At 39.5% G+C, this 1,145,709-nt stretch overlaps 3 protein-coding genes across 11 annotated transcripts in view; all 3 read left to right on the forward strand.

The window, feature by feature from the left end:
- On the forward strand, positions 202,655 to 276,531 carry ARHGAP5 (Rho GTPase activating protein 5). 5 transcript variants are annotated; one of them, XM_018066217.1, is made up of 7 exons: positions 202,655 to 202,723; positions 215,583 to 219,470; positions 240,725 to 240,872; positions 261,085 to 261,162; positions 263,704 to 263,835; positions 265,969 to 266,074; positions 272,965 to 276,531. In XM_018066217.1, exons 2-7 carry the CDS (start codon positions 215,751 to 215,753, stop codon positions 273,290 to 273,292), a joined length of 4,512 nt encoding a protein of 1,503 aa, XP_017921706.1. In that variant the 5' UTR covers positions 202,655 to 202,723; positions 215,583 to 215,750; the 3' UTR covers positions 273,293 to 276,531. The 5 variants fall into 5 exon arrangements, 4 of the variants coding, with proteins under 4 accessions (XP_017921706.1, XP_017921705.1, XP_017921704.1 ...); XM_018066216.1 differs by lacking the exon at positions 202,655 to 202,723 and adding an exon at positions 202,778 to 202,880; XR_001919872.1 differs by lacking the exon at positions 202,655 to 202,723 and adding an exon at positions 203,010 to 203,254 and having other exon boundaries at positions 215,583 to 219,474; positions 272,965 to 273,041.
- On the forward strand, positions 409,394 to 912,505 carry AKAP6 (A-kinase anchoring protein 6). The gene is made up of 14 exons (XM_005695223.3): positions 409,394 to 409,524; positions 516,865 to 517,222; positions 614,184 to 614,435; positions 623,474 to 625,240; positions 656,523 to 656,645; positions 676,365 to 676,461; positions 677,582 to 677,745; positions 775,332 to 775,480; positions 791,523 to 791,643; positions 827,483 to 827,629; positions 830,681 to 830,905; positions 856,424 to 856,639; positions 900,516 to 903,931; positions 909,241 to 912,505. Exons 2-13 carry the CDS (start codon positions 516,899 to 516,901, stop codon positions 903,888 to 903,890), a joined length of 6,960 nt encoding a protein of 2,319 aa, XP_005695280.2. The 5' UTR covers positions 409,394 to 409,524; positions 516,865 to 516,898; the 3' UTR covers positions 903,891 to 903,931; positions 909,241 to 912,505.
- Positions 1,018,265 to 1,145,709, forward strand: part of NPAS3 (neuronal PAS domain protein 3) — a 959,897-nt gene continuing 832,452 nt past the window's right edge. For 4 of the 5 annotated variants that reach the window (XM_018066432.1, XM_018066433.1, XM_018066435.1 and 1 more), the window contains exon 1: positions 1,022,603 to 1,022,720. In XM_018066432.1, the coding sequence (XP_017921921.1) occupies positions 1,022,671 to 1,022,720 (50 nt within the window). In that variant the 5' untranslated portion in view covers positions 1,022,603 to 1,022,670. Of the gene's footprint in view, positions 1,018,353 to 1,022,602; positions 1,022,721 to 1,145,709 lie in introns of those variants that run through there. The other variant, XM_018066431.1, reaches the window with a different exon arrangement.

The following is a 1,145,709-nucleotide window of genomic DNA, read 5'->3' on the forward strand; positions in this document are numbered from 1 at the left end:
ACAGTCTGGCCCATTTTAAAAAAGTGAAAGCTCTAACTATTCTGCTCCTAGTTATTTACTAAGAGAAACAAATATATATTCATATGAAGATTTATATACAAATATTCCTAGCACATGTGGTCCACTGGAGAAGGGAATGGCAAATCACTTCAGTATTCTGGCCTCGAGAACCCCATGAACAGTATGAAAAGGCAAGAAGATAGGACACTGAAAGATGAACTCCCCAGGTCAGTAGGTGCCCAGTATGCAACTGGAGATCAGTGGAGAAATAACTCCAGAAAGAATGAAGAGATGGAGCCAAAGCAAAAACAACACCCAGCTGTGGATGTGACTGGTGATGGAAGCAAGGTCCGATGCTGTAAAGAGCAATATTGCATAGGAACCTGAAATGTTAGGTCCATGAACCAAGGCAAATTGGAAGTGGTCAAACAGGAGATGGCAGGAGTGAACATCAACATTCTAGGAATCAGCAAACTAAAATGGACTGGAATGGGTGAATTTATCTCAGATGACCATTATATCTACTACTGCAGGCAGGAATCCCTTAGACAAAATGGCAGAAAGCAAAGAACTAAAGAGCCTCTTGATGAAAGTGAAAGAGAAAAAGTTGGCTTAAAGCTCAACATTCAGAAAACAAAGATCATGGCATCCAGCCCCATCACTTCATGGGAAATAGATGGAGAAACAGTGGAAACAGTGACTGACTTTATTTTGGGGGGCTCCAAAATCACTGCAGATGGTGATTACAGCCATGAAATTAAAAGTGCTTAGTTCCTGGAAGAAAAGTTATATGACTAACTTAGACAGCATATTAAAAAGCAGAGACATTACTTTGCCAACAAAGGTCTGTCTAGTCAAAGCTATGGTTTTTCCAGTGGTCATGTATGGATGTGAGAGTTGGACTATAAAGAAAGCTGAGCACCGAAGAATTGATGCTTTTGAACTGTGGTGTTGGAGAAGACTCTTGAGAGTCCCTTGGGCTGCATGGAGATCCAACCAGTGCATCCTAAATGAAATCAGCCCTGAGTGTTCATTGCAAGGACTGATGTTGAAGCTGAAACCCCAATATTTTGGCCACCTGATGTGAAGAACTGACTCATTTGAAAAGACCCTGATGCTGGGAAAGATTGAAGGCAGGAGGAGAAGGGGACAACAGAGGATGAGATGGTTGGATGGCATCGCCGACTCAATGGACATGAGTTTGAGTAAACTCCAGGAGTTGGTATAGGACAGGGAGGCCTGGTGTGCTGCAGTCCATGGGGTCACAAAGAGTTGGACACGACTGAGCAACTGAACTGATCCGATTCCTAGCATCTTTATTTATAATATCCAAATGCTGAAAAGAACTCACATGTCCACCAAAAGGTGAATGGATAAACCAGATTGGCTGTAACTTGAACAGAGGAGCCTGGCTGGCTAGTCCATGGGGTCACAAAGAGTCAGATGTGATTTACTACTAAACCACCAACCACCACTGTGTAATAGAATACTTATTAGCAATAAAGTAGAATGAATTATTAAATCTTGAATTATTAAAATGAATTCTTAAATTATTAAATCTTAAAATAATGATGCTAAATGAAAGAGTCAGACCAAAAAAAGGCTACAACCTGTGTAATTTTATGTACATACCATTCTAGGAAATGCATACCTACCAGACACAGTAGATCAGTGGTTGCCTGGAGATGGGCCCTGGGAAAGAACAGGTATGGAGAGAAGACTAGATTAAAAAGCAAATGAAGAAGCTTTGAAAAGTGATGGAATGTTCGTTAAGTTGATTGTGGTGTATACCTAGGTCAAAACTCATCCAGTTGTACACTTTAAATATGTTCAGTTTATTATGCATCAGTTATACTTCAAGAAGGTTCTTAAGAAAAATGATGCATTCATGAGTTGCTTTCTGATACTGGATTATACTTTCTAGAGTAGTGTTTTTATAAGAAAATAACCTTTTTTAAATGACTGCAACACCCATATTCAATGTCATAGTTTCCATGTATAGTTATTTTCAAATTCTTTTTTCAAGGTCTGTCTCTCTCTCTCTTTTTTTTTTTTTTTAACTAAAGAGACCTTATTGACCAACTACATGAGCAGAATATTCTCTCTTCCTTGTGCTGGTCTGAGTGACTGCTGATGTTTGGAGTTCAGATTGAAACTTGTAGGGTAATCAATTCAATTATTTGCTTTCTTTTCTTACTTCTGCCATGTCTGCTTGTGTTATCTGAAGCAGCAAACTGTTTTCACATTTAAAACTACTTACTTTTGTTTAAACTCTACATAGAGTATAGTATAGAAGTTGGTCACAGACCATTTTTCTAATAAACTATTATTTAAGTAACATTTAAACCTTCAGTTTAAAATGTAACAATGCTTTGAAAACCTTGTTAAACTCTAAAATTGGATGATCTATATAAATATTGATGTGCCATATTTTCAACTTACTAATTGAAAAGTAGCTGACTTTTACTCCCAGAAATGTCAGGTTTATAACAACAGATAACTTGATTACTACATAAAGGATGTTTAGTACAAAACTATTGTTTAATTTAAAAAGACAAAAAATGGTTATGTTTTTGAAGATTTTTTCAAATTACTTTCCTACTCTTTATTATTTTTAATCTTTTGTAGGTATTTTCAAGTTTGACAGTTGTGAGTTCTTGTTTTAGCTCATCTATACCCTGTGCCTTTGGTAATTTTAATACTGTAGGTTAGTTTAGACCTTTACAATAACATCAGTTATCTTTTAACAAATTGAATGTATCAAGCAATAATGATTTTTTTATTATTTAAATTGAAAAGTAAAATAGGAACAATAAATTATCTTCAACTATATCTGTTTCAAGCATTTAAAAAAACATTTTGTAGAATATGGGTGTTGCAGCTGTTGAACTGTTGTTTAAACATTATTTCTCACACTGTGCCTAATGGATTTAATTATGGTTCACACACTTGTTCCTTTATCATCTCTTCAGATGGAGAACTATACAGATAATTGAAAACCACTATGAGAATGTGTTATTAGGCTGTCTTTGCTGATGAGGGTATTTTCTAATTATGTTGTAAAGGTTCCTGGCAAATAAATTCTGTTAAATACTGACTTTCTCTTATAGTTCACTAATCTAGTTACTCACCTAGATCAAGTACAAAAGAAAGCCAACATTGAAACTAAAGGGCCTTGTTGTGACTGGAAGCAAAGGTCAACAATAGTGATTAGTCTAAAATCCATTTAACATTGAGAAGAACTGATCAAAAATATTTCTTCAACTCTTTTCCAGCCCATACTTGATCATAAGGAGCTTCTACTTTACTTGAGGACACTAAACTATGACAAAGTATATGTTTCAATGAATAAGAGCAAAACTCCAAGTATATTGTTTGAGGGAAATGGCCTGGAGAAAGAAGATCTGAAATCAGGTTTGTTGAGTAAAAAGATGCACAACGTGAGAGTCACGAGTTAGGTTTTATTTGGGGCAAAATGAAGACTGCAGCCCCAGAGACAGTACCTCACATAGCTCTGAGAGACTGCTCCAAAGAGGTAGTGGGGAAAGGTCAATATGTAAGATTTTGGTGAAGGGGGAGTTCAGTGCAAATCAGGCGCTTACTTTACAAAAGATTTTCTGCTAGTCACTAGGAGCTGGTGCCACCATGAAGAGATTTAGTGCTCTTCTAGACATGAAGAGATGCAAGGACTGGGATCATGAAATCAGTTTCTGAAAAAGATTCTAACTAAAGACCTGTTGCACAGTTTCTCTGAAGTACAAAGTGCCTTACTTTCCACCCTGAATTCTTCTCATGGTATTTGAAGGTTGGCAGCTGCAACAACTCCAGTACTCTTGCCTGGAAAATCCCATGGACGGAGGAGCCTGGTAGGCTGCAGTCCATGGGGTTGCGAAGAGTTGGACCCGACTGAGTGACTTCACTTTCACTTTTCACTTTCATGCATTGGAGAAGGAAATGGCAACCCACTCCAGTGTTCTTGCCAGGAGAATCCCAGGAACAGGGGAGCCTGGTGGGCTGCCGTCTATGGGGTCATACAGAGTAGGACATGACTGAAGCGACTTAGCAGCAGCAGCAGCAGCAGCTGCAACAACACAGGGTTCAATCTCTGCAGAGGCAGATGGCAAACGCCCTTGTTGTTTTTTAGTCGCTGGCAAATGCTCTTGGCAAGTGCCAATTTGTAGTTGACAGGTTTGAAGATGAGAGGGTTAAATAGGAGGAAATAATGTGAGCAAAGAAATGGCTGTCAGTGGAAGGAATATGGTGTATACTGGCAATCTGTAGGAAAACTAACCCACTTTGAGATATAGTTTCATATTTGGATGTAATGGGAAATAGGATAATAGGATGGAAAAAACTGATGCTATTACCGAGGGCCTTGAGTGACATGAAGTGTAGTGTGACCTTGACACAACAAGTAGTCATAAGACTTTTAAAATTATTTTTTTTATCTATAATACATGCTTTCCAGAAAAATTTAAAAGGTACAAAAAAGCATTCCATGAAAAATAATTCCCCCTTTTCATACAGCCTAACAAACTGATTTCAAAATTTATGTGAAGAGAAAGATCAAAGACTAGCTAAGAAACTCCTGGAGTAGAAAAATCAGTAGGAGGAGGAGGAGGGCAACTTGCCTTACCAGATATCGAGACTCACTATAAATTTGTAGTAATTAAGACAATTTGGAGTTAACATAGAGATAGAAAATTGACAGCCTAGAAACAGTTTATGCATATTTGAATATTTGATTTATGACAAAATGAGTATTGCAGATCATTGGAGAAGTATTGCTGAGACAGAAAAATAATTGGATCCCTACCTCATGCCACATAAAAATCAATTTTAAAAGTAAAACTTATAAAATTTTGAAGAAAAATACATGACTTTGTGATCCTAGGAGTGAAGAATCCCTTAAACAATAATCTTTCATTCAAAAGGTATTCATTATAAAAGAAAAGATTGATAAATTTGGCGTTACATTAAAATTTAAAATGTCTGTTCGGTAAAGGACATCATGTAGAAATTGAGATAAATCGTAAGCTGAGAACATATTGCAGCACCTATAACTAGTTATTCATAAGAATTCAAGAACTACAGAACAGTAAGAAAATAAAAAAGGGAAGAATAGCTTAATTGAAAACTAAGCAAAAGAAACAAAACAGGCATTTCACAGAAGAGAAAACGTGAGTGGTCCATAAACATGAGACACAACTCAGTCCCAGCAGGAATCAGAAAATGGAAATCAGAGGTCATTTATACTTACTGGATTGTAAAAAGTAGTTAAGTCTTATAAACCAAGTGTGAGAAGGGACGTATCTTAGACCCTAGTGGTAAAATGGTAAACAGCCATTTGCAGAACCCTTTGTTGTGATATTGCAGTCACATAAGCTGCGACTCTGTTCTCGGCATTTCTTTGAGGTTTCTTACACGTGTGCACCAAAAGACATATAAGAATGTTCATAGCAGCACTGCTCAGGGTAGCAAAAATCTGCAAATAACCCAAATGTCTGGCAGCAGAAGAGAGGATAAATTCATTGCAGTATGGTCACACAGTAGAATATTCTGCAGCAATGATACTGAATGAACTGCAGCTTCTTTTTAAAAATGGATGAATCTTAGAAATGTAATGTGCAAAAGGGGCAAGTTACAAAGACTATTTATAATATGGAGATCCTATTTCAGCAATGTCTTTGCAAAGACTATTTATAGCAATGCTATCTTACAGAGCTCAAAAATAAGCAAAACCAACTAATTTATGATTTAGCCATATAAACAAATATGATAAAATTTTCTTTAAAACCTATAGGAATCATAAACATTAAAATCAGGTAAAAAGTACTTCTTGGGTGAGAGATGAAAGGAACACAAAAGTAAATACATTGTTGGTAAACTTTTTTTTTTTTAATTTGGGAGGATGGGTGAGGTCATGGATATTGTCTTGTTGCTTAACTCACTTGTATGTATTTTGTGTGTATGAAATGTGACCTTAAAAATATAACTTGGAGAAAAAAATGCATTTCCTCCTACTCAGTCAACCACCCATTTCCCTTCCACAGAGACTTGTTAAATAAATCGTGGAACATCCATATAGTGGAGTATAATGCAGCCATTGAAAGAGAATAAAGCACTTCCATGTGTTCTGAAATGCAGTGATCCCCAGGTTTGAGGGCTTAAAGAAAAAAATGTATATGGAGCTACAGTCTGCATTAAAACACACACACACACATATGTATATGCCAGTTATCTCAGTAAGATTACTAAGAAACTGGCTCTCATAAGTTCCTGACCTTTGAAGTGACTTAAATGGAAGCCATATTTTTTTTAAGTTGATTCAGCCGTATGTCGGAAATGAGGCGACTGGAAAAATAGGGAGACCAGCTGGAAAACCATCACAGTAATACCACCCTGAGGGAACCAAGGCTGCAAAAGGGTGATGGAAGAGCATGGGGCAGTGAAACGTGTATTTTGGTGCCGTGGGTGACTTAGCACAGCATCCTGCCGAGTTACTGTTGCCAAAACCCAGCCGTCTAAAAAGTCACGTGAAACTACATTTTTAATCTGTTGAATCCAGTTTATTTTATTATCCTATTTATGACCTGTTGAATTCAAGATGTGGTTGTGGAATGCCACAGCCCAAATAGATGGTCTTCAGGCCCCGTGGAATCTCCTTTTTGCATTAAGCCACAAAGGAAGAAATCGCTACAGAATATTAAATTCTTCCTGATTTACTCTAAATAAAATATTTTGATCTCTCATCCTGAGAAGGACTTAATTGATAAGTCTCTGGTGAGATTATACAAATGTGTGCTTACTAATGTGCCCTAAATAGCAATGGCAAAAATACCCTCCTAACTGGATATTCTAAGAAGTGCTTTGAAGGCAGAATGTAATCTTAATCAGTTCAGTTGCTCAGTCGTGTCCAACTCTTTGTGACCCCATGAATTGCAGCCCTCCAGGCCTCCCTGTCCATCACCAACTCCTGGAGTTCACTCAGACTCATGTCCATCGAGTCAGTGATGCCATCCAGCCATCTCATCCTCTGTCATCCCCTTCTCCTCCTGCCCCCAATCCCTCCCAGCATCAGAGTCTTTTCCAATGAGTCAACTTTTCGCATGAGGTGGACCAAGTACTGTAGTTTCAGCTTTAGCATCATTCCTTCCAAAGAACACCCAGGGCTGATCTCCTTCAGAATGGACTGGTTGGATCTCCTTGTAGTCCAAGGGACTCTCAAGAGTCTTCTCCAACACCACAGTTCAAAAGCATCAATTCTTCAGTGCTCAGCCTTTGCAGTCCAACTCTCACATCCATACATGACCACAGGAAAAACCATAGCCTTGACTAGATGGACCTTAGCCGGCAAAGTAGTGTCTCTGCTTTTGAATATGCTATCTAGGTTGGTCATAACTTTTCTTCCAAGGAGTATGCGTCTTATAATTTCATGGCTGCAGTCACCATCTGCAGTGATTTTGGAGCCCAAAAAATAAAGTCTGACACTGTTTCCACTGTTTCCCTATCTAGTTCCCATGAAGTGATCGGACCGGATGCCATGATCTTCACCTATAGTTAAATTCAATGAAAGTGTTGTAAATGTTTCAGCTGGTTTTCTTCTACCCAGCTGCATTATGACACGAATTTCTTCATGTGTATCCACAGTTATGAATTGTTGATTTTACTTAAATGTCTCATCAATCATTGGCATGCCCGTATTTGTACTCATTTCCAGTGGAATCTGCTGGCAAGCTAAAATAAAATAGTCCGGTACACTTTTTCTTTGTTTCTTCTCATGCTGCTCTTCTTCTGCTCTTACCATCATCATCACTCTTCCCACGGTTGCTCTTTTAGTCAAAATGAAGCTGGGAGTTAGTTGCGTGCAGGCATACTGATTGTAGTGTTGTGTGTGTGACTCTCTGCTGTCCTGTTTTTCCTGAACCTCAGACGGAGTCATCACTCTCAGCAGTACAAATCAATTACTACTTGTTGAAGTACCTGAGTCTTTGAACATCTGTTGTCCTTTACGTCATCGATGGGACTCAAAAGACATCCACTTGAAGGTTTTTCTCTCATACCACAGGGATTTTCTAAAACTTGTGTTATTTCCTGTGGCCCAGAGATTGTTTCATTTTCCTGCAAGAGGAGGAAAAAAGGGATCTAAGTGCTTCCTGTGATTGCATAAAGTTTATTTTTGGAACAAAATTCTGTGTTTTTTTTTCTTTTTTAATTGCATCCAGTTTTCCTTGCTGGAGAATTTATAGGGAATGTTGGGTGATGTTTGCTCCCTTTTTGCACCAAGGAAGTGTTTCTTTTTACTGATTAGAAAGTTTTAAAATAAATATCCTGTGACTCTCTAGCCCAAATGTTTTGTGGTAGGAAAAAACATTGCTCTGAAAAAAAACATCTATCTCCTTATTCTTTGGTTAGTGTTCAGACTATTGCTGAAAACAGTCAACATTATTTAGTCTCCGTCTGCACTAACCAATTTTTATAAATAGTATACATAAAATCACCAATAAACAAAAACGTCAAAACCTTTTGTTTACGTCTTTTTATGGTAAGGAGAGAATTTTTACTGTCTTGAATTAGCAAGTAATTGTTTTCTGTAGAATAAGGGAGATTTCTTACCCTTTCTAAGGAGGAATTTTCATATAAACAAGCTTTTTATATTTATCTAAAACTTCCAATTAATTACATTTTACAATAAATATTAAAAAAAATGAAGATTCATAATAATCACTTCCTATAAAAGAATAAGACACAAGAGCCATTTAGTCAAGTTGCTCTTTTATAAATGAGACGTTGAAAAGAATAGGAAAATACGCCATCTAAGTGTTTAGGCTGGAACCTGTATAACCCACTTTCATTTCTGAATGATGGGCTTTTTATTGCCATGCTTTTTAGAACACCACTTTAGTGTTCTGATTTTTTAGAAACAAGTGTGTGTGTGACTTGCTTGCACATTTTCTGAGACCATATTTTCCAAATGCAGAATAGGTACTACCACCTCAGTTTTGGTTTCACTTCACGACTCTGTTAATAAAAATCCTTGTTACAAGCTAATTTCCCTTGACAATTCCTAGCAGCCCTAACAAGTTACTATTTTAAGCAATGAATGAAAGTGGTATCAGTTCCCATGTAAATAAGAACATTAGTCACCATCTCCGAAACTGGTTTGAGGAAGAGGGGAGGGAGAAGGTAGATTTCCTGATGAAATGAGAGACCAAATTGTTAGTTTATCTGTACAGGAAAGTACCTTACAAATACAAATTTCTTTCCCTCTATTTTTCCGTATATTTGGTAATACTGTAAGGTACCCATTTTCTTGGGTAGAAGAAATGAGTTTGGACAGTTCAGTGAATTTGTCTAGGTAAGACTGTTAGAGAAAAATATACCCAGAGAATCTCAGGAATCGTGATAGGCATTTATTAGCTGGAACAGTCTATGATATTAAGTGGATATCAACTAATGGGGATAAGATTCTACTCACATTACCTTATATTAGAATTTCTTTGCTTTACTCTCTGGAGTACTGGGTGTGAACTTGAAGGGAAATTGTAATTCAAACAACTGCACCAGATAGAATAACCGTAAGTGGCATTCTTATTGAATGAAATATTAATCAAGAATGTAATTTTGATTCATTTCTTTTATCCATTTACTATTTGACTCATCTGGAAGAGTTTTATTTTATAGCTTTAAAGAAATATTTGCTTTCTTCCAACTCCATTGCTCTGTTGTTGTTGTTTTTTTTTTAAAAATAAATACTGGGAGATGCCTTCAAGAGTGGCTGGCATCTGGGAGGAATAAGGAGTTTGCTTCTTGATTTGCCCCCTGTGGAGGGTAGTGGGGAGGAAGTGTGGAGTGCCTGAAGTGCTTTAGTTTGCTAGGCCATCTGGTCATCAGGAAAATGCTGTGTTTTCAGTTTCACAGTGAATGAGGAGTTTATTAAAGAGGAGAGCTTTATTTAAAGAAAGTAAGGAATCATATTTTGTGTCTGCCACTAAGAGCTCCAGCTTGCTTAATTGTGAAAAGAAGGGTCACATGTGGACAATTCTGCCCATCAGTATGACTCCATAATGATGCTTTTGTTTCTGTTACTGGTGAGAACTTGAAGACAGTGGTTTGGAAAGATGAGCAAATGTGCAAGGGTATACACCCGGAATAGAGTTACTCCAGTTCCATAAGGTCTCTCTCCACCTCCATACACTCTTTATGAAGGGAAGAAAATGAGCCAAAGGGGTGAATTTTCCTTAGGCCAAAGAAAGAAATCAGAGCTTAAAGTTTACTGCCAAAGTGTCTGAATCTGGGTATCAGTTGGAAAGCTATGAATCAAGTTTAATTGATCAACATCCATCCACTGTTCTACTTATTGAACTACTTTATGCTTTAAAAGTTAAAACCAGGCTCATGTTTTATTTACCACTTTTTAAATAAAGCATTAAGTTCAAGAGAGCTGTAGGGGGAAAATCAAGAATAGGAAAAGAAATCAATGCACAAAGCACGTCTTTGCACTCAACATTGAGACTGAAAGTCTGGCAATGGACAGTGGCCCACAGAAAATGAAGAGCCTTGGAGGTGAGTCCACCTCTTGCCACCTGTTGTCATCTTTACAAGTAATTAATACAGTTCTCTGGAGCTACCTGAATTAAACCTTGAAAGCTCAAATCCTAGGATGCGATTTAGACTGAGCAGCCTAAAAGTTTTTAAAGGATTTGTAGAACCTGCAATCCCATAGGAAAGTGCAGTTTGTTTCATTCAAGGTACAGCTAATCACTGTGAAGAGGAAGAAATTTTCCTGACCTTTGAAAGAGACTATTGCCCAGAGGGTCTTTGGTTTATTAGGAGTGTCTGTCGAGATGAGAATTCTTTTTGGCTTCATTTGAAGGTGCCAGTATGGAAAGAGGAGGAGGAAAGTAAGGAGTGGATTGCCCTTCCAAGAAGGGCAAGAAGAATAAAATGTGCAAAGGTTTGAAGGTTGAGAATTTAGTCGGGATCCAGACTACAGATAGAAGGTCAATGTGGCTAAGGCTGGGCTGGGCTGTGCTGGGGCTGAGCATTGGTGAGCTAGGAAGGAGCGAAGGGCCAGGTTGTGAAGGGCTTCCTTCCACTTGAAGGAGCTGGCCTTGCCCTACCGGAGATACTGCTGCTGCTGCTAAGTCGCTTCAGTCGTGTCCAACTCTGTGCGACCCCATAGATGGCAGCCCACTAGGCTCTGCCGTCCCTGGGATTCTCCAGGCAAGAACACTGGAGTGGGTTGCCATTTCCTTCTCCAATGCATGAAAGTGAAAAGTGAAAGGGAAGTCACTCAGTTGTGTCTGATTCTTCCTGACCCCATGGACTGCAGCCCACCAGGCTCCTCCGTTCGTGGGATGCTCCAGGCAAGAACACTGGAGTGGGGTGCCATCGCCTTCTCCACTGCCGGAGATAAGGAGCCATTAAATGGGGCTCTCAGGTCTGCTGGCATGCTAGCTCGCAGTCTTCTCTCCATTCTCCCACACTCACTGAGTGTCCCGCTTCAGCATGCATGTGCAGACAGCCCAACAAGCACCTGAACCCCAAAACCTGTTTCAGTTTTCACATTCTCTGCCCCTACTCCTCTGACTTTGTTCTCGTTCGGCCTGCTCTGCATCTGAAATCTGAAACTCCCCTAATGTGAGTTTAGTTATTTACCATTCTTCCTGTTCCCACACACTGTTAACCTTTAGTGAACTTTGCAGGACTTCTGATGGTCTGATGTCCTTTCACCCAGTCCTTCCCCTCTCTCCAGATTTATCTTTTGTATTAGTCAGGGTTCCCCAGAAAAACAGAAGTAATAGCGCAGCAGCCAATATATAGGATAATTGAACAGCAACATTCTCTCTCTCTTGATATGTAGAGACAGGGGTTTTGAGGAATTGGCTCAAGTGATGGTGGAGGTTGGCAAGTGCAAAATCTGCAGGGTGGGCTTGTAGGCTGGAGACGCATGGAAAACTGATGTTGCAGTTCAGAGGCTGGCTGTTGGCGGAATTCCTTCTTGCTTGGGGGAAGTCAGTCTTTTGTGCTATTAAGGCCTTCAGTTGACTGAATAAAGTCCACCCAACCATGTTATGGAGGGCAATCTGCTTTATTCAGAGTTTACTAACTTAAATGTTAGTCTCATCTGAAAACACCCTCACCGAAACATGCAAAATAACGTTTGACCAAATATATGGGCACCGAGGCTCAGCCAAGGTGAAAGAGAAACATCATCACATCTTCCTTTCTTCTCCAATCTAGACTCACACAGTAAACGGCTCATTTGCTTCTCCGTCACTCCCTTATTTTGTATAATCACTATATGCTACTTTGTTCTTGCCAGAGCTCTTATGACTTCTGCTGTTGGCTTCCTCTCCTCCTGAAACTGCTCTGCAACACTGTAGAAAACCACACACTCGAGTGTAAGACTGCTACAACAGATAATGTGGTTTCCAGCTTTAATGGGGTCCTCGGGGCTCCTGGGTGCTGCTTGTATGTCCCTGGTCAACACCCTTTCCATTCCCAGAGAGGCTGTTTCAGATGTCTGCAGTTCTGGGGAGTCTCTTACTCATCCCGGTCTCTCTTCCTCCTTAGAGGAGCTTACCTGTTACAACGCAGTGGGATCATGTGTGTTGAGCATGCTGCTGCTGCTGCTGCTAAGTCACTTCAGTCGTGTCCGACTCTGTGCGACCCCATAGATGGCAGCTCACCAGGCTCCCCCATCCCTGGGATTCTCCAGGCAAGAACCCTGGAGTGGGTTGCCATTTCCTTGTCCAATGCATGAAAGTGAAAAGTGAACGTGAAGTCGCTCAGTCATGTCCAACTCTTTGCAACCCAATGGACTGTAGCCCACCAGGCTTCTCTGCCCATGGGATTTTCCAGGCAAGAGTACTGGAGTGGGTGGCCATTGCCTTCTCCCGTGTTGAGCATGAACCACCTCAATTTGCTGCTTTGCTCCGTGTCCGAATCATCTGAACAATCTTGGCTTGCCCACATTAAGAGATTACTGAGAGCAGACAAAAAGCCCAGCAGGCATTCACTTTGTCTTCAGAATTCATCCAAAACAACTCTGTCTCTTCTCAGTTTTGACTTTCCTGGCACCTTGATTCCTTGCCCCCACGTCTCCGTTCTCTAACTCCCATTTTCCAGTTATCTTTGTTGTTCTTGTTTAGTCACTCAGTCGTGTCCAACTCTTTGTGACCCTTTAGACTGCAGTATTCCAGGCTTCCCTCTCCTTCTCTATCTGCCCGAGTTTACTCAAAGTCATGTCCATTGAGTCCGTGATGTCATCCAGCCATGTCATCCTCAGTCGTCCCTTTCTCCTGCCCTCAGTCTTTCCCAGCATCAGGGTCTTTTCCAGTGAATTGTCTCTTCGCATCAGGTGGCCAAAGTATTGGAGCTTCAGCTTCAGCAACCATCCTTCCAATGAATATTCAGGGTTGATTTCCATTAGGATTGACTTATTTGATTAACAAGTGGCTTAGTTTAAATTCAACCTGCCGGCTTTGACCTTCATGCTTCTCAAGGTCACATGCTCTGGGGACTGCTCTACTCAGGGAGGAGAGAAGTGGCAGTGGCGAGAGAGACCTACGTTCAGTTCCTGTACCTGTGGCTCAGCCAGACAACATGTTACTTGGAACTGCAGAGTCCCTCCAGGTTTTGATGGCTCCACGTTCAACATGACACCCTGTAGTTCTCACTACGAGTCTCCCTGCAGCCAGTCAATGCTTGCTGCAGTTATTCCCAAGGGGACTTCCTGACATCTGGTTTATCAGTATACCAAGAAGCTGTTGGAAAAAAAGCATTTCAGTAAGCTCTGGTCTCTGTGGAGAGGACATCTAGTTTGGCTGTCCTTCAGACTCACATATTGCACCCATATAGGCCAGAAATAGCTCACTACTTAGGACTCTTTGAAGGACAGAGATCGCTGCCACCTCCTCCTGACTTCCCTTGCCTCCTCCATGGTGGTCCACTCCGTTTTTCAACTTACTTTGCCTGCTAAATATCCACCTCAACTCCTGCGTCTGATCTAGTAACTCAGGGTGGTATATCAAGTGGAATTTAGAAATGGTAGGACATGGTGTCTGGATGTGGTTGGGCAGATGGTACCAGTCATAGGGACATGACAGAGAAATGAGGAGCAGGGTGTTTTAGGAGAAGGATGATAACTGGCTTTGACCATGTTAAATTTCAGGTTCCTATGGAACATGTGATCATTGTGACATCTTGACGGGATTTTATTTTATTTTTATTTTTATTTTTACTTATTTTTTACTTTACAATACTGTATTGGTTTTGCCATACATTGACATGAATCCACCACGGGTGTACAGACTGACTTACACCCTTCCCTTGAGGCCATGTGAGTTCACGTTTCATCTTATAGTTGCTAAAACAAAAGAAACAATACTGATTACCTAGTCCCCATCATTTAATCAAGGAAGGATTTATTATGTGTAACTGAAAAGACTCTGTTAAAACAGGAATTACATACACACAGCAGAGACAGGTCCCAGCTTGTGGCAGTGCCAGCCACCCCTCAATCTCTGTCCTGGTCGCTCATCACCTTTGCCCAGCTGTTGGTGGTCTGAGGTTCATCCCTGAGGAGAAGATTCAGATGCTAGTGAGCCAGTAGTGAAGTACTGGAATGATGTTTTTAAAAAAGTATCGATCGGAACATGATTGCTTTACAACGTTGTATCAGTTTCTTCTGTACAGCAGTGTGGATCAGCTGTATGTATATACGTGTCCCCTCCCTCGCAAGCCTCCCTCCCATCCCCCTACCCCACCCGCCCGGAATATACCTTTATAGTTACTGACCACTCATTTTATTCTTTGGGTCAAGTGCAGAGTTTCTACAGAACTATTAAATAAGGTTCCTCAAAAGACCTCTGTTTCTTCATCAGTTAACCTGAGCAAGTAATAAAATTGCTCCTTCAGATGCCGGCCAGTGAAATGGAGAACAGCAGTGGGGCAGCGCCTAACGGTCCTGCGGGCATCTGGAAGGATCAGAATTGTCATCTGCTATTTGCAATACTGGGTGGCATCAGAAACAGCCATGGAAGAAAACGTGCTGACACGTCTCCCGAGTCTTATCTCTAGACGGGGAAACTGGCTCATTTCCCATAGGCCTACTGTTGAAAGGCCATTTATGAATCCATGATGAAGTGCCGTGTGTGTGTGTGTGTGTGTGTGTATGTGTGTGAGGACCTTGCAGACCTCTTTACTATTAGAATGATAGTGACAGGAAGGCAGCTCTGTGTCCAACCTGGAGCTCAGAAAGGTGGCTGGGCTTCAGATAGATTTGGGAGTCATTACACACTGGTGGAGGTTGGAGCTTTTTTTTTTTTTCCAGGTAACTTTTTTATTCTTCAACTCCCAAATTCCTTAATTTCAATATTAGAATTTTATATTCTCCTTAACTGTGCAGAGATTCAGTAGGCATGTGACACTTTAAAAGAAGGAGTATTGAGGTATTTTTTCCATTATTACAGTTGTGAATAACCACTGCTATAAGGTATGTGTTTGTTAATCATTCAGTTGTGTCAGACTCTTTGCAGTCCCATGGACTGTAGCCCACCAAGCTCCTCTGTCCGTGGAATTCTGTAGGCAAGTATACTGGAGTGGGTTGCCATTCCCTTCTCCAGAGGATCTTCCCAACCTAGGGATCAAACCCAGATCTCTTGCACTAAGGAGGATTCTTTACCGTCTGAGCTACTACAGAGCTATAGGGTATAAATAAGTATAAATAACCTTTTTAAGTGGAAAAATAAATGGACAGAACACTGAAATTTTCAGAGAAATTTTTAAAACTATTTTTGTTAATTTCAGAAAGATTGACGAGGTTTCTGAATGTTTTACAACAAGGAAATCCTTGAAGAGGAGTTTGTAGTCACCAAAAACAGAGTCAATAGAATACACAGAAAAATGTACAAGTCCATTGTCCTCCTTTTTAAGTACAAAAGTAAATCTAAAGGTGCAACCAAGTACAGAATTACAGAGAACTGCATGAATGAGCAAATAGATGGATGAAAGTATGAATCAGTATCACCTTAAGGGGAAGTTAAACTCTTTGGGATGTTCCTTATCTTTCTCAGCCCACTTAGAAATGAATGGATGATGATGCTTTAGTGTCCCAGAGTCTTTCGTTACTTCTAATCCCAAAGTAAAAGATGATAGTTCCAATGTGACTATTAATTCCTGAGTTAACTTGCATTATTTTGTCAAGTGCCACCAAGGAATTGCTGTCAGTCACCCAGTTTTCTTTTTTCTTTTCCTCTGATGTACAGAGCTGCTCTAGGTAATATATGCTTCTCATCAGATTGTACTGATCTGTAAGAGAACTGGTGTCCTGGGGCCAGGAGATCAGACTTTTCAAGGTTGGTGGCAGTAGATCTTACATTGGTAAAACCAAATGTGTTTTGCTGGGAATATTGATAAAACCATTCATTTTTACTGAGGGCTATTCACATTGATAGATGGTCAAATACAAGAAGCAAAATAAATATGGATGATCCTGGCATTACTGCCTCTGACACTTTTTTTTATTACTTTAATATTTTTCTATATAGTCTGTAGGTGTGGATAGATGCCAGGCTGACAATTTTCCTATGCTTCCCAGAATTACATTTATTAGTTTAATGTATTAATTCTTAAAGGAAAAGATATTTTTCTGTATGAAGATGTGGTGCTTCAACTTGATGATGTGACTGCTGTTTTCTAAATAAAGGAATGTAGCATATGCAGATGACGCCACTCTAGTGGCAGAAAGCAAAGAGGACCTAAAGAGCTTCTTAATGAGAGTAAAAGAGGAAAGTGGAAAAGCTGGCTTAAAACTCAACATTCGAAAAACTAAGATCAAGGCATCCGGTCCCATTACTTCATGGCAAACAGAAGAGGAAAAAATGGAAACAGTGACAGATTTTATTTTCTTGGACTCCAAAATCATTGCAGACGGCAACCGCAGCCACGGAATTAAAAGACGCTTACTCCCTGGGAGGAAAGCCATGACAAATCTAGACAGCATATTAAAAAGCAGAGACATCACTTTGCCAACAAAGGTCTGTATAGTCAAAGCTATGGTTTTTCCAGTGGTCATGTGTGGTTGTGAAAGTTGGACCATAAAGAAGGTTGAGCCCTGAAGAGTTGATGTTTTCAAATTGTGGTGCTGGAGGAAACTCTTGAGAATCCCTTGGACAGCAAGGGGATCAAACCAGTCAATCTTAAAGGAAATCAACCCTGAATATTCACTGGAAGGACTGATTCTGAAACTGAAGCTCCAATAGTTTGGCCACCTAATGAGACCAGCTGACTCATTAGAAAAGACCCTGATGCTGGAAAAGATTGAGGGCAGGAGGCGAAGGGGCAACAGAAGATGAGATGATTGGATGGCATCCCCAACTCAGTGGATGTGAATTTGAGCAAACTCTGGAGATAGTGATAGAGCTTCCCTAGTGGCTCAGAGGATAAAGCGTCTGCCTGTGATGGGGGAGACCCGGGTTTGATCCCTGGGCTGGGAAGATCCCCTGGAGAAGGAAATGGCAACCCACTCCAGTATTCTTGCCTGGAGAATCTCATGGACAGAGGAGCCTGGTGGGCTACAGTCCACGGGGTCGCAAAGAGTTGGACATTATTGAGTGACTTCACTCACTCACTCTGGAGATAGTGAAGGACAGAGAAGCCTGGTGTGCTGTAGTCCATAGGGTTGCAAAGAGTTGGACATGACTTAGCAACTGAACAAGAAAGCAAAATATGCAGATAAATTGAAATTTGGAATTATTGAAATCTTCCTAAAACAAAATTTTTATAATTCTCTTTCTTAATAAACTATATTCAGTATAGCCCTTTTATCTTCTATATTTTGTCTTGCTTCAGGACATAAAGGATCATTTATACTTCTATTATAGAACTATACATAAACATGGAGGGAGAAAGTCACTTACGTCTCTTTATCTTCAGGCTCTAGCCCCAGAAATGCGTTTGAAACAGTAGCTAAAATCCTTTTTTGTCCAGTGTTTTCTTCTGGTTGTCTCTTAATCCAAGGGCTCACTGAGCACTGCCCCAAATTCAGTTTCACTGGAAATTTAATTATTTGAGGTTTTAAAATTGATGTTGATCCTTTTTTTCCAATTTCAACTGGAAATCATACATTTTAATAAGATATGTTTATGTTGCTGACTAAGCCAAGCAAATAATTATCTCCTGAGTTCTACAAAGCAAGCATTTTAAAGCAAAATCCTAAGTTAGATTACTTGAGATTTGAATTTATCTGCCGGTTGAATGCTATGATCATCTCCATCTTTCTCCTAAGTCTTCATTCATTGTTCAGGCAATGAATATTTATTGAGTGTCTACAACCTGTCAGACAGCATGTGAGATGCTGGGGAACACATGGATAACAATCCACAATCTTGCTTTCAGTGTACTTATAATGCTAGTGGGATTTCAGGCAGGGATTCTCTCTTCAGCATCACTGGTTGATAAAATCAAGACTGGATTTCAAGTTCATTGTTCTCTCAGTCAGTTTTAAAAAAGCAAAATTTTAGCAGTTTTCCTGAAAAATTCAAGCTCTCTGGCTGTGAAAGTTTGTAGGAAGGACTTCCCTGGTGGCCCAGACGGTAAAGCGTCTGTCTACAGTGTGGGAGACCTGGGTTCGATCCCTGGGTCGGAAGATCCTCTGGAGAAGGAAATGGCAATCCACTCCAGTACTATTGCCTGGTAAATCCCACGGACAGAGAAGCCTGGTAAGCTACAGTCCATGGGGTCGCGAAGAGTCGGACATGACTGAGCAACTTCACTTTAACAGTTGATGGTATGAGATGAGTGGTTTTCAAATTCTAGCATGGCTAGAATTACTGGTTCAGTTCAGTTCAGTCGCTCAGTCGTGTCCGACTCTGTGACCCCATGAACCGCAGCATGCCAGGCCTCCCTGTCCATCACCAACTTCAGGAGTTTACCCAAGCTCATGTTCATTGAGGCGGTGATGCTTGCTGGGCCCCACCCCCAAGATTCTGATGCAGTAGGTCTGGAGTTGGAGGGAGTGGTTGGTTTGCATTTCTGAGGTCCCCAGGTGATACAGATGATCCTGGTATGGGGGCTACACTTTGAGAACCACTGGTCTAAAGTATTTTCTTCCTTAATAGGCTGTTCTTCTGGGGATGAAAATGACATTAATAGTAATAAACATAGAATAGCTCACACCTAGTGACTTCTTGTGGATTATCAAGTATTCTGCCCTTTACATCTATCATTACATTCATTTCTCACATAACTTAATGAAATAGTTGTGATTACTATGCTCATTCTGTAGGTGGGGAAACAAACATTTGGAAAGGTTAATTAATTTGCCCAGAGTTAGTAAGCGACCAAGGCCAGGATCTGAACTTAAGTCTTTCTGACATACATCTGTGCCCCAGCCACCACACTATTCTGCCTTCCTATGATGGCCAGCACACCTGGGCAGTGACAGTACAATCATGATCTCCTTGGGGGACACCAAAGAGATATCTGTCAGGCCTGTCTTCACATGTGCCTGCACCTAGGGGTGTTCCGAGTAGATAGCCCTGTGGCCATTCATCAGTTCAGTCAGTTCGGTCGCTCAGTCGTGTCCGACTCTTTGCAACCCCACGGACTGCATGCAGCACGCCAGGCCTCCCTGTCCATCACCAGCTCCCAGAGCTTGCTCAAACTCCTGTCCACTGAGTCAGTGGTGCCATCCAATCATCTCATCCTCTGTCGCCCCCTTCTCCTCCTGCCTTCAATCTTTCCCAGCATCAGGGTCTTTTCCTGATGTGAGTCAGTTCCAAAGTATTGGGAGTTTCAGCTTCAGCATCAGTCCTTCCAATGAATATTCAAGACTGATTTCATTTAGGATTGACTGGTTGGATCTCCTTGCAGTCCAAGGGACTCTCAAGAGTCTTCTCCAACACCATAGTTCAAAAGCATCAATTATTCAGCGCTCAGCTTTCTTTATAGTTCAACTCTCACATTCATGGGAAAGAGCAGAACTTCCTTTAGTCATTTATTCTAGTGACTAAGAAACTTTTTGCAATGGAAAATTTTCTTTTTAATTGGATGAAATGCCTCCATTTTACATATTTTAAAAGCCTTTAAATCACCAAGAATTAGATAACCAGCACACCCGGTTGAATTGACCACAGCTCTAGATGGAACAAGATTTGACAGTGAGGGCTAGAACAGGGTTTGCTTTTCCCCAAAGGTCTGCAGGGGAGTTCCTCCCACCTCCTACCCTGGCCTCCAGCTCTCCCACCTACCAACTGTTTCAGAACCCTATCACGTGGACTATTATTATAATAATATGACTTTATTATTATAGAACACAGATGCAGAAAACAACATAGGGTGATAGCATGATTTAATAATTCTGAGGTGAGCATCAATAAATAAAACTTTGTCACCCACTATGATGGCTAATTGTATGTGTCAGCTTGACTGGGCAAAGGAATGTCCTTATGTTAATGCTGCCCTAATCATCTAAGTTGTTCAAAAGTCATGCTCAGGAAAGGGTCTTAGGAATAGGATTTACGTGACTGGTAAACCATGCTGTATTTCTGAGTGTGTCTGTGAGGATGCCTCTGAAAGGAATTAGTTTTTGAATCAGTAGACTGAGTGAAGAAGATTGCCCTTAGCTTATTTAAAAACTTTGATGTGTCTTTAAGTCTTTTTTAACTTACAGATTCCCTTTCTTTTCCTTAAAATTTATGTAGAAGACTCTGGGGCATTTGACCTTTAGAACTACCCCAAATCTGGCATCATCCCATCCAGAGCCTGAATAGAACAAGAAAGCAGAGGAAGCCTGGCTTTGCTCTCTGCTTAAGCTGAGACAACCATCTTCTCCTGCCCTTGAGTGCTGGCACTCCTGATTCTCAGGCTGTGGGACTCAGACAAGGACATATACCATTGGTCCCTTGATTCTCAGGCCTTCAGACTTGGGCTGGATCACACCACTGGCCTTCCTGTTCTCTAGCTTGCACGTGGTAGATCGTGGTACTTCTCGGCCTCCACAATCACGTGAGTCCATTCCTGTAATGAATCTATATGTGTGTATTTTTATGTATCTATAAATATCCTGTTAATTCTGTTTCTCTGAAGAACGCCAACTAATACACCCACTTGAAGTCCCACCTTCCCCACAAAAGTAACCATATCCTGACTTTACTGTAATCATTTAGCTGCATTTTTTATTGTTCTGTATATGTGCCTCCCTTAGCACTGTGGTTTAGTTCTTGCTCATTTAAAAAATTTGAGGTATCTTTAAGTCTCTTTTAACTTACAGATTCCCTCTCTTTTCCTTAAAATCTATATAGAGGAGTCCAGGCCACTGGACCTTTAGCATTTTCCCCAAATCTGGATTGTGTTGATTGCAGTCTCTTGGTGCCGTACAACATGTTCCCCTGACTTCTGTATTTCCTGAAAATTGGCAGCTATGTCCAGACACTGGATCAGACTCATTTTGGCAAAATTGTAGGTAGTATTTAGCAAGATCATAGGAGGTACGTGATTATCTGATTGTCTCTCTTTTAGTGATAAGAACAACTTTGATGCTTTAATGTATACATCTTTTAACTCATTAGAGTTGCACAGTGATGCTATCTTAATTCTATCGTTTCTTTCTGTTAGTTGAATACATTTATAGAGAGATTCTTCATTACCATTGATCAATCAGTGGTATAGTTTACATAGGGAACTTGCCTTTTATTTACTAACTCTAAAGAATTAGTTCCCTGTCATACCTCAAAGGTGACCAGTTCCTTTTTTAAAAGATTATTTAAGAACTCCCGGATTTAAACAAGTCAAACAAGAGATGGCAAGGGTGAACGTCGACATTCTAGGAATCAGCGAACTAAAATGGACTGGAATGGGTGAATTTAACTCAGATGACCATTATATCTACTACTGCGGGCAGGAATCCCTCAGAAGACATGGAGTAGCCATCATGGTCAACAAAAGAGTCCGAAATGCAGTACTTGGATGCAATCTCAAAAACAACAGAATGATCTCTGTTCATCTCCAAGGTAAACCATTCAATATCACAGTTATCCAAGTCTATGCCCCAACCAGTAACGCTGAAGAAACTGAAGTAGAACGGTTTTACGAAGACCTACAAGACCTTGTAAAACTAACACCCAAAAAAGATGTCCTTTTCATTACAGGGGACTGGAATGCAAAAGTAGGAAGTCAAGAAACACCTGGAGTAACAGGCAAATTTGGCCTTGGAATGCGGAATGAAGCAGGGCAAAGACTAATAGAGTTTTGCCAAGAAAATGCACTGGTCATAGCAAACACCCTCTTCCAACAACACAAGAGAAGACTCTACACATGGACATCACCAGATGGTCAACACTGAAATCAGATTGATTATATTCTTTGCAACCAAAGATGGAGAAGCTCTATACAGTCAACAGAAACAAGACCAGGAGCTGACTGTGGCTCAGATCATGAACTCCTTATTACCAAATTCAGACTCAAATTGAAGAAAGTAGGGAAAACCGCTAGACCACTTAGGTATGACTTAAATCAAATCCCTTATGATTATACAGTAGAAGTGAGAAATAGAGTTAAGGGCCTAGATCTGATAGATAGAGTACCTGATGAACTATGGAATGAGGTTCGTGACATTGTACAGGAGACAGGGATCAAGACCATCCCCATGGAAAAGCAATGCAAAAAAGCAAAATGGCTGTCTGGGGAGGCCTTACAAATAGCTGTGAAAAGAGGAGAAGTGAAAAGCAAAGGAGAAAAGGAAAGATATAAGCATCTGAATTCAGAGTTCCAAAGAATAGCAAGAAGAGATAAGAAAGCCTTCTTCAGCCATCAATGCAAAGAAATTGAGGAAAAGAACAGAATGGGAAAGACTAGAGATCTCTTCAAGAAAATTAGAGATACCAAGGGAACATTTCATGCAAAGATGGGCTTGATAAAAGACAGAAATGGTATGGACCTAACAGAAGCAGAAGATATTAAGAAGAGGTGGCAAGAATACACAGAAGAACTGTACAAAAAAGATCTTCATGACCCAGATAATCATGATGATGTGATCACTCATCTAGAGCCAGACATCTTGGAATGTGAAGTCAAGTGGGCCTTAGAAAACATCACTACGAACAAAGCTAGTGGAGGGGATGGAATTCCAGTTGAGCTGTTTCAAATCCTGAAAGATAATGCTGTGAAAGTGCTGCACTCATTATGCCAGCAAATTTGGAAAACTCAGCAGTGGCCACAGGACTGGAAAAGGTCAGTTTTCATTCCAATCCCAAAGAAAGGCAATGCCAAAGAATGCTCAAACTACTGCACAATTGCACTCATCTCACATGCTAGTAAAGTAATGCTCAAAATTCTCCAAGCCAGGCTTCAGCAATACGTGAACCGTGAACTCCCTGATGTTCAAGCTGGTTTTAGAAAAGGCAGAGGAACCAGAGATCAAATTGCCAACATCCACTGGATCATGGAAAAAGCAAGAGAGTTCTAGAAAAAAACATGTATTTCTGCTTTATTGACTATGCCAAAGCCTTTGACTGTGTGGATCACAATAAACTGTGGAAAATTCTGAAAGAGATGGGAATACCAGACCACCGAACCTGCCTCTTGAGAAACCTACATGCAGGTCAGGAAGCAACAGTTAGAACTGGACATGGAACAACAGACTGGTTCCAAATAGGAAAAGGAGTACATTAAGGCTGTATGTTGTCACCCTGCTTATTTAACTTATATGCAGAGTACATCATGAGAAACGCTGGACTGGAAGAAACACAAGCTGGAATCAAGATTGCCAGGAGAAATATCAACAACCTCAGTTATGCAGATGACACCACCGTTATGGCAGAAAGCGAAGACGAGCTAAAAAGCCTCTTGATGAAAGTGAAAGAGGAGAGTGGAAAAGTTGGCTTAAAGCTCAACATTCAGAAAACGAAGATCATGGCATCCGGTCCCATCACTTCATGGGAAATAGATGGGGAAACAGTGGAAAGAGTGTCAGACTTTATTTTTGGGGGCTCCAAAATCACTGCAGATGGTGACTGCAGCCATGAAATTAAAAGACGCTTACTCCTTGGAAGAAAAGTTATGACCAACCTAGATAGTATATTCAAAAGCAGAGACATTACTTTGCCGACTAAGGTCCGTCTAGTCAAGACTATGGTTTTTCCTGTGGTCATGTATGGATGTGAGAGTTAGACTGTGAAGAAGGCTGAGTGCCGAAGAATTGATGCTTTTGAACTGTGGTGTTGGAGAAGACTCTTGAGAGTCCCTTGGACTGCAAGCAGATCCAACCACTCCATCCTGAAGGAGATCAGCCCTGGGATTTCTTTGGAAGGAATGATGCTAAAGCTGAAGCTCCAGTACTTTGTCCACCTCATGCGGAGAGTTGACTCACTGGAAAAGACTCTGATGCTGGGAGGGATTGGGGGCAGGAGGAGAAGGGGACGACTGAGGATGAGATGGCTGGATGGCATCACGGACTCAATGGACGTGAGTCTGGGTGAACTCCGGGAGTTGGTGATGGACAGGGAGGCCTGGCGTGCTGTGATTCATGGGGCCACAAAGAGTCGGACACGCTTGAGCAACTGAACTGCACTGAAAGGTGTGAAAGGAGAAGGCAATGGCACCCCACTCCAGTCCTCTTGTCTGGAAAATCCCATGGACAGAGGAGCCTGGTGGGCTGCAGTCCATGGGGTCAGGAAGAGTCAGAAACGACTGAGCGACTTCACTCTCACTTTTCACTTTCATGCATTGGAGAAGGAAATGGCAACCCACTCCAGTGTTCTTGCCTGGAGAATCCCAGGGAGGGGGGAGCCTGGTGGGCTGCCTGCCGTCTATGGGGTTGCACAGAGTCGGATATGACTGAAGCGACTTAGCAGCAGCAGCAGCAGCAGCATAGGTTTAAAAACGTTGCATGTATTATCATTATTGAAACTCAAATTATCACATCTATATAAAATTACCACATTGCACCTGAAATCTTCCATTATTCTAATGAGCCCCAGGTTCTTTCAAGAGAAATTGAATTTTAAAGCCATATCTAGTGCTGCTGGATCAGTCTGTTTCTGGGCCTTTTCAGTGGACACAGCCAGGAAAATATGTCTCCGTAGATACATATATACATCTGTACATATATTTCACATCTGGTCTTTCCCCTATTTTTTATTAGTTGCACTTTGTCTACAGTGTCTCTTAGCCCTCCCGTAGTCTTTGTTCCACATGTGAAATACACCATATGTAAAATATACTGTATGTAATGTCCACCGTCAGTCCTTACATCAATGTCACCCTAGCCATCTCGGTTGTCTGAAGCCCATTCTCAGGAAAGGGTCTTAGGAATAGTATTGCCTAAGTCCTTGCATGTTGCAGAGTTTGTCTGTGCCCTTTATACTTGAAAATAACTTCTGCTGGATATTACATCCTTGATTCATACTTTCTTTCTTCAACTATCTTAAATATGTTACCCCATTTCCTTCTGAGAAAAAGCATTGGTATGGGGAAAGCCAAGTGGCAATTTCATTTTATTTCTCTTATAATTCATCTGTTCTTTTTTCTGGGTGTCCAAACAATTTTCCCTTCCCGTCTCTTCCTTTCTTTTCCAGATATAGCCTCATATTGGTCATTTGGGGTTGATATTCTCAGGTACATACTGTGGTTTTTTTCCAATGTGTATTTCTAATATGTGTGTGTGTGTGTGTGTGTGTGTGTGTGTATATATATATATATATATATATATATATATATATATATATATATTTAAATTTTTATTTAATTTGTCTGTGCTCTGCAGCATGTGGACTTTATTTCCTTAAGTAGGGATCAAACCTGCACCTCCTGCATTGAAACATGGAGTCTTAACACTGGGCCTCCAAGGAAGCCCCTATATTTTTTTACTGTAGAAGATTTTTTCTTGAGTTATAGTTTTTAGTATTTGTTTTTTCGCTTTGACTTCTCTTCTGCAGGGACTCTTCCCTATACATTCAAGCTCCCTTGTGTATCTTTAATATTCCTCATTTTCTTTTGATCTCTTTTTAATTCTTTTCTCCATTTCTTTTTGGCTTTTAAAATGTTTCTCTTTGCCATATTTTCTTTCTCCTGGGATATTATTGTGTATATTTACTCTATATTCCTTCTAGTTTACTCTTCATTTCTGAAATGATTTTCTTTTCTTTTCTTTCTAATTTGTATGAGTTCTGTCACCTCATTTCTGAGCTCTTCTAATTTTGATTGTTTTTTTTTCAAGTCTTCTGTTAGTTCCTTAATGCCTTTGAACTCATTTTAAAGTAATTAGGTTACCATTTTGTACTGTATCGTGTTATTTCTGGCTTGCTTTCCTTGCCTATGGGATGCTTCTGAGTTCCTTATTTTCCGTTTTCTTATCATTATCTGTATGGTATGTACCTTGATATTTTCCTATCACTCATTCCTAGTGAAATTAGTTTTTCTCAACTTTAGAATGAGGCAGGGGGTTAAACAAAGTGTTTCTTCCTCACAAAGCACCTCTCTTGTTGATTTTGTGTCCATGTTCAAACATATGGTAGCCTGCTCGCTCAGCTTTCTTGGCTCTGTTTCCCGCCTGTCCTTTGGCCTGAACTTTCTCTTTCCTTTCTCTGTGTTGTCCCTGTTCTGCTCATCTTTGCACTCCCAGCAGCTCCTCCCTAGAGCGGGCCCATTCTAGGAGGGAGCCCCGATCCCACAGGGGCCCCTGTGTCCTGCTTACCTCAGGCTCCTTGCACTCACTTTCTATTGGTGAGGGTAAAACCTCCTGGTTTTAGCTTCTGTTCTCAAATTGGTCTTCCATATTTTCCAGCGAAAGCCGTAGGCTGTACTGTGGTTTTCCTGTTCTTGGGTCCATAAGTCAGAGCCCCGTGGCTTCCCTCTTCTTCCGTCTGCACAGATGGGCTACCATGCAGGTCTTGTGCGTGTGGCTTTGTCTCCACCCGTTTATATTGTGGGGTGCATGGGGGATACCTTGTTGTCCAGTTTTGTTTCAAATGTTGTCCATAGCCTTTTGCTTCTGCGCTTTTCCAGAATCCTGCCATACAAAGGAGCTCTTGATCGATGTTTGCCCAGTTTCCTTCTCCTTGGGAGCAGGGAGAAGCATTTTAACCTCCCTGCTGAAGACATTTAAAAGTGCTTCTGATGGAGGACTCTCTCTTCTCCTCAGCCTACTTAAGCCTTTTTTCCTCTCCCTGGGCAGATTTTAGCAGGATGGAAGGGGAAACAGGTATGCATTAGTGCCTCACAGTGTGACAGAACCCTTGGAACATTTTTCTTGTCTTGCTCTACATGGGACCAAACTGAAAGGTGACTGAGCGAGCAGAATGTTTCAGAGATGAAAGTTAATTCTGTTCCAGATGAAGCTTGAGTGACTCATTCTTAATAGAGGAGACTCATTTAAAATACAGTTTTTCTAGGGCTAATACTATGCTTCCAGGCAGCACCAGGCACCACTAGGGGAAAGCAGCACTGTGACCAGAGAAGCATTTTTAACGCTTGTATTCACATGGTGAAAATTGGAGAGGTCTACGATTTTAACCCTATTCTAAAGGCCAGTTTCCTGAGTATAAAATCGCAGTAACCCACCCAAGGTGGCTTTCCTCACTCTTGCTTCTGGAAGAAGGCAGTGGCATGGCTATGTCAGCTCTCCTTCTTCCCTGCCTGGCAGGTTGTGTGCCCTCCCTGGGTCAGTGAAGGACCATCCACTCGCCAGGCTCTGCAGTTTTTCTGTGCAGGTGCTGGACATCCTTGGAAATCCAAGTGCTGTCCTGCTTGGGGCCATCTCTGACAGCTGGGGCTCCTTGTGAGTTTCAGACCAGGCCGAGGCCCCCTGTGATTGGCATTTCTTTTATTAGCCAGGAGCCTACAAACAATCAGCCCTTCTACCGCAAGCCAGCATTTGGTGTTTGGCTGGAAAGTGTCTCTTGGTGACCTTTATTTGCATTGGCCTGCAGATAATAAGTTTCCTTAGTGAGCAGGAGGTGGGAGGAGGTAAAGGGCATATGTGAAGCCTAAGTATTAGCTGTGAGGACTTAAGTATAGGATGTGCAGCCCGCGCTGGCAACCTCAGTTCCACTGCCCTTTAGGAAGGGGACAGTGACTGTATCATTAGCCACCCTGGCCAAGCACCACCCCGAGGGTCCTTACAAGTTGAAAGAATTTAACGATTGTACAGCCAGTGTCCTTCAAAGGTCCCATGAAAGAGAAAGCTTTGCCATATTGTAGGCAGCCAGTTGGCAGCCTGCAGATGAGTTTTGTTTGGACTTCAGAAAATTTTTTAAAAATTTTAAATTTCCTGTCATCATTGAAATATCAAGAGACTTCATGTTTCTTTCTTTTTTTTTAAATATCAATCTCTGGCTTCTCTTAGAGAAACCATAGAAGTGGCAACAATCAGCTGGCATTGAGTGGCAGCTGCCTCCTAACCTAGGGGCCTGTGAGCGTCCTGTTGCCATAGTCCCCCCTCTCTTCTCTGCCATCGTTTTTGCTCTTGCTTATGGATTATTCTCATCAGCATACAAACCTAATGTTATCTCTCTGTTAAAAGCAGTCAACCTTGACGCCACTTGCCCTGCCAGTGCTCCTTCACATTTCTTTCCCCCTCTTTGCAGCAAAAACTCCTCAAAATGTGCTCACACGCACACTGTCCGTCCCCCTGCTCCCATCCTCTCTGCCATGCTCCGCAGTCCAGCCCTGGTCTCCCTATCTCCACCACAACGCAGCAGAGTCACCAAGCATGCTGTGTCGCAGGATTCCTCCAAGTCAGCCCAAGAGCTGCCCCTGATGCTGGCCCTCCGTTCTCCTCAGGCTCCATTGCTCAGCCTTTGCTCAGCTGCCCTCCAGGCTCTACAGCTCTTAAGCTTTCCTTTCTCTCAGGCCTCTGTGCTAGGAAAGACTTAGGTCTCTGCTGCTGGTCCTCATCTCCCTCCATACCCACCTCATTATTGCCTTTAAAAAGCATCTGTGTGCTGGGTCCTCAGGGTGTGTATCCAGCTCAGGCCTGAACAGCAGTCGTAAGTGCCCTGCCTCCCTGACTTCTCCCCTTGATGTCTCACATTGGCACATCCACACTAAGCTCTGGTCTTTCTTCCTTTGCCAGCCATCTTCCATGCATCTTGCCACGTTCACTCTTCACCTCCCCCTAGTCTCCTGCTCTCTGCCCTGCAAGAGTGACTCGCATGGCTACTCCATTCTGGTTGGTTCTACCAAGGCAAGCACAGCAGGAGATCAAGGGAAAGAGTTGAGTGATGTCAAGGTGTTTATTCCTCAGGGTCCTTCCCTGTAGGGTCACCTAAGGCTGGCTGCATCCCTCTATCACAAGCAAGTCAGCACACTAATTCCAAGAGATACATGCACTGCATATCTTTGCATCCTTATTTACAATAGTCAAGATACAGAAGCAGCCAACATGCCCATAGACAGACGAATGGATAAAAAAGGTGTTATATGTAAAATGGAATGCTACTCAGCCATAAAAAAATAATGAAATCTTGCTATTTGTGACAAGATGAATGGACCTGGGGGTTATTATGCTTAGTGTAATAAGTCAGACAGAGAAAGACATGTGTTCACTGTATGTGGAATCTAAAAAAACCAATGAAAAAAATATAACAAAACACAAACAGATTCAAGGTGAGTAGCAGTTAGCAGAGGAGAGAGGGGTGGAGGGAGGACAAAACAGGTGAAGGGATTAAGAGATACAAACTACCAGTTACAAAATCATTGTCACAGAGCTGTAATGTACAGCCCAGGAAATACAGTCGGTATTTTATAATAACTTGGTATGATGTGGAATCTACAAAAATACTGAATCAATGTTTCTATTCCTGCAACTAATATAATATTCTACTATAATGTTGTACGTTAACTATTTTGTTGTTTAGTCTGTAAGTTGCCCCTGACTCTTTTGTGACTTTTTGGATTGTAGGCTTCCAAGCTCCTCTGTCCATGGGATTTCCCAGGCAAGAATACTGAAGTGGGTTGCCATTTCGTTCTCCAGAGGATCTTCCCAACCCAGGGATCAAACCCACATCCCCTACTTGGCAAGCGGATTCTTTACTGCTGAGCCACCAGGAGAGCCCAAGTTAACTATAATTCATTTTTTAAAAAAGTCAGCACAGACATTTCCCACGTGGTTCTGTCCTTTTTGTGTCTGGTAACTAACCCCTTCAAGCCTAGGGCTGGTCACTGCCCTGCTGATAGCTAGCCTTAGAGTGCCACCCTGTACCCTGTTTTCCCTACACCTTGCCCACACCTTTGGAAATAGTCCCTCCATTAAGCCATCCATGAATTACCCGAATTTGAGTATGCCATGTTTCCTGCTGCGATCTTGATTGTATCTCCTATTGTTGCCCTTTTTGTTTATAGAGGATGTTATTGAGAGTGACCATCTGATATGTGAAGACAGAAAGGCAGATCTGTGTCTATTATTTTAATGTTACGCTTTGACATAGCCTGAGGGGAAAAGCAGAGCAACACTGTCATTCCAATAAATATCTGTAGCTAGACCTTCAGGATGATAGGTAACAATTCAGAAGTAAATGAAAATAAGGTAAAGGAGCATTTACCTCGGACGATGACTCTGCTGCATGCTCCAAGCCAGTTGCAGACTTACGTGGTCCCCTCCAGCTGTGGGAATAGATAACTGTGATTCATGGAAACCTTCCAGGGAGGCTGCAACCTGCATTCCTACACATATCCAAACATTTTGCCCAGATACCATGTAGTGCAGAAATACTACATCTCCTTGACCTGAAGAAGGGGCATTGATTTAGCTGCTGGAGACAGAGGTAGCTAGAATCATTATTGATTTATCTACAGACACTGACCAAAGCCATTCAATGAACAAGAGTCCCATGCAAGGATTATGTTTCCTTGGTACCATTGTTTACTCTTATTGTCAGTGCCATCTGTATACTCAGCTAAAACTCAGTTAAGCAAGATCCTAGCTTGTTAACACTTCATGTTTTTTTGCATCTGTTTATGTATAAAAGGAAGAACCACAGTAGCTCATCTTCTGGTGATGCTTGGGACAACAGGAGAGGAGACTTTCTCTGATGTGGAACTCTGAGGTGGGGCGCGGTCTTGTCTCTAATCACGTCCGCTGCCTGTCCCTTTCCTCCTCACAGAGCTCCTTTTGCTTCTAACTCACAGTTTAGGTATCACCCTGTGGGCTTCCCTGGTGGCTCAGAGGTTAAAGCGTCTGCCTACAATGTGGAGACCCGGGTTCAGTCCCTGGGTCGGGAAGATCCCCTGGAGAGGGAAATGGCAACTCACTCCAGTACTCTTGCCTGGAGAATCCCATGGACGGAGGAGGCTGGTAGCCACAGTCCATGGGGTCACAAAGAGTTGGACATGACTGAGCGACCTCACTTTCACTTTGTGTTTTCTTTCTGCAAATAAAACAATTTAATAAATATATTAACGTGAGATATTCAGAGAAAAGATCTGTGAACTTTTCCAAGCACGTTTTTGTTTTTAAAACTACAGGAAAAAGATAATAAATAGCAAAGGTAAAACATAGTTCAAGATGAAGTAGGTATCAGTTATTGTATCATTTGTGGGAACAAAAACTATTTTTAATGGCCTGGATAAAGGAAAGTGAGAGCAGAAAGGGCAAATAATCAGAGAGGCAAAGATTTACATTCAAGAGGTTGATTCTCCAATTATTTATTCTGGTGGAAACAACAAAAATGTGTTACAGTAAAGAATGTTTGAAGTATGATATATCCGTAATAGTTAAATAAGTTGTTACATGCCAATAAGCACCCATCAAATATCGTCTTTTCAAAGTATATTTGAATACTAGGAAACTATTTAAGATGAAATGTTAAGGTGAAAAAAGAAACTATGTTTAGTATTTTTCCTGGTTTGATTATATGTGTGTGTGTGTTTTACGTATGTATATTTGGGCTTCCCTGGTGGCTCAGTGATAAAGAATCTGCCTGCCAATTCACGCAGTGTTCTTGCCTGGGAAATCCCGTGGTCAGAGGAGCCTGGTGGGCTACAGTCCATGGGGTCGCAAAAGAGTCAGACACAACTTTGCAACTAAACAACAGAAAAACCCAATATGTGTGTGTGTGTGTAGATATATATATATACACACAGCACACATTCCTATATTAATAGAAGGATTAGGGCATATGCCACAATGCTTGCAATGGTTATCTCAGATGATAGGATTATAGATTATCAATATTTAGTTCTTTATAAGTTCTCTATTGTATAGATTTTTTTGCAATAAACATATAAACATGTTCACCATATAATTAGAAGTGGGAAAGTTACTTTTTAAAGGAGAGGACGTTGATTTGTAGAACGGAATGGTAGAATTTCAGACAGCAAGGAATGGGCATTTTAGTGTGAGAGACTTCTGTTACATCACACTTAACAGACAACAGTAATTAACAACAAATTTCACAGAATAATAATGATGAACTTTTATTGTGTATTTACCATTTTCCAAGCACTCTGCATTAGCATACTTTATATTCATTGCTTCTCTTTTAATCCTCTTAACAGCACTATGAAGGTAGGTACTAGAATTATCCTAAAGAGATATGTGAGGCTTAGCAAAGTTAAGTATATTGGTTAGAGTAAATCAAACTGCTATAACATAAACCTGAAACCTCATTGGATTAACAAAAAGGAAATGGATCCTTTAATCATGTCAAGGCTGTTTCTGGATCATGTAAAATCTCACTGTTAGCATCAGTTGAGGGTGGGCTGGTTTCCACTCCATCTGTGGCTTCCAAGCCTGCCCTGGAAACTCATATCAGGCCAGCCGCCAGGATGACTGAGGTCATGAAGGACTCTGCAGTTTCTGTGGGCCAGAATCTCCACCTACGTTTCAGTGGCCAGAACTCAATCATGTGGTCACCCCGTCCTGCAGGGGAGGCTAGGAAATTGAGTCTACCTGTATTCCCAGGAGGAGTGTTGTGAGTGTTGTGGAGAATGGCTCACTAATTTCTACCATGTTATGTGTATGATTGGCGATCTCATGCCAAGTAAGTGCCAGAGCAGGATTTGAATACAGTCAGTCCTGTTCCAAAGCTGACATCTGAACCACAGAGCCAGACATTCACACTGCAGAGGACTTGAATTTTAAAAGCAGACTCCCCATAGGCATTGGCTTTATAGAGCAGTGGAATGAATCATTGTCTTTGGAAATGAGATATTCAACTTTATATTTTTACTTACTTTAGGAGATCTTATTCTGTTTTTTAAAAGTTAGACTCAAAATGAAAAAAGAGGTTGAGATATCAGTTTAATCGCTCAGTTGTGTCCGACTCTTTGCGACCCCATGAATCACAGCACGCCAGGCCTCCCTGTCCATCACCAACTCCCGGAGTTCACTCAGACTCACATCCATCGAGTCCGTGATACCATCCAGCCATCTCATCCTCTGTCATCCCCTTCTCCTCCTGCCCCCAATCCTTCCCAGCATCAGAGTCTTTTCCAAGGAGTCAACTCTTCGCATAAGGTGGCCAAAGTACTGGAGTTTCAGCTTTAGCATCATTCCTTACAAAGGACACCCAGGGCTAATCTTCTTTAGAATGGACTGGTTTGATCTCCTCGCAATCCAAGGGACTCTCAAGAGTCTTCTCCAACACCACAGTTCAAAAGCATCAATTCTTCGGTGCTCAGCTTTCTTCACAGAACAACTCTCACATCCATACATGACCAGTGGAAAAACCATAGCCTTGACTAGACGGACCTTAGTCGGCAAAGTAATGTCTCTGCTTTTGAATATGCTATCTAGATTGAGGTATGAGGTGAGGTGAAGTCGCTCAGTCATGTCCGACTCTTTGCGACCCCATGGACTGTAGCCTACCAGGCTCCTCCCTCCATGGGATTCTCCAGGCATAAATACCCAAGCGTGGGACAAACATTCAAAAATTGTAGATACAATGACCTGAGATATTTGAAAATACTTTCAGTGGCACTAAGGTTGGTTTTAAAAGAGTGTAATTCAAGGAGAGCAGATTGTTATAAACTGATGACAAAGGAAATGAAAATTTGCTTAATGCATATTCTATTAAGAACAGTCTTTATGTAAGAAAGAGCAGGACACACATGATTAAGAGGGAATTGGGACTGATATGCAAAACAGCAATGACCATGCAGTTTGCTCTATAAAATAAGTTCCAAGACATCTGTTTCAAGGAGATGAACAAGGTGCAAACGTTTGCCTTCCATTACTCCCAAGACCAACCAAAATGAAAGCATAGAACTACCAAAAGAATAAACCCACAGCAGGGAAGGGAATGCAACTGGGGTTCACAACAGAATGAGAAACCAGAACACATTTCTGGAAGGTTGAGAGTGAGCTGACAGATGAGAGGCAGGGAGAGGTAACAGACAGCCTAGCACCAGTTGCAGGGGCCACGGAAGCTGTTGGCCTAGCAGAGGAGGCCTTGAGTTGAGAGTCAACAGGGCCTTTGGAAGCAGGGGTGGGCAGTTGGGGGTTGGGGAAGAGGAGGTGGTCTATCAATTGAAGGTTTATTTTTTGAAGAATCTAATCATGTAAAATTAAAAATATACCTGACACAAGGTAGAATGTGGAAGGGAATTCAAGACAAGATATGAAGTTTTACGTAAAAAGAAACAGAAGTGTGAATATTATTTAATGTTACAGTGATTATTGTTAGAGAAACTGAAAAAAAAAATTTAAACATTGAAGAGAGGTGAGAAATGGGATAGTATAAAAATCCTTATCTTTATACCATAGTCAGTAAAATTGTTTTAGTTGAGAAATTAAGAAATAGAAATAATTCTTAATTTTATCCAACATATTATCCAGAAGAGATAAGTAACTTCCAAAAGAAAAAATATTAAGAAAGTTTGCTCTTTGGGTAATGCCACTGGAAGCTAGAGAAGGGGATAGTAGGTTTTGAGGTCTGCATTATTTGGCTTATTCACATGTTATCTTCATGGAAAGTAAAAATCAGTTCAACTTTCTAAATTCCCTTGCTTTCTCATACATAATCCTTCCCCAGAGAGCCTCTTAGAACGTGGATTTCTGCTCTGTTTCCAGATATTCTCATTTAACAGGGGGGTTCTGATACAGGAAGTCCCTGAGTCCCAGATTAGGAGCCGTGGCTCTAGGCTGTTAGAAACTATGTCCAGTGTTCGTGCCAACGTCACAGGTATGAGAGCTGAGCCAGCATTCTCTGCTCTCCCTTTCCCCACACATCTTATGAAATGTGGTGTTTACATCTAGCCGCTCACTTCCTGGAGATAAAAGTGTTTCCAGGGAGCGGTCTGCTAATCTGCACCCACAGATAAGCTGAGAAGATGGCGCCACTTCCGTGACTTCCCTTTGACCCGTGCCAGTGCTAAGTCCAAAAACACTTGCCTGTGCCCCCCAGAGAGTCATGCCACTGCACATGACCACAGGGGCACGTTAGTCATTTACAATGAGAAGGTGACTGCCACTCAGGCTAGATATCAGGACACCGTTCTCTTACGGAAAACCATTTACAGAACTAGAGTAAATCTTGAAAGTGGCTTGGTAGATGAAGAATCAGTTTATGGGATAAGTAGAATGTTTAATAGAATACAACTCTCGTGGCTCATCCTCCTTCTCCACAGCATGGCCCACCTAGTAGACTGGTACTTCCAACCCTAGCTGCACATTACATTCATGGCAGGAGCTTTCCAGAAGTACCAACACAGGCTCCACCATAGGTCAATGAGTCAGAATCTCTGAAGGTGGGGCCCAGGCACTGATGCTTTGGTGAAGCTCCGCAGGAGGCCGTGACTACTGCCCAGAGTTGAGAATCACAAGGTGCTAGTGTCGCAGAGTGTTCCTGCCAAGTTACCTTAGAACTCCCTTCCCCCAATCCACAGGGGAAACATTAATATGTGTCCCAGGAAATGCTTAGATGCCTGGAGCTCCACTTTGGTGTTTTCCCTTTGGTCCATGACTACCACCTTAGTATAAAATGTCCGGAAACTCAATGTTGTCTGCAATGCAAGTAAAACCTTGCTTTATGCATATTAATTCATTTGATCATTGTAGCAACCCTCTGAGGTAGGTACTGTTATCTGCGTTTCACAGATGTGAAGGCTGAGAAAACAGAGGTGAAGTTACTTGCCTAAGGTTATAACATTGGTAGATGGGAGAGCTGGGATGTGAACCCTGATGGCCTGGTCCACAGTCTAGATTCAATCATTCTGTTATGTATGTGTGGGAAAACCAGAGCAATCAGAAAAGCCCTTCCACTTGCTTCCATACCCACATTTGCCAGCCAACTGCATATGTGACTAGCATCTCCATCTGTGCACTAGGTCCCATCTCTGTTGCCGACTCAAGGACAGGGTTCCAGCACTTAAGCCACTGTCTACTCATTATCAGTTATTTCTTCAGTTTGATCTTCCTCACCGGCTGTACACATATTAGCTGTTCCCATGTACTATTACATCTTTCATTGGAAAAAAATACCTTCCTTGGTCATATAGTTCCCTCCAGCTGCCACCCTATTTTTCTCCTCTCATTTATAGCACAGTCTTTCAGAAGGGTGACCTGTATTTGTCTTCACTTCTTCTGTTCTGCTCCAGTTAGATTTTAGGGCTTTCCCTACCCCCAACATACACACATACTCATAAGAATACTGCTTATCTTGTGTTTTCTACACGGCCAACTCCGGTGGTCCATGCTGGGTCTCATCCTTCTCTGCTTATCAGCAGTATATGTCAGCATTAATAGCCTCACTTAGAAACTTCCAGGCCCCCACTCTGTCTCGGTCAGGTCTTCTCCACGTTACTGACCATCTACTCTTTTTCAGTCTATTTGGCTGATTCTCCTCATCCCCTTGTTTTCTAAAGCATTGACGTGCCCTGGGCATGTGTGTGAGATTTCTCCTCTTCCTATAATCACTCCATTGGTAACTTGATTCAGTACATTGATGATCCTCAAATTTACGTTCTTTTTTAAAAACTTATTTTATTTATTTTAATTGGAAGATAACTACTTTACAATATTGTGATGATTTTTGCCATACATCAACATGAACTGGTATAGGTATACATGTGTCCCCCTTCCTGCCCTCTCCCCCCTCTCTCCCCACCCTATCCTTCTGGGTTGTCCCAGAGCACTGGCTCTGGGTGCCCTGGTTCATGCATCAAACTTGCACTGGTCATCTGTTTTACATATGGTACTGTGTATGTTTCAATGCTATTCTCTCAAATCATCCCACCCTTGCCTTCTCCCACTGAGTCCAAAAGTCTGTTCTTTATATCTGGGTCTCCTTTGCTGACCTGCATATAGGATCGTCAGTTCCATCTTTCTAAATTTTATATATATATGTGTTAATATATACCATTTGTCTTTCTCTTTCTGACTTACTTCACTCTGTATGATAGGCTCCAGATTTATCCACCTCGGTAGAACTGACTCAAATGCATTCCTTTTTATAGCAGAGTTAATATTCCATTTTGTTTATATACTACAACTTCTTTGAAGAAGGGCATGGCAATCTGCTCCAGTATTCTTGCCTGGAGAATCCTCATGGACAGAGGAGCCTGGTGGGCTACAGTCAGTGGGGTCACAAAGAGTCAGACACGACTGAGTGCACCACAACTTCCTAATCCTTTCATGTGCCTGTGGACATCTAGGTTGCTTCCATGTCCTGGCTATTGTGAACAGTGCTGCAGTGAAGATTGGGGTGCATGTGTCTCTTTCAGTTCTGCTTTCCTCAGGGTATATGCCCAGCAGTGGGATTGCTGGGTTGTATGGCAGTTCTAGTCCCAGTTTTCTAAGGAATCTCCACACTGTTCTCCATAGTGGCTGTACCAGTTGGCATTCCCACCAACAGTGTAAGAAGGTTCCCTTTTCTCCACACCGTCTCCACTGTTTATTGCTTGTAGACTTTCAAATTTATATTTGTAAACATCTTTATAACCATGGAGTATGGAAAAATTCTTAAACAGAACATAAAATGTGCCAGCCAAAACAGAAAGGTGGATAAGTCAAACTGTATTAAAATTTAGACTGTAAACCAAAAGACTATTCAGAGAGGGGAAAAGTAAGCCACAGAGTGGGAGATAGTTATAATGCATGTATCTGACAAAGGCCCTGTGTCTATATTATGCAAATAACTACTACAAATAATAACAAAAAGATAGACAAAGCAATAGAAAAATGAGCAAAGGCTTGAGCAGCCAAGATGTCTCCCCTAAACTCCAGGCTTGAAAATACGACTGCATATTCATGATATCCGTTGACCAGGCATCTTTAATTTAACCCATCCAAAACACTTTCTGCTTCCTCCTCTCCCTCTCAACCAAGTAGTGTGTGCATGCTCGGATGTGTCTGACTCTTTGCTACCCCATGGACAATAGTCCAGCCGGCTCCACTGTCCATGGCATTTTCCAGGCAAGAATACTAGAGTGGGTTGCCATTTCCTCCTCCAGGGGATCTTCCCAACCCAAGGATCAAAACTGCATCTTCTGTAGCTCCTGCCTTGCAGGTGGATTCTTTACCGATGAGCCACTGGGAAAACCCCAAAACCCTTGGAGTCATCCTCAATTATTCTCTCTCTTCCTTCCCATCTCCAATCTGTATTAGTTCTGTATTGCTTTGCAACAAGTTATACCTAATTTCTGCATCCTGGGAAACTGGACACAGCTTAGCTGGGTCTCCAGGATCAAAGTCTCTTATGAGGCTATAGTCAAGGTGCTAGCCAGGACTGCAGTCATCTCAACGCTTGACTATGGAAGACCACTTCCAAATTCACTCATGTGGCTGTTGGCAAGCCTCAGGTCCCCACTGGCTATTAGCTAAAGATGACAGTTTCTTGACATATGGGCTTCTCCAAGGGAAGATTGCAACATAGTATCTGGTTTTTCCCACAGTTAGCCAGAGAAAGAGTGAGAGAGGGCAGCTAGACAGAGGTCACCTTTAATAAGCTAGTCTTGAAACTCACACACCATCACCTTTGCCATATTCTTTTCATTGAAAGTGAGCCACTAGGTCCAGGCCACACTCAAGGAGAAGGAAGGATCACTGGGGGCCGTTATAGAGGCTGCCAACTACACAATCCAGTTCTCTGATTCTTTTACCAAACGTGCAGAATCCAAGCATTTCTCACCACCTCCATTGCTAGCACGCTGGTCCGCCTGGCTTATTGTAGTAGCTTCTTATATGGTATCTTTCCTTCCTAAGGCCTGCTACGCACAAACTATTTGACACTCAGCAGTGAGAGTGACTCAGTACAGTCAGTAAAAGCAAGACCTGGAGCTGACTGTGACTCAGATCCTGAGCCTTCTTAAATGAACAATGTAAAGAAACCAAGGCAAACAATAGAATGGGGAAAAACTAGAAATCGCTTCAAGAAAATTGAAGATAGCAAGGGAACATTTCATGCATGGATGGGCACAATAAAGGACAGAAACATTAAGGACCTAACAGGAGCAGAAAGATTAAGAAGAGGTGGCAAGAATACACAGAAGAACTATGCAAGAAAGATCTTAATGACCTGAATAACCATGATGGTGTAATCACTCACCTAGAGCCAGACAGCGTGGAGTGTGAAGTCAGGTGGGCCTTAGGAAGCATTACGACAAACAAAACTAGTGGAGGTGACAGAATTCCAGCTAAGCTATTTAAAATCCTAAAAGACAATGCTTAAAAGTGCTGCACTCAATATGTCAGCAAATTTGGAACACTCAGCACTGACCACAGGACTAGAAAAGGTCAACTTTCATTCCAATCCCAAAAAAGGACAATTCCAAGGAATATTCAAACTGCCATACAATTACTGTTATTTCACATGCTAGCAAGGTTATGCTCAAAATCCGTCAACATAGGCTTTGGCAGTATGTGAACCAAGAACTTCCAGATGTACAAGCTAGGTTTCCAAGAGGAAGAGGGACCAGAGATCAAATTGCCAACATTAGTTGGATCATAGAGAAAGCCAGGGAATTCTGAAAAAAACATCCACTTCTGCTTCATTGACTATGCTAAAGCCTTTAACTGTGTGGATCACAACAAATTGTGGAAAATTCTTAAAGAGCTGAGAGTACCAGGCCACGTCTCTGTCTCCTGAGAAACCTGTATGTGGATCAAGAAGCAGCAGTTAGAACCGTGAGTGGTTCAAAACTGGGAAAGGAATGTGACAAGGCTGCATATTATCATTCTGCTTATTTAACTTATATGAGAGTACATCATAGGAAATGCCAGGCTGATGAAACACAAGCTGAAATCAAGATTGCCAGGAGAAATATCAACAACCTCAGATATGCAAATAATACCACCCTAATGGCAGAAAGCAAATAGAAACTACTTTAGTTCTTTAGCCTCTTGAGGGTGAAAGAGGAGAGTAAAAAAGCTGGCTTAAAACTCAGTATTCAAAAAACTTAAGATATGGCGTCCCGTCCCATCACTTCATGGCAAATAGAACGGGAAAAAGTGGAAGCAGTGAGAGATTTTATTTTCTTGGACTCCAAAGCACTGTGGACAGTGACTGCAGCCATGAAATTAAAAGACACTTGCTCCTTGGAAGGAAAGCTATGACAAACCTAGATAACATATTAAAAAACAGAGACATCACTTTGCCGACAAAGGTCTGTGTAGTCAAAATTATGGTTTTTCCAGTAGTCAAGTACAGATGTGAGAGTTCAACCATAAAGAAGGCTGAGAGCTGAAGAATTGGTGCTTTCAAATTGTGGTGCTGGAGAAGACTCTTGAGAGTCCCTTGGACTACAAGGAGCTCAAACCTGTCAATCCTGAAGGAAATCAACCCTGAATACTCAAGGAAGATGCTGAAGCTCCAATATTTTGGCCACGTGATGTGAAGAACCAATGCATTGGAAAAGACCCTGATGCTGGGAAAGACTGAAGATTTTGACAGAAGGATGAGGTACCTTCTTGCTGTCATTTCCAGATCCTGAGTCCATCCAAGATCTTAGCCCAGCACCTTCCAACCAGAACCATGGCTCTTGCTGTGCCTTTGAGATCCTAAACTCTGGAATACCAATGTTTGACCCCAACTCCTACCCTTTCAGTTTAGCCCCCTTCTATTTGCCCTTGAAATACACAGAGAGCTCCACCCTATGCTCCTCCAATTTCAGCCAAACATGCATCCCCTTTTGGCCTTATGTCTTCTATCTAGCCTGAACATTTGATTCATCACCATATTCTGTACAAAGAAGATGGGGTGTAGTGGTGGAAAGCACAGGCTCTGGAGATACAAATACAAGTTCAAAGCCTGGCTTCACCACTTGCTAAATCTTGTGATGTTGGGCAAATTAATTAGTATGTCTAAAACTTCCTTTCCTTAAATGAGAATAATAGCTTCCTTATAGGGAGGTTGTGAGGATCATAAGAGTTTTAAAGAAATGCTTTGCTCACAGACAGGACAATAAATGGAAACAGTGACTATTGATTTTAAAATGAGTTAGTTAATATTTAGAAATCTTTAAAAGAGTGCCTGGTACATCATAATTAACTATTTAAGTTTGCTAAATAAATTAATATTTATTTATTTCCGATATCATTCCTTACCTTTTCCTCATGCTCCAAACCTAGTTTCTGTTTGTCCAATGTGAGTCCTGTTCAGTCCCATCACACACCTGGCAAACTGAAGGCAGAGGAAATTCCTGGGCTCCAGCCTCAGTCGCAGCTCAGGGCAGCTCCTCAGTCCTTTTACTGTCCGTCAACAGTGCCCTCCCTCCTTTGCTTAGCAGTTACCTTGGCTCTTGTTACTCGGGTCTAGGGCTCTCCCTCACCAAGTGGTTATGCGTGCAGTCCTGTTCACAGAATCCTCAGGTGTGGATCCCAGTTGCTGCTGTGACCCTGGACAGGTTCCTTAAGCTTACCTGTGTTCAGTTTCTTCCTCTGGGAAGCACAGAGATTAATGGTACCTCTCACATGAGATGGTTAAAAAGATTGTATGAATTAACACATGTGAAACACTTAGAACAGCGCTTGGCATATAGCAACTTCACAGTAATTGTATGCTATTCTAAGTCATTCCAATCTTAAAAAGCACATGAAACTTTCGGATTTACGTCTTCCCCTAGCAACTGTCTCTTTCTTTCTGCTCTCATATTGAAGTTTCTTGAAAAAAAAAAAAAATAGCCTTTGATATTTTCTCAATTGTTCTAGTGCTTACTTTTCCCCTTCTATTAAAATGCATTGCCCCACTCTCCCATTAAAACACTTTTGCTTAGGTTTTGCAAAAAACTCTATGTGTGTCTGCACGTGCACAAGAGTGTGTACATGTGTGTGCATGTGCATGTGTGTGTGTGTGTGTGTGTGTGTGTGCACTCTAGGACATCTGATGCCGCACTACTTCTCTCTTCTTCACGTCTCTCTCTCGGCCCTCCAAGACACCATTTTCTTTGCGTTCTCTTTTCTCTCTGGTCCCATCTTCCTCTTTTTCCATTCTTACCTTATAAATGGTTGTTGTCCCTGGTTCTCTGTCATCAGCCCTTCCCCCTTTTCAGGTTATACATTCTCTTCAATCCTTCTACCCCAGTCTTTAGCATTCACTTACCTGGAAGGACTCTCAAACTGAACTCTGAATTACAAACTCATCTATCCCAAAGCCTGCTTATAATTTTACTTAGTTGTCTATGGGCTTCTTCAGTGTATCATATCCAAACTTGAACTCTTCATCTTCCCCACCAAACACACTCCCCTCTCCTTATTCCATACTGGAATAAATGGCAGCATCATCCACCTGTTGGCAAAGCCAGAAAATGGAGTATCACCCTCAACAACACCTTCTTAATCACATCCACCCTATACCCAGATGATCTTACAGTCTCAGAGATTCTGCTTCCTTTTCACTTCTAAAATCTGTCCCCACCATGCCGCTCCAACTGCCTCTTAGCTGTTCTCTCAATGTTCAATATTTCTTGCCAGGATGATTGCAGTTCCCGCCTGCTGAAGTCTCTCCACTTTCCTCTCTAGTTGTGCCAATCTACACTTCACAATTCTGCAAGGATGTCTTTTTAACATTTAAGTCTGCTTATATTATTCCTTTGCTTACAATTTCCAGTAACTTCCCATGAATAAAACTCAGACTGCTTAGCCTCACGAGAGGCTGTCATGACTGTGCCTCTGGCTGCCCTTCTGTCTTTACCGCCTAGCTTTCCCCAGGTGAATCCTATGCGGTTCTCTGGACACATCATTCTCTCTCTTACTTACCTTCCCAGCTTTGCCTGGAATGTCTTTTCTGGTTCTCCATTTGACTAAATTTTACTCAGCCTTTAAGATTCATCCAAGCTTTATCTTCTCCTGGCAGCCTTCCCCGACCACCTCCAGCCTACCTTAATTTCTTTGATTCAATTAGGAATTAGTTGTAGCTAACAATCTATTCAGCTAGTTTTTAAAAAAAGAGAAAGGAGGAACAGGTGCTCGTAAAGTTATCATAGGGTTGAAGGAACAGGTTCTAAGCTGAGTTTCCGGGGTGACTCCGAAATTATCGCTGCAGAACTGGCCAACCAAGGGTTTACTGCCTCTGCCAAGAGCCATGTCAGCTGGAAACTGGCACCCCCCCGGGAAGCTGGGGGCTGCCCCTTAAAAAAGCCTCCACACCCTTGTTTGTTAGGACAAATGATGCCAGCAGTCACAGGTAACCACTACACCATGGCATTTATGCTTATGTTCCAAGTCTTTCAGTCTTTGCCTTTGGTTGGCAGAGACTAAGTCCATGTGGGGAAACAGAGTTGCAAGGTAAAGTAGTGCTTAGCTTTCCATTCCCTGATGCACAGTAAGGTTTGATGGAAGGAGAGTGGAACAGAGTGGAAGGGGCCAGCATGTGTGTCTGTCTCTCACCCTGTTATGCTCTCAGACCCTCATGTACACTTTCTGTAGACACACTTAGCACTCATGTTCTGCTTAACTCCCTACCTATCTGTCTCACCTGAATAGGCTGCCATTTTCTTTTCTAAAAAATTTTAATTTATTTATTGGCTGTGCTGGGTCTTCATTGCTGCACCCAGGCTTTCTCTAACTGTGGCGAGTGCGGGCAACTCTAGCTGCAGTGTGAGGGCTTCTCCTGTTGTGGAGCACAGCTCTCGGGCACACGGGCTTCAGTAGTTGTGACACATCGGCTCAGTTGCTCCACAGCATGTGGGATCTTCCTGGACCAGGGATCGAACTGATATCACTTGTGCTGCAAGGCAGATTCTTTTTTTTTTTTTTCAAGGTGGATTCTTAACCACTGGACCACCAGGGAAGCCCCAGGCTGTCACTTTCTTGAAGACAGAAACTATTTTTATTCATCTCTAAATTGTGCCCAGCACAGTAGGTTCTCAGTGAGTGCTTGTTAACTGAATTAATGAATAAGAAATTTTAGCATTATCTTGGAATTCTCCTTTAATCAACCAGCCAACAACTTCTACCAATTTTGTCTCCAAAATGTCTTTCCAACAAGCGCTCGTCATCTCACCACTGCAACAACCTCAGTGTTAATTTCCACCACCTTGTTCCATTCTGTAGCATAAACTCCTTATCACCACTGAACTTAACCTTTCTGAAACACAGATCTTCTCATGTCACTCCCCAGGCTAAAAGCTTCCAATGGCTTTTCCTTTAGGAAAAGTACAGATTCCTTAGCTTAGCATTCAGAGCCTTCCTCCCTCTGTCCAGCCTACTTTTTAACTTTGGTTCAGGACACTCCCTCACACACTCTCCGGGCTAATCACTCCCTCGGCGCAGCCGCAGTGCCGAGAGAGCTTCCTTGGCTCAGCTCTGTTCAGCCATCACTCTAGCTCAGGTGCCGCTTACTCCAGGGATGTTTCGCATTACCTGCTCTTTATTCCTTCACCTTGCAGCACTCCACATCTGACCAGATTGCCTTCTTTTAAGTTCTAGAGCTGTGGTGTTTACACTGTGCTGCACAGGGCCCTGGGACTCTATGGGGTGGGGGTGTTTCTAGGGCCTCTGAAGGAAACAGAGGGAGGCTGAGCCCCCATCTTACTCCACCCAGAGCAGCTCTGCTCAGTCGACCCATGTACTGTGTTCCGTATAGACTTCGTTGAAAAAAGGTTTACATTGGTATGGATAAAAACTTTAAAAGGCAGTTTCTAAAGGACTTTATGGCTATAGCAGTCATCCTGATGAACTGTTTAATCACAGTGCCTGGCTCTGCATCTTGCTCATCGTGGAATCCTCTGTGTTCTTAGCCTGATAGAGGCAGCCAGTAAGACTAAAGGGATAAGGCCTAGAGAAGACGTCATGGTGAACACAGACTCCACTCAGAGCTGGAAGGAAGATGAGGGCTAGTCTTATGCTACTTCCTCAGAAAAACAGGTCGAAGTTTTAGATCGATATGAGCAATTTGCCAGGGCTTCCTCGGTGGCACTAGTGGTAAAGAACCCACCTGCCAATACAGGAGACAGCAGAACCATGGGTTTGATTCCTGGGTCGGGAAGATCCCCTGGTAAGGGACATGGCAACCCACTACAGGATTCTTGCCTGGAGAATCCCACGGACAGAGGAGCCTAGAGGACTAGAGTCTATAGGGTCGCACAGAGTCGGACACAACTGAAGTGATTTAGCACACGTGCAAAAGCAATTGCCCATTTGACCTGAGCAGCCACGGGCCACCCTGCAAAAGCGCCTCTGCCGGGAGTGGCATAGAGGAGATCTCAGTGTGAGGACAGCCATCCCACCAGAAGGCCTCCCAGGCCTCCTGGACTTCTACGCCTCTATCCTCTTCTGTTTTGAGTTCCCACTGTGAATCCAGATGGTTCAGTGTCTGGATTTTTTGAGGTTGTAACATCAGCAGTATTTTTTTTTTTTTTTGAAGCTGTAAATGGATTGATTTGACACTTTTATATTATCAAATTGATTGCTGTCTGTTTCTGACTAAAGAAAGGCCCCCCAAAAGGCAGGCCCGGAACTGAAGTGGGGAAGTCAGTCAGGTGGGGGAGCCAACGCTGTGGCTGAAGCAATGCTGTTGGCATCTTCTGATCACAGACTTGCTGGGGAAGCACATTTAGAGGGAAATTTATAGCTTCCGCTCCTGAGTAGTAAATGGGAATTTACTTGACTGAGGTAATGGATTGTGGGGGATTCTGTAATTGTCTCTGTGGGTGGTCAGCAGCCTGTTTGTTAGCCGCACTAGAAGTCAAGGGTTTACTCTGCTGCCTATTTAATGTTATACTTCTATGGCAGTTTGATTGAGTTTCCCCACTTGGAGGTTGGGTAATGGTACATTTTATTCCCAGAACAACTAACTTTTTACTAGAAAACAAGAGGGTTACTTATTATTTCCATGCCTTGAGATCTTTTGTGTGGTGTGTTTAGGAACATGTTGGGAAGCAAGATGAACAAAGACCCCAGGACTGCCTCTGTTCTCAGGGAATTTTAACACAGTATACTTAGAAATGTTGAATTTGTTTGCTTACTTAACTGGACCAAGTACCTGTCTTTTCTTGGAGTGTTTTGTAAGATGGAAAAGTGCTAGATGTAGCTTGATAATTCTGTTTCATTAATATTAATCTAATCAATTCTTGAAGCCCTGGCTAATATCCTCGGGGAAGAATGGTTAGCACAATTAATTAATTGTGCTTCTTTTTACTTTTCTGTTTCCAGAGATGCTTGTTTAATTACAGGCTTATGGCGTACTATTTTTCTTTAAGAAGGAGAAACATTTGATTTCATAAATCTCATAAGGAAAAACTCAACAAATAAGCTTTGAAGAACATATCTTCATATCAAGACAGGATATCCTCCTTGATCAGTTATTCTTGTGAACAGGAGATTAAACAGAAGTAAAATTTGGAAATTATGTTATAGATATCAGCTGACATTGATATTAATACTAAACAAGGGCTGGCTTACAGTGCAGTACAATTTGTGATCATCACATTTCTTCAATAGCTTAATTGATCCTATATCCTTTAGCCTCTTGCACGTTTATGCACACATTCCATACCTGCTTCCTGATTCTGTTGTCATTAAGTTACCTCCAGTGGATAATGGGACACAGGAGAAATGACAGTATTTGAAATGCTAGCTGCTGGCATGCGTGTTCTTTCATATCAAACCATTGTCCTATAGCTAAAGATTCCTTTGAAATTCTGGCAAATTCATAAGGTGTTCTGATTTCTTAAACCTGATGCTACATTAGCTAGAGAGTTTAGCTATTTGTTATTTTCAACATGGTAAATAAGAAGGGAATTTATGTAATTGTCCATGACCGAAACTAACAGGATTAAAAATCCAGATAGTTAAGTGTTACTAGCATATGGCCTGATTTTATGACTAATCACTTGAGATATGTAAATAGTGTCACCATAGAAGCAGTAGAAGGAAATATAAAAATATGTGATATAATTTTGCTTCAGAGGAGGAATAACCAATTATATTACATAGGATCAGGGCTAAAAGAACCAAGAAATTTCTTGTGTATGGCTTAGGATCAAACAGTGGTTTATTTTATGGGCTGGAACATAAGAAACCAAAGTCCAGGATTAAAAGGACTGTCATAAGAGATGCAAAATGCTTAGCACAGACAATCTTTGATGCAAATGTCACAGTTGTAAAAATCGCCTGGTAGTGCTGGGCAGCCCTTGAAATTTGGTTCATATGTTGAGCTTATCAATACATTACCCATTCTGCCAGAGGCTTAAAATTGGTTCTTGGTTCACTTGGGGTAGAGGGAGGTAATGCAAAATTTGTTGCTCATTCATTATACATACAAGGCAACATCTGTTCCCTGCTCCTTCATCTGCATTTCTGCCTACCGAGTATATTAAATAACCATAGAAATGAGCTTTGTGGTTAGAACTTGCTGGCCCAAAGGTGAAAATAGATAGGTAGGCATGTTACCCAACAAATATTCAGCTGGAATGCTGCTGCTGCTGCTGTCACTTCAGTCGTGTCTGACTCTGTGCAACCCTATAGACAGCAGCCCACTAGGCTCCTCTGTCCCTGGGATTCTCCAGGCAAGAATACTGGAGTGGGTTGCCATTTCCTTCTCCAATGCATGAAAGTGAAAAGTGAAAGTGAAGTCGCTCAGTCGTGCCCGACTCTTAGTGACCCCATGGACTGCAGCCTACCAGGCTCCTCCATCCATGGGATTTTCCAGGCAAGAATACTGGAGTGCACTAGCTGTTAAAACACTAAACCCTCCAGTACTGGTTGGTCAGTAGCTACAGTCCTGACACCCCCTCCCACCAAGTGCTTTCTGCCCTGGCTGCCACAATCCCTCCCCTGGAACTTTCAAGGCTTTTCCATAATCCAGCAACTAAAGGGATAATGCCTGGTTCAGCAGGACCCTGCTAGAGCACCATGTTTAATGTTTGAATAGCATTTCTGCACATTACTAACAATAACAAATATTACTTAACTCTTTGAAAAGCAGATTTTCAATACAAGACTAGAATGTTATCTCCCCCTGCCCATATTGAGTGGTATACCGTTAGAGTCCGTTGTCCAGTTAACAAGAAAGAGATGGCACACCAAATTAAAACAATCTGTTAAGAGTTTACTTATAAGGGAGTTATCTGCAGAGATGTGGGTGTGTGTTGGAGCAGGGCACGGAGGTCAAGCAGGAACCCAGGACTAAGAGCAGGAAAACTGCCCTCCCCTGGCCCCTGATGGATGGCAGAGGGGTGGCCATGATATACAGAAAGAAGTGACCTTAGGTCAAGGACACAGTAAACCTGAAAGGGCTTTTTTTTTTTTTTTAAGGATTCTTAGTTTGGGCTTTTTTGTTTGTTTTTAATTTGTGGCCACACTAGGTCTTCGTTGCAGCACTCGGGCCTTCTGCAGTTTCGCCAAGTGGGGGCTGCTCTACTGTACAGGCTGCTCACTGCGGTGCATGGCTCTTGAGTGCGGACTCTGTCCCCACGGCATGTAGAATCTTCCTGGACCAGGAATCAAACCTGTGTCCCTTACATTGGCAGGAGGATTCTTAACCGCTGGACAACCAGGAAAGTCCCAAGACAGAAATTCTGATTTGCCAGTGACAGTTTGAACAGTGGCCCCGTCTCTTGTGAGCTCCCCGTTAGCAGAAGCTAACAGGAAGCCGGGAAGCACAAGAGCCCGCTGATATGGTCTACAGGCTGCACTTTTCTGGAGCAGCACTCAAGAGAGGGTGGTGAGTGGATGTGGAGGGACCAAGGGAAGACAACCCAGCCCACTGTCAATCATTGTTCTTCTGTGGAATTTTTCAAAATAGTTCCCATCCACAGAAAGTGCTCTTTACACGGAGAAGATATGAAAGATTTAGCTTGTTTCTTTAAATTTATTACACCAGGAAGTGTATCTCTTTTTGTTGTTAACTGACTTCATGCTCCATGTTATGCTTGGTGTCACACCAAAGCCACATCTCTCTGGTGGCTGTTTCACAATCAGGTTTATACAAAATTTCAATATTAGAATGATAAAAAAGCAAATAGGTGTGCAGTTGTTCAGCAGAGATGCCTGAAAACAAAGTGGCAGAAACTCTAACAGATGCAGTTGCTCCTGAGGGAGGGCCATGGAGTTGCGTATTCTTGGTACGATTCAGTCGAGTCCCTGTGATGTCTGCACGTGTGCCAATGCAACTCTCTTTGCCGCTCTGTGAGTGAAGTCTTTCTTAGAGAGGTCACAGTTCATCTCTGACCAAACCAACTCATGTTCTTTCACCGTGTAAAAACGGATGCATATTATCGTATTATATCTATATATTAAAAGATCAAAAGATAGATTATAGGACAAAAAGAGAGGCTGTACTTCTTTTTTTTGGCCTTTGTTCCTTTCCAGTTTCACCTCCAAAGTGTTAACTACGCTGTGGTCTTGGTAGGAGTTGGATCTGCGCTGCCTGGGGTCCAGGGTCCCAGTTATTGCCACATCTACCTGCTTGGTACTTTCAGAGCTGAGGGAGCATTGAGGTGGTGGAGCACATGAATGATTAGCCAGTGGTGGCAGAAGTAGCTGTCAAGGGGTAAGACAGCCAAATCCTACGGCCCTGATGGAGTAGCCAACCAGGAAGTGTTCCCACTGCCTCTTCTGTGTGGGACCCCTGGCCATGCTGGGATGCCTGGACCAGTTACTCCCAGGAATAACATCCTGATCCCCACAATTGGTGACACGGAATAGCTGAGTTCTAGATTCCCAGTAGGGAAATTGCTTACCCTCTTGCATGATGGGGATCACGTATGACTTTAGGGGATATTTGTGTAGACCGTTCAGCACCGTAGTGGTCTGCCCTGGCCAGAAGAACCACTTTTCTTCCAGTCAACATCCTAAACAGCCATTTCTGTTCCTTGTGGTTCTATTTTCAGAATCACAAGGTAGAGCATCGGAGGTTGTTTATAGCTTAGTAACTAACACACTGGCCATTCCCAGAGTAAAGCCCAGTGTATGACAAGAAAGAAGGCAGACATCCTAGAAGCTAAAGATTTCCTAAAACTTTAGCAGGTCATCAGTCACCTTTCAGTCTTATTTTCATAGTTACCAAAAGTGAGTCCTATTTGCTGTCTTTGTGACTTAATTCACATTTTACCTTAATGTCTTAGGACTTTGCTTTTAGTCTGACACCTTCCACGCCACATCTATTATCCTGCACACCATGGAACTTGAGGGAAAATGTGTGAGTCAGAAGGTGGGCAGTGCTGTCTTGGGCCTGCAGCCTCATGCCCATCTTCTCAGGCATCTTAGAACATTTGAAGCAATTTTGCCATTGTTAGAAAAAATCATGCTTCCTTTGGTCCCTTCACTAATGTCCCTGTAAGTACTTTGTTTAGGGCCTTTTCAGCTTCCCTAGTGCCTCAGACAGTAAAGAATCTGTCTGAAATGCAGGAGACCTGCATTCGATCCCTGGGTTGGGAATCTCCCCCTAGAGAAGGGAATGGCCACCTACTCCAGAATCCTTGCCTCGAAAATTCCATGGACAGAGGGGCCTGGCGGGCTACAGTCTGTGGGATCGCAAAGAGCTGGACACGACTAAGCAACTAACACTTTCACTTCACTTTCCTACTCATTTATAGAATTGGAATCAGGAGTCCTGATCACATGGATTATGAGCATTGATTTTGTATTGCTGGTATTTTTCTCCAATGGATTTCTGTGTGTCAGTCCTGCCTCACCCACTAGATGACAGCCTTCTCGAGGGCAGATCTGTGTGTCAGGTGCCTCTGGATTGGAGCCAACTGACTTAAGTGCAAATCCCAGCTCTGACACTTATTAAGTAATTGAAGCAAGTGACTTAATCTCTCCCAGCCTTAGCTGCCTCATCTTCAACATAGAGGAGAGTATCTATTCGTACGGGCTTGTGATGGTGAAACAAAATGATATAATCACACAGACTCTGGTACTTGATAGATGCTTAATAACTTTTAATAACTTATTTCATTTCTCCACCCTTTATTTAATAACCTCTTCACATATCTCATTATGCTGGAATGCAGTAACCTCAGTGACCTGACTTACCAAAAAAGAGAGGTTGTGGAATTGTTTCAAGGAGGGAATCTGAAATATCTTTATATAATTTCCCTCCTTGCCAGGCATCTAGAACATTGCGTATCCCAGTAACAATTAAAAATATATATAATGGCTGGAAGTTATTTCTAGAGAGGAAGGTCATCTTCAGTGTGTGTGGATGTGAGCGGCCGGATACAATGTCAAGAACAATAGCTATTCATTGTGTCAGTTTCAAAGCTGGCACTGGCAAGCTAGTATTCTAGTGTTATTCCCACACAAATAAATCTTGAGCAAAATTTCCATGACCCAATGGATTGGTATAAACAGCTCGTTGCAAGAGCTTTTTACCTGCATCCCCAAGTCACTCATTTAAACACTCAGTGCTTTTCAGGCAGTCTTATAAGGGCAACTTATGAATCAATGGTTGTTTTTTTTTTTTTTTTTAAACAAATGTTCATCAACCCCTACCCTCAAGATTGTTTTGTTGCCAAGTACACATGGCAAACAATTTGGTTCCTTCCACCAGTGCTGTTGATGGGAGATTCAGTCATCAGATAACTCGGCTGAAGGAAAAGTCCTTTAAAGACTCCGGAGCAATAACAGGCTGGTGGAGCCCCGCGGGCGGCCAGAGGTCCTGACTCCTGGGCCAAAGAATAATGATAAGCTTTTTATTTTTAAGTATTGGTTAGTGTTTAATAGCACTTATTATTTGCAGTGACCTTTACAGCTATTGTTATTAGTTATTCCATCTAGCAGCTCTGCACTAAATGACAAAACTATTTTTACTCAAATCCACCAACCCCCTCTCCTTCCACTCCAGTCACAAGGCCCATGCAGTTCTCAGCACATTGTACAGACTTTCATTTAGGTATCAGCTGTTTCCTCAGGTGCAGCGATCTCAGTGGTAAAGAACATTTTAAAGTCAAAACAACATAAAATGTGGTGCATCTTAATGTACTCCTGTAAGTTGGATCATGTCAGTTCTCTGCTTTCAGTCCCACCTCAGTTCCTCATCTCACCTAGAATTAAAGCCAAAGTCTTGACAATGGCCTGGAAGACTCGTCACCCTGCCCAGCTCTTTGGGCCTCCCCTCTTCCCCTTTGCTGGCGCCCTAACCCTGCCCAGTCCCAAGGGGCCCCTTTGCTGTTCCTCCAACCAGGCAGGCTCTTTGCGTTGGTAATATCCTCTGCTTCTAACGTTTCTCCTTCAGAGACCTGCATGACTGACTCTCTTACCTTCTTCAAGTTGTTGTTTAGATGTCAAAGAGGTCTCCCCTGCCAGCCTAATTTAAAACTACGACTGTGATCAAGGACTTAAAGCCTTCTAATATACTATATACTTTGCTCAGCTATAATGTTTACTGTTATTTTCCCTCCCCCCACAAGACTGTAAAATCCACAAAGCAGGGACCTTTGACTGTTTAGTTCATTGCTATGTACCAAGCACCTAGAACCATACCAAAGTTGTATAATAAATATTTGTTGAGTGAACAAATACCATGCCCCTGAGGGTTGTTGTAATGCAATTTGACCTACAGACTTAGAATGCATCTCAACATGTGGTTTATCTTTCTGTTCCTTAGCAGTAGTTCTTATGCTTATTTTCCACTCATAACAAACAATTCATTTTGATAGCAGTTCTGTAGGGATAAATGAAACACGCAGATCTTAAGGTTGCAAGGAAGTGTAAAATCTCAGTGTTGTAGCCTAAGAAAGGACTTTATGGGTATTCTAGCCCAAACATGTGTCTGATCTAATGCTATCCGCTCTGGTGCCACTGTGTATGCACTCTCCTTCCATCTTTATAAAGATACAGTGGTTAAAAGTGGTTAAAAGGATAATCTCTGTGATTGGGTCTCTCTGTCATCTAATTTCTATTCCATCATTGTCTTCCGTATGACTGTGACACACCCACCCTCTGTTTCCTCATCTGTAAATGGTGATAAAAAGTAATGTCCATCTCATGGGGATTTGTGAGGATTAATGAGGTAAGGCATGTAAAGATTTTGGTATATAATAAGCACTAAATAAATATTAGCTATTATTATTATTAGAAAGTCCTTAACATTGAGCTTAATCAAGTCTTGTTAAACAGATACAACTGAGTTAACCTATTTTAGGCTGGGGTAAAATAGGGTGGGGGTTACAAATTTTCTTCCGTCAGTTGCCAGGAACATCCTCCTGCTCAGACTAGTAGAGAGTCCAAAACCGCTCTCTTAAACCCTGAATTTTCTCCCTCTTCTAAACATACAAGAGCACTAAGAACGCCCCACCAGGGTTAGTCCCAGTTCCAAATGCAGGCAGAAGAGCACCTAAGGGAGGCTGCAAGTCCTCCCGGTGCTGCTGCCTTTCACCAGGTGGTGACATTGAACTCTGGCTCTGCAAGGTCCAGCACCACTTGCCACAGGTGCTCGGATTCTCTTCCTGCCCTTGGGCTTCTGCGTGGTATACATCCTTGGGCACCAAGATGGCAGCTCTCTGAGTTCATAATCTCAGTTGTTGTTTTCAAGTCATTCCCACATCAGAAAGCTTTCTAGTCTCAGCCACGGGCTGTGTAGGAATCAACCTTCTCTACCCCTGCAGGGGCTACCCTACATCCCTGCTGGAAACGCAAGACCATCAGACTAGATTGCCCGTTTTCTCATAGTGAGTTTTTCCTTTGGGGTCTTTGGTTCCTTTCCTCTTGGGGCGTTTCTTATGGGATCTGTCCTAACCCATCAGGGAGATTCTAATACATCCCTCCCAGGAGGCTCCTTGAACTTCATGCCGTCGTCCCACCTCTCACCAGAAATCAGCTCTGCATTGCATCGCCCTCTAGGTCAGTGGGCACAGCATCTCACAGCATCAGGGAGTGACCACTTACTGCCGCTGCTGCTGCTGCTAAGTCACTTCAGTCATGTCCAACTCTGTGCGACCCCATAAATGGCAGCCCACCAGGCTCCCCCGTCCCTGGGATTCTCCAGGCAAGAACATGAGTGGGTTGCCGTTTCCTTCTCCAATACATGAAAATGAAAAATGAAAGTGAAGCCGCTCAGTCATGTCCGACTCTCAGCGACCCCATGGACTGCAGCGTACCAGTCTCCTCCTTCCATGGGATTTTCCAGGCAAGAGTACTGGAGTGGGTTGCCATTGCCTTCTCTGGATCACAAAATGACTCTTCCCTGAACTGGGAAAATCTGTGTCTACTTTGGCAGAAAAGTAACTGACGTTACCTAGCCAACAAATTTCAAGTTGCACCCTACCAAACCTAGACAGCATGTTAAAAAGCAGAGACATTACTTTGCCAAAAAGATCTATCTAGTCAAAGCTATGGTTTTTCCAGTAGTCATGTATGGATGTGAGAGTTGGACCATAAAGAAAGCTGAGTGCCAAAGAATTAATGCTTTTGAACTGTGGTGTTGGAAAAGACTCTTGAGAGTCCCTTGGATTGCAAGGAGATCCAGCCAGTCAGTCCTAAAGGAAATCAACCCTGAATATCCATTGGAAGGACTGATGCTGAAGTTGAAACTCCAATACTTTGGCCACCTGATGCGAAGAATTGACTCATTGGAAAAGACCCTGATGCTGGGAAAGATTGAAGGCAGGAGGAGAAGGGGACAACAGAGGATGAGATGGTTCAATGGCATCACTGACTTGATGGACATGAGCTTGAGTAAGCTCCGGGAGTTGATGATGGACAGTGAAGCCTGGCGTGCTGCAGTCCTTGGGGTCGCAAAGAGCTGGACATGACTGAACGACTGAACTGAGCTGAACTGAAACACCCTGTTATGCTTATGTTCAGTGGGTCTGGTTCTACTTCTTAAAGTCAGTACAAGCCTCCCCATCCTTCTCTATCCACCTCCCAGAAAGTAACTAGGATTCTTTTCTTCTCCACTTGTTTCCCAACTCACAGCATGTTTTCTTAACAATGCTAAATACTGTGCAAAGTGCTCTGATGTATTAAATAATTCAACCTCCAAACAGTCCCTTAAGATAGGTGTCATACTCTCTTTTTTGTAGATGAGGAAATTGAGACTTAGGAAGGCTGAGTAGCATGCCCAAGGTCACAGAGCTGCTTAGGATTTGAACCTAGGCTTTCTGACTCCAGAGTCCATAAGGATGCCAATGCTGTTTCCTTAACTCAATTTCACAGAACTATAGTTCTACAAAACACAGATAATACTTACCTCAGATATCATGGTAACGATCAGATGTGATAAAGTGTGAAAGAATGTTTAGTGCAGTGGCTCCATTATTGCTCAAAAAATGTTTATTTGCCACCTTTTTCCTCTGGTCAAATTGATCATCTCATACTGTAACTACTTCACATTTTTCAAGTGCCTGACACAGAGTGGGTCCTCAGGGGGCAGTCAGTTCAGTTCAGTTCAGTTCAGTCGCTCAGTCATGTCCAACTCTTTGCGACCCCATGAATCGCAGCACGCCAGGCCTCCCTGTCCATCACCAACTCCCAGAGTTCACTCAGACTCATGTCCATCGAGTCCGTGATGCCATCTAGCCATCTCATCCTCTGTCGTCCCCTTCTCCTCCTGCCCCCAATCCCTCCCAGCATCAGAGTCTTTTCCAATGAGTCAACTCTTCGCATGAGGTGGCCAAAGTACTGGAGTTTCAGCTTCAGCATCATTCCCTCCAGTCACTGCTCCTTATTACCATGTGTGTGGTTTGAAGCCCTCTCCCTATCCTGATGGTTCTCCTCCAGCTCATTTAGATCTTAGAATGTGGCACCCAGAACATTCACTAGGTGGGCTTGGATAAAGCAGAGTGCAAGGGGCAGTCACCACCCACAGAGAGTGAGCTCCCTATCAGGCAGTCCCTAAATTATGTCCTATTACCTGCCATTATAACTTTTTTAATTAGTCATTTACACTGTCAAGAGGTATTGAAATTGCTGTCAGTCAAATCCTCAAGGTCTCTTTACTTAGGCGGTTACTGACCCATACCTCATGTGGCCTGTCCCTGAATAATTGATTTTTTCTTTTCCATAAATGTCCTCTTTTTTTTTTCCTGATATTTTAAATACTACATGTTTGTTGGGGAAAATGCAGAAAATCACAAAGTAGAAAATTAAAATCACCATGAATAGCATGATCCAGAGATAACCACTCTTCTTTCCTGCGTATACATCTTCCCAGCATATATACATGTGTATATTTCTTTCTTTACAAAATTAGGGTCATACTTTTCAAAATGTATTCTGAGTCTGCTGTTTCTCACCATTTCCTCCCAGCTTAAGCCATCATCATCTTTTTCTTAAAATACTGCAGAACTGTTAAATTACTATTGCCCAAAATATGTTTCCCTACTTCCTTTCTTACTCCCCTATAGCCTGTGCTCCAAAAAGTAACCAGTGCGATCCTTTAAAATCTTAACTCTCTCCTGCTTACAGTCTCCTGTGGATTCCCATGTCACAGAAAATAAAAACCTAGAGCTTCCCTGGCTAGAAGGATCCTGCCTGGCGAGGCCTCTCCAACCCCATTTCCGTCTCCTCTACACCTGGCACACAGCGCTCCAGTCTTGTGTGCTTCCTTCAAATCCAGGCCCTTTCCTGCGTTAAGGCCTTTGCACTGCGCAGCTCCAGACTCACTTCAGTCCCTGGTCATGACCATCCCTCAGAGACCATCTTCCCCAAAGAGCACCTCTGCCTCCATCACCCCCTCTCCCTAACCCTGACTGATTTTCTTCATTGCTTTAATTATTCTTCGGTAACATGATGTTGGTGGCTGTCATATTCCATCACACCTGTGTACTGTCAACCCCATATTGGTAAACTTGTAGGCTTTTTCCCTTATTTGGCATTAGAATTTATTGTAAGTATTTTATAGTTTTCATTTTATAAGATTCCATAATTTCAGCCAGACAAGATGGTTTGGGCTCTCAATAACTTCTCTAATCAGGTACTTTCTAAATGCTTTAATACACCATGATGGAAACTACGTCATCTAGTGAGGTTGAAGCAATTATTCTTCCCATTTTCCAGAGGGAGGAAATGGAGTCAGAGCCTAAGTAACTCTGTCAACATCACACGGCTACCATGGGGTGGAGCTAGGATCCAAACACAGGCTCTCGGCTTCCTCAGCTGCTCTCTGAACCCCTCCTGCACCCCACCCACTGCCTCCTGATCTTTCTCCCAGCAGATGTCAGCATACCTCCTTTGTTCTAAAGCCAGACCCCTGTCTGTATGTGTCCAGAGGCACCGGAAACCAAGTCGTGCGCCATTAAAATCCCTTTACAGGCGGATGCGAGCCTATTTTCTCTAGTCCTCTTTGGGGATTATAGTTGAGCTACGCTGAGTTCTCTTACTTGTACTATCATGGAGTCTCTACTTTTCTTCCTAGTTCACAAAGAGATTGTGCAGCCTTGTTTGTTACCATTTCCAAACCAGGATGTCTGTGGAACAAATTAACATTTGAGGAACCCTCTGAGAGGGATGAAGTTGGTGTAAATTTTGCTAACAGTCTCTGCTACTAAAATTGAAGCATTTGCGCCTCTGCAAGTTTCTGGAAATTCTTCCATGCTTCATAAACTTATACATGATCATAGTGCCATTTTTCATATATTGTAATGATGAATTCTTGTTCTTTGAGGGTCCTGGGCTGTTTGTCTTGCACCTCTGTTGCAGTGAGTATTTGGGAGCCCTTACAGATGCTGCCGAGATGGAATTCATCGGAGCCTGGAGACTGAAGCGCAGCAGCAGGTGCCCTCCTCCTATCCCCTCACTATCTCAGACTTTCATTTCCTCTCGGCCATGTTTTTGTTCTCCTTTCTGGCTCACAGATCATTCTTGATAGGGAAGATGGAAACAAACTCAGAATTGAGTAATTCTGTGTTCGCTATATCATGCCAAAGTTAACAGTGTCATCTGCCCCAAGCAGTAGGCCAACAACCTCTCTTGTTCTTTTTCTTGTTCTAAGTGTAATTGTTGTTTGCACGAATCCCAGGCCCCAGCCTTCGAATTCCCTGGCTTGATTCTTTCATTTTATATCATTCCTTTGTATCTGCTCTTGGCTGCAGGTTCCTCCTTCCTGCCTTTGTAAGTGTCTTTGTAAATACAAGCTCATTGGAGACATAGTGATTTCTTTGGATAACTCCCTTGCTCCTTCCTTTCTGGAATTAGGTATGAATAGATCATCAGAATTACATTATGTGGAACCTGCAGTCTTTCTAGAATCAAGCTCTATATGATTGCAATCTCTGACCATGGGATCAAAGAGCATCTAGCCTAGCGTCTCACGCTTTGGAAGCCTATAAGACTGGGAACAGCAACAGTAACAGCCAACCTTTGAGTGCTGACCATGATTCAGGCGCTCTGCTGTATGTACCTTATCTCATTTAATTCCCACAATCGACGTACAAGGTAGGTCTTATTCTTCACGATTATAGTGAGAAACCTGTGCTCTGGGGAGGAGACATTTGCACAGCTGTGAGGGCAGAGCTGCAGGCCTGACTCAGGTCTGTACAGCTTCCTGAGTGTGTACTTTAACCTCCACATTACACTGCCCTCCCAGTTTGTTTAAGTCCATTGAACCACACCTTATTTTTGCTGGACTTGTGTAGTTCCTCTTTCCTACAGTCTCAGGAACATTAGCTGCTCATGTTCTCCCTTCTTTGCTCTTATAAATCATACGATGGCAAGTCCCCTTTGTCTCCAAGGGCCAGTCAGTCAGCTCCATCCTGCCATCCATCTAGTTCTACCTCACCGGCCAAAAATAGGTCCAAGCAGCAGCTCTCATCACCGTAACCGTGTCTTTCTGTGATGTGAGATTATCAGCAAAGCAAGGCTTAAGTGAACTAAGCGCTCGACTTCTGGCACAGTGGGGCTCCTCACAGACCTCTGGGTGGTTCTTCCATCATTCCTCAGCCTGGAGAGAACAGGACTGACTAGGGAATGACAGGTGGGCCTGAGGGGAACCGACCCAGCATCTTGCTGCCTCCTCGCTGAACTCGTCTTGCTCTGGGAATATTACATTGCTTTGATGGATTTTCTTCAACTATGACTTACGTGCTACCTACTCTGAAAAAAGAATGTGAAGTGGTATACAATAAAACATGTCCGAAACAGGAGAGCTAAAACACATTTTTAAAAAATAGAGGCAGTCAGAGAGAGGTCAGAAATCACTTGGTCTGAATCCCCGACAAGAAGCTTTATGGCACATGAATATATTTGATTAATTCCCATCACAACTGTCTGGGTGTCTGGAGAGGTGGGGTGAGAAAAGAACTCTGCAGATGGGGAAAACTAGAACCTCAAGGGCCTGTTCTGTACACAGAGTTGAAATGGCACAGCGTTATGCCTAGTGACGTCCATGGAAATACTAAGTAATACCGCCTCGTCTAGGAAGCCTCGGGGGAAGGCAGCAGCGGGGTGATTGCCTGGGTTAATACTAAATTTAGAGTAGCTGATCTGCCCAAGGGTCTTAGGCAGGATAATTTATCATTGTCATCGACCAAGGACCACAATAAATTTGTCTTTAAATTTTAAACCTAATTCACAAGTTAAACAGATAGAACTCACAGTATCAATGTATCTCTCTGTTGTTAAAGTACAGAATTGGTGTGAATCATAATGGAACCTTTTACAGTTACCACACTTCTTCAAGGGAAGCTTATGCTATGGCTTATCCGCTGAACCAGGGTTCTAGTAAGGAAAGGATGACAGAGGAATGAATGAATGAGTGAATGAATGAGTGAGTGCCCACATGCTCACACAACACCATGAATCAGCCTCATACCGGCTGTGCCACAAAGAGTTCATTCTTTAAGGCTGGGTGTGTGCCCTGGCAGTGCTTCCCATCAGAACAGAGGCTGGCACTGGGAGAGTTTGCGAGTCAAACTGGCGGCCGTTACCATGACCCAGGACATCTTGGAGCAGGGCTCGGAGCACAAGTACCTTGCTGACCCCATCCAGACACACACCTTCAGCCACGTTGATACTTTTACTGTGACCAAGATTATTCTACAACCAGATGAAAACACAGAGAAAGATCATTGGCAGAGGAGGGTAGGCTCCTGAATTTCTATGCCATTAGAGGTGTAATAGCACTCAAAGTGACCAAATCAACCTGAGGTCCCTGGTGGGTCTTTTCCTGGTCCCCTACAATTCTTTGGGGGCATTTCTAAAGTTCACCAAATGGAATCAGTATGCTAAGACAACCTTTGCAGCCAAAGATGGAGAAGCTCTATTCAGTCAGCATAAACAAGACTGGGAACTGACTATGGTTCAGATCATAAACTCCTTATTGCCAAATTCAGACTTAAATTGAAGAAAGGAGGAAAAACCACTAGACCATTCAGGGAACATTTCATGCAAAGATGGGCTCAATAAAGGACAGAAATGGTATGGACCTAACAGAAGCAGAAGATATTAAGAAGAGGTGGCAAGAATACACACAAGAACTGTGTATTTGAAGAACAAAAAAGATCTTCACGACCTGGATAATCATGATGGTGTGATCACTAACCTAGAGCCAGATACCCTGGAATGTGAAGTCAAGTGGGCCTTAGGAAGCATCACTATGAACAAAGCTAGTGGAGGTGATGGAATTCCAGTTGAGCTATTTCAAATCCTAAAAGATGATGCTGTGAAAAGATGGTGCTCTATTGAGTGCAACAAATTTGGAAAACTCAGCAGTGGCCACAGGACTGGAAAAGGTCAGTTTTCATTCCAATCCCAAAGAAAGGCAATGCCAAAGAATGCTCAAACTACCGCACAATTGCACTCATCTCCTCATCTCACACACTAGCAAAGTAATGCTCAAAATTCTCCAAGCCAGGTTTCAACAATACGTGAACCATGAACCTCCAGATGTTCAAGCTGGTTTTAGAAAAGGCAGAGGAACTGGAGATCAAATTGCCAACATCCGCTGGATCATTGAAAAAACAAGAGAGTTCCAAAAACATGTATGTCTGCTTTATTGACTATGCCAAAGCCTTTGACTGTGTGGATCACAATAAACTGTGGAAAATTCTGAAAGAGATGGCAATACCAGACCACCTGACCTGCCTCTTGAGAAACCTGTATGCAGGTCAGGAAGCAACAGTTAGAACAGGACATGGAACAACAGACTGGTTCCAAATAGGAAAAGGAGTGCATCAAGGCTGTATATTGTCACCCTGCTTATTTAGCTTATATGCAGAGTACATCATGAGAAATGCTGGTCTGGATGAAGCACAAGCTGGAATCAAGATTGCTGGGAGAACTATCAATAACCTCAGATATGCAGATAACACCACCCTTATGGCAGAAAGTGAAGAAGAGCTAAAGAGCCTCTTGATGAAAGTGAAAGAGGAGAGCGAAAAAGTTGGCTTAAAGCTCAACATTCAGAAAACAAAGATCATGGCATCCGGTCCCATCACTTCATGGCAAATAGATGGAGAAATAGTGGAAATAGTGAGAGACTTTATTTTGGGGGGCTCCAAAATCACTGCAGATGGTTACTGCAGCCATGAAATAAAAAGACGTTTGTTCCTTGGAAGAAAAGTTATGACCAACCTAGATAGCATATTAAAAAACAGACATTATTTTGCCAACAAAGGTCCATCTAGTCAAGGCTGTGGTTTTTCCAGTGGTCATGTATGGATGTGAGAGTTGGACTATAAAGAAAGCTGAGCACCGAAGAATTGATGCTTTTGAACTCTGGTGTTGGAAAAGACTCTTGAGAGCCCCTTGGGCTGCAGGGAGATCTGACCAGTCCATCCTAAAGGAAATCAGTCCTGAATGTTCTTTGGAAGGACTGATGTTGAAGCTGAAACTCCAGTCCTTTGTCCACCTGATGTGAAGAGCTGACACATTTGAAAAGACCCTCATGCTGGGAGGGATTGCAGGTGGGAGGAGAAGGGGATGACAAGGGATGAGATGGTTGGATGGCATCACCGACTCAATGGACATGAGTTTGAGTAAATTCCGGGAATTGCTGATGGACAGGGAGGCCTGGCGTGCTGCAGTCCACGGGGTCGCAGAGTCGACTGAACCGAACTGAAGACAACCTAGAAACTAAGTACTGGCCAGGTTTGCTTTAAAAGAAACAAAAACAGGCTGAACAAAGAGATACCAGGCAACAGATCTAACTAAAACTATTCTTTTAGTTCTTTCTGTTTCCCTAATGTAAAAGGACTAAGTACATAGTTATTTACAGGAGAGGCAGTAGTTATTTGTTGTAGGCAGATACTAATATTCCCTCGAGTATACCAAGGGACAGGGGAAATGGTATTGATAAGTCTGGCTGTGGCTATTTCTTGTCAGCTCGATGGAATTTGGTGAGTAATAATTTTTTAAAACATCTTGTAAGGCTGGATGAAAATATATAATGTAAAAACCTTTCAGGTATTACAGCCAACACAATCTCCACAAGTAATTGTGTCAATTTATTTGATTTGCCTAGAGTTGGTTGACTACCTAGTTGGTTGACTACCTAGTTGTTCATCCACTCAGCCATCTATCCTTCCACCATTCACTCTTTCAGCACTTACTGAGCAATGTAATGGATTGATTTGTGCCCTCCTAAATTTATTGGGGTTTTCCTGGTGGCTCAAACAGTAAAAGAATCTGCCTGCAATGCAGGAGACTCTGGTTCAATCCCTGGGTCAGGAAGATTCACTGGAGGAGGGAATGAGTACCCACTCCAGTATTCTTGCCTAGAGAATCCCTATGGATAGAGTAGCCTGGTGGGCTGCAGTCCATGGAGTCGCAAAGAGTCAGACAAGACTGAACACCTGAGCACAACAACCTTAAACTTAGATGTTGAAGACCTAACTTCCAGTGTCTCAGAATGTGACTGTATTTGGAGATATGGTCTTTAAAGAGGTAATTAAGTTAAAATGAGATTATTATAGTGGACTCCAGTCCAATATGACGAGTGTCTTTTTAAAAAGAGGAAATTTGAACAGTGATGTATAAAGATCATGTGAAAACACAAGGAGATGTTCCTCTGCAGGCAAAGGAAAGAGGCCTCAGGAGAAACCAGTTCTGCCAAAGAGACCTTGATCTCAGGACTTCTAACCTCCAAAATTGAGAAAACACATTCCTGCTGTTCAAATCACGGATTTCAGTTAAGTACCAGTTTGCTGTACTTGGTGATGGTGGTGATGCTGGCCCTAGCAAACTATAGGGCCATAGTTTGGCCTTTATAGATAATAATTCAAGCATCTATAATATACCAGGGCCCTGTGCCCAGTAGGAACAAGATACCTGCTTTGCCTTCAAAGAGCTCCCAGCCTGCTAGGTGCAAAATTCTGCCAACTGTTGGGGAAGCTATAAGGTTACAGAAGTGAATCAAATACCTAGTTTTGTGAGATATTAATATTCTATAAACCAAAGCACTTGCCCCCATTGGTGTGATTATTGAGGCATTAATGGCATATGCCCTCATTTTATTTTGAATTCTGACCAAAAAAATTTCAGGGTGAGGGGGACATTTGGGAGTTAAGTGAGATTTTTATCACCCACAGTAACTAAATACCTGCAGAAGCCTGGGAGGTTGTGTGATTTTTTTTTTTTTTTTTTTTTGTTTCCCTAACTCATGTGAGATCATTTAGACATAAATGTCTTCAGAGCATTTTTGCTTCTTCAAACACATCAGAAAACTCATGTTCACAGTAAAATCATATCTTCATAGCAGATCCGTTTACTCCCAGCTCACACAGCTTTAGCTGATCTCCGCAGTAAGCAGAGGGTATGGCAGTGACAGCTGGCACCCTGGTTCACTCAGACTCTGTTTGTGCAATCACTGTTTATATGGAGACTCTAGCTCAGGGAACAAATCGTGACTTGAACCAACATGGAGGTCATAGAGCAGGGCCCTCTGCCTTTTGAAATGGAACAGTCACACATTGCAAGAACCAGCATGAACCAAACTGTAGAAACATGGAGGTTTTACAGCTCTAAGGGCTTTGGATGCTGTCCAGTCTTTAAAAAAAAATAAATTCCTCATTTTGTAGAGTTGGAGGGAGAAATACAGGTGACATGTTAAGTGACTTACCTATGGTTTAAAAAAAAAAAAAAAAGAAACTGGCCAGTAGCAAAAATAGGACGAAGACCCTTGTCTCTTGGTCTAAGCACAGGCATCTTTTCTGCTATTGTAGGTTGCCGCTGCTGCTGCTGCTAAGTCGCTTCAGTCGTGTCCGACTCTGTGCGACCCCATAGACGGCAGCCCACCAGGCTCTGCCGTCCCTGGGATTCTCCAGGCAAGAACACTGGAGTGGGTTGCCATTTCCTTCTCCAATGCATGAAAGTTAAGGCTTGGGAAATTATGCTCCAGAGCTAATTCCCTCACAGACACCGTGTCTGTGCTTCTGGGGCATTGTCGCCAAACAGAAAGTATTAGTTGCTCCGTCGTGTCTGACTCTGTGACCTGATGGTCTATAGCCCGCCAGGCTCCTCTGTCCATGGGATTCTCCAGGCAAGAACACTGGAGTGGGTAGTCACTCCCTTCTTCAGGGGATCTTCCTGACTAGGGATTGAACCCAGGTCTCCTGCATTGCCAGCAGATTTTTTACCATCTGAGCCACCAGGTGCCAGAAAGTGCTATCTGTTCCTTGGTTTTGATCTGAGCAGCTCGAGTCCTGTTTGGTGTGGGAAATGACATCAGGCAAGGATCACCGTCTTTTCCATCAAAAAATAGAGCTGCTTATTAATGTAACAAGTGTGGAAGAAAGAGAAGAAGAAACAAATGCTTATTAGGCACCAACTATGGGGCCATACTTCACAGCAACCCTGGAGACAGGTACAGTTATTCACATCCCAATGGACAGGTATAGGATTTGTCCTATTCCATAGCCTGTGATTCTCCCACTATTCTACATTGCTTTCCTCAGCGTGATGAATAAGTGTTATATTATAAGGCTGGGGCTTCCCTGGTGGCTTAGATGGTAAAGAATCTGCCTGCAATGCAGGAGACCCAGGTTCAACCCCTGAGTCAGGAAGATCCCCTGAAGAAGGGAATGGCTACCCATTCCAGTATTCTTGCCTGGAGATTTCCATGGACAGAGGAGCCTGGTGGGCTATAGTCTTTGGGGTTGCAAAAAGTCAGACATGACTGAGCTACTAACACTTCTTCTTTTCATTATAAGGCTAAACTAAATTATATTAAGATCTAAAGACACACAAGCATAGAATAATATCTTCATTGTTAACCTTCAGCTTTTTCTTAGTCACTATGACTGCAGCAGTGGTTTCAACTCTAGGCTAAAATAGAACACTACTGAAGCTCATTTTGAATCTCCTTTGGCCAGATGTTTGCCCAGAGTTATATAACTTTGGGGCAGTTTTGCATCAAGAGCCATTGCAGGGAGCTTTCACTTAACCCTTATAAGGGAGGAAATTCACATCTCTATGGGGCCTCTTCTCTTGCTTAACAGGTCTGGCTTCTTTCTCAGTTGAGATGCAGATCCCTTCTATGAACATGATTTTTTAACCCCAAAAAGTTAATGTCCGGCTCTTACAGTCAGAAATCTGAGTGCTTAGGTCTACTGCATTTTATTTTTTCATAGACTGATGGGAGAGCCACAGTGATATATGGTGAGTGTGTTGGTCTGGCTCACTGAGATTCTGTTTGTGTAGAGAATGCTGATCTCTCAGGAACCATGTGGTGTCCCAGGCACCATAATAAGTCTTTTCTGTAGATAGTTTCCCTTAAGACTCAGATAACCTTATGTTGCACTGACCTATTTTACAGAGGTGTAAACTCACTTAGGAAGATCAAACAACCCAGCCAGGTTCACGCCGCCATCAAGAAGCAGAGCTGAGCTTCAGACCCAGGCTGGCTGAGCAAAACCCTGAACTTTCCAACCACTGTGCCTGCTACCTCCTGACTCTCTTGTTTCTTTGTACATTTCTCTAGCCAGGAGATTTTCTCCACCTGACCGTTTATTTTCCATAATTCTTGCTCTTGTAACAGATAATTTTCAAGGTCCTTTTGAGTATTGAAATTCCATGACTGATTGAATTTTATAATTTATGCAGTTCGATTCATTTGCACTAACGTCTGAGTTCATTTATTGCATTAATTCCTTTGCTGAAGGTTCCAACAGCTTTTCAGTTTACTTACGGATCTCCTGATGCCATAGATCTCATGCTGCTTTTCCCAGAATAATGTTTAAACTCTGAATTTTAAAAATGTAAGGTTTAAAAGCATATCTGAAAGGATTTTATCATGCACGTAACATATCAATTTTCCACATGGACCAAAATAGTCATTTTAAGTCCTGCTCTCTTGGTTGTCTTTCCCTAGTCTCACAGATGCAGTGCTAATTGCTTGCAGCTTTGGGCTCTCTTTAACATGAGGTAACAATTTGAACGTCTTGGGCTTGAGTGCTGCATTTGTTAGAACATGCCAGGCCTGGAATTGGCCTTGGCTCCTCAGGATGCTGAATCTGCAGAGATCAACTTCCCTGAATGCTGAGAAGCGTCTTGGAGAACCTCCTGTTGTGCTCCTCTTGGACAGCCCATGGTGTCCCTGGTTCTGCAAGCAGTGCCTCTCTTATTTGGACCTGGCAGCATTGGGTGATGGCCCTTTTGACCAGCTTGGGATCTGAGTCCTTCTAGGGAAGCTGTGCTTGTAGACGAATGCTTCTGGAAGGGGGCGTTTATTCACAGACCTACTGGCTTGACTTGCTTCAGTGTCTGAGTGGCTCTTTGTAGGCAAAGGCACACCCCACTTGAGACCCATCTAAAATACATTCTGACTGGATCAGGAGGGCAAGGAAGATGTAAAAGAAAGGAAGTGACAGGATTCTGTAATCACATTGGTAATTAGGGAGCTTTGGGGCATAACTTGGGAGAATTTCTTTATGTTGTCTTGCTTGCATCTTATCTCTAGTTCTGGTCATTGGAATCAGACAAGCCCAGGTTCCGACAAGTTCTTCTGTTGATGGCTGTGCAATAATGAGGACATCATTTGACTCCCAAACCTCAGTTTTCTCATCTGTTAATTGGGATGAGAGTCCCTCCCTCATGGGTGTGAGGTGAGGACAACAGGTGATGATGCTGTTGAAGCTCCAGGCACCCTGTGCTTGACTCTGCAGCCAGCGCACAGACAGAAGCCACATGACACTGTTCTCACTCCCCTGCTCGCCCTGCTCTACGCAGGACACATGCTAGCAAAATACAGTTTATGCCAACTAGCATTTCAGGAGCACTTGCAGGTCTTCCCTGATGACTCAGACGGTAAAGAATCTGCCTGCAGTGCAGGAGACTTGGGTTCAGTCCCAGGCTCAGGAAGATCCCCTGGAGAAGGGAATGACTACCCACTCCAGTATTCCTGTCTGGAGAATCCATGGACAGAAGAGCTATAGGGCTATAGTCCACGGGGTCCCAACGAGTCAGACTTGACTAAGCGACTTTCACTTCCCCACAGGCATGTGCTCTGCAGTGCATGTGTGTTTGATAAGGTTGCATATTTTTGATATACTTGAGGAATTACAGAAAGCTACCTCAGAGCAGGCTGCTTTCAGGTCGGTTCAATTCAGTCACTCGGTCGTGTCCAACTCTTTGCAACGCCAAAGAGGGCAGCACGTCAGGCTTCCCTGTCCATCACCAACTCCCAGAGCTTGCTCAAACTCGTGTCCATTGAGTTGGTGATGCCATCCAACCATCTCATCCTCTGTCGTCTCCTTCTCCTCCCGCCTTTAATCTTTCCCAGCATCAGGGTCTTTTCCAATGAGTCAGTTCTTCGCATCAGGTGGCCAAAGTATTGGAGTTTCAGCATAAGTCCTTCCAATGGATATTCAGGATTGATTTCCTTTAGGATTGATTGGTTTGTTCTCCTTGCAGTCCAAGGGACTCTTTAAGAGTCTTCTCTAACACCACAGTTCAAAAGCATCAATTCTTCGGCACTCAGCTTTCTTTATGATCCAGCTCTCACATCCATACATGACTACTGGAAAAGCCGTAGCTGACTAGATGGACCTTTGTCAGCAAAGTAATGTCTCTGCTTTTTAATATGCTGTCTAGGTTTTTCATAGCTTTTCTTCCAAGGAGCAAGCATCTTTTAATTTCATGGCTGCAGTCACCATCTGCAATAATTTCAGAGCCCAAGAAAATTAAGCCTGTCACTGTTTCCATTGTTTCCCCATCTATTTGCCATGAAGTGATGGGACCGGATGCCATGATCTTTGTTTTTTGAATGCTGAGTTTTAAGCTAACTTTTTCACTCTCCTCTTTCACTTTCATCAAGAAGCTGTTAGTTCCTCTTCACTTTCTACCATAAGGGTGATGTCATCTTCATATCTGAAGTTATTGATATTTTTCCTGGCAATCTTGATTCCAGCTTGTGCTTCATCCAGTCTGGTATTTTTCATGATGTACTCTGCATGTATGTTAAATAAGCAGGGTGACAGTATACAGCCTTGGCATACTCCTTTCCCAATTTGGAACCAGTCTGTTGTTCCATGTTCAGTTCTAACTGTTGCTTCTTGACCTGCATACAGATTTCTCAGGAGGCAGGTCAGGCAGTCTTGTATTCCCATCTCTTGAAGAATTTTCCATAGTTTGTTGTGATCCACACAGGCTGCTTTAGAAAGACAGTAATAACTTACACTTTTTATATATTTTCACCAAATTAGACCTCCACCGCCAACACCTTACAGCTCCCTAAAGGAACACAAGCAACGAGCAAAAACAGTGCTTGCTTCCTGGAGACTCACAGTCCCTTCTTCTGGAGTTTTCTTCTAAAGAACACCCCACTGAATACAGCCATCAGGGGCTTACTGCTCTTTCCTTGTGGTGAGGAGAAGTAGGCCTGGGTCCTAGGCTAGCTGAGACTTGAACAAGAATGTTGAAGAGTCAAGACATGTCTGTTCTGGGACTTCCCTGGAAGTCCAGTGGCTAAGATGCTGCACCTCTGCAGGGGACATGGGTTCCATCCCAGGTTGGGGAACCAAGATCCCACATGCTGCATGAGATGGCAATTTTTTTTTTAATTTTAAGAATAGATATGTCTATGTTGGAGGCTTAGCAGAGGTCAAGGGACTGTCCTGCAGAGAGCTGGCTGATGCCACCTGACCAAGGATGGTCCTTGCCTTTCCCCACAGACCCACATGAAACATTAGAATGGTAAGTGGCACAAAGTGGTATTTATTAACTACCATTATTATTGCTGGTGTTATTACTACAGCACTTGTTGGGAGACTCTGGGATTGGGCTTTGGTTGTCTTTCCAAAATGGTCTTCTGTCATAACAGAATCTAGGGGTGGATTTTGAAACCAATAATTCCACAGTGAAAGAACAATTTGACAACCTTGGGATTGATTGTACAAGTCATCTGAGATCCTCTTCCTTATTCTCTCTGAATCGCCAGGACAAGCTGAGCCCTGGCTAGGTTATCCCGATTTATCTGTACTATTGCTGTCTCCCGAGCCAGCAGGAAGTGATGAGTACCTCACTGTGCATTCACTCGATGGGCTGATGGAAATGGGATGCAGTCAGACTGCTAAGTCCACACTGTCGTGCATTCGGGCCTCAGAAATCTGATTGCAAGAATGTATATCTTGCATCACAATCTGGATTTCCACAGGAAAGTTTTGGACAAAATAACCCACACCCAGGTCTGGGTCATTTAAAGTCTGGTGAAATGGGGCAGAGAGAGCCCAGAATATACAGGTCTGAATCTTGGCTGGAGAGATGTGGAAGATTCGAGGCACCAGACCGTTGGCTTCTCTCCAAATGTTTACCACCCTGGTGCCATGAGGTAGTGGACGCCCCACGTGCTCATCCTCCTCCCTTCTCTCTCTCCCTTTCTCTCCCCTCCTCCTCAGATTTTCCATAGTCTGGAGAAATTCAGGAACCTGCTGACCCAGGGGGAGTGATGAGAAGAATGAAATGGCAGATTCAGACCAACCCTGCCCTGGCTGAGGACACCATGAAGTGTGAGTGCTGGCCCTGGGTTGGAACCCCGGCTCTCACCCACACCTGCCTGGGCGTGACCTTCGTCCCTGGAAGCCTGGTTCTCTGGAGAGAGGATGACATGAGGCCTGGGGCCATATCCCCAGGAAATAGGAAGGCGGTGGTGGCTGCTGATGCAGAGCATCCAGGAGGGCAAGGGCTGCTGTTTCTTCCTGCCCCCTGCCTCCCCGCCCCCACCCCACTCTACCCTGTGGCACCCAGGCTGCCTGTACTGCTTGAATGCCACAGCCCTTGCTGGGGGCCTCCAAAGAGACCTCAGAGGCTTGCAGCTGGCAAGGCCTTTCGTTGGTGTGTCTCTGAGTTCACCTCCCAAAGAAGAAAGCATACGCTGCTGCGGCCAGTGACACTCCTCACTGATGTGCCCGCTGCCCAGGCAGTAACTGTTGAGTCTGGCGTTGCTTTCTCTTCTTCCTAAAGCCTAATATCACAAGGAGTCCTGAGCTCTGAACCCAGTCCAGCCTCTGGTACAGAAGAAGCTGTGCTTTTGTAAACCCACACTACAGCAAGTGAACTCCGGGAGATGGTGATGCACAGGAAGGCCTGTCGTGCTGCGATTCATGGGGTCGCAAAGAGTCGGACATGACTGAGCGGCTGAACTGAACTGAACTGACAGCAAGTGCTACACAGGCAAGTGTTTCTCCAATTCCTCCCCTTCCCCAGCAACTATGTATCAGACCAGAGGACTGATCTCACAGGGAAGTGGATTGCCACTCCCTTCTCCAGGGGATCTTCCCTTACCCAGGGATTGAACTCAGGTCTCCTGCATTGCAGGCAGATTCTTTGCCATCTGAGCCACCAGGGAAGTGGGGGATGGGAAAGTGCTGGCTGGCACTGCTTGGGCACACTCTCAGAACCCTGATTTCTCTCCTGTGTCCCCCAGCCCACCTCAGCAGTCTGGTGCCAGGCTCTCCATTGCTGGCTGATCCCCATGGCCCAGCTGCCCTTGGCCACATTTATAAAGGATGTCTCTCCAGGGTCCTCTTGGAGAGGGGGCACATAGCAAAGGGAGGCCTTTCATCCAGAATTCTCACACTCACCAAAGGCTTCAAATTTGGATTTTGAAAGTTTTATCTTCAAAGATATGCTAATAGGGCTAAAAGAAGGAAACGATCATCGGCTTTAAATTTCTGCCAGACTTTGGTACCATGCCCATAAATTTCAAAAATAAATCCTTCTATTATATTGTGAATAGGATGATCACACTGTTTTGTGTTTTAAATTTTACATGTGGCACAAGCCTTCATTTATTAAAATTTAAAAATATGTCACAATTTTTGAAACCCTATTTGGACATACCTTTGTTTTCACATCACATCTACTTCTGATTTATTGACTACGCCAAAGCCTTTGACTATGTGGATCACAACAAACTATGGAAAATTCTTCAAGGGATAGGAAAACAAGACTACCTTACTTGCCTCCTGAGAGATCTGTATACAGGTCAAGAAGCAACAATTAGAACCAGACATGGAACAACAGACTGATTCCAAATTGGGAAAGAAGTATGTCAAGGCTGTATATTGTCACCCTGCTTATTTAACTTATATGCAGAGTACATCATGCAAAATGCCTGGCTGGATGAAACACAAACTGGAATGAAGATTGCCAGGAGAGATATCAACAACCTCAGATATGCAGATGACACCACCCTTATGGCAGAAAGTGAAGAGGAACTAGACTGAAGAGTCTTCAAGACTCTTTAGAGCCTCTTGATGAAAGTGAAGGAGGAGAAAAAGCTGGCTTAAAACTCAACATTCAAAAAACGAAGATCATAGTATCCAGTCCTATCACTTCTTGGCAAAATAGATGGGGAAACATTGGAAACAGTGATAGACTTTATTTTCTTGGGCCCCAAAATCACTATAGACGGTGACTGCAGCCATGAAATTAAAAGACGCTTGCTCCTTGGAAGAAAAGCTATGAGAAACCTAGACAGCATATTAAAAAGCAGAGACATTACTTTGCCAACAAAGGTCCATTTAGTCAAAGCTATGGTTTTTCCAGTAGTCATGTATGGATGTGAGAGTTGGACCAAAAAGAAAGCTGAGTTCCAAAGAATTGATGCTTTGGAACTGTGGTTTTGGAGAAGACTCTTGAGAGTCCCGTGGGCTGCAAGGAGATCCAATCAGTCCATCCTAAAGGAAATCAGTCCTGACTAGTCATTGGAAGGACTGATGCTGAAGCTGAAACTCCAAAACTTTGGCCACCTGATGTGAAGAACTGACTCATTTGAAAAGACCCTGGTGCTGGGAAAGATTGATAGCAGGAGGAGAAGGGGGCAACAGAGGATGAGATGGTTGGATGGTGTCACTGACTCAGTGGACATGAGTTTGAGCAAGCTCCAGTAGTTGGTGATGGACAGGGAAGCCTGGCATGCTGCAGTCCATGGGGTCTCCAAGAGTTGGACATGACTTGCTGAACTGAACTGAACTTGTTTTCACATGCCAGGAGCCTCAGAGGATGAAAGTGTCCCAGGCCTCTCTTGACCATCAGCTGCTTTCCTCTTGGTGGACAGTAGGAAAAGCTGTTCCCTTCCCACATTGCTGTTTCAACCTTAGAAAATCTAAGGTGTATCTCCCTGTTTCGTTATAGCACTGACCTATGATGGAAGAGGCCTTCGAGGTTTAAGGATGTACAGTTCTGGATAGTGCCTGATCCCTTGCATTTCTAACAAGTTCCCAGGTGAAGTGATGCTGGTGGTTCAAGGGCCACATTTTGAAAACCACTGTCCCAGGGAGATGGGCTGAGAGGGAAATGTGAGTGAATACTCAAAGATCTAGTTATTTCTTTTTATAATTTTTTTTTTAAATTTTTTATTTTTTTTTAATTTTAAAATCTTTAATTCTTACATGCGTTCCCAAACATGAACCCCCCTCCCACCTCCCTCCCCACAACATCTCTCTGGGTCATCCCCATGCACCAGCCCCAAGCAAGCTGCACCCTACGTCAGACATGGACTGGCGATTCAATTCTTACATGACAGTATACATGTTAGAATTCCCATTCTCCCAAATCATCCCACCCTCTCCCTCTCCCTCTGAGTCCAAAAGTCTGGTATACACATCTGTGTCTTCTTTCCTGTCTTGCATACAGGGTCGTCATTGCCATCTTCCTAAATTCCATATATATGTGTTAGTATACTGTATTGGTGTTTTTCTTTCTGGCTTACTTCACTCTGTATAATTGGCTCCAGTTTCACCCATCTCATCAGAACTGATTCAAATGAATTCTTTTTAACGGCTGAGTAATATTCCATTGCGTATATGTACCACAGCTTTCTTATCCATTCATCTGCTGATGGACATCTAGGTTGTTTCCATGTCCTGGCTATTATAAACAGTGCTGCGATGAACATTGGGGTACATGTGTCTCTTTCAATTCTGGTTTCCTCCGTGTGTATGCCCAGAAGTGGGATTGCTGGGTCATAAGGTAGTTCTATTTGCAATTTTTTAAGGAATCTCCACACTGTTCTCCATAGTGGCTGTACTAGTTTGCATTCCCACCAACAGTGTAGGAGGGTTCCCTTTTCTCCACACCCTCTCCAGCATTTATTGCTTGCAGATTTTTGGATCGCAGCCATTCTGACTGGTGTGAAGTGGTACCTCATTGTGGTTTTGATTTGCATTTCTCTAATAATGAGTGATGTTGAGCATCTTTTCATGTGTTTGTTAGCCATCCGTATGTCTTCTTTGGAATTGGAGGAAAATTACAATGTTGCATTGGTTTCTGCCTTACAACAATGTGAATCAGCCCTAATTATACATATATCTTCTCCCTTTTGAGCCTCCCTCCCCTCTCCCCATCTTATCCCTCTAGGTCATCACAGAGCACCAGGCTGGGCTTCCTGTGTTATATAGCAACTTCTTCCCTCATAGCTCAGTAAAGAATCCACCTGCAATGCAGGAGACCCTGGTTCAAGTCCTGGGTCAGGAAGATCCCCTGGAGAAGGGATAGGCTACCCACTCCAGTATTCTTGAGCTTCCTTTGTGACTCGGCTGGTAAAGAATCCACCTGCAGTGCAGGAGACCTGGGTTCAATCCCTGGGTTGGGAAGATCCCCTGAACAAGAGAAAGGCTACCCACTCCAGTATCTGGCCTAGAGAATTCCATGGACTGTATAGTTCATAGGGTCCCAAAGAGTCAGACAGGACTGAGCAACTTTCACTTTCACTTTCTTACCAGCTGTTTTACACACAATAGTGTATATATGTCGATGCTACTTTCTCCATTTGTCTCAGTTCAGTTCAGTTCAGTCGCTCAGTCATGTCCGACTCTTTGCGACCCCATGAATTATAGCACGCCAGGCCTCCCTGTCCATCACCAACTCCCGGAGTTCACTCAGACTCACGTCCGCCAAGTCAGTGATGCCATCCAGCCATCTTACCCTCTGTTGTCCCCTTCTCCTCCTGCCCTCAATCCCTCCCAGCATCAGAGTCTTTTCCAATGAGTCAGCTCTTCTCATGAGGTGGCCAAAGTACTGGAGCTTCAGCTTTAGCATCATTCCTTCCAAAGAAATCCCAGGGCTGATCTCCTTCAGAAGTCCTTTCTTATTTTCAAACTTTGCTGCTGGCATCAGAGGCGGGGAATGCTAAGCACCATAACTGCCGCTGCACAGAAAACCCAGGTGGGGTTGATCTGGGTCCAGAAAGCCAGAGTCTCAGGCATGGACCTAGAGCAGAGGGTCTAGAGGTCTGATCAGCTGTGTCCAATGAGAATATAATGCAAGCAACAAATGCAAATCATATATACAATTTCATATTTTCTATATATATTAAAAATTAAAGATTAATTTTAACCATATATATATTTAACCTAATTATCCAAAATGTTATCTTTTTGAAATGTCATCGGCATGATTATTAATGAGACGTTTTACATTCTGTTTTTCACACCAAGTCTCGGAACCTGTTCTGTGTTCTACAGGAGCACGTGTGGACAGTGCACGTCTGCATTCACCAGGTACTGGGGCCACCTGCCTCTGAAGAAGGCCTAAGGCACGGAGGTCAGCAGGCAGGTGCCTCCTTCCTGTCCTTCCTAGAGCCTCTAGAATCTGTTCTCCACATCTGAGAATCTTTCCTGTGTTCCTCGTCATCGCTGCTTCTGGAAAGCACAAGCAGGCGAGTGGGCCAGATCAGCTCTGCAGGGCTGGTTTCCTCGCGTCTAAGTGTCTGAGGTCAGAATCCAAGAGAATCACGCCTCCCCGCCACTTTCCAGGCGTAACCATTGACATATATGAGCAGAGCCCCTGGGTGTTGATGGGGAGAAGGTGAAGCTCTGGCTGAGGAGAGATGGGTATCTGAAATCGATCAAGAAAGAGAGCGAAGGGAGAGCTGTGGTTGGCCTGAACAGTCTCGAGTGTCGTTCAAATGTTGCCAGCGGGTGTGAGCTGACACTTCTGGGAATTCCACTGGCCAAGGAGCCCAGAGCACTGTGGGCATTTCTTGTTTGGTTTTGTCTTACAGCATTGAGTCCACAGCCATTGTGCTCTGCCCATGGCATGGTGCCTTTTCTCCAGTTGCAGTCATGAAACTGCAAGTATTGAGTGCCCACTGCGTGTGCCAGCATACCGGGGAGGCAGTTGATTATAATTATTTGGATCACGTGTTTTAGAGCCAGTCAGGCCCGAGTGCAGATCTCCACTTTTGCAGTGTGATCTTAGGAAGTGTTTTAATCTCTAAGCCATGGTTTCTTTATTTGTAAAATGGGGATAATAACACCTATACCACAGAAGTCCTGTGAGAATGAAGTGGGGTGATATGTGTCATGCCTGGCTCAGAGCCTGGCTCACACGCATTCAGTGAACGGCAGCAGTGGGGACCGGATGAGGTGAGCGAGGTGTATGGTGTGGAGCTCTCGCCACCATCACCACTGTTGCTCTTAAGTTCCTATACCATAGTAGGTGCCCTGGGAATTGCCAAGCTCCATGAGGCATGATCCTCTCTCTCCAGGAGCAGAGGGTCTGCGAGGGGAGAGATGCACCCACAAGTGAGCCAGAGATGAGCTAGGTGTGATGATTGCCTTGAGAGAGGAAGGAGAGGTCACTTCCATCCAGGGATTCAGAGACTGTACGTGAGGAATGGACGAGAGGTCTGCTGGCAGAGATTGAGGGGAAGGACAGTTTCTGGAGAGAAAGGCTTGATCAAGGCCACAGAGGTGAAGATCTGTGCTCAGGGAGTATTGAATGGTTGTGATGCTGGCACACGGAGACAGCTCAAAGAGACTGGCAAGAAGCTGGTCGCAGCCCATTTGTACAGGTCTTACATACCAAGCAATGGAGACCAGACTGTGTTTGGTAAAAAACAGAAAACCATAGACAGCATCCCAGGAAGGAATGACAAGAGTGATGATAAATACTTTTGTTTCCTTTTGAAACAGGGGAGTTCTGAGAGTCAGAATTTACTGACATTGCCTGGTCAAAACTGAACACGAATCTTCACGCCTTGAGATGCAGGTAACTTGTAAATCATGTCATCTGTTACCACCCTTTTGCAGTCCTACTCCCACAAAGGAACCCTGTTACCAGTGGGGTAGGCAACCTTCCAGACTTTCCTCTGTACAAAGACAACACACAGAGAGGAAAAAGGCTTTAACCAAAATTGGAACATACCAAACTCACTGTTCTGTCATTTACCTTTTTATTGTAACTGACTCCCCAGTCCCCCTCCTCCAGCCTTTAGTCACCACCACTCTGCTTCCTATTTTTATGACCTTAACTAATCCAGGAACCTAGCATAGATGGGATCATTAGACATTTGTCCTTTTGTGATTGGCTTATCTCATTTAGCATAATGTCTTCTAGGTTTAACTATGTTATAGAATATCAGAATTTCCTTCCTTTATAAGGCTGAATAATATCCCATTCTTATATATATTACTTTTTTTTGGCCCATCATCCCTTGATGAGCACTTGCTTTCATCATTTGGCTCTTGTCTGTTATATACTTTAAACTTATATTGTGGGCATGTTTCCATGTGAGTTCCTATTAGAACCAGCTCATTCCATTGTATGGAAGTGACCAATTGAGAGTCACACAACCAGCTAGTGGTATGATGAGGATTTGAACCCAGTTTTTTCTGGCTCCAAAGGCTGAGTGCTTTTCTCTGCTCCAGGAGACGTGAGGGATGTGTACATTTTGAGCCACTATGAGGCCAGAATGGTGCTAGGCACATATAAAATAATGGGATACAACTTGACTGGGTTCTAAAAGGATTCTGAAAAATTAAGTGATGGAGTGGGTTGAGGCCAGATCTAGCCCTGATTTAGGAATCTTCCCATGACCCAGTGATGGCCAGTGACACTCAGATAGATTTTTCCATTGCCGGAAGGAAGAGAAGGAAGTAGAAGTGATTAGAGAACACAAATAACCTAGTAAAGCCAGGCAAGACTGTGTCTTCCCATGACACAGTTATGGCCAATTCTTGATCAACACTAACCTGTGCCCCTCGCAGTATGGCTCTAGAACGGGAATAAGCAGTAGCATCTTTAGGCCTTGTCGCTCATCTGGCCCAAGCATTTGTTTTAGGCGAGGAGGGAACTGGAGCCTGAGAGAAGGACCCCATTCCCTGCCTGCACCTCGAGGGTGTGGCTGCTGGCTACTTCAGGTGTTAAGGTACTCCATATTGTTTCCCATCCCAGTTTTACTGACTCGTAGTCACTCTGTTGATGGTGGAAACTTGTGCATTATTTTTGTTCTTCATTTTTCCTGTACACATACATTCTTTCAGCCACCTGCCTGGCTTTATTAAAAGTTATTTATGGTCTCTGATCACCTCTACTTCCTTCTTTTTCTTCCAGCAATGGAAAATCAATCTGAGTGTCATTAAGAGGATAGCCCCTGAAGATGGCAGGTAACAGTGGGTTCGTCACCCAACTTTCTTCCTTTCACTGAGCAATTGGAATTTCTTCCACGAGCCTGAGCCCCAGTGTTATCTCACTGTCTGAATCCAGCAGGCCTTGCACTGATATGCCAAGTTTCCATGCCTTTGTCTCACTGTCATTGGCTGATCTGATCTCTGCACTGATTAATTAGTTTCAAATCCTTTCCTATTGATCTAGTAAAATTGACTTCTTGATTACGTGATGGGAAATTCTGAGAGTGTTTCATTTAGACTCTGAGGGGCATATTTTTTTAATGTCCTGTCAGAGACTTCCCCTGGGATAGAGTTGTTGTCCACTGTGCAGCCTCCTGAATCACGCAGAACAGATGCTGAAATGGTGGAGGTCCTCTCCCTGCTGCTGTCTGGTGCTTTTACAGCAAGCACTTCTGCCTATTCATGGGGCAGGTTTCTCCATCCTCTCACCAAAGGCCCCTTGGACCAGTCTTTCTACCTCTTGAGATTCTCTGAGCTGGTTCTAAGCATCACCTAGCCTTTCTTTCAGGGTGGGGCCTGCTTGCCATCCACCCATGTCATCTGGGGCCAGAACAGAGCCGCTTCCCCAGCCCCAGTGGTATGCTGCTTGATTTATACATATCTTCTTTTTCTTTCTACTGGCTGTGATCCCCCCTCTCCCTGAAGGAAGGGTTGGAGTAAAAGTCCCAAAGTTGAATATTCTCTGTTCTGTCACCAAGAGAAATGAGCAGAAACACATGGCCTTAAAGGTTAGGAGAAAATTCCACTGAGAGCCAGTCCCATCCTGGATGCAGGACTGATTCATGGCACTCAGCAAGATGCCTTTGGGGTGTGGTCACTCACTGGCTGGAATTAAATCCTAATACCTGCTTTCCCAGTCAGCAGCCACCACGATGCAGGGAGCTTGTTTATTTAACGTGATCAGACCACTGTTTCCAGCTAATCTCCACTTGCCTATCTCCTCTAAGATAGCCTTCCCCCAAAAATGTGTAAACACATTCTTTGAATCTTCTTAGAAGTCCCTTAAAGCCCCCTGGGAGGCCAGCCCCCACAGGGCAGGCAATGGTGAGTCACCCCGCGGTGGGAGGGTTCTCATACATCTCCGTCAGGCACAGCGAAAGCAGCAGCCCAGCCAGGAATGAGCTTTCCCCTCCCAGCAGCCTCCCTGCGAGGCAGGGCCCTGGAGAGCCGCTGTGCAAGCTGCAGCATTTGGCTCATTCATTTGTCTTCATTAACGTTGCTTATAGCGAGCCCTTTGTCACATATATGCTTATGGGAGATTCAATTCTCCTGAATGTGTAAACACAGAGCTCCATTGTGAGGCTCCAAGCAGGCAGCAGCCTGAAGAGGAGCTTTTCTGCTGTTGGGGGGATGACATATACTTTCAGCCCCTGGGGATGGGGCTGCACTGGGGGGACTGGGTCTTAAATGTTGGGGACTGGTTCTTGCTCCTCAGTCCTTGCCCCCGGGGCTGAGTCCTTGCCCACCAGTCACCTCACATGACTTCATGTCCTTGTCCATTTCTCCCTCCCCTCAGCTCCACAGTCACCAAGTCCACTCACACTCAGCATTCCTGCTTTAACCTCACTACTACATCCCTTCCTCATTCCTCCTCCAGGGCCCTGTCCTCATCTAAGGCCACCATCATCTCATGGCTGGATTCTTGGACAGTCTCTTCATCATACTCCCCACCTCCAATCTTGTCCCACTCTTCTCCGTTCTCAGCCTGCTGCTATCTTCATCTTTCTGAAATGCCTATCAGTCTGGGCCACTCTCCTTCTCTAGGAAAAGGCTGAACTGCTTCACTTGGTCCGGAGGGCTCTTCAGAACTAGGTCCCTGGAACTTCTAGGCTTTGGCCCCATCAGCATGATCATTTCCTTCCCCCACCCCCTTTTTGGGTTATACTTTGTCACAGGGTTCCAGAACAATTCTATCTTGTGCCTAATATCTTAGGGCTTTTAAAAAAGATCGCTTCCCTGATAATTCAGTTGGTAAAGAATCCACGAGCAATGCAGGAGACCTCAGTTCAATTACTAGGTCGGGAAGATCTTCTGGAGAAGGGATAGGCTACCCACTCCAGTATTCTTAGGCTTCCCTGGTGGCTCAGCTGGTAAAGAATCCGCCTGCCATGCAGGAGACCTGGGTTTGATCCCTGGGTTGGGAAGATCCCCTGGAGAAGAGAAAGGCTACCCACTCCAGTATTCTGGCCTAGAGAATTCCATGGACTGTATAGTCCATGGGGTGGCAAAGAGTCACACACAACTGAGTGGCTTTCACTTTCACTGTCAAAAAATATATTTTTATTGAGGTATAATTGACATATAACACTATATTAGTTTCAGATGTGTGTGCAAGCTCAGTTGCTCAGTCGTGTCCAACTCTTTGTGACCCCATGGACTGTAGTCTGCCAGGCTCCTCTATGCATGCGATTTCCCAGGCAAGAAGGGTTGCCATTTCCTTCTCCAATTTCAGGTGTACAAGCTAACAAATCAATATTTGTATACACTGTGCAATAATCACCACAGTGAGTGAGTCAGTTACCATCTGTCACTGTACAAAGTTGCAAAACATTTTTTCTTGTGGTGAGAACTTTGAAGATTTACTCTTAGCAAGCTTCAAACGTGCAATACAATATTATTGACTATAATCACCATGCTGTGTATTACCTCACTATGACTTCCTTTTTTTAGTTTCTAATTTGCTTACTCTGCTATTTCTCATATTAGCACAGAACATGGGGAGCTGGACTAAATTAAATACCCATGTCACTGTCTCCTTAGTAGCATTCCTCTCCAGGGGCTGATGTTTCTATTCTGAGCTGCGACACTCAGGCCACTTTAGGTGCAAGAAGGAGAACAATCAAGTGACCAGAGGGAAAACGTGGGTATTTATTAAAGAATATGCATGAGGAAGGGCTTTTCTGGTGGCTCAGTGGTAAAGAATCTGCCTGCAATGCGGGAGCCACAGGAGACACAAATTCAATCCCTGTGTTTGGAAGATTCCCTGGTGGAGGAAATGGCAACCCACTCCAGCACTCTTGCCTGGAGAGGATCCCCATGGACAGTGGAGCCTGATGGGCTGCAGCCCATGAGGTCACAACTGAATCAACTTAGCATGCATACACACGTGCATGAGGGACCACAACAAAATCTGGCTCAGGAAGGGCAGAAACAAGACAGCCATTGGGCCCTGCCAGTCTCTCTTTCTCTCTGTGTCTGTCTGTCTTTCAGTCTCTCTCATTTGCTTCTCCTCTCTCCATTCTCTTAACTCCTTCTTGGCCAGCTTCCCCTCCTCATTGTTATTTTTCAGTTGCTCAGTCATGTCAGACTCTTTGCAACCCCATGGATGGCAGCACACCAAGCTTTCCTATCCTTCACTATCTCCTGGAGTTTGCCCAAACTCATTCCTCTCCTTATTCATCTTATATACCACCCAGAATGGCAGGTGGTATAGGGTCCAGGGTTCCAGACTATTCCAGACCATGGAATAGTCCAGAGTCTACGTGGGCTTCCAACTTCAGCACCCACCACTCACTACAGCTTCCTGTCCCTGGAGAGAGGTTGGGCAGGTGCTGAGTCCTCTCTCTGAAACAGACTGCAGCAGTCCTGCATCCTGATAAGTCTTGGGTCAGGTTGCCCTTCGCTCAGAACTCTTTCCCACACTCTTCCCCATAGCTTTGATCCAAGAGGGGCAGGTTACAAGGGTATCCTATTTTCTCTGTCAGAGGCTGGGAGCAGAGGCAGCTTATCAATGAAAGGTCGTATTAACTGTATTAGTAACAAAGTACCATAAGAAAGTAACAAAGGAGGCTGTATTAGTAACCAAGTACCACAAACTAGGTGGCTTAAACAATAGAAATCTGTTGTCTCAGTTTTGGAGGCTAGAAATCTGAGATCAAGGAGTTGGTTGTATAGATTTCCTTCTGAGGGCCATGAGGCAAGGATCTGTTCCATGCCATTCTCCTAGTTTCTGGCAGCCTTGAGCATCCCTGGCTTGTATGTGGCATTCTCCCTGTGTCTTTGCATCATCTGCCTTCTGTATGTGTCTGTCTCTGTATCTGTCTTCTCTTCTATAAGGACTCTAGTCATATTGGATTGGACCCCACTCTAATAACCTCGTCTTATTTTGATCTTTATACCAAGACCCCATTTCCAAATAAGATCACGTTCACAGGTACTGGGGATTAGGACTTCAACATCTTTTGGGGTGTGCAGTTCAATCCATGACAGAGGCTAAGGGCAGGGCTGAAGATATCTCTGCAGTTCCTCTCCTTGGCCCCCTTAGGAGCTTCATTGTGAGCCCACTTTGGCAGTCCTCCAGACATGACTAGACACTGGAGTAGAGAAAGACCATTAGGTGTAATTGAGGCCCCCACTGCAGACAAGGAAAACCTTGCAAACCTCAAATAAATACCTTCTACAGGTAAACAATGCCCCACTGCACCCTGTCCAGGAATGTAGCCTTGTAGCTTTGTAAGACCTGTAGGGAAAGGGTATTTATAACATGGATAGGTTGGTACCTCTGATGACAACTATTAATGTGGTCAATAATAACTACACCAGTAATGCTAATACTGGAAAAGGTCAGTTTTCATTCCAATCCCAAAGAAAGGTAACGCCAAAGAGTGTTCAAACTACCGCACAATTGCACTCATCTCACACACTAGCAAAGTAATGCTCAAAATTCTCCAAGCCAGGCTTCAACAGTATGTGAACCATGAACTTCCAGATGTTCAAGCTGGATTTAGAAAAGGCAGAGGAATCAAAGATTAAATTGCCAACATCCGTTGGATCATTGAAAAAGCAAGAGAGTTCCAGAGAAACATCTACTTCTGCTTTATTGACTACGCCAAAGTCTTTGTGTGGATCACAATAAACTGTGGAAAATTCTGAAAGAGATGAGAATACAAGACCACCTGACCTGCCTCTTGAGAAATCTGTATGCAGGTCAAGAAGCAACAGTTAGAACTGAATATGGAACAACAGACTGGTTCCAAATTGGGAAAGGAGTATGTCAAGGCTGTATATTGTCACCCTGCTTATTTAACTTATATGCAGGGTACATCATGCAAAATGCCAGACTGGATGAAGAACAAGCTGGAATCAAGATTGCTGGGAGAAATATCAATAACCTCAGATATGCAGATGACACCACCCTTATGGCAGAAAGTGAAGAACCAAAGAGCCTCTTGATGAAAGTAAAAGAGGAGAGTGAAAAACTTGGCTTAAAACTCAACATTCAGAAAACTAAGATCATGGCATCCAGTCCCATCACCTCATGGCAAATAGATGGGGAAACAATGGAAACAGTGACAGACTTTATTTTCTTGGGCTCCAAAATCACTAAAGATGGTGACTGCAGCCATGAAATTAAAAGACACTTGCTCCTTTTAAGTAAAGCTATGACCAATTTAGATAGTCTATTAAAAAGCAGAGGTATTACTTTGCCAACAAAGGTCCATCTAGTCAAAGCTATGGTTTTCCAGTAGTCATGTATGGATATGAGAGTTGGACCATAAAGAAAGCTGAGTTCCAAAGAATTGATGCTTTTGAACTGTTTGGAGAAGACTCTTGAGAGTCCCCTGGACAGTAAGGAGATCCAACCAGTCCATCCTAAAGGAAATCAGTCCTGACTATTCATTGGAAGGACTGATGCTGAAGCTGAAACTCTAAAACTTTGGCCACTTGATGTGAAGAACTGATTCATTTGAAAAGACCCGGATGCTGGGAAAGATTGAAGGCGGGAGGAGAAGGGGACGACAGAGGATGAGATGGTTGGATGGTGTCACTGATTCAATGGGCATGAGTTTGAGCAAGCTCTGGGAGTTGGTGATGGACAGGGAATCCTGGTGTGCTGTAGTCCATGGGGTCACAAAGAGACACGACTGAGCGACTGAACTGAGTTGATTACACATGTGGTGCCTTAAAATTGTCTTCATGTCCATTATTTTATTTGATCCTCAGGACAACTATGAGAAGTAGGAAAAGAGATTTTGTTTTGTTTCATTTTGTTTTACTTTTTTACTGAGGAATAATTGACAGAGAGTGGTATATTAGTTTTGGGTGTACAACATAATTTGCTCGTTGTATATATTGCAAAATGTTCACCATCATGGGTCAGTCTTATCACCATGCTGCTGTGCTGTGCCTAGTCACTCAGTCATATCTGAGTCTTTGGGACCCCAGGGACTGCAGCCTGCCAGGCTCCTCTGTCCATGGGATTCTCCAGGCAAGAACACTGGAGTGGGTTGCCATGCCCTCCTCCAGGGGAATCTTCCCAACCCAGGGGTCGAACCCAGGTCTTCCACATTGCAGGTGGATTCTTTACTATCTGAGCCACCCAGGAAGCCCACTAATCACCATACTTAGTTACAAAACTTTTTTTTCTTGTTTTGAGAACCTGTAAGATCTATTCTCTTAGCAACTTTCAGATATGCAATACAGTATTATTAACTGTGGTATCCATGCTGTACATCACATCCCCATGAAGTATTTATTATTTAACTGTAAATTTGTACCTTTTGACTCCCATCATGGATATTTCCCCAACACCCACCCTGTGCTTCTGGCAACCATCCATCTAGTCTCTGTATCTGTGAGCTTCTTTTTTTCCTGCAGATCATATGGTATTTATGTTTCTCTGTCTGAATTCTTTAACATAGCATACTGCCCCGAAAGTTCATCCATGGTGTTGCAAATGGCAAGATTTCATTCTTTTTATGACTGAATAATACACCATTGTGTGTATATCACATTGTATTTATCCGCTCATCCATCACTGGACACTTAGGTTGTTCCCACATCCTGGCTATTGTAAACAATGCTTCATTGAACATGAGGGTGTGTATAGATTTTTGAGTTGATGTTTTCATTCTTTTCAGTAAGTACCCAGAAGTAGAATTGCTGGATTATATGGTGGTTCAATTTTTAATTTTTTGAGGACCCTCCATACTGTTTTCCATAGTGGCAGTGCCAGTTTACGTTCCCACCACCAGTGCACAAGAGTTCTCTTTCCTCCACATCCTTGCCGGCGCTTGTTACCTCTTGTCTTTGTGGTGATAGCCATTCTGACAGGTGTGAGGTAATCGCTTGTCTTGGTTGTGATTAGCATTTTCCTGATGATTAGTGACAGTATCTTTCCTGTATACCTGTGCAGATTTTTGTCATATTACTTCTTGTGCCTCAGTTTCCTCATCTGGGAAATGAAGATAGCAGTAGCTGCTCAAAGGATTGTTGTATGAGTTAAATACATTAATAAATTTAAGCTCTGATACCCTGTAAGCATGATGAAATAAATGCTGTTTTCATTCACTGTCATTCATATTACCGATAGAGAAAAGAGACTGGGAGGTTAAGAGTCTCAGCCAAGATTCTCAAACCCACTGCCAAGGCGGGCCCTCACAGTTCAGCAGCAAGAGGATCAAATGGGTGTCTCTGTAAATCCAGAGAGAAGATCACGCTCTATCCCCATCACTTCTTCCTGTCATATCTTAGAGTTATTAATACTTTGCTAGAGGCTCATTATGTCTTTTTTTTAAATTGTGTTTTCAGTTTTCATTTATTTCCTGTCAAAGCTGTTTTGTTGTTCCCCAAATTAAGAATGTATAAAGAAAATATATTTTAGGATGAAATAACATACAACTCTTTAGTCATGCCTATTATCTCTGAAGATACGCAATACAGTTGTTTGCCAGAGAGAGAAAAAGAAAAGGAAAATCATATACCACACAAACACATATTAGAAGACATATGGGATCTAGAAGAGGGTACACAATTTTTCTTTTGTTTCAGTCTAAAAACTAGCCCATTCTGTCAAGCCCTTCTCTCTTATCTCCCTGCACATCTCTGACTCCCACCTGTTGGAGACTTGTTTTTTTTTTTTTCTCTCTCTCCCCTCTCTGCGTCCTCTTGGTGGGGCTCCTCAGAGACTGCTGCTAAGGTAAGGGGTCATGTGAAAGTGATGTACTAGGAAGCATTTCCAGGAAAAATTGGTGGGGAGGTAGGATCAGGAAGGGAGGTCTAGGAAAGCATCAGGCGAAGTCCCATGGAGTTGCTCTTGGAGACAGAGGAGGTCAGCCTTCAGAGTTGTTCTCATCAGGAAGGGATGGACAAGGAGCTGGAGGAGTTCCCACCTGTGATCAAGGTCTGTCCTGCCCCCCTCCCTTGTCAGGACAGAAATGCCCCCATCACTTCCAGCTGTCTGAATGCAGGCCTGAGAAGTGAGAAACAGGTGCTGGCTCTTGAAAATGAAGGCACAGCTGGAGCTGGTGTGTATGAAGATAGTAGATCTGAGGCGAAAGACTCCATCCTGTAAGAGGCCACATGAAGCCCCTGCTGAGCAGGGCTGCTGCTGCTGCTGCTGAGTCGCTTCAGTCGTGTCAGACTCTGTGCGACTCCATAGACAGCAGCCCACCAGGCTCCCCCGTCCCTGGGATTCTCCAGGCAAGAACACTGGAGTGGGTTGCCATTTCCTTCTCCAATGCATGAAAGTGAAAAGTGAAAGTGAAGTCACTCAGTCGTGTCTGACTCTTCGCGATCCCATGGACTGCAGCCCACCAGGCTCCTCCGTCCATGGGATTTTCCAGGCAAGAGTACTGGAGCGGGGTGCCATTGCCTTCTCCGGCTGAGCAGGGCTAAGGAGGCCTTAAATTCTTCTGAGTAGAAAGTCTGCAAAACAAACACACCTTTCTGTTGTTCATGTGCATGGTCTCTGGACAAAGTTTTGACGTGTCTTGCTACTCAGGGTCTGTTTTTTCATTTGTTTTACTAAATTCAGAGAAGGGAAAGAAATGACATGGGTGAAGTGGGGAAAAACCCTCACCAGTTCACAAACATATTTTAGTTTCATGTTATTGGTTTTTAAACAAAATTCAGAGACACCGTGGGGTCTCGGTGGACTTTGAAGAATTCTTGATTCAGTGTCAGGTGCCCCTATAATCTAAGGCTCATCCTACATCTTTGTTTTTTACTTCATCTGCCTCACTCTTCCCCTTTCTGTCCAAAATTGGCCTTGGTTTATTTCCTTCTCCTTTTTTCTCCTTTGAATGCTGTGGCTTCAACAGTAAGGGGAAGATGCTGAGAAAGGTAGGTTGAATACCCAGTCTGGATCTTGTTGGAGATCAGTGCTCTATTTGAGGTGATAAGAGAGTTGGGGGGTAGCCCCCGGTGGCAGGAATGAAAGGGGCACAGGGAGGGATGGAGAGAGCATACCTTCTGGACTCTGCACGTCAGAAGGTGATTTAAGAAACAACATTCTTCCTAATGAGGGAAGATGGGTTTCCGACCTGCACGTGGAGGGGGCGGTGCGTGGTGGGTGCAGGGTGCTGGCAGCTTGCACCTGTGTCAGGGAACTGGGCCACTCACCTCAGTGTCTCTTGCAGAAAGGCAAGGTGCTTCCTAACGGAGACTGATGAAGCCGGAAAGCAGATAATGAACTGAAACAGGATTCCTCACTGCAATGAAAGTCAGGGCTGGCGATAATGAATGCAGTTGTCTCTATTGAGCCCAGAAGCTCCACTCTATGTAGAACTTTGTGAAATGAGGTCTTCCTTGTAAAACAACAGGTTGTGAGGAGTGAAATCTATGTTTAAATTGCTGTTAAACTGAGCTAAGCAAAGTCAAGAAATAGCCCTCCAACTCAACAGATTAATCCTGCAAGCAAGGCGCTCAAAAATGTCAAAGAGGCTTGAAGTCCTTCTTGAATCTTCTGGCAACCTTTGAAAGGAAACTGTTGTAAAATTTCTTCTGCCAAGAAGGAGCTTAAGCATCTCAAGGGCAACCTGAAGCTATTGTCCAAGGTTGCTTCTCTGAATGAAGGGACAGTCTCAAGTCAGGAACTTGTGATATTGTGAGTGAACAAAAGAAGATAATACTCAGGTTCAAGCACTTTGAAACTCTGGAGAAATGTTTCCCTGGGCTGGGGAGTATCAACAAAATATCCCAGAGTGTGGGACACAGTAAAGAAGGAACTGAAGGAATGTTTATTTCATAATAAGGTTGGATAATAAGTTTACTGCTCCTGTACTCCCAGTATGAATCTCAACATCTCTAGCTTTTCTGCTGTGCTGGATGAAAAGAGTGGGGTCTGGGTCGAAGAGATGTGCTCTTTGAGGTAGGATACTTTATTGATTTTTAAACTGCTGGTTATCTTTATAGCATTTGATATCTGCATTGTTGTTCACCAAAGTTTTAACTCATGTGCTCCATGATTGCCAATGGTACACAGTCTGTACTTCAGGAAATTTTGTGTAGGTTGGATTTTTTTAAATCAACATAACTTTTATGATTGAAGGCAAGAGTAACACCTGACATCTATAAGTCACTTCCACAGTTTACAGAGTGTTTTAGTATTACAGGCTTAGTCACTCAGTGAGTGTCTGACTCTGTGACCCCATGGACTATAGCCTGCCAGGCTCCTCTGTTCATGAAATCTTCCAGGTAAGAATACTGGAGTGGGTTACCATGCCCTTCTCCAGGGGATCTTGCCAACCCAGGGATTGAACCCACGTCTCTTGCATCTCCGGCATTGGCAGGTAGATTCTTTACCACTGCGCTACCTGGTTTCAGTTGCCACAACATCTTTTGAGGAAGTGTTGTCATCTCCATTTTCCAGACATAGGAACTGGAACTCAAGAAGGTCCAGGGGCACACTCAACCTTCCACTGCTTCTTGGCTTGTGTTCATAAGTCAGTTCTCCCGACTGCAAATCATATTCTTTCTTAAAATTCAGCACTCACTAATTAAATCAATTCCCCTGTAGAATTAACCTGGCTTATTATGCCAAGGTTATTAATTTTCCTGTTTAATATGTATGGTATCAACAAACATTTCTTTATATTTATCAAATTACTGTAAAGTGGGATATAGCTGCAGTGGGTCAACATTGAGTGTCAACTAAGACAGAAAGAACGATTATCTTTCCCATGTTGTGGGTAAGGAAATGAAACAACAATAAGGTTAAGCGAATTTCCTAAAGTCTCGGTGAAATGGTAGTATCAGTGCTGAGTATTTTAAGCTTCCTGGTTGGCCCATCAAACACCCCTATATTTTCTATTCTTGTTTTGATAGACCAGCTATTGGCAATACCCATAAGAACACTTCCAGTAGAAGCAAATTATGTGACCTTACACAAGACCCAAGGCAGATCCATAGGTCTGTACTTTGAAGTGTGCACGGTTTGGCAATACAGTTTTACGAAAAAAGAATACAAAATTAGTAAGAGATTCTGAAGATTAAGCTTCATGAACTTAAATCCACCTCTGCCAATAGCTGGCAGGAATGCTCCAGACACTCACCACACTTCAGCTCCCAGAGTTACACTGGATTTTTGTCTTCCTTCGTTAGTGAGCACGCAGCCTGGAAAAGTGAAGTAAAGCCCAAATTGAGGACAAAGATATTGAGAGAAGCTGGGCATTTGAAAAGCATTCGGGTTTTCAAGGGCTTCCCAGGTGGCACTAGTGGTAAAGAACCTGTCTGCCAATGCAGGAGACTTAAGAGACGCGGGTTTGATCCCTGAATCAGGAAGATCCCCTGGAGAAAGAGACAAGAACCCACTCCAATATTCTTGCTTGGAGAATCCCCATGGACAGAGGAGCCTGGCAGAATAAAGCCCATGGCGTCACACAGAGTTGGACACGACTGAAGTGACTTAGCACTGCATCACAGGTCTCCAAGGCCAGATAAATTACTTTCCAGGGAACCAAAATAATTGCAGGTAAGATCGAGGAACAACTTTTTAATAGTTTCTGCACAAGTAACAAAGAAATGACTAGCCACAAGTCAGAGGGGGAAATTGGTGCCCCAAATTTCAGAGGTGGACTCTGCAAACTACAGGCTGGTAATCTCAACATTAGCCACCAGCAAATTTCTAGAATGGGTTATCTAACAAATAGTTTGTTAAAGTATAGAAAGGGGAGAAATGTTCTAAGATGGATTCTAATGTTCTAAGGTTCTAAGATGGATTCCATAAAAAGAAATAACAAATCAAGTTAATTCCCACTTTTTTAAAGTGAAATGTTAAACCTGAAGATCAGGGGAATATTTTTGGATTTCAGAAGGTTATTTGATGGGCTCTTTCATGAAACCTTTTCAAGCAAGTTGGAGAAATGTGGCTCGAACCATGGAATAGTTAAATAGTTTGCTTTGGTTGACTGATAGAGTGAGATGAAGTAGTGCTGAAGTGAAAGAATTGCCCATTTCTTTCCAGCTCTTGTTCAGTAAGGATACAAAGATGAATAAGGCAGGGCTCCTGCCTTCAAGACTTCAGCAGAGAAAAATGATATATAAGGAACTAGCTATGATCATTCTGGAGAGAGCTGTACCAGGGTTATAGCCAGGAAATGGAATGACTGAGTAGAATCACTGGGGTGGGGTGTTGGGAAAGAGAACTTGATTGCAGTTAGCAATGTCAGCTGATACAGAGCCCGTCTTACAAAGTAGTGAAGATTTCAACTAGAGAGGAGATAACTTGGGGAAGGACACTGAACCAAATAAGTTTCGGGTTCCCTTCAAAGGCTAAGGTCCCAAGTTTGTTCATGGTTAAATCACAACGGCTGGTTTCAGCACAGCCAAGCTTGGCTACTGCTCTGAGCCTGCATCTCCACAGCCAGACGGTGGGGTGGGGGAGGCAGAACTGCTGAGAGGGGTACCAGAGTCAGCCTGGAAACCACGACCGTGCTAGGAGCACAGGACGGGGAAGGAAAGCTTGTTAGCTTGTTCAAATTATAGGGAACCTCATGAATGAGAATGTCTTTGGCTATTTAAAAAAAAACTACAAGCTAAAGGGTCAGGGAATTAAAGGAGTCTTGTGTTCTAGCAAATGAAAGCTGGCGATTTGGATGTGAGGCCCTCTACTCAGAGAGACTGAATTTATGTCTCAGGAGTGCTGAGAACCTCCACATTCTCCTCATGTCAAAACTTTTTCATGTCATTAAAAAGACTGACTTTGCTTTTCTAGAGAATAACGTGGGTTGTGTATTAATGTTCATAGGAAATATTTCTACAGTGCCACCTCAGGGTCTGAAACCAACCTGACTGGATGAGGCAGATCTAAAGAATAAAAATCCTAATAATGTCAGCCTTGTTTCCTGTGCAGAGCATGCTTTAAAATGAAATGTTAAGTCATTGAGTCATCTAAGTACCTGGAAACGATTCACATCAGACTGGGAAGAATTTATTAGAAAAACACATCACAGTTCCCCAGCACAAGAGCGCACCACTCACCATACACAGTTGTCAACAGCAAAGTTCTGCTAGGTTCTCTCACTGGCAGGTGTCCCGCCCTAAATCTAAATTCTGACCGGGAATCTCCTCCGTAACTCAAAGTCACTGTAACAAGATAGCCACCCCGCCTCAAAATGCTTTATACTATCTCTCCCTTGGGGTTCACCCTTTCTCAGATTGGCACCCTCCTCCAAGGACAAAAACTGGGCTTGTGGTGTGAGCGGAGCCCTTTTCACCAGGCGGCCCCTAATTACGCACGGCCTTTCTCCAGCGCGCTCAGCAGCAAAGACCAGCCAGACAATGAACCCATGTTCAAGGCTCTGGATAATGCCGGCCATTTAATGTGGTTGAATATCGCAGCCAGGGCCTTCCTGTTTCCAAACCAGTCAATAGAGGTGTGGGGCCCTGACTGTGTTTCCCAGCCTTTTGCCACCCCGTGGAAGACAAAGAGGAGTTTGATGTCTGTGCCCTGAATACTTAGCATGAGAGGCTGAGGTCCAGCCATTGCTCTGCAAGGTGGTAGAAGGCTGTGGTGCTTGGACAGATTGGGTAGAGTTCAATTTTCCAGGCAGCACCACGCGCTGTGTTCACAGGTCCACAGAGAGAAGGGTCTCAGTGTGACTGGAAGGGTCTTGTCACAAAATAGTACCTATTTTCCCACATAAGCACACAAACATCCTACTTGATTTCTTTCAGGATCAAAAATATTAGTTGAATATAACCATCCATTTTCATACCCTGGCACTCTGTGTTTTATTTGTAGAACCACTTGTGCTCTTTGAAAATTTAATGAAACAATATTAAATAAATAATCCAGAAGTAGCATAATCAAATGCCAGTACATCCAGGCTGGGACCCTGTTCTGAGAAATTGGTGATGTGTAAATCTCACCTTTTCCTGTTCAAGGAACTACGCTGCTAGTCTGAACACGTGAAGATCTAGCTGGGATGGACCCTCGCCCTTTGACTCTCAGCAACAGAAAGAGAATGCAGATCTGTACATAGCAGTCTCTTCACTTTATCCATAATAGCTTCACAGTCAGATTATTCCTACATTTTGGATGAAAAAGGAATGCTATGAATAGCAATAAACTGTGGGGAACCAGTGGGCTGGAGTGTTATGTGAGAGAGAGGGATCCTTCCCTCTCCCGTCCCCCTTCCTCCCCACCCTCCATTTGTAAGAAATACTATCCCAAACATCTCAGGAAGCTAAGAATGAAAAGACAGAGATGCTATGAAATATAAATGCTCTTGCTCCTCCCCAGACCATATCTGGCCAGCACACAGGACTTGTGTGTTCTGGGTAAGAATATATAGATGGATGGATAGATCAATAGTTACAGACAGATAATTATATTATCATTTAATCGCTAGTGATGGCATAGAGGCTGTTCAAGTAAATAGAGACAACCCATTTTTAGACACAATCAGGCTACGTTAAACCTTTCAGTTCTTTTAAAATATTCTTCTCTCATTCTCCCTAGTGCCCGTAACCAGCTAACTCCAGGTCTTTAAGAAACACCGACCCCGGGGGGCATTCCATGGTCTGCTGACCCTGGGTTGGCTGTCCTCATTCTGCACCCCTGTAGCATACTCTTTGTTCTCTCTCAGAGCATCATCATGCCAGCCTGTGTGGTACCTGTGCATTTAACTATGCTTCCCTGTCGTCTATTGATTCCCCGTCTTTCTGACACTGTAGTCTCCAGTGATCATGACACTGCAGTCTTGAAACATACTAGGTATTCAGTGGGCATTTGTTGAATGAATGGCCTCACTATAATTCAAGGTCACCCTACTTTGTAGAGCCAGCCAGTTTGAATTGGGACCCTTCTATGTGTGAACACCATGCTCTGTCCTGGTTCTCCTGAGGTCGTTGAAGGATATGAGCAGTGGCCCTGCTCCCAGATCCCTTGCAGACGAGCTAGACGAATGAGACAATCAGAAACTCATCAAGAGCCATGTCGAGCTGCTGATTTCAGCTGAAACTCCGAAGAATGAGAGAGCACAGAGGCCGAGGAAGTCCTGAAAGGCAAGGAGTGAAGGGGACTGCAGCTGGGCTGGAAGGAGGGGGAGAGTTTGATTAGGTGGAGAGGGTGAGGAGGGTGTGGAAAGGAGGAATAAGAACTGGAGGTAGGGATGAGCCTGGCCTGAACAGGGAACAGGGAGGCAGCAGCTTAACTGGAGCAGAAAGTCCAGATTCTCCACGAGCTGGAGAAGCTAGAGCTGGGTTATGAGGATCTGGAAGGCTAGGGGGAGGGGTCTGGGCTCCAGACACTGCGTGATAGGATAACAGTGTAAAACTAGGAGTAAGGGAATTTCATGATTTTTTTTTTTTTAAGTCCTAAAATAAGAAAGTCTTATGGTTATGGCAAGGAAGACCTGAGAGCTGGGCTGAGAAGGCTACATTGTAGCCATTGCAGTTTTCCAAGAATGAGATGACAAGGCCTGGGTTAGGGTGATACAGGAATGAAGCAGGTGGGAGGGGGGGAAGAAGAACTGGGAAAACATTTTGGAGAAAGAAACAGCAGGCTGGCCTTAGCTGGAGACACTGATGCTTTTCAAAAGCCTGAGGTCTTGTTTTTCTGAAGGTACAAGTGGGCCCCAGTGGCCAGGGACCAGATGGCCAGCGAGGAGGAAGGAGATGGCTTTGGAGTCTTCATGCTGTCCTGATGCCCCTTGAATAGGTTGCAGGTCAACCTTCCCTTCCCCAGGGTGTCCCCCTGCATAACTTTTGCTCACTCCTACTGCCAAACTCTGCAGGGTAACCTCCTCCTATTGGCACCATGGTTGTGTCTTCCAGGTGGTTCCAGGGCAGCTGCCTTGTGGAGCTTCAAGTCCCTCCCCAGTGAAGCACCCAGGCTGTGCTGGGGCCTCAGCTGAGGGCAGGACCATACCAGGGGTGGCTGGGGAAAAGATTGGCTTTTAAAATATCCCAGCCTTTGACTGCCTTCTCGTAAGCCCCCAGGGTTCTGCATTCACACTTTCCTCTAATGGCTTTCATCCTGATCTTGACAGCCATCTTGTGAACATTTTACTTGAAAAGAAATGGTTCCGCATTTCCAGAGTGTGCTCAGGAGGAACAGCCGGGACCCCTGTGCCCCCGCTGCCAGCAAAGCTCCTGGTCTGGAGAGAACTCAGGGCCTGGTGGCCATGATTTATCATTCTAGTGTCTTTCCCGGACAGCCTGCCTGCTCCCGTGGTTCAGCTTTTCATCATCGTTTCGGGGCTGTTTGCTCAGCCTTCACTACAGTTGTTGCAATTGTGTTTTGGCCCTGACCTCCTGGCGAGCCGTGGGCTTGGCTGAGGGAGCTGGCAGAGGCTGAGCCCAGGGGAGGAGAGCGCCCGGGCTCCTGAGGGCAGGAGGAGGCTGAGACACGTTCTGAACATGTTTTGAGCCAAGAAGCGGATTCACTGAGCTACCAGCTTCGGTGCCCTTGGGGTGGCGTTCCCCAGTGGCCCGGGCCCTCGCTGTGCTCCCTGCTCTGTCTCTCCTTAATTCCCACCTCTCCTTCAGACTGTCATGCTTCTCTCACCTCCCAAAAAAGGGTGATGAGAATTCTCTCCAAATGGTCCATGGTTTGAAAGGAACTCAAATGCAGCCCTGAGGGCAGGTGCAGCTGCGTGCTTCTGTTTAGGAACCAGGGCCCTGGGAGCCAGTCCACTCGGCCTTCTCCCTGCCGCCCTCTTCACCCCTAGCCTGAGCCTGCAGGCTGGTGAGACAGCCGAGAGATGGAGAAGAGGAAGGGGCTTTGGCCTGGACGTCCGGACTTCCAGGAGTCCAGAATTGTCTCGAAGCAACTTCTTCCATGTTACCTACTTTATAAGAACAAAACCACCAGCCTCTGTCTTGACCTAGGAGTGATGCATTTAGCTTTACTGATCATGTATTGTATGTCAAGCTATTTATATACCCTGTGAATCCTCAGGACAGCCCTTAAGAAGTAAATGCTGTTATCCAGTCACTAAGTCTTGCCTGACTCTGCGACCTCAAGGACTGCAGCACACCAGGCTGCCCTGTCCTTCACCATTCCCCGGGGCTCGCTCAGATTCCCGGGGCTCGCTCAGATCCATGTCCACTGAGCCAGTGATGCTATCTAACCATTTCGTCCTCTGCCTCCCCCTTCTCTTCCTGCCCTCAGTCTTTACCAGCATCAAGGTCTTTTCAGATGGCCAAAGTATTGGAGTTTCAGCCTCAGCATCAGTCCTTCCAATGAATATTGAGGGTTGATTTCCTTTAGGATTGAGTTGTACCCTAAGTCTACAGTTGTTCAGAGAGTGAAAGTAACCACCCAAGGCTGCACAGCTAGTAAGTGCTAAAGCTGAAACTGAAGTCTTCCTAACTTTTCTTTTTCCACACTGCCTCTGAGAATGGATGGGCCAGCCCATACACTGGCTCTTCTGATCTATAGTCAAACAAGTATATTAGAAAGATGTTATTGACATAAAGATATGTTTATTGAGTCCCTTCAGTGTAAAGCAGGAAAATACTTCTAGCTTCTCAGAGGAAAAATGCCATAGAAAAACTCAAATTCAGTTCATAGCGGTTCCTGACCACTTCTCTGCAGGGCTGTTTTGATGAGGGCGTCATGGTTTCCACCCTCATGGGTTGGAGTCAGCCCACACAAGTCTTGAACAAGAAGAGCGTGAAGGCTGATCCCAGCTGTCTCCTGTGTGTCGGAGAACTCGTCATGCAGTCTGTCTGGGTTCCCGTTCCTCCACCTCAAAAGAGAAACTGAAATCCCATGCCCTTACAGAGCTTGGCTGAAGATAGATGCAGACATTTCAGGTTTACAAAGGAGCTACTGACAAGCAAAAGGCTATGCTCAGGTCATTTTCTATTGTCCCCTTCTGGGAAGACAAGAGAAGAGAAATTTTTCCTTCACCAGTGTCCCTTCACTTTTTTTTTTCCATTTAACATTGTATTGATTTTTTAAAATATTTGTTAATTTGGCAGCACCGGGTCTTAGCTGAGGCATGCAGGATCTAGTTCCCTGATCAGGGATCGAACCCGGGACCCCTGAGCTGGAAGGTTGGAGTCAGCTACTAGACCACCAGGGAAGTCCCTTCCCTTTACTTGTGAAACAAATCTGTCCCTCTTTGTCCTCCGGTCACCCCTAACATGGGGGCAGAAGCAGTTTGCTCCATCAGATTGTATACCACCAGCATTTTCTGCACAGGCAGCAGGTTTGGGGGTTCAAGCAGCTTATAGCTCAGGTATGTCTTCCAGGCAGACTCAGTTATTCTGCACCAGGCCCTGGCACAGAATTAATGCTGTTTCCTTCCTCTTTCAGTGAACTGCCTGCTCTTCTGGACTCAGGCTTTGGGGTAACAGACTTTGCCAGGTGACCCGACTTGTTAGCTTAGCCCCTTGGGGCTCTTGGAAAACTAGCCCATTTTCTGTCTTTGTCTCAGATCCAGCCCCAGGGCATTCCTTGAGTTAGGCCGAGACTTCTGCATGCACCCCACAACCTCCGTAGAAGGCTAGAGCCAGACCACAGATCTAAGCCGTCTGTCGAGGCTCCTCCCAGTCCCCCTTCTTGTTTTCCTTAGATGACCTCACACTCTTTCACCACCCTGTCCTTCCTACACTCCAGCTCAGCCATGACTAATGGCTTATATTAGGTCTATCAACACCAACCACCCAGTAATGACCGCATGAAATACAGTGTTGACAAGGATTCTGAAGTTTAGCCTCAGTTTGGTGGGAAAGAATAGCCTAAACTTGATTAGTGGTGTCTGTCGTGGGCTCGGGAGGAAGGGGGTAGACACGTGTGTGTGGTACTCACTGTCTTTGCACCAGCATTTTAAGAGCTTCTTTCCCTGGCCTTACATCAATTGTGTTTTAAATCTTCGTTCAGCTCACATATTTTCCTCTTGGATGTGCAGTGTCTTTTTTCCCCCTGATAAGAGTAGCGCGTTTAAAAGCGTACATTTATATTTTATCATAATTGCCCTCCTCAATGCAGTGAGTCTTAGGGAAGGGGTACTCTTTTTGCCATTGAGTTCTGTGGAAAATTTTGCTCCTTTGTATTTCCTTCCTATTTCCTTGAGAAGTTGGGGGAAAAAATGGGAGCATATTTTATGGAGACAGGTACTAGAAATTCACTTACTCACTAAATAAGTCTTTACTGAGTGGTTGTTATGTGCCAGAACTTCTAGGCACTGGGATACAAAAATGAAAACGACACCAACTCTCTGCAAGAAGCTCACATTCTGGCTTAGAAAAGCCACGTTAACACTTGTCTGTAAACATGACACAGAGCCTCGCCACCTCTTCTAAGGGAAGCTGCCATGATGTTCCCAGAACTGGAGAATTGTCCTCACCAACTTTCATTTTCAAAATAGGCTAAGCTGTTGAAGGAAGAAGAGCTGACCTCCTCCAGATTGTTATCTGCCAATGAGTCTCAGTTCCCAATGTCAGAGTTCCCATGGTACCTTTAAAATGCTCTCAGGCAAGAGCTGCTGCACTGGGCTAAGAAATCTGACTGAAGTGGCAACAAGCTATTTGGCAATAGTCCTCAGAACTACCTTGTTCAGCCTGCACAGACTCCTGTGTTCAGGAGTTGGCTGCCCACCCTGGATCCTGAATCAGCTCTGCCTTGGGTTTCAGATCTTTGGGCTATCCCCCCTTCTGCCAGCGTAACCTCAAACCCCAGGGCTTCAGATTTCAGGCTTCATCCTAAAGTAGGTCTTGGTGCTTCCTCATGTGAAGTCCCTTGGCTGACACCACTGCCCATCTTCAGTGCTGCCTTTTCAGACTAAGCCCAACTTCCCATCACTGATCTAGCATGCCCCATTCCGCTAATAGTCATTACACCAGAATGGGTCGCCTCTATTGCTGCTAAATGGTGCTGGAGCATGGGGAAAGGCCTGTGTTAGTTTGGCGATGTCCAGGTATTTCACATTTGCTCTCATTGTGATTCTGGGCTGAATTTCAGTGCTCATCAGCATGTTTGGCAATCCAGAGATTCAGCCTTGGCCTGGAGAAGGCTAAAGCCATCTGTTCTTTTAAGTGATAGGAAGGATGAGGCTGGATTAGTTAGAACCAGGATAACACAGGGGATGCTTTCTGAAGAGCGTGACCTGGGTGGACATGTTGCTTTGTGTGTTTAAGCAGAAATCCATAAAACTGTGGAATGCGATTGTCAGAAAACTGTTGTCACAGACAGAAACTGAGTCAGTAGTTGCCAGGGGGTGAGGGATAGAGGATAGGGAAGAATGGTTAATGGATACAGAGTTTTGGAGAGAGGTAGTGGAAAATGTTCTCAAGTTAGGTAGTGGTAATAGTTGTAGAACTCTGTGAATACGCTAAAACTCATTGAGTTGTATACTTTAAAACAGCGAGTTTCATGATTTGTGAAGTGTACCTCAATAAAGCTGTTATTAAAAGAAATCTATGACCTATAGCAACAACAACAACAACTTGGTATATGTTTAACAAACACTTGTTTACTATCTACTATATGCATCAAGCTTTGTCTGAAGCATGAGAAGCATTTGCAAATGAGACAAACAAGGGGTTTGTAGCTATAAGCATCCCATAGGTGCAACTGGAACTCCTCCTTGCCCACATCCAGGACTTACCTGGATACTGTCAGCTTAGAGCCAGGTATAAACACCCACCCAGCCATAGTGGTCACCTTTGGACTTTCTACCAAGGAAAGACTACTTGTCTTGGCAACCCTGAAGCCCTTTCATCTCCAGGGAGTGTTTCACTGATGAGCCAGCTTATCTCACTCGTTTGTTAGTAATCACAGGAACAGAACAGTTTGTAATGAATCTTTATCTTCCCCTATGCTTGTGAGAGTCACCCAGGCCTTTCTATCAGGCTCCATAATCAGGCTCCCCAGAGCTAATACAGGAAAGAGAATGCTAATACAAGACACCCTCCTAACTGGGTGCACCCCTGCAAGGTGGGGTTGCCTGGCAGCTTCCTTAGTAGGCCATCATACCCAATTTTCATCCTCAGTTTGAGAGGTTAAGTCCATGGAGTGGCAGTCGTGCTCCTGGACACAGATGAGACCCGTAGCTCTACTTCCTCTCTGGGAGACTTGTCTCTGCCTTGGCAGGGGTAGTATGTCATTTATGTGATATCAGTCTCGGCCATGTACCCAAGCTTACCTCCATCTACGATCAAAATAAGCTTGGAAGCAGTCTTCCTATCCTTCCCAGCTTACATTTTCTAACTTCCAGAAATGCCCAGCATTTGGCCCTCAACCTTACCTCCAAACCACAGCAGGGCCAGGCCTCAGCTGTCTCCCACCCTAAATAGAACTCACCGTCTGACACCCGCCTCTCTCCTGTGGAGCAAACCCAATTGTAATGAGATGAGAATCTCCATTTGTGCCAAATGAGTCCCCAGACAGGAGAGGAAAGGGACAACACTCATCCAGTATGGAGATAGGCAGGAGTTCACATCCTGGGAGCCACTGTCTGTGAGCTGAGCCTAGACTCCTGCTCGGAGGTACATGTGCTCGTCCCTTGGGGAGGGAAAGTGGTGCAGACAAGCACAGCCCTAGTAGTGTATTTGGAAACTCTAGGAACAGTGAAGAGGGGGCCTGTGAGAAAACAGAAGGACTCAGGGTGTCTAGAAACTAGACACTTCCAGTTTAGAGGCTGTCTAGGGAGTTGGGTGGGGCTCACTACTGTAAGGACGTGGGCTACGTGGGGAAGCTTGCTTGGTAGAGGCAATAGAAACAGAACAATTCATTTTTACTTTTGATGAAGTGAAACTTCAGCTTAAAAAAATTCTGTTGTGACCAGAGCCCTTCTCAGAGATAAACACAGAAAAGCAATATTGGCTCTTGCCATCTCCTCTCAGGAACTGTGCCTTCAAAACATGCCAAGTAGCAGTTGGAAGGTCATGAACAGGTCCCGTCCAGCTGTCTCATAGGAGAAGCAAATAGGAGACCAGAAGGGGAAGAGTTTAAAATAACAAGGGGGCTCTTTAAATAGAGCTGTAAAACTGGGTAGCAAACCTAGTCCAAGGGTTAGAAACAAGCTTTTTCTCCCAAGTTTCTATGGCAACTAGATAAAATCTACAGCAAGAGTGTAGCTAATGAAATATTTCTTCTAGACCAACATGTAGCAATAACTAATGAAGGCCCACTTTGTGCAGGGATCCAACACAGGTTACATTTTTAGCTCCTTCTGTATTTTTCCTATAAGAATTGGGCATGGAGTTTGGTGTGATGCCGTTTACTATACGTCCTGATCTCTCTTTCTCATAGCACGGAGTCTAGAAAGCGGGGGCAGATTTGCTGGTGCGGCTCCAAATCCCTTGAACTGGAGAGAAGCCTTCTCCCTTCCTCCTTCCCCACCCCCACCAACAGTTTTGGCTTCGTTCGACACACATTCCCAGTGTTAATTTGGACATTTAGCGTAAATGCTCGTGACTGACTAATTTTATCTGTACACAAAGAATAAACACAAGCTGGTGAGGTTAGTTGGGGGCTACTTGTGTTGTACATGACTAAGAAGCGAAGAGAATGCTTGGACTTGGAGGCCTTGAAATGCTATTTTAACCCGGTCAGTTATTAGCAGTGGGTCTTTGGGCAAAGTATTTACCCTGTGTCTCAGTCTCCCCAAAAATGGACCTGAAGAAAGTGCCCACCCAAAACCGGGTTTGAGGCTTAAAAGAGATTAAAATGTAGAGATGTGCCTAGCAGTAACTGCTACAGAGTAGGTTTTCAATAAAAGCTTATTGAATCTAATTAAATTGCTTTGACTACAAATCACTTTCAGGTTCCAGAGGAGCTTCGCTCTGTTTCTTACCAAGAAGAGTGAGTCCCAAAGCCTTTCTATTAAGGTGGCTTCTCAGAGAATAATTTTAAGATAAAAGATTATTCTAAACATGGAACACATAATTGGATAATAATACAAGTGGCTAACACTACTGATGCTTGTTTTGTGTCAGGTGTTGTTCAAAGCATCATATGTACATTTGCTTGGAATCCTCACAGAATTCTTACGTGGTACATACATGCTGAGATGCCTCAGTTGTGACTGACTCTTTGCAGGCCGCCAGGCTCCTCTGCCCATGGCGATTCTCCAGACAAGAATACTAGAGTGTCCAAAAGTCCGTTCTATACATCTGTGTCTCTTTTGCTGTCTCGCATACAGGGTTATCATTACCATCTTTCTAAATTCCATGTATATGTGTTAGTATACTGTATTGGTGTTTTTCTTTCCAGCTTACTTCACTCTGTATAATCAGCTCCAGTTTCATCCACCTCATTAGAACTGATTCAAATGTATTCTTTTTAATGGCTGAGTAATACTCCATTGTGTATATGTACCACAGCTTTCTTATCCATTCATCTGCTGATGGACATCTAGGTTGTTTCCATGTCCTGGCTATTATAAACAGTGCTGTGATGAGACAGCAAAAGAGACACAGATGTATAGAACGGACTTTTGGACTCTGAGGGAGAGAGAGAGGGTGGGATGATTTGGGAGAATGGCATTGAAACATGTATACTATCATGTAAGAAATGAATCACCAGTCTATGTTCAATACAGGATACAGGATGCTTGGGGCTGGTGCACAGGGATGATCCAGAGAGATGATATGGGGTGGGAGGTGGGAGGGGGGTTCAGGATTGGGAACTCATGTACACCTGTGGCGGACTCATGTCAATGTATGGCAAAACCAATACAGTATTGTAAAGTAAAATAAAGTAAAAATTAAAATTAAAAAAATAAAAATAAAATAAAAGAATAAAACCAAGAAGAAAAAAAAAGAATACTAGAGTGGGTTGCCGTGCCCTCCTCTAGGGGATCTTCCCGACCCAGGGATTGAACCCAGGGCTCTTATGTCTCCTGCACTGGCAGATGGATTCTTTACCGCTAGCGCCACCTGGGAAGCCCTCTTATGTGGTAGCCAATAGTATTATCTGCTTAATAGATGAGGAAATTGAGGCACAGAGAAGTTAAAATTCTGGATAAAGTTCTGGATTAAGTTACCACCATTACCACCATCATGAGTCTGCCATTGTGCTAAACATTTCATTACATCATCCTAACTTGATGTGAGGATGAGGACAATAAGTCTTGTTATAGTAAGTAATTAGCCCAAGATCTGAAAGCTATTAATAGTATGTGGTGTAATCAACATTCAACATAAGCAATCATGCCATCCGTAAATAAAGACAGCTTAATTTTTTTCTTTTCAGATCTTTCTTCTTTCCATTTCTTTTTCTTGCTTTATTACACTGGTTATGCCATCTTTGCCCAATGATGACTAGAAATGGTAGGAGTGGAGACTTTACCTTGCTTCCATCTTAGGGGGAAAGCAGCCAATACTTAACTGCTAAGTATCTTTACTGTAGGTTTTTATAGATGCTTTTTATCACACTCTGGAAAATTCCCTTCTAGTTCTCATATATTGAGAATTTTACCACAAATGAATGTGGAATTTCAAATGCTTTTACTACTCTCTTAAGATGGTGATATGGCTTTTCTCTTTTATTCTGTTAAAATGATGAATTTCTGTGATTGATTTTCAAGTATTGTACTAACTTTCAATCTGGAATAAACCCCATGTGGTCATGATGTATAATCTTTCTTATATTGCTGAATTTGATTTGCTAGCATTTTTACAAATTTTTGTGTCTATAGTTTATGAGCTGTATTAGCCTGCAATTTTCTTTGCCTGTATGTTATTGTTAAGTATTGGTATCAAGATTCTTCTAGCCTCAAAGAAGAATTGAAGACATATTTGTTAGGGTTCCACCAGAAAAGAATGTAGTAGTAGTGTATATACATATCTATGTAGGTGTGTATGTGAAGATAGAAAAAAAAAAGAAAGGAAGAAAGATGGCTATATTGCAAGTATTTGTAGAACAGGTTATCAAGGAGGACAGGTTGGAAACATTTGGGCAGGAGTTGAAGCTTCAGGAGAATTGTTTTTTTTTTTTTCAGAGAAACCTCAAGTTCTGCTCTTCAAGTCTTTTTATCTGATTGGATCAGGCCCACTCCTGTTGGTGAGGATAATCTCTTTAAAATCAGCTAATTGTGGATGTTAATCCCATCTACAAAATACCTTCATAGCAACACCTAACTAGTATTTGCATTACTGGGGACTATTGCCTAGTAAAGCTGGCATAAAACAGACCATCGCAGCCTATCTCTTATCGATTTGACACTTATATACATTTCCTTAAACTATTCTTAACTTTCAAATAAAGGCAGCAACAAAGCCCATTAACAAAACCCTACTTTTGCTTAACATGGTGCAACTATCCTGTGTATAATCAGAAATGCACTGACTCTTTCCCCAAAAGAGGATGCAAAAGTCTTGGGTAAGGTTCATTCTTCTCCCTGATATCCTATAACTTAAATATTCTTATATAAAGTTAACTATTTTTTAATTTTTATTTTTTAAATATAAATTTATTTATTTTAATTGGAGGTTAATTACTTTATAAAGTTAACTATTAATATATCTTATGTTAGATGATATGGCGATAAGAGAGGGAAAAAACAAACACATATGCACATATATATAAACATGTTTAACAAAATAAGCAAGAAATACTCATAACAAAGTCTTCATTTCTATAACATGGTCACATGGTCATAGCTGGTATTTATATCTACCTTCTTACACTGCTGCTGCTGCTGCTGCTGCTAAGTCGCTTCAGTCGTGTTCGACTTTGTGTGACCCCACAGATGGCAGCCCACCAGGCTCCCCCGTCCCTGGGATTCTCCAGGCAAGAATACTGGAGTGGGTTGCCATTTCCTTCTCCAATGCATGAACGTGAAAAGTGAAAGTGAAGTCGCTCAGTCATGTCCGACTCTTAGCGACCCCATGGACTGCAGCCTACCAGGGTCCTCCATCCATGGGATTTTCCAGGCAAGAGTACTGGAGTGGGGCCTTCTTACACTGCCATTTCCATATTCCTTTAGTTTGCAGCAAGAAGCTTAGCTGATTTTGATTCTTTGCCTTGTAGTGTGATCCAAACTTTTATTCCTGAAGGGTCTGTCTGGACCATTAGCAGTCCTACTTGAATCGGATTGTTCTTGTTTTCCAGTGATGTCAATCATATGGCATGGTAGTACTAAGAGACACCCTAAGCGATTCCTACATTCCAGACATACTCTTCCTTATATCCATTGTGTAGTACCAGCCCAGTTTCCCCTTGATAAGCAGGATCAATAAGTCTGGCCAGTAAAGTAACCCTCTTACTTGCCTGTTGACTCAGATGGCATAGTAACTTGGTGGCCCCTAGTAAGACCAGTGTGATATCTTCTGGAAGGGAAGGGTGATCAAGGTACCGTAGACTAAATTATGACGCAGGACTGGAGAGTTGTTCTATCCCTGAGGCAAAACAGTGCAGGTGTATTGCTGGCTTTGCCAGCTGAAAGCAAACTGCTTCTGGTGGTCTTTATTAATAGGCTTTGAGAAATGGGTATTTCCAGAGCAATAGCTACATATCAGGTGGCAGGGGAAATGTTATCTTTGCTCAGACAATGAAGCTGCTTCTGAAACAGCAGCAGCATTTGAAGTCAGCACTTGGTTAAGTTTACAATAGTCAACTGTCATTCTTTAAGATCCATCGGCTTTCTGCACAGGCCAGACAGACAAGTTCAGTGTGGATGTGGTGGGAATCACCACCTCTGTATCTTTCAAGTCTGTGATGGTGGTAATACATCTTCCCTAAGTGTTGAAGAGAATTCATTATAGAAACTGTCTGGGCCTGGAGTTTTCTCTGTGGGGAAGTTTTTAATTATGAGTTTAATTATTTTGATAGACATAGAGCTAGTCAGATTTTCTCCTCCTGTTTTTGTTTTGGCAGTTTGAGTTTTTCAAGGAATTTTTCCAGTATTTCTAAATTGTGAAATTTATTAGCATGAATATTTCATAATATTGCCTTATTATCCTTTTAATGTCTGTAGGATGTCTATAGTAACATCTTCTTTTTCATTCTTGGTGTGAGTAATTTGTACTGTCTCTTTTTTCTTGGTCAATTATGCTGGAGTATTATAAATGGAAACAGTATTTCTTTGATTATGCTTTTTTGTGTCTTTGTTTCAACTTGCTTTGGGGTTAATTCACTCTTCTTTTTCTAGCTTTATAAGGTGAGAATGAGATCTTTGAATTCAGATCATTCTTCTTTTCTAGTATAAGCATTTAAAGCTATAAATTTCTTGGGACTTCCCTAGTAGTCCAGTCGTTGAGCTTCCACTACAAGGGCATGGGTTCAGTTCCTGTTTGGGGAACTCCTGCAGAGTACACGAGGTGTGGCCAAAAAAATAAAAAACTCTCTGAGTTTCTAAGATATTCTTCCTTAAAAGAAAAAAAAAAAAAAAAAAAAAAAACTATAAATTTCCTTCCAAGCAGACTGCTTTAGCTGCATCACATGAGGTTTGATATATTGATATCATTATCACTTAGTTTGGAAATTTTCCAGTTCTCCTTATGCTTTCTTCTTCTATACATGGGTTATTTAGGCTATGTTGTTTCACCTAAAAATATTTGGATTTTTCCTGATATCCTTATTTTATAGATTTCTAATTTAAATATATTATAGTCACAGATTCCATGAAGAGACTGGATTCTTAACTGTATGAAGTGAAGTTGCTCGGTCGTGTCCGACTGTTTGCGACCTCAGGGATCTACCAGGCTCCTGGGTCCATGGGATTTTCCAGCCAAGAGTACTGGAGTGGATTGCCATTTCCTTCTCCAGGGGGTCTTCCCGACCCAGGGATCAAACCCGGGTCTCCCAATTTGTAGGCAGATGCTTTACCGTCTGAGCCACCAGGGAAGCTAAATCTTAACTGTATGGTATTTTCTAAATGGCTGCTGGATCCAGTTGATAATTTCATTTAAATCTACCTTATCTACTCTGATTGTCTAATTGTTCTATCAGTTGCTGAGAGAAGGGTGTGAAAATCTCCAGCTATGATTTCTATTTCTCCCTTTAGTACTGCCAGTTCTTTCTCACATATTTTGAAGCTCTGTAATTAGATAAGTATATGTTTTGAATTTTTATATCTTGCTGATTTCTCCTGAAGAAGTATCCTTTTTTATCTGTGATAATACTCTTTACTTTGTCTGATATTAGTAAATCACAGCAGTTTTTTATGTTTATTGTGTGCATATCTTTTTATATCCTTTCACTTTAAGCTATCTCTATGTTTATATTTTAAGTGGCTCTCTTTGAGACAGTATTTAATTGGGTCTCGCTCTTTAATCTCTCCTTTTTAAATGGAATATTTAGTCCATTTATGAGTAGGATGATTATTAGTTTTAAGTCTGTCATCTCATTTTTTTTCTAGTTGCCGTATGTTTTTTTTCTGCCTTTCCTGATTTCTTTTGGATTAATGGATTGCTTTTTTAACATTTTATTTATTTCTAATTGGAGCATAGTTGCTTTACAATATCGTGTTGGTTTCTGCCATACATCAACATGAATCAGCCACAGGTATACGTATGCCTGCTCCCTTTTGAACCTCCCTCCCACCTCCCACCCCTCTAGGTTGTCACAGAGCACCAGATTTGAGTTCCTTGTGTCATACAGCAAACTTCCACTAGCTATCTAATTTTACATATGATGATGTATATGTTTCAGTGCTTCTGTCTCAATTTGTCCCACTGTCTCCTTGCCCTCCTGTGGCCACAAGTCTGATCTCTATGTCTATGTGTTCATTGCTGCCCTACAGATAGGTTCATCAGTACTATCTTTCTAGATTCCATATATGTGTTAATAAATGATATTTGTCTTTCTCTTCCTGACTTACTTTCCTCTGTATAATAGGCTATAAGTTCATCCACTCCATTAGAACTAAGTCAAATGTGTTCCTCTTTATGGCTGACTAATATTCCATTGTGTATTTGTACCACAACTTCTTTATCCATTCATCTGTCAATGGACATCTAAGTTGCTTCCATGTCCTAGCTATTGTGAATAATGCTGCAATGAACATTGGGGTACATGTGTCTTTTTCAATTATGGTTTCCTCAGGGTATATGCCAAGAAGTGGGGTTGCTGGGTTATACAGTAGTTTTTTAAGGAATTCCTAGTTTTTTAAGGAATCTCCATACTGTTCTCCACAGTGGCTATATCAGTTTGCATTCCCATCAACAATGCAAGAAGGTTCCCTTTTCTCCAAACCCTTTATAGTGTTTATTGTTTGTAGATTTCTTGATGATGGCCATTCTAACCAGTGTGAGGTGATAGCTCATTGTAGTTTTGATTTGCATTTCTCTTGAGTCTGAGTGAACTCCAGGAGTTGGTGATGGACAGGGAGGCCTGGCGTGCTGCGATTCATGGGGTCGCAAAGTGTTGGACACGACTGAGCGACTGAACTGAACTGAACTGAGTAATGAGCAATGTTGAGCATCTTTTCATTTGTTTACTAGTCATCTGTATGTCTTCTTTGTATGGATGTTTAGATCTTCTGCCCACTTTTTGATTGGGTTGTTTGTTTTTCTGGTATCGAGCTGAATGAACTTCTTGTATGTTTTGGAAATTAATCCTTTGTCAATTGTTTCATTTGCCATTATTTTCTGCCATCCTTAGTGTTGTCTTTTCACCTTGTTTATAGTTTCCTTCACCGTGCAAAAGCTTTTAAGTTTAATTAGGTCCCATGTTTATTTTTATTTCCATTACTCTGCAAGGTGGGTCATTGAGGATCTTGCTGTGATATATGTCAAAGAGTGGTCTGCCTATGTTTTCCTCTAAGAATATGATAGTTTCTGGTCTTCTCTTTAGGTCTTTAATCCATTTGGAGTTTATCTTTGTGTATGGTGTTAGGAAGTGCTCTAATTTCATTGTTTTAAACACAGCTGTCCAGTTTCCCCAGAACCATTTACTAAAGAGACTATCTTTTTTCCACTGTATATTCTTGCCTCCTTTGTCAACGATAAGGTGCCAATAAGTACATAGGTAATCTTTAGGCTTTCTATCTTGTTCCATTGGTCTGATTTCTATTTTTGTGCCAGTACATACTATCTTGAGGACTGTAGCTTTGTAGTATAGTCTGAAGTCAGAGAGTCTGATTCCTCCAGCTCCATTCTTCTCTTCCAAGAATGCTTTGCCTGTTGGGGGTCTTTTGTGTTTCCGTACAAATTGTGAACTTTTTTGTTCTAGTTCTTTGAAAAATATTATTGGTAATTTGATAGGAATTGCATTGAATCTGTAGATTGCTTTGGGTAGTATAGTCATTTTCACAATATTGATTCTTCTAATCCAGAGGCATGATATATCTTTCCATCTGTTTATGTCATCTTTGATTTCTTTCATCACTGAATTATAGTTTTCTGCAAACAGGATTTTTTTGTCTCTTTAGGTAAGTTTATTCCTAGGTATTTTATTCCTGTTTCAGTGGTGAATGGGATTGTTTCCTTAATTTCTCTTTCTGATTTTTCATTGTTAGTGTATAAGAATACAAGAGATTTCTGTGTATTAATTTTATATCCTGTGACTTTATTATATTCATTCATTAGCTCTAGTGGCATCTTTAAGGTTTTCTATGTATAGTATCATGTAATCTGCAAACAATGAGAGTTTTACTTCTTCTTTTTCAATCTGCATTCCTCTTACTTCTTTTTTCTTCTGATTGCTGTGTGTAGGACTTCCAAAACTGTTGAGTAATAGTGTTGAGGATGGGCACTCTTGTCTTATTCTTGATCTTAAAGGAAATGCTTTCAGTTTTTCACCACTGAGAAAAATGTCTGCTGTGGATTTGTAATATATGACCTTTGTTGAGGTTATTCCTTCTATGCCCACTTTCTAGAGAGCTTTTATCATAAATGGATGTTAAATTTTGTCAGAAGTTTTCTCTGTATCTATTGAGATGATCATCTGATTTTTATCTTTCAGTTTGTTAATATGGTGTTTGATGTTGATTGATTTTACATTGAAGAATCCTTGCATCTCTGGGATAAAGCCCACTTGATCATAATGTATGATCCTTTTAATGTGTTGTTGGATTCTGTTTGCTAGAATTTTTTTGAGGATTTTTGTGTCTGTGTTCATGAGTGATATTGGCCTGTAATTTTCATTTTTATGGCATCTTTATCTGATTTTGGTATCAGGGTGATGGTGGCCTTGTAGAATGAGTTGGATTTTTCTTTCCTCTGTGATTTTCTGAAAGAGTTTGTGCAGGATAGGTGTTAGCTCTTCTCTAAATTTTTGGTAGAATTCTCCTGTTAAACCATCTGGTCCTGGACTGTTGTTTGTTGGAAGATTTTTAAATTTCAGTTTGATTTCCATGCTTGTGATTGATCTGTTCATATTTTCTATTTCTTCCTGCTTCAGTTTTGGAGGGTTATACTTTTCTAAGAATTTGTCTGTTTCTTCCAGGTTCTCCATTTCATTGGCATATGGTTGCTTGTAGAAATCTTTTATGATCCTTTGTATTTCTGTGTTGTTGTAACTTCTCCTTTTTCATTTCTAATTTTATTGATATGGGTCTTCTCTTTTTCTTGACGAGTCTGGCTAATAGTTTGTCAATATTGTTTATCTCCTCAAAAAACCAGGTAGTTTTATTGATCTTTGCTATTGTCTCTTTCATTTCTTTTTCAGTTATTTCTGCTCTGATTTTTATGATTTCTTTCCTTCTGCTAACTTTGGGGGTTTTTTTGCTCTTCTTTTTCTAGTTGCTTTAGGTGTAAGGTTAGATTGTTTATTCAGTGTTTTTCTTGACTCTTGAGGTAGGCTTGTATTGCTATAAACGTCCCTCTTAACACTGCCTTCACTGCATCCCACAGATTTTGAGTTGTCGTGTTTTCATTGTCATCTGTTTCTAGGTATATTTTGATTTCCTTTTTGATTTCTTCAGTGATCTGTTGGTTATTCAGAAGCATATTGTTTAGCCTCTCTATGTGTTTGTGTTTTTTTGTAGTTTTTTTTTTTCCTGTACTTGATATCTAATCTTACAGTATTGTCATTGGAAAAGATGCCTGAAGTGATTTCAGTTTTTTAAAATTTACCAAGGCTCGATTTGTGGTAGAAGATGTGATCTCTTTTGGAGAGAGTTCCATGTGCACTTAAGAAAAAAGTGAAATCCACTGCTTTTGGATGAAATGCCCTGTAGATATCGATTAAGTCCAACTGGTCCAGGGTATCATTTAAACTTTGTGTTTCCTTACTAATTTTTTGTCTGGATAATCTGTCTGTTGGTGTGAGCAGGGAATTGAAGTCCCCCACTATTATCATGTTACTATTGATTTGCCCTTTAATAGTTGTTAGCATTTGCCTTACGTATTGAGGTGCTCCTATGTTGGATGCATATATATTTATAATTATTATATCTTCTTTTTAGATTGATCCCTTGAACATTATGTAGTGCCCTCCCTTGTCTCTTATAGTGTTTGTCATTCAGTCATGTCTGACTCTTTGCAACCCCATGGACTGTAGCCCACCAGGTTCCTCTGTCCATGGGATTCTCCAGGCAAGAATACTGGAATGGGTTGCCATTTCCTCCTCCAGGGGATCTTCCTGACCCAGAGATTGAACCCAGGTCTTCTGTGTTGCAGGCAGATTGTTTACAGTCTGAACCACCAGGGAAACCCTTGTCTCTTATAATGGTCTTTATTTTAAAGTTTATTTTGTCTGATATGGGTATTGCTACTCCAACTTTCTTTTGATTTCTGTTTGCATGGAGTATCTTTTTCTAGCCCCTCGCTTTCAGCCTGTGTGTGTCCCTAGGTCAGAGGTGGGTCTCTTGAAGATGGCATATACTGGGGTCTTTCTCTCTTAATCAACTGCCGGCACTGGCGTGTGGGGAGAGAGAGGCACTGCAGCGAGGGCGCCACCCCGTGTGCATGACTCAGCAGTATCGCCCTGTCTCCATCGCTGCCTGGCTTTCCTCCAAGGGCATTCCCTGCCACGGTCTCCCCACTCAGTGCTCTCGGGCCATCTCCCCACGGTCAACAGCAGTCCTCACCCTGGGATTACTCTCCAATCCCTATGTTCCTGCTCCTAGCCACTACACTTACTAGAGGACCTGTTTGGGGTGTGTAGGGCTGTGGTACAGATTGTGTGGTTCTCACTCTATTCAGACCATCACAGGTCAGCTGCTTCACTCTCCAATAGCCTCAAAGGCCTATGCTTTGTCCCAAACTGTTGCTTTGCTGTGGAGATCTCACCCCTGCTTCAGTTCCTCCACCCCCAGGTGCAGGTCCAGTCCCACTCACTCTCCTCTTTTTCCATTCCTTCCTTCATCCTAACAAGTTTTGCATGGATCTGTATATTCCTTTCCAGTAGTCAGGGACTCCTGGCCACTCTCAGCTGGTGCTCTGTGAGATTCTCTTCATCTGAAGATGTATTTCTGATGCATCCTGGAGAGAGAAGTACTCCAGGTCCATCTACTCCTCTGCCATCTTGTTGTCACACTGGAATACTTTTTATTATGTTAAACCACATGATTGCCCCATAGATCACTCAAGTTGTTCATTTTTTTTTAACCTATCTCTTATCTCCAGAATGGATAATATCTATCTTTCTTCAACTTTAATAATAATATTTTTCATTTTATATATTGTACTTTTCAGTTTTAGAATTTCCATTTTATTCTTTTCTATAGTTTCCTTTTCTCTGCTGAGATTTCTCATCTCTGTACTCATTTTGACCGTATTTTAAGCCCTTTAACGTATTTGTAGTAGCTCTCTTTAAGTATTTGGAGAAGGCAATGGCAACCCATTCCAGTACCCTTGCCTGGAAAATCCCATGTTCAGAGGAGCCCGGTAGGCTGCAGTCCAAGGAGTCACAAAGAGTCGGACACGACTGAGCAACTTCACTTTCACTTTTCACTTTCATGCATTGGAGAAGGAAATGGCAACCCACCCCAGTGTTCTTGCCTGGAGAATCCCAGAGACGGGAGAGCCTGGTGGGCTGCAGTCCAAGGAGTCACAAAGAGTCGGACACGACTGAGCGACTTCACTTTCACTTTTCACTTTCATGCATTGGAGAAGGAAATGGCAACCCACCCCAGTGTTCTTGCCTGGAGAATCCCAGGGACGGGGGGGCCTGGTGGGCTGCCATCTATGGGGTCGCACAGAGTCAGACATGACTGAAGTGACTTAGCAGCAGCAATAATTCCAACATCTGGAATGTCTTCATTTTTTTTCTTGTTTTTTATTTCTTTATATCATATTTGTCTTTTTATTTGTGTGGTTGGTAAATTTTTACTGTAGCCTGGACATTATGAATGATACATTATAGAGACTGGATTATGTGTTGAGTGTAAAGAGTGTTGAATTGTTCTTATGGCTGGTTAAGTCACTGGTAGATCCTTTTCGGCTCTGACAAACTCGGTTTTGTTTTGTCTTGTTTGCTTTTCGGGGAGGTCTGATTTGGTTTTGAAGTTAGTCCTTAGTCTATCATATGGTCCTTACTCTTAAAATTCTTATTTCTCAAGTCCTAAAACAAAGTCTTCCTGAGGTTTCAACTGAATTCTAGACTAGAACTCCAGTACCTGCCAGTGCTATACAACCTTTGGCGTTACCATTGGTATTACCATGCAACTCTCAGCCCTACAGAAGTCAGTCCCTGCTGAACCCAAGAGTTTCACCCGGTGATGTGCGGCCATGTCTGTGCCAAGGATCCGTGGTGAATCTCCACTCAGACTTTTGGGACCTCTTTTTGCACGGATTCTTCTCTAGCATCTGATCTCACAAATTTTAACTGTTTCAGCAGCTTGGAACTATAATCTCTGACTTATCTTCTCACTCTACTTTGTTTCCATCTCCCTATATTATGACAGAACTATGCCCAGAGCAGAAAACTGGGGTAATTGTGGGGTTAATGTCATGCTTCCCTTCTCTCAAGAACTGCAGAATTACAAAAACTACAGTCCTATGCTGCCTGTTCTTTGCCTAAACACAGTTACCTCATGTGTTTTGTTCATCATTAAAGTTTATTGCAGTAGGAAGACAAGCCAGGTATCAGTTACTCTGTCATTGTGGGACACGGAAGTCTCTGAGCACATCATCTTAAAACCATTTTGAAGAAACATAGACCACTTATAAGTGATGTTTGCCAATAAGAAGATCATGCTTCTATGAAGAAAAATATGGCTATCTTCTATCTTTTTAAAATGAGTATTTAAAAGATATTGCGATTGAAAATGTCATACCATTAATTCTCTTATCAAATGGCTAAGAGATATTTACATTTTTTACTTGCTGTATACCAAAAGAGAATAAAGTTGGTTCGACCAAATTTTTTGATAACCCACATTCAAGGCCCTGAGAGGTAGAAAGAAAAAAAAAATTAAAAACAGAGCCCTAATGTCAAGAAACTTACTGTACTAGAAAAGAAGTTAAATATGAAGATAAGGCTGAACACAATGATATACTAACACTTGTCAGAACAAACAGGCTAGACAAGCCTGACTTCACTTCCCCTTCTAGCTGCAGGAGCACCTCTGCATCACATGTGGTCCCTCACTGGAACTCATGTCATAGGAGCTAGACCAGGATTGGACACCTGACCCAAACGATATCAATCTAGAGATAGGGCTTTGCCAGTGATATTTCCCTCTAAGGATTTGAATTAAGAGACCCAGAGGTTGCAGTCAGATGGTGCTTTGTGAAACTCTATGAAACTCTGTGAAATAATGTTTACTTTCAGTCCATCCTGGCTGATCCTTATGTGTTTGTTTTGTGCCTCTAAGTTGTAGAATCATCTAGCTTAGCACTAGCACTAAATGAGAGAACACTAGGTTTTAATCCCAGTTTAGCTAATTCCCTTGTGGCCTCCCAGCACCTTGCCTTGCTCTCCTGTCCATAAAGAGCATGAGCACTGAAGGTCTTGGTCCTTGTTTCATATCAGAATATCATTCTAAGAATTAATGAGATCATGTCCATAAGAGGATTTGATATTTTTAGTGTGGTAAATTCTCACAGATTGCAAACCTACCCAGCAATCGTTGCCATAATAATTATAACCAGCAATAGAGAATCTAAACAGAAAAATGATTTTCTACTTTTTTTCTGTAGTTATGAGGAATACTGGGAAGTGAGAAGGAGGGGGTAGAGAAATAAAAGCTAGCCTCACTTTGAGTTAGATGGCATCTGACTCTCCATTGGAGGTATAGACACAAGAAGAGTCTCAGAAGGACTAATTTCCTTATCCTTTACTCTGCCTCCCCACAGCCTTCTCACTGTCCTCTTAGAGAGAGCACCAGTGAAAACAGCTCTGTCCTTAACTAAAGCTTTCCTATTTCTTGGGATGAATGGTGACATTTGGTGTAATGGTAGTGCCGGTCAGGTTGAATAATTGCTTTGCTGTAAAGGCAGAGCTGTAAGAAACACAAGACAGGAACAGTATTAAATTTGCAATGGCCAATGAAATGAGGTTTCATTTTGCATGTTTTGGATGATTCGTGTTAATGTACAGGCAGCATTCTAACATGCATTGGCAGAAGTATCAGGCAAGCCTGCATGAGTGATAACGTTCCCCATGAAGGAAAAACTAGGGGCCAGAAGGCAACCAACTATCATAAAAATAATTAATTGTTTTACTTTATAATGGCCTGGCAAGATTGCCGTTAAAAAAAATGAATCATGCAAATGGGACCATGATGTCAGACAGGCTGTCCACTGAGACATAAGAGACTAGTTCCTGCTATAAATTATGATAATGAGTTGGTTTTAAGCATATTTTATGAGATTAAGAAGTGCAATGTCAAATTATTTTTGTTCAATATCTCATTGCTTTGAATGCCTTTCAGAATACAAGGGTAACACTTCCTTTCAAAAATTCCTTCCGAGTTTACTGGCTGTTGCTTCACCAATCAGGTCTTTCTCCTAGGATGGTTTTAGTGCATGATTTTCATGACTCAGCTTAAACTGAACAAGACCCCATTGTTGGCTTTCTTGTTTTTGCACAAGCATTATTGACAAGATCTGCATAACTCAGGAAAAGGTCTGTTGTCTAACCAAGCTACTATGGAAACCTGATCCAGGCCATTAGAAGCCTAATGCCTTTTCCTCTTGCATTTGTGAAGAATTTTGAGACTGGTCAAACTTCACTCCAAAAATATTCATCAGGGCAGAGGGGTACAGCTTGTTCATTACACTTTGCTTTTCATCTTAAATCAGCTTTGCAAATAGACTCACTGGCCCAGGGTGAGGGGCAGGCAGCACTGCCCAATGGGTAAAAAAGTGTGCAGCTTTCACTTATTTCACTCCTTACAAGGGCTTGGCTTTTTTTTTTTTTTCTTAAAGCACACCTATAAAATTGATAGGTGAAAAAAAAAGTAGGTGCCTATTTTATAGCAATAAATAGTTGAATGTGTAAGAAAAAAAGTTAAAACTTTACATCTCCAGGTTCTAAAGAGGAACCCAGAAGTACAGTTTACATTGTGCTCTCTCAGGAGAACTTTCCTCTTCCCACCCCCTTTCTCTAGATAACAACCTGAGAAGTGAAAGAACACACAGGAAGCCTACACCAGGAGTGCCCCAGCTCTGGCTGGTCAAGGACTTTCCTCAATAAATTCTTCAGGCAGTTTCCTTTCCCTGTTTATTGCTGAGTATCCTGAGGCACTAAAAGGGTGGAGGAAGGATTTACTTTCAGTATCTTTAGATATAAATCTCATCTCTGTGAAACAAGCCTTGCAAAATTTATAATGTGGTTATTCATCATTATTTATGATTCATATACACTTAAACTTTATGATGGCTCTGATCACAGTCATCTCTGCTGGAACATGGGCCAGAGGGAGAGGGCTGTGAGGACGTTTCCTGTGAACGCTGGTAGGATTCCTTACGGCATGACAGCCGGGAATCAGGTGTCTATAAGCAACAGTCTCCTTCTTGGGATGAGAGATGCTGGATGTGCCCGTGCTGCGCTGGGCAGGGTACAGAACAGGGTACGGTGTACAGAGGAGAAGGGAGCCGTTTCCTATTTTCCTTTCATCCTCCTCAGAGGTGTTAATGCACCATTATCTGAGATAATTGGGATAACTCAATACACAGATTCTACCCCTAATTTTTGCCAAAATTTAAGCTCTTTTTCCTGCCAGATCTTTTATACAGGCTAGAAATTCAGTGCTATTGAGGTTTGTGTCTTCCTCACCCTTTTTCTGAAGTTCTGCAGATCTTGCCAATGATGCTGGTGCAAAAACAAAGCAAGGGAAAGGAAAAAAGCAGGAATTTGAATAGTCCAGTGCTGGATGATCTGCCTTCAGTAAGGTCATTCCTGACCCAGGGGGTACAGCTGAAGTTGGGGTGTAGTTTGGGCCTCCGCAGACTCCCCTGGGGAGAGTTTCTCTAGGTTTCCTTTATAGAATCTAAAATACTGGCACGGAGGCTTCAGGGAGGTGGTCAGCTTCCTGGCAGATCCAGTGAGAGGTGAATTCTGAGATGGGGGAAAGACTATTGGATTATAAAATGCTAGATTAATTGGTTCAATCAACAAATTTTATTGAGAACCTACTATGGGCTGGCTACTGTTCCAGATCCTTGGAATGCATTGCTGGACAAAGAACCCTCAGAATTCCTGCCCTCGTGGAGCTTACATTCTAGTGGAAATAAAGCCAGTAAAAATAGGTGGAATCACTAAATCCTTAATGATAAAGCTAAGGGGGATTGGGAATGCTTAAGGGTGCAGATCTGGTTTTAAACAGAATTAATTCATCAGAGTGGCCAGGATAGAGCTCACTGAGAAGTGACGTTTGAGGAGATTTGAAGGCAGGAAAGGAGTACTCCATGGGGCTGTCAGAAGGAAGAGCATTCAGACAGAAGCGACAGATGGGAGGATGGCCCTCAGGCAGGAACCTGTTGGTGCCTTTGGGACAGCAAAATGCCTTGTAACTGGAACAGAGTGGACAAGGAGGGAGAAGAGGAGAGGCGGTCAAGAGCAATGGGTGGAACAGAGCAAGCAGTGACTTTTAAGCCATTGGAAGGACTTTGGCTTTTACTCTGCATGAGACAAGCAGCCTGGACAGTTTGAGCAGAGGAGTGACATAATCTGACCTTGTGCAAGGGTTACCCTTGTTACCGTACTAAGAACGGGCTATAGGAGAACAAAGGAGGAAACAGACACTGTTGAAATCACCAAGGCGAGAGATGATGGGTGGCTCAGCCCAGAACTCTAGGAATGGCAGAGGAAAGAGAGAGAGAGAAGAGGGGAGGGTTCTGGATGTATTTGCCTGTAAAGGTAAAGCCCAAAAGATCTCCTAATGGTAGAGAGTGAATGAGTGGCTTCTAATTCCAGGAATAAGTACTCTGGTAAACCCAAGCAGAAGAGAAATCTCAGTGCCCAGTGAGAGTCCCCCAGCCTTAGTTGACCCTGGCATCAGGGGCAGCAGTGGTAGGAATAGCAACAGCTCAGCTGGTCTGGCTTTGCTCGGTCCTGACCCCTCTTGGACTTTTGGCTTGTCTTTTCCATTTCTTTTATTGGCTACTTGGCCCCAGACACCTCTGGGGTAATATGCCAAATTAATATTAAATGTCCACTCTACTGTTTATTCATGCATTTATCCTGCAATACATATTTGTCACCTGTTCTGTGCCAATCACCATGCCGGATGCTGAGGATAAGAGACTCACAGTCATCCCTTGGTTTACGCAGTGGAGCTGGGCTCTCTGCTCATCCACTTCCTCCAGAAGACCACTGGGGATAGGAATGTGTTTGTCTCTATTTTACAGATGAGGAAAGTGGAGCTCAAAAAGGTTAGGTAACTTTAAGGCCACAAAGCTAGTTAATGGTGAGCTATGATTTGGCATAGTTATGTCTGACTTAGATGGTTACTTTTAACTTCTGTGTTCTAAAACAGAAGTTGGAAAACTGATTCTGTAAAGGGCCAGAAAACAAATATTTTAGGCTTTGCGGACCATGTTGTCTTTGTCACAACTGCTCTGCGCTTGTAGTGGGAAAGCAGCCATAGGCAATAGGCAACTCAACATGGCTGTGTTCGATGAAGCTTTTACTCATGGACACTGAAATCTGAATTTCATATTGTTTTCATATCATGAAATGCTCTTCTTCTGTTAATGTTTTTGACCATTTAAAAATGTAAACCCCATCCTTAGCTCGCAGGTTATTAAAAAAAAAAAAAAAAAAAGGCAGGCAGCAAGCCCCATGGGCCATAGTTGTCAGCTCCTACTCTGAAAAATGCAGTCTCCTACCTGATCATTTAAACTGGAGAATTTTTCACACACAGTGTGTCCATTCAGTTTTGATCCTCATAATTCTCAGGTTCAGAGCTGAACTGAGGGTGACTGCCCCTGGGTCCGCTGAATGCATTCAGTGGCTTCTGTAAGGGTCACCACCCCGTTGCTTGTGGCTGCCTGCTTTCTACAGAATGCTGACGGCAACAGGCCCCCTGGAACATCATCAGGGTCCATGCAGGCCTCAGTTTACTTAGCTGAGGGTTCTCAATAGTAAAATCTTGAGACCAGAAAGTAACACAAATCCTGGGTTTGACAAGAGACTTAAAGAGTACGTAGGAGAGATTAATTACACACCTTTCAAGAGCTTAGCCTCTAGCATCTGAGCCAAACAAAATAACTGTCTCCTGCCAGTCCCTTTCCTGTGAATTTAGCTGTCTCAGAATGTTCCCTCTCCCCAAATCTCCTAACTCGTGAGAAGAAGCCCCCTTAGATGTGGCATTTCTGGTCATTTGTGTCTATGAGAACATTCTCTTCCCAGGAATGATGTGGGACTGCCACACCGTCTGACCTTTTTGATCTAAAATCTGCCATGATGCCCATGACCCAAAAAATGGTTGTATGACTTTTGATTCCACATGAACTGTAGTCTTTAAACTAATACATGTCATGATATTTAAGACATCTGGGGGACAAACCCAACTGATTAGAAGTCTATCAAACAAACAAAAAAGGTGCAGTGAACTCCCTATTGCCTTTAAAGGGGAATGTAGGAAATCAAGGGGCTTTCCTGGTGGCTCAGCAGTAAAGAACCCACCTGCCAATGTAGGAAATGTAAGAGATGCAGGTTTGATCCCTGAGTTGGGAAGATCCCCTGGAGAAGGGAATGGCAACCCACTCCAGTACTCTTGCCTGGAAATCCCATGGACAGAGGACTTTGGTGGGCTGTAGTCCACAGGGTCACGAAGAGTCAGAAACGACTGAGCAACTGAGTGCAGTGTGAGTGCAGGAGATAAAAGAGCATTCTTGGAGGAGGAGGAGGAAGAGGAGGATAGTATTTGGGAGATCAATGTCCTGATCCTTCTAGAAGTTGCCCCTCAGGTGATTTCTACTGAATGAGGATCAGATTTCCTGATACTGCTTCACATCCTAGGTGAGTGGTTCCGGGGAGGACATTGGCTTAACCAGTTGAGAAGCCAGCAACTTAGGAACTGTTGACTTGGGTTGAAAAGGTGACCTGAGGTCATCAGACTCCTCCATGGAAAAACTGACTGAGAGAGCTGATGGAGTGGGGCAGTAAATGCACAGCCAGAGCTGTCACGTGGGATGGTACCAGCTGAAGTGGGAAGGAAACCAGGAGTCTCCAGGGAGAGGAGAAGTGAAGTGTGGTCATGATGGAGTGCCGGAGTTAAGATCTTCTCAACCCTTCCACTGAGGTCTGGCCACTTTTTCCAGTTCTTGCCTCCAGGACACCCACCCCAACCCCACCAAGGAACCTATCGTCATTGCTATCCTTGGGTTTCTGGAAGAGTCCTTCCTTTTAAGGCAAATCCCCTTTGCTTGATATTGCTTGAGTGAGTATCTGTTCCTATCAACCCAAGGAATGATAACCAAAACACATGTTCACCCATTTGGTCAGTCACTCAATCAGTATTTATTTTTAAGCTCTGGGGATCCAGCAATGAACAAGGCAAAGCTGATGCTCCTGTGGGCTTGTGTGGGGGGGGGGTGGCTAAAGAGGCTAAACAGATGAACAAGTGAATATATACTATATCAGATGCTGGTAAGCACAGTGGAAGAATGTGGAGAAAAGGACAGAAGTCCTCACTGATAAGATGACACCTGAGTAGAGACCTTAGGAGGTGGGAGAGCCAGTCCCACAAATAAATGTGAGAAGCTGTCCAGGTCAGTAGTACAGTGAATGCAAAGGAGATTTGTGTTTGGTGTGTCTGAGTCTCTGCCAGGGGACCTAGTGGCTGGGCTGAGTGAGGGTGAAGGCAGCAGATGCGTCAGAAAGACTGCAAGAGTTTCTGACTATTATTATTCATTCAGTAATCTTCAGAACTTTACTATGTGCCAGGTCTCTTAAAAGTTCTGGAATCAGGAGTTAGGATACAAATGTCTTCTGTCTTCAGAGGCTCCAAGTTTCACTCCGACCATCTGACACTAAAATAATCTGCAGCTTGTATTTTCCATACTCAAAAATGAAACAAATATCATAAAGCAGTTGAGTAATCTGGTTACTCACTGGGGCCAGTATAGCACATGGAAAAAGATCTGGAATGGCAGGACTGGAACAAGGCTTTAAGGTTTTACTCATCTCTTTCTAGCTTTTGCCTTCATGATGGAAGGGTGCTTTCCAAGTTGCCTCAGAAATGTAGCTACCATCTCCTGAGCTCTGAGGACTGTCTTTGGAAATGCCTTCTACAAACCCAACACTGAAATTGTGCAATGCTGTGTGAAGAATAAAAGCTTTCCCCACAGTGTACTGCTACTACTAAAACTGTCACCGGGTGACCTGATTCCTTCATTCAAATGTTATTTTTACTGAATGTCAGATAAAGGAAGAGTATCATGATGAAGTCGAGAACAAATCCCCTGTGCATGCCCCTCTTTTCATCTGTGCCACCCATCAGGACAAGAGTGACACCTGGCCAATTTCTGTCGCTTTCAAGATGGGATCTAACAAGATCTCAAAACAGTCATGCTTCAGCCGAAAGATGAGTCTGCTTTTGCTCTTCCAAAAAAAAATCAAAACTGTCCCCCATTTCAGTTCCTAAATGCATAATAACTCTGCTAAGTAATGGACTTGAATGTAATTTATCATTCTCCCAGAGATAGAAATAACGTTAATAACTATCATTTGGATACATCTGCTCCTCACATTGACAGTCAATCTAAGAGATTGTTTATTTGTTTCTGTGTCTTCTATGACTTGTGCTCCTAAAGAAAATGCATGAGAATGAAGTATTGCTAAATCTCCCATCGGGCTCTCATTATGGACAAATAACTATTACTCTTGTCTCTGCTGTTCTGCCGTTGGTGGCTCTGTGTGTGTGTGTGCATGTACGTATGTATTTTGTGTGCATTTGTGTGTCTTTGTGTGGATGTGTGGTGGTGTATGCGTGTAGGATTTGGAGAATCTACATTACAAATCTGCCTCTCTGTCCCAGTGAATTTCCATTTTCTATTCCTTTCTTCTTGTAAGCCAAGAAAGGCAGACAAGAAAGTTTGTTCAATTGTCAGAAACACAGATTCTTGCCATCTGTTTAATAGGGTACAAAAAAAGAAATTGCTTGAGATAACACTTAGGATTTGATGAGGGCAGTTGGTTTCTTTGGATAAAGTGCAGTGCTAATGTGGCCAGGGCACAGGTTCAGTCCCTTACGGGTCACCTCAAGTCACACACAGATGAGACCTGGCTTCATAGTCCGTGTTTCTAAAAGCTGAACCTCGACCAGCTGTCCTTTCGGCGTTCAATCTTGGCCGCAAATAGGAAACCACATGCAGCGAGTATGGTTCTGTGAAAATTACTCCAGAGGAAACAGTTCAAAGATCTGGCCCTGCCAATGGGAAATACCATCTACATGACATAATGACTAAATGACAGAATATTGCCAACACTGGGTGCTATGTAAATATAAAGAACTCCACATCTGTACACTAATGTCTATTTTTTCAGTGTGATTAGTTTCTTTATATACCCAGTAGAGCCTAATGGTTAAGATCTGGAGCTCCAGAGAATATTTTTTCTTGCATTTTTTAAAATTTAGTTTTTATTTTATATTGGAGTATAGTTGATTTACAATGTTGTGTTAATTTCAGGTGTACAGTAGAATGATTCAGTTATCCATTTATCCATTCTTTTTCAGATTCTTTTCCCATATAGGCTGGTACAGAATATGGAGTAGAGTTCCCTGTGCTATATAGGAGGTCCTTGTTGATTATCTATTTTATGCATAGTAGTGTGTATATGTTAATCCCAAACTCCTAATTTTTCCCTGCCCCCAACCTTTCCCCACTGGTAAGCATAAGTTTGTTTTTGAAGTCTGTGAGTAAGTTTCTGTATTGTAAATAAGTTTATTTATACCATTTTTAGAAATTTCACATATAAGTGATATCCGTGTATTTATCTTTGACTTCGCTTAGTATGATAATCTCTAGGTCCATCCATGTTGCTGCAAATGGCATTTTTAATTCACAATCCCCCTTAGCTTCTTACTAGCTGTGTCATCTTCGACAAATTAATGAACCTCTCTAAGCCTCAATTTCCTATCTGTTAAATAGAGGCTTAATAGTACCCAACTCATGATTAAAAGGATTATATGAGATGATGCGTGTAACACATTTGGCATCCTTTCCCCCACAATCAGCATTCAGTAACGTTTTGCTTTATTGTTCAGTCACTAAGTCCTGTCTGACTCTTTGCAACCCTGTGGACTGCAACACGCTAGGCTTCCCTATCCTTCACTGTCTCCGGGGTTTGTTCAAACTCATGTCCATTGAGTCAGTGATGTCATCCAACCATCTCATCCTCTTTAGCCCTCTTGTCCTCCTGCCCTTAAACTTTCCCAGTATCAGGGTCTTTTTCAATGAGTCAGCTCTTTGCATAAGGTGGCCAAATTATTGGAGCTTCAGCATCAGTTCTTCCAATGAATATTCAGGAGTGATGTCCTTTAGGATTGACTGTTTTGATCTCCTTGGTGTCCAAGGGACTCTTGAGAGTCTTCTCCAGCACCACAGTTCTAAAGCATCAATTCTTCAGTGCTCAGCCTTCTTTATGGTCCAACTCTCACATCCATACATGACTATTGGAAAAACCTTAGCTTTGACTATATGGACCTTTGTCAGCAAAGTAATGACTCTGCTTTTTAATACACTGTCTGGGTTTGTGATAGTTTTACTTCCAAGGAGCAAGCGTCTTCTAATTTCATGGCTGCAGTCACTGTCCACAGTGATTTTGGAGCCTGAGAAAATAAAATCTGCCACTGTTTCCATTTTTTCCCCCAACTGTTTGCCATGAAATGATGGGACCAGATGCCCTGATCTTAGTTTATTGAATGTTGAGTTTTAACCCAGCTATTTCACTCTCCTCTTTCACCTTCCTCAAGAAGCTTTTTAGTTCTTCCTAGCTTTCTGCCAGTAATCTGCATATCTGATATTGTTGATATTCCTCCTGGCAATCTTGATTCCAGTTTGTGATTCACCCAGCCCAGGATTTTGCATGATGTACTCTGCATATAAGTTAAATAAGCAGAGTGACAACATACAGCTTCAGTAACTCTTAGTTATTGTTATTCAGTATTATTTGCTTCTACAGATAATAATAGTGCCTATTTCATCAAGGTGTTGCAAGCATTAAATGAGATAATCCAGATAAAGAGCTTAGCACAATGCCTAACTCATAGTAAGGACTCAATAAATTCTGGCCTCCATAATAGTGATGATGATCACAATGACCAGACAGGTGAAGTAACTATCTCCAGTTTACACAGCTGGCTAGTGGGTGAGTGGGAGCTAGAATCTGAGTGCAGTGTCACTTCTGTGCTCTGCCTCTATATTAAAATATGAGCTAAGAACTGGTAATGAAATCTTTTCTTTCCAAATCTTAATTTCTGTCGCTTCAGTACCAGTATACAATTTCTTAATATTTGACAAGGTTGTTTCTCTTTACTTTAGGGAATCCATGTTTTCCTAGAACCACATTTCAAACATAAGTCTATTTCTTGTCTCATCTTTTACATCATAAATTAACCACTTTTTCAATTTTCAAGAAATTTCAGTGGCCATTTTTTTGTAGAGAAAGAGCGTCCCTTCTGGAGAGCTGTAGAGAACAACAAATGAGGCTAAATAAGATTCAAGATGACAAATTCCTATGTATCATAGAAATCCAGAGGCAGTTACATATAGCAGACATGCAGAGTGTAAATGTGCCATGTGGAACCCTCAGATGCCAAGGGTCTACCCTCCTGCTTCATTTCCCAGCATATTGTTCTAAGAAAACTCCTTGGAGGATTTGGAGAAAAGCCTAAAATAATCTCAAAGAACATTAACCTCAAACTGTCTCTTGGTATGCAAGTTTCCTGCAAGCTCAGAATTAATCACACTCATTTTTTAAAATTTAAATAAAGAGATATGATAAAGAACACCTATTATCATAGTCAGTAGTAGAGAAAGAGTTACTGTTTTAATCTCACTAATCCATCCTGATGGTTGAGATGGTTGGAGATGGGGAAGGCATATTTCTTCAGTGGCCTGAAAGATCCTTTTTTTTCCCTTCAACCAATCTCATTTGAAGTTTAAGATTGCATCATAATTTCTTATACTTAATTATTTATTATTACTTTAACGTGGAAGTGTAAAGGAAAGTGAAAGTCACTTAGTCATGTCCAACTCTTTGCAACCCCATGGACTATATTTTCATTATAGGGGACTGGAATGCAAAAGTAGGAAGTCAAGAAACACCTGGAGTAACAGGCAAATTTGGCCTTGGAAGGCGGAATGAAGCAGGGCAAAGACTAATAGAGTTTTGCCAAGAAAATGCACTGGTCATAGCAAACACCCTCTTCCAACAACATAAGAGAAGACTCTACACATGGACATCACCAGATGGTCAACACCGAAATCAGATTGATTATATTCTTTGCAGCCAAAGATGGAGAAGCTCCATACAGTCAACAAAAACAAGACCAGGACCTGACTGTGGCTCAGATCATGAACTCCTTATTACCAAATTCAGACTCAAATTGAAGAAAGTAGGGAAAACCGCTAGACCGTTCAGGTATGACCTAAATCAAATCCCTTATGATTATACAGTAGAAGTGAGAAATAGATTTCAGGGCCTAGATCTGATAGATAGAGTGCCTGATGAACTATGGAATGAGGTTTGTGACATTGTACAGGAGACAGGGATCAAGACCATCCCCACGGAAAAGAAATGCAAAAAAGCAAAATGGCTGCCTGGGGAGGCCTTACAAATAGCTGTGAAAAGAAGAGAAGTGAAAAGCAAAGGAGAAAAGGAAAGATATAAGCATCTGAATTCAGAGTTCCAAAGAATAGCAAGAAGAGATAAGAAAGCCTTCTTCAGCGATCAATGCAAAGAAATTGAGGAAAAGAACAGAATGGGAAAGACTAGAGATCTCTTCAAGAAAATTAGAGCTACCAAGGGAACATTTCATGCAAAGATGGGCTCGATAAAGGACAGAAATGGTATGGACCTAACAGAAGCAGAAGATATTAAGAAGAGGTAGCAAGAATACACAGAACTGTACAAAAAGGATCTTCACTACCTGGATAATCACGATGGTGTGATCACTCATCTAGAGCCAGACATCCTGGAATGTGAAGTAGAGTGGGCCTTAGAAAGCATCACTATGAACAAAGCTAGTGGAGGTGATGGCACTCCAGTTGAGCTATTTCAAATCCTGGAAGATGATCCTGTGAAAGTGCTGCCCTCAATATGCCAGCAAATTTGGAAAACTCAGCAGTGGCCACAGGACTGGAAAAGGTCAGTTTTCATTCCAATTCCAAAGAAAGGCAATGCCAAAGAGTGCTCAAACTACCGCACAATTTGCACTCATCTCATGCTAGTAAAGTAATGCTCAAAATTCTCCAGGCCAGGCTTCAGCAATACGTGAACCGTGAACTTCCAGATGTTCAAACTGGTTTTAGAAAAGTCAGAGGAACCAGAGATAAAATTGCCAACATCCGCTGGATCATGGAAAAAGCAAGAGAGTTCCAGAAAAACATGTATTTCTGCTTTATTGACTATGCCAAAGCCTTTGACTATGCGGATCACAATAAACTGTGGAAAATTCTGAGAGAGATGTTGATACCAAACCACCTGACCTGCCTTTTGAGAAATCTGTACGCAGGTCAGGAAGCAACAGTTAGAACTGGACATGGAACAACAGACTGATTCCAAATAGGAAAAGAAGTACGTCAAGGCTGTGTACTGTCACCCTGCTTATTTAACTTATATGCAGAGTACATCATGAGAAACGCTGGACTGGAAGAAACACAAGCTGAAATCAAGATTGCCGGGAGAAATATCAATAACCTCAGATATGCAGATGACATCACCCTTATGGCAGAAAGTGAAGAGGAACTAAAGATCCTCTTGATGAAAGTGAAAGAGGAGAGTGAAAAAGTTGGCTTAAAGCTCAACATTCAGAAAATGAAGATCATGGCATGTGGTCCCATCACTTCATGGGAAATAGATGGGGAAACAGTGGAAACAGTGTCAGACTTTATTTTGGGGGGCTCCAAAATCACTGCATAATGTTGATTGCAGCCATGAAATTAAAAGACGCTTATTCCTTGGAAGGAAAGCTATGACCAACCTAGATAGTATATTCAAAAGCAGAGACATTACTTTGCCGACTAAGGTCCGTCTAGTCAAGGCTATGGTTTTTCCACTAGTCATGTATGGATTTGAGAGTTCGACTGTGAAGAAGGCTGAGTGCCGAAGAATTGATGCTTTTGAACTGTGGTGTTGGAGAAGACTCTTGAGAGTCCCTTGGACTGCAAGGAGATCCAACCAATCCATTCTGAAGGAGATCAACCCTGGGATTTCTTTGGAAGGAATGATGCTAAAACTGAAACTCCAGTACTTTGGCCACCTCATGCGAAGAGTTGACTCATTGGAAAAGACTCTGATGCTGGGAGGGATTGGGGGCAGGAGGAGAAGGGGACAACCGAGGATGAGATGGCTGGATGGCATCACTGACTCAATGGACATGAGTCTGAGTGAACTCTGGGAGCTGGTGATGGACAGGGTGGCCTGGCGTGCTACGATTCATGGGGTCGCAAAGAGTCGGACATGACTGAGTGACTGAACTGAACTGGACTATATAGTCCAGGGAATTCTCTAGGCCGGAATACTGGAATGGGTAGCCTTTACTTTCTCCAGTGGATCTTCCCGACCCAGTAATCAAACCAGGGTCTCCTACGTTGTAGGAAAATTCTTTATCAGCTGAGCTACCAGGGAAGCCCATTCAGATCCACACAACTAATCATTACTTCAGATTCAAAATAACAAGCATTTTTAAATGCTATTCTACCTATACTAAGCTGAGTCTTATAGGAAGGCAAGAATAGATTTCATGGGTGTTAATCCTCGTGGGAATAAATGTATTTCTCATTTTGTTCTCAGCAGAAACGTTCTCTCATATTTCATGATAGTGAAAATGTTTTAAGACATTATAAAAAATGGGAGAGGAGGATAATGGGAAGGATTGAATGAAAAAACAAGACTTGAGTGGTATCAGATACAATGAAGTTCATAGCCCAGTGGTCATGTCCTATGATGATTAGATGTCACAGGAGACCAAAATGAGCCCCATCCCTCTTGGGTGGGCTGCACTCCACACTATGTAAGCTTGCCTGGAATTTGAGTAGAGGAGAAGCAACAACCCCTACTGTTGATTCCTGCTTCCAGTGGAGTAGTTTCTCGGTCCTCTGAACATCATAGTGGATATTCCTTACTCACGTGGTACTTTCCCATACAGAAAATTCAGCACCTTTCACTGCTTAGCACAAAGCAAGTAAAACAACATAAAGTCTTCACTTGAAACCTTTGTCTGTATAGCAGTTTTACATAAAATAAACATGGGGAGATGAGGAATTTTATAACTCTGAAGCATAGCTTAAATTTGAATTTAATACACTGCTGAACCTAAATATCTCTGAGCCTACCTCCTGAAATGTTCTGTTCTCTCTTTCCCTTTCTCTTCCCTCTTAAGAGGGAATTTCTTCCATTTTCTCATGGATAACCATTTAGCTTTTCCTTTGTTCTGGCCCTTCCAGATGCTGTATTTAGTCTGTCTAAATGGCCCATTAAAGTTTTTTATGCATTCATTTTGTCCAATAAATTTTCATCAAGCTCCTGTTTTGTGCCCCTCACTGAGCTTGGCATTGGGTATTCAAAGAGGAGGAAGGAGATATAGTCCCTATCCTTATGGAACTTAGCAGTCAGTTCTCTTCACAAAAGGAATTCTGGTAGCAAGAGTTCTGATAGCAATTCTTTTTAAATCTCACCACATGATAAATTGGCATCTGAACTTCCTAATTTATCATGGCATCCAATAATCTGTCATCATGATAATAATTTTCAAATGTGCTAAACCCTCATGGGACTATTGCACTGAGCTATTCATGTCCTAAAGTCAGTTGTTTTTCTTGAAAGTCAACAAAAGAAGGACTAGGTCTGGAGAGATGCTGAATCCAAGGGAAATTATGCCTGGACACAGTCATGGCTGACCTCAGAGCCATCATGAAAAAGAAGAGAGAGAGCCGTGTCATCAGTGCCTGCCTTCTTTGGGGAAAAAAAAAAAAAATTCAAGGGAAGTACCCAGCATGTTCCTAGGAGTATGGATCAAAATAAACAGTGCATTGTGAACTCATGAAAACAGCATTCTTCAAACATGGTTAGGCCTCAAATTAGAGATCCTGGGGACAGACAAGAGTGGAACAAGTGTGAGGGCCAGGAGTTTGAATTAGCTCAAAGGGAGCCCTTTTTCTTCGCTCACAAGTGCCACGCAGGTGCGACTGAAAGCATTCAATGGGGGATAGCTAGGGACATGCAAAATCAGAGTCTAAGCCAGGAGACTCTCGTACTCAGGGCTGGAAAGGAGGGCAGCAGTCAATGGGCAAATTGTGCTGCCTTCTTATCAGGCCTCACAAGCTAAATAGTGCAAGACTTGTCCAATATGCAGATGGGGAAAGAGCAGATTCTTGTTTTCTACTAATGGCCTCATAACTACCGTCCAGAGAGAAGCAATCACGATGGGCAGACAGTGGGGATTTATTTAGAGCAAGAGGGGTAGAATGGCTCGTTTGGGCCCAGGCATCACACAACCAGCCCACACAGCATCATGCCTGAGGCAGCCCTGCCCAACAGAAGCCAGCGGCAGGCCAGCCTCAGGACACTAGCCTGGTAGGTAGTTCTGTTAGATACAGCAGGATGGGTTTTTCAGATGTTTCTGCTTAGGGATCCCACCTGCCAGAGTGTGGACATGCAATCCCTGGAAGCCTGGGATTTAGTAGAACATTCATGGAAGTTGGAAGAGTTGGTTTCACCCTCCTCTTTTAGTATAATATTTGAATATTATACTATTCCTAATATGTTGCTTTTTAGACATAAAACTATTTAAATTACTAGTTAAGTTGCTTTACATGTCCCAACCCCCAAATCTTTCATGCAAAATTTGTATTCTAGGAAGACGGAATGTTTATCCCTGGGCTACCAGTGCCCAGCACATGGCTACATATTCCTTGTGAGGAGGAAGCTGAATATTCTCGTTTGAGAAACAAAGCATAGCAGAAATGAGTTGCTGCAGATGCTGGCAGAGGGATGAACTGCTACATAAGTCATCATTCCACTCTGCCACCATCCCCCTGTTCCTCCTTCCCATCCCATGCCCTCATGTTGGTGTCATTTGAATGTCAGTTCCTGCCCATTCTCAGTTGTTTAAGTATGATAAACAACCCCACAGCCACCGCCTTGATAGATTGAAAAGCTATGAATTATTTAAACCCACTTGTCTCAGTCTTCCCAGACAGAATCAACACAGCCTCTGTCCTCTCTGGATGGACCTATAAGAAATGTTCTGAGACAGAGACAATCGAACATGTTTGGACATTAACTTCTTCCTTTTTCACCCGAAGTGGAAATAATGGGCATAAAAGAAGATATGCAGTTTCCATCTTTCCTAAAACTGGATAGAAACTGAGATGAAAGTAATGTAAAATCAGATCCCTTTTCAACTTCGTAATACAGCTGCTTTGGCACAGGAAATCCACATTGAGAGCATTGAGAGATTCCAGTTCTACCTAAAAATCCAGGTCTCCAAAGTAAAACAGAAAGTGAAGATAGGTATGCAGGTAAAATTCTAGCCTGTTCCTAAATTAACCGAGATTCAGACACAAGATTTGGCCTAAATGGCCGGTAGCAATTCAGACAATGAGAGCTTGCCCCAAAACAAAATGTGAGTACAACTGCTTGAGACATACCAAGGCCAGAAGAATAAGTAGCCAATTCCTTGAAAACCTTGGTTACAGAAGAAAAGAATCATGACTGTGTTTCTCATTCCATTCCTCTTCTCCTCTCTAGTTGGAAATGTCACTTGATCCACCCAGCGAATTCTGGGAGGCATTCCACCAGGAGAGAGAGAGAGTACATTTTCATGTGGTAAACGTCCCCAGGAAGTCATAATATCTGCTTAAGCTGACAAAAAATGGTTGTTCTTTAATCTAGGGATTTGTTTGCAGCTGAGTGCTAGGCTCTTTTGCTTTTTTAAAAACGAAGCAAGAGATCTCATGGCCCAAGATGGGATGATTTCAGTTTGAAATGTGTCCCACCAAAGGGTGGGGCTAGCAGATGGAAATAGTGTCATGAACAGCTGGCTTGCCAAAATCCACAGAAAATGAGAACTGGGCAATCAAAACTTGAAATCACTTCTGAAATTCCAGCCTTCAAATCGAGAAGAGAAAGTTCATACCCTGTGTTTTGGAAGTTGCCAGTGGGGACACTGTATTGTCAGTAGTTGGGGAATAAAGGAAGCTCTAGCTCACGCAGCCTATTTGGGACAGCATGGGTGGGGGACCTGGTAACACTTAACTCTGCAAAGGCATCTCTAACCTCACCCAAAATGGAGCTGCGCAGGTATCAACTTTGCTTTTTCCCTTTTAAAACCAAGGTTTTACTTTCAGAGAGAATTTCCAAGGTAACCAAAGAGGTTCTATTCACCTGATTTGACATTATATCCAGGAAATCCCTGGGCTGAAAACCTTTGGCTACAGATCAAGATGGTGAGGGGTCCGTTCTGAGAGCAGCGCTTTTCTAAGTGTGTGTAAGAGGTGTGCCAGCGCAGCAGGCCAGTGATGCAAGACTAGTTATGGAGTCTTAAAAACCACTGGCAAATGCTGTATGATATTGCTCATATGTGGAATCTTTTCTAGAAAAGATACAAGTGAACATATACAAAACAGAAATAGACCTACAGACAGAAAAAAAACTTAGGCTTCCCAAGGAGGGAAGGGGAGTGTGTTCTTTCCCCAGATGTAGGAGTTTGGGATTAACATATACACATTGCATAAAATAAATAACCCGCAAGGTCATGTGTCTAGCACTGGAAACTTTACTCAAAATTTTGTAATAACTCATAAGGGAAAAGAATCTGAAAAAGAATATAAATATATATATGTGTGTGTGTAATTGAATCACTTTGCTATACACCTGAAACTAACTAATACAACATTGTAAATCAACTGTGTGTGTGTTAGTTGCTCAGTGACTCTTTGCAACCCCATGGACCATAACCTACCAGGCTCCTCTGACCGTGGAGTTCTCCAGGCAAGAACACTGGAGTGAGTAGCCATTCCCTTCTCCAGGGGATCTTCCTGACCCAGGGAGCAAACACAGGTCTCGCACATTACAGGCAGATTCTTTACCATCTGAGCCATTGAGCCACCAGGGAAGCCCCGTAAATCAACTGTACTTCCGTTAAAACAAACAAACCAAAAACAAAAACAAAACCAACCCTGGCTGGACCAAGAAGAGAAGACTGGGCTGCCTGCTCTGTCCCTGTGCACAGCACCAGCTCTCATCCTCTTGGACAGGGCTTGCGCAGCATTGTGAATGAAGAACTCCCACTGCCCCGAGCCCCACTTCCAGAGGGAGTCACATGATGAACAGATTCCCACCGATTTGCTTATAATTCAGTGTGTGATTTGTTGTCTTCTCCCAGGAGAGAAAGACAAGGAATCTCTAATGATAGAATTTCACAGATGCTCTTGAGCTGGGAGGGTGTGCTGGCTGGGGAGGGGCCTTTTGCTCTCTCCTCAGTCCCCACCCCCTTCTCTGACCAGGAGAAGCTCAGCCCACACTGTCAGCTCCAACCTTCTGTTCTGACATGGGGCTGGCTGTCCACTTAGCTGACCCTAGGGGAAACCAGTCTTGCCTGCTGGGTGTCTGTCCCATGTGATAGAAGGAATGTAGTTTCTTTTCTGTAGCCATCTGCACATCCTGGGAGATTAGGGAGGCTTTGCAAAGGTAAACAGTTACGTAAGGAAAGATAGACTTACTTTAGTCCTAGATCTTATTGAGCGGAGCCTGCAGGACCACGTGGGGTATTAAAAAATAATGTGGGGATTCGCGCCGTCTCTTCCCTGTTTGTTCTTCTGAGTCATGCTCTAGTTTAAGCAGCAAGAGAAATGATGACCTTTTCTCTTCACTCTAACTTAAAGAGCAGCTGATGCCTAATGGAAAATTTTGAGAAAGTTGTCATTATGAACCAATTCAATGGCCAGAGCATTTCCTGCAAGGCTTTTTTTTTTTTTTTTTTTTTGATAAAGAGAATTTCAGGATGAGATGCCTGGTGTGGTGGGAAGATACATCAGGCTACTGAGGGAAGCGTTAGAACCACAGGGAGACCAACAACAAGCTCTCCTTCGTGGCTGTGGCTCTTGGAAATTCTTTGGGATTTTTCTGGACTTTTACCTTGAAGACATGAAGGATACTTTGGACTGTGGGCAGGGAAGGAAAGTTCAAGTGCAGACACTGGAGGTTTTTCCTGGCTGTACTGAAAACCTGCTGGGGAAAGGCACATTCCAGTTTCTTCCCTCACGTGGAGGTGGTAATTCATGCTCTATATGAATGTCATAAAAACATTTGGAAGAGCATATGGTTAATTAATCTTTGGGTGATAATCCAGGCTAAATATTAAGGACATGTACAGGTAATTCTCAATCTGAAATTGTTTTATTGTGATTCTTTTGCCCGTGGCAGGGTCGTGATGCTGTGCGAGGATGTGTTAGGAAAAGGTAGCAGAAGTAGGTCTCATTATCTATTTAGTGATTGTTCAAAGCCTTCCTGGGTAGGAGAGGGTGGAGATGGCTAATGAATAATCTAAGAGTAAACAGTATCACGGAGAAGGCAATGGCAACCCGCTCCAGTACTCTTGCCTGGAAAATCCCATGGGTGGAGGAGCCTGGTAGGCTGCAGTCCATGGGGTCGCTGAGAGTCGGACACGACTGAGTGACTTCCCTTTCACTTTTCACTTTCATGCACTGGAGAAGGAAATGGCAACCCACTCCAGTGTTCTTGCCTGGAGAATCCCAGGGACGGGGGAGCCTGGTGGGCTGCCGTCTATGGGGTCGCACAGATTCGGACACAACTGAAGTGACTTAGCAGCAGCAGCAAAGGGTATCAAGGAATGTACTATACAGAACATAGGGGCTAATTAATCTCCTCTGTTGACGCTGGATAGAGAGGAAAAAGGAAACGTATTAAAGCAAGAGAGATATAGATTAGACATAATGAAGAACTTGCTGTTAATGAGCATTTTAAGTTGCTGAGCAGGGCAAGTAAAACTATCATCCTGACCTTGGCCAGCACAGAAAAGCAATGAAGGAAGTTCCTTGGTGGTCCAGTGGTTAGGACTTGGCGCTTTCACTGCCAAGGGCCTGGGTTCAGTCCCTGATTGGGGAACCAAGATTCCATAAGCCTCAAAGCACAGCCAAAAAAAGAGAGAGGCAATGAAGCAGGCCAGATTCCCTGCAAGGAAAGAGTTCGGGTCACCTAAACAAGTTAGGTCTGCTTTCTGGTATAGCAGGCTTCATTTCCCCACAAGCAGCACTGCAACCGGTGAGCTTGGCAATTTTTTAGGGTCTCTTGCTAGAAAGGTGCCTTTGGAAACAAGAGCCTGTCTCATCACTGTGAAAGTGAACTTACAGTTTTAGGAAGATGATAGATTTCTTAACTGGGAGAGTCTTTTTCCACCCTCCCTCCCTCTCTTTCTTGCTATTTAAAACCTTTTTATTCAGTCTGTTATACCACCACAGACACAGATTCTTCCCCGGGGGCTATTTCTGCCTCCCACTTAGCGAGGCTACCAGGTCGTAGCACTTGTTTTCCATTAACTCTCAGAAGCTTTTTCCAATTTTCCAATAGCTCTCAGAAGCTGCTATTAGGCCATTAACTGCTTTACTCCATGCCCGCTCTCCCGTCTTCCTCCTCTTCCCTCCAGTCTGGCTACTTCACTGCTCTTCCTCCCTCTCGAGTTCCGCACTGCTCTCCCTGCTTCCCTACATCTTCCTTTTGTACCTTTCTCTCTTCTCCAGAGAGCTCCCTTCCTCCTTCCTTCCCTCTCCTCTTTCTTTCCTCCCTTCTTCCTTTTCCTTCTTTCCCCTTCTGAACCATGCTTGCTGTACCTTCCCCAGAGCCATGAATGGAAAAAATAGATTGCTTCTTGACTCTACAATAGGAAGCTTGGCTGAAAAGCCTGTGAAGTGCAGGAAAGCCACAACATGCATTCACATCTGTTTATTCATTCAACAAATATTTGTTGAGTAGCTACTATTGTGCCATGTCCCTGAGATTAAAGCTCTTGTCAATCTTTAAACTGAGAGACAGGTAGTCTTGCTCATCTGACGCATAGGCTTAAATCAAAGATTAGAAGCTGGGCTAAAAGACCTTGTGTTATTCTCCAGCTCTGTGTTCATAATCAGTGATTATTGCTACAGAAAAGTACAGCCAGAGCCTTTCACAAATGTTGCAAACATCCCAATGGCCATACTAGTTTGCCTTGGAATGTCACTAGGATTATGTGTGGTAATTAGTTTCCTTTTTCCCAGCCAAAGACCCCTTCAGCATGGCAGTATCTGGCCCTTTCAAATTCTTTGAGCACCCGGCTTCTAGACCATTGTAACCAATTGTTTCCTATGGGCAAACCCTTCTCGATAATGAGTTCATCCTCCTATCAGGGGAAAATACAGCAGCACGATTAATATTTAAGGATGAAAATGGATTACTGTTTTCTGAGTAATGAGCCCTGAGTCATGGTTCAGAGCTGAATATACAGTGCAAGAACAAAATTTAATTCTTTTCATGAGAACCGACAGACTTAACTTCAAACCAACTACACTTCATTAAAACTCTGATAAGAGTCTGCAAAGCAGCCTAGAAATCTTGCAGCTGTGGGTTCTCGGAGAGAGCAAAGAATCCTTATATTGTTCAAGTATGACACAATGAGTTTGCAATGGAGTCACCCCATCTCAGATATGTTCAGAGTCAATGCATTAATTCTCCTCGCCTGCCACCCGGGTTCCCTTAATGGTGAAAGGGAGGCAGCATCCAATTCTCTTACTTGCTTTAGACTGTGAGGGATTCAACAGCCAAGATGGGGAGGCGGGGGAGGTGCAGAAGCCCAAGAAGGATCAACTTCCTCTGAATCCGAGTCTGGTACCAGGAACAGTGGTTTGAGCCAGTCACATCCAGTCAAGATATGGAGGAAGGGAAAGTGAGTAGAGACTGGGCAGGCTCCTACTGATTAGTGAGCCTGCCTCTGGCCTAGGGCTTGGAGGGGTCTGAGGCTCCTCAGAGAACATCTCCTCCAGGAAGCCTTCTGTAACTCCTCAGGCTAAGTTAGGTAACTTCTCTGTGCTCCCCAGGTATTTTGTACATATTCCTTGACAGTTCTTACCATCTTCTACTGAAATTGTCTACTTGCTCATGGTGGTTGTACCACGGACTTTGGAGAAAAGCTGTTTGGCTCTTTCATGAATAAACTGTGTGAGATTGGGCAAGTCACGTAACCTCTCTAATGCCTAACTTTTGCATGAATAAAGGAAGATTAGAGGTAGTAACAGGGACTTCCCCTGTGGCTCAGCAGGTAAAGAATCCACCTGCAATGCAGGAGATGTTAGAGCTGGGGGTTTGATCCCTGGAGAAGGAAATGGCAACCCACTCCTGTATTCTTGCCAGGGACAGAGGAACCTGGCGGGCTACAGTCCATGGGGTTGAAAATGGCTGAATGACTGAACATGCAAGCACAGCACAGAGGTAATAACACTTCATAGGGTTGATGTAGTGAGTTAGTGAAGGACCTGGCATATACTATCTATTATCACCATTTTCATTATAATATAAACTTTCTCACTTTATGATAAGTTTCATGTTCAGGTTTCTATACTAAGAGCTTAGCACAGAGGACATTTCCAGTAAAAATCTGTTCAATGAATTTCATAGCAAACTGCCACGAGAGGCTAGATGAACCTCTCATGGGATGATGATTAAGCCTGGAGAAAGCTAAGGGTCAACGGTGACACCCAGGGGGTCACCTACTCTTCTGCATCTTTGCAGTGGTTGGTGAGAAGTGACAGGAATGGCCTTTGCAGTGAGGGTTAGTATAAGAAGGATTTCGTGCTGAGGAGGTAGTATGCTGTTAATAAATCCAGAGAATCTTGCACCAGATACAAACTCCCTGTCATACCTCAGGTGTGTCTATTTATTTATCTATTTATTTTTAAGCTGTTTTCTTTAAATCGAAGTATAATTGCTTTATAATGTTAGTTTCTGCTGTGCAACAAAGTAAATCAGCTATATGTATACACATATCCCTTCCCTTAGAAGAGGGTGACTGCTGGGGCATGTCTCCCAGGGAAAGCTCCCTGATGAAGAACCCAGCTTCGTGTGTGTAGGAAATGGAGCTGTGGGTGACTTTGTCCCCCTCTGCACCTGCACTGCCTTTTAGGGGCCTCCAGCAGCAGTGGGAGGTCCTCTGGTCCTTTGTTGCCCACACTGTGCCCGTGTGTGGCGTGTACTCATACATGGTTTGCTCTTAGTGAGAATTATTAGAAACTGAAGGGCACTTCCAAGGGAGGAGTCCTCTGTACAAATAGTCGATTTTCTTACATCTAGGATGTACAGGTGTGGCCGTGTCTAACGGGGACAAATTGGATAACTTCTCCGGCTGCTTTGCAACCCTTTGAGTACAGGAAATAATCAGTGTGTGTGTAAGGGAGAGAAAGAGAAATAAACACACAGGGAGATAAGCATTTCTTCTCCCATGTTTCCTCTCTTAAAGTTAGCTTAGCCACTGCGATAAGGAGGTACTGCTGACTTTGAGATATTTCAGACAGCAGTGTTTCCACCAATTGATCAGAGATGTCATTAAGAAAGAGGAGGACTAAAATCTGAGGGTATAATTGCTACTTTCAGCAGCCTTTCTCCAAGAGTGGGACTGGCTCACTTCTGAAACAGGGGACTTCAAAATTGAAGGGGAAATGTTCGCATGACATGGTCCCAAAAGTACAGCTGAGGAGAAGGCGTCGTAACTGAGCAGGGACTAGAGGGAGCAAATGTCTAGTGTGAGATAGGACATCTGAGTCCCAGTCCAGAATCTGCTCTGAGCTAAGGAGTGACCTTGGGCAAGTTCCCACATTTCCTCAGACTTCGGTTTTTACATCTGGTGGGTCTCCTCCAGCTCTAACATCCTGACTTCTTACAGCACAGAGTGTGTACATAGGAAATAGCAGACAAGACAGAGCTCTCCTCTTTATATATTCTTTCACATTGGGATTCTGATGCTGCATTGGTCCATGTTTATCAATGTCTAGACACATATTCGAATGGGTTATATATTGATTCTCTTTCAAAGTTTCTTACAGTGAGAACTGCTGTATCATAAAAAAAAAAATGTAGAGCTCACCAGCTCATGGCATTTATTTCAAGTAATTCTTTCTACATGTAATTCTCTCATCCAGTTATTTAATAAGCATTTTTAACACCAACTGTGTGCCTGATGCTGTCCAATGGAAGATGCCAACAAGATTCCTGCACTCAAGAAGCCACCACGAAATGACAGCCCAGTAAAACAGTAGCAGCATCTTGGAATATGCCTCAGGATCTGCCATGCACACACATGAGTATTTCAGCTGAAAGCAGGTAGTCCAGGGTGTGCCTACCTGCAGCATCAATACTGTGTCTGCCAGGTTTGAATTGACTGACTTGAATCGTGGCTGGCATACAATGCCACTTACTTTGTCCAAGCAACAATGGAAACAGAAAGGGGAAGTTCCCACTCAAAGTCTGAGAAGACAGGGCCAGGAGTCCTGACAACTTCCTAGGGGACGATGGGCTTTCTTCCCCTCATGTTGGGATACTCCACTGAGTTCCGGCTCCTGAGATGTGGCAATGACTGGGGTCCTGGCATGGAGGATGTCCACCGCATGTTTTCCTGTCAGCATTTCTCTGCTTCTCTGAGGCTATCATCAGGTCTCACTGTCTCTGTATACGGCAAAAGCTCAAAGATTTTAACTCAATGGGTACCGAAACCAAGAAGGAAGTGACCATCAAAGGGAGTATAATGGGAGAGATGCTCTGTAGGTACAAGCTTTGTAAACATTTAAGAGGAGGCTTTGTTGTGACTTCCAAATTAAATTTTAAATCACTAACCTGACAGTGTGTGTGTGTATAAGAGATGTTTTCTCTGTTCTCCTTTCCTAAGCATTTGAGAACCCTTAGGGATGGGCCAGAGCTGAGAGTCAGGTATGACTTGTGGGAGGAACTGGGCAAACAGCATCTCCCAGCCCTCAGTTGTCCTGGTTTACAAGAATCTTCAGGAACCTCCTAGACAAAGAATTTGAACTGACTCCTCTAACAAACTGGAGGAAAGGGATTTGGAAGAAAAAGGTGTATCAAATACTAAATTGTAAGAGCTGTACAGTCCCTGGGAGAAAACTTATCCTTAGGGGAAAAAAAATTCTGGCACAGCAAGCCGTACTTAGCAAAAGGACTTAAGGATCAAAAGGAGTAATGACTCTCAGTTCAGCACAGAGTCTCTGTTATTTGAAGACACCCTGGCCCAATTATCTCAGTGTCATATGCCAGCCCTGGAGAGAAGAATAAATAAAACTGGAAGAGCAGTGTCACCAAAGTATAACACCACGGAGCCCAGACAACTCTGCTGCAGGATGAGGCATCTCCCGCCACAGGGCATGACACAAGCAAGAATACCTTCTCCTTTCAGTGTGGCCAAGGCACTTGGCCAAGTTCTGCCTCCTGAGTAGAACAGCAGCATTGGCAGGGCCCGCAGGGGCGGTCTGGTGGCTGGCAAAGTTGGAACAGGATCATCGCACTGAACATGGGCCCGGATGGAGTCTCAGACACATTTAACACATTCCTCGGATTCCCAAGAACACCTCCAGGGTAAGGGGTGGTGAAGAGGGAATAGGCAGATGGAGTCCCAAGCTGGAAAACTCCATATTAATGACAAAATTGCTCAGTTAATTCCTATAGCCTGGAGACACAGTTCTTTGGAAATGTGCTTTAAGGAGTACAAACATGTATGTCCTACTTCAGTTATTCTCAGCCTCACCTGCTTGTTCCAGCTGCTTCGGAAGTGGCCAGCTCTGCATGGACGTCAGTGGGCTTCACACAGGGTTTCATAGACAGTGCCACCTGGGACTATTTGCCTCAGGACTGCACTGCAAGCCCTTCACCTTCCTGGTGCTTCCCTATTGGCATGAAGGCATGGGACCACCCCCCACCTTCAGATGCCCAGGTGTGAGCAACAGCCTAGAAATGCAAGAGAGTTAACGATCCCAGTTTAAACCTTTGACTAGTGGGAAATGAGAGTTCTCCGCCAATCGTAGAGAAACTCTTCTTTTTCTCCCATCCCAGTATGACGCGCCGTCTTTGAGATACAGTCTATGCACTTTCTTGCAGGATGGTCCCATCAGATGGAGCAAGGAGGTCTGGAGAAGAGACACACAGTTTGGGCATAAAGTGTGCAGATGTTTGTATTTCACATTGATGATCACCAAAGAGCATCCAGCGCAGAGAGGATTTCAGCAACCAGCAGGACAGATGATTGATCCTGTGGGTACAAGTCAGTGTCTCTCCTCAGCTCCTCAGTGCTTGTCCTGTGATCCCATCAACACGGTGGCCAAAGTAGCAAAGAGCCTATGCGTGGGTTCAAAGTATGGGCCCACCTATGAACCGCCTTACCGAGGCTGCTCAAGGCTTCTTGGCAGAACCAGAGACCCATGTTGATTCCTTGATATGACACCATTCTTCAGTGAGGCATCTGGCAGCTTCATAACAGGGCTGTGATATTGGTTCCTCCTACCCTGATGGGCAGCCTTCATCTCTATTGGAGTTGATACCTACTCTGCATATGGGTTTGTTTTGCCTCCAGGTAATGCCTCCACCTGTAAACCACCCAGGGTCTTTTAGAACGCCTGGTATATTGATGTAGTCACCCTTACAATGATATGTAAGACCAAGAGACCCATTTTATAGTACTGGCAGAAGAGATCTGACAGTAGACACGTAACTGCAGGAAGTACCATGTACCTTGTCATCCAGAAGCAGCCAGTCTAATATCATTCAGTTCAGTTCAGTCCCTAAGTCATGTTCAACTCTTTGTGACCCCATGGACTGCAGCACACCAACCTTCCCTGTCCTTCACCATCTCCTGGAGTTCACTCAAACTCATGTCCATTGAATCAGTGATGCCATCTAACCATCTCATCCTCTAATGTCCCCTTCTCCTCCTGCCTTCAATCTTTCCCAGCATCAGAGTCTTTTCCAATGAGTCGACTCTTTGTACCAGGTGGCCAAAGCACGTCAATAGAGTGGTGGAATAGGCTACTAAAGACTCAACTAAGTTGTCACCTTGGGGAAAACACCTTGCGGAGTTGGAGCAATCTTCTCTGGGCTTGCAATATATATGTTGGATGGTCAGCCAATATGGGCTTCCCTGGTGGCTCAGTGGTAAAGAATCCGCCTGCCAGTGTAGGAGACACAGGTTCGATCCCTGGGTCAGGAAGATCCCTTAGAAAAGGAAATGGCAACGCACTCCAGTATTCTTTCCTGGGAAACCCCATGGACAGAGGAGCCTGGCAGGCTACAGTCCCTGGGGTCACAGAGAGTCAGACACGACTGGGTGACCAAACAACAACAATCAGCCAATATACGAAGTTATGTTCCCACTGGTTAGAACACATGGGTCTGGGAAGGAGGCATGGCCTGTCTTATCATCAGTTCCAGAAACCTTCTCAGGGAAGGTTTTACATTCCCACAGACAGAATTTTCCAAGTTTAGAGGCTCTGATATTCAGAGATCCAAAGGTTTCCTTTGAACTTGAATTGCATCCACCTCCCGCTCACTTTGGGCTCCTTACACTGGTGGATCAGCAAGCAAAGAAAGAGGGGCTATGGTGGTTCTGCACAATGTGAGCAGGGAAGAGTACTTCTGAAATCCACAGGATTCACAAAGATGCATATATTTTGTTGCATCCAGGTAAATGGGTAATTATAGCAATCACAGACCAAGGGCAAAGCAGTAAAGACCTCACATCCCTTGGGAGTGTAGCTCTTGATTATACTACTAGGCTAGCACTGCAGATCAGTGGCAAAGTGCTGGCCAAGGTGATAGAAATCTGAAACAGGAGGTGAAGAGGGGGAGGGTGAATGTCAATTAAGGCCTTAGAACCAGCTGGCACTACATCTTATTTCATTAACCCTCTTGCTCTGAAATTGTTTTGGAAACTTCAACTGCCACCACCTTGAGGGAAATTCTGTGACTGATTAGACTTGGACCTCCCCTTCAGGGAAAAAGTAAGCGCACCCTCCTCTTACGAAAATCGAGATTCTAGAGTAAGCCAAGTGAGCCAGATGACAGAGGGCACAGCAGGCTGCTTGGTACAGGGTGGGATGTACCAGCTGCTGCTTATCCACCACTTGAGATCTCCTTTTCTACTTGTCTCTCGCTCCAGCTGACCAGCAGCTTCACAAAGGCACAGCCTGACGGCTCTTTGCCTCACACCCATGCTGTGCACGACTTGCCTGTTACTCTGGGATTTCTTCTATTCCAAGACATTGACGTAGATACTCACAGCAATCCTCACAGGTATACACCTGCGGGTCCAGGGGGCTTTTACTCTATAGAGTGAAACTTCTGACCAGTGGGCTCTGGAAGCAGAGAATACATTCTTCCCCTACAGGGGCACTGCTGAAACATTGTTTACATGGCTCCATGGAAAACGGTCCTTTGATATCAAGCAGTCAGTTGTGCTCAGTGGTAGCCAGCACAATATACTTCCTTATCTGGTTTCTATCTCCTGCCTCACTTCCCTTGTCCTTCACTCCTGATCCTTGGTGTGCCCTTCCTAATAAAATAACAGTACCTGAACCCTTGCCTCAGGCTCTAGAAACCAGGCTAAGAAAGGGTACCTGATGATAGAAAAAGCAGATAAATATACAAAGATGAAATTATTCTCCTTCACAGAGGAAAGGTAAGTCAAAATTTCAACCTAATCATAGATGAACAGTCTGTTGTACCAAGTGTCCTCAGTGGAGCTGATATTTGGGCTTGAGTCCTTGGTATCAAGTAGCAAGAGCTATAGAAGGGAAGTTTATAAGCCTTTTTAGATTGCCACAGGAGACTTCCATTGGAGTTTCAGAAATTTTTAGTTTCATATTTTTATATAGAATTCAAGAGCATCAAACATTTATACAGATTTGAGTTGGCCCAGGGTTACCTTGTAAGAAAGTGAAGTTGATGTAACATCTTTATGTCTGATCTGTAGATATATTTTCAGCATCTTGCACTCATCCTCTAAAACCTTCAGGACTTATGTTTTCTTTTCTGTCTCCTTTATCTCAACATCTTTAGCTACATATTATTTGGAAGTGGACACTTAAGGTTTTCAGTTAAGTGTTGATAACTAATAGAGTTTAATTTCGTAGTCCTCCAAGAACCCCAGGAGGTTTTTATAGAATAACCCCTAAATTCAGAAAACCGTGTTTCTAACGGTAGAACTTCTGGCATCTACAATTGGCTGGTAAAGACAGATTTGAGGTTTTGTTTAAAAAAAAATAACATACACAATTTTTACTTTTCAGTATGTCTAGCACTTAGTCCAAGCTATTTTCTTTCTGTGTCCTTTCAGATAATGATCTTTAACTATTAGAAGAAAGGGCAAGAAACTTTAGAAAGCAAAACAAAACTCTGACTCGGTTTACCACCATATTATTATAAACTGTTTAATATTTAAGTTGAAAGTTAAAAAATTTTTACATGAATATGCTTAATATTTTACTATACTTACATTATGACATATCTATATATCCATCCCTCTATCCAACCCAGTAGTCCAGTTTGTTTTTTGATGCATTTAAAAATAAATTGTAGCCACTTTCCCCCCTAAATACATCCCTGGCTTGATTTCCTTCTTAAATAGTCTGCGTGTCAGGACAAAGCAAAGAATTCAGCAACTTCTGCTTAAATCTCATTCATTGCTTTGGGAATCCAGGCAAAGTGATATACATGGATGGAATGAATTCAGTTTCTCCTCCTATTGTCTCTCTAGCAAGGAGGTGACTAAAGCCGTGAATGTTCATTTCCTGGAAACTAAAGTCCTGACTTGTAAGAAAGAGCCACCTTTGTAGTAAGACAGAACCATCAAACAGTTCTTACATAGCCTCATGCCGCAGTAAAACCAGCTCTCAACTGTTTACTTTAAAGACTCAAATCATTTTGCAGTGTCTTTGTGTTTATAGGTAAAAGTGTTTGAAGCTATAAATCAGACCTTGAACCAAGTACAAAGTTTGAGTCAGACCAACATAAGTTGTCTGATTGCATTCCTGACCCACACAGATGCCCTCTGTGGATAAAAGAAGTTGCCCCATCTCAGTCCTTTCTAAATTCATCATTTCCCTGACATGGCACCAGCCACTGGGCTGGCGGCTTCTCCACAAAGTATCCCTTGACAGCTTCAGCCCTGGGGCTCTCCCTTGCCCACCTGGCACGACTCTACTTCCACACAGTCGAGCACTTAACTCTGTGTCTAAGTTCTTGGAAGATAAGAAACCTGTCTTCTGGATCTTCTACATACCTAGGGGCCTTGGCATAGTGCTAGGCACACATCTGAGACTACAGATCTTAAACCTTCATATGTGTGTGTATGTGTGTGTGCATATATCTTTTCTCATTTAAAGCACATTGTATAATAGACTCAGAGAAGGCAATGGAACCCCACTCCAGTACTCTTGTCTGGAAAATCCAATGGACAGAGGAGCCTGGTAGGCTGCAGTCCATGGTGTCACTAATAGTCAGATACGACTGAGCAACTTCACTTTCACATTTCACTTACATGCATTGGAGAAGGAAATGGCAACCCACTCCAGTGTTCTTGCCTGGATAATCCCAGGGACGGGGGAGCCTGGTGGGCTGCTGTCTATGGGGTCGCACAGAGTCAGACACAACTGAAGTGACTTAGCAGCAGCAGCAGTATAATAGACTGCTTGGCCTACTTGCTTCTAAATACCTGGTTCTGGATATTTTTAAAGCGTTTCTTTGTGGATACGTGATTGTGGCAGTTAATATCAGCCAGAATACTTTTCAACAAGTCCGCAGGCAGTCATCATGAGCAGGGACTTAGAGACAGGGCTTTTCTGTGTCGGAGCCAGAATTCAGAAATGCTCTGCTTTTCTTGGTTAAAAGAGGCCCAGGGTTTTTCTTTTCAACACCCATTTGCACTGACCTCTTTTTCTGGCTTCTCAGTAAAAGGATGAAGGACTCAGGAAGCACTGGGGGAAAATGGCTTGTTTAGCTGGAGAAGGGACTTAGGCATGCCTGACAGTGTGGAGTGGAAAAGCCATGAAGCTTCCTTTCGGGCAGCTCTACAAATCCAGGTCCCTGTCCTGCTCTTGGTCATCCCCCAGTGATGTGCATGGCAGTATCTGTTTGTGAGTGTGTGTGTGTGTGTGTGTGTGGGTGTGTGTGTGGGTGGGTGTGTGTGTTTAGTCACTCAGTCATGTGGAATTCTCCAGGCAAGAATACTAGAGTGGGTACATTGCGTGAAACTATTCCCTCAGGTCAGCACATCCTGGGAGTTAGCAGGATAGCACAGGGTGCTAAGCAATGGGGCTATTCATTAACCCACACCTAAACGACCATTTATGTTGTCTTCCAGAGGGTTCAGTCTCTTCTGAGAATGTAAGCCAAGGCAACGTGTTGATCCTTACTGTAACATCTTGTGGGTTTAGCTAAAACATAAATACACTGATATGGTTAAAAAGTGAAAACATTCAAGCAATAGATGAATGTGCTTTTCTTTCTTCCAAATTTCCCCAGAGAAACTGCCTTCTCATTCTGACTTTTATGTGACAGAAAAATCACCTACAAACGCACTGGAAATATTAAAAATAATTTCACTGAGGTCCTGTAGTAGGTCACAGCAACTGGGTCTTATGGCTTGCTCCTAACCTGAGCTGGATTTAATTCCAGAACCCAGATTGGCTACAAAGTGACACCCTCTTTTCATTATCCTTTTTTTTTTTTTTTCAACTGTGATTCTGCAGTAGTTTCAGCAATAAACAGGCTGAAAGAAATCCTTGGAGGCTTATCATCAAAGTTGGATATAGAAAAAGAGATATAAGGCACCCAGCAAGAAACTGTCTAGACAAGAGTCCCAGAGCTTCTACTTTTGTATTTCTTCCTTCCTCTGTCATTCTACAAAATCATTGTCTTCAATGATTTTCATAATGGTCTACCCTGGAGTGGTCTGGAAAGCACAGAGTAGAGAATAAAATTTGCCAGAAGAAACATAGCTGCATTGAGGAAGTGGAGGTAGGGCAGTTTTATAGTGATCTTGGCAAAAAAGCACCATGTGAAATTCAGAGGTCACTCAGTTCTGCCCTTCCCATCATGCACGTGGTGGCCTTGGATTACCATCACAGCCTAGAGATTGCAGAGACCCCTACGCCACCTCAGACACAGCCTGTGAGTTGCCAGATTGGGACGCCTGCAACTTACTGGCTTCCCTGGTAGCTCAGCTGGTAAAGAATCCGCCTGTAATGCAGGAGACCCCGATTCGGTTCCTGGGTGGGGAAGATCTGCTCAAGAAGGGATACCCTCTCCAGTATTCTTGGGCTTCCCTGGTGGCTCAAATGGTAAAGTATCCACCTACATTGTGGGAGACCTGGGTTTGATCCATGGGTTGGAAAGGTCCCCTGGAGAAGAGAACAGCTGCTTACTCCAGTATTCTGGCCTGGAGGATTCCATGGGCGGTACGTGATTGCATGCAGTGGCCAGCCCTGCAGGAACCAGGGGGGGTCTGCCTATTTTATAGCTTGATCTTGCTCAGATGAAGGAGGGTGAAGATTAATAACTCCTGCTCCCCGTTAAACCCTAGTTCCCTCACAGGAGGCTGTTATCAAACCCACAGCCTATTTAAGAGAGTTCCCAGAGAGGATTAAAGGAAGTCAGCCTCAGACTGTTAGGAGGGAACATCCTAAAAGGTTTCCCCCAGAGGAGGAAACAGTGAACAAAGCCAAAAGTACAGCTGGAGGCAGAGATGATAGGGATTAAACCCTGGATTAATACTGACAGTGTTAGATGGAGTTGTTCACTAGATAATAACAGAAAACCCACTATTAGAATGACTATTGTTTACTTCCTTGGAGAAGGAAATGGCGATCCACTCCAGTACTATTGCCTGGAAAATCCCATGGACAGAGGAGCTACATGGTAAGCTACAGTCCATGGGGTCACAAAGAGTCGAACACGACTGAGTGACTTTACTTTACTTTATTGTTTACTTAAGAAAATCTTGAGTTAAGCAGTCCCAGGTTTGTGTCAGCATCTTCAGAACTCAAGGGTTCTGAGTCAAAGTCTTTGCACTTTTCTTCCCCTCATGATGACAGAATGGTTGCCATAACTCCAGGCATTGTGACCTCAGAGAGCCATTTTCAAAGGCAGCTAGCAGAAATGTTCTTTGTGTGTCTTCTATCTTTCATTAATTACAATCATAACTAATTTTTGAACATTTCTAATCTTTCAGGGCTATCCTAAGTACTTTGCATGTGTTAACTCCTTTAATTCTATAGCAGATAGGAAAAATCAAAGCGCAGAGAGTGCAGTTACCTTTATCAGGGTCACACAGACAAGATGTTGTAAAGCTGGACTCAAGCTTTTGGCAGTTCAGCTCTAGAGCCCTTACAGTGTTAAACCACCTCTCCATTAGGGAAGAAGAGATTTGCCAGAAGACCCTTGGCAACTTCACCGTATGCTTCATTGTTTAGACCTGGGTCACATGACCACCCTGGCTGCAAAGGAGGCTGGGAATACAATTATCTGCCTATTTCAACCTATAGGAAGATGGAGGCTGTGATGGTCAGTTAAATAGCCAACCAGAAGTGTCTGCCATGGTTGCAAAAGAAACAATGGCTCTTGTCATAACTGAAAGGTCCTAGTGTTCTAAGGGTTTAGGTGAAAGTCTCAGGTCACAGGGCTATTGCCACTGGGGAAGAAAAACAAGCTTCTGCTCAAGACCAGCCAGGAACAACAAAAATGCCAGCAGCCTGGTAGTCATATCTTTCAACCAGTTACTGGAGTGTCTGTGCAAGAGCAGTTCTTATTAAATTATTCATCCTGATTTAATGGGAAGGAAATCAAATGCAACAGGTGTGGTTCTTCCTGCTTGTTGAATGGCTTTAAAACAAGCTTTCAGATACAGGTTGCCTTGGGGGAAAGCAGCAGGAGGACAAAGCAGCTGTATTTTAAACTAATTACCAAAATGCTACACTAGTACCTGTCAAAGACGGACATTTGTTCCCGTGTCAGTGGTCACAGGATAAAAATATGGAAAGAAAAAGAGAATATTACATAAGCAATTTGCTTTACATGTACTTTTAAAAAAGCCTCTTGAATGCAGCATACGGTCACATCTCAAGTGTTATTGTACCTGCTTGTAAACTTGAGTAGAATCTCATTTTAATAAGCTTGAAGAGACTTCCGAATTGCTACATTAGATCCAAATCTCATTGAACTTGAAGCCTATTGCTATAATATACTAAATATACTCTACTGTTTCCTGGGCTTAAAATTCACCTGCACAAAGCCAGCGTTAGGTATGCAATTCATTTGCAAAGATGTGGGGGGTAGGGAGGAAGAGACAGGCACCAAAGGACCTGCTTGCCTTGTGCCAACCCATTAGGGCCAGAGAAGGTAAAAGATGCTACATCTTTCTGCACTGACTGTAACTGAACACAGCATAATATCTTAATGAAATGCAACATGTTTTTCAAATCTTAGGTGGTTATGTTTCATGGTTTTATAAATTATGTGGTTGTTTGGTTTTACCCCTATTTTTCTTTCTCTTTTTTGGTAATGAGCTCATTGTATTAGTACTAACAGCTAAAATAGGGTATTAAATGAGCAGGGTTTTGAATTGCCATTATCTGTTCAGAAAATCGGAGAAGGCAATGGCACCCCACTCCAGTACTCTTGCCTGGAAAATCCCATGGATGGAGGAGCCTGGTGGGCTACAGTCCATAGAGTCGCTGAGAGGGTGGACTGAGTGACTTCACTTTCACTTTTCATTTTTATGCATTGGAGAAGGAAATGGCAACCCACTCCAGTGTTGTTGCCTGGAGAATCCCAGGGACTAGGGAGCCTGGTGGGCTGCCGTCTATGGGGTCACACAGAGTCGGACATGACCAAAGCAACTTAGCAGCAGCAGCATTCAGAAAATAATTAAAGGTTCACTAAAAAGATCAGCCCTGGGATTTCTTTGGAAGGAATGATGCTAAAGCTGAAACTCCAGTACTTTGGCCACCTCATGCGAAGAGTTGACTCATTGAAAAAGACTCTGATGATGGGAGGGATTACGGGCAGGAGGAGAAGGGGACGACAGAGGATGAGATGGCTGGATGGCATCACTGACTCGATGGACATGAGTCTGAGTGAACTCTGGGAGTTGGTGATGGACAGGGAGGCCTGGCGTACTGCGATTCATGGTGTCTCAAAGAGTTGGACATGACTGAGCAACTGAACTGAACTGAAAGACAATCTGTAACTGGAAAATGCTGAGAGCTCACAAAGCAAACCTACCCAGATCCACTCTTTTTCCTCCCTGGCCCTACAGATAACCATCACCTCCACTATCCCTCATCTCCCTGAGCCTGTTTTCTCATCTGCAAAATAGGGAACCGGACTCCATGATTTCTTGGGCTTTGAAGGCCTGAGATTCTGAAGTTCTGTGATTCTGTACACCCTAAGTCAATATTTAACAGAGACGCCAAATGCGATAAACATTGTTAAGCCACAACTGACATGCTTATGCATATGCTGCTAAAAATATTTAACAGAGTGATAAGGGATCTAGTCAACCATATTGTAATAATTTTGTATGGTGAGAGATGGTTACTGGACTTGTGGTGGTGATGATTTCGTATTGTATTTGATTGTCAGGTCACAATGCTATACACCTGAAACTAACATAATGTTGTATATCAACTATACTTCAATAAAAAGGATATTTAATAATGCAAACAAAACTCTATATGAAAAGGAAATATCTTCATTCAGAAAGCAGATGATTAAGAGGATAAATATTTCTAAATGGTTTGTTGCACTGGGATTTTTGTTCCCCAATACTATTTCCTGTGTGTGCCCTGACAAATAATGTTAAGATGTAAAGCACTCTTAGGGGCATGGAAATAGCCTTGTTCAGTTGGATGTTAAAATGACATTCTACTTACATTATGCTCTATGAATGGAAGGTTAATGGAATTGTGCATGTTTCAGTTTTCACTCTGCAGGTTATTTTGTAATAAGGATGAGACTGTCCTACCTTTAATCTGGTGTTTTATTAAATTAAATGCATTGCAAAGAAGGGCCATTTTATTCTGCTGTACTATCTTATATTCACAAGCAAGAGGGCCTGCCAAATGCTTCTCTTGTTGATTCTTTTAAGAGTCTCCTATTTCCAGTGCATGTGATATAAGCCCATACTTCGTACATGGAAGAAAAATATTATTAATTTCTTTAAATCAAAGGTCTTTAAACAAAGACAGGAACTTCCTTTTGGGTTTTTATGATTTGCTATTATCTCACCTAAAAAAATAAAGACTTAAGCATATGAGTGGTTAACTCAAGGGTTCTCAACTAAGGGCTTACCATATCCCTTAACTCAGTAGTTCTTACCCGGGGAGTTATTGGCATTGGTGGAATGATATTCAATATGTGGTTTGCATGACTAACCATGCATTGCAAAGTATTTGGCATTCCTGTCTCCCACCCACTAAACACCAGAAGCATGCTCTGACCATTGTGACAACCATACTTGCTCTATACTCATCACCAAATGCCAACGCCTCTGAAAGAGTCCTCTGCAGAAAGGAGGTCTGGTAATAAGAGATTAGTTTTCAAAAGCCCAAAGAGGGTCTGTGTCCACATGTGGAGAATGTGACATTTCATCATTCCAGTCCTCATCTCCAGTGGATGTACCTTGGTGACTTCATTGCTCCCTGGATGATGACACATATTAAGAGGAGAATCATAAGAGAGAATGTTTGAGAATCATACGACTTATAAAAAACCGTATACTTTATCCTAGATCTTGAATAAGCATCAAAGCTTGCAGCATGTAACTTTATAGAAAACATACCCTTTTTTCTTTTTTGTACTTTATGAAATAGACTACATGTGTCCATGGTAAAATTACTCTTGAGAAGTAAAGATCTTGTGTAACGAGAAACACAACAAGAGAATGAGTGGATTTTATTTCCTTGTTCCAGATTCTTCTGTGGTGCCAAGATTTTGAATTCCAATGAAGTTCAACATTTTTGGGTGTTGGGTGCTAAATGAGACAGATGCTCTCTTGGGCCCATGAAAGATGAATCAGACATGTTCTCTGCTTTTGAGGCTCACAGCTGTGCCTGGGAGGCTGACTGCTGGAAAACCAGAGTGTAAAGTAATAAGTACCACCATGGAGGTATGTTTACATGCGATGGGAATCAGGGAAAGGGGTAGCTGATTTCACCCAGGCATCAGGGAGTGGTGGTGGTGGGAGGAGGCAGAGCTGGCAGATCCAGGGAAGGCTTCAAAGAAAAGGGATCAGATGAGTGGGCCTTAAGGAATAGTACATGAGCCTTTGCCAGGTGGTGATGGGATAGGGAACAGAATTCTAGTAGCAGCATATACATGGTCACAAAGGTGTGGAAAAGAATGGAGAAAATCCAGTGTGGTGAGGCATTAGTGGAAGGGTGCTGGAGCAGGTGGTAAAAGATAAGTCAGGGTAGCAGCGTTTAGAGGTCCTGATATACCAGGCTAAGAAGTTGGAACTTAATTTATAGGTAGAAAGGAAGCAATTTAGATTTTAAGCAGGAAAGTAAAATAATCAGATTTACATAGGGACAGAACTCTGATGGCAATATAGGAGATGGATAAATGTAGACAGTTTCAACCAGGGATACCAGGTAAGTGAACTAACTGAATACTTCACTTTTAACCATTCCTTCTTAAGACTTGAGAAACCAAGTTAATTCATAGCAAATTAAAGGCAGGCAATAAATTTGAACTAAAGAGCCTCTTGATGAAGGTGAAAGAGGAGAGTGAAAAAGCTGGTTTAATCTGGTCCCATCACTTCATGGCAAGTAGATGGGGGAAAATGAAAACAGTGGCAGATTTTATTTTCTCGGTCTTCAAAATCACTACAGACAGTCACTGCAGCCCCCAAATTAAAACACGTTTGCTTCATGGAAGAAAAGCTATGACAAACCTAGACAGCATATTGAAAATCAGAGACATCACTTTGTATAGTCTCTATAGTCAAAGCTATGGTTTTTCCATAGTCATGTACGGATGTGAGCGTTGGACCATAAAGAAGGCTGAGCGCCAAGGAACTGATACTTTTGAACTGTGGTGCTGGAGAATACTCTTGAGAGTCCCTTGGACAGCAAGGAGATCAAACCAGTCAATCTTAAAGGAAATCAACCCCGAATATTCATTGGAAGGTCTGATGCTGAAGCTGAAGCTCTAATACTTTGGCCACCTGATGTGAAGAGCCTACTCACTGGAAAAGACCCTGATGCTGGGAAAGACTGAGGGCAGGAGAAGGGGGCAACAGTGGATGAGATGGTTGAATGGTATCAACTCAGTGGACAAAAGTTTGAGCAAACTCCGGGAGATAGTGAAGGACACGGAAGCCTGGTGTGCTGCAGTCCGTGGGGTCACGAAGACTCAGACATGTCTGAGTAAACAACATCTGAGGGGCAGAACTGGGATCTGGATTCAGGTCCTAGGCTCTAGAACTGGCATTCTTTTTTAACATTTTTTCCAGTGTGGACCATTTTTAAAGTCTTATAGAGTTTGCTCCAGTATTACTTCTGTTTTATGATTTGTTTTTTGGCCACAAGATATGTGGGATATTAGCTCCCCGACTAAGGATCAAACCTTCACTCCCTGCATTGGAAGGTGGAGTCTTAACCACTGAAATACCAGGGAAGTCCCTAGAACTGGCCTTCTTGACCACTGTACCTTTGTAGCAGAGATGGTGGGCTGCCTTCCCCAGTTTATACTTCACCACTGCGTTTACTAACCTCCTTCTTCTAGGGGGAGCCACGTGACTAGTTCTTGTCAGTGGAATATAAACTTTGGTATTGAGTGTCAGCTGTGGGCAGAGAGCCTTCTCCATACTCTCATCTTCTGCCAGCTGAATACAGATGATGAGAATGAGGCTCCAGGGAACAACAAGACCACGCTGTGGAACAGCCCATGTCCCTAAGGCATAACATGGAAGAAAACTGCTGAATCAAAACCCTTGTATTGTATCATTACATAAGCAGGAAATAAACTGAGATTTGGGGGTCTGTCCACAGTGTAATATAGCAGTGCTGCCTCCCTTTCTTGCCTTAGGGTCAAGAGCAGAACAATAAGCTTAAAGCTTGAACCTCTGGTGCCCTAGTAGGTTACCCAACATTGCTAAAGGATCGTGGTAATGACCTCAGATTGCATGGTTTTCCCACACCAAGAGTGGCTTCCTCTTTTCATTCAGCATAACAGAAAAACCAGAAGGTGTTAAAAACACAGAGTATGTTTGTAAACACATTGTTCTCGTGTCTTCTCAAAATCCTTGAAAACTCAGGAAGAGGAAAACAACAGAGCTTTGAGCCTAGTAGCACCTCTCATCTGTGAGAGGCCTCCATTCTATCCAACTTATATTTAGATGTCGCTCCCTCTTTTACACCCCTGCCTGCCGGATCGCAGCCGCCTTTGGTGTGAAACCTGGCACATGTTTAATAGGCTCACAAGAGATAATACAGCTGCTTCCAATAGTAAGCAAAAGAGTAACACACCTGGGGAAAGGCAGCGTGAGTGGAAAGGAGGAAAGCTAGCAGTGTGGAGAGTTCGCATACACTCCTACCCAGCTGCGAACTATGTCACTGCTGTGGGTGCCTGGGGTCCATCCCAGAGTGACCCTCGAGGGAGACATACAGACTGCACCTCAGCGTTATCTGCCTGGGAGTAGAAAGGGAAAGCACTTACCCATGAGAGACCATCCCCCATTGGTCAAAGGTTGCCCAGTGAGATGTTAAGCCCTGAGACCCTCCAGGTTGCACATTCCTGGGGGCCAATTCCAACAGGTACACAATGCTCAGATGTCAAAGAGGCCCCCCCCTTAGAGAAGAGAGGCTGTGAGGTGGAGCACCAGCGGTGCCTGATACAGGCCTCAATGTTAGACAATGCAGGTGGGATTTGAATCCAATACCTTCTAATCCCAGAGAACAATGTCACGGCTCACACACTGGGGAGAGAACAACAGGCCTGGAATTTGGAACATTTGCTTCTAGTTCTGGAATTACTACTCCTGGCTACTTGATTTAGGCAAATTCTTTAATAGCTGGATCTCAGTTGCCTTACCTAAAATAGGGATGCTGAACTAATTCCTTATTCCCCAAAGTGTGTTCAGTTTTACAGTAGTGTTGCAAAATATTGATTAGCAGGTATAGTTGAGAAGAGGGAGTTTTGTGGCTGAGTAATACTGGTAAATGCAGCAGTTACGCAGATTTCTTCACTGAAGAAATAAAAATTATGCAGATTTCTTCACTGAAGGATATCTCAGAGTCTTTTTTTAAAACCTTTTTTTTTCCATTTGTTTATTTGGCTGCACTGAATCTTAGTCGCTACATGCAAGATCGTGTTTATTTGTAGCATGAGCAGTCTAGTTCCCTGACTGGAAATCGAACCCTGGGCTTCCCCATTGGGAGTGCAGTCTTAGTCACTGGGCCAGGAAGCCCCATATCTCAGAGTCTTTATAAGATATATTACAGGAGCTACTTTATTGAAAAAACATTTCAAAGAACTAATTTGGTTGATACTTATTGAGCAGTTACTTACTATTTGCCAGGAATCATGTCAGGATCTTCTCTTGCATTGTCTCAGTCATTCATTTCTTCAGAACAATGTTTGTCAAGCTTCCTGCTATGTGACCACACTGTTCCTGGCACTGGAGATACCTCTGGGTACAAGATAAAGTCCCTAATTTTTACCTGGGAGTGAGGTAAGGACAGACGAGAAATAGGTAAGCATGAACAAAGAAATTGGCATGCCTCATCTCGTTGTATTCTCAATTATTGTGACAAGGACTATTTATCATGCCTATTTTATAAATACTGAGACTAAGGATTAGAGCGGGTAACATTCAAAATCACAGAGGTGGATGTGCTAGAACTAGGACTGTAAGTGCATTAAAGTCTAATTTAAAAATGTTGGCATCAGGTGAACAGCATTGATTCATCAGTGTCCTGGGTCCAGCACAGGTCTTGTCATCAATCCACATACAGCCCATGCCCATGGCTATTAAGGTCGCCACCACTCTGCTCTGTTGTCTTGTCCACCATTCTGAAGGTCAGTGTTAGGCAAAACACCGGTTTAAGAAACAATGCAGATAGTCTAGGAGGAGGACCTCTAGCCATAACAAGACAAGCTGCAGCAAAAGATTTTGCTCATACCCAAGTGGAGATTTGGAACTCAAATGAATGAGAGGTGACAGTTTTGCAAAGTATTGCATAGCGTCTCATTAGTTATGCCTCTCAACAATTCTGAATAGAGTTAAACTATTTTTCTCTTCTTACTGTAACATTTACATTTTTTCTCTATAAAAAGTAAACGGTGTTGTGGAAGTTTTTGCACCTTTAATAATCTAAGGAGTGACTGGTCAGTGATAAGCTGATTCTTACAGCATATACTTTTCCTTGACACATTCCTTTGAAGAAAATTAAAAATCCAGGACCTGATTTTAATGATCCTTTGGTCTGTGATATTACTCTCAGAAAAAATAAAGTAGGGAAAGGAGAATTATACTTTCTGTATATGACCTACTGAAATAATCAGGATTGTTGCATGTTAGTTATAATGAACTATCCTTTGAAGATATAAGCTATTTGTATATAGATAACACTTCCTTAAATGCTTTGCTATTTTTATCATTGAGAGACCCCTCATAAAGCTCAATCTAGATCTAATCTGACTTTTAAATTCCCAGATGAAAGGAGCTTGAAGAAGTTACAATTTGTGTAAAATCCCAACAGTTAATGGAAACATCACTCACATACACTATTGTGTTTAAATAATTATGTGACCACATTTGAAAAATGAAAAAAAAAAAAGAAATACTGTTCTTTGTGGAGATTTGCATAAGTAAAGAGTCACAAATGATAACAACAACGCAGAATAGTCGAGGATGATGAGACCTCAGTCATTTGAGGCCTTTAGGACCACATCCCCCATTGAAACTGGAATCTCTAGCCATATAGTTCCCTCTGCTTCTGCTGGTTGACATCCAGCTGGGCCATGTTCTTCCAGTGTGCATTAGGGAAAAGAACAGGAACTGGAAAATGTATGAGAGAGTACATGTAGTGCCATTCACCATGTGGTTTTTTAAAAAATATATATCATTTTGCTTAACAGGACTAAGGTAGAGATCACAGAGCTGACACAGTAAAGGTGACTTAGAACATGTTAGAGGCTGCTCCAGGAGAATGTCCAAGGCCTCAGCACTTTTATGACTTGCCACTAACCATAAGCCAAGCCTCAAAACCTCATTCTCTGCTTTTCTACAAGAAAATATGATTCACCATGTCCAACCTTTTTAGAATAACCCAGGTTTCACCAAATGTGAAGTATAATTATATAATATTCAACTAGATGGTCAAGGGAAGTGCATCCGCTGTTCTAAACAGGTTGTGGCAGAAAACTAATTACAGATGACTGCAGAGAGAAAAGGGCAGAGTGTGTGGATCGTGAGATAGAAAAACACATTACAAAGCAAAGGCCGTCTCACTTGATCTTTGAAATTATTGATTCAGGATTCCTGAGTCTTAGTTAAGAGGAAGTAAATGTTAAAGCTGTAACTCTCATCTTACACAGAGGAGTTTAAGAACTCTCTACAAGAACTCTTTGGATACTCATGCAAAAGCAGAAAGAAGAGGACAACCCTTGCAAAGGAAATGTTTGCCTATCTTACTAGAATAAAATCAGAATAAAAACTGCTTTCCAGAATGGCTGAGATAGCAAAGTTCTGTGCTTTAAAGAGGATTTAGGCCAGATAGTTGCCCTGTGCTTTGATCTTTTCTACATCATTGTTCCCAGGCTTAGACCTCCTGTAGGTCAGAAACCTACTTCTGGCCTGACACAGCCTACATCTTTATGAGGATGACACAGACAAAACACTACTACTTGAAAAGTCCAAAAGAGGTGACTAAAAGGAAATACTCATGATAGGTATGGATGGCTAATTTTTTTCCCTTCAATAATTCATCAGACATATACTGAGCAATTTCTATGTCTCTACCATGTGTTGGAGACACCAGAGTAAATGACATCTTGTTTTTAGAGAGCTTTCCATTTTTCCTTTTGTGTAATAACAAGGATAGATAAGTCATAGGAAGCCACACTGTGGTAGCTAACAGGGGAGATACATGGTCTGGGAGCACAGAGAAGAGATGTTTAAGAAAATCTTAGAAATCAGTGAAACCTTCTACAAGTTACCAAACAATAACCATGAAAAGGAGATTTGGAACACTGAATTTCCTTATTCATGATCTTGCCTTTATTCGTGATGTTCTCTTGGTATCCAAGCACATAGAAGCTATAATTTTTTTTCTTTTATTGTGATTGATTTACAGTGTTGTGTTTAATTTCTACTGTACAGCACAGTGACTCCATTATACGTGCATATATTCTTTTCCATTATGGTTCATCACAGAATACTGAATATCGTTCCCTGTCTGTACTGTACTGTCGTACCTTGTTTATCCATCCTGTGTATGCTAGTTTATATCTGCCAATCTCAACCTCCCAATCCTTCCCTTCTCACCCCTGCCCCTGACAACCATAAGTCTGTTCTCTATATTTGTGAACCTGTTTTTGTTTCATATTTTCATTTACGTCATAGTCTAGATTCCACATATAAGTGATATGATATGGTATTTGTCTTTTTTCTTTCTGACTTACTTCACTTAGTATGATAAGTTCTAGGTCCATCCATGTTGCTGCAAATCCATTATTTCTTTCTTATGAAATAATGGCATTACTTCAGTATTTCATATGGCTGTATCACATCTTTATTCATTCACCTATCAATGGACATTTAGGTTGATTCCATGTCTTGGCTGTTGTAAATAGCACTGCTTTGAATATAGGGGTGCATTTATCTTTTCAAATTATAGTTTTGTCTGGGTATATGCCCAGAAGTGGTCTGCTAGATAATATGGTAACTCTATTTTTAGTTTTTTGATGAACTTCCATACTGTTTTCCATAGTGACTGCACCAATTTACATTCCCACCAAGAGTGTAAGAAGGTTCACTTTTCTCCACAGCCTCTCCAGCATTTATTATTTGTACGCCTTTTAATCATGTCCATTCTGACTGAAATGAGGTAGTATCTCGTTGTTTTGGTTTGCATTTTTCTATTAGTGATCATGAGCATCTTTTCATGTGCCTCTTGACCATCTGTATGACTTCTTTAGAGAAATATCTATTTAGGTTTTCTGCCATTTTTTGATTGGGTTGCTTGTTTTTAAATTATTGAATTGTAGGAGCTGTTTGTATATTTTGGAAAGTAAGCCCTTGTTGGTTGCATCATTTGCAGATGTCTTCTCCCAGTTCATAGGCTGTCTTTTCATTTTGTTTATAGTTTCCTTTGCTGTGAAAAAGCTTATAAGTTTTATTTGGTCCCATTTATTTTTGCTTTTATTTTATTGCCTTGGGAGATGAAACCCCTTTTAGAAGTATACTGTATTTCTTATCCCTGAATACTGTCACCCTATGCTGTGGTGAGTTGAAGAGCTCTGCCTCTGAGGACCTATTCACAGTCTGCTAATAGAATGAATGTTTGTGTCCCCTCAGAATTTAAATGTTGAAGCTGTAGCCCATATTGTGATGGTCCTGGGAGGTGGGATCTTCGGAAGGTGATTAAGATTAGATGAGGTCCTAAGGATGGAGCCTTCATGAATGAGATTAACGTGCTTAGAAGAATCACAGGAGAGATTGCTTTGTCTGCTCTCTGCCATGCAGGATACCATGAGAAAGCAGCTGTCTGCAACAAGGGGGAGAGACTTCACAAGAACCTGAGCATGCCTACACCCTGATCCTAGACTTGCAGTTTCCAGAACAGTGAGAAATAAATTTCTGTTGTTGATAAGCCCCTGCCACTCTATGTTATTTTGTTATAGCAGTCTGAGCTGACTATGACATGACCCCTTGCTTACCTTCACTTAATCTTATGGGTCACATTGGTCTCATGCTGTCTGAATCCTTTTCCAGACTTGGTACAAAGGCAGTGCTGGGCACAGGTCCAGTTGAAGAACTTGGCCTTCATCATTGTCTTTTAACCAAAGCACAATGTCAGCTTTGTCTCTTTTATTATGCTGATAGCCTGCACTAATCAAATTTAACATTTCTGTCCTCCTATTCATTTTCTATAGCTATCATTCCTTTAATATTTTATTACCTACTTTTTTACAGGAAATGATTTTTTGTCCAGTGTGGCGAGGGTATGGTAGAGAAGATGATTGCAAAGGACCTATCTAAATAGAGATTCACATAAAATCAGTTACTATCAGTTCAATAAAAAATTGTGTCTATTATGGGCCAAGTGTAGGCAACTTAAATTTGGGGTATGTAACTTGATGTACCGGAGAAGGCAATGGCAACCCACTCCAGTACTCTTGCCTGGAAAATCCCATGGACAGAGGAGCCTGGTAGGCTGCAGTCCGTGGGGTCGCTAAGAGTCAAACACGACTTCACTTTCACTTTTCACTTTCATGCATTGGAGAAGGAAATGGCAACCCACTTCAGTGTTCTTGCCTGGAGAATCCCAGGGAGGGGGCAGCCTGGTGGGCTGCCGTCTCTGGGGTCACACAGAGTTGAACACAACTGAAGCGACTTAGCAGCAGTAGCAGCAACTTGATCTACATGCAAATAAATGGTTAGATGGATGGATGGATAGATGGATGGAGGTGGCTGGAAGAATAGTCAAACAGATAAGGCAGATGTCTCTGTCCTCCATAAAGTCACCAAAAGGAAAACAGTTTACATTCCTAGTGGGATATGGAGAAAGCAATGGCACCCCACTCCAGTGCTCGTGCCTGGAAAATCCTATGGACGAAGGAGCCTGGAAGGCTGCAGTCCATGAGGTCGCTAAGAGTTGGACACGACTGAGCGAAATCCCTTTCACTTTTCACTTTCATGCATTGGAGAAGGAAATGGCAACCCACTCCAGTGTTCTTGCCTGGAGAATCCCAGAGACGGCAGAGCCTGGTGGGCTGCCGTCTATGGGGTCACACAGAGTCGGACACGACTGAAGCGACTTAGCAGCAGCAGCAGTAGCAGCAGTGGGATATATGCTGTAACTACAGTTGCCATGTTGGCTAAACCAAGACTGCCAAGTACTGGCATCCTTGTGTAGATAAGCTGACATTTGAATATTTGAAACTGAGATTGCCGAAGAGCTAGGACTTAAGTTCACTCTACCTGTAACACAAGACAAAAGTAAAACATTTAAAAGAAAAAAATCAGTTCTGAACAGGAAAAGAGGGATGTTTACACGAAGGAGTTGATATGTGGGTTGGTTGTGAGGGGCCAGCAGGCTCATTCCATTAGGGAACCAGGAAGGGCAGAGCATCGAGGTGGAGAACACACTGTGTCAAGGGCACAGGGCTGGGGAGCTGCGACCCAGCGGGCCAGGAGGATTGGGGTTCTACCCTGAGGTCCTGGGAGATGCTTGAGAGACGGACTAGGGTTGCTGATGAAGGAGTTTTTTGCTCCATAAGAAATGAGGAGACAGAGATGAAGTGACACTTTAAACCTGAAACGAGAAGGAGAACCAGGGAGTCTGACAACCCAGCTTGAGCTCCAGAAGGGCACAAACCATGTCTCCTAGTTCAACAGAATTCCACTAGTAAACATTAGCGCTTAAAGGAAGATTAGAAGAGCTCTACTTCCTAGTCTCCCAGTCCTCCTCTCCAAATGGGAAAACCCAATGACTTGAATGACTCACTGCCTGCTCAAATGACTCAGTTATTACTTAATGATAAAATCAAATTTATGCTTTGCCACTTACTGTCTCTGACTTCGGGCAAATTACTTAACTTTCCTCACCTATAAATTCATGGTTGGTGTGATGATTCAGTGATGATATATGTAAAGTGCTTCGTAACATGCCTGATATGTAGGAAGAACATAAGTTAACATAAATTAAACGTAAATTTATGTTAAATTAACATAAATTTTATGAACAACAGAAAGAGTAACTATAATGTTATTGAAGTTCCTTGATTTTGTCCAATGCTCTTTTATATATGTCAGTAGGGCCTAATTCTGGCTGATCCTCTTAATCACCTGGAATGTTTTAAACAGTTACAAATTTCCTGGCCTACCCCAAGCCTACTGAATATGAATCTTGAGATGGTTGGGGAACCTGAGCTTTCAAAAATTTCCGTAGCTGTTCCTGCCAGTACGAACTAGGATTAGAAACAATTGTCCATATTGGACACGACTGAGCGACTTCCCTTTCACTTATCACTTTCATGCATTGGAGAAGGAAATGGCAACCCACTCCAGTGTTCTTACCTGGAGAATCCCAGGGATGGGGGAGCCTGGTGGGTTGCCATCTGTGGGGTCACACAGAGTCGGACACGACTGAAGTGACTTAGCAGCAATAGCAGCAACTGCTGTTCAAACTTTATTTTCTTAGTCTTTGGTTAAGAAATAGGAATTAGGTATAGGATCAGGGGGTTGGGAAAGGGGTATTGCACATAATACTGTGTTCCCAGCAGGTTAGAAACACACATCTGTGCTCCCAAGAAAGGAGGGATTGGACCACAAGATTGGAAATGGGATATTTATCACTGGTGGAAATGATTAATTATGACCAGTTTTGCACATATATTTGCATGCCTCCTAATATAACATATGCAAATACAACTTTAATAACATGACTTGTTTGCCAATGTTGAATGCTAACTGTAAATAATTTCTATTTTTTGTAGTGTTTAGGAAACTTCAATATGGCACTTGCTGGCAGACAGTTGCTGTCTCCTGGATTTAGCAACATATTAAGTAATCACTACAGAAACATTTTTTCACTTACTACTAACAAAAGAAGTCTAGACAAGAATTTGTGGTTGTCTATGGAAACAGAAGATAGATAAAGCAGAAATAATTTAAATTTAAGAAAACAAATTTAAATATGGCCTATAGTTTCCATTTTTTTCTTACTAAGATTTTACTAATACAGAAAAAAATAAGCGATTAGAAGTTTCACCCCTTCTTTTAGGATCCTAGTTAGTCTCTTTGACGTCATCAACAACCAACATAAGGTGGGCAATAGAATAAAGGAGAGAAAATAAGCAGGCACCCTGGTAAGCCAGTAGCTGGAAATATTAGTCCCTGAATAACTACCTGTTAATGTCCTCCTCTCCCTGCCTTTCCTCCACCCCACCTCACCCCCACCATCCCCCAACACCCAGTCCATTGTTCTTAGTCTATATAGGAATCAAAGAAACTTTTGTTTGACCTGCAGATTCCTGGGACTCCACTTTCAGAGTTTTTGATACAGTATGTCTAGGGTGAAATCTGCAAAAGAACAGTACCCTCCCTCCCTAACCAACCAACCCTGTGGTTTTGATGAGATGGTCATCAGGACATACTTCGATAAACACTGCCGTGGGTAATGAAGAGCCTACAGATTCAGTGGTTCCTGGTCCAGTTGCATCAAAATCACCTGAGTTCATCAGACATGCAGAATGTCTGGACCCAATCCAGGTCTGCTCAAACAGAATCTGCATTTTAACAAGATCCTGAGCGTGATTCCTAGGCACATTCAGGTTTAAAAAGCTTTGGTATTTCACAGACCAAAGAGAAGAAGTATCTTCTCCCCTTTTTGCATGTAAGAACCTATTTGGTTTTTTTGTTTTGTTTTTCTGACAGTCTTCCTCTCCTCAGTTACCTGGGATTGCTGAATTCCTAAGGTGGGTTCCCAGACCTCCTGAGTCAGAAACTCTTGAGGTGGCGGTGGGAGGGGCCAGCAGTATGTGTTCTAGCAAGCCCTCTGGGCTACCAGGTCTGGGTGATTCTGATGCATGCCAAACTTTGAGAAGCACTGGCGTAGTTGTTGTTGACCAGCATTTTAAAACGAAGTTTCACTGGAATACTCAGTGTCTTCAGTTGTGTATAACAAACAGGCCAGTGCCACCTGAGGCAGAGCACATCACACAGACTTGTGCTTTGCTAAAGAATCAGTCAATCGTGCAGCATTTCCTACCTCCCACTTCACTGGTCAAGAGGATGCTTCAACTAATGCAAGTGTTGAAGGTGATCGTCTCTTGTAGTAATTAACGAAATGCTAAGATCTGGGAGCACCTGGGCAGCTAAGCTGTGTAATGGTATTGGGATGAGTGGTTCAGACAGTTGCATTTCAAATGAAACATAACTTCCTGATCCAAATAACTTGGAGATTACAAATTAGTATTTTCTACTTTCCGGTGATTGACCCAACTAGAACAACCTGAGTGAAAATACAAGGCTAAATGATGCTCAAAATAGAGCCCCTGAATGTGAACTGGGGGCATGATGTGATGGAAACATCAGGGATAATATGACTGGCCCACTCAGCAAGTCAATTTAAGCTGAATACACCCACCTTCATTTCACTCTTGTTTGAGCTTTCCAACAGGTTGTTATACTCAATGCCCAAGCTAGTAACAGTTAACTCTTGAGTTAGAGGTTTCTGTTTCTCTCTTAGCTTCTCACTCTATCTCTTGGATTCTTTTTCTCTGCCTTTCTCCCTGTCTCTCTGTCTCTTCCTCTCTCTGTATCTCTTCATCACATTCTATGTCCTTCTGTCTCTGATCCTCCCCACCTTCCCATCTCAATCCCTTTAATGAAAAAAATTGAGCACACCTCCCAGGGGATTGTGGGAGGTGGAGGGGACTTCAATATGGGCAACAGTAAAGAGACTGCCAATAGGTTTTTGTTGGTACTGTTGATTACTTTTCTGACGTTGGAGAGCTGCATTTTATCCTGCTATCTCTGCTCCTTTTTTTTTTTTTTAATTTGCAAGTGTTTGCTATAGATTATTATCATGCTATTTCCCCGTGAGACTTGAGTACTAGTTTATCAAAATGTCAGCATAAAGACCAAAAGTCAAGCAAATTTGCTGCAATAAGGAGAGGCTGTAAATTTGCTGTCAGTTAAGAAATCCTCTCAAATTCAAAGTGCAAATCTAACCAAAAGCAGTTTTTAATAATTGAGACTGAATGAGTATGAGGTTAACCCAGTGTATATGCACTTTGATCTTGTGCCTTGTTGAATTTCTCAATTTTAATAATAGGGGCTATTATTTATGCTATAATTCTAGGAGCTATGCTATCAGAGAATGCCTAAAATATAAAATCAGGTTCATTTTGCTAATTTCATTTGTTGAAACTCATATCTGCTCCTCTTTTATTCTTTTTGAATGTTAATAATGATATATCCAGGAATAACTTTTTCTTCAAGTCTTAATTACAGTTTGAATGAAATACTGAACCATTTTAACATTGTCAATATTTGGCAAATAAGCCTGATAAGAGAAATTTTTATAAAGGTTTTCATTGTGTCTTGGATAAAAGCACAAAGAGAAGAGACGTGGAGAAAGACCTTTACCTCCTTGGAATTTTAAGTCTTTCTGCAATACACAAAACAGTGGAGTCATAGAAGACCAAAAAAAAAAAGACTTCCTCAAATCTAATTATCAAAAAGCAATTCATCTTGCTTCAGTATTTCAATCAACACATCCCTGAAGCCACTTTCTCAATTTGCCCTCCTGTCTGATGTATGGAATTGTGTGTGTGTGTGTGTGTGTGTGTGTGTGTGTGTCATCATTTGGAGAAACCTCTTAGCATATGGTGGAAAAAAGGCTGTTTTGTTACTTTTATGTTTTATTTCTTAATGGCCTACTTTGCAGCAGCTTTAGTGGAATGGTTTAAGCTCAATCTGACTTTTTTGAGTCTTTTACTCTGTGACAGTGACTCAGCTGGGATAGAGCCAAGATGTTTACCTGATTGAGGCTGGGGGTGGGGGTGGGGGGCGCTGTGCCTCGGCCTCAGCTTTTGCTGCTTTTGCAGAGAGCTTACAAATTGTAGGCACTCAGAATAAGTGGCATCATTAGTGGGCGTAAAATACCCTAAGGGTATGGGAATGATTTAGAATTCTAGGATTCAGTGAAGAGAGCGTTTGCTGGGGGCTCAGGTGTCTGAGAGAACTGTATCCAGTAGTAGTGCTGAAATGTGACCTTGGTTATATCAGTTGACCTTAATTCTTTACCTTTAAAATAAGGTGAATGTGGGCATTTTCTGTTTATTGAAATGCTGCTGGCCATCAGGGCAGTATTTGTCAAGCACAAGGAAATCTTTTTGCTTTAAGACAATTCTTTTAAGCAATGTTTTGCACAAGATTACTTAACATGGGCAGCTTCAATCTAAGATTCTGTGAAAATCGCATATGTCACAGAGGACATCAGCTCATAACTAGAGAGGTCATTGGCAAAATAGCTATTTCATTTCCCTGAATAGGGAGAGATGAGCTGGGCTCTTTGGAAATTTGGTGTTTTGAAATGAAAATTGAAATTGTATAAATAACTTAATCAACCAGTATTTTGTAGCCAAGGTCAAACAATCATGCCTACATTAGTATTCCCATCAAATGTGAATACCCTTGGCAAATCAATAAAACATATGTGCTCAACTGAATTTGTCCTGTGTAATCACTGTGTTAAGTCCTGCTGGGTTTCCAGAACCTTAGCTATAGTCCTTGCCCTCCAGAGGTCTACATTCCAGACCTGTGCTCTTTAACAGAACTTTCTATGATGATAGAAATACTCTTTATCTTATTGGATGGCCATTTAAATCAAAGACAAAATTAGTGTTCATAAAATCATTAGTGACCACCCATAAGGAGCTTAATAAAGAAATGTCTTGGATGAAGGGTAATTTGAGCTAAGCCTTGTCAACTAAGATAAGACAGAAGTGGAAAAGAGAAGAGAAGATGTTCTGGACAAAAAAGGTAGCAGACAGGAAGAGCCTGGTGCTATTGCTGAATAGTTGGGTGATCACCTTGATGGGAGCTGAAGGAAGGTTCCTGCTAGAGCTGAAGAGGAAAGACTGGCAGGGGTGGGAGGGAAGGCACAGAGGGAACTCCTATTATGTACTAAGCGCTTCACATGTATAATATAATTTAATCCTCACAACCAACTGAATAGTTGCTGCTATTATCTTTATGTATGCTCAGGGAAAAGATTCAGAGGAGTTAAATAATTTCCCCCGAAATCACCCGCTAGAGTAGTGAGCCAAGGTTTAGAACCCAGGCAGCTTTCCTCCAGATTCCATACTTTTTTAAAAAAATAATAATTTTATTTACTTTTGACTGTGCTGAGTCTTCGTTGCTATGCGGACTTTTTTCTAGTTGTGGTGAGTGGGGTTGCTCCTGTCTAGTTGCGATGCACAGGCTTCTCATTGTGGTGGCTTCTTTTCTTGCAGAGCACGGCTCTAAGGCATGCAGGCTTCCGTAGTTGCAGCACATGGCTTTGATAGCTGCGGCTCCCAGGCTCTAGAGCGCAGGCTCAACAGCTGTGGGCTTAGTTGCTCTGCAGCATGTAGGATCTTCCCAGATCATGGATCAAACCTGTGTATCTTGCATTGGCAGGCTGACTCTTCAACACTGAGCCACCAAAGAAGCCCCAGATATCATACTTTTTAATCACCTCACTCCAATGCAGTGGTTTGAGAATTTGAGCTCTGGGATCAGCACACTTCCATCTCTATTAGCTTGTGACAATAGGCATCTGTAAATTGAGGACAGAAAAAGCACATCATCTGAGGTTATTGTACTAGGATTACATAAGATATTTCATGTAGAGCACCTAGTAATTCTGGCACATAATAAGGGCTCAATAAATCTTTGTCTAATCTCATGTGAGACTCAGAGGCAGCAAAGAAATTAGGGCTAGCTTGAGTAGGCATTAGGCAATCATTGCATCTTCTTAAACTGAGTTTTGATGTATTGAAACTATTATAAAGGACAGAAGGGAAGAAAGAAAGGAATACTGGGATGAAGAAGACCTCCAAGAGGCAGGCAACTAGACCTGGAGGTTTACATTCAACAGATGAAAGAAATGTAATTTTATTTTCCCCTGGAAATAAAAGTAATATATATTGATTGAAGATAATTTAAAAATGTTAGAGGATAAGAAAGAAATTAAAATCACCCATAATACGTCAAAGAGATGATTGCCATCAGTATTTTGACATATATCCTTCCAGGTTTTGTGTGTGTGTATTAATACATTTTTAAAGTTTACCATATTCACCTCCAGTAAAATTCACATTTTTTGTATACTGTGGAGTATTGATAAGTGCACACTGTCCTGTTACTACCAGCACAATCAAGTTACAAAATAGTTCTGTCAACCTCAAAAAAATTCCTTTCACTGCCCTTATAGTCAGTCAGCCTCTCCTCTTTCTCTCATCCCCAGCCCCTGGTGACCACTGATCTGTTTTCTCTTTCTCTAATTCTGCCTTCTCTGGAATGTCATATAAGCAGACTTTTGCAAGATGTAATCTTTTGAGTCTGGCTTTTTTCTCTTAGCATAAGGCCTTTGAGATTCATCCATGTTGTTATGTGTATGAACAGTTCATTTTTTTTTTATGACTAAGATTTCACTGTATAGATAGATGGACCACAACTCGTTTCCATTCACCCTAAGTACATTTCGAGTTGTCTCCAGTTTTTGGCGATTTGAATAAAGCCACTGGGAAATAATTTTCATTTCTCTTTAGTGAATATCTAGGAATAGAATTGCTAGATTATTTGTTAGGTAAAAGTTTAACTTTATAAGAAAATACTGAACAGTTTTCTGGGCTGACTACATAACACTTGCATTTCCAATAGCAACTATAAGCGTTCCATCGCTCCACATCCTAACAAGCTCTTAGTATAATTATTTTTTAATGTCACTGTAACAGGTATATGGTGGTGTATAATGGTGGTTTTAATTCGCATTTAGCTAGTAACTAATGTTGTTTAGATGTGTTTTTTTTTTAATCTTCAAATAAAGAAAATTTTATTTCTTCTTTTCTGAACGATGTGCCTTTTCCGCCTGCCTTATTGCTCTGGGCAGCATCTTCAGTGTGATGTTTAGTAGCACTGGTGAGATCAGACAGCCTTACTTTGCTCCTGCTCTAAGTATGATGTTAGTTGTAGGTTTTTTGTAGATGCCTTGAATTAGGCTGCACAACTTCCCTTCACTTCCTAACTTGTGAAGAGTATCATGAGTAAATATAGAATTCTTTCAAATGCTTTTGTGTGAATATTGAGATGGTCATGTGATTTTTCTCCTTTAGACTATTGATATGCTGAATTACACTGATTGATTTTTTTAACGTTGAACCAGCCTTGCATTCCCACTTAGCCATGATATATTAATCTTTCTCTATGCTGCTGAATTTTATTTGCTGGTATATGTGTTTGTGTATCTGTGAGTCGAGAAGATCACCCAGAGAAGGGAATGACTACCCAGTCCAGTATTCTTGTCTGGAGAATTCCATGGACAGTGGAGCCTAGCGGGCTTCAGCCATGCGGTTGCAAAGAGTTAGACAGGACTGAGTGACTTTAACACACACACACACACACACATTTATTTAAAACAAAACCAGGATGGTACTGTATCTACTGGCTTGTAATCTCTTTTTGAAAACATATTTTCTTTAATCTACAAGAAATACATGTTTGCAAAAATACATTTTTTCTGGTTACTCTGGCAGGTTAATTTATCTTTCCTACATTTTCTCTTGGTAGAGGAGTAGATAGTTATGTGTATTTTGTTTTAGGTTTACTAAAATAAAAACTGGGCTGAGGAATTTCCAACCCACACAGATTAACTCTTCTAATTAGCTGATACACTTTGAGAAGAACTATCTGCATCTTTGATGAAATATGAAGGGAAAACTGCTCTAAGTTTTCAAAGCCATTATAAATGCTGAGAGCAAAGGAATGATTGTTGATTCCTGAAACCCAGGTACTCCTCAGGAACCTGGGAAGTTGAAAATCTCTATCTTATGATAGTAACCTTAAACAACTTTAGCATACAACAGAGATCTCTGATGTTTGTAAAGAAAGTTCTCTTCCATTAAAAAATACTTGTGTAGATGGCTATAGATGCAGATTTACATATACATATGCAAACACATAAACACTGAAAAGAGAGCATCAACAACCTTTTGATAAATTATATTCTGAAGCATTTTTATTTTGAGATTTTCTTCCCCCTGGATAAGTAAGTTTTTTCATTAAAAAAAAAAAACAAAACCGAAATGTGAATGTTCTCAACTAGAAACATACATCCAAGACTGATACTCACTAAGTACCCACTTTAGGCTTATTTTTAGAATTCCAAGAATCTGCTTTTTTCCCCCAAGTTTTATTTTAGAAAAAGCAATCTAGTTACTCTTCAGATGCTCATAAAGAAAATGGAATTGCTGTATTTTATATGTGAGTCAGAGCTCAAGATAATGGTGAATCTTGCCGAAGGCCTCAGGGATACTAAGCATGAAGTTTGGGAGGAGTTAGGTTTTCATTGGTGTCCTTCTTTCCCAGGCTGGAGTTCAAATGAGTCTGAGTCTCTCAAAATGTTTGCACGAGAGGATGAACTTCAGTGTTTGCACCATTTCCCCTGTTTTACACTCTCCTCGCATAGACCACAGCTGAGAGTTTTAGAGAAAAGGCGCTTTCGGCAAGTGCAAAGTGGTATTGTCATGTTGCTACTGGAGCTGTCTGTGAGAGCCAAGAAAATAGGACAGAATAAAAAGGAAGTAAAATAAGTCATAGTGAAACCCTCTCTCTCAGAGGAAGGAGAGCAAACATTGAAATATTGCTTTTTCCTGGCTGCTTATTAAAGGGGAAATTTGCCTACTGTGCTGGAAGAGTCTTTTATTCATCATTCAGTTGATGTGAAGCTTCTAACTTAGGGTTTGTTTTTGTATGCACAACCCATTCTGTTTCTTAAGGTGAACTCTACTGACAGTGAGTATTGAACAGATTCCGCATTTCTCTGATTATAAAAGATGTTGATTTGTTTTCATCCTTCAATAATTTAAACTAGTCCAATTGTCTGAAACAGATCAATTTAAACTGTTTGTTGCAAAGTCCCTTCAAATTTCTGAAGTATATGAAGTCATTATTTATAGGAGAATGGAAGTCTTATTTTTAATATGGATCCGTTTGTTTGAAATAAATGTTATTTGGTTATCTTGTGGAACTCACATAATTTTGTCATTTTCAGAAATGTTTAGGTACAGGGTATTAGAAATCAATTAGCTAATATAAAAACCTGGAGTTTGTAGATATAGAATTGTAGTGCCACATTATGCAATTAACTATCCCACATTCTGTTTTCATAAGTCCAAGGTCATTGGTCTAAATTACAATTATATAATGTCTGTTATGATTGTTGGTGATTGGTATAATTCGACTAATTATTGTCTAAACAATGAAAGTTGGCTGGGACTCAAACTGCAACAAATGCTTTTTTACATGAGAAGAGTAAAGAAACTGAATGCTTTTTCCTTTTGTCATTTATTACGTTAGGCTGCAGTTAATCATAATACTGTGCTGAGGGTGTGTAGAAAGCTGTCCTTATTTTCCAGGATCATCTTTCTTGAATGGGATGGAAGGTAACCCTCCAGAGAAAAATAAATGATCATGTTTAGAGAAACATCACATTGACTGGCTAATTGGAAGGACAGTGGAAAAATCCCACAGGAAATGGTCTGAAGCTTGTGACTTTTACAGTCAATGCTCTTCTTAGACAGAGCAAACATTCCTTTTAATGGCATAAAAATCCATCTAAATTGAAAGTACCATCTGCCCAGCCGTCTTATCTGACCACAGGTTCAAAAATAACCAATGCCAGATAAGGAAATAAAATGTTTAAATAATAAAATGTCATGAAATACGGAATGAATTTGGATATAAAATAGTTAAAAAGTGTGATTACAAATTAGGAGACTGCCTTTTGAAAAGACACTAGTACTTCAGGGAAATAATATATTTTAAATTTACTAAAAAACTTTCTTAGCCTTTCCACCTTTTCTAGTTATTTCTTTGTCTGTTTTGACTAGAAACTTTGAATGAATTGATGAAAAGAGAATTCGGTCATTGTCACTTCATAAAGGCATGGAGATTTCTTTGAGTACAGATAACACAGAAACCACCGCCCGCCCCCCCCACCCCCTGCCCCTCCACACCCCCCCCCCGCCCCTCCGCCCACCCCCCCGCCCCCCACACAAGTAAGAATAGAAGAGGTAGGGAAGAAAATAGTATGCACTATTTAACTGTGCACACAAAGGTGTTAGGAACTGCACAGGCTTCTTGGAATTTCTTAGCATCTCTCCTGGAGCTGAGGAACCCCCTGGTCCCTAGAGGTGAGGTCCCTAGAGTTTTTATAATCTCTGTAAAAGTCCATTGCTCACAAGGTTCTGGGGGGACATCCCAGGGGCCCAGAGTTGGCAACAAGTTTCTTCCATGAACCTCAAGGCAATGAGATTTTCTCAGTCAATTCCATCTGTCTTATGGTCACTTCCCTCAAATTCTACATAGTTACCCATTTTTCCCCATCCCTTTGCAAAGAACTTTTTAACTTGGAATATGTTCACAGAGGCTGTATCCCTAAACGTTGTATCCTTGGTGTCAGAAAATTCCTATTGAAAAAAATGATAGATTAGATAGCTTCCATGCTAATCTGACATTCCAAAATTAATGGTATGGTTCTGAAGTACTGAATGATATAAATTGCCTTACATACAACACAATGTAGCATAAATAAAAACACAAGTTCCTTCTTTAACTCTTATTTGAACATTTTATGCTGTTCACCTTAGGGATTGTCTCATTTCCTTGGCAACTAATGACAGGTAAGCAGAGACAGGCTGACCATTGTGGAGTTGGACTTCCTGGAAGCAAACAAGGCCTTCTGGAAGGCCATATAGCACATCTTTTAAACATGTCAGATATGGAACCCAGTTGCCTGGGTTAAATTTTCATCCTTCCGTTACCAGCTCTGAATCCTCTGAATCGTTAAGCCAGTTGCTTAACGTCCGTAGATCTCAGTTTCCTCATTTGTAAAATGGAATATATAATTATATATACCTCAGAGGATGACTGTGAGAATTAACCAAAATCATTCATATCAAACATTTGATAAATTTTAGCTGCCATTATTATTAATTCATTTCATCTACCTTGATATTCCTCCATCTGGCATTTCAGACACAAGGATTATTCAGAATTACTATTGAGAATGATTTAGCCTACCCAAATTCTGAATGCCTAAACAACAATTCTAGAAAAAGTTATGTATCCTTTAGATATAATACAGACACATTACAACAAAGTCCTGCTCTCTGGGTTTCCCCTCAGCACTGATAGAGTATCCTTCAGTTCAGTTCAGTTCAGTTCAGTTCAGTTGCTCAGTCATGACCAACTCTCTGCGACCCCATGAATCACAGCATACCAGGCCTCCCTGTCCATCACCATCTCCCAGAGTTCACTCAAACTCACATCCATCAAGTCGGTGATGCCATCCAACCATCTCATCCTCTGTTGTCCCCTTTTCCTCCTGCCCCCAATCCCTCCCAGCATCAGAGTCTTTTCCAGTGAGTCAACTCTTCACATGAGGTGGCCAAAGTACTGGAGTTTCAGCTTTAGCACCATTCCTTCCAAAGAAATCCCAGGGCTGATCTCCTTCAGAATGGACTGGTTGGATCTCCTTGCAGTCCAAGGGACCCTCAGGAGTCTTCTCCAACACTGCAGTTCAAAAGCATCAATTCTTCGGCGCTCAGCTTTCTTCACAGTCCAATTCTCACATCCATACATGACCACGGGATAAACCATAGCCTTGACTAAATGGACCTTTGTTGGCAAAGTAATGTCTCTGCTTTTCAATATGCTATCTAGGTTGCTCATAACTTTTCTTCCAAGGAGTAAGCGTCTTTTAATTTCATGGCTGCAGTCACCATCTGCAGTGATTTTGGAGCCTAAAAAGATAAAGTCTGACACTATTCCCACTGTTTCCCCATCTATTTCCCATGAAGTGATGGGACCAGATGCCATGATCTTCGTTTTCTGAATGTTGAGCTTTAAGCCAACTTTTTCACTCTCCTCTTTCACTTTCATCAAGAGGCTCTTTATTTCCTCTTCACTTTCTGCCATTAGGGTGGTGTCATCTGCATATCCGAGGTTATCGATAGTTCTCCCGGCAATCTTGATTCCAGCTTGTGTTTCTTCCAGCCCAGCGTTTCTCATGATGTACTCTGCATAGAAGTTAAATAAGCAGGGGGACGATACACAGCCTCGACGTACTCCTTTTCCTATTTGGAACCAGTCTGTTGTTCCATGTCCAGTTCTAACTGTTGTTTTCTGACCTGCATACAGGTTTCTCAAGAGGCAGCTCAGGTGGTCTGGTATTCCCATCTCTTTCAGAATTTCCCACAGTTTCTTGTGATCCACACAGTCAAGGCTTTGGCATAGTCAATAAAGCAGAAATAGATGTTTTTCTGGAACTCTCTTGCTTTTTTGATGATCCAGCAGATGTTGGCAATTTGATCTCTGGTTCCTCTGCCTTTTCTAAAACCAGCTTGAACATCTGGAAGTTCATGATTCACGGATTGCTGAAGCCTGGCTTGGAGAATTTTGAGCATTACTTTACTAGCGTGTGAGATGAGTACAATTGTGTGGTAGTTTGAGCATTCTTTGGCATTGCCTTTGTTTGGGATTGGAATGAAAACTGACCTTTTCCAGTCCTGTGGCCGCTGCTGAGTTTTCACCTATCCAAATTCTGAATGCCTAAACAACAATTCTATAAAAAGTTATGTATCTTTTACATATAATACAGACACATTACAACGAAGTCCTGCTCTCTGGGTTTCCCCTCAGCACTGATAGAGTATCCTTCAGTTCAGTTCAGTTGCTCAGTCATGTCCGACTCTCTGCAACCCCATGAATCGCAGCACGCCAGGCCTCCCTGTCCATCACCATCTCCCGGAGTTCACTCAAACTCACGTCCATCAAGTCGGGATCTTTAGACCACAATTATACCCAAAGTTTTTTTAAGTGGGCACAAAACCTATAAAAAAAATTAGGTAAATGCACAATTTGCAGGCCAAGTAGCATCCCAATGATTTTGAACATCATGATAACAGAAGTTTCTGATCCCCTGGGACATACTCTTCTTATTTTTCTAAGTAGAGAGAGCTCTGTAGTTCCACCAGCCCCTTTCTGGCTTTTGAAACTATTTCTTCAGTTTTGAAGATGCAGTACGATGTGAAGGGAGAAGATGCTTGAGCACCTATATAGCCTGCTGCCCACCTGGTCTTTGATGGTTTGTCAGGGGTTTGGTTCTGGAGTTCATATTTTGGGTTATTTGTGGATTAGAGGTTATTGGCTAGAATTTTTTCTAAGCCATAAAAAATAGTTACTTTGGTTTTTTAGGGCATAGCATTCATGAATGTTATTAAAGATTAGTATGGAGTATAAAAATTTGTTTTTCTTAGAATTCTTGACCTAAAAAAGTAACCTTTTCATTCTAACTTGTTAGCTTACCTTGCAATACAAATAAATAGAGTGTAGCAATATTATATTGCTTAGCTGCAGCAGCAAACATTTTATCTTTCTTGGATGCTGCAAAATCATAAACTGAAGAAGTCAAAGTCAATTTATGAACTCTCTAAAATCTGGCTTAGGAAATAGCTAGAAAATAGATTGAAAACATATATTTATCCTTATGATACATGCAAAATAATCTTAGTACACTTCCCTAAGTGCCTCTACTATGCTACACTGGCTATGTTAGATTATGAATGCATTGAGTTTACTTAATATGATGCTTTTGGGAATGTGTATAATTGAAAGCTTTAGAGATAAAACTAGCATCAATTGAGTTGAAAAGTTCCTTTTTAAATAAGAGCTGTTAAATTATACTGCAAAATGCTGGAGAAAATATTGCATACTATCTAAATGTGAAATTAATGTCTCCTTCAACATTGCTGTAAGTAGTGCGTTTCAACTTAGTTCATAATTGAGTGAATTGTTTCTTTTGTTTCTGGTGATTCAGATTTTCCACGTAATAATACATGGTATCGTTTCTTCGTTTCTTTCTGTAACCAAAGTTGCTGCTAGACCAGGCTGTTTGAACAAGAAAATTAGCGCCTTAGGAAGGTGTTAATCAGTCACAGAGCTGAGAGGAATATTTCAAGGTAAATAAACACAATTTTCTGAAAGCAAGCAAGTCTGCTTCATGATTTTCCTCATTGACTTGGAACCATAGGTCTTTCACCATGGTCTTCCTTCTCTTGTAACTTGTGGCTTCACTCATATACCTTATTTCACTTCTTAGGTTTATCTCCATGGACACTAACCATCCAATAAATCATACTTTGGGCATTTATAAATCAGCAATTCTCAACCTGTGTTTTGAATATCCAAGGGTGTGTTAATGTAAATCAAGGGGTGTCTTTAGTTCTTTAAAAGCTAACTCAAAATTGCATTGGACTGCAAGATGCTACTGAAAACTAGAATGAATGATTTGTAACAACTTGCCTTTTAAGATTTGAAATGCAGTTGCCCTCAAACAGCATGGAGATTTAAGACCCCATTTTCTACTCAGTGGAAAATCCTCCAGTAACTTTAAAGTTGACCCTCTGTGTCTACGGATTTGTATCCACAGATTCAACTGAGGATCATTCAGTATTATAGTATTTACTATTTTAAAAAATCCACATGTAAGTGGACCAGCACAGTTCTAACTTGTATTGTTGAAGAGTCTACTATATATATATATACAAAAAGGATTCTTAGGACGACTATAACTACTTGATTGTGTGGGTGTGCTCAGGCGTGTCCGACTCTTTGCAACACTTTGAACTGTAGCCTGCCAGGATCCTCTGTCCATGGGCTTTCTTAGGCAAGAATACTGGAATGGGTTGCCATTTCTTCCTCCAGGGAATCTTCCCCACCCAGGAATCAAACCTGCATCTCCTTCATTGCAGGCAGATCCTTTACCTGCTGAGCCATCGGGAAACTGAAGAAATCAGTTGCTAAGCAAACAACTGAATGGTTTTAAAATATAACTTGCGCTTACTTCCAGTTTTGGATTCCCACTCCCTTTCCCCAGATCCATGATATTGAGAGGCACTGTGTTGATATTATAAAACTTACAGAGAAAGTAGACTCTGCTTATCAGATTTCACCATTGAAATGTGAGGCTCTAGAGATCATTTTCATTTTAAAAATTGGCTTTTTTAGCCAAATAAAATCATAGATGTGTGATTTTAGAAACTCTTCATTTGTAAAGAAGCAAAGGGCCCCAACAATTCAAAGGAATTATTTGAGTTTACCCAACTAGTTAGCAACAGAGTGCCACCAAGTACTTAGGCGCCTTCCCACCAGTATTGTATTTTTTTCCCGAAACACCAAACTATAATCTCATCGGCATGTATCCATCATACATTTTAGAACAAAGTGAGTGACAAAGCAAGGGAATAGGAAATTGAGAATTAGAAATTTTAGGTAGGGTCAATGACATTGTGTCTCAAAGTATAATCTGATGCTCGCCTATATTAATTACTTGGATGCCTGTTTAAAATCTAGATTTCTGGACCTGGGGTCTAGATAGTAAACCCCAGACCTACTGAATTTTGATCTTTCAGTGATAGAACCCAGTGATGCTCAATTTAAACAAGCTCTGTAGGTGATTCTTCCATATCCTAATGATATTCTACATGTTTCACTGGAATGTTATTTAAAATGTTTTAAACTATCAATATAATAGATTCCCATTTGAGAACTGTATCAACTATTGCAGTGGATTCTAACAGGTAATGCAGAGGAGACTTGGGGTGAAAGGGAAGGGTCTTGAGTTTAGGTTCCAGTCCAGGCTCTTCCACTTTGCTATGTGAGTCTGGGCAAAACACTTAACTCTCTGAGTCCCCAGTTTTTTCTTTTCTAAGATAAGAATACTGCCACCCTTGTAGGATTTCTAAGAGATAATGGATATAAAATACCTGGCAGGCACTGGGCCTAGCATAGTAGAGGCATGTAACTATTAATTACTGTCATTACCTAGGCTAGTATAACTATTATTTTCCATGCCTCTTCCTTTATCATGTAAAGTAGAAATACACTGAATTCTACATTGTTTCAGACCTAGCTAGCATCCGTAGATTATTTCTGTCCTTCACTTCTCCTCCTATCCTCTGTGGCTTCCTGCCTACCTCTTGGCCATTTCACTGTCTATTAGTTACCTCCACCAGGAGGAAAGGAAAATAAGAGATTCAATTCAAAACACCTATTTTCCTCATATGCTGTTACTTTTCCTGAAAAGTTTGGTTTGAGAGAAAGAGGCTGAATCACTGGCCAAATAACATTTTTTAGTTTTTTGAGAATTGAGTTTCTCTATTTTGTAGATAACTTCTGTTCCTGCTCTTGTGATGGACAAGTGGTAGTCATCTACTTGACATGCTCTCATTTGAAAAGTTTAGTCAACATCTTATGATAAAGGGCTATTTCTAAATGAATCATTTGAATCTTGTTTCCTTCCTTACATTTTAGGGAAACTGATGGTTTAGTGAAACTCATTAAGACCCCACAGAGCAGGAACCCAAGTATGAAGTAGGTCAGATTCAATCTCCTGGTCATGCCCTTCGGGCACTGCTGATGCGAGCGTCTAGCGTGGCAGAAGTGGATTGCATGTGGACGGAATCCTAGATCACAGAGCTGCTCAGTACAGCTCGTACCTGATGAGAAGGTGCTTGCACACAGCCCTGCAGCCGGGAGTCTAGGTTTTCATGTAAAATGCCCTTGGTTCCTACAAATCTTTAAGTTTTTCCTCATGGAAAGCTCTTAGTGTTAGGTGTCTGCTGGTTGGAAAGGAGAGCCTCCTCTTAGCTACATGAACTGTGAGCTTCCAGAGGTAATAAAAGCCAAAACATCATACAAAGGTGAGTGTAGTGGGGGTGGGGTTTGGTGAGGGGATTTTCTCTTAGCCACGCTGATGTATAGTCAGTCTGGCAGGAGGGAAAGGGTGAGGCGTGGCTCTCTGGAGGCCTGGTGTTTTCTCCTCCCTACTCTGTACCTATTGCCAGTCCTGTGATCCTGGCCCTAGATGGATGATGTGGGTGAGAGGTGTGGCATGAGTGGTCCACTAGAATAGCATCTTCTTGAGGGTAGATATTTTCGGGGTTGGGGAGGAGCTTGGGTTTTTTGAGGTTTTATTCTTTCTTTTTTTGGCTGCACTGGCTCTTCACTGCTGTGTGTGGGCTTTCTCTAGTTGCAGTGCCTAGGCGTCTCATAGCGGTGGCTCTCCTGTTGCAGAGCACGGACTCTAGGGCTCCCGGACTTCAGTAGTTGCAGTGTATTGACTCAGTAGTTGTGGTATGTGGGCTTAGTTGCTCCACGGCATGTGGAGTCTTCCCAGACCTGGGGTGGAACCCGTGTTGCCTGCATTAGCAAGTGGATTCTTTACCACTTGACCACCAGGGAAGTCCCTTGTTTTTTGTTTTTAATTAGTTTCTTTTTAAAAATGTTATTGCAATAGTGTGCTGGTTTCAGATGGACAACAAATTGACTCAGTTATACACATACATATATTCAATCTTTTTTAGATTCTTTTCTCGTATAGGTTATCACAGAACATTGAATAGAGTGTACAGTAGGTCCTTGTTAGTTATCTATCTTATATATAGTAGTGTGTGTGTGTTCATGCCAAGCTCCTGATTTATCCCTGAGGGTAGATATTTTGTAAATTTGTTTTATTGCTTTAATTTTAAATTAAATTTAATTTATTAGTATACTTGATTTATAACATTGTGTTAATTTTTGCTGTACAGCAAAGTAGTTCAGTTGAATTGGCCAAAAAGTTCATTTGTAACATCTTACAGAAAATCTGAATGAGCTTTTTGCCCAGCCAATGCATTCTTTTTCACATTATTTTACATTTTGGTTTATCACAGGCTACTGAATATGGTTCCCTGTGCTATACAACAGGAATTTGTTATTTATCTATCTTACAGTATATAATAGTTTACATCTGTTAATCCCTAACTCTCAGTCCATCCCTCCTGTACCCACTTTTCCTCTGGCAACCACAACTCTGTTCTCTGTGTTTACATAGAGAGTGTTGTATTTCGTAGATAAGCTTCTTTGTGTCATATTGTAGATTCCACATATAAGTGATATGAAATAATATTTGTCTCTGTCTTTCTGACTTACTTCACTTAATATGTTCATCCCTAGTTCCATCCTTGTTGCTGCAAATGGCATTATTTCATTCTTTTTTATGGGTAAGTAGGTGGCTCAGTGGTAAAGAATCTAGCTGCCAATAGAGACACAGAAGACATGGGCTCAATCCCTGGGTTGGGAAGATCCCCTGAAGGAGGAAATGTCAACCCTCTCCAGTATTCGTGCCTGGGAAATCCCATGGACAGGGAAGCCAGAAGTATAGAGGAATGGGGAACTGAAGAAAGAAATTATGAAATGATGACTGGCTTGTTTGAGTCAATCTCATAATCTAGAGTATCCTTCTCAGAAAAAAAAAGAAGATGCTTCTTTGGTCAAAAACATATGAGATTAATGCTATGCTAGACCCTCCAAAGTTTTAAGGTCTACCCCTGATACTATTAATGTTGATGATTGGCTGGATTGGAAAAATAGTAATGATGATAATAAAGAATAACAGCAATAGCAGCAACTAACATTGATATAGCACTTATACCATGTGGATTATCATTCCCAATCCATTTGTAAACTTAATGAATGATAATAAAAGTATAATGGCGCTTTGCTACAGCAGTGTGAAAGCTGTTTAATATGGAATCAAGGCCATTTAGTCACAGGAAAGCAACATTACAAAGAGGTCCTAAGGGCAGCAGCTAGCCTGGTTTCTCTAAAACAACACTGTGTATGTGTTTGTGTGTGTGTGCGCGCATATATATACAGCTAAATACACTAAGCCTACTCAAAATCGTTTTAGTAATAACCTTGATTGTGGAAGTTAGGTTGCTAGGGAAAGCTACATATAGATTTTACCTTAATACTGTGTCCTTTTATTCAGAGCATGGTTTTCTGGGAAGTTTCCAAAACCACAAATGCAAATTATGCATGCATCTCTAGAAATTTCCCTTTTAGGTGAATGGCAGTGTGCCCACAAATGTGATATATAGAGCATACTTTTAAATGAAGCCCCTTACTAAGTCTTATTTTATAGATCTGCTCTGTGATCTTTATTTTGTCATCTTTGCCGCTTTAACATTTTGGCTCTCAAAGGTACTTTATTTAAATTCACTGAAGGCCAACTAGAATGAATGGAACCATTGAATAGATTGTAATGTCCTTGAGCGTGTCCTCTGTGAAAGGCCATAAGCTTTGAAGGAAGATAGGTGTGAGTGGTTTGAATTATAGCTCCACTAGTGGTCACTTGTATGATCTTAGATAACTTTCTTAATAATCGGAAATCTCCTCCACAAAATAGAAAAAGAAATAAGTTCCTAGGGTTGTTATGAGGATCAAGTGAATAATACATGTAAAAATGCTTAACACAATAACATGGCATGTAAGGTGTGTACATGGGGGCTTCCCAGGTAGCTCAGTGCTAAAAAATCCTCCTGCCAATGCAGGAGACACAGGTTCAATTCCTGGGTTGGGAAGATCCCTAGAGGAAGAAATGGCAACCCATTCCTGTATTCTTGCCTGAAAAAATCACATGGACAGAGGAGCCTGGTGGGCTACAGTCCATGGGTTCACAAAGAGTTGGACACAGCTGAGCGTACACACAAGGTGTATACATACTGACTTCCGTTATTACCAGCTCTTTTTAACCCCTCTCGGCATGCTGCACAAGATAGGCTGCTTGGACACCTAGACATCCGCAGAACTAGAGTAAATTAAGAAAAAAAATGAACAGTGTTTCCTCTTGTGTGTTTCGCCTTTATGTTCACACAGAACACTTCACTTCTGACACTTCTGGTCACCAAATGCATGGAGTGTTTTTCCCCACAACAAGCAATTCTCTGTGACACCAGCTGTGCAACATACAATTTAACTCAACTCTGGCACTGTCCACTTGGTAGATAGTGTCAGATCCTGAAGGTTAAGGGTTCAGTCCCATAAGACAGCTCTCACCTCATTTCAGACGCCAATCACAAGTAGTTAGCTGGTCCCCAACTTCTGTCTGGCTCGGCTGTGAATCAGAGGTTCCCATCACCCCTATCTTGGGCTTGATTAATTTGCTAGAGAGGCTCAAAGAACTCAGGAAAACACTTAGCAGTTTATTAAAGGATTCAGGTGAGCAGCCAGATGAGGAGATACATAGGGGGAAGTCAGGGAGGGTCCCAAGTGCAGGAGCTTCTGTCCCTGTGGAGTTGGGGTGCATCACCCTCCCAGTGTGGATGTGTTCACTAACCTGGAAGCTCTCTGAATCCCATGCCTTTGGTATTTTATGGAAGCTTCCTTATGTAGGCCTGATCGAGTTCTACTCCATTTCTAGTCCCTCTCCCCTCTTTAGAGAAGTTGAGGTGAGGGCAGGGCTAAAATTTCTAGTCATGGTTTGGTCTTTCTGTTGACCGGCCTCCATCCAGAAGCCCACCCAGAGTCACCACACTAGATCAAAAGATGCTTCCAGTGCTCTTATCACTTAGAAATTTATAACAGTTTTAGGAGCCCTGTGTCAGGGACTAGGAATGAAAACCAAATATGTATTCTTTATTATAAATCACATTATCACACAGAGCCTCAGGATAGCCCCTTCTTTCTCTCATAGACTGTTGCAGTTATACTTAGACATAGTACTTTCAGCCCACTCTCTTCATTGCCACAGGCATTATCTTACACACACATGCACACAATCTTCTATTCCATTTTCTTAATTTTATGCTATTTTTAGGATAAAGCCTAAGTTCCTTGTTGAAACATACAAACCTTCCTCATCTAGCTTTAGGTCTGTTGGCTCATTTCTTGAAGGCCCTGCACTATTTCTTCAATCTTGCCCTGCTCTTTTACACCTCTGTTCCTTTATATACATGTGTGTGTGTATATATACACAATTAAAATTTTGTTTTTTACTCAGCCTAAAATACCCGTCCACCCACTGTGTATCTACTATCTCTTCTTTCAAGGTAAAGCTCAAGTATTATCTCCTCTAAAAAGGCTCTCTGGACTGCCTGGAGCCAAGTTGGTCACTCCCTTTTATACCTTTCTGGCTCCCACAGTTCTTTGGTTGTCTTTATTTTAGCAGTGTCATACAGTAATCAAAATGCAAACACATTTAGCAATGCTACTTTCTGGATATGTGACTGTCATTAGCTTTGTTTTCATTTGCAAAATGGAGACAATATTACTACCTATCAGACAGAGTTATTGTAAGTATTAAATGAGATAACCCATCTAAAGCACATAATACACTGCTTGTGTGTACATGCTAATTGTCTTCAGTCGTGTCTGACTCTTTGTGAGTCTGTGGACTGTAGCTCACCAGGCTCCTCTGTCCATGGGATTCTCCAGGCAAGAATGCTGGAGTGGGTTGCCACATCCTTCTCCAGGGGATCCTCCTGACCCAGGGATTGAGCCCATGTCTTTTATGTCTCCTGCATTGGCAGGTGCGTTCTTTACCCCTGGCGCCACCTGGGAAGCTCAATACAGTGCCTAGAACATGGTATTTACAGGGCCTAACAAGATCCCTGTTAGACTGTGTGTTACTTCATTTTTATATCTCCAGTACCTAGCACAAAGTCTGGATCACAGTAAGTATTTAATATATGTTTGTTAGAAGGAAAGGAGGAAGCAAACAAGCTACTTTTCATCTCTATTAACAAAGAGAACAGAAAGCGTTAAACTGTATTTATGAGGAAGGCTCATTAGTTGACCTTTCTTTCAACCTTCAGTTAATACTTGGATCTTCAGTTTTGCCAGCCATAAAATGCCTGCTTCCTCCTCTCCTCCTAAAAGCTTAAGTTGTTTAGATATGTCTTGGTTATAGAAACTGATCCAATATTGTCCTTCAAAAAGAGAAGAAAAATTAAGAATGCATTTACACTGTGAAATTAAGGAACTTGGTAAGATGGAGGTCAGATAAACCATTCAACATTATTTCTAGAGTACTCTATTTTCTGTATATAGTATCAATACTTTTGTTTTCAGAAGAATTCACTCTCCCAATTGTCAATTTTTTATATTAATTGTTAATAGAATGATAATATCATCTTATACATAAAATGGAAACTCAGTTGTATAAAACATATGCCAAGTTTCACTGTTGAACTATAGCAGCCCATTTCTTTCTAACTAAAAGTGAGCTTTGGCAGTGGGTGGCAAGATTTTTGGTTTCCAGTTCAGGGGCAGGTATTAACAAGTGAGTTAATGAAGCCGTTTATAATTTAGCATATTAACAGCACTGCTGTTGATCTCTTAGATGCTTTGAGATTTTTAACATTATTTCATTTTTCTGCAATTCAATTTCCTCATTTGCAAAAAGAAAGTAAAAATACCTGCAGGAAAGTAGGAAGGTTAAATATGAAGGTTAAAGGAATAATAACATGTAGATAAAACATCTAACGTGGTGCTTTGCACGTAGTAGATGCCCAATAAATGTTATTTTCTTTTTCATCAGGATTTTGTTATAGCATCATGTTCTGTTCAGTCTAACCTGCTTACCTCCCTATACTGTAAACTCATTCATGGCAGAAATTATGTTATACCATCTTTGGATTCCTAACACCTAGCATACTGCTTAATACATAAGAGGTGTTGAATATATAATTATGGAAGCCATGAAGAAAGGATGGAGGAAAAAAAGTAGGAAGAAAGTTGGGAGAAGGTGAAGAATAAATAGAACTAAATACTAACTAGGTAGAGTTGAGTACCATGGAACAAAAACCCCTATATAATTATTCAAATTATTATTTTTAAAATGTTTATATTTTATCATGTTAATTCTAAGAAGTGTACCAGCATTATAAAAATACTTGAATACAACTTTATACTTTTGAAATAAAAATAAATATATGTCTCCTTTTGGTTTATGCCAATGTACATGAACAGGCATTACTGAATGAAAATTGCTTGTCAAAAGCGTAACAAATGTGAGATGGGCTGTGGTTCTGATGGCATGTGTAACTTATGCCAGCAAAATAAGAAAAGTGCCACTATGTTTCAGGGCTCTTATGTGGCACTTAGAAAACTCTACAGCCTGCTGTCTACTCATTCTGTGACCTAGTCAAGGTGATTTATCACAGGTGAAAAGCATATGTTTTGTGCTTTTATAGTGATGTGCTTGACACATTACAAAATGATACAATCTATATAGTATAAAGTTGCAGTGCATACTAATCAGAGATGTTATGCTTTGGGGTTACATAATTCACAGTTTGAAAATACTTTACTGAAAAAAAAACCCAAAAATCTGCTACTAAGGTAGTTTTCAGTCTTTTTGAACAGACTTTAGTATGCCTTCTCTAGTGTGTGCTATGGCCTCTAACTTTATTTTAGGTTTTTTGTTGCTGTTACTGTTCTTTAACCTCCGTTCACAACTGATGCATACCATTTGCTTTTTACTTCTTAAGAGAGTTTTAATCATAAAATGTAAACAATGTTAAAGTATAAGAAGTAACAAATTCCTCTTTATCATATCTTTACCCTGCCTCCCTTGCAACCCATCCATTTTCTTCCACAGGTACACATCTTTCCTTCCCATACTTTAAATGTATAGATATATGTACATATATGTACACATATATTTTTCCACACAAATGGAATGTATTTTTATGTATAGATACAGATATATATATACATATATAATTAAGTGACATGCTTTTTCCATTTCATATCTTAGAGATCTTTTCATGCTGCTGCTGCTGCTGCTGCTAAGTCACTTTAGTCGTGTCCAACTCTGTGCGACCCCATAGACGGCAGCCCACCAGGCTCCGCCATCCCTGGGATTCTCCAGGCAAGAACAATGGAGTGGGTTGCCATTTCCTTCTACAATGCATGAAAGTGAAAAGTGAAGTCACTGAGTCTTGTCCAACTCTCAGCGACCCCATGGACTGCAGCCTACCAGGCTCCTCTGTCCATGGGAGTTTCCAGGCAAGAGTACTGGAATGGGGTGCCATTGCCTTAAATACATCTCATATTAATGGTTGCATAGCATCCCATATCATGGTCCCAACGTAGTTGATTTATCTGTCTTCTTTTAATCAAAATAGATTTGTTTCCCCTCTTTTACAATACAAATAGTACATCAGTTGACATTCTTGTCTATCTTTCCATGAGTCAGAGTCCTAGAACAATTGCTGTGTTAAAGGGCACACCATTTTTTGAGTGCCATGTAGAACAGTCTGTTGCAACATTTAGTAATCATTGCTATTTGGTTTTTCTTCCCTGTTTTATACAAGGTTGTTAATCTACTCTGGTTTAACTAATCCTTCAGACACATTGAAATGTCAGTATAAAGAAGCTTCAGCTTCTTAAACAGAAGGGGGAATGGAAAGATTGTGCCTCTTATGTTAATTTAATCAGGAAGCTTTAATGATGTCTCAATGTTTGGGTCTTCACCATAACAAAGTTTCTCTTAAAGTTGAGTTCAGTTTGTTTTATCTTCTTGATTTATCTTATGCCACATCCAGGAGTGGTTTAATCACTTATATAGGTGCGTGCTTAGTTGCTCAGTTGTGATCTTTTGGACTGTAGCCCACCAGGCTCCACTATCCATGGAATTTTTTAGGAAGAATACTGGAGTGGGTTGCAATTTTCCTCCTCCAAAGTACTTTCCTGACCCAGAAATCAAACCCACATTTCCTATGTCTCCTGCATTGCAGGTGGATGCTTTGCAGGCTGGTAGTCCCTTAAAAAAAAATTACTCCCCTCCCCACAGCATGGATTTAAAGGGGGGCACACAAATATGGAGTGAAGTGCTTCTCATTAGATTATACAATTGCAGTCCAGTTCTACTGAAGCCCTATAGAATTACTGCTGCTAAATTTAGTGTATATTTTCTGTTTTTATTTTAGTTTGGGACAGAACAAATGTTTTCATTATTTCTTTCATATTTCAGAAAGGGAAGAATCTAAGAACTCTGAAATTTTAAGTGTTGAAAATAAGAAATGTAGGTTACAATTTTATGGGTCATGTTTTGAGCTATCTTTTTAAAAGGTCACAGAGATATATCACAGCCCCTCAAATGGAAAGGTATAAATGATGCTCATAGAGGATTGAGGAATTAGGGCCATAGAGATTTGGGGAGATTATTGGATGATGGTGTTTGAGGACTGTTTGGTCATGCATCCTGAACTCTCTGCTACATTCTCCTGGTACCCTTCTCCATCTGTCCTGACTACTATGGTTACAATTGGAATGCTTTTCTTTATCATTTTATTGCTAAGTTTGTACCACAGCTTCAAAATAAAAAAATTGTAAAGTGGAAAAGGAGTCCTTGGAGACCATGGACTTCTTTCTCTTGCCCTGAAGCAATAAAACTGAGCTGCATTCTAGGGTAATCACAGGTCACCTGTCTTTCCAAATGATTCCTACTGAATTTCACTTTTTTAGGTTTTTTAAAAACTAGTTTAATTTTACTCTGTTCACTGTTGCAGCTCCTCTTCCTGATTCAGACTCTGGTTGTTTATCATCTCCTTGGTGATGGAAGCCGTCCTTGGTACACCCTCCTTCCCAGTGGAGAGCATTCTTCTAACATACTTATCACTATAATCCAATATTGTTCTCCCATTTCTCTCTCCTGTTAAACAGTGAGAATAGATTTATCTTTATCCTCATGTCTCCAGCACCAAGCACAACATCCAGCACTTTGTATATGTTGGTTAAATGAATGGACAAATGAACAATTGACTGAATAAACCAGTTGAACAAACAGTCCTTAGATGTCATAAATATATTTCAGTCTAGAGGAAGATAGATGGGGTATGAGTCCATAAAAGCTATAGTCATTTTACTTAGATGCTTTAAAATGTTTTTTGTAGGGATGATAATCACTTACTTTGGAAAATGACTAGTGCATGATTTGGTGTTTGTTTTCCTGGTAGCTCAGCTGGTAAAGAATCTGCCTGCAATGCAGATAGACCCCGGTTCAATTCCTGGGTTGAGAAGATCCACTGGAGAAGGGATAGACTACTCATTCCAGTATTCTTGGGCTTCCCTTGTGACTCAGCTGGTAAAGAATCCGTTTGCAATGCAGGAAACCTGGGTTCAATCCTTGGGCTGGGAAGATCCCATGGAGAAGGGAAAGAGTACCCACTCCAGTATTCTGGCCTGGAGAATTCCGTGGACTGTATAACCCATGGGGTCACAAAGAGTCAGACTCAACTGAGTGACTTTCAGTGTGCTGAAAGGCATCACATAGCTATTCTTCATCCATCATTTGGTAATTTGCTGAATTCTTACTTAGCCCATGGAAAGGATTTGAGAGCTTTCTTATAGAGACCTCTGATCATTTGGACTGGGCCAAACTGATCTAGAAAAGTTTGAAATTTTCAGGGGCATTTGCACCCAAGAAACATTCCAAACTTTGTGTAGGATTGTGTTTAGATTGCCTTTTTAAGAATTTGTCAGATGAGGGCAAAAATGACAAGAGCTGAATCAAAACAGAACACACTGTGGAAAACAGTAGCATTTGGGAAACATGGTAAAGAGTGTAGGCTTTTGAAAATGTGATTAAAGTGAAACAGGATTAGCAAAAATTTAGGGTTCAAGATTAGCATAGAAATTAATTTCTGAACAAGCAGGTTGTCTTGTTTCATTTAATTACTTCCTGTGTGATTATGTAAAGCTGAAATTAATTTCTGAACTGTGTTTTAGCCATGAAACTGTGCTGGCATTTCTTAATATTTTATTTGTGTCTGTGTCTAGATGCCCATTTTGTGTCCTCTCATCATGCAGTGGCTCATCAAGGACCTAGTATATGCGCCTTTGTGAGCTTCTGACCATTTGCTTCTGATCCTATCTCATCCAGCACTTTGCAGGTTGTATCTGAACCATTCCATAATCAGTATATTTTTGAGGAAGATTTTTTTCTTGCCAAGCAACCTTGGAAAGCTTCATGAAGACGCTGCTCAGCAGTGTAGAATTTGCAAGTGCTTAATCAGGGTGCAGAGCTTGCTCGAGGTGGGAGAATTAGTTTCCATGAATGCATCTATATGCATTCAGCAGAATTTCGGAAGGGGGCTCAATCCCTGATAGGAGCCTGCAGTGTGGCCCAGTCACCTGCTTCATTCAGGGCTAAGAGGATGAAAAGAAGAAAGAGTTGTGGTGACAAAAGTCTCAATGCCTCACTCCCTAGCTCTGTAGAAGTTTTTTGGGTTTAACATCCTTCTGTTTTAGGCTCTATTTTTCTCCTTTTCACTGCTAACTAAATCGCTGAAACTTTATCATGCTTATCTTGACATTACTCCTTAGATTTTACTCAATATAATTTTTTATACGTGGGTGAAATGTAAGCATACTAAGTCCTCTTCAAACTGGTATTGGTTTGTTCTGGACAGTAGTTCTGTTGCTGTGAATTAAAAGCTATTCTTCCCAGTACATTAGGTATTCGATTGCTCTGGAAGCATTGGCTATCCCAAGTTATTGGAGTAGATATCTATTTATTTCTAGGCTCCAGGTATTTTAAAATATTTCCTGTAATTAGGCTTTGAAATGATGGAACAGTTACGAATAAAAGTTATTCCTGTGACTACCTAAAATAGCCACTAAGAATTCAAAATGATTAAGAGGAATTTTGTGCTTGGCATTTAAATATCTATCATGTATTTGTGTATAAAGTCATGCTAATTTTGTATATATACTCACTTTAGGAAAAACATGGTCAGAAGAGTAAAGTAAATGCTAATGCTAATGCTCAAATCATATTATTGAAGAAAAGTAAACATTATATAGATCTATAAACATTAAAATTAAAATGTGATTTGATATTTCAAAATTTAAAAGTATAATCTTTTGCTGAAGTTTACTAAGAACAGCACTTATTACTATTTCACTAATTCATTCACTCTCAAAATTTTCCTTAAATACTATTTACGTTAACAATAATAATAATAACATTAAATATTTTAAGATATAGTTTAACTTCAACATTTAAAAAGCATACACAAACCCTGATACAGTAGCTTTACAGTCTTTTAATCAGTTACAATCAAACAGCACAAACTAGAAAAAGTTGAGTTAATGGTGAAAGTGAAAGTGAAGTCGCTTAGTCGTGTCCAACTCTTTGCGACCCCATGGACTGTAGCCTACCAGGCTCCTCTGTCGATGGGATTTTCCAGGCAGTAGTACTGAAGTGGATTGCCATTTCCTTCTCCAGGGGATCTTCAAACCAGGGATTGAACCCTGGTCTCCCGCATTGTAGACAAACACTTTACCGTCTGAGCCACCAGGGAAGTCCCTAAAGCAATTAGGATAGTGATAATTTTGAAGAAGATAATCTCCTACAGTCATTATTTCAATAACTTATTCATTACTGTGAAAAGAGCACTGATAGATACTTTCAGCATTCTTTGCAGAACTTATCTTCTAATCACAACTCTGTTTAAAACTATGTCACTGACTTACTATGTAACTCTTTGAACAGATTTCAGTGTTTCTGTCTCTAATATATGGATAAATATGTTTAAACCTAAGTTTTAAGATTGTTTGACTAAATGAAATATAAAAAATAAAGCAATGTCTGAGAAGTAGGTATGCTTTATATTTATAATGGGTTTATTAAACATAAGTGTTTGAGAATATTGAGTAATTCTTGATAAGAACAACTTCCCTAGCATGAAAAGCCATATTAATATTGCCATACATTGACATTTACAGCCACATATGACATTTAAATCCAGTTGCATATGGTTGCTAAATAAAGAATCTGATATAATCAAAGAAGTTTTAAAGCTCAAAGGATTCTTAAAGAGCTGCTAGTCCAGCCTCCTTATTTTATAGATTGGAAAGTTAGGTTCAGAAAGAAAAAGACATCTGGTCATGTTTTCAAGGAGTGACTTCAGATCCAGATCTCCTTAGCTCCAGTTGTTATTTTCCTCTGAGGGCTGACTTTTCTTGGGCCCTTTGAATGTGCATACCAAACAATATCTGGAAACTTAACATACAGTGTCCCACAGGTACAGTTTTTCAAATGTATATAAATGCCATGGGGATTAAGAAGATACACTCATTTTTAAATAATAAGAAAATTCGTGACAGCTTTTTGCTATTATAATTTTGTATTTGTCTTGTCAACAGATTCTTAAAACACAAACTATCACATGGAAGCCACTGAAAAATTTTGAAGTGACTATTAAAAGTTTGGGAACCATGACATAGTGTCCTTTTTCCTATCTATTTATTACAAATTTGAAGGAAAGGATAATGATTTATTCATTTGTGATGATGGCGATGATAATGATGATGATCTGGGAGAACAGAGGTTCAGATATACTGATGCAAAGATGAGTCTGAGACCCAGGGTTCGGCTACGGATGCTGATATTGGTATGTGGCCTGTGACACCGGAGCATTATTTACCATGCATTCACACCAAGTGAAAGGCAGCCTCCTTGTTTTATAAGCATGTTAAGACACACAGAACATTTGATTTTAATGGCATTCTTCACTTTACCTGAGTAGCATCATAGAAACATCCACTTAGTCCTTTATTCTGACTTAGCAGCAGGACTTCTGACTCTGGTTTTCAAATATCTCCAGTGAAAGAAAGTGAAAGTCACTCCATCCTGTCCAACTCTTTGCAACCCCAAGGACTGTAGTCCATGGAATTCTCCAGGCCAGAATACTGGAGCGGGTAGTCTTTCCCTTCTCCAGGGGGTCTTCCCAGTCCAGGGATTGAAGCCAGGTCTCCACACTGCAGGCGGATTCTTGACCAGCTGAGCCACGAGGGAAGCCCAAGAATACTGGAATGAGTAGCCTATCCCTTCTCCAGCTGATCCTCCCGACCCAGGAATCCAGCTGGGGTCTCCTGCCCTGCAGGCAGATTAGAGAAGTCCGGAAAACTCTAAGGTGTCTGACACTGTCCGACCTTCCTTCTCTTCAGCCTTATGGCTGTGTAAGCTCATTTCCTTTTGTTCACTCACCACTGCATCGTTTATATGCTTAAAAATAATTTTCCTTTTCTCAAGCAAAAGAATCCAAGTTACTTACAGCTCTTACAGGGCATATTTTCCATAAATTTTAGCACACTCAGAAGTGCTTGTATTAAATTGTGCTCTGTTGAGAAGAGTGAAGAGCATATCACTAAAAGTGAAACACTCTGCCCTGAGTCTGCACAAAGCCAGGCTTCAGGAAAAGGTGCTGAGGCTTTCCCAGGAGAAATGAGGACCTGGAGCACAACCCCCATTACAGTTCCACAAACCAACTGCGCATTCGGTCAGAACATTCTTGGAGTCTCCTCTGTCACATGCTCTGAGTCTCCGCTGTTACATTCTCTGGGTTCCATGTTTGTCCTGACTCATGCGCCTCATCCCCATTAAGTTGAATGAGTTTTACTCGTTATCAACAGACCGTCCCCTGTATATGGGGAGCTACCATATTCTATATTTCTCAGGAAACAAGATGCCACAGGAGTAATCTTACACGGGAAGATAACCATAGTCTTCCTTAAGGCCTCCTTTCCGTAGCATAATCTGTTCCTGTTTCTCTTTGCGTTTAAGTGCTCAGAGTCCGAGTAAACTTTTGCATTTAAAAGAAAGTCTAAGATTTTTAGGCTACAATTTTGGCAATCCAGAAAAACCTAGTTTTTGTATAAACAATTTGAGAAATAAACACACATTGCTAAAGATTTTTGACTTATTTGTGTTGAATCAACTAAAACATACCAACTATATTTTTAATTTTTGGATTTTCAAAATTTATTTTAAAGTGTTAAGTGTTTAATTATGTTTATTATTTTTCTGTAGCACTACTATTACTACTACTTTGCTGCTACTGCTATGAATATTACCAAGAGGACTTGCTGAATAAGAATTCTGTTTTGCTTGTCTTAAAACACATCCCTTTATCACTTTTCTTGGAATGTCCTGCTAAAAGTTTAGTTACATTGAAGAAAATGGAAACAGTATACGAAGGAGGAATGGCTTTTACGAAATGGAATTTGTGGAATGCCCTCATTTTGGATGAGTTGCAGACTTCCAAATTCCACAGAAACCCAAATAAAAACAGTTATATGCCAGTTAAAACAAGACTTCATTTGGTCTTGGAATGGCCTCTTTGTCATTTAGTGGTATGGCACTAACCTAAAAATTGCAAAACACAAAACCATGAGATTACAACTTTGACAATAGGAGAGAAAAAATGAGTAGAGTACCTCTAACGATCAGAATCTGAAAAATACCTTAATTACAAAAGTAATTTGAGCAAGTTAGTTGTTTAGTTAGACTAAGGAGAAATTATTGTCTATTCAAATTTGTCATTCTACAGAAAATTTTATCTATCTATGCTTGGCATGTTTAAAAGGAGAAATTATAAATAATGAAACTATTAGAGAATAATAGAAATTGAAAGATTTATTTGCTCTTCACTAAAACATGTAATCTATGGACCTAGTTCTCAGTTAATGTCCAATCCTAGGACATGAAAATGAGCTCACTGCAAGCAGAAATCATGCCTTTCACGTTTGTATTTTTGATTTGAGCACAGTCTTTGGTACATAGTGGGTACAAAGTGATAGTTGTTGAATGAGACAGTATATCAAAATAATATTCCAAGAGATGATCTACTTAAGTTTCAGAATTCTTGTTGATTGTATTCTCTCTGCCAGACAGTATAATTTTAAGGAATGTTGTGAACAAGAAGATATGATTAGTATGTGCAGCATTAAAAAAAATTCTCTTTTTAAGAAATCCAATAAAATATATGGACAAATAAAAAGTATATAAGATGAATATGTAAGAAAGTATATATGATAAATGTGTTTTTTAGAAAATTACCCAGAGATAGCCACTGTTAACATTTTTATCTATTTTCTGCCAGGCTATTTAAGTATTTACATGTTTGTTCATATGTCTGAACAAATTTGGAATCATACTGAATTTCTAAAATACATCAAACTGCGAGTTTATCTCATATGTGAAATAATCTAGAGTAAACTTAAAATAATTACCCTATAACCAGCTTACACTTAATATATATCACTTTCAAACAACAAGCATTCTCAACATGATTAAACTGAAAGCAAAAACCTAAATAAGATTTGGACCAATGTAACAGGACTAGGGAGACTAAGATTTCCAGTTGTCAGCATTCCTAGAGTGTCCCACTTTGTATGAAGACTTTCCATTTTCAAATGCGGACATTTCATTTTAGCAACTTATAGAGTATTTCATTTTAGCAACTTAAAGAGTATTTATATGATGGTATTATCAATGCAATGGACATGCACTTGGGTAAACTTTGGGAGATGGTGAGGGAAAGAGAGACATGGCGTGCTGCAGTCCATGGGGTCGCAAAGAGTCAGACATAACTGGGCAACTGAACAACAAGAGTATTTATTCTCAATGTTTTAGGAGAGTTTAATAGGCAAGCCATCTTTGTAAGCTGCAGGTGTACAAAGTGGCATCTGATTTCTGAAGATATCTTGACAAACACCTATTATTGTGATGATTTAGCTAAAAACACTTATTGGAATGGTGGGCTGTGGTAGCCAATTACAGCAAGTTAACTGATGACATGTTTGGAGAGGGTGAAGAGTTTTACCTTCAGGTAAATTCAAAGAATTGTCAGCAGCTTGTTCCAATACAAGGTGAACATACAGAATGCTGTCAAAGCCAGAGCTCTTTTATTAGAATTATTATGACACTTGGGATGCATACAACAGGAACTCGAACCCACAGGCCACTCTGCAGATGTATACATAGTAAATCAGAAAACAGTATCCAAACTTCAGTAGCCTCTCTTCTTTCTAATCCCTAAATCGCTGTGGAACATGATTTCTTTGAGGCTAAGAAGCTGCCTTCCGCTGCAAAACCTTAAAAGGCATGGCAGTATTTTGAGGTATCAAATGAAAAGATCACTTTGAAGTGCTCTAAAATTGTATTCCCTTGGCTTAAAAGAGTTAACTCACTTTCAAAAACTCTTACTAACTGAAAATGAATTAGGCACCAAGGAGAAGAAGGTTAGCTGTAGTAACTCACTTCTGATTGAAATGCCTCAAAAACTCTGCTCAAGGCTTGTGCTATTGAGATAGAGATCCCAGGTGTCATGAATCAGGGAGCATGTGGCTCACTGTTGAACAGTCCTTCACCCAGATTTTCTGATAGAATGAGTGCACTGTTTCTACAACAAAATCAAATAGGATAACTGGTATGAAGCCATTCCATTTAAACAATGAGGAAAAGAAAATAAAGTCTAAACAACAACTATGTATTGCCAGTTAAATAAACTGATTGTAAGAATACCCTGGAAGAGAAAATATTTTACTCAATATTTTATCTTTTACAACATTATGCAAGTTGGAAAAAAATATCACAAACATGTGAGGAAGTATTGGGAAATATGAAAATAAAGTCATTGTTGTGCTAAGAAAAAGTCTTCAGGATTTTGAGAGAGGAAATTTCAATAAAAGAATTTAAGATCCAATGAGACCCAGAATTATAAGATTAACAACCCAATTTTAAAATAGGCAAAAGATTTTTATATAAATCTTATCAAATAAGAGATACCAATGGCTAAAAAGCACATAAATAGATGTTCAACATAATTTGTCATTAGGAAAATGTGAATTCAAGGTACTTATAAGATAGTACTTCTTACCCATTGGAACAGCTACAGTAAAAAGATAGACAATAACAAATATTGACCGGATTGTAGAGAAACTAGAACCCTCATACACTGCTGATAGAAATATAAAATGATAGAATCACTTTGGAAAATATGTGGCATTTTCTTATAATATTAAAAATAAATTTATTAAATGACCCATAACTTTCACCTCTAAGTATCTACCCAAGAGAAATGAAAACATATATACATGCAAACATTTTTTTATTCATAGCAGCATTATCCATGGTAGCTAAAAAAGTGCAAACAATCAAATGTCAACTAACTGGTGAACAGATAAACGAAATGTGCTATATACATCCAATAGAATACTACTCAGCAATGGAAAGGAAGGAATTCCTGATGCATCCAAAAATATGAATGGACCTCAAAAATAGTATAAGTCAAAGAAGCCAGACACATGAGACCACATATTGTATTATTCTATTTATATTAAATGTCCAGAATAGGCAAATCCTTAGAGATGCAAAGATTAGTTGTTGTCTGGGGTGATGGTAGAAATAGGACTGACCGTAAGTGGGCACAAGGGAGAAAAGACATGGGTGAGACCATGAGCACCTGAATACTATTAATAAATAGGATTGTGAAGACCCAGAATTGGCTACTGGATGCCGGGGGCTATATTGCCGATTGGGGGATGGGGTGGGGGAAGAATGATGAATAAATTGTGGGAGTATAAAGGACTGTAAGCTTAGAAACTACAAAGCAATCTTTTGTCAAAGAATGTTCAGAGAAGCTGCCCTTATAACAGGGATATATGACTGGCTTGTTCTAGGAATAGATTTTAGAGATGGGTTTTGGAGGAATGCAATTAATTTAATTTCATCAGGATGAATTTTTTTTTTCCTTTGTAGGGAGGGATGAGGTACAGGCCTCAGACAAAACTTACAGAAAAGCTAAGAGTAACAACTTTGTCTTGGGTGTGATGGTGAGTGTGGGTGGGTGTTAAATTAAGTGTGAAACAGGAAGAAGTGAAGCCTGGTCTGTGGGTTAACCTTGCAAAATAAATTCAGACTCCACAATGTTAAAGTGTCAAAGGGACCATTTAGGGATTCGGAAACTTCAGAGACATTCATTGACTTCTGAAGGTCACACAGTAAGCAGAACCTGAGATACCAAATTCAAGTCTCCTGATCCCCAGTTTGGAGGTCTTTCCACTACACTAATTTGTGCTCCAGCATTCCTTTGTATTGTAGTAAGAGCAGCTTCGCTTTTCCTTTAAATTGGTAATTGATTGTGCTATGCTGAGGATATAGCAAAGGAGGAGTTCTACAAGATAAATTTCTGACTTAGAAAAGCAACCCTCAGTTCTTTGGGGTAATAGGAAGTCAAAGGTAACCTGTGTGCGGTGCTGTGTGTGCCTAGTCGCTTAGCCATGTCTGACTCTTTGTGACCCCATGGACTGCAGCCCGCCAGGCTCCTCTGTCACTGGAGAGTCTCCACACAAGAATACTGGAATGGGTTGCCGTGCCTTCCTCCAAGGGATCTCCCCAACCGAGGGATCAAGTCCAGGTCTCCTGCATTGCAGGTGAATTCTTTACTGACTGAGCCACCAGGGAAGCTGAGTATCAGCAAATCCACATGGGAAACCATACAAATGGAACACATTGTATCATAAACCTTGTAGTACAAAGGGAAATACCAGAGCATGTGGAAAGATCAGCTCAGTTTTATCGATATTAGACAAACTATCTATTGTCTATACCCGAAAGTTTTTGTGCAGAGTTTTAGTGTAGAAAAAGAGCTTAAAAATAGAATCTGTGCCATGAAATCATCAACAGTAGAGGCAATGCTATTGGCAGATTTACATAATTTAATATAAGTCCTTAAACGTAATAAAACATATGTTCTTTGCTTGATTTGCTTTGGTCTGTAAGAACATTTAAAAAGTCATCAAAGATAATACAATCTAGTGGTGGAAATAATAGGTTTGCCTAGACCATTTCATTCCATTACATCAGAGGCTCCTGCAGACAGAGACGGTACCCAAGGTGGCCTGTAAAAGGCCCAAGAGAAAATTAAGAGAGAAGGAAAAGAAGATGAAGAATCAAAATAAAAAGAAAGAAGGAAGAAACAGCTAAAGTAGAAGTAAGGGGATAAACAGTGAAGAGAAGAAAAGGAAAGAATAAAAAAGGAAATTAGTAGATATATATAGAGACAGTTCAATTGCTTCAAGACAGTTTACCTTATTCTGCTTTTTACATTGCCTTTCTTTCTCAATTTTCAACCAGTATAATTCCAATTTTTATTGCAAAAAATTTAGGAAAAATTTTAATTGCAGAAAAAGCAAAAAGAATAAAGTAAACACTTGCTATAATATCACCATGTAGATGAAATCTCTTGTTCAGTCACTAAGTCATGTCTGGCTTGGTCTGCAGCACACCAGGCTCCCCTTCGCTATCTCCCGGATTGTACTCAAACTAGTGTCCATTTAGCCGGTGATGCCATCCAACCATCTCATCCTCTCTCCCCTGCTTCTCCTCCTGCCCTCACTCTCTCCCAACATCAGGGCCTTTTCCAGTGAGTCAGCTCTTCGCATCAGGTGGCCAAAGTATTGGAGTTTCAGCTTCAGCATCAGCCTCAGTTCTTCCAATGTATGTTCAGGGTTAATTCCCTTTAGGATTGACTGGTTTGATCTCCTTGCTGTCCAAGGGACAAATAAGAGTCTTCTCTAGCACTACAGTTCAAAAGCATCAATTCTTAAGTGCTCAGCTTTCTTTATGGTCCAACTTTCACATCTGTACATGACTACTGGAAAAACCATAGCTTTGACTATACAGACTTTTGTTGGCAGAGTGACATCTCTGCATTTTAATACAATGTCTAGTTTTGTCATGGTTTTTCTTTGAAGAAGAAAGCATGTTTTAATTTCATTTCTGCAGTCACTGTGTGCAGTGATTTTGGAGCCCAAGAAAATAAAATCTGCAACTGTTTCCATTTTTTCCTCATCTATCTGCCATGAAGTGATGGGACCAGATCTTAGTTTTTTGGATGCTGAATTTTAAGCCAGATTTTTCACTCTCCTGTTTCACCTTCATCAAGTGGCTCTTTAGTTCCTCTTCACTTTCTCTCATTAGAGTGGTATCATCTGTATATCTGAGGTTGTCGATATTTCTCCTGGCAATTCCAATTAAATCTCTAGTAACGTTAGTTAATAATATTGTCATCTTGTTTTCAAAACATTTTCTTTTTATAAAAATAGAACTGTACTTCCTTCATTGCTTTGTAGTCTAATTTTTTTCACAGAAAATACGAATACCTTTCTACCTCCATAAATATATACTTTTAAAATATTGTAAATTTATTTTTAATTTAATCTATTTTAATTAAATCTACTTTATTTAATTTTAAAGAATCTGATTTATAGGACACATAGAGCTTTTATGAACTTTTGTCACTTTTACTTTATCATGTTTGTAGACTCTCAGACTTTTTAATGTAAATACTTTTGGGGGAAAGAATAGAAGAGTTGTTTAATGTCTACACCTAAGAGAACCAAAGCTAGAAATAAATGAAGTATATGCCAGAGCCCTGTGCTGGGCTGTGCTGAAGAGAGATGGGAAGCCTATTTGGGGAAAGATGAGTGTTATTATTCTTCACTATGTAATAGGTATGCTTGAAAGAACCAGTGCATTCATCAGAAAAAAATCACATTGTTATTTGTGAAGCTTTTTGAAGAAAATGCTGAAGCATGGATTGGCAAGACATTCATCATCTACTACAGTTTATAATAATAGGTGGAAATAACAAAGCCTTAATTGTGAAGTGATTAGACACCTTATTATTGATTTCAGAACTTGTTAGTTACACCAGTTCTTTAGAATATTCCTTGACACTTTAGATCCATGGTTACTTGTCACTGGTAACACAATTACCTACCAGGGAGATGTAATATGCAGAAATATAGGTGGTACTTGGGGAAGGATATCTGACTCAATTTTCACAAGCTAATTCAGCAATTTGTTTAAATGATTTGTATTTTCCAAAGTGATTATCTCAGCTGGTATTTCAAAATAAATCCAAAGTCTTCTGTTAGTAATAAATCCACAGAAATCCATAAAACCTAGACTGTTTCATATTATTATTACCAAATGTTTACTGAACTTTCTGCTAATCAAATTCCAGTTATCGAACAGGGCCAAACATTCATCTGTGATTCCTACCTTGACGGGCTTACCATCTAGAGAGTGGGAATAAGGATATTCACCAAAATTATGTGCATAGTTAAACAGTCAAGCAATACAGGTTCCTGTTTCCCACTGTAATAATTTAAAATGACAGTGGTAACAATCTCAAAGATAATTCTTAGGAACCTTTGCAGTTAGTTTTTAGCTTTATGGGGTTAAACTTATTGGGGTTGATTAAATTCAAGCTGTGATCTTTCATAAAAACTCAATGGAGGGTCCAGATGGCTCAACAATACCTCCTTTTGTGAGAGGAAATAACTTGAAGATTTTTGTCTAATTAAAGTATTTGTGCTGGTGGGACCTGAATGAATTGTTATTCCTTTAAAAGGAGTCTGCATTACAAATAACTTTATAAAATACTAATTATTCAAAAACAGAATTTTAATTTTACTCTTTCAGTTATGTCCGAGGACCAGAGCGGCATGAATGTGACATTTTGAAGCTAGACTCGGATACCATCTTTGGGATTTCAGTCTGAAAATACAATTCTGAAAAATCAACAGAACAAGGTTTTGTGGGACAAAATGCCAATAAGGTCATTGCATTTCTTTCCTACTGTTCCAGTGCCATGCTCACAATTACCTTAACTCTTGTCAAAATATTTTCTACGGTAATAGCCAAAACATAATTAACACCTTTACTTCATGCTGAAAATATCATTGGTAGCCATAAAACAAATTTGGAGAAAGCTTTTCAGCACCTTAACTCAGCAAATGGCTACTGTGGTTATACTGTGGTTATTGGTTATTGGTATTTGCCTGCTCATAGGAGTAACACCCCATAATACCCTGCTTTCTCTCCTCCCAATAGCTCTAACTATATGGGATATGGAGAAAGAGAAAGGTCAAGGGAGTAGGTAGGGGTTGGGTGGGGTGTGGAAACAAGTCGTGAAATTCTGTGGGAAATTAGACATGAAATAACCTTTCAGTGCTTTAGTTATTGTTATTTGCCTCTGTTATTCTCCAACTTTTTCATGTATTTTTCCTGTAATCGGGGTGATATTCTGAGATAGTCTGTTTTCCAAAAGCCTGTCTTAATGTCAGACAGGCAAAAAGTATGGGTTAATTTTGTCATGAATGGAAAGGCCCTTTATGGCGTTTCCTGTATTTTTGGTTCAGGCTACAAAAGCCGAAGTAGTTATAATCAGAGATTTCCAGCAGGGGGTGTACCCACTTCTATAGGGTAAGTTCTTTTGAAACCAAATCACATCAAACATCTGAATATTATATGTAGTGTTACTGCTGATGGTAAAAGCTGGAATGTTGATAACATTTTTTATGGCTGTCATCTCTTTTGATCCTAAGCATGTGAATACTTTGTTAGGATGTGTTAAAGAACTAGAAATTTGTGGATGATATTTAAATTAAAAACCTAAAATGCCCGACTGAAATCTTATTCTGCTAATTTTTTCAAAGTAAATGAAGAACAAAGCTTTGGGTGATTTTAATTATCCAGTGGAGAACAAGTGCTTAAATTTTTTCCTTTTTAGGTAAGAAGAGTAGTTGATCCAAGAGAGATTGGTAATATTTACTCTTATCTCTCCAGAGTGTTTCTGTGTGTATGTAAAATGATAAGTTACTTATTTTCTCAAAGTTTTTTTGTTTTGGGTGGGGAGGGTTGGTGTTTAAAGCTGTTTCCCTGAAGGCATGGTTCCTAATCAATTTTAAAATATACCATATTATCCTTGAGTTTTATTTTCTGCTCTTTATAGCCTTTATTTGTATATATCTAAGCATTTATAACCATAGAAGTTTGACCCCCTTTTTCCATTTTCAGATTTTTATTTATGCAGAAAACTGTACGCTTTCTTTTTCGAGAGGAGCAGATACAAAAATTAAAATGATATAAATTTGTTAGTTATTTGTACTGGTAAGCAGCTCACCAGTGTATTAGTATTAATAAGGAGCAAAGTTGTAAAGTTGACTCCTTAAATCACGATGGATAATATAGAAGGACTAAAGAGTAAAAACAATGTCAGTTATGACAACTATCATTTGAAAACCATGGCTTCCCCCCTTCCCTGCCCCGCTTCATTTTCTTGTGTCTATATTATGAGAAAAAAGAAATTTGAAAAGTCTTTTTTTCTCTCCAGTCTTATGTCCTGATTCTTCGGTATGATGTCCTGGTTTGAAGAAAACAATAATATATAAAGAATGTTAACACCTTTAAAAGCCCTGATTTGACTTTGGTTTGTACTGATACATGCCATGGTTATGAAATTTCTGATTATTTAGGAAATAATTTTTACATTAGGGTGGACACCCTATTATAAACATTAAGTATTAAATTATAGCTTTGAATTGGCTTCTCGTACTTTTAGGAACTTTTAATACAAAGGTCAAAAAAAGCATTTAAATGCATGGGCTTTCCAACCTGTACAAGTGATGTGTGTATTAAGGCATTAGTACTGCATTTTGATGGGTCCACTCTCCAAAATTTCCTCCTCTCCTCTTTTTCTTCCTTTTTTCTATATTTTCTTTATTTGCAAGTTTTCTGTAGTGTCCTTTTTCCTTGCCTAGGGTTTATAACTGAAAGAAATAAGTACCTATGTACCTCACTCAACCTATTTGGTACTATTCAGATGCAAGGGAGTGGCTGGAGGAAGTAATTGTAGTCATGCCTTTTTAAAATTAGGGAGCAAGAAACAGAAATAATCTCTTCTGCTTCTGTCTATTACCTTAGAGAAATACGGAGTAGAAGGGCAGGGGTATGGAAGAAAGGAACAGGACTTCTGCTGAAATTCTGTGGCAGATTTACAGACAAATATTTTCTAACAGATTTTTACCAAAAGGCAGTTTTGTTTTTCTTTACTGACAGACCCTAAACATACTTCTGGTTGGAAGCAGCTGCATCATTGTAACACTAAAAAGCAACCTTGGCTAACTAAAGTACCTTATGTAACATAAGAAATAAAGAATACTTTAAATTTAAAAGACTTTTTTATATGTTTACTGACGATGAACCGTTTTCAATGCAGGAAATAAATCTACTCCCAAAAAGAAATTGGCCCCCACATTACTTCTTTCTTTTAAACGTAACAAATTGGGGTAGATTTATGTTTTTGCTCATTCATTCTTTCATCTGCCGGCAGCTATTTTAAGAACTATGTGTAAGACAGATTCTGATGACCTTGGGAAAGTCACAAGACCTCAGTTTCTTCAGTGATGAAAGAAAAGACATTTTTCCACCGCCCTTTAACCACGACTCAGTGCCAGTGCTCAGATAAGAAATACGCCAAAAGCCCAGGGTACCTCCAAACTTGTGAGATTTCTACGTCTCCAAAAATATTGACTATATTTGAGACAGTATAATAAGAGCCAGGTGACCGATGGTTCCTAAAGGTTTGCTCAGTAGTAGTGTGAGCAGGGGTCTTCTGGGCCACCCCGAATTCAATCCGCCCCATGTCTTGGCATCTCGCTCAATTTCCTTAAGAATGGATTAAACCGAGGGCCTGCTTCCGTCCCTGTGCGGTGTCGACGGAGAAACGGAATCTTCTTGCTCCCATGGAGTTTTGCTTTCTGGGTGAGTACGGCACCAGGTCCCGGGCGGGTGCCGTCTAGTTGGCCAGCGATCCCAGGCAGGAAACTGGCTGCACACGCGGGAGCATGTCCCCGGGAACGAGCTTGGTGCATATATTTTTCTCTCTTGAATTCTTTAATACTCAGACAGCGTAGGCTGATTTATCGAGAATCATTCAGTGCCCATGCGATGTTTTGTAACGGCTAACACAATATCAGGTCCCTTTGCAGTATTGTGGTTTGCTCCCAGTTACGGCCAGAAACCGGAACAGAAGGAAAGGGAGAAAGCAGGGAAGGTTCGGAGACGACAGTGCTCAGAGCTGCATGGTCGGCAGCTTCTAAAGCGTGGAGGATGGGACGGAGGAGGAGCAGAATACGGAGAAAGGGGAAAGCAGAGGAAAAATATTCACGCCAATGGGTTAAAGGGAAAAGGTGAGAAGGAATGGAGTAGGAGAGGGAACCAATGGATGGGAGAGGCGGAGGAAGAAGGGGGAGGGGCAGAAGCCAATGGGGGAGCCGGGACGCGAGCGAGAACGCGGCCCCGCGCGCTCGCTCCCTCCCTCCAGCTCCGGCGCTCGCGCCTTCCCAGGCTCCCGGGAGACGAGGGCAGGGGCGGGGCGCAGCCGGGCGCGCGGCGCGGGAGGCGTCGCGAGGTGAGGGCGGCGGGGGCGGGGGATTGTGGGGAGGACGGTGCGGGTGCGCGCGCGCGCGCCCCGTCGAGGTTGCGCCGCCGCTCCGCCCCCGGCCGGGTGTGTGGCAGCGCGCGCGCGCGTGTGCGTTCCGGCGGTGCGCGCCGGGAGAGATGCTGAGGTAAAGTTCGGGAGAGAGGGAGAGATCCGTCAGCGCGAGGGAGCCCGAGTGGCCGCCATTACTGAGCCCGGCGCGGCGGCGGGCGCCGGGGAAGGGGGGAGGGACGGGGCCGCCGCTGGTGGCGGGGAGGGAGGGAGGGTGGGTTACCCGGCCACGGGAGCCGTAGGGCTTGAGGTTTCGGGGCGTGTGTGTTGGGGCGGGCTGGGGGAGGTGGCTGAAGGGACGCGGCGCTCGGTGAGCGCGCCAGGGAAGAGAGGCGAGCAGAGAGTGGAGGAGGAGGCGGCGGCGGGAGCGCTCCCCAGGAATGTCGCTGCCGCCGCCACCACCGGGGCCGCTGCCGTTGAGGAGGAGACGGAGGAGACCGACGGTGTTAGGTAGGACCTTGCGACTCCCCGCTCCTCTGGGCCTGCCCGTTCGCCCCCTCCCCGCCGGGGACCCTCCCGCCGCGGACCCTCCCGCCGCCCACTGCCCCGCTCGGTCGCCGCCGCCGGTTGTAACCAGTTCAAGGGGCTGGGGCCCCGCCGCCGCGGAGGGGAGCCCGGCGCCGCGCTCTGTCCTCGCAGGCCGGGGCGGGGAGCGGCTGCCGTGAGGGGGAGACGGGCCGCGTGAAGGGCAGAGAGGCCGGGGGAGGAGGCACTTTCCCCACAGGTGATGGGGCAGGGGTCGGCGGAGGCCTGGTGGTGGCCGGAGTCCGCTCCAGCCCGCCGCCCTCACTTGCCCTGGTCTCGGATGGTGCGTGGGGGAGGAAGGTGGCGGTGTCTATTAGCCAGGCGGCTGCTGTTAACGAGTTCCACCTGGAAGGGGAGAGGTGGGGTGGGCGCATATTCGCGGAGACGCAGTCTTCATTGCAAACTTGAGCGCCTTTCTGGGGGATCGGCCCTTTCACTTTTTCCCCCTAGCTCCCCCCGGACCCTGGGTTCTGTTCACCAATTTCTTGTCTTCTCCTAAAGCTCGGGGTAGCATGTGAGAAGTTGCACTGCGCAACCAAAACACAGAGTCCTAAGGGTTGGCTGCGGCCGGGTTGAGGCTTTGAAATTGAGTTTTCGCTAGAATAACCTCTAGATTCTCCCTGTTTCCTCTGAAGAAAAGTATCGGGGTGGGGGTGGGGAACTGCGCGGGAGCGCGCGCGCACTTATCCACACATAAATACACTCACTCCCTCTCACCCTCCCTCTCCAGCGTTATTAGAAATGCAAGTGAGGTGGAGGCTCAGGGTGTAGCTGAGGCTGAAAGGTGCTCGGAAGTCTAGGCAAACTATCAGGACTTTTAGTAAAATTCCGGCAGAGTTGTAAGGAAGATGGTTATGCTTTTACAATATGATAGAAATCCAGTTTGGGCCCATGTTTAATATATGGAATTCGAGTGTTTTAAGTATAGACCAAAAGAGGCATACAGATGGTGTGTACGCGCGTTTTTAAGTTTAAATTTCCATCGGTAATTTGCTTTTGCATTTGTAATTGGTAGGAAGCGGCATCATTTTCTTCTAAAGTGTTCAGGTATGAAACAGTGAAATGCGTCGCTATGTTTACTGATCTTTTCTTATGCAGTCTTCTACAGGTGTTGGGAGGGCGGGGTTTGCCGACTCCACTTAAATTCCAAAACCAGTATTCAATTTGAGTATATTAATAAGTGTTTATTTCCATTGATGTTCTCATTCATTTCAGGGACTATTTCTCTAAATCTGCACTGAAGATGGTTCTTTTAACAAAAATTTGATCTTGATTCAACGCTTCAGAAAAGTATTTGGTTGAGGAAAATATGTTAATAAAATGTGTTTGGAAGTACTGTCAATTCCGGTTTATTTTTAATGTGATGAACCTGTATTTTTTCGTATTCTTAAATAGACGTACTGACCATACCGGTAACCTACTAGGGAGTTTTCAGATTAAGGTTTCGCTTCCATTTTAAATTGCTTTTTCATTTTTGGCTCTTTCATCTGTTCTTTGAAATTGACCCACGTTTCTTGTATCTATAGTCCATCAGAGAAAGACACTGGTAAATGCAGATTACCAAAAACTTGCATAGGCCTTGGAGCATGTGATTAAACATACATTACTGAAAATCTGGATATATCTGTGCATTTAACTTCCAAGAAATAGCACTACTGATCTGATTGACTTAAAGCAGAAATTAGAGCAGTTCAGTTGACTAGATAACAATCGATTTTGTTGTCATGTGTAGGCTACATTTTTTTAACCCACTTCAGCATTTTACCATTCTTTGTACATTAATTATAAGAGCATTGGGGAATGGGGTGTGTTACACTTGGATATCCAAGAAAGAATTGTCACAGAATTCTGATATCTTTATCAGTTTTTTAGCACTCCTCCCCCACATTTAAATTACTTTAGCACTTTAGAAATTGTATTGCAAGTAAGGTCTTAATTCTGTCACATAGTACTTATCCTAAATGTTTTGAAACCAGGACCCCACCCCTCTCTTTTTCTGTTTGAAAGGCTGATTTAATCTGTACACTTAATTCTTGGAGAAAATTATTTCGACCTTGAGAGTTAAGATTTTTTAAGGAATAAAATATTGTATCTGCATTCTTTTTTTGGAATTAAAGTTGTGGTACAGATTAGAATAATATTTTGTAACTCACTTTTACATTGAGGAAAAAGTCATTTCTCAGGAAAACTACTAAACTTTTACTTTTTCATCATTAATGGTACTTATCACAGGTGTTGCTTTTAGTATTCGGTTCTTAAACATGAAATGGCATAATCGGGATTTTCTTGGTAGCTGCAGAATGTTTTGTCACAATTAAGTTTCCATAAATATTATTTTTGAAATTTGTTTGGACTGATTTTTTCTTTGCATACCCAGAAAGTATGCAGATAATATAGTTGACTCAAGAAGTGTTGTATGGTGTTCTGTTTTAGTAACACTTGTGTTTCTAAAGGATGTTTGTGAAATACATTTGGGGTACACCATGGGAGTTTGGTTTTGCAAAGAACTGTGAAGAAAGTTTGTAAAGTGTTCCATTATTTGGTGACTTGAGTAATCAAGCTCCTATTTGTTTAAGTGAAGGTTGCTGATAATTTTCTCAAATTAGGAAAACAAAGAAAAATACTAGTTCACTGCTTAGAATTTTAGGTATGAACTTTAATTGGTTTTCAAATTCTGTTCCTTGGATCCCTTATGGATTTTTGCTGGATGCAAAAAATCAGACTTCCTCTGATATCTCACCCTTAGAAACCGGGGCAGCTTTTATTTTTGTCTATTAAAAGTATTCTTCCTAAATACAAGGATTCCTTTGAAAAAAGAAATAATCTGTATTAAAATTTGTTTGAAAGCGTCCAGTTTGTATTCATTAATTCAGATTAACTTCATTTGGCACTTATGTGCCTGGCCTTAGGGGTACCAAGATAAGTTAGAAATAATGTAGCTCAAGCTATAGTTGAAGCAGTAGTAACTTTACGGTAATAAATATTGATGGTTACAAGTACTAAGAAATATGGAAGAGAGAACCACTGTTTCTATCAGAGCCTCTTTGGGAAACCTTTACAGAAGAAGCATTTGAATTTGAATGTTTTGACTGCGAGTAGAACTTTGAAAGTAAGAGAGACAAAAAGTTTTTGTTTTGTTTTCTCTGTATTTTGGAGATTGTCCACAATTCCTTAGATTTGCAGTCAGATAAAATAGGTTGTTAATATTTGGTCATGTCTGTATTTTACTCCTTAAAACTATTGGGGAAAAGTTATGCATAACTGTAATTTTTGGATTAAAATAATGACTAGTATGTTTCCATTTGGTTAGATTTTCAAGCTTTTCATCACAAAGAGTAAATGGAAAAATGAATTTTCATTTTGCTAGCTTCATGTTAGATTTAGTTTTTTTATTATCCCTGACCAATATTTTATTGCGCACCTAGGCATTAGAGTGATACAGGAAATGTTGCTCCCTTAACAGAGCTTACAGCGTTGGTGTGGAGCTTGGTGCTTGACAATTTAGGAATAAATGCCAGTTAACACAGTAGAGGAGCCATATACAAAGTAGTACATATTGATTTAAAAATCGGTGTAAAGAAATTTAGATAAAGGAGATATCATTTTGAAGTTGCAGGATTGGGATAAGTGAGAAAAAAAAGACATTAAGTTAATGACATTGTGGACCCACAGCATAACTCCTTGTGTGGATAAATTAACCGGGGCTGGGGGTGGGGTGGGGGAGGAATATAAGGTAAAAATGTGCAAACTCAGTTTGTACATTGTAAGGCAAATTGAAGGATTTGGGGGAAAATATTAACACAAGATTAATAGAAGGAATAATGGGGAAATAAATTATCTCTGCATTCCTATCTTTGTTAACTATATTTGGCATTGTCAAACAGCCTTGGAAAACTGAGTCTTTGCCTTCTAATAGGGTATACAGTTTGTTCATTTTCTTCCTGTTCAGTATTGGGATCCAGCATTTTATATTTCTTTTTATACTTGCCTTTTTAGAACCAAGATAATATCTCTCTTTATTTTCTTCTTTATTTTTGTTTTGGTTGACTGTTAAAGGGAAGAAGAGACAAAGATCCATATTTCTACTTTACTGTCTAAGTTTATAACTCTTGGAATGCTTGTTACAAAGGGTGTCACATCAAATGGTCTCTTAAATTATTTTCTCAAGTTTGTGATCTTGAAGTTGATGTTACTAATCTTGACTTTACCTCATTTCATTTCTGTGTTTTCACTTGTGTTGGTAATACTATCACCTGAAACTCAAGTGTTAGCACCATCTGTTGCTGAGACTGATTAGTTTTTCTTTAAGAAACTTGACTCATTTGTCTTTTATTTCCTTTATCTAGTAGCCAGTCACCAAAGTCTTTGTCTTGAATGGCTCTTTTCAGTTCTGTGGTAGTTCAGGTGCTTTCAAGCCTCTAGTGTTTGCCCATCTCTTAGGCACTGTGCCCCTCCAAATCCAATTTTGTATTTCACTTCTAATTTAGAATGGTTTCTTATTGCTCACTACAAGGTCTAACTCCTATTTGCCCTTGAAGACCTTCCATAGACATACCTTCAGAAATAAGTAAGTTTCTACTTTCTAACATGGCAACTGTATTCAACCACTCCACACTAATCACATACCAGGAAGGACTTTTTAAAATCCAAATCCAGTGTCTTTTTCAGAGTTTACTCAAATCCTTAAATCTATTGCAGGAGTCTGCAGACTATAGTCTGTGAGCACAGTCCAGTCTGCTGCTTATTTTTGTTTAATTGCTTTTTACATTTTGAAATGGTTGGGGAAACAATTTTGAATAATGTTTTGTAATATGTGAAAATTACATGGAATTCTGATTTCATTGTCTATAATGATCATTTGTGTAAATATTATCTGTGGCTTGTAGTATTTATTGTTTAACCTTTCACAGAAAAAGTTTTCAAAGCCCTGACCTATTCTAATTTGTGCTGATCTTTCATTTCTTTGAGTTCTCATTACATTTATCAGTCTTATAGTGTATCACATTGCCTATGTCTCCCCATCTGTAGTACTTGTTAAAGAGTGGGCAGTGATTTTCAGCCTTTTTTTTAAAAATCCATACCTCCTTTTTAGTCTATACCCTTTTTTGAGATTTTTATTTGACCACTTAATGTTCCCAGAAGTAAAAAATTGTAGTTTGTTTTCCCTTCTGTGTAGCATCACAATAATGAATGGCAAATTATGCCCTTCCCCTCATGTCTCCATTCTCCAAAGTGAGAAAAAAGAACTTGGACCCTGGAAGGGAGTATATTCATAGCTCCCTGGCTTAGTCAGACCACCCTATCTAAACTTCTGCCATAAAGCTAAGCAAATAGTAGCTAAGTACAGTATATATTTAATGGGTTGTTTACATAGGTTGATGTAAATGAGGTGACCCATGAGTCTTCTGTTTTCACCACAGAGTAAAGAAATGGACTAGGAAGGGCTGAGAATAACTTTGATACCATATTCTCAGAGACATGTTGTTAGAGGAAAGTGTGGCTTAAAAATAGGATTGGCAGTAAATCTGTTTGGGAATAGTTTACACCATTATGTTCTACAGTGAAACTTTTTCAAACAATAAATACTTGAAATATCAAAAGATAAAAATGGGTAAAAAGCAGAATTACCTTTGGTGAGTAGAGTTTGGAGAGATCCCAGACTGCTGCATACTGAGACCCTTCTGGAAGTACCCTTCAGGCTTAATGTTTTTAAACCCATTATTTCTATTAATGAGCAGACTAAAGGTCTTGGAGGGAGAACTGGACTTTTTATATTAGAATATTCTGCAATGCTGTACCTTATGGATCCATAATAAATAGTATGTGATTTTTGTTAATTGTGACTCTGAATGTGACTTCAAGATTTTCCAGGATCTGAGTCTGAAGATTGATTCATTTAGTCATCAAATACTTGATCTTCCATGTATGTCAGGTGCTGATCTGAGTGCTGGGAATGTGGTTAAAAAATAAAAAATCTCCATCCTAACGCTTTATCCTGGATCCTACCAAGATACGCTTCCACGAAAGCTAATTTATGGGAATATGACTTTAGCATTCCTTTCAACCTTAAGGTTGTATGCTTTTACCTTAAAGAAAATACGGAATATGGTTGACTCTCCTGTAGGCATTAACGTTGTTTACTTAACTCTTTTATATGTTAAAATGGCTTTCTCATTTCCTCTTCTAATTTTTATAGTGTAAGTTTGTATTGAGATATACTTAAGAAAAGTATATTATGAAATAGGCAATATTATGCCACATTCATCTTTTAGTATACAGTTGATATTTTTACTCTAAAACTTTTCTAGGTAAGTTTATCTAAGATTGTGGAATATATGATCATCTTTGGGCTTGAATCTGTCTTCTGTCTTGAATATTTGTTTACTTAAGGGATATTTTCTTTATTTGACCTAAAAAAAGATGGAGCAGGGCTTCCCTGGTGACTCAGTGGTAAAGAATCCTCCCTGGTCTGGGAAGATCCCACATGGTGCAGAGCAGCTAAGCCCGGGTGCCACTACTGTTAAACCTGTGTTCTAGAGCCCAGGAGCTGTGACTACTGAAACTTTGTGTGCCTTAGAGCCTGTGCTCCGCAACAAAGGAAGCCGCTGTAACAAGAAGCCTGCACACAAAAATTGGAGGATTGCCCCTACTCTCTGTGACTAGAGAAAAACCTGTGAAGCATCAAAGACTCAGCGTAGCCAAAAATAAATACATTTTTTTAATTAGAAAAAAAGAATGTAATTACAGAGCTGCTTCTGTGTAATTAGGCCTTTGAAATGTACTTTTCTGTAGTAAATGTTTGTGATTTAAAAAATGTTAGTGTCAAAAATAAAAATTAGGTGATTATTCTGACTGAATACAGGCATACTTTGTTTTATTGTGCTTTGCAGATCCTGAGGGTTTGCACATTGAAAGTTTTTGGCAACCTTGTGTAGACCAAGTGTATAGATGCCATTTTTCCAACAGTGTTATTTTTTGATTAAGATATGTACATACAGACATAATGGAAGCACAGTTAATAAACTACAGTATAGTGTAAACTTTCATATGCATTGAGAAACCAAAAAATTTGTGTGACTCACTTTATTGTATATTTGCTTTTTTGTGGTGTCTGCAACCAAGCATGCAGTATCTCCAAGGTATACCTGTACATTATTATAGACCATAGTTTTTATTCTGATAGCTTAAATTTTGACAAAATTTTGGAACCTTGAATATATGTATATTTCCTCTATAAATAGCTTTATGATATCTTTTAGGTTAATAAATTGTAGCACTTATTTAGTAAGCCTAACATGCTTTACTTTTTTTTTTTTTTTAACCAGGGAATTAAGAACATTTGATTGTAGTATTTATTAGGCTTCATACATTTATTGAATAGCTACTATGTGGGAAGGACTATTTGGGGCTCTTGGAATATGATGATGGAATGAACAGATTTGTGCATTTGTACATCTTTTTTAAACCTAGAATGGGGAGGGGAGAGGGATAGAGTTAATGACAGATAATAAAGTTGTAAATTAGGATAAGCAAAGGGGAATTTGGAGATTGATAGGGAAAGTAAGGGCAAAAGTAAGAACATGTTTAGCTTGTTCAGGATTCTTCACTATGACTGGAATAGAATGAGGAATGAGGAGAATAAAATGGGAATAGGTCAGAGAGTAAGATATGGTTAGAGAAGGTAGATCTTGCAGTAAGCCATTGAAAAAACTTCACTTTTACTTTCTTTGGAGCCACAGGAGAGTTTTAACCTCAAGAAAGGGAAGGTCTAATGTATGTTCTAATAGAAATAGTTTTGCTGCTCTGTGAACAGACTGAGGAAGAGGAGCAGGAGTGGAAGCAGAGAAATTAGTTGAGAAGCCTTTGGAGTAATGAAGAGCCAGAGATGAGAATGGAATGAGATCAGACTTACAGCAATAAAGGTAGTGAAAAGCAGTGATTTCTGAATGTGTTTTGAAGATGAGGCCAGCTGGAATTTCCTGACAGCATGTAGTAACTTGGAAGTGTAAAATATTTTTTTAAATATACTTTTTATTAATTCATGAGTGCAAGAGGTTTGTGAAAAGTTACAAAATTTAGTTTAAATCCAGAATTACTAAGACTCTTTCAGTTGGCTAGATTCCTTATAGAACTTTAAAATAGAATTTTTTTATTTTTGCAGAAAGCCACCTCATGTTATTAAAACTCCATTAAAAGGATCGTGTTGTGTTTGAATGACTTAAAACATTTCAAAACTTAGTTGTAGAGATAGCTTGATGTCAGCACAGTTGTCCAACTTTAAGATTATACATTGTCATTAATTTCTGTACAGATACTTATTCTAAACATTTCCTTGAAAGTTTATAGGATAATCTTAAAGGCAGGAGGAGAAATTACATTGCAGGTTATTACAAGTAGCACTAATGCTTAAGAAGGGCTTCCCTAGTGGCTCAGTGGTAAAGAACCTGCCTGCCGGTGCTAGAGACATGGTTGAATCCCTGGTCAGGAAGATCTCCTGGAGAAGGAAGGAAATGGCAACCCACTGCAGTATTGCCTGGGAAATCCCATGGACAGAGGAGCCTGGTAAGCTGCAGTGCATGGGGTTGCAAAAGAGTTGGACATGACTTAGTAAACAACAGTGACAATGCTTAAGAAGGTAAAGGTTGGTCATCAAGAGATTCAGCCCTATAACTTTGAGTAGGTCATTATTGCTTTTTATCTTGGTTTCTATATATTTTTTTACAAAGATTAAGTTATGTCAAAAATAGAAAAGCTATGTCTAGATCGACATAGTCAAGGATTAACCATTAAAAATACTTGAAAGGGGTTTTCAAATTGAATCTAACAGCCTGCCTATAGACATTGGCCATTAGCTTATTAGTGGGAAATTTTAAAAAGGCATTCTTTTTTTCTCAGTACAGAAGAAAAACTACCTTGGTTAGTTAATGGAGTGCAATTTTGACTTGAATAGTGAGGGCCAGTAGATTAATTACATAAACTATCCAAGTGTCTGAAAGTAAATTTCCTTATAAACTTGTACAGAAAGTATAGCTTTCTTCCTTGAGGTAGTTATACCATACTCACTCAAATGACAAAATCTTTTCGAGGACAAGATGACAGTAGTTTTCTAGTTTAGGGTTTCTCAAACTTTTTTAAAATCTGAAAATACTTTTAAACTAAAGCTTCTGAGTTAAGTAAACCTGTAAGTCAGGTAAAGAAGGCACTGCTCTGGTGAAAAGTTGGAGATAGCAACTATTTATTTGTCCAGCATTCTTTCCTACCTCTAGATAAATGAATTTTCTCACCAGATAATCACTGTATGGTGACTCATGACAAAAACTCTGGATCTGACTTCAAAAGGCCAGCAGGTAGCCTGTCTGAGAACATTGTTAGTAGAAGGAACATGGATGTTCTTCACTGTGTCTTAGTGGTAGTTTACTGTGAATTTGGTCTCTAAACCAGACATGTCACACAAAGCTACCTTGTTTTTAATTTGAACTTTAATATTTGTAAGTCAGAGACTGCCACTAATTAGTTTGTGTCAAAGCCTTAGTACTGAAAATTTGTCAATACAATAGAGTTTTACTTCTCAATTAAATAAAAAGCCTAGTTTTCAGTGATTGATAAAAGGATGATGACTTCATGCTTCCATTCACCTTACGTTTAAGGGCTTTTTCTTTCTGAAACTTTAAAAATTCATTTTGTGGTAGTGTTTTTATTTTGACTTTTATGCTGGATAACTTTAGATAGAAAAGTATCTCAGTCTTCTGAGGTTTATGCTTTAGGAGAGCGTGAATGATTCTTTTAATGTGTTTGGATAAGTATTTGTAAAAAATATTAACCAAGATATAACCATTATGATAAGGATTAGATTTGTAGTTGAAAATTTTCCACAATACTCAGGTCCATATAACATACTGTTACTTCTCTATTGAAAATTTTGTGTTTGCAGTTTTAAACTGGAAAGCAGGGAACAGTCTTTCACTGCTTTGAATTGCTCTTAATTTTCAGAATAGATGTTTGTCCACCAGAGTTAATCAAGAGCTCTGCGTAGTTCTGGTGTTTGTAGAATTCAATGTAAAAATTCCCCAAAGTAATCGCTGGTTATGTTTTCTTTTGGTGTACATTTAAAAGGATATCGTCTGCAATTTTTCACCTGTCTAGTAAGAAAGAAAGATAGACTTTGTATTCTGCTGTTTGCAGGTTTTTTTTTTAACTATTTGTTATGGAATCACTATGCTATTTTCAGAAACTAATTTCCCTTTTTATTGCTCTTTACAACTTTTTTATCCAGTTAGTTCAGTGTTTTCTTTTCAGTAAATATCCATTAAGTAGCCCAGTTGTTATTTTCTGTAGTTTAAGTAAAGAATGTTAAACTTGATGCTCAGTGCAAATATTCAGTTTGATCACATTGTTTTAAAATTTTTTTTACTTGATAAAAGAGAGTTAATAGGATTGAGTGGGACTGCCCTAATTTCTTACACTGCTAGTTATTGTATGTACTGCTCTCAGATAAATACTGGTAAATCACCAGCCTGAACACGTCATTTTTTTTTTTTATAAATCTTCAACAGCTTCCTTGATTCCAACAATCAAATCTTAAAAACAGAACTTAATATTTATTAAGCATTTTTTCTTTGCATTTAACATTAACAAAGAAAAACTTAGTTCTTAAATCTGTTTAGATAGGCAGCTCCATTTTATACATGGGGGAACCATGTCTCAAAAGATTTAGGGTTTTACTGTTGTTGTAAACTCATAAATGTTAGGAATTTAATTTGAAGTCATTTCCATTTATTCATGATTTTCTACTACTGATTTTGGTGCTTCAATATTATATTACAAAAGTGAACCTAATATTTTGCTTGAGTGTTTGGTGGCTGATACATTTAAAATTAGTATTTCATTGAGGTTGCTAGGATAAACTTAGAGAATACAAGAATAAATCTTGAGATTTTATTTTAAAATATTATTGTATTAGAAATATTAGTCAGAATTTTAAATTGCAAGAATAATTTCTTTTTACCATTAGTATAGCAGATGTGGACTATAATCTTAATAGATATTTACTTGCAATTTTGAGGGTAGTGGAGAAACCACATATTTGGGGCAAACAGTGGTTATTTTCTGACCTTTTATTTTTTTTTTCCCTCACGGTCTTTATGATCTTTATTTTGTCTGGATTGAAGATATTTTTCAAATATGTTGATGTACATGACTGGATATTTTCCTTGTGAAATTTGGTATGGTAGAAATTATGTATTGCTTTTAATTAAACATCAAAAGAATGTGAAGAGTCTCCAAATAAAACCATTATAAGAGACTAATTCATTGTTTCCACACAGATAACCTGAATTAAATTGCATGCAAGTCTTATAGGTTATTTGTTGTTGTTTTTATATCAAATAATTCTAAAAGATTGTCTCAGATATATAATCTTTAAACTCTTGAGCTTTGTGCTACTCAAAATATGATCTGTGAGCTCTTTGTAAATACTCTGAGAGGAAATAAATGCAGGAATCAAGAACATTTAGAAACAGTTTGGCAGTAATTTTTTTGTGTCTTGAATCTAATAAGTTGGGACCTACATTTTTTAAAAGATTTCATTCAGATTAAAAATTTCATTGTGTTTTTAAAAATTGACTTGCGTATATGAAATAAAAATTGGTCCTTAGTTTGAGAAGTGTTGATCCAGTTAATCACTGTAATGATTTGTATTAACTGTTCATTTTTTTCCATTTTCTTGTTTATGTATATGAATACATTTAATTGGTTTTTTATATAATATTTGATAGATTGCATAAGACTTTTAAAAATTCTAAGATCTTGCTAAATTCACATGAAATTCCATTTTAGGGAATAAGGTTTGAGGAACCATGTAATAGAAAGCAGATAGTTTTTTAAGTTGTGGAGAGTTGTTAAGGCAACTAGTTTGTTTTAGTTATTATCAAACATAGCCTCCAGACAGAGAAGACAGGAAAATTGAGGGAAGGGAAGAACTAGAAACAAAATGCATATTTGGGTAATAGAGTTTCATTTTAAAGTTTGTAAGATCACATTAAAATTTGTATTTAGTTTTTTTAGTTGTTAGATTTGCCTTAAATTTTGAGGTCATCTTGCACTTTTAACAGTAAATCATAAACTGTCTTTGGTGATTTCTTAAAATACTGTGACATCATTAACATGTCTGGTGCTTTATTATGAACATCTTTAGTGTGTATATAGTTCAGCATGTATAATTCATGACTAAGATTTGTTCTTTTTCTCTTTCTAGGAAGATGATCCATATGATCTTGAAGACCTTTCTGCACAGAAATGAGGGAAATACAAAGAACCAAATGTAGTTCTGAAATGTGGGATCTGTATTTTGAGATGATTTTATTTTCAAAATGAGAAGTATATCTGGTTATCTTTATGAATGTAGAGACATGACAAGAGAGTTATGATGGCAAAAAACAAAGAGCCTCGCCCCCCGTCCTATACCATCAGTGTAGTTGGACTCTCTGGGACTGAAAAAGACAAAGGTAACTGTGGAGTTGGAAAGTCTTGTTTGTGCAATAGATTTGTACGCTCAAAAGCTGATGAATATTATCCAGAACATACTTCTGTGCTTAGCACCATTGACTTCGGAGGACGAGTAGTAAACAATGATCATTTTTTGTACTGGGGTGACATAACGCAAAGTGGTGAAGATGGAGTAGAGTGCAAAATTCATGTCATCGAACAAACTGAGTTCATTGATGACCAGACTTTCTTGCCTCATCGGAGTACGAATTTGCAACCATATATAAAGCGTGCAGCTGCCTCTAAATTGCAGTCAGCAGAAAAACTAATGTACATTTGCACTGATCAACTAGGCTTGGAGCAAGACTTCGAACAGAAGCAAATGCCTGAAGGGAAGCTCAATGTAGATGGATTTTTATTGTGCATTGACGTAAGTCAGGGATGCAATAGGAAGTTTGATGATCAACTTAAATTTGTGAATAACCTTTTTGTCCAGCTATCAAAATCAAAAAAACCTGTAATAATAGCAGCAACTAAATGTGATGAATGTGTGGATCATTATCTTAGAGAAGTTCAGGCATTTGCTTCAAACAAAAAGAACCTTCTTGTAGTGGAAACATCAGCACGATTTAATGTCAACATTGAGACATGTTTCACTGCACTGGTACAAATGTTGGATAAAACTCGTGGCAAGCCTAAAATTATTCCCTATCTGGATGCTTATAAAACACAGAGACAACTTGTTGTCACAGCAACAGATAAGTTTGAGAAACTTGTACAGACTGTGAGAGATTATCATGCAACTTGGAAAACTGTTAGTAACAAATTGAAAAATCATCCTGATTATGAAGAATACATCAACTTAGAGGGAACAAGAAAGGCTAGAAATACATTCTCAAAACACATAGAACAGCTTAAACAGGAACATATAAGAAAAAGGAGAGAAGAATATATAAATACTTTACCGAGAGCTTTTAACACTCTTTTGCCAAATCTGGAAGAGATTGAACATTTGAATTGGTCAGAAGCTTTGAAGTTAATGGAAAAGAGAGCAGATTTTCAGTTATGTTTTGTGGTGCTAGAAAAAACACCTTGGGATGAAACTGACCATATCGACAAAATTAATGATAGACGGATCCCATTTGACCTCCTGAGCACTTTAGAAGCTGAAAAAGTCTATCAGAACCATGTACAGCATCTAATATCAGAGAAGAGGAGGGTAGAAATGAAGGAAAAATTCAAGAAGACTTTGGAAAAAATTCAGTTTATTTCACCTGGGCAACCATGGGAGGAAGTTATGTGCTTTGTAATGGAGGATGAAGCCTTCAAATACATCACTGAGGCTGATAGCAAAGAGGTGTATGGTAGGCATCAGCGAGAAATAGTTGAAAAAGCCAAAGAAGAGTTTCAGGAAATGCTTTTTGAACATTCTGAACTTTTTTATGATTTAGATCTTAATGCAACACCTAGTTCAGATAAAATGAGTGAAATTCATACAGTTTTGAGTGAAGAACCTAGATATAAAGCTTTACAGAAACTTGCACCGGATAGGGAGTCTCTTCTACTTAAGCATATAGGATTTGTTTATCATCCCACTAAAGAAACGTGTCTTAGTGGCCAAAACTGTACAGACATTAAAGTAGAGCAGTTACTTGCCAGTAGTCTTTTGCAGTTGGATCATGGTCGCTTACGGTTGTATCATGATAGCACCAATATAGATAAAGTTAACCTTTTCATTTTAGGGAAAGATGGCCTTGCCCAAGAGCTAGCAAATGAGATAAGGACACAATCCACTGACGATGAGTATGCCTTAGATGGAAAAATTTATGAACTTGATCTTCGGCCTGTTGATGCCAAGTCGCCTTACTTTTTAAGTCAGTTGTGGACTGCTGCCTTTAAACCACATGGGTGCTTTTGTGTATTTAATTCCATTGAGTCACTGAATTTTATTGGGGAATTTATTGGAAAAATAAGAACTGAAGCTTCTCAGATCAGAAAAGATAAGTATATGGCCAACCTTCCATTTACATTAATTCTGGCTAATCAGAGAGATTCTATTAGTAAGAATCTACCAATTCTCAGGCATCAAGGGCAACAGTTGGCAAACAAGTTACAATGTCCTTTTGTAGATGTACCTGGTGGTACATATCCTCGTAAATTTAATGAAACCCAAATAAAGCAAGCTCTAAGAGGAGTATTAGAATCTGTTAAACATAATTTAGATGTGGTGAGCCCAGTTCCCACCAATAAGGATGTATCAGAAGCTGACTTGAGAATTGTCATGTGTGCCATGTGTGGTGATCCATTTAGTGTGGATCTTATTCTTTCACCCTTCCTTGATTCTCATTCTTGTAGTGCTGCCCAAGCTGGACAGAATAATTCCCTAATGCTTGATAAAATCATTGGTGAAAAAAGGAGGCGAATACAGATCACAATATTATCATACCATTCCTCAATTGGAGTAAGGAAAGATGAACTGGTTCATGGTTATATACTAGTGTATTCTGCCAAACGGAAAGCATCAATGGGAATGCTTCGAGCATTTCTGTCAGAGGTTCAGGACACCATCCCTGTACAACTGGTGGCAGTTACTGATAGCCAAGCAGACTTTTTTGAAAATGAGGCCATCAAGGAGTTAATGACTGAAGGAGAACACATTGCAACTGAGATCTCTGCTAAATTTACAGCATTGTATTCTTTATCTCAGTATCATCGGCAAACTGAGGTCTTTACACTGTTTTTCAGTGATGTTCTAGAGAAAAAAAATATGATAGAAAATTCCTATTTATCTGATAGTACAAGGGAATCAACCCATCAGAGTGAAGATGTTTTCCTGCCATCTCCCAGAGACTGTTTTCCCTACAACAACTACCCTGATTCAGATGATGATACAGAAGCACCACCTCCTTATAGTCCAATTGGGGATGATGTACAGCTGCTTCCAACACCTAGTGACCGATCCAGATATAGATTAGATTTGGAAGGAAATGAATACCCTATTCACAGCACCCCGAATTGTCATGACCATGAACGCAACCATAAAGTGCCTCCACCTATTAAACCTAAACCAGTTGCACCGAAGACAAACGTGAAGAAATTGGATCCAAACCTTTTAAAAACAATTGAAGCTGGTATTGGTAAAAATCCAAGAAAACAGACTTCTCGGGTGCCTTTGGCACATCCCGAAGATATGGATCCTTCAGATAACTATTCAGAACCCATGGACACAATTTTCAAACAGAAGGGCTATTCTGATGAGATATACGTTGTCCCAGACGACAGTCAGAATCGTGTTATTAAAATTAGAAACTCATTTGTAAATAACACCCAAGGAGATGAAGAAAATGGGTTTTCTGATAGAACCTCGAAAAGTCATGGAGAACGGAGGCCTTCAAAATACAAATATAAATCTAAAACCCTGTTTAGTAAAGCCAAGTCATACTACAGAAGAACACATTCAGATGCAAGTGATGATGAGGCTTTCACTACTTCTAAAACGAAAAGAAAAGGAAGACATCGTGGAAGTGAGGAAGATCCACTTCTTTCTCCTGTTGAAACTTGGAAAGGTGGCATCGATAATCCTGCAATCACTTCAGATCAAGAGTTAGATGATAAGAAAATGAAGAAGAAAACCCACAAAGTGAAAGAAGACAAAAAAGTAAGTTTAATTTATGGTTCGTAATGTTTCTAAAGATGTTTGTTTTGACTTTTAAAAAATTATTTTTTTAAGATAATGGATTTGACGTCAGTGAGAAGTTAGGCTGTTGTTTTTTAATAAGTGTAATTGGCAGCTCTTTTTAATTTTCTGAATATTTTGTGAGGATTGATTATTTTTTGTTACTTCATTTTATTTACTTGTGCTTTAACTTATTTATTTCGCAGAGTCAGACATGACTGGGCAACCGAACAGCAAAAAGCTTATTTGGGGTGGGAGTTTGATTTTGTATTCTTCAACATAAAAATTCTAGGTGAATATGTAGGTTCTGTCTACAGAAACTTAGATATAAAATGCTTTTGTTCATTTTCTCTGTTTGTAAGCATCCTATTTGTCTGTTTTTCCCTTTTGACTTAGCAGTTTTGCAGCTTGATTTGTTGACATAAATATATCAATTTGATATATTGGCATATTTGATATATTGTTTTCTTGCGCTTTGCTTTTTGCGCTTCCCAAATACTGCATTTTTTACAAATTGAAGGTTTGTGACAACCCTGCAATGATCAAGGCTTCATAGCACCATTTTTCCAGTAGCATTTTCTTACTTCTTACTTGCTTTTGTGTTACATTTTGGTAATTCTCAAAATATTCTAAATGTTAAAATTATTATAATATTTGTTACAGTGGTCAGTGATTTTTGATGTTACTATTGCAAAAAGATTACAACTCACTGAAGGCTCAAATAATGATTAACACATTTTAGCTACATTTTAAAATTGATGTACATACATTGTTTTTTTTTAGGCATAATACTGTTGTACACTTAATAGACTGCCATATAGTGTACATGTAATTTTTACATGCACTGGGAAACCAGAGAATTTGTGTGATTCACTTTATTGTGATATCTGTTTTTAGGCAGTGGTCTGGAACTCAACCTGTATTATCTCCAAGACATGCCTATATAACATTGCTTTAAATTTTAGATTCATTGTGTTACGATACTTGAACTTAAAGAGAATTGGAAAACCTGCTATTTTGGAAGCTTTTAGATCTATAAGTGATTTTTTAATCCTTCAGTGTTTAACCTTAAACATAAATGTCACTTAAATGTTTGAACCTCTGTTCTTAAAAAGATAAACATAGGTTACAGTGCAGCTTTATATAGTTTCATGCTGCAGTTATACTTTAGGGCTTTGTATTATATGTGTACAGTGAAGTGCCTTGGATGTCTCCAGGGCTAACTATTTATATCATACTTATCCATGGTATTTTTCCTTTAAGCATTACAGAAAAGCTGGAGCATTTTAGTGCAGCTTTTGTTTGCCTGGAAATTATTTTCATTGTGTAAGCTGGACTTGAGTAAGTTGTCTTCTGTTTCAGTTTAGTGAGCATTCACTAAAAACCTGCTGAATGCTTAAGTCTGTACAAAAAGCTGTTGAAGGATATAAAAGAATTGAAGATGCGCATCCCTAAAAAAGCTTAAATGTTAGTTTGAAAGACAGTACCCTGTTTCTGGAACAGTGGTAGAAGAGTAATACTAGAGCACTGTAGGGAAGCATAGTGTAATAGTTAAGAGCATATGATCTAAAGCCAGACTGCTAGGATTTGAATCAGCTTACTAGCTGTGTAACTTCTGTATACTCCTTTCAAGGAAGATGGAAGTAAACATATTTCCCTATGAGAAATACGTTCATAGTTATTTAAAATAGTGCTTGCTGTTGCTAAGTCACTTCAGTCGTGTCCGACTCTGTGTGACCCCATAGACGGCAGCCCACCAGGCTCCAGGCAGGAACACTGGAATGGGTTGCCATTTCCTTCTCCAGTGCATGAAAGTAAAAAGTGAAAGGGAAGTCACTCAGTTGTGTCCGACTCTTCGCGACCTCATGAACTGCAGCCTACCAGGCTTCTCGGTCCATGGGATTTTCCAGGCAAGAGTACTAGAGTGGGGTGCCATTGCCTGCTCTGAAATAGTGCTTGGCATGTGGTAAATTGATTAAATAAAGAAGTATATACATTATTTTGTGATAATACTGTCAGATACATATATTAAGTGAACACAAGATGAAAGATCACCATAGGGGTATAGAGTTAGGGTCACAAAACTTCATGAAAAAGGTAAATCACCAGTTTTGAGTATTTTGATTGGTTTTTAGGAAGAAGAAAAGATACTTTAAGAGGGGGAAGTCATTTGTACAGAGGTGTAAGATTGTGTCTAGGCAAGTTAAGATACAATAGGAAACTGTCCCAGTTGAAGGTATTGTGCAATATCATTGCCTTTATAGGGAGTTGGTGATGGACAGGGAGGCCTGGTGTGCTGCAGTCCTCGGGGTCACAAAGAGTTGGATACAACTGAGCAACTGAACTGAAACTTATGAGTCTGCTAAACTGAAGAGCTAGTTCAAATCCAGAAGCAGTTAGTTAAGCAGGGCCTAAGCAGTAAGAAAATTGTTTTGTACTTGAGATTCCAGATAGGAGGAAATTGACATCAGGTAGTCTAGCTAGGAGGCTGATGTACATATTCAGTTTTGAAGTGATGAGTACAGAGACCAAATGAGAAATCAACAAAACTAAAAAGTTTTATTATATGAAAAGACTAGAAATACAGACAAAAATCTGGCAAGATCAGGTAAAAAGAGAAGATGTAAACCCTGAGAGTGAAAAGGGGAATATAATTACAGATAGATCAGATTAATAAGTGGAGCAAGCAATGGTACCCCACTCTAGTACTCTTGCCTGGAAACTCCCATAGATGGAGGAGCCTGGTGGGCTGTAGTCCATGGGGTCGCTAAGAGTTGGGCACGACTGAGTGACTTCACTTTCACTTTTCACTTTCATGCATTGGAGAAGGAAATGGCAACCCACTCCGGTGTTGTTACCTGGAGAATCCCAGGGACGGGGGAGCCTGGTGGGCTGCCGTCTATGGGGTCACACAGAGTCAGACACAACTGAAGTGACTTAGCAGCAGCAGCAGATTAATAAGATAGTAGAAAATACTGTCAACAATTTAGATCAATAAATTTGCAAGTTAAGCAAAGTTGAAGTCCATGACAAGAAAGCTTAGAATAATCCTGTAACTGTTAAATAAGTTGAAGTAGTAGTTACATCTTAGCACAAAAATACCAGGCCCAGGTAATTCTACAGGAGACTTTTTAAGGAACAGGTCATTCCAACGTTCTACAAATCCAGAAAACAGAGTAAGAGAATTCATTCATTCTCTGTGAAGTTATCTATTCTTAGTCCCAGAGCCAGTCAATGATAATATAAGAAAGGAAAATTATAGTCCCGTTTTATGAGTGCACATGCAAAAATTTTAAACTGCAAGTCCACAGACCGTTAACTTCAACTTTGAAATCCATAACCTCTGAAAATCAAAAATTTTTGTAGAAATTTGGCAGCATGATCTGATTTACCCTGTTCTTGGGAAAATCCTACTTGAACTGGTGTGTGAGGCTACATGTAATCATTGTTCGTCTTATTTTAAAAAAATCCATGTAATTCATTGCAGGTATATTCATGTATTTGAACACAGGGTACTGACCCACAGTTTGTTGGGGTTGTTAGATGTATTTAAGCATGCAAAAAAATTGAACAATATATAGAAACTACTTGATAAAATTTATTTCATTAGCTTCCTACTAATTTAGTGGAAAGCTACTAAATTATGAACAGATGAGAGCTTACTTGAGAGTAGGTATCTATAAATACGCAAACAAGTGAAATCACTTAAAATAACATCCTCATGAAGGAAATGAATTCCCTTTTCACCCAGAAACAAGATAGAATGTTTATAATATCACCACTTCCAATCAATATTATACAGAGATCCTAGTTAAAGCAAAAAGATAAGGAAAAAATAATAAAAGCATGAGTATTGGAAAGAAACAAAATTTTCATTAGTGGCTAATGATATGATTGGCCTATGTAAAAGCCAAATAGGATCCACAGATAAATTATAAATAAAAGAGCAGAGTTAGTTCCATATATCATCAGTAATCAAGTCAGTTGCATCTCTATACATCAGCAATAAATAACTAGAAAAAATAATTAGAGAAGACACCATTTACAAAAGCATAGCAGATTATCTAGTGCCTGGGAGTAATTGTAACATAATGTGCAAACCTCTGTGTTGAAAAGCATAAAACATTATTTTAAGTCATTAAAAAGTATCTAAATAAACGGGGAGCTGTTGCCTTCCTGTCCCTGAATGTGGCTTGTCATAAAGAAGTTATTGTTCTTCAGGCTCTACATCTCTAGATTGTGTTGTTTCACTCAAAGTGTCAAAAGATTTTTCAAGAAATTTTACACAGATTTGAATACAAATATGGAAGAGTAAATAGTAAATACAAATATTGAGCAGCTAGGACACTTCTGAAGAAGAAAGGCAGAGGTGGAGTGGTGATATATGTGCTTATTCTGTCAAATTGTGTAGAACTTTAGTATTTAACACAGTGTGGTATAGAGACAGTCACATTGACCAGTAAAATAGAAAGCTCCCAAATATACAGACCTCTAACTCAGAACTGTCCTTCCGAGTCACCTAAGGCTGTTGAACACTTGAAATGTGGCTAATCTGAATTAGGATAAACTGGTCTACAGGGTAAGAAAAGGCTTCCCTGAGACTTGTCATTTTTTAGATCTGATGAATAGAACTTAACTAAGGGAGTGGTTGGGTGGATGGAAGAATATTTAATCCTGAATGAATAGAACATGTTCATGTTCTTAACGGAGGTCACTGTGACTAGTCAGTGATCGAAAACAGTTGTTGACAAACTTTCTGTAAAGAGCTAAATAATAAATATATGAGACTTTGAAGGTGTAGTACATCCTATATCATAACTGCTCAGTTTTACTGTTGCAGTGCAAAAGCAGCCATGGACAATACGTAAATGAGTGAGTATGGCTATTTTCAAAAAACAGGCAACAGTGTAAACTGGTCCGCTAGGCCATAGTTGGCTGATACCTGATCTATGGGAGAGAATGGTACAAGGAGAGATTTGAGAGTGGGGACTGGACTCGGACCTTTTTAGTACTGATGGACTTTTTGTTATTGAGCCTAAGAGTAAATTGAAATGAACAGAGTTAGTGAATCTGGAATCACTTGGTTTCAGTGTGTAGTATGGGTTGAGTGATATGGAAGACCAGTAGGCATTTACAGTAGCCTAAGTGAATCATGATGAAAGATTTGAATAGTTGGAATCGGGAGGGAGAATGGTGGCAACAGATAGAATGGGGTGGATTTGATGAATATATTGCATATATGAGGGAAGGGTAAAGACGATGAATGAGAGAGGAAAGATACCACCTTGGTTTCTAGCTTGTGCAGCTTAATCAGTGACAATGCTGTTCCTTACATGAAGTGAAGTGAAGTCGCTCAGTTGTGTCCGACTCTTGCGACCCCATGGACTGTAGCCTACCAGGCTCCTCTGTCCATGGGATTTTCCAGGCAGTAGTACTGGCGTGGATTGCCATTTCCTTCTCCAGGGGATCTTCCCGACCCAGGGATTGAACCCAGGTCTCCCGCATCCTAGACAGACACTTAACTGTCTGAGCCACCAGGGAAGTTCCTTACATAGAGCATTGGAAATTTGCCAGGTTTGGAGTTGAGGGGTAGAAGTTAGAGTTCAGGTGGAGGTGTCAAGTAGGCATTTAGATATGCAGATCTTCAGAGAAGAGGTCTGAGTTGGAGATACATATTTAGGAGACAGTGAAGCAGACATGGCAGTAGATGAAATGACATAGGGAGAGTGAATACAGTTGTCTAACACAGCCTTGAAGAGCTACCAACGTTGAATGGCCAGGTAGCAGAGATGAGCCTTAAAGGTATGGAGAGTAAACATAGATCACATACCCTTTCTTAGCTGATGGCCTCACCTGTAAGTTAAGAATTACAATATTTTCCTTGGAATAGTGATAGAAATTGGAACTATGTGTTTCAAATGCTTGACATGTAGCAATGCTCAATGAATGCTATTATAATGTGCTTCATGCCTGAAATATCCCAGTATACTCCATCTGTATTTTAGAATAGTCCTCTGTCCCATTTGCTGGATTACTTTCCTGACTCATTTTTAAATTAAATACTCCTAAGTTTTGCACTTAGGTGATTTCTGTGATTTCTGATCCTAAGTTTATGCGCTTTTCTTTCTTTTATTTTCTCGCTAAGAGAAAAGTTCATTCTCTTAACCTTTGTTCTTTGATTCCAGCATGGGAGCTATCGTCTAGGAATACTTTCTTAGGTTCCTTGACATCCGGAAAATCATAACATTTGGGTATTAGCGGCATTTAAAAGAGGCTCAAAGACCTGATTCTCCTAATGTGGGCTTTAATTGTCATTTCTGCCAATCAGAGATGGCTTTATGCTTAATTATCTTTTGTTCTGTACCCCAAAAGGAGTTTAGTATTAGTTGTGGGAACAAGAGCTGCAAGATATTTCTTGATTTGGAAAGATTTGTAAGGATTATTTTCTTAAATCATGGCCCATTACACATATATATCTGTGTAAAGGAAATTTTCTAAAACAATACCTACTTTATAAGTTATTTTGATTTTCTAGCCTATTATAGTGAAAAAATAGGTGCCGGTTGTGATCTATTAAATTGATTTTGTAACTTACGAGCGCTTGTAAAACAGTGCTTAAGAGAATGAACTAAGTGAGAAATTTTGATTTATATTGATAAAATTGCCAGTTTTTCACACGTGCATGCAGTGAAGTGAGGTACTTGTCTTTTCTTCAGTATCCATTTTGGTGCTATCCTCTCGATTCAAATAGTAAATAGTAGAATACTTGGTGAATTTTGTGGTGCATTAGAATAAGCTGGTATTCTAATGATTTTTCATTTTTAGCCTTTTTAAAAGTTGTTTTCCTGTCGTTCCCAGGTTGTGAATCTTTTCATTCACTTATTTTCATTAGTAACTACCAACTGGTATTTTACTTTCAGATGTTCCTTCCAATCCATATTATTATTATTTTTTTCTATTTCATTGCTGTTTTCTTACTAAAACCCCTCTATCAGTATCTTAGAAGATTCTGCTGCTTTAGTTGTTATACTAGGGCTTAGAGCCTGTTAAGGAAAGAATACCAAAGTAGGTATGTTTTCTTCAAAAAAAAAAAAAAAAAGGAAGGGTTATCTATATATTGAGTCAGAAGATGTTAATTTATTATTAGTAAGTAGTGAATTGATACCAAGCTATTACCATGGTAGATCCTTTAGAATAGTAAATCTTAAGTTTAGAATTATTAGACTCCTGACTTCTAGAACCTCAGTCTTTATTAAGTAAAATGCCCAGTTTGAAAATACTGTCAAGCCAAACAGTGGTAACAAGAATTTTCTTTTGATCTAGAAATTGTTCATCCCAGATACAAAAGTAATGAAATATGTGAAAATATGTCTGTGTTGAACTGCTGTTTGTCTATATCAGAATGTATAAGTTATAGGGTAAGTTCCATATTTTTTTTTTTAATGTGTATCATTTTTTTAGTGTAATCTTCTGACGGTTGCTTAAGTAACTGTTGGTGTTCACATCTGAGAGAAACTAGAGTCCTGAAAGAATTATATTTAAGGCTAACTGAAACTTGGATGCTTGAAAAACTTACTATAGAAAGAGGAGTTCTTAGAGGTCAGATACAAATAATGTAGTTTGTACCTGTTTAATGAACAGGGTCATTTAACCAAGTCTTGAAGTGCTTGACAGTTTCAGATTTTCTATTTTTTACCTATTTTTTTTTTAATTAAATATTTCTGGGCAGTTGATATAGGGTGCCCATTGTATCTGTTATTACCTTGTAGACACTTCCTTAAGGGAGAGAATAAGGGTCACTTTTGTAAAGGAAGTGTGCTCAGAAGAATGAGAAAGCTGGTTTCCCAGATTCCTCAGTCAACATCTTTTCCAGTTTCATTGCTATGAGTTGGGTCCTGTCTCCATTCCTAACCAGTGAAGTCTGGCCAGGAGAGTAGAATTATGCTGCTGAATGTTGACCTGAGCCTTTAGAGCTCTGGGTGAGGTTGGCTTCCCCCAAATTAGGGTAATTTCTAAGGGATGAAAACCAATGTCTGCTGCAGGCTGGATTTATATCTTGTTCGTAGTTAATCTCCATGTCCTCGCACAATGTGTTGTACTCTGATCAATTGAAGTCAGTATGAGTATATGACTTTTTTTTGTAGTGGTAGTAAAACAACCATTTATATATATATTTTAATAATTGCATTTATTTGACTCAAGGAAATTGTTTTTTTATCCAGTAAGCCTCTTACTGAATGCTTGCTATGACAGAGGAACGCTGTCCAAAGTTATGACTTGGTCGTGGGCTCTGCTCTTAAGAATTCAGTCTAGTAAATTTGGTTTTGTTGAATATTAAGCATTTTTTATATAATTCATCAAGGTTAGTAAAACTTCTGGTATCTCTCATTTGGAAAGCATTTACTTAGGTGTCTTTAGTAAAAGCTTCTATTGCTTTCATACTGGCTAATTGGCTAAATATGTTCTGCTCTGATTGATTAGTTCTAAAGTGTTTCAGAAATTTCTCATGAAGTTAAAATTGGTTTCTTTAGTAGCATTTCTGGTGCTGGTGACATCAATTAATGGTATGACATAAGTGTGAATATATGAGTATTATTTCTGCCCGTATTTTACTGTTTGCTGTTTCTTTGGATTTGGTTTTTGCTGTGGGTTTGACCAAGATCTATTACTCTTCAAATTCAGAATGAAATGTAATTCAGAATGGTTAGTGTTTAAAGTATATTTTGATTGACATGCTCTAATAAGACTTATTTTAAATGATTCTGTCAGTGGTATGCTTGTTTTTTACTAATTTAAGAGCAAATGTTAATGTCTTCAGTGTGTTTCTATTCAAACTTTGTGTTTTTTTCTTAGCTTTCATAGTAGTATGTTGAATGTTTAGCAAAACCTGGCATAGCACAAATTATTGAAATTACTCTTAGTTCTATAGCATTATAATTTTTAGAATATGTTTAGTTAATAAAACTGGAGCCTATTATATCAAGTGAAGTAAGTAAAAAAGAATAACACTAATACAGTATATGAACATATATATGAAATTTAGAAAGATGATAACGATGACTCTATATGCAAGACAGCAAAAGAGATGTAGATGTAAAGAACAGACTTTTGAACTCTGAGAGAGAAGGTGAGGGTGGGATGATTTGAGAGAATAGCACTGAAACATGTATATTACCATTTGTGAAACAGATGACCAGTGCAAGTCCGATGCATGAAGCAGGGCACTCAAAGCTGGTGCTCTGGGACAACCCAGAGGGATGGGGTGGGGGAGATTCAGGATGGGGGGACACATGTACACCCATGGCTTGATTACTGTTGATGTATGGTAAAACCACCACAATATTGTAATTAGTCTCCAATTAAAATAAAGAAATTAATTTAAAAGATAAAAAAGGAGGCACTTAACTCCTATTACACAGCATGTGTGTTCTTACTATAATTTTATATCAGTAGGCAGTTGTTACTCTCCCAAGACTTATGAGTCTAAAGGGTTATCAATTTTATGTGCTCCAAAGTTTTATGTACTGCAAATTGTCCCGCTCAGCCCTAGAAGAGTTATTTCTACAGTAGGTATCGTTTTATTATTTTTAGCTCTTAACTTTTTCTTATCATCATAGTCGGTGTGTTGAAAGAGCCATCAATAGGACTTAATCTGTGACTATGTAAAGAGACGTCTCAGGGGAAGGACAGCTGCTTTTTAAAAGTAGTAATTTCTGATGTTTGTAGTTCTTAGAACAAAATATCAAGGGTATGACAAAAGTGGTCTTGAGACAGTAACTTTGTCCAAATAAAAGGTACATTTTGCATATGCATGTGTAATTGTTTTGAGCTTTCTGGAAATTGTTCTTAGACTTTGAAAATCTAAGGAAGGGTTTGGGAAAAAGGAAAAATGCACATTTGCAAAACTTTAGTGGAATTTTAAAGGTTTCTTATGTAGTTACTAAAACTGGACTCTAGAACCTTTGTTGATGTAAGAGAACACACCTGAATTTTTCTTCATTTTTTACTGATGTTCTGATTGTTGGATTGGCAAATCACTAGAGTACCAGAAAGAACATAACAGATGATATGAAAAGCAAAGGGAGTAGTGGTTTTAAGAATAAAATGCTGGTTATAATATAAAACTTATTTTCCTTTTAATACACTTGAAAATAAATATTTAGGGAAGCTGGGAAGAAATCTACTCATCCTTTACTGGAATAGATTTTGCTAGGTCCCTCTCCTGGTGGTGGTGTTCAGTCGCTGAGTTGTGTTCAGCTTCCTCATCCTTCACTATCTCCTGGAGTTTGCTCAGATTCATGTCCATTGAGTTGATGATGTGACTCCAGATTTATTTTTTTTGTAATAAAGTTGTTAATGGCATTAATAAAATGCCTGCCAGTAGATAATATATGTGGAAATGCTTTATAGGAAGATGTCATTTTAGAGATAATCAATGTGAGAACCATTTTGTCTGATTAGTATATACAAGAACCCAGACCAAATTTTATTTGCCGTCAGTTATTTTCTCTTCCCTCTTGAGAGAGTATTCACAATATCTCTCATTTGTAAAGTATTCAGAGGCTCAGCACCTAACATTTCTTATAGAACTGGGTTTTTTTCTAAAGTATTAAGTAGATCTTCACAGAATACTGCTGCTGCTGCTGCTGCTGCACCGCTTCAGTCGTGTCCGACTGTGCGACCCCATAGACAGCAGCCCACCAGGCTCTGCTGTCCCTGGGATTCTCCAGGCAAGAACACTGGAGTGGGTTGCCATTTCCTTCTCCAATGCATGAAAGTGAAAAGTGAAAGTGAAGTCGCTCAATCATGTCCGACTCTTAGTGACCCCATGGACTGCAGCCCACCAGACTCCTCTGTCCGTGAGATTTTCCAGGCAAGAATACCCACTAAAGTCTTCTTTCTTATATTGGTGTGTTACGCTATGGGCTTCCCTAGTAGCTCAGCTGGTAAAGAATCTGTCTGCAATGTGGGAGACCCAGTTGGATTCCTGGGTCAGGAAGATCCCCTGGAGAAGGGATAGGCTCCCCACTCCAGTATTCTTGGGCTTCCCTGGTGGCTCAGCTGGTATGAAATCCACCTGTAATGTGGGAGACCTAGATTTGATCCCTGGGTTAGGAAGATACTCTGGAGAAGGAAACAGCCACCCACTCCAGTATTCTTGCCTGAAGGATCCCATGGACAAAGGAGCCTGGTGGGCTACAGTCTATGGGGTCGCAAAGAATTGGACACAACTGAGCGATTAGGCACACACACACATGCTATGGTGTAGTATTCTTCCAGCATAATCACTTTATAGTAGTTTTACTGCTTTGTAGTTCGGTAAGTTTTATTTTTATTATTACATTGTAAGCTTTTTGAGGGCTGTTATGATTATCATTCATCTTTGTGTACCCTATAGTAGTGATTCTCAGTCCTGAATTTAAAAAAACTCAGACTTCTCAGGGCTATATTTATAGCCATCTCCCAAATTTGAATTCTCAGTCCTTGTTATTAGCCTAGCACAATGGTTCTCAACCAGGGTCAGTTTTGACCTGCAATGAGCATCTGGCAATGCCTGAAGACATTTTTGGCTGTCAGAACTGGGGTGGGGGTTTGCTCCTGATAGCTGTTGGGTAAAGGCCAGGGATGCTGCTAAACACCCTGCAATTCAAAATGTCAATAATACTGAAGTTGAGAAACTCTGTCTAGCTGAATGAGTCTTTAAGGAAATTCTGTGCGTTCTAGAAGTTGATCATATGAGGCATGTTTGTACCTGCTCATTAGGAGAGGCAGGTTTTTCCTCACAGGTCATAGATATTACTTCCCTATCCTCACCATGATTGGTTAAGAATGTATTTCCATGAAGGAGGTACTCTGGGTCTAAGCTACATGCTATTGCTATTTATTTTAGTTGGCTGATCTTTATTCTGCCATAAAACATGCTTCCATTTCATTGTCACGGTCTTAGTTAAAGTTATCATAACTTCCTACTTGGATTATTGCAGTGATCTTTTTAAGAAAAATTTAATTTGATTCATTGTAGATGGACATACCATTGTAAGAAATAATGCAGAAAGATTCCATGTACCCTTTGTCCAGTTTCCCACAAAGGTAACATCTTACAAAACTGGTACAATATCACAAACAGGATATTGACATTAACCCACGGGTCTTTCAAGTCTGCCAGGTTTGCTTGTACTCGTGTGTGTGTGTGTATGTGTATATTCTGTGAAGTTTTTCACGTGTGTAGCTTTGTGTGCCCTGTTCTGCACAGTACCTAGCATGATGTTATGTACATGGTAAATGCTCAGTTCTTACATACTGTTGAAGATACATTACCTTATTCCAAGTGAATTTGCATAGAGTTGGCTGTTAATTCTTCTTGTAGTTTTATGATAGGAATCACTATTTTGTATGAATCTTGATTTTATTAGGTTCAAATACTTAAGTTTAGGTACACCTATATATAATGACTCCCATAGGAAAAAAAATTAGGTATAATGAAACTATTTGCAAAACTGGTAAATAAACCAACAGTACTTTTTATGTTAACAGAAACATTATATAGTGAATGCTTTTTCAGTCTCCTGTTTATCATTTTGTTTGCTTCTTTTAGTGTTGACTGAGCACCCAGGTGCCAGATACTGTGCTAAGGTATAGGTAATAAAAAGGAAAATTACCCTTTAATAAAAAGGAAATACTCTAGGACAATTTCTAGAGTATTTTGGAAGTCCTACCAATAGGGCTTCTTATGCATTCACTGTAGAGAGTAAGGGAAAATCAAGGTTGGTTATTAATTTATGGTATAAGCAACGGTATAAACAATGGGTAGGTTTAGATTTGCTGGGATAGTGAAGAAGACTAAGCTAAGGGTGAAAAGTTTCAGATCAGAGAGAATCAGGACATCTGTTTTGTGCCTTTTATATTATGTTAAAATATCTGTGTTGACATCCCAGTGGAAGTATAAAGGTTAGATGTATGAATCTGATACTCAGAGGAAAAGTTTTCAAGATAGAAGAACATTGAAAGCCATGAGTTTAGATAAATTCACACAAGGACAGAGAATGGGTGGAGAAGGGAGAACTTAGAACTGACACTGGGTAAACCAGAAAGAGTTATAGTAGATGAAACTGAAAAAGGAATTCTTGGGGAGAAAAGAGGAAAAACTAGTAAAGAGTTGTGACATGGGAGCCAAGAGAGCAAGTGTTTAAGGAAGAAGTGATCAATCAAGAAAGTTGCTGAGAGCTCAAGAGGAATGAAAAGTTTCTTTTTGATTTGATGGTGTAGAGGTATCTGATTTTAACAAGCATTTCAGTGGAACGAGAGAGAAAGCCAGATGGAAGTAGGTTGAAGAGTGAATGGGATGTGGAAAAGTAGAGATAGTAAATGTAGATGACATCTTCAAGTTTTTCTGTGAAGAGGAGCGAGAATTGGGACAGTAGAGCTCAATGTGGGATCAAAGGAGGGTTTTGTTTTTGTGTTTGTTTTTTAAAATGAGAGATAGTATATTTGTATATTCATAAGAATGACCCAGGAGAGGGATAGATGGATGAAATGTGAATTGAGGACATGAGGAAGAGAGAGGGTAGGTAGTGCTTGTAGTTACCTGAGTTCTTTAATTGCCCAACTTCTCAATTGTTTAGCATGCTGTGTGATACATTGAGAATCTGTGTGGGACAGAGTATGTAAGAAGGAGAGAAAACTCAAATTGGAAGCTACTGGGGAAAAATTTGATTTCTTATCTCTTTCCTTTTTGAAAACAGGATTACAATTTATGTATTGTAGACAGTTTTTTTTCCATAGGCATAATTTTTAAAATCTTTTATTTTTTTTTTCCTGGTTACACAAGTAATCTTTATCTTCTCAGAAAGCATTTTCTTTACAAAAGGAACTGTACAACTTAGAGTGAAAATTCAGTGTAACCTCACCCGAACCTTTTCTTTCTTTCCTTTTTTACCATCCTCTAAACTTAGAGGATTGTTGTCAGTACTTTAGTATTTGTTTTTTAATTTTTTCTATAATATTAACATAAATGATTTACTTTGGAATGAAATTATACTATTTATCCGGTTCCTAAACTTTAACATATATTAATATATATAAATCTGTTGAAATCAACCTTTTTAATTCATCTTTGTTATTCATAATTTTGGTATACTTGATCTGACAAGAACTAGAGATCATTTAAAATTTTCTGTTTCCTTAGAGGTACATATTTCTGCTATAGTTTGTTGTTGCTACTTGATGGGTTGAATTCTGGATAATTGTCATGTGAGTCTCTTTTGTGTGGTTCACAGCTTTTTGCTTTGAAGACAGCAGGAGAGTTAACATTGCTCTTGTAAAAACAAAAAATCATTCTTTTTTCCATCATTTTGTTTTCAACTTTTAGGAGTGTCAGTTAAAATGACATATGGTTAGTCGCGTTTAGTTTTTTTTTTTTAACCAAGTCTGAGAGTCTTTTATAACTTACCTGATCTTATTCCATTTAGATATTAAAAATTTTTTTTTAATCTTCATTTTTGGCTGTGCTAGGTCTTGTTGCTGCGTGGGCTTTTCTCAGTTTGCAGGTGGTGGGGCTACTCTCTAGTTGCAGAGCTTGGGTTTCTCATTGCATTTGCTTCTCTTGCTGCTGAGCTTGGGCTCTAGGGCACGAAGCCTTCGATAGTTGGTGGCAGTAGTTGTGGTTCCTGGGCTCTATAGAGAACAGACTCAGTAGTTGTGGCGCACGGGCTTAGTTGCTGCGAATCATGTGGGATATTCCCGGTCCAGGGATCGAACCTGTGTCTCCTGCATTGGCAGACGGATTCTTTACCAGAGTTACCAGGGAAACCCTCATTTACATTTATTTTTATGTTTCTGTTTGCTTTTTTCTTATTTTCTATTTTTATTTTTCATCAGCAAAAAAATGAAGAGAAAGGAGCTATTAGTTTATTTGAGGCTTCTTTTTATCTTTAAGTTTATATTGAATCCCAACTTCAGTTTATCATCCTTAATCCTTCATAGTATTGTGATACCCTGTTGCATATTAACATAATTACTTTATCTTTTACTCCCCACCACCTTTTTTAGGATAGATTGAAGCTTTTGGTTCTGGCCTACTAGTTGTTTAATTTTTACTTTCTGTACATTGACTCACAAAATTACAGATAATATTCTGTTTAGTAGCTGTACCACTGTAACTCGGAATTAGTTTTTTTATTTTTATGTTTTTCAAAGCACACATTTTCCAAATGTAAGTTCTTTAATACTGATAATGTTTCATTGTGGTTTAATTGAAGTATAGTTGATTTTAAATGTTTCATTAGTTTCACATGTACAGCAAAATGATTCAGATATTATGTATGTGTGTGTATATATATATATTTCATATTCTTATATCTTGTAGCTTATTACAAAGTACTGAGAATAGTTCCCTGTGCTATACAGTAGGTCCCTGTTGGTTATCTATTTTATATATACTAATATATATATATATATATATAAAAATCCTAAACTCCTAATTTATCCCTGTGTCCCCTGCTCTCCACCCAATGATGTTTCATTATGTGATTAGGATTTGTAAGAAGGCAGTTTGAGAGTGCTGTCATTTAAATATTAATTATTACATATTTGAGAACTTTATAGTTCCTTTGAGTTGCTTATTACCCATATTTGGATGACACACCAAGTAAAGGATCCTTGACAAATCTTTTCCTCATGAACATTCCTATAGAAGAGTTTTCTGACTTTTTAGGTTTTCATGAGACCTTTGAGGCTAGCCTGATATTTTTTCACCATTGTTGGTCATTGGTTTCTTTTACCTAAATGCTTTTTAAGATTTCTGAAGCTTACCAGTTCTGCAGCGTATCTGTAACTTGATGGTTTATTCCTATTTTTTGTTTATCTTTCTTGGTGCATGATGAGATTATTCTGTCTGCAAGTTAAATTCATTATTTCAGAAGAGACCTTGACTTGTACCTTGACTTTGTACCTTTCTCTTCTTTACGAACAGTATTCCATATCATTAAAGTATGTTAATGAACAGAGCAGATAAAAATCCCTGCCCTTGTGTGGATCTTAAATTGTAGCAGGCATACACCAAAATGATGATGATACATGAGAAAATCATATAGTTTTGTGGCTAGGAAAAGCAGTGTTAGAGGGATTGGAAGTTCTGGGCAGGAGATAAACCATAGATTACAAATTTTAATAGTCAGTTTTTAATAGTCAATGTAGGCCTCATTGAGAAGGTAAAGGGAACAGACGTTCCAGAAGTCCTAAACGTAGGAGCATGCGTTGCATGCTGAAAAAGCAAGTAAGCCTTGTAGTTGGAGGAAAGGGACTAAAATGAAGGAGAAGGTAGAGGAAAATAAGGTCAGAATAAAAAGAGGCAGAGTTCAGGCATGCAAAATTGTATATGCCCTTAAAGGCCATTATTTGTGGAGTCATTACCCTGGTTGCTTTATTGAGAATAGTTTGTAGGGAATGATGGTAGAAGCAGGGAGGATTGATTAGGCAGTCAACACAATAAGATGGTTAAGATGTGGGTAATTGCTCTATCATACATTTGAAAGAAGGATGTGAGAAAACAAGAGGTATCAAAGATGACTCCAAGATTTTAGTCTGGCAGCTGAAAGGATGGAATTGTCAGCAACTGAGATGTATATAGAAGGCTAAAGATGGAGCGCATTTTAAGGAAATAAATCATTAGGAGTTCAGTTTTGCACATGTTAGGAAATGTCTCAGATATGCAAGTGAAAATGTCAGGTAGAATGTTCCAAATGAGTCTAGAGATCAGGAGAAAGAGCTGAGCTAAAGGTATTGATTTGGGTTATCAGCATATGGGTGACATTACCAAGAGGGTGATTATAGATATTGAGGGAAAAAAAGACAGACTGAGGCCTGGGGTGTTGCCAGTATTACAAGGTTGCCAAGAGGGACCAGCAAAGAAGACTAATAAGGGGAGAACAAGTGAGATAACAAAGGTAGTCTCCTGAAGTCTGTTCAAGAGAATAACTGTTGAAAGGTTAAGAGGAGAGCTGAAAACTGACTGTGGCAGAACAGTCATTTATAATATTAATAAGAGCAGATTTAGTGAAGTGATGAAAGTGATTAATTTCAAGTGAAGTCAAAGTCGCTCAGGTGTGTCCGACTCTTTGCAACCCCATGGACTGTAGCCTGCCAGAGTCCTCTGTCCATAGAATTCTCCAGGCCAGAATACTGAAGTGGGTAGCTGTTCCCTTCTCCAGGGGATCTTCTCAACCCAGGGTCTCCCGCATTGCAGGCAGATTCTTTATCATCTGAGCAAAAGATTAATTTCAGTACATATAAAAGGGAATGGAAAGAGAGGAATTGGAAACAACTAGTATAGGTGACTTATGTGGAGTTTATTGTTGAGTTGCTCAGTCATGTCTGACATTTTGTGACCCCATGGACTGCAGCACACCAGGCTTCCCTGTCCTTCACCATCTCCCAAAGTTTGCTCAGACTGATCATGAGGCCATCCAACCGTCTCATTCTCTGTTATCCCTTCTCCTTCTCCCCTCAATATTTCCCAGCATCAGGGTCTTTTCCAATGAGTTTGTTCTACGAAAAGGAATTCTCATTCTGGAGCAGTTGCTCGCAGGGAGAGGAAGATTAAGACTTCTTTAAAATGGTTTTTGGTGTGTGTCAGAGAAATGATATAGTAGAAAAGGGGACTCTGATGATCTTTTCCACTTTATTCTGATATTTTCAATTATTGAGTGTTTTACCAAAGAGGGTGTTCATTTCTTTAATGGGTTTTTTCTTCACTTTCTTTACATCTTACCTCTGCTTGTCTCATTTCTTCTTTCATCTTTTATTTCAAGAATCCCAGCTTAAAGACAATAGAGAAGTCCAAAATTTCTTGTTTCCTAGATTTATTCTTTGTAAACTACCTCAACTGTTTCTTGGTACCAAAGTTTTCTTCAGTTGGTTGATTACCTGTGAATTGAGATACTGTGTTTTTTTCAGTGTTACTGATTATAGTATTTACTTCAGGATATTGCTTAGTTTTTTTCCTTTGTTGTGTTGCTGATACTGCTGAAGGGGAAGAGCCAATTCTGTAGAGAGCTATTTATATACCTTTTTCTGTTTACTTACTCTAATGATAGTTTTTAATATCTGCTAGACAATTAGTAACATTGTTTATATTATTTGTGAAATGGAATGTTTGTTTTACTAGGTATGCTTTTGCAGACATGAGATTTACCAGAAAAAAAGACCATGGGTATTTGTATTTAAGCAGAAATTGAGATTTATATGTAATAATGAATCAGAAGTTTAATTGTCATAAATCAGATTTGTTACTAACACAGTTATTTAATTGGGGGCTGCCACTTCTGACTAATGATTGGTCAAAAGCTATAGATGTAAATGACCAAATAACCATATGCCCCATCTTTTTTCTTGCATTTCAGAAAACCTTGATGGCAATAGAAGTTGTCATCATCTAGCCTTAGACAGTTTAATTTATGAAATAGATTTTATATAAATTATTTTAAATTGGCATAAATTTGAAGCTATAGATTAGCAACTCTTAACTAAGGGTTGTATGTTAGAATTATGTAGTTTTTCAAAATTCACATTTTTAAAGAACTCTCTGAAGCGATTTTTGTGCCTAAGAACTGTCACTTTATAGAGCTTCCCTGGTGGCTCAATGGTGAAGATTTCACATGACAATGCAGGAGACATGGGTTCGATCCCTGGTCTAGAAACATCCCACATTCTCTGGAGCAACTAATCTTATGCACTACAACTACTGAACCCATGTGCCACAACTGCTGAAGCCTAGAGCTTCAGTACCTAGAGCCTGTACTCTGCAACAAGAGACGTCTCTGCAGTGAGAATTCCTTGCACCACAACTGGAGAGTAGTCCATGCTTGCAGCAACTAGAGAAAAAGACCAAATGCAGCCTAAATAAATAAATAGAAGAACTGTCACTTACAGAAAAAAGTTAGACATTTTTTTTATCATGAAAGCTAATATAGGAGTGTCCAATTCAAAACTATTTTCCTACACAGAGTTTTATTTTGTAGCGGTATAAATTAGTAGAAAAATTGGTAAAGTCTCCTAAGTTTTTACGCATTTTTTCCCCCACAGTGTGTGTAACCTGTAACTTGACTGTCAAGCGGTTAGATGTTAGTAAATTATCCCTTTAGAGTTTGCCAGAAATTCCATGCTATAAGCCACCTAGCCTTTCATTCCCTCAAATTAGTGGTGTTGAATCTGCAGAATTGAGTAACTTGCCCTCGTACCTTTATGGACCTTGGGAGATACCCCTCAGCATAACCCGGAGAAATCTAACCCCAATTCTAGTAAAGTGTTCAGAATTTAGATTGTTTCCTAAAGGGTAGTATGAAAAGCAAATTTCTTAAGAGTTGATTGGAGCAGTTAGGACTAGCTAGCTTACTTTTCTTACAACTTTTTCCTTTAGTTGACATTGCAGATTAAGATCTTTTATTTCTATTGCTGCTACCAAAGGCTAGGCATTGCTGTTATCATTAATCTGCTTAAGTATAGTCTTTTTTCACCACTTGTATTATCATTCTAAACAAAAACACCCATCATTGCCTTAGTTTTTACTTTTCTAATCAAATGGTGCTTCTAGTAGTTTGCAGACTAGAAAGCATCTTAATGCTCCTCCTAAGAAGGATGACAACCCAGCCACTGTATCCCTACCTCAGCTCATTTCTGCTTTCTTGCACTTTGTTTTGTTTTGGTGGTGGTGGTTAGTGGAAGGATTCTTTACGGAGTAGGAAGAATCCACACTACTTGACTTGATGGGCCAGGTCTTGAGCCAGGTCAAGTACTCCAGTGCTTTGATGGTGACATTCCAAACACCTAGTTATACTGTGTGTAATCTATATCACCAGAGTGATGGTATATGAAAATTTAGAAGTTGGATTTCATGAACTCTGGATGTTGCTAGGTAGAGCAGCCTCAAATTGAAATGAAAGAAAGGACTTAATTGACTGTGTTAGTTGCTCAGTTGTGTCTGACTCTTTACAACCCCATGGACCTTAGTCCACCAGGCTCCTCTGTCTGTGAAGTTCTCCAGCAAGAATATTGGAGTGGGTTGCTGTTTTTCCCTCCAAGGGATGTTCCCGATCCAGGGATCAAACCCGGGTCTCCTGCATTGTAGTTGGATTCTTTACCATCTGAGCCACCAGGGAAATTGCGTAACTCAGAACTTGAAAGAATATTGAAAGGTCAATCCATCCAAAGGAGAGATTCCGCTGGGAAGAATCGGAAATTAAAATGAGGGCTGTTGCTTTAAGCATTGAAACCTCAGCCTGTGCTCCCTTTCTGCCCCACCTCCCCCCCCCACACACACATTTTTCTGATTAGAAATAGCATGTTTTTATCTGATTTGTAAGTCAGTTACAATACTTATGACAGATATAAATATACCCTACTTAAGAAAGACTGACTCAGAATCTCCTTAAGGGTTGAATTTCAGGCAGTATTTCCTTCGTTTTTGAAATGTTCACTCCCTGGTTAAGAAGCTATTTTCTCCCAATGCAAGATTGAAGTTAAACTTTGAAAATTGTTATGTAACTTTTTACTATTGTGAACGTTTTGTTCATTGCTAATAAAAATTACCTTTTTGGGTGCCTAGTAAAATGTTTTTAATAGAACTAAATTAACATCTCATTTCCCAATGGGATGTTACCTTTTATACAAAGTATCTTAATGTTTAAGAAATATTCAGTAGATGCTATGGAAGAAAATGGGGAAATAAAACGTAAATGATGAAACTAGACACTCATAGAGTTGCATAGCTTCATTATATAATCAATAATTAAAGCTATGTTATGCTTACTAATATAGTTATGCACAAAAATCTCACTTGGAACTTCCCAAAGACCAAATAACAAACGCAGCAATTAACATACCACACTTGAACTGTGAATTGTGCGATGCTTACTCCTTTCAATGGCATTGAAAAATGATCTTTTCTAATTTTCCTGCCTATCCAGTTTTCTGTTATTTTCCAAAGAGAACAGTTTCTTCTGTTCAGCCATTTTTTGTCTGTTCACTTTTATCTCTTTCTCTTGGTCAAGTTGCTGTTTATAGCAGAATTTATTTATTGAATCCCATATTGATGGACATTTAGGTTGGATGTATATTTAGGTTGGATGTAACATTTTAGATACTGCTTTTGATACAAATTGTGTATTTATATTGCTTGATACTAATGTTATTTTAAAGGGAATTAATTAAAATACTTTTAATTTAAATATGTTTTCTTATAGCAGAAAAAGAAAACTAAGAACTTCAATCCACCAACACGTAGAAATTGGGAAAGTAATTACTTTGGGATGCCCCTCCAGGATCTGGTTACAGCTGAGAAGCCTATACCACTGTTTGTTGAAAAATGTGTGGAATTTATTGAAGATACAGGTAGGATAGAAGTTATCATTTCAAGAGGTTTGATTTAAAATTTTACTTTAGCTGCACCAATAGTTTGTCGGATGTTCCTGATTCAAACTAAAATTTGAAAAAAGTATGTCATTCTCATTAGGATTAATTATCTTGCATATTTTAGACATAACCATCAGATATTTGAAAGCAGTTTTTTTGTTAGCCAGTCATGCTTTTATTAGACTTCTCTTTATTAAATGGCAAAGTCAGATCCTAGAATGTTAAATTAATTCTGGAATTCAAAATAACTCAGTTATTAAATTATGCTACTATTTAATCATAGGTATGATTTAAGGTAGTTTGAATGTTTTCAAAATGTTTAAGTCTGATACTATTTTTTAACTCATTTTACACATGAATTTTTCCTTTTAAAATTCATAGCAATATTTATGAATACACAGAATTAGCTTGTTTGTGATGTTATTATTTATTCAGGAGCACTAGCTTCATATGGTTTATATGATTTGAGTTGTATTTGTAAGGCGTGTGTAGATATCCTCACTGTTTTAAAAACAAGCCTGCTCTTACGTCTATTTCATCCAATCAATCTGTTACTGAGGGTTGGACTAGTCACAGTTGAGGAATATAGGCAGAATATTATGTTTATGTGCATTTAAAATGAATACAAGTTAACCATGAAACTGTAGTGATCTGAATAGACTACAAAATTTAATGGTTTGAAAACATGAGCTAATTTCATTACAGCTCTATTTATTCTTAATGACCTTTTGATAAGCATTTTTTTTTTAAAATGAGAAGTTAGGTGAATGTCCTATCTAGAAAGCTCATTTTTACTACAGTGTAAATGGTGGAATTATATTAATTGATTTTTAAATATTAAACTAACCTGAGATTCCTGGGATAAATACAGCTTGGTCTGTGTGTTATTGCTGGACCCAGTTTGCTAAAAGTAAGGATTTCTGCATTCTAAGAATTAACAATTTATAGTTTTCTAGCAGTACCTTATATCTGGTTTTGGTATCAGGGTAAAGCTGGCGTCACAGACTGAGTCTGTTTTCTGGAAAAGATTGTATAGAATGGTAATAGTTCTTTATTAAATTTTGGTAGAATTCACCAGCGAAACTATCTGGACCTGGAATTTTGTGAGGAGGCTTTTAACTATAGATTAAATTTCTTTAATGGATATAGGACTGTACAGATTTTCAGTTTATTCAGTAAGCATTGACTGTGTCTTTCAGGGAGTTTGTCCTTTTCATTCAAGTTGCTATAAGGTGGTTTATAAAATTCTGTATCATACTTTTGATGCCTCTTTTGTTTTTGGCATTACTAATTTCTTTTTTCCCTCTTGTTAGAAGTTTGTCCATTTTATTGATCTTTTCGAAGAACCAGCTTTTGATTTTTTTGATTCTTTTTTCTCTTTTGTCCATTTCTAAATTCAGTGAATTCTACTTCTTTACTTCTTTTTGCTTTCATTTGATTTTTTTTATAGTTTCTTAAAGTATAAACCTAGATTAATGATTTTATCCAGTCTTCTATACTGTTTAGCATTTAAAATTTTCCTATAAACATTATTTTAGCTGTACACCACGGTCTTAATGCTGTTTCCATTTTCATTCAGTTCAAGATACTTTGTAATTTCCCTTTTGACTTTTTAATTTAACACATTAATTAAGTTTTATTTCAAATGTTTTCCAGATAACTTTGTTATTCATTTATAGTTTAATTTTGTTGCAGTTGAAAACAGTTTGACTTCAGTGTAATTTTATTGAGACTTGCTATTTATAGCCCAGAATGTGGTCTGTTTTGAAGAATGTTCCTTGGGACCCTGAGCAAAATGTTTATTAAGCTATTGGATGAAGGATTCATCCAATGTCAGGTCAAGTTCTTTGAGAATATTGGTCAAGTCTTATCTGTCCTTACTGATTTTCTTGTTGACTTGCTTTTTTAATTGAGTACTGTTAAAATCTTTAATCATGATTGATACTTGTCTGTTTCTCCTTTGAATTGTGTTAGTTTTTGCTTCATGTGTTTTGAAATTTGTTTAGTTTCACATATATTTAGGATTATGTCTTTTTTTATGAAATAGTATCTTTATGATGCATTCTCCTTGTTTTGAAGCCTACTTAATCTAAAATTAATGTAGCAAACTGCATTTTCTTTTTTTCTATGTGGTATATCTTTTTTTAATCCTTTTAATTGTATCTTTTTATTTAATGGAGTTTCTCATGGACTGAGTCTGACAATCTACTCTTCTGAGTGGAGTATTTATTAGATCATTGTCTTTTTATGTAATTATCAATCTAATTGGTTTTAAATCTTCTGTCTTGTTTGTATTTATTTTTGGTCTCATGTAAACATTATTCCTTTTCTTTTTTTTGCTTTCTTTTGGATTAGCTGAAAACTTTTTACTCTTATTTTAACACCAGCATCCAGTTACAATGTTTATCTGTTAGGGTTATTTTAAGTGGTACTCTAGAATTTTAAATATATGTCTTTAATCACAGTTCCTCTTTAGACAACATTATACCAGCATAATGTGTAGCTTAAGAACCTTGGAACAGTACATTTAACCCTCCTGTCCCTTGTTCTATTGTACGCTTTAAATTTACAATATGTTTTAAGTATCATAGTATATGTTCATAATTTTTACTTTAAACAAGTAATTATCCTTATTTTCGAAAGATTTTCTTAAGTTATAATCCTCTTAGAAAACAGCTTTATAAAAATATAATTCACATACTCTACAATCTACCCATTTAAATTGTACAGTCCAGTGGTATATTTGTACGTTCACAGAGTTGTGCAAGCATCAGCACATTCAATTTTAGAGCGTTTTCATCACTTCCAAAGTAAACCCCATCCATTAAGCAGTCAGTTCCCCATTCTCCATACTCATCATCCCTTAACTTTCTGACTATAGATTTACCTATTCTGGTCTTCTGTGACTGTCGTCTTTGCTTTAACATAGTGTTTTATAGCATCCGTGTTAGCCTCTCTCAGTACTTCATTTTTTAAAATAATTTTTATTTATTTTTGGCTGTCCTGGGTCTTCGTTGCTGTGCGGACTCCTCTCTAGATGTAGGGCACGGGCTTCTCATTGCAGTTCCTTGTCTTGTTGTCGAGCACTGGCTCTGGGGCAGGCAGGCTTTAGTAGTTGTGGACGTGGTCTTAGTAGTTGCAGCTCCCAGGCGCTAGAGCACAGGCTCCGTGGTTGTGGCGCATGGGCTAACTCAGCAGCATGTGGAGTTTTCCCAGATCAAGCCCTGAATTCATTTCTCCTGCATTGGCAGACAGACTCTACCACTGAGCCACCAAGGAATCCCCATTCATTTTTATTGTTGAATTTTCCTGTGGTCATGTATGGATGTGAGAGTTGGACTGTGAAGAAGGCTGAGCACTGAAAAATTGATGCTTTTGAACTGTGGTGTTGGAGAAGACTCTTGAGAGTCCCTTGGACTGCAAGGAGATCCAACCAGTCCATTCTGAAGGAGATCAGCCCTGGGATTTCTTTGGAAGGAATGATGCTAAAGCTGAAGCTCCAGTGCTTTGGCCACCTCATGCGAAGAGTTGACTCATTGGAAAAGACTGTGATGCTGGGAGGGATTGGGGGCAGGAGGAGAAGGGGACGACAGAGGATGAGATGGCTGGATGGCATCACTGACTCTATGGACTTGGGTCTGAGTGAACTCCGGGAGTTGGTGATAGACAGGGAGGCCTGGCGTGCTGCGATTCATGGGCTCACAAAGAGTCAGACACGACTGAGGGACTGAACTGAACTGAATGTTCCATTGATGGGAGTTTGTGTTGATTGCCACTTTTTGACAACTCTGAATATTGCTGCAGTGAACACTTATGTACCAGTTTTTTGTGTGGACACGTTTTTCACTTCTTTTGAGTATACATACCTAGGAACAGAATTTCTAGATCATAGGGTACGTATGTGTTAATCGCTCAGTCATGTCAGACTCTGTGACCCTGGGAATGTAGCCCACGAGGCTCCTCTATCCATGGAATTCTCCAGGCAAGAATACTGGAGTGGGTTGCCATTTTCTTCTCCAGGGCATCTTCCTGACCCAGGGATCTAACCCGGGTCTCCTGCATTGCAGGCAGATTCTTTACCATATGAGCCACTAAGGAAACCCCTGTGTTTAACCCTTTGAGGAGTTTACCAGACTGTCTTGCAAAAAGTGACTGTACCATTTACATTCCCACCAGCAATATTCAAGAGTTCTAGTTTCTCCACATCTTTGCTAACATGAATTTTCTGATTTTTTGATTATAGCCATATTAGTGGGTGTGAAAGTCTCATGTGGTTTTGATTTGCATTTCCCTGATGACAAATGATGTTGAACATATTTTCAGTTGTTTATTGGCCATTTGTATATCTTTGGAAAAATATGTATTCATATACTTTTCCATTTTTAAGTTGAATTGTTTATCTTAGTGTTGAGTTTAGTTCTTTATATACTCTAGATACAGTTCAGTTCAGTCACTCAGTTGTGTCCGACTCTTTGTGACCCCATGAACTGCAGCACGCCAGGCCTCCCTATCCATCACCAACTCTCGGAGTACACCCAAACCCCTGTCCATTGAGTTGGTGATGCCATCCAACCATCTCATCCTCTGTTGTCCCCTTCTCTTCCTGCCCTCAATCTTTCCCAGCATCAGGGTCTTTTCAAATGAGTCAGCTCTTCACATGAGGTGGCCAAAGGATTGGAGTTTCAGCTTCAAAATCAGTCCTTCCAGTGAACACCCAGGACTGATCTCCTTTAGGATGGTCCGGTTGGATCTCCTGGCAGTCTAAGGGACTGTTAAGAGTCTTCTCCAACACCACAGTTCAAAAGCATCAATTCTTCAGCGCTCAGCTTTCTTCACAGTCCAACTCTCCCATCCATACATGCCCACTGGAAAAACCCATAGCCTTGACTAGATGGACCTTTGTTGGCAAGGTAATTCTCTGCTTTTTAATATGCTGTCTAGGTTGGTCATAACTTTCCTTCCAAGGAGTAAACATCTTTTTAATTCCATGGCTGTGATCACCATCTGCAGTGAACAAGTTGCTTTCAAATATGATTTGCAGTTTTTTCCCCCAAATTCCTTGTTGGTATCATTTGAAGCACAAAATGTAAATTTTTATGAAATGTAATTTTTTTTTTGGTCACTGTGTGTGTGGTATCATATCTAAGAAAGCTTTTCCGAAGCCAAGACTACAAAAATGTATTCCTATATATTCTTCTAAGAGCTTTTTTGATTTTACCTGTTACATTTAGGTCTGTGATTCATTTTGAGTTAATTTTTGTGTATGGTCCAAGGAGGCATCCCAGCTTGATTCATTTGCTTGTACATATCCATTGTCCAAGCACCATTTATTGAATTACCTTGGCATTCTTTTTGAAAATCACTTGGCTGTAAATGTGAGTAGTTCTTCCACTTATATTCCATTGATCTATATGCCTATTCATTTTTGTCAGTACCACTTCGATTTCAATATTTTGTCTCTGGGGTAATTTTTGAAACCAGGAAGTATAGTCCTCCAACTTTGTTCTTTTGATTTCTAGGCCGTTAGATTCTTTTCTTTTCAGTTTTTTTAAAGATTGCTCCTCGTCTTCTGCATTACCAAAAAATCAGTTTTTCTTACCAGTATTCCTCTGTATATGATGTGTTACCCTCTCTCCTTCAATTCCCAATTGCTTTTGAGATTATTCTCTCTGTTTTTTGCTGAATTTTTTTTATTAGCATATTAAGGGTTTTTTTTGGTGTGGGTGTGTATTCTTTGGGATTTTCTATGTATGTAAGGTCATATCCAGTGTGAATAGGGATAGCTTTACTTCTTCTTTTGAAATTTGGCTGTCTTTTTGTTTCTGTGTCTTGCTCTGACTTGAACTTCCAGTGTAGTATTGAATAGCTGTGGTGAAAGCAGGTATTGTTGGTATTCCTTCCTTTAGAGGAAAGCTTTCTTTCTTTCACCATTATCATGTTAGCTCTGAATTTTTCATAAATATTCTTTATCATGTTACAGAAGTTTCCTTCTGTATTAGTTTCCTGGAGTTGCCAGAATGAACTCCCACAAACTGGGTAACTTAAAACAATAGAAATGTATTTGCTGACAGCCTAAAGGCTGGAAATCTGAAATCAAGATGTCAGTTGGGTCATGCTCCCTTAGAGACTCTGGGTAGAATACTTTCTTGCTTCTTTCTGGCTTCTGGTGGTGTCTATCAATCCTTGATATTCCTTGGCTTACAATAATGTTACTCCATTCTGTCCTTGGAGTTCTGGGTGTATCTGCCTACTTAGAAGGATGCTAGTTGGTGGGTTAAGGACTCACCCTCATCTTACCTGACCTCATCTTATCCTAGCTGATTGTAGTGGTCTTGTTTGGAAGTAAGGTCCCTTTCTAAGGCATTGGGGGTTATGACTTCAACATATCTCTTGGTTAGACTAAGTCAATCCATAAAACATTATATTCCTAGTTTGTAGAGTATTTTTTATTGTGAAAGGGTATTGGATATTGTGAAATGATTTTTCTGTATCAATTGATATAATCATGTAGGATTTTTTCTTTCATTCTATTAATGTGAGTTGCATTATCTTTTTGTTATGCTGAACCACATTTGCATTCCTGTGATAAATCCCACTGCCTCATGGTATATAATCTTTTTAATGCTGTTGTATTCAGTTTGCTGTGTGGGTGCTCAGTTGTGTCTGACTCTTAGCCCACCAGGCTTCTCTGTCCAAGGAGTCTCCAGGCAAGAATACTGAAGCAGGTTGCCATTCCTTACTGTAGGGGATCTTCCCAACCCAGGGGTCAAACTCGCATCTTTTGCATCTCGTGCATTTGCAGGCGGTTTCTTTACTACTGTGCCACCTGAAAAGCCCTTCAGTTTGCTAGTGTTGTGCAGAAGTTTTTTGCATCTGTATTCCTAAAGAATATTGATACATACCTTTCGTTTCTTTTGGAGCCTTTGGCTTTAGTATTGGGGTAATACTGACCTCATAGAATGAGCTAGGAAGTGTTTATCTTTTTATTCTTTAGAATATTTTAATGCCAGTTTTCTCTGTTATTAAAGAGCTATCTTCAGGAACTTTTGAAGCATTTCTATGTTAGAGATTTTCTAAAATTGTTTCTAGATTTTAGTCTTTCAGTTTTCTATTTTGTTGCCAGTGTATCTTCTGCTGCTTGTAATTTTATTTTGCATTTCCAGTGTACAATTTCTAATTTGTTGTGAGTCAGGAAAACATATAGCAGAATTGGTCAAAGTTGTGTTTTGGTTTGGTTGAATAGAATCTGCGGGAAAACAGGAGGTATTCCTCCTATCAAGAAAACAGTATATTTTAGTGCAGGGGTTTGTAACATCTTTTTGGCTGTTTATAATCCTTTTTATTTGCGTTTTTTCAGTTATGATAGGTTAGGGGATGAGATAACCAAGTTCCAGATAATTGAGGAATTTCTCTCACTATCCTAAAATTTATATTTGCATGTAGATGTAGTTAATATGAAATGCCCTCATTATTACAAATTACAAAGAAAAGATTACCTCTAAAGCTTAGAGGTTATTTTTCTACTCAGATTATGTTAAAAGCATGAGTGTCTCAGTGAGGTTCTTTAAATATTGGTCTCAAAATTACGTTGTTCCGATACACCAATGATAAATAATTGAGGTGAAATGAGTAGAAGTGAATCTGTTTTATTGCTAAAATAAAGGTCACTATAATTTTGTTTTTATTTATACTTCATCATTCCCATTTGCCTTTTTGAAGAACTCCTAGTCATTTCGTAATCTAAATAACACTTTTTTCACTGAATGTCATTGCCTTTTATCTTCTGTGCTTCCTTGTCCTACGTATATATTAGTCCATTTTTATATTCACTCCTTTGCATATCTCATCAACCCTCACCATGTTATTCTCTTGGCAAACCTCAACTTTGGTTAAACTAACTCTCTGCCTACTCTGCAGTTGGACGAGAAAAGTAGATCATGGCTGTAGAAAAACATAAACCATGCATTTCACGTTAAATATGTGACCACAAATCTGAAGTAATTATTCCATGTTTTCTTTATTTCTTCACATTTTGAAAAATTTTTGAACCTTCAGAAATGTTACGAGGATAATATTATGAAGCATCCATACAACTTTCATCTAGATATACCAGTTTTGGGGGAGGAGGTTGCCACATTTCTCCCCAACCTTTTTTTTTTTTTTTGGCTAAACCATTTGAAAGTTACAAATATCATGTACTTCACTCTTGAATCTTTTAGCATATATCTCCTAAGAACAAGAACATTTTCTCCACATAACCACAATATAAATATCACCTTTGGGAAATAAAACATTGATAAAATCTAACTTTTTAATATTTTTTTAATAAGCAGATTTCCATTATTATCCCAGTAATGCCCTCTTACAGCTTCTTTGTTCTTTCAGTTTAGGATCCAGTCAAGGATCGTGTATTTGCATTTATTGTTATGCATGAAGTATGTCTCTTTATCTTTCCTTGATCTAGAATAGTTCTCTAGCCTTACTTATATTTTCTTGACACATGTTTTGAAAATTCTTAAGTTTTTTTTTCCCAGAATGTTCCTAAATTTTGTCTGATTCCTGGTCAGATTCAAGTTAAACATTTTTGGCTGGAATTGTACATAGGGCTGAGTTATCTTTCTTTGATGCATCACACTAAGAAACATATGATGCTATTTCCTAAAGGACTTTTTAGGTTGCTTTTGAAATTCTAGACTTAATAACCTTAACAGTGTCAGATAATGCTTAAAGTTGTGATCGTTGACATCTGACTTTAATGATTCAAGAGTGACTTGTTTATTCTTGATCTAGCCAAGAATTATAAATTAGCCCTTAAAGCATTTCATTAGATAATTTTAGTATGCCTGTGTCTAGCAGAAATTCCTTAGGGATTTCTAGTATATTAATAAATTGCCTTTTTTGTTTTCTGGCTTTGAAACATATTTTTTATCTGTTAGCAAGAACATTTTCTTCTTGAAGTAGCTGGTCATTGGGGTACAGCTAATCCTTTCTTTTTGTTTTTTTGAACACCACAGCCATTAGACCATAATCTCTAAGAGATTAAGGACCCGTAGCTCCTAAAACTGGGGGCACATATGATTAAATCTTTATTTAATAAATGTTTAAAAAATGAACCCTAGTTTCTTTTAATAACCCTACATGTGTGTCCTTGTGCCAATAGTAACACAAAAGTGATATCTTTTTAAGTCTTTATTTTCCAAAGTAGAATTAGCATTTATTATTTTTTCCTACAACACGTGCATGACCATTGCAAAAGATAGTGTGACTTCTTATAATTTAAATTTATATCAGTTCAGTTCAGTCACTCAGTCTTGTCCAACTCTTTGCGACCCCATGAACTGCAGCACGCCAGGCCTCCCTGTCCATCACCAACTCCCGGAGTCCACTCAAACCCATGTCCATCGAGTTGGTGATGCCATCCAACCTTCTCATCCTCTGTCGTCCCCTTCTCCTCCTGCCCTCAATCTTTCCCAGTATCAGGGTCTTTTCAAATGAGTCAGCTCTTCACATGAGTTGGCCAAAGGATTGGAGTTTCAGCTTCAAAATCAGTCCTTCCAGTGAACACCCAGGACTGATCTTCTTTAGGATGGACTGGTTGGATCTTCTTGCAGTCACACCACAGTTCCAAAGCATCAATTCTTCTGCACTCAGCTTTCTTTATAGTCCAACTGTCACATCCATACATGACCACTGGAAAAACCACTAGATGGACCTTTGTTGGCAAAGTAATGTCTCTGCTTTTTAATATGCTGTCTAGGTTGGTCATAATTTTCCTTCCAAGGAGTAAGCGTCTTTTAATTTCATGGCTGCAGTCACCATCTGCAGTGATTTTGGAGCCCAGACAAAGTCTGCCACTGTTTCCACTGTTTCCCCATCTATTTGCCATGAAGTGATGGGACCAGATGCCATGATCTTAGTTTTCTGAATGTTGAGTTTTAAGCCAACTTTTTCACTCTCCTCTTTCACTTTCATCAAGAGGCTCTTTAGTTCTTCATTTTCTGCCATAAGGGTGGTATCATCTGCATATCTGAGGTTATTGATATTTCTCCCGGCAATCTTGATTCCAGCTTGTGCTTCCTCCAGCCCAGCGTTTCTCATGATGTACTCTGCATATAAGTTAAATAAGCAGGGTGACAATATACAGCCTTGACATTCTCCTTTCCCGATTTGGAACCAGTCTGTTGTTCCATGTCCAGTTCTAACTGTTGCTTCCTGACCTGCATACAGTTTTCTCAAGAGGCAGGTCAGGTGGTCTGGTATGCCCGTCTCTTTCAGAATTTTCTACAGTTTATTGTGATCCACACAGTCAAAGGCTTTGGCATAGTCAATAAAGCAGAAATAAATGTTTTTCTGGAACTCTCTTGCTTTTTCCATAATCCAGCGGATGTTGGCAATTTTTTCTCTGGTTCCTCTGCCTTTTTTAAAACCAGCTTGAACATCTGGAAGTTCACAGTTCATGTGTTGCTAAATCCTGGCTTGGAGAATTTTAAGCGTTACTTTACTAGCGTATGAGATGAGTGCAGTTGTGTGGTAGTTTGAGCATTCTTTGGCATCGCCTTTCTTTGGGACTGGAATGAAAACTGACCTTTTCCAGCTGTGGCCACTGCTGAGTTTCCCAGATTTGCTGGCATATTGAGTGCAGCACTTTCACAGCATCATCTTATAGGATTTGAAAGAGCTCAACTGGAATTCCATCACCTCCACTAGCTTTGTTCATAGTGATGCTTTCTAAGGCCCACTTGACTTCACATTCCAGGTAATTGTTATTGTACTGAGCTGTTACATCATTAAAAATTCAGGCTTTACCTTGTGATAATAGTATTTGATGAAGGTAATACACAATGTGCAAAATGCTCTGGTTAATCCAGAATAAGAAAGGCTGTTCTTAGGAAAAAGCTATGTCAGATACTTTGTTATTATGTTAGATGGAAACAGGGAATTGTCATTTTTGTGATTGACAATCAGAAAAATTGTGATCACACCTGTAGCTCATTTGTTTTTTTAATGGTGAAATCCCTGCAGGAAAATTAATGTTTGCAAGTCTGACGAAACACACTGGCCCTTCCTCTTTTTATCCCCATGGGGAAATAATTAGTACTGTATTCAGACATTCAGTATGGCAGTTATCCTTTTGTTTACATATTTGCTTATATTTTTATTTTCTAGGAAAAATGTCTGGAAATGAAATTATTATGCCAACCTCAGTGATAGAAAGCATGCAGAGAGAGGAAACCACCTACCATGAAACAAATGGGGTGGCATGTCAAAAAATATTTCCTTTATGTATCAAATGAGACAAAGTAATGACTCTGGCTTGCCCAGTGTCTTACCTTTAGCAAGTCAATCCACTTTTCAAAGCTTGTCTCCTTATCATAAACATAAGGCCTCTGGTCAGTTATTTTGAAAATGAAATGAAAACAAATATGTAATATTTACTTTAGGAATTTTTAAGCATTTTATGTAAAGAAAGCAAAATGAAAGGTTGAAGTACTGTTGTTGGTTTTTCTCAGATAGTAAAGATATAATGGCTAGAAAGTAGTGGTGTGTTTTAATACAGTGAATTCCAGCTGCAGTAATATTCCCCTCCCATATTTAAAATTTACTATTTTTGATTGAGGGGGAAAAATACTGCCGTTAGCCTTATTAATTGTTGTAGTATTCTTGTCCCTGAAGTGTCACTTATCATTGCTAAAAGACTTACTCCATTGATTTTACTTCCATCCTCATAACATTTTGGTATCTATTTCTATATGTTTATATCTTCAAAAAAATTTTTTTAGATTTATAGCAGAAGCAAGAGAGAGATTTCCCATTTACCCCCTCTCACACATGAAACTCTCCCCAGCCCCCATCACCAACATCACTCCCCAAAATGGTACATTTTTTGCCAAGGATAAACCTGTGCTGACACATGATAATCACCCAGAGTTCATAGTGTACATTAGTATTTACTCTTGGTGTTGTATATTTTATTGGTTTGGACATATGTATAATGACATATCTATCAGTACAGTAGCATAAAGAGTGTTTTTACTGCCCTAAAAATCTTCTGTGCTCTGCCTATTCATCTCTCTCTACCTCCCCGACCCCTGGCAGCCACATACCTGTTTATTGTTTTACCTTTTTATTTTACCTTTTCTACAATGTATAGTTACAATAATCCAATATGTGCCCTTTTCAGATTGGCTTCTTTCACTTAGTAATATGCATTTAAGTTTTCTCTATGTCTTTTCATGGGTTAATAGCTCCATTCTTTCTTGACATTGAATAATATTTCATTGTCTGGATGTACCACCATTTAATTATCCATTTACCTTCTGAAGAACAGCCTGTATGCTTCCACGTTTGGGCAGTTATGCTATAAACATAGCTATAGCTACAAAATAAATGCTGTAAACACTGGTGTGCAGATTTTTGTGTAGACATTTTTCATTTCCTATGAGTAAATTAACAAAGAGCATTATTGCTGGATGGTATGGTAGGAGTGGGCTTGCTCTGTGGTTCAGCAGTAAAGAACCTACGTACAGTGCGGACGCGGCTTCAGTGCCTGGATTGGGAATATCCCCTGGAGGAGGAAATGGCCACCCACTCCGGTATTCTTGCCTAAAAAATCCTATGGACAGAGGAGCCTGGTGGGCTACAACCCAATGGGTTGCAAAGTGCTAGACGTAACTGAGTGACTGAGCACACGTGGTGAGAGTACCTTTAGGTATCTTTGTTTTTTTGGCCTACCTTGAGGCTTGCAGGATCATAGTTCCCCAAACCAGAGACTGAATCCAGGCTCCTGGCAGTGGAAGCTCAAAGAGTACATTTAGTTTTGTTAAAAAACGTCTTCCAGAGCATCTGTACCATTTTGCATTCCCAGCAGCAGTAAATGAAAATTTCTGTTCTCCACATCTTTGTCAGCAGCTGGTGTTGTCATTGTTCTGGATTTTTACATTCTAATAGTGATGTCTCATTGTTTTAATTTGAAATTCCCTAGTAACATATGATATGGAGCTTCTTTCTATATTCATTTGCTATCTATATAGCTTCTTTGATAAGGTATCTATCTATCTATTAAGGTCTTTGGCCCATTTTGCAGTGGAGTTGTCTTCTTATTACTGAGTTTTACGTGTTGTTAGTATATTTTGGATAGCAGTCCTTATCAGATAGGTGTTTTGTAAATATATAAACTCTAGAATCAGTTTGTTGATAACCATAAAATAATTTCTTGGAAATTTGATTGGGTTGCTTTGAATCTGTAGATCAAGCTGAGAAGAATTGACACCCAAATGGTATTTGTCTTCCTATCTGAGAACATAGTATATCTTTCCATTTACAGTTGATCTTTGAACAGCATGAGTTTGAACTGTGTGTGTACACTTACACTTGGATATTTTTTCATAGTAAATAATACAGTACTAAACACAATCCAGGAGAAGGCAATGGCACCCCACTCCAATACTCTTGCCTGGAAAATCCTATGGATGGAGGAGCCTGGTAGGCTGCAGTCCGTGGGGTCGCTAAGAGTCGGGCACGACTGAGCGACTTCACTTTCACTTTTCACTTTCATGCACTGGAAAAGGAAATGGCAACCCACTCCAGTGTTCGTGCCTGGAGAATCCCAGAGACAGGAGAGCCTGGTGGGCTGCCGTCTGTGGGGTCACACAGAGTTGGACACGACTGAAGTGACTGAGCAGCAGCAGCAGCAGCAGCAAACACAATCCGTGTTTGGTTGAATCTGTGAGTGTGGAGCAACAGTGGATACAGAGGACCAGCTATAAGTTATACATGGACTAGCTCCTGCGTTGCTCAAGGGTCAGTTGTATTTAGTCCTTTGCTTTCACTCATCAGTCTTGTAGTTTTTCTCATAGAGATCTTGTATATATTTGTTAGATTTGTACTTAGGTATTTGTGTTTTTCATACTGTTTGTGTTCATGGGGTTCTTGGAGTGGTTTGCCATTACCTCCTCCAGCCAGGGTCTCATCGCTTCTTTACAAATAGCTGAGGAAAGAAGAGGAAAGCACGGGAGAAAGGGAAAGATACACCCAACTGAATGCAGAGTTTCAGAGAATAGCAAGGATAGATAAGAACGCCTTCTTGAATGAACAATGCAAAGAAGACTATAGAATGAGAAAGACTAGAGATCTTTTCAAGAAAATTGTAGATATCAAGGAAACATTTCATACGTAGATGGACATAATAAAGGACACAGACAGTAAGGACCTAGCAGAGGCAGAAGAGATTAAGAAGAGGTGGCAAGAACACACTGAAGAAATATACAGAAAATCTTAATGACCCAGATAACAACGATGGTATGGTCACTCACCTAGAGCCAGACATCCTGGAGTGTGAAGTGCAAGTGGGCTTTAGGAAGCATTACTACAAACAAAGCTAGTGGAGGTGATAGAATTCCAGCTGAGCTATTTAAAATCCTGAAAAAACGATGCTGTTAAAGTGCTATGCTCAATATGTTAGCAAATTTGGAAAACTCAGCACTGGCACAAGACTAGAAAAGGTCAGTTTTCATTCCAATCCCAAAGAAGGATAGTGGGAAAAAATTGTCAAGCTACCATACAGTTGGATGCATTTTGCATGCTAGTATGGTTATGCTCAAAATCCTTCAAACTAGGCTTCAAAAGTACATGAACCAAGAACTTCCAGATGTACCTGCTGGGTTTAGAAAAGGCACAGGAACCAGAGATCAAATTGTCAACATCTGCTGGATCATAGAAAAAGCAAGGGAATTCCAGAAAAACATCTATGTCTGCTTCATTGTCTGTGCTAAAGACTAACTGTGTGGATCACAGCAAACTGAAAAATTCTTGAAGAAATGGGAATGCCAGACCACCTTACCTGTTTCCTGAGAAACCTGTATACAGGTGAAGAAGTAACAGTTAGAACTTTATGTGAAACAACTGACTGGTTCAAAACTGGGAAAGGAGTACAACAAGGCTGTATATTGTCACTCTGCTTATTTAACTATATGCAGAGTACATCATGAGAAATGCTGGGCTGGTTGAATTACATGCTGCGATGAAGATTACCGGGAGAAATCAGCAACCTCAAATACGCAGTCATTTCTCTAATGACGGAAAGTGAATAGCAACTTCACTCTTGAAGGTAAGAGAGTGAAAAAGCTGGCTTAAAACTCAACATTCAAAAATCTAAGATCATGGTATCCAGTCCCATCACTTCATGGCAAATAGATGGGGGAAAAGTGAAAACATTAACAGATTCTGTTTTCTTGGACTCCAGAATCATTGTGGACAGTGACTGCAGCCATGAAATTAGGACACTTGCTCTTTCCAAGGAAAGCTATGAAAAACCTAGACAGCGTATTAAAAGGCAAAGACATTAATTTGCCAACAAAGGTCCATATAGTCAAAGCTGTGGTTTTTTCAGTAGTCATGTACAGATGGACCATAAAGAAGACTGAGCGCTGAAGAATTAATGCTTTTGAATTGTGGTCCTGGAGAAAGTCCCTTGGAGAGCACAGAGATCAAACCAGTCAATCCAAAAGGAAATCAACCCTGAATATTCACTGGAAAGACTGATGCTGAAGCCAGAGCTCCAATACTTTGGCCAGTTCATGTGAAGAGCTGACTCCCTGGAAAAGACTCTGATGCTAGGGAAAGACTGTGGACAGAAGGGGAAGGGCAACAGAGTATGAGATGGCTGGATGGCATCGCAGACTCAATGGACATGAGTTTGAACAAACTCTGAGAGATAGTGAAAGACAGGGAAGCCTGGCATGCTGCGGTTCATGGGGTTCTTGGTTCACATGCTGTTTAAGCCTGGCTTGAAGGATTTTGAGCTTTTACCTTGCTAGTATGTGAAATGAGCACAGTTTGCAATAGTTTGAGCATTCTTTGGGATTGGAATGAAAACTGACCTGTTCCAGTCCTGTGGCCACTGCTGACTTTTTCCAAATTTGCTGGCATGTTCAGTGCAGTGTTTTAATAGCATCATCTTTTAGAATTTGTATGTGTTAATATTCTTCATTTTTTAAGTCAGCATTCTCCTGGTTTTCTTTGGTTCTTTGTACATGGCTTCCTATAGCTCTTTGTGCATTTTTAAAGGTTAAAGTCTTTGTCTAATAAGTACAGTGACTGGGTTCCCCATAGGCAGTTTCTGTTAATATTTTTTCCTAGAATGGACCATAATGGCTTTTCTTACTATGCTTCTTAAATTTTTTGTTGAAAATAAGATACTTAAATATTTTAGCACAGTGAAACATAGGCAAGCCCTTGTGCTCTTTCTTCTAGGATTCAGCAGACAAGTTAAAACTTACAACTATAGTTCTTTGCAAACAAGATCTGTGTTCCCGCCTCTGACACTTGCAGCCTAAACCCCGAGTGCAGACTACCTTCCTCATGGTCGTTGCCAGTCTAGGGTATGGGGAGTAGTAACTGGGCATTTTAAAGCTGCTTTCTTCTCCAAAACTTCTAGTGGTGGTTGTAATTTTTTAAGTAGATTCCAGGGTTCTGCAGAAGTTGATTCTGATACATTCTGGCTGCTCCTTAGTTGCTTTTGACTTCCCTGCTGGCTCAGACGGTACAGCATCTGCCTACGATGCGGGAGACCCAAGTTCGATCCCTGGGTCAGGAACATCCCCTGGAGAAGGAAATGGCAATCCACTCCAGTACTCCTGCCTGGAAAATCCCATGGATGGAGGATTCTGGTAGGCTGCGGTCCATGGGGTCGCAAAGAGTCGGACATGACTGAGCCACTTCACTTTCACTTTTAGTTGCTTTTATTGGGGAACCAAGCTCCAAAATTCGTTTCTTCATCTCTTTTGCTGATGCTACCTCCCATGGAAACAATATAATTCATGGATTATCTACACAGCTTGCTTCTCCCTTACTGTTTGTCATGTGTTTTGTGACTTTAGTGAAACTCAGTCTATTATCAACTCAGATAGAACTTAGACCTTTTTAGAACTTCAGATATCTTGAGTTCTGTGCAATGTAAGGGTTAGTTATCTTTCTAATGGAAGAAAAAAAGGTGAAAGTACTTGGTTAAAACATAGTTTTGGAATATTGGTATAGATTTCTCATGCCTGTATTACTTGGAGGCCCAGGATGGATACTTTGGACGACTTAATTCACATCTAGATTATTAAGTTGCTGTTGCTGCTGCTTTTTAAAAAAGAAAAAAATACATCACTCAGTTATCAGTGAAAGGAAGGCAAGTTTTTAGCATGGATGATTACACATGTTTCCTTTTTCATGTAGCAAATAAATGCATGTCACTATGTCAGGTTAGTCTATCATTTTTATTATGTCTATTGATTGGTGTTTTACTGTACAGATAAACATTTTCTTTCTCCATCAATTTGAGGTTTCTTTTCCTCATTATTGGATTCAAATTATGCATTTTAGTTAGAAATACCACCAAAGTATTGTTGTATCTAAGTGCATCATATCTGTTGGTATTGTTGTTCAGTTGCTCAGTCGTATCCGACTCTTTATGACCCCATGAACTGTAGCACGCCAGGCTTACCTGTCCTTCATCATCCCTCCCAGAGTTTGCTCAGACTTGTGTCCATTGCGTCCGTGATGCCTTTCAACCATATCATCTGTCGTCCCCTTCTCCTCCTGCCTTCAATCTTTCCCAGCATCAGAGTCTTTTCCAATGTCAGCTCTTTGCATCAGGTGGCCAGAGTATTAGAGCAGCAGCATCAGTCCTTCCAGTGAATATTCAGGGTTGATTTCCTTTAGGATTGCCTGATTTGATCTCCCTGCTGTCCAAGGGACTCTCAAGAGTCTTCTTCAGCACCACAGTTTGAAGGAATAAATTCTTCAGCACTCAGCCTTTTTCACTGTCCAGCTCTTAACATCCGTATATAACAACTGGAAAAACCACAACTTTGACTATATGGACTTTTGAGGGCAAAGTAATGCCTCTGCTTTTTAATATGCTGTCCAGGTTTGTCATTGCTTTTCTTCCAAGGAGCAAGTGTCTTCTAATTTCATGGCTGCAGTCACTGTCCACAGTGATTTTGGAGCCCACACGAATAAAGTCTGTTACTGTTTCCACTTTTTCCCCATCTATTTGCCATGAAGTGATGGGACTGGGTGCCATGATCTTCGTGTTTTGAGTGTTGAGTTGTTGGGCTAGGATGTTATTTTGTCCCACAGTAAATGATTATTTTGGTTATTTGGTGGTGTCTGCTGTGCTTTATACCCACTCCAGTATTCTTGCCCGGAGAATCCCAGGGACGGGGGAGCCTGATGGACTGCCGTCTGTGGGGTCGCCCAGATTCGGACATGACTGAAGCGACTTAGTAGCAGCAGCTGTGCTTTATTGAAGTTAAAACTTTGGATTTAATAACTTTGACCCATGAAACTTTTGTCAGTGGATTTTTGCTACCTTTGCGTGTTTGTGTGTTTGTGCTCAATCGCTCAGTTGTGTCCAACTCTTTGCAGTCCTGTGGACTACAGCCTGCCTGGCTCCTCTGTCCGTGGGATTTTCCAAGCAAGAATACTGGAGTGGGCTGCCATTTCCTTCTCCAGGGGATCTTCCCTTACCTTTATGTTCATGAATTTCTCAATGTTGATGTGTTTCCTGCAGTGTGAGGTACATTTTTTTTCCCCTTTCACATCTTCATATGTAAAGATGTTTGTGAAATTTAAAAAACAAAATATTAACAAAATAATTTAACCTGATGAAAATTAGAAGGGATTAATATATTGTCCCATACAAGCACCTTTGATATTGCTCTGGAACTAAGTTTGACAGAATCCGCTATTCTATTCTTTTTTTTCTCCTTGTGATCAGAAGAGTACAATGCCTTATGAAATTGAGTCTCTTTTAGAAGTTTCCCATTGAACATAGGGATGGGTTTGGGGCTGATGATACAAATCTTGGTTCTTCTGTCGTCCCACAAATCACTGCAGCTCATCTTTTGTGTGTGTGTGTGTGTGTCTAATTCCTTTATGTTCTTTAGAGTGGATAATTTCTGTTGTTTGTCTTCAAGATCCCTTGCTTATTTCTCTGTCATCATTTGTCTGTTGTTGATTGCATTCAGTGAATTTCTTGTTTCTGTTACTGTATTTCTGGTTCTAAAATTACTATTTTGTTGTTCCTTATATTTGTTTCTTTGCTGAAACTTTCTGTTAGGAAGTTTGTTTCAAGTGTGTTTATAATTGTTCACCAAAGTGTTTTATGATGCTCTGAAATCCTTATCAGATAATTCCACAACTGACATCTTTGTATTGGTGTCGGTTAATTGTCTTTTCTCATTCAGGTTGAGATTTTCTTGATTCTTGAAATGATGAATGATTTTCATTTTATTATGGTTTTATTCTAGATTTTGAATAGTATGCTGTGAAACTTTGAGTCTTATTTAAATGTATTTTTAACAGGCCTCCTCTGACACTGTACGAGCCGGGGAGGAAGGCTGCCTCATTACTACAAAGTGAGGCTAGAAGATTGGACTCCCCACCCTGCTTGATCTCCACCAGCCTCTGTTGACCACTGTGGTGGAGAGGGGAGGGTACTTCTTACCTCAAGGTGGTAGTTAAAAACTTCAGACTTCAATCAGCCCTTGCTGGCATCTTGAAAGGGGAAGGACACCTTTGTTACTGCTGACTAAAGTAGAATTCTACTTGGTTGCCATTGTTGTGAATGAGGAGGAGTAGGTTCCACGGTGTTTGGCTGGAGTAGGGCAGTAATTAAAAAATGATTTCGCTTGCTAGTCTACACCTTTCCCAATCCTTTCACCAAAGAGAGCAGCTTTTCTTGTTGGTTTTCTAAGTGGTGGTTTGTTGTTTTTATTTTTTTGCCTGTGTTCATCAGTGTTTTCTGGGTTGCAGGCTTCTCTGTTGCCTGGTCTAGGATATATAAGGCAAAAAGAAAACCGAGAGAACTCAGTCATGGTGTTTTTTAGAGTTGCTGTTAATTCACTTTCTCTGCACCTTTCAGTGTCTTTTGAATTTTTTCAATATATCACAGTCGGGAAATTAGATGTATTTAGTAAAAGAAATACGAAGAATGTTTCTTCTCATTTTTTGCATGGAACTGAGTAGCCTAACTGGTTTAAAATTAGTCCATTGTGAACTTACTTTAAATGAAATGTTCAAAATTATTTTACTCCTAAAAATATTTACCACCGTATTTTATGTCATCAAGTTTACATAAGGTTAAGTATATTCTCTGTTGTACCTATATATGCATGTACAAAAGTCTCTTTCTTTATTTTAGGATTATGTACTGAAGGACTCTACCGTGTTAGTGGGAACAAAACTGATCAAGACAATATTCAAAAGCAGTTTGATCAAGGTAAAAAGATAATTATATAGGACAAAATCATCATTTTGTTAGTTTCCTTATTGAAATTTCATATGAAAACCTCCTTAAGATTATATATTATGGGAGAAAGTTTTGAAGTAGTATTAGGAGTATTTAATCAAACAGATACCAGAGTCAAGAAACAGGAGAGCTGTAAATCCATTACCAGAATTGGAAAAGCAGTAAATTGAGTTACGATGCATCGTCATCTTTGTGTATACAGATTTACCTTTAAGTGCAATTTGAAAGTGTCTTTTTCCTTTCATGATACTGTGCCAACTGACTAATTAGGGATTTTTTAAAAAGCTGAATTTCCTACTCAAATTAACTATATGAGATCAAAGATTTAATTGAAAAAAATGAAAACTGTATGTACTAGGGAGAAAAATGAGTGAATATTTTTATAATCTTGGAGTAGGGAGAGGCCTAAACTTCACATGAAACCTAGTAAGCATGAACAAGATGATAAACTGGACTGCTTAAAAATGTAAAAACTTCTATATGGAACAGTGGATAAAACAAAATCAGGAGAAAACCTGCAAATCTAGGGAGGCTATGGAATTTCTTTGCTAGATTAAGCAATTCATTTCAGAAGAACAACATACATATGAAAATATGCTCAGCCTCTGTCAGTTATAAATAAATAAAAATTTAAACAAAAAGGTTGTATTTATTATGAGAATGGGAAAGATTATTGGTAGGGCATAGGCAAACAGGTATGTTGTATATTATTGGTTGTGGGTGCTTTAGATAGCTTTTGCTGGAGAAATTCCATTTGTAAATATTTATGTTACAAGTCTTAGTGTAAGCCTACCAAGAAACTTATTGCAATGTTGTTTGTATTTTGTTTTAAAGGTGGGGAGTCTACTCATGTTTACAAGCAGAATACTAGATAACCATATAGAATAATGAAGATTATATATGTTGAAATGGTAAAATTGTTGAGTGTTGGAGAAAGGGTTATATGTGCTTTGTTTTGAAAGAGTATTGTTAGTGTTTCACTTTTAAAAAGTATTTTCTTACAAGAACTGTGTAGACTTTATCAAATCCTTACAATTTTACTTCTAAGTAATAAAGGAAGAATAGTCAGTACCAGGGCCTCTTGACTTAGACTTTTTGGTTTTGTTTTCTAGTTCTACCACTTAACTTTGATAAGTTGATTCAGTTGTGTCCAACTATTCGCGACCCTTTGGTCTGCAGCCCGCCAGGCTCCTCTGTCCATGAGATTTCCCAGGCAAGAATACTGGAGTGGGTTGCTGTGCCCTCCTTCAGATCTTTCCAACCCAAGGATCAAATCCACATTTCTTACATCTCCTGCATTGGCAGGCGGGTTCTTTACCACTAGCGCCACCTGGGAAGTCACTTACTGTCTTTGTGACCCCTGGAAGTTAATCTTTCTAAACAGCAACTTTTTCATAATCTAGAATGGGAGTGATAAAAATAACTGAAGAATAATGAGATAATGCATATGATGAATTTTCTGTGCCAGACACTATGTTAAATGTTCACTGGGTAGCTTATATTTCAAGGAATGTAGCCTGCCTAAGGAAGTAAGCGTTAGTAAATACAAGTTTTTAATCATAACATCTTTATAGTTTTTTTTAAATGAAATAAATATAAATCTTCTAATAGAATATTATGTAAATTTTATGTCTGGGATAATGTATTATAGTTGTTAAAATTGTTTATGTGTAGGACAAAATGTAAAGATTGGTGATTCTTGGTTAAGGGTATGTGAGTTCTTTGTATTTTTATTTTTGCAGAATTTCTACAAGCTTGAAATAGCAATGAAATGTTTCCTGCTCCCTCAAAAAATTTTTTAAAAGTTGCTGGTGAAATTTTAATAACCTTGGATAATTCCTTAAAAATGAAATTCAATATAAAAAATATATATGATTCTTTTTTTTTTTCAAATGAGCAGAAAAAGGATGAAAGGGAACATGCTAAAGTAGAAACAGTGATTATCTCTTGATTATGGGGGTACTTTTTTCTTTATCATAAGTATTCATTGTATTTATAAAAGGAAAATAAGACTTTAAAATAGCAAATTAACCTTATAATACACCTTTACTGTATTCTGTTATTGTTTATTTAAAGTCAGAACTTCACTGATAAGTGTTTAAAGTGTTTTATATTAAAGTTTTTAAAGCATAAGTTGAAAAGTTGAAGCTTGAATTTATATGTATGATTCCTGCCTTTGTGTCTCTGTTTCCTTATGACCTCTTTTAAAAATAGCTTACATTAAACAAAATGTTTTAAGAGAAGAGAGATATTGCCTGTATACTAATAAGCCTAATAGGTTTTTTTTATTATAACAGAAAATGCTCCTTGCTTGGTTTTCTCTTTCATTATCTATAGTTTTATCAGGCAAACTTACATTAAAACAGTGGGGGAGAGATGAATCTGCCTTTAAATAAAGGTGATCAATGAGAAGACTTAAATATCTTTGGCTCTTCAAGTACCACTTAGCTTACTTCTCTTGTAATAAATTTAAATTCATTATAATCTTTTATTTCAATTTTTGCCTTGTAGATCATAATATCAGTCTAGTATCAATGGAAGTAACAGTAAATGCTGTAGCTGGAGCTCTTAAAGCTTTCTTTGCAGACCTACCAGATCCTTTAATTCCATATTCTCTTCATCCAGAGCTACTGGAAGCAGCAAGTAAGTATAAGCCTCTTTTTTTTTTTTTTTCTGAGAGGGATATGGTAGTGGAGTTCGTACATTGGTTGCTATGTGTTAAAAGAAGTCATTCAGTAGAATGTGTAGCAAATAAAAATGCAGCTTCTAGAGCTGTTTGTTAAAGTTCTTTCCGTTTAAATACTTTTAGCTAGCCTCCTAGATGACTAGGTCCTCCTAGAAGTTAGATCATAGTGCTGGAAGTTTGAGGTTTAGGAAAAATAAGTTAATTCTTCAAATGAATGTATCTGTAATGTACTTTAGTAAAATATGTTGTTTTTTTTTTAATATAAGTTTTAAGTCAAAGAAATTAACTTTGGCCTCCTGTCTTAAGTCAGTTTTTGAGAGAGTTAGACAGGAAAATGAATACCTATTCAGTATTGATTCTTAATTGGCATCATCATTCATCCAGATGTTTCTACTTAGCAGATACTCATTTGTTATCTGGAAAATGAGAAAAAAAGGTCTATTTGACTGTCAGGTAGAAAGTAAAGTGAAAGTGAAGTAGCTCAGTCGTGTTCGACTCTTTGTGACCTGTGGACTGTAGCCCACCAAGCTCCTCCATCCAAGAATACTCCACGCAAGAATACTGGAGTGGGTTGCCATTTCCTTCTCCAGGGGATCTTCCTGACCCAGGGATCGAACCCAGGTCTCCCACATTGCAGGCACACGCTTTAACCTCTGCACCACCGGGGAAGCCTTATTGTTTTCTCAATATTTAGTTTCTAAATGTTTCTCTTCAATATGTCCTTCTGATTCCAAGTCTTCAGGCTCTTTAGAGTGAAGTTACTTTCTTACAATTTTGATTGTTAGAGGTCTCAGTTAATTGTCTTTTAATTAAAATCCACTTCAATATATTGGCACACGATCCAGTTGCCTTATACATAGTCTCATATATAAACTGGAAAATGGTCCATTTGATAGCTTAGATTTTCTTACTTTTTGACTGTAAACAATAGCCTTAGAACTTTCCTAGTTAGGAAATTACTGAGGGCTGATTGAGAAGTAATACGTGGCAAATGAGAAATTTGTTAGTATTTGGTTTTTGGGCTTCCCTGGTGGCTCACATGTTAAAGTATCTGCCTGCAGTGTGGGATATCTGGGTTTGATCCCTGGGTCAGGAAGATCCCCTAGAAAAGGAAATGGCTACCCACTCCAGTATTCCTGCCTGGACAATCCCATGGACAGAGGAGCCTGATGGGCTGCAGTTCATGGGGTCGCAAAGAGTCAGACACAGCTGAGTGACTAATACACAGTAAGTGGTATTTGACTACCTGCCATGAGTTGCTATGCAGATTGGACCCCTCCAGAGGAACCCACTGTTATTTTTGAAGAAAGAAGTGAATGAGGAAGAGAAGCAATAAGGATGCTCTCTTCTCTCCTGCTGTTTACAGCAGAACCGCCTTTCAGTTATCCTGTTTCATAATTTGCATAAGTTTGAAAAGTAACTGACTGCCGTAGTGATTGTGAAAAAAGATGTTTGATAAGCTAAGTGAATTATAAATAAGTATATGATGCTGCTGTAAATCGGGTGCTGGCAAACTGACCTGTAGGCCAAAAATTCAGCTTGCCATCAGTTTTCAGAAGGCTTGCAAGCTAAGAATGTTTTTTTACATTTTTAAATGGTTGAAAATGTTAAAAGAAAAAATTATATGTTAAAATTATATGAAATTCAGATTTTTTTTAAGTTCTATTGGAACAAAGCCACTCTTGTTGCATATTGTCTATGGCTGCTTTTGTACAACTGCAGAGTTGAATAGTTTCACCCACAAAGCCTAAAATATTTACTCTTTGTACCATGAATATTAAGAGCTTAACAGATTTATTAGTAATTAGTTGATTCTAAGTCAAGATCTATCTAGTTAGATGTTGCTTTAAAAAATTACTAATACACAATTTTGCCATCCCCAAGTTATTCAGTTATTAGCTTTGTGAAGTCTTACTGTAATAAATGATAACCTATTAATTAGCAGATTGTTTGTTTTCTTTGTTTTTATTTACCTCTCCTAACATATTTCATATACATTCTTGATTGTTTTATACAATAAGCATAGCAAGAAGCTTTATCAATATTTTTTAATATCTGTGTTTCATATAAATTCCTCACTACTTTTACAGAAATCCTGGATAAAGCAGAACGTCTTCATGCACTGAAAGAAATTGTTAAGAAATTTCATCCTGTTAACTATGATGTATTCAGATATATAATAACACATCTAAACAGGTATTTTTATTTTTTTGTTTTTGCAAGTAAAATGCGCTACAGATTTCAACATGTAACTGTAAATTGGATAATTTTAAGATAGAGACAAACTAAACATACAGTTCAATTTTGAATCTCTAGGTCATTTTTTCCTGGGTTTGTAAAATAGGTTTTTCATGAACCTTTTTAAAGAAAGATATATGACCCTTTTAGTATATGTAATGATTTTATAAAAAGTAAGTGTGGTGAGTACTTTTTTTTGGTCATTGCTATTCTTTTCTATAGAATCTTAGATTTTAGTTACAAAATGACACTTAGATAATTAACCAAATCAACCTGTTCGAAGTTGGAAAAATTGAGATTTAAAGAGAGAAATCATAGGCTCAAGTGACACATCTTATGATTAGAATCCAAATTTTATTAAGTGGTTTAATTCCCTCTTCTTTTGTACTATTTCTTTTGTATATCATTTGTTTTGTTTAGATAGTCTTCATAGTGAAAGTCTATTAGAAACTTGAATTCATATTACCATCCTTCTTGACTGAAATGTATAACATTATCCAATATAAAAAACCTTAAATAATGTAAAGCTTCAAGTTCATGCTTTTCTCTATAAAGAAACTCTTGCCAATATCATTCATTACATGAAAGAAAATATTGATATTGTATAATGGGATAAACTGTAAGACTTTGGAATTATAAAAAGTTTTGGTTTTGAAACATTTTTAGTTCTGTGGCCTTGGACAAATTTTTTAACCCTTCCTAAGTCTTAATTTTCTTGACTGTATAAGAGTGAGAAGAGTAACACCTCACAGAGTTATTATTGAGACTGAGAGTCCACCCTTCACAGTATTTTCTACTTCCATTGTAAAGAACTCATGTTTGGTTTTTTTAAGCTAATAATATCATTGTCCAAAACAAGTACATTTCAGTCTGTACCTCTTAAAAGAGAATATTAAAGTTGTGTTGTTTTCAGTGTAGCATAAAATTATAAACATTTCTAGTAACTTCTCTGAAGTCTCCCTGTCTGAGAAAATACCAGCATACATAACATTGCAGTATAGGTAGTGGAATTTCCTCTTTTGAAGATTACCATACAGATGGTTCATGCTTTAACAGATGTGTACAGAGTACTAGAAGAGACGTTGTCTTGTATGGAATGTTGGGATGGTATATGAACGTATTATTTTATAGTTTGATTGAAGTGCTGAAATAAGAATTGAACTTTGTTAAAAAATAATACGGAAAAGGGACAAAGGAAAGAGCGTGTTCAAAGAATCATGTGCTGGTCTACCGTCAGTGTTATGTTAGACACTTATTGTGTTTGACTCCAGTGATACAACGGTTAGTGACAACAGGCACATTTGATACATTGAGGAATAGCAAAGAAGCATACGTTGCTTACTACTCAGAGTGTAACCTATTGACTAGCTTTAGTCCTCAAAATATTTTCACAAGGAGGTTGCTTTCATGTATATCACTAATTTCAGTGTTGATTTCAACTGACATTTGTAGGGGTTGGGATGGGGAACAAGTGTCAGTGAAAAAAAACATTGCATGATTGTTTCTCTGAATGGTATGGGGTGCCACTAGAAAGTAGAATAGAGAAATTGTATCATCAGACTTAAATTTTAAAAGAAATACTCAGTTATTGACGATAATGGGTTTACTTTTTGTGCCAGGTATTCTTGTAAGTGCTATACAGACATCTGTAAATAAAATAATCACACATTTCATGGAACTTACATTCTAGTATAGGAAATAAATGATAAATGTATAATGGGTGATTGACAGATTGCAAAAATTAATCCATAGAGTTGTTCTTTAAATATATTCTCTTTCACCTTTCATATTCAGTGAGTTACTGTGGCACATTAGTTTTTTCTCCTAATTATTTTTCCTGTTCATTCCTCTGCCACTGCTTTAGTTTTAATTTCATCATTTCTTATTTAGGGAACTCTAGTTTTTCATTGAGCTCTCTGCCAGTTTTTCTTTATCCTTTGATCACAATGCCAAAGTGATCGTTCTGAAAACTCTCTCTATAAAGAGCACTTATATCCTGAAGAAAAAAATCCAAATTGTTTAACATTAAGTGGCCTGCTGCTGCTGCTAAGTCGCTTCAGTCGTGTCCGACTCTGTGCGACCCCAGAGATGGCAGCCCACCAGGCTCCCCCGTCCCTGGGATTTTCCAAGCAAGAACACTGGAGTGGGTTGCCATTTCCTTCTCCAATGCATGAATGTGAAAAGTGAAAGTGAAGTCACTCAGCTGTGTCAGACTCTTTGCGACCCCATGGACTGCAGCCCACCAGGCTCCTCCGTCCATGGGATTTTCCAGGCAAGAGTACTGGAGTGGGGTGCTGTTGCTTTCTCCTAGTTCTAACTTATTCTGTTAAATTTCCCTTCCGTTTACACCACGTTATTATTACAGTGCCACTGTATTAATTAAACTGATAGCATTTAACAAAAAGTATCAATTTGTACCTGGCTTCTTATCACATCTTAACATGACTGCCTTCAGTTCAGTTCAGTTCAGTCACTCAGCTGTGTCCGACTCTGCGACCCCATGAATTGCAGCACGCCAGCCCTCTCTGTCCATCACCATCTCCCGGAGTTCATTCAAACTCAAGTCCATTGAGTCGGTGATGCCATCCAGCCATCTCATCCTCTGTCGTCCCATTTTCCTCCTGACCCCAAACCCTCCCAGCATCAGAGTCTTTTCCAGTGAGTCAGCTCTTTGCATGAGGTGGCCAAAGTACTGGAGTTTCAGCTTTAGCATCATTCCTTCCAAAGAACACCCAGGACTGATCTCCTTTAGAATGGACTGGTTGGATCTCCTTGCAGTCCAAGGGACTCTCAAGAGTCTTCTCCAACACCACAGTTCAAAAGCATCAATTCTTCGGCGCTCGGCTTTCTTCACAGTCCAACTCTCGCATCCATACATGAGCACTGGAAAAACCATAGCCTTGACTAGACGAACCTTTGTTGGTAAAGTAATGTCTCTGCTTTTGAATATGCTATCTAGGTTGGTCATAACTTTACTTCACAGGAGTAAGCGTCTTTTAATTTCATGGCTGCAGTCACCATCTGCAGTGATTTTGGAGCCCAAAAAACTAAAGTCTGACTCTGTTTCCCCATCTATTTCCCATGAAGTGATGGGACCAGATGCCATGATCTTCGTTTTCTGAATGTTGAGCTTCTCGCCAACTTTTTCACTCTCCTCTTTCACTTTCATCAAGAGGCTTTTTAGTTCCTCTTCGCTTTCCGCCATAAGGGTGGTGTCATCTGCATATCTGAGATTATTGATATTTCTCCTGGCAGTCTTGATTCCAGCTTGTGCTTCTTCCCGCCCAGCGTTTCTCATGATGTACTCTGCATAAAAGTTAAATAAGTAGGGTGACAATATACAGCTTTGACGTACTCCTTTTCCCTTTTGGAAGCAATGTGTTGTTCCATGTCCAGTTCTAACTGTTGCTTCCTGACCTGCATACAGATTTCTCAAGAGACAGGTCAGGTGGTCTGGTATTCCCATCTCTTTCAGAATTTTCCACAGTTTATTGTGATCCACACAGTCAAAGGCTTTGGCATAGTCAATAAAGCAGAAATAGATGTTTTTCTGGAACTCTCTTCCTTTTTTGATGATCCAGGGGATGTTGGCAGTTTGCTCTCTGGTTCCTCTGCCTTTTCTAAAACCAGCTTGAACATCAGGAAGTTCACAGTTCACGTATTGCTGAGGCCTGGGTTGGAGAATTTTGAGCAGTACTTTTACTAGCTCATGTGAGATGAGTGCAGTTGTGTGGTAGTTGTCTTAGTCTTTCTCAAAATTCAGTCCTCAAACCAGCAGCATCAGCAAAACCTGGGCACTGGTTAGGAATGCAAATTAACAGACCCCATCCAAGACATAATTATCAATCTAGTGTTTTAACAGGCCCTCCAGAAGATTGTGATAGACACTGAGAACCACTGGGAGGTGGTTTTTTTTTTAATGTTGATTCACAATGTTATGTTGGTTCCAAATGTTCAGCATAGTGATTGAATTACATACTTTCTCAGATTCTTCTCTATTATAGGTTATTATGGAATATCAAATATAGTTCCTGTACTATACAGTAGGGCCTTATCATTTTTTGTATTTTATATGTAGTAATGTGTATCTCATTTATTCCTCTCCTGCCCTTTCCCTTTTAGTAACCATAGGTTTACTATGTCTGTGAATTTTGTTTCTGTTTTGAACAAATAAGTTCATTTGTATCATTTTATTTTTTAGATCCCAGAAGTGATACTGTGTGGTATTTTTCTCTTTCTGACTTAACTTTGCTTAGTATGTCTCTAGGTCCATTCATTAACTACAGATAGCATCATTTCATTTTTTTTATTCCATTGTGTATATATATTTACCATATTTTTATCCTTTTATCTTTTGATGGACACTTAAGTTGCTTCGATGCCTTAGCTGTTGTAAATAATGCTGCTGTGAACACTGGGATGGATATATCATTTCAGTTTAGAGTTTTCATCTTTTCTGGATATATGCCCAGGAGTGGGATTGCTGGATCATATGGCAACTCTAATATTTTTTAAAAACTCCATACTGTTCTCCATGGTAGCTGCACCAATTTACATTCCACCAACAACAGTTTAGGAGGGTTCACTTTCTGCCACACCCTCTTCATCATTTATTATTTGTAGACTTTTTTGATGATGGCCATTCTGAGTAGTGTGTGATGGTATCTCAGTATAGTTCTAATTTGCATTTCTCTAATAATTAGTAATGTTGATCGTGTTTTCATGTGCCTATTGGTCATCTGTATGTCATTGGAGAAATGGCTATTTAGGTTTTCTGCCCGTTTTTGATTGGGTTTGTATTTTTTTTGCTACTGAGTTATATGAACTGTTTGTGTATTTGAAATTAACTCCTTGTCGATCATACTGTTTGCAAGTACTTTCTCCCATTCCATAGGTTGTCTTTTCATTTTGTTTATAGTTTCCTTTGCTGTGCAAAAGCTTGTAAGGTTGATGCTAAGTCACTTCAGTTGTGTCCAACTGTGTGCAACCCCAGAGACAGCAGCCCACCAGGCTCCCCCGTCCCTGGGATTCTCCAGGCAAGAACACTGGAGTGGGTTGCCATTTCCTTCTCCAGTGCATGAAAGTGAAAGGTGAAAGTGAAGTCGCTCAGTCGTGTCCGACTCTTAGCGACCCCGTGGACTGCAGCCCACCAGGCTCCTCTGTCCATAGGATTTTCCAGGCAAGAGTACTAGAGTGGGGTGCCATTGCCTTCTCCAGTAAGCTTGATTAGGTGCCATTTATTTTTGCTTTCATTTCTATTGCCTTGGGCAGCTGACCTGAGAAAGTGTTGCTGTGACTTATGTCAGAGAATATGGCTTCCCAGGTGGCTCAGTGGTAAAGAATTTGCCTGCCAATGCAGAAGACACAGGTTTGAACCCTGGGTCAGGAAGATCCCCTGGAAAAGGAAATGGCAACCCACCCCAGTATTTTTGCCTGGGAAATCTCATGGGCAGAGGGGCCTGGTAGGCTATAGTCCATGGGGTCACAAAGGAGTCTGATAGAACTTAGCAACTAAATGACAATGTCAGAGAGTGTTTTGCAGATGTTCTTGTCTAGGAGTTTTATGGTGTCATGTCATACATTTAAGTCCTATGCCGTTTTGACCTTTTTTTTTTTTTGTATAATGTAAGAAAGTATTCTAACCTCACTGATTTACATGTGGCTGTCCAGCTCTCCTACTTGCTGAAGACAGTCTTTTCTCCATTGTGTATTCTCCTTTGTTGAATATTAATTGTCCATAGATGTGTGGGTTCATTTCTGGGCCCTCTATTCTGTTCCATTGATCCATGTGTCTGTTTTTATGCCAATACCATGCTGTTTGATTACTTTAGCTTTCTAGTATTTGAGAACCACTGTTGTGACTGAAGTACTCTCCTAGTGTTTTACTAATACCCATTACCCTTTGCTCAACTCAAACATTACCTCCCTTTTGTTTGTTTTGACTCAACGATTAGGCTTGCCCCGGTTCGAGTCTTTCAGATTTATAGGCATTTTCAGAATCTTTATTTGACTACCACATAGACACACCTGACTGGGCCCCACTATACACTGTATTTTAAGAAAAGGTTGATTTTATTCTGAGTATTCTTATTTAGTCTCTTAACAAAAGATAATGCTTTTTTACCACAGAACACGTTTTTAGTGCATTTATGTTACCTCGGGTGAACAATTCCTGTGTTTGGGGATGTGGGTCCTTTGGTTTAAGTTTTAAACTTTTTGATATGCACAGTTAAGTATAAAATTTTCCTGCTACTTTGCATATTGAGCTATTTCTTTATGTGTGAAATGAGAGCGTTGGATAAAATATCTAAAACTTCCTCCCCATTTAATAATTTTGAGTTAAAATTCAAGATTTGATTATTCTTGATTTTTATATATGGTGGCAGTAATGCTTGCTCACATATTTAAAAGACTGTAAGTGCAAATTAGTAATATAGGGTCATTTGTAAATTATTTATTGTTAAATAAATATGCTTCTGTGAACTGTTGTCATTGAAATTAAATTTGTGATGATGTGCAAGGTAGTTGATTATAAAGATTGTTTTTTTTGAATACTAGGAACTTAATTTTTTTTGAAAGTTAAAAAGTCTGCTGGTTGGAGGTAGAATAATTTTTCTGGAAGTAAAAACCATCTTTGATTCTCATAAGGAATGGATTTTACTGCTGTCTTCTGTTATTAGAATGTAGTTGAACATGGAATGCACAAGAAGAAAATGTTTCAAATTTGAAGTTAAGATTTAAAAAAAAAAGTAAAGCCAAATCATCTGAAATAATTTCCAACTCATGAATTCTTTAATTGTAATAAGTTTTGACCAGTTTCTAATTGTTCTTTTATATCGTAATTTCAGGGTCAGTCAACATAATAAAGTCAACTTAATGACAGCAGACAACTTATCCATCTGTTTTTGGCCAACTTTGATGAGACCTGATTTTGAAAATCGAGAATTTCTGTCTACCACCAAGATCCATCAATCCGTTGTTGAAACATTCATTCAACAGTGTCAGTTTTTCTTTTACAATGGAGAAATTGTGGAAACTGCAAACACTGTGGCTCCACCGCCTCCTTCAAACCCAGGACAGTTGGTAGAACCAATGGTACCACTTCAGTTACCACCACCACTGCAGCCTCAGCTGATACAACCACAGTTACAGACGGATCCTCTTGGTATTATATAAGTAAGAAGGATTGCAGACAGCCTGAAATTGGACAAAAGAAAATCTAGACATGCATGTTTCAGGGTTCAGTAGTATACTTCATGTTTCTTACATATAATTCACATTCAAAATGATGAGACATTTCCTCTTTGAACTGTATGGTATTCCTTACTCATTTACATTACAAATCTAAGACCATGTGATAAGCATGACTGAGAGGTTTAATTTTTATAAACAAAAATAGCTATAAAATACAAAGCTGCTGTTGCATGCAACCTTATTGCAATCAGTATATCATTCCTGTGGCATTTTCTGTCACATTATATTGTGAATAAAATTTTTCTATAGAAATTAAATGATTTAAAAACTCACGTATATGAAACATTTAATGCTTTCCAGCCTGCTTTATGGCTGGTTTTGTTATTTGACGTGTTAATTTGAGCAACTTAATTTACTTTTAGTAGTCTGTGTAGGTAACTAAAAAGCCCAGTTAAGTATTTTATTATTTCAGGCTACTTATGCCATGCTTGGGATGTTGTTTGAAGGAAAGAAAAATACATTTAACATATTTCTGCACCTTCATCTTCTAAGTAAACCTGTGGACGATTTGATGGGGGTAAATGAAAATATTTCTTGTACACACATACCAAGGACATGCTTGTGGCTAAAGTGAGTTGATAATGTTGTGCAAAGGATAGTTGTCACCAACTCATTTCTTTATAGTCCATAATGAAACCAACATCTTGTATACTGTTAATTCTGTAAACAGATGCATGTTCAAAAGATCTATTATGGTCTTGTAATCTTAATCTAATATATTTTAGATATTTTAATTTTTTCCCTCTTGGGAAATACATTTAGTATAGTGTAGAAAATACTTCATGACATTTTCATATAAGGTTATATAACTTTTCATACATAAACATGAAATTTGTTGTAGAAAATTCTTTAAACCAAACATTTTAATCTAGGACTTCAATTTAATCTGTCCCTTGAATCTATTTTTATGTGGCCCTTAAAAAAACATATCCAAAAATCCATTGCTGATATAGCAATAAAAATACTTTGGGTACTGACAGCCTCTTTGGAGTATGTATATATAAAGTTGCAAACTTGTATTCATATTCTTTTCTGTGATATGTTGTACTAAAATCCAAAGTGGCTTTTGCACCATTTTGTAAAACAATTATTTTCCTTTGATGTTGGTACCAGATTTGCTGTAAATGACTGCTGCTTTGGAGGTTAAACATTTTGTTAGCAAAGTTACAACCAGAACACTAAATTACGGATAAAATTTTCAGAATTAAATGGCATAGGTAAATTTTGTTAGGATTTATTCAAAATTTGTTCATTATCAAACCATGCCCTTTTTTTCCCCCAGAAAGGAAAAAAAAAAGTGTGTTTTTTTGTTGCTAGGTTATATTTTGTGTAGTAAAGAAAAATTTCTTCAGTCCATGTTGTGATCTTCATACTGCAATTTTAAGGTTGTCTAATGTATACTATAGTAAATAGATGATTTTGAGATTTGAGGCTCCTAAGAGTTTGATTTGCTCCATTTTTTCCTAAAATAAATACTGTCTTTCCCAACTGTTATGTCCTAGGTATTGTACTTCTAATTTTGACTTCAGAATCAAGATGTTGACATGAACCAGGCTGCTGTGGAAGTACATGTATATTATAAATTATCTTATTTGTGTTATACTCTTACATGTTATTATCTTTTCTAAGAAAACAAAGTCCCTATTATTCCTATTGCAAAGCACACAGGAATTAAGAAAGTACAGTAATTTTTAAAAAGAAAAATCTGGTAAATGTAGTATTCTTGTTCTATATTACTTATAACTATTGTCTATATAGCTTTAATTTATAGCTGTCAGTTTAACATCAGCATGTCTGGCAAAGAAAATTAAACTGTAAGAGTTTTATAAACTGTTTCTAGGTTGCTAAAGAATTTATTTTTCTACTATATATGGTATAGACAAAGCTCAAAACTATGTACAGGAAAAAAGCCTGACTATTTCTTTTGGAAGTAGGCTGAAAAGAGAATTTTCAGAACTGTTCGTGTCTTCAGTTCATTCGGTCATAACTTTGCTATTGTAATATGTGAATCCCAGTTTATTTAAGCTATTCTCTTTTATACTGTGTTAATTTAACTTTTATGTACATTTAGTGCAACTTTTGTTATTAAAACTAGCATTTACCATTTTCCACACTTACTACCTTACACCTTTCCCAAAATTTATCTCCACTTTTCTATGCATTCTATAATTGATTTGAAAAGTTTCATAGCGGATCATTTAAAATTTTACTTTTGGTTCAGTTAACCAATAGGTTACAGTTAATTAATAATTAAAATACAGTTTAAAGCTCAGTCTGTTACACTGAATTGATTGCGTTTGTTTTTGCCAAGGGTTTAGATATGTTTTTTAATGTTAGAAAAGTAATTCTACAAGCAAAATAATATAATGAAACTTTTTTCTGGTAAGTTACTAGAAGGTTTCACTGTTTTAGGGACCTGTCATATATGAAACTTCTTAAAGGATGAAAAGAATATTAGATAGTCTCATAATTATGGGTAAATATTAAGGCATTATATTTTACAGTTTTAAATAAAATTCCATCTACACACATGTTGCCATCGTTTCATTTAAGCTTCAGTGCTTAGTTCAGTATTGTACTTAACACTATCTAGATTAGCAATATAAAGCAGCATAGTGGAACTGTCTAAATTTTCGGTAGATTTATGGGAAATCAAATTCTCTTCAGCAGACACTTATTTAGGATATACAGTTAATTTTAGAACAAAATTCCAGGCAAAATATATTTTCATTTTAAATGGTATTTGTTAGTAGTTTCTCCCTCTAATATTTACAATGTAAATAATGTAGGTACCAGCAATCTAACTTAGCCAAAAAGCAGCTTTTATTTTCCATACTGTTTGTAAATAATGTAGACTTTTTTTTTTTTGAGGTACTGGAATTTAATTTCTTATATCTCTTAGATAGTAACAGAAAGGAACAGTTGGATTAAGAATTTAGGCCTTAGCTTACATGGTGATTTTTAGTTTTTTATACGGTAATAATTGTGATGCTATTTGTCAACTGGATATAAATATATATATAATTTTAAAAAGTCAAAAGTGCTTTGTTTCTTTGTTTATAATGTAATTTTTTGTGCTTCACCAACAGGATGCTGCAGTAAATTTAATATCAGTGAAGCTTCTGTGTAAAGAATGCTATGAATAAAACATTAAGAAGCTATGTGATTATAAGTTATAATTGCCTCTAATTTTACCATTTCATTGGTAAAAATCAACTTTTTTTTTCATAAAATGGGAAAATATTTTTTAAATTATGTCAGTATCGTGACATAATTTACTTTGAGAAGTGTGTTGTTGAGCTTTTACTGTACCATGAGAGGAGATCCAAAATCTGTTCTGTATGTATACCTACAGATAATAATTTAATTTTAAAATGTTTGGAAAAACAAGGTTGCACAGGTTTCTTAAGACTCAAATGTTACCTAGGTCTGAATTTTTAGTTGTGGCTAGACATTTTGAGCTACTGGAAGTATTGGAAGCCTATTCTAGTTTATAACAGAGGTGCTGACATGGAAGAATATAATAGTTTTGTTTTCTTCATGGTTCATGAATATTACAAAGTTTATGGGACTGTGTTACTAGATTCTATGGATCTGGTGAGGTCAGTGACCTGAATGATGATTGTATGTGTTTTATCTTAAGTTTAATCCTTTTAACTACCTTAATTCTTAGGCTGAACAATTTCTGATTTACTTCAAAACTTTATATCCCATTAAAAATTTTTTATTGTATCTGAACTCTGAAAGTTCTCAGAAGCCTTTTCAGTTTATCAAATGTCTGAAAATAAAGTTTTCTAAGATTGAATAAGGGAAGGAACTACTCTTCAACATTGACTTCTTATGGTAGGGTCTGTGTTTAGTTGAGAAGACTCTTCAAGCATGAATAACATCTGATATCCAATGTCCAGTCATTAGAAGTTATCCAAGTACCATGATCTCTTAAGGTAGTTAAAGTCTACTGACTAAGGAACTTTGGGGATATTCACTACTTAGTTGATCTCATCATCATTCCTATGAGCATGATTCCATTTTTCCCCCCTTACAGTATTAGTTTTCTCTCTGTGCTGTTGGGATTGAGGAATTGGTAAGGTTTTATCTCTGGTGCAGGGCTGGGTGGGAAAGATCCACAGTTCTCATGTTGTTTAAATCTTAAAGTGTTCAATATTAATCTTTTATAAAAATCTTTCAGGATCTTAGCTTGATGTATTAAATTTTAAATCTTGGAATTAATGCATTGTTGGCAGTTCTGGTTTAGTTACTTTTACTCATCGTTGGAAGAGTGCCAAGACCTTTAGTAGAATGGACTTCTGCTGTAAGTAGATGTCAGGGAATTTATAGTTTAGGAACAACCTGATACTTGTTTATTTCCACAGTATGGATTTTCTGTTCAGCTTTCTTTGCCTTGTAAAATTTATTCTGAACTATTTAATAATGGTTCTTGTTCTAATAGCTTGTCTGGTACTTCCCCCTGGTATTAAAACATTTTTTCAAATTTCTTTCTATTTTGTATTAAATCTTAATCACAGTATACATGATGTTGGATTAGGAGTTGATATATTTACTAATTGCTTAGTAATTCATCCAAATTAGTTATGTATCAGTATTCACCAGAGCTTCCCAGGTGGCTTAGCGGTAGAGAATCTACCTTCTAATGCAGGAGCCCCAGGAGACACATGTTTGATCCCTCAATGGGGAAAATCCCCTGAAGGAGGAAATGGTAACCAACTCCAATATTCTTGCCAGGATAATCTCATGGACAGAGAGAGGAGTCTGGCAGGCTATAGTCCATGGCGTCAGCAAAGAGTCGAACATGGCTGAGTACCAGATTATTTTTTATGACCTTGAACTCAGTAGTCTGTCCTACTTAATATTTTAAAGTCCCTACCAGTTTTTAATACGTGAACTATGAACTTCCAGATGTTCAAGCTGGTTTTAGAAAAGGCAGAGGAACCAGGGATCAAATTGCCAACATCCGCTGGATCATGGAAAAAGCAAGAGAGTTCCAGAAAAATGTCTATTTCTGCTTTATTGACTGCCAGAGCCTTTGACTGTGGATCACGAATTGTGGGAAATTCTGAAAGAGATGAGCATACCAGACCACCTGACCTGCCTCTTGAGAAACCTGTATGCAGGTCAGGAAGCAACAGTTAGAACTATACATGGAACAACAGACTGTATCCAAATAAGAAAAGGAGTACGTCAAAGCTGTATATTGTCACCCTGCGTATTTAACCTCTATGCAGAGTACATCATGAGAAGTGCTGGGATGGATGAAGCACAGGCTGGAATCAGGATTGCCGGGAGAAATATCAGTAACCTCAGATACGCAGATGACACCACCCTTACAGCAGAAAGTGAAGAACTACAGAGTCTTGATGAAAGTGAAAGAGGAGAGAGAAAAAGTTGGCTAGAAGCTCAACATTCAGAAAACGAAGATCATGGCATCTGGTCCCATCACTTCATGGCAAATAGATGGGGAAACAGTGGAAACAGTATCAGACTTTATTTTTGGGGGCTTCAAAATCACTGCCGATGGTGATTGCAGCCATGAAATTAAAAGATGCTTACTCCTTGGAAGGAAAGTTAAGACCAACCTAGACAGCATATTAAAAAGCAGAGACATTACTTTGCCAACAAAGGTCCATCTAGTCGGGGCTATGGTTTTTCCAGTAGTCATGTATGGATGTGAGAATTGGACTATAAAGAAAGCTGAGCGCCGAAGAAATTGATGCTTTTGAACTGTGGTGTTGGAGAAGACTTGAGAGTCCCTTGGACTGCAAGGGGATCCAGCCAGTCCATTCTTGGGGAGAACAGTCCTGGGTGTTCATTGGAAGGACTGATGTTGAAGCTGAAACTCCAGTCCTTTGGCTACCTGATGTGAAGAGCTGACTCATTTTAAAAGACCCTGATGCTGGGAAAGATTTGAGGGCAGGAGAAGGGGACGACAGGATGAGATGGTTGGGTAGCATCACCGATTCTGAGCATGAATTTGGGTAAGCTCCGGGAGTTGGTGATGGACAGGGAGGCCTGGTGTGCTGCAGTTCATAGGGTCACAAAGAGTCAGATGTGACTGAGCGACTGAACTGAACCAGTTTTTAAACTCTCTTACCAGTTTTAAATTTCAAACTCTTACTTTCTCTTATCTCTAGATTCTTGGTATTTCATTTTATCCACATAAATATCTTTGTAGGTGTTTAACGAAGCCAGCTTCTATTTAATAACTTAAAATGATAAAGTTAGAAGCAGTGTTCTCGGTCCCTACTGTGGTTAATTATTGTATAAAGTGAATTATTTCATATGTGTAGGTGAAAAGGTTTTTTTAAAACTAGCTATGTGAGAGATCACAGTCTTAGATACTCTTTGAGATTTCTTGAAATTTTATTTCCAAATTTTTCTTCTTTGTTGACACTCAAAAATACAGTTTATATAGAGAAACCATTATTAGCAATGTACTTTTAAAAAAAAAACAAACTGTTTCATCCAATTCCTCTTTACAAAATAACTGTTTTAAGTTACATTAAAATCCACTTAAGGGCTTCCTGGGTAGCTCAGTGGTAAAGAATCTGCCTGCCAATGCAAGAGACAGATTAATCCCTGGTCCAGGAAGATCCCACATGCCATGGAGCAACTGAGCCCCTGCAACACAATTATTGAATCTGCTCTAGAGCCTGGGAACTGCAACTACTGAGCCCACACTTCACAGAGCCCATGATCTGCAACGAAAGAAGCCATCAGAATGAGAGGCCCACACCACAACTAGGGAGTAACCCCCACTTGCCTCAGCTGGAGATAACCTGCACACACCAGCAAAGACCCAGCACAGCCAATAAGTAATTTAAAAAAATTTTTTTAATCCACTTTAATAATTATGGTATAGATGAGGGTGAGCAAATTAGGTTAAAGGACAGGCAGCAGATGTCTTTAGACTTAAGTCATATAATCTCTGGCACCATTCAACTCTTGTATGGTGCAAAAATAACCAGAACAATACAGAATTAAATAAATGTGACTGCATTCTAATAAAACAGTTTATAAAGAGGCAGCAGACTGGATTTGGTCAACAGAGCTTAGACTGATCCTTGCCTTAGATGGTTAGTAAAATTAATCTTTCAAGTTTTATTCATGTTGAGTAATGTATGATAGAGTAACTCAGAATAATGTAGGTCAGAGTAAAATTTTACCAAGGATAATGACAGTTGCCCTCTATTCATACCAATTTCCCACACACACACCACCCCCCCAAACTGAATGATCTCTTTTTTAGTTGTAAATAAGTAAATGAGAACTGTGTGGAATAGTTTTTTTTTGAAAGATCACAGTAGATTAATAAAACATTGCATCTAGAAGTTAGGAATGGTGATAGAATTTTATACATCACAAATGAATTGCTTTCACAGCTTTATTTCTGTTCTTAGTATTTTTGAGGGTAGTAATTTAATCTGTAATCATGACCATACAGTGTTTTCATATAGGTTAGTGAAGTGATTAATATCTTTAAAGTGCTAACCAAAAATAAATGTCCATACTGGACATCATCCATTATGTCCATTAAAGTGTGTGACCATCATTTAATGGGTGATCTCTTCAAACTATAGATCTTTACTTCTGAAATTTTTTTGGTTGGTTTATGTAAGTGCTATATGAGGGTTATAATGACAAATCCTAGTAGATTAGTTAAATTGAAACAAGTTCCTTCAGGTGAAACTAACCTTTCTCAAGTTTTAAGAATGTGCTGGCTTTCGAGTGTTTTTCTATTTATAGCAATGGTTTCCATATATCAAAATCACTTGTCAGAGCTTCTTAAGCTATCCAAAAGCCATACAACTATACAATCTTAGGTGTGAGAATAAGAGATTTATTCCCTGTCATGTGCCTTTATACTCCATGTAGAGAGGACAAAATGGGAGTTCCCAAAGGAAAAATTTTATATGGTAGGAGTTGATCATAGGAAAAACTTGGGCATTCAAATTTAAACTCGTAACTTTATATCATGTAGGCTTGATAGTAACAGCAGTTTTACAATCACACATTGTATTAAGCTAATCAAAGCTAAGCTTTTTAATGGTAGAGATCTGGGCATGTTAAGCGTTTTAATGCTATTTCCTAGAAAATTAAAGTGTTTACAATTCCTTCTCTCCCATTTTGTGAATAAAGGGTTCAATCAGAGAAAGGGAGAAACTGATAATAAAGGCAGTAGGACAAGGATTTGGGGGGAAAGGACAGTAATTTACATCAGTCGCTCACTCGTGTCCAACTCTTTGCTATGCCATGGACTGCAGCCTACCAGGCTTCCCTGTCCATCAACAACTCCCTGATCTTACTCAAACTCATGTCCATCTCATTACTGTAGATTAGTCATAGCTTTTCTTCCAAGGAGCAAGCGTCTTTTAATTTCATGGCTGCAGTCACCATCTGCAGTGATTTTGGAGCCCCCCAAAAATAGTCTCACTGTTTCCATTATTTCCCCGTCTATCTGCCATGAAGTGATGGGATCAGATGCCATGATCTTCGTTTTCTGAATGTTGAGTTTTAAGCCAGCTTTTTTACTCTTTTCCACTTTCATCAAGAGGCTCTAGGTCGTCTTTGCTTTCTGCCATAGGGTAGTGTTATCTGCGTATCCGAGGTTGTTGATATCTCTCCCGGCAATCTTGATTCCAGCTTGTGCTTCTTCCAGCACTGCATTTCACATGATGTACTCTACATAGAAGTTAAATAAGCAGGATGACAATATACAGCCTTGATGTACTCCTTTCCCGATTTGGAACCAGACTGTGGTTCCCTGTCCAGTTCTAACTGTTGCTTCTTGACCTGCATACAGATTTCTCAGGAGGCAGGTCGGGTGGTCTGGTATTCCCATCTCTTGAAGAATTTTCCACAGTTTGTTGTGATCCACACAGTCAGAGGCTTTAGCATATTGAAGCAGAAGTAGATGTTTTTCTGGAATTCTTTTTTTTCCATGATCCAGGGGATGTTGGCAATTTGATCTCTGGTTCCTCTGCCTTTTCTAAACCCAACTTGAACATCTGGAAGTTTTGGTTCATGTACTGTTGAAACCTAGCTTGGAGAATTTTGAGCATTGCTTTGCTAACATGTGAGATGAGTGTAATTGTGCATTAGTTTGAACATTCTTTGGCATTGCCTTTCTTTGGGATTGGAATGAAAACTGACCTTTTCCAGTCTTGTGTCCACTGCTGAGTTTTCCGAATATGCTGACATATTGAGTGCAACACTTTCACAGCAACATCATTTGGGATTTGAAATAGCTCAGCTGGAATTCCATCACCTCTTGCTGCTGCTGCTGCTGCTGCTAAGTCGCTTCAGTTGTGTCCGACTCTGTGACCCCAGAGATGGCAGCTCACCAGGCTCCGCCGTCCCTGGGATTCTCCAGGCAAGAACACTGGAGCAGGTTGCCATTTCGTTCTCCAATGCATGAAAATGAAAAGTGAAAGTGAAGTCGCTTAGTCGTGTCCAGCTCTTAGACCCCAATATATTAATAAGTACATTAAATTTTAAAAATTGTTCTAAATAAGTGATACAAGAATCAAACCAGATTTTTAAAATGACAAAATCATAAACATTTATAAGGGTCTCACCAAAAGTCTTCAGGATCAGAAATATTAAGAAAAAGTTGATATTATAAACCACTGATACCTATTAAAATGAATTTGTAACTTAAAAGTACATAGTGTACCTAGACCTACATGGTTTTGCTGATGAAGTTTACCAAGTGCTAACACAAATCTTACATAAAGTCTTTAGCAGAACTGAAAAATAGTAACATTTAATGAGGTCAACAGAATCTTGATAATTAAATTCAACAAGGACATATGGGGCAATCTCATGAATATAAATGAAAAAAATCTTTTCAGCATTTAGCCAAATATTAGGAAGAAATAGAGTTGGTTCAACTTCTAAAAATCTGACTAATTTGCATTTATGGAATAAGGAATGTGTATGACTATCAAAAGGTAGACATTTTATAAAAATACGCAAATACTAATAGCTGGTATTGTCATACTATTATGAGACAGTATAAGGCAAAAAACATTACTAGAGAGAGATGATAATAATGATAAAAACTTTACTCAGTAAGAAGAGATAGCAATTCTAAATTTGTAGGAACCTAATAGCATAGTATTAAATAAAGCAAAAAAGAACAGAAAAGTTTACAATCCCAAGTATATTAGCACCTCTTCATTACTGAAGCAAATATCCATAAAGGTATCAAAAATTTGAACATGGCAAGCAAACATGACATAATGGACCTATATTAGTCATTGTACCCAATAACTAGATACTTACGTGAAACAAAATTGAACATATGCTGAACCACAAAGGAAGTCTCACATTCTAAAGGATTTAAGTCACAAAGTTTGTTCTCCAGGTATATTAGAATTGAGATAAAAATCATTAAGATAAAATCCTGAAATGTTTGGATAATATATAAAAGTTCATGAGTGAAAAATAGAAATATTTTAACTAAAAGATACTGAAAATAGCATCAAATCATGTGGGATGTTAATTGTGAGAGATTGCTAGGGCCATGCTTAGGAGGAGATTCATGGCTTTGAATGTGTAGCTGATAATGCATATATTAGGAAACCTAGATTATCAGCAGGGAAAAAGTAAAAACTAAAGAAGTAGAAAATAGATGCACAGAGTAAAGTCACAACTCATCTTTTTTTTAATCTTTTCCCAAAATGAAGTAGTTAAAAATTTTTTCTATTGAAGTATAATTGGGACTTCCTTAGTGGTCCAGATGTTAAGAATCTGCCTTTCAATGCAGGGGACATGGGTTCAATCCCTAGTATGGGAACTAAGATCCCATGTGCTTTAGGGCAGCTAAGCCTATGAGCCACAATGGGCCTAGTACAGCCAAAAAAAGTATAGTTGATGTACAGTGTGTTTCAAGTGTACAGCAAAGTGATTCAGTTATTTTAATGTGTGTGTGTATATATATATATATATTATTTTTCAGATTATTTTCTCTTAGATTATTGCTAAATATTGAGTATAGTTCCCTATGCTATACAGTAGGTCCATCCATGGTGGTTATTTTACATATAGTAGTGTGTATGTATTAATCACAACTCATCTTTGAAAAGACAAGCAGAATTACATATATTTTTAGGTATGTGATGGGAGACGACGACATGTGACTTTTATGGGTTCCCCAACAGGAGAATCACAGCAGAGATTCTTAGGGCTTTGAAGCAATTCATGCCATCTGCAGCCAAAAATTACATACTTTTCAGAAAGTTCCTGGCATGCTTATGAGCCATGGACGAGACAGCAAGCATGGTCATGGATTATCAGTGACCGTGTGGCCAGAACTATTTAAGATGAGGAAGGTTCTGTCAAATCTATCAAGGCATCATCAGGTCAGATGGAGCCAGCAGCAGTCTTTCATAAAAGTGGTACATCTGTGAGTGGACCTCTGCAGGGCTGGAGGACCCAACAAGTTGAATAAGCAAGTCATCCTGATTCCCATCTTATCAACTAGTATTGCCCTAGTGCCTCTTTCTCAGTTCAAAATTATGTCCATATGGTAACCATGGAAGTGCACCACTGCTCAGATCTTTGCCTCTAGGATTCCAGTCAGCTGACAGTTCTCAGCTGCAACACTGTCAGAATCTACTGCAGCATTTAAACCTAAGACGTACTATCCATGGGCACCTATAGCCAATGACCAACTACTGGGTGGTGGTGAATAGATACTGGGATCTAGACATTTCTGCATCCATCAAGACCAGCAGGAATGGACTTCTGAGAGGGACACCAGTTTCACTAAAGAGTGTAGTGGTGGCTTCTCTCATCTGCAGACGGGTTGATGATAGGAAAGTGGTCACAGAGTTGAGCTAATTAATAGAACAGGAATGATGGCATCCCAAAGTAGGTAGCATGCTAAACTGCAAGAAGTCACAAGGCCAAAATTAAAATAATGACCTGCAAGGTTGGAGGGAGTAGTCTCAGAGGCTTGACCAGGGAATTGTGGAGATGGCTAATAGAACATGTCATCTGTAAGGGCAAAAGAGATGGACATTAAGTGAGGATGCTGTTTAACATCTAAGAACAACAACAACAAAATTTTAACCAAGTATGGAGAAACAAGAGACCAAAGTCAGCCGCTCCAAAAAAAAAAAAAAAGTGAAAATCCTTTACTTAGTTCCCTGACCTGTATTCACATCCAGAACCAACTGACTTAAAAGGTGAATGGGTCTCCTGGAGGAAGACTCCTACAACAACTCAGCAAGTATAATATTTTCTGTCTTTTCCCAAAACGACTGAGGCCATTACTTCTTGATGGTACACTGGAGAAAGGAGAACCTTGGATTTCGAAGAGCTTTAGACACAGAGGCTGAGCTGATATTTGATCCCTAGAGACCCAAAACATCATCCCCACCCGTTTGTTAGAAATTCACTAGTCTGCCCTCTGAAGAAACCAGATGGATCCTGGAGGATGACTGTAGGCTGTCATAAGTTCAACCAAAAGGTGGTCCTAATAACAGTAGTGTTAGGCATGATATCACTGATGTGCTTGGTTACTCAGTTATTTCTGACTCTTTGTGACCCTATGGACTGCAGTCCACCAGGCTTCTCTGTACATGGGGATTCTCCAGGCAAGAGTCCTGGAGTGGGTTGCCATGCCCTCCTCCAGGGAATCTTCCCAACCCAGGGATCTAACCCAGGTCTCCCACATTGCAGATGGGTTCTTTACCATCTGAGCCACCAGGGAAGCCCAATATCACTGATCAGTTAAGTCACTCAGTCGAGTTCGACTCTTTGTGACCCCATGGACTGCAGCCCGCCAGGCTTCCCTGTCCACCAACTCCTGGAGCCTACTCAAACTCATGTCCGTCGCATTGGTGATGCAATCCAACCATCTCATTCTCTGTTGTCCCCTTCTCTTCTGCCTTCAATCTTTCCTAGCATCAGGATCTTTTCCAATGGGTTGGTTCTTCATATCAGGTGGCTAAAGTGCTGGAGTTTCAGCTTCAGCATCAATCCTTCCAATGAATATTCAGGACTGATTTGCTTTAAAATTGGTTGGTTGGATCTCCTTGCAGTCCAAGGGACTCTCAAGAGTCTTTTCCAACACCACAGTTTAAAAGCATCAATTCTTCAGTGCTCAGTTTTCTTTACAGTCCAAATCTTACATCCATACATGACTACTGGAAAAAGCATAGCTTTGGCTAGACAGACCTTTTGTTGGTAAAGTAATGTCTCTGCTTTTTAATATGCTGTCTAGGTTGGTCATAGCTTTTCTTCCAAGGAGCAAGTGTCTTAATTTCATGGCTGCAGTCACCATCTGCAGTGATTTTGGAGCCCACCAAAATAAAGTCTGTCACTGTTTCCATTGACTTTGCTAGCGTATGAGGTGAGTGCAACTGTGCGGTAGTTTGAGCATTCTTTGGCATTGCCTTTCTTTGGGATTGGAATGAAAACTGACCTTCTCCAGTCCACTGCTGAGTTTTCTAAATTTGCTGGCATATTGAGTGCAACACTTTCACAGCATCATCTTTTAGGATTTTGAAATAGCTCAACTGGAATTCCATCACCTCCACTAGCTTTGTTCATAGTGATGCTTCTTAAGGCCCACTTGTCTTCACATTCCAGGATGTTTGGCTCTAGGGGAGTGATCACACCATCATGGTTATCTGGCTCATGAAGATCTTTTTTGTATATCAGTGATAGCATGTATTAATAATATACATATCATTGATTTGGCAAGTATAAGAGTATATTCCAATTAGGAAAGAGGAGAAACAGTTTACTTTCAAGTGAAGCAGACAATAACATTGATTTACAATTTTACCTCAGAACGATGTCAATTCTCTTAACATCTGTTACATTTTGAAGAACTGAAAGTGTCTGGGCATCCATGATCCGTTACATTGATGTCACACTGACTATGCAGGTGGAGTCCTTAGTGAGACAGTACACTCCAGAGGGGAGAGAGAAGCCTTTTTCAGATCAGGGAGCTTCAGTGGAATTTTTAGGGTCCCCCTCAGAGTCAGAGAAATTTGCTGTTACATGTCTTGCATCCCCTACCACAAATAAGAAAGTACGGCACCTGGTAGGCCTCTTCAGGCTCTGAATGGAACACATTCTATGCCAGAGTTTTTCACCCTTGGCACTACTGGCACTTTGGACCAGATAATTCTTTGTAGGGGGAGCTATGCTGTGCATTGTAGGATGTTTAGCAGTATCCCTAGCCTCTACCCAAGTTGATCCGAATAGCACTACCCCTACTCTGGTCCTGAAAAACTGGCTCCAAACTTGGCCAAATGTCCCCTGGGGAGCACAATCACCCCTGTTTTGGAACCTTTGTTATATACCTAGGAATTCTGCTGTCCCATAAACTAAGTGACAGGGAAAGCTGCCAGATTTCAAGGTGGTCCAGAATAGAAGAGCGTCCAGAAGAAGGTAAAGCTTTGGTACAAGCAAGTATACAATAGTATCCAGCAGACCCTCTGGTCTTAGAAGTGTCAATAGTGGAAATGTAGAATTTGTTGAAAATCCTAAAGGGACAGACCCTTGGGGTTCTGGAACGAGATCATGCCATCTAGAATACTTTGTTTTGAAACACAGCTCCTGACACATTCCTGGGCTCTGGTGGAGAAAGGAACACTTGACTGTGGACACCAAGTGCCCACGTTCTGTTGTAGGGATGAAGGTGGGACAGTAGAGATACTGGGTCATCACATGACAGAGGAAGAAGAAACCTTAAAGAACCTCAACATTTCTTCCCTGAGGAAGCTGAGTTCAGAGAGATGACTGCTTTGCCTTAAATCATTAACAGGTTAGTGGCAACCAAACTAGGTGTCTTCTACTCCAGGTTGGTGAGTATCTCACTTCATAAATTGAAAATGATTGCATTTCCCTGTGGAATGTTGTTCCACGGTTCTTGGGTTGTTTAATACTATGGCTGTAGATTAAAGAGAATTTAGTGGACTGGTTTGGTGTCTTTCTCTTATAGGATGCATTCTGAGTCCCCCAAAACTTACAAAACAAACTTGAACATTGGGAACTACGTGGTATGTGTGTGTGATATGTGTGGGTTCTTGGGTTTTAGATCAACAAGAGGGAATTTCCTCCCCTACCCCTGCCCTATCATATAGTGGACAACAAAACTTTTGCCCAGGTTACATGGAGCAGCAGCTTTCGATTCTCATTTCGAAACCCGGAATAAAAATTATTTTGACAGGATGATTCATTTGTGTATGTGCACACATATACACCTACATGTAGAACATAGATATGAAAGTTTCCCAAACAGAACTTGCCCTTGCCATATATTAATGCTTTCAAATATTTTCTGTATTTTTTTAGTGTTGATCATAACCAATTAATTATAGCTGCAATCCTCCCTTGCAGGTGATTTCACTGCCCAGTAATAGGTTAGGTCCCAAAGTTTAAAAAAAACAAACAGCAACAAAAAACCCCATGAATGTTGAGAGTTGTAGGCCTAGAAACTAGATTTTAAATATAACTTGATAAGAATAGGTATTCAAAGGTTAATTTGTCAAATATGAACTACTTATTGGAAGTCGTTTGTTTGGATGGAAATGCATCTCCCACTGGGAAAACATCTCTTAAAGTATAAAGCAGGTCAGCCCACAAAAAGTTTCTCATTACCACAGCCCATGCACATAGAGCCTGTGCTCCACAAGAGCAGCCACCGCAACAGAAATTCTGCACACCTCAACTAGAGAGTAGTCCCACGCTCTGAAACTAGAGAAAGCCCGCACACAACAATGAAGACCCAGTGCAACCAAAATATTCACTGTAAAAATTTTCAAATGCCTTAAAAAAAAAAAAAAAAGGAACATGTACTTTGAAGTCAGAACAATCAGGGTACAAATTCACCATAAAGCATTGGCAGACGGATTCTTATCCACTCTACTACCAGGGAAGTCTAAAACCCATGTTCTTGCACAGTGTTATCTGCTTCTTACTAATTTGATAGGTTGACTGGGAAGAAGTGGCTGTTCTTTGATAGATGGTCCTTTGAAGAAGTCCATAGTGCTATGAATTCTTACTGTACCAGGAAGTGGCAAGTAAGCCTGCAAAGCTGAGGATGCTGCAGTTTTGATCAACTTGGAAAAAACTACAAAGTCAATACTGTATTACCTGAAACTTGAATTTCTGAGATTGAACATGGCAACATAAAGAAAACTAGGGAATTCCCTTGGCAGTCTAGCAGTTAGGACTCTTCGCTTTCATTGCTGTAGGCCTGGAAACTTTGATCCCTGGTCAGGGAACTAAGATCCTGCAAGCCACAGGGCGTCACTAAATAAATAAATACAAATGAGGTCAGAATTCTGAAAAGATTTTTCAAAAAAAAAAAAAAAAGAATGAAAAGAAAATTAGCAATGGTTTACAATAAAAACTCAAACATGATTTCATACCTTGTATCATCCTCTATGGGGTCTTTGGGGTCGCAGTGATTTGGACATGACTGAGCTGCTGAACTGACTGACTAATCATCTTCTATTGTTGATAGGGTACTGATGTTTAGGCCTGTCCCACCCCACCTCCAAATGTAATTTGTCTTTCATTTTACCATCAGAGGTTTAGCATGAGATGTGAGAGTTCAGATAATCCTTCCTTTTCTGGTCAAGAAGTATCCAAACAATCCTCTAAAAGATCACCCCTTTCTGGTATGAGTCTGACTTTTTTTTTTAAAGAATTTGCAATTTACACCATCCATAACCATATCAATCTGATTTGAATGAAGTATTTTTTCATGAAATTGTCTCATTCATCAAATATTTCAAATCTATTGTCACAAGTTATATGTGTTTACTTTATTACCTTTTTTATTCCCTCTGTATCTGTAATATCCCTTCCTCTACATTTTAAACAATGCTTCTTTATACCTTTTCTCTTTTTGTATTGATTAGTCTTGCCCAAGTATGTTAATTTTGTTAGTTTCCCCCACCCCCCACAGAAACAACTTTTGGGCTTATTGGTTCTTTCAAAAATAGGGTCTTTGTTTTTATTTCATTAAATTCCTCTTTTTATCTTATCAATTCCTTCTACTTTCTTTGGGTTTATTGAGTTATTCTTATAATTTATCAGGTCGATTGCCTAGATCATTAATTTTGTTTTTTTTTTTTCATTCTTTTAATGTGCAGTTAAAGCTCTAGGTTTTCCTATACATAGTACATTAGCTATATTCTACAAATCTTGATGTAGTATGTGTTTTTATCATTGTTTAGAGATACTACTTTGCTGACTAAGGTCCGTCAAGGCTATGGTTTTTCCAGTAGTCATGTATGGATGTGAGAGTTAGACTGTGAAGAAGGCTGAGCACCGAAGAATTGATGCGTTTGAACTGTGGTGTTGGAGAAGACTCTTGAGAGTCCCTTGGACTGCAAGGAGATCCAACCAGTCCATTCTGAAGGAGATCAGCCCTGGGATTTCTTTGGAAGGAATGATGCTAAAGCTGAAACTCCAGCACTTTGGCCACCTCATGCGAAGAGTTGAGTCATTGGAAAAGACTCTGATGATGGGATGGATTGGGGGCAGGAGGAAAAGGGGATGACAGAGGATGAGATGGCTGGATGACATCACTGACTCGATGGACGTGAGTCTGAGTGAACTCCGGAAAGTTGGTGATGGACAGGGAGGCCTTGCGTGCTGCGACTCATGGGGTCTCAAAGAATCGGACACGACTGAGAGACTGAACTGAACTGAACTGATTCTGAAATATTTCCTAACTTGTGTATTGTTAGAAGCATTTTTAATATTTTATATACAGAGGGTTTGTAGTTATTTTGTATAGTTTCTAATTTATTTGAATTTTTAGAGATCATAGTCTTTTTAAAAAAATTTTGTTATCTTGCTATAAAATATGAATTTTATTTCATCATAATCAAAGTCAACAAATTGCCTGTGATTTTTTTCAACCAAGAGAAAAGATCGATGAAAAACACTTCAGCTGGGAAAGCTCAAAATTGGGATTCTAGCTGGTGCAACTCACACATGGAAGAACTGTAGAAATCATAATCTTTCTGATAATGCTTCTTTGAAATTACTTGAGATTTATGGAGAGTACATCATCAGTTTTCTTTCCATAGGCACTGATTTAGCTACTGTATAGCTAATGTATAACTCAGTCATCATAAAATCAAACCGTGTATCCACTACTCAGATCCAAAACACTGCCAGCTCCCAGTACACCCTTGAATGTTCCACACACCCCCACCTATGATAATTGCTTCCTTGTTTTCCTTTTCAAGGTAATTGTTGTTAGTCTTTTTTTTTTTTTGTCATCCTCAGTTCAGTTCAATTCAGTTTCTCAGTCATGTCCGACTCTGCGACTCCATGGACACATCATGCCTCCCTGTCCATTATCAACTCCCGGAGTTTACTCAAATTCATGTTCATTGAGTCGGTGATGCCATCCAACCATCTCATCCCCTTCTCCTCCCTCCTTAGATCTTTCCCAGCATCAGGGTCTTTTCAAATGAGTCAGTTTTTCACATCAGGTGGCCAAAGTTTTGGAGTTTCAGCTTCACCATCAATCCTTCCAATGAATATTCAGGACTGATTTCCTTTAGGATGGACTGGTTGGATCTCCTTACTGTCCAAGGGACTCTCAAGAGTCTTCTCCAACACCGCAGTTCAAAAGCAACAATTCTTTGGCGCTCAGCTTTCTTTATAGTCCAACTGTCACATCCAAACATGACTACTGGAAAAACCATAGCTTTGACTACATGGACCTTTATCAGCAAAGTAACGTCTCTGCTTTTTAATAAGCTGTCTAGCTTGGTCACAACTTTTCTTCCAAGAGCAAGCATCTTTTAACTTTATGGCTGCAGTCACCATCTGCAGTGATTTTGGAGCCCCCGAAAATCTGTCACTGTTTCCATTGTTTCCCCATCTATTTGCCATGAAGTGATGGGATCGAATGCCATGATCTTAGTTTTCTGAATGTTGAGTTTTAAGCCAACTTTTTCACTCTCCTCTTTCACTTTCATCAAGAGACTCTCTAGTTCCTCTTTGCTTTTTGCCATAAGGGTGGTATCATCTGAATATCTGAGGTTGTTGATATTTCTCCCGGCAATCTTGATTCCAGCTTGTGCGTCTTCCAGCACTGCATTTCACATGATGTACTCTACATAGAAGTTAAATAAGCAGGATGACAATATACAGCCTTGATGTACTCCTTTCCCGATTTGGAACCAGTCTGTTTTCCCCTGTCCAGTTCTAACCATTGCTTCTTGACCTGCATACAGATTTCTCAAGAGGCAGGTCAGGTGGTCTGGTATTCCCATCTCTTGAATTTTCCACAGTTTGTTGTGATCCACACAGTCAAAGGCTTTGGCATAGTCAATAAAGCAGAAATAGATGTTTTTCTGGAACTCTCTTGCTTTTTTGATGATCCAGTGGATGTTGGCAATGTGATCTCTGGTTCTGCTGCCTTTTCTAAATCCAGCTTGAACATCTGGAAGTTCATTGTTCAGGTACTGTTGAAGCCTGGTTTCGAGAATTTTGAGCATTACTTTGCTAGCATGAGAGATGAGTGCAATTGTGCAGTAATTTGAGCATTCTTTGGCATTGCCTTTGTTTGGGATTGGAATGAAAACTGACCTTTTCCAGTCCTGTGGCCACTGCTGAGTTTTCCAAATTTGCTGGCATATTGAGTGCAGCACTTTCACAGCATCATCTTTTAGGATTTGAAATAGCTCACCTGGAATTCCATCACCTCTACTACTTTGTTCGTAGTGATTCTTCCTAAGGCCTACTTGACTTCGCATTCCAGGATGTCTGGCTCTAGGTGAGTGTGAGTGATCACACCATCATGATTATCTGGGTCATGAAGATCTTTTTTGTACAGTTCTTCTGTATATTCTTGCCACCTCTTCTTAATATCTTTTGCTTCTGTTAGGTCCATACCATTTCTGTCCTTTATCGAGCCCACTTTTGCATGAAATGTTCCCTTGGTATCTCTAATTTTCTTGAAGAGATCTCTAGTCTTTCCCATTCTATTGTTTTCCTCTCTTTCTTCATATTGATCACTAAGGAGGGCTTTCTTATCTCTCCTTGCTCTTCTTTGGAACTCTGCATTCAAGTGGGTATATCTTTGCTTTTCTCCTTTGCCTTTTGCTTCTCTACTTTTCATAGCTGTTTGTAACGCCTCCTCAGATAACCATTTTGCCATTTTGCATTTCTTTTTCTTGGGGATGGTCTCGATCACTGCCTCCTGTACAATGTCACGAACCTCTGTCTATCAGATCTAATCCCTTGAATCTATTTGTCACTTCCACTGTATAGTCATAAGGGATTTGATTTAGGTCATACTTGAATGGTCTAGTGGTTTTCCCTACTTTCTTCAATATTTGTCTGAATTTGGCAATAAGGAGTTCATGATCTGAGCTACAATCACCCCCTGGTCTTGTTTTTGCTGACTGTACAGAGCTTCTCCATCTTTGGCTGCAAAGAATATAATCAATCTGATTTCAGTATTGACCATCTGGTGATGTCCATGTGTAGAGTCTTCTCTTGTGTTGTTGGAAGAGGGTGTTTGTTATGACCAGAGCGTTCTCTTGGCAAAACTCTGTTAGGCTTTGCCCTGCTTCATTCTGTACTGCAAGGCCAAATTTGCCTTTTACTCCAGGTATCTCTTTACTTCCCTTTTTTGCATTCCAGTACCCTATAATGAAAAGGACATCTTTCTTGGGTGTTAGTTCTAGAAGGTCTTATAAGTCTTCATAGAACCGTTCAACTTCAGCTTCTTCAGCATTATTGGTCAGGACATAGACTTGGATTATCGTGATATTGAATGGTTTGCCTTGGAGATGAACAGAGATCATTCTGTCGTTTTTGAGATTGTATCCAAGTACTGCATTTCAGACTCTTTTGTTGACTATGAGGGCTACTCCATTTCTTCTAAGGGATTCTTGCCCACAGTAGTAGATATAATGGTCATGAGTTAAATCACCCATTCCAGTCCATTTTAGTTCACTGATTCCTAAAATGTCATCCTATAAGGGATGATTTCAGATCTTCCATCAGGAATTGCAGTGAGAGCACAGAGTCCTAATTACTGAGCCACCACAAACTCCCCTTCATGCTAATGTTTTCATTTTTTTGCTTCACTTTGTTATTCCTGTGATCAGAATTCTTATGGTATTTTGACTCAAAAGTCTTTGGAATGTCTAAGAGCTCAGAGAGAAAGGGATTGGGAAATTCCTTACTGGATTGTCATTGAGAACTCTCATCTCTCCTGAAAGGGAGACTTGGGCTCATGCTGTGCCTTGAATAGCAGTATCCCCTGGCCACCTGCCCCAGCTCCAGTCTGCATTGTGCAGTGGGTGCTGCACTGGGCACTGTGTATATTTACATCATTTCATCCTCGAAACAGACTTGTGAGATGAGAAAACTGAGGTTCTGTAAGGTCACAGAGCCAAAGGAAAAGATAAAGGAAAGAAAAGTTGCACTTAATTCAAAAATATTCAAAACCATTAATTTATTCACATTTTTCCCATAGTAAAATGTACAAGGCATTTGCACATTTGGCCCCACATGACTGATTTGAATTTGCCTCTTTAAAGTATTTTTATAATTGCCATTTACTTTATATATGGAGAACTTGAAAAAAGTAAATTTTCTTGAATTAAAGCATGTTGAATATATTTAGGGCTCACTAAAATTCTTATGACTGCTTAAAAATGTATCATGCATACATATAGTCAGCTGTACTGTAAATTGCAGCTAATGGATGTTCAGTTGGCAAAAAGTGGAATTGTTTGGCTGATTACTCCTTGGGCTTCTCCTGTTTACTGGAAAACTCATCTAAACATGCATGTCACAAACTACTTTCAAGACAAAAGCAAAGCCTCAGATGAGTGGGGAAAACAGATAGCCCCGTCTAACCTGAGAAGACTGTCTGCCTGAAGGGAAAGGCCATCAGTCTAAGAGAATGCTCCAAAAAGACACTTCTAAAAATAAAAGCAACCTGTCTATAGGAAAAAGAAATATCATTACACATTTTGACTGTGGTTTTATTTCATTAAATTGCTGAGTGTATGCTGAGTTACAAGAAGTAAAATTCAATATATAGTTTCCAAGTGCCTTCTCTGTTTAAGGCATTATGTGGTGGGCTCTAGAGGACACAAAAATGAATGATCTGCCATCCTCACTATTGAGGAGGTTATAATCAAAGGAGGGGTAAACAGCAAGAGAACATTTTATAAGCAATGTGTGATAAGACCTATGAGAAAGAAACGGATGTGAAATGAACCAAATAGTTATTTGAGTACCTTTCATAGGTCAGGCATGTTTCATACAGCATCTTATCTTTCAGTCTTACAGTAATGAGGTTGGTACTGTTCCCGATTCAAGGAACTGTGAGAAAGCACAACCAAAAAACTAACCCAGGATCATACAGGCTGAGATTCAAATCCAGATATGTCTCCCCCAAAGTTTGTATTCCTAACAACCCCATTGGTTAAGAGCCGTGTGCTAGTTAGAGAAGAGGTCCTTGCTGACCATGAGTCTCAGAATGATTAGAAAGGAGTCGGGAGAATGAACCATTTTAGGGTGACTTCAGCCACCATTATGGATGCCCTTCAGGGATGATTTGGCATTATTTTCTTAGCCTAGAGTATAAAGTGGACTTCCCAGGTAGCTCAAATGGTAAAGAATCTGCTTGCAATGTGGGAGACCTGAGTTCCATCCCTGGGTTGGGAAGATGCCCTGGGGAAGGACATGGCAACTCACTTCAGTATTCTCGCCTGGAGACTCACCATGGGCAGAGAAGCTTTGTGGGCTACAGTCCATGGGGTTGCAAAGAGTCAAACAAGACTGAGCAACTAACTTTGCCTCTGCCATCAGCCTCAAACTCTGATTTTAAAAGATAAAATAAATTGAGTTTTATTGTTCATGTGAGTACAAACACTGTGGATATATTTTCATGAAAAAAAGGGAAAAAATGCTAGCATCATCATATAAATTGTAAGTATCCATTTTCACTCTCATTACTATTACTATTTATGTGATCATTTTAATTCTTAATTATCTTTTTACTCAGGTAACTATGTAAACCCAGTTGTCCTTCTCTTCGATTGCTTGCCTTCACTTGAATACCTGCCCCATGGTTTCTCAAGACCTATCACCAATGTTGTTATCATTATTTTGCAAGGTGAATGAATATGAATGTATAATTTCATCATGTGTAGACTATGTTGACAATCAGCAATGATTTTTCTTCCATATGAATTGTGTAGCTGAGATGAAATGCTAGAAGATTAACCCAGAATGGACAATTCATCGCTCTCTGGTTATTTTCAGTTCTATAAGTAAGCCACTGAGCAGACCACACTGCCCTTTGGAACAGTGTCTGTTTCTAAGCTGCTGCTGCTAAGTCGCTTCAGTCGTGTCCGACTCTATGCGACCCCAGAGAAGGTAGCCCACCAGGCTCCCCCGACTCTGGGATTCTCCAGGCAAGAACACTGGAGTGGGTTGCCATTTCCTTCTCCAATGCGTGAAAGTGAGAAGTGAAAGTGAAGTCGCCCAGTCCTGTCCGACTCTTGGCGACCCCATGGACTGCAGCCTACCAGGCTCCTCCATCCATGGGATTTTCCAGGCAAGAGTACTGGAGTGGGGTGCCATTGCCTTCTCCCTGTTTCTAAGCAGGTGACATTAAAGATGCTTGTCTCTGAAAATCATTCAGGAATTATTTTCCCTGAAGTGCTAATAGAGTTTGCTAATGAAAAAAAAAAAACACACCATTTCTCAAAGTGATATAAAGCATCACAGAAATGACAGGAAATTATTTCACCCACGTTTTGGCTTGCACAGGCCTGCTTGACTTTGGGAAAGCTGGTTATGTGACAAGGGTTGATCGGCCATAGTGAAGACCACTACGGTTTTAGCTTTTCATCAGCTGCAAACAAAGCTAAAGGCACCAGTGGCTCAAATCTCTTTTCTGTTCCTCCACTGATGAGAATCAAAATAATCTTTAAGATATCAAAAGCAACAATACTATTGTTTGGGAACAGATTCTTAGACTGGTGAAATCCTGTGGCTCAACTGCATGACTCTAGAATAATTTCAATGAACTAGGTGCTATGACTTTAGAGTCAAACTTTTATTATACCATACGTGTTATACGAATGAAAGCTTGGTATGTATTAATAGTATGATTTTCTTGGGTCATTTGAAGCCAATAGGTTTTAAAATCCCAGCCAGTAGTATACCTTCTTGAATATTCAAGCCTTGAGAAGAAAGTGTGAGTTTCCAGGGAAACTGAAGGATGATAGTGGATCTGTTAGAGCCCATGTGCTCTTAATTTATGTGTGATGATCTGATGAATTGTCAATCTGTCCTTTTAAAACGAGTGTGTGAGAAAATGTACATAAATGTGTACCAGTGAAACAGGTCTTCATGTTTTTATGTTTTGAAAGTGTGTTTTCTTCATAGAGTGAGAATGAAAGTATATGAGAATTGATCTTTGAAATATAAGGGAGCTAAATGTAATTTGACATGCAAATATGTGATTCACACATCCTGCTTCATAAATAAGTAAAATGTGGTCAAAGATTTCATTTTATTCCTTGCATTTATCGCCATCTGAAATTATCTCATTTATTTATTTGAATACTTTAAAAATCTCTCTCTCTCACACTCAGCTAAAACTCCATGGTCACTACTCTACCTCTGGTACCTGCTATGTAATAGATATTTGATAACTACTTTTTTTTTTTTAACTTATGTGTCTGCTGGGTATGCGTTGCTGTTTGTGGGCTTTCCCTAGTTGTGGTGATTGGGGGCTACACTTCATTTTGGCGTGTAGACTTCTCATTGTGGTGTGTAGACTTCTCATTGCAGTTGCTTCTCTTGTTGCTGAACACTGGCTCTAGGTGCATAGGCTTAGTAGTTGCGGCTTAAGGGTTTAGTTGCCCAAGGCATGTGGAATCTTGCTGGACCAGGGATTGAACCTGTGTCCCCTGCATTGGCAGGCAGATTCCTATCCACTGGACCACCAGGGAAGTCAGATAACTACTTATTAAATAAAGGAATTAGTGTGTGTTGAGGGCTTCCCTAGTGTCTTAGATGGTAGAGAATCTGCCTGCAATGTGGGAGACCTGGGTTCGATCCCTGGGTTGGGAAGATACCTTGGAGGAGGGCATGGCAACCCACTCCAGTATTCTTGCCTGGAGAATCCCCATGGACAGAGGAGCCTGGGGGGATTTCATCATGTGCAGACTATGTTGACAATCAGCAAAGATTTTTCTTCCATATGAATTGTGTAGCTGAGATGAAATGCTAGATTAACCCAGAATGGACAGACAATTCATCACTGGGGTGCCCTGGGGGGCTCCTCTGTCCATGGAGTCTCAAAGAGCTGGACATGACTGAGTGACTAAGCACACACACTGTGTGTTGAAACATACTCAGTGCACTACTTTAGAAGTATATGTATCTATTTCTCAACTCAACCTGATGAAACCTCCACAAAGGCTATATCTACCAGCTTTCAGTTCAGTTCAGTTGCTCAGTCATGTCTGACTCTTTGCGACCGCATGAATTGCAGCGCGCCAGGCCTCAATGTCCATCACCAACTCCCGGAATTCACTCAAACTCATGTCCATCGAGTCGGTGATGCCATCCAGCCATCTCATCCTCTGTCGTCCCCTTTTCCTCCTGCCCCCAATCCTTCCCAGCATCAGAGTCTTTTCCAATAAATCAACTCTTCTCATGAGGTGGCCAGAGTACTGGAGTTTCAGCTTTAGCATCATTCCTTACAAAGAACACCCAGGACTGATCTCCTTTAGGATGGACTGGTTGGATCTCCTTGCAGTCCAAGGGACTCCCAAGAGTCTTCTCCAACACCACAGTTCAAAAGCATCAATTCTTCAGTGCTCAGCTTTCTTCACAGTCCAACCCTCACATCCATAAATGACTACTGGAAAAACCATAGCCTTAGTAAATGCCTTTTTACTACGTGGGATCAATATATGTTTAGTAAAGAGTATGGACAGAGAATAAAGTTCCAGGAACACTGGTTAAAAACAATGGCGGTTAAAAACCCATCAGCATTGGATTTTAGCAACAGAGAAGAGCTGATTCATTTGAAAAGACTCTGATGCTGGGAAAGATTGAGGGCAGGAGGAGAAGGGGATGACAAAGGATGAGATGGTTGGATGGCATCACCGACTCAAGGGACATGGGTTTGGGTGAACTCCGGGAGTTGGTGATGGACAGGGAGGCCTGGCGTGACGCGATTCATGGGGTCGCAAAGAGTCGGACATGACTGAGCAACTGAACTGAACTGAAGTATTGTTCTCACTGCTTTCTGCTTTTTTATTACAGTATAATTGATAATGATGAGATGCACACATCTCGTGTATAGTTGATATGTTTTGACAAATATATACACCCCTATAAACCACTGACTGAGATATATAGAACTTTACATCATTCCGGAAAGTTTCTCTGTACCATCTTTTAGTCCATTCCCTATTGCTTCTCCCCTGTAAGCAATGGCTGTTCTGAGTTCTGTTCCTATTAGGTTAGCTTTGCTTCTTTTTAAACCTTATATGAAAGAAATCATACAAAGGTACTCTTTTATGTTTGGCTTCTTTTGTATAATACATCTGTAAAATTCATCCAGGTTGTTATGTGTATCAGTGATGCAGTCCTTTTTATTGCTGAGTAGTACTTGGACTGCAAGGAGATCCAACCAGTCCATTCTGAAGGAGATCAGCCCTGGGATTTCTTTGGAAGGAATAATGCTAGAGCTGAAACTCCAGTACTTTGGCCCACCTCATGTGAAGAGTTGACTCATTGGTAAAGACTCTGACGCTGGGAGGGATTGGGGGCAGGAGGAGAAGAGGATGACAGAGGATGAGATGGCTGGATGGCATCACTGACTCGATGGATGTGAGTCTCAGTGAACTCTGGGAGTTGGTGATGGACAGGGAGGCCTGGCGTCCTGCGACTCATGGGGTCACAAAGAGTCAGACACGACTGAGGGACTGAACTGAACTGAACTGATTCCACTGTATACTACAACTTATCCAGTTTCCTGTTGATGGAAACCATTTGGATTGTTTCCACTGTGGAACTATTATGAGTAAAGCAGTTGCAAACCTTCCTATATGAATCTTTGTGTACATATGTCTTAATTTCTCTGGGCAAATATGTGAAAGCTTGTGTAAGTGTATGTGTAAATGTATGTTTATCATTATAAAAAACTGGCAAGCTGTTCTTTGAAAGTTGTATCATTTTATACTCCCACCAACAATGTATGAGAGTTCTTAGTTGATCCACATAATTGCCAATATTTGGTACTGTCAATCTTTTATATTTTAGCCATTCTAATAGGTGTGGAATACTATTCATTGTATATTAACTAACAATTCTCTAATGATTAATGGTGTTGAACATCTTTTTATTTGCTTATTAGCTGTTTGAGTATCTTTTTGTGAAGTATCCAAGTACCCCAAGTCTATGGGGTCTCAAAGAGTTGGACACAACTGAATGACTGAACTGAACTGATATTCTATGTATTGATTGCCCAAGAATATAAAAATAGTTCTTAAAGATTTTCCTGGTTAAAGCTGTATTAGAGTTTCTCTAATGTTAGATAAAATTATAGAATAAGAAGCAGCATTGATTTAGATTCTGAGGATCCTGAGTTTGAATGCTGGCTTTCCCCTAACCCAGTATTGTTACTCATATGAATTTATACAAGGCGCATAATTCCTGTTAGCATCAGTTTCCTCAGCTGTAGAATGGGATAATAATTGCAAATATTAAATGCAATCTTATACATCTACCAAGTAGCTGGTGCTTAATAACTATTACTCTCTCCTTTTCTATTTCTAATTCTCGGGTTGTCCTCTCAAGAAAAGAACACATATAAAGATGTACAAGCTCTAGAAAGTAGATTTTTCTATATCAACCTATAAAGTGTTTCTCAAACTGGGACATAGAATCTTTTAGAGTCTTAAAACAGGTTCTCAGGGGTCAGAGTTTTCTACTTGATTTTGAAGAGAGATTATTTATATTTGGATGATTATCCTAAAATATTAAAATAAGCAGAGTCTGAAACTTCTGAATAAGTTATCTTTAGTTTACAGCTAAACATTGCCATGAAATTTCCATATAAATTTTCATTTACCTTTGAAATTTCAGCTTTCTGAACTAAGGAAACATCAGTGTGTCAGTGCTGTTTGGTTGGCATGTCCTACTGTCTATAATAAATGGTAGCAATGGCCAGTGTCTGCCACTGTACTCATATTCTGTGAAGGCAAAATTTCTATTTCCCTAGTAATAATATACATATGACTAACATTTTCAATGCTTGTCTTTAGTTTCTTACTTTTTAAAAGAAATCAGTACTTTGGTTTCTCATCAAGAAAATGATATGCCACCGAGTACTATACTATTTTGTAGGGGCTAATGAGAAATGAACAGAGATAAACTGAATAATATAAGTGATGTATTTGCACCAAGAGAAATCCAAATGCTTTCAGGACAGTCTACACAAATAAAGATTAAATGGTAATTTGAATATTCTAAACTGAAAACAGAGTGGAAGCAATCATAATAAAGTCTGATTTATGATCAATTTTGAAATGATGTGAATGAGGCAGTTTCTAATTGCCTCTGTGAAATGCTGCATTCTCAAGCCTCATTCATGGCCGACATGGTATGGAACCTGTTTGAAAAACTGTGAGGCTTATGATGCCTGTGTCAGACTTGTTTCTCTGTAGAACCTGTCTGCCTTGTTTTGGGGGTGAGAGGGTAATTTTGATTATACAGCCTCTCTGTTAATCCTTTCCTCTCTTGCCAACAATTGTTGAAATATTGTCCAAATGGAGTCCCAAGAAGATGTAAACAAAACACTGTGAGAAAACTAGTTCCTTCTTAGCTTTCAATTGTCTGACTATAATCTCAGGCTGAAACTGGAAAAAAAATGTTAAAAAAATATTTAAGAGTTTAAAACTCACTCCATATAATCTTATCTTGTTCTAAATTTCAGCAAAATTTGATTAGATATATATTTAGTGCTAATTTCAATTATGCTGTTACACCAACTCCATGTTGAAATAAATACTACAGCTTTATGGAGTCATCAGTAAAGATTGCTTACTGCAGTGTTAACTAGGAGGCCTGATATTCTGAAACTACCCTATTTCATAGAGTCTCAGTGCCCATCTATTGTGTGCTATGGCCTGATTTAAAAAATGCCAAAATATTTTTAAAAATATGTTCCAGTATCTATAATTTGGTAGTAAACCAAGATTCAGTTTTTTCAGAACATACTTATGTGAATTGCATTCTCTGCATGAGTCAAAACACAGAAGCAAGTTTAGTACAGAACTAAATCTGAGGCTACATCTTTCCACTATCAAACCCATGAGTGTTTACTAAGTTTCAGCCATACACATTATCTACTGCAATAAATTAATGTTGTTCATTTGAATTATATTGATTTGTAGTTGTATATTTAATTTGTAAATTTGCTTTGGTTTTAGACTATGTAACAGCTATAAGATTGCCGGGAGAAATATCAGTAACCTCAGATATGCGGATGATACCACCCTTATGGCAGAAAGTGAAGAGGAACTAAAAGGCCTCTTGATGAAAGTGAAAGAGGAGAGTGAAAAAGTTGGCTTAAAGCTCAATGTTCAGAAAACTAAGATCATGGCATCTGGTCTCATCACTTCATGGGAAATAGATGGGGAAACAGTGGAAACAGTGTCGGACTTTATTTTGGGGGGGGCTCCAAAATCACTGCATATATTGACTGCAGCCATGAAATTAAAAGACGCTTACTCCTTGGAAGGAAAGTTATGACCAACCTAGATAGCATATTCAAAAGCAGAGACATTACTTTGCCAACAAAGGTCCATCTAGTCAAGGCTATGGTTTTTCCAGTCGTTATGTATGGATGCGAGAGTTGGACTGTGAAGAAAGCTGAGTGCCGAAGAATTGATGCTTTTGAAGTGTGGTGTTGGAGAAGACTCTTTGAGAGTCCCTTGGACTGCAAGGAGATCCAACCAGTCTATTCTAACGGAGATCAGTCCTGGGTGTTCTTTGTAAGGAATGATGCTAAAGCTGAAGCTCCAGTACTTGGGCCACCTCATGCGAAGAGTTGACTCATTGGAAAAGACTTTGATGCTGGGAGGGATTGGGGGCAGGAGGAAAAGGGGACGATAGAGGATGAGATGGCTGGATGGCATCACCGACTCGATGCACGTGAGTTTGAGTGAACTCTGGGAGTTGGTGATGGACAGGGAGGCCTGGCGTGCTGCAATTCATGGGGTCGCAAAGAGTCGGACACGACTGAGCGACTGAACTGAACAGCTGCAAGAATGAGTTTATACCCAGTTTTATGTTTACACATATTTAAATAACAATGTAATAAAAGTAATTACAGCAATATAGGGAGCCTAGAGAGAATTTATTTCTTTAAAGGGGGTCATGTGTAAATTACCTGTGAGAAATTCTGTTCTACTCCGTGTCATGACTTGAAAATCACACATTTTTGCTATTTCTATGCATATCTGATAATTTAAAGCCATTATAAAAATTTGATCTTTAGTCAAATTTCACATTTTTTTTCTGTCTGTAGTAAAACTTTTTTCCTCTTTTCAGAATATGAAGGGCTTAAACATGGTCACCTAGAAGTGTAGCCTGACTGAAGTTTACAACTTGTAGAGACATCAAGTTCATGTCATTAGAACTCTGACCAACTCCATATTCCAACTATGAAGTGAAAGTGAAAGTCACTCAGTCGAGTCCGACTCTTTGTGATCCGACGGACAGTCCATGGAATTCTCCAGGCCAGAATACTGGAGTAGGTAGCCTTTCCTTTCTTGAGAGGATTTTCCCAGCCCAGGGATCGAACCCAACTCTCCCGGGTTGCAGGCAGATTCTTTACCAGCTGAACCACAGATTCCTCTTAACATGTATCCTTTAAAAACCTGGCTGACGGTTTCTAAATGGAGTAAGAACATGAGGGACCTTGATATATTTCTTCAAATCATAAAATTGAACATCAATTTACTATTTCTCAATAGCTCTGAAGTCAGAAATGCTTATTGAAAAAACAGGCCATTCGAAAAAATGCATCAAAGCATATTTTATTTGTAATTGGACGATTTAATTCAACAGACTGGTATTTTTGCCTGATTTGGGGAGAGGTAAGAACAATATAGTTTATTGCTTGTCAAAATCTGTGAACGAAGAGAATTATAACTATAAACATAGAGAAAGATAGGTTCAGCAATAATCCATGTAGGCTTTCTGCTCCTTTCTCTATTTTTGTCTCATCAATACCAGAAATTCTTAAATGGGTTCACCCTATTTTCTTTTCGTACATCATAAAATTGGATATCAATTTTAAAACTCCTCAAAATTACTGATCTTCCACAGATTTTTACTTCAAAATACTGTGTTGTGGAAAGGGTAGAACGACCAAAAGAAGTAAAATCCCACTTATTCTCTAATATGCCGTATGCCTTGTTAAGGGTGCCATTTTAACAGAACGCAGGCAAGCTTATGCCCTTCACTTTAATTCAACATATGGAGGCTTTCACCTTTGGACCTCAGTTCACAACGTGTCAGGCTGCTACTTGAGCAGTAGTTAAAATCAGGATGTTTAACACTAGCATTCTAGTATGTCTTGCAGGTAGATCTGTCCGGCATGTTTGTATCATAATAGGGTTAGGTTTAGCGTGTGAGAAGTACGCGGAAGCTCAAGAATGATTCTCCAGTTCAGCTCTAATACTTTAATTCTTCTAATCGATCTTTCAGGCCAAACAGCTGTGTTTCAGCGTGTCGTTCAGTGTTCCAGCAGGTTGGAGGCCAGGCTACAAAGTGGCCTCGGGGAAAGACACCTGTGAGGGGCGTGGCCATCCGTCCTGGCTGCCCCTCCCATCTTACTGACTCCTGCGCAGAATGGATTCAAGCCGGATCCACCAGTGCTAACGCTAGAGGAGCTCGGGGCATCCTTGAGTGTGGTGCTGACCGTCATTATCTAAGTTGGTTTAGTTGTTGGGAGGAATCTCCCGGAGGGCTGGACGCTAGGCTTATATCAACAAAGCCTCTGGAACTGGCACAAGGCTACTATGTCACGGGTGAAATATTGGTGACACGTTCCACATTTTGCTGGGAGAACCCGAACTCGATCCAAAATCCTAGGGACCCAGCATCCTACTGGCCCAGCAAAGCAACCAATTCGCAAATTCTTAGACTTGAGGGAGATGCTACTTGTTCCAGGCAGGCCCGTAGGGCTGCCTCAGTCTTCGCAGCTGGGCAGCCCACTCCGCATCGCGGCCGCATCAGCTTACTAGCAGCTCCTCAAGCGAGTCTCGCTTGCCGCTCCCGGCATGCTCCGCGGGGCTCAGGGCCCCAAAGGATCCATCGTCCGACTTGGAGTCGGTGACAGGGCCCTTACCCAAGATGCTACGGGCACTCATTTGCATGTCCCAGCAAGAGGAGAACTCGACAAGTTTCGCGATCTAGCAGTCAGAATACCAAACATGCGACCCTTGTGCGTGGATCCGTGAGATCAAATTTCCCTAAAAGTTTCAGTCATCGAAAAGATGCACGGTTTGGTCACCGTAACTGTAAAGAGATAAGACCTTTTGGGTTTTATATAAGCGGTGGACGAAAGCTGAAGCGTGCTCGCTTCGGCAGCACATATACTAAAATTGGAACGATACAGAGAAGATTAGCATGGCCCCTGCGCAAGGATGACACGCAAATTCGTGAAGCGTTCCATATTTTGCGCCTGTTTCCCACCTCCAGACACTATTTGCCGGATTAACACAAAAGACTGTGAAGTATTGACAGGTAGTTTTGGAGGCAGACCCCGGGTTTGAGCTTTCCGACGTGCATCCCCAAAGCGTGAGGACACCTGGAATTCTTTCCCACCGGATCCTCTGCCCTCCCAGCGTCGATTCCAGCTCGATGACTGCCTGGCATCCCCCCGGCCAACCTGTCTCACTTCTATTAAGTTACCTAGCTAATCTTGATGTCTGCAGTCGAATGCTTGTTTTTACTGGTAAAAATACACTTTGGGTTTGGGGCGCTGAATTTTTATATTTCCCGTCACAGAATCCACCCGGTTTAGGTAAAGCGACATTTTGAGTGCCCCTTAGAAGTCAGATAAAAACAGGCATAGAAAACCCGTCTCAGAAAGACTTAGTAACGGGCTTGCTGCTTCTAGCCAGTTTTCAGTGGATCCGGAAGCTCTAGGATCCACCGGCTAACATTGAGTTCACTCTTTGGTAACAGTCCCTGCTTTTGTGTAGCTCACAATCTGAGAAAAGAGTACGAATTCCAGTCAAAAACGACTGAAGTCACAAAGTAGGCCCGACAAATGTGTACTACTGTTGCTTACTTCCTATAGCAAGGATTCATTAACTTAGCAATAATTCATTTATTTAATAATTTAGAAATGATTTGGTAAGGGTTCATTGAGCATTTCATGTGTCAGGCAGCCTTTAGTGAACCAAGAGCCAGATCCACCAGCCCCTCTGCTTTGTGTTGTCTAGGGAAACAGATCAAAAGGCGATTTCAGAACTTTCAAATTCTGTTAAGGAAATGTAAGATTTCTCATCTCCAAGATAACATAGAAACGACATCAGTTAGTCGCTCAGTCGTGTCCGACTCTGTGACTCCATGGGCTGCAGCACTCCAGGCCTCCCTGTGATCACCAGCTCCCGGAGTCTACTCAAATTCATATTTGCACAAAAATTTACAGATGTAACTCAGCTTCATTCTCATTTCATAGATTGCCTTGAACGAATATTTTTTATAACATATTTTATAGTGAAAAATCACAAATTCAGCATTGCGTGCCCGACGTTGTGCTTGACCCCAAGGAGTTTCCTTTGAGCTTGAGACAGTATCTGGACCGTGGGAAAAAGAGCAAAATATGGAACGCTTCACGAATTTGCGTGTCATCCTTGCGCAGGGGCCATGCTAATCTTCTCTGTATCGTTCCAATTTTAGTATATGTGCTGCCGAAGCGAGCACGATGCAAACTCGCCCCCACAGCATTTATAAGGCACGAATATCTTTCATCCTTTACAGTTATGATGACCAAACTAGCGTCTTCCCAGCGAAGGCGAAACGTTTAGGGAAATTTGATTTCGTGCAGCCACTCAAAAAGCTCGCACGTTTGTTGCTCTGACAACTAGATCGCAGTCTATTTCACCTTTAGTTGGGACATGCAAATGAGCGCCCGGAGCATCTTGGGTAAGGGCTCTCGTCGAGGGACCCAGGGCCCCGGGTCCTCCTGGGGGAGTGCTCGGCCCGTGGAGCATGCTGGGAGCGGCGAGCGGGACAACGGCCCTCAGAGCTGCGCGCTGTAGGAGCCCGCGGGCTAGCGGGACACGCGCGCTCCGTGAGGCGGACGCTTTTCGGAGTGGGCCGCCCGCCTCCCTTTAGAGCTGGTAGTTTCCCAGTTAAACTTTCTTTGATGAGTTCTTGAGGGAAAAAAAGAAAAGTAATCACCCATTATCACACCTCGAAAAGTTCAGGTAATTCCTTAGTATCACCTAATATTCACTCTACGTTCCAATTTCCTTGGTTGTTTAAAAGATTCCTTCCAAAGAAGGTTCTGTCCTCCCACGTTGTGTTTGGTTGCTATGCTTCTTCAGTTCAGTTCAGTTCAGTCGCTCAGTCGTGTCCGACTCTTTGCGACCCCAAGAAGGGAAGCACGCCAGGCCTCCCTGTCCATCACCAACTCCCGGAGGTCACTCAGACTCACGTCCGTCAGTGATGCCATCCAGCCATCTCATCCTCCGTCGTCCCCTTCTCCTCCTGCCCCCAATCCCTCCCAGCATCAGAGTCTTTTCCAATGAGTCAACTCTTGTAACAGCCCATCTCCACTCCCTCCTCCCCCACCGCCATTTCTCTTCATGATACTGATTTGTTGGGCGAACCGGATATTTCCACCATGAAACATAACATTTCTTTCATTTGGCTCGTTTATCACTGATGATGTCGTTTAACTTGTTTCTCCGTGTTTTTTGAAAGTTTATAATTAGATATAAAGCTGCAATTAGATCCTGGTATAATTTACTAAGCTTTAGAGGTGCCCTGGTAGCACGTATCCTTTCGTATCGCATCTCGACAAAAGGCAGGTAATGTCTGGCTGAATCAGTGAGTTCAGGTGAGGTCACCAGCCCGAACCCTCCATTATCAAGTTTCCCATACACCTTTCACTTAATGGTTTTAGAATACAGTGATGAACGTTGCCCAGGTAGAGGGTCTGGCTGGCTGGCTGGTTCTAGGTTTGTTTTTAACTTTTGGCTCGTGCGCTATAAAGAATGTCAACCTAAGGCTCTTGGTACCCCAAGGAAGAAATTGAGAGAAAAAGACCAGGATGAGAAATGAAGGAAGAGTATCATTGTCTTTTGAGCCTACGGATCATTCAGTCCTTTCCATAGTTTGGTTACATGAGCTAACAGATTGCCTTTATTTCTTAAGCTAGATTGCTGTTCCTGTTTCTGCCTCCTCACTACCCAGAGGCTCTTCTGGAGCCATTCAGTGGGTCTGTAGGCCCCACCTCCTTCACAGTCTTCTCTCCTTCAGCTACAGTTTCTTGCCACCCACCCTCGTTACTATTTGCATGCAGGCTGTTTCTTTTCCGGATATTTTCTAAATGTTGTTTTCTGTCAGGTTATACATTTGTTAAAGGCCTCATCCAGGAGAACATTGTTAGAGACATTCAGTTAGCCTCTTAGATTTCCTTCCTCTCTTCTCTCCTTTCTGTTACACAGTTGTCTTCCCCCCCACCCCCTCAAACTCTTGTGTTCCCCTAGTCTTCTCCACTTGTATCTTCTTTCCCTCATCCTGTCCCTCCTCCATCTACATGGAATACCTCACTGAGCCTGCTTACCCAGTTCACCTTCTGCCTTTGTAATCACCCTCATGTTTTCAGGCTACCCATTTGCAACATTGAAACAAGCACTATTGGCTTCTGCCAAACTAAAATAAATTTAAGATCCCATGGTTAGATTTTGACTAAAACAATTCTTGCTCTTATCACCAGTTAAATATGTGTAAGTCTCTAATCACTTTCTTGGGGGGGTGGGGGTGGGCACAGATAGTGTTCTTTAACACATCTTTTGGAAGTTATATAGGAAACTTTTGAGGTAGGTTGCTTTTTAATTAGAAAATCTTTTGTATCTTGGCACCCACTCCAGTGTTCTTGCCTGGGAAATCTCATGGACAGAGGAGCATGGCGGGCTACAGTCCCTGGGGTCACAAAAGAGTTGGACACAACTTAGCGACTAAACATCAAGCATGAGAAGAAGGGAGTTTCAGTGGGCATTTGTAGCAAATTGACTTTAGGAAAGATTGATTTAGAGGTTTTCTTCTCAGCTTATCTTATTGACAAGAAAACAAAGTTTTTATTTTTATATTCGGTAACATTAGACTGTGTTACCAATAGATGCTGTCATAATTCTAACTATTTACATTACGGATGGAATAAAACAGTCATCTGTGTTTTCTTTGTGATATGTAAAACTGGTGCATCTTACAATCAGTGGCATTATAGATCCAAAGAGATGAAAAATCTTATTTTCGGAGAAGGAAGCTAAGTGTGAGTTAAGTGTTTAATGATTTCCATGGGCAGTACTGGCACTGGTCCTACCTATCTTCTGAGACCAAATTCATTTTTTTCCCACTGGACTGCTTGTAGTATTACTAGGTCATACTTGCCTACAATGTAGGAGACCAGGTTCGTTCCCTGGGTGGGGAGGATCCCTGGAGAAGGGAATGCCTACCCATTCCAGTGTTCTTGCCTGGAGAATCCCATGGACAGAGGAGCCTAGCGGGCTACATTCCATGGGGTTGCAAAGAGTCAGACGTCACTGAGTGACCAACACTTTCACTTCGCTTTACTCTTTGCAATAGCTTAGAAAAGAAGAAAAACTTCAAGACTTATTTTACAGCCATATTTCTGAGTTCTTCTCATCTTACTGCAATAACTGGATAACACACACTGATAAGTGGAAAATCTACCTTATTCTTCTTTTTACTCATAGGAAGGGAACATTCAGTGATATGACACAATTGAAATGGACAAAACCTCTAATCATTTCCTCTTTAGGAATTTTGCTCTAATTAAAAAGGAGCAGCTCAACTAAAATCCTCATATCCTCTTGAGCAGGGAATAAATGAATCACGACCTCAGTATCAGTGACCAGCTTTACCTGGTGTGAAATTGGTGAGCTTGAGCTAAGGAACAGAGATTATAAACCTGGGCTACAGTTTGTAGTCATCATGGGGGCTTTAAAAAATATCAGTGCCAGAGCCCTCCCCTGAAGGTTCTGATTTAATTGTTCTCCATTTCTCTGTCTCTCTCTACTTACGAATCTCATTGGTGCTCTTCTCCAGCCCCCTTCCTTTGCTATTCTCTCTCTTTTATGGCTATTCCCCCTTCCCTCACTTATCCATAGACTCCTCAGAACACCTCCTAAATGCCCCACCTAGAAAGATCTCCAAGGATCTTTCAAAACTCACCAGGACTGGGTTTTATTTCTTCAGGGCTCTTCTGGTTAACCCCATAAACTAAAATGTGGTAGAGCAGTGTTTCCCAAACTTGCCTAGTGATAGATTTCCAGAATATTGGGCTGTGAGGATTTGACTGTACTAGTCAAAGGATGATGATGTTGTTCAGTTACTAAGTTGTGTCTCTTTGTGGCCCCATGGACTGCAATATGCCAGGCTTCCCTCCCCTTCACTGTCTCCCGGAGTTTGCTGAAACTCATCTCCATTGAGTCAGTAATGCCATCCAACCATCTCATCTTCTGCCACCCCCTTCTCTTCCTGCCTTCAGTCTTTCCCAGCATCAGGGTCTTTTCCATTGAATCGGCTGTTCAAATCAGGTGGCGAAAGTATTGGAGCTTCAGCTTCAGCAGCAGTCCTTCCAATGAATATTATATTCAGGATTGATTTCCTTTAGGATTTACTGGTTTGATCTCCTTGCTGTCCAAGGAACTCTTGAGAGCATTTTCTAGCACTGCAGTTCGAAAGCATCAATTCTTTGGTCCTCGGTCTTCTTTATGGTCCAACTTTCACATCCGTACATGAGCAGTGGAAAAACCACAGCTTTGACTATATGCTGATGTTTGTCAGCAAAGTAATGTCTCTGCTTTTTAGTATACAATCTAGGTATTTCATAGCTTTCCTTCCACGGAGCAAGTTCAGTTCCTTGGCTGCAGTCAACATCCACAGTGCTTTGGGAGCCCAAGAAAATAAAATCTGTTACTGTTTCCACTTTTTCCCCTTCTATTTGCTGTGAAGTGATGGGACCCTATGCCATGATCTTAATTTTTTAATGTTGAGTTTTAAGCCAGCTTTTTCCACTCTCCTCTTTTACCCTCAAGAGGCTCTTTACTTCCTCTTCACTTTCTGCCATTAGAGTGTTATCACCTGCATATCTGAGGTTGTTGATATTTTTCCTGGCAGTCTTGATTCCAACTTGTGATTCTTCCAACCTGGCATTTTGCGTGATGTCCTCTGCATACAAGTTATGCACAAGATGATGCCCAGGTGATTTATGTGTGTTTTTCTGGGGGAGAGTTGTGCTGGATCTTTGTTGCTGTGTGGGCTTTTCTCTCGTTTTGGTGAGCGGGGGTCCCCTCTGGTTGCGGTACTTGGGCTTCTCATTGCTATGGCTTCTGTTATTGTGGGGCGTGGGCTCTCAGGGGTGCGGGCTTCAGCAGTTGTGGCACGTTGCCTCTAGAGCACAGGCTCAGTTGTTGTCGGGCCCTAGCTTCACTCCTCTGCAGGCATGTGGGAACATCCCAGACCAGGGATGGAACCCTGCGTCTCCTGCATTGGCAAGTGGATTCTTTACCACTGATCCACCAGGGAAGCCCTGTGTTTTAAAGGCTACTTTTAGTGAAATGAGAAAGTCACTGTGGTAAGGCTGGTGTGAGATATTTTTATGCACGGAGCCCTTTCACAGCAACTAGTTGCTTTACTTTGTATTAGCAGATAGCCTCATATTCTCCCTCTCGTATTACTGGGGAGAGGGGGAGGAGAGACGGGGGGAAAAGGTGAAAGCCTGCACAAGAGACTTACCAGTGATGAGCTTCCTTAATTTCCAAAAGCCTGGCTCAAAACTCACCATTGAAAAAACTAGGATCATGGCATCTGGTCCCATCACTTCATGGCAAAGAGATGGAGAAAAAGTGAAAACGGTGACACATTTTATTTTCTTGGGTTCCAAAATCACTGAGGATGGTGACTGCAGCACTGACATTTTAAAAAATTAGTCACTGAATGGCAAGTACAAATTTACTTATATTCACACAATCCCTGTTTCTTCTGTTTTCATGGGAGAAGTGTCTCTTGTGTGGGAAAAATGTGTGCCCAGGTGGATAACTGCATCGTCTAGAATCTAGACAGTCCCCCAGGCTTATCTGATTAGAGTTAAATGATTCCGAATCTATGAAAACTGTCTTAAAACTGTTAATTGTAGAAAACTGATTGTTGTTGTTTAGTCCCTAAGTCATGCCTGACTCTTTGCAACCTCATGGACTGTAGCTGTCAGGCTTCTCTGTCCATGGGATTTCCCAGGCAAGACTACAGAAGTGGGTTGCCATTTCCTTCTCTAAGATAGCTGATAGTGACACAAAATAATTCTTGTTTATAGACATGGAAAATCTGTCCTGACTAGTAGAGATTCAGTTGACTTCTGTCTGCCACCATGGAAGAAGCTTGTTTTGCTTCCATTTGCAGATTCATTTCAGCATTCCTTTACTCCATATAAATTTGTGATTTTTGATTTCTCGTTTGAGCTGTTGGAATATCTACCTTGTTTCTTCATTGATTAATACATTCAATAAAATCTTTAACACATGTTCATTTTATATTTGTATGAGAGGCATGATTTTTACTTTTTTTTTTCAAATATACTTTAACATCTTGGAGATCTTCTACTGAGTTGCTCAATGGATTCACCTAACAAAACTAGGTTTTCCCCAGAGAAATGCAACTCATGGGTTGCTTAAAGCTTAGACACATCTTTTGTTTTTTGGCTCTCAAAATGACAGTAACTTTGCTTTGCTCTCTGTTATTTTATTTTTAATATTGTTCTCTATTAATTTTGTGGTTTGTATGTGTTCTGCTTGCAGCGGTATCATTGCCCTCTCTTGGTAGCAATGATTGGGAATTTGGTGTTATGTCTAACTATAACATGTGAATGGATCAATGATTTGTAGAGATCGGGTCTCTGTTGGATAAGAGACAACAGAGAAACTAGTTTGTTAGTCTTATTTGTTTAGTTATTCATTTATTTGGGCTCAAAACAATTAAGAATATTGTATTTCACCAAGGAGAACAGCTCTTTGCTATCTGAGCCAGTAAATTTTTTGTACTTCTGTGTTTACTCTTGACTCATGACTGGAATTAAACTCTGTGTTTGTATGTCTGTAATTCAAAAAAAGTCTTTACATCTCATTTTATGGATGTATAACGTTTTTCCAAATCCAGATGGTGCTATTAGTTGATAAAAATTTCCTAAGTTAAAGAAGTCCTGTTCTTACTGGCTTTTGAGATAAATAGGTGCCTATTTAAATATAATGTTCCTATAATTCTCAGAAAATAAGGAATGGGATTTCTGGGATTTAAAATGTGCTAGATTTTAAAAAGTAAAGGAATCAGCTCATTTTAAGAGTTTAAGTTTGTATAATTTAGGTAAATCCTTGAAAACTATTTTAATGGTAAGATCCTTGAGGCAGTGTATTACAATGGGCTTCAGAACATGAGTGAACAGACATTTCTTTAGTGGAAAGAAGGTCAGGCTCCTCTTCTGAGAGCAAAGGCAGAGGGAGCAAGGATGAGAGCACATGCGGGTGAGCTTTCACGGGTGTGTATGGAGTGGAGTGGGAAGATACAGGGAGATTGCTCGATGAAATTCAAGTCTGAAGGACTCTCTATTTAAGTATGTAGGAGGTGAGGGAGCCTGCTGAGAATGAAGGGGTAGCTCTGGGCAGAAGGCCTGGGGAGGGTAGAAAAAACTTAGGAAGTATTTCACAAAGTGGAGGAGTTATCCTACTGATGTGCATGAAAAGATTTTCCTGGGTACCTAGGCAGAGTTGTTTTTAAAATTTTAGTAGTTACAAGTTTATTTTAATGCAAAGGTTTTTAAAAAATTTTAATAGTTTTGTTTTTAAATGTGTACTTGGAGAAAACAATTAGCACATCAAACCTAATATTTTATGCATATTACCTATAAAGCAAAAGTACTATTTAAAAATTAAGTTGCTTTGAAGAAAGGGATTAAATTACTGTTAGCTCTGGTGTTACTTTGATATGGCAAAAATCCCAAAAGTAGTGCTCAAAAAATTTGGAAAACAATTTGGCTTAAATAAGATATCCAATAGGGCATTTGGGAAAAGAGGAGCACTGTGAGTGAAAAGATTAGTGAGCGATGGTGAGACTCAACCACCTGAAATCACAGCTCTTAGCAGTGGCTTAGACCATAATTCTTCACTGAGAAGCTGTCATGCTTTCATGGGGATGTTGCCAGTAACTGCTGAAAAAATAGAATTTGCCAGAATCAAGCAACACAAACTGGCAAGTAAAACAGTGCTTTTCTTTTTTTTTAAACCAACACAGATTTATTATTTTACAATTCTTTAGATCAGAAGTCTGATATGGATCTCACTGAGCGAAAAATCTGTTGGCAAAGCTGATTTCTCTTCTGGAAGTTTTACGGAAGAATCTGTTTCTTCACCTTTTCAGCTTCTAGAGGCCACCTGCGCTTTTGACCTGTGGCCCCATCCATCTTCAAAGCTGGTAATGCCATCTGAGTCCTCCCACTGCCATCTCTCTGATTCTCTCCTACTGCCTTCTTCTCCCAGTCCATTTTTGAATTCAGCAACTCCTCCCCCTCTTGTTGGGCTTCATGTCTCTGGGAGAGGAGAGGACAGCATATATAATTATGATAACTAATAACACAGTTGTAAAGGTATGAGCTCTGCTAAGGAAACAGGTGAGAGTTGCTAACCAGGAAAGATAGAGACGATAATTTTGAGGTGATATTTCACCAGGTGGGCAGGGTTGATGAAAAACTGTAAAAGCTCAGAGGTGTGGAAGGGCATGGTGAGTAGAGGGTGTGAGATGATCCAAAAGGCCTAACTCAGATGAACTCGTCCTAGATTTGGTGGTTGAATGTTCTTCTAGTCACTAGAGCAACGCATTTTTGCTCAAATTCTAAAACATCCCCTTTAAACAGTGATACCTTTCTGGAAGGGCTAAGGCAAGAAGCTGTTACCATTTCTTGGGTTTATTTTTAACTCAGTCTTGATGATGATTGTGGGTCCTGGGATGGAGAACAACATAAGAGCAGCCGAGTATCTGAAATCTGTGGTTGTCTGTGTGGAGTATTCAAGGGAATGTCCAAGAAAATCAGAGGCCACTGATGAATTAGGGAGGGAAAAGATCAGTTCCCCAAAGGGGCTGACTCAGTGAGGACCATTCATATATTCATTCATTAAATATCTAATGAATGATGTGTCTCACTAATGTAGGAAATTCATTTAGTGGTCCACCTAATCCTTTAGTTTCTAGGTCTAATAAATTTCAAGACTCCTCAGTAGAAGATGATGATGGTGATATTTTTTGAACCTGTATTGCCTCCCCAGCCTTCGGCACTAGTGATAACTGGTCAGAGAACCATAACATTTATATCATCAAAAAATTAACAGCTACAATGAAATCATTCCGAAATTCTCCCATCCTCAGGAGCAGTGGCTTCTCAGAAGGGAAGTGTGAGGCAATGGTCATTGGTGATGAAGAAGACATGGAAACAAATCAAGGGCAAGAGAAAAATTCCTCCAGTTTTATTGAATGGAGACCCCCTGAGACTACAACTGGAACCCATGCTGTGGATTTCTCCACTTGCAGCTTTTGAGGAAGTAAGACCAAGACTGCAGTATGTGTGTGCACGCTAAGTTGCTTCAGTTGTTTCCAACTCTTTGACCCTGTGGACTGTAGTCTGATAGGCTCCTGTGTCCATGGGATTCTGCAGGCAAGAATACTGGAGTGGGTTGCCATGCCCTCTTCCAGGGGATCTTCCCGACCCAAAGATCAAACCCAAGTCTCTTACATCTCCTGCATTGGCAGATGGGCTGTTTACCACTTGATCCACCTGGGAAGCCGAAAGGACTGGAGAGTGCCCACAGGTCTCAAATCATCACCCTTGAAAGGATAATTGAATCATGATGCAGTCGAAGGAACTGCTGAGCTATGAGACCTTTTAATCCTGGTAGAATGAATATGGCAGGAGACTATTTAAGAATGAAGAGTCTGCAACTCATCATAATACTGATTTGGGGATCTCCCAGTCAGCATCGTTTCCCTGTAATTAGAAACAGCCAGGGGTGGGTTCTTTATCACCAGTGGTCTTGCTTACTTAACGGATTCTTCAGTCTTCTTCCAAATAGCAACCCACTAAACCAGTTAAGGGGGAGGCAACGGCAACCCACTCCAGTACTCTTGCCTGGAAAATCCCATGGATGGAGGAGCCTGGTAGGCTGCAGTCCATGGAGTCAGAAAGAGTCGGACACGACTGAGTGACTTCACTTTCACTTTTCACGTTCATGCATTGGAGAAGGAAATGGCAACCCACTCCAGTGTTCTTGCCTGGAGAATCCCAGGGACAGGGGAGCCTGGTGGGCTGCCGTCTATGGGGTCGCACAGAGTCGGGCACGACTGAAGCGACTTAGCAGCAGCAGCAAACCAGTTAAAGTCTCTTATGCGAACTGCAAAAAACCTTTTCAGAAGGGATAGATTATTTTAATAACTTGGTTTAATAAAACAGCTATATCTTCTTTATCAGCATTATATATGATGCAAGTATACATTTATATTATATTTGGGTATGTTTTTTCTAAACTTATACAGGTTTACTGATCAAGTAAGCTAGCATTACTTCGAATTAATGCTTGCTTATGATAAATATAAATTTGTATTTGACCAAATTAATCCTTATTCTGATGTACTTTATTTAATTAGTGTGATAATTATGTTCTGTGGTATGTCAGCTTGAAGATAAATTTCCAAGATCTCGGTAAGTTAAATCTTGGGTTGACATTAGATCAGGCTAATTAATGGAAAGTCATTAAATACTTAAATCATTTGTAAATATGATGAAAAAATAAAGTATTAATTATTAAGCATATTTAAATTTTTTTATACTTTAGCTTATTTTTATATACTACAGAAAACCTATGTCATTGGTTCATGTTAGTGAACATCTTCGTTTCTACCATTTTGAGAAGTGGTATATGGAGTATTAGTGACTGTAGAAAGTTATATGTGAATTCATGAACTCTGCTAGTCTGATTAAATGCTGGGGTGTGACAATTCGCATTTTCCACATGAAATGTTTTCTATGCAAAATAAGTTATTTTGTTTAAAAGTTACAGTGATTATAAATGGTTGAGACTGCTCTGAGAAGCAGTAGTTTCAGAGACTGTAACTGTGTGTGTGCTCCTGTGTTTCCAGGAAAAGATGAATTTTTTCCTAAATCAGCAGCATGAAGTTTTTCTTAATATTATTCTGTTTTTCTTTTAATCTCCCTAGTGTTTGTAATGAGGTCTCTTCCTTTGTCCCTGATGTTGGTAATTTGTGTTTTCTCTCTTATTTTCTTGATTTGTCTGGCTAGACATTTATTAATTTTATTGTATTTTGCCCAAAACTCCCACCAGTTTTGGTCAAAAAATTTTTTTCTACTTCTTGTTCTATATGTTGTTAATTTCTACTCTTTATTTCCTTTCTTCTATTTATTTAGCTTTAATTTACTCCTCTTTCTCTTGTTTCTTATAGAGGAAATTTGGATTATTCGTTTTAGACCTTTCTTCTTTTCTAATAAAAGCATTTAAACTTGCCTCTAGCCAGTTTTATCTGCTGTAGCTGTACCCTACACATTTTTTAAATTAAAAAAACATTTATTTAAGTATAGTTGATTTACAATGTTGTGTTGGCTTTTGCTGAACAGCAAAATGACTGTTATACACATATATATTCTTTTTCATATTATTTTCCATTATGGTTTATCACAGGATACTGAATATATTTTCTTGTGCTATACAGTAGAGTCTTATTGTTTATCTATCCTGTATATACTAGTTTGTATCTGCTAATCCCAAACTCCCAATACTTCCCTCCCCACCCAGCTACCTTTTGGCAACCGTAAGTCTGTTCTCTGTGTTTCTTTATGTTTCATTGTTGTTGTTCAGTTCCAAGTCATCTCCGACTCTGAGACCCCATGGGCTACAACACACCAGGCCTCCCCACCCCTCACCATCTCCTGGAGTTTGCCCAAGTTCATGTCCATTGAATCGGTGAAGCCATCTAACCATCTCATCCTCTGTTGCCCTCTTCTCCTCCTGCCCTCCCTCTTTCCCAGCATCAGGGTCTTTTCTAGTGAGTCGAATCAAGTGGCCAAAGTATTGGACCTTCAGCTTCAGCATCAGTCCTTCCAATGAGTATTCAAGGTTGATATCCTTTAGGATTAACTGGTTTGATCTCCTTACTGTCCAAGGGACTCTCCAGCACCACAGTTTGAAAGCATCAATTCTTTGGCCCTCAGCCTTCTTTATGGTCCAGCTCTCACATCTGTACATGACTAATGGAAAGACCATACCCTTGACTACATGGACCTTTGTTTGCAAAGTGATGCCTATGCTTTTTAATATACTATCTAAGTTTGTCATAGCTTTGCTTCCAAAAAGCAATCATCTTCTAATTTCATGACAGCAGTCACCATCTGCAGTGATTTTAGAGTCCAAGAAGAGGAAATCTGTTACTGCTTCCACATTTTCCCCTTCTATTTTTCATGAAGTTATGGGAGTGGATGCCATGATCTTAGTTTTTTTGATACTGAGTTTCAAGTCGGCTTTTTCACTCTCCTGTTTCACCCTCAAGAGGCTTTTTAGTTCCTCTTTGCTTTCTGCCATTAAAGTGCTATCATCTGCATATCTGAGATTGTTGATATTTTTCCCAGCAATCTTGATGCCAGCCTAAAACTTATCCAGCTGGGCATTTCACATGATGTGCTCTGCATATTAGTTAAATAAACAAGTTTCATAGGTATGTTAATTTGTGTTGTATTTTAGATTCCAAATGTAAATGATATCACATGGTATTTGTCTTTCTCTTTCTGACTTACTTCACTTAGTCTGATAATCTCTAGGTCCATCCATGTTGCTGCAAATGGCATTGCTTCATCCTTTTTCATGACTAATATTCCAGTGTATATATACACTAGCTGTTCTGTATTCATTTATCCATCAGTATGAATTTAGGTTGTTTCCCATGTCTTGGCTATTGTAAATACTTCTGCTGTGAACATATGGGTGTATTTATCTTTTCAAATTATAGTTTTTCTGGGTAAATTCCCAGGGGTGGAATTTAAAAAAAATTATTTATTTACTTGGCTGTGCTGGGTATTAGTTGTGGCATGCGGGATCTTTGATGTGCATTGCGGCATGTAGGATCTTTTAGTTGTGGCATATGAACTCTTAGTCATAGCACATGGGATCTAGTTTCCTGACCAAGGACTGAATCCAGGCCCCCTGCATTGGGAGCGCCAAGTCTTAGCCACTGAAAGTCCCCCAGGAGTGGGTCTGCTAGATCAGGGACTTCCCTGGTAGCTCAGATGGTAAAGAATCTGCATGCAATGCAGGAGACCTGGGTTTGATTCCTGAGTCAGGAAGATCCCCTGGAGAAGGGGTTGGCTACCCACTCCAGTATTTTTGCCTGGAGAATCCCATGGAAAGAGGAGCCTGGTGGGCTGCAGTCCATAGACTGTAGCACAAAGAGTTGGGACGCAACTGAGCAGCTAACACTTTTTTTCTTTTTTCATGGCAACTCTATTTTTAGTTTTTTGAGGAACTTCCATCCTGTTTTCCATAATAGAGGCACCAGTTTGCATTCCCATCAACAATGCAAAAGGGTTCTCTGTTCTCCACACTCCCTCCCCAATTTGTTTTTTGTAGGCTTTTTAGTAATTACCATTCTGATTGGTGTGAGGTGATACCTCATTATAGTTTTGATTTGCATTTTTCTAATAATTAATGATAATGAGTATCTTTTCATGTGCCTCTTGGCCATCTGTATGTCTTCTTTGGAGAAATATCTATTTAGGTCTTCTGCCCATTTTTTGATTGAGTTGGTATTGTTGTTGTTGTTGTTGAGTTGTATGAGCTGTTGTATACTTTTGAAACTAAGCCCTATCAGTTGCATCATTTGCAAATATTTTCTTCCATTCTGTAGGTTGTCTTTTCATTTTGTTTTATGATTTCCTTTGCTGTGCAAAAGTGTTTAAGTTTGATTAGGTCCTATTTGTTTGTTTTTGCTTTTTAATAATTTTATTTATTTTTTATAACACCAAAAACATTTTGTATTGGGGTATAGTCAATTAACAATGTTGTGATAGTTTCAGGTGAACAGTAAAGGGACTCATCCATACATATACATGTATCCATTCTCCACCAAACCCCACTCCCATCCAGGCTGGCACATAACATTGAGCAGAGGTCCATGTGCTATATAATAGGTTTCTGTTGGTTATCCATATTAAATACAGAGTGTATACTTGACCTTCCCAAAGCCCTTAACTATCCCTTTCCCCTGGCAACCTTGAGTTCGTTTATCTAAGTCTGTGAGCCTTTTTCTATTTTGTAAGTAAGTTTATTTGTATCATTTCTTTTTAGATTCCACATATAAGGGATGTCATTTGATATTTCTCCTCTGTCCAACTTACTTCACTCAGTATGACACTCTCTAGATTCATCCATGTTTCTGCAGATGGCCTTATTTCATTCTTTTTAATGGCTGAGTAATATTCATGTATATATATATATATGTGTGTGTGTGTTTGTGTGTGTATATATATATATATATGGGCTTCCCTGGTGGCTCAGATGCTAAAGAATCTGTCTGCAATGTGGGAGACCTGGGTTCAATCCCTGAGTTAGGAAGATCCCTTGGAGAAGGGAATGGCTCCAGTAGAATTGCCTGGAGAATTCCATAGACATAGGAGCCTGGCAGGCTACAGTCCTTTTACTACATCTTTATCCATTGCTCTGTTGATATACATTTAGGTTGCTTCCATGTCTTGGCTATTGTAAACAGTGCTTCAGTGAACATTGGGGTGCATGTATCTTTTCTGGCCATGTTTTTTTGCTGGATATATGGCCAGGAGTGGGATTGCAGAGTCATATGGTAGCTCTATTTTTAGTTTTTTAAGGAACTTCCATACTGTTCTCCATAGTGGTGTACCAATTTACATTCCCACCAACAGTGCAGGAGGATTTCCTTCTCTCCACACTCTCTTCAGCATTTGTTGTTTGTGGATTTTTGGATGATAACCATTCTCACTGGTATGAGGCAATATCTCATTGTAGTTTTGATTTGCGTTTATATAATTACTAATGATTTTGAACATATTTTCATGTTCCTGTTGACCATCTGTATGTTCTTTAGAGGAATGTCTATTCAGGTCTTCTGCTCATTTTTTGAGTGGGTTGTTTTATTTTTGCTTTTATTTCTTTTGCTTTGTGAGACTGACCTGAGAAAATATTGCTGTGACTTATGTCAGATAATATTTTGCTTATGTTTTATTCTAGGAGCTTCATGGTATCATGTATTATATATAAGTCTTTAAGACATTTTGAGTTCTTTTTTTGTATGATATGAGAGAATGATCTAAAAAGATCAGAGTCCAACACAACTGAGCGACTGAAGTGAACTGAACTGAGAGAATGATCTAACTTTATTGATTAGCGTGTGACTGTCCAACTTTTCCAACATCACTGGCTGGAGAGACTGTCCTTTCCCTCTTGTATATTCTTGCCTGTTTTGTTATAGGTTAATTGCCCATAGATGTGTGGGTCTATTTCTGGGCTCTCTATTCTCTATTGATCTATATGTCTGTTTTTTGTGTCAGTTCCATGCTGTTTTGATTATTGTAGCTTTTCAGTACTCTCTTAAGTCTGAGAGGTTATGCCTCCTGCTTTGTTCTTTTCCCTCAGGATTGCTTCAGCAATTGTGGGTCTTGTATGGTTCCAAATAAATTTTAGGATTATTTGTTCTAGTTCTGTGAAAAATACCATGTGTAATTTGATAGGAATTATATTAAATCTGTAGATCGCTTTGGGTAGTATGTTCATTTTAACAATATTAATTCTTCTAATCCAAGACCATGTTTACCACATATATTTTAATGTGCTGTGTTTGTACTTTCATTTAGTTCAAAATGTTTACTATTTACCTTTTTTTCTTAGCTACATTAATCATTTAGATGTTTACTTTTAGTTTCCAAATATTTGGGGGATTTTCTAGATATCTTTGTATAATTTTTTTAATTTAAAATTTAAGTTTTAAATGTTGAAATCATGTGATTTCAATATTTAAATTTATTGAAACTTGTTCTACAGCCCAGGATATGATATGCCTCATGAATGTTCCCTGTGGCCAGAAAAAGACTGTGTGGTTGTTACCTGGAATGTTCTATAAATGTTAGTAAGTCAAGTTAGTTGATAATGTTGTTCAAACTGTGTATATTCTTACTGATTTTTTGTACTTCTTCCATCAACTATTGACTGATGGCTAGTGAAATCTCTAGCTATAATTATGGAGTTATTTGGTCTTTCAGTTTCAACACTTTCTGCTTCATACATTTTGAAGCAGATATTGCCTAGCTATATATGCATTTAGGATTGCTATGTCTTGAGGAATTGGTTCTGTTATCATTATAAAATATTCCTGAACTATCATATCTAATAAAATTAATCTTATGGATTTTTTTTATGGTTTATAAAAAACATTTAAAATGGAAACACAACTTGTATTTTGTGAAAGCCACATCCCCTTTATCCTGCTTCAGTTTTTTTCCATGGCAACTGTTGTCCATCACACAACTTATTTGTTTTCTCTCCTTTTCTGCTAGAATAAAACTCACAAAGTGTAGGACTTCATTTGTTTTGAACACTGCTGTATCCCAACTACCTGTCACAAAGTCTGACCTTAGTAAATAACTTTCTGAATGAATTAATGATAAAAACTCTGTAGCAGCTGTGAGAAGATAATATTTCCATGACTCTATCTCATTTACTCCATGATAAGATGGCCTCTGCTCACACAGGGGCTATTTCAGAAATGATTTCTATGCTTGTGTGCTCTCATACTGCCCCTTAGCACAGTTAGGGCCACAAAACTGTGTTGCTTTGGGTTCTCAGGGTCTCAGGAAGATGTTAGTGAGATGGTCTTTGTTTTAGTTTGTTCTTTATAGCTCAGCTGCCTCTGCTGTAGTTAAGATTTAGTCCTTAATCATTCCAGAATGGCGAGAATCCCTGGATTGTAGGGCAAGGAGGAGTTTGATTGTTATACCAAGACCCCAGCTGTATAAAGCATTTATATTTCACATCTCCTTGGCCACACTGTGGTTTTACTTCCCCCACTAACTCTATTCCTTCTTGCAGGTAAAAGGTTTTGTTTTCCCAGGAAATTTAGGCTTCAAGTTCACCAGAAAAACTGAGCCTGGCATCACTGAAATATTTGATGATGTAAACTGCAGATAAAACATTTACCAATCAAATGTTCCTTTCAGATTTAGTTTTTTAAAATATTAATTACCTAATTTAAAAATTATAGTATTTATTTATTTAGCTGTATCAAGTCTTAGTTGCGGCATGTTGATCTTTAGTTGCAGCATGCGACTCTTAGCTGCAGCATATGGGATCTAATTCCCCCACCAGAAATGGAACCTAGGCCCCCTGCATTGGGAGCATGGAGTCTTAGCCACTGGACCACCAGAGAAGTCCCTTAGATTTACTTCTGAAAAGAAAAGAAACCCTTTTAAATTAATAATGTGTTTCATGTATCGTGAAAAGATTCCTGAGCCTGATGGTCAGGGTTCAAATCCCAGTGCCATTCCTAAGACATAACCCTTCCTGTGAAAGGGGAAAATAATAATATCTGCTTTGCTTCCCTCTGAGGAAGACTCTGTGAGAAATGCATGGGAAAGGGCCTTGTGTGTTGCAAAGCTTTGCAGGTGTGTAAATTGCTGTTGTTACCCAAAGAAGCTTTTTCAGCTTTAAGGTTTGCAGTGATTGAATATTTTTGCTCATTAATTCCAGAAGAGCACTTGGGTATTTGGATCCGAGGCTTTCAGAACATTCTGAACAGCACCTGCCTGCAACTCTTAAACTGAGAGGAATATGACCTAGTATCCTGTGGCTGTTACCTTGGAAACTAGGACCATTTTAAAAACACTGGAAAGGAAATAATATAACTGGGAGGAATAGTACACTTGGGGCGAATCACCTTTTTTCTTCCAGAGCTTAAAATATTAGACACCTGTTTAAACATTTCCTAGTTGTTTTTTTTTAACCCAAAAGTTATTGTTACATACTTGATGAAAATGAGAGACATTAAGATCTTTTCTTACTTTGGACAAGATAATACTTAAAAACTCTACTAGTTGATCTACTTTGTACCTAATGTTAGCCTATTGGTTTTTCTTATTGTCCAGGATGCAATCAGCAGGCTCAAGCTGTATTCTTGGTCAGTCATAGGAGTCCCATTTTCTAGGACTTCAGAGGAAAAAAAAAAAATCCAAGTACCCTGTCGAACTTTGTCCACATACTTCCTCATCCTAGTGATAATGTACAATTCTGTCCTGCTAAGCTCACATACTCCTTTCTTTGTGTATCCTTCGCTGGCTACTCTTTGTGACACATAATTATTGAGACCCCACCTCTCCACCCTAAGTGTTAGTACTTGGATCCCGCTCTCCTCTTCATTAACTTTGGGTAAGCTCAGCCAGTTGGAGTTTGGGCTACAGAGTGCACACATCCATCTCTGGTGGGGGTCACTCCAGTGCACTCAGTACCTCCCTCCTCTAAACTGACTTAATCCAGATTCCTAGGATAGTGGTTCAGTGGGTCTGAAGTGAAAGTGAAAGTGAAGGTCACTCAGTCATGTCCGACTCTTTGGGACCCAATGGACTATAGAATCCATGGAGTTCTCCAGGCCAGAGTGCTGGAGTGGGTAGCCTTTCCCTTCTCTAGGGGTCCTTCCAGACCCAGGAATCAAACCCAGGTCTGCTGCATCGCAGGCGGATTCTTTACCAACTGAGCTATGAGGGAACCCCAGTGGGTCTGGAGAGGAGCCCTGAAAATTGCATTTTAACAGGCACAAGGGTGGGGTGTGGGGGACGGGTTGGGATGCAGTGGTGAGGGGATGGGGGCATTCTGATGCAGGGCTCTAAGGGCTACTGTTTGAGAATCACCGTCACCGTATTCACATGCTGGCCTGATTTTTATCCTTGATCTTTAATCTTAAATTTAATGAGTCTAAAATTCACCTCCATGAATAGAAAGAGGTTTCTCTATACTGTCATCGTGCCTGGACCAGTTTTGTAATTGTAATCAATGTAGTCTTTGTTCTTCCATCTTCCCTCTTTCCTGCTGCTGCTAAGTCATGTCAGTCGTGTCCGACTCTCTGCAACCCCATGGATGGCAGCCCTCCAGGCTCCTGTCCCTGGGATTCTCCAGGGAGTGGGTTACCATGGCCTTCTCCAGTGCCTGAAAGTGAAAAGTGAAAGTGAAGTCGCTCAGTCGTGTCTGACTCTTCGCGACCCCATGGACTGTAGCCCACCGGGCTCCCCCGTCCATGGGATTTTCCAGGCAAGAGTACTGGAGTGGGGTGCCATTGCCTTCTCCGCCCTTCTTTCCTACTCCCTCCTTTTTTCCTTTCTTTTTTTCTCTCTCTCTTCCAATTATTCTCAGTCTGGGTTAGTTCCTCAGCCCCAGTCTTCATTCACAGTACATCTCATTTTTACGACTGCTCCTTTAAATCCCCTCCCTCATCAACTCATGTATGGACCATCCAGGTTTTCTAGCCTCTCTCTTTCTGCTCTAATCCTTCTTTGATGTTTTCACCATGTTATTCACCTATTCAAGAATACATAGTATTCTCTGTTTCCCATGTCAGAACTGAACTTCTCTCCCTAGCATTTTGTGTTTTCCTCATTACTACTAAATTATATATTTTTAATATATATTTATTATATATACTTTTCTGAACTAGTACCTTAGTCCACAATTTCTTTATTCTTGCCTTTGAGTATAGAGTCTCAAAATATATTCATTGCAAACTTCTATGGACATACAATTTATTTGTTAGGAATTTTGTCATACTGACTACATTATTATAAATTTCTTCTCATAGGCGAGGGCTAGAGAGGAAACCAAGTGGACTAGTGGAATGGATTAAATGAGAACATTACATTCCTCTATTTTATTGCAGAGTCTAATTTCATTTTGGTGGTTTCCTTAGATTAAATGAATTTCTCTTGTGCGGTGAACTTTGAACTTTAGAAGGAGTAGTTTGCCTTTTAATAGGCTGTCTATTTTTAGTAAAATTTTCCTAAAGCTGTTTGGCCAAGATTTTAGGTCAGTATATTTGAACACTGTAAAAACTATTTTCTGTCTTGAGCACGTGTATATTTAGTTAAATATACGACAAAGCTCTGACATGTTTTGAGAATTAGAAACAAGTACTCAGAAAATCAGGGGAGATAGCTGGGCACTATCACAACAGATTTTTGTTTGTTTGTTCTTCTTATTCCAGTCCTTTGATGTCTCTGGTAGCCATGGAGAAGCTCATGTTGGAAATGGTTTAAGTACTTGATAAATCCAAAAATGTTTCTTTTCAGGGTGCTTCTCATCAAGATTGACCGCTGTCTACCATCTTGAGAAAAAAAAACTAAACGGTTCTCAACCTCTTTTTCCCACAGTATAACATCCTTGAGGGATCCCTCTCTGACAATAGCAGAGGTGTACTACGTTAGTTTTCAAGGGATCTCTCCTTTCCTTCTCTCTGGGTAATGTACTATTTGAAAAGTTCCTCAAATGGTTTTGAAACCCCCACCCAATCTCCATTGGGAGTCACAGCTTTTAGATATCCTAATTGCTCTTTCTTTAATATAACTAAAATTTATTGGCTTGATTTATCTGTTACTGAAACATTTGCCTCTGAATTTACAGTCCTGAAAAAATTTCATTGTAATTCTATCACTTTTGCTTTATCTAATGAGGTCCTTACAAGTTCAAGATTGTTTCATCTTCTTAGGAAATTTTTTTGGTGAAATGAAGTGAAGTTGCTCAGTTGTGTCCAACTGTTTGCAATCCCATGGACTGTAGCCTACCAGGCTCCTCTGTCCAATGCTGAGGCACTACCTTTTATGTTGTCTGATATTAATATTGTTATGTATTTTTTCTTCTGGTTAATATTTGCTTGACATATTTTTATCCATTTCCTTGTTTTTAAACCTTTGGTGAGATTTTAAATAATTACGTTTTCTGGTAAATAGCATCATTTGAATCTTTAAAAACTGACTTGATCTCATCCCATTTTTTAATAAGTGGGTTTAATAAGTGGGTTTAATCTAGAGGTCGGCACTCTTTGTCTATAGAGGACTGGATAGTAAATATTTTCTGGCTCTGTGGTACATATAGTTTCTGCTGTATCTACTCAGAAATAGCCACTGACAATAAATGAATTGACTGACATAAATCCAGGGGCCCTAGCTTCCAGGATCTACTGCATGGTGATCCGAGGTGGAGCTGATGTAATAATAATAGAAATAAAGTGCACAATAGATGTAATGCACTTGAATCATCTTGAACCTCCCTGCCCTGGTCTGTGGAAAATTATCTTCCATGAAGTCAGTCTCTGGTGCCAGAAAGGTTGGGGACCACTGCATAAATCAATATACAGGTCTAGATTTGGCCTGCCAGGTATAGTTTGCCAACCCTTGAACTTGTTAATCCATTTGCATTTTTGTGATTGATAATATACCCACATTATTTTTTGCATTTTCTGTTTACCATCTGTATTACTTAGGGTAGTGCTAGCTGAGATTAACAGATGAACCTGGAAACCTCAGTAGTTTAACCTAATAGAAGTCTATATTTTGTTATGTAAAATCCAATCAGTGGCATGGAGGGTATGGTCTGCCCCACACAGTCATTTAGAAACCCAGGTTCCTTCAATCTTGTGGCTCTGCCACTCCTAACATGTAAGTTCCAAGATCACCATGGAAAGGGAAAGACAGGGTTGAGAAGGTATGCCCACTTCTTAACCACATCAGCCTAAAATTTATTTACATGACTACAGCTCATTCGATGAGAACGTCAGATGGTCCTACCCAGAAGCAAGAGGGACCTGGGAAATGTAGTTCTTGGCCTGACAGCCACTTCCGAGCATCAGTTCCTCACTGAGGGAGAGAATCATAGATCTTTGGCAGACATCTGGGTGCTTCTGCTGCAGCCACCCTTTTCCTTTGCTGCTTTTTTTTTTTTCCTTTGCTGCTTTCTGTGCAATTGCTTTTTTAAAAAAATTTTCTTTCTTCCCTTTGTTGTTTGTAATATATATGATGCATTCTCTTATTTTAGTGGTTTGCCTTACAGTTTTAACATATATGCCTGATTTTTAAAATTTTTATAAAGTCTATGTTTATTCAGCATATCTCTTCTCTTTTGGATAAGAAAATAATTTCTTTGTTCCTCTCTTCCTGCTATATAGACTTTGCACATAGCTTTCTTCATATTGCCATCTAGGGTTTTATTTAAACTTAAAAAAAACACAAAAATAGTGATTATTTTTACGGTTAAGGATTCAATATAGTATTATTATATATATATTTTTATCAGTTTCTATATGAATTCTTCAGTCTTTTGTCTTTTCAGTGAGTCTCTGGGTAGTAATCTCCCCTAGTCTATGATAACTGAATAGCCTAGTACAGAAAGGTAAATAATTATATTCTCTCAGTGAATGGAAGATATTACTCCCTTTTCTTTTGGCATTGATTGTTGCTGATGATACACCTATTTTCAGTCCAACTGTCATTCCTTCATAGGAATTTGTCTTTTTTTCTCTAGTACTTTTACAGTGTTCTGTACTTTGATCACACAATATAGTTGTGAATTTATTTTCATCACCTTGCCTCTTGGAGTAAGTTTTCAAACTGTGGATTCATATTTCTTTGATTCTTGAAATTAACCCTTTGAATATTGCTTCTTTTCCATTAATTCTTGGCTCTTGTGGAATTGGTTAGATGTATATGCAAATGACACCACCCTTATGGCAGAAAGTCAAGAAGAACTAAAGAGCCTCTTGATGAAAGTGAAAGAGGAGAGTGAAAACATTGGCTTAAAGCTCAACATTCAGAAAACTAAGATCATGGCATCTGGTCCCATCACTTCACGGCAAATTGATGGGGAAACAGTGGAGACAGTGGCTGACTTTATTTTTGGGGGCTCCAAAATCACTGCAGATGGTGATTGCAGCCATGAAATTAAGACACGCTTACTCTTTGGAAGGAAAGTTATGACCAACCTAGATAGCATATTAAAAAGTAGAGACATTACTTTGTCAGCAAAGGTCCGCCTAGTCAAGGCTATGGTTTTTCCAGTGGTCATGTATGAATGTGAGAGTTGGATTATAAAGAAAGCTGAGCACTGAAGAATGGATGCTTTTGAACTGTGGTGTTGGAGAAGACTCTTGAGAGTCCCCTGGACTGCAAGGAGATCCAACCAGTCCATCCTAAACGAGATCAGTCCTGGGTGTTCATTGGAAGGACTGATGTTGAAGGTGAAACTCCAATCCTTTGGCCACCTGATGTGAAGAGCTGACTCACTGGAAAAGACCCTGATGCTGGGAAAGATTCAGGGCAAGAGGAGAAGAGGACAACAGAGGGTGAGATGGTTGGATGGCATCACTGACTCAATGGATATGAGTTTGGGTAGCCTCTGGGAGTTGGTGATGGACAGGGAGGCCTGGCGTGCTGCAATTCATGGGGTCGCAAAGAATCGGACACGACTGAGCGACTGAACTGAACTGAACTGAATTTTGGAGCTTCTCAATGTATTCTCCATGAATCTTAGCTGCTCTTTCATACTATTCCTCTCCTTCTTAGTGGTTTGTTCTCAGTGTAAGTTTTCAGTTTTCTAATCCTTTGTACAAACTAGAGTTTCTGTATTTATCATTTATTATATTTTTCCTCTTCAGTTCAGCTCAGGTTAGTTCAGGTTGGTTGCTCAGTCATGTCCGACTCTTTGTGACCCTGTGAATCACAGCACGCCAGGCCTCCCTGTCCATCACTAACTCTGATGATGCCATCCAGCCATCTCATCCTGTCGTCCCCTTCTCCTCCTGCCCCCAATCCCTCTCAGCATCAAAGTCTTTTCCAATGAGTCAACATATTGTTTGAGGTGGCCAAAGTATTGGAGTTTCAGCTTCAGCATCAGTCCTTCCAATGAACACCCAGGACTGATCTCGTTTAGAATGGACTGGTTGGATCTCCTTGCAGTCCAAGGGACTCTCAAGAGTCTTCTCCAACACCACCGTTCAAAAGCATCAATTCTTTGGCACTCAGTTTTCTTTATAGTCCAACTCTCACATCCATACATGACCACTGGAAAAACCATAGACTTGACTAGATGGACCTTTGTTAGCATAGTAATGTCTCTGCTTTTCAATATGCTATCTAGGTTGGTCATAACTTTTCTTCCAAGGAGTAAGCGTGTCTTAATTTCATGGCTGCAATCACCATCTGCAGTGATTTTGGAGCCGAAAAAAATAAAGTCAGCCACTGTCTCCACTGTTTCCCCATCTATTTCCCATGAAGTGATGGGACCAAATGCCATGATCTTCATTTTCTGAATGATGAGTTTTAAGCCAACTTTTTCACTCTCCTCTTTCACTTTCATCAAGAGGCTTTTTAGCTCCTCTTCACTTTCTGCCATAAGGATGGTATCATCTGCATATCTGAGGTTATTGATATTTCTCTCAGCAATCTTGATTCCAGCTTGTGCTTCTTCCAGTCCAGCGTTTCTCATGATGTACTCTGCATATAAGTTAAATAAGCGGGGTGACAGTATATAGCCTTGATATACTCCTTTTCCTATTTGGAACCAGTCTGTTGTTGCATGTCCAGTTCTAACTGTTGCTTCCTGGCCTGCATACAGATTTCTCAAGAGGCAGGTCAGGTGGTCTGGTATTCCCGTCTCTTTCAGAATTCTCCACAGTTGATTGTGATCCATACAGTCAAAGGCTTTGGCATAGTCAATAAAGCAGAAATAGATGTTTTTCTGGAACTCTCTTGCTTTTTCCATGATCCAGCGGATGCTGGCAATTTGCTCTCTGGTTCCTCTGCCTTTTCTAAAACTAGCTTGAACATCTGGAAGTTCATGGTTCACATATTGCTGAAGCCTGGCTTGGAGAATTTTGAGCATTACTTTACTAATGTGTGCTGCTGCTAGTCTCTTCAGTTGTGTCCGACTCTGTGTGACCCCAGAGACGGCCCACCAGGCTCCCCTGTCCCTAGGATTCTCCAGGCAAGAACACTGGAGTGGGTGTGAAATGAGTGCAGTTGTGCAGTAGTTTGAGCCTTCTTTGGCATTGCCTTTCTTTGGGATTGGGATGAAAACTGACCTTCTCCAGTCCCATGGCCACTGCTGAGTTTTCCAGATGTGCTGGTATATTGAGTGCAGCACTTTCACAGCATCATCTTTCAGGATTCAAAATAGCTCAACTGGAATTCCATCACCTCCACTACCTTTGTTCATAGTGATGCTTTCTAAGGCCCACTTGACTTCATATTCAGGATGTCTGGCTCTAGATGAGTGATCACACCATTGTGATTATCTGGGTTGTGAAGGTCTTTTTTGTTCAGTTCTTCTGTGTATTCTTGCCATCTCTTCTTAATATCTTCTGCTTCTGTTAGGTCCATACCATTTCTGTCCTTTATCGAGCCCATCTTTGCATGAAATGTTCCCTTGGTATCTCTAATTTTCTTGAAGAGATCTCCAGTCTTTCCCGTTGTGTTGTTTTCCTCTATTTCTTTGCATTGATCGCTGAGGAAGGCTTTCTTATCTCTCCTTGCTAGTCTTTGGAACTCTGCATTCAGATGCTTATATCTTTCCTTTTCTCCTTTGCTTTTCGCCTCTCTTCTTTTCACAGCTATTTGTAAGGCCTCCCCAGACAGCCATTTTGCTTTTTTGCATTTCTTTTCCATGGGGATGATCTTGATCCCTGTCTCCTGTACAATATCATGAACCTTTGTCCATAGTTCATCAGGCACTCTATCAGATCTATTCCCTTAAGTCTATTTCTCACTTCCACTGTATAATCATAAGGGATTTGATTTAGGTCATACCTGAATGGTCTAGTGGTTTTCCCTACTTTCTTCAATTTAAGTGTGAATTTATTATTCCTTTGTTTTTCTCTGAGGAGCCTGAAAACACAGAAATGCTTTTTAGGTTAGTCTGTTATTTTCATTGCGTTTGTAATGTTAGCTGACTTTTGTTGGTTACCCTTTTTGCTTAAGATTCTCACATTTTCTTTAGCATTTCTGTCCCTGAAAGGTTGTCTCTACTTCAGCCTCCCAGGACCCTTTTTCAGAATGAGGTATTCTATTGTGGTGAGAGAGTGCTGCCCTGGCTGCTACTAAATAGGTTGCAGGTCCATTCCCTGCATTCATGCACAGCCTTGCTCAGGTCGGCTCCATGCCAGGATTGTTCTAGTTTCTTCCTGGCTCCCTAGGTTTGCAGCTTCACAGGAGGCTTACCCTCAGACACCACCTGCAGTAGCTCGCTTGTCATGAGGGCAGGAGACACTGGTCCCACCCTGATTTCCACCATGAAACTGGCTCAGAGTACCTGTCATATGTGGAGCACCTCCAGTTGCCATGAACCCCCCAGAGCTGCAAGTAGTAGGTTCTAGGGAGATCCTCATGCTGCTTTAGAGCCCACCTTTTAAATGTGTGTGTGTGTGTATGTTAGTCGCTTAGTTGTGTCTGACTCTTTGAGACCCCATGAACTGTAGCCCGCCAGGCTTCTCTGTCCGTGGAATTCTCCAGGCAAGAATGCTGGAGTGGATTCCGATTCCCTTCTCAGGGGATCTTCCTGACCCAGGGATAGAACCCTGGTCTTCTGCATCGCAGGCAGGTTCTTTACCGTTTGAGCTACAGGGAAGTGCTAACCTTTTTAATACCTTCCTTTAAAGTTTATCTGTTATTTTATGTTTGGAGCAGTGGTGAGGAGGTGTGGTCAAATTCTTTTTTTAGGAACTAATCCACCCTGATTTGAGTACTTTCTCCATTCCTTTTGATTTTTCCATTGGTGATAATACTGCTTGGCCGATTTTTGTACCTCACATCACTGTTGAATCTCCACATGCACTCACAGCAAGCATGGATTGTTCTTGATAATCACTCTCAGAGACAGATGGTGATGAGTGAGTCTGATGATAGGAGTGGGTTGGGTCTCAGTGGCTGTGTCAGAGTGAGGTTAGGACATGGCTGGCTTGACTATAAGTTCTGGCAGGGCCACTGTATTCCTGCCACCCTTGTTCCTCCTAACACCTCTGCCCTCAGCTAGCCTGGCACAGATCGATGCCCCAACACGCAGAAGGGTGTGAGAAGACTGACCCAGGCATGACACTTGCCGTCTTTTCTGACACTGTGCCTTAACCCTAGTAGTTTCTAACCTTTGAGCTATGGAATGGGACGGCTTTGTGAGGCTCTGTGTTGTGCACTACTCCTGAGCACAAATCATGCCCACGTTTCACCCAAGCTATGTAACCACAGAGCTGTATCTACTCAGAGTGAGGGAAGGTCTTCTCATTTACATGAAGATGCAAGTTAGACTCTGATGGTCATACAAGGATGCACATATAATCTCTCTCTAGGTTTCCTGTCATCACCTCAGATAAGATGGTCAGGCTGTAAGACTTCTTTTTTGTCCCCCTTATAGACAGGGTGTTGCTGAACCCTATCCTGTTGATGCTTTCCTACTGGGGTATGGAGAAGGGATGGTTAGGGCCTGGCACCAAGTTGTCGTGGCACCTGATAGGCAGAAGAAACTCTGGAACCTGGGCCTTTATTTCTTATTTCAGTGTAGAGCTGACAGGTGTGGTGTCAGCTTCCTCTTCTATTTGGACTAGACCTACCTCATTTTCTCCAACTAGTGACACCCTCAAAGTGCCAAGGGACCAGGGCAGTTCCTGACCTTTGTTTCCTCCAGGGGCCAGCTTTTGTGCACAGTGCCACTGAACCCCTGGGCCTGGATCTAATTCCTATCCCTCTCTGTACCCCACCCTCCCCAAGTTGTGCAGTAGTTTCTGGCCATAAAGCTATTAGAAATTGGCACCAGCAAAGGAATAAAAGGAGTTGCTGGAAACCCAGCCCTTGGTACAAGGGAAGTCATGGTAAACATCACTCTGCAGTGCTACTGAGATATTAGTATTAAGCAATGTTACAGTTTGACTCCTTTTCATGGGACCCTTCTGCGCTAGTGCCTAAGATAGCACTGAAGCATGTGGTTTCCAGAACCAAAAGCATGCTTCCTTTCAGTTTTTTTTGGGTGAGGGGAGGGTTGCTTTTCTGTTTGCTTTTTTTGACTGGTCTTCAGCATTCTTGCTACTTTTTGCCAGAACTTGCTAGAGAAGTCCTTCAGGGAGGTTTAGGAGATGACGGAAAGAAGAAGAAGTTCATTTGTAATAGGAAGAAGAGCAGTAGTTATGAAAAGCATAGAGGAAGCTAGAGAAGGAAAATCAAGGAAAAGAGACTGGAACAAGTCCAGTCTGAGAGACTCATGTTATGGTTGGTAGATTTGAGTTAAGTGTCTGTTTCATAAGAATGCCTTGTGCCCGTCACTGTCCCTGAACCCAGTTAATAGGACAAGGAACGGAATTCAGGGACCATAAGAAATCTATCTTGCAGTTAGGGTGTGGGAACATGCAAGTCAGCCTAGCAAAGCTAATGTTTAGAAGTACGGAGGCTTTTGATTCATTTCTCTTCTAGGAAGCATTTTACTAGACTAGGCAGAGTTTACCGCTGTAGGGGTGGGAGAGCTGCATTGCTGTTTGGAGCAGGACAGTTCTTCCTTGTGTCCCCTTGTGTGGGACACTATTTTCAGCTAGGCAATGAGAGCATTTGAAAGTCAATAGATGTCATCTGTGATTATTATGAAGAAAATGCCTACCATGGACCCTTAAATTCAGCAAAGCAGTGGTAGGTAGAATCCCTAGGGAATTAAGTGGGCATGGGTTCCTACATCATAGAACTTATCAAATTTTCCATAAAATAGAATCTCAGGTGGTTGTTTCCACTCAGACCAGAGAAATCAAATGTAGAGATATGAATGCCACTGGTACCATGGGAGAGATGTAGCAATTACACATAAGGATCTATCCAGGGAGTAGAGAATGTGTTCCTATGATGGCAGCATTCAGAGTGCAGGAAGAGGAAATTTGTAGGTAGATTATATACTAATAATGAGGCTGGAGCTTGCAACCCACCAGAAAAGCCAGGTTTCCATGAGTGTGGCCATTTGGGATGCTGAGAAGGCAGAGTCTGGGAAAACTTTCCCACATTATGTTCATGGTTTATTCCATTTCTGTTTCAGTTTTCTCTCTACTTATATTAACACATTCATCCCATCTGTCCTACCCCTACCATTTTACCATGTAGTCACAGTAATTGTTCCTATCATCATCAAGAGAGCTTCGGCAGGGCTACCTTCTCTAAGGCATCTTTCTCACCCACTGGAAAAAAAATAGAGTTCCTATAATGTGCTGGGGTTTGTGCAGTTCGCATGCATCATCTCATTTCATAGTCCCAGCAATTCCATGAAGTAGTTACAAAAGAACTTTCTGCAAATCTCCAAATGGAGTTTAAGATCCCTGGGTCTAACTATGTAAAGGGGTTTCCATCTTATAGGAACAGTGGGTATTGGTGAATTGTGACCACTATTTTTTGTTTTAACTTTTTATTTTGTGTTGAGGTATAGATGATTAATAATATTGTGATAGTTTTAGGTGAACAGGGAAGGGACTCAGGCATACATAAACATGTATTCATTCTCTCCCAAACTCCCCTCTTATCCAGGCTGCCACATAATATTTATCAGAATTCCATGTACTATATATGGTCCTTGTTGGTTATCCATTTTGGTTACCCATAGCAGCGTGTACATGTCCATCCCAAACTCCCTAACTGTCCCTTTGTGACCACTATTTTTTAGGGAAAAATGTGTAACACATGCTTTGTTTAGGCTCCTTTTAGTAAAGAAACATGACTGGGAGTCACGTTTGAATCAATGAGTGTCAGTAGCCAATCAGAGAGTGTTGGTACCTTTCTAGGCAGGTGTAATGAAGTAACGTGCCTTGCCAAAGGAGAAGCAGAGGTTGAGATTGCTGTAACATTGAATCCACTCAACAACATACACTGACTTAGGAGAGACCTGAAAGAATGAGCGATTGATTTCTCAGTGATGGACCTGAGCTGGCCAATTTGAGCAAACTTGTTTATTGAAACTCTATTTTCCAGCTAAAGACAGATGGACTGTGTGATCTGAGATGTTTTGCTGTGCTCAGGAAGCGCTTAGCCAAGGCACAGCCAGGCATTGTGTGTAGAGTCAGTTCATTTACCAGAAGTCACCCTGATGAAGTTAATATAATCCAGAGCATCTGATTCAGGGAAAGACTGGGGCAGCAAAGGAGTGTAGAGATCCTAGCCTTCTGTTTAGGGGTGTCAGAAGACAACTAGTGGAATGTGGGAGTAGGAGATGGGATTGAACATTTGATGCACTTCATGTAGGGCTGATGGGAGAAAGAAATTCTCCCTGATGAGCTGATTAGTCGTGGATTCATTGAGCTTGAGCGATGGGTGGAGCTTAAGCAAATAAGGCCCTCATTGTGCAGAGAAATTGAGTCTATGCAGCAAGGAATGAATAGAATGGGATTCCAATCCATATCTTCAGTCTCTATAATTTATTGTTTTAAGGTTTATTTAAGGTTCCTGATTCAGTCTGATGTGGCCAAATGAGTCTCTTGCTTCTTTTTATGAAGACAGAGAATATAGATCTGCTATTATTTCCTTATTAGCAGTAATGCTAGAATCTCATAAGAAGTGTACACACCAAATAATAAACTTCCACTCATGGTCTGAAAGAAAGATTGAAAAAATTACTTAAAAATATCAAAATCCCAAACTTATTAATGGATCCAGTTCTTACTAACATTCCTTTCCCCTCCTACTTCTCTTTATTTTTGTGATGGTTCTGGGCTTCCTGGAGTGAGTGATGATTTATCTTGAACAAATGGAGTTTGTTCTTGAATCCTGCTGGTGTAAATGCTTAGGTAAATAAATGGAAATAGAAGTCCCAGGAATAAATCAGACTACTTGCTTAAAAAGCAAGCATGTAATTCAGCCCTTTCTTTTTGGTAGATTAAAAAGAAGCCACAGGGTTGAAAGTCTATCTCCCTGTCCACATGTAGGCCCTAACTCAAGCTTTTTGTTTATTTATTCATTTGTAGAAATATAGGGTTTTCTTCCTCCTTTGCTTCCTTATTTCCTTGTTGTCATTTATCCTTCATTCTTGTGAGAGGTCTCTGAAAATTCAGAAAAAAAGAGACTTTGTCAGCACAAAAATATATTGAAGTCATGCTACAAAACGTGGTGAATATTAGCAAAGAAAGATATATTAGAAGTGGTGTTCCTCTGAGACACTGAAGGACTTAAAATAATCAGGACTCACAGGACACAGAGTCGCTGATTCACACTCCTCACCCCCAGAGGTAGAGCCAGGACATATGAGAGAAAACAGGGATAGCAGATTTAAGGGCAACATGGGTGAAACGGTAAAACAGGAGACTAGAGAGAAGCAGGCCTCACCAAGTCCACCAAAGACTGGTCTGCAAGGACTGAGGAGTGACTTCGTTGAAAAAATAAAGGGCCCCATGTGTATTTGTGATCATCTAATCCATGGAAAATATTCATTTTGCTGATAGAATATATACCCAAAGTAAAATATAATGCTGTCCAAACTGATACTCTTTCGCAAGTGAAAGGGGCCATTACTGATTATGGACATATGGTTATAGACTGTACCTCTCCCCCTTCCAGATCTCATGGATGTAACTAAGAGATTAAACTTTCACTCAAAGCACAGTTATGACTGTGCCCGGCATTGCACTCAGCACTGAGGGTACAAAGCTGAGCTGTTGTTTCTGCAGCAAATGAGTAGTTTTCTCTGTGGCTGAGACTTTCGTGACACTAACGATCAAGGCAAAACCTTCACAGTCCAGTTAACCAATTATGATGCTTCTTAGCGGGGCTTGTGTATATGGCTCCCACCTGGTCTCCCCCACATGGTGGTGGCTGCACACCCTGAAGCATGATGAGTCAGAGTGGTATGATTTTGTCCTGCCTCTGCCCTGCATATGCTGGTTTTAATCAAATGAATGCTTAATCCTGTAGCGAATCTTATTACGCCCTTTGCCCTTTCCCATTCCATCTGTTACATGTCTCGTTCTCTATCCTCCAAGTGGAATAAGCTGTGTGTTTTTTTCTCAGACTTTTTTTCTTTCTATGTTTGATGTCTTTCAGAAATAGGCCTGGAGCCAAGAATTACAATCAAGCTGAAGTGGGTCTGTCTGAGGATTTTCAGTATCCTACATTAGTTTCTCTAATGCTCTGTTTCTCTTATCAGCAAAGCCTCCAGTTTTGATGACTTTTAATGCAGGGTACTAGGGAGCTCTGCAGTTGGCTTCACAGATCTTCCTGTTAGGATTGCAATTACTGTCTCCCCAGGGTGTAAAAGACCCTCAGGCACACAGGGATGGTGGCATCCACTTGAATCAGTAGGTCTGTGTCCCAGCCATGCTGCAAAGCCCAGATATCTGCTGGTGGATGGATCATAATCTTGTCTCAGTGGGCCTTTCTAATCCTTTTGATCTCTTTGGCTTTTTGCTATCTTACTGACCAAATCATTCATATACATCAAAACCAGCTCTACTTGAAAATAGACTCCAGGGCCTCTGTCCTAGGAATAGCAAAAGAGTATAGACAGATCTTCCTCAAGGAGCATATTTCTGTTTATTGTAGTTTCTCTCCTTGGCAAGTATCATAAGATTTTACCCTGGAGGAGTGAAAAATATTTAAAAGGTATTGATGGTATGGCAGGTTCCAAATTTTGTTCTCTTTCCACAAGCACAACCCCATACACCTGGGCTCTGTCTCTCATATTATTTAGGTTCTGTCTGTGTGTTTCTTCCATTTTTAAGGTCCTGTGACCAACCTAGATAGCATATTGAAAAGCAGAGACATTACTTTGCCAACAAAGATCCATTTAGTCAAGGCTATGGTTTTTCCAGTGGTCATGTATGGATGTGAGAGTTGGACTGTGAAGAAAGCTGAGCGCTGAAGGATTGATGCTTTTGAACTGTGGTGTTGGAGAAGACTCCTGAGAGTCCCTTGGACTGCAAGGGGATCCAACCAGTCCATTCTACAGGAGATAAGCCCTGGGATTTCTTTGGAAGGAATGATGCTAAAGCTGCAACTCCAGTACTTTGGCCACCTCATGCGAAGAGTTGACTCATTGGAAAAGACTCTGATGCTGGGAGGGATTAGGGGCAGGAGGAAAAGGGGATAACAGAGGATGAGATGGCTGGATGGCATCACTGACTCAATGGACGTGAGTCTGAGTGAACTCCGGGAGTTGGTGATGGACAGGGAGGCCTGGCGTGCTGCGATTCATGGGATCGCAAAGAGTTGGACACGACTGAGCGACTGAACTGAAGGGAGATTTCTTGTTTCTAATCTTTCAAGCCCTTCATCCTAGTCTAACCTATCCTAGTGCTAAATCCATTGTTTTCAATAGAGAAGGTAATTGATACATGTTTCCAAACTCAATACATATTTTTGACCTGTAAATCAGTAATCTCCTTATTTGATACTTCCTTTAGACTGAAAGACTTACTGACAGTTCTTAGAATACAGGGGTCAGTGTCCTTTGAGTAATAAGGCCAGGCTAGAGATGCGGAAAATATGAAGGTCACTCCATGTACAGTCCTTTGAGGGAGATTTTGCTGCCCCAGGTGTAGAATCTTCGGGCCTCTAGGGATGCAAATAAAACATGAGATTGATGCTGCATTCAGTCTTTTGACTTTCCTGCTTACTGCTGTGGCTGACATACACTGACAAACTTATTTTGCAATAGATGGAAGGAAAGGTGTTTTAGACCTAGGAATACAGCTTAACTAAGGCCCAGGACCTGCCTTAAAAGGAGCATTCAGAATCCTTGGTTGGATCCCCAACCAAATTAGGCTAGTATATGCCCTGCCTTGAACTAGGCAGAAATCAACCCCAGCCTTAAAATCAAAAGGAATGAGATGCAGGACAAATGGCCACTTGGGTCTCTACATTCTGATCCTATTTTATTGTTTCAACTCGAATGTTGCATGCTCCCTATCCTGTTTGACTCTTTCATGTTGCTTCTTTCTATTAATAGTCATTTGGCTTCTGGTCAGCCAATGATAATTATGATTCATTACCACCTCTGGGTAAAACTTGGTTGCCAGAAATTCTCTTTGTATTGTATTTGAGAACAATCCAAATTTTCTGCCTTATTTTGAGGGGAGGGGGTTGTGGGTCAGGATTGACCATTATGAACAAATAATGAGTTTAAGGCATTAGGAGTCTTCACATGAGTTTCCAAGTAGAGAAGTATGGAAAATGTAGTAACGTTCTCTATTTTGAAAGTAGACCCCCTCTTGCTGAGGGCTGGGTGGTGAGAAACTCGAGATAGTATCTCCCATTTATGTAGTGATAGCCATGAATTTGGAAGGCAGAGAGGTGCCATTCCTGGCCAACCATGTGTGGACATGTGGGGCATGCCAAGCACAAATCCTGCCTCCAGACAGTCAGGAGGAGGGGGTGACTTTTTGGTCATTTGTCTGCCCAGAGGGGTGCCTTTTTGAAATTCTGTTAATCTTGAGCCTTCTAGTCAGTCATCTGCCTACCAAGAAGAAGGAAAACCATCACTAAGATTGCATCTCTGTTATAAAATCACATTCAAACTCAGCAGAGACGTAGACTGTAGTCTGTTGATTCTAGATAGGTGTTCTTTGCCTTGTTCCATCATGTTGCTCTGTGTGTTCAGGAACAGTCCAGAAATGCTGTCTATTCTATTTCTTCAGGGTGCCTCTTCTTTCTACCCCTTTCCTGAGTCCCAGTATTTAAAACCTAAAACTCCTGTCCAGCCCCGACCAATGCAACACCACACATAATGCTGAATTTCAGGCTCCTTGGAATTCCTGGGGAACAATGCCAATTAGAGTGCCATAAGCAACAGCTGAAAAAGTCAACAGAACTAAGAGCTTTCTAACTTAGGCATTAACAGCCAGTGCTGCTTCTTTGAAATGTACAGATTGGGAGAGGGTATGTGGGCCCTGAATTGGTAGAGAAGGGTGAAATATTCTGGTAAAAGTGAGTGTAGGCACAAACCAGTTGTGTCAGGAAAAGATGGTCCCTTAGCATGGCTTGAACTTAAGTTTTAGGAAGAGAACTACATTTCAGGAACTTAAAACTTTTAAACTCAGGGTGCAAAGACACTTTTAAACTCAAGTGAACTTGGTGAGATTTCAAGTTCCATAAGCATGGGTTATGTCTTACTTACTAAATGTCTTTGCAATTGCCAAGATAGTATTTTACCCTTCGTGGATAGTCAGTAAATATTTATTTAATTGGATTAAGTTTTCTGAGGAGAAGGAGGAAATTGCTGAAAAGCCCTGATTTGGAGATTTTCCAGTCCCTATTCTCTGTGCAATTCTGTGACGCTAGGAAGGTCAGGAGGTGAGAGAACAGCAGATTTGAAGGTCTGAAAGAGATTCTGTGGGGCTGAAACATGAAATGTGAAGGAACTCTGGTGAGAGATGAGGCTGGGGAGCTATGTGGAGACGAAGTTATATAGGATCTCTTCAGTTGGTTAAGGCACTTGGACTTCATCCTAAAAGCAGAATGGAGCTACAGGAGGATTTTTAGTCAAAGGTGTGGCATGCTTAGATAACAGGTTAGAAAGATCACTGAGTGCAACATAGAGAATGGATTAGAGAACTCAAGTAGGGACAGGAGAACCAACTGGGAGACTTATGTCAACTCTGGGAAATAATGATTTTTACCTGACCTAGGTTAGAGGTCATGAGAGTGGAGCAAAGTGGATGGATTCGAGAGAGGATCATGGTGGTGCTTGACACTAATTGGATGTGAGGGACCTTGAGTGGGGAAGAACAAAGAATGAAGGATGACTCCTAGGTCTCAGATATGGGCAATGAGAGAAGATGGTGCCATCAGCATGAGAAAAGAGAAAGAGAAATGGGTGCGAAGAGGTGTGGAGAGAGATGATGATGAGTCATTTTTCTACAGGTTGAGACTGAGGTGCTTGTGGCACATCACAGAGGGCTGGCAGTTTCACGGAATAGGTCTGAAGTTCTGAAGAGAGATACCAGTTGAAGTACAGGTTTGGGAATATGTGATGTCTCCATGCGAGTAGATGAGCTTGTTCAGGGAAATACCAACATTTAGCTTGGCAGAGGGAGAGGGACACATAAAGCAACCTAACTGTGAGTGCTCAGAGAGGTAGGTGGCAAACACAGAGAGGTGTGCAGAGGGGAAGAGAGGATTTAAAGAGAGAGGGAATGGTCCAGCTTCCTTACCTTTAAGTCATCCAATCTCTAGGTTCCCGAATATTTCAAATTACTTTTGGCCAGTAAGCCCTAGATTAGAAGAAATGCGTATCCAGCCACTCCTGTGTGAATTGTTGTAGCCTAAGGTCATTGGTCTATTTTATTTAAACATATCTAGGTTCTGCACCCTCTGAAGACTTTATCTAATGCTAAAGAGAGAAGAGAAGTCCTTGTCATACTCTGTATGACCACACTAAAAGTTGCCAGCAGGGAAATTAACCTATAAGTACTCTGAACACATTAAGGTAAATACATTTTAGAAAAAATGTTATGTCCCTTGGCTATGGTCTAATGTGATGATGGGTAGAAATGGGACTGAAGAGTGACAGGAAATATTAATGGAAGGTAACACACAGTCCTTTGGCCTTAGATAGAGCAATGGGCTATTTCTGTTGCTAGAGGGGAAGTTTGATAAGTAATGATCTTGATATACATTTTAAACATTCTGACAGTGACATAATGGGTGCTGTTTTTCCTCTTTGAACGGCAGATTCTCCTTTGCTGTACTCTGGTCCATTACCTCAGGTCTGTTTAAGGGCCACCTGAGGGCAATGGAAGCATCACGACACCTGTATTCCCGTTCTAGACAGTGGATGCTGTAAAAGGCATGCTATAAGAGGCTGTAGGTGGGTGCTGTGACATAGGGCTTGCTTTCCCTGCAGAGAGAAGGGCGCCAATCCAAGGTCTCAAGGCGTGCTTTCCCAAAACATCCCACTCCCCAGGTTGCTGATGATTCACATTTAGCTGCCCTTCCACCTCCACTCCCTTCCTAACAACACAAAATTTAAGTCAAGCTTGAACCCTGCGAAGAAAACAGATTTGCTCTTTTTAGTCTTAGCAGCCCTCTCTTTTAAAAGGAGAGAGTATGTGGGAAGGCAGATCCTTAGTTCCCTCCTCCCCAAGCTGTTGCAGGAATTTCAGACCTCTGCTTGCCAAATTGCTTTTATGGAGCTCAGATTTTTTTTTGGTGGGGTGAGGGAATACCTTCAGTGACTCCTCCTCTCCCCTTTCTGAGCCACAGTTTTGTCTTCCCTACAAAGGGGCCTGGGTTAGGGGAACTTAGAGGGCCCCCAGGCCTAGCCTGTGTCCCCATCAGCTGGCCCCATCAGCAGAGAGCTTGTTATCAGTGAGGCCCTCTACTGGTGAGCCAAACTGGCTGGAAAGGACTGTGCTATATTTAGACAAAGCAAGTCACAGTATTTAGTTTGCAGAAAGGTTGCTGTTTGGAGTGAAAACACCACAGGAAGAGGCTTCAAAGTTGAAAATGCACCTATCCAGTGGGATGGGGTGAAGACAGGGAACCCCAGTTGCTCTCAGGGGTCTGGAAATCAGAATAGGTGGAGTTGGCCTGGACCTGCCAGGGCTGGTCTTGATTCCTTGGCCTCCTCAGTTTGGGTTTGTGTTCACTTGTGAAGAGGCCCTCTGCTGAGAGAAGGCGTGGGAGGTAGATGAACCTAGCTCTGTCCCTTGGTCGTTTTGTGATCATAAGTTGTTGGACTCTTGCACCTTGTTATCTGTTAAGCAAGGATGCTTTATAGGCCTGTATGAGGATTAAACGAGCTCACACACATAGAACAGCAGGACAGAGTCTGGCATAGGGGGCAGTTACCTCTTTCTGTCCCCAGTCCTCCTCTTTTTGTACATTTGTTCGTATTATTCTCCCCTCCTGGACCATTCTTCCTGCTTCTCCAAAGTTAGCTTACTTTTCAGTGCCCAGCAGGATCCCCCCACCGGCTCGAGTTCTCCTGCTGCCCCCAGCACACAGCACCTGACTTCACATTCTGGTAACTGCCTTCTTTCTTGACACTGTTTTGCTGATTTTGCCCATTTATACTGCTGCTCTCTGAGGGAAGACATCTGTCAAATGAAAGTTATCTTTCTGTAATATCTGGTAAGATGTTAGGGGCCTAAGCCATATTTGAATGAATGAATACAGAAAGATAAAGTTACAGGGAGAATGAGGGTGTAGTGTGTACTGTAGTTAAGGGTTGATGCTGGAGCTAGCTTGCCTGGGTTTGAAACCTGGTGTTGCCAGTTATGAACTGGCAGTTAATGCAACTTTAGCAGTTGTTGCATCTCTCTGTCAGGCTTCCTTGGTGGCTCAGACGTTAAAGAAATCTGCTGGCAATGCAGGAGACCTGGGTTCCATCCCTGAATTGGGAAGATCTCTTGGGGAAGGAAATAGAACATAGTGCCTGAGAACTGGTGGCTTTTAGAAGCCTGCTTCAATCTTCTAGGAGCAAAAGTTTTAAGTGTTTGAATGAAGAATCATTGCAGTGGCCCAAGTCCCACTTAGGAAAGTGAAAACCCGGGGCTTTCCCTGACTGGGATGGATGAGAGAAAAGTCGAAAGTTGGGTAGTGAGTACCTTGTCGGAAGGAGTAGAGAAGGTACTCTGTGCTGGTTGATAAGCTGTCTCACCAAAATCCTGACCAAATTAGGTCATTAGAAATACATTTGGAAGGAGCTGGAGACTTTTGCCTGAGTGAAATTCCAACACAGGTCCAGGCACGTCACCTTGCTACACAGCTTTGATTATGTAAGGTGTTTCTAGCGTTTTGTCCTTATGTAGCCAGCTGTGTTACTGTCATTGTAATGCTGCAGGTGTGGGTGAGTGGAGATGCGCCATCCTCTGCCAGCCAAGTGGATCTGTGATTCTTGTTTTCTGAGAAAGTAACGTTTGCTAGTTCACAGCTCATGTAACTGAGGGGTACCACGTGGCCTCTTCTGAAGCTAACTTGGGATTTTGAAAATCCTAATTTCTAGGGTTTAGTTGATTCTTACCTCAAAGGTCTTCTTTGGTGCTGAATGATGGTTTAGGGCTTAAGGGGGTGTATCTCTCCTTAGCTGCTGGCCAGCAGCGCAAGGTTGACTGCTCTGTTCTTTGAGGGTGGAGGGAACGGAGTAGTTTCAGTCAGGGGCCCCACCAGATCCACTGGCCTTGAAGGGAGGCGTGGGAGAGGGAGGCAGCACAGGGAGGCAGAGGGAGACCTCGCGCTGCCTACCAGCTTCTCCCCACGTAGCCTTGCGGTATTTGCCCCAGGACTAAGGGTTTGAAGCTCTTCTCCAGCACCACCTGGACCTAAGTTTAGACATTTCATGATTCAAGCTTCTCACGTCCCTTTCTTCTCTACTGCTTCGTTTGAATTTAATGCTAAATTCTGCAATGCAACAAATCCTTTGGTAAGGAGACATAACATATTTCTACCTCAGAATTACAGATTTGCTGCATATTTGCTATATTATTTCACCATTTCATTAACCTCTTGTGGCTTCATTGTTAGCAGTGCAAACAGTTGGTTTCAATTGTCAAGATGAAAGTACCCAGTTCCTTTTTTTCATTACCTCCACGTTCTTTATGGTTGCCTGTTCCTGCATACTCAGTCGTATCTGACTCTTTGCAGCCCCACAGACTGTAGCCCGCCAGGCTCCTCTGACCGTGGGATTTCCCAGGCCAGAATACTGGAGTGGGGTGCCATTTCCTCTTCCAGGGGATCTTTCCAACCCAGGGACTGAACCCATGTCTCCTGCATCTCCTGCATTGGCAGGAGGATTTTTTTTTTTTTTTTTTTTTTTACCACTGCACCACCTGATTACAGTCTTATTTTTACTCTATTCAGGTGAGAGAGCTCTCGGCTAAGTTCATTTTGAAGAATAAAAAAATCAGATATGGGAAAGTTCAAAGAAAACAGTGAATTACATTTAGGTAGGTGGGCCTGGATACCCCAGTTTAGTGGTACTCAACCTGGCCATACACCTGAGGAGTCTGAAAAGATCCTTGGCTCAGGACCCACACTAAGCCAGTTAAGAATGACAATCCTCTGAGGTGGGGGCAAGGATAGTTAAATCTTTTCAGGTAAACCCAGTAAGTAACTGTGGTTGTGATCTCTGCTAAATTTACTGAGAAAGCAAGACTTTATTTTCACTGTTTGGATTAGGAAATCACAGGAATGACTGTGAAACAAATTGAAAATGTAGCAGATAAAGTTAAAACTTGCTTTCTGCTATACCTTTTCAAACTAGTTAGCATTTTACACATAAAAGTTTTTAGTTAACTACAGGTTCAAGACTCTGTCTTTGGGTTTTTCATTTTAAAGACTGAAACTTCAGGGTAGGGCCAGAAACACCCATTGTTTATCATGAGTATATTGGTATTACCCACCCTTTCTGTCTTTTCCTTATGATTGTGTTAACCTAAGTGATTTCCAGTGAGATTAAGCAGAGTCCCTCCAGGGAGCTATTCAGTCACTTTTTCAGAGTGTGCCTTTTTCAAACGTATTCTGCCCCACATCACATCTCCCAGCCTCCTCATTCTGGCTTGCTCTCTGCAGTAGTCAGCTTTTGGAAGTAATGGGAGAATACCTTTTGGGTATGTGAGGGTGGAAATTAAGAGAACTTTCTTAGAAGTTTCCTCATCACTCTATTAAGTATGGTATATTTATCCTTGTCTTTAGAGCTTTATGTGGCAATGTCAAGCTAGTTATTGCAGAAAACCTGGTACTGGAAATTCCTTGCATTTCATGTGAAAATATGATGTACCTGTAATTGGGATAGTGTCCTCTGTAAGGCTGGGGTTCAGAGCAAAAGGAAACTGTTCTCTGTAAGATTTGCTCTAAAATGGCACCTCTGACTGACTGAGTCCCTCTTGAACCACGTTGGGATTCTTCAAGTTTCTAGCTTGGTTGGATTGCTTTTGGAGCCAAAGAGAGTTCTAATCATTAGCATTAGTGAGTTGTTGCTCATTAGCATTTGTGTGGAGTACCCAAATCACTGCAACAAAGGGTGTGAAACCTAGCTGGTGGTGGGGGGAGGGTGAGCGGGATTGTTTCTTCTTGGATTAATACCAGAGTTACTTCCCTTGGTGCAGATCTATTCTTCCCTGTGTGGGAATGTTTAATGTTCATACTGTTAGGTGAGAGCCTCATTCAGAGAACTGAAAAAATATATATATACACACATTATCCTCAACTTATCTTAAAAAAATTTACAAACCCAACAAAAGAATACTTTCTTTGTACAGTGACTTGTTCAAAAATTTGAAAAGGACTTATGCTGCATGAGAGAGCTTTTCCTGCAATGCAGGTCCACCAGTTATTCAAGCAAAGAGTTAATCGAGGCCAGGGAAGCTTCTCTGGCAGCCTGCAAGCTTTGTGCAATAGCCAGGCTGGGGGTTGAGAGAGGCTGATATTCATTTGTTTGTGTATGAAGCTTTCATTCCCAAAGTCTTAGACATCACATACCAGGAAAGATGATTGTGAAAAGCAGGGACAAACTCAAGTGTTTCCCGGCTGTTCTGGTTGCCTTTGATACATCTGATGCTGCCTGACAGTGTTTGCCTCTTGGTTGTCTAAACAGAATTGTCTTCTCCTGAAATGAGTGAGAATTAATTATTCCCATCCAGCCATCATCAAAAATACTCTGATATGAGCTTGTATACCTAAATGAGTCTTACAGTAAGTAAAACCTTTAGTTTGGAGATCTCCAGTCCTTCCATTTAATTGTACCGTGTGTAAGCTTCACCTTGGAATTGTAGAGTTTGAGGAGGTGTAACACTCTGATTCTGAGAAACTGTGCAGTGGGTTTGTGCAGAGAGGCCCAGATAGGAATGTCTCCCAGGACCCTGAGAGCTTGGTCACTTCCCTTTCCTCCCTGACTCCAACATCCTTGGGTCTGGCTATAGCAACAGCACCCCCTAATGTATGAAAGGGTGAGAATGGGCTCCTGCTTAATGAGGTGAGGTGCTTGGGCTTCGATGAGTGAAGAGTGAGAGACAAGCGTCTTGGCCTTCCTTAATGAAAGGACAGCTGAGCCTAAATCTGCAAAAGCAGCACAGCTTCTAAGTTGCTGAGAAAGGAAGATAGAGGCAGCAGGAGAATAGGGTTTTAGATTATTTTACAAGATGTGAAAGCTAAGGAGAGCCTCAGGAGGGAATCTGTAGGTCGCTGGGGAAAGGTGCTAATGGCCTGTGAATAAGTTTTTTGTTCTTCCAAAGACTTCACACCTTGGTCATGTGCATGGGGAGGAAGATGGATATGGTCTGGCCATAGAGACCTTTCATTGTTGACTGAGACTGAGCCTGCAAAGGGGCCAAAGCATTTTTCCAAACAGTTCAAGCAGTGGTTTAAAGGCTGCTAAAATGTAGAATTGGAGAAGGCAATGGCAGCCCACTCCAGTACTCTCACCTGGAAAGTCCCATGGACGGAGGAGCCTGGTAGGCTGCAGTCCATGGGATCACTAAGAGTCGGACATGACTGGGTGACTTTACTTTCACTTTTCACTTTCATGCATTGGAGAAGGAAATGGCAAGCCACTCCAGTGTTCTTGCCTGGAGAATCCCAGGGATAGGGGAGCCTGGTGGGCTGCCGTCTATGGGGTTGCACAGAGTCGGACACGACTGAAGCGACTTAGCAGCAAAATGTAGACTGATAGGTATTGCCTGACAGCAGAGTTTCGATTAAAGGAACTAGACTTAAGTATAAGAGGAAGCAAAGAGTGGGTAGAGATGGACTCTAGAGAGGATGGAAGAGGGATGCTCCCTTCCTTCATTTTGTTCATCACGCAAATATTTATTGTTGAGCTAGTATTCAGTGAGAATTCTGTTCTAAGTACTGGGAATGAGTTCATACTAGGTGTGAATAAAAGGGAGTCCCTACCTTCACGGTGCTTGTATTCTTCGTGGTTGCCTGATGGTCCCATTGCTCCATGCTCCGTGCTTACGTTTTTAAGCATAGTCTGTTTACAGGCAGAATGTGATTTGAGGGCATGGAAAGTACCTACTGTTCAAGATCGTGTCTGCTCCAACTGGTCTTTCCTGAACTTTCCAAACCAAAACCCCTTCAACAAAGATCTGTTTTCCGAGAGAAGTAATAACGAAGTCAGATACTTTGGCCCCACACTTCTTGTCTGGAGAAAATGAACAATCTGATAAGACCTGGAGGGATGGGGATAACTCTGGCACCAGCCAATTGTGGCCTGAGGGAGTTTATTTTTCAGAGCCAGGGTTTCCTCATCTTTGGAAACAGCGATATTAATTCCTCTGTCAGAGCCTTTCTGGCTCTAATATTCTCTTTTGCATGGCAGGCATCATCCTGGAAAGCACTGAGTGTGGTGCGTCCCTAGGTGCACTGGGTACTTGTTTGGCAGTACTTGGGGCAGGACCAGATAGACTCTGAAAAAAAAGGAGAGTGTGGAGAAGGAGCATGATTTGAAAGTCAAATTTAGGCTATTTAAAAAATGTTTCTAGGGCATATATTCCTGGGACCATTTTCTGACTAGAAGTTGCCTAGAAGGGAGGGGTGGTAGTATAGATATGTTTGTTGCAGATTTTTTTGGAAGCTTAATTACTGGCACTTTTGAGGATACTAATGAATTTTTTCAAAGATTCTCTACAAAACTCATGGTCATAGATCTGACCTCTGAGCTGCAGTTGTTGCTGTAAAGAGCTTTAGGATTTTCTTATAGTGTGGAGTGCTTTTTCTTTAACTCTGCTGTTCAGGATAGAAATGGAGTACCACAGGCTGGTAGTCTTTGAATCCTAGAGAGCAAGTGACCTACTTACTTACTATTGTGTCTGAAATATTCAATTAGAGCATATTTTAGGAAATACTTTTTTTAGCTTGGAACATGATTTTGCTTTTGTGAAAACACACTCCAGTAGAGACACAAGATTCGTTTTCTTGGCTGTTCTGACCCACCGTGTCAGAAGTAACTTCGGATACTGTATGACTTCTCTCCTTGGAAAGAGGCAATGTAAAATCCATCAGCTTCTTTAGTAAAGACAGTTCATAACTGTACTTTTATAGGCGCATGTGATAAAAATTAATTAAACAGATTAACAAAAGCTTTCGGTTTAGAATTTTAAAAATACATGAATTATTTGCTAGGCTTTTCTAACATCTTGAAGCTGTTGATCCTGGTCCTTGCAGTTTATGGGTCAAGCTTTCTTTACCTTGTGGCCTTTCCCTTTGCAGAGAGTTTCAGCCTTTCTGTGAAGTACTGTGTAAACAGGTTTCTGGATGAAGTGTGGGTGGGACTTTTTTCTTTGTGAAATTTCTTCTTTTAAGACTTAAAGAAATCATACCCGAGACCAACCAAGAGGCACAAGCCCTGGGTGGCTTTGGAGTTTTCTATGTGTGTGTTCTGCCATCTGCTGGAAAAGGATGACCAAGCTGGGAACGCTAACAGGCAGTGTGGAAGAGGGTGCGCACTCCTGCCCCCTCCATGCCTCTCCCAGGGCTGTGCAGAGGGCACAGCAGAGCTTGTAAGTTGCCAGGACGCACTTGTTTTTCTGTTGGATCCCCTTAACTCATACGTGGGCTTATCTCTCAGGGATTTCCCTACCAGTCTGCCGAGGTGAGGGCCAAGCCACTTTCAGAGCCTGCATCACGGGATCCTCTGGCCTCATTCTTTGGGTACACAGTATGTTCTGGGATTGCCGTGAAGTACTTTTCACTGGTTTAAATTGGAACAAAACAGAACATTCAGTCTGAGTAGGGGGCAGGGTGTGATGTTAATATAAGAGGGCCAGCTGATATGTTCAGGAAAGGTCAACCCTTTTTCTCTGAGATCATAATCTCCCTCCTTTCTGGTATTCAAATGCCCTTTTACAAAATGACAGTAATAGATGAGAGTTATCATCTCAAGCATTTATTTGCAGGGCAAAAGTAAAAGCAACTGTGAGTCAGTTTTTAAAAACATTTTCTTATGTCTGTGAGATCCCAAAGTCTGGGTTTGCTACTCCCTGTGGTCTCACCTTTTCCTTCATGTGACAACTAGAGTAGAAAAGTAAGGTCAACAATCCTCAGCAGTAACTTCCATATTTTCCCTGGCAAATCCTCCATGGATTTTTCTGTGCTGTGACCCACATAGAGACACAAAATAATAGCATGGTAGAATGAGGATAATGTCTCCGCACTAACTGGGTCGCTGCTTTATAGATGGATTTTGGTCTATAGTAAATGCTTGGCCTTGTTTCGCACCCCTTTGGATCATTTTCTTCCTCTGGAGTTCTCCATGGGATGTGACCTTCCTGGCTGGATGTGTCTGTGAGACTCCCCTGGGGAAAGACTTCGGTTTTTGGCCGCCAAATCCTCAAGGCAACGGGGACAGGATGTGAAAGCCCAGCCTTCCTGTTTCTTCTTAAGATTTCTCAGAGGCTTATAATCCTTTCAGAAGATTTTTAAATGGAAATATGACATTTTGATATCTATTAGTTAGAAGATTCTAGTAACTGAAGTAATGAAACCGACCTTCTTCTTTATTAAGGTTTATACTTATGGAAACATATGATTTTCCTCCAGTATGTTTTAAAGCATTAATTCAAATAAAATTATAAAGATTAAAGAAAAAAATATAAGTGGAGCTGCTCTAATTAAGGCAGGTTTGGTATTTGGCTCTGTGGACCCTGAATTGAAAATTGCTAGTGTGTAAAAATTGAATAGAAATTTATTTTTGAGGATTATTTAGCTAAGAGGGCAGATAGTTGAGATCTGAGTAGGTGGAGCCTGGGAAAGTAAGTTTGTACAGAAGCCAGAACACGTGGTGTCTTCATTGGAAATAGATGTTCCCAGAGAATAAACTTTTTTGTATATTTATCTGTTGATAACAACTGCTTCTGAACGAGCAAGGACTTTCAAAATTGCAGGGTATGAGTTTCCTATGGACACACACAGAGGCTTGTGACCTAGAGGCCATGTGAAGAAGGTGGAACAATCCTCCCCAGTTACATTTTCATGGGCCAGATTGTTAGAAACATGTCCAAGAAGTGATTTCATAAAACTTTTGAAAATTGGCTGAAAACCCTGGCAGATCTGTATCATCTGGTAAATATTTAGGACCTTGTGTATATTATTTTCAAGGAAAGGAAATAAACTGTAGGAAAAAATTTCTTCAGCAAAAACAAAACACTACAGGACTGTTAGCTTTTAAATTAGAATTCTTTTTTTCCAAGGGTGGGGGTAGGGAGAGGGAAAGAGTTCTTATTTTCTGAAAGAATTCAGTTCAGTCTCTCAGTTGTGTCCGACTCTTTGCGACCCTGCTGGGACCCATGAATTGCAGCACACCAGGCCTCCCCGTCCATCACCAACTCCTGGAGTTTGCTCAAACTCACGTCCATCGAGTTGGTGATGTCATCCAACCATCTCATCCTCTGTCGCCCCCTTCTCCTCCTGCCCCTAATCCCTCCCAGCATCAGAGTCTTTTCCAATGAGTCAACTCTTCACATCAGGTGGCCAAAGTATTGGAGTTTCAGCTTTAGCATCAGTCCTTCCAATGAACACCCAGGACTGATTTCCTTTAGAATGGACTGGTTGGATCCCCTTGCAGTCCAAGGGACTCTCAGGAGTCTTCTCCAACACCACAGTTCAAAAGCATCAATTCTTCGGCGCTCAGCCTTCTTCACAGTCCAATTCTCACATCCATACATGACCACTGGAAAAACCATAGCCTTGACTAGACAGACCTTTGTTGGCAAAGTAATGTCTCTGCTTTTTAATATGTTATCTAGGTTGGTCATAACTTTTCTTCCAAGGAGTAAGTGTCTTTTAATTTCATGGCTGCAGTCACCATCTGCAGTGATTTTGGAGCCCCCAAAATGGGTCAATTTAAATTCTCTTTTCATTGAAAGTGACTGGATCAAAGTTTACTATGATTCGCTTGGTAACTTAGCAACATCTGGACATATCATATCTTCATTTTTTATCACCTGGTAGTTTTGGGGTTTTATTTTTATTTAAAATTTTTTTCTTGCTTGAAAGAGCTTATGAGAATTCAACATTACCTGATCTCAAAATCTCAGTATATATCTCAGAGGCAGTTGAAAATGTGAATTTGCCTGTCTAGTAGGAGAATTAGAAAGCAGAAAGGTAGAGTTCAGGAAGAATACTCCCAAAAGGGAACAATCAAATGTCAAGGCCATGTTTGTTTCCTCAGGACATTGCCTTCTGTTAATGATACCATCTTATATTTCTTTCCCAGTGGGGTTCACATCTGTCATGTCATTTGTCTTTCACGTGTCTGTTAAGGCAAATGGCTGTAACAATCATGCCACTATTATACAAACTAGGAAACAGAGTCTTAGAGGAGGAGTTACTTTCCTGTCTCCCTTTCCCTCAATTCCTCATTCTTTTGGTAATGAGGATAACACAGATGTCAATCACTTATATATGCCAAGCACTTTACATGTATTATCTCATTATTTCCTATGTTGTAGGTATATTTTTATTTTTATTTTCCAGATGAAGAAATAGTGGCTTATAAGAGATTAAAAACAAACAAACAAAAAAAAAAAACAAAAAAACAACTTCCAGAATTTATATAGCTAGCAAGTGGCAGAATGGGAAAATGACACAGAAACCATTACACCATACTGCCTTTCCAGTCATGTGCTACAGGGAAAGCAGCTTTCACAGGCCAGTTGAACCCAGCTCTCTATTCCCGGGCTCCTAGCCTGGTTACCCTCTTTCATGTCCAGCATCCAGAAAATCAGGGAGTTGATTTAGACCTCCCAGGAAAGGGGTCTGGAGAGGCCACACTGTCTAGCTCTCTAGCTGAGAGGTAGCTGTCGCAGGTAAGCCTTCTCTAAGATGTCTTAAAATACCATGACAAAGATATAGTAAATGAGTATACACTCTACGTAATGGCGCGTGAGACATCAGCTCAATAATTGCCCAAGGCCTAAGCAGGCAAGCCGAAGGCCTCAAACTGAACGTGCCTACCCAGTGTGTAGGCAGGCGTCATCTCATAGGTTTTATTCACATCCTGGCCTCTTCTCTTTTCTGTTGACTTAGGCAGAATCTCAACTTTTCCTTACAAAAGATCAAAAGTAAGACTTCTTGGCTGCCCGAATCAGATCATCACTAAGATTTGGTCATCTCTCAGAAAAGACAAGCTGGATTGGCCTGTACTTTCCTTCCTTGGCATTTCAAGATATTCACACTCCATTGAAGGACCTTAAAACCAGCAACTGTCTCCTTCAGACCATAAGAATGTCTTTGACTCAAAAACTGAATGTACTTGATGCCAAGTAAATAGCAACTCAGAGACTATCTAGACTCCCCAGCTTTTAATCTATTATCTTTAGAAATCTAACCCTTCTCTTTCAGACCCAGGCCTATACAAATGAAATTCTATTTGGGTATAAAGTTTATTCTAAAACAATTTTTGGGACTACTGCTGTTTTTGAATATTAATTGCCATCTTTGTTATGTTTGTGATGATGACATTTCTAAAAGGAATAATTATTTGTAGAGTATGTGTGTACATACTCTGGACCCTGCTTGTGCTGAATTCACTTTAAAGGAAGGTACCTCAAGTGCCTGACTGTACACGATGTGAGAAGAAGAACAGACATCTAAGCACTCCATTTCTTCTTTCTTCCTGGGTTCTGTGAATGTGTGAGACTTTTCAATTTCTCCCATGCCTCAAAAATTCAAATATCTCAGCTACCTACCAAACAAAATATCACAAGTGCTTTAGTGATCAAAATATCACCCACCCTCAGAGGAGGGAGGGTGTGGTCAGAATGCTGCCTTCTTGCTCCTAACATAGCATCTGCTCACTTTTTAATTCATTGCAGAAAAATAGACCTTTCATTTTAGCCTCTGCATGTTAAGAACATGATTCCTAACGTTCCATTCATTACAGCAAAATCTCATTGTTTTAAATATCTGAAATATTGCCATATTTCTTCTTCTTTCATAGAGGGAGGTAGTGTCACTTATATTTGGCAGATGGGAAAGGGTCAAATAAGCTGAGACTCTTCAACTAACCTAGCCCTGACCCCAGGCGGCAGGTGGTTCTTTTGCTGTCTCACTAAAACTAGGACTTTTGCAGGAAATAGCCCTGAGGAAGGCAGGTTTAAGTAACTTAGCTGTTTGTTAGCAGCATGCATGTAAACCAGAGGTTAATCTTTTCATGCTCTAAACATCTTATAAAATAGTAGTGGAACCAGATATACAGGAGATCCCAAACATACAGTTTCTGCACTGCAAAGTTTGTCCAGTTATCAGCTGTAGAAGTGCAGGTGGTCATGTCTTGCTTATATCTTAAATCTCAAACTGAAGAGAATGAGGATTTCCTTTTATCAGGTTACATATGATATCAAAGAAAGCTGTACACCTTGGCAAAGCACATTATCTTTGGGGAACAGGACCTCTAACCCAGAGCAATAGAGTTGGGAAACGCAAAGACCCCCAAGTGGGTCATTGAGAATGATGGTAAGTGGTGCCACTCTTGCTTCCATCTCTTGGTTCACAGACTCATGAATTCTTCCTGTTGGGACACAGTGCCATATAGATTCAATACTTATATGCCATCCTTGTAGGGAATTGCTTCTGAGCTGATATTTCGGCTATACCTTCAAGCGGGCATTTCAGTGCTCTATTATGCCAGTGGCTTGGCTTCTCTGTGGTGTGGTGTGTGTGATATGGCCAATATATTCCACGGTTATGGGCCTGCTGCACATGTCTTTCATTGTGCAGTAGGTTCCTGGCCGTTTGCTATGTTTTGTGGCCTTTTATGTCTGTGGAATAAACATACCATGATTCCTGTATACTGGTGCTGCTTGAGACTGCAGACAGTAAAGGCAACCCCCTCCTCAGAATAGGTGTCTTCTCCTATAAGAATGAATCATTGGCCTTTGAAGGAGTATAGTCAACTTGCTGCCAAGTGGTTAGTTGTTTTCTTCAAGGAATAGTGCCTAGGAGGATGTTCAACTTTGATCTCAGGCTGGAAATCCAGAGATGGAGGTAGCTAGATTGGCCTTGGTAAGTGAGGATCACACTGTTGCACCCGAATGTAACCATCATCCCTGCCATTGTGGGATGTGCTCATCTTGTTAGTTCAGGGTGGTTCATGGCAATGGCTGACTCATGTCAGCTGGCTGAGTCATTTTGCCTATTTAATCACTCAGTGCCTATTCTATGGTGGCACTGATGGCATTAACATGATACAAAAACCTTCACACTTCATTCTCTCAACTATATGTCCATTTACATGAATCTTTTTGACTCTGATCATCTGGTATCTTTTCTCTTTAGTTTCCTGATCAGTTAGCTGACCTTCTAGCCTTGCCATTCACTGCAGTAATTTTGTTCTCCTGGCTTCTGTGCTGCCACCTGGGGACAATTGCTTTGGGGCCTATCAACTCCATCACTATCAATAAGCCAAGCTTTGTGACTGCCTCTCTTACTATAGGCTCCAACTTACAGAGGAGAGCGACTTCTGAAGTTCTTAGTGGTGCCAGTTCTCCCCTCACTAGAAATTCCTGATGGCCTTGGTAAATAAATGAAGCATCCTGTTAGCTCTCCTAAGAAATATATTCCTCTGGTGGGTCTTTGGAATCACATAATGCACCCATTCCAGGGTACCTGCTTCCCCCAGCCTCTTTATCCCTTCTTTGGCTGTTTGCCATGGCAACTCAAGAAGTTCCACTTTCTTTAGTGTAGACCATAGTTTTCTTTGGGCCTCCCAGGTGACTCAGTGGTAAAGAATCTGCCTGCCAAGCAGGAGATGTGGATTCGATCCCTGGGTCAAGAAGATTCCCTGGAAAAGGAAATGACAACCCACTCCAGTACTCTTGCCTGGGAAATCCCATGGACAGAAGAGTCTGGCAGACTACAGTCCATAGGGTTACAAAGAGTTGGACATGACTTAGCATGTCCAACCATCACGATCACCATAGTTTTCTCTAGGCTTCTAAGAACCTCCAGACAGCAAGTTTGCTCCTTCCCTGGGGTCCTTGCCAGGATGTTAGATCCCATGTCCCAAGAGAATGCCCTAAGTCAATTTACTCTTGCCTGCTCTTGTTTAGTTGCCAAGTTGTGTCCGACTGTGACCTCATGGACTGCAGCATGCCAGGCTTTCCTGTCCTTCACCGTCTCCCAGAGTTTGCCCAAGTTTATGTCCATTGAACTGGTGATGTCATCCAGCCATTCTTGCTTACACAGTCTTGTACTCCTCCTCCTTTGATTAGGCGCCATTAAAGTGCAACCACAGTGGTCCTTCCCTGGACTGTCATGACATGCTAGTTCTTGAAGCTCTCTTTCCTCTTTTATCACCCTTAGCATGTTACCACAGATTATCTTGAGCTATCATTCTGGCAGTCAGGGGACAAGCGGACCACTCCTGAAGGTGGCATATACTTCTTGTGGTGGAGAGGCCTTTGTAGTGTCTTCTTCTACGGGGATGTGCTAGCTTCTCACCCCAAGTGATGGGTTCCCTCTGCAGACTTGCATGGCTTAGGGGAGTATGTTGAGCCATACAATATTTGTTTTTTTCTTTCTGACTTACCACTCTGTATAATAAGCTCTAGGTTCATCCACCTCATTAGAACTGACTCAAATACATTCCTTTTTATGGCTGAGTAATATTAAGTAGCACATGCAGCTCAATACCAGGAAAACAAACAGTCCAATCAAAAAGTAGGCAGAAGACCTATACAGACATTTCTCTAAATGTCTGAAGAAGATATGTTATTGTTCAGTCACTAAGTTGTGTCCAATTTTTTATGACCTTATGAGCTGCATCATGCCAGGCTTCTTTGTCCTTCCCCATCTCCTAGAGTTTGCTCAAATTCATGGCCATTTGAGTCGGTCATGCCATCTCATCCTCTGTTGCCTCCTTTTCCTCGTGCCCTCAATCTTTCACAGCATCAGGGTCTTTTCCAGTGAGTTGGCTCTTCACATCAGGTGGCCAAAGTACTGGATCTTTAGCTTCAGCATCAGTCTTTCCAGTGAAGAGTCAGAGTTGATTTCCTTTAGAATTGACTGGTTTGATCTCCTTGCTGTCCAGGAGACTCTCAAGCGTCTTCTCCAGCACCATAATTCAAAAGCATCAGTTCTTTGGCACTCGGCCTTCTTTGTGGTCCAACTATCACATTTGTACATGACTACTGGAAAAACCATAGCTTTAACAATAAGGACCTTTGTCAGCAAATCAGCAAAGTGATGTCTCTGCCTTTTAACACACTGTCTGTATTTGTCATAGCTTTCCTTCCAAGGAGCAAGTGTCTTTTAATTTTGTGGCTGTAGTCACCATCTGCAGTAATTTTGCAGCCCAGGAAAATAAAATGTTTCCGTTTCCACTTTTCCTCCATCTGTTTGCCATGAAGTGATGGGACCGGATGTTATGATCTTAATTTTTTGAATGTTGAGTTTTAAGACAGCTTTTTCACTCTCCTCCTTCATCCTCCTCAAAAGGCTCTTTAGTTCCTCTTTGCTTTCTGCCATTAAAGTGGTATCATCTGCATATCTGAGACTGTTGATATTTCTCCCAGCAATCTTGATTCCAGCTTGTGAGTGTTCTGGCCCAGCATTTTGCATCATGTACTCTGCATATAAGTTAAGCAGCGTGACAGTATACAGGCTTGAGGTATAGTATACAGGCTCCTTTCCCAATTTTGAACCAGTCTGTTGTTCCATGTCCAGTTCTAACTGTTGCTTCTTGTCCCGCATACAGATTTCTCAGGAGGCAGGTCAGGTGGTCTGGTATTCTTATCTCTTGAGGAATTTTCCATAGTTTGTTGTGATCCACATACAGATGGTTAATAAACACATGAAAAGGTACTCAACATCACTCATTATTAGAGAAATGTAAATCAAAACTACAATGAGATATCACCTTACCTTCTCTGCCAATCAGAATGGTCATCATCAAAACAATCTACAAGCAATAAATGCTGGAGAGGGTATAGAGAAAAGGAACCCTCTTGCATTGTTGATGGGAACGTGAATTGATACAGCCTCTATGGAGAACAGTATGGAGATTCCTTAAAAAACTAGGAATAAAACTATTGTATGAGCCAATAATCCCATTATTGGGCATATACCCTGAGGAAACCGTAACCGAAAAAGATACATGTATCCCAATGTTCATTGCAGCACTGTTTACAATAGCAAGGACATGGAAGCAACCTAGATGTCCACCAGTAGATGAATGGATAAAGAAGTTGTGGTACTGTCAACTTAAAAAAATGCACAATGTGACACTCGCAAGCTAAGTTTTATTTGGGGCAATATGAGGACTGCAGTCCTGGAGATAGCTCTGAGAAACTGTTCCAAAGAGGTAGGGGGAAAGGAGAGTGTATATGTGATTTTGGTGAATTAGGGAGTTCATGCTATTACCCACATATTTTCCCAAAAAACTTTCTGCTTGTCTCATGAAACTTCTGCTAGTCACGAGAAACTGTCATCACCATGAAGCATTTTAGTGCTTTTCTAGATATGAGGAGATACAAGAATTGGCCTAATGAAATCAGCTCCTAAAAATATTTAACTATCTGAAGACCTGTCCTGCCAGTTTCACCCTGAGTACAGAGTGCCCCATTTCTGTTCTCCATCCTGAACTCCTTCAGGGGCTGTTGAAGGTCAGCAGCTGCGGCAGCACATGATTTGATATAATCCTTGTAGAGGCAGATGGCAAGCACTCATGGCAATTGCCAATTTGTGGTTGACAGTACATATATAAAACGGAATATTACTCACCCCCTTATCTTTCAAATGCTTGCATCTTACCAGCATTGGAATTCCCCTCCACTGGATGTGTTCCCACATCACTATCAGTAAAATATTCAGCCACTGGCCCACCGCCTTGTGCCAGGGACTGTCCATGCCCCACAGACCCCTTGGGGTGCGTTCTTCTTTACCAGATGAAGGGTAGATGATTCAGTCCAAAAATCTCATCTTACTGCTTGCTTTCTCAGCCCGACTCCTACTACCAGTTGTGTCAGTTCATGTTCTCTGGATGTTGATGCCAAGATGGAATTAGAAGCGCGAGGGACTTATGGGGGAGACACCTGTGAAGGATAGAGAGGCGTAAGAGCCAGAGTAGAGGGAGAGCCTTTGGATGGCATTGTGAACCTGAAACCTGTGAAGGGAGGGAGGGAAGAAAGGAGGAAAGCCGGGTAAGAACCCGAGACTCTGCACAGCTCTGAGCAAATCTTAGTGGGCAAATAAGGAACCAGAGCCAAGGTTGCCCTTAGAGGCATCCTGCCCAGGCTGGAACAGTCCTGCTCTAGTGCCCCTGCTGTGCACAGCTGCTGATTGAGAGCAGTCCAGGGAGCCTGTGGCCTTGGCCTGGGTGCTGCCTTGAAGCCTAGAGGCCCGTCTGCTGGAGACTGGCAGCTCACTACACGCCACGCACCTGAGGGCTGTCACCACCACTTCTCTGTCTGTGGTCTTCCTTATCTTCATGGCTGCATATCCCCTTCCTAGGTCAAAATCAAGGACTCATCCTTTATTCTTTTCTTTTTTTACATTCTCCACAATCTGTCAGGATAATCTATGGTCAGACTTTCATATCTTATCTAGAATGTGACCGCCTCTCATTATCTTCCCTGCTCTCATTGATATAAAGAGACATAGGGAGAAGATAGCTATCCACAAGCCAAGGAAGGACTGAAGCTACCAGAAGCTAAGAGAGAGGCCGGAAGCACATCCTTGCCTAGAACCTTCAGAGGGAGCATGGCCTTGCCCACACCTCAATCCCAGACTTCTGGCCTCCAACACTATGAGACAGTGAATTTCTGTTAGTTAAACCACCCAGTTCAGTTCAGTTAAGTTCAGTCGCTCAGTCGTGTCCGACTCTTTGCGACCCCATGAATCGCAGCACGCCAGGCCTCTCTGTCCATCACCAACTCCTGGAGTTCACTCAGGCTTGCGTCCATCGAGTCGGTGATGTCATCCAGCCATCTCATCCTCTGTCGCCCCCTTCTCCTCCTGCCCCCAATTCCTCCTAGCATCAGAGTCTTTTCCAATGAGTCAGCTCTTTGCATGAGGTAGCCGAAGTCCTGGAGTTTCAGCTTTAGCATCATTCCTTCCAAAGAAATCCCAGGGCTGATCTCCTTCTGAATGGACTGGTTGGATCTCCTTGCAGTCCAAGGGACTCTCAAGAGTCTTCTCCAACACCACAGTTCAAAAGCATCAATTCTTCAGCGCTCAGCCTTCTTCACAGTCCAACTCTCACATCCATACATGACCACAGGAAAAACCATAGCCTTGATTAGACGGACCTTAGTCGGCAAAGTAATGTCTCTGCTTTTGAATATGCTATCTAGGTTGGTCATGACTTTTCTTCCAAGGAGTAAGTGTCTTTTAATTTCATGGCTGCAATCACCATCTGCAGTGATTTTGGAGCCTCCAAAAATAAAGTCTGACACTGTTTCCATTGTTTCCCCATCTATTTCCCGTGAAGTGATGGGACTGGATGCCATGATCTTCGTTTTCTGAATGTTGAGCTTTAGGCCAACTTTTTCACTTTCCACTTTCACTTTCATCAAGAGGCTTTTTAGTTCCTCTTCACTTTCTGCCATAAGGATGGTGTCATCTGCATATCTGAGGTTATAGATATTTCTCCCGGCAATCTTGATTCCAGCTTGTGTTTCTTCCAGTCCAGCGTTTCTCATGATGTACTCTGCGTATAAGTTAAATAAGCAGGGTGACAATATACAGCTTTGACATACTCCTTTTCCTATTTGGAACTAGTCTGTTGTTCCATGTCCAGTTCTAACTGTTGCTTCCTGGCCTGCATACAGATTTCTCAAGAGGCAGGTCAGGTGGTCTGGTATTCCCATCTCTCTCAGAATTTTCCACAGTTTATTGTGATCCACACAGTCAAAGGCTTTGGCATAGTCAAAAAGCAGAAGTAGATGTTTTTCTGGAACTCTCTTGCTTTTTCCATGATCCAGCGGGTGTTGGCAATTTGATCTCTGGTTCCTCTGCCTTTTCTAAAACCAGCTTGAACATCAGGAAGTTCGTGGTTCACGTATTGCTGAAGCCTGGCTTGGAGAATTTGGAATATTACTTTACTAGTGTGTGAAAGGAGTGCAATTGTGCGGTAGTTTGAGCATTCTTTGGCATTGCCTTTCTTTGGGATTGGAATGAAAACTGACCTTTTCCAGTCCTAGGGCCACTGCTGAGTTTTCCAAATTTGCTGGCATATAGAGTGCAGCACTTTCACAGCATCATCTTTCAGGGTTTGAAACAGCTCAACTGAAATTCCATCACCTCCACTAGCTTTGTTCGTAGCGATGCTTTCCAAGGCCCACTTGACTTCACATTCCAGGATGTCTGGCTCTAGATTAGTGATCACACCATCATGATTATCTGGGTCGTGAAGATCTTTTTTGTACTGTTCTTCTGTGTATTCTTGCCATCTCTTCTTAATATCTTCTGCTTCTGTTAGGTCCATACCATTTCTGTCCTTTATCGAGCCCATCTTTGCATGAAATGTTCCCTTGGTATCTCTAATTTTCTTGAAGAGATCTCTAGTCTTTCTCATTCTGTTCTTTTCCTCTGTTTCTTTAAACCACCCAGTTTGTGCTAATTTGTTTGCGGCAGCCCTAGTGTACACATACAGATGTCATCTCTTGGATTATTGCAAGGGCCTCCCCGTGAATCTGTTTCAGCTTCTTTCAACAGAGTAGTGAAAAGGGTCTTGCTTAATATGTCAGATTATGTCACTCCTCAGTTCAAAAATAATCCAGAGGATATCTGTTTTCAAGTAAAAGCCAAATCTTTACACAGGCCCACATTGCATGTGCTTCCCCTTGTCCATTCTGCTCTAGGTGCCTACCTTTAGTCTTCAGACAGGCCAGGCTCTCTCCCACATAAAGGCCTTTGCTAAAGCTGTTTCCTTAGACAGACCTTCCCTCAAATACCCAGGACTCATTCTCTCACTTATTTCAAGTCTTTGTTCAGTTGTCACCATCTTTGGGAAGCCGATCCTGACCACCTTGCTTAAAATTCATGATAACTCCCTCTGCATGCTTGATGCTCTTTAACTGGCTCTATTTTGTTCTTCTCTAGCACTTATCACCTAACATAAGATATTGATTATTTGAATTATTTATTACCTATCTCCTTCCATTAGAATGTAGGCTATGAGGGATAGGAATTTTTGTTTGTATCCCAAGCAGTATAACAGTGCCTGCTTCATGGAAGATGCTTAATGTTTGCTGGATAAAGGAATGGGCTTTCCAGGACAGGAAACAGAATAAAATATTAAACCCTATAGTCTGGTATCACAACACATCCCTCCACAATTTACTATCTGGTTTGGATCTTGTACCCAGAACTGACCAATCTTCATTCAAGATGTTATCAAAATCCTGTGTCAGGCGCAGGATCAAAAAGCTGTAATGTTCAGTCTCTGCCTTCAAGGACTCAGAGTCTAGTGGTTGGAAGCAGGCAAATAAATGTGTGCCAAGATTATCTTTTTGTCATCTTTCTCATTTCTTTCTTTCTTTTTTTTAATGTATAGTAGAAGTAAGGCAAGGTGCACTTGTGGGTGATGATGGCCAGGTAGATTTATCTTGTTGCATATAGTCCAAGCAGTCTTTCTTTAAGGGAGTGTTAAACCTTATTTCAGGTATTACAGTAGCATTAAAATCTTCCCTCTCATACCCCATGTCTAACAAAACAGTATAGATTTCACTTAAAAAGATGTCACTATCTGGAATATAACCTATTTAAAAATGCAGAGACATTTCTATTAATGAAAAATTATGATCATTATGTAAGTTTCTGACTAATCCTAATTACTTTCAGCCAGTTTCATGAAAACTCGTAAGTAAAAAGGGCTTCTGGAAGCATTATGCAAAAAGAAGCCTTTAAACATGATTAATTTAAGTCTGATAATTCAATGAAAGATAAAAATAAACTAATAATATGTTCATAATCTTAGGTAAAAAATAGGTACTTGTAGTCCTATTCAAAAGTTTGCTTCTCTAGCATGTCTTTTCACGATCTGTCAAAAGAGAAAATATTTGAAAAGCATATGTTTAATTTTTATTTATTTACTTTTTTATTGAGGTATAGTTGATTTATAGTATTATGTTGGTTTCGTGTATATAACTGGTGATTCAAAATTTTAAAGAACTTTTTAGAAGCAAAATTTTGCAGAAGCTTTATGTTTTAATTGAATTATTTTTCCAAAAAGAAAAGTTTTAATAGTTCTTGATGTTTTGTCTTTGATGTGACTTAAAACTCTTGAGTGATGCCTCAAGTAAAAAGCATTGTTTCTGTGTGCATGTCTGTCTTTCTATTCATCATTTCCTCATTTATTCAGTGTTTGTTGAGCGACTGCTCATTTTTATAATCTAGACCAGTATATGATATTCTCTCAGTTTTATGGAGATAAAAGTTCTCAGATCTTTCCTGAACTGGGCAGAAATATAAAGAATTGTCTACTTTGTATTCATTGCAGTGACTTTAAAGGACATAGTTTCTATACTTGTGGCTTAAAAGTCTTAGTCTGTAAGAGGGAACAAGCCTTGTGTATGTTCAACACATAATTGAATGAGAAAAAGAGTGAACAGTGTCAAGAGTTCAGAGTTTAAGGAAAACACTTATTATTTCCACCTCTAAATGACAATTATTATTTGCTTTAAAATGTCAATTTCTCTATTTGTATTCATTTCTATTTTTTTCCCAAAAGAAGAATTGTTGCATTCTTCCTTAATTTGACGTTTTCATTGATGATCCTTCGTTCTCTTCAAGATAATTTCTCAAAACATTTTCTTCATATGTATTTCCTTCTCTTATTTTGTGACATTTCCACATTTTTTTTTCTAACTTGATTTTAGAAAGCTCTAGAAGCTCACCTAAAAATTTTTTGAGTAAATCAAGTTATTCTCAAATTATTCCCCTAGTCCCTTGCCTTTTTTTTTTTTCCTTCTTTGGCCTTTTTCTTCAAAGATATCATCCTATTTTTACTTCTCTTTCTTCTGAAATATAGTTAACCTACTTCTTTTTGAAATTTTCTGGGTCTCATTGATTTTCTGGACTTGTGAAGTCTTTCAATGGATTTCAGGGTTCTGTCCTGTTCATATTATGAATGTAAGAAAGATATTCTTACTTTCTTCTTTTATATTTCTGGCTGTTTCCTTTGTTTCAGTTCTATCTTGTTTTCCTTTCACCTTTTTGTCTTCTTCCTGGATGACCCAACCCCTTCCTCTCTAAATTTCATTGTGATTCTAAGACAAAATGTCAGATTTTTCCTTTTATTCCAAGATGATGGTCCCAACATCTTTTCCTCTCTGTCCCTCTGGTAGGTTCATTTTCATAAACACCATTTTCTAGTTTTCCTTTAAGGGTAAGTAAACAGTTACTTCTGTGATTTTCCATTTTTGTCTCCTCTTTTAGGGTCACCAGATGGCTTACTCCATATTTTCACGTTAGATAAACTCACTTATTTAAGTACCATATTCAAAATTGTTAAAACTGAGTTGTCTTGACTTGTTTGCTTTAGTTCCATTAATTTGTCTGAATTAGAAAACTTGCCTGCTTCTAGTTAAACTGAGTCTCTTAGGCGTCCCCAAATGTTTAATTAAAATTTTTTTCCAGGTCTTTTTCCAACCTTTTGTAGCATATCAAGACATTACAGGGCAAACACAGCAAAGTCATGTGGTGATGTCTCTTCCATGAAGGGCTAGTCCACTCTCAGACTCTTCAGTTTCAACTTTAATAAAAATTGTTCCAAAACACAAATACTACTTTCTCATCCTCTCTCCTTCTTTCTTTTGGTTAAATTCAGGAGTTGTCTGCTCATCCTGATACTGTTCGATCGAAAAACCAGTTCTTGGGAATAAAAGTTTTTATTCAACATAATGTTTCAGTTCACTTCAGTTTAGTTGCTCAGTCGTGTCCGACTCCTTGTGACCCCATGGACTGCAGCACACCAGGCTTCCCTGTCCATCACCAACTCCTGGAGCCTACATAAACGCATGTCCATCAAGTCGGTGATGCCACCCAACCATCTTATCCTCTGTCATCCCCTTTTCCTCCTGCCTTCAATCTTTCCCAGCATCAGGATCTTTTCCAATGCTTAGATGTCAGATTATCTGTCAGAATATGACCAAAAAACATATTGTTTCTTCTTATGTTCTTCATCTTTTATTTCTTTATAGAATTCATCCTTTAGTATGCTTTTTAATTCCTAAAAACTGACTTGAGAATCCCTCACTAAAAAGCATTCATCTTATTATTTTTTGAAGTGTGAATCAACTTCTTCTCTTTTCAAAAGGATCTTTTCTCCTCACTTGGAGTGCTAAAGTTTCAAAAAAATTATTTCTCTACACACTAAAAAGTCATCTCTAGAAATGGAAATGGAAACCACAATGAGATGACACTTCAACCCCACTGGCATGGCCTCTGGTGGTGGGGGTTGTGGGCAACACAAGGATGGGTAATAGCTGCTTATGGGTGTTGGGGGTCTTTTGGGAATGATGAAATTGTTCTGAAACTGTGATGGTGGTTTTACATATCTGAATATACTAAAAACCATTGAATGCACATTTTAAATGAGTGTATTATATGGGGTATGAGGGGCTTCCTAGGTGGTGCAGTGGTAGAGAATCTGCCTGCTAATGCAGGAGACATGGATTTGATCCCTGTGAAAAATACGCCAGTATTCTTGCCTGGGAAATTCCATGGATAGAGAAGCCTGGTGGGCTACAGTCCATGGGGTTGCAAAGAGTCGGACATAATTTAGCATGTGCATGTACACACACACACACACACACACACACACACACACACACACACACACTCTCACGTAGTATATGAATTATATCCCAGTAAAGTTATTAAAAGAAAAAAAGTTTAAGCCATTTATTTTTCAGTAATCAGTATCACTTTCCCATGAAATACAATGAAAAATGTTCTTACGTCCTTTTACCTCAAATTTTTCTCTTTCTCTCAGAAGTCAGGCTCATTCCTCTGGTTAATAATTGCATCTGGTCTGATAGAATCTGTTGGCATTTTTGCTTCTTCCCTTATTAGCTGGAATACTTCCAGTTCAAAGAAAGTTTTACCCTTGACAGCCACTAGGGCTCCCTAAGGAAAAGCAGGAAAGGTACTTGATTCTTTCCTTTTATTTGTCAGCTTTACAGATATGAAGCAGTTCTCTAGCACACAAAGCTGACCAGTGCTTTTTAGGATCATTATGAACTTAAGAATTTAAACACGTGTAGTATATTCTAATGCGTTGCCAGTGTTATCCTTATGAGTGCCTAAAATTTCCCATATTTGCCCAGCAGGAGCATTCAAGTTGAGTTGTGGATATTCTGGATATAACTCCAGTGATGTTTGATGACTTCTTAATTTTTTGGTGTAACAAATTGCTCTTGGCTCATCTTTTATGTTTTCTGTTCCAGACATTAATCTACCATTTCTCTAAGAAGCCCTGAGGTATATTTTAGAGACCACTACCTGGATGCTATGGTTGGTAATTGCTTCTGGTTTGGCCATTATTTTTAGGTCTTTTCAGTAGACATATACAAGAAATACACACACCCCACCCCCAACACACACAGTTGTAGCATGTGGGATCTGGTTTCCTGACTAGGTATTGAACCCAGGCCCCCTGCATTGAGAGTGCAGAGTCTTAGCCACTAGACAACCGGAAAAGTCCAAAAAATATTTTTAACATAAAATAAATTATAAATTCATGCTGATACTTCTAATTAAGAAAGCAGGATTTTTACTTAATTTCATTGATCTTAATCTGTGCCTTCCTTTTACATCAAAATCTCTGTTCTTAACACCAGTATAATTACTCATTGTACTTTTCCCACATTAAACACCCAATAGTCCAAGAGTTGCATTATTAATGCTACTCTAAAATTATGATGAAATGAAAATGATTGAAATGTTTGAATTTCTTTTTTGTAATGAGGGTATATGCAAAAACAATGAATGACAAGACACATTACTGTGTTTCAAAGTCATTTGTGATTTATTTCTGATGGTTATACCACTAGACACACATTTAGGGTTTTTTTTTTTTTTTTGCTTTTTATTATTAAGGCTATTTTACACTTCCTTTTATTAATGTGTATACTGTAAAATTTGTCCCTTTTAATGTGTGGTTCTGTATGTTTTGACTAAAGCATAAAATCGTGTACCCTGCCCTAAAACTAAGATATAGAACAGTTCCATCATCGCCTGAATTGCCCCAAGCCCCTTTATGGTCAACTCCCACTCCCGTTCCCAGCAATTAGGAATCTGCTTTTTGTCCCTGTAGTTTTTGCTTTTATTCAGAATGTCATATGAATGGAATCATATAGTATTGATACAAAGCTTTTTGAGTATGGACTCAGCATAAAAGTATTGGTTTTTAAAATTTAATTTTATTTTGTAATGATATAAAGTATTTATGTGATTCCACAGTCAAATCAACAAAAGTATATGTAAAGAAATCTGTTTTTTTATCCTGTCCTCTTCACTTAAGCCTTTCCTCCCTCTCTGTATAGCCATTTTCTGTTTTGTGAGGTCTATTTGCATCTGTCTACCTATCTCATATTTCCCTCTACCTTCTCAGTTAATACAGTGTGCACACTTGGCTCAGGTGGGAAATTTTAGTTTAATTTCCAGGACTCATAATTAAAAAGGGCTTAAGGATAATAATATTTGACTAATCTCTAGTTTTAGATTGGAACTGTACATTTGGTAAAAAGTACTATATCACTGTTCTTTCTTTCTTCCCTCTCTTTCTTACTCTCAAATATTATGAGTCACGGCTGGTGATGTGTCTGCCACTATGGACGTGGAGGTTGATGTTTGTGCTGCAGTTTAGGGTTGGCTATGATTTCCTGTGCCCTCAGTGTCAAAGTGGGCCTTGTGCAAGCTTATGCAGAAAAGAGCAATAGTTACTGCTGAGTATCTACTTGTGCCAGGCATGTTCAAGATTGGGGGATAAGGCTGAAACAAGTCATTTATTCCCGACCTTATGATCTTACAGTTCTTAAGTGTGAGAAATCTTTGCCCTGTGTAAGAGATGGGAGAAGCTGGGGCTTCCTATTTCTTGCTGTGGTGGCCAAAACTACAAGAGTAGCCAGACAAGGCAGCCACTTACCTTAAGGCCCTCTTTTGCCTTACCTTACTACCAGGCTTGATCTAGGGACTGAAATTTCCATATCTGCAAAACTCCACTATCTTCAGAAACTTTTGTTTAAATGTATAAGGAAGGGGCAGCATAGTGATATATTAGATCATTTTCCATTCTTGCTCACTATTTTAATAGTTTTCTAGAAGATGGAAGGGCCCTGAGGAGCATTAATAAGAAGGGTATTGGGAGGACAGCCAGGGGTCAGATTGTAATGAAGTTTAGGTAGTTAATGTACAGAATGACAGATAAAATGATCTCGATAGATTGGGAAGATGGGCCCAGTATCAGCAGGATGAACTAATATATGGCTAAAAGTCAATTTTGAATTCTTTATCACAGAGCTAACCATGCACACCTGGTCCAGGAGCTAGAGAGGCTGAGGGAAGGTCCAGGGGAAAGCGGAGCCAGCTTCAGGCCAGCTGCTGCCTCATCTGAACAAGCTGAGTGAGCAAATATAAGCAGCAACCTGTGAGAGCTTTGGAATGGTCACTGCATCATTGCAATCCAGCAGATCTCCCACAAGAATCGTTCTTGTGTCTGATCCTCCTCAGAAATACACAGAAAAGGGAATCCTGGGAAATGTGGTTCATCTTACTTAAGTTGACACATTAAAAAAGTCACCACAGATATGTACTATTATGATTCTGTGATGATAGGTAATAGACTCGAATCAAGATTAGCTAAGGACAAAATAACTTGCAAGATAACACAAATGACTCATGTAGCCTTGAGCAAGAATGTAGCCAGGCCTCTGAAGGGCCTAGGATCAGGTGTGTCTTGCCGTAGGCCTATTTCCTCTGCCCCTTTGACCTTTTGCAAGTACAAGCTGGCCAGCCTACAGGTTCTAAGCTGCTGCTGCTGCTTCTGCTAAGTCGCTTCAGTTGTGTTCGACTCTGTGCAACCCCATAGACAGCAGCCCACTAGGCTCCTCTGTCCCTGAGATTCTCCAGGCAAGAATACTGGAGTGGGTTGCCATTTCCTTCTCCAATGCATGAAAGTGAAAAGTGAAAGTGAAGTCGCTCAGTTGTGCCCGACTCTTAGCGACCCCACGGACTGCAGCCTACCAGGCTCCTCCGTCCATGGGATTTTCCAGGCAAGAGTACTGGAGTGGGTTGCCATTGCGTTCTCCGACAGGTTCTAAGCTACATCATGGTAACTAGATGAGGCATCTCAAGAGGCTAGGCAATGTGTCTCTGTCTTTCAATTCAGGTATTGATAAATGGACTCTGATTGGTCCAGCTTAGACTTCATGCCTATTCTCAGTCCAGTCAGGGTGACAAAGTCACTCTATAAAAACTAGTTTCAAGACCAAGACCCACTGCTGTGAGGGAAGCACAGTTAAAGAGGGATCACTCACTGAGTTTCTAGAATTTAGTGATCAGCTAGATTTGTTCTAAAATTTGTTCCTGAGCAAGGTGTGATTCCACAGGTGACACCTCAAGCTCCCTGTAGTTTTGAGTAGCGCAGTGCATCTCTGTTTTCCCCCTTTCTCGTCTTTTCCCTTTGCCCCCAGAGCTCAGAGCTCTGATACCCTAGTCCCTCCAGGCCTAGGAACGCAAGCACTCCCATCCTGACCCAGAATTGTATGCATTTTTAAAGAGAAATTGGAAAGGGTAATGTATTTAACAGAAGGGAGTTAAGAGTAATGCCTGGACCCAAAACAGCAACAACAAAAACCCAGCCAACCAACCAAGCTCCAAAACCCTCTTTTAGTAACTAACCACATATTTTGATTCTGAGTTAGACAAGCCTTGGATTTTGGATAAACCCAAAGGGCAAAACAAGATGTGGGGACTGGGCCATCAAGAAATCAGCATTGTCATTTGGTTTAGTCCAGATGGCAGCCCTGAAAAGGGTCCTAACACTGAGGCAAATACAAAGATACTATTGACTGTTATCACCATCAAATACTACTTGTTAAGCAATTCATTGTTTGTCTCTACTGGAGGGTTGCATGGAATGATAAATAGCTAGAAATTATATGACCACTGGTTGGAAACCACCTGAGGAGTAAAAATAAATTCTGTTCCTCTCTGTGAATTGTGGAAAGACTAGGATGAGAAAAACAAATTGCATTATCTGAACACTAATTCTTACTGATAATCCTTAGTCATAATTGTATTGCCAGTGTTTTCAGGCCTGTTTCTACAGGCTAGATACGCCTATCAAAGCATTTCTAACATGGACAAGCTGTGAAGTAGATAGATTTTGCAGTCTGTGTCCTATGCCTCCACACTGAACTCACTCAGTCATTCAACAAATATTAAGTACCTTCTATGTGGTAAGCATTGTACCAGTCACTAAAACCCTCACTTAAACCAATGGAACCTTAGGTTTAGGTGGGATTTTAGAAGAGAATGAGACCCACTCTATCTGGACTCTCTTCTGGTGACATCAAGTGCTGTACATTCAGAGGCAAGACCCTCCAGCAGTGATCTTCTCTAAATGATAAAAACCTTGTCCATATATTGTGATGAAACTTGCCTCATCCATTTCTACCCATGGGTTCTAATCTGCCCCTTGGAGAACGGTCTCATTCCCACTAACACATCCCAGCCTCATAAGGTTTGTAGACTTTCTTGAAGTCTCCTCTAAGGCAACATCTTCAGGGTTCTTTGCTGTTCCTGTGATGTCACGTGAACATTCTAGTTGCAACTGGCCATCTTTGAACATGATGCTCAGGACAGGACACAGCAAGTCGTAAGTGCAGAGCTTACTAGGAGTGGTGCCCTGGGCTAGTAGCACGCTCTGCATTTGCTTTAGTAATTCTTTTGAACACGCGGAGTTTAAAACTCCAGGGGAAGGCCAAAGCTCTCCTACTCTCTACTCCTGCCACTGGTTTCTTGAGTTCAGGTATATTGGCATTATAGTCAGATAGGGCTCTATCAATTTCTTATTGCTGCTTATTAGCAAACATTTGTTATCTTATAATTCCTTGGGTCACATGTCCCACATTAGTCTTAGTTGGCTAAAATCAAGATGTAAGGCTTGATTTCATCAGGGCTTCTTTCCCAGAGTCTGCAGGGACTTTCTCGGACTCTGACCCACTTCCTCCATCTTCAGAGTCAGTGGTGTTGCATGTCTGTCCCTTTATTCCGTAGTCACATCTCGCTCCAGCTCTCCTCTTCTGCCCCCCTCTTTTCATTTTTAAGAACTGTTGTGATTACTTTGGGCCCACCTGTATGAACCAGGATAATCTCTTTTGAGGATTAGCAATGTTAATTCTATCTGCAACCTAAATTCCCCTTTGCCATGTAACCTAGTATATTTATAGGTTTTGAGGATTAGGATATGGATACACTTGGAGGGTGTTATTCTGCCTACCATAAGGGCTACAGCAGCTCCGGAAACCATGTCCCTGTAAAACAACATCCAAAGACTGTGAGAAGGGTCATCTCTATTGCACGTTCCCTTTTAAAAAGGAGAAGGAAGATTTCCTAAAACTTCTATGCACCCAACAGATTTCCCTCTTCAGTTAACTAGCCAGAATTGTTACATGCCCTTTCCTAACCCAGTCACTGGGAAGGAAAAGAAATTCCATGATTGGCTTGTGCTACTCAAGATGCATCCCCTGGGGCGGAGGAGGGCCCAGCCTCCTAGGAGGGAGCAGGCCTCTGACACCTGAAGCAGTTTGGGTTTCTGCTAACAAGAGAGATGGAAAATGGCTTGGGTATTCTTTATCCTATAATGTCACCATGTAATGGCTTTTAAATGTAACCTAGTTACCTGAAGGGGAGAGAGAGAGAAAAGGATGTTTTAAAGTTATTTCTGTGTTTTCCCTTCTATGTTGAAGAGATCAAAAAGATTTAAGATATTCAGAGAAAAACAAGAAAAGTATCAATATATTAAGTATGTAGGTGTGTATCAGTAAGGGTTCGTCATATATATATATATATATATCCATTTTGTGATGTCTTGTGTGAGCACTCAGTAGTGTCTGACTCTTTGCAACCCCATGGACTGCAATCCACCAGGCTCTACTGTCCATTGGATTTTCCAGGCAAGAATACTAGAGTTCGTTGCCATTTCCTTCTCCAGGGCATCTTCCTGACCCTGGGATTGAACCCATGTCTCCTGTCTTCTGCATTAGCAGGCAGTTTCTTTACCACTGAGCCACTTGGGAATGTGATATATATTTGTAGGTCCCTCAGTTATATAAGGTCTCATCCCTGTAACAAATCCCTTCATATGTGTGAAAGTGAAAGTCGCTCAGTCGTGTCCGACTCTTTGCGGCCCCGTGGACTGTAGCCCACCAGGCTCCTCCGTCCATGGGATTCTCCAGGCAAGAATACTGGACTGGGTTGCCATTTTCTTCTCCAGGGGATCTTCCTGACCCAGGGATTGAACCCAAGTCTCCCGTATTGCAGGCAGAGGCTTTAACCTCTATGAACACACACAGACACACCGGGATTTACTGCAGGAGCATGACTTTATGTAACTGTGGGAGCTGGTCAAGCAGTATGTGTAAGTCTGTTATCTTCCCATTTGATGTTGGAGCTTGTGGACACAGAACAGACAGGGAAGGAAAGATGACTGTAAAGTACCAAGTGCAGGAGAGCAAGAGCGAACTGGAACCATTAACACAAGTGGGGTCCCACAAGGATGGACTGAACCCGTTGGATTCTGATTACCGCTGATCTTTGTTTAACGTGAATTGAATCTCGCGTGCATTCCAGTATTTAGTCTACTCAGGATTTGTCCTACTCCTGACTTTCCTTCCCTACATTTGAACTTTTTCCCATTTAGGAAAACTGGCACATATAGGTAATGTGCATTGATTAGAGGCCTGTACTTTGAAAAAAATTGTTTATTTTTTGGCTGTGCTGAGTCTTTGCTGCTGTGAGGACTTTCCTCTAGTTTCGGTGAGCATGGGCTACTCTCCGGTTGTGGTGCCCGGGCTTCTCACTGTGGTGGCTTCTCATTTTGGAGCATGGGCTGTGGGGCATGCAGGCTTGAGTTGCTGTGGCTCCTGAACTCTAGAGCAGGCTCAGGGGTTGTGGTGTACTGTTTTAATTGCTCCTCTGTGTGTGGCATCTTCTGGGATCAGGGATTGAATCTGTGTCTCCTGCATTGGCAGTAGAGGCTTGTACTTTAAGGGCTTTGTTTTCTGGCAGTGGAAAGGGGAAAAGGGAAAGGGTTACTTTAACAATAGGTGTTATGTCAGGTGGTTCCCTTTGTTTTACCTTTCCTTTGCTGTGCTTTTGAGTGATTTGAAAACAATCTGTCTGAGACATTTGTTTTTCTTCAATAAAAGGAGCCATGCATTATCCTTTAACAATCCTGTTATAGTCCATTTTTAGGTTTGGTATTGCTTTTTGGCCACTAGCTTGAAAGATTATAGTTAGGATATAAAAACTCCTTCTCTCTAAATTCTCCCTTTTAATATATTTACTTAGTTGGCTATGGTGGGTCTTAGCTGTGGCTCACAGGCTCCAGAACGTGCAGGCTCAGTAGTTATGACATGTGGGCTTAGTCACTCCAAGGCATGTGAGATTTTAGCTCCCCAACCAGGGATTGAACTCACGTCCCCTGCATTGTAAGGCAGATTCTTAACCACTGGACCACCAGGGAAATCCCTCAAAATTCTCTTGGTTGGTAAATGCCAATTTCACTATATAACACTGACTGGCTTAACTAGGAGTGATGGTGTCATAAGATAAATCTTAGCAAAAAGTGTTAAATTATGCTTTGTAACTTAAATGTTCTCATTTGTTTCCTAATAATATTACCATGCATACCTTAGGAAGAATTTTGCATAAATCATTCATGTTTGAATTAAAGGGAAGATAACCAAATTTATTGACTTCTCAGGATTTGTCTGGTACTTGCATGTGTTCTCACCTAATTCATACTATAGCTCTATGGCGAGTACCTCCATGTGCAGCGAGGAAAACCATGCCTTAGAGTGGTCATTTATTTGTCTCAAGTTTCTTGAATTGTAAATGGTGGAGCCAGGGTTTGAACACAGTTTTATATAATTCCAAAGCCCATTTTTGTTGTTGATTAATTTAAAAAATTAATACTGACCCTAGTAAGCTTAGGTTTCCTTAGTAAAGTTTGTTATTGATATACCAAAAGAGAAAACACTTGAACACACTGATTTAAAATGAAATAAAACAGCAGGATGTCTGTGTGTGTATATACAGACACATATCCTACACATGCTCATACACTCATACTCATACACTTTCCTGTTAGGTAGAGGGATTATCTAATCTGACTCTGCATTAAGAATAATAATTCTGCATTAAAAGGGCATGGTGATAAAATGGTACTTTTCTTTCTTTCTCTTTTTTTAATTTTTCCTTCTTAAAAAGGGAATTACTTATAAGGTGTGTGTTTACATACATAAACTATTGTCTTGGCGTTTTATGCTAATATTGTCTGATGATGGCATTATTGCAACAAACCATGATTATCAGCAATCTTAGGTAATTCTTATTTCAACTCCAGGGAGCTCTTAATCCTTTGTATCATATTTTGAATTTGAAAATGAAGAAAAGAACTGACTACCCAAATTGTGTCTTTCAAAACTAGCCTGTTCACTCTTGGAAGTTTCCTTTGTTTCTTTTCCTCTTTGATTTTTCCTTCTGTTGTCTTCAGTTTACACAGGGCTTTAATACAGTCAGTAGTCAATTTTGAATCACACTTAAAAAAATTTAGCTTGTAGATAGAAGAAATAAATGTTTAAGGCCGCATGAATTCATATTGCTGTTTTTCAAACCTATCTATATTACTTTATTCTGTTTTCCTCTTATTGAAACACAAGCTATCACTACAAAGACTGAAACATGCTTGGGTGAGAATGGATGTGGCCATTTCTTATTCCATTTTGACATTTGGCTCCAGTGGCATCTAAAACTTCCATGCTGACCTCTGCTGGTCACACATGCCAGTTTGGGACTGAATTCAGGCTAGTGTGTCTTGGGGAATGCGGTTCAACAGTGACCTAGGAAAGTGAGAATACAGACCTGCTTCATTGCTTATGGAGTGAGGGAAATTGGGGAGACAGAAACAGAGGGGTTTTATGTGAGGGAAAGAATTGTGACCCCAAGAAGCAGCAGTTTGAGGGTAACTCTCTTGGTTTCTCTTTTCCATCTGTTACATGCAAGGACAGTGGCACTGTTGACACCCCTATCCAGTGCTCAGGACAGGGACATCTAGCATCTGTGTGAGAGAAGTATTTGTCAGGCCGGGGACCTTCCTCACTTTCATCCCTTCATGCCTGAGGACTGTGGCACTGAATATTAGACTCTTTCCTTATAGACCCTGTTCCATCTCTGATTTCCAAACTACTCAGGACTGACTTTCTTCTAGAAATGTAAACAGGTACGATTTTTACTTTAAAAGAAGTTAATATTGTACGATTGTGAATAATTTGCAGGATCAGATAATGAATGTAAAATTGTTCAAATGACTTGTCTGTTCATGGCTTTATCTATTTTGAGTGACTTCTTTGCCAACTATTCCCAGAGCTACACTCCTAGATTTGGAAAACAGTTAATTTATCTAGGTAGGAACTTCTCTGGTGGCCATGTTTCATGGGTAAAGCATTCAAACAATTCACCTTTAATTTGTTTTGGAAACTGATTTTATGATGAACAATAGCAACAAAAAGGCTACAACTTGGTAATATCTATTAAAATCTATTAAGATTAAAAAAATATAATGTAAGTTGGAATATCTAATAATCTGTATATCAGGAATTTATTCTAATAAAATACTGAAAAGTGATACTACTCAGTAAAAGACTGGCAAAATAAAAGCATAAACTTAAAATGGAACATTATTCAGCTGTTAAAGTGAATGAGATAGATACAGCAGTTGGAAAAAGGCAAGAGGCATAGAGTGTATAATATGATCAAATTTTCATCTTAAATATCTATGTTTATGTGCAAGTAACACAGGTATATTTGTCTATAAAAAAGGTAAATAAAAACACTAGATTGTTATCCTTTGGGAAGGTAGGTTTATGGAACACATTTTCTTTTTTTGTTTTGTATTTCAAAAGTGTCTTAATTTTTAATAATTATTGCATGTTCCGTTTGAAATAGAAAACATACTTAAAAAATCCCCTATTTCTTTCCTCTTTGCCCCATCACAAGTCGGGAGACAAGTCAGGGGAAGTATTGGGTCTGTGATCCTGAGGGATCTGGTGAATGAAGCCTTGGGCATCCCTGCTCAGTATGATACTTTGTCTCAAAAGTCTTATCCTGACCAAACCATCAAGCCTAATTAAAAATGGAAAATTCATGGAAGGAGAGGCCTCCCTGCACACCCCAGGGGAGCTATTCTTTCCTGACTCCCTCTGGATCCTTCCAGTTCATTAGCTAAGAAGGAGTTAGAGGAGATGTCTCTGGCCACAGCTGCTGCCTTCTCAAGTGTCGCTCTGATCTGGTCGGCAAAACCCCTGGTGGAAAGCAGCAGGCTCTGAGCAGTCTGCCAGCCCAGCCCGCTGGCTGCCTCGAAGCAGGCCTGCTGGCTAGGCGGCCCTCCCTCCTTCTCCCCACCCCCTCCCTCTTTAAGCCATTGTGGTGCAGATAATTGTTAGGAAATAGGAACTGAGGGGCTTTATTCTTCTGGGCAAGTGTACCAGGAGTGAGGTGCGCTCAGTTGCAGAGCATGGACTCTATGCGCAGGCTTCTGCAGTGCTGCAAGACTCTAGAGCGCAGGCTCAGTTGTTGTGGCACATGGGTTTAGTTGCTCCTCGGTCCGGGGATTGAACCCATATTGCCCTCACTGGCAGGTGGATTCTTCACCACTGAATCACCACGGAAGACCCTATCCTAGTATATTTTTTGCTTTCATTATTTAATAAGAAATCTTGCATATCTTTTTCTTTAATTTTTTTTTTTTGGCCTCACTGTGTGGCATGTGGGATTTTAGTTTCCTGACCATGTATCAGACCTGCACCCCCTGCAATCCCTGCAGGGGATTGGAAGTTCACAGTCTTAACTACTGGACCACCAAAGAAGTTCCCAAAACTTGTATATCTTGATTACTTAGATAATTTTAGTGCTTTTCTTGTGTCACTGTAAAACAGAATATTTAAAAAACATATCTGTGTGTGTAGCTAATTCAAGTAGGGCAGTCTCTGTATTTAGGTAGAGGTGAATTATACTCAGAATTTTTATTTACTTTCAAGTCCAGAAATCTGCTGCTTATGGCAGTGTAAAAGTCGCTCAGTCAAGTCTGACTCTTTGCGGCCCCATGGACTGTTGCCTACCAGGCTCCTTTGTCCATGGAATTCTCCAGGCAAGAATACTTGAGTGAGTAGCCATTCCCCTCTCCAGGGCATCTTCCCAACCCAGGATTTGAACCCAGGTCTCCTGCATTGCAGGCAGATCTGAGCCACCAGGGAACCCAGTGAAATTCACTAATGTATATGTTCTTTCCTTCCTGGGCACAAAACTAGACCCCATTTCTCAACCTCTTGTGCAGCTAAGTGTGACATTGCTAGAATTTGGTCAGTGGAATATGAGTGAAAGTGATGTGTTCTTCCTCCAGGTCTGACCCATAAAAATCTCCTGTGGCTACACCCCACTCTCTTCTCCATTTGACTACCACATGGAGAGATTTACAGACGAAAGGAGCTAAGAATTACAAGACAGAGGAACCTGAGACCTGATAAGTTTATGGAGCAGCGTCGCTCTAATGACCTACATTGGCCTGTGATATAAACAAGAAGTAAACTTTTAATGTTCTAAGCCACTGAGAGCCTATAGGAGTGTCTCTCCTAATACCTTATTTAAATGAGCTACTTTAAAATAGAGTTTGGAGGTAATTTCTGTCTCCTTTAACTCATTTTTGTGATAGGAAATACTATAGGAGTATCAATATTCTACACTGTTAGGTCTTCATTTATAGAGCGAGCTAGTTTGTGGCATCAATAACTCTTTAAAGCAGACTTTTTTTTTAATAGCAATATCATATGAAATATTTATGGGCAAGCCCACAGAGACTGTTTACACTAGCATGCTATTAGTCTCAAGGACAAAAAATTGACATTCCATGTAGCAAGACTAAACACAAATTAAAATGCTCACTTTCTTCAGTTGAAACATACTGGCTGGAGGTAAGGGAGTGTGGTTATTAGGTCATTCTAAGATGCCTTCCAGATACAGCGTTCTGATCCTCTACATTTGCTTATAACAGAAACTATCTTTTATTAAAAGAAAAAAAAAACCTTATTGAATAGATTTGTGTAGCTCACATGGTAAAAGAAAATAAGATCTCACAAGTATAGAAGCCATGTTAGCTCCAGGGATCTTAATTGGATTAGCTCATGGAAAGTTTCTTTAGGGGACCTCCATTTATCTTCCATCTTTAGTTCCCTTGCCCAGTATTCCATTTTCTGGGGGAGAGGGTCAGAGGTAGATTGCTTACATGTCTACCTCTTGGCCAGGACAGGGTGTCGAGACTGAGAGATCCAGGAGTACCACAAGAAGGGTCAAAGGAGAGTGTACCTCAAAGAAAGACAGGACTCTGAAATATCCCTTTAGAAGCACAAAAGGTGGTAGTAGAAAATATGAAAACAGAATTAGATGGCTATCACTCTTTTTATCTGATTGTGTCCTCTAAGGGGCCTGGATCCTCTTTCCAGTTTAATAAATATCTGAAAACATGATTCCAGATCAACACATAGAACTTCTACAACTAAGGGCATTATTTTTATAACTAAATGATTGAGTTACCAATCATTAGAATAGTAGCAGGCATTATTGGCTTTCCTGGTGGCTCAGAGGATAAAGCGTCTGCCTGCAATGCAGGAGACTCAGGTTCCATCCCTGGGTTGGGAAGATCCCCTGGAGAAGGAAATGACAACCCACTCCAGTATTCTTGTCTGGAGAATCCCATGGACAGAGGAGCCTGGGGGGCTACAGTCCACGGGGTCACAAAGAGTCGGACACGACTGAGCGACTTCACACACACAGGCATTATCACCCCAAAGCCTAAAATATTTTACTTAATTTAATTGCTTATGATATGAGTGAGACTCCTAGGATATATTATGAAGATGTGAGGTATAATCATTATAAGCAGGTAGCATAATGTGTAATGGCAGTTTTTAATTCTGTGTTTAAATTAGCAATGGTAACAGGGTTAGCTGGGAAATGTCTTCAGATTGACAGTAACTTTTAAAGCAATTACTTAATTTTAGTAAGAAGCAACATTTGGGCTCATTAGCATCTGAGGTCAAAGGACAGTGAGTAAATCATACGAAGCCTGGTTATTGATCCATAGAAGCATGGCTGTCTCCTTGTCTGGGTTACATGTGCTCTGTGAAAGGCAGTTATATTCATTTAAAAAAATTCTGGTTTGAAATAAAGTTAGACTTACAGGAGAGCTGCAATGATAGTACAGAGAGTTCCCATATACCCTTCACCTAGCTTCCTCTAATGTTAACATTTTATGTGTCCATAATTACAGTAATTGTTTGTGGTTAAGAATGAACACGGTCATTTAGACTTGAGAGAGACAGATTGATGCACTGAAGAGCATGGGATTTTGAATTCTAACAAACTTGAGTTCAGGTGTTATATCATACTTACTAGCTACTCAACAATGTCAGACAAGTTACTTGTCTGTAAAAATAGGGTGCCTTCTTTCTTATGGGGTCCTGTTGGATGTTAAACATTCCATAAAAATGGGGTTATCTTATAAAGTTTTGGTGCATGATAGATACTTTATAAATGTTCATTTCTTCCTCTCTATTCCATCTCTCATCATACTTTTTATCTCCCTCCATACCTTCCTTCTCCTCTTTCTTTGTTTATATCACTGGATAATGTCAATTTTTTCCTGGCTTTTGTTTTCTGCTTCTGTGTCTTTCCCCAACCACACTGCCCTCCCAGACCTCCAGTTCTGGCATTTTCTGGTGTGGGGAGAGGAGATGGCCTTCCTGACTTTAGTATCACTCAATCTCTTGCTGATTTAGACTTAATGTTCATCAAGCTGAGTTTGAAGTACAAAATGTTTTCATTTACTAACAAGGACATGGAGAAATTATAAGGGAAAAAAATGAAACCAACTATCAGTTGCAAAATGTATATGAATGTGTGTCTATGTGTAGTGGGGTGTTATAGGTGTGTAGGGGGCGTGTAGGGGGCAATCAGACAACAATATAAACTCTGAAAAACAACTCAAATCCCCACGTACTTTAACACTAGAAGGGATTCCTAGTATGTGAGGTTCAACACTCTGGATCCATAGAATCAATTTTAGCCAGGTGGGACTCAGGTCCTTGGGCTAATCTACTCATGTCATTTACTCTGATGAATGTCCACAGGGAAGGGAAACAGTACAATACTGGCACGACTTCATCTCTCAACCAAAAACTGCTTAAAACCAGATGCTTGGTAGCCATATGACAGACGCTCCACCCAGAGGAGGGGGCTCCCCTCAGGGATCCAGGAGAGGCATGGGTGATTATGCCGCACGCCTGCTTTTAAACCTAATGGGCAGGCTGGGAGGGAGAGATGGAGCCCTGAACATCTTGGAGGTGACACCCTGTGAGCCATAAGTGTTCCAAACAGGATTTAGTCTCAGCTCAGCAGCTGTCCCATGGCAGCAGCCTTTTTTGCCATATGGGGGAGCCATATTTGGCACAGAATTGGGATCCTCAGGCTGGTAGAAACCCCATTATCCATGTGAGAATGTGGGTCAGAGGCCTAATTTGCGAGTGAAGGAAAGAGAGGAGAATAGGTACTGTCAATCTCTAATTTACTCTTAAAAAAATATTTTTTTTTTTGAAAATTTTAATTCCAGGACTGTTGTCTCGGTCTCCAACCCACAATAGGGGAGGGGAGCAAGTACTACTTTGTCACCATCAGGGGCTATAATAAGGAAATAAAAACCGAAACAATAACTACGGTTAGGCTGGCAAGGAGTTTCACCAAAAGGAAATGGTTACCCATAGTTGTTTGTTTGGAAGTCTAGCAGGGGTCAGTGGAAGGATCACAAAGTGAAAAAAACAGGGCCATTCGGTAAAGAAAATGGAAGCCAGATGTGAGGCAAGAGTGTTTCTGTAGCAGCCACTCCCTGGGATGTGTAATAGAGCAGGAAGCTTGGAGGCTGAGGTCTGGCAGTGTTCTTGCTTGTGGCGACTGTCATGGGGACACAAGACCAAGGCGCCTTCTTTTCCAGAATGATGTGAAAGGGTGGCCAGAAGAAGGATGATCAGGGGCCGAATTTAAGGATTGAATCATCAGCAAAAAACATATTGAATATTCAAGCTTTGCGGAGATGGCAGAAATATAATCATTTTTGACGAAGAGCTCAGTGTTAGAAAATATATGTAGTCTTTCAGAAGAAGAACACTAACATGTCATATCAGTACAACTATATGACCTAGTGGAAAAATGGTTGACAAGCAAAGAACCTGATTTATCATCTAGGTTTTTTGCTGATTTGTGTCAGTTTCTTTATGTATCAATGGAATGATAATAATGGTTAACACCTCATTACAGTTAGCCTTGTGCCAGGTATTGAGTTGGCCAAAGAGTTCATTCAGGTTTTTCTGGTATGTAAAGACCCTCATGAACTTTTTGGCTAACCCAGTACTTTCACTAGGGTTTTCCTGGTTGCTCGGTGATAAAGAGCTACCAGGAAAGCTGCCAGCACAGGAAACGCAAGTTCAATCCCTGGGTCAGGAAGATCCCCTAGAGAAGGAAATGGCAACCCATTCCAGTATTCTTCCCTGGGAAATGCCATGGACAGAAGAACCTGGCAGGCTACAGTCCATGGGGTTGCAAAAGAGTCAGATAGCATTTAGTGACTAAACAACAAATACTTTCTATACACAGATAGAAACTGTTAACATCCTCTTCATTTTATCATGAAGGAGCTGTGACCTGAGTTAAATAACACAGCTAGTAATACAGAGCCACCATTTTGAGCCTGTATATACAACTCGCGACAACTCGCACATCATACTATGCACTCTATTTACCCCACAGGGTTTGGCAGTGATATAATTAGATAACAGAAAGCAACAGAATAGTTTTGAGATGGCTGATAGAATGGAAAGAGCCTACACTTTGTAGCCTGGTAAAAGTGAATCTGAATCCTTTTATCACCTTGTGACTAGCTGCAGATTACTTAATCTTACAATTTTTGGTCTATTATTTTAATTTGAAATGGTAACATAGTGATTTATGTAAACTGAAGTGACTTAGCAGCAGTAGCAGTAGTAAAGTGTTTAATTTGTAGCCGAAACTCCAAGCATGGTAGCTATCTGAATCCTTTTATCACCTTGTGACTAGCTCCAGATTACTTAATCTTACCATTTTTGGTCTGTTATTTTAATTTGGAATGGTAACATAGTGACTTATGTAAAGTGTTTAATTTGTAGCCGAAACTCCAAGCATGGTAGCTATCATTGTTTGCTCCTACTTTTGTATATTAGTCTTGAGGACCAGCAGCATGTGTATATTTTTACATCCTGCTGTAGGTATGGTAGGCTTCCCTGGTGGCTCAGACAGTAAAGAATTTGCCCACAGTGTGGGAGACCTGGATTTGATCCCTGAGTTGGGAAGATCCTCTGGAGAAGGAAATGGCCACCCACTCCAGTATTCTTGCCTGGAGCATTACCTGGACAGAAGAGCCTGGCAGGCTACAGTCCATGGGGTTACAAAGAGTTGGACAAAACTGAGCAACTAACACTTTCACTTTAGTTGTAATGGGGGTGAGAACAAAGTTGTCACTCAGCTATCAGTAACAAAGGCTAATATTTACTCGGGGCTTACTATGGGCTAGGTGCTGTTCTAGGTTCTTTCTATATATTAATTCATGTTACCACCACAAGGTGAAGAAGTTTTCCTTAGTGCCCTGATTTTGCAGATGAGGAAGTACCTTGTTCAGAGTCACACAGTTTGTAAGTGACAGAGTCGGGATTTGAAACCAGGAGTCCGCTGTGCTATTAGTCATAGATTCATAAGATCGTAGAGTTGGAGGAAGAGATAGAAGCTTTACAGTTCAACCTTGTGCCTTGCAGTGAGAATTACTTGCTTGATATTTCTGAGAGATTCTTATTCAGTCTCTACTTGTTTATCTTCAGTAAGAAGGTGCTCCATGGCCCAAGGAAGCAATCCTTTCAATTGTTGGGCACCTCTTCGTGAGTGCTTTCTAATGTTAAACTGAAACCAGCTTTACCTTCTCTTTCTCTGTTGATCTTCTGGTTTTTGAGTACCAGAACAAGGTTAGCTCACTCTTCAACATGACACCTCTTTGCTGTTTGAAAACCACCATATCCTCTTTTCCACGCCAGTAACTTCAGTTTCCCTCGATGGTGACTCATGCTGGTTGCCCCTCTGTCTCTTTTTATGTGTGGTAGACTAAAACATGACACTTATTGCCCATCAACAGTATGTTAATATTTTGTTAAGTAAAGGTTACTTTAGTTTTTCGCACAACCTTATCACACAATTTGCTCCTACTGGCTTTAGATAACTGTAACCTTCTATTAATTAGTCTGTTCAGTCTGTCATAGCAAAATATCATAGATGAGGTGGCTTAAACAACAGAAATTTACTAATATTTTCTCATGATTCTGGGAGTTAGAAGTTCAAGATCAAGGTTCTGGCTGATTTGGTTTCTGGTGAGAACTCTTTTCCTGGCTTCTCACTGTGTCTTCACATGGCCTTTTCTTGCTGTTTGTGTGTGGGAGAGAGAGAGAGCTCAGTGTCTCTTCCTCTTTTAGAAGTCCCATTGGGTTAGGACCTGCCTTTATGACCTCTTTTAACCTTAATTATCTCCTAACTCCAAATACAGTCATATTGGGAGAGGAGGAATTAGGGCTTCAACATACAGATTTGGGGGGACATGGTTCAGTCCATAGCATCCCATGACTGCAGGGTATAGCTGTGTGCTGAAGACCTGTGACAGAGAACTGAATGAAGGGAAGGGCTATGGCCACTTAATCTTGGGCTGCAGGGCAGTATGGAAAGAGTTAGAACTACCCTTCTGTCTTCAGGGGTTGTGCTCTGTGTCTTATAATTCCACTGAGCCACTGAGGTTTCCTTTTCTTGGTTTTGAGCAATTGTGACATGACAAAGTGGTAACAGAAAGGGAGACAGCTGAAATCTGTTATTGCATCAATAACTCTGAACTTCAAGCCCAGGGATTTCCCATATATCTCATATTGGGCATTTTGCCCTCCTGCTGTAGGAAACAGATGCAGGGAAGGCAGATTGTAGGATGGAGCCCTTAATCACAGGGCAGAGGGAGCTCTCTCAGGACCATCTTGCTGGCAAGATGACTGTGGAGCCCTGCCGGAGAAATCCCAGCTGCCTTCCAGAGAGGCTTAAGGTGGGCAGATTGCTCCTGTGACCCAGCCTACTTAGGCCTATGAGAGTGAGGACAGGGCAAGCAGGGCATATCCATTAGGATTCTTAAGTGTCTTACGTAAGATGGGAATGTATCAGTTCACGTAAAGTACACAGGCAGGCTGAGCTTCCACTGCGGTTCGGTCCAGTGCTCACGTGTTATCACCATGTTCAGTCTCTAGGCTTGCTTCATTTGGGTGTCAGCTTTACCGGTTCACTTTGTGGTTTTATACACTCCCAACTACCAATTCCAGAGGAAGACTAAACTTACTTCCTTGGCTCTGACTGATTTATGTGCCATTCTGGAAGTAGTCAGTGTAGCCATAGGGATGGGATATGTTGGTTTTTTAAAGCCAATCAGGGACTTCCCTGTAGCTCAAGTTGAATTCAATTCCATGGAAACCACATGACAGGAGAATGGTGGAGGGTGGTTTCCCAAAGGAAATTTTGGCTCTTCTTTCCGAAAGGAAAAGAGACTTAAGAGGTAAAAACTTTGAATCTCTCGGAACTTTTGGAAATGGCTGTTGGGCAGAAACAACAGCTGTTTATTACAGAGCATTTCTGACATGGTCCCGAAAACAAATCTTTAGTCAGTTTTACTGGAATGTCCCTGAGAATTGTAATAAAGTGTCACTTTTTCTTCATACTCTTATGACAGCAACTTTATGTTTTTATATACTGGAGGATAGGGCTATGGTCCTCTCAGACTTTCTCCCATTTATTTCTGAGATTTCCCCCATGGTACTGTCATTCGTGCCCATCCATCTAAAAACAAATACTTGTCGAGTGTCTGCAGTGTGCTAGGGTGTGTGAAATTCTGGGGATATTGTTGTAGCAAATGAGAGAGAGATGATTGATGCCCAGTCTTTTCATCAAGCCTGGCCATTGCCTTATGTGGTATAGGATCTCTAATCTCCCTCAGACCGTGGCTGCCCCCGCTACCACACTAGCCTTGCCTGATTCTTGCATACAGAGATCAGGATCTCCTCTTAATTCTGCATAGCATGGCAGAGACTACTGTGCTCTCATATGGTAGGATGGCACTTGTTACAATTATCATGAACATATACATGTATATATTTAATATATTCCTGTCTAGATTGATCATAAATGTAGTGTCTGTGTCTATCATATTTGTCATTGTTTTCCCTTGCCTCGCACAGTTTACAAAGCATATTAGGCCTTCAAATAACTTGAGGGATCTGCTAGACTGTCAGGTTTAATAAGACTATTTAAGATGAAGGAATAATGAAACAAACAGAAAATTATACAGAAAGTATCCTGAAACAGTTACTATTAATGGATATGTGGCTTGGTTGACTTGGGGGCTGCCATAGCAAGATACCATGTGTGTGCACAGTTGCGTCTGACTCTTTGTGACTCCATGGACTGTAGGCCACCAGGTTCCTCTGTCCATGGGATTTTCCAGGCAAGAATACTGGAGCAGATTGTCAGTTCCTTCTCCAGGGGATCTTCCTGACCCAGGGATTGAATCCTTGTCTCCTATGTCTCCTGCATTGGCAGGTGGATTCTTTACCACTGTGCTATCTGGGAAGCCCAGCAAGATACCACAGATTGGCTTAAACAACTCAAATTTGTTTTCTTGCAGCTCTAGAGTCTGGGAAGTATGAGATCAAGGTGCTCAGCAATTCAGTTCCTGATGAGAGCTCTCTTCCTGCCTTGTAGGTAGGTGGCTGTTTTTCTTGCTAGGTGCTCACATGGAAGAAAGAGAAAAATGTGTGCAAGTGTGCATAAGAGAGAGGGAAGGAGGGAGATGGAAGGAGTGAGGTAGAAGGGGACGGAAGACAGTGGGAGAGAGAGAGGGAGACGGAGACGGGGAGAGGGCAGCGCACACGTGCTCTCTGGTTTTTCTTGTTGGATTAGGGTCCCGCCCATATGACTTCATTTAACTTAAATTACCTCCTTATGGGCTCTGTCTCCAAATATAGTCACATTGAGGGTTAAGGCTTCAACGTATGAACTTTGAGGGGTACAACTCGGTTTATAGCAGTTTTGTTACCTTCAAAGTTTTACATAGCTCCAGGGTACCTTTCTAGTGCCCACCTGCCTGATTTTCTGGATGCTTCTATGTGGCAGAAGCCAGGTGACCACACACTGGAGTGCTGTACTTATAAGAATCTAAGTATACCTCTCCCAAGAACCCAGAAAGAGAACAAGGTTCCTCCCCTCCCAGTCTACGGGTGGCTTTCTCAATCAAAGTCTCTATCTCATCCAAAGATTGGGAATATCCATTCCCTTTAGATGAACCTTATCCTCAATCCATAGCTCCCTTCTGGGAAAAAAAAAAAAAAAAAGTCTCTAAAGACCACTCAAGCTCAACCTCAAGTGAAAATCTTCTCTACCAAAAATAGTACTTATATTTAAAATTTTAAGCAACTATATTTAGGTTATTTCACATTGTTCTTCAAGGAAAATTGGTAGATGTAACCAAGGTATACTCAGATTTTTTTTTCGTTTTTTCAAAACAAAATTTCTCTTTTCTCTGAAGGGAATTCAGGTTCCTGTATCTGGGCAAATAGAATTGTTTTAATCACGTATATGGCAGCCCTCATCCACCACCCCTCTCCCTTCAGATTTTACCCATCAAAGTTTGGAAAATCTTAGGAGTGGCCAGAACTCACATTATAGTGCTTACATTGTCTGAGTCTGGTACTAAATCACATAGCAGACTCTGTACCTCTGAACCTTGATGGCTGGAATAAAGGAATACTCCTATTCTAAAACTGCAAGAAAAGTGTTTGCTGTGTATGTAATGGGTGGAAGCAGGAATAATATACGGAGCATAGTTTTTCTTTGTTCCAGAAGTCTTCTTGGTCAAGTAACTGTTATTAAAAAACCAATTCCTAGCTGCATGAAATAGCCTTGAGTATTGGTAAAGTCAACCAAGTTGACACTGAACAATGAGGGGGTTAGAGACATTGACACTACACAGTCAAAAATCTACTACAGCTCCATATCTACAGTTTCATATCAATGGATTTAATCAACTGTGGACATGCAGCACTAGACTGTATTTAGTGAAGAAATTCTGTGTAAGTGGGCCTATGTAGATCAAACCTATGTTGTTCAAGGATCCATAGTATTTCAGGCTAAGTGGGGTTTTCTTTAGTAACAGAAAATAATGTTTCTTGAAGGAAAAGACACATTTTTGAAAGTTGTTTTACCCCCTTCTACTGTTATTCTCATTGATTAATTGGTCTAGAATTTCTCTGAAGACTACCTAATATAACTTGTAAGTGCTCTAAAGTTCACTGAAGAAACCACCTAGACCATTAACAGCTTAAAAACAAATAAGAATAAAATACATTTTCAAATGGTAAAGTCTGGGTATTATCTTTTTTGTAATAATGTTAATAGTAAAGATAACATTTATATAGTGCTTTAAGGTTTACAAAACATTTGCTAGGTTACCAGTAGGACTATTTAAGGGCTGAACACTCTGCTCAAGTCTGAATTAGTAATTCTAAATCTCATCGTTCAAATAAATAGTGGATATTTGTGGTGGGGGTAGGGGTATAGCTTCATAGCTTTGCTTATTCCTACCCTGAGTGTTGCCTCTGCTTCTGTAGGTCACTCCATTCTCTCTACCCCAAATATTTCTAGAGCTTCTGCTGCCTCTGGTACTAACAAATACTTGGGAATCTTTGCTACCAGTGAAGAAAGAACTTACTGTGAGCTAACAGTATTACTTGGCTGAACACAAAACTGCTAATTCAGGTCCTTGTTCTGTATTCCTCATGACTCACCATCAACCATTTGGTGGATATTTGCAAGTACACACCCATTTGATGACACCAGATTCTGTATTTTCCCGTTACCTAGCTGAGGCCCACTGTTGGCAAATACTGAACTTGGCAAATTAGTAATCTAGAGTCAGGAAATCCATTCCTGGATGGGCCAAGGGAAATTTCAAGGCCTGTAAGCCCTGGCTGACTTTAGGGATGTGGTGATGAGACAGAGATGTAGCAGATTTTAAACTGTGGGCACTTTCCTTCAATACCATCCCCAGAGTTACTGCCTATGTGCATCCTCTGCAGAGCAGGGGAGAACCCAAATTTTTTCTTCCTTGGGCTGTCTGCTCAAAGAGCTCTGAGCAAAATGGTTTCTCCCCTTGGCATTCAGCCAAATGGATCCTTCTTTGTGAACTCTGATTTCCTATCATTGAGGGAAGAGGAAAGCTATGGAGAGCTCATTATGCCTGTACAGAAAAAGGCTCCTGACTTGTTTATTCCCAAAGAACAGATTGTTGTCCTTCATTCTTACATGAATAAAAATACTACCCAATAGTGGTGAGAGTCTTCCTGATACATCGTGTTTTAATTCCTTTGAGTTTTTCATTAAGATATTTATTTCTTGGTGTGTTGTCATGTTTATGTGCTATGTACTGAGCCTATATACATGTATTTGGATATCTATAGTGTTAGTGTCTTCATATATATATATATATATATATATATATATATATATATATATAATTTGCTAACCAGAGATTGTTTCCCCCTTTGGAATTGCTCTTATTGGAAGGATGCTTCTTTATATGTGGTTCATGGTCAAGCTTTGCCACTTTTACCTCTTTGTAAGTGTTTTCTTTTAAAATATATACCATGTACATATTATTAAATAAACTTAAATAAACTTCCTCTCCCATGTTCTCCAAAGGAAGCCATACATTAAAAACTAGTGTAAAAAGGAGGAAATTACAATGCATCTGTGCTTTGGGTTACTTTCTTAAGCAATAATTAAAATTTTCACGAGAGAAAGAAAACCTTACTTGTGAAGATGGATGGGGAAATTCATCTGGTGTTTTAATTTATTTTCTTGGCTTCATGGTGGTTGCTTTCCCAACCTTTTTGTCCTTTAACCCAAAGTAGCTGGGAAAGATTTGGGCCTCACTTTCAGGTAGTTATCTGAGCCTTTCTGCTCATTCACTGATACCTGAAAAATTAACTTTGAATCTGGAGGACTGGAGTCTTTTAAGATGTTGAACGTTTGAGGGTCAGAGAAGAAAGTTCTAAGGAAGGCTTCAGTTTGAGAGCAGAAGGGCCTCACATTGTTTTCTCCTTAAGTATTGAGTGAATTATGCTCACCACTGATCAGAATTCTGTGAGTTTCTTTCTTTAGCATTTTCCCCATTTAACAGTGGCATAGAGATGCTGCATCTGATAACAGATGACAATTTACAGGATTAGTATGATGCAGCCTGTATTTAACATCCATTAGCATTTGCGCTTCTTCAGCTTGCAAGGTTTGCTCAATTTCCTATTGACCCAGTGCCTATAAATCAGTGTTTATTTGCATGGGAGACTTTATCTTCTTGATATGAGGATAGAAGATCCATAGTAGAAGAAGGCATAGGCTAGGATAGCATTGCAATTACTACTGTGATTATTATTGCTGGCTTTACGTTATACTCTTGCTCTGCTATTATTGTTGCTGCTTCCTGCTAAGAGTGGTCTATTAGCTGATGCTGCTGTGCCTGATTTTGCTCCTACTAGTATTGTTTCTTCTGCTGCTGCTACTAGTCACTATTCACATATTCAGTTCTATGCTAAATGCTGTAGGGATTTTAAAAAAATCGTTGTCAAAACCTTCAAGATGTTTAAGTCTATGTAAGACTAACCTGAGAAATAATGGCTGGAAAACGAGCATAATAATTACCATTTATTTAGCATTAATATGTGCCAGGTGCTTTATATAATCAGCTAATTTAGTTATTTTGACTATTCTAAGAGATAGATCTTACTAGTAACTCTTTTTAACAGATGAGGGCATTATGTTTAGAGAGGGCAGGTTACTTGCCCAAGATCACATAGCTAACGAATGGCAGACCTGGAATTTAAACCTAGGTCTGTTAGTCTCTAAAACCCTTGCCATTTTTACTGGCCTGGCCTGTAGGCTTTAAATACAGAAAGCACATTCCCTAATATTATCTCAGGGAATTTTATAATAGTCCTCAGAAATGGCAAAGCATACATCGTGACAAAAAATGAAACACAGACCCTCGGAGCTAGTTACCAGGACTGAGACTCAGTGCTCCCAATTCCCAGCCCTGTCTTCTTCCCTCTGGAGCCACAGTGTGTTTTACTGAGTCTGAAAATTAGGCCAGGGGGACAAGGGTTCTAGCAATTATTGAGATTGCACTTCCTGTACCCTTGCCATCCATGTACTTTGTGCAACCACACCCTTTGATTGTCAACACCATCTTTTTAAAAAAAATAATAAAATTTAGTTTTGGCTGTGCTGGGTCTTTGTTGCTGTGTGAGGATTTCCTCTAGTTGTGGTGAGCAGGGCTGCTCTCTGGTTGCAGTGCATGGGCTTCCGATTGCAGTGCCCACTCTTGCTGTGGAGCCCTGGCTGCAGGAGCGTGGGCTCAGTAGTTGTGGGGCATGGGCTCAGTTGCCCTGTAGCATGTGGGATCTTTCCAGACTAGGGATTGAACCCATGCCCACTGCATTGGCAGGTGGATTCTTAACCACTGGACCTCCAGGGAAGCCTGGAAAAATTATCTTTAAGCACCTTTGTTCCTTGCACAGCTTAGGCACTGCAGCATCGAAATAGATGTCTGGGCTGCTGTTATTTTTCATTTCTTCCTGGTTCAGTGTTGGGAGATGGTATTTTTCTAAGAATTTGCCATTTCTTCTAAGATTGTCCAGTTTATTGGCATATATGTGCTTGTAGTAATCTCTTATGATCCTTTGTATTTCTGTGGTATCCATTGTAACTTCTGTTTTTTTCATTTTATTGTTTTTTAATTTTAATTTTTTCCCTTTAAGATTTTAATTTTATCCCTTTTTTCTTGATGAGTCTGGCTAAAGGTTTTTCAATTTTGTTTATCTTTCTAAAGAACAAGGTTTTAGTTTCATGAATCCTTTCTTTTGTCTTTTCATCTCTGTTTTGTTTATTTCTGCTCTAATCTTCATGATTTCTTTCCTTTTACTAACTTTGGGTTTTGTTTTTACTTCTTCCTCTGGTTGCTTTAGGTATAAGATTAGATTGTTTATTTGAAAGTTTTCTGTTTTCTGAGATAAGATTGTATTGCTAAAAACTTCCCTCTTAGAACTGCTTTTGCTGCATCCTAGGGCCTTAGAAAGCATCACTACGAACAAAGCTAGTGGAGGTGATGGAATTCCAGTTGAGCTATTTCAAATCCTGAAAGATGATGCTGTGAAAGTGCTGTACTCTATATGCCAGCAAATTTGTAAAACTCAGCAGTGGCCACAGGACTGGAAAAGGTCAGTTTTCATTCCAATCCCAAACAAAGGCAATGCCAAAGAGTGCTCAAACTACTGCACAATTGCACTCATCTCACATGTTAGTAAAGTAATGCTCAAAATTCTCCAAGCTAGGCTTCAGCAATACGTGAACCACGAACTTCCCTGATGTGCAAGCTGGTTTTAAAAAGGCAGAGGAACCAGAGGTCAAATTGCCAACATCTGCTGGATCATGGAAAAAGCAAGAGAGTTCCAGAAAAACATCTATTTCTGCTTTATTGACTATGCCAAAGCCTTTGACTGTGTGGATCACAATCAACTGTGGAAAATTCTGAGAGAGATGGGAATACCAGACCACCTGACCTGCCTCTTAAGAAATCTGTATGCAGGTCAGGAAGCAACAGTTAGAACTGGACATAGAACAACAGACTAGTTCCAAATAGGAAAAGGAGTATATCAAGGCTGTATATTGTCACCCTGCTTATTTAACTTATATGTAGAGTACATCATGAGAAACACTGGACTGGAAGAAACACAAGCTGGAATCAAGATTGCCGGGAGAAATATCAATAATCTCGAATATGCAGATGACACCACCCTTATGGCAGAAAGTGAAGAGGAACTAAAAAGCCTCTTGATGAAAGTAAAAGAGGAGAGTAAAAAAGTTGGCTTAAAGCTCAACATTCAGAAAATGAAGATCATGGCATCCGGTCCCATCACTTCATGGGAAATAGATGCGGAAACAGTAGAAACAGTGTCAGACTTTATTTTTTTAGGCTCCAAAATCACTGCGGATGGTGGTTGCAACCATGAAATTAAAAGATGCTTACTCCTTGGAAGGAAAGTTTTGACCAACCTAGATAGCATATTCAAAAGCAGAGACATTACTTTGCCAACTAAGGTCCATCTAGTCAAGGCTATGGTTTTTCCAGTAGTCATGTGTGGATGTGAGAGTTGGACTGTGAAGAAGGCTGAGCACCAAAGAATTGATGCGTTTGAACTGTGGTGTTGGAGAAGACTCTTGAGAGTCCCTTGGACTGCAAGGAGATCCAACCAGTCCATTCTAAAGGAGATCAGCCCTGGGATTTCTTTGGAAGGAATGATGCTAAAGCTGAAACTCCAGTACTTTGGCCACCTCATGCGAGGAGTTGACTCATTGGAAAAGACTCTGATGCTGGGAGAGATTGGGGGCAGGAGGAAAAGGGGACGACAGAGGATAAGATGGCTGGATGGCATCACGGACTCGATGGACGTGAGTCTGAGTGAACTCCGGGAGTTGGTGATGGACAGGGAGGCCTGGTGTGCTGGGATTCACGGGGTCGCAAAGAGTCGGACATGACTGAGCGACTGAACTGAACTGAACTGATAGGTTTTGAATTGTTGTGCTTTTGTTTTGTCTCTAGGTAGTTTTTGATTTCCACTTTGATTTCTTCAGTGAACCATTGGTTATTTAGCAGCTTATTTTTTTTAACCTCCTCGGTGTTTTGTTTTGTTTTTTTTCTTGTGTTGTCGATTATAATCTTGTAGTGTTATGGTAGAAAAAAGATACCTGATATAATTTCAGTTTTCTTAAATTTACTGAGACTTGCTTAGAATGCTCTATAAAGATCAGTTAAGTCCATTTGGTTTAGTGTATCATTTAAGGCCTGTGTATCCTTATTGATTTTCTGTCTGATTGGTCTGTCCATTGATGAAAATGGAGTGTTAAAGACTCCTACATAATAGTAACACACTGTTACTGTGTTGCTGTCAATTTCTTCCTTTATGGCTGTTAGTATTTGCCTTATATATTGAGGTACTCCTATGTTGAGGGCATATATATTTACAATTATTATATATTTTTCTTGGGTTGATCTCTTGATCATTATATAGTGTCCTTCATTGTCTCTTGACATTGTCTTTATTTTAAAGTCTTTTTTCGTCTGATATGAGTACTGTTACTCCAGCTTTCTTTTAATTTCCATTTGTGTGGAATACCTTTTTCATCCCTTCACTTTCATTCTGTATGTGTCCCTAGATCTGAAGTAGGTTTCTTATAGACAACGTATATATGGGCCTTGTTTTTGTATCCGTTTAGTCATCCTATGTCTTTTGGTTGGGGCATTTAATTCATTTACATTTAAGGTAATTATCTATATGCATGCTCTTATTGCTATTTTGCTGGTTATTTTGAATTTGTTTTTGTAGATCTTTTTTCTTAAAGAATAAAATTAATATTTTGCCTTATATGAAAATAGGGTTTTCGATCAATAATCACTGACAAAATACATCAACAGGAAAATGGATAAATGAATTTCAGACTTTTCACGAAGTGAAATCATTTACAGCAGTTAAAGTGAATGTCTTAGAGCTATTTCTATCTACCTGGCTAGATATAAAAAATGTAATGTTGAGGAAAAAAACCCCAATTTATGCAGATTGCTGTGACATAAACTTTAAAACCGATGATATGATACTTCATAATGTATATGGATGCATCAGTATCTAGTAAACTTACGGAAACATGCATAGGAATAATAAAAAGTGAGTTTGTAATGAAAAGATGCCTGGGCTGGTAGATGAATTGTTTAGATCTGGATATTGCTTTGATCAACAAGAATTTGTTGAAAACTTAATATATACCCACCAGATTGGTCAGATTGTACCAACAGAATTTCGTTAGGCAAGACTTTTGCAGTTGGTAGCTTATAAAATGTAAGAAATCAGTTAGGAGCTCCTTAAGACACAGTCCTCTTCATGATCTGTACATGGCTAATTTATATTGTGGATTACCTGAGCGCACATGATTTCTTTTTTCCACTACTGACTGAATTCTGAACTGCTGCTGGGGAACCAATATAGTCAAGGCAAGATGCCTGGAAAGGTCTGTTAATGAGGGAGGGTCTGTGTTCCAGAGGTGAACAAACATTTTGGGGATTATATGTTGTGCCTTGGAGGGTAAGAGTATAGACTCTGTCTGAAATATACAAACAGCTCATGCAGCTCAATGAAAGAAAAACAAGCAACCCAATCAAAAAATGGACAGAAGACCTAAAGAGTCATTTCTCTAAAGAATACATATATATAGCCAATAGGCACATGAAAAGATGCTCAACGTTGCTAATTATTGGAGAAATTCAAACTAAGAACTACAATGAGGTACCACTTTACACTGGTCAGAATGGCTATCATCAAAAAGCCTAAAAATATCAAATACTGGATAGGGTGTGGAGAAAAGGAAACCTACCTTGTTGATGGAAATGCAAATTGGTGTGGCCCCTATGGATAACAGTATAGAGGTTCCTCAAAAAACAAAATAGAGTTGCTTTCTGATCCAACAACCCTACTCTTGGGTGTATATCCAGAGAATACTGTAATTTGAAGATACCTGCACCCCAGTGTTCAAAGCAGCACTATTTAAAAGAGCCAAGACATGGAAGCAACTTAAATGTCTATTGACAGATGAATGCATAAAGAAGATGTGATATATATACATAATGGAATACTGTTCAGCCATAAAAAGGAATGAAATAAGGCCATCTGCAGCAGCATGGATAGACCTAGGGATTTATCATACTAAGTGAAATCAGTCAGACAGAGACAAATGCTTTATGATATCACTTATATGTGGAGTCTAAAATGACACAAATGAACTTATTTATGAAATAGAAACTGAGCCACAGACATAGAAAACAAACTTATGGTTACCAGAGGAGAAAGGGTTGGGAGAGGGATAAATTAGGAGTGTGCGATTAACAGATACATGCCATATAAATAAAATAAATAAACAATAAGGCTTTAGTGTATAGCAAAGGGAACTGTATTCAACATCCTGTAATAAAACATAATAGAAAAGAATATGGAAAAGAATACATATATATATGTATAACTGAATACTTTGTTGTCTACCAGACACTAACACGTATGATCAACTATACTTCAATTAAAAAAGAAGAATGCAGACTCTGTATCAGTCTACCCACCTGGATTCAAGTCTCTGGTATTCTGCCATTTATAGCAGCAAGATTTTGAGCAACTCTGGGTGCCTCTATTTCTTATCTGCAAAATGACATTCAGTACCTTTCTCACCGGATTCTTTAATAGTTAAATGATTTAATACATACCCTAACTGTACCTGCCACATAGTTAGCTAATATTATATTGATTATTATAATTTTTCTCTCATTTATTCGTCCTTATTTCTTAAGTAACTCACATTGGACTAAAATATTTGAATTGTTTACTCTGTATCCATTTTCTCTATATATGTCTCCTTAGTGATTTAAGCTGAGATTGTATATTTAAAAGATAGCTTTTATATTAAAAAATAAGAAAACTATACCAACTTAGAGATCAATAGAAGAGCACATTTCTAGTAAGTCCAGATAAGGGTGTATTATGAAACTTTGTTAGAAGGATTGCCTTTAGACTATGCCTTTTTCTAGTTTAAATTCTAAGTGGCTCCGCATCCCCTTCACCCCCCAGACTGAGCCCTATTTAAGGCACATTCAAAATCCTTTCATTTTACTTCTCTCATCTTGCACACTCCCCCTCACCTTCTGTAAGTCAAGTGAACAAGGAGAGTGTGGATCAGTACAAACATGTTACCCTTAGTAGAAAAACTCAAAAGTTCCTGTTCTAGCTGTAGGAGGTACAAAGTGATTCCTCATGTACATTAATTATATACTTAAACTTCACAACAAAGTTGCTCTCAATTATTCACATATGAATTATTTAGTTCAGTCATTCTCAATCCTGACTGATAATTAGAATAACCTGAGGGGCTTTGAAAATACATGTAACATCTCAAATATTATAGTAGATTTTTTCCCCCTCTTCACTTAACAGCCCACAGTGGGTATTTTGGTTGAAGAGCAGTTTTCTACTTTTATTTCAGGGTGGTGCATCCTGGGCTCATAGAGGTTCCTGTTCCTCAGTTTCTCTCCTGGGTACCCTCCGGTATACCAGAACTTTCTTCCCTTCTTCATCAAAGTTTACCTCTTCTAACCTCCATTTCTCCATAGAAATGGAGTCTGGCTAATTTGATTAATTTGGGCTAATAGTAATATTTTTATCTTTTATAATATTTTATAGTTTGTTAGTATCAATGAAAATGTTAACTAACATCTACTGAGTGTCCAGGTTTCATGCTGGACTCTTCAGTTCGTACTAGAATATGAGCTCCCAAAAGACAGAGCTTCTGGTGCGTTTGTTGACTGATGCATGTGAAACACCTAGAATGGTGCTCAATAAATATTTGTTGAAACAAATGAGTGGATAATCTTTATAATAACATTGAAAGGCAGAATTATTATCCTCATTTCCCAAAAGACACATGTGAAGCTCAGATAAATGCTTTGCCCAATACCAACACCTAGGTGGGAGCAGAGCCTGGAAGAATTCAGATTTCAAAGCCTACATTCCTTCACAGCTTCCTCATCCTCCTAGCCCTACCTCCTTCCCCTTGCTTCTCCCTCTCTACTTTCCCTCATTCCCGTCACTCTTTTGTCCCCATATTTTCATTCCTTTCTCCCTTTTCCCTCCTCCTCATTCTTCTGTCCTTGTCTTGACCTCTTTCTCTCTTACTTTTCCTCATTTTCTTCCTTCTTATTTCCCTTTACCCACAACCTCCATTCCCTCTTTCTTACAGCGTTTACAGATAATGCATTTACTTCCTAGACGTCCATAGCACTGTCAGGTAAGCAGAGCAGTTGCTCCTCACTTTACAGACGAGGACTGTAAGAGAGGTTAATGTCCTGCCCAGTTTCTATGGCTGTTAGTGGTGGGGCTTCAACCTATTTGTCTTCCCACTCATCTGCTTAGTGCCTGTCCCAGAGCACTCACTGCCTCGTGGGTCTCAGTGGCTGTGGATAGCAGATGGTGACACTTCTCCTCCAGAACATTCATTAGCTTCCAGCTGAGTGGAGTGGATTCTGAGGTAATTTAGGAAGCGCAGCAGGTTTGTGAAGGAGAGCATGGGGCAGGTGGGACTTGGACTCTTCTCAGACCCTACCGTCTGCATGATGGTTACTCATAACACTGTCTCTTGTGAAGAAGGAGACTCCAGAGCTGATTTCAAAGCCACCAATACATAAGAATGCACACAACATCAGGAGCAGTGACTCCAAAGGGTGCCACTTTGGTAAGGAGGGGTCATTTCCTTATTTTAAATCATCCTTGGAGTCCCAGATAGACAAATGGTGCTAACTCATTTTTCACCATGGACCATCGTCTTTTCCTTCAGTCTAGCTCATCTCTTGCACTATTCATGATACTCTGTAGCACACCACTAACTTTTTAAAACCTGAATGGCACATTATTTAAGTGTTGATCAATGACAGCAGGTACTATCTACAGTTATGCCATACTTCTTGGGTGTTTTAAGTCATTAAGCCAAGGTCCTGAAGTATCTTAATCTTATATCCATAAGGAAACACTTGGTTAAATTCCATACAAGGTCTGCATGTCTTTTTGTTGTTGTTGTTGTTGATTCTTTCTCTCTTGATCCAGCAGCTTTATGAAGGTATAATTGACAAATAAAATTGTAATATATTTAATGTATATAGTGTGATGATTTACTGTGCATATACATTGTGAAATGATTGCCACAATCAAGTTAATTAACACATCTATCGCGTGTGATTGCTGCTTTCTCTTTGTTTTTTTGGTTTCTTTGGTGAGAATGCATACATTCTACATTCTCAGCAGATTTCAAATATACAAAACAGAAGTATCAACTGTAGTCACCATCTGTTCATTACATCTTCAGAACTTATTCATCGTATAATTGAAAGTTTATACCCTTTGACCAACATCTTCCTCAGGGCCCTGAAAACCACCATCCTATTCTGTTTCTATGAGTTTGACATTTTTTTCCCCCAAATTTCACATGATACCTACAGTATCTGTCTCTTTTTCAGGATATTACACTTAGCATGATGCCCTCCAGGCTCATCTATGTTGTTACAAATGGCAGAATTTCCTTATTTTTTATGACTGTATATATTAACATATATATATATATGTATACATACACACACACATATATGTATAAAACTGGAGATATAAATCCCATATAAAATGTGGGACTTCATATATAGATATCTTCCACAGATTATATATGTCTTCCACATCTTTATCCATTCATCTGTTCATAGGCACTTAGATTGTTTGTATATTTTGGCTATTGTGAGTAATGTTACAATTAACATGGGAGGGCAAATATCTCTTCAAGATGATGATTTCATTTCCTTCAAATATGTAATTAGAAGTAGGATTTATAGATCATATGGTAGTTCTATTTTTATTTTTTTGAGAGTCTCCATACTGTTTTCTATATTGCAATACCAGTTTACATTCCCACCAACAGTGTATAAGGACTCCCTTTTCTCTACCTCCTGAACAATGCTTTGTTGTCTTTTTGATAATAGACATACTAGCAGGTGTGGCTGTGGTTTTGATTTACATTTTCTTGATTAGTGATATTGAACATCTTATCATATACCTTTTGGCCATTTGTATGTCTTCTTTGGGAAAATGTCTATTTAGATCCTTTGCTCATTTTTAAATTGAATTATTTGACATTTTTTTGGCTTTGAGTTGTAAGAGTTCCTTTATAGTTTGGTTATTAACCCTTTATTGGATGTATGGTCTGCAAATATTTTCTTTCTTGATTCTTTCCTTTGCTATGCAGAAACTTTTTAGTTTAATGTGTCTCACTTATTTATTTTTGTTTTTGTTGTCTGTGCTTTTGCTGCTGTATCCAAAAAATTATTGCCAAGACTAATATCAAGGAGATTTTCCCCTAGATTTTCTTCTGAGAATCTTATGGTTTCAGGTCTTTTCCTTAGGTTTTCAGTTCATTTTGAGTTTATTTTTGTGTATGATATATGATAAGGGCTCAATTCCATTCTTCTACATATAATTGCCCAGTTTTCCCAACCCCATTTATTGAAGAGGCCATCTTTTCCCATTTTGTGTTTTGGTGCCATTGTTGAAAGTTAGTCAACCATATATGCATGGGTTTATTTTTGGGTTCTCTATTCTGTTCCATTGATCTATGTGTTTATTTTTATGCTAGTACCAGATTGTTTTGCTCACTTATATAACCTTGTATGATAGTTTGAAATCACAAAGTCTGATGCTTCAGCTTTGCTCTTCATACTCAAGGCTGCCTTACTTGTGGTCTTTTGTGACTCCATGCAAAATTTAGGGTTGTTTTTTCTATTTCTGTAAAAGGAGCACTGGCATTTTGATAGGCTGATAAACTGAATCTGAAAATTGTTTTCTGTAGTATGGACATTTTAACAGTATTGTTTATTCTAATCCACAAATATGGGCTGTCTTTTCATTTATGTGTGTCTTCTGTAATTTTTTTCATTAGTGTTTTATAATTTTCAGTGTGCTGATCTTGCACCTTCTTGGGTTAAATTACTACCAAGTATTATATTCTTTTTGATTCCATTGTAAATGGGGCTGTTTTCTTGATTTCTCTTTTGTTGTAGGTATATAGAAACACAGCTTAGTTTTGAGGAGCTGGAGTCTTTTTTTTTTTCTTTGATAATTTTTTTTTTTTTAACTTTACAATACTGCATTGGTTTTGCCATACATCAACATGAATCCGCCATGGGTGTACATAAGTTCCCACTCCTGAACCCCCCTCCCACCTCCCTCCCCATACCATCCCTCTGGGTTATCCTAGTGCACCAGCCCCAAGCATCCTGTATCCTGCATCGAACCTAGACTGGTGATTCGTTTTTTATATGATATTATACATGTTTCAGGGCCATTCTCCCAAATCATCCCACCCTCTCCCCTCTCCCGCAGAGTCCAAAAGTCTGTTCTGTACATCTGCATCTCTTTTGCTATCTCGCATACAGGGTTATCATTACCATGTTTCTAAATTCCATATATATATATTAGTATACTGTATTGGTGTTTTTCTTTCTGGCTTACTTCACTCTGTATAATCAGCTCCAGTTTCATCCACCTCATTAGAACTGATGCAAATGTATACTTTTTGATGGCTGAGTAATACTCCATTATGTATATGTACCACAGCTTTCTTATCCATTCGTCTGCTGATGGACATCTAGATTGCTTCCATGTCCTGGCTATTATAAACAGTGCTGTGATGAACATTGGGGTACACGTGTCTCTTTCAGTTCTAGTTTCCTTGGTGTGTATGCCCAGCAGTGGGATTGCTGGGTCATAAGGTGGTTCTATTGGCAGTTTTTTAAGGAATCTCCACACTGTTCTCCATAGTGGCTGTACTAGTTTGCATTCCCACCAACAGTGTAAGAGGGTTCCCTTTTCTCCACACCCTCTCCAGCATTTATTGCTTGTAGACTTTTGGATTGCAGCCATTCTGACTGGTGTGAAATGCTACCTTATTGTGGTCTTGATTTGCATTTCTCTGATAATGAGTGATGTTGAGCATCTTTTCATGTGTTTGTTAGCCATCTGTATGTCTTCTTTGGAGAAATGTCTATTTAGTTCTTTGGCCCATTTTTTGATTGGGTCATTTATTTTTCTGGAATTGAGCTGCAGGAGTTGCTTGTATATTTTTGAGATTAGTTGTTTGTCAGTTGCTTCATTTTCTATTATTTTCTCCCATTCCGAAGGCTGTCTTTTCACCTTGCTTGTAGTTTCCTTTGTTGTGCAGAAGCTTTTAAGTTTAATTAGATCCCATTTGTTTATTTTTGCTTTTATTTCCAGTATTCTGGGAGGTGGGTCATAGAGGATCCTGCTGTGATGTATGTCGGAGAGTGTTTTGCCTATGTTCTCCTCTAGGAGTTTTATAGTTTCTGGTGTTACGTTTCGATCTTTAATCCATTTTGAGTTTATTTTTGTGTATGGTGTTAGAAAGTGTTCTAGTTTCATTCTTTTACAAGTGGTTGACCAATTTTCCCAGGAGCTGGAGTCTTAATCTGTTTGGGCTGCTATAACAAGAATACCATAGACTGGGTAGTTTATAAAAGACAGACATTTATTTCTCACAGTTGTAGAGTCTGGAAAGTCCAAGATCAAGGGGCTGAAAGATTCTGTGTCCAGTGAGAACCCATTTTCTGGTTCACAGACAATGACCCTTCACCTTGTCCTCACATTGCAAAAGGGATCAAGGGAACTTTTGGGGGCCTCTTTTGTAAGGGCACTAATCCGATTTATGCGCAATCCACCTTCATGACTTGGTCACTTTTCAAAAGTTCCATCTCCTAATACTGTTACCTTTGGGGTTAGGATTTCAGTGTATGTATTCTGGAAGGATACAAATATTCAGTCCATAGGACTGAGTGAGCACTGTAAACAGAGAGAGAGGTAAAGTATACTTTCATCATTTGATTTATTGTTTTTGTTTTGTTTGTTATCTCAATGTATTTATTATGGTATATGTTCTTCTTGTGACATGTATACTTATGAATATTTTAGATTTACTTTTATGTTTGTGGCTGTGTAATCCTTTTCAAAAGAATTCCGTGAAGCAATAATATTTTGTATTATAGTAAAATATTTTCACAGTAAATACATTGATGGAGTGTTTAGACCAGCAGTAAATTAGTACATTTAAAAGTAAAATGTTGTTATTGACTAGAGTAGGAGGGAAATATTGGTATTATGTGCCAAAACTCATTCTCACCTATGTTTTTAAGTCTGTTTGTATATGTGTTTATATGCATATATATTTATGTCTGACTGGTGCCTTGGGAGTATTTAATTGTATGTCTTGAGCTGACCAGAATTAAGTCTCTGAGTTTGACAAACTCACGTAAAGAAGCATTTACTAGGCAAGGTACACAACAAGTGTTTGCTACGTAGCCTACTCTGCTCTGGTAGATTTAGTCTTTGCCCTGAAGATGCTTGAAGTTGCTTCCATGACAGAGATGCATCCAGTTAATGGAATATAAGTCAGGCCAGTGTAACAACTCAGTTAGAGGTAAAACAAAATGGATGGTTATGATAGGCTACAACGTTTCAACTGTCTCATTTGTTTCATGACACCCTAGCAAATGAAGATTAGGTTACCAATGATAAAGATGTGTGATTCTTCTATTCTTTATATAGAGCTGATTATTGGATTATCCACTAAAAAATATGTTTGAACCCTGTAAAACAAAACGCTTTCATCAGAGCTGCTTGTGACTTTGATTTAGTGAAACTTTTACTGTATTATTTACTGGAGTTTTACATATGAAGGTATGATGCAATTTGTTTCTTCTCAATAGAAAAAAAGAATCACTTTTTCTAACTAAAGTTATCTTGGGAAACCCAATCTTTCAAGAATGTATTTTGCTTTTGCTGGGAGAAGAATTTGTATAAATGAGGGTTAGTTATTTTATTCATAATTTTCTTTGGATAAGGGGAGGAATCTAGTCTAAAAGACTATGTGAGCTGAAAATGCTATGTTAATTAAAAGATTCAGTTGTAAATAACTTGAAACAGGTATCATGATCTCTGTTCCTTCTGTCTCTGGTGACAAATTGAAAATGTTTGTTTTCTGGATTGCTTTACCATTTTGGTCAGATCTTAGTAGCAAATTACTTTTTGTTATTTAGGCAGCAAAGGAAGGGAAAAAGACTTACACATATAAGCCTTAGTAAAATCTTATAACATTTCAAACTCTGGAGTGATAAGGAAAGCTATTAGGAAATTTTTCCTTGGTTGGAATGTAAACAATACTACTTTAACAAAAAATAAATAAATAATTAAGAAGGAGTTGTTAGGGGGTTACTTATGCCTAGGAGTGTGCTAAAGGTTATGAGGAGATCAAAAGTCTTACAAGACATTGGTAATACCCTAAAGTGTTGTCCACTTGAGTAGATAAGATTAAGACCTATGAAAAAACTAAATATGAAAACAGGAAAGCCCCGGAAATACCAATGCAGAGTTTAAACAGCTCATAAACCCCTGCGTCATATGTTGGTCCTGACATGTATAGGTATTTACATATGTAATACAGCACAGCTAGACTTCTGCCAGTTGGTTTTATGTCAGATATTTATGTTTGGAGTTAAGTCTAGTGAAACAGAAAACCATATTAACTCTGAAGCTGAGCAAGAGAAGATCTTAAATTCAGAAGATGACAGGGGGATTTTTGAATAGGTTGGGGTCAGTTTCTTTGGCAAAAGTCACCCCAAGGTTCACTTCAGGCTCCAAATCTAGGTGTTCATTCAGGAGCAAATCCACCTTCCTTGGATTTTTGGATGTTTTTTGGCCTTTGCTGATGGGAATTTTGCCTGGGAAAGAACAGAGGAATGGGGCTTAAGCTGACTGGGGTATGTGATCACTGTCAAGTCCAGGAATGTCCAAGAGGAAAGGTGGAGAACGCCTTGCACTTTCCTGTGAGGAGGTCTTGCCAGCTTTGGCCCTGGCCCTAGCCTTTTGAGGTGTGTCATTATTGAGCCTCATGAACCATCCCAGAGCCCAGGCTTTTTTTTTCCCTTCTACATATGCTTCATGCTAATAGTGCCAATTTATGCCTTACACAGTTTCTTCAGTGATTGGATTGATTAAGGCTCTGTTTACTGTGTCTGAAATCCCCAAACATACTTTTGAAGCAGAAAAAGGGACTTTGGGCTCTTGGAAGTCAGAGTAGGGCTGATTTCTGGCCCAAGCAGTATCACCAGTACTTAGTTTCTTGTCTCTCAGCTTGGCCCTCCCTCTATTGGCTTTATTCTTAGGTAGGTTTTTCACTCATGACTGCAGAATGGACAAGCAGCTTCAGATTTGATGTCCTTTTAAAACTAGGAGCCAATAGTCATTTCCTTACAATATCTCATTGTATCTCAATGGCTTCAGTGGGGCCCCATATCATCTCTCAACTAATTTCTTTACCTCTGGGGGATGTAAAAAGCTGATTGGCTTAAGACAGAGAGTGGCATTTCGCATTCCTTTGTTGGATTCTCACCCAAAGCCTGTCATTTAGAATGGAAGAGGTGATTTCTGAGAGGAGATAATAAATCCAAACATCAAGTAACAACAATACTGAGCTTATATATTAATATTATGGTTGTAAATTCTGATCACCCGTGATTAATAATCTTCGGGGAGTAATATCTGCTTTGCATGGTTATCTAAAAAATATAGAAGGGCTGCTGTGCATTTGACAACAGTAAGAGCCATAAATACTACTGTAATTTGGTGTCCAAGTTTTTGTCCTCCAGATGTTCTACAAAGTGTATAGTGTACTGATAAAGCAGCTTCTATAGCCAGCATGTGTATATGGTCATGTAGGCCTATTGTTAGAGTGCTTGAGTATTTGTATATTTTGTGAACAAAGGTCAGTTTTGCAGCCAGAATTAAAGAATTGGGCATTGTTGGTAAAAGATTAACTAAATCTTTTCTCCTTCCACATAACATTGCCTAAGATAAAAATGACCCTTGGTTAGTAAAAATGGCTACATGGAAATAGAGTTTTCTTAGGCTGGCTCTGACTGTTCTCCAAGAGGAAGTGCTTAGCCATTCTGCCCTGGTCTTGGCTCTGGCCTCTAGAAGGATCCCTTGTCCATTACCTTCCCTGACTTCATCTGAAGTGAGTGATGAGGGTTAAGCCCTCTTTGGTAGCTGTGCAGACTTTGAGAGCCATTTCCTAATCATCTTATTCCAGAGTCTTGCTGGTCCTACAGGTGAGAGCTAAAGAGCCTCCCCTGATTGGGCTGAGTGGGCTGTTAATGACAATATTAACAAGGTTCAGTGTTTCTGTGATGGTTCTGGATATAAACATTAGTGCATGCAGTTCTCAAAACAGCAGCACAGGCTGAGGATTTGGGAGCAGTGAGAAAGGCCACTGGGCAGTTCAAGGTGAATTACTGTAGGCCTGTTCACATGGCAAGAAAACACTTCATGATTTGTTTCTGCTTTATGGGTCTACATTTTAAGCCAGTCCAGGCCATTTTGGGGGCCAGTTATTCAGCCACTTCAGGTTGATAAAAGTCTGACTTGGCCTCAGATTTGATGAAGCATTCATCTCTTTCCACCAAACAAGTGACTTTCTTCTGGCAAAGCAAATTCATCCTGAGAAGCCATATTCAAGTCTCGAACACCTGATCCTACCCTTCTCTCTCACTTCTATAGAGCCATGGATTTCAGCTGGGGAAAGGCTCATAATGTTGTTATAGACCCATGACTTTCACTCTCTTCCCCAGCTGAGGGTTTCATCAGAGGTGCCTTCAGGGGTCAGATCATAGGCAGATGAGGTGAGGTGGGCTCAAGAAGAGCTTACCAACTTTCACTCTGGGCTTTTCCCCTCTCAACCAGGGCAGCCCAGCTTTGGTCTATATCATTAGAAGAAAGGCTTCCACTACTAACAAAAACCTTGAAAACTGTGGTCATTAGCTAAATCCATCATCTCTGCAGATGAAAAACTTGAGGACCAGAGAAGTTAATTGATTGACCTGATGTTACACAGATGCTCACTGGAGGAACTGGCATTAACACTTGGGTTTCCTGAATCCCAGATCAGTGCTGTTTGTGCTAGAGTAGCTGCTTGTTAACTTCCTGTGGTGTGGCATGTGGTCTAAGATAAAGGGTGGGAGTCAGGCTTGGCCTATGAGTGAGAGCATGGATGACTTGGGCAGGCAGCTTCACGTCTTGCTCTTGGCCTTCCAATTCCTCATTAAGTGAAGCAGGAATAGTCTTGGCTTTCCATCAGGGAGGAAATGCTCTGTGCATGGCTGATGGTGCACCCTGCTAGGATCTTGGCACCTTTCAGACATTTTATCAGCCCCCATTTACCAAGCCACTGCCTGAATTCCTTCTGCTGTTTCATCCCCCCATCCCCAATGCTGTTGGTTAACAATGGCATTTAAAATCTCAAGTAGGAGGGGACAATGTAATTGTCTCATTAGACTTGGGGATTTAGAATGTGGTTCTTCCCCAGAGTTGTGCAGATAGAGTGGATGTAGGTCAGCTTGATTCTCTCTCTATCCGTGGTCTGAAAATATTAAATATGCAAGAGATGGCTGCTTTTGCATATATCTCCTTCCCCCCAGTTCACATCACATAATGTTTGTTTCTGCTCAGGACTGAAAAGAAATGATTGCTTTAGATTTGCTTTTCTTTTCCTAACTGGAGAAATAACCTCACTGTGTCTTATATAAAGGTGGCTTTTCATGTAGTTTCAGCTTTTGTTGGGGGAGGGGTGTGAGTAATTTTCTCCTCTGTGTCTTATTGCCTCATAGAAAAGAAAACAGAACCCCAATGTTAGGAATGCAAACGATTTAGGAACTTTCTAGCAAGTTACCATTTGTTCCAACTACCAGGTTTGGTCCCAGAAAAGACTCTCTTGCATTTTGACTCTGAGTGGTAGGAGTTCTCTGCAGATCAAGGGAAGGGACCCCAGAAATTGAAGGTGAAATTGTGTGGCCCCTAGATTCTAAACCTCCTTCCATGTGCCTATCCAATGTTCAAGTGAGAGCTGGGGCTAGTCTGTGTGAGAAAGTTCTTTGGGTTGTTGTTCATCAGTAGAAATGATTAGGACAGACTTCATTGGTAGGAGTTTGTCTGTGTTCTGTAGAACGAAAACCTATTTACTTCAGAATAACAGTCACTTTCTCAGCTGTTTATATTCCATTTATAATTCTTTTTCTGTTCCTTGCTTTTCTTCTGGTCTTTGACAAATGAGAAAAATTCTTTTTAGTAACTTTTAAAAAAGGTAATTAGTTGTAATGCTGTCCAGAGAGGAAAAAGTAATCAAATTGCCTAACAGAGAAACATTGTCCATTTGAGTTTTTAATTTGTTTAACACTAAATCTCATTCTTCCCTCTCTCCTTCCTAAATGTGTGACAACAAAGTAGGAGATAATTTTTATTTTTTTCCAAAGTGACTTCAGGGAAATCCCTTTTAGACCTATGGATTTTAGTCCAATGAGGGATCCTCTTCCTTTGGTCTATATTTTGCATATCGTCTGTTTCTTACAGGGCTTCCGTATTGTCTCAGGCTCCACTGGAAATGCAGCAAGGATTCCTAGCACATCCCAGTTGCCATAGCAACAGCAGTCTTTCCCATAATGAGCTGCATCATCTGAACTGATGTCACAGCATCATGCAGCAGGTCAAACAAGGCATCTCCTAGTATTGCATCCTACAGATGTGCTGTAAACATCAAAAGGAGACGGTGGGAGCAGGAGATGGTGAGTGTTAAATGTCTGGGCCGTAATTGCTCGGCTGTTTTCTTGGTTAGCCGGTGTCTGCTAAGACAGTGATGGGGGGATGTTGTCTGCTTAAAATGGACTAGGGAAAGAAGAGCTGTTTTACCTAAATCTGTTTTCAGGCTGCTGGGTTAAGACAAAGCCCTGTAAGAGTCATAGAGAAATAAAAATATGTGGAATTATTCTTGTTTCATCTCTGCCTGTTATTTTTAGTGTTCTCATGGAATTTTTCATAAACATAAGATATTTTTCAATCGCAAAGCCCCAAATAGGCTCTAAATTGATCAGTACACAGTATTTAAAGATTGTAAAGATATGCTTCTTTTTTTATGGGGAAAGCTCATTGGTCCCTTATTTGCTCTTGTGATTTATGAAATATTAAGTGGTTTACAATATGAAATTCAGTATTTACCTCGTTTGGGTTTCAGTTTCTTCATGGCAAGAAATGAATGCTGAATAAGCATTTGACATAACCCTGATGTGAAAGGGGACCTCTTGCATGTTCAAGACAGAATTTATTAAAAATATAGAGACCTAAACAGAATGAAATTACTTAAGCCTTTGATTTATGTGCTAGTCCTTCAGTCTATGGCCTTCATAGTTAGTTGAAAGACTGCCACGATATTTTTTCATCTCTCGCTAGTCTCCAAAATAGCTGGAGTTATTTGCAGGCTGACTTGTACCAAGTCTCCTCTCTGCGGCAGTTGCAGTGAAGGGTAACCCTGTGGAGAGCCTCTGGAAGTGGCAGTGGTGTTGCTTAACTTTAACCAGAATCTGGTAAGACGAATAAATAGCTGAATCCTCAGCGACTGTGGTGAATACAGATCTCTGGGCTTGGTCATAACCTCAACTCAATTCTGAAACTACGATAAACACGTATGGTGCTTATTTAGACTCTTATCTCTGTCTTTAGGCCTCATCATCACCGTTATTATTATTTTTTAAAAAATACATGACTTGGCATTATCAGATAAGGAGCAGTGAGTTGCCTTTTGTTTTGGGAAATGGATTTCCCTGGTGCAGCTGATTGTTACTAAGGGAGAGAAAGGAGGAGGCACATGTCAGTTCAATTGATCAATATGTCCACTTGGAATCAGGGAGTGGTCTTTTGGCTCAGTGCTGCCAAGCTGATAGTTCTTATTTGAAAAGTCTTATAGGAATGAATGGCAACCCTTGAGTTCCTCTTCTTTTAGGCTGTTTATTGAGCCTGAAAGAGATGTTTCACAGGGAGCAGGAAAAGGAATACCTCTTGCCAGCTTGGAGTGATTTTTTTTTTTTTTTTTTTTTGCACAGAGTCAAGCATATTGGTCCCATTATTAGGCACTAGCTAGAATGAAAGACCTTGGGTTTTAATTAGTTTGTTTATATATATCACAAACAGGCTGCTCTCGGTTCTTTTAAGTTTATGTGCCTGATATGCAGCTCTATGGGATGGGAGAGGTCAGCTCAGTCTGGCTTTATCGCAAGCATTTAGGAGCATGGGTTGGTTGTTCATTGCCTGCTTTTTTGTGTTGTATAATGTGAGCAGAAGGCTCTCCTGGGACTTCTGGGTGTGAACACAGCTAAGTCAGAGGCTCTAGGGTGACAAGGAGGAGTGCTGGATGGTGGGGGATGGGGAGGGGAAGTGCATATCATGGCTGGATTATGTGGGTCTGGAGAAAATCACTCAGTGGCCATTGAAATTCATTTGAAGTGTTATTTTCAGGGAAAAGCAATGAAGAAAGATTTGTTTGATAACATAAATTGCTAGGAATAAAAGTAACCAAAGGCAGCATTTTAATGAGTTTCCTATTTGCTTAATATTTATTTCTTTTGTCTAACAGTGCTCTTAGCTGCTTCATCATGGGTGATTTGTACAATTACTGAAAGTCGCAGAAGCCAGATTTCTTAAGGATAGTGTTAGAAACAGTGGAGTCATGCTTCGAGGGTGGGGAGTGCGCTGGTGGGTGTGGGCTGACGCAGTTATCTGGTGGAATATCCTTCTAGTTTAGAGGTGCCTGTGATCTCTCCTCACCTCTGCACATAATTCAAAATACAGTTACAGCTCCCCAACTTGATGCTTTTGTGCTCTTTTTGCTCCAGGAGAACAAAGCCCTAATAATGGGAACTGTTATCCTGAGTGCCCGGTTTCTTTGCAGAGCCCGTGCTGCTCTCTGATTAGTTGTGTGTCTTAATTGTTGGCTAAGGCTATTTCAGTTGTCTTAGTTTTAATATATCCCCAAGGGGTAGATGGGGTGTGTGTGTGTACCGGGGAAGGGAGAGATTGGCTGCATTTTGTGGTGTTTCATTGAAACTTTCTAGAATGTAGAGAATTTTATTTCTCAGTGATAAGAGAAAAATCATTATGATCATATTTACCATGTGGCCAAGTTTAGACCATGGAAGCCTCATGAGAAACTAACCTCCTCTACGCTTTTGGTTATAGCTTTCTTCATTGAATTACAAAGTTACAAATAAGTTAATTCTTTGGATAATTAGGCCATGGTGGGGTGATAAAAATAAAAATCATAATTACAACCAAGCTCTTATTTATTCAGTTTTTATTGTGTGGCACTGAACTAAACATTGAACCTAACTTATTTGGCCTGTATAATGACATTATGAAATAGAGAGTAACAATCTCATTTTATAGGATTAGATATTATTATTTACATTTTATAGAAACCGAGTCTTCGCCAGGTTACCAAATTTGGCTAAGGTCATATAGTTAATAAATAACTGGACCAGGATTCCAAATCAGTGTGCTTTGACTGTGATACCCACCTGCTTACCCAGTCATCTTAGTTTTATGACATCTTAACTGTGTATACCATAAAAGCAGTCACGTTTACTCTATCAACTCACCCCACCCTTCTCATTCTGATTGGAAAATCAGATTTCACTCATAGACTGAAATCTCATTTAAAACACTAAGATCAGTTTTACTACAGGGATGAGCATGAATCTTGGTCAGATCCTACTCTGATCCTATAGATTAAAGCAATGCACAATGGATACTCAGACCTTTTGCCAGTACCCTTGCTCGACATACCTTTCTAGCAGGATCTGTATATGGGAAATGCTACATGAATGAGTGTGGGCATGATGGAGCTGTACTGAAAGTAGGTCTTACGTGAGTCAGTAGTGACTCAAGTTTGTTGTACCTGTCTTATCAGCTGCATTATGTAGTGCTCTGCTAACTTTAAGGCATTTGAATTCCCTGCCAACGCCAGACAAGGAATAGAGGAGTAAACTTCTCTTATAGCCAGGAAGGTGTACTTTGAATCCACCTCCTGGATTAAGAAGTTAAAAGAGAGTTATTTTGCTGAATATTATCAGTGGCTGAATCTAAATGCTTCCTATTTCTGAGTATAAGAATGACAGTCTTGTGCAACATCCTGGAAGCCTTGTGTTTGAGAAGAGCTGATACAGTCATCTCTGCATCATCTTGCCCATCCCCAGTTATCCACACCCAGTGTCATTATTGGGCTGTAAGGGCTGTTCTTTGTTTGACTGTGGGGCTAATGCACACACTGACAGCACATTGCTATTGATTCTGGTCTGGTGAATACTTAGAAATATTATTCCTCAGAGCTCATTAGCTGTTTCTAGGTTCTGGGAAGAAGTTCATGTTTCTCCCATCCTGTCTTAAGGAGGCCCAAGCTCATGTCTGTGTGAGCGACAGGAATTAGAGGCTGACAGAAAGCAAAGAATTGCTGGGTACAGTGACTATCAGAGTTAGGTTCTATTTGGGGAGTAGAAAAGCCAGTGGAATTTAGGGAAATTGGTAATTCTGCCACATGTCTCTATTTAAAAAATCGTAGAATCAGGGACTGATAACTTGTTTTGATCCTGTGTATTCAATTTAGTTTAACAACTTTTTATTGAGTATCTACTATGTGCCATGCAATATTGGAGAACATAGCAGTGGGACAAGATAGATGCATATTTCTTCCCCACTACATTCTATCAGGAATGGGGATGGAGAGACCAAATAAAACAGGTAAATTTATAGTGGAATAATTTATTCTTTTGATACCGTAATACTATTCTGTTTACTTATGTTTCAGAGATACACCAATTATCTGTGCACACATACATATATGGCCTACACATGGAGGTAAAATTGCTGCACTGAAGAACAGCTTTGATTTTTTTCTTCTTGAGTTTGGATTAGAATCTTGCTGGGTGTGACCATAGCCAATATGGCAATAAGCATTTTGTTGGTATTAAGCTGTTGGGAAAAGTATAATTGTAATTGTTTTACATGTCTATCTCAATTTATGTAAACCTGATGTATGGAAATATGAAATGTATATGACAGATCAGTTTAAGGATGTTTTTTTCATTTTAATGAAAGATAGTTCTCGTCTTTAAAAACTCTCTAGTCAGCCCTCTAAATGGCACGTTCCAGCCAGCATGCTGGTGGAGGTACGTGCCAGTCACCTCTAGCCACAAGCAACCTGTTCATCCACCCTAGTATGCCTTACAAACATCACTTTAAATGGGAAGCATTTGTCTAAACAATCCTATTAACTAATGTATGCAAAAGTTTGATGGTATTTGTATAAATTTTCATGAAGCTTTTCATGTTCATGCATGTGTGAAGGATATCTAACTCGTGACTGTCACTTGCGGATTAACTGTTCCACTTTGATGGCGGTCCGACATACCCAGCCCTATAGATGGGCCATGAGTGGGAAGGCTTTTCCGAGGAGTATCACTTTTTATAGGACTTCAGCTATGGCAACAAACTTTTATGTATTTTGGATTAGTAAGGTCTAAGATTTCTTCACCACAAGCACACACCTATCAACAGCTGAATCCCCCAGTTGGTTTTAAGACTTGGTGAGAACAAGGGATACTTTGTTCCCCTTGTCAGCCACCAGCCATGTTTGTCTCAGTTCTTTCACTATAGGGCATGCTCCAAACTCTTCCAGCCCTGTTACTTTGAGTCCCAAGGGGAAATAAGGAGAGAATGTAGAAGCTTTAGAATAGGTCTCACACTAGGTGATTCCTGAATTTGTTTTATGTAGCTACAGGACAGGCTTCATAGGCAGGCAACCTGTGCTGCAACATACAGCCCTGTGCTGAGAAAGGTCCACACTTGGTTTAATGCTCTACTGTTGCCAGCTTGAAATTCTCAACAATTTTGGGGGCAAATGGTTCAGCATTTTTATTTTACACTGGACTTTGCAGATTACCTAGCCATCTGTATGGCCCCTTTGATATAAAAAACTCACACACAGTTCTGGGTTTTGTGTAAGAATTAGATGATGTGATTCACTTGGCAAGAGTTGACCGCCTTAGATGGAGCAGTATTCTCCAATTCATCATGGTCTCCCCCTGCTCCTGTCCATTTACCCCCACTGCTGCTGCCTGAGCCCTTTTAGTGTGAAACTTCTATTCTGGAATAATTCAAATAACAGTTGTAGAGTTTAAAAAACAGAAGAACCATTGTCAGACAACCCAGAGCAAAGACACCATGCATGGTAATTTAGAAGCATCCATGATAATTCAGCACCATACACCTGTAATTCAGTGGCATTTCTTTTATAGGCAATACGGGACATATTACATTATACATGAAGATATTTCCTAGGTCAGGCTTATTTGTCACCACTGCTGTTTTCAGGGGAGAAATCAAATGTTCTTTGCAAAGCAAGCTGATTAACCATCCTATTGGCTCATTGTTTGAATTAATTCTCCCAGCCTTTGTTACTACTTGATTACTTTTTAACACCTGCTTTGTTTAACTCTCATTTAAATTACACAACATTTTTATGCTGGTTGGGTATTTGTTTAGCACTATTTTGTTTTTCTATTCTCTCTTTCTAGGAGGCTGGGTGCCTATAATTTGAGATTATATTACTGTAGGAAGAGTTCACTTTTTCTAATTAAAAAGGGAATTATAGTCAATATTTATAATGAACTCTTTTTCAGCAAGGTAGTTCCAGCCATGCTAATGTACGTAAGTCCAGATCTTCCATTACTGTTTACAATAGTGAGATGGTGACAAACTCTTGGACCTTAGAGTAGGTGACACATTCTCTCCTGTCATGTCACAGTGAGAAGATCCTGTACTAATTTGCAGATGAACAGAGAAACATTAGAGAACTGACATGAATGATGGTACTTGATGCACTGGAAAAAGTTAATTTTTTTTTTTTTTTTTGGTGGCTGTGTGACAGTAAACAAGGATCTGACAAATCCATAAGGGGCTTTTGTCATGTCCTAGAGATGGAGTCTTCTCTAAGGATCAAGTTCCAAGGACTCACAGCCTTTCTCCGTACCCTATGTAACTGTCCTAATGCCCACCATGTCCACCACAGTACACACTGTAGAGCCAGCTGTTTTAGACAATTTCATCAGCAGTCAACAATCAACAAGTATGTCAAGTGTCTACCATGTGCAAGATCATGTGTTGAAGAAACACTTTCCAAATTGGGACAGCCAAAGGCAAGCACATGTATATTAGTTGGAGAGCCTGTCACAGGTTTAACACCATGCTGTCTGGGCTCTGCTTGTAGGCATTGTGATTCGTTCTTCCCTTGCTCTAGAGATACTCTGAGATAGGGCTTCAGGTGTAGCTCGGGGTGCCATCTCATCTTCCGTTCTTTTCATTCAATTCCTTGATTTAAATGTGTTTTCTTCTTTAAAAAAATCATATTCAGACTTTATTTATATTACTTTGGCATATAGCCAATTAACAATGTTGTAATAGTTTCAGGTAAACAGCAAAGGGACTCAGCCATATAAATGTGTCTTCCTAAACAACTCATTACTTTTTCTGGCCCACTCAAAGTCTGTTTGCCACATGCTCTCAGCTTTTTCAGTTCTTAGTGCTCATCCTTTGTTTATACCCCAGCAGTCTCCTATCATTGTTCCTGTGGGATAGCTATCAACCCACCATCATTCTCCCCACCAGCAGCCCCCTAGGCACCCAACTTCCCTGCTTCTGTTTATTCCCATTATATTAGCATAAAAATAGCCCATCTAAAACCAAATGACATTTCAGCTCCCCTTGTGAAGCAGTCTGCTTACATTTAGCTTTAAATAGTTAATTGTGATATTCCACTCTATTTAACTTGCTTTTTGCTTTTGTGTGATTTAAAAGAGAATGTGTCTGGAATGCATATTAATCGCTCTTGCAGGCAGTCTATGTGGGACATCGACCAGAATTTACCAAAAGAGCAGGGCCTTAGTTAGTAGAAGGTTATGTGCTAAGTGAAAACAGGTATATGAACATAGTTAAAAAATTGTGCATTTTCAATTTTTTGTTATTCAGTTACTAAGGTGTGTCAGACTCTTTGTGACCTATAGCTAACTAATAAAAATGGGGAGAGGGGATGGTGAGAGACTAGCCATCATGGCAAGGTTCCAGTCTTGAGTAGGAGTGGCACGCAGCTTCTAGAACACTGAGAATATGTGTCTCAGAAGAGCAGCTGCCTAAAGAGAAAGGACAGACCTGAAAATAAAGGTCAAAAATAAAAACAACCACAAAATAGGCATGACTGCTAAGTTCAGTTCAGTTTAGTCACTCAGTAATGTCCGACTCTTTGCAACCCCATGGACTGTAGCACGCCAGGCCTCCCTGTCCATCACCAACTCCTGGAGTCTACTCAGACTCATGTCCATTGAGTCGGTGATGCCATCCAACCATCTCATCCTCTGTTGTCTCCTTCTCCTCCTGCCTTCAATCTTTCCCAGCATCAGGGTCTTTTCCAGTGAGTCAGTTTTTCACATCAGGTGGCCAGAGTATTAGAGTTTCAGCTTCAGCATCAGTCCTTCCAATGAATATTCAGGACTGATTTCCTTTAGGATGGACTGGTTGGATCTCCTTGCAGTCCAAGGGACTCTCAAGAGTCTTCTCCAACACCACAGTTCAAAAGCATCAGTTCTTCAGAGCTCAACTTTCTTTATAGTCCAACTCTTACATCCATACCTGACTACTGGAAAAACCATAGCTTTGACTAAATGGACCTTTGTTGGCAAAGTATCTCTGCTTCTTAATATGCTGTCTAGATTGGTCATAGCTTTTCTTCCAAGGAACAAGCATCTTTTAATTTCATGGCTGCAGTCCCCATCTGCAGTGATTTTGGAGCCCCCAAAATAAAGTCTCTTACTTTCCATTGTTTCCCCATCTATTCACCATGAAGTGATGGGATCAGATGCCATGATTTCAGTTTTCTCAATGTTGAGTTTTAAGCCAACTTTTTCACTCTCCTCTTTCACTTTCATCAAGAGGCTCTTTAGTTCTTCTTCACTTTCTGCCATAAGGGTGGTGTTATCTGCATATCTGAGGTTATTGATATTTCTCCTGGCAATCTTGATTCCAGCTTGTACTTCCTCCAGCCCAGCGTTTCTCATGATATACCCTGCATGTAAGTTAAATAAGCAGAGTGACAGTATACAGCCTTGATGTACTCCTTTCCTGATTTGGAAAGGAGTCTATTGTTCCATGTCCAGATCTAATTGTTGCTTCTTGACCTGCATACAGATTTCTCAAGAGGGAGGTCAGGTGGTCTGGTATTCCTATCTCTTGAAGAATTTTCCACAGTTTGTTTTGATCCACATGGTCAAAGGCTTTGGCATAGTAAAGCAGAAGTAGGTGTTTTACTGGATTTCTGTTGCTTTTTTGATGATCCAGTGGATGTTGGCAATTTGACCTCTGGTTCCCATTGCCTTTTCTAAATCCAGCTTGAACATCTGGAAGTTCATTGTTCAGGTACTGTTGAAGCCTGGCTTGGAGAATTTTGAGCGTTACTTTGTTAGCATGTGGGATGAGTGCAATTGTGTGGTACTGTGAACATTCTTTGACATTGCCTTTCTTTGGGATTGGAGTGAAAACTGACCTTTTCCAGTCCTGTGGCCACTGCTGAGTTTTACAAATTTGCTGGCATATTGAGTGCAGCACTTTCACAGCATCATCTTTTAGGATTTGAAATAGCTCACCTGGAATTCCATCACCTCCACTAACTTTGTTCGTAGTGATGCTTCCTAAGGCCCGTTTGACTTCACATTCCAGAATGTCTGGCTCTAGGTGAGTGATCACACCATCATGATTATCTGGGTCATGAAGATCTTTTTTGTACAGTTCTTCTGTATATTCTTGCCACCTCTTCTTAATATCTTCTGCTTCGGTTAGGTCCATAACATTTCTGTCCTTTATTGTGCCCATCTTTACATGAAATGTTCCCCCTGTGTATCCGACCTAATCCCTTGACTCTATTTGTCACTTACACTGTATAATCGGAAGGGATTTGATTTAGGTCCAGTGGTCTTCCCAACATTCTTCAATTCAAGTCTGCTCATAGAACTATAAGAATCAGCTTAGTGAATTAAGATATTATGATTTTTACTAATTTAGTATTAAATAATTTATAACATGATTTTTAAACATTTGAATTTTGACTAAACTGAAAATGAACGTGCTAAGATGCAGAGGCATGGAAAAGGTAGCATAACCAGCTTAAGAAGAGACATGTTTCACCATGTTATTTTTTATTTAGAGTGTTTTTCCTTTGGGTCTTTGCTCTGATTAGTATTGTTAAGTTTATTTGTTGTGAAGGTGAATATATTTTAATTTTAAAAATTATTCTATAAGAAAATAACAAAAATCATGGTTTCTAGCATGATTTTTTTTCTGATTCTTAGGAGCTAAATCTTAACATCATTCTTTTGTAAACACTGCATATGCCCAGATACCCAACATAAAGTTGTAAATGACTTCTGTGAGCCAATTTGAGGAATCGAAAAAAAAAAATGCTCCTTTTCAAAGATACCCTACACCTTCAAATAGTGGTGGAAAAGCTACATTACCAAACTTAAAGGAAAGTTTTGCCTAGCTTATACCAAATGAGAGCTTCCATTCCAGATTTTGAGATCCTAAAATCTAACAACTTATTCACATGTATGTAGACTCATATTCTCTGTTCAGAAGATTAGTGGTTGGGAGGTAGGCAGGAGTGGGTGGTCGTATGGGAGCAATAGCCATGTTTCCCTTCTTGACTCACTCCATCTCCTGACACTCCTAAACACAAACAGTAGACAAAAATAGAGCCTGGCATGGTGGGTTTTGGAGCCAGGCATATTTACCTTTGAATCTTAGTTCTAGCATAAGATGACAAGATCTGTGATTTTGAGTTTCTTGGAGTGTTATTTTCCCCATATATAAAATTAGGGGGTACCCACTCCAGTATTCTTGCTGGGAAAATCCCATGCACAGAAGGTGACTAGTCCATACGGTCGCAGAGTCGGACACAACTGAACACACACACACGCATCCATTTTACAGAATTATAAGTGTTTTTATATAAAGTTACTAGCACAGAGAAGGCATTTGATAAATAAAAGTTATTATTATTTCACTACTCAGAAGTAGTGGGATAAGATTATTGCTCCTCCAAGAAAAAATTTAATATCTCAACTTCAATTATGGAACCAGTGAAATAATTTTCAGAGCTTTTATTAATGGAAAGAAAAACTCTTTAATATATTTTAAATTCTTATACTGTGCTAGGTACATATATTATTGCACATAATTTCTTTTTCCTGCTTAATTTTTCTCCATGGCACTTATCACCATTTGAAAACTACACGTTTTACTATATTGTTTGTTTCCCCTTGGTACAAAGCTAGTTGCACAAAGGCAGAGATTTTTGTTTATTTAGTTCACTGATGTTTCCTCAGCTCATAGAATAGTGCCTGGCATGTGGTGAGGTTCAGTAGATTCTTGTTGCATGAATGAATGAATCCACATACCCTTTGAGAGAGGCAACTTGATTGTACTCAGTATGTAGAAAATGAATTCTCTATTGCAGTGATGCTTTTCAAGGTTCTGAACATCCTTGAGTGACTCTTGCTTTTCCAGATACCATGTCGAGAAGCCCTTGTGGCTGGTGGTTAGGTCATTATACACCATTCAGTTTCTAAATCCTTCCACTGAAAGCAGGGATATTGCCCAGACATCTCTGATGGGCTTCTCCTCCATATGGGGTTTCTAAAAGAGAGCTAGAGTTTCCCAGGTCATTTGAAAGATACGTTGATTTTCCTACTGGTGGTTATCTTCTTTCTCTTTAGAGAATTTGAGTCTCCTTCAGGAACAGTTCTTTATTCTCCTTTAAATCATGAATCCTCAGTGGATTGATTGATACATTAGTGAGTTATAAAAGAATCTTCAAGGAAAGTACCAGATAGGGAGAATGATAAGCCATGGAATCAGCCCTTTCCTATTGCTATAAAAATGCTCTAATGAGAAATAAAACAAAGCACAGGTACGTAACAATATATTTGCTTGGTCAAAAGATCATACAACCTCATAATGAAGGAAATAATTAAGATAGCCAATTTCTGCTATATATTTTAAATTAGAGGCAAACTATCTTTTAACAGTGGATGTCTATAGCTGAGTGTTGTACCAAAGACATATTCTAAATGTCATACTTTTGAACTATTTGTTTCTCAACCAACAGGTGTGTGATTTTTTTCTTTAAATTCAAACCGTTTTGATGGCATTCTATTTTTAGAATGCCTTCCTCTTTTAAAGGTCAAAACAATATCCAAAACCAGTTAAAAAAACATCTTGGGAGAAGGCAGTGTTCTTGTTATACTGTAATATTGATGGGCTGAATAAGAAAATGTAATAATGTTAAGTTTATAGTTCATAGTGTTTTTATTTTATGGTTATGAAACATATTTAATGTATTTACTTTTAGCAACCTCCTCATGCTCCAGGATAAAAATTATGCCCTATGGATATTTCTTTCCATCTGCAATATATGCCATCGCCCGTTACAGTGTATGAGGACTTTATTATGTTCAAATAGCATGTTATTCTGATCTATTTTAAAGAGCCCTGAACTGGAAATCAGGAACCTGAATTTTAACTCCTGCTAATATAATCTCCCTGAACCGTAGTTTCCTCCACAGTAAAACAAAAGGGTTAAAGTAAATGATTTGTGTTTCCTTTAAGCTCTAATATTTTATGGCTCACTTACAGGGTTCTCCTTCTCTTTCAATTGTTCAGCCTTGTGATTTTTTCCAAAATGATATTCCATAAACCATTTTAAATTTGCTTAATGCCCTGATATAGATGAAGACGTATTTTAGTTTATATACCATTTAAATTTCACACGTGTGTGATTCATTAGCTTGTGTTTCACAGTACTCTTGGTGGTTAACCTATAGTCAATACATAAGGTTTCACTTAAATTAACAAATTACTGTCTTTCACTACTGTCAAACTACCACACAATTGGACCCATCTCACACGCTAGTAAAGTAATGCTTAAAATTTTCCAAGCCAGGCTTCAACAATACGTGAACCGTGAACTTCCTGATGTTCAAGCTCGTTATAGAAAAGGCAGAGGAACCAGAGAGCAAATTGCCAACATCCGCTGGATCATGGAAAAAGGAAGAGAGTTCCAGAAAAACATCTATTTCTGCTTTATTGACTATGCCAAAGCCTTTGACTGTGTGGATCACAATAAACTGTGGAAAATTCTGAAAGAGATGGGAATACCAGACCACCTGACCTGGCTCTTGAGAAATCTGTATGCAGGCCAGGAAGCAACAGTTAGAACTGGACATGCAACAACAGACTGGTTCCAAATAGGAAAAGGAGTATGTCAAGGCTATATACTGTCACCCCGCTTATTTAACTTATATGCAGAGTACATCATGAGAAACGCTGGACTGGAAGAAGCACAAGCTGGAATCAAGATTGCTGAGAGAAATATCAATAACCTCAGATATGCAGATAACATCACCCTTATGGCAGAAAGTGAAGAAGAACTAAAAGCCTCTTGAAAGTTAAAGAGGAGAGTGAAAAAGTTGGCAAAAACTCAACATTCAGAAAACTAAAATCATGGCATCTGATCCCATCACTTCATGGTGAATAGATGGGGAAACAATGGAAAGTAAGAGACTTTATTTTGGGGGCTCCAAAATCACTGCAGATGGGGATTGCAGCCATGAAATCAAAAGATGCTTGCTCCTTGGAAGGAAAGTTATGACCAACCTAGACAGCATATTGAAAAGCACAGACATTTCTTTGTCAACAAAGGTCCATCTAGTCAAGGCTATGGTTTTTACAGTGGTCACTGTATGGACTATAAAGAAAACTGAGTGCCGAAGAATTGATGCTTTTGAATTGTGGTGTTGGAGAAGACTCTTGAGAGTTGCTTGGACTTCAAGGAAATCCAACCAGTCCATCCTAAAGAGATCAGTCCTGGGTGTTCATTGGAAGGACTGATGTTGAAGCTGAAACTCCAATACTTTGACCACCTCATGTGAAGAGCTGACTCCTTCGAAAAGACCCTGATGCTGGGAAAGATTGAGGGCAGGAGAAGGGGACAACGGAGGACGAGCTGGTTGGATGGCATCACTGACTCAATGGACGTGGGTTTGGGTGGACTCCGGGAGTTGGTGATAGGGAAGCCTGGCATAGTGCGGTTGATGAAGTGACACTGTTGGACACGACTGAGCGACTGAACTGAACTAAACTGTCTTTCACAACAAACAATTTTTTTTCCAGTTTTTATTGTGAAATAATTGATATACATCTCTGTATCAGCTTAAGGCATAGAACCTGATGGTTTGGTTTGTATATGCTGTGAAATAATTACCACACTAGATTCAGCTAACATCTGTCTTCTCATATAGACACAGTAAAAAGAAAGAAGAAAAGAAGAAAGGAAAAAATTTCTCGTTGTGATGAGAACTCTTAGGATTTACTCTCTTAACTTTTCTAAATACCATACAGCAGTGTTAGTTATAGATGTCATGTTACCCATGACATTCCTAGCACTTAATTTGTTTTATAACTGGACGTTTGTACCTTCCTCCAATTCTCTCTCCTCTTACCACCCCCCAGCAAACTTTAAAATAGTTCCCCTCTCTTGCAATCAAGTATTTTCTATATATTCTTTCTTTTTTTAGCCATAACATGTATTTTCTATTAATGAGCTGAGTGAAATGCTGGGTTCCCTTCTACCCTTCCTGTTGGGTGTGGAATTTCTTTAGAAACTCACACTGCTGCTCTAGACACCCCCCAAAATACCTGTAAGTGCATTTATAAAGTCATACTGTGTGGAATTCCCAGTTTTGTAGATCAAAAATGGCCAAATATGATCAGTTTCATGTGGTTCAACCTAATAATTTATTAATTATCATAATAATGTCTTTACTATTTTTGTAATGCAGTAATGAAAGTGAACTCACTCAGTTGTGAGACCCCATGGACTGCCTACGAGGCTCCTCTGTCCATGGAATTCTCCAGGCAATAATAGTGGAGTGGGTTGCCATTTCCTTCTCCAGGGGATCTTCCCTACCCAGGGATTGGAACCCGGATCTCCCACCTTGCAAGCAGACCCTTTAACCTCTGAACCACCAGGGAAGCACAGTGATGAAAGTCAGTCTTTAAATGAGTTAATGATGTAGTGCAAAGAGCACTCAGGGGCTTTAATGAAAGACTGATCTGGGATCGAATTCTGCTTTTCTGGAACCAGCAATGTGCCTTGGGCAAGTTGCTCAACTTGCTGAGCTTTGTTTTCCTGTGTAAAATGGAAATGGTGTTGCCTGCCTCAAGGGCTTGCTGAGCACAATCCTTATGACTCTTAGAATGGTGCCTGATTTTATATTCAAACTCTGTAACAGTCATGATGTTGTTTCAAGTAACCATTCTTATACTCCCTCATTCATAAATATCTAAATGTTTAGCTAGAAGAACAAAGGGCCCTAAATAGAGTAAATGAGAAATGGTTGCAAGGAGCAGATTCCTGGGAAGAAGCGTCCTGTCTTCCAGGGCTGTGTAGATTTTTAATAAGATCTCCAAAAGACATTTTGGGGAAGAATAGGAGAATTGTCTTTCATATCATCTGGAAATTTACTTCAACTGTTTTCCCTTTTATATTTTGTTTTTTGAAAGCAACAGTAACAAACCTCTCATGAAAACTGTTGACTTTTAAATTGTATTTATTTATAACAGATAGATTACAATTTTTATTTGTAAAATTGTTTGCACCAAAAAAGAGTCATAGATGTTAAAAGTTCACAACAAGTATTCCATATGTTTTAATACCTGCTAGTAAATGAGTCTGATGTTTTATGTAGCCCTAAAATAACTCCTGTGAGACTGTGTCTCTTTCCTAGACCAGAAGGGGCAAATCTTTAACTCTCTTCCATTTCTCAGAATGATCCTGTGCTTGTTGATGGCTTCTCCTGTAACCCTGTGCTGATGACTCATGAATCCAGATTTTTACCCTCTGATTATTTATCCTGAGATACAGACTTAATATTTTTCCTACCTTCTGTCTGTATTCTCCAGAATCTTTCTTGAATACCTTTACTCTGCACATCTAAAATTATCTCAACCTCTTCCCCATTCCAAACTTGCTCTCCTTTTTGAATTGTTTGTCTGGAATAAAGCCTTGTCTTCCGTTCCATCCCTCAGGGCAGAGACTAAGCGTCATCCTTAGTCTTCAGTTTCACCTCTTCCCTCACCCAGGTCCTGCTGAGTCACCAAGACTTGTAGAGTTTCTAACTCTCTGGGATGGTGAAAATGAGCTTAGGGTCACATCACCCCAAATAATTTTTTATTGTCTAGTAGATTTAGGTCATGCTTCCCTACCTCCTGGTGTCCTCTTACCTAAACTATAGACCTGATATTATTAGACTTTCTTTTCAAGGCCCTTCCATCCCCATAATCTTTCTAGCTGTGCTCTGAACTTTTTCCAGCTCTGTTAAAGCCTGTGTCTGGGACAACGTCAGGTGTTCAGTGTGGTTGGTGTGCTGTGGTGAAGGCGGGGAGAAAATGCACAGTGTGAGCACTGACAGGGACTCCAACAAACAAGAGATGTGTTATCCTAGATGGAAAGAGTGTGTTATTATTATTTTTTTTTTTTTTTACTTTGAAATAAAAATTTATCTTATCAGAGAGTTTCAAAGTTGATATATAAATTTACTACACCCTAACTCAAGAGGATTACACACTGCTGACTTCAGCACCAGAATGTATTTCCTTTTTTGCAGGCATTATTCTCATTTGTCTTTTGAATTAATTCCAATGGACTGGGGCCAGTTTTAACTCTGTGGCCCATGACACTGGCATTGTTCACAGTAATGTTCACAAGAGAGCAAATCAGCAACCATTTTTTTCCCCTTAAAGGATTCAGATGCCTGGCTCCCATGAGGAAGGTGGTGGTCTGTTGGTGAGTTGTGCTTGGTGTCAGTTAGATCTTTTGAGTTCAGAATACAGTCACATACAATTAATAGCTCTGTGCCTAAGGAAAGTTGCCCTTCTGGGCTCTGTTTTTCTTCTTAGTACCTCACCTGTCAAGTATTCTGTAGTTTGGACACAATATATATATATATATATATAAAATACAGTACCTAGGTCTTCCCTCCTAGCGCAGTCGGTAAAGAATCTGCCTGCAATGCAGGAGACATATGTTCAATTCCTTGGTCAGGAAGATCCCATGGAGAAGGAAATGGCAACCCACTCCAGTATTTTTGCCTGGAGAATCCCATGGACAGAGGAACCTGGTGGGCTACAGTCCATGGGGTCGCAAGAGTTGGACACGACTAAGTGACTTTCACTACAGTACCTAGGATAAATTCTCAGGAGTGGTCAGTGGAGGCTGTGGGTATTCGTAGTGTAAAATATTGACTAACTGGTGGCCAGCCTGGTGGCCTGACCTTGTTTTAGTAGGATTTCTATTCCAATCCCAGACCTGTGAGATCTCAGAGGTTAAAGGAGTCTTGCGTCAGCATCTTGTCCAACTTCAGCTTCTTCCCTAAATTGAGCAGGAATAACCACATTTTGTTGTTGCTGTTGACTCATTAAATCATGTGTGACTCTGTGACCCCAGGGACTACAGCATGCCAGGCTTCCCTGTCCTTCACCATCTCCCAGAGTTTGTTTAAACTCATGTCCATCAGGTTGGTCATGCCATCCAACCATCTCATCCTCTATTATCCCCTTCTCCTCTTACCTTCAATCTTTTCTAGCATCAGGATCTTTTCCAGTGAGTCGACTCTTTGCATCAGGTGGCCAAAGTATTGGAGCTTCAGCTTCAGCATCAGTCCTTCCAATGAATATTCAGGGTTGATGTCCTTTAGGATTGACTGGTTTGATCTCTTTGCTGTCCAAGGGACTTTCAAGAGTCTTCTCCATATCACAATTCAAAATCATCAATTCATCAGTGCTGACCAATGTTTATACAGATCTCCCTTGACTTCATATGGGGTTATCCAACATCAGTTGAAAATATTGTGAATCAAAATGTAATTAAAAAATGTAATTAATACATATAATCTAATGAACATTGTAGCTTGGCCTATTCTACCTTAATGTTCTCAGAACACTTACATTAGCCTACAGTTGGGAAAAATCTTATAATGCATTACCAACTTAATAATCAAGTATTGAATAGCTCATGTAACTTATTGAATATTGTACAAAAGTTAAAAATGGAGTGGTTGTCTGAGTACAGAATGATTGTAATTTTATCAGTTATTTATCCTCTTGACAGTGTGGATGATGAAAGTCCTGCTGCCCAATATAAGAGAGAGAATGAAACTGTATATCCCTAGCCCAGGAAAATATAAAAATTAAAATTCAAAGTATAGTTTCTACTGAATGCAAATGCTTTTGTACCATTATAAAGTTGAAAAATAGTGGTTGAACCATCATGAGCTGGGGATGGTCTGTATCAGTTCAGTCACTCAGTCGTATCTGACTCTGCAATCCCAAGGACTGCAGCACACCAGCCTTCCCTGTCCATTACCAACTGCTAGAGCTTGCTCAAACTCATGTCCATTGAGTTGGTGATGCCATCCAACCATCTCATCCTCTGTCATCCCCTTCTCTTCCTGCCTTCAATCTTTTCCAGCATCAGGGTCTTTCCAATGAATCAGTTCTTCACATCAGGGGGCCAAAGTATTAGAGTTTCAGCTTCAGCATCAGTCCTTCCAATGAATATTCAGGACTGATTTCCTTTAGGATGGACTGGTTGGATCTCCTTGCAGTCCAAGGGACTCTCAAGAGTCTTCTCCAACACCACAGTTCAAAAGCATCAGTTCTTCAGAGCTCAACTTTCTTTATAGTCCAACTCTTACATCCATACCTGACTACTGGAAAAACCATAGCTTTGACTAAATGGACCTTTGTTGGCAAAGTGTTTCTGCTTTTTAATATGTTGTCTAGATTGGTCATAGCTTTTCTTCCAAGGAACAAGCATCTTTTAATTTCATGGCTGCAGTCCCCATCTGCAGTGATTTTGGAGCCCCCAAAATAAAGTCTCTTACTTTCCATTGTTTCCCCATCTATTCACCATGAAGTGATGGGACCAGATGCCATGATTTTAGTTTTTTCAATGTTGAGTTTTAAGCCAACTTTTTCACTCTCCTCTTTCACTTTTGTCAAGAGGTTCTTTAGTTCTTCTTTGCTTTCTGTCATAAGGGTGGTGCCATCTGTGTATCAGAGGTTATTAATATTTCTCCCAACAATCTTGATTCCAGTTTATGCTTCATCCACCCCAGCATTTCACATGATATACCCTACATGGAAGTTAAATAAGCAGGGTGACAATATACAGCCTTGATGTACTCCTTTCCCAATTTGGAACCATTCTGTTGTTTCATGTCCATTTCTAACTGTTGCTTCTTGACCTGCATACGGATTTCTCAGAAGGTCTGGTATTCCCATCTCTTAAAGAATTTTCCACAGTTTGTTGTGATCCACACAGTCAAAGGCTTTGGCGTAGTCAATAAAGCAGAAGTAGAGAAGGCAATGGCACCCCACTCCAGCACTCTTGCCTGGAAAATCCCATGGACGGAGGAGCCTGGTAGGCTGCAGTCCATGGGGTCACGAAGAGTCAGACACGACTGAGCGACTTCCCTTTCACTTTTCACTTTCATGCATTGGAGAAGGAAATGGCAACCCACTCTAGTGTTCTTGCCTGGAGAATCCCAGGGACGGGGGAGCCTGATGGGCTGCCGTCTATGGGGTTGCACAGAGTCGGACATGACTGAAGCGACTTAGCAGCAGCAGCAGCAGAGGTTTTTCTGGCACTCTCTTGCTTTTTCGATGATCCAGTGGATGTTGACAATGTGATCTCTGGTTCCTCTGCCTTTTCTAAATCCAGCTTGAACATCTGGATGTTCATGGTTCAGGCACTATTGAAGCCTGGCTTGGAGAATTTAAAACATTACTTTGCTAACATGTGAGATGAGTGCGGTTGTATGGTAATTTGAACATTCTTTGGTCTGTATATAAAATTTTATTTTCCTTATGCTTCCTTTCTAATTTGGGGAAAAGGTTTCCATAGAAAATTGTTTTAAGCCCAGTGAATAACATTTACTATTAAACTCTCATAGTCTTGTCAAAGGAAATTCCACACTTTAACATGTGCATTTATTTCCCTAATTCAGATTCAGTTCAACAATCTGTTGCACCTTCATGTATTAAAATATTGTAAATAGTTGATTTCACTACCCCACCCCCACCCCCCAACCAACAGATTGAATAAGTTGGAGACACAGAAGTTATGCATCTACTCTCAGGGGACAAGATTACCTAGAGAGACTTTCCTGGTACAGGTAGTCCTTTGCCTTGGAAATGATTATGTGATTTAGCAGTGAGGGGTAGTATTCTTTACACTGTCAGATGTGGTGTAGGCTGGAGCCTCTCAGCTTGAGTTGTGTCCATCAGTGAGCTACAGACATGTCTGGGTATGTCCACTGAATGTCTGTCCTGTGTTGGTGATGAGTGGGTGGTCTGTTCCCTTCAAGGGACAGAGTGTATTGGGACCAGGGACAGAAGAGATTTCTGAAGAGAACTCATTCCAAGGGAAGTGAAGTCAGCCATGATAAACTCTAATTTCCAAAAGGTGAAGTGATTCTGAGCTCAGCTGGAAGTGAGACACAAGTTATCCTCTCTTGGTCATTCCCTGAACTCACGGCTGAGACCTATGAAACTTAGGGAGAGGCAAGTGTACTATGCATAAGAGCTATTCAGTTAAAGAATCTGTACCCGATTTGAGCACAAGACCACTGCGTTAGCAGCCTTGAAAATGAACATGTTCATAGCTCAGTCTGACTCTCTGTGACCCCATGAACTATAGCCTGCCAGGCTCTTCTGTCCATGGGATTTCCCAGGCAAGCATACTGGAGTGGGTTGCCATTTCTTTCTCCAGGGTATCTTCCCAACCCAGGGATCAAACCCAGTTTTCTGGCATTGCAGGCAGATTCTTCACCGTCTGAGCCACCAGGGAAGCCTATTATTACAAGCTTTAGACAGTGTATTAAATAGGAGAGAGAAACGTATGTTCCCCTCTCTCTACAGGTGCTGTAACCAGAGGTTTCCAAATTCTTTTGATTGACAGTCTTATCTGTTAAAAAAAAATATATGCCCTCACTTGTATTAATATATATTTTATAAAATGCACACAAAAGTAAAAATAAAAAAGAATGAAACAAAAATTAAGCAGAAACGAATATTTCCCTACATTACCAAAGGTTTGCCTTACATGTCCCATGGGGTGAGCCCCAGCCTGCAGACCCCTGCCCAGAGAGCATCAGTGAGAGGGGCCTGCTGGTGCCTGGAAATAACAGCTCTTCCTGGTGAAGATGCCCATGCTGTAATGAGTGTGCATACACATTTAGCGTTGAAACATCATGAAATTCTACCCTGGGTCCTCTTTTCAGGGAACTAGACTCTGGTGAGCCTGGTAAAAGAAAGAAACTGGTAAATGCAAGACATTGCCAATCGTGTGACTACATTTGTATCCCCTAGGCTGGCAAACCCTGGGGAAGATTGAGCTGTACAAATCAAAAACAGCTCTGAGACATGTTTGTACTGGAGTTTTAGAGTTTACAGTAGCTTTTTACAACAACAGAGTTATCCTCAAAAACTCTGTAGGATATAAAGGATGGAAATTAAGAATTTCCTTAACCCAGTTTGAGAATCACGCCTAATTCTCAGGTTATTTTTGGAAATCATAGTAGCTACCTGAGAAGTTTAAATTGATAATAATTAACTACTCTTCCACAGCCTTGTTAACAAGTTGTAATGAACAAACTCCTTGAAACAGAATTTACCACACATACAGGTTACTTATTAGACAAACATTCATTAGCAAAGTAGGCACAAGATATTTCATATAGTCTGCTTGATAGGTTTAGTGATGTTCCAGCTCTGTTTCTTCTTAGGCGCTCCAACTGTATAATATTAAGTAAAAGCTTTATTCCAGGTGGAATTCTGTACCCTTTAGTAAGCATCACACAATCAAGTTCTTCTACACCAGTGGTTGAAGACAAGGACACATTAGGGACTGAGCCTCAGATAACATCACTAAGGGGCACATTTGAGGATCCTTATTCTTTCTCCCTGAAAGTGTTTCTATAGTATTTTAACTAGCTCACATGTCTTGAATACATTTAATCTTTCCAGGGAAAATCCATTTCTAATTTTCATCTTTCTAAATGACAAAGCAATGATTATTTATGGAGGTAGGAGAGAGGTTACCCCTTTTTTGATATAATGCTTCTTGGCACATTAACCCCCCCCACTCCGCCCTTTCTGGACCATACTTACCAGATATAACTTTTGCTGATACATCTATAATGAAGCTTAAATTAATTGTCATATATATCTACATATTATACTGAAGTACTTTAAAGTAAATTACAGATTTTGTAACATTAGGTTACCATTTTACATTGAAACTTATAGTCTATCATTTGCTCAGAGTCTCTTTGCTCATGAGGGTAATTCAGAAACTGAACCCAGGTATAAATAATTCTCTATCCTGCACTTTCTTTGTAATACCAGTACACTTGACTGCATGCACTTCTGGTGCTGGCTGCCTGGGATTGAAGCCATCTGCCATTTAGCTACTTTTCAGTCAAGTCTAAAGTTTAGTTAATAGTGATAGGCCAGTGTTAAAGAGTGTTAGGTCCATTAACCTGGAAAGTTAGGTCCATGAAACAAGGTAAATTGGAAGTGATCAAAAAGGAGATGGAAAGAGTGAACATTGACATTTTAGGAATCAGTGAACTAAAATGGACAGGAATGGGCAAATTTAACTCAGATGACCATTATATTTAATACTGTGGGCAAGAATCCCTTAGATGAAATGGAGTAGCCTGAAATGCGATACTTGGATGCAATCTCAAAAGCAACAGAATGATCTCTGTTCATTTTCAAGGCAAACTATTCAAGATCACAGTAATCCAAGTCTATATCCCGACTAGTAATGCTGAAGAAGCTGAAGTTAAACAGTTCTATGAAGACCTACAAGACCTTTTAGAACTAACACCCCAAAAGGTGTCCTTTTCACTCTGGGGGACTAGAATGCAAAAGTAGGAAGTCAGGAGATACCTGGAGTAACAGGCAAATTTGGCCTTGCAGTACAAAATGAAGCAGGTCAAAGGCTAACAGAGTTTTGCCAAGAGGACACACTGGTCACAGCAAACACCCTCTTCCAACAACACAAGAGAAGACATGGACATCACCAGATGGTCAATAGCAAAATCAGATTGATTATATCCTTTGCAGTCAAAGATGGAGAAGCTCTATACAGTCAGCAAATACAAGACCAGGAGCTGACTGTGGCTCAGATCATGAACTCCTTATTGCCAATTCAGACTTAAATTGAAGAAAATAGGGAAAACCACAAAACCATTCAGGTATGACCTAAATCAAATCCCTGGCAATTATACAGTGGAAATGACAAATAGATTCAAGGGATTAGATCTGATAGACAGTGCCTGAAGAGCTATGGATGGAGCTTCATGACATTGTGCAGGAGGCAGTGATCAAGACCATCCCCAAGAAAAGAAAGGCAAAATGGTTGTCTGAAGAGGCCTTACAAATAGCTGAGAAAAGAAGAGACGTGAAAGGCAAAGGAGTAAAGGAAAGATATACCCATTTGAATGCAGAGTTCCAAAGAACAGCAAGGAGAGATAAGAAAGCCTTCTTCAGTAATCAATGCAAAGAAATAGAGGAAAACAATACAATGGGAAAGACTAGAGATCTCTTCAAGAAAATGAGAGATACCAAGGGAACATTTCATGCAAAGATGGGTACAATAAAGGACAGAAATGGTATGGACCTAACAGAAGCAGAAGATATTAAGAAGAGGTGGTGAGAATACACAGAAGAACTATACAAAAAAGGTCTTCATGACCCAGATAATCATGATGATGTCATCACTGGACTAGAGCCAGACATCCTGGAATGCAAAGTCAAGTGGGCCTTAGGAAGCATCACTATGAACAAAGCTAGTGGAGGTGATGGAATTCCAGTTGAGCTATTTCAGATCCTAAAAGATGATGCTGTGAAAGTGCTGAACTCAATATGCCAGCAAATTTGGAAAACTCAGCATTGGTCACAGGACTGGAGAAGGTCAGTTTTCATTCCAATCCCAAAGAAAGTCAATGCCAAAGAATGTTCAAACTAGTGCACACTTGCACTCATCTCACACACTAGCAAAATAATGCTCAAAATTCTCCAAGCCAGACTTCAATAGTATGTGAACCGTGAACTTCCAGATGTTCAAGCTGGATTTAGAAAAGGCAGAGGAACCAGAGATCACATTGCCAACATCAATTGGATCATCAAAAAAGCAAGAGCATTCCAAAAAAACATCTACTTCTGCTTTATTGACTATGCCAAAGCCTTTGACTGTGTGGATCATGACAAACTGTGGAAAATTCTGAAAGAAATGAGAAGAAACCTGAGAAATCTGTATGCAGGTCAAGAAGCAACAGTTAGAAGTGGACATAGAACAACAGATTGGTGCCATATTGGGAAAGGAGTATGTTAAGGCTGTATATTGTCATGCTGCTTATTTAGCTTCCATGCAGAGTACATCATGTGAAATGCCGGGGTGACTGAAGCAAAAGCTGGAACCAAGATTGCCGGGAGAAATATCAATAACCTCAGATATGCAGATGACACCATTATGGCAGAAAGCAAAGAAGAGCTAAAGAGCCTCTTGATGAAAGAGAGAGGAGAGTGAAAAAGTTGGCTTAAAACTGAATATTCAGAAAACGAAGATCATGGCATCTGGCCCCATCACTTCATGGCAAATAGATGGGGAAACAGTGGTAACAGTGAGAGACTATTTTCTTGGTCTCCAAAATCACTGCAGATGGGGACTGCAGCCATGAAATTAAAAGATGCTTGCTTCTTGGAAGAAACATTATGACCAACCTAGACAGCATATTAAAAAGCAGAGACTTTACTTTGTTAAAAAAAAAAAAGGTCCATCTAGTCACTACTTTGGTTTTCCATTCATCATGTATGGATGTGAGAGTTGGACTATAAAGAAATCTGAGCACTGAAGAATTAATGCTTTTCAACTGTGTTGTTAGAGAAAACTCTTGAGAGTCCCTTGGACTGCAAGGAGATCCAACCAGTCCATCCTAAAGGAAATCAGTCCTGAATATTCTTTGGAAGGACTGATGCTGAAGCTGAAACTCTAATACTTTGGCCACCTAATGCAAAGAACTGACTCGTTGGAAAAGCCCCTGATGCTGGGAAAAATTGAGGGCAGGAGGTGGAGGGGATGACAGAGGATGAGATGGTTGGATAGCATTACCAACTCAATGGACATGAGTTTGAGTAAGCTCCGGGAATTGGTGATGGACAGGGAAGCCTGGCATGCTGCAGACCATGGAGTCGCAAAGAATCAGACACGACTGAACGACTGAACTGAACTGAACCACCCCTGGTCACCATTGAAAATACAGCCTGTGTAATCACTAATCCTTACTTGGTGGGCTTTTCAAGCTAGCCTAGTCATCTCCCCATCTCACTCGCATCTGACAGCTTTTCTCCCTCTTCCACTGTCCCTGGGGAACCCCACCTATCACTCCAGCTCAAAAGTAAACAAGTTATCCTATATCCTGCACCTATTCTCAACATGTTCTGTTCACCTCTCTGTTTTATTGGGATCATGGCTCTCCTGTCATGCTCGTCCTCTTGGGAGGTTAAAAGCCAGAATATACCTTGAGTAAACTGCTATGCCTCACTGCGTCCTAGTCCCCCACCCAAAATACATGTCAGAGAACAAACCTAGAGGGAAACAACATCAGAAACAAAGTATACCCAACTATTTAAAATCCAAAACTTCATTCTTTATTAGAAAATAAGCAAAGGTTCATTTTCATTCAGGGAACAAATAATTTGTTCATATGTTGAGTATCCACTGCAGGATTTCCCTAAGAACAGAAATTTCAAATTCTAGAGCAAGAGAGTGTAATAAGTGGCAAAGATCAAATGCTAGCCACAATTTATGGTGCATAACCATAAACTGAAAATTTGCACTTGCAAATCTGTCCCAGAGTTCTAGAACAGGAAGTTTGGAACTGGAAATGTACCCTCTGCAGAGCCACAGCTAATGCATGTGATGTTTCAGAACTCTTGAAGCTGCTATACTTTTCAAGCCGAGTAAGCAACAGCCGAAACACAGTTCTCTTCCGTGCTCTGATTCAATTACACTGGAGAAAATGCATGGTCTGAGAGTCATTTGGATATGTCCAAAGTTAGCTTCTTCTCCCCTTAAGTAAAGTGTAGCTGCTACTTTTTGGTTTTCATTTGCAAATTTTTATCATCTTTTGAAAAATAAGTAATTGGCAGCAAAACTACAGGAGAGAGAGAGAATGCTAAATACAACCCAATAACTAAGACTGCCATGTATGCCACAATGCAGGCTGTGCATTAAACAGGGCGCCCCTTCTAGTGGGACTCTTCACATCACAAATACCAAAATTTGCATATTTACTAGTGTAGTTTTCCAGAAAATGGCAATAAAAGTGCCCTATTCTAATAAAGTCAGTATATGATGGCAATTTCCTAAAAGTGGAAGTAAAGTATTTTGAAGAGAGAATATCTTTTTCCAAATTGCATAAAGGTGCCATATGGGCTGGCAGCAGCCATGATTTTATTTCATGCTGTAAGATTGCTCTCTAATCAGTAACTCTGTCTCTAAATTCTTAAACACCAGTCCATAGTGAGGAACCACAAATATTCTTGACTCTTTGGCAATTGCTCTAAGAGGTTTTACCTGCAGTAAATCTAACCTCGATTTAGATAAACATTTATAGATACAGTGAAAAGAAACAATTTCACACAAAATGATAATATATCCAGCTAAAACAGTGCCTTAAATCAGATGTGGTTGGCTGAGCTTTTATATCAGAAACTCATACCAGCTTTCAAAATGCCTATAATTTCACTTCCCCTGCACTACAACTGTTCCTTGACCTAGTTTCTCCACTAGAGAGGTCCAATTATGTTACAAAGTGAGGCTAAAATTTTGTCCTAAATTTATAATGGGAAAGACTCATTAATTTGCTTTCCTTCCCTGAAATAAACTTACTCCTTACATGAATCACATCGTGTTATTTTTATTTTATTTTTGTTGTTTTTGTTTAGTCACTAAGTCATGTCTGACTCTTTTGCGACCCCATGGACTGTAGCTTGCTCCTCTGTCCATGTGATTTCCCAGGCACAAGAATACTTAAGTGGGTTGCCATTTCCTTCTCCAGGGGATCTTCCCGATCACTGGGGGATCGAACTTGGGTCTCCAGCATTTCAGGCAGACTCTTTACCATCTGAGTCACCAGGGAAGCTCCAGTAACACTAAATATGTCAACATATGTCCTCCTTTAGTCCTTGAACCTATCATATGTCCCCAGGAAAGTTTCTATTATTTTACTAGTTCATAATATATGATTCACAATTGTGTATTGGTATATTTCTCTTTTCCACTAAATTGTAAAGATCTTGAGGAAAAGAGTCATATTCTATTCATTTATGTATTTCCAGATCCTAGTATTGTAGGAGCTTTTAGCTACTGTTCCTAACAAGTATTTGTTGGCAGTAACTAAAGTAACTAAAGGAGCTGAGAGGCATTAACTACACATGAGGCATCAAAGATGCTTCCAAGAATCGGTATCAGTTAGGGTTATTCTACCATAAGCAACAGAGCCAACTATCTTATGTGAGCAAAAATAAACGCATGGTAAAGTGAAACAGGGTATCCTCTGTTAAAACCATGGCAGTGAGCAAAGAGAAGTGGGACAACAGTAAGAAATAAAGGCAGGATCAAGGGAGGGGTCTTTTGGATTTCGTTTACTTTAACCTGGAAGCTATTTGACCATATTTATAGACAGAGGAAGGGTTCAGAAAAACAAGAGAAATTTAAGCTCTGGGTGATGGATTTTTTTCTGAAAAGAAGGTTCTATTGCCATTTACCACACCAGGCACTTACTGTGGTGAACAGACTTCTCCTGCATTATCTTCTAATACTACCAAATGAACACTGTAATTATGCCCATTTCACAGAATGGGAAATTGAGTGTTAAAAAATTTTAAGTAAAATGTTCAAGGTCACACAGCTACAGTGGCAGAGCAGAGAATGGGTAGATTTCTTCCTGACTCCAAAATCCATGCTTTTAACAATATTTTGCCTCTTTCTGTAAAAGCAGGGCTTCCCTGGTAGCTCAGGTAGTAAAGCGTCTGCCTGCAATGCAGGAGACCCGGGTTCGATCCCTGGGTGGGAAGATCCTCTGGAGAAGGAGAAAGAAATGGTAACCCACTCCAGTACTCTTTCCTGGAAAATTCCATGGATGGAGGAGCCTGGTAGGCTACAGTACATGGGGTCGTAAAGAGTAGGCCACGACTGAGCGACTTCACTTCTGTAAAAGCAGGAAGAGAAAGTAGGTGAAGAAGATATACCAGCTTACAGATTTGTATTAAGGGGGCAGGACATGTGAGGGATTCCTATCATTAAGCTTCTCTTTTCTCTGCAGGATACAGCAGCCATTGGTGGAGAAATGGGAGGTTGGGAATGGCACAGTGAGGGTGACCAGTGAAGGACTATTACAGTGTGGGCTGGAAATGGAAGAGAAATATGACAGGAAAAAAAGGCCTGAGGAGCATGCTGAAGACTTCTGTACACCACAAACACACACATACACACACACTCACATAGTTCCTCAAGTTTGCACAGGAACCATTGCCTATGGCTGTGTAACTCTCTACAGTGTCTACAGCAGGGCTACCCAGTCAGGGTTGGAGGCAGCACAGCAAGATGCTAAGACAGAACCATGTTCAACTTCCAGCTCTGGCTGTGTTACAAAAAGGGGTGAAAGTAAAGAAAATCTTACTCAAATCAATAATTCCTCTGGCTCTGAGCTCAGATAATTAGAGATTATTATTCTTATCCTAAGGTGGTAGTAAAGTAATGCTTTAAAATTATATATACAAATATACCTTCATATATACAGAAATACATTCAATTTCTATCAATAACAACCTCAGTTAACATCCATCTACAATTATGACATAAATGTGGTTAACTAGCAACATCTTTCCTATTTCTATTTTATTAATTGTTAATAACTTTATTTTCTTAGTCTTTGTTTCTTAAAAGTCCATAATTATCAAAGACTATTTTTAGAGCAGATCAGGTAATAATCTTGGGTACTATGACTAAAATTTAGAAAGGCCTACGACATCTATAAGACGTACATCTAGAAGGCTTAAAATTTGGGTAAGATGTAGACGTGATAGCTAATGCCTCTCTGGAAGCAATACTCTCTCAGGAATATATAAAATCACCTGGAAAATCATTAAATTCTGTCTTGAAGCTAATTCCATGATTTTGTATTTAGTAGAGAAAAAATAAGTCATAGGACAGAATGAAAAGCAGGATTCCAGTTGTAAATTTTTAAAGTATATACATAAAGATCAGAGAAAACATCTGGAAAAATTTATACCAAATTGTTAAACTATATTTACCTCTGGGACTGCGGTGGGGTGGGCTTGGAATTTCTACTCAGAGAGGAGAGGAATTTTTTATTTTCTACAATACTCTGATTTGGGGAAAAAAAGCCTGTATTTTTTTAAGCTTTCAACTATTTATTCACCAGTTTATTCATTCATTTATCTATCTCAGTAAACTTTTTTTGTTTTGGAATAATTTTAGATTTACAGAAAGGCTGCAAAGAGAATACAGAGAGTTCCCTAACAACCACACAGTTTTCTCCTTTGTTAACATCACATATTACCAAGGCTCATATGTAAAAACTATAAAGCTGATCTTGGTGCATAACTATTAATATAATAGTCTTGAGAAAGATAGGCCAGCTGTTCTGTAAAATGTCCCTCAGTCTAGGTTGTCTGATGTTTCTGTCATGAGAATCCCCATGGACAGAGGAGCCTGGCAGGCTACAGTCCATGGGGTCACAAAGAGCTGGATAAAACTGAGTGACGAAGCATATAACATACATGGGTTTTTGGAAAGACTGCCATGGAGATGAAGCACTCTTATCATCATACCAGAATCAGTGGTACATGATTTTGGCATAATAACACTGTTGAAGTTTACTTCATCACTTGCCTATGGTGGTGTTTGCCAGATGTTTCCCTGTAAAGTTACTGCGTATTTTTCTTTTTCTGTACTCTGTTCCTTGGAAGTGAGCCACCAGATCTAGCCCACTCTAATTTGGCGGTGGTCAGGAGCGGGGGTGGGGGTGGGGGAGGTGGGTAGGGAATGGAGGGGTGGGTTAAATTCTTACTCCTAGAGACAGCAGTACTACTATACATTATTTGGGAATTCTTGAGTAAGGAAACTTGCCTCTTTCCCCCTGTTCATTTATTTATTCATTCACTTATTTATATTAACATGCACTATTGTATATTTGTTTTATACTTTGGAATTATAATACAATACTATATTATTTATTTATTTTATTGCTCAAGGTGTTCCAAATTTGGCTATTAGCAGCTCTTTCAGGGAATTCCCTAGTGGTCCAGTAGTATGGACTTGGCGCTTTTACTGCTGGAACTGGGTCAGAGAACTAAGATTCTTCAAGTGTGGCTCAACTGAAAAAAAGAGAAGCTTTTTCAGCTTGACTCCTATGTCCTTTTGACATGCCCCATCCTTTTGCTTTTGTTTTGTGAGCACTTCCTTACTTTCTCATACTACATGATGTTCATGCTCACCTTAAACTTTTCGTATCCTAGAAAGTTATTCCTTTTACTGAAGAAGGATGTTTAGAAACCAAGGTCAGGGCACTGAGTGTGTCCTTTCAACTACCTTTTATCAACAATAAATTGGCTGAAGATTTAATAAGTTAGCACTTATTTAATGTGAAACACTTCTTAACATACAGCCTAACACATAATTAGCACCCAATAAACAGAAGAAATCACTGCAGATGGTGACTGCAGCCATGAAATTAAAAGATGCATACTCCTTGGAAGAAAAGTTATGACCAACCTAGATAGCATATTGAAAAGCAGACACATTACTTTGCCAACAAAGGTCCGTCTAGTCAAGGCTATGGTTTTTCCAGTAGTCATGTATGGATGTGAGAGTTGGACTGTGAAGAAAGCTGAGCACTGAAGAAGTGATGCTTTTGAACTGTGGTGTTGGAGAAGACTCTTGAGAGTCCCTTGGACTGCAAGGAGATCCAACCAGTCCATTCTAAAGGAGATCAACCCTGGGATTTCCTTGGAGGGAATGATGCTAAAGCTGAAGCTCCAGTACTTTGTCCACCTCATGCGAAGAGTTGACTCATTGGAAAAGACTCTGATGCTGGGAGGGATTGGGGGCAGGAAGAGAAGGGGACGACAGAGGATGAGATGACTGGATGGTGTCACTGACTTGATGGACGTGAGTCTGAGTGAACTCTGGGAGATGGTGATGGACAGGGAGGCCTGGCGTGCTGCGATTCATGGGGTCGCAAAGAGTCGGACATGACTGAATGACTGAACTGAACTGAAACAGAAGAAAGTCACTGCTGTTCTTCTTATTATTTTTATTACTATTATATACACTTTAAATAAATTTGGAACTTCCAAATTCTTAGCCAAAATTATATCCCATTAATCATTATATCAAGCCCCAATAGGCCTACAGATCTCTCTGTTCTTCTGAGGCTCAGGACCATATAAGGCCAAGAAATAGACAGTCCTCTACCCCTGGCCCTGGACTAGACATTCTTTGGTCATAAGACATTTTTCCTTCCTTTCTTAGCATCTACACAGAGCCATAAAATCAAAAGACTAATGTAGGAAAAGATGTCCCTTGATTTTTAAGTTTAAATGAAATGTCTGAAGGGCATTTTAAAAGAATCACTCCCATATACAAGTCAAACCCACTTTGAATCTATAGAGTACAGTTCTGAATTCTTGCCCCAAAAATTGTTGTTTAGAAATACTGCAATGTCACTGGAATGGAAATGGCTATTGTCCAACAGATTTGTAAAAATTCCTTTGAGTAGCTTCCATTGTGTCAACCACCAATGCCATGATTCTTACTGAGTAATAGATACTAGAGAGTCCCTTTTATGAATTAGATAGTGAGAGTCCTAAAGGGATGACTTAAAGGGGACCTCTACCTTAAGTACTCTGGCCAGTTAAGAGTGGAGCATGAGAATCAGAGGAGTGTCCTGAGAGACAGATCCTCAGAAGATCTTGGGGAGGACCCTAGACCGAAAGGCAGGCTCTGGACACAGGAATGGGAATTACTTAAAAATATAAGGTCACTTGCAACTTTCAGGGCATTATCTGGGTCCAGCAGAGTTGCTAGGTGGGAAGTACTGTGCTGTGGAATATTCACCCTGGTTATGATATATCTGAGCTGGGGTCCAGGGGAAAAGTACTGCAGGAGGAATGCTAGGAAATGAAAGGAAGCAGAGATTCTCCAATAACGACAGAACTCTTTGGAGTTTTTCAGTATCCACATTCTTCTTCCTAAACCTTTTGGGTTTCTATTAGCTTCTGGAAAACTGCTTTTGCTCTTGGTATCTCAGAATGTACTAATTTAATTTTTTGTTTGTCTTGCTCTGACTTTGGCCTATATCCTTCTGAGCAAGGCTAACTGATCCCTACTATAAGCTGTGAATGTGTGTGTGTATGTGTGTGAGTGTGTGTGTGAGCGTGCGTTCAGTTACGTCCAGCTCTTTTGCAACCTCAGTAGCTCATCAGGCTCCACTCTCCATGAAATTTTCCAAGTAAGAATACCAGAGTGGGTTGCCATTTACTGCTCCAGGGGTTTCCAATGCCAACCCAGCGATGAACCTGCCTCTCCTATATCTCTTGCATTGGCAGGCAATTCTGTACCACTGTGCCACTTGAGAAGTCTGTAACCTCTAAAATCCCCTGGCCCCTGTCTAGAGTATTTCTGGTCCAGCCTACCTTGAACTTCTCTCTTTTGCTGCCAGCATGATCCTATCCAGCTCTGTCCTCCAGGTCCTTAACTTGCCCAGTCTTTCATCTCTATCTCACTGTCCAGAGCAGTCTCTGCCCTTGGGTCATGGCCATCAGGTACCATGTGGCTTCATAAAAATGTCCTCCAGGCCCTGGAAAATGTATCCCAGTATCCCTGAGGAAAAGAGTTACAAGAACCAGAGCAATTAAAGCCACATATTGGGAATGGAAGCAAAACCTCATAATTCTGGTAAGGATTATCTTTCCTCTGCTCAGAAAGAAGTACAGGAGGAACCAGGTGAGCAGAAGAGCCAATTCCTCACTCTTTAACATTCAGTTCATTATAGTCACTAGTTGTGTCCAACTCTTTGCAACTCCATGGACTGCAGCATGCCAAGGGGCATGAATATCCCTGTCCATCGCCAACTCCCAGAACTTGCTCAAACTCATGTCTATCGAGTCAGTGATGCCATCTAACCGTCTCATCCTCTGTCCTCCCCTTCTTCTGCCTTCAATCTTTCCCAGCATCAGGTCTTTTCCAGTGAGTCAGTTCTTTGCATCAGGTGGCCAAAGTATTGGAGTTTCAGCTTCAGCATCAGTCTTCCCAATGAATATTCAGGACTGATTTCCTTTAGGATGGACTGGTTGGCTCTCTTTGCAGTCCAAGGGACTCTCAAGAGTCTTCTCCAGCACCACAGTTCAAAAGCATCAGTTCTTCAGCTCTCAGCTTTCTTTATAGTCAAACTCTCACATCCAATGACTAGTGGAAAAACCATAACTTTGACTAGACAGACATTTGTTGGCAAAGCAATGTCTCTGCTTTTTAATATGCTGTCTAGATTGGTCATAGCTTTTCTTCCAAGGAGCAAGCATCTTTTAATTTCATGGCTGCAGTCACCATCTGCAGTATTTTGGAGACCAAAAAAAAATGTTGTTTCCCATCTATTCACCATGAAGTGATGGGACTAGCCATGATCTTACTGATGCCATGATCTTAGTTTTCTGAATGTTGAGTTTTAAGCTCAGTTCTAACTGTTCTTCTTGACCTGCATATAGATTTCTCAGGAGGCAGGTCGTGTGGTCTGGTATTCCCATCTCTGAAGAATTTTCCACAGTTTGATTGTGATCCACACAGTCAAAGGCTTTGGCATAGTCAATAAAGCAGAAGTAGACTTTTTGGAGCTCTCTTGCTTTTTTGATGATCCAATGGATGTTGGCAATGTGATCTCTGGTTCCTCTGCCTTTTCTAAATCCAGCTTGAACATCTAGAAGTTCATGGTTCACATACTATTGAAGCCTGGCTTGGAGAATTTTGAGCATTATTTTGCTAGTGTGTGAGATGAGTGCAAGTGTGCACTAGTTTGAACATTCTTTGGCATTGACTTTCTTTGGGATTGGAATGAAAACTGACCTTCTCCAGTCCTGTGACCAATGCTGAGTTTTCCAAATTTGCTGGCATATTGAGTTCAGCACTTTCACAGCATCATCTTTTAGGATCTGAAATAGCTCAACTGGAATTCCATCACCTCCACTAGCTTTGTTCATAGTGATGCTTCCTAAGGCCCACTTGACTTTGCATTCCAGGATGTCTGGCTCTAGTCCAGTGATCACATCATCATGGTTATCTGGGTCATGAAGATCTTTTTTGTATAGTTCTTCTGTGTATTCTCACCACCTCTTCTTAATATCTTCTGCTTCTGTTAGGTCCATACCATTTCTGTCCTTTATCGAGCCCATCTTTGCATGAAATGTTCCCTTGGTATCTCTCATTTTCTTGAAGAGATCTCTAGTCTTTCCCATTGTATTGTTTACCTCTATTTTTTTGCACTGATCACTGAGGTAGGCTTTCTTATCTCTCCTTGCTATTCTTTGGAACTCTGCATTCAAATGGGTATATCTTTCCTTTACTCCTTTGCCTTTCACGTCTCTTCTTTTCTCAGCTATTTGTAAGGCCTCTTCAGACAACCATTTTGCCTTTCTTTTCTTGGGGATGGTCTTGATCACTGCCTCCTGTACAATGTCATGAAGCTCCATCCATAGCTCTTCAGGCACTCTGTCTATCAGATCTAATCCCTTGAATCTATTTGTCACTTCTACTCTATAATTGCCAGGGATTTGATTTAGGTCATACCTGAATGGTCTAGTGGTTTTCCCTATTTTCTTCAATTTGAGTGTGAATTTGGCAATAAGGAGTTCATGATCTGAGCCACAGTCAGCTCCTGGTCTTGTGTTTGCTGACTGTATAGAGCTTCTCCATCTTTGACTGCAAAGGATATAATCAGTCTGATTTTGCTATTGACCATCTGGTGATGCCCATGTATAGAGTCTTCTCTTGTGTTGTTGGAAGAGGGTGTTTGCTATGACTAGTGTGTTCTCTTGGCAAAACTCTGTTAGCCTTTGACCTACTCATTCTGTACTGCAAGGCCAAATTTGCCTGTTACTCCAGGTATCTCTTGACTTCCTACTTTGCATTCCTGTCCCCTACAATGAGGGACATTTTTTGGGTGTTAGTTCTAAAAGGTCTTGTAGGTCTTCATAGAACCATTTAACTTCAGCTTATTCAGCATTTCTGGTTGGGGCATAGACTTGGATTACTGTGATACTGAATGCTTTGCTTTGGAAATGAGCAGAGATCATTCTGTTGTGTTTGAGATTGCATCCAAGTACTGCTTTTCGAACTCTTTTGTTGACTATGAGGGCTACTCCATTTCTTCTAAGGGATTCTTGCCCACAGTAGTAGATAATATGGTCATCTGAGTTAAATTCACCCATTCCAGTCCATTTTAGTTCACTGATTCCTAAAACGTCAATGTTCACTCTTGCCATCTCCTGTTTGACCACTTCCAATTTGCCTTGATTCATCGACCTAACATTCTAGGTTCCTATGCAATATTGCTCTTTATAGCATCAGACTTTAATTCCATCACCAGTCACATCCACAACTGGGTGTTGTTTTTGCTTTGGCTCCATCTCTTCATTCTTTCTGGAGTTATTTCTCCACTGATGATCTGTAGCATATTGGGTACCTACCAACCTGGGGAGTTCATCTTTAGTGTCCTATCTTTTTACCTTTTCATGCTATTATTGGGATTCTCAAGGCAAGAATACTGAAGTGGTTTGCCATTCCCTTCTCTAGTGAACCATGTTTTGTCAGAACTCTCCACCATGACCTATTTTGGGTGGCCCTTCACAGCATGGCTCATAGTTTCATTGCATTAGACAAGGCTGTGGCCAGGGGTGGTAGAGATGAATTATCCTGAGACCGACTGGTTCCAGAGCTCTGCTTTAATGTTGCCTGCTGAGGCGCCAGGGGCAGAGGTCTAGAGAAACCACAGCTGGCAGGCCAGTCTCAAAGGGAGATTGGCTCAGGGCCTGTCCCTGGACTGACAGTCTTCCTTACTACCAGTAGCTCAGCTTATACTCATTGGATTCTCGGTGCTATGTAGGATTAAAAAGGCCTTTGCCTCCATAAAGCTGCAGAGAGGAGAGACACATAACTGTAAAATAAAGAAGAATGAACTGAATGCTGCAACAGAGTCTTTGAGCAGACAGAATCCTGAAGGAATGCAGTTATTGTTTAGTTGCTCAGTCATGTCTGACCCCATGGACGGTAGCCTGCCAAGCTCCTCTGTCTATGCGATTCCCCAGGCAAGAATATTGGAGTGGGTTGCCATTTCCTTCTCCAGGGTGTCTTCCTGATTCAGGGATTGAACTCTCATCTCCTGCATGCAGCATGAGGAGCAATTTACTCTCCTGAGAGAAGCCTTTGCCAAGAAAGTTGTCTTTAAAAATGAACATCTTTCTGTTAGTTTCTGATTTTTCAAGGAAAACATGTTCATTTTAGAAAAGTGAAGATATAGATACATAAAAAAGGAAAAGGTGTACTTTAAAAAACATTTAATTTTGAAATAAACTTAGATTTATAAGAGTAGCAAGGATAGTATGAATGTCTCCATATATCCTTTACCCAGCTTCCTCTAATATTACCAGCTTACATCACATGATATATTCATCAAGACCAAGAAATTAGCAACGATACGCTACTAAAAACCAAACACTTATTTCCCTCCAGATTTTCCTTTTTTTTTTTTTCATCAAAGCCCCCTTTCTATTCCAAGATCCTATCCAAGATATCCCAGTGCATTTAGTAATCACATCTCTTTAGTCTCTTCCAGTCTGTGGCAGTTCCTCTGTCTTTGCTTGTCTTTTGTGATCTTGATACTTTTGAAGACTAGTCATCAGGTATTTTCTAAAATGGCCCTCAATTTTAGTCTGGCTGGTGTTTTCACCTGAATCAACTAAGATTATGGATTTTGGGGAGAATACCACAGACGTGATGTGCCTTTCTCATCATATAAATCAGACGGCTCGTGCTGATTGCTGGTGATTTAACCTTGATCATGTGGGCAGTAACAGTAAAGTTACTGTTTTTCCCTTTCCGTGGTCTATTCCTCAGAAGCAAATCTCTAAGTTCAGTGTCACTTAAGGTGAGGGGGCTTGAGCTTCATCTCCTGCAGGGAGGTCTGTCAAAGGATCTGTGTGCATATATTAAAAGCAACACAGTCCTTAGTAAATTTGGGAGGTAGTACTTTGAGGCAGTGCTAATACCATCTTTCTCCTGAACATTTTCTCCACTGATTTTAGCATTCAGCAATGAATCTTGCCTGTAGCAATTATTACTGTGGTGTTATAGTGGTGGGTTTCTATTTCCCTCATTTCCCTACATTTATTAATTCAAATTTTTGGTAAGGAATGTCACTCCTACCCTTATTTCTTTATTCAATCATTTATTGATGTAAGTATAGATTAATGGATATTTATTTTATACTTTAGGTTATAATTCAGTACTGTGATTATTTGTTACATTGCTCAAATTGTGTCACCTTTGGCCATTGATGTATTTTAGAGAGGCTGAGGAAGGTCATCACAGGCTGAGAACAGTGTGAGCAATGATCTGGTAGGAAAACGCCGGTGGGATCAGGGAATCGGCGAGGTTGGGCTCTGCTATAAATGGCAGAGGATGAAGGGGATAGGGGTGAGAAGCACCAGCCTGGAGACCAGTGAGGCCAGCGCTGGAAAGAAGGCAGGAAACAGCCTAATTGGCAGCTGTTTCAAAGCCCAGTAACTAACTAACCACTGGACCTTTTAAAGGGACGCCATCTAGAGTTTTGTTTTGGATTCTGCTGGGTAAAGTGTGATGTGAGGGACTAATTAGAATTTTCTTCATTGCTTCTGAAATCCTTCTCTTTCCCACAGGGGATATTTCCAGCTGCACTTGTAATATGGATTGGCTCCTCATTGATTTTTATTAAGCTTTACTATCAGGGGCTTCCCTGATAGCTCAGTTGGTAAAGAATCCGCCTGCAATTCAGAAGACCCTGGTTTGATTCCTGGGTTGGGAAGATCACTGGAGAAAGGATAGGCTACCCATTCGAATATTCTGGGCTTCCCTTGTGTCTCAGCTGGAAGAGAATCTGCCCACAAGGTGGGAGACCTGGGTTTAAACCCTGAGTTGGGAAGATCCCCTGGAGAAGGGAAAGGCTACCCACTCCGGTATTCTGGCCTGGAGAATTCCGTGGACTCTATAGTCCACGGGGTTGCAAAGAGTCAGACATGACTGAGCGACTTTCACTTTCACTGTTTATATGGCTCAGAATCAGCAGAGACCAGGACTCAAGCTACAGGGAAGATCATTTGATTTCTGCTTGTTCATATATCAGGACTTCCCTGGTGGCTCAGACAGTAAAGTGTCTGTCTACAATGTGGGAGACCCGGGTTCGGTCCCTGGGTCGGGAAGATCTCCTGGAGAAGGGAATGGCAATCCACTCCAGTACTATTATTGCCTGGAGAATCCCATGGACAGAGGAGCCTGGTAGGCTACAGTCCATGGTATCCTTTAAGTTCTCTTTCCCACTTATTAGGCCCAGTGGGTGCTGCTGTGCCTCAGAGCGTAAAAAGTCCTGCTCTTCAGGCTTATCTTCAAATTTCAGGTTAGCACCGGGCTTTGCTGCTGGCCGGCTGCAGGAACTTTGCCAAGTCTTTTCTCTCTGAGTTTACTTTTCTCCAGCATTGAAAAGGAAATAATTTGCTTATCTCACAGGTTTGTTGTGAGAGATAGGTAAGATACTTGATTAAAAAAAAATCACCTAGCATCGTGCTTGCCCTATTGTACTCAATTAATGCTAAGAGATCAGACTAGAACTGAGAGGGTCCTTGAGGGATTATCTAGTCCATCCCTTGGCCTGGAGGCCAATGAGTGCCCCTAGAGTTCTGGTTAACGTTTCTTATTTTCTTTTCTAATATTTCTAAACATGTCGACTACACAGGCATCTTCAACAGTGGTGACACCATTTATTGAGAACCTCCTGTATGTTGTACAATAGGGCTTGTGTAATTACAAAGATGAATTAGATGTGTCTAAGACACCAACAAATTATAGTATTGTAGGGTACACAGCTGTGTAGACAGTATTAAAATTCAGTACATTAAGTGCTATACTCCAGATATGAGCCAAATAATATGTGGGTGCACCGTGAGAGAAAAAAATGGGTTCTGCCAGACTTGAGAAAATATTCAGAGCAAAGTTCATATTTGAGCTGGGCTTCTGTCCCAAACAGGAACTTGCCAGGGAAAGGTATGTGTGTGCATATGCTTGTGTGTGTTGTGTGTGTGTGTATTTGGGGAAAGACATGCGGTGGTGGTGTTCCAGGTAGGGTGAAGAGCACATGCAGAGGCTGGGAGCAGGAACAAACATGATGTGTACCAGTTTAATGTGACCTGAGCGTAAGGTGAGTAGATGGCTGGTTGGGGCAGGAAAGCACAGAGAGGTAAGAGAGAGGACTAGAGAGGTGAGTTGGAATCGTGTTAAGGAGTTAATAAGACTTTATTCTATTGAATAGAGAAGTTACACAATTAGACCCGTGTTTTAGAAAATTTGCAACAACTTGAAAGGTCATTCAGTGGTGGAAGGACTAAAAGTGGTGAGCAGATTATTGTCATAGTTCAGGTAAGAAAAGACCAGGGCTGGCATGAGGTGGGCACTCAGGGATTGCAGAGCATTAAAGGGAAAGTCACTAATTCAGACATATACGCCTGGATTTCAGTGGAGTAGGGAAAGAGAGAAAAGGATGAACCAAAGATGGTCCTATGGCTTGTAGTGTGAATGGCTGAATGAATGGAATATTATTTGAAGTATGGACTAGATAACACAGTTTTAATTTTTTAATGATAGATGCCATGCTTTTCTGGGTGGTGGTGCTACTGAGAGAAAACATCCTTAGTCTCAAGTAATTTACCATCTTAGTGAGTAGACAGAAGCACAAAAAATCACCAACCAATCAGCCCCTACCTGAAACAGGTTGATTATGTACTATGTGCTGTGGTAACACAGGAAAACAAATATTTAAGTCTACCAAGGGGAACAGAGAAAAGTTTTACTGGGGAGGTGCCGATTCAGCTTCTACTAAAAAGATAATTAGTTGGTTGCTAGTATAATAAGAGGACAGTGGCTAGTTCATGCGAGAACATTTTAAAAGTTAAAAATAGAGAGGATTGTAGAGGCAACAGCTGGCTTGCCCATTAGATTGTAAGTGGGGTGAGGGCAGGGGTCGTTTTTGCTCAGCATCATGTCTCAAATCTGAATAGTAGGAGAGAGAATTAGGAACTGGAGGAAGGGTAGTAGCAGGAAGTCTCTTCACACTGGGGTGAGGTTGTAGAGATAATGAATCTGGATTGATTTTTGTGAAAAAAACTGAAGAGGAAAAGGAAGGTGTGAGGAAGGTGACAAGCTTTGAGAGAAATAAACTGATGCAGAGAAATGAAATAGATTTGGACCAGTTCATTCCTCTCTAGGATTCTTCTTGATATTGATAGAGAGAGGCGTTCCTTGTAAGCTCTCCTTTCCCTCCTTTCCTCTTAGCACAACCAGAGCCCTTGGAAAATCTGTTTGGATTATAGACTGTGGATGCTGCGTGGTGGGCATGGCAGAGTGGTGTACCCTATCTGTTGAAGGGCAGATGGTGGTGGGGAGTGGGATTATCTGAGTAAGTATCTAACTAACTACTTATCTCTTTAGCTAAGGTAAATAGCCCTGATTTCTTTTGATCTTTCACACTAGTGGTATTTTTAACCTTTTAGTCATTTGGACTATGACCCCTCCCCCTATTCCAATAGTTCCCATTTCCTGTCTCACTCTCACCTCTCAGTCAAGTGTAGAAATTTCAAGGAAAAAAAAATAAGATTTTTACTTCAAAGAAAAAGTGAAAAGGGGGCTTTTTGAATCATTTCCTTCAATCTATATTTCAGAAGTCCCAGTTGAGAAAACTACTTTTCCAGATGATAATCAGTGACACAAATAACAAATTATGACAGCCAATTGGTCTCCCAGATTGTTTCCTTTTCATTTGTTGCTAGGTAGTAGATTGCCAGAGATGCTCAGACTCTGGAATAAAGAGAATTAATGATAGAGTTATAAAGAATAATAGAACCAGGGAATGGCTTAGAAATCCTCTAGATTCTAGGACAAACTCCATATTTCACAGATGTAGACACAGAGTCCAAGCCACGCACGCATGTTATCACAGGAGCCAAGCTAGGCTTTCCCTGAGTCCACAGGCCTGCCCACTGCCCACCTGGCACACGGCTGTGCTGTAGACCACAGACGCAGCACTACATTCCCATCCCCTGACTGCTGTCAGCTGCTCTGATTTCTGCTTTGATTGCAGAAGCTGCAGGGTGGTAGTACCTATGGCAAACGAGTCATCTCAGCACAGGACAGCTGCCTCTCTAATGATGGAGTCACTGAACAGTAGGGAGAGAGATCCTCTTGGTGGGAGTCTTCTGCAGCTCATTTCCACACTGCTCTTTGGTCCTGGGACCTAGTCTGTCCCTTTTGCGAAGCTCTCACACAGACATTGCCATCAAGAGGGTCTAATGTCTCACTAGGACTTACTGATGACCCCAGGACCCATTGAGCCTTCTTTTGAAACACACCAGATAATGTGTACCTTGTGTGGTCAGTTAACCCTCATGACTACTGGTTCCAGACCTTTCCCACCTCCTCTGAACAGCTTCCTTCAGCTGCCATGGCCCTCTGGGACTCCACTCTCCTCTGTGATCTCCCATGGGAGCTATTCTTGGGGCACTTGTACCCAGGCTGGTGGTCAGAAGGGCCTCTGGCCCATCTGGTAATCCTCCTGGTCAGCCTTTCCTCGGTCTTCTCAGAATCACTACAGACTTTTGTCTCCTGCTCCCAACTTCACCAAGAAATGGTTGATCATAGGGTGAGAACTTCTCAGTTCCCACACCCAGCCTTGCTGACCATCGTTTGCACTCGCTGCTTTCCCTGTCCTCGGGGGAGATGTGTACCTGCCCTGTCTGCAGTTATTCTCCCCCTCCCCCTTTCTAGGGCACTTGCTCACTAATCCTCCCCACTCGATTTCCTGTATCTTCAAACTTTTCTTTCTTTGTTGACTCTTTCCCTTAGGATATAAGTACCCTCAAAAGTCTCTCCCATTAAAATAAATAGACATGAGCAAAACCACACTCATCAAACAACAGTTCATTGGTCCTTGCCTCACCCTGGCATCCTATCCTTCCTTGGTTGCCCCCACCTCTGCCCAGCCTTTATACCATCGCTCCCATCCTGCTCCTGCCCATTTGCAGTGGCCTGCTGCCTGATTGCCAGACTTCATTATTTTATTTGCTAACAACTCTTTCTTCAGATGCCAGGGAGCCTCAGGAGTTAATTCTTTGTGGGGCAGCCCCTTCTGGGGTCAGAGTCCTCTCCGGATGAGTTGTCAGACTGTGGCTTGATAGTCTGTCTCTGACACCACCCAGTGGCCTGTTGTGACTGTGGGTGGAGTAGGGGGGTGGCTGTGATCCTTGGCAGATACTCTTTGACTTTGGTCCAAGGTCTTTAGAAAACCATTGTGAGAGCAAGACAATCTGTCCTGAGAACTAGGCCCTTTAATTTTTAGAATGTTGACTTTAACTGGCATTGCATATTTTACCTCTTGCTGTGTTTCTTTTCTAACTAGAGAGTGATCTCTTTCTCCCTTTACATTTGGATTAGAAAATGCTGTGTGTGTGTGTGTGGGAAGGGGATGGGGTAGGGAGTAGTGATGAGAAAACTGTAGCAAGCATTTTTGTTTATGTTAGTCAAAATGTGAAATATGAAAACTGAGGTGTTTAAATCTCTAATTTGTCCCCTAGGAGAAAGAAAGGCTTTTGCAAGGTCATAGCACAGCTCAGAGGAGGCTAGGGGAAAGAATTTGGATACACACCAGAGTGCTTTACAAACCACTCTGACCCCCCTGAGCTCTGGAATAGATCCTTGAAATGGGCCTGTGTGGTAGCCAGACATAGGAGTATTTGAAAATTCCCTGCAGTGGGCTGCTCCAATTCACACCATGAATAATTCAGTAGATCTTTTGGAAGCCCTCCTGGGAGCAGCGATCCCACTCTCCTGTGATAGGCTCTTTTGAATGAGAGAGGCTTAGCCACTTCTTCAGATTTGCTGTTGGGAGTTTCTTTCCTCTCCCACCAAGTCCAGTCCTCCTAAGATTGGAGATCCAGAAATAAGTCCTCCAAAACAGAGATCAGTGTCATTAGTTTGTCACCTGGAGTCTTACCTCAGAGCCTGATAAGACATGGATGTTTGCATTAGTAACTTGAAGGATGGGTTAAGGATATGAAGTGGTCGAAAGTATTATGGTCATGGAATTAAGTGGTCTAAAACTCCATCTCTTTGCTTGTTTGTTTTTTAAATTATTAATTGCTCAGGAGCTAAGATTATGAACACAAGTGTTATTAGATATTATTTATTATGAAAAAAAGATCAGAACTTTTTTCTCTTTATCTTGAACTAAAATGAGCTGATTTTTCTTTTACTTTGGATTTATTAAAAGTTGACTACTGAATCCATTATCTTTTTTGTATATTTTTATTGTATTTTAAATAGGAATGGATTAGCATCAGTAATTTAATTTTCTCCTCAATGACTGCTTACCTCTAGTATCCTACTCCTTAAACTTTGCTTCTTATCCTACTTGACCAAGCCTATTTCTCTTCACAAGTGTGTAGAGTGGAGACAGGGATGAATTCCCAGCCAGCTCAGTGAGGTATGCATGAGAGTCTTGGGAACTTCCCTTCTCATCTGACCAACCTGCTTTAACCACCTTAATCTCTACTATGTTTTCTTTGCCACTTATGACTAAAAATATTCTAGTCCAGCTTCATTCCCTCACCAAGTCACCATTTGCCTATAAGGAATGCCTCACAGACAACACATTTATATTTTGGTAGCTTTGACTGGTAAAAAAGCCCAAACCTGTTGTCCTCTAATTCCGTCCATTGACCCTAGAAGGGAAACATAGACTTTTTCTTTCTTCTAGAAATATGAAGGCAGTTCTCATTTCTTTGGTTCCTCCTTCCCCTTCTTTTCTAGGCTGCACTGTCTCAGTTTCTGTGTTGTAGTCTGTTAACCTCCCTGACTGCTTTCCTCTGAGCAGGCAGGGCTATGTTTTTATTAACAAATGGTACGCAGGACTGAACATCATCCGCTGAAGAGTGAGGCAGGACTGTCCTCCCATTTTATCTTTATACTGTACCTTTAAGATCACATTGGCTTATTTTCATTAATTAAACAGTAATTTATTAGTGCTGGGAATATGTATAAGTGCTATCAGGGAGCAAACATACTAGAAAAGAAGGAGAGAGGGAGAGAGTAAGCAAAAATAGGTAACTAGAAAGCAAGTATGATGAGTATTAGCCTAGGAGTACAGGGTGGTGTGTGCATAAGTAGTTGGGGGACATTTCCTAACTGGAGGGTTAGGAAAGGCCTCTGAAAGGAAGAACTTTAAAGCAGGACCATAAAACAATTGGACAGGAGATTAGGTGTAAGACAGAGGGAGAGCTGGGGGAAGGAACGGAATGTACCAGGCCGAACAAAGAACATATGCAAAGGCCTAGAGGTGAGAAGCAACTGAATGTAGCACAATCTGTCTGAAGATTAGACTATAAAGAAGAGAAGGCAGAGATGAAGTAGGAGATACAGGAAGTGTCCACACTGTGAGTCCCTTAAAAGCTAATTATTCAACACATGTTTGAGCACTCTTCTGAGCCCTAGAGTCATGCCAGTTAAGAAAACAGACCAAGAAAAAAATCCTTGCCCTCATAGTACATAGAGTTTAGTGGAATTAAGTTAAAAAACCTTATCAAAGAATTTGGATTTTACTCTAAGAGCTGGTGGAACCCACTGAAAGGGTTAAATGGAAGAGTAATATGGTTAGAATTATACTGTTTTAAAGTTAGGCAGATGATTTCACCCACTGGGAGTACTTTTGACAATGAAAGTAATTATGAATAATTGTGATAGAACAATAGAACTTTGGCTGGTTCTAAAGATAGGCAAAAGCAAGAAAGATAAGCACCCTTTTAAAATAAGGGCAAAAGACCAGAAAGAAGCAAGACTAAAGGCAGAGATTGGCCACTGCAGGGCCCACGGGAAAGATAGCCAGGCCTGGTACTGAGACGTTCAGTGAGGTGGAAGGAAGTGGATGGATTTGAGAAGCACTTAGAAGGAGAGACCTGTTGTCCAAGACAGGCAAAGGATAAGAAATGCAGAGTGGCACCAAAAGCCTTCTTCCAGACTAATCAGGACTCAGAAACCAGTAACCATTCGCTGAGTTCATTGGATTTATTACTGATTTCCTGGTTTCCTGTTACCTTCTCTACATCTTGACTGACTAAGTCAGAGTTCTTGATGGAACCTATACAGGTATGTATACCCATCTATTATGTTTTTCTGAATTGTTTGTCCAGTAAAACAAACGTTTAAAAACAAATAATTAAGGGATGATTAGCCTCATAAGTGGAGAAGGAAATGGCAACCCACTCCAGAATTCTTGCCTGGAAAATTCCATGGACAGAGGAGTCTGGTGGGTGGCTACAGTCCATGTGGTCACACAGAGTCAGACACGACTGAGCTACTTCACTTTCACTAGCCTCATAAGACTTGTTCATAATGGCCTCTTGATCCCGAGATTGCTGCTTCCTTTCAAGTGTTGGCTTACAGTCATTGTACCAAGTTAATCAGGGTTCTCCCACACACACACACACACACACACACACACACACACACATATATACCTGGCGAAAATGTTTTACTAGTTATCTAAGCATTTCTTAGCCAGTCAAGTTGACACATAAAATTGACCACCACATGTACAATACACGTATAAGGTAAAATTATTTTCCAGGAGAACAATCCATTTTAAGTGCTGAGTTTATCCTTTCAGTGGTTGACTTGTTCCAAATAGAAACAGCAGTTCTCTTAGTTGTTCTCAGTCTTTTTCTTTAAGTGTGTAAGTTCCCTTTAACTTACATAACTCCCTAGAGCAGCATAACATCAGGCCATTATATGACCATTATTTCTGAACCAGACTGTTTTGTTCCACTTTGGCCACAGAGTGTGTGATGTATGGCATTTTCAGGACAGAGTCAGAAGTTCTGAAATACCACTAACCATCAGGAGAGGACCTAGTAAAAGACTGAAGAACTGTGGACAAATCAGCACAAACCAGAAATTGCTGTTAGAGAAGCAGCTTGGTTCTTACCCTCAGAAGAGAAGCATCTCTTTCATGCAGAAGGAGGGGACTTTCTTGGTCCCTGACCACCCTAACTTTGTGACTTATAAAGACGATACTATTGATCTGGGGGTGATTCTAGGTTCTTAGGACGAATACTTATCAAAATTGTTGCTGAACATGCTAGATGTGCAGAATGCTATTTAAATGCTTAATTATCAGAAGTGAACCCAAATAATGACTGAGTTTGATTCCCTATGGACTAGAACTGGTATTCCTGGCGAATGACCATTAGTAGAATTTTCCAGTGTCTCTAATTGCACAGTTCTGAGACTTAGCCATAAATAACTTACTGATTGATTAAGGAGGAAACCAGAGGCCTTATTAGTGCTGGTGAAATGCTAGGTGCCTGAAAAAAATCTTTTACTTTACTGTTAAATGATGAGGGGAAAGGAGGATAGTCTCTTAAAGCTAAAAGATATTACTCTTATAAAGGCTCTCAAAATGTAAACAAACGAGTAAGTGTTAAAGATCTGTTTGGGATCTGCATTTTCTGAGTTCACTGGCATGCAGAGACTGGGGCAGGTTTTAGTGCTGGGGGGACCTGCTTTATTCTTTGTATGTTCCATTCCATGATTATGTCTCCTTTCCTTGTGTAAGAGGAAGAAGAGTGACTCATGATGACTCCTGGTTTTAATTTCAGTGAATTCCTGAAGGTGCAAACTAAGTCAACAAATCATCTTGTTTAGCTTCACTCTGGCTTATTTCTTTTGAGGGGAGATATTTGCTAGTTCAGATAGTAATTGGAGAAGTAGATTATATATTAAACTGTGGCAAGAGAACTCCAGAAACATGAAAATTAACTAAGCCCTAGAAGTAAACGCTCATCTTGTTTTCTGTGACCTAAGAGATGTCCCTAAGCTAGACACATGAGCCACAATCACTGCCTCTCCTTCCCTCCTGTCAACACAGAGTTTATGGAGCACCGACTTTATCCCTGGCACTGTCCTGGGGATATAGAATGCACCCTTCACCCCATGTTGTGGCCTTTCATCAAAGAGGAGACCAACAAACAAATTGCCATAAAGGAGGATGCATGTGGTCCTGAGGAGGCCGGGCTGAGAAAGTGGCTAACAGGCTGGAAGTTGGGAGGCTTGTTATGCAATCAAAACTGTGAGCATTTTGTAAAAGCTGTTTGTTAAGTTAACATTTTTCTTTTGTTTTTGTCGGGTCCTTTGTGGATTTCTCTTGACTGTAGAGGAGTTCTGAGTCACTGTTGAAGATCTTTGTGAAGAAATACATCTTTTATTGCTAGGCAGAGGAGGAGGTATTTTAATTCAGTGAGCCTTGGAGCAATGCAAATTTAGTGGATCAGAAACAGTGTAATGGGTACGGGGTACTGCTGCTGCTGCTAAGTCGCTTCAGTTGTGTCTGACTCTGTGTGACCCCATAGACAGCAGCCCACCAGGCTCCCCGTCCTTGGGGTTCTCCAGTCAAGAACACTGGAGTGGGTTGCCATTTCCTTCTCCAATGCATGAAAGTGAAAAATGAAAGTGAAGTCGCTCAGTCGTGTCCGTCTCTTAGCAACCCCATGGATTTCAGCTTACCAGGCTCCTCCGTCCATGGGATTTTCCAGGCAAGAGTACTGGAGTGGGGTGTCATCGCCTTCTCCGATGAATCACCCAAATCAAATGCCATCACAATGAACCTGGACAGAGTCGCTATTTTTCCTACTGGAGTAAAACTTCTTTATAATAAATGTATTTGTTAAAAATCACATTTTTGGTTTTTGGACACTGGAGACAAAGTAGAGGGAATGGCAAGACTCAGCTTTTTGGAATCAAACATTTACTGTTCAGTTGACAAGAATTTTCCTGAACAAGTGGAAGGAGCAGTTAGAAGTGCCCCAAACAAGATTTTGTGTAGTTCACAGGCTGTTTCTTATGAGAATACAGAATGATGAGAGGGAAGTGAAATGAGTGATTAAAGTGTTATTGCTGATTGTTGCCTGTTAAGTTTTAGGAGAAGATAAAGAATGTTAAGTGCAAGCTTTGGTAAAAATTCTGAGGGACTTTTCAGTGTTTTAGTTTCTGATGGTTCTATTTCTTTATAATGCAGAATTTCATTTTAAAACTTAAGAGATTTTTGTTGTTAGCACTTTTAGAAAGAGACCAAACATCAGCTAGTCATAAGTGACCTTCTCTTCTCTTACATGTTGATGTAAAAGTCTTTATAGGAAGAAAAAACTCTTACTCCTTAATTACAGAAAATACACTTGAAATGTGTGCAACCCATTTGGATTAAGATAGAACAGCTATACAGCCTGGGATCACAATTATCCGTGGTTAAAGATGAGGAGTGATGAAAACAGCTGTTACATGGAACAGAGGACATAGAGATTGCTTCTGAATGAGGTGAAAGGCTGAGAGATAGCAACTTACAACTCTGTGTAAGAAATAGCACACTTAGTCTGGTGCACAGTTTAACTCAGAGACATGTTTTAATGGCCTAGAATGTGTCCACACTATTCTGAGTATTGTGTATACAAGAATTGAGAGACATACTTCATCAAGAAGCTCCTAGTAAGTGGTCCAATGGTTAAGACTCTGTTCCCCTGGTTGGGGAACTAAGATCCCACCTGCCATGTGGTGCAGCCAAAATAATTATTAGAAAAAGTTTTTAGTACAAGTAGGAAAAACTAACAGTAGCTTATTGATACAGCAATAGTTAATTTTTCTCAGGAGGTCATCTAAGAGGGGATGCTGCTGCTGAGAACAGTTAGACATTTGCTAGATAGAGAAATAATGGAAGAATCTTCTAGACAAAGAGGAAAGGCTGGTAAAACTTTAGCCATATAAGAGTCTACAAGGTATTAAGGCATTTGACTCATTTGGCTAGAGCATAGGGTCTGTACATGAGAGTTGAACTGTAAAGAAGGCAGAGCTCAGAAGAATTGATGCTTTTGAATTGTGGTGCTGGAGAAGACTTTTAGGAGTCCCTTGGACAGCAAGGATTTCAAACCAGTCAATCTCAAAGGAAGGAAACCCTAAATATTCATTGGAAGGACTGCTGCTGAAGCTGAAACTCCAATCCTTTGGTCAGCTGAAATGAAGAGCCAACTCACTGGAAAAGACCCTGGTGCTGGGAATGATTGAGGGCAGGAGAAGAAGGGGTGACAGAAGACGAGATGATTGGATGCTATCACCAACTCAATGGACATGAGTTTGAGAAAATTCCAGGAGATAGTGAAGAACAGGGAAACCTGGCATGCTGCAGTCCTTGGGGTTGCAAAGAGTCAGAATTGACTTAGCGACTAAACAACAAAACAACAAAATAGGGTATAAAATCAGAGGGAAGAAGGGGAACCAGACTGTCATGGGCCCACCTAAGATGCTTGGATGCTTTCCTTTAGATGACAGGGAGCCAGCATGATCCTCCACCCACTAACATTTTATTATGAACAGTTTCAAAACATATAGAAAAACTGAAAGAATTCTACATGAATACTTGCACAACTATCATTCAGTTTGTGTTTTACTATAAACATTTTATTATACTTGTTTAATCACCTGTCTATCCAACCATCCAGCCTTTTGTAATCCATCAATCCATTTTATTTTTTTTGCCTTTCAAAACATTGCAGATCTCAGAACATTACTCTTTAAATATTTCAACATGAATATCATTAACTGGAATTTATTGTTTAAACCATTTAATGTAAAATTATAATCTTCATAGATTTTAAATGAGAATAAGATAATCAATTTTATATTTATGAAATATAATGTGAAGAACCTATTGAAATAGGGAAACAAATTAGAAACTTGCTTTAAAAATCTAAGTGAGAGATGCTAAGAATATGATGAAAGCCTGCAGTAGGAATGGAGAAGTGAAGTGAAGTGAAAGTCGCTCAGTTGTGTCCAACTCTTTATGACTCGTCCATGGAATTCTCCAGGCCAGAATATTGGAATGGGTTGCCTTTCTCTTCTCCAGAGGATCTTCCCAACCCAGGAATCGAACAGGGGTCTCCTGCATTGCAGGTGGATTCTTTACCAACTGAGCTATCAGGGAAACCCCAGGAATGAAGAGATACCAGTTAATTCAAGAATCATCCCAGAAGTGGAGTCAATGAATCAGTTGACAAGATGAATGTAGGGAGGGAAGCAGTGGAGGACAAAGGCAGGATGGTGGGAGTATAAAAAGGGAAGGATGGATCCAAGGCTTTCTATTCTGGACAACTGGATGTTTGATGATGTGATATGCAATACAGAGGGGGAAAGAAGTTTGGAAGTAGACCAAAAAATAAGTTGAGGCCATCTCTCAAGGAAAGCATTCAGAGTAAGCAGAGAATAGGGGATAAGGGGACCACTCTGGGGAAAGCCAGTGTTTAAGGAACAAGAGGGAAATGCTGAACCAACATGGGAGGCACAGAGGAATAGTCAAAAGGCTAGAAATTTAAAATGCTCAGCTGGGCAATTTGAAATGCACTATGTCTTCTATGCAAGCCCACACTCTTCCAGATCTTCCCTATCAAGCCTTTGATAGACAGACAGACAAAGGTTTATTATGTGTTTACTATGTTCTGGAGTTCATAAGTGGTTTGTAAGTCAGGGACTCTTTGAATCCTTTTAACAACCCTATTTTATAGATAAGGGAAAAAAGGGAACTTAGGGATAATTTACTGAACGTTTTGCATTTAGTAAGTGGCAGAGCCAGTTTTGAGCTAAAGTCATTCAGATTTATCTTATTGTGACAGCCAAGGAAAGAGGGAGATTGCAGGAGAATGTACTCAGAGAGTCACAGTCCTTCCTCCATGATCTGAACCCTAACCTACATTTCCAATTTTATCTTCTAATTACTCTTCACTTACTTGAGACTGACTGGTCAATTTGAAATGCTCCCTGTCTTCTACACAAGCTCATACTTTTCCAGGGCTTCCCAAAGTGTTTTGTGGGCCACTAGTTCCACGAGATAGTCTGTGAAAAATAGTATCCTGTGGTCAAACAAGTTTGAGAAATGCTGCCAGCTCAGTTCTCTTGGAAATTTGTGATATATGTTAGTCCATCAGAGGGATATTAGGAAGTGCCACAGTAAAGAACCTACTCTAACTTTGTCTGTCAAATGTCTCCCAGATGTAGTTGAACTTACTTGACCTTGAGACCCATCCCTCTTTTACTTGTAGAAAATCTGTAAACTCTCCTCATAACTAGAATTCTGCAACACTCCTAGTGAACCTTGACTTGATGTTTTGTTAGGTGATTTTAAGTGAGATACATGGCATAGCTTTATCGGCCTCTCATTCTTCATGGCCATGGGACACATTCTCTCCTGGACCATCATTATTTGTGCCTTGCTTTTCTCCCAGTGCCCTGGTCTTACATGGGACCTAGCACAATGCCTCTCTTATAGTCATTGTTTCATCTATTTGTGCATAAGTAAAATTAATAGAACACAGAGGAAATTCGTACTTTTTCTTTTGAAATGAAACTTTTCTCTTAAAAGGACTTTTCTGGTTCAAAATGTGGATGTAAAGTTAGACTCAAACCAGGCTTTTCTTTGAGAATAAGAAGAATGTATGTTTCCAGTTTTAATTTTCATTTGAACTGTTTGTTCTTGGGGTCAGTTGAGGAATAAACTTAGAAAAGTAACATTTTGGTCACTTCTGTTCTAACTGTTTAACAAGATATACCATGAGGTCTTGGAAACATCACTTTTCTTGAGCAGTATCTGGTCTTGTCATATCATTTAAAGCCAGACTTGGATTTCTTAGCTAAATCAGTGCATACTTATACCTTGAACTACTTCCTTACCAGTTTGTTGTAATTATTTCTGTTGCTTATTCTGACTTACAGTTGGTGGTAGTCCCACTGGTTTCATTATTTCATTTGTGAATCCTTATATGGAACTTAATCAAATGTGAGGTTGTGTCTGATCTTCCTCTCCTTTGAACTGTATAACACATTCAGCTATGCCCTCCTTTGTTTTCCCCGTGGAGAGAGGAGAGCCTTCTCTGATTCCCTCCCACTCTCTTTGCTGCATCATACAGCTCATGACTCCCACGTGTGATTGTCCTATAGAAGTATGTGTTTGTCTATGAGAGAGAGAGAGAATGTGTGTGTGTACAGGGCAGGGGAGTCATATGGAGGGAGACAGGGCAGTCATGAACCCCGGCAGTCTTGGGAGCATGGAGATCCCTAGGAGAGGCCTGAGCATTAGGGTAAAAACGACTGCTTTCCTCCTCCACATTAAGCACACCTGCACACAAGTTTTGTTTATTCCTTAGCTGGATGTCTTACCACTGGATCAGGACACCAGTGAGTTTAGCAGGCCCTGGTGGCTCAGATGGTAAAGTGTCTGCCTACATTGTGGGAGACCCGGCTTCGATCCCTGGGTTGGAAAGATCCTTTGGAGAAGGACATGGCAACCCATTCCAGTATTCTTGCCTGGAAAATTCCATGGATGGAGGAGGCTGGTAGGCTACAGTCCATGGGGTCGCAAAGAGTCGGACACGACTGAGCGACTTCGATGTCAATGTAGGAGTTTTATTAGATCACATGCTTGTTTACAAGCCCCTGATTAATCATAATTATTGTTTTAGAATGAGTCGGGCATTTTTTTATGGAGAAGACAAACCCTCCTTGAAATATATTTTTATTTTCAGAGTCTTTTTAATGCCACAAAGAGTTAAGTGTTTTGAATTTTGCTTATGTGAATGTGGTGATGGTACATTAATAATCATCCTTCAGAGAAACAATAGGCCTGGTGGCCACTTCCACAGAAAGTTCAAAGTTTGTTATAGTAAATGATTTGAAATTTAAGAGGAAGAGAGACCTAAGAATCAGATCTGGCTATGTATACTAGAAGAACATTGTGCTATCAAGAATAAGTGTCATCATTTTCCATAGTGACATTATGGTATGCAGTTAAAATGGCAATATTTTACATGGTGTGACAAAATTGTACTGTCATGGCCACCATATCATCAAGAGAGAAAATTAACATTTAGCTTCACTGTTAATAAATAATACTGAAATGTTTAGAGCAAGCATTAGAATTTTTTAAGAATGAACAACTAGTATGATGTCATCAAAATGGAAAATGTTGCAAAGGGAAGAACACCCTTTTGGCTGAATGCACAGCGGATACTGATGGAATTCATTAAGCATGAAACAATAAGAGGAACAAAATTTTCATCTCCGTCCCTTCTCCTATGAAATATCTTCTGTTTTCAGTGCTCCCTTTGAAGTCAGTATATGATCTTTGCTTTAATCCATTTTTAAAGCTTCCTTTGAAGTCAGTGGGAGCTCATGCCTGAAAGAGAGGAAAGTGTCTGAGGACTGGATGCCTGCTGGGGAAGAGGGACCAGCCTAATCATCACTGGAAAATAACATTTATTGATTGTCCTCATGTGCATGGTCCATTAGACTCCACCCTAAAGTGACTTTTATACTGGTTTGATTCATTTCTAGTATTACATGGAAGATGACCCAAACCAGTTACTTCTTTTTAGGGCAGAGGTTTTTATTTCAAATGATTGGAGAAAAATGAGTATTTTAAATGGAAATAATTATTTTGTCTTGACACTCTCACAAACCCTGTTTCACCTAAGTGAATTTTCCAAATAGCTGAAACTAGTAATTGTCTAATAGAGTAATTCTTTTGAGGACAATGGAAGAATGTAGGATTATTTTCTCCTGTATGAAATTACTTTAGATTGCTTTGCTTTAAAAAAATTCTCATTAAACACTTTGGAGCAAAGTACAAGTAATTTATTTCTCGTTCTTCCTGCCCCTTCCTTTACTACTGCAACTTGTCCTCTGCAATACAGGTCGTGTGTTATCTGTTTCTATTCTGCTTTCTTACTTTACACAGAGTTGCCTGAAAAAGGGGCCAGAGGTCTGAGGCATCTCTATACCTTTCCTACAGGGTGAAATATAAAGATGGTCCCTTATTTCATTTCCTTTTTCTCTCCCCTTGTCTTGTACTGTTCTTCATTTTCTATCTCTACTCTCCTTGGACCACCTACTTCTTTTCCTTTTCGTTGTGGCCCACCTTCATGATGTCAGCCCCATCTGTGAACAGAGAGGGCGTCCATCAATATCTGCCCCCATACTTTGGTTGCAGGCTCGAGCTCTGCATCTCTGGTTGGATCCTGACTTGGATTCCTCTTGGGGCCTCAAACTCAATACTTCAAAGTTGAGCTCAGCAACTCTTGTCAAGATCTTCATTTTTAAGAACTGCGAATGGTATCACCTTCCAGCTAGCCTCCGCCTAGCCTGAAAATCTGTGAATTGCCCTTGACAATGATGTCTCCTCCCTATCACACCACCTCTAGTCATTTAGCAAATCCTGTCATGTCTATCTCAGAAACTCAGGATCTGCTCCTTCTCCCCTCCTCTCTGCCACTATCTCATCTAGTCCCTCATCCCACCTTGCCAATGGCCACAAGTGCCTTCTCTCTGGTCACTTTCTCACACAAACTTGTCTTTACAAGGTTGCAATTTTCCTTCCTAAAATTTGATGCTGGCCATGTCATTCTCAAACTTAAGAGCACTCCCCACCCCTTTGCCTCAGCTGAGCATGTAAAGTCTTTTGTGATCTGACCTAACTCTCCAGCTTCTTTTCTATGTAGTAAGCCCATGGCTCCTGCCACTGAAAATGCTCCGATTCATTTGGCAAATGTCTGCATATCCTTCAAGACCAGTTGGAGTATCTTTTCTCTGAAGCCTTCTCTAGTGTCTTCAGGCAGTCCTCTGCCCCTTTTTTGGGTTCCCACTCTGTTCTTTCAAGGAGACATTTTTGATGGTCTGTTTTTATGTGTCACCTATACCAGAATGAGAGCTCCCGGAGAGTGCAGTTTATAATTTGTTTCTCTCTCAATCCTCATCCCAGGGCCTACCTCAAATAAGATACAAACTAACAAATATTTGATGAGTGAAGATTTTGAGAAGTCTTTTTCACTTACATTTAGGCTTGAAGTTGTATTCTGTTATTGAAGATGCTGGTTCAGACATTAAAATAATAAAACATTTTAACAGATTCTCCCTTTAAGAGGCATATATTAGAAAATATTTAAGATTTTTGTCTCTTTGAAGAGAATACAATGCCTATACACTGAGGCTAGTCTAGCAGAAGGACAGAAAGTTCCATCCATAGGGATGTCCTTAAACCCTTTCATCATCTCCAGACATTTCTGCTGCTAGAGTCCTTGTTACATGAGGAAAGTAAGCCCCTGTCGTTAAAACCACAGTAATCAGGTACAGGGAACAGCTATCTGCTTCAGAGCTTTTACTCTCAAGATTTCTGAGAAGATTTTGGCTGAGAGCCTCTAAATTAAAATTTTTTCTCTGTGTTTTTAGCAAGACCTATAAATCATACATACAAATCCTCAAAGTCTTACTTTATTTTTTAAATCTTTATTGAGTTTATTACAATATCACTTCTATTTTATGTTTTGGTTTTTTGCTAGTGCGGCATGTAGGATCTTAGCTCCCCAACTAGGAATAGATCCCATAGTCCCCTGCATTGGAAGGCAAAGTCTTAACCACTGGACCACCGTGGAAGTCCCAAAGTCTTATTTTAAAAAATGATAACACAGTAGGAGAAACATCCAGCCAAAGTACATAATTTATGGTAAAAATGGGAAACCTTTTTTTTTTTTCTTTTAAAGAAGTATAGAAAATATCAGTAAGATGCCCATACATGGAGAAGCTTGGTTTTAGTTTCAGTGAAGTTTCTGAGCAATGGTAGAGACAGAAAATTGTCTGTTTAACTAAAGTTGAATGAGAGCATCTGACTATTAAATTCATAAAATAAGAGTCAGTTTCAGCTTCATTGTTTGGGCAATTAAAGGAAAGGGAGTAAAGTAACTGTTATCTGGAGTCAGAGAAGCCGGTGGGGTGGGGAGTTGGAGGCAGAGCACAGCTTGCGTTAAAGGAAAGGCTGGGAGGGCAGAGTGAGCCCACCAGAAGAGGAGGTTGTTCCCATAGTTCCTCCCATAAACTTGTCTTCTAGGTCTCTGCTTTCATCGGCCCTGCTTCCTTTCTAACCTACCTCATCTGGCTGAAACCCGCTTCCAACAGCATGTCTACCCAAGACACTTCAGGTTTTCTCTCGCTTTCTCATCAGTCTGCCTCCCCAGCCTCTGCCTCTAGACCTCACCTGCTCAGGGTCCAGGGTCCCACCTGCTGTGGGATATCATCTCCTCCCTCTCTTTTCCTGCTGCTGCTGCTAAGTCACTTCAGTCGTGTCCGACTCTGTGCGACCCCATAGACGGCAGCCTACCAGGCTCCCCCGTCCCTGGGACTCTCCAGGCAAGAACACTGGAGTGGGTTGCCATTTCCTTCTCCAGTGCATGAAAGTGAAAAGTGAAAGTGAAGTCGCTCAGTTGTGTCCGACTCTTCGTGACCCCATGGACTGCAGCCTACCAGGCTCCTCCATCCATGGGATTTTCCAGGCAAGAGTACTGGAGTGGGGTGCCATCGCCAAGGATGAAACTTCTACCTGCTTATCTGTAGCTCAGCAGAGTCCTAGCTTACTACTGGTGTGTGATTTAACCCTCTGAGCCTCAGTATGCTCATCTGTGGAAAGAACGTCAGTAACACATGCCTCTCAAGATTGCGAGTTGCCCAGCAGGTCCTCAACAAGCATTCATTTCCCTTCCCTTCTCTGCTTTTTGCTACTGTTCCCACTGACTCACTTCTAGCCTGCTGATACCAGTGCTCTTCCAGTCTTCTCAGCGTCTAAGCCATCTGCTGGAAATTTGCCTCTGGAATTCCGCCTGGAGTCCATGCTTGTGTCTGAGAGTAGGGGTTCAGAGGGAGGCTCTGTGGTGCAGACCTCTCTGCAGCAGCTGCAGAATCAGACATCGCAGGTTCAGCTCCTTGTCCCACCATGTGCTCCTGTGTGAGCTTCAGGTAGGCTGCATATTCTCTTGGTGGGGTAGTTTCCTCATTTATAATTTGGGAATAATGATTATTTGTGGTTCTAGGGTCATAGAAAAGATTAGACGAAAGTGTTGCGTGTAATACCCAGCACATTGTAAGTGCTCAGTAAATGTTATCAGTTCAGTTCAGTTCAGTTCAATCGCTCAGTCGTGTCCGACTCTTTGCGACCCCATGAATCACAGCATGCCAGGCCTCCCTGTCGATCACCAACTCCCAGAGTTCACCCAGACTCATGTCCATCGAGTCAGTGATGCCATCCAGCCATCTCATCCTCTGTCATCCCCTTCTCCTCCTGCCCCCAATCCCTCCCAGCATCAAAGTCTTTTCCAATGAGTCAGCTCTTCGCATGAGGTGGCCAAAGTATTGGAGTTTCAGCTGCAGCATCATTCCTTCCAAAGAAATCCCAGGGTTGATCTCCTTCAGAATGGACTGGTTGGATCTCCAACCAGTAAATGTTATAGGTAACCTCAAGTTAGAAAATTGACTGAGTACCTTGTGACCAGGGTTTCCCTGGTAGCTTAGTCGGTAAAGAATCTGCCTGGAGAAGGGAAGAGCAACCCACTCCAGGCCTGATGTCCTTAATACTCCAGCTTCATTATCTCATCTCAGAAGGAAAGCATGGCAGGATTCAAGTGCCAGTTACCGGGGCACATGCAGAGCTTGCTGGGGTTCATTGTCTGTGGAGGAGGCAGGTGTGGGGGTGTGTACCAGCTTTGTTTTGCAGGGGAAGGAAGCTGTATCAGCAGGCAAGGATGCAATGACTTGGATGTGGCTCCCTGAAATGAGATAGCTGGTGGCAGCAGGCAGAGGAAAGCGGGCCAGCAAAGGATGCTGCTGCCATCACCTGAACGCTCTTGGTATTTCTGCTGGCCTCACCCTCTTGCCACCAGCTTGGAAGTTATCAGAACCCTGCAACCCCTGCTTAAAAAAAATTGCCTTAGAAAGATCATGCATCATTCCAAGATAGAATTTTGAGATTCTACTCAGGAGGGCAGAGTTCAGGTCGCCCACCCCCCCTCCCCCCAGTGAAGAGTAGAGAGAGAAGCTGAAGATGAAACTACTTTCAAGGATGAGAAAACTATTTAGATGTATAAAACCAAAATTGTCCTAAAGCAACTTTAAAAAATCTGTTATTTCACTGTTTGTCAAAAATAATATTATATCATATTCTGGCCACAGGAGAGCAGAACTCTGTGTTTGTGAGTGTGTGTGTGTGTGTGTGTGTGTGTGTGTGTGTGTGTGTGTGTGTACAAAAGCATACTATGTCATTTCCTATTCTAGTCTGAAAAAAGCAGATGAATTATCTTTCAAGGGCCTGTATTATTTTCTAAAATCACTATAGTATCTGAAACTTGTAATTTATCAACTATTCTGAGGCTGAGACAGAATATCTGAATTTGGCCAGTTCCAGAAAATCCAGTATCCTTGCCTGGTGACAGTATAGTGGAGTTTTACATCATGGGACATTTAAAATGTACAGATTCAACCAGTAACTTGTGGAAAGGAGTTTAAATATTGTGACTCATCCTACATGCCGAATTACCCCCAAAGCCTAGGCTTGTCTGTAGAGCTCCCTTAGGATGGGAGACATGCTGTCGCTTTTCCTCAGTTGATCTTGGTTCCCCTGGGCACCCCAGGATGGAGCATCTTCCTGAGCTGAGGGTAATTCTGGGTTTAAACATGGCTCCTAAGTGCAAGCCAACTTTTTGATGTCTTGCTTAACCCAAGAAAGAGTCAGTTGTTCCTACCCTGGAGAAAAGTATTATTGAGGGGCCAAATGTCAATCTCTAATATGATGCTTTCTTAGTGGATTTTTGAGGATGATTTTCAAAGTGAGCTTTTCTTGGATTTAAGCCCTGGTGAAACACAGCTCCTCATTCTGCCACCAGCTGCCTCCCCTTACCTGCCTTGTCACACTCCCTCCCCCAACTCATACTCTCTGCCTTGGCCATTGTACATGTAAGTGACCAGGGATAGCCTGTAGAAAGGCTGGCTCCTGACCAGCAAGTGGCCACTGGTAACGTGATGTGCATTTCTGGGATTAGGAGCCCCTGACCAGGAGTGAGCACACTGCACACTGAAGGCTTAGGGAAACACTGTGAAGAAGCAAAATCCCTTAACTTGTGACACTGGACTCTGGGCACACAAGGAATCTGGTCATTGTGTCCCATCTTGCTAGATTAGTGTGAGGAGGGCTTTCTTTTCAGACTCGGTTAATTCTCTCAATACCAGGGCAATAGGTGGAGGATGAGATGGTTGGATGGCATCACTGACTCAGTAGGCATGAGTTTGAGTAAACTCTGGGAGATGGTGAAGGTCAGGGAAGCCTGGCATGCTGTAGTCCATGGGGTCACAAAGAGTTGGATATGACTGAGTGACTGAACAAGGTAGAATCTCTAGGGTACAGATTCTGTGTCTTGCACTGCCCTAATATGCTGAATATTCAGGTTATTTTTAATGCTACTAGATAAATTCTCATGGGGGAGTAGGAGATAAAACCAGGGAAATTCTGAGGCTGTCATCTCATGTTTTGTTACTGTTGCTTAGTGATATGGGGAGGAAAGAAGCAAGGGACAGCTGAAAATGGCTACCTATGAGAAGCCAAAGACTTCCTCATTCTCTCAGTTGTGTCTGACTCTTCTGCGACTCTATGGACTGTAGCCTGTCAGGCTGTCCATGGGGATTCTCCAGGCAAGAATACTAGAGTGGGTGGCTATGCTCTCCTCCAGGGGGTCTTTCCAACTCAAGGATCCAACCCACATCGCCTGTGTCTCCTGCATTGGCAGATGGATTCTTTACCACTGAGCCACCTGGGAAGCCCAGTGTAAGCCATAGGAACATAGAATTTTGGTAATGGAAGAGGCCTCAACCCTACTTCTTGAGTTTTAGAGTGGTGAAACGATTTAAGATCAGAATACCGGGCAGAGCTAGGACTAGAACTTCAAGTTTTCAGACCCCTAGCTCCTGTTCCTTATTATGTTACAATGTCTCTGATGAACTGGTTTAATAGGAACTGGTTTGGCCTGTTTTGTGGTAATGCAGCCTCACCCTTTAATGAGCTCCCTGTAAGGGGGAGAACAAAGTCCACATTCTTCTTATTGTTTTGGTTTTAGGGGGCATGACTGTCACTGGCAAAGTGCCATGTGTGCCTAAACTCTGAAAACATTTTGTGCTTGTGTGTGCAGGGGATGGGGAGGGAGTAGAATGAGGTGGATTATGATGGGTGAAGGGGATGGGTGATGCTAACAATGAAAGCCACAAATGCAAAAATTGATTCCATTTAATGGTAATGGATGCTTAATGGAATTAATGGGGGTTTTATGCATATTTCCTGCTTTGATCTGTTTGGCATTAGGCAAATTACAAGGAGTAAATCTGAAATGAGACATAGCTCCAGTACTTGGTACTTCACCTGTATAGAAGGAAAGGAATTCTTTCCTTTTATCTTTTGATGACATTTGAGTGGAATGGTTTGAATGGAAATTTTATTTTACTAAGATGATGATGATGATTGTTTTTTTACTTGTTGTTGGTGGCCTCTGCTTTATAAGTGTCACATTTGCTACAGTGTGGCATGCGCTGCACCCAACAGAAATAATCTTGTTTAGGTACCAGTGCGTAGAGGACTGTTTCCCTACCCCCTGGGTACAGGATCTATAGTTGTTCTCTGGGACCAACTCTTCACAGATATTTATCCTCTGTTCTCAGATTCTTTGCTGCGAACTTTGTTGATGCAGCTAAAGTGTGAAGGACCCTAGATTGCTAACTGTTAATCTAAAGTGAATGGCAGATACCATGTAGCATCATTCTCGTATTGATCTCCAGTACCTACCTCCTGATTAGGAGGTTGGCAAAACTCCCCAGTTGAAGTATCTCTGCCCTTGTCTTATTCACATCTTCTCTGATGATGTCTTGCTCTCTGGCCTACAGCTTTTCCTTCTCTGCATTTCTTACATATTTCTATAGAAATATGTGAAATTGCAGCATATTAAGTTTAGTTTCCTTGAAAGCGTTTTCTTTGGAACCAGCTCCTCCCTGACCTTTGGGCAGTTGAGAGAGCCGCTGTGTGGAGTCTAGTCTGCGCCTAGACTCCAGTTGGGGGGAAAGCAACTTTGCCATGGATTCTGACAAAAAGCCTCCACTGCTACACAGGACTCACCGCCTCTCTTGGCTGCAACCAGCAAGTGTGCACATACTGCTGGTGGGAGTCACCTGATGGGGGTGGAGATTACTCTTAACCATTTTCTGGATGATCTAAATCAGCCTAAACGAGTATTCATACATGAAAGATTTCATCATGAATCTTATGCCCAAATATAGCTCAGCAAATTTACTAGCTTTCTAATTGTCAGCTGTGTTGCTCTGCTCATGCCATCTGTGAGTGCACAAAAGAGGAAGAGAGAAGGGAGGAGAGGAGAAAAGGAGAAGCACAGGGAGTAGGCAGAATGAGGGCAAGAGGGTGGGCCAGAGAAAAGATTGAGAAAGAGAATATTTACTTGAAGGTTTCACCTTCTGCTGGATCACATTAATGTATGATTTGGGAACTGGCTCCATATTTCACCAATGTCCCTGAAAAGGAAGATGATACATTTCAACCGCATTTTCAAAGACAGAAATATATATGCTAGACTTTCAGATACACAGGAAGAGTTCGGCTGTATTCCAGGATGTCATTAAAGAGCAGAATATATCTCTAAAATTCTAGCATCAGAGCTGGAAAAGATCTCAATTTAGCTTTTCATTTCCCCGAATCAGAAATTGAAGTATAATGATGTTAAGTGATTTTGCCAGAGCTCACCAGCTGATCAGAGGCAGAGCAGGCACCAGACACAATTCTCCAGATTTGTACTCTGAGGTCTTTCTGCTGCACCCCGGACATCATGTATGCATCAAATGGCAGAAAACTAAACATACTGGAGAAACTAGAGGAGAAAAAAAAGGATTGGTTGGAATTGAGTTGGAAGTGAAGATGGGAGAGGCTGACTTATTCTTCAGTAGAAATAAGACTGAGGTCAAGATTTTGAGGGAAGGGCTCCCTCAAGCAGCCTGCAATGGAGCAGAGTAGAGTCTTAGTCTTAGCAAAGCAATCTGATGAGAAGAACCTCCTCTGCAGAGAATAGACCTTTGTGGTGACCTTGGGAGTGGTAAGTGTATATGGCTGATAATCCATCATATCCTGACTTATCTGGCTAATTGGAGAGAAAGAAACAAAAGATTGGAACAGACATGTCACAAAAGAAAATACAAAGATGGCAAATAAACATATGAAAAGATGCCCAACTTCACGTGTAATCAAGAAACTGCAAATTAAAACAGTGGTAAGATACCACTACTTACCTGTTAGAATGGCCAAAATCCGGAATGCTGACATCACTAAATACTGATGAAGATACAGAGAAACTGGAACTCTCAGTTATTGCTGGTGGGAATGCAAAATGGTTTCCAACAGCCACGTTGGAAAACAGTTTGACAGTTTGTTAGAAAACTAACTTATTCTTACTATATAATCTAGCAATTGGCTTCTTGATATTTACTCAAAAGAACTGACAATTTATAGCCACACAAAATTTAGCATGTGGATGTATATAGCAGCTTTATTAATAAGTGCAAAAACTTGGAAGCAACTTGTAGTAGATAAATGGATAAATAAACTGTGATATGTAGAGACAGTGGATTATTCAGTACTAAACAGAAATGAGCTATCAAGTCATGTAAAAATATGAAGAACCTTAAATGCATATTACTAAGTGAAATAAGGCAATCCTAAAAGGCTACATACTATATGATTCTAAGTATATGACATTCTGGAAAAGGCAAAATTAAAGGATCACTGGTTGCCAAGGGTTAGTGGGGACGGAGGTATGCATGGGTGGAGCACAGAGGATTTTTAGGACAGTGAAACTATACTGTGTGATAGTGTAATGGTGGATACATGCCATTATCCACCATTATACTACAACAACGTGCCATTTTATATTTGTCAAGCTTGTAGAATGTGTATAACCAAGAGTAAAGCCTAATGTAAACTTTGGACTTAATGGTGATAAAGATGTGACAATGTAGCTTCATTGGTTTTAACATTTTAACAAATGTACCACATTTTAACAAATGTACCACTCTGGTGCAAGATTTTGATAGTTGGGGAGATTGTATATGTCTAGGAAATCTCTACCTTTAACTCAATTTTGCTGTGAACCTAAAGCTGCTCTAAAATAAAGTCTATTAAAAACTCAATGTAACACTGCATAAATTTCTAAGTATTATAAGGTTAAGTAAAAGAGTCTTTGCCGTATTTTTCTAGAAAGCAGAGCCTAAAACAAGAACTTCAGTGCTTCATGTGAAGGTGTAAACACAGGTGATGAGGTGTAAAACACAGTCTTATTAATATATAAAATCTATTTTAATTTATTCCTAATAGAGTAAAAGGGAAATGAAGAAGGGAAGATACTAAGTTGCATGAGGCAAAGTAGGCACTTTACTGTTAAGTACAGGCTGGCACTTAGCAGTGAGAAACAGGTCACTCAAGACTCCTCCAGAAGAGTTGCAAGAAAGACCTGACCTTTCAGGTATTCCATTGAATCTGAAAGTGAAGGAGCAACCCAGTGCCACTAACCAAGAGAAAGAAAAAAGGAGGTGGTAAAGGAATTATGGAGACATACAGGTTTTCAGTGTTTTTGCCAATGTATTAGGCAAAAAAGAATGAGGAAAATGTAGGAAGAAATGGCATCAAAAAGTCAGAAAGGGCAGTAGGCAACTGTTTCAAGGTTCTGGACCCATAATGGAACAGGATATTAATGCTGGAGTTATACCTAGATTTAAATCTGTCATGTAGCAGTTGTGTCACAAAGGGGGAAAAATTAGATCACCCTTCTAAGCATGTTTGCTTCACTTCTGAAGATGAAGTGAAATATCACTTAATATGGTAATTTTAAGAGATGAATATTTTAACTTAATGAAATTGCTTGGCACTTAGTATACATTGGGGTTTCCCTAGGGCTCCAATTTGGCTCAAACAGTAAAGAATCTGCCTGCAGTGCAGAGACCCAGGTTTGATCTCTGGGTTGGAAAGATCCCCTGGAGAAGGGAATGGCTACCCACTCCAGTATTCTTGCCTGGAAAAATCCCATGGACAGAGGAGCCTGGCGGGTTGCAAAGAGTTGGATATGACTGAGCAACTTACACTTTCATTCAGTATACATTACTTTCCTCTATTCCAGTTCTATTATTTCATTTCACAAAAGTCTATCGTGCCAGTTTCCCCCCAGCATCTGCTTCTAGGGAGACTGGGACATTTGAGAAGGAAGAACTCAATGTTGTTCCCTAAATTTGAGAAATGGCCCAATAAATTTGAATTCCCCATAGCTTCTTTTATTCTCAGCCTGGCTAATGCCAAGGGAAAGTCTCCTGATTTTGTCATTTCATTGGGAAAAAAAGACCAACAAGCCTTCTCTTGAAAAGTTAGTCATTCATTCAGATTACTTTCTTTAGGTCCAGTGTTGACAATCTCTTGACAAAACACTTTTTTTTTTTTGGTAGTTTTTTTTTTTTTTTGGAGGGGGGCTTATATGGTGGCTTAGATGGTAAAGCATCTGCCTACAATGCGGGAGACCCGGGTTCAATCCCTAGGTTGGGAAAATCTCCTGGAGAAGGAAATGGCAACCCACTCCAGTATTCTTGCCTGGAGAATCCCATGGACGGAGGAGCCTGGTAGGCTACAGTCCATGGGGTGGCAAAGAGTTGGACAGGACTGAGTGACTTAACTTCACTTATATTTAAAGGGTGACAATTAGCTTGTTTGTTAGGTTTCCTCTGATAGTAAAGCCATGAATAACATCGCTAAATATGGTTGAAAGCTAGAACATTTGGTGTTTCACTGCCTTTGAGAAGTGCAACTGCAGTTTTATCATTAATGAAGATAGTTTTCTTTAGTAGTCCAGCATGAGGTTTAGCATTGTCAAAGACAGCTAACTTTATAGGTAGCCATTTCTAACTGCTATAGTCTTATTAATGATAAAATCTATTTTAATCTATTCCTAATTAATACTTGAAATATAGTTTTTTATTTTCAGTGGTTAGTGACTTGCTTTCCTTATGCTTTTTCTTCTATTTGTTGCTCAGTAGTTTGACACTCATTTGGTTCTCAATTCTTTTCATTTTGGAGATGGAAGAATTTTCTACACAGGGAAACGGCATCATGAAGAATCCTAGAGCCTGCATTCTCAATAGAGGCACTATTACACCCCTGACCTAGGAGGTGAAAATTGGTTTTTGCTCAGTAAAAAAAAAAAAAAATAATAATAATAGAATCCAACTCTTTCGATATTTAAAGTACAGATATACATATAGCGCATGTAGAGTGTGTCTGTGGCAGTAAAATTTTATGAGTGGTGATTACAAAATTATGTCTAAAAGAGCACCTGAGAGGTGTTGATAGTGAAAAACAAGTTGAGAAACACTGATTTAGAGCCAGGAAAGGTGATTTTTAAGAGATAAAACTGATATGAACAGAGAGATTCAGAATTACTGCCTCTGTTAATACTGTGTTATCCATGTTAATCACCAGGCCATGGAACAAGCTGACTATATGAAAGTTTGGTTATTATTCACATCATCCCTTTTGACTTCTAGGCTGTTAGTGTTTATTTTGTTTTTGTTTTCTTCCTAGCCTGTTGGTTCTTGTAGTTATTATTCATTGTTTTCCAGTGATGATTAAATTATAGAAAAAAATCCCAATTGGGGTCTGCTGAGTTGTTGGGTAGAGTTGGGAGTTTAGAATCATCTATTGTGTTACATTCCAACACAAATGAATGCTTTCTTCTTTTAAATTCTCAAGCCTGTAATACTTCATTAATAAAAAAAAATTAGAGCCCTTGGTAATCATCTGGTATGTCTCTTATCATTCTTTTGAACAGGACTCTCTTATTCTGAATTTCCAGGGCAATTTTTACAATCACTTCACTGTCATACAACCTGGCATTATAGCCTTTTCCTTAGTTCTATTTACAGTACTTCTTAGCTTCCTAGCTGCAGTGTCTTAGGTCCATAATAACTGGCATTTGGAAGGTGCTCAACAGATATTCAATAATGCTTCATTAATTTACAAGATAATTTTAATATAACACCAAAGGGGGATACTGGAAATGATGAAATAATTTAACATTTATGTGGAATATCTTTCTAGGTGAGATGCTTTATGCTGGATGAGTGAAGAGCTGTTTTTGTGCAGCAAAAGGAGGAATCTTGCCAGGTTTAGGTATGCTTATCTGTGCAACTGGTGTTTTTAGAAACATTTTCCTCTAGGAAATATTAGTTAAAATATTCCAGAATTTGAACAAGTTGTCATATACTTTTCCTCTATCCTTCTGAAGAAAATTTCACCCCAAAACAAAAGACTTAGACTATAATCTCTGTGAACTGATATAGTTTCCTTGATGTAATTAAGTGAAAAAAGTAAAGATAAATGATTATCTATAGTATGTGCCTTTCATGTAATAAAGACAGGCAAAAAAGAAAATATTCATTTGTGAAAAAAGAAATACAAGATGGATAAACCAGAAACAGATGAGACTGGTTATATAGAGAGAGTGGGAGGGAAAAAGTATGTGAGTGTTTTGGGGTACAGCAACAATAGAAATGGAATAAATGAAAGGGGGGAATGACTTCTCTGAATATACTTTTCTCTGTACTTCTGACTTTTAGAATCATGTCAATGTTTTGTCTACTCAGATAGTCATCCAAGATGTGGAGAAACTCAGAATATAAATAATAACAAATCTAATGATTACACATGAACAACAGAACCAGCATGAATGGTCAGGAGAAGGAAAGAATTAATTTTAGCAACTCTGGGAAACTGGTTTTGACTATATATTGTAAGGCGACAAGACTGAAAGGACTGCACACAGTGTTCTCCATTAACAGCTTGTTTCTTCACAGGAGTGCAGCTTAGCAATTTTAAGTCATCAATGGATGCTAGAACTAGTATAAAAAGTAGTTGCATAAATCAAAGTATTTCTCTATGATATACTTATTAATTTCAAAGAGAAAAATGGTAACTTTATAGTGGAGAAACCTGGCAGACACCCCTTAACCAAATGAACAAAATTAGTATCATCAATAAATATTGAAATATTGACATCATGTGTCTCCTGCGCTCATACACTGAGAAAGGTACAATATCAAATCTGTGGTATTCTGGACAGAATTGAAAACTTGAATTTAATAATGAGCAAACATCAAACAAACCCAAAGTGAGGTTTATTCTACAGAATAACAGGCCGATACTCTCCAAAATTGTCATGGTCGTAAAAGACTTGAGAGCTGCTCCAGGTTGAAGGAGACTATGGAGACATGACAAGTGAATGTGCTGTATGATCTTAAACTGGACCCAGACTGGAAAAAGGACATCACCGTAGCAACTGACAAAATTTGAGTCAGGTTTATAGATTAGACAATAAAATTTTATCAATGTTTATTTTCTTATTTCAACAATTGTACTGTGGTTATATAAGATGTTAACATTGGGGGAAAAGAAGGGAAGAAGGAATTAACGAGTTATTTGTCCTATTTTGCAACTCTATTGTAAAGCAAAGTGAAAGGTTAAAGTTAAATTTTTAAAATTCAAATTTAAGAAATTAATGAAAATTGTGGCAAGGAGATATTTAAGGACAAAGATGAGTTCTAGTCCTTTTCTCCCCTATTACTATTTCTTGGTATGACTAATAATGATAAAAAGTAAGAAAGTGTTCTTTAAAAATAGGTACATTGATAAACACTTCAGATTTGTCATGTATTTAAAATTCTAACTGGCACATTTGAATATATGAGTAAATAATAGAATGAGGTATGGAAATTAACTGGAAAGGAAATTTTTAAAAGAGAAAACATATCATTTAGAAAACATCTACCTTCAACCAGGTTTCTCAGGTTTCAATTACTGCATATTTAAAATCAATAATAACCACCAAGCACTCTCTTCTACAGAGTCATGTTAAATGATAATACTTAACATAGGTGCATGAATTCTGCTTATTCAAGTATGAAACTCACAGGTGGTAGTATAACATTCAGTAAAGTGATCTTCGAGCAGTAGGTGAAATTGAAAGCCATTTGACACTGGTATTTCAGAAGTGTTTCTTATACTCTTCTTCCAAGATGATTTTCTGCTATTACCGTCTAGAAAGTTTACTGAGTGTTCATGATGTGTTGTATGCCACCCACAAGGGATACACTCTTTGCTTGATTGAGGCAAATGTTCTAAACTTCCAGAGATTTAGGATTCCAAAGGAGTCTGGCAAATATGTTATAATATTAGGGAGATTAAGTTCCCAAACTGGGACCAATGGGGTGGTCTTACAGTTCTACAGGGTAAGATGAAGCATCAGACTCTGAGTCTCAAAAAGAATAAAATAAACTTTTGGGGACAGGAAATGTGGGGTCACTGGTACATGAGAGCAAACAGACTAAACAGTAGTCAAGATGACCTGCTCTTGAGGAAATCTATACTCATATCACACAACAGCTCTCTTTCCCTCTCTCTTCTCTACACCTGAGTGCAAACGCACACACACACACACACAGATACCCCTGAACTTGGCCGCAGCATATTTATTTGTTGCATGTGTCTGTTTTTGCTGGGGTGACCTTTGATTCTAGTCAACTGAAGCATGTAGTTTTCTTAAGCTTACTTCCGTTATTTAGTGGGAGAAGCAGTTCCTGTAAATATGGCTTTATTTTTATATAAAAGTCACTGTATTTGTCATTCTTAGCAACTAAAGGAAAAGGAGGAAAAAGACCCTTATCTCTGAAAAATTGTGGGGCAGAATAGTTTTGTGCATGTGAAAAATCGGGCATCTGCTTGATAGCATCATTCATTGTAGAGTGGACTTGTGCAAGTTAGGACTACCTTACTTTCATTTCATTTCAAGGCCCCAGTTAGGGCCTTGGTTACCACAAGTTAGGAGTTGACTTCAGGAATTAATTAATAACAGCATTAGCCTAAAGCTTCTGTCCTCACCTTTTCTAGCCAGGACTCAGAACAGATCCTGTTCGTACCTACTATATACAATCAGGGAACCTCAGACACATACTCTGTCTCCATTAGGCTAAATATAACTCTGTTCCCTTTTTTTTCCATCTCTGAAAGCACATGAAAAATAAAAGCAACAGGTTTATAGTGATAACCTTGAACCTGCTTTCATTTATTAAGTGGTGAATCATTTGCATATGTTAGTATTTTATAATTAGTAGCAAGTTACTTTCAAAATATGTCAATACAATTATGTCTGAACCCCTGCACTGAAGTAGAGTATTCTGCCCTGGGTGGATCTGCTGCTTTGTTATACAAACGAAATGCTACATTATCTATGTTGACTTCTAAGGGTTGGCCAGAAACTTAACTTTCCCCTCCTTATTTATCTTTCAAAACCTTCCTGGAGTATCACCTCCATCCTTCATACCTCAGGTGGATTTCATTGCTTTGGTGTATGGTTCATTTACAGTGTGGGCATGTGTCTGTTATTGCCCACTGCCCATTGCATTGTGCTCACCTGTTCACATATCTGTTCTTCATTTCACTGTGGGTCCTAGATATGAGGACCCATCCTCATTGTACCCTCTTTGCTTAACATTACCTGGCTTAGAGTTGTTGCTCTAATTAATATCTAGTAAGCTATAGAAATAGTTCCAGGATGTACTATTTGTGAGTGAAATGTGTCATCAATTATCTGTAAGGAATATTCATGTAACACTGGGGAAATGGCCAGAAGACCTCAGCTATTCCTTAGAAAATTGTATTGTCAGAGGTGGGAGAAGTAGAATAATGGGATAAGAAATAAAAAGGAAATAGTTTTTATTTTTCACTCTACCCCTGAGTTTTCCTGTGAGATTTGATAACTTTCCCTCCAGCCTAATTATTGTTCAATGCTAAGGGCTGGAGTTTGTGGTTTTGGCTTTCTAGACTCATGATATTTAGCTTTAATTGCCATGTCGAGAACTGATGATTTCCTTTACGGAGAGGATATTCTTGGAAATGAGCTGACACCTGACACCTATCAGTCATTCCTCCTTTCTCCTCTCTAGCCGAAACCCTGATTTTCTTTTGACATCCACCCTCCACGTGGGGGTGGGGGGAACTAACTCCACCCACAGATGTGGTAATGGGCCTGACTGTCCATTCCCATCCTTTCTGCCAGTAATTGGTTCAGGAATGACTTCATATTGTAATTTGGATCCATGATAAAAGAGAGGAAAGGTGTGTTGGAGACTTCTGGGAAAGTTTTCCTTCACTCTTTTGGGAGCTGCCAGAAGTGAGCCCTCTCTCTTCCACTGGAGGCTTTTGTGTGCAGCTGTGAGATGGAACTGCTGTGCCATCTCACTGACCACCTGGGAGGAGGGTGGGATTAATAGAATTCTGGGAAAACCCAAGTCAGGGCTGGTGGATTAGATCAATGGGGGAACCGGCCCTATGCTAGTTTTCCAATTAGGTGAGCCAGTCAACATTCTCCGGAGAAGACAATGGCACCCCACTCCAGTACACTTGCCTGGAAAATCCCATGGATGGAGGAGCCTGGTAGGCTGCAGTCCATGGGGTCGCTAAGGGTCAGACACGACTGAGTGACTTCACTTTCACTTTTCACTTTCATGCATTGGAGAAGGAAATGGCAACCCACTCTAGTGTTCTTGCCTGGAGAATCCCAGGGACGGGGGAGCCTTGTGGACTGCCATCTATGGGGTCGCACAGAGTCGGACACGACTGAAGTGACTTAGCAGCAGCAGTAGCACCAGCAGTAGCACCAGCAGTCAACATTCCCATTGTTTAGGCTAGTTTGATAAGTGTCTGCTGTGACTTGCAGCCAAAAGGGTTATAACTTGTTAACAAAACAAAAATTCTCTAGTTTTAAAAAGGTAGAAAGTGGAAACAAAGCAAGACAGTTTGACAAGTGGCAGAGCTTTAAAAATCAGTTCACTTAAACCAGTGCTTCTCATACTTGAACATACATTAGAATCACCTGAAGAACATTAAATTGCTGAGAATCGGTCCCAGAGCTTCTGATTCCTTAGCTCTGGGCAAAGACTGAGATTTTTCATTTCTAACAAGTTCTCCAGTGGTGTTTATGCTCCTGGTCCAGGGACCACTTTTGAGAATTACTGCCTTCGAGTTCCAAGTACTCTGCCTTTCTTGTCAGGATACCTACAAGTTGGGGTCAGGGCCATGGTGCCAAGAAATGAACTATGGCTGTTTCTGGAGGAGCCACCAAGTGCCTCAAAGCAAGAAAACCCACATAATGGGCCAAAGTACAATTTTTGTCATCTTTTTTTTTCACTTGTTTATTTCCTTTCTGTTTATTGAGATGTAATTGACATACAGCACCATATAAGTTTAAGGTACAACATAATGATTTGGCTTTTATACATCATGAAATGATGATCACAGTAACTTAAGTGAACATCCTTCATCTTGAATAGATACAAAATTAAAGAAGTAGAAAAATATATTTCTCCTTGTGATGAGATGATTTTCTTCTTAAATGAACCACCTTCTTCATGAGAAGATTTGTGACTTAGATTTAACACACGGCTCTAAATAGGCTGTAGGTACCCAATAACCCTTAATTAATTTACCGGAAGGAAAGAACTCTCTGCCAAGCATTTGTGGTTGGATGTTTTAAGATGAGAGTAGGTACAGTACAGAGAAGGCTGAGACTAACACTGGCTGATGACTATGTAAATAAGAGTTCACTTAGTTGCTACGAAACTAGCAACTTGAGAAACAGTAGCACTGAGATCTCCTCTTTGAAGCCTTAGGCTTCTAACCGGAAAACTAATCATCTGTCACTGTTCTACCTTTCACACTAACCACACAATAAATCTCAGATGCCACTCTGCTAGCTTGGCAGTGTTGCTTGTGCCTTCAATCACTTATCCCCTGTGTAGACACGTCTATTCCAAGTTTATAATAAAGGAGACCTTTGTGTTACAGATAGATAACGAACTCTGACTTTGTAAGAGAAGAGAATCTTCCTGCTCTTTATGTGGCTTGCATTCAGGCAAATAACTGCTTTGTAAACAAGGAACATAATTGGTGTTTGTACAAGGGCCAGAAGTGCTTCTCTGCTTTCTTTCCCAGCAGCAAACATAGGTCCCAAATGCAGTGAGGCTCTGCCTGTCTCCAGTGATGGAAGGAAATCTGTGGTGGGCAGGCACGAGGCCTTCTCCCTGGTAGGAAGGTAGTCGCTGCTTCCTCTAAGCCTCTATTTAAACCAGGAGTTCGTTCTCTCTGAGGCAGGGTCAGGCAAGGGATTCTTGGCTTTAAGTTGCCTTTTGTGGTTCCTTTGGCCTCAGGTTTTGCCAAGTGATTCATGCATTCTGGAAATGCAGGGAGGAATGTGAAGGAGCGGCCTTTCTCTCAGCCAGGAATGGATTAAGACAGAAGCATCCAAGTTGATGAGCATAGTTTGATGCAATCCTGTGCTTTTCAGCCATCCACTTGTTCGGTGCAGGCCTCTCCCGTGGTTTCAGGCTTCTGCTAGGTCTAGCAGCAGAAGGGGTGTGACAGTCTCTGTGAATAAGTACATTTATGATGGTTACTGAACTGCAGGCCTTCACAGAAGTGTTTCTCCAACACTGGAATTGAATTTGTATTTGGTACAAATTAATGATATTCTGCAACTTGAATGTTTCCCTTTTTATATTTCTATAAGTTATTAGAAATAAATTTTAAGGGAAATGCTCCTTATCTAGAAAACCAGAATAAAAAGTTTTAAGTTTAATAAAGAAAACTCACTTTGCTGAAGAGAGGTTTGAGTTTAATATAATACTTTCTGAAATGCTTGCCTTTGTTGTGAAATACCACAAATATAAATATTAAGCTGAAAGGTGAAGTTCTGCAGGGCAAGAGATTTCACAAAGCTTTTCATCAAACATGCCCTCTGTATTCTTAAAAACATCATCACCAGTCATTTAGCTGTTGTTCAACTTCTCACCATGTTACAGCAGGCGACAGGAACAAATCTCTCCATGTCATTGTAGGGATAGAATTGGATACAGTATAAAGCAGGGCATTTTGGTGATTCCTTGCTTAGATTCTCAAATTACAAAATGCTTTATGGAGCAATGAGATTAACCTTATGCTTTTCTTGCCTCTCTGACAACTTCTGTTGCAACCCAGGATGATTTCTCAATGAGGTCATACATTTCTTGTTAAGAATGATGTGTGTGTGTGCTCAATTGTATGACAGAGGTTGAAAATTTCCTTATTGCATATCTTTTTCAAATCTGCTTTGTTATTTTATTTTTTTTGATAATATCATGTTTCTTTCTCATATTTTTAATTCCTTCTTTTACTTTAAAAAATAATTTAAAAACTCCTGTTCAGATAATTCTATTATGTGAAGTTCATATTTGTTGTTTCTTTGAACTTTCAGCTGTGGTGACATTTCCTTCAGGTTTTGTGATTTAGGATTGTGAGCTCTTATCTGTGAGAACCCTGTGTGGCCTGAGATGAGAATGTGTCTCTACAAAGAGGCTTCCTGGTTTTGTTAGCCAGGACCTCAGGGGCAGTAACAATCTGGAAACCAATTTTTATGTTACTTTCGTTGACTGGGGATTTATTGCCCTTGCTAGCGCAATTGCACTCATCTCACATGCTAGTAAAGTAATGCTCAAAATTCTCCAAGTCAGACTTCAGCAATATGTGAACCGTGAACTTCCTGATGTTCAAGCTGGTTTTAGAAAAGGCAGAGGAACCAGAGATCAAATTGCCAACATCTGCTGGATCATGGAAAAAGCAAGAGAGTTCCAGAAAAACATCTACTTCTGCTTTATTGACTATGCCAAAGCCTTTGACTGTGTGGATCACAATAAACTGTGGAAAATTCTGAAAGAGATGGGAATACCAGACCACCTAACCTGCCTCTTGAGAAATCTGTATGCAGGTCAGGAAGCAACAGTTAGAAGTGGACATGGAACAACAGACTGGTACGTCAAGGCTGTATATTGTCACCCTGCTTATTTAACTTATATGCAGAGTACATCATGAGAAATGCTGGACTGGAAGAAACACAAGCTGGAATCAAGATTGCCGGGAGAAATATCTATAACCTCAGATATGCAGATGATACCACCTTTATGGCAGAAAGTGAAGAGGAACTAAAAGGCCTCTTGATGAAAGTGAAAGAGGAGAGTGAAAAAGTTGGCTTAAAGCTCAACATTCAGAAAACGAAGATCATGGCATCTGGTCCCATCACTTCATGGGAAATAGATGGGGAAACAGTGGAAACAGTGTCAGACTTTAATTTTGGGGGGCTCCAAAATCACTGCAGATGGTGATTGCAGCCATGAAATTAAAAGACACTTACTCTTTGGAAGAAAAGTTATGACCAATCTAGATAGCATATTCAAAAGCAGAGACATTACTTTGCCGACTAAGGTCCGTCTAGTCAAGGCTATGGTTTTTCCAGTAGTCATGTATGGATGTGAGAGTTGGACTGTTAAGAACGCTGAGCACCGAAGAATTGATGCTTTTGAACTGTGGTGTTGGAGAAGACTCTTGAGAGTCCCTTGGACTGCAGGGAGATCCAACCAGTCCATTCAGAAGGAGATCAGCCCTGGGATTTCTTTGGAAGGAATGATGCTAAAGCTGAAACTTCAGTACTTTGGCCACCTCATGCGAAGAGTGGACTCATTGGAAAAGACTCTGATGCTGGGAGGGATTGGGGACAGGAGGAGAAGGGGACGACCGAGGATGAGATGGCTGGATGGCATCACTGACTCGATGGACGTGAGTCTGAGTGAACTCTGGGAGATGGTGATGGACAGGGAGGCCTGGCGTGCTACGATTCATGGGGTCACAAAGGGTCGGACACGACTGAGCGACTGAACTGAACTGAACTGAGTAGTATAAATCCATAACCCAAATTCACCGTAAGGGCAAGCCTCTTGTTGCAAATTATCAGGGGAGATTTTTTTTTCCCCTTAGAGTTCAGCCTGAGGAAGAGGAGTTTCCTTGTCCTCCATCTGTAGATTGATTTTTTGTTTTAGTCTACCTGTTCTCAGAGTGTGGCCCTTTTAGGGTCCTGGCTCAGTGTAAGAATCTTAGTTCTCTCACCCCATCTTGTGGCCACCTCATGTATCATTTACATGCAAGCCCATTTCTTACTGCGAATGGCAGTGACCTCTGTCTAGAGTAACAGGAACTTGAGTACCTGTTTTTGAGATTTCTCTCAGTTTTGGGCCTTTGGGGGGTTTCCTTTCCATTTCTGAGAGGAAAAAAAAATGTCTGTTGTATCCTGGGCCATCTCTTTAGGCTTGGTTTACTCTGAACTCTAAGAGGCAGTTAAGAAGTATCCTCAGGGAAGCCTCATAATCTGGCAATTTCTTAGAATTTCAGGACCCAAGGAAGACTATAGATTTGAGGATATTTCTCTGGTCAATCTTCATTTAAATATGAATATCAAGGAGTTCAGAGCCTCCCTAGAATATAGAGGCTAAGGCAACCTCCATCTTTCAACTCTGGCATAATGAAATGAAAAGTGGGTTAGAGTCAGAAGGCCTTGTTCAGATCTTGACTTTGCTCTGTAAAATTGAATGTTTACTTAAATTGCTTGAAATTCCATTTCTTAAGCTGTAAAATGGAGACAGTAATACCTGACAGAGATACTGTATAGTGTTAAATGGTATAGTGAAAGTAGAATAAAAAGTTGGAGTGGAGCAAGCATTCAAAAATGGTAATTGAATAAACTCTTTGGTCATCTTAATGGTTGGTCTGATCCCTCGACCATTGTCCTGGTCATTGTGGTTGGGAATCCAACACCCATTCTACTCTAGTCTAACCCAGTTGTTCACAAACTGAAGTGCATCTGAATCACCTGGAATTCTTGTTAAAACACAGATTACTGCTGCTGCTGCTAAGTCACTTCAGTCGTGTCCGACTCTGTGCAACCCCATAGATGGCAGCCCACCAGGCTCCCCCGTCCCTGGGATTCTCCAGGCAAGAACACTGGAGTGGGTTGCCTTTTCCTTCTCCAATGCATGAACGTGAAAAGTGACAGTGATGTGGCATGGTGTTAGTTTGTTGGATCTTATTCTCACTACTCCCAGCTATAGAGTATCAAAGTATGAGTTCATTTAAAATTATGTTTCATTTCTGTTTTTGACCTACTTGCTTTCTATGATACTTTCTTCTCCACTGTACCTCCCCCTCCCACCCTCCAATTTTACCCAGTCCTCTGGGGGATATACTGCAACACTGTCAAACTGTGAATCTCTTGAAAGGAGGCAACCGCTCCAAACTTGCATCTCTTTCCACATACGAGATGGTGGTATCCATTTCTGGTTGAATGTAGGATGACCATTTTACTGGATGTCTTCTTACTTGTATTCTATTTCTATACATTGCCTTTTTTTCTTTTTTTTTGCAACCCTAGCTAATTAGTAACTTAATCTCTTTTCTAGAATTTCCCAATCAGGTCAACGTTGATTCTACCAGAATTTTAACTGTACCCTGTCCTTCTGTTGTGTGGAATTTTTGCTAGAAGGAATTGCAGCAAGAATCAAGGCTGTGAGATGTAAATACCTCAATCCTGCATAGTCACTAGGGCTGCAAAGAAAAGGTAAAGAGAGCTCTCTAGGGAGCTGAGCCAGCTCAGCACCTCCACATGGAGTCTGAGAAAAGGAATGGTGAATTTTCCCCCCTTCTTTTTAATCCCAGTTTGGACAGCTTCTTTATTCAGAACATCAAGGACTGTTGACAGCTGAGTGAAAAGAGTAGGGACTCATGGGATTGCTAATTAGATAGAAAGCTACCTCAGAATCAAAATAAATTTCTCTTTGTTGGGCTTCTCTGGCCATGGGGAGATGAGTGAAGAGCCGTAAGCCAATTTCTACTGACAGGTATCCTTGTCCTGGTGAACAGTGTTATGCGCCATCTATTAATAGTTGGCTTCTGAGAGGACAGCCCAAGGGCTGCCAGCTGTGTGCTGTCCTCCCAGCAGAGAGCTGGGCCGAGGTGAGCACGTTGGCAGGAAGCACAGTATCTGGTTGGAAAATAAGATTCTTAACAATTGCAAGTAACACACAGTATTTTTCATAAAAGTAATTTTCTTAGCCTATAAATCCAGGCAAGTGTTAAAAGGAAGAATTCTATTATTTTCTGATATCAAATGCCATTTCTCACTTTCTCTGCAATCCTTATCAGCTCTCTAGACCACATCATGTTCCAAGTCTTCTTTTAAAGCCTTGCCTGACAACTCAAGCTAAAATTAATATTTCTTTCTTTAGAGTCCCTAGAGAAGTAATGACCCTACTCTTATATTGTCTTATTTTGCAAACTTGACCATCCAGCTCTTTGAAGGCGGGGACTATATTATACGTCTTTTGTTAGACTCTTCACACAAGATTGGGCACAGTGCTTCCATTATAGAAGTCACCCAGTGAAAATATTGGTTTATCAGTTGATTCTTGTTTTTTTAATTTAATAAAATATATATAGCACTGTAGACTTAGGATTCATTTAAGAAGAGAGTTTTCTCACATAAGGCCTATGGATGGACATCTGGGCTTCTGCAAACTCCCTGTAATTGAATGCAAAGTACATTCTGGGGAAAGGGACCATAGCTGTCAGCAGATTCACAAAGAGGTTCCTGATTCTATCCTAAATGATGAGAATTTATTCATTTTCTTTTCTGCTGATAAAACTAAGTCCTAACGCCATGTCTCTGACTACACCAGGAAGAGTTCTCTTGGGATGCCTCAGTTCCCGTTTTTAGTTGTTGTTCCTAAAAGAGAAGCAGAAATTAAATGGAATTCATATACTGTGATAAGATAATATAGTTTTTAATTGCGCACCAATAAAAGGATGGTTTTTCTAAGTTCCAGTAGAGATGGTATGTCTTGGTGATTTGATATATGGGTACTAAGCCAGATGACCCACTCTTGAATCCCAGCTCTGTCACTTACTAGCTGTGTGGCTTTGGAAAAATTACTTAAATTCTCTGAATCTCTTTTTCTTCATCTGAATATTGGGAACAGCAATAGTGATCTAATTCCTAGGATTGTTCTGAAGATTAGATAAGTGAATGCATGTAGAACATTTAAAACTGTGTCTTACAAACATAGTAAGTGTGATGCAGTAGCTTTTTTTTTTTTTAATTATTGCTATTATTGTTGTTCAACTCTACTTCTCATTTTCATCAATGCAGATTAGTTAAGCTAATTGTTTCTTCAGTGGCCGTTTCCACCTTCAGATTCTCTCCTGAGTAATTACATTAGAGTCACATCAGATTGGTGAACTGCTTTGCAGAAATCATGTAGTTTTGCTCTTTACTAGATGTAATTCTGTTTCCTCCCTTGAGTTTGCTTGGCTCTCTGATGTCAAATCCTCACACTGTGAGAGTATTTAAGTCATTTTAAACATTATAAGGACAGAGAATAGAGATGAGTGTGCCTTTTCTCCCACACATTTTTTTTTGAAAATTATTAACCAAAGTGTTCATTCTAAGAAATACTTTTAGTAGAAAATTTTAGCTATGTTTTTAGTTGCTGTTAACTTGGATGAAACAAAATGCAGAGGATGCGGACAGATTAAAATCAGTACTGTCTGGAATTAATTCTTCCCATTAACCTTAAGATTCAGTGTAGTTCAGTTCCTCAGTCGTGCCTGACTCTTTGCGACCCCATGGACTGCAGTGCACCAGGCTTCCTTGCCCATCACCAACTCCTGGAGCTTATTCAAACTCATGTCCATCAAGTCAGTGAGGCCACCCAACCATCTCATCTTCTGTCGTCCCCTTCTCCTGCCTTCAATCTTTCTCAGCATCAGGGTCTTTTCTAGTGAGTCAGTTCTTCACATCAGGTGGCCAAAATATTGGAGTTTCAGCTGCAGCATCAGTCCTTCCAATGAATATTCAGGACTGACTTCCTTTAGGATAGACTGGTTGGTCTCCTTGCAGGCCAAGAGTCTTCTCCCACACCACAGTTCAAAAGCATCAATTCTTCGGCTCTCAGATTTCTTTATAGTCAAACTCTCACATCCATACATGACCACTGGAAAATCCATAACTTTGACTAGATCGACCTTTGTTGGCAAAGTAATGTCTCTGCTTTTTAGTATGCTGTCTAGATTGGTCATAGCTTTTCTTCCAAGGATCAAGTGTCTTTTAATGTCATGGCTTCAGTCACCATCTGCAGTGATTTTGGAGCCCCCAGAATAAAGTCTGTCACTGTTTCCACATTTATTTGCCATGAAGTGATGGGACCAGATGCCATGATCTTTGTTTTCTGAATGTTGAATTTTAAGCTAACTTTTTCACTCTCCTCTTTCACTTTCATCAAGAGGCTCTTTAGTTCTTCACTTTCTGACATAAGGGTGGTATCATCTGCATATCTGAGGTTATTGATATTTCTCCTGGCAATCTTGATTCCAGCTTGTGCTTCATCCAGCCCAGCATTTCACATGATGTACTCTGCATATATATTAAATAAGCAGGGTGCCAATATACAGCCTTGACGTACTCCTTTCCCGATTTGGAACCAATCTGTTGTTCCATGTCCAGTTCTAACTGTTGCTTCTGGACTTGCATACAGATTTCTTGGGAGACAGGTCAGGTGGTCTGGTATTCCCATCTCTTTAAGAATTTTCCACAGTTTGTTGTGATCCACACAGTCAAAGGCTTTGGCGTAGTCATTAAAGCAGAAGTAGATGTTTTACTGGATTTCTCTTGCTTTTTTGATGATCCAGTGGATGTTGGCAATTTGATCTCTGGTTCCTCTACTTTTTCTAAATCCAGCTTGAACATCTGGAAGTTCATAGTTCACATACTATTGAAGCCTGACTTGGAGAATTTTGAGCATTACTTTGCTAGCATGTAAGATGAGTGCAATTGTGTGGTAGTTTGAACATTCTTTGGCATTGCCTTTCTTTGGGAAGATTAAGATTAGCCCTTTTAAAAGGCTTTGATTAATCTCAGAATGTATAAGTTTAATTTTTAGATGTGGGTTGATGGTGAACTCTTAGATCTTAATTTGGGAAGCTGCAGAAAAGTGATAGTGATTTTTGTAGAGGGAGATGTTGTGCTAAATGAGGCAATTTGTCCAGTGTTATTTTTACGAGGTGACTGGCAAACTTTGGAGAAGGGAAGTAATGTATAGAGGCTCTGCTGCAGCAGTTCATCAGCTAAGTGCACATCTACTGTACTCTGAATATTGAAAGTGTAATTAAACAACTGATATCAGCTACTCCATTCCCAGGATCCTAAGATGGAATTGGAATATACATATTTAAGGAGGAGAAAAATTTCTGTTTGAGATCTAGGATAATGAAGAGTCGTGATAAAAATTGGATTTATAAGAAGTAAGAATATATATTAGTTAGGGTCTTAGCGGAAAATAGTTGACTCCTACAAAGTGGGTAATTTTCAGAGAGTTTAAATAAAACTAAATGTATAAAGGTATAGACAGGATATCCAGAAATTGCAGGGGATTTTTGGCTGAGATCACAGATGGTAAAGCGTCTGTCTACGATGTGGGAGATTCGGGTTCAATCCCTGGGTTGCGAAGATTCCTTGGAGAAGGAAATGGCAGTCCACTCCAGTACTATTGCCTGGAAAATCCCATGGACAGAGGAGCCTGGTAGGCTACAGTCCATGGGGTCGCTAAGAGTCGGACACGACTGAGCGACTTCACGTTCACGTTCACGTGTGGTATCCTCAGGCTACTAAGGAATTTAAGGCATTGCCTGTCCATCCCTGGGTCTGAATGAGCAGGTAATAATCACAACTGAGAGAAGGAGAGAGAGAGGGAGAGAATGGGTCAGATGGGGAAAGAATGACTTTGGCCAAAGTCAAAGGTTAGTGGGAATGTAAACTGGTATAGCCATTTATAAAACAGTATGGAGATTCCTTAAAAAAAAACAAACAAAAACCTAAAGAAATAACCACCATATAATGCAGCAACTCCACTTCTAATATATATCTGAAGGAAATGACATCACTGTAGTCATATCTCTATGTCACTGCATCATTATTCACAGTAACCAAGATATGGAAACAGCCTAAATGGCCATCTATGGGTAGGTGGATAAAGAAATGTGGTGTATTGGAATATTATACAGTGGATATAATATACTGGAATATTATACAGCTCTTTCCCTGGCGGCTCAGAGGTTAAAGCGTCTGCCTCCAATGCGGGAGACCTGAATTTGATCCCTGGGTTGGGAAGATCCCCTGGAGAAGGAAATGGTAACCCACTCCAGTATTCTTGCCTGGAGAATCCCATGGATGGAGGAGCCTGGTAGACTGCAGTCCACGGGGTTGCAAAGAGTCGGACACAACTGAGCAACTTCACTTCACTTCACTTCACTTAATACAGTAGATTACTATTCAGCCATGAAAAAGAAGGGAATCCTATCATTTGTGACAAAGTGGATAATTCTAGAGGACATTATTCTAAGTGGAATAAACCAGACACCGAAAGACAAACAACATTTCTTAAAAAAATATGGAATACTTCATGAATTTGCATGTCATCCTTATGCAGGAGCCATGCTAATCTTCTCTGTATCATTCCAGTTTTAGTATATGTGCTGCCAAAGTGAGCATGACAAACATCATTTAATCTTACTTATTTGTAGTATCTAAAATAAACTTACTCAAATGAATTCTTTTTAACGGCTGAGTAATACTCCATTGTGTATATGTACCACAGCTTTCTTATCCATTCATCTGCTGATGGACATCTAGGTTGTTTCCATGTCCTGGCTATTATAAACAGTGCTGCGATGAACATTGGGGTACATGTGTCTCTTTCAATTCTGGTTTCCTCGGTGTGTATGCCCAGCAGTGGGATTGCTAGGTCATAAGGTAGTTCTATTTGCAAGATAGCAAAAAAGACACAGATGTGTATAACGGACTTTTGGACTCAGAGGGAGAGGGAGAGGGTGGGATGATTTGGGAGAATGGTATTCTAACATGTATACTATCATGTAAGAATCGAATCGCCAGTCAATGTCTGATGCAGGATACAGCATGCTTGGGGCTGGTGCATGGGGATGACCCAGAGAGATGTTATGGGGAGGGAAGTGGGAGGGGGGTTCATGTTTGGGAACGCATGTAAGAATTAAAGATTTTAAGATTAAAAAAAAAATAAATAAAATAAACTTACTCAGAAAAAAAGGGTAGAACTGTGGTTGTCAGGGGCAGGAGGGTAGGGGAAATGGGGAGATACTGGTCAAATAGTACTAAATTTCACTTATGCAAGATGAATAAGTTTTCAAGATCTGATGTTCAGCATGGTGACTATAGTTAATAATATTGTATCATGTATTTGAGAGTTGCCAAGAGAATAGATCTTAAGTGTTCTCACCATACACACACACAAGGTAAATACGTTGAGGTGATGCATAGGTAAATTCACTTGATTGGGGGAATCATTTCATAATGTATACATATTTCCAAAGATCATGTTGTGCACCTTAAGTTTTTTTTGGAAAAAATATTTATATATGTTTTTTGGCTGTGATGGGTCTTTTCTGCTGCACACAAGCTTTCTTTAGTTACAGTGAGTGGGAGCTCCTCTTCATGTGGTGCGTGGGCTTCTCATTGCAATAATTCTCTTGTTGCGGAGCACAGGCTCTAGTGCACAGGCTTCAGTAGTTGCAGCACATGGGCTCAGTAGTTGTGGCTCTCAGGCTCTAGAGCACAGTAATAGTGGCACAAGAATCCCAGCTGCTCCTCGGCATGTGGGATCCTCCCAGACCAGAGATCAAACCAGTGTCCCCTGTACTGCAAGGTGGATTCTCAACCACTGGACCACCAGTGCACCTTAAATTTATACCCTGCTTATTTGTCAATCATATTTCAATAAAGCTGGGGAGAAATGTCAAAGGATGTTGCCAGAGTTGGGCAAGTCTGCAAGGAAAGGAAGAGATAAATGCCCTGCTCTCACTCTTTTTCTTTCCTGATCCCCACCAGTGGCCCAATAAGAACCCAGTCAGAAGCCAGAAAGAGGAGACGGTTATGTGCTCCAAAGAGGTAATGGTATACCAGGCATTTTTGACACCCAGAACACATAATTTTTAATACCCTTACCCTTGCTCATATAGGACAAAATTATTTTCAACAATAGCCATGTGAATAATCAATCATAATTATTGATTCACCCTTAAGTTTTATAATAAATATAGTTAACAATTATTAATAAAAGTAATAATTTTAAAGTTTAAATTCAGTAAGATATTTCATGTATTAACTTTGCATTTATGAAACGAAACATTATAATTACACTGTTTTACTGCTTTAAGTTTTAAGCATGAGTTAAAATTCCGTGTGATCATACAGAATGACAGAATTTATGTCACTTAAGTTTTAATTTTTCCTCTTGACAATTGCTTTTTCTAATTTTCTGTTTAAATGAGATATGTAGTACTCTGGGGGCTGGAGGCAAGAATTGCTCCTGTAATAGCACAGACCACTGACTCTGGACCCCTAAAATTTACTCTGGAAAGAAGTATCTCTCCCTGGGTCTCTGTGTGTCAGGGATGACAGCAGGACTGGAAACTGTCATAGAAGTTAATTGGATTAACTTCTATGTAGAATACAATATTTATTAAAGAAAGGTGGTGAGAGAGAAAATTTGAGGCCCACAAACCTATTATTAAAAGTGTAGCAATTCTTGGTTTTAGATTTTTAGCCATGTGTTAATAAAATGCGGATTGTTTATGGCAGAAAGTGAAGAGGAACTAAAAAGCTTCTTGATGAAAGTGAAAGAGGAGAGTGAAAAAGTTGGCTTAAAGCTCAACATTCAGAAAATGAAGATCATGGCATCTGGTCCTATCACTTCATAGGAAATAGATGGGGAAACAGTGGAAACAGTGTCAGACTTTATTGTTTTGGGCTCCAAAATCACTGCAGATGGTGACTGCAGCCATGAAATTAAAAGACACTTACTCCTTGGAAGGAAAGTTATGACCAACCTAGACAGCATATTCAAAAGCAGAGACATTACTTTGCCAACAAAGGTCCATCTAGTCAAGGCTATGGTTTTTCCAGTAGTCATGTATGGATGTGAGAGTTGGACTGTGAAGAAAGCTGAGTGCCGAAGAATTGATGCTTTTGAACTGTGGTGTTGGAGAAGACTCTTGAGAGTCCCTTGGACTGCAAGGAGATCCAACCAGTCCATTCTGAAGGAGATCAGTCCTGGGTGTTCTTTGGAAGGAATGATGCTAAAGCTGAAACTCCAGTACTTTGACCACTTCATGTGAAGAGCTGACTCACTGGAAAAGAGTCTGATGCTGGGAGGGATTGGGGGCAGGAGGAGAAGGGGACAACAGAGAATGAGATGGCTTGATGGCATCACTGACTCAATGGACATGAATTTGAGTGAACTCTGGGAGGTGGTGATGGACAGGGAGGCCTGGCGTGCTGCGATTCATGGGGTTGCAGAGAGTCAGACACAACTGAGCAACTGAACTGAACTGAACTGAACTGACTTTTGGTTGGTTTATTCTTATTGTCAAACTTTCCAATTCTCCACAAACAATTCATCTCCTTATTGCCTGCACCAGACTTCCTTGGTGGCTCAGACAGTAAAGAATCTACCTGCAATGTGGCAGACCTGGGTTCGATCTCTGGGTTGGGAAGATCCCCTGGAGGAGGACATGAAAACCCACTCCAGTATTCTAGCCTAGAGAATCCCCATGGGCTGAAGAGCCTGGCAGGCGACAGTCCATGAGGTCTCAAAGAGCTGGACATGACTGAGCAACTAAGCACACATTGCCTGCACCAGGGAGCAGGGTAGGAAGTTGATTCAGAGAGGCAGCAGAAAGGCATCTTGCTCAGAATATTAAGTTAAGAATTGAGAGCTTTCTAAGCCAGAAGTAGTGAACTATTCCATTCTTGCTAACTGTCTCGCATTGGTATTCTGCTCTTTGTGTGTCTACATGAGATTGTCATGCATGTTAGCCTCCTGTTACAGATTTTGTGAGAGCTGTGTATTTGAGGTGAGTGGCTGAGTGGAGTGAAGACAACTAAAATGGAGAAAAGACCCATGATTCTGTGTAACAAATGAAAACCATAGAAACTCTTTTTGCTGAAAGACTACTTCCTAGAGCTTTTGGGAAATGCTATCCTGGGGCATAATCTCCTTCCCTGAGGGTCTCTATCTCAAGTGCCTCCCGTTTTCCTCTCTTTCTCTTCTTCCTACCTCTGTAAGTTGCTGTTTCTTTTCACCTTCTTTCTTGGCTTTTTCTCCCTACTCTCTTCTTGGCTACCTCTGTTTGTTTCTTCTTTCTTCACGGGACCGGACATGAATTTGCTCTGGGAACTTTTAGTAATCTATGGAAAGGTTGTTAAACGCTTCATGTCAGATGTTCTGTTGCTTGGTAACTCAAAGGACTCCTGCCAAGTTTATGTTCAGAGAATTAAACAAACCATGCAGCCCCCACTGTTTCCGGGCCTGGGCAGCATCAGTTCACCAGCTCAGCTCTGTGTGAGGAGATGGCCACTCAGGCACCGAGAAGAGCCTCAGCCACCGCAGAGCACAGAGCGTGGGAGCAGTGGCTAAGCCCCCCTGGCCAGGCCTGGCCAGGCACCTGGGCGGCTGACCCTCACAGAAGTGTGGGCACCATTGTGGAGCCACAAAACCTAAATTATCACTGCATGTCAGTGAGGTGGTTTGAGATTGTCTCAGAGTTTCTCTACTTCTTCCTTTGTTTTATTTTATGATCGCTCATTCACATTTTGCTTCCAGGTAGTTTTCAGGAAGCCCACAGTTTTAGATTTAGAGACTTAATAAATGGTACCAGCTAACCTCAGAGCAATGGCAACCTCCACAGAAACACAAAAACCAGACAAACAAACTCTCCTAGGATCCTGAGTTATGAGATACCCCTGGAGGAAGCGAGGCTTCCATAGTGGTAGGTAGGATGAATCTGGGCAAAATATTTGGTTTAATGCCTACTAGGAGCTGAGGCAGAAAAACCTCAAGGCCCTGAAAAGAATTCTTTGCAGGACTGCAGATGATACTTACTGTCAGTTAATGTGCAGAAAAATGCCAAAAGAGTAGGCATCTCGGTGGTGTCAGGTACCTCTAGTACCTGTGTAAATCACTGGCCTTGTAACTCCCCCAAACTGTAATACAGGAGAGGAGGAGGGGGAGGAAAAGCTTCTCAAAAAAGAAGAGCTGCCACTGCATGAGTAAGAATTAGTATTTGGCACACCAGAGCTAGCAGTGGGGATTGGGTAGGGGAGCAGGATTTTCTCCAAGACTGGCTGGCTGGGAGCTGGGATTAATCAAGTGGAAATGAACAGGGAAGGAGGGGGAAAGAACAGAATTCTGTTGCAGGGTACAATGAAAATTTTAATGAGTCTTCAGCTGTTACATTATCTTATGAAAGTAGTATCATTTGCAAATTTAGCTCTGAAATGATTGACTTGAATAGGGCTGGAGATTTAAAAATTATTACAAAAAAGAAGTGGTCTCAGATTAGCAAAATTATTTACACTAAAAACTTTTCAGTGTTCAGAGTAAGACAGGATGGTTTTTGGTGATGATTTTAACTGTTGGGAGCTCATTTGATTTTCACTTAAGTGGATGAGAAAACTCTCTAAAGATAAGAATGAGAACTTGGGCATCTGCTACACAGTTTTTCCTAAGAATACAGGTAAATTGAGTGTGACTTGATTTTAGCCTCTTTTCTTAATCAAAGATATTAATTATTCTCTGCTATAGTGTAAAGTATCTCCAAATGGGTGTATGTAGGTGAGGAAGATGACCTTTGTGCGTAGAAATAAGGATCACTCCTTGATGAATGGATATTGGTGAAGGGTAGAGGCTCAGCTGAGTCCGTGGAGAGAGGATGATGCTGGTGAAAGGCTGCATGACTAGTTGATAAATGGATCTGAGACAGAGGCCATCCCTTTTGAAAATGCTAACTATCTAGGTGACTTTGGGTGTGTTTGAAAGGAGTTAGGGATAGGTGGGAGGGGTTTGGTGGAGGGGTACATGGTCAGCTGTCTCAGGAAGCATGTTCTACTTCATTTCCTGACACCAGCGAGGCTTAGGAATATTTGGGGACTTAAAACTACACGATGAGGAAAGAGCCCAGAACTTTTGAATAGAAACTGATGAATTAGAAAGAAAAATTTTGTTTTCTTTAAAGGTTAGACCAATGGGTAAAAGTTATAACAGCAGATTTCGATAGTTTTCTAGTTGATTCACAAGTGAACCATCTTAAAAAATAGCAGCCCTTTCTTTATCCTTAATCGTGTTTCAGGAATCTTGATGTGGTGATCCCCTCCTGGGATAAGAGGTTAATAGATGGCTCCTGAGGTTCCTTTCTACTTTGAAATTGTATGGTTCTCATAATAGAGTTTTTCTTTCTTTCTTTCTTTTTTTTATAAAATTTATTTTATTAAAGAGTAGTTGATTTACACAATTATGTTAATTATTTCTGCTCTACAGCGAAGTGGTTCAGTTATATATACATGCTTAGTTGCTCAGTTGTGTCTGACTATGACCCCATGGACTGTAGCCACAGGCTGCTCTGTCCATGGGGATTCTCCAGGCAAGAATACTGGAATGGGTTGCCATGCCCTTCTCAAGGGGATCTTCCCAACCCAGGGATCCAACCCAGGTCTCCGCATTGCAGGTAGATTCTTTACTGTCTGAGCCACCAGACGGTAAGAAAAATACTTTTAGAGTGTATACAGACACACACATATATACATACATTCTAAAAGTATTTTTCTTACATGCAAAAAGGCACTCTTCTAATTTGAAACTGACATTAAAAGTACTTAACATCATGAAAGGTAATAAAATTCCACATTTCAAACTGGCATTCGATGCACATGTCTTAAAGGCCAGAACCTCAAAGGTATCCTCAGGAAAATCTGCTTGACTTTCTTACCTCTCTTGATTATGTATGATGACATTTTTAGATGATCACAATGATGGTTAAGATAATTAATTGTTTCTTGAGTGAGAAAGAACGTCTGTTTAGAATTGTGTAAAGTAAGGTAAACCTCACTTCATTTCCCATGGGTAGATGATGTTAAATAGTTTTTGTTTTCAATTTTTAAATTTTGGGAGGATGGATACTTTTAATTTTAGATGGTGTTTTTCAGAAATTTTTTTAAGTTTAGATCTTGTAAAGAACAAAATAATTTTAGTTGAGAAGAGCCAAACTACCCTATGCTTCCTAGATGGTTAATTAATTCAAACACAGATAACAGATTTATATATATTCACCCATACATAATTTTAAAATATTTTAGAAGCTGATGTGAAGCTCTGGGTATGTGGGAGGGGAATATCAACTGTGAGTCTCAGTATAAGGCAGCAGTTCTCTACCAGGAGTGATTTTAACCCTAGGAAACATTTGGCACTATCTAAAGACAGTTGATTGTCATCACTGGACAGACAGGTGGGAGTGCTACTGGCATCAGGTGATGAACATGCTACAATGCACAAGTCAGCTCTTTATTATACAATATTGTGCTGTGCTCAGTCGCTAAGTCACGTCCTACTCTTTGCAACCCCCAAGGAGTATGCAACCTGCCAGGCTCCTCTGATTATGGGATTTTCCAGGCAAGAGTACCAGAGTGGGTTACCATTTGCTTCTCCTGGGAATCTTCCCAACCCAGGGATTGAACCCATGCCTCCTGGGTCTCCTGCATTGGCAGGCAAATTCTTTACCACCGTACCACCTGGGAAGACATAATAAAGGATTATCTGGCCCAAAATATAAATAATAGCAAGGTAGAAGAATCCTGCTATAGAGTGATGTTTACTGATGAACTAACCTCCCTCAATAATATCTTTTAGTCTTTCCTTCAGATCTGATCAGATTCCAATCTCCTAACTAAAGTTAAGGCCATGCTGATAGCATTTTGAGATCTGAGTGGAAGAGTAGATGAGATTTAAATATTAAATAAGTGTATTATTTAATATAAGTATATTAAATATAAATATAAGCTTAGAATTCTTCAGTTTAGGGTATGGTACCCCTGCCAAAGGACAATTTTATAGCCCTGGGGCCATTGAATGTTCAAACTACTCTACAGTTGCACTCATTTCACAGGCTAGCAAGGTAATACTCAAAATCCTTCAAGCTAGACTGCAGTAGTATGTGAACCAAGAACTTCCAGATGTGTAAGATGGGTTTAGAAAAGGCAGAGGAACCAGAGATCAAATTGCAAACATCTGATGAATCATAGAGAAAACAAGGGAATTCCAGAAAAAACATCTGCTTCATTGACTGTGCTAAAGCCTTTGGCTGTGTGGATGGATCACAACAAATTATGGAAAATTCTTAAAGAGATGGGAGTACCAGACCACTTTACCTGCCTCCTGAGAAACCTGTGTGCCGGTCAAGAAGCAACAGTTAGAACCTTACATGAAACAACCGACTGGTTCACAGTTGGGAAAGATATACATCAAGGCTGTATATTGTCATCCTGTTTATTTCACTTCTATGCAGAGTATATCATGTGAAATGTCGAGCTGGATGAATCACAGGTTGGAATCAAGATTGCTGGGAGAAATGTCAATAACCTCAGATATGCAGATGATACCATTCCTATAGTAGAAGTGACAGACCTTTAATTATTCTTTCTGTAAAGAGCCTCTTGATTATAGTGAAAGAGAAGAGTGAAAAAAGTTGGCTTAAAATTCCACCTTAAAAAACTAAGATCATGATATCTGGTCCCATCACTTCATGGCAAATAGAAGGGGGAAAAAGTGGAAGTAGTGACAGATTTTATTTTCTTTGGCTCCAAAATCACTATGGAGAGTGACTATAGCCATAAAATCGAAAGATGCTTGTTCCTTGGAGGGAAAGCTATGACAAACCTAGGCAGCATATTAAAAAGTGGAGATATCACTTTGCCAACAAAGATCCATATAGTTAAAGCTATGGTTTTTCCAGTAGTAATGTACATATGTGAGAGTTGGACCAGAGAGAAGGCTGAGTGCCGAAGTATTGAAGTTTTGAACTGTGGTGCTGGAGAAGACTCTTGAGAATCCCTTGGACTTCAAGGAGATCAAACTAGTCAATCCTAAAAGAAATCAGTCCTGAATATTCATTGGAAGGACGGATGCTGAAGTTCCAATACTTTGGCCACCTAATGTGAAGAGCCAGCTCATTAAAAAAGACCCTGATGCTGGGAAAGATTGAGGGCAGGAGGAGAAAGTGGTGACAGAAGATAAGATAGTTGAATGGTATTACCAACTCAATGGACATGAGTTTGAACCAACTCTGGGAGATAGTGAACAATGGGAAGCCTGGTGTGCTGCAGTCCCTGAGGTCACAACGAGTTGGACACTACTGAGTGACTTAACAACAATAGACTCAGAAACTAGTTTAAAAGTACAGAGACTTGATGAGGTAGGAGATACTCTCATCTGTGCCCTGGAGATCCTTGAAGGGCCTTAGACTAGGTATTAGTCCTGTGCCAGTGGCAATCTAAGAGCAAGCCTGTTGGCATAGGAACCAGGCAGGAGAAACTCTCATGTGGATCCTAGGAGACCTTGAAAGGGCCCTATACATGGCTTTAGCTTCCTCATAGCCAGTCTGCCAGTTTGCTAACAGTCCTGGGGCTCTAGGGTCCCAGCACAGGAGACACTCCCATGTGTGCCCTTGGAGATCCTGAAAGGGCCCTTTACTCCAGTGCCTTTACAGTCTGCCAGCAGTTTTGCTGGCATGGAGATCAGGCAGCAGGCCCTTTTGTCCAAACTCTTGGAGATCCTGAAAGGGTCCTATACTTGGCTTTAGTACCTCTACTCACAGTCAGGGATCAGGCCAGCTTGCTCAGGGAGCTGATGGGAGACTTATCTATGCTTGCAGAGGCAGGTCTGCTGAGTTCAGTTTTGGCTCTGGAAACAGAAACAGTCCTGGGGCTTGCTTTCAGCCCCTCTCAGCTGAGGTTCATGATAAGTCCTGCCCACACAGGGACCCATCCAATGACCAGGTGGCAATCTTCCTAGAGACCACACCTGCCACACACCTGTAATAGGTCCACTGTCTGAAGACCCCACTGTGAATTTGGAAGTGAACAGTTGTTTGAGCACTACTTACTCCGTATTACTGTATAAGGTACTAGAGGTACCAGGCATTATCCACATCCACCTGAGACCCTGATAACAAGCCTGCCAACCTGGATCTCACTGCATACCCAGAAACAACCTCATAACCAGCTCCAGCCCAACATAACTGTGATTCTATAGGTTATTCCACCAACTGGAGGAATAGACAGGAGAAGATCTTTTCTTACTGAAATCAAACTATAAAGACTGGAAGAGGTGCTTGCTCCTTCAAATGTACAAAAACCAATGTAAAGTTGCATGGATCATGAAGTGTCAGGCAATATACAACATGACCAAAGAAAACTAATGAAACTCCAACCACAAAGAGATGAAGATCTATAATTTGCCTGACAAATAAATAAAAATAATCATCTTAAAGATTGCTTATCTCCACTTCATTTGGTTGTTTTTCTGAGGTTATGCCTCATTTCTGTTTGGAACATTGTTGTCCATCTCCTCATTTTTCCCAGTTCTCTGTGTTTATTTCAGTGTGTTGGGTAGGTTGGTTACGTTTCTCAATCTTGGAGAAGTGGCCTTATGGAGGAAATGTGCTTTGGGGCCCAGAAACACTCCCCTCTGGTCACCAGAGCTGTACACTCTAGGGTTGCCATCAATGTGGGATGTGTTTGCCCTTCTGTTGTGCTGGAGCTGATTACAATGGGTGTTTTGGGAGGTCAGGCTGGCTCTTGGTCTTATTGGCCACAGGGTCATGCCTCATGTGGTGGCTTCAGTGCCACTGGAGGGTGGGGTAGGCTTCCTGTGCAGTGGGCTGTGTCATCTGGTGAGGGAGGCATGGAGCTGCTGCTGGCCTGCTGATGAGTGGGGCTGGGTCCCCCTGTGGCTGGTCACACAGCCCCGAGGGGATAGGACTTGGTGTTGACCTGCTGGAGGGTGGAGCTAGGGCCCCCTGAAGCCATGTACATGGCCTGGGGGTGGGGGGGCGGGGCTGGTGCTTACTCACTGGAGGGCAGAGTTGAGTCATATTTGACAAGGCAGTCAAGAATATTCAACTGGGAAAAAGTTTCTGTAATATATGGAATAGGAGAAAATATTTGCACACCATGTATTAGATAAGGAGTTAACATCTCAAATATATAAGAAACTTGTACAGCTCACTAGTAACCCTCCTGAATAATCCCATTTAAAAATAGGCAGAGAACGTGGGTAGCTATTTTTCCAAAGAAGATACACAAATGGCCAACAGGTATAAGAAAAGTTGCTCAATGTTAGTAATCATCAGGGAAATTCAAATCAAGACCACGACGAGATATCACCTCACACTTAGAATAACTATTCTCAAAGAGACTAGTGACAGCAAACGTTGGTGAGGATGTGGAGAAAAGGCAACTGTTGTGCACTATTGATGGGTATGTAAATTGGTGTAGCTGCTGTGGAAAACAGTATGAAGATTCCTCAAAAAACTGAACTACTAGGTGATCCAGCAATCCCATTTCTGAGTATATATCCAAAGAAAATGAAATCACTGTCTTGAAGAGATATCTGTCCCCAAGTTTATTGCAGCATTGTTCACAATAACTAAGACATGGGGAAAATCTGTGTTCATCAAGAGATGAATGGATAAGTATAATGTGACATGAGTGTGTGTGTGTGTATAATCCATAAGAGGAAGGAAACCCTACCGTTTGTGACAACATGGATTGACCTGAGGGCTAAGTGATAAAAGTCAGACAGAGAAAGGGAAATATTGTATGGTTTTACTTGTATGTGGAATCTAAAAGGAGCCAAGCTCATAGAAATGGAAAGTAGAATGTGGTTGTTAGAGGCACTGTCTTCCAGGTATAAGATGATTAAGTTCTGGGAATCTAATGGACAGTATTGTGACTATATTTAATACTAATATATCTTAAGTGATCTCACCACATATACACAAAATTGTAATTATGTGAGTTGATGGGTGTATTAACTAACCTTATGTGGTTATCCTTTTGCAATATTTGTATGTCAAATCATCACATACGCTTGTGTGTGTGCTTGGTCACCCAGTTGTGTCTGACTCTTTGTGACCCATGGACTGTAGCCCACCAGGCTCCTTCTTCAGGCAAGAATACTGGAGTGAGTAGTCATTCTCTTCTCCAGGGGATTTTCCCAACCCAGGGATCAAACCCAGGAATCCTGTATTGCAGGCAGATTCTTTACTATCTGAGCCACCAGGGAAGCCCTCAAATACACTTAAGTGTATACAATTTTATATGTCAGTTATATCTCAATAAAGCTGGTAAAAAATGGAAAAATAGTACAGACTTATTCTTTATGTTCAGAGCAGTTTTTCCCCAACCTTTTCTCTTTACAATTCAGTTGAGAAGTAAGTCCACACAGAAACTGCTAGTTCTTCCTTTCCTGGGCCTGAAGTTCCTGGAAGAGGGAGGGTCAACAAGTGTTGCCTCACTTGTTTTTCACAGCACCAAAAAAGTGTCAAAGTGAGATGCCCATTAAATACCTTTTTTCCCCTCAAACTATGGTATACATAAAACTGTCAGGCCAAAATATTCCTCTGCTTTCTTATAAATCTGTCTAAATCTGTTTTCTTCATGCTACTTTGCACATTATGATGGAAGCGGAGAAAAGCCATATTTTCTCAGATGTTCGTGTTTTACGTTATTTAAAAATGAAATAAAACTCCCACATTATAGAGTCCAGTTTAATTAAAAGTCATTGCAAATACTCTTGTTCAAAAAGTTGTCAGCTGTATTGATGACATATTCTGGATTGTTCATTTTCAAACCTATGAAGTAACATTTCTTGTTGAAGAAATTCATTCAAAAGACGTTGAGTATCCAAATCAATGACTCATAGGGAACTGTTAATGATGACAGGATCCGGGCAAAGGGCACAATGAACAGAAGCTGTGACCGGCATAATATGTCTGAGATTCATTTGTATTTAGCTGTAAATGACTAAGTAAGACCCAAAATAGCTGTGTCATGTGATGTATGATATGATTGTGAAGTCTTAATTGAAAAATTATACAAAGATGATTTTCTGTGCTTGATGGAGAAGAAACAACTGTTTAGGAGTGTCCTATCAATTTTAACTGTTGCTGAGAAGGAAAGATAGGAAAAATTAAAACACTTAGTTGGCTTTAAAGCATCTGGATGACCCTTGGGTCTTGGATGACTGCCAGATTCTCATGTGCTTGATGATGAAGTCTTATCCAAGACTACTAAGGAGAGCAAGAAGTGAAAGGTTTGGAAATGATGACCTCTCTGGGAACCTGCTGCTCTCTTCCCACTGCACAGCTAAACTTTGTTAGTGGTAAGTGATAAAATCTAAGGGTTGGAGGGTTTTTGCTTTCAACTTATTAGGCTTTAGCTCTCAAGCAGTTGGGAGAGAGTATAGGTTGATCTGTTATAATATTCAGCATTTTGTCCCTTGTACTCCCTGGGATTTAGAGGAGACAACTTATATTAAAAAAATAAAATATTTTTTTCCTGTTTGCTGAAGGGAAGATCTGACAGAGCATCTGGTAGTATTCAATCTAAGTTTCTAGGGTCCTTAAAGGATCTGCCAGTTTCTTTTTAGAGGCTTTTAAGTCATTAGCTGTTACTCAGCACTTTCTATTATTGCTATTTATTTCCTTAAGCAAGATAATGAATAATTCATTAAGAAAAAAGCTTAGGCTTGTCCATGCCCTATGCTTTTATTGCCTACCAGCATACATAGTACAAGCCCATATTTATTTTTGTTCTCTCTCTTTTTTACTAGAAATATATATTTTATTTTTCTTTGCAGGTCCATAATGTAGGACTTTTATTTATTATAGGAATTATTTTTTAAAGCAACAGTTCATGTTGGAGCAAGTCATACTTTATCAGGGATACCAATCTTCAATTTAGATGACTGGATGGACAGAAACACTTAACAGTATTTAATAAACTTGATTCATTTTAAGCAAAACCATTGTAAAATATTTGAAATAATTTTACCTTGCAGAAATTGTTTCTTTGAAAAGCAGATATGATACCAGACCTTTAATTATTCTTTCTGTATTAAAGAACATTCAGAGAGAGGATCTGTGATCACATCAGACTGTTAGATATTAAGAGTTCTTACTATCTCCATTAGTATTTTTAAATCTGACATTAGAATCTTTTAAAGAAAATCTTTTTTGCATGTCTGGGAGGTTAGGGTGAATAGGAAATAATAATGAATAGGAAATAATGCTTTTGAAAATCCTGGTCTTTATGAGAGATCATCACCTGTAAAATGTCTTCTGTTGATGAAAGAATAGTAGTGTGGGTAGTTGTTTGATGTGTTCTCAAGTTGCAGCATGAATGGTACTAACAAATGTAATATTATTTGAAAGATCTGGCTTAAGTTCATGATTTTGTATTTTAGTCTGATTCAGTTGTCATCAGAAATAATCGTTATTCACTCTAGAACATATCCACTCATGGGACAAATAGTGAAATAACCTTATCTTCAGCTTGGTCCCTTAATCTTCTGTGGCTTTCATCATGAGATAGGTTTAGTTCATAGGAAGTACTTATTTCTTAAAGGAATTATTTGAATGAAACAAATATAACCTTATTATTGAACTGAGTCACCATAAGCATTTTGTCTTTTAAAATAGGGTGTTTAACAGGTGGGTAGGCACAATTTTAAACTTAGCATTGTAACTGAGTGCCCCATCAGTGTTGCGTCATTCTCTACCCGAAACAAGCAAACAAAAGCAATCATTTTCATAGTCAAATAAGTCATATATTCCTATTCCTTATTTCGAAATTATCAATGTACCTGAGTCTATTAAAACCCTGTCCTGCAATTAAGAAACACTTTTATTTTTTAATCTAGGTATTTTAAATTTGTATGTTTACACACAAATAGTTTAGAGTCAAGTAGCTTGGGGATTTTAACAGCAGCCTTTAGACTTTCTTTTCCATTTCCAATTCTCCAGAGGCAACCATTTTCATCTGTCAGCTGATTCTTTGGTAAGTACCTTCATCTTAGAACAATAGAATGGCATGGATACTTATTTTTCTCTTATTTTTATCTGTTGACTTCTCACTGTGAAAGATAGGAATTTATTTAGCTTGTTTCCCCATCCCATCCCTCTCTCTTACTTTCTCTCACAGGGGCACACATGCCCATGGGTGCACACGCACAATTCTTACTCCCAGTTCTTCCTGCAAAAACTTGTTGTGACTTGGATTACATCAACATTTAGTGTTAATGTTAAGAATAGGTAAATACAATTTTTAGCTAAACCACATAGAATAATATAATTCCTATTCTATTTTTGTACACCTTTTAATTTTTTCTAGAGTTTATTGTTATTTGCTTAGTTTTCTGTGTCTCTATTGAATTGTCTTGAATTCAATCTCCAGTGCTCCACTAGATCAACAAATCTCTTCTTATTGTGTTCATTCGCATCAGGTTTTCTTTCAGTGTCATCTGTTTGGAGAAGTCTTTTTGAGAGCCTTCTGACCTGGTCCAATCTGTATTGGATGCCTTCCTTGCCCTGGTATATGGCTGACATCCTTAAATTTCTCCTCTTTACCACCCTGGGGTGATAGGTTTCCTGTTTATTGCATCCTTTAACTTCCTCTTCCTTGGTTACCTCTTTGTTTTGGTGGAGTACCTACCAAAGAGACTGGTATCTCTTGAGAAAAGTGTGTGTGAGGTTTCTTTTCTTGTGAACTTAAATGTGAAGAGACTAGTCTCTTATCCTGTCCTCACATTTGATTTTTTTTTTTTTTTATCAAACTGTTTTATTCTTGGTATCCCATTATATGCCAGGGTTCTTTTTTCTTCTTGAGGAAAATAATTGTCTTCTAGTCTCCAATGTTGCTATTATGGGAAAACACACTTCTGTCTGTCTCTTCCATTCTCAATACTCTTCTTCACTTTTGGCATTGCTGAGTGTGTGGTTTTTACCACACAAAACAACTCAGTGATATCGGCTGGGCGTCTTGTAATTTAACTTGGTGCTGGCACTGTCTGCCTGAAAATAGTTTCCGATTCCCCATGCTAAGGGCTCAGCCCACAGGACTGTCCCCTTCTCGCTACTCACTTCAGTTGCCAGCTGCAAATCCATATTTTCTTCCTGTGCATCTGACTGACTGGCTATAAAGCAATCCTTTCCTCAGGTTAATTAGTTCGAACCACTCACAGAACTGAGGAAAACAGGTTACTTACTAGATTATCATTTTGTCACAAAAGTTATGGAAGAATACGAGTGAACAGCCAGATAAAGAGATACACAGGGCAAAGAGGGTCCTGAGCACAGGCGCTTCTGTCTCTGTGGAGTTTGGGATGTACCAGCCACCTAGCCTGTGGATACATTCTTGTTCACCAATCTAGTGGCTCTCCAAAGCCTGTCCTTTTGGGTTTTTATGGGGCTTTATTGCACAGTCATGATTAATTAAATCATAGGCATTAGTGTTTGATTCAACCTCTAGCCCCTCTCTCCCCCTTAGAAGTTGGGGGGTGGGACCAAAAGTTCCAATGTCTTAATCTGGTTGGTTTCCCTGGCAATCAGCCCCCATCCTTTCTGAAAATCACCTCATTAGCTTAAACCAGGTGTGGTTGAAAGGGACTTTTAAGAATAACAAGACACTCCTTTCACCATTATGGCTCTGGAGCTAGTTCAGGAAGAAGGACAAAAGAACAAATATTATAACGAAAGATGATCCCTTTGCTATTGTGTTTTGGGCGTTCCCAGAGTTTTAGGAACTCTGTGCCAGAAATGGGGATAAAGACGAAATAGATATTCTTACTATAAATCACATTATCATAGTTACTATTGAGATCTAAATTTATCTAATTTATAATTCTTTGTATATGCCTCTACCTTTAACCCAAATCTTATTTTCCTAGTATTCTGGATTTCAATAAAGTGTCCTATTGTGTGTCTATTTTCATATACTGAGTGGGTCTTCTTACTCATGTCCTTCATTTTCTTCTAAGATTTTATTAATAATATTTTCCTTTGTTTTTCATTTCACCTTCAGAGACTCCTATTCTTGGACCTCTTGGATTGGTCCCTGATTATCTTCCTCTCCTAATTTCTGTCTGTTTATTTTTTGCTTTACTTTCTGTGAGATTTCTTCAACTTTATTTCCAGCCATTATATTAAGATTTTTCTTTCTGGTATCATGTTTTTATTTTTCCAAATTTTTCTTTTTTCTATACATTTTAAAAAATAAAATTCTTTTCTTATGTCATGGATACAATATCTTATCTCTGGTAATTTTTATTTTCACCAAATCATCTTCTCCTAGCATAATCTGTTTCCTCCAGGTTGAAGTTTTTTGTTTGCTTCCTTTGGGACTGTTATCCACATTAGAGTTTTTCCTTAATTTCTGCTAATCCTTAACTGCCTGATCATATTTGGGAGTAGGAGACCAGAAAGCTGGTTGAATCTCTGAGTATGTGGGTAGGCCTGAACGTCATTGTATGGTGATCTGGATGTGCCAGATTTTCGTATTGTGTCTTCTTGGACTGATCAGATCTACTTGCAGGGGTGGGGGTGGTGTCTCTAGTCTCCTAAATGGAGGATGAAGGCTTTGGAGAGTCAAGTTGCAGAGGAAGACTTGAGGTCTCAGCATGTTAACTTAATGTTAATGCCTGTTAACTTAATTCCCCTATTTTCAAGGTACTGCTATATTCAACTGCCCAGAGCCCCAAAGTCCAGAGATCCTTTGGTTCTTTCTGAAGAATAGACATCTAGAATTGGAGTGAGTGCAACACCCAGCAACACAGAGTAAGGAAAGACCCAAAATTCTAATGTCTCTAAACATTTTTCAATCATAATTAATAATCTCAACATAGCATTGCTCCTTTACCCACAGTTAGGTGAAACTTGAGGTTAAGGGTACAGTTCTTCAAGACTGTCTAGTTTGCCCAAGATTTCTGACATCAGCTGTGGGTTCTGGGGTCCCCAGGACCATCTTCACTCAGACCAGCTAATGATAAATTTGGAGATTCTCACAGACTCCTTTAGATTGAATAATTTGATAGATCAACTCACAGAACTCAGGAAAGCACTATGCTTACGATTGTAGTTTTATTCTAGCAGAAGTGTGCAAATCAGAACCAGCCAAAGGAAGAAACATAGGGTGGAATCTGGGACTGGGAAATTTCCAAACACAAAGCTTCCATGTCCTTAGGGATGCATTACCTCTTGTGCTTGGTGTATATCCATATAGACCAAGTTTGGGAAGTTTGCTTGAAGTTCAGTGTTGATAATTCTTGTTGGGGCTTCATTACTTAGGCATGAATGATTGAATGATTGCGCATATGGTTGCTCAAGGCCCCAACCCTCTAATTGCATTAATGGTCTTTCTGTGTGGTTAGCTCCCATCATGCATCACCTTGTTAGTATAGACTATCAGGTGTTGTCTGAGGGGCCCACCATGAACAACAAAAATAATCTTATCACTCAGGGAATTTCAGAAGTTTAGAGGTTACCTCTCAGGAGTTGGAACAAAGGCCAGACTTTTCTTGGGTAAAGTTAATTTTTCACTAAATACTTTTCCATCTCCAATGCCAGAGGTATCTTGGCTCCACCAATTTCAAAATACTTAAAGAATTCTAAGGTAAAATCAGGTTGGTTCTTTACTCTCTGTGCTACTGGTTTAGGATTTTGTTTCCTTGGGTTGGCTAAGGCATTTATCATTTATTCATTTGATTTTCAGCTGCCAAAAATATTACTGTTTTCCCTCCCATTCTCGAGTGTTTATACTTAAATTTCAAACCAAAACCCCACTGCAGTAGGGTTAGTGACGTTTCTAGAAGGAACCAAATTAAATACATATATTCAGTTGACTGTTTCTTTGCAGAAATTGCCCAGCATTCTTTCAGTTTGTCAGTGACAACTTTCTGTAGAATTCATACTAGTACCTAGTAAATAAACACTGAATTAGCAAACATTTCTATATTGCTTCATTAATAGAGATAACTGACTAATTTAGGCTTCAGAATCTTTAAAGACAACTTTTCTTTTAGGGTTCATTTCCTTTCTACTTTACATATTGAGGACACAAAAGATAAATAGCCTCTTATCACTTATTGATTGGGGATAAGACTATTGGGATAGAGGAGGAGATTTTAACTTCAATATTATCTATTTTTATAATGTTTGAATTACTGTTACTTTTTAATTAGTTAAAAAAATTTTATAACAAGAAAAAAGTAAAATATTGCATGAAATGATCCCCCAAATTTTTCCACTTCAGATATATGATGCTAGGGTTAATAGAGAGCTAAAAATGGGGAACTCTTTTATATTTAATGGAGTAGGTAGAACAGAGCACAGAACTCCTTTAATCACTCTGATCTAAAAATCAGACTTGTAGTCTTTCTGTCTCAATCAGTCTCTCTTTCTGATTTTTATGGGGTATAGTTTTTAAGATTACATTTTATATTGATGAAGTTTGCCTGGAAAAGATGTTGATTCTTTCATAATGCTTATTTCTCATTTAATTTTCTTGGTAAATAAGAGTTTGTATATTGATTTTTCTGTCTCATTCTAGCACACAACTGTAATTCTATCTCTCTTCTTTTGTAACCTTTTCAGAGTTCCTGATCCCTGTGAGATTCATTCTAAATGCCATTGTATGGTGTTCAAAGTGTTCTTATAACACAGCAGGAGCTTACCTTGTAGTCTTATCTGTTTCTGGTTCCCATTCCATCAAGTTCCCAATTCCTCTCAACACTGAATTATTTGCTGATTCTCCCCAATTCTTGATGTTGAGGTGTCTTTCTCCAAGTATTTGCCCCAGGGTGGAATTCTTTCCCCGTCTCCCTTTGCCCATCTAAATCACACCCACTTTTACAAGCCTATCTCAAATGTTTCCCTCTTCAGGTTCTTCCTTATCTTTTCTCTATCCAGGATTAATGGCACCCCACAGGGCTTTGTTTGCCCGCATTCTGCCTATTTTAAAGGTATTAGTAGATGAGTTGGAAAAGGCAATGGCACCCCACTCCAGTACTCTTGCCTGGAAAATCCCATGGGTGGAGGAGCCTGGTGGGCTGCACTCCATGGGGTCGCTAAGAGTGAGACACGACTGAGGGACTTCATTTTCGCTTTTCACTTTCATGCATTGGAGAAGGAAATGGCAACCCACTCCAGTGTTCTTGCCAGGAGAATCCCAGGGACGGGGGAGCCTGGTGGGCTGCCGTCTGTGGGATCACACAGAGTCGGACACGACTGAAGTGACTTAGCAGCAGCAGTAGATGAGTATGTGTGCACGTGTGTGTGTGTGTCTAAGGGGAGAGTGAAGGGAGGGAAATTGTCTCCATTAATCATAATTTCCTTGAAAGTAAATCTGATGAGTTATATATACACATAGTGCTTTATATATAGCTGATTCTCAGTAATGTTAGTTGGTTTCATATAAATCTTGTTTCATTTTCTTTGTATTAATAGCATTGACAAAAATAATGACTATATAAATTATGTATTAGTTTTACAAATCCAGTTCTCCCCAAGACATTTTCTTGAAAAACAGAAAGATGGCTGCCTAATGCTTCAAGGTGATTATTAGCAACCTGGGGTTGGGTAAGAAATATGAATACTCATTAGCATCCCTGAGTTCAGATCCGCAAATTCATGACTGTGGGCGCTATTCGCAGCTGATGAGTGTTCGTGCTCCTTACCCCACCCCAAGTGGAGTGAAGTAGCCAGCCGAATCTCTGAGTGACAGGAACTGACCACTGCAGTGACGGAAGGAAGACAAGGGAGGTGTGATGACTAACGGAGTCAGTCTGGGTGTCTATGCCACAGGAGGAGGATCTAAATAATAGGAGGAGGCTGGGGGGAGGGTGGGGGGAAGGGTTAAGCAAGGAAGATGATTGATGAAGTGTATTATGGCTGACACAAGACCCCATGCTCTGGGTGAGGAAGTTAGCAGTGATTGAGAAGTGACCCAGGAGAGGGCTCATGGTCTCTGTGTGATTAGTAGGAAGTAATCAGCCATTTGCTTGAGGGGACAGCCATACACAAAGGATATATCAAAGGGAAAAGGATGGGGGAGAACATCAGTGATAACACCAAGAAGATCTTTTACATTATAGAAATCTGTCTGGGCCCCACTATTTACAGGCTGTATTCATCCCGCTCCCTACTCCTTAAGCCTGTGTACTTGAAGCTTGAGTTTCTTCTTCTCACTGATATCCATTTTTAGGCTGCTCTGTTACGTAGGAGGATTAAAAAGTGAGCCTAATCTGAGGTTACCACAGTGATCTCACTAAACAGTTACCCAGATGAGTGCTGGAGGGCCTGGGGCTGGGAGAGGAGGGCCAAGGAGGAGGAGTAGGTAATGATAGAAACTTCCTGAGGAACATCTTACAAAAGGCACTCTTTTTCCCCCTAAGTACAAATTTAACAATATTTTTTAGGAATTCTTTGCCTCTCCTCTTAAAGAACTTAAAGCCACTTAAAGTTTCCCAACCCTTGACCTCACAAGAGACTGGGGAGGCAGACAGGCAGCAAGATTTAAAACTAGGTGATGAATTAGAGCCTCATTCATCTGGGTAGGCCGAGACATTTAATTAAGCCATTTATTAAGCTTGTTTTTGTGTTTTCTTTGCAGAGCCTGATTCTAGAGTCCTGGAAGCAGATATAGGGTGCACCTCTTGAGTTCATTTATTTTTCCTTAATGTAGTCAAAGCATGAGAGCTAGCCATAGACAAAAACAAAAGCATTCCAGTGGAACTTTTTTTCCTCTTTCAAAATTCACTGTCTCTATGAATAGGTTCTGTGAAGAGTAATTATGAGAATACAAAAGCAAAAAAATGAAGCAAAAGAAAAAAGGACACTTAGTGATGCCTAACTTAATTTTCTCTACCTCAGCTTTGTAGCATGTCCTTTGTAGTAAGCAGATTTATTAATTTGGCTAGACTTATACTTTAGTCTCTCACTTGTTTTGGGGGGGGAATAAGCAGCATACGGGAAGATAGTAAGTATTTAGGTTTGGGGTTGATTTACATGATGATAAGACCACCTTTCAAACTATACACATGAAGATGCTCTTGTTTTGGGAAGAGCAGTTTCTTCCTAAGAAAAGAGAGAGGGCCTGAATGAATGCATTTAGCTCAAATTGACTTTGTCAACTGGTTATGTTGCTATAGTACTATTAATTTATTTGTACATTTTAAAATTTATCCTGCTTTAAAATTGCTTGATTTGGGGGCATATGGTCTTGATTCTTCTGGACCATGTCTGGGTATGGTTTGTCCACCCAAATACTCTTTTGCACAGTGATCCTTGTTTTGGCAACTACCTCCTTTTTCTCAACACCCTTATCGCTGCTCGTTTGCAAAAGGCCAGCCTATGACTGCACAGGACTGGAGCTTATACATTAGCTTCCAAATAGGGACAGTGCAGTAGCCCTCTCTCTGCTGGAGATTTAGGGCACTAAGAGTGCATGAAGCTGGTCCTCTACAGGCTCGCCAGTGTCCTGCTGGCATGAAGCAGCCCTGATAGGGGCCTTTATCTTGTTTGGCTATAAAAAGAGAACCCGAGTGGGGAGAGGAGGAGGAGCCAGGCACTTAATCCTGAAGGACCTTTAGGGACAAAAGCATTTACAGTGAGTACAGCAGCAGATTTCTGGCTTTTCTGTTCTTTTATTTAACAGAGAAAATAACAAGAGATAGGAGAAAGAGGTGGGCAGTTTTGATGCATGTGTAGCTGCATTTTTTGCTTCCTACTTTGGTCAAAGAACACACTCCTTATTTAAATGTCTTCTTCACGTTGAATATATTCTGCTAACATCAGGTTTCGACTGAAAACTTGTGGACTGTCAGGGAGGTAGCAGCAGCAGTCCTTGTTAGTGAGCAACCCATGGCATGTTTCTTCAGTTTCTGTAGGATGATAAATAGAGTATGGTGAGAAAAACCTTCCCACAAAAATTTTTTTAAAAGTTTAAAAATCCTTACTGCTTTTGCCTTTTGCACTTTAAATGTTGAATCTTCTTTGGATTTGTGGAAAGGAAAGGATTTGATCTATGTTATTTTTAACAGCAGCTGGGATAAAGGTGGTATTATCTCTAATGCTGGAAAGGTGACCACAGATAAGCATTTGATGGGGGAGGGGAACAGGAGGTCATTGGGTTCCAAAAAGCTGGTGGATCACTCCTTTCGTACAGCTTCAGAGCCAGAGTTATAACTGCTTAGGTATCCGTATGTGCTTGAATCAGTGCTTCATTTGCATCATCAGAAGCTGTGGTCTATTGGCTTCCCAACACGCCCCCCACCTGCCGCCCCGCCTCAAATTTATCTGTGACTGGAAAGGAATCTTATTGCATGAACCCCTGTAAAAGAAAAATACAAAACTTAGAATTTGAAAGAATATATAGAGTTGTGCTGAATTTCCTACTATTTGTTTGCATTCAAATAGAGTAATTAATTTGATGGCAAAGCAAGCTTGACTAGTTGAGATAAGGGCAGGAAAAATGCACATGAAGCTTGTTATTGTAGATCTCTACAATACGAGACAGTTTTCTTTTAAAGTACTAATTTATCTCGGAAATCAGATGTAATTTTGTGAAAATCAGAAATAGAGGGTGGTTATCCATGGGTGGTACATTTAGTTGCGAACTACTGGAATTGAAAATTAAATGTTTATTGTAATTAGTTCCATGAAAATGGGTAATTAATCAATTTTATGCCACTTCCTGGACTTGTTCTGCTGTTATGACACATACGGTATTCCTTCCCCAGGGGCAAAGCTGTACGTGAAGGAAGGCAAATAGACAGAACTTGACATATACTTCAAGTAAAGTATTGCTTTGCTTATTGGGTTATAGGAATTCTCTTTACAGTTTGAGCAACTAAATATAGAAACATCCCATGCAGGTTGAAATTTTGTGAAAAATGTTAGTGGCTCAAGTATGTCCGACTCTTTGCAACCCCATGGACAGTAGCCTGCCAGGCTTTACTGTTCATGAAATTCTCCACGAATACTGGAGTGAGTAGCCATTTCCTTCTCCTGGGGATCTTCCTGACCCAGGGATTGAATCTGGGTCTCCTGCATTGCAGGCAGATTCTTTACCATCTGAATCACAGGGTAGATACAGGAAAATTTTGCTTTTGCAGCTTGAATATAAGGTTTCTTTGCCCTTTACTTATGTGTGTTGCACATCAGCTGTTAGTACATTTTTCTTTAATGTTTTTATTTGTTTTAATCTACTCTATTTGTCCTTTACATATATAACCATATCTGTGTTATCAGTCTTAATATGCAAACTTCCAGAAGGGAGACTCTTCCATATTTATTCCTCTGGAAAGTCTTACTGACATATCTGGTGTAAATAATACATATTCCCTGGTAGCTCAGATGGTAAAGAATCTGCCTGCAATACAGGAGACCTGGGTTGGATCCTTGGGTTGGGAAGATACTCTGGAGAAGGGAATGGCACTCCCTTGTCCACTCCAGTATTCTTGCCTGGAAAATCACATCGTCAGAAGAGCCAGGCAGGCTACAGTTCAAGGGGCTGCAAAGAGTTGGACACAACTGAGTGACTGAACATAAGAAAGCTCACTCTTCTGGAGTTTTATCCCTCTCAGTGAAATTTTTATACTTTCTAATTGATTTTCCCTTAATTTCTCTCTGGTTTTTCATTGTTAGTGTATATGAATACAAGGGATTTTGTGTATTAGTTTTATATCCTGTGACTTTATTATATTCCTTGATTAGCTCTAGTAATTTTCTAGTGGCATTTTTTAAGGTTTTTATGTATAGTATTATGTCATCTGTAAACAGTGAGAGTTTTACTTCATCTTTTATAAATCTGCATTCCTTTTATTTCTTTTTCTTTGATTGCTGTGGCTAGGACTTCCAAATGTTGAGTAATAGTAGTGAGAGTGGGTACCCTTGCCTTGTTCCTGATCTTAGGGGAAATGCTTTAAGTTCTTGGCATTGAGAATAATGTTTGCTATGGGTTTGTCACATAAGGCCTTTACTATGCTGAGGTAGTTTCTTCTGTGCCTACTTTCTGGGGAGTTTTTTTTTTTTTTTTTTAATCATAAATGGGTATTGAATTTTGTCAAAAGCTTTCTCTGCATGTATTGAGGTGATCATATGGTTTTTATCTTTCAGTTTGTTAAGATGGTGTATCACATTGATTGATTTCCATGTATTGAAGAATCCTTGCATCCCTGGGATAAAGCCCACTTGATCACTATGTATGATCCTTTTAATGTGTTGCTGGATTCTGTTTGCTGGAATTTTGTTGAGGAGTTTTGTATCTATGTTCATTAGTGATACTGGCCTGTTGTTTTCTTTTTTTGTGGCATCTTTGCCTGGTTTTGGTATCAGCGTGATGGAGACTTTTTCTTCTTCTGCAATTTTCTGAAACAGTTTGAGCAGGATTCTGTTAATTTTTTAAAAACAGTCAAGTCTAGTATTATTGTTATTTTAAAGGCTACATGTGAGAGTGGTTAAAAATATGGGGTGTGGATTTCTCCCTCTTGCAATCAGGTGTAGAAAAGCTGTTGAAGCCTAAAACCATTTTCTAAGGCAGGTACCAATGTGATAAACTTACCTTATAACATAATATTTTGCTCTTTGCAAATTACTTTGTTTTCAAAAATTCATCTGTAAACCCCCTTATCATGTAATTTTACAAAATTAAGAAATTAGGAGAGGGAGTATGCTTTAGAAAGCTTCTGAAATAATATGTCATAAGAATAACTTATTCTTAAGGCTTTTGTCATTTCAATACGTCTTTTTATTCCCCGTGCTCATTCCTGTATGGGATGTTACATATTCCAAGTCAAACTGGGAACTTTTTTGTTTATTCCCCCTCCATGTTTATAGGTAAAATAATTTTGTTTTTGTTATTAAGTTAATCTTAAGAATATAAAGAAATATAGCTACTTTCTGGTAATCACATTTTATATTTTGATCAGCTGCCTTTCATCTATGGGAAATGAGGGTATATACTGACTTGAATGCATAGAACTAGAAAAAGGCTTGGAAAAGGACAAGGAACCCATTGCCCCGAGTAGAAGAAGTTTTTCCTGAAACTAAAAAATAATGTCTGTTTAAAATGTTTAAAGTATAGGATCTTGAGCAGTTATTTTATGTCAAATTGGTTACAGAAAAAGATAAATGACATAGTCAGCTCATTAGTAAACTAATCAACTTTATCTTAAAAGAAACCATGCATTTCATTGGTCAGAACTTAGCCACATGACCACAGCAAGCTCCGCTGGAGGCAGGGAATGTAGTTTTAAATTCTTGGCAAATGTATACACAACTGAAAACTAGGACTTTGTTATTAAGGAGTAAGAAGAGAATGGATGTTGGGGTAGGCAATACCATACAGTTTTCTGTTCCTGTTTTATGCTGAATCTTGGGTCTAGTTGGTAGAAACTCAAAAACTCAAAGCACCTCTTTCTGTTTTTGTTATGAGCTATGGTTTCTTAATTTAGAAAGCTGGCTTAATTTAGAAATCTTGTTTCTTCTGCGAAGTATCATTCCTTTATTTGGCAATCTTGTCTGACTTTTGCTTTCTTCTTTCCTCTTGCCTTTCAGCTGTTTTGGAAAGAAGTAAGGTTTAGACTTCTCCATGTTAACCATGAGCGTGACACTTTCCCCTCTGAGGTCACAGGACCTGGATCCCATGGCTACTGATGCTTCACCCATGGCCATCAACTTGACGCCCACTGTGGAGCAGGGTGAGGGAGAAGAGGTGATGAGGGACATGGATCCTGACCAGCAGTACGAAAAGCCTCCCCCATTACATACAGGAGCCGACTGGAAGATTGTCCTCCACTTACCTGAGATTGAGACCTGGCTCCGGATGACCTCAGAGAGGGTCCGAGACCTAACCTATTCAGTCCAGCAGGACTCAGACAGCAAGCATGTGGATGTGCATCTAGTTCAACTAAAGGTAAGGAAGGTCTCTGGGCTCAGGTCCGTTCCAGACAGAAGCCTGAAGGTGGCTGCGGTAACTAGAGCCTGAGTTCAGTAATTCTCAATGAGAAAGCATCCAAGAAGGAAATCAGAACAGCAGGTTTGAAACTATTATTTTTGTAGCTAAACATGGGCAGATTTCTTTCCTGGTTTTACTTTGTGAACTGAGCACCTAAAATAAAACTGACCTCAGGGGATAATGCAGAGAAATGAGGAAAGCAGGGGGGCATTTTTGTGCAGTGCCATAGAAATCAGTAGTAAAGAATAAAAATATTACAAAAGGTTTACTAAAGACTCTCATAGATTAAAAAAAAAAAGTCAAACTGAGCCATGATTGTATATGTATGTGATTACTACCTCCTGTTGAAGTCAATGCTGCCTTTGTGGCAAACAATGGATTCTGGCATGGTTGGGGAGGGCACTGTTTTCCTTTTAGAATGAGTTCTTTCATCCAGGTACAATGCATCGTGCAAAACAAAGGTGCTTTTATAACAACTCATCTAAAGTTCAGACATTAAAAGAATGTGTGTGACTTCTTGAGCCCTTCAGAAGCCTGACTGTTGATAATAATGAAATGGAGATGCTAGTAAAGAGTGCTAATAATAGAGATTTTGGCCTGGGGATCTCAAGATACAGGAAATCTTGCCCTCTCATGGCCACTTCTCTCTTCCAGGTTCCCAAGGGAAATACACACTCAGGTCAATGGTGGGCAAAAAAGCAAGGCAGATTTATAACCAGTTAGGGCATTGGCCGCAAACCCCAATGTAACTTTCTAGTCAGTTAGGTGAGATCCTAAGGAGAATTCCTCTGCCTAAACTGGTTCATATCAAATGATCTACAACCAAAGACCAAACAGATTCTTGGATCTTAATGCTTAAGTGACTTATCAGATGCAGCCATCATCGTGAGGGGAAAGGACAGTTGAGGGAGCACAGGTGCCCCAAAGCCTGGAGCTGATCTAGCTCAGCCTCCTCAGGCTGGCTCAGCAAATCTGGGGCCCAGCTACTCCATAAGAGAGAGTTTTCAAGAAAGGGAAGGAGAGGGGTTTTAGAGAGAAAAAACAAAAAGGCCAGAATGCCAAGGTGTCTTGGCCTCTCCCAGGCTGAGCAGGTGGGGTGATCTTCTTTCTATAGGTTCTTAGGAAGGAGAAAGCACCAAAAGGGTATCAGAGATGGCTGGGAACAAGCTTTACTGGAGTGCCAGCTGGCTGGTCTCCCCCCTGTGGCAGCAGAGTGTGGTGTCCTGCCGCACATCAGTTCCTGCTGTACAGTCCCTTTAATCAGAGGAGCAGCCCTGTAGCTGGAGAAGGAAATGGCAACCCACTCCTGTATTCTTGCCTAGAGAATCCCAAGGACAGAGGAGCCCGGCAGGCTACAGTCCATGGAGTCGCAAGAGTTGGACACGACTTAGCGACTAAACCTTAGTGACCAGCCCTCTAGCTTCTCCAGATTGGAGACAGAAGAAAGTCGGGGGCTCCTCAGCAAACCTACTCTCCTCTGTTCCTGCTAATGTTGCACTTCTTCTGTGACTACCATGAGGAAATGCAGGGTTGAGTTTGCAAGGAAAGTTAACTGTTGCTCTCTAAAATGAGATCTTCCCAACCCAGGTATTGAACCCAGGGCTCCCACATTGCAGGAGGATTCTTTGCTGTTTGAGCCGCCTGCTGCTGCTGCTAAATTGCATCAGTCGTGTCCAACTCTGCGTGACCCCATAGACAGCAGCCCACCAGGGAAGCCCAATTAAGCCCAGACTCTTTCAGATTTACACAGAAAATGTGGTAAATGATAAATGAGAATGGGGGGATGGAAATCTCCTTAGAAGACTCCACTAAAAATGCTAAGAGCATCTAAAAACAATGTGTCAACTAACTATATTTAATTGCGTCAATAGTATGCAGGTAAAAACTTAAATTTTCATTCCATATAGGAACATGAAGTTTTGTATGTCAACCAGGATTTTGTTCAGTGTTGAGAAATCCCCTGTAGGGCAGTTTACTTATTCTCATTGGAACTGCCTATTACCTTCTCACTCAAAAGGCATCTCACTGCCTCCATTTAGCTCTGTCCCACTGTGTGGTCTGTCTGCCCTGCTGAGAGTGGAGCCCTGGAGAGCAGGAAGGCAACACAGTGGTCACAGAGTAGTTAATAACATTTTAAGGGGTAAAGTGAAATTGTCTTATGTTAACTTAATTCTAGGAGTTCTCTTATTACTTTCTTTGATGCTTAGTTTATCGGGTGACTTAACCAACAGTCTTTGAATATTCTATAATAATAGAATTTTCTAATGATAAGTCTAACAATAGAGCCCTTCCGCCTTGAGCCCAAAGTCAAAGAGCTCTGGTGAGTGAGCTATGGCTCTGTTGACACAAGGGTTTAGTTTTGGTCTCCCAATCTACTTATTTAAGTTTCCCCTCTGTGTAATATTTTTTTAATCAACCAAATAAGCATTTAGATACATTAAAAAATATTTTAAATACATGTCAGTTCTTCAGATTTCCACATTGGATCTGCAAGAAAAAAAGGGCTCTGGGTCACAGAATTTTATATGTGGAATCACAGAAAGACATCCTTGTAGAAGCAGCTCTTAAGTTAGGTGCATGTAAAGCAGACAGTCAGGCCCAGCCAGGGCAAAGCCAGCCATCTGCTGTGGGGCATCCCAGGTTGTCTTTATGCCTTGGTGAATTATTCAGTTTATTTATTACACAGTGAAAAAAAATCACAAGGATGGGAATACCATGGCTTTAAGGACCATCTTGTTGTTCAGTTGCTAAGTCATGTCTAACTCTTTGCACCCCATGGTCTACAGCATGCCAGCCTCCTCTGTCCTCCCAGAGTTTGCTCAAATTCATGTCCTTTGAGTCAGTGATACTATCTAACCATCTCATCCTCTGCCACCCTCTTTTTGTTTTGTTTTCTATCTTTCCCAGCAACAGGGTCTTTTCCAATGAGTTGTCTCTTCACATCAGGTGGCCAAAGTATTAGAGCTTCAGCATCAGTTCTTCCTATGAATATTCAGGGTTGATTTCTTTTAGGATTGACTGGTTTGATCTCCTTGCAGCTCAAGGGGCTCTCAAGAGTCTTCTCTATCACCTCAATTCCAAAGCATCAATTCTTCAGTGCTCAGTCTTCTTTATGGTCCAGCCATCTGGGCACAGATAATTTCTCAATTTATGTATATCCATCACAACATTTTCTAGGAGCCCCAACTTCCTAACAGACATCTTTTGTCTCTAGTGAGCATCTCACACCAATATGCTCACTGACAAGCCCTGAATGCCTCCCCAATGCTGTCTTCCCAATTTCAGTAAAAGGCACCACTCTTTTTGCCAAGCCAGAACATGACTCCATGCCCCGTGTATATGTCTGTTAGAAGTTCTAGGGATCCAGCTTCAAAATATGCCCTAGATCCATTCACCTCTCCCCTACACTACTGCTGCCACCCTGGTCAAGACACATTGCTGCTTGCCTGGGCTACTTTTAGAGCCTCTTCTACTATGTTGCAGTTTATTCTCTACATAGCAGCCATGAGATCTTTTAAACATGTAAATCAGTCATGTAACAACTCTCTTGCTTCCTTTTGGCTTGTAATAAAATCCAGTTCTCTTCCTATGGCTCTGTCTTTGCCTACTTCTCTGTCTATGTCTCCTATTACTTTCCCCTTGTTTATAAAGCTCCAAGCGGATTGAAAGTTCCAAAGAAATGTTAGGCTTGTTCTTGCCTCATAGCTTTTCCTGTGTCCTCTGCCTAGAAACACTCATCCTCTAGCTTGATCTGGTAGATTCTGGATCCTCATCAAATAGTGAGCCAGAGGCACGGTCCAGTTCTGATATTTGGAGGCACAAACCTGGGAGAGGGTTGAGCAGGTTTTGGGAGTGGGGTGGGACCTGTGCTATGGTTGGTGAAAGGCAAGAACAGAAAAAGGAGCTACCCTTACCTAACTTGTCTACACACCTCAAACTACCTTTCGCACTGATTGTTCTAAATCTTGTCGTCATGGTCTTCTCTACCATCCTGTTGATATATAACTTAGATTAGTTGAGAGATGCTTTTGGAAAATGTTCAGAGTGGGGTTCACCCTCTAATTTTATATTAAATGTCACTTTCTCAAAGAAGCTAGTCCTGATCCTTATTCTGAAAACACTCATCTCCTCCCCCAGCAATTATCTAGTCCATTATTCAGCTTATTTTTGGTAATAGTTCTTATCATTAGCTTTAATTTCCTTATTTATTTGTTTGTATTAGTTCCAAGGACCTCAAATGTATAATTCTCCACTATATCTCTGTTGCCTAGGGCAAGGGCTGGGCATCTGCGGGTAGGTCGGTTCAGCTCCTATCTGTGGTTGGATAGATAAGTCCAAATCTGTATGGTCAGTGCCTTCTCTCCATGTAGGCAGGCTTGCTCTGGAATTAACAAGCAAGAAGCCTGCTTGGTGAGGATTGAATTAAGACAATGGCATTGGATGAATCAGGCCCAAATGCATTTGGGACATTACTCTCCCATGAGGGAGAGTCTGTGAGTGATTCAGAAATCTTGGAGATCTTGTCTGGGGAGTCTGCCTGGGAGAGTCTATTCTTTCTATAGGTAGCTGTATTGGTCTTCCTCCTACCCCACTTTCAGTTTGACTCCTCCTTTGGTAAGCATTTTAGTCAGTAAACTAGTTCAGTCAGTTCAGTCGCTCAGTCATGTCTGACTCTTTGTGACCCCATGAATCGCAGCACGCCAGGCCTCCCTGTCCATCACCAACTCCCGGAGTTCACTCAGACTCAACGTCCATCGAGTCAGTGATGCCATCCAGCCATCTCATCCTCGGTCGTCCCCTTCTCCTCCTGCCCCCAATCCCTCCCAGCATCAAAGTCTTTTCCAATGAGTCAACTCTTCGCATGAGGTGGCCAAAGTACTGGAGCTTCAGCTTTAGCATCATTCCTTCCAAAGAAATCCCAGGGCTAATCTCCTTCAGAATGGACTGGTTGGATCTCCTTGCAGTCCAAGGGACTCTCAAGAGTCTTCTCCAACACCACAGTTCAAAAGCATCAATTCTTCGGCACTCAGGCTTCTTCACAGTCCAGCTCTCACATCCATACATGACTACTGGAAAAACCATAGACTTGACTAGATGGACCTTAGTCAGCAAAGTAATGTCTCTGCTTTTGAATATGCTATCTAGGTTGGTCATAACTTTTCTTCCAAGGAGTAAGCATCTTTTAATTTCATGGCTGCAGTCACCATCTGCAGTGATTTTGGAGCCCCCCAAAATAAAGTCTGACACTGTTTCTACTATTTCCCCATCTATTTCCCATGAAGTGATGGGACTGGATGCCATGATCTACATTTTCTGAATGTTGAGCTTTAAGCCAACTTTTTCACTCTCCTCTTTCACTTTCATCAAGAGGCTTTTTAGTTCCTCTTCACTTTCTGCCCTAAGGGTGGTGTCATCTGCATATCTGAGGTTATAGATATTTCTCCCGGCAATCTTGATTCCAGCTTGTGTTTCTTCCAGCCCAGCGTTTCTCATGATGTACTCTGCATATAAGTTAAATAAACAGGGTGACAATACACAGCCTTGACATACTCCTTTTCCTATTTGGAACCAGTCTGTTGTTGCATGTCCAGTTCTAACTGTTGCTTCCTGGCCTGCATACAGATTTCTCAAGAGGCAGGTCAGGTGGTCTGGTATTCCCAACTCCTTCAGAATTTTCCACAGTTGATTGTGATCCACACAGTCAAAGGCTTTGGCATAGTCAATAAAGCAGAAATAGATGTTTTTCTGGAACTCTCTGGCTTTTTCCATGATCCAGCGGGTGTTGGCAATTTGATCTCTGGTTCCTCTGCCTTTTCTAAAACCAGCTTGAACATCAGGAAGTTCACAGTTCACATATTGCTGAAGCCTGGCTTGGAGACTTTTGAGCATTACTTTGCTAGCGTGTGAGATGAGTGCAATTGTCCGGTAGTTAGAGCATTCTTTGGCATTGCCTTTCTTTGGGATTGGAATGAAACTGACCTTTTCCAGTCCTGTGGCCACTGCTGAGTTTTCCAAATTTGCAGCATATTGAGTACAGCACTTTCACAGCATCATCTTTCAGGATTTGAAATAGCTCAACTGGAATTCCATCACCTCCACTAGCTTTGTTCATAGTGATGCTTTCTAAGGCCCACTTGACTTCACACTGCAGGATGTCTGGCTCTAGATGAGTGATCACACCATTATGATTATCCAGGTCATGAAGATCTTTTTTGTACAGTTCTTGTGTGTATTCTTGCCATCTCTTCTTAATGTCTTCTGCTTCTGTTAGGTCCATACCATTTCTGTCCTTTATCGAGCCCATCTTTGCATGAAATGTTCCCTTGGTATCTCTAATTTTCTTGAAGAGATCTCTAGTCTTTCCCATTCTGTTGTTTTCCTCTATTTCTTTGCATTGATCACTGAAGAAGGCTTTCTTATCTCTTCTTGCTATTCTTTGGAACTCTGCATTCAGATGCTAATATCTTTCCTTTTCTCCTTGGCTTTTTGCTTCTCTTCTTTTCACAGCTATTTGTAAGGCCTCCCCAGACAGCCATTTTGCTTTTTTGTATTTCTTTTCCATGGGGATGGTCTTGATCCCTGTCTCCTGTACAATGTCACGAACCTCATTCCATAGTTCATCAGGCACTCTATCTATCAGATCTAGTCCCTTAAATCTATTTCTCACTTCCACTGTATAACCATAGGGATTTGATTTAGGTCATACCTGAATGGTCTAGCGGTTTTCCCTACTTTCTTCAATTTAAGTCTGAATTTGGTAATAAGGAGTTCATGATCTGAGCCATAGTCAGCTCCTGGTCTTGTTTTTGTTGACTATATAGAGCTTCTCCATCTTTTGCTGCAGAGAATATAATCAATCTGATTTCGAGAGGCCTGAACAATTCTTTTTCTTTAAAGGTAACTAAACTTCTCTTCTGGTCATTGTGTTGATCTGAAAGTTTATTAATCAGAGACTACTCTTACCAACCTATTTCCAAGTTCTTACAGGAAGTTTTATTGTAACCCTTAGGATGAACTATAAACCACTATTATAAAGTCCCCAAAATGGGAGGGGGTGGTGGTTATTGTTCTAGAGGGTGAATTAAAAATGTCTCACCTTAAGATTAAAATATGTAATCCACATATTTTGCTTCTTAGCTTCCAGATACAATACTTAAGGAAGAAATATGAGAGGCAAGCTGAGCCATTTTTAGAAACTCTCCCCTACCCCTCCACCCTACCCCCATTCCTTTGGATTCAGAGGCTGTTCTGTGCAGGAAAACCAGAACAAGAACCTTAAAAGGGTTTGACTATAACTGCAATTTCTGCTCTGAATGAATATATTTGGGTGCTAAATAAGCAAATTAGATACCTATGCTTCCTGATTAACAATCATCTTAGAGAGAATATTATTTATGTTCCTGGAAGCATGATAGCAGGAAAGAGGCAAAACTTAAGACTAAAAGATGTGGCTGGATGACAAGTAAAAGTCTTGAAGTGACTTTATTGGAATCAGCTCCCTAAATAACATGCTTAAGATTCTCAAAGTTAGAACGCTGAGTAGGTACTGTGTTTATAAGATGTTCTGACTGGGCTGTACCCAGACTGAGATTGTGCCTGACATGTGGAATTAAATCTAGATATGCAGTCACTGACATGGAGGGCCTGGAGGGCTTACTGGGGAAAAGGCTTGAATCCTCCCCACAGCTGGGATTCTCATATCAGATGTACCTGATGAACTGAAGACAGTGGAAGTCCTAGGATGAGGAACTCCTAGAAGGGGATTCACCTTCATCATGGGGCAAGGAATCCTCCCCAGAGCAGGGAGGGAGTGTGGTTTGTGGTAAAGTGTGTTCTTAGTTCTAGAACCCCTTCTTAAGCAGCCACCACCTGGCAGCATGGGTACCCAGTGAAGGGAAAGGGCTGTGGGTATAACTTGGAGGACCTGTCTCAGCTGTCTGTGCCTGGGTGCTTGGGCTTCTCTCCTCCTGTTGCTCCACAGGTATAGAGGGAAAGAATATTCTCTTTCGCTTACCACCGAAGCATAACAGGTTCTGCCTATGGTGGCAGAGGTTGTACTAAAGTGGCAGTTGTGGAGTCTACTGGCTGTAACAGTGAGCAACAGCCAGGGTGAATTCTTGGGTACATCCAAAACACATCATAGGGGTTTCAGAAATTCTTTATAACAGGAACTCTGAGTGGAACTAAACTTCTGACATCATAGTTTAGGGCTTAGAGGATCTGATCTTAATGTTAATAAACTGTGTGAAATATTCAATTAAAAATTTTTAAGTAGTTTTCGGTTTGTAATATTTTGTTGTTCAGTCACCAAGTTGTGTCCAACTCTTTGCAACCCTATGGACTGTAGCACACCACGCTCCTCTTTCCTCCACTATCTCCTGCCACTTACTCATTTCAATTGTGTCTGACTCTGTGCACCCCCATGGACTGTAACCTATCAGGCTCCTCTGTCCATGGGGATTCTCCAGGCAAGAATACTGTACTGGATTGCCATGCCATCCTCCAGGGGATCTTCCCGACCCAGGGATAGAACCCAGGTCTCCCATGTTGCAGGTGGATTCTTTACCATCTGAGCCACCAGGGAAGCCCTGGAGTTTGCTCATATTCATGTCCATTAAGTCAGTGATGCTATCAAACCATCTCATCCTCTGCCACCCCCTTCTCCTTTTGCCTTCAGTCTTTACCAGCATCAGGGTCTTTTTCAGTGAGTCAGCTCTTTGCAGTCAGGTGTCCAGTGAATTTCAGCAACAGTCCTTCCAACGTGTATTCAGTGTTGATTTCCTTTAGGATTGACTGGTTTGATCTCCTTGCAGTCCAAGAGACTCTCAAGAGTCTTCTCCAGCACCACAACATGAAAGCATCAAATCATCAGCACTCAGCCTTCTTTATGGTCCAACTCTCACATCTGTACATGACTGTTGGAAAAACGATAGCTTTGACTATACAGACCTTTGTCAGTGAAATGATGTCTCTGCCTTCTAATACACTGTCTTGGTTTGTCATAGCTTTCTTTCCAAGCAGCAGTTGCCTTTTAATTTTGTGGCTGCAGTCACCATCCACAGTGATTTGGAGCCCAAGAAAATAAAATCTGTCAATGCTTCCACTCTTTCCCCTTCATTTTGCCATGAAGTGATGGGACCAAATGCCATGATCTTATTTTTTGAATGTTGAGTTTTAAACCAGCTTTTCACTCTCTTCTTTCACCCTCATGAAGAGGCTCTTTAGTTCCTCTTCACCTTCCTCCATTAGAGTGGTATCATTTGCATATCTGAGGTTGTTGATATTTCTCCTGGCAATCTTGATTCTAGCTTGTGATTCATCCAGCCTAGCATTTTGCATGATGGACTCTGCATAGAAGTTAAAAGAGCAGGGTGACAATATGCAGCCTTGACGTACTCCTTTCCCAGTTTTGAACCAGTTGGTTGTTGCATGTAAGGTACTAACTGTTGCTTCTTGACCTAAATAGAAGTTTCTCAGGAGACAGGTAGGGTGGTCTGGTATTCTCATTTCTTTAGGAATTTTCCATAGTTTGCTGTGATCACACAGTCAAAGGTTTTTCCATAGTTAATGAAGCAAATGTAGATATTTTTCTGGAATTCTCTCATCTTCTCCATGATCCAGCAGATGATAGCAATTTGATCTCTGGTTTTTCTAAATCCAGCTTGTACATCTGGAAGTTCATTGTTCACATACTGCTGAAGCCTAGCTTGAAGGATTTTGAGCATAACCTTATTGGCATGTGAAATGAGTGCAATTATACAGTAGTTGGGATATTCTTTGGCACTGCCCTTCTTTGAGATTGGAATGAAAACTGACATTTTTCAGTCCTGTGGCCACTGCTGAGTTTTTCCAAATTTGCTGGCCTATTGAGTGCATCATTTTAACAGCATCATCTTTTAGGATTTTAAATAGCTCAGCTAGAATTCCATCACCTCCAATAGTTTTGTTCATTATAATGTTTCTTGAAGCCCACTTGACTTCACACTCCAGGATGTCTGGCTATAGATGAGTAACCACACTATCATGGTTATCTGGGTCATTAAGACCTCTGTTTTGCATAGTTCTTCTGTGTGTATTCTTGCCATTTCTTCTTAATCTCTTCTGCCTCTGTTAGGTCCTTACCTTTTCTGTCCTCTCTTTGGTCCATTCTTGCATGAAATGTTCCCTGGATATCTCCGGTTTTCTTGAAGAGATCTCTAGTCTTTCCCATTTTATTGGTTTCCTCTTATTTCTTTGCATTGTTAACTTAAGAAGGCCTCCTTATTTCGCCTTGCTATTCTCGGGAACTCTGCATTCATCTGGGTATATCTTTCCCTTTCTCTTTTGCCTTTTGCTTCTTTTCTTTCCTCAGCTATTTGTAAAGTCTCCTCAGACAACCACTTTGCCTTCTTGGATTTCTTTTTCTTTGTAACATATCTTAAGTTAAATATACCTTAATGTAACATATCTTAAGTTAAATTTCTTTGTAACATATCTTAAGTTAAATAAGTACTAGTTTAAGATCAAAGACCAAATGTCTTTGTTTTGAGGCAAAGACACTTGCCCCAGGAGTAAATATTTTCCCTTTCACTCTTTAGATGGCTGTTTCTCAAAAAGTATATCTCAGTGCATTGCTGCTGCTGCTGCTGCTGCTAAGTTGCTTCAGTCGTGTCTGACTCTGTGCGACCCCATAGACAGCAGCCCACCAGGCTTCCCCGTCCCTGGGATTCCTCAGGCAAGAACACTGGAGTGGGTTGCCATTTCCTTCTCCAATGCATGAAAGTGAAAAGTGAAAGTGAAGTCATTCAGTCGTGTCCGACTCTTTGCGACCCCATGGACTGCAGCCTACCAGGCTCCTCTGTCCATGGGATGTTCCAGGCAAGAGTACTGGAGTGGAGTGCCATTGCCTTCTCCGTCTCAGTGCGTTAGTGGTTGTGAAATCAATTTAATGAACTAAAGAGCTGAAACTAAAGTAGAATTACATAAAGTAGGATAAATACTATTTTGTGAAACTTGGCATATATATATGAAAAGAAAAGTGAAAGTGAAGTCGCTCAGTCGTGTCTGACTCTTTGCGACCCCATGGACTGTAGCCTACCAGGCTCCTCCGTCCGTGGGTGTATATATATATGTATATATGCTTGGTCGTGATGTATAATTTATGTCTTTCTCTGAGTCAGTGCCAGAACAGTTTGATAGTTACTGCTTTTTTCCCTCATATCTTTGATATGTACTTTAATTGTGCAATCTATTATGCAAGTAAGGGTAACCTGGTACCAATTTTTGCAACTTAATTTTCTTTTTTTTTTTAGTATTTATATGGGATCAGATGACAACCCCAAAGCATATTTAAATCTCAGAAAATGAGAAAATGAAGCTGATTTCTATGTTTGTAGATATGAGGATGTTGAAGTTTTTTATTTTCCCAAAGCCCAGATTTGTTGCTTGAATCTTCTTTTGGCTAATGTGTCTTCCTCAGAGTGTATCTTCTCAGGGAATATGAATACTGGCTGTCAAGTGTCCTGGAAGTATGATTTCAGTAAAATGATTAACAGTGGAAAAGGTTTTGCTATTATTAATGCTTAGGTTATATAAGGACAGTTGGTATCACTGACCATGAAAAATGGATGAAGTAACAAGATTGATGCTTTTGAACTGTGGTGTTGGAGAAGACTCTTGAGAGTCCCTTGGACTGCAAGGAGATCCAATCAGTCCATCCTAAAGGAAATCGGTCCTGAATATTCATTGGAAGGACTGATGCTGAAGTTGAAACTCCAATACTTTGGCTACCTGATGCAAAGAACTGACTCATTTGAAAAGACCCTGATGCTGGGAAAGATTGAAGGTGGGAGGAGAAGGGAATGACAGAGGATGAGATGGTTGGATGGCATCACCGACTCAATGGACACGAGTTTGAGTAAGCTCCGGGAGTTGGAGATAGACAGGGAAGCCTGGCGTGCTGTAGTCCATGGAGTTGTAAAGAGTTGGACACGACCTAGTGACTGAACTGAACTGAACAAGTGTTTAATGTTCAAGAAGGCTAATTTTAAATATGCAATTATGTGAAAAAAAGTCTTAGTTGTTGAGTAATTACCTCTACCCTCTGCACACATACTCTAAGTGCTAAATAAATACTTTTTGATAGTTGCATGATTAATATTTTTCATGATGATTTTGGAAGATGATCTAAAAATCTCACATCAAAAACATGTTTAATAATACATATGAATATTCTTGGTTAAGACTTGGGAAGTCTTGGGAAGGGTGACATGGAAAAAATAACTTTAGTTATTTGTGGCACATGTTGTGGAAGATCTTTGGCTATGTATGGACCTAGTCACATGTGCCTGCGTATTTAGAGCTGAGGATGGGAGGACTAATTATTGAGGTGGCCCACCAAGTTTACTAGATTGTCTAGCTGTGTAATTTTTAATTAGCGATAGTAGAATGGAAAGTGATAGTTATCACAGGCTTCCCAATTTGAAGGAAACCATAAAAACAGAGTTTAGAGAAAAGTAATAAATATCATTAATGGATTTAGAAATGAGTCCAATGAGAAAAATCTAAAGAAACCAGTATTTTGATTAGAGAAGTGTGGTTGGGATCTGTTGCTTAAAAAGTAGTTTTAAAATAATGTCAGCATGAACTATCACTGAGCAACAGTAGCCATCAGTTTTTATGATCTCAGGGAGTTAGATTTTTCTAGGTGCAGCCCAGAGGTAGGATATGAGTTAATTCTTCCCTTTCCTGGAGAGTTTTTAGTTCAATAGCATTTACTGAATGCCTGATATGTTCCAGGAGTTTTTACTTACAGTATTTTATTCAATCCTTACCTTAATCTCCTAGTAGAGATGAAGAAATTAAGTCCCAGAAATGTTAGTAGGGGATCGACCTGGGAGTCAAACAAGCTTTCAGAGCCTCAAGTCTAATATTCTTTCTACTTTAGTGCAGTGTCCTCACACCCTTCTATAGGTGTGAGAAATTTTATTGGATATAAAGTATAAGATATTAGTTCTGGTTTTCTTGTACTAGATGGTTGAGATGAATGAATGTGAGGATGGGGGCTCATGTTCTTAATTAAGAAGAAGCTTAGTATTTTAAGCTTCTTCTTAATTTAAAATATTTTGTATTTTGATTCATCGCAAGTAGGAATGTGAAATTTTAGAAGTGGGGACATAAATGAAATCCTGAAATTCCTTTGAGTAGGAGTGTTGTTCATAGATTATGAAATAGGGAGATGTTTTTCCTGTCCATTGTTTGTTGCTCCTTTGTCCACTCTCTTCATTTCAAAATTTTCATCTCGAAGGAGGGAAACATGTGATCTAATTAAAGTGAACTGATACTAAGGTGTGAATTACTAGTATCCTAACATGGAAGTGGGTGGAGCAAGAGATGAACACCTTTATCAAAAAATGTTAAGAAATCAGTTGATTTCCAGGTATGTCATGTGTAGAGAGAGTATTTTTCATCCTTCCTTTGCAACAGAATCTCCTGAGAAGCTTTAGCAAGCCCATTTCCCAGGCTCTGTTGTAGACAGTGATATCAGAGTCTGAGTTTGGACCTAGGGCATCAGTACTTTTAAAGTCTCCACTAGTGGTTCCAGTGCAGAGGCTAGAGTTGACCATCCTCAAAGGAGACACTTTTGAACAGAGGGCTTTTGGATATGTCTTGCTTGTTCCATTTTTCCTTTCCTCCCAAATTGACAGCAAGAGATTTTAAATCACTAATTTAGGAGCAAAGACTCCTATGAAATGACTCTTTTGAACTTTTTCAGTTTCCCAAGTGACCTTCAGTTCAGTTCAGTCTCTCACTCATGTCCGACTCTTTGCGACCCCATGAATCGCAGCACGCCAGGCCTCCCTGTCCATCACCAACTCCTGGAGTTTACCCAAACTCATGTCCATTGAGTCGATGATGCCATCCAGCCATCTCATCCTCTGTCGACCCCTTCTCCTCCTGCCCCCAATCCCTCCCAGCATCAGAGTCTCTTCCAGTGAGTCAATTCTTCTCATGAGGTGGCCAAAGTATTGGAGTTTCAGCTCCAGCGTCATGGACCCCCAGGACTGATCTCCTTTATTTATTTATTTATTTTTTAACATCTCTGATAATATTTTATCAAGTGCAGAAAAAAAAAGAATAGAAGCATCTTGAATGATGTCATTAATAATTAAATATAATAGTTTTATATTTAATTAAATTATATTAATCATATCCTACACAAATATATTTAAAATTTCGTATCTCATACATTGCTATTTATGTCCATAGGACATTTATTATTTTTTTTTCATTGTTTTTTTTTTTTTTTAAATTTTTTATTTTTTTTAAATTTTAAAATCTTTAATTCTTACATGCGTTCCCAAACATGGACTGGTTGAGAAACCTTATAAAGAAGTAAAAATTGGGGGAAGGAAGTAACAAGTCCATGCCAGACACCAGCCCGTATGTTTTAGACGTACTCTTTTATGTTACTTAGGACTGCCCTGGGGGTCCAGTGGTTAAGATTCTGTGCTTCCAGTGTAGGGGTCACTGGTTCAATCCCTGGCTGGGGAACTAAGATCCTACATGCTATATGGTCAAAAAAATTTTTATTAAATGAATGAATGAATACACACCCATACTCATAATTGTAAGAAATGCCTCAAAATGTTATGTTATAGTCCTAACAGTGTTTACCTACAAAAGAAAAACTGAGTCCAGAAAAAGTAAATGTTTCTCTCTTACTTAATTCTCACAACAAGTTTTTGAGCTAGAAATTATTCTACAGAGAAGTCCAGGCTCAGGACTGCCCACCTATAGTTGTTCAGGTTATATACAAATGGTATCTTTTGAGGTTGTGCAGTTTACTGGTATAACTTTTTGTGCTGCCTTGTATAGGCCTGGGAGATAGCTTGTGCACAGGATGCTTTGAATATGCAAGATGGAAGGGCCTTTACCCTGGAGTCGAGGAGTGATGAATGATGTATGTCACTGAACTTAGAGGAGACACATTTTGAAGGGCCACAAATATTTTAAATCCCTTGGTGGAATCTGGGCTTGATATAGTAGTTATACAGACACCTACGAACAAAGAAATAACATGATAAAAACTTGGGTCTTGGCATGAATCTGTGGGTGTGTGCATAGTAATCTGGGGAGGAGAGAGATGTGATACAGTTTACGAGGATGTTCAGTAAATGACACAAAGTGGCTGGACTTGCGTGGTGGTAACAGGAAGCGAGAAACAGCCCATTAGACCAGGCTACTGCGGCAAACCAGGAAAGTAGCTGGCGAGTCAGAGGCGACTGGTTCTCTGTGGCTTTGTTTGCCCTCTTTGGGCTCAAACTAAACTGATGTAACTGTTATCACTTGCCATTAGGGCTCAGGGCTGTGTTTCTTTATACACATGTGAATAGAATAAAAAGGAATAGGATAGAAATTTCTTCTGTGTTCATTTTAGCAGCATGGCTGTTACTAGAGGGCTTTTAGTGTAAACTGCTTCTATTGTTATCAGATACTCAAACCACTAATTTTTTTCATTATTTGAATGAGGCAAATTTACCAAAATCATTGTTTAATAGACATGGAATATGTGAAATGAAGATGGAAAGTGATATGCTCTTCACTCGAGGAAGAGAGAGTGAGTATAAGGTCTACTGGAGGACTGATTCATGAGGAGGGATCTGGCCTGAGTGAAATTCCAAAGAAAGTTTTCAGTACGCATTGTAGTATCTCTTCTTTCCAGAAACTTAAAGTCTATCAAAAGACCCAATAAAGTCATTCAAACAACAGTGTTAAGAATGGCTGCAGCTCAAACCTTCGCTACTACAAAGGGGATTAATATTATCACATTGGCAAACGAATCCACGTCTGTAGTTTGGGGAGTTAGGTGCTACTGACAAGGTGGGGAGACTCATCCACATGACTCAGGTAGGAGACTACCTCCTTTTTGCACATATGTCTGCATCCGGGAAGAAACACAGGTGAAATGTTCTTTTAAAAAAATTTCAACTGCAGTGTTTACCTCTCTTAACCTCTGGCTGCCCTCCCAGTGAAAGTCACTCAGTCACATGCAACTCTTTGCAACCCCATGGGCTATACAGTCCATGGTATTCTCCAGGCCAGAATACTGGAGTGGGTAGTCTTTCCCTTCTCTAGAGGATCTTCCCAGCCCAGGGATGGAACCCAGGTCTCCCTCATTGCAGGTGGATTCTTTACTAGCTGAGCCACAAGGGGAGCCCAAGAATACTGGAGTAGGTAGCCTATCCCTTCTCCAGCGGATCTTCCCAACCCGGGAATCGAATTGGGGTCTCCTGCATTGCAGACAGATTCTTTACCAGCTGATCTTCCAGGGAAACCTAGGTAAAGTCCAAATGTCTGGTTGTGACCTGCAAGTTCCTTCACAATCTGGACTCAGCTGGTCTGTTGTTTCCTTTCCTGCTCCTCTGAAAACCCAGGCCCTTTCAGAAATTCATGCCTTGAAACATGGTTTCTCTCTCCCTGGAAAATCATATTACTCCTTGCCCTAAACTTCTATTTCTAGAAAAATTGCTATACATTCCCCAAGTCACAGTTAAATTAAATGTCACCTACCTGGTGAAACAGTTTTGGAGTCCAGTCTGGTCAGTCCTTGTGTTGATTGTCCCCATGTTTTCCTATGGTATCTACTGTAGCATGGTGGTAAGACGTAGCATCCAGTTTGGGTTATTACTGCTATAGCTGTTACGGGGAATCCTGCTTTATTCTATTCTATAATTTTGCATCTCTGATGATACATTTGTATGACTTTAGAATCAGGACAGAAGGGAACAATAAGCATAAAATACATTTCCTTTGATTATTTTGCTGATCGGCTACAACCTGAGAAACTTAGACTTATGAATAATTAGCAGATCTTCCTCAGGGAAAGTCAGTTCACACCTATGCTAGAAACTCTGCATGGATTAACACAGTAGTTGGCATGCATATTTCCATTTTGTCTGACCTTTGCCAAGACATCCTGAGCACTTTACACGTTATGGTTATGACTGTGGGGGGTGGGGTGGGTCCTCACTTCAAAACTCCGTTGCAATTTTAAAAATAGTGTGTTAAAGAACACTTAGGGGTAAATCATGTTTGTAATGAAAACTTGATGTTATTAAAGGGTAGTTGTTGTAAGGAGACGTTCAAAGACAATGAGGTTTTTTTAGCTTATTTATTTGAGTTCTGTACTGTATTGTGTAGTAGATGAATGTAAGATTTGTATACATGGATACACAGATACATCATTATTGTGGCAGAAACTATTAATTAAATATCCGCATGGACTTGATGATTTTGCTGGGTTCTGTTTAAATGTGTTCACTCTAGTAGGTCTTGCTAGGGTACATATAAGTTGGATTCTGGTCTTCTATAATGAATAATGAGCTAGGTAAATCAAAGTGAACCTAAATTCTGCATGGATTAGCACAGTAGTTGGTATTGTTTTGTGTGCATATAATTGCATGCTTTCCTCATTTATTTTTCTGCTTCATATGTTATTTTTTTGTATCTCTTAATTAGATAAAGTTGAGGTGTCCATATTTTAAAAAATATTTATTTTTAAATTTTCATAAATTAAATTGCAGATATGTAAAACTATGTTAGAAAAAAATGGTGAATTTTCTTCTCAGAGTTGGACTTTGTTTTGTTATTGTTTGTTTTAGGTTTTAAAAATTCTTGGGCCTAGCTTTTCCTAAAGAGCTACAAGCAATCATATTTCTTGTCTGCCACAGGATCATAAATAAGAATAAATATTTCGTATCTGTTTAATGTGGTTACCCTAAAATTCCGTACATCTTTTAAAATGCAGTTGCATAAATATGTTGCAGGTTTCCAGAAGAAATGTATTGAAGCTTAAAGAACAAGGCTATAAAAGCTATAAAAGACTATGCATTTATTTATTAGTTATCATCAAACTTAGGTTCTTTTTTTAGATTCTTTTGTTTGTTTTATTTTGATTTTTATAACATAGTCAATGATAGAAAAAAAAAATCTTATTTCAAACTGAAGCTATTTAAGAAGATGAATGTGTTTTCTTTATATCATGACCCCAGCTAGACATTGCAGCACAAATTCTACACTCATAATTCTCATTCACAACTAAAAGCCAGTGACCCAAAACCTAGCACATATCTCCTCTTTCAGCTGTAAAGCCTTACTGGATGCACTCAACCCTCACTGCTTTCTTGAGCTGTGATTTAGCAGCAGTGTCCACTGTGTTGCATTCTTATTTGCTAATTTTTTCTAATTTGAAAAAAACCCTTATTTTCATATGTTCTCTATATTCTCAAACAAGTTTAAAAGCTTGCCCCTTGTATTTTATTTTATTTAAAAAATGTTTTTAACAGTAGGTCCTTGTTGGTTATCTATTTTAAATATAGCAGTGTCTACATATCAATCTCAAACTCCCAGTCTAATCTTCCCACTCAAACACTTTATAAGGGAAAGTTTTCCCACTTTTTTTGGTATAAAACTGCAACCATTTTTGGTCAGCTGATTGATTGATTGAATTCTCACATTATCATTTTATTCTTTTTAAAATTTTATTTATTTTTAACTGGTGGAAATTGCTTTACAGTGTTGTGTTGGTTTCTGCTGTACAACAACATGAATCAGTCATGATTGTATATATCTATACCCTCCCTCTGGGGTCAGCCTCCCTCCCCTCCCCTGACCCCAGCTTGGCACCAAGCTGCGCTCGCTGTGTTAAAAAGTAACTTCCCACTATTATTTCACACATGATGGTGTATACATGTCAGTGCTGCTTTCTCAGTTTGTCCCAACTTCACCTTCCCCTGCTGTGTCCACAAGCCCATTCTCTGCTAGGTTCATAAGTATCATTTTTCTGGATCCTACATATTATGTTAATATGTGTTATTTGTTTTTCTCTTTCTGACTTACTTTACTCTGTACAAGAGGCTCTAGGTTCATCCACCTCACTGTAAGTGACGCAAATCTGTTTCTTTTTGTTGCTGAATAATATTCCATTGTATATATGTACCGCATCTTCTTTATCCATTCATCTCTCAATGGTCATCTAAGTTGTGTCCATGTTGCTGCTGCTGCTAAATCACTTCAGTCATGTCCGACTCTGTGCAACCCCATAGACGGCAGCCAACCAGGCTCCCCCGTCCCTGGGATTCTCCAGGCAAGAACACTGGAGTGGGTTGCCATTTCCTTCTCCAATGCATGAAAGTGAAAAGTGAAAGTGAGGTCGCTCAGTCGTGTCCGATTCTTTGCAACCCCATGGACTACAGTCCACCAGGCTCCTCTGTCCATGGGATTTTCCAGGCAAGAGTACTGGAGTGGCCATGTTATGGCTATTGTAAATATTGCTGCAGTGAACATTGAGGTGCATGTATCTTTTAGAATTGTGGTTTTCTCAGGAAACATGTCCAGTAGTGGGATTGCTGGGTCATAGGAGAAGGAAATGGCAACCCACTCCAGTGTTCTTGCCTGGAGAATCCCAGGGACGGGGGAGTCTGGTGGGCTGCCGTCTATGGGGTTGCGTAGAGTCGGACACGACTGAAGCAACTTAGCAGCAGCAGCAGCAGCAGAGTAGATTTATTCCTAGTTTTCAAAAGAATCTCCATACTGTTTTCCATAATAACTGTATCAGTTTATGTTCCCAACAGTGCAGGCAGGTTCCCTTTTTTCCATATCCTCCCCACATTTATTGTCTGTGTACTTTTTGATGACAGCCATTCTGAAAAGTGTGAGATGATAACCTCACTGTGGCTTTGATTTCCATTTCTCCAATAATGAGCGATATTGAGCATCTTTTCATGTGTTTATCGGCCGTCTGTATGCCTTCTTTGGAGAAATGTCTGTTTAGATTTTCTGCCCAATTTTTAAATTGGATTGTTTTGTTTCCCTGATACTGAGTTATATGAGTTGCTTATATATTTTGGAGATTAATCCTTTGTCAGTTGCTTCATTTGCAATTATTTTCTCCCATTCTGAGAGCTGTCTTTTCATCTTGTTTATGGTTTTCATTGCCATGCAAAAGTGTTTATTAGGTCCCATTTGTTTATTTTTATTTCCCTTAATTTAGGAAATGGGCCAGAGAGAATCTTGCTGTGATTTATGTCAAAGAGTGTACTGCCTATGTTTCCTCTAAGAAGTATAGTTTCTGTCCTTACATTTAAGTTTTTAACCCATTTTAAGTTTATTTTTGTGTATGGTGTTAGGGAGTGTTCTAGTTTCATTCTTTTGCATGTAGCTGTCCAGTTTCCCCCTATCGAAGAGGCTGTCTTTTCTTCATTGTATATTTTTGCCTCCTTTGTCAAAGATAAGATGCCCACATGTGCGTGGATTTACCTCTGGGCTTTCTATTTTGTTCCACTGGTCTATATTTCTGTTTTTGTGCCAGTATGTACTGTCTTGATGACTATAACCTTGTAGTATAGTCTGAAGTCATGACAGCTGATTCCTCCAGCTCTGTTTCTCTTTCTCAGGATTGCTTTGGCTATTTGGGGTCTTCTGTGTTTTCATACAAATTGTGAAGTTTTTTGTTCTAGTTCTGTGAAAAACACCATTGGTAATTTGATAAGGATTGCATTGAATCTGTATATTGCTTTGGGTAGTATAGTCATTTTGACAATATTGATTCTTCTAATCCAAGAACATCACATTATCATTTAAAATTTTCCCTCTGCTCTGAGTGGCATTAGCATGCCAGGGAAAACATAACTTCCTGAGGATATTTCAATGAATTAGTAAAATATATTCAAAAGCATTTTAAAATTAGTATAATTGTTCACAGAAGTTTTGGGGTTCTGCCTTGGCCAAAACAAGCAGAATTTTGTTGGAATTAACTCAGAGCAAAATTTGACTTTTTTCTTAATAAGAAGGAGACAATGAGTAGCATTGATTAAGTTCCCTTGAAAGACAAGATACTCCAGTTAATCATATCTAAAGTTTGGGGCAAATTAAATCTGTAAGTTCTATGCAAGTCCTTTACCAGTTAGTTTAGTTTTTCTAAACCTCTAGCATAACACATATTCATGTTTGAGAGGAAATAGAATTATGAATCAACTCCATCTTTGACTACTTGGCAGTTTAATATTCATTTACATCCATTCTCTGTCCAAGTGAGAGCTCGTATGGAAATGTACTCCTCATGACATTCTCTCTAACAGTTCCCAATGGGAGTCTTGGTTTCAAAGGTTAAAACAGGTACAATGACATATTTAAATCCATCATAAATCTTCCCACGCACACAGCCTTTTCTGTAGTAAAGAGAGCAAAGGGGGAAGAACTAAAAATGAAATGCACTGACATCTTGATTAATGATGCCCAGGACCAAAGGTCCTTTTGCAAAGGAGGAAAAACATCTATAAATCTGATGAAGCTGAGTGGTTTTTTTGTAGCTGGTTAACAACAGTACCTCAGTGGCAGCTTCTCTTTGTTCTCAGCTGCCTGGAGTAGGACCAAAATTCAGTGTCCAAGTTCTGTTACTAACTCTATGATGTAGTGACACCTCCCTTTTCTGGGTCTCATCTTCCTCATTTATAAAATGAGGGATCAGTAGGCCTCCTTCCAGCTGTAACATTTTGCCAAGATAACTAGACATATCCTCAGCCAACTGTAAATTCTGCCAAATTTGTGGCTTTGATCCCCCGTTGCCTCTTTTTGCATCTGGATAAGAAAGTTTCCTTTCTCTTAAAGTCCCTCTAGTCCTTTTCTCCGCTAGTAATAATACTAACCAGCTCCCCAGAGCTGGTTATTCTTCAAAGAGATAATTAGCATTATCTCTGCTAATCCTTACAATAATACTTGGACGTCTGCTGAGGGATCTGAGGTACAGAGAGGTTAGTTGACTTGTCTAAGTTCACACAGCTAGAAAGCGGTAGAGCTAGGAATAAAAACTAGGTCTTTCCAATTCTGAAGTCAATGTTACCTTCTTTTATATTAGTAATTTCTCTGAAAATGTGGTGAAAGCTTTAAGTCATCTTCACAAGGCATTGCATATGCATGCCCATAATTTGCATACTATTTCAAGACAACCTCTGAAACCCATTCGCGGGGACTGTGCATTTATTACTATAGTATACTATATATAATGCTGCTTTTTCAGTTCACTTTTTCCTGATTTCAAAATGGAAAGATTTTGAAAGAGATATATTGAAAATGTGTACTTGATTTCACAGTCTGATGTTTAGTGGAAAATAGTCATCTGGATCCTCCTTTGTATTAGATTTTTTATATACATGAACATCGGGAGCTTTAGCGGGAGCTGCCCAATCCCAGGTATATGGTAAGACTGCAGATGAGATCCACCTTCTAAAATTAACTTCCCAGTCCTTTCTTTAATGCCTGAATTCCCTCTGCCCTCTGCAGAGGCTTCCTTTTCATAATTAGAGATAAAGCATTAAAAATAAATGTCACTGGCATAAGTAATGCATGGGCTTACATTCACATCAAGAATTGAATCGCCAGTCTATGTCTGACGCAGGATACAGCATGCTTGGGGCTGGTGCATGGGGATAACCCAGAGAGATGTTATGGGGAGGGAGGTGGGAGGGGGGTTCATGTTTGGGAACGCATGTAAGAATTAAAGATTTTAAAATTTAAAAAATAAAAAACTAAAAAAAAAAAAAAAAGAATATATACCAGAGGCTTTCTTATAAATGTTTTGTTTTGTTTTTTAATGGCGGAGAAGGCTCTGGGCCCAGAAACAGTAGATGGAAGGAAAAGCCTTCCAAAAGAGGCCCTGTTGAAAACTGCCAGTTTTTACCTTGTCATATGACTTTGACTGCTAACTGAATTCAAGCAAAAGAGACTGATTTCTAATTCCTATTGTTCATAACTACTAAAACAATTGAAAGTATTCTTAAAGCTTGTTTGAAGCTGTCTTCTAGAGTTTGTAGGGCATACTGGAATGTCTTAGTCCTTTTTAAAATTTTATTTTATTTTATGGTGGCTCCTTTAGTTTAAGCAGCATCAGAGATTTCAGAAGCATGTTGCAAGTAATGAAAGGTTGATGCCCCACTAGTATAAACCAGTTTTAATGTTGGAATGGGAGTTCTTCAAATTGGTGACACCCTTGTGGCCCTCACTCCACTTTTTGCTGCCCCAGGGCTGACTGGACATGAGGCTGAGTGGGAAGTCCGCAGGATTTAGAGATGACAGGCCTCATTCTTATCCTGTCTCTGCTACTCACTAGAAGTTGGATGCCAAGCAATCCAGTATGATTTCTATGAGCTGTAATTTTCTTGGCTGTAAATGTTTCTCTCTAAAGGCTAAAGATCAAGTAAGATCATTCTTTAGAAGAACTTGGAACTCTCTCAGATGCTATGTAAATGTCCCTAGTTATGATTATAATTTCCCAATCCAAACACTGCTTGCTGCTTTTGTGACTACGACAGGATGAGCTGGCCAAGTGTATATATGTGCATGTGTGTTAGATTTGTGGCAACTGTATATACTGCCACTCATAAACCATTCTTCTATTGTTTGCTTTTTATCATTAAGACAAAATAAAATATAGCTTTTCTTAAAAAAGATAGAACATAGTTTTGTTCTTTTGCCTATTGAGGAAGAATGAGATCTTTGAGCATTGTTTTCAAGTTATAAGACTATTATTTTACATCCAAATATGTTGAAAAAGTATAAAGAAACAAGAAATTAGGAAATATAGCATTAAAAAAAAACCCCTTAATTAGCAAGGCCTGCAAGGGGCAGGGCATATTTCATTTGACTTTCCTAGTTCATTTCAGTCCAGTCGCTCAGTCGTGTCTGACTCTGCGACCCCATGAATCGCAGCACGCCAGGTCTCTCTGTCCATCACCAACTCCCAGAGTTCACTCAGACTCACGTCCATTGAGTCAGTGATGCCATCCAGCCATCTCATCCTCTGTCGTCCCTTTCTCCTCCTGCCCCCAATCCCTCCCAACATCAGTCTTTTCCAATAAGTCAACTCTCCTCATGAGGTGGCCAAAGTACTGGAGTTTCAGCTTTAGCATCATTCTTTCCAAAGAAATCCCAGGGCTGATCTCCTTCAGAATGGACTGGTTGGATCTCCTTGCAGTCCAAGGGACTCTCAAGAGTCTTCTCCAATACCACAATTCAAAAGCATCAATTCTTTGGTGCTCAGCCTTCTTCACAGTCCAACTCTCACATCCATACATGACCACAGGAAAAACCATAGCCTTGACTAGACAGACCTTTGTTGGCAAAGTAATGTCTCTGCTTTTGAATATGCTGTCTAGGTTGGTCATAAATTTTCTTCCAGGGACCACGCCCGAGGTAAGAGAAACCCAAGTAAGATGGTAGGTGTTGCAAGAGGGCATCAGATCGCAGACACACTGAAAACATACTCATAGAAAACTAGTCAATCTAATCACACTAGGACCACAGCCTTGTCTAACTCAATGAAACTAAGCCATGCCCACGGGGCAACCCAAGATGGGCAGGTCATGGTGGAGAAGTCTGACAGAATGTGGTCCACTGGAGAAGGGAATGGCAAACCACTTCAATATTCTTGCCTTGAGAACCCCATGAATAGTATGAAAAGGCAAAATGATAGGATACTGAAAGAGGAACTCCCCAGGTCAGTAGGTGCCCAACATGCTACTGGAGATCAGTGGAGAAATAACTCCAGAAAGAATGAAGGGATGGAGCCAAAGCAAAAACAGTACCCAGCTGTGGATGTGACTGGTGATAGAAGCAAGGTCCGATGCTGTAAAGAATAATATTGCATAGGAACCTGGAATGTCAGGTCCATTGAATCAAGGCAATTTGGAAGTGGTCAAATAGGAGATGGCAAGAGTGAACGTCGACATTCTAGGAATCATCGAACTAAAATGGACTGGAATGGGTGAATTTAACTCAGATGACCATTATATCTACTACTGCAGGCAGGAATCCCTCGGAAGAAATGGATTAGCCATCATGGTCAACAAAAGAGTCCGAAATGCAGTACTTGGATGCAATCTCAAAAATGACCGAATGATCTCTGTTCATCTCCAAGGCAAACCATTCAATATCACAGTAATCCAAGTCTATGCCCCAACCAGTAATGCTGAAGAAGCTAAAGTTGAACGGTTCTGTGGAGGCCTACAAGACCTTTTAGAACTAACACCCAAAAAAGATGTCCTTTTCCTAGTTAACAGAGTAAAATAAAGAACAAATATTAATTTTTTTTTACTGTGTATTAGTATGCTTTCTCACCAAATTTCAAGTGTATAGTACTGAGCATACCTGAATCTTTCTCAGAATTAAGGATACAGAAACTTTCGAGGTAACCATTGGAACATCATTTTCACAAAATTAATGTAGATTAAGACATTGTATCTCCTTCATGAATCAGAAGTCTTGTTGTGGAGAAGGGGCTTGGTAACTCAACTGAAGCTATCAGCCATGCCTGTGCAGGGCCACCCAAAATTGATGGGTCATAGTGAAGAGTTCTGACAAAACATGGTCCACTAGAGGAGGCAACCCACTCCAGTATTCTTGCCTAGAGAAACCCATGGACAATATGAAAAGGCAAAAAGATATCACACTAAAAGATGAGCCTCTCAGGTTTGTAGGTGTCCAGTATGCTACTGGAGAAAAGCTGAGGGCAGTTACTAATAGCTCCAGAAAGAATGAAGTGGCTGGGCCAAAGCAGAAACGACACTCAGTTGTGGATGTGTCTAGTGGTGAAACTAAAGTCCAGTGATGTAAAGGACAATATTATATAGAAACCTGGAATGTTCAGTTCATGAATCAAGGTAAATTGGATATGGTCAAGCAGGAAATGGCAAGAGTGAACATCAGCATCTTAGGAATCAATGAACTAAAATGGACGGGACTGGGCAAATTTAATTCAGATGACCATTATATGTACTACTACTACATTATATATCTATCTACCCTTAGAAGACATGGAGTAGCCTTCACAGGCAAAAGAGTCTGAAATGTAGTACTTGGGTGCAACCTCAAAAAACAAAAACAGAATGATCTCCATTCATTTCAAAGGCAAACACTCAATATTACAATAATCCAAGTTTATGCCCTAACCACTAATGCTGAAGAAGCTGAAGTTGACCAGTTCTATGAAGACCTACAAGACCTTCTAGAACTATACCAGAAAAGATGTCCTTTTCATCATAGGGTATTTAAATGCAAAAGTAGGAAGTCAAGAGATACCTGAAGTAAAAGGCAAGTTTGGCCTTTGAGTACAAAATGAAGCAGGCCAAAGGCTAACAGTTTTGTCAAGAGAACACATTGGTCATAGCAGACACCCTTTTCCAACAACCCAAGAGACAACTCTATACATGGACATCATCAGATGGCCAATACTGAAATCATACTGATTATTTTCTTTGCAGTCAGATATGGAGAAGCAATATATACAGTTGGCAAAAACAAGACTTGGAGCTGACTGTGGCTCAGATCATGAGTTCCTTATTGCAAAATTCAGACTTAAATTGAAGAAAGTAGGGAAAACCACTAGGCCATTCAGGTATGACCTAAATTAAATCCCTTATCATTATACAATGGTGGTGATGAATAGATTCAAGGGATTAGATCTGGTAGATAGTGTGCTGGAAGAACTATGGATGGAGGTTTGTAATGTTGTACAGAAGGCAGTGAACATCCCAAAGAAAAAGAAGTACAAGAAAGCAAAGTAGTTGTCTGAGGAGGCTTTAGACATTGCTGAGGAAAGAAGAGAAGTGAAAGGCAAGGGAGAAAGAGAAAGATATCCTAAATGAATGCAGAAATCCAGAGAATAAAAAGGAGAGATAAGAAGGCCTTCTTAAATGAACAATGCAAAAAAAAATAGAGGATCTCTTCAAGAAAATTGGAAATATCAAGGGAACAGTTCCTGCAAGAAAGGGCACGATAAAGGACAGAAATGGTAAGGACCTAACAAAAGCAGAAGAGGTTAAAAAGAGGTGGCAAGAATACACAGAAGAACTGTACAAAAAAGGTCTTAATGACTGGGATAACCACAATGGTGTAGTCATTCACTTAGAGCCAAACATCCTAGAGTGTGCAGTTAAGTGGGCCTTAGGAAGCATCACTAGGAACAAAGCTAGTGAAGGTGAAAGAATTCCAGCTGAACTATTTAAAATCCTAAAGATGATGTTGTTAAAGTGCTGCATTCAATATACCAGCAGATTTGGAAAATTCAGCAGTGGCTACAGAACTGGAAAAGGTCAGTTTTCATTCCAATCCCAAAGGAGGGCAGTGCCAAAGAATGTTCAAAGTACAATACAGTTACACTCATTTCACATGCTAGCAAGGTAATGTTCAAATCCTTCAAGTTAGGCTTTAGCAGTACATGAACTGATAACTGATGTACAAGCTGGGTTTTGAAGAGGCAGAGGAGCCAGTCATCAAACTGCCAACATTTGTTAGATCGGGGAGAGAGCATGGGAAATTCCAGGAAAACATCTACTTCTGCTTCATTGACTATGTTAAAACCTTTGACTGTTTGGATCACAACAAATTGTGGAAAATTCCTAAAGAAATGGGAGTACCAGATCACCTTACCTGTCTCCTGAGAAACTTATATGCAGGTCAAGAAGCAACAGTTAGAACCTTACATGGAACAACTGACTGGTTCAAAATTGAGAAACGAGTATGACAAGGCTGTTTATTGTCACTCTGCTCGTTTAACTTATATGCAGAGTACATCATTCAAAATGCTGGGCTGGATGAATCAGAAGCTGGAATCAAGATTGGTGTGAGAAATATCAACAAACTCAGATATGCAGATGATACCACTCTAATGGGAGAAAAAGAGGAACTAAAGAGCCTCTCCATGAGGGTGAAAGAGGAGAGTGAAAAAGCTGGCTTGAAATTCAACATTGAAAAGCTAAGATCATGCCATCTGGTCCTATCACTTTATGGCAAAATGAAGGGGGAAAAATGGAAGCAGTAACAGATTTTATTTTGTTGGATTCGAAGTTTCCAAATCAATGAAGATTGTGACTGCAGCCATGAAATTAAAAGGTGCCTAGTCTTTGGAATAAAAGCTATAAGAAACCTAGACAGCTTATTAAAACATAGAGATATCACTTTGCCAACAATGATCCGTATTTTCAAAGCTATGATTTCCAGTAGTCATGTGTGGGGGAGAAGGCAATGGCAACCCACTCCAGTACTCTTGCCTGGCAAATCCCATGGACAGAGGAGCCTGGTAGGCTGCAATCCATGGGGTCACTAGGAGTCAGACACGACTGAGTGACTTCACTTTCACTTTTCACTTTCATGCATCAGAGAAGGAAATGGCAACCCACTCCAGTATTCTTGCCTGGAGGACCCCAGGGACAGGGGAGCCTGGTGGGCTGCCGTCTATGGGGTCGCACAGAGTCGGACACGACTGAAGCGATTTAGCAGCAGCAGCAACAGCAGCAGTCATGTATGGGTGTGAGAGTTGGACCATAAAGAATCCTGAGTGGTGAAGAGCTGATGCTTTCAAATTTTGGTGCTGGAGAAGACTCTTGAGAGTCTTTTGGATAGCAAGGAGATCAAACCAGTCAATCCTAAACTAAATCAATCCTGAATATTCATTGGAAGGACCGTTGCTGAAGCCGAAGCTTTGGCCAACTGATGGGAAGAGCTAACTCATTGGAAATGACCTTGATCTCAAAAAGATTGAGGGCAGGAGAAGGTGTAGAGGATGATATAGTTATATTACATCACTGAGGATATGAATTTGAGCAAACTCTAAGAGATAGTGTAGGACAGAGGAGCCTGGCATGCTATAGTCCATGGGTCACAAAGAGTCAGACACAACTTCGTAACTGAACAACAACAAAGAGATGTATGCTGAACATTCCTGTCTTCTTTCAATATACTTTCAGGGTTAGCTTTTTTTCTTCAAAAGAGTAGACTAAGTGGAAGATTCAATTTATTGATGAGCTTAGGTATAGTTTTATTGTTAATTATGCTAAAATTTGGGCCAATTTAACCCTTTAGAAGGCTTTTAAAAATGCTTCGTATAGGGAAAAAAGCCTTCTACGTGAATATGTTTATTATAGCTTATTTAGAATAGCGGAATACTAAGAAAAACACAAATTGGGGAAGTTGTTCATTATTATATTTTGTCTAGCTAATAACCTGGTAGTGGAAAAAAAAATAATTGACTGGAGGGAAAATGTTGCTTTAATTGGCAAATAGATTGGAATTTGGAAATCCATGTGAACAAACAAATATCCTTCTTGCTTCATGCAGGTCTAAAAGTCAAATTGCTTTTAGCTAGTTTACATAATTCCCTAAGACTAAATTTTATACTGGCTGCCATTTGAAAAAGTGAGGTGTTTTGCTACTTTATTAGTATACATTTTTATATAATCAAAATCTGTAAGTAGAAAGATTGAGTTTCCTAATCACTATAAATCTATTCAATGAGTTGAATAATTTATCATCCTTTCAAAAATCTGGCCTTGCTTTCAATGCTCCAGCCTCTATTTTTTGGTTTTGTCCATTTATCACTCTCTCTTTCGGGTGTATTCTGCAGAGCTTACACAAAGGATATAGCTTTCTTGTCATAAAGCAATTTATGTGAACCAGTGTCTAGGAAACTTGCCAAATTAGCACAATCATGTGCAGGTATGGAAACCATGCATACATTAATAAAATGTGGAATGGGATCTCACACTGCAGGAAAAGCGGCTCCTTAGATAAACCTGTTGTGAACTAATTTATTCATGTATCTTCTGGTTGTCTCCTAAGCACAGGTCAGTTGATTTATTGTTGCTGCTGATGTTTAAATGAAATATTTTATATTTTTTCTGATTATGAGGCAATACATAGTCATAAAATAAATATCAGTGTCTGCTGTGCTGTCTGAAATCAGTAGCCTCTAGCCAAATATGGATATTTAAACTTAAGTTAATAAACATTAAATAAAACTTTACAAATGCAGTTCCTTTGTGTAGTAAGCCATTGCCTGAATATGCCTTCATTTATTTGCATATTCTGCTAATGATGTACATATAGATAACTTCTATTTTTTCCCTATTATAAAAACTTTGAGCATATATCTTTTTAATGTGTGTAAAAAATATTTGAAATTGGTCCATATTGTAGAGCTGCCCTGCAGAGACTCCATCAATAAATATTCCCTTGGTTGATTGTGAGAGAGGCGTTCACATCAACTGGGCAAGTCACTGAACCAACCGCTCTTAAGTCTCATTAAATTTTTCTATTCAAGATAGAATTAATAATATTTACCATTTACCTTACCAAATAATTAGAGATAAAATAATGTTCGTGATTAGTTTAAACAAATAAAAGGAAAGTGCTACTGTCATGAATGATATTCTTATGATTAAAACACCTCTTAGTTGTAACGGTGGTAGTCAGAGACCCTTTATCCTGTGCAGTCCAGTTTAAAACATAAATTAGGGACCTGTGTTGGTGATAGTGGTGGATAAAATATGATTTGGAAGACTTTATCATGGCAAAGGGAACTCCGGCTTCAGAAACAGTTGTTGTTGTTGTTGTAGGCATAAATACATAAATACAAAGGCAGACTTTCTATATAAGGACATTCTGAGCAGTGGGGATTTATTTATTTTAACTTTACGATGTGATAAAACCTGAGTGATCATCCAATCCCACTCCTCATTCTACAGATGAGAAAGCAGAGGTCCACGGAAGTTAAGCGAGTTCTCAGATTTACATAGCTAACAAGGGGCGGAATCTAGGTGATGCCCTGCTCTCTGACGCTCCAGCCAGCATCCTTCGTCTACATCCCACCACTCTAAACGGCAAGTCAGGCAGTGGCAGGATTTACACTGTCTCTCAGATACAGTTTAAGGCAGTGTTGCAATCCAGTCTGATGACTAGTATTTATCTAGAAGCCTATATTGAAGTAAGTGCTTTGTGTAGACTGACTAAGCCGTCATAAAGTCAGACTACCATGTGCTCATTATTAGCTATTTCAAATTCCCGAAGTGATAATAGAGCTTTTCAAAGTGACTCTTAAGCCAAACTACAAATTGAATCTGTTTCTCATGAATGGCATCGGAGTTAGGCAACATTCCTTAGAAATGAAGGTTCTTAGAGTCTGGGGAAGCAATCAGTCTCTGTCTTTAGCTCATCTCTGAAACTTGAACTTAATTTCTTAATTTTCCCTATGACTTTACATAAGAAATGATAAGGATGGACAGCTTCAAATTATGCATAATGTTTCCATCAGCCTGCAAAACTAACCAGATGGTCATGACCTTATTGCAGTTGGAATATGCCTTCAAAGTTATTTTCTTGAGTGTTTAATGCCTAGTTGCCTTCTTTGGGATCTCTCTCTTCACTGGCACTTTTTGAATGCTAGTAAAACATAACTTAGAGAAATTAAGGTTGATGGCCTGCCTTCTATTTCATCTGGGTCTTCTAAGATAGGTAAGAGATCTTAAATTTAGAAAGGATAAATGCCCTCCAGTGAGTCATGTGCTGGATTTCAACTCACTGAGAATGCTTGTCCTACAGAAACTAGAGTCTCAAGGTTTCTGGTCAGGGCACAACTTCTTATGTGGCCAGCTCTGACTCCTATATCATAGAGTTTTATACTCAGGGCCATATTTGATCTTGTACTTGCTGATATAAAGCAGTAGAAAATGAGATGCCACAATGTAGGGACCACTGGTTTGCTGGAGCAGACCAGTAGGAAGATAAATTATAGTGAAACTTGACTTTTATATGAGATGAAAAGATGCAGGTAACACGCATGTTTAGATGTTTAAGGAGTTTTTATTTCACATTTCTTTTTTGATATATAATTTAAAAGGCATGTAATCATAGATTTGGAATGGATGGAGTTATTTGCCCTAAATAAATGCTTTCTTATATGAAATATTTTTCTTTAGTTTATTCATTTAAAAACGTGGTTGTATGTTTTTCTTGAATATACAGCTATTGGGTGGTGTATTTTTCTTGAACATGTAGCAGCTGAATGATGTGATTATGAGAATTATCCATTGGAAGAGGGTCTCAATGTGTTTGCCTAGTTGTCATCAGACCTGGTTTACTCAACGTCCCAAGAAGTACTTGCTTGTAAATAAACTTCCTTTTCCTCCCCTTCTTATTGAAGTAAAATTGGTTCACTCCAAAATCTTCCTTTGTGACACTGACACTGGGAGAAAACAGTGGTGAGCCATATAGTCCCTGTCCCTTTGATCACCTTTAGAGTGACTGGCTTATTTTTATATTAAACCAGTTTTATATTACATGTCCTGTTTTTATATTACATGACATTTGTAACTTGCCCCAGTCCTACTTTGGAAGTACATGAAGTATAAATTCCAAACAAGTGATTGAATTACTGTTCATCTGCCTTTATAAAATGGGTTGGTGGGGGAAAGTGGTTGGTCAAAGCAGGACAATCTGGATGTGGTCACACTGATGAGAAGAAGGGATAGAGGAAGGTATTTTGCTGTTGTCTTTACCTAATCAATTTTTAAGGACTGAATTTTTGCAGGGGGATTGTTTATTTTGTCTTGTTATATTTTTAAGTGGCAGATCAGCATATGTAGAAAAGGACAGAATACATGCATTTCAAAATTTTAAAGAGGTTAATGATTAACATTTTAATTTAATTTTATTTTATTGTATTTTTTTTAAATTTTTTTTTATTTTTTAAATTTTAAAATCTTTAATTCTTACATGTGTTCCCAAACATGAACCCCCCTCCCACCTCCCTCCCCACAACATCTCTCTGGGTCATCCCCATGCACCAGCCCCAAGCATGCTGCACCCTACGCCAGACATGGACTGGCGATTGAATTCTTACATGACAGTATACATGTTAGAATTCCCATTCTTCCAAATCATCCCACCCTCTCCCTCTCCCTCTGAGTCCAAAAGTCCGTTATACACATCTGTGTCTTTTTTTCCTGTCTTGCCTACAGGGTCGTCATTGCCATCTTCCTAAATTCCATATATATGTGTTACTATACTGTATTGGTGTTTTTCTTTCTGGCTTACTTCACTCTGTATAATTGGCTCCAGTTTCATCCATCTCATCAGAACTGATTCAAATGAATTCTTTTTAACGGCTGAGTAATACTCCATTGTGTATATGTACCACTGCTTTCTTATCCATTCATCTGCTGATGGACATCTAGGTTGTTTCCATGTCCTGGCTATTATAAACAGTGCTGCGATGAACATTGGGGTACATGTGTCTCTTTCAATTCTGGTTTCCTCAGTGTGTATGCCCAGCAATGGGATTGCTGGGTCATAAGGTAGTTCTATTTGCAATTTTTTAAGGAATCTCCACACTGTTCTCCATAGTGGCTGTACTAGTTTGCATTCCCACCAACAGTGTAGGAGGGTTCCCTTTTCTCCACACCCTCTCCAGCATTTATTGCTTGCAGATTTTTGGATCGCAGCCATTCTGACTGGTGTGAAGTGGTACCTCATTGTGGTTTTGATTTGCATTTCTCTAATAATGAGTGATGTTGAGCATCTTTTCATGTGTTTGTTAGCCATCTGTATGTCTTCTTTGGAGAAATGTCTATTTAGTTCTTTGGCCCATTTTTTGATTGGGTCGTTTATTTTTCTGGAATTGAGCTGCATAAGTTGCTTGTGTATTTTTGAGATTAGTTGTTTGTCAGTTGCTTCATTTGCTATTATTTTCTCCCATTCAGAAGGCTGTCTTTTCACCTTGCTTATATTTTCCTTTGTTGTGCAGAAGCTTTTAATTTTAATTAGATCCCATTTGTTTATTTTTGCTTTTATTTCCAGAATTCTGGGAGGTGGATCATAGAGGATCCTGCTGTGATTTATGTCTGAGAGTGTTTTGCCTATGTTCTCCTCTAGGAGTTTTATAGTTTCTGATCTTACATTTAGATCTTTAATCCATTTTGAGTTTATTTTTGTGTACGGTGTTAGAAAGTGATCTGGTTTCATTCTTTTACAAGTGGTTGACCATATGTGATAAATACATGAGGCTATTTGATTATAAAGCAGGGAAAATAATAGTGCTAAGGCCAATAGGATCCATAGAAATTGGTCTAGATATTATTAAAATGCCTTAAATGAAAAGTAGCATTTATCATGGTTTCATTTTAATGATGAGCAGTCTTTGAATGACATAGTATTTAATTTAGTATTCATATTTCAAAAATGAAGAAAAAAGTAGAAATGTTGTTTTCACAGAAATGTAGTTCAGTTTTGACTTTAGAAAAAACAGAAAGCAGAGGTCAAAATGCTTTTTATGAAAACCAAAATACAGAGTACAAAGCTATAATATTATGTAAGTAAGTCACCAAATATAGCTATTTTCAGAAACAAGCTTTCAAGAGTTTTTTTGTTTCATTATCAAATAATGAAAATAAGTGGCTGATAGCAATCCTTATAAAATAAATTATGCTTTCGAATTGAAACAAGGAATCTAAATCAACCAAGATTACATTATGATTTAGTAACAGATGTCAAATGGCTGGATCAAGATAGCTATTTTAAAATAGGCACCTTAAGGTGTCATGAGAAAAAAAAAAAAAAAAAAGAGGGCTGGTTGTAACCAGAATCTTGTCCATGGGCCTCAAATGTATCTCCTAAATGGACTTGCTACTTGTTTAGCATTAATAATTATATGCATTTTAATTAAAAATATTTTCTTATACAAGAGCAGGGAGTAATACATATTAGGAGAAATAATTTTAAAATGAAAAGTAATCAATGATATTTAACCAAAGATATCTAAATAAATGATAATCTTCAAAGTACTTTGGAAACTTCAAAAAGTCTAATAGATGTTATACATTTACCCATAATATAGTTTCAGAGACTGATTTTTTTCTTTCTTTCTTTCTTTTTTTTTTTTTTTTTTTACTGCTTTCTCAGAAGTTCTATCAAGCGTATGAGGTAACTAATATCTCTTATCTCATATTGGTCAGGAAGCTCTGAGAAGCAGTTCTAATTGTCATTGAATAAATGGAAAAATTGAAAAATAAAAATTTCTAAATAATTTAACTTCTCTAATAGGTATAGTCTTTCAGAATGTGGGGTTTATGGTGAGAAAGAGTTGGCTATAGTGAGATAGCTAACAAAAGAGATTTCTTGGTGAAGACAGGGTTGAAGAAACACTGAATTTAATGTACAGAATAGGGTCTTATCATCTACTGAGTAGGACTTGAGGAAATTTAATATAGAAGATGTAGGTTTTGATTGGGGGGCGGGATGGGCCAGAAGCTTCCCTGACAATGAGCATTTTTAGTAATATCAGGGGAAGTCATGAGGATTCCAAACTTTGTTTTATCTGCTTCACATTTTAGCCCTCAAATGGCCCGGGCATAGAGTAGAGGCAGCTCAAAGTTAGAAGCTTCTCTGTATAGCAGATATGATGAGAATACCCCTTCCCTCTCATACTCAACTCTAGGCCAGGGCAGGCAAAACCTAGAAATCGCAAGCTTCTTATTCATCTAGAATCAACTTCAGGACTTCAACACAGAGCTAGTTGAGAGTGAAACCAAACAGAAAGATATTTGTGTGCTGACGACACTGGAAATTCTTCCCTGTGTGCTGCTCGGGCTGACATCCTGATAAAGTTCAGGCCCTGGTGAAGCTGCACAGACTGGGCCCCATCCCTGGACCACATGTGTTTTGTCTGCATCATAAACTTGATTTTCTGAATTGTTCCCATTGACATTTTCATCTCTGTTCAGAGGCCGTAAACCTTAATTATATAATAGGACTCAAGTTATGACAAAACAGAAAAATTTAAAAGTTCCCCTTATGTTCACTTTCCTGAAACCTTCCTTTTCCAACTTTATAAGGCTGTCTTGGTCATCATTTTAGCAAATCACAATAATTGACTTTACAAGGTAGGGATTCCAACCATTTTGCTACAGATAATTCCCCAGTGATCAAAGTCATATTTTGTTAAATCTGCCTCCTTGATAGCAAGTTAGTGTGAATGAAAACCCTTGGCAAATATATGTTAGCATATATAAAGAAAGTTAACTTGTTCAAGATGGCAATTCTTTTACTACCCTAAAGCTGTATTAACAGTTAAAAATATATCAAGCTTGCTTTCATTTTCTTAAAGGATTCCAAAGCAGCAAAAAATCCACTTAAAAAAGACAGTTTTTCAGATTAGTGAAAAATCACTGGACTATGAAAAGGAGGGAAAAAAAATCCTGTGGTCATCCAGGCTAAAGAATGAAGTCATTAATTAGGGAAGGAATGTGAGATTGTCACTAGATTTTTGTCAGATGATTATTTAATTTTATTTTCCTGTCAGAAAACAGTGGAGTAACATGTTTAGGATACTCTGGGAAAGAAAATGTGAGCTAAGGATTCAGTGAAACAGAGCGTTGAGTATAAAGACCTCAGACTTGCAAGAAATCAGGGTATGTTGTTTCCTTAAGTTGCTAAGAAATCTGCTGGAGAATATGTGTTAGGTGGTCAGACTATCTGGAGAAAGGTCCGTATAAGAACTGCTGGCAGCAATTTTCACTGGCTGATAAAAATCACAAAAAGTAAGACAACCACATGCAATTCTTTACAAAATTGTACAATACCATCCATAAGCTAGTGTTGCCAAAAGGAAAACAAAAAAGAAACCTGAACGTGATCAAGATTTTAGATCCGACTATCAATTTCTGGGAAACATAGGAGAGAGTGGCCTGTGTAATATATTGCAACCCTTGATGAAAGTGAAAGAGGAGAGTGAAAAAGTTGGCTTAAAGCTCAACATTCAGAAAATGAAGATCATGGCATCTGGTCCCATCACTTCATGGGAAATAGATGGGGAAAGAGTGGAAACAGTTGCAGACTTTAATTTGGGGGGCTCCAAAATCACTGCAGATAGTGATTACAGCCATGAAATTAAAAGATGGTTACTCCTTGGAAGAAAAGTTATGACCAACCTAGACAGCATATTCAAAAGCAGAGACATTACTTTGCCAACAAAGGTCCGTCTAATCAAGGCTATGGTTTTTCCAGTAGTCATGTATGGATGTGAGAGTTGGACTGTGAAGAAAGCTGAGCACCAAAGAATTGATGCTTTTGAACTGTGGTGTTGGAGAAGGCTCTTGAGAGTCCCTTGGACTGCAAGGAGATCCAACCAGTCCATTCTAAAGGAGATCAGTCCTGGGTGTTCTTTGGAAAGAATGATGCTAAAGCTGAAACTCCAGTACTCTGGCCACCTCATGTGAAGCGTTGACTCATTGGAAAAGAGTCTGATGCTGGGAGGGATTGGGGGCAGGAGGAGAAGGGGACGACAGAGGATGAGATGGCTGGATGGCATCACCGACTCGATGGACGTGAGTTTGAGTGAACTCCGGCAGTTGGTGATGGACAGGGAGGCCTGGCGTGCTGCAATTCATGGGGTTGCAAAGAGTCGGACATGACTGAGTAACTGAACTGAACTGATGGGGTTGCAATTAGAAAAGCCCAGACTGTGAAATGTGAAACTCTACAGGACAGACAACCCTACTTCTTCAACAGAATTTCCATGAAAGAGAGGGAGACACAGAGAAAAAACTATAGATTAATGGAGATTTAAGAGCCATATTAACCAATCTGATGGAATTTGCTTGGATCCTGATTCAGAATTCAATGTATATAGCAAAAGATATCAGAGAAGGCAATGGCAACCCACTCCAGTACTCTTGCCTGGAAAATCCCATGGATGGAGGAGCCTGGTAGGCTGCAGTCCATGGGGTCGCACAGAGTCGTACATGACTGAAGCGACTTAGCAGCAGCAGCAGCAGCAGCAAAAGATATGTGTATATATATATTTCCTCAATAGTCATATATATATATGACTATTGAGGAAATATGGATGTTTTATAATGTTTAGAAATTAATTTTTAGGAATGAAATAATGGTGTCACATTTCTGTTTAACAATAGGAGTCCTTGTCTTAAAGCAATGAGACAGGAGCCCCAGCAATAACACTGAGAACCTAGGAAGATATGTGATTTTTCTATTCAGTTAGTAATATGAGAGGAACCCTGGTACCTTGAAAAAGTAGGCACCTCATTAATATTTACAGATGATGTCGCTGAAGAGGAAATGAAATGACATACTCAGAAGAGCAACCTCAGCTATGCAGATGATACCACTCTAATGGCAGAAAGCGAAAAGGAACTAAAGAGCCTCTTGATGAAGGTGAAAGAGGAGAGTGAAAAAGCTGGCTTAAAACTCAGCATTCACAAAACTAAGATCATGGCATCCGGTCCCATCACTTCATGGCAAATAGATGGGGAAAAAGTGGAAACAGTGACAAATTTTATTTTCTTGGGCTCCAAAAATCACTGTGGATGGTGACTGTAGCCGTGAAATTAAAAGATGCTTGCTCCATGGAAGAAAAGCTATGACAAACCTAGACATCTTATTAAAAAGTAGAGACATCACTTTGCCCACAGAGGTCCATAGAGTCAAAGCTGTGGTTTTTCCAGTAGTCAAATATGGATGTGAGAGTTGGACCATAAAGAAGGCTGAGCACTGAAGAACTGGTGCTTTAGAATTGTGGTGCTGGAGAAGACTCTTGAGAGTCCTTTGGACAGAGGGAGATCAAACCGGTCAATCCTTAAGGAAATCAACTCTGAATATTCATTGGAAGGACTGGTGCTGAAGCTGAAGCTCCAATACTTTGGCCAGCTGATGCAAAGTGCCAACTCATTGGAAAAGACCCTGATGCTGGGAAGGACTGAAGGCAGGAGGAAAAGGGGTCAACAGTGGATGAAATGTTTGGATGGCATCATTGACTCAATGGACATGAGTTTGAGCAAACTCCAGGAGACGGGGAAGGACGCGGAAGCCTGGCTTGCTGCAGTCCATGGGGTCACAAAGAGTCGGACGTGACTGAGCGACTGAATAATGAACAACAACTCAGAAGAGCTAGTTTCATGACAAAAATATTCCTTACTCAGTGCCTTTTGAGGGGTTAGACTCAGTTTTCATTCCTGTCTGCCATGCTTTCTGTATCCAGGAAATGAATACGTCAGAGCCTTTGTCAGACAACGTCTCGCACTTTCATGGACTGAAGGTCAGCCTACCTCATCAGTGTAGCACAGAAACACTAGACTGAGAGTTCCCTGAAGCTAGGGACTTTGCTGATTCAAGTTTATATCTCTGCGCTTAAGCACCCTGTAATTGCAAGTTGCTGTAGGATGTCATCTCTATTGCTCAGATCAGGGTCTTCTCGGGGTCACACACCTGTGCTGCCATGACTAAAGGCAAAACTGCCCAACAGGGCTTGTGTTTCTGGTGTGTTCTGTTGCCCTCCCTCCTCCCATCTTGGTTGCTTTGTTCTCTATTCATGGTACTCCACACCCTCATGTTATTTTCCTCTGATCAAAGCCCCCAAAGCCCCACAACGACCTCCAGAGACTCACTAATTCCCAGTGTCCTGCTTTCTGACTGGGCCTTCCCTCTGCCCTAACAGTCCTAAACCATTGTCAGCTGCATCTTTATTTCTATGATACTGATCTGAGATAGAGCAGTTGTTTAAAATGACTTGTGATTAAGACGTGAATGATAGGTAGATTTAGTCCAAATTAATCTCTGCTTAGTGGAATGTGTAAAACAGTTTGTCCTAAACTCTGTGGTGCTGCTGCGGGAAGAGGTATTAGTTGAGCATTCTACTAGAAAATTTGCTGATCCTTCCTCTGCTTTGTCACTCCTTCCTGACTCATGGGGTTTACCGTGAGAACTGATGCAACACTGGGGAAGTACTTTCCTGTACGAGAGCTCGTGCCACGAGACCTAGTGCCAGGAAATAATTTGTAGGCATTGTTTGGTAAAGTTCTTCAGACTTGCTTTGAAGCAGGCCTGTAAAACTAATACAGGAAATCAATAGAGCATTTTGTATTGCTCTTAAAAGTCTCTAAGGGAAGAGATTTTTCACAACTTTGTATGCCAGTGTATCACAGACTTTGTGACCATTAACATTCTCTCATGTAATTTAAGAACAATGAAAAAATATACGCCTACGAATGTTCATACATTTTAAATAACTGTTACGGTCTGTGACATATCAAACTATCTGTAGATTCCTATAGTGTTTCCTAAAAATAGAAAACTTCTGAAACATGGCCAGTAATCTGTGTAATAAACTGAAGATCAATTTTGAACTTGATCTGTGAGAAAACAAGCAAGATATGATGATTAATTAAATCACTAAGGATTGAATCCTGGCGGGGGAAGGATTGGCTGTCTATTCATAGTTTACTTGTATTGTAGCACCACCTAGTGTTCCTACAGATGCCAGTTATCTACAGTTTTTCTTGCCTCACTGTTCAACAGAAACACATTCCTAAAGCATATAGTCTCAGTCTGTCAGCCAAAGAAACGCTGCTCAAACATGTCTGTAAGTTATGAAATACAGATGACATTATATGTTTCTGAAATGAAGGATTATGCCTTCAGTGACCTCATTATCGTGATGGACTCTTTTAAGCTTAATATTTATCTTTTTACTTTCTAAGAAAATAGATGTAGATGTTGGGAAAATTACTGATTTGCTTTAACCTCAGCTGCTCTTTCAAGAAAAAATCTTTAAATGGTGAAACATCAATTCCTGCAAATATATTGATACCACGTTAGGCCAGGATTAGTACTTACGCACGACCACTCCCTTCCTGTTACTCCTGACAGAATCTTCACTGCTAAAGAAACTACAAAACATCAGCTAGAGTACTGATGTTTAGAGCTTTGTGACCCAAAGTGTGGTCCCTGGACTGGAAGCTTATGCAACACCTGGGAACCTGCTAGGCCTGCAGTCTCTCCTCCCACCCAGACTTACTGAACCTGCAGCTTGACAAGATCCCAAGGTGACCTCTGTGCACTTGAACAGTGGAGAAGCACAGTTTGAGAGACATAACTCCCACCCATACTACCCCCCACCGCGCTGTGAAAGACTGACCATCGATCAAACCAGATCTAAGGACTTTTCATTATAATTTTGGATTTATTATACAGTATTTTACTTTTGGATAAAGTTACATGATTTTCTTCTATTCTGACTCATGACTTATTCTGTATAAACTGTATCATTGATGTTTGTGGGACTCACATCAGCAACTGAACAAAGAAGGCACAGTTCTTTCCTACTGAATTCATCAGCTTCATTGCTCAAGAAACATAATTAGGGAGCCATTTAAAGCAACTGAGAGGAAAATTGCCAGCTCTGAAATTGTAGGGTATGCAGACGCCAACAAAATACCTAAGTCTGAACAGACAGTAGTAGGGGAGGCTTAAATAATTCCTGATAATTGAGGTAGAAAGAAACACTTAGAGATTGCATTATTAAAGTTGAAAATTTTAAAGGTTGAGTTTTTTTTCTTATGCCTTAATTTTATCTTATCTATCTCTTTATTAATATACCTAGTAAATATAGTGCAAAAATAAGATAACTTTTTTGGTTAATGTTCAGTTATCTCAAGTTTAACAAATTAACATCATTCACAAATTCGGTTAAGTTTCCTAAAACATTTTAACCTATCTAATAATTTCAAACACCTTAGATGAATACTACCGTAGACTTAGAAGCCTAACTAAACCAATCTCTCTGTGCACTTAGACAAGTTAAAAAATGTAATAAGCCAAACTCATAACCATAATAAACTAGATTGTTTTATATTAAAAAATTAATCAAAATTTTATAAAATCACAGTGTGAAACATTTCAAATTAAAACTTCAAAGCAATATTATATTTCAGACTCCTTAAAAGATTTTAAAACTTTAAATAATAAATACACATAATCTCTATAATTACAAAACTTAGTACTAAATCTAGCACAAAGTACCATGCCTTATGTTATCATCTCTCTACTTATTTCTACATTTCATATTTCCTAGTCACACGAAGTTATTTGATCCATGAGCAGTCCTTTAATCCAGTTACAGGCAGGTATAGTGAAGTAACACATTGTGTTCCAGAATGCAAACCTTGGGGCTGTTTTTGGAACCCATATATTATGAACCCTCTCATACATAGTTTAGATGATTAAATCTTCACTGCCAGGGGTGCAATCCAAGTCTATGACCATCAGCTGGGATTTAGTTTCCCAACCCAGTGCCTCACTTTTTCCTAAGGTATAGTCTACCTTTATTCAAGTTTTATTGTAAATTCTTTCAACATTCTTTCTCCCTGTTGGAGTAGATAGAATTGTGTTCTCCCTGCCAGGGCTGCGAAGAGTTGACTCACTGGAAAAGACTCTGATGGTGGGAGGGGTTGGGGGCAGGAGGAGAAGGGGACGACAGAGGTGAGATGGCTAGATGGCATCACTGACTCGATGGACGTGAGTCTGAGTGAACTCCAGGAGTTGGTGATGGACAGAGAGGCCTGGCATGCTGCGATTCATGGGGTCAGAGTCGGACACAACTGAGCGACTGAACCAAACTGAACCAGGGCTGCAGCTGACATCTTCATTGCACAGTTAACTTTAACTGAAACCTGCACCCCCATCCAGGATATAAACTGTCTTTATAGTTTCTTATCTGTTTCATCTACCTCTTTACCATCATTCTATTGATGTTGCCCCCTGACTGGAGTTTGGACAAGATTAAAAACACTGCCTTGTGCCACTATGTAAGCACGTGTATCATGCATTCTGAGCTATTGACTTTTGTGTTGGCATGATTATTGTGAATAAACCAAGAAAAACAGTCCTTTTGGGATTTCTTTGAGACTTCAATATGTAGAAGCTAAGTGGCTTGTTCTTTCAAAGAAATCAGAGGTTTGAGAATGTATTGATAATTGTCCTTGTAGGTTGCTTTCTCAAGGAAGCACATTCTGAGGCTCTGAGATTTGTATGTTGGAGGCTTATTGGAATGAACCATCGGAGAGACGCGAGCGACATCATCCTAGCAGAGGGAGGAGTTGAACCACTGTGCTGCAGTAGAGGCCTTAGTCATTCCTATGGGGAACTCCATAGAGTTGGGCCCACTCCTTCTTTGCCAGGCTTTCTACCTCCTCCCACTGAGCAGACATTGGACGTGGAGTGCTCCCAGGGAAGGATGTGACCTTGGGTGGGGCAGCTGAGGGCAAGCCCCAGAGAAGGTCTCAGATGGGAGCAGTAAGCAGCCAACACTCCTGGCAGCTGGGGGAATAAGTGCTTTAGGCAGAATAGTGGGAGACTATAAATGTTCCTATAGCTTTTCTGTATTGTTGTTATTGTTATCAGTATTATTAAAGGGCTTGACCCAGAAAAGATCATGGTACTTAATTCTAAGAGCACCAATGTAACAAGAGACTGATCTCTGTAATGCGAATGAAAATACCTCTCTTTGCTGAGAGGCATTGTGCAGAACTCATGAAAACATGGCAGTGATGTTGGCAGGGAGATGGCAATGAAGTTCTCTGCACCAACTGCCTCCTGCAGCTGTGAAAAGACACACAGCCTGGCTGCCAACTGTTGGGCTGTTTGTGCTTTGGCTGCATTTAGTTCCCTCTTATGTCAACTTACAATTCTGTGTTGAAGAAAATTGGTCTGGTCTGCCACCATCTCCATCTCTTAGCAACTGAGAGAGATTGAAACAACAGCTGGGTAATTTGATACTGGGAACTTAAAGGTTGTGAAATGGAATATAATGGCTTGTTTGTATTAAATGAAAAAAAGAGAGAAAATGATGTAACTCTAATGCTTAGAAATGTTTGGAATGCCACATGGGTTACAAAGAGAGAAAAATCTAGTTTAAACTGGTTGGATTCTTCCTCTCTCAGAATGATTAATGTTGAGTCCAAAAGCACTCTCAAACACCCATATTTGCCTAAATATAAATTCCTGTAGAATGTTGGAATTGCAATATGAAAAAAAGTTTCCGTGTTCTGTATATATTTTCTGTAAGATTGACCTACTGCTTTCTTTATCACACATTTAAAAATACTATTTTCAATAAAACATAGATGACAGTTTAGCTTTGGTGGGCAGTGGGAGGGGCCCAGGGGTGGAGACAGAGACAGTGAGGGGTGGTCCTCAGAGGCAGTGATTCACTGGAAGCCTGTTTTATAGGCTGCTCACACCATCTCCAGGGCACACGCACAATAGATAATAATGGAATTGTGAGTTTGTAAACTAGGAAATGAAAAGCCAAGTGCAATTGTTGACAAAAAGTTGTTTTCCCTCTTCCCTGGGGCCAGTAAAGAGATCATCTGGCTTTCAAATTAAGAAAGCCAGAAAATACAGTGTTTGCTCTCAGAATAAGTCAAATGTCATACTTAATGAAAATTCCAAAGCAGAAAGAGAGAAAGCAAGGAAGTTGGGGAAGAAGAGATTGAAATGCCTAATTAATGGAGTGGGCTGCTTGCTGCTTAACCTGTAGGTTCATAATTCAGGCATTTGGCCATTGTTTAATAAACATGCCTGAACAAGGTTCATTGAAGGGGCATGGATTATAGGGGAGGGGACTGAAAATCTAGTGCTTTACATGGTAGAAAACTGCCTGGTCGTGTTTCTCAAGATAACTTGTTCAGCTGCTGCATATGCAGCTTTCATCCCAGCGCAGGGGGCCGAAAGCCATTGTTTCCTTTGCTTGGCTAGTGGTTTACTTCCTTGTCACCTTCTCGTACAGTTGGGTCATAGGTCTGCTGCTGTTAGCAACACATTGTCTTTTCATCAATACTGAAAGAATTTAATTCCTTCCCTGTGAAGTGGTTCCAATTCCTCAGCAAGTGTTTGGCTTTGTGATACGACAACTTTGAAGAAATGAAGTAAAAATTCACTGGGAAACAGCCCTTCTTCTTATCCATCCACTTCCTTACTTCCCAGTTCTCCCAAGACCACATCCATCCAATTTACAACAAATGAAGTGGAACCATATGAAATTTATCTTTTTGTAGGTAAAAGGTAGTTAAACATAGGTAATTTCACATGGTTCAGCTTTTAATATACAAACGAGTCCTCTGGTTTTTCTTTTAAAAAAAAGAGTGACTATGAATGTTATCCTTAGAATTCTCAGAGGAGAGGAAAAAAAAAAGACTTCAAGGTAAACAAATGGACAGACAAACTTATTCGTACCAAACTAAATTCCAGATGGGGCTGGCTTGTAGTTCACAAACAGAAAAGAAAAAGGGATTGCAGCTTGCAGGAAACTATTGCTTCTCCCTGAGGGAGATGAGGATTGAAGTTCTCTACATGGGGTATATTTCCAGTCTACTTGATCTTTCATTTAGCTTAAAAATTCAGTTTGGTGTTTGCACTTCCCTCATTTTCCAAAATTTGTTCTGATTCCACATGTCTGTCAAACATTTCTGTATATTTGTTTATTCCTCTTTGATTTGAAAGATAAGAAGTATATTGATTGTTTTTCAGGTGGAAACTAACGTTCCATTCATTTGGGAAGAATTTGTGCATTGGTTCACTTCCACAGCTCTAGAGCATTCGTGCTCAATATTACACTTTTATTTGAGACACAGGAAGTGTATTTGTTTAAATTTTCTCTCTGAAAATAAAGCCAGAGCTACAGCCTGATGAGCATTATACAAAGGAAAAGAAATCTCAGTGTAGTATTTTTTAATACTTCACGTTTAATGGTTCATAAATGTATAATAATCATAGTGAACTTTTATTCAGACCTGCTATAGGCATAATAAGGTACTGTGCATGTACTATCACATTTAATCCGCATCCTATGACTTGTGTCTTGTCCTGTCTTAACGAATGAGGGAACTGAGGCACAAAGGTTAAGTTTCTCTCCCAGGGAATCAAAGTTGTTAATAGCAATGCTAAGACTGACTTTCAGACCATCTCCAGACCTACTCTCTTAATTTACTACACCATTTTGCTATCACACTGACTATACCTGATTCAGATGCAACCCTTGCCACCGGCCCCCCACAATTAATCATTTCCCTTGAATGTTTTTGATGTTGGTTTGCATTTTGAAGGTGCCATTTGGGCAAGGTGTCTTGAAGGACTGATGCTGCTAAGTCACTTCAGTCATGTCCGACTCTGTGAGACCCCATAGACGGCAACCCACCAGGCTCCCCCGTCCCTGGGATTCTCCAGGCAAGAACACTGGAGTGGGTTGCCATTTCCTTCTCCAATGCATGAAAGTGAAAAGTGAAAGTGAAGTCGCTCAGTCGTGTCTGACCCTCAGCAACCCCATGGACTGCAGCCTACCAGGCTCCTCCGTCCATGGGATTTTCCAGACAAGAGTACTGGAGTGGGGTGCCACTGCCTTCTCCAGGACTGATGACAGGTACATATTACTATTCTGTGAGGAGCAAAGCTTCAAAAGGAGCATGTTGATGAACCTCCTCAGTGTGGAGATTCAAGCAAAGCCAACTTCTGTTTGCAGTACTAGCATACAACCAGTTGCTCACCTTAACCCTTGCATCTTAATCGGTGAGCCAAGTCTACAAACAGAAATCATTTTCAGCTCTTTCAACTAGCCATAAAAATGTTTTAACACCATGTTAAACTATATAATATTGCAATTAAAACCTCTTATCCTCACCCATCAGAGGGCAGACAGAATCAAGAGCTACAATCCCATAGCTGCCAAAATGAAAACCACAATCACAGAAAGCTAAGCAAAATGATCACATGGATCACTGCCTTGTGTAACACAATGAAGCTGTGAGGCATGCCATGTAGGGTCACTCAAGATGGATGGGTAATGGTGGAGAGTTCTGACAAAATGTGGTCCATTGGAGGAGGGAGTGCAAACCACTCCTGTATTATTGCCTCAAGAACCCCATGAACAGTATGTAAAGGCAGAAAGATATGACACTGGAAAATGAGCGCCTTAGGTAGTTCAGTTCAGTTGCTCAGTCGTGTCTGACTCTTTGCGACCCCATGAATCGCAGCACACCAGGCCTCCCTGTCCATCACCAGTTGCCAGAGTTGACTCAGACTCACGTCCATTGAGTCAGTCATGCCATCTAGCCATCTCATCCTCTGTCGTTCCCTTCTCCTCCTGCCCCCAATCCCTCCCAGCATCAGTCTTTTCCAATGAGTCAACTCTTCACATGAGGTGCCCAAAGTACTGGAGTTTCAGCTTTAGCATCATTCTTTCCAAAGAAATCCCAGGGCTGATCTCCTTCAGAATGGACTGGTTGGATCTCCTTGCAGTCCAAGGGACTCTCAAGAGCCTTCTCTAACACCACAATTCAAAAGCATCAATTCTTTGGCGCTCAGCTTTCTTCACAGTCCAACTCTCACATCCATACATGACCACTGGAAAAACCATAGCCTTGACTAGATGGACCTTAGTTGGCAAAGTAATGTCTCTGCTTTTGAATATGCTATCTAGGTTGGTCATAACTTTCCTTCCAAGGAGTAAGCGTCTTTTAATTTCATGGCTGCAGTCACCATCTGCAGTGATTTTGGAGCCCAAAAAAATAAAGTCTGACACTGTTTCCACTGTTTCCCCATCTATTTCCCATGAAGTGATGGGACCGGATGCCATGATCTTTGTTTTCTGAATGTTGAGCTTTAAGCTAACTTTTTCACTCTCTACCTTCACTTTCATCAAGAGGCTTTTTAGTTCCTCTTCACTTTAAGCCATAAGGGTGGTGTCATCTGCATATCTGAGGTTATTGATATTTTTCCTGGCAATCTTGATTCCAGCTCGTGTTTCTTCCAGTCCAGCGTTTCTCATGATGTACTCTGCATATAAGTTAAATAAGCAGGGTGACAATATACAGCCTTGACGTACTCCTTTTCCTATTTGAAACCAGGTAGGTGTCTAAATGCTACTGGAGAAGAGGGGAGAAATAGCTTCAGAAAGAATGAAGAGGCCAGGCCAAAGTGAAAACCATGCTTAGCTGCGGATGCATCTGGTGGTGGAAGTAAAGTCTGATGCTGTCAAGAACAATATTGCATAGGAACCTGGAATGTTAGGGCCATGAATCAAGGTAAATGGGACGCAGTCAAGCCGGAGATGGCAAGAGTGAACATTGGCATTTTAGGAATCAGTGAACTAAAATGGATGGAAATGGGCAAATTTAATTCAGATGACCATTTTATCTACTACTGTGGGAAAGAATCTGTTAGAAGAAATGGAGTAGCCTGCATAGTCAACAAAAGAGTCCAAAATTCAGTACTTGGATGCAGCCTCAAAAACAACAGAATGATCTCAGTTCATTTCCAAGGCAAACATTCAACATCACAGTAATCCAAATCTGTGCCCAACTGCTGATGCCAAAGAAGCTGAACAGTTCTATGAAGACCTACAAGAACTTCTAGAACTAACACCAGAAAAAGATGTCCTTTTCATTATAGGGGATTGGAATGCAAAAGTAAGAAGCCAAGAGATACCTGAGGTAACAGTCAAGTTTGATCTTGGAGTACAAAATAAAGCAGGGCAAAAGCTAACAGAATTTGCCAAGATAACACACTGGTCATAGCAAACATCCTCTTCCAACAACACAAGAGACAACTCTACACATGGACATCACCAGATGATTGATACCAAAATCAGATTGATTATATTTTTTTGCAGCCAAAGATGGAGCTCTATACAGTCAGCAAAAACAAGACCAGGTGCTGACTGTGGCTCAGATCATCAGCTCCTTATTGTAAAATTTAGGCTTAAATTGAAGAAAGTAGGGAAAACCACCAGAGCATTCAGATATGACCTAAATCATATCCCTTATGATTATATAGTGGAGGTGACAAATAGATTCAAAGGATTAGATCTGGTAGACAAAATGCCTAAAAATCTATGGCTGGAGGCTCATAACATTGTACAGGAGGTGGTTACCAAAACCATCCCCAAGAAAAAGAAATGCAAGAAGGCAAAGTGGTTGTCTGAGAAGGCCTTACAAATAGATGAGAAAAGAAGAAATGTGAAAGGCAAAGGAAAAAGAGAAAGATATAGAAAACTGACTATAGAGTTCCAGAGAATAGCATGGAGAGACATGGAAACAACCTAGATGTCCATCAGCAGATGAATGGATAAGAAAGCTGTGGTACATATACACAATGGAGTATTACTCAGCCGTTAAAAAGAATTCATTTGAATCAGTTCTGATGAGATGGATGAAACTGGAGCCGATTATACAGAGTGAAGTAAGCCAGAAAGAAAAACACCAATATAGTATACTAACACATATATATGGAATTTAGGAAGATGGCAATGACGACCCTGTATGCAAGACAGGGAAAGAGACACAGATGTGTATAATGGACTTTTGGACTCAGAGGGAGAGGGAGAGGGTGGGATGATTTGGGAGAATGACATTTTAACATGTATACTATCATGTAAGAATTGAATCGCCAGTCTATGTCTGATGCAGGATACAGCATGCTTGGAGCTGGTGCATGGGGATGACCCAGAGAGATGTTATGGGGAGGGAGGTGGGAGGGGGGTTCATGTTTGGGAACGCATGTAAGAATTAAAGATTTTAAAATTAAAAAAAAATAAAAAATAAAACATTAAAAAAAAAAGAAAGCCTTCTTAAGTGAACAGTGCAAAGAAATAGAGGAAAACAATAGAAAAAAAGGAAAAAAAAATGGTAAAGACTAGAGATCAGTTCAAGAAAATTGGAGATACCAAGGGAATATTTCATGCAAAGATGGGCACAATAAAGGACAGAAACCGCAAGGACCTAACAGAAATAGAAGAGATTAAGAAGAGGTGGCAAGAATACAAAAAAGGTCTTAATGACTTGGATAATCACGATGGTGTGGTTACACACCTAGAGCCAGATATCCTGGAGTGTGAAGTCAAGTGGGTATCAGGAAGCATTACAACTAACAAAGTTAGTGGGGGTGATGGAATTCCAGCTGAGCTGCTTAAAATCCTAAGAAGTGATGCTGTAAAAGTGCTGCACTCAATATATCAGCAAATTTACATACTCAACAGTGACCACAGAACTGGAAAAGTTTCATTTTCATTCCAATACCAAAGAAAGGCAGTTCCAAAGAATGTTCAAACTACTGTATGATTGTGCTCATTTCACATGCTAGCAAGGTAATTCTTAAAATCCTTCAAGCTAGGCTTCAGTAATACACAAATCGAGAACTTCCAGATGTACAGGCTGATTAGAAAAGGCAGAGGAACCAGAGACCAAATTACCAACATCTTTTGGATAATAGAAAAAGCAAGAGAATTCCAGGAAGACATCTACTTCTGTTTCATTGACTATGCTAAAGCCTTTGATTATGTGGATCACAACAAACGTGGAAAATTCTTAATGAGATGAGAATACCAGACCACTTTACCTGTTTTCTGAAAAACCTGTATGCAAATCAAGAAGCAACAATTAGACCTGGACATGGACCAATGGTCTGGTTCAAAATTGAGAAAGGAGTATGTCACCATGCTTATTTAACTTCTATGCAGAGTACATCATGCAGAATGCTAGGGTGGATGAATCACAGGCTGGCATCAAGATTGCCGGGAGAAATATCAACAACTGCAGAAACGCAGAGGATAACACTCTAATGGCAGAATGTGAAGAGGAACTAAAGACCCTCTTTATGAGGATGAAAGAGGAGAGTGCAAAAGCTTTCTTAAAACTCAGCTTTCAAAAAAACGAGATCATGGCATTCAGTCCCATTACTTCATGGCAAATAAATGGGGAAATAGTGGAAACAGTGACAGATTTTATTTTCTTGGTCTCTGAAATCACTGAGGACAGTGACTGCAGCCATGAAATTGAAAGATGCTTGTTCCTTGGAAGAAAAGCTATGACAAACCTAGACAGCATATTAAAATCAGAGACATAACTTTGCCAACAAAGATCCATCTAGTCAAAGCTCTGATTTTTCCAGTAGTCATGTACGGATGTGAGAGTTGGATCATACAGAAGGCTGAGCACTGAAGAATTGATGCTTTAGAACTGTGGTGCTGAAGAAGACTCTTGAGAGTTCCTTGGACAAAGTGAAAGTTGCTCTGTCATGTCCAACTCTTTGCGACCCCATCCACTATACAGTCTATGGAATTTTCCAGGCCAGAATACTGGAGTGGGTAGCCTTTCCCTTCTCCAGGGGATCTTCCAAATGCAGGTCTCCCTCATTGCAGGTGGATTCTTTTCCAGCTGAGCCACAAAGGAAGCCCTGCAGCAAGGAGATCAAATCAGTCAATCCTAAAGGAAATCAACCCTGAGTATTCAGTGGAAGGACTGGTGCTGAATCTGAAGCTCCAATATTTTGGCGACCTGATGGGAAGAGCTAACTCATTGGAAAAGACCCTGATACTGGGAAAGATTGAAGGCAGGAGGAGAAGGGGATGACAGAGGATGAGATGGTTGGATGGCATCATTGACTCAATGGATATGAATTTAAACAAACTCCAGGAGATAGAGAAGGACAGGGAAGCCTGAAGTGGTGCATTCCATAGGGTTGCCAAGTGTTGGATATGACTTAGTGACTGAACAGCAACAGTTTTGTAATTATTATCTAGTTTGTGCCTTTAAATTGTGCTATTTCTATGCTGAAACAAAAGTTCAATATATTCTTAAACATACCTATATTTATATTCTGGCATCTTACAATGTGTTTATCAATTCAACAAATACTTATTGAGAGTCTACCATATGTCAGACATTCATCCTTGGCATAGCAATGACAAAACTGACAAAAATTCTGACCTCAAGCACTTAACATTCTTGCAGTGATTAGTTTTTTAAAGGGTTATCCACAGAAGGGGAGGGAAGGTGGGTGGGTCTGTAGAAGCAGCTCCTTAGATTGGGTTGAGTGGCCTAGGGAAAAATCATGGGGCCTCCTTTTTAAAGAGCCCCAGTGCCAACTCAGACTCTGTTCAGACTAGAGCAAACAGCAAAATGGGGGCTGGAAAAGGTTTCAGTTGAGCTTCCTTTGTGTAAATTACCTCAAAGATGCTTTGTATTAAGATACTTGAATAGAAGTCTAAGTCTCCTACAGGATTTTAGCCTTCTTTCTCATACCTAGAATTGAATCTAGCTATATTTTAATTGTGTAGATGAAGATTAAAGCTATTAGATGTTGGAGCCCAAATTGAGGATCATTCTGAATCACAGAGTTAAAAATAATAGAGAAAAAAATTCCATAAGTAGAAGCAGATGAAAAAGGAAGTTGAGGGTTGGGTTCCCAACTCTCCCAAGGAGTGGCTTAGACTGGCTGGTTGAAGCTCAGCTCCAAGGCAACTTGGCTGCCATATGTGTGTGCGTGTCTGTCCTGACAAACTTAGTGCCACAGTTCAAGACAAGTGTGTATCACAGACTTGCAAAAATGCCTTGTGGCATATTTACTACTTTGGTTCCCAAACTCAATTTAGTCAGATCTTTTCAGTAACGAAGCATTTTTATTTATAGCGATCTTGCTACATATGAAAGACAATTTAGAGTGGTGGTTAAGGGAATTGATTCCTGGAGCCTAACTGTCTGGGTACAAATTCCAGCCCCACCTCTTACACAGCTACAAAAGGAAGTTCACTGTGCCCCATTTTCCTTTTCTCTAAAAGGGTGATCATAATAATAGCATTTATTTCATAGGATTGTAATGAACATAAATTAAATAGTATCTGTGAAATGCTTAGAATGATGCCTGGCCATAATAAGTGTCATACAGATGTAGCTATTATGATGAGAGTCTTAGATTTGTCAGTCAATAGGCATTGCCTGGCTGGGGTTTAGCATCCACAGTGAATCTTTCACATAGCTGGACAGGACAGATCTAGTGGGCATCCAGTCCTAAATGCCAGAAAGAAACACTAAGAGCAAAAACATTTACTGAGCATTGCCATGTATGGAGTTTGGGGCTTTCATATTTAATGATTAAGAGCCAACATCAGTGAATGTTTATGCCAAGAAACATATCACACACACACACACACACACTCTCACACACACACACACACACACACACATGCACCTGAAAGCCAGGTTCCTACGTGATTTTTATCAAATGTTACAAGAAGACATCACACTCAGATCTGTGAAACAAAGGGATAGATGTTAGGGAGCTGAGGGTTCTTCTGCTAAACAGATGACTAAAGAGTTAAGTATGTGAATTGTGAGGAGGAAAATTCCAGGCTGCAAATGGAGTCAAGATGTGAAGCAGCAGCAGTTAAGCTAATACACCATGATGACGAGGATTAAAGATGAACTGAATATCCTCAGAGGGAAAGCCAAACGAGACAGAAGACACATCAGAGGAGACCTCTGCCATCAGAAAACGCAAAAATGTAGTTTGATATCAGAAAGAGATAATTAGCATGTGGAAACTAGATTTAGCCTGAAGTATATGTCTGCCCAAGGTGCAGGTCAGAAAAAGAAGGTTTATATCAGGGTGGTCTTATGGGGAGAAACCAGGACACACAAACTCCACTGTGATGACTGTGTATGAAGAAAGCTAATTATGACTTCTTCAGATGGGTATGAAGAAAGCTGGTTATGACTCCTTCAGATGGGAGATGGCTACACAAGTGGAGGAAGAGCGAATAGTGGGATTAAGATAGAGAATGAAAGAGTGGCATGAGCAAGGCTTCTTGGTGTAATGGAATTCATCATTCACCATGAACTCCTGATTTCTGCTATGTTGTCTTTGGTTCAGAATACAATTAGTATCCAGGAGGGAGGAGCTAGTCTCAAGTTAAAGTTTTGAGGAAAATACAGTGGGAGGAAGGAGGAGATAGGGCTGCCCACTCTTATTTCTTAGAGAATTTGACTTGCTAAAGCACTGCCAGGAACATGAAGAAAATACTTTCTGAGAAAGAAATGCCATTCAGTTTAGAAAGGAACATGTAGCTTATATCAGGGAAATACCCCTTCCCACCTTGATTGATTTTTGGCATTGCATATGATTGCTTTTAAAAATCACTTCTATTATTTCCCCTTGATTATAACAATAGCACATATTCTTATATAAATGAGGAGAAAATAAAAATCACCTGTGGCCCACTAGAGATCCTTACAAAAATTGTTCTTGATGTATTTCCCTTTCCCAGTTTTTACTTACATGTGTACAAAAATTGGACTTCGACTCCGTCACAATTTTATATGTTGTTTTTTTGACTTAATATTATATCCTGAACATTTTTTGTACCGTATCGGTGAGCGGGCCCATATGTTTATGTTTTCTCACAACTCCTGTGTTCAGGGGTTTGTCGAGTTCTTTACCTTCTTCATGCTGGCACTGTGATTGTTTAGTCCTTGTGAGGCCAGTCTGGGATTTGCAGGGTGTCTTGAGCTGTGAGAGGGAAAAAAAACAATCTTTTTGTAAATATGAGAGCATTGGACCTTGAAGTTGAGGTTTAGGTCTCTTAATATTCTTCCCTTGAGGAGCATGTTCTGACTAAATGTATATTCACATTTCAACAAATTCAAACAAATGATAGACAGCTGTTGGTTGAGAGAGAAATATTGGCTGCTGTGTCAGATATTTAAAAGAAAGAAGCAGCTGAACATAGCCCCAACTCAGAGAATGCTGGAGTCATATTTTAAGAGAAAAAAATTCACAACTGACCTGAATACGAAATTCTCCTGTGTGGGCTCTTGTATTAATGAATGATCTGTATTAAGCCCTGAAGTCTTGTAATTGAAATAATAACACAATATGAAGAATCCAAAGGGCTCTCTTTTTAAACATTTGTACTCCATTCAGGGTCAAGGTGCCCATTCATAGGAAGTCATGCTTTTTCATGCTGGATTTCTTTCCATGATTTGTAGATATTTGTGTAAACTGACACACATAGCAGTCAGAAAGGAAGGAAGAAATGGTTTTGTGATTTATAAACCCATGTAGAGCCCAAATATTAAAGAAATCTATTTTCATTTATTATTTGTTTGAATTTAGGTATCACCGTGATAGGCATGGTTTGGTAGGTAAAGCAGTGTGAGATGTGCTCTTAGAAGCTGGAGTTCACTACACTTTTAGTCAATCAACCCAGGTTTGATTCTTTGTATTCCCCCTCAGCCCCTATCCTGTCTTCTCATGCCTGAAGAATCCAGTGACCCAGGAGGTATCTATTCCTTGTTACTTCAGCACACAGAAGATTAATTCGTATTTACAAATTCATATATGGTAAAGACACTTTTCTGTGATTATGGTTTGTGTGTCTGCCCTCTGATGTCTCTCACAACACCTACCATCTTATTTGGATTTCTCTTACCTTGGACGTGGGGTATCTCTTCAGGGCTGCTCCAGCAAAGCATAGCCACTGCTCCTTACCTTGGATGAGGGGTATCTCTTCACAGCTGCCCCTCCTGACCTTGAATGTGGAGTAGCTCTTCTCGGCCCTCCTGTGCCCACGCAGCCACCGCTCCTTGGACTTGGGGTTGTTCCTCTTGGCCGCTGCCCCTGACCTCGGGCATGGGGTAGCTCCTCTTGGCCGCTTCTGCACCGTCACAGCCTGGCACTCTAGGCTGCCGCCCCTGACCTTGGATATGGGGTAGCATCACTTCATGGGAAATAGATAGGGAAACAGTGGAAACAGTGTCAGACTTTATTTTTTGGGGCTCCAAAATCACTGCAGATGGTGACTGCAGTCGTAAAATTAAAAGACGCTTACTCCTTGGAAGGAAAGTTATGACCTACCTAGATAGCATGTGCAAAAGCAGAGACATTACTTTGCCGACTAAGGTCTGTCTAGTCAAGGCTATGGTTTTTCCAGTGGTAATGTATGGATGTGAGAGTTGGACTGTGAAGAAAGCTGAGTGCCAAAGAATTGACGCTTTTGAACTGTGGTATTGGAGAAGACTCTTGAGAGTCCCTTGGACTGCAAGAAGATCCAACCAGTCCATTCTAAAGGAGATCAGTCCTGGGTGTTCTTTGGAAGGACTGATGCTAAAGCTGAAACTCCAATACTTTGGCCACCTCATGTGAAGAGTTGACTCATTGGAAAAGAGTCTGATGCTGGGAGGGACTGGGGGCAGGAGGAGAAGGGGATGGCAGAGGATGAGATGGCTGGATGGCATCACTGACTCGATGGACATGAATCTGAGTGAACTCCGGGAGTTGGTGATAGACAGGGAGGCCTGGTGTGCTGCGATTCATGGGTTCGCAGAGTCGGACACTACTGAGCGACTGAACTGAAACTGAAAGATACTTTTAAAATATGAAAAAAAATTTTCCTGATATACAAGATTGTTGTGAAAAATCAAACAGATAAATGAGAATTCTCCTATTATATTTTTTGAGATAACCTCTGTGGACAACTTGGTATGTTTTTCTAGGATTTTAGTCCAAATTTATATTCCTATATATAATTTTAAAAACTTACTGGCTACTATTAGTTAGCTTACTTCACATAATATTTTAGGATCACTTTTTGTGTCAATATTATGAATATCTATTTTATTTGTTCTACTTTGTTTACTGATTGAGTTGTGATTAGATAATGCATGCAAATTACAAAATTGTAAACACTAATGCCTCCCTCCTACCCTTATTATCCAGCCTCACAGTTCTCTTCTTCAGAGGCAATCATTGCTATCAATTTGATATAGATTCTTCCAAAACAAATATAAGCTGCATTAGTCCCTTCAGTACACAAACAAGCAGTAACATAGCCCAGCCTGAAAGAGGAAGAATTCTTCCTTGACTTGTACATTCCCTTTCAGCTACCACCTTGCTTCTCTGCTCCCCTTACAGCAGTAACACTTGAAAAGTTGTCTCCAGTTACTGTTTCCAATTCCTCTTCTCCCACCCTTTGATAAACTCACTACTGCAGCGTCCATTTTCATGCTGTATGTAAGCAATATGGGGTTATAAAGGCCTGGCTCCACATTACAACTTCGGACAATTTGAAGGGTATTTTCAGTTTCAGAGTTCTGTGTGGGTGGACTGATGCATTAGTTGAGACTGCTTTACAACCCACCTTTCGCCAGCTCTGCCTACTTTCTTCCCCTTCCTCAGGAGTTCATCCTAAGAGCATGTGAGCATGCCAAGTTGCATCAGTCGTGTCCAACTGTTTGCGACCCCTTGGACTGTAGCCCACCAGGTTCCTCTGTTGATGGGCTTCTTCAGGCAAGAATACTGAAGTGGGTTGCCATGTCCTCCTCCAGGGGATCTTCCTGGCCCAGGGGTCGAACCCACATCTCTTATGTCTCCTGCATTGGCAGGTGGGTTCTTTACTGCTAGCATCGCCTGCCCTGAAAAGCTTCAAGGATGCTAATTTCATTGTAGAGTCTGCTTCCCAGCACACCATCCTGCTACACCCGTCCAGTGGTTTTCCATCTCAGAATAAGAGCCTGAAGTCCTCACAGTGGCAGTATGTGTCCCTCCTCCCACCCCCCAGCAACCTTCCTGGCTACATCTCCTGCACTCGTCCCTTCATTCTGTTCTCATTAGCTGTTCCCTAAATATACTAAGCATACTTAATACTCCTGAACCTCTGCACTTGCTCTCTGACTTCCTGAGATATGCTTCCCCCAGATGCCTTCCTGTCTCCCCCTCATTTCCTTGGTGTCTCTGTTCAAATATCACTTGATCAGAAATTCTTTCCTGACCACGCTATATAAAGCAGCATCCCCACTGCTAGCTTTGTGCTCTTTATTCCCCGTTTTGTTTTTCTTTTCCTCCAAAGCACTTATGCTATATGTTTTTTCTTATTGTCTGTCTTTTTCTGGTTTGTCCTCTAATATTTTCCAAGGGCCTAGAAAAGTGCTTGGCACAGAAAATATGTTCAAGTAATATTATGGATGTATGAATAATTATTCATTTTATTTTTCATGCAAATGTTGCAACCTTTACATAATGTTTTGCACATATGAGAACAGCATGTACCTTGGAGAACATTTCAAACTAGAATAACAACCTGCATAGTTTTGCGCTATATGTATAAACATAATTTATTCAATCAGTCCACTATTAATGGATTTTTATGTTATTTCGAATACAGAAAGGAATAACTTCATAATGTTGTCTTCCATTATGTGAGTGTATCTTCAGGAAAAGAATCTTTATAATTGTAATTTGCTGGTCAAAGTATATATAATTAATATTGATAGTTGTGATAGATATTACCAAATAATTTTCTATAAGTCTTATACAAGATTATATTCTCACCAGCAGGATGTGAGTGTGTCTCTTTCAACACATGTTAATTCTTTGATAGTGCTCATCTGATAAATGAAAATGGTATTTCAGTGTAGTTTTAACTTTCAATTCTTTGTGTGTGTGTGTATATAATAAAGTTTTATTAAAGCATAAAATAGAGAAAGCTTCTGAAATAGACATCAGAAGGGGACAGAAAGAGTGCCCCCTTGCTAGTTTCTAGCAAGGAGTTATATACCTATTAGCAAGCTGCTAATTAGAGAAAGGAAATGCCTCAAAACTGAAAGAGTTGCATCAGGCCCCTCACCCACAACATGCATTTTGAGATAGCATTGGCATAATTCTCTTATTATGTGTGAGGTTTAATATCTTTTCATATATTTAAAACACAGTTGTATTCCTTTTGTACTAATACCTCTTCTGTAAACTTTGTTGGGTTGTCCCTATAATGAAAGTTTTTTTAAACCAAAGATTCAAGTTTACCTCAGGGTCCCAATAGCATTTGTTGAATAAATGATCTTTTTCCCACTTGTACCAACTTCATCACATTTCTGTTTCTAGCTTTATATTTCCATTTATCTATTCACATATGAAGTACTACATCGCTTCATATAATACAGTTTTATACTATGTTTCGTTAGTTATCTGGCTGTTTTTGTCCAGTTGCTATGTTGTGTCTGACTCTTTGCGATTCCATGGACTACAGCATGCCAGGCCTCTCTGTCCTTCACTATCTCCTGGAGTTTGCTCAAACTCATGTCCACTGAATCAGTGATGCCATTTAACCATACATCTTCTACCACCTCTTTCTCCTCCTGCCCTCAGTCTTTCCCAGCATGAGGGTCTTTTCCAACAAGTCAGCTCTTCGTGTCAGGTGGCCAAAGTATTAGAGCTTCAGCTTTAGCATCAGTCCTTCCAATAAATATTCAGGGTTGATTTCTTTTAGGATTGACAAGTTTGATCTCCTTGCTGACCAAGGGACTCTCAAGAGTCTTCTCCAGCACCACAGTTTGATAACATCAATTCTTTAGCATTCTGCCTTCTTTATGGTCCAACTCTCAAATCTGTACAACCAACTACTAGAAAAGTCATAGCTTTGACTACATGGGCCTTTGTTTGCAAAGTGATTTCTCTGCTTTTTAATAAGCATATTAAAAAGGTTTGTTATAGCTTTGCTTCCAAGGAGCAACATCTTTTATCTTTTTATTTTTAATTTTTATTTTTACTTTATTTTACTTTACAATACTGTATTGGTTTTGCCATACATCAACACGAATCCACCATGGGTGTACATGAGTTCCCAAACATGAAGCCCCCTCCCACCTCCCACCCCATACCATCCCTCTGGATCATCCCCGTGCACCAGCCCCAAGCATCCTGTATCCTGCATCAAACATAGACTGGTGATTCTTTTCTTACATGACAGTATACATGTTTCAATGCCATTCTCCCAAATCATCCCACCCTCTCCCTCTCCCACAGAGTCCAAAAGTCCGCTCTACACATCTGTGTCTCTTTTGCTGTCACGCATACAGGGTCATCATTACCATCTTTCTAAATTCCATATATATGTGTTAGTGTACTGTATTGGTGTTTTTCTTTCTGGCTTACTTCACTCTGTATAATAGGCTCCAGTTTCATCCATCTCATTAGAACTGATTCAAATGTATTCTTTTTAATGGCTGCGTAATACTCCATTGTGTATATGTACCACTGCTTTCTTATCCATTCATCTGCTGATGGACATCTAGGTTGTTTCCATGTCCTGGCTATTATAAACAGTGCTGCGATGAACATTGGGGTACATGTGTCTCTTTCTATTCTGGTTTCCTTGGTGTGTATGCCCAGCAGTGGGATTGGTGGGTCATAAGGCAGTTCTATTTGCAATTTTTTAAGGAATTTCCACACTGTTCTCCATAGTGGCTATATTAGTTTGCATTCCCACCAACAGTGCAAGAGGGTTCCCTTTTCTCCACACCCTCTCCAGCATTTATTGCTTGTAGACTTTTGGATCGCAGACATTCTGACTGGTGTGAAGTGGTACGTCATTATGGTTTTGATTTGCATTTCTCTAATAATGAGTGATGTTGAGCATCTTTTCATGTGTTTATTAGCCATCCATATGTCTTCTTTGGAGAAATGTCTATTTACTTCTTTGGCCCGTTTTTTGATTGGGTCATTTATTTTTCTGGAATTGAGCTTCAGGAGTTGCTTGTATATTTTGAGATTAGTTGTTTGTCAGTTGCTTCGTTTGCTATTATTTTCTCCCATTCAGAAGGCTGTCTTTTCACCTTGCTTATATTTTCCTTTGTTATGCAGAAGCTTTTAATTTTAATTAGATCCCATTTGTTTATTTTTGCTTTTATTTCCAGAATTCTGGGAGGTGGATCATAGAGGATCCTGCTGTGATTTATGTCGGAGAGTGTTTTGCCTATGTTCTCCTCTAGGAGTTTTATAGTTTCTGGTCTTACGTTTAGATCTTTAATCCATTTTGAGTTTATTTTTGTGTGTGGTGTTAGAAAGTGATCTGGTTTCATTCTTTTACAAGTGGTTGACCAGTTTTCCCGCACCACTTGTTAAAGAGATTGTTTTTACTCCATTGTATATTCTTGCCTCCTTTGTCAAAGATAAGGTGTCCATATGTGTGTGGATTTATCTCTGGGCTTTCTATTTTGTTCCATTGATCTATATTTCTGTCTTTGTTCCAGTACCATACTGTCTTGATGACTGTGGCTTTGTAGTAGAGCCTGAAGTCAGGCAAGTTGATTCCTCCAGTTCCATTCTTCTTTCTCAAGATTGCTTTGGCTATTTGAGTTTTTTTTGTATTTCCATACAAATCTTGAAATTATTTGTTCTAGTTCTATGAAAAATACCGCTGATAGCTTGGTAGGGATTGCACTGAATCTGTAGATTGCTTTGGGTAGTGTACTCATTTTCACTATATTGATTCTTCCGAACCATGAACACGGTATATTTCTCCATCTATTAGTGTCCTCTTTGATTTCTTTCATCAGTGTTTTATAGTTTTCTATATATAGGTCTTTAGTTTCTTTAGGTAGATATATTCCTAAGTATTTTATTCTTTTCGTTGCAGTGGTGAATGGAATTGTTTCCTGAATTTCTTTTTCTACTTTCTCATTATTAGTGTATAGGAATGCAAGGGATTTCTGTGTGTTGATTTTATATCCTGCAACTTTACTATATTCATTGATGAGCTCTAGTAATTTTCTGGTGGAGTCTTTAGGGTTTTCTATGTAGAGGATCATGTCATCTGCAAACAGTGAGAGTTTTACTTCTTCTTTTCCAATTTGGATTCCTTTTATTTCTTTTTCTGCTCTGATTGCTGTGGCCAAAACTTCCAGAACTATGTTGAATAGTAGCAGTGAAAGTGGGCACCCCTGTCTTGTTCCTGACTTTAGGGGAAATGCTTTCAATTTTTCACCATTGAGGATAATGTTTGCTGTGGGTTTGTCATATATAGCTTTTAGTATGTTGAGGTATGTTCCTTCTATTCCTGCTTTCCGGAAAGTTTTTATTATAAATGGATGTTGAATTTTGTCAAAGGCCTTCTCTGCATCTATTGAGATAATCGTATGGCTTTTATTTTTCAATTTGTTAATGTGGTGAATTACATTGATTGATTTGTGGATATTGAAGAATCCTTGCATCCCTGGGATAAAGCCCACTTGGTCATGGTGTATGATCTTTTTAATGTGTTGTTGGATTCTGATTGCTAGAATTTTGTTGAGGATTTTTGCATCTATGTTCATCAGTGATATTGGCCTGTAGTTTTCTTTTTTTGTAGCATCTTTGTCAGGTTTTGGGATTAGGGTGATGGTGACCTCATAGAATGCGTTTGAAGTTTACCTTCCTCTGCAATTTTCTGAAAGAGTTTGAGTAGGATAGGTGTTAGCTCTTCTTGAAATTTTTGGTAGAATTCAGCTGTGAAGCCGTCTGGACCTGGGCTTTTGTTTGCTGGAAGATTTCTGATTACCGTTTCAATTTCCGTGCTTGTGATGGGTCCGTTAAGATTTTCTATTTCTTCCTGGTTCAGTTTTGGAAAGTTGTACTTTTCTAAGAATTTGTCCATTTCTTCCACGTTGTCCATTTTATTGGCATATAATTGCTGATAGTAGTCTCTTATGGTCCTTTGTATTTCTCCAAGGAGCAACATCTTTTAATTTCATGGCTGCAGTCAACATCCACATTGATTTTGGAGTCCAAGAAAATAAAATCTGCCACTGTTTCCATTTTTTCCCCATCTATTTGCCATGAAGTGATAGGACTGGATGCTATTATCTTAGCTTTTTGAAAGTTGAGTTTTAAGCCAGCTTTTTCACTCTCCTCTTTCACTCTCATCAGGAAGCTCATTAGTTCCTCTTTGCTTTCTGCCATTAGCGTGATATCATCTGCATATCTGAGGTTGTTGATGTTTCTTCTGGCAGTCTTGATTTCAGCATGAGATTTATCCAGCTCGGCATTTCTCATGATATACTCTGTATATAAGTTAAATAAGCAGGGTGAAAATATACAGCCTTCATGGACTCCTTGTCTCTACTTCAAACTAAAAGAAAAGTTTTGAAAAGAATGATATTTTCAAAAATTCCCTGCCTTTCTAGCATATTTTTCCAATTAAAATTGGTTTGTTTGGTATGGGATTTTCTGTTATTTTCTTATTAGTCTTATATTGCTTTAGAGATGAGTTTTAGAAGAATTGGCGTCTTCACAATCTTGAATCTTCTTATGCAAGAACATGGTATGTTTCTTTAGCCATTCCCATCTTACTATCAGTAGATATTTCCTTTTAAAAATTGCTTTCTCTCTCACATATATATACACGTGCACGCACACACACACATATATATATATTTGATTTGAGAAACTTTAAAGCAAACATCTGACTTATTATTACCTAACTTAAAAAAACTAGAACTTTTTTAGGAACATAGAATCATCTCACATACTCTCTCTGATCTCAGCCCCTTTGTTCCTTCAGAAGTATCCAGCATTCTGACTTTAGGATAGTCATTTTGTTGCTTTACAGTTTTGCTGCTGGGTAAGCATTTCTAAATGACAGTTTAGTTTTGCCTGCCTTTAAGCTTAAAATAAGTATAATCATGCTAGATATATTCTTTTGTATCTAACTTCCTTTGCCAAAAATGTGTCTATGTGATTTATCCATGATTGTTGCCTTTTTAGCAATATTTTTTCTGAATAAAGATCTTCCTATTATTTTTCAAACTTTCATTTTCAAACATTAAATTCAAACATTCAAACAATATTGATTTCCTGGAATAAATCCAACTTTGTCATGATATATTCTGTTTTTTTACATTTTTCTGGATTCCTTTTGAGGACTGGCCTATTTCTGGCTTACCTGTACTCCTCTGGAGTGGTTCTTTAGAGGTTCTCTCTGAAAGCCTGATTTTTTGTTTTGGTTTATTTTTATTTAATTTTTTTAAACCATGGCTCCTCCTCCTTGCTGCACTATGAGCTCCAGTTTTTGTCCCTCCAGCACTGAAAACTGAAAACAGCCCAGCTTCTCAACCTCTTAGTTCTGCTTAAAACTCCGCAAAGGCCTTCAAGGGGAAAATGGTGCCACATATCCTCTCTCTCTGAATTTTTATTCTCTGTAAGATCTTAGGTTCTCAAGTCCCTGCTGCCTTGGGAATTCTCTTATGCCTTCAAACAGATACTTTTTTTGTTCACCTTATCTGGTTATTCTCAGTGGGAAAGGTTGGTCTGCACAGGCTAGTCTGCCATAACCAGAACTAGAAATCAAGCAATGATGAAAATGGAAGTTTAAGACACTGTCAAAGTATAATGGTTTATTATCAGGGAATGGCTTATGATTTTAGTTATTTAATCAATAACTATGATTTATGTCCATGCCTCTGGGAACAACAAAGCTAGGACACACCACCTCAGATACCAAGAATGTCATTTAGTGTCCTGTGGGATGTGGAGGTGATCTGGCTGTGTCATCTGTCACTCAGGCCCATTCTGCTCCTCTCAAGGCTAGGTGACATCTCCTTTCTGCATAAACACTTTGTGTGTATCCCATTAGATACCTGCTCTTGGGTTACTCAGTTACCCGTGCCAGGAAACAAGGAGTTACCCTTGCTCAACATCTCTGCTTCTATACCTGCCATGTCCAACTGGTTGCCAAATATTGTCCATTATATTTCCCTATTGTTTCCATAATATGTTAATTCTTTTCCATCCCCTCTGCCTTTTTCATCCAATTATCCCAATTCTTTGTCTGAGTTACTGAAAAGACCTCTATTCTTACTCTCCAATTGAAACAAGGAATGCTCCTTCTAAAATACAGATCTGACCTAAGCTTTGCTGCAGTGCTTACAATCTAGTGATAGCTCTCTATAACCCATAAAATAAAATTGTAACATTATACCTATTCCCTCATACCCCTCCACCCCCCTTCAGCAAATAATGAAGGCAGGCACTGTGTGCTGTGGGATTCTCATAGACCTCTGCCCTCAAATAAAGACTGCCCCTTTCTAGCATATGACTGGAGCAAATGACAGCTTCTCTGGACCATGGTTATAGTAGTTCCTCCTCTACCATGAGAGGAAATTGAACCAGATTTCCAACTCCAGTGACTTTGTGATTCTGAATCATTGCTTTAAAGTGTGTCATGTATGCCTTTAGAAATGAAGCTTATTTTTATAGCTACGCTCATATCTAGGTTATAAATACTATGTAAAGAGTAATATCAAATATCCATCATGCAGTTCTTATGTAACAACAATTGATTTTATCTGCCTGGATTTGTGACTCAAATGGGAAACTAAATAATGAGTTAATTGAATTATTTTAATTGAAGTCCTCCACTGTGAAAGGCCCACAGAAGCCCCTTAGGATTAAGGTGTACTGCAAGCTGTTATCCTCGATATCCCTTCCTCTGGGCGGGCCTGGGGTGTGACAAATGATCTTATCTTCTGTTTCCATCTCTTGCCTCTTTGCCTACTCCCACCCTTGTATGCTAGGCTCTTCTCATACTCACATGCTTTCAGTTGCCTCAGCAGAAGTACCTTGTATCTCCTGCTTCCAGGTATTCTCATCAGATACTCTCTCTCTTTGAATGCTTCCCCAAGAATCTGTGCCTCTCTCTTGCTTGTTCTTGAGACTCTGGTTTACCTTGCCTCTTTTTACTGGCTTCTCTGTCTTATTCTGACCAGGGTGCCCATTTTCACCTTCCTGTTCTCATGGCACCCTCTGCAGACACCACCTCAGTCGCAGACGGCATCGTGATTATTTACTTATCCGTTCTTCTAAGTTCTAAATTCCTTGAGGATCAGGGCCATGGTACTTTCATTTTTAAAATTCTGAGGGCTGAGCACAGAACTTACTATATAATGGTTATTGAAAAAAAATGTATATTTAAATGAATGAATATATTTGTCACTGATAGCCAGTAGAGAAAGGCATTTCCCTTATCTGAATTTTAGAAAAATCTCTTTTATAGATTTGTCAAATGTCTCTGTTGGATGATCTGTTAATCTGTCTATCTATCTACTAGTGTGTGCCAGAATGATAGAAAGTTATGTTTGGATGCTTTTTAAGCTTGCTGAGAAGTATGTAAATTCTCAAACAAGTATAGCTTTTATCCAGTGTTAATACTTGGTTCTGGTCAGAAAATCTTGTCTTGATTTTGTCATCTTTCTTATTTTGTGCTGGCAAGAGCTGACAGCTATTTAAATGAGAATTAAAAATAGGACTCTGTGAAGTGCATGTTCCTTTTTTTGCTGCCAGGATATAACTGACCATAGAACTGGGCTTCTCTCTCTCTCTCTCAAAAAAAATTGCACAGGTTATGCTATCAAGTTGTAGATAAAAATCCATGATGAAAAAAATAACTCTTAAGATATATTCAGTGGTCCAAATACTTTTCATGAGTCCTAATAGAAAATATGCTTTTTTACCTCATTCTTGAAAGATATTCGAAGAATTTGAAGATTAAAGTGTAGCCATTATAGCTTGTGATTCATCCATGCTATGAACTGGCTTTGACTGCTGTGCTTCCCTTTCTTCATCATCATCATAAATGGAAGAACCTCAGATTGTGGGAAGTGGGAGCTGGGGTGCTGGAGAAAAAGGTAATTGCATTCAGAGAGGAAGCTGTGTGAAAAAGCCTTTGGCTTTGGGAAAGCAGATTCTTATTTATCGCTGGCAGTAACAGACTAGGGAGAAGGCAATGGCACCCCACTCCAGTGCTCTTGCCTGAAAAATCCCATGGGCGGAGGAGCCTGGTGGGCTGCATTCCATGGGGTCACGAAGAATCGGACATGACTGAGCGACTTCACTTTCACTTTTCATGCATTGGAGAAGGAAATGGCAACCCACTCCAGTGTTCTTGCCTGGAAAATCCCAGGGATGGGGGAGCCTGGTAGGCTGCCGTCTATGGGGTCGCACAGAGTCGGACACGACTGAAGCGACTTGGCGGCAGCAGCAGCAGCAACTGACTAGAGCAGGCCTGGCTTAAGACTGGAACCCAGGAATGGGCTCTAAGAACACTTTTACTAATACTAAAGATTTGCTGTGTAGTTATTCATTTGTTTGCTCCTTCATCAGTCATTCAGTTTTATAACAGTCTGTGTGACATCTATCATGCCACCTCAGAGCTGCTGGTCACCCTAAACTAACAATATGTCAGGAGAGTAGGAATAGAGTGAGTGGCTTGTTGAACCCAGAAGCAGGCCATGAATGCTTCAGTGATTCTAAAACACCCCATCCAATTCACTCATTCAGCAAACATTCACTGATATCTAAGAGCCCAGTGCTGATTTAAGCCTGCTCTGCAAAGATGAATGTGATACAGGAACTGCTGACTTGAGTTCCCTGTTTGGGGAACTAGGAACGAGGTAACCAGACCACTGAAAAAGCACTGAGGAGGGGGCATTAAGCCAGCTGAGGGGAATCACATGGCTTCCAGAGGAGATGACCGTTGAGCTGACTTTCACGAAGTTTGAGAGAGCAGTCACCAAGGAAAGAGATGAGACTTTTAGACTTAACCCATTTTGTTGCTGTCTCTTTAGGGAGCCCATGACTAACCATTCCTAACAGATTTATCAACCCTTTTATTTAACCTTCTCTTAGAATGAGGTTTGACTTGGCTTCCCAGGTAGCCCAGTGATAAAGAATCTGCCTGCTAATGCAGGAGACACAAGAGATACAGATTTGATTCCTGGGTTAGGAAGATCCCCTGGATGAGGAAATGGCAACACACTTCAGTATTCTTGCCTCAGAAATTCCATGGAGGAGCCTGGCCAGCTACAGTCCGTGGGGTCACAAAAGTGTTGGATACAGCCGAGCATGCAGAATGAGGTTTGACTAATTCTTTCTACAAGTAGTTCTCAGCAAATCTCCAGCTCAGGAAATTCTTCCTGTGTCTAATTTATATCCATGCCTTCCTGGGAATTCAAGTTCTCTCTTTGAGTTCTGACTTTTGTGGAAACCATGAGAAGGGTGTTGATGAGGAAGTTGAAACGTTTATGAATTTATCTCATATTGCCTCTGGAAGACAAAATATTCAGTGCTGCATGGAGGATTCACTGGTAAGGAGACAGCACAGTTTCCTTCTACTGTTTTTCTGCTTTATATCTCCCGTGAGATAGAGTCTGCAAAACGGTCATATTAACCAGTAGGTGGAGTACTTTATTAGAAATAGTAGAACCTAGTAGCTATGTATTAGTTTGTAGAGGGGAAATAACTTTAATAATTATGAAAAAATTTTAGAGTATTTTATGTTTATAGCTTTCTGTAAGAGAGCCTGGAAGGGAATTGGTAATCTTGATTAGATTTTGGGTAGTTTATTTTTGCTAGGACTTCTTATGAAATGACACACCATGTGACTAAATACTGCCTGTCAGATTTAAAGTTGTTTTGTATAGCTGTCCAATCCCTCTGTTGAATTATTGTTCTTCATGATGGGTCTAAGCTTTCTGTGGATATTAAAAGATAGGTGAATAATTTCAGTGTTTCTCCCCAGCTAAAGTAAAAATCCATGTAGTGGGGTGTCGAGGAAGAACTGCACACAGATTATAAGCTTCTCGAATGAGCTTTCTATTGTAACCAAGCAACTGTCACATTAGACTCCCGCTCGCCATCAGCTTACATTCCCTGAGAACTTAGGTCAGTGCCTAAAATAACCCTGCTAATTGTGAGGGGCACATGTGGACTGCAATTCCAGTTAGCAGTCTGGGAGCTGAGGGACTGAGGATTTGAAAGTGTAGTATAGTTAACAGTTCACAACACGCCTCTAAGCAGTAGGCCCAAAAGCCTCTAAGTGTTCAGGTATGGAAAGAAAGTTACGTATTGTGCTTTATCGTCTCGGTGTGTAAAGCTGGTTAGCCAGTGACAGCTGATTAAAGACCAGATCTACTTGAGTTACAAGATCTGGGCTTCCAGTGCCCTGCTTTCAACCTGTTGGTCAGTGATGGAGTAACTGACAGAAGCGGAGGGCTCGGCCGAGGGACATGAAACTTCCGCAGCCTGGGTAGGACCCACAGTACTTTGGCTCTCTTCTTGCAGTGCACTTCAGGTAGGCTGTTGTTTACATGGAATTCTCTGTAAGTTGGACAGAGGTCATAAAACTATTCAATTCCAGAGCTGGACAAGAGATCTCAAATGTCTCTTCTGCACACAGCGTGTCTGTATTGATGGGTACTTAATTTTACTCGCTTCCTTGATATTTTGCAAATAGAAGTCTTCATTTTCTCACTCAAGTACATGAAAATTCTAGGACCTAATGGAGACTGATGGAGTTAGAAAAAGTTCAGTTTGCATGGCACATGATGAAATGCCTCTTTAAAATTTACTTGCCTCTTTCCTGTTTTATTTCCCTTATTCTAGATCCAAAAGATCAGGGTTTTATATTTGTGAGAATCAATGGGAGAAAGTGTTGTTAATAGTTTTAATATATTTTAAAACCCTTAAGAGGGTCTAGGTTTTTATCTTTAAGATGAAAATCAACACTTCTGTCATCCAAATAATCTCAGCCTTCTGTTTGTTCCCTGTATCAGGGCAACTAATGTAAAATGCTGCAGTATTTGCTCTTCTTACTCCAGTGTTGACCTACAGTATAAAGTATCAAGTTTAATTTTGGCTTCCAAATATCTGGCATATAAAATAAGTATGAAAATGCTGGAAGGGACGCTTTGGAACTTCCGCCCAAGCAGGATAATCCAGAATTTATTCAGATTTATACATATACCTCATATCATATGACAGACATATTTCTGAAACATATGTGCAAGGAGGGTTCTGTAATTGGAATAATTTAACACATACTTCAACAGCTGATCACTTTTAAGGAGGTTCTATATAAAATGAATAAGAAGTTACAATTTAAACTATGATTAGGTGGTTCTATTTTGTGCATCAGAATCTTAAATTGAGATCACAAATGTTGCATAAACCTGGATAAATTTCTGAGAAGCAAAAACCATGTTTTCATTATCAAGGAACATTTAGGTATATGTATATGATCACATAAAAACTTTTGGGTATCCCTTGAAGAATGTCTGTGTGGTTTTGGATTTGGGGGATGACCTATTGGATATATTGGATATTAAATCATGACCTTGGTGGGTAAAGATTTTCTAGAGACAAGGAGTGTAGTCTGAGACTTAAACTAAAAAATAATAGTTGGAAAGAGTATTATCCTGCTTTTTGTGCATTATGTCTATTTAATAACCTTGCAAAAATGAAATCTTATTGCTCTTCTAACATTTGTGTCTATTTCAGTCTCAGGAATTATTAGCTTGAACAATATGCATTTGCCAATATTTGATAACTTTGGGCCTGTATAAATATCAGTTTTGTGTGGCTTATCCTAAGTGATTTTTGAACAGTAACTCATTTTAATGAAACTTTAGCCTTAAATCCCCAACAGTAATAGCAAGAGTGAAATATTTTCCCAAAATATGAGAGCCATATCATTAAAAGCATGATCATCAAGGTTACTTACATTCAGTATGTATGAATTCTTAGTTCCTTTGTCTTTCTAAAAGGACTTACTGTTTCTGCTGAGTGCTGCCTGTGATGTTTGTCAGACCTGGTGACAGAGAGTGTACATCCTCAATGGCTGAGAGCTGATATTAAGCAGTGTTTGGGATATCTTTGAAAAAATTCACCCTTGGTAGTTAGTCAATGGCCAAATGTATATTATAGTTTTAGGGTTTCTCTACATGTACTATCTCAGTACTCTTCTTTTTCTGACTTCCTATGATGCAATGTGAGATCATTGATTTGATACATTTCTTGTATAGGTGTTTAATGCTATAAATTTTCTCCTCAGTACTACTTTAGCTGCAGCATAAGAATTTTTATAGATTGTATATTTATTTTTATTTAAAAATACTTTCTAATTTATTTTCTGATTTCTTCTTTAATTCCTCAATTATTTAGAAGTATATTACTTATTTCCCAAATATTTGGGGGATTTTTCAGAGGTCCTTTTGTTATTGTTTTCAAGTATTCTAATTTAATTTCATTGTAGCCAAAGAGTATAATTTTTATGACTTGAGTCTTTTAAATTTTATTGAGACTTGTTTTATAATTATGATCTATTTTGGTAAACATTCCACAGACACTTGAAAAGAATTGTATTCTACTCTTAGTTGAGAAAGATTTATAAAATCAGTTAGGTCAAGTTGGTTGCTAATGTTGTTTAACTCTTCTCTATGTATGTATCAGTATTGGTTTTTTGTCTGTTTATTCTATCCATTATTGAGAGAGGGATATTGAAATATCCAGTTATAAATGTGAATTATTCCTTTCAGTTTTTGCTTTATGAATTTTGAAATGGTCTCATTAGATCCATTGACATTTAGGATCGTTTTATCCCCTGGGTGAACTTATCCCATTATCATTATGAAATGACTCTTTATCTTTAGTAATATTCTTTGCTCTGAAATTTACTTTTTCTGATATTCATATAGCGACCCTAGCTTTGTTTTTTAAATTTTGTTTATTTATTTACTTTTAGTTGCTTTGGGTCTTTGTTGCTGCATGTGGCCTTTCCCTACCTACAGAGAGTGAGGGCTACGCTCTAGTTGTGGCCCACAGGCTTCTCATTACAGTGTCTTCCCTCGTGCAACACGGGCTCTGGAGAGTGCGGGCTTCAGGAGTTGTGGCGCATAGGCTCAATCTGAAGCAACTAACGTGTGCTGGCACCTGCACTGGCAGGTGGATTCTTAATCATTGGACCACTAGGAAAGTACCCCAGCTTTGTTTTAAAGACTGTTCTCTTTTAGGGAGTTTCTATCTAAGGGATTTATGAAAAAAAAACTGTATAACTATTTATTAATATGTTGATTTTATTAATTATGAGTAGAATTCACTAACAACTTTCAGATGTCCTTCTACATTTCCATTTTTTACAGTAGCAGTGTTTCTACTGCTATCCCTCCTCCATTGTTATGTGATTGTCATTTTATAGTAAGTAGCCTTCTTTCTATATGATGCATAATATTCATATTTTTAACATGTAGCATGAAATGAACACTGGCCAATCAGAACTGATGTCAGCTCTAAGCGACAGGCATGGCCTTACTTATACATGCTGCCTGAATATCAGCCCTGAATATATAACAACTAATCACCACTTGCTTAGGTGCTGGAACCATTTTCCCAGTCATACAAATAGTCTACATTTTATAGATACTTTTTTTTTAAAAAAGAATATTTGTTTGAATCCTTAGAGCTACTCAATAATCAAGTTAACATGTATATCAGCATAGTAAGGCTTGACTTCTTTATATAAGGAAAATTCCATAAAGGAACTTATTTTTAAACTTTTATCTTAGATTTTAGCTGATGCTTCAGATAGCAAATATTTGTTTTTTAACTTACCAGTTATTTATTGATGCTCTCCCATATGTCCGCCTCATGTCCTTTGAGTTGGTGATGCTATCCAACCATGGACATGCGTTTGAGCAAACTCCAGGAGACAGTGAAGGACAGGGAAGCCTGGTGTGCTGCAGTCCATCGCGTCACAGAGAGTTGGACATGACAGAGCGACTGAACAACAACCACATATGTCAGCCACTGTGAACTTGAGGATGAATGACGCTCAGTGGTCCTTCCCCTTAAGAAGCCAGTGTAGTCAGGAAGAGAGACCTTTGCAGGTTCTAGCAGACCTAGACTGTGATGCAGCAGTGTGGGCAGGGGAGGGTCAGAATCTCTTAGGGCAGAAGAACTCAGGATAAATTAATTCACCTATTTCCAAAAAGATAACAACTATTTTATAATATGTATCCCATTTTCTTCTTCCAGAGATTTTTTTTCAACCATTTACCTTATAATCAGTATATCTTCAATGATTACTTTTTTTGTCTGTGTCTGGGTTTTTACTAATACTCTTCCTTTGCTTAGCTTTCCTGGTAGCTCAGTTGGTAAAGAATCTTCCTGAAATGCAGGAGACCTGAGTTCTTACCTGGGTCAGGAAGATCCCCTGAAGAAGGGAAGGGCTACTCACTCCAAGATTCTTGCTTAGAGAATTCCATGGATAGAGGATCCTGGCAGGCTACAGTCCATGGGGTTGCAGAGTCAGACACAATTGAGTGACTAACACAACAACAACATGGGCAATGCAGGAAGAAATTGGAGCTGCTGTTCAGCTCTGCCACAAGCTAGATGTTACCTAAAGGAAGTAACTATCACTGGAAACGCCACAGACTAGCGCTATCACTCCACAGCACCGCTGGGAAAGGAAGGTGTCTTCAGAACCCAGGGATGAGCTATCAGAATGCACCAACAGGACTGAAGTCAGAGCAACAAAATGAGTTGCTTTGTGTGTAGAGCCTTTTGCATACTGAAGATAGAGTTCAGAGAAAAGAAGCTTACAGCAGCTCAGGCCCCAGCTGGGATTTACAAACATCTCTGTTTCTTTCCATACAGTATATATAGCATCTGCCATTTGGCCATGGGAATAAATTAGCTTCAGTCACCATCTAGGCCAGGGCAGCCCCAAGACCCTGGGGTCAGAAGGTCAGGCTGCTTTGATTATATTACTGGCAAAGATGTTTAGAGGCTCTGAACTACCAAGTCAATAATAGTTGGTAGTTAAATAATTCTACATATCTTCCTCCCGTTTCTTTTTCTTGTCAAAACATTTTGGAAACTGTTAGGCAAACCCTGTTTGTAAATGAGGGAGATTTCTAAAGCTAGATGATGGGCACATGAGTGTTCATTTTATTATTATTCTTTATATGTAAATTATATATTCTATTTTTAGAAACTTTCTCATGATAGAAAACACACAGGATAGGAAAAAATCTTTTAGACTTAATGTTATATGAAAAATCAAGATGAGAGAATATACACTGTATGATTACATTTATATAGAAATCAGAAACAGGAAAAACTAAACTATTTAGGTGCCCATACTAATTAGGTAAAATGATAAAAAAAAAAGAAGCAAGAGGTGATTGACATAAAGTAATAAATCACCTCTAGACAGGATATATGAGGAGCATCTTGGCTGTTAGCAATATTCAATTTTTTCAGCACAATGATAGTTATAAAAGTATTCACTTCACGATTATTGGTTAAAATTTAAATTTATTAATTATAAATTTTTTATATATGCAAGCTGTATTTCACAATATGAAAGTTTAAAACACTTAAGAAAATATTAGTTCAACAAAAGGAGAGAGAAAGAGAGAAGGAATTTTCATTCTTACTCACTCATTTAGGACTGTCATTCTGTATACAATTAAGAAGCTACCCCTTGCTTCAGCTTTTAGATGATGTTTGATTTTGATCTTACGCAGTCAGATCTGTCTACATTATAAAGTGACCTGTTCAGAAGATGAATGTGGTAGATAATGCAAAGCATTAATATTGATGCTTACAATAAAATTAGACAATACTTTTTGATACAATAGTAGTAATATTAAATATATCACTGTTAATATAGTTCATGAAGTTTGAGATACTACTATTTGTTTACTATTATTTTTCATTATTTAATATTATCACTTATTTATTATCAAACTAAAATGCATTGAGTATTATAGATTTCAAATGTTTAAATTTTTTAAGCATTAGTCACTCAAAAGAGACTAGACAAAACCTTTATTACATGGTTTTTAATTTGAAAAATCTTATAATTCCAGTTGAGTGGTCCTCATTGATATGAAATACCTATTATTAAAAGTAGAACTTATTGAAAGTTTACATGTACATGATAAAATAGAATTAAATCTATTCAGTAAGAATTTGTATGAACTGAAGCAATATATCTATATATGAAAATGTTAGTTGCTCGGTCATGTCTGACTCTTTGAGACTCCATGGACTATAGCCCGCCAGGTTCCTCTGTCCATGGAATTCTCCAGGCAAGAATACTGGAGTGGGTAGTAGCCCTTCACTTCTCCTGGGGAGCTTCCCGACTCAGAGACTGAACCCAGATCTCCTGCCTTACAGGTGGATTCTTTACCCTCTGAGCCACAGGTCCACCCTGCATCTATATGAGGCTATTATCTATAAAAGATTAACTGTAATTGACATGTCCAAAATACCTGAGGTTCTGATTGGGCTGCTCTCTAATACCTTTGTGTTTGGTCCACTTATAAAAAGATCTTTATGTTCAAGAAAAAAGAGACAAGAAGAAGAAGGAGAGAAAAAGTTACTAACATATTTTATCTGCTTGATCCATGGAATTATCAACAGGAAAAAGAGACAGATTATTCTTAGCAATGATCTTGCTTACAAAAGACTTGAATGAGCTTTGTGGAGAAATAGGCACCCAGACCCATCCCATGACCTGATCATTTGGCAGATTGCTACAGAACATTTACTGGTTAAGATTTTTTGTTGTTATTATATGAAAATGAATTTTGCAGTCTATCTGAAGGAAAGGAGGAAAGTATCATACTCAACCAGTTGTTATTTCCTGTACTTGCAACAGTGAACATACTGTGTGACACTGGGCATACTTCCCTCAAGCCTCTGATAGGAAGGAGAGCATGCTCACCATCTGGGATGCCCAGGTGCTCTGCCAGTGGTTAAAATTTCATTCCTGTAACATATCTACCTAGTATTGGTATGGTGGTGTCATTGTGGGGTGCCAGTACTAGTTAGAATGGTGAAGGTTTGGATGGGCAAATAGAACTGAGGAGTTCTGTACTTTAGTGCTGATCACTACCTGTGTGGAAAAGTCTCTTTATCCCCAACTTTTATCATTTTCTCTACCTGTTTTGCCAGATGTTTCCAGAGTCTGAATGTATGATGGTCATAGCCACATCCTGTCTAAGATACTCTTCCCCCATCCCTTTTACCCTTGGTGTGACCGCATCTCTTTTTCCTTTAGCTGAGCTGGAGCGGGTATGCACACAGGGGACATAGGGTAGACTCCCAAAGGCACAAGCGTTGAGCCCTGCAGCTTCTCCTTGCAGGAGCATTCTGAGCTGGTGATAGCACAGCACGGTAGTGGAGCACTTCTGCTGCTTTGCAGTCGTTCAGGGATCAAGGCTCCTTACATCTGGAGCAGCATTGTCCAAAATAAATAAATATGAGCCACAAATGTGGATCATGTATGTGATTTTAAATTTTCTGGTAGCCAGATCTAAGAAACAAGTAAAATAAATTTTAATAATTTAACCCAGTTTGTCCAAAATATTATTTTGACATGTAATCATTATAAAATTATTAAAAGCTATTTAAACATTTTTATACTAAATCTTCAAAATCCAGCATGTATTTTATACTTACAGTATATCTCAGTTTGGAGTAGCCGCATTTCAAGTGCTGCCATATTGGACAGTGCAGTTCTAGAGACTCCCATTTTCTATGACTTCAGATTACCCCACTGGATCCTTTGAGTCTAGCCAGCAAACAAAGAAGAGAGAGTTCAGTAGAGTATCCCAAAGGAAGTTTTGGGGATTAGACCCGGTAGCAAAGTGTTACTGCTACCTACATTCCATTGGTCAGTACCCAGTCATCCAAACCTACTTAAGTCCCTGGGATACCTGGGAAATGTTCTTTAGCCCTGTGCCCAAGAGGAAGAGGAAATGGGTTTAAAGAGCATACAGCAGAGTCTCTATCACAGCAGATAGGCTATTATTATCCACATTTTACAAATCAGGAAACTGATGCCCAGGCACATTACATGATGGGTTAGTTTATGAGAAAGTATAAGTAGAATGCTGGTCCCTAGAGTGATGTTTTTTCTGTCAGACTGCCCAATCCTCGTTTATTTATCCCTCAGCCCCCTCTTTAATTTTGTCTGTGTAGATACAGTTCTTGCAGAAAACCTCAGGTCTTCAGTATTTTGTCTCCAAGGCTGCTCTATAACTTAATGATAGTATCCTATTACAGCTGTTTTGGAAAACGACAGGCAGCCCAAGTATAATGAAGCAAATATGCCTTATTACTGAATAATTCAACTAATAGTACTGTTCTGAACACTGCATTATCATTTTGAGTGGGCCTTTTCCTTTAGCATACTGAAGTTCCTCGTTCAAAGCAAAGGGTCACTAAGGTCCTCATCAAGCTATTTCAATCAATATATAAATTGTGTTTTATGTTATAATGAGCAACCTGTTCAATTGAAGTTTTTAGCTTTTTAGGAATACTTAGAAGAATATTAACAGAAATGCTGTTAGTGAAACTGTTGAGTTGAAGTGGTTTAATAAGCTGCTTTATTTCTTGGATGGAAGGGGATATTTTAAATGGAGAAATGAGATAATATTCCTCAAATCAGACTAGTAGTAAAGAGTGATGGCTCTCCATGGACTACTGATTATAGCACAAGAGTCCCTTAGGTCAGTTTTATTGAAGATGATATGATTAAACCACTGACTGACCTTTAGCTTTAAATTACCTATGGAAAACTAGTTTGGAGTTTTTGATGCTGTCTTAAATTTCTGAATATGAAATACATTCACAGATTTCAAAAATTTAAAAATATGAAATATATACTTTCCGAGGTTCCCCTTCTGTCCTCCAGTAGAGGATGTCCAGCTTCTTCCTCTTGTACCCTAACCAAGTTGTACTCATTCTTATCTGTTTCTTACAGATCCTTCCAGACTTCATATTTGCATTTATAAGCAAATATATATTCTTTCTTCTGTGTTACTCTATACACACTATTCTAAACCTTGCTCTTTAAACTTAATGGAGATCTTTCTATGACAGAATTATAGAGAACTTTTCATCATCATAATTCTTTTTTATAGCTGTGTAATATTCTGTCATGTGAATGTACCTTAGTTTACTAGTCACCCATTACTGGACATTTAATCTGTTTCCAATATTTAGACATTGTAAACTTATTTTACAGTAAATAGCTTGAACATGAGTCATTTCACAAAAATTGTAATTATATTAGAGATGTAAATTCTCAGATGTAGAATTCTAAGTCAATGTGTATATGTATTTGGAATTTGACAGAAATAGCCCAGTTGTTCTCTTCAGTTATCTCACTAATTTATCCTCCAACCAAGAATGTATTAAAAGTGTCTGTTCCCTACACCTTTGCCAATAGCTTGAGTTACCAAATTTTTGGATTTTTGCCTTATAGCTGATACTTTGGTATAGTTTAAATTTATATTTCTCATATTACAAAGAAAGTTGAGCAGCTTTTCGTATGTTTAACTATTACTTTTTCTATGAAGTAATATTTTTTCTATAAACAGTATTAATTTTTTTTGCCTGTTTTTCAGTTGTGTTGTTGGTCTTTTCTTCATTGATTTATAGGAGTTCTGTGTTGATTAGGGGTATAAACCATGTGATATGAACCATGGTTTTTTTTTTTTTTTTTTGGTTTGTCATTTGTCATTGACTGTGCTTAATGTATGCTTTCTCACAGTTTCTCAGAACTTTTCTTTCCTTTTTCCACTGTATACAAGTTTGTCTTTCTTTTAATAGCTCTGGATTTTTTATCCAGAAGGCCTTGCTCATTACAAGATTATAAATAACTCAGCTACTTTTTCCTAGTAGTTTTTATGTGTTCATTTTTTACATTTAAATCTTTGATACATTTGGAATTTATCCAGGTATATGGTAGATCCAACTTAATCTTTTAAGATATTTGTCTGGTTGTTACTTTTTTCTTCACTAACTTGAGATGCCTCATTTATCACAAGCTCAAATACCCTTATGTATTTGGGCCTACTTCTGGACTTGTTTCTTTTTTTATTTGTCTTTGATATATTACACAATTTTAATTACTGAGATGTTATAATATATTTTGATATTTATTAAAGAGAGCTTCCCAGGTGGCACTAGTGATAAAGAACTGGCCTGCCAATGCAGGAGGCATAAAAGAGGTGCAGGTTTGATCTTTCGGTTGGGAAGATCTCCTGGAGGAGGGCATGTCATACCACTCCAGTATTCTTGATGGGAGAATCCCACAGACAGGGGGCCTGGTGCCTCCCCTGGATCCATAGGGTTGCAAAGACTTGGACACTACTGAAGCAACTTAGCATGCACACTGTCATTGTGTGTTTTTATTTTATTTTAGGTTTTCTCTGGTTATTCTTGTTTATCCAGTTATGTTAGAATCAGACTGTCTGTTTCTAACCCCAACCTTCAACTCCTTTCCACTTGAAAAGGACGATCTGATGATATTTGTTTGGGGACTCGCATCATGTTTATAAAATAACTTAGAGAGGGCTGCTATTTAATGATGTGGAATCTTCCTATCCAGGGACATATTTTGTTGTTCTACTCTTTCAATTTTTTTTTTAAAACCTCATTAGTGTTTTAAAGCTGTTTTAAAATTTAGGTCTTCTCCATTTTTTTTAAGTTCATTACAAGGCATTATCTTTGTTGTTGCTATATTGTTATTTATTTATTTATTTTGGCTGCACTGGGTCTTTGTTGTGGTCCCTGGGCCCTGCATTTTGGTGCATGAGTTTCAGCTCTGCTCTCCCTCTGTGTCTTTATCATCTGGGACCAGGCTGAAGGAGCAGCTCTTTTGGAGTTATTCTGGTCTTCTGAAATCAGGAAGGAAATAGTGACAGGAGGGTTACTCTATGGTTTTTAAAATTCCAGCTACTTCATTTTGGCTCACTTTTCACTGGCCGAAACAAGTCATTTGGCCAAGTCTGTTATCAATGGGCTAAAGAAGTATAATCCTTTTATAAAGAAGAACATTGACTATTAGACATCAGTAATACAATCTACTATGAAAGTGAAAAGTGAAAGTGTTAATTACTCAGTCATGTCCAACTCTGCAACCCTATGAACTGTAGCGCACCAGGCTCCTCTGTCAGTGGAATTCTCCAGGAAAGAATACTGGAGGGGGTTGCCATCCCCTTCTCCAGAGGATCTTCCTGACATAGAGATCAAACCTGGGTCTCCTGCATTGCAGGCAGATTCTTGAGCCACCAGGAGGCCCCGTAATCTGCTCTATACTGTCTCATTTATTTTTCCAGATAAGCAGCAAACTTTGAATAATATAATCATAACTCCCAGAGTCAACTAGCCCCCTAAATTTAATCTCTATAGACCTATAATTGTCATTACTATATCAATTAACTCTTGCTGCAAGAGAAGCCACTTCATAATTCAGTGCTATATGGCATCAAGCATTTGTCTAGTTCTTGTATCTGCTGGTTTTCTGGTGGTGGCTGACATAGACCCAGCTTGGCATGGGAGGTTCTGTCATCTTCCTCAGCCAATGGCTTAGCCAAAGCAGGGCAGAGATTATGGTGAAGCAATTGAGGGACTTTTCTCAGGCCCAAAATTTAAGAGGGTGACAAAAACTTAGTAATCAAGATAAATAGTATTTTAATGCAATATTTTAAATAACCAAAATCAATGTAGACAAATCATGATGAAATAAATTTTAAATAAAGACATAACAATGCTATGTCAAGCTATGCTGGAGCCTGAGGCAAAAAGAGAAATCAGTAACATTGATTCTGCACTTAGGAACAATTATTGAAAAAGTGTATTTATTGAGTATTATGTATAAGGCATCTGATACATGCATAATGTATATGCATGTTTTATTTATGAGGTATATATAAATATGAATGATTCCATTTAGTTGCTCACTCACAAGGAATTTATATCATTGTATAAATAAATGTACTCATTTTCAGAGTCGTGGTCCAATAATATGCACAGTAGTTTGAGAATCCATTTTTTGGAATCTTCTTTAGAGACGTCTACATACTTCTTTCAAAATCCTCAGTGGTGTCTAATTCTCATCCTTTTTATAGTAGATTTGATTTTTGAAAACAGACAGAAGTTATTTAGGGCCAAGCGTAGGGTGAATAAGCCAGGTTATTAAGCTGGATATTAATCATTGGTCAAAATAGAAATGAATGTGAAGATACAGCATTTATTTTACTGTGCAATTTGTGAACTTGTCTTGAAGGCAGTTCTTAATGTGGAATTCTAGAAATTTCTATTTTAATTGCACTGCTGAAAAAGCGACAACTTGGAGGGAAGACATTACTTTTGGATGTATGAAGCCTAGCATTAATGTATTGGGTTAGCCAAAAAGACCGTTCAGGTTTTTCTGTAATTATCAACCCAGGAGCTCCTCCTCCATGTGAATGACTTGAAGGAATGTCCTAAAGTCCTGATAAATGGAGGGGAATATAGTTGTTGGAAGCTTAATAGCACTATCCTATGAACATTGAACAAGCTTGTTTTGTAGACAGTGTAAAGCAAAAGTCATAGATCTATTTGTCCTGCCTTGGTGTAGAAACTGAAAAATTTAGACTGAACTGAAAAATTTAAACTGAAAAAATAATAGACTGCAAAAATTGTGGTAAGTGCTCTACTATGAAGAGACCAGCTCTTGCCACAGCCACATAATTTGCACCCCTGCCCCTAGCCCCTCTAGAATTTCAGTCATGCCATGGCCATAAAATCCGGCTTTGATTTTATGTGCACATGTAAGTATCTAGACATATGTAGACTGGTTAGCCAGTAGGTAGAGATGGTCCATTCACTCATCAATAAATATGTGAATGGATCAATGATCTAGTCACTGATTCAGAAATACATAAAGTGACATCTGATCCCAAAATTACATATCAACATAACAATAATAAAAAGCAGTTTTATGGCAGATGTAACTGTCTTTTGTGTATACACACACACAGATACACACATATATATAGCTTTGTGAACATGAAGTTGCTGAGTCGTGTCCGACTCTTTGCGACCCCATGGACTATAGCCTACCAGGCTCCTCTGTCCATGGGATTTTCCAGGCAATAGTACTGGAGTGGATTGCCATTTCCTTCTCCAAGGGATCTTCCCAACCCAGGGATCAAACCCGGGTCTCCCACATCATAGACAGATGCTTTACCATCTGAGCCACCAGGGAAGTCATATATAGCTTTAATTCTTCTATATAAAGAAAGTTCCTTATCTCTTTTCCTCAGTGTGTGCATATATCATTATACATCACCCCCTGACATACATATGCTTCTTCATTTCAGTTCAGTCGCTCAGTTGTGTCCGACTCTTTGTGACCCCATGTACCACAGCACCCAGGCCTCCCTGTCCATCACCAACTCCCAGAGTTTACTCAAACTCATGTCCATCGAGTTGGTGAAGCCATCCAGCCATCTCATCCTCTGTTGTCCCCTTCTCCTCCTGCCCCCAATCCCTCCCAGCATCAGGGTCTTTTCCAATGAGTCAATTCTTCGCATGAGGTGGCCAAAGTATTAGAGTTGCAGCTTTAGCATCAGTCCTTCCAAAGAACACCCAGGACTGATCTCCTTTAGAATGTACTAGTTGGATTTCCTTGCAGTCCAAGGGACTCTCAAGAGTCTTCTCCAACACCACAGTTCAAAAGCATCAATTCTTCAGCGCTTAGCTTTCTTCACAGTCCAACTCTCACATCCATACATGACTGCTGGAAAAACCATAGCCTTGGCTAGACAGACCTGTGTTGGCAAAGTAATGTCTCTGCTTTTTAATATGCTATCTAGGTTGGTCATAACTTTTCTTCCAAGGAGTAAACGTCTTTTAATTTCATGGCTGCAGTCACCATCTGCAGTGATTTTGGAGCCCAACGAAATAAAGTCTGACACTGTTTCCACTGTTTCCCCATCTATTTCCCATGAAGTGATGGGACCGGATGCCATGATCTTCGTTTTCTGAATGTTGAGCTTTAGACCAACTTTTTCATTCTCCTCTTAGACCTTAAGAAAAAGAAAAGAAAAGAAAAGAAAAAAAAAGTCTACACAAGGTGCCTAAAAAGCAGTACTTCTCCTGAGTTATGGTATAAGAATAGACAGTAGTGACTAGCATAAGGTAAATTAAATATATTAGAGGATTTTTTTGTTCTTTGGCATAGTAGTAACTATAGTAAAAAGTTTTAACTATCTTCTTTCCAGATTGGTCAGTATTATGCTTATCCGTCCAGTGATTGCTCATTATTAGTCAAAAGTATTTGTTAGTTAGGGGATAGTACCATAGCACATTTCAATTTGGGCATTTGTAGAATTACTTATAGAAAAGTAGTCAGATTTGCTCCAAAATATGTAGTCTAATGCTTTGCACAAGCCACTACTGTGAATACTAAAACAAGTAAGGCACAATTCTTTTTCTTAAAGGTCTTATCATCTAGTGTCTCAAAGTATAAAAAATAATCCTGCTTTGAACCTGGGAGGCTTTTGCAGAAATTAGCAAACCAGAAACACTGGCCTCAAATTAAGTTCCACATTTAAAATAAGAAACGGTGAAGGGAAATATCAAGGCATAATGCCTGAGCACCTGTGCTTACTAAGTGGTATGTTCCAGCATACCACTGGCTCAGCACATTGGTGTTTTTTCCATTTCCACCATTCTTTTCCTTCTTACACATGCAGTAAGCTACTTCACTCAGCTGTGAGATATTTACTATTGCAAGGCGGTGTATAGTTTAGTGCTGGAATGAGTGGGGCAGGCAAGTGCTAATGGAGATCGGAGGATAAAGAATTGAGTTTGGCCCGGGAAGGAATTGAAGAGGAGGCAGGGCTTGAACTAAACCTTGAGAAAGATTTGAAGTAGAACAAGAGGACAGTTTAGGCAATAGTGATGCTGTGAGCAAAAGAAAAGAGCCAAAATGAGTCAGGCTTATTTCAGCAGTAGTTTGAAAACTGTCTCCTCTGGAATGAGGATCTGAGAAGGAGATGAAGCTGGCAAGGTGGACTGGGACACAGCTGGTGTCACCTCAAGGAACAAGCTGTGGCCTACAGGCCAACGACCTGAGCTCTGTTGCTGGCCAGCCATGTGTCCTTGGTAAGTCACTGAATTTTCTAAGCTTCAGTTACCTCATGTGTGAAATGACAGTTTCAGACTGAAAAATCTCTAAGGTGGATTTCCATTTTTATAAGTAGTCTGTGATTATTTTATAGTGGTCCTTAGTAAATTAGAATACAGACTTTAAAATTTATCCTTGCATTGCAGAGATTTTAAGGTTGTTCTGAGCAAGAAAATCACATAATGAAGGGGGAACTCATTGGGTAATTAAAGGGGCATTTATTGGTATTTAATTCAGTAAAGGATGGTTGTCTCAGAAAAGGTGGTTGGACATGTTAGAGGAAGGAAACCAGCTCAGAGGCTATGTCAGGGGTTCAGACAGGAGCTGGGCCATTGAAATGGGAATTAAAGGAAGGGGACAGACAAGTGTCATTGCTTATTCATTGTTTATTGATCTTGAGAAACTGTACTACATTCTGGAGATCCAGTGATAAGTAATACAGAAAAGGTTTCTTATTCTCATGGAACTTAATAGTCTAACAAAAGAAAAATCAGCAGAATTTGGTGATTGACCAATAGGGTATTTGTGCCTTTAAGAAAATGAGCCTCCGAGGCTAATATCCAGCTACAAAGGATTGGTTCAAAAAATACTATATTTTCTTAAAATGGAATACTATGCTGCCATAAAGAATTATGAAACATTTATTGACATGAAAGAATATTCATCATATGCCATTGAGTGAAAAACAACACAAAAATAGAACACAGTCTAGGAAGTTATACACTACTTTGTATGAAGAGTAGGTTATTGGAGATTTATTTATTACTCCTCATTCAGTGATTATTTATTTATCAATAGCCTACTATGTGTCAGGCATTGTTTTGGGCTCTAGGGATAAATGGTAAATGAGATAGACATGTCCCTGATTAATTTTTTGTCTTAGCTTTTCTAACATTTTTGCAGTGAACTGTCAATAATATTTTGTAAAGTTTTTAAAAAATCCTCTCATTAGCCATTTGTGTGGCATACTGCATGTTTCATGACTCCTCCTTGGCTGTATAAGTAAGTGCAAGTTGCGCTGTTATAAATGACACTGTCCTGCATTTCATCGAGGTGTTTACACGAGAGGGAAGGTGGCTCCAGGACACCAGGCTCCTGCTTGGGGTGGATGACGGCGCTGACTGCTTATTGACAGCTGGAGTGGTTACCACTCTCAGACTCAGTCTGGCTCCAAGGCAACTAGAGTCCTGCTGATGAGACGTGCAACTCCGCTGGCTTTTTATAGTCCATCTGAGGGCTGGTCATTCCAGCTTTGGTGTCGATTAACATAGGTTGTATGTTACTTGACACTCCTTTATTCTCATTGAGGTTGCCTCTCCCGGAAATCTCTGTCATTCCATAACCCCGGGCAGCTGACCTCCCACAGTCTGAAAAACAAAATGTGTTCTGGCTACATATAAAGGAAGTTTTAGGGTGAGTTCATGGGTCAGGACATGGCTGTAACATCTTCGTGGGCAGAGCACTCATGGGGAATCCAGCACTGGTCATCATGTAGGGTTCAGTGTCCTTACACAAAAGCCTTTGTGCTATTTCTCCTTCCCTTTCCCCAGCTTTTCTCCCATGACTACTACTAACCATGTCTTCCTGCTACAATACACTTAGTGCTTCCTATTTTTAAAAAACAGGAACTTTGTGTATATGCTGAAGAACAAACAAGCAGGGAAAAAAACCCCACCAAATGATTATTTTTTAAAAGTATTCCATGTTCCTTATACTAAATTATAATATATAAACAAACATATGGCTACAAAGGAAAGATGACCTGAGGTTTGAACCCACATTTCCCACATCTTCTGCACTGCAGGCCAATTCTTTCCCCCTTGAGCCACCTGGAAAGCCTAAAGAAAAAAGTGACCTGCAGTCCTGTCTCCCAGAGATATTTGGGTACTTATTTTACTTTTTCCTCATATACTTGTTTATGATAGCCTATTTCTAGATCCTAAGCTGTGGTCCATATTGTTTCCACCTAAGACTGATGTATAGAGAATGAATGCTGTTATAATTAGGTGCTTAGCTGCTTTTTTCAGCATCAAGATGGCCTCTTTGCTCTGATCATATGATGATGAAATGTTTGTCCATTTCAAGGAAGCATATGTTTATTTTCTCATGTCAACTCTGGCAAAAGGAAATCATGAGTCAGGCTGGCCGATCAAGTCCTCATTCTTTGCTGCTCTGTGATGAAACCCCAGGGGCATTTTGATATAGAGGGCTCCTCAGGGTCACTGATGATCTTAACCTTTGCACCAACCTGCAGGAGAAAGGAGGAGAAGAGTCCTTTGGGATGAAATCGCCCTACACATACCTTGTACCCTCTGCTTGGAGTGTGAGAACCTTCTTCATGTTTGTGTGAGCAAATCTGGAGCACAAATCCTCTATAGAGTATGAGTGGACAAGCACCATGGACGGGGTTTAATTACAGAATCTACTTTTCACTAGTACCAGGGATAAATTTTCCTCAGAAATTTCCTTGTTATCAATGTTCTCTCTCTGATTTCAATTCAGCTATTTTCCAGGGTAGATAGGCCTCTCTGCACCTGACTCTCTTGATTGAAACCTTGCTGCTGATTTCTGCTCAAAGTCTGAGTTATTGCCAGAAAGATTTCATGCAATTCCAAAGAAGCAGGATCTTCTGTGTTTGGATGTTCCAGGTTGTTAGTTCACACCACTCACAGAAATCATCTACCTCTCCCCTCTTATGTTAGCTAGTGATAACTGCTTTCTGTCTTAGAGTTCCCACACCAGGTCTTTTTCTTCAGCCACCCACTTCTGGTCACACGTTTTTTTCTCCCTCAATAGAGCTAAACTGAGTGCTTGAATGCAGCATCTGTGTCATTTTATGTGTCTTATTCATCTTCCTCCCTCCTGTCCTTTTTCAAACTTTAACAGTAAACTTTGTTATCTGTAAGCCACCTTTCATCTCTCCCCCTTTTTGGATCTAGACATTCAGAAAACAAAGATCATGGCATCCGGTCCCATCACTTCATGGGAAATAGATGGGGAAACAGTGGAAACAGTGTCAGACTTTATTTTTTGTGATTTTCCAAAATCACTGCAGATGGTGATTGCAGCCATGAAATTAAAAGACGCTTACTTCTTGGAAGAAAAGTTATGAGCAACCTAGACAGTATATTCAAAAGCAGAGACATTACTTTGCCGACTAGGGTCTGTCCAGTCAAGGCTATGGTTTTTCCAGTAGTCATGTATGGATGTGAGAGTTGGACTATGAAGAAGGCTGAGGGCCAAAGAATTGATGCTTTTGAACTGTGGTGTTGGAGAAGACTCTTGAGAGTCCCTTGGACTGCAAGGAGATCCAACCAGTCCATTCTGAAGGAGATCAACCCTGGGATTTCTTTGGAAGGAATGATGCTAAAGCTGAAACTCCAGTACTTTGGGCACCTCATGTGAAGAGTTGACTCACTGGAAAAGACTCTGATGCTGGGAGAGATTGGGGGCAGGAGGAGAAGGGGACGACAGAGGATGAGATGGCTGGATGGCATCACTGACTCGATGGACGCGAGTCTGAGTGAACTCTGGGAGTGGTGATGGACAGGGAGGCCTGGCGTGCTGTGATTCATGGGGTCGCAAAGAGTCGGACATGACTGAGCAACTGAACTGAACTGAACTGAAGATCTGAATCATGGAGAAACAGTGTAAATTGCCTTATCCTTGTAAATCTCTCATATCGCCTTTCCTCACTGTTATTTTCGCTATCTCCAAGTCATTTGCCCTTTGTATTGTATTTCTTTAATTTTATTACTCATCAGCATATTAAAAAGCAGAGACATTACTTTGTCAACAAAGGTCTGTCTAGTCAAGGCTGTGGTTTTTCAAGTGGTCATGTATGGATGTGAGGGTTGGACTATAAAGAAAGCTGAGTGCAGATGAATTGATGCTTTTGAACTGTGATGTTGGAGAAGACTCTTGAGAGTCCCTTAGACTGCAAGGAGATCCAACCAGTCCATCCTAAAGAAGATCAATCCTGGGTATTCACTGGAAGGACTGATGTTGAAGCTGAAACTCCAATACTTTGGCCACCTAATGTGAAGAGCTGATGCATTTGAAAAGACCCTGATGCTGGAAAAGATTGTGGGCAGGAGGAGAAGGGGATGACAGAGGATGAGAAGGTTGGATGACATCACTGACTCAATGAACATGAGTTTGGGTAAACTCCGGGAATTGGTGATGGACAGGGAGGCCTGGCGTGCTGCAGTTCGTGGGGTCACAAAGAGTCAGACATGACTGAGTGACTGAACTGAACTCATCATTAATTTACTTGTACACATCTGAATTTTCACTTGACATTCACAAAATGGTTTCTGTCTGCAATTAATTAAGGGTAGAGAAGTTTAAGACTTAGGATGCTATTGGGGAGAGCTTATTAATCATGGGGTAAATGTGGAAAGGACTAACCTGAGGTTTGGTTGGTCATTGTGCTTGCTCAGAACTCATTTATAGGTCTTGCTTTTCCTTTTGTGTGCTTTCTGCTTATTGTTTGATAGGAATAGGATTCTGTGTGTGTAATAAGAGAAAAGAAAGTTCTTCCTCACTAAGTTTATAGTCAATCTAAGTAAGCAATGAGGTTAAAATGATTTTATAGGTAAAATTAATCTGGAAGTTTGGAAAGTGCATTGAAATTGAATTTATTTCTCAGCTGGTTGCTGATTTAAAAAGTAAAGTACAATGTCCTTTGAGAAGCCTGAATCAGTGTTATATGACTATTTGAATGGCTCCTCCGTCTTTCATCTTGGTGTGTCATTGGGACATTAATAATGGATGGTTGCTGCACTTGGTGGTCAGATATGTTATTCTGATCCATTTTTATTTCCCAAAGGGGCCTCTGGAAAAGGGCAATGAGGGTAGATTTAAAACCACATTATTGGAATTCAATAACTTTCGCCTTGCTTTGTATGTCTAGTGCTTGCTGAAGAGTAGTTCCAATACAGAGAGTCAGTCAAGCGGGGAGCAGGCAAAATACAAAAATGGATTTTCTTAACTAAGATATAAGCTGAATTCTATGTTTTCATTTTATGAAAACATAGGCTCTGATGCTCAGCATTAGATTTTTCAGAAAATGTGCTGGATGTTTGCAAATTTCTCTTTGTGGTTCTGTGGATGCAAGGATGAGCATAGGGACAGAACAAACACACAAATACAAATTATTTGCATTGATGGAAGTAAACAGAAGCTTATATAAATCAATTAGCAAAAGTTTCGTGTTTCAGTAATTCCTTAACAGTTGTAGAGAACTGATATTTCAGTTATGTAAAGTATACCCCCAAGGGAACACTGAGTTCTTTTAAATATATTCACTTCCCTGGTGATTACCTAAAGACTATATAGTATCTTGAAAGTGGAAGATTCTGAATCCTAGGATATTGAGGTCTCTCCTAGAGATGAACAGGTTTTACTTTGTTAAGTAATGGAATCTGTCCCCAGCAACATCCCTCCCTGGTGAGTTTATATAAAAACATGGAAGAGGGTTGATGATCTATGTAGTTGTCCTCTGGAACAACCCAATCAAATTAAAAGGGAGAGAAGGTGATTAATACATAAATTCTCACTCATTTCAGGTGATTAATGTCTTTTCCTTACCCATATCTTTATATCAATTCTGCTAAACTTTAAAAAAGGCAATGAGAACAAAAACAGAGCTGAAAGTCTTAATAACCACTGATTCAGTTCAGTTCAATCGCTCAGTTGTGCTCAATTCTTTGTGACCTCATGGACTGCAGCACGCCAGGCCTCCCTGTCCATCACCAACTCCTGGAGCTAACTCAAACTCATGTCCATCAAGTCAGTGATGCCATCCAACTGTCTCATCCTTTGTCATCCCCTTCTCTTCCTGTTTTCAATCTTTCCCAGCATCTAGATCTTTTCCAATGAGTCAGTTCTTCACATCAGGTGACCAAAGTTTTGGAGCTTCAGCTTCAGCATCGATCCTTCCAATGAATATTCAGGATATGAATATAATATGAATATAATAACCACTGATTAATGACATGTTATTTATTTGTTAGTACTCAACTTGTAGCACCTGGCCACCTGACATAGAATCCTCAGAGAATGATGACAGGCTATCTGTGAATGAGGTGACAGGTCTGTCCCTACACAGAAAGAATGCTGACAGTTTGGGGGTCCTGTTGCTCTGACATTGATCTTCTTCAATCAGTGATATTGACTCTGTTTATACTGGATTCTGCATATCACTTACTCTGCATAACTGTTTATTCCTTGACTTGTTGCCATAGAAACTAACTTCTTTGTTGTTGGTTAACTTTTACTTTACTTTTTCACAGAAGAAATGTGTATTTACTAGAGAAAATTTAATATATGCAGACAAAACAATATATTAAAATCATTTATATTGCTGCCATCTAGAGAATATACTATGAACAAACAGCTTTGACATATTTTTTAGTTCTCTCCTTGAAAGTATATGTAACTATAATTTTTAATAGAACTCATATAATTTAGTTTGTCTCACTTAACAATATTTCTTGACATCCAGAATGCATATTTTAGTATCTGTGTATTTTTTCATTGTATGGGATTGGTACCACATCACATTAAACCAATCTCCTCTCTTTTGATTGTTAGATTTTTTCACCATTATAAATAACTGTGTGATAGCATTTCAGTAGGTAAATGCATTACTGCCTTAGCAGAAGTTCCTAGAAATGAAATTATTGGGTTCTTGGGAGGCAATGAGAGATTTTTAGAAGGTTAATTGACAACATGCACTCCTATTTACATAAAAGAGTAGTATTGGCCTCAGAATATGGATTTTTTGTTATCTCAGTCACAGGTTGTGAACCATGGCCCCTAAAATTAGTTCTTCATAGGGCTCTAATACTATGAGATTTTATTTCCTGTTCCGGATGTGAGATCTAAAAACTTGTGTCTATAATGTTAGCTTCCAGCAGGCATGCTGTAGGTGTTTAAATACAAATCAACAGCCAAGATAGTTGCTGTGGATATATTTATGTGGGGGAGGAAGACATAGAAACACATCCTTAGAAGCTGTGCCATGTTCTTAGTGATCTAAATATATAAAAAAGCATCTAAGAAAGAGGTTGACCTTTCCAAGGTCACACTATGAGTCAGCAATGAAATCCCAAATAGAACTTTCTCCCAGTATAAAGAGTTTTTTTGAATAGATCAAGAGAAAGTATTATTAGGTAAGTTATAAGACCATTTGTAACTTGAAATGCTCCAAAATTTCGAGTTATTAGAAAATTCCCATCTCAGATAAAGAAATGTAAATTGCTAAAAAGTTTTGATAAATTTTTAGAAAATAAAATCTTAAGTGACTGGAATGAAGAGATAGTAGTGACTGGTATAGGCAGATGGGAATGAGCCTCAAGGGAATATGCATATGTCTGCAGGCATGTGTGTGTGTGTGCATGTGTGTGTGTGTGTGTTTGCAGGAGTTCGGGGGACTAGGAAGGTGGATGAATAGTGGCCTGAATCTATCATGATGGATAAACAAGGTTGTGGGAAATTGTGTTCTGGAACACAAAGAATGTATGTACTCCAACAGAGATATCTGTGTAGTGTCTGTGGCAGGCTACCCTTCAAGTTGCTGGAGGTTTTGTTTTTATGGTTGTGTAGCAGCCGGCTTGCATATAGGTCCCATTTCTAGACTGAGGATCTGTCTATGGCTCAGTGTTTATCAATGTGTGATGCTTACAACACAATCATAATAGCTACTGCATACTTCATAAAATGCAGATTCCTTGGTCCCATTTTTCTTCAAAAGGAGCGGCTTTGAAATCTGCACGATTAACAAGTGCACTACAGTATGAAAGCTCTGGGAGTTGGTGATGGACAGGGAAGCCTGGCATGCTGCAGTTTATGGGGTTGCAAAGAGTCGGACACAACGGAGCGACTGAACTGAACTGACTTCTCTGTCCATTTCTACCTTAAGTCAGTTCTGTAAAAATATCCTGAGGAAAGTACAGACCTTCTGAGCCATTTCCAGATGAGCTGTTGAGGCCACAGCTGTCATTTTCACTAGTGAATGAACTTTGATTTTGAACTATTATCTAAAACACTGAATGTGAAAGTGACTAAGCAATAGCTTAATTAGAGAAAACAGGTTTTCCAATGTGCAGTAGCAATTGCCAGTTTTCCTTTTGTCTCTTTGCTCAGGATTTTTCTCATCTCAAATAAATCAGAGCCTGGGATTAAGAATTTAAAGCAGCATCTTTGTCAGTGAACCTTCTGAGTCTTTTAAAATCACAATTTTTAACCAAAATGCTTTTTTTGTCACCTCTTCAGTATCAGTTACATTTGCAGAGAGTACTAATCAGTGTGGATATACTTAGGAGAAGAAGCTAAGCCAGTGCTTGCTTTTCAAGGATTTTACATTGATTTGTGAAATAGCAATATTTTATCCAATTGAATCCAATTCTGCAAACATCCTTTGAACAGTGCTCACTTGTATGGCAGTGTCCTAGCAATACAAAGATGAGTAGCACACATTTCCTGCTTCCAGAAAAGTATAATACAGTGAGGGAGATGAACGAGTACCAGCTGATGATAACAGAAAAATAATTTCTGCATTAATAATCTCATTTCGGTCCTCACACTTGCAGAATTTTAGTAATTAAAAGGATAACCACTGATAACAACCATGGAGCTCTTCAAACTTTGGAGAGAAGTACTATGGTGGTTAGAGTCTCAGCATCCCTCCCACCAGTCTTCATCACTCACAGTCATTTTCAATGTGACAAAGAAACTAGGACCATTAGAAAAGAGGAGAGGAAGGAGAAAAAAGGAGGTAGTCTACTTTGGGAGAAATAAAAATACCTTGTCACAGGAACAGCTATCAATCTGTCTTTTGGAGAAAGTGCCGTTTTGAAAGTCAACTGAAGATGACATTAATACTCTGCAATATTTTTTGCATAAACTTGCAAGTTCTAGTTCACATGGTTCACTAATAGAGTTTTTTAAACAAGTAAGTGCTATTCCCTTGATCTACATTTTAAAAAACAAAGTACTTGTATTAGGTAAGAATCTCTTCTCAGCTTTTTCTAATGAGCGTGCACACATATGGTGAGCATATGGGTAAAAGTCACTTTACTTTTAATCATTCATTTCTACAATTGCTAGTAAAGAAAGTGAGCAGTCATGATGACATGGCATTTTGCAGTAAGACTAAAATAGGTACACACAATACATCTTATATTTGCTTATCTCTTGCTTACTGCTTTTAGAAAATAAAAACTATTTTAAATGTAATGGTATGCTCTGAATAAGATGAGGGTTCAAGGTTTTTAAAATTCTGATAGGAAAAAAGATGCAAGAGGGAGTGGGGAGACATGTTCTTTAAAAGCAGGCTATAATTCATGTTTGTTTAAGTAAAACCATCTGAATGTGTCCTGCAGTTATACAAATGTACCTCAAGAGTGTTTTGAGAGAAACAGTGAAATTATTTGAGGGGAAGAGAAAGAAACATTATTTGGGTAGTAGAAGAAGGCAGAAATGTTTGCTGATTACGTTTTGTCCCCATGGAGAGGCAGGCTGTAGTTACTGGGGGGGTTTGAAACAAAGAGAAGTGGGAGTGGCTGCATCAGTGGGACTTAGTTTAACGAGGGTGCCAAGTGTTAGGACCTGGGCAGGGAAGTTGCTGGAAGGACAGATTTCCCTTCTCATACTCATGGAATCCTTGAAGATGGGCAGTTTGGGACACTTTGGCAGAATGCTGATCTACAGATACTTTTAATTTCACAAGGAAGCCATCACAATGTCTTGAGAATGGTTGGGAGGGAGCATGGTTCCCTCATGATGAAGCAGCAAATAGATCCCCTCCGAGGGAGAGTTAGCCAGAGTCTTGGCAATTATGCTTGGAGTTAGGATAGTAGGCAGTCAGAGTACTTGCAGAAAAGGCACCCTCACTGTTATATCACACTGATGGAAACTGGCGATACTGGTTAAAAACATAATAGTTGTCTTAAAAGCCCTGTATCTGTCTAGAAGAAATAAGATACAACTGGAAAATACATATACAACAGTCTTACCCAAAAAAGGCACCTCTCTCACATAAACATAAAATTAAAAGAAAAGCACTGAGCCAACCAGATGGAGTTTATTTGTAAACAATCTCAGGTCGTCAGTGTTTGTATCAGCTACTAGGTAACCATAGGAGAGTCCTGTTTCAGTGACAGGCGGCAGCAGCTGTTGAGTGAAGTGGGCAGTTGATAAACAGAATGTAGTCAATGCATTTTGTGCTGTGCTTCTGAATGCCATAGGAGCTACTGTGCTGTATGTGAATTAAGTAAGAAAATATTTAACCTGATGTGTGGGAACAGGGCCAGTTCACATTTCACAGTTACTGAGGAGGAGGGGATGGAAACCTAAGTTAACTGGCACCATGGATGCTTTAGTGCCTTTTATGCGCAGTTTCCTCTGGATACTTGCCTGACACCCTGACCCATGACCTGGCTCTGACTGCATTCCTACGTCCATTATGAAGGAGCCATATGTGTAAAGAGAGAAGATGGCATGTGCTCTGGCATGTAGGTTTCATGGTACCCAGGTTATATATATATAATTTTTGTATAGGGGGATGGGCATGGGAGAGTGTAGAAATGCCTGTTTAGCTATTCTGAGCAGGTGGCAGAAGGGTTTCTCCAACCTTTTTCTCTCTGAAGTATGTCATGTATTTTGCATCTGTAGGATCATAATGGGGCCTAAGGGACCAACACTCACAAATTCTAAATCATGGAGTCAAAAAGTGTGAGGAAGTTGAGAACACTATCGGTAGAGTGGTTGAAGTGATCACTGTAGAGGCTGTGCTAGGAGGCAGGAGGTGTATGCGAAAAGAGGATGGAAGGACTGGTGGCCTGGATAGGGTGAAGAGCACCTGTAGTGGGAGAATGGGAGGAAAGAAGTCGGACAAAGATGTTGGTGGCACAAGGGACTTCCTGATATTGTTCCCCAGGTGGAGTGATGGCGAAGTCCAGAGCAGAGCTATGGTGGAGAGTTGTCCCCCTGCAGTGGGCACCAAGGTCTTAGGAGCTGCGGAGTAGAGGAAATTCAAGCCTAGAGTGTTGGTTGGTTCCTTGATGTGAATGTTGACATTACCTAAGATAACAGTTATGCTCAGTATGGAAAAGAAGAAAACTGTGAACCAGATGCATTCTTTAGTGTAGAGGAAGGAAAGAGAAGAATGCAGATAACAGCAGTAAAGGAGGATGACAGGAAGGTTAGCAGATGGTAGGCACCTATGAAGAAAGAAGGGTGTTAATATGAGGGCAAAAGAGTAATGAGCAGAAAGTGGCAAAGCAGCACTGAGGCCTGCTCTTGCCCCATCAGGTCCCCCTCCCTCTCCTGTCCTACCCCCCTCTTAGTCCAGGCCTGAGAGAATGAGCAGCTCCCCTGGGAGAGTGGTGGAGGAAGCAGGAGCCTTGGGCAAAGTCAAGTTTGGGTAAGACCAGGTAGAGGTAGCATTCGTGAAGAAGTTAAGGCGTGTTTTTACAGTGGATTGTGGGGTATTACCCAGGAGAGTACAATAATTTGGAAAAGGTCAGCAGGGGGAGGAAGGGCGTTTCCCGAGGCAACAGTGCTTCACAGAAATGAGCATCTTGACAGGGCAAAGGATGCAGGGCATTTGCTTTGGGGGAGGTGTTTGAGGATCAGAAATAAGAGCTGTGGGGGTAAATGGAATGGATGCCCAGACAAGCATCAACTAAGACCCCAAGCTACATGGAAGATCTGATGATAGTTACAGGCCTGCTGTTTTTTGCTGAAGGCCAGCAAAGGCTAGCTAATCTGGCTGATTGCTTCTCATGTACATGTAATATGGTAGTATAATTTTTGCTTCAAGGATCTATTGGACTGCATAAGACCATGGGCCCATATTCTTTTCTAAGAAGTTTACCTAATTAGAACCCCCATTGCCTGTTCAAACTTTTTAATCTGTTTCAAGTTATTATCACCAGTTTATATCACTATTACCAATTAGGTCTTAGATTTCAAGGCCTAATATTGAAGCATTTATTGAAATTGTACAATAATTATTGTTCAAAATTCAGCACAACTTTCCATCATTATTCAATAGTGTTTTTTTTTTTTTTTGCTTATTAGCACACATTGTTAAATACAGGTTACATTTTAGTTTTTCTTTGACAACAAGTAACTGAATTATATGAAATTGGAAGGTTATATTTCCAGCACAGAGTGACTGTTTTGATACTCAAGATAGGGCTTAGAACTCAAATGCTATCTTAAAATCTTAGTTTTAACAAAAATCATAAAAGCTCCATTTAAAAGAAATCACTGATACATAACTAAAAATGAGTAATTGAGCACTTTTCACTGACATTTACGTCATTTTGATGCTTAACGGAGTCCAATTGTTCAAGTAAGTATTACAGGGTTGCTACCCATTTCATGCTGCAAGCCTCTAACAGCACAATGAAAATGTGGAAACTTGTAAGGACAAGCAACATATCAGATAAAATATGCCTACCTAACAGTATGTGAGGAGGACATTTAAACTTTAATATAGTAGTTTTTTTATTTTCAATGTCTGAGTCTTAAAAACAAAACCAAATTATATCTGTTTTTACTCTTGGGATTTCTCTGGTGTTCCTTCTTAAGAGTGATTTTGTTTGCAAAGTGTGGATATCCATTACAGATTTAACTGTAAGTTGTGTCCCTGTGGGAATGTGACAGTCGTCCCTTACAGTGGAGATCCCATGGCTCACTGAGAATGGCTGGGAGTTCTTTGAAGCCCATGTTCTAGCCCATTTTTCTTCTTGCTAGGTGTCAGGAGAGTGAGTGAAAGTTGCTCAGTGTCTGACTGTATAGTTGTGTCATGACTGTACAGTCCATGGAATTCTCCAGGCCAGAATACTGGAGTGGGTAGCCTTTCCCTTTTCCAGCGGATCTTCCCAACCCAGAGACTGAACCCAGGTTTCCTGCATTGCAGGTGGGTTCTTTACCAGCTGAGCCACAAAGGAGGCCCAAGAATACTGGGGTGGATAGCCTCTCCCTTCTCCAGCAGATCTTCCTGACCCAGGAATCAAACTGGGGTCTCCTGCATTGGAGGCCGATCTATCAGGGAAGCCCTAGGTGTCAGGAGGATGCTTCTGTTCTGAGATATTTTGTGTTTGGTGGAGCCCACCAGTAGCAAAGAGAAACCCTGTTGGATCCCTTACCTGAATCCCAAACTAACAGTAAATACAGAGAACAGGGGTTGGATTTGTGAGGTAACCTCTTACCTTGGCTGAACTTTCAGTGTGGGTATCTGAAAAAATAGTAGCTTATTTGTGTCATGGAAATGATCAACTTACCTGCTTGCACTGAAGCCCCAGGGCCCGGGAATATGGCCTGTGACTCTGTGCTAAGTCACTTCAGTTGTGTCCCAACTCTGTGCAACCCTATGGACTGTAGACCACCAGGCTCCTCAGTCCATGGGATTCTCCAGGTCAAGAATACTGGAGTGGGTTGCCATGCCCTCCTCCAGAGGATCTTCCCAACAGGGAAGGGATTGAACCTGCATCTCCTGCATTGATTGGCAGGTGGGTTCTTTACCACTAGCGCCACCTGGGAAGCCCCTGTGACTGTGTATCTGAATTGAAACAAAGGCCGCTGTTCAGCATGTGCTCCCTTGACCTGTTGGCCCTGATCATTGGTGTCAAGTAAAGGAGTGACTTTTTTACTGTTCCCCTCCCCAGGGAAGGTTCTCTGGAGGAGGGCATGGCAACCCACTCCAGTATTTTTGCCTGGAGAATCCCATGGCCTGGGGAGCCTGATGGGCCCATAGGGTCACCAAGAGTCAGACATGACTAAGTGACTAAGCACAGCACAGCACCCCAGGTTAAGGCAAAAGAGTCATCATATATTCGCTTTCCTTTATTGCAGGACATTTGTGAAGATATTTCTGATCATGTCGAGCAGATCCATGCCCTCCTTGAAACAGAGTTCTCTCTGAAGCTGCTGTCCTACTCTGTCAACGTGATTGTGGACATCCACGCCGTGCAGCTGCTCTGGCACCAGCTCCGTGTCTCAGTGCTTGTTCTGAGGGAGCGCATTCTGCAGGGTCTGCAGGATGCCAATGGCAACTACACCAGACAGACGGACATTCTGCAGGCTTTCTCCGAAGAGACAAAGGAGGTGGGTGTTTTCTTGGAAGCCACATAATGCATCATCAAGTGTGACTATTTGAGAATGTTTTCAGTTCAGAGGTGCAGGATAGGAATTATTTATAAGTAAATAAGCAGGTCCTAAGCTGGGCTTTGAAACTTAGGTATAGTGATGGGAGGCTTTGATGAATGAATCAATCTGTCAACCAGAGGCTGTGATGAATGAATGAAGTTATGAACCAGAGTTAACTCACACCTGGTAGTTTACATAGATATCACCTGTAGCTTTTGGTGCTAGCCTGACATCCTGTTCCTTGTTCAACTATTTTATAAATATTTATTGAGTTCACTTTCATGCATTGGAAAAGGAAATGGCAACCCAACCCAGTGTTCTTGCCTGGAGAATCCCGGGGATGGGTGAGCCTGGTGGGCTTCCATCTATGGGGTTGCACAGAGTCAGACACGACTGAAGCGACTTAGCAGCAGCAGTAGTAGCAGCAGCAACTGTGGGCCAGGCATTAGGTGCTAAGAATATAACCATGATCAAAGCATGATCTTTGTCTTTAAAGGGCTGAGATTCGTGGGGGATTGAGACAAGTGGACTGACACGAAGACCAGACTCTGGTCTGCATGACTTACATGCAGATACAATCGCCTACGTGAAGCCACTGGAGGTCAGAGAAGGGGCATCTAATTCAGGCAGGGAGGCCTTTCAAGGAGACGCGAGTCTAACCTGAGACTTGAGGAAGAAGCAGGATTAGACTGATGAATGGAGGTAGAAACTGTTCTAGACAGAAGGAATGACATAAAGATTCAGAGGTAAGAGAGAGAAGGATAATATCAGACAGCAAAAAGCTCAAAGGACCAGGAAGCTGGATTTGAACTAAAATGTGAGCAAGGTCATATCGTGAAGATGAAAAGCTGTATTAAAAAGTCATATTAAGAGAAGTGGACTTTATTTTGAGGATAACAGAAGAGTTTGTTCAGGGAATTGATGATTCAGTTCATGCTTTAGAAAAATCATTCTGGTTGCAGTGAGTCATATGGGCTTTAGAATTTTGCACAACCAGTACACTTAGATTTTTCGTACTCATAGTAAGCACAGTTTGGAGAGTTTATTGTTATTGATCATGATGCATAGTTTAAGAATGAACACTGTAAAGTTAAATCCAAGTAAACTCTCCTATTCCCAAATAAATGCACAATACACAGAGGTATTGTGCTAGCTAAGTAGGGGCTATATATATGCGTGTGTATGTATAGATAGATACCATGTTTGGATATATATAGAGTGTGTGTGTGTGTGTGTGTGTGTGTGTGTGTGTAGTCCCTTGGCTTTTGACACCCAATTTAGTGCTCTGCTGTTGAATTTGTGGAAAATATGTATTATACAAGTATAAAAGGCATTTATATAAATATATAAGACTAAAAGGCCTTATAAAGAGTACTCCCTAGCTCATTAATTTATTAATGTGTTAGTGGCTCCAACATTATCAACAGCACAAAACAAATCTGGGCTTCTCATAAATGATTTATACTTGTTGATTATTGTTTTCTTAATGATGCTCTTGCTGTGGAAAATTCCCTGCAGGTCCTAGAAGTTTATGGGAATGAAAATCTACTGGGCTCACTTCTAACTTTAAGGCACAATCTGTTTTCATTTAGCTTTCCTGGATAATGTGGCAATGAAGGACATGATACAGTCTTTGGTAGGGTTCCTCTTAAAATTGTAGGATGAATATATGGGTATGTGTTAGTCCCCAGATGCCATCCTTCCAAAGTGGGATCCCTAGAGGGTCCTCAATTGGAATTCTTGTGGTTATGGGAAATTACAAAGAACTCTAAGCAACTGTGCATGCATGTGTGCTGAGTCACTTGAGTCATGTCTGACTCTTTGCAACTCTATGGACTGTAGCCTTCCTGGTTCCTCTACCCATAGGATTCTTCAGGCAAGAATATGGGAGTGCATTGTCAAGCTCTCCTCCAGGGGATCTTCCCCACCCAGGGATCGAACCTGCATCTCTTACATCTCCTGTACTGGCAGGCCAGTACTTTACCACTAGCACCATTTGGGAAGCCCAAGAAATTATAATCCAATTAACAGAAAAGAATCCAAAACTAGTCAACTCTGCTCTGTTGTTACGAGGCATTGTATGCTAATGAGGTGGAGATCAGAAATGGAAGTTTTTGTCTTAACTCTGAAGAGATCTTACTTTAGATATCTCTTGGTATCTCCAATCTATACATTCTTTTGTGCTTGTTTGTTCTTACCCATGTATTCGCCTCATTCTGTCCAACATCCCATATTAATTAGTCATTAGACCTGCCCACTTTCTACCACTAGAGGGGACATTTGGAAATAACTGAGTCAAACCAATTCATTTTACATATTTATTTATTCAAATTATTAAAGAAGTGCTATGACAAAAAAAGTTTAAACTACTGCACATTTGCACTCATTTCACATGCTAGCAAAGTAGTGCTCAAAATTTTCCAAGCTAGGCTTCAACACTGCATGAACCAAGAACTTCCAGATATACAAGCTGGATTTAGAAAAGGCAGAGGAACCAGAGATCAAATTGCCAATGTCCATTGGATTATAGAAAAAGCAAGAGAATTCCAGGAAAACATCTACTTCTGCTTCATTGACTACACTAAAGCCTTTGACTATGTGGATCACAACAAACGGTGGAAAATTCTTCAAGAGATGGGAGAACCAAACCATCTTACCTGCCTCCTGTGAAACCTGTAGGCAGGTCAAGAAGCAGCAATTAAACCAGACATGGAACAACAGACTGGTTCCATATTGGGAAAGAAGTACGTCAAGGCTGTATATTGTCATGCTGCTTATTATTATTTAGCTTTTATGCAGAGAACATCACACGAAATGCCAGGCTGGATGAAGCACAAGCTGGAATCAAGATTGTCGGGAGAAATATCAATCAACCTCAGATACGCAGATGACACCAGCCTTATGGCAGAAAGCAAAGAGAAACTAAAGAATGATGAAGGTAAAAGAGGAGAGTGAAAAGGCTGGTTTAAAACTCAACATTCAAAAAACTTAAGATCATGGCATCTAGTCCCATCGCTTCATGGCAAATAGATGGGGAAACAGTGGAAACAATGACAGACTTTATTTTTTGGGGCTCCAAAATCACTGCAGATGGTGACTGCAGCCATGAAATTAAAAGATGCTTGCTCCTTAGAAGAAAAGCTGTGACCAACCTAGATAGCATATTCAAAAGCAGAGACATTACTTTGCCAACTAAGGTCCATCTAGTCAAGGCTATGGTTTTTCCAGTAGTCATGTATGGATGTGAGAGTTGGACTGTGAAGAAGGCTGAGTGCTGAAGAATTGATGCTTTTGAACTGTAGTGTTGGAGAAAGCTCTTGAGAGTCCCTTGGACTGCAAGGAGATCCAACCAGTCCATTGTGAAGGAGATCATCCCTGGGATTTCTTTGGAAGGAATGATGCTAAAGCTGAAACTCCAGTACTTTGGCCACCTCATGCGAAGAGTTGACTCATTAGAAAAGACTCTGATGCTGGGAGGGATTGGGGGCAGGAGAAGGGGACGACAGAGGATGAGGTGGCTGGATGGCATCACTGACTCGATGGACGTGAGTCTGGGTGAACTCTGGGAGTTGGTGATGGACAGGGAGGCCTGGCATGGTGCAATTCATGGGGTCGCAAAGAGTCAGACACAACTGAGCGACTGAACTGAACTGAACTTAGACAGCATATTAAAAAGCAGAGACATTACTTTGCTGACGGTCCATCTAGTCAAAGCTACAGTTTTTCCAGTAGTCATGTATGAATGTGAGAGTTGGACCATAAAGAAGGCTGAGCACTGAAGAATTGATGCTTTTGAACTGTGGTGTTGGAGAAGACTCTTAAGAGTCCCTTGAACTGCAAGGAAATCAAACCAGTGAATCCTAAAGGAAACCAATCCTGAATATTCATTGGAAGGACTGATGCTGAAGCTGAAGCTCCAATACTTTGGCCACCTGATGCCAGGAGCCGACTCATTGGAAAAGATCCTGATGCTGAGAAGATTGGAGGTAGGAGGAGAAGGGGATGACAGAGGGTGAGACGGTTGGATGACATCACTGACTCAATGGACATGAGTTTGAGGAAACTCCTGGAGGTAGTGAAGGACCGGGAAGCCTGGTGTGCTGCAGCCCATGGGTTCACAAAGAGTCATGACTGAGTGACTGAACAACAATAACAACAACAACAACAACAGTTTATTCATTCAATAAACATTTTTTTATCAACTCTGTTTATAGCTGGGAATGTAAAAGTACTCTAGAGTTTATGCTTATTGTGTTTTGTGGAATATGTTCATCATGCTTTTATTTGAACTTGTTTTGTTCACCAGGTGGTAGCCCATGAAAGATGAAGAACCATAGAGACTGTAACTGGCCACTATTTTCACAGCTGTGTTGTGACTTTATATTAAGTAGTACCCATGGTCCCCACACTATGAGCTCAACAATTATTTACAGATTCAGTTGGAAGCAGTTTAGTGCATTTTCATGTCTGGAGTCAGTTTTTAGCTTTGGTGTAGACATGCAAGAATATATTGTATGAAGGGGTAAAGGAACAGTGGATTCAAAGCAGAACAGTGTTCTGCTTTGTGAACATTTCTCTATGAACTGAAGCACTGTCTCCATTACCATCCTTTCTGAAGCTATTTTTGATCCTATTTTTTGTCAGTTTTGTTTTTGCCAACACACTGAAACTGTGGAAAATAGGAAGAGAATTAGGATAAAATTCTAAGCTTTATCAGAATAAATTCAACTGTGAAAGATTTGTAGAATGAAGAGGGAAATGGTATTAAACATGCTGATAATCTGAAATAGTAGATGTATTCCAGTGAAGGTGAATTCATTTTCTTTTCTAGGAATCAGTTGAGTTTCAGAGCCCATCATAGAATAGGTTTGAAAACTGAGAAAGTGGCAAGTTCTCTTTCTTTCTGTCCTTACACAAACAAAATGAGTTTTATTCCTTTATTTAAATATGGAGTAGATAATATCTTATAAACAAATTGGCAAATGTATTACTGAAACAAAGCCAGCTGAACAAACAAATGAAATATACTTTAGGGCAAAGCTCAAAATTGTGTAAAAATGTGTTATCCTGAAATTTTCTATATTTCAGAAATTGTGATAAGCAAATTATGTTAATTGTTTCATTTAGTAAGAAAGATAATGGATATTAAAAGTAGTTCCATTTTAATGTTACTCATCCATAGAAAAGAATGAAAGATCTCCATTTGCAGCAACATGGATGGACTTATAGAGTACAATACTAAATGAATAAGTCAGAAAGAGAAAGACAAATACTAAATTATATCACTTTTAAGTGGAATATAAAAGATAACATAAATGAATTTATTTATAAAACAGAAACAGATTCACAGGTATAGAAACAAGTTTATGGTTACCAAAGGGAAAAGGAAGGGAAAAGGGATAAATGAAAAGTACGGGATTAAATAGGTATACACAACTATATATAGAGAGTAGATAAACAACAGGGATTTACTATATAACACAGGGAACAATATTCAGTATCAGAATAACCTATAATGGAAAAGAATCTGAAAAAATATATATGTAACTGAATCACTTTGCTGTATACCTGAAAATAATGCAATATTGTAAATCAATTGCTTCAGTTAAAAAATATACTTCAGTCATGCTTCCATTAAGAAATAGTTTCATTTTTCCATTCAGTTCTCAAAACTGAATTTAAGAGAGTTTAAGTGATTGTTTAAGGACATAAACTTAGGAATAATTAAATAAAGCAAGCAAAACCAGCTCTTAACTGATCTCTTCTGTAATAATAATAATTTCTTTCCTCCCTTCCTTTCTTTCTACCTCCCCTAAATATTTATTGACTTCCCTGGTGGCTCAGATGGTAAAGAATCTGCCTGCAATGCAGGAGACCCGGGTTCAATTCCTGGGTTGGGAAGATTCCCCCAGAGAGGGGAATGGTAACTCACTCCAATATTCTTACCGGAGAATTCCATGGATATAGGAGTCTGATTTCTTACTCTTTATAAGTCACTAGGTAGTCAAAGATGAATAACATATGTTATTAAATGTTAGGAATCACCATCACAATTTTGTTAGATCCTCAAACAATTCTGGAAAGTAGGGAGAGTGAGTGCTGTTATCCTTATTTTACAGATTATATTGTAATCCATCTTACAAATAAGAAGACTGAGGTTAAGAGAGGTAGTTGCACAGGTAGTGATAACTTTTAATAATATTAACACAATAGCAAACATTGATTAAGAACTTACCATATGCCAGATGGTGTGGTAAGCACTTTACCTGAATGATGCTCACCCTCACAGTGGGAACACATTGGCCCTTGCAAGCACTCATACCATTGCACTTTGCGTGTTCTTCCACTAGCACTTAAGCACAGGACAATTTATATCACAACAAAGTGCGATGTATATAAAATAAGTAATAAGGGTAAGGATTCATTGAGTACCTATCCATGTGCCAGACTTGTGTCTTACGTAGTCTTTAAGGCTTGCAGCAGCCCTATGACATGGCTTATTTTTTTCATTTTTACAGATGAGGGAAATGAAGCTTAGTGACATCAAGCTACTGGTTCATGGTCATATGAATAATTAATGCATAAACTAGAACTTAACTCTGCTGCTGCTGCTGCTAAGTCACTTCAGTCATGTCCAGCTCTGTGCAACCCCATAGATGGCAGCCCACTAGGTTCCTCTGTCCCTGGGATTCTCCAGGCAAGAATACTAGAGTGGGTTGCCATTTCCTTCTCCAATGCATGCATGCATGCTAAGTTGCTTCAGTCATGTCCATTTAACTCTGAGGTTTGGGCATTTAATCACTGGAGTCAACTAAAACTACATAATCAGAGGAATAAACTTCATGAAGGAAAGATATACATTCCCAAATGTCTTCATTCATTCAACAGATGTATCTTTGAATGCTTACTCTCTGCAGCTCACTATGCTAAGTGTTGTGGTTATCCTGGTGAGCAAGCCATTTTCTATGTGATTTATATCCTTGTGGTGCTTACAAACCAATGGGATAAACAGATTAATCAAAGAATCACAATAGTATGTATTTAAAGATTGAGATAAATGTTTCAGGAAAAACAACATAGTTTTTTGAGAGATTATAAAAGATTCTGATTTATGTGGGACTTCAGCATCTTGAAGAAATAAAGCTTGATCTGAGGTCTGAGGGGTGAGTAAGAGTTAACTAGTTAGGGGTGTTACAGGTGGGAAGCTTTATTGGCAGAGGAAATAGCATGTGCAAAGGTTCTGAGGCAGAAGAAAGACAATATATTAAAAAAAATGAAAGGATGATCCTGTGGCTGAGTACAGTCTTGGAGGGGCAGGTGGCCTGAGAGAGGCCTCTTTATATCTGTCTTTGAAGGGTTTGAGTTTTAATCTAGCAGTAGGAAGCTAACAAATGACTTTAAGCAAAGAAGTAATAGCATCAGACTTGCAATTTGTAAAGATTACTCTGGTGGCAATGTGGAAGGCAAACTGGAGGAGGGGATATGTCCGTTTAAAATAGCATCCAGTGAATCAGAGAAAATTTTGGCACAAAGGTCAGAGTGTGGGCTCTGGATCAGACAGCCTTCATTTAGGGCTTAGCTCAGCTTTAGTCACCAGGCCCTGTGCTAGTTATGTACCTTCTTTTGGCTCAGGCTCCACTTATATAAAACAGGGACAACAGTACAGACCCCAGGAGAAAATCGTTTTGAGGATTAAATGAAAAAATAATAGTAATAAGGAACCATCTCCATTTATAAGATGAGGAGATTTAGGCTTAAAAATAAAATGAGGCTTTTCATTATTATTATTTACCTGGATGTTGTGGAATAAGACTGAAGGGAACAGGAGATTAAAGGCGAGGTCTGAAGAGAGAGAACCTCCCCAATCCAAACAAACAAATGAGCCAAAAAACCTGATATAAGGGCCTGGAGAGATCAGATCTTGGGATAACCCGACTGAAATAACAGAGTTGTGCTCACTCCATTCCTCCCTCAGGAGCACAGAGATCTGGGGTATCACCACCCTCCGCTCCGCAGTTTTCTTTCTTCATCTCCTAAAGGGCTAGATTAGACCAGCTATTCCTTCAGCCTTGTAGGCATGTCGGATGCTAGGGTCCCTTCTGTCCCAAACAGATCGTCAATTGAAACCCTCCCCATTTGTTGTGTGATGTTGGAAACTGCATTAGTAATGAGATAAGAACCTTAATCACACAACCAACAATTAAATTAAAAACACTTATAATACTATTTTTTAGCATAAGGGAATTTCAAGTCAGCCTGCTTTGAAGGAAGGTGGGCACTTGGTATCTAACATACACAGATGAAGTGGGCATCAGGGTGGGAGAGTATGGGAGAATACACACAGAGGAAAGGGATGGGGGCTGCAAAGATACTCTTTTGAAACACGTTATTTTTTTCCAGGATTCTCATGTTTACCTTTACACAGATGGGGACAGTAGAAGCTGGTCTTGAACCATTTTTGTTATGTATGCAAATTCAGTATTTCGTCTTCCTGTGATTTGTGAACATATTTTTAACACAACAGACTTACTATAATTAATTATTCTACTTTAAAGTATTTACTGAGCATTTACTATGAGCTTACGACTGTAGCATGTGATGGAGTGATAAGCTAAAGAGATACACGTGGAGATTTTACTCTCATATTAATTTGTTCTCAGAAATATTACTACTTAAGGCATCACTTAACAAATGCTTCCTAAGTGAACAATACACTATTTTAAAACAGAAAGTCCAGGCAAGAATGGTTATTTTTGGATTGGCCTTGACCAAGGCTCTGTTCTCCAGATTGAAGAAAAATCCTTAAATATTTAAGAACAGGATGCTATGTAAAGCAATATGGTAATTAGTGAATGTGCCTTTCTGTACCTGAAACCAGAAGCAATTGAGATTGATGCATTTTTGGCCTGTATTGTGGCTTCTGCTGAGATTTCATGTGAGCAGCGAAGTGAGTGTAATGTTACATTTGCTGAAACCATTTTCGTTGTCTGTTTCAGGGCCGGCTTGATGCTCTAACGGAAGTAGACGACTCTGGACAGTTAACAATCAAATGCTCTCAAAATTACTTGTCTCTGGATTGCGGTATTACTGCTTTCGAACTATCTGACTACAGTCCAAGTGAGGATTTGCTCGGTGGCCTGGGTGATATGACCTCTAGCCAGGTCAAAACCAAACCCTTCGACTCGTGGAGCTACAGTGAGATGGAAAAGGAGTTCCCCGAGCTTATCCGAAGTGTTGGGTTACTTTCGGTGGCTCCTGACTCCATCCCTTCCAACTGCAGCGAAGCCGTGAGCGAGGAGGCGTCTCAAGTATCTCTTTCAGCAGATGACAGAGGTAGAAGTGAGGAAAATAATGCGTGCACAGTGGAGGAACAACCAGGCTTAATGCAGGGGCCATCATCTTCAGTGGAAGCTCCGACAAATGCTGTTCAACCCGCTTCAGAAGCTGTGAAGCAAGAATCTGATTCTCCTTCCCAACTTGGGGCAAAGAATCCACAGCCTCTTGCTTGTGAAAACACAACCCCCAAGCGATCCATCAGAGACTGCTTTAACTATAATGAGGACTCTCCCACACAGCCCACGTTGCCAAAAAGAGGGTTTTTCCTTAAAGACGAGACATTTAAAAATAATCTGAAAGGCTCTAGTGGAAAGAAGCAGATGGTCGATCTGAAGCCTGAGATGAGCAGAAGCACCCCATCCCTGGTGGATCCTCCTGACAGGTCTAAGCTGTGCCTGGTGTTACAGTCTCCTTACCCCAACAGCCCCTCTGCCGCCAGCCAGTCATATGAGTGTTTGCACAAGATGGGGGATGGGAATCTTGAAAATATAGTTAGAAGTCACATTAAGGAGATCTCCTCCAGCCTGGGGAGGCTCAACGACTGCCATAAAGAGAAGCTTCGACTGAAAAAGCCCCAGAAGACCGGAGAAGAGGTGCCTCCATGCCAGACCCCTAAACAGGAACCCAGTTCAGACAAGCAAGCCAAAAGCACTAGGAGTTTGACAGTGCCGAATGCAATTCCTTCTAGTCCTTCCAAGGCCGGACAGAGGCAAGAGACAGAGTCTGCCTCCACGTCCTCACTGGAGCCGTGTCACCAGAGGAGTGGGAAGGCCAAATTGCCAGTGCAGTCAGAAACATCCAGTTCACCACCTTTTACTCAAAGCAGTGAGTCCTCTGCTAGCTCAGACAGTGTCACGTCTCTAGGACCCCTTCTTTCAGAACACAAAGACAAAAGCAGCTACTCCTCCTCCCCAAGTCACATCACCAGGAACGGTCAGGTTGTGGAGGCCTGGTATGGCTCTGATGAGTACCTGGCACTGCCCTCTCACCTCAAGCAGACAGAAGTATTAGCTCTGAAGTTGGAAAACCTAACAAAGCTGCTGCCTCAGAAACCCAGAGGAGAAACCCTTCAGAATATTGATGACTGGGAACTGTCTGAAATGAACTCAGATTCTGAGATGTATCCAACATACCATGTCAAGAAGAAGCATACAAGGCTAGGCAGGGTGTCTCCAAGCTCGTCCAGTGACATAGCCTCTTCACTCGGGGAGAGTGTGGAATCTGGCCCCTTGAGTGACCTTCTTTCCGACGAGGAACTGTGCATGCCTCTCTCTGGCATGAAAAAATACATGGACGAGAAGTCAGAGAGAGTCTCATCCTCTGAGAAAAATGAGAGCCATTCTGCTGCAAAGTCTGCTTTAATTCAGAAACTGATGCAAGATATTCAACACCAGGACAACTATGAAGCCATATGGGAAAAAATAGAGGTAAGGATGGTCTCCTTAATCTAGATGATTTCTTACCTGGTTTTTGGAAGTATTGCTGGGAAAAGGTGAACCCTTCTCTGTTATAAGACGTCTTGCTATTGTTGATAAACATAGTTGATTCTCCAAAGAAAGAAAAGAAAAAAACACACAATGATCACTGCCTAGTGGCAGTGGGCCTCAACCAGGAACTGTGCATGTCTGTGCATTAGCTTGACGTGTGCCTGCTGCCGTAGAACTCTTGGTTGGTGTTGCTCAGACCTAACATTGCTCCTGGTGAGTGGTGGACCCGCTTGAGTGAAATCCAAAACAAAGTACAACAGTAGCCGTGCACACATACCAATACTTCAGGAATGTGTGAATGGAAAGTTCCAGTTACCCCCAGTGCTTTTCTGATTTGTTGCTTCTAACCCCAGAATAGCTTCCATATCTCCAATATTAACTTTTGCAGAAAAAGACCAGACAGTTCTAGTTTTTCAGGATTTTTTCTTTTCTTCAACCTTCCTCCTCTGGCTAATAACCATGCTACCTGTATTCTGTACCATCTATGGGCTCTGAGATGGGGAGGTGATATTTTGGGTAAATCTGTACTTTTAGAGCAAATTATTAGATGTAATGAAATCTTTAAGAAGAGAAATCAAAATTTTCAGAACTTAGCTCATTAATGTAAGCTGTGATATAAGATACTAGATAAAAGTATAGTACATATGGATGGAATGACCTGGAGGAAGAAGATGAAAATATATAAAACAAAGAGGGAAAAGTTAACAGCAATATATAATAATAGTTACATATATTAATTGTTTTTTACTAAGTATTTGTGTGTCCAATCTTCACAGCAACCCTAATATTAACCCTATTTTATGAGGAGATCGAGGCTGAGAGAGACCAGGCAGTTTGCTCTAGAACTCATATTATTAACTAAATGCTCCCATGCCTTTCCACAAGAGTGACCAGTGTGTACCACATGTAAATACGGTAGTATTGAAGAGAAGAAATAATAGCAGCAGAGCTAAGATTTGCCTGGAAAGTCCTTGTGAAAGAATGAGCTTTCACTGGGGCTTTGAAGAATGTGCCAGGATTTAGACAGAGAGAACTAAGCTGAGCATTTCAGGCAGGAGCAAAAACCAAAACATGGAGGTGGGGATTGAGAATGAGCATGGTACTGGGACACAGAGAATTTCTCAACCAGAAGGTCAGTGAACAGGGAGCACTACATTTCCATACATTTAATAGACCTGGCTGCTGCCAGGCCCTGATGGCCAGACCAAGGCAAGTAGGATTTGTTCACCAGACATCTGTGGTAACTTCTCTTAAAGGGACTGAGAATAGTCATGGCTCACGGTAACTCACCCTCCTTGGGCTGTTATTTGCACTGGTTCTGTGCTAAGGGCCTTACATGCCTTGTTCTGCCAAGTCCTGGGAGGTAAGAACTTTTCAGATGAAGATGGCAAGGCAGAGTGTGATTAGGAAACTGGCTCAGGGCCTCACAGCTAGTGAGTGCAGAGCCAGGAGTTGAACCCAGAGCCAGCACACTTGAAGCAGAATAGGCCGTGGCCTCCAATAGCCTTTCTGGAAGGCCTCCTGGGCAGTGACAGGAAAGATAGTCATGGCAGCCATGGCAGTGAGGTATACGGAGATGCCTCTGGCAGCCAGCGCAAGGGGCTGCGGAAATGGGGGGCGGGTGAATGTGGGGAGGGCCGTTGACAATGAGACCGGGACCCAGAAAACCGGTTCCAGACCTTGCCCAGTCATTAAAGACGAAGAGTGGCTCACAGCTAGTCATGCTCCATTCTGGCCTCATTTCTTTTTTGTAGGTAGAGATGTTTTAAACAGATGATGGCATTATACCAACTTCCAAAGAAAGCATCTTTTATTCCATAATTCTACAAAGATGGAGCTAAGTTTTCAGCCTCTAGGTACTGGTGTAGTTTTAATAGAAGAAACAGCTTGAGATGGAGGTGAGGCAGGTAGTTTTTAAAAATAGATGCACTGATGTTGAGTAGATGATGAAACTTTTAAGAGGGAGTGTAGGCCTCGGGAAATATTGTTCTGGAGTTGGGCTGTGAGGTGAAAAGCTAGAAGGAGGTTAAGCCCCCTCCTCAGCCCAACCTCATTTCAATACTTCAGGTGAGGGTGACTGTCACTCCCCAGGTCAGTTGACCTGGGGTATCACATTCTAGCTTTGACCTCTTCCATATGGTGACCCATATTTGACCAGAAAAATATAGTAAGTGTGCAGGCATGCATGCTCAGTTGTATTCAACTCTTTGCAACCACATGGACACTAGCCCGCCAGGCTCCTCTGTGCATGGGATTCTCTAGGCAGGGATACTGGAATAGGCTGCCATTTTCTACTCCAGGGGATCTTCCCCACCAGAGATTGAACCCTTTGCTCATCTCCTGAGTCACCTGTGTTGGCAGACTTTTTTTTTTTTTTAAACGACTAAGCCATTTAGGAAGTTAACATCTTCCTGGTATCAGGCACATACTAGGCACTTTACCTGCAGTCATGCTTTCATAAGATTCTCATAACAACCCTGCAAGTTTGTTTTTTTTAAAAATCTTAAATTGACCACTTCGCCAGTGCACCCACTCTGGTCCTAGCTACCATCACCTCCTCCCTGGATTACTGCAGTAGCCTCCTTGCTGGTTTCTCTGCTTCCACCCTGCTTCCCCTAAAGTCTGTTCCCAACAGAGCAGCCAGAGTGATCCTTATAAAATAAATCAGATTATGTCACCCCTCAGCTCAAAACCCTGAAAAGATCATGTCACCCCTCTGCTCAAAATCCCACAATGGCTCCTATGGCATTCAGGGGCCCTACATGGATTGCCCATCCCCCCAACTCCTCTCCGACTCATTTCCAATTGCTCTTTCCTTTGCTCACTTCACTCCATTCCCACGTTGGCCCCGTTGCTGTCCCTAGAATAAGCTAGGCACACTTCTGCCTTTCAGACCTTTGTCAGCTCCCTCTGGCTGTACCTTCTCTGTAGTTTTTTAATTCCTCCTTCTCTTCTGAGTGATTGCTCAAATATTAGCTTCTTAGGGAAGCTTGGGTTTCCCAGGTGGTGCTGGTGGTAAAGAACCTGCCTGCCAATGCAGGAGACATAAGAGATGCAGGTTTGATTTCTGGATCAGGAAGATCCCTTGGAGGAGGGCATGGCAACCCACCCTAGTATTCTTGCCTGGAGAATCCCCGTGGAGCCTGGCAGACTACAGACCATAGGGTGGCAGAGAGTTGAGCACAACTAAACACGCACACAGGGTGGCTTACCCTGATCACCTTTTAAAAGGTGTATCCTGACCTCTTTCTTGTCTTCAGCTCTTACTGTATTTTTACATTTTATATAATTCTCTTATTTAGCATGAATATTATTGTTAATGTTTTGTCTCCCTCTGTAGACTGGGAGCTCTGTGAGGGTAGAAATGCTCATCTGTTTAGTTTGCTAGTGAATCTCATGTACCCAGAACATTGTCTGCTACATAGTAGGTGCTCAGTGAAGACTGTTGAATGAAAGAGTGAGTGACCCTGCTTTAGAGTGGAGGAAATGAGTTCAGAGAGATTAAATTACTTCCCTTAACCCACACAGCTAATATGTCATAGAGCCATGCTTCAAGCCCCGTCTGCTTTCTCTTCCCACTAGATAAAGTCTTGGGAAGAGAAGAAATCCCTGAGAGAATGAGGATAGATGGAGAAGAGAAAAGGATGTCTCAAGTTTTAGCCCAGTTATGAGGCAGGAATATGAAAGCGGCCCAGAGTGGGGTTGAGGGAGGAACAGAATTCTGTGGTACTAAGTAAATGAGGGGAGAAGAGATGTTTAGTAAGATGAACATCAGCTTTGTTCTTTGCAAAATGGAGTTCAAGAACGGTAAGGATGAAGGAGAAAAACCAACCTTTAGATTTGTTGTAAAGAGTCAGTGAGGACCTTAGAGAAAAAGGGACTTCATGAAAGAGCAGAGGTAGAAGCTGGGTTATAGATGGTTAAGAAGTGAGAGAGAATCATTCCTAATGGCTCCCGGAACCGAGCTGTGAAAGCCATATGAGAGAAAGTATGGCAGTGGAAAGTGAGGTCAGATAAAAATTTCTATTTAAAAAGCTAAAGCTTATTTGAAGGTAGGAATAAAAGAGTCAGTAGCAAGAGAGATGGCGGTGCTGGAAAGCTTCTCAGTGTGGCATGTGGGACTCCATGGGAGGAACTGTGGCCTGATCTAAAACTATGGGCTGCCTTAGGGTCCCTGGGGACACCTGGGAGTCATGAGACATGTGAGTCTCAGATGCTTTAGGTTCTTGTCTTTCTTCACCTCTCACATGTATGTCTTTCTCTTACTAGGCTGGTTTTACGAATGTGAAAGGTTTGTTTTTAGTTTGAATTTTTAATTCATCAGAAAAATTAATTTCTTTGAATAGATTGCATGTTTTCACATGGTTTAAAAACTTATGCTTAAGAAACAGACTCACAGACATAAAGCAACAACAACAACAACAACAACAACAACAACTTATGGTTACCAAAGGAGAAAAGGGTGGGAGTTTGAGATTAGCAGATATACACCACTATATATAAAAATAGATAAACAACAAGGCCCAACTGTATAGCATAGGGAACTATATTCAATATCCTGTGATAAACCATAATAGAGAAGAATATGAAAAGGAATGTGTTTATATATATAACTGAGTCACTTTGCTGTATACTAGAAGCTAACACAACATTGCAAATCAACTATACACAACATTGCAAATCAACTATACATCAATAAAAATAAACAAAACCATTAAAAACATTTAAAAAATATTCAGTTAACTCTCTCCCATCCTTGTCCCTCAATTTGAGTTCCCACCTTGCCAGTGATCATTGTTGTTTTCAGTTCTTATGTCCTCTAAGAAGTGCTTTATACATACACAAATGAATGCAAATATATTGGTTATGCAGTATTTTAAAACCTGGGAAATAAGTTGCAACCCATCCTTCTCCTTTAATGAAAGTTCCTCAGTTAGGTGAGTTCTTAAGTGATGGTCTCTCTTCCAGTCTCTGTGCAGGTTGAGGGAATCTTCCTCAAATGTGGCTGATTTCCCGAGAACCTCTTGTGTGGATAAGGTAATCGAGCATCCCAGGTCTGAGTGCTTACCTCCTATGGGGCTTCTTAAGGCCTAAAATTAAAAGTCGAGAGATGAGTCAGTCCATTGAACTAGACTCATTTGCTCTGATACATTCAAGAAATAAAAGCAACTAAGAGAAAGGGCAAGGGCATGTCTGGAGCAGGCAGAATCCAACAGAATGATGAAAAATTAGCTTAGTCTGATGTCTGGACATATGTGGTTTAAGTGTTAAGGAATGGCAGCTATAGCTTGTGGGCCAAAACTGGCCCAAGGCCTAATTTTTAAAATAAGATTTTATTGGAACATAGCTGTGCTCATCATTTATGGCTACTTTTGTCCTGCAGTGACAAAATTGAGTGTTGTGACAGAGACCAATGGCTTGGAAAGCCTAGAATGTTTACTGTATGGTCCTCGATGGAAAACATTTGCTGACCTTTGCTTGAAAGTGAGGAAGAAGCTAGGCAAATAATGTCTGCTGAGCATCCACTATATGCGACATTCTGAGTAGATTCCTTCATTTAATTTATATAACATCCCCAGGGAAGAGCTATTATTGGTCCTGTTTGTACAGATCTAAGGCTCTAATGCCAATAACTTGCCCAGGGTCACCCTGCTGCTAAGTATGGGAGCTGGGATTTCAGCTGAGATGCCAGAACTGACTTGCTTTCCTCCTAGAGATGTATTCAAATGCCGAGGAACTTAGGCAGTAATCACATAGGCAGATCAAAACTATTTATAAAACCCACAGACCACTACTAGATTAGCAAATGAATAGTATGACTTCTTTCTCATAGCCATAGCTAGTAAGTAGCCACTAGTCCAATGTGGGTGATTACTGATGCTAGTTGAGCAGTTGTGATTCTTAGGGAGCTGGAAAAGTGCAGTGTGGTGTGGTAACAGCAGGGCTTCCCTGGTGGCTCTGATGGTAAAGAATCCACCTGCAATGCCGGAGATCTGGGTTCAATCCCTTGACTGGGAAGATCCCCTGGAGTAGGAAATGGCAACCCACTCCAGTATTATTGCTGGGAAAAATCCATGGACAGAGGACCTCCAGTCCATGGGGTCTCGAAGAGTCAGACACGACTGCTGCTGCTGCTGCTAAGTCGCTTCAGTCGTGTCCGACTCTGCGACCCCATAGACGGCAGCCCACCAGGCTCCCCGGTCCCTGGGATTCTCCAGGCAAGAACATTGGAGTGGGTTGCCATTTCCTTCTCCAGTGCATGAAAGTGAAAAGTGAAAGTGAACTCGCTCAGTCGTGTCCCACTCTTAGTGACCCCATGGATTGCAGCCCACCAGGCTCCTCCGTCCATGGGATTTTCCAGGCAAGAGTACTGGAGTGGGGTGCCATCGCCTTCTCCACAGACACGACTGAGCGACAAGTAAAGCATTTCGGGAGATCTGTCCTTTGGGATAAGTGCCAGATTCCCTTCTCACATCACAGGCTTTCTGCTCACTCTAAATTCTCAAAACTCACTTTGGAAGACATGACTCCATTGGGTTGAATTTATTGGTACCAAGTTAATGGATGCATGACATAGCTAATTCCTTTTTCCCCCTGAGATATAAATGTCTTCAAATGCTCAACTATAGTGTCTCAGCTATAGTTCAATGACTCAGCTGTTGTTAGTATTTTATCTCAGAGACATCTACAGTCCAATCTGAAAACCTATTTTTGGTATCAGCTAAGAATGTCTTTGCACATAAGTAATTTCAGATTGAGTGCAACAGATATTTGAGTGCTTGCCCTTTGTAACTAGGCTATATAGAATTGTAGTCTAGTCTGTGGTAGCAAAGGCAGTCACCATTGCCGCCGCCTGTAGATAGAGACAGGAATTGGTCAGTAATTCCCGAGTAACGAATAATGGGAATATAGAACAGGTGTGGTCCTGGGATTAACTTGTCACTGATTTCTGCATTTCTTTATCCCAGAGATAAAATGGTGCAGATAAAACCCTTCCTATTTTTCATCCTCGTTTTGACCATATGTTGATACATCACTGATGCCACACTGATGGTGGCAGTGATTAAAGAAATATCACGCTCTCCTATCTTCTCTTTTTCTTCTCCTTTTTTTTTTTCCATTGTGGTAAAAGAAAAAAAATAACATGGAATTTGCCTTCCTAACCATTTTTAAGTGTATAGTTCAGTAGTATTAAGTATCATCTTATTGTTGTGAAACATATCTCCAGAACTTTTTCATCTTTCAAATCTGAAACTATACTAATGATGCCCTTATCCCCTCTCCTTCAGCCACTGGGAACCACCATTCTACTCTGAGTTTCTATGAATTTGACTCCTTTGTGTGTGTGCTCAGCATGTCCAACTCTTTGCGACCCCATGGGCTGTAGTCCACCAGGCTCCTCTGGCTCCTCTGTCCATGGAATTTTCCAAGCAACAATATTGGAGCAGGTTGCCATTTCCTACTCCAGGGGTTCTCCCCTACCTGGGGATCGAACCGGAATCTCTTGAGTCTCCTGCATTGGCAGTGGATTCTTTACCCCTGCACCACCTGGGAAGCCTTTTAGATGCCTCATTTAAATAGAATTATACAGTATTTGTCTTTTTGTGACTGGTTCATTTCACTGAGCATAATGTCCTCAAGGTTCATCCATGTTGTAGCATATGGCAGTATTTCCTTCTTTTTAAACAGTGGATGATATTCCATTTTATATATATATATATATATATATATATATACCACATTTTGTTTACCCATTCATCTGTGGAGGGATATTTGGCTTGCTTCCACATCTTGGCTATTGTGAATAATGCTGCTATCAACGTAGGCATGCAAATACCTCAAGACCCTACTTACAATTCCATGGATATATTCTTAGAAATTGGATTGGATTGCTGCTGGATCGTATGGTAGTTGTGCTTTTAATTTTTTGAGGAATCACCATACCATTTTCCATAGTGGTTGCTCCATTTAAAAATCCCAAGTACATGAGTTTCAGTTTCTCCTTATCTCCATAGCCTCACCAGCATTTGTTGTTTTCTGTTTTTTTTTTAAATCATAGTAGCCATTCTAATGGGTGTGAGGTAATATCTCATTAGGATATTGATTTGCATTTCTCTGATGATAAGTGATGTGTTGAGCATCTTTTCATATGTTTGTTGGCCATTTGTATATCCTTTTTGGAGGAATGTCTATTGAGGTCCTTTACCCATCTTATAAATTGGGTTATTTGATTTTTTGTTGTTGAGTTGTAGGAGTTCTTTATATTCTGGATCTTATTATATTTTTGATTTTCTAACATTTCTGCCATTCCATAGGTTGCCTTTTCACTGGGCCCTTTGATACTCAGAATTTTCAAAGTGTGCTGTAGACCCATCTGTCTATTTTTGCTTTTGTTGTCTGTGCTTTTGGTGTCATAGCCAAGAAATCTTTGCCAAGACCAATGGAGGCTTTTATGTTTTCTTTTAGGCATTTTATAGTTTAAGACTTAGGTTTAAGTCTTTGAGTTGTTTTTTTATCTTTTGTTAGTGTGATTGCCTTTTATCTTAGGATGATTACCTTTTATGCTTTAAAGATCTCACCTCTCAACCTCTAGCTTTTCTGTATGATAGGACAAAACTTCAAGAGCCAAGATTTGTCTTAAAAAATAAAAAACGACAACAAAAAAACACTTGGGTGTTTTTTAAAAAAACCCTGCCTGCCCTGTTCTTTACTTGATTTGAAACACAGCTGTATTGTTTTTATTTGCCCCTTCATGCATTGGAGAAGGAAATTGCAACCCACTCCTGTGTTCTTGCCTGGAGAATCCCACGGACAGGGGAGTCTGGTGGGCTGCCATCTATGGGGTCACACAGAGTTGGACACGACTAAATCAACTTAGCAGAGGAGCAGCAGCAGGAAGGCAATGGCATCCCACTCCAGTACTCTTGCCTGGAAAATCCCATGGACGGAGGAGCCTGGTGGGCTGTAGTCGATGGGTTCGCTAAGAGTGGGACACGACTGAGCGAGTTCACTTTCACGCATTGGAGAAGGAAATGGCAACCCACTCCAGTATTCTTGCCTGGAGAATCCCAGGGACGGGGGAGCCTGGTGGGCTGCCGTCTATGGGGTCGCATAGAGTCGGACACGACTGAAGTGACTTAGCAGCAGACTTAGCAGCAGCAGGCTGCAGTCCATGGGGTCACAAAGAGTCGGACATGACTGAGCGACTTAACTTTCACTTTTCACTTTCATGCATTAGCGAAGGAAATGGCAACCCACTCCAGTGTTCTTGCCTAGAGAATCCCAGGGATGGCAGAGCCTGGTGGGCTGCTGTCTATGGGGGTCACACAGAGTCAGACACGACTGAAGCGACTTAGCAGCAGCAGCAGAGTAACTTAGTAACTTTATCGAGATCTGCTATAAATTTAATTTTCACCTCCTTTTGATGTTTCTTTTGTACCAACCACATAGCAGTTTTCCTAAAGTTGGTGGAGTGGTAGTCTGCACTTCAGTGTTTGTAATGATCTCTTAAGAGTATCTGATCAGATAGGAAGCATTTTGAGGTTAGTGGATTCAACTCTTCTTCACTGGCATTTCATTTTGTACATGCCTTTCCCTTATGCTAACCTTATCCCTCATAGTTGCTAGTCTCACCTTTCTCCTATATCTGAATTATCTTCCTTATTTCTTTTCCTTTTCCTTTACTATTCTTCTGGAATATATTTTCTTCTGGAATATATTCACTCCCTGGTACCTATTTTCCCTATTAATTTCCTTCCCCAAGTGCATCTTCTGCTTTCTCCCTCTAAGGTTGTCCTAGAGATTCTCATATTCCAAGTATGAGAGGACTACAAGATGACTCTTAATCACCATTCAAGCTTGAACCCTTGATCTTCTCAGTGCATTTCTTATTCTTAGAAATGTGTATCCAGTGGGTTGAAAAATTTGTTTAGGTGCAAGAATAAGGAATTTAACTTAAATATTAAGGAAAAAGCCATGATTTTAAAGACTTGGAAAGGCTCAGCTTTGTAGCTGAAATCGAAAGATCCAAGAGTGCTAAAAGATAACAAACTGAACATGAATTGATAGTACAGATTATTTTTCCACAAGAGGCATTAGTAACAGAATACTGGGCTCTGAATATTCCTCTGTATTTATGGTATGTAAAATCTCAAATTTTGATTTAAATTCTGGACCTGGAGTTTGAGAGAGCTATGACAACATAATTCTAGGCCCTGTTTGTTAAATATGATAATATTTGATAAGTCTCATCAAGTGGAAAGTCAAACAATGGGAGAACAGAGAAAGGAAGATAACAAGCATCACAGAAGATGCACTGCTTGAGCTGGGCCTTGAATGATGAGCCAAGTTTAGTAGAGATGAGAAGGCAGGATATTAGTGACAAAAGCTTTGGTATAAGCTAAGGTTGAGGGCAAGAATATTTAAGGTGTATTTGGGAAATAGTAAAGGGTGTAGGCTAAACTGCTGTAGACAAAAAGATTCTGAAATATAATAAGCTGGAAGATTGTTGGTCTCTCACATAACAAGAGGTAGGCAATCAATCCAGGGAAGACAGAGGCCATCTAGGGACTCAGGTGCTTTCTCCCTGTTGCTCTTGTCCCAGGGGACTCCAGTGCTGAGCCTGTGTTCCATCTCACCAGAAGGGGAACATGGAGAGCACCCAACTTCACTCTCACAGACAGGACTTGGAAGTTGTACACGTCACTTCTGTTCACATCCAGTTGGTCCAGACTTTGTCTTTATAGCCTCAGCTAACTGCAAAGGATTTGGGAATTTAGCCTCCAGGCTATGAACATTAGGAGAGAGATGTCTCTTAAACCAACTGTTGGTTAGAATAGAGTTACTTGAAGGGAATCAGTATGTAAAGTTAGAAAGAAAAGACCAAAATATATTGAACTTTGTATTCCAAGTGCTTGCCTAGCACAGACACAAAATATACCTGTCTAATGAATGCATGAAGAAGTGAATAAATGGGTGAGGAAAAGTATCATTCAGTTTGAACTTTTTCCTCTAGACTAGGAGATGCAAACTAAAATGGCTCTGAAGAGTGGCAGACAGATAGTATAAATGAGTCACACAGGCAGGTGTAAGTAAGGAGTGAAGGAGACTGAATGGCTGAGGGGCCAGTGCCATGCCTAGTGGGAGGCAGCCATGTGATGGTTGCTTGGGGCTGTGGGCCCTGTGTGGCCAGACGTTGCAGTTTTTAGAAAGAGAGGAAATCTGGGTTTTAGGTGACATCTCCCAGTTTTTAAAATCTTTAGTCTGAACAGTTTAATAACAGGCAAAATAAGATATATCCATTGGATGGGTTTGGCCTTCAAGTCAATTCAGTTCCGTTCAGTTGCTCAGTTGTGTCTGACTGTTTGCAACCCCATGGACTGCAGCACACCAGGCTTCCCTGTCCATCACCAACTCCCGGAGCTTGCTCAAACTCATGTCCATCGAATCGATGATGCTATTCAATCATCTCATCCTCTGTTGTCCCCTTCTCATCCTGCTTTCAATCTTTCCCAGCATCTAGGTCATTTCCAGTGAGTCAGTTCTCACATCAGGTGACCAAAGTACTGGAGTTTCAGCTGTAGCATCAGTCCTCCCAATGAATATTCAGGACTGATTTCCTTTAGGATTGACTGGTTTGATCTTGCAGTCCAAGGGACCCTCAAGAGTCTTCTCCAACACCACAGTTCAAAAGCATCAATTCGTCTGAGCTCAGCTTTCTTTATAGTCCAACTCTCACATCCATACATGACTACTGGAAAAACCATAGCTTTGACTAGACGGATCTTTGTCGCCAAAGTAATGTCTCTGCTTTTTAATATGCTGTCTAGGTTGGTCATAGCTTTTCTTCCAAGGAGCAAGTGTCTTTTAACTTTATGGCTGTGTCACCATTTGCTGTGATTTTGGAGCCCCTGAAAATAAAATCTCTCACTGTTTCCACTGATTCCCCATCTATTTACCATGAAGTGATGGGACTGGATGCCATGATCTTAGTGTTTTGAATGTTGCGTTTTTAGCCAGATTTTTCACTCTCCTCTTTCACTCTCATCAAGAGGATCTTTAGTCCCTCTTTACTTTCTGCCATAAGGGTGGTGTCATCTGCATATCTGAGGTTATTGATATTTCTCCCGGCAATCTTGATTCCAGCTTGTGCTTCATCCAGCTTGGCATTTCACATAATGTACTCTGCATATAAATTAAATAAACAGGGTGACAATATACAGCCTTGATGTACTCCTTTCCCAATTTAGAACCAGTCTGTTGTTCCATGTCTGATTCTGACTCTTGCTTCTTGATCTGCCTGCAAATTTCTCAGGAGGCAGGTCAGGTGGTCTGGTTCTCCCATGTCTTGAAGAATTTTCCACAGTGTGATGAATTTTCCACTGTTGTGATCCACACAGTCAAAGGCTTTGGCGTAGTCAATAAAACAGAAGTACATGTTTTTTCTGGAACTCTCTTGCTTTTTCTGTGATCCAGTGGATGTTGGCAATTTGATCTCTGGTTCCTCTGCCTTTTCTAAATTCAGCTTGGCCTTAAAGTCACTTATTTGCAATCTTTCTGATGAGGAGAAATTACTCAAATGTTTGGCCCAGATAGTTTATAGTTTAAGGTTAACATGACCATGGTGTGCTAGATACATCTCTGGTGAAGTGGTTCTTGATTGTGGCTGCACATTATAATGACTGGGAGCTTTGAAAAGAAAATTCCAACTTCAGGCTCCACCCAAAGCTATTAAAGCAGATTCCCAAGGGATGGGTATTTTTTAAAGCTCCTTCATGCGGTTCTGATGTGCAGTCAAGGTTGGGAACTAATACTCTAAGGCTAATTTTGAAGGTTGTTGCAACAACCTGCATATATGATAAAAGGGTCTGGACTATGGTTTTGGAAGTCAGTTAAGGAAAATGAAGAGAGGTGGGTTATGCTATGAAGGGAAAATCAGTCTAGTTTTGTGGCTTTTAAAAAATGAGATAGTGGAGGAAGAAGGTCAAGAGTTGAGATTTCAAGCTAAGATTTGGGGGCTGAGAGATATAAGAACTTTAATAAATGGTGCCAAGGGACATATGAAATTAAGACCTACAGTAGATGAATGGGGCAGAGATAGATGTTATCTTGTATGCAGATGCTGCGGCCAGATCCAAGTTGAGAATCTCAATTAATACAGCATTAAAAAATAAAGCTATACAGATGTTTTTATAACTAATATTATATATATGTATGTATATTTATTTGTTGCAATGCCAGGGGAAAAAAACTGAATTAACATTACTAATGGATTTGTTGGGACAGTATGTCAAGATCATTGCTCAAGGTTTGTGAGAAGAACCGTAGGAATTCAAAGCAAATACCTTCCTGGTTAACTCAGTAGGAATGTTTCAGTCCTATGTCAGTTTGGCTTCTGCAGAGCCTTAGCTGGCACTCCAGGCTTTATCCATGGTGATTTAGCACCACCATGAGGCTGCATCCAGTCAGTGCATCTGATTTTTAGCTTCTGAAATGTATTATAAGGAAGGTGCAGCTTTTTGTTTGCAGTTTTAAATATTAATATGAAAATAGTTCTTTGTTCTTTTCTTGGTGTAAAAAAGCTATGATTAAATTGGTTTTTGTTGTGTCAGGATGATAAAAGTTCCTAACCTCATTTGACAGCAAGTATTTCTATGATGATGAAAATCAAAAGAGGAATAAACTCAGTGTTGCATTTTTAATTCAATTTCAATAATTATCAGGGCATTAGTGAACCCTTCTTTATCCTTAAGCCTAAAGTAATTGCTCTGTGTTAACAGTATGATGTTTTAGAAAGACAGTGATTAAAAAAAGAAAGCCTTGACATTTATTGCCCACTTGCCACGTCAGGCAAGATGCTAAGAGTTTTATTCATTTAACACATCATCACATTAATTCTCAAGAAAAAAATACCTCTGTGATGAATACACTCTTATTTTATCCCTGTTTTACCAATGAGGGCAGAGATACATAGAGAAGTTAGTAATTTACTCAAGTGTACAGACTGAAAGGCAGGAACTTTGAACTCAGTTCATAGCCCCTCATTGTTTAATTATGAAAACTTGAATACATCACTCAAAGTTTACTGTTTAAATCTCTTAGTCTCTAAAATGGGATATTAATTATGTTTGTCACTGCACAGATTATTGTATGAAATTACAAAGAGCACCAGCTCATTGTAAACTCCAACAGCTACATGAATACCAGTCTTATCATGATTGTGACCTTTCCCATGAATTCAAGGAATTAGCGTCCACAGTAATAGAAAGAATAATCTTAATTTTAGAATAAGAATATTAATTCTGCCCCATGTAGCACTGAGACCTTAGAAACTTTAGCCCTCAAGCCTCAGTTTCAAAAAATAAGCATTAGTAGAGAAACTGAACTGGCTGACCTCTAAGATACCTCTCAGTTCTGAAATGTTATGAGATTAAGAGGCATAACTAAGAGATGCAGCCATTTCTCTCTAAAATATTTGCTAGAATATATCACTTCAACATGGAATTTCTTTCTGTTCCATGGAATCCTGGGTGAATTCTCTTTAGAAGACCCTAATGGTGAGTGAGTGTGGGGCTATGGCATTAATGAGCCTGGTGGTATGAAAATATGCATGCTGCATTTCCGGCACTGTAAAGTGAGAAGAGCCAGACATCCTAGAGGAATCTAGGGCCTGGCTAGAGTTTCTCAGATGCCAAGAGGCTAGGGACAATGGTGACGGTAAACAAGTAAGAATTAGATATGAATTAGACTGATTGATAGTAAGTAAGTTCAGCTAAATGAAGCAGATTGGAAACATTCATCTTGACAAGTTTGCTGTTGTAATGTCTTAAAATTAACTTTTTAATTTTGATCAGTGTGGGGGCAGATGATTCCAAGAGTGTGGGTTCTGTGACGAGGTCATGCATGATATCAGACCATGTCAGGCTATATATGATCTCATCACATAAAGATGATTGGCCTGAGATTTTCATAGTCGATAAACAACTTTACCCAGGAAAGGTGCTACCTGTAAGTTCAGGCCCAGGTACTTTGCATTTTTCAGGTTGATGCGGTTCTGTGTATCCTGAGCCAGTGACTTGATCTCTCTCACCCCAGTTTTTTTCCTTGCAAAATAAGTTAAAAATATATCTTCTACATGCAGGTTTTTTTTAATGATTAAATGTGTTAAAATGTTTAAAGAGCTCAGAATTGTACCTGGCATGTAGTAAGCATTTAATAAATGTTCACTCCTGTGGTTGTCGTTGTTACTATAACTATTATGAGAGGGGAGGGCTGAGGCCTCAGTAGCTGTTTGTATGCAGGTGGCTCTGGTCTTTTGGGATCGGATGCCACCACCCTATTTTCTCCTCCTACCTTCAGCCATCTTGGTCATTATGAAGCCTCAACCTCCTACTCAAGACCCATCACTGTGGGACCTGTGATAGTCACCCTAGATTCCTGCACCCCTCTTCTCTGTGAGACTCTGACAAATGATTCTTCTGTTGCATTGGAGATGATTCTTCTCTAATTGGCCCAATAATTTTAGTTAGTGCACTTCTCTGACACCTTAGGAAGTTTATGTAGAGGAATTTATGCTGTGAATATGTGTTCAGATAAATACAAACTTCTAGTTTATAATATTGCCACACAGCATCCTTATAAATAATATGTACTTATTTATGTGTAATTTGTATTTATACATATTTATAATATGTATTTATAATTTTGTACTTATAAATAATAATTCCCACAGCACTCCTTAGCCAGAGGAAGATCATTACGATTTATCGGAAGAAAAAGGAAATGTCTCCAGGAGGTTTACAATTGTCCATCAGAACTCTGACTGCAAAAGATGGAAAAAGTAAGGAAGCATGTTGGAGAGATAGTGCTAGGTCAGGATGGTTTGCTGGGAGAGGAGCCTTGCAGCAAATCTTAAAGGATAGGGATAGTGAGAGGAGGGTATGCAAAAGTCACCAAAGAACAGTTCCCTGTTCAACTAGAAGAATGGAAATCATCTGAGCATCCCTGGCTCTGAAAGAAGCTCTGTATGCAAGAACCAGAGATGCTAACAGTCAGAAAGGCATGAGAAGTTGTCTAACTCATTTCACTCATTTTACAACTGGAAAATGCCTCTCCCAGGAGTACTTTTCAGTTCAGTTCAGTTCAATTTCACAGTCGTGTCCAACTCTTTGCGACCTCATGGACTGCAGCATGCCAGGATTCCCTGTCCATCACCAACTCCCGGGGTTTACCCAAACTCATGTTCATTGAGTCAGTGATGCCATCCAACCTTCTCATTCTCTGTCATCCCCTTCTCCTCCTGCCTGCAATCTTTCCCAGCATGAGGGTCTTTTCAAATGAGTCAGTTCTTCACATCAGGTGACCAAAGTATTGGAGTTTTAGCTTCAGTATCAGTCCTTCCATTGAATATTCAGGACTGCATTACTTTAGGACGGGCTGGTTGGATCTCCTTTGCAGCCCAAGGGACTCTCAAGAGTCTTCTCCAACAACACAGTTCAAAAGCATCAATTCTTCTGGGCTCAGCTTTCTTTATAGTTCTACTCTCATATCCATACATGACTACTGGAAAAACCGTAGCTTTGACTAGATGGGCCTTTGTTGGCAAAGTAATATCTCTGCTTTTTAAAATGCTGTCTTGGTTGGTCATAACTTTTCTTCCAAGGAGCAAATGTCTTTTAATTTTATGACTGCAATCGCCATCTGCAGTGATTTTGGAGCCCGCCAAAATAAAGTCTGTCACTGTTTCCCCATCTATTTGCCATGAAGTGATGGGACTAGATGCCATGATCTTAGTTTTCTGAATGTTGAGTTTTAAGCCAACTTTTTCACTCTCCTCTTTCACTTTCATCAAGAAGGTCTTTAGTTCTTCTTCACTTTCTGCCATAAGTGTGGTGTTATCTGCATATCTAAGGTTATTGATATTTCTCCAGGCAGTCTTGATCCCAGCTTGTGCTTCATCCAGTCCAGCATTTCTCATGATATATTCTCAGTCAGTTCAGTCGCTCAGTCATATCCGACTTTTTGCGACCTCGTGAATCGCAGCACACCAGGCTTCCCTGTCCATCACCAACTCCCGGAGTTCACTCAGATTCACATCTGTCAAGTCAGTGATGCCATCCAGCCATCTCATCCTCTGTCGTCCCCTTCTCCTCCTGCCCCCAATCCTTCCCAGCATCAGAGTCTTTTCCAATGAGTCAGCTCTTCGCATGAGGTGGCCAAAGTACTGGAGTTTCAGCTTTAGCATCATTCCTTCCAAAGAAATCCCAGGGCTGATCTCCTTCAGAATGGACTGGTTGGATCTTGCAGCCCAAGGGACTCTCAAGAGTCTTCTCCAACACCACAGCTCAAAAGCATCAATTCTTCAGTGCTCAGCCTTCTTCACAGTCTGACTCTCATATCCATACATGACTACTGGAAAAAACAGCCTTGACTAGACGGACCTTAGTCGGCAAAGTAATGTCTCTGCTTTTGAATATGTTATCTAGGTTGGTCATAACTTTTCTTCACAAGGAGTAGCCGTCTTTTAATTTCATGACTGCAGTCACCATCTGCAGTGATTTTGGAGCCCCTCAAAATAAAGTGACACTGTTTCCACCGTTTCCCCATCTATTTCCCATGAAGTGATGGGACCAGATGCCATGATCTTCGTTTTCTGAATGTTGAGTTTTAAGCCAACTTTTTCACTCTCCTCTTTTACTTTCATCAAGAGGCTTTTTAGTTCCTCTTCACTTTCTGCCATAAGGGTGGTGGTATCATCTGCATATCTGAGGTTATTTATATTTCTCCTGGCAATCTTGATTCCAGCTTGTGTTTCTTCCAGTCCAGCGTTTCTCATGATGTACTCTGCATGTAAGTTAAATAAGCAGGGTGACAATACACAGCCTTGACATACTCCTTTTCCTATTTGGAACCAGCCTGTTGTTGCATGTCCAGTTCTAACTGTTGCTTCCTGGCCTGCATACAGATTCCTCAAGAGGCAGGTCAGGTGGTCTGGTATTCCCATCTCTCTCAGAATTTTCCAGTTTATTGTGATCCACACAGTCAAAGGTTTTGGCATAGTCAATAAAGCAGAAATAGATGTTTTTCTGGAACTCTCTGGCTTTTTCCATGATCCAGCAGATGTTGGCAATTTGATCTCTGGTTCCTCTGCCTTTTCTAAAACCAGCTTGAACATCAGGAAGTTCATGGTTCACGTATTGCTGAAGCCTGGCTTGGAGAATTTTGAGCATTACTTTACTAGTGTGTGAGATGAGTGCAATTGTCTGGTAGTTGGAGCATTCTTTGGCATTGCCTTTGTTTGGGATTGGAATGAAAACTGACCTTTTCCAGTCCTGTGGCCACTGCTGACTTTTCCAAATTTGCGGCATATTGAGTACAGCACTTTCACAGCATCATCTTTCAGGATTTGAAATAGCTCCACTGGAATGCCATCACCTCCACTAGCTTTGTTCGTAGTGATGCTTTCTAAGGCCCACTTGACTTCACATTCCAGGATGTCTGGCTCTAGATGAGTGATCACACCATCGTGATTATCTGAGTCGTGAAGATCTTTTTTGTACAGTTCTTCTGTGTATTCTTGCCATCTCTTCTTAATGTCTTCTGCTTCTGTTAGGTCCATACCATTTCTGTCCTTTATCAAGCCCATCTTTGCATGAAATGTTCTCTTGGTATCTCTAATTTTCTTGAAGAGATCTCTAGTCTTTCCCATTCTGTTGTTTTCCTCTATTTCTTTGCACTGATCGCTGAAGAAGGCTTTCTTATCTCTTCTTGCTATTCTTTGGAACTCTGCATTCAGATGCTTATATCTTTCCTTTCCTCCTTTGCTTTTCACTTCTCTTCTTTTCACAGGTATTTGTAAGGCCTCCCCAGACAGCCATTTTGCTTTTTTGCATTTCTTTTCCATGGGAATGGTCTTGATCCCTGTCTCCTGTACAATGTCGCGAACCTCATTCCATAGTTCATCAGGCATTCTGTCTATCAGATCTAGGCCCTTAAATCTATTTCTCAGTTCCACTGTATAATCATAAGGGATCTGATTTAGGTCATACCTGAATGGTCTAGCGGTTTTTCCTATTTTCTTCAATTTGAGTCTGAATTTGGTAATAAGGAGCTCATGATCTGAGCCACAGTCAGCTCCTGGTCTTGTTTTTATTGACTCTATAGAGCTTCTCCATCTTTTGCTGCAAAGAATATAATCAGTCTGATTTCAGTGTTGACCATCTGGTGATGTCTATGTGTAGAGTCTTCTCTTGTGTTGTCGGAAGAGGGTGTTGCTATGACCAGTGCATTTTCTTGGCAAAACGCTATTAGTCTTTGCCCTGCTTCATTCCGCATTCCAAGGCCAAATTTGCCTGTTACTCCAGGTGTTTCTTGACTTTCTACTTTTGCATCCCAGTCCCCTATAATGAAAAGGACATCTTTTTGGGGTGTTAGTTCTAAAAGGTCTTGTAGGTCTTCATAGAACTGTTCAACTTCAGCTTCTTCAGCATTACTGGTTGGGGGATAGACTTGGATTACTGTGTGTGATATTGAATGGTTTGTCTTGGAGACAAACAGAGATCATTCTGCCGTTTTTGAGATTGCATCCAAATACTGCATTTTGGACTTTTTTGTTGACCATGATGGCTACTCCATTTCTTCTGAGGGATTTCTGCCTGCAGTAGTAGATATAATGGTCATGTGAGTTAAATTCACCCATTCCAGTCCATTTTAGTTCGCTGATTCCTAGAATGTTGACATTCACTCTTGCCATTTCTTGTTTGACCTCTTCCAATTTGCCTTGATTCATGGACCTGACATTCCAGGTTCCTATTGCAATATTGCTCTTTACAGCATCGGACCTTGCTTCTATCACCAGTCACATCCACAGCTGGGTATTGTTTTTGCTTTGGCTCCATCCCTTCATTCTTTCTGGAGTTATTTCTCCACTGATCTCCAGTAACATATTGGAAACCTACTGACCTGGGGAGTTCCTCTTTCAGTATCCTATCATTTTGCCTTTTCATTACTGTTCATGGGATTCTCAAGGCAAGAATACTGAAGTGGTTTGCCATTCCCTTCTCCAGTGTACCACATTCTGTCAGACCTCTCCACCATGACCCTCCCGTCTTGGGTTGCCCCACGGGCATGGCTTAGTTTCATTGAGTTAGACAAGGCTGTGGTCCTAGTATGATTAGATTGACTAGTTTTCTATGAGTATGGTTTCAGTGTGTCTGCCCTCTGATGCCCTCTTGCAGCACCTACCATCTTACTTGGGTTTCTCTTACCTTGGGCGTGGGGTATCTCTTCACGGCTGCTCCAGCAAAGCGCAGCCACTGCTCCTTACCTTGGATGAGGGGTATTTCCCGCTGCCCTTCCTGACCTTCAACATGGGATGGCTCCTCTAGGCCCTCCTGCACCCACTCAGCCACTGCATATAAGTTAAATAAACAGGGTGACAATATATAACCTTGATGTACTCCTTTCCTGATTGGAACCAGTCTGTTGTTCGATGTCCAGTTCTAACTGTTGCTTCTTGACCTGCATATAGATTTCTTAGGAGGCAGGTGAGGTGGTCTGGTGCTTCCTATTAGCGCATCCTGTTTTCTGGTTAATACTGGATTTTTATAGCTTGTCACAAAAGGGCAGCAAGTACTTTTTTTCCCACCAAGAACAACCTGAGTATGTTCCCAGTGCGTCTCAGCTGTTGGCTGTTTATCTTTGTAGCCTTGATGGACTTTGAGGAAGATTTCCTTTCTCTGAATCTGGTGTATTTTACAGTTGATTTGGGGACACAGACAGTGTCAAGAACCACTGAAGCAGACACGTAATGAGGGACTGGGGTGAATAAAATTAAGAGCATTGCACTGTGGGGCCTCAGTCTGTAGAAGATGCCCAGTAGATATGTCCCTCCACACTGTTTCTGGGTTCTCATTCCTGCCCGTGGTCTCCAGTACTACCTGTAGGTTGCTTTCTCTAACCTAGATCTTGTTCCTTACCCCTCACATGCTATCTAAGACCATGTAAAATGACTTCTTCCTTCTGAATATCTTCCTGCTTCTTTCAGAGAATAGTAACTCCAACCAAAATTGAAATCTAGAAGTCATATCAGATTCTAACAGATTTTCCAAATTTTTTATCTATCAAATTCAACTGTTCCTGTCTGTGGTAACTTCTCTCTCTGCAATCTTGTATGTTCCCTCCATGCCCACTACTTCTGCCTCAGTCTAGCCCTCACAGGAGTTAGGGTAGTAGCCTTTCAACTGGCTTTTCTGATCTCAGCCTAACACCTGCCAATCCACTCTCCACACTGGAGTCAGAGTGAGTCTTCTAAGATGCTGATCAGATTCTCTCTCTTCTGCTGCAGAACTGCAGTGACACCCTCATTGTTCTTAGGATCAAGCCCCAACTTGAGAGTGCAGTGTATATGCCCGGCTCTTGGCTTAGACTCTTTACAACCTCACTTCTCAGTTTCCCTGTTTGCCTCCAGAACATTAGCCATGCTCAGCTACTTTTTCTCATAATGAGTAGTTCTCTATTGGATTTTATCTGCCAAGAGTGTTCTTGGCTCCTCTCAGTGTCCTCTATTGTTTTTCATCTGGCCTAAGGCCACCCAATCAGATGGCATACCCAATTAGCTAAGCCAACAGAACTCTGGAATTCTACATTACTCTTTAAAACTCTAATTCTGTCTTTGTTTTAATTCTAGAATTTTTTACTCCATAAGACATTCATGAAAACTTAAAAATGGACAATATTAGAGCTCTGTACCTGAGGACACAATACTCGAGTCCTTCTGCCTCAGCTGCCTGCTGGTCTGTTACTAGTCAAGTAGTTGACCTTTCTGAGCCTCAGTTTCCTTACCTGTAAGACATTGAACTACCTGGGATCTGAGGGGCTTTTGAAGACTGGGTCTGTACTTCTAATGTGCATGGAACTCTTGTTCTTTGCAAGCAGATGTATTTAGATAGTGCTATTTTCTATCTTCTTGGCTCCACTGATAGTACAGTGGCTGCATTGTTACCCTTAACTGACTCACTGCTCTGAAGTTCTCTGGTAAAAAGTTGGCTGTTTCTTGCTCATACAGTGTGATAAACTCTCTACACTGAATTCCATTTTTTTCTAAAGCAATAACTTTGTTATTAGTAAAGAACTGTATATTCTTTAGATAAAATTTAGGCTATTTAAACAGTCATAGATAATCTTTTGAAAAATTTTATCATCTAAAAGCACCCCCATCTAGCTACATGCATCCTTGTTCCAGTTATTAGATTTACAAGGAGGTTTTACTATTCAGGAAAGTATTCCCATCTAAACATAGGATTATATCATTTCAGCTCTGTGTTCAGTGTTGAGGAAACTGCCCTTTTCATTAAAAATTGTATGAACATATGGGGAAATGTTTATTAAAAGTGATTGATTAGCCGCAACATGGTTTGGGGAGACTTTGAGCTGCAGGAGAGAGAAGGAATGACAAGGAAGAAGGAGGAGGAGAAGAAGGAAGAGAGGAGTGAAAAAGGGAGAGAAAAATGAAGAACAAGAGAGGGGAGGGGCAAGGAGTAGAGGAAAGAGAAGGAAAAGGCAAAAGAGAAACACCAGTCAACATTGTAAAGCAGCTATACTTTAATATAATATTATAATAAAAATATAATATAAAAATGAACAAAAATTGTTGCTAAGGAAAATGTTCATCTAATCTCAGTAAATATTTCCCCTTTTCTATATAATGTTTATATATCTTCTATAGAAAGTTTATATGGGAGCTCTTGTCTATATAACCTGTCTATATAGTGCCTATATTTTTGTTATATATTTCCAAGTAATATTTATAAGATTTTGTATAATAGTAAATGTTCATCTAATGTCAATAAAAGATTAGCCCTTTCCTAAAAAAAGGAGCAAAGGAGGACAGAAAATAGTGTAGAGAAGGGAGAATTATCTACAACACAGGCGGCGGTGATGGGAACGTTGAAGTCTTGCGGCATGGACAGTGGTTCTCACAGAGGCTCGATAGCAAGAATGGACCACAGTTAATGTTTATGTCCTTTGTTTTTCTCTCTGTGAACCCCATGAGGGTAAGTCTGCTTACAAAGACTGTGGCTTTGTGGTTTAGAGCTTGGACCCTGGAACAAAACTACTTAATAGCTATTTAATGGCTTTATGACCTTGAATAAATTACATAACTCCTCTATGCTTCAGCCTCCTCATCTGTACAATAGAGACGTTTGTGAAGATTAAGTGACTACACAAGTTATCAGAAGAATAGTTGGTAGATAGTCAGCACCCAAATGTTAAGTACTGTTATTTATAACGCTGGATATAAAAAGCCTACAAGTAAACCATTAAACAATCATAATCCTAAATTCTAAAGTGAGAGCAACCTAGGTCCTTGTTTGGGATTCGGAGGCAGATAAAGATGGCCTGATCTGCTGATCCAGTGCCTCTGGAACGTTGAGGGTGCTGGAGACAATGTGTCACACAGAGTCAGTGAGCACAGCTCTGCGGGAGGGTCTCCAGCTTCACTCCTGACAGTTGTAAGCATTTGTCTGTGCATCAATGTTCTCTGTAAAATGGAGAGTGTGGGACCCTTACAGCATAGAGTAGTTGTAAGTATAATACAAAAGTGCCTGGCACATAATAGGTACTCAGTTAATATTAACTTATCATGAGTTCCAGTTTATTCCTATTTCTTTTATTCATTCCTATCTTTATTAGACTTTGATGATGTGCATTCCAAACTTGTTTTGCCCTTAACATTGTTGACCATTTCTTTTTATAAATAAGTAGGGAATAACTGACCCACTCCAGTATTCTTACTTGGAAAATCCCATGGACAGAAGACCCTGGTGGGCTACAGCCCATGGGGGTCACAGAGTCAGACATGTCTTAGGAACTAAACAACAGGGAGTAACTGAAGTCAAAGCCTTTGGATATTGGAGGAAAGCCTTTCCCATTATAAGAGTCAGGGGTCTTTCTGGGCTCTTCTTTTCCCAGTGGAAACCACTGTCATTTGTATTTGAAGGAATTACAGATTCAGCTCAGTTTATCATACTCACATGATACTGAGTTCAGAATAAGACATCTCACCTGGGCAGTTTAAAATAATACCATTCTTTGCCCTTTTTATTCTCTTTCCAACTGACAGCTTTTATTCTGGGATAGTTATATTAGGAATATTTTCAAATTCTAAAGACATTTCATTCAACCTTTAGAAGAGAAGCTAAATATTTCATAAAACATTTCAGTATTTGAGTTTTCTTATGGCAACAGAGTTAAAACTGCCTTAAAGCATTTCATTTTCTCTTCAATCTTTCTTCTAAAAGCACATACCATATCCTCCCCTCTGTCAATTACTTGTACTGTGTTGGATTTGATAGGTAGGAATGTGGGTAAATGTGTAAGTTGGTAGAGTTCAAAGTATCACTTTTAATTCCCTTTCATTTGATCTTGAGCCTCCGTGTCTTGGTAGCACATTACATACACAGATATGTCGTTGGGAAAGATGAATTGCATTTGAAAGCTATTGTGTAAAAAAAGCTATATTAGTCATTTCATATAAGAATTAGGTATATAAGTAAAAATGGAAGGCTAAATATATATGTTGGTAGCGTGTGTGTGAAGTTACTTCAGTCGTGTCCGACTCTTTGTGACCCTATGGACTGTAGACTGTCAGGCTCTTCTGTCCATGGGATTCTCCAGGCAAGAATGCTGAGGTGGGTTGCCATGCCCTCCTCCAGGGCATCTTCCTGATCCAGGGGTCAAACCTGCATCTCTTATGTCTCCTGCATTGGCAGGTGGGTTCTTTACTGCTAGTGCCACCTGGGAAGCCCATATCTTGGTGCTGTGCTTAGTCACTCAGTTGTGTCCGACTCCTTGCGACTCCATGGACTTTAGCCCTCCAAGCTTCTCTGTCCATGAGGATTCTCCAGGCAAGAATACTGGAGTGGGTTGCCATACCCTCCTCCAGGGGATCTTCCCAACCAGGGATCAAAGTCAGGTCTCCCGCATTGTGGGCGGATTCTTTACAGTCTGAGCCCCAGGGAAGCCCAAGAATACTGGGTAGCCTATCCTTTCTCCAGGGGATCTTCCCTCCTGCATTGTAGGAGGATTCTTTACCAGCTTGAGCTACCAGGGAAGTCCCATATGTTGGTAGATACACATATTAAATCTCAATGCATAATTTTGCTTATAAGTGGAGTTCTAATTTCACCAGCTGCCAGAACCTAAATAAAGCTTCCTTTTGGGTAAGGTAAGAGGATTGCAATTACTCATTGGTAATTGCTCCAGTGGTAATTGGTAAAGACTGGCTCCAAAGCATTTGTCCTGGTTTGAAAAATGAAGCCAGATTATCCTTAAAGTGTGTGCTGTTTAAATAGAGAAGCACGATCCCTTCAGGACCTGTAGGTGGAATAAGAAGTAGGGAAATCTTTGCTCACCTGCAGATTCAGATGCTGCCCCTGCCACATCACCTCATGCGATGACCTGAGCCAAGTTAGGACCCCCTCTGCATGCCCAGAGCAGTTGGTGCCACCTCTCATATTATGACTGTGGGGGGACTTTCCTCTCCATCTTCCCTGTGACACCCAGCAAAATGCTGTATGCTTAGTGAATAATCAAAATGTTTTGAGTGAATGACATAAAAGATCAAATTGGAACCATTAGAAATGGTTTTTAAAAATTGTTTATCAAGCCAGACTTTAAAATATATATTTCTCTTGAAATCTTCACATAAACCCCTAATGGATATCCCCATTCCTACCTTACCAATGAAGAAACTGAATTTCAGAGGCACCACGTAGCTCGTTTAGTTTATACTATTAGTAAGAGATGGATGGAGCCTGGAATCAAGTTCAGTTTGTCTGGTTGTAACAGCTGTTCTCTTAATATTATCTGCACTGGTTCATGATAAGCATGTTCCTCCTCCCCCCGCCTTTTAATATACCTTCTCCTGTCATCATGATTAATCCTCATTTAAATGTTTTTCAAGTTCTAATTTCTGCCAGGGACTTAACGCAAATCGTTAGATCAGCTGGCCTTTCATGATTTCACATGGTGCCAGCTGGGCTCTCTGGATTCAGGTGCTGAGTCCACCACCTTCTAGCCACATGGCATTGGGCATGTCTCCTTACTTCTCAGGGCCTCAGTCTTCTCATTTGTAAAATGGGGGCGACAATAGTACCCACCTCACAGGGTCTTTATGACCCTACTTGGTGCCTCTGAAATTCAGTTTCTGCATTGATAAGATAGGAATGGGGACATTGATTCGGGGCTTATGTGAAGATTTCAAGAGAAAATATATTTTAAAGTCTGGCTTGATGATCTATTGTATATTGCTTTTAAATCGTCCTGGCATGTTTGTTTTTGTTCAGAAGCCAAGCTGTGTCCAACCTTTCGCAACCCATGGACTGTAGCATGCCAGGCTTAGTGAGTGCTATATGAGGATTACTTATTGTTTCAGCTAACATTGTTCAGATAAGGTCATTCATGGAATCCTTTAACACTAAGGATGGAATCCTTGGAACACTAAGAAAGGGGTAAATACTCTTGAATGGTTTAAAAAGTTTCAACAGCAGAGGCTGACCTTTTCTAGTTTCAAAAATACAATGAAAATAGTTCACTTCCTGATGCTCTTCAGCGTGTCCCTCTCTGAAGGCAGTTAACCTGATCTGGGCTAGGTCAGACAACACACTTGATTTCTGTGTCCACCAAGAAATGTGCATCCTTCTCTGGATGAACACATGTTCACACATATCCAAATAGTAAACACCAAGAGGACATTAGCAGCTCAGCTCACTGGTTAAACTACCTCCTGAGGACTAAGAGCTATCTCCTCTCTGATTGAACTGAGTCAAACTCATCTGTAATTGAGGCACTGATAGGATGGGCTTGCTTAAGCATGTGCTGCCTTAAAATTTTGGTTTAAATTTTCTATAAATTAGAGATAAAATTTTGGTTTAAATTTTCTATAAAAATAAAATTTATGGCGATTTTTGCTTGCTTAAAAAAAAGGATTTTTTAAAGTCCCTGCTCTCATCAGAGATCCTCTTTCAGAAAAATTAATAGAAAATACTGAATGTGAAGGGGAGAGACTCTTTTGAGAGTTTTAATCTCAGTGCTAAGAATGTGAGAGTGGGAACAAATGTTTCTTCTCCATCTGGGTCTGGTAATATGTCTCTCGGAGCACTGTTTCTAGAGGGCGCTGTGCGTGAGAGGAACAGACTCTGGAATGGGATGTGGATTCAGATTCCAGCTCTGCCTCTAGGCTAGGCACCCACCTTCTTTGACCCTCAGTTTCCTCATCTGTAAAATGACCATAATCAGCACCACTTCACAGATGTGTGTTGACAACACAAATATCTGCTTCCTATTTTATACCCCTTTCCCCTTCTACTGAAATAGTTTTCAATTTCAATTTGTTCTAAAAATCATGTAATTCTATTAAAAAAAATTACCCCTAGACCTTTAACAACACAAGGCAGGGGGACCATGTCTTATTCCCTACTGCATTGCTGTTTCCCGGTCCCCTGTCTGCCGCAAGGAAAGCTCTGTTTCTGTCCTAGAGCAACAGTAATCACCCCCACAGTTTCTAGTTAATCAGACTAGGTTTGTCACAGAAGAGAAATAGACAGGAAAATAAAAGAAATAGTGAGTATTCTTTATAAAATCGGAATATAGTTGGTTTACCATATTGTGTTAGTTCTAGGTTTACAACAAAGTGATTCAGATATATATTTTTCCAGAATATTTTTCATTATAGGATATTATAGGATGTTGAATATAGTTCCTTGTGCTATACAGAAAATCCTTATTATTTATCAATCTTATATGTGATAGCATACATTTTTTAATCCTGTACTCCTAATTTCTCCCTCCTTTCCCCACTTTATCTCCCCCCATCACTTTCCTCTTTGGTGACCATAAATTAGCTTCCTATGTCTGTGAATCTGTTTCTGTTTTGTAAATAGACTCATTTGTGCTATTTTTTAGATTTCATGTATAAGTGATATTATATACTATTTCTTTGTCTGGTTTACCTTACTTACTGTGATAATCTCTAGGTTCATCCATGTTGCTGCAAATGACAATATGCCATACTTTTTGTGGCTGAGAGGTATTCCATATATATATACACCACACCACTTTATCTATTCAGCTGTCAATGGATACTTAGATTGCTTCCATGTCTTGGCTATTGTAAATAGTGCTGCTATGAACATTGGGGTACATGCATCTTTTCAAATTAGAGTTTTCTTTTTTCATGGATATATGCCTGGGAGTGGGATTGCTGGATCATATGGTAGCTCTATTTTTAGCTTTCAAAGGGAAACTCGACACTGTTTTCCATAGTGGCTGTACCTGTTTACCCACCAATAGTGTAGGAGGATTAATAATGGGTATTTTTAACCTGTCATAAGTGTAGCTGTTTGCAAGACTCAACCTTTTATTTTCCTTGCAAATAAAATCTTCGAATGTATGTTAACTGAGGGCTTTAACAAATTATTTTACACAAACTTGTAAGTGTACATTTTTATATACTTTACCTGTGCTTCTTAGCCTTTAAAAAAATTTATGCATTAGAAAGTTTCAAAGTAAGATTCTTTAAAAGCATCTCATTAAGGAACTTTCAAAATGTAAATAATTTGATTACTCCAGAAGGTGATTTGAAAGTGGGAAGTGCGCTGTTAACTGGTGAGAACAGGCTAACGGCTGTTCCATTTTCTCCCAAGTTGGATGACCAAGGTTTCTTCTGCAGGTGGAATCCTGGCTTGGCTTCAGTTATCAGACTCTCAGAACATGTATCAGATATGAATATAGCAAGGAATACACCCATAAGGAGGCAGTTAAGGGGGTGCCCCGGGAGGACTGGTGCCTGTGGACTGGGTCACTCTCAGTGTGCCCTGGGGTGCTTGGCAGAGAGGCAGAGAAAGATAACAGAAGAAGGGGCAAAAAGGAACAATAAGGTAAGTGGTGGTAGAAAATGACAAGAGAGACAAATGGAATAGATGAGATTCAGGAGTTTGAGGAAAACTAAAATGTGGCCTTTCAAAGGCTTGTAACTCAGTAGCAGTGAGGTGAACGTGTGTAAAATGTGCTTTTTGTATAGCGCAGCATTGACTTGTGTTATGAAGAAAATCTGATTTTTATAGTCGCCTTTGACTTTCCAAGTAAATATGCATAAACTCAGAGTATTAGAGAAACAGGCAGGTCAAATACTAAGAACAGAAACAAACTTAGGTACAGACAGAATTCTGATACAGGCAGAATAAGTTTCACAAAAAAGTTCAGGTACATGTCTCAAGTCTATTGATGGTTTAACTTTTTTTACTGATTGAAATGACCAGAACTCAGTAAGCCAGTGCTTAGACATGCTTTATGTTCTGCTGATATTTTTGCTTCACTGATATTTACCTTTTTGTTCCCAGTACTGTCCAGCAGTGTGCTTCACACAAAGCAGCTGCTTAATAAATATTTGTTAAAAGAATGAATAAGGGGCTTCCCTGGTGGTCCAGTGCTTAAGAGTCCTCCAGCCAGTGTAGGGGATACATGTTCAATCCCTAGTCCAGGAAGATCCCACGTGGCGTGGAGCAACTAAGCCCGTGCTTCGCAGCTCCTGAGCCCTCACTCTAGAGCCCATGCTCTGTAAGAAGAGAAGCCACTGAGACGAGAAGTTCATGCCCCACAACCAGAGAGTAGCCCCTTCTGGCCACAACTAGAGAAAGCCTGTGCAGCGGCAATGAAGACCCAGCGCAGACAGAAATAAATACATAGAAGTTTAAAAAGAATGAATGAAAGACCAGTATCTATTTTACTAGGATTTGATTTATATTACAAAATAAGTAAAATTTTGCATTTTTTCCTCATTTTCTCATGTTATTACTTATGTCAGCCTCATTTTCCTTCATTCACACCATGAAGATTCTAGCAGAGCTTCTGAAGATGAACATCAAATATTCGTTTTTCTGCATCCAAATGTGAATTCTCCTGTACGTCGCATAGCTCAGTGTACAGAGTGGAGCCTATTTGGTTTCTCTAAGAATATCCTCTCATGATACAAGAATAGATCTATCCACTTCACAGAACACTGGTTGACACACCACAGAGAAACAGGCTCAGAGAGGTGGAGAAATAGCAGGTGACAAAAGCCTCAGAAATCAGATGGACTTCAGTATCACTTGCCTTCATAATTTCTGTTTATATTCTTATGGCTACACATGAGTAGGAGTGAAGGTGGAAAGCTAAAATCCCCCCTGATAATGAGGAGTGCTTAGATTTTTATTGCAAGTTAACTCACCAGTTAAGTATTAAAATATTAATCAAAGATAATCAAAAGGTAACTCTGAAGAACAGGTTAAGTTCAATAGAGAACTAGCATCCCAAGCTATCTCATGAGTTCAAATACAGAAGCCTGTCCTTCCTCCTTTCGACCTCCAGGTGGTGCTGTTCACCCAGCCATGGCAAGCTGGTGGCCAGCCCTATTTCCTTCCCTTAAGATTCAGAGCTGGGCTTTCATTTTTTCAAAATATTTTCCGTTTCCACAGATGTGTTCTTTTAAATGGACAATAAATTTTTGTAACCACTATTTGAAAATTTGCAAAGTTATTGTGAATTGTGCTTCTTAGCCAAGAAATTTTTTTTTTTTTTAATGTCCAAGACACACCCAGAGTTAGGCGTTTACATTTGTTCCTTGGTCATGTACCTTTTTTAGTTTCTTAGAACCCAGACTCAATCACAGACATTTGAGCTGTCAGTAGAACTCATCCAAGTCCCTTAAAACACTTATGTGATTTAAAAATAGATTTCTCTTTCAGTTAAGGCACCTCAACTCCTCGGGCTTCTCAGTAAAGAATGCCATCTTTACTTTATCCCCCAAAGCTAGGTTCCTAGCAGACTTGACCTGATTTTTTGGTGAGGGGGCTCTTGTCAGATACCCAGAAATGTTTTGATGATTTGAGGGTCACCTTTCCAATGACATCCTGCAGTCCAGTCTAAAATCCTAAAAAAAAAAAAAAAAGGCAAAATCTTTCCTAGGGAAAAAACCATAGTGGTATCATGAACAGTTTCTTTCCATTTTAATAGATTTCAGTGGCAGGAATGGTGGGAATTTTGTTGTACAGTGTGGACATAGGATGGGGCTGCAGTGGTATCAGTTTTACCATCGATGAGGTGTGGAATTTTTAAGATTGGCTTTAAAAAATAACCTATTAACACGCTTTTCTTGTTCTTTCCCCCCCTTTTCTGTCACAAGGGGTTTGTAAACAAACTGGATGAATTTATTCAATGGTTAAATGAAGCCATGGAAACCACTGAAAATTGGACACCTCCTAAAGCAGAGACGGATGGCCTAAAACTGTACCTGGAGACACACTTGGTAAACAAGACTATGTTGCTCTTAATGTTAGTTAGGGAAGAATTTTAATGTGGTCCTTGTTTGTTTATGGAGAATGTAGATTTTACTTATCAGAAGTCATTATATGCTAATAAACCAAGTTTTAATGGGGTAAATTACAGAAGCTGAAAATTTACAGGCATTTCAAGTAATGCTATGAAATCTAAATTCTCCATATTTAAAGCTGTTTTTTAAAAACTTTTCCCAAAAAGGTAAGTAATTATTTTTTAAAATATCTTAGAAAATTTTACTAGACCCTTGCTCTCTTAAAGTGATAACTGAAGTTTTTCTTCTTAAAAAAATAAATGAAAGGTCATTTTGATGACCATTCTAAGCTTTCTAGAATTCTTATAAAATTAATGAACCTCTCATTATCAAGAGGGTCTACTTTATCTGTTCTACACTGGGTTATTTTAATAAAATATTTAAAATGATGATCTCCATCATTTTTGCTGCTATGTGGGTTTTTCAGCATATAATTAATACAACTGTCATTACTCTTGTCCCTGTGCACAAGGAAAGCCATGGAGAGAAAGTAGAAAACACTTGGATGAATATGCTTCTGAATATGTTAGGAGCAAGAATTATAGACTGGGGGACATTTGATGAACCTCATGAGGTTTTTACTGAATGCTTCAAATGGCCGATATCAATTATGAAGGGGTGGAAACCAAGTAGTGGAGTGTGATAAAGCATGAAGAAAAAGCACATTGTCAGAGGAAATGAAAATTCAAGCTTTCAGGATCTCATCTTTATTCCTTTCACCGATAGCATAAAATTGACAAAGGCAATGAACACGAATTCTTGGGTACCCAGCTGTGGGGCTGATTCTCTGCCCCTCTCACACACTCAGAATTTGGATTGAATAAACATTGCGTGGGAGTCCTGCATATATGTGAGTTCACAGGGTTCTGGAACCACTCCCTGTGATATTAAGTGCATGGAGGAGAGAGAGAAAGGAGAGAGAAGGGAAGAAGAGGGGAGAGAGAGCAGGGATGTTTTTTAGTTCTTCAGTGTTTGTGTTTTGCAGTGTGATTTATATCATTGCAAGAAAAGCAGGAAGAACAGCCTCAAAATCCTATTGCTACATGTAAATATCCTGTGGATAATTTTTTTTTAAACTCACAAAACTGTGTGGTAGAGGCTGAGTATATTGTTTCCATTTTTAGAGACCTGGGTTGATGTGTAAAAATGCCACTGACCCTAACTGCCTCTCTTGTACATGGGCTTTTGAATACTACCCTTAGTATTCAAATCCCTGTTGAGTAGAGCCTTGATTTTTTTTTTAAAGAGGGCATTTCGTAATAGCAAGATAAAGATATTCACTGCTTTATAATGTAAATTGTATTAATTAGGATGTCAACTTTTCACTGGCATTGTTCTGACAGAAATTCTAATCTGTGTTTAAACAGGAGTATATGAACTTTATTTCACATTAAATGTGCTGTCTTAATTTCTCTTGATTTAATATTTTATGGAAAACACAAATTTCGTTTTTGAGGTCCCAGAGGGCATGAGGACACAAACGGCACTTTAACTCTAGGTTATTTATTGAAAGCCAGGCAAGGAAAATATGAACCAAGGTCTCTCCTCTCTTTGGGAGCTGAATGACCTGACCTCTTTTTAAGCAATATGTACTCCTCTTCTCAAATCCATATTGCAGAATTATTCACCTAACACCCCTGTGTTGGCCCCTGTCTCATTCTAGCCCAACACCATCCACTGGAACTTTCTGTGATGATGGAATATTCAATATTGAACGTCCATTGTGGGAGCCACTAACCACACCTATCTACTGAGCACTTGAAATGTGGCTAGAGTAACTGAGGAAATGAATTGTTAATTCTAATGAATTTACATTTGAATTTAAATTGCCACAAGCGGCCTGTGTCCTCTGGATTCTGGTCTTGTAAATTGCAGAGCTCTTTACAGACCATAATGAATTGCAGGTATCCAGTACCGGCTTCATAATGACATTCCCGCCTAAAATATAGAAACTATTATTCTCTTTGCTATGGATTCTACGTTAGGTCCACAGCAAACAGCTCTTCTTAAAATGTCTGTCTATCTCTTAAAGAATAACCTTGTTTCCACCCAATGATCAACACTTTTTTGAATGAATTTTCTCTACTACCATGTCTGTATTAGTTTCAAGAGATAACATAGGAACATCTTCATTACCTCTGCTTTGCAAATAGTGAGGGACTATAATCTCAGATTTGTTCACTGTTGTTAAATCACAATCTTAGGAACTGAAATTAGGAGTAATTTTGTTTTAACAGTTGCTGAAGACCTAGTGTGTATGGATTGCCATTGAGTGATGCTAAAAGACAGTTACTGAGTCACCGTTTTACTGCATGCTGTGTTAGTTAATCTAGATACAGCCTGTCATTTAAACATCTTTCATGCAAACTCTGCGTTACTCTGTCTCTCTGAGCACAATGTCTATCTACATAGCTCCTGAGCAATATTGTCATTTATATTTTTTATTATTATTTTTTTACTATAGTGCTGAGTTAATATTGTTATTCTTCTCAAAAGTAGGTGAAAAAAAAAATCTACCTTTCCATAAAGAAAGTGTACAACTAAGCCTAGAGATTTATATTTCTTAGTTCACCCTGTATAAGTCTTTGCTGCTTCTTAATGAGTGGGCAAGAGGTATTTTCAAGAGTATCTAGTATGTGGAGTTAGCTACATGATGAACATCTCTGTAGAGTCTATAATTTAATGTTAAACCAACAGATGTGAAAGCCTCTGGGTCCCATGTCTTCCCTGATTTAATAATGTGATAGAATAGTTGGCACCCTGCAACATTTATTATAAAGAAAAGCAAATAAACAATAAAAAAGTTGTACGTTTATATTTTGATACTTAATTCAATTATTTTCCATGACAGTAACCAAGGGTTTTTACCAACACAAATCAATTAAAGCTTTACAATACCTTTATGAGAGATATGAAGGAGCTTTATTCTAACTGTAAGAAATACTGTGAAATTGCAATGATACATCAATGATTTTCCATGATAATTAATCATCTGCTTGCAACCTGGCTGCTCCTTCAAAAATACAATTCATGTCTTTTTAGAAAATGACATTTTCAGGAAAATGTCAGTCTGGAAAGGTATTTTGCAAATATTGAGCACATTGGATGACCCTCTTTAAACACTACTTTTACAGTAGCACTGTATACATGTGTTCTTGAATGGATTTCCTCCTTCTTCACCTCTGTCCATTTTTTTAAACAGCTTCATTGAGGTATAATTTTGACATACTAAATTACATATATTCAAACATTTTACAAGTTTTGACAAATTGACAAATGTATACACCCATGAAACTGTCACTACAATCAAGACAGGCAGCATATCTATCACTTCCAAAAGCTTCCTTCTGCCCCTTTGTAATTGCTCCCTCCCTGCCCTCTCAGATTTTCTTCATCCCTAAGTAGTCATGAGCCTTTAGTTTAGTTTGTACTTTCTAGAATTTTGCATAAGTGCACTCAAGCTATATGTTCTCTCTCTCTCTTTTTTTTCCTTTTTTGGTCTGATTTCTTTCACCCAGCATCAGTCAGTTCAGTTCAATCACTCAGTCGTGTCCGACTCTTTGCGACCTCATGAATCGCAGCGCACCAAACCTCCCTGTCCATCACCAACTCCCGGAGTTTACCCAAACTTATGTGCATCGAGTTGATGATGCCATCCAGCCATATCATCTTCTGTCGTCCCCTTCTCCTCGTGCCCCCAATCCCTCCCAATTTCAGGGTCTTTTCTAATGAGTCAACTCTTTGCATGAGGTGGCCAAAGTATTGGAGTTGCAGCTTCAGCATCAGTCCTTCCAATGAACACCCAGGACTGATCTCCTTTAGAATGGACTGGTTGGATCTTCTTGCAGTCCAAGGGACTCTCAAGAATCTTCTCCAGCACCACAGTTCAAAAGCATCAATTCTTCGGCGCTCAGCTTTCTTCACAGTCCAACTCTCACATCCATTCATGACTACTGGAAAAAACATAGCCTTGACTAGACAGACCTTTGTCGGCAAAGTAATGTCTCTGCTTTTGAATATGCTATCTAGGTTGGTCATAACTTTCCTTCCAAGGAGTAAGTGTCTTTTAATTTCACAGCTTCAGTCACCATCTGCAGTAATTTTGGAGCCCCCCAAAATAAAGTCTGACACTGTTTCCACTGTTTCTCCATCTATTTCCCATGAAGTGATGGGACCAGATGCCATGATCTTCGCTTTCTGAATGTTGAGCTTTAAGCCAACTTTTTCACGCTCCTCTTTCACTTTCATCAAGAGGCTTTATAGTTCCTCTTCACTTTCTGCCATAAGGGTGGTGTCAACTGCCTATCTGAGGTTATTGATAGTTCTCTCAGCAATCTTGATTCCAGCTTGTGCTTCTTCCAGCCCAGCGTTTCTCATGATGTACTCTGCATACAAGTTAAATAAACAGGGTGACAATATACAGCCTTGACGTACTCCTTTTCCTATTTGGAACTAGTCTGTTGTTCCATGTCCAGTTCTAACTGTTGCTTCCTGACCTGCATACAGATTTCTCAAGAGGCAGGTCAGGTGGTCTGGTATTCCCATCTCTTTCAGAATTTTCCACAGTTTATTGTGATCTACACAGTCAAAGGCTTTGGTGTAGTCATAAAGCAGAAATAGATGTTTTTCTGGAACTCTCTGGCTTTTTCCATGATCCAGCAGATGTTGACAATTTGATCTCTGGTTCCTCTGCCTTTTCTAAAGCTAGCTTGAACATGTGGATGTTCACGGTTCATGTATTGCTAAAGCCTGGCTTGGAGAATTTTGAGCATTACTTTACTAGTGTGTGAGATGAGTGCAATTGTGCAGTAGTTGGAGCATTCTTTGGCATTGCCTTTCTTTGGGATTGGAATGAAAATTGACCTTTCCCAGTCCTGTGGCCACTGCTGACTTTTCCAAATTTGTTGGCATATTGAGTACAGCACTTTCAGAGCATCATCTTTCAGGATTTGAAATAGCTCCACTGGAATGCCATTACCTCCACTAGCTTTGTTCGTAGTGATGCTTTCTAAGGCCCACTTGACTTCACATTCCAGGATGTCTGACTCTAGGTGAGTGATCACACCATTGTGATTATCTGAGTAGTGAAGATCCTTTTTGTACAATTCTTCTGTGTATTCTTGCCATCTCTTCTTCATATCTTCTGCTTCTGTTAGGTCCATACCATTTCTGTCCTTTATCAAGCCCATCTTTGCATGAAATGTTCTCTTGGTATCTCTAATTTTCTTGAAGAGATCACCCAGCATACTTACTTTGATTTTGTATGTTTTAATTGTTCATTTTTATTGCTGAATAGTATTCCTTTGTGTAGATACAATACAATTTGTTTATCCATTCACCTGATGGTAGACACTTAGGTCATTTCTCTTATCACCATTTTTATTGTCTAAAGAAGCAAAAGTCACCCAAAACTACATTTAAGTAGAAGTATCATAAATAGTTTTTCCCTTCAAAAGGATTTTTATTATCTTCAGTTCGACTGCTGAGAAGCAAAGTAGGAGAGCAGGACAGCAATTTTTTCCTCAGAGATTACAGTCCATGTCTATTTGCTGAAAAGACAACTTTCATTTCCTCGATAGTGTTTATCCATGCCTAACTCACCAAATGGCACCACATCATATGCAGCCAATTGCAGGAAAACAAAGCAGAAATTGTTTTTTTTGTTTTTTAAACCTATAGCCAGAGTATCCAGTAGGAGAAGGCAAAGTCAAACTGACACCAGACATCTGCACAGTAATTAGGAAAAAGAGCCAAACCCAAAGGCCTGGCTTAAACTTGGGAGATAAATTTGCACAGGCAGAGCCGTGTCAGGTTGGGCAAACATTAACCAACCACATAGAAAAAGCCTTGGAAAAACAACATTCTTAATTCAGTTTGATGAATGAGAAAACATTGTGGGGGGGAGGTGATGATGATGAGTCCATATATATTAAGCACCTATGTGTGCCAGGCAGTTATTTACATGTTAGGAATACATGATGAATGAGTTTCACATCTTTCTTCCAGGGATTTGTAATCTAAGGGAGATGACCATAGATTAAATGTAGTCATCTATAGGCCCATAAATGATGAATGTAATATAATTTTGAGCAGTAAACTTCTTGTGAGATAAGCCAAGTACTGTTTAGAGCATAGTGTAAAGTTTTATTGCTCTTCCTCAGGGTAGGGAAGGCTCAGAGATGTAATTTGATGTAGACCTCATAGACCATATATGATTTCTTGGATAAAGAGGGGAGGTGAGGAGGTGGGAGGAAATTTTATGGGCAAGTGAGGGAGGTGGGGTGAGCTATTTGGTGTGGCTGAGGCTATGTTGTGTCTTGCAGGTAAGGGCTGGATGGTAAAAGAGATTGAATGCCCTTTGAGTGGATTGAACTTTTCTCTGTGGGTAATGGGGATTCATAGAAGGTTTGATTTTATTTTAAAGCAGGATAGTGACAAGAATCAACTGTAAATTCCATGGGGGAAGTCTCAGCTTGCTATGAATTAACTGGATAAGTCCATGGATTAAGTGAGAGAATAACAATGGGCATAGTAGGAAATGAATTTGAGTATAGCAGTTGAGGGTCTTCCCTGGTAACTCAGATGGTAAAGAATCTGCCTGCAAATGCAGGAGACCTGGGTTTGATCCCTGGGTCAGGAAGATCCCCTGGAAGAGGGAATGGCTACCCACTCCAGTATTCTTGCCTGGAGAATTCTCTGGACAGAGAAGCCTGACAGGCTACGGTCCATGGGGTCACAAAAAGTTGTACCATGACTGAGTGACTAACACATACACACACAGCATTTGAAGGATGTGCTGGTACTGGCACTCTGGTATCAGATTTTTAAAATGTGGGTTGTTTTTTTTTTTTAAAGTAACTAATACATGGATAGAACACAGAATTCTACAGGTAAATAAAGGAAGGGAGTAAAAAGGCATGCCTCCCACCTATGTGCACCCCCACGCCCCCCAGCCACCACCACCTTTACCGGTTCTCTTCCTGAGGTGACCATTATTCCTTGTTTCTTTGTATTCTTTCAGAGTTACTCCTGGTATTTGAAAACAAATGCATATGTATAATTAACTTTGTTCTCTTAATTTATATTAGCAATAATTCAAAATCAGTAGATATATAACTGCTGCATCCTTTCAGATGGCTGCACGGTGTTCCATTTGTGAATATGCCGTCGTTTATTGATGAAAGCATAGGTTGTTTGCAGTCTTTTTCTATTATAAACAGCACTTCAGTGAATATCCTTGGATACTCATTCTCTTGCATAGTATTGGCTTATCTTTAAAATAAATACCTTTCATGTGAAACTTCTGGGTCAAAGGTTATATATATTTAAATTTTTCATGTATTGTCAAATTGTCCTTGACAGAGATAGTGCCAGTTTATACTCAGCAATGCATGAGAAAGCCTGTTTCTGCACATCTTTACTATTAGACCATGTTATCAGATCGGTTGATCTTTGTCCCTTTGATAAATGTCATCTCATTGTATTTTAGTTTTTATTCTTGTATTTAGGTGGTGTCGAGTACCGCTTTTTATTTTTAGAAGTCATTTGTATTTCTTTTCTAAGAACTGTATGCTCATATTCGTAACGTACTTTTCTGCTGGGTCATTGGCCTTTTGCTTTGGAATTTATGGGAGCTTTGTGAATATTAAGGAAATGAGTCCCTTTTTTTTTGACATGACTAGAAAATGTTTTTAAAAGAAACTATTTTGGGGGTTCTGTTCTAAAAGAACATGGATATCTCAGTAGTTTGAGGAATCCACGGTTAGTCAGGCCTGAAGGCCATACTGATAAGTATGTAAAAGGTCTCTAACCCTGGCAAAAGCGTGTTTGGTTTCCAGTACTGAAAAGGCCAGTATGTTCTAGAGACTTTGCTTCCTTAGTCATGGATGGAACAAGCCTAAGATCAGGGAGGCTGTTGTTGAGTGAGAGGGTTAAATGAGGTCTGAGCAATGAGAGAAATGGAGAGGAAGTGGACAGGGTTAGGCAGCAGATGGATAAGAATAGAGGGGATAGGTGGATTAGAAAGAGATGTCAGCAGAAAAATATCTCTTCACTTTTTGATGCTGTCGTCTGGTCAGAAGTCTCATTACCAACATCTGGTTTGTCTGTAGTCTCCCCGGATGCTACCAATGCCCTTGGGATTAGCGCAGGAAGGCCTGCTGCCCCACAGCAGACAAAATCTGACCAAGACTTCAGTATATTGAAGGGTCTGGAAACTGGCTGAAAGCTTCTCTGTGTATGGGGTGGGATTGAAGCTCCAGGGTTATTCTAGGGGTTTGTGAAGTCAGGGAGTGTGAACCTTACCAGAAGTATTCACATGCAAAAGAGGGGACATTATTAGAACTCAGCGATTACTGGGGGCATTTTCTTAAGTGGGGAGGAAGCTGTCTTTCATACAGCTGTTGAAATTATGGAACTCTAGTTACAGGAAAACACTAAGTTATACTCACTGGAAAAGTTTAAACTGTATAAAGACCATGAAATTAAAAGTAGAAAGCCTTACACTTTCTGGATAACCAACATAAACAGTTTATTCTATATCTTTCTGGACCTTTTTACATAAAAGTGCATACATTGTAAAGATTTTTCGCTCATTGTGCATACTGTTCAGTGATTGTTTTTGTATCTTAATATATCTCAGACGTCCTTCTGTCAGAACATGAAAATCTACTGCACATTTTAGCTGCTCCTTAGTATTTGTATGGATTTGCGACACTTTTCTTAACCATTCCCATAATTATGGCTATTTAAGCTGCCTCTTTGTTGATGCTTTGGCAAATAATAGTGCAATGAGCATTCATGTTGTTGTAACAACAACTGAGCGTTTCCTCCTTGTCCCATTGTTGTCTGTCTACAGCAGAGTTGCAGTCTACCTGAGTTGCTGCTATAGACAGACAGCAACAACAGCAGCAGTTCAGGGTCCCATCTAATGAGAATCTGCCATGTTTTCAGAAAAGCTTTTGCTCCAGTTACTAAAAAGTGAATAGGGCCATGTTTGTGTGTGTGTAGCTCTGAATTTGAGTTTATAAGGGTAGTTTTTAAAGCCCACTTTCCAGAACCTTGTTCATTTTAGAAGTGGTCCCTGCAATTTGAAGTGTCTTCCTCAAGGGGGCACAAACTCACCAAAACCCTGCAGACAGTTCTTTTGTATTGGTGCAGAATGGTCTGAAAACTTTTCCTTATTCCTTATTGTGTCATTACCCTAGGAACTTACAAAAGCAGTTTGAATCGAACTAATAATGTGACTGGCTAACAAAATCTCAATACAGATGTTTTCATGCATTTAGCATTTATAGTTAGATCTTTATGTTATATCATTTTAAATTAAATCATATTTTTCATCTGTATCATAAGAAAAACATGATACTTCTCACAGAGTTTTTAGTCATGCCAGGAAATTTCCCAAAACACATTCAACTGATTTTCTTTAGCTTGCCCTTGCATGTCTGCCTGTGTTCCATGTTTCATTGTCTGAAGCTAAGGGATGACAGGCTTTCCATTTCCCACTTCCTGGTGCCCACCTCTCCCTGCCTACCCTCCTCTGCTGAGATGATAGGCAGCTCTGGCCCGAAAAAGTTGAGCTTCACAAGACCAGCAGCTACCACATGCCCGTACGCTTCAGTTAATAAGAGACCGTCGACAGACTTCAAAAGCCTGAGCTGTGCAAGTTTGGCCGCCACCCCGCTCAGCCTCACGGAGCAGGGCTGGTGGCCTTGTAGGAGCTTTGAAGTTCTATATGCTTGTCCCCCTTGATTCCTGTCAGTTTAAAGTTTAAGGTAAGTAGCTGAGAGTTTAGTAGGGAGCAGCATCACTTCTCTTTGAGGGATTTGAGGTACTCAACTTGCAACCTTGAATTCCTTCCTTTGGTAGCTTGTGGAAGAAAGATCTGTTGGGGATTTATAGCATGCAGGCATTTTGAGGTTGATGAGTGGGGACAGGAGGCACATCCTTTTGCTCATATAACTAATTCTGTGCATCTGGGAGACAAATAGTCTTGTCTTCCCTTTGAACTGTTCAAAGTACCTGGGGATGTACTTTTTGCCTGACTCAGTTTAAGGACTCTTGATCCCATCATTTTGAAAATTGCTGTCACTTATACATTTTCCTGATTTATTACTTTATTCTTTTTCTTTCAGATGTGATGACTATTTTAAAATAGAATGACAGAGAATAACTGGATTTATTTTAGCACTTGCTGTTTAGGGTTCAGTTCAGTTCAGTTCAGTCGCTCAGTCGTGTCCGACTCTTTGTGACCTCATGAATCGCAGCACGCCAGGCCTCCCTGTCCATCACCAACTCCCAGAGTTCACTCAGACTCACGTCCATCGAGTTGGTGATATCATCCAGCCATCTCATCCTCTGTCGTCCCCTTCTCCTCCTGCCCCCAATCCCTCCCAGCATCAGAGCTGTTTAGGGTGGTGGTATGCTAAACGCTGAAAGAAAGTTTGCAGAGTGCCTTGTACTACGAGGGTTCCTGCATGGACTGAAGGACTCTGTGTGTGGAGAGCCAGTGGGTGACCTAATTCACTTGAGCCAGGGTGTGTCACCCACCATCTGTCTCCTTGTGTAGACCTGTGTGCAGATCTTGCTTATCTGCTGTGTCACATGGAATTTTGGAATCTTGAAACAATTTACCTGGCAACAATGATATTAAGACAAAAGTTTCAGGCCTGAAACAGATCTTTAGCCAGAAAAATGCCTGTCATGTCTCCTGAAGGTGTTGTGAAGATCACATAAGCCTGTTGTTTGTGAAGATGCTTTGTTCATTTCAGGAGATTCATGCACACCCGTCGGAGACCTGAGAACAGGTGTGAGTTGCTCAGGTGTCCCTAGAGAGGTTGAATTTCTTCCTAGCTTCCCTGCCTGAATGATTTGCCTCTGACTTGAGAGATGGCTTGTGTCTTTTTGGTGTCTCCTTTGACACCCTGCCCTGCACATGCTTAATGAGTACTAAACAAATCTGCCAGATGAAGAAACGAACATTTATAGAAGCAGTGTTACAACCATTACAGCAGCAAATTATAACTAAGATTATAAACCATGAATGTCTGCAGGAATTTCCTGTACAATTTCCAAATCAAAATGGACCCTGGTTACAGACTTTCTGGGTATTGTCTGGTATATTTGTGACAAGAAAAATGCCTATAGAGAGAAACAGTAGGATATTTTTCTTCTGCTTTCAGGATGTAATTCATCCCCTGTGGCAGAAAACACAAGGAAAGTAAAAATGTTAAGTCAGATATTAGAAAGTTTAAAAAAAAATTCCACAGGTTAACGTTACCATTTCAAAAGATGAAGACTCTGTGACTAGACAGGATGTTAATGACTTGACATTACAAAATTTATTAAATTTATTTCTAAAGCAGTTTGGTTCCCCCTCTCAAATGCATGAAGCATGTGGGAGTTGGAATAGATCTGCCCCAGGCTGCCAAACAAATTTTTAATGGAACTAGAGTCCTTCAGGGATTGTCCTAAATCCACATAATATTCTTAGGTCTTGGTGTTTGCACTGGGACCTGTATATTAGCAGATGTACGTGTGAATAATATACTTATATCCATCCATCACCTTAGTGACTCTGCATCTGTAGAGGCTGCTGCACATCAATTATTCCACCGCAGGGGGTAGAGAGATATTTGGGCTAGCATTGACCTCTTTTTTCAATTAGGGCCTCAGAAGCAGTGTGTTCTGGAAGTCAAATGGTCCCTTTAGACAGAACCTCTGTGAATCTATTTGGCCTAATGTGGCCGTGCTAGGAAGTCAATATGATTACCTGTGCCAGGTGTGGATGCAACATCCAGAAAAACATGAAAATTTTGTCACTAAGAGGCACCATCAATATTCAGGGTCTCTCTAACTTCTCTAATCCTTGCATTAGATATTAGCAAGTCTATCAAAAACGAATGCCAGCCTTAATAATGCCAGTATATATACTTTATATACCTTCCGCAAAAAAATGCAACTATTTGAAAGAAGTTGTAATTTGTTTGAGGAGCTAAATTCACTTTCAAATGCTAGATGTTTTTATTATCTGAGATTTCAGGGGCAAAAATTTCTTCAGAAAGAACAGGATTTTTGTCTTCATATCTTAATGCCCTTACAAAAAAAAAAAACAGAGAACAAAGTTTTTATAATGCTTATTTCTTTGTTCATAAACTTAGAACCTCTTTCTCAAGAGCACATAGTGCTTTCCATTTTATGAAGCTTCTGATAGTATATGTGGTGGTGTGTTGCATATTGTCATAACTAATAAATCAGTGACAAATGTAACCACCTCATTTTGTTGGGGAGATATATAATTGTGGTGGTAGCTGACCATTTATTTAATTATGTGGTAAGTACCATATGATGAGAGGGTAAAGTTAAATTGATGATTTGGGCTATCTCAGCCAGGATACAGTTTACATGGCAATTACACCAGGATCATCTCAGTGTAATTGGCAAGTAATTTTGTAGGCGAAGGAACATGACAGCTCATTTACATGGTGTTCAATGAATAAAATTTGGGAACATTTATCAACCACTTCCAAGTGAAGTGATTGCACCAGTATTGCCCAAAATGCTGTATAGGTGACTCGGAAGCATAGTGGAAGGTTTCTGGTATGAATCTGCATTCAGTTGCTCCCTAAACATTTATTAGGTGTGTGCTGTGTGCCAGGCACTGTCCTAGGCAGTGAGAATCCAAACACAAGTGAAAAGTTACATCCTCCTCTCAGAACTCATGGCTGGGAAGCAGACCTGTCATCAGTAGTTACACAGCAGTATAATTAGTGGAGGTCTGAGCTCTGCACAGGTAATGTGGGTGCTGACGGGGGGAAGCCAGAAGGGTGGAAGATGGTCAGGGAAAGCTTTCTAGAAAGGGTGACACCAGAGATGAATTATAAAGAATGAGCAGGACTGAGTTAGGGGAGAGGGAAAGGACCTTCCAGGCAGAGAGGTGCCTGCAAGAGCAGAATCTTAGATGAGCAAATGGCTGGTGTGAGCTGGAAATTTTAAGCAGTTCAGGCACATTTCAAGGCAGACCTGGTGCCCAAGAAGCAGACTTGGTGGAGATCTCACAGGCCACCTTATCCTGCAACCTGGGGAAGCACTGGGAGATTTCAACAAGCATCTTTCTCAGAGTTGGATCACTCCATGTAATAAAATATTTGTATTCTGTTATTATGATATGCCAGGCTCTATTCTACAGATATCAGGGCATCTCATCCTCACAAGAACCCCATAAGGCAGGCGCTAACATGTCCTCATTTTACAGATGAAGAAACTGAGTCCACGGAGAGTGCCAAAGGCATGATCAGGTGATGGAGGAGCCAGGGTTTGAACCCAGGCCTGTCCAGCTCCAAAGCCCATACTTGTCCCCAGCACCTGCACCGTGTCACAGCCCCCTTGATATGATCGATTGTAACTCCTTGTTTTTAAGTTGCACACTCCTCCACCTCCTATCTCTACTTCTAGGCTGTGAGCTCTGTGAGGCCAGGAACTATATTTATCTTGCTCACAGCCACATCCCTCAAGCTTAAGATGATGCCTGCACCTTCATAGGCACGCCACAAATAAAGAAAAAAATGTAATTTTTAGGGGGTCATGGCTGGAGGTTGTTGAAGTCAGCCTGTCAAAGGATGACAATGTGGGCCTGCATTAGTCGATACAGAATGGTGAGGATGGGAAATAAATTGGCAAAACTTGGTGATCGATTGGACATGTGGATTTTGTTGGCATATCCTCACAGTATTTCTGATCTCCAACTCCTACACTGGAGAGATGACTTGGCAAAACAATCTGAAGCGGAGGGAAGCTCATGCTGCTCTTCACAAAGCTCTCACATTCCTGAGACGAAATGTTGCGGACTCAGGATGAGAAGTTAGAAGAAAGTTTCCTGGAGATAGTTAAAAATAGAATGAACACATCTGCCTGGAATGGTAGAGGGACAGAGCTGCCCTAGGGTAGATGAATGGTTAGATGGCCTTTAGGATTCTTCCCCCTTTGAAAATTTTCTAGTTTAGAATAAATAAAAATTCTCCTGAACCATCTGTCCTTAACTGTCTGGCTTAAAGATAAAGTGTCCAAGAACTGGAAAATATTGAGTCCACATGCCTGGATTGTAGATAAGGAAACAGAAGCCCAGAAGCATTAGATGACTTGTCCAAGGGCACACACCTGAGGCAAAATGAAGACCCAGACCACTGGCCTCTCAGTCTCCCACTCCCTGGACTCTCTGAGCAGCATCTGTGTTCCATGCCGTCTGTGGCAGGCCTGTGCTAGGTGCTAGCCCAGAGGCAGAGAGAACCTGGGGTCAGTGCTTGAGGAGTGCAGGCAGCTTCAACAGGAAGTGCCGCTTGTCACCTAAAAATGCTGTTAACACCACCTACTGCGCAGAACATTTGGAAAACAGAGACAATGAGTTTGAAAGTCTATAATGGTTTTGCTTTAGCCCCACTCATTGCCAGACACTGCTTCAATGCTTTCCAATCATTGCTACTAATTCTCACAACAACTTGAAGTTAGATAATATTACATTTTATGTTTCAGAAAGCTAAAGCTCCAAGAACTTGTTCCATGAGACCAGACTAAGTTCACTCCGAGTCCTAACTGCACAGTCCCTGCTGTCTTCTTTTTCTACACACTGGGTCTGTCCACTGTATCATAGATACAATTTTGAACTTTCTTTTTTTTTTTTTTTTGAAGGCAGCTGTGCTCACTATACCACCAATGCTGAACTTTCATTTTTTGACTTGTAATGTATTCTGTTTTTCATGCCAATTCATAGTCTTCATTTTAATGGCTGTGTAGTATCTTACCAAGTTTTTAGGAGGTTCTTAAATAAATATTTACTCATAAAAGTCTTTGAATTTTTGGCACATATGGCATTTGGAAGGTATATATTATATTTTGAGGACCATATGACCATCCTCTATCAATGGCATTGGGACAAGCAGGAGAGAAACTGCCAGGCTCTTCACAGGGAATCATGGCTTTCTTTCCCACCAAGAGCCCTTTGGGGGATGCAGATGGTACTCGGCACAGCTCAGAATAGAGCCCGGGTAGAGATGGCCTGAGACAGGTAGCAGGTGACTTTTCAAGCCCCTGCTTCTCTGACTGAACACACATTCTTCCTCCTGTCCTTGTGAAAAAGCAAGTTTTCATTTTCCTAGGATAGTAAAAATCTTTTGTGTGAAGAAAAAGTGTCATGAGGTGTCTTATTCATCAGCATATATACCATCTCTTTAAAATGACAGTGGGAGTAAAAGTTCATCAGTTCAATATGTCTTTCACATTTGGAGACTCCTGACTAATAGAACTCTGGTATTTATCATCAGAACAGCCAAAGAACTAAATTCTGGCACATGCTATTCTCACGCACTGAGAAAAACTTAAAAAGACAGAAGATTGTCTCCATTCTTCCTTCTTCCATTCATTTAGAAGAAAAAGCATACCTTTTTTTAATTAAAAAAAAATATGAGCATGCAGAAACATCTGGCCTCTATTACCCTAGCAGCCTCCTAAATGGTCTCCTTGTCCGCCCTTTTAAAATCAGCTCTACGTAACAGCTAGAAAGATGTTTCTAGAACACAGAATTCTACCAGTCACTCTCTCATGTTGTCAACATCTTCTTCCACTTCTTCTGTTTCTCTTAGAGTTAAATAATACGTGTAGCCACAGCTCCCAGCTCCCCTTCTTCTACCTTGTCTTAGCCACACCAAGTGGCTTCTGCTTCTGCCTCCCGGCTTCCTGTTGCAAGACAGGGTATCTCCAGCCCCATGTGGAAATCCAGTCCTTTCTCCATGAGCTCCCCACTGGGCTCTGCAGAACCTGGCTCCCAGTTGAGCTCCCTCAGCACCTATCCAGCACTGTCATATGGAATATAGCCCACAGTCTTGTTTTTATTTGGCCAGCATGGTACTTTAAAAAAGCTAAATCTCATTGAGCATGGCATATCACTGTTCAGCTGAAGGCCCTGCCACTCTCTGTTATACATCAAGCCCTGATTACATGTTTATTTTTTACTGGGTCATATACAGCTATTTGCTTTTGATCTGTTTTACCCGACAGACTATATGTTGCATGTGTATTGTGTACTGTTAACTTTTGTATCTATAGGTCTGGTAGAGACTACTCAATAAATAACTATTGATTTAACATATGCTTTTTTAAAAAGAAAACTAAAATTATGTCAAGAAAGATACAGTAACTCTTTTTGGCCTCTCTGTTCACAAACATAAAATTCATGGACCTCAATGGACCTGGCCCACATTAACAATATTCCTTGGGGACAGCAGAAAATCTGTGTTCATGATATGATTCTGCTAAAACAGACATTTTGGATCTTGAAGCCTCTGAATGTGCTTATGGTCTTTCCCACTATTTCGTATATCAGGAGATTCATATCAATTCTTATGACCCCTCATGAATAACATTCTTCACATTTGTCATAGTTTTGTGTATCAAGGCATACATTTCCATGATTTCATTTTATATCCGTGTGACCTCCATATTTCCATCAAACTGAGATCTGCGGAAATTTGGTTGGGATAGTATGGATAAAGATGTAGTACTTTATCTACTTGGTAAGCTGTGATCATGATCAAAGTGCAGTCATTGTGCCTCACCTGAACTTGGATCCTGACAAGGAGTAAGGCACCCATATATATACAGCTGGTGAAGCTGGAGGTTGAACTAAGGGGAATACCCAATGGTCAACCTCTGATGTATCATCTTTTTGCTAATCTGGTCCTTTGTCTCAGCCACTGTATTTTTCATGTCCTTAGCTATTCTCTTCTGGATGTTCAGTTCTATGCTGCTTTAAAACACTAAAAAAAGATGTAGTATCTCGTAAGCCCCAGATTACTCATAGTTTTGGAGTTTCACATCATCCTCAGTGATGCAGATCTGTGGTACCTGCCTATGGCCATGTTGTTGCCATAAATTAAACCTGCAGAGAATGCCCTGCACTTTCAGGAAGTGCTGTGGATGCTTCCTGGGACCATATATCATAAGGCATTGCTGAGGAAACCTGTTAGCAGCACAGGAATGGAAATGTGCCCAAGTGTCAAGTGAAACAACAACAACAACAAAGTCTTTTGCTTAAGCTTCCTTCCCTAGGGAAGAGGTGGGCACAGAAGCAAGTGAGTTTATTACAGAATTCTTCAGCAGCCAGAAATTTCATTGACAATTTTGTTCATGTGCTGGCTTGTCTGCCTTCTCAGAGGCCCACTCTGCATTCCTTATTGATGTTATTAGTCATTAATGGATACACCTGAAAATCAAGCAATATCATTTGGGTTGTAGTTGTATTAAGTGGTTCTTTTCTGTAGCATAAAGCTTGTCAGCTTATCTTTTTTCTTAGTAATGAACACCATTTTTTTCAATGTCCTAATCAAATCCTTCCACATAATCTTGAGACAGAACCAGATCCAACTGCTTCTATTCTGTACTATTGGCCTCAATTATGTCAAATTATGCAACCTACTCACAGGTCCTAAGGTTCTCTTTTGTTGAGACATAGGTCTGATGCATGCCTTCAGAAGCTCATGATTACAACATTCAACACTTGTCTGTTTTAGGTAAATAGAATCAAAGAGAGCACTGGGCTAAATTTACAGTTATGAGGACATCATCTATAGCATAGATTTCTTTCTAGATTTCTTTCTAAGTGTTGGTGCTCTTGGGCTGATGGCAAGTATTTTTCTTTTCTATGTCCCTTCTCCCTGAAACACACAAATGCACCTCAATCTGCATGACATTGCTTCAGAGCTGAGGCTCTCCACTATCATGGCAGAAAGTAAATAACACCCATGTTTTGGCTATACAATCATAATAATTTAATTTTTAAAAACTATTATATTGACCAGAAGCATCAGGCTTCTGATATATTGCCATACTTAATTTTGTTCAACCAAATACCTGTAGTTGAAAGAGGACAATACAAGAAATAGTGAACAACCCTCAGGGAAATCTAATGTTTCTTTCTGCTATATGCTGCAGTTTTACTGTTTCTTATGCCTCTAGTAAGATGAAATGATTCATCATTTTGGAGTCATTTTTTGAAAATCAAAATTCTTGTCTTTATATTCCAAGTTCTGATTATGTCTCTACCTCCTTCATATTCAGCTTACTTTGATTGTTCTGCTTTTTCTTCTGAGCTTTAAAAGACTCCTTTTTTCCACTAAGAAAAAGACTCACCCTGAACCTCCAAGACGGTTCAGGTTCCTTTTGATGTGCAGGGCCATGCCTTATACCCCTTAAATTGCTATTTCCCTCTCCAGTGTACAGAAGAGGCGCAATATGGTTTCTGAATGAAAGAATGGGAAAAATTAATACCTGACTTCGTAGCATATGATTGTTTAACCTCTTTCACCTGGATTATATTCCCAATAACACTGTATCATCTCAAACTTGTCAATTATTCTTAATACTAAATTCAGTGTAGTATATAGAATCATTGCTCAACAAGTGTTTAGTGAGAGCAAAATATATCATGTATTTTGGAGTCCTATTATAGAGAAGCCAGAATTTGGCACATAGTCATTCAAAATCCATACTTTTTCAGATTAATCAAGTCAAGGGCTGGATTTTCACTCTCAAGACTAACCATTGATTCAACATATTGGTTAATATGATTACTCTCCATCAGACCTCCTGTGTTTGGAACACCTTATAACATTCCAGAGATGGAAAAACATCTTTGGAAAAACCATCCCTGTTTCCTGAAATATTAAAATGGAAACCTTCCCCTTCAGAGAGTCCTATTGATCCAGTTCAGCAGATATCCACTATTCCTGCAAATATTTATTGAACACCTTGTATGTGACATGAGTTGGAAATAAATGTGAAACTGGCAAGTCTTTTGATTGTAATAATTTGGTAGCCAAATATGTGAATAAAGCAGAATTCAGTGTGATAAATTCTTCAATAGAAGCAGATATAAGGAACAGAGGAAGCCGAGAGAGGGGAGTAATTAATTCTATGAAAGACATTATGGAAAGCTTCCTGCAAGAAATTTCTATGAGTTGAAATTCACCCATAAGAATAGTTTTATCTTTTGGGTAACTATCATAAGTGAGAAATGCCCCTCGTGTGCTTGATGTATTTATTTATAAAGTAATGTCACATTGTAAGGAATAAGCTTGAAATTCAAACATTTGAAAAACATTTGACTCCTCTCTACAGCACCTAAATTCACCTCAGTATTCCATAGTTTGTGTGATATCTGAAAAACAGCTGAATCAAACCCTACTATTAATGGATTTATATATGTGCACATAATTTATGTTGCCAGTGTTTTATGGTTTCATAAATAGTGCTAGCACTAATGTTTCTAAAAAAGTGAAGAAAAGACCTCATATGTGCTGGTAGAATTTCAGTATATATTATAGAACACTGCTACTTTTGATATAGCCTACGGGATGTGACTTTTCATAAAAACCTAATGAATTTCTAGATATGTCAGCTGTTTCCAAACAGATGCACTCTGCTAATCTAATGGAAACATTTTGAGCCCAGATCCCAAATATCAATAGCTTTTAGTATTGCAAATTAGTTTGTCTATTGGGTAAATTGAACTGTGTGGCTCTTGATAAAAAGTAGCAAGGAATTTTATATGGATGTTTTACGTTTAATGGCCTTGCCAGGGTTTGATGCTCATATTTTTCCTTGCAGAGTTTTAAGTTGAATGTAGACAGTCATTGTGCGCTCAAGGAAGCTGTGGAGGAGGAAGGACACCAACTTCTTGAGCTTATTGCATCTCACAAAGCAGGTAAATCCTCCTGAAATATTGCAAGTCTTTATGTCTCCAGACTATTAAGAATGAAGAAGCATTGCTGTAAATTACTGCATATATTCACTTCCTTATGTATTATTAATATTTACATTATCAGATTGACCTTCAAGATTTATAAATGTTTCATATACTGCATACAATGCTGTGATACTTATAAGATGAAATACTGCCTCCAAATGGTCTGTTCATTTTATTTGGGGCTTGCTGTTCACCCGAGTTTCAATTGAAATCGCATTCCTGAAAACTTCACATTGACATGCTTTTCAATGTAGGTGCTCTGGAAATAACATTAAGATAATGAATGAGAATTGTGCATATAGTATAATGCATATGCATCCGGGTACTTGTAGGTATCATTACAGATATAAGGCAGGTAGTCTAGAGACACATGATTATTTCCCTGCCAATTCACACACATGACCGTTTTGCATGTTCTCTGCTGGTCATTGCATTAGCAGAGTTTTAGCCTTAGACCAGTTCTTACCTCAGTATTAGTGTATTTATGACAAACAGATTGTAAATAAAAAATAGTTTTGTCATTTGGTTATACTTATCCTGGTAGTAAAAGACCGTAAGACAGGATGAATTAGTTTGCCCCTTGTTTTGAGCTTACCACAGCCCAATAAGAAAAGAGCAGCATTAATCTGATGTGCTAACACTAAAGACTGCTGTCTTAAATTTGGCCCATTTACTATATTTCAAGTTGAATTACCTTTACTTATTTCCATACATTTTCTGATCATTGTAAAGTCTCCACAAAAAGATATACACAGGGCCTTTTATTTGGAATGTGAAGCAAGAGTCTTAATAATTTTTACGTATCGTGATTTTGGTTCTGTATACATTTTTTTAGTCCATGTGTTAAATCTAAGTCAGTTCTAAACTATGCAACTATGGGGTTTTCCAATTTTTGTGTCCTTATGCCTTCTGTCAAGTCAAAAACCCCCAGTCTCGGTTCTGAGAGGCAGGTGAGGGTAATGATTGCTTAAAATTATGTTTATTGTTGGAAATATCCATCTAATCTTAAATGAAAAACAATACTGGGTAAAAACACAGCTGAGTCGCTAACGTGTGCTTTCCCCCTCCTTTGGAGAAGGACTGAAGGACATGCTGCGGATGATTGCAAGTCAATGGAAGGAGCTGCAGAGGCAAATCAAACGGCAACACAGCTGGATTCTCCGGGCTCTGGATACCATCAAAGCCGAGATTCTGGCTACTGATGTGTCTGTGGAGGGTGAGGAAGGGACTGGAAGCCCCAAGGTAAGTGGCTTGAAGTTTGCCTTATTTCCTCTTATTTCTGTCTTCTTTTGAACTAGGCACCACTGAAGTTTTCTTTCTACCCCTAAGGCTTTTCGTTTCTACTGGGTAAACTTTATCTCTCTCTCTCTATGTATAGGTATGTATAAACAAAATGAAATTGCTTACTTTAAAACAATAAAAAAGGCCTCCTACAACTTTCAAGTTTTCCAGGAATGGGTCTTTCTGTGAAAAGTGGCAGAGTAGGAGGGGGACAGTACTTTAAGGGTAGCAGAAAGGAGGACATAAAACATTTAGTAAACAAAACATAAAGCATCTTTAACATGAATAATCAGAATGGTTTTAAATTGTTTTGTTGCAACTATAAATCACTATAATCAGTGCAATCACTCAGCTCTGACATCCATTAGCCGCTTGGTTACAGCAAATTAACAAAGAAGAGAGAAAGTGATTCATTATCTCATTCCTGTTAATGACTATCAGATGCATTGCCTAATTAGGGGATGGTCATTGTAGTGGGAAGAAGGTCATATGCTTTGCTACAAATCTTTTTGCTCTGTGTGTAAGTTCTCCATAATGGTGCATGCACCAAATACAACAAGTACTTTAAAAATGAATATTGACATGTTTTGGTTATCTATTTTAGATTTACAAAATAATCTGTAAAGCATATGAACTTGAATTTTAAACAAGGCACCTTTTAATAAGTCCAAAGGTATCTTTGGACTCATGATGTGGAAGATAATTTTATTAATTTGATATTTTCATTCAATCTCTCTCTTCTTTTGTATTTGTTCTTTTGTGAAACTTAATGCAGAAAACAGGTCTCATAATAGACTCAGCATGGAAACATACTATAAAATGGGGGAAACAGATTTAAGAGTTCATGGCTTATATTCCTGGCATGGACAAAGTAATTAAATCATCATCAAGTCACGTTTACTCAGCCTCCATGTGGATTGTCATTGGGCTACATGTATACAGAGCAAGTTAAACAAATGCTCTGCCCTCTGAGCCTCACAGTCTTAAGTTCAGGCAAGGAGAAACCCAACCTGTTCTGCAGTGGTGAGGCCATGCAGTTAGTTGAAAACCTCAGGTGCTTTATAGCTTTGGAATCTTAAACAACAAACTTCACCTTATTTGTTGGAAACAGAGGACAGAATGATGAGCTCAGTTCCATTTAAAGAAAGCTCCATGGAAGAGGTCACATTTCAGGAAATACTTGAAGGAAGGAAGAGAAGTGTCTTGGCACATGAGCACATATTTTGGGAAGTGACATGATGAAAGAATCAGAGCTGGAACTAATAACAGGGAACGGGGAGTGTCTTCAGCAGACTTCTCAGGGCAGAAATGCTGTTCTTTCAAGGAACAGACTGTAGTGGAAGTTGATTGGGCTGATGCTTTGGTTGGAGTAGGGGCCAGTGATGATGAAAAAGAACATGCCTGAAAACTCTGTTGTGTTTTATTTATTGAACAAAAATATACCGAGTGATTGCTTTTTAAAAGCCACCCTGTATTGGATGCGTTCTATATGCCAGCTACTGTGTTATACATTACTTTTTGTGTACTCTCTCATTTAATTCTCACAACAAACTACATACACCTTCAGTTCAGTTCAGTCACTCAGTCGTGTCCGACTCTGCGACCCCACAAATTGCAGCACGCCAGGACTCCCTGTCCATCACCACCTCCCAGAGTTCACTCAAACTCACGTCCATCGAGTCAGTGATGCCATTCAGCCATCTCATCCTTGGTCGTCCCCTCCTCCTCCTGCCCCCAATTCCTCCAACCATCAGAGTCTTTTCCAATGAGTCAACTCTTCGCATGAGGTGGCCAAAGTACTGGAGTTTCAGCTTTAGCATCAGTCCTTCCAATGAACACCCAGGGCTGATCTCCTTCAGAATGGACTGGTTGGATCTCCTTGCAGTCCAAGGGACTCTCAAGAGTCTTCTCCAACACCACAGTTCAAAAGCATCAATTCTTTGGCACTCAGCCTTCTTCACAGTCCAACTCTCACATCCATACATGACTACTGGAAAAACCATAGCCTTGACTAGATGGACCTTAGTCGGCAAAGTAATGTCCCTGCTTTTGAATATGCTATCTAGGTTCGTCATAACTTTTCTTCCAAGGAGTAAGCGTCTTTTAATTTCATGGCTGCAGTCACCATTTGCAGTGATTTTGGAGCCCCAAAAAATAAAGTCTGACACCGTTTCCACTGTTTCCCCATCTATTTCCCATGAAGTGATGGGACCAGATGCCATGATCTTCGTTTTCTGAAAGTTGAGCTTTAAGCCAACTTTTTCACTCTCCACTTTCACTTTCATCAAGAGGCTTTATAGTTCCTCTTCACTTTCAGCCATAAGGGTGGTGTTATCTGCATATTTGAGGTTACTGATATTTCTCCCGGCAATCTTGATTCCAGCCTGTGTTTCTTCCAGTCCAGCGTTTCTCATGATGTACTCTGCATATAAGTTAAATAAACAGGGTGACGATATACAGCCTTGACGTACTCCTTTTCCTATTTGGAACCAGTCTGTTGTTCCATGTCCAGTTCTAACACCTTAAGGCAGTACTATTATAATTCCCAATGGAAAAAAATGAAGGCACAGAGAAGCAACTGGCTTAAGGTCACAGGTGTTAGGTAGCAGAGCTGGGATGTGAATCTGAGCCCTTTGGCCCCAGAGCTCATTTTCAACACCGCCTAGAGCACTGCCTGTTACTGGCAGTGCTCAGGGTAGGACGCAGTGATGAACAATGAGCCTCAGTACCTGTCTCACGGAGCTCATGGTGAAGTGGAGTGACAGACTTAAATCTCACAATCATGCTTTTATAAACCACGCTGGACTGTGAAAGAAAAGCAAAGGGAGCAACCGGAGGCTGGCCTGGGAGAAGTGATTGAGATCCGAGTATGGGGGAACACTTCCTTGAGGAAGTGACATTCTGTGAACAGGCTGTTGCAGCTGGTGGGGAGCGGGGAGTTTGCAAGGGAGGCTGTGTGGCTGTAGGGGCGAAGGGGAGGGTTTGGGAGTGAGCAGGGAAAGGACATCATTGACTCATAGAATAACGACCTGTCCTTGGCTTTGGTGTGGAGCGTGGATGGGTAAGCGGGGTCAGTCGGGGTGGTGGATGAGCAGAGATGGTGCAGTCACCTGTGTTCACAAGGACCTGTGGCTCTATTTACCAGGGCCAGCTTGAAGTGGGCACTATTGCTCATTCTGTCAGAGACAGATGAAATAAAGAAGATAGCTAAACACAATGAGGAGAAGGTATTATGAAATGAGAGGCAATGTTAACATTTCTCAAAAATAGGACCCCCTTCCCCAGGCCCCACCTCAAATGAATCAGTCACCTGAGTAGGGCCCCAGAATCTGCATTCTACAACTCCCAGAAAACCTCTTCCTACAGGGCCACATGATCCTCACATAACTGGGATCCTCAAAACAGTGTGAAAGAATATCTGTCTTCTTGTTACTTCCAGTACCAAACCATTGGTATCTGGTGGCTCAGATGGTAAAGAATCTGTCTGTGATGCAGGAGCCCTGGGTTCAATCCCTGGGTCACAAAGCTCCCTGGAGGAAGGCATGGCAACCCACTACAGTACTCTTGCCTGGAAATTCCCCATGGACAGAGCAGCCTGGTGGGCTACAGCCCATAGTGTTGCAAAGAGTTGGACACAACTGAGCGACTAACACTTTCATACTTTCAAAAGGTTCAAAAACAGGGGCTATTTAATTAAACTATGCTATATCTTATCCCAATGAAATACTACATAACCATTTAAAACTAATGTTTTAGAAGAGAATTTTCAAACATTCGAAGAGGCCTAAGTATGCAATTATATATTTTAAAATACCTTTGAATTTTCTAAGTCTCTACAATAAGTAAGAATTATTTGAATCTGAAAAATAAATATATGTAAAATGCAGAATTAGAAAGGGATTAAAAGGTGACATAGTTGACATTGATCTGAAGGGACTTGAGATGTGAATTTAGATATCAGGAGGAAAAATAAACATATCTGACTCTTGCTGATTTGGATGTCTCAGTTCAGTTCAGTTGCTCAGACGTGTCTGACTCTTTGTGACTCCATGGTCTATAGTACACTAGGCCATCACCCACTCATGGAGTTTACTCAAACTCATGTCCACTGAGCTGGTGATGCCATCCAACCACCTCATCCTCTGTTGTCCCCTTCTCCTCCCACCTTCTATCTTTCCCAGCATCAGGGTCTTTTCAAATGAGTCAGTTCTTCGCATCAGGTGGCCAAAGTTTTGGAGTTTCAGGTTCAACATCAGTCCTTCCAGTGAATATTCAGGACTGATTTACTTTAGGATTGATTAGTTGGATCTCCTTGTAGTCCCAGGGACTCTCAAGAATCTTCTCCAGCACCACAGTTCAAAAGCATCAGTTCTTCGGTGCTCAGCTTTCTTTATAGTCCAACTGTAATGTCCATACATGACTACTGGAAAAACCATAGCTTTAACTAGATGGACCTTTGTTGGCAAAGTAATGTCTTTGCTTTTTAATATACTATCTAAGTTGGTCATAATTTTTCTTTCAAGGTGCGAGCGTCTTTTAATTTCATGGCTGCAGTCACCATCTGCAGTGATTTTGGAGCCCCCCAAAATAAAGTCTGTCACTGTTTCCACTCTTTCCACATCTATTTGCCACGAAGTGATGAACCAGATGTCATTATCTTAGTTTTCTGAATGCTGAGTTTTAAGCCAACTTTTTCACTCTCCTCTTTCACTTTCATCAAGAGGCTCTTTAGTTCTTCACTTTCTGCCATAAGGGAGGTGTCATCTGCATATCTGAGGTTATTGATATTTCTCCCAGCAATCTTGATTCCAGCTTGTGCTTCATCCAGCCCAGCATTTCGCATGATGTACTCTGCATATAAGTTAAATAAGCAGGGTAACAATAAACAGCCTTGACATACTCCTTTCCCAATTTGGAACCAGTCTGTTGTTCCATTTCTGGTTCCCACAGTTGCTTCTGGACCTGCATAAAGATTTCTCAAGAAGCAGGTCAGGTGGTCTGGTGTTCCCATCTCTTTCAGAATTTTCCACAGATTGTTGTGATCCACACAATCAAAGGCTTTGGCATAGTCAGTAAAGCAGAAATAGATATTTTCTGGAACACTCTTGCTTTTTCAATGATCCTATGGATGTTGGCAATTTGATCTCTGGTTCCTCTGCCTTTTCTAAATCCAGCTTGAACATCTGGAAGTTCACAGTTCACATACTGTTGAAGCCTGGCCTGGAGAATTTTGAGCATTACTTTACTAGCATGTGAGATGAGTGCAATTGTGTGGTAGTTTGAGCATTCTTTGGCATTGCCTTTCTTTGGGATTGGAATAAAAACTGACCTTTTCCAGTCTTGTGGCCTCTGTTGAGTTTTCCAAATTTGCTGGTGTATTGAGTGCAGCACTTTCACAGCATCATCTTTTAGGATTTGAAATAGCTCAACTGGAATTCCATCTCCTCCACTAGTTTTGTTTGTAGTGATGCTTCCTGAGACCCACTTGACTTTGCATTCTAGGATGTCTGGCTCTAGGTGAGTAATCACACCATCATGATTGTCTGAATCATGAAGATCTTTTTTGTATAGTTCTTCTGTGTAAGTCAACACAATAAACTGGAAATTTCTGAAAGAGATGGGAATACCAGACCATCTGACCTGCCTCTTGAGAAATCTGTATGCAGGTCAGGAAGCAACAGTTAGAACTGGACATGGAACAACAGACTGGTTCCAAATAGGAAAAGGAGTACATCAAGGCTCTAATTTTCATGAAGAAATCTCTAGACTTTTCCATTCTATTGTTTTCCTCTATTTCTTTTCATGATCACTGAGGAAGGCTTTCTTATCTCTCCTTTTGGAACTTTGCATTCAAATGGGTATATCTTTCCTTTTCTCCTTTGCCTTTTGCTTCTCTTCTTTTCACAGCTATTTGTAAGGTCTCCTCAGACAACCATTTTGCCTTTTTGCGTTTCTTTTTCTTGGAGATGGTCTTGATCCCTGCCTCCTGTAAAATGTCATGAACCTTCGTCCAAAGTTATTCAGGCACTCTGTGTATCAGATCTAATCGTTTGAATCTATTTGTCACTTCCACTGTATAATCGTAAGGGATTTGATTTAGATCATACCTGAATGGTCTAGTGGTTTTCCCTACTTTCTTCAATTTGTCTGAATTTGCCAATAAGGAGTTCATGATCTGAACCACAGTCAGCTCCTGGCCTTGTTTTTGCTGACTGTATAGAGCATCTCCATCTTTGGCTGCAAAGAATATAATCAATCTGATTTTGGTATTGACCATCTGGTGATGTCCATGTGTAGAATCATCTCTTGTGTTGTTGGAAGAGGGTGTTTGCTATGACCAGTGCATTCTCTTGGGAGAACTCTATTAGCCTTTGCCCTGCTTCATTCTGTACTCCCAGGCCAAATTTGCCCATTACTCCAGCTATTTCTTGACTTCCTACTTTTGCATTCCAGTCCCCTACAATGAGAAGGACATCGTTTTGGGGTGTTAGTTCTAGAAGGTCTTGTAGGTCTTCATAAAACCATTCAACTTCAGCTTCTTCAGCATTACTGGTCGGGGCATAGACTTGGATTACTGTGATACTGAATGCTTTGCCTTGGAACAAACAGAGATCATTCTGTCATTTTTGAAATTGCATCCAAGTATTGCATTTCAGACTGTTGTTGGCCATGATGGCTACTCCATTTCTTCTAAGGGATTCTTGCCCACAGTAGTAGATATAATGGTCATCTGAGTTAAATTCACCCATTCCAGTCCATTTTAGTTTGCTGATTCCTAATATGTTGGCCTTCACTTTTGAAATCTCCTGTTTGACCACTTCCAATTTGCCTTGATTCATGGACCTAAATTCCAGGTTTGCATGCGGTATTGCTCTTTATAGCATCAGACTGTGCTTCCATCACCAGTCACCCAAGTTTGGAACTTGGATGTCTCAGTTCCAAACAAAATGACAAAAACAAAAATCCTCTGTATTTGAATCACCTCCTAAGTGAAAATGTCTTTCTTAACTCACATCTGTTTACAAAGAATAACATAAGTGGTCTTTCCTATTAATAGTATTTCTGTTCCAAAACATTTCCTGTCCTACTATGTGCGCAGTGTGATGCATCAAAAAGCAGCCGCAGGAGAGGCTTCTGTAGGCATCTCAGGATGTGGACCTGGGGGAGGCGTGAGAGTCAAGACTTTGACCTGGCAGAGCGGGCTACACCCCAGGCCTTTACCTCCCAGCCAGTTCTCTCTTCCTCAGTTTGGGTTGAATTTTCTCTAGACGAATGAACTCATCCATAGTCAAGGGTGAAGGTAAACTCAACTTAAGATAAAGAAAATCCATTTCTAAATTTAAACTCAAGAAACTGAGGCAAAACCAGAATGGTCATTCTTTCTGTTTGCTTAATGTTGCTGAACTGCCTTCGTCAGTCAGAAGTCAGACTGTCTGTGTTCAACCTGATACTCACTAGCAATGTGTCCTTCAGAGAATGACTGAACTTCCCTGTCTCAGATCCCTCATTTGTACCACGGAGGCAATGGTAACATCCACCTCAAGGGACTGGGATACAGATTTAGAGTTGGCATATCTGAAGTGCTTACAAGCGCTGGGCCCATAGGAAGCCCGAGATGAGGGTAAATATGTCAGACTGCATAATCTAGTGGTGGAGACAACAAACAAATAATTGTGATAGAATCTAACAATTACTCTAGTAGAAAGTGAAAAAGTGAAAGTGTTAGTTGCTCAGTCGTGTCTGACTCTTTGCAACCCCATGGACCGTAGCCCACCAGGCTCCTCTGTTCATGGAATTCTCCAGGCAAGAATACTGGAGGGGGGTACAAAGTTCTGTGAGTAAACAGAGGAGGAATTAACTAACCCCAAGTAGGGGTCTCAAGGAAAGACTTGGAGGGCAGTTGATGTTTTAAACAGGGAAGGATTTTTGCCCAAGTGAAATTGATGGGCAGAGAGAACAGCACATGCAGAAAACTTGCAACCTTTTGGATGAGATTAGGCCAGCTTGCCACACCCAGGTTCATGTGACAAAAAATGACCCTTAATGATCAGTGACTTGAGCAATAATTCCTCATGTGTCTCCAATTGACATTATTCAAGTCAGAGTGAGGTCCCTATACAGAAAGTATCTAAAATGCCCTGTTAAACAGAAACATATTGCACACATAGAAGCTTAAACCCTGGAGTTCTGCGAGACTAAAAGCTGGATTTTGCTCCCTGTCTGTCATGTTGGCCCTCTTTCCGTGACATGACCTTGCACAGGTCATGTACAAATTGTGCCTTGAAATATATCTCCAAGCATAGCATTTATGATCATCTATTTCATCTTAGACCTAAAAGAGGAAATAAAATTAAAACATAATAAAAAAATAATTCTAGAATTCATCTTAGGTTTACATCAGAAGCTATGGGAACTTGAGAAGCATAATAGAAAATCTAAGGAATATATCTAGGGGGTATTTTTCTTTTTACCTTGTTTGAGAGACTGTAGAAAAGGGCTTGGTCTTAGAAATCTTGTAAAGAAGGAAGATAGGAGGAAATTCAAAGACTCTGGGAAACTTCTCCCCCAGGACTCGGCAGCATACCTTATTTGTTGTATTTCATTTTTTAAAAAAAGTGTTTTCCCAGGACTGTGAGATCTTTTATACATGGAAATAGAGAACAAAATTCACCAATTCTAGAAGTAGAGCTTTGGCACACACGATCCAAGAATTGAATGTATGCTTGTAATTATATATTTTAAGATAGATTGGTGAAAGTTCATCATTTTGAAGTAGGCTTTTTTAGTATGTTAAAATTCTGTATGGTGTATAGCTGGAGGGATTTCAAAACACAGTGAATGTCTAACTCCAAACAAAGGCTACATTCCTTCTTTTTTATTTTTATTTTTTACATCTCAAGGCAAAAAAACAAAAATCCTGAAAGCAAAAAGGCATTCTTAAATTTTGCACATTGCCTCCTTTAAAACGTTCTTATCCCTGTTTTTATTTTTTACCTATAGAGCTTGCCATCATTACGGATGTCTTAGAATCAAGGCTGGGATTTCCCTGCCTGACATCTCAAACTTTGCATCACTGAAAGCACACAGCAATGGTTCCTTTGTCCTCTTTAAAGAAACATATACATTCCCAAAACAAAGACTATTTGAAGATTTTAATGTAAATTCAGTAAACTTTATAGCAAATAGAAAGGGTGACCTCGCCTGGGTTCCAACCAAGATCTTTACTTACTTAGTGAAAGGAGGCAGAGGGTTAGCTGCTTTGAACTCTAGGGTTGTGCTTATTTTATCTGGTTTCTTTTGAGGTTCGTAGATTGAAGTTGTCATCCCTTTGGAAATGGATATCAGACTGTGAAGGTCATCAATGTTATCTGTTCAACAATAGCACAAGAGCAAGCTTAAGGACATTTCTTAAATATGTTTGCTCAGCCCTACAAATGACAGTTTCAGGTACTGGCTGAGAAAGTGGTGTCTGTGTGTACTCTGATTTGGGTATGTTGCTAATCACCTAGCCTTTTCTTAGATGTCAAGAGAGGGCAAGTCTAATAATAACACATACTTTCTGTTTGTTTACCAGACACTCAAGTCTTTACCTAGTATTTATGCTAATAACTATGGGTAACTTTCTTTAACTGAAGGAAGAGAAAGAGGCTGATTGGGGAAGGCCCTTTTTATGATGTTGTCTCTGTATTATATAGTACTTCTTGGATAATAGTGCAGCTGGATATTATTATCCTGGAACGGAATTTGATCCAGATTCTCCTAAAGCATTGTCTCTGCATTCTTTTCTTTTCTGGCTCAAATACTTATGGAGTTGCATGTTCTTTAATATAGAACTTCAGAAACAGCCTTAAGATATTGAATGGGAATTGCATTTGTATGTGGTCGGTCATACTTATATGTGGCACTGACGTATATAAGGAATTACTTGAGGTGATTTACTCTTTTCTTTTTTCAAAACAAGAGCACAGTTATATGTTGTCAGAGGAACCAGAAATGATATCATAAGGTTGAATTAGTAGAAACAAAAACAACAGGCAAAGGCCTGGCCATTATTTACTGAGTGCTGACAGAGAGCTCTGCCCCATGCTGGGTTAGACATGAGGAAAGACATGCTTTCCTGCTCAGTGGTCTTATCATCTCATTGTAAGCACACACTGTAACATCTTGTCTAATGTAGATTGAGCTATCTTAGATCTAGAATAATAGATCACCTCAGATTTAGATCATCTTAATTAGGATGTTGGCAGACTGAAATGGAACAGGGTTCTTGATGCAAGCAAATGAGTAGTAAATGCATTAGCAATTCCCCCTCTTCCTTACGGAATTCTTCCTAAAAGCCAGTATCCAGTTCCTTTCCTGCTGAATTGTATAAACAGTCCTGAAATGTAGTACCTAGGGAGAGCTCTTTCTTCTACTGTGGATTCTTCAGTAGTCCTTTTTTTTTGTTAACAGAAGGGCAACTTTTCTTCAAAAGTGTTTTTGAAAGACAGAAACAAAAGTGAGTTATTTCTTTGAAGATCAGTTGTGGTTACTAAATTTGTGATGGAATTGAATAAAAGATAGTTCTTCTAATCTCCTTGAAGCGTTTAAATTTGCATATTATCAGATGTGTGGGTGGGCCCAAGATGAATTTTTTTTTTTTTTAAAGAAGTCTGCCATTGTAACTAGGTGACTGAAAAAAAATGATGGAGATGATTTGATATATATTAGGTCAAAGGATAGCTAATGGTCAGCCCCATCATGGTCTCTGTGATGTAGAAAACCATACCTTATCTTGATTTTTTGCACTATACTTCCAGTGCTGGGTGATTTGGGGAGTGAAATTCTTTGGTGTCTCTAGTCAATGACAGGGAAATGTCATTGACAAGAGTAGGTAGTCAATTTTTTTCCTTTTTAGTCAAGAGTACCTAATCTTTGAATCTGTAACACCTAGAGTTGCAGAGATGCATGGTATTAGATACAAAGTTACATTCTATGGAAAGCAGCCCTCTTTTATAGGCAGAACTAACATTTCTTAACTCAGCCTGATCTATTTTGAAGATAATAAACACATTCAAGGTACTTTTTGATATACAATGGGGGTCAGCATTTTTTTTAAATCTAGAAGTATTTACACAAAACAAAACAAAACCAGAAGGCAAGACACAGAAATGCTTCTAAAATCCACTTTAAAACTAATAAGTAAATTGTTTGAAAGTGTGAAACAATTACCTCAGTGTGTGATTTACACTTCGCCCCCCAACCCCCACCCCCGAATGTGTTGTTTCTGGCAGGGGAGCATCTGAGCTGGGGAGAGCCCTGCTAAAGGGATTAGGTTGCTCTGGCTCTTGTGTTTATTGAGTCACCTAGGACTTCTTATAAAACAGCAGCTTTCAAATGTACACACACCTGCACTCAACACCCTGAGTACTCCAAATGCTTGTTTAACTGTTCCCACACCTGGAGTATCTCTTCCATCCAGTGAGGTCAGAAAGCACAGAGGTGTCCACATACTGGTTTTTCCTTTTCCTTGGAAGTCTGTTGGAATATAGCCATTTATATGGTTCTGATGCTAACAGAGACAGAGAGATTTTTTTCAGTGTACTATAGTGCCACCAGGCCCCACAGAACATCCCCAGTCTTACCTCCCACTGTATCAAAATGAAGGTTAATGTTTCTCAGGGGACATTATCTCAATTGAGGTCTTGCTGGGCTAGAGTCCAGGGACCCATCTCACTGGCAGCTTCCAGGCCACTTTGCGTTAGGAGGGGGTGGTGGCTTCTTTGTACTTAATCTGGCCCACAGAGGCCAGCACTGGCTCCGTGCAGGGCTAAGCAGGGTCATGGATCTTGTTGTGTGAGAAAGGGAAGCGGAAAAAAGGAAGCCTAAAGCAGGAGGCTAAGACGAGAGAAGGCACAGAAAGATAAAAGAAGGAAGTATGCATCTAGGGAAGCTCATCTGCGTAAATCACTTCATGGACATTAATGCTCTCCTTTTACCCCCTCTGTCTTTTTTTTTTCCTTTCTCTAGTCTGGAAGTCAAAGCCTGAAAATCTGTCTTTATTTTTGACATCATGGATATTATCACATCAAGTATGCATGTGCGTGTGTGTAACATGCTGTATTAATGGGGTTAGCATAGTTAGCAGGCTTACTATGGTCTAGGTTTATGTCTGGATTATCTCATTCATTCTTTTTTTTGTTAATCTTTATTTTTTTATTTATTTGGCTGTGATGGTCTTAGTTGCAGTGTGCAGGTTCTTAGCTGCAGCATGTGGGATCTAGTTCCCCAATCAGGTATTGAACCTGGGCTCTCTGCATCGGGAATGTGGATCTTAGCCCCTGGACTACCAGGGAAGTCCTTCATTCATTCTTCTCAATAATATAGCAGTTGTAGCTTCTGTTATCATTTTTATTTTACTGATAGAAAATGTAGGCTCCAAACTCAGATTAGGTACTCAGGCTTATTCAAAGGTTTTTAAAATCCGTGTGTGACAGCATAAAGACCAAATTCCTTACCCTGTCCCTTGAACCCACCTGCTTAGTCAAGATTCATGTCACTGTTTCATTTCATTAATGTTCTAATTAATTCACAATCTTCCAAATGTCTTTTCCCTTCTTTTCTCTTTGCTTTTGCCCAGGACTTTTCCTCTTCTCTCTACTTACACTGCTCTTATCCATCCTTAAAATCGATAAATATTGAATACATAACTACATTATGATATCATAGCTCTGGACAGGACACTATTCCTCTCCATGCTCACTTCCCGACAGTAGACACACACATACACACACACACACACACACACACACACACATATGATTCTAAATTAAGGTAGACTGTGTGATGACTACTATAATGAGAGATAAGGACAAAAGAAATAGAGAAATTTTGTGGAGGGGACATTATTTCAATTTCATGGTGCCTGGGAAAGCTCTTCCCTCTAAGAGAATTTGTATTTTGTGGAGATCTCTAGTATTCTGAAAAATTGTTAGTAGAAAAATATTAGAAGGAGGGCATGCTAGGTAGAGGAAATATCATGATATGGAGAATATGAGGGACATCTAAAGAGTGGTGAACAGTGAATGGTTTGGCTCTTTTGAACATAGAGTATCTACATATTTATGGGACGTGATGAGGACCTAATAGAAAATAACGCCTGAAAAGCTTTATTCCTCCTCCACTTTACCACCTGGTAACCTTAAGCTTATTTCCAACTTTTGTAGCTCTGCTTCTATTTTATAAATAGATTCATTTGTACCACTTTTTAGATTCTGCTTATAAGAAATATTATGTGATACTTATCTTTCTCTGTCTGATATGTCAGACAGTATGACACTGTCTCACTTCATATGACAAGCTCTAGGTCCATCCATGTTGCTGCAAATGGCAGTTTTTCATTCTCTTTTATGACTGAATAATATTCCAGTAATATTCCATTACTCAGAAGGAGATAATGGCGACCCACTTCAGTATTCTTGCCTGGAGAATTCCATGGACAGAAGAGCCTTGTAGGCTACAGTCCATAGGGTTGCAAGAGTCGGACACATCTTAACAACTATATTCTGTTATATATATGTAGCATATCTTTTTCATCCATTCCTCTGTTGTTGGACACTTAGGTTGCTTCCATCTCCTGGCTATTGTAAATAGTGCTGCAGTGAACACTGGGGTGCCTGTATCTTTTCAAATTATGGTTTTCTCTAGGAGTATACCTAGGAGTGGGATTGCTGGATCATATGGTAGTTCTATTTTTAGTTTTTAAAAGGAACCTCCATACTTTTCTCCATAGTGGCTGTACCAACTTACATTCCCACCAAGAGTACAGGAAGGGCCCCTTTTCTCCACACACTGTCCAGTATTTGTTGTTTGTAGATTTTTTGATGATGGCCAGATTTTTTTCAGACCAGTGTGAGATGATACCTTTTTGTAGCTTCAATTTGCATTTCTCTACTAATCAGTGATGTTGAGCATCTTTTCATGTGCTTTTTGGCCATTTGTATGTCTTTGGAGAAATATCTATTTAGATCTGCACATTAAAAAATTTTTTTTTATATTGAGTTGCATGAGCAGTTTGTATAGTTTGGAGATTAATCCCTTGTTGGTAACTTTGTTTGCAAATATTTATGGTTTCCTTTGCTGTGCAAAGACTTGTAAGTTTAATTATGTCCCACTTGTTTATTTTTGTGTTTATTTTCATTACTCTAGGAGTTGGATCAAAAAAGATCTTGCTGTGATTTGTATTAAATTGTTCTGCTAATGTTTTCCTCTATGAGTTTTATAGAATCTGGCCTTATGTTTAAGTCTTTATTCCACTTTGTTAATTTTTGTGTATGGTATTAGGGAGTGTTCTAATTTATTCTTTTACATATAGCTGTCTAGTTTTCCCAGCACCACTTACTGAAGAGACTGTCTTTTCTCCATTGTGTATTCTTGCCTCCTTTGTCAAAGATAAGGTGCCCATATGTGCCTGAGTCTATCTCTAGACTTTCTATCTTGTTCCATTGATCTGTATTTCTGTTTTTGTTCCAGTACCATGCTTTTTTGTTGACTGTAGCTTTGTAGTATAAGTCTGAAGTCAGGGAGCCTGAGGCCTCCGGCTCCATTTTTCTTTCTCAAGATTGCTTTGGCTATTTGCAAGATTTTTTTGTTGTTGTTCTAATTCTGTGAAAAATGCCATTGGTAATTTGCTAGAGAAGTCTACATAGATTTAATAGCTTTAGCCTTTGAAGTTGATATTGACAAGAAAAGCCTATTGTGTGAGAATGGAGAAGTGTGATAGAACCTTGGGGGATGTCTAGGGTAACTGAAAGCAAAGATGTCATATTAATACTGGGGATTAAGTAAGAACATGCATGCTCAATAGTGAAACTTCCAGCTCTTACCTTCCAGAATACTGGTAACAGGGGATTCTAGGGGTATAGGTCAAAGGAACTTTTCATGGAGTAGAGGTGACCTTAGCATATTTATAGACTACCGAATAGGACTGGTTAAAAATGGATGGTTGAATAAGATAGTTTCAAGAAGGATAAGAAAGAAGATGAATTGGCATGATTCAGATGACAGAGAGGAAGTGAATCAGGTGGAGCTATGAATTGAAGGAAGGGAGGATATGTCTTATGAAATAGAAGAGAAAGAAAGAATATTGAGTGGTAAGCAATTGTAAAGAGAAAAGGAAACCAAAGAATTTAGAATGAAGGCAGATTCCATGTGATTAATCAATAGGGCAATTGTTTGAATAGAGAGAGGGTTGAGAGTGAGGAGGAACTGGAGAACAAGAAGGGGATTCAAATCCCTCCTTCTCAGTAGAGATTTCCTGCAACCTTCCAGCCCTAAGTGATTGCTATTCTTCTAAACTATACTGCATTTACTATTTGTACCACACATTTGGTGACTAATCACACAGCCTGACACAGAAATGACACCATTTCTATTGTTGTCTTGAGCTCTCATTTATATCTTTTGTTAGTTTACTTTTCAGGCAATATGTACTCCATGACTGAAGATTCCTCAGTGCAGCAACTACATCCTAAACTTCTTTGTTTTGCTCACTTTAAATGTTATTTGAACTAAAAATATATATTTTAAAAATTTAAATTGGTTGATATATAATATTATTATTAAAGACAGAACTCTATCTTCTCATCTTTTATGATATTCTTTTTCTTTTTACTGTGTAATGGCACAATCTTATCTTACCATTTGATCTTCCATTCTACAGTTCTCTCCCATTTCCTTTGCCTCTTGGCTTTTACTGTAAGTAAAACAATCTTTAAAAGAGCCATTTCACCTATTTCTCTCCAAATAACTAGTAATTTCTATGATAAAGAATAAAAATGTGATTTTAAATGTTTTTTGTATTTCCTTGAGTCACTTAATTATTCTAATAGGTTGTTAGTTTTTTTCGGGGGGGGAGGGGGAGGTTGGTCTCTATTTGAACAGACTTTCTGAAAAAATACATTCTGAGTTGCTTTGAAAAAGGCTAAAAGCATCTATTGTGACTTAGCAGCTGACCAGCACACTGGTTGATGATATTTGTAGCCTTTGCTCTAAAGTTCTCTAACAAGATTAGGTGAGATTGAACTGAGAAGGTAAAGGTTTCTAAACTGACATAAACTCAAAGAGCAGAACTAGATCATGATACTGTTTGCATCTCTAACAAAGTCTAATTTTTGACATGTTATATTTGGTGCACCATAATCTGTGTGCATACATATCCTTCTAGTAAATGATGAATGAGGTTTAGCTAACATAATGCACTTTATTATATTCCTTTATACCCTTCTCAGTCAGTCAGTCAGTTCAGTCGCTCAGTCATGTCCGACTCTTTGCGACCCCATAAATCACAGCACGCCAGGCCTCCCTGTCCATCACCAACTCCCAGAGTTCACTCAGACTCATGTCCATCGAGTCAGTGATGCCATCCAGCCATCTCATCCTCTGTCGTCCCCTTCTCCTCCCGCCCCCAATACCTCCCAGCATCAGAATCTTTTCCAGTGAGTCATCTCTTCGCATGAGGTGGCCAAAGTACTGGAGTTTCAGCTTTAGCATCAGTCCTTCCAAAGAAATCCCAGGGTTGATCTCCTTCAGAACGGACTGGTTGGATCTCCTTGCAGTCCAAGGGACTCTCAAGAGTCTTCTCCAACACCACAGTTCAAAAGCATCAATTCTTCGGCACTCAGCCTTCTTCACAGTCCAACTCTCACATCCATTCATGACCACAGGAAAAACCATAGCCTTCACTAGACGGACCTTAGTCAGCAAAGTAATGTCTCTGCTTTTCAATATGCTATCTAGGTTGGTCATAACTTTTCTTCCAAGGAGTAACCGTCTTTTAATTTCATGGCTGCAGTCACCATCTGCAGTGATTTTGGAGCCCAAAGAAGAAAGTCTGACACTGTTTCCACTGTTTCCCCATCTATTTTCCATGGAGTGATGGGACTGGATGCCATGATCTTCGTTTTCTGAATGTTGAGCTTTAAGCCAACTTTTTCACTCTCCTCTTTCACTTTCATTAAGAGGCTTTTTAGTTCTTCTTCACTTTCTGCCATAAGGGTGGTGTCATCTGCATATCTGAGGTTATTGATATTTCTCCCGGCAATCTTGATTCCAGCTCGTGTTTCTTCCAGTCCAGCGTTTCTCATGATGTACTCTGCATATAAGTTAAATAAGCAGGGTGACAATATACAGCCTTAATCCACTCATTTTCCTATTTGGAACCAGTCTGTTCCACACCCTTCTAGGCCTTGGAAATATAGGGTTGGGGAGCTCTGCCTTGTAAAATGACCCAGATCACTCTCTGGAACAGAATCTATATATGTGTTTTTCCAAAACAGCTTGGTCACATTTATTTGTCTACTGTCATTCATTTGGTGCTTCTTCTGGCAGCCATTAGAAAGATAGGGGTAAATACTAAATTTCACTGGCTAGTTCCATCTGCCTAAACTACTAAAACCAATAATGTCATATGGGACTTTTTGGTCTATTTGTGAAACCAGATCTGAGACAAAGAAATAGCTCAGCATTGCCCTTCTTTGGGACTGGAATGAAAACTGACCTTTTCCAGTTCTGTGGCCACTGCTAAGTTTTCCAAATTTGCTGGCATATTGAGTACAGGGCTTTAACAGCATCATCTTTTAGGATTTGAAGTAGCTCAACTGGAATTCCATCACCTCCACTAACTTTGTTTTTAGTGAGTGAGTGAGAGAGTGAAGTCGCTCAGTCATGTTCAACTCTTTGTGACCCCATGGACTGTATGTAGCCTACCAGGCTCCTCTGTCCATGGGATTTTCCAAGCAAGAATCCTGGAGTGGATTGCCATTGTTCTTAGTAATGCTTCCTAAAGCCCACTTGACTTCACACTCTAGAATGTCTTGCTCTATGTGAGTGACCATGCCATCATGATTATCCAGGTTATTAAAACCTTTTTTTTTGTATAGTTATTCTGTGTATTCTTGCCACCTCTTCTCAATCTCTTCTGTTTCTGTTATATCTTTGCCATCCCAGTCCTCTATTGTGCCCATCTTTGCATGAAATGTTCCTTTGATATCTCTAATTTTCTTGAAAAGATCTCTGCTGCTGCTGCTGCTGCTGCTGCTAAGTCATTTCAGTTGTGTCCGACTCTGTGTGACCCCATAGATGGAAGCCCACCAGGCTCCCCCATCCCTGGGATTCTCCAGGCAAGAACACTGGAGTGGGTTGCCATTTCCTTCTCCAATGCATGAAAGTGAAAAGTGAAAGTGAAGTCGCTCAGTTGTATCCAACTCTTAGCAACCCCATGGACTGCAGCCTACCAGGCTTCTGTGTCCATGGGATTTTCCAGGCAAGAGTACTGGAGTGGGGTTCCATTCTATTGTTTTCCTCCATTTCGTTGCATTGTTCACTTAAGAAGGCTTTCTTATCTCTCCTTGCTATTCTTTGGAACTCTGTGTTCAGATGGGTATATCTTTCCCTTTCTCCTTTGCCTTTTGCTTCTTTTCTCAGCTATTTGTAAAGCCTCCTCAGACAACCAATTTGCTTTTTTGCATTTCTTTTTCTTGGGAATGGTTTTGATCAGTGCCTCCTGTACAATGTTATGAACTTCCATCCATGGTTCTTCAGGCACTCTATCAGATCTAATCCCTTGAATCTATTTGTCACTTCCACTGTATAATCGTTAAGGGGTTTGATTTAGGTCATACCCGAATGGCCTAGTTGTTTTCCCTACTTTCTTCAATTTAAGTCTGAATTTGGGAATAAGGAGTTTATGGTCTGAGCCGCAGTCAGCTCCCAGTCTTGCTTTTGCTAACAGTATGGAACTCCATCTTCGACTGCAAAGAATATAATCCATCTGATTTGGTGTTGACCATCTGGTGATGTCCATGTATAGACTTATCTCTTGTGTTGTTGGAAGATTCATCTCTTGCATCATCTCTTGCATTGTTGTGTTTGCTATGACCAGTGTGTTTTCTTGGCAAAACTCTGTTAGTCTTTGACCTTAAATATCTTGATTCATAGACTTAACATTGCCCGTTGCTATGCAATATTATTCTTTACAGCTTTGAACGTTACTTTCACCATCAGACACATCCATAACTGGGCATTGTTTCTACTTTGGCCCAGCTGCTTCATTCTTTCTGGAGCTGTTTCTCCACTCTTCCCCAGTAGAATATTGGACATCTGCCAACCTGCTGGGCTCATTTTCTGGGGTCATGGGGTTTTGAGGCAAGAATACTGAAGTGATTTCCTATCTAAAAGCAACAGCTACATGATATACTCATGATTCTAATGCTGAGCGAGCTCAGTAGTATCAGTGATATTAACTCTTGTAGGAAGATGCCAACTAGCTTAATGTGTTGGGATTTACTCCATTACCCAAGACTTCAGAGGTTCCAGAACTTGACCTCTTGTGCACTTAGCAAGTGTTTTATACTGAACCTCCCGTTTGATCACACATTGTTTCTCCTCTTCACAAACTCTTCTAAGAATTACATATTTATAAATTAGCTTTCTGGACCGCACTACCTGTCCTCATGAATGAAATTCTTGTGTCACAAGTTTTTCTTCCAAGTAAATTAGATTAACATGACAACAGAAAACAAAATATATTTTTCAAATTGTCATTAAATAGTGCTAATGTGGCATTTTAGAATGAAAGTAAATCATCTCATTTCCTAATAATTGAGAATTTTATAACCATTACTGTTAATCAGTAATTGAAAAATTTCCCCCAATTTTGAGGGGTGAAGGCTAAGAATTATTAACTGTGTACTATAGAACAAAGAGAACAGTGATGTGAACAAAGATATCAGTGGATAAAGGTAAATTTGATGTACTGAGTGTTTTTTCTTCCTTTGTAATTACTTCTGTGTTCAATCTAATTATGAAGTAGTTTTCAGTTGTATTCCTGCTTCACACCTTTGACAAATAGCATCTTCTGTCATTATCTGCAGATTCATTTAGTCTTAGTTGTAAACAAAAAGCTTAATGACTATTCTCTTTTGGCTAATACACAAAAGGGAAATCAGGTGAAAGAGTTTGAAGATAGAATTTCTTTGGAAATCTTGCATTTTAAGCAGTTGTTGTCTTACAGCATCCTCTTTCAATGAATACTTTGAAATAGAAACTCCTGTTATGTGTACTTTTCCTAGGCAGTCAATAGTTCTCTCTTTCTTCCTATACATGGTCAAATTGGATATTAGGAAGTATGGGCACACGTCTCCTCCTAAAAGGGAAATGGTTTGGGGATATTGTACTAATGGTATAATCATCAACAACAGCATCAAACAATGGTTATTAAGCTTCATTTGTAGGCATGTGGACTGCCTAACCAACAGCCATTTTCCTCATCTTGTTTCCTAACAGAATAACATATTTTATCTACATACCCATCTTCTTCCATACTAGGTGACTGAGGTAAAAAACTAACAGTGAAAGAGTTTGTCACTCAGTCATGTCCAACTCTTTGCGACCCCATGAACTGTAGCCTGCCAGGCTCCTCTGTCCATAGAATTCTCCAGGCAGGCATACTGGAGTGGGTTGCCATTTCCTTCTCCAGTGGACCCCATTCTCCAGCCCAGGCAATTAACCATGATGAGTCACCAGATAACCAAAGGGCCACCCTTGCCATGGTAATGATTGGTTCAGGCACAGTCAATTTATGCCCTTCTGACCAGTGAGATATGAAGAAAAGTCTCTACCTAGGTTTTCTTCCTTATGGAAAGAGACAAACAGGAGGAGAAGATTCCCTTTAACAGTTCTGAATGCTTTCAAAAGAACAAGAAGCTGACCTGTATAGTTTTGTCACTGGGAATAGAGCTAGCTGAGGACAGACTTATGTGCCAAGGATGACAGAGGGGAAAGATGGATTCCTTTTATCATTGAACAGCTGTGTTAACTAAGCCTGGAACCATCCTACCTTCAGCATTTTTAATATTTCCCTCTTTGTCTGGCCTTCTGTTAGTGGAGCTGGAATTTTCTCTTATGGGAACACAAACACCCTAGGCAACAAATTCACTGTTTAAATGAATAATTATAGATTACTGTTTTATTACACAGTTTGCATCTTTCTCTACCTTTTACTTTTCAAAATACTTTCTTTTACTTCTTCCCTTTTACTACTTCTGATACTGTTAAACCATCGTCTTTTTTTTAACCTTTTACTTCTCAACTCTTTGCTCCGTGATAACTTTAGCAACAATCACTCTATTGAAATAAGGCTCACTGGTGTTCACTCAAGATTTTGGTTACCAAATAAAACAGTCTCTGAGTCTCAGTTCCCGAATTTATAAATAGAACATTTGATCTTAATTAGTGGGCTTTTTTAATAGAAAAAATTTCAAACTCAATGTTACTCATAATCCCATACAAACATAAAACCAAGTGAAATTTCCTAATTGACTCAGAACCTGGAGGCTCTATCCCCTGCTTGCTACCTGCTTGCTGTATAGCCCTCACTGTCCCCAACCGCTGCAGAGCTCACAGCTTTCACCGGACAAAGTTCTGAAACTACCCTCTCGATCTGAACTTCTTGTCAGTGCTGTTTTTCCATTTGCACCGTGACTCTCCTATCCAGGATGCAGCTGTGGTTTTCTGTTGCTGCCTGTGAAGTTCCATCCTTTTCAGCATTGTTCCGTTGAGCCTGTCTCCCTTTGCTAGAGTTATACAGGGCTACTTCTACTCTCCAAATCTGCTCAGTTTGTCTTTTTTCTCTGTGTTCTTCTCATTCTGTTTCTTGTATCTTTCCCATCTCTACCTGTTCAATCCTTTCCACTCCCACCCAATACCTATATTAGTCAAATGACTCAATTTTCTGCATGTTCCCATAGCATTCGTACCTCAATTATAGTACATATCACATTCTGTCTTTGAGTTTTGTATTAAAGATGTTCCTCAGGCTGTTTGCTCTCTGAAGGTGAGGAACTATTTCTCATTCATTGTTCCGTACACTGTGGTGCTCAGCCTATGTCTCTTAAAGATTACTCTTAAAAATGCTTGTTAATGAACAAAAAATTTGCAACAGAAATCAAAACCCTTCAATTTTGTGGTTATTCTTTAGATTATTTGTTAGTACCTTAAACATTTGTACCAGTTTTGTAAACTGATCTATATTCTCTGAGGTTATGTAGATTAAATTTAATTGATATGATAGAATATAGGCCAGTTATATAAAACTAAAGTGAAATATCTTTTTAATGCAAAATATTTTATAGCTGCATTTTATAATTTTTAAAAAAGGAAAAACAAAGCAACCTATGTCTGTGTTTGGAAATTTGCCTTTTCTTGACATTTTAAACAGTTATTTATGAGTTAGCTAGTTCAGGGACATCCTATACATACCAATTATATAATAATAAATATGGCAACTCTAATAATACTGTATTATTTTCATTTAAATAATTTTAAATTAAATAATTTTAAAATATTTAATTTTTGATTAAATAATACTGTATAATTTTCATTTAAATAATTGTTATTTTGTTCCCAGGGAGGACAATGAAACATTAACTTCAGTAAAGTATACCTCTTTTTGTATTTATTTTTCTGTTTCTTATAATTTCTATAAGATTATCATTCCTTTCTAGAGTATGTTTGAGAATTCAATTAAGTTTAATTAATTAGAGTTACAAAAGTTGGTAAAGGAGAGAATGTACTATACTGTTAAGCTATTTAGTTTCTGTTACTTCATTTTAGCTATTTAGTGCTTCATAATTTTATTAACACCTTTAGTTTTGGATGAAGAAAAGGTATGATTTGGTAAAGTTTATATTTCAAGCAAACTGTATTAAGAGTATATCCCATGATACAGTAGTGATAATATAATGATTAATATGCTTTGGAGGGAAAATGCCCAAATAAATTTAGTAGGTATTTTTTTCCTGAGACTAATGCTATCAATTATTTTGACAAACGGGAGGTGCTGTCCCCAGGGATCATAAGTCAGAGAATCCCTTCTCTGCACCTGTGTGATCATCTGCCAAGGAGGTGTAATAATGCTGCCTCCCTCCCTCACAGGGTTGTTGATGTCAGATGATAGACATGGAAGTACTGTCAGAGTTGGATGGTTGACCAGTTCATACATGGTAGCTAAGAGCAGAAATATTTCGTACATTCCCAACCTCATAGTTTCAGCCAGGGTAGGAGTCTAACTCCCTTTTCTTTTGCAATGGTGGGTGTGTGGGGCTGGGACCTCACTGGGTTACAATGAGGAGCCATGAGTGGGACATGGAATGGAGGATAGTCACCTCATTCAGGAAAGTCGAGCATGAGAACAAAAGACACAGTCTGAAGCAAGGACTGAATCCACAACTGGAGTCAGAAGTAATGGATTTGAAAAGGAAAAAACAGTAATTTTAATCTGAAAATAGCCACTTTGAGGCACCAATCCTCAGAGCCAGATGCTTCACAGTAGGGACCCTGGGTGGTACCAGAGGTAGGTAGTGGCAGTAGGACCTATTAAGGTGCCATAAAAATCAGTCCTAGCACAGCCATGCCTTCCACACACCATCCTGTGATTCCTAGAATTTCTCTTCAGTGCCAAAATATGGGCCCTTTAGACCCCACAGACTCAATGTGTGATATCTTCATACTTTTTAAACTGTAGCATTATACCCTTAGGTAACTAGATCCTGAGTTTAATGATTTAGGATCTGAACTTCTGAATTATGATTTTATGTTTGTTATTATTGGGAATAACTAGTATGATATTTTTTCAAGGGTCTTTGAGGTTAAGATTTTATTAATATGTATTTAGACCTCTATAGTAAATTGTTTCTGTGGCTTACATTCATTATTTACTCTTGATAGGTCTAGTATTCATAAGGTAACATTTAAAACATACCAGTTGGCATTGAGCACTAATTTAGCTACCGATCTCTTTTCCCTTCCCACGTCCCCTGACTCTTTGCCCATTAATTCTACAGGACTCAGTTTAAATCAGGAAAGGAAAATGGCTTACTTAAAAATGAGTGCAGTCAGGGAGGGGCTCTGACTCTTATGGCCTTGCTCTTAGGAGCCTCAGTAAATTTCTTTCTGCAAAGTATTTGATTCTTGTTGCTTTAACTACCAGCCTTGTCTCGGTGAGATTAGTCCCCGAAGATGAGAGAACTCTGACCACAGTTACAGACAGAGAAGACTTGAAAGAGGGTAAGATAAGGAAGCTTTTTTCAAATAGCTTTACCTATTTCAGCATATATGGCCTGGTCTTTAAACTCCCAACTCATAAAACAGTATTTCCTGTCCTAGTAGTTTCCATATCTTGGTCTCCTAACAAGCAGGGAGCAGTAAGTGGGCTTCACTGTCTGTCTACATCTGACTGTCCTGACTGTGTTAATCAGCATCTGCTCTTAGAAGCAGGGAAACCCTGGGGGATTAGTGCCTGGCGGAGTCAGTAAATTGGTTGGTTTGTGCAAACTTGAGGGAAGAGAGTAGAGCGGCAAGATGACTTAACTGTGGCAACGTGAGAAGAAGTGGTGTTGAAAGTGCCAAGGGACAAACTCCTACCTAGTGATAATGTCCCTTTTTTCAATTGAGGTGTAGTTAATGTAAATAGTTGTATTGTGATTTTCAATAAAACTATGTTTAAGTACAAGCTCATTTTAGTTCTTTTCAGTGCTAGTAAGCAGCTGTTTCATCTAGTACAAATGAAAAGCAAGTCTTTGGGTTTATGAGTCCAGGGGCCCATACAGTTGCAGAGAGCATTGGAAGATACTTCTGATAGGTGGTTAGGTTTAGGCCATAAATGGCAACAGAGCACAGGACTAACAGGACAGATGAAAATATGCTGTTCAAGAAAAATAGGCTCCTTTTCATAAAACACATGACATTCCTGCATCCTGTATCTGCCATAATATAAGGACCCTATTAACAGAAAAGAAGTGAAAAATGAGCCAGCATGCTTGTTGCCTAAACCCATCATAGCATTTTAAATTGCTTAAAGTTGCTGTTCCTAAAAAAGAAATTACAGTTATAGAGTGGCCCTTTTGGCTACTTGGCAAGATCTGTAATTCAGAAGGTTCAGGATTTAATTCTTAGGGAATTTTGTTTCACTTTTTCTATGTAAAAGGGTCACAGCATTTTATATATTACACAAAAATATGAGATGGGTAAGTCCAGAAAAAAACAAGCAGGGAAAAACAAGAGAATATACCTGTTTCTCAGTTTCATAAAACTGTAGTAGAGTACTAAGTAAGACAAACAACCTTATAATTAGAAAGAAAATTATAAGAAGTTATTTTTATTCTAAAAATCACATTAATGGCTTTGTCTGCAGCACAGTTATTACCAATTGCCATTAACTTGTTGGCACAAACAAGCTTAAAATTTATTTCACATTCTATAGTCTAATAATTTTTTTGAAAAAGTATGGCATTCAAATGGTGTAATTAAAACAAGTAGAATAATAAACATATATTTATGAAGGGTTGTATATGTATTTGTTTTACATTGAACAGATAATTTCTAGTGATTTTGTGAGTCATACAGTGAATAATTAAAATAAATTTAAATTCAAATATTACATTTCAACTTCCAATTTGGTGAACATAAGAAAATTATTATAAGTTTGTTTTCAATTCCTGCGAAGCATATTAAAATTAACTTTTCCTCCATTTAAGTAATGTATATAACTAAACTTCCTTCCTACTGTGAAACAGTTTCATTTATTGCTATTTGTAAACTGCCTAGGATAGATGCAGAGTGGATTGGGCTCGAAACTCCTTGAACAGTTTCTTTTGAAATAACACTACATACGTTAAGCTCAATTACACATCCAAACAGCCACAGCTCACTTTTGGTAATTTATTCATTGATTTAACATAGTACCCAGAAGAGCCATGCCTGCTGTCACTTTTGTAATATATTATGTTTTAAATATACTCATGCTCACCCATGCACACCATTAAGGTGTGCATAAACCTGTGTTTTTCTCTCTTGACAGCTATAAATGTTTGTTATTATTACACAAAACATATGTTCATGTTGTTTTTGTCTAAATTATTCTATCTGGGGCTATAAAGTTTTAATGTTATTAGTTGCCCTTAGAATTTTAATGTTTCACTGCTGTAACCTTCTTAGGATTTCTGTGCAATTAAATAGAAACTATTTCACTGCAGCCTGGAAGAACAATATATTTTACGGAAAAAAAAATAACCTGCTCCATTTTCTTTCAGTGTAGTAAAAATGTTTTCTTGATAGTTTTTCTCGATGGTCTATGGAAGCCTCCCATGTAGTCATACCCGAGCCGCCGCTTCATGCAGAATATAGACCATTACTCCTCTTGATCCTGGCATCTGCTGGAAAGACACAAGTTAAGCCCTATTTCAACCAAAGGGACGATATTTCACCAGCCCTTCAGGGGTCATTCCAGGTGTTATTTAGTAGGCCTGGCCCTACATGGTCGTAACTTTGGTCTAACATGTAGGGACCAGTAGGGTCGAAATGGAAAGTCCATTACAGTACCAGCCAGGTATGTGTTTAACTTGGATCAAGGAGTGTTTATTAACAAATCAGTGGACACACTTACATTTGGTTGAGCCATAGAGATGCTTTTCTGTTACGTCCCATCTCCTTTTTATACCCAGTTACTATCCTTGGCCTGGGCCTCCTCGTACAACCAAACTGATCTTGAAATCTAATTTCCCACAGACTGAATCACTGAATTGAAGGTAATTTGTATTTTACATATGAGTTTATAAGGATATCCTGACTTGCTTGCCTATAATTCTATAATGTTGGTGATGCCCACCCTACCCCATGTCTCCCCACCCAGTGCTGGAGATGAGTAATATCATTGGCTTTAATGAACTCTCAGTCTCAATTTTGCTTCTATGTACCAGTTACTCTACTTCCATTGTCATCGTCCTAAAATATACATGTTGGATCACATCAAACTTCAGCTCAAAAGCCTCACCACATGTAAAACTGAACTCCTTAACAGAGTATTCAGAATTATCTGTGACCCAGTCCCAAATCCCCTGGAGGAGGGCATGGCAGTCCACTCCAATATTCTTGCCTGGAGAATCCTCATGGACAGAGGAGCCTGGAGGGCTGCAGTCCATGGGGTCGCAAAGAGTCCGACACGACTGACCAACTAAGCACAGCACACAGCACGGCACAGCCCCACATCACTCTTCCAGGCTTAGTGGCCCTTAGTTCTGTTGCTTTGGCTATACCTCAGTCCTGCTTTTCCAGCACCACACTCAGCTGTAAGTCCAAGGCTATTTCCTGAAGAGTGTTCTTCTTTACTTTCCATCCATTCAGACTCTGTTTCTCCAAAGTTCAGCTCAAATACTGCTTCATCCATTAGGCTCTTCCTAATTTTCCCTCAGGGCTTCCCTGGTGGCTCAGGAAAAGAATCCACTTGCTGATGCAGGAGATGCAGGTTCAATCCTTGGGTCAGGAAGATCCCTTGGAGAAGGAAATGGCAACCCACTCAAGTATTCTTGCCTGGGAAATCCCATGGACAAAGGAGCCTGGCAGGCTACATTCCAGGGGTTGCAAAAGAATCGGATACAACCTGGTGACTAAACAATTCTCCTTTTGTCAAAATTAGTCATATCAACTACATTCCTTCAACATGTTACTTCTGTGTGATTTCTCATATATTCCATTCTATTTTGTTATTGTTCATTAGACTATAAACTCCTCAAGGGCAGAAACTATAGCTCTTTCATCTTTGTTTTCTTGCACAGTATATAATAGGTAATGCTTTGTTGGTGAATAAATGAACAATATTCCTTTTTTTCTTTTCCTTTCCTTTTTTTTTTATCTTGAACTAATTGGGAGTCACTAAACTATTAGACTGATATCAGCTGAAGTTTTATTCAATCTCCCTGCCTTTGTTCAGGTTTTATGAACCTGAACATGAAAGTAAACCATATATATATATATATATATATATATATATAGACAGAATTATACAAAAAAGGAATTAAATATCTCTTCAGAGCAACACCGTATGTTAGCAGAAAAATCCTTGTTAATAAATTCTTTTGCTTATATCTGAAAGTACCTTCAGATACTTACTTCATCTTATATCTGTCCTCTGAGGAATCAAAGATGCTGCTGCTGCTGCTAAGTCACGGCAGTCGTGTCCGACTCTGTGCAACCCCATAGACGGCAGCCCACCAGGCTCCCCCATCCCTGGGATTCTCCAGGCAAGAACACTGGAGTGGGTTGCCATTTCCTTCTCCAATGCATGAAAGTGAAAAGTGAAAGGGAAGTCGCTCTGTCGTGTCCAGCTCTTTGCGACCCCATGGACTGCAGCCTACCAGGCTCCTCCATCCATGGGATTTTCCAGGCAAGAGTACTGGAGTGGGTTGCCAGTGCCTTCTCCCAATCAAAGATGATCTGGCCTTTATTCTTTGAATAATCTCCTCCTATGGTAAAAATTTAATGTGAAAATCAGAGAAGCAAAATAAATGAACTTTGAACTAGGGGTATCTCATCAACACTGCTTAATCTCAATTTGAGGACCAATTTGACTTGTAATAAAATTAATTATTTAGTAATCAGTGTTTCATATTATTTTAGTTTTCTAGTTTGTGAGTTTGACTTGCCACAAAAATTGGATTTATTTTCTACCAATTTGATCCATTCTTAACTAAGGTATAAAGTTTCAGAGCATTATAAGGAGCATATTATTTTTCCTTAAACAGTGCCCCCAAAATAACTAACATTATGAAATGAGAATTTCTCAGTCATCTTAGTTGCTGAACCTGCTAGGACATTATTTTAACAGAAAATTGGGTTAGTGTCCCTTCCCTTTTCTTCTTTGGTACAACCCCGAGTTAATGGCAGTCTCTGGAAAAAGGAAAATAGGAAATGAAGTTCTTAAAGGATTTGTGGAAGTCTCTCTTGTTAAAATCACCCTTTTGGACTTTTCTTCTTTTTTGTCTCCCACATTTTCCAGTTTAACACCATTTGCAAAGCCCAGTTGGAAAGAGACTTAGAAAGCCACATTTAACTCCTTTCTAAGCTTTCTTTCTTTCTTTCTTTTTTTTTTTCCTTCTTCAGAGTGGTCTCTTATCGTAGAGATTAAGGTTCTTAACAGGCAGCAGTCACTGCTCACGAATAGTAGACTGCCTCTAATTTACACTGTTTTAATTACATTTGAGGTTTTTACCAATTATATGGTGAACCTCTACAGGGCAAAGGGAGGTGGACGGGTTGGTGCAGAGCCTGAGCAGCTTTCTCTTGTAGAAAAAGAAAAACCTGTAATGGAAAAACACAAAATTTGTTGAAGGATGGAGATAAGGGAATGGTAAGTCAAGGTGCTTGGTTACAGGATAATCTCCCAGAGAGTGCTCATTACTGCTAAATCATTGACTGTGTTACAGGAAGATGTCTCACTGAGGAAAGGGTCAAGGAGGTCAGTTATCTGGTGGTAATGACCATAGCGGTCATTAAGAGGGTACTAATGCCATTAAGAATAGAACTTTAACTTTTTATTGAAGTTTTTATTTAAATGATATTAACTTCAATTCAACTTTTAATTGAGGTGCAACCATCCAAATTCTACAGCCAGGCACCACAAAGTAATGAACATAAAATTACATGTTCTTCTGATGGGTTGATGGGTCTTTATTAGAGTTTCAAGGGCCTCCATAGAGCTGTTATTAGACGCAAACCTCTCTAAAGTCTTCTATTAGAATTAGGGCTGGCTGATTGATTCCAGGAAATAATTTCAACCTGGACCACTGAAAGGAAACAAAAAGGAGGAAGAAATAATAAAAGGAAGGAAATTTTTTGTTTGTTTTTGCCTTTTTTTTTTTTTTTAAGTGAAAGGATCTATTTATATGGCTAGGTTTGGAATACACATCTCCTTTCTATCTTTCTTCTGTTTTATCCTTTATCTCCAACTAAAGAGTAACACCCCCCAAAGGCGTTTTTTTTCCTTTCAAATTTTAAGACTAGCGTATTTCTCTTAAGAATTCCACACAGCTGTGTGTTCTAACAGCGTAGCAGTACCTGTGAAAAGTCAAAATAAAATAAACAGTTTATTAAAATATTTAAGTTGAGCAAACAAAAGTGAGAATTAATACCAGAACTTTACTATCCATAATTTATAAATAAGCTGTCTTCTAAATAAAAGCTTTTACTACCTGCAGTTCAGGTCTCTTGGAGAAATGGGAGGGATGTGCAGTTTGGGGAGGAAATCTTCTATTACTCCTTTTCTAGGAACAAAAAAGAGAGGTGGCAATTTCAAGGTTCATAATTTTACCTCTTTGAGCCAAGAGGGGAAGAGCTTTGGGTAGTGAACAATCTCACAAAGTCATCCATACCTAAAACCTTTTGTTTTGGTGTAATCATAAACTTCGTGAAGATTTGGTAATAAGTTGTTTGGCTGCCATTTTACAGCAAAGAAACTTGCTAAAGGAACTGATAACAGTCTTTTCTTCCTTGGGAAAGGATGTAAACTACTTTGCATTTTTGGTATATAGCCAGTGTTTTGTCATTTAGACTTGTCACATTACTATGAACACATTGTGCATCATAGCACAGTATAACTATGTGATTTGCTGAAGTGCTAGTTTCTTGGGGAAAAAAAGAGAGAGAAAGAAATGGAAAAGGAAGGCATTTATATATTTATTATATTTATATATTTTATATTTATATGTAAAATGTGAAAATTTTCAATGTGAAAATCATACAGCGTATTTTTTGCCCAGGAGCTAGTAAATTTTAACCTAGTTCCGTGTCTCTGGATGCCTAGGTGTAAGTGGGCTTCTTTCGTAAGTAGCAGAAAAAGACCTTAAGCTTTTTTTCTAATCAGAGAACATTCATGTCAGGTTACGACTTTTTCCAGTGCAGATAGCTGCCTGTAAGCATTCATTTATCAGGAAGCTAGAAGGACTAGACCTCAGATTCTTAAGCACAACCAAACTTCAATGACTTGAAATTGTGTCTTTTTAAGAATGGTAATACTCTGCTATGTTACATTGACCAACCAAAGTATTAGTTTGGGACCTCTACATGAGAGGAAAAAAAAAACTGCTTCCCAATAGCTAGGTGATCATGACCATTTCATTGTGATTCCTGGAAATTTATTACTCTAATATATCAATTTCTCTTCTCCTGTGTGTAAACCAAGGCTATAGTTTTCAACTGCCTCTTCCTGTTTGCATGAAATAAAGTTGTCAAAATTTAATAAGTTAATTTTAAAGTAGAAGATCTCATCTCATTTTAAACTTGGGTTTTTAAAAGATCTTATTTAATAGGCCCATATAATTTACTTCAGGCTATCTTTAAACTGAAATTAGAAATAAGATTCCAGATGAGAATGTAAGCAAGCAGCTTTCTGTATTGTTCAACATTTAGGAAATGAAAGATTTTTTAAAAACTATAAAAAGGATATAAAGGAAATTACCTCATGTTGCTGTTATGGAAAAGAAAGCAATATGATGCATTACTTATAGAATTTGATGAAAAACCTATAATGCAATGGAGTTGGATATCAGCACTAGTTTTATTTTTCAAGACTTATTTGTAATAATTTAGTTCAAGGAAGAAAGCAAGATGGTTTTGGACCAGAGAAAAAAATATTTTTATGAAAGTGAATGTCACCTGCTAGGACTTAGATGCAAGCATTAACCCCAACCAAAGTGAAATTATAACCTGATAATATTCTTTCAAATTTAAAAGGTAAGCCCTTCCATACAGAATATATAAGGTTTATGTAACAGTTTCTTGATTCAAAGGGGTTAGTTCTTTCAATGTTCTAGACAGTTTATTCTTCCTTCTTTTATTAACAGTAATGGATGTTCATTAAAGAAAACTGGAAACTACAGTAAACAATAAAAAAGAAATAAAGTCATAACTACTTTATCATTGAATTGTAAGGATGGCTAAACATTTTTATGTATATTATTTCCTTCTAGTTTTTTTCTATTTCCAAAAACTTTGGTGAATTTTAAAAAATTCACAGATTATGTAGAAATTTAAATTAGATCAAGATATTTTATACTTCATATTAAGAAACATGCTTTCCATGACTCATTTTCCACAAATGGCATTTCGTTTGTTTGAGAGATTTGTTCTCACATTGTTCTCACATCTATTGTTTACCAGGTTATTTTTAGAAAATTATTCTTTGAGTACCCTATGTATGTTGTTATGCAAATGAACTTATGATGTTAAAAGTACAGGTTTTATATTTACTAATTTTCCACTTTTCAGAATGCTTTCTTAGATAGTTTATGATTTCATGATTGAATAGTTTATGATTTTTTAAGATTAAGATTGGTTAGATTTTAAATAGGTTTTACAAATATTACAAAACAGAGTTAGTAAACACTATATATTACAGTTATGCAGTTGTACAAAACTAGGAGAAATACATTTATTGATCTCCTGAGAGCAGTAATTGCAGCATGAAGAGATGGGATTCTATTCGCATTCTTCCAGTGCGTCAAAGTCTGTAGCTATGACTAAGCCAGCATTCCAGCATTTCACCAATAAGTTGCAACTCATAAGTCTATTTGAGCTACTGTATGGAAAGTAGCCTTTTGAATACACCGTAGAAGTTGTCACATAAATGAGATGTTTCAAATGATTTAAAAATTTACAGCAGCATTTTGATTGTCAATTTAGGTAAAGATCTTTAGAAAGCAAATCTATACCCTAGATGTGGTTACGCTGTGAGTTGTCACTGTTCTTCTATAAACATGATTACATGTAGTAGATCATTATAATACAAAAGAAAGCTTCTTAGACCTTGATGAATTCTAATAACATTCTATGGTATTTAGGAAATGGCATTTTAGATGACTGGGAGTGAGACAACTTTCTCTTTCTAATGTTAGAATTTTCAGTATTATATTCATTCTTCCCTTTCCCCTGACCTGTGTGCCCAGAACTTAAAAACATTTGTTTAACAAAGGTGGGTGAGGATGGGAAGTGGGACATATGTTTTGCTATGAACCATTGACTGTGCTTTTTTCTCCTTGCTCTGGTAAACAATGACAAATAATTATTGACCATCTTATACAAAAAAAAAAAAAAATTGTATTTTTTTATATGCCTTTAAGTAAAAGTTTAGGAGCTTTTGTTATGAAGGAGGGGCTTAACTGCTAGAATGATGAATCAATTTATTTATCCATTTACAAATATTTATTAAGTACTTCATAACCTACCAGACATCCCAACATGTTGTCTTCCTTAGACTTTCAAGTTGTGTTTTCTGGAAAAACTTGGACTTTCCTTGAAAGATTTGGTAGGATTGCAAGAAAGGAAAGAGATCATTTTCTAATGGAATGTCAGGCAAAATTGATCTTTAATGGGAATGTTCTAGTATCATCAAACTTTGTGCTCAGATGAAGTTGTGAATTTGCAAAGAAATGCATCTCTGTTTAAGAATTCAAACGGGAAACCTTGATATGGAGCTGGGAAGGGGATCAAAGAATCAGCCTTTGGACCAGTTAAACCGTGACCTTTTGGAATGACCTTGGAAGCTGTAAATGATCAGTGAGGGACAAGAGACTTGAGTGATAAAACCAAACAGTGTGAAGCTAAGATTCAGACTTTAGTTTTATAGGTTAAAAAATTCTAAAGAAAGGCTTGGAAATAACTCACCCTAAGGATATCATGACATAATTTTTATTTATTTAATGATCTGCATATTTGTGAATGACTTGTTTAGCACAGTTAGATAAAAATTCAACTGAGTAAATGTCAAATTGATTAAATTAAATGATTCATTTAATAAATTGGGCTGCATCCTCTCTAGTAAATAGAAAGGAGCTCCACCAAGGTGTAGAAGAGGAAAGATCTTTAAAGGTAGAGAAGGGACAGAAAAAGGAAATTTTAGCAAAGGTCCCAGGAAAGTTTGCCCTCCTAAGGGATACAGCAAATTCTATGGGGTGGATTACCCCACTAGTGCTGACCAGATAATTCCAGCTTAACTAGTTAAAGGTTACAATTCTGGGGGGAATTAAAACCAGTTAGGTTAGGTATTAAGTATTGGTTTGCTGCCATGGAGTTTTAGCACAAACAACTCCATTTTAGGCCTGCTGTCTCCTTTTTAACAGCCCCCAGATATTTTTAGGTCAGTTTGTTTTTAACTATCACTCTTTGTATCATATGTGTTTTGTATACAATTAGAATATTTTATTGGTCAGCAGCCACAGAGAGTCAGTAGGTAAAATCATCTTAATTATAATACCATCTAGGATAGAAAATCAAGACAGTGTACACACATGTTAACTGGGTCCTTTCTCCATTTACTCTTCTAATTTAATTTGATTCTAATTGTAATGAAATGGTATAAAGGATTCATATCCCCATCAATTCATATAAACTGTCTTTGTTTCATTTCTTAGGCTTTGGCAGATTTTAGGCACAGGACAATAAAATTATAGAGCATAATAAGACTTTTACCAGAAAATATGGAAATAGAATAGCAGTTGTTCTCCTTAGGATGGAGCCCTCTATCTGGGGAGAACAAGACATTTTACCCCCTTCTATGAAGTTTATCATTTCAATCTGTTGCTGTAATTTACAGTGACAGCATCTGTAAAGAGCACAGGCTTCCTCTGGTAGATTGCATTATTGTCCCCACTATTCACTCCCCTTTCCTATAAGAGGATTATACACCCCTGCTTCTACTGTGGGACTTGCAGGCCTCCTGTGGAGGGGGATGCAAACCTGCCCTGTTGACACTGAGCTTGAGCTTGGCTGTGTGACTTGCCTTTGACAGCAGTAAGTGAGCAGATATTTTAAGGCCCATTGCCTGTCTTTCTCGTCTCTCTGGCTCTTTTCCTTTGCCACAAGAATAGCATGTCCAAATAGGCACTGCTGTTTCATCCTGGAGCCTGTATCCAAGAATGAAGACAGATGGAGAAAACTCACAACTCACTCATAGCCATCCTTAGCAGACATGTAGTGTAAGTGAGAAGTAAACATTTGGTTTTCTAAGCCCCTAACATTTGGTGGTTTAGTTCTAAATCACTTCTAAAGCAAAGTTTACCAAGTACAGTTACCAAAGGACTATAAGAGACACGGGTTCAATCCCTGGGTTGGGAAGATCCCCTGGAGAAGGGCATGGCAACCCACTCCAGTATTCTTGCCTACAGAATCCCATGGATGGAGGAGCCTGGCAGTCTACCGTCCATAGGGTTACAAAGAGTTGGACGTGACTGACACAACTGAGCACAGTGTGTGTGCTTGACTCATCAAACCAATCTGCATGTCTCTGCAACTCTGAGTCTTCCATCAACACTGCTCTCTTGCTTACAGACCTTCCCTGGCTCTTATTTCAAATTCAAACCTTTTCTATTTCTAAGGCATTCTACAATCTAATTCATACATCAAACACTTTCTGCTTTTACTCCACGTAGCCTCCATCACTAGTTGGGTTAGTTTTTTCATTGTCCTCCAAGCTCCACCTGTATGTTTAGAGCGTTAGAGTTTGAGGCACCTGCCACTGGCTAGCTGGGTGAATTTGAACAAGATACTCAGGCTACCTAAGTTTCAACTTCCTTATCTACAAAATGGGGATGATCAAAGAAACCAACTCACAGGACTGTAGAAATAGCTGATGTTAGGCATATAAAGTGCTCAGTGTGAGACAGTGATCTGTCTCACAGTAGATGCTTAGTAAGTGTTGCTTGGTATTACATTGTTGCCTTCACCTGGAATTCTTTTCTTCCTTCTCATTTATCTCAGTCACTTCTAACCAAGCTTCAAGTTTGAGTTCAAAGCCTACTTTTTCTATGATGTCTTCCCTGACAAATTTTTATGGTACTTTTACTTGCTCATTACTGCTTCTTCCTGGTTTTAAGCTTTTTGAAAATAGCAGTGAGTTAAACCTACCTCGAATCTTTCTGTAGGCTGAGGACATCGTGGCTTTCAATTTAATTGATTGATAGTAATTATCTTGAGGTTATTCATTTTGACCGCTGATTACTTGGGTGGGGGGTAGAGTCAGCATAGCAATGGCCATAGGTTTAATGCAATACTACTTTCAGACCATCCAGTTCTCTTCCTAAATACATCCAAACTTGAAAGTCAGGTAGCTATAACAATAGGGTTTGGTGTTGAGATAAAAACATGAATAACAAAACCTCTGCGACCCCTGGGCAAGGCTGCTTCCCTTTTGAACAGAAGAATTCAGAGATAAAGGAAGTGAGGCCCAGGCATTCAGTTTAGTTTTCAGTGTAGAGCTGTAGTGACCTTAGTACTACTGAGTTTAATCAGGGGAGTTTTGAAAGGGAAAATCATTTCTAGTTCAATGAAGTGTATGTTCTGCCAAGGTTAAGTTGTCTTGTACTAACATTCTTTGGGATTTTTTGCTGAGTGCTTTATTAATTGTATTCAGATTCAAAAATCAAGTTACAGCCTTTCCCAGAAACTCCAGAAGTCAATTTATTTTAGTGAGGGAATAGGCGCATGGAAAAGTAGCTTGCCAATTCTCATACAACTGTAAAGAACAAGGAATTATGGAACACTTGCTGTATGAGTCATGATCAGAGTAAAAGTCTTTGCTTTTGGGCTTAACATATGTATAAGTTATATACAGAAATAAGTAGCTGGGGCTCTGTATTTGGATGTTTTATTGTCCACTTTAATTTGTATCATTCACTGCAGAAAAATAACAAAAAGCAAGCATATCCTCGATCCATCTCCAATTATTAAATTGAAAGTAATTTTAGAAAGTACTACCTGCAACTCTATTATTTATTTAGCTGTGGCTAAGAAGCTGTCTTGAAGCTGGGAGCTAGTGTTGTGGCTAGGCTAGATGAATGAATTAGAACAGACTGGGGTTGAAGGACACTGGTCGAAACAGACAGCAATTACATTCACCTTATTGATACTTACGCTAGTGGAAAGAATGAATGTCAGCCTTTTTATGGGAAAATGATTTTGGTTCACTGTACATATTTTACTAAACACATAAAGAATGTTGAACATGGGTAATTAATTACTGAGTAAGTTTTTTGAAGTATGGATACATACGTGAAGGTTGTAGGAATATATATATGTTAAGCCAGATAATGGTAGGAAAGGAGATTACTTCAAAGAACAGGGTGTTACAAAGCCATGTTTATTAGCTTTTGTGAAAACAGTATGGTACTATTCAATTTATTCTTTGCTTAATGTCGGTTCTCAAGACGCCTGAAATCTACTACTAAACTTACTGATTTATATGCAAATAGTGGTCTTCTCCATGGGGTCACAAAGAGTTGGACATGACTGAGCAACTGAACTGACTGAGTGGTTTTTTAGCTCGGTTATACACATATAGACTAGCGTTTGTAGGGACTTTGCACTTATTTTTAAAATTACTTAAAATAAAGGTGTCCTAGTAGTTGTTAGACATTTTAAACCAAAAATCTATATACCTTTAAAAGTAACAGACTTTGAAATGTAGTAAATGGTACATGTGCTGAAATATCTACATACATATAACATAATTGCTGGCAATCAAATGACTTGCCCATCAAAACAAGCAAATGATGCCTGTTTTACTATAAATTCATCGATGCTGTCTTCATTAGGAGTGTTAATTTATCAAAACATCATTTGTTGTACTTGGAGAATGATTAAAAAAAATTTCCTTAGGTGTATGACAGATTTTGAAAAACATGCTTTGATGTTTGAGTTCAGATCAGGACAGCTAAATTAGAGAGAAGAAATTGAGAAATAAATATTTGAGTCCCTCTATATTGGTAGGCACTATGAGTGGCACTGGTGGTTCAAAGTTGAGAAAATCACAGTCCTGGTCACCTTGTAGGTGATGGTAGTTGAATGCAAGGGATGAACATATAACTGTGTGGTGGGAGCAGGACGGTAAGTCACAGTGGTGGGGAAGGGCGCGTACACCAGGCATCACAAACACTTGCTGGGTGGACTGTGCTGGAACTGAATTTTAAAGAATGAATAAAAATTAATCTGATGAAAGTGTACTTCTGGGAGTGAACACAGCATGACAGTGTCGGGGAACAATAAGTAATTCCACTTGAGTATGGAAGGAGGAGGGAGGGGCATGAGTAGAGTGCCAGGGAGGCCAGCAAGGGGCAGACTGTGAGCAGACCTGTGTGATAAGTGTGCCCGCTGAACTTTAGTCTGACCATTAAGGGGCAGCTATGGAGGTATTTAAGCAAGGAAATACGTTGTTATATTTAAAATATTAATAGATAACCAACAAACCTCCTGTATAGCATGGGAACTCTGCTCAACCCTTTATAATAACCTAAATGGGAAAAGGATTTGAAAAAGAATAGATACATGTATATGGATAACTTTGAATCACTTTGCTGTACACCTGAAATCAACATAGCATTGTTAATCAACTATACTCCAATATAAAATAAAAATTTTTGAAAAAAGGAAAAAGCAAGGGGTAATGTAATCAGTTGCGAAATTTAGAGGAGTCTTTGACAGCAGTAGGGAGCATGGATGGAAGACACAAAATGTAGCTAGGGTAAGTAATGAGGTGGGGCACCTCTTGATGAGCTGAAACAAGGCAGTGTTCATGGGGAAGGAGCGGAAAGAATGGGTCCAGAAGCTGTTATGGAAGTAGAAGTAGTTGGCCTAGCCTGTCATCTCTAGTTACACTTTACATCTCTGTAAAATGGGAATAATGATAATACTGTGTACTCTGTAGCATTCTTGAGAGGAGTAAATGTAAAGAACTTAACATAGACCCTGATACATAGCATAAGTTCAGTGAATTTTAACTTACGACACCATAATTTGGTAACCAATGGGAGGGAAGGGAGAACATAAGCAGTTGCTAGCTTTTGAGGAGGCACTGGGTGAACAACAGTGTATTCTAAGATAGATAATTGTGGAGGAGGGACAGATTCTGAAGGACAGAAACCAGATTACACTGGATTCAAGAACAAATCCAAGGTGAAAATGTAGAATAGACTATTCTAACAAGATATTGGGGCAGGTAGGAAAAAAAAGGAAAACAAGATCATAGCCAAAGGGAGATGTCACATAAAGATTTCTTTTGTTGTGTCATGTTTCTTGGGGGGTTATTTGTTAACATGTACAAATATGTCCAATTGAGCTGAGTCAGAAAACAGTGGCAAGGGGATGATTGGAATAATAAACCCTGAGATTATGTTGGAAAGAAACAGGAAGCTGAAAGAGAGCTGATCTATAGTCAGGGATTAGAATTATTCAAGACATGTCTGGAAAGAGTAAATGCATTAACAGTTGAGGGTGAGTGGGGATGGGAGAGGAGAGAGAAAGCACTGGGAGAATCAGAGAGATTGTGGTCAGAGAGTAGTGTACAGCAAAGTGATCAAAGTAATGGGTGTTTACATTCATATCCTAGAAACAGCAAGAATGTGGTTATGGGAGTGGACTGCTGTTTATTAGAAAAAAGCCAAGGAACTGCCCTATGGGAAGAATTAATTTTACATAAGTTGAAATTGACCAAAGCAGTTGGGGATGGTGGAGTTAGATCCTGAGCCTGGTGCCACAGTCCTCAACCATAGAGTGGGAAAAATCCAAGAGTGATGAGCCACACAGAAAGAGTCAGGATGAGTCACAGGAATGTTTTCAAATTAAAGGAGCAGCAGTCTGGGAAGGGCTATGGGGACATGAAGACTGTCTTGTGCACGCCATGGTTAGTGGCAAGGGGAAACCAAGCAGCCCCTACTTCTGAGGAAAAGGCTGGTGGGAAAGTCAAGAGGAAAATGAGATGGGAGCAGAGCAGGGTAAGAGTAAATGAAAAAACAGCACAAGATTTTCTCTTTTGAGTAAAGAATGGCAAGGATGAGAAGCGCGGCAGGATCCGCTTGTCCCAGACTTCTGTCCTGACACAGGCAGCAGCGCTGGAGGTGGGCAGCTGCCCGTGGCCTAATAGACCGTGTGTTCATCTCTATGCCTCTGCTTTGTTTCCTTTTCTCTTCTGCATCCAGCATGTCGACTATTTAACCATGTATTAATTTTTTAGCCAGGTAATTGAGGGAGAGAGATAGTGAGAAGGAATGAAAATCTAATCATAGATGATGGCATATTGTGATGAAACCTTAACCATTGTTGAGTTTTTGTGAAATAACTGCTGCTGCTGCTGCTAAGTCATGTCAGTCATGTCCAACTCTGTGTGACCCCATAGATGGCAGCCCACCAGGCTCCCCCGTCCCTGGGATTCTCCAGGCAAGAACACTGGAGTAGGTTGCCATTTCCTTCTCCAATGCATGAAAGTGAAAAGTGAAAATGAAGTCGCTCAGTCGTGTCTGACTCTTTGCGACCCCCATGGACTGCAGCCTACCAGACTCCTGCACCCGTGGGATTTTCCAGACAAGAGTACCAGAGTGGGTTGCCATGCCTTCTCCGATAACTGCTGCAAATATTTGATATTATCTAGTAACCTGATCCAAGCAAAATGGTATCATCAGTGGAAAGACCACTTTTTTTTCCATCTCCTCTTTTCTCCCTCTGTTTCCTCTTCTCTTTCTCTTTCTTTCTTTAGTTTTTTTCTCTTCCCTTCTATTTAAAACATATGTATTATGTTTTAACTACTGAAGCACTGTGCATGGCTGTTGGTTGGGTAAAGTGTTGGAGGTGGTATACAATAAACAGAATTTGATTTCTACTCCTGAGACTATTATAGGTAAAGAAAAAGACTGAATATACAGTCAAGACTATAATACCAGCAAAAATATGGACTAAAATGAGATAGTACATGATGTCTTATGGAAGTATAGAGAAAGGAGCAATAAAGAATATGAAATACTTATAAATTTACATGCCTCAGTGGGAATTTTGGTCCTGATATAGCAGTAACACTCTCTGAATTTCAAAGTCTAGATGGTTTCATATATGTATGATTTACTTTAATTCTTTGACATCAGCATGAATAACTGATATACCTGTAATATGTAATATCTAAATGCTATTTCTATTGAATGGTTCAAAATCAATTAATGTTATGATCCACTGATGCTTACCAATAAGCCCTGAAGATGATTAAAGGAACTGTAAGTGATCCAGAAGTATCTAAGTTGTTTTTGCATGAGTGTACATGATCTTATGACTTGTGGCCGATTATTTTTGTGTTCATAGAACAGAGATATTTACTCTTGGAGAAAAAGGTTTGAGCTACATATCAAATTTCTACAGAGAGGATGCTGCATCCATCTTCACTTATCTCAAGAGTAGAACTGATAATTAGTTGTGTCTATAAAATAACAATCATCCCAGTAAAAAGTGAAAATCATAAGGGTTACTTATCAGATGTTCATTGAGTGCCTTCCACATGCTAGGAATCACACTAATAAGTTTTGGGGGAAATGCTAGTGAGCCAAACCAGATAGGATTTGTCCCCTCCTGAGGCTTGAGGAAGATGGAATGTAATCAAATATTTGCACAGATAAAGAAAAAATTGCATCTGTGAAAAAATGCTGCAGAGAAGTCCAGAGTATTAGGAGAAATTGTAGTTGGCTTGATCTAGTCAGGGAGGTTGGGCAAGTGTTCACCAAGAAAGTAAAATGGAGTGGGGATCTAAATAATGATTCAATACTAAATAGGTAAAGGTGAGGAGGAATCAGAGACTGAAAATCTTTTCTTGCTGAGAGAGTATTGGTGATTATGCTGCATAGTGGCTGGAGAGTACAAGAAGGGCCATGGTGGTGAGGGGGCGTGAAGGGTGTGGCTTTAGGAGGGAAGGAGCAGGGAGACTGCTCAGGGCCTTGTAGTTCTTTACTGTGAAGGCAAAATATACAGCTGGTAAATTTAATTTTATTCATATCATTTACCTTAATATAGGAAAGGCAAATGTCTTTTCTAAGAATAAAATGGAGAAGACAATTGTCATGATAGAATATTTTAATGAAATGTAAAGACAGTAATAGTCTTTATTTTTTCTTTCCAGTAAATACAAGATAGCATACATCTTCTTCACTCAAAATAAATATATAAATAAGAGAAAAAAATAAGATCTCTAGCTCCTATCTTGTTTATCCTAATCAGGATTAGCTTTATCCTAATCAACCATCTTATATTCAACCTTAATGATATTTCATTAGCTCCTCAGAACCACCTTTCCTGTCTAGGTCTAATTATATCTAATGTAATGTATCTCAACTCACTATATTAAATCATTTTTAAAAAAACATTTAAAAAACATTTTAAAATCACTCCAGAGCTTTGATTTAGGCCTTAGGGAGGAGTGAGCCCTCTTCTTTATTTTTGGGGTCTATGATCTTCCAGTTGTCTCCTCAACATTTCTTCTTTATTATCCTCATATCTAATCTAGGGAGATGAAAAAAATAATAATTTTCTTTTGTAACAATTTATAAATGTCTGCATAAATAAGATGCAAATATAAACATCTGTTCTAATCAGTCCTTATAAATGAGTTATTCAGTATGCTTCACATTGTGAATAGAGGCCAACTCTCTCTTACCTGTGCTCACATTAGCCCTCACAGATAACCTTCGATTGATTCAGAGTCTTAAACACATCTAGTGGTATATTCTAATATCCTATCATTCCCCAAAGAGATCAGAGTTCTGAAACATGAATGCTAAGCTTCAAAGAATGTGGTTTAGAAACAACACAGACATACTACCTCAGAGAATCTATGTAGTAATGTCATGGGACTCTTTGTTGCAGACATATACAAACAAAAAAATGTTGAAACAAAAGTATGCACGTGGAAATGTAGAAACAAACTGAAATGTACAAACAAAAATCCAAAGAGGTGAAATAACAAGCAATCATTAGCTGCTGCCATTTTCCCTTAGTGACCTTTTGATGGCATGTTGCCATAAACTGTTGCCACTCATATTCTACCCGGAGACTCTTTTAAGACCCAGAGATTTCTTTTAAGGCGTGTTGCAGATAACCATTTTTAGTGAAGGTGCAGAAGAGATAAATTACTGCTCTTCTATTCCCTGGGAGGTTCTTTTGAATTTGTCCTTCACTAAGAATAATATTTTGAGACTAATAAAGAAAAATATGCCCATCTCCTCTCTGTGATAGTAATGAGTAATCAGGTGTGCATTCGATTAAGTCTGGCATGCTCCGTGTACAGAAGGGTAGATCTGAGTGCAAGAGAAGAATGCAAATTATATAAATGGAAGAAGTGGAAGGTACGATAATATACCGTACAATAAAGAAAATCTGAGCTCTAGGATGTTCAGGAAAAGAGAGAACTTCTGTCTGCTAGGTGAAAAACTAAAATACTTATATTAACTAAGCCTGTTGGACTTGAACTTTGGGGTTATTCTAAGATTAATGGACAAAAAATATGGCCTCCAGAGGACAAACCTCAAAGACTCCTGATGGAGACTGGTTAAATTCAGGGTGGTTCATAAATTTCAGTCTGTAAGAAATAATGGAGAGCTACAATTAGGACTTGAATAAAGGGAAATTTATTTGAGGAGACTAAAAATGGTATAATCTATAGGTACATACTTGATAAAATTGTAAATAAGAGGTTGCAAGAGGTCCATTAAAGAAAGCAGGGGAAACTTGTGCTTTTATGGCATTATATTTTAACCTGGCAAGAGAGAAAATAAAGCCAATGTTCTTAATGCTGAAAATTGTTTTTGGAAATGTTCTTAGTAGTTGGAGATTTGAAGATGGCAAATCAGCAAATAAATGAAGGTATTTTTAAGGAGAAAGACTGTTAACATTATTTTTCCAGAAATGCAGTATCATTTACTGAGAGGAACAGAAATGATTAATATAGTCTTTTTGTTCAGGGAAGCTATTCCACAAGATAAAAGGCTGGTAATCTAATAACTAGCATATCAGTATTATTTTATTTGCCTCTTCCTGTTTGCAAAATAACTTTGGTGCTATCTTGTTATTATTGTTATACTTGGCTAGTTATACATCTACGATAAGAGAACATAATTAATGTGAAAAATTATACTGAAATGGCTCTGTTTATTTTGTGTCACTTTAGCAATGCCCCTTCAGAAGTGCTGTTCTTATTTTCCACTTGCATTCAATAATAGGCTTGCAGCCAGTGGCATTGTATTTACACAGTTTTTGTCAAAACAATTTTATCTCTAATAGATTTTTATCTGCATTGACTGAAAACTTCTGTTTCTGTTTAAAACTTTAATGTAATTTCTTGCATCTCTATTTCAGGCAATAGAAAAACTTTTGAACTTATATATACTTGGCAGCTATACATTTTTTCTTTCACAAAGTTGATTATTTTTTTTTAAATAGTGGGAAGCTATCCTTAAAATATTAGGCATCTCATTTTTCAGTGGGCTTTTAGGAAAGCAGCAAATTTGAACATAGTCTATTCTATTCATTCACCATAGAAAGAAGCATTTAGGAAATACTCCAAATACTGTGACCTTCACACGATGAGATTTGGTTACACATATAAATGAATTCCCCACAAACATTAAATGAACCCCCAAGAAACCTTATTTGAGAATATGTAGAGATATATTTTCATTTTGATGCTCAAGGATTTACATGTGTGACTCCCTATTAGCATTACTCAAGTAAATCCCATTAAAAATTTCATATGCCTCTGTGTGTATAAATTTATACATGAAGCGTAGTTAAAGTATATCAGTGTTAATTCTGTGCCATGGGAATACGATATGACGAGGAAATTGGCAATACAATTAAAGTTCACATAGCATTAGAATTTTTTCACTAAGATAAAGTTTTTATAACAGTGTGTATGTGTGTGTGTGTTAGTTGTTCAATCCTGTCTGACTCTTTGCAACCCTGAGGACTGTAGGCCATCAGATTCTACTGTCCGTGGGATTTCTCAGACAAGAATACTAGAGTGGGTTGCCATTCCCTTCTCCAGGGGATCTTTCCAACCCAGGGAACAAACCCAGTCTCCTGCATTGCAGGCAGATTCTTTATGGTCTGAGTCAACAGTGAAGCCCTTTTTATGACAATATAAAAGGGGATAAATTGAGACTTACTAGTACAACTGGAACCAATGTGTACATTTCAGTATAACTCTTAGAAACATAAAATAAGGAAGATTAATGCTCTGGATATCTAGAAAAGAACTGTCTTGCCAGTGTTACCCTAATGAATGTTTCAAATATTCTAACTCTGAAAGGGGAAAGTAGGAACCAATGGTGAAACTCATCTACAAGGATGGATGTTATGTTTAAAAAGGTGTGTCCTGCTTGCCTCTCTCCTCTCTTCTCTTTTTCTTCTTTTTTTTTTTCTTTCTTCCTTTCACTTTTGATCTCCTGCATTTCTTCTTCCCCTCCTTTTTCCTCCTCCAGATTTATGAGGGTGGAAATGGTTTCCCTTTTTTAAAAGACATTTTTTGCTGTTGAAGAAATGTAACAACAGTGTTGTCTTTTGCCAATTGTGTGTCATCAGGGGAAAATATAAAGGCAAGAGGCACATCCTCTAAGTAAATGGACATTTGAGGTAAAATAGACTTGGTGGTAGTCTTGATTTTCTGCCCAGACCAGAGTCATCTGAAGTAGAAATGAAAAATGTGTTTCCTCATCTTTCGTTAGGATTCACTGTGTAGGCTTAAATATTCTCATAATGCTGACTTTGGTTATTTGCCTCTTTCCTCTGTTTCTCGTAGATATATTCACCTGACATACTGAACTGTTAATGAGCCCTACATTAGTAGATGCTCATATATGTACACATCTATGTATGTGTGTATGTGTGTGCATGTTAGTCACTCAGTTGTGTCTGACTCTTTGTGACCCCATGAACTGTAGCCCACCAGGCTTCTGTGTCCATGGAATTCTCCAGGCAAGAACACTGGAGTGGATTGCCATTCCCCTCTCTGTACACACCTATAGAAAGCACAAATTTTGACTTACGAAAGCTACTCATTTGCAGACCCTTGAGGATGTGACGTTTGCTGAACAGACCATTTCCAACAGATCATTTGATGTTCAATGTCCAGTTTAGTTTGGCGATCTATTTGTCACAGAAGGAAACAGAGGGATTGTAAGCCCAACATCCATAGATCTTACTGTGGATGGAGTTGGGATTGTACTTCCGGAATTTGAAGAGGTGATATGGTGGTATGAGGGCTTCCCAAGTGGCGCTAGTGGTAAAGAACCTGCCTACCAGTGCAGGAGACATAAGAGACATGGGTTTGATCCCTGGGTTGGGTAGATCCCCTGGAGGAGGGCATGGCAACCCACTCCAGTATTCTTGCCTGGAGAATTCCATGGACAGAGGAGCCTGGCAGACCAAAGTCCATGAGGTTGCAGAGTCGGACATGACTGAAGCGACTTAGCAAACTCGCATGGTGGTATGAATGGGAAGTTACTGCCCTCCAAAGCCTGTCAAATAATGTCCAGAGAAATGGCTTTCTCTGTGAAGGTCATTTCTTCCTCCTATCAAGTGTTTCCAACATCACAGAGGAAAGCTGTCAGTAATTTCTAACCTGGCTGAGTTTTATCTGGTGACCTTGGAGCAAAGAAACTAGACATTCATTTGATCTCTCTGTAAATACTGCCCAAGGGGTTTTGTTTCCAGGATGTTCCCAAGAGTTCTACTGACCTAGGAAGTAAAAAGGGTTTTAAATACTAAAAATTTTTTCTACTTTTCTATAAAGTGACACAAAGTCTATATAACAAGGCCTTGGATTGCTTTTTAGTTCCCTGTTGTATTTAGTGAACCCCAATTTTTTAACCCCACAGCTTCTCTCTGCCTCTGTTTCCTTTTCTCCGTTCTTTCTACTCACCAACTTTCACATACTGAAACATTTGTGTTTCCTTATATATAATTATTATATAAATATATAAATTATTTTTAACCTTCTCACTTAATCTCTCCAATTTCTTCCACAAAGAGTAGAGAAGTTCTTCATACGATAACCCAATAAAATTCCCTTTTGTTTTTGTCATGAGAGGCCTGCTTTAAAAAAAAACAAAGCTGTCGTGTCATAATGCTTCTGGTCTTTGACAGACTAACAGGTGTGTTTACTGTAATCAATGGATCATTCATGCACAAAAGTTGCAAACCAGTCACCTCTCACTTACGGGCTTATTTCTGTGACAAACCTAAATCTTTTGTTATCATCTTTGCTGTAAAACATGCTTCAATACATTGCTTAGGACAGTGCTATTATCGAGCTAAAGACAAAGGCTATCTTGTGTTTGGTCGTGATCTAATCTCAAAAGGTTAAACTCTACTCAGATTCTGACTCTGTGCATAGAAAAATTAATTAATTAAATAAAATCCCACTTACTTATTTGTATGCTTAGTTTCAGAGAAAATTACTTTGTTCTGAAAGATGCACCCTTAAAAGAGCAAGGTAGCACTGAGGAATTCTTCAACCTTTAATGGTTTATTTAGACGCCATTTGGCTATCATGACTGTCTGCTGCATTTCCTGCCCATTCACAGCAGATTGCTAAATCCTCCTACCTTGTCTGCTTCTTGATGGCACTGTCTATGCTGGTGAAAAAGCTCACTCCTGTGTTGATGAGCTCCCAAGCCTCAAACAGGGATGTGTTGAATTCAAGTAAATCTGGCAAGAGATACAGGAGGACGGTAAGGGAAGCAGACTCTATTTATATACAATTCTGGGGAACCCGGCAGGAGGATCAGAGCATGGCAGGGAAAAGGAGTCTTCAAAAATATCACACAAGGCTGAATAGCACTTTTTAATGGGAAATTCTTATTTTGACTCTAATTTTATGCTCAGATGCTTTTAATTTGATCCACATTTAATTTGCCATTCCTTGGAGAAGGCAATGATTACATAATACAAGAAGCGGTCTGCTCTATTACTAACGAAACAGGATTGGTTTTAGGGGCTACCACAGTGACATTGTATTTTAATGGTGCCCACTTGGAAACATTGATGCACACTCCTTGGAAATCACTCTATCATCCTTAGACCACTCTTCTGGTTAAGATGGCTTGATAGTTCTGTTAAAGTCACAGTTCTAAAGGAAAATGGGTCAAGGTGTGTCTGAAAAAAGCTAAGTTTGGACATTTGAGTTATAAAGCATTGTAAAGGATCATAAAGAGCTAAAGACAGTTGTACATCTGAGAACACATATATTGGACATATTAATATATATTGGGATTTCCCCAAACCCAATCACTCTGATACTGTAATGTATCAATAATGATATCCAGGGCTGGTATAACAGATTCCAGAGAGACTTTGGTAGAGGTTCTGGGTTTAGGCTAAACAGCCACATCGTAGCATTTATTTTAGTTAGAAACCTGAAGCTGCATACAAAATCTACTACAAGCATTATTTCAGAAAATTCAAGTCCTCTACTTTTAAAAAATTAGGCTGCCATTATTTCTAAACTTCTAATGAGTGAATCAGCAACAGTAAAGATGTCCAGGCTTCAGTGAAATATATTTCATAAATTAGCTTATCATTGCACTGATTTAGCATGCCTAGCAGGTGAGAGACAAAAACATGTGTTATCTTCCCTAGGGAACCTTCAATGAATGTCATTCTGGCTTCATATGTCTTTCTTCTCTCCCCTTCTTGAACTGATATAAAATTCTAATGTGTGCCCTCTAGTTCCATCTTCATTGAAATCTAGCAAAACCGCTGAAGGTAAGATAGTGGCAATGGTGCATGAAAAAAGGGAAAAGGAATACAGTGATTCATAGCATACTTGAAGAAAGTTGCAATTGTTAACAGTGCTACTTTTGTATGTAGACAGATTAAAATATGTCGTATCAATGATAAAAATAAAGTTATTCATCTTGGCTAGTTGTTAAAGTTCATGGGAAAGGCACTGAACTATATTGGCAACTTGAAAATATTTGTGTATGTATCTTGAGGGCATACCAAGTCACCCTCTCCCAGAACAATAGTCAAAGAAGTAGGTATACGTGCTAGGATTATCAGTAGTCTTGACAAGTGGTTGTTGTTTAAATACCAGTTGCAGTAGGTGTATGAAAAACCCTGCTCCTATTATTATGAAAATGAAACATGTCATTTTTCAAATATAGTAACTCAGGCCACCTTCCCTTATCTTTCTGTCTTTGTTCTTCTATGCAAATTTGAACCACTGATATAGTTATCATTTTGCAAATGGTATTCATTAGTCTTTACATCCACAGATGCAGGGTTTTCAGAAATTCTAATGGCTGAACTAGCAACAGCAAAGATGCCCATGATCCTTTTCCTTAGGCATCCATCATTCCCATTTGCTAAAAGAGAAAACTGAAGTGTAAGACCAAATATATTTCCTTTTACTGGTGAGAAAAATAGGCTCTTGGAATCCTGCTCACTTTCACTTTTTCTGGTCCTCTTTTTGCCAGTGAAAATGTATACCCTTTTCTTCTCTTTTGCTTAGGAAGCCTGTTGTTGTTTAGTCGCTAAGTTGTGCCCAATTCTTTGCGACTCCATGGACTGTAGCCCACAAGGCCCTGTCCATGGAGCCTGGATTCATCCCAGGCAAGAATATTGGAGTGGGTTACCATTTCCTTCCCCAGGGATCAAGCCTGCGTCTTCTACTTAGTAGGAAGATTCTTTACCACTGAGCTACCTGGGAAGCCCATTTGGAAGCCCGAGCAGGCTTTAAATATCATCCTCAGTTTTAAAAATTTATTATTTTTTTGAAGTATAGGGTGCTATGCAATATTATATAAGCTACAGGTGTACAATAGAGTGATTCACAATTTTTAAAGGTATATTTTATTTATAGTTATTGTAACATATTGGATATATTTCCTGTGTTGTACAATCTATCCTTGTAGCTTATTTTGTACATAATATTATGTACCTCTTAATTCCCTACTCTGATATTGCCCCTCTCTACTGGTAACCATTAGCTTCTTCCCTGTATCTGTGAATCTGTTTCTTTTTTTGGTTATATTCACTAGTTTACTATATTTGTTAGATTCCACATGTGACATCATACTATATTTGTCTTTCTCTGTATGACTTATTTCACTTAAATTAATGCCCTCCAGGTCAGTCCATGTTACTGCAAGTGGCAAGATTTCATTCTTTTCTTGGATGAGTACTATTCCATTGCATATATACCACATCTTCTTTATGCATTTATCTGTTGATGGATACTTAGATTTCTTCCATGTGTTGGCTATTGTAAATAATGCTGCAGTGAACACTGTGGTGAATGTGAATTGCTGGGCCATATAGTAGTTCTATTTTTATGTTTTTCAGAAACCTTCTACTGTTTTCCACACTCGCTGCACCAATTTACATTCCTACCGATAGTGGATAGGGGTTCCTTTTTTTCCAAATCCTCACCAACATTGGCTATTTGTGTTCTTTTTTGATAGTAGCCATTCTGACAGGTGTGATATAATATCTCCATGTAGTTTTGATTTGCATTTCCCTGATAATTAGGGATGTTGAACATCTTTTGGTGTCCTTAACACAAAAAGGTGGCCATTTGCATTTCCTCTTTGGAAAAATGACTATTCATTTCTTCTGCCCATTTTTTAAATTGGGTTGTTTGGTTTTTTGATGTTGAGTTGTATAAGCTATTTATGTATATTGGATATTAACCCCTTATCAGTCATATCATTTGTAAATATTTTCTCCCATTCAGTAGGTTGAATGAAGCTGTCTGGTAAAAGCTTTAGCCAAGATTTTATTCTGATAATAAGACTGAGTGAAGATATATCAATGATTTGTAACAATCTTTGAGAAAATCCACATTGTTTAAATTAGACTGCTAAAATCCAGTTAACAGATATTGGGATCACTAATGTAATTAAGGTACATGAGTGCTAAAAGTTACTATTCTTTTTAAAAATTCAAGCTCTGAACTTCATGTCAGTGGAGCATTAGCCACCACCATCTACTCTGCCCAGCTGTATGAAATATGCCTTTTTATTCAGAGCACAATCATATTCAAAAACCCTTCTGGGGTTAATTGAAGACTTTAAATAATTATTTTATCAGTATGACTATACTTGCTTTTCTCCATCAAAAGAAAAACTATGCAACTATGCCCTGGAAAGCTGTACCTGTAAGCTACAAAATCAATAAAAAAGCATCCAAACAGAGAAATATGAAAGTGTACCAAAATGAGGATTCATCTAGAGTCTTTATATCGCTATTTCCCCCTTTACTGTCTTTCCATTTAAAATAATGTTAAATGGCCACTTCAGTTCTTGAACCCCTATCAGTCATGAATATGAGAACTGCATGTGTTCTCATTTCTGTGACTTCAGCAAGCCAGGACTATGCATTAAGGCCCAAACTTATTATAGCTAGAGTAGAATTTAGGAGAAGTTGTTTAAAAAGCAAACATTTTAGAAAATATGCTGATTTGAGCTGATTTTGGTTGAAAACCTACAGCAAAATATCTCAGTCTTGAGTAAGATTTGATTTCCATTAGTTACTTCTTTGGTTGTGCTTTTCTCATGAATTACTATATGGAACAACAGACTGGTTCCAAATAGGAAAAGGAGTATGTCAAGGGTGTATATTGTCACCCTGCTTATTTAACTTATATGCAGAGTACATCATGAGAAAAGTTGGGCTGGAAGAAGCACAAGCTGGAACCAAGATTGTTGGGTGAAATATCAAAAACCTCAGATATGCAGATGACACCACCCTTATGGCATTAAGTGAAGAGGAACTAAAAAGCCTCTTGATGAAAGTGAGAGAGGAAAGTGAAAAAGTTGGTTTAAAGCTCAACATTCAGAAAACGAAGATCATGGCATCCGGTCCCATCACTTCATGGGAAATAGATGGGGAAACAGTGGAAACAGTGTCAGACTTTATTTTTTGGGGCTCCACAATCACTGCAGATGGTGAGTGCAGTCATGCAATTAAAAGACGCCTGCTCCTTGGAAGGAAAGTTATGACCAACCTAGATAGCATATTCAAAAGCAGAAACATTACTTTGCCAACAAAGGCCCATCTAGTTAAGGCTGTGGTTTTTCCAGTGGTCATGTATGGATGTGAGAGTTGGACTGTGAAGAAGGCTGAGTGCCAAAGAATTGATGCTTTTGAACTGTGGTGTTGGAGAAGACTCTTGAGAGTCCCTTGGACTGCAAGAAGATCCAACCAGTCCGTTCTAAAGGAGATCAGCCCTGGGATTTCTTTGGAAGGAAGGATGCTAAAGCTGAAACTCCAGTACTTTGGCCACCTCATGCGAAGAGTTGACTCATTGGAAAAGACTCTGTTGCTGGGAGGGATTGGGGGCAGGAGGAGAAGGGGACAACAGAGGATGAGATGGCTGGATGGCATCACTGACTCGATGGATGTGAGTCTGAGTGAACTCCAGGAGTTGGTGATGGACAGGGAGGCCTGGTGTGCTGCGATTCATGGGGTTGCAAAGAGTCAGACACGACTGAGTGAGTGAACTGAACTGAATGTAGAAATTAGTTTTTTAGCATTGCTTCATAAATAATAACGGTGATCATTTTTAGAATTGCGTTTTCAAGGAATACATAGGAAAACATTTCCTTCTGGTCATGTGCCTTAAAGCAAGAAGGATTGGGTCTTCCTTTCCTGTTTATTACACTTCCCACTTTGTCATTATTAGGTCTGATGTTTAGCAGAAAAAGGTTTCCAGTTGCCTGGATGTGCTTTGACAGAACTGACAGCAGTAACTGTATCTTAACTTGAATCAGTGCTGTAGAAAAGCACCCAGGCATGCTGAAGACAGCTTTTATGAGGTATATTTTGTCAGTGTAAACACTATGAAATCCAGCACATTTGGAAGAGCATATTCTGTATTTGTTAGAATGAATGAATCACTAATGGATTAAAGAGCACAGCCAAGTAAACCTAGACTAGTCATAAGCATATGTGGCCTAATATTCAAATGTAGGAAATCCAATTAAGCTCCAGCTCTCCTTAGTTTTTCATTCATGAGGCAGTATCTCTACCAAAAAAGCAAATAACTAAAAAGTTTCTTTTACCAAAAAAAATAAATAAAATAAAAAGGCATTGCATTTTTTAAATATAAGTTTGAAGTTAGTCTTCCACAGATAGCCAATTTAATTATGCTAAAAATGACATTTTTAATTAAACACCAAGGTAAGCATAAATGGATTGCAAAATAATTAATCAAACATCAAAAAATTGAAACCTTTTTCTGCTTGAGCAGCAGAAATGAAAGAACCAGTCTTCGGGTCTCATAGAGATTCAATCTAATTTAATTCTCTGTCTTCTCTAAATAAACATTCCTAAAACCTTTTTTTCATCTGGGGGAATAAGGATGAGAGGGGTAATCAATATTTCTAGCATTTTAATTAAAACCGTTAGTGGAATAAATCCATTTAATTATCAGTTAATGAAATACAAGGTCATTTACCTGACAGGAACTTTGAGGGTGGATTACTAGCTGGAATAAAGCAGAAGAACCCAATGTCACAGCCATTTAACTTCTGTCAAATTTAAGGTTAAAATCCTTTTAGACTGTTTAACCTATTCTCTACTATTTTTCTATTATGTATGCCAATTGGCAGGAGAAATGCATGTTAAAACTTATTTCACATTTAATTGTGCTGCGAAGTTTTCATTAAATTTCTACAAATATCTTTATATTTCTAAGACATGAACTGAAGGGCTACAATAGATTCCACTGTAATTTTACTTTTATTTTATTGCTTATCAATTCTAAAGTTAGAGACATTTTTTCCTTGCTGCAAATCAGGCATTATTTATACCTTTTTATAAATATGAATCAATTATACATAACTTTTAGAAGTCTGAAAATTTAAGATGCAAATATAAAACAAATATGCAATAGTAAACAAATCACTTTAAGTAGTTTATGATTAATTTTATACAAATCCTTTTTGGAGTGACCTGGATTTCATAAGAATGATATAAAAAAGTATTAATAAGAGCTGGCTAATCACTCAGCTAGGTTTGCAGAATGGTTCAGTAAATGATTTTCAGCTGGTTTAACTAATGAAGAGAAGGTGGAAAGTATGTTGTAGAGAAAAGTTCCTGGTCTTCGAAGGAGATACCGAGTTTCTCTAAGCAGCACACAGTGCTCACATTTTACATAGATCACTTTTAAAAATAGGACTCAAGAAGGGCTCTTGCTTCTTATTTTAACATAGATGTTGAACTAATTATCTAAGATTTGGGATTTTATTTTAATTTTATAGATCTGATTTTGTCTCATAGTCATAAATTTCAGTTAGAGTTTAAAAAGATATCTCATTATTACTGTTTCATTCTTCTTTCCTCCAGTTAAAATCATGTGCAGTGCAAACAAATATAAGCAGTTTGTACATGCATGCTCAGTCACTTTAGTCATGTCCAACTCTTTGTGACCCTATCAACTGTAGCCCACCAGGCTCCTCTGTCCATGGGATTCTCCTGGCAAGAGTGCTGGGGTGGGTGGCCCTGCCCTCCTCCAGGGGATCTTCCTGACCCAGCGATCAGACCCACATCTGTCTGTGTCTCCTGCATTGCAGGCAGATTGTTTACCCACTGAGCCACCTGGGAAGCCCATAAGCGGTTTACTCTGCGGTATTTCATCCTAAGACAGCCTAGATGTGTACTGTGCAAAAAGTCCCACATAACTTAGAGTAATTTGCCTTTTAAGGACATATCGGTGATCTACTTCAACTTCTAAATGTTAAGTACACTTAATTTACCAAAACCCGTGTCACCTAAAAAAGAAAAATATATCAGTTACCAGCTCAAATGTGTTTTAATCAGACCAGGGTTCCCCATGAAGTCGCAGTAATAGTAAAAGCAGCATTATTAGCCCTATTTTGTATTCACCTAGACTGTGCATTGAGTTTTAATTCTTTGAGAAAATAACAAAAACTAATAGGAAACCTGGTTTAGGCTGGATAGTTCTGAGAACTCTCTTTTTTCTATTTTCTACTCTTCAAAATGTAATTTTTTTGACTTATAAAGAGGATTTAAAATTTTTTTGTTCTAAACTAGAAAACATATAAAGGAAAAAATTCTCCATGATATCTAATTATTTCAACTTTGATTGGTGGAATGTAGAAACAACTAGGGATGGCCCTGTGAGACACAGAGAAAAGTTTGAGAGGTTATTGGAGCTTGCATAGGTTATTCGATGCTTTTTATACTGAGCAGTCATAGGAATTTGCCTTGTAGCCCCTCTTCACCCTTTAACATGTTTTAATGTTTCCCACATTGGTACCCAGTGCCCACACTTATAACTATGCAGCCTTGTCCACTCCACATTCTCAATCACTTTCTGTTCTTTAAGCAGGGTTCTCATGCCTATTGCATGTGCCATAGAAGCAGAGGATTCTGGGTTTAACAGATTCATCCCTCTTTCTAAGTTGTTTCAGTGACTGTTTGTCTTCATGGTGGTGAATTGATATCTAATTTGTTGCAGCTAGTCTGGTCACTGCTATGTGGGATCAGTTGCTGCCCCATGTGCTGTGGAAGATCTGCTTCCTATAGAGATTATTAACAAATCACTGTGAATTTTTTTTTTTTTTTTTTGGTCCTCTTACCTCTTGGACTAAATTTTTTATTGACTGTTCTTTTTCCTCTCATTTTTTCATTGCCTTCAAAGTCCATTCTAGATCTCCTTTCTATGTATAGATTCCTTGGGGCTCTTATCATTTAGGATGGTTTCAACTACTATCATAAGCAGTGGTGCTCAAACCTATATCTTCAGTTCAGTCTTCCCCCACTTGGCATTCTACAGTTCTGTCTTTGGTGGCCTGTAGAAGGTTACTGGTTTTAGATGTGTTGATACCTGAATCTGTCCATAATAATATTAACTGTATCTCTTTTTCCTTTTCTACTTTCCCTGTCACTACCGGCTAGGCTCCTCAGCAACAGACACCAGAAGCAATTTTCACTGTTCTTCTCTCCTTTATTTCCCAAACGAGGACTGCCAGCCACCAAATCCTGCTGAATCTTCCTTGACAAGCCCTTTGGAGTCATGCTTTTCTATTTCTCCAGCTGTCACTGTTGCATAGGCCTTAATGAATTTATGTCTAAATTAGTCCACCAGTCTTACCTGATTGTCTTCCCTATTTTAGAAACCCAGAAGATCATGGAGCTGGATTATTTTTAAGTATTCTTCCGCCTTCTAATCCTTATAAGACCACAAAATATTTTCCTAAAAGGAAATTCCATGCATGGTCATCATTCCCAGCTGGATTAAGTCCAGGGTATTTTGCCTTTTTTTAAAAGATACTTTCATCCACTACACCAAAATAAATTTTCATTTACAGTCAAGAGAACTACTCTGCATTCAAGCTACAACTCTACCACTCTCCTCTGAGCTTGCTCACCTTTCTCCTCCCTTGATCTTTTCTCCCCATTCCTCTTTCTGAATGCACGACTTTTAAACTTTTAAATCCATCATTGATTTATGCCTGTGCAACTTTGCGTACCTTGACATTTAAAGCACAGAAGAGTCACTCTATTAATTGGTACATGTTTGGCCTGAATTTAGGTATTCTACCACTGAAAGCATAGTTACCATGTTTGGCCATTTTTTTCCTCTTCTTTCTTTTGTTGATCTGTAAATATTGCTTCTGTGTCAACCAATTTATTTATCTATATAATTGTAATGATAATATTTATCTTCAAGAACATAATGAAATTGTTGAGTATTCAGTAACAAATGTGTAGTTGTTCCTTTGCTCTCTCTGGTCTCTGTGTTAACAAAACTAGAACAAATGAAAGATTGCCCCATTTTTGTTGTTGTTTGTTTATGGCCGTGAATTGATCTGTTCAACAGAAAAATGCAATAATTGATTTCTATCGTTTCATGTTCATGCCAGTTGAATGAGTGGGAATTCTCAGGTTTCTGACCATTAAACGCCTGTGCAGACTCACAGGAGCAAGTTAAAAGACCCGTGTCTTGGCCATTTGGGCTCTCCTGCCATGTGCACAAGTCTAATTGCAAACCATTGTACCTTAAACTCTTACTAATTGCTCCAACTTAAAGTCATTATTTTAGACCATTATTAAAAATCAGATTTTGCCCTATAAAATGCCATAATTTTTAGCAGCTATATATCTGCTGTGTAATTTCCTCTTTTAAAAAATGTCATGCTCAATTTAATACTGGTATGTCATTTGCAAGTGGCTAGGGGACTTTGTGAGGCCATTACAAACTCCAGTTTCACAAGAGCTAGACTCTGAAGCCTGCACCACTGACATCCTGGGTCTGTTTTGCTGACACTGTCCTACAGCATATTTTGCATACCCTAAGGGCTCCCCTAGGGGATGGTCTGTCATGGAATGAAATGGCTTTCACTAAAATGAGAATTTTCTCTTCTATGAGAAAGTGAATTAGAAAGAACCCAATCACAAATGCAACAAACCAATTAAATCAAAATAAAGCACACAATTCTGTGGACTTATTACTTAAGAATGAGATATATCACACTTATAGTGTTTTAGGAAGATGCCTTGTATACAGTTGGAAATATTAAATATCTATTTTATACATTAAAAAAGTTTACAAGAAGATCATATTCTAAGTACTTCTATAAATGAACAAAATAACATATGTTGGACTTACAGATTCAATCTGATTTATTACTTAAATTTTGGTTGTAAAATGTTTTGATGATGAAATATTATACAAGCTGAAGAATTGAATTTAGAAAAATTCATCAATAGAAATGGGCTTCCCTCGTGGCTCAGAAGGTTAAAAATCTACCTGTAATGCAGGAGACCGGGGTTTGATCCCTGTATTGGGAAGATCCTCTAGAGAAGGAACTGGCAACCCACTCCAGTATTCTTGCCTAGACAATCCCATGGACAGAGGAGCCTGGTGGGCTACAGTCCATGGAGTCACAGAGTCAAACACAACTGAACAACTAACACACACACATGCATCAATAGAAATACTGTATCAGTGAGTAAAATTGATTATGGAAATAGAAATGACTATCAAGAAAAGCATGAATATGCAGAAGATTAAGAAACAGTTGATTGTGGCACAGATTACTTTCTCATCAGAAAATGTTTTCTGTGAGTAATTTGAATTACGATATGATGTTGATTTTTGTAATAAAATATTTTATAAATTGATAACATCAAAATCACTATGATTTTACAGTAAAGCTTGGCTTCCCCAATAGCTCAGTTGGTAAAGAATCTGCCTGCAATTCAGGAGACCCAAGTTTGATTCCTGGGTCAGGAAGATCCCCTAGAGAAGGGATAGGGTACCCATTCCAGTGTTCTTGGGTTTCCCTTGTGGCTCAGCTGGTAAAACATCCAGCTGCAATGCGGGAGACCTGGGTTCAATCCCTGGGTTGGGAAGATCTCTTGAAGAAGGGGAAGGCTACCCACTCCAGTATTCTGGCCTGGAGAATTCCATGGACTGTATAATCCATGGGGCTGCAAAGAGTCAGACATGAATTTCACTTTCACTTTACAGTAAAGCTTACTTTTAGTGTTCAATTAAGAACAGAATTCAAGTTTCAATGTATTTTCTGTATTGTAAAATATTCACCTATGATTCTTCTTGATTTTGGGAAGATCCCTAGAAATTCCTAGAAGGGACAAAGTATCCCATTGATCTGCCATGTTTGTCACAGAGTCACAAACTCTATCTGAATGATGTTAGATTCATTCTCTTAGGAGAGAGAAAGGGGAGGAGAGGAGGGAGAGTTAGAGAATTAGTGCTTATGAAGCTGAGCAACTCAGATTGGGACCTTAACCACAGTCTTTTTTTTTTTAATTTGTTTCTAATTGGTGGAAAATTTCAGAGCGTCTTAATTGAGAGTACACACCTGGTCTCAAGACTTAATGAAGTTCAGGTTCTTGATGTCTTGTGGCAGAAAGAATTCAGTGAGAAACAAAGTGATCAGTAAGAAGTGGATTTATTTAGAGAGAACTTCACTCCCGAGAAGGTGGGCCATCTCAAAAGGCCCTGAAACATGAGGTGGTTAGTTTTTATGGACTCAGTAATGTCATAGGCTAATGAGTGGAAGGATTATTTTGACTGTTTTGGAGAAGGGGCAGAGATTTCCAGGAATTGAGCCACCACCCATTCTCTGACCTTTGATGACTGACCATGGAACTGTCATGGTGCTGGTGGGTGTGTCACTTAGCATATGCTAATGTACTGCTACTGCTGCTGCTAAGTTGCTTCAGTTGTGTCAGACTCTGTGTGACCCCATAGACGACAGCCCACCAGGCTCCCCCGTCCCTGGGATTCTCCAGGCAAGAACACTGGAGTGGGTTGCCATTTCCTTCTCCAATGCATGAAAGTGAAAAGTGAAAGTGAAGTCGCTCAGTCGTGTCTGACTCTTCATGACCCCATGGACTGTAGCCTACCAGGCTCCTCCATCCATGGGATTTTCCAGGCAAGAGTACTGGAGTGGGGTGCCATTGCCTTCTCCATGCTAATGTACTACAAGCATATAATGAGACTCAAGGTCCACTGGAAGTCAGATCTTCTGGCATCTTGGACCTAGTTGGTTCTAAGCAGTCTGATGCTGGGAGGGATTAGGGGCAGGAGGAAAAGGGGACGACAGAGGATGAGATGGCTGGATGGCATCACCGACTCGATGGACATGAGTTTGAGTGAACTCCGGGAGTTGGTGATGGACAGGGAGGCCTGGTGTGCTGCAATTCATGAGGTCGCAAAGAGTCAAGACACGACTGAGAGACTGAACTGAACTGAACTGATGGCTATGTCATTCTTTTAAAGGTTATAGCCTACTACCTTCCCTCCTGTTTCAGTTATAATTGGGTGATCACTCTTTTCTCATCAGTTACCTTTTACCCTGGTGATACTATTCAATTCAATGGTAACCCTTATTCCTTCATATTTTTCATATCTGAGGGGAAAGAGAAAAGATGGTAAAGAAGATAGAGAAGGGAAAGGAAAAAAAGTAAAATAGTCAGTAAAACTAAAAATTGTTTCCTAAAGTGTCTATCATTCAGAAATAATTGGAAGATAAAATACAAAAAGCCTGGTTGATGCTGCTATGTTAATTTATGCCATATGGATGGATGTCATAAATAATCACAGTTTGTATTTTCACTGTCTTTCCAGTTTGTCTTTCAATTTAGACAATATTGGTATTTCTGGGTTACTTTTAAGAAATGGTAGATAGAGTTGACACTTTGAGGATTAAATATAATTGTATATCTGTATACCTTGTACTCAGTACGATACTGCAGATTGCAACTGAGGGGGAGCACAGTCTGCTACCCCAAAGTGTGCCACTTTGGATGTAGATGGTTTAAGCAGAAGGCTATTAAGACCCAATAGTCTCAGAAAAGAATTCTTACTTGTCCCTTCTCTGCCTGAAGGAATTTAGGAGACCAGTAATAGAGAGCTAGCTATTACCAGGGATAACTTTTTATATCAGGAAGACTGATGTGCATGACATGGTAAACATTTGTTGGCCAAACATCTAATCTCCCTTTCCTTTGAATTTTCTTCTCAAGTCCTAAGTCCTTACTCCCTTCCCCTTACCTCAAGATGGTACTTAAGCCTCGATGCCTGACTGCCATTGAGTCTCAGGTTTTCATGGAGATTCTATATTACATAATTAAATTTGTTTTCCTCCTATTAATCTGTCTTATGTCAATTTAATTATCAGGCCAACCAAAGGAGAGAAAGGAAAAATTTTCCTCCCCAACACAATGAAAACATCATTATTGCTCAGAGTTAGGGGTAGATGGTTGAGCACTTTTACATTTTGGGGTAGTTTTCCTTAATAGTAATTATTATTCTGAAACTATTTTTTGGGAATTGAATATTCTAATAAAATTGAAGTCAATTCTAAGTGTACCAGTCTATGATGCTGCTAATTTAAGTTCTTTCACCTCAATGAGAAGCTTCCCTGGTGGTACAGAGGTTAAGCATCTGCCTGCAATGTGGGAGACCTGGGTTCGATCCCTGGGTCGGGAAGATCTCCTGGAGAAGGAAATGGCAACCCACTCCAGTATTCTTGCCTGGAGAATCCCATGGACGGAGGAGCTTGGTGGGCTACAGTCCACGGGTCGCAAAGAGTCGGACACGACTGAGCGACTTCACTTTCACTTCATCTCAATACTTACCTAACATTCTGTTGCTCTTCTACCTTGGTGGCATCTGTGAACTATGGGGATCTATATCTGGTTCTCGTGTGATTCCAGGTGAAAATGTTAACTGTACCTCAAATTAAAGGATAAATTCTATACAGTTTGAACAGTTTATTATTGAATGTTTTAATAAATCTTTGTATTATTTATTTATTTGATTTTAAGGTATTCTTTCTTTTGCTAGATTTATTCAGATATAATTGACATACAAAATTATTTAAGTTTAAGGTGTACAGCATAATGTTTTCATATATGTACATATTGCAAGATGATCACCACCATAGTATTAATTAACATCCATCACCTTATGTGGTTATAAAGCTTTTTTCTTTGTGAAAATAATGTTTAAGTTCTACACCTTTAGCAACCTTTCAAACATACAGTACACTATTGTTAACTATAGCTGTCATGTTTTACATTGAATTTCCAGGGGTTAATCTTTTAAAATGTTGATATCAAGCTTTCAGGTAACTCTGATGTGTAAGGCAAGGTTCTGAATGCTTTAGGAGTTTCCTTGACTATAAGAAGCTCACTATTTAGTTAGGAAAATAAAACTAACACAAGATTTGGAACTGGGGAGATGTTAGTGTTGGCCCTTAAAGGACTTTTTGATTTTTTCTAAGAGAGTGAATATTAGAGAAAGTCTTTCATGGAGGGGAAATGCTTGCAAAGACTTGGAAGTAGGAAGCTTCTGGTTAGAAGCCAATGATGAATAGACAAATGGCCTAGGGAAGAAGATTGTGTAGAGGAGAATGGAAAATAAGACTGAAAACAGAAGATTAGGGTTAGAATGGGGAAAACATTCTTTTTTTTTTTTTTTTTTGCAGTCCTTTGGACTGCAGAGAGATCAAAGGAGTCAATCCTAAAGGAAATAAATCCTGAATATTCACTGGAAGGACTGAGGCTGAAGCTGAAGTGCCAATACTTTGGCCACCTGATGTGAAGAGATGACTCATTGGAAAAGACCCTGATTCTGGGAAAGATTGCAGGCAGGAGAAGGGGATAACAGAGAAAAAGATGGTTGGATGGCATTAACGACTCAACGGACATGAGTTTGAGCAAGTTCTGGGAGATGGTGAAGGACAGAGAAGCCTGGAGTACTTAAATCCATGGGGTCTCAAAGAGTTAGACATAACTGAGTAACTGAACAACAATAACATTTTTGTCTTTCAGTTTTTGGAATGAAAACTGAAAGGTCAGTTTTCTCTCTAATCCCAAAGAAGGGCAATGCCAAAGAATGTTCAAACTACTGCACAATTGCACTCATTTCACATGCTAGCAAGGTAATGCTCAGAATCCTTCAAGCTAGGCTTCAACAGTATGTAAACTAAGAACTTCCAGATGTACAAGCTGGATTTAAAAAAGGCAGAGGAACCAAGATCAAATTGACAACATCTATTGGATCATAGAAAAAGAAAGAGAATTCCAGGAAAACATCTACTTCTGCTTCATTGACTATGCTAAAGCCTTTGAATGTGTGGATCACAACACACTGTGGAAAATTCTTCAGGAGATGGGAATACCAGACCACCTTCCCTGCCTCCTGCAAAACCTGTATGTAGGTTAAGAAGCAACAGTTAAACCAGGCATGGAACAATGGACTGGTTCAAAATTGGGAAAGGAGTACAACAAGGCTGTATATTGTCACCTTGCTTATTAACTTACATGCAGAGTACATCATGTGAAATGCTGGGCTGAATGACAAGCAAGCTAGAATCGAGATTGCCAGAAGAAGTATCAATAACCTCAGATATGCAGATGACACCACCCTAATGGCAGAAAGCAAAGAGAAAGTAAAGAGCCTCTTGATGAAGGTGAAAGCAGAAAGTAAAAAAGCTGGTGTAAGACTCGACATTCAAAAAACCAAGATCATGGCATCCAGTCCTATCACTTTATGGTAAATAGATGGGGAAACAGTGGAGACAGACTTTCTTTTCTTTTGCTCCAAAATCACTGCAGATGGTGACTGCAGCCATGAAATTAAAAGATGCTTGCTCCTTGGGAGAAAAGCTATGGCCAACCTAGACAGCATGTTAAAAGGGAGAGACATTGCTGACGAAGGTCCATCTAGTCAAAGCTATGGTTTTTCCAGTAGTCAAGTATGGATGTGAGAGCTGGACAACAAAAAAGGCTGAGTGCCAAAGGATTGATGCCTTCTAACTGTGGTGGTAGAGAAGACTCTTAAGAGTCCCTTGGACAGCAAGGAGATAATACCAGTCAATCCTAAAGGAAATCAACCCTGAGTATTCATTGAAAGGACTGATGATGAAGCTGCAATACTTGACCACCTGATGGGAAGAGCTGACTCATTGGAAAAGACCCTGATGGTAGGAAAGATTGAGGGCAGGAGGAGAAGGGACGACAGAGGATGAGATGGTTGGATAGCATCACTGACTCAGTGGACGTGGGTTTGAGCAAACTCTGGGTAATAGTGAAAGACAGGGAAGCCTGGCATGCTGCAGTCCAGGGAGTCGCAAAGAGTTGCACAAGACTGAGCAACCGGACAAGAACAACAACAACATTTTTGTGTAGGAGAGTGAGTTGGACCATATTTCCCGATTTATGATGATCATGTCATGCAGAATATAATCAGAGATCTAAAGAAAGTCAATATGTGTTAAATCTCTTTTAAGATTAATCTATCTGTTTCAAGATAAACCTCTTTTTGTTACTTCCGTGAAATTCATCAGAAGTTGGTTGATACGAAACATGATAAAGATTCAGCCATCTTTTGGTGAATTGAATATAACAAAAGTAGAGCACTCTACTAGTGGAGCTAAGTTTGATTTTTTTTTTTCCTAAAGAAATGTGTTTGGAAACTGTATGCTTAAAATGTGTTTATGAAGCAATATCTATAGCAGAGATGATTATAAAAATATATTCAAAGTGAACATAAATATTTCTGTTTTTAATGTGACTTTTATTATCTGCCCATCAAATTTTAATTGTCAAAAGTGACTCTATTTTAATAAATCTTTCTCCCCTAAAAACTTTTTTCTTCCCCATTAATCTATATGGAAGTTACTCAACTGGGTATGGACTATTTTGTTTATTTTCAGGACCATCTTCTGTAATATGATAAGTTGGGTACTGTAGTTTTGGGAAGATCCCCTGGAGAAGGGAATTACTAACCACTCCAGTATTCTTGCTTGGAGAATTCCATGGACAGAGGAGCCTGGTGGGCTACAGTCCATGGGGTCTCAGAGAGTTGGACTCAACTGAATGACTAAAACTTTCTTTCAAGCTTTATATAAGGAATTTGTCATAATAATATCTCCAGAATAGAGGAAGAATTTGATAGACTTTTCGACTTCATTTTAACAGAATTGAGGGGTGCCCTTGCACCTGTTTCCAGGGCACTGCCCTCAGCAGTGATCTAGGAAGGATACCTGTCTCCCACATGGTCTCCTGGTAGCCCAGGTCCTGATTTGCCATAGGAGGGAGGGCCAAGGAATCCACTGTAACAGCTGGAAAACAGCTTTGTGAAACCTAGGAAGCCTTCATTGCCCAACTTGTCAGCTGAAAAGGAGCTTGGAGAGTGAAGGGTGAAAATACCGACTCCTGCTGACCCTGTGGTAGGCTGTGGTGAAGTGGTCAATGGTGGGAACAGACCCAGCTTTCTTTGAAGTCACTGGGAACAAGCAGTATTAGTAACTGCTTAAGAGAGCAAATGAGGCTACAAATCTAATATCATGCCCACTGCTTTTTCTTTTATTGTACCAACATTTACCCCAATGGCTGTGCTTTCTGACATTTTCAGTTTGGGATGTGAATGTAAGTTCAAGATGGACACTTTTTGTCATGGTCACTTGGGTTTCTCTTTGTCTAAAATACTGCCTTACACGTTGTAGGAGATCAGTGGGGACTTTGTTGTTTTAATTTTGTGCAATATTGTGAAATTCTTTAAAAAATTTTAATCAGGATATGTTTGCTTTTTCTATAAATGTGAGTTTTAAAAGGCTTATAATGTTTTTTACTGTAATTTTAGTACATCTTGGGACAAAAGAATACAGTGGTATGGCCACATGGGTGCCATTTATTCCATATAAAGATGAAGCTTTTTTCATAAAATAGGTAACAAGGAATATTAATAGAACTTAAAAATTGGCACATCTTGATTGATAATAGAAAAGAATAACATGAAAGTCAATTTTGTATTTTATAAAAATAGATAATTACTAGTGGCTCTGTACATGGTAGGTCTACAGTAAAGAATTATTCCAGTGCCTATGGATCTTTAAGATAAAACAAGGCAACATAGGTTGTTTTAAAAATGAAAGTTTTGCTAGTTTGGAACCTTAGGTACTAAATTACATTGAAACTACTATTTTCTTTGGTCCCTGGAAAGGATAAGAAGAGGTTAGGAGGTAGATAGTCACATTGTTAACTCAATTATAATCATTTGTTTATTTCTTATAAGGAAGATAACAGTCTATGGGGATTCATTTAAGTCAAAGTCTTCTGCCCTCCACTGAAAGATTATAATGTAGTTCATATTTAAAATGTGGAAGCTCTTGGCTCTGTATCTTGTAAAGAACATTCTTTTCTTGTTTTGATAGAGTTATCACTCATATTGTATATATCTCCCTGTTTAATATTTCAAATTTGGTGTGTACTTCAAAAGTGATCGTTGTTTTGTGATTTACAACCTTGGAGAAAAATAACATAGTAGTCATAACTTTGTAGTTTTTGTGATGCATGAAGATCAGATTTTTTAATGTTGGTTAATGCTTTGCTAATTAAAGTGTGCATGTTAATTAAAGCAGAGGCTAATGTTAATTACCTATATTAATGGAATCTCATGTAGCACCTGCCTGAAGCAATGGGTTCAATTTTCAAAATATCTCAATTAAGGCTGAAACTTTTGATTTGCATCTAGTAGGGTTTCAATTAACTGCATTGAAAACTTAAATAACACTCTTAGCGGAGCAAAATATCAGTGATTATATGAAGTGCAGTAGAGTTTGGTAGGTTCATTTCTAAAGGCTCCTTTCAGCCTAGCCATATTTATTTCTTATCTTCTGGTCAAAATTCTGTTCATCCACTAGGACTCAGTGAAAATACCATTTCTTACATGTATTTTCAATGTATTATTAGCTCCTTTTTGTTGTTCTTACTTCTTTTATGCCACTCTGCCTTGCTTTATAATTACCTGTTACAATCTGTGTCTTTTGCTAACTAGAAGCTCCTTACAGGCCTTATCTCCCTCCTTTACAAAGCCCAGCACACGTTATTAGATGATAGGATGTTTTCTAAGTTGAAGACACTCTAAGTGTTTACAAAACAACTAAATACATTTATTGACTGAGGCAGAAATGAGTGAATGTTTAACTTTCAGCACAAGAAATTACACTGTGGCTACATTTATAACTGCTTCAAGTTAAGCATGAAGTTGCTATTTGGGATCTTATTCCTTTGTCAAATAAAAGATGGATGTTGTTAATTTCAGTTAAATACGAGCTGAAATGGGAAGATGCTGCTTGTTCAATGTAAAATAGTGTTATGAGATCAGAGGATTTCCCTGGCTGCTCAGCAGTAAAGAACCCGCCTGCCAATGCAGGAGACCTGGGTTTGATCCCTAGGTTGGGAATATCACCTGGAGAAGGAAATGGCAACCCACTCCAGTATTCTTGCCTGGGAAATCCCATGGTAGAGGAGCCTGGTGGGCTATAGTCCATGGGATCACAAAAGAGTCGGATACGACTTAGCGCCTAAATAACAATAGTGAGATGAGAGAACTTGTGTTTATGCTGGCAAGGGTGATGTGAACACTCTTTTTCAGTCTCAGGTTTATAATCTGATGATTTTGCATACAGGTCTGGCTTGCGACCCCATAAGCACAAATGCTTTTAGTGAACTATTTATTGAAGAGTGCCATAGTGTGCTTGCTTTATCTTGGAAGATAACATGTTATCATGTGGTGGGCCCAAACTTTAAATTAACTAATTCAAAATATAGATAGATGCCTGTAGACAGGTACATTGTAATTAGTATGCATGTCATTTTTCTGGAACTTGCTGTTGTGTTTGCTGGAGTCCCAATAACAACCATTCCCATTGGGTTTGGGAAAGCATTATGAGCTAATGGTGCTAACCTTTTTGACATCTAGTATAATTGTGGTTTCAGAAAAATAGTTTCCATTACTCTACATAATTGAAGGGAGCAATAATCTCAATAAATATACACAAATAGACCCCACACTGATTTACAGACTCCGGAAATAAGCACCAGTTACCGCTGTTCCTTGGCAGACTTTGACTCTAACTGACTGTGGATCTCAGAGGACCAGGATTTGTCTTCATTCAGCTGTAGAGAATATCAAATGAACACAAGATTTCCATGTGTGAAGTATTGATATAACCAGCAAGGTGACAAGAAGGCATATAACTCCTTACTGTCCTGCTGTGCTTGGCATACTGATTAAAAAATATTTTAAGATTAAAAAGTAATAGTACTGTTTAGGCAAGATGTCAATTGTCATCTAGGTGGCAGGACATATGATTGCTGGAAATGAGATGTGAATGTGCCCATTAATGAAGAGTGGTATACAGGTGTAGAGGTGTAGAGGTGAAGTGATATGACACTATCACTTCATGTCGTAATTGGCTCGATGTTGGTTGGTTAGTTATTAGGTGGAATAAATGCAACATTTATTTGGAGGAATGTGACAAACATGCAGATCAGATTTCCCAGGATGAGGCAATGGGCCAGGTCTTCACAAGTCTGAGAGCAAAGTCACCAAAGCATCCATTCTCCACTGGGGCACCATTAAGGTGGCAGATGGCAGAGCATTAGCAGAAAGACATTGGGAACAGCTGGAAAACATCTGGTAGGAAGTGACAACTAAAGGGTGTACTGGGCTTTTCCTAATTGTGAGGCGATCGCTCAAAAAGCCTGGAAAGAAATGTCAATGTTTTGGTGGTGGGAGGAAGGAGTTGGCTGGAACACTACATTCCAGCTCAGGGATTTGAGAGAATTCTGAAAATAAGTGATTTTAGGGTCTGGTGAAAAGATTACAGGGGGAAAAAAAGGTTATAGAAAATTAACTTGCTTTTTCTCAAGTGCTAAATAAGAACACACTTTTTAAAGATGTCAGTAAGGCTTACATGGACCTGGAATCCACTTTAAGAAGATAGTTGATTCATCACCACCTTGTGAATAATATTTAAAACATACGATTTTGAGGGTATATGGAAAGGTTATGTGTTCATAGAGAATATGGAAACACTAATTAAACTGGAGTGAGGAAGATGGACTATTTAATGACTTAAGTCACTATTCCTCTTTCTTAATTTACTATCTCATGATTTTTCTAGAACCTACATGAAATATAAAAAGGCGTTTGGGCTATTTCTGTCACTGTATTTCTTCTTTTTTTCTTCACTCTTGCCTTTTGTCCTTGACTGTCTGTGTCTCAATGCTTATTCTCCCACTTTCTCACAAGGATCACCTGACTTTTCATAATCTCTAGCTTTCAAGACTCACCACAGAGAGTAACGTTTCATTTGGGGAACTTAGTATTTTCTAAAGAACAGGCACAGTGAGGACCACATGCCCTAGAGGGCTGATAGGTAAAATTAGGAGAAGGCAAAGGCCACTGCTGCCTGCTATAAGACTGGGACAGATTGTCTTGGAGGTTACCAGGTGAGTCCTTAGTTGCTCCATGATGCTTGTATTGGAATGTGCAAGCCTCCATGTGTTGGGATGGAAACAAGAGTCTGAGAAGGTGCCAGGGGATCTGTGACCAGCCAGAAGCAAGAGATCAGAAAGGAATAGGGATAATATCTCCATAAACAAGTAATAGGGCGACAAGGTAAATGTAGGAAAGTCAAGAGCTCAACATGCACTGTAACCTTGGCCCTAAATTTCTAAGTTATCCCAGGACCCCTATGAATCCCACATATCAATACATCATAAGGATAACAGGTTGTTACTGGTTGGGGATCAGTAATCCGAACTGGCAAGAAAAAGATCCCTACAGTGAGGTCAGGTTGCTCACCATATGCAGAGTGTGTAAAGGGAAGGAGTGACAAGGTGGCTGAGTGGGGAGCTGTACCCGATAGTCATTGTGTGGACACTGCGGTGGTGCCCAGCCACTAAGGTTGCATAATAAGTATCATTGCTGGAGGTAAAGGAGCAGAGAGTTTTGCTTGAGTCCAGGAGCCACAGGACAAGGTACACTGAGCCTCGCAGAAGGTGACTGATGTGCATACCTTACCCACAGATTTTGTGCTACTTCCCATCTGTTTTAGTTGCCTTTTCTGAGACTGGTTAGGGATTGAAAATCCTGGTTGCAGAACTGCTGGCTTGAGAGGATACTTGGGATGGTTATTTAAAAAAACACTAGACTTGGAGCCAGAACCCTTTGGCTCTTCCTCTTGTTAGGTCTTTGATTTTGGACAAATTTATTTGATCTCTGGTCTCTGCATCTGTTGAGTAGAGATAATAATACCTGATCTACCTGAGCATGGCACAAGATTGTTATAATTGTCAAAGGAAGAAATGTATGTGTAATCACATAACCATGAAAGTATAAATGTAATTTGTTATCAGAGTATCAATATCCTATTAGCAAGTGATTCCTGATCGAGCGCAACATTATTCTCAATGATTTGAGCATTTGTCTAGGTAGCCAGTGATTAGTGAACTGATATAGATGAGAGATAGTAAATCCAGGTTTTTACCACATGTAATAAACCTGTTAATTTGTATACTGGCTCAAGTAACAGGACAAAATCAATACTTGTTTCATAGGAGACTAGATTATTTGGGATGGAACTATAAAAAATGAATAATTATATACAATATAAAACTTTATATTTCTTTTAAAATATCCAATACATAGTAGAAAGTTTCATTATGGATATGGTATTCTGACTAAAAGTAAAATGTTTGTCATTAGAAAAATATAGTTCTTTCTTAGTGCTGGTTCTCAGACTTCAAAGTAGCATATTGAAGATAGCAGTGCATTTAATGGTAATATAAAATGATTTTGTTCCTCACTGTCATCTTTTTCTTCAACATATTTCTATTTCAGAACCCTACAAAAGTATTTGAAAACCATATATATAATGAGGTTGTTAATATTTTAAATCAATAAAGAACTTATACAACTCAATAGCAAAAAAAGAAAAGAAAAGAAAAACCAACCACAAATAACACAATTAAAAATTGGGCAAAGGACCTGACAGACACTTCCCCAAAGATGACATATGAAAGGCCAACAGATACAAGAAAAGACGGTGAACATCGCTAGTCATTTACTAGAGAAATGCATATTAAAACCACAATGAGATATCACATCATGCCTGTTAGAATGGCCATCATCAGAAAGACAAGATAACAAGTGCTGGTGTGGATGTAGAGAAAAGGGAGCTCTTGTGTACTGTTGGTGAAATTGTAGATTGGTACAGCCACTAGGTAAAACAGTATGGAGGAGCCTCAAAACATTAAATATAAAACTATCATATGATCTAGCAATTCCATTTCTGGGAATATGTCCAGAGGAAATGAAAACATTAACTTGAAAAGGTATCTGCACCCCCATATTCATAGCAACATAATTTGCAATAGTCAAAACAAGGAAACAACCTAAGTGTCCATTAATAGATGAATGAATAGAGAAGTTCTTCAAAGTAAAATATTATTCAGCCATAAAAATGAGGTAATTCTATTATCTGTGACAAAATGGATAGACATTAAAGACATTGTGCTAGGTGAAATATGTCAGAGAGAGAAAGACAAATACTATATGATCTTGCATGTGTAATCTAAAGAAAACAACTCAAAAAAATAATCAGACATGTGGTACCAGAGGCAGAGGGTGTGGGAGGGGGATTGGAGGAAGGTGGTAAAAAAAAGGTACAAATTTTAAGTTTTAGGATAAATAAGAACCAAGGCTGTAATGTACAACATGACGACTATGATTAATACTACCATATGATACATAGGAAAGTTGTTAACAGAGTGATTCCTGAGAGTTCTCATCACAAGGAAATTTTTTTCTTTTTTTCTTTCTTTCATTTTATATGAGATGATAGATGTTGACTGAAATTGAGATAACCGTTCCACAGAATGTATGTAAATCAAACCATCATGTTATACTCCTTAAACTTATACTGTAATGAAAGTCTATTATTTCTCAATAAAACTGGGGGAAAACTCCACTCAAACTGAAGTCCCAGAAGCCCTTAAATACCGATTTGAAGAAACAGGTGAATCATTATACAAAATGTTTTATGTTCTAGATTTGTCTGATTGCTTCCTCATGGTGTCTTGTAGCTTTTTCCTCTACTCCCTATTTGCTATAACCTGTAAATTTGGTCCAGAGGCTTCCTTGGATTCAAGTTAAATGTTTTTGGTATGCATACTTCATACCGTATCTCATCAAGTTGTGTTGTCCACTCTTTGTGATGCTAAATTGGTGGCAGCCAAATATCTTCTTTGTAGAGATGAGATTTTCCTTATAGTTAGTCGTAATTTGTAGGACAGTGCCTTGACATCATGTGAATATTTAGTTCTCCTTCAAAGCTTTGTTTAATAGTTTTAGAATCCATTGATGATTCATGCTGGAATCAATGATTTCCTTGGAGATTGTGAACTGGTAGTTTTCTATTTCTTCCATATTTTTAATTGGCATTTTTTTTTCCTATAAAGCTTCCTCATATCAACCTAAGATAAACAACTTTTTACTTACCAACTTTGGGGTACTAGTCATCTTAATTAGTGATACTTCTTGTCCTCTCTTTTGAGTATAATTATATGTTGATTGTTTTTTACTTACAACTCCTCTTTTTTGATGTTCTGATTATCTAAAATTTCTAAAAGGGAGCCTCCTCATGATGGCTTTTGTATTGTTTGGATATTCCCATTAGTCAATGGATGCTTCTTTGCTTTCTGGTAGAAAAAAATGTCCCAGGCTTACTTTATTCTTTTCCTGCCCCAAACTTTTAAATACTTTTTAAAATAATCAGCTCTTTTAATATATAAACTTCACCAGACCATCTCTTTGACTCATTCATTCATTTAGCAAGTATTTGTTGACTGTCTATTATATGTCAGGAACCTGCAATATCAAAATAAGTCTGGTTCATATCCTATTCTTGGAGAACTTAAAATCTGATAGGATAGAGCAATCATGAATACCTATAAGGTGAGAAGAGGTGCATATTTTATAATATAGGTGTGAATTGTGAGTCCAGGAATTCAGGTGTGGTGAGTGGTTATTGAGCATGGAGGAATGTATGGGGTGTGGAGCTTCAGAAATGGAGAAGTGGTTGGGAAATAGAGATGGAAAGGCTATACACCTGGGAGGACATAGTTTAGTCAGAAGAGAATATCAGTGGTGTTTGCTGTTTGTCAGAAAACGAAGTTAAAGAGGATTCAGGGGAAGGTGGACTGGGATCCAGTCATGAGTGGTGTTTAAATATTGTGCTAAGACATTTGAATTTTATTCTAAAGAAAATGGCAACCACTGAAAGACCTTTGTTCATTGTTGTTATTTTTGATTTTAAAATCAGAACAGTGATGTAACTGAAGATATACTACATTAATCCTCATGTGTGTGTGTATGTGTGTGTCTATTAGTCACTTAGTTATGTCCAGTTCTTTGTGACCCCATGGACTGTAGCTTGCCAGGCTCCTATTTGCCATTTCCTTCTCCAGGGAATGAATCTTCCCGACCCAGGATTGAACCCAGATCTCCTGCATTGCAGGCAGATTGTTTACTGTCTGAGCCACCAGGGAAGCCCATTAATCCTCACAAATAGGTCTCTCATATGTGGGCCATCATAAGGGGAAATGTAACCACATTGCCAGTAGGTTATTTGTTGAACAAGTTGTCTAGTAGTGGGCGTACTGACTCGAATGTGAGGGTTCTAGCTAATCCTGTGATTTGTGTCTTATGTGCAGTAGCGGATCACCAAAATGTTTTAATGTTACTTCATGGTGAGGGTTGGTTCAATTGCTCATAACTATGAGAAGCTCTGGGCTTCTCTGGTGGCTCATTGGTAAAGAATCTGCCTGTCAGTGCAGGGGACATGGATTTGATACCTGTGTCAGAAGATCCCCTTGGAGAAGGAAATGGCAACCCACGCCAGTATTCTTGCCTGGGCAATGCCATGGACAGAGGAGCCTGGAGGGCTACAGTTCATGGGGTTGTAAAGAGTTGGACATGACCTAGCAACTCAGGATGCACCCATGCATGAGAAGCTCTTTGAAGCCCAGATAACTCCTTCTTTCTTGGTTCTTTCTCCAAAATTTGATAGAGTTATATCTCCAGATATGAACTTATATAGTCAACTTCAATTATGTAAGCTACAGCAATAAGTAAAATAATGTGAACAACCAAAATGCTGCTGAAAATTCAAATTGAAATGAGACTTCCTATGCTCTAACTTTGAGGCTTCTTTTATTTTTATACTTATTACAACTTGCATTATCTAGTTTCTCAGCTTAATTTAACATATCATGTAAAAGATGAAATGAACTAGATGCTGTCACATCAAGGACAGCAAGGAATAACTCTTCTAACCTGCATATGGCAGAAGGCATAAGTTGTTAAATCAGAAACAATAACTCCAAAATCGCTGTGCTTAAGCTATTCTGTGTGAAGAAAATAGCCCCAACAGTACCTGCAGGTATAACCACATCATAATTGGTGTTTCTATCTTGACAGTCATACACAGAACAGATTCTGTTTAAGGATGTGAAATATCTCAGACTTCCATTCTAAATGGAAGAAATGAAGCTCAAAGAAAAATAATCTGGGACTTCAAGAGGTAAATTGCCCCATCCCTCTCCCCTTTGATAATTGACAGCCTAATGAGATAAGTTTTGGAGTCTCTCTGAACTCATCTTAAGGAGGTTCCCATGTATTAATCATTTTTATTCTCTTTGGTTCCTTGTGACGTGAACTTTCCCATCCTGTTGTATGTTGTCCAACTGTACTTCCTGTCACTTTGAGAATCCTGCTTCTGCCATGGCTTGGCATGAAATATATTTTCTCCATGTCTTAGCTCAACTAATTATTTTATCTCCAGGGTTAGAGCATCATACAGACCAGCTAAAATTAAGCATCAACACTTTAAATTAAAATGTATAACATAAGGCTTAATTGCTACCAAGTTTTCTTGTTTGCAATTCTTAGACAATCTCAGTCTATGTTAAACTGAAGGAATCTCAGGAGACTTTGGTCAAAGCAGCCCTTTAAAAGGAATTGATCCTGTTACAGCTCTGGAAATCTTTTGAATGCCACCATTTATATCTTATCACTCCATTTGGCAACCTGAAGTGTTTGTCACCATGTCCAAGGATCTTCGCTTTAGGACATCGCCTCTCCTTCAGGCTTCCTTGAAGAATTGTTTGTGAGCCTGCACTCAACAACCCATTTATCCATTCATTCAATCAACACACAATTTTCTGACGTCGGGGATACAATTATGATACAACTAGGGGATAAAACTAGAAAGATGAGATCTCTGTCCTTATAGAATTTACATATCAGTGAGATAAGAATCAGAAAAAGCAAGCATGCAAAGAAGCAAAAAAAAAATCATTAAGTCCAATAACTATAATTTTAAGACGCAGTAAATATTAGGAATAAAATAAATAGGACCTGAGAAAGAAAATAATAGAGTATAGCTATCTTTGGTGAGATGATCAGGGAAGGAAGTACTATTTAAACTGACCGCTACAGGATATGAAGATGATAGTCATATGAAGAAGGAAGGAAAAATTCTGGGCAGAGGGGCCAGTATGGGAAGGAGCTGGGTTTGTTCAAGGAACTGAAAGAAGTCTGTAATACCTGGGGTGTGTGGGCAAGCATGAGAGCAGCTTAGGAGGAGTAATAGACGGTGAAGGACAGCCACGGCAGACCCCTGAGCATCCTGGGACCCAAGGAGAGTTGCCTCTGTACCGCACTGGTTGAGGCCGAGGTCAGATCATTCCTTTAAATAGACGTGGAGCATAGTATCTAGTATCTTTCGGTGTCATAGTTTTTTACCTTTTTCATACTCTTCATGGGGTTCTCAAGGCAAGAAGGCTAAAGTGGTTTGCCAATCCCTTCTCCAGTGGACTGCATTTTATCAGAACTCTCCACCATGATCTTTCTGGGTTGGTGGCCCAACACAGCACTGTGCATAGTTTCATTGAGTTAAACAAGGCTGTAGTCCATGTGCGGAGAAGGCAGTGGCACCCGACTCCAGCACTCTTGCCTAGAAAATCCCATGGACGGAGGAGCCTGGTAGGCTGCAGTCCATGGGGTCGCTAAGAGTTGGGCACAACTGAACGACTTCACTTTTGCTTTTCACTTTCACGCATTGGAGAAGGAAATGGAAAGCCACTCCAGTGTTCTTGCCTGGAGAATCCCAAGGATGGGGGAGCCTGCTGGGCTGGCGTCTATGGGGTCGAACAGAGTTGGACACGGCTGAAGCGACTTAGCAGCAGCAGCAGTAGTCAGTGTGATCAGTTTGGTTAGTTTTTTGTGATTGTGATTTTCATTCTGTCTTCCTTCTGATGGATGAGGATGAGAGGTTTGCAGAAGCTGGGAGGGATTAGCTGTGGGGAAAACAGGGTCTTGCTCTCAGTCAGTTCAGTTCAGTTGCTCAGTCGTGTCCAACTCTTTGAGACCCCATGCATCTCAGCACGCCAGGCCTCCCTGTCCATCACTGACTCCCAGAATTCACTCAAACTCATGTCCATTGAGTCAGTGATGCCATCCAGCCATCTCATCCTCTGTCGTCCCCTTTTCCCCCTGCCCCCAATCCCTCCCACCATCAGAATCTTTTCCAATGAGTCAACTCTTTGCATGAGGTGGCCAAAGTACTGGAATTTCAGCTTTAGCATCATTCCTTCCAAAGAAATCCCAGGGCTCATCTCCTTCAGAATGGATTGGTTGGATCTCCTTGCAGTCCAAGGGACTCTCAACAGTCTTCTCCAACACTACAGTTCAAAAGCATCAATTCTTCAGCACCCAGCTTTCTTCACAGTCCAACCCTCACATCCATACATGACCACTGGAAAAACCATAGCCTTCACTAGACGGACCTTAGTCGGCAAAGTAATGACTCTGCTTTTCAATATGCTATCTAGGTTGGTCTTGCTGTAGCAAGTCTTTAATCCAATTTTCTGCTGATGGGTGGGGCTGTATTCCTTCCCTGTAGTTTGGCCTGAGGCTGAACTATGTTAGGGGTAATGGTGGTAATGGCAACTTCCTCCGAAAGGACTTACACCAGCATGCCATGGCTCCCAGGTCTGCTGCAGCCAGAGCCCCTGCTGCAGCCAGAGCTCCTGTCTCCACAGCAGGCCAGTGCTGACCCCTGCCTCTGCAGGAGACATTCAAATCCTCAAAGGCAAGTCTGACTCAGTCTCTTGTGGAGGTCACTGCTCCATTTCCTGGGTCCTGGTGCATACAAGGTTTTGTTTGTGCCTCCCAAGCATCTCTGGAGGGTATGAGGTTTGATTCTAAATGCGATTGTGCCCCTCCTACTGTCTTGTTGGGCTTTTCCTTTGCCCTTGGATGCAGGTATCTTTTTTTGGTGGGATCCAACATTCTTCTGTCGACGGTTGTTTAGCAGCTAGTTGAGATTTTAGTGTTCTCGCAGGAGAAGATGAGTGCGCCTCCTTCTACTCTGCCATCTTGACTACTACTGCTGCTACTAAGTTGCTTTAGTCGTGTCCAATTCTGTGCAGCCCCATAGACGGCAGCCCACCAGGCTCCCCCGTCCCTGGGATTCTGCAGGCAAGAACACTGGAGTGGGTTGCCATTTCCTTCTCCAATGCATGAAAGTGAAAAGTGAAAGTGAAGTTGCTCAGTCGTGTCTGACTCTTCGTGACCGCATGGACTACATCCTACCAGGCTCCTCCGTCCATGGGATTTTCCAGGCAAGAGTACGAGTGGGGTGCCATTGCCTCCTCCATCCATCTTGACTACCAGGGGGAAAATATATTAATAGAATAATGGCCATAAAAAATAATACTGGAACAGTATGTTGAAATTTGACTGCTTTGGACACAGCAATGTTAAATTCTTTTCATTAGTCTGTTGGCTTAGGAGATAGCAATAGTTCATTTTTTTTTCACTCTTGTTCAGTCACTCAGTTTTGTCTGATTCTTTGTGACCCCATGCACTGCAGCACACCAGGCTTCCCTGTCCTTCACTATCTCCCAAAATTTGCGCAGACTTATGTCCACTGAATCGATGACTGTGGTCCTAAAACAAAGATCAGAAAAAAGAGTTAAGAAAAGTGAGGAAGAAGAAGGCCATAATTTTGTTTAATTTATGCCTTACTTAGAATAAAAGTATGCCTGATGGGTAGGAATCAAGCCTCCAAAGAGCAAAAAATGTATTTATAAATTTTTTTAGTCTCTTTCAGATATAATAGCAATGAGCTAGTGAGCATTTTCAAGAATAGCTAAAATACAAGCCCACCTTTTTAAGCTCTAAGAAGCAGTGATCGTCAATCTTTATAGTAATCAAGATGATGTAAGTGGGTGGGAATTACTGTTGCAATGTTTTGTGCAAATATGTGTGTGTGCGCACGTGTGTGTGTACGTCAAATAACCCCAGTAACTCTTTTTAAAACTTGGTAACTTGTATAAGGTGAAAGAGGAGAGTGAAAAAGCTGGTTTAAAACTCAACATTCAGAAAATTAAGATCATGGCATCTGGTCCCATCACTTCATGGCAAATAGATGGGGAAAGAGTGAAAACACTTTATTATCTTGAGCTCCAAAATCACTGTGGATAGTGACTGTAGCCATGAATTTAAAAGACACTTGCTCCTTGGGAGACAGGCTATGACAAACCTAGACAGCATATTAAAAAACAGAGATATCACTTTGCCAACAAAGATTCGTCTAGTCAAATCTATGGTTTTTCCAGTAGTCATGTATGGATACAAGAGTTGGACCATAAAGAAGGCTGAGCCTGTTTGGGTTTATATAACAGAATACCATAGACTGGGTGGTTTGTGAACTTCAGGCATTTATTTCTCAGTTTTGGAGGCTGGAAAGTCTGAGATCAAGGTTCTGGCAGATTCAGGGTCTGATGAGGGCCCTCTTCCTGCTTCACTGTGTCCTCACAGGTTAGAAGGGAGAAACAGCTCTCTGGGGTTTCTTTCATAAGAACACTAATACCATTCATTAGGGCTCCACCCTCATGACCCAATCACCTACCAAAGGCCCAACCTCCTAATACCATCACATTGAGGGTAGGTTTCAACCTATGGATTGCGGGGAGGGGGGCACACAAACATTTGTTCTTGTTCAGTGGCTCAGTCATGTCCCACTCTTGACCCCATTGACTGCAGGATGACAGGCTTCGCTATCCTTCACCATCTCCCATAGCTTGCTCAAATCATGTCGATTGAGTCGGTGATGCCATCCAATCATCTCGTCCTCTGTTGTTCCCTTCTCTTCCTGCCTTCAATCTTTCCCAGCATCAGTGTCTTTATAATGAGTCAGCTCTTCACAACAGGTGGCTAAAGTATTGGAGCTTCAGCTTCAGCAATCAGTCCTGAATATTCAGGGTTGATTTCCTTGGGATTGACTGGTTTGATCTCCTTACAGTCCAAGAGACACTCAAAAGTCTTCTCGAACACCACAGTTCAAAAGTGTCACTTCTTTTTTGTTACAAACATTTAGTCTGTAACAGATGTGTTTTGAGTTTTAGTTTTGGTTCTAGACTTCTCATTTTTGAGCATGTTACAACTGCAACCTAACAAAGAATTTTAAGTCAAGATTTTATTTAAGAGTCTTCTCTTTGGGGTTTGTAACAACCATTCTTTATACTCATCATGCTGCTGCTGCTAAGTTGCTTCAGTCGTGTCTGACTCTGTGTGACCCCATAGACAGCAGCCCACCAGGCTCCGCCATCCCTGGGATTCTCCAGGCAAGAACACTGGAGTGGGTTTTCCCTCTCCAATGCATGAAAGTGAACAGTCAAAGTGAAGTCACTTAGTCGTGTCCGACTCTTAGCGACCCCATGGACTGCAGCCTACCAGGCTCCTCCGTCCATGGGATTTTCATATATACTTGCTTTTACTCCTTGCTCTTCCACTTGCCCTCATTCTCCTCATCCTCAGCCCTCATTCTCCTCATCTCCAGCCCTCTCCTCACCCTTGTTGGGTGTCCTTTCCTCTTGGCAAGATAAGCTGACTTCTGAGGCTCTGGGTCTTTTCTGGCTGTGCAAATTAGAACCCCAAAGGAAATCCAGCTTCATGTGATCTCCTCCTGCCTGATATCCAGACCCTGTGAACACAGCCAGGATGAGCCTTAGATAGAGATGAGGGAGGTGGGCACTCAAGACTTAGAAGTCTTTGCAGACCCTCCTCACTGCTGCTGTGAAAAAAGGTTTCCATCCATTAGCCTTCCTTAAAATTATCTTGTAGATTAACACATTTCAGTCTTTCATTGAAGAATATTGAATTCATGAACTTAGAGGTGGGTTGTTAATCTTAATGCCTATAAATATTTGGTATGAATTAGTACATCAGATATCTTTCTGATTCAACAGCTAACAGGAATGAAGATGGGGATAGCGTGGACAAAGGTAGTGAGAGTTTTGTATAGAGGCTCTTACATATGACTTTAAGATTTACTCCAGTATTCTTAGGCAGCATTTTGGGTCCTTGCCTTTCTCATAGTAAGCACCCTCTGCTTTCATTAGAATTTTCTAATTAAAAACTATTATCTGCCTTTACCTTTTTATATGACTCTAGTAAATTGATTAATAATCAATATATTGTAAAGCAAAGTGTTTTCCCTAGAAAATTATTTTTATATTTCCTGCAAATATTTTTAAGTAAAATATCTATTGTAAGTTTTTAAATGACTTCTGATTTTCTTTGTTTTCTTCATCTTCAAATATTTCTCATTTATTAGTGAATCATATCTCAGTATAATCTAGATAAAATGTATTTTCTCTCCTTTTAAATACTTTTATATTCTCATCTGTTTTTATGGCATGTTATTGCATGTCTCCAGAGGCACACAGCATTTTTATTTTCAAGTAAATTTATATTAGTTACAGTCTCCAGCTGTTTTAGATATAGGATCATTTCCTGTCGGTACTGTTTCCAGGACAATTCCTTTTTTCCCTCACAAAAATGAAAAATGTAATTTAACAAAGACATCCTATAATTGCCTTCATATCTAGCAAGGTATCTAGCAATCTAAATACTTATTTTATTTAAAACATCTGTCTACATAATATCTAGTGATTGTTCAGGGCTATATCATTCTTGGGAAAAGCAGCTGCTGCCATTTTTATTTAATTTATAAGGAACCGCCAAAAATATCTCCTTATTATTGAATCTTCTGGCACTCTGTCATATGTGACTTTTTTTTTTTAATGAGAATAGCTTACCTTTTTGGTATTTGCAATTAGCCTCTTTCAGATTAGGAAAGACCATTCTTTTAATAATCACTATGGAAACCCTGCAAAAAATAGTAAGCTTTTGTTATATAGATCAAGGTATCATAGTAAAAATGGTGGCATGCTACTCTACTCACAACTAGACTTACATTGGAATTGCATTTTAATTGTTAAGTTTTTTAGAGTTATTTGTCTGTAATGCACTCTCTTTTCATTTATAATGAAAGTATAATTTTTTTTTTATTGTGAACCCAGTCTGTTGATTAGAGCAGTCAGTTGATATGTTCTTGTCATTCTTCAGAAAAATGTCTGAAAAAGATGGCAACATCTGTAAAAGCTGTTTGTCTTGGGGGTGATGCTGAATGTTGCTTATAAAGGAACCCATTTGTAGCTCTGTTTATAGTGCAAAATCCTTGGAGCCTAAGATAAAATGTTTAACTTTTAATAGATTGTATCAATTGAGGCTCACCTGAATGCCAAAACCAACAGACACCCCAGCTTACAATAGTGTGTCTAAATGAGAAAGTTTACTTTTTCCAGGGATGTAATCAAAATATTCCTCTTTGGAACAGTAAGAGTATGAAAGGGAAATGATTATGGTTCCCTACTGACATACTGTTTGATTGACAGGAAAAACCAACACGCACACCACCTGAGACATCTTGTTCAGGAACTTTCTGGAGGGTAGTAAATTGGTGTTGGCACAAACACAGAAAAATAAAATGACTTGATTCAGCACTTTTCAATTCTAAATCCCTAAACACTAAAGAAAGAAGTAAATATTCATCAAATGATCAAAATTTATATTGATTTTTATTCTACATTAGCAGCTCAAAGTCAAGACTCTTGACAGGGTGGATGTCGGTTTGAATGATTCTCTTTGAAATGAGGATACAGGCACTGAGCTGAGTGCTACTGTGCATTCCTGAACCATAGGCCCTGATTATTAGTACCCTAGGAGGCTACATTTTTAAAAGAACGTATAAAGGCACACTTGTTCAGTTCTGTTTTGATAGCTAAATTGTTATTATTAGTATGTAAAGTAATTCTTGTTGTTCCTGCTTCATTCCTTCCTTTCTATCACCATCTAAGAACAACTATTTTATAGAATTTCAAAGGAACTGGAGTGCACATTGTAGTCATAGAGTTAATAGCAGCATTTGCCAGCATAATTGTACTTGGGAAGGAACTGCCAGTCCTGCAGGGCAAGAGAAGCTGAGACTGTATCTTGACATTATACGTCTTTAATTTTTAGTTTCTGCCAGAAAGTACATAAGGACTTGTGGTAGAGGTATTTGGAAGTAGGGAATAAGAACATCACCGAAGAATATAAACACAAGACTTGACACCTGTGTCATTGTGCAGAGATTTGCTAAGGAAACAGTAATGGAGAAACATAGAAATTCTAATCATCCCCTCCAGTCCACACAGTGTAATCACGCTCCCTTCCCACCCTAGCTCGTGACATAAAATGCTGAATTTTTAATGACTTTAACTACTTCCATTACAAAGAAGACGAGAGTAGTGGTAGATGAGGCTATCCACAAATGTGATTGTGTGATGTATTTGTTCTTTATGTTTAAGTGGAGGTGTTATCGTTGTTGTTTTTAATGTAGGCATCTCTTCTCTCATTAACATGGAGGAAGATGACATTTTTCTTTACACACAACTGCAGAAGAAATAATGAAAATAGCATTCATGTTAATTTTTCTGCTTTGTTTAAATGCTTCCCATTTAACAAATACCATTAAGTATATAGCTTTAAAATTGGATTTCTTAAACATTTCACTGAATGGTCTTAATGGTTTGCCACTAGCACCAAGTCAGTAGACAGAAGGATGACCTTTTAAATATATAAATACAATATTTTTACTTAAATCAGTTATCTTTTGCAGTTGTCTTGACTTTCTTATCCATGAATAAGTATAAATAAACCTTGGGAACATAAGTCTAGCTTTTCTGGTGCCACCAGTATGGTCAGAGAAATTTTATAGCCTAATGTACAAAGATTAGTATATGTAATAATCTCATAGCTTAGTTGGTGAAGAATCCGCCTGCAATGCAGGGGACCCCGGTTAGATTCCTGTGTTGGGAAGATCTGCTGGAGAAGGAATAGGCTACCCACTGCAGTATTCTCAGGCTTCCTTTGTGGCTCAGCTGGTATAGAATCCGCCCACAATGCGGGAGACCTGGGTTTGATCCCTGGATTGGAAAGATCCCCTGGAGAAGGGAAAGGCTGACTCCAGTATTCAGTTCATGGGACCACAGAGTTGGACATGACTGAGCAACTTTCACTCACTCACTTGCTGAGTATGATATTGAAATAGCTTTGAGCATCTTCCTAAATTTTGATATATATTTTATTTTTAATAAGAAATATTTAAATACTTTAAAAAGTTTTTTATCCATTGATAAAAAGAATATCCTAACCAACTCACTAATTGTTTCTTTGACAGTATTTTCAAAGTGTATTGGCCATATATCCTTGAACAAATATTTTAGCTCCTGTTATGTGACATAATTTTCTGTAATTCTAGGTTATAGGTTCCCTAAGGACAAAAACCATGTCTGACCCAGATTTATATCTTATACAATGTCTTACACATAAAGAGACTCTCAAAATATATTATTTGTCAAATGAAGAAATGAAGATCTTTAATCAACTTTATTCTAAAGAGATGCATTGCTCCATAGTCTGTAGTCTCTGCTTCAACTCTTAGGAGAAGGAGACTTTGGTGCTCTACTCAGTCCTATACAGAGGACTCCTCCTTTGTATTGCCAAATAATGTTTGTACTTAATTAGAACATAGCTAATCGTGGATGTGTGATAAATGTCTTCTGAGAGTTCATTTTAGGATCTTGTGGAACAAAAAAACCACTATAGAGGTGACAACTCTCAATCCTGGAGTGAATATGAGGAATTCTGCCAAACAAAAGCATGGAGATTTCCAAATGGAGATTCTAATCAATCCTGAAAGTCCTTGTCAGAGTCTATGGGGGTTTAGGGACCTGAAGGTGTTTCCAGAAGAGTGAAGTGATTTGGACCAGTTGCAAGAGATGGATTCTGCAGGGAGTTTAGAGGGGAGATACATTTGTATAATGCATAAGGGGAAAAGGTGTGTGCTTAGAGACAGTGCATCAAAGGTAAAGAAAAAAAGACTAGTAAAAGTAGGAAAATATTCCCAAATAACAAAATTATTGTCAGAAAATGTACAGTTCCCCTCCAAGTATTGATGGATCCCCATGGTCTTCCTGAGCTGGTGTGGATTCTTCCAAATAAAAACTGTGACATTGCTGATGTCTCTTCCGAAAGCTCAAATGACTCTGGTTTTTTTTTTTTAATTTTAAATGGGAAATCAGGTTTTATTAAGCTACAACACATTCTTACCCAGAAGACTTCAAACCTCATTTTGAAATGTATTGTGTAGCTTACTCCATGATGACAATAGCTGAAATTTTCATTCTATAAGTGTGAGACCATTGTGGTTAGCTTTTAATATAATATGTGACATATAAGATCACTCTATTAGCTGAATAAAATATTACCAAATGATTCAAAATAAAGAAGGTTTTCTTCTTCCTTTTCTCTAGATGAAAGTAAACAAGTTATCAGTTCAGTTCAGTTCAGTCACTCAGTCGTGTCCGACTCTATGCGACCACATGAATCGCAGCACGCCAGGACTCCCTGTCCATCACCAACTCCCGGAGTTCACTCAGACTTGTGTCCATTGAGTCAGTGATACCATCCAGCCATCTCATCCTCTGTCGTCCCCTTCTCCTCCTGCCCCCAATCCCTCCCAGCATCAGAGTCTTTTCCAATGAGTCAACTCTTCACATGAGGTGGCCAAAGTACTGGAGTTTCAGCTTTAGCATCATTCCTTCCAAAGAAATCCCAGGGCTCATCTCCTTCAGAGTGGATTGGTTGGATATCCTTGCAGTCCAGGACTCTCAAGAGTCTTCTCCAATACCAGAGTTCAAAAGCATCAATTCTTCGGCACTCAGCCTTCTTCACAGTCCAACTCTCACATCCATACATGACCACTGGAAAAACCATAGCCTTGACTAGAGGGACCTTTGTTGGCAAAGTAATGTCTCTGCTTTTGAATATGCTATCTAGGTTGGTCATAACTTTCCTTCCAAGGAGTAAGCATCTTTTAATTTCGTGGCTGGAGTCACCATCTGCAGTGATTTTGGAGCCAAAAAATAAAAAATAAAAATAAAATCTGACGGTGTTTCCACTGTTTCCCCTGTTTCCCCATCTATTTCCCATGAAGTGATGGGACCAGATGCCATGATCTTCATTTTCTAAATGTTGAGCTTTACGCCAACTTTTTCACTCTCCTTATTCACTTTCATCAAGAGGCTTTTTAGTTCCTCTTCACTTTCTGCCATAAGGGTGGTGTCATCTGCCATCTGCATAGAGGTTATTGATATTTCTCCCGGCAATCTTGATTCCAGCTTGTGTTTCTTCCAGCCCAGCGTTTCTCATGATGTACTCTGCATAGAAGTTAAATAAGCAGGGTGACAATATACAGCCTTGACGTACTCCTTTTCCTATTTGGAACCAGTCGGTTGTTCCATGTCCAGTTCTAACTGTTGCTTCCTGGCCTGCATATAGGTTTCTCAAGAGGCAGGTCAGGTGGTCTGGTATTCCCATCTCTTTCAGAATTTTCCACAGTTGATTGTGATCCACACAGTCAAAGGCTTTGGCATAGTCAATAAAGCAGAAATAGATGTTTTTCTGGAACTCTCTTGCTTTTTCCATGATCCAGCGGATGTTGGCAATTTGATCTCTGGTTCCTCTGCCTTTTCTAAAACCAGCTTGAACATCTGGAAGTTCATGGTTCACGTATTGCTGAAGCCTGGCTTGGAGAATTTGGAATATTACTTTACTAGTGTGTGAGATGAGTGCAGTTGTGCAGTAGTTTGAGCATTCTTTGGCATTGCCTTTCTTTGGGATTGGAATGAAAACTCACCTTTTCCAGTCCTGTGGCCACTGCTGAGTTTTCCAAATTTGCTGACATATTGAATGCAGCACTTTCACAGCATCATCTTTCAGGATTTGAAATAGCTCCACTGGAATGCCATCACCTCCACTAGCTTTGTTCGTAGTGATGCTTTCTAAGGCCCACTTGAGTTCACGTTCCAGGATGTCTGGCTCTAGATGAGTGATCACACCATCGTGATTATCCGGGTTGTGAAGATCTTTTTTGTACAGTTCTTCTGTGTATTCTTGCCACCTCTTCTTCATATCTTCTGCTTCTGTTAGGTCCATACCATTCCTGTCCTTTATTGAGCCCATCTTTGTATGAAATGTTCTCTTGGTATCTCTAATTTTCTTGAAGAGATCTCTAGTCTTTCCCATTCTGTTGTTTTCCTCTATTTCTTTGCATTGATCGCTGAGGAAGGCTTTCTTATTTCTGTATTTCAATAATTTTTGGTCAAAGTAAAATATTGTCTCCTTTTTAAGAGAGAATAAAGCCAACTATTTTCAAAATTAAGCTGAGGCTACAACCTTAAAACTATCTGTCTTATTTCCTTGTACATGTTAAACCATTTAAAATTTTCAAACTCTGTAAAATGTATTCAGCTAATTTATATAGATTGCCTATCACATACCATGTGCTGTGCTGGGTACTGGGGAGATGGTGATGAATACATAGGTAAATGCAATGAATACATGGATAAAATATAGCAATGGATACATAAATAAAAGCTCCTGTCCACTCACAGCTTCCAGTCCACAATTGGAAGATAGACAGTATAAAATAAGTTACCTATTTTAGCTACACAAGGTAAAAATATATGAAGGACAGTGAGGATTGCTGGGTGGAGGGGCGGGGGTGGGGGGTTGGGGGTGGGAGTCAGTTGAAGTATTAAGTAGAAGATCAAAATAGACCTGAATAAGAAGATGACATTTTAGCAAAGACTTAAGGGAGGTTAGGGATGGAGCTGTCATGCAAACAAGATCCAAATGCCCCTAGAGCCCTGGAGCAAGCCCACTGGCCCTGCTGGAGCAGGTCAGGATAAGTTGAAGACTGAGAACTCAGCTGTGGCATGTGGACCAAAGCCTAGTTGGAGTACATTCAAGAGAAACTAGGAGAGGAATTGGACATAGTGAGTATAGATAATGTGGATAAAAGTGATTTTGCTGTAATGAAGAACAGAGAAATGGGGCTTAAGCCAAGAATAGATTGGTATCAATTGATGTCAAGAGATTATTTTTCCTTTTTATTTGTTTATTTTGTATGGTTGTGCTCAGTCTCTCTGTCACGTCGGACTCTTTGCGACCCCATGGACTGTAGCCCGCCAGGCTCCTCTGTCCCTGGAATTTCCCAGGCAAGATTACGGATAGTCAGTTGTCATTTCCTCCTCTGGGGGATATTCTAGACCCAGGGAACTTGTGTCTCTTTTTTCTCCTGCATTGGCAGGCAGAATCTTTACCACTGCACCACGTGAGAAGCCCTTTATTTATTTTACCATGGGAGAAACACAGCATTTTGGGGGGGGGTGGTGGGGAATGTGTTAATGAGAATAATATAGTGGAGAGGAAGAAACTTGAAGAGAAGGGTGATTTGCTGCTGGGGCAATAATCTTCGCATAGATAAGAGGGGGTCTTTGTGTCTATGGAGGGGATTGGTTTGGGCTAGAAACATGGACATTTTCCACAGAAACAGGAGAGAAAGCAGAGGATGCGGAATCAGACGCAAGTGGCTGGGTGGATGTTGGGGGAAGCTATGAAGTGAGCGGGCAGACCTGCAATGGCATGAGTTAAGAAAGAAAAAACTAATTTTCCAACATTCTCAGGATACTTAACCCAACAGAGGGTCCTGGGATATGCAGTGACAATGAAATAATTGATATTTCTTAACTAAATCAGTGCTTTTTAGGGCAAGGACAAGGCATGTATCTGTATGTGATTATAAAAGTAAGTGTGGGTTTAATCCTTCAAGATTGTTAGAATAACTGAAATTTACCCCCCTCACCACCAAATTTACAATGGGCTAAATAACTATTTTGTTGTTAGACACATCATCAGAAGGAAGTATGTTGTTGCTGCTGCTGTTGTTGTTCAGTTGCCAAGTCTTGTCTGACTCTGCGACCCCATGGACTGCAGCATGCCAGGCCTCCCTGTCCCTCACCATCTCCCAGAGTTTGCCCAAGTTCATGTCCATTGACTTGGTGATGCCATCCAACCATCTCATCCTCTGTTGCCCTCTTATCTTTCTGCCTTCAATCATTCCCAGCATGAGAGTCATTTCCAATGAGTTGGTTTTTCACATCAGGTGGCCAAATATTAGAGCTTCAGCTTCAGCATCAGTCCTTCCAATGAGTATTCAGGGTTGATTTCCTTTGGGATTGGCTGGTTTTATCTCCTTGCTGTCCAAGGGACTCTCAAGAGTCGTCTCCAGCACCACAATTGAAAAGCATAAATTCTTCAGCACTTTATGGTCCAGCTCGCACATCCGTACATCACTGGAAAAACCATAGGCTTGTTTATATGGACCTTTGTTGGCAAGGTTATGTCTTTGTTTTTTAATACACTGTCTAGGTTTGTTATAGCTTTCCTGCAAGAAGTAATCATCTTCTAATTTCATGACTGCAGTCATCATCCACAGTGATTTTAAAGCCCCCAAAGAGGAAATCTATTACTGTTTCCATTTTTTCCCCATTTATTCACCATAAAGTGATGGGACCAGATGCCATGATCTTAGTTTTTATAATATTGACTTTTAAGTCAGCTTTTTCACTCTCCTCTTTCCCCCTCATCAAGAGGGAAGTATATGATTGATTAACTATTTGGGCTCAGGAGAATATCACTGAATTTGAATCACCACATACCAAGCCAAATTTAAATAGAATATTTTAGAACACTGTCTTGTATTCTGACTAAATTATTAATTTGTAGTCTAAATTTGAAGAGGAGTGTCTCTAATTATTTAGGCTATTCATGCTAAGTCACTTTAATCATATCCAACTATTCATGACCCCATGGAGTATAGCCACCAGGCTTCTCTGTCCATGGGATTCTCCAGGTAAGAATATTGGAGTGGGTTGCTATTTCCTTCTCCAGGGCATCTTTCCAACACAGGGCTCAAACCTGTCTCAATGAAGACATTTAAAATTCCATATGAATAGAGGAAATTCTAAAGATTTAATTGAAGTATCTGTTGTAAATCAAGGATCTTCCCTGGTGGCTCAGTTGGTAAAGAATCTGCCTGCAATGCAGGAGACCTGAGTTAATATACCTGAGTCAGGAAGATCCCCTGGAGAAGGAAATGGCAACCCACTCCAGTAATCTTGCCTGGGAAATCCCATGGACAGAGGAGAATTGCAGGCTACAGTCCATAGGGTCACAAAGAGTCGAACATGACTTAACAACTAAATCTGCCTATATTGTAAATTGTGCATGCTAAGTTGCTTCAGTTGTGTCCAACTATTTGAAACCATATGGACTGTAGCCCCACCAGGCTCCTCTGTTCTTGGGATTCTCCAGGCAAGAATACTGGAGTGGGTTGCCATTTCCTTCTCCAGGGGATCTTCCTGACCCAAGGATTGAACCCGAGTTGCATATGTCTCCCGCATTGGCAGGCAGGTTCTTTACCACTAGCGCCACCTGAGAAATAAAAGGGGAAAACATACTAACAATGATAAGTAGCAAAGCAGTTGTATTAAACCTCTGATAAGAAGGCAGTGATTCTAACTTTTATTATGTATATTAGCATACTTCAGTTCAGTTCAGTTCAGTCGCTCAGTTGTGTCCGACTCTTTGCGACTCCATGAACCACAGCACGCCAGGCCTCCCTGTCCATCACCAACTCCCAGAGTTTACCTAAACTCATGTCCATTGAGTCAGTGATGCCATCCAACCATCTCATCCTCTGTTGTCCCCTTCTCCTCCTGCCTTCAATCTTTCCCAACATCAAGGTCTTTTCCAATGAGTCAGCTCTTCACATCAGGTGGCCAAAATATTGGAGTTTTAGCTTCAACAGCAGTCCTTCCAATGAACACCCAGGACTGATTTCCTTTAGGATGGACTGGTTGAATCTTCCTGCAGTCCAAGGAACTCTCAGGAGTCTTCTCCAACAACACAGTTCAAAGCATCAATTCTTTGGTGCTCATCTTTCTTTATAGTCCAACTCTCACATCCATACATGACCACTGGAAAAACCGTAGCCTTGACTAGATGGACCTTTGTAGACAAAGTAATGTCTCTGCTTTTTAATATGCTGTCTAGGTTAGTCATAACTTTCCTTCCAAGGAGTAAACGTCTTTTAATTTCATGGCTGCAGTCACCATCTGCAGTGATTTTGGAGCCCCAAAAAATAAAGTCAGCCACTGTTTCTCCTGTTTCCCCATCTATTTGCCATGAAGTGATGGGACTGGATGCCATGATCTTAGTTAGCCTACTAGGGTGGCAATAAAAAATGCACAGACTGGGTGGCTTAAGCAATGGAAATTTCTTTCTTACAGTTCTGGAGGCTGGAAGTCCCAGATCAAGTAGTTGACAGGTTTGGTTTCAGGAGGCCTCTCCCCTTGCTTATGGATGGCCAACTGCCTTGTCACTGCATCCTCACATGACCTTTTCTCTGTGGGACCACTCTTCATCTTTTTATAAAGACACCAGTCCTATTGGATTAGGGCCACACCCTTGTGATCTATTTAACCTTAATCATCTTTTTAAAGACCCTGTCTCCAATTACAGTCACGTTTAGGTTTAAGGCTTCAACATACAATTTGAAGAGGACACATTATGTGAAATAAACCAATAACATTATGTTAAAAGTTTACTAGAGAGAAATGAGTTAACAGAATCTCTTAGGTAGGCATTCTCTCTGTTGGATTGTTGGACTTCTGTCCTCTTGGAAACTGTTGACTCTCTTCTCAATGCAATGTTAGGAGGTAGGAACTTTATGAGCATATCTGGACTAACCCATCTCATGACAGAAGAAGGGAGATGGAAGTAGATTAAGGCCATCACAGAAACAGTGACATCTTCTTGGCAGGTCATTGGATAGGTAAGATTCCCTGAGGTGGCATTCTCCATAGCCTATCCCCTTCTACTTTAGCCTCTTTGTCTAAATGCCCCCAAAGCTGCAGCCACCATTTTCTGAACATGCCACATCCTTTTGTAAGTCTGGGCCTCTGAACAAATAAAGAATTCTACCTGTAAAGATATTCATCTGCTTCTTTACCTGACAAAGATATACCCATACTCCCAGATCTGGCTCAACTGTTACCTCTACCTGGCTTTTACTGCCCATTCCTAACCTTCACACAATGTTTTATTTCCCATCCTCCCCCACCATCATTTTACTCAGTATGCTTATCTACTTGTTGCCATGGCTCTTTCCTCCACTGTACTACAGTCCCTTGAGAAAAGGGACAGTGTTTTGTTCTTCTTTATACCCATAGTTCTTGGTGTAGTTCCTGACACATGATAAAGGCTTAGTGACTATATGAGTGATAAATTATTTACTGAGCCCCTATCATGTTCAAGATACTGCCTAGGTGCTGGGAATACATAATGGCCAAGCAGACAGAGAAACACCATCCCTGTATGGAGCTTAGAGTCTGGAGACAGAGATAGAGAAAATATAAGCCAGCAAATCTAAGAATTCTGAATTGAGATATGTGCTGTAAAGGAAATCAACACTGTTCTGCAATGGAGAAAAACAGAGTGGATCTACTTTCGATAAGGTGGACAGAGAAGCCTCCCTGAGAAGTAACATGTCAGCTGAGAGGTAAAGAATGAGAAGTCGTTAGCAAGAGAATGTTCTAGAGAAAGGGAACAGTATGTGCAAAGGTCCTTAGAGAGGAAAGAGCTATTTAAAGAACTGGAAGAAGGAAAGCATAACAAGGGGCATAGTGATCAAGAAAGAGAGAAGTAGGAAATGAGGTGTAAGGTAGGCAGGAAGCAAATCTAATGAGCTATGTTCTAAGTTTGTGTTTTAGATCTAAATGCAGTATGAAGCTAACTTATGCTTTATAGGGACCATTCTGACACTGTAATGGAAGAGATGGGAGAGGCAGGAATGGGCCAGGGCAGATACACATTAGAAGATAATTGCTATACTACAGGGGAGAGTTGATAGAGGCTTGGACCAGGCTGGCAGCAATGCAGACTGGGAAGACAGACTGGAGAGACATTTTGAAAGAAGAATCAACAGAATTTAGGGAGTACCTGGCTGTAGGAAATGACAAAGAGGAGTCATGGATGATTCTCAGGTTTCTGACCTAAGCAACAGATGGTACCATTTATTTAAAGGGAGGATACTAAGAACAGAAAGTTCGGAGGCATGCAGTAAGAATGAGAATGGAGAGTGTTTTCAACAGCTATGCCTAAAGTAAATTCAGTTAGCAGTGGTTGATTGTATATATAAGTATGGCCCTCAGAGGAGAGAATAGGGAGCCGTTACTACATAGGTAGCATTGAAAAGAGTTTAAATAAAGAGGTCCAGAATTAAGCCCTGAAACAACAAGAACCAGTGATCCCAGATGTGAATCAAAAAGATCAATGAACTATCTATAAAATGGATTTGCGGCTGGTGGAGAGGGAGGGAGAGCATTTGAGAATCCATCACTTTAGGTCAGCTGAGGTCTTATGCAGGCCTCGATTAGGATAAGAGCTGATCCTTTTTCTCTTCTCATCATACACAATCTCCCATGGCATTCTCATTTCATCTCCTAGTGTCAGCCTTTGCCTCTGGGTTTATATTTCAGTCCTAATATTTCCACTTGCTTGCTGAACATTTCATTTTGGGAATCATGCTGCTGCTGCTGCTAAGTTGCTTCAGTCGTGTCTGACTCTGTGTGACCCCATAGATGGTACCTCAAAGCAGGAGACTGTGTTTTAGCTCGTTTGTTCCCTTTATCTATGCTGCTCATTTTATATTCCCATTGATGACACTGGCCAGGAAGTGAGAGGTAGATCTGTCAGTGAGTCTGTTCCTTCTTGTTCCTTTTCATTTTTCTTAATGAATAAGTTATCAAATCTTGTTAATTACACATCAGTAGTATTATTTAATATACTATAGTCTGTGTTTCTATTTGTAAAATATAGTCACTTTTAAAGTATCTACAATTGTCATTGTTATTCAATCTCTCAGTCATGTCCAACTCTGTGACCGAATGGACTGCAGCATGCCAGGCTTCCTTGTTTTTCAGTATCTCCTGGAGTTGGCTCAAACTCATGTCCATTGAATGGATAAGGCCGTCCAGCCATCTCATTCTCTGTTGCCTCCTTCTCCTGCCCTCAATCTTTCCCAACATCAGGGTCTTTTCCAATGAGTTGGCTCTTCCCATCAGGTAGCCAAAGTGTTCAAGCTTCAGCATCAGTCCTTTCAGTGAATATTCAGGGTTGATTTCCTTTAAGATTGACTGTTTTTTTTTTCCTTGCTGTCCCAAGTACTCTCAAGAGTCTTCTCCAGCACCACAGTTTGAAAGCATCATCACCTTCTTTATGGTCCTAATCTCACATCTGTACATGACTGCTGGAAAAAGCATAGCTCTGACAAGACGGACTTCTGTTGGCAATGTCTCTACTTTTTAACTACTACTACTTTAACTACTACTTTTTAGCTCTCTAGGTTTGTCCTGGCTTTTCTTCCAAGGAGTAAGCATCTTTTAATTTCATGGCTGCAGTCACTATCTGCAGTGATTTTGGTGCCCAAGAAAAGAAAGTCTGTCACTGTCTCCACTGTTTCCCCATCTGTTTACCATAAAGGGATAGGACTGGGTGCCATGATCCTAGTTTTTTGAATGTTGAGTTTTACACCAGCTTTTTTACTCTCCTCTTTGACCTTCATCAAGAGGCTATTTAGTTCCTCTTCACTTTCTGCCATAAGAGTGGTGTCCTCTGTGTATCTAAGGTTATTGGTATTTCTCCCAGAAATCTGGATTCCAGCTTGTGCTTCATCCAGCCCAGCATTTCACGTGATGTACTCTGCATATAAGTTAAATAAGCAGGGTGAGACTATACAACCTTGATGTACTCCCTTCCCAATTTTAAGCCAGTTCATTGTTTCATGTCCGGTTCTATATTGCTTCAATAAATGAAATTATTTCAATCAAAGATTCAGTGTGACTATTTTTTTAAGAACTATAATTTCTCCAGATCTTTCTCCTAAAAATTTATCTGTAGAGTACAATACAGTATGAGAAAAAATTAAGGCAGTTCGCAGATAGATTTAGACTGGCACAGTCATTCAACCTTAGCCGAAGAAACAACTTTGGTTCTATTTTTATCACCACGTTTTGAAATGAATCACTGAAAACAGAGATAGAAATACAGATGGATAGGAAAAGCTGGGCCATCTATTTCGTCTCTTTTTTAGCACAGGGAAGTTTCCTATGTCAAATGCCTGTGAGATATTGTGCAATAAAAGCCTTAGATCACAGCATTTCAATCATTTTTGTAAGGTGACTAATTGTTTCTCCAGTTGCTCTCAGCATTGGTCTCTGAATTCCTTTCCAGGAATCCATGTCACACAAGAGGTGTTACCCTTGTGCACAGAAATGGCCAAGGATCTCAAAGGGCTGAGCTTCAATTGTTTTTCCATGGTAGTGATGAGTCTATGTGAAGTTGGCCGCCCTCTTTACATTGGTTTTTGTGACCAGTGGCACACATTTGTGAGATCTTTACCAAAAACAAGCAGTGGTCTAGTTTGCAACCTTCAGTTCAGTTCAGTGCTCACTCGTGTCCGACTCTTTGAGATCCCATGAATCACAGCACACCAGGCCTCCCTGTCCATCACCAACTCCTGGAGTTCACTCAGACTCACGTCCATCGAGTCAGTGATGCCATCCAGCCATCTCATCCTCTGTTGTCCCCTTCTCCTCCTGCCCCCAATTCCTCCCACCATCAGAGTCTTTTCCAATGAGCCAACTCTTCGCGTGAGGTGGCCAAAGTACTGGAGTTTCAGCTTTAGCATCATTCCTTCCAAAGAAATCCCAGGGCTCATCTCCTTGCAGCCCAAGGGACTCTCAAGAGTCTTCTCCAACACCACAGTTCAAAAGCATCAATTCTTCGGCACTCAGCCTTCTTCACAGTCCAACTCTCACATCCATACATGACTACTGGAAAAACCATAGCCTTGACTAGAAGGACCTTAGTCAGCAAAGTAATGTCTCTGCTTTTGAATATACTATCTAGGTTGGTCATAACTTTTCTTCCAAGGAGTAAGCGTCTTTTAATTTCATGGCAGCAATCACCATCTGCAGTGATTTTGGAGCCACCAAAAATAAAGTCTGACACTGTTTCCCCATCTATTTCCCATGAAGTGATGGGACCAGATGCCATGATCTTCATTTTCTGAATGTTGAGCTTTAAGCCAACTTTTTCACTCACCTCTTTCATTTTTATTAAGAGGCTTTTTAGTTCCTTTTCACTTTCTGCCATAAGGGTGGTGTCATCTGCATATCTGAGGTTATTGATATTTCTCCCGGCAATCTTGATTCCAGCTTGTGTTTCTTCCAGCCCAGCGTTTCTCATGATGTACTCTGCATAGAAGTTAAATAAGCAGGGTGACCATATACAGCCTTGACATACTCCTTTTCCTATTTGGAACCAGTCTGTTGTTCCATGTCCAGTTCTAACTGTTGCTTCCTGGCCTGCATACAGATTTCTCAAGAGGCAGGTCAGGTGGTCTGGTATTCCCATCTCTTTCAGAATTTTCCACAGTTGATTGTGATCCACACAGTCAAAGGCTTTGGCATAGTCAATAAAGCAGAAATAGATGTTTTTTCTGGAACTCTCTTGCTTTTTCGATGATCCAGCGGATGTTGGCAATTTGATCTCTGGTTCCTCTGCCTTTTCTAAAACCAGCTTGAACATCAGGAAGTTCATGGTTCACGTATTGCTGAAGTCTGGCTTGGAGAATTTTGAGCATTACTTTACTAGCATGTGAGATGAGTGCAATTGTGCGGTAGTTTCAGCATTCTTGGTTAAAAACTAACAGGGACCTCTAGGGATCAGACATGCCACTTTGGCATCTAATGGTGCAGATTCATTATTTTAATGGGATTTTCAAAAGAATAATTTGTGTGGGTGTTTCTTCATTATTCCCATAGTGTTGAGAAGGGGGAGAAAGGGGATAGCATTTGGAAAGACTTTTGTTTTTAAGTTCTCTTTTAAAAATTATTTTATCACTACTTTTTATTGAAGTATAGTTGAGTTACAGTGTTGTGCCAATTTCTGCAGTACAGCAAAGTGACTCGGTTATTTACTTATATGCATTCTTTTTTAATATTCTTTTCCATTATGGTTTATCACAGGATATTGAATACAGGTCTCTGTGCTAAACACTAAGACCTTGTTGTTTATCCATCTTACATGTAATATTTTGCATCTGCCAACCCCAAACTCCTAGTCCATCCCTCTCCTCCCCCCTCCTCCTTGACCACCACAAGTCTGTTATATGTGTCTATGAATCTGCTTCTGTTTTGTAGGGAGGTTCATTTGTTCATATTTTAGTGATATCATATGGTATTTGTCTTTTACTTTATAACTTTACTTAGTATGATAATCTCAGGTTGTATTAAGTTCTTTGACTACTGTTCAGTATCTCTCAATGATCTCATATTTAGTTGCTTGGGAATATTGTATACTTTATTGAAAGATATAGAACCAATTCATTTCTATTGTCTAATGTTCTTTTCTAATCATCGACTCTCTATATTCAGTTTCATTTTCTTCCCCCCAACCATTAAAGAATATTCTTAGGTCTCTAGGTATTTCTTCAAATTCTGTGATACCTGCAAACCTCTGACTTGGCACTCTTCTGTGTTGTCATTAATATGCTCCATGCCTTCTCTTTCTCCATCTGTTAATAAATAGGCTAACACTAGATTTAGTATTTCCTTTGTGCTTTCCACCAGCCACACTCTTTCTTCCCAAACTGAAAATACTCCATGTAACATTATCCTTAGTTTATAGCGTTTGACGTAATTCTTAATCCTTATGCAAGTCAATTAGTTTGGACGAAAAAAGGTTACATGAACCAAAACATAGTTTGCGGAAACTTCAGTTACATGAATATAGTCATTTTAGTATTTTTAAAGTTTTTCCTCAATATCTAGAGCATTCATAATTAGCTCCCATGGAAAAGAACAAAATACAAATTCTAGAATGATTTGAGATCTTCCATTTCATAAGCTACCCATTTCCTTTACAGAGTCCTGATTCGCCCTTTTAAGCAACTGGTATTTTATGACACTCTTCTTTTTTTTTTTTTCCCACGATTGTGTCTATAAAACCAGAGAGTGTGCAAGAGGCCTTGGTTGGCCATGGACATGAAGAGTAGAAGGTCATCTCTGACTCCGCTTTTCCTACATGTTGTGGAAATCTGGCAACTACCCAGCAACTGACTCAGACTTGGTCTTTCTGTAGGAGAATATATAATTAAATAATAAAGAAGTAGAAATTTTAAGGCTGTTGAGAAATGTTAACGGGCATGTGGGATTTAGTGAAGCACACAAAAAGACCTTAAGAGCTCCTTTGGTCCACAGTGTACATGTACTCAGCACTGGCCTTTTTCCTTCACCACAGGCAAGCATGCCACTGGGAAGACTTCATTCCCTGTTTTATCTGGTGTTCTGGGGAACTCTAAAGCCACAGGGATCACAACAGCTGCAATAAATAAAGCATCTCTTCAATACATTTCCTTGCCAAATATTATTCAGCATTCTTTTGGCCTTGGTTTGATAGAAAACAGCATGGTGAACTTACTACCTCTCCTTTTAGTACAGTGAGCCCCAAGTATCTATGAAAAATTTAACAATTCAAGCCTGCATGTAAGCAAAATCACTGTTCTTTCTATTTTAAAATTATTAAGACAAAATACAGAGAACCAAAAAAAGTAATGTAGGAAGTCTTATCCCTAGTGAAGAGGTATTGAATTAGTACTAGGCTTTTTTATTCTCCTCAGGGTGAAGATAATAAGAAGCATCCAGAGTATGCGTCCATGCAAACGTATGGGTTGGAAGGGGACTCTTTAAAAAAAAATAAATGTTACATATGTGGCAGTATGAGGAAGAATATTATTAAGGAATTTCACAGAATTTTTATATAAAGTCTCATGATACAGTATTATGATCTCAGGGATATATTGTGATATTTACTGAGTCTTCTGAGAGTTCATTTATTCAGGTTATATTTTAAGGAGGAACTTATAAGATTCAGATCTAAAATATAATTCTGTAATATGCCCAGCTGATCCCATTAAATCCAAGCTGAAAAGGAGCAGTATAATGATGTGAACAATTCCCATTCTCTGTGTTGTTACACCTCACTTGAAATGCATTCCTTCCAGATTAAAACAGCCATTCCTCTTTGTTTCTCTCTCCAGGCTGAGGTTCAACTATGCTACCTGGAAGCACAAAGAGATGCTGTTGAGCAGATGTCCCTCAAGCTGTACAGCGAGCAGTATACCAGCAGCAGCAAACGGAAAGAAGAGTTTGCTGATATGTCAAAAGTTCATTCAGGAGGAGGCAATGGGTAGGGAACTATTCTTTTTGTTGTTTTATTCTCATTAATCTCTACTTTTTTCAATGATGTTCCTCTGGTCGGTGTTAGGCGGGCATTTCCTCCCAAGCTAGCAAGAGAAGTGCAATAGACAAGGTATTTATGTTCTTTTCCATTCATGCCAGAATTGAAGACTATGGATTTTATCAGTCTGTCATCTCACCCAGGACTTCCTAACTTTGGTATTAGTTGTTCGAAACAGTCTTGTGATTTTCTGAGCATTTCTGTCACTACATTGTGCCTATAATTTTCTCAGTGTATTTCCCTCTCTTTAAACCTCATAGTTTAAAGTCTATCTAAGCAAATTTTAAACACCAGAACCTCAATGGAAACTGGTAGAACATAATTTTTTGAAAATATAGATATTTAATAATTGTTTAGGGACTATGGACTAACTGGTTAGCATCACATGAAGTCAAATGGAATGGTGGACTAGAGCTTATTGTCTGTGTTACATGAAACAACCCAGCAACTTCAATGACCCACCAACAGTTTCATTCAGCCTGAGATCTATGGCTGTATTTATATTATACTAACTACCCATGCTACTGAATAGTTGTTATGCATTCAAATATTTCCAAATTACTTCAAAATTATGCAAACATTCTCACTGTGTGTGTATGTGTGTATATATATATATATATGATACATATATGAGATTTATAAAATACTATTATTTTAAAAATTCTTTTCTGGTTCAATTTTAATATTTAGTAGGTGATTATTAAAGACTAAAAGAGTATAATGAAATTTAATCATTTCATAATTTTAATGACTTGATAATAATTATACTCATTAAAATGGAAAAATTAACCTATTTTGCTTTTATGCTTGAGCCAGACAACAAGGGAGAGAAACTGTTCCCCCAAGTTCCATAACATGTTAACAGTGTAGTATAAACCTATGGGGAATGACTCTAGCCAAAATATTCCTTCACAAGGCAAGAGAAATACTTTCCATGCACTTGCTTTCTTTTTTCTCTTACGTGCTTATAGTTCTGATGTGACTTAAAATTCTCATTCAGATTTTGAGGATAAATTAACAACACAGGTTACAAATTCTGTCTTGTGATACAACCCGAGGTCTAAGAATGCAAGAAAAGAATTCGAGTTGTAATTCTTTTTAGAAAATGGGCAAGGGCTTTTTAACTTTTAAAATTTACCTATCTCTACAGTTTGTTGCTCTTTTAAGATATTTTTAATATATAGACATGTGAGCATGTATTTGATTCATCTTCTATGATTCAGAAGACATTTATTCACAAGAGGAAAAGCATGACAGCAAATTAGAAAGAAAAGGTTAAATATTCGAGCGTGAACAATAAGCTATTTTGAGGCCTTAATGTGCTTTAATGTCTCTAAATGCCTAAATAGTCCCTGGTGTACCCACCACCACAAACTTTAGGTCACATTTTCATGTTTTCTAAAAGCCCTAGGGATTGAGCTGGTACCACGTGCTTCTGACCTCAGATTCCAAGGGCCCAACCTGAGTATTTACTCTGGGCTCCACAAATCATAAATCTGCCCTGGGAATGGCTTAGTTAACAACAAGCATTGTTCTGTGAAGTGGGAGTAGGTGAACTTGCCTGATATCCTTTGTTTATGCTCCTTAGGGTGCTGAAGGCTGTGCATTGTCAGGAAATTTAAGAGTGTGCTGAAGAAAAGGCAGCTATTTAATACTAAGGACAAAAACCATATATTCCTTTCTATTTTTTGTTTACATACAGAAAACCATTGTTTGAGAAATGTATGTGGGTGAGGTTATCTGGGGTGTCCTGCTCCTGAGACCCTTTGCTCCCACGGTTGAATCTGTAATTCTGAAACCTTAAGAACACAGCCTTCTAAAATTATCTGCTCCAATGATACATAAACTTCATTAACAGTTCCTTTTGTTACACAGAATGAGCATTGTTTCTGATAAGATATTGTGGGAATAATGTAAGCCTTCTAGGGTCTTCATTCCATATGCAGATAGATATCCAATCCACTGAAGAGAACGTTAAGTTGGTGATGCAATCCATATGTTTTTATTTCCTCCTCCAGCCTATGTCCATGCAAAGGAGCATATGTAGTTGAAAAATGTATAAGGTTACTCCAGGGAAGACTCAGCTGTTAGACTGAATGGAGATCTTAAATGTCCATTTTTGTGTAACCAAAATATTGTTTAGAAATGAATTTATAACCTCTCTGGCTTGATGAAAAGCTGCATATCAAGGTGATTTAACACAGCTTGTGTACAACCATGAAATGTGTGTTTGACAGTCATGAGTATGTGTGGGGGGAAGATTTCCCTGACAGGATGTGAAGCTGTGTGAGCTGTAGTAACAGAGTGTGTCCCTCTGTGGGAGACACTGGGCCCTGGTTCCTAACTAGCAAAGTAGGGAACCGTCGCTTCCTGGAGGGACCTACAGTGCTTGAGTCACTGGTGATTCTCAAAGGGAGCAGGTTGGTGCTTTTGACTCCTGTTGATTTAAATGAAAGCTTGTAAATTGTCTTGTTTCTTTCATCCAATAAATATTCACTGAAGGCATACTATGTGCATGGCACAATTTTCTGAGCAGATTTCATCAAGAACACTCTTTTGTAAATTTTGTAAAGTATAACCATCTGTCTTTCTGACACCTCTTTCTATTAAGGGGTTGTCTGATTTCATTTTTATAATGAATTTCAAAATCTTGTTTATTTTAGTAAGTAGTATCCTACTTCCCATCAAGACTTAGAGTAGATTACAAAGCATGTCTTTTGTTTAGCTTATAAATGATAGAATTGAGAGGCAAAAAGGCTGGTGACTGGCTTGTCCAGGACCTCACCTCAGAGCCCTGAGTCATGATGCAGTGAACAGTCCATGAAGTCACACTTTGCCCTCTCTCTGAAAATTTAGCTCAGACCCTTGATAAACTCTTTTCCCCCTAAATCACATGTTATGCATGTTCCATATGGTATATGAAATTTGAATTATGGTATTGTCCTACTACAAAGAAACAGAAGAGTCTTAAGGCAATTTCATTTAAGCCACAAGTAGTTTGGACAAAAACACTGCAAAGCAGGCTTAAGTGAAAAATTAAATTCATTAATTTGACAAATATTATTAAATGCCTCCTTTATGAAGTGCAGAGTTTAAAAGGCAAAAATGAAATGGTCCCTGCCCTTGAGAAGCTCACCGTTTCTTTAGTAAGAGGAACCAGATTTATAAATAGCATAGAATGAAGGATCAAAGTGATGAGTTAGGAATCTGCTTGGAGTAGGGAGCAGGGCTCATGGAAGGTGGTGCTCAGTTCTGATGGTGGTGGGGAGAATTGGAGCAGGTCAGGAGTGATAGAGAGAGACGGGACTCTGGAGGTGATTTTCGGAAGAGGGCTAGGTCGGGGGAAGAATTTTCCAGTTTAATCTGAACAAACATGTATTGAGCACTTACAAAGACAGACAGACCATAGTCCCTACCTTCATGAAATTTACAGTCTATCAAGAGAGCAGCATTAAATCAGTGTTTCTCTTTATCACGAAGAAGAAGGGGAGGCAGAGGGTTCCAGGGAAGCTTAGAGCAAACAACATGTGGACTCCATGAGGCAGGGCCATGTCTGTCACATTCACCACACTAGGCGCTGCATCCTGGAGTGTGCTAGGTGCCCAGTGAATGCTGGCACATAAATGAAAAGCTAAAACGAATCTAGGGCTCAGAGGGAACAAGGGTGTGAAATTATTATGCTGCTTGCCGTTCCGTATGACTGGAGAGCAAGGTAGAAAGTCAGAGGGAGTAATGCAAAATAAGGCTTAGGAAGAAAGTGAAGTTGAGATCCTGGAGTTAATCACTGAGTTCATGGTCCTTAACTAGGACACATCAAGATTTCCTAGGGAACTTTTAAGTTGAAAATTGCCTGCCCATATCACCTCCCTCAAAATTCTGATTCAGGAGGCAGGAGTGGACCAAAATATATTATACTTGATGCCCACTGCTAGTTGAGATCATTGCTCCAATGGTTTTCAAAGAATGATCTCTAGACCAGCAGCATTAGTATCTCCTGGGAATCTGTTAGAAATTGCAAATCCTGGGTCCCTTTCCAGATGTACTAAATTGGAGAATCTGAAGGTGGAGACCAATAATAGATTAGAAATTAATGGGAGATGTGGAGACTTGATTGGAGGCTAAAGCCAGAAAGAGTCGATAAACCTTGGATAAGGCAAGTAAGAGAGAGAAAAGGGCCATTCTAATGTGGGGAGAGAAAGAAAATAAGAAGACTTAGATTCAGATTGTGTCATTAAGCATTTCATGATTCTTGAGCAGGCTCTACTAGGCACTGGGGTTGTAGAGGCAGTGGGACACAAAGAGTGAGGCTGGCCCAGGGTCAGAGGTGACAGCCAGTGTTTCCCACAACAGAGACAATGTATACAAACAGCTGGAACCAGTCAGGGATTCCAGCAAGAATAGGCTGGCAATTTAAAAACTATTCTGGCAGCACTCTGGAGAATGGACTGGCATGGGCAAGACTAGACTAGAAGCTATTCCAGTCATCCAAGTGAGAAATTGTTCTGGCCTGAAGACAGCAGGAATGAAAATGGAAGGAAGTTGAAGACAGAACCTGGTCCCTGAGTGGATGAGGGACATTAAGAGAGGTGGGGTTTAAGACAGACCTCTGTGTTTCAGGCTTTTGCACAAATGGACATGGTATTCGATGCAGGGGCGGAGCAGGGGGCCTGAGAGGAACTGACTGTTTGGGACAAAGTTCTTTTTTATGGTCTGCAAAACATCTAAGTAAAAATGCCCAGGAAGCAGATCTGAAGCTCAGGGATGTCTTGAGCTCCTCAACCATCAACAAGGACAGTATGGTGACTATGAGGTAGCAGGGGCTGAGGGAGGTGGCAGCTTACCTTGCGGTAGCATGTCGCCACAAAACCTACCTCAGGGAGACATAGCAATCTCTTTAAGAATGCTCATTTTAAAAGATATGGCTGATAGGAACATTTTTATTTCAGCTAGAATCTTTCAGGCTGTATTATACAAGTCTTTTAAAATAAAATTTGTGTGTGTGCCAAGTCACTTCAGTCATGTCTTGACTCTGTGCGACCCTATGGACTGCCAGGCTCTACTGCAGCCTGCCAGGCTCTACTGCACATGGGATTCTCCAGGCAAGAATACTAGAGTGGGTTGTTTGCCCTTCTCCAGGGGAACTTCCCACCCCAGGGGTCAAACTCACATCTCTTAGGTCTACCTGCATTGGCAGGTGAGTTCTTTACCACACTGGTGCCCTCTGGGAAACCCAAAATAAAACCATAGCATTGAAAATTCCAAGGTGATATCTTGATTAGCAGGAATTGAGAACTACTGTTGATTATTATTTTCTGTCTTCAAGCTGCTGGTAGAACCTTCTGATTCCAGGTATTAGAATGTATTAGGTCTGCTCAGATTGCTTCCAACTACATAAAAAAAATTTTTTTTAGGGATGTATATTTTCTTTAGTCTAAATTCTTGAAGGAGGAGAGAGAGCATACAGGATTAAAAATTAAAGATCAGAATTCAAGTTGTTATATACTTTGGCCACCTGATACGAGAGCATACTCATTGAAAAGACCCTGATGCTGGGAAAGACTGAAGGCAGGAGGAGAAGGGGATGAAAGAGGACAAGATGGTTGGCTGACATCACTGACTCAATGGACATGAGTTTGAGCAAACTCTGGGAGATGGTGAAGGACAAGGAAACCTGGCATGCTATAGTCCATGGGGTCACAAAGAGTCAGACGGACACAACTGAGCGACTAAACAACAACATCATGTAGGGATATGTTTGTGCACATGTGCGTGCGTGTGTGTGCACACATATTAAGGGTTACTATAAATAACAATATGGAGTAGAAGAGTAGGGAGATGTTTCCTGACTCTGATTCCGGCGATCCAGAGGGAATTTCAAAGAGCCTTCTGTTCTTACGTAAAGTTCTAGAAGATACTTCAGTCTCAGTCATATGCCAGCCTCTGGCTGAGGGGGAATTTGGGCAATGTCCACAGATGGTTATGTAGTCAAGGTTTGTTCTCTGTAAGAATGTAGAAGTATTCGTCCCACATCATGTAACATTTTAAAGTAAATTTTACCTTCAAATACGAACAGTATACACAGGTTATTTCCAAGCACAACAGGTTGAACTAAATGAACTTTAACTAGACGAAAGGTTAAAAGTTTGGCAGTAAAAATAAATCCATTTTCCTTTAGGAAATGAAGTATTCCTGAATCATTGTGATAATGTACCCACACACACACACACACACACACACACACACATATAAACCACTCCCAAAGAGGAATAGTATTGACAGATGAAAGCAAATATATCACTATTTAAAACATTATTTGATTAAAGATCAAATAAGCAATAAGATATATTGAATGACTTCAAATACCTGAGAAGGGGTGTAATCACCTCTGGATTTCATTGCAATAGGATGATCTTTCTGGGTTTCTGTTGAGCCAAAGGCCAAAAATATCCTTGTGCAGCTGGGTGAACATTCCTGCTCACTTATATTCTCTTTCTCTCAATGAACATTTTGAATTTCTGCTCAATGGTTGTTTTTGGAACATTGTTGCATATTAATAAAATGTTTGCTTTTTGGTACACACCAGTCATAAACTGTGTGCTGATGTTGGGAATACTCTCCCAGATAAATCACTAGATGATCCAAGGCGACCTTATTTCTACCCTGCATTTCTACCTACTTCCCCTGATTTTTACCGTCTCAAACTAATGAACAACTGATCAGTGTTCAGTTCAGGTTCTTTTTGCTCCTTCTGTTGTGTTCTGATGTTATCACATAGTAAGATCACAATGCTTCCTATAGCCAAAGGAGCAAAAAGTGCCTGACTACCTTCTGAAAAACTGATATTCTGGGCACTATGATTATTAAAATAAGTCTTCCCGGCTGTAAAAAGAATCTCACCAGTATAAATATTCCTTTGGGATCATAATATCATATGCTTCTAATGTTCAAATACATTAAACTAATTTTAGACCTAGACAGTCTTCCACTTCAGTAATCTAATACCATCCATACCAAGAGCCAACAAAGGATGAACTAGAGAGGTAGTGGCATAATTACTGGGGAAGTATTATTTCAAAGTTAAGAGTAAAGTCAAACTATTTATTTATTTATATAACTCCTTTCCATCTTAACAATGCTGAACCAATTTCTGTGCTGCTTTGGAAAGTTTATGGGGTCAACTGAAGAAGGAAAGAGGTGTGAGAGAGTCTAAGACAAATCTAATCTACCTCATTTTAATGTGCAGAGCTTAATTTTCTTGAAAATGTATTCCTTTATGCATTCCCACATCACTTTCACAAAGGATTTAAGTCAACTTACCAAAAATATTTACAATAAAATAGAATAAATATTTGACTGAAGTCAGTTAGGTAAAAGTAAAATGTGTACCAGAAAACAAAAAAGTGCATCTTCTGTGCATGTCCTCAAGAAGGGCAATGATTTGGCTCTAAGCTTTCCACATCCAAAGGAAAGAGTGAAATCTCATCCATCAGAAAATTCTAGTGTCCTAAGATTAAAAATAATATATATCTGGGGAAACACACTGAGTCCTGGGAGGGATTTCTCCTGTAGTTCTTTCAGAAGACAGGCCTCTGTAATACTCCATCTCTTCCCTGGTGCCTCAGATGGTTAAGAACCTGCCCGCAATGCAGGAGACCTGAGTTTGATCCCTGAGTTGGGAGGATCTCCAGGAGAAAGGAATGACAACCCACTCCAGTACTCTTGCCTGAGAAATCTCATGGACAGAGGAGCCTGGTGGGCTACAGTCCATGGAGTCGCAAAGAGTCGGACATGACTAAGCAGCTAATATTTTCAGAAGAGAAACCAAATTCCCAAGGCAATTTTTTGATGTAGGCTGCAGAAGTGATGTCAAAGCACAGTTCAGTTAAGAGCCAATTTACAGGATAGATCAAATCATATTGGGAGAGATCTCCATAGTAATTCTTCCACAAAGATTTTGTTAGAGATTGGGTGGCAGAGAGTTATTCCTGTGTTATTTACCTCCTGAGCTTCCCGGGTGGCGCATTGGTAAAGTATCCACCTGCCAATGCAGCAGACACATGAGACAGGAGACATGAGTTTGATCCCTGGGTTGGGAAGATCCCCTGGAGGAGGATGGCAGCCCACTCTAGTATTCTTGCCTGGGAAATACCATGGACAGAGAAATCTGGTGGACTATAGTCTGTGGGGTCTCAAAGAGTCGGCCACGACTGGAGTGACTGAGCACACGCATTTTTATCCCCTGCTCTAACCTTGAGGGGGAATATTCTCTGTGCTATGCTTAGTCACTCAATCATGTCTGACTCTTTGCTACTCCATGGACTATAGCCCACCAGGCTCCTCTGTCTGTGGGGATTCTCTGGGCAAGAATACTGGAGTGGTTTGCCATACCCTCTTCAAATACTCTCTATTGCTTGTTAAATCTTTGAAAACCAGGGAGGTATAGGATAGAGTAGACTTTTTACAAAAGGCTGAACTGCCTAACCCTCAGCAGTGTGCCAGAAGCAAGTCTGGATCCGGACCCTCTAACACATGGACAATGACATAGGAAGGTTTCTCTCTCTCTGTTTTTTAAACGACATTATCTCTTGCTTTGTCTTCAGATAGATGGGTTCTCACATTTGTGTTAGAATCACTGCCATTTCTAAATTCTTCGGAATGTTTTCAAGTTCTTTGGCTAGAACTTAGTCCAGTGTATTATCTGAAAATTTAGAGAGAGTTTTGACTTCCTGACAGCCTAACAGAATCTTCTAGATATATCCAGAAACTTACATTAATACTTCTAATTTTATGGCTAATCTTAGAGGTTAGAATTTTTTTGCTTTATGGATTGTATTTTAATAGCAAGAGTTTATGAACCATCCATAAGACCATGAGAAAGTGGGGCCTATCGTTAACAGATCTGTAGGATTGGTTTTATTTTTCTTAGACATTTTCACATGTACATGGGTGTATATGAGAATTGAGAAAATTACTACTGGAAAGAACTCCATATTCCTTTTTATTTATTAATGGCAAAGGCAGGCTGCTTTTCTCATGAGGAAGTGGCTCATGAATTTTCATTCAAAATAGTAAATTAGTGTCCACACTTTAATATGTTTAGAGTGGAAAGGGATTCTACATGCAACTGTGCATATCAGATTTCATGTCTGGAAAGCTAAATTTTATTCTTTAATGATAATGTGATTGGACTAGGTGCCACTCTTTTATCTCCCTCCTGTGCTTACATGACACATGGCATAGAGGATGATGGGAAATTCTAATCAATTATTAGTGTTTTACTTTAATAATATTAAAGTATATTTTTACGAGATTTTTGCTACCATTACCTTTAGTGTCTTTTTTGAAAACCAGAGGCAAACTTCCTTGAGCAAATAATGTGAACAGTGAACACTTAGTGAATATTTGGGGAAAGAATCAATATGCTAAAGAAGCTAGGAAAATTGGATCACTTAACAGAAATTCCAGCATAGACAAGCTGGTATCTCAGGAACTGATCTTGTGTTTTTGGATATGTTAATGTGAAAGTAACTATTAAGTTTACAAAAGATGGATTCTTAAATGCTCCAAAATATGTATTACTCAGCCTTAGTAGAAAAGCTTCCAGGCCTTTTTAGTATTCTTTTTTTCAACTATTAGTTGCTCTATTTTGATGATTTCTTCATTTGATGTCTGATTTAATCAAAATTCCTTAGTGGACCAAACTGGAACCTCATATATTCACACACACCTTCCATTGATTTCACTTGGGTGAAACTTTATCTTTTAAGCAAAGTTTAAGTTGAAATGTTGAGTTAATGATGCTCACTTTAAATACCAAAGGCTGAATGCATTTATGTATTCAAACACTTAGCTGGTCAAACATAAGTCCCACCAGGGTTTAGAGGAAGGATCATTTCTTAAACTGTGCCAGCCTCACAAATGATATATTGCTATCCAATCTTCAAAAATTGATACTAAACAGTCTTGTTAGTATTTTATTTCCATGGTGAAAAAATATGGAATCTTTTTTTTTTTAACCTGACAAAGTTAGAGAAAATGATGGACAAGATATTGGGAAATACTTTTGGCAATTATCATAGTAGTTAGCCAAAATTTAGAGAAAAAAAACACTAAAGAAAAAAATTGCATGTTTTTTTTTTCTCCATAACTTGTCTCTGTCTTTATTAGAATTTCAGATGCTGAAATGAACACATAATTCTATATTTATCTAACAAAACCTGACTTTGATTTAGAAGACTTTTTCTCCTCATTACATGATTGTGCTTGTAAAGCTCCAAAACTGGTAATATCATATCTGCAATAGAATGTCCAACTCTTTTATTGTGAAACCTTCAGGGATATGGCAATTTAAAGGAAAAATATCCAAAACAATATCACTTTGGTAACGTGTTTGATTTATAACACTGGCTTAGAATAGTGTACAATTCTGCTTTGTAACATTTTCATAGAGTATAATGTATTCACAGAGTACTGAAAAGGTATGCTTTGAGACCTTTTAACATCTAGGAGATTATATATTTGTATCAATCAGTTGGCAGGAACCCAAGCACATTTACAAAGAAAATTTTATAAGGAAAATCCTTCCGAAAGAGCAGTTCCTATACTCATACCCCTTAAAAGGTTCTGAACTATTTGCCACAATTTCAATCATCTCTCTCTCTCTGTTTTAAAAAGGGGTCATTTGTCACGAGGACTTCAAGGAAAAATACCTGGTTCTGAAATCAGCGGATGGAATCAGCATATTCTGCAAAGGGTTATAGAACTAACTAGTTTTGTGCTACCCTTGATAAATTCACTCATCTATGATCTTTTCTGTTTTCCTGTATAGTAGCTGACATTTTCCTTAGAAGATGTCTTTTATAAAATCACCAGTCTACAGCATACCTTTGCAGGCAATATAAACAGAAGAAAGTAAGCTACTTCCTTTACCTCAGAATTTTCCTGCTATAATGAGCACATTAAATTACAGTCATTTCAGAAGATTAAAAAAAAAACCAACAAAGAAATTCTAGTAATTTATTTCTGATTTGTTACAAAGTTATATATATGATTTCACTTAAGTTTGGAAAACTGTCAGGTATTCCCTAAGCTGTGAATTAACACATGCCAAAGAATCTGAAATTAGGCACAAGTGCTTAAAATATGTTTTTGTCTTCAGAATTAAGGTTCCATCCCTGTGTTGGGAAGATCCCTGGAGAAGGGAATGGCAAGCCACTCCAGTATTTTTGCCTGGGAAATTCCATGGACAGAGGAGCATGGCGGACCATAGCCCACGGCGTTGCAAAGAGTCAGACAATACTGAAGCAACTATTAGGATCTGATGAGAATTTGTCATCTGAAAAACACTAGTGCTGATTCTACACTAATGAAACAAAATAAAGAACCAAAGCATTTACCATATCTAACATATCAAGCTTATTTAAGTATTCTCAGCTAGGATGAAAACAGACTGCACTGGAGGAATTGTGAATATTTGTGTTAGATTCAGTCAGCACTTGCAGGTCTCCAGTGAAGATTCTCTCAGAAAGAGCCTGAGGTACATTTAACTGGAAGAAATGGCTTTTGTTCTAAGTCCTTTGATAGGGAGAATAACAGGAGGGAACAGCTCAATGGATGTAAAGACATGGTAAAGAGCTAGTAAAAAAAAATCCATGATTCTAAGCATTTTATCATCCTGTATGTAGTTTTCATCTATTTAAAATCTATCCATAAATTTCCTTTAATTTTCACCATAGAAGTAGGATGTGAAAGGAATGGGAAGGCAGCTCACAGTAATTGAGAGGATACTGTATATAATCATTTCAAGTAAGCAAATGTACCATTGTGTACTGAAGGCAAAATCTCACCTTCAGAATGAATGGGGAACCTGTCTATATTGCAATTGGTATTTGAGGATGAAATATTATCTTTATCATGTATTGCTCTTCTGAAGTCATCCTTGCCCTACTAAAAGTTCTTGGTTTCATTATCTATATTCACTCATCATCATTTATCAAGTACTATCCTGGTCATTATGCCAAAGCCTTTGACTGTGTAGATCACAGCAAACTGTGGAAAATTCTTAAAGAGATGGGAATACCAGACCACCTTACCTGCCTCCTGAGAAATCTGTATGCAGGTCAAGAAGCAACAGTTAGAATTGGACATGGAAAAACAGACTGGTTCTAAATTGGGAAAGGAGTACATCAGGGCTGGATATTGTCACCCTGCTTATTTAACTTAGATGCAGAGTACATCATGAGAAATGCCGGACTGGATGAAGAACAAACTGGAATCAAGATTGCCGGGAGAAATACAAGTAACCTCAGATATGCAGATAATATACCCTTATGCAGAAAGTGAAGAGGAACTGAAGAGCCTCTTGCTAAAAGTGAAAGAGGAGAATGAAAAAGCTGGCCTAAAACTCAGCATTCAAAAAACTAAGATCATGACATCCATTCCCATCACTTCATGGCAAAAAATGGCGAAACAATGGAAATAGTGACAGGCTTTATTTCCTTGGGCTCCAAAATCACTGCAGATGGTGATTGCAGCCATGAAATTAAAAGATGCTCCTTGGAAGAAAAGCTATGACCAACATAGACAGCATATTAAAAAGCAGAGACATTACTTTGTTGACAAAGGTCCAGAGAGTCAAAGCTATGGTTTTTCCAGTAGTCATGTATGGATGTGAGAGTTGAACTATAAAGAAAGCTGAGTGCTGAAGAGCTGATGCTTTTGAACTGTGGTGTTGGAGAAGACTCTTGGGAGTCCCTTCGACTGCAAGGAGATCCAACCAGTCCATCCTAAAGGAAATCAGTCCTGAATATTCATTGGAAGAACTGATGAAGCTGAAACTCCAATACTTTGGCCACCTGATGCGAAGAACTGACTCTTTGGAAAAGACCCTGATGCTGGGAAAAATTGAAGGCAGGAGGAGAAGGGGATGACAGAGGATGAGATGGTTGGATGGCATCACCAACTCAATGGACATGAGTTTGAGCAAGCGCTGGGAGTTGGTGATAGACAGGGAAGTCTGCTGTGCTGCAGTCTGTGGGGTCTCAAAGAGTCAGACGCAACTGAGCTACTGAACTGAACTGATCTTGGGCATTAGGGATACAAAGATAAATTCACCCCTTGCCCTTAAATTGTTTAGTCATAATCAAAGCTTCTTTTTTAATCATACATGTATGGAAAAGAAAACAGCTTTCCTTATTATCACTTGCTGATTGATAATTTATGAGACTTCCTAATTACATACATCATTGGTATAACAACAGAAAAAACCTGGTTTTAAGATCAGAGTTCAGGCTCTTACACACAATACTTGTAGCCTTTCCTAACAAAATAACATTTTCTTTAGGGAACAACATCTTGGAATAAATGCTGTTTTTCAGATTTCCTATTCCTCTCCCTTCTTTTGTGCAAGATGGCATCTGAGCAATATAAGGAGCTTATGTGATCTTGTGATTCTCGGGTACAGTGAGGCCCTCTGGCTTAATGTGGCCCCTGGATGCAGCCTGGTTAGATTCCATGAAATGGGTCTTGCCCTGCCATTACATTATGAGGTTGTACACGACAGAGGCCTGTGGCTGCGTTGTTATCTCTTGGCTTGGTTCAGGAGGTATTTCCTGCTGACTAAGCTTCATCTCAGTCTTCACTGGCCCAGCCAGCTCTCTGAGGTCTGGCTTCAGAGGCCCCCCGGCTCTCCTTAGAGGTCATTGTGTCTCTGTTGCCATGGTAATGCCTCAAGTTCACCTGAACTCCCAGAAACCTCATGGGAGGATGAGAGAACAGTCTCATCATGGGGGAAGGGGAAGAGAACAGAGTAGCAAAGAGAGTCCTGACCACAACTCTGCAGCATCCCCACCTCAGGTTATTGTGAGGGCATTGTTTAAGGCAATCTCCCAGACTATGTAGCAGGAAAAGCATCCTGGTGCTTTTGGCTTTCCCTTTAGGTCTTAAGCCAAGAGAGAGAGGGACACGCATCTGAACACCTGCTCCTCTTGCCTTTATTTCATTCTTATTCTCCAAGTCCACTGAGGTGGAAGTGAGGAGCCTTTCCCTTCCTTTATCTTTTGCTTTTAATATTCTCCTGGATATTCTCACCTATATGAGTATTAGGATTATACTTTCCTAATTTGGGGGGTGGCATGCCACCTTTCCCCTGTCTTTGTGGTCAAAATGTGAGCAGGTACAAGGAGAGAGAAACAGTAAACATAATTCAGGAGATATTTCTAAGTGATTGTGCCTGCCATGTGAGCAATTGCTTATTAGTCATTCCTTATCAATCACTCACAGAATGAAATTTTAAAAAGCCTAATGGTTTATTGGTTCCTGTTGCAGTGGTTTTTGCTTGTTTGTTAGTATTTTGAAATGGGATACTATTTCAGATTTCATGTATGCTTGTAAGTAAGTCTTTACTACTCAAAACGTGATCTAGGAGCAGCAGGGTTGCCAGTTGCCAACACTTACTTCAAAGAGTCTCAGACCCAACCCTAAAAGTACTGAGTCAATATCTGCATTTCAACAAGACTCTCAGCAATGCCATAGGCACAGTAAAGTTTGAAAGCACAGCTCTAGACCACCTTAGCCTTACTGAAGGTTTGTTTATATCAGTTATATCCATCATTGACATTCACTAAACATTTATTAATTCATTCTACGTGTTAGCCAATGATAAGCCTTGGCCTGGGTGCTTATGGTTCTAATAAAAAAACTTTATAATTATGGCAAAGTAATTAAAATAGACTATTCTAGGTCTAGACTCCATCACTAGATATACCTTAATTTTTTGACAGATCTATTAAGATTAAATTGTAAGTTATGAAAAGCAGATGTTCACTTTTTTGGAAAGCAGTCATTTCGTGTATAAAGACAGGGACAAGGCGGTAATAAGATGCCCACGTGATAAGTTCAGATTCATACCTGAGGCTGCTGCTCCATTAGTACTGATAGGGTTTTGCTCAGAGTTTGACAAGACTCGCAGATTTCTTTTAGAGGGATGATTTTGGGGAGAAGGACAAAGTCATAGTTTTTTTTTTTTCATTCTGCACTTTCATTTTCTGATCACAGTGTTTTAGAAGAATCTGAGCTTTACTTATTCACCAGGCTTTCAATAGAGAATCACATTAATCCTTTTAAGCTCCTTATTCTAATGATTTATTTTGTTGAAAACCATAGTGATCCTCCTTTGAATTTTAATGATTGCTGGCTATTCAGAGATTCATTGTTTTGACTTCCTGTCCTTACCTTTGTTTCCTACATGTCTGTGGGGAACACCTGTCTAATACTGGATCTGCCCCTGGTTCTCACTGGCTTACCAGAGTCACTCAAGCCTATCTCTGAGTGTTAAACTGAAATGCTGGCTACTCATCCATGACAATAAACGTAGGATATACGTTTGCAGAGATAGGCAGATAGACAGCAGAGGGACAGATAAATGATTGAGTCATTTCCCAGTGAAAATAATATTTTGGATATGGTAGTATATAGTGATCATATAGAGAAATTAGCTGAATTAGTATTCTTAATCATGAATATATTAGGATGCATGCAGTATCCACGGAAAATCTAGTCAAAGAGAAAAAGAGGTTTGAATGTTGAGAGTGCTGTTTGTACCACAGATTCTGGACCGGGTAACCTTCCCAAGGCACTGACCCTCCATGTCTCAGTCTGTTAAAAATGGCAATGCTCTTTTTCAAGGACATAGTTCATTTTGTTCAAATGCTGCAAATCCTCAGAAAGGGTGAGTGAATGGAAATAGCCATAATATGTCTCAGGTACAGGCATCAGAATTACATGTTATGTTTTCAAAATCTAAGAAAATGGCTATGTCAAAAGCTTGAGTTCCTATCTGGCCCACTGTGTAACCATACCGAGAATTTTTCCTTCTCTTTTTACAGGTATCACCCAGGAACATCATAGGTTTTCAAGAATATATTATTCTAATACGAGATTTTTAACAACTACACTGTATTTATGCATAATACATTTTGTGCCTTATCTTCAGGCTTCTGGACTTTGATTCAGAATATCAGGAGCTCTGGGATTGGCTGATTGACATGGAGTCCCTTGTGATGGACAGCCACGACCTGATGATGTCAGAGGAGCAGCAGCAGCATCTTTACAAGGTTAGAGCTACCCTTCTTGCCTTTACCTTGCTGGGGAAGATCTGATTAGCCTGACAAGTCTTTCTCTCTCTCAGGATATCTTTTGCGTTCATTGTATGTATCATGGTGTCTATTAGAATTCCCTTCCCTGTCCCCAAACTCATTTCCATCCCCTGTGTGCTGACAGACTGCACCGACATCATAATTGCAAGAAAGTTCCCTTTATCACATTCTATTTGGTGTAATTCTATAGAAGGACAAAGATTTATCTTCAAGATGAATAGCAATAAATGAAACTGCATTAATAAATAGACTGAAACAAAATGAAGGATAAATAGACCGGTAACGTTTAACAAAATGTATTGTGATTGGAGCACTCAGGTGGATTCTGTCCACCCCTCAGATATTTCCAGAGATTTAAAAAAAAAAAAAAAGCCTTCCAATTGGCTTGCTGCTTCCAGGATACAGGGCTTGTCCAATTTAATGTTTATTAGTGTTACATAGCACAGACGTTGTCATATTAAGTCAATGCATTTGCGTGTGATTTAAGAAAACTGGCTTGGAACTCACATATTGATTGCAGGCAATCCATCTAATAACTATTTATATTGTTTTCCATGTCTGTTAATTCACCCTTAGCCTACTGTGTTTCACCGATTCTACTTAAATTGTTTTAGAAGTTCTTGCAAAACAGTCATGTGAGTTTGACTTGAAAAAGGGGTTGCAATATTCACAGTGTCTGAAAAAGCAGTTGGGGAGGGTAGAGGGACTTTCCACTGAAATATCAGACTGCAGTAAATCTTCCTCATTTAGGCAATTTTTATTGGAGTAATTCTGACAGTTGTCATCCTTGAATTGCTTTGAGCATATGGCATATTTCAAAGAGCAGATTGTGAATCATAAAAAATAAAATTAATAACTAACCACAGAATCAGCAACAGTATAATGACAAGAAACAACTACCCTCTAGCTTTTTAAAATTTCTTATAGAATAAGAAGTACAGTCAAGGTCAAATAGAAGTTGTCTTCTTTCTTCTCCAATTTTTTATCATTTTAAATTACCTTTCTATAATATATTATTTTAACTTTCACTTCCCTCTAAAGAGACGTATTTATTTTCAAGGGTGTGGTAGACTTTAATTTGTGTCCCCTGGGAATCATCTTAGTTAACAGAAGATATAAGCTCCCTAGGGACTCAGCAAATGGTGATATTTTACTCCCTAAAGAATTCTGCCCAACATTAATCAAGTTTGTTGACTGCTAGCTGTTTCCTGTATGGATAGCTGTCCACAGTAGCCACAAAGCTACCGTCGTCTGGCAGCACATATTGTTAGGATAACAATTTCAACCTAATGTAACCAAAGTGAGATGATTTTGTATTTCATGCCAGGATCAAGACTTGCATATGAAAGATGCCTGTAAATCTATATTAATTGTTTGTTAATATTTGCTTTATCCCAAAGACTTAAGCAATAAAAGTCTAGGTAAAAAAGAAAAATATAATAATATGAAAGTTATCTAATCATAAGCCATTATCTCAGAGTTTACTGCGTCCATGATGCTAAAGTTCTTTTTCTTGATGCATTTTGTATTTTGCACATAAACCACTATTTTTTTAGAAACAGTGCTCTTTGTCAAAATCGCATTCATATAATTTACATCACAATTAATAGGAAATCACTGAACAAAAAGTGCAGTCTTCTTTTGCTTGTGGTTTCCTTGTTAAGTGCTCTGCCTGCGAATTTCCATTCTGGCGTATTGAAGGCCATTATTCCTCCCACTCAGTACTTCTGGAGTATAGTACTTTTCCAAACATTTTGGTACTGGGGTTCTTCATTTGTGACTCGTGTCAGTATATCTAAGCTCACTAGACTCGCACTAATTTTGCATTTGGCTTATAAACAAATTACAGATTAGGTTAGAAACCAAAGGCAATGCTAGAGGTTTATGGAGTGTCTCTCTTTATATAAGCTCCCAAATTATTCCAGAAGTTTAGAAATCTCCAAAACAGTCTTGAGGATATTGATGAAGGACTCATTTAGAAATTGGGGTGGCTGCTGAGTTAGAAAAACTGATGGCAGAAAATTAATTTCAGACCTTTGCCAAGAATCCCCAGGGATTCTCAGGTTAGGTCAACGTTTCCAGTGTCCCATTTCTCTTTCTAATCTGCTTTTCTAGGAATCAATTCAACTAGTGCCTTGGGAAAGTGAGATTTGGAGCCAGTGGATCACAGAGACCCTTAAAGGATTAAAGCTTTTCAGTTGGTCTCCAGACCTTTCTAGGCTTTTGATACCATTTGAATCTACCTTATTCATTTTTAATCTTAAAATTTGTTGGCCCTAAAAATTACCAACATGTCATCAGCCTTTTTCACCAGGGGCACCATCGGCATTTGGGACAAAAAAATTCATTTGTAGGTCTGTTCATTCCACTACAGGGTATTTGTGATTCGTGTTCCTCCAATCATCATGACAACTCAATAGGACACCCAACTCTTTTCACAGAATTTTCATCTATCTCAGCTTGTCTATGTCATGTTCGTTTGATAAAATGCTGTATAACAATGAGAAAAATGCTTTCCACTGGTATTCTTTATGTTATTTAACAAAGCATCTTATATAATTGATATTGAACTAATAATTGTTGAGTTATAACAATTAAGGATGATATTGAAATTCACTATCCCTGCTATTAATGAAAAGAATGACAGTGAACAGCTTTTAAGAGATACTTCAACTAAGTTACGGTACATTCCCAGGAACTGTAGATCAGGACAGGTATTCCTGTTATCATAGAATTTGAGACTTTTGTCCTCCTCTCCCTGGTCAGGAGTAGGGCTCTCTCTATTTCATCATTCAGCTGATTTCCAGGCATGGAGAGGCATGCCCACACCCCAGTTCTGCATTGCTCAGTCCTAGGTTGATCCCTGAAGTTCACCTTTGTAACTGTTACTTTAGAGGAATATAGTAAGGTGGTAGTCAGAGAGTAGGAAGTTGTTTTATTTTATTTTATTTTTTTTATTAACATTTTCAGTATTAGGTACAACCTTCCTGACTTTACTTTATATTCTTGTCTCTGCTGGAAAATCATGTGACTCCTAGATATGGAACTTCAGATAAAGACCAGACAATTCATTCAGCAGACCTCCTGAGTGGAGCACGTTTTGTAATATCTTGGTTACCCTAAAACACCAGAATGCTCAAGGAACTTTGAAGGGGAAAGAATTAGTTTTGAAAGGCAAAGAATACATTGATGCAATCTCACATAATTTAGATCCTTAATATTGGAATGGACTATAAAGTGGATTATCTGTTTAAAAAATTTTTTGTTATTTTCAGATTGTTAGAAATTTAAAATCATTTTCTTTCTGATTAGTTTTAAATTGCTGGGCCCTAAGAACGACCTGATTCTTGTTAAAAAGTAACCACTCCCTTAAATATATTTTCTTCTTTGTTTGGAGATAGTGAGACATGCTGCCAATGTCTGTCCTTTCTTCTTCTTGGTCTGGCTCAGCGTCAGCATGGGGATCTTCTGAAGCTGTTTTCTAATAAACAATGGCAGTATCATCAGCTTAGAAAACACAAAGGTAGTCTTTTCTCGTTTCTTTCTTCCTCATTCTGAGAATCACCTCCAAGGAGAATTTACTCCCACTCTCTCACTTTCTTTCTCTTCATTCCTCCTACCTTCCTAAGTAGGACAATTTAATTTGTCAAAAGTAACACCGTGATTTTAAAAGTTCAGCTCCTATTTGGACTAGCATTACGAAGCCAGAATTCCTAATCACAGGGAGCTGTCACTCTGCTGGTCTGCATGTGCATTAACTATTAATGGAGAAATATTTAAAACCCACTTGCCAAGGAAAAGCTTTATTTTCCATTCCTACAGATCAAAGGTGGCATTATTCGTGGGCTCAGAGAAGCTCAGGACAGCTCCTCCCCCATCCGGTACATTTTATAAACTGAGTGACCTGGAAGCATCTCCACGATGGGAGAGTTGGAGCCAGCTGGGCCTGTTGCTGCTGTCCGCAGCAGAGGCAGCCAGTCCTGAAGGGCCGCAAGGCTGTGCCCTGCAGCAGCTTCATTCTAGGGCCCAGAGCACTGCCGTCTCTGCTACTTACAGAGCTCAGGTGACAGAGCCCCTAGTCATGCTGCATGTTTCAGAGATGAAGGGTTAATTCCAAGAGCCAGATTCAGGAGTTATGGGCTGGTGTTTATAGTTATTGTTGAACAAGAGCTGTTTTCAGATAATATGAAAGTGAAAGTGTTAGTCGCTCAGTCTTGTCCAACTCTCTGTGACGCCATGGACTGTAGCCCATCAGGCCCCTCTGTCCATGGAATTCTCCCAGCAAGAATACTGGAGTGGGTTGCCATGCCCTTCTCCAGGGGATTTTCCCGACTCAGGATTTGAACCTGGGTCTCCCGCACTGCAGGCAGATTCTTTACCTTCTAAGCCACCAGGGAAGCCCTCAGATAGTATGAAGCTCACTAAAATACTATATTTAGAGATTTGTACCTTGAGTGAATGCCTTAGCTATTCCACATCAGTAAAAGATTAGATTATATTACTTCTAAGGGGTTAAAAATAACTCTTCTAGCTTAAAAATAATATAATACTGACACTTCAACCAAGATGTATATGCTTTCAGGGAATTTACACTGAAGATGTTGTACTTAATTTAGGCAGTTAGTTATTCGTGTTTTCTGCTTTTGTGGGAAAAATCCAAGTGTCCTATATCTTTCTCCATTGGTGTAAGTATTATAAAAAATATGTTCTGTGTGAAAAAGGAAAACTCATTCATTCTATATAATACAGTGCTCACTAAACATAGTAATTTTTATTTTGTTATTGCTTTGGGGTTGTTTATAAGACTTCATGGGCTTCCCATGTGGTTCAGTGGTGAAGAATCCACCTGCAGTGTAGGAGCCGCAGGAGACATGATTTCAATCCCTGGGTCAGGAAGATTCCCCTGAAGGAGGGCATGGCGATCCACTCCAGTATTCTTGCCTAGAGAGTCCATTGAAAGAGGAACCTGATGGGCTACAGTCCATAGGATTGCAAAGAGTCGAACACGACTGAAGTGACTTAGCATAGCATAAGACTTCACAGGAAAATAATAAAGATATGTTTAATATATAGGTACAAATCAGAACTGGGAAAATATATGTAGGCTGGATTCTGTTTCTGTGAGAAGAGTTAATATGTAGTCACATAGACTATAAAGTCCTACACAACTGCTTAAGATCCTAAAAGTTTTTCTGGGTTTCCTGGTAGTGAAAGCAAAGAGGGAAATATGCTCAGATGATAAATTTACATTTTCCATTAAAAAAAAATTATATTTCCTTGGAGAAATTAAGTTTATGTTGATACCTAGAAATGAAAATATCTTGTTAGGATTTTTTTTTAATATAAGGGATTAAAATGGTACAATAGAGAAATAACTAGCCACAATTATTTCTTACAGGTAGACTTAATACTTCTGACAAATAAGTTAGTTATGTTTACTCTGACTCTGTTGCCAGGTAACGCTTGGAGACTTTGAGCACAGCTCTCATCCATAAGTGGCTTTTTTCAATGATAGTTTGGCCAGATGGAATTAATGAAAGGACATCAGTATTATATACTGGAAAAGAAGAGGTTATTTGTAAAATGAGAAAGAAATGTAAACATTGAAGAGATAGAAAAACAGTTGAAATCAGTTAATACAAAGTTAACCAAAGGAGAAAAAGAATAGAGGAGTAAATTACAGTCATAGGTAGACAAATGAATAGGTAAAAAAATGCTAAAAAATCAAATACAAACAACCTTTTAAAAACCAAAACACTGAAAAAAGAATATTTTTTTTCCCAGAGGGAAAAAAAGCCAGACAAGAGAAAGGGGTAAATTTTAAAAGGAGAAAGTTACTTTAGAGAATTTAGATGTGTATTTATTATAAGACAACCAATGGGACTTTTAAAATAACCATGTGTATGGAATGGGATAAGAAATTCTAGGGAATAAGAAGTATAGTGTAAAAGAAGAAAAATGGGACATAGTTGACTTATTTTGTTTTTATAACTGTTGATGCCAAAATGATGTTGTCATAGCTATGAGCCGATCATAGAAAACAGGTTAATCATGCTTGTCCTGTGTTTTGTAAATTCAGCTCTCTACAATAGTTCTCTTTCATTTTGTTCCGGATTATATTGAATTGTATAATTTTAAATGTGACTTGAGACCTTTATGCCTGAACTTGAGCTCTTAAAAATGTAATGGTAGGCTGGTTCATGGTCCAGGTCACAGTAACTAGGCTTAAAATAGAAGAAAGTCCATTAACTTTTTTTTTTTTAACCTATGTGTTGGTGTACAGAATAGAAGTACTCGTCAAAAAATTAAATTCTGTTAATTAGGCTTTATATTGGAATTTCAATATCCAAATTTTCTACCTTGATTGTTCAAAGGAAGCAAATTGCTAGTTAGTGAAGCAGTCAAGGTAAAAATGTACCTGGTATATCAGGCACAAGAACCTACTGATAATTTTTTACCTCTTTCCCAGTAGATTAATTGTAGAGCTTAATTGTATGTTAGATTAAAACTCCATTAAGATAAGAAGAATATGCTTAAAATCATTATAATATTGCAAAAAACATTATCTAATCATTTTTAAAGCAATCAGAATGGAAAAACCTAGGCTGTCTCCACTGCTGTCTAGAAGTGAATTTGTTGTTCCATTTTTTTAAAGTTCAAAAAGTCCTTAGATTTGCTGTCATATTAATTTGGGCTTTGATGAATCAGTGTTTGCTTTGAATACTTTGAATACTTGAATATACATATAGGTATATATATATATGTTTTTTTCTTTTTCTTTTTTTTTAGAGAGGGCAAAACTTATCCTGAAAATGTTAGAATAAAAAGTAGATGGATGTGGTTTCTGAACAATATATGAAACACTATTTATGCTAGAGCTTATAATACCTATTTGCACTGCTTTTTTAAAAGGGGAGAAAAAAAAGAAGGATGTTAAGAGAATAGTATGCCAAGAAATAGCTGGCTCTGTGTGCAGAGGGGCAAGGAAGGGAAGCCCCGCCAGCAGTTTTTGTCTCTGGCGGGTGAGCTACTGTCCGGAAGGTGCGTTGGCTCTCTGGGCAGCCTCAGCTGTATTGTACTGCTCCCTCTCTCCCTGGCCTGGCCTGCTCTGGCCTAGAGTGGATCAAACAAGCCGTGGGGAAAGTTCCCCTCATTTGCATCACTTCTAGACAGCCCTGTCGTACTCTCTGCTGACAGGAAATCACTGTCTTTGTCACCTTTTCTCAGGGCCCTCCTTTTGGCAGAGATGGGCCATGTGACCACGCTTAATCACAACAACAGGGCTGGCTCAGGACTCAATGACATGTTTTCCTCAGCACTTCAATAAATGGGGTAGAGTCAGTAGGAAATGACTACATTAATTTCAGAGTGAAAAGATAATTAACACTTGAAGGACTCATGCTACAACCTATGAATTATTATTCAAATTGAAGTTAATTTATCAAAAACTTGTGAAAACTATCTTTCTTAATGTAACTGTTTTTAAAAAATATACCTTGAATAGTAAGATTTGGGCGTGTTGGAGGGAGAATGGGAAGAAGGAGGGGAGAGGGGACTTTGGGTGGAGGGTGTAGAGTGTAGGGGGAGGAAGAGAGAGGGCAATCATAGCCAGCATTAGCTATGTTTGAAAAAGCAACTTAAATGGGCTAAAACTTCAACATTTGGGACTGAAGGCTGGAGCATGTAAAACGCTTACTTAGATGATATGAATAGGACACTGGCAAACAAAAGCAGCAGTGTGCTCCTAGAAAACTGTGCTTAAAGGAGTTTCCTTGGCAACAGAAATGCAGTTCCAAAAGTAGACAGAACTTTCCTCAGAAAACATACTATTAATAACAACCTTCCGGAACAACTTGGAACAATTTGACGACTTGGCAATAATAATGCCAAGTGTTCTGCAAATTAATCTAACACATAGCAGTTATGTTTCCCTTGCCCATAATTTTTCTGGGCCTTACCTAGAACTCAGTGCTTCTCAGTGGCACAATGTGAAAATTATTTTTAAATGTTGTCATGGAAAATGAAAACAAAAAGAAATGCTAGTGATCAGCAGTGGCTAGTGATTGTGTTCAGCTTTTTGGAAACTACCAGAGAACTTGGTTTAATGAGATGAGTCTATTCCAATTAAAACTATTACTTTTAATATCCAACAAAATACTTGGATAAACAAATCTTGGTAAAGGGTTAACAGCCTGAGACTTGCTGTGATGTGAAGCACATCTTGAGGCCATTGGTTATATAAATGTAACACTTCACCCAATACTGCTGGGTGTTATTTTTAAAAGCATCATCATTTCTTGTCAGCCCAGGGAATAAACTAATCTTGGATCTACTTGGCCAATGGGAATCATTTGAATTCTCCTGAAGGCTATACATTGCCAGCCAAGAAAGGAAGAATGTTCCCCTACTCTAACCTTTCCTGAATCCTTGGCTCTAAAGGTTAAAAGTAATCAATATCTCATTGTGCTTCTTGGTTTCAGGGTAATAAGTAATAACCATCATGTTAAAATACAAATGATTACAGATAGCACTTAAATGAGTTGACCTGTTTGGGAGCTTTTTATTAATTGCAATCAGGATAATCCTTTAAGTTTGCTAATAAAATTTTGGATTAAATTGCAAAAATTTCAGCCTTTAACTTTTGAAAAATGACTTTTACTTAATTAGACATGAATCCCCACCTCTGTTAAGCTGCGAGATTTGACTTTAACTCTACATGTTTGTAGATTTCTTCCTAGTTTTATAGAAATGAATAAGAGGAACATTTACATTCCTAATAAGAAAAGATGTTTGGTTTACTGTTGTCTTTGGCTCCTGAACTGCTCAATACTATATAAATATATGTTTCAAGTCAATGAGTTAAGGGAAATGTCCCTCACCTACTTTTTAGTATTTCCTATTTTTAAATTGCTTATCTTTAGTGGTTCTATTCATATTTAGGCTAATCTGGTTTGACGCTAGGAAAAAAGTTGTATGTTGTGTGATTAAACTTTACAGACAACTGTGGTAAGAACTGGGGGTTATTTATTTTGCCCCTCCCAAATTGCCAAATTAAAAGATAAAAACCAAATATTGTTTTTAATATTTTATGGCATTGACATCTTTTATTGGCATTGGCAAAAGGGTCTTAATATAAAAAGGATAAATGTTAGGTTAATGTTCCATATAATTACATCAAGAAGCCGTTGGTTATGGTAACCATAACTACAAGGAAGTATATGATATGTATGCTATTAAGGCCAAATATTTTATCTTTATTATCATTCTGAGTTTTACAGTTTGTTAGGATTTCATGCGTATATTCCTAAAGCTGGGAGATGAGGCTTCTTGTTGCTGTTGTTTAGTTGCTAAGTCATGTCTGACTTTTTACTACCCCATGGACTGTATCCTGCCAGGCTCCTCTGTTCATGGGATCTCCCAGGGAAGAATACTGGATGGGTTGCTGATGCTAAGTCACTTCAGTCGTGTCCGACTCTGTGCGACCCCATAGTCAGGAGCCCACTGTCCCTGGGATTCTCCAGGCAAGAACACTGGAGTGGGTTGCCATTTCCTTCTCCAATGCATGAAAGTGAAAAGCGAAAGTGAAGTTGCTCAGTCATGCTCAACTCTTCGCGACCCCATGGACTGCAGCCCACCAGGCTCCTCCATCCATGGGATTTTCCAGGCAAGAGTACTGGAGTAGGGTGCCATAGCCATTCACTTCTCCAGGGGATCTTCCTGACCCAGGGATCAAACCTGCATCTCTTGCATGCAGATAGATTCTTTACCACTGAGCCATACTGGAAAGGTAGCTAAATAATGTTTTGGTTATTTCAAAAGAAGTCCTGGTAGCTGTCACAGTAGACTGGCGATTGCCAGCTGTGGGTGAAGCAGGGGGCAGGCAAAGTTCAGCCATAGTGCTTTCACAAACAAACTTGTTAACTTCTTTCTTTTTTTTTTTTTAAACCTCCTTCCTTCTTGTCCTTGTTTTACTACCATGTCTAACTTTAGAAAGAAGTAGATGTGTGGTTGTCCAAGGGACATAATTTTTAGACTATTAGGTATTCCCCATCCCAACTATCTTATCCGCATTACTAAATGTCCACACTGCCTTAAATCCCATCCTTGAGATTCATGTCTTTCTGGTAAAGTCTTCCCAGGTGATGCTAGTGGTAAGGAACCTGCTTGCCAGTGCAGGAGATGGAAGAGACACAGGTTTGATCCCTGGGTGGGGAAGATCCCCTGGAGAAGGGCATGGCAACCCACTCCAGTGTTTTAAAAGGGCTTCCCAGGTGGCTCAGGTGATAAAGAGTCTGCCTTTAATGAGGGAGACCTGGGTTCAACCCCTGGGTCAGGAAGATCACCTGAAGAAAGGCATGGCAACCCACTCCAGTATTCTTGCCTGAATCCCATGCACAGAGGAGCCGGGTGGATACAGTCCATGCGGTTGCAAGAAGTTATGACTGAGTGAAGACTTGACTCATAAAGACATGGCTGAGTGACTAGCACTTTCACTTTCATAATTTTTAGAGTATTAGGTATTCCCAGTCCAAACTATCTTATCTCCATTACTAAATAAATATCCACACTGCCTTAAAGCCCATCGTTAAGACTCATTTCTTTATAGTAAAAAAGAATGTACTCTAATGGCAACCCACTCCAGTGTTCTTGCCTGGAGAATCCCAGGGGCGAGGGAGCCTGGTGGGCTGTTGTCTATGAGGCTGCAGAGAGTCGAACATGACTGAAGCGACTTAGCAGCAGCAGCAGCAGCAGTGCATGGGCAGGGGGAGAATACTATTGAATTCAATGCTAATTTTGTCATCTAGTTTAAATGGAAAGACACTGAGAAGGGAAAATAGAGTGAAAAGTGGGTAGAGAGAAGAAATCTGGAAAAGGAACCAAGGACAGATGCTATCTACTTCACCATTTGATAAGAAGGGAAGTGTGTGTGTGTGTGTGTGTGTGTGTGTGTGTGTGAGAGAGAGAGAGAGAGAGAGAGAGAGAGAGAGAGAGAGAGAGAGAGAGAGAGATAGGAGGTAGGAGTAGGATAGTGGGACAAAAAAAAAAGAACATTGGTCAAGTCTTAATATTAGACTGTCAGTGCCCTGTGCACATTATTGTATTTAATACTAATGATGATCTTGAATTATTGTCCCCACTTCATGTACTCTGAGCTTGAAATACAGCGAGGTTAACTGGTTAGTCTAAAATAACAGAACTAGTTTCTTAGTCAGGATAGGCTAGGGTTTGCTGAGATAACAAACAGCCCCCAAATCTCAAAGGTTTAAACCTGCAAAAATTAATTTGTCATTACATATTACGTGTCCATCACAAGTGAGTTATGGGCTATTCTTGATATTGTTTACTAACTCCAGGACTCAGACTGATGGACTAGTCACCCTCTTATATATTCCCTCAATGTGGCAAAGAGGAAAGAGACTTCTGGAGGGTCTCATTCTGGGTATCAGTCTTCTCCTTGAAAGAAACACATGTCACTTCCTCTCAAAATCATTGGCTTGAACTAATTGCATGGCTCCACCTTATTCCAAACTGGATGGGGAAATTCACCCCCACTATATGCTGGAAGGAAGAAAACTAGAAATATTTGTTGAACTGAACTAGTAACTACCACAAGAAATAAGTAAAGAAGTCAGAGTTTGATCCCAATTTGGGTAGTTCTAATGCCCATAGTCTTTCTTTTGTATACTGCTTGCCTGCCCACTGTTGCCCTATATCCTCTTCTCTACAACAGGTAAAATTCTTGCAAGAACATTGTTTCCTCCCTCTCTATAAGCTTTTTGTGCTAAGATAGAAAGAAGAAAGTCCTCAATATTTAGATGGTATGTCTGCAGAGAAAATGGGCTGGTTCTTTAGCCACTCATCAACCTTTCTTAAACACCTCAGCATCCTACGGAGGCGTGCTATGTTTTGCCTCACAGAGCCTCCTGTATTTTGTCAGTTTCAGGAAAGCTAAGGCTGAAAATAAATCTTTGTGGGAAAGAGATTAAAGGTATCATGACCCTAGAAAGATTTAACCTCATGGATCCTATTATTGGAAAGGGAGTCACTGAAGAAGTGTCCCCTTGGAGAGGTGCTCTAGAGGCATATCATTTGCAGATAAACTACCTTCCCGTCCTGTCAAGGAAGCAAGTTCACTTCTCAGAAGCAAGGGCATTCTTAACCATATTTTTAATAATGTGGGCATTTGTGAAGCTCATACATTCTTAAAATAGGCACTTCTGTGACACTCTGTCCCTAATGAGGCACACTGGACTAAGCCAAGAGGGAAGAGTGGTCTTCCCGCTGAATCTTGATTCGTTTACATAAGACACAATGCACATACACACGTTTTCTTATTCTAAAGCTAGGGAAGAGTCTTCCAGACAAAATCCTTACTGCTTTTGGGGTTGATTTAAATTTTCCTTCTGAAATTTCTCAGGCCACAGAGCTTCACCTTTCTCCAGAAGGATATCTATACACCCCTGAAACTCAACTGAACTTACTATTTCGGCTGCTTCCTAAGTGGTTGATTCCATATGCTCATAGATATTTGTATAAAAAAGACTTGTGATATTCCCCTTGTCATCTCAACTTGGCCATTGAAACTAGGAAATCTATGCAAGAGAGACACACACACCTAGTTATGCATGCACATTTATGTGTGTTTATGCTTATGCACACAGATACCAAGTATTAACTTGTTGAATTAAAATAATCTTTCTTCAGGACTGAGTCTAGATAAAGTCAGATTCCTTTGACCAGACATACTGGCTATCCCAACACATAATTGTGCATATATAAATAACTATACAAATCCTTTCATATATGCCAAGTTTCAATCTGAAGCTCATTTCTGTGTTATAAATCTTGGCATACTGAATTTTGCTACCTTCATTACAATGAAATTATCCCTTTCAATATTCACAGGTGCCTCCCTGTGAGAGGCCTCCTTGAGATTAATTTAGCCATGAGTACTTTTTATTAATTAAATAACATTTTAAATAATATGGTAGATTTAGACTTTGTGGACCAAATTTGAGAATGAATGATTATAATTTTTATTAGATTTCACACTCCAAGGGCAAGATTCATGTCTGTGTTGTTTATTGATATATCTCCAATGCCTAGCACAGTACCTCGCACAGAATAGAAATTCAATAAATATATGGTGGGAAACATTTTAACAATAAGGCATTTAATAATCTATTAATTAGATTCTATTGATCAGAGCTATGCTATCAACTCATTAATTTTTCAAGAAGGCAATCCTATTTTCATGTTGTGCTAGTTGAGTCTAAAACTTTATGGCCTCCTTTTATATTATTGGAGAAGGAAATGGCAACCCACCCCAGTATTCTTGCCTGGAGAATCCTGTGGACAGAGGAGCCTGGTGGGCTGCAGTCCATGGAGTCACAAAGAGTCCGGCACAACTGAGTGACTAACACTTTATGTTATATATTGAGGTGATAAAAAATTTCATAATTTACATAATTTTCAGTTGTGTAAGATATTACAGAAAAACCCGAATGAGTTTTTCTGGGCAACCCAATAGAAAAGTCAAATTTTCTCTCCTTGAAAAAGAGCCACAAGGGAAGCCCCATGTACATTAAGGACAGTTCTTAATACTCAGAGTACTCAGATTTGTCCAGGCTGGTATCAGGGAGAAAAAGAGGGAGAGAGGGAAAAAAGGACAGTGACATCCATGTCTGAGACAAATGGTACAAAAATGTACAATTAATCACCTGAATTCAACGGCTAGTTTCCAACCCCTTGAACCATAGTATTCAATGATGTATTCTTGATTATGTAGACAATCTCAGTATAATTGTTCATACGTATGAGGATAACATGAGCCGTACAAACGTGAAGCCCAAAAATAGAGCAGTAGGTGTAGGTGAACATAAACAATCATTTGCAATGTGAAGTATATCAGCACAGTTTGTTCTTGTACTATTGGTAGCAGGAGAGTTTACCGACACTTCTGTTGTATAAAATCTGGTTTGACTTCAGACAACTGTGTGTCTAAAAATGTAATCATGAAGGGGTGAGGGAAAATAATAAGAGATTTGGACTTGGGCTAGCTCTTGAATCCAAGTCCATCATAATGAGGGTGAAGAAAGAAGAAAGACTAAAGGACTGATTCGTCTTTTCAAAGCTGTAGCAAGCTAATTCAGAATAGGAAAATTTAAAAACTACATTTCACTGCTATAATATCGAGTGAAAGCTGAAATGGAATTTTGAAACTTTCTCCCATTGTTGTATTTAAAAAAAAATTATATTCTTCATTATTTAAAAAAATAATTCTCATATACTGCCATTTATACTTTTTATTTAGGTATTAATTGTAAGCTTTATGATTTTAAACAATAAAGCCAAAGATTAAAAGATGTGCCATTTATTTATTTATTTATTTATTTATAATTAATTAATTACTTTATTTAAATTTTAAAATCTTTAATTCTTACAAAGATGTGCCATTTAAAATTAGATTTTGATAAAGATTTGTGATGAATTCACTTCCTGCCCCCATTTGTGTCTACCTTGATATCCTTTGGGGTTTGCTCTCTTCCCATTGAACTTTGTCCTTCCTCCTAAGCTTTCCTCAGCTGGGGAATGGTAAGATTTGAAAATATGCATGAAGAACACTTCTCTCTGTATGATTGTTCTCGCCTCTTCACTCTCTTCAGCCTGGTAACACTAAAGACCAATTCTGTGAATCTCTAATTTTCTTGTAAGCCGCAAAAATCTTCACGTTCATGAAAACTTAAATATAAATGAATCGCTAGAGTTGAGCTAATTGAATTCTTTCTCTGCAACAAGGGAGTATAGCACAAGACCTCAAATTTGGCCAGCATTTTATAACCAGTGTTTTGATGATAGTTTAAGAGGCTCCATTCATCCAAGTTTGGGTTTGAAAAGGAAATAAAGTATGGAAACACTGTCAGAGCCTTTTCTGTTTACAAAAAGATCCAAGGATACCATGAATAATGCCAGAAATTTCATGTGACAGCCAGCTCTTGCAGGATTTTTGAGCTCACCAAGTTCAGGAAATACAGTTACAGAAAGCTGGTTGAAGCTCAAAGATTTGTTTAAAAAATTAACTGAAGTGAATAATTGTGTTCCCTGTCCACAATGCTGCTCAGGCCTGTGCCCTCCTGGGTGGATGTCTCCCCAGAGCTGGGTAATATTTGACACTGGAAAAATATTTTGTGAATTGAATCACCCGCTTAATGAGTGTTTTCTCCTGAATCTTCCAAAGTGAATCTTTTAGAGGTTTTGTACCGTTATTTACCCATGGGAAGTGAGAATTTTACCTGGAGTTTCAGGACTGCAAGTGACCTCAAAACGACCTTCATTTCGTTTCCTCTCTTTCAGAGATTGTTTTTTTATCCATTCCAGATAGGAGAGAATTTGTCCTCCATTACAGATCTTTCCAGAGGGAATTCACAACCTTCCATTAAAATGTTTAACAACTCTCCCTGCCCTGAAAGTCTTCTTGTATCTAGTGTAAATCCCTTCCGTGAGGATTTATTGTCCAATCGGCTGGAATCCCTGCTCTGTAATTAAATTTCTTCTGTTTTCTAATATAGTCGCATATCTTTTCTCATCTTCTGCAGTTTTCTTTTTAAGTTAAAAAGTCTTTTATTTCAGTTTGTCTATACTCCATCTAATTGAAACCACCTCCATCCTCTTTTGTAGGGGAAATTATGCTAATATGGAGAGACTGCTGGTAAATCTATGTATTTAATGATGTCTGTGGATTTCTACATTGGGTTTTTCAACTCTTTCCTATTAATAGTTAATAAAATAGTTCATGGATGGTTTGGAAGTGGAATGTGGTCTGTCTGAGATGGTATGACTTATAGTGTATACCTGGGGAAAAAAGAATTGAAAAAGAAAAAGAAAATGACACAAAAATAGACCAAAAAAAAATTATCCTCCTATTTAAGGACAGAGCTGCTTCTTCTCCCAGTGGATGTGTAATGTATTATTTATATAAGAGTGAGCATCTTGTTTTTGGCTCACTTTCCATTTGGAACGTATATGGTATGACAGTTTCCTTGGCTTATTGTTGTATATGTGGCTATCTATTTTTAATACATTGCTTTGTCTTTTTTTATGCTTGCTTGCATCTGTTGTTATGAAAACTGACATAAAGCTTTTAAACATAACAGAAGTGATGGAGAAAGAGATGGAAGAGACAAACAACATTTCAAGGAAACATGAGGTAGAGAAACAGGAGCAAAGTCACCATGGAGCGAAACCAGAAGCAGCTTCTGATGAACGGAAGGGAGGGTCAGAACAGGCATCAGCAATCATGGAGAAAAGGAGGCTATATAAAGGAGGAAACTACATAAAGCGTTTCTAAGTTAGAGGGAGCAGAGTTCATTTTACACCAAATTATTTAAACTTTTTAAGCTGCAGTTTTTAAACCTGTGAAATGGGAAGAGCACCCACCTTGAAAGGTTGTTAGAATTCAATGATGTATGTAAGGGGTTCAGCCTTGTGCTTATTTAGTAAATAGTATGGGCCCAATACATAGTATAGAATCAAGGGGTGACAAACTAAAGCCTGGAGGTCAAATCCAGACCATGGCCTGTTTTTTAAAATCAAGTTTTATTGGAACACAGGCACATTCATTTATGAATTGTTTGTGGCTATATTTATACAAAGATAGCAAGTTGAGTAGTTTCAGCAGTGACCAAATGACCCATATGCCTTAACTGTTTACCCTTGAATGACATGGGTTTGAACTGCCTGGATTCACTTATGCATGGATATTTTTCAATAAATAAGAACTACAATAAGTCCATGATCTGCAGTTGATTGAGTTGCTGAGTCTCAGACAGGGAGGGTCCACTGTAGTTATACTCAGAATTTTGACTGTGTGGGTGTCAGTGCCCGTAACTCTCAACTTGTTTGAGTCAGCAATACTCTCTGGCTCTTCACAGGCAAAGTTTGCCAGTCCCTGGTATAAATAATAACTATTACAGAAACATTTTTAGGAATACATGTTACTGTACAGATTTGAATGATTTTCCAGTTCAGTTTTCTGTCTGTTTTATTGCACTAATACATGTTGACTATCATTATTTTGCCCAAGGTTCTAGTTTTTCTTATGTAACAATCCAAAGTCTGCCTATTTTGCTTGCTTTTCCGTGTAGCATTAAATGGTTAATTGGTTTATTTCACCACCAGGTGGCCTCCTATACTCTGTTGTGCTTGTGGGACCCAAATGAAGCTGAAAGTGTATCTAACACACTTCCTTCAACTTTGGCTGTTATTCAGCTTTTATTCATATTTCTCTGGTGGCTTGACTGCTCGCAAATCATTCTATGAGCCCTATGTTTTGTATTTGGTCCTGAAAGAGAAATTTACATTGACCTTTTAAGAAAATTAATTATCGAGCAGAGTTAGAAAGAATGAAAACAGTAAAAACAAAATAAAAATATTTAAATGCACACTCACACATACGCACATACAGTAAAGTGGAGTTTTAAAAAACAAGTTTAGCTACTACTCTAAGAGCTGTACCATGACTCAGCCCTGCTCTCATGTGCATGCTATCAGGATTTACTGATCTTGAAGCTTCCTTAGGAAAAGGAAAAGACCACGGTCACTCAGATCTCCATATAGTAAATTCTTGAGCATGAGTGGACTTCATCTCAGTGCCTCAGTTTCTTTGTTATTTTTATTCCCTAGATCCTCTTTTGAGTGTTCTTTGATCTAATTTTTAAGCTTCTTATAAGACCAGTGTAGGGAAGAAATGATTTGAAAGCCCTGGGATAAAGCACAAGGAGGCTGGACTCTCCTTACGTGATGACACTGTTGCTTTCAGGCTTTGTTTTCCTCATCTTAAAGTGAGAGAGCTGGACTGAGTAGCTCCCAGGTCCATTCCAACTTCAATATTCTCTCTTTGGTGGAAAAACAAAGATTTTTCTAGTTAGTAATTGATTTTGCTATAAGCAATCTGGCAAAAATCAGGATTTTAGGAATAGTTTCCAAGCTAAGGAAACAATATATATTTGAATTTATATAATTGTTTTGCAAACTATCTTAACTGGTAATTTCTAAATGCCACATTATTTTCGGTTCGTTTCAGGTAGTAGTCATAAATACATATTTTATGAGCCTTCTTGGACTCTTTCCTTTCCATTTTACTTTTATTCAGTAGTAGATAACTTCTTATTTATGCAAATTAGTATAAAATTTTATTTGTTTATTTTAAAATTAATTTTATTGAAGTATAGTTGCTTTACAATATTGTGTTATTTTCTGTTGTAAGCAAAGGGAATTAGTTATACATATACATATAACCACTCTTATTTAGGTAACCATTCATTCAGGTTCTTGACAGTTTCCTTTGGTAAATTGTCATGGAAGTTCAGCTTTCTCTTTGATGTCTTATTTTCCAGTTATTTTAATTTTCCTACCATTTTCTTTTGGCAGAATTAACAAATACTCCCTGGACTTCTCAACAGCATCAAATAGATATATTTTTTTACATTTCCACTGAAAATGGGTCACTTCACATCATATGAACGACCCGTTCTTACCTTCTGCTTGTAGTATGGTATGCCCACACCTGGTTTGTATTTTGTTTGTCACGTTGGATGTCATTGCAAATATGGCTAAAGGCATTTAGCCGTCTATGAAGAAAGGACCGGAATGGTCTCCAAGGTATTTGGGAGAGCATAGGCTCATATTTGAATCCAAAGTCAACCATGGGAGGCCTCATGACAGATGATCACTCTTAATTCCAAATTTGCTACTGGGGCTTCTCTGCAGCACTCCCTGGTTAAAGCTAGATTTGTATTTACTTTGGGGAAAAATTGATTTCAAATATTATCTACTTTACAAACTGCCCCAGTTAGTGTCAAGCCCTGCTAATAATTTATGAAATTTGCATCACTCTCTGTGTGCCTACACACAATATTTCATATTAATTCTCTTTTCTCACATATATTTTTAAAGTTACATATGTTCATATGTTCTGATATATATACATATATATATGGAATTAATGGTTGGATAATTTTACCTTTAGTTTAAAAAGTGAGGAAGAATAAGGAATGATGCTGTCTGGTATTAGTGACTAAGAAGATGAGACAATAAGCTTTTTTTAAGTATTACTATATCTTGTGGAGAACAATAAAAAAGGAAGGTTGCCCTTTTCCATAGTAATTTATAATCCATTTGGAAGAGTAAAACCAAAAACAATAAAATTATAACAAAGATAGCACATTTGTTTGGTACCAAAAAAAGTCCTGGTCTTCTAAGAGGATGCTCTTAGAACATCTTTGTAAAGGAAATGAGATTTGAACTGGACCTTGCTGTGTGTGTGTTAGTCACTCAGTCATGTCCAACTCTTTGTGACCGCATGGACTGTAGCCTGCCAGGCTCCTCTGTCCCTGGGATTTTCCAGGTAAGAATACTGGAGTAGGTGACCATTTCCTTCTCCAGGGGCTCTTCCCAACGCAGGGACTGAACCCAGGTCTCCCACACTGCAGGCAGACTCTTTACTATCTGAGCCACCAGGGGCCTTGCTAGACAGAATTTTTATGTCAGATGGAGATAGGTGCATTGCAGAAGAGTGCAGTATGAGAAGACCCCTCGGATATGGGAATTAGTTTGACATCCTCCTAGGCTTTTACCAAAATCAGGAAGACACAATGGGGAAGAATAACAAACCAATGGCAGAGCACAATAGCTTTCATTTATATGTTCAGTGGAAGTCAATAAAAAGCAAGGTTGTTTTTTTTTCCTGTTGAATACTGATTCCTAGGTTCAATGTTTTATTTAGTAAAGGGAAGTTATACATAAATATAAAAACTAGGGTCATAAAAGAGATTAGAAAAGTTTATGCCAAAGGTCATATTTTCTTAGCTTGCAACATTTGGATCAAGTTGCAACAAACACTTGATGATCAGTTCAGTTCAGTTCAGTCATGTCCAACTCTTTGCGACCCCATGAATCGCAGCACACCAGGCCTCCCTGTCCATCACCAACTCCCGGAGTTCACTCAGACTCATGTCCATCGAGTCGGTGATGGCATCCAGCCATCTCATCTTCTGTTGTCCCCTTTTCCTCCTGCCCCCAATCCCTCCCAGCATCAGAGTCTTTTCCAATGAGTCAACTCTTCGCATGAAGTGGCCAAAGTACTGGAGTTTCAGCCTCAGCATCAGTCCTTCCAAAGAAATCCCAGGGTTGATCTCCTTCAGAATGGACTGGTTGGATCTCCTTGCAGTCCAAGAGACTCTCAAGTGTCTTCTCCAACAGCACAGTTCAAAAGCATCAATTCTTCAGCGCTCAGCTTTCTTCACAGTCCAACTCTCACATCCATACATGACCACTGGAAAAACCATAGCCTTGACTAGACAGACCTTTGTTGGCAAAGTAATGTCTCTGCTTTTCAATATGCTATCTAGGTTGGTTATAACTTTAGTATATAACAGTAATTGTCTAGGATCTTGCATATATTAGCACAGTCAATCCTCAGAGAACCTTATGAAAAAAGTATTAACATTATGCCCCAATGAGTAACTAAGGCATAGAGAATTGAACAGCTAGTAAGCAATGCAAACAAAGTTCAAACATGGGCAATCTGATTCCAGGCATGTATTTTCTCTTCTTTTATTTTTTTTTTATTGTGGCCTAACTCTTTGAAACTCATTGTTTCACAAATTGAAATGTTTGGTATGGGTCCTTTTCAGTTTCCATGTTTATAGAACTCAGTAATAAAATGGTTACAAGTGTGTACATTTTAAGAAGTAGTGTTACTGGGTAATATTAACAAAATTCCCTCCTCCTTTCATTAAGGGTAGAGAAAAATAGTAACACTTTGTTGATATATTTTCTAAAAGATGGGAACTATCTTCATACATATATACATATATATAAAGAGAGAGAGAGTGTACCTTTTCAATGACTACCCTCCTATGTGACTTGTTTTATTAATATTGACAGTAGTTATAATACCTTATTTCTAAGACATAATAAAAATGAATGAGGAATTTGCATGCTTACTTACAAATGGGAAACAGACCAAAAAAAAATCTCATTACAAAAGTCACATATATTAAAAGTAGAGACTTATTAAAAGAAAAAAAAAAGGATGCATTGTCCACAGAGATTTGAAATTTTGTAGAAACATGACCCACTTACTTAAAATATATTGGTGGTGGATAAGTGGTGAATATATTTTTGTCCCTGTTTTTAAACAGCAGAGATTTTACATGAAAATATGAAATGGCATCTCTTGAACCAGGTAACAAGCCACCAGTATAGCAAACAGAGAAGTAACAGGCTCAGCGAAGATGGTGCCCAGTGAAGGGGCTCCCTTTTGATGGTGCTTAGGGAGAATCCTCAAAATCACAAATTTTAGTAACTACCATTTATTCTTGAGAAGGTAAATCCTTTTCTTTTTGTGGCTGTTAGCTGTACTAAATGGCCACATCCTGGTACTCTTACCTCTTTTTCTTCTCTTCTCCTCTTAGTGAATTTTTGCAGCCCTTACACAATTTTTTAAGCCATCATTATCATATTCTTTCATCTGATTATTTCCAGGAAGTCATTTACAGAAGATCTTTTCTGTAGCAGTGATTTCCTTCTTCTTCTGAAGTACTTTTATTTTACATAGTTTTTATGGTTTATTCTCTGTAGACTTGGAGAAGGAAATGGCAGCCCACTCCAGTGTTCTTGCCTGGAGAATCCCAGGTATGGAGGAGCCTGGTGGGCTGCCGTCTATGGGGTCACATGGAGTCAGACACGACGGCAGTGACTTAGTAGCAGCAGCAGCTCTGTAGACTAGTTACTGTTTCCCCCATCTGTTTAAACCTTTGTAATTTTCCCTACTTACTCATTACTTTCTTTCCATCCATCTATGCATTTCCCTTATTTTGGTCTCTAGATCTTCTCTCCATCCTCTTCCTTACTTTTATCATATGTGTGATTGAACACATACACAACACTCACACACAGTGTGTTTCTCTTTGATGCAGCCATTCTAGTGAACTTATCTGAAGGCTCATGGTAGAGTCCCTTACATAACTGGAAAAAGTGCTTATAAAGCAGTTGTCACAACCAAAGTTTGCTCTTGTCCTAAGATACTGCTTAGGACATTAGCCTTGTCCTAATGTTTCTAAGTCATGTCCAACTCTTGTGACCCCATGGACTGTAGCCTGTCAGGCTCCTCTGTCCATGGGCTGCTCCAGCAATAATACTGGAGTGGGTTGCCATTTCCTTCTCCAGGGGATCTTCCCAACCCAGGAATCGAACCTTGGTCTCCTGCATTGCAGGCAGATTCTTTACTAACTGAGCTATGAGGGAAGCCTGTAGTCTTAGCTTACACGAATGAATTTTTACCTGTGCCTGAGAACTTCTGGATCACAGATATGACTAATGGTGAAAACTCTCTGCCCTTTTAACCTCAACCTCATGCTCTTAAAGATGCATGAAGGTTCGGAAGATGAGCCTATACCAAAATGAATCTGGCTGTGGAAGCCATAGAGTGGGGTTCTTAACTGTGTTTTGACTACTCTAAACTCACTTTGAATGGCATTCTTGACTTTATTTATATTATACTGTATTGTAATACCCAGGACCCACCAATTTCCTCAGACTTCTGCACTGATATCTATAAATGCATTTTCAAGGATAACGGAATAGCCTAGCAAACTAAGATGAAAATTTTCTTTCTGAAAATTCTGTTTCTGGGTTTTAGCATGATCTTACTGACCTTGGGCATGTCATTTAACTTCTACGTATCAATTTTTAATCCATAAGACAGAAGTGATGTGACTAACTTTCCCCTTGGGCTTGCCGTAGGAGAACAAAAAAAGAGAACAATCCATTGAAATGACAGTCAAGTTTTTTGAGGCTGAAGCAAGACACGGCACTTAAAGCTTAAAGCCTAAAATCTTTAAAGTTTATTTTCTTAAAAACTCTCTCTGGTAAATATGAACATTTATCCCAAAGAAACAAAAAAGAGATTAGAGCAGAAAGGTTTTTAATTCTGTTGCACACTAGTGTTGGAACTAGAAATTGGACCCAGCCTCTCGCATTCTGATCAAATATTATTGCTGTGAGAAAACACTGAACTCATAAAAGGTGTCCTTAAATATTTAAAGAGCTGCTGTCACCTTCCTCTTTTCTTTGATACATTTTATGGAAGCTTTTCTTACATTAACCGTTCCTGGCCATGGGAAATAGTTAACTTCGTTCTCTCTAAAATTTGAGAATATTTCTGTATAGGATGCTTTAACCAAAGAAGTTTGTTTGTTTGTTTTTTATTGAGCATAAAGTTTGAAGAGAAATAAGGCAATCACATGCCGCTCATTGTTGTGTACGGTATACTTTCATCTGGCATATATTTCGATGGCTTGGATACAGTCTCACCTGGTCATGTAGGAGAAACTCAAATGAATAAATATTTTCCAACTATCTTCTGTATCTAAGCCATAATGATAAGAGGTATAGTAGATGAAGGGTCAACAAAACATGGTCCTTGACTTTATATATTCCATTGCAGGAACATTTATTCTAGTTCTGATACAACATTCATCTTCATCTGATGTGAAGACACCTAAAGTACTCTCAAAAACTGGCCTAAGAGATCAAATATTTTATTATACACGCACTCAGGCAGTCACCAAGAAGAATCCCATGGCATTAAGGGGCTATTACAATTATAGATGTTGAAACCCTTTGAAAGATTAAAAACACTCTACCAAAGAAAAGTCATGAAATGAGTATGTGAAGTTAGGATGGCACTTCCATTGTGTTTTTGGCGCAGACAACCCTGGAAATACTTTGATTGGCTCTGTCTTAACACCTGCATGGTGAGTTCTGTACATGCTTCTCAGTGCTGTCCTAGGGAATGCCTGTTTGCACTAAACTTGAAAAGGTTGCTTCTGATGATGACAACATGGGGGACAATGTTTTCAGCCTTCATTTAGGCCTTTGATTTTCCCAGATTTCCAAAGTCACCATATTTGGCAGTAATATCTTTTTGATACATACACTGTGATGGCTACAGTGTTCCACTTCTCATTTTTCTTATCTTCCTCAAAGAGAAAGCAAGATATTCTTTTTGGAGAAACATTATCTGCAGAGTTAACATAAGAAATATATAGTATCTTCCTTATGAAATTAATTTGGCATTATTTTTGAGGTGAGCAACATCTTGGCAACTGCTTTGGTTTAAGACTCTATGTGATTTGGGAAAAGCACGTTTCAGAATGTTTAATTCAGCAATACAAAAGGCACTAATGAAATATGCATGTATGAATTTTATATCATATTAGTTCCCTCTTTCTTGAAATCTGAATAAAAGCCAAACATCTGGATTACGTTTGAAAAGCCTGAATTTCCAATTTTCAGAGAGATTCAATCTATTTTGACATTGCACACTTAGCCTTAACATTTACAGTGTGCTATTAACATTACTTGCAATTGTAAAAAAAAAAAAAAGTCCATATTTAAACAAACTTGGTCGCTCCTAATGCTAAAAATATATCTATATTTGAAATGACTGCTGCTGCACAACCATACACATCCATGGTTTAGGCTTCGTCAGCATTTCTATTATGAATGCATTGAACAGGCCTGTAATTCAGCTATAAAGATATGGCATAGCTTTGATATATAAATTCTCCCATGATTGTATATTAAAACAACAAAAAGCAGTTCATGTATCACTTAGTTTGAAAAACTATTCATTGACTCAGGGCTTTCCGAAGGCCTCAAATATTCAAGGTACTCCATGGTTGACCAAAAAAGTCATGCCCTTGTTGAGAGTTCATTCTTCAAATTTATAAGACAAATGACAAGATTTCTATTTTTGTAGATATTTGGGTGTATTTTGGCTACCAAACTAAAGGCAGGTGAATATATGGTCATAATTTAGAGAGGTAAATATGGATGTTAATATTTTATCTCATTTCATTATCATAGTTTGTTTTTTAAGACAGAGCTGATCAGTTGAGGTTTAGGAGGTAAGGCAAGAAATTCTATGTCCACACAAGAGATGAAGAGAAACAGGAGAATGTGACATTGATGTTTGCATAATAGTAAACCTCAGTGCCTAAATTTTTACTGGACATCTTGTCGCATACATTAGGTGAATCATACTCTTTTGTGACATACAGAGAACAGCTTGAAGTCAAGGACTTCCCTCTTCTTATTTTGCTTTATTAAAAAACAAGTCCATTAAACTATATAGCAGTATCCAATTAAACAAAAACAGATGTATTTGAAGGCGTTTGTTTAGGTTGGGAGATGAGAAACAAAGGAAGTACTTTTAAATTGGAAACTTTTTTAAAGGAGAAAACTGAGTTTCATTACATTAATTGCTGCTCTTCATGTCTTTTTTTTTTTCCATCTTACACTGCATACTCTAACAGATATTACATAATTGCATAACTATTCTTACTATGTGCTGACATGACATTACGACAGCCCTGATAGGGTATATCATAATGAAACCGTAATTAGAACAGTCATGATGTATTATGGCAATGATCCACATCGTCACAGAAGTGCATTGGAATGCACGGAAAACCCATTGAGATGTGCAGATTTTCGACATAATACAGCACAACCATGAAGTTTCATAGCATGGAGGAGAAATTGCCATTATGCCCATGCCGCTGGCAGCATGGGTTGTATGTAACACATTTCTTAGATATCTGTTAGAGAAAGTTCTGATTATATCAATGGAAGGAAATTTTTGAGAGTGGCATTTGTGAAGTTTGTGTTTTTTAAAAAAATCTACAGAAAGGACTTGTTGAAATACGGACCAAACTGCATAAATTGGATAGTAGAAGTTTCCTATAAACTCAATATTCCTATAAAATATTTAGTAAAAAAAAAAAAAGGGATCCAAAAGGTTTCCTTAAATTGAGGAATTCACCAAATATGCCTTTAAAGTAGGAAGACCATTTGAGGATTTTTCAGCCAATTTTGCCTTTTCTTTTTGTTCTCTATTTTTGAGCTTAGATTATATAGCTTATGTTTTATGTAGTTGTATCTTTGCCCCACTGTTCTCCTGGGATTCTCTGCATCAGGATCTTATATCTGAGTCTCTTTCTGGCAAGTAACAGCTTGCTCCTTAACTTGGTATTTTTCAGTCTTGGCACTTCTACACATAATAATGTGATCGTTATGGGCTAATCTGGTGAATGTGGGCCCCCAAAGCTCAACTTTCTAAAATAGAGAGGAATTTTAAACTTTCTTCTAGGCCAATCCTCAACCAATGCTTCATTATCCAATAAAATATCCCAACCAGGTAGTCTTCTGGTCTCTGCTTGAATAACTCTGGTGAGTGAGAACTCACTATCGCCCAAGCTTTAGTTCTTGTGTTCAGTCTTTGATTCCAGGCCTGACCTCTGAGGTCAAATGAAACTAATGTTTTCTGTTTAGTACTCTTACTATTCCACACCTGCTAACATGTTCTTCCCTTTCTTCTGTCATCTTCAACTCTTATTTATCTCTTGGCTGAATATCTCCAGCTTCTTCAACAGCTTGCTCCCTGGAGGAGTGTTGCTTATTTTGTGGAACTTCCTTAAGTGCTCTTCTTTAGATATTTAATACATTGCTTAGGTCCCTCTTGGAACATGGAATCCAGTGAGAACAAGGACTGCAGGTTTGGGCCTAGTAAAACCACAGTTAAACTGATCTATCGGCTACCTTTTTTTTTTTTTTTTTGACCCTGTGTTTGACCCCTCAAATCATATTTCATTCTTTTTACATTCCTTCCACTCTGTCTGTTGACTCCTTGAACCTAAAGACAATTGAAGCCTAGTCACCTCCATTCTTTGTGCACTTTCTATATTTTCATTTTTTTGGTGGGAGGAAGGGATGGTTATTGACTAATTCTGTCTGGCTTAATACTTGCCCTGTCTCCTTCTTAGATTTCATCTACAATGCCAGCATGTTACGTTTACTTTGGGTCTAATATCTCATCTAAAAGAGACATTTAGAAGTACTTGCTTGCAAGTTCAGATATCTCATCTAAAAGAGACATTTAGAAGTACCTGCTTGCAAGTTCAGATCCAACTAGAGATGGAGATTGGCCTGGACAAAGTTAAAAAGTTTAATTCAACATATAAAAATGATAATTTTCATATAAAACTATATATTCTACCTTCTCTTCAGATGAGTACCTGACCAGACAGAAGCCATATTGAAGCCATATCTCACATAGGAACAGAACTGAGTAGAGAAACTTGTGCTCTTCTATCCTCCATAAAATCCACACCACTTCCTCTTGTTTCCCCTTGACTGGAACTGAATGTTAGTAATTATCACATTTATGCCTTTTCTTTTATTATAGAAAATAGTTCTTCTTTTCTGTGACCCTAGCAATAGAGTATGAAAGATAGAAGATGACTTATCTATACTCACATTCTTTACATTAGAGCCAGGAAGTGGGGTGCTGGATCTGGTTAGTTCTGACTTGTGAGAGCTGATTGTTAAATATTAAGGAATCTTGCCAGCAGTAGCAACAATTGGTAGCTTGGAATCTACCATGATGGGAGTATTTACAGCAGGGAAATCATTCCACTAGGAAGCCAGTTTACTACTACCTGTAGGTGCTTGAGTTTATGATATCAGAGTTAAAATATTTATTATTCTTTATTGACCAATGGGATTAGTATAATTTGGCAATCTAATCAATATGCCATATGCAAATGCTATTATATATGTTCACTAATAAAAATAAGACTAACCAAAAAATGACCCCATGGCATGACATATCCATTAAGTAGTGATCTTTACAAAGAAATGCTCAACAGGTTCTTAGCAAAATTCCTTGTACTTCTGTACTTCTAAATGATTGCATCCTCCTGCTTGCTTTATGCTTATAAAAATCTAATAGAAGTGTATACACTTGATCCAGGAATTCACATCCTTGCTGTAGGGATTTAAGTCATTAGATTTGGGGTGTATGTTCTTAGCAATTTAATTATGTTTAAAATCTGGTTAGTAGTGTAGTAAATAACTGGTATTGCTACAAAATTACATTGAGAAGGTAATAGGATTGAATTTCTACACAAGTTGACACTCAATTAAAATTTCCATATATCCAATGAGTTAGCCAGTTCTTAGCTGAGGAGCTAGAAAAAATGCCTTCCTCCTTAAGCCAAACATTCCAAAACAGGCAAAATTTATAATAAAGTCAAATCAAGACTCAGTGCATCAAATAATATTTGAGTTTGGCTTATAAATACAGATCAAAACCAAGGAAGTGACTAAAGAGCACTTATGATTTTTCTTTCTTAAATTCTATTTTTTATTGACACTGGGGGAAAAATAACACATTAAAACCTCCTTACTGAATTACTGTCCTAAACCAATAGATCCATGGGGCTTGTTCAACTAAAAGCCTCAACAGACTTTGTAATGCAATGATGTAATCTTGGCTTTGTGTCATTTATATTCAACCTAAAAAAAAAACAATTTTCCTGAATAGACAGGCTGACAACAATATTGTTCAGTGTGGGTTTTTATTTGGATTCTTTCCAAATGGTTCACATGCCTTCACCGTAGCACATCATGCCTGCTTACTTTTTTTTTTTTGCCCGAATTCCAAAGTTTTCCCCTTTTACTAGCTCTCTATTTTTCTTTTAAAGTCTCAGTTATGTTTGTAAAACTAACCAGCTCCACCACAAAATTAGGATGTATCTTGCAGAGTGCATTCATTTTACTTTTTGCATATTTTTCCCGAGGTCATGTCAAGGTTAGTTTGAATTCCATCCTACATTAAGACTTCTTTCACAGCTATTTAGCTCGGCAGCCTACTCCCCGCTGGGGTCTGCCCCTTGGGCACGTCAAAGCTTCAGACCTGACAAATCACACACAGATGAAGCTGTACAGTTTTTTAAACGGTTTCATCAGTAACTTTTTTCCTTTTTCACTATCCTCCTTCATGTTAAGATTTTTTTCCCCCGGAATTACCGTTTCAGGAATGTTGATTTCTATTTGAGACTGTTTTTACATCAAACTTACAAACTAGCAATATCATTTATTTTATAGTAAATCAGACCGGAAGCCTTCTACTCACTGAGACGGCAGACTAAAAGACCTATAGACCATTCTTAACTAGTATAACTATAATTTCATTATTAAGATCTATTTGCAGCAGGAAGCTTAGTGTTGTGAAATGTGGCTGACATTTCACAGGGTCTACCAGAATCAGAAAAAACTGTCAACCATAAAAATGCATCCAGTTTATAACAAATTACGGGTTGAGCCTGGAAATGTTTCTCAAATGGTTAGCAATATGCTCTTATCAGTATTTTAGCAAATTGTGACTAATGGTGCAACTCTATTTCCTGTTTAATTGATGAACTGAAAATGCTTGGTTGCTAATGAGTGTATTAGCAAACAATGTCCCCTTCATGGGCTTAAATAGATCAGGATTTCTTAAAAGCAGCCTACTGTTCTTATTTTCATATAAAGAAAAATATTGACTGCCACAAAATTGCTAGATCAACTGAAGAAATGGTGTAATTATTGCTGTATCGTCATTTTGGCAATGTCCAACAACCAGATTATAGTCCTCTAGTTCTCACACTAGAAAATAGTTATTTTCTTTTGCAAACCTTGGGCTTTTATTGCATTTTTATTCAGGACAAACAACACCTGAAGATCTTAACTGCAGACCAAGCAGAAAACTTATAAGTGAGAGGGGGAAATATGTATTTGAATGATTCTCCTCTCCTAAGTCCTGTTTTAAACTTAGCTCAGTATGAAAGTACGCATCGACGGGTTCTGGTTGAACCATAAAATGTTGCTGGTTGAAGCTAATTAAGGACAGGTCTAAATAGAAAAAGAAAAGGAAGGGGAATCAAAGGAATTACATTAGGTGTCAGGATGTTGTTTGGGGACTTTTATTAATATTTAGAATTTTATAGTTATAATCAGGGAAAAGCCTAAATTCTAAAAATGTCCATTTTATGTCATAATTTCATATTTATGTTATTTTTGCAATAAGATACATGTCAGCAGGCAAACATCTTGAAGAAATCATTTTGGCATTGGCGCATTAACACATTATGGTGAAAAGAGAGGCTTGTGCTTTTCACGCAGTGCATTTCAGTCTTCAATTAATGTGAAAGCACTACAATGCCTATGCAACTTCTCTTGCCTAGTGGTGCACCATTTATCATTGCAGTTTTACATTGACCTTGACACCCACTTCATTAGAATAAAGATTGTCTACCATTTAGGTTACATTGTTCCTCTGCACAGAGACCCCATGCAAATTTCTGTTCAGATAGAAGAGCTGCGAGGCTGTCAGAGGTCATCTGCATTAAATGATTGCAGCTATTTTCCAACTGCTTCTTTTCATTCTACTCAATTCAGGCTAGGAGGATCAATCAAGTCCTCTGCCTGAAACAGTGGGACTGCTGGGAATATAACTGTTTTTGGTAGTAGTGGATATGCCCTAAACAGTATTAAATATTTAATATAAACTCATTAAAGGCCATGCAAAGGCTTCAGAAAGATTTCAAGTTTATAGAAAAAGCTAAGGGGCTAGAGACCCTTTTAAGAAATAAATAGAAGAATAATAAATTTTCAGAGTATGATTACAGTAGTTGTTAAACTTAGTAAATCTTTTTTGTAGGAGACTTTTTTCTCTCATCCTTAGGGAAGGGACAGGAGAGACAGACTTGGTATTCTTATGCAGTATTTTACTTAAAATCAGCACTGAAAAGTTTTCAGTTATAGTGGTTTTATTTTTGTTCTCTCACAGGGAATTTTGCTGTGAGTATTTATTAGAAAAAGCTTAGGTATTTGTTATGTAAAAGGAATGATTGGAGAAATAAGTTGCCAGGTTTCCTACTTAAGTTTTCTGAGTGATATAATTGGAATTAAATTATTAATGGGAGATACTTTAAAAAAGATTGTTTTATGATCTTCTATTAGGGAATTTGCAATTCATTTTAATATTTGTAGTTTGATTTATATTAAAGATAATGCAATCTATGTCCAATTAACAATACATGGCCAATGTAATGTGATTTCCAGATCATGCAAATGGAATAAGCTAGAAGAGGGGGGAAAACTCAATTCTTAACCTCAGATGTAATTTGCTGTGCGAGTTCTGGCAATTTTAAATGACATTGCACTTTTTAATTTTTCCAAAGGCTCAGCAGCAGATTTATCCCAATCAAGAAAGCCTATTATTAATTTACAAGGACAATTGTAGGAGTCTTTATAATTTCTCTGTGCAATTATTCGCCATAAATTGCTAATGGTAAAATACAAGGAGTTTGCAAGAAATAAAGACCATTATTTGTCTTGGGCTTGAACTCTCTTCTTCAGTTTTGAAGATCTTCGCTAAGTGCTGGTGATAGTGGCTCCATGTGAAACATCACATGCATCCTGAGATGCTGGATGCTGGTGTTCTGAAAAAGGGGGCAGCGTAAATACTGCTGCAGAGGGGACACTGGCCTTTAGCAGATTCCTGCACTCGGCATGTACAGCTGAGCTGTGGACCCTGGACTTTCATATTAAAAGACTCTTTGTTCACCACTGAATGGCATTAGGCATGGACTTGCTGAGGGGCCACCATGAAGCCTCACATGAGGAGGGTAAACACTAGCCCGAAAACACAATATGGGAGTCATAGATGGACACATCCCTGCACTTTTGTGCAAAACTGCATATTTTCATAAATAATTTTACCAGTGGTTTGGTGTTTTGGTGTGTTCCTAGCATAAGCTTTCTTGTTGATAGACGACAGTATATTTTCTTTTCTCAGTGTATTTTCTTTGTCTGTCATGTCTTTATGGAAAAGGCATATATGCTGGATATGCAGGTTTTTATGGTATTACTTTGCATTGGGAAAGATAATCATACTGTTATTCTAATAACTAGATCATTTTATCCTTGCTTTTACTCTTCCTCATATAAAATCACATGAAGCCTAGTTAAAATACGGTATAAGATGTAAATACGCAAACCCTGGAGACACAGAATCTGACAGCCCTATTCTAATAATCAAGAAAATTCTTTGGTTTAATTCTTGTGTTTCTCATAGCCAAAACTTCACTCTCCGCTCAGCAATGTCTGGTCTCTTTTCAGCATAACCAACAGAAGCACCATACAAAAGTCTTACAATGGATGTCTTAATCTCTCTGTGTGCTTTTAGAGCATTATTTTGAATTCCATCATGCTGCCTTTTTTCTTTCCTCTTCTGAAGTTTTATTACAACAGCAGAATTCCCAGGGAGCTTTGAGGGCAAGGTTCACATAATATAGCCCTGAAGTTTTGCTTAGGTGGAATCCATCCCCCAGTCCTGGCCATCTTTTGATGATCTTTCTATTTCAAAAAGATTCACTGGGTAGAGTCTTGTAGCATTAGCTGTATGTAGTTTATTTTTTATTTTTTTATTTACTAGACAGTGAGCATCGACATCCCTTTCATGATGCTTTCTTTCTCTGACCTCACAGTGACAAGGCATCTTGTTCTTTAACATTGAGGGAGGCAGAAAAATGCTTGAGTTGCTCAATGTGTGCCTTCTATACCAGTTTCAAAATGGCTTATTCTTCTGGTTTCCATGGTGACAATTAACACTGTTTCAAGGCATTGTTCCAGTCTCCATTTGGGCAGAATTTTCGGTGTGATTTTTAACAAAAAAAAAAAAAAGGGGGGGGGTTTTAGGAGGGAAAAAAAGCCTTTAGCATAACTGTCAAAAAAGTTGTCTCAATCAAGTCTTCATGCATTTCTAATTATATTTACTTCAGAAATCCTGTTTTGGCTAACTTCATTTTATAATTCAATTTTAGTATTTGTGCTTTTAAAAAGTAAGCATTGAATAAGAATTTTCTAAAAACTTCTTTAATTCTTAGTTTTTAAAGTAAGCTAGTGTTTGTGGTTATATTTAACTGTTTTAAAGTTTTCTTTATATATCTCTATACACACACAAGAGTGGCATTTAGGATAGGAGTGGCCTGTGTCTTTAATTTAGGTCATTCACAGATCTATTAGGAGGCTTCATTAGTCAAAATTGAATTGGCCAAGCAAATACACTTAATAATGTAAATATACCCTTTCAATAGAGTATATTTTATTTTTGACTAGACAGAGAGGCCCACAGCAGGTGCTGTGGGGAAATTAAATACTGGATGCTTATTTACCTTAGCACTCAAGAAAAGCCATCTGACTTTAACTTGTTAATCTCATTTTTGACTATTGGAAGAGTAGTCTGTATCATAACATCCCTAGACTACAGGACACAGCGGGGCAGCCTCTGCTCACTTACTGCTGTGGACAGAATGAATATGAAGATTAAATTATTTTCTGACTACAGACTAAAGTAGCCCTACTTGATAGAATGACCAAGAACTAGATGGAGCTGGCAGTTGGTTGTCCCTGTCTAATGCTGCTGAGAATGTTGAAGGGAGAAAAGCTAAAACATACTCCCATCAACAAAAATATAACCCTCTGGCATGATGACATATACAGCTTGAGGCCTTAAATTGTATCAGATTCAACCTTCAGAGTGCTTCAAAAATTAAAATAAACATTTTCACCTTAAATTATGTGACATTCTGTTACCTCTTGTGCACATACCAATACTTACCTAACAATTAGCTGGATTCTCTTAGCGTTTATAGTTTGAAGGCATTGTCGGTCAATCCTCTCTCTCATCAATCTGTTTATACAGTAGGTTATGTGGTGACAAAGAGCGTACCTGAAGACAATTTTTTTTTAAACGTAGTAACTTTTTATAATAGCTGTTGCAGTAACTGCCAGTGCTAGATTTCACAGAGAAAATTAATTTATTATATCTAAAAGTACATTAATTGCTTTTTAGATATTTCTTATTACAAGACTGTGTTTTTTGTGGGACACATCTACGCTGTTGCCTTTCATGACTGATCTGCTGTGTAGTTGCTGTTCAAAGTTGGGGTAAAGAGAGAGGGTGAGCATGTTACAAGTGGAAGTGATAACTGGTCGAGGCTTCTCCTGGGTAGCCCAGGTGGAGAACTCCTTCTGTCAGTTAATGCACGTGGCATAAGTGAAAGATGTGAATAGAATTCTTCTGCTTGCTTGAAATACTCGTTCCTCTAGTATGATGTCAAAGAAGTCTTACCAAATTAATTATGTAAACCTTTGTCAGCAATATCACCTTTAGTGGGGAATCAGATTGCATAAAGCAGATTGCCCTTTCCTCCAATCATTGCTCTGATAAATAAACAGTTAGGTTTCCAGAACGCTTGTTGAGTGTTGAGTCCAAAGGACTTGAGCAGACAGTGTGTTTTATAACTGTTGGAGTAATGTGGTCATGGTAATTGCCTGCCATTAGAAAATGAATTCAGAACTCCCATGTTTCACAGGCCAAATTCTGAAAGAACTCTAAAGCAACCCTTGATTCTTTTCATTATACATATTCATGTAATTTTGGATACTCTGACTCCCTGATCAACATTCATTAATACTATGAAATGCTTTAAATCACCTCATTTAAAACATTTTGTTCTGTGATCCACAAATGACTAACATTTGGAGAAGTTTACATAATACAAATGATGTGCATGTTTAGTGTAAATGAAAGATTAAAATATGAAGCTAAAAGTATGCAAACATATGCAAGAAAATGCTGAGGGCCTATTAACTAAAACAAGGATTTTATACCTTCTTTTCCTTTAAGCTGCTTCTAATTGTATTTTAGTTGGGGATCTTATGAAATATCATGTTCTCAGGTGAATAAAATCACCCAAGTGCTTGGGGAGGTTTTGAACTTGCTGATTTCCTGCCTTGCCAGACAAAAGCTTTTCTTACTAGATCTGATAAGGTGCTCATTTTAGCTCAGTTAGGACAATGGACCTTGGTAACCTAACTTTCACGCCTTGAAGAAAGAAGTTTAGGGATTGTCAGTATACATTTGGAAATGTGCTAAAGTGGTAAAATAGGTTTAATACTTTAACCAGAATCTAGTTTTTTTCTGTTCAGCAGTGTTTTTGATGTGCACATTTAAAAAATACATCCACAGTCATTTATAGTTGTCCATAATATAGGACTTTCTAACTATGAAGATAGAGTTATTTGAAGAGAATCACCATAGTAACTGTCACATTAAATAGCACTTACATTATCGCTTGCAAAACATCTTTTAGGAGACACTCACTTGACAGTTTGTTAGAAAACCATGTATATCAGAGGATGAGAGTTATGTAATTGATTGTGATGTTTGGGGACATTTTATAGTAATCAATAAGGAAGCATAGATTTGTAACCATTCTTAAAGAGGTGTTTTTTTCCTCTCTCTATATATACCTCTTCTCCAAGCCTACACAAGTAAAAAAGTAAATGAAAAAAAAATTAAGAATTCAGAGGACTTATAGGAAAAGGAAAAAATTACACAATTTTTAGAGATCAATTTATTTGTACCACTCTGAGACTGGTCCCTTAGAGGGCAGAAATGACTGATGGGCAATACTCCAGAGCAAATATTGACCAAGACTAATTGTAATATTAAATCCCCCTAGACCAGGTATTTTCATTTGGAATATTTCAAGATAAAGATCAAACATGTATACAAACTTTAGAAAGGCATAAAGCTTATTCAACTAAATAGAATACCTTGGATGTTTGTGTGTGTGAATATATATATATATATATATGTATATAAAACCATTATCAGCATTTTTCTCAACAACTCAATGTTCTTAGTTTAGCTTCACCATAAATTCTATTGGAAACAAAAACTTTTAACACCCGTGAGCCTCACTAACTCTGTGCTCAAAGATTTTCTAAGAACACCTCTTTCCCTAATGAAATCTTTTTTCTCTTCCCGTTTTAGCGTTACAGTGTGGAAATGTCCATCAGGGACCTGAAAAAGACGGAGCTGCTTAGTAAGGTTGAAGCTTTGAAGAAAGGTGGCGTTTTACTACCAAATGATCTCCTTGAAAAAGTGGATTCAATTAATGAAAAATGGGAACTGCTTGGGGTATTTGCATTTTTATTACTGTTTGTAGGTTATGTGTACATTTTTTGTGTAGTGAAGTACTCTATCTGTCTGATTTCTAATTTGAGGCACAAATATCTCTCTTTTTCAATTCACTACCTACATTTCAAACAAGCTATTCATGCTATTATGGGGGAAAAACACTGCTTTTCCTCTTCTGTTGATTTTTTTTTTTACTCTGAGCTTGTCTCCTTTCAGATTTTTAATAATTTGGGTTCTTTAATACATAAAAAAGTAAGTAAAATATGCCATGTATTATGGGTAGGCACCAAGTCAACTATAATACAGTGTATCTGATATACACTGACTGTCATGCTTGAATGACTGTTAATAGAATTTATTCCAAAGGTACATGTTGGAGACATCACTGTTTAACTATTTACTGTAGCCTTCAGATGAAAAGTGGGGTTGCCACCACAGCTTTCAAGTCACACTAAAGCCACCAAAACAAAGATGCAAATTTGACCCAAATCTGAATTGTAGAATTACACTGGCCTCTGTTTTGTGCCTCAATTTCCAGCTCACTTTTAACAAAGGCCAAAAAAAAAAAAGTTTCATGTAATTCATTTCACGCCATGATGGGCTGGGTCTCAGCCAAGCACTGAGATGCAAGAATCTGGCAAAAAGGCAATATAGAGATTCTGTTACCCAGAGACCAGGATGGCACTGTGCAGGGGACAGTTCTGTCCTTTTGTTGGAAGACAGCTGAGAGAGAGAGGTTAGACTCGATTTTTTCATCAACTTCTCTCTTAAATTGCCTTCACTTCAAATCAAGGGTAAGCTAAATTTGTCAATTACTTAAATGATTAATTCTAACAGCTAAGTGTGGGTGGTGTCAGTTATGGAGCATGATTTTGCATGCCTTCCCTTTCCTGACTTTTTTTTTTTTAAAGGAATAATACTCCAAAAATATTTTGAATAAAAAGCTCTCCATGTACCTTGATGACTTGGAGGAATGCCATGTTCAGTTTATGCCATGCTTAATCTAGGTGATTAAAAAACTGCAAGTAGAAATCCTTGCTTTCTCATCTAAATTCACCACACTCTGCAGTTGTACAAAGTAACTTAAAACATTAAAAGTTTTTATTCTGACTTATTGTTACATTACTTTTCAATTATTATTGATGGCTTTCATTTTATTATATGGTGATTTAGATCCAAACCTACTAAATTCTATAGAATTCATTGATCCCATTTAGGAGAAATGTGGTTAGTGTCTGACATTTTAAAGACTGTTTACTAAATAGATGAGAGCAGCAACTTTATTTGCTCAGTAGATAAAGTGATGGTTTGTCTGTGCTATATTTTCACATATCTGTTTCTAACTTGGTAAATAATTAATAATAATCTTTTTGGAAAATTGTTTGAAGTATGTCATATATATAGTTCCCTAAACAAAAACTTTAAATCAAGATAATATTAAAAAAAGAACGAGAATGTTTCACTATCCTTTATGAGCCAAATACCTTTAAAATGGTTGCCATTTTGACAAAAATATCATTCGAATGCAATATGCTGAGTGTTGTTATGATTTCTGGGGAGAGAAGGGTGGAAGGAAAATTTTAACAAAACCTGTGCCACACTACCACCACCAGGCATTCTGCTTTAATTGGCATGATTACATTTTAATTGGCATGAAAAAAAATTTAAAGACAAGGATTTTAACTTCTAACAATGGTAAAATAGAGGGATATGGTTTTTAATATTACTTTCATCTAAGGTGAACAGTGTGGAATGGAAATACATTAGAATGAAATGTCAGTGGTGCGTACAGTTTAATCTGTGAAATTTTGTCCCCTGTGCTGCATATTACTCTGTCTCAATTGCATATTAAACAACCCTATCAAGGCAGGCATTGGCATCTGCTGTGCTGACACAAATTGTGAATTAAATGAAATTGATGTCCTCTGTCGTATATTTATGAAGACGGACCATTCTCTGAAGTATTCTGTTTATGAAGAATTTATGATTGCAAACTGTTCCAGAACAAAAAAGTGGCAATAAATTCTTTTTTGTGACCCTACCCTCCAAGGGCATTGATTTCACCTCCTGCTGCTACTTTTGTTACAGCATAAAAACAATAGCTAAATCTGGATTCCACTGAGGGTCTTCAAATTATCAATATTTGCACCATGAAAATACAAGGGTGTTGCCAGGAAAGGCTATTTTTCTGTTACGATCTCCTAAAGATACTATTTACAGAATACTACACCGCAGATGAATGTTGGTTGACTTCATTTTATTTGTGTTTTAAAGCTGATATTTGTAGGTTTAATTCATCCTTATAGATTAACTCCTTTTGATGCTCCAAACAGAGTGTTTTTCACCAAAAAAAAAAAAGCAAAAAAGCCTTCTCTGACTATACTCCAAGCCATAGTGGTTCATCTAAGCAGAGTTCTAGCATAGTGGATTGGGACTCATTTTAACACTTATTTTAGAGAATCAAGCATCCACAAATGTGAAGTGGGAAGAATTGAAAGGTTGAATGATTTCCAGGGCAGGTAAAATCTAGCACCAAGGAGGTGCTGCCCCTTCTTAACAGCCTTGAATCATAAGGTTTGGGGAACTGTACTTCACAAAACAACAAAAAAAGAAATTTCATTCTCTTTTGTGCAGTCTTCTCTTGGCCTTTTTAATATATTGACTAAACTCAAACTTCTATCTCCTGAAATATTTAGGCAGAGAATTTTTACTGTAAACTCCTGTCATGAGAATTCAAATGAATTTTTATCAGTGACCATGGTGAACTTTTGGGTCAGAGCTCCTTTCTGTTAGAGGAAATTATCAGTGAATGAGGTCTTCTTAAGCCTCTAGTGATAGTTAGAACAACACCCATGGCTTGAGAATCAAGTTCTTAATGGAACAATGAGCTCATCTGAACTGAATGTCAGTCGTGACATGGCGGCTGCAGCAGACACCTTCCAGGTGGGCTCTTGTCACCAGCCAAACTGTGATATGTATTTGGTACCTATGCTAATCAGTGTTTTTTCTTTTTTTTCTGTTGGTGTTTTTGTTTTTAATCTGCTGCATTAGAAAACCCTAGGAGAGAAGATCCAGGACACAATGGCGGGCCACAGTGGGTCGAGTACACGTGACCTGCTCTCTCCTGAAAGCGGAAGCCTGGTAAGGCAGCTGGAGGTCAGGATCAAAGAACTGAAAGGGTGGCTGAGAGATACAGAGCTTTTCATCTTCAATTCCTGTCTGAGACAAGAAAAGGAAGGAACAATGAATGCTGAGAAACAACTGCAATACTTTAAGGTAATAAAAAAACAATCAAAGTTGATAAAAAGCTTTCTTTATGGTAGGGATGAAATATTTATCAAGTACATAAAGTATTATACCCATGTATCTATGTATCACTGTGCACTTAAATGTTTCCTTGAATTTATAGATACCCTCCACATTTCTTATATGCCAGCGTCTGTGTGTTTATAAAGATGAACATTAAGCATATCAAATACACATTGTGTAGGGGAAATCTCTACTGCTTGTGGGTTTTGTGCAGTGCCTATTGAAGGAGGGCTTTGATAAATTAAAAGCAGACTAGCAGACACTCAAGACTACCAAGGACTTTGAAAGGCAGACCTACATGTTCTATAAATAATGTGGCTAAAAATACTTCTATAAATTGATATGATAAAAGCATGTGATTTAGTTGAAGAGTATTAATGCTAACAAAAGGAAATATAATTTTTACATATGAAAGAATTAGCTACTTACAGAAGGAAGAAATAAAGTAAAAGAGGTTCCTACATTAGAGGCATTTTCCTCCATAGAAAAATGTCAACCTTAGCAACACAGCTGTGTGCATGTTTGTGGTATGTCCATGAAGTGTTCCCCTTGTTTGTTCCCATGGTTTACACAATATCTATTCAAAAGCAGCTTAAAATTCAAATGCTGGCTCTTACCGGCCATACTAGCCTGTACTACTTGAGCCCTCCCATAAATTCAGTGATTATTTGGGCGCTGGCCGGTGTCAGCCTAAGGCTTTTGGGTTGCAAACCTGAATTTGCTGGCTTGAGAGGTTTGAAAGAGGAGAAAGTGGGAAATCAAGAAGGAAAGAACTTCTTGACACCTAGCAAGCGGTTCTTCTCAAAGCCTTCTAGGACCAGGTTTTCTTCATCGCATACCTTCTGCCCTGCCCTCTTTGAGCAGTCTACATATCAGAGAATGTAGTCACATGTAGCTCACCTTCCCTTGCCAGACAGGCAGGCTCCCCTTGCTCACCTGCATAACCCAAGAGGAGGCCCCCGTCCAGGGTAAGGGCACTGTATTTCTCAGTGAACCATCTGTATCACATACCTACACATTGCTTTTTACTTGAATTCCTTGTCTGCCATTGAGTTGAAGTTAAAAGTCTCTTGCCAAGGCAAATGGGTTTCACTCTCTAACATCTAATATCCGAAAGATTTGTTATTTGACTTCCGCTTGTTTAACTCTAACCCTCTCCATTTCAGGGAGATGGAGTCTTCAGATATTTCCCTCTGTGTTATTTGAACTTTACAGGTACCTTGCAAAGCATCCTGGTCATCAATAGGCTAGATGTTGTGTAACGTATTTCCTTTCTGTTATGCCTGTTTTGCAGCTTTAGTGAACTGGTTAGTGGCCCCAGTTAGTTTTATGACCTTGGTCATAGTTCTTATATGATCCCTGGTGCCTCAGTTTCTTCATCTATGAAATGTTATGCTGGTAATATGTATCTCACACAGTTATGAGCTCATATGTGTAAATCATTCTTTCTACTTTTTGTAGATGCATTCATAAAGGATGAAATTTCTTAATATTATAAGACCAAAGATGTTACATAATAATTGGAAATAGTAACAGGAAGTTTGTTATTACAGTTATTTATATACCTGCCTACCTACCTACTTGGCTCATACATAGGTAACTGAAGGCCATTTTTTTTCACATCCACTATTATCATAAATGGAAGCATAAGCAGTTCTGCATTGATTCACTGATGCTGCCAAGTGATGTTAGCTTTATGCTTTAGGTTTTTACAGTGTCATCAATGTCATTTTCAGCTAGGTCCTAGTAACAAATTTAAAAGAGATTAAGAGAGACAGAGATATGTCTCTCAGCTTCCAAATCATTAAACAGTTTCTAGGAGTTCCAGTCATTCACTAATACTTTCTGGCCACTAGGGAATATTTACTACACCTAATTCATTATTTACCATGTTTACTTTAGTGCCTGAAAATCATCATAGAAGTTTTCTTTTAGACGTACTAGAGATACTTTTTGCTGTTTTATTTTTTCTTCAAAAATGATTTTTCTTTAGAGCATTTTTATGTTTTCAGTATCACTATTCATTAAACTACTTTTATGCCCCACTTTCACTTATTTGGCTATTTTTAAAAAAATATAGTTATTATTACATTATAGTTAATAGTTATTAATAATAACTAAATAATAAATGATAATAATAGCACTTTGCCATCTGAGCCACCAGGGAAGCCCAAACTAATAATACAGTTATTATTATTTTAAAAATAATAAATAATATTTCCTACTCCAAACAACAGATAGGATCTTGATGGTAATATATAGCTCATCTTGTGTTTTTCCCAGCCCTGTTCCATCCCCTGCTACCTTACCTAAGATAGCATAATCCTGAACCCCACATTCTCTATTTACTTGCTTTCCTCTGGTAGGAAGGAATATTTTTAATTTTAGTTGCTTTTAACTTCATTAAAAAGTAATCATGCTGTATGTTATCTTTTAGGATTTCTTTTTCACTTAACATTATAATGCCAAGATTCATTCATCTCATAGAGTGTGGCTGTAATTCACTTACTTTGACATTGTGTGATATTCCATTGTATGTACATGTATCTCAATGTTACTAGCAACATATGAGGTTGGTATTAGGATCCCGACTTTGCAAATGTGGAAACAGGCACACGGAAGTTAAGTTTTGTGTGTCTAAGGCCACACTTGGTAGAATTTGGTTTTCAATCCAGAACTGTCTGACTCTTCTAAAGCCCATTCTTTGAACTTCTATGCAAAATTGGTTATTTATTGGTATTTACTAAATGCCTTCCCATGCCAAGTGACTAAAGGGAAGAGCAAGACAGAACTAAATGTGATTGTTTCTTGGTGGTAGTTTTATTAGTCACAGTCTTCAGCAATTTGGCCAGAATAGCAAATTGCTGTAGCTATTAATGATCTGCTGCTGCTGCTGCTGCTAAGTTGCTTCAGTCGTATCCGACTCTGTGCGACCCTAGAGATGGCAGCCTACCAGGCTCCCCCATCCCTGGGATTCTCCAGGCAAGAACACTGGAGTGGCTTGCCATTTCCTTCTCCAATACATGAAAGTGAAAAGTGAAAGTGAAGTTGCTCAGTCGTGTCCGACTCCTAGCGACCTCATGGGCTGCAGCCTACCAGGCTCCTCCGTCCATGGGATTTTCCAGGCAAGAGTACTAGAGTGGGATGCCATTGCCTTCTCCAATTAATGATCTAGAGAGGTGAAAATATTTGTGTTTTTGTTTTACATATTTGTACAATATCAGTGTCAATTTTTTTTGCCATGTATCACTTTTAAAATTGAAGCTTTTAAAACTTTTTGAGATTATGGAGTCCTGATGATTTTCTTTTATGACTTGGAACTCTAGTCTCTTCTAAAGTTTTGACCTTGAGGAATTTGGTCAGATAAGCTAAGTGCATCTAGCATGACAGTACTTTTTTTTTTTTTTTAATAAAGCTTTATGCATATTTGCTGTAATAAATGTGTTTCCTAGCCACAATTATAAATATTTCTGAGCTGTTTGCTCTTTAGAGCTTCGTGTATAATTAGTTAAGTGTTCTGTATATTACCACATTCATTGGAAGAATGAAACCAAATGTTTGTAATATAATAATATTGTAATATAATGTTTATAACCTGTCAAAGTCATAATTGGTAATAGGCATATGCAGAATACGAACTTTTTACTTACCCCAAATCCAAAAAAAGCAGATAACCTCTGCCTTCCTAAGTGATAAAACCACTTAGGTAAGAGAGTTATTAAAGAACCTTTGTATGTCAAAAACTCTTTGCCACGTTCCACCTCTTCTTGTGGGTTCCCAAATGTCTACTGCTGTCATTGGTCACACAGAAGACAGGCTTTATCCACAGGGTTTAGCTTTATGATTCTCCGTTCTCTAAAGTCTCAGGCTTTTAACAGAATGAATTTCTTTATGTGACACCCAGAGTAATGATAGATAGGCCACAGTGCACTGCCCAGGAGAACAGGGAAGGAGGGTGCTGCATATAAAAATGAAAATCCGTCGCTTTGTAGACACGACCGTTTCCTTCTCAGAGCTTGGTCTGGGATGAGAGAAAGGATCACGGTCTTACGTTTTCAGAAAAAGAAAAAAAAAACAATTGTGGAATTTATTTTTTTCCTTTAAGGCAGTAATGTGATAAATGTGGGATTAGACATGAGGCAAAATTCTACCTAAGAAGGAGTCAGAGCCCTGGATGGGAGAGACAGGAAGATGTGAGCCCAGGGACAGAAAGGCAAAAACGGTTCAGGAGTGAACACACTGTGACAACAAAATGCAGAGAGCACGTCAGAGATTTAATGAGGCCAGCTGGCAAAGGGCCCCTTAGAGCCGTGTGTGCAGCTTCAATGCCATTGGCTGAAAAACACTGCTTTTTAACAGTGACCCTTCAGAGAGAGAGAAAAAAAATAATTCCTTAATCATATGTTCCTTGTACCCCGTAACGAAATTCATTATTCTAAAGACTCAAATTGGGAGAAATTATCCATTACCAGTTAAAGGAGCCTGCAGCGCTGGACTGGGTCCAGAACCAGCCTAGGAAGGATAAGTTTAGACCAGCCAAGAGGCTCTGTCACTGACAAGAACGAGTGGAATAGACATGGTAACCTTCTCAATGACTGATGTCCCAAATTTGCTTACTAATTTAAATTTGACCAAGCACTTCATGCATGTTATTATATTTAAACCTTACCCTAACAATATAAGTTGAAAATTGTGATCACCTTCTTATGTGTGTTTTTATTTATTTTTATGAGTGAAGAACTTGAGATACAGAAAGTTAATGTGAATTCAGACAGCAACCAGCAGTGAAGACAGAGCAAAAACCGTGGGCTTTAGGTTCAGATTTTAGTATTCTCCCGTTCTGTCATTTGCTGACCCTTAAATACACTGAAACCTTGTTTTACCGTAAATCAAGGGTTAGCAAACATTTTCTGTAAAAAAGCAGATAATACAGTCTCTGTCGCAGTTCAACTCTGCTGTGCTGTGCTAAGTCAGTTCAGTGTGTCAGATTCTTTGCGACCCTATGGACCATAGCCTACTAGGATCCTCTGTCCATGGGATTCTCTAGTCAAGAATACTGAAGTGGGTTGCTATGCCCTCCTGCAGGGGATCGTCCCAACCCAAGGATCAAACCCGAGTCTCTTATGTCTCCTGCACTGGCAGGCGGGTTCTTTACCACTTGTGCCACCAGGGAAGCCCACTCAATTCTGCTATTGTAGTATAAAAGCAGCCGCAGACGATATATAAATGATATATATGGTGTGTTCAATAAAACTAACTTACTAAACTGTTTACAAGAGCAGTTGGTGGGCTAGATTTGACCAGCAGACTTTAGTTTCCTGACCCTGCTCTAGATTACAAAAATTACCAAAAGCATGGTGATGGGTACCATCTGCATGCTAGAACTGCAATTGGAGGAACAAAACATTCTTTTAATAACTGTGACAATGACAACCAGTACTTACTGAGCGCTCATAGGAGGCGAGTCACAGTTCCTAATTTTTTCCATTCACTTATTTAACACTCACGGTCCTGAGACAGTTGGTTTACTATCCCCTATTTATGGATGAGAAAACTGAAGCAGGGAAAATGGAAGTTACTCAAGACCATACTTGTTAGTCAGGGATAGAGCCAATAGGCCAATAGTCAGACCTAGAAAGCTTGTTCCTGAATCTGCCACTACTGTGTAGACTCATTAGTCCCTGGGTCAGAGAACTATTTCTGGAAGAGAAAAACACATTAATTTGTAGCTTACTCTGTTGTTCCTTCCATTTCTGATTACATGGATAGCCATCTATAGGATGTTGGGTTGTAACCCCATCAGGAGTTATAACCCCTGGCTATAACCTGAAGTCAACCCCCATAAACAGAGGGCAGGAAAAGACAGAAGAAAGAAGCTTGACTACTCCAGATCGGTAGTTGGCAGTTTTAATAAGAAAGGAAACAGGAGGTTTGTCATGGGCAACCATGAGACAAGTAGATTTCCATACCTGCCAGAATCTTAAAGCTTTATATAGAGGCTTGACCTGAGTTCAGTCATATATGTAGTCCATTTAGTCTTATCACCCACTCTTATCTCAAGGCCTCGTCCTTGGGACAGCTTCTAAGAGAGACAGGGGTGGAGACGAGGAGTCCGGTTGCCTAGATTCAGCTTGAAGTTCAAATTGATAGTCATGCGAGTCAGTGTTTTAAATTTTGGAAGTTAAAATTTTTAGAGTAGGGTTTTAAACAGAATTTCAAATTAACTAGGAAGTTTGCAGCATTACTAAGTAATTAGCTGAAAGGGAATATCACTGATGTACTTTTACAAAATAGATAAATAAAAGAGCTAAACACAGTTCACATGGTTTAAGAAGTATTTTCCCAAATCTCACTCTGTCATTTCCAGAAATAAAAATAGAACCAATCTAGCCAAGAGGTTTAGAGGGAATTTCCCATGTCCAGTATAATCAATCTCAAATGGCACCACAAATAATCACACTTCCTGTGTCCTTCAAAACTCTCAACATTAGGAGGTAAGGTTGAGGGACAGAAGAGAATATGCTGGAATTTTGAGATGTGAGAAAGGAGGCCATGTACCCTATAGGATCATCTCTGCTGCTTTATCCTAGAGCCATTCATTACAAACTTGGTAATGATGCTGTTGGCAAAGCTGCAAACAAAGAATTAACAGTAATTCAATCTGGCTGTAACAAAAGCTTGTAAAATGCCTTCAAAATCAACAGACCTCAGACAGGATTAAATCCTTTCTACGTGTCTTAAATACTCTTTTTTTTTTAAGCTATTATATTAACCATATATGTTCATAAAAAAATACTGAAATCAGCTTTTATCAGATATTTTCCCCCACTGTATATATTTTTAAAAATCCATCATCTAACACTTCTTTGGAAGTAATTTTAAGTAATTGGATACAATCCAGAATTGCCTTGTAAAGAGAAAAACATTGGCTGGATTAAGGTTGAAGTTCAAAGATAGATTTAAATAAATGTTATTCATACTAACCATCGGGGTAGTGGGAAGACCCACAGGAAATTTTTATAGGCAATTCCAGTGTAAACCTTCTAAAATAAAGAAAATGGAGTAATTAAGGCCTAATTCATTCTGAGTACGCCTTTTTCTAAAAGACACTGAATGATTCCTGAAGTGGGGCATTTTGCCTCTGAGTTAAAGATGCAGAGAGGTAGCTATGTACTCATTTCATATGTGTCATTTGTATTATTGCTCTCAGATACGACTCAGATGGTAAAGAGTCTGTCTGCACTGTGGGACACCTGGATTCGATCCCTAGTTTGGGAAGATTCCCTGGAGAAGGAAATGGCAGCCTACTCCAGTATTCTTGACTGGGAAATCCGTGGATACAGGAGTCTGGCGGGCTACAGTTGATAGAGTTGCAAAGAGTCAGACATAACTGAGTGACTAACACACACAAAGGCCGAGATGGTAATCTAGAAAGATGACAGATATGTCACCTGTCCTTACTTTATCGCTGCCTAGAAAACCACAAATAACTGTCTTTAGGCTCTGAAACCACAGTGATGAATATTTCTGTTCTTACTTGATTTCTTCAGTTCAGTTGCTAAGTTGTATCCAACTCTGCGACCCCATGAACCACAGCACACCAGGCCTCCCTGTCTGTCACCAACTCCCGGAGTTTACCCAAACCCATGTCCATCGAGTTGGTGATGCCATCTAACCATCTCATCCTCTGTTGTCCCCTTCTCCTCCTGCCCTCAATCTTTCCCAGCATCAGGGTGTTTTCAAGTGAGTCAGCTCTTTGCATCAGATGGCCAAGGTATTGGAGTTTCAGCTTCAACATCAGTCCTTCCAATGAACACCCAGGACTGGGCTCCTTTAGGATGGACTGGTGGGATCTTCTTGCAGTCCCAGGGACTCTCAAGAGTCTTCTCCAACACCACAGTTCAAAAGCATCAATTCTTCGGCGCTCAGCCTTCTTCACAGTCCAACTCTCACATCCATACATGACCACAGGAAAAACCATAGCCTTGACTAGGCGGACCTTTGTAGACAAAGTAATGTCTCTGCTTTTTATTTTTTTATTTTTTTCATAGTTTTAAAGGTTTATTTTTCTTTAAAACCTTCACCCAGTAAATATCAACTGGGTGATTTTCCTTGTGAAATCCAAGCAGTTTCATTTATTTGTTAGTAATAAAGATTGTAACTAGGAAAACCATCTAAATAATATATTCTTCAGATGACCATAATTAACCAAGTAGCTGATAATAAAGGGCAGATGGGAAATCAAGTAAGCGTGGATCTATAACATTTTTGCCTCTGAGAAGTTTGGAAAGATAAACTTTCTGTCTTTTTTTTTGTTGTTCTTTTAAAATTTAATTTTATTATTATTATTATTATTTTACTTTACAATATTGTATTGGTTTTGCCGCACATCAGCGTGAATCTGCCATGCGTGTACACATGTTCCCAATCCTGAACCCCCCTCCCACCTCGTTCCTCATACCATCTGTCTGGGTCATCCCAGTGCACCAGCCCCAAGCATCCTGTATCCTGCATAAAACCTAGACTGGTGATTCATTTCTTATATGATATTATACATGTGTGAGTGCCATTCTCCCAAATCATTCCACCCTCTCCCTCTCCCACAGAGTCCAAAATACTGTTCGATACATCTGTGTCTCTTTTGCCGTCTCACATACAGGGTTATTGTTACCATCTTTCTAAATTCCATATATATGCATTAGTATACTGTATTGGTGTTTTTCTTTCTGGCTTACTTCACTCTGTATAATTGGCTCCAGCTGCTTTTTAATATGCTGTCTGCTGCTGCTGCTGCTGCTGCTGCTAAGTCGCTTCAGTCATGTCTGACTCTGTGCGACCCCATAGATGGCAGCCCACCAGGCTCCCCCATCCCTGGGATTCTCCAGGCAAGAACACTGGAGTGGGTTGCCATTCCTGCTCCAATGCATGAAAATGAAAAGTGAAAGTGAAGTCGCTCAGTCGTGTCCGACTCTTCACGACCCCATGGACTGCAGCCCACCAGGATCCTCCGTCCATGGGATTTTCCAGGCAAGAGTACTGGAGTGGGTTGCCATTGCCTTCTCCGATGTGCTGTCTAGGTTGGTCATAACTTTCCTTCCAAGGAGTAAGTGTCTTTTAATTTCATGGCTGCAATCACTATCTGCAGTGATTTTGGAGCCCCCCAAAATAAAGTCAGCCACTGTTTCCACTGTTTCCCCATCTATTTGCCATGAAGTGATGGGACCAGATGCCATGATGTTAGTTTTCTGAATGTTGGGCTTTAAGCCAACTTTTTCACACTCCTATTTCACTTTCATTAAGAGGCTCTGTAGTTCTTCTTCATTTTCTGCCATAAGGGTGGTGTCATCTGCATATCTGAGGTTATTGATATTTCTCCCAGCAATCTTGATTCCAGCCTGGGCTTCCTCCAGCCCAGCATTTCTCATGATGTACTCTGAATCTAAGTTAAATAAGCAGGGTGACAATATACAGCCTTAACATTACTTAAATATTATTTTAGTTGTAAATAAACTCAAATTAGGAAGAAACTGGGAATACACAATTGTAGAATTGCCCTTCATGTAGATAAGGTTGAAGCAGTGAATTTGATCCATTGCAGTGTAGAAGCTTAAAGTTCAAGATGCTTGAGTTTATCCTGTTTCTACCTATTTCTAATCCATGATTTTTCTTAAAGCCCCAGGATTCTTATCTTTAAAATAGGCATAGTAATAACACCTAATCTCATAGAGTGGCTATGAGTATTAAATGATATAATATATATGAAAGTTCTTTAAAATAGAGCCTGCCTGATGGGAACTCAATACATATTAGCTACCAACATTATAATTACTATAGCGTAAACTTGCCCTTCTTAAAAGGCACTTATTTTAAAACAGTATATGTATATACAGTGGATAACATAAGTGGTAAATAGTAGATGGAGACCTTTCCATGGGTTTCAATTACTTCAGTATTCGTTGTATGATCATTAGGAACTGAATTATCTATTAGTTGCATCATTTACCTATTACTGTGTAGGTAAGGAAGGTCACAAGAAAGTTGTTTTCCTCTCAAGCCTAGAGAAAAAAAAGGAGGTAGTCAGCAGACCTCCGAAGTTTGTGCTCTGATCTATGGACTGGACAGCTTTTCTAGGGTGCAGAAAACTAGATTCCAGATTATCAAAGGTGGGTCTCCACATTGGGCTACTTTACAGGTTTTGTGCAAGGTAGGGATTCTTGGAGGGCATTTTCTTCTCTACTTTCTGTCTCCCTGACTCTCTTGTAAATACCCCTTTATAGCTTCATCATATTTCTTACAGATCATTGGTCTACAGATACATACATACCCCCACATACACAATTAGACTTTCATTTAAGGAAACAAACAAAACTTCTTTTTTTTCCCCAATGTTCATGTTAAATTGTCAACCATCTTTCTATAATTTTCCATATCATTCTTTTATAATTTAACTAATCAATGGTATTCATTGAATATCCTCACTAGGTTCTGTTAGTTGGCAGTATTACAATCTAGGATTTTCAACTGTATAATCTCAGCAACTAATTTCTCTTCTCCTTGTCTAATATTCTTTATTTGTAAATTTGGGCTCTTGACTGAAAAAAATTCTCTTCAGCTGTAGCATTCTGTGATTCTGCACTAGCCATCTTTTTTCTATCATTAAATTTATTCAATGGCAGATGCCATTTAATTCCTCTAAACAATACTTTGGCTTTGGCGTAAAATTACTGGTTTATAATTAACTTTATATACCAGGATTCACGTTTGTGTCATTGAAAATGCTACCTCAGAAGGACAGAAGAATCTTTTGAACCCAAGTTGCAATGTTGTTACCTTTGTCACCATGGCTGTTGTCCCTTCGTACCCATTTTCTTTCTAACATTATAGTGTCTTTATAATTTGAGTAGAGATACTGCATAAAATGTAAAGGTAAACATCTTCCTAGTAATGAATTTCAGTCAGGATGCTGGCACAGGTAACATGTCTTGTTGATTTAAATGTAGAAAGAAATATGTCAGTAAAGTACTGGTGCAGCTAGTATTATTAATATAACTATATTTGTTCTTGTACTTTCAATAACTTCTTTTGGCATTTGCATTTATTTTATAAGAATATGAACAATATTTCAGAATTAATTCTTTACACAAATTTTTTTATTGCTCAACCTCAATTTTTTTATACCATAGTTTTTTACTGAAAAAATTATTCTTAATATTGATTCTTGGATTGTCTTCTAATAATTTTTATAGAAAAAGTGCATTCTTGGTATATTCCCCAAACCATTGCATGTCTGAAAATGTATTTTTCTTGACCTCACATACAAACAATAGCTTGGCTGAATTAAAAATTTTGTTATGGGTTGTATAATCTTTTGCCATCAAAACTGCTAATGATTCTTTTGGCATTTGTGGTGGTAAAGGTGAAGTCTAATTTTTGTGGCCACATAGTAACTTCGTTTTTCGCTTGTATGTGATAAAGTGTTTATCTCTTCTTCTGAGAGCTTGGTGAGTCCTACTTGATTTTGAAAAATTAAATTCTGCTTTAGATCAGGAAAGTTTTCCTACTATTTGATTATCATTGTTTCTTTATGTGTTTGGTGGTTTCCCTTGTGGCTCAGCTGGTAAAGAATCTGCCTGCAATGTGAGAGACCTGGGTTTGATCTCTGGATTGGGAAGATCCCTGAAGAAGGGAAAGGCTTACTCACTCCAGTGTTCTGGCCTGGAGAATTCAGTCCATGAGGTCGTAAAGAGTCAGACACTCACTTTCACTTTGGTGGTTTAGTCGCTAAGTCATGTCCAGCTCTTGGTGACCCCATAGACCGTAGCCCATCAGGCTCCTCTGTCCATGGGATATACCAAACAAGAATCCTGGATTGGGTTGCCATTTCCTTCTCCAGGGGATCTTCCTGACCCAGGGATTGAACCCAGGTCTCTTGCATCATAGGCAGATTCTTTACCAACTGAGCCACCAGGGAAGATCTATATGTTTAGTTCCCTCCTTTTTGATGTCCTGTTCTGTATATACTGGTGAGCCTACCCTGACACATCATAAACCTAGAGTCAAGAGTTTATGTTACAGTTATGTTGTACATTCTGTGGGTCTGGATAAATGTATAATCCCATCAACATCCCGAGTAATTTCTCTGCCTTAAAAATCCTCTATATTCTGCCTATTCATTCCTCATCCCCCATTCCCCACCCCAACCTCAGGAAACCCTTGGTCTTTTCATTCCTCATACTTTTGCCTTTTCCAAAATATCATAGTTCTATCATAGTATGTAGCCCTTTCAGATTAGCGTCACTTAATGATATGCATTAAAGATTTCTCCATGTCTTTTCATGGTTTAATAAGTCATTTCTTTTTGGCACTGAATAAGATTCTATTGTCTGGAAGTACCACAGTTTATTAGTTAATTCATCTACTAAATTACATCTTGGTTGTTTCCAAATTTCTATAGTTATAAATAAAGCTGGTATAAATATCCATGTGCAGTTTATTGTGGGAATAGAACTTTTCAACTCCTTTGGGGTAACTACCAAGGAGTGTGATTGCTGGATCATCTGGTAAGAGTGTAATCATATGGTAATCATATGGTAGTAAGTTTTGTAAGAAACTCCCAAAATGTCTCCCAAAGTGTTGGTACCATTTTGCATTCATACCAGCAATGAATGAGAGCTCCTGTTTCTCCATAACCTCATCAGCATTTGGTGTTATGTATTCCAAATTTTGGGCATTCTAATAGGTACATGATGATATTTCATTGTTGTTTTAAGTGTATAAACTTGTTAAGAGTAGGAACTTTTAAAACAATTTTTATTGAAATGATTTACAATGCTACTCTGGTTTTGGGTATACAACAAAGGGATTCAGTTGTAGATAGATAGTTTCTCTTATAGTTTATTATGAAATACTGAGTATCATTCCCTGGGCCATACAGTGAATTCTCATTGATTATGTATTTTATATATAGTAGTCTGTATCTGTTAATCCCAAACTCCTAATTTATACCTCCCCCTTTGGTAGCTATAAGATTGTTTTCTGTCTGTGAGTCTATTTCTGTTTAGTAAATAAGTTCATTTTTATCATTTTTATAGATTCTACATATAAGTAATATCATATATTTATCTTTCTCTGTCTGGCTTTCTTCACTTAGTATGATAATTTCTAGGTCCATCCAGGAGTAGGAACTATCTTCAAGTTTTTGTTTTTTTACATGCCCTTCACAGTAACACAGACATTGCTTTAGGGTTGCTAGATACTAAAGAAGTACTTAGCAGATTATAGAATTTCATCACAAGATGGTATTTGAGGTCATTTGGCTAGCTCAACCTCTGCTAAATTAAATAGTTCACCCAAGACCACACAACCAGAGCCAGATGGCAGCCCGTATCTCCTAAATCCTAATCCAGGCCATAGTCCAATAATACCAAGTCGATGATTTTCTGAGTCACCACTGATGCCTTTGTGATTTTCACATCTTAATCATTCATCTATAAAATAGGGTAAACCCATCTCATTCGATGAATAGAAATTAAAAATGATCATCACAACGAACATTGTGATTGGCAGGAAATGTAGAAACACTAATACTATGAAGTACTGTTTTAAACAGTATTACAAATAAGTATGACAACAAACCAAGGCTCTTCTGGCATTGGAACTCAGAGACTAACCATCTTGACCTGCAACGTCTTCTCATTTCCAGGGGCCTTATTCTCAGGAGTTCAACTCAGTATGGAGTTTGCTATCATTTTTCCCCTTGTGTTTGTGTTTTACCTCCATATGAGGAGCTTAAGGAGCCTTACACGCATTAACTCATTAATCCTCCCCAAACCTCTCTAAGATAGAGTGGAGGCATAAATCATTATTCCTATCTGGCAAAAAGATGGCCTAACATCTCTTTTAATTTTCCTGACACTCCAAATTGTTGATTAAATCCTTACTTATACCCTATACATTTAAAATATAATATTTTCTTCCCCAAGGATATTTTTCTCTCTTTTTCAGTTTAATGTCATCAAGGTAAGTAAAACCAGGTAGACAGGTCTGATGTTAGAAGCTCATTTGAGATGCACAGGATAATAGGCTCCTCCTATTATCCTATGCTGGCTCCTCGTCCTATGCTCTCCTCATTTTCTAAAAAATGCCCCTCTTTGTTGCTTCTCAGTCATGACAGGAGAAATGTCCTTTAGAGCCTGGAGAGATGTTTGAAAACCAATTCACTTCTTTATCTGTCAGCCAAGACTACCAGCAAGAGAACCAATGGATCCATTCAACTATGTCATCCTAACTGTCTATAATATAAACTCTGGTAGAACAGACTTCACAGTTTTACAAAAGCAACACTGGCAGTTAAATTTGCAGTCTTGTGTACTTTGCTTAGGCATGTGGTTCTCACTATGAAAATATTTGGAGTTAGACTTTGAAGATGTTAGAACATGACGGAGACATGAGGAGAATCTTGAGACCAAGTAAGGACGATTTGTGCAAATGATTGCAACAACCCACTTGTCCAATTAAAGCCATTGCCCACAGTGCAGGCCAGTAAAGAGGAAAATGAGTAAGAATGATACAGACTAAATGAAACTAATATTCTATCATCCCTAAAAGTTCATCAGCAAAGATGAGAGTCCTCTTGCAACTGAATTGAGATATTCAATGTTTTATTATTTTTTAAAGGACCACCATATGAAACTTCCTGTCTCAGAACAAAGTTATATAATAATGAGATACTAGAAGATGGTAAACACTAAAGGATCATTGCATTTTAGAGATGGGGTATTGAGGGCACATAAAAGTTCTATCGTTTACTCAAGATCACATAACTAGTTATTGTATGAGAAGACTGTAAGTTGTTTCTTTTCCCCCTCAATCCAAGTTGCCTCTCAAACGTTCCACGAAAACACATTTATGCTTAGATCACTTGTGTTCTGCGTTGCTGACAGATGAAGGAGATTAATGAGAAAACTATCCCCCAATGTATTTAATCTTGTTTGGGGGAGCAAGCAAGAGAAGGATGTGGTGTCTTTTCTCAGAAAAAGAAAACATATTCTTCTAAAAGGAAAATTAGCTTTGTTCAAGAAACTGCTCTCAAAAATTTCTCCTGGACCTCTGCTTTGTTTGAGCTATGGGAGTGTTTAAAGAATGAAATTCTTATTACATTTCCTTCCCATAAGGTTGTGGAATATTGCTTTGAGCTAAGTAATCATTATAGCAATTTACCAGTTGGCTAATATTTAGTCAGCATCTCTCTACTACTTCATATAACAGTTGAAGAGTGTTTTGCCATTATATATTAGTTAAACTTCTAAACGACCCTGGGAGTGTGGTTAGTATTACTGCACATCTGGGAATACTGAAAGCCGGTGAAAAAGGAGTCGAGTTGCCCTGGGCTTCCTCCACAAACGCAAAGGAAAGAGCTAAGAAGCAAATTCCCAAGGGTCCAAGCCCACAGAAAAGCGTCCTATTTATTTTAGGTGCTATGAAAATAAAATCAGAAATATGAAGTTTATGGAGCTGGCTATACCTCAGCCTCTTCCAGGTCAGGAAGGTATAAAATGAAAAAACAGAAAGGTCTTTCTAATGTTGACTTTTGTCCCTAGTATCATTTTCCACTTTTTTAGTGGTGTTATTCCCCATAGCCTAACTTTCTTCCTGCACTCTTGTTGGGTCCCTGGAGTTCTCGAATTCATTTACTTCCCATCTGTAGGATTCTTGAATAGCAGTAATACTTCCCTAAAAAACCAGTTCCTAGCTGTTATACTTCAAGTAACACTGAGTTTTGTGATGAGTTCCAGGAGTGGCTTCATAGGAAATACAAGTAAGTTAGCCAGAGATAAGTCTGAAAAAAATAGGATTTGGTGGAGAAGACGGGTGAGGAATAGTCAACTGTGTATGGGTAAGAGCATTAGAAAAGCATCACACAGCAGAGTTGACTGATTTGTGAAATTAATAAGTCCAGTGATCTGTTTTCTCTATGATCCACACTATCCCTGGGAATTCCGTATGTGTCATCTTTGCTCCTGTGCTCTTTGGCTTTCCTTCTGAATGGTGCTTCATTCTCCAGGTGTGTTTTTTTTAATGATAATTCTTCTTTTACCTGAACTCACAGATGAGTTCAGATAGTTGGGATCCATAAATAACCCAAGAAGAAAATCACCTTCATCTGTTCTCCAGAATTATTTTAAAATACTTCCCATGGAATCAGTAAGAGATAAAAAGCACAGTGGGCATTGTAAAAAGATTTCAAAATATAATAATGTAAAAATAAATGGCAATTAATGCCTTATCTGCTTATGAAAAGTGACTGTAGGATTTTCAGAAAAGGTATTTACAGTATAATGGCTAAGTTGCATTTATATCCAGCACCCCTTCCCTCTTATTGCTAGAAGTTACCTTTCTATAATTGCAACTAGTTTAGCATCTTAACAATAACAGACATGTTTTTAGGAGATTATTGCCAGAAGTGCATTCTTTATTCCAGAGGGACTCTGTAATAGATACCAGCATTTCAGTAATGACACAAGCAATCCGTAAGCTATTACAGTTTTCTTTAGAGTAACTTAATCTTCATATTGTGCTATATGTCTAGAATTTTAATAGTATTTTTAATTTAGAAAAGTAAGTATATAACATATTACTAATTACGTGTGAATATGAACTAAGCACATGACCACTGAGCTTGATTCTTAAAAACAAACATTTTAAAGTACTTAACACAGTTTAGGGTAAGTCACAAAGAAATTAAAGAATGCCACACAGGGCTAGCAATAGCTTTCATGGAATAACAGAGTCTTCTTTTTTAGAATGCTTATTAAGTTTGGTCCACAGTTAAAAAGTAGCTGAGAGAAATAGAAATACTCCTTTCCAAATAGAATTAATATTTTTTAAACAGATGAAGGTATAAAACATTAAAACATAAATATGAGTGTGTTAAAAGAATGGTTTTTCCTTCGATGACACCATTCATCAAAGGGTATCTAAGAATTTTTAGTAGTAATAGTCATGGTGGCCCTTAATGATTCGTCTTGATTGGTGAGGATTCTAGATTACAAGAACAAGATCTTTTTCTAGGTCAAAGGTCAGGCTAATTAGGCCATGGCGGTAAAGATGGCATTTCACTTATCTGAAGCCTAGATGAACAGAGGGGAGATGGTTTTTCTTACAAATGAAAGTGTTCACTGAAAATACTTTGATTTTAAATGACTAAAAGAAATCATTTAGCATTAGAATCTAGACTTATACTGTCATGTGCAATTTTAAAACTATTTTGGCACACATCCCAGACCCTCTTCAAGGAGCTGATAGAGATGTGCTTGGTGAATCAATTCAGGGGGCTTTAATGCTATTTTAAAAATCTAGCTTTTACATTAAATAAGCCAGTTTGTTATTTTGCAAGAACTTCTAATCTACTTAAAACTGTCATTCTCTGTTTCTGACTTGCAATTAGATGGTATTTCCAAAATGTCAGACCTAGATTCTGCTTCTACTGTCATCATAATAAAATGTGACAGCCAAGATATTATATCAATACCTTTTCCATAATTAGCAATAAGGACCCAGCCAAGGGTTAACTGGAAAAGTTTCACAAATGTTTTTCTACAAATGGTCCTGAAGGCAGTATTATGCTTTTAAAATCTGCTAATGTAGCAAAGACGCATGACAACCAGGAGACAAATCTGTGAGTAAAACTGTTTGGAGAGAATAGTTTTGTAGTGTATGATGTATGGTATGTAAATGAGCTTATTAGGACTCTCATCTATTTTATTATTGGTGACCAATTTAATAGAGGCATTTAAAAAACAATATTTCTGCCTGACTCCTAGAAATGAAGAAGATACATTGATATAATTGAGAGCAAATGATTGCATGTCGTGCCATTTAATCATGTCATTTTTCAATTGCTATTTTTTGCACTTCACTGCATGCTTATAGAATATTTAGCTTCAATATAGATGAAGTCCCAGAGTTTGTGACTGAGCTGAGTTCCTGTATTGGCTGATATCTTTTAAGTTCGAAATCAGTTAAAATATGAAGATGTCTTTTGTCCATATTTTCTTTAAATATTCAAGTCATCATTCATACCTCACTTGGGGTGTTTTTTTTTCTGTTTTGAAAAATTACTCCTTTACAATTCTAGGTTGGAAATTCTTATTTGCAGCATACATTATACAGTAGGTATAGTTAAGCACATAATTGTCTCAAGAATGGAGCTGTCAGGACCAAAATATCTCCTGACCCCTTGCTGGAAACTTTGCTAATCGTTTGCCTAATGAATGTTTCTCACTTTTGTTAAATCTCTTCTTTATTATTTATATAATTTACATCTTTTTCTCAGAAAAGAGATTAGCTCCCACTGTCTGCTAAAATATGAGGTTCTTGAGGGCAGAACGTTTTGACTATGTTTTGTTCACTGATGTGTCTCAACCACTGAGAACAGTGCCCATTATAATATGTGTTTATTAAATATTTGTTCAATGAATTAATTTGTATTTTTCCACCTCTGCTATTTAACTTCCCTGGGCTTAAGAATTGTATAGTTTACTGATTCTTACTGTATTTGCAGGATTAGGAATGGGTATAAGATAAACCCCTGACAGGTATATGAACCAAGATGTTGGTCCTCTCATCGGCAGTAAGTTTATGGCTGCAACCACTTCTAATTAGGACTCAGGGGCAGAAATGGTCTGAAAATGTCAAAATTTTGCAAGCTTCTTCAGCTCTCTTATGAAAGGCAGTGTGGCATAGTTTCATGGATTGGCTCTTGATTTAGACTGCATGGGTTAAAATCATTTGCTACTTTTTAACTGTGTCATCACTGGTCAGATACTTAACCTCTTCGTGTCTCCATCATCTCATTTATAAAATAGGTAGATGACAGTAATGTATGTCTCAGACCCTCTTCAAGAAGCCGATATCATTCATGTGATCTCAGAGTGCTATTTTGAGAATTAAATGAGTTGATACATATGAAATACCTAAGAAAATGCATAGCATACAGAAATATACAAAAGATTTGTCATTAGTATTGGAAATTAGTGAAAAATAACTAAGAAAATACTACTAAGAGGAGAAACCTAGCAACTATCTACTTTAGCTGGTAATGATCTTTCTCATCTTCAAAGCCAGTGCCCATAATTTAGTATGTATATCAACTCCATGTTACTTTTGGGTCACAGCCTCACTGTTCACAAGGTACATTTACCTCACTTACCTCACTTAAAAACCTACAATATCTTGATGGGTTAGGTCTTATCAAAAGCCTTTGTGTTGCATTAATATCTCTTATTGTGAGTAGCCAAGAGTCTTCTCTTTACAGCCAGTTTACGAGCCCTTAAGATCAGGTACCACATCATATTATTGGCCTCTTATCCACCAGTACCAATCCTGTAATGAAAAGTATGGTGTTTGACACATGACACCCAATAAATGTTTACTTCTACAAGAAGTATCATTCATGTGATCTTTCCCAACTTGCCTCCAAATGATGATTCCAAACCAACAAGCCAAAAGCATCTTTTGGAGAGTCATAGAGGTACTATCGGAGAAGGCAATGGCACCCCACTCCAGTACTCTTGCCTGGAAAATCCCATGGACGGAGGAGCCTGGTAGGCTACAGTCCATGGGGTTGCGAAGAGTTGGACATGACTGAGCGACTTCATTTTCACTTTTCACTTTCACGCATTGGAGAAGGAAATGGCAACCCACTCCAGTGTTCTTGCCTGGAGAATCCCAGGGATGGGGGAGCCTGGTGGGCTGCTGTCTCTGGGGTCGCACAGAGTTGGACACGACTGAAGCGACTTAGCAGCAGCAGCAGCAGAGGTACCATCATAGCCTCTCATTTTTTGCATCTGCTGTACATTCTTCCCATACGTTGGCTATAGGCATTAACATTATGATGCCTTGTACCTGCCAAACAGTCATCAAGGTTTTTATTACTATGTAAACTCTCTCAGAACAAAGCTTCTATTTAATTTAGCTCAATGCCAAACATGTTAGTCATTAGTTGGTAAATTACTTACTTGACAAAAATAACCAAAAGGTATAAAATCCCAAAATATAGTATTCAAACAATTAGCATTCTTAATATATTAAAATTCTGGAGATTATCAAGCAAATATGAATAATATAAAGTTATCACTGGCTGAAAAGATATATTCATTGATTGATTCATTAATTTTTTTAGCCGTTCAATAACAATTTAAAAAATAATTGATTTATGATTTTAGTTAATAAAACTACACCAACATCAAGTTTGGCTCCATAATATGAGTAGTTTCAGCTATCAAAGAAACTCATAGAGCAGGTCAGGAGAGGAGAAAATCCCCAGATAAACCAAAACACCCCTTTGTACCACCATTAGTGGATTGAAAATCATATTGCAAGTTTGTAAGTGTAAAACAAATACCTTCAATCTGTTGACAGCACTCTTGTAACATGTCCAAGAAGATATGTTTAAAGGGTTGGTGAACTGTAAAGGAAAAAACAACTTAGGAATTTTGATTTTTGCTTATGTGCTTCTCAACTTTGATAGCAAATTCACTTTTAAAGTAACATGAAGAAACTGAATGGAAATGTAAAATAAGCAAATAAAGTAGGTCATTAGAGACTTAAAAGTATCACACCAAACTATATTCCAACAATAAGATTCTGAAGTGATACTAAGACAATGACCTCCATACTAACAAAGGTAGCTCTTTAGGAAAAAAATGACTAAAGATTACCAAATAATAATGATAGCTAAATATAAAGGCATTTGGAATCTTTTTCTCTTAGACATTTCAATTATTCTCCTTCTTTATATTTACATTCTCTTTCCCACTTCTTCCCTTTCTACTTTTCTGAGAAGGCAATATGATTATGCTTAGGAACCAGCATGATCTCATTGGATATCAAGGACAATGCTTCAAACCTGGCGATAATGAAAAATCTTCCAAATTTTTCTTTTTGTAAATTAAAATGATAAATTTAAAGTATAGTTGATTTATAATATTGCATTAATCTGCTGTATAGCAAAGTGATTCAGTTATATATTTATGTGTATATATATACATATATATATACATCTTTTTAAAATATTATTTTCCATTATGGTTTAACATTGGATACTGAATATAGTTCTCTGTGCTATGTAGTATAACTGTTGTTTATTCATTCCATGTATAATAACTTAAATCTGCTAACCATAACCTCCCCCTCCATCCCTCCCCTTGGCAGCCACCAATCTGTTCCCTATGTCTATGAGTCTGTTTCATAGATAGGTTCATTTATGTCATATTTTAGATTCCACATATCAGTGAAATAAATATTTCACTTATCTATAAGTGAAATAGACAAATAATTATATTTGTCTTTCTCTTTCTGACTTATGTCACTTAGTATGATAATCTCTGGTTGTATCCATGTTATTGCAAAGGACATTATTTCATTATTTTTTATGACTGAATAATATTCCACTGTAGATATGTACCACATCATTTTGTCCATTCATCTGTCAATGGACATTTAGATTGTTTCCATGTCTTGGCTATTTTGAGTAGAACCTAGGGCTTCTCTGGTGGCTCAGTAGTAAAGAATCCACTTACAGTGCAGAGCAGAAGATGTGAGTTCAATCCCTGGATCAGGAAGATCCCCTAGGGAAGGGAATGGCAACCCACTCCCATATTCTTGCCTGGAGAATCCCATCAACAGGAGACTGGCGAGCTACCCTCCATAGGATTGCAAAGAGTTGGACACGACTGAAGTGACTTAGCATGCATGCATGCATGAACCTAGGGAGGCATGTGCCCTTTTGGATTAGAGTTTGTCTGCATATGTGCCCAGGAGTGGTGTTTTTGGATCATATGTTAATTCTGTTTTTAGGTTTTTGGTGAACTTCCACACTGTTTTCCACAATTCCTGCACCAGTTTACATTCCCACCAACAATGTAGGAGGATTCCCTTTTCTCCATATCTTCTCCAGAACTTATAACTTTTTATACTGGATTATAAATATAATTGATTAACAGTGTTATGTTAGTTTCAGGTGTACAGCAAAAAGACTTCCAGACTTAGAGAACAAACTCATGGTTACTAGGAAAGAAAGGTGGGAGGAAGGGATACTTAAGGAGTTTGGGACTGACATGTATGTACACACTGTGATATTTAGAATGGATAACCAACATGGGCTTGCTATATAACACAGGGAACTTTGCTCAATATTATGTAACAACCTAAATGGGAGAAAGTTTCAAAAATAATCGATATATGTGTATGTGTAACAAAACCTTCCAGAATTTTCTGTTCTTTACTTCCTTTTCCAGGGGCTCCATTCTCTCTTTTCTCCAACATGCCTGGTACTCCCAGTGGCCCAGACTACTTGCTACTGGACCTTCTGTCCTTGTAACCTCAACTACCCGACTTGGACAGTCTGGCTCACATTGTTTCCCTGATTTCATGGCTCCTCTGATAGCAACCTGCACAAACTTCAGTTAGCACTTACCTCTCTGTATCATTCTTGGTACCATACTTATTTGTTTAGTCCATTTCCAGTAGACTTCCGGTTCTTGAGAGTGGGAACAGTAACCTGCTCTTTTTTTGATGCCTCCACGCCTAAAATAATGCCTAGCAGATGCAAGGTACAATACACATTTGAGGAGGTCTGGAGGCAGGGATGAGTTCATCTTGTTTCTGAGAATTACTTAGATTGCTTAGCTTGGGTTTCTGTTTAAAAGTGCTTTTCTCTAAAAATGTAAGCCAAAGATAGTTATAATAATCATTTTGTTCCTATGTAGTTATATTTAACATTTCTCTATACATAGTTTATCATAGAAATAATGTGAACTCTACTGATTCTAAGAAACATTGCCAGCAAATGCACTGATTTTATTTAGTATGTGTTTGTGATTATAAATAAATATGTATATTTTAATGGTTGACATGGAAACACATTTGTGTAAAAAGAATGTAATTTTATCAATTATATCTCTTAGATGTAAAAAATTACTGAAAAATATGTTTCCATGTAAAATTCTCAGTGTTCCTCTCTCTCCTCTTTAAAGTAGTGTTATTTCTGAAGTGTGCATACAGGAGAAATTATTAATCTAGAATATACACTGAGTTCTTTGGATATTTAAATTTTTTAAATTTGCAGAATTATGGAGACATAAAAGTCTGATATTAAGTGTCAACAATTTTTAAGAACACCTAACACGTGGTTTAAAACCCATCAACTGACTGGGGTTCAGATGTGGAGTGAGGATCATCTGGATACTTAAATACTGGATACATTCTAGATTCATATTAAAAGTTACGGCTAATCAGCTTTGTGAAAATTTCCCCTAGCCACCTCACATGTATGTTTCAGAAGTCTGAAAACACCTGTGAGATGAATAAAGCCTGTTTGGGCTGCTTTGTAAATATCACCTAATGTGGCTGTGCTGACTAACACCACACATACCTTTACTGCCATCCCTGGCAAATTCTCATTCAGCTAAGAAACATCAGGACTCTTTGTTGGCTGTAGAAATGCAGTTATTCTTTTAGGCAACTTAAAAGAGAATTTTGCAAGATCCAGTTTGGCAGCATGGAACATCTCTTTTGATTTTCTAGCCCCTGCCCTTTTTTTTTTTTTATGTTTTTTTTTTTTTTTTAAATTTTAAAATCTTTAATTCTTACATGCGTTCCCAAACATGAACCCCCCTGCCCTTTTTTAACAAATTAATGACAAGCACAAACAAAAAGTAAAATCTTCTATATATATATTCATAGAACTCTTTTGAAGCAATCCCAGTTGGCTATATTATTATGTCATCTTGAAGTGTTGAACTTTGGGCGAAAAATTGACAGATATTAAGTGGACTTAATAGTTTGACTTGCTCAACAGTTGTTCTAGAGCAAGAGAGCAAATTGAAGGGTATGTGTTTATGTGTGTGAGAGAGAGAATGAAATAGAGGCAAGGAGAGAAAGCATGTAAAAGAGAAAGTCAGCAGAATTGGAGGAGGAGATGGAAACAATGCCTGTTGCTTTGGTAGACTCTTTAAGTTTTATCTTTGATTGTGTAGGAGTTTCTCTCCATTCAGCATTGAGCTAATGAATAGTGTCAGTAAAGAAATTTGTCAGACCTGGTGGTTCTATCAGCAGTTATATAAGGAAAATAGTAATGAACCCTAGGAAAATAAATAAGGCTAAGTTCAAGAAACATAACTGAAAATGCTGTACTGGTATAAATTGGATAATAAAATTCCTGGTCATATTTTGCTATAAATAGAGGTGTGGGAATTTGTCATTCTCCTTATTTAAAATTCAGAAATATTAAAGGTACAGGGTTCTCTCATTACAGAAATAATAGAATTCCAGCTATTACTGAATTTGGGTCGTTTAAATGGCTATAGCATGTATTATATCAATAAATGGAACATCTGTATGAAACGTCCACCTGCTGATCTACTACCACTCTGTGCACATTTCAGTGAACCGCACTTAATCATTTTAAGACTTCTTCTAATGAAGCCTTATCTAGATTAACATTTTAAGCACAAATACTTTCAGGCATTAAAACTCTAGCACTAAATTAAATTGCATTGTCTTGTTTACCCTTGTTGATTAATAAGCAATCTGTTAACTGTTAGAACAGTCCAATTGTAGCGGTAGAGGGAGATTAGTAATTCAGTGATGTTTGTGGATATAATCATCATTTCTCCTGAAGGCTTTGAATTAGAATATCACTTACACACTATCCGTAGGCAAAGAAAAGATACAATATTTTAAGACATGTTTGCCCACTATTTTGCTTGAATCATTCAGCTTAGGGTCACTGCAGTAATACAAATGCTTCTGGGGGCAAAATGTTATTTTGATGCATGCATATCCTTCTTAAATAGTGTGAATGTCTATTATGAGAAACACAGCAACTAACAAATAATGCAATAACCATCCTGTATCCTAATTTCTGTTTTCAAAACATTATTGCTTTGTTAATCAAGTTTTGGAAGAGAAATGTTGCTTACCATATTTTTTCAAATACTAGCTGTTATATATCAGTTTTTTTGCAATCTTATTTAACTTATTTCCAGTCTGTAGAAAAGTAAACTTTTAGCTGCAGAGAATCTAGGAGAAAATTTGGAAATTTCTCATTTATTTTGGAGGACTTTTCTGTCTTTTGTGTTTTCTATGACCTTGAAGCAAAGCATGGCAATCTGTTTGGCATTCATATGACCTAAATGATTTATTTCATCAAGGTAATCACCTAGGTATCAAAGACGGACCCAACATTTTAGATGTAGAAATAAGTTTAAAAAGAGGAGGAGAGGAGGAGAAGAATGAGATGAAGCAAAAATCACTTAGGTAGAAGATATACAATCCAAAAGTAACCCCAGAGGCCTTATTGTCCCATTTATTCGTGGTTGAGCATATCCCTACAATTTAAAATTATGGTGGAAGAGGATGTTGTATGTTTAAGGGAACTCTGTCCTGTAAATGCTCATGGAGCGGTCCCTCTTTGCATTGCAGTCCCTCTGTCGTGAAATCAAGCAGCGACGTCGTGGAGTGGCCTCCATCCTGCGTTTATGCCAACATCTTCTGGATGACCGGGAGACCTGCAACCTGAACGCAGACCACCAGCCCATGCAGCTGATCATTGTGAATCTTGAAAGACGGTGGGAAGCCATTGTCATGCAAGCCGTCCAGTGGCAAACACGGCTGCAAAAGAAGATGGGAAAGGAATCTGTGAGTGATAGTTTCTTTTTAAAATCATGATGCTCTCTCATTTTTCTCAGAAAAACATTCTTTCAGGACTTGGAAAATATGTTCCTCTTAACAGTGGTTTTGCTAACTAAAGGAATAGTTATCTCCAACCTCTAAAAGAAACTCCATTTATCATAACACAGAAATTCATTTGCCTACTAGTAAGATGAATTTTAGTCTCATTGTCTTTTAGAGAAATCATATGGAGACTTCACTTAACTTTAGCAAACTAAGCCATAAATTCTTTCAATCATTCCTTCACCAACAACATTGCTAATCATACAATACACCATGAAGGTTTTGCTAGGAGACAGCTTACCACTCTCAGAGCTTACAGAGCTGTGTGTATGCTCTACAGAGAAGGCAGTGAAGTAAAGTATGCCACTTGCCTTTTCTTTCCATGATAGGAATTCACACTGTCCATGTGTAAAACAGTCTCCATTGTTCCTGCTTAGAGCTCCTTCAAATAGAGATGCGTTGCTGAGAACTAGCAAGTTTCCTCTGAGAGTTTTAATGCAGTGCTCAAGGCAGAGGTATGGACTGCTTTTAGAATTTTCCAAATTGACTGTAAACTCAGGCTATTGCTAGATGAAGAAAAAATATATAACTAGAGTTGTTTTATTATAATATGGAATACACACTTATCCAGAAAACCTTCATATCCTTAAGGGAAAGGATTTATAGATGAAAAGATTGCATTCCCCAAAGGACCTTGAAGTTAGTGTCTGTTAGTTCAAGGCCTAATTCTCATGTTTGACTTACATAAGTGAAATACACAGATACATACATATATAGATACAATGGAAATTTTTTCTTGTGTATTTATATCATCAGTTCTATGTTTTCAGAGTCCAAGATTCAAAATTGAAAAATCAAATATTGCCACTGAATCAAATGTTGCCACTGAAAAATAGTCTTCTCCTATGAATTCTAATTTTCACAAAGCCTTAATATTTGCTATCTGATGTGTTTGTCATTGGGAACTGGGAACAGGAGAGACAGTGAATCAGTAAGCCTTCTCACTCTTTTTGCAACTGTAGTTACGTTGAATCTAGGGGATGATTTTATCATTAATAGTTCACTTCAGTTGTTTTGTGCTGAAGTTGCTAAATTTCTTAAGACGTCCAGATTATTACCAGCAATCAGATTCTATATAATTGGATGTCTTTTCTTAAAATGACCTGTCTGTTGTGAAGCTATTTAGTTAGAGTTCTTTCTTTTCTTTCTTCCTTTTTTTGTAAAAGAGGTTATTTTTTATCTATAGTTTGAAACATCTAAGCATAGTAGTGACCATAATAAAGTTTACATAAAAACCAATTGCCCCTGGAGAAGCATTCAGGCTGCTTTGGAGGAGACAGAACTGTTTATTTGGAGATTTACTTGAAATCATATGATCAGGGATGCAGGAGTGGACCTCTGCAAACTAGCTGTGGACATTTTTATCCTACTTCTGTGGTATAGGTAAGCTTTAGCTTTGAAATATTGGCTGCTTTTTAGAGGCTCAAGCTACTACAGAGAGGTAGATAAACATTACAGGTGGACCAAATCTCCCCTTTTCTGTAGGTTGAATGCTGGATGTGTAGGTTTTCTGGAATCCTGAGGTAGCAAATAAGGTCCTCTGTGCTAAACAAGTGGACAGTCCCTCGAGAAAGGGAGAGAAGAGTAGCAAGCGGCACTAATGTCAACAAGGCAGTGAATACCATGTACCTCAAAATGTTGGAACTATTTCTGACTTCTTTCTGATCTCTGTTGGTTGGGTAAAGAGTCCAGGTTGCTTTGTTGAGCAAACAAGTATTTCACCCATGTGGAGGCTGCCTTTGAAGAGACTCAGAAGCCTCTAAGTGGTCTGTTTCTTTTCCATCCTGTGTCGCTGCACCTCTGCCATCCTCTACTGTGCACAGGAACGTTCAGTGCTGTATTTCCAGGGTCTGGGACACACCCGCATATAGTAGATTTTAATAGACATTTGCTAAATAAATGAACACACTCTTCTATTTCATAATTTTCTTTCATTCTGGCATTTGGTCTAGAGTTACTATATTAAGTCTCAGTGTTCATATTCTCAAAAAAATGGCTTTGAGTATGATGTTGCTATTTGAGTATTTCACTTTCATGAGATCGCCAAGCAGATGACTTTTAACCTTTGTTCTTGAAGGTGGGGTCAGTTTTTCCAGGTTCTAAGATATAATGTGAAGTCCCCTGTGGTGTTCTCTTTTCAAGTTATTTCTGAAGGAAATTCTCTGTGAGGTATTGAATGAAGTCATTCTGAAAGTGCAGGCTAGGTTCTGGCACTTAGAATTAGAGGCTCTAACTCTGTCTCTGTATTGTAGAATTTTCTTAATCAGTCACTTTGGAAATAGCTTGTATAAGAGATGTCACCTAATCATCTGTCCAGTACTCCTCATTTTTCATGTCACTTCTATTTGTGTGATAATTTAATTACTGTTGATCTTCTCCATTAGTCTGAAGAAAACAGCCACATTTCAGTTTCTCCTCACCTTTACATTCCTAAAAACCCCACATAGCGTGTAGGACTTAACAGGTACTCTAGAATTTGTTAAACAAATGAATTTTCTCTAAGTGATACTCAATAATAATCAGTGTTAGAGATTGATAGGTAAGCAAGACCTCTTCCTTTTCCAGAAAATATGTAGTTAGTGCAAATATACAAAGAACAATAATGTTAGGTCTCTTGAGAGAATTACTGGCTTCAAGTTTAGAGTTAATATTGGCAAAATATGGAAAATCTTTCCTTAATATTCAGAAAAATTCAGATAAAAGTAAAAATGTCAATTAAGTAAGCTTCTCTAATTTTCCTAGCTAGGTAAACAGTTCTCTCTCTCTTTTTAACTGGAAGAAAGCAAGAGATCTTTTATTAATTCTGGGAGTTAAAACAGACAAAACTCAAAAGCATCTTTCTCACTTATCATCGAGATGTGAAATTACATGATTATTTTACCAAATCCACTTTGTTCTTTCTACATTCAAGCTCTTTTCACAGACTTACTTTGGATTATTTTGTGTTACTTATAAAAATAATCTCTGTGTATACTTTTTATACTGTAATACTAATTTTCATTTAAATCATATGTTTTTATTTATCATCTCCTCCTTTTCTTCTTTATGAACTAAAGAAGCTTGAATTTTGTTGCTTTGACTTCTTTATATGATTAAGGCTTTACATTTTGGTCAACAGTACCGTCTGCCTGTATTACCTTAGAGTATCCCATTTTCCAAAAGATTGTTCTGAATTTGTGATGTATTTATTATAGAGGACTAAGATTTTTATTATTGAAACAGTTTGAATTTCACTTCCTACAACAGATACAAATTAAAATATATGAAACAATCCATGAAAACAATACAAATCCATATCAGTATAAATCTACTTAGAATAATCTATAATAATTTACAAATCCAGTCAGAATAATCTTTAGCAAGGGGAAGATAACTCCTTCAGTTCAGTCACTCAGTCATGCTTGACTCTTTGCAACCCCATGGATTACAGCATGCCAGGTTTCCCTGTACAACATCAACTCCCAGAGCTTACTCAAGACAGGTCCATCAAGTCAGTGATGCCATCCAACCATCTCATCCTCTGTCATCCCCTTCTCCTCTGCCTTCAATCTTTTCTAGCATCAGGATCTTTTCCAATGAGTCAGTTCTTTGCATCAGGTGGACAAAGTATTGGAGTTTCAGCTTTAACATCAGTCCTTCCAATGAACACCCAGGACTGATCTCCTTTAGGATGGACTGGTTAGATCTCCTTGCAGTCCAAGGAACTCTCAAGAGTCTTCTCCACCACCACAGTTCAAAAGCATCAGTTCTTCAGTGCTCAGCTTTTTTTATAGTCCAACTCTCACATCCATACATGACTACTGGAAAAACCATACCTTTGACTAGAGGGACCTTTGTTGGCAAAGTAATGTCTCTGCTTTTTAGTATGCTGTCTAGGTTAGTTATAACTTTTCTTCCAAGGAGCAAGTGTCTTTTAATTTCATGGCTGCAGTCACTGTCTGCAGTGATTTTGGAGCCCACCAAAATAAAGTCTGTCACTGTTTCCATTGTTTCCCTATCTATTTGGCATGAAGTGATGCTGTAAGAGCAATATTGCACAGGAACCTGGAATGTTAGGTCCATGAATTGAGGCAAATTGGAAGTGGTCAAACAGGAGATGGCAAGAGTGAACACTGACATTTTAGGAATCAGCAAACTAAAATAGACTGGAATGGGTGAATTTAACTCAGACGACCATTATGTCTACTACTGTGGGCAAGAATCCCTTAGAAGAAATGGAGTAGCCATCATAGTCAACAAAAAAGTCCGGAATGCAGTACTTGGATGCAGTCTCAAAAATGACAGAATGATCTCTGTTCATTTCCAAGGCAAACCATTCAGTATGACAGTAATCCAAGTTTATGCCCTGACCAGTTATCCTGAAGAAGCTGACGTTGAATGGTTCTATGAAGACTACAAGACCTTCTAGAACAAACACCCAAAAAAGACGTCCTTTTCATTATAGGGGACTGGAATGCAAAAGTAGGAAGTCATAGGAGGAGTAGGAATAATAGGCGAATTTGGCCTTGGAGTACAGAATGAAGCAAGGCAAAGGCTAATAGAGTTTTGCCAAGAGGACGCACTGGTCATAGCAAACACCCTCTTCCAACAACACAAGAGAAGACTCTACACATGGACATCACCAGATGGTCAACACCGAAATCAGATTAATTATATTCTTTGCAGCCAAAGATGGAGAAGCTCTATACAGTAAGCAAAAACAAGTCTGGGAGCTGACTGTGGCTCAGATCATGACCTTATTGCCAAATTCAGATTTAAACTGAAGAAAGTAGGTAAAACCACTAGACCATTCAGGTATGACCTGAATCAAATCTTTTATGATTTTTTTTCCTTTAAATTTTTTTTAAAATTTTTTATATTTTTAAACTTATTTATTTTAATTGGAGGCTAATTACTTTAGAATATTGTAGTGGTTTTGCCATACATTGACATGAATCAGCCATGGGTGTACATGTGTTCCGCATCTTGAACCCCCCCCCCCCACTTCCCTCCCCATCCCATCCCTCAGGGTCATCCCAGCGCACCAGTTCTGAGCACCCTGTCTCATGCATCGAACCTGGACTGGCAAATCCCTTATGATTATATGGTAATCCCTTATGATTATATGGAAATTGATTAAAGTGATTAGATCTGATAGAATGCCTGAAGAACTATGGACGGAGGTTTGTGATACTGTACAGGAGGCAGGGATCAAGACCATCTCCAAGAAAAATAAATGCAAAAAGGCAAAATGGCTGTCTGAGGAGGCCTTACAAATAGCTGTGAATAGAGGAGAAGTGAAAGACAAAGGAGAAAAGGAAAGATATAGCCATTTGAATGAGAGTTCCAAAGAATAGCAAGGAGAGAGATAAGAAAGCCTTCTTCAGTGATCAGTGCAAAGAAATAGAGAAAAACAATAGAATGGAAAAGTCTGGAGATAGCTTCAAGAAAATTAGAGATACCAAGGGAACATTTCATGCAAAGATGGGTACAATAATGGTCCAAATTTGTATGGACCTAACAGAAGCAGAAGATATTAAGAGGTGGCAAGAATACACAGAAGAACTATACAAAAAGATCTTCATGGCCCAGATAATCACAATGGTGTGATCACCAACCTAGAGCCAGACATTCTGGAATGTGAAGTCAAGTGGGCCTTAGGAAGCATCAGTACGAGCAAAGCTAGTGGAAGTGATGGAATTCCAGGTGAGTTATTTCAAATCCTTAAAGATGATGCTGTGAAAGTGCTGCACTCAATATGCCAGCAAATTTGGAAAACTCAGCAGTGGCCACGGGACTGGAAAAGGTCAGTTTTCATTCCAATCCCAAAGAAAGGCAATGCCAAAGAATGCTCAAACTACCACACAATTGCACTCAGCTCACACACTAGCAATGTAATGCTCAAAATTCTCCAATCCAGGATTCAACAATACATGAACCGTGAACTTCAGATGTTCAAATTGGATTTATGAAAGGCAGAGAAACCAGAGATCAAATTGAAAACATTTGTTGGATCATCTAAAAAGCAAGAGTGTTCCAGAAAAATATCTATTTCTGCTTCATTGACTATGCCAAAGCCTTTGATTGTGTGAATCACAGTAAACTGTGGAACATTCTGAAAGAGATGGGAAACATTCTGAAAGAGACCACCTGACCACCACCTGACCTCACCTCTTGAGAAATTGATATGCAGGTTAGGAAGCAACAGTTAAAACTGGACATGGAACAACAGACTGGTTCCAAATAGGAAAGGAGTATGTCAAGTATATTGTCACCCTGCTTGTTTAACTTATATGCAGAGTACATCATGAGAAATGTTGGGCTGTATGAAGCATAAGCTGTAGTCAAGATTGCCAGGAAAAATATCAATAACCTTTGATATGCAGATGACACCACCCTTATGGCAGAGAGTGAAGAAGAACTAAAGAACCTTTTGATGAAAGTAAAGGAGAAGAGTAAAAATGTTGGCTTAAAAGTCAACATTCAGAAAACTAAGATCATGGCATCTGGTCCCATCACTTCATGGCAAATAGATGGGGAAACAATGGAAACAGTGACAGACTTTATTTTTTGGGGCTCCAAAATCACTGCAGACAGTGACTGCAGCCATGAAATTAAAAGACACTTGCTCCTTGGAAGAAAAGTTATGACTAACCTAGACAGCATACTAAAAAGCAGAGACATTACTTTGCCAACAAAGGTCCCTTTAGTCAAAGGTACGGTTTTTCCAGTAGTCATGTATGGATGTGAGAGTTGGACTATAAAGAAAGCTGAGCACTGAAGAACTGATGCTTTTGAACTGTGGTGGTGGAGGAGAAGACTCTTGAGAGTTCCTTGGACTGCAAGGAGATCTAACCAGTCCATCCTAAAGGAGATCAGTCCTGGGTGTTCATTGGAAGGACTGATGTTGAAGCTGAAACTCCAATACTTTGTCTACCTGATGCAAAGAACTGACTCATTGGAAAAGACCTTGATGCTGGGAAAGATCGAAGGCAGAGGAGAAGGGGATGACAGAGGATGAGATGGTTGGATGGCTTCAACTCAATGGACAGGAGTTTGAGTAAACTCAGGTGATGGACAGAGAGGCCTGGAATGCTGCAGTTCATGGGGCTGCAAAGAGTTAGACATGACTAAGCAACTGAACTGAACTGATCAGACCGGATGCCATGATCTTAGTTTTCTGAATGTTGAGTTTTAGGCCAGCTTTTTCACTCCCTTCTTTCACTTTCATCAAGAGGCTCTTTAGTTCTTCTTTGCACTTTAGTTCTTCTAAAAGTGTCTTTTAATTTTAATTCTGCCATCTGTGTATCTGAGGTTATTGATATTTCTCCAGGCAATCTTGATTCCAGCTTGTGCTTCATTCTTGATAACTTCTTAATGGAAGCCATAAACCTCTTCCTCTAAAAAGATATAGGCAGTCTCCCACTTCCAGCCAGGATAGGGTAAAGGATCAGTACCCTTATACCTGAAATAATTTAAAAACTGGACAGAAATCAGAATTTCAAGACCTTGAATACCAGGCAGTGAGGAGATGTGAAATGATTGAAGTGATACTATGGTTACTCAAATTTCTGCCTAGAGAGAATTTCCAGGTCGCTGTGTACATAGAAGAAACCCTTGCGTAGCCTGCATTCTCCCTGGATTGAGAAGACAGGTCTGGGAGTCCGATGAGGATAGGGCAGCTACAATTGCTACAGGCATATAACAGAGAGGAGAGAGCTGCACAGAGAGATGGCTCTAGAGCTATCAGAGTGATCCTTTTAAGTCTTCAGAGATGGAACCCCCTGAAAAAATTAGAAGGAACAATCCCTGAAGCTCACACACAGCTGGGAATAGTTCCTTTTCCTATCAGTCACAGTAGAAACCCTTATCAATCACAGGGCCTGTGACAGAGTACTAAGAACAGTTTTGCATTTGTAATGCAAATTAGACTAAATGCTGTGTGTGTGTGTGTGTGTGTGTGTGTATGTATGTGTATGCACACGCACATGCTCAGTTTCTTCCTACTCTTTGTGACCCCATGGAATGTAGCCTACTAAGCTTTTCTTTCCCAGTAAGAATACTGGAATAGGATGCCATTTTCTCCTCCAGGGGATCTTCCTGACCCAGTGATCAAACCTGCGTCTTCTGCATTGGCAAGTGGGTTTTTTTAATCACCGAGCCACTTGGGAAGTCTTGCCCAACAAAACCAATACGGTATTGTAAAGTAAAAATAAATAAATAAATAATAAAGAGCGGGGGGAAAAAAACCTGAAAAGATCAAACTCTTTAAAAGTAATTTAAATATATCTCAGTACAACACTCAAGAATGCTTATTGGCACCTGAGTATCCAGCATCCAGTAAGGTAGAATTTGCAGTATCTGCCATCCAGTTAAAAACTACCAGCATACATGTTTATTCCTATGGCTATTTCATGTTGATGTATGGCAGAAATCAAACCAATATTGTAAAGCAATTATCCTTCAATTAAAAATAAATAAATTCTTTTTAAAAAGCTACCAGCATGCAAATAAGAAGTAAAATATATTTGATAATGAGGAGAAAAATTCAATCAATAGAAGCAGATATAGAAATGACAAATTATAGAGTTAATAAAGAACATTAAAAGTTATTTTACTTGCATTCCATATGTTCAAGGAACTAGAAAATATATTGAGCTTATTAAGGAGAGACATTGAAAATATCTGTCTAAAATCAAACTTCTACAGATGAAAACTATAATAACTGAGATGAAAAATACACTGGATAGTATTAGCAACCAATTAGACATTGCACAAGCAGCAATTTATATATCTGAAAACATAACAATAGAAACTGTCAGAAATGAAACAGACAGGAAAAAAGCCAAAAAGATAGCGTAACTGAGCTGTGAGATAACTTCAGGCAGGTTAGTATATATCTAATGGAATCATTAAATTAAAAAAAAGTGAAATCATTTCAAGCATCTTTTCTGATCACAATGTGGTATTATTAGATGTCAACTATAGGAAAAAAATATTAAAAATACAAACATATGGAGGCTAAACAACACTCTTCTGAATAACCATCAAATCACAGAAGACATCAAAGAAAATCAAAACGTGCATAGAAACAAATGAAAATGAAAAAATGACAACCTATGGGATTCAGTAAAAGCAGTGCTAAGCAAAAGGTTCATAGTCATACAAGCTTACCTCAAGAAACAAGAGAAAAATCAAATAAATAACCTAACTTTGCACCTAAAGCAACTAGAAAAAGAAGAAATGAAGAACCCCAGGGTGAGTAGAAGGAAAAAAAAATCATAAAAATTAGGGCAGAAATAAATGAAAAAGAAACAAAGGAGACTATAGCAAAAATCAACAAAACTAAAAGCTGGTTCTTTGAGAAGATAAATAAAATAGACAAACCATTAGCCAGATTCATCAGGAAAAAAGGGGAGAATCAAATCAACAAAATTATAAAAAATGAAGAAATCACAACAGACAACACAGAAATACAAAGGATCATAAGAGACTACTATCAGCAACTACATCCCAATGAAATGGACAATTTGGAAAAAATGGATGGATTCTTAAAAAAGTATAACCTTCCAAAACTGAACCAGGATGAAATAGAAAATCTTAACAGATTTCATCACAAGCACGGAAATCCAAACTATAATAAAAAAATCTTCCAGCAAACAAAATCCCAGGACCAGATGGCTTCACAGGCGAATTCTACAAAAAATTTAGAGACACGCTAACACCTATCCTACTCAAACCCTTCCAGAAAATTGCAGAGGAAGGTAAACTCCCAAACTCATTCTATGAGACCACCATCACTCTAATACCAAAACCAGAAAAAGATGCCACCAAAAGAGAAAACAGACCAATGTCATTGATGAACATAGATGCAAAAATCCTCAACAAAATTCTAGCAAACAGAATCCAACAGCATTTTAAAAAGATCATGCATCATAACCAAGTGGGCGTTATCCCAGGGATGCAAGGATTCTTCAATATTCACAAATCAGTCAATGTGGTACACCACAGTAACAGATTGAGAGATAAAAACCATATGATTATCTCAATAGATGCAGAGAAAGCCGTTGACAAAATTCAACACCCATTTATGATAAAAATTCTCCAGAAAGCAGGCATAGAAGAAACATACCTCAACATAATAAAAGCCATATATGATAAACTCACAGCAAACATTATCCTTAATGGTGAAAAATTGAAAGCATTTCCCCTAAAGTCAGGAACAAGACAAGGGTGCCCACTCTCAACACCACTATTCAACATAGTTTTGGAAATTTTAGCCACAGCAGTCAGAGAAGAAAAAGAAATAAAAGGAATCCAGATTGGAAAAGAAGAAGTAAAACTCTCACTGCTTGCAGATGACATGATCCTCTACATAGAAAACCCTAAAGACTCCACCAGAAAATTACTAGAGCTAATCAATGAATATAGTAAAGTTACAGGATATAAAATTAATATACAGATGGAGAAATATACCATGTTCATGGATTGGAAGAATCAATATAGTAAAAATGAATATACTACCAGAAACAATCTATAGATTCAGTGAAATCCTTATCAGGCTACCAACGGTATTTTTCACAGAACTAGAACAAATAATTTCACAATTTGTATGGAATTACAAAAAAACACCTCGAATAGCCAAAGCAGTCTTGAGAAAGAAGAACGGAACTGGAGGAATCAACCTGCCTGACTTCAGACTATACTACAAAGCTACAGTCATCAAGACAATATGGTACTGGCACAAAGACAGAAATATAGATCAATGGAACAAAATAGAAGGCTCAGAGATAAATCCACATACCTATGGACACCTTATCTTTGACAGAGGGGGAAAGAATATACAATGGAGAAAAGACAATCTCTTTAACAAGTGGTGCTGGGAAAACTGGTCAACCACCTGTAGAAGAATGAAACTAGAACACTTTCTAACACCATATACAAACATAAACTCAAATTGGATTAAAGATCTAAATGTAAGACCAGAAGCTATAAAACTCCTAGTGGAGAACATAGGCAAAACACTCTCTGACAGAAATCACAGCAGGATCCTCTATGACCCACCTCCCAGAGTAATGGAAATAAAAGAAAAAATAAACAAATGGGACCTAATTAAACTTAAAGGCTTTTGAACAATGAAAGAAACTATAAGTAAGGTGAAAAGGAGGCTTCAGAATGGGAGAAAATAATAGCAAATGAAGTAACTGACAAAGAATCTCAATAATATACAAGCAGCTCATGCAGCGTAATACCATAAAAATAAACGACCCAATCAAAAAATGGGCCAAAGAACTAAACAGACATTTCCTCAAAGAAGACATACAGATGGCTAACAAACACATGAAAAGATGCTCAACATCACTCATTATCAGAGAAATGCAAATCAAAACCACAAATAGGTACCATCTCATGTCAGTCAGAATGGCTGCTATCAAAAAGTCTACAAACAATAAATGCTGGAGAAGGTGTGGAGAAAAGGGAACCCACTTACACTGTTCGTGGGAATGCAAACTAGTATGGGCTTCCCAGATGGCTCAGAGGTTAAAGCATCTGCCTGCCATCTGGGAGACCTGGGTTCGATCTCTGGTCAGGAAGATCCCCTGGAGAAGGAAATGGCAACCCACTCCAGTATTCTTGCCTGGAGAATCTCATGGATGGAGGAGCCTGGTGGGCTACAGTCCATGGGGTACAAAGAGTCAGACACGACTAAGCAACTTCACTTTCACTTTCACTTTCACAGCCACTATGGAGAGCATTGTGGAGAAAAAAACTGGAAATAGAACTGCCATACGACACAGCAATCCCACTGCTGGGCATACACATCAAGGAAAGCAGAATTGAAAGAGAAATGTGTACCCCAATGTTCTTCACAGCACTGTTTACAATATCTAGGACATGGAAGTAACCTAGATGTCCATTGGCAAATGAATGGATAAGACAGTTATGGTACATATACGCAATAGAATATTACTCAGCTATTAAAAAGAACCCACTTGAATCAGTTCTAATGAGGTGGGTGAAACTGGAGTCTATTATACAGAGTGAAGTAAATCAGAAAGAAAGACACCAATATAGTATATTAACACATATATATGGAATTTAGAAAGACGGTGGCAATGACCTTATATGCGAGACAGCAAAAGAGACACAGATAAAAAGAACAGACTTTTGGACTCTGAGGGAGAAGGCAAGGGTGGGATGATTTGAGAGAATAACATTGAAATATGTATATTACCATATGTGAAATAGATGATCAGTCCAAGTTCGATGTATGAAACAAGGCATTCAAAGCTGGTGCACTTGGACAACCCAGAGGGATGGGATAGGGAGGGAGGTGGGAGGGGGTTCTGGATGGGGGACACATGTACACCCGTGGCTGATTCATGTCAATGTATGGCAAAACCACCACAATATTGTATAGTAATTAGCCTCCAATTAAAATAAATAAAATTTTTTTAAAAAAGGAAAGAGGGGCAAACAATTTTTGAAGAAATAATGACCAGAATTTTCTAGATTTGATGAAAACTATAAACTGACAGATCCAGAATGTCAACAAACTCTAAGCCCAGGAAACTTGAAAAAGGCTACAACAGTGATAAGAAAAATATCTTCAAAGTATCTGGCATGGCGGGTGGGGAATACATTATATACAGAAGCATAAGAAGAAAGAGTTATTGCATACATTTTTCAGAAATAATTAAAGTCAGAAGACAGTGGAACAACATTTTTAAAGTATTGGAAGAAAATAACTCAGAATTTCACATAGAAAATGCTCTTTTAAAAGTAAGACAAAAGTAGTTTTCAGCTATCAAAACTTTAAAAAAAAATCATCAAAAAACAGTCAGCAGAACTGCCGGGAATGTTAAAGGAAATCCTTCACGAAGAAAGAAAATGATATCAGTAGAAACTTGAGTCACAAAAAGGAACAAAAAGCACTGGAAACATTTACTGTGTGGGTTAAAAATGGAATTTATTTCATCTTATTTAAATTTCTTTAAATGATAATAGGTTGTTGAAAGCAAGTGAACTCTGGGAGTTGGTGAAGGATGGGGAGGCCTGGCCTGCGGCAATTCATGGGGTTGCAAAGAGTCGGATATGACTGAGAGACTGAACTGAACTGAACTGAAGGGATTTATTAATATAAGACATGTAGAAGTAAAATATATAACAAAAATATCACAAAGTCCAGGAAATGGAATTATACTTTTGTATGTATGGTTCTTATATCAAGTGTAGTGGTATAGAATCTCTTAAATATAGATAAAATATATACTCTGACTCTTTAAAAACAGAAGGGGCTATAAGAAATAGGTCAACAAAGGAAAGGAAATCATTTTTAAAAATCTCATACAATGCAGAGAAAGAGGAAAACTGGGAGTGAAGAATAGATATAATTGATGAAAAATTAAACCAACTGCATCAATATTTTTGTTAAATATAAAAGAATTAAAGACCTCAATTAAAAGGCAATAATTTCTAGTTTGCATAAAAAATCAAGACTGAACTATATAATTCTATTTTAAGTATAAAGAAAAATCAAGTTAAAAGTAAAATGATGGAAAAATATATATTAAACTAATACAATTAAAAGAGAGTTGGAGTGTCTACATTAATATTAAAAGAACTAGAGTTTGGAGCAAATAATATTACAAGGTATAAAGAAGGATATTTCTAATAAATATGTTAATTAATCAAGAGAACATGCCATTCATTACTAAATGTTTGTGCTCTAGGAACAAAACTTACAAATTCATAAATCCAAACTGACACAGTTACAAGAAGATAAGAATACACAATTTGGGGCAGAGAGCCCAATACTTTTCTCAATAATTGTTAGCACAAGTAGACGGAAAATCAGTAAGAATATAAAAAACTTGAATCATACCATAAATCAATTTGACCCAATTGACATTTAAAACAGTCCATCCAATAATAGGAGAATATACACTCTTTTCAAGTGTACATAGGACATCTACCAAAATTGACTCTCTTCTGAGCTGTGGACAAGTCTCCGATTTTAAAAAATCCTCATTATATCCTATTCTTGGACTATAATGGAATTAGTATAGAGATAAATATTAGAAATATATTGGAGAAATCCTGAAATATTTGGAAACTAAATGCAAACTTATATATAATTCCTGGAACAAAGAAAAATGAAAAAGGGAAATTAGAGATTATTTTGAACTGAATAAAAATAAAAAATATTAAAATTTGTACCAACCAAAATTTGCCAGCAAAATAATAACCTTAATTTTCACCTTATGCAACTAGAGAAGGGCAGATTAAACACAGAGTAGAAGAATGGAAAAATAAAGTTTCAAGGAGAAATCACTGAAATTAAAAACAGAAGAAACAATAGAAAAAAGCTTATGAGAAAAAAAATTTTAGATTAGTGAAACTAATAAAGATCTAGAAGACTGAACAGGGACAGAGGAGAAAAAAATATCATTATCAGAAATAAGAGAAATCACTTCAGATTCTACTAATGTTGAATGAATATAAAGGAAATGCTATGAATAGTTTTCTAACATTAAATTCAATTATTTAGATAAAATATACAAATTCCTTAAAAGTTGCAGACTGTTGACATTTACTCAAAATGAAATACACAACCTGAATAGTTCCATGTCTGCTACATGACCAATAGTTTAAAATGTCCTTATAAAGAGAATTCCAGGCCTTGATAGCTTTATGGGTAAATTCTCCCAAATAGAGAAGTAAGAAATTGTACTTATTTTGTGCAAAATCTTCCAGAAAATTGAACAGGAAGAAATACTTCCCAACTCAACATTAGTCAAAGATATTACAAGAAAACTACTGACCAATATCTCTCATGAATATAGAAAAGATATTAAAATTGTATAAAATTATCAACAATGTATAAAGTAGATAGCACATTATGACCATGTGAGTTATAGAAATGCACAAGTAGCTTAACATATGACAAAGATCAATGTAATTCACCATAATCAAATAGAAAGGAAAACTATATCCCAATGGGTGCAGAAAAAACATTTGCCAAAATCTAACCTTCTTCCTGATATAAACTCAGAATCCTAAGACTAAAGTAGGAGCTTCCTTAGCTTAATAAAGGGCATATACAGTAATTTACAACTGACATCATACTTAATGGTAAAACACTGAAAGCTTTTCTTCTAACATGGTAAGGATGTCCATTTTCACCCACTTCTGTTCACCATTGCACTGGAAATTTTAGCAAGTTCAATAAAGCAAGAAAAAAGAATTAAAGACATGCTGCTTAGAAATTAAGGAGCACATGTATTCTTAAATTCTATGGTCATCTATGTAGAAAATGCTATAGAATCCCCTGAAATATCTAGAACTAACAAAGAATATAAGAAGACTGTAGGATACAAGATCAATATACTAATATAAGTTGTGTTTTTGTACTATTAATTAACAATCAAATTGAAATTGAAATCAATATCATTTACAATAGCAGCAAAAATATGAAAGGCTTAGGCATATATCTAACAAAAATATGGAAAACTGATACTGTGAAAACAAAATATTAAATGAGTGATTAAAACTATACTATATGTGCTATACTGTATTCATGGATCAGAAAAGGCACAGTATTATTTCTTAATCTTTTAAAAAATTTTATTGGAGTATAGCTGATTTACAGTGCATATTAGTTAGATTATTTCCTCCTAGGGGTTATCACAGAATATTTACTAGAGATCCTTGTGCTCTACAGTAGGTCCTTTTTGGTTATCTGACTTTTATATAGTAGTTTGGGTATATTCATCCCAAGTTCCTAATTTACCCCTCTCCCAACATGTTTCCTCTCTGGTAAGCACAAGTTTGTTTTTAATATCTGCAAGGCTGTTTCTGTCTTATAAATAATTTCATTTGTATCATTTTTAATATTAGATTCCACATATGAGATATCATATTATATTTGTCTTTGTCTTAGTTCTCTTAATATGATGATCTCTAAGGCCTTCCATCGGAGAAGGCAATGGCACCCCATTCCAGTACTCTTGCCTGGAAAATCCCATGGACGAAGGAGCCTGGTAGGCTGCAGTCCATGAGGTCGCTAAGAGTTGGGCATGACTAAGCGACTTCACTTTCACTTTTCACTTTCATGCATTGGAGAAGGAAATGGCAACCCACTCCAGTGTTCTTGCCTGGAGAATCCCAGGAACAGAGGAGCCCGGTAGGAGGCCATCTATGGGGTTGCACAGAGTTGGACACGACTGAAGCGACTTAGCAGCAGCAGCAGCAGCAAGGCCTTCCATATTGCTGCAAATGGCATGATTTCATTCTTTTTATGGGTGAGTGATATTCCAGTGTGTGTGTGTGTGTGTGTGTGTCTGTGTGTGTGTCTGTGTGTATATATACATATATATATACCACTTCTTCTTTATATGTTAATCTGTTGATGGATATTTAGGTTGCTTCCATCTTGGCTGTGGTAAATAATGCTGCTCTGAACATTGGGGTGCATGTATCTTTTTGAATTACAGTTTCTTTGGGATATAATTTCTTGCCATTTTTTACCCCATGACTATTTTGGTAGGTTATCACATCATCCTGTATTATTGATTTATACTCTTATTTTTTCTTGTCATTAGAATCTGCCTATAGTTTTTTTTTTGACTATGAGAAGAATCATATAAACAAATGACAACACAATAGTTTTTATTAATGTACTATTTTCTATTAGTTGATCAGTCTTAAGAATTTTTTGCATAATGTATTAAAGATCTAAAGACTCAAGCTTGAATTTAATTAGAGAATTACATTTGAAAGAAAATCCAGTGCTTTTTTCCACTCTTATACATTGGCTCTTATATTTAAAAAAAGAATAAGATGTGTTTTCATTGGAAGAAATAAAATTAAGTATTTGGATTATTTGGAAAAAATAAACCAAACAATGAGAAAAAATTGAATTAAAAAAAAGAAAGGCTTAAGAAGGTAAAATATGCTTTGAAAATTTTGAATAATAAAGTTCTGATTTTGGCATACATTATGAATGAAATGCTTTGGATAAAGTCATCATATGTCATCACTCAACATTTTTTACTCTAAAAGTACTTATAAAAGTAACAGAATGAGTTTTATGCAAAGCTCTTTTGAGTTTGCTGTTGAATCCAAAGAGAAGAATGAAGGGGAAAATGACCTGACATTTAATTTATGCATGAGGCTTAAATGGAAAAGTATTTTCAAAGTATTGCAAACATAAGGTTCTTCAGGTGTTAATTTGGAGATAAAGCTTGGGATCCTGTCATAAATATATGTGTTCTGCCAGTTTTTAAAATATCTTGGTATAGTCCCAGTACTCCCTTTCCCAAGTCAGTTTCTTTTATCATCTGCAGCATATGGATAGAGACTGTACCTATTTCAAAATACTCAAAATAAATCAAGACATACTGATATCTAAAAGGACAAAGATATTCCGTGGTTCTCAGAAATCTGATAATGTGATTTTTTTAAAAAAGAAAACCTGGTGAAGATGCAAGTATCATTCTCAGTAAATGAAACTGGTTTGACAAAGTGTCAAATTGCATATATTGATGATATTCCCAAATAATGTTCTAATTCATGCCTCGATTTTTGTGGAGAAATGTCCAGGAATCAATCATAGTAACTGAGGACACCACTGGCATTGAATAGGTAGATGGGGTGGGGTGACAACGGCATAGAACAATCTATGGCTTGTCTCCCACAAGCACAGTGGTGTCCCAATAGGAAATACTATAGGCTATAACCATTTCAGGTGCTCTTACCATCCCATTCACACTGGGGACAGATCTCTGTAAAATATTATTGATATTATGTTTATATTTATATCTGTAAAGTATTCAGTATAGCTCTGCTTTTTTGTTGTTGTTTAGTCGCTAAGTTGGAGAAGGCAATGGCACCCCACTCCAGTACTCTTGCCTGGAAAATCCCATGGATGGAGGAGCCTGGTAGGCTGCAGTCCATGGGGTCGCGAAGAGTCGGACACGACTGAGCAACTTCACTTTCACTTTTCACTTTCATGCATTGGAGAAGGAAATGGCAACCCACTCCAGTGTTCTTGCCTGGTGAATCCCAGGGATGGGGGAGCCTGGTGGCCTGCCGTCTATGGGGTCGCATAGTCAGACACGACTGAAGCAACTTAGCAGCCGCAGTAGCAGCAGTCGCTAAGTTGTGTCTGACTCTTTTGTGACCCCATGGACTGTAGCCCACCAGATTCCACTGTCCATGGGATTTCCCAGGCAAGAATACTGAAGTGGGTTGCCATTTCCTTCTCCATGGGATCTTCCCAACCCAAGGAAGGAAGCTGCATTTCCTGTACTGCAGGCAGATTTTTTTTTTTTTACCACTGAGCCCCTGGGGAAGTCCTATAGTTCTGCTTAGCCCTTTTCAAAGTGAAGTGAACCCAAACTTATATCTAAAGAGGAAGAAAACTTTTGTTTTTCTATCTCAGTTTCCTCCCCTGTCTAACTCATCCTATAAGGTCTCTGAATGGACCCATCACTATTTTCTTAGCTAGAAGAAGTAGTCATCAATAGCAAATAAATCATCCTTGCTTTCCAAACAAACATTTTAGAAAGAAATATAATCTGGATTCTTTTGAAATACCTTTATTTTAGCAAGGGTACCTTTCAGTCCTTAGTGAATTTAGAGTTTTAAGTTTTTGTTCTTCACAAAATATATTTTTCCTTTTGCCCTGTTGCTCCAGAGCTCCAGCACTGAAAACACAGAACCTTGTGTTCAGAGAACCCTGCATATTTATTGGCCTTGAAAGTATGCAACACATCTAGCCACATAATTGAAAATAATAAGGCCACGATAAATGGGATGGCCCCAGGGTAAAACACCCAAGGGATTCAATTGGTGTCACTTTGCATCAATGTCCATGCATCATGGTAATTGAGGTAACATAACCAATTACCACATTTTAATTAGAGTTCTAAGAACTTGAGAAAATTTGCAGTGATGAGACAGCTCACTTTAAAAAAGAGAAAAAGCAAAGAAAGATAGGAAGAATGAAAGAAAATGGGGGCAAATCCCACATATTTTGTTACCAAAGCTTGTTTCTTGGAAGCAGAGGTTACGTAAAATGAAGTTTTGAGAGTGTTCTTTATATCTGAAGCTTTTTCTATCTCTCATTCTTAGTATTTGATGATGCATTTTGAGATACCAAGTATTTTAAAATGCTATCTTGTGACTAAACTAATAGCATTCTCACCCTATTATGACTGATGATTTTAGAAATTTATGCCCAAAGAAATTCTCTAGAATATGCCTTGTCTTATAATTTCATTTCCCACCGAATTGTTTCTCACCATCATAACTTAGGGATTCACTCTAAGTTTCAAGTCAGTATCTGAACACAGTGACACCTTATTAAATCATATATTTCTCTGGCTCTGGTTGCTAAACAAAAATAGGCCTAGATTTCACTCCCCCACCTGTACCCCCACTCAAAAAATTAAAAGCAGAAAGAATTGCTGCATTTAGAAAATAATTTTGACTTGTGGCAATTATTTTTATAAGGGTAGAGTTTAAGTGAAAGACCTCCTGTAAAATTTTAGTGCTGCTACATAATCAAGTAATTATGTAATTACTTATACTTAATTACTTACAAGAGAGAAGGTTGTTAAAAAATCTTATACATGTCAAAAACAGCTTTCTTCTTTTAGAGTGTTTCTAGCCAAGCTTCAAATACCAAAAGGTCTTTTAAAAATCACTTCCAATAGATTTATTTTTCTTTCATAAATCCCTCACCATTATTCTTCAGTGTATGAAAGTGCATTATACACAGCTCGACATGCCCTCCTTCCTGTTTCCATTCATAATGGCCAAAGAAAGGAAGGAAGGGAAGAGGGATGAGGGAGGGTGGAAAGGACAGGGAGAAAGGAAAGAAGGAAAGAAATGATTTTAAATTGCAGTTATGGTCTGACATTAAATATAAGATATATGTTCTTAATGCGAGGATGTCCAGTAGACAGAGTAAATTTTCAAGAAAAGCTGAAGAATTTTTGTTTCCTTGAGTATTTCATGCAAAGATGGACTGGATAAAGGACAGAAATGGCAGGGACCTAACAGAAGCAGAAGATATTAAGAAGAGGGGCAAGAATACACAGAAAACCATACAAAAAAGATCTTCACAACCAAGATAATCACAATGGTGTGATTACTCACCTAGAGCCAGACATCCTGGAATGTGAAGTCAAGTGGACCTTAGAAAGCATCACTACGAACAAAGCTAGTGGAGGTGATGGAATTCCAGTTGAGCTATTTCAAATCCTAAAAGATGATGCTCTGAAAGTGCTGCATTCAATATGCCAGCAAATTTGGAAAAGTCATCAGTGGCCACAGGACGGGGAAAGGTCAGTTTTCATTCTGATCCCAAAAAAAGTCAATGCCAAAGAATGTTCAAACTACCACACAATTGCACTCATCTCAAATGCTAGTAAAGTAATGCTCCAAATGCTCCAAGACAGGCTTTAGCAATACGTGAACTGTGAACTTCCAGATGTTCAAGCTGGTTTTAGAAAAGGCAGGGGAAGAGAGACCAAATTGCCAATATCCGCTGGATCATCAAAAAAGCAAGAGAGTTCCAGAAAAACATCTATTTCTGCTTTATGACTACACCAAAGCCTTTGATTGTGTGAATCACAATAAACTGTGGAAAATTCTGAAAGAGATGGGAATACCAGACCACCCGACCTGCCTCTTGAGAAACCTGTATGCAGGTCAGAAAGCAACAGTTAGAACTGGACATGGAACAACAGACTGGTTCCAAATAGGAAAAAGAGTATGTCAAGGCTGTATATTGTCACCCTGCTTATTTAACTTATATGCAGAATACATCATGAGAAACACTGGGCTGGAAGAAGCACAAGCTGGAATCAAGATTGCCAGGAGAAATATCAATAACCTCAGATATGCAGATAATACCACCTTTATGGCAGAAAGTGAAGAGGAACTAAAAAGTCTCTTGATGAAAGTAAAAGAGGAGAGTGAAAAAGTTGGCTTAAAGCTCAACATTCAGAAAACGAAGATCATGGCATCTGGTCCCATCACTTCATGGCAAATAGTTGGGGAAACAGTGGAAACAGTGTCAGACTTTATTTTTTAGGGCTCCAAAATTACTGCAGATGGTGACTGCAGCCATGAAATTAAGATGCTTACTCCTTGGAAGGAAAGTTATGACCAACCTAGATAGCATATTCAAAAGCAGAGACATTACTTTGCCGACTAAGGTCCGTCTAGTCAAGGCTATGGTTTTTCCTGTGGTCATGTATGGATGTGAGAGTTGGACTATGAAGAAAACTGAGTGCCGAAGAATTGATGCTTTTGAACTGTGGTGTTGGAGAAGACTCTTGAGAGTCCCTTGGACTGCAAGGAGATCCAACCAGTCCATTCTAAAGGAGATCAGTCCTGGGTGTTCTTTGGTAGGACTGATGCTGAAGCTGAAACTCCAGTACTTTGGCCACCTCATGTGAAGAGTTGACTCATTGGAAAAGACTCTGACGCTGGGAGGGATTGGGGGTAGGAGGAGAAGGGGACGACAGAGGATGAGATGGCTGGATGGCATCACTGACTTGATGGACATGAGTTTGAGTGAACTCCGGGAGTTGGTGATGGACAGGGAGGCCTGCTGCTACTGCTGCTAAGTCACATCAGTCGTCCGACTCTCTGTGACCCCATAGACAGCAGCCCACCAGGCTCCTCTGTCCCTGGGATTCTCCAGGCAAGAATACTGGACTGGGTTGCCATTTCCTTCTCCAATGCATGAAAGTGGAAAGTGAAAGGAAAGTCGCTCAGTCGTGTCCGACTCCTAGCGACCCCATGGACTGCAGCCTACCAGGCCTGGCGTGCTGCAATTCATGGGATCCAAAGAGTGGGACACAACTGAGCAATTGAACTGAACTGAAATGAGTATTATAATGACTAAGAGCTTGGTCAGACTTTGCTATTTAGTAGCTATGTGATTGTGGCAAATTATTGACTTTATAATGCCTCACCTTCTTCATACATGAGTTGGAGATAACAGTAATACCTACCTTGGGTTAGATGAGTTTAAATGAATTAATAGGTGAAAGTTCTTTGAACAATTGCTTCCACAGAGTCAGTAAACGATAGCTGCTATTATTGTTTATGTTATTGTAGGAATCAAGTCTTATCTTTGTAGTTGTCTAGAAATTAATACATTTCCTAGCACTGTTGGTGTTCAACAGCTAAGTCACGTTCGACTCTGTGACTTCATGGACTGGAGCACACCAGGCTTCGTTGTCCTTCATTGTCTCCCAGAGTTTGTTCAATCTCATGTCCTTTAAGCCAGTAATGCCATCCAACTATCTCATCCTGTGTCACCCCCTTCTCCTCCTGTCCTTAATCTTTCCCAGCATCAGGGTCTTTTCCAATGTGTCAGCTCTGCATCAGGCATACTAGGATGTTAATATATTTTTGCTTAATAAATACATGAACAAATAACAAAGAACTGAGTAGTTGAAGAAATTCTGAAAAAGTGATAGATTCCATGGTTGACCTAACCACCCATCCTTATCTTCTTCCTTTCCTTTCACAAGTGGCCAAAACTAAGCCAGTTATATTAACATCCACACCCCTCTCAGCACTAGTTGATTTAGTTGATTTTCTCTATTATTCTATTTTCAATTTCACTGATTTCTTTTCTCATTCTTATTATTTCTTTTCTCCATCTTGTTTTAGGTTTAAATTGCTCTTTTTTTCCTGTTTCCTTAAATAGGAACATAGGTTTCTAATTTTATATTTTTCTTCCTTTCTAATAAAGGCATGTAAGACTGCAAATTTCCCTCTAAGCACTTCTTTTGTTGAATCTTAGAAATCTTGATAAATTGTATTTTCATTTTAATTTAATTTAAAATATTTTAACATTTCTATTGCTACTTCTTTAACCTATGTGTTATTTCGAAGTTTGTTGTTTAATCTCCAAATATTTGGGGATTTTCAGCTTTCTGTTATTGATTTCTAGTTTAATTCCATTGTGGTCTGAGAACATACATTGTTTTTTCTGTTCTTTTAAATTTGCTAAGGTGTGTTTTGTGGTTCAGAATGTGGTCTTTCTTGGTGAATGTTCCATCTGAGTTTGAGAAGAATTTATATTTTGGTATTGTTGAATAAAATATCCTATAAATGCCAGTTAAGATACAGTTGATTGCTAGTGTTAAAGTCAGCTATTTCCTTACTAATTTTCTGCCTGATTGATATATCAGTTACTGAAAGAATGTGGATTAATCTACCAATTACTGAAAGAATTTAGATCAGAAGACTTTAGCTCTGGTTGAAATCTAGCCATAATATCTGACTTTCTCTTTTCCCTTGCAGTTTTATCAGTTTTTGCCTCAAGTATTTTTATATACTCTTGTTAGATGAATACAATTTAGGATTATTGTTGTCTTGAAGAATCGATCCCTATATTATTATGTAATAACCCTTTTTATCCCTGATAATTTTCCTTTTTTTTGAGTATGCTGTGTCTGAAATTTATATAGTTAGTCCAACTTTCTTTTTGTTGTTGTTATTTAGAAGTCATTTCACTTAAAAAGTTTTTTTATTTATAATTTTCTACTCTACTTTCCTTTTGATTAATGTTATCATGGTATATCTTTATCCATTCTTTTAATCTTTATGAGTCTGCATTTAAAATAAAGTTCTGTAGACAACTTATAGCTGGATCTTACTCTTTTATCTATCCTGAAAACCTCTAGCTTTTAATTGCGTGATTTAGATCGTCCATATTTAAAGTGATTACTGATATACTTCAATTAATATCTATCATGTTTGTAATTATTCCCTATTCATCACATTTGTTCTTTGTTTCTTTTCCCCCTTTTTTTCTGCTTTCTTTTATTTTGATGGAGCATTTCATATGATTCCATTTTGTCTTCTCTTTTAGCATATCAATTATACTTCTTCCTAAAAAAATTTTAGTCTAGCACTGTCCTAGAGCTTACAGTATAAGCCTATCTTTAAATAACACTGTATTGTTTCACATGCATAGTGCAGATAACTTACAACAGAATATTTTTAATTCTTCTTTCCCTTCCCTATGACATTACTGTGAATCATTTAGATCTATTAAGAATAAAAATAAGTAAGATTTTATTTTACCTTCATTTATTCCTTCTCCAGTGCTTTTTCCTTTATACAGATCCAAGTTTCTTACCAGTATAATTTTCCTTATTCCCAAAGAGCTCGTTTTAATGTTTCTTGCAAGGCAGGTCTGCTAAAAATGAGTCCCCTGTTTTTGTCTAAAACAATATTTACTTCTTCTTCACTTTCGAAGGAGAAATTTTTGGCTATAGAATTATATATTACTGATTTTTTTCTCTTGATAATTTGTATATTTTGTTACAATTTCTTCCTGCTTGCATGGTTTCTGATAAGAAGTCTGCTGTAATTCTTGTCATTGTTCCTCTATTGGTGAGGTTTTCTTCTGCTATGACTTCTTCCAAGATTTTCTTTGTCTTTGGTTTTCTGGAGTTTGAATATGATATGCCTCTGTGTGTGTGTGTGTGTCTGTGTGTGTGTGTATGTGTGTATTTATTTATTGTATCCTGCCTCCTGGCTCATTATTTTGGTGTCTCATTAATTTTGGAATATTCTCATGCATGTGTGCATACTCACTTCAGTCATGTCTGACTCTGTGATACTATGGACTGTAGCTCGGCAGGCTCGCCTATCTATGGGATTCTCCAGGCAAGAATACTGGAGTGGGTTGCCATTTCCTTCTCCAGGGGATTTTCCCAACCCAGGGATGGAACTGTGTCTCTTAAGTCTCCTGCATTGGCAAGTGGGTTCTTTACCACTAGTGCCACCTGGGAAGCCCCAGAGTATTCTCAGTTCAGTTCAGTTCAGTCGCTCAGTCATGTCCAACTCTTTGTGACCCCATGGACTGCAGCATGCCAGACCTCCCTGTCCATCACCAACTTCCAGAGTTTACTCAAACTCATGTCCATTGAGTTGGTGATGCCATCCAACCATCTCATCCTGTCTCCCCTTCTCCTCCCGCCTTCAATCTTTCCCAGCACCAAGGTCTCTTACAATGAGTCAGCTCTTCGCATCAGGTGGCCAAAGTATTGGAGTTTCAGCTTCAATATCAGACCTTCCAATGAATATTCAGGACTGATTTCCTTTAGGATGGACTGGTTAGATCTCCTTGAGAGTCCAAGAGACTCTCAAGAGTTTTCTCCAACACCAGAGTTCAAAAGCATCAGTTATTTGGCGCTCAGCTTTCTGTATAGTCAACACTCACATCCACATGACTAATGGAAAAACCATAGCCTTGACTAGAGGCATCTTTGCTGGAAAAGTAATGTCTCTGCTTTTTAATATGCTATCTAGTTTCGTCATAATTGCCTTCCAAGGAGTAAACGTCTCTTTATTTCAGTCACCATCTGCAGTGATTTTGGAGCCCCCAAAATAAAAATCTGTCACTGTTTCCACTGTTTTCCCATCTATTTGCCGTGAAGTGCTTTAGTATGCTTATTTTTTTCCCTTCTTACATCAGTTCACCATCAGTCGCTCAGTCGTGTCCGACTCTCCGCGACCCCATGAATTGCAGCACACCAGGCCTCCCTGTCCATCACCAACTCCCGGAGTTCACTCAGACTCGCATCCACTGAGTCAGTGATGCCATCCAGCCATCTCATCCTTGGTCGTCCCCTTCTCCTCCTGCCCCCAATCCCTCCCAGCATCAGAGTCTTTTCCAAAGAGTCAACTCTTTGCATGAGGTGGCCAAAGTATGGGAGTTTCAGCTTTAGCATCATTCCTTCCAAAGAAATCCCAGGGTTGATCTCCTTCAGAATGGATTGGTTGGATCTCCTTGCAGTCCAAGGGACTCTCAAGAGTCTTCTCCAACACCACAGTTCAAAAGCATCAATTCTTTGGCACTCAGCCTTCTTCACAGTCCAACTCTCACATCCATACATGACCTCTGGGAAAACCATAACTTTGACTAGACGGACCTTCCTACATCTGTCTGCCATTAATTCAGTCTTCATTGACCTGTCTCTCTATCTCCCCATGTATTTATGTTTTTCTCAACTAAAGAAACCTCTATATTTATCTCATGTATAGCTGCCCTCTCATGTACCCTGAATCAGTTAGAGATGTGTTAAAATATTGAAACCTTTTCCCTTCTGGTGTGGAAAGGAAGGCATGATGGGGCCTGGAAGGAAACCTTGCCTTTTATTTCCCTTTTGGAGTGAGTGGTCTCTCATTCCTTCTCAGTATGTAAGTTTATATCAGCATTTTCTATATGTCATATCTTGAAAAATATTGGGAAGCACTGGTCTAGAAATCATAGGTATTAAGCCTTAATACCAACCCGTTGATCATGAAGCAGTAGTCACATTTAAATTTTGGTTGAAGAGAAAACATTTAAGTGGAAATGCCACTAGCATCAAATAATTTTCTTACCCTACTGTAGAAAGATCAGATTTACTCTAGTTTTCTTTTTTTAATATATGGCTAATATTTTAGGTCCGTTGTTTCACTTGAATTATGCTTATGACTTTTTAACTTATGAAGGACTAAGTTTGCTGACTATCAAAGAAAAGATTCTGTGTTTAGTCATCCAAGGGGTTATAACTGAAATACCAATATTGAAAAGGCTACTTTTTGTGGAGATGAGTTTAGCAGTGCAAAATGATACAGGCAGGGCCATGGGCCTTAAGTCAGAATAACTAAAGTTATTTTTATATAGGTTAAGTATTTTCTTATAACCATAATACTATTAGTGTATCACTGCTGATTATGCAAGTTTTGGATTCTGAATATTTAACCTATTTGCCAAGGTGGTTTGTTTTTGATTCCATTGGATCATGGTTTTGGAAGGAGCTGGGCCTATAGGCAGGTAGTCACCAACTGCTCCTTGAGTATCTGCTCTGTGCTCAGCACTGTTCTGAGTTTGTCTACACAGAAGTAGTTCAGGATATGGTCTTCAGTCTCAAGGAATTGGCAAGCTATATGAAGTGCTATAGTAAGATAATATTGACATAGATGAGACAATAATTATTTCGAGCTGTGTTTGGCCTGAAAATGACAGTACCAATTAGAAAACTGAATGCAGAGCTGCAAGTTTACTTGAGAGGTGAGTCTGTGCTCAGTTCACCTTTATTATCTGCTCAGGGATTGGGAACTATATGTAGTAAGTATTTAATGAACATTTGTTTAATAAATAAGCAAATGTTAATAGTAAATTGTGTGGTTCTGTCACTACAATAAGAATTAAATGAAAAAAAAATTGAGAGGGAAATCACTGAGGGCTCAGTATTCAGAGAAATCTTTATAGAGGAGTTTAATACTGAATTTTGAGATACTTGGTAAGGGTACTAAAACTGCATTCATTCATTCACTCATTCAAAAGAAAATTTATTGAATGCCTACTATGAACATAGACATGGTGACATAAGTGAGCAGCAAATATGCATGAGGCGTAGGGAAGATCACCTGTGGGAGAACATTACATTTCAGTCATTGTTATATGACCGAATGATTGAATGCCTTAAAAATCAGTCAAAATAATTTGAAGAGACAGTAACCACTGACAGTTGTTTGTTTATTTGTTTTATTTTAGTGAGAGGAGTAATGCAATGAAAGGATTTATTTTAGGAAGCGTGGTTCGAAAGTGGTGTGTAGGATTATCCTAAACATATTGTTGTTTCTTCTGTTTTTAGAAAAGCCTAGGGATATACTTTTTGTAGACTTTCATGGCAGTCCATGAGAATGTTTAATTGCCCTTTTAAAAGCAAATCCCTCTGGTATATCTTACCTACTTTTTCTTGTTGCAGTGTAATTCTGTTTTTTAAGTTTGGAGTTGTGAAAATAGAGAACTTTTTCCTTGTTCTAGTCGTAGTAACTTCCAAAATACAATAGAAAATAAGCTCCAATATAGCCTTTTCCTCACCTGGTAAAATACTCCAACTCTCTTAACTGTTTTCAAATAATTTGTTTCTTTAATGTTGAAGAACTTTCCTTGACTATTAAACTCTAATGATATATCACAAGATTTTCTCACATGGCCCTTATTTCTCCTTTTGCTTTTACACTGAGCCAAGAGTAGTAGTTGTTGTTCAGTTGCTCAGTCTTGTCCATCTCTTTGCGACCCATGGACTGCAGCACACCACTCTTTCCTGTCCCCCGCTACTCCTGGAATTTGCTCACACACATGTCTGCTGAGTCTGTGATGCTATCCAACCACCTTATCCTCTGTCACCTCCTTCTCCTCTGCCCTCAATCTTTCCCAGCATCAGAGTCTTTTCTAGTGAGTTGGCTCTGCGAATCAGATGGCCAAAGTTGGACCTTCAACAAGTCCTTCCAGTGAACATTAAGGGTGGATTTCTTTTAGGGTTGATTGGTTTGATCTCCTTGATGCCTAAGTGACTCTCAAGAGTCTTCTCCAACACCACAGTTCAAAAGCATCAGTTCTTTGGCGCTCAGCTTTCTTTATAGTCCAACTCTCACATCCATACATGACCACTGGAAAAACCAAGGCCTTGACTAAATGGACCTTTGTTACCAAAATAGTATCTCTGCTTTTTAATATGCTGTCTAGGTTGGTCATAACTATTCTTCCTAGGAGTAAGTGTCTTTTTATTTCATGGTGGCAGTCACCATCTGCAATGATTTTGGAGCCCCCCAAAATAAAGTCAGCCACTGTTTCCACTGTTTCCCCATCTATTTGCCATGAAGTGATAGGACCAGATGCCATGATCTTCATTTTCTGAATGTTGAGCTTTAGGCCAACTTTTTCACTCTCTTTTACTTTCATCAAGAGGCTCTTTTGTTCTTCTTCACTTTCTGCCATAAGGGTGGTATCATCTGCATATCTGAGGTTATTGATATTTCTCCTGGCAATCTTGATTCCAGCTGGTGCTTCATCCAGCCCAGCGTTTTTCATGATGTACTCTGCATATAAATTAAATAAGCAGGGTGACAATATATAGCCTTGACGTACTCGTTTTCTAATTTGGAACCAATCTATTGTTCCATGTCCAGTTCTAACTGTTGCTTCCTGACCTGCATACAGATTTCTCAAGAGGCAGGTCAGGTGGTCTGGTATTCCCATCTCTTCTCCACAGTTTATTGTGATCCACACAGTCAAAGGCTTTGGCATAGTCAATAAAGCAAAAAAAGATGTTTTTCTGGAACTCTCTTGCTGTTTTGATGATCCAGCAGATGTTGGCAATTTGATCTCTGGTTCCTCTGCCTTTTCTAAAACCAGCTTGAACATCTGGAAGTTCACGGTTAACGTATTATTGAAGCCTAGCTTGGAGAAGTTTGAGCATTACTTTGCTAGTGTGTGAGATGAGTGCAATTGTGCAGTAGTTTGAGCATACTTTGGCATTGCCTTTCTTTGGGATTGGAATGAAAACTGATCTTTTCCATCCTGTGGCCACTGTTGACTTTTCCAAATTTGCTAGCATATTGAATGCAGCACTTTCACAGCATCATCTTTCAGGATTTGAAGTAGCTCAACTAGAATTCCATCACCTCCACTAGCTTTGTTCGTAGTGATGTTTTCTAAGGCCCACTTGACTTCACATTCCAGGATGTCTGGCTCTAGGTGAGTGACCACACCATCGTGATTATCTTGGTTGTGAAGATCTTTTTTGTACAGTTCTTCTGTGTATTCTTGCCACCTCTTCTTCATGTCTTCTGCTTCTGTTAGGTCCATACCATTTCTGTCCTTTATCAAGCCCGTCTTGGCATGAAATGTCCCCTTGGTATCTCTAATTTTCTTGAAGAGATCTCTGGTCTTCCCCATTCTATTGTCTTCCTCTATTTCTTTGCACTGATCACTGAGGAAGGCTTTCTAATCTGTCCTTGCTATTCTTTGGAACTCTGCATTCAAATAGGAATATCTTTCCTTTCTTCCTTTGCTTTTCGCTTCTCTTCTTTTCACAGCTATTTGTAAGGCCTCCTCAGACAGCCATTTGCTGTTTTGCATTTCTTTTTCTTGGGGATGCTCTTGCTCCCTGTCTCCTGTACAATGTCATGAAAGCTCCTAAGATAATCCCATTTTAAAGCAGTTTTTGCCCGTAAGGTCAACCCTGTCCAATGCAGGATAAAGAATTTTTAATTTGGCGTTAGCTCAAATATTTTACATTTTCTTTATTCCCCACCCTGTCACTATCATCATTTGTCAAGTGTTACTTTCTTAGCTCTTTATATAGCTCTTGTCATCTCCAAGGACTAGAAAAAGACTTACAGTAATAAATATCCAGAGCCATGTCCCTTCTTCCTTGTACTCTTATACATCTAGATATGGACGTGAAAGGTCAACTAACATGCAGGAATGACAAGTTAGCTGAAACTTTAGGCAAGTTCTATCCACTGGATGGTGTTTCCTGATGGAGCTTTAATGGGCCCAAATGGCCTTCTGGATCTCTCTAACCAAGGAACTTAAACTGTCAAAGAGCACAGTGCCCAACTAAAATTGTCAAGGGCAGGAAAAAGTCTAAATAGGAATTCAGGTGTCTTCATATGCTAAAGGTTGTTCTTATCAGATCACTAATTCTCCTCATCCATGCTGATGCACATTAAAATTGGCTTAACTCACAAGACAAAAGGACAGAATATTAGCGGATCCAGAATAACCCACACCCTTCAGCTCTTTTCTTGTTTTACAGTCTGAAAGAACCCTCTTCAAATAAGGAAAGGAGTCCAATTTTCAAAAAGCGATTCCTCCATTTTTTTTCTTTCTGAGTGGCACTCATACAGTAGCAGCAGTAAAATAAACAACGATGTGTTGGATTTTGTTTCTCTTTATCTATATGACATTTGTGTCATCACCGTAGCTCTAATCCATATTCAGGTCTTCATGTTTGGTGTGCAGTAATATGTAAATTATCTCGCCAGCTGCATGGAGCAGTGTTTGTTTATTCTATTTCTTTTGGCACTGCACGGAACTGAATTTCTGCCAAAATGGGGCTGCTTCAGGGAGCACTAATGCTCTGGGAGGAAGTTTTGAAAGGAAACGCACATCATAAGTCTTCACTCTGTGAAGCAGCAAAATCAAAACAAACTTTCTATTTACTAAAATATCAGTATTATGAATGTAAAATAATGTGTTTGTTAAAAATATAATGAGCATGCTGCCCATCTCCAGGATGCTTAGTATATGTGGGTTTTAGAAATGAGGACACAGCGCTGAGAAAGCTAGTGCATTTTTATTCTTGGTAGAAGAAGTAGGTGAAATGAAATAGAGACAACATCTAGGATTTTAAGGAGGAAAGAAATATTTTAACATGCATATTAATCTCTGGAAACACATGGCATTTACATGCATTTAAATGTGGACAGCTGTGGTGTTTAAGTGTTAAAAAATTTCATTAATGATGCATAGAGCTATCTACTTCTGTTGGCAGGCCTTTCAGTCTTCAATCTGACACTTCCTTTTTTATTCAGCAAGCTAATTTCCCCTCTTTTGTGAGGAGTAACTGTTTTCACACTACTGCTTACCCAGCAAGCCTCCTTATTGTTTCATGGTTAATTATCTTCTCCAGCTTCACCTTCCCAGCAAAGGAGGCAGGGCCCTGCCTCCCCAACACTAATGAAAGCTGGGTTTTACGGGTGCACTATGTAAATAAACGCAAGGTCTGATCAGACAACGTAATAAATGAGTTCCTAAAGTTTATGGAGTCGCAGCTCATCTAGTGGTTTTACTGAATAATGAGGGAAAATGATTAATTTCATGTGAGGAATGACTTTAATTTTGGAAAAAATAAAATAAAACCTTTGTTACCCGTAACATAGAACCTACCAGCAGATAAACATAAGGGATCTCTGTGTATCTAACTGTTCTTCACTCTTCCTAATAACATTGATGACATCTGCCAGGAGAAAGTCTTGCATAGACTAGCCTTTGAAAAATATTTTTAAGGTGATGCTAGTAGTAAAGAACCTGCATGCCAATGCAGGAGGCCTAAGAAAAGGAGGTTCAATCCCTGGGTCAGGAAGATCCCCTGGTGGAGGGCAAGGTAACCCACTACAGTATTCTTGCCTGGAGAATCCCATGGACAGAGGAGCCTGGCAGGCTACAGTCCATGGGGTCACACAGAATCGGACATGAAGAAGCAACTTAGCACACAAACATGGAGGTCACTTGGCTTTATACTTCCCTGATTAGTTGTCATTTATTAAGAAAAAAAAGAAAGAAAAAAAAGTAGCCACGCTTTATGTAATTAAAGTATGCCTCACTCTGCACTGACTTTAAGCAAAGCAGAGATAACTTGCAAATGCTACCATCATCACCTGCTTGGAGTAGCAGATTAGGCAGGTCTGGCCTAGGTAATTAGCTCCACTGGCCGTAATGCCTTGCCTCTCTGGACTATAAGCTCAACATATTCTCTTAGTTGCCACTAGGGGCCCATATCTGAAGAGTTTAGGGTTTGAAATTATTTTTAATTATTTTTTACATTGAAAAGGATTTTAAGAGACTAAGGCGACACTTGGCTTAAAGCTCAACATTCAGAAAATGAAGATCATGGCATTTGGTCCCATCACTTCATGGGAAATAGATGGGGAAACAGTGGAAACAGTGTCAGACTTTATTTTGGGGGGCTCCAAAATCATTGCAGATAGTGATCGCAGCCATGAAATTAAAAGATGCTTACTCCTTGGAAGGAAAGTTATGACCAACCTAGCAGAGATATTACTTTGCCAACAAAGTAATATCTTGCCATCTAGTCAAGGCTATGGTTTTTCCAGTGGTCATGTATGGATGTGAGAGTTGGACTGTGAAGAAAGCTGAGCACTGAAGAATTGATGCTTTTGAACTGTGGTGTTGGAGAAGATTGTTGAGAGTCCCTTGGACTGCAGGAAGATCCAACCAGTCCATCCTAAAAGAGATCAGTCCTGGATGTTCATTGGAAGGACTGATGTTGAAGCTGAAACTCCAGTACTTTGGCCACCTCATGCAAAGAGTTGACTCATTGGAAAAGACCCTGATGCTGGGAGGAATTGGGGGCAGGAGGAGAAAGGGATGACAGAGGATGAGATGGCTGGATGGCATCACCGACTCGATGGTCATGAGTCTGAGTGAGCTCCGGGAGTTGGTGATGGACAGGGAGGCCTGGCGTGCTGTGATTCATGGGGTCGCAAGGAGTCAGACACAACTGAGCAACTGAACTGAGCTGAACTGAAGCCTCTAATATTCTTTTTTTTTTTTTTAATTTACAAAATTAATGCACATTTTGAGATCATTTTTCCTCTAAAATGAAATTTACATTTCTTTGATTTGGGAACCTTTGATTTGGGTTACAGTTTGAATTAAGGTGCTGACATTTAAAACTCTCAAGAGCCTCCTTCATGAGAACCCAGGACCAGAGCTTCTGTTCCAGTCAAGACTGAATTTTTATATCTAATCAGATCTCAGAAGCCTTAGTATTTTTCCCTTGAGATCTCAAAATAGAAAAAAACCCAGGGATTCTACATTATTAACATTTCTAAGTACTCTAGGAATCAGAAGTATAAAATCTCTTAGAAACTTACTTCAAAGACATTTACTACCTTCTAGGAAAATTCATCCTGAAATTTCAAGCAACTTTTCAAGCATCAAGCATAACTTCTATACTCTCCATTCTTTGTTTATGTAGAATAGTATAGTTCTTGAACAGTGTAGTTCAAGGGAGATATTCTAGCAATTGTGAGATTTCTCAGTTTTCCTTAAGTCTAAAAGAAGCTGTCTTTAGAGGAGACTACTAAAACAGAACTGTAAATCTAATCTGTGTGGATCACAATAAACTGAAAAATTCTTAAAGAGATGGGAATACTAGACCACCTGACCTGCCTCTTGAAAAACCTGTATGCAGGTCAGGAAGCAACAGTTAGAACTGGACATGGAACAACAGACTGGTTCCAAATAGGAAAAGGAGTACGTCAAGGTGGTATGTTGTCACCCTGCTTATTTAACTTATATGCAGAGTACAGCATGAGAAACACTGGGCTGGAAGAAGCACAAGCTGGAATCAAGGTTGCCAGGAGAAATATTAATAACCTCAGATATGCAGATGATACCACCCTTATGGCAGAAAGTGAAGAAGAACAAAAGAGCCTCTTGATGAAAGTAAAAGAGGAGAGTGAAAATGTTGGCCTAAAGCTCAACATTCAGAAAACGAAGATCATGGCATCCAGTCCCATCACTTCATGGGAAATAGATTGGGGAACAGTGGAAACAGTGTCAGACTTTATTTTTTTTGGGCTTCAGAATCACTGCAGATGGTGATTGCAGCCATGAAATTAAGACGCTTACTCCGTGGAAGGAAAGTTATGACCAACCTAGACAACATATTAAAAAGCAGAGATATTACTTTGTCAACAAAGGTCCATCTGATCAAAGCTATGGTTTTTCCAGTAGTCATGTATGAATGTGAGAGTTGGACTATAAAGAAAGCTGAGTGCAGAAGAATTGATGCCTTTGAATTGCAGTGCTGGAGAAGACTCTCGAGAGTCCCTTCGAGGGATCCCTCCTGCAAAGAGATCCAACCAGTCCATCCTAAAGGTGATCAGTCCTGGGTGTTCATTGGAAGGACTGATGTTGAAGCTGAAAGTCCAATACTTTGGCCACCTGATGCGAAGAGCTGACTCATTGGAAAAGACCCTGATGCTGGGAAAGATTGACGGCAGGAGGAGAAGGGGACAACAGAGGATGAGATGGTTAGATGGCATCACCAACTCAATGGACATGAGTTTGGGTAAATTCCAGGAGTTGGTGATGAACAGGGAGGTCTGGCATGCTGCAGTTCATGGGGTTGCAAAGAGTCAAACACGACTGAGTGACTGAACTGAACTGAAATCAAATCAAATCAGATTTAGAAAGAAAAATTAAGTCTTTTAAGAAAACAAATCATAACTGACCTTCCAGTTAATTATGTTAAACATTGGGCCAATCAGGTGATAAACTGAGAAAAGCAAGAGATAAGTTTGGTTGACTTAAGATGGAAAAGAGATTAAATGATATGTACCATTTTTAGTCATTTCAACATTTTTTTTTTAGTTTTCTTTTTTTTTTGCCTCTGAATGGTGAGTTGTAATCACAGTATTAGAATTCAGCAGAAACAAACAAAACAAAACAAGCAATCCATTAAAAATAGGGATAATGCAGTGTTTGTTCTTAATGTGGACCTTTTGAGAGTGAAAAGATACAACATTCCCTCAACTAATATGTACTTCATAAAGAAAGCAGATCCTGGATGTGAGTGAACTCCGTTAGCTGATATTTGACTTTTCAGGCAGGATTCAGCATGTTGGCAAAGCTCACTTTGTACAGGAAGCTATCTCAGCTTGTGCTCGTAGAATTCAGTCTGAAAGTTGGAAACTCCTATGCTATGTCAGTAAACTTCATTTGTTTACAGAACTGTTCACCCCTGCTTTAGCACAAATATGCTTTATAAGTTTTTAAAAATTGTAGGTTTTATTAATGGGAGATCCTTATCATAAAGGAAGGAACTAGACTGTACTTTTCACTAAGGTAAAGGTGAAGCAAAAATTACATCCCAAGGCACAAAACTCAAATGTTATCTCAACTCTTGACAGTCAAAAGGCAAACACCAAACAGAACAATGACAGAAGAATGGGGCCAGATGTTATTAGGGGGGAAATTCTTTATCCAACTCGGCATGTCATCCAAATAGGTTTCCCATATGGTAGTAGTAGATAGGGGCTTCCCTGGAGGCTCCTGCCAATGCAGAAGACATGAGTTTGATCCCTGGGTCAGGAAGATCCCCTGGAGAAGAAAATGGCAACACACTCCAATATTGTTTCCTGGGAAATCCCATGGACAGAGGAGCCTGGGGTATAGTCCATGGGGTCACAGAGAGTCAGACACGACCGAGTGACTAAACAACAGCAACAAGGTGGTAAATAAAGTGTAGAAAATGCCACCATCTTATTGTGATTGGGTTTTTTAAACTTTATATTGAACTTGTTTTTTTGTGGGTTTTTTTGTACTTTATTTTATTGGTTTCAGTTCTACACAGTACTGAAGAGATCAGATAAAGATATTCCTTTTATTTAAAAATCTCTTCCCAAGTTGTTCTTTAAATTCATTTTTAAGCAATCCTAATTGTAGACACATTCTTGAAACTCTGGGGAAAATTTTCTGGAAAACAGAATAATGACTAAAAAGATAAAAATAGACTAGTTTTCCTGTTCATTCTATTCTGAATATAATAAAAATTTCAATGTTTGTACATAAAGCAATATTTAAGATAAAACAATTTATTTTCCAGTACAAGCAAGTTATTTTTCTAGTTACTTCTACTGAAACTTTCAGAGTTGCATGGGAAAGTAACTTTTTCCTGCAGTAGATGCTTAATGAATAATGATTTATATAGTAATTACTTTGTTTTACAAAATAGCTTAATGCAAGGTATTTGTCGGTTGCTACCTAGCTTTAAAACACCAACGCTGAGGTTACTACACCTAAGAGTTATGTCAACATTTTGACAGTATCTAAGTTTCTTTAATTTACTGGCACAAATAGCACTGTAAGACTGAAATCATAGAAAGAAGTGCTTCTGGTTTGTGTATCCTTCTTTCTTCTATGGACTTGTTTCTTACAACCTCACAATCATTCGTTTATAGAACCTCAAAGTTCTTGGCAACCTGTTCTTTACACACAAAATCTTATTTAAAAATATTAAAGAGGATTTTTGTGTATTTGTTTTAAATAGGCCCAAAGTCAGGATGGGCTACTAGAATTGAGGGAAGCGGTGGTAGAACAGTTGAAGAGTTTCCTGTATGTTCTGCAGCCTCCATGGTTTCCCCATTTGTGCTCCCTTCCCAAGACTAGTGCTGAAAGACAAGGAAGGTGGTAAATAGCATCTGGTAGGACCAGGTTCCCAATCTCAATAACAGTTTTACTGTGGAACCTAGATTTCTTCAGGTTACTATCAAGGGTATCCTGCACTCCTTTCCTCTCCTATCAGCCTCCAGGATATTCCCTCTCAAAGGGCAAATGACTTTCTTCTTGCTAACTCAGTGGCTTTGCCCCTCTCCTTGTCGTCTCTGCTTCTGTAACACTCGTAACCACCCGCTGCTTTCAGTCTTTCTCTTTCAGGTCCCAGAGTTTCACACCAGTCCTACCTGGATTTTCCTGCTGTGTTCCTTTTTCAGGTTGCTCATCCTTCCTTTGAAGGTACCCACAGAGCTTGGTTCCCTTTGCCTTTGCCTCTTACTGTTCCCTCGTCCTGCAGTGGCCCCCCATCCCCCGCCCCAACTCTATCTGAATGCCTTTCTCCTCAGTGTAGCCTATAAACCTTCAGAATCATAGACAGTCAGGCCTCACGTGGCTAAACCTAGGGCAGGGGCATTTGTAGGGTGAAAAGAAGCAAGACAGAGCTGTTGGACACACTGTCATTTAACAGTTGGCTTGCATGAATTTTATGAGGAGGCTTAGCATCAAGGTAATCAAAGGAGGAGAAAATTTCAAGAAAAATGGAGTCAAATGCTGCGGAAGAATGAAGTAACATAAGGGCAAAGGAGGATCAGTTGGTCTGGGCTGTCAGAAGGTCACTGGTGAGCCTGTGGCAGACTCAGCAAATAAGGGCTCTTTTGATCACACTCTCTCTTCTCACGAGACTTTTGCATTGAAATGAGTGAAGGTGAACTAAGAGAAGTACTATGTGTGTACTGAGTTACTTCAGTCATGTCAGACTCTTTGCAGGGCCCTCCAGGCTCCTCTATCCATGGGATTCTCCAGGCAAGAATACTGCAGTGGATGGCCATGCCCTCCTCCAGGGGATCTGCCTGACCCATAGATTGAACCTGTGTCTCTTATGTCTCCTACATTGGTGGGTAGGTTTCTTACCACTAATGCCGCTGGGAAGCCCGAAGTACTATCCACAGGATGCTTTTCTCGTCAACATTTCTAGGAGTGATGAACATGCATTCAGACCAAAGAAGCCTGGAATAAAAAATTATCTTTATTGATAATATATGTGCAGTGATGTACATGAGTTCAGAAATATCTGTTGTAATATTTTTGTAAGCAAGGTCCTCAACAGAGTGATGACGTCCTGTTACGTTTGATGGTGTTATAGGTTCAGAAAACTCAGTAGGACTGAGGACTGCTGTTTGCTTGTTTGTTTTTAAATTGAGGTGAAGTTAACAGAACATAAAATGAATCATTTAAATGGAGCAATTCAGTGGCATTTTTTATTATATTCACAATGTTACGTAACCATCACCTCTGTTTCCAAAACATTTCCCCAAAAGGAAAGCCTGAACCCATTAAGTAATTGCTCCCCATTTTCCCCTCCCACAAGTTCCTGGCAACCAATTTTGATCCCATCTCCATGGATTTATCTGGTCTGGGTATTTTATGTAAATAAAATTATATAGTGTATGACTTTTTGTGTCTGGCTTCTTTCACCAAGCAAAATGTATTTGAGGCTGCTAGCTCATAACTGAGAAGTAGCACCAGTTAGAAAGTCATACATTTCTCCACATGGTTTTGTCATGGCAAAAAATCCTAAAAACCTTTCCCAGAGTTCTTCAGCATTTCACGAGACCAAAGACATGTCTTTTGTTTGCTCATTAAATAATTTTTTTGAGAACCTGCTTCGTACCAGGCAGGGTTTTGGGTGCTAGGGCACTAATGGAGACAGCCCAGAGAAGCTGCTGCCCTCATGGAGTTTATAGCTAGGAGGAAAACCCCTGATTCACAATGTCAAACTTTCTTTTGTCCCTGGTTCCTGTTGAAAAATAAGGCAATTTACTTTAAATTTACTTGAAAACAATATCTCATGGATTTTTCATTTTCATCTAATTCAGAATATCTGTGTAGCCAAGACTGGGAAATATGTTCACGTCAGTACCCATTTTAGTGAGATTTGTGAGCTGACTTTGGGTTTTACTTGTCTGTTTTGAGTTTCTGATCAGCTTTGTTATTGAAAAAGAGCAACAGTTTTTGATCATTAGTGTGAGATAGACCTTCAAAGCATTTTCTGAGCTGAGACAAGTTACTTTAACATTATTGTCAATCTGATAGATAGTGAGCAGGATTTGATTGCACTAATGTGTCAGTTGTGATAGAATTTCACAGACAATGGACCTGCCTTTTGAAAAAAAAAAAAGATTATTTTCTGGAAATAGAAAGTCCTTGAGCTATAGGGCCTGCCGAGGGCTGGGCAGGCATCTTTTCTCATCTGGCTATTCCTAAGGAATATGCTCAGTGAGGACATGCAAAGACAAACCCACCCCCCATTTCCAGTGCAATGGGAGTAAGTCAGGGACCTGATTAATACTGATTTCACTGGATTCCATGCATGTGGTTGCACTAAAGAATTTAGTCAGCCAACCACCAGTCTTAATGCAAACCTTGATAGGGTTATTTAACACTCAACTACTCTGTCCTCCTCTATTTTCACAGGCAGTATTTGCTATAGCTGCTATCCTTGTATCCCTACTATGTGCCAGGCCCTCCCCCTAGGACTTCACAGACTTCTTTTCATTTAAAGCTCCCAGCAGTCTCTAAAATAGACACAATGTACTCTGATTATCTTGAACAGATAAATGATGTAACTGAGGCACACATGGTAAGTAACTTGTCCAGGATCATACTGCTAACCTGTAAAGAGGGGCAACCGAGGATTCATACCCAGATCTGTTTGCTCCAAATCCTGCAATGGTTGGTGAACAGCGAACATTTTTGCTTCTGATCCTATTTTATTTTTCATCTATATTTCTTCTTGCTAACTCTGAATCTGTTCTCTGCCCATCAAAAGGCAGAGTACCATAAGCTCTGAACTCTCATAAAAGCTGTCTGTTTGTTAAGGACTAGCTCTTTCTTACAGTTATTGATGTTTTTGAAAATTTTCTACCTATCTAGTTTAGGAAAATAATTATGCATCTAATGATCAGACACTTTGGTTTTTTACATTTGGAGGAGGTGGTGCTAGGCAAAATATTGCATCAAAAGAGCAGAGTAAGTATATTAAGGGTAGAATTTTCCTTCTTTAAATTGATTCCCCCACCCTTGTCTATATATCATTTTCTCCCTCCTATCCAAACTTCCCTGTATTCTGCTTTTTGCTTTAGGGTAAATATGTTTATCTTTATTCACTTACGGTTCTCTATGTTTTTGATACTTTTATTTGTGTGTTTTTGTTATGTTCTACTTTCCTGCAAATAAACCGCACCTCCCAGGGCTTTGTAAGTGGTCTTATTTAGTAAACTCTTGGATCTGGAATAAACAGGGGGACACGGATGGCAAGACCTCCTAATGGTTTTGGCTATTTCAAGCACCAGAAATTTGACTGGAACATTCAGTTCGTCCTAGTCTTTTTGATATACCTTAGTTTTTCAAAAGTTGCATCTCTTTAAAGGAAATTAAAGGAATCCAAAGGTAGTTATATCAGATCTCTGTTGGATTATTGTTTTATAGAATGTCAGGTTCCTTCATCTCCACTCTTTTGCTGATAATGTGTTTCTCATCACTTATAAAAATCTACCATTTAACTTAAAATTTTAAGAAAAGCCTAGAGATGAAGTCCTGGGATACCTGACTCAAAGTCACGCAAATGCAGAAGGAAGTTAATTTGGATAGGTATTACTTGCTGCAGTTGGAATCTTGGTCATTGTCATCATCATCATAATTATTTTCCAGCCACTTTTAGTTTCTCTGTCTATATTACACTAACATAAATAACCTGCCTCTAAGAATAAAAACAAAACAAAGTAACACCAATTGATTCCACTTGGTCTTGAGCAGATCTGCAAAGATGTGTGTGTGTGTGTGTGTGTATGCACACCTGTGTGTAATTATATATGGAGAGTCCTTGGTTTAGGCCAGAATTCTGCACCAGTGAAACAGGTTTATGAATGAAAAGCCTTTGCACAAATGGATTTAATTCAGAATTATCTCTGAAAAGGCAGCCTCGCTATTGGAATTTCATGTACTACTCACCATCTTCTTGGTTTCACAAATATTCTTAGGGTTTTTTTTTTGTAAATCCATGTTTGATTTATCACTTTATCAAAGACAGGGAACATCTGAGATGTTTTATAAAGCACCAGATAGTTCCTTTAGAAAAACAAAACAACAAAATATGCTTAACTAGCTTGAGGATTATTTGCTATGTTGGGCTATCCTCAAAGAGAACTTTTGACCGAATAATTTTCCAGCCAGTTATATCACTCTGTACATTTGTCTTTTTCTAAAGGCAACTTTTTAGTTATATAAATGTTGTAAATGTCCTTCCTCTTGGAAATTTTCCCTACTTTTTTTTACCCTCTGGGTATATTTTATATTTGAGGTTAAATCTTGACGAAATGGAGATTTTACTGAAAATATTGACAGAATTTAATTCATAACAGAAAAGAGTGAACGAGGGCAGAGTGATCAGCTCTTCTTTAATATGTAAAATGTAAAGTCTAAAGTGAATGATTTTCTAATGGGTCTTGTCAGATATTCCCTGGAGTTGACATAAAAACTTTTTTGAAATTATAATCAAGTTAAGAGATTTATAGGAAGAGAGAATTAGGAAAGGAAAAGGACAATATTACAGACAAAAGTTTAATCTTCTGGTATGGAAATCTTCCACTCCAGCTACTTTATTGGGTGAAAGATTTGTTCTTATAGATGCTGCCGTGCAAGTTTTATGCTTTTTGTGGGCTTGCATTTGGAAAGCCACAAAGGCAGCCTTTGGTCAGAAAACAATTGTGTCATAGAAGGCAAGTCTGAGTTACAGGCGTCCCTTGGGCTCAGCTCCTGGTGCCCATCCAGGTGGCATGGTTCTTGCAGCCAGAGTGAGCCCCCAGGTTTGGGACCCTCACGGAAAGTCTGTACCTCTAAATGTTAAAGTCAACCTGAAAGTTACAGAGAGAGCTCTTTTGAAAGACAAATTCAGTTATTTATTAGCATTCTCAGAATCCAGTGTTGCCAAGATAGTATTTGAAATTAATGTACTATTTGATTAGACTGACTGATTGTTTCTACAGCTAAAGATGTTAACATTCACTAGTCGTACTAACTGGTCATTAGTACTTCCTTTATCAGCAAGCAAAGAATAAACAGAAATTCTAATAAAAATTCATCATGGTGAACGTACCCCATACCTAAGTGAGCATGATGATAGCCAGTGAACTATATTAAGTGCTGTAACGTTGGTAGGAAAGATTCTGTTAGAAAATTTAAGAGTATCCCTCAATTAATGTTTACTTTGTACCTAGACTCTTTTAAACTTAAGTAGGCTATACAGATAATCTCTTGCATATCCAGTGCTAATGGGTATTTTATGCCTAATGTGTTCTTGTGGTATCCTTCCACTGGTAGTTCCAGGAAGGACTGAGAGCTTCCTAGGAGAGCACTGTGAATGTGCTGCTGGCAAAGCCTTTTTTCCCACTCCTGAGGAAGAAAAGCAGCATGGCCTGTTTTTCAACCAGATTGTCAAAATAATTCTGAATTGTAATTCAGAGATGCTGACCTGTTAATGCAGTGAGACACCTCTCTCTACGCACGTCATGGATCCCTTGTGATTTTAAGAGCAAATTGAAAGGAAAGATGAGGAGAGAATGAGGTAGGCCGGGAAAACCCTTTATGCATTAACTAAAGGCCGCTCTAGAGCAATTCTCCATGCACTGACTATTCCAGCTGCGTTATACTGACTGCCTCCTCAGCCCTTCACAAGCATTAGCTCACTTAATCCTCAGAATAATCTCTGAAGATGGGACAGTGCTGACCCCCTTGAAAAAGTGGTGTGAGGCAATGACTGCCCAGAAAGGTTAAGCGACTTGCCCAAGACCATGCCAAACCCATTCAGCTTCTGTGTCCCAGAATGTGTCACGCTTCACCAAAGAGGGTAAAAATCAAGAAATCCAAGGAAAGAACAAGAACCCAACTGTGCAGGCAGAAAGCAGCCTAAGAGAATCTGGGCTGCTTCATTCATGGAGTCAGGAAGTCCTCAGATAGTTGTTATTCTAGGGCTGGAGTTGGGCTGGAGCAGGAGGGCTCTGCCTGGACTTTACATAGGGACAGTATGAGAGAAGTGAACAAGGGATCAAGGATCAAAGTGGAATCTCTGTGATAGAGACCGATAAAGACTGTGAGAACAGTGACTAATGACTAAGAAGCTACCCTGCAGTACTGGGGCCCGAGACTCAAGTCCAGGAAGATGTGGGTAAAGAAACCAGTCAGCTGGTGCTCAGCTTGGGTCTGATTGGGAACAGGGTCACATTCTGAAGACGAGGAACCCTAAAGGGAAGGTGGTGGAAAAGATAGACTTATGAGAGCTCCTGGCCAGTGAATGGCTTTAGATAGCTATAACTCTCTTCTCTTTCCCCAGAAGCTGCATCAAGTGGAGAACTGAGGAACCAGAAGCAAGAGGGGATTTCACCATATGTGGGTGCAGATAGTACTCTATTATGAACTCCAGAACTGTGATGATATTAGAGTGAACGTACCCTAAAAGATGTCACAGGCTAACCTCTTTTTACCTTTATTTACCTGACAGTTTTATCTTCACCCAATCCAAGGTTAAAAATGTAGACGAAATCAATAGGAAATAGTTAATTCCATAAATTACATATTTGACTGTAATAATCTTACATTTTAATCTATGTTATTGCCCCCAGTGACAAATTACTATTGATAGAAAAGCCTCTTTCAATAATTTTGGATGTTATTCCAGAGAGGAATAGAGCTGATAATTATGCTATCTTTCAAATTCATGCTTGGGGCAAATTTCTTTCCTGACTCTTCCAAGAGATTTTGAATGGATAAAATTTTCATGCTTGTGTTCCCTAATTCTTCTGCTTTTTTTTTTTCCTTTCTCCTACACAGGAGGCTTTGAATGTGATTGATCCTGGCTTGATGGACCTAAATGGGACGAGTGAGGATGCCTTGGAATGGGATGAAACTGACATAAGTAACAAGTTAATTAGTTTGAACGAAGAATTGAATGACCTTGATCAAGAATCCCAACCTGTCATGCCTTCCTTAAACCTTGAAGAGACAGGTAGTGAGAACCCGAGGTATGAAGAAGAGGCAGGTGGCCACGGGGCATCTCAGTATGCATCAAGTGTCACTGCCCCATCCAGTCCGCACGTTTACCAGGTCTACAGCCTCCACAATGTTGAGCTCTATGAAGACAGCCACATCCCATTCCTGAAAAACAATCCAAAGTTCACTAGCATGACGCAGCCTAGTGTTTTAACTAAGAGTCTCAGCAAAGATTCTTCCTTTTCATCTACCAAATCTTTGCCAGATCTTCTAGGGGGCTCCAATTTGGTGAAGCCCTGCCCATGCCATGGAGGAGACATGAGCCAAAATTCAGGCAGTGAGAGTGGAATTGTCAGTGAAGGGGACACCGAAACCACCACCAACTCTGAAATGTGCTTGCTCAATGCAGTGGATGGGTCCCCAAGTAACCCTGACACTGAACATCTGGACCCACAAATGGGAGATGCAGTTAACGTGTTAGGGCAAAAGATTAGAGACGAGGAGGAACGAATTAAGCTCCCAAATAGCTCTCAGTTACCCATTTCACCAGTGGGTTGTATAAATGGAAAAGTTGGAGATTTAAACAGTGTTACCAAACATACCCCTGATTGTTTGGGAGAAGAATTACAAGGAAAACATGATGTGTTTACATTTTATGATTACTCGTACCTCCAAGGCTCAAAACTCAAATTACCGTTGATAATGAAGCAGTCACAAAGTGAAAAAGCACATGTGGAGGATCCCCTGCTTCATGGTTTTTATTTTGATAAAAAATCCTGCAAATCTAAACATCAGGCTACAGAGTTACAACCAGATGCACCTCCCCATGAAAGGATTTTGGCAAGTGCACCCCATGAAATGGATCACAGTTCATATAAAAGTGGTGATGCAGAGAAGACATTCACTGCCATGCAAAATGCCAGACAGCTCTCTCTTTTATCTCATAGTTCGTCTATTGAGTCTCTTTCTCCAGGGGGTGATTTATTTGCATTGGGCATCTTTAAAAATGGCAGTGACAGCCTCCAGCGAAGCACTTCTTTAGAAAGTTGGTTGACGTCTTATAAAAGCAATGAAGATCTTTTTAGCTGTCACAGCTCCGGGGACCTAAGTGTGAGCAGTGGCTCAGTTGGTGAACTGAGTAAAAGAACATTAGATCTCCTGAATCGTTTGGAGAATATCCAGAGCCCTTCAGAGCAGAAGATAAAGCGAAGTGTTTCTGATATCACTCTTCAAAGCTGTTCCCAAAAGATGTCTTTCCCTGGCCAACTGTCACTGGACATGGCATCTTCTATTAATGAAGACTCGCCAGCATCTCTTACAGAACTAAGCAGCAGTGATGAGCTTTCTCTTTGCTCGGAGGATATTGTGTTACACAAGAACAAGATCCCAGAATCGAATGTGTCATTCAGAAAGCGCCTTCCTCGTTCAGTGGCCGATGAAAGTGATGTCAATGTCAGCATGATCGTGAATGTCTCTTGCACCTCTGCCTGCACTGATGATGAAGATGACAGTGACCTCCTCTCCAGCTCAACGCTCACCTTAACAGAAGAAGAGCTGTGCGTCAAAGATGAGGATGATGACTCCAGTATTGCAACGGATGATGAAATTTATGAAGACTGCAACGTGATGTCTGGGCTGGACTACATTAAGAATGAGCTGCAGACCTGGATTAGACCCAAGCTTTCCTTGACAAGAGATAAGAGAAGGTGTAATCTCAGTGATGAAGTCAAGGGCAATAAGGATGTAAGTAATAGTGAGATGACCAATTCCTCAGACACTATCAACATTGAGACCCTTCTCAATGGCTCAATAAAACATCTCTCTGAAAATAATGGAAATAGTAAGAATTTACCCCACACTCATGAGTTAGGGACAAAAGGTGAAAATAAGAAAAATATTTTCAAAGTTAATAAAGATCCATATGTGGCAGACATGGAAAACGGCAATATTGAAAGCACTCCAGAAAGTCAGAAGGACAAACCGAATGAGATTTCAAAGGAATCAGAAAGTCTTGGTTCAGCTGGGAAAAGGATTTCAGAGAGTGAGCATTGTAAGTGCAAACCAGTTATGGATGGCTCAGATGAATCAAATATTGCTGGGAAGGAGCCTGTTTCCCAAATGGTTAGACATGTCCCAAAGAAATGTCAAAACCACCACCATTTTGAAAATCAGAGTGCTGCTTCGACTCCCACTGAGAAATCTTGTCCAGAACTGCCTTCAGAAACCAGTGTTATCAATGGACAGGACTCTGATGTACTGAAATCGTCATCTAATAATGCACCGAGTATGGCTGGAAAACCTGCTGGTTGCTGCCTAGCACGCGAACAAAATGAAACAGAGGAAAACGTTGCCGCCAATGACAACGTTTCCTGTTGTGACTGTGAACCAGACATTTTTCATCAAAAAGATGCCGAAGATTGCTCAGTACACGACTTTGTTAAGGAAATCATTGACATGGCTTCAACAGCCCTGAAATGTAAATCTCAACCTGAAAACGAGGTCACTGCTCCTACTTCATTAACTCAAATCAAGGAGAAGGTGTTGGAGCATTCTCATCGGCCCATCCAGCTAAGAAAAGGGGACTTTTATTCCTACTTATCTCTCTCCTCGCATGACAGTGATTGTGGGGAGGTCACCAATTACATTGAAGAGAAGAGCAGCACTCCACTGCCAACAGACATGACCGACTCTGGCTCGGAAGACAAGGAGGACACCGAATACTTCTTCGAGGCCTGTGTTGAGGAGGACCCTGCTGAAGACAAGCCCTGTTTCTCTGATGCTCCTCCAAATGAACCTGCAGATCCCACTGAGGCTGCAGTACCCCTGCTAGCAGGAGCAGGCTCTTCCAGGTTCAGCGATACTTCCCTCCTCGCCAATAATGTAGACAGAGTGGCCCTTTCAGGTCCTCCGAAAGGAGGTGATGTAGGAAAGGAAGTGGATGGTTTACCCCAAGCTTCTAATGTCCATGGAGAAAGCGCAGAGGTAACTACTCCTTCAAAGCTAGGCAGTGAAAAGGAGAGTTCAGAAAACCCAGGTGAGTCTGCAAGGCCAGAAGAACACAATGCTTCTTCAGCCCCATCTGGAGTTCCCAGACTCTCCTCGAAGGCGAAGCAGCCAAAGGACAAGGCCTCATGGCATCCCAGCCCCACAGCTTTAACCTGTGAAGAGAATCTGCTAAACCTTCATGAAGAACGACATAGAAATATGCATAGGTAGAAGGTAACCCTCTCCAAGCATGAAAATCATCTCATTGAAAGGTACGTATAGTCCTCATGTTTTAATATATATTTAATATATTGTCACGTATATATTTAATATAGACATACTTAAAAAATATGAGTTTTAGTCAACAAAGCTATGATAGGAGAAAGGACTAGTCAGGATGGCTGGTCATGGCAGATATTTATCTGAATAAGGCATTTAGATGGAAGAAATACTCCCAACCGTGCAAGTAACTGTGAAGCAAAAGAGGGAAAAAATGGTCACCATTGACATTTTTAGTAACATTACTTTTATCACATCATTATGCCAAGAAGAATCAAAAATTTGAGGAAGTAGTCAAATACAGTAGAGCCTCAAATTCTTCCACTAAGGGAGGAAAAGGGGTTCTCCTCCAGATTGCAGTTATACCCTCTGATCAGAATGCATGCACAGTGCTCCCCGCTTCAGCTTCTGTGCACAGCCTGCTCCCTTCAGTGCCTAGAGATGAACAGTGATTAAGTTAAAGCTGCATCTCCGGATCTGGGCCCTCCTTTTACGCTTCTGTCTAATGTAACTATCATCACATTTACTTCCCTGGTGGAAGGCTGTGCTGTCACAGCTCCTAATCACGACCAAGTCTGAGAATTCAAACAGGAGGGGAAAGTTGATGTTAAGGAAGAGGCTTTTATTTATCCACACAGAGACTGAGAACAGGCTCCGAAAGCAAATGCGGAGAGAATACATGACAAGTTAATGGCGTTTTGATAAAAACAGAATTTTTGAATTTTGCCTGAAGGTGACAGGCTGATTTCCATCCATGTATTTTTTTTTTTTTAAAGAAAGTCATTCTGCTCTTCGTGTTTAATAAGACAGGTACTGATTGATAATTCTGATAGGATGATACAATTCTAAAAGTGACACCGAAACTCTGTTATTTCCCATTTCTAAGCCTCAGTGATGAATATACTTTCTCAATCAAGTTTAGAAAAGAAAATGTGAGTTTTCGAATGTGAGAGTTGTATTTCACCAAAGTATGAGGTACTGACTGCCATCTCCACCCCCTACTCCAGAAGCTTAATGCAGTAACCTAAACTCGTGCTATAGGAAATGAATTACAGAAGCAATCTACCCTAATTTGTTAACTTATTCAAATAACAGTTATTATACTTAACTATGCTAAAGATTATCTTTTTTGTGGCAGATTGTTTATTTTTTGATGAGCCTAATTACTGATTTTCTAAAAGTAATTTACATTTATTACAAATACATCTTTTAAAATGTGACAGATAATGTTGTTCCCATAATGTATTATGAAAAAAGTTACTATTTAAAAACACATTATTTAATTTGAAAGATGAATGGCAAACATCATTATTTTTTTCCTGCAACACCTGTGCCCTCAGCTCATTAAAATGTGTGATTCTGTGTAGAGCTGCTAGAAATGGGGAGTGAGGGGGGAATCTATACCATATATATACCCTAAAAATAAACTCAGTATGCAAAATTGTAGGAAAGCAGCCCTACTTACTAATATAGCACAACTAATTTTCTGTGTTTCAGACTCTATTTACAATTGGCTGCAAGGGAGAACAAAAGTAGGAGAGAGAGAAATGTATTTTCTGTGAAACATGTCCACCCTATAATCACATTCTCCATCAGTATGCAGTAAAACTGACCATTAAGGGAGAATAACTGCCATTCCATAAGCTGCTTCAAAACAAGTTCTATTAGAACCAATTGTACTGCCAGCTCTGCCAACCTTCACAGAAGGGCCGGTAGAGCCTGGCTGATTTTTGTTTTCTGAAAGGGGATCAAGGCTTGAAAGCAACACCACTCTGGGCGCAGACTTATGTGACGGTGACCCTCAAATCACCAGTCATGCCGAGATCTGGTCTCGAGAAGCTCGGGCACTGGAGAAACCTCTGGGGTGCACGCCTTCTTTTCTGATGCCCTGGGGAATTTTCCTCTCCCCTATTTGAAATGAAATGTAATGACTTGCAGCTCCATCTTTTGACTCAGGGAAGGGAATAGGCTGATGGATCTGTGTAATCCTCACAATTTTACAGGCATGGACAGTGTAAAACTATCTGCCAGCCCGCCTGCCAGTTAGCAATATTTTGTGGAGCCCCTGCGGTTCGATGCCTGGCCAATCACAGGCAATGGGAGAAGCAGCCAGACTTTATTTCTGCAGAACTCACATCGCCCCCAAGTGACTTGTTATCAGCCTAAGGCCGTTTAGGTAGCCATATTTACTGGGCCTATTCAGTGTTCTCGGTTTCATGTAGACAGAACATCTGGATACCTAAACTTTTCACCAGTCATTAATGCTGGGTACCTGGGTGTAAGTGTTTACATATTGTTAAAATACTACCAGCCAGAACAAGTCATCTAATCTCAAAATGTTGACACACCTTCTGTGTTGAATGTCAGGAATGCATAGTAAAATTATATGTAAATATGAGGTTTCATGTCTATGAAAGCTTAATTGTTGTCATTGTTCTCCCTTTAAGATTCAGAAAAGCAAAAAGAAAAGCTCCACGTTTTAAAGCCATATGAAAGCTATCACTTGGGATGCCCTTTTTATCAGGAAAATAAAGTTCACCAAATTTGTTTTTTTTCCACCAGAAATAAGTTCTCAGAGGATGAAATGATTGTAATGTCTTCTAGAAGAGCTGTAACTTAGAATAGCAGTTATAGTCCTCAAGAGAAACAAACATTTCTTTTTTGCAAAATTTTTGAAACAAGTTTTTCATTTACTGTGTTCTAATTAAAAGCCCAATGAATCTGTTTGAGAAATTTTAACTTGCTCTAACACAGTATGCCTTTGCACTGATTTCAAGGTACACTGCTGTGCCTTTCACAATATTCATTTATGTATCATGTTTCTACAAACATAGAGGGGTCAGTTATAGCAAGTCATATCAAAGAAAGGTAACTGGATAGATCCATATATTTCTGCCTAATTTGAAGGAAGCATATATGTATGGAGAGCCTCCTAGGACCTGCCTAAGAGATGTACTTTGCACTAATCTTTTTGCTGTATTCTGACAGTTATTTCTTCATAATCCTCATCATAAGCCTCTGACCTTTGGTGAATGATTTAACCCTAAACTTCAGGCTGGGTAAATCCTGTGATACAAAAACTAAACTCATCACATGCAGCCAGTGTATACTATTTTTTTCCTTTGGTTTGCTCTGATTTTCTGGGGTTTTTTAGTGTGGGAGGGTGCTGTATTTACTTAAGATGTACATATTTCCTTCAGAATTTTTTTTAGCTTTATTGCCTTTCCTACTTTATCAGTCTGCAAAGAAAGGCCATATCTAGAGCGCCATAGATTTTAGGCAAGTACTTGTATTTGTGTATGCTCAAATATACATATATACAGTAGAAAGTGCTGCTACTCAGTTTTTATAAACTGGGAAAGCTCTAAAAGCAACATTTCTCATGTACACAACAAATTGTTATTCTGTTAATTGGAATGACATTAAGTTTTTAATATGACCCAAAGTTGACCAAGCAGTTTAGGAAACTACTCTTGGTGGTAGCGTATTAATTTTCCCTAAACAACATAGATGTGATCTTATTATATTTACCTTTAAATCACTTAGAAAAATCAAAGTTCTGTTGGATGTGAAGTGCTTTTTTTCATTTCCTAGCACTTCAGAATAACAAACCGTGCCACACTAAATATCAAAGATTTTGTTGGGCATCACCCATCTCACATGCACTCCCACGCGCACACACACACACATATACACACAGCCCAGATCTTTGTCTCAACCAGTTTATCCTGACCCTTTCCAAATGGGCCAGATTGAAAGTTTTGATTATTCAGAGGAATTTAAGTACTGTCATTTAGTAAGCCCATATTTGCCTCACCTAAGGATTCCCTACTCAGTGGCCAGATTTCAAATGAGTCATGTCCTCAGCATTTGAACAATGCACCATGCCTTTCTTGAGTTACTGCGTTACTTTACTGTAACAAATTTCATCCCATCTGTTCCTGTCTTTCTCTCCTTGTTCTTGATAACTTGCCTTTACTCCCCAACATCGTGTGGCTTCAGCCAAACCACATTTGCTCAAGTTTTTCTGGCTCTTGAACAGGTTGCAAGATTATAGAGGAAGAGAGCAAGACAGAAAGAATGAAAGTAGTTCTAGAAGGACCATAAAGCAACCTGACATCAGACTTGAGAACTCAGTTTAAGCCCCTACAAGCAAAAGCCTGCTATATTTGAGAGCTAGTCAGAGCACCTACCACAATTGCATCCTGCATTGCCTAATTTTAATTGTTCCTCATACTCAACAGGTTGATTTTAGCCACTTAGAAATATGAAGAACCGATTGAGTTTGTAACAAATTTGTATCTGAGCCATCAGATATACAGAACTAATTGAATCATTCTCATTTGCACAATGCTGTCAGTACTTTAAATGAAATGCATTCATATTTGAGCTGGAAACCCCAGTTGTATCCTTTCATAGATAAGGGGCTGAAGGATTTGGGTTTATCACATTTATGAATATTTCACCATTGTAAAATAATGGAATTGTTCAATCCCACTGTCACATGTATAGTGATTGAAGGAAGGGTTAAACCCCAGAGTCCAGATTCCCACTCTGTGAATCAAGTCAAACTTGACAATTATTTTTCTTTAAAACTATGTCTTTTTTAAAAACAAAGCAATCGAGTTTGCACAATGATTCTGAAACATTTGAGCTGTTTTATTTATTTATTTATTTATTTATTTATTTATTTTATGTATCCTTTCATTTCAGAACATTAGCAAGCATTTCTAAAATGGTAGCCTTCATCAGTTCCTCAAAGGGGCTCAGTTGATACTTTGCTGTGTCACTTGGCATCGGCAGCCTCGCATTTTCATACTGATTTGACGATATCTCAAATACCCAAAACTGAGTTCACAAGCAAAGGGCTTCCCTGATAGCTCAGCTGGTAAAGAATCCACCTGCAATGAGGGAGACATGGGTTCGATCCCTGGGAAGATCCTCTAGAAAAGGGAAAGGCTATCCACTCCAGTATTCTGGCCTGGAAGATTCCATGGACTATGTAGTCCATGGGGTTGCAAAGAGTTAGACATGACTGAGCAACTTTCACTCACAAGTAAGAGTAGATAAGATCCAGAAAAAAAGTCAAACTTGATAATTATTTTTCTTTAAAACTGTTTCTTTTTTGAAAAGCAATCTATTTTACACATTGATTCTGAAACATTTGGGCTATTACAACCACTTTATGTCTCCTTTTATTTCAGAACATTAGCAAGCATTTCTAAAATCGTGGCCTTCATCAGTTTTGCAAATGAAACGACACTTCTGAAAGTTTTTCCTCTCACTTCTTTGTCTCTTGTAGGTAAGCCTGGCCGCAGCTCAAGGGAGGCCTCACCCCCCTCCCTGGGCTGGTCTCTGGCTCCATCGTGTCACTGCCGTTTGTTACACTGACCTCTCCCCAGACGAATCTTTCTTCTGAATGCGGTTGTCCACATGAGCCTTGTGACCTGGATGTGTGCTGGTTCTCTTTAGGTGATTGTCTTTGAAGTTCAGCAAAGCTGCTTGTTCTCCCATGGATTCCTGTCCCAAGCTACCTCTGCCGACCCCACCTCTCCAGCAAGACTTTTCAGTTTGCCTTCTCCCCTCCCCATCTACTCTTTAAAATTCTGCAGTTCACCGAATTGTTGGTCCATTAAATTCACCTATCTGGAATGAACCCCCCCCATCCCCGACTCCCTGCCCTGCTGGTGGTACTTGACCAATCTCATGTTTCCATTTTGATTCTTTTTAATGGTATGATGCCTATGTTTATGGAAAGAGATTTACCTGAAAGGCCAATATTTGATTTTATGGCAGCAAAGGGAAGAAACACTGGTCCTTCTTTCAAAGTTAAGCAACTTTTAAAAGCACCATTTTATTTATTTCCTTTTAAAAAGAATAATCTATGCAGCACTTCAGGAAACAACTATATGGTGTTGTATATTATAAACTGGTGACATTCTACTATTAAATTATGTACAACATTTTCTTTTTTTATGCTTCTTGAGGTGGTAATGAGAAAAAAGTTTTTTAAAAAGTGTGCCTTGCTGTATTTCTTATACCATTTATTAAAAAGCTGCTTTCATGGTAAAATTGTGTTGGTTTGAAAGGAGGAAATAGCAAGGTTAAGATGTGTGAATAATTTCTGTATATATGTATAACCAAGTACAAACATTGATGTATAATGACAGTACAAAATGCTTTCATGTTTGTGATGTCTAGTGATGTGGAAAATATAAGCCTTAAATCCATTAGATTGCATGGCAATTAAAATTGGCATAATAAACATAGTTTATTGGGGGAAAAGGAAAATTAGTGATCTCTTTTACCTGTGTTCTTTACCAAATTATTGCACCTGATTCTGGAAAAATGTGACATGTAACAGCTTCCAAAATATTCATATTGCATAAGAGATGAAGCTTTCACAATTTAAAAAATCTTTCTGATCACTATAAAGATCTTGGAACACAAATGATTAAATGCCAGCTCCCCAAACCAATAAAAATTTATCTTAGATTTTTTAATTTATATTTATCATTGATGGTGTAGTTTTGGGTTTCGGGATACCTAGTATATCTTATATTTATGTTATATAATTCTTTTGAATGGATTTGATAGAAAAAATAGTAGAAAAGTATAAAAAAGTTGATTATTTTTTAATTTAAACTATAGATTTCAAGTGTATTTATTTTGTGTAAAAGAAGTTAGCTAAAAAATACTCCATTTGGTCTTTACTTGCTCTTGTTAAATGTACTTATGAATTTATATCCTAATGCCTACTAAAGTGCCTGACACATAGTAGGTACTCAATAAAAATCTGCTGAGTTGAAATATTGAATTAGGTAATACGGATGACATCTATTCATTTTGAGGAAGCTACACTAAAACACATAAACAATTAGAAAAAAATGTAATGCAATATAAAACCACATATAATGTATAATCAATTTATGTCAAAATTTTAAAAATGGTGTAGATTCATATAGTCACAGTAATGACAATCATTCATTCACCTGATAATTCATTAATATCTTTTGTCTGCAAGGCACTAGTCTAGACATTGGGATGCAATAATACCAAAAGCCCTGCTCTTAGGAGGCTTAGAGACAGAATGGACGAGGTGAACACAGAGAGACTGAGTAGATGTCCCGCAGCTGAGGAGGAGAGCAAAGTGGTGAAAGAGGCATCAAGAAGCAGCAACAAGGGACAAGAAGGAAGAAAAAGGTTAGAAGAGAGCAGGAAGTTAGATAGTAGGAGATAGTGAAGCTTAACTGCAGGGATAGGAGGAGAAGAGGTAAACGGAGAGACTTAATAAAGAGTCTCTTCAAAAGTTAAGTTGGAGCTTTTGAATGTAATATGCTAAGTAGTAAGGAAAGTTAATAGCATCTTTGTTTTGCACCTGACTTTTTTTTTCATTAGTAGAACCTTATGAGTGCCACACCAAGAAGATTTTTTAAATACTAGTCTATAATTCCGCCACTTAATAACTTTTCATTTTGTTTTGCCCCATCTTTTCCATACATATTTCTAAATCAATGAATCATTCTAGGCTCTGTAATGGGTCGTAGTTTGTTCAAAAGGGGTTTTGGGCAGACATCTAGCCGCAGGATGCACCATGATTATAGGTGGGAGAGATTAGAGATAAATGCCTCGTGGAGAGGCAGCTGTAGACTATAATAATCTAGGCTCCCAAGGATCATAGAGCTCACAGGGAGAGCGGCCAGCCTGTAGAGAAGAAACAGATCCTGGAGACTCTGAATCTCCTTAGAGGTATGGTATTATTTTATATACGGAGACAACCTAAATTTTCCTTGGATGGTAATTAAGAATGCCAAGTCTAAGTCTATTGTAAAATATTTGAAGAAAAAACTGAGTGAGCTGTTCTGTTTACCAGTTATGTGCTCATTGAAGACTCTGAGGTATTGAAAATGTGTGTTTTTTAAGTATCTATTTAGTATTAACACTGAATTTGTAGCATGAGTTTCAGGTTTATTGAAAATGCTTTTTCAAGTTGGAAGGAATGAAATATAGCCTCAGTCTTTTGCTCTGTACACAACCCTCCTAGGCACTCTTGAAAATGGTCACACCAACTCTGCCTATACATTTTCGATGTGACCACTTCAGTGTGTTCATTATCTGTCAAGGCAAGTTGTCCCACCATTAGACACGTCTCTCTGTAAAAAAGTTGTTTCTTAGGTTGCTAAAATCTGCATAGTTCCGCTTCCCCTTGCCTTTAATTTGGTCACCAATCCAAGTTCTGTCCTGAGCAACTGCTCAGAGTATTTCTGCCCCTTTCTCCTGGCAACGCTGAAGATAAAATTGAGACCAGTTACTCATCCTCTCCCAGCTGCTCTGATTTCTGTTGTTCACTTCCCTCTACCACCCTTCATATGTCATGATTTTCAGATCCATTTCAACCTGACTGAATGTTAAGAGGCAGTATCTTTGAAACTGAGGAACTGTCTCCATCATCATACATGTAGAAAAAATATCTGAACATTTAAGTGGTAAGTTTTCTCTCAGAATATATCCAAGATATATGTTTATTCTATTATTGTAAATTTCAATAAAGAAATAAATAAGTAAATCAATAAGAATTCATTACTTCCTTCAGTACCCCAGTCCAGTGCCGGAATCATCTTGAATCTTTTCCTTACATCAAATCCAAGCTTAACCTGTTTTCATACAGCAGAATCCCCCCACCTTCATTTACTCATTCAGTCATTCAACAAACATTCACGGAATGATTACTTGCGGCAGTGTGTTTGGCGTTTGAGATGCAAAGGCAACTAAAATGTGGTTTCTGCCCACAAAGTGTTTACAGTTGTTTTGTGAAAGTGCCTTTCATGTCCTTGAATAGGGTAATTTCTCTAAATTAAAAGAGAAATTTATTTTGTTTCATTTATCTTCTTTCCTATCTTGTTTCCCTACATTTCCAAAAATCCTGTGAGCAAACTAATGTGAAGAATTATCTGGGTTTGACTCCTAGAAGAAGTGGAGTTTTTTATTTGTAAGTTTTATTTATAGAAAAAGGTACATTTCAGATTTCTGGTCACTGAATAAGCATACATCTTATACAATAACAACAAAGACAAAAAAAATCTAATTTCAGGGCTTTTGAGAAGCTGAGCTTAATAATTTTGTTGTGTTTTATTAGTCCAACTTTAAGTTTTACCGATGCTGTAACTTTCCTGGGGAAAAATTTGATAAAAATATGAAAACAAACTAAAATGATTCAGCTATTTCTTACAAATCAAATTATTTTAATTTCTAAATAGAACTGATATTATTTTATAATTCTAACAAATACTTTATTTTTAACCACTATATAAGTCTTGCAAAATTTTCCAAGTTGAACTCACTAAATTTACAGCTGTCTCTTTTTTCTATGTATTCTTTTATTCCAATTTTTATTTTGAATAATTTCAGAGCTATATAAAAGTTGAATGAGTAGTAATATTTGTATACTTATCACTCAGATTCATTTATTGTTAATATTTTATCACTTTTGTTTCATCTCTCTACACACACACACACACACACACACACTTTTGTGTGGTCAAACCATTTGAAATTAAATTGCACATCTATAAGTGCTTTGGCATTTATCACCAAAGATCAGGGCATTATTCTTTAAATTCACAATACCATCCTTACACCCAAGTAATGTATTAATAACATTGATGCAATAAAACCTGACAACACATATTCAAATTTCTTCAGATATCCCGAGTGTCCTTTTATGGTTGTTTTTGCTTTAATACAGGAACCAAAGATTACACATTGTTTTTAGTTTTCCTATCTTTTTAATCTTGAACAGTTTCCCTGCACTTTTATTCTTCCTTTCCCTGGTCTTTCCTAACTGACATTTCTGAAGGGCCCTGTCCATTTTCATAGAATGACCCACAGTCTGGATATGTTCAGTTTTCTCTTTATTCGACTCAGAGTAAACATTTTAGTCAAGAATAGTACATAGGTGATGTTCAATAGTGTTCAATAGCTACTCTATAAGTGTGAATGATTCACTGAGATTCTTGATGTGTCTTGAAATTCACTACTTACTCTTACAGCTCATGCTTCATCAGGATAAGGTAGGGGTCAGCAAACTAGTTTGTGAGCTAAATCTAGCTCACTGCCTGTTTGACCTATAAGCTAAGAATGGTTTTTACATTTTAAAATGGTTGAAAAAATCAAAAGAGTGCTTCACGACATGTGAAAATTATATAAAATTCAAATATTAGTGTCCATGAATAAAGTTTTATTGGAACACAGCCCCATACATTTGTTTACATATTGTCTATGGCTGCTTTTGCACTGTAGTTGCAAAGGTAAGTAGTTGTGATGGAGACCATATGTCCTGCAAAGCCTAAAATATTTAGGTCCATTTCAGAGAAAGTTTTCCCATCCCTGGTCTATATTATTCTTAATTCTGACACCATTTTCTTAGAGGCAGGTAGATTTTCATTTGCAAAATCAATGTATTAGCACCTACAATAGTTTTTTGCTTTCTAGGTTTTATTGAGTTCTTAATTTCAGTTTCACGTGTCCTTAGTAAAATGAAGTGTGCTTTGTTTCATAAAGATTGTTCTACATCCACCGTTGGTTTAAGGATTTAAATTTATTACAGACTTAAACTTATTACAGATTTAAACTTATTACAGACTGTCTTTGATTGATTTAGAGGATTAGTCAATTATAGACTAAGTCATTAATTCAATCAAAACCATCAGAAAAATTGACGCAACCTAAACTCACTTTAGTTTACCAATAAACTGGAATCCCTTTTCTAAGTGTTTTTCTAAAGTAGTCCAAAGAAATTTAAAAACAATCCATTTCAGAATCAGGGTTTTCAAATTTATTTTTCAACCCCAAAAAGGTAAAACCATGATCAAGGATTATGTAAGATACACTTGCATTTCCTAAGGCCTGGTCATAAATAACCATCTGAGTTTATCAAGGAGATCAGTACATACCACAGATCCTGCTGTGGTCACAGGTAGACACTTTTTGAAAAGAAGCTGTTCAACGGTTACAGACTTTTTTCTTAATTCACTTTTGTCAGCCCTACCATCTCCCACTGCCATTATGCCTAGGGAGGGGACACATAAACACAGTGGCCTTTTTGCCATTTTCTCTCTAAAAAGCAAACTCTTCTTTGCACATATCAACAGCCTCTTAATTTGAGAATTATGTATTTGCATTTCCAGAGTAAAATAACAAAATGACATATGCAAGGCAAGCCCACAGTGTTTCTGCAGCAAAACCATTTTGGCCAGTGCTTTGAGACCACTCTGTTCCTTGACTAATAGGCCCTCACAAAGCAGAAAATATGCACGAATGGTTTGTATTGGGTTTTAAAGTAAGCTAGAAAATGCATAAAACAACTTTTCTCAGTCTCTTTTCTATTGCAACACACACAACTTGGAAGGTTGTGCGAGACACTTCCAACTTTTGCCAAGAATTGATAAGCAATTTCCAGTCAGGAAAGGCTCTGCCCCCTTCTCTCCAACTCATGAAGGGGATCTTAATGTGGCAAAGTGGGGTGGCATATCCATAGTCTATGGATAGCTTTTAAGACAATCTATTTCATACTTACACAGAAAGCGATTTCCACACATTGGTACTTTATTATTGGTTACAAATCCCTTGTGATAGCTTGTTTAAGAACCACTGATATTGAGGCTTGCACTCTCTTGCTTGAAAGGAAGTGCCCCCATACCTGGGAAATGGCTTCCAAAGAACAAGAGACTCAACCAACACCCCTGTTCCACAGCCACAAAGAACGTGAGCATTCTGGTGAGTACATCCTTAAAAACAAGTGGATTTACGGGCAGCTAATGCAAAATGCGAGAAAACTTGGCCTCTGATTTACATTAGTGGAATGGCCCATTTTGATGATTTGACCAAAGCAACTTCACTCCTTATTAACTACAGAGGCATAACATACAGAACATTCAGATTTTCCAGATTTTCACAAAGTCTTTGGTGTCTCTACCATAGAGGCTGCCATGTTCATCAACCTTATAGACTGCAGCCTTGCTTTTTCTCCCATCCTCTATTTTATGTGGCAAATTTGGACTTGTATCACCAGATGTAAAATTTGGTGTTTTTCCACACCATCAAGACACATATTAATGGATTTATTAACTTACTAAAAGTAATAACTAATTCATTAACCAAATGATTTCATAAATACTATACTAAAATTACTAAAACATTTATGTGTCCTTACACTTAACCTTCAATTTAAAAAAAAATCCCACCTCCCTATAAAAAATGGGCCATTACAGGCATGAAACAAATATTATTCAGCAACATTCATTCAAGGACTAAAATGATTTAAGGCATTAACAACATAAAAATGCATAAGATCCTCTTTAAATCCCAATATTCCCTAACCACTGGTTTATAAAAAATGCTCTAAGGTTTATAGAATTAGTCTGGTACTATTAGTTGATCAAGTTACTTACACTGTCAGCAATTCAAGACAAATAATTCCCTCTGTGTGTATGTGTTTGCTTGCTTGCAAGCATGTTTCATTTAGTTTAAAGTGTCTTTTTATAGAGAAATTCACATTGCTGAATTTCATCTTGTCATTACAATGGGGTGAAAGTCAAATCAGTCCTCACATAGGTTCTCTCATGCCTGCCAATCTCAAGTGACTGACGATGATTACAGCAAGGTTTTGTAAAATGAAAGCTCCTTAATTTTTCAAGAAATAGTTCTTTTTCTACATATATACTACTTGCCCATTTTTAAAATATGTTTTTTCATGTTATAAGTTTAAGAGTATTCTCTTATACTAATGATGAAAATTATATGGAAAAATAGCTTATAGACAGTAAAACTGCTAACTATTTGAAGATTAAGAGGTATTCTTCAACATGAATGAAATACTTAATTGCTATATTTAAAAAATAAAATATGACAGACTCTGGTTCTGAATAATTGAACACCAGAATATTCCTCTTAACCTAAGAATCTGATTAAGTCATGTGTGACTTCCTGGAAACTTAAGTTTTTTTAAGATTTTATTTATTTTCGGTTGTGTTGGGTCTTCAGTCCTGTGCGGGCTTTTCTCTAGTTGCGGTGAGCCGGGGCTACGCCCTAGTTGTGGTGCAAAGGCTTCTCAGTGTGGTGGTTTCTCTTCTTGCAGAGCTCGGGCGCTGGAGCACAGGCTCAATAATTGCGGCACAGAAGCTTCGTTGCTCCGCAGCATGTGGGATCTTCCTGACCCAGGGTCGAACCTGTGTCTCCTGCATTGGCAGACAGATTCTTTAATTCACCCCTGAGCAACCAGGGAAGCTCTAAACATTTTTAAAATTTAATCTTTGATGATTCAGCATTATCATGATGATGACCAGTTATTATTTAGTATGACAAATAAGTTATAGGAAATCAGGTTAAGACAGTAAACACACCCTAGATGTTATTTTTTAATCAATATAATTAATAAAAAATAATATCTTTTGACTACCCACTATGTGCCAGTTACTATGCTAATTTTATGCCCATTAAAAAAATTTATTGGAGTACAGTTAATTGACAGTGTTGTATTAGTTTCAAGTGTACAGCAAAGTGAATCAGTTATACAAATAGCTACTCCCTTTTAACTTATTTTCCCTTACAGGTCATTACAGAGTATATTGGGTCGCGTTCCCTGTGCTATACAGTAGGTCCTTAGGAGCTACATATTCTATACATAGTAGTATGTTTACATGAGTCCCAGTCTCCCAATTTATCCCTCCCCTCCTTACCCCCGCTAACCATAAGTTTGTTTTCTACATCTATAACTCCATTTCTGTTTTGTAGATAAGTTCATTTGTACCCATTTTTTTAGATTCCACATATAAGCTAGATCATATGATATTTGTCTTGCTCTGTCTGAATTACTTCACTCAGTGTGACAATCTCTAGGTCCATCCATGTTGCTGCAGATGTCATTATTTCATCCTTCTTTACGCATGCCCATTTTACAATAAGGCAACTGAGGACTGGAAAGGTAGGTGGGGGACTGCACACTATAGGCCTGCAGGCCCTGTAGTTACCAAGCTCAAGAGCAAAGGAAGAGCTCAGAGTCAGTGACAGAGATACCAGTGGTTTAATAGATGGGGGAGGAGGGATTTTCCACTTCTAAAGCAAAATCCTGGAGCAGCACCCCACTGTGCGTGGCAGGCAGTGAACTGGACATGGGATTAGTTTTACCACCAGGAGTAGAGGAAGAGTAAAAGTTATAGAGGGAATTGACATCAAGCTGGCTCATTGGTTGCCAGGGAAACCAGCAGAGGTGGGTACCCTTCACCACCCCTCTCATAAGCTATCATAGTGGAGATAATTCTGATCTGAAAATCAGAATAATCACTGGCTGAGACCATGGGCAAGTACACAGGCATTTAGTGATTAGGCTCTATGATTTACAAGGGAAGGTCGGTCAGGTGAGTAGCATGTAGGTGAGACAGGGACTGGTTGAGCAGGGGATATACAGGGAGCAAGAGAACAGCCATCTTGAGTGGCCTGACCATATAGCAAGCTAGTTATTACTTGCTTCCTTTTCATAAAAGCAGAGTGTGGAGGAAAAAAACTGTTTCCGAAACTCATTTCCATCTATATAAATAAGAATTTATTTTACAGAGTTCACTTAACATCTATACGTATGTCTGTGTTACTTATTGAACATATAATTCATACCAAAGCTGGAGAAAGGACTTTCATTTTTTAAAGTATTTCTTATATTTCTTAAATTCTATATGAAGAAATGATAGCTAAATTAGCACTTGAAAAAGGCCAAAGAAAATTATATACTGTATATAATTATGCCTCATTATGACCTCTGCACATTTGCCAGAAAAGTTAGATGTTAAAAACACACGCAACAGGAACACCTTAAAGGTCAGAGCCTGATGAAAGAAAAATGCAATAGTAATTATGAAGGATGAGATTAATGTTCTAGTAGGAACATACATTTTTGCTTGAGAATACTTAAAATATACAATTTCCCTTTCATGTATTTTGTTTCATATCTGAAAGAGGTGATGGAGAGGGAAAATTCAAAGTGTAAGTATAAATTAAATTTTAATTTAATGGAATGAAAATGTGGGCTTTTTATGTGACATTTCTTCACTTAGGTCTTTTTTCCCCTAAAGGTAATGTAATTTTAAGAGTAAATACTGAGGTCCCAGTTTGTAAAAAATTCATCTCAGAATTTCACATTATCTTCAAAAGATATTTTGTAAGATAGCAGATTTCCTGGATCATATTTGCTGAGTTTCACACTGACAACACACCTAACTATACATATTTTAAATAACAACAAGTGAAAACTTTTTCAATGTTTTATTAGAAGATAACTTCAGATTTTAAAAGTATTACAAAAATAAAAATAGTACACCTTAACTAGGTTTATCTGTTGTTAATATCTCAGCCCATTTGCTTTGTCATTTTTCTGTTTACCCAACCATATGATTTTATTCTGAATCCATTTGAAGATAAATTATATACATTCTGGCCTTTTATCCCTGAATATTTCATTATACATTTCTTCCTAAGGATATAGGTGTGTTCTTTTATAAAACCATAGTGCAATTGTTGATAGATTTATGGATATAAACATAAAATATACAAAATCTCTTTATTTGATCTGCCTTGCATGTTCCGATTTTATAAATTTTCTTAATAATATCCTTTTTCCTCTTTGTACATAATTTAAGTCTTGAATTTAGTTGTCATGTCTCCTTAATCTCCTTCAACCTGGAAACATATCCTCAGTCTTTCTTTGTCTTCTTATAACACTGGCAGTTTTGAAGAATGATTCCCCCTTTGCAAAATAGATGATTCCTCACTTTGTGTTTGATCTCTCCTCATGATTAGATTGAAATCATGATTTCTCAACAAGAATCAACATAGATGGTTTTCTATCATTTCTGGTGTGTCCTGTCTAGAGACACATAGTGTTCATCTGTTTCCCATTAGTGATGTTAATTTTGGACGTTTTATGGAGAAACACTGTAAAACCATGTAAATATCCTGCCCCTCCTCAAAATTTTCCATTTACTTACCATCCATTGATAATACTTATCTCACCCAATTCTTTCTCAGATGGCTGCAAAATTATGATTTTCCAACTCTGCCACTCTCTTCACACTTAGTAGTGGCCCTTGATATTTCACTATAATAAAATCTCTCCCTTTTCCCCTATTTATATATTTATAAGTGTGAATTCGTGAATTTCTTTTTTCCCAATTATGTTATAATCCGTCACTATACTCAAGATTATTTTGGTGCTGATATTGTCTCAGATTTGACCAGTGGGAGCCGTTCAGTCTTGCTCTTTAGTTCTTATGACATCTTTAAACAATCTCTCACTTTCTGGTATAACAAGATGTTTCATCCTTACCTCGTACTTACCTGCCCCAATTCTTTAATCAGTCATTTCTTTGCAAAGCTTTGGTCCTTCATAGGAGTTGGCATTGGAAACCAAGATCTGAGTGCTAGGTTTGCTTAGGGCTACTGAGATGTTTTTGCTTTTCTGACCCTTCAGTTGGCAAATCTAGCAAATACACAAATATGTATACACATATATGTACATGTATATGTGCAAAGGCATGTTCACATGTATAGATGTATATACATGCAGAGATGTATACATGCAGATGCAAACCCACAGATACACATACATAGACTGATCTTAGGAATCAGGAGTTCCCCTCAGTTCCTCCAGTTAGAACCCATCCCACAGATTCTTTCTTGACTTTTCCCATTTCATATTCCCTTCTTCCATCGTGAGCTCCCTGGATACCAACATCAACACATTTACTCATTGCTGAGTAACACAATACCATTAAAATTATTTCAGAATTGCTTCGGTGGTTCAGAGGTTAAAGCGTCTGTCTGCAATGCGGGAGACCTGGGTCGGAAAGATCCCCTGGAGAAGGAAATGACAACCTACTCCAGAATTCTTGCCTGGAAAATCCCATGGACGGAGGAGCCTGGTGGGCTATCGTCCACGGGGTCACAAAGAGTCGGACATGACTGAGAGACTTCACTTCACTTCACTTCACTGTAATAAACCTGCAAAAAAGAGTTCAGAATTCGTTTGCAATCTCCCCATCCCCACATTCTCTTTCCCACACTCCCAGCTCTGCTCAAGACTGAGGGTATGGTCAAATACTGTGTTCCAAAGTTCCTAATTATGTTGTTACTTAGTTATTGGCTCTTTTTTCCTTCCCCTCTTCATCCCTCACTTCTTTTCCCTTCTTTCTCTATTTCTTCCCTTTTATTATGACTTTCTTTTAAAACAAAATTAAGTTCATTTGTTTCCATTTCCTTTCAGTTTTTGGTTATTTTTTTCTTCCCTCCAGTTCTTATTAACTAATTTTTATTTTTGGATATGTAGAATACTAACATGTTCTCCAAACTCGTAACTATCTAAAAAGGTATATTCAAAACACTGTCATTCCCTCACCCAGCTCATCAACCTCGGTTCCCATCAGCTCTTATAAGTCCAAAATTCTGTTGTCTTCTGGCTTATTTTTCTTCTGCTTCTTTCTGTAGTAATAAGCAGATATATGAATATATTTTTATTTTCCTTTCTTTCTAGCACAAAAGGTGGCATACCAAATGTGTCCTTTGCCTTTGATTTTTTTCATTTAATAATATCCTCTGGAAATTATCCCATATCGATTCTTGAGATCTGCCTCATTCTTTGTTGTATCTATATGGCACTCACAACTTTTCTGAAGCCCTTTTGTAAATATAAAAGGAGATTTGGAGTCCATTCCATGCCCATATTATGTGAAAAGATTAATGACATTTATTTCAAGTAAGGTATTGGTATAAATAGCTGTATCTGCTCTGTTTTCTAAGAGCAGCTGTGTGTGTTTTCATGCTCCCCTTGATTTATCAATTATCTTTATCCTCCTGTCTCTTAGTTACACTCCATGCTGTCCTTACGCCCAGCAACAAATGCTAACTTTTTCTAGGCCTAGAAACATTCTTAAATATGTGCTATCATCAAAAGCTTCAGCATAAAACCCCTAGCTGAAGAGGCCAGACAGGATGAAACCATCCAGTATTCTGCAGGCCAAAGGCCAGCATGCGTGGGAGTGTCTACCCATTATAAGTGTCACATTTTCCTAGTTTTGGAAAAGACACCATAGAGTCTATCAGTGACCTCATCCTCAAACTTTCTTCCTGATCCTGTGACCATCCTAGCTCTCCATCCTATACTACCCGAATTCTAGGTCTCTATCCCTCCCATTTGTTCCCTCCACTCTACTCAAATGGCTCAAGTACAATTCCTCAGGAAATTATAATCCTAGCAGACAGCAAAAGAGCATCTGGCACTCAAACCCTCTTTTGAAAACCATTATTCTTTTGACTTCTGAAGCCCATAGTTCTCTTTTCTGTCTCCTACTTTTTGACGTGTGTCTCATCCCTCTCTTCACTGGAGGTGTTCCTCTAGATTTCTTTCTCAGCCTTCCTTGCATTTCATTCTATAGTTCCAGAGTTATCTACTTCTATGATTTCAACTCACCTCTAGGTGTAACGTTCCAGCGTTTAATCACTAAGCTTGGCTTTTCTCAAGAATTCTAGATGTAGGCCCATTTATCCAACTGTCTTTTCACCTACTAGTTTTCTTAGGACCTCATACTTTAAAACCCAAACTTTTTTTTTTTTAACTTTTAAATGATTGTCTATGTCACATAATGACATTAACATTTTTCCAGTTGTTCAACATTCAAATTCTGGAATATCTCTGATCTCTCACCTCCAAACTGTGACTAGAAAAGTCCTGTGTTCCCTCTTCCCCACAGTTTGAAATCTCTAAATACTTGCCATTTCTGCTGCCACCCTGGTGTGAATACTCCCCATGACTCACACATGGTATATAGTAATAATTTTCCAGTTCCTTATTTATTCTTGGTTCAGGCCTAGGGTTTATCACTTTTCCTCACACATTTCATTTAACCAGGCGTTTTGTGAATATCTAAATTTCTGACCTGCGAGAGCTACAGACGGGCTTCCCAGGTGGCACACTGGTAGGGATTCCACCTGCCAGCACAGGGGGCACAAGAGATGCAGGTTCGATTCCTGGGTTGGAAGGATCCCCTGAAGGAGGAAATGGCAACTTGCTCCAGTGTTCTTGCCTGGATAATCCCGTGGACGGAGGAGCCTGGGGGGAACTAGAGAGAATTAGACAGGACTGAGCGACTGAGCATACACACAGAGCTGTAGGCGATGCCTGGGAAATAGAGGGTGTGCCCTTCTTTTGAGGGAAGGTTAGTAGCTTTGGAGTTCTCAGTCCTTAATCTGTAGAATCCGCACTGGAGAAGTTGTGAAAATGAAAATTCCCAGTCCCACCTTTGTTCTGATCCAGTAGATATGAGGTAAAGCCTAAGTGTCTGTTTAACACAAACATCAAGCGATTCTTCTACAGGTATTACACTGACCACACTTTCTTAGTCATTGCTCCAAACAATCGCTAACCAGTCTATGTTGAAGAGATGATGTTTTTCATATATATTTATACACTGCCTATTTTCTCAAGTGATATGTGATATGAGGTAGCTTACAGTAAAAATCACAGTTGAGTGGGAAATTATTAATCAAAGACATGAGCCAAGAAATAAAAACAGTGAGGGAATAATTATTTGAAAATCCAAACAAGGGGAAAGCACTAAATCTAAGCATAAAAATTTACTCTGAGTTTGTCAGCAATTAAAGTAAAGAAAACATGATCAATGAGAATATTCTTTGTTTAACAAAAGGAAATAACTTTTTCCCTGTACCTGAGTTTTGGGAGGAATTTGCCCAGTGAGTCTTTATTTGGGGACCACTGAGTAACATAACAGATACTATGATTTAAGTCTACTTTTTAAAAAGGCTGCATAGAGCTACTTCTTTTTATAGTTTTTCAGAAGTTTTTCTTATTTATTTATTTATTTATAATTGGAGTATAATTGCTTTATGATATTATATTGGTTTCTGCCATACATCAACTTTAATCAACCCTAGCTATACATATATCTCCTCTCTCTTGGACCTCTGTCCTACCTCCCACCCCATCCCACTCCTCTAGGTTGTCATAGAGCACCAGATTTGAGCTCCCTGCATCATACAGCAAATTCCCACTGGTTATCTAATTTTACACATGGTAATGTGTATGTTTCAATGCTATTCTCTCAATTCATCCCATCCTCTCCTTCCCCCAGTGTCTGCATAGAACTACTTATGATAAGTAAGGACACAGCATAGTTGTAGTTTGAAGAATCTTGAAAATGCCTGATCGGTGGTTCCCTGCAATAATTCCTTCTAAGCATCAATAGCCTCAGCCAGGCTTTTTGACAGCAGATGAGTAATAATGTAATTCAAATTTGAGATTGCTATCTAGATCTACTCACAGATAGTCCACATTTCTGATTGAAAAAAAAGATCAGATGTGTAGGTGACAGAGATGCTGTTTCCCTGTGAAAATAAAAAAGACTTGTCTGATATTGTTATCTTAATGGAGAGTCACTTCACCTCTGTAAAACAGTAAGCCAGATGAGCACTTTTTAATAGATCAAGGACAATTCTCACAAAGCAACTCACTGTTTACACAGATTGATGAAAATGCTGGAATTTTGTATCACAGGGTACAAAGGAGATGGCCTGTCTTAGAAGGTTTTGAAGATAAGAAGTACCAAAGATCTGTCTTGACCACAGAATACCCTTAACATGACCCATGTCAAATGTTTAAGACCAACAGAATGCCAAGAGTTAACCAGGTGAATCACAGATTTTACCCTAAGGAATTACACATGGCATCAGTTGAGCAGACTAGTTTAATATTGTCCATTAAGATGTCAAAGTATGCCTGCCAAAATGGATCACTTTTGTTTTTAGGAGAATTAATACTTAGCATCTTTTTTTCTGACGTAAGTTGGCCAATAGGCTGAATTGCTTGTCAAAGCCACTTTGTAACCATATAGGAAAGTATGTCATCAACACATGAGAGGTACTTGTCCTGCTGTGGCTGGGACAGCTAAACACAACCAATTTGTTCAGTTATAAAATTAAAAGGAGGGCACTTGGGATCCAGCCCTGTTTTATGCCATTTAGACTAGACATTTCATCTGTCAAAAAGAAGGCTCATCCTAGCCACGTTAATTTGTACCATACTGTCCAGCCATAATGGCCCTAAGAGAGAATTATAAGCCTTGAATCTATGTTGAGATCATACACTTAGGCCTCTTTATGGATTCGATGACCAATGATAAATCAATAAGTTCCATGAAAAGTCTTAAAATGCTTCTAACTGATTGAAAGACTGCATTTTACCTTCAGAATTATATGCTGCATGCTGATTTCTCATCTCCTTTCCCGTTGCCCAAAATTCACCTTCGTGGTGCTTCTTATACATTCTCTTATATGATAGTTATTTCAGTGTGTGTCTCACGATCCCAATTACCTTTCTGTTTTATTGGATCATTCAAAACTTTGGACAGTCATTCTATAAACTTATAAATGTTCTTCCTATGTGTCTGGTAAATAAAAGAATGAATGACTGACTGGTGGGTGAATATTTTCTACTCTGATTATGATCAAATACAAAGTTCCTAAGCATAAAACTGGAAATACAGAAGGAAGAGACAAAAAGTCAAAGAACATGATGAATGTGATCTGTGTCCTTTAGCTCACGAGGTTGTCTTGGCTTTCTGTCAAGAAAATTTGGAATCGTATCACTCCAGATTTTCAAGGTACAGATTGTCGGAAATGGATGGGCTCCATCAGCACTTGTCATGAAGTGACAGACCTTGTCACACTGGCCAAGTCATTGTAACGTTCCAGTTGAATTCCTCAAATGTTCTTTTCCTAAGGAAAATCCGAAGAACACCTAAGCAGTCTGAATGATGAATACTATAAATTCCTTAATTTTCTCATTTCCGTCCTGGCTCCCATATGTGTATCACAAGGTCATATTTAGCCTCCAAAAGGTTTTCAGTAAATGGACAATATTTGTGTGTAGATGGTACCTCTTTTTCAGACCATTACACACTGAAGTCAGTGATTTCCTATACTTTCACCCCCTGGTACACATAAAAAGTGATGCTAGTCTACTCTGGAGTATATAGAGGAGGCTGTTCGTGGTAATGGGCCACCATGGGGGCTGAGAGGCCTAACCTCAGATAACAGTGGCACCGCATGGTGGTGATGGACAGAACTGAGTATGGAAAGCCCTTAGTCTTCTGTGTGCAAAATCAACTCTTGGAGAAGTTTGTGGTTATCAGGTCTCACTTTTCATCCCTAGGAATTAGATTTAGTTACTCTACATATCCAGGATAATGATAGTTTACCTCATGTTTGAAGATTTTTAGAGATTGTCAAGAGACTGTCCTGTGGTGGGAGTGTCCATCATTCATGTACAGAAGTCCTCACATTGTCCACTTTGCTGATGAGTATCTACAGTCAGTTCCTTAATCTCCTCATATATGAAAATAAAACTCTCATAAAAGCTATCCTTCAAAACCTTGACTAAGTCATTTATCAGTCTCTTTTCAGGTAAATAAGGCCAGTCCTTTCCATCTTTTGTCCCAGGGTCGGTTTCCTATTTCCTCAATATTCTACTTTATTCTTGGTTGTCTAAATTCACAGTGATTTCGCCACATATTTTTTTAAATACAGAAATCAAAACTTTGCACGTTACTGTATAAAAATCTGACCATCAGCACATGTATACCTATGAGCTTCCTCACCTCTTAATGTGGTCCACTGGCATTCTCAAGCATTATACCAGTTTAAATGTAGTCATTTGATACCATTTATACTTATCCTTGACAATAAGATGGGAGAATGTGGACAAGGGGCTCAAATCATAAAACTATACAGATTAATATAATACATAGCTGTTACTGACTAAAGGACTGTAGTTAGTAGTGCTTGACAAAAGTAAACTTATTTGGTTCTCGTAACAACATAACCAGTAGATATATTCATATTTCTGATTTATTGATGAAGAAACTAAGGCTCAGGAACATAGGTGACTCGTGCAGGGTTAGTCTTGGATTCAAGCAGTTTATTTGTCTGATCACCACCACTTAATATCTCTAGGAACAGTAGTTTAAAATAAAAACGGTCAAACCAATTTGCCTTATGTACAGAATTTTGATTCTTTTGTAGCTACCCTGATGCAGAAACCAATATACACTAAAACATGACTTCTACCTTCAAATTGTATCAATTGCCTCCTTAGGAGGATCAAGCACAAGCGTAAAAGAGTTAATGCTCCACAAACTATGCTTCTAAGTACATATTTCCTAATCCATTACGATCATTTTTCTTGAGATGTGCTGATACATAACGTTATACTAGTTTAAGTATGCAAAATAACGATTCAATATTTGTATATACTGTGAAATGATCACTGCAAAAATCTGACTCACATCTGTCAGCATGCATACAATACAATTTGTATACAATTTTTTTCTTTATGAAAATGTTTAAGATCTGTTTTCTTAGAAACTTTGACATGTGCCAGACATTGATAGTTACAGTCACCATGCTGCACATTACATCCCCATGACTTACTTATCTTATAACCAGAAGCCCATACCTTTTGACCCCCTTGGCTCAGTGTGCCCACCCCCGCCCCTCGCCTCTGTCCTGGCCAGACACCAGTCTGCTTTCTGCACCTGTGAGCGTGGTTTTGTTTTGTTTTATAGATTGCACATTCACAAGGGCATCCCTGGTGGCTCAGAGGGTAAAGCATTCGCCTGCAGTGCCGGAGGCTCAGGTTCAATCCCTGGGTCGGGAAGATCCCCTGGAGAAGGAAATGGCAACCCACTCCAGTACTCTTGCCTGGAAAATCCCATGGACAGAGGAGCCTGGTGGGCTACAGTCCATGGGATCGCAAAGAGTTGGACATGACTGAGTGACGTCACTTTACACGTTCACATATAAGTGACAGCAAAGAACATCTGTCTTTCTCTGCCATTTTACTTCCTCTCTTTTCTATGGCTGAATACTCCTGAGTGTGTGTGCATCAGATTTTATTTACCCATTCATCTATCAATAGACAGGTTGTTTCCACATCGTGGCTATTGTAATGAACATGGGCCATGTTCATCTGCAATGAACACGCGACAGATACCTTTCCGACTTAGTGTTTTCATTTTTCTTCAAATAAGTATTGATACCATGAAGTAGAATTGCTGAATCATGTGCTAGTTCTACTTTTTTGAGGAACCTTGATACTATTTTCTATAGTGGCTGCATCGATTTACCTTCTTACCAACAGTGCACAAAGTGTTCTCTTTTCCTCACATTCTTACCCTTAGCTATCTCCTCTTTTTTATTTAACTATTTTTACTGTGGTAAAAGTCACATAAAACAAGCTATTTAAACCATGTTTAACTGTACAGTTCAGTGGCAATAAGTACATTCACATTGTCATGCAACTCTTACCATCATCCATCTCTCAAATTTTTCACTTTCCTAAGCGGAAGCTCTGTCCCTATTAAACAGTAAGGAAGGCCCCATCTCCCCTCTGCACATCCCCAAGCAACTACCAATGTACCTCTGGATTCTATGAATTAGACTATTCTAGGTACCTCATATAAGTGGAATCAAACAGTATTTGCCAGCACCTAATGTATATTGGAATGTGTTTTTAAAGTTAACTCAATATATGATCTATAAACAGATCGCACCTTCTTTTTTCTCCCAGTGCTATACAGCAGGTTCTCATTAGTTATCTATCTTATACATGGTGTATACATGTCAGTCCCAATCTCCCTGTTCATCCCACCCTCGCTTTCCCACCTTGGCATCCATACTCTTCTTCTCTATGTCTGTGTCTCTGTTTCTGCTTTGCAAATAGGTGCATCTGAATTATTTTCCTAGATTCCACATATATGCTGTGGATATATACACTATTTGTTTCTCTTTTTCTGACTCACTTCACTCTGTGTGATAGTCTCTTGGTCCATCCATGCCTCTGCAGATGACCCAGTTTCATTCGTGAGCGGTGTTCCATTGTATATATGTACCATCTTCTTCGTTCATTCCTCTGAACATCTAGGTTGCTTCCATGTCCTGGTTATCGCGGATGTGCTGCAGTGAACATGCAGGTGTACGTATCTTTTGGAATTATGCTTTTATCCGGGTATATGCCTAGGAGTGGGATTGCTGAGTAATATGGTAGTTCTATTTCTGGGTTTTTTTTTTTAAGAAACCTCCATACTGTTCTCTACAGTGGCTGTATAAATTTATATTCCTGCCAACAATGTAAAAGGGATCCCTTTTTCTTCACACCCTCTCCAGCATTTATTGTTCGTAGATTTTGTCCAAATATTCTGACCAGTGTGAGGTAATACCTCATTATAGTTTTGATTTGATAATAGGCATTCTAAGGGATGTGAGATAATAGATAATCATATTGCTTCAAGAAAAAAAATCTTACTAAGCAAATAGTTATATAGCACTCAGTATGTACCCAAATACTCTCCTAGGTGCTTTACAAATATTACCCATATAAATCTATGAAGTAGACACCACTTAAATATGGAGAAGCTGAGAAGAGAGAAGTTAAATAATTGCCCAAAGTCTCCGAAGTAGTATGGAAGTAGAACTGGGATCTGAGTCCACACATCCAGCACCACACGCTCCGCAGTGCTCTATTGCTTCCCAAGCAAGGTGTTATTTATGGGACATATGATAAGTGCTTTAATTCTATTATGGAATTTGAAACCATCAAGTGTGTGTTGTTGGTAGGTATGTGTGGGCAGACATATGAATACTGATAAACATTTAAAAAATCTAAATGGAAATGAAAACAAGCCCTCGTACCTGGAGACGGCTTGATTTTTGGTAACATCAGTCAAGAAGTCTATGGTTAAATACACATACAAACCTGAGGTTTCAAAGCTTCTGCTGCCATAATGTAAACAGAAAGTCATAGGAGTTCCTCCTCTAGTTTGGGATACCTGAATATTCCAGTGGATCCCAGATTTGGAGTCTTGATTCCAACTCCAAGAAGCAGAGCCCACACGGGGCTTAGAGCCATGCAAATTATCCTGGACTCCCCTGTCCTCAAGATAAACTGGCAGGGAGGAGGCCTTGAAAATATTTCAATCTTGAACCAAAGCATCAAACCTGCCCCTTCTTTTATCATTGGAGAAGATATTTTTCAGCTATGACATGTCTGTCATTTTTAGTGGCAATTGCATAAATACAACTATTTTGTATTAGCAAATGTTGGTCATTATGTCTCTCATAAAAAGCCTGTCCAGTTTTAAAAAGGAATTTTATCACATGACATTCTCTACCTAGTCAATTCTAAATAATATAATTTGGAAAATACTTGGGAGTTCCTCTGTATCTAATTTCCCTCTAAAAGCCTTGGGCCATTTTGATCTTTGTTGAAATCAGCATGTATTTGAATTTGGAAAAAGCAAAGAAAGAATGGTCCAGCTTTAAAAAAAATTTTGTTTCTATTGGTCTGTACTAGGTCTTTGTTGCTGAGTATGGGCGTCCTCTAGTTGTGGTGAGGGGGCTTCTCACCGCAGTGGCTTCTCTTGTTGTAGAGAAAGGGCTTGGGCACCGGGGCTTTAGTAGTTATGGGACACGGGCTTAGTTGTCCACGGCATGGGGAATCTTCCTGGACCAGGGATCGAACCCATGTCCCCCGAATTAGCAGGTGAATTCTTAACCACTAGACCACCAGGGAAGTCCCAAGAATGTTCCATCTTTCAGTTCTGTTTGATGTAAACAGTTGTACCTACAACAAGATACCAACAGTCAGGTACCAAGTGGAATTTTGAAAGACACTATGTATAAAAATAGGAATTGCCTAAGAAAGCTCTAAAACAGTGCTTAAAAAAAAAAGGCATGTTTGATGTGCTTTAGACACACACCAACCACAGAAGATGAAGAACTTTGGGCACTGGGGTCTCGGGGTGACAAATCCCAGCTCTGTCACTCAACATCTGTATGACTTTAGGCAAATTACTTACACTTTCAGAGTCTCAGATCCCTCAATTTTATAATGAGGATGCAAATAATTGGAAAGGTTGTTTTGAATATGAGAGCTAATGTATTAATTAGTCTGATTCCTGGTTCTTCGTGGGTATATATAAATGGTGTTTTTTATTACAAAGATCTACGTTCTTATTTAAAATTTTGATGTAAGACTTTAACAAAGAGAAAAAGGAAATGCTTTTGGCATCATCATAATGGCAAAAAGAAGGTTCTGGCTCCCTTTCGGAGCTCCAAAGCTGGATGCTCTGTTGTGAACTACCTATACTGGGTGACTGACACAAACTAATCCAACGTATTGCGTACAGAGATGTGCTTACTCTGTCGCCCGAGTTTATTGTGAGGTGTATATGTGTGCTAGTCACTCAGTTGTGTCCAAATCTTTGTGACCCCATGGACTGTGGCCCACCAGGCTCCTCTGTCCATGGGATTCTCCTGGCAAGAGTACTGGAGAAGGTTGTCATACCCTTCTCCAGGGAATTTTCCTGACCCAGGGATAGAACCCAGGTCTCCAGCATTGAAGGCAGGTTCTTTACCTTTGAGTTACCTGCTGCTGCTGCTGCTGCTGCTGCTGCTGCTGCTGCTAAGTCGCTTCAGTTGTGTCTGCGAATCCCACAAAAGCACCCAACTTCAGTTACTAACTAGGTTTCCATGCTGCAGGCAAACTTATTCGAAGGAGGACAATTCTGCAGAGACTTAGATCTTTGCAAAATGCCATAGCTGCATGTGTAGTCTACATACACTTACCCAGATGTAGCAAACTGTGATAAATTATCTCTCGACAAAGAAACTACTCTTATTCACAGCAAGTTTGGAAACAATATTTCAGGAGTCTAACCCTTCTTTAATCATATACTTTGATGGAAGAATGTTCTTATGCACATCAGCTCAGCTCAATTCCTTCCAGAAGGACTGACATCTTAAACTGCACTAAACAATGAATCACCTTGTCAAATAAAGTGCAAAATGGAAAACCTGTTACCAAACTCATCTGATATAATGACATTTACAACAACATGTTTGAGGTGATAAACCGACAATAATAATTATATTTCCTTTAGACTTTGATTGTACTTTGAAAGTTCGATGCAATCATACTTTCTTCCTTCAAGAAAATTTTACACCCCGACATTTAATTTCTGAAACTTCAAACCTTCTATGAACATGCAAATCACAGTTGGCATTACAAGAAGCACTCTCGTCTCTCCTTCAGGAGCCTGAAATAATGATGGCGACGATGATGCGAACAATAGCTAAGTACGGGAGATTCTTCCTGTAATTCAGGGTTGATGGAAGCATTTCAGTTCAGTAATGACAAACAGAGCACTTTCCTCTCCCTAATAACCAGATTTTGCTGGTGGACTTTCTTGAGGAGAATAAAAGCAGAATCAAGGTCATGCAAAACACCAAGTTACAGCCTCATACCTGGAGATTTGCACACAGTAGCTACTTAATTGCAATAAAATGTAAAATAATTTCTGGAAATTTTTCATATATTCTGAACACTCAGAAGACTGGGTCACTCCTTCCAGGGTGAGGTTTTAATTATCCTCACAGAGCAGGCCACATCTGGGTTCACAGAGCCTGACAGACACTCCTGGCTCCCTCCACTGCTCTATAATCCTGCTTGGTGAACAGGCTCCCCCAACAGCTCCTGGCCAAATACTTCTCCCCCCTCTGGGTTGGCCAAGCATTGGATCCTCTCCTACACTGCTAAATTCTCAGTGCAGTTGGGTTGGGTTCAAAGCCTCTGGGCTCATGCTCACTAGCAGACTCCATCTACTTTGCTGTTTGTCAATAGGTCTGGCCGAAAGTTCAGTAGGAAAAGTATAAGAACTTTTGACTGAAGCAAGATATGATATACTGTTTGCAGATACCAAGTATCCATGCTCCATCTGTCTTGGAAGTCCCTAGAGAATCAGGCGTGGGCTGTAATCTCTTCTCAGAATATTTGGGATTAGAAAATCTGAGACCCAACAGTTTAGAGATTAAGAGAAACAAACAACAAAAATAAAACAATCACATCTAAAAAAATGGGATTTTTATTAATATATCTAGACATAACAGTTTTAGGTGCTTTATTGAACATATAAACTGTATATTTTGCTTGTCTAGAAAGCTATAATCTTACCTAAGTGTTAACATATATATATATATGAATATGTTATATATATTTTTTCCCTCGATGGTCCCTCAGATTTTCTATGGCCTCCCATGATAGAGGCAATAAAATCTAAGACTCCAGACCTAAATTATGAATGTATTTATTAAGTTGTTGCTCAGTCATATCTGGCTCTTTGCTACTCCATGGACTGCAGCAGGCCAGGCTTCTCTGTCTTTCACTGTCTCCCAGAGTTCGCTCAAACTCATGTCCATTGAGTCAGCAGTGCCATCCAACCATTTCATCCTCTGTTGCTCTCTTTTTCTCCTGCCCTCAATCTTTCCCTGCATCAGGGTCTTTTCCAGTGAGTTGGCTCTTTGCATCAGGTGGCCAAAGTCTTGGAGCTTCACCTTTAGCATCAGTCCTTCAAATGAGTATTCAGGACTGATTTCCCTTATGATTGACTGGTTTGATCTCCTGGCTCCCCAAGAGACTCTCGAGAGTCTTCTTCAGCACCTTGTTTCAGAATCATCAGTTCTTTGGTGCTCAGCCTTCTTTATGGTCCAACTCTCACATCTGTATATGACTACTGGTAAAACCATAGCTTTGACTATATGGACACTTGTCAGCAAAGTTATGTCTCTGTTTTTTAATATGCTAAGTTTGTCATAGCTTTTCTTCCAAGGAGCAAGTGTCTTTTAATTTCATGGCTGCAGTCAGCATCCACATTGATTTTGCAGCCCAAGGAGATAACGTCTATCACCGTTTCCATTTTTTCCCCATCTATTTGCCATGAGGTGAAGTTTATTAAGTTTCTTGTTTGAAATACTTTGCCTGTAGCTGCATCAACTATTAGATAAAAAACTCCCTTCTGGTCTGTATCTTATTCTAGTGCTAGCAGCATGCTTTCCAAAATAGGAGCACCCAACAAGTTGGTCAATATTGAAATGAATATAGATATTTAAATAAAGGATACCCTGGATTTTTCTTAATACGAAAAGGCAGCCTGACACAGTCTTCCACAAACCAGGGATTTCTAGGACAGCTGGACTCATGCCAGACCCAACACATAATAATTTCACAGCTCATATTTGTTAAATGAATAAATGAGGAATGAGAGAGAGATGTTTAATATATGGAATATGAGACAGTTTCACAATATAGAACTCAAGGGAAGATGATCCTATTGATAAATGAATGAATTGGGGTGCTCTGAGGATTTAGGCAGCAACAGCGACAGCTATGATCAGTCATGACAGGAACTTCATCTGCATCTCAAAGGCGCACACCGTCTCTAAAGCCTCGCGTGGTGTTCATTATGAAACCCATTGCACAGATGAACATAAGCAACTTTCCTAGGGTCAAACAGCAATGATGGGACTGAAACAAGATTTGAAGGCAGGGCTGTCCCTTCTGAGGCCTGTTATTTTCCCAGCCCCCTGTGTTATCCTGTGGGCCCCTGAAGTCCACAGAACCAGTGAGAGTGGGGACAGGGTGGGTGGGGAAAGAATATCAGGCTTACAGGCTTTCAGACTCATTACAAATGATGGAGATTTGATGGAGTGAGGTCAGTGAGGAGAGGATACAATGATTTTGTTGATTCTGAAAGTGAAACTTTTCCGCATAGGCATGCATATGACTCTAGTCATTTTTTTAAAAAATTGTTTTGACCCAAAGTGTAGAAGAACACTTGCTCATTCTTTGAAAACAATAAGAGATGATTGGTGGGCACATGCTGAAATGGTTATCTTGCCTCTGCTCAGCACATCATTATTTGTAAAATCATTGAGAGGGGAAAAATGACAGTCTCCATATTGTGCAGATATGGCCACATTCAAATAGCTTTGTCCCTTTCTTAAGAAATCAGGCAGGAAAAGTGGCTAACTGGAGGGCCAGCAAACCCATGAAGCCATATAATGAATTCTGGGGCGAGGACACATCAGAGCTCACAATTTAGTAAATGACTATAGCAGCTAAGAAATCGGGAGGTTGTCTTCCCATGTGTGGTGTCCACGGAAGCAAGAGCTTCATGTAGCCTGCCAACATCACTCGTGTAGAGTCTGGGCTAATGTCTGTATTAATTTAACTTTTCGCTGGAATTGCTGTTCAACTTTTTTCCTTTGAAATGAATCACTGCTTTACAAAATGAAAAATCTATAAAATGTAGCAAGGACTCTGTGACAATTAGTGCCGTTATGCTCTTTTTTAATCCTCTTTAGGAAGCAGAATTTTTTCATGGTTCAGATACTGTTCCAATAATTAATTTGAAAATTCGCTGTATTTTTCTAAATTAGCATTCTTCATTTTCCTCTGGGGAAGAAGGTGAGGTACTGCAAAGCTTTATAGCAACCTGGCTGAAACCCCAAGTCAAATGACAGTGATAGTAATCACACTTCCCTGGCTCTCTCCCCCCAGCCAGTAAAGTTTACCACGCTGCCCCTCAGTGGCCTCTGCCTGCAGTGTTCAGCCACTGGGAAGCAATGGGAGCATCAGGTATCAGCAGTGGGCACAGATTTGGGAATATCGTGTCCAGAATGCTTGTAGGTGCTTGTCAATTTCATAACTGCTAATCAAATCTATCGAAGTCCAAGCTTGAGTCAATTCACTAATTTAACAAACATCAGTAAGGTACCTACTATGTGTTAGGCTGGATACTAAACACTTAAGATACAAAAATTTCTCAGTCCAGAACCCTGGAAATCAGCCTGCTCAATAATTTGTCCTCATCTGCTACCATTCAGTCCTTTAGCTGAGGCTATTGATTCTGTACACAAAAAGAAAAAAAAAAAACTATTACTTTCCACATTTCTTTTGCGATAGTCAAGTCACATTATCTCTTGCCTGTACACTGTGTGTTATCCATCTGCCATCCACTCAGCAAAGATTCACTGGACTCCTGCTATGTGCCAGGAACGTTTCTGGGCCCAGGGAACGCACTGTTGAACAAGATAGAATCAGTATTCCTACTGAGCAGCATTCAAAGAAGGGACAGAGGAAATCTTTAGAAAGAAGGAAAAACCAGTTAATAATTAATATACGACTAATAATAAAGCAGGGGTCTCTTTTGGAGGCAATGGTGGTAAGCAGAGATGTATTCAATTTTTGCTTGGGTCTTTATATTCAGACAAAACCTGCAATTTGTCTTTGACCTCAGCCTTTCCAGTAGTCATATATGGTTATGGGAGTTGGACTGTGAAGAAGGCTGAGTGCCGAAGAATTGATGCTTTCGAACTGTAGTGTTGGAGAAGACTCTTGAGAGACCCTTGGACTGCAAGGAGATCCAACCAGTCCATTCTGAAGGAGATCAACCCTGGGATTTCTTTGGAAGGAATGATGCTAAAGCTGAAACTCCAGTACTTTGGCCACCTCATGCGAAGAGTTGACTCATTGGAAGACTTTGATGCTGGGAGGTATTGGGGGTGGGAGGAGAAGGGGACGACCGAGGATGAGATGGCTGGATAGCATCACTGGACATGAGTCTGAGTGAACTCCGGGAGCTGGTGATGGACAGGGAGACCTGACGTGCTGCGATTCATGGGGTCGCAAAGAGTCGGACACGACTGAGCGACTGAACTGAACTGATTTGGAAGGCAAAATACCTGAATGCCTATTTCAAGGGCATTTTTGGCAGCTCTAAATGTAATTGCCAAAATGTAATTTGGCAGTAATTAATGATTAGGTAAACATGTGGGTTTCCAGCCTTACTAATGAAAGTAACATTAGAAATAAAAACAAAATATATCATTAAGGTTCATTGTTAATATCTGAGTATTTATTTTTGACTGTAGATAAACATTATAGACATAATCTGAAATGAAAACTCTCTTATGTTTCAGATTCTACAAAGACTCAGTTAAAATTAAAATTTGTGTTTATTATCGCTATAACTATAGAGTAACTGCTACGCTATGTGATGATCATGCAAGCTGTTAATGTTATTTAGGTAAAAATGCGGTTGTGAAGAACTTTCAACTAGTTAAATAAATAAGGAAATAGACTGACAGATGAGCAAACAAAACTCTTTAAGATGTATGTTTAACTTTTAGTTATCAGCCTCCACTTAGGTTATAATTTTGAGAAAATATCCTCCTTGGGAATTCTTTGCATCTTGTTAAGATGAGTTAAAAGCAGAATGCCAAATTTTATACCTCAAATGTCCTAACGAGGTAAAACTTTTTAAAAAGCGTGTTTTACAACACCCGTGATAAACCTCTGCGTAGGTTCATACTGCAGACTACAAAAACCATCCAGACAAGAAGAGGCTGCCAGAGAAAAAGCAGAAAAGCCCAAACCATGTGCTCCTCTGCTAGTCAGTAGTAGCATTATAGTGACTGCAGGGGCTGCGGAGTGGTTGACAGTGATAAGTGCTGAGAGACGTTCTCTGCACTTCAGCTTCCAGCTTCCGAAATTAGCTACTAAAGGCTTCCATGACTTACTTGTAGAAACAATTACATTTATTTACTCAAATATTAGGTTCATTCTTTTCATCAGGCACCCTTTTTACAATGAGCTAAACATTGCATTGTAAATTTTGAATCAATTTGCATTGATTCAAAAAAATTCTTGGTTGTGCATCCATCAGGAAGGGAGAAAGGCCTCTCTGAAAAGCTGACTATGTGCTGTGACCCAAAGAATGAGAACCAGCCAGTCTGTCAGTGATCTGGGTGAAGAGCATTCCGGGCAGAGAAAATAAATGATGCAAAGGCCCAGCGTGTCACAAGAAGAGGAAGACAGAAGTGGCTGAAGAACTGGAGGCCGCCGGGAAGGGAACACAGCTGAGGACGAAGGGGCCAGCAGAAGCCAGATGCTAGACATCTTCTTCCACCCTTGTCCCCTTCTTTACCATCCCACCTACCAAGCTCCATTCATTCCAGTCTCAGATCCTGCAGAATGGTCTTTTGGCCATGTAGATTTCTGCCGTGGTTTTCCACAGCACATAGAATGTTGCCCAAACTCCCTGCCAAGCCCGCAACATCTGGCCCCTGGAGGCTTTTCTAGGCAAACCTCAGGACTATCTCCCCTTTGCTCATTAATTTCCAGCCCCTTCTCTCTGCTCATTCACCTACCAAACTGTTGAATCAGGCCCGTCGCCCGTACTATTCCCTTTACCAGTACGCCCTCTTCCTCGGCTCTTTGTATGGTGTCCTTCTCCTTTCTCAGGCCTTCTCTAACAGCAGCCATCAAGATTGGGTCTCCCTATCCCTCCATCCCATGCTAATATTTGTCACTACCAACTTTTCTTCTTGAATTTCTTATTTATTGACTCTCTTAGCATAGGACTGAAAGCTACTTGAGGGTGGTGCCATGTTCATTTCCTTTGCCCTTGTAGCATCAGCACCCAGCGTGATGCCTGGCAATGGTAAGCCTTCAATAAATGCCCACTGAATAGACAAGATAAAAATAAAAATAAAGACAACATTGATCCTTTAAGTTACAACACAGTAGGGAAATTTAAAAAAAGAAAAAAGCAGGCAAATATAGCAACATGAAATAAATATCTCCCTCTACCAACTGTTCACTATATGCCACACACATAATGTGAGCAAAAAAATTTTTTTCATTATTGGCCACTCTTCCTATGTACTTTTTGATATGAAGAAACTAGAAGCTCAGGCAGAAAAAAGTACCTTGCCCAAAGTCATAGCTGGTAAGTTGTGGAACCAAAGACAGGTCATGGAAGGCCTTGAATTCCACTCTCAGAAAGAAGACTTTATTTCATTGCTGTCTGGGAGGCACTGAAGATGTTTTGAGCAAAGTAAAATAAATCTTAAAATATTTTATTAGTAGACGTATTCATTCCCTGAATTATACTAGACCATTGTACTTTTAAAGCTATGAAGACTAAATGGGAGGATATTCCATTTCCCTACCAGGCTTTGCCTGAGAACTCAATTTTTTATTCCATTCCTTCAGTTAAAGAGGCCTGGGGTAACTTCTAGAATGTGAGATAGTCCTCTGAGACACAGATACCCACAAGGACAATTAAAAGGATAAAAATCTTAGACCAAACATGAAATAAAGTGAATAATTTTCTTCTGAATTTTTATAATTATTTTTAGACATGAAATCATGTACTGTGCAAAAATTCATGAATTTGAACTTTTAAGAAAATAGCACAGTCACAATAAGCCCTGCCTATTTAAATGCATTATTATTTAAAGTTGGTATAACCAATGTTTTATATGAAATATTTTCAGTGTGCCTGGTTTCAGTCAATCCTGTAAAGAAAAAAAAAAACACTGCAAAATATATTTCCCACCTTACTAGGTATATTCCCAGGTCTTAAAGAAACAGATTATGTACTTATGTTCTTCTTTCCTCACCACTATGAATAAAAGTCAGGAGCAAGAAAAGTTATCCTCAGGAAGCACAATAATTTGCATAAAACTACACATATAAACAAGCATTTTCCCGCAACTTAAAAAGATAACAAGGGAGCATACAAGCACAGAAGAAATTAAATTCAAAGCTGTAATGGCTGATTTTAAAATTCTAAAGAGAGAAACAATTCACATAGAGTTATGTGACTCTCCTTTCCCTTAAAAATCCATTTTGATTAGTTTCAGATGTCATTAAATAGTGTTCACAATTTGTCTAATAAATATATAATTCTTCAGCATGAAGCTATGTCATTATTTCTTTAACAAAGCTTCTTTTTGTAACAAAACTTTTTTTCAAGTTATTTTTTTAAGTATTTCAGCTTCAGTAATGTAAAAACAAAATCCCACTGGGATGAAAATCATTTTCAATAGTCAGCTTTATAAAGGTACAATATACCTACAATAAAATAGTCCAATTTAAGCTTAAATGTCAAGGAGTTTTGAAAAATGTATGTATGCAGCCATTATTATAGTTAAGATATAGAATCTTTCCAAGAATATGCCCCTTTGTGCTCCTTACTTCCTGGGCCTAGACAACCCTTGATCTGTCACTACAGACTAGTTTACCTATTCTAGAGTTTTATATAAACAGAATCACGCAGTAAGCACACTTTTGGATCTGTTTTTTTTTTCACTCCACATAAGGTTTTTGACATCTATCCAAGTTTCCTGTGTGACAGAAGTTCCTTGCTTTTTATTGCTGAGGAATAATCTGTTGTATGGATCTGCAATTTGTTCCTTCTTCCTCCCACTGAGATATTTCGCTTGTTTTACGTTTTGGCTATTTTGTAAAAAAAAAAAAAAAAAAAAAAAAAACTGCTATGAGCACTCGTGTTCCAGTTTTCCTGTGACGATGCTTCTATTTCTCTTGGGCAAATACCTAAGTGTGGGATTTCTGGATTACATGATATGTGAATACTTAAATAAGAAATTTTAAATTTGACTTTCAGTGCAAACTCTTTTTCCAAAGTGGTACTCCACTGAACATTCCCATCAAAGTGTAGCAGAATTCCACTTGATTCAAAGCCTTGTCAACACATGATATGGCCAATCTTTTAATACTAGCCATACTAATGTTTATGCAGTAGGATCTCATTGTGGTTTTAGTTTGAATCTTTCTACTGACTCATCATGTTGAGCTTTCTCATGTGCTTATCTGCTGTCTTTCTATCTTCTTTGGTGAAGTGTCTCTTCCAGTCTTTTACCTAATTTTTAAATGGGTTGTTCACCATCTTCTCTCTGAGTTTTGAGATTTCTTTATAAATCCTGGATAAAAGCCCTTTTATCAGGTATTTAATGCAAATGTTTTTTTCCAGTTTGTGTCCTTGTATTTCTTAATAGTGTATTTTAAATATCAAAAGTTTTTTAATTGCTGAAATTTAATTTATGATTTTTTTTTATGAACTATGCTTTTTCATGTCTTGGGAAAGTTTCTCACAAACAGTATTTCAATGAACTTCACTAATTTACTAACTGAAGATAAATAATATCTTGGTATCTTTCTGAAATTAAAATATATTTAAACTCAATTACTTCCTAAGGCTGTTGTGGAGATGAAATGAGATTCATGTAAAGCAATTAGTCTGGCGACTCAGCATTCTGTTGTTCATACTTGTTAGTTTTTATTATGATTATGTTTCCCAGAAACTTGCCTTTCTTCCCTTATAGATTCTTTTACACACAAAATTTTAAGACCTGTATCATCAGGGAAAAACCATTTTTTTCCATTTTCATTGCCATATTTTTTCCCACATAGTAGCTTTCTATCTTTTTAATTTTTCTCATTATATTTCTTCTTTAATTTTTCTCCCTACTGGTTTTTAGTATTGAAAAGTTCTTCCTCATTCAGAAAATGTTCTGGGTATATGAATGTAATATATGATACAGCTGGCACCACAACCTGACGGAGAAAAGAAATCAGTAAGATATCTAGGGAACTGGGCTTCTCAGGTGGTTCACTGGGTGAAGAAGCTGGCAACAATGCAGGAGACGTGGGTTCAATGCCTGGTTCGGGAATATCCCCCGGAGGAGGGCCTGGCAACCCATCGCCGCATTCTTGCCTGGAGAATGCCAAGGACAGAGGAGCTTGGCGGGCTGCAGTCCATAGGGCTGCAAAGAGTCAGAAACGACTGAAGTGACTGAGCATGCATGCAGAAGCTATTTTAGAATTTAGAAGTTCACATCCTATCATAACTCAAAATAAATTCTAGGTGAAGTAAAGATCTGATTTTAACAAGTTTTTTTCATTTTAAAAAGTGAAATAAGCAGGAACATGGCATCCATCACTGTAGCCATGTTCTAACGGTCAGGAGCAAGTCACAGGCCCCAATCACACTGGATGAGGGGTGTCAAGGAGGGGCGCATCAGGGCATGCCGACCGCCACTGTTCACACCTGCTGCAGAGGAATGAACCTTAAAACCGTTGCACTGAGTGAACGAGTGGGAAAAAAAACGGTAAAAAAGAGCATATATTTGTATTATATTTATATAAACTACAGGTGCAAACTAATCTATGGTGACATGTCCCTCCCCAAGTACACCCAGAAATTCAGGGGAGTTTACACCCTGTGGAAAGAATTTCTGGCTGACAGGTGATGGAAGCACTGGATAAATGCAACTCCTCTTTCCCTTGCACCAGTCCTTTTGACCCTTACCTCTGCTCCCCAGGATTGTACCTCATTTTATCATTGAGGTGTTGTTGATTTATAATATATTAGCTTCAGGCATACAACATAGTGATTCAAAATTTTTCTAGATTATACTCCACTTAAAGTTATTGTAAAATGGTAGCTAGATTCCCTGTGCTGTGCAAAATATCCTTGTATTTTATTTATTTTATACATAGTAGTTTGTACCTTAGTCCTTATTCCGATCTTGCCCCTGCACACTTCCCTCTCCCCACTGGAAACTACTAGTTTGTTCTCTATATCTGCAAGTTTGTTTCAGTTTTGTTTTATCCATTTGTTTATTTTTAGTTTCCACATACGGAGAAGGCAATGGCACCCCACTCCAGTACTCTTGCCTGGAAAATCCCATGAATGGAGGAGCCTGGTAGGCTGCAGTCCATGGGGTCACTAAGAGTCCGACACGACTGAGCGACTTCACTTTTGCTTTTCTCTTTCATGCACTGGAGAAGGAAATGGCAACCCACTCCAGTGTTCTTGCCTGGAGAATCCCAGGGATGAGGGAGCCTGGTGGGCTGCCGTCTATGGGGTCACACAGAATCGGACACGACTGAAGCGACTTAGCAGCAGCAGTAGCAGCAGTTTCCACATATACTTGATAATATACAGTATTTGTCTTATCTGTCTCTTATTTCACTAAGCATAACACCCGCCAGGCCCATTCATGTTATTGTAAATGGAAAATTTTCATTCTTTTCTATGGCTGAGTAGTATTCCATTGTATATATAACACATCTCTATCCATTTATTTACTGACGGACACTTAGATTGCTTCAATGTCTTGGATGTTGTGTGTAATGCTGCTATGAACATTAGGGTGCCTGTATCTTTTTGAATTCATGTTTTCATTTTCTTCAGACATATACCCAGAAGTGGAATTGCTGGGTCATATTGTAGTTTCATATTTTTGAAGAACTCCATAGTGTTTTTCACAATGGCTATACCAGTTTACATTCCCACCAACTGTGTGTGAGAGTTCCCTTTCTCTGCATCCTTGCCAACATTTGTTATTTGTGGTTTTTTGATGATAGCCATTCTGACAAGTGAGTTATGTTTTGAGTTGCATTTCTCTGACAATTAGTGATTGTCAGAGCATCTTTTTCTTGTTCGTGTTCATATTGAGCATCTTTTCTTGCTCATGCCATCTGTATGCCTTCCACAGAAAGACATCTTTTCAGGTCTTCAGTCCATTTTTAATTGAGTTTGGGTATTTTTAAATTGAATTGTGGAAGCTCTTTCTGTATTTTGGATACTAACCCCTTATCTGTTATATCATTTGCAAATGTTTTCTCCTATTCAATAGGTTGTCTTTTTTGCTGTCAGTGGTTTCCTTCGGGGTGCAAAGATTTTAAGTTTAATTAGCTCTCATTTGTTTTATTTTTGTTTTTGTTCCCATTGCCTTGGGAGAACTACCCAACACAAAATTTATACAATTTACATCAAAGAATGCTCAGCCTATGTTTTCTTCTAGGATTTTTATGTTTTCCAGCCTTACATTTAGGTCTTCAATCCATCCTGAGTTTGTGTTTGTATATAGCGTGAAGGAACATTCTAATCTCATTCCTTTCCATGTAGCTGTCCCAGCATGACTTTTTGAAGAAATTGCCTTTCCTCCATTGTACATTCTTGCCTCCTTTGTCATATTAGTTGACCATAAATGCATGCTTCTGTTTCTAAGCTCTCTGTTCTGTTCTGTTGATCCTTGTGTCTGTTTTTTGTGCCAGTACAGTAGTTTTTTTGATTACTCTAGCTCTGTAGTATTGACTGAAGTCAAAGTGATACCTTCAACTCTGTTATTTCTCAATATTGTTTTGGCTATTCAAGGTTGTTTGTATTTCCAAACAAATTTTAAAATTATTAGTTCTGGTTTTGAGAAAAATGTCTTTGGTATTTTGATAGGGATTGTATTGAACCTGTACATTGCTTTGGGTAGCATGCTCATTAAAACTTGAATTCTTCTGATACCAGAAGTGGTATACTTTTCCATCTGTGTTGTCTTCAGTTTCTTTCATCAGTGTCTTATAGTTGTCTGAGTACAGATTTTACCTTCTTCAGTTTGTTCCTAGGTATGTTATTCCCTTTGCTGCAACTATAAGTGAGGTTGTTTCTTAATTTCTGTTTCTAATAGTTTGTTGTTAGCATGTAGAAGTGCAACAGATTTCTGTATTTTAATTTTGTATCATCCATTCTTCTCCCAAATTCCTTGGTCATCTTTGTGGTCATTATCTTGAACTCTTTATCAGGTAGACTGCCTACCTCCTCTTCACTTAGTTCTTCAGAATTTTATTTTGGTTCTTTTTTCAAACGTGTTCTTCTATCTCCTCATTTTTCCTAATTTGCTGGTTTTGTTTCTATGTGCCTGATAGATTATGTTTCCTGACCTTGAAGTTTTTCTTAGGCAGGAGACATCCTATGCATACTACCTCCACCTCACTCCTCTCTGGGCACCAGAGCTACATGTCCCTTATGTGGGCTGCATAATAGGTCCTTTGTTATGGTGGGCTGACTTCGGTGGATGGTCAGGTAGGTGTGGCTGGCCTTTGGTCTTGTTGGTTACCAGGTCCTGCCCTGTGTGGAGGTTGCTGGCTACTGGTTGGTGGGCCAGATCCTGTGTCCCGGGCTGATGCCAGCCTGGTGGTGTTGACTGGGTCCTGCCACAGCAGGCTGCAGTGGTCCTGGGGCTAGTGCCTCCCTTTGGTGGTCTCAAGGCTAGAGCTAGTTTGCTGGTGGACAGTGATGGGGTTCAGGGTCTCCTTTGGTAGAGCCCTGGGATTCCAGGGCCTTGTCCCATACACTGATGTTTGTGGCTAGTTGCAGGGTACTCTGGTAGACAGAGCTATGTCCAGGGGTGGCTCTGTAGGCTAAGGGGTCTAAAGGCAGCCTGCCTGCTGGTGAGTGGTGCTGTGTTTCTGCCCATCTCGGTACTGGAGCCTACAGGCTGGTTGAATGGGGTGAGATTGGGTCTTGAGACTAGTAAGGTAGAGGGAGGATTCCAAAACGGCAGCCGTTTCTGCATCCACCGATGAACTCCACTTGCCTCCTTCCCTGGGTAACTGCCCAAGATCAGCACGTGGGTCTGACCCAAGCTCCTTTCTAAATTCTGCTTCTTCTTTGAGTCCCAGAGCATTTGAGATTTGTGCTTTCTTTAAGAGTTGTTCAGATACTCATCTGTGTTCAACTCTTTGTGACCCCATGGACTGCAGCATGCCAAGCTTTCTGTCCTTCATCGTCTTCTGGAGCTTGTTCAAACTCATGTTCATTGAGTTGGTGATGCCATAGAACCATCTCGTCCTCTGTCCTCCCCTTCTCCTGTCTTCAATCTTTCCCAGCATCAGGGTCTTTCCTAATGAGTTGGCTCTTCGTATCAGGTGGCCAAAGTATCGGAGTTTCCTCTAAGAGTGGAGGCTCTTACACAGGCCTCAGGCTCTCCAGAAAGTAAGCCCTGCTGGCCTTCAAGACCCAACATCCTAGGGGCTTGTCTTCCTAAGGCGCTTCTCCAGACCTCAGAGCTCACTGTGGGGCTTAGACCCCTCCCTCCTTAGAGAGGACTTTCACAACTGTAATTATTCTCCCGTTTATTGGTGATTGATTTGGGGACATGTATGTTGATTATACCATCACTCTGACACTCCTACCCAGCTCATTTGGTTCCTTCTTTATCTCTGGAGTTGTAGATTTTTTCTAGTAGATTTCAGTCTTTCTAACCAATAGTTTCTCTGTAAATAGTTGTAATTTTGTTGGACCTCTGAGAGGGGGTGACCTCAAGGTTTGCCTTTTCAGCCATTTTTTTTAAGAAACAGGACTGTACTTTTTAACAAAGGACTTGAGCATAGGCTTTCTGCCTGGGGCTATACTTTCTGGAGTACCTGGTTAAGACACAATTAGAAAGAGAATGTTTTCATATGTCATACTGTTATTTTCCATGTAAAAACATTCTTAAACTTCTCTGTTACTACTTGCAGACCTTAATACATTGCCCACCAGGGGATTTTTGCAGAAACTAACACCTGTGGCTGTCATATATCTCTGGTTACGAATGTGTTAGTAAGCTAGAAGATGACCTGATCAACAGTCACTCCTCTCTGACTACTTGGATAACAGTGGGAACTAGGTAGAAGGGTGTGTGAGAAAAAATATCAAGGTAAAATCTGATGCTGGCATAATCTTTCCTTAGTTGGCATCACCTTGCAGGTGTAGCCAACACTATGTGAATATTTTCTTTAATCTTCTCTTCTTATCTCATTTTCAAAAAACAAACAAAAAATAAGCTGAAGCTAAAATGCTTTTGTCAAGACATAGTAGCATCTTCCTTAATGTTTTAGGATATCACAAAACCACAGATCCTCAGATCACTATATTTGGCTTCCTCTCTGTTGATGCCTAAAGGACATGGAAAACATTTGAAGATTAAAAATACTCAGCCAACTACATATGAGAAATGAGCCCACATGCCAGTCTAGAAGCTGCAAACGTTATGATGTGATGTCACCGAGGTTATAGACAAAACTTCATCTTCCCTAGAGTCAGCCAGACTAAAACTCTGGGGGGAGATTGTAGTTCAGTGCCAACACCCTCCAAATGTTGGAAGTTTATGCATGCTGTGACTGGAGTCACTCAAAATCTGTCTGTCATCCAAAATCTGTTTCACCATCTTGCTGTTTCTTGAAATGCTCTGGGGTTGCTTCTTTAGTTTAATGTAGATCTGCCAGCAGACCTTGTTAAATTATAGGATGTATCTGTCACTGCTGAATCTTTAACCCAGGTCCACTTGGTGATCATATTATCATAGATTTGTTTACCAGTTTATAAAAGTACCTTCCAGAAATAGCACACGTGAAAAGAAATTTTTTCTGGGAAACAGGTTTGATAAAGATTCCAGAAAATCTGGAAACTGACTTGGCAATAAGTAGATTAGAATAGGCTAGATTGGTGAAACAAATAGACCCTCCCAAAGCTTAGCTGTATCAGAACAAAGATTGTTCCTTGCTTATGGAACAGTCCACATTGCTCAGTCTTTCAGGCTCCTGGCCTGACGGTGGCAATGCCATTTTTACCATGGGCCTTCAAAGGTCACCCTGAAGGTTGCATCCCAATCAACCAGGGAAAGAAAAAAGCGGAGGAGAGCACACTTGGGAGAGTTCATGGGTCAGGTCTGAAGTTACAACTCTTCCCACCCCTACTGGCTGAACACTATGGTTTAGCCAATAACTCAGGATGTTGAGGAAAATAGGTTTTGGTGAACAGTTAGTAACTTACAAGGAGAAGGCCTGAGTGGAGCTTTGTTTCAAAGGTTAGGTGTTTCTGAGGCAACTGGAGTGACCTGGGGAAATCCCATGGAAAGCATAGAAGAGGAAGTTTAATGTTAGCTATCTATTGTTCTGAAATGAATTACTGCAACATGTAAAACCTTAAAATGACAGTCAAATTTGTTTACAGCTTCTGTGGATCGGGAATTCTGGTCTCACTTGGCGAGGCAGTTCTGGCTCAGGGTTTCCAGGAGGTTCATTCAGATATCGACTGAGACCAAGGACTTCTGCAGGCTCAGCTAGGATTGGAGGATCCACTTGGCATGGTTGCCAAGATGGTGCTGGCTCTTTGTGGGAGGACTTAGTTCCTTCTCACAGGACCCTCTCCATAGGACCCCTTGATTACCTTCATGATATTGTCACTGCCTTCCTCCAGAAAGAATGAGCTAAAAGAACACTGGTGACCTAGCCTAGGAATTCACCTCTGCCATGCTTATTTAACTTATATGCAGAGTACATCATGAGAAACGCTGTGCTGGAAGAAGCACAAGCTGGAATCAAGGTTGCCAGGAGAAATATTAATAACCTCAGATATGCAGATGACACCACCTTTATGACAGAAAGTGAAGAAGAACTAAAGAGCCTCTTGATGAAAGTGAAAGAAGAGAGTGAAAAAGTTGGCTTAAAGCTCAACATTCAGAAAACGAAGATCATGGCACCTGGTCCTATCACTTCATGGCAAATAGATGGAGAAACAGTGGCTGAATTTATTTTGGGGGGCTCCAAAATCACTGCAGATGGTGATTGCAGCCATGAAATTAAAAGATGCTTAACTCCTTGGAAGGAAAGTTATGACCAACCTAGACAGCATATTAAAAAGCAGAGATATTAGTTTGTCAACAAAGGTCCATCTAGTCAAGGCTATGGTTTTTCCAGTAGTCATGTAAGGATGTGAGAGTTGGACTGCAAAGAAAACTGAGTGCAGAAGAATTGATGATTTTGAACTGTGGTGTTGGAGAAGACTCTTGAGAGTCCCTTGGACTGCAAGGAGATCCAATCAGTCCATACTAAAAGAGATCAGTCCTGGGTGTTCATTGGAAAGAATGATGTCGAAACTGAAACTCCAATACTTTGGCCATCTGATGTGAAGAGCCGACTCATTTGAAAAGACCCTGATGCTGGGAAAGAGTGAGGGCAGGAGGAAAAGGGGACGGCAGAGGATGAGATGGTTGGATTGCCTTACCGACTCAATGGACATGAGTTTGGGTCAACCCCGGGAGTTGGTGATGGACAGGGAGGCCTGGCATGCTTCCGTTCATGGAGTTGCAAAGAGTCAGACACGACTGAGTGACTGAACTGAACTAATGTTCTATTCGTTGCACAGATCACTCATGGTTCAAAATGGGAGGATATGCATAAAGGCATGAATACTGAGAGGCAAAGATCACAGGGTATGACCTTGGAGGCTGGAAAAATCAACTTGAAATAATCCACAATCAACTATCCTATCCATTAAGTAGCACCTCATTGATGAACATTAGCTGAACACACTGAAAGCAGAGTCAGTCAGTCTGATTCATAGCCTCTACTTATAGCCACCTTCCTTGAGTATCAATCATTTGACACCTGAAACAAACCCCTAATGATCTTTGAGGTAAGCATCAGCAACGTTCTTTTGCTCTCTGTTTCAAGTTCACATAGTCACCCTCCAGTGAATTTCTTCCACCATCTCAGCTCTCCTACGTGTCCATAAACACCCACCCAGAAACATACTTTTTAGATTTTAATCCAGAAGCCTCGTATTTGTAATCCCCCACATTCTTCCTCATGTAATCCCCATACCTCATTAAGAACTTAAACTAAGAAATAAAGGAAATAGAGATCAGGCCTCATCTTCCTGTTTTCTCCCTGGAGTTTTTATTATGAACAACATGGACTTTCTAAGAGGAAAACTGATGCGTGAGAAGCCTGGTTTACCCTGATTGTGATCAGGTGCTGGATTTCCTGACAATATGGCTATTGTTGTGTATTGTGTTGGTTTTACCTCTTGCATGTCGAGGGGTGAACTAGAAATAAATAAGATCCAACATTGGCAGGATGCCCAGTGGCAGTAACTCTTAATCTACTACCATATAGGATACATCCAGTCACAAGCAAGCCCAAAAAGAGTCTTCCAGGAACAAAAATAAACTTTATGCATCTGAACCTACTAATTTGTAGCTGATACCCTGACCTTTGTGAATTTTTGGATGCTTTGAATTTTTTTTAATCTCTGGACCTGCATATGGAGAGTGCTTTAAAACCAGTGGTACCTGGATACATTAAAGAAGCAGAAAGAATTTTATCCTCTTTCCACCAATTGATCCACCTTAACAAGATAGTGTCTACCAGAATTCAGTAAATTGAAGCTATGAAAGCATAACTCCATATAAACAAAAGAGTAATCCATAAAAAAAGCATGGACAGTGGGAGAAATTACTAGGACATCAAACCTAATAGGTTCAGTTGGCAAGCAGGCCCCTTGAAGTCTTGAGAAGACTTCCTTTTCTGCTTCTTCCTGGAAACGGATGTGGACACAACTGTCTTTGAGTGTCATTGCCTGAGTCTTTCAGACATTTGGTGCTGCCAACTGATTATCACTGTCCTAATACCATTTTCACAATGGAAAGCATGCTCAGTGCTATTTATACTGCTTGGGTAGAAAAAGGGATGTTTCTTAAACTCTAAGTAATGACCATGCAATGTGACAGTGATGAATGTGTCATGCAGGAAGTGATGCTCTGCAGAGGGCTCTGCAGAAATGGAGACTGCCTAATGAGAAACTCAGATTGTCATTGTATTGCTGGTAAGAAGAAAAATGTTTATCAAATCTGGATCAAAATTAAGTTGTTGCTTTTTCAAAGAAAACACCAAGTCAAAATACTTAGGTTTCCCTTTTGAATTTCAGATTATTTGCTAAGTATGGTATCTCAAGTGGAGAAGGGAATGACAACCCACTCCAGTACTCTTGCCTGGAGAATCGCATGGACTGAAGAGCCTGGCGGGCTACAGTCCATGGGTCACAGACTCGGGCAGGACTGTGACTAACACACAGACACACACAATGTCTCAAGTATACTTTTCCTTCAAGTGTAAAAATGATGTTTCTTGAGAGCCGCAGGGTCTTTTCTTTGGGGTTTACCTCCAGTGAGATTTACTTTTCTGGCCATTTCTAAATGAATAGAACTCATACTGAGATTTTTTTTTTTTTTTGGATTTCCTAGTGTTGTTCATATGTAAAGATAAGTAAATTTGACTTATGTGCTCTCTACAATGTATTTAGCAGATGGTAAAGGAAATCAAAGTTTAAGAGAGTAGTTTCCTTCTGAAACTAAAAATTAAGATTTACATTTCCTTGACAAACTGGACTATAGCAATGTTTAACTGTTTAACTATTAACCATTATACACTTCGTGCAATTTCTCTTGGAGTACATTTGGTGCAAAATGGCTGGGTAGACAGTAGTAAATGTAAATTTGATACTCTCTTTTGAAAGTTTTTCTTTTTTTAACTCTAACATTTAGCCACCAACATTCTGTAAACTTTTTTTTTTTTCTTTTTAAAGCTTATTTGGAATAAGGTAAATCCTTATTCCAATTTTGAGATTTTGTAATAGGGCAACTGTAGGATGGCTCAGTGGTAAAGAATCTGCCTGCCAAGCAGGAGACTCAGGTTCGATCCCTGGATTGGGAAGATCCCCTGGAGAAGGAAGTGGCTACCCCCTCCAGTATCCTTGCCTGAAGAATCCCATGGACAGAGGATCCAGGCAGTTTACAGTCCATGGGGTCACAAAGGGTCGGACACGAGACTTAGTGACTAAGCAGCAACAATTGCAGGATGTATAATTCCTTCTGGCTCTTGACGAGTAGGACTAAATAATGAGAGTAGTTTCCTTAGTGTATTCAGGATAAAGTTCCAAAACAAAGAGTCACCGAACCTGTCAGAAATGATTTGCTCTCTTATCTCTACGGATGGAAAAAAATGCCTAAGTCAGAGGATGATGCCTAAATTACTGGTCTTTTTACAAACATGCCACCCCATCTCACAACTTTCTCAATGTTTCCTTTTCACTGGTAGTGTTCACCCCTTCCAGGGCCCGAAACTGGCGTCTTGTCTAACACTCGGAAATGAACTGTCAGAGGAGACACATGTGCTGACAAAGCAAGAGATTTTATTGGGAAAGGGCACCCGGGTGGAGAGGGGTAAGGGAACCCAGGAGAACTGCTCTGCCACGTGGCTCGAAGTCTCGGGTTTTATGGTGATGGGATCAGTTCCCAGGTTGTCTTTAGCCAATCATTCTGACTCAGAGTCCTTCCTGGTGGTGCTTGCCTTGTTCAGCCAAGATGGATGTTGGAGAGGATTCTGGGAGGTGATCAGACATGTGGTGTCTACTTTTGACCTTTCCAGAACTCTTCCAGTTGGTGGTGGCTTATTAGTTCCCTGTTCCGTACCAGGACCTCCTGTCCTAAAACAACTCATGCAAATGGTTACTATGGTGCCTGGCCAAGGTGGGTGGTTTCAATCAATGTGCTTCCCGTAACAGTAACTCTCCCCCTGCCTAGAATACAGAAGCTCTGTTGGTTTCCATGGCGAGCCACTTCTTGGCCTATCCAACCAGATGGTATCTCCCCTAAGTGGTCTCTGCACCTGCACACCACTTAGCATATGTCTCTGTGACAGTAATTATCTTCTGAGGTTTTGTTTACATGATCTTCACCACAAGACTGAAAGATCACTCAGGGCAGGAATCTTCAGCCGTGAACTTTGAGTGTCCAAGCTCAACTCAGCACAGCACGTAGCAGGTGATCAATACACTTTGATGAAGAAATAAATAGAAAAAATTTTATATTCTCCAAGTGTGCTTTGTTAGGTTACATCTGTTCAAAATGAAAGACCTTATTTTGGAATTTTGTCAGAGTTTCTTCAGGTATTGCTTTTTTATTTTCTTGTTTTATTGAGATATTACTGACATACAGCGCTCTATATGTTTAAGCCGTGTCAAATAATAATTTGACTTACATTCATCCTGAAATAAACAAAAAATGAATGAATGTGTGAGTGTCCAGGCATGTCTGACTCTTTGCAACCCTAGAGACTAGCCCACCAGTCTCCTCTGTCCATGAGTTTTTCCAGACAAGAATACTGGAGTGGGTTGCCATTTCCTTCTCCAGGGCATCTTCCTGACCCAGGGATGGAACCTTTGTCTCCTGCACCTCTCGCATTGCAGGCAGACTCTTTACTGCTTGACCGCTGGGGAAGCCCCGGTTACCACAGTAAGTTTAGTGAGTATCCATCATCTCATATAGATACAAAATTAAAGAAACAGAAAAACATTTCTTCCATATGATGAGAACTCTTACTAGGATTTAACCTCTTAATAATTTTCATATAACATACAATAGTGTTAGTTATATACATCATGTTGTATGTTATATTCCCAGTATTTATTTAATAACTTTTGACTACTTCATCCAATTCACTCTTCCCCTTCTCCTTGTCTCTGGTAACCACAAATCTGATCTCTTTTCCATGAGTTTGATTGTTTGGTTTTGAAGTATAATTGAGAGACAACATTATGTTACTTCCTGGGGCACAGCATAGTGATTTTGTATTTCTATACATTTCAAAATGATCACCGCAATAAGTCTAGTTGCCGTATGTCAGCATACAAAGATATTATAGAATTATATACTAAATTTTCCACACTGAACATTTCACCTGTGACTCATTTATTTTGTTACTGAAGGTTTATAACTGGAAATCTCCCTCACCTACTTTTCTCCTCTCTGTCCTTCCCTCAGGCAACAACTTGTTTCTCTGTTCTTTGTATCTATAGCTGTTTTTTTGTTACGTTTGTCATTTGTTTTCTAGATTACACATGTAAGTGTATTTGAAGAAGCCATATGGTATTTGTCTTTCTCTTTCTGACTTCTTTCACTTAGCCCAATACCCTCTAGGTTGATCCATGTTGTTGTAAATGGCAAGATTTCATTCTTTCTATGGCTAGATCAGTTCAGTTCAGTCGCTCAGTCGTGTTCAACTCTTTGCGACCCCATGAATCGCAGCACGCAAGGCCTCCCTGTCCATCACCAACTCCTGGAGTTCACTCAGACTCACGTCCATTGAGTCAGTGATGCCATCCAGCCATCTCATCCTGGGTCGTCCCCTTCTCCTCCTGCCCCCAATCCCTCCCAGCATCAGAGTCTTTTCCAATGAGTCAACTCTTCACATGAGGTGGCCAAAGTACTGGAATTTCAGCTTTAGCATCATTCCTTCCAAAGAAATCCCAGGGCTGATCTCCTTCAGAATGGACTGGTTGGATCTCCTTGCAGTCCAAGGGACCCTCAAGAGTCTTCTCTAACACCACAGTTCAAACGCATCAATTCTTTGGCGCTCAGCCTTCAGACCAACTCTCTCATCCATACATGCCCACAGGAAAAACCATAGCCTTGACTAGACGGACCTTAGTCAGGAAAGTAATGTCTCTGCTTTTGAATATACTATCTAGGTTGGTCATAACTTTTCTTCCAAGGAGTAAGCGTCTTTTAATTTCATGGCTGTAGTCACCATCTGCAGTGATTTTGGAGCCCCCAAAAATAAAGTCTGACACTGTTTCTACTGTTTCCCCATCTATTTCCCATGAAGTGATGAGACCAGATGCCATGATCTTCGTTTTCTGAATGTTGAGCTTTAGGCCAACTTTTTCACTCTCCTCTTTCACTTTCATCAAGAGGCTTTTTAGTTCCTCTTCACTTTCTGCCATAAGGGTGGTGTCATCTGCATATCTGAGGTTATTGATATTTCTCCCAGCAATCTCGATTCCAGCTTGTGTTGCTTCCAGTCCAGCGTTTCTCATGATGTACTCTGCATAGAAGTTAAATAAGCAGGGTAACAATATACAGCCTTGATGTACTCCTTTTCCTATTTGGAACCAGTCTGTTGTTCCATGTCCAGTTCTAACTGTTGCTTCCTGACCTTCGTACAGATTTCTCAAGAGGCAGGACAGGTGGTCTGGTATTCCCATCTCTTTCAGAATTTTCCACAGTTTATTGTGATCCACACAGTCAAAGGCTTTGGCATAGTCAATAAAGCAGAAATAGATGTTTTTCTGGAACTCTCTTGCTTTTTCCATGATCCAGTGGATGTTGGCAATTTGATCTTTGGTTCCTCTGCCTTTTCTAAAACCAGCTTGAGCATCAGGGAGTTCAGGGTTCATGTATTGCTGAAGTCTGGCTTGGAGAATTTTGAGCATTACTTTACTAGCATGTGAGATGAGCGCAATTGTGCGGTAGTTTGAGCATTCTTTGGCATTGCCTTTCTTTGTAATTGGAATGAAAAATGACCTTTTCCAGTCCCGTGGCAACTGCTGAGTTTTCCAAATTTGCTGGCATATTGAGTGCAGCACTTTCACAGCATCATCTTTCAGAATTTGAAATAGCTCAACTGGAATTCCATCACCTCCACTAGCTTTGTTCATAGTGATGCTTTCTAAGGCCCACTTGACTTCACATTCCAAGATGCCTGGCTCTAGATTAGTGATCACATCATCATGATTATCTGGGTCATGAAGATCTTTTTTGTACAGTTTCTCTTGTATTCTTGCCACCTCTTCTTAATACCTTCTGATTCTGTTATGTCCATACCATTTCTGTCCTTTATCGAGCCCATCTTTGCATGAAATGTTCCCTTGGTATCTCTAATTTTCTTGAAGAGATCTCTAGTCTTTCCCAATCTGTTGTTTTCCTGTATTTCTTTGCATTGATCACTGAAGAAGGCTTTCTTATCTCTTCTTGCTATTCTTTGGAACTCTGCATTCAGATGCTTATATCTTTCCTCTTCTCCTTTGCTTTTCACCTCTCTTCTTTTCACAGCTATTTTTAAGGCCTCCCCAGACAGCCATTTTGCTTTTTTGCATTGCTTTTCCATGGGGATGGTCTTGATCCCTGTCCCCTGTACAATGTCATGAACCTCATTCCATAGTTCATCAGGCACAATATCTATCAGATCTAGGCCCTTAAATCTATTACTCACTTCCACTGTATAATCATAAGGGATTTGATTGAGGTCATACCTGAATGTTCTAGTGGTTTTCCCTACTTTCTTCAATTTAAGTCTGAATTTGGCAATAAGGAGTTCATGATCTGAGCCACAGTCAGCTCCCGGTCTTGTTTTTGTTGACTGTATAGAGCTTCTCCATCTTTGGCTGCAAAGTATATAATCAATCTGATTTTGATGTTGACCATCTGGTGATGTCCATGTGTAGAGTCTTCTCTTGTGTTGTTGGAAGAGGGTGTTTGCTATGACCAGTGCATTTTCTTGGCAAAACTCTGTTAGTCTTTGCCCTGCTTCATTCTGCATTCCAAGGCCAAATTTGCCTGTTACTCCAGGTGTTTCTTGACTTCCTACTTTTGCATTCCAGTCCCCTATAATGAAAAGGACATCTTTTTGGGGTGTTAGTTCTAAAAGATGTTGTAGGTCTTCATAAAACCGTTCAACTTCCGTTTCTTCAGCATTACTGGTTGGGGCATAGACTCGGATTACTGTGATACTGAATGGTTTGCCTTGGAGACAAACAGAGATCATTCTTTCGTTTTTGAGATTGCATCCAAGTACTGCATTTTGGACTCTTTTGTTGACCATGATGGCTGCTCCATTTCTTCTGAGGGATTCCTGCCCACAGTAGTAGATGGAATGGTCATCTGAGTTAAATTCACCCATTCCAGTCCATTTTAATTCGCTGATTCCTAGAATGTCGACGTTCACCCTTGCCATCTCTTGTTTGACCACTTCCAAATTGCCTTGATTCATGGACCTGACATTCCAGGTTCCTATGCAATATTGCTCTTTACAGCATTGGATCTTGCTTCTATCACCAGTCACATCCACAACTGGGTATTGTTTTTGCTTTGGCTCCATCCCTTCATTCTTTCTGGAGTTATTTCTCCATTGATCTCCAGTAGCATATTGGGCACCTAATGACCTGGGGAGTTCCTCTTTTGATATCCTATCATTTTGCCTTTTCCTACTGTTCATGGGGTTCTCAAGGCAAGAATACTGAAGTGGCTTGCCATTCCCTTCTCCAGTGGACCACATTCTGTCTGGCTGGATAGTGTTCCATTATATACATGCACCTTTATCCATTCATGTGTTGATGGGCACTTAAGTTGCTCCATATCTTGGCTACCATATCTTGGCAATGAACACAAGGGTACATATATCTCTTCTGATTAACATTTTAACTTTCTTCAGATAAATACTCTGGAGTGGAATCTCTGGATTATATGGCTGTTCTATTTTTGGCTTTTTGAGGAAGCTCTGTAGAGTCTTCCACAGTAGCTGCACCAATTTATATTCCCACCTTTTCTCCACATCTCCAGCATTTGTTATTTGTTGTCTTTTTGATGGTAGTCTTTCTGACAGGTGTGAGATAATATCTCATTGTGGTTTAGATTTGCATTTCCCTGATGATTAACAATGTTGAGCATCTTTTCATGTGCCTATTGGCATCTGTATGTGTTCTTTGGAAAAATATCCATTCAAATTTTCTGCCAATTTTTACTTAGGTTGTTGTTTTTGATGTTGAATCATAGAACAAAATGTATACAAAAACATAGAAGAAAAACATCAGTGACTTTGGCTTATGCAAAGATTTCTTAAATAAGAAAAAAAAGGTGGAAACTATACTAGAAAACATTGATTAAATGAATAGCAAATTTAAAAACCTTTGTTCTTTGAAAGACAGGAAAATAAAAGAGAAGTCAGAGGCTAAAAAAATATTTGCAATACATATCTAATGAAAAACTTGTATTCAGAATATATAAAGAACTCTGATGACTAAGAAATTAAGAAAACCTAATTTTAAGAGGAGAGGGTTGTGATGGTGAAAAAGACTTAAACAGATACTTCAAAAGAGAAGATATACAGATGCAAATAAACACATGTGAAAGTTTATCAGGCATCAGGAAAATACAAATTAAAACTATAAGATACCACTTCATAGTCACTATAATGACTAAAATTAAAAGATCTGACAATACCAAATACTGGCAAAGGTGCAGAATAACTGCAAGTCTCACATTTTGCTGGTGAAAATATATGTTCACAATTTCTTAAACCTACACCCACCTTGTAACCTAGCATTTCTACCTCTAAGTATTTGGCCAAGGTAAATGAAACATTTTCCACAAAACGACTTGTTTATAGCAGCTTTACTCGTGATAAGCAAATCTAAAAACAACATAAATGTTCAACAGGATAATGGAAAAGCACGTTGTCTAGTAATACAATAAAATAATTATATTAGTGAAATATTCACACACATAACATGGTGATACTCAAAAACATGTTTAGTGAAATGTCAGATATAAACAATGACACATTTTATGATTCCACTTATGTGACGTTCAAGATTAATCAAAATTGTTTTATGGTGATAAATAACTAAAACAGCCATTGCCTCTGGTGGGTTGAAAATTGAGTAAGAGGGATAGGGGACTTTTTGAAGACGATGAAAATTTTCTTCTGATGGACATGGAAATATGCTCCCCCTTCAAGAATGACTTTCTTGTCTCAGCGGCTGGGAGTGTTGTCAGTGAAGAGTGCTTAGCTGTCAGCCCTTTCTCAGATTGTTTCATCTATAGAGACCCACCTCATGCAGGGTCATTCTTATATGGGGATGATCCACAATCAATGACTAATCAAGATATGAGTCAAAGGTCTGGCCCTGTGGCCCAATATGCAGCAAGCCCTTTGGGTCACCCAGCTTCAGAGCGCCCCCTGGGGTGGGCTGAGACTGTTTTCCCTGCTTTGCAGCAGAAGAATGGCATGGTTCCATTATTGGTGGAAAAGACTATTCTTTCCCCGTTAAATTGTCTTGATACCTTTGTCAAAAATCAATTAAACATACACTGAACAGTTTATTTCTGTACTCTCAATTCTATTCCATTGATCCTTATGGCAGCCATCCTATTATTTTGATTATAGCAGTTTTGTAGTAAGGTTTGAAACCACTGTGAGACTTCCAATGTTTTTCTTCTTTTTTACGACTGTTTTCAGTGATTAGTCTCTTGTGTTTTATATAAGTTTTAATCACTTTATCAATTTCTCAGAAAGCAATGAAGGCAGCTGGGAACTTAATGGAGATTACAGTGACTCTGTAGATAAATTTTGGGAATAATGCTATCTTAAGAATATGGTCTCTCAATCTGTGAACATGGATGTCTTTCTATTTATTTAGGTTTTTAATTTCTTTTAATATCACATAGTTTTCAATGCATACACCTTGCACTTTTTTGTTAAATTCTCTTCTAAATATTTTACTCTTCTGGATGATATTGTAAACTGAATAATTTTCTCAATTTCATTTTCAAATTTTTATTGCAAACATATAGACATACTGATCTTTATATATTGATCCCATATTCCACAACCTTTTGAATTCTTTTATTCCAATATTTGTGTGTGTGTGTAGATTCTTTAGGATTTTCTATATGCAAGTTCATGTCATCTCTGAACAGATTCTTTTACTTCTTCCTCTGTGATATGAATCATGTTCCTTCCTCCTTTCCTCTCTTTTCTTCCTTCTTTTGATCCTCACTTCTTTTCTTTCTTGACTAAGTTTCCTGACTAGAACATCTAGCAAAATTTTGAATAGAAGTGGCAAGAGAAGACATTCCTGACTTGTTTCTTATTTTCAGAAAAAAACATTCGATCTTTCATCATTAAGTATGATGTTAACTGTGGATTTTTAATAGCTGGCCTTTGTCAGGCTGGGGAAGATATCCCTCCTATTCTTGGTTTGTTGAATTTATTTTCATAAGAGAGAGTTAGATTTTGTCAAATGCCTATACTAAGTTTATTGAGATGATCTTATGCTTTTTGCACATGATTCTGTTAATATGGTATATTTTACTGACTGATTTTTATATGTTAAAACAACCCCGCATTTCTAGGATAAATCCCACTTGACTATGGTGTATAATCCTTTTATACACTGTCAAATTCAGTTTGCTAGTATTTTGCTGAAAATTTTTGCATTTAAATCCATAAAGAATATTGGTCTACAGTTTTCATTTCTTGTGATTTCTTTGCCTAGTTTTGGTATCAGAGCAATGCTTGTTTCATAGAATGAGTTCTTAGTGCTCAGTTTTTGGAAGAGTTTGTGAACGGTTGGTCTTTTTTTCTGCTTGTTTGGTGGAATACTCAGTGATGCTATCTGAGCCTTCTTTGTGGGATATTTTTAATATCATTATTATTACGAATTTAATATCTACTTACTAGAGCTCTATTGAAATTTTCTGTTTCTTCTTGTCACTTTTGGTAGTTTGTATTCTTTCTAGGAATTTGTTCATTCATCTAGATTATATCATTTGTTGACATGTATCATGTTACTACCTATAATTCTTTTATAAGTTTTATAAGTTTGTTAGTGATATATCCTTTTTTATTCTTGTACTTAGTCATTTGAGTCTTCTGTTTTCATTCTTGCCAAACAAAGTATTAATTGAAAAAGCAGAGTGAATGATTCTCAAATACTACATATCAGTGTTAAATTCTAAACCATAAAACTATTATTAAAATTTTATTGATATTATTTACAGTAAGGTCTTAAAATCTTTGAGATACTGGTTTCCTCTGGGGAAAGATGGGGAGCAGTAGGAGATTCAAATATATCTATAGTTTAAATCTTTAAAAAGATACTTTTAACATTTATTAAATAAAGGTGGTAGTTAAGATAAAATTATCTTATTCTATATGTCATTATGTAAAATTGGATCATGTTAAGTTCCTTGCTTGAAACTTCTCACTGGATATACTGAAATACATGCTGCTTATGTGTGTGTTAGTCACTCAGTCATGTCTGACTCTTTGTGACCCCATGGACTGTAGCCCACCAGGCTCCTCCGTCCATGGAATTCTCCAGGCAGGAATACTGGAATGGGTTGCCATTTCCTTCTTCAACATGCTGCTTAGTACAATTCAAATTTTCTACCTCGGGTCCTCCATGATCAAACTCTTATCCCTCTAACACCCTGCCTTATGCTGTTCTCCTCTTTCCTTGTTAAAACACAGCCAGCCTGGGCTGACCATACTTTTTCAGCTCAGGCTTCCTCGGCCTCCGTCATTTCTGCTCCTTTAACTTTCAGCTTAAATGCCACTTAGTGCAGTCATTTCTGCATATTCAGCATTCCTGCACATTTCTTATCTTTTTGTTATATAATCATTTTCATTTCCCGTCTGCCTTCCTCACTGCACTGTAAGCTCTAGCCAGAAGCTAGTTTGCATACTTCTCTGTTCGCAGCCTCTAGCATGATGACTGTTATATACCTGGGCTCCCTGGATATAGTCAGAGATTGTGAATCTGTGGCCATAACTTTGGTATCTTAGATATGTCACATATCTCTATTTTCTCTACACTCAACCTTAAGATCTAACCATGCAGGGATGATGGGAAATGCAGCATTAATCAACATTGTTGGTTGGATGGGAGGAGAGGGTATGCTCTCCAGAGTCCTCAGCTATGGGACCCCCAAGTCACCACTTGTTACCCCATTACACACTCATGCATGGTCTTCTACATCCCCTGGCCCCAAACAATGCTCATCTTTGCAGGCACCACCATCTCTTCCCTTCTACTCTGCTGCTGCTCTGCTGCTGATGCTAGTCGCTTCAGTTGTGTCCGACTCTGTGCGACCCCACAGATGGCAGCCCACCAGCCTCCGTCGTCCTTGGGATTCTCCAGGAAAGAACACTGGAGTGGGTTGCCAGTCCTGTTCCAATGCATGAAAATGAAAAGTGAAAGTGAAGTTGCTCAGTTGTGTCTGACTCTTAGCGACCCCATGGGCTGCAGCCCACCAGGCTCCTCCGTCCATGGGACTTTCCTGGCAAGAGTACTGGAGTGGGTTGCCATTGCCTTCTCCAATACCTGAAAGTGAAAAGTGAAAGTGAAGTCGACTCAGTCGTGTCCGACCCTCAGCAACCCCATGGACTGAAGCCTTCCAGGCTCCTCCGTCCACGGAATTTTCCAGGCAAGAGTACTGGAGTGGGGTACCATTGCCTTCTCTGTAACTCTATGGCAGTAGTTTGGAATTTGGGCTATGCATTAAAATCACCAAAGGGACTGTAGAAAACATATACTATCCGGGCCCTCATATTTTTTAAAGCTCCCCTAGTCAGGGTTGGTTGGAGAAGGCAATGGCACCCCACTCCAGTACTCTTGCCTGGAAAATCCATGGACGGGGGAGCCTGGTAGGCTGCAGTCCAAGGGGTCGCTAAGAGTCGGGCGTGACTGAGCAACTTCACTTTCACTTTTCACTTTCATGCATTGGAGAAGGAAATGGCAACCCACTCCAGTGTTCTTGCCTGGAAAATCCCCGGGACGGGGGAACCTGGTGGGCTGCCGTCTGTGGGGTCACACAGAGTCAGACACGGCTGAAGGGACTTAGCAGCAGCAGCAGCAGTCAGGGTTGGTAGTCAGAGCTGGGAACCATTCCTTCATTCTCTGGCTACAGGGGCCTTTCTTCTTACTTCAAAAAGTAAGATGATTCTTCCCAATTTTTCAAACTAGGTTGGCAAACTGGCATTCACTTCTCACCTTATCCATCATGAATGACTGACCAGTATTCTTCATATCTTAGTCAAGCCATTTTCCTTAGGGAAGTCTTCCTGGAGCCACCAAATGAGGTCAGGTCCCCTGTTCTATGCTCTCATTGCATCCAATGCATTTGCTTCAGACTGCTTATCATGGTTTGTGGATTTCCCTGGTGGTAACGCATATGCTTACAATCCAGAAGACCCAGGTTCAATTCCTGGGTTGAGGAAAGGAATGGCAACCCACTCCAGTATTTTTGCCTGGAGAATCCCATGGACAGGAGAGACTGGTGGGCTATAGCCCAAAGGGTCACAAAGAGTTGGACACGACTGAATGAGTAACACTTCATACAACGTCATGATGGTTTGTAATTATTCTTTCATGTGACTTTTAAAAAATTAATTACATTGATTTTATGTAATAAAATCCATATTACATTGTTAGCCCTATGAGGGAAGATAATGCTGTATAATTGCTGATAATTATATCCAGAGCTTAGGGCATTGTGGGGAAATAAAAATTTGTAGAATGAGAAAGTGCAAATGAACAAATGAGTAATCGAATAAATATAGATATCTGTCAACATTATATTTGGTGTAAATGATCAAGTATATAGGATACTCTCTCTTTTTTAATGAAATTTGGAATATCTTGAAAATACTTTCATAAGTGATAAATTAACATGCCTGGCTTTAAAATATTTTGTTTGTGATTTTTAATATCTATACCAAACAGCATTTGTGAATAGTTACAGAATTAATGAGAAATATTTGATATTTTAGTAGTTTTAATTTTCTAATTTGAATAAAGAAAACTTAGTCATGTGAAAAAAACAAAATTGGAAGAGAAAGTCTTGGTATGTCACTGAATGAGTAACAAATAACTTCCAAAGCCTTACAAACTACAATATTTGTACCTAGATGCAAAAGTCATCTCTACAATACCAAAAACATGTCAAAACAAAATTAGAGTCTCCAGGAACTTTTTAGGAGATAGAAACAGATTCTGGATTCTATAACACTGTGTTTTGATCATTTATTTACGAAAAAAAAAAAATCTCAGTTCAGATATAATGTGGTTTTTCAGTGAAGTCTTGCTTAGTTTGGAGCATTTCTTTTAGAATATTATAGACTTGTCCCCCAAAATTCTTGATTAAAAAAACTGTAGAGTTTTACACCAATAACTTTTACTTCTCTCTTTAAAATGTGTTAGTATTAAAGGACTATAGTTTATCATTTAAACTCTAAGTATGAAAAATATTTAGTTCTATTTCTCAAAGTTTAAGAACTGCCTAGATGATAAAAAATTATAATTTATAGGCTTGACTCATTATTTACTTCTCAGAATGCTATCTTGTCATTAGCCATCTAATTGCCTTCATATGTGACTTCTCTAATTGAAATGCCTATGGTGGTTATCTTAGAATATATAAGATACTAATTTGGTTTCTTTTAAAGATTATGTCTGAGTATCTCAGCTCTCTATTGCGCAGATTCAAGTATTAATATATATGTCACTATTTCACATTTAAGGAAAAGTAATATTCACAAAGTCCTTAAGCAGCTGTTTCTAATGTTCTGCTCTGTGAGTTGTGTTGATTAGTGGCATGTGGTATGATGATTGTACCCAGTTCAGAAGGGAGGCAGTCAGAGGCGCTCACTGAGCTCAAAACACTTGTCTCTATTGCGAATGTTCCCGTTAATGTTTCATAAACTCCTAGGACAGCTTTTCAGCCTTTAGTTGACTATTGAAATGGTCGGCTTGCTTGCATTTGTAGAGGATGTTTTAAGCAATACTTATGAAGCAAACATCATTGAGCATTTATTGTATGCCGGACACTACATAGAGGCCTGGAAAAGCAAAGGTAAATGTATTCAATGCTTTCAGCAAAGGGAAAAAAAAGGTTATTTGCATCACTTAACTGTTGGGATTTTTGTTGTCAAAGAGTTTGTGTTTACCTACATGACACTATTTTATTAGAAGGAAGACAATTAACGTTTGTTAGCCACCCACTCAGTGCCAGGTATTTCACACACATTAGCAAATTCAATTCTATGCCTCAAAACGAACCTCTGGGATTAGAGTTATTTTAGCTTCATTTTGCAGATGGGAAAACAGTGGCTTGGAAGACTGGAATCACTTCCCTGTGAGTGAATGACAGAACTTTACCATGCTAACCACGGCAGAAAAGCCTCTGGAAACTAAGAACTCAGTAGAAATGGGTGAAGTTGGGTCCACATTTCTCTTGCTGAAGGATTGCTCATTAGAGGAGCAAAGCAAAACGTCATTAAGAATACTGGAGGGAGGGAGGTTGGAACAGTGGCACAAAGCGGGAAATAGGTGCTTTTGCAAATAGGAGCAGGCTAACTTTGAAAATGAGACTACCCTTTCCAGATGCTCCACATTACTAAATTGCTCTCCGACCTCCCCTGTGAGACGATGAGCTTTAACACAGCAGTTCTTTTGTATTTCAAGCATGACACCCATTTTTCTGCGACTCGTACAGAGTCACTTAACAATGAAGCGACGCAAATATTTGTCTCCAGGTGCTAGGCACACTGTATTTCAAGCTAAGATCCAAGAATAGTAGCTTACGAGCCACCTCTAATGGTACCGCGCGTCTTTGCCTCAATCTATATTCACATCAGTTCCATTTTCAAATGAGTCAAATGGGAAGCTGAAGTTAGCCAGTCAGAGCTTAACACCTCTGATTTATGGTCAGAAGTATCTTAATAGGATCATTCATTTTCCTTTGCTCGTTCAGAACATCTGATGTTACAAGTTTCTAGAAATGTTCGTGTATCCTCTGGTTCTGCAAAAATATAATCTTTATCTCCAAAAGTGACCTTCAAATGAGCAGGAAATGAAAGCCAGCCGTTCTTTCTCAGTCACCTTGCCTTGCTTTATTGATGTGTCATAATGGAAATCTTGAGAGCCAGAAATCTCAGAATTATTATGATATTTTAATCTTTTTAGGTTAAGTGTAAATGTGAAGGTGTAGGGCAAAAAGCATTAGTTTAGGCCTGGCTCTATGAAGTATCTCTTTCTTGCCCTTTTTCTCCTTGTTCAGTCGCTTTAGAGAGGATGTCTCTTCTGCAGATGGCAGTGTTTGGGCTTTTGTGAACTTGGTCTTCTTCTTTTTATAACTTTATAAGTGACTTGATTTATGAAATTGGTTGGAACAACTCTGAACTTCTGACCCTGAGCCCCTTGCCCCACCCTTCCCTGAACTGTCCCCGCCCCTCCTTACTCACCTGAGCTACTCAGCTCTGGTTCTTTGTTTCCACTACATATTTTTAAAATAAAAACAAACCTACCCCCAGTCTGGTACCAGTCTCCATTCACACAGAAATTTAACACATGCTTTGTTTAGTGTGAGACCGTGCGTGTCAGGACACAGCATTCAGCTTTCTAAGTAGTTCAGGCCTGTCAATGATCTTGCTCCAAAGCTAAAATCTTGCTGTTCTACTTCTTGAGCATGAGCTCCCCATCGCAAACTGTCAGAGTTTGTACAACGTATATCCCTAAAATTGGTATTCTAGAATATTCTGTTGTTGGGATAAACTCTTAGTAATAACAATTACCTAGGGTAATCACTTATTCTCCTGAAGTGGAAATAATCACTGACTACTTGATTCTAAATGCATCTAAAGTGCATTTAAAAAATTAGGGTGAATTAGTGAATTTCCAGGGCTGCTCTAGTCAATATAATATTAACACTTCTAATATCAGAATTTCTGTTTTAGCTCTAAGATCATCCCCAAGTAATTGGTTTTAACTGCGCATTGAACTCGTCTGGGATTACCAGATATTTTTAATATATCCTCTCACCTCAAACCTACTTTAGAAAAAAAAATTGTGTTGATATTATGTTAATTGCTGAATTAATAAATTCTCATTGTAAAAAAGAATCAAATGTAGTAATGTACAAAATGAAAAGAAAAAGCTGTTTCTTGACAATCTCCATAGATAACCATTTTAGAGTTTAATGTGCCTCCTTCCAAGTCTTCCACAGAAAAATAGATGTATAGATATGATATTCAAATATATTTAATAAATACATATCAAACATATATTCCTATCCTAATATTTGTAAAATGTCCTCAGTTTTATAGTTTTCAACCTTCTTCTGAAGGCTGTAGAGTGTGGCTATAACACCAGAAGGCCTGTCTTAAAATTGGGGAGCTGACACCCCAGCTATGTGATTGGCCCATACGGAATGGACTACACCTTGGACACATTACATTTTAAGGTCTCAAGGAGATATTTTATGATCAGATTTAACAGACCACATACTCTTTCCTTTAGGGAGGCCATAAAATTCCCAGATTATGGGAGCAGATCTTGTGCTCAAGTGTGCAATTTTCTATTTTAAGCTTGATTTTTCTTTTATTAAGATCCGTCAATGGTGCTTTGGTTAAGTTCCCTCCTGTGGCGAAATACTCTTTCCCTACATATTTGTTTTTCTAATCATGTGGTTTTTTAAGAAGATGGACTTCCCATCTAAGAGACTATAATAAGCATTCTTTTGTTGCTGAAAAGATCTAGCTGAGTTAATGAGATTGCTAGCATAAAAAGATGAGGCCAAAATGTTTGTGATAGCTCAAAAATAATCATAAAGCCAATGAGAAGTTTCTGCAGAGTAGAAAAAAATACCTTTTCTAACTGATAGTAAACTGAAGGAGAAGAGTCTGTTTCCGTCTTTTACCAACAAGCAAAGGAAGAATGTAGGGGAGGTGCCTCAATTATACCTCAGTTACTGCTGCTGTTGCTGCTGCTGAGTCTCTTCAGTCGTGTCCGACTCTGTGCCACCCCACAGACGGCAGCCCACCAGGCTCCCCCATCCCTGGGATTCTCCAGGCAAGAACACTGGAGTGGGTTGCCATTTCCTTCTCCAATGCATGAAAGTGAAAAGCGAAAGTGAAGTTGCTCAGTCGTGCCCGACTCTTAGCGACCCCATGGACTGCAGCCCACCAGGCTCCTCCGTCCATGGGATTTTCCAGGCAAGAGTGCTGGAGTGGGGTGCCATTGCCTTCTCCATGCCTCAGTTACTAAGGCATAAAAATCAAGTCCAAGCAGAAGAGTAAATTCTGGACTTTCTTTTTCAGATAAATTTTACCAACTGAAAGACGAGTTATGAATGAAAGTATTTGAGTTTTATTTTCTCTTGGCCGTGTCCTTACATGAGACGTTTTGTCCCACAAAAGTAGGATTTCAAAATTTTCATTCCTCTTAGTGTATAGTTGTCCCATCCAGCTGGTTCTGTCATCCCTTTTGCTGGTTAGAAACCTGCAGAGCATGATAGCCATGTTACAGTTTTTTCACTGTCTCTTTTCTATTTAATTTCTATTGTCTATAATCTTACAGCATCAGAATCAGCTGCTTGCCTTCTCATTGTTAATGTCTACTAGAATTGGTCAAGTTTCTCACTTTCCCATAAATAGGAACATAACAAGAATCTGGTCTCGTTTGGCTTTCTCTTTTCTTTTCTCTTCAAAATCAGAGTCAATGGTCAACAGTTTACTCTCACATAAATCTTGCTATTGTTTATACCGGCTCACCCTTTCTAATGTTGTTAGAACCCTGGTGGACAGAGACCCTAGAGATCTGCTCATCCTAACGCTCTAAAACTGCACCACTTTTATGACGACAGTAAAGCCTTGAGCTGTCACTTTGCCCCTATGACTGTTGCTCACCGTGATTACTGGCATTTCTTTCCAGCTCACCCCTCCTGCTCCCATCCCCCACTTGGTTGTTTAGAGAAAAGTATTTGGAACAAATAAAATAAAAGACTAATGATTAGCAGTCCCCAGTTGAGCTGTATAAACTGTGGCTTCCTCGATAGAACTTGTATCCTGTCTGCTAATGTGCATGTCCCTTCCTGAGAACTCAGCCCATTTTTCTGGGGGGGTTTTAAGGGAGCTCTGAGAACAAGAGGGCTAAAGAAATGCATGGCCTTCTGCACCCTAACAAGGAACCAGCCATGTTCAGCCATGATCCTGCAGAGGCCAAGTGGCAGTTTGACCCAGCAGACCAGGATTCAAGGCTGAATTCAACTGCCTCCAGGTTGCAAGGTTCAAGCAAGATATCAGGATATTTGCTGTTTAGTTTCCTCCCATGAAACATCATATCTACCTCACAAAGCTGCTATGAAGATCAAATGAAATGATGTATGTGGATGGGTATTGTAAACTTGTAATCACACCATAAATATTCAAGGTATAAACTTGTTGATTAAGAGAAAGAAATGTTTGAATGTGCAAAAGAACAAAAATTCACCTGCTCAGATGTTTAAAAGTCACAATCAAATGGCCCATCAGTTTTTTAATTTAAAGACTGATATTTTAGAGTATACCTCTACAAAATTGAAACTTCAATTTTCTTTTTCTTTCTTTCCTTTTTTTTTTTTGGTTTTCACAGTGTTGTAGAATCAGAAGGTATTGTTATCCTCATTTTACAAATGAGGACATTGGTACAGGAAAATTATGTCACTTGCCCCAGGCCCCTTATTACTTGGAATCAAAAGCTTTCTGATTTTGACAGCCTAGATATTTGTCTCACAGCCTCCAGAGAAAGGAGAGGATTTATGTGGGAAGTTCATCCTCAGAAAGGTTACATGTTCTCTAATGTGTGTTCATTTTACACGAATGTTTGTTCCATCCCAGAATTGTACTAACTGTATATTACATTTTATTCTGCATTTCCCTATTAAAATAAATCTGTTTAAAAAAAAAACCTCATTGTAAAAATACATTGAGAAACAGGGTTTATAAATAGAGAAAATAGGGTAGAGAAACTTCCCAAGTGCCTGCATCAGCCATACATCTTTATGATGAAAGCTCCCTTTTTCCATTTTCTTCTCTACAAGTATCAAATGTGTAAAACAGAGTTTTAGAGGTTTATTTGAACATTGTGGGATAGTGAAGGTGATGTTAGAATGATCCTTTCTGTTGAGTCATAGAAGAACAGAGAGTTAAAATCGATTGCCTTGCTTACCCAAAAGGATTTTTTTAAAAAAATCTTCACATTTAAAAAGGCGCTACTTAGAGCAATGCTTTGGCTCATTCTTTGACAAGTAAGCTTATGTATGAACAAAATAACAATGTGCAGAATGAATGAGATGAATACTCTATAGAGAGGATATGTCTGGGAATTTCTAGGCATTTTGATCTCTGAACCTATTGAGGAAATTACTTACCCTAACTTCAGTTTCTCAACCAATATGGCAAACAATTGACCTCAGAAGAATAGTCCCAGAAGCTCTCAGTTTACAAATGGGTTAGACAATAAGAGTTACTACACACGTCATTTGTTTGAAATTTGAAATTTACTTCATTCCTGGCAATATTTCTTTGAAATACAATTTGGTTCCCCAACTAGTCTGGAAAAACTTCACCCATGTGAATCAGGAACCCTAGGTCGTTGCAGGAACAACAATCACTCTTAACATCTCATGCATTTCCTTGTTCCAGCGGCATGAAGATGAGAGGAAACAGCTTCAGAGGACAGGGACTTCTTCCAGGAGCAGAGGGATGGCGATGTTTAAAATCTAGAGACTTCTCTCTTATTGTCTTTCTCAGACAAAGAATTCCTCTAAATAATTTGCTTCCCAGATGTGATGGGGAATGCAGGGGCATTTCCTTAGGAACTATGGGTTTCGTGCTTCCTCTGAAAATTTTCTTGCATGTAGTTTTTTTCTTTTCTTCTTTTAAAAAAAATTATTGAAGTATGGTTGATTTACGATATTGTGTTTAATTTCTGCTTTATAGCAAAGTTACTCAATTATACATGTATATATATTCTTTTATTTATTTAATTAATTTATTTGGCCACTCTGGGTCTTAGTTGTGTGATGAGGGATCTTTTTTAGTTGCAGGACATGTGCTATTGAAGGCAGGAGGAGAAGGGGAAGACAGAGGATGGATGAGATAGTTGGACGGCATCGCCGACTCAATGGACAGGAGACTGAGTAAACTCCAGGAGCTGGCAATGGACAGGGGTGCCTGGCGTGCTGCAGTCCATGGGGTCACAAAGAGTTGGACACGACTGAGTGACTGAACTGAACTGAACTGAACTGTGTACTATCTGCTGTGACATGTGGGATCTAGTTCCCTGACTAGGGATTGAACCCAGGGCCCCTGTATTGGGAGCACATAGTCTCAGCCACTGGACCACCAGAGAAGACCCTATATATTCGTTTTCATATTCTTTCCCATTATGATTTACCACAGGATATTGAATATAGTTCCCTGTTGTGTACAGTAGGACCTTGTTGTTGATCCATCCTGTATATACTAATTTGCATCTGCTAACCCCAGACTCCCAGTCTGCATGTAGATTTCTCAAGTCTCAAATAATCATTGTTGGGATGCCTAATTCCCTTGCACACAGGGCATGTGTGTGCAAGTGAATGTGTTGAAAACACATCTGCCCAAAATCTCTTATGACAATTTAGTCCCTCACAAAGTTATTATTTCCAAAATAGAATCAATGTCTTCAGGCTTTAAGATGGCCATTAAAAAGCTGGTTGTATGCTGTATAGTAAAAAAAAAGTATCAAATTTGAATTGGGAAATAAACGTTCATCTTTCATTTTGGATAGAAAAATTATGCCATTGAGTATCTTCTACAAATTCTTTATATTTAAAGAAAGGTAAACATATTCACAAGTTAACTTAGATGTTATGAAGATTTACTTTCAGCAGATGGTTCCTAAGAGAGGACAAATTAAAATTTACTGGTCTCCAAATGGATATGTAAAGTTAAACACTGGTTTCAGGTAACCTTTTAGTAAAAAATTTAAAACTTTAAAGATTAGCTCAAATATCTGAGTGAAAATAAGGCCTTATATTCAACCCCAGCACTGTCTGTTGATCAAAGACCATGGATATGATACGTAAACTAAAACGGAAATTGATTCCTATGGCAATAATAGAATGAATGATTCCTATTATTAGGTGATTATCCTATGTTTGACTTGTAATATGTGCCATTACATCCATGTTATCTTTGCTCTTAGCCCGACAGTATGTGCAAGCTGGGTTCTGCTCAGTCTCTGGGATGACTTCAGAGGAGGTGGGGGAGGTAGGGCACATGGCCACATATGAAATGTTCTTATCCCAACATTCGGATCTTTGTGTTTCAAAGTATTAACCAGATTACAGGTCATAATCTGTAAAAGCTCCCCTGCTAGTGCCCTGCTTGACTTCTTTCCAGATGAAATCGCTTCAAACAAATCCTGGATCACAAAGATACTCTGTTTTGTGTCTGGAGCCCAAGAAGGAAAAAAAAAATTGCATATAGAAAGACAAGTATCTGCCAAGGGTAAAGAGCTAGATTGATGAGGTTCTGCGTTTATCACCTCTGGAAAAAAATTGTTCCTGTAAAAGAAGCCAATTGCAACATTTAGGATGAAGTAATTCATCTAGCGATTCTTCTTCCATTTGAACTTTTCATTTCCTTGTGCTTTTTTATGGATGCCCAGTTTGAATGTGTCTAGATAAGGACATGACTTATTTATTGGCACTAAGAGCTTTTTATAAATTTAATGTAATTTATGGATTTTTAATAATCCCTCTAATAGTTTCTTTACATGAATTACCACTTTTTTTAAAAGCCAAATTTCATTTGCTTTATGACAGCAAATGAGTGAAAGAGAAAATTGGGGTTTAAATAAAAAGTTATCCCACTTGGCAGTCCAAACTCATCCTTTGACTCATAAAACACTACCAATAGGGATACCCTATTACCTTTAAGGGGTTTGTGAAATGGACAGAATTCAGTTGTTCCTGTTCATTCTCTCAGCATGCAGACAGGGTATTTAGGGGAAAGCACTCTGAAAACAAAACCAAAACAACCCCACTTCTCACAGGGAAGGTCTGAGAATAAAGCAGTTGTATTGCTTGCTAAATGTTCTCAGTTTTTCAGAAGCAATTTCCCCTATCTTTTACAAAGTCTTTCCTCCCCACAGGATAAATATTTAATTCAATAGATATTTACTAGTATCCTTTAGTTTTTCACTTGTAAGCTGTTTAGAATGTGTTGCTTGGGCAAATAACCTGGTGACATCTTTAAATGGTTCCAATGGGACCAGCCTACAACAAAAGGCCATTGGTCTCTAGACAAATATCCTCTAGACTAGGAAGTGTCCTTTTCTGTCCCAGTACATCTCTTAGCTGCAGGCCACACACGCCTACATGAGGATGCTTCTCTATGTGTTGCCGCTCATCCATCACAGCCCTTCCTGGTCACTACCTCTTTTGTCAGTGTGCTCCTATCAGTGAGATAATTCAGAAGCCCTTGTTCCTCCCATAGTCACCTTTAGGCAGAACTTTGAGCCTCAGCTGGCTCTGATTCTTTGTGGCACTAAAGTCAGTGAACACCATAAACACAGGTGAGTGAGGAAGCTGCCACTCTAAAATAAGGGATTCCCTCTCCTCCCTCATTGGATCTCCCTGGTCCTTCCCTTGGTGGGAACTGCCTGCATCTCCAGACCATGAACAATTCCCCTGGACTTCAGTCCATGACTTCCTAGAACTGTTCCTCTTCTCTGAGGAAATCTGTTACGTGTAAAGTTCACTTTAAAAAAAATTTATTTCTGTGTTTGGCTCCAGTGGGTCTCAGTTGTGGTACCTGGGGTCTTCCATCTTCACTGCAGCATGCTGGATCTTTCAGTTACAGCATGGGGTCTTTAGCTGAGGCATGCAAACTCTTACTTAGTGCATGTGGGTTCTAGTTCCCTGACCAGGGATCGATCTTAGGCCCCCTGCATTGGGAGCATGGAGTCTTAGCCACTGAACCACTAGGGAAGTCTCCTAAAGTTTATTTTTTAATACTAGTTTCATTGAGGCATAGTTTACATACAGTTTACTCATTTAAGGTGTGCTATGTTGGGCTTAGTCGCTCAGTCATGGCCAGCTCTTTGCGACCCCATGGACTGTAGCCCGCCAGGCTCCTCTGTCTATGGGGATTCTCCAGGCAAGAGTATTGAGGTGGGTTGCCATGTCCTTCTCCAGGGGATCTTCCCAACCCAGGGATAAAACCCAAATCTCCCGCATTGCAAGTGGATTCTTTACCATCTGAGCCACCAGGAAAGCCCTCTGAACCACCAAGGAACAGCTTGATAAATGTTGATATATATGCAGTCATGTAATCTCAAGCATCCCAGCTGGTGCTAGCGGTAAAGAGCCTGCCTGCCAGTGCTGGAGATGTAAGAGATACAGGTTCAATCCCTGGCTTGGGAAGATCCCCTGGAGGAGGGCACAAGAACCTACTCCAGTATTCTTGCCTGTAGAATGCTATGGACAGAGGATCCTGGTGGGCTACAGTCCATGGGCTTGCAAAGACTTCAGTGGACATGACTGAAGTGACAGCACATAGCACGTGTAATCTCCACTAAGATGTAGAACAACTCCATCACCCAAAGAAGTTCTCTTGTGCCTCTTTGTAGGAGAGGCCTTCTTATGCCCAGGCCTTGGCAACCACTGGCTAGTTTCTCTCATTGTAGTTTTGTCTTTTCTAGAATTTTGTACAGGAATTATACAGTATGCACTCTATTGTGTTTGAATTATTTCACTTAGCGTAATGCTTTTGAATTGTGGTGTTGGAGAAGACTCTTGAGAGTCCCTTGGACTGCAAGGAGATCCAACCAGCCCATTCTGAAGAAGATCAGCCCTGGGATTTCTTTGGAAGGAATGATGCTAAAGCTGAAACTCCAGTACTTTGGCCACCTCATGCAAAGAGTTGACTCATTGGGAAAGACTCTGATGCTGGGAGGGATTGGGGGCAGGAGGAGAAGGGGACGACAGAGAATGAGATGCCTGGATGGCATCACGGACTTGATGGACGTGAGTCTGAGTGAACTCCGGGAGATGGTGATGGACAGGGAGGCCTGGTATGCTGCGATTTATGGGGTCGCAAAGAGTCGGACACGACTGAGCGACTGAACTGAACTGAATGTTTGTTAGATTGATCATTATAGTTAAATGTATTAATATATCTTTTCATTTTCTCACTAAGTATATACCACAATATATTTATCTATTGACCAGTTGAGAGATTCATTTTGATTTTGCACCACATCATCCATCTCTTCTGAAACTGATTTGGAGGTGAATTTCTTGAGTTTCAACTGTGTCTTAAACTTAACTAATTAAGCATATATACATTTAAGAGAAATGGAAAAGACCCAAAGAAGCAGAGGGACCCTTACAAATGAGGAATATTTCATTGTACTAGTAGTCTCTGGAAAATGAAGTAGTCTCTGGGAATTCAATTGTGGGGATTAATGCCATATTGGAAAGGTGAAACATTTTCAGCATCTGAAAGAACAGAAACACTGAATAGCCATGTCTCTGCTGTGGTCTGCCCTGGTTTCTGCACCTCTTTGAGTTAAAGTTACTTATTTCCCCTCCTAACTTAACTATCTCTTCTAATGGCCACTTAGATTACAGATAAAATGTTATCAATATGGATGGTCCAGTTATTTAAACATGTAATTCCCATTACAGTTCTCTCACATGTGCCCTTCAGTATTTATTTTCTTTCCACATTAATGATGACATTTAAAACCTGATCAATTATCTGAAAAGAATTGCAGTCTGACTGAACTTACAAGTCAATTTGATAAAAAACTGATTGATCTGAGTTGATATAATCAAAAGTTATGACTTCAGTAGTGTCTTTCAAATTTTAATGTGCATAGAATCACCAGAGGTGACTTGACAAGGATGAAGTTCCTAAGCCTCACCTTTCTGGATTCTGATTAAGACGCTTGGGCTATACGGTTTAAGAATGTATGTTTTCTAAGCATTTCAGGTGATTCTGAAGCAAATGGTATGTAGATCTCCTTTGACAAGTGGTAGATGCCAAAGACTGATATAGAAGGCTGGTCAAACTGGTTATTTGGCAAACTACATGTATTAGTAAGGCCTGAAAGTGACAGGAACCTAAATCAAACTGGTTTAAACAAAGCAGATATATGTTGACTCATATAATTGGAAAGTATGGGAGTAGCACTGGTTTCAGCAAAGATCTATCTCTCTGCTGGCTTTCAAATGATGTCATCAGAATTTTATTTCACTCTTCATCTTTTGGATTTGTTTTCCTCTTGCCACTTCCTTCAGAAAGAGCCTTTGAGAAAGTTGGTGAGACGGCCGCCAAAGTTGGTGAGAAAGTTGGTGAAAGTTCTGTGTGTATACGCCACCTCAGTAACTTCACTGGAGAGGTCAAAGGCTCATGAGTGAGTCTTATTGGAGAGTTTTGACACATCCCCATTCCCATAATATACAGAATGTTCTAAAAATGGCCAGGCCAAATTCAGGTGCCTCCCTCCCCTCCCATGTGACTGTGTGTATGTCTGCGTGTAAGCATGTGATTGTGTGTTAGGAGATGGAGGGCATGGATCAGCTGCAGTTAAACCCCATGAATTAACTGTAGAGTCGGGGTGATTCCCTCCTTCCCTAACAACAGTAAGTATCCATTATAGAAAGCAGCTCAAGTCTACTATATTACACACTTCATATAAATAGATGCTGAGTGTGTGTTAATCACTCAGTCATGTCTGACTCTATGCAACTCTGTGGACCGTAGACCACCAGGCTCCTCTGTCCATGGGATTTCCCAGCTAAGAATACTGGAGTGGGTAGCTATCTCTTCCAAGGGATCTTCCTGACCTAGGGATCAAACCCAGGTCTCCTGCATTGCAGGCAGATTCTTTACCATCTGAGACACCAGGGAAGCCCATAAATAGATGCTAATGAAACACTATATTTCCCTCTGACCAGCTGGACATAGGGATGATCTTAGATTTAAGCTCCTAGTGACAGAGCACAAAAACTAACTTGTTTGATATGGGACTTAGTAAGCACATGCCAATACATGTATAACAGATACATTTTCATGTCTAATATCAGCATTGCTATAATCAATTAGCTTTGGAAGAACTTAATTATTCAATAAAGTGTGGCGGGTACCCAACAAGACTGTTTCTCTGGATTAGAGTCTCTTGGATGGTTACAATTATATTTTTTGAAATGTGCTTTGAAATCTACCACTTAAACTGCCACTGCTAACTATGATGATGAATTCTGTTTAAGAAAAATCTGCTAAAGCTCTTCATCATTGAGAGGTGAGATGTAAGGTAGGAGGAATTTAAAAAGTAGCAGAAATACCTGCAGAACTTGAATAAAGAAGAGAAGTTCTAAACACTGTATATGAATGAGGCAACGACTGTAAGAGTGAGATGATTCTCACGGTCAGAATTGTGGGCAGGGAAGAGGAGGGGTATGGTCCCATTGGGTAACCACAACTTGGCTCTGCATTAGAAACATCAGACCTAGAATAGCTATGGGCAAGAGGCCTGCAAACGTAAAGCAGTTTTATCAGCAATGTTACACTGTGAAATAATTTCACAAAGGGTCATCTGTGGAGAAATTTAAGGCTAGGGTGAGCAATACACGAAAGAAAACAAAACAAAACCAAACAAAGTGACATGAAAGAGCAGCAGGAAATGGGGAGCCCATGGCCTGAAAGGTCTCTTTTGATCTCACTTTTCTATGATTCCAAAACAAATGTGTCTCCTTTGTGAATTCTTTCTAAGCAACAACAATTCGAGGTTCAGTTGAATGTCAAACATGTCTACCACTCTCCCAGGCCTGCTTGATATGGAGCTGGTGAGTCCTTACGGCTTATGACTCAGCAGGCTTAGGAAGTAACAACAGATGTCTTTTCTCCATTTGTTATAACTCATGACCGATGCCTCTTATAACCTAAAATTTTAACCCAGAATGTTTAAAAATGACAAACTTCAGCTCAGAATAGACAAAATGTCTGATTTATTGGTTCAAAAGTCCAAGAAATATGGTAATGTTTAGTGGCAATACAGCAAAAAAAACAAAAAAAAAGCCCAAGAATCTAGCAGTCCATCAGAATTGTGTGTAATTTTTAAAAATTATGTAATTATATATACATAGATATTTGTTAACTTTCCCTGGTGGACACTACATGGTATTATTGTGTACAGAAATAGTTTGTTTTTGACATTTTCTCTTAGAGGAATTGACCATGTATCCTACTCAAGAGAAAAGCCAGTGCAATGAAGCTGTAGTAAATTAGACACCACGGAAAAGACAAAAGACATGAATGTGAATTGAAGTGACTTAAAGGGCTGGATATAGGATGACATCAGCATGTTGGCAAGAAATAGAGATACACAGCAAGGCTAGACTGTCTGATGTTCTATCCAGGGGGAAACAGATGAAGACGAAGGCAAACGCAAAGCTACAGCAATAAATACAGCTGTCTAAAACGTGCCCTTTGAGGTTATTAGTATATTTATTTTCTAGCAGAGAGGAAATTAGCATGTACAATTCATATTTCACCTCCCTCTTTTTTCTGTGCATGCTTCGTCTCTATCCACTCTGCTCTAGCTCTGATCACCACCCATTCCGGGACGATCCTTTGGAAATTTGCGTCCAGTAATAAACTCTTCCTGTGTCTTTCAGGAGTCCTTCTGCCTCCCCCAACTGAAGCTTGACTTCTACCTGACATGAAACTTTCCTCATTGCTCATCAGTGACTTCTACTTACAGATGAGGGTCTTCGGTTAATGCAGGAAAGCCAGTCTGCCCCAAGGGCTTCTCTTCAGTGAGCACATTTTAAGAAGCGACCCAAGGAAACAGCATGGGGAACTGGGATGAGTGAACCCAGGAAGGAGGGACAGTCAGTCCATAGAGGTGTTATCAGACTGGCCACCGCTGTGGACAAAAGGGGGACAATCTACCTGGGGTGCTCTGAGGAGCCTTCTAGAAGTCACCTCAGAATTATTTGCCCAATGGATGGAAGAGGGAAGCATGTGTCCACCAGTGAAGTGAAAGTGAAAATCACTCAGTCATGTCGAATTCTGTGACTCCATGGACTGTAGCCTGACAGGCACCCCTGTCCAAGGGATTCTCTAGATAAGAATATTGGAGTGGGTTGCCATACCCTTCTCCGGAGGATCTTCCCAACCCAGGAGTTGACCCCGGGTCTCCTGCACTGCAGGCAGAATTTTTATCATCTGAGCCACCAGGAGCTCTATCAGTGAAGTACTGGACAAGTAATGTCCCAATGGGTGTTAACTCCCTCCATTTTAGCTTGTACATGTGTGAGGGCCACATTTTATTGTTAGGACCTGGGATAGAAGGTGTCTGTTGAGTGTGTTCAAGAGGTGAGGTGCAGTCAGTTCCCCTGTGTGTGCAGTAAGCAGAGCCCAAAAGGGACACAAAAAGAGACACATGAAGTTTTCTGTGCAAGAGGCAACCCATTCCCTAATTACTATGCATCTAGCTCATTACCCTCCTAACATTACCCAGTCAGCAATCCACGACCTCTCCCCAAACCTCTTTCTCCCTCACCTCAGCTTCTGGAAACCCAGATGCTGTCCCAGTCTCCTCAGGGATAGGGGCACCGAAGCCTCTACCAACCTCTACAACCCAAGTGTGTCACCGTCTTCCTTGGCTGATGACCCAATACCTCCCTGGCCTTACAACCCTCATCTTCCGGCCTCACTCAACTCCAGTTGGCCCTGGCACAGCCACATCTGTGGCTACACCATCACCCAGGACTTTCACACTGGTACACCATTAAATGAATACAGGAATTAAAAAAATATATAAAACCTATTGACTTCCTCATTCCTTTTGCTCTTCTCTTTGTCACCATGCCCTCAAATGCTTCCCTTCTCCCCAGACCATATCCAAGTGACTCTGGTTTTGTTTGCTTCCTTATCCAGGCTGGATTTCGTGAAATGAACAGTCCGGTCAATAAGACCTGAGAGGTCACCTTGCAATCCTGTACCTCTTTCACTTACTGTCTGCCTTCTTGGTTCTGCATCCTTGGGTCTTATCAGAGTTTGCTGGAGGAAATGCTCAGGGCCGTGATACCAAATTCAGTTACAAATTTATACAATTTCATCTCTGCTTAAATAGCCATTGCATTCTGTTTATGTATTTTTGAATCCCTAGACTGGTGCATTGAGCTTACATGATTTCCCACGTTCCCCATGCATCCATCACTAACCTTAAGAACTTAAGCTGAGTAGATGCTCTTTCTTCTTACTTCACGGAGGGGAAGAAAGAGACCATATAACATAAGCCCCTACAACTTCTCTTATTTCCATCTTCAAATTGTACCCTAGTCCAACCTCTCTCTTTGCTTCTTTCTCTGAGGAAAAACTAGCCCACCTCCCTATGGGGCTAATTCTACCCTGTAAGGTTGTGATATCAAAAGAAATGCAATAGGCTCTAATCTGAGTTCATTCAACTAATCCCATCAGCACACCAGCAGCCCAGAGTTATCCAAATTTTAAATAATATTTCTCTTTATGACCATCCTACTATACCAATCCATGACCAAGAGCAATGCATCCATCTTTTGAAACAAATTGTATTTTCCTTTCTGTCACCTCTTAGAAGAGTGCTTTTCACAGCCTGCCTGGATCAGAGTGTTAGTCTCCTAGCTGAGTCTTCAGGACGCTGTTACACTCATCACTTTGTCCCTTTCATCAGTACCTAAAGGAGTGCTTGAGGTTTCAAGCTTGGGGAGTGTTTTGCTAAGTCACGTCAATCGTGTCCGACTCTGTGCGACCCCATAGACGGCGGCCCACCAGGCTCCCGTCCCTAGGATTCTCCAGGCAAGCATACTGGAGTGGGTTGCCACTCCCTTCTCCATACATGAAAGTGAAAAGTGAAAGTGAAGTTGCTCAGTCCTGTCCAACTCTTTGCAACCCCGTGGACTACAGCCTATCAGGCTCCTCCGTCCATGGGATTTCCCAGGCAAGAGTACTGGAGTGGGGTCCCATTGCCTTCTCCTGGGGAGTGTTCAGGACCTCTATAATCAAGCTTTTCACATACCCGCACATGCCTCAGTCATTTCCCTAATGGAGGAGGAGTCTGTTATTTAGAATACCTTCTCCCTTCCTTTGGACCATCTGTATCCTACTAGTTCTTTACAGATTACATCGGTGTGTGTTACCCCTTCCTTCTTCCAGATGCCTATTATATATGTAATCTGTAGTATATTTGGTTATTTGCTGTTTCTATTATTTTATTATTTTTAATTATTCTGTTCCAGATTTGTCTTTAATGAGGACGTATACGCCTTAGGAGCAAGAACTTTATTTGATACATCTATTGTCCTGACAATGGTGGCTACCCATTAAGCACTTATTATAAATACCCGTTGACTTCATTTCAATGAGTCAGAGCTTTCACTGGAACAAGGAACCTACACATATGCACTTGAATCTCAAATAGTATAAACTAGCTCTTCAACATTCATAAGCAGAATGAACTGGTATAATTAGGATCATCTCCTTATTTTTCTCTGAATGTTGGTGGTGAATGACCTGGCTTCATGGGAATATTGGACCGTGGGAATCAGTCCTCAGTTTACAGTTCCAACTAAGCACATTGCCAAAGTGTTGATCCAAAACTATGTGGATGATGAAATATAAATGTAGCTTGTGTCTACACATCATAAACACTTCCATTAAAATATGAAAATAGAAAAATCTGGAAACATAAAGATTTGACTGCTTTTTAAATGTTTTTTTGGAGATATTAACAGCAGTAATTTTGGAGTTTAACTGAAATATTTGTCTGGAATTTATACAAATCTGAGGTAAAACATAAGATTTTTAACTCCCAAGTTTTGTGTTCTTGAATGTTGAAGAGTCATTACAATAAAAAATAATTTAAGCAAATGACACTGCAAAGCTCTCTTAAAAAGACATTTGATCAACATCGATCTATCCTAGCTTCCAATCCCATGCAAGAATTCTCTATAATATCCATGTCAGCTTACACTTCACTGACACTGTCTGCTTGATAGGGAAGCTCAACAGTTCTATGAAAACCACTACATTTGGGGACAGATCTAATTTTTTCAGAATTTCTTCATCACTTTATAGAAGTCACACAAGTTCAGGTACCTAGAGGCCAGGAACATCCACAGCAGGCCAGGTGAGCAATAGGGGGTGGGGGGACTGCAGTGACTGGAAGGCCTGCCCTGCTCCTGCTGGCTGTTGCCAGGTCTTCTTGTGACGCAAAAGATGCTGGCAATTCAGATATTTATATGAAATCCTGTGGCTTTTCAACACTAGTAACTGATTTCGAATGTTAAATAAACTACTCTGGAGGAGGATGGTAAATATTAAAAAAAGAACAATTGTGGGTTAAACCAGGCTTGAAACCTTTCAGTTATTTAACTCCTAAATTCTATCTTACATTTTCACCTCTAGGGAAAAAAATGTATTAAATTTCTACTTATTTACTTAAAAAAAGTCAGATATTTAAAAATATCTATTATTCCCCATACTTACCCCAGTCTTTTAAAAATTCCTCGAAGTCTCTTGAACCCAAATACATTTAGGTTGAAAAATCAATTATATGTGTCTGTATTGAAAGAATCATGATTTAGAGGGTTCCTTAATGCAAAATACTGATTTATATTACAATTATTTTCCTAAGTTTTGGTCCACTGGTAAATTTTCATTTGTAAACCAGGCCTAGGATCCTCTAGGCATCTAAGCTTCAGGTAATAAACAAATTAGATAAGCAGAACTTTTCTGCCTTCATTTAGAGCATTGAGTAAAACTAAGCTGAGCTTTCCTAGCTCAAGATAAATGTCTTATTATAGGCCATTAGTCCCACTGTGCTGACCGCCAACCAGCTGGCATGTATCACTCACTGATCTTTAAATCTCTGAGAAAAATAACCACCTTTTCAAGATGGCAAGATGGAGTTTATCAAATATTCTATTAAAATTTTAAAAATACATTGTATACATTATTTTCCTTTTTTGCCAATTCAAAGTCCACTTATAAAGGCACCTAGCTCAGTACCATTGTGTCACACAACTCAGGGGGTTCTGTTCATTAAAAAAAAAGATACAAATGAGCTTATTTCCAAGACAGAAAAAGACTCCCAGACACAGAAAACAGATTTGTGGTTATCAAAGGGGAAAGGTGCTGGGGGAGGGATAGATTAGGTTGGTGTTAACACATACACACTGCTGGATGTAAAAGAGATAATCAATAAAGACCTACTGTATAATAGCTCAGGGAGCTATACTTTGTTGGGAAGAGAACCTGAAAAAGAATAGATTTACGTTTGCTGTGCTGTGCTTAGTTGCTCAGTCATGTCTGACTCTTTGTGACTCCGTGGACTACAGCCCACCAGGTTCCTCTGTCCATGGGGATTCTCCAGGCAAGAATACTGGAGTGGGTTGCCATGCTCTCCTCCAGGGCATCTTGTCAACCCAGGGATTGAATCCAGGTTTCCCACATTGCAGGCAGATTCTTTACTGTCTGAGCAACCAGGGAAGCCAGAGGTATGTTTACTTATAACTGAATCACTTTGCTGGACTGAAGATAACACAACACTGAAAATCAACTATACTCTGATATAAAATAAAAATGTAAAAAAAAAACTCAACCCTAAGCATAGTTCAGAACACAGTCGGGCTGGTGCCCCCTAGAATTGTGCATCCACCATAACCCTCAGTGAGGTTAATTTGGTAATAAAAGCTAATAAAACTCTTAAGACTTCTATGAATATATGCTAGCTTCTGGTGGTCATATTCATGGACCAGGGTGTAAAAAATAACAAAACAAGGATTACAAAAAACCTGATTAACATTTGCTGGCTTCAGACATCAGACATCCTTCAGTAGACTTTGCTTTGATAAATATTTTGGTAACGTTTGAACTTACACGAGAAATGATAATTTGGTCATATAATCAATTTTTAATCTTAGTAAATGCTATATAATCCCAAAGAAAATCCAAATATCTTTGGCATTCCATATATATTATTCACTTATATTTATAAAACATATTTATTGTCGTCAAGATTATCCTGGAGCAGGGATTGATTTAAAGGGCCAGGTAAATATTCTAGGCAGTGCAGGACACATATTGTCTCTGTCACATAGTCTTTCTTTTTTTTTTTCCCCGGCAGTTACAAATGTTTTAATAGCTGATAATTTAATAAACAGTAAGTATGGCCTCTCTGCTTTATTTTGATTTTTTTCCCCTTTATTTTTGGTGCTATCTACATACATGAGCTTCCCAGGTGGCACAGTGGTAAAGAATCCACCTGTCAATGCAGGAGACTCAGGAGATGTGGGTCTGAGCTATGGGTCAGGAAGATCCGCTGGAGTAAGAAGTAGCAACCTGCTCCAGTATTCTCTGCTGGGAATCCCCATGGACAGAGGAGCCATGGTGTCACAAAGATTCAATCATGACCGAGCACATACCCATGTGTGCACACACACATACACACCAACACATGCATACCCTGCCCTAAGAAGTTTTAGCTATTTAGTAGTTATTACTTTTTTTATTTGGTTACATTGCATCATGCAGAATCTTCCAATATGTCGTAGAGACTCTCTCCAATTGCCGCATGTGGGCTCAGCAGTCGCTGCACACAGGCTTAGCTGTTCCTTTGCATATGGGATCTTAGTTCCCCAACAGGGATTGAACCTGTGTCCTCTGCATTGCAAGGTGGATTCTTCACCACTGGGCCACCAGGGAAGTCCCTATTTAGTAGTTTTTCAATACTCTCCATAGCTTGGGTAAATGGGCTCTACTGTTGTCTCTGTGGTTTAGATTGGGAAACCAAAGCATAGCAGAGCTTAAGTAACTTGCTCAAGTTTTCAAGATAATTTTGCTCTTACAAAGAATTTCTTAAAATTGTATCTTACATATACTAATGGGTAGAAATAAGCACAAAATAGATACAGGGAATTGTGATTTATTTCTATATAAGGTAAAGTGGCCTCAGCCTTTTCCATTTTTTTTTTCTTTATACCACTGAGTGCAACTGCAGATGTGTGTGTTTCCACTATACTTTGGAATGATAAACTGATATGAAAATATTTTAAATAGCATGCCAAAAATGTCTTCCCTGTACACAAAGTGGAAAAAGTCCAAATGTTAGTTTAAATTTCATATTATCTACGAATCTTCCCAGAAGAATCTGAAAGATGTTATTGTTTAAGTCACGTAGTTCTTCTGAATAATCTTTCCTTTGTAAACAGTTGGCAATCCAAACTCTGGATTTTTCCATTTAATGTTCAAAGGAAGCTCATTTTTAAGATCGTTTTAATCAGCATATCTGTCACCTTCCTTTTTAACCTTTATTTTGCCATTACTTTCTGGTACTGGTGGTTAGTGGACTTGCAACTTAAACTGCTATTCAGCTTTTTCTTGAACAGTGCAGTTTGCTATTCACTAAGACCTGCATTCCCTCATGTTTTTTCTAAAGCTGAAAATCAGTGGTCTTTTTTTCTAAAAGCTATAATTTTTTTACATTAATCTTATTTCTTCTTTTAATTGATGTTTTTCTTTTAATTGGACAATGGTAGGGGGCTGGTGATGGGTGTTATTCATTGTGAGAATCCTGCTTCAGTGAAGCTGTTGTGAAGTAAAGGCTTGAAATGAAATACTCCTTAAGGCCTCTGACTGGGGTGAGCAAAAAGAAAAGAGAGGAGAAGAAGGACAGGGAGAGGAAGAGGCATGGGAGGGGATGGGGAGAGCATTGTAATGTCCTCATCAAATCAGAAATTAGAAGCCTGTCAGAAGCAGGCAACAAAAGGGTTTCTTCCAGTTTAACCACAAAGCCATGTCCAGGTCCATATAGATCCAAGTGGCTAAAAGTTCCTTCCCCCCTCCCCTGCCAGCCCAGCTTTATTTAGAGTGTTTCTTTCAACACGTGTACGGCACACATTTAAAAGGAAAGCCCATGGCTAAGATGAAGAGATCATATCGAAACCTCTTTCAGGCAAACAAGTCTTCACATTTCTTTTCCTGGTTTAACCTCTCCGTGGGCCACTAGCAGCCACCTCCGCCAGCATTAATCGTCCACTCTTCTTTTTTTAATACTGTAATTTTAAGCATTGAAGTAGATTTCCAGTGTTTCAAGGGTACAGCAAAGTGATTCAGATACATATATATATATTATTTTTAAGATTATTTTATGTTATTAAAATATATTGAATATAGTTCCCTGTACTATACAGGAGATTCTTATTATCTATTTTATTTTTTTAGTAGTTTTTATCTGTTAATTCCAAACTCCTAATTTAATCCTCCCTCCCTTTCCCCTTTGGTACATTTGTTTTCTGTCTGTGAGTCTGTTTCTTTTGCCAATAAGTTTATTTGTATATTTTAGATTCCACACATAAGTGATATCATATGATATTTTTGTTTCTCTCTCTGACTTCACTTAGTATGACAATGTCTACGTCCATCCATGTTGCTGAAAATGGCATTATTTCATTATTTTTGATGACCAAGTAATATTCCATGGTGTATATATCACATCTTCTTTATCCCCCCATCTGTTGATGGATGTTTAGACTGCTTCCATGTCCTGGCTATTGCAAATAGTGCTGCTGTGAACACTGGGGAGCATGTATCTTTTGAAATTAGAAATTTTGTCTCTTCTGGATGTATGCCTACGGGTAGGATTGCTGAATGATCTTGAATGCAGTATTTACATTATCTCCTGCAAGGAACTTAAAATGATGCTTTGAAAGAGGGTCCCCTCACTTTGAGATGGTTTATAAATATAAGCAGTATAAAGAGAGAAATCATAGGAGATTTAAAACCTAAATTCTTTTAAATTTTAGCTTGGACAAGAAAATGGGCTAGAAAATTAGAAGATTTAGGCGCTATTATATTCAATCCACAAAGTTTAATTTACTTAACATATTTTAAGCATTCTTTCAAGCTTGACAAACAATAGTTCCAATCTTAGTTCCCTAATTTTACACAAACCACAGTTGAAAAAAAATACTAAGTATCTCAAAAACTTTCAATTAAAAAGCTTAATTTTTTTTGTATCATCACAAATATCCAGTATTTGAAATTGTCACAAATTTCTCAACCTTTTCCCCCTAGTTTCCATGGATTTAAACCTGTGATGCTATTAAATTTTTTAATTATCTAGCTTTTAATATTGGTTTTCCTGCGATATTATTTTAATTAATAAAACTATGTGTTATTTTTGGCATGGTTATCTAATCAATAGGACATACTTTTACCAGATTACAATAATTAGAAAGCATCATTTAGAGAGAATCAACATTAATGTTCTGTAGTGTACTATATCGTGATGAAAATAGAATACAGCATAAAGGGGATCAGACCATGATAAATTTTTATATGATGTTTTCAAATCAGCTCTTCTATGAGAAGTATTTTCTTGCTAATTCATTCAAGAACCTAGTTGACTATGGTTTTTATAATTTTCTGTTCAGGGATGAATATTTCATGTCCCCTTAGCTGGTATTTATTCAGCATGTTTCACATGCAGGGCCCTGAGTAGAGCATTTTCAAATACTTCACTGGAAATATTGTATGGGGTTGGGCTCTTGTGCACTGGGAAACACGGCCAGTCACAGCCAGTGGGGAAAAACCCAGATGTTCTTCCACATCACATGCCAACTATAGTAGAGAAAGCAGTGATCTAGTCAGAAAGACACGCTGCTATAGAGAGGTAGACGGATATTTAGAAGGTAAATAAATACATAGGTATAGCAAGAGATATTTACATATAGAGGATGCTAATAGTTCTTAGGTACTGAGAAGAGCTGTAAAACTTTTATTGAAGTAGAGTGTATGTGCAAAAACTGTGGGCATAGGACTCCTTCAAGTTTTGACAAACTATACTTGTATAATCGGCACCCAGATCAAGGGACTGAATATTATCAGCATTCCTAAAACTATTCATCTTCTACCTTGAGGGTAACCCCTTTTATCTTCTAATGGCATGGAGTAATTTTGCCTGCTTTGGAACTTGATATAAAGGGAAACACTATGTGCTGTTTTGTGGCTGACGTCCCCGGCTTAGTCTTTTGTTGGTGAGATGTAGTCACATTGTATGTAGTTGTAGCTCTTTCATTCTCATTCTGTCTTTGTATATGCCTTGGTTTATTTATCCCTGACGTTGTTGACAGGGTTTGGGGGAAATTTCTAGTTTAGGGTTCTATTTTGGAAAAACCTACAGTTCTCCTCCTCTGTGTTTCTTTTTTTTCTTTCACTTCTGACACGTCTGGTCACCAGATGTGTGGGATTTTTCCCCACATCAAGGAACTTCCTATGACACCAGCTGGATGCCCTACAACTACATTCACTTCTGACACAAACTATTTGGAGATAGTGTGACATCCCACACGTGAAGGTCTCTGTCCCATAATGCGGTCCCTCACTTCAGATGCCAATCACAAGTACTAGGTCCCCAGGTTACCCATAGCTTTTGTCCAACTTGGCTACAAACTGGAGGTTCTCATCCCTTCTTTCTGCTGTGATTTGATTATTTGCTAGAATAGCTCAAAGAACTCGGGGAAACGCTTTTTAGTTTATTAAAAGATAGGGTAAAAGATAGAGCTAAACAACCAAATGAAGAGGTGTATAGGAGAGATCTAGTACATTCCCAAGCACAGGGGCTTCTGTCCCCAGGCAGTTGGGGTACGTCACTCCCCCTGTTGGTGGATGTGTTCACCCACCTAAAAGCTCTCCCAAACCCATACCATCGGGATTTTTATGGAGGATTCATCACACAATCATGATCAATTGTTAACTCCATTTTAGGGTCCTCTCCCCTCTACAGGGGGGCTTCCCTTGTAGCTCAGTTGGTAAAGAATCTGCCTGCCATACAGGAGACCTGGGTTCAATTCCTTGGTCCAGAAGATCCCCTGGAGAAGGAAATGGCAACCACTTCAGTATTCTTGCCTGGAGAATCCTATGGACAGAGGAGCCTGGCGGGTTATAGTCCATGGGGTTGCAAGAGTTGGACACGACTTAGTGACTAAACCACCACCACCACCTCCCCTCTACAGAGAAGAGGAAGACAGGGCTGAAAAGTTCAAGTTTCTAATCACAGCTTGGTCTTTTGGTGACCAGGGCTTCCCAGGTGGCTCAAAGGTGAAGAATTCGCCTGCCCAACAGGAGACGTTGCAGGTTTGGCCCCAAGGTTGGGAAGCTCTCATGGAGATGGAAATGTCAACTCATGCAGTATTCTTGCCTGGAAAATCCCATGGACAGAGGAGACTGGCAGGCTACAGTCCACGGTGTTGCAAAAGAGTCAGACATCACTCAGCAACTAAACAACAGCAACTTTCTGGTAAACAGCCCCCATCCAGAAGTCATCAAGGAGCCACCCGGAGGGGCCTCATTAAAACACAAGATGCCCTACTGCTCTTATCGCTTGGGAAATTCCAAGGGCTTTAGGAGCTCTGTGCTGGGAGTCAGGATCACAGACCAATAAATATACATCCTGTTATCTCACAGGTTCATATGAATAGTGCTGCATGAACATGCTTGTGCGTGACTTTTGGTTAATGTGATCCTTGTGGAGGAGAGGCTTGGTCACAGGATATGCGTGTTGTTTGGACAGTGCCAGTCTTCTCACATGATTGACAAGTCTACAGTCCCGCTGGCAGCAATTGAGAGTTGTTCCAAAGAGCTGCTGGCTTGGTCTTTTCTGTGCTTTACATTTTAACATTCCAGAGAATATGTAGTAACATCATGCTGTTTTAATTTATATTTTCCTAATAACCACTGTGATAAATGTAGAAGCATATAGCCACAATAATCAAACCCTCATAACAGTTTGTACCGATGAGGAAACTGGGTTTCAGTGAATTTGGGATTTCCTCAGGTTCACTCAGCTTGGATGTAAACCAACATTGAAATGCTAGCTTTTGCTCATTAGTGAAGCACATAATAATAGCCTTTAGAGTCAGAAGGGAGTTTTGAGATTATCCTGTCCAAAAGTTTTCACAGATGAAGAAGTGGAGGTCCAGAGAGTTGGATGTTCAGAGTTCAGAGATTATATTACATTTGGGGTTTTTTTCTGGTAGTTCAGCTCACTACCTACCAGCTATGTGGCTCAGACAAGTCATCAGCTTTCTCTGCTGCTGCTGATGCTGCTAAGTCACTTCAGTCATGTCTGACTCTGCGCAACCCCATAGACAGCAACCTACCAGGCTCCCCCGTCCCTGGGATTCTCCAGGCAAGAACACTGGAGTGGAGTGTTCTTGCCATTTCCTTCTCCAACGCATGAAAGTGAAAAGCGAAAGGGAAGTCGCTCAGTCGTGTCCAACTCTTAGCGACCCCATTGCCTGCAGCCTACCAGGTTCCTCCGTCCATGGGATTTTCCAGGCAAGAGTGCTGGAGTGGGGTGCCATTGCCTTCTCTGCAGCTTTCTCTAGGCATCTATATTTTAATTATTTTTGTTGAAATATAGTTGATTTACAATGCATTAGTTTCAGGTGGATAGCAAAGTCAATCAGTTATACATGTACATATATCTACTCTTTTTTAGATTCTTCTCCCATATGGGTCATTATAGAGTAGAGTTCTCTGTGCTATAAAGTAGATCCTTGTTAGTTACAATAGTGTGTATACATCAATTCCAGTTTCCCAGTTTATACACACACTTTTCCCCCTGGTAACCACAAGTTTGTTTTCTACATATGTGACTCTATTTCTGTTATTATAAATAAGTTCATTTGTATCATATTTTTTTAGATTCCACATCTATGTGATTTATCTGTCTTTCTCTATCTGACTTACTTCCCTCAATATAAACTCTAAGTCCATCCGTGTTCCTACACAAGGCATTATTTCATTCTTTTTATATAGTTGAGTAATATTCCATTGTAAATATGTACCAATTGTTCCTTCCATGTCTTGGCTATTGTAAATACTGCTACAAGGAACATTGCATTTGCATGTATCCTTTCAAATCATGGTTTTCTCCAGATATATGCTCAGGTGTGGGACTGCTGGATGATAGGGTAGGTCTATATATATTTAGTTTTTTAAGGAACCTCCATACTGTTCTCCATAATGGTTTTACCAATTTATATTCTCACCAACAGTGTAGGAGGGTTTCCTTCCTTCATATACTCTCCAGCATTTATTATTTGTAGGTTTTTTGAAGATGGCCATTCTGACTGGTGTGAGGTGATACCTCATTGTAGTTTTGATTTGCATTACTATAATAATTAGTACTGTTGAGCATCTTTTCATGTGCTTTTGGTCATCAATATGTCTTCTTTGAAGAACTGTCTGCTCAGATCTTTTCCCCATGTTTTGATTGCTTTTTTTTTTTTTTCCCTAGGCAGCATGAACTGTTTGTATATTTTGGAGCTTGATCCCTTGTCAGTTGCTTCATTTGCAAATGTTCTGTCTCGTTCTGAGGGTTACTTTTTCATTTTGTTTGATTGCCTTTGCTGTGCTATGTTTCTGTTTTTCTGTCAGTAACAGTTTTGTTACTTTAACTTTGTAGTATAGTCTGATGGAGGGAGTCTGATTCCTCCAGCTCTGTTTTTCTTTCTCAAGATTGCTTTGGCTATTTAGAGTCTTTTGTGTCTCCAAACAAATTATAAAAAAAAATTTTGTTCTAATTCTGTAAAAAAAAAAAAAAAAATGCCATTGGTAATTTGATAGGGATTGCATTTAATCTGTAGATTGCTTTGGGTAGTATAGTCATTTTGATGGTATTGATTCTTCCAATCCAAGAACATGGTATGTCTCTCCATCTTTTTGCGTCATCTTTGATTTCTTTCATCAGCACCTTACTGTTTTCTGATAGCTATTTTTCTTCCTTAGGTTTATTCCTAGGTATTTTGTTCTTTTTGATGCTATGGTAAATGGGATTGTTTCCTTAATTTCTCTTTATGAATTTTGTTGTCAGTGTACAAGGATGTAAGAGAATTCTGCTAATTAATTTTGTATACTGCAGCTTTACCAAATTTAGTGATAAGTTCTATCAGTTTTCTGGCAGTGTCCTTAGGATTTTCTATGTATAGTAGTATCATGTCATCTGCAAGCAATGATAGTTTGACTTCTTCTTCTCTAATTTGGATTCCTTTTATTTCTTTTTCTTCTCTGATTGCCATAACTAGAATGATATTGGATGAAAATGGCATGAGTGGAAATCCTTGTTTCATTCTTGATCTTAGAGGAAACACTTTTAGTTTTTCACTATTGAGAATAATGTCAGTTGTGAGTTTGTCATATATAACCTTTGTTATGTTAGCTTATGATAGCTTCCCTCTGTGCTAAGTTTCTGGAGAATTTTTAACATAAATGTGTGTTGAATTTTGTTAGAACCTTTTCTACATCAATTGAGATGATCTTTTTTTAAATTTTCTTCAGTTTGTTTATGTGGTGTATCACATTGATTTGTGGATACTGAAGAATCTTTGCAAGCCTTGGATAAATCCCATTTGATTGTGGTTTATGATCATTTTCATGTTTTGTTGGATTTGGTTTGATATTTTGTTGAGAATTTTTGCATCTATGTTCATCAGTGATATTGGCTTCTAATTTCTTTTTTCATGTTATCTTTGTCTGGTTTTAGTATCGGGGTGATGGTGGCCTCATAAAATGATTTTGGAAGTATTTCTTCCTGCAATTTTTTGGAAGAATTACAGAATTAACTCTTCTGTAAATATCTGAAGAAGAGCCTTGCAGGGTAGAACATTCTAAGCTGTAGATTTCCCCTTTCATCACTTTTAATATATTGTGCCACTCTCTTCTGGCCTGCAAAGTTACTGCTAAAAAATCAGCTGATAACCTTATGAGGATTCCCTTATATGTTATTTGTTGTTTTTCCTTTGCGGATTTCAATATCTTTCTTTGTATCTATTTGTTGTTGGTTTGATTAATATGTGTCTCAGTGTGTTTCTCCTTGAGTTTATCCTGTATGGGACTCTGCACTTCCTATATTTGGGTGACTGTTTTCCCATGTCAGGGAAGTTTCCCACTTCAAATATTTTCTCAGGACCTTTCCCTTTCTCTTCTTCTTCTGGGACCTCTATAATGCAAATGTTGGTATGTTCAATGTTGTCCCAAAGGTCTCTGAGACTGTCCTCACTTTTTTCCCCCTCACATTTTTTTCTTTTCTTTATATTGTTTTGTCACAGTGATTTCCACCACTCTGACTTTCAATTCACTTCCTCTTTCTTATGCCTCAGTTATTCTGCTATCGTGGAGAAGGCAATGGCAACCCACTCCAGTACTCTTGTCTGGCAAATCCCATGGACAGAGGAGCCTGGTAGGCTGCAGTCCATGGGGTCGCTAAGAGTCAGACACAACTTCACTTTCACTTTTCACTTTCATGCATTGGAGAAGGAAATGGCAGCCCACTCCAGTGTTCTTGCCTGGAGAATCCCAGGGACGGAGGAGCCTAGTGGGCTGCCGTCTATGGGGTCGCACAGAGTTGGACATGACTGAAGTGACTTAGCAGCAGCATTCTGCTATCGATTCCTTCTAGTGTACTTTTCATTTCAGTTATCATGTTGTTCATCTCTGTTCTTTAAATCTTCTCTCTTTGGTAAACATTTCTGGTATCTTCTTGATCTATGCCTCCGTTCTTTTTTCTGAGATTTTGGATTCTTTATTGTCATTACTCTGAATTCTTTTTCAGGTAGATTGCCTATCTTCTCTTCATTTGGTTGTTCTTTTGGGCTTTAATAAATCTTGTTCCTTAGTCTGCAGCATATTTCACTGTCATCTCATTTTGTCTAAATTTCTGTGTTGTGGTCTACTTTCTGCGGGCCGCAGGATCATAGTTCCTTTTACTTCTGGTGTCTGCCGCCTGGTGGGTGAGTTTGGACCAGGAGTTTGTGTAGACTTTCTGGTTGCAGGGATTGGTGCCTTGCCTTCGGTGGGCGGGACTGGGTCTTGTCCCTCTGATGGGCAAGGCTGTGTCACAAGATGTGTTTTGAGGTGGCTGTGAGCTCTGTATGACTTTAGGCAGCTTGTCTTCAGATGGCTGGGGCTATGTTCCTATCTTGTTGTTTGTTTAGCCTGAGACTTTCAGCACTGGAGCCTAAAGGTTGTGAGGCAGGGCTGGGTATTGGTGCTGAAATAGGGACTTTTGGGAAAGCTTATACCAATAACTATTCCCTTGGGCTTCCACTGCTGGTGTCCTTGCCCCCGCAGTGAGCTACAGTCAACCTTTGCCTCCTCAGGAGACCCTCCAAGACCCGTGGGGAGGTCTACCCTAGTTTCCTATGGAAGTACTGCTTTTTTGCTGGGATCCAGTGCATATGAGTACAGAGACCTTATATGCCTTCTTCAAGAGTTGAGTCTCTTTTTCTCTCAGCCCTTTGGAGCTACTGCACCAGGCCCCTCTGGCCTTCCAGGTTCAATATTCTGGGGGTTCTTCCACCAATGCCAACCTCAGACTGTCTTGGAGGACTATTTCTATGTGGAAATGTCCCTATGTAGCCTCCACGCATTTAACATTTTGGTGCCAGGGCTGTTTTTAGTATGGCTGTCTGCCACCTCTCTCCTTAGTGTATGTTGGCTGTTATCCCCTTGATAGGAGGTGTGACTGATGTTATGGCAACAGAGCCTACACTTGATACCGAGCAGGATATCTGCTCTGTGGTTGTCACTTCCTTGTCAAAGTGGGGTCTGCTGTTGGAATGGAGGCCCCCAGATCTGTTTCTTAGCTGTATTTCTGATCTGCAGTGTGAGGAAGGCAGGATGGGAACTCTCCCCCTGGGAGAGAAGCCACTGAGCGTTCCTCCCCAGGAGTTGTTCACCTACGGACATCCTCTGTTGTGTTCCCTTTCAGCCACTGTGCAGGCTCACAAATTACACTGTGGCTGGCACTGCTCTCAGCCCCACTTTCAGTGTGGGTATGCTGGTAACTGGCCTAGGTATCTTTCAGGCATTGCTTCCCCCAGGCCACCAGTGTAGATCTACTGCAGTCAGGCCCCAGGATTGAGTAATCATGGACCTGGACTGAGTGTGGGCACTCTTGATTTGGCAGGAGGGTTCTTTACCACTGAGCCACCGGGGAGCCCCGTTTCCTACCTTAGTTGAAATTAATATCACTAACCTCCAGCTTTTACCTAAGCTACATTCCTGTCTCCTTTACTCCACTGCATTATTGCCAGCTCAAGTGCTCATTACCAGGCCACTCTCTATTGGTACAGTTTTCTAAACTAGTCCTTAGCTCCAGTATCTCTTCCCACTAATCGACCCTCCACAATCTTGTAGACTTTATCTATTTGTATTTGATATGTTCATGCCACAATCGTGCTAAGATAGAAGAATCTTTGGTGACTGTGAAAAGTGAGGTGAAATCTGGGTTCCGTGGCTTGACCTTCAAGGTCTTTAAAATCTGGCCTCTGCCTACCTTGAATGTTGTTATTTAGTCACTAAGTCATGTCTGACTCTTGGGCAACCCCATGGACTATAGCCTGCCCAGGCTTTTCTATCCACGGGATTTCCCAAGCAAGAATATTGGAGTGGGTTGCCATTTCCTTCTCCAGGGGATCTTCCCGACCCAGGGATCAAACCCGAATCTCCGGCAGTGGCACACCTGGGTGTAACTTCTCGTTGCTCATTTTGCTTTGTTGCTTCACCTCCGTGTCCCACTGCACACCGTCTGCTCTGTAACCACATTCCATTCCCTGCATGAAATGTACATGCTTGCCTTCACCTATTAGAAAATGCTGACCCAGAATGCCCTTTCTTTCTACTCCCGTTAAATTCCTGCTGCTTTCCTCTACTAAGCTTTTCATCTTACCTTTTATTCCCAGGCCACCTTCACCTTCTCACCCCTGCTTTTCCCTCAATCCTCACACAGTTCTACTACAGCGCTTCTCACAGGGCACCCTAGTCTTTTGTTTATGCCCCTATTTTCCCTGCTTTTTAAAAAATTAATTAATTTATTTTAATTGGAGGCTAATTACTTTACAATATTGTAGTGGTTTTTAACATACATTGACATGAATCAGCCATGGGTATACATGTGTCCCCCATCCTGAACCCCGCTCCCATCTCCCTCCCCATCCCATCCCTCGGGGTCATCCCAGTGCACCAGCCCTGAGCTCCCTGTCTTGCGCATCGAACCTGGACTGATGATCTGTTTCACATATGATAATATACATGTTTCAATGATATTCTCTCAAATCATCCCACCCTCGCCTTCTCCCACAGAATCCAAAATCTGTTCTTTACATCTGTGTCTCTGCTGTCTCTCATATACGGTCATTGTTACCATCTTTCTAAATTCCATACATATGCCTTAATATACTGTATTGGTGTTTTTCTTTCTGACTTTCTTCACTCTGTATAATAGGTTCCAGTTTCATCCACCTCATTAGAACTGATTCAAATACATTCTTTTTAATATCTGAGTAATATTCCACTGTGTATATGTACCACAGCTTTCTTACCCATTCATCTGCAGATGGACATCTAGGTTGCTTCCGTGTCCTAGCTATTGTAAACAGTGAAGCTCCCCAGGCACCAGGGTTGGGTTCATACATCTCCACATCTCCAGTGCTAAATGAACATGGGTGCTCAGCGAATATTACTTGAGTGTACAAATGAAGTATTGAATCTGAGGAGACAAAAAATCAGACTTTCCTTTGTTGCAAAATACTAAAATACAACTCTCCTCCTTTGTCATTAATATGCGAGTTTCATTTGTTTGCTTTTCTCATCATCAGTATTTTGTTAACTAGGGTTTGCAAGGATGTGTACACTGAAAGTGCCTCTACTTGCAGTTATGACATTTTGAACCTGAAGATTTGCATGGGACTTCTTGAGGCTTTAAATTGAATAGTATAGATGAACTTTCTAAAATCAAATCTATTAAAAAAAAATAAGAGCCTAGAGAGCTGCCAGGTGGAGTGTATGTAACGGAGAGCACTTTCTTCATTGCCCTCTTCAGATGTAGTCTGCTCTTCCATTTCCAGTTTACAGTGTGTAAATCTGATCTACTAGGCTAATTATGTGATGGTGAGCCTGGATTGAGCATAATGTTGCTTTTAGAGAAATTTGGAAAATAAAAAAAAAAACTGACATATGAAAGAAATCCAAATACATTTTAAAATTAAAATACTATAACACTAGGTAAAACAAACAACCTACAAATAAATCTCTAAAATAGAAAGCCCCGGATTGTTTATAAGCCCTTATCTAGAAAACAAAAGATTATAAAAGAATCAATTACTCATAAATGTAGAAATGCTTCACCTTTTCCTTAAGGTATTTTATGTGGACACAATCATCCCTCAAAAATTCAGCTTCTAATGTAACCTTTAAAACGTAAGAATGCTGATTTTTTAAAATGCTGCTATGAGAATACATTTTCACAATGAGATAGGGGGACCACCAAGACAGAAGGGTCTCCCTGAACATCTTTACAATGATTAGGTAATAATAACAATGCACCGAAAAAATTTCATTTGAATTTTCCAAGATGGTTTCTCCTCTCACAACATTCCAGATTTTCAACAAGTTCAAAATAAGTTTTTAAAGAAAGAGAAATGTGCTGGACAAAGAAAAAGTGCATTTTCAGGCAAGTCACAAAAGGAAAAATTAATAAGGATTAGACATTTCTCACACTCTGCTCAAAAGTGCATACTTTAATATTGTTCTCACTTAAGTAATGCTAAATTACAGTATGAAGCCCACGTTACTAACTGCTCTTCAATAGCCACATTATCCAGGATTACTGGCATTAAATACTAAATTAGCAGTAGCTGTTATTGTTTATAAATTAGTTTTCTTCTCTTTCTGTGAGTTCTATGAATTACACTGTATAATCTCCTTTTTCTCAAAGGACATAAGGGTGTCACAGTGAAAATAACTGTGGCCTAGAAATGGAAGCCTTAGAGTCAGCCTGTGATTTGCCACCAAGTGGTTCCGTGACCTTAGATGAGTCATTCCAATTTTGCTGTCTCTCTTTTAAAGATGTTGGATTGGAACTGGACTTTGCGTGAGGTCGTTTCTAATTCTAACATTAAATGACCCTTCTTAGGCCCATATTAAAGAGGATTATGCCTTAAAACACATCACAGTTCTCTCCTTTCTCTACCATTTTTGTATTAAGACTCTTCTAGTTGAAAGTGACTAAACCCATCTCAAACAGCCCCAAACCAAAGAAATACTTACTTTATTGGCTCATAAAACTGAAAAGCCTAGGAGGGGATGTAGGTCTCAAAGTCTGGAGGGATCCAAGAGCTCCAAATGTGTCATCAAGATTCAGTTTCTCAAACTCTTTTTTCTCCGCTCCGCTTTCCTTTGCCCCTTGGCTCCCCTCTTAGGCAGGCTCTCTTTATGACGTATTCTCTGGCAACTCTAAACTTAACCTCATCTTTAGAGTAAGCAACACCAGTGGGGAAAAAGCATGTTTCCAGCAAAGATCCTAAGTGGCCAAGTCTGAGTCACACCCTCTCTTGGAGGTGATGGGGGTGGATGAAGCTGGGGGTGGTGGGGCATTTCCACATCAACAGAAAGAGGTGGTTCCTCAGAGGAAAACTGTGGTAAGGTTTGCATAACAAGCAAAAAGGATACTGAACAGACGAGAGTAATATGTCCTTACCTGGCAGCCTTGCAACTTGGCTTACTTCTTTGTGATGTGCATGGCTTTCCCCTTTTCTGCACCGCCAGCCCCTCAGATGTCAAGAACCATACTTATTCACTCTGTATTTCCTGTCAAACCTACCACTGTTCTTTTTTTTTTTTTTAGTTTTTTATTTTTTAAATTTTAAAATCTTTAATTCTTACATGCGTTCCCAAACATGAACCCCCCTCCCACTGTTCTTTGAAATGAGAAAAGTTGTTGGTCGCTCATTCGTGTCCAACTCTTTGTGACCCCATGAACTGTAGCCTCTGTCCATTGAATTCTCCAGGCAGGAATACTGGAGTGGGTAGCCATTCCCTTCTCCATGGGATCTTCCTGACCCAGGAATTGAACCCAGGTTTCTCACATTGCAGGCAGATTCTTTACTGTCTAAGCCACCAGGGAAGCCCCTAGTATGTTTGTTAATAAAATAGCTGTGTCAGCTATGGAAGTGGGACACTCAGAGTGCAATGAGCTGACAGCCAGCCTCCAGTGGCAATGGCTGGAGGGTCCACCACAGCATCTGAGCCCAGGCCAGACTGTTCCTGGCTGACACTTTGTGATGACCAAACATGGCAAGGTTCTACAGCCTGGCCATTTCTGCCTGATGCTATACTCCTCTAAGGGTGATTTTTGTTTGGAGCTTTCACCTGGGTTGGCCAAGGCTTTATTAGGTCTGTCTGGTGGTCTGAGGTTCTCCCAGTTTGCTTCCTCCCACTTTCCTTTCACACTTACAGATCTCCAGCTTGTCTAAAAGTTTTCCCTGTCTCATCTTGCTTCCTTCCCCTTTACCTTTCACAGGGGATACCTCTCCCAGTAGACCTTGTATATTTCTAACTCAGCCTCAGCATCTGTCTTCTTGGGGACCCAAAGGGATGAATAGATAGGCTTTGGGCCCGGATTATTCAGCTCCTATGGCAATGAGGACCCCCATCTTGGTGGTAAGCAGAGCACACACAGTCCCCCGTCAAAAGGTGGTGATCCCATTGCTAAAACCTTCACAGGTAATGACCTAGGACATTGCTGTTGTGCAGGGGACACCCTGATTGTAAGTGTGACTCAAGATTTTGAAAAGTGCTGTGCAGGAGATGGGTGGGGAATAATGCGTGTAAGGATAATACATTTGGCTGCTCTTATTAGATTGAATCAAAACACTAGAGAAGAATAATAAAAAGCTAATGGCCATTAACAAACCAAAAATTAGGTGAGAAGTCCTGGGGACCTCTTTAACAGCTTCAAAAGTAGTCTTGATCCTCCATAGGGGGAAGGCACGAAAGGCCAATTAACAAACCCGACTTAGAATTACTGAGCTTCAAATGACTGAAAGCTCACCAGAGTCAGACTTGATAATCAGGGCTTTCAGTGGGAAAATCAGGAAGTTTGACATATGGGATAAGGGAGACATTAGAGTAGACAACCCTGTAGATTTTGATTCCCCAGATTCCTCTGAACCTTCTGAGCCTGTGTAGGTGGTCAGCTCATTTCTAGGTGGGAAGATACTGCAGGGGCTTCTTCCCAGCACAGCAACTAGGGGCTTCTCCTCAATATCTGCCTCCACCACTTCTGGCTGCCATGTTGGTAAGTAGAATCAAGTCTCAGTGGAACCCAGCTAGAGCTGTGCTGAGCTTGAGAACAGAGAAATTAATCATATCCTAACTTAGCCAGCATATTCCGGCAGAAGCTGGGGACGTACCCCTGGGATTAGACTGTGAGGATGCTTGAAAAAGTGGGCCTGAACATAATACTGGATGAAGGAGACTTTATTGACTTAGGGATATTCTCTTTGGAACCTAGAATTTCACCTTGGCAAGGACCTCATTACATGATATGTAGCCTTTGATTTGGCAAGTATGCTTGTTACTTTCTCTCCTAATCAAGAAGAATGAACAGAAATAGTTCTCTTTGGTCCACATGGTATAGATAACAGCATATAATCACAGTTTTGCCACAGGGCTATGTAAACTGTTATATTGTGGTCCTAAGAGATCTGGACGATTCTATATCCTTCAGAATATCACAACTGTTCATTGCATTGATGATTTTATGTAAATCAGGCATGTTGAGTAAGAAGTGGCTAGCATCCTGAAAGGCTTGTTAAGATACATGCCCTCCAGAGAACAGGAAATAAACCATATGGGGATTGGGGCGCCTGTCATATCAGTAGAGGGCTTCCCAGGTGGTGCTCATGGTAAAGAACCTGTCTGCCAACGTGGGAGATATAAACAATATAGGTTCCCTCCCTGGGTCGGGAAGATCCCCTGGAGGAGGAAATGGTAAGCCACTCCAGTATTCTTGCCTAGGGAATCCCATAGACAGAGGAGCCTGGTAGGCTACAGTCTATAGGGTCACAAAGAGTCTGAAGGGACTTAGCACACATGAACACTTAGCAGTAGAATTTTGGGAACCTAGCAATCATAGGATCATAGGCATGCTGGGGTATCTCATCCAAATTATTAAAAAACAAACAAACAGAACACCAAATTGCTGCATCTTGTGAATCTTACAACAAAGAAAGAAGCACAATGCCTGATAAGTTTCTTTGGGTTCTGAAAGCAACACATCCCACACTTAGGAATACTGCTTCAGCCCACATACCAGGGGCAGGGCTCTATGGCAGGACCAGACTGCATGAACAGGCAGCTTTGCTGCTTGGACAGATGATCAAGCATATTCTATGATTTTGAAGATGTCAGTGGCAGAAAAAGATACAGTGGAATTTATGGAATACTCTCACTGGAGAATCTCAGTGCAGGCCCCCAGGGTTCCGAAAGTAGTCCAAGCAATCTGTAAGAGAGCCCCACCGGAATCCTGGAGGGCTCCTCCTGAATGGAGACATGAGTCTGTATGGCACAGGGGTGGCCTGCAGGTACCATAGAAGTGTGCCGCTTGATCTTCCTTCATGAAAGAACTTGCATTCAGTTGTGACATGGCTGACAGCCTCTAGGGGCAGTGCTTTTACAGCATGTCACAACCCTTGAGCCAAGACCACACACCTCCCTGGTGGTGGTGGAGGTACGCTCAGTCATGTCCAACTCTTTGCAGCCCCGTGGACTATAACCCACCAGGCTCCTCTGTCCATGGAGTTTTCTAGGCAGGAATACTGGAGTGGGTTGCCATGCCCTCCTCCAGGGGATCTTCCTGACCTAGGGATAGACCCTGTGTCTCCTGGGTCTCCTGCATTGCAGGCAGATTCTTTTCCACTGTGCCACCTGGGAAGCCCACACTCCTCCCTAGTGGTCCTCAAACAGGGATTGAACACTACTGGGGCTGCCAGAGCCTGACCACTTCTGCCCACGGTGGAATTCTTCTGACACAGGGCTTGACTCTTCAGGGTTTCAGTCTGAGACTCTCCCTGCACAATTCTTCTTCCACTTTCTCTTCACAAATCTCAGATGTATATCCTGGTCTGACAACTTAGCCAAATCCTGCTTCCCCTCTCTTTATCTTTCCTGGACAGTATTACCCATGCCCACTCAATACACAACCTAAAGCCTCTTGCACTCCTGTCTGCATCTTTGCATTTAATTCTTGGTCATCATAACTAAATAACTTGATTTTGATTAGGTCTAAAGTCTACATTGCCCCAGAGAGGGCAATGGCACCCCACTCCAGTAATCTTGTCTGAAAAATCCCATGGACGGAGGAGCCTGGTAGGCTGCAGTCCATGGGGTCCCGAAGAGTCGGACATGACTGAATGACTTCACTTTCACCTTTCACTTTCATGCATTGGAGAAGGAAATGGCAACCCACTCCAGTGTTCTTGCCAAGAGAATCCCAGGGACAGGGGAGCCTGGTGGGCTGCTCTCTATGGGGTCGCACAGAGTCGGACATGACTAAAGCGAATTAGCAGCAGCAGCAGCAGCAGCTACATTGCCCACCTACTTCAGGAGCATTTGAACTTTACTTCAGTTTAATTCATGGAAACTGTTCACCAGGGCCCAGTTACACCAGAAATCTTGCTACAATCACTATTACTTTGACTTCATTTCTCAAAACTATAGTGCAAGCCATAGCTTTGAGGTCATCAGACTGGGGTGATGATGGAAAATTCAGGAGGCCTTTCTTCATTACTTTTTACATTTGAATGAGAATTACTTTGAGTTCCTTGCTCCATTCCAGTTATTCCTGCAACGGGTCCCTGTCAAAGGAGTTTTTGATTAGATGAGAGGAGGACATCTGTGCCTCAGGAGGTTGTGTACACATGTGAGAAATATGAATACTTTGAATGCTAAGCATGGTTTTTCTATCCTTAGGTCATGTGTTTCCCATACTCTTCTGGAGTTAAAATCTCTAAACATTATTTTGCATTATGTGTTTCCCTTTTCTACCTTAGCAGTACCTCTGTAAGAACTTTGAAGATGTTTTATTTCACTGATATGACGTTTTATTTCACTAATTTTAAGAAGTATCTGGTTTCCTTTTTTCTCACCCTCTTATTTTTACCCCCACTAGTTTTAGTCTTTTCCAAAACTTTTATTAAGCTATCTTTGAGTTCAGAAGGCTGAGAGAATTTTTCTTTTAAAAAGGAAAGCTTGCCTACCAGCTGGTTTTATATTTTTCCCCAAGCACTCAACAGTCTAATCTTTTTCCCATTTAAAATGAGAGAGAGTTTAGCAAGAAATTGACTTGATGTTCGGACAGGAGCTTCGGGAAGCTCTAATCTCAGTGACAGCTTTAACAAACCAATCCCAGTCTCTGACCTCCTACATATTGAACAAGGCCTGGTCCTGCCAGCCCTCCAGGTAGGATAGAAAGCCTCTAAAGCATATTTGGGAGGGCCCTGTGTTCACTCTTTCTTTTGGTTTTCTCTTCTGAACTTTCAGATCTTGAGCCTTTGCAATATATTCCCCACTCCTTTAGAAGCAGTAGAACTTAGAAAGGAAATTAGACTCTGGTTGCCTTTGAAATATTTGCTCAAGTTTTACTATCTTCACAGCTCCCTAAATGGTGATCTTGGGAAACATCTGGAAATGCTGAGTCTTTAAAGGAGTGTTTCGTTTTCTATTTTCACATAAAGAAACCGATGACATAAATTTGTTCTGCTAAGGAGAGAGACTTTGCTTCAGAAAAAAAAATAGTTTTATAATGATCTATAGTATGGTTACCAATAATTATCCTCACACTTTTGGATACATCACAATCACCTAGTGAGTGCAAGCTTCATTCTCAGAATTTTTCATGTCATAGGTGAGAATCAAATATTTGCATTTCTAATAAGTTCCCACAATGATGATGCTGGTCTTGGGACCATATATTAGGAGCATTGATCTATACCATTGCTATCATTCAGTTCAGTTCAGTTCAGTCACTCAGTCGTGTCCGACTCTGCGACCCCATGAATCGCAGCACGCCAGGCCTCCCTGTCCATCACCAACTCCCGGAGTTCACTCAGATTCACATCCATCGAGTCCGTGATGCCATCCAGCCATCTCATCCTCGGTCGTCCCCTTCTCCTCTTGCTCCCAATCCCTCCTAGCATCAGAGTCTTTTCCAATGAGTCAACTCTTCTCATGAGGTGGCCAAAGTACTGGAGTTTCAGCTTTAGCATCATTCCTTTCAAAGAAATCCCAGGGCTGATCTCCCTCAGAATGGACTGGTTGGATCTCCTTGCAGTCCAAGGGACTCTCAAGAGTCTTCTCCAACACCACAGTTCAAAAGCATCAATTCTTTGGCGCTCAGCCTTCTTCACAGTCCAACTCTCACATCCATACATGACTATTGGAAAAACCATAGCCTTGACTAGACGGACTTTAGTCGTCAAAGTAATGCCTCTGCTTTTGAATATTCTATCTAGGTTGGTCATAACTTTCCTTCCAAGGAGTAAGTGTCTTTTAATTTCATGGCTGCAGTCACCATCTGCAGTGATTTTGGAGCCCCCCGAAAATAATGTCTGACACTGTTTCCACTCTTTCCCCATCTATTTCCCATGAAGTAATGGGACCAGATGCCATGATCTTCGTTTTCTGAATGTTGAGCTTTAAGGCAACTTTTTCACTCTCCTCTTTCACTTTCATCAAGAGGCTTTTTAGTTCCTCTTCACTTTCTCCCATAAGGGTGGTGTCATCTGCATATCTGAGGTGATTGATATTTCTCCCAGCAATCTTGATTCCAGCTTGTGTTTCTTCCAGTCCAGCGTTTCTCATGATGTACTCTGCATAGAAGTTAAATAAGCAGGGTGACAATATACAGCCTTGACGTACTCCTTTTCCTGTTTGGAACCAGTCTGTTGTTCCATGTCCAGTTCTAACTGTTGCTTCCTGGCCTGCATACAGATTTCTCAAGAGGCAGGTCAGGTGGTCTGGTATTCCCATCTCTCTCAGAATTTTCCACAGTGTATTGTGATCCACACAGTCAAACCTAATAGGAAAAAAAAAAACCCTAACATTTCTATGAGCATTCCTAGTTGAACTAGAGTGTTATGACCATTTTACATCATTACTTGAGTGAACTTAGAAGGGAAAGTAAAAAAAAAAAAAATCCTGATTTATTTTAGGACAATTAATTATTACGATATAAACACTGTCAGTTATCTTCTCAGTCTGATTGGTGGTATTTCATTACTTTGCTTCTTACAGGGAAGATATATATAGACAATAATATATACTTGTGAAACAATAACTGGCAACTAAAAAATGGAAGTCATTTTAGTTGTCTTCATTTTTATTTTTCTTTAGTTGTTCCAAGTGTTTATTAGAGTCTGTTGCAATTAATGAAGTTTTTCCATCCGTAAACATGGGGATAATAATATGTACCTTTTCAAGTATCTTCAGAGAGTGTGTGTAAAATGCCTAACATAGTGCCTGACTACTAGCAGATGACCAGGAAATATTCATTTTTCATTTTCATGTATTTACCCATTTTAGCACCACTAATTCTTTGTGGGTACTTTCAAATACATATATTCTACCATGAAAAATCAGAGTAATAAGAGAGGAGAGATAAAAATTATTTTAATGTGAGATAATTTTCCATTAGGGGCTTCCATGATCTCTTGGGGGTGAAGAATCTGCCTGCAATGCAGGAGACTCAGGTTCTGTCCCTGGGTCGAGACGATCCCCTGGAGTAGGAAATGGCAACCTACTCCAATATTCTTGCCTGAAAAATGCCATGGACAGAGGAGCCTGGTGGGCTACAGCTCAAAATGTCGCAAAGAGTTCGACATGACTTAGCAACTAAACAATAATAATTTTTAAAAATTCCATTATATATTACAGAGACCTTTTTATTTTCAAAATAGGAACAACTCCTTCCATGTAGATTAGGAATGTAATTTTAAACTATCAATGAAACTCAAATTTTTTGATTCATACTGTTCCAAATCCATGTAACACCATCAATAATAGCTCCCACCTACAAGTGTGTTTGCATGTCAGGCACTAAGGCTAAACACTTTATATTGCTTACTTTATTTAATCCTTATAACATCCTTGTAAGTTGTCTTTTCTGACTTTACCAATGTTAGTTCATTACCATCTCCTCTTACCTATTGTGAAACCTCCACATGAACAGCAGCGTTGTTTTACATCCTGCTGTAGCCTTGCTGTTTAAAAGAATACTTGGCATATAATAGGTGTTCAAGGACTATTTGTTGAAACAAATTCATGCATCATTAAAAGGAAATGAATGAAAGCAACTCTTCCCTGAGAGGCTGAGTAATTGGCCTGAAGTCCCTGGCCAGGTTAAAATCCAGGCACTGAGTTTCAAGTTTTCCCTCTCCAGACCTCTAACATACAATGTAGAACATGGAGTTTTCTAAACTATTATTAAAATATCCGAGTTTCTCTTTAACTTTCAAATGGTAACAACAAAGTGTGTAACACTGAAATGTGCTTGGAATGAAACCTGGAGTTAAAGGTTTAAAAGGAGCTCAAGTTGAAGGTAAGAGAATCTTTGGCAGAAAACGATTGGAGGGAGCAAGTCATTTTATAGATATATCTTGTCTCTGTCCAGAACCAGGTTGTAAATGTTAGGACATCTGAGATGATCAACAGAAAGATGTCTCATTCTCAAACTGCTGAATACTGGCAACCATTCTGTCAATGAGAGGGGTGGTTGAGATTTTCTGGAGTCCATGTTCTCAGTATAAACAAACTTGATCCTTGATACTTCTCCTTCATATTCTGAATATGGGCCAAAAGAACCATAGTTGATCACATTACTATGGAATAAATAATATCTGAACATTTGCCTGGGTTTAATTCTATATTATCAATCGAATTTAAAGGAATTGCCAAAGCAATCTTGAGAAATAAGAATGGAACTGGAGGAATCAACTTGCCTGACTTCAGGCTCTACTACAAAGCCACAGTCATCAAAACAGTATGGTACTGGCACAAAGACAGACATATAGATCAATGGAACAAAATAGAAAGCCCAGAGATAAATCCACACACATATGGACACCTTATCTTTGACAAAGGAGGCAAGAATATACAATGGAGTAAAGACAATCTCTTTAACAAGTGGAACGGGAAAACTGGTCAACCACTTGTAAAAGAATGAAACCAGATCACTTTCTAACACCACACACAAAAATAAACTCAAAATGGATTAAAGATCTAAACGTAAGACCAGAAACTATAAAACTCCTAGAGGAGAACATAGGCAAAACACTCTCCGACGTAAATCACAGCAGGATCCTCTATGATCCACATCCCAGAATTCTGGAAATAAAAGCAAAAATAAACAAATGGGATCTAATTAAAATTAAAAGCTTCTGCACAACAAAGGAAAATATAAGCAAGGTGAAAAGACAGCCTTCTGAATGGGACAAAATAATAGCAAATGAAACAACTGACAAACAACTAATCTCAAAAATATACAAGCAACTTATGCAGCTCAATTCTAGAAAAATAAATGACCCAATCAAAAAATGGGCCAAAGAACTGAATAGACATTTCTCCAAAGAAGACATATGGATGGCTAACAAACACATGAAAAGATGCTCAACATCACTCATTATTAGAGAAATGCAAATCAAAACCACAATGAGGTACCACTTCACACCAGTCAGAATGGCTGCGATCCAAAAATCTGCAAGCAATAAATGCTGGAGAGGGTGTGGAGAAGAGGGAACCCTCCTACACTGTTGGTGGGAATGCAAACTAGTACAGCCACTATGGAGAACAGTGTGGAGATTCCTTAAGAAATTGCAAATAGAACTACCTTATGACCCACCAATCCCACTGCTGGGCATACACACCGAGGAAACCAGAATTGAAAGAGACACATGTACCCCAATGTTCATCGCAGCACTGTTTAAAATAGCCAGGACATGGAAACAACCTAGATGTCCATCAGCAGATGAATGGATAAGAAAGCTGTGGTACATATACATAATGGAGTATTACTCAGCCGTTAAAAAGAATTCATTTGAATCAGTTCTGATGAGATGGATGAAACTGGAGCCGATTATACAGAGCGAAGTAAGCCAGAAAGAAAAACACCAATACAGTATACTAACACATATATATGGAATTTAGAAAGATGGCAATGACGACCCTGTATGCAAGACAGGAAAAAAGACACAGATGTGTATAACGGACTTTTGGACTCAGAGGGAGAGGGAGAGGGTGGGATGATTTGGGAGAATGGCATTCTAACATGTATACTATCATGTAAGAATTGAATTGCCAGTCTATGTCTGACGCAGGATACAGCATGCTTGGGGCTGGTGCATGGGGATGACCCACAGAGATGTTATGGGGAGGGAGGTGGGGGGGGGGTTCATGTTTGGGAACGCATGTAAGAATTAAAGATTTTAAAATTAAAAAAATAAAAAACTAAAAAAAGAAAAATAAAGTACACCTCACCATTCAAGATTCCTCATTACACTACAATTCAAAAAATGTTGTTGTCTTCTTTCTTTTTTTAAAAAAAGAAATGTAATCACATTTTACTAGTATATCCCAAACATTTACATGAGAGAGAAATAAACTATCTTACAGCAGCAATTATTAACTTGGGTTTTTGTTGCGCCAAACTGAAGTGATTTCATATATAGTATATTTTCCTTCTGAAATGTTCAATATTTCTTTTTTATAAAAAGTTAAAAATAAAATCATAATAAACTGAGATCTTCAGCATCAAAGCAGTTTCCAAGTGGAAATGCTCCATATCATTCCCAAAATGAAACAAAATAAGATTGGCAGAACTTTGAAATTTGAGCAGTTGGGTTTGCTATTCCCCCCACCCCCCCATATATAAATAACTTATAATTCTCAATGAATCTTCCTCAAGTGTATAGTTTCCTTTCATGGCAACCACACAAATCACTTTTTAAGAGGGATCATTTCTCAGTCAAAATCAGTAAAGTTAGAAAAGAGTTATGTTGGTATCTTACCTTCATGCAAAGATACACAGATAACATTTCTCTGATACACATCCTTTCTTGATTCTTCTGAGACAAAAACACTGAAAAGCTGTCTCTGTAAATAAGTCAGCCAAGAAGCTGCTTCTTCTACAACTTCCATCAAATATGTATCTCAGAGTTGGGATATAATTCTTCAACAAGATTATTTTAAATTCCATAATAAATGATTAATTCTTCAGGAGTTTATCATCTCTTTGAGATATGCCTTGGATTATGAATACTAATAACAAGTAGTGATTTAACTTCAAAAGACTTACTCTCCTCCTTTTGGGCTGTGTCTTGAGCAGCTGTCCAGGGTACTTAAAATTAATTAGTGTAAATACTTAAATTACAGATCTTTCCCTTTTTCTTGTGCATTGTGGGTTTTGAGAAACTGGAGATGCTTTGCACAAATAACTCAGCTTGTTTTTCCATATTGAGCAAGATTTTAAAATCCTCCAGCCTGAAAATAATGATGAATGATATAGAATATTTTTAGTTGCCTGTGAAGCTGTGTTAGAAAGATTGTATAACACTTTAAAAATGGTGTTATGGTATTTTGCTTATGGTATAGAGATAATGTGGTTAAATATTATGTCTACATAATATATGAACTTAAAGGGCATTGATTCCAGTTCTTTACCTGAGTTTCTAGAAGGTGGTCACTTTGTTCTGCCAAGATATGTCCCAAGTGTGGGAGGATCAGCACCTTCAGAGGTGGCCCTCTTCAGGTTCTGAACAGTGGAAAACCTCTTTCTGCTATGGAACTTAATCTAGCTCTGAGTTTCATCTTTATATCTTTCTGAAGTATCAGTCTGATTTCTATATTCCCATCTTTTTTCTGGAGAACAGAGGGAAAATGAAGTTCCTGGACCCAGATCTTCAACATCAAGTATTGGAATACCTACTTCCTGGGTGACAATATAAAAGCAAAACATATATTTATGAGTTCCACATGAAGTCAAAATTGTAAGTACATTCTTAATAATACACTCATGATTGACAGTGAAGCAACACATAATTGCAAAGTGTGTTTTCACTCTTTAAAAAAAAAACAGCAAAAAGAAAAGTTAAACCTTTCCTTATTGGTCATAATAATAACTGAAGACAGCAGTTCTCAAAGTGTGGGCTGAGGACCTTTTCAGGGTGTCCATGAAGTCAAAACTATTTTCATAGACTATAATAATGCTAACAACATAATAAATAGTTGCCTTTTTAATTGTGGATATGTCACTGTGGATGCTGATGGTACAGAAGCAAAGGTGAGCAAAACTGCTTGGGCATCAACATGAATCAAGGGAGTAGGAGCAAACTGCACTGGGAGTCGCTGTATCCTCCCCTGCCACACATTCACAGTGAACAGCTGCCAGATTCATTTGAGAACATCCTTGATGAAGCAGTAAGAATTATTAACTTTATTAAGTCTGGACTCTTGGACATGTATCTTTAAACATCCTTTGTGATGAAATGGGAGGTGTTTATAAAGCCCTTTTGGCGCATATCTATAAGTATCTCAAAATATTCTTGTCCTGTTTTTGTTGCAAGCTGAACTAGCCACTTTTTTTTTTTTTAAATGAAACACTATTTGAAAGAACAACAGACAAACTATAGCTATTTAGATGTATTTGATGGGCATTTTCTTGAAAATGAATAAAATGTGCCTGTCCTTTGAAGATACAACTTTCAGTATGTGGCTACCAATAATAGTATTTGAGATTCCAAGTGAAAATTAGAGTTTTAGGAAACTTTTATCTGTCATTGTGAGCCTGACAGCTTCCCAATAAGTAAAGGTTTTATATACTAATTCAAATCAGAATAGTAGAGATACTAGCACATGTGATTTTTATTGATATTGTATAATGAAATCTGTTAACCTTTGGAAGATCTATGTTAATGTTTCAAAAATTATCACTGCATATGATACAAAGCCATGCATGAACAAAAATTCTACAGGTCAATGAATTTCAATGACTGGAATGTGAAACATTTCTTAATGTGACTTCAGCTAACTTTTAAGAAATTATTACTTGTTGAGTGTTGGTATAATAACAGTAGAGAAGATATTCACAATTATATGTTAAGGTTCTTAAAATTTGACTTACCTCTTTTCTAACTATATATCTATGTGAAGCTGGATTTTCTGTACCAAAACAACTTATTGTAACAGACTAAATGCAGAAAAAATATGGGGATCTGGTTGTCCTCTATTAAACCAGATGTTAAAACAAAACAAATATAAAACAACATCACTCTTCTTTTTTCCTTTGTTTGGAAACAATAGTTAATTTTTACAATGAAAAGTGTATGTTAACATGTAATGAGTATTATTTTTTAAATGAACTAATAAGAAAAATATTAAAAATTAATTTTGACTATATTAAATATTGATAGATGTGACATACATAATCTAAAGCTCTTTGAGTGGCCTCCAAATGTTTAAGAATTAAAGGAGACTTGAGACAAAAATGTTTGTGAATCCTTGTTCCAAGGAACACTCCGGTGAAAGATTATAGTTATCCTTACCATTATTAATTTCAAAACATTTGGAAATAAAAGCCACATATTTGTTTCCAATACAATAGTAAATCTGTAATCCACTATTTTATGTCTAAGCATATCTTTTAAAGAATCTTTATTTAATTTTCTTTAATCAAAAATTGTTTATAATATGAAAGTTGATAACAATTGTTGTTGAGAACCATACCAACCAGATATATTTATTATAACAAGAATGATGGATAGGATACTGTACTGCATACTTTTTTTCAGTTTTCTTTAAAACTTGTTTTATTTTATACTGAAGAATAGTTGATTTACAATGTTATGGTAGTTTCAGGTATATGGCAAAGCAATTCAGTTATGCACATACATATATCTATTCCTTTGCAGATTCTTTTCTCATATAAGTTATTACATAGTATTGAGTATAGTTTCTTGTGGTATACGGTGGATCTTATTGATGATCTATTTTATATATAGCAGTGTATATATGTTAATCCCAACTCTCAATTTATCCCTCTCCCAACGCCTTTCCCCTTTGGTAACCATAAGTTGTTTTCTGTGAGTCTGTTTCTGTTTTATAAATAAGTTCATTCATATCATGTCTTTTAGATTCCACATATGAATGATATCATATGGCATTTGTCTTTGTCTGGCTTACTTCACTTACTATGATAACCTCTAGGTCCTATACATTTTGCATATGATTAACGTCAGAGATTGGAAAAGGCAATGGCAACCCACTCCAGTACTCTGTCCTAGAAAATTCCACGGACGGAGGAGCCTGGAAGGCTGCAGTCCATGGGGTCCTGAAGAATTGGACACGACTGAGAGACTTCACTTTCCCTTTTCACTTTCACACATTGGAGAAATGGCGACCCACTCCAGTGCTCTTGCCTGGAGAATCCCAGGGATGGGGGAACCTGGTGGGCTGCCGTCTATGGGGTTGCAGCGAGTCAGACATGACTGAAGCAACTTAGTAGCAGCAGCACCAGCAGCAACGTCAGAGGTTATCTACCCTTTGTGTAATGCTAAATTTTAGGACTCTTGGAAAAGTGCACTGGACTTTGGGAAATGCTTGCAGTATTTCTATCTGGTGTCTTTCTTAAATTTGATCAACAAAGTTAGTCACTTAGAATTGCAGGTGTCTTGTAGAATTTAAAATAAACAGACTTATCAACATTCATAAACAGAGCATGGAAGTATTTCAATACTTATGTGGGTAAATTTCAAGACCTTTCTCATCTCCAAAGAAGAGAACTTGGGAGAGATCTTGAGAGACTGTCCCCATGGTGATGACTACCTTTCATGGAGTAATGAACTGTACTAAGTGCTTCATGCACTTTGTATCATTTAAACCCTACCACAATCCCTTGAGAACTACATATATTACAAAGAAAGGAACAGAGGCTTGGTGAAAATAAAGAAATTACTTGAAGTCACCCAGCTTGCAAATGGTAGAACTGTAATTAAACCGAGAGTGCAGGATTTTTTTTGTTTTAATTTGGCTGCACCAGGTCTTAAGTGCAGTGCGTGGAATCTTTAGTTCCGGTATGCAGATTCCCAGTTGTGGCATGTAGGATCTAGTTCCCTGACTAAAGATCAAATGCAAGCCTCCTACCTTGGGAGCATGGAGTCTTAGCCACTGGACCATCAGGGAAGTCCCCTGAAGTGCGTGATTTTTGCCCCCAGCTCCTGACTTCATTTTCTTTCTCGGCTCATCTGGTTCAAGGCCCAATCTCCCAAGCCACTTTTGTACATTTTATGTAAATCTGTTGTTGCCCTTAGGACATTTTATTTATCTATATATTTATTTCTTTATATATTTACTTCTGCTAATAAACTCAACCCCCTGAAGGAAGGAATGGTCCCTGAAACCCCACCATGCAAGGCAAATCCATTTTTGCTGGACTGAATTAACACCAGGTTAAGTAGTAGAATCTAAAAGAGCTTAAAGAACTTGCCCTTCACCATTTCATCAGTGTGTAGCAAAGTTGGGATCTGAAGCTAGACCTCCCAATTTACCTCTATCTTAAACACTGCAGGCCAGGCCAGTGGTTCTAAAATATGATGTGGGGACCAATTGTATCACCTAGGAATTTGTTAGAAGTGCAAATTATTATTAATAATAATAGCCCCACCCCAAATCCTACTGAATATGAGCTTGTAAAGGTAAGGCCCGGAATTTTTTGCTTTAATAAGCCCTTCTTGTCATTCTGATGTATGCTCAAGTTTGAGATCCACTCCTCTAGGTAAAGAGACATAACAGTTTAATAAAAACAGAGTGGTTGACATAGCATTTGTCGTTGTAGTCTTGTCTGACTCTTTGCAACCCCATGGACTACAGCACACCAGGCTTCTCTATCCTTCACCATCTCCAGGAGCTTGCCAAACTCATGTCCATTGAGTTGGTGATGCCATCCAACTATCTCATCCTCAAGACATGATAATTTAATAAAAATAGAGTGGTTGACACAGCATGGAGTGTAATAAAACTGTTTGTTTGATTTGCTTTGTGGTTAGGTTTATAAAATATCCCATCCTACTGAAAATGAAAAAGTCAAGTAAAAACTCATCTAGTATGGTCATTTTCATTAAAAAAAATCCAAAGCAATTAGTCACTCCTTGAATCAAGCATGCAATGAATTAACATTTTTACAATTAATGAGAAAATTAAGAGAAGAAAAGAGTCTGTTGGCTATTTGAGTATACCTACTTGGAGGAATCAAGCTGAACAGAAATAAAATTTGCCTTTAGCACTAGGCATAATTTTCACTGGAACAGAAAGTAGCATGTTGCTGTTGGACTTGAAGTACAAGTCCTAACTTACATCTTAGTGGGTCTTTCCAAGTGCTAATTATGTCGACAGTCATAGAAGCAGCAGACTGGAGCCAGCATTTGACACTCCTTTATCCTCCCAGGTAGATTTAAAAATCAATCGTCTCCTAAAAATTAGAGATATTTCAGCTCCAAAATCAAATCCTCAATCATGGAAAAATAAAAGCAGCTTTTGAGATTGTTGTTTAAAGACAAATTAGTCTTTAAATACGTTTGGATAATTTAGTTATTTTGCATGTAAGTCTAAGTTTAGCTTTAGTTAGATTCTATTGATTTGCACATGCTTTGGAATAATATTACCACAATGTGTGAATATTCTAACTCAAAAAAAAAAAAAAAAAAACATGGATTTGAGACCCTTCCTCACTCACATTAAAAAAAAAAAAAAATTCCTCTTCTACTGCCTGTTGCTGAATTTAGAAAAGAGCTAAAGGATTTTTTTTTTTTTTTCTCTTTTAACCAAACTACTTTTTTCTAGCTAATATTTATAAAGTCCTCTAAGAATTACTTAAGCATAATAGTTAGAGATAGTATTTGATATAGGCAGTAGTAATATTGAAAGGCCCAATCTCCCATGCCACGTTTGTATATTTTATGTAAATCTTCAATGCTCTCCTTATAGGTTATCAATGGACATACATATATGATAAATAATGATTTATTAGATATTCTCAGTTCCTTAGTTTCTCCCCTGGAATATCAAGAAAGTCATTATTGTGAGGTTTATATTATTTTTCTCTCCCCTTACATAGTTTTGCTTTTGACTGGATTAGGGGACATAATAATAGTATGGAAAATTTAGCATTAAGAGCTTGAATTCAATTTCAATTGAGGAGCAGAGATGGAACATTTTTTAAATCAAAAGTTTATCCCCTCTACATAAGATAAAATCTCCTTCCCATGAAATGGGAGCATCTTAATTTTAGCCCATAGCTTTTCCTACAATGAAGCCTTATGTCTCAAACTGTTATAGACCATTTCACATTTTTTTAAATGAGAAAAAAAACAAAAAACAAAAAAAAACCTCTACTGAAGTATGATCCCTGCAATAAAACACTCAGCATTTCAGAGTAAAGCATTTCCTACCTTATTCATTATATATGACATTTTCATTGTATTTATCTATTTATTTTATCTTATTCTAGTCTCTGTGTACTATTTTATTTCTCCTTAAACACCTGACTAGAGTAAAGCAAAAATTAGATACAATAAAGCTTTGTAGTTCTTCTCTCCTACCTGTCATTGGCAGCTTCTGACAGCCAATAATGAAAAGTCAAAGTCAAACCATTTAACTCTAAGTAAATGAAAATGAATTCCCAGAGAATAGATATTTTTATCATATGAGCAAAAGGCACAGTTGTACACTGACAACAAGGATAAAGATGTAAATATGTAATTGTGCTAGCTGTGTGTATATCATATGTATGTATTCAGAGTTAAAACATCATAAACTCCTCTTCTACATCTCAACATAACCTGATATGTATATTTTAGGTGGGGGAAGGGGGATGTACAATGAGAAAGTATACAGTTTAATGTTAACTGGAGCCCTTTGGGTTGGAATAGTGCCAAAGCAACTTTCAAAATATTTCAAAACAGCTGCCAGCATGTAAAGATTTTAACTGAAAGAGTAGAGTAATGAAATCTGAATTACTAATGAGGGAATAAACATATTTTGCTTAAGGTCCTTAATGAACATAAAGATAAGAAGATCCAATAAGGAATTTGTCTCTCATGCATGCAAACCAAACTTCCAAATTTTTATATGTAAGGACAAAAACAGTGAAACAGACTTATCACATACATCCTAAAGTAACATACTGTGCAAGTCTTCTTTGCATAGTCTGTTTATTTCTATTTTAGAAAAGAAAGTTTCTGGAGGGCAGGAACCATATTAATTCTCTTAAATATGGATAGTTGAAAGCTTGGAACTTTGAAGTTGAATGTGCTCATTAAACTCTACTTTAATAGTATCAAGTATAATTGAAGTAGCTTCAGCATATCTTGTTTCAAACGTCCACCAGCAAATCTCACATCTTCTTTTGAGGGAGACAGGTTTGCCCTTTGGGCTTGCAAGAAAAGCTTGCCCTCCAAGAAAGAAGGGAAGCAGGACCACATATTTCCAGACCAACTAGTCTGTAAAATAAGTAGCCAATAAAATATAATCGCTAGTCTTTTCTATTCATAGAATCAAAGATAAATTTAAAAAGAAGGATGATATGGTCTATAAATGCAATTTATTGATTATGTAGAAAATATTTTAAAAGGGAAAATATCTATTTTGGGCAAAGAGCATTTTACAGGTTTCTGGAACCATGTAGCACATTTAGGGGCTGCCTGCTGATCCACCGGATCTAACCTGGAACATGGTATTACATACTGGAGTTAAACCATACATGGAAGCAGCTCTTACTGGCTGGGAACCACCTAGACTTCAGATGCCAGGCACAGGCACCACCCCCAATGGGCCAATAATTCAGGCATGCTATTATATAGAAAGCCACTGTCTGCATATATGTTCCTTTTAAGCCTCATTGGTCAGCCCTTAACTGGACTTCATTTGGCCTGCAGGACTGCTGGCCTTGACCTTATGCAGTCAGAGAAGGAGAACTTTTCTCAACCCCTAGAACATTCTTGACCTCTCCATAATTAGTGCGAACTCCCCTTTCTTTCCATAGGAAAGCTTTCGCTGAGCCAAGGGGTGGTATTAGAAATCTCTTCCGACCCAGCCCTGAGGATGAGAGGTGGGGTGGAGGGAGTACGGAAACCGGAGTCCACCCGCAAGGCTTGACCCTCCCACTTCTGTGTCCTGATCCCTCCCCAGTGGCTTTCAACCTACCCCTGTGCACCTGCCCTCTCAATAGAGCCCCCACCCGTGCCGGTTCAGTGACTTCGTGTTTGGCCACTGAACAAGTAACTGTTAATAGCTCTGAATGAAATGCCTTTAAACTAGGAAAAGGCCCCCTTCCTAGGAAGGAGGTAGACAGGACCTCGGTTAGATCTTCAACTAACTCGTCACGCCACAGATGCTCATTACGATTCTTTTTACGTGCAACATGTGGGGGACGAAGCAGTTTCATATCTCCTGGTATTATCTGCCGTCCAAAGCATTTTCTTTGAGAGGAAAATGGAAACGCAGCTGCGCCGTGGGCCCGGCCAGCCAGAGCTGGGGCTCCCTCCCTCTGTCTCCCTGCGGCTGCCGGGCTCGGGCGGCTCCTCCGGAAACTGACTCGGGTTAGGGGAGCAAAGAGGTTGCGCCGCCAGCGCGGGACGCTGCCCGGGCGCGGACCGGTCTTTGTGCCGCTGGGCTGTTTTCCCGGAGTCACGAGGATGGAACGGGAGCCCAGGTCTGTGGCAAGGGCAGGCGTCTGGCCCCCAGACCCGGTGCGGGGACACCGGGCCGGGCAGTCTCTACCACTCTCGTCCTTGGCAACTTCTGGCCAATCGGCCCAGCCCCTCTGGGTCCCAGCGGCCGGCTGAGCCCCAGGCCCAAAGGGTTAAGCAGGTGCCTCGCCCGGCGAGGCGCTATTGGCCGAGGGTCGGGCGGCGCGGCCGCGGCCACCACGCTCCGCCGAGCCCAAGTTGTGTTCGCGCTGCGGGCGCGGCGGCCAGTCGTTCCCCTAGCTGCCAGGCCCGGGCCTTTGAGCGCGGGGCGAAGAAGAGACGAGAGAAGGAGATGGGGGAAACCAACAGCAATACCAGCAAAGCGTCCCGGGGGTAAGGGCGCGCCAGAGGAGGCGAGCCCACGCCCCGCGTTGCTCAGGGGCTGCACCCTCCGCCAGGCAACTCCGGTCCAGTTTCGCGATCCGGAAGGAAGAAGGAGGAAGTGGGGACACGCGGGGGTCCCAGGCGGGGGGTGGGGAGTAGCCATTCACTCCTCACTGCCCCCACCCATTATACAGGCGAGGAGTGCAAGTTGTCATTAAAAAGGCGCGCCCAAACCACGGCATCCCGCCTTAGCCCCTAAAGAAACACTGATATAACAATGTGGAGAAGTAACTGGAAGGCACGAGAAAATAAATGCACGTGTTTTCTCTTTTTGTTTCCCTGGTGGCTGGAATTTGCAGAGTTCGCCCCAGCTGTGGCTGCTAATTTATTCGTTTCATCGTTTGAAAGGGGCGTATAGAGATGGATCACCAGGGGCACAACCGGCTCCCTTTAGCTGGACCTACAGTCCCCACCTCACAAGTTTGTCCAAGACCAACATGCCCGCCCACCAGGAGCGAAGAGAGTCCCTTCTTATAAAGGGTTGAACAAACTCTCCGTTGCACAAAAGCGCCCCCCCATCCTCCTTTGCACACCATCCCTCCTTGATAAGCATCAAGTTCTCCAGTAGTCCAACTTGCAGTTGGCAACCCTCGCGCTACCTAGCGTAGAGAAGACCGGTAGAGTGAGGGGTCCTGTCCGGGAGGGGAGAATCTGCGCCCCCATTCCTGCACACGCGGGCTGGAGTCCAGGTTACTGGAAGCCGCGGGAGGCGCGAGCCTGCCTGGATGGTGGTTATTTCTCTAGAGAAAAGAGGGGGAGAGCGCGCGCTCGTCTTACACTTTGGGTCGGAAGTGCGCGGTGTGTGTGTGTATGTGTGTGTGTGTCCGTGTTGTTGAGGGGGCGGGAAAGAAAGGCACCCTCCGCTCGCAGCCCGTCATTCCCTTGCACCGGCCAAGTCCTCTCCAAGCCTCCCGGTGCATCCTTCCTCCGCCACCCCCTCCCCTTCTTCCCTCAGCTGGGCTCGCGCGGCGCAGCCGGAGCAGCCAGTGAGAGCAACATCCTGGAAAGAGGGGGGAGCACCACCGCCCCCCAAAAGGGAAAAAAGGCCCCACCCTGACACGTTTTGCTGTTTGCAAGTCCCTCGCACTCCCCCCCCCGCACCTCCTCCTCGCGCTTGCGGCACCCCCCCCCCCCCAGCCCGCTGCGCGCACATCAAAGCGCCTCTCCGCCGCGCACAGTGGCCGCGGCTCACTAATGGGATTGCAGGCTGGTGCCTGGCTCCGCTGCTGCCGCCGCCGCTGCTCGCGCTGCTGCTGCTGCCGCCGCCCGAGCCCCAGCCCGAGCCCCCGCCAGCCCGAGCCCAGAGCCGCCGCGCCCGGGGGCCGAAGCCGCGGCGATGATCCGAATATTTCCGGATTTCAGCGTGCAGGTGACGGCCGCGGCGGCCGGCGGGGCGGCCGCGGGGGTGCCGGCCGGCGCGGGCATGGGGAGGGCCGGCGCCGCGGCCAACGGCACCCCGCAGAACGTCCAGGGCATCACGTCCTACCAGCAGCGGTGAGTAGTCCCGCCTGGGCTGGGATAGTGTCCCCCGCTCTGGGATGCTGGGGTGGGACTCACTTTGCCTCTTGTTTTGGCGTTACAACACACATGCACATCGCCAGGGCTCACTTTGCTTGCCCCTCGTTCTATAGATAAGACAGAAAAAAATAATCATTCACAATTCAGACTGAAAGGCACTCAGTGTACCGGCGAAGTCGAACCACCCTGTGCGTTCTGCATGGCCCCAAATCCAGAGTCTCAGCCCCGCGTAGCCAAGGAGTTACAGCGAAGTCTGAGACACAGCACAAGGTGCTTTTGCAAAGTTTTGGGATCCTTGTCCCCTTCAGCGGAATTTTCTCAATGCCTCTGCCGGGTGCGGACCCGAGCTGACGGGCAGCCAAGGGGGCAGTTGATCACCTGAGGCTGATTGATCATTTGTTTCCAAACAGAATGGGAACGGTTTTCAGGAGAAGCTGTAGACTTGCAATTCTACATAATAGTGTTATCTTGTCACCTGTTACTACAGGGAAATAGAGCAAGAAATCCGAGTCTCTTTGGCGCTGTTAAGTATTCATTTTAAACGTATTATAATGCAAATGATAAGATTCAGAGATACAAGTTAGGAAGCAAATTTTACAAAGTTAGGTTAGGTGGTAAGAAGGAAGTTTTCAAGTATTTCTTGTTTGCATTTCTTTCAAACATTTATAGATTTAAAAAAAATTATGGGTGTGACATTGAAATAGGAAACATCATTTGATTCAATTAGGAAAGAAAGGGGGAAAATATTACCACCAGCACCACCAACAGCCCTAGAACCCTGAAGTTTTTCCTTAAGGACAACTTGCGATGTTTCAAGATTTTATCAAAAATGTAATCCACAAAAATGCCCTGAGAAAAACTAACAATGTAGTATGAAAGGTAAGCTTCCCATTTGTGGGATTCAGTTTCATAAGAGATGGGAGAAAAAAAAAACACATGAAAGTGTGAAATTAAATATTTGTGTTTCCCAGATTGCACACGATTAAACATCTGAGAGATTTGCCAATGGCATTTAACTTAAAATATACACAATGCATAATTCAAATAAGAGCTCCTATTTTTACCTTGTATTTCAAACTTCATTGATTTGAGAACCTTTGATTTGAACCAACAGTGTTTAAACTGAAAAGGTTAAGATAATCTATCACTGCCATATTTTGTGCCTTCTAACCAATGGCTCAGCGACCAGAGCAGGTTTTGCATAACACACTGAATGTTTTCCAAGTTGATGCCCTGTATTGCATATATTCTGTAGAGAACTTCATTATATTCTCTGAGTATTGTCAGAAGTTTTAAAAAGAGTCTTAAAAATAAGTCAAAAAGAGACTATTTCATTAAAGAGATTTAAAAAATTATTTTAGTCTTGTTTTAGTTCAGTGATTACAAGAACCTTTAATACAAAAGATCTGGGAATTTTTCAAATATAAAAGGACCAGGAAGGAATTAGATTTTTCCTTCTCATGATTCAGGTATAGTTTTTTTTTTTTTTTGTCACTTATAAAACATTTAAATGACAATAGAATACATCGGTCACTTTAACTAGGAAGTGCAGGCAGTAGTCACAATAGTGTGGTCTCTGAAGTAGGGAGTTAAGGGTCAGAAATGTCAGAAGGCCTTTGGACGATTTCAGGGAACTCCGGGGAACTTCAAGTAACCCTTAAGACATGAACTGGGCATAAGAAGTGGTCATGAATTTCCAGCTTTTATGTTTATTCTTGGAGTGTTGGTGTCTGTCACCATGAAGATCTTCCCACGGCCAATTGCCTGCCAGTCAGCAGCACCCAAGGGTAATCCTCCATGGTCCCCAACTCTGCCCCTGAAAGCGCTGCAATGCTTCCATGTTCATCTTTGAATTGGGGCCACTTTATCAAGTTTCTGAATCCCAGTGCAGTTCTAAAGATTAAAGCTTTAAAAAGAATCAACTCTAAACTTTAGCCTGTGGGATGTCGTGTTCCCTTCTCTTTTTTATGTTCTCTCATGTTGACAGAAGAGAAGGTGCTAGCTGTGAAAAATGTAGCTCTCCATTTCATTACTCAGATATGATGACACCTGTTACTACCTTTAATTTTAGTTAATTTGGGGAAAGGGGGATGAGTCATGGGGGAGGGCTAGAAGGTTATTGGCATGGTCTTAGCCACAAGTCCCCTGTCCTCTGGAATTTTATTGGGAATGTAGGCCACCTACTTGTTAGGTAGTAGGGGCTGTGAAGGGCAGACTTTAGTTTCCACCTCAAGACCTGGATATGTCTGTTATATATAGTAAATGGTAACATCATTTTACCAAAAAAAAAAAAAAAAAAAAAAAGCATTAACTTCCTTCCGAGAGTTTGATGAGGAAGTGACAGGCATAAGGGGGTTTTCAAGCAGAGAGTCACCTGTTGGGAGAATACAAGCTTCTCTCATTTGTCATCTTTTGGTAGAAACGCCCTAAGCTGACTGTCTTGCAGCCAGAACTTCCAAGCAGGCAACTTTTCCCTCTGTCTTCCAGCCCATGTATATTTTGTACTTAACACTTTCTACTTCATTTTTCAATCACTCTCATCTTCTCCTACCTGTAGAGTGTACTCCAAAGAGAACTCGAACATCATCATGCAGATTAAACACGTCTGCCATGAAACACACTTGGGTTTTCCAAGTTTCTGACTCTCAGCCCCACTATAGTGAAATGGTAGCAGTGAATGGGACCTCTTTGAGAGTCTGTTTTTTCTTAAGTTTAAAGTAAAATGCAAAGCCTCTCCTAGAATTGATGTTTTCGGTCTGGCTCTCATTTATTCAGAGTAGAAATGCTTTGGGAGTCCTTTCTACTTTCCTGGGTGACACATGACTGATCCAAGTCTCTGCCTAAAAAGCTGCCCACACCCGGCAGAGCGGTTTCGTGGAGAAAAATCTCTGACCGAGGGCTACCTAGGCAATAGATTCCAGCACTGGCCCTGCACCGAGTGGCCCTATCTCTAGGCCTCTCTGAGCTGTAAAATAAGGACGCGGCTAGGCTGGATCCCAGAGGGCCCGAAGTCCGGTCTGGTCCCAGGTGCCCAGGTGGGAGAAGCGTTTTATCTAACTGCGTTTAAACTCCTGGGGATTCACTTGTGAACCCCGGGGTCTGCAGACTTGATACAGGCGTGAATAATGCAGATTGCTCCGGGCTTGGAAATGCTGCTGAGAGCGCCCGAGCCACAAGGTAGCCTGTGCCGCCGCTCCGCCAGCCCAGAGGGGCTCTCCGGGCCTCTCCGCCCGCGCACCCCACCCGCTTGTCCCCGAAGGCGCGCCCGGGACGCCCGGTTGCCTTGCCCGCTGCCGTGGGCCTCCCAGTTCCTCTCTCTCTTGTTTCCTTCCTCCTGGCCGCGATACTCCAGAGAAGGGAAGTGTTCGAAACTGCAACTGAGTGGCGTTGTTGCGCCGGCAGCCGAGCTTCCCAGTCCCCCAACGAGAGAGAGAGAGGAGAGAGACACGGAGAGAGGGAGAGAGAGAGAGCGCGCGCGAGGGGGGGGCGGGGGCGGTGTGTGTCTGCGTGCGAGAGAGCGCTCTGGAGCAAAGCAGCTGGAAAATGCCCAGAAATACTTTCACAGCGGTCAAGCTGGGAACCCCCTGCGCTTCCTCCCCCGCTCCCCGCCCCTCCCGGCCTAGGGCCCCCCACCGCCCCCCGCCGGGAGGGTGTGTGCCCCACCTGCCACCCGGCCGGCTCGGGGCGGCGGCGGCGGGGGTGACGGCGGGGGGTGTGGCGGCGCGCGAGGGCGAGCACCCTGAGGCGGCGGCGGCGGGGCCCTGGGCCCGGCTGCCCGCGGGGCCGCGCGGCCGCCTTCCCCCGCCGCCCCCCCGCCGCCGCCTCCCCCTCCTCCTCCGCCGCCGCCGCCGGTCGCCTGTCTCCGCGCCGGGCATGTCTCGGGAGCCGGAGCGGCCCGGGCCGCGGGGGCTCTGCGACGCATGGACGGCGGCGGCGGCGCCCGGAGAGCAGGGGGAGGAGAAGGCGCAGGCGGCGGAGGAGGCGGCGACCTGCGGCGAGAGGCACCGGCGGCGCGAGGGGACGGCCGGCTGCCGGCGAGGCTCCGGCCCCTCTACTTTTCCGTAGCCTCCCCGCCTCAGCAGCACGGCCGCCGCCGCCGCCGCCGCCGCCGCCGCCGCCACGGCCACGGCCACGGCCACGGCCGCCGCCCGCCCGGCCGCCGCTGAGCGCAGCGCACGCCCGCACTCACTCCCGCCACCCCACGCACACGCACACCCCCCGCCCTCCCCACGCCCCCCGCCCCGGGAGTGGGGAGAGAGGCAAAAAGTAAGAGAGGAAAAAAAATAGCAGGAAGATGGCGCCCACCAAGCCCAGCTTTCAGCAGGATCCTTCCAGGCGAGAACGGTAACACTTTTCTGTTTATTGAACCTGCCGCCGGGGCGGCCGCTCCCGCCGCCGCCGCCGCCGCCGCCTCCGCCGAGGTGGCGGGCCCCGCTCCGCAGCCCGCCTCCTGGGCCGCGAGCCCGCGGGAACCCGGTCTGCGGGCAGGCGGCTCCGCGGTCCCCGCGCGCATTGTCCGCCCGCGGCGGCTGCGGCAGCGAGCGGGCTCTCCGGCGGCGGCGGCGGCGGCGCCAGGCTCTCCGAGCGGTCGCACCTCCTCGGCTCGGCGAATGGAGTGACTCGTTGACAGAAAAAAAAAAAAGAAAAGAAAAGAAAAAAAAAAAGAAAAAGCAGAAAAAAGAAAGAAAAAAGAAAAAGAGAGAAACAAAAACGAAGGGGCTGCCGTGTGGCGGGGAGCAGCGGTGCGGGTGGGGGGGCCGGGGGATCCCCGGGGCCGCCGCAGGTCCCTTGGCAGCTGCTCTCTAGGAAGGAATGAGGCTGGGGAGGGGGAGGGCAGGCTGGCGAGCAGGGGAGGAGGAGGAGGAGGCCGGGGGCGGGGAGCGCGGAGCTCGCGCCAGGCCCGGACGGTGTCGCGGAGGGGCTTGTCTCCGCGCGGAGCCGCTAGGCCGGGCCGGGCGGAGAGAGGCGCGCGGCCGCCTCCCCGCCGCCCGGCCTGCCGCCCCCAGCCTCGTCAACTTGTAGGTCTCCTGCTTTTGCCCTCTGTTCTCCTCCACTGCCTCCTATTCACTCTCTTCTTCCACACCCCCCTCACCCCCTTACCCCCGAGGAAAAAAAGAAGAAAACCCTTCAGTCCCAATGAGCCAGCCAACAGCGAGATCCAAAATGTGCCAACACTTGGAACATCTCTGTCCCGTTAGTTACTGTTTGCGGATCTGTGTTTTAAAAAGTTCCAGGGGAGAACTGCATATCCAGGCAGGGAGCTCAGCCGAGCATGTCTGTTTGAAGTTAGTTACACCGAAGCCAAAAGGGAACGGGAGTTTGTCTTCACAATTTCCTTAACTGTCCTACGTGAGTGGCATTGTTAGATTTCAGAGTAACTAAGCACCCCTCCGCCCCTCGTGGTTTTCCCCTCCTGCTGTCCACCCAGCCTACTTTGTTTGGACTCCTATTTGCTATTAATTGGCAGCGTTAATGACATTAATTGCATATAGCATATTGGTTTGAGCAAAGTGAATCTCTCTCTCTGTCTCAGAAAAGGAAATGCTCAGTAGGAAGTATGAAATGTTACCCATTGATTCCCGAGGAAAACAAATGCGGTTAGATGTGTCCATTCCCCCCCACCCCCGGCCCCCAACCAGCGATGTTTACTTTCCTCACAGGCTTAAGTGAACTTGAAAAGATGAGGGAAGTCCATAGTAGCAAGATTTAATTGTTTTGACATGGGCATTTTTATTTTTGATACAACATAGCATTTAACCTGTAGTTTCCATCTAGTTGTTAAGGAGATATTTAAACAAGCTATTCCCTTAGAAAACTTCTCTTGCACTATTGCTTGTTTCCTTTATTCAGTAGGGACCGCAGAATTGTCAGGATTAAGGAAATAATTTCAAGTAGATACGTAAGAGACTCATTCTAAACTCTAGCTAATTTCTATATAAGTCATGTACCTGGGAGTAAATCATACACAGCTCAGCTTTTAAAGATGTTAAAGATGGTTAGCATTAACTACCTGACAACTCATAAAGCTAAAAGGAACATTTAGTCTTAAGTGTTTTATGGGAATTCACATATTAAGTACTTTATTTTGTAGGTAGAAAAATTGCTTTTCAGAGCATTTGTGCAAAGCTTTTAATAATTATTTCGTATTTAACATGGTGATGAATACTTTTCGAAGTCAAAAGTTTATAATTGATTTCCTCCCTTCTTTCCTTTTCTTTGCCTCCTTCTTCCCCAGTCCTCTGGTAGTAAATGTATTTACTGGGATGGCCCCAGTAATCTCTCCAGCAGAGGCCTATTTGTGTGCCATTTTGGGAATTTCTCTGAGATAGGAATCTTGAAGATAGAATTAATTTCTAGAGGAAACTTCATAGCCTGTGCATGAGCGCGTTCTTTATCACCTGTCTCCATTTGGCATTCGAAGAAGGTAAATCAAAGTGCGCGATTTGTTATTCTGCTCCACTTGAGAGCTGAACTAAATAACACTTGGTCTGAAATTCTGATTGAAGTTGTAGGAGGATATACTGTATTTAATTTAATGCCCTTTAATAGCATCTTCTTGTTCAGCTCGGATGCTGTCATTTTAAAGGTTGGATCTGAGAAGGTTTAACCTGTAGGGAGAGGGAGGAGTACTAAGGAGGTACGGGCAGAAGGAGCGACGATACAGAGGAAAGGAAGAAAGGAGTTATAAACTAAATGTTTCAAACAGTAATAACCACAAACTTGGCCCATAATCCAAACAGTTGTTTTATGCCCCGAGGGTTCACTTTGTTATTAGGGTTTAAAATGCTCTTAACACTTTGAGTGTAAACATTACACATGTTCCTTGATTTGGTTTTGTAATGAGAAATGGGAAATCAGACGGTTGGTTCAGGAGGGGTTATTTTTCATAGTTACTTGCTCAACTAAGTAGTCACTTCACCTTTATGTGGACTTTGTGCCTGGAACTTGTTGGTTAGCAGTGTAATTTCTCTGTAATGGTTGAACAGAAATATGTTTACAAAAGATGGTTTTCTGTGGACATGCATTAAGTGACCTCCTCCCATTTACTTAAAACATGGTTTCCAAATCATTGACTTCTTAAAGGCTTTTATGGACACTATCTCTATTGTTTTTCACATATACCAGTATCAAAACTTGTAGAGAGAGAAAAAAAAAATCTTTTGAATTGGCTTCTTGTTTAGAAACTCTGACCTGAGTTTAATAATACAGTACAAAAGTAATTTCCTCCTAATAATGTTTACAGAGTAAATTTTGGGAAAAGAAGTTTTTTCTTGATAATGTCTTATGTTATTATTTAGTTATCCTTAAATTCCTCTGACTCATACACGCAGAAAGTGTCTCTTTGGAGCCTGAAATAACAAGTTGAAAACCTTGTGTATTAAAATTCCTTTGATTAAAAACAAAACCAAACAAACAAACAAACAAAAAACTCCAGTAGGCTGCAAATTATATACTACTACCACAGAGTTTTTCCACTACGTGGATGTAAAACCAAGAAAATTAGACAGAAGTGTCAAGCATGTGATATGCCCAGGCTGGTTTGCAAAGCATATTCCAGTAGCACAGGGCTTTTGGTTTAAAAAGTAAAGGTGGTGGTGGAGACTTTTTTGGAGGCATTTCTTTCTACAATGTAAGCTTAAACACAGAGTGATAAATGATGATATGCGTTGTCTAACACTTGCTTATATATAAATAGCTCCACAAGATTGCTTAAATGATAATCGAAAATATGAAATAGGATGGCCTTCATATCACAAGGCCAAGGGTCTACAAATGGAAAAACTGAAATAATGAAATATTTCCAAGGCAACAGACTGTCAACAAGAACTGTAATGCATGGGCATATCACAGAACCACCGGAGAGGATATTAGATTGTATAGCTCAGGAGCCAGGAGTTATAAAGACCTTTATTATGTAGGACCCTCCCACATTACAGCATCCTTTCCTATTTCCAATTTCTGATTTATAAATTGAGAGACACATAGCTACTTCAAATCTGTAATATGCCTGTTACTAGATTTGATTTGTTATGAGCAAACTCGAATCCAACATTATTGGATGCTTTTGGTTAAAAAAAAAAAGTTACATGAGGTTTTTTTTTTTTTTTTTTTAAAGCACCTAGTGGTATTATTATTAAAGTTTTAGCCCCTGTGGTCTTTAAAAATATTCTTAAGAATATGACTTTTATATTTGACTGAAAGTTGTGGGAAATTACTATCTTGTTCAGCAATGAGTTGGGAAGATTTATATTGCAATTTAAATTTGATGTACAAATTGGAACAGCCTGGTATTTTTGGCAATATGAAGTTTGAATTTTCCCCCAAATTCTTCTACACAGTTGTTGCTCCTACCTGCAATAGATCTGTTTTATGGGAATGCCAGAATTTCTATAAACCTCTCAACTCTTGCTCTGGCCCAGATCTTAGTTTGGGATCCACTGGCATGTTAAAATTGCATCTGTTTGAAATGGGATCTGATGTCCAGGGTCCCCTGCTCTGTGGCATGGTTTTCTATGACAAGGGTTTCTATACTGTACATGCTTTTGTAAAGCAGTACTTTTTTTTTTTTTTTTTTTGACGGGGGAACATTTAGGCAGTGTAGCTTTTATTGAGATATTTTTTAAGCTGTTGAGCTTTATATTTTGTAGGGTATTTGCAGGGGCTATGTCACAGAGATATCTAAATCACTTCTGATAATGTTTTTTTCTAATACATTTCCTTAAGTGCTTTACTATTAATAATGACTCTTAGATAGTCTATTTTTATTTTCTTATTTTTCCTGCAATTCCAGTGTTCCCCTTTCCTATGCAGAATGCCACTCACTAAATTTAAAGAAAATTAAACACACGTGAGAGCAGAGCTAGCCCCTCCCCTGTTATGTTCACATGGCTACTTTTTCTGTATTATAGCATTCATCTCTTGAATTAATTAAAAAAAAATTCTGCATGGCTCTTGGCTTATAATTTAATTTCAAGTGGTTTATCAACATTTCCTAATTGCATACGATGGATAAGGCTGATACCTAGTGGAAGGATTAGGCTGTTAAAATTTTTAGTTGTTCACGTGATTAAATATTAATTTAAAAATTTAAATGTTCCCAAAGTTGTACACAATGGAATATGTAAAACTTTAAATATTGAAATCCGTACTATGACTAGCTAAGAACTTCCCAAATTTATGGGAAAATTCAGTTATGTTTGCTTTGCGTTTAATGATGTTAGTGTTTTTATAGTAAATAGTGCCTGTTTTCTTTCTTATTTTTTTCCCCTCATTGGGCAGTGTAATAAACCAACTGTAACTGAATGGTATTTTTACTGCGCTGGGCCCCATTAATGTCAAGAGGACGTTTGCACTAATAAGTTCGATAGAACCTTACATAGAATAGTTTGCAGTGATACTAGTAAAAATGTAGTGCATAAACAGGGCATGGCTTAGTAAGAGGAAAGTGACTACTACTATAGCTGAAATTACTAGGGCAGTGGCAAGATTAAACAGCACTTGAAGTTGTCTGTGTACATGTCTGAAGCATAATATTTTGGTGAATTAATTGGCATACTTGTGGTCTCGTGTACAAAATCGTGAGAGGCAAGATGAAAATCGCACGTTGCCATTGTCCAAACTGCTTGTGAGCCTTGACTATAATTATTGATTGGTTTGTTCATTCAGCTTTATTTATTGAACCTCTGCAATGGACCGTCCTGACTTGTGCTGAAGATAGTAGTGAATAATACACCTTGTAAGAACAGTTGCTTTAGTTATAGACTTGTCCATATATTGGATATGTGGAATATTATCAAGGGCCAGAAAACACCCTTTTCTGGAAGAGTAGAAAGTAGAGAATTCATGGACCTGTAAAAAAGGCTCCTTATCTCCTTTGACTTCTGTTAGCTTAGTGTTCTGGGGGGACAGGTATTCCGCTTGTAAAATATTGCAGCTAAGGACTGTAAAATAATTAGAGGTTCTTGGGGGAAAGAAAGAAAAGATGTTATATAATGTAAATGAATTAATAGCAAAAAAATTTAAAAAGATCTTTGGGATTTTAAAATGAAAATGATCACATATGATAATAAAGATTTATTGGACATTACTTGTTTCAAAGCCCTTTGCAACAAATATTAAATATTTCCTAGTAATTTTCTCATTGGTTTCCCCACTGCCTTACAAGGGAAGTGCTAATACCCCCATTTATGGATGAGAAAACAGAGGCATATTGTTCCCAAAGAAGGTGGTAGAGTAGAGACTGAAATCAGGTTTGTCTCTGTAGAAATGTAGGACCTTAACTGCACTGTGGAGGGGCCCTGCATTTTTCAGATTTTCCAGAGTCAGGGATTTCTGAGCCCATGCCAGAGAGCTCTTATGGCAGAAAGACTGTGTGTGCCGAGTAGTGAACTAGATCTCTGCTTCTTGGTGTTTCATCACATGTTTGGAGAAGTTCAGAAAAACGGTGTTTGTAAAGTGAGAGAAAGAATCAGTGAATTATTCTCACTCTACCATTAACATTCCGGTAGTTTTGTGGGCAATCTCCACAGCTATTTGGGCTTCCCTTCTGGCTCAGCTGGTAAAGAGTCTGCCTGCAATGTGGGAGACCTGGGTTCGATCCCTGGGTTGGGAAGATCCCCTGGAGAAGGGAAAGGCTACCCACTCCAATATTCTGGCCTGGAGAATCCCATGGACTGTATAGTTTATGGGGTTGCAAAGAGTCAGACATGACTGAGCAACTTTCACTTCCTTCCTTCCACAGCTATCTATCAGCAGACTTTTCACTGAATGATTTCTGAAGCATCAGTTTGCCATATACATAGGCCTCTTTGGTCTTAGACTGTGAAGTATTCATGGACCTTTTCCACTCCTGTTATTCTTGCCTCAGAGTGTGTCACAGTTTAATCTAAAGACTACAGCCGAGACTTTTATTTTGGGATAGTTTTGCCACTGAATGGGTAAAGCATAGTACACTTCACTGCCTGTGTTTCTGTATATTCTTTTGAGATGTATAAGGGCTTGTGGAAGTTGGCCTGTTGCCAAATTACCTGGCATTAAAATAATGACAGCAAGCATTTATATAGTACTGTGTACCAGGTACTGTTCTAAGGGCTTTACATATATTAATTAACTCATTTAATTAAAAACATGTTTAAAAATGGACCACAGTAAATACATAAGTGATAAGTTATCATTTAGCTCCCCCCACTCTCCTCCTGGATGTTCACACACTTGTGACATTCAAGAAAGGAAAGTCTTGAGAACATTTTAATTTCTCTAATGCAGGGTAGGGGGGGATCACAGGGGTTGGTCTGGTATGTAACATTTCTTTGATAAAAGCTATACTTTTGGAAAGGGTTTCCCTAGCGGCTCAGTGGTAAAGAATCTGCCTGCCAATGCAGGAGACATGGGTTCAATTCCTGGGTCAGGAATGTTCCCTGGAGAAGGAAATGGCAACACACTCCAGTATTCTTGCCTGAGAAATCCTATGGACAGAGGACCCTGGTGGGCTACAGGCCATGGGATCACAAAAGAATTGGACACAACTTAGTGACTGAAGATTATGAAAGTTTGTAACATCTGACTTTAATCACTGCTCCTTGTAGAACATATGTTAGATTTGAGGGAGTAGACAAGCATACCACATTTATCTTCCTGTTTTTAGATGCAATACTGTCAACCAAATAGCTTCTTCAAAAAAAGAATAAAATATAGGAATTTCAGGGCTTGAAAGGACTAAATAAGCAGTGCTTGAGTATTTGTGGTTGAAAGAGCTGAGTATTTTGTGTAACTTAAACATTCACTTTCACGTTAAGAAAATTTCTTGTTTACATAAAGGATAGGTTGACTTGTGAGATGTTGGAAAGGACTCATTTAGAGAAATGTTTTGCTAAAATATTGAAGATTAAAAGCAACAGACAGTAGGAAGTATAAATGAAAAATAGGCTACAAAATTTAAAACAGCATTCAAGTCATCTTAAAATAAATTATATCACCAACTCAATGAACATGAATTTGAGCAAACTCTTGGAGATAGTGAAGGACCGGAAAGCCTGGTGTGCTGCAGTCCATGGGAACACAGAGAGTCAGCCGCGACTTAGTGACTGAACAGCATTATTTTATTATCATCAGTATACCAATGCAGTATTAAAGGGCTCTGACTCTGGTACGGAGGTTGTCTATAACATTAAAACTTAAATATATATCACATATTTTGGAAAGCAATGCCACATAGCATTTTAAGAACACTTTATGGACTCACAGGTCATTTCAGTAATTTCTTATTATCTGATAGACTGGGGCTTTTCTCATTTATAAGATTAATACAAATAATTTTATTATAAAGAAAAGTTTAATATTGGATTAAGGGTCATCTTTAATGAATATAGCTGAAATCAATCCCCTCCACCAACTGTGAATTTTCTTTTCTGCTATTGTAACACTGCAGAAAAGGGCACTAGTTCTAAAAACTTCGTGCAGAAGAAGCACTTTACTCAAAAAGACTGCAGTGTTTTGGTAGGAGCAAGTGGAATGATTGAAACTGTTTTCAGAACCCCTCTCTCTGGTCCTTGAAAATGGAGGCATCAGTGAATAAGGATATTTTGGTAGCTAATATGTATTGTACTAGTTGAAATTATTACAAATAATTATACAATACACAAATAATTATACAAATTACACAAATAAATTTCTCAAAATATGTTTCTTAAAAACATATCCATTCTATTTCATGTATATGAATGGGATGACATTTATTTATTGTAGATTTCACTGTTTGTATATATGATTTATATATAAGCCAAATATATATATGTGTATGTATATATATATATATTCTTTACAGTGTAACATATATGAAATATAAACCAGTATATGAAGTTTGTGTATATCTACCTAAAATGGGAAAATGTTACAAAGATATCTTAAATATATTATAAATGTCTTACTTTAGATCAAGTTAAATTTAAATATATGCAGAGGATTTGTGACTTTTTGTTTTCCTAATGCTTTAAGGAAAAGTAGGCTCATCATTTTTTTTTTTTTGCACATTTTTATTGTTCTGTGTAAATGTAATTTGTTAATCCTGTGAAATTTGTCATAGATAAATTTGCTTGGATTATCTTGTCACCACCGTATCTGCATTCTTTTGTTCATTGCTTATTCATAATTTAACAGTCTGGCAGTGAGCCTTTTTGGGATGCTCACAAAAGATATATGACCTCTACCAGCTGCTACTATAACCTGCAGAATGCACAGCAAGACATTAGAAACGTGAGGATTCCTCTACTGATTAAAGTGCTCTTCATTTAAACAGTCTGTTCATAAGAATCTCAGGAATCTCTTGCTACCAGCAGTTTTGATTTTTTTTCTTCCTAACAAAATTAGTTCTAACAATCGAATCTTCATTTGGTATGATTTTTTCCCATTATCCAAAGGAAGTTAATTCCTTGAGTACTGTTTCTTCTTTATCACGAAATACTTTAGTGTTTTATATTTGGGGGTATGAAAGGTATTCAGAAATGGTTTTATTGGACAAGAAAAAACAGAGTGGCATAAATATCTCACATCCTAATCTTAGAAGAAATGGTTGGATTTTCGAATCCAAGCACTTTATAGTTTCTACTGTAAATACCCCATATTATGTAGTATGTGGTAGATATTAAAAATAGAATGTAACTTGAAGTGTAACTGCATCTTTAGGTTTTCATTATTCTGAATTAGTTTAGCATATGAATTTGTTCTCATCCCCCCGCCCCCACCTCTCTCAAGAAATCAGTAGATCAGTTTATGAGTAATGGCTAGTTTCGCCTCTCTTCTGTGCAGCCATATGATTACGGTTCAAAATAATTCATTGCTAATCCATGCAGTATTGGTTCATCTCCATCACTCTGCTCTGTGATTAGAGCCTCAGGCCTGCTGCCTTGCTTTCCACCCTGATTTTCTTTAACTGCAACCCTTGTTTTAATATAGTTCTGTAGTCACCACTCTCCCATTCGGCCCTCTCCATTCCTCATATATATCGATTGCAGTAGATTAATATTTATTTGAAGCTATTTTTCAGACTTTGTGAAAAATGTATTCATTTCTTACTGTGAATCTTCATCTAAAGGGAGGAGGAGAGGGAAGATGTAGGATTCAGGTATGTAAGTCTTCTTATAGAATAAAGCGATTGCTTTTCCAGTCTTGATTCTTTGCTTTGGTCAATGTTGATCATTTATACACAAAGCAGGAAGTTTAGTTTCCTTAAAAAAAAATTAGGCAGATTAAGCTACAGTGTTGACAGTTTATCTCTACTTTGTAACAGTTCTAAAATGGCTTTCTGTATTTTCGAAGTATACACTGCAGTCAGTACAATCACCACAGTATACGTTGATCAGCTTGCATTGAATATTTTCAGACAGGGACACAAAGCTATCATTTTTGTTAACATCAGAATTTGCCAATTTTACCAGAAGGTCATCTAACAGATTTTTAAAAGACTTTGTTTCAGATCTCAGTAGTCCTGTGTTCCTTTTAATAATTACTTTCGTCTCATTGTAGCCGTGTGTTTGAAAGTGTAGGTCAATGAGGATGATTGCATTCAGAATTTCATGATCTGTGTAGTGGAACAAATTGAAAGCAAAGCCTGTATCAATCACTGTGAAGGGAGGGTTAATTGTTACCGCTTCTCAAGCCTCTGGACAGATAAACCAGTAATGAAATACTTATTGCTCTGATATGTGAATGCTAAAGGATGAAACAATGGAAACAGGAGCAGTCTTCAGAGATAACCAAAGAGGCAAAGAAAAACGAATAAACTGGATGAAAGTACAGAACTGTGTACTGCAGTAACTCTCTTAAAAGTAATATTGTTTTTAGCCTCCTACCCATCTTTTTTCTGACAGGTTAGGGCAGAATCATATATCAGGTTGCTAAAGCCAAATAAGAATATAAATGGAAAACTCTGTTAAAAAAAAAAAGTGTAATCCTGTGCTTTACATGAAGTCTGTATATTTTACTAAAGTAATAGGTGAATCACTATATAAGGTTTCTCTTTTAAAAAATTAGCGATGTTGCATATATTAAATATTATACATGAGTAAATGGTTTAAATTCTGAAATATTTTAAAGGATTGTTTTGTCTTTGAAGGGATTTTAGAGTTATTGGCCCATTGTAGACCAAAATATTGAGGAAATAGTGAAATACATAAGGAAATAGTAAAATGAGAATTAGTGTTACAAAGAAATCGTGAGATAAAAATAAATACTTTTAACCATTTCTTCCATATGAACTTAACATTTAAACATCTGGTAGTTACTTATATGTTGAAATATATGCAAAAATATTTAGCCAAATTGAAGTCTTAGGCCCATGACAATCATCTCAACACAGTGGGTAGTTCTGAAAATTAATGAGAATGATAATACTGTAAAGACTGTTCCAGAGTTTGCCCAAATTCATTATCTAAGACTCTTGTTAAGAACATCTCAAAGAATTTTAACCAGGAAAATATATTAATGGTTCAAAAGCATTTCAAAACCTTGAATTATAAAAGTATAATGGAATTATATATGCAAGAGTTATAGTTAGCAACAGAGATAGCAGAAGGTATTATGAAGGCATATTATCCCATAACCTATACTGCTATAGGACATGGATTCATCCGCAGGGTTTAATCTCATACATTATTTTTGGTTTTTAGGACAAGAAATTGCGATCATTTAAAAAATAAAGTAGAGGAATTCCTTGGTGGTCTAGTAGTTAGGACTCTCTGCTTTCACTGCCAATGGCCCAGGTTCAGTCCCTGGTTGAGGAACTAAGATCCCACAAGCCACACAGCATGGCCAAAAAAAAAAAAAAAAAAAAAAAAGTAAAAATAAAAAGAGTCTCTTCCTACTAATACAGGGAAGCTTATAGCTATAATAAGTTAAGTATATCTTTTAGCAGTCACTTCTTATCTGATGCAAACAACTACTAACAAGACAGAAAAGTCTTAGCAAAAAAGAAAGAGCTGTGTCATACCTTTGTATTTTATCTTCAGAATGTTAAGAATTTCCAAAGGCCCTTTTCTGTGAGGTATTGATGTGGCTGCATAGCAGCTTAAACAAATGACTTGGGACATAGCCCTTTTTATGACAGTAGCACCATCCTCTAGCTGATGTGATTTTGTATATTGTAAAAGATAACTATAAGAGGAATTCTAGAACATCCCTAGACTAGGATATTTAAACTGCTAGGGTGCAAGTCAGTTAGAGAGTCCTGAAAGTCAAGCTGTACCAAGGAATGTCAGATTTTGTGTACAATAGAGGGCAGGCAAAAAGCAAGAAGTGTTCCATTCAGTTCAGTTCAGTCGCTCAATCATATCTGACTTTTTGTGACCCCATGGACTGCAGCATGGCAGGCTTCCCTGTCCATCACCAACTCCCAGAACCTACTCAAACTCATGTCCCTCGAGTTGGTGATGCCATCCACCCATCTCATCCTCTGTTGTCCCCTTCTCCTCCTGCCTTCAATCTTTCCCAGCATCAGGGTCTTTTCAGATGACTCAGTTCTTCACATCAGGTGGGCAAAGTATTAGAGTTTCAGCTTCAGCATCAGTCCTTCCAATGAATATTCAGGACTGATCTCCTTTAGGATGGACTGGTTGGATCTCCTTGCAGTCCAAGAATCTTCTCCAACACCATAGTTCGAAAGCATCAATTCTTCGGTTTTTAGCTTTCTTTATAGTCCAACTCTCACATCCACGCATGACTACTGGAAAAACCATAGCTTTGACTAGATGGACCTTTGCTGGCTAAGTAATGTCTCTGCTTTTTAATATGACAGGTTGGTCATAGCTTTTCTTCCAAGGAGTAAGCGTCTTTTAATTTCCTGGCTGCAGTCACCATCTGCAGTGATTTTCGAGCCCCCAAAATAAAGTCTCTCACTGTTTACATTTTTTCCCCATCTATTTGCCCTGAAATGATGGGACCAGATGCCATGATCTTAGTTTTCTGCATGTTGAGTTTTAAACCAACTTTTTCACTCTCCTCTTTCACATTCATCAAGAGGCTCTTTAGTTCTTCTTCACTTTCTGGCATAAGGGTAGTGTCATCTACATATCTGAGGTTATTGATATTTCCCCCAGCAATTTTGATTCCAGCTTGTGCTTCATCTGGCCTGACATTTTGCATGATATACTCTGCATGTAAGGTAAATAATAAGCAGGCTGACAATATACAGCCTTAACGTACTCCTTTCCCAATTTGGAACCAGTCTGTTGTTCCATATCCAGTTCTGATTGTTGCTTCTTGACCTACATAGAGATTTTTCAAGAGGTGGGTAATGTGGTCTGGTATTCAGATCTCTTTCAGAATTTTCCACAGTTTGTTGTGATCCACACAGTCAAAGGCTTTGGCGTAGTCAATAAAGCAGGAGTAGAAGTTTTTCTGGAATTCTCTTGCTTTTTCGATGATCCAGTGAATGGTGGCAATTTGATTCCTGGTTCCTCTGCCTTTTCTAAATCCAGCTTGAACATCTGGAAGTTCATGGTTCACGCACTGTTGAAGCCTGGCTTGGAGAATATTGAGTATTACGTTGCTAGTGTGTGAGATGAATGCAGTTGTGTCGTAGTTTGAACATTCTTTGGCATTGCCTTTCTTTGGGATTATAACGCAAACTGACCTTTTTCAGGCCTCTGGCCACTGCTGAGTTTTCCAGATTTGCTGGCATATTGAGTGTTAACACTTTCACAGCTTCATCTTTTAGGATTTGCAAAACTCAACTAGAATTCCATCACCTTCTCTAGCTTTGTTTGTAGAGATGCTTCCTAAGGCCCACTTGATTTTGTATTCCAGGATGTCTGGCTCTAGGTGAGGGATAATAAACATATACTTAAGACAGGAGCCCGTGGATATATCGAGATTGTCAGGGCAATACTTTATGAATTACCATCGGCCACTTGCTTGTTTGATTCTAGTAGAATAGCAGCTAATGGCGTAAGTCTTGGTGACTTGTGTCAGTCTTTTGTTATCTTTGTAGGAAGTTCTGTTTTATGTAGTTTCTTCATTTGTATATTGAGTTGCTAACATTTCCTTCCTGCTATAAAATTATGTGACTACATGATTTAAATAACATGAATGTATGATACAAAATAATGAGTTTAAGTTATGTGAATTTTTATTCTGATGGTGTTAATATTTACATATATTCCTTATTTATAAAACTATTAAATAAACTAAAGTTTTCAGATCAAATGTGATGCTTGCCAAGCAGGTTTCCATCATTAAAATATAGGATACCTAAGTATTTTTCTTCTATGAAAACATCTTTTAAAAGAAACTCTTATTGCAAGAATGTCCAGAGGGGCATTGCAGAGGAAGCAATAGGCTGTATTAAGTTATATTTTAAAGTGACATATTATGCACATGACTCAGTGTAATGCTGAAGGAAAACTCTAGAAGTGTTCAGTGATAAATACATTTGTTGGTTAAATTCAATCAAGACAGTAGAACAACTCGGAAATATTTCAAAACCAGATGATATACTACAAAGAAAGAAGTTAATATAATATTTGATGGACAAGCCAGTGCTTAGGGGAATAACTAACCCCTGAAAATGTTGTGTGTTCCTAAAACATTTATAAAAGAATAAATTTCTGTAGTGAGGTAACAGCAACAATTATTTATTTATTTTTAACCTTGTTTTTCAAAGGAGCTTCCTTCTAATTCTTCTTTACTTGTAAAGTTAAACTGGTTTAGTGTTTTGGGGGTATACAGTAAATCCTAAAGGAAATCAACCTGAATATTCATTGAAAGGACTGCTTCTGAAGCTGAAGCTCCAGTATTTTGGACACTTGATGCTAGGAGCCAACTGATTGGAAAAGGCGCTGATGCTGGGAGGGATTGAGGGCAAAAAGGAAAAGGCGGCAGCAGAGGATGAGACGATTAGATGACATCACTGACTCAGTTCAGTTCAGCAGCTCATTCTTACCTGACTCTGTGTGACCCCATGGACTGCAGCACACCAGGTCTCCCTGTCCATCACCAACTCCCAGAGCTTACTCAAATGCGTGTCCATTGAGTTGGGGATGCCATCCAACCATCTCATCCTCTGTCGTCCCCTTCTTCTTCTACCTTCAATCTTTCCCAGCATCAGGGTCTTTTCAAATGAGTCAGTTCTTCGCATCACATGGCCAAAGTATTGGAGTTTCAGGTTCAGCATCAGTTCTTCCAATGAATATTCAGGACTGATTTCCTTTAGGATTGACTGGCTGAATCTCCTTGCCGTCCAAGGGACTCTCAAGAGTCTTCTCTTAACACCGCAATTCAAAAGCATCAATTCTTTGGTGCTCAGGTTTCTTTATAGTCCAACTGTCACATTCATACATGACTACTGGAAAAACCATAGCTTTGACTAGATGGACCTTTGTCAGCAAAGTAATGTCTCTGCTTTTTAATATGCTGTTTAGGTTGGTCATAACTTTTCTTCCAAGGAGCAAGCATCTTTTAATTTCATGGCTGCAGTCACCATCTACAGTGATTTTGCAGCCAACCCCCAATTAAAGTCTCTCACTGTTTCCATTTTTCCCCCATCTATTTGCCATGAAGTGATGGGACTGCATGCCATGATCTGTTTTCTGCATGTTGAGTTTTAAACCAACTTTTTCATTCTCCTCTTTCACTTTCATCAAGAGGCTCTTAAGTTCCTCTTCACTTTCTGCGTAAGGGTGGTATCATCTGCACATAGGATTGAAATAACTCAACTGGAATTCCATCACCTCCTCTAGCTTTGTTTGTAGTGATGCTTCCTAAGCCCCACTTGACTTCACATTCCAGGATGTCTGGCTCTAGGTGAGTGATCACACCATTGTGGTTATCTGGTCATGAAGATCTTTTTTGTTTAGTTCTTTTGTGTATTCTTGCCATCTCTTCTTTATATCTTCTGCTTCTGTTAGGTCCATACCATTTCTATCCTTTTTTGTGCCCATCTTTGCACAAAATGTTCCCTTGCTATCTCTACTTTTCTTGAAGAGATCTCTAGTCTTTCCCATTCTATTATTTTCCTCTGTTTCTTTGCATTGATCACTAAGGAAGGCTTTCTTATCTCTCCTTGTTGTATTTCCAACTTAGTGGACATGAATGTCTTATCTCTCCTTGCTATTGCTATCACTGACTCAGTGGACATGAATTTGAGCTAACTCCAGGAGATAGTGAAAGACAGGAAAGCCTGGCATGCCGCAGTCCATGGTATTGCAAAAAGTCGGACATGACTTAGTGACTGTATACACACACACATACACATACATACATACATACATACATACATACATACATACATACATACATAGGGTGTGTGTGCGTGCTCAGTCTCTCATTCCGACTCTGCAGCCCTGTGGACTGTAGCCTGCCAGGATCCTCTGTCCATGGAATTTTCCAGGCAAGTCATTCTATAGTGGGTTTCCATTTCCTATTCTAGGGAATCTTCTTGACCGAGGGATCGAACTCATGTCTCCTATATTGGCAGGTGGTTCTTTACCACTGTGCCACTTGGGAAGCCTGTTCATAGGGTAGACAGATATATTAATAAATATTTATGATTGGATAAGATTTCTTGCTCCTGATAGACTGACTTTAAAATTTTTTTAATTTAATATGTTACAAATATATATTTTTGTTCCATATGTTGTATATATGGAACAAATATATGTTTGTTTTGTTGTTGTTTTATTGTTTGGCCAGGCAGCATTTGGGATCTTAGTTTCCCAGTGAGGGATCATTGGAAACATGGAGTCTTAATCCCTGGACCACTAGGGAAATCCCTAGATTAATGAGTTTTTAAATACATGTATCAGTCACTTATTTATTGTTTTCTTTGAATGTTTCCAATTAATGTGTTTAATAGATACCATAAGAAGATAACTTTTTAAAGATAATATAAATTAATATAGATTATCCAAATATGTATTCTATATATTATCTAGAGATTAAGAGTACTTTATCTCCTTAGGGTATTATGCTTTTCAGTGATGATTTAATACCACTGATCAAAATATTTTTCCTAAAAGTACTCTGTACTTCAAGAGGCAATTTTCTATTTTTCTGCTATGTAAACACTTAAGAAAAAAGTATGGTATGGTGTAAACTGGACTTGTGTAACTCCAGTCTCTCCCTCTTTACTCATCAGAGACTTTTTCTCAAAGCTGATTTTAGCTAGGTATTAGGAGATTCCTAGTAGCTAGGTAAGGAGAACTGACTCATTGGAAAAGACTCTGATGCTGAGGAAGACTGAAGGCAGGAGAAGAAGGGGACAACAGAGGATGAAATGGTGGGATGGCATCACCAGCTCGATGGACATGAATTTGAGCAAGCTCCAGAAGTTGGTGATAGAGAAGTCTGGTGTGCAGCAGTCCATGGGTTTGCAAAGAGTTGGACATGAATGAGCTGAACTGATTAGGAGACAATCTGATTAGAACAATTTATAGTTAGGAGTAAAGCTTACTTTCATTTTTTAAAAGGAAGCAATACTAATAAACAAGACTTTAATTGGTAGAACACAGAGAATCTTTCATGTTCTTGCCTGTCTCTCCACACCACACATATTTACCCCTCTAAGAGATATGTCGGTCAACACTTTGAAATATCTCTTCTGAAACTTTAGCAGCATCTCATCATGACATTGTTTTAGAAATAATGTTAGTTTTCTCACATTATTGAGTGTAAAAATGGAAATGTCATAAGCTGAGTTAAATGCAGGAGGTGTACACATTTTCCTTGCGAACCATTTTTTTTTCTTTTCTAATTAAAAGTCTCTGGTATAGAGCTAGTACAAAGAGAAGAGATTTAGAATTGGGTGGTAGGCTGTGACACCAAGGTTGCAAGTGTCCCCTTAGTACTGAAATAGAATTTAAATGGGGAATTTATAGATGGCTATAGTGTTCTTTGTAGAACGGAATCTGCAGCAGGTGTTTAGATTTGGGTTGAACCAAACTATAACAGACTCAACAAGATCCATCCCATCCCCACTTCTTCTCAAGTTCATTTTACTAAGTCTGGCTCCAAGGGCAGATGTTACCGCCTAGCTGTATTTTGCTGTCGTTCACTTGAAAGCAGATTTAGTCTATACACGGTCACAAAACTTATGATAGACTCTAATTGAGTGTGACCTCTCCTAACTTAGGCAGGAATTTTTAACCCATGGTCCATCAGTGTTATACCAGTGTGTGAATCGGCTTCAGGGGATCCAAGAAATGGCATATTCATACATTTTCACCAGTTACTCAAGGGAGTATATTTATCCTGAAAATCTGTGTCAAGAATTTTGAGGAGTCTGATACTTTATCCTACGTGCAAGCTAATAAGTTGGCCTGCTGCAGTTTAATGGATACTGGTAGAAGATGCAAGACCTTTGATTCAGAGATGAAGAAAAGTTAATTTTAATACAGCATTAGCAATTGCCGGGATATCAGCATGTAATTCTCTGAGCCCCAATTCCTATAGGATGGTGCAAAGAGGGCTAGATAATACCTGCACACACAATAGCTTATGTTACAAGAACTCTGATCTTAGGGACTCTAAATCTTTTAGAGATGTGTTCTTTTTCCTCAGAGGGAGAAACATTAGCTCTATCTTCCAGAGCCATTCTCTACGCAAGCAAACTTCAGTGGACAGTTTGGAGCAAAGGATAGTTAGTACCTTGCCTGCAAGATGCTCAGAAATGCAAGAGACTCATAGAAACTTGTCTCTCATTGATCTGAATCACTGTTGTGGGGATTATTATAGATGAGAGGATCTAGATCTGAAATAGTCCTATAGAGATTCTTGGAGCTTAATGCAAAATGAAGTCAGCTATTTGGACAGAAAGTGACCAAGGTTTCAAGTATGTAATCTTTCCAAAATTGTATATGATGCAGAATCTTAGTCTTAATCATGATTCAGTAGTGGACAGATCCTTATGATGTTAATGTTTTCACATTCTAATATATTACATCATGGCAGGTATCTGTCCTATTTTTAAGCTTGCTCTCTTCCTGATTTGTTCTATTTATCCATACATTTTAACTTCCCAACAGTTCACTTTGTGCCTTTGCTGTGTATTATTTAAGCTTTTCGATCACTCAGTAAGATGTGTTTGACAATATCTTCACTTTACAGGTAAGGTCATAGTTAGTAAGGATTTGAAACTGGACTCCAACCTGTTTGTGTTGTTAGTATAGAGTAGAAATGACATCCTTATACTAGCTTCCTTCTGTCTCCCTTAGAGTTATTTTCTGTTTTCAGTCTTTACTCTGGGGCTTTTCTATTAATGCTGTTAATTCTATCTGATTAATGCTGTAGGTCCCATCTTCTATATTGCCTACATTCCATTGGCTTATAGGTGTTGAGTCTTCTTGCATCCTGAAATTTTACTAAATCATAACCTTTCATATCTTCTGATTTCATCATTAACTATCTCTATAAAGCTAATGATTACAATTGCAAAATAAACAGATCATCAAAACTTGCTGATCACACCTAGCATTATGCTGAAGTATTACATTAAAGATTATTATGAGGAGATTATGATATTGTTTAGCAAGTTACGGTCTACAGTTCTTTTTCCCACATAGTTTTTACAACAATCACAAGTGAACAGATTTCCGTTTTGTAAGTTATGGTGGCATGGGTTATAATACATTCCTGTCTTTTGCATAGCATGGCACTTTTGAATATGCCTTGATTTAATGATGTGCCACACTTGAAAGTCTTGGTTAAAATAACTTGTGCATGCATGTTCCATTGCCAAGTCACATCCTACTCTTTGCAACCCCATGGACTGCCAAGGTTCTCTGTTCGTGGGGTTTTCCAGACAATACTTGGAGTGGGTTGCCATTTCCTCCTCCAGGGTATCTTCCCAACCCAAGAATCGAATCTGGGTCTCCTGCATTGGCAGGTGAATTCTTTAACCACTGGTAAGCCCCAAATAACCTGTGGTTTAAAGTGAAGTCAGATCCAACTATAAATTTGGTGTTTGCCTCCTGTCAATGCCCAATCACTTGGCACATTGTTTTCCCCTTTTCTAGTCTTTTAGCCCAATTTTTATCCCAATAGGATTTACCGATACCATTCTAATATAGTTTAATGCAAATTCGTTATCAGAACACTGCCTGATAGCTAATACACTCAGACCCAAATATCCTCTGTTGGGTGCATTCCCTAATTATTTTCTGCACAGGGATGTATATATAAATGGCAAACAAAAATCTGTAGATAGTGCTGAAATATCAAACTGGAAAGTGCTCTTGAAGAGGTGACAGTGGGACATGGAAATTGTCCATCAAGAGATGGGTAAACAGATCATAGTTCATTAGTAGAATCTATCATTAAAATTCTGCGTGTCCATATCCAGGGTAGAGGACTGTTAACCAAAGTAATGGATGATAAAGAAATGTTATAGTTCTTCTAAGCTTGTTTTTCTAGCGATTGTGACCTCTTCGGAAGGGAAGAAATTAGTCTCCTTCATTTTGCATGCCCAATGGTGAAACACATTCTTGGAACAGAGTTCCACTTGGAACACTGAATGAAGGGATGAATGAATTCCAATTCAAACTATACTTATTTCGTATTTATGTTTCATTAAAGAAATCCTCCATATCTGTCAGAAACCTACAACCACCCTTTGCATACCATGATAATGGCCACTGATCTAAAAGAAATTTTTGGAGAAAATTAAGCATTTTATAAATTATTTTTTATAAATGCTTAGAAATTTCTGGTCTATTCTGGATTTCAGAGCTGAATTCTTTACATTATTGAGAGTATACCCTTGTAATTCTACAGAGTATAGTCTTAGATTCAAGATGTGTCAGGACTCTCTATTAAGCAAGGAACCAAGAAAATCAATTAGAACCAAATATACCATTGGTAGTGTCTTTACCTCCAAATGATAGCACCAAATGGATGAAATCTGGAACAGTGGAATATTTCCAATTAGAATCATATTAGACCTATTTTATAGTCAATTATAGTTCCATAAAATTTGAATTTCATTAATTCTGTATTTCACAAAATTGTACCTATAATAATTTAAGTTGATTAGGCCAAAATTTAAAAAAATTTAATCATGTAAAATACAAGAGATTACAAAGAGGCTGACATTTTTCTAGGGATCTTTAGAAGAACTGTTCATCCATCCCATGACTGTGTGTACATAGAACCCGTGACAAAGATCTTTGCACAGAAAATCACATGTAAGCATACAGTGAAAAACACTGTGATTAATTTTGCTTTTTATCATGATTTATTAATAGTGGTGAAGATTGTTACTTTTATACAAACCAGTAGAGGGATAAAATTTGATAAACTTGATTGAACTTAATATATATAAAGAAACAAAATAATTAATGACTCTAAGGAAAGAATGAATCAGTAGTTCAAATATACTAATTCCTTTCTGTCTTTACTCTGAACATTGCTCACTTCCTCCAAAGTTTATTATCTACTGTCACTGAATTTGGTCTTCAGTGGTGGTCAGGCATGGTCAAATATATTGATATATCTCAAATAATTTTAGGAATAAAATTTAACTAGAAATTTATTAATGTATGATAAAGAGGCGCATTTAATTTCCTGAACCCAAAGTCACATCTGACACATTGATATATATACCTAAATACCTCCACACACACATATTCACACAGACTACATGGATGGAAACAGAGCTCTCACCTGTAACACAGTTAGAAATTCTACTGTGTTAATAATAAGAGCTGTTTAATGGGCAGAGGCTTTCTATTTGCACAAGGAGAGCACTGAGCTCCAGCAATGAGTATGACTGTGCATGGCTATTTGGTCTGGTGTCCCAGCGTGGTAATGACTTGATTTATTTTGTCCAGGTCTACTCTGGCTTCCCAACTCCAGGTGAAAATGTTCGTTTATATGTTCAACATCAATTTAGAGAGACTGTTCTCTTTCTGAAAAACACAGGCCATCTCTAGACTGCTTTTCTACCTGGAAAATTTGAGCAACTGCACATATGTTGTACAGTTTTAATAATAATACATTAATAGTTACTGTTTATTGCATTATTCATGTGTCAGACACAGTGACAAGCTCTTTAGCATGTTATCGTAACTTTTTTAGCATTTGAGTTTGCTTATTTGTAACTCGTGTTTGCTACCTTAAAATGTTGCTCACTATAAGCATTTATTTTCTATTCCAGGTATGTATTTGACATGTGTGTCATCTCTTAGAAATTATGAAAGCTGCAAAATTTCACTTTGTTTGACTGAGTCACTCTCTTACCCGTCTGTGTCTCAGTTTGGAGAATGTATACTTCTTGAATTTGGTGGCAAAATCAAAGTAAGCATTATGAACTTATGGAAGTTCTTATTTTCCTCTCAGTTTTATAGTTTAGGACATTTGTAGCCTAAATGTAGAAGCTTCATTATCAAATCATTGCTGTTACACTCCTTGCTCCCCACCTCAACGCAGTACAGGAAAATTTCAGTGTAGCTTTTTCACCTGGCTGCTGTTTCTATGCTCCTTTATCTCAGACTCACTCAACATTTCTTTAAATATACTTCATCAGTTCCCTTAAAGTTGGACCTTTCCATTTTCAAGTGCAACCTAAAGTTTTGTTTTTCTTTTAGAAAAAAACCTGTGACCCCAATCTCTACTTTGATTTTTATTTCTTGTTATCCTTATAAATTCTTTAAAATGAAAGCCCTACTCTCCCCAAATAACCGAATGCTTCCAGAAGTTCTTTCTCACCCCATGAACTTACCATGACTTTCAGGTTTTCCCAGCCAACTATAGTCCCCTTCCTTGTATAGCTCCACACTGGAGCTGACCTGCTACCAACAGACACTCTCAGTCTTTATCTCCATAATCTCTTGGCAGCATCGGATGCTTCTGATCCCTCTCTCCTTTTTGTGACACTCTGGTCCCTTGACTTGCATGATGCCATGCATTTCTGGTATTCCTCCCAGCTCTCTGTTTGTTGTTCAGGGTTCTCGCCTCATTTTCTACTCCCTACAGGAGTCTACCATTCATTTCCATGGTTCATAAAAGCAAGTAAAGATGCTGACAACACCACACTTGTTCCTTTTGACCAGTGCCTCTCCTGATCTCTAAACCCATATACACAGTTGTCTGTTGACCACAGGCATTCATATGTCCACTGGGTGCTTTAAAATCAAGGGGACCCAAAATTTACTGTATAGTGTCTGCACATGGTATGTATCTTGTTCTGTCAAACTGTTGGCAAATACACTTCTGTTTGCTTTAACTGTTGAAATCTGGGCTCTCTTTCTTAGTTTTCTTTTGATCTGGCTTCTAGACACACTACTTATTTTTGATAGATTCTTTACATGTTTATTTGCCTTGATGTTTTTGTTTGTAAACTTTTGCATTGTTTCATATTCCCCAGAAACCACAAATTCTTTATATTTAGTCTGACTTTTGATAGAAGATACCTGGTGTTTAATAGGTGTGTATGGCTGTGTATTTGCACACCTTAAGGGTAAATCAAATAAAGACTCCAAAGATGAGTATTGACCTGGAGTAAGTTTGGACAATTGAAATAAGCTAAGCATTTGAAAGAACTGTGTTTACAATTATTGGAGTAAATACTTCACATCCTGTGATTCTAATGTCATTTTGTCATTTTTAGACTTCTTTCTTTTGAGAAATCTGCAGTTTGCATGAATTGTGTTCAAGTCTCTGGCAAACACAGACTTTATTATGACTGTGGTAGCAGAGGAGGGGGTCCATTCAGTGGGAGCCCCAAGAGTGAGCACATGGCGCTCGGTTGGGCATTGCCACTTTGTGTTGAAACCCCTGAGTATCTTCGGGTTTACAGAGGTGAACAGCTTATTCTCTGAATCCATCAGGTAGTAAGTATGAATGTAGTACTGTTATGTATAGTCCATCTCATACCATTTTGTGGAGTATGCTGACTGAAGTAAGGTAGCTTATGAAAAGGATCAGTTCAGTTCATTTCAGTAGCTCAGTCGTGTCCGACTCTTTGCGACCCCATGAATCGCAGCACGCCAGGCCTCCCGGTCCATCACCAACTCCCGGAGTTCACTCAAACTCACGTCCATCGAGTTGGTGATGCCATCTAGCCATCTCATCCTCTGTCATCCCCTTCTCCTCCCACCCCCGATCCCTCCCAGCATCAGAGTCTTTTCCAGTGAGTCAACTCTTCACATGAGGTGACCAAAGTACTGGAGTTGCAGCTTTAGCATCATTCCTTCCAAAGAACACACAGGGTTGATCTCCTTTAGAATGGACTGGTTGGATCTCCTTGCAGTCCAAGGGACTGTCAAGAGTCTTCTCCAACACCACAGTTCAAAAGCATCAATCCTTCGGCGCTCAGCTTTCTTCACAATCCAACTCTCACATCCATACCTGACCACAGGAAAAACCATAGCCTTGACTAGACGGACCTTAGTTGGCAAAGTAATGTCTCTGCTTTTGAATATTCTATCTAGGTTGGTCATAACTTTCCTTCTAAGGAGTAAGCGTCTTTTAATTTCACAGCTGCAGTCACCATCTGCAGTGATTTTGGAGCCCAAAAAATAAAGTCTGACACTGTTTCCACTGTTTCCCCATCTATGTCCCATGAAGTGATGGGACCAGATGCCATGATCTTCGTTTTCTGAATGTTGAGCTTTAAGGCAACTTTTTCACTCTCCTCTTTCACTTTCATTAAGAGGCTTTTTAGTTCCTTTTCACTTTCTGCCATAAGGGTGGTGTCATCTGCATATCTGAGGTTATTGCTATTTCTCCCGGCAATCTTGATTCCAGCTTGTGTTTCTTCCAGTCCAGCGTTTCTCATGATGTACTCTGCATAGAAGTCAAATAAGCAGGGTGACAGTATACAGCTTTGATGTACTCCTTTCCCTGTTTGGAACCAGTCTGTTGTTCCATATTCAGTTCTAACTGTTGCTTCCTGACCTGCATATAGGTTTCTCAAGAAGCAGGTCAGGTGGTCTGGTATTCCCATCTCTTTCAGAATTTTCCACAGTTTATTGTGATCCACACAGTCAAAGGCTTTGGCATAGTCAATAAAGCAGACATAGATGTTTTTCTGGAACTCTGTTGCTTTCTCCATGATCCAGCGGATGTTGGCAATTTGATCTCTGGTTCCTCTGCCTTTTCTAAAACCAGCTTGAACATCTGAAAGTTCACGGTTCATGTACCGCTGAAGCCTGGCTTGGAGAATTTTGAGCATTTCTTTACTAGCGTGTGAGATGACTGCAATTGTGCGGTAGTTTGAGCATTCTTTGGCATTGCCTTTCTTTGGGATTGGAATGAAAACTGACCTTTTCCAGTCCCGTGGCCACTGCTGAGTTTTCCAAATTTGCTGGCATATTGAGTGCAGCACTTTCATAGAATACCTCATGTCTAATGTTATATGTGATCCTTCATTTTCATTTTGTGTGATTTATGATTAATTGTTAATTAGGTAGAATCTGTAGCATTTCCTATCCTTCCAGATTTGAATCAGGGGGCTTTAGAAGAAAAGAGGATATTTGATTATAAGATAGTAATCAAACACATGGAAGAACTTTAAAACAGAAATTATGCAGGAGGGTTTCCTTTTTCTACTTTCTTTGTATTTAAATAGATTCCCCCCCCACCTTGACTTAAATATTCTTTTTTTAAAAATTTATGTATTTGGTTTATTTGTGGCTGTGTTGGGTCTTCGTTGCCATGTGTGGGCTTTCTCTAGTTGCGGCGAGCCGGGGCTGCTTTCTAGTTGTGGTGCGTGGGCTTCTCCTTGGACTTCTCTGTTGTGGGGCACAGGCTCTAGGTCTTGTGGCCTTCAGTAGTTGCAGCTCTGAGGCTCTGGAACACAGGCTCAGTAGCTGTTGCACAGGGTCTTAGCTGTTCTTTGGCATGCGGGATCTTCTCAGACCAGGGGTCGAACCCATGTCCTTGGCATTGCAAGGTGGATTCTTAACCACTGGACCACCAGGGAGGGCCCCTGACTTAAATATTCTTTATAGTCATTAACTGTGAGTTAACTATTAACTCATGCAAGGAGTTTGGGAGAGAAGCAGAAAAAACAATGTTTATTACAGTAGCCATGGAGAAGCCGTGTATTATTATATGATTATATCCTTGAATATGTCTTGGAACAGGACAAAAGTGAAAGTAAAATCCTGCATTAATATAAAAAGAATCTGTTCAAATACACATGGAAACTAAAGAGACCTATCTCTTCCTGTGCCCCAGAGGTAGTTGGCTGAGAGAGGGTCTTAGACAAACCACCAAGAACATCACAGTGGGATGTCAAATTATAGACATTTTGTGGGGGTTGAGGGTGGGGGAAGCAGTTATTCTGTATACTATTACAGCTTTTATTAATTCAAAGAAAATGAAAATGATTTTCCTCATTACTCCATCAGCTAGTCAAATGTTGTCATACATTTGAGTTTTTAAACATTATTTTTATCCTTTACTATAGAATATAATCTTTGCTTATGCATGAATTTTATTTACACAAAATGTATACTTAATGTTTAGTGTAAAATGAGGAAAGAGCGGAGGACTTATGTAAAACTTAATAGTGATACTTTAAGAAATAGGAGGAGATGAAAGCCTGCAGTAAGACGGTTCCACTTAATCCTAAGAACACTGACAGCAGTATATTGTGTTTCAGTTTGTTGTGTTTTCCTCAGCATTTGTGTTTAAACATATTCACCGACCTCTGGAAGTATTTAGGGAAATGTTTTTGCTGCTTAATTCCCCACGTAAATGGCAATTTCATGGCAGTTCTTGAAATAAACATTTTTAAACTTGAAAATATTTTGTTGCTATTTCCATTACAGAAACAAATATTTAAAACCCAAAGTAATATTTTACCAGTAATTTGAACCCTAATAACATTTCTCTGAAAAAATGTGTATTCCTATCTGGTTGTGGTGATGCCATCTTATGTTGGTTTTGCTGTCTTTCACACAAAATCTGCTTAACATGTTATGATAAATTGCTGTACATCTCAAATTGAAGATGCCCCTGGGTTAGTCATAGTGTGAGGATTTCCTGATACCCTGTATGGCCACATGCTCCATCTTCTTCATCATCATCATCATCGTGATGAAGGCAACATGTGTTGAACTCTTTCTGCATCTCAGGCCATGTGCTCAGAGCATTAAACATGTTATCTCATTTAATTTCCAGATAAACCCTCTGAGGAAGACTTCTAACAACCATTTTTTGGGTGGGAAACTGTCTTCTCTGCTAATCAGCTGTGGTCTTATTTAAATTCTTTTAGAAAGCTATATTTCAGTGGTAAATACAAAGTAAAAGAATGAATAAAGTAGTTCAGACGTTCAAATACAGAACAGCATATGATATTCAATTGTCTAAGTTAAATACTCAAGTAAATAATCAAACACAGGTATGAGACCCCTCACATAATTTTCATTTGCAATTATGGAGTCATAAAAAGCAATTAGAAAAAATGAAAGCTTTAAAAAAAAAAAACAAGTATTTTGGTACAGTGGTGTGTTGTTTCTTGCTATTATTGAGAAACTGTGTGATTCTGTTTGAGTTTAGGGCCTTACTATATTAGCGGGAGGGAGAGGACAGGATGGTAATGAAATGTGTTGAAGAAGGTCTTCCTACTATAAATGCTGATATCCTGCAAAATGAATTGGTTGATTAATATTGGTTTGAACTGAAAAATATAAAGACTGATGTTTATTATTGAAATTGTTAAAAATGAATTTCAAAACTAAAAACTATTAAACACTACTGATTTATTTCAAACTGCAAGTAATAGCATCAGCATAAAGTTAGAACTAGACAGATCATTTAATAAATGATTAATAGATGATGAAAAATGCTCTCTTAAGAAGAGTTTATATTTCTAAATGGAACTGTTTTAAATGCAGGCATTAATAAGAGATAGATTACTAGCATTATATGAAATTTTAAAATATACTAAAGTTTAGGAATGTATACCACAATTTTAAACCACATTCCTTCTAATTCAAGATCTCTTTATCGCCTTCCCTTCTGAAAGGTATTTATTGTTTCAATGGGTACTATCCAGTGACTTTTCTTATTGTTAGTGGTAATAGGTAATGATCCTGAAGAAACTCTGGATAGAATTTAATGATAAAAATGACACTTTCTGGGGCTAAGGAAGTTTCTTTTAAAACATAAGCAGTTCTGAATGCAAATATATAATGGCAAAACAGGTCTTTTTTGTATTTTCTATAATAAACCCTGTATTAGCTATCTTTTAGATTTTAAATACAGAGTAACATTTGATAAGAGCTTTGCCAAGTGAGGGAAGACAGCAGATAAGGACATTAAACTGAAACAATGAGCTGCTAAAAAAGATAATGGATTGGGCTGTTCCAAAGCAATTTGTGTGTGGGGGCGCGGGGAGGTGACAGGCAGGAAGAAACTTTGAAAATGTGTTCTTCAGCTTTTTGAAGAATGGTCCTCTTTTAGCTCAGAGTGCTGGCTACAAGAAGACAGCGTGGAGTGGGTATGCTTGTATCCTTGACACTGAGGAGGGTGTACTGGCTTCCTGAGCACGCTTAAGGATGTGGTTGGTGGCCTGCAGCTTCTAGCCAGCCTGCAGCTTCTAGCCAGCCCATCTCCTTCCCGGAGAAGAACCATTTAAGAGACAGAAGCAGTCGTTAGTGTTATGATCAACTTTGAAGTTAGAATAGAGCTCCCAATTTTGATATTTAAATTAATTTGATGTTTGAAATAAACATATTCAGTCTTTAGCTGGAACTTTGTATGTAATTCAGTGAAATAATTCATGGAAAATTCTTTATTGGTTATAAAGATCTATATAAATACTAAGTAATAGACAGTTGCAAGACATAAACAATCCTGATGCTTGGTATTTAGGTCCTTTGTTATTGTTACAGAAAAAGGAAAAGTAGACTGGGGAGAAGCTGTGGTTTGGGGGAGTCTAAGATGCCATTACTTAATGGAAGGTGCCGTTTTCACTGACTCTTCTTCCTCGGTATACCTGAAAATTGTATTCAGATAATAATTATTCTGACTTCCCTAAAATTTAAGTTCCAAAGTGATCATACTTATAAAAATAATGCTGGACTATAACTACTAATCTCCAAAGCAATATTGTCCCCACCTGGGACATTTGTTCAGCTCTCTGTTTTACTTTTTGCTGCACTAAATATGACAAATACTCATTGATTTATGCTAGACTCTGTGCTAAAACTATCTTTTGCATTACCCATTCCTTATTCAACCCTGTGGGATAGGTGATATTGTTGCTATTTTATAAATAAGGGTGCAGCAGTACAGAGGTTAAGTAAACTGCCCAAGGTCACACAGCTAGTAAATTTTATAATCAGGATTCCTACCCAAGTTCCCTGAACTCCAGATCCCAGGTTCCTGTCTCATATACCAGATATTTTATAATAAATGGGCTGAGCTTCCTCCCATCATTATTTTCACCATTTAAATTAAAAAGAAATCCAGTTGTTACTATATACATCTATTTTGATGTAAATAGAAGAGAAATAAATATTTCAATGAAGACATTTAAAATTCCATATGAGTAGAGGAAATTCTAAGGATTTAATTGAAGTATCTGTTGTAAATCAAGGGTCTTCCCCGGTGGCTCAGTTGGTAAAGAATCTGCTTGCAATGCAGGAGACTGGAGTTCGATCCTGAGTCAGGAAGACCCCCTGGAGAAGGAAATGGCAACCTACTCCAGTATTCCTGCCTGGGAAATCCCATGGACAGAGGAGCCTGGTGGGCTACAGTCCATGGGGTCTCAAAGAATGGAACATGACTTAGCAACTAAATCTGCCTACACTGTAAATCATGCATGCTAAGTCACTTCAGTTGTGTCCAACTTAGCATGCTAAGTCACTTCAGTTGTGTCCAACTTAGCATGCATGATTTACAATGTAGGCAGATTTAGTTGCTAAGTCGTGTTCCATTCTTTGAGACCCCATGGACTGTAGCCCACCAGGCTCCTCTGTCCATGGGATTTCCCAGGCAGGAATACTGGAGTGGGTTGCCATTTCCTTCTCCAGGGGATCTTCTCAACCCAAGGATTGAACCTGAGTGTCTTATGTCTCCTGCATTGGCAGGTGGGTTCTTTACCACTGGCACCACAGCCTGTTTATTCTGCCAGAGGAGAAGTTTGGACATTTAAAAAGGTATAATTAGAGAAGCATTAAGAAATGACAGTTGTGAAAATCTAACCAAACTATTTAAAAAATTATTAATATATATGCCATATATAATGTAAGTGTATATGAAATGTTTTGATTTGAATCATTGGTGTTAAAATTCTTAAGATGATCTGGGTTGGAGTCTTATATATATATTAAGCTATATTACATCAATGAATTTACCAGGTTTATACTTGGAATGTAATTACAGATTACATGTTTCCTAAATCCAATAATAAAATATAAAAACGGTACATTTTCAAGTTTTAAATCACATTACTTTTCATAACCAATATACTTATATAATACCATTTATTATCTAACACAGTTCCTGAGGGGTAGGAAACTTGAAATATCTCCTGGGTGGTTCTGGCTCAGGGTCTTTCACGAGATTGCTGTCAAATGCTGCCTGGAGTCTTGCTTCCAAAGTGGCTCAGCTCATGTGGTTGTTGGCAAACCTCAGTTCTTTGCTGGATGTTGGGTCTCATTTCCTTACCCGCTAGATTCTTCCTAAGCTGCCTCAGTGTCCTTACAGTAGCAGCTGGCTTACATCAGATTGAGTGATGAGAGACAGAAAGAGGGTCTGAGGAGAGACCCTAAATGACAGCTGCAGTCTTTTCGGCCCTTATCTTGGAAGTGTCACGTCGTATTTCGTTGGTCACAGGGACCAATCCTGCTACAGTGTGGATTGGAACTACGCAAAGTGAAATACAAGGAGGTGAGGGGTTATTGGGACCCATCCTGGAGGCTGGTTACCACAGAACTGTTTCATTAGGGAAAACATATGCCAATAATGTCCTAAAGTTTTTAAAAATTGAAGTATAGTTGATGTACAATATTATATGTTACATGTATATGATATAATGATCACAGTTTTTATAGGTTATACTCCATTTATAGTTCTTATAAAATATTGGCTATATTTCTTATGTTGTATAATCTTTATAGTTTATTTTGTACATAATAGTTTGTCCCTTTGAATCTTCTACCCCTGTACCACCCCTCCTACTTTTCTCTCCGTGCTGCTGCTGCTGCTGCTCCTGCTAAGTCGCTTCAGTCGTGTCCGACTCTGTGCGACCCTATAGGCGGCAGCCCACCAGGCTCCCCCGTCCCTGGGATTCTCCAGGCAAGAACACTGGAGTGGGCTGCCATTTCCTTCTCCAATGCATGAAAGTGAAAAGTGAAAGTGAAGTCGCTCAGTCATGTCCGACTGTTAGCGACCCCGTGGATTTCAGCCCACCAGGCTCCTCTGTCCATGGAATTTTCCCTGCAAGAGTACTTCTAGTAACCACTAATTTGTTCTCTTGAGTCTGTTGACTTTTTAAATTGTTGTTGTATTCACAAGTTTGCTGTATTTTTTATGTCCCACATATAACTGATATCAAACAGATTGCCCTAAAGGTTTTGAGATGATATGGCCCACAGTGTGTCCCAAAAATTGCAGTTAAAAAAAAAAGTCTGAACCAAATGCTCTTCCTACTTTGCTGATTTTGTGGAGTTGAATGTGTAGGTTTTGATGGAATTTGTTATATCAGACAAATGGAAGAACTTTAGGCGCTGGATTTGAGTGTCTGCTTTCCCATTTCCCACTGTGCTACTTCTAAATCTCATAAGGTTAATATTAGCCTTGTAGACTTGCAGGTCCTAGCTGCAAAAATCTTACTCTGGTGATGACAAATCAATGGTAGATAGTGGAATTAGTAAATGTATAGACAAAAATGTTTATCTTTAGAAACATCTTTTGGAGAAAAGAGGCATTAGAAATTAATTTTTGTGCCCTGCCATAATTTAGAAAAGAATATCAGGTAGGATTGCCTCTTGTTACTAAATAAGTGAAAGAAATTCATGTTACTAATAATTTAACATAATGAAACTAATTGAGAAGAGCAAAGAGACACAGGCATGTAGGTTGAATGAGACATGAAATTAAAACTGTCTTTTAAGGGTATTTGCAGTAGTGGGGACTAACATTTTAAAACATGTTTAGATACCTGGCTAGTAATAAAAGTGATTTTATAAACCTGGGAAGGACAGTTTAAAACATAGGATAGAAGGAGTCAAGTCATGGTACAACAGCTGAGCTTGATTTTGGCTCTCTACTATCAGTTTGTCCTGGGTTAGATATAGATTAACATCTAAACATTCTCAGTTTTTGAGGAAAGGCAAGGTGTGGGTCCTCACAGTTTAGCTGCTGCCTTCGGCTGCTTCTCTTACTCTTAAGCTCTATGACTTCGTTTATTTTCCAGCCCAGAGACCTAACCTAACATGTCCATCTTGATTCTTCTGCAGAGTTTCATTTTTTCCCCCTTACCTTTACAATAGGAATAGAACTTCTTTTTTACTTTTTATTTGTATGGTTAATGAAAGTATGAATTCAGAAAAGTCCATGCAACATGTGTATACAGTTTAAAAATAATTATAAAAATAGTTATCTTACTGTTTTCTTTTTCTGGAGCTGTTGAAACAAAGCCCCACACCCTGGGTGGCTTATTGTCTCACCTTTCTAGAGGGCAGAAGACCAAGATCAAGGTGTAGGGAGAGCTGGTTCCTTCTAAGGGTGATGTGGGAGAATGCATTCCTGCTTCTCTGCTAGCTTCTGGTGGTTTCCTGGGAATCTTAGGCATTCCTTGGCTTGTTGGTGTATCACCCCCATCTCTGCTTTCATCTTCACATTGTGTTCTCCCAAATTTTTCCTTTTTTATAAGTACACTGATCATACTGTATTAAAGCCCGTAACTACAGCTGCAAAGGCCCTGTTTCTAAATAAGTTCAGATTCTTAAGTACCGGAGTTAGGACTTGAACATGACACTTACCCAGGGCAGACAAATGTTATTACCGTCTCAGAAATGACCACCCGGAGGTGTGCACTCCCCACTCCTCCCTGTGGCAGTTATGATCTAGATTCTGTGAAAAAGATTTCTTTATAGGCTTACCATTTGTGCAACATTTTTAACAAATAGATATATTTTGTTTAGACTTCTTTCATGAAATGGATAGGTTTTAAAAAGTAGGACTGAAAGTTATTTGCCAGGTATATAATGTTATCTTTAATTCCTAAGGGCAATATTTATTATATATTTAATAAATAATATTTATTTAAAATGCCCACTTTTATAGGTTAAAAAAATAGCTTAAAATAATATTTATATCAGCAGGAAAAATAGAAGTAATATGTTACTTCATTAAAATAAGCTCCATTTTGGATCGCTTTTTAATTTTTTATGTAGATTGCCTCATCAATTCAGGTGTCAGTTTTCCTGGAATGTATTCTGTCTCCCCAACTTGTTCCTTTGTAATGAAATTTATGATTGTGTTTTCCAAACTTATTATTGCTAAAGACTCAGAGTATTGTGTTCATTCTAGACCAGTGGCAGCCCACTCCAGTACTGTTGCCTGGAAAATCCCATGGACGGAGGAGCCTGGTGGGCTGAAGTCCATGGGGTCGCTGAGTCGGGCACAACTGAACAACTTCACTTTCACTTTTCACTTTCATGCATTGGAGAAGGAAATAGCAACCCACTCCAGTGTTCTTGACTAGAGAATCCCAGGGACGGGGGAGCCTGGTGGGCTGTCGTCTATGGGGTCGCACAGAGTTGGACCAGACTGAAGTGACTTAGCAGGAGCAGCAGCAGACCAATTTAGAAATACTTTAATCTTGTATAAACACTTATTAAGATATAGTCAGGTCTTGCCATTCTTTTTTAGCTATTGATAGAAGTCTACCAGTGGGACCCTTGGTGAGCCTGAGATATCCTATATTGTAAACATTGCCAGTATAATACTAGTTAGAATCAAAGAAACTTGATATTTTAGTTTCCTTGTCCAGCCTTATTTAAGAACAAATGTAAGACTTTCCTCAGATTAAAAATTAAGTACCAAAAATAGTTTATGTCCATTACTGCCTTTGACAATTCCTAAAGATCAAGGTTACTCAATCACACACACACTCACACGCACGCATGAATGCATGCCCATATAGCCTTTGCTGAAGTCTACAGTGGGAAAGAACAGTGAAATTCCTTGTAATCACATTTTTGCTTTAATTAATCTTTGCTTTAATCTTCGACCCCTAAGTACAGATGGTTGCCAAATTTTAAATGACCCATAATAAATCCAACAGGTTGCCCCTGTTCACCCATTGCTCTCTTCCCTTATTAGAATCCCTGCTGTGTCTACTGTTTGAAAAGGCGTAAAAGCAGCACTTTGCCACTTCTTGTAGCTCTTTCATATTTGTTGTTGAATGACCTACATTTTTAGAAGGTTCCTTGTGAACAGTGAGTCCAGGGATGGGAAAGAGAAGCAACAGAAGGATTAGGATAGAGAAGCTCACCTCCAAAGTCAGCTGATTACAGATTTGTGTCAAGAAAGTCTCCCCTACATGGTGGAAATGTTAACCTCACATTGATGGGAGATGAGTTGGTGATGGAACAGAGTAGCACACGCTCTCCTTTTACAAAACAGATACTCTTGGAAGCACCCTTGCAAATGAGTATGATCACAATGCCTTCATTCTTCTTCCTGAAGTAAAGAGAGGACTTAGAGTCTGAAAGGTAATGTTTTTAATGATGGTTAGGGACCCTTCTGTGATATAGGAAGGGGAGTGATTATTAATATTTGAAAGGTACTTTCAGCTTAGTTTGTGGGCAAGAGAAGCGTCTTAAGGAAGGTAAGATCTTAATAACACATTCATTTATTTGGAGTTTTTGCCTTGAGCTAACTCCAAACCCAAACAAGGAATAGGGTAGCATGGGGTTGATTAAATTTTTTTTTAATTTCCTTTTTCACTGACTTAATGTTCATGTTGGGAGTATTTGGTCCATAATTATGCCATATTAAAGTTATACAAGCATCTGAGGCTGATCAAATACTTAACCATAATCTAAAAAGTGATTTGTTTGAGAAAATAGTCTAGGTTTCCTATAAAAATGTACTTTTAGAATTTCACTTGTTTGTGGGTTTGAAATTGCTTATAAATGAAAATAAGTATATCTTGAATTTTGAATGCCATTTCTATAGCAGGGATACCTAGATTAAGTAACCCTTTCAAGTGCTGACATCTGAAATAGGCCATAGGGCATAATTTAAGTGAATATGTATTTTTCTACAATAAATTACTTTATTTGAAGTCACAAACTATATCAAATGGATTTCTGCTCCTTTGGCATGTAATATATTGCCTTGCACATAGATTAATAGATTAATGCTGAGGAATGAATGAGTAAATACAGATAGAGTAAGTAAATAGAATCTACACAGAAGTCATTTCCATAGGAGATTTGTGAGTTTGATTATTGTTGTCTAACTGACAAAGGAGATTATCATTCATTATCAATAAATTCATTCAGTGAATATTAAGCTAAACACTTCTGATTGCTAGTCATCCTGTTAAGTGCTTTGTGGGGAGCCAAAATGAATGAAACAGGACCTCCATCCTCAAGAAATTTACCTCCAGTGAGAAAAAGTCATAATAATAACGTAAAAACATGCTGAGACTTTATACAGATAGAGTTCTTTACTAGTTCAGAAGAGTAAGAAAAATTCTGACATTTGGTGATATTTGAATTAGATTTTACAAATGTGGTGGAGGAAAAGAAGGTATTTACCAGCAAGGGATATTTTCTACTGAAGTAAACAGAAGAATTGACTAATGATGGCTTAAAAAAGATTTTTTTTTTTTTTTTCAAGATAATGACATGTACAGAGGTAGATGACTCTTGGTGTTAGTTTAACAACCTTACAAAGGCAAAGCTGGTGTTTCCTTTGCTTCTCTTGGTTATTTTCCCTAGGATTAGAAGGTGTCTCCTTCAGATCCACCAAAGCTGCTCTCAAGGCAAAAAGGGTGAGGGCTTACGGAGGGATAGCCACTTACATGCTTTTTATCAGAAAGGCAAAGGAAGGCTTTTCCAGAGCGCCACGCTTCCATCTCAAGTGATCAGATCAGTGCCACATGGCCACTCCTCCAGGGGATCTTCCCTGACCCAGGGGTCAACCCATGTCTCTTACATCTCCTGCATTAGCAGGTGGGTTCTTTAACACTAGCGCCACCTGCGAAGCCCCTTATTTATCACGGTATCATCAAAATTTAGGACTCCCCTGGTGGCTCATACGGTAAAGCATCTGCCTACAGTGTGGGAGACCTGGGTTCGATCCCTGGGTCAGGAAGATGCTCTGGGGAAGGAAATGGCAACCCACTCCAGTACTCTTGCCTGGAAAATCCCTTGGGTGGAGGAGCATAGTATGCTACAGTCCATGGGGTCACAAAGAGTCGGACACGACTCTTATAATTTCACTATATAATTCACTATATAATTTCACTTCATCGAAATTATATCAGGAAGATATTTTAAAAAGTTCACACCACCCCTGCCCCTAGCAAATAACACAAAAGAACACACTAGTTTTTTTTTTTTTTAGTGTTACTGATGAGAGTAACTATAGAAAGATGTTTGATCAATAAAGTGTCAGAATTCAGAATTTAGTAGGTAATAAATCATGATCTCTATATTTGTCTGTGGTTAGAGGATGATACAGGGCTTCCCTGGTAGCTCAGCTGCTAAAGAATCCACCTGCAACGCTGTACACCGTTGATTCCTGGGTTTGAAAGATCCCCTGGAGAAGGGATATGCCACCTTCTCCAGTATTCGTGGGCTTCCCTGATGGCTCAGATGGATCACTGGGTTGGGATGATCCTCGGGAGGAGGGCATGGCAACACACTCTAGTGTTCTTGCCCGGAGAATCTCCATGGACAAGGGAGCTACAGTTTATGGGATCCCAGAGAGTGGGACATGATTGAGCAACTTAAGAACAGAACACAGAGGATGATACTGGTAGAATAGTTTTCCACTGTATCATACTAGCAAAATTTGCCATAAAAGTCTGTAAAAGCACTTGAAAAACTTTAAACAGATTGGGATGTTTGAATAAAGAATCTTTCACCTCCAGACTGAGTTTTTAAATATCACCAGCCTAGAGAAGTTGTATCAACAGTTGGGTGATTCGTTGTCTTCGTCTGAGAAAATATGGTTGTTTTCTCCTTTCAGCTTCCAGTAGGGTCTTGTTTCCATTATTTTTTTCAAATGGTCCTGGTCACCTTTGTGGATGTTGTGACAACAAAGGAGATTTACAAAGAAGCATCTTTGTTGTCTTTAAATCACTGGACCAGTGTGTTGGAGCAAAAATATACACACACATTTCTTAGTATATTTGAATTGTATCAGTTTTTCTATTTTTAATCTTTAAATTTTGTAATTTTTTTAAGTGGAGGAATGTGATATCCTTTGTAGGAAAGGAAGACTAAAATTTCAGCAAATGGTGGAGGGTTGATACCAGCAAACAGCTCTGCAGTTTTGATGGTGTGTCTACCTCTTAAAAGTGATTTTCTTTTCAGAGATTTTTGTTGTTGTTGTTGCTGTTGCAGTGATTGTGGTGTGGTGATGATTGTGTGTGTGTTTTGCCAAAAACACTCTAACCTTATACTTTTCCTTCTTCTGATTTCCTTGGGGGCCACAGAAGGAAGGAGCAAAGGCAATGAACCCCTGGGGATTGATTCAAACATTAGTGTCCATAAAAATTCTTTAGGGAGCTTGTTAATCATGAAGGCTGATAGGCCTGCTGTTTAAGTCAGGAGTGGAGACTGGGAATCTCCAGGTACTTCAGACATTTTGGATGTAGGTGGTCCCTGGACTCCCCTTTAAGAAACATTCATGTAGACAGTAAGCGAGGTGGTAGGGACAGGTAAAAAGATAGCTCCCATGCTAGATCTTTGTGTCTCACTTGCTCCTGATCTCTAAAATCAGGATCTCCAAATGGGTTGTGCTCACTTCAGGTAGTCTGCACCAAGAACTATTTTGGTTCAGGAAGAAACTGATTTATATTCATTTTAAACTTTACCTTTAAAATGTTATTTTGTGTTTGTGTTTTGCAGTATGCATGTAATCTTGGTACAGTTGTACACATTTTTAAATGGCACATGCCTGGTAAAGGCCGATCTAGAAGGTGTTTTACTGATAGTGGTGCACAGTCAAAGAAGTTTGGAAATTGCTGCTTTAAATGATTTACCAGGCTCCAAATTCATACCTCTTTCCTGCTCTTTTCAAGAGTTTATTGTTCCTTAATTGTTTTTCAGTTAGATACTGACATTAGTCAGTGCCTCTTTTGTTAGTGTATGCTGCTGCTAAGTCGCTTCAGCCATATCCAACTCTGTGCGACCCCATAGACGGCAGCCCACCAGGCTCCCCGTCCCTGGGATTCTCCAGGCAAGAACACTGGAGTGGGTTACCATTTCCTTCTCCAATGCATGAAAGTGAAAAGTGAAAATGAAGTCGTTCAGTCGTGTCCGACTTCCAGCGACCCCATGGACTGCAGCCCACCAGGCTCCTCTGTCCATGGGATTTTCCAGGCAAGAGTACTGGAGTGGGGTGCCATTGCCTTCTCTGTTGTTAGTGTATATATGTATATATATACATACAGAGCATACTTGAATACTGAGAGGAAGGAAGGGCTTTGTAATTTTATGTCAGGGAGAAATATCTGTGTACTAAGGTTAATCACCTGATCTGATACTTTTATTTAAACAACCCCTACTGGAAAAATCAGAAGAAATGTAACAAGGTAGCTTCCTTGTTAGGTTATGTCTACCTTGTCATCCATGTCAAGACCTGTCTAGTCCCAGCCTGCTCAGAGACTCAAGAGGGCTTCCCAGGTGGCTCAGTGGTTAAGAATCCGCCTGCCAATGCAGGAGATGCAGGAGACACAGGCTCAATCCCTGGGTCAGGAAGACCCCCTGGAGAAGGGAAGGGCGCACATTCTAGTATCCTTGTCTAGAAAATTCCATGGACAGAGAAGCCTGGCAGGCTACAGTCTAGGGGGTCCTAAAGAGTTGGACATGACTGAGCGACTGAGCATGCACACAGAGAGTCTCAAGAGTGGATGAGCATAAATGTGGATTTTCTAGAGACATGACTCATTCTTTAAGCCTTGAGTTAGCTCCTTCTCTTCTGTTCTCAGAGGACTCTTTTCTATCAAGTATATCTCTCCAAGGTTAAGAAAAAGTCCTTGTTTTCACTGCATAGAATTATTTTTAAAATATATTTTTAAAGTTAACAATAGCTAAAAACACCGATTATCATCATAATTATATATATAGTCTATTAGGTAAATGTTTCATTTCCTTTGATGCCTTTGGAGCTGACATCAAGGTTTTGCCTCCTCATATTTTCTGTGTGTTAAAACAGTCTGTAGTCTTCAAAGATGGCCTTGATTTTCTAACTCAGGGTCTTCTAGTTAGTATTTCTAGACATAAGACCATAATTACTTTTTAATGTTTTTTTCTCTCTCACACACACAGACACATACACACTCTCTCTTACACATTCTCTCTCTCTCTCACACACACACACACACACACACACACGAGAATCTATTTACTCAGCTGAATTGTCAATAGAGGAGAAAAAACACATTCACTTGCTGGCTTGAAAAACTTCCAACAGTTTCTGTCAGTATTGCCATTATTTTAATAGTCACGCAGCACAGGCAGAGTCTGGAGATCTAAAATCCATTTTGAGATCTCATTTAAAAAATTTATCTCTTCTTTTACCATTATTTTTTTCCTAGTGTTTCTTGTAAGTATTATTGTTTTTTTTTTTTTTGACATTGAAGTTGCTCAGTCGTGTCCGACTTTTTGCGACCCCATGTATGGATCTGGGTATATTGGAAAGGAATAGTAAAGTGGAGTTATAATGTTAATAAATATAGTGAGCCATTAATAATATTTGTTGAGGCCTCAGGTGCCAGGCATTGTGCTGGATACTTTCTTATGTAATCTTTACAATGACCATTTGAGTTGGGTGCTATTGTTATCATCCCGTTTATAGATGAGGAAATGGGAGTATTGGGGCGGTGATAAGACTTGCTGAGGGTCACTCAGCTAGTATGTTGAGGAAGAGGCTCTGTTCTTCAGCAGGGTGCATATATTCTGCTTTGACTCTTTTGTAAGATTGAGAGTTAGGAGTTAAGGTGGGGATTGGACCACTTTGGGAAAAAGAAACATGTCTTACCCTACCCCAAAGGAGAAACCCAGATACACAACTGGGGGCAGGGCCATGCCTTGTACAGTTCATAACATGATTTCCCTTGTAAACGAAGTGAAAGATGCCTGCTGTGCTTATGCCAAGTGGTGGTACGGCCAGGAGGTTCTGTCTCAAATACAAGAAATTGGAAGGGATAGTGGAGTTTGTGTGTATAAATCATAGCTATGTCTAGATCTGGTCACTAGGATGCAGGGTAAAAGGAGGGCACCCCAGACTCTCTTCATGGGGGAAACTGAGTCTCTGTCACTGGAAAGGCTCATTTGGTGTCTAGGTTCCAATTCCTCAGCAATGTCCTATCCAAATTTTGAAAACTGTTTTTAACCCTTAGATCCAATTTTGTTAATATTTCTGTATTTCACTTTACTATAAAGCAGAAATAACAATTATTTTGTATACTAGAGAAATGTTGGATGGATTAATGAGAAAAGGTCTATAAATGGTTGGTTATTGTATTTTTCCCCAAAGTGTCAGGTAATGATGGCATTCAGTTTTAGATTGATGTCTTCCTCAATCTCCAAGGTGACAGCCTTCTACGATTGGTTAGGCATGAGTTTTGTAAAGTTGAGAAGTCAAGAATCCTGTCTGCCCTCTGCTGCTTGAGTCCGCCATGCCTGGAATATCCTAAGGACTTAATAAGTAGTTGCTGAGGAATTTAAAATTGTTCAGGTATTCTGAGGCTCATTGTTTCCTTATCTATAAAATGATGATAGTGTGAATGTCATAGGGTCCTTAGAAGACTACATTGGATAACATCTTGAAGAGCTTCGGTTAATGCCCACCACATTGGAGGCACACAATGAATGTCTGCTATTAATATGTTATTATTCTGCTTATTGCTTCTGAATACCTGGCTTTGCCACTTAACACCTGTGTACCTTCCAACAAACTAGTTGAACCGAGTCCCAGTTTCTTATTCTGTAAATTGGGGATGCTAATGCTTATTTCACTGTTTTCTGTGAAGTTTTGTTAAGATTCGGAACTAACAGAAGTGCATATGACGTACATCACTGTATTAGACATGTTTTCTCACTTAATCCTTGAAAAAATTTCTTTCTGGTACTGTTTTTTTGTTTTTTTTTCTTTTTCATTTTACAACTTAGAACACTAGGGCTCAGAGAGTAAAAGCTTCAGCTGAAGGTCAGATGAGTAGTATGAAGCCGGTGTCTCTTGGATACCACGCTCTTCTACTTCACAGTCTCCTGTGCTTCAAATCTGCACAGTATTTAAGGCCATTTAAAAAGATCACACATGTCTGTGGACCATTATTTGTGATGTCTCTTTCTTTGGGTCTGAGGGTTGCAGTATATCAAGGTACCCTAGTATAATTTGCTCTATTTAGATATTTAAATAGAGCACCCTAACATAATTTAGTTCAAAGACACTCTAACATAATTTACTCCATTTCAGGTATCTATATATGATATTTGAGGGATCACATTTTCTCCTACTTTCTCATTAAAATTTTTTTTCACTGGCCTAAAAATAGTGGTTCCTGAATTTCTCAGGTCAAGAAAGAGTAAAACTATATAAGCAGAGTTCAGAACGAGGTGTTTTTTGTGTTACATTGCCCAATTCGTGGACTTTGAAGTGGTTATTAAGTGAAAGCTGCTACTAAACCAGGAGGTGAGTTTAGTTTTAGAATCATACCAATTTACTTGTCAGAAACTTATTTTTTAAGGAAAGAAATGACATATTATTATGTCAGTTTGAAAGCAGCTAAACAGTGTTTCTGTGAGTGTTAAAAGTTTGCCAGAGGATCATGGTTTTGAGCATACCATATATCCAGAGACCTGGAAGCTAAGCCTAACTACTTCATCGCTCTGTTTTTCCCTGGGGTGTCTTAATTAAAGACCAATTTGAGAAACAAGAAGAATCCATTCCTAGTTTGAAATATTGTTTCTTTGACAGATCTTTTCTTATTGGAAGCCGTTCCAAAGTTGTTTGGAGTGTCAGGTTTAGAGTTAATTGGGTTTTCCTATCTAGTGAGAAGAGGTGGCTCTTTTATTTTGGTCTGTTTTTTCCATAGTTGTGAGCTTTGGAAAGGTTTGACTCAGAAACCATGAGATACTAACACAAGCTCTGTAGTTTTGAATTAGTACTGATTGACGGGTCTCTATTCAATGTAAACAGCTTGAAGGGAGAACTGCAGTGATAGAAACAGAATTTACATCTAAGAACACTCTCCCGTATGACATAATGAGTGTTTCACATTAATCAAAATAAAAAGGGGATATTAATTTTTGTAGTAAGCTGTGAATTAGAATACATTGGAAATAATTAGATTGTATTTTTGTTTAGGTTTCTCTTCTTGAATGCTACCGTTTCGAAAGAGCACAGTTCATGTGGAAGTCTGAATAAAATTCACAGAGTAGCATCAAGGACCTCTGAGCCCAGGAAACTGAGTTTGGCAGTGCTAATTTGTATTAAAGTTGTTGTTGCATGACAGCCGGAAAAAGATTTAATGCTTGCCACCTGAATCAAGGCACGGAACATTGGTTTCTATAACTGCCATGAATTTGAATCGAGGCCAGTATCTCTAAATTTGAAATAAACTGATACTCTGTCTTGAAAGAAGATACAGGCCACTTATGTTATGGAAGTTATTAGAAAATTGTATTTCAGTTTAATTTTTTAGCCATATATATATCTGTAAACACACACGTATTTTTCAAATTGTTCAGCTCCTCAGCACTGTAGCCTGTAGTGGTTCTTGCTGTTAGAGGTTCACACAAGAGAACTAAGAAATGCCTGAAGCCATTTATTATCCACTTTCAGCCAGGAGTTAGCTGTGAGTTTGCACCAGGTTCCAGGTTTGGCGTCTCTCCTCTTACCACAGAGGAGCTGCTCACTTCATCAGAAAGTCATTATCCCTCTTGGATGTCACTATGGTTCAAAGTATTACAGTACTGCTTTAGGAATTTAGGTTTTAACCCAGCCACCCCTGCTGTGGTAAAACCTTACAGCCACCAGATGCAAAATCCATTCACATGCCTAGGACAATAAAAACGATGATGATGACAATAATTCATATTTTGCATTTGCAAAAACATCTTTCATCTGAAGAGCTTTTGTAAACAGAACAGGCATCTTGAGAATGCTTTATAGAAAGTGATCTTTGAGTCCAGAATGGAAATGAAATCCACCTCTGTGGTGAAATGTGGCAGCCCTTTAATTATTTTTAATGGACTACATATTAAGCACAGTTGTATCTCTATGCAGTAAATGTTTTGATGAGAAACTATATCAATTATATGTTACATTAAAGTTTTCAGACATTTTTATTCTTACTGAAAAATAGCATTTTTTTTAAATTAGAAAAGTACTCAGAACATTGAATATTTAAAAATAAATCTAGTTGAGATTCTTTTCTCAAATCATAAAGGTTTCCTGTAAGGTATCACAGAAATGTTTCTCAGGTGTATTTACAGCAGTACACCTTTCCTCACCATTTTCACTGGGGTGGTAGTAAGAGCTTCAGCAGCAAGTTGTCTTGATGGGCACAACCAAAGCCCACTTCGCTTTTAACTGCACAAGCACAGGTAATCCCAGACCAGCTTCTCTTCTGTTTTCACTTTCTTCCTAGCTGATCTCAGCCATTCCTAGGGTGTCAAGTAGCAGACTATGCCCATGGCCCATTGCACTCACCTCCATTTCTATATTATTTTCCTAACTTTCTCCTCTCTTGAGGTATCAGCTCAGCATCTTGCATTCCAAAATAGGATACCCCTTAAAATGATGCCTCTGTGTATGTACTCCTTAAATAATCAACATCTCACCTCAGACATTTACTTTTGATATATATGCTCAATACTTGGAAGTATTTAAGATAACCTCCTCCTTCTCAAATCCAGTTAGTTCCTAAATTCTATACACTTATCTTCTGCATGGGCCCTTGCATCTGTCCACTACATTATATGAACTGGTCAATGGGCATTTTACTGCTAACGGTAGGATAAAGGGGGAAAAGGAAAGTGAAAGCAAAGTCACTCAATTTCCCACCTGCTAGTATTACTCAGATGGAGGCAGAGCTAAACTCTTGGCTAAAATAAAGCTTTGGGTAACTTGCAGCTTTCATTTATTGTTCCGTAGTGGCGGGAATAATTTAAAAGTTTGAGGCTGTAACAGAAATGATATGTGGTTTGGCTATTTGTAGTAGTTTGCAGAATAGTATGTAATTATAAGTTATCTTAAGTGAAGATTAAAGGACAATTGGTTTTTTAGGTGTAATTAAAGATGAAAAACAAATTTCAACCTACAGAAACATAGATGTTTGAATAGCATTTTGCTATTACACAAAGATATTGAAGATTTTCATTGTCCTTAGCTAGTGATTATATTGAATATATTCTCCAACAAAGACAAATTCCTCAAGTTCTGTCTTTGTTGGAATATTTTGTAGAGTTTACAAACTTGGAAAATTATTCTTTGTGAAATCTTTTACTCTTCTTTCTTTCTTTTCTTATTTTTTTTTTAAGAAAGTCACTCAGTCGTGTCTGACTCTTTGCAACCCCATGGACTGTACAGTCCATGGAATTCTCCAGGCCAGAATACTGGAGTGGGTAGCTATCCCTTCTCCAGGGGATCTTCCCAACCCAGGGATCAAACCCAGGTCTCCCACATTGGAGGTGGATTTTTTTTTTTTTTTTTTACCAGCTGAGCCACCAGGGAAGCCTAAGAATACTGGAGTGGGTAACTTATCCCTTCTCCAGGGAATCTTCCCCACCCAGGAATCGAACCTGGGTGTCTTCCATTGCAGGCGGATTCTTTACCAGCACTCCTTATTCCACTAAGTACTGTATGTGTATACACCTTGTACTTATGGAATGATTTATTCATATGACCTGTTTACGTTCCCCAATATTCAGGGGGTAGGTCACTCACATATTAAATCATTCATTTTTGAGATGAACACTTTTATCTGGAATTGTATACTTTTTACTTAATTTAATTCTTTCAACAATAATCTTGAATGGAAAAGTTCCCTTTATAAATGAAAAAGTAATATACACCAGTATTCATTCCAAAAGTTCTTGCCAGACACTATAAATTCAAGTCTTTGGCCAAAACTGTATGGTCCGTTTTGGGTTTCCTTTTCCAATAATGCCTATAAATTAATGATATTGTGCTATATTTATGTAATTTATCAAAGCTTATTAGATAAGATAGAATTATTAAGTATAGTGCAGGAAAACTCATTCAGAAAAAGAAATGAATACAATATGGTTTAAAATGCAGCCTGACTAGATTCAGTATATGTAACACATTCTATGTTGTCCCGTGTTCTGAAAATAAGCTGAGTATTGTTTAAGTGTGAACCTGACCTGGATTGTAATGGCTCTTTCTCAGTTTTATTTGGGTTTAATCCCTGCTCTATTTTAGAATTTTATATAGAGTTAGAAGCCAAGTGAGGATTCTTCCTCAAACAGCTCTTCAGAGGTCTTCCACTGAGTAGCTGATATCCTTATTAAATCTTGCCTAAATCTTGCCACTTTTTAGTGCTTATTTAAGGTGAAAATGCTCAAAAAGAGTTAGGTAAATATAAAAAAGGAAAGAGATGAAGGATAACAGAGATTTGGTGCTCTTTTAACAACATTTTGTCTTCATCAGTCTTTGGATTTGTGGCAATGTAAATTGAATGGCTACCTGAATACTATGTTTCAATTCTCTTTAATTATGCTGTATTTCTAATGGAAATTATTTTTAAGCAGTTTTAAATTTTTCTTCTAATATTTACAAAATTTATTCCAACAACGTTATCTATCAGCAAATTTGGTAACAGTGAGATAACTGGAATACTGTTGTGTTTGCAAATATTTTTTAGAGATGGGAACTGCTTCAAAAAAAAAAAAGCACAAAAAACACCAACAACAATGGGACCAAAATAAAGTCTTTATTGTTCATTCTTAACAGACGCTCTATTTTCTTTTGTAGGGTGGAAATGGTTGACGTTAATTATCCTTAGTCACGTGACTATTCTGTGAATTTTTGCCGTGCCTTTTAAAAGAGTTTCTGAGGGATGGCCACCAAGTCTGTGGTTCCAATGTAGTCATTCCTGTGTTCTGAAAGCGCAGTATCTGACTTAATTCTTAAGACTGATTGCATCAAGGGAGGTTTTCTGATTTGACATCTACCTTGCGAACCAACTAAGTCCTGGATGTAATTTGCATAGAGATGTAAAGAATTTGAGAGCCAAATTATATTTACTTTCTCATAAAGGGAGTCCTTTAAATTATGATAATGATTATTACTTGATATTTATGAGGGCTATCTGGGCATGACATGCCAGAATACTGTCTCAGCAAAATATGCTTATAATCAGACTTAGATAAACAAGCAGATAATATATATTGATAAAATGGGGAACAAAGACAGGAATCCTATAGATGGGCATGGGAGCAGTGGTTCTTATATATGCTAGTGTCTAATCCCTGGAGAAGGCGATGGCACCCCACTCCAGTACTCTTGCCTGGAGAATCCCAGGGACAGGGGAGCCTGGTGGGCTGCTGTCTATGGGGTTGCGCAGAGTCGGACACGACTGAAATGACTTAGCAGAAGCAGCATCAGTGTCTAATCCCAGGGACGGGAGAGCCTGGTGGGCTGCTGTCTATGGGGTTGCACAGAGTCGGACACAACTGAAGTGACTTAGCAGAAGCAGCATCAGTGTCTAATCCCAGGGACGGGAGAGCCTGGTGGGCTGCTGTCTATGGGGTTGCACAGAGTCGGACACGACTGAAGTGACTTAGCAGCAGCAGCAGCAGCAGTGTCTCCTTTTTACTTAGTTCAGGGAGTGCTTCAGTGATCTGTCTTGAAGTAGAGAAGTACAGCTACAGAGTCCAGAGGCTACTGAACATTTTAGAAAAGGCAGAAATCTACAGTACATAAGAAATATATGGATTACACAGGGAGGGAATCTTTGGTAATTAAAAGTCTACTGTGTTGATGTTAGACTGTTCCTATGCAAATTGGAACTTTCAGTGTTTCAAGAATTAACGTTTATGCCTTTTTTTTTTTTTTGGTGAAGTGTTTATCTAATGCCCAAAATGTTATGTTATATTTAGTAAGAGAATTGAGTCTCTTTTGGAATTTTCCATGTTGACTTTCTGGGGAAAATATCTTTTTTTCATGTATGTCAGCTAGGGATTATGTTTGAAGAACAAACGACACACAAAAAAATCAGCTAATTCCTAAGAAAGGACACATCATGGAGAGGAAAGGAAGGCATAAGAAAAGCTCTTGGGTTTATAGGAGTGCAGACAGTTGATTTCTGTGAGCATTTCACAAGGATGTTTAGGATTCAGATTCTGACCATGGATGGCAACTTGATTCTCCATAATGCACAGAAATAGCTTAAAAGAAGCTATAAAGTCCTATCACGTCATGGGTTGGTGAGCGAGGATGGATTTGCACGATTGAGGATATAAATGGCTTTGAGTGAGTCGTTAGTCATAAGGTCCACAGTTCTTCGTAATTGACATGGCTTTCCCTTGTCATTCAGGCAGCAGTAAGGCAGTGAGGAGGACATGGAGCTGCTGCCGTTGCCACAGTGGCTCTGAGAACCCACATGACTGCTCCTGTGAGGGTTCTGAGCTCTGTGCAGGAGAGCACTGCCTCCCGGGTAGTCTGGATGCCGCTGTAGTTTTGGATATCTGCAGCCTTTAAAAAATTATGGCTGGAGTACTCGCTATACTCTGCCCTTACTCATTTGTATGATTTAGAGAAGGGACTATGACCAAGTTTTTCTTCTTTTTCCCAAGTGTGAAAATATATATATACACACACACACACGCACACACGTATATGTAACCTGTGTTTTGAGACTAAGATGGAAATGTTCTCATGCCATTTATTATGGTTCAGCCTTAAAAGGCACATTCTAATAAGGAGAGAGGAAAAAGTGTATTTTCTTCAACTTAAAATATTTTGGATGGGCCACTGCCTTCTTAAGCATTGCGGATGTTTGACCCACTCTGAGAAGATTTGGGAGCGGCAGATTTGGGCAAAGGGCAAAGTGTGGAGAGGAGAAAGGGAAGCCTCTGTGTGCCGTGGTTCATGTGTGTTGATGTCAGTGGGAAGGGTGAGGCTTTCGGTTCCATGACTGTATGTCAAGTATATTTTTAAAATGTGACCTAAACCTAAAGGCAATGTTTGCACCAAAGACTTTTCCATGAAAAAATTTTAAGTTATTTTTAATACCTTACTGAGCTTTTTAAATAGCAGCACAAGCTGTGAAAATTGGTTTTGAAGGTTGGTGGCAGTTTAAGAAAGTTAGCAGTAACATTGCCTAAGCTTCAGGCAGAGTAGTGCTGTAGCTTTGATGGAGCTGGGCTGTGGGAATGCCGTTTTTTTTTTTTTTTTCGCTTAGGGTGGATATGATTTTACTTTATTTTTTTTAAGGTGGAGAAATGAATGGGGCATGCATTCATGTTTTTCACCTAGGCCAAATGGAAGACTTTTGCAGTGATGTAACCCATTAGGTTGGAGAAGCTTTTCTGTGGCGCTGCCCCGCGGTGCTGAGAGTAAGTTATGAATGCGGCACTGTTTCAGTGCAGAGGGCCTTGCCGGGAAGAGAGCGGTGTGCCTGGGCCCCAGCTATTGAGAAGATGCCAGTCAGGGATGAAAACGTCTTTCATGAAACTATAGCTAACTTCCCTGTGACACATTACCATAAAGCAGAGAGTATTTTTAAAACCAATAGTGTGAAAATAAGCACAATACCTTATAAAAGTCAGAAGGCTTTATTTTAAAGTAGGCATGTTGAGTGACTAAAAATATACAGGTTTGTGTCGGAATTCTTTTCACTGAGTTGGTCTAAGCAGTTTTCCTCCTCTCCCCCTCTCTCCCGTCCACAGCTCTGATTTCTTTTGCCTTTTGGTTACAAGTACAAAAGATGTCTTCTGAGACAAATGCTGGTGTGTGACATCAGGACGATGGAATGCTCAGCCCAGTCCAGCATGTTTAAAAGCATCAGCTGCTTGAAAAAAAAAAAAAAAAGTTACATTTTTCAGGATGGATTCAAAAAAATTAAGATGATCCCTGGGAGGGGGGCGTTAGGTGTAGACTTTTATAGTAGTTCTTTGTTATTATTTCCAGTGATCAGACACATACTAAAATTGGAATCAGATTTTGAATATTAGTTGTATAGTGTTTTTCTCAAACAGTAGATGTTCTGTGGTCTTTATAGAACAAATGACAGTAACAGCAATAAGATAGCAAAGTTGTCAATTTTGTAAAAAATTGTGCAGACTTAAAATTTACAACTTTAAGTACTGAATTTTTACATTGACTTTAAACTATACATTTTTATGAGTTCATAAGACTAGTTACTAAATAATTGTATGTCAAAATGATTTTAATTTCTGACTTGACTCAGATTTTGGCACCAAAAATTTTTTAAAATTTCTTTTTGCTTTTCTTAGGTGTTACCATGACTTAATTTTAAGTGTTTTCATGAAATTTCTAATACTTGGGTAAACTGCATATTAATTAATATAATAACTAAAAATTTTGTCGCAATTCAACATACAAAAGAATCATATTTCTTTTTTAAAAAACTACCAATATTCTTATAGATAAAGTTAATTAGTATGACTATTTTCCATTCTTAGTTTAATAGAAGAAAATGGAAGTTCTGGAAAAATTTTTAACAAGTACAGTTTCAATAAAATATATCAAAATGTAAAATATTCAAATCAGATTGGAGAAATCATTGATTTGGTGGTTTATTGACTCTTTATTTAAGAATTATAAATCTCTAAATGTTGCAACCCTCTGTTAAATTATAGCTTAAGTTATTAATCTTGTTAAAAAGGTAAACTGAGTCACATTAAAACTTTTCAAGAGTTGATTTGAGCATTATTCGATTTGAATCTGGTAGCCCCAAACTGGGAGAAGGCAATGGCACCCCACTCCAGTACTCTTGCCTGGAAAATCCTATGGACGGAGGAGCCTGGTAGGCTGCAGTCCATGGGGTCGCTAAGAGTTGGACACGACTGAGCGACTTCACTTTCACTTTTCACTTTCCTGCATTGGAGAAGGAAATGGCAACCCAGTCCAGTGTTCTGGCCTGGAGAATCCCAGGGACAGCGGAGCCTGGTGGGCTGCCGTCTGTGGGGTCGCACAGAGTTGGACACGACTGAAGCGACTTAGCAGCAGCAGTCCCAAACTGAAGGTGGTTAGAAGAGCTCCATTGACAGGAGCTGGGAGCAATATTTTTGTAGATAAGATACTGAAACGAAGCAAAAAATGGTCTGATGGCTGTAGTTTAAGCTGGTGCCTTATTTGGGGAAGCCCAGTTGGCTGTGATTGGATGTTTTTATGTTTCACTTTTTGGATTCCAGTGCATGACTGACTTAGGTTTTGTTTGCTTAGTAGCTACCAAGGCATTAGAGCATCCCTGGTCTAATGGCCTCCTTATTTAATTAGTTGGAAGGAAAAACTGAGGAAGGAGATGATTGAGGCATGTAAGCTGAATAGGGAGAGGGCAGTGAGTGTCCTGACTCTGTCCTGCTGTAAAGTGTGTGAGCTTCCTGAGCAAGAAAAGAGAGATTGTAGGTGGAGAGGATTTGCTCACTTAACTTGACCTTGAAGTCTCAGAGTTGGCTGAGGCTGGCAAAAGGCAACTTTTGTCTACTTTTTATATGCGCTTTCTGGAAATTGAACTTTTAGAAATGACAAAGTGATGGGTCTAGAGAGACCTTTCACTTGATAGTTCACTTAAAGTTACTTTGGCCATAGCTTCATGCTTGCTAATGGCTTTTCCTTGGGACCATTGCTGCTACTGCTGCTAAGTCGCTTCAGTTGTGTCTGACTCTGTGCGACTTCATAGATGGCAGCCTATCAGGCTCTGCCATCCCTGGGATTCTCCAGGCAAGAACACTGGAGTGGGTTGCCATTTCCTTCTCCAATGCAGGAAAGTGAAAAGTGAAAGTGAAGTCGCTCAGTCATGTCCAACTCTTCATGACCCCATGGACTGCAGCCTACCAGGCTCCTCCATCCATGGGACCATTATTGCTGCCTTAATTTAGAAAAGAATAGGGGGAAGTTTATACTTACAGAAGATAAAGCAAGTAGCTTTGATATACTCTGGATAAGTTTTCCAATTGAACGATGGGTTGAAAACCTGTATTCCTCAATAGTTGCTGCCTCTCTGACTTTCCTTCTTCTAATATATTTTTCTATGAATTAATTTCTCTACAATGAGTATGTGCTTGCATTTTTTTGTAGGTACATTATAAAGCATCTGGGGATTTTACAATGTTTGTAACACTTAGAATACTTTAGGAATAACAGAAAAAAATTCCTAGTGGAACATTGGAGAAGGCAATGGCACCCCACTCCAGGACTCTTGCCTGGAAAATCCCATGGATGGAGGAGCCTGATAGGCTGTAGTAAATGGGGTCACTAAGAGTCAGACACGACTGAGCGACTTCACTTTCATGCATTGGAGAAGAAAATGGCAACCCACTCCAGTGTTCTTGCCTGGAGAATCCCAGGGACGGGGGAGCCTGGTGGGTTGCCGTCTATGGGGTCACACAGAGTCGGACACGACTGAAGTGACTTAGCAGCAGCGGCAGCAGTGAAACATTTGACATAGTTAATCTAGTGATAACTGAAAAAAAAAAAAGATTCTTTTTATTCTACAAGACTGTTTTTCTACATGCTCATAGCAGACCTCTGTCAACAAAAAGACTCAATCTTTCATATTCTCAGTTTAAAAATTTAGAGGTAATTCCTTTGGCTTGTTGTCAGTAGTATAGAAACAAACACATCCCACGTTGACAGTGGTAGATATAGTAACGAATAGCAATCTGTAAACATGTTCAGGATTCAGGCTTTTGACTAGTTTGTTATTGCATGGAAAGAATGAGAAAATCCTACATTTGTATAATGTCTTTCTTATTAGGACCCTGAAAGTTGAACTTTGTCTTTTACCACTAATGAGGTGTGAAGTGTTAGTCTCTCAGTTGTCCTTGACTGTTTGCGACCCCATGTACTATAACCTGTCAGGCTTCACTGTCTGTGATATTTTCCAGGCAAGAATACTGGAGTGGGTCATTATTCCCTTCTTGAAGGAGTCTTCCCAACCTGGAGATTGAACCCCGGTCTCCTGTATTAGAGGCAGATTCTTTACCATCTGAGCCACCAGGGAAGCCCAGGTGGTACTTACCCAGGTGGTACTAGCCCAGGTGGTAAAGAACCCAACTGCCACTGCAGGGATCATAAGAAACACAAGTTTGATTCCTGGGTTGGGAGAATACTTGGGTTCTCCAAGTATTCTTGCTTGGAAAATCCCATGGGCAGAGGAGCCTGATGGGTAATAGTCCGTGGAGTTGCAAAGAGTCAGACACGACTTAAGTGACTTAGCACACGCTAATGGAGTATGTCATCCTTGGGGGTGTCAGCAATCACAGTAGCACCACCAGTAACTAACTTGTCTCTTTGGTTATCTTCATTGTTATACCACTGATGTCACTTGACTTATAATCTCTGAAACTTTTCTAGGGTTTACTTAATCTCTGAAACCTAATTTGTACCATTCAAGAAGATCTTTCTATTTTCCTCTGGTTTATTTTTTCTGTATATCCAATTGTGAAACCCATAACCCAACTCCTATAGAATTCTTTTGCATACTATAATCATTCAGCATGTGTTTATTGATTATCTACTATATAACTACTACTGGGAAGGGTGCTAGAAATCACAGATGAACCACTTATGGTACTTGCCGTCTAGGATCTCCCAGTTTGATTGTGGGGAGGGGCAGGTGTGGAGACTCACAAATGTGCAAATAATAGTTTCAGCTAGCATGATGTATGCTGTGGAAGTGGCAGGTACCGGATGTTCTGGTGCCAGAGAATTGGGACAAAAGACCCATTTTAGAGGCTCGGGAATGACTGTCAGGAGCATAGGAGCCCTTTAAATCCTGGAGGATGAGAAAGAACTAGGCAGATAGATAAAGTGGAAAAGGATGTTCTGTACACATAGGGAAATCTATATAGGCTGTTGTGATTGGACACATATAGTCATATGACAGGAAACAAGGCTGGAAAGCTATAGTTTGGGAAATTATTAGAACTTGTATATTGTTCAGTGGGTTTTGAACTTTTATTTTATACTTCCTGTCACAATGCCTGTGAATTGAATTAAACTGTAAGAGCTATGGAGGATTAGCTTGGGAGTGAGCTGGTTAGATTGGAATTTTAGATGGCTAACTCTGGTGGTGATGTAGAAGAGAGAAGAGAGAGGTGAGATGAGAGGAAGGAGATGCCAGTGTGAGGTTTTGTTGTCTTCCAGGCAAGAGATATCACCCTGATCTAAGGCAGTATGAGTAAGGATGAGCTTGAAAAATTGTAGGAGGCAAGTTCTGCGGAAATTAATAATCAAGTGGATGTGAGGGATAAGGGAGAAAGAGTCATAAAGAGCAAAGATTTCTCACTCAGTGGATTGTGTTTTTATTCTCTGAAATAGGGAATGTAGGAAAAGGAGCAGATTTGTGCCAGAATATAGTGAGTCCAGTCTTGGATGTTTTGAAGCTGAGAACTTCCATTAAAAAGTGAGGTGGCAGAAATGGAAATATTTCCAGTCTATTCCAGAATTTGAAAACATTTGAATGTATTTGGTAAGAGTATGCTTGTTGAATGATTGAATGGATGTGTACATTAGCTGTCCATTCATTACATTTTATTTTAATTTTCTTCCAGTTTCATTGAGATATAATTGATATATAGCACTGTATAAATTTAAGGTATATGACATAATGATTTGACTTATATATATCGTGAAGTAATTATTACAATAAGTTTAGTGAACACCCATCATCTCATCTTCCCTGATAGCTCAGTTGGTAAAGAATCCGCCTGCAATGCAGGAGAACCCGGTTTAATTCCTCGGTTGGGAAGATCCCCTGGAGAAGGGATAGACTACCCAGTCCAGTATTCTTGGGCTTCCCTTGTGGCTCAGCTGGTAAAGAATCCACCTGCAATGTGGGAGACCTGGGTTTGATCCCTGGGTTGGGAAGATCCCCTGGAGAAGGGAAAGGCTACCGACGTCAGAATTCTTGCCTGGAGAATTCCATGGACTGTACAGTCCATGGAGTCGCAAAGAGTTGGGCATAATTGAGTGACTTTCACTTCACATCATCTCATATAGATTTTAAAAAATAGAAAAAAATATTTCCCTTGTAAAGAGAACTATTTGAACTTAGAATTCTCTTTACAACTTTCATGTATGGTGTGCAGCTGTGTTCATTGTATTTATTATATTGTATGTTACATCTCTAGTACTTAATCTTATAACTGGAAGTCTGTACCTTTCAACCATCTTCATCCAGTTTCCTCTCTCCTACCCCTCACTTCTGGTGACCACAGATTTGATCTCTTTTCTATGAGTTTTTTTTGCTTGTTTTTAAAGTATGCTGCTGCTGCTAAGTCGCTTCAGTCGTGTCTGACCCTGTGCAACCCCAGAGATGGCAGCCCACCAGGCTCCACCATCCCTGGGATTCTCCAGGCAAGAACCCTGGAGTGGGTTGCCATTTCCTTCTCCAATGCATGAAAGTGAAAAGTGAAAGTGAAGTCGCTCAGTCGTGTCCAACTCTTAGCGACCCCATAGACTGCAGCCTACCAGGCTCCTACGTCCATAGGATTTTCCAGGCAAGAGTACTGGAGTGGGGTGCCATTGCCTTCTCCGTTTTTAAAGTATAATTATAATTGACCTGTAACACTATGTTAGTTTCTGTTACACAACATAGTGATTTGTTATTTCTGTACATTTCAAAATGATCAAAAGGGTGAGTCTAGCTACAATCTTTTAGCATACAAATATATTTCATAGTTATTGACTATATTCCCTACACTGTACATTTCATATCTGTGACTTATTTTGCACCCAAAGTTTGTACCTTGTAATCTCCCTCACCTATTTCTTTTTTCCATCCACCCTCCTCCCCTCTGACAACCATCTGTTACTTCTCAGTATCTGTAACTCTGTTTCTGTTTTGTTATGTTTAATCATTAGGATCAATACATTTTAAGGCACTGTTATTGACTTGCTGTAATTATTTTAAAACCACACAATACAATAGGAAGAATTCTAGTAATTATGAAAGAATAAGTAGCAGAAACAATTCTTTTTGTGGCATAAAAATTTCCAGATGGGTTAATGTGACTATACATAATCCTACACTTACAATTTATTAGTTGAGTGCTACCATTTCCCCCTTCCCTGATAGCTCATTTTTGGAATTTCTCAATAATGGAAGGCTCCTAGTGGGTGAATTCAGTAGACAGAGGAATAAACTGGAAGGTAAATAAAGAATTAAAGATTGAAAACTAAGAGTGAGTATAGTTTTAAAAAGCTAATGGAGGATTAACACATTTGGATTTAGGGTTTGTTCTTGATGAAATTGATTACTGAAGGCTTGTCGGGATCAGTGAGGTAAGTGCAGGATGGTTTTAATGGCCTTATAGAGGTATATTTGTGATAAGGAATGATTTTCTTGATATTCCCTCTGGAAAACTAACCTGGGTTAATGGGCTGCAGTTCTGGAAGAAACAAGTCCCATGTAATCTGGACATGAGAGGTAATATCCTCTTCTAAGGCTACCTTAGAAGTCTTCCCTCTGAAGAATCAAGAGTCTTAGATTGAGGAATACTTGGCCCTTTGGTTTCTAGCTTTCTGTCCATCTGCAATCATTTCCCAAACACTTCTAGTAGCATCTTCCTGTGAGATTGTATAAGGTACTGGCTTATATCCTTGTAAGCACAGTGGAGACTGAATGTAGGTAAAATTCTTCACCACTGACCCTCTGAAGCTATTAAAAGAACATACATTATTCATTTAATGACTAGATGGCAAAAATTTCAATGATGTTTTCCATCTCTTAATTTGTATCATTCAGATCATATCCCATGACTAATTCAAAACAATCTTATTGGACTATAATTGCTATCCCCTGTATTCAGCATTAAAGAATATCATTCAGAGTTGGTTACAAAATACTATTGCATTCCTCTTTAGGCCCTCAGTAAGGAATTTATTGCCCTGGCAATTTGACTATGTCTTACACAGAATCTGCCACTCAGCTTAGCTAACTTGGAAGTCTGGTGGCAGCACTCAGAGAGCAGATCCATCTCTCTCAGGTGGATTCACATTAACCACATCCATGAAGCCAATAAACCAGAACGCCAGATTATTCATTTACAGTGAGAAATACAATCACATAGATGTAATGCTTGTCTTAGCAAGACCCTAACATTCTTTTCCTGCATGGAAAGCAGACATTCAGAAGCCCCTAGTGAGCCTGGAATCAGAACAGGGGACTAAGATGAATCACAGTAATAGTTCTGTGATGCTTACTAACTGTTGCATGCATGCTGAGTTGGCCTCTGTCATGACTGGCTCTTTGTGACCCCATAACCTGTAGCCTGCCAGGCTCCTCTGTCCATGGGATTCTCCAGGCAAGAATACCGGAGTGGGTTGCCATGCCCTTCTCTGGGGATCTCCCTGACTGAGGGATCGAACCTATGTCTGTTATGTCTCCTGCATTGGCAGGTGAGTTCTTTACCACTCGTGCCACCTGGGAAGCCCACTTACTAATGGTAGGTTAGTCGATAGTTCGCTGAGGCTGCTTTTCCATATACAGTGCCTAGAAGGGGACATCTGGCGTTTGTCTCCATGGCTCTCATTTTCTAAGTACTCTCTGTGGGTAAGTCATCCCTTTCTCAGTGTCATGTTCTTTTTCTTAAGTCATCAAGTAATATTCACATCATGATGTGGCAGAATTCATTCTGTTGACTTTGTTTGGTCTATGGTTTTCTGTTATGGTAGAAATTTCATAGATCAGTTTATTTTCTGTATGGAGGATGCCACCGGTTAGCCTGCAGGTGCAATAGTATCTAGAACTGAGGTAGTGGGAGACGACCAGCCGAGGCCAACTCACTAGCTCTTTCTGGACTTGGGACCGTGCCTGTCTGAGAGCCTGCCTTGAGGCTGTCAGCAGGTAAGTTGCTATAGTTATTGTTGTTCTAGGAGTAAGCAGGGAGCCAGGGAGTGCCGTGAACTTGTATTCTGAGCCCAGTATTAAGGTGAATGCTATTTTATACCTTTACATGAAGGGAATAAACATTAATGAATTATCGTTATTAAAATTATGTGAAATATGTATAGTGTCATGATTAAATTCAGAATAAATGTGAAAGTGAAAGTCACTCAGTCGTGTGCAACTCTTTGTGACCCCAGGAATTCTCTAGGCCAGAATACTGGAGTGGGTAGCCTTTCCCTTCTCTAGGGGATCGTCCCAACTGAGGGACATAAACCAGGTCTCCCGCATTGCAGGTGGATTCTTTACCAGCTGAGCCACAAGGGAAGGCCAAATGAGAGGAATTAGTCATGAATGAGAGGAATTATTCAAAGATGACTCCAGAGTTTGCATAACGAGAAGAATAGTGATATCAGTTAATCAAAAGAGGGAGACGGAGACATGGGATTAGTCTGGTAAAGAAACGGAGTGATTCTCTTGGTGCTGTTCTGAGTATAAATTGTGTGAGAGGGCACGATTGCAGATACAGGTTTGTGAGTGACCAATTTTAGAGCTTGGAGAGTAGGAAGAACAAAGGGACTTAAAAAAATAAACATTCATGAAGGTAGTTAAAGAATAGGGTCAGGTAATGCAAGGAGGATAAGACATTCTAAAAGGAAAATACAATCAAATACAGTCAAATTCCTTGCTTTGTGTAGTGTCAGGAGATCAAGGAGGTGAGAAATTGAAGAGAAAATCATAAGCAAATACACAAAAGTGAAAGAAGATTTTGGACCTAAAAATGGCCACTGAATTTGATAACAGTATCATATATGACAAAAGACCCGTTTACTAGCCATTGTATACTTTTTATTAGTTCAACTATGGGTTATTCTCCATTTGACAGGCAGATGCTGGACTTCACTGGGGGATTGTGGCCTTTATTTCCTTCTGTATTTTAATCATTCTCTCCAGTTAATTTTCCAAGCACTTGATGTAAATTTTGCATAAAGATGAAGTTAGTATTAAAAAAAAAAGGCATTAGAAAATTAAAATATTGTTACCTTTTTGAAGAGTGATGTATCTTCATGGCTTCATAGATAGAGTCAAATTTTGATTAATAAAATGGTGGCATGAGAATCCAGTTTTTCTGACATTATCAGATATGCTGTTTAATTAAGCACTTTTGTTTATATACAAACAGGATCTTAGCTTATCATAGCCCAGAAGGAATTTGAGAGGAGGATTTTTTGTCAAATTAATTACCTTTGGCCCCAGGGAAAGGGAACCATAAAGTTTGTGAAGATATCCTCCTTTGAATTTTCCAAGTTAAAGTGGTGATAGAGAGGCTGGGTGCTCCCTGGGGGAGAGAGGATAAGGAGGTATGGATGATGGACTGGGATGCCTCATTATTTTGTTTGAAATACATTATTATGGATATCACAGATATCCAAGTACTGGTATTGGTGGTTAAATGTAAATACTGGTGGAATGCTTTGGTATTTCACTCTTTTGTTACAACAGATACTCATAGACTGACTCCCAAGATACTACATTTATATCCTGTTAACAGAGTTGTGGCTTCCCTCGTGGCTCTCATGAGAAAGAATCTGCCTGCAATACAGAAGACCCTGCCCTGGTTCAATCGCTGGATCAGGAAGTTCCCCTGGAGAAGGGAATGGCTACCCGACTCCTATATTCTTGTCTGAAGAATTCCATGGACAAAGGATCCTGGCGGGCTAGAGTCCATGGGTTGCAAAGAGTCTGATGGAGCGACTGACACTTTCATCCATACTAACAAAGAGTTAAGATTGGTTAATACTACTCATATCTCTCCCTCAGCAAAAGAAAAAAAAATAGTACATCAAGCTACAATAACTAAATATACTAAGCTCTTCTAAGTTACAGATTAGAGCACAAAATTGTTTTCCATCTGGAAAATTTTAAATGAATAACAATGATTTACATAGAAAGAAACTAATCTTTGATGAAGTTTGCAAGATAACTCTTTGTTATTGGGACCCTAAATTTTAAAATTTTTGATAGTAATTCTAACGTTAATTTTTAAAAAATTATTTAAGGACTTTGAGCTCCTCAGATCAAGATTTACTACTTGGAACAATCATCATTTGACTAAAGAAGCAAGTAACCCTTGCAAAAATTTTACAGGGAAGAGAAATTACTGTTTTAATAGCAAACTGAAGCAGGGGGCAGCTCAGCACAGTAGAAGGAGTATAGGTTCAAACCCTGTTTCTGACACCAGCTGGGTGGTTTGGCCAAAATTACTTAACGCTTCTAAGCCTCAGGTTATATTTGCAAATTGGAACTGTTACCCATACAGAACTTTGGTAGACTAAACCAGCATGGTATATGTAAAATGGCAGACACAGGAGCAGTCAGTATATGATGATCCAGAATAAGAGGAATCCTGCTGAGTATTAACTCATGGAAAAACCAGCATGACGTAAGAGTCAGTCTTTCTGATGGGGATACCAATAGTTCAGTTCAGTTCAGTCGCTCAGTCATGTCCGACTCTTTGCGACCCCATGAACCGCAACACGCCAGGCCTCCCTGTTCATCACCATCTCCCGGAGTTCATTCAGACTCACGTCCATCGAGTCAATGATGCCATCCAGCCATCTCATCCTCGGTCGTCCCCTTCTCCTCCTGCCCCCAATCCCTCCTAGCATCAGAGTCTTTTCCAATGAATCAACTCTTCGCATGAGGTGGCCAAAGTACTGGAATTTCAGCTTTAGCATCATTCCTTCCAAAGAAATCCTAGGGTTGACCTCCTTCAGAATGGACTGGTTGGATCTCCTTGCAGTCCAAGGGACTCTCAAGAGTCTTCTCCAACACCACAGTTCAAAAGCATCAATTCTTCGGTGCTCAGCCTTCTTTACAGTCCAACTCTCACATCCATACATGACCACAGAAAAAACCATAGCCTTGACTATACGGACCTTAGTCAGCAAAGTAATGTCTCTGCTTTTGAATATGCTATCTAGGTTGGTCATAACTTTCCTTCCAAGGAGTAAGCATCTTTTAATTTCATGGCTGCAGTCACCATCTGCAGTGATTCTGGAGCCCTAAAACATAAAGTCTGACACCATTTCCACTGTTACCCCATCTATTTCCCATGAAGTGATGGGACCGGATGCCATGATCTTCGTTTTCTGAATGTTGAGCTTTAGGCCAACTTTTTCGCTCTCCTCTTTCACTTTCATCAAGAGGCTTTTTAGCTCCTCTTCACTTTCTGCCATAAGGGTGGTGGTGTCATCTGCATATCTGAGGTTATTGATATTTCTCCCTGCAATCTTGATTCCAGGTTGTGTTGCTTCCAGTCCAGCGTTTCTCATGATGTACTCTGCATAGAAGTTAAATAAGCACGGTGACAATATACAGCCTTGACGTACTCCTTTTCCTATTTGGAACCAGTCTGTTGTTCCATGTCCAGTTCTAACTGTTGCTTCCTGACCTTCGTACAGATTTCTCAAGAGGCAGGTCAGGTGGTCTGGTATTCCCATCTCTTTCAGAATTTTCCACAGTTTATTGTGATCCACACAGTCAAAGGCTTTGGCATAGTCAATAAAGCAGAAATAGATGTTTTTCCGGAACTCTCTTGCTTTTTCCATGATCCAGCGGATGTTGGCAATTTGATCTCTGGTTCCTCTGCCTTTTCTAAAACCAGCTTGAACGTCAGGGAGTTCATGGTTCACATATTGCTGAAGCCTGGCTTGGAGAATTTTGAGCATTACTTTACTAGCATGTGAGATGAGTGCAATTGTGCAGTAGTTTGAGCATTCTTTGGCATTGCCTTTCTTTGGGATTGAAATGAAAACTGACCTTTTCCAGTCCTGTGGCCACTGCTGAGTTTTCCAAATTTGCTGGCATATTGAGTGCAGCACTTTCACAGCATCATCTTTCAGGATTTGAAACAGCTCAACTGGAATTCCATCACCTCCACTAGCTTTGTTCATAGTGATGCTTTCTAAGGCCCACTTGACTTCACATTCCAAGATGTCTCATTCTAGATTAGTGATCACATCATCATGACTATCTGGATCGTGAGGATCTTTTTTGTACAGTTCTTCTGTATATTCTTGCCACCTCTTCTTAATATCTTCTGCTTCTATTAGGTCCATACCATTTCTGTCCTTTATCGAGCCCATCTTTACATGAAATGTTCCCTTAATATCTCTAATTTTCTTGAAGAGATCTCTAGTCTTTCCCAATCTGTTGTTTTCCTCTATTTATTTTGCAGTGATCACTGAAGAAGGCTTTCTTATCTCTTCTTGCTATTCTTTGGAATTCTTTATTTAGATACCAATAAGGAAATTAAGTTTTTTGTTTTTTTGGCTCTTGTACTCTAAGTTACAGTTCAATTTTCTTTTCTAACTCTGCTTTCTTTTCATACTCATGGTCTAAGTTCACCTGGTATTCAAATGTGACCATTTTCTAAACTGTTTTTCTTGGCCATCTTCTTAATCTCTCCTGGAGTTTCCATGTTTTGTGTATCTCTGTCAACTACCCTCTTTGTGTTAATCGTTAACAAACTTACAGTGAAACTCAGTCTCATCCTGTGATCCAAATTCCTCATGCCATTAGATACTTTTGGTGAATACTCAGTTTCTCTAAATCAGCCTTTCTAACGCTTTCCTTTTACTGAGGGCTGTTAATAGTTGGTTAACCACCTAGTTATTGGTTGAAGCATTTATTTAGTTACTCAGGCTATAAACAGAAGTCACAGTTGACCATTCCTTACATGGTATTTCTACCTTCCACAAGCACTGTGGTCCTAGGTCTAATATTGGCGTGTTTCACCTAGGTAACTGAATAGACCCTTAACGGCCTTTGTTCTTTCCTGTCATAGCCACTGAGGAAAACACCAGTTCATCACAAAGTTACCCAGCCATCCTACTGCTAAGTCTCTGCTTAGTCATGTACACATGCATGTACTTGGACTTGTTTGTGTACCTGTTTTCAAATTCCAAGTACACAAACAATTCCAAGTACACATTCATAGCAGCACTATTTGCAGCAGCCAAAAGGTGGAAACACCCCACATGCCTATCAACACATAAATGGATAGGAAATTTTGATATATACATAATATGGAATATTATTTAGCCATTAAAAGGAATGAAGTAGGGATACATGTATCAACATGGAAGAACCTCAGACATGTTGGACTAAGTGAAAAAAGCCAGATACAGACACACATATTTTATGATTCCACGTATATGCAGGGTACACTCTAGAGACAGAGCTCAGATTGATGGTTGTCAGGACTTAGGGCAAGGAGCAACTGCTTAATGGGTACAGGTTGCTCTGTTGGAGTGATATAGATATTTTTAAAATAGTAAAACTGGTGGTTATATACTCCATTTACTAAATGACATTGAATTGATTAATTTTATACTCCATGCATTTCATTTCAACTTAAAGAAACCCAACAAACTATCACTGTCTCCATCTTATGTACAGAATGAAGCTCTAGGTTCCCCAGCTTTCTTTATAAGACCCTAAACATCCTGGCTTTCTTTATAAGGCCGTATACAACCTTTCTTTATATGACTCTATACAAAAGTCTTGGAGAAGGAAATGGCAACCCACTCCAGTACTCTTGCCTGGAAAATCCCATGGACGGAGGAGCCTGGTAGGCTGCAATCCATGGGGTCACGAAGAGTCGGACATGACTGAGCGACTTCACTTTCACTTTTCACTTTCATGCATTGAAGAAGGAAATGGGAACCCACTCCAGTGTCCTTGCCTGAAGAATCCCAGGGACTGGGGAGCCTGGTGGGCTGCCGTCTATGGAGTTGCACAGAGTCGGACACGACTGAAGCAACTTAGCAGCAGCAGCATACAAAAGTCAGTCCTGAATACTCTTTGGAAGAATTGATGCTGAAGCTGAAGCTGCAGTACTTTGACCACCTGCTGTGAAGAACTGACTCATTGGAAAGACTCTGATGCTGGGAAAGATTGAAGGCAGGAGGAGAAGGAGACGACAGAGGATGAGATGGTTGGATGGCATCACCAACTCGATGGACATGAGTTTGAGCAAGCTCTAGGAGTTGGTAATGGACCGGGAAGCCTGACGTACTGTGGTCCATGGGGTCACAAAGAGTTGGACATGACTGAGCAACTGAACTGAACTGATACAACCTGGCTATAACCTGAAATTTAGGCTATACACCTAAATTTCCTAATCCTATCCCATTAGTCCTTCCTTCAAGTCTCTCTCCTTCCCATATGGAAAGAGTTTCTTTTCTCTAAACACTTACTGTTTTTTCCCCATTCTCTCCTTTGGCTTATGCTATTCTCTCTGTCTCCTTTCTTGGTAAAGCCCAGCTATATCCTTTGAGGAAGAGCAGAAATTCCAGCTCCTCTACGAGATATCCCCTGCTTGTGCCGTTACTCAGAAGATAGCTATTCTCCTTCCCCCCTCGCTCTCCTAGGTCCTGATCACAGCCTGTGTCATGCTGCCTCAAGGGTAGCCATGTCCTTCTCTTTGCTTCTTTAGACTATGTGCTCCTTCAAGACTGGCACTTCATATGATTCATGTCTGTGTTCACTGTGTCTCACACCGTGTGAGGAACACAGTGGGTACTTGATGTTGGCTTTTAAGTTTTATTTTTAATGAGTAATTCTTCTTCAATTTTGGTTATTGTTTTACTATGGTAAAAAAAAATCAGTAAATATTTTTTGTCCCTTGGTTTATAATAGGCACACAGAGAGGAATTAGATGAGGATTATTTACATGTTTTATTTCTTGTCAAACAAAGTTGCATTTTGTAAATGATTAACCATTGTAAGTCTCCATCCTGGAGTGCTTTTATTTCCAGTAATTACAGGCGTATACACACACACATTTTAATATGTATTTTTACTTTATTTAAAAATTGCATTTCTTACCACTTTTTTGAGATATAATTGACATACAACACTCTTTAAGTTCATATGTACAGAACAGTGATTTCAGTTACATAGCCGTGAAACGATTATCATCATAAGTTCAGTGAACATCCATTATCTCATTTATATATAACATTAAGGGAATAGAAAAAAAATCTTTGTAATGAGAACTCTTAGGTTTTACTCTTAACAGCTATCATATACAACATACAGCCATTATGTTAATTATATTAATCATATTGTATGTACTCATTTACCTTATAACTGGAAGTCAGTACCTTTTGATTGTCTGCATCTGATGTCCCTTTACTTCATGCCTCACTTCATGCCCCACTTCTGGTAACCCCAGATTTAATATCTTTTTCTATAGTTTGTTTTAAGTATAACTGACACACAATATTCTGTTAGTTCTGGGTATGTAACACAGTAGTTTGATATTTCTATATATTTCAAAGTGATCACCACAATAAGCCTAGTTACATGAAATTAAAAGATGCTTACTCCTTGGAAAAAAAGTTATGACCAACCTAGATAGCATATTCAAAAGCAGAGACATTACTTTGCCAACTAAGGTCCATCTAGTCAAGGCTATGGTTTTTCCAGTGGTCATGTATGGATGTGAGAGTTGGACTGTGAAGAGAGCTGAGTGCTGAAGAATTGATGCTTTTGAACTATGGTGTTGGTGAAGACTCTTGAGAGTCTCTTGGACTGCAAGGAGATCCAACCAGTCCGTTCTGAAGGAGATAGGCCCTGGGATTTCTTTGGAAGAAATAATGCTAAAGCTGAAGCTCCAGTACTTTGGCCACCTCATGCGAAGAGTTGACTCATTGGAAAAGACCCTGATGCTGGGAGGGATTGGGGGCAGGAGGAGAAGGAGACGACAGAGGATGAGATGGTGGATGGCATCACAGACTCAATGGATGTGAGTCTGAGTGAACTCCAGGAGATGGTGATGGACAGGGAGGCCTGGCATGCTGCAATTCATGGGGTCACAAAGAGTCGGACACGACTGAGCGACTGAACTGAACCATCTGTCAACATACAATGATATTACATAATTATTGATTATATTCCCCACACTGTACATGTTATACATGTGACTCATTTATTTTATAATTGAAAGTATGTACATTTTAATCTCCCTCAACTATTATAGATATATTTAAAAAATTATTTCCTTTGGTATTTCGGAACCAAACAGTTTTAAGTTTCTTACCTTGGTAAAGATTTTCCAAGAATTGCATGTCTGGGGAGAAAAATCTGTTAATGATGTATTTTCTTAGGCCTAGTTATCTTCACCGTTACTTGGTTGCCTTTTTTTCCCCTTAAACTTGTTTAGGTTGGGTTTTTCTTGCTTGTAGTCAAAAAATAAATAAAAAACCTTGAATAATGTAACTTGCCTGCGTGCTCAGTTGCTGTTGTGTCCAACTCTTTGTGACCCCATAGATTGTAGCCCACCAGGCTTCTCTGTCCATGGAATTTCCCAGAAAAGAATACTGGAGTGGGTTGCTATTTCCTTCTCCAGGAGATCTTCCCAACCTAGGGACTGAACCTGTGTCTCCTGCATTGGCAGGCAGATTCTTTACCACTGAGCCGCCAGGGAAGCCTATGATGTAATTTCAGTTCAGTTCAGTTGCTCAGTCGTGTCCGACTCTTTGTGATCCCATGGACTACAGTACGCCAGGCCTCCCTGTCCATCACAGACTCCTGGAGTTTACCCAACTCAGTATGCTACAAATGCTACATTGGCCCTAGGGCTTTGAACAGATTCCGTCCTTGTACTAAGGTGTTTGCAGTGGGTTTGAGTGAAGCAGATGGGAAAGCCCACAGTTACTATCTAGTGTACAACTGATGTTTATACACAATAACCTAGTATCACAAAGGAGGGGGAACAGAGGAGGTGGCATAGGTGCTGTGTTGCAGAGTTGAGTTAAAGAATGTGTCAGTGGCATCAGGGTCTAACGGGGCTAGAAAGTGTCAACCGCCTCTAACTTAAAACATCTTTACTAGTTGCTGAAGTCAGACGTGTAAACCAATTTGGATCAGTTTGAACTTGTTTGCTACTGAATGTCTGGTAGTGACCTATTTTAATGGCCGTTGCTAAAATGTGATTTACTAGAGAACATTTCAGGCTCAGATGCCAGCCGAATGTGCCGTGTTGTCCAGCTTGTGTTCCTCCATGCTGTGTTATATTTGCTGAAATTAATTCTCTGGGCCAGCTTCTTCCCCAATGCTGGTGGATAAACGAGGGTGCCGCTGCAAGATGGCGTGTATTTATGTTATTGATGCAGATTTTGTGAGTTGTTAGGCATCTGGTGCAAGTACATGAGTAGAAGTTCGAACTTCAATTAGTTGAGTTTATGAAGCACTGACAGTATAAGGCAATATATGAGGCATGTAGGAAATTACAAAGGAAGCAGGAAATGCAATCTTTGTTCATATTGAGTTTATAATCTAATGGAACAGATATAAATGGAGATACATGATAACAGATAAAATAAACATAAAAACATAGTCATAACCAGTTACAGATGGATAGAGATATTTGCTCAAGTGCTGTGGGGCTAGGGAAATGATTACAGTGACTGCTGTCTGCTGGGGTAAGTCAGGAATTGTTTTAGTATGGGATGTAAAACTTAGGCAAAAATATTAAGGACAGGAAGGACAGGGATTAGTTAGGGGAAATCATTCTAGGATGTATGAATGAAACTGAATAAAATGAATGAAAACAGAGGAAGTGTGCAGGTTCTTCGTAGATGGCAGTAAGGTTGGCTTGAACATCTGGGGTTTTATGGGATAGAGATTTATTTTGGAAAACCTAATAGTAGTTCAGTTCAGGAACTCAGTTGTGTCTGACTCTTTGTGACCCCATGGACTGCAGCATGCCAGGCTTCCCTGTCCATCACCAACTCCCAGAGCTTGTTCAAACTCATGTCCTTTGAGTTGGTGATGCCATCCAATATCTCATCCTCTGTTGTCTCCTTCTCCTTCTGCCTTCAATCTTTCCCAGCATCAGGGTCTTTTCCAAGGAGTCAGTTCTTCACATCAGGTGGCCAAAATATTGGAGTTTCAGCTTCAAAATCAGTCCTCCCAATGAATATTCAGGACTGATTTCCTTTAGGATTGACTGGTTGGATCTCCTTGCAGTCCAAATGACTCTCAAGAGTCTTCTCCAACACCACAGTCCAAAAGCATCCGTTCTTCAGTGCTAAGCTTTCTTTATAATCCGACTCTTACATCTATACATGACTAGAAAAACCATAGCTTTGTCTAGATGGACCTTTGTTGGCAAAGTAATGTTTCTGCTTTTTAATATGCTGTTTAGGTTGGTCATAGTTTTTCTTCCAAGGAGTAAGCGTCTTTTAATTTCATGGCCGCAGTCACCATCTTCAGTGATTTTCAAGCCCAAGAAAATAAAGTTTGTCACTGTTTCCATTGTTTCCCCATCTATTTGCCATGAAGTGATAGGACCAGATGCTATCATCTTCATTTTTTGAATTTTGAATTTTAAGCCAGCTTTCTCACTCTCCTCTTTCATCAAGAGACTCCTTAGTTCCTCTTCACTTTCTGGCATAAGGGTGGTGTCATCTGCATATTTGAGATTATTGGTATTTCTCCCAACTATCTTGATTCCAGCTTGTGTTTCAGGAGCCCAACATTTTGCATGATGTACTCTGCATAGAAGTTAAATAAGCAGGGTGGCAATATACAGCTTTGATGTACTCCTTTCCCAATTTGGAACCAGTCTGTTCCAGTCCAGTTCTAACTGTTGCTTCTTTGTTGTTCCATGTCCAATTCTAACTGTTGTTTCTTGACCTGCATCTAGATTTCTTAGGAGGCAGGTCAGGTGGTCTGATATTCCCATCTCTTTCAGAATTTTCTGCTATTATAACAAAGAATCTCAAATATCAGTGACTTAACACACTGAAAGCCTATTTCTTATATCAGATCCAATGGGAATATATGTTTGAGTGTCTCTATTCTGTGTAGTTATTCAGGGTTCCAGGCTCCTTCCAGCTAAAAATTTTAGATCCGAGGAGTCTTCTGGGTTTTGAGAGTATTTCATTCAGTTGGTGAAGGGGATGGGAAATGGAGGAGAGTCAGTGGGTAGTATATGTGGGCCCAGCTTGGCAGGAGCCCTGCATATACCCCACCGACCAGCACTCAAGCGTGTGGCCACAACTCTTTGCAACAGTCTGGAAAGGGTAATTTAGCTGGGTGCCCAAGAAGTAAAAGTCATGAGTTTGGGGAAATAGTTAGTGGTCTCTGTCTATCATTTTTATGCTGGAATCCTCTGAATCTAGATCATATCCTTATTTTTCACCTGAGGCTTATTTTGTTCTTTCCAGTTTGCCTGTTCAACTTAGGTGACCTGACATCACCTCCGACTCACCATTCCTTCCTTCCCTAGCTTCATTATTCATTATTTTTAATCAACAGTTTCGTCATTCTTTTATTGCTTCTGTGTGATACCCCAGAGTCACTGTTAACCTTTCTCTCCTTTATGTATTTGACAATGTTCCTTCAGAATGCCTGCTCGATGTATTCCTTTTTCCATTTCCTGCACACTCTTGTCAGAGACCTCATGTCCTAACAACTGTGCTGATATAATAATTTCCTACCTACTGTTCCACTCTGGATATTACTACTAGATACATAACCACCTTTGTGTTGTCATATCCTCCTTAGTAATCCCTTTGCCTTCCTTGTGTGTGAAGATGAATCCCAGTTTCCCAAGTTATACCTAAAGAATCAGTGTCACACTGCCTCCACCTCCTTTCCAGCCTCATTTCTGACCAGTAAACACAAGAAGGCTGGGTACATTAGTCTCTCATCTAGAGCAGGCTAATTCTTATCCCGGACATAAGAGCTTCCCCCAGAGAATGAGCTCTTCTGCACCTTTTGGAGCAGGCCCCGGCTTATGTTACATATACTCATGAAGCCTCTCTCAAACACGTTGGTCCCTGCTAGTCTGACTTGTCTGTTCCACTCACTGCTGTGAATGTGTAGTCACATACAACCTCATCCTGTTATAAAAATGTTTCATATGTGTGTCTTTCCTGTGTGTGTCTCTCCACATTGATTGTTCAGATTCATAAGGACAGGAATAATGTCATATATTTTGTAATTTCCCACAGGGCCTAATATACAACTAGGCCCAAAGTGATTACTCAACAGCTACTTGCTGAATAAAAGTGTTGAATGGAGATGAAGGCACTTAAGTGTGAAGATAATCATTTGGATGGGGGTTTTCATTTGATTCAAGAGGCATCTGGGAGCCAATTTTGGCTTCATGAAAACAGGAATCAAAAGTTACTCAGGGAAGAGGATTCTTAGGATTGTATGTAGGATCCTCTCAAGTTGAAAACAGAGAAATGCAAAATGTTAGAGATGGAGTTAAAGAGCCTGCTTTGCTTATGTAAATAGCGTAGGGGCCCCTGTTTCCTGTAGGATTAGAGAAGTTGTAACTCTGAAACCACAGAAGATTCTAGTTTTGAAAGATAAAAGTAAGTGATAGGACTTACTGAAACCCAGAGAGCAAAGAAGAGAGATGGCTCCCACAAAACCTGACTGTAACACACTATTGATGGTAACAAACTGGGAATGAGTGATGATTTGAATGAACGTAACGTGTTGATTTAATATGAATTAAGTTTCATTGTGAAAAACGTTCTACAAACACTGGCAGGATTGTATGTTTGAAAGAGCTCTGATTGCAAAGTTAGGAGACCAACCATCTAGTCCTGACTTTATTTTCACTAAGGTTTGTAGTCTTGTGCAAGTCATTGAAACTTTCTGGGTAATGTAGGTGGGTTATTCATTTTCATGGGATGGAGCCATTGAAAAAGTTTCCATAGTCAATACATTTTGGAAATGGTATATGTGTTTTTCAACATTTTTAGTGAACATTTCAAGCATACAGAATACTTAAAATACTTTTACAGTAGATATCCATACACCTATCACTTAGATGTGACAAGGAACATTTTACTGTGCTTATTATATACCTGCCCATTATTTTATACATTCATTATTTTACTATTATTTTCATCTTTTTCTTCCTCTTCCTCTCCCTTCTCCTTGTCATTCTCTTATTATTATTATTTATAATGATGGTCAAAAGAGAAAGCATACTGGTAATGAACTATAAAGTTACAGGTGAGTTTATTACTTGTAAAGAATTTGGATTACTTATATCTGAATCCTTGGAGTGATCTTTATACATTTTCTTATATCCTGTGTCTAACCCATTCATTCTTCATCTATTTTATGCTCCACATTCTGCTCATTTCTTTGATTCTGTTCTCAAGGTTCATCCCCAGTGCATTTATTTCTTATCATCCTCACCCCTGCCCTGTGCTAAACTACTGTTTTCCGCCATGGCTACCTGCCAATGGCTACCTACCTACCTTTCCCTTATGGTCACTTTTGCTTATTCACAGTTTCTTCCTTGGAGAGAAATCATGATTATTCTTTCAAAATAAAAATCAGAATAAGGCACTCTTTTGTTCAAAATGTTGCAGTCACATTAGTGTGACCCAGTAGGCCCTGTATGATTTGCTGCCTGGCTTACAATTTGATATTTCCTACCATCCTTTCTCTCACTGTTTTGACTGTGTCCACAGGTTCCTACTTCAGGGCCTTTGCACTTGCCTGGAATCATCTTTACCTAGATAAGTTATGATTCCTATGCTAAACTCCTTCAGGTTTCTCTTCTAATCTCACCTTATCACAAGGACTTTTCTTGATCACCCAAATTCCAGTTGAGCTATTTCAAATCCTAAATGATGATGCTGTGAAAGTGCTGCACTCTATATGCCAGCAAATTTAGAAAATTCAGCAGTGGCCACAGGACTGGAAAAGGTCAGTTTGCATTCCAATCCCAAAGAAGGACAATGTTAAAGAGTGTTCAAACTACTGCGCAATTGCACTCATCTCACACACTAGCAAAGTAATACTCAAAATTCTCTAAGCCAGGCTTCAACAGTACGTAAACTGTGAACTTCCAGATGTTCAAGCTGGATTTAGAAAAGGCAGAGGAACCAGAGATCAAAATGCCAACATCCGCTGGATCATCAAAAAAGCAGAATTCCAGAAAAACATCTACTTCTGCTTTATTGACTATGCCAAAGCCTTTGACTATGTAGATCGCAACAAACTGTAGAAAATTCTTAAAGATATAGGAATACCAGACTACCTTACCTGCCTCCTGAGAAATCTCTATGTAGCTTAAGAAGCAACAGTTAGAAGGACATGGAACAACAGACTGGTTCTAAACTGGGAAAGGAGTACATCAAAGCTGTATATTGTCACCCTGCTTATTTACCTTATATGCAGAGTACATTGTGTGAAATGCTGGGCTGGTGAAGCACACGCTGGAATCAAGATTTCTGGGAGAAATATCAATAACCTCAGACATGCAAATGACACCACCCTTATGGCAGAAAGTGAAGAGAAACTAAGGAGCCTCTTGATGAAAGTAAAAGAGGAGAGTGAGAAAGCTGGCTTAAAACTCAACATTCAAAAAACAAAGAAGATGGCATCTGGTCCCATCACTTTATGGGAAATAGATGGGGAAACAATGGAAACAGTGACAGACTTTATTTTCTTGGGCTTGAAAATCATGAAGATGGTGATGGCAGCCATGAAATTTAAAAGACGCTTGCTTCTTGAAAGAAAAGCTATGACCAACCTCGATAGCAAATTAAAAAGCAGAGACATTACTTAGCAACAAAGGTCTGTCTAGTCAAAGCTATGGTTTTTCCAGTAGTCATATATGGATGTAAGAGCTGGACTATAAAGAAAGCTGAGCACTAAAGAATTGATGCTTTTGAACTGTGGTGTTGGAGAAGACTCTTGAGTGTCATTTGGATGCAAGGAGATCCAACCAGTCAATCCTAATGGAAATCAGTCCTGAATATTCATTGGGAGGACTGATTCTGAAGCTGAAACTCCAATACTTTGGCCACCTGATGTGAAGAACTGACTCCTTGGAAAAGACCCTGACGCTAGGAAAGATTGAAGGTGGGAGGAGAAGGGGAAGACAGAGGATGAGATGGTTGGATGGCATCACCAACTCGATGGACATGAGTTTGAACAAGCTCTGAGAGTTGGTTATGGACAGGGAAGCCTGGTGTGCTGCAGCCCATGGGGGTGCAAAGAGTTGGACACGACTAAGTGACTAAACTGAACTGAACTGAATATATATGTTTGTGTGTATATATATTATGTATATACAGTATATATTATATACATATTCTTCACTAATTTTTCTTTTTATTTTCTTCATTGCATGTATATTTATTTGTTCAGTTTTTTCTCTCCATAAGGACAGATATGATCACTATGTATTTTGTGTATATAGAGCAATAATTAAACAAATAACAGAACAAAATAATATAGAGCAAAAATTAACACATATATGTTGAATATGTAAATGAACTGAAGATAAATGACATAGACCTAGAGGGTATAAAAAATAACGCACACTGCACTGATGTGCTGACTTTCAAAATTGATATGGGTGAAGATGCTGAGTTTATAACCTATCCTGATGTTGTCTAAAATAGCAGAGTCCCCGGGTATGACATGAGAGTGAGTTTGTAAGATGCTTCTCTGGGATTTTTCCCATCTGCATTCATCTGTGAGGTAGAAGATGGTGTGGGACAAGCTTTGATAAAATGTGATAGAAAATCATATGCTGATGAATGTTGATGTGATATGAGTTGATGCTCTAGTCTAGGAATTGAGAAGCGCAGTAAAAGGAAGATTAAAATCTGGGAGAAGACCCCCTTTTTTAGGACAATTTGACAACTTGACAATTTGAGTTTTAGCTTCATTAGTATGTTTTTGTTAAGCCAAGCCATTTTGCATTCAGGTACTGACTTTATTGAGCTTAGATGCAAGAATTCCCTGTATTGGCATGTATCATAGCAACTTGGGAATTCTAATAAAAATACTAATTTTATTCATAATATTTGTTTCATTTTTTGCTCAATTTAAGACATCACCATTTCTTTTCCTTCCTTTTTTTGTTTTGCTATAAATATATTTCAGAATTAGACCTTTTAAATTCCTTTCACTTTTCAACCACATCCACAAAATAAATACTTATCAGTTACTAGGAAATTGGAATGTAAGCTCAATTATGTTAAAAACTAATGGGTAGCACTAACACATAGTAACAGCGTCTTTTGCAGTATTTATTCTCTTGGTGATAAAAAAAAAATAAGCCCAACAGCCCATTGCTGCAGAAAGAATTTAGCTACAAGTTTATCAATTTGAGCAGGCCAACTGCACAACTAAATGCATGTGAAACTTAACAAATCCCTTGGGGAAGCTGACTGCAAGAATTTTCTAGTCTATGTCGAGTTACTGAGGTGCGACATGGTGGATTGGACTTAATGCCTTAGGCAAGCACAATCAAATAAGAGACAGTTTAAGATTTTTCTGTGTCCATGAGGGATCTCTGGTAGGTGTCTAAATGAAGCTTTCAGAAAAGAATATAACACCATCATGAGCTTTCTTTCCTGAATATTTTGGTGGGTTATTTTCATTTAGAAGAAATCCAAATAAAATTACACAGGGTAAGCTTTATAACAGTTGTAAAGATTTAAGATTACGATTTACTTCATAGGGACATGGGAAAAAACAAAGCATTTCCCCTTAAATATTAATTTTTAAGTAGAAAATTCAAGAATGGTATATGTAATTTACTTGAATTATTTTGGACTATGTTAAAGCTGACTATTCCACCAATCTCAGAATTTCAGAAGAGTTTAGTGTAAGAGAGTTATTATAGTAAAATTGTTGAGTGAGTACAATCTGGAGCCTGATTGATTACCTTGGTTCAAATTCCAGTTATACCACCTGTTAACGTGTGACTTAGGGCTGATTTGTTAGCCTCAGTTCTCTAACCTGTAAAATGGAAATATTCTTGTGGTTGTGTAAAGATTAATTGAATTAATAAAAGTAATGCATTTAGACTGCAGCTTGATATATAGTGCTCTGTAAGTCTTAGCTGTACAACGACTATAATAATAATTTTTATTATTTTATAATTTGATCGCTTAGAACATCTAGTGCAGTTTCTTAGGGGTGTGAGTCATGTGGTATCACATTCTTTTAGCTGCCCAGAACTCAGTGTATAATGATCTATTTGAGAGATAGGTTTGAGAGTTGGATCCCCAGCCCCTGAGAGTGTTGGAAGCCCTGTCAAGTAAGATTTTTCCCACATAGGGGAAGCTTACTTTGAACTCATCTGTGTCAAAATAGAACCTTTTAATTTAGAGATGATCAGCAGACTAGTGTTGAGAGGGAGTTGCTCTCGAGTTAAAGACAGTGAACATCTTCTCAAAATTGTTGAAGTGACTGTTCCTTGGACATTACTTGGCTGTTGGATCTTCAGCATTCATAGAGCTTTCCCCTATTTTTTCAAATAGCAGTTTCCATGATAGCCCTAAAGCTTCTTTACAGAAACTTCAGTTCTTTGGACAAGTCCTTTCAATTTTCTCCTGTGACCTCTCTCGTGGTACTGACCTATGGCCCCAACAATAGTCCTCAGACAGGAACCCTGACCCTGACACTTAACCCTCCAGTCTAGACAGCCAACCTTGGAAGCACACAGTTCCTGTGACCTGGTTGACTGATGCAGGAAGCTATTGACATTGACCTTGGACTTCACCCAACTCTATTGCTTATCACTTCTCTTACTTCCTCTTGCCCTCTGGATATCAGGGGCCCTGCTTGTCTCTGACTCTGGACATTCCTTTTTCCCTTTTCTTCCTTCAGCACTTGCCAAATTAGGGCTCTCAAAAAAGAAGTGGAGAAGAGACCCTGGAGGAGGCAAAGATTAAGGGGAAAGGCTGGGTCTAAGGAGGGTTGCTGCTGCTGCTAAGTCGCTTCAGTCGTGTCCGACTCTGTGCGACCCCATAGATGGCAGCCCACCAGGCTCTGCCGTCCCTGGGATTCTCCAGGCAAGAACACTGGAGTGGGTTGCCATTTCCTTCTCCAATGCATGAAAGTGAAAAGTGAAAGTGAAGTCACTGAGTCGTGTCCAACTCTCAGCGACCCCATGGACTGCAGCCTACCAGGATCCTCTGTCCATGGGATTTGCCAGGCAAGAGTACTGGAGTGGGGTGCCATTGCCTTCTCCTCTAAGGAGGGCACCCACCTGTAATTTATGGTTAAGACTAGGCATTTTGAGGAGGGGAGTGAGAGCCATTAGTAATCACACTAGGACAGCCTGACATAAACCTTGTTGTCCTGCGCAGACTTGGTCCTTGGCCCACCCTGGGCCTGAGGCTAGGGGAAAGCAATCATTTCTCCATTCTCTTTCCTTTCTTTCCACTTGACAGTAACAGCACCAACTCATCAGTGCATTGGTTATTTTTGTTGTCGTTAAGTAGTTGCTGTGGGATAATGGAGGAGATGCAAGAGATGTGGGTTCGATCCCTGGGTCAAGAAGATCCCTTAGAGGATGAAATGGCAACCCATTCCAGTATTCTTGCCTGAAAATTCCCGTGGACAGAGGCTCCTGGTGGGCTCCAGTCCATGAGATTGCAGGGAGTTGGACACAACCGAGTGCATGTGCATGCACGCACACACACCCCCCCCCCCACACACACACGTAGTTGCCGTGTGGAGAGGCAACTGTGGGTTACTACAGTGCTCATTTAAGAGACTAAGCAATCATGTTGGTAAAGGGGTCTCCAAAAAGTCTGTCAAATGTCAGTCTACAAATGATTCAGAAGTAATTGTCATTATTATTTTTCATCAAACAAAACCAGAAGTCTTATTTCTCCATTTGGGAGAACAAAATGGGAATTCAGTCCTTTGGACAATTGTTTGGACCCTCGTTATAGACTCTCTAAAGTTTCATGATGAGGAATGCTGATAAAGCCTTTAACATTTATGACACAGGACAAGGCTTGGGAACCATGGTTCCCTTTTTCTACAAATGTGGCACAACCTGGAAATTTGAGTTGAAAATAATATAAACAAATTTATCTGTGCATGCTTTGGGTCTCCTAATGTTGTTTAAGTGGTAGATTCTACTAGTCATCAACTCTGTAAATACCAGTTCATTGTACAGAACATGAAAGTGTTAATCACTCAGTTGTGTCTGACTTTGCAACATTATGGACTGTAGCCAACCAAGCTCCTCTGTCCATGGGATTTCCCAGGCAAGAATACGGCAGTGGATTGCCATTTCCTTCTCCAGGAGGTCTTCCCAACTCAGGATTGAACCCGGGTCTCCCATATTGCAGGCAGATTCTTTACTGTCTGAGTCACCAGTGAACATATGGTAAATAAATTCAAATTATACCTTTAAAAAAATCTGTTATTATCTATTTTCCAACTTTAACCTAAATTTTATAGTCAGTGACAACATAAAATAATAAGTGTGTCAATGAACATTGTGATAATTTTGAGTAATAGTATAAATACATGAAGCTCCTGTTAATAGTTCTTCCTTTTAAGTGTGAATAGTTGGTGCCAGATAATGTGAGAACTGGGACTGATCTTAGAAGTCACCTAGGGGTCGCACAGAGTCGGACACGACTGAAGCGACTCAGCAGCAGCAGCAGCAGCAGTGATCACAACCATCCCAGATGCCAAAGAGTGCAGTGGTGCTGTCGGCTTAAATCACGATGTGCCTCACTCTGTAGTCTTGTTCCTCATTTCAGATTTTAGTAAATAGTTATGAAGGGCCTGAAACAGCTATGATGTTATATTATATATTTCAATTGTGGAATTCGAAAGTGGTATCATTGTGTTCAGTCAATATGCGTTCGGACTTTTTCAGTAGCAAGTGCCACTACAAATGTTTTCTACTTAAAGTATGAAGATGCTGACCTTTTAACTTGCACTTTGTAGGAATAGAAAAAAAAAAAACTTGCCACAGAAAGACTATTTCATATTCTAGTAGTAGGGTTAGCAAAGTTTTTTGGTAAAGGGACAGAGAGTAAGTATTTCTGGTTTTGTGGGCCATATAGTCTTTGTCAAAACTACTCAGCTCTGCTGTTAAGAGTACAAGAGAGGTTTTAGATAATGTATAAAGAGTGATGATGGCTGTGTTTCTTAAAGCTTTATTTACAAAACAGGCAGTGGATGGATTAAAACCAGGCACTGTGGTGGCACTGGTGGTAAAGAACCTGCCTGCCCGTGCTGGAGACCTAAAAGACACAGGTTCTACCCCTGGGTCAGGAAGATCCCCTGGAGGGGGCATGGCAACCCTCTCCAGTATTCTTGCCTGGAGAATCCCGTGGACAGAGGAGCCTGGCAGGCTACATTCCATGGGGTTGCAAAGAGTTGGACATGACTGAAGTGACTTAGCAGGCATGCATGTGGGCCCTAGTTTGCCAGCTTCTCTTCTGTGAGGCTAGGTCTCTAAATTTAATATTTGTTGTTGTTCACTCAGTTGTGTCCGACTCTTTGTGACTCCGTGGACCGCAGCATCCCAGGCTTCCCTGTCCTTCACTGTCTCCCGCAGTTTGCTCAAGCTCATGTCAATTGAGTTGATGATGCCATCCAACCATCTCATTCTCTGTTGGCCCCTTCTCCTCCTACCCTCAATCTTTCCCAGCATAAGGGTCTTTACCAAAGATGAAAGCTATGAAATTTTAAACTTACTCTAGTTAAGTAATAAATAGAAAACTTTATGATATTATTTATTGAGGGATTATATGTGATTAGAATGCATGCTTAATTAAAATGATTTCTAATCAGACAGCATAGAAAATAATAGAGGAGCTGGCAAGGGTGATCACTGCAGCAGCATTTATAATAGCAATAAGGGGAAACAACCTAAATGTTCATTGGTAAAGAACCAGTTGAACAAACTGTGGAAATCTGCACCAGTTAAGAAGAATGAACTACAAATATTTTTACTGACAAGGAAATTTCTCCCCAACACCATTACCTTGAGGGATAAAAAAGCGGGGTTATAGAATGATATATACAATATGACATCATTTATGTGAAGTGAGCAGGTCACAAAAGACTATTGCATATTTTCTATGGATGCAGATGTATGTTTGTAAATTTATGGTAAAAAGCTCTAGGGGAATGCATACCAATGTGGAAACAATGATTAACTCTTCCTCCGGGAGGGACTGAGTTTAGGGGTGTTAGTCAAAGAAAATGTGAAACCACACATTTTAAAAAGACATTTGAAAATGACACACAAAGCTGTTAGACATTTACGTTCTGAAACAGTATAAAGACTGAGGATGTGTAAGTTTTGAGTTTAAAATTATAGCACATGAAATTTATAGTCTTTATAATGTTGAGGGTTCTATAGGAAATGAATGTTAGGTAAGAATTCTACTTCCAATGAAAAGGGCATGTGATTTATTTATTGTGTAGGCCTTGGTCTACAGAAAATCTTTGAACATTATGAAATCTGAGAAACTCTATATAACTTTGCAAAGGTAGTAGCCTGACTGCGGGGGCCAGCAATTTATGAGCTGCACACCAGTGTTATGGTCAGTCTGGCCTCTGGAATTTACACCTGTGCTCATGTCACACGTTGACGGGGAAACTTATTTTGTAACATGATACCGTCTCAAGTGAAATCTCAGAGGATTTGATGCCAGTATACCTCAATTTACACAGAACTGTTGTTTTAAAATGTGGCTGTTATAAACAAATATAGTATATGAGTCCAGATAAAGAGTAGATGATATAAAGCAAAAAGATGCTTATTTATGGTTGAGAAAAGGCTATATTTTCACAGTTATTTGTTGCAGACCTACCCTAAACTCCTGTATGGAGGAGAAAATGGCAACCCACTCCAGTAGTCTTACCTGAAAAATCCCATGGACAGAGTAGCCTGGCAGGGTACAGTCAAAAGGATTGCAGAGCAGTCAGACATGACTGAGTGACTAAGCCCAGCACAGCATTGGAGAAGTATATAAAAATGTGAATAGTCTCCTTTATGAAAACTACCTCATTGAGAAATAAGAATAAATCAGATAATGTCAAAAGATATCTTATTTTATTCAATAAAATGCCATCTTGAGAATTCAGTAATATATATGGCAGATCTGGGGACCAGCATGGGCTGGAACTTTTGAGAGTCAGCTTCTTAAGACAGTTGCATCTGATTTTGGGTCTCAGTGTGAAGTATGGACAGATAGGGAGATGGAAAGGCAGAATTTAAGAAGGAGGGGGCCTGTGAGCAACAACAGTGAGTCAGGGAGCAAGTTTAGGTATCTCTTCTGAAGACGAACCTGATGTCCTATTGCTGATGGTGGGGGCACTAATGACCCCAGCGACTGCCGGAGATGGAAGCATGTATAGTAGTAGTAATAACACTGGGGTCACCTTTTTAGATGAAGTATAATTATAATATTACATTAGTTTCAGATGTACAACATAGTGATTCAATATTTTTATATATCATGACATGTTCATCATGATAAGTCACTATGCAAAGTTATTACAATATTATTGACTATATTCCCTATGTGTACATTATATCACTGTGACTTATTTATTTTGTAACTAGAAATTTGTAGCTCTTAATCCCTTTGAGCTATTTCACCTATCCCCTCACCTTCCTCCCAGCTGGCAACCTCTCATTGGTTCTGTAACTATAAGTCTGATTTCACTTATATATATGGCATCTAAAAATAAAACAAACAAATGTAACAAAATAGAGCCCCATATTTATTTTTTTTGACCAAGAGTTTCATGCCAGATGAGGCACTAAGAGTTCATGTACTTTTGCAATTTTCACTAAGCCTGGGGCCTTACTTAGTACAGTGTTTTTTCCCAATATACAGGTGAGGAATCAAGGTTTTGAGCGGTAACATAACTTCACAAAGAACGTTTAGCTGGTGAATGCTGAAGCTAATATGTTTTTGGCTGCCTGACCATGAAACCCTGGACCACCCAAGGCCAGGCCGACCCAGAGGACCGTCATTTTACTGCTGTTTCTGACACTAAGTACCCCCTGACTCATTTTCCTCCATTGTGAAATAAAGGCAGTGGACAACACAGCCTCTAAAGTTCATTATGCTCATCCTGTGATTTAGGTGCCTCATCAGAAAATGGGACTCTAATTGTACTGTGCAGATAAAACAATGAAAGGATACATGGAACAGTGTCAGGCAAATACTGGACACTCAATCAAATTTTAGAATCCCATAAAGAAAACGTTGCTGTCATCATCTAATCATGAGTCAGTCTAGATGATTGCTGCAGCATTTGTTCTACTAGATACATGCTAGACTGTGGATAAGGGTTAGCACAAACCTTTCTATTTACCTTCAGGGTGACCAACTGCCTAAAAGGCATGAGTCATAAACAGGAGAAAGAGCTTGTGAGAGACTCTCTTAACTTCATTGAAATCTAAATCCATATATATTGTATTTGACTAATTGTCAATGGTTTTCTAAAATTAATAACATCCATAAAGTTTTAGGCTTCCCTGATGGCTCAGCGGTAAAGAATCCACCTGCAGTGCAGGAGACTCAGATTTGATTCCTGAGTCAGGAGGATCCCCTAGAGAAGGAAATGGCAACCTACTCCAGTATTTTTACCTGAGAAATCCCATGGACAGAGGACCCTGGTGAGCTGCAGTCCATGAGGTCGCAAAGAGTCTGGACACGACTGAGCGACTCAACACAGGAGTCAAAATGAGAAGGGCATAAGCCAGTTCTCCTTTAGACAAACTTCAAGCTAATTTAAATCCTAAATTTAAGGGTTTATGTTTGTCAATTATAAGAAAACTGAGTTCTGCTTTTCCTGTTTGTTCTTCTGGTAACCTTTTATCTTTGTATCCTACTTATGTATGGAAAATTGGAAAAGTATTGAATGATAAATCAATTATGCTCTTCTTATTTTACCCTTATGGGGTATCTTTTCTTCACTTTAATGTTGCATTTATTGCAGGCTGTGAGGGCTGAGGCAGACTGCCCAAGGTGGACTCTTAGTTGTGGCAGGGATGAATCAAGAATTCAGGTTTCTAGGTTAGAGAGGCCTGGGGTCATGTGCCTTTTTCTCAAATGTTTTTCTTTTCATTCTTTTTTCTTCTTCTCCCTTTTTGCCTTCAAGCAACAGGCTCATCTTTCCAAGTGAACTCTTACACAGAAGCCCAGATGTGCAGCAGATAGGAATGGTTCTGCTCAGGCTGAGTGGAGCTTGGTGCCCTGCCTGCCTTTCTTTCCCTTTTCCTTTCCATCCCATTGTTCTCCATCTACCGTCCAAGTTTCTGCACAGGACAACTGCATAGAACATTGCCCTGTCCTTTACAATTTCATGAGTTATATATAGAGGCACTGTGAGTTTTAAGACCTAATATAGGATTTCCCTGGTGGCTTAGACGGTAAAGCGTCTGTCTGCAATGCAGGAGACCCGGGTTCGATCCCTGGGTTGGGAAGATCCCCTGGAGAAGGAAGTGGCAGCCCGCTCCAGTATTCTTGCCGGGAAAATCCCATGGATGGCGGAGCCTGGTAGGCTACCGTTCATGGGGTCGCAAAGAGTTAGACACGACTGAGCAACTTCACTTTCACATAGGTCTTAATGTTTTTATCTTCTCATTAGTTAACTTCAGCAGGGGTAGAGCATGAAAGAGAATTGAGATCTCTTCTTGAATGAAATCAAGTCTTTAGTTGATATCCATTCTAGATATTTAATTTCTAATATTGCCTCATTATTTTAATAAAGGTGTGCTGTATTGATAGATAGAAACTAAAGTTTAATGAGAATGAACAACTCACTAGATACTAGGAACCATATTCTTTGATGACATTGTAAATCTCTTATAAGTGAGAGTTTCACTTTTCAGATTTAAACCCTGTACGATCTTCAAACTGAACTCTGTCACGAAAAATGATACATTCATCCTCAAAGTCATAGTTTTTGTTAACATGATTATATATATACAGTGGCAAAGCATGACAGAACTCAGGGTCCAAATTTGTTGGTTAGTATTATAAGTGATGGTATCCATCTATATGTTCTTGGAGAGAAAGAAAGTAGTCAGGATGAATGGATTTTCTTTTTTTCTCTGCTTGTTTATTTAAAAAATTTTATTTTTTATTTTATTTTTTAGCACCCAAAACATTTTGTATTGGGGTATAGCCAGCTAACAGTGTTGTGATAATTTTGGGTGAACAGTGAAGGGACTTAGCCATCCATATATATGTATCCATTTTTCTCCCAAGGCCCCTCCCATCCAGGCTGGCACATAACATTGAACAGAGTTCCATGTGCTATACAATAGGTTTGGTTATCCATTTTGGTTGGCTATCCATTTTAAGTATAGTAGTGTGTACATGTCCTCCCCAAAGTACTTAACTATCCCATTCCCCTGGCAACCATGAGTTCATTTTCTAAGTCTGTGAGTATCCTTCTCTTTTGTAAGTAAGTTCATTTGTATCATTTCTTTTTAGATTCCACATACAAAGGATGTCCTATGATATTTCCCTTCTCTGTCTGACTTAACTTCACTCAGTATGACACTCTATAGGTCTGTCCATGTTGCTGCAAATGGCCTTATTTCATTCTTTTTAATGGCTGAGTAATATTCCCTTATATATACGCAAATGGCCTTATTTCATTCTTTATAACGGCTGAGTAATATTCCCATATATATATACATATATATGTATGTATATATATATATATGTATACCATATCTTCTGGAGAAGGCAATGGCAACCCACTCCAGTACTTTTGCCTGGAAAATCCCATGGACGGAGGAGCCTGGTAGGCTGCAGTCCATGGGGTCGCTAGAGTCAGACACGACTGAGCGACTTCACTTTCACTTTTCACTTCCATGCATTGGAGAAGGAAATGGCAACCCACTCCAGTACTCTTGCCTGGAGAATCCCAGGGACAGGGAAGCCTGGTGGGTGCCGTCTATGGGGTCGCACAGAGTCAGACACGACTGAAGCGACTTAGCAGCAGCAGCAGCATACCACATCTTCTTTTTCCATTTCTCTGTTGATGGACATTTAGGTTGTTTCCATGTCTTGGCCATTGTAAACAGTGCTGCAGTGAACATTGCATGTATCATTTTGGGCCATGTTTTTCTCTGGATATATGCCCAGGAGTAGAATTGCAGGCTCATATGGTAGCTCTGTTTTTAGTTTTTCAAGGAACTTTCATACTGTCCTCCATAGTGGCTGTACCAATTTACATTCCCACCAACAGTGCAGGAGAGTTCCTTTCTCTCCACACCCTCTCCAGCTTTTGTTGTTGTTGATTTTTTGATGATAGCCATAGGATGAATGGATTTTCTGAGCTGAAGTGTCCACTGCCCTTAAGGGGTGGTGAATTCCAGCTGTCTACTCCACTGTGTTTCTGTCCCCTAGCTGATAAGGTACACTGATTAATAAGGAAGTCAGAAAAAGTATTATATTCTTCGATCAGATCTCCATACCTAATGACTATGTGCAGATTACATGAATTCCAGTTGAGCTATTTCAAATCCTAAATGATGATGCTGTGAAAGTGCTGCACTCAATATGCCAGCAAGTTTGGAAAACTCAGCAGTGGCCACAGGACTGGAAAAGGTCAGTTTGCATTCCAGTCCCAAAGAAAGGCAATGCCAAAGAATGTTCAAACTACAGCACAATTGCACTCATCTCACACGCTAGCAAAGTAATGTCAAGCCAGGTTTCAACAGTACATGAACCATGAACTTCCAGATGTTCAAGCTGGATTTAGAAAAGGCAGAGGAATCAGAGATCAAATTGCCAACATCCGCTGGCTCATGGAAAAAGCAAGAGCGTTCCAGAAAAACATCTACTTTATTGACTATGCCAAAGCCTTTGACTGTGTGGATCACAATAAACTGTGGAAGATTCTAAAAGAGATGGGAATATCAGACCACCTGGCCTGCCTCCTGAGAAATCTGTATGCAGGTCAAGAAGCAACAGTTAGAACTAGACATGGAACAACAGACTGATTCCAAATAGGAAAAGGAGTATGTCAAGGCTGTATATTGTCACCCTGCTTATTTAACTTATATGCAGAGTACATCATGAGAAACGCTGGGCTGGAAGAAACACAAGCTGGAATCAAGATTGCCAGGAGAAGTATCAATAACCTCAGATATGCAGATGGCACCACCATTATGGCAGAAATTGAAGAAGCACTAAAGAGCCTCTTGATGAAAGTGAAAGTGGAGAGCGAAAAAGTTGGCTTAAAACTCAACATTCAGAAAACGAAGATCATGGCATCTGGTCCCATCACTTTATGGCAAATAGATGGGGAAACAGTGGAAACAGCAACAGACTATATTTTGGGGCTTGAAAATCACTGCGGATGGTGATTGCAGCCATGAAATTAAAAGATGCTTGCTCCTTGGAAGAAAAGTTATGACCAACCTAGAAAGCATTTTAAAAAGCAGAGAAATTACTTAGCCAACAAAGGCCTTTCTAGTCAAAGCTATGGTTTTTCCAGTGGTCATGTATGGATGTGAGAGTTGGACTATAAAAAAAGCTGAAAACCGAAGAATTGATGCTTTTGAGCTGTGGTGTTGGAGAAGACTCTTGAGAGTCCTTTGGACAGTAAGGAGATTCAATCAGTCCATCCTAAAGGAAATCAGTCCTGACTATTCATTGGAAAGACTGATGCTGAAGCTGAAACTCCAATACTTTGGCCACCTGAGGTGAAGAACTGACTCATTTGAAAAGACCCTGATGCTGGGAAAGATTGAAGATGGGAGGAGAAGGGGAAGACAGAGGATGAGATGGTTGGATGGTATTACTGACTCAGTGGACATGAGTTTGAGTAAACTCTGGGAGTTGGTGATCGACAGGGAGGCCTGGCATGCTGCAGTCCATGGGGTTGCAGTTAGACATGACTGAGCGACTGGACTGAACCAAATGAAATTTTGTTTGCTGTTATACTTGGAATTCTTTATCCCTCAAGGTTACCATGTATAATTCTCTAAATATTAAATGTCTATAGTATGTTTTCTATAAATGTTTTAAAATTAATCATTCTTGGCATTCTTTGTAAAAATGTTTTAAATGGAAATCAGTGTCATGTGTTTTGGGTCTCTGAATTAGTTTAGATTTAAGATATTGAGTTTAAAAGGCAGATTTTATATTCTGGTAGTTTTATTGTCTTAATTTTTTTTATTATAAATGCACATGCTCATTGTATGCCATGCAATGCATAGATATATAAAGACAAAGTTACCTGTGATCCCACCTTAAAGGTAGAAACATTTGAAAGTTTTTGGTGATGGTCTTATAGGCTCTTTTCATATCTATACTTTTATATTTTTAAAAATTATATTTTATTGTCACATATTGGCCTTAATCTGCTTTGTAAATTAGTATGTTATAAAAATCTCTGCAAGATGATATAACTCTCTTGATAGTTACACAGTATTTAATTGCATAATATTTCATGTAAGCAATTTCTTATTAATGGGTGTTTAAATTAATTTTAGTGTTTTGTTTTTATAAAAATTCTGTGGCTGTCTTTTTGCATTTCTGTATTTGTTCATTTGCTAGATTTGCTTGGAATAAATTAAAAGAAATAGAATATGCATTTAAATTTTGATAAGTATTGTCAAACTGTCTTCCAGAATTTTCTCATTTTCATTTTATGTTGGTAATAACATGGAGATGTCACAAATAAGCCAAAATAAGAAATAAAATAACTTTCACTTTTCTATATACAGTCAAATGATGGAAACATGAAAAATACAATCTGAAATATTCTGTTGAGAATCCGTAGAGTTGATCTTATGTTTACGTCTTATAAGCCATTACTCAAATCAGAACAGCAAATATTTAAAAAAATAACCCCCATAATTTTGTTTACTATAAGCAAAGAGATAAAATGTTAATATTTGGATAATTATAAAACATACACCGTCATGTGATTTTGGGGAGGATGTGGGTATACATTTTATGGCAGAGACATGGATAAGGGACAGAGAAAACTGTACTGCTTTTTTCCAGAATAGATTATTTGTGTAAGGGCTATATTTCATAAACTCATGATTTCAGTACTAAAAAATATAGAAATAATAGTTTTGGAGAAATATGTGTTTGTTTTTCTTCCTGTTTAAGTTGATATGTTTGTAGTTAATATCCTTAATTTAAAATAAACTACTCATATACCAAAACAGTAACTAAATGTTACATACTGTTGTTTTGAATTAATGTTAAAATGATGACCACATAGTGATGAAAGTCATTATTAATGTAGACTTTGTATGCTGCTGCTGCTAAATCGCTTGTCGTGTCTGACTCTGTGCGACCCTATAGACGGCAGCCCACCAGGCTCCCCCATCCCTGGGATTCTCCAGGCAAGAATACTGGAGTGGGTTGCCATTTCCTTCTCCAATGCATGAAAGTGAAAGTGAAAGTGAAGTCGCTCAGTCGTGTCCGACTCTTAGCGACCCCATGGACTGTAGCCTACCAGGCTCCTCCGTCCATGGGATTTTCCAGGCAAGAGTACTGGAGTGGGGTGCCATTGCCTTCTCCGAGACTCTGTATAGTGATATATTATCTATCTTAAAAGATCAAATGACATGTGGTCAAAGCTTAGTGTATTAAGTAAAAAAATCTCATCTATTCATTTAGTAAGTAAGCTTATTGGACTACAGAGAGGTTCACTTGTTTTAGATATCTGAATAATAAGCACTGGTTCTTAGAATATTTCTTGATCAGAGCAAAAGAATGAAGAAAGCATTAGAGGGCAATTATGAACCAACATCTCGGTGTTGGTGAGTATAGGAACTTGATTCCACATTGAAACAGAAAAGTCCTTCTGCCACCCAAGAGCTGAGCAGCAGATGGGAGCTGTTCCCCTGGAGGATGAGGCTGAGCCTTTTGAGGAAGCACTTATCTGCTCTCTGCTTGACAGTGAGCAGTGTTCACAGAGAAGTCTCACACAGGGAGCCCCGATGCTGCAGTAGTCCCTCCTGAGGAGTGGAAGGAAGCTGGATGTAGACCTGACATGACTTAATGAGAAATATACCACACTCTTGGAGTGAGAATATTAGCACTGATGGCTGGTCTGTTTTTAAATCTCATTGAATCCAAGAGCTGATCAATGCATAATATATAAGGGGGGGGGGAATTGGAAGAGTCTGAGAAGATATCTGCAAGAGTTATGAATATGAACTTACATGTGTGAGATAAGGCAGTGTCTTCATCTGTTTTCCCAAAGTTTCAGGACTGGGAAGAATGGGCTTGATAGGAGTCTTATCATTAGAGCCAAGAGGGCTTTCAGTCAAAATTTGGAGCTGGTAAAGAGAAAATGAAACAAAATGAGTACAACATAGATTTACATTTAATATGTAACTAATGAAGAAGCATGGTGAATGAAGAGCCTAGAAGTTCTCTAGAAGCCATAGCAGGGCATAATAATGAGGATAGGGCCAATATGGCAAGATATGTGTTTGGTATAAAGTAGATTTGGTATCAAGTAGATTTAAGAAGAACATATGATTATGGCTTAAGGGGTCTAAGCAAGTCTTGACTCAAGTACTAAGGGGAAGGACTAGCAATGGAAGAACTGCAGTGGGAGGACTTGCCCCTGAAATAATAAACAGGTTAAAAAAAACATGCAGATACTGGCATACATAGGTAATACATATCCTGCACACACATATTCACACACAAAGCATGTATATGCATATGTAGACACATATGTGTGTTATTCACACACTTATTCAGAAAGGAAATATACCAAAATTCTTAAAGAAATTACTTCCAGACTTTGAGCAATAATTTTGTACTTCTGCTTTTCTATATTTTCAAATGCTTCAGCAATAAGCATCTGTTACTTTGATAGTAAAAATAGTATTTAAGTAATATTTTTGAATCCCAAAGTGCGCATTTGAGTAGAAAGCATTTGGGCATGGATTAAATAATTAGGAGTAGTTGTTGGCCGCCTTTTGAAATGGATGACAGGGATGATGCTTTAATTATTGAGACTGCAGAACTATTAATGCAGTAGGCATGCTAAGTGTGGGGAGTTTCATTTCTCCAAGTAGTTTTCCAAGAGTCTGAAAAGTTTATGATGAACTAAAAAAATCCCTCAAGTAATTGAGGATTCAGTGGAGTAACTGGATACTCTCAATAAGTCTAAATTAAGGGAGAATTCATTGGTCAAGTGACAACTGTACATAGAGCAGTAGCCTGAGACTTTAGGAAGCAGATTTCTAAAAATATAAAGTTTTAAATTTCTTAAATTCAGGGCCAGTGGCCTTGTAATAATTGATCCACAGTAGATAATTTTAAAATACCATAAGTATGATTCAGTGACTTAAGAGTTTAAAGGACTGCCTGGTATTTAGTAGACACAGTAATATTTATGTTATGAATGAATAAATGAGTATTGAGTAGAGATGAGTCATTGGAGGGGAGGCTCTAATAATAAAAATCTAACAATAACAGATGACCCCAATGGAGAAAAGAGTGATTTCTCCCAAAATATCACATGCAAGTTTTCTCGAGTTTTCTGTAGAACTATGAGAAAAGACTTAAAGTTATGTTTGGAAACATAGAAGATGAGAAATAAGAGATCTAGTTTGTTGTTTAATTGCTATGCTCCCCATAGCAGCTTGTTTGCTGTCTTAATGTTTTAATGTTCTTTTGTGTTAACTTAACCCTTTCTGTCACTGTGACTCTGCTTCCTGGTTTTTAAGCATAGTATGTCATCATTCTCATCATATATACTTCATTCTCATCAAAAATACTTGCACATTATAGGTGCTCCATAAATATTTGCCAACTTGCATTGTTTGAAACATAGTATCAAGTACAAAGATGGCTAAAAAGAAAGAAACATTACTAAATCTGATTTAACTTTTCTTTTCTCTGTAAAGGATTTATGATTTTTCAAATTGTAAAGGGCATCACAACCATAACTACAAGAACCTGAAAACTTAAATATGTGTAGAGAGTCTAAATGAGCTCCTAGTTGCTCTAAATTGTGTGGATTCATCCATTGAAATAAAGAAATTTCAGTTAGGACTGGGGAAATACTTTTGGAAATCTTTGGAAAACCCAGGAAAGAAGAGATATGAGCCCAAATTCTGATATTCTGAACAAAGTGAATGCCTAAATTTAGACTTGTCCTGGGATGGGAACCGTTAAATGGATGAATTGACAACTATTGGGCAAAAGCAGTAGTCATTAGATAACAGTGAGGGTGCCAGGCTAACTTCATTTCCTTATAAAATACTATGATTACTGAATCTGTAGATTAGGGAGACTCCCAAGATGTAGCATGTGTCTAAGTTTGTGCAGGTCATTGAGAAATTGTCTTGGTATAGTTACAGGCTTTCGGTGGGTATATACATTATGTGGTGAGAGATTCAGGATTTTTGAGTAAATGGCCCAAAGTCAATCAAACTGGAGGCTGATCTCTAAAGAGACTTCTTTAATCTGATTCTGTTCAATAATTTTACCTTAAGCCCATTTATTAATGTTTTACAAGGTAGGTGATTAAGAACAGTAGTCATTTATAGTGTGTTGATAAGGGTGGCCTGAACTCAAATCTTGGCTTGCTGATTAGCTGGGTGACCTGGAGCAAACTATGGAAACTTTCTGAGCCATAGTCTTTTCTTTGGTGAAATGGAAATAATGATGCTTACCTTAGTTGTGTGTAGTGCATATAGGGCCCTTAGCACTGTACCTGGCACTTGACAAATACTTCATAAATGGTAGCTAGTGCCTGTTTAGAATTTATTGTGCTAAGCATTTTATACACAAGGAAAGTCAGGCTTAGAGACATGAAGTAGCATCAAATAGACAGGAGTGAATTTCATCTGAGTTAGTTATGGACTAAGAAAATGTTATGTAAGAGCAATAAATCAAAGTTCATAAAATTTGTGTTTTTGTTAAAAATCACTTGTGTAACATTGACCTATATGTTTTATTTGACTGTGAGATGAATATGATTTATTGTTATATCATGGCTTAAAAATTAGGAGCAGGGAAAAAATGGATCCAAAAGCACTTGGGTAATTTGACTGCATCTGGAAGAACCAGAGTTAGTGAATTTGGAAGGAAAAGAAGAAACTTCGATGGAAGCATGATGGTTGTCTTAAAATATTTGGAAGGGATTGTTTGGAAGAGGGATCAGTTTATTCTGTGATACTTTAGAGTGGATTCCAGCGATACTTTTGGGGAAGCTAGTTTGACCTTTAGATATTTATTGACCTTTGGAACCATTCAGAAGTGGGATGGTCTTCCTTTTGAGATAGGAAACATCTTTTTCTCAAGTTGTGGCAAAGGCAGGATTCTCTGAGAGATACTGTGGAGGCAAGTTTCAAATTGGATGAGAGTAGATGACTTCTCTGAAAGTGTGTGTTGGTTGTTTAGTAGTGTTCAACTCTTTGTGACTCCATGGACTGTAGCGCGTCAGGCTCCTCTGGTGCATGGAATTCTTCAGGCAAGAATACTGGAGTGGGTGGCCATTTCCTTCTCCAGGGAATCTTCCCGATCCAGGAATCAAGCCTGGGTCTCCTGCATTGCAGGCAGATTCTTTACTGTCTGAGCCACCAGGGAAGCTTCCAGATGACTTATCTATTATCTATTCTCTTCCAAATCTAAAGAATTTATTGTTCTCTGAGAGATGGAATCTTTCAAAATAATGCATTTCCTAACAATGTATGTTACTGGTTTAAGGCAACTACTCTCTTTTAACTTTATGAATTGATTTTTGAGAACATAAACAAGTTGTGAATATAAGAAATATATTTTTCATTTTGGAAAATGATGACTATTTCAGTGTTATTGGGAAAACCATAATTTTAGTTAGTAAAATTCAGAGCACTGAATTCATTGCATTACTTTCTTGTAATTTCCTCTTCACCATTAATTGTAAGACATTTCTTCTATTATTGAAGACAAACTATCTGTGTTTGAAGAGCATTTATGTTGAACTAAGAAGGTCACATTTCTTTGATGTTTGTCTATCCATAAAGGTAGCTTGTAGAGAAATGGAAGAATACAAGAAGTGCCAACTTATAAAAAATAACTTTTACATGCGAAGCCATTTGAGATGTATTAAATATACTCATAGACTTCATAAGGTTTTTCATTTCTGAACCTAGATTTTCTTAGTTAAAAAAAATCTCTTCAGATTACTGAGTACAATAATATAGATTTATAACATTGTTAGAATTTTACTGAATAAATATGAGTGTGATTTTAGTAGTGAAGTGTGCCTGATTCATACCCTCCCCTCCCCACCCAGGTGTCAGGCCAGCCCAAGCTGTTTAGCACAATGAAAGTTCTTGTTTGACCATAACTGCACATCTCACTCCACAGGCAATCAGCATTTTAATTAGTGATTCAAAGGAAAGTCATTGTCGTCTAGTTGCTTTATCATAATTGCCAAATAATTTTCCATTGAATAAATAAATAATGTAAAGGAGAAACCTCCCCTCATAATGCTGTCATTAAGGCTTCATTTTTTTTACCCCCTCATTTGTATTTGTATTAACACACAGCCCACTTGAAAGGGAGTAATTATAATGGCTTTCTGACGGTAGCCTGTGCTTTTTAAAAACTGGGGATGATTTCCTTTTCTATCACCACTTTGCACTGCATGGTTTATTTTAGGGTTTTAGATAAAGGAAGCTCATGGTGGCTGGTGTCTCTTCAAAGGTGTGTGAAAGTGAATGATTGATTTGCTGTGTGCATCATTGGAACTAGGTAACTTGCATTATGACTCTGATGTACTGTGTAATTGATGCAAGTCCTTTCATAGCATTCTGAGATTGAAATCAATATTCATTTGGAGTGCAACAACTGTAATAAACTACATTCCTTTTGTAAGCAGTGGTCTAAGGCTTTGTAAAGGATCAGTTAGAAGTGACAGATAAACATTTTGGTAGGGCTGGGGTCTTTTTGAATAGATATGAACAATGTCTTCAAAACAACACTATTTAAAACAGCTGGCTTCATGAAATTAACTTTTTGATTTTGCTTAGAGAAACGCCTTTGGCTTTTCCTTTGCAAAGCTGGACCCAGTAGAAAGAAGGAATAATAATTCTTTTATAAATAAGTTGATTTTCATGAATATCACCATGGATGTTATTTATATACCTTGTCATATTGTTTAAATGTCTATAGTGTTATCCCTTTCAAAATATTGGTGTTTGGCAATTGGATTTATGTTCTTTGTTAAAAATGGATATTCCTTGATAGTATCTAGTACATACTAAAACTTCAGATACCAGAGATGCATCCTGAATAAAGAAATCAATATCAATTAATTCTTACGATCAGATAAAATATTTATCATTTTAAGTATAGCTGTGTGAGAGTTAGCATCATTTGGAGGTCAAGAGTGCTGGTTCAGAGGTCAGATAGAAATCTGAGTTCAAATCCTGGCTCAAGCTGTATGACCTTGGGTTATTTTAAGTATAGTCCTTAGCCAAGGTTTACTCATCTGCAAGATGCAAATGAAAACAGTAACTACCCCAGACTGGAATAATTAAATGAAATAGTCAGCATAAAAACCACTTAGCACATTTTCGGGCACATTCTGAGCACTTGAGAAATGTTAGTGAACTGTAAGGAGAAGGAATCATGCACCCCTCCCCCTCCTTTTTGGATCAGAGTTCCCTTTCTCTCCACCCCATTTTTACCACCTTGAAAGTGCCCCTCAGCCTCTCACTGCCTGCGCAAGAATCTCAGTGCCTGTTTTGCTTCTTGGCTATCCTGTTCCTACTAGACCAATCGTTTTTAAATAGTGGTCTACCCAAAATAGTTCACAGTGATTCCTTTTATTATAAGACTTCCCTGGTGGCTCAAAGGGTAAAGCGTCTGCCTACCATGTAGGAGACCTGGGTTCGATCCCTGGGTAGGGAAGATCCTCTGGAAAAGAAAATGGCAACCCACTCCAGTACTCTTGCCTGGAAAATCCCATGGACAGAGGAGGCTGGTAAGCTACAGTCCATGGGGTCGCAAAGAGTCGGACATGACTTTTATTATAAGAGGTCCAATATTTTCCTATTCAACTCTATGCCGTCTCAAATATGTGGCCCTGTGGGTTGCGTGATTATTGTGAATCATCAATGATGCTGTGAAAGTACATCACATAGGGCCTGTTGCTATATCATCATCATTGTTTTTTATCATCATCTAAGCCAAGGTTTGAGTAATTACTACTTTTAGGCAGCGTTCTAAGTGCTCTCCCTGAATTAAGAACTGCCAGTCTGGATGAGCACAAGCTGGAATCAAGATTGCCAGAAGTATATGCAGATGATACCATTCTTATGGCAGAAAGCAAAGAGGAACTAAAGAGCCTCTTGATGAAGGTGAAAGAGGAAATTGAGTAAGCTGGCTTAAAACTCAACATTCAAAAAACAAAGATCATGGCATCCAGTCCCATCACTTCATGGCAAATAGATGGGGAAACAGTGGAAACAGTGACAGACTTTATTTTCTTGGGCTTGAAAATCATGAAGATGGTGACTGCAACCATGAAACTGAAAGACACTTGCTCCTTGGAAGTAAAGCTATGACCAGCCTAGGCAGCATATTAAAAAGCAGAGACATTACTTTGCCGACAAAGGTCCATCTAGTTAAAGCTATGTTTTTTCCAGTAGTCATGTAGGGATGTGAGAGCTGGCCATAAAGAGAATTGAACACTGAAAAACTGATGCTTTTGCACTGTGGTGTTGGAGAAGACTCTTGAGAGTCCCTTGGACTGCAAGGATATCCAACCAGTCAATCCTAAAGGAAATCAGTCCTGAATATTCATTGGAAGGACTGATGCTGAAGCTAAAGCTACAAAACTTTGGCCACCTGATGCGAAGAGCTGACTCAGCAGAAAAGATCCTGATGCTGGGAAAGATTGAGGGCAGGAGGAGAAGAGGATGACAGAAGATGAGATGGCTGGGTGGCATCATTGACTCAATGGACATGAGTTTGAGCAAGCTCTGGGAGATGGTGAAGGTAGTGAAGCCTGGTGTAATGCAGTTCCTGGGGTCATAAAGAGTTGGACATGACTGAACGACTGAACAACAACAATCCCTGTTTTACAGAAGAAACAGATGAGACAGAGGGTAATTGACACATAGCAGTTGCTCAAAAAGTGGTGGTTATTTTTACTCAACCTTACCTGTGTCCAAGTAGTTTTCTGGGTTTCTTCAAATAAGTGTCAGGAGTCACAAATGATGGCCCAATGGTCAAAACAAGCCTATGGACACAGGTACAAGATTTTAATAACCACAGATTTTCATATAAAAAGCCTATCACACATGTGCTCCCACCCTTTCACCCTTCTGATCTTCCAAAATCCTGTCTTTGTTTTTAAGCAAAGGTCAAATCTCTTACTAACGTCATATCTAATTATTTTTACCCTAGTGTTATCCTTTCTTTCCTGAGCTCCTCCAGTATTTTTAGTATTTACACATGTTTAATATTAAATTCTGTAGTAAATATAAGAGAATATGTAATATGTTGCGCTATAGGCTATGTGATATGTTTTATTCACTTAGGTTCTTGTGGCAAAGACAATATAACAATAGTAGTTGGAGTGTTATTACACAGTAATTGTTATGACTTGCAAAGAACACGTATTTCACACATGTAAAGACCATCTATGAAACCACATATCAGGATAGTATCATTACCCCCAGTGTATTGATGGGACCACATGGAGCCTCACAGAGGTTAGGTAAGAAGTCCAAAGTCACAGAAGGCTGGACCAGACACTCAAACCAGGGGTCTTTCAGATCCCAAATCCCATAATTTTTCTACCTCATTCACCAGGCTGCCTCTTTTTTATAGCCTCCTTCTCACTTACTGAATTTTAAAACATGTTAGAGGAATCATGTCTTTGGCCTTTAATAGATATACTTACATTAGTTCACAAAATATAAGATATAAGCCTTCTAATATCCATAGGAAAATGTTGAAGATAGAGATAGAAGATTATGAGTCAATATAAAATAACTGGAAGTACTACTGGAGCATATGTTTTGAAGATGAAATGAAAGTGTATATAAACCACTTAAGTATCATCCAGTCAGGCATTTCTACTAATGTTGTTAGAAATTACACATTTTCAGAGAATTAAAAATACTCTTTTGTATAGAAAATCCTAGTCATCATTTAATCAATATGTAACTTTAAACTTTTTAATGGTTCCTTCCCCCAATTCCTTATAAATTTTTAAAGGGATAAATATTTTACTATTTACTATTATTCAGTTCAGTTCAGTCGCTCAGTCGGGTCTGACTCTTTGCAACCCATGGACTGTAGCCTGCCAGGCTCCTCCGTCCATGGGATTTTCCAGGCAAGAGTACTGGAGTGGGTTGCTATTTCCTTCTCCAGGGGATCTTCCCGACCCACGGATCGAACCCAACTCTCCCTCATTACAGGCAGACGCTTTACCATATTAATATATAGCAAAATATATGATCTTTATTTTCCAGATTTGTTCAGACTGTTTTGTTCTGTAGTTGGTTTGTAATGAGTTACTATGTTTTAGTCAAAAGTTGGGGTAAGTAACTTTGCCTTTCTGAGTGCTGACAGAATCCATTGATTTTAAGTTTTTAAATCTAAGACTGTTAACAGTTTTGTAATGTTTTAGTCAAAAGTTGGGGTAAGTGACTTTGCCTTTCTGAGTGCTGACAGGATCCATTGCCTTTAAGTTTTTAATCCAAGATTGTTAACAGTTTTGTAAAAAGAAGCAAGTCTGTCTGAGGGCTGTCCTCAATGATATCTGTACTCTTCCAGGTAGACGTAACAAAAATAGTGGCAAACGCTCATTAACAAAGAAAAAAGAAACTAAACTAAAACTCTTTCCAACCCTGTCTTCTGGTTGTCACTAGGCCTCCAGTTAAGATCACATTTCACATCTCTGACCCAGGCAGTTTGACAAGAGGCAATCTAAAGGCTTTCAGAAAGAAATCTGTCTGGGGTAGTTTCTATGTGATATAAATATTACAAGGTCAAATTCATTTTTTTCCAGTGAGACAAAATGTTAACCTTACACTTGGATTCAAAGCTGACCCATGACATCATTTTTGGAATGAATTTCTTTTCATTGGAAGGTGTGACCTAATCTCCATATTTCTTCTATGTATCTTATTTCCTAATTTGACTTTGAGTCAGAATCACCTTTTTTCATACATGTGTTGATGCTTTCTGCTGCTGGGAATAGATCTGTAGGCTGTTAACAATTATTGTCGTTCCTAATACATTCTAAAAATGCATTATAACGGTGGATTGATTCTGTAGTTTTATAATAACCTGAGTGTGGCACTGGTAAGGTAGATGGGAAGATTATTCAGAATATATCCTTTTTACATTAGACATTTAAATGTTGGTAGTTTTGGAGTTTTATGAAAACATCTTTTCCTGGTCTTGATATAAATTATTGACAAATATGAGCTTTTGTCTTGAATACTATATTTTGTTTACTTGTAATATTTACATTAAAGTTGAGAGGTTAGATTTGCTTGTTTATTGTGGATATATTTATGGACATATGTTAGCCTTGCCTTTATTTTCCTATAAGTCTCAGATAAGCATATTTTCAGATCAATCAGCAAACATTTATTGAGCATTTACTATGTGTCAGTCACTAAAGCAGGAGAAAAGATGAATAAGATACTGGTTTTGTTCTTAGATGTTCATAATATGGATAAATCACAGGGAAAACAGACATTTTCAAATGGTTTTAAAAGGAGAGTAACTTGATATGTCTTTTGGGCAAGATACATTAAAGTCCTTATACTTCAATGATCATATGTTATTAGTGACTCCCATATTGCAGAGCAAAGGTCTATAGGATAAGAATACATTTCATTCATTGAAAAATCTTATTTTTAAGTAATATGAGGCCGTAAGAAATACTTACTTTATAAATGTCATATGAATGAAGATGTTCCAAACAAAAAGAGACTCACAAACTTGGAGAACTGACTTATGATTATGAGGGGAAGGGATATAGGGAGTTTGGGATGGACATGTACACACCACTATATTTAAAATGGATGACCAACAAGGCCCTACTGTATAACACATGGAACTCTGCTCAGTGTTATGTGGCAGCCTGGATAGGAAGGAAGTTTGGAGGAGAATCGATACATGTATATGTATGACTGAGTCCACTCACTGTTCACCTGAAACTATCATAATATTGTTAATTGTTTACACCCCAATAGAAAACAAAAGGTTTAAATAAAAAATATTATTCACAGTTTTGATCTCAGTTAAAAATTGCATACACATATATTGATTCATACATAGAAATATAGAAATATTCTAAACTGTTCACATGAACTAACTGAATATTGAAATTATGGATGAGCTTTATCTGTGGTTTGAAACTCTTTATAATGAACGTGTATCACATTTCTTAACAATTTTCTCTGTTAATGGAGCCTGTATACCAGCAATGGTCTGAATTTCCCTCCTTTTTGGTTCTTCTCTGTCCCTTCTTCTTCTTGCTGGGTTTTCACATTTTCCTGAGGAGCTGGGAGGAATCTGTCTAATTTTACCTGCCCACATTTTAGCCCTTCCTCCCGGTGGGTTTGTTGCTCTTGTTACTCTTGCTTCCAGATCACTCTTCTACTTCACAACCCTCCTCTTAGCTGTAGCGTACTGGTTCATCAGACAGCTAGTTTAAATATATTTTCAGTCTCCCTTAATCCTTTGTGATTGATTCTGTTAACATTTTATGTAAATGAAAAGAGATTTGGCTTCTTGAATCCAGAATTCAGACTTCCTCATCCTTTCCCTGGGACTCTCTTCCTCTTTTTTCCCCTCTCTACCGCTGAAGCTGCTCCTCTCATTACAGAGTCTAGCAAGACTTAATCCTTTGCAGCTAAATTCCAGGGACTCTTTTGGACCTGCCAGCTCCAGGGAAGGGGTGGTGTTAAATGTGATGTGCTTTATGCCCTTCCTTCCTGCGGTTAAGTGTATCATTTTCTCCAGTTGACCCAGTGAAGGAAGGTTAGCAAAACGCTTCTAATTCCTAGGTCAGAGCATAGCCTCCAGGCTGGACCACCAACGTTGCCAGGGGATTGGGTCACTGCCAGACACTTGGAGATACGCACAAGGGCTCTATTTTTCTTGGGCTGAATTGAGTAGTCTTCCTGCTCCCTCCTCTTCTAGGAGTTTACATAGATGGAAAATAAGTTTTCTCTTTTGGCAAAATAGCAAGGCAGTTCAGAGAAAGACGTGTTTGGGCACGGAGTCAGGAGGAATAGGAATCATTGGAAAAGCTGGTAAAGCTGTAGTCTGTTCATTTTTCTCCTGTGATTTTCCAGGCTTTTTTTTTTTTTAAGTGCCTCTTCATGTCACACTCCCCCTCTTCTCTGGAAATATGCATTGGGATATAATGAGTTTCAAAACTGTTTAATTTTTTTTAATTTAAAAAAGCTCTTAAATACTTAACACCTGGTTAACTAGTTATTCAGATTAGGTTAAGTTGGTTGGTCTCTCTCTATCTCATTCTCTCTTTCTCTTTTTCTTTGTCTTTGATATTCTAGTAGCCCAGCTTCCACTTAATTTTGGCAGCTTGGAGATCCCATTTAATTTTATGATTGTTCATAGAAGAGAGGTAATATATATGCCCCCACCCTCTAAGCCATCCACATTTGTTTTCTGTATTATATGATTTAGTGCTTGGCTATAAATGACTCTATTACAGATTCCTTTCCCTTCTATGCTACCCTTTAGTATGTGAATTTACAAGGGGCAGTAGATCTCCCAGAAGCAATATACATATTTTTAACAGTATGTGGGGAGGCTGAACCAACTTGTGCTGGGAGTAATGGACTAGATATGAAGGAAATGGGGATTGGCACGAGTAGCTGACCTCAGCTACAACCTTTTCCTGCACTTTCTTTTCTATACCATATGGTAATAGGTACAGAGTATAGTCAAATCTATTCAAGGAAAAACAAATCACATATATGGCAGCGAGGTTTCAATCTAATATGACCTCAGCTATTTTGACCCAATGAATAGTTGCTCCTAAAATATCACTTGTTCTTTTACGAATTTAAGGAGTTTTTTGGGAGTAACCATCAGTGGCTCACATCTTGAACCATCACAGAGTTCACACTTCAGTATCTGTAGTGTTGTTCTCTGCTTTTTGAACACTTTTTTTTTTCTTTTTTTTTTTTACCTTCAGGGGGTAAAATACATTTATAAAACATGAGCTTTACCTTTAATAATAATGTGTAGTTTTGAACAAAAATTGGGATTTTTTTGCAGTTCCAACCTCAAATTTATTGACGTTTTTACTTTGTCATTTCTTCATTGTGTCTTGTGATCTGACCCCAGGTATTCCCTATTTTTTAAACTATGATAGATAGATAGATGGATTTTGATAATTCTGCCTTACAAAGATAAAGCTTGAACAATGGTGAGAATGATAAAATGAAAAAGAACGAGTAAAATCCACCACAAAGTAAACACAAAAGGCAACTTGATAATGGGAGCTGCTACTTTTTTCTTCTTCTCATGTCGGGATCTCAATTTGAGATAATTTCCATCATTTAGGGTATTTTGGACTCTGTGGAATTTTCTTTATATTGTTCCTATTACAGCCTGGCATCTATGGCATTTAACATAGGTAGATAAATAGAGAAATAATGAAAATACTCTTTTTATATGCTCAGGCCTGGAATTAATGTGTGCAGGTACTAGGGGAACACCCAGGAAGGGATAAATGATTTTACCTGGGAAAATAGAAGGAAATTTTACAGGGGAGCTGATGGAGGACATATTTTGAAAGAGTTTGACTAGGCAGACCTGAGGAAGGGCCTGTAGTTATGGAGGAACAGGGAGCTGATTCGTGGGGCTAGACAGAGTCTTAGGATTGAAGGACAGCTGTGGGTTTGGAAAGCAGCTCTTGAAAGACTGGTAAGCCAGGTGCTGTGACTAGAACTTTCTCTGATATGCAAAGGGGAGCATTGCCTTTTTTAATGATAGAGCAGTTTCTTAGAATAACATCAATTTTAATATTTAAAAACGAATTGAGAGATGAAGAGTCTTTTAAAGTAAAAGTGAAGGGTGACTCTGATGAAAGTAAAGGAGGTCCTCTAGTATTGCGGAGTAAACTTTGTTGCACAGGTTCCTGATTTTTGGGAGAGCTCTTGAATCTCCAAAAATGGATAATGATTTTTATCAACCAAGTATTTCCATTAATTATTCTCTTTTATTACAGAGACTTATGTTTAAGGATTTTAGAAATATATTACTCACTATTTATTAGATTCTCTAGGCTGTGAGTTGGAAAGGTGGCATTTCTAGTCTTTTGCTCAGACTCTCTTAACTTTGTGATCTTGGGAGGAAGTGAGGACCACTGAGCCTCCTGATGAGATGCAGTTGGATCATTTCTTTCCTGCAGTTGGAAAAGCCCACTTCAATTGTGAGTGTTCCTGACATAGTCTTGGTGTGAAAATATGGACCATCAAAACCACAAAGAGAAGAGCTGAATGCTGCCCATTAAGAAACCATCCCAGATGATTAAATGCACCCAAACTCCCTATATCCTTTAAATATTTGCCCTCCAAATGGATTATACCAATTTATACATTGTGTATTTGTTGATATTGTCAGGATAATGGTGGTGGAATTACAACTTTGAGTAAGACTTTCTCAATTAAACTGGTGAGTCAAGTGGTCTTAACTGTCTCAGTGAGTTCTGCCTCCCTCTGGCAGTGCTTAATAAATGCAAATCTAAAATACTGGCATCGTAGCTTTAAAAATATGCATATTTTCTGGCTGTTGAGAAAAGTAAAAAGTAAACCTGAATACTTGGATTTCAACCATTGAAGCAAAGACAGAAAGATGATTGAATTCAGTCTTAAATTTTATAGAACTAAATTTAATGGTGAGCACAATCACACTCTGTGGTGATTGTTTTCAGTGCTGCTTTATTAAGTTATGTAATGGCAGGAGTTCAAACTCAGTGATTGTCGAAATGGTAAATTTAAGGAGTATTTGAGATTGCCTGCCAATATGCAAGTGTAAGGGGTTTCAAAGTGCAGAAAATATTATTTCCACCTTCCCATTTCTATAGCTTATAATTCTTATTCAAACAGTTTTTAGGGATTATATTTAATACACTGTCTTAAAAATGTTTAAAAATCTCATTTTATTCCCCAAAGATTTGTTTTTTGCTGTTGCGATTAGATGATGACAGCTAGCTGGCTTTTAAAATTGATCAGGAAGTATTCTGGCAGTCATTCAGTGTTGTAATAGCACTTTAATGGATATGAGCTATTCACCCAGATCAGACTCAATGTCAAAACAGGCGAAAATACAGCTGTCACTCTGGACAACAAGATACTCACATGCAAGCAGCTGCTTAATATACTATAGAAAGGCAGCCTTTTAGTAATATTTAAAAGGTGTGCCAGTGCCAGTATATGAATATACTGTGAGGTTGGAGTGTGCCATTTAGAAAAGAGAAGGATGAGGATATGCATATATTTTATCTGTACACTTACTCAAGTGCATCCTATGAAAATCATCTCTGTAAGTACTCTAGACAAGCAGGGGAGCCTTATAAAATTCTTTTTTCTTTTAATAGACCGTTTTGTCTATTAAATACATACAGACACACACACACACACACACACACACACTTGCTGACTGATGCATGATGTTAATGAGGTCAATGTCCTTCATTCAGTCACCATATGAGGCTAGTTAACCCTGTGACTAAATTCAGATGCTGATCTCTCTTCTCAGCTAGTCAACTTATACATGCTGTACAGGCATTGATTTTAAGGAGAGCTGAAACTGAGGCCAGCACAATCAGAACAAATACTGGTGAAACTACTGACAGCCTCACAGCAGCAGGTCAGTGTCATCTCCATCATTGCCTGAAGGACAGTGCCTCACTGTGATAGCACCTGTAACGTGTGATGTTCTGTCACTAAACGTTTCAGAGCATCTTCATGGATACTGATTTATTTAATTCTTGAGTTATGTATGTGAAATATGTAGCAGAGGGCAGTTTATTTTCCAGTTTTATGAGTGAGGCAACCAAGAAGTGGAATGGCTAAGTGGATGACAGTGTCACACACCTAGTTAGAAGTGGAAGTTTAGGTGTCAGACTCCAAGTTTAATTCCCTTTTGATAACACACTGACACCTTTCTACAGTCATAGTTTTAATTCAACACGTGTTTTGTGAACATGCATTGCATGGCAAGTATTATTCTAGGTATTGTAGGTGAACCAAAGTGACTAGCATAAAGATCTTGATCTCACAGAGCTGAGAATGTAGAAGGAAAGTGCAGATAATTACTGCAGTAAGTAGAACTTAAAGCCTGATGAATCCCAGAGTAGAAAGGGAATCGGATGCTGTGGAAATACAGAAAGGGGCACATGTAAGGAAAGCCCATGTGATGGAGACTCATCTTCTTCGACAACTATGGGCATCCTTTGAAATAGACTGTGATAAAATCTATATTGTCCCAGGTGAGGAGTAAGATGTGAGCAAAGACAATGGTGTATTTGGGTGAATAGTGACTGCTCTCATTGGCCAGAATACGAGGTAAGTGCTGGAGAATAATATATAATGTGACTGGGAAAAGATTGACTGAAACATTTGATTTAATTCTGCAGACAAAGGGTAACCATTGGAAGGTTTCGAGAAAGGCATTGACAGATAATAATCATGTTATAGGAAGGTTAATTTAGCAATAATGCACAGGAGGGGTTGAAATGGAGAGAATAAGTGCACAAGAAAACCAGTTAGAAGGTGCTTACAACATTCAAGGCAAAAGGAAATGAAGTTCCCTGGGAGGTTGGCAGCCTGTTTGTGGGTTCCTGTATGGAACCTCTGAATGTATTAGGACACCATAGCATATGTGATCAATGCCCACAGCTTGACTTCTGTCTGGCAGCATCCTTGGTCTAGGGCTCTGTCTGGCTGCGGAAGCTCTTGCCAGGGAATTGATACAGTCCCCAGTGACTGATGGAGATAGTATATAAGTATAGTAGTTTCTTTGCCCCTTGGATGGGATTCCTGAGATGCAGTTTACATTGACTCTCAGAGTTTCTTGGTGGGATTAAGTTCCAGTGGCTCATAGTGGTAGCATTGATTTCATACTTTTACTGACTACTTCCTTTTCTCTGTTTCACTTCTCTAACACCCTGCCAGTATTTCCTTCACTCCAAAAAATTGTTTGCATTCAGACCTTTAGCTCATGGTCTGCTTTGGGGAGAGCCTAAATAAAGACAAACTCAAGTTCCAATTTGATTTTGTGAGCTTATATTTTATCATATAATATGTGAGCTTTTCAGTCAGAAACTTTCACTGGCACCAAATTCAAACTTTGGTTCAGACTGCAAAGTATAATTTGTTTAATTTGTGATCCAAAAATAGTTTCAGGGTATCTATAATTTTCTCATTACACTCGTTAGATATCAGATCAAATAGAAACTCTGAGCAAAGATTTGCCCCAATATCTTTGTGTATACAGATGAATGTAGGTTTGAAAATGTGTGAATGGAAAATAGAAGTAAAATTGAGTCTAGTTGTGGTATATTAATATCTTCATTTTATTTAAATACATAGAGCAATTTGCACATGCGTATGTACTACATATTGTGTATATGTCCTCGTTAAAATCTGTGAACCAGTTAATGTCCATCGCCTATCAGATAGTATGTCATGCCCACGGTGTCACATCTATTTTCTGCCCAATGGTTCATTTGCTTAACTGATGATCACTCTCTCCCATTAAGAGCTATCATACATCATAGAATAATGATACCTTCCATATTTACAGTTCATGGCTATACCAGTTACCTCCCAATCACATTCTAACATTGGCCAGATGTCAAGCCGTGCTTATGTTTACTTCTTTGTCCCCACAGTTGCTATACTGACATTCTTTTAATGTGTAAATAACATGTAATAAATTGTTAAATTAAAAACAAAATTGTCATTGTAGGTACATTAATCCATTGGCCTTTAGCCTTTGAACTTTATGTTATACTTTATAACTACATTTATTTAATGATGTTTAGATACCTTACTTTAAAATGATATCCAAAATAATGTATTTTACTATGTATTGAAGTAATGATGATCATATAAATCAGATAAACAGTCACTTGAGGATAAATAAATAAAATGCTTTTTAAACACTGTACTTTTTGTGCTAGGTTTTTGGAATTTTCTGTTTTGAATGAAGGGCTCTTTTCTACTTTGAATGAAGTGTTCAGATCTATTTCTGATGTTTTCTTCACTTTAAAGATCATAGAATTAGGCTAGGAAAGTATGCATTCTATGAAATCAAGGGTTGAATTTCAATAGTGTTTCTAAAGTAGTATCAACAGCTTGAAATTAAAAAAATGTTTTTTCTTAAAGCACTGCAAAAATGTTATATTACATTATAAATAAAACCTTGAGTCTTCATTGCTCATTCTATTAAATATGATTAACTTCATCTATACTTGGTGGTATACATGATATATTCTCAGCTGGAAAATGAAACTAAAGATGACATTTTAATATATATAAAACTGTATAGTGGAGTTGTTAATGTATATCTGTTGCTTTGGGTATTTAAAATGTAACTATTTGTCTACAGAACACATATACATGAATTATGTAATTTTATATATATTCAGTTTTTTAATAAAGTTAAAGGCAGTGTTGTGTGTAGGTATGTATATTTTGAAAGAAAGGTTTTGACCATCAGTATTAAAGTAATTATCTTTAATTTGTTAATCCCAGGTAGTTCTTTCTGGGAGCAATTCCTTAGAAAGCATCTTACTCAATGACCTCATTTCATGAATGAGAAAACTAAGGTGAGAGGATAATGACTTGAGTAAGGAGCCCATAGAACTGTGTTAGGCTATTCCTTGGGACCCATTTCTCCTTTTCTTCTGAACTAGCTCAACAATTCTGATCCATTGGAAAGGTTTTTATTAAGACAAACATTATTTTCTTTTGAGATCATCTGTCAGTTTATAAGAAGTCAGTTTAATAGACAAGTAAAAGAAAATTAGGCTCACTGTGTTTAACAAATGCCAGTCACATTGATTGGATGAATTTCTTTTATTTAATGACTGAAGTGATCAGTTATTTTGATATTTTGCAGACATTTAATGAAAGGGGATCATTTAAAAAGTTAGTCTTATTTTCTGAGTGTGTTTAGTGAGTTTTGCATATAAATTAAGCCTAGCAAACTATCTATTTAATACATACATACATAATATTCACTAAATGGGCAAGCAAAAATCAAAGGCCTTTTTGAGGACATTTTCTTAATTGGCAGTGATCTCTTTGACTTATTTTTATCAGTGTTACTATTACTTGAAGGCAGATTTTTTTTGTCTATTTTGATTGGGCTAGGACGTGTCTGGGGAGAAGAGCAGCCTTATACCCTGAGATGGAGACATTTGCTGATATATATATGTATTTTTTGACATTTCAAGTATTTTCATTTTGTATTAGAGCTTAACCTCTACTGTGCATATGTCTGATCTCCCAACTAAACTGTAGATGCAGTCTTACACATCTTTAAATCCCCTGAAGTCCCAGCAGAGTGCCTCATAGTTGCTGCTCAATAAATATTTGTTGTTTATTTTGGAACTGCTTTTAATCTTTGTTGCCATTTAGTGCTTTGAAAATATATATCACAGACATTAGGCATAAACTTGAAATGCTTTTTAATCAGTTGGTGCAGCATTTTTCAATTACTTTGCAAAAGAGAGTGCTGAGGGATGTTTTAGAATTGTCTGGGCTGCCAATATGGCTTTAAGGATAAACAGACTCTTCACTGACATGAGCTTCTTTCTTTGCACTCTTTGTGTGTTTGCCTCCTAACATCATCCCTATGCTCCTAGGCTTCAGGTATGGGAGACACTTTTGCTTCTATGGAAGTCCCTCAGAGCTATTTAGTCGCTTGCTAGTATATATGTGGTTTTCATAAAATTGCCTATGGAGGCTAGTTTCTTGGTGTGAAGGAGAAATGGAGACTAGGATAACAAGAGCCAAAGCACCTTATGTTTTTCTGATTTTTTTTCTTTAAAAAATGTTGTCTATTTATGCCCTCACTGGGTCTTTGTTGCTGTGCTGACTTTCTCTAGCTGCGGAGGGCAGGGGCAACTCTCTAGTTGTGATGCGCACGTGGGCTTCTCATTGTGGTGCCTGCTCTTGTGGAGCCCAGGCTGTAGGACTCATGGGCTTCGGCAGTTGCAGCACAGCGGCTCAGTAGTTGTGGCTCGCAGGCCCTAGAGCATGCAGGCTCAGTAGTTGTGGCTCGCAGGCCCTAGAGCATGCAGGCTCAGTAGTTGTGGCTCACAGGCCCTAGAGCATGCAGGCTCAGTAGTTGTGGCTTGTGGACTCTAGAGCATGCAGGCTCAGTAGTTGTGGCTTGTGGACTCTAGAGCATGCAGGCTCAGTAGTTGTGGCTCGCAGGCCCTAGAGCATGCAGGCTCAGTAGTTGTGGCTTGTGGACTCTAGAGCATGGGCACATGGGCTTAGTTAATCTGTGGCATGTGAAATCTTGCAGGACCAGAGATCGAACCTGTGTCCCCTGAGTTGGCAGGCAGATTCTTTATCCACTGTGCCCCCAGGAAAGTCCTCTTAATTTGTTTTGAATCTGCCCTGGAAGCCACTTGCTTTTTAATCTGTGAAGTTTGTGTACAACCTATAGCCCTTCAGTTGGCCTTTCCTGAGATTTGGGAGGAAGGATCCCTGTGCTATTCCACAGCCATATTTATCATATTTCCTGGAGTCTGCTTCTAAAGCAAAGATCGCTGGAAAGCAGAGCAGTTGGAATTCTGGAGATGAGGGTGAGGATGGAAGAGCGTAGGGTGCTGTCATCCTTGTTTCTAGCAATGATAGGGAACCTATCATTGTTCCATAATGATAGGGAACCTAAGGACCACAAGTTCTGGGCCACTTCTATGAAGAGTGAGAGTTATATTATGAATGTATATAGTAATGGTGGTGGCTTAATGAGACCACGGTGCTCACAGAGAATTGTGATCATGGTGATGGAGGAGGTCCACCAGGAAAGAGGAAGGACACTGTCACTGCTTGGGATGCAATGGGGTTGATACTGCAAAGCCCTTTGGCCAAAAAGAGAGTCTGAGTACCTAAAGGAATTAGGAGTTATAAGGGGAAAAAAGCTTAGTGGGTGTGTTTGTAAAATGACTATCCTTTCAGTTCAGGTCAGTTCAGTCGCTCAGTCGTGTCCGACTGTTTGTGACCCCATGAATCACAGCACGCCAGGCATCCCTGTCCATCACCAACTCCCAGAGTTTACTCAGACTCACGTCCATCGAGTCAGTGATGCCATCCAGCCATCTCATCCTCTGTCGTCCCCTTCTCCTCCTGCCCCCAATCCCTCCGAGCATCAGAGTCTTTTCCAATGAGTCAACTCTTCACATGAGGTGGCCAAAGTACTGGAGTTTCAGCTTTAGCATTATTCCTTCCAAAGAAATCCCAGGGCTGATCTCCTTCAGAATGGACTGGTTGGATCTCCTTGCAGTCCAAGGGACTCTCAAGAGTCTTCTTCAACATCACAGTTCAAAAGCATCAATTCTTTGGTGCTCAGCTTTCTTCACAGTCCAACTCTCACATCCATACATGACCACTGGAAAAACCATAGCCCTGACTAGACGGACCTTTGTTGGCAAAGTAATGTCTTTGCTTTTGAATATGCTATCTAGGTTGGTCATAACTTTCCTTCCAAGGAGTAAGCATCTTTTAATTTCATGGCTGCAATCACCATCTGCAGTGATTTTGGAGCGCCCCCCAAAATAAAGTCTGACACTGTTTCCCCATCTATTTCCCATGAAGTGATGGGATCAGATGCCATGATCTTCGTTTTCTGAATGTTGAGCTTTAAGCCAACTTTTTCACTCTCCTCTTTCACTTTCATCAAGAGGCTTTTTAGTTCCTCTTCACTTTCTGCCATAAGGGTGGGGTGGTGTCATCTACAAACTGAGGTTATTGATATTTCTCCCAGCAATCTCGATTCCAGCTTGTGTTTCTTCCAGCCCAGTGTTTCTCATGATGTACTCTGCATATAAGTTAAATAAGCAGGGTGACAATATACAGCCTTGATGTACTCCTTTTCCTATTTGGAACCAGTCTATTGTTCCATATCCAGTTCTAACTGTTGCTTCCTGACCTGCATAGAGGTTTCTCAAGAGACAGGTCAGGTGGTCTGGTATTCCCATCTCTTTCAGAATTTTCCACAGTCAAAGGCTTTGGCATAGTCAATAAATCAGAAATAGGTGTTTTTCTGGAACTCTCTTGCTTTTTCCATGATCCAGCGGATGTTGGCAGTTTGATCTCTGGTTCCTCTGCCTTTTCTAAAACCAGCTTGAACATTAATAAGGGGCTTTCCAGGTGGCGCTAGTGGAAAAGAACCTGCCTGCCAGTGCACGAGAGGTCAGAGATGCGGGTTTGATCCCTGGGTCAGGAAGATCCCTTGACAGAAGGCATGGCAACCCACTCCAGTATTCTTACCTGGAAAACTCCACGGATAGAGGCGCCTAGTGTGCTACAGTCTGTGGGGTCACAAAGAGTTGTACATGACTGAGCACAAACACAAACATATTGACTTGCTCTGTTTTAGATGAATAAGGGGCTATGTGCTCACGAATCTAGACATCTTATTCAGATCATCATCATTGTTATGTTGCAGAAAAGATAAAGCCATCTTTTGAACTGGTGATGCAGTTTAAAGCTGCACTTCTGACTAAGCGGCATCTTTTTAGCCTTGGTTTTTTGGTTTGGAGATTGAAGTGCTGCACTTTTGCTTAGAACGTACTTCAATATCATGTCTCTGGATTGAAAGTATATATGGGGTGGGGAGAATATCTCAACAGAAGCCAAGAATTAGCATCTTAAGAATGAATCTGAGAAATAGCTGCCTTAAGTTTAAAAATGTTAGCATCAATAAAAAAATTGGTTAAAGAATGTAAGCAATGTATTTGTGAGTTCAAGTACATATTGGAGTACCATTGATTCTTTCTGAATTCATATTGTATATTAAGTAAGATAGGTGGTTGAGGACTTCGTCAAACTTCTCAAATTACTGTGCTAGCCAAAATATTTCTTGGAGCAACGATACCTATTATATGTATTCAAACTTCTCTAAAGATAAATTGCCAGTAACAAAAGACTCAATGAACTGCCTGGAGAATTTGGATTGAGGCCTTGAAACCAGTTGACAGAATGGTTCATGGGAACCAATTGAAGGAATGGTGCCATGTCAGCCAAATTTCATAAATAGTTTAGCAGGAAGTTTCTATCCTGCTCTTTACATCAGTTGTTTTCTCTATTAAACTGACTATCTTCCTAGATAACTGATTGGATTGATTAGTCTTATAGCTTCCTATAGATATTTGGACTTTTTTGATACTTTGGATTCAATTTAAAGGCCATTTGGTCTAGAATAGTATCATGTCACTTGGTTTCTGTCTAACTTTTCCCTACCTCTGTGTAGTTTCTTCTCACTTGTCAGTTTTCCTTGTGAGAAAAATACTTATTTCTCTCTCATCTCTATTTTAATATTTCTATATATCTGAGCTTTTTCATTTTATTTTGTCGGATAAAATGGAAATGTGCAAATTCCTTCTCAGTTGTTAAATTCCTTAGGAAAGGAGGCTTGGGAACAAACAAAATAATTTTAAAGACTCTATCAATATATGTGCCTTAATTGCCATATCTTTATTTCTATGGCACATGGCAAATTGATCTTCCTTACCTATAAAATAACAAACAAGGCATGCAGGAAGAAGGTGCAATGCAAAGGCCTGCACGGATGCCTGGGATCAGTCTAAGAGAAATAATGATTAGGTGGAGAAATGATATAAATAATTTAGAAGGATGTCTCTGTGCTCTAATATAATCTTGGTTCTCTGAAAAGAGAAAATATGTTTCTAAACAGGAAAAGAGAATATTACAAAACTAATATAAGTATTTATATTATTTATAATGAAATCAGTATTTTTAAAGGGGACGATGCTATTAACATTACAAATAAATTATTTCCCACTCTAGATGGGTGGCTTTTGGGATTAGCTGGACTAATGTGGTGAGTACATGAATTGAAAAGTCCATTTTCTCCAATGGGAAGACAGATAAGCACACTGTCCTGTTTCCATTTGCTTATAATCGTAAACATCCAGCACCTATTTTATTTTCCAAAGCTCACCCAACTGATACAAATTTTGAAAGTAGGAAAATGCTGACAGTCATAGTCAAGGCAGAATACAAAATTGTTACTGTAAATTAATGGCATTTATTGGAAATAAACAGGGTTTTCCTGTTTTCTTAGGGCAGCCTGAAGCAGGATAAAGTTTGGTGTACATAAATTGATTTCTAGATCTTATTCAGTATGAATGGCTTTTCAGAGTTGATGAAGAAAAAGTCCATGTACAATGTGGAAACACTAAATAACATTTTTTGATGCCATTAATATCCTATGACTTCAGAGAATTGCGTGGAGGCCATGACCAAGACTTCTCTTTTGAGAGGTTTATTTCTGTTAGTCGACTTCTTTCATTGAGCGATCCGTAGCATCATTCTGACCACATGAATGATGCTCATTGTGAGGTCATTCTGCAGAGCTCTTCACTTGTATACATTTTATGCTTTTACATTCATGTCTGCTTTTGTTGCATTTTAATAAGTGGAGGAAATGAACTTCCCACAACATAGGTACCTTTTTTTAAGGTACATTGTTGCTACCATCGGAAGCCTAATTTTCATTATATTCACTCTGCTACAGAAATACTTAATGCCAGGAAGGAGATATTTACTGGAATCCACGAGTCCAGAATTCATCATGATTCCGTGTGAAATCCACTGCCCTTTGTGCCCCACCCCCTCTCAGACGGGAATGAAATGTGCCTTAAACCGAAGTGAAATACATCACATGCAGCAACAGTGGGCCCTGGCTTTGCCTCTATTCCTGGTGTGAAATCGATACACTATCTTTCCTCCTGACCTGTTCCGTGACCTCCATTGCAGCTTTCATGCTGAACAGCAATTGCTTTGAACAGTCTGGGTCTGCCGCAGCTCACAAATGATTCTCAGCTTCTGTCTAAAACTGGTGCTGATAACAAAGGCTTGATTTTAAATAGTGCAGTTGTAGTCGTCTTCTAATTATGAATTACATGAAAGTGCAAGCTCCTCTATTATTAAACAGTTTCAGTAGCAGGCATGGTACATGTGCAGGCTACACACAAGGGCCTGGGGCTCAGGAATCAGGCCTTTACATTTCTCTGGCTAAGTTTGGATTGATGGAGAAGGGCAAAGAAACACAAGGTCTATTTACATGTTTCATTCATTTTCCTGGTAGAGTTCTGTTTGATGATACATTATTTTTCTTTCTATATGAGGCTCTATTTTATACTTAAGAAAACATTTTTGAATATTACATTATAAGAAAGGAGTAATTGACAAATATCTGTTTTTTGATAAAAGTAGACTTTACTAAAGAAACTCCAGGGTTGGGCTGTTTGGATTCTAACTTACTGGCAGGAGTGGCAGTTACTTGCAGTGATATGATCATCCTGTAACGGAACTGGGAGAAGTAGAAGAATCTTATGCCCTTTTAGCCACTTTCAGGAGGCTATTGAACAGAGGAATTTATTGTATCAAGGAAACAACAGTCATTTTTACTTGTACTAAGAAAATGAATGTGTACTTAGCTGTGTTGCTTTACTTATTAGCTATTCCAGGCTAGAAATCAAAGAGATGCATGAAGTGCTGGGTAGGAGTGGAGTTTTTCCAAATAACTTGGTATGAGATAAGGCTAACAAGAGACTTTGGGAGAATTTTTAAAATAATCACATAGAAATGATTCGTATTTGTATTTGGTTAGTGCTATTGAAATGAAATTTGTTTAATAATGAAGGGCACATTATCTTCATGAAATATTCCACATAATGGCAATTGCATAATTAATGATAATGTAAGAGCACGCACACGCACACACACACACTCACACACACACACAAACACCTATGTATGAGGCATTGATCGATATATGATTTTGTTTATTACTTCACTTCACTAGTTAAGTGTAATCATGGAAAGAACATTGAGTCCTAAGATAGTGTTCTTAAAACACAATCTACCTTATATTCTAACTTGATTTTCTCACTTATAAAATATAGTTAGTGAATGAGATTAACTTTTTTTCCGTTGAAGATTTAGGTAATCATAACACAATAACAACCCTTCATATTTTCACTGAACTTACACTTTCCGGTGATTTTTCTCCCATGCATTTGACCTTCTCAAGCACCCTGTTAGGCAGCCAGAACTCACTAGTGTCCCCGTCTCTCACTTCCTGTCTTGAACAGGAAACCAAGACACAAGATAGTGTGAATTTTTCAAGGCTGTCATTCTAGTAGTAAGTGGCAGAACTTAAAGCAGAGCCGAATCAGCTGACTGCTAGTCCAGGGCTTACTGGGGATGGAAGAGAGAGGATGAGGATTCTTTTTTATTAATTATCAGAGCTTGAAAGGTATAGACTTATAGACTCTATATTTTTTTTTGTTCTATAATTCCTTTAAAATTTAATACATATTAACAAGACAATCTCCAGGGGTTTGTTCTTTGTTCTGTCCAAATATCTACTGATGATAATGTGCTGTCTTGGGACCAGCTCCAGGTCAGTTATTTACAAGACAAATTAGTCTATAAACACAGGAGGAAATAAACTTCGGTGCACTGGTACTGGGGCTTCCCAGGTGGCTCTAGTGGTAAAGAACCCATCTACCATTGTAGGAGACAATGCAGGTTCGATTCCTGGGTTGGAAAGATGCCCTGGAGGAGGAAATGGCAACCCACTCCAGTATTCTTGCCTGGAGAATCCCATGGACAGAGGAGCCTTGTGGGCAACAGTCCATAGTACTGCAAAGAGTCGTATACGACTGAAGCGAGTTAGCGTGCACACACACACTGGTACTGAACATAGGGCGATATTTATGAATGCGTTTCATGCCTCGTGCATTTGTGCTCAGTTGTGTCCACCTCTTTGCACCCACAGGGACTGTAGCTCACCAGACTCCTCTGTCCATGGAATTTTCCAGGCAAGAATACTGGAGTGGCTTGCCATTTCCTACTCCAGGGGATCTTCCCGACCCAGGGATGGGACCCACATCTCCTGTGTCTTCTGCATTGGCAGGTGGATTCTTTACCACTGTGCCACCTGGGAGGCCCATTTATGAATGCAGTGACATGCAGCTGAAGCATGACTAAGATTCTTCTAAAATTCTGGTTTTAGAAAAAAGTGGTTTTGTGATGATAATTGCTTTACAATGGGATATAACTTAGTCATTTGAATTAGCAAATTGAAAGTTCCCAACAAACGGTTATGTTCTCTTTTTAAATATGTCATATTTTCTCCTCATGAGCAAATTTAAAAAGTTCCTTTTAAAGTACAAATAAACATAGTGGGAAGCCTGAAGCTGTGTATCAGTCAAAAAGGAAATACCAAACACAGAACATGCATTATCATATATTTCCACATCTTTGAAAGGAAAGGTTTGGATCCTGTGTCCTAGGAAACTTTTGAGTATGGGAACTTCCCATTATTCCTCCATGCAAGACAATTCCTATTGTACTGAGACTTCTTTGTGGCACCTGTGGTTCTATTGTGACTAGATGGACTGCCTAAGTAATTAGATATCACACATGGTGAGGAAAAGAGAGTGGTGATGAAATGGATGTTTGTATCTGGGTGTATAATTTTCTTTTTAGAAGCATCTGTGCTGATGGTGCATGAATATGTCCCATGATGAGAAGGACAAATGTATTCAACAAGAACCTCCCCACACACCAGGAATATAAGGAATTTTCGGGTTATTTTGTGCATCTTGCTAATGTAAATCTATTCAAAGTGATGTAGGAAATCCCTGCCAAAATAAAACCATCATTTGCCAAAATATCAGTAGAATTTAGACGTATTTCTTGTTCTCTACCCCATCCACTTTGATTATATGCATTATTTTCTTTACTCTTCAACATGCCACTTCACTAAGCCATTATAAACCTTGTCTCAACATTAATATTATCCTTGATCACATTAGCATTTCAGTTTTAAAGTTCTCATTTGAAGGCCTGATATCCCTATTAAGAGTTTTTCCATGAAAAGAATTAACCTTGGCTAAAATGCAGTGGTAATTCAACTTAACCAAGTTAAGAAAAGGCTTTTATTCACAGTAGTTATTTTGAGACAGTTGAGTGCAGAAGTGTGGGTTCTAGACACAGAAAAACACAAACTTTTATACAGAGCCGGTTTTTTTTTCACTTAAAGAAGACAGTGCTAATAAATCTTGTTGAATCAAGACCTTGAAAGAAACGGAAAAATATGTACAGATCTCAAATATCCCCGTGAAAAGTACTTTATATTACCTTGCTGCTGCTGCTTCATAATGTAGTTTTAGTTGAATGTAATCTCTTCCACTCAAATTTATTTTTGAGATATTGCCACACTGAAAGTTGAAACCGTTTTTGTCATTCAAAAGAAGTGGAAGATCAATACTGAAGCTCTCCTATTAGTTGGTACAATCTACTTTAGCGTTAAAAGATTTATGATAAGAACACATATCTAAATATATATTACATACCAGTAGTACAGTAAAACCTCAAAATAAAACTTTTGTCCAAGAGAAAGAGGTGGTCTATTTATTATTGAAATGCTACACTAAACTGTAATTCAGTGATATTTTATTCCAATTAAATTCTCCTTAGTAGTAATCCTTTTCTTATGATAAGCAAAACTGAATAATACAGGGTATGTTCCCTCCAATGAATTGTTGTGTAACAAGACTTGATGGTAATTCTACCTTTTCCAAAATCTGATATCAGGCAATTTATCTTCTAAATAATACTCCTGAGTACCAACGCTGAAATGTTTTGGCTTCAACCCAAATCAAACTTGAGGAAGCAGATTCTCCAGAGTATTTCCCTAACTCTGTAAATTTAATTGTTATAATGAATAGAATACATGTGTCAAGATTACTTGTGATTTTACCTGTTTACTTCTCTTCCTCAGACAGAAAGAGCAACATGCCAAAGGCTGTTAACTCTTACTGGAGTTTGAAAAAAAAAGTGCTTAATACAGCATAATCATTAAATTTAAAATAATTTTAAAGATCCAATTCCAGTTAATCTCAGAACAGTTCAAATTTAAAGATCTATTGTTATGCCACAATAAAATAGACTAATGGAAATTTTAAAAGCGCCACAAATGTTTGTCTATAAGGTACAAAATATTGAGATAAAAATATTTGCATATGCAAAGAGAATCTTCTAATATTAGACTTCATATTATTTAGTCACTTTGACTCATCTTCAAGTTCCTTTCTATCCCAAACCTGCAAACTTGATATATTTCTATTTGACTACAATGAAATCCAGTCTTATATTTGATTCAAACCAGTATTAGTATCAATTGCATTCATGCTAGAAGTCAGACAGCGGTAAAGTTCATGTTACTTTTTTTTGCCACTTATTTCAGAAACTGGAAAGGTGATTGATTAGGGTGAAGGCTAAAGCTTTTATACCTCATTACCATGGATAATCATATTAATTTTAATAACAAACATAATCAATGTTAAATAAAGATTCCTTTTGCTGTTGTTTAGTAACTAAATCGTGTGCTACTCTTTTGCAACCCATGGACTGTAGCTGGCCAGGCTCTTCTTTTCATGGGATTTCCTAGGAAAGAATACTAGAGTGGGTTACCATTTCCTTCTCCATGGGATCTTCCCGACTCAGAGATTGAACCGATGTCTCTTGCATTGGCAGGAGGATATTTTTTTTTACCACTGAGTTACCAGGGAAACCAAATGTTGCCAATATAGAGTAATTTATCAAAGGATCTTTTTTTTTTTTTTTGGCCATTTCTTTCCTTTGTTTAGTTGTAGTTATTTTTAAATTGTCATTAGTCATATATTTGAACCATGGTTTTTAGATGAGGCAACCATTACATTTTACTAATATTTCTATTAGAGAGAAAGGCCATGCCCTTGGAAGACTTGAACATTTCTTCTAATGCTTAGCAGCATGATTACCATTGAGTGTGAGCTGACAAATGTGTATATCAACAACTATTATTTACTTTCGATCGATCTAGGAATGTCTGTGTGGTTTCCAACTTGATTTATTCATTTAGGAATCATTAAGCTACAAACTTGTGCCAAACATTTTGCAGAACATAGTAGATGATACATTATTGCCTCCAGAATTCTGAGTTACTTCTTTCGGGGAGGCAGAAGAGTAAACAACTCATTGAAACAAACTGTGACGATAGCTGCAGTGGAGCTGAGAACAGAGGACTGTGGTGACTCGGAAGAGGGGTAAATATGCCACAGTTGTCTCAGAAAGACTCTACAGAAGAGCTGATTTTGAAGCATGAGGAGTGGGAAAAACTTGGACAGGTGTTACTAGGTAGGTAAAAGCTAAAAGGGTGTAACAGACTATAAAATACAGTAGCTGAAAGAATGTTAGGGTTTATTTCTCTTTTATTTAATAATTCAAGGTGAATGGCCCAGTTGAAGGGGTGACCCTGATCTGCAAGGTCATTCAGGGTTCCAGGGTCCTTCTCTGTTGCTGCTCTACCATCATCCTTACTCTTGTCTGCATGGTCAAAGCTGGATTTTTGTTACTTTGATAAAAAGGTATAGGAGAACGCATATCTGGTATCTTAAGGCCTGGTCTTGGAAGTGGTGCTCATCACTTCCTCTTCTGTTCTGCTGGTGAGAATACAGTCATAGGACCATATCCAGACACAAGAGAGGTTGAGTATCTAGCTACAGTACTATTACCGTGACCTTACCACTGACAAGAGGCCAGGTCACCAAGGGCCCCATGTGTCATCCTGAACTAGGACAAAAACTTAATATGTTGCTTTTTTCCATGAGTCCCTATTTCTGAAGCTTCCCTGACACTTCCCGTTGTAAAGCCTCTGCCTGCAATGCGGGAGACCAGGGTTCAGTCCCTGGGTCGGGAAGATTCCCCTGGAGAAGGAAATGGCAACCCAATCCAGTATTCTTGCCTGGAGAATCCCATGGATGGAGGAGCCTGGTGGGCTACAGTCCACGGGATCGCAAAGAGTCGGACGTGGCTCAGCGAGGCCCTCTTATTTCTGAAATTGCTGGAGGAATCTTAGTATTTGGTAGCCCCCTATTCACCTCTGAAATCTTAACTTCTAAGTAGTGACTTGCTATGAAGTGTTTTCCTTTATGTTCATCTCCAAGGCCTTTACATTTATGATTTTATTTTTGGTCACTGAGACAAACCAACCGATTTAATTCATTTTGCAGGTGGCCTAAAGTCTAGATAATACCCGCCTCTTAACTATGCTGGTTAGCAAATATTCCTGCTAATGGTAGGATATACATCTCTACCCCAGGTTGTGTTCACATCTTGTAGAGATAATTAATGATCCATTCTATTGTAAGGTCTTCATTTTTGATCTAGTCAAGATTGTCGTTAAGCTTAGTTCAGCTGGGCAAGAGGGCTGCAGGGAAGGGTCCCATGAGCCCTTCTTTTTCGGGCGGATGAACTTTTTTCAGCTAAAAATATTTTGGAGTAAGGCTTAATTAACAAAGAACCTCGAATTAGGTCTTTAGACTGTGTAGAAAAAGATTAGAGTAGTTGTCTTATGAAGAAGAAACATTTATTTCTAGAACCTTTAGACTACGCAAGAGAAAATCTGGGCTGAATTGGGGTGGATATTCATAGACTCTAGATGTGTTTTAGCTTAATCCTCTTGTGGGTCTTCCCTGAGATAGTTTTAGATATGGAGGATATGGAACTACTGCGCTGCATGTATTCACCGGCCTCTTTGGCCTTACAACAGTTTCTAGAATTGAAATTCTAAAATGTAAAGCACGTTCTCAACTAGAGTCCATATTTTGACAAAACAAAACAAAAGAATGAAAACTTCTGTAGAGGAGATATTGCACAGATATTCCTTCTGTAGAGGACTCAGATGCGCTCTGCTTTCTGATGCTGCTCAAGTTAAAGTCATGAACCAGGTAAGTCTTGAAAGGATACATGGAAGTCGGTCAGCAAAGTAAGAGGCAAGATCATTGAGGAAGTGAAGGGGCACCTACAGAGGCATGTATGCACATGCAGAATGTGGAAGTGGTGTGGTCTAGTGATAAGCAGAGGATAAACATGCGGGGAGGGTGCTGGGTGAAGCTGCAGAGGTAGGGCTGGGCTCAAGTCATCATGAGCCTTGTACGCCAGGCTGTGATGCTGGACTCTTCGGGGCAGTGACCCAGTCAGACTTGCATTTAGAGAGCCTGTTTCTGTGTGGTGGATGGAATGAAGGAAGGTGAGTCTAAGCCAGGAGGACTTGGAAGAGGATACTTATCCAAATGAGGTGATCTACCTGAGATAAGACTAGAGCACTGTGAGTGGAGAAGTGACTTTGTGGAGAAATGTAAGAGAAAACTGAGAAAGGGTTTAATGACTCCAAGCAAATGGAAAATGAGGGGAAGAAAGAATAAATGGCCAGTAAGCGGTACCTGGGAGAGAGTGTGGAGCTGATCCCTGAGGTAATTCCAGCAGGGGATAAAAGAGCCACTTAGGGAGGATAGGTGATGTGTTCTATTTTTTAAAAAGATAAATGGAAGCTCTGAATAGAAATGTCCAACAGATGGATGAATATATAGACCTTGGGTTTGGGATTAAGAGGTGAGCTAAAGTCAGAGAATTGGGATTCAGCATATAGGTAAAAGTGAAAGTGTTAGTTGTTCAGTCATGTCTGACTCTATCCAATCCCATGGACTATAGCCAGCCAGGTCCTCTGTCCATGGAATTCTCCAGGCAAGAATACTTGAAAATATCGAAGCCAAATAAATGGTTAAAAATAGTCTGAGACTAGGTATAGTGGTTATTAGTTACAAACAATTCTTAAGTAATGGTTATATTGTTTTTCCATTGACACTTCAGTAATTCCCCAAAGCTAAACAATTTCATTGACTAAAATATTTCTTCAAGCATGTGCAAGGTTAATCAGCAGTGGTGGAGTTCCTTGGTAATCAATAAGAGAATTGAAATGTGACAGTCACTCCCTTGAAACCCATATCCCCACTGTGCATGTTACTGCCCTCTCCCACCCAAGCCAAGAGCTGTGAGGAAATCAGGTGGAAATCAGAGGCCGTCATAACAGGGAACAGAATCTGGGTGAATCTTAGCTAATGCAGTTGGAACTGTTTAACCATGTGCACCTGTATCTAGGGAGTCTTGGATGCATGACTGTTCTCACAACAAGGTGAAAAGCAGAAATTAAAATGTTGGTAGGTAAGAAGATAAGCCTCCAACTATTTTAAAACAGATCCTGAAGAATGCAGATAGGTTTGATAGAGAGTGATCAGGACAAACTTGCAACATGAATGCTGAGGTTTCTTAAGCATAGAAAAAATTTTTTAAATGTTTGTTCAGGGCTTTTGGGCACTGTTATCAAAAGTAAAGAGTGTTGGTCTGGAATGCATAGAATATCTGAGTCCACATCCAGCTGTTATTCTGTTAATACCTCTCTCTGGCATGACCCTTTACTTTCTTGAGTCTCAGTTTCCTCGATGAAAATACAGGCTTGTGCTAGGTGTTTCTTCTGGGTGTGAAAGCTGTCCACTTGGGGTTCACTGTATAGGGTGCTCTTTGTTAATAGAAGAAAAAGGTTTATGAAATTGTAGTAATTTAGAGATGATTATTTGCACTGTCAATGGATTTTCCCTATTTATAACAGAATTTGCTGATGGGATAGTCCTTTTTAGAAACTTGGCTGTTGTCTGGTGAAAGAAGTATTGGGCATGGGGTCAGAAGAGTTGCTCCGGGACAAGGCTCTATTCATTTATTAGTTGTATGACTTAAATGCTTAAGTCTCAGTTTCCTCACTTTAAAATTAAAATATGAATAAAAATGCCTGGCTATTGTACAGATCATGTTGAAGGCTGTGAAAGTGTTGAAAGTGTTGGTCACTCAGGCATGTCTGAGATTTTGTAACCCCATGGACTGTAGCCCACAGGGCTCCTCTCTCTGTGGGATTCTCCAGGCAAGAATACTGGAGTGGATTGCCCTTTCCTTCTCCAGGAGATCTTCATGACCCAGGGATCGAACCCGAGTCTCCTACATTGTGCAGATTCTGTACCGTGTGAGGTTGAAGGCTATAAGGCATTACATAAATGTAAGTTATTCTCACTCAAAGATGAGAGTCATCCTAACCTAATATGTATATACATAATTCTTTTAGTGTTGGAGCCCATTCTTAGAAATGAACTGCTAGTGGGATTAGCACTGTAGGGATCCACTATGGATGGCATAGCCCCTCAGGACAAATGGCAAATATTTTATGTTGGAAATTGCTCTTGCCTTCTCCTCACATCCCTCATGTCAGGCTGTGCCTTCAGGCATAGCTTCTTTCCCTGACCATTGGTTCTGTAGTTGTTGGTCCAGCCTCCTGAGCTGCCGTGACCTTGCCTCACCTATCCCTCTATGCCTGCTGATCTCTACCTACCCTTTCATCACCATTAATGCAACAGAGCCTCAAGCTGCGGAGAACTTGCATGTTAATGTCTTGTTTATTCATTTGGTTCCAGATATAGCACTGGCATAACTTTTTTCAGCAATTGTGGTTCAGACTATTTCCCAGATCTGAAAAATTATTGGAGAAAGGGAGGTCATAGTGGTAAATAGCCCACTATGCTGAGCTCTCTGAATGGGACTGAGAATGCTTTTGGCTAAGAAATTCTGCAGTGTGGCATTCTAACACTTACTAATGAGAGTTCCAAGTATAGCCAGCACCCTTACTCTTACTTGCCAAGAGGGTGCTCGAGCTTCTCTGGTGATTCAGATGGTAAAAAATCTGCCTGCAATGCAGGAGACCTGGGATCAATCCCTGGGTCAGGAAGATCCCCTGGAGAAGGAAACGGCAAACCACTCCAGTATCTTGCCTGGAGAATTCCGTGGACAGAGGAGCCTGGCAGGCTACAGTATATAGGGTTGCTAAGAGTCAGACACAAGTGAGTGACTAACACTTTTCACTTTCACAGACCACTCATTGTGAAGGAAGATAATATGTGTATACATGGTTGGGGAGTAAGACTTTTGGTGGAGGGATTTCAGCTCCTTTTAAGGCACTGATTTATTTTCTTGGGCTCCGAAATCACTGTGCATGGTGATAGAAGCCATGAAATTAAAAGATGCTTGCTCCTTGGAAGAAAAGCTATGACACACCTAGACAGTATATTAAAAAGTAGAGACGTCACTTTGCTTACAAAGGTCCATAGAGTCAAAGATATGGTTTTTCCGATAGTCATGTACGGATGAGAGAGTTGGACCATCAAGAAACTGAGCACCGAAGATTTTATTCTTTTGAATTATGGTGCTGGAGAAGACTCATTAGAGTCCTTTAGACAGGAAGGAGATCAAACCAGAAAACCCTAAAGGAAATCAGCCCTGAATATTCATTGGAAGGACTGCTGCTGAAGCTCCAATACTTTGGCCACCTGATGGGAAGAGCCGACTCATTGGAAGAGACCCTGATAATGGGAAAGATTGAAGGCAGGAGAAGGAGGTGACAGAGGGTGAGATGGTTGGATGGCATCATCCACTCAATGGACAAGAGTTTGAGCAAACTCCAGGAGACGGTGAAGGAAAGGGCAGCCTCCTGTGCTGCAATCCATGGAGTCGCAGAGTTGGACTTAGTAACTGAACAACAATAAAGGCAGTGATCTATAAAATGTAGATCAAAGCTATTCTGGAGGTCACCTTTCTGTGATTACACATCCCTCAGGTCTACTGAAGTTGCCGTTTATGTTTCCAGTTAGCAGTGGTATCTATGAGCTTCATGGTTATCAAACTCCAGTAGAGTGTAGACAGTACTTCTTGATGGACTTGTACTGTGACCGACATGGATAACTCTCAGTAAATATTTGCTGAATGAGTGAAGTCATAGTTACGATGGTTACTGTATTTTATTCCAGGCATTGTGATAAATGTTTTATATCACCGTCTTTAATCTGTATAAAATAAAATTTATCTTCATTATGAGTGAGGGAAGTGAGACTCAGAGAGGCAACACTCCTTTTTCAATGTCACATAGTTAGTATGTAGCAGAGCTCAAATTTGCTTTCAGATCTGCCTGCTTTCAAAGTGTGGGGTCCTACGTATACCTAGACATATCTCCCAGTATATGGACAAATGCAGGAATCCTCAAACATCAGGGAGGTAAGAGGACAGAGGAATACACAGAGGGGCCCATCTTATTATTTCCCTTGTGCCTGATCCGCTGGAGTATAATTTACTGGGTGTTCAATATGTTCTAAGTTATACTCTTAGGTTTTTTGTTTGTTTTACCTTGAAGTAAAAGCTTGTTAGATTTGCAGAATTAATAGGACTAAGGGAGTACTTCAGTTAATGCTGAGAGAGTTCTGTAGGTATGTTGTGATCTGGGGGAAGCATCTAATCGGAGATACTGACTCTCAGAATTTGTTAAACGTCAGTTATTCCCATCATCAGTTTGGTGTTTGACCCCTTTGTTCCAGAACTTGGCCAAGTGGGTGTCTGCACTGGTTCAAAACCCTACAAGTGACATGGAAGCCACTGGTCCGAACACAGCTCATTTCATCCCTGACTAGAATTGGCCATTATGCACTTTTTTCTTATATTAAACTGGAATTTGTCTCCTTATGTCTTCAATCCATTGGACCCAAGCCCTCTCTGTGGGCTCTTAACCAACTGATAACTTTTCCAGGCCAACATTTTAAATGTTGGAAGTACTCTTCCCCGAGGTCTTCTCTCCGGAGCGTCTGGTCCCCTTAGTGTTTCACCATCTCCCCAGGACCCTGCTCTGTCACCATGGACTCCCTCTCCCCTAGTTCTGCTCTGACTTATCTACATGCCTTCTAAAGTGGAAGGCCTCGAATTTAACATATGACTGCTAATGATAAAAATTTCATTTATTAAGCAAATGTATTTTGATAAATGTTATACTAATTAAATCATCATTAGAGCTGATGAATTACCGTGAAACAGAAGTCTATCAAGAACAAGCCTATCTACGAGAAGAATTAGAACATCACAGTAAAAGTATTAAAGATTACAGTGTGAGAACTGTCTGCAGTTTTCCGTCTATAGTCTATGCTTTATAAAAATATTTGACCCCATAATAGGTTTGCTAACTTTGACATTTAGGAGGATAAATATTAGTATTGAAAGCTATCACTTATTGTGTTCTATGTTCAAGTTCTGGGATAATTATCTCT

This window comes from Capra hircus, chromosome 21 (genome assembly GCF_001704415.2).
Source record: "Capra hircus breed San Clemente chromosome 21, ASM170441v1, whole genome shotgun sequence".
In the NCBI taxonomy this organism is placed as follows: domain Eukaryota; kingdom Metazoa; phylum Chordata; class Mammalia; order Artiodactyla; family Bovidae; genus Capra; species Capra hircus.

What these genes read in the sequence shown, in the direction of transcription:
- ARHGAP5 (XM_018066217.1), top strand. Translation starts at nt 215,751, where the DNA reads ATGATGGCAAAAAACAAAGAGCCTCGCCCCCCGTCCTATACCATCAGT. An exon ending in AGAGCTACTGGAAGCAGCAA is followed by an intron (nt 263,836 to 265,968) that starts GTAAGTATAAGC and finishes CTACTTTTACAG; the next exon opens with AAATCCTGGATAAAGCAGAA. An exon ending in ATAATAACACATCTAAACAG is followed by an intron (nt 266,075 to 272,964) that starts GTATTTTTATTT and finishes TCGTAATTTCAG; the next exon opens with GGTCAGTCAACATAATAAAG.
- AKAP6 (XM_005695223.3), top strand. Translation starts at nt 516,899, where the DNA reads ATGTTAACCATGAGCGTGACACTTTCCCCTCTGAGGTCACAGGACCTG. An exon ending in AGCAGCAGCATCTTTACAAG is followed by an intron (nt 791,644 to 827,482) that starts GTTAGAGCTACC and finishes TTCCCGTTTTAG; the next exon opens with CGTTACAGTGTGGAAATGTC. An exon ending in AGAAGATGGGAAAGGAATCT is followed by an intron (nt 856,640 to 900,515) that starts GTGAGTGATAGT and finishes TCTCCTACACAG; the next exon opens with GAGGCTTTGAATGTGATTGA.